The following is a 1,066,429-nucleotide window of genomic DNA, read 5'->3' as shown; positions in this document are numbered from 1 at the left end:
GCTTTGGCTACTCATGTGTATTTGTTGCTTCACCCATCCATCCATTTCATCTCCTGGTATGCCCCACAGAGAAATTTACGGTCTGCAGATAAAAACATCCTAAAGATCCCAGGCCACAGAGAAGTTAGGCTGGCCTCAACTAGAGCCAGGGCTTTCTCGGCCGCGGCTCCAATCTGGTGGAACGCTCTGTCACAAGAGACTAGGGCCCTGTGGGACCTGACATCTTTCCGCAGGGCCTGCAAGACAGAGCTGTTCCACCAGGCCTTTGGTCAGGGCGCAGCCTGACCCCCTCCTCTGGCAATCTGCACAGAATTTTGCTTGATGGTTGCCATTAATTTGATCTTAATTTGATTTTAATTAATTTTATAATGAATGTTTTTAGAATGTTGGACTATTTTGATGGTTGTTAGCCGCTCTGAGCCCAGCTTCGGCTGGGGAGGGTGGGATATAAATAAAATTTTGTATTATTATTATTATTATTATTATTATTATTATTATTATTATTATATGTATGCCCCTTTTTAACAACCATAGTTTCCCAGAAAGCTCCCTTACATAGCCACCTTGGTTTCTTTATGTGCTTCTCCTTTGTCTTGCTTTCTGGAATGGTTTGGGATTGAGCCTTTAACAACTCACTTTTAAGAAACCCCTACCCATCCTGAACTAATTTCTCCTTTATTTAAGAGCATTCATGACCTGCTTAATAATATCCAAGACAAATCTCTAAGCTACATATACAAGTCAATATGTACAAACCATATAAAACCATTAATCCCCATAAGATTACAACAACAGACACAAATCCAAAGTTGTCAGAGTCCAGCTTCAGTAACCAAATTCAGTGGTCTGGGAAAGCTTGTGTAAATAGGTCTTGAAAAGATATCTAAAACAGATAATAGAGGAAGCATTCCATATGGCACAAGGAAGAGCAGTCCAAACATGGAGCTGATGACAGGAAAAGGCCAGGTTCAGAGCTGTTGTCAAATTATAGTCAGTAGAATGCGGTGCTACCAATAAGGTTTTCCCAGGGTTCATGCAGAAGATCTATATATGGCCAGGCAGTATTTCAGGTTACTTGATCCAATGGTCTTCAGGGCTTTTTAAGTCAACATGACCTTGATAAGTAACTAGCCATTTTGTCAGCAGTACAGGTGTACTATGTGCACATGTGGCTGCACCATCCTATATCATTGTCAAGGAAATCTTTATACAGTCATGTTGCAGTAATCCGCTTGTAAGGTTACCAATGCATGAGTCTCTTTAGACCGGGGTAGGCAACCTAAAGCCCAGGGGCTGGATGCACCCAATTGTCTTTTCAACCCGGCCCACAGAATCAGCGTGTCTGGGAATCAGCGTGTTTTTACATGAGTAGAATGTGTGCTTTTATTTAGAATGCATCTCTGGGTTATTTGTGGGGCATAGGAATTTGTTCATTTCCCCCCGTCAAAATATAGTCCAGCCTCCACAAGGTCTGAGGGACGGTGGACCGGCCCACGGCTGAAAAAGGTTGCTGACCCCTGCTCTAGACAAGCTGTCCCTATTCAAGGGAGTGTGAAGTTGGCATTAGTAGTAGGGTGCCTTGCCACAGAGATTACCTGGGTCTCCAAGGACAAAGGTAGATCTAGAAGCACCCCTAAACTGTGTACCAGTTCCTTTCAGAGGGAGTGCCACACCATCCAGTGTCTCTATAGGAAGCCTCTCCCAAATTTTCTTGAAGTTTCTACCCTCATATTTAAAAAAAAAAAACCCTTTGGAAATTTGCTTTCCAGAAGTTACTAGCTTTCTCTTTCCTTGGTATTGGGAAGCCAAAGATGATGATGTCACTTCTACCTAAGGTTTCTATGACTTTCATCTCATCAAATAGCAGTGGTGTTGTTGCCACAGAACTTACCAGGCAAAGGTCTGGGGCTGTTGCATAAATGCCACTCGACAAATGACCAGGAGGCAGTGGCAGTGGGCAGATAGCAGCAAGCCAGGAAGATACCTGATGGCTGAGACTCCAACTGCACAGCACAGTTTTAAATAGAACATTAAAAACTCCCCCAAAAGTGAATGTAATAAGAGTGGCAGTCAACTTAGTCACTCAGGTGACACCTTTGGGGTTGTGGGGGGCAGTGAGCACATTATTGCAGAGAGGAGGTGGGCTTGGCCTGCCCCTCATTTATTGTGCCCTTCTTTTATTAACACAAGGCAGTCCAACAAATACCCAGGCCTCAACTCATATAGGGTTTTGCTTTACATACGGTAATCCCAGCAAAGCAATCCAGTGGAATGCTGTGTGTTGATAAAGTGATGCAAGGTTAATTATATTTTTACTACCCAAACATGTCATCACCTTTATCACAGTTTCCACTCTTGGAACACAGCTCCCTCCTATTCTTAGATAGAAGTATGTATGGCATTGAGACAAGTTTATCAAAAGCTCCGCCAAGCCAAGAATTCTTCCAAGTGCTGTTTCTACAAGGCTACATTAAGGTCCACTTTCAATGGTGGCACTGTGCCCACTGCTGGAGTACTGTTTGGCATCCAGCAGAAGCATTTGGTTCACAACCTATGCTAAACAGAATAATATAGAGAGTCTATAAAAGTAGGGACTGATGTATCAATCAGTATCATATGTACAAATAGGGATGGCGTATGCATAAATAGGGATTTGGTTACTTTCACATTTCCTATTTTTCAAGCCATGCATTCACTTTGTCCCATAAGGTTGCTTACAGTTGTGGACTTTGGGGTCTCAAATTTCAGGAGCACTCTCTGCATCGCCAAAATTCAGAATCCCTTACCTTCTGTGTTCCATTCTAAATAACAGTTGTGGTGCCCCCGAGTCTCTGCTCCCAGTGTGGCCAAATCAGCCGTGCTCCCCTAAATTCTCCTCTGTTGCCTAACATTGTAGTGGAGAGGAGCACATGGGCTGGTGCTGGTTTGCTCAAAATGGCTAAGCAGGCCTGAAACCTAGCCTACAGCAGCTGTCAGCAACTCTTGAGGGGTTCAGACCCCAGCAGTCTTTTGCAACTCCATTTGGAGATGTCAGGGGTTGGTTTGGGGATCTTTTGAACGCAAACCAAGTACTGCACTGTTTTGCTTATGCCCCTTTCATAGCTTACAGCCTTATGAAAACAGCTTCCAAGGCAAGTCATGGTAGATTTCTTCTCCCCACCCTGCTTTGTGTAAGACACACACATGGGTGGAGAAGCTTTTTCAGCCCAATGGCCTCACTACCTTCTGGGCAACCTTCCAGGGGCCACATGCCAATAGTGGGCAGAGTGATGAAGGTGACTTTTCCCTTTGTACACTAGACATGTGTCTGCACATGCTGCTCACACGCCCGTCTCTATGTTCAATCTGGGCAAAGCCAGAGCCATTATCAGAGCTCAAGGTCCCACATCTCAGCTAGGCAAATACACTCAAAGCGGCACAAGCAGGGTTGGTTTGGGATGTGGCAGTGCAGTAGCTATGGGGTGGGGGTAGCTGGGTTTTCTGCCCCAGGTGAAGCCTCCAGAGGGGCGTCAGTGAGGCTCTTGGCCTGTGTATGTATGCACATGCGTGTTAGGTGTGTGTACCAAACTGGGTTTGACCTGGGTGAAATAAACCTAATTTTGCCCCTGGATGTGGCCTAGGGATGGCTGGAGCCTGCAGAAAATTCTGTGAGCCAGACAGAGGCCTGGGGTCCACACCGGACCCTATGGGTCCCCAGCCCTCTGGTGCAATTTGCAGCCTGGTGAAGGTTGCTCACATTGCGTGTCATTTCGGTCAGTCCTGTTGCTTGACTGAACATTTCTGAAGTGCTATTTGTGGCGTTGCTTTACTGAGTCTTATGGACCAACACCTTTGCTTTTTAAAAAAAATTCTCGTTCTAGGAAGCCTCTCCCCCCAAATTAGACCAGAACCAGCCATGGCCGTTCTGCCAACGGTTCCCCCCTCCCGCTCTTCACTTAGTGATACACGAGGCGCTTTGGGACCTTTCTGTACGGAAGGAGCCAGTTATGATGGTGACGAGCTCTCCCCGCCCCTTTCCCCGCCCCTCTCGTCCCAGCCCTCCAATCGGCTTGCCCGAGCGGCGGGAGCGGCTGGAGCCCTGGAGTGCCGCCGCCGCGCACACGCCCCCTCCCTCCTTCCCTCCACGCCGAGGCGGGGGAAGCCTCTCCCGGGGCTTTGCGCCCTTAGCAAGATGCTCCTGCTCGGCGCTCAGGAGCCGCCTCAGAAGGACCCTCTCAGCTCCGGATAGCCAACGGCGTCGGCCGTGCCCAAGCAACCGGGAGGAGGAGAGGGGCTGCTGCCGGGCTTGTTTCCCTGCCTCCTTCCTCCCGCTTCGGAGCGGTGACTGACTGAGGCTGGGCTCCGCTACCCTAGCAGCCGGTGCAGCGCCGAAACCCGGCTGGGTGGCGGCTCGCCTGAGGCGCACGGATGTCGGTGTCCAGGTGCGGCGGCGGCGCTCGACCCGCGCGCTCTGTGCAAGGCCGGGACTGGAGAGGTAAGAGCGCAGCGCGCGCTCGTGTGACGCGTGTCTGCCTGCGAGTGCGGGGGGGGGGGACACCGCGCGTGGAAAGTACAAGCGCCCTGGGGAGCGGGGCAAGGCGGCGTTCACGTACGCAGCCGCCGCAGCTGAGGGCGCAGGAGCTGCTGGAATCCCGCCTCTTCCAGCCTGCCTGGGGAGCGTGGGGATTGTCCTCCTGGCCCGGGGCTATTTTTATGACTTGCTGCAAGCGAGGAGAGGGGCTTGTTTGCAGCCTGCCTTGCTTGGCCTCGCCCAAAGGAAGCTGGAAGGACCGGGGGGGGGGGTCGCGGGGGGCTCAACATGTCGCTCGTCTTCCCGCCGAGGCGAGCTGCGACTCTGCGAACTGGCTGCTTGAAGGACGGCTGCCTTGTGCTGGGGGAACTTGGGCTCCCACCCCCACCCCACAAGAGCGCTCCTTTGGGGAAGGTGGCGCGGCACCCCGCTTTCCAGAGCGGACTCCCTCGCCCTAGATATTCCTCGCGTGGCAATGACAACCCGGAGGCTTCCTAGTGCTCCATCCCGGGGCGCCAGTCCCATGTTATGAAGCGTGTGGAGCGTGGCGTCCTCCGCCCCTCCTCCCCCTGCTGCTCTTATTTCTGTTGGCCCCCCGCCCCTCCTTGTGTTTACCATGCGCTGCCCGGGGCGGGCTGGGCTGGGCTGGGCTAGGCTAGGCTGCTGTTGCTGTTTCTGTTGCCGACAGGAACTGCTCCTGACCTCCAAATCCACCGTCGTTTTCTCCTTCCCTCCAAACACACTACCATTAAGGAAGTGGTTAATTTATTGAAAACATTGGATGTGCAGAGAGGACTATAAGCTAGATCTTCTCAACTAGATCATGGTATCGTTATGGAGGCTTTAGTGGCAAGGGAGTGGCACTCCACACGCGCTCAGAGGCACCCGTCTTGGTTGTGCTTTGAACACTTTTAAAGTAGAAAAGCAGCTAATGAGCACCCTATGTGCATATTTCCTATTTTAAACTCTGCAGACAGGTTTCAGGGCTTGAGAGAGATGGCTGCAAAAATTGGAAGGAGGCCTCTGCTGCTTTAGGGATGCTGGGCTTTGCATCCTTTTGAGCTTCTGGTGGCTGTCTGAAAAAGCTAACTAAATGTCTCCCAACCATTAGTTATCTTTTTTGACTGCATTGTTTTGGGCTGTCAGTTTGGTGAGGTAGACATCTCTCTCTCTCACCTTACCATTTTCTGTTCAGTTCTCTGCTAGCAGTGCTAGTATTGGGTGTGAAGTATTGGATATTCGTCCACTTACGAATATTGCATATAACAGTGACTAGTTCGTGCCAGGTGCTTCAAGGGAGTAAATGGCCCTGAGGACTGTGAAACAATGATGTTGTGCTTGTCCAGCAAACTAAGGAAATACAGTTATAAGCAAGATTTGTTACTAGTTGCCATGATCACTTTTGGTGGAGATGAGTTTGCATCCATTTTTGTGTCATGGGTTGAATGTGCCTCCAGTACCAACTCTAAATGCAGGTCCCTCCGCCTGAGTTAGTTCCCTGCTTGGTAGCAGTATGGCTCATTGATGGACCAAGAATAGAGTCAGTGCATTTCCGGTGTAGAAATAAAAGGCTAAGAAAGGAAGTTGGGAGTTGGGAGATGCTTCCATGTAAATGTTTCCTAATACGCTGAACTCTGGTCACTCCTGTGTGGAAAGGGATGTAATTACAGCACTTAAGTTGTAATGTTTGCCAATGCTATATGCATGTGAATTGCTTTGCATTGTGCTAGAAAGCAATGATTGGTTGTAGCTTCTCAGCGTGCATGCACACAATGAATTATCAACATGTGCACAGAATGAGTATATTATTAAGTTATGCACACCGTTATCTGCACACGTGGCTTCCATGTAGGAAATCAACAATAATGTGAAATGGTCCTTCTGTGCAAATAGATTCATTCTGATCTATTCCCCTGTTATATTTTTTGATACATCTGTGAATTTCAGGAGCATTCTCATTAATAATAGAACTAAGATTTGGGACAAATGGCCTTTATAGTTGACACATCAGTGTGAAATAATTTTGTTCAATTGTATAAAGAAGAGTGATCTATGGCAATTGCCTCTGGTTCATTGTCAGTAATTTGTTTAGCATTTGCAATGGACAGCTTACACGGTGGGTCCCTGCATTCCATAGGTTGGTTTGCAGCACAATCCTATCCTATGCTGTGTGCTCAGAAAAAGAGATTAACAGTACAGTTCGGTGAATCCCTACTCAGAAGTTTCAAAGTCCAATTTTGGTCAATGGGTCTTCGTCTCGGGTTACTGTGTATAGGACTGCAGGTGTATACACACTTGGGTGTAGGTCCCACTTTGAATAGAAGTGCATAGAATTGTGCTGTCAATCTCCTTCCCTTCTCCTATACCTGTCAACATACAGAGAATTCTCCCAGTGTACAATTCAGAGTCAAAACAAAGTATACGTCACATATGATGTTATTTACTAGGTTCTTTCTTGGTCCTGTGGAGTACAGAACAAAATTATTATTGCTTGAAAGCGCAAATCAAGATTAAGTTAGGGCTGTAGATTGCAGTGAGAGACGGTAATTAGTTTAAAATACGTTTTTAGGTCTTTCAGTTCCTATGCAATTATTGAGAAACAGAGTGCAGCCTTTGATTGAGTTGGAAGACAGAGTGCATCAGAAGGTCATCCTCTGTAGGCTTAAGCTAGAAGAAAGAGTGGGCTGTGGCCGGAGCAGTGTTAGAAACTCAGATATATAAACGGATCGCCAAGTGGCACCTTAAACCTAGGCTATGGTTGCCACAACAAAATGTCTAGGCACCATTTACCCCCTCCCCCTGGAGATGAAGTTTGTTGTTGTTATTCATTTCATTTCTATGCTGCTTTATATTTTAAAGAAAAACTCTCAAAGTGGTTTACAACACATTAAAACATCAAATAAAAGAATCCAGAATAAAACAAATTCAAGTGTCAAGGAAAATATTTCAGCTCCTTCTCTAAGTGACAGTTTGTTTTCCCCATATTTATTTACCTGCTTTGTTTATGTAGCTGCCCCATAGCAGAAGTACTCTAGGAAGCTGGTGTGGTATAGTGGTTAGAGCAGGGGTCTGCAAGGTTTACCTCGCCTGGGCTGGTTCACTCCCACAGAGATTGCTCTGTGGGCTGGATTGTGTCTGCGAGGACACGATTTCTGGCGTCATGGAAGCTAGTCCCCATTCCACGTTGTTCCGGTTTAGCGGGGGTGGCTCGTGGGCCATTTAAATGACCCCCATGGGCCGCAGGTTGCTGACCCCTGGGTTAGAGTGTTTGACTAGGACCTGGGAGATCAGGGTTCAAAAATCCCCACTCAGTCATGAAGCTCACTGGGTGAACTTGGGCCAGTCATAGCCTCTTTACCTATCTCACAGGGTCATTGTAAGGATTAACTGAGGAGGAGGTGAACCACCTTGGAGAAAAAGGTGGGATATAAATGCAATAAAAAAGCTCTTCTGCTAACCTGCTTAAGGAAACTGAAGGGGCCATAGTGATAGCCACAGTTATGAGAGATTTATCGCCCCAGCCCACTGCTTCTTGCAATATTGGAAGGCAGTCTACACCTGCTTAATGATGAGGCTTGTTTCCTGTGGACAACTCTGTTTTGGCTGTTTAGTTTTTCAATCACTTCAGAAGCAAGAATTATTTATGGAGCTATTCGGTTTTGAATTATGTAGTGCCTTCAGTAATGGTGGCGCTTCCCCCTGGCCAGAATTCCTAACCAAGGCTTGTAGCTGGATAAGAATATTTCGTCTTAATCATCATATTTAGTCTTAAACATTGGTTCTAATGCATCCTTTAGGTTTGGTTGAGTGGGGGATCCATTGCAGAGAAAGATGGGGCTGTGTGTGTGATCCCATAATTTCATGGCCTGTTCCTGATCTCATAAGCACAATTAAGGCCTTTTTTTAAAAAAACAACTGCACTGGCTGCTAGTGCACCTGTTCAAAATGGTCTACAGCAGGGTGGTCCAACTTTTCATTCCAAGTGGGCTGCAATAGTACTTGTTGAGGATCATGTCAGAGCCCTCATGCCTCCTTCCCAAAGCCCAGCACCTCGCTTAATCAGCTTTGGGAAGGCAGGGTGAGGACTGGGGGTTGTCAAATGTTGCTGACAGCCACCAAAATGCCTAGGGCCTTGTGTTGGACCACCCTGGTCTTAAGGTATAGTCTGAGATATAAACTAATTTTTAAATCTTGCCTGGGGGCAGGAGCAGACTAGGGGCAACACCCTGAGTGAACACAGACTATAGCTTTACTGAATGGATGATTTCAACCAGTTTGGCACCAAGAGGACATGGACCCTCGTGTTGTAACGCCTGCCTGCTGATGAAACAATGGAAGGATAAATAGCACGAGACAAGATCGGCAGGTGACCAACAGAGACATGTGTGTTAACCACACTCTGCAGCTCTATTCAGATTTAATCAGAACTGGGATTAAATAACTCGGGTGGGCTCTGCCCTTATCTCCCAGCATCATATCCTGCCTGCCCCCTCCCATCCCTTCTCCAGCTGAATGCTCTTAGGAGCCTATCTGCAACCAGGAGGAATCCTGATTGCTAAGTGAGTAAAAGTCAGAGGTGGAGTTGGCAGAGGTGCGAATTTAAGCTAAGCTAGTGTTATGCCTATTATGTGTCATCTGGAAAGACTGTAAACAGCATTCATGCACATGATGTGTAAAATAATTCTCATTCCATCTAGTTAACCATCCTTTCCTCCTTCAACTTTATAACTGCATCAGGTGCCTCCTTCTTCATTTAAAATTGCCAGAAGAATGGAGAATGAAGTACTTATTCATCATGCTACGCAGTTTCATAAACTGAGAAAAAAAGTCTTTCAAAGTGAACATGTTTACAGTGCACTAAACTTTCTTTTTAAATAAGAATTCTAATTCTCTTTTTTAGAGTCTAATCCCAGAAGTTTCTCCCTCTGATTTGAACTAGCACTTTGCTGTACTCTTGTGAGAAAGTAAAGTATAAAAATTTGAGTTGGGGATACAGAGTGAGTTTATACCCTATAAACCTTGGCTTGTCTGCTTCTGTTTATTGAAAGATATAAGGGACAGCACCAATATAACGATGTTTTGTCATTAAACTTAACAAAGTTTTGCTGCACACAACATAACAAATGTTTATGGAGCTTGTTTAACAACCTTTGCTTTAACTACAGTTACTTTTCTGTTTCATGTGAAATACCATCAACTCCTATAATAGTGAATTGATTTTTATCTCCCTGTGTTAAAGGAGAACCACGAAAACCATAGATTATGTGGTGTTTGCAATAACGGGACATAATTCTATTTATTTATTTAAGTGATTTATGTACTGTCCTTCAATGAAGCTTCCAGCATGTTTTACAAAGTCAAAGTAAAATGCACAAACTACTAGAATCTCTGTACAGTGGTACCTCGGGTTACATATGCTTCAGGTTACAGACTCTGCTAACCCAGAAATAGTGCTTCATGTTAAGAACTTTGTTTCAGGATGAGAACAGAAATTGTGCTGCAGCAGCAGGAGGCCCCATTAGCTAAAGTGGTGCTTCAGGTTAAGAACAGTTTCAGGTTAAGTACGGACCTCCAGAACGAATTAAGTACTTAACCCGAGGTACCACTGTAGTTTGTCCTTCCTTTTGCCCTAGCAACCAGGATGCATCTTTCCTGTGGGGGGGTTCTTCTGAAATCAGGTACTCTCTAGAACAGTGTTTCCCAATTAGCTAAATACTGCAGACCCCCATTTTCCCCCGCAAGCCAAGCTATGGACCCCCTGGTTTTGAAAATGTTGATATCTCTATAGTAGTTTTTGTTATGTGAATGGTGCCACCATACCTTCCACCATATCCCAGTGCCTTACAGGCTACACTCTTGCATGAGTTACGTGAGTTATGCGAGAGGATGCCCCCCCTCAAAGGAATGTTCTGGACAGTTGACAGATATGTGCCATGGATCCCCTTCGTGGATTACACAGACTCCCTTGGGTCTGTGGACCACCAATTGGGAACCACTGCTCTAGAATATATTTTCTGCAAATGCTGTTACACAAAAGTGTGGTGGATGTTAAAGAATCCCCTTCCCAAATAGTAAATGAAAAATGTGAAAACTTTGCAAAGAGGCTTAGGTATGTCTCCTGCTGTGCAGAGGATGTAAGTGTTAAGACTTCACTGTATAGCTAACCTACAGTAGGATGGAATGCATCTCTATTCAGTAGTATCCCTCTTGGTATTAATGGCACTTATTCCCACGTAAGCAGATACAGGTTGGCAGCCTAAGCTTTGGTTTAGGGTTGGCATTGTGGAAAACAGGTTTGTTGTGTCTTTAACAGCTCTATATCCACCATCAGAACAATCAGGACATAGTTGACTTCCCATGATAAACATGGGGCTGTCTAAGACGTGAGTGGGTTGGTGGTTGGTAGCAATAGCTGTACTCGCTCTAATTTTGTTTTATGCCACGCCCCTTATGGCAGTCATTTTGTGTTTGGTGCCCACAGAACTCTCTCAAATTTTGAAATGTGCTCAGTAGTGCAGAATGTTTGGTGAACTCTGCATTAGTGTATAGAACCATTAATAAAACATTTCTCTAGTTATTTTAATATGGCTAACATGACTTCAACAGGAGTGAAAATAATTCTAAAAATCATTTTCTCTGGTATTAAGTTAAAAATAGTTTGGCAGTTGCTTCACTGTTAATGTGAAAACCCATGCTCTAAGGGGAAAAAGTGGTCATGACCTTTTTCAGTTCCATGGCTGGAGTTCCTTGGAAAGGAATATCGCATTAGCATGACAATGTGTCATAACAAAAAAAGGTCAGTCTTGTCTTCTGAATTAAATATTTCTCTTTTCTCTTGACAATTTTTTTTGGAATAATTTTATTGATTTTTTTAAAGAGTTTTTTTTTTACAAAGATTTAAACATCCAGTTCAAGAATACATTCAGTAAAAAAGAAGAAAAACACACATACGTATTTTGCAGTTGTTTTCACTATATATCCATGACCCATTATCCAACATCAACCTAGGCTGATGAATGTTTAGCATATTTTATAAGAAAGAAGTGTCATTGTGACACCTGCCTTGTGTGCTTGTTTTCACTAAAAACAAAAACTAAGAACTCTAATGTACCATTGCTTTTAATGGGACATATTTCCCCCCTGTGATCAGTGGGACGTACGTTGCAGGCGTGTACAAGCCTTGGACTAAGCTGCGTTGAAATTGGTGACACTTTTTCTTGAGTAGCTATGTATAGGATTCTACTGTTGGGCCTAATTCTCACCTAGGGGGTAAATTTGTGCCTAGACTCTACCACTTGAAAGAAAGCCCAAGAGAGGGAATGCTATTAACTCTGAGAAGGAACGGCAGAATTCACCCATGTATCAGGCACTTCTGATCTCTTAACTAGCTTTTATCTTGCTTATTTGACAGATTTATAGACTTCATGGCAAAAAGGCATCAATGAGGTATAGAGAGTAAAAACAGAATAAAACACAAAAATGCAAACTCTTAATAACAATAAAATCAATTCAGTAAACTCAAAAACCAGTGGAAACATTTCATGAAATATAAATCTGATTTTCCATAAATGATGGGGTTAGCACCGCAGAGAAAGCCTTCCTAAACAAAACTGTGTTCAGTAGAGGCATAGACATCATTGTGCTAGGTGTCAGTCTGATCTCAGCTGGTAATTGATTCCAGAGAGTTAGAGCTGCAACACTAAAAGCCTGGTTTCTAGTACAGGCAAAATACACCTCTTGTCTACCACTTGAAATGTGGTTCTGTTACATTTGCACTGGGCTTAACTTGGGGAAGGTCCAGCATTGTGGATCATCAGCAATGAGGTTCAATTGCTCATATTCTGCTTCCATTCTCTAATACCTAATTAAAAGTCATCAGATTTTACAAGATGAATGAGAATGCTCCAGGAGCTCCAATAATGCTCTGTTTCCTGCAAGACATAACTGTAGGGAAATAACACTTGAAACATTCTTTCCCAAAGAAACAACATTTTTTGTTTGTGGAAAATAACAAACACTTACATGTCTTTTTGATCTCTCAGCTACAAACTAGTTAGGTGAGGAAATGCCAGAATACAAAAGTGTCTTAACTTGGTAAAAGAACAGATGGTATGCTTTTGAAGAAGAATATGGCACTTCTGTTCACCTGCTTAAACTTCTCGTAAGCCAGTATAACCTTTCTCTAAAATACATTACTGTAGCCTTCAGCTGTGATACTAATAATAAGAATGCAGAGTTTGCTCTTTTAAGCTGTAATAAAAATGTTCTCCGGTATTACAGATAATTGAAATGGAAGAATATACTGTCTCCTTCCCAAATATTTTTTTATTGGATAAAACAAAGGAAATCTGAGGAATGCTGCTGTTTTGGGTTAATGTAATTTTTAAAGGTGAAAAGGAAACTGTGGCTTGAGCTGAACTCTTGACGTGCATGTTCACAAACTAGTCAAAGGTCTGCCAAAGTGTGAGAGGACATGTGGTTCCTTGTACAGAAGACTTCTTTTAAATGTTTGTCTTTTCAATCCAAATAGCCGTCCCTTGTCTCAAAGCAAGAGAAGCATCTCAACACTCTGCATTAACCTGAATATAGAAGCCCCTGGTTTTAGCATATGATTCTGGAATTGCCTTTGAAACAGATACAAGATTTGGGCTATAGTCTAATGCACACTTAGCTAAGTAAACATGAAAAGGATGGGTTTGTGAATGTGTTATTTGTCATTTTGTTTGTATCTTATTTTACATTTCATCAGCTAATACTGCTGTAAAAAGAAGGCACAATGTAGAAGTATAATAATAATGTAAATGGCAAGAAATGGGACATTTTTGTAGCATACCTTAAATCAGATTTGAAATGAATATGTACTTTTAAGGAGAGGGATGCCATGAAATTGCATTTTGGTTATTGCTGACCAGCAGAGTGGGGGGGGGGGGAACACATTAAAAAGTTATGTTATGTTAACTGTCTAAAAGTTATGATATGTTAACTGTCACTTAAAAATAACCTGGACTGAAAGAGATATCTGAATGTAATAAACAGAGGAAGGCTACCATTCTGAGCGGCTCAAAGTGCTGCATATGGTCTCTGTCTATGGGGTAGCAATGGATGTAGCTCTTAACTTTGTATGGTAGCCTACATTCGAGCCACACAAAAGTCACACCTCTCTCCATCCCTTCAAGCCAGAGAGGCATTATTGCAGGTCAAGGATGCATTCCAGCTAGACAAAAAACCCAGAGAAAGGTGCAGAGCAAGATGTTACGCTGAGGGCCTTCCAGCCTTTGCATCTAGCAAATATGTGGCACTTTTTCTTCTAGTGTATGATACTGCTTAGCATCACAAAACTCAAGTACTGTAGAAATAACTCTTTAGGACTAGTTAAGACATGATGGCTAAACTATGGTTAGGCCAATGTGAACATGCAGAGGGGCCATGTGTCTTTCTCTTCCGTAGGCACTTACTCACTTCAGGCTTTATGAGAGTACCAGAGTAATCTGTGATACGCGAGTTGGGCAAACTATAGTTGCTGCTAACCTTTGTTTGTTTTCAAAGCAAAATTCTCCATGGCTAAGGTTACTTTAATGTATGGTGTGGATGTCACCTTAGTAGACCTGATTGAGTGGCTCTGCTTCCCATCTATCCCTAAAGGAATTGGTTGTTAATTTAAGGAACACAGTGGTACCTTGGTTGGATTACAACCATTTTGGATTACAACCACGTTAAACCCGGAAGTGGGTGTCCCTTTTTTTGGATTACAACCAATTTTTTTTGGAGGCCCCATTGGCGAAAGTGCGCCTTGGTTTACAACCTGTTTTGGTTTACAACCGGACCTCTGGAATGGATTATAGTTTTAAACCAAGGTACCACTGTATATCTAATGCTATGAGTCCAGTCACAGAGGGTATTGTAAATGGAAGAGAGAGGTAGGTGATTTTTACAAATTCAGTTTTCTTGCTACAGTCCCCTGTGTGTGTGTGTACGCACATACACACACTCTCAGCATCACAGAGTTGGTGGAACATCTAGAACAGTGTGAGAGGTGGTGCAAAAACTGGGTCCAAGAGCCTTCCATTGATGTAAGAACAGCATCTGGTACAATCCATTTTTATTGACCCTCCCCCAGGTACTACTTAGCATGCATGTTTGTTCAGGAATGGATGAATGAGAAAATACAGTACTTGATACAGTACTGACAATCAGTTCTCTTTGCATGAAAAAACCACCTCAACACTGCATGTGGTTTCCTCTTTTAAAAAGACCTCTAGTGAATCCTAGAAGTTTCCTGCAAGGGTGAACCTGAAAAATGTGTGTAGATAGGTTTAGCATGGCTTTTGTGTATATATCATGTTGAGAATATTAATTATTGTGAAATTTTCTCAAAGGAATTCAAAAATTTGGAGATTGCAAATTGCCATTGCATAATACAATCCATATACATATTTGGGCTGAGGCTCTCATATTTTTGGGTATAGCAAAATTATGTTTGGACATTGTTACAAGTAACAGCGTAAGTAGAAACAAACATCACTAAAACCTTAAAACTGTTTAGAATTTACAGTACCGTAACTAATATAGGAAGTTGCCAATCTTCAAAGGAAAGTGCTTGTGTCTGTCAGTGATGTGTATCAGATCGTCTCAGAATTAAGGTTGAATCAGCTCAGTAATTAGGCACTCCCATGTTGCCAAGTTGTAGAACTTAAGCAGGACAGCCTGCAGTTATCTGTATGGGTGAGTGAGCGGCAACAAATTTATTTGTTTATGAAGGAGTGACTGAGCTATTCATTCACAAATATGGTGTGACTTTAGACTTGACAGCTCAAAGCAGACATTTATAGAACAGTCCGTAGAAATGCAAAAGATCATATGATCAGATCCAGACATGTAGGCAAGGTACATGTCTGCTGTGTATTTAATGGAGGTGAAATGATTTAATTAACCAGTAGGATTTATGTACCACTTAATCCTCACAACTTCTATGTGGTTTACATTAAAATGACCAAGAAAATCAGATGAGTAGTAGCCTAACTACAGTGGTACCTCGGGTTAAGTACTTAATTTGTTCTGGAGGTCCGTTCTTAACCTGAAACTGTTCTTAACCTGAAGCACCGCTTTAGCTAATGGGGCCTTCTGCTGCCACCGTACCGCTGGAGCACAATTTCTGTTCTCATCTTGAAACAAAGTTCTTAACCTGAAGCACTATTTCAGGGTTAGCGGAGTCTGTAACCTGAAGCGTATGTAACCTGAAGTACCACTGTACTTAAGAATGGCACTGTGGTCTAAACCACTGAGCCTCTTGGGCTTGCCAATCAGAAGGTCGGCGGTTCGAATCCCCGCAATGGGGTGAGCTCCCATTGCTCTGTCCCAGCTCTTGCCAACCTAGCAGTTCGAAAGCATGCCAAAAAGTGCAAGTAGATAAATAGGTACTGCTCCGGCGGGAAGGTAAATGGCATTTCTGTGTGCTGCTCTGGTTTTGGTGTTCCGTTGCGCCAGAAGCGGCTTAGTCATGCTGGCCACATGAACTGGAAAAACTGTCTGCCGACAAACGCCGGCTCCCTCGGCCTGTAAAGCGAGATGAGCGCTGCAACCCCAGAGTTGTCTGTTACTGGACTTAACTGTCAGAGGTCCTTTACCTTTTACCTTTGGTAGCCTGACATTTTTCAAAATAAAATCAGCTATTTTAAAAATACAGTATAACATTATAAAATAAAATCACACATTAAAATACATGCCAGATTTACATGTCTGGATCAGCTTGCTGAATTGTATATCTTATTGCTGTTTGTTGTAAAGCTAACAGCACAGAAGAAAGAAGTAAGTTGTGAAGTTCATGTGGTTCTATCCAATAGGTGTCCCACTGATGATGGGATGCTCTTTGATCCAGGAGGGGGAGCTGCCAAAGATTGATTCAATCCCTGTTCAGTTGAAAGAAGGCTCTGGTGGATTTAAAAGCCTTCCATTAGTGGAGGGGCAACAATTGGATACCATCCATAACATGTATTACAAAGCTGAGAAGCTTGGTGGAGATATATATATATATATATTTGCTTTCGTAGATTTTCACGGGTACAGGAATGCAGGTTTTGGTGTCCTCGGGTGTCTTCCCGTGTAAAAGTTGGGGTGTCTAGGCGACGTTTCGACGAGGTCTCACTCGTCATCTTCAGGCTGGTGCTTTCGGCTTCTTGTTACTGGAACAGAGCGGGATCTCAATGTTTGAGTTCCTATAAATACTGTAGAGGGGGTGTGGTGTCTAGCCTCCAATGTTCTGGGCAGAGAGGAAGTTCCCAGGCTAGTGTGCCTTTTCTTCTTTCTTCAGGCCTCTAGATACCTTTACTATTGGTATAGATTCAGTTTAGGCTGATCCCACTGTCTGGTTTAAAAAAAAAAAATCTGAATTGCAAGTAAAAAAATGACATTGGCTAGCCCATCGGGTTCCTGTTGGGTGGAGGTTAAAATCCTATTTATACTACCGTATTTTTCGCTCTATAACACGCACCCAACCATAACACGCACATAGTTTTTAGAGGAGGAAAACAAGAAAAAAAATATTCTAAACGAAACAGCGGATGTATGATTTTTGTGGTTCATGCTGTGGCCACAGACATGTGATCTAACGGTGAGTTTGGGGTAGCCCAATGCAAAAACCCTGAGGATCCATGTGGATCCAGGCTTTGTAACCACATTTTTGCACCACTGCGGCCCCAGGCAACAGTGGGTGCGTGATTTTTTGGTGCAAGCTGTAGCCATGGACATGCTATGTGATCTGATGGTGAATTTGGGGTGACCCAGTGCAAAAATCCTGAGGATCCATGTGGATCCGTGCTTTGTAACCATGTTTTAAGTGGGGAGGGAAGGAAAAGCACTCAAGGGACAAGGAACACACGTGGGGTGGGTGGAGAAGGATGCTGTTAATAATGCAGAAGAGGGGTATAAGAGGAGAAGGCTCCTCTCCTCTCCCGCTTTGCTCCTTTAAAGCAAGCAGGCTCTCTGTCCCTCTCTCCTCCCCACTCAGTGGCTCTTCTCCCGCTTTGCTGTTTCAGAGCGAGCCACGGAGGAGGGAAGGAAGGGGAACCATGGATCCTCTGCTCACGACTGCAGCAGATCCCCCCGCCATCCGTAGGCATTCGCTCCATAACACGCACAGACATTTCCCCTTACTTTCTAGGAGGAAAAAAGTGAGCGTTATGGTGCAAAAAATACGGTAATTTAAGTTTCATGAAGAAAACCTTCCTGTTGCATAAATGGGTTCAGAACAAGAGATGAGAATTGAAACATTTCTATTGTGTGTAATTGTGTGTGGGGTTTCCCTCCCCCTTTGGGGAGGGGTGTGTGTCATGCCTTTAAAGTGTAAGATGATGCATTCACAAAAGGGGTATATCCAACCGCCAGGGCAGATGAATTAAGGCTTGTAAAAATAAATAAATACATCATTTGTTTCAAAGGTTTCATTAGGATCACTTGAGACATGCATGCTTCTTGCACAGGACAGGAAGTATTTTGAGAAATCTTTCCTCCTTTCATGCCTTGCCCTGGGAGTAATCATTGATGTTGCCACAGAAACAGCACGTACTGCATTACGCAATTCCTTGCTTAGACTGGGGGTGTGTTGGGAAGTGTTTTAAAACCCGCCTTGAAATTTTGATAAAGCACACTGTGTTTTCATGTCAGCTACTTCCCTGACTTGAGATTTATTGTCCCGTTCCAGAATATCCAACGCTTACAGAAATTCCAAGTATTTTGAAGAGGAAGAAGGAAAAATGAACGTTCAGGCTCCATCCCCCCCCCAGTTAATTGTGGCTTGGACTCAGCAGTGTCTTGCACCAATGTAAAGGCACTTCTTGTGCAAAGCAGCTTCTCTGAATTCTAGCAGCCCAGCTTCAGCCTGTGTGCCCCTCTATCATTACTGTTCCAGAGGATTCCTTGACCCTCTCTGGTGGTGGCGGTTGTTTTTTTTTGGGGGGGAGGGGGTTTGCTGCACAGAGGGTGGGCTAAGGAAGTCTCATAGGATCCTGCCCCGACATGCAAATTTGCATATTAATATTTTATTACTTAGTCTGAGATAAGTCCATACCAAGTATATTAAGCATAGTTGTTTTGTGCCTGTGAACATCCCTTTAGCTAGTTGTCTCATGTATGAATGCAGGACAGATTGTGAACAAAACAAAAGGAGGTTGGCTACAAGAGGAAGGAGCTTTTTGGTGTTGGCACCATCAGAGAAGCCTGCCTGGTGCCTACTTGACCATTTTTGGTGCCAGGTGAAGATACGTTCCATCTTAAATATTTTTTTACTCCTTTTTTCTATTCTCTTTTTCTGGTTCTATTCCATGTTAGATTTTATTTTCATATTGTATTTCATGTTTTTAACTTTTATTTGTAAACCACCCAGAGGACTTTTGTATATAAATATTGGAAATAAATAAATCTATGTTGTGACCAATTATTTAGCACAGTTGGTGTGTATTGTGCTTCACGCAAATCAAGATGACAGATCCCTGTCCCAAATAGCTTAAAGTTTAAAAGTTGACACAGGGGAAGCGGAGGAAGGGGGAAGTAAAGGCAGGGCTAAACAGGGTAGAGTATGAAATTGCTTCAGTTTCCTGTGCATAGCCTTGGTTACAAAGTTGCAGCAGGGCATGAGTTTTCTCATACAAAAAACACAGCAGAGCAAACAACCACTGTTGGCCTTCCTGGTTTTGTGACCATTATCAGCCATTATCTGGAAGAGTGTGTACAATGAATGTAGGTTCATTGGGCTTAGGTCAGGACACAGATTGTGAATGGAACTATTCTCATTTCAGCTGAACTGTGTTATGATTTGTGTGGGCTGACACCTTGACACCTTGTAATTGAAATATTAAAGGTAAAGGGACCCCTGACCATTAGGTCCAGTCATGACCAACTCTGGGGTTGCGGTGCTCATCTCACTTTACTGGCCAAGGGAGCCGGTGTATAGCTTTTGGGTCATGTGGCCAGCATGACTAAGCCGCTTCTGGCGAACCAGAGCAGTGCACAGAAATGCCGTTTACCTTCCCGCCAGAACGGTACCTATTTATGTACTTGCACTTTGATGTGCTTTCAAATGGCTAAGTTGGCAGGAGCAGGGACCGAACACAGGAGCTCACCCCGTCGTGGGGATTCGAACCGCTGACCTTCTGATCAGCAAGCCCTAGACTCTGTGGTTTAACCCACAGCGCCACCTGTGTCCCAATTGAAATATTAAAACACAACAAAACCTCTTTTTTATATACAGTATAGACCATCTAAGCTAGGAGTAGCCAACAAGGTGCCCTACAGATGTTTTGGATTACAACTCTGAACCAATGGGAAGTGTAGTCCAAGACATCTAGAGGACACTATATTGGTTACCCTGATCAAATGCCATACCTGAGACAAGAAAGGGCACTTTACCAATGTGTATTGCCCGATGAATCTTCATATTGTCTTCATTAGAGCAAACTCAGATGTTGTAAACCTTTCCTCATAGGGGAGTTGCCTTGCTGTGTAGAAGTATGAGTTACCTATGATTTACTCTCTGTATTTTATTCACCTCGAAGATTATAGATAAACTTTTTTTTCTGAAAACTTTGCTTGAAAAACCAAACATTTCAAATTATAAAGGGTTAATTCAAAAATGATCGTTGTGTCTCACTATTCTTAACACCGTCAAATAACAAATTATTTTCTTCCTAAGAGAAGTTGTTAAGTGGAGAAATCTGTCCGTACGCCATTAATATGTGAAATGATTCCTGATTTTCTGCACATTTCTGCATAATATGATTCATGGCTATAAAACAAGATATGTGACATTTTGAGTCACTAGAACATCTTCCTTCTTTTGCAGATCTGGGATTTACCTTTGGTCTCTCAACTAGCGTTTTTTGGACGGGGAGCGGTTAACACCCTTATTTTTCAAACATCATTATAATATACTTCATTGCAAAATACTTCTTAAAATGGACTTGTTTATTACCAATTGTCCTGATAACATTAAGGTAGTTAGTATGTTAAAAAAGAAAAGAAAAAAGCAGCAGCTATGGAGTTTGGTAAGATAAATGTACCAAAAAGGCACTTTCAACATCCTAGAAGTAGGATTTTCAGGAATATATAAGTGTTGGAGGATATGAATGAGATTACACAAATTTGGTTAAATGTAGCCATTTAAGCTATGCACATTTTTCTTAACAAGCTTTTAATCTGGACAGATTATTCTGTGTTGTCTTCAGTGTCATCTGCTTTCCCTTTGGTTACATCCCCACTTCGATAGGCAAACTTATAAACAGTATACACTTAAGCTTTATGGAGCACACTGACTCTCTTTACAATAGAAGCATGTATTTTATTAACTTGTGGTTCTAACAAGTGGGGGGGGGAGTCTTTATCTGGAAGGGGGAAGCATGCCTATGTTAAAATGATTAAATATCTTTGCGGTGATTTGGATTTTGAAAAGAAAAAGAGTAACTTGCTTACCAGTTGTTTGGGAAATGAGACGTAGTGTTTTAGTTTCTAGTCTCATTACTCTGCACCATCATGTAAACAAGGATTGAGAATTGAAGACAGAAGGCATTCTGACCTCATTCTAAGCTTGGGCAGAGCCTAGTTGACACTGCAGGGATTTACCCCTTGACTGACCTTCAAACAAAGCTTGCAGTGAACAGGACAGAGCAACAGAATGGCTTAGCATGGTGACTAGACATCACAATATTAGTTTTTAATTGCTGGAGATAAGGTACTGCTCATTCTGTGTTGTGATGCATGTTAAAAGATCACTTTGAGTAAACATATGCAGTATGTGGCAAACCTTCTACACTGACTGGGATTTGGGTAGCGTTAAGTGAATCTAATGGGATTCGGAGATACGTAAAATTCAGAAATGGTTTTGTCCTACTCTCCTGTCTGCTCAGCTACAAAACATTAATTGCATAGTCTTGGCAATTAGGCTGAGTTCATGCCCTAGAGAGAGTGAGAGAGAGCATTTATATACTTGGAACTCATTTGATTTTAGCCTGACAAGAGTACTATTAGTTATGTAAGTCTGAATATAGTAGTGACTTCTCCAAGATCACTAAGCAAACTTTAAGGGTTCAGAAAGTTGAACGTGGGTTTGCTGCACTGATCCCAAACTCCCTGGCTTTTTGAACAGTACAACAGCAAAGCACTCTAGGCCACGCTTCCAATTATATCACTGTAGTTATGGTCCCTTAAAGTTTTCATTCCAGTTCTCTGTAGTTGCTTCTCCTTTCCTTCTTGCAAAATTGACTGGCACTACCTTTTTTTCTTTTTGTAATACTGTTGTAACTTCTAGTTGTAACTTCAATGGTGTCTAACATTTTTTGGCCTGACAGCTGCCTTGATTATTAGCCATGCCTCTGAGGGTTGCGTGTCAGTGGTGGATGTAGCCATCATATGTATGTGCGTTTACGCATGCCACACACAGAGACAGTGCACACTCACTAGGTACACAACATTCACCCAACACAAACACAATCAGCACTTCCAGCCCTCCCCACTGGGGTGCATCTGATTGGAAACACAATATTTAACATTACACAGAAAGGCAGTTTCCCTGCCCACCCCCATTCCAGCACTGGGGTGGAGGGAAATGCTGCTTTTTTTTTTTTTTTACTCTTGAAGAGCAGTCAGGCTTTGACCCCTGTCTCAGCACTGTGGTTCTTGGGACAAAGAATAGAGAGAGAAAAATCCTTTAGTTCTTTTGGGGTTATCTCTTAAGCAGCAGGCATATAACTTTTAGCAGATCTTGGTGGGCCAGATGTAGCCTGTGGTCCAAGAATTATCCACCCATGGGTATCGCCAGGATTATTGTTAGGGGGGAAGAACATCAGATTTGTACTGATTATAGGAGGCAGCTGCCTCCCTGCCCTCACCCCTGTATCCACCCCTGTTTTAGACAGTGGACTTACCCAGTGTTGTGGGAGGATGATACAGTCACTGATTGTTTACAAGAGGGAGGAGAGGCTGAAGAATGAGCACACATGGGATCATAGTTCAGCTACCCTTAAAGTACTGGCTGTGTGAGAGCTACAATTGTGCCCCTCAATTGGCCTGTTAAATACATTATTTACTTCTGGGAATTAAGGGGCCTAACAGTTGTAAGAATGATACTGTAATTTTGAGCATGCTTGTGTTTTTATTTACTATTTATTGCTATTGTGGAATATTTGTAATGATGTTTAAATTAAATGATGTTTAAATTATATTGTTTACCATCCTGGATTGCTGCTTGGTAGGACAGGCAATAAAGAAATAGAAAGAAGTTTAAAGCCCTGCTGGATCTGATTTTCATGAGGCCAAACGACAAGCTCTGGAGAACTCAAAAGCTTGCATGCTGTTTTGTGAAATTTTGGTTGGTGTAATACGCAATATAAAACAAAATATTTATTTGGATAGCCAGCTGCAGTTTTGTTACAGAATCATGTGTATTAGAAGAGGCATGTTGCACACAGATGTGGAAACAGTTGCATCGCTTATCACATGTGGAAATTATATTTCTGATTAAGGACTATTAAGCCTATCTAATTAAATGACACTAGCTATTATCTTGCTCTGGTGGAGCCAAATTGAGACAAAGGATTGTACCAGTGCAGTGGTGTTTAGGATAGAGAAACTTAACCGTTTTCTCCAGCATTTCTTGATAGAAAGCTATTGAGATTGTCTTTCTCAATATTGAACTTCAGTAATGAAATATCCATTACATGAACCAGATTGTTTGAGAGAGAAAGAGAATCTACAAGCGTAGGTTGGCTAGATTGGTCATGTTTTAAGTGTCTGATACTGGGAGTATGAAGGACATTAATTTTAAGGCTTTGAACAGGGAGCTAAAAATAGGTGGTTGGATCCACAATTGTGTGAATGGGAGGTCATTTATACCATGGGACTTTCCTGCTCTGTCTGTCCACGTAGCTGCTAGTGTACGCGAAAAGCATTTTTGGATGGTTGGGATTTGTTTTTCCATGGTTTGATAGCTTAATTTCTTCCTCATTTACAGTGCGCAAAGTAACCATCAGACGAAATTTTTTAAATGGCAGAATAATAGAATTGCAGAGTTGGAAGGGACCCTGAGGGTCATCTAGTCCCACTTCCACAATGCAGAAATCCTGTCCACAGCTGTCTCTGGGTGGGCTTGAACCACCCACCTTCTGGTTAACAGCCAGATGCACTGACTCATTACACCACCTGAAATATTTAACCCAGGATTATAATATGAACGCTAAACAGATTAAACTCATGAGAGTTATGGATTCTAACATCGCTCCCTCTTCCACATATTAGCTCACCTTTGTCCATTTTCTATTCTTATTGCTTTGGATAAATGAATGAGAGCCAGAGCACAAAATCTTCCAGTAAATGTCTAAATCCTTGTTTCCTGCTAAGTGATCTGGAAATGAGCTCCAGTTCTGATCTAGAGCAAAAAGTTGTTTCCCCAAAACTTTCTGCATAGTTTCATAACAGGTGAAGGTAAAAAGGTAAAGGACCCCTGGATGGCTAAGTCCAGTCAAAGGTGACTATGGGGATTATTGGTATGCTTTCAAACTGCTAGGTTGGTTACCTTTTTAGTTTGATTACAGCTGGCCTGTTGTCTCCTTAAATCTTCATATACATAGTGCTTGGCTATGTGACTATGAAGTGCCATCTACTGGTGATATTTGACTTTTTAAAAAATGTGTGATATTTCATGTCTTTAATTTTTAATTATATGAAATCAAGGAATGCACACATACACATACATATTTGCTTTACAGGATCAGTTTAATTGATTGGCTGTTTCAACTGTGATGGAAGACTAAAGGGTAAATTTTAGAAGTAAATTACTCCTGTTGACTGAATATAAACAGATATAATGCAGATATTGATGAATATAATTGCTGTCAGAACTCTGCTTATTACTGATTAACTGACCATGCTGGGAAAACCCAGCCAGATGGGTGGAGTATAAATAAATAAATATTATTATTATTATTATTATTATTATTATTATTATTATTATTATTATTATAAAATGTCTCTCTCCACTGCCAGAGACAATACGTCTCTGTATATCAATTTGGGAACCACAGATGGGAAGAGTCCTGTTGTGCTCAGGTCTTGCTTGTGGGCTTCCCATGGTCATCTGGCTGTGAAAACAGAATGCTAGACTTGATGGGCTTTTGGCCTGACTCAGCAGGCCACATCTTGTGTTCATTTTTTGGTCTTATTCACAATTTGTCCTTGCACTTCATTGTTCAAACATATATCATTGGGCACAAGTAGTATTGACATGCAGTTTTACCTACCTGATTCTCCTGATCTAATATAGCTGCTATGTTCAGGCACAGTAATGACTATTTCCTTTGTGCCAGGACTTTGACAGGCATTCTGACCAATAATTTTAATAAACCACAATATTATAAAGAGATTTGCAAGATCCATCACTCTAGCCACTATAGAAACTGTCCCGGCAAGCAAATCACTTTCTCATCTCAAGTAACTGAATGTAAATCTTGTATTTGCCACACAGCATGTTGCACTACCATGGAATTCTGAGAATGAAAAGCAGGTCAAGCAACATGCCAGCATTGCAAACTAATAAAGATTTCACGTGAGAGGTCCCAAACATCAATAAGTGCATGTAATGTTTAGACCTGGCCTTGCAGTATGGTATGTGAGAAGTAGGGGGAGCACAAGATCACAATGCTTAGACTCAACCGATATCATTACATCTGAGTCAAGCCTTAGAATCTCATAATATCACTAGGATCATAAACCCTTTAAATAGCCCTAAATGTTAAAAAAAACACACCAAAGAGCAAAATAATCCTTAAAGAATGTCATTACAACCTCACATTATCACAGGTATATTACTTGGGAGAAGAGTATGTTTTGGGTACAGATTGGCTATTTTCAGTAGACAAGATTTTAACCTAATTTTTACAGTAAAATATTTAAAGCATTTATTTGCACAAGTATTGTCTTGCGCCTATAATCTTAAGATACAGTAGTAAAGCACCTTTGAAGGTAAGCAGTTTAGCTAGACAGCAGTAGAACAATTAGTAAATCCTTACTGCAGTAATTATAGATAGCTTCCTGACCCTCTTACTGTTAGGTTATGGTCAAGGCCATCTTCCAGATGATAGAAAAGGACATGGCATTACACCAAAAGCTGTCTACCCCATCAGCTTTCATATTTGGTCACAAAGACTGCAGCAACATGCACTTACTTTGAAGTTAAATAGTACTGAAACTTCTACCATCTGGGAAATAATTAGAAAACAAGAAGTTCCCATTGCTTTACGAGAGGCTTTCAAGGCTCAGTGTGATATCAAGGACAGCCCCTAAATCCCAGTCTCCCCCAACTGGGCACTTTCCACATGTTTGGTGTGTGTCTCCTATCAGTCCAAACTAACCTGGCTATGCTGGGTGAAGGTTGATGGGAGTTGTAGTTCCAAACACCTTCAGGGCACCAGATTGGGGGAGGCTGCTTTAAAGTGTCATGGGACTTAGTTGTTTTTATACTTCTATACCACAATTTTCAACACGTGTGAAAATAGGCTGGGCTAAGTGGAAATTCCCCACCTGCACCCCAAGAAAGCAGGTGCTTAATTCCTGATTTGCATCAGAGGGACTGAATGAGCAGAGAACACATTGTAGTAACTACTGTCTTGCCCCATGATTCAGGACCAGAACAGAACATTTAGTTTAAAATTTCTGTTTTCCCTCTTTGTGTGGGAAAGACTAATATAAAACTTAGCTTTCAGCTGTTTATCTTGTGAACATTCTGCAAATGGATCTTCAGCGAAACTAAGAACAGGTTTTTCATGCCTTTTTAAGTACCACATCTAGCTTTTAAGCAGCTGGATAAAAGGAAACATAGAAGTTTTCTAGTGGGAAAGTATAACTCCTACTTGATAATTGCACAATTATGTTAAATACCTTTCCCCCCTCCTGCTTGTTTCCAGGAACTCATAAGCCTTGCCTAGACGGGAATCGAGAGCTACCAACTGATCTTATGGCTGGTTTCCAGTAAATGGGCATGGATTCTTCAGCCAATACTGCAGATCTGATTGGCTGGCCAAATAGTGCAGGATCTGTAGTACTGTTCAGAGATTAAAACCTTCGAGCATGTTTTTACTGCATGTCCTTGTTTATTGAGGTTAAGCTGTTGCTGTTGCTGTTCTGTATCTTTATTTCAGATTTTGTTGCGATTTATGTGGAAATTGTTCCGTTTGGTTTTGTATTTTAAAATGTTTAACTTACTGTTTATGAATACTTTCATTATGTTGTAGTTCTGTATTTTTTTAATGTTGTAAGCTGCTTTGAGCATGGTTTGCACTGTGGAAAGGAAGCATACAAATAAAATAGGGATGGTTGGATGCCATGTTGGTACAGGTGCACCTGAATGATAATTATTTGATCTTTTATCTAAAGGTTGGGCACCAAGGAGGCAGAATAAGCCATGAGACAGAATAATAAATTATTATTACAGAAACAAAAGGGTCAATTAATTGCAGGGTTGCTAACCTTTTTGGGCTTGTGCTCACATCTAGAATTTTGAGAGTGCCTCTAACACGACCCCTCTGGTTGTTTCTCTCTCCCCCACACATTGTGCTTTTCCGTGGCATCTGGGTGTTAGATCCAGCAGAATTAAATGTGCATTATTTTAGACAGTATCCCCCTCCCCCGCACCATCAAAATTAAAGCTTAACAGTAAGTAGACTGCTGAGTAAAAGATTTGGTACTTGCCAGCACCAAGCCAAAGCATGGATCCTCGTGGATTTTACACACAAGGACAACAAAGGCAACAACAAATCACTGATACTTCTGTGGACACAGAGGTGACCTATGATTTGATAGTGGCTTTGAAGGAGTCCCTTTTAAAAATGATAAGCCCTTGAATTCGTGTTTTGGAAAGCAGCTGACCTGTGGTGTCTATGACTCATGTCAATGGAGACAGATGTGATCTATGATTTGGTAGTGTTTGGTAGGAGCAAGAAGGATATGCCATTTCAAGAGGAGCTGTTTTATTGAGTCCAATGTGTTTGAGCTCATGCACCTTTGCTCTTTGGCCTAAAGCTAATAAACTACAGTATAAAAGCATCTAAAATAAAACCAATAATGCAGGGGATAAACAAGGAGGAGAGCATTTAAAACAGTAGAGGCCTACCATAGATGACAAGTGCAGAACTGTGTGGGGTGTAATAATGGGTTCTGTCTGAAGGGAGAACATCAACCTTGATGGATGATAATGGGCATTACCTGTTTCCTGGTACTTGCAGTGCCTCAGGCATGGAGCTTCCTCTAGGCTAGGGCTCAGAAACCAATTAAAAGGTGCCACGCAGGTGGCGCTGTGGGTTAAACCACAGAGCCTAGGACTTGCCGATCAGAAGGTTGGTGGTTCGAATCCCTGTGACTGGGTGAGCTCCTGTTGCTCGGTCCCTGCCCCTGCCAACCTAGCAGTTCGAAAGCACGTCAGAGTACAAGTAGATAAATAGGTACCGCTCCGGTGGGAAGGTAAACGGCGTTTCCATGCACTGCTCTGGTTCGCCAGAAGCGGTTTAGTCATGCTGGCCACATGACCCAGAAGCTGCCATGACGCCAGATCTGGTGGAACACTCTGTCACAAGAGACTAGGGCCCTGTGGGACTTGACATCTTTCCGCAGGGCCTGCAAGACAGAGCTGTTCCACCAGGCCTTTGGCCAGGGCACAGCCTGACTACCTCCCTCGGCAATCTTTGCGGAGCTCTGTCCCAATGGTTGCCAGTGACTTGAATTAATTAATTTTAGATTGAATGATTTTAGAGTGTTGTTTGTGCTGTACTTTTGTACTGTTTTATTGTTGTTAGCCGCCCTGAGCCCGGCTTCGGCTGGGGAGGGCGGGATATAAATAAAATTTATTATTATTATTATTAAAGTGAGATGAGCGCCGCAACCCCAGAGTTGTCCGCGACTGGACTGGGGTTCCTTTACCTTTAGGCAAGAAAGGAAGGTGTTTTCCTATTCTGGAGTTCTCAATCACTTCTGCTGTAGATGCTAATGACTGATCTTGTTATGGCTCCCTAAGCATCAGCTTAGTTCGCCTTCCCAGACAATGCTGATTTTTTTTTTAGTCAAAAGTGCTGAGATATAATTAAAAGAGTGGTGAGGTTGAGCTCCTTGGTAAGAATATAGGGGACTGTTCTGTGTGAGAGGGTGGCTGGCAGCAATGCAGTTCATTGTTAATACTGCTGGTCAGAGGTGAGGCTGAAGCTTGTTTGGATTCCTAGTTTTTAAAAAAGCAACTCTTCTAATTATCAGATTGCATCAGTCAGCAAATCCATGGCTCTGTTGCATGTATTAATGTTCCTAATGTTCTCTTGAGTTGCAGGCAGACTGGTTGCACTTTGAAATGTTCATTACCTACTTAAATAAAATGCTTGCACATACAGTATGATTCATGTTAGAGCAGGGGCTTCTGTTTTAACTCCCACCCACCCAAAGCACACTGCGCACAGCTAATGGCAGCAATATGTCATTTCCCCACAATTTTAAAATCAGGTGGTTGGAAGTTTCTGCTTGCAATCCCAGAAATTGGGCATTTGCAGCGCCTGGCTGATAGAATCTGCTGCCATCCCATGACTGCTGCAGCAAAGGGAATTTTTTTTCCTGCCCCCCCCCCTACATCCTGAGCGATGGAGTTGTATAAACCCCAACGCTGCCAGTCAGTGATTAGGATTGCACTCCAATTTGACTACCCCTCTTTAGATTTAGAGTGGTTTAGGCTGCAATCCGATATACACCTACGGTCGAATTTTAACTCAACGGGGATCACTTCTGAGTTGACATGCACAGGATTGCACGGTTAGTAATGTTGGATTTAAAAAAAAAAGTCGTTAAGGACTCTTAACGATCTTCCACACTGAGCCCTCTCCTAAAACTACAGCTCCCAAAATGCTAAGGCGTAACAAACCTGTGAATGATTGTATCCCCCCCATCCCCAAGGACAGTTGCGGATTAGCCTGAACTCAAGACTGCAGACATTAAGTGGCATTTAAAGCGGGTTGATGCTTGCTTTTACCCATATGCGCCTACCTGCGAGTAAGCACCATGGGCCCCAGTGCGGCTTTGCCTTGTGTTACGCCAGCCCGTTTCTAAAGCCTGCGCGGCCAAGGCATCCCTTTGTCTCCGCGAAGCGCGCAGGGGGCGGAGCCCAGCCTCGGCGCCTCGCGCGCATTGCTTCGCTCCGGAGTTGGGGGCGAGTCTTCCTGCTCCGCAACTTGTTCCCCGCGCTGGCCTGAGGGGGCGGTGCGTCCTGCAGGCCCCGCCCTCCGGTGGCCTTGCTAGCAGCCCCCCCCCCCCCCCCGCTGTAGCCGAGGATCCAGGACACGCGCTGGCTGTCGGCGGCGGCGCACCTTCCCGGATCTTCCTTGGAGCTTGTCGCAGCAGGCGGGACCGCAGGAGGGAGCGAGCCCCCAATGCGAGAATGGCGTCTCCGCCGGCTCGAGAGCTCACGCAGAATCCCCTGCAGAAGATCTGGGTGCCTTATAACAACGGGCTGCCTGCAAAGCACAGCGCGCAGCGAGGCGGTGAGTGAGTGAGCGAGCAAGCAAGCAAGTAGTGGCGGGCAGATCTCGGGGCGCCTTGGCTTGCGGGGACACCGGAGTTGCATCAGCCCGGAGCCCGCGAGGGTGTGTGCCGGGGATTGAGGAAGCAGGACGTGGTAGCGGAGGCCTCTTGAGGGGAACGAGAGGCGATGCGAAAATCTTAACACCTCAGCAGAAAGAATAGGAAAGCCGGCGTCTTCCGAGGAGAGGCGGGGTAGCTGGATGACCCTCCCTCCGCTGGTGCCGCTGGTGCCGGAGCGCCGTGCCCAACGCATGTCCATTAGGGTCCTGGGGAGGCACAGCTCAGAGGGGTCGAAGCGATGCCCTCTGAGTGCCCGTTATTCTTGGCGCAAGGGCTTCGCGACTCATACAGGCTCTGGAGATATTTGCTAGGTGCCATTCACCTTCTGGTGAGCTGCAGTAAAAAGTCCATAGAATGTGTTTCGCCTTAAAGATCCTGCCAATAAATACTTGATAACTTCCACCTTTTGGAAGGAAATCAGGTGGTTTCTCCATACTCTAGACATCGACCCCTTTGCCCCCCCTGTTCCTCAGCCTCCGTCTACCCCAGCTCTATTGCACACTCTTTGCTTTCTAGTAAAAGAAAGAAAGAAAATAAAATAAAAGCTATAGCAGGAGCAACATGAACAACAAAAAAGGCAAGGGGGAGATAAAGACTATATAGAGGTGCCTTGCCTTTCAGCAGCAGTGTTATTAGGAGGAATTCAGCTTTTCACAAAGTACCTCACCAAAGACTGCTGAGTAAGCCTAGCAGTCAGTGAATAGGAGGAAAGGTCCTCTCATGGATCATAAATAGGTTATGCTGCTGGAAGCAAAGAGTAGGAATAAATGAACAGTTCTCTAAATGAATGCAGTGAAGTAGAAAGTGGAGTCCCCCAAGGATCAATATTGGGACCTGTGGTTTTTAACTTACTCATAAAAGATCTAGAGTTTAGAGTGAACAGCAGTGGGCGTAGCCAGGATTTTTTTGGGGGCAGGCCTTTTGTTAGGGGTGCAGAACCTCAGTTAGCTATGTATTTTTATTGATTATGTGGGCATCTGCTCCTCCCTGCCCCCCTGTGGCTACGCCCATGGTGAGCAGTGAGGTGGCTAAGTTTGCTGATGATACTATTTTTTTCAGAGTCCTTAAAACAAATAGAGATTGCAAAGAGTGCCAAAGGGACCTCTCCAAACTGAGTGAATGGGTGGTAAAATGGCAACTGCAACTGAATGTACAGGTGTAAATTTACACATGGTGCTGCTGAAAATCTTAGTTTTACATACATACTTTTGGGGTCTGAACTGTGGTTGATGGACTAGGAACAAGACCTTGGGGTCTTAGTAGATAGTTCAATGAAGATGTTGACCCAGTGTGCTGCAGTGGTGATGAAAAAGAAAAATTCCTTGCTAGGGATCATTAGGGAAGGAATTGAAAACAAAACTGCCAGTATCAAAATGCTGTCGTACAAATCTCGGGTATGACCGTATTTGGAATACTGTATAGTTCTGGTTGCCTCACCTCAAAAAGAATATTGTAGATTGGGGAAAGGTTCAAAAAGAGGCAGCTAAAATGATTAAGGGGATGGAGGGAAGGTTGCAGCATCTGCGACTAATTTAGAGAAAAGGTAAGATTTGATATGATAGACATGTACATGGACAGGCATGGCATGGAGAGAGATAAGTTTTTTTTCTCCCTCTCTCATAACACCAAAACTCATGGCCATCCAGTGAAGCTGAATAATGGAAGAGTCAGGACAGATAAAAGAAAGTATTTCTTCATGCAGGGAGTGCATAATTAAACTATGGCACCCGCTCCCATAGGAGGCCTTGAAGGATACCAACTTAGATGGCTTTAAAAGATGATTTAGATATATTAATGGAGATGGCTATCGGAAGCTACTACTTCTATGCCCTGCCTCCAAAATTGTAAGCAGTAATACTTCTAAACACCAGTTGCTGGAAACCACAGGATGGAAAACTGCTCAGATCCTTGCTATGTGTTTCCCACAGGCATCTGGTTGGCCACTGTGAGAACAGGATGCTAGACTAGATGGGCCATTGGCCTAATCTAACAGGCTGTTATTCAGTGATCCTGCGTGTGGCCTTCTGGGACTCTGGGTTTCTCAGGCCTGTGGATTTCTTGCTTCTTCACTAAAGAACACATGCAGGCAATGGGTGTCAATATTTTTGGTTTGGTTCCGTTCCAGTAATAAATACCAAACAACTGGAAAATGAGGCAATTCCTGAGAAGAGGTTGGCTGCTTGTAAGCAGGATATCTGTTCACCTATAGCAGAATGCCTACTTTGTCCCACCCAAAAAATCAGATATATCGGCAGGTGCGAGCCAACATAGATTGAAAGAATGAGTGTGCCTGCCTGTCTATTGGAGTCATATATAATCATATTGGCTTCCCTCTTAGAGGATCATCTTGTCTCAAGATTACATAGATTTCTGTCCCCTTCGGCAATTTCTTTTCTCCAGAAATCTGCCTCTCGAAGCTTACAGATGCCTTCTGCTCCTTTGTTTCAATACCTTTGACCTTATCAGGTATATCAGCCCCCATGTTGGCTGCAGCCATTGGAAAAAAAATAACAGCATATGTCCAGCATGCCACTTGGCAGGTTGCAGGGTTAAGTCATGAGCAGTACAAGTCACTTCTATGCCTATGTCTAAAATGGTGGTGTGGATTGCTACTTGGCCTAGCTAAGTGATCAAGTGGATATTTGCATCTTTGATACAGGCAATTGCATGTTGTTATGATCTGAATGGCAGTGGTCCCCAAACAGTTTACAAACGAATATACTATTTTTTATCTAATTCCTGATATTGAAAGTAAAAGGCATCACTCTTGGGTCTTTTTTTTTTTTGGCCTCAACGCTAATCTCTGGTTTGCATGCTCCTCCTTCAGTATGGCTATGAAGAGGAGATTGGAAGCAGCTGCTTCTGATTGGGAGTTATTTGTGTTATTTATTACAGTGGTACCTCGGGTTAAGTACTTAATTCGTTCCGGCGGTCCGTTCTTAACCTGAAACTGTTCTTAACCTGAGGTACCACTTTAGGTAATGGGGCCTCCCGCTGCCACCGCACCGCCGGAGCACGATTTCTGTTCTCATCCTGAAGCAAAGTTCTTAACCCGAGGTACTATTTCTGGGTTAGCAGAGTCTGTAACCTGAAGGGTCTGTAACCTGAGGTACCACTGTACATTTATATATACCACCCTTTTCTTCCAAGGAGCTCAAGGTGCATGGTTCTGATCCCCCCCATTTCATCCTCTCAATTACCCTGTGAAGTAGGTTAGGCATGGTGAGTGGCCCAAAGTCAACCAGTGAGCTTCATGGCTGAGTGGGGAGCAACATCAAATTGCTTTATCATCCCAGATTGGGTATATGGTTTATGGAAGCAAGTCAACTTCAAACCATACTTCATGCATCTGGATTGTTTCAACTAATCATGGTTCAGATTAACTACAGTTTGGGGTTCAGAGGACTGCAGTTCCATCTAATATGGAAGCTTCTGATCTGCTTGCAGGAAGGTGAGGGGTGTGTGTACATGCAAGGCTCACTGACTTGTAGTGGTAAACCATGGTTTAGTGATATGTCCAAACATTATTGTGTGTTTCCCAGTAGTATAGGGGAAGGAAGAGGCTATGGAGCAGGGGTCAGCAACCTTTTTCAGTCATGGGCTGGTCCACTGTCCCTCAGACCATGTGGTGGGCCGGACTATATTTTGAAAAGAAAAAAAAAATGAACGAATTCCTATTCCCCACAAATAACCCAGAGATGCATTTTAAATAAAAGGACACATTCTAGTCATGTAAAAACACGCTGATTCCCGGACCATCTGTGGGCCGGATTGAGAAGGTGATTGGGCCACAGATTGGGCCTTAGGTTGCCTACCCCTGCTATGGAGATGCATGGTTGAGAAAGGAAGGGTAAAACAGAACTGCAGGAGAAGACTATAGTTCATAGTAACAACATCAATTTGCTCAATTCCTGGAGGGGTGTGTGCGTCCATGTGTATTAACTATAATTTGGCAAAAACAGTACTGTAGATGTTACTGTTTTCTGTGTTCCTACTTTCCTCTAACATGGATTTTTCATGCACTAACCCCCCCCCCCCAAAAAAAACACTTTAGTGGCGCTGGGACAATGGGAATATTAGTGTTTTGAACAGAGTGATTTATTACCACAGAGGCTGAAGGCTAAGAAAATAAAAATAAAAATTGAAGGAGCTTTTAAAAAGTGACATTGAACTGTCTAACAGGGAGGAAAAACTGCTCTTAGCTTAAGTTGAAGCATTAATGATGAAAGAGTGTGATATCCATCTGCTATCGTTTTCAGTAATCTAATCCTGAAGATGTTTTGTACTAAGCCGAAACTGAGTGCAACCTGGGCTTTCTATAATTGGCATAAACCAAAGTTATTTTTGAGTTAATCTTTCAGGTTGTTTTAAGATCTGCACAGTCCTCCCGGAACCTGTGCGTGAATGTGGAGTTGAATAAATTTATACAGCAGTTTGGCCCCATTTTGGCAGTATTTCCAGAAGGATTTGGCTGGTTAATGGTTTCAAATAGCTTCTTTTGGAATTATTTGAATTAGTGCTTCTTGGAACACAGTTTAACACTTTAACTAGTGTGCATTTGGAATAAGATATGGTCAAAATAATGGAATATTTCTGTTAAGACTACGGAAGAGGGGTTTAGGCCTGTTCTGAACCAGCAGACATACATGCAAAGATCTTAAAGGTAGTATTGAGTATAAAATAAATGCATAGATGTTGCAGTTTCTAAGGCTTGGATGGGGAGCCCTTGACTCTCCATCTGTTGGACTGCAACTCCCACCGGCTCCAGTCACCACAGTGCGTGATCAAGGATGATGTAGGCCTGCAATATCTGAGAAGAGCACAGGTTCTTCCTTTCTGTCCTTTCCCTTCCCAAACTAACATGTAAAACTGCTAAAGGGAAAGTTTTGTGGTTGTTGCGCTGCATTTCAGTAATTGCTGGCTATCTCCCTGGGGGGGAAAGAGTGTTGTGTGCACTGGGATAACAGGTTTATTTCTCTAGCTCTTTGGCAAGTTGTTTAATCTGATGTAAACAAGGACCTTGTCATTTAGTGACTGGCTAATTGAACAGGATGGGTTCAAAGGCAGATAAATGCAAGCTTACAGTGCCAGTTAATAAGAAGCTGATTAAGCGCTTTAGCTTTTGAAAGTATGAAAGTGTTTGTTGTTGTCATTGTTAAAGTCCGTGGACTATTAAACTTTGGAATGTTTTTCTAGAACACAGGTTCTCATTACTTTTACAACAACATATTAAAATTCAGTTTATTACTCCACTCAAGTAATGGTCATCTATCATAGTTCCAATGCAGGCTGTAGAAATACAAAGAGACGCATAAGGTTAAACCAAACCATGGCTTAGTGCAAACAAGCAAAGGTGCAGGTTTATGGACTGAATATTGCAGCTGCTTCACTCCTGCCTGGTACTGTTGCTGCACTGGAGGCTGAGCTGTGGGCTGACTTAGTATTACATCGAACCTATACTCATGGTTTGTCTTGCTCTAACAAACCAGAAATTGTAACCAATGTATGTTCTTGGTTTAGTGCTCATAGCTGGCCTGGGAGTGACAAACTATAAGTCTGGGTACATACACAACACTTAAGACAAGCCATGGCTTAGATGCCAGCTTCAGTGTTTACTCTGGGAGGCCTATCTGTTCATTTGTGCTAAGCCATGGTTTGATTTAGTCTTGCATGCAAACTGGGGACAGACATTCTGACAAGGAAATCTAACACATCCTTATCCGTTGTAGGAGCAATGGCAATTTAGTTTTATGATGAAATAGTGCAAGAATTTATTTCGCTTTATGAATAAATAATGCAAGAAACCAAGCATCACCTGTAACTCCTATGAAAGGAATAGCAGTGTCAATGCAGCAGTTAAAATATTGCTTTGACTGGCTTTGCTTTATTAACTGTGGATGTTGGAGTGGGGGAGTGAGAGATAGTTGGTGCAGATGTAATCTAATACCAGCCCTTTACTAGAGTCATTGACACTGTGCTGAATGTTGAAGGTAGCACACTGAAGCTATTACTTAGTTGAATAGGGGCAACACCTAGCTGATTATCCCGGTTCGTTAAATGTTACTTTTTTTCCAGAAGATCTGTTGAATACAACCATGAAATGCGCAATGGAGCTGTTTAACCTTTCAACGTAATGATCAGAATTTTTACCCGACATCTAGAACCACTATCAGCTTAACATTCACCACTGTGTTAATAGATATATATTTCAGAAGTGAAAGTTTGCCTAGGATTAAGTAGAAAAACAGAAAGGCAAGATAGGATAGCAGGCAGGAAACAGAAGTAGCTACATCAGCTACATCACCAATGTGCTTTGCAGCACAGCTGGAACTGATGGAAATTGTAATCCAAATCATTTGGAGCCCCCCAGGTTGGTGTAGACTACTCTACTGGGCAAAAATACCCACAAAGTATGGTCCTGAGGATCAGGTATCACTTCCATCCCCCAACATCCTGCATGTTGACTTACCATTTCCATTACAAAAGTCACTTACCAGAAATATTCAATATTCAGTTTATTGATACCTTTGAAGTCTAAAAACCTTCATAATTGTGCCTTGTGTTTCTCAGTCACCTGTTATGGCTTCTAGTTACTCTTTGTGGCTTCTCTACCGTTCTGCATGTGCTTCCATGTTTAGAAATGTCCAGACCTAAGCCAGTGGACTTCTTAGAGTGCAGGCTGTAAGATTTGTCTTATGAAAAATATTCTTTTGGACCTTAGAATCATAGTATTGTAGAGTTGGAAGGGACTGTTGGGATCATCTAGCCCAAACCCTTGCAATGCATGGAGAATAAAAACAAGAAGTCTCATGACACCTTAAACCACCCTTCCCCAACCTGGGTCCCTGAAGGTGTTTTGAACTACAACTGCCATCAACCCCAGCCACATAGCCATGACAGCTTGAACTGACAGGTAAAAGGTAAAGATTCCCCTGACCGTTATAGAATCATAGAGTTGGAAGAGACCACAAGGGCCATCGAGTCCAACCCCCTGCCAAGCAGGAAACACCATCAGAGCACTCCTGACATATGGTTGTCAAGCCTCTGCTTAAAGACCTCCAAAGAAGGAGACTCCACCACACTCCTTGGCAGCAAATTCCACTGTCGAACAGCTCTTACTGTCAGGAAGTTCTTCCTAATGTTTAGGTGGAATCTTCTTTCTTGTAGTTTGGATCCATTGCTCCGTGTCCGCTTCTCTGGAGCAGCAGAAAACAACCTTTCTCCCTCCTCTATGTGACATCCTTTTATATATTTGAACATGGCTATCATATCACCCCTTAACCTCCTCTTCTCCAGGCTAAACATTCCCAGCTCCCTTAGCCGTTCCTCATAAGGCATCGTTTCCAGGCCTTTGACCATTTTGGTTGCCCTCCTCTGGACACGTTCCAGTTTGTCAGTATCCTTCTTGAACTGTGGTGCCCAGAACTGGACACAGTACTCCAGGTGAGGTCTGACCAGAGCAGAATACAGTGACACTATTACTTCCCTTGATCTAGATGCTATACTCCTATTGATGCAGCCCAGAATTGCATTGGCTTTTTTAGCTGCCACGTCACACTGTTGGCTCATGTCAAGTTTGTGGTCAACCAAGACTCCTAGATCCTTTTCACATGTACTGCTCTCAAGCCAGGTATCACCCATCTTGTATTTGTGCCTCTCATTTTTTTTTGCCCAAGTGCAATACTTTACATTTCTCCCTGTTAAAATTCATCTTGTTTGTTTTAGCCCAGTTCTCTAATCTGTCAAAGAAGAGTTTGGATTTGATATCCTGCCTTTCACTCCCTTTAAGGAGTCTCAAAGCAGCTAACATTCTCCTTTCCCTTCCTCCCCCACAACAAACACTTCCTCCCCCACAACAAACACTCTGTGAGGTGAGTGGGGCTGAGAGACTTCAAAGAAGTGTGACTGGCCCAAGGTAACCCAGCAGCTGCATGTGGAGGAGCGGAGACGCGAACCCGGTTCCCCAGATAACGAGACTACCGCTCTTAACCACTACACCATACTGGCTCTCAGTATGCACATACATTTCAGTAATACAGTGGTACCTCGGGTTACATACGCTTCAGGTTACAGACTCCGCTAACCCAGAAATAGTGCCTCAGGTTAAGAACTTTGCTTCAGGATGAGAACAGAAATCGTGCTCCGGCGGCATGGCAGCAGCAGGAGGTCCCATTAGCTAAAGTGGTGCTTCAGGTTAAGAACAGTTTCAGGTTAATTCGTTCCGGAGGTCCATACTTAAGTACTTAACCCGAGGTACCACTGTACTTGAGCGTCAGCCAGGCGCAAAAAAAAAAAAAAAAAAGACTTTTTGAGGTGCTTGCAAATGGAGAATCTTTGGGTGCAAAATGTGCCCTGTTAATTTCAAACCCTGCTCTTAAGTGCAGAGTTCCTCCCCCCTTGGAATAAAAGACATGGTCCTAGTGAAAGTCCTGTGCCTGCTTTAGATACTCAGTGGTTACAGTCTGGCAGCTTTGAACATGCAGGCTTCTGTAACTATGGTTTCACACCTAGACGTCACCTAGTTAATCCAATTTTTTTATTCCCATTTCATTTTGTGATAAGCTCCTATTGCCTTTTCCCCAGTCATATGTGCCTTGTGTAATCCTTAGTTGATTTCTGGTTGCTCAAAGCATCCCCACCCGCCCGCACATTGCACTGAATGCATTCTGTTTCTCGGTTCATCATATTCTTGCTTCTATATCAGCCACTCAGCTAAAAGGGAGTTTGCAGGCATCACTGATCACCTGGTTGTCAGGTCTTGCTTAGCCTCTTGCAAAGCATTGTGGATAATAGTAGTATCTTGAAAGGGGCTTCTCAAGGCCAGACAGTCAGGTTATGTCGGAGGATTGGCTGGTGGGTGGCTCTGTCGTGAGAGGTGGGGGGAAGTGATAGCCAGACCCAGTTCACCCACCTCTGATCTGAAGAAGAGTTGCAGTACGTAGTGGCTTTTTTATTGAGAATAGTTTGTACAGCTGAGTACAACTTTCTAGCGTGGAGGTTTCTTCAGGCAGCTAAGTCCTAGTGTGTCTGATGTTTTCATTGATGGATCTTAAATCAGAATTAGGCCACATTCCTTATCTCTCAGAATGGATAACAAAGGTAGAAAATTATGTATTGTTTGCCACAAACATTGGCAACTTCATTTCCCCCCATTTTCTAGCTAATGAAAGAGAGAGCAAATGCTATATTTGCACTGTTCGAGCTTGAACCCGAAATAGTCTGATTTTGTATATTTCCCTCCCCCTTTCCCTTGTTGAGAATAAATCTTAGCTTTTTTCCTTACTCATCAACAAAATCGCATATACGTTTCATAAAATTTCTTACTGTGCTCAGCTAACTAGGGTTGCCATATTTCAAAAAGTGAAAAATTGGACACAAAAGTGGTCGGACCTTTTTTTTTTTGCAAACCTGCTATTTTTTAAGGAAAGCTGTTTTTAATGAAAACTGCCGACATGGGTTGCCGTATGTCTGGATTTTCCCAGCTAGTTTTCGCCTGGACATTGCTTCCGACTGCAGTACTCCAGGTATTTCCTGGAAATTCCAGATGTATGGCAACCCTAGCATTGACTGCAATGCTGAACTTGGTCTGAAGGACATTTTAAGCATAGGTAACTGCATATTGTCTTGCGGCCATCATTCTTTGTAAGTAAGTAGAGCTGTGGAGGTGATGACACTTGAGTAATATCAAAAGAGTCTTCGAAAACATGCTGCTCCTGCTTCTACTAGCTCACCTTTGTGGAGCCCGAGGGAGGCTGCCTAGCAATTTCTGACTACAGTTGAACAGCTCCTTCCAGGACCTCTTACAGTATAAAGTAGTGTGCTTTCTTCTGTGTTTTCCTTGCACTCAGTCAACAAAAGTACTTAGTGAGGGAGACTAAAATGGGACTGATAAACCAGTGCTTCTTAACCTGTTTAGGGACACGATGTGTCTTTCACATGTTTGCACTTTGTTCCTTCTTGTTTTTATTTCTCAACACATGCTTCTGTTGTCACATACTAAAATTATTTGAAAAGACTGTTGCACAACATTTCAGGCACTTTCCTAAGCGAGTGGTTGACACATGGATATAGCGTTGCACATTGTTTGTTTTGTAATTTTGAATTCCGTTCAGAAGTTCTAAAGTTAGATTGCTTGCACTGAATTTGCCCTTAGCAAAGGGCTTGTTAATGTAATCAGAGATGCTGAAGTTTGCTTTAGAATTTCAGCTGGTGGTTGTTTCTCAGTAACCCTCTTTTCAAGTTAGCCATAACAGTGTGTTTGACCTTTTTGCTGTATTTGGAACACTCTGTGATTATTTTGAATGCTGAAAATGCTGAAAAATACTGTTTATGTCAGGAAGAGAGATATATGTTCACTTAGGCCAATTAGCACAGGCTAGGGACTCCTGAAAGAATAATAACTGTATTGGTTGCAAACAAACGTTTTTAAGTGGATTAAATCCATTTATCAGTGCTGCTGCCTGTTTTCTACCCTGCTTTTATAGGATTGAGAAAAACTGAAAAGATGACTCAAGGGAAAACCTTTGGCTTTACAGAAATTTAAGAATAAACATGTAGAACTGATAGCAAGGATTAGGAATGTGTTAGATTTCTAAGCATCTCTTCTGATAAAAGTAAAATGTAGCTTTGTACAGTTCATCCAGTTAGGCAGGCTTTTTTTGCTGGGAAAACATCAAGAGTTGTGTCAACCAAAAAAACCAAAAACCAAAACAAAACCGCAGTGGGAACGACAGTATGTTCATATCCTGTCCAAAAAAACACAGCTGTTTCCTAAATGGACTTAATTGTAACCTGAACTTCTACTTGGCATGATTACCAAGTATATATCTTTATTTTCAGTATGTATGACCAACTGCCCTACGCTGATTGTTATGGTTGGGCTCCCAGCAAGAGGGAAGACCTACATCTCAAAGAAATTGACACGCTACTTAAACTGGATTGGAGTACCCACAAAAGGTGACTGCTTTTTTCTTCGTATGGTACAGATTTTGTTGGAAGTAGGTTGCTTTAAATTATTTTGTTAACTTTAATATTATGATTATTTTTTATAGTGCTATCTGAGTGGGACACACCTGGGCAAACCATGTTCATCTCTTGACTAATTCCCCTGTGGCCCCCAGCTGATTCTCTTCTCTCCCCCCCCTGCCACATTGAGCTGATTGACATTGGGAACAGCTGAGGAGTGCAGTGACAGGTGTGCTCTTCAGAAGTTTCCAGCACTAAAAAGCTGGGCAGTGGGAGGGATGTGATGAATCCCTGAAATCCCACCAAGTGCTTTCTTCCCACATCCCAGTTGTCCAGTTGATTGGTGCTGGGAAGATCTGAGGAGTCTCCTGATTGGACCACTTGCAGAGGGCATGGTGTGATAATCAACATGTTAGTTTGAGAAGGGAAGGGAATGAGTTATTTTCATATAACCCAAGGGCACCCATGCGAAAGCATAAAACCCAAATGAGTTTCATCAACAAACAGTTTCATCTTTTCTGTTTTTATTTTCCTTAATTTTTGAACTTGTCATGCAGCCCAGTCTTATGATGACCGCTGAGGGAAGGGGAAACTTCCCTCTCATTAGTACGGCTTGTCATATGGCTGTGTTGTATTACTGTCTAAAGTTGTATTACCGTCTAAAGTTGAGCTGTTACTGTTTTGTTCTTAGATGAACATTATGTTGACAAGAATCTAGAAAGTTACTGAAGTTGCTAGGGATTGTTAACGTTTGTTACAGGTCAGCAAGTGTTACGTATTTTATTACTTTGTGGATCCAAAGGTTGCCTTACCTGAAGGCTGATTCATACACTCCCAAGTCACAATGTTATCCAAACCAGGATACCAGTTGGTTTACAAAAACAGAACATTATTTACTGTTTTCATCTGCAAACTCATTCTGAGTAAAGGCAGCTAGGCTTCAACTAAACTACCAAGACCTTGTGTCAACCCATTGGTCTACACACGAAGCCTTTCATACTGTGGGAATTCTGAGGGTTGTGAATCATGCAGCCTACAGGTGTTAGCCTATGAGACTCACAATATATGGCTGTTTTCACAGGGCTTGCTCCTAGGTGTGCACACAGGGCTGCAATCTAATACAATGGGAAGCAAGAACCAACATGCATTATCTAGTTGCACTCCTTACAAAACCCTGTAAGGTCAATCAATATTATTGCCTTCCTATCTTGCACATGATTTGAAGCAGAGAGGTTGTAGCCACCTGTTGAGTACATGGCACAGGTGAGATTGAAACCGGGGTGGGGGTAGGGTTCCTGATTCGTAGGATCAGGATTGATGCTATTCTATGCTATGCTGGCTCATCTATACATCAGGAGAAAGCAGATGTTGTTAAAGCCAAGTTTCTTGGTTTTTTTCCCCCATGCAGAATTTAATGTTGGTCAGTATCGGCGAGACTTGGTAAAAACATACAAGTCTTTTGAGTTCTTCCTGCCAGACAATGAAGAAGGCCTGAAAATCCGAAAGTAAGTTTGTAATGTGTCTTTTTCCTTTTGCTTCACAGTGTTGCTTTGATCTGCAGGAATGTTTCGTGTTTTCAGCATTTGAGGCAGCTGTTACCAGCTCTTATCAATTCAAGGAAAGGGACACTACAATGGCTCAAATTATTGACCAGCCCTAAGGGTTGCATTCCTCATACAGATTATAATCTTAGTACTGCTATACTAGCTATATAGTCTGAAAGGAAACTTTTAACTTGTTTCTACATTTTTAAAGTGTGTGTCTTGGATGCCTGTGTAAAATAGGTTAATTGATTCCAAAATTTTGTATTTTGCTTTTAAACATGCTATAGACAAAGTAAGTGCCATGTATATTTAATGATGCAATGTTTTTCGGGAATATAATTGTTATATTGTCTCTTCTTTTTAAGACAGTGTGCCTTAGCAGCACTGAATGATGTTCGGCGATACCTTTGTGAAGAAAATGGGCATGTGGCAGTAAGTGTTTCTCTCACCCCTTTGCAAAAAACAACTACACCCCAAAGCATCAACTAGCTGCATTTTCTGACATTAGTTACTGACACCACCGTTCTAAATACAAAAATAATATTGCAATATTGTTCAGACCAGTGGGGGTTTAATTATTGATTCCATACTAGATGGAGATTAGGATGACATGTTTCTGAATTATAATGGAAAGGTGGGGGGGGGAGACCAAGTTAGGACCATGAACCTCTTCTCATAAATTCTGCTTTTGGAAGTATCTCTCCTGTTTGAAATATGATGTTAAGTTTCTGGTGCAGTAAATGTTCATCAGAATTTGCAGGGTTTCCATTTTTCTCCTCTTCTTGCTTTTTGAATTCCAGTGAGACATGTAGTGTACAGTTTGTGCTGCATAGAGTTTGTGATGTTGACATAGACCTTGCATGATTTTTCTAAGAACAGAAAGAAATGATAACCCAGTAGCCATCGTTGACCCTCATTCATGCAGCTGATTTCCCCCCCTCTTCCTGTTGATGAACTTGTGCCTTTTGCTACTTACTGGTTTCCTTATTTTAATCTTTAAAATTGCCCTCAGTTTTCAAGCCTGTAATGTTTGTTTGCATGGTTTTGTTGAAAAAGCTTATTGAAAGCATGCTGTGGTGTTACACAAGGACAAGGATGAAATGTGTGGGAAGGCATAGCATACCAGGAAAGAAGAAGAATTCCCCACATATTTCATACTTACCATTGTTCATTGTTCAGAAATGATTGGTTCCAGTCCACTCACATAATAGCAGTTTTCAAAAGTTTTAAATCCAGCTCTCAAATGCTATGAGTCAAACCCACTGGAAGTTCTTAATTGTCTAGTCCAGCATTTGTGATCTCCTGGCAAATGACCTGAACTGTGAGGACTAAATGATAAATGTGATTTGATGTCTCAGTATATACTTGTGGTTAGTGGTACAAAACTGTTGAGTTTATTGCACAAAACAACAAAAAGCGAGCATGAATTTTTTTGGGGAAGGGATACCAGATTTGGGGATTTGCATTGGGCTATTTGGACTGCCTCCTATCCTTGTTCTATGAAGTGAACCAAGAATAAACCTTGTACCTCTGTGTTTAAACATGTATGCTTCACAGAGCCAGTAACATGAATTTGCTAAGTGCCTGTATTTCATTTTTACAGGTACATGTAAAAGGTTTGGTGGGGAAAGAGTAGTTTGTGATAAATCTGTTCTCTTTGGTTGCTGTTACATGAGATCTACTCCTTCCGGGTTGTAGCTATTTATTTTCTAATACAGCATTTATTTTTCCTTTAGGTTTTTGATGCCACAAACACAACAAGGGAACGCAGAGAAACCATCTATAAGTTTGGGGAGGAAAATGGGTATAAGGTGAGTTAAGAGCCAAGATGTTTGAAATGGCTCATATGGGGGAGTACAGACTGATGCTTTGTTCTCAATACACGATAGTTAAGAGATGGCATTGACTGGAACTTCATGTGATATTTGCCAGTAGCAGTCTTGTGGAATAAGTATCGCCTCCATTAAATCATACTAATTGCAGCTCCTAATGTGTAGTTAATCATTAGTCCTGTTTGCTGATAATGGGTCCTACTGTGCTAATGGTTACTGCCACTGACTGGGAGACAGGATTCTGAGACCCTCTTCTAGGATTTCAGACAGTGGGCTGGAATAAACTGTCTTTCTCCTTAGCGTATAATAGTTGTCTTATTAGCATTTAACTCCCTTGTCAGTACAGCTTCTCTGTGGGTGGATTGCTTTATGGGGGAGCATGCAGTTGCAATGCAGGTGGCGGGATGAAACTGCAGGGCTGCCTTCCCAACACAGGCACCTCTTCTCCTTACCTTGACAGAGCTAGGTTGGGGTAGTAATGGGGTTGAGGCTGTGCAACACCCACCCCACCTGTGGTGCTTCCACTGGTGCTTCTGCTTTGTCTAGTGAAGCAACAATGATGCCAGTATTCCAAAGGGCATCTCTGTGACTCTGCCTCACCCCACACACCACTACTGGGGCCTGTATTCTTTGTTCATCCTCCCAAAGACACCTTGCATAGAGCTCATCTCAAAAGCATCTATGTTTGTTAACAGTTTGTAATACTGCAGATAAGTATTCTGTATTTATACTTTCATTTGCTGGTAGGAACGGCCTTTTTATACACCTCTTACTTTCTGTGTCTGTTTTGTCTTTGCTGCTGGCAAATCAACAGTGCTGCTTCTTCATGACAGCAGACTTCACTGACAGAGAAGTAGTATGGTGTATCAACACCCCAGGCTTCTACTTTGTGCTGCAATTTTGGAAAGAAGCTGTACTTTTTGATCAGAGGTTATGTCAGGCTACAGTAAGGCTTCGCTACTGTGCCATAGGCTCTAAGCCAGTGTGCCGCCCGACTCCCTTTCAATGACTTGCCCTCTTAATTTGCAACTGCTTCATTAACACTATGCTGTTTGGAGGTGCCCAAAAGTAGCAGGGGAAATGCATAAACTCTGATCTCTGATGGGATGTTCAGCAGCTTGCAGAAGGTGTATTTAAAGGCAAAACATAGTTTGTAAGACCAAATATGCTGCTGACTACACAAGCCTGCATTTGCAGTATTAGCCACTGGATCTGTAACCCTTTTCCTCTTTTGTCACTTCCATAATTGTTTGTTCCTGTTTGGCTCAAAGACTTTCTTCGTGGAGTCAGTATGTGTTGATCCAGAAGTCATTGCTGCAAATATTGTGGTGAGTATCAACTTCTGCTTTTAAAAGAAGGAAAAGGTTTTGTGTCTCAATATAATTTCCAAAATCAGTCACATGGTACAGCTGCTTCTTTTTACCCTTCTCCATTTTACCTACTTTTATACAATCGTTTGGATTTATGGATTGCACACAATCTGTTTCTGCAATTTTCTGTTGAAGATTGCAATTGAAGGCATTTGGCCCACAGTGCATCCTGCATTCCGCTTCCTGGGAAATCTTGCACATTGTTAGATGCAAGGCTTTGTCAGAATTGCTTTGAACAAAAGCTCTTGCAATGTCCACTCCAGTTTCTTCACAATCATTATCTTTTTTTTAAAGGAAGTTTCAAGATATGTTTTCTTTGAAAAAAAACCTAACTTACAAGCAGGCAACCATTTTTTCCTTGCAATACAGGTTACACATGATGTTTGCTGTTGTGCAAATTTGTTATCTTAGCTGCTATTAGACCGTATCGGAGCACTGGTCCATCCAGCTAAGTATTATCCACACTGACAGGCAGCCTGTACCCAAGGTTTCCAACAAAAGTCTTTCCCTGTCCTACCTGGTGATGCCAAGGATTGAACTTGGTCTGTTCTGCAGAAGAGCAGCCTGCACAGTGATACTCAGATTAAAAAAATCTGAATATAGGTTTAGTGTTTTTCCTTTGTTAGAATCCATAAATAAGGAACATTTTCAGCATTTGTTCCTTTGAAAGTGACAGTGTGATACATTTTTCCATTCAAGAATATCTTAAAATTCTCATACTGACAATTTTGGGTTGTATCCTATATTAGTCATACTCAGAGTCATTTAAATTAATGGCCATGACTGAATAAAAGTTGGCGGGATACATCCCTATACTTAACTGACTTATGTTATAAGTTACAGTGGAAGATTTTCAGTTTACACATCTGCATAGCTTTGTTTAAAGTTGACAGGTATCTTATGTAATTTTATAATTTTATTGTATATTGTTAACTGCTGATTTTATTTATGTTTTGTAAAAATAATTGGTTAACTTAACACTGACTCTTATTGATACTTTAATTTTATGCAAACAGTTTAGAACAGGTTTTTTTAAATAGATAAGCAGTATACAAATTTCATTAAATAAGCAAGAGTAATTTTTTTTAATAAAAAAGACCCCCATACTTTCTTTCTCAATCAGCAAGTGAAGCTGGGAAGTCCTGATTATGTTGATTGTGGTAGCGATGAAGCTGCAGAAGACTTCATGAAAAGAATTGAGTGTTACAAGAATTCATACGAGACGCTAGATGAAAATCTAGACAAGTGAGTCGCCACAAGTCTCTGTGTTGCTTTGTTTACCTTTAGAATCTTAATTCTGCCTATGTGTGGCTTAATTCTCTTAATTGAGATTTTCCGCTTCAGATTGCAGGTGGGGCTCACTCGATTTGAATTCTCATCCATGCATTAAAAAAATCATTAGTTGTACTTGGAATACTAGGAGGGGAAAATAATCTAGTCCAGCTTTCTTCTTGACATTTTAGTTTTCTACATGTAGGGATATATTTTTCCATGGGGAGGCACTCAGTTATAGGAGCCCAGTTCTGCAGCCTTAAAGTGCTGCCAAGAAAGAGGTTTATCCCCTCACTGGAATAAAAAATTAGAGAGACAGCCACCTCCTAACAACCTTATGCTTACCATGGAAAGTCAGCTATGTCCTGTTGGTCCAGATTGTGGAGATCACACAATAATAATGATTTTACACCCACACCCCTATTGCTGTCTAGCGGCAACAGGAAGCATTCCTCAGTACCAGGAATAATATACCAAGTGTCCATACCGCACTTACTATCATTTCACTGAAATTGCTTAGAAGTTGCTTGCACAGTTGCCCAATAACCTCCTTTCTAGGAGAGTTAGAAACTTTTAAAATGAATGAATGAATGAATGAATGAATGAATGAATGAATGAAAACTCGAGAGTTTTGGGTACCAGTGAATGCCTTCACATTTGCCATGGTGCCTGTGGCTTCTTGGTGGGCAACCTATGCCCTAATAGAAGTAAAATTTCTACACACACACACTTTCAATGAGGACTGGGGGTGCTAAATGGGCACAGAATGCTGACTCACTGTTGAAGGGTGGGGAAGTATTATTTATTACATTTATGTACCACCTATGCTCACTGGTATCTCCTGCAAAAGGGCGTGGCTGCCTGACTACCTCCACCACTATAACCAGGAACACCATATGTTGCTGCTGGTACTGCTTGCCTTAACTAATGGCAAGTTATCGGGATTGGATAGTTCTTCCCATGTGTAAAAGCCATCTACTTGGGCTTAGTCCCAAGAGAAATTATGTTAGGGTATAATTGCGCACTACCCAACTTCCCCTTGCTAGTTCTTCTGAGGAAGTTGTTTCCATCATATTCTAGCACATGGTAAAAACAACCCCTTATTTCTGGTGCCTTTGGAGGAGATAAATGAAGCACTGGTCTGAATATTGTAGTTTTTACACATAGTTTTGTCTCTTACCGTGAATAGGGATCTTTCTTATATTAAAATAATGGATGTTGGACGGAGTTACCTCGTGAACCGAGTAATGGACCACATTCAGAGTCGGATTGTTTACTACCTCATGAATATCCACGTAACTCCTCGCTCCATCTACCTCTGTCGGCATGGTGAAAGTGAACTCAATCTAAAGGGAAGAATAGGAGGAGACACCGGGCTGTCTCATAGAGGGAAAAAGGTAGGGATTCTAATGTCTAATGTAGGGATTCTTTTTCCTTTCTTACCTTCAACCAATTTATATCTAGACCAGCTTTTCTCTACAGGTGCCTCTTTTGGACTATTATTTCCATCAGCTCTAGCCAGGACAACCATAATGGCGGGGGCTGATGGGAATTGTAACCCAAAGCTCCTGGAGGAAGACACCAGGTTCGGGAGGGTATTTTAAAATTTAATTTTAACTGGTTAAACTTGTTTTGTGAGCAGGATTCCCCTGGCTGCCTCCTTGCTTCTGTAGCCCCCTGTATCCTGTGAAGAACCACTACTCAAAGTCAGAAGACCCTCAAGAATGGTGTCCAATGTGACATAGAAGTGCAGGGGACGGGGCACAGTGAGAAGGGAAGACTGGTATACATTAGGGAATGTCCCACCCCTTTTGCACAAGTGGGAAATGTATTGTAGTTGGAGAAGTGCTCAATTGGACCCAAGCTAAAGAATAGTAAAGAAAAGCTGAATATCTGCTGTGGCCCTCATTTCACAGACCAACATACTTTGTTTTGTTGAAGGCATACACAGAGCCTTTTTGAAAGACACCATTACCTCACGGTTTGAGAATTAGGTCCTATTGGCATCTAACTCAACTGGAGTGCTTCAGCTGCAATTTCTTCATGACATTATTATTTGACGTGCTTTTACAGTTTGCCAAGAGTTTGGCACAGTTCATTAACGAGCAAAACAGCAAAGATCTGAAAGTATGGACGAGCCAAATGAAAAGGACCATTCAGACTGCAGAGGCTTTGGGAGTGCCTTACGAACAGTGGAAAGTTCTGAATGAAATAGATGCGGTAAGATCATCTCATGGTCACATCTGAAACTGTTTTGAATTTGTATGATGGAAAGAGACATACTTTATGATGCATCAGTAGGAGTTCTCCAGTGTGTGTTCCGGTTAGATTGCAAGTCTGCAGGGACTTGTTTTCATAATTTATAGGTTGAGTGGCACCTAGCTATACATATGCATTATAAAACAGTATTGTATTTGTCATCATTATTAGGATTAGAAAGTAATAATGATTAGATTCATGTTAGTCCACTATCCTTCAGAAGTCTTTCAAGCCTTTACAGTGGTACCTCTGGTTGTGAACGCTTCTGGTTGTGCACGCTCCAGGTTATGAGCTCCTCTAACGAGGAAGTAGCTGCTCCTGGCTGCGACCTTTGCCCCAGGATGTGAGCGGAAATTGTGCGCCAGAGGCACGTGCGCAGCGGCAGACACCATTGCTGAAAGCCGCCTCAGGATAAGAACGGTTTCCAGTTTCCGGTTATGAATGGACTTCCGGAATGGATTCAGTTTGTAACCAGAGGTGCCACTGTATCTCACTTTGGTACTGAGCTTTATTAGTTCAATTAGATCTGCATTGTATTTCTCATTGAAGCATCACTCACAACTTACTTCAGGGTATTTTTAAGTGAAATCATTGATCATCTCACACCCTCAAAGTTTTAAATGAAGAACACCATGCTCCCCATCCTGCAATTCAAAATGCATTGGGAGTGTGTAGTGAGGGAAGTGTGCAGAATGTGTGATTATCTGTATTATCTCCGGCAAAAAAAGAAGGAAAGGGAGATGAAAATAGTGTGTCTTTTCTTCTTGCAGCTTTTGCCGCAAGGATAGCTGGCAGGACTGTGTAGATTGTACAAGTAACCCAAGCACTTGCTTCAGGTAGCAAGACGCTTAAGATGGCATGGCAGTTAAGTCGCAGTAAAACCCAGGATTTTTGCAACACCATAAAAGTGTGTTATACAATGCGCACGTTCAAGGTAATATACTTTAAATGTATATTACGTTGTAAACTCCAGTGCCCTTATGGAATTGGTAGTAGTTGTAATAGTAATAAAAATACTTCCATAGTTCTTTTTGAAAATCCAGACCACTTACCGTATTTTTCACCCTATAGGACGCACCGGCCCATAGGACACACCTAGTTTTTTGGGGGGTAAAATAAAGGGGGAAAAATTATTCCCCCCCCCAGCCGCGGGACTGGGGCGGGGGAAGCCCAAGCTTTTAAAAACGCACCTACCGTAGTTTTTAGAGGAGAAAAGGATATCTGCCTGAAGTGCAGGGCACTCTGCTTCAGCCCGCCCCACGCTCTGGGCAGCAGGCTGCTATCCGCAGCCTAGGGAGCCCTGCGGGAACTCCCGCGGGCTCCCAAGGCTTGCTGATAGCTTCCTGAAGCCTGGAGAGCAAGAGGGGTCGGTGCGTACCGACCTCTCTTGCTCTCCAAGCTTCAGCGAAAGCCTGCATTCGCCCCATAGGATGCACACAGATTTCCCCCTCATTTTTGGAGGGGAAAAAGTTCGCCCTATAGGGCGAAAAATACGGTACATATAGTGTTTTTGTAGCTCTTTCTACAACCTATGTAACATAAGTCAATACTCAAAACAAAAAAAATTCCTTCCAGTAGCACCTTAAAGACCAACTAAGTATGAGCTTGGTATGAGCTTTCGTGTGCATGCACGAAAGTCAATACTGTTACTCTCATATAGTACAGTAGGTGGGTGTCTGATATTGAGAGTGTCTTATGTCAGATGAGCAACCTCTATAAACAGCCCAGTCTTTTAGCCATAAACCTACACTAATTCTCATGTTTTCGTTGTTTCCCTAGGGAGTCTGTGAAGAAATGACATATGAAGAAATTCAGGAACATTATCCATTAGAATTTGCTTTGAGAGACCAGGACAAATACAGATATCGATATCCTAAGGGGGAGGTATGCTATTTTGTTATATTTTCTCTTCTTGGATATGAAGTGTGTAAGAATACCTAGCAGCAAATGGGATGCTGAGTGCAATGTTTAAAGGGGGGAGGGGAGCTTTTGAGGTAAAGGGGAAAAGCGATTTTTTAATACTAGCTCTACAAAAGTCTTTCGGCAGATTTCCCCCCATAATATCTATCTCAGTCTCAAGTTCTCACTTGTATACACATTTGTGAAGCATAGCAGTTTGTTTTATGTTCATTGCTGTATACCTTTTTGTTTCAAAGGGTGGTTTTTTTTGTAAAACTGAAATACCTTTTTAACCATTCAAAGTTGTAGGCAGTGGGGATGAAAATATTGAGCCGGGCCCACCGCCTTCCATGTATTCCTTGAATGTATAGAGAAATAATTTCTGAGGGGGGCTAAAATAAACTCATACGGTTGAAGCAGAGTTAATTCTGCATCAGGTGGTCCAGTCTTCTACATACTTGCATTAAAGGTCAAGCATTAAGCTGTGCTTGGAACAGCTGTTCCAATATTTGTAATATGTGCAACGTGCCTTATTGTTAGCTGAGTGTTTCACTTCCCATGAGTTAGCTGTGTGATCACCAGAACAGTGCTGGATCCCAGGTGGCCATTATTTGTAGCACATTTAAGCAGCCATGTCATAATAGAAAAAGCTTTCTAGAGTTGTTTGCTAACCTTTCAGGGAAAAAAATGGGTTTTTTGTTTGCGTTAGCGGCCGTGCACCCATGCTTAATGGCTAACCTTTGGTGTTCTTAGCTGTAATTTGTTCATGCATTCATAGAAGTAGCAAAGGTGTATTACTGACTAAGAGTTTCAGGGTGGTTAGTCCCCAAGAAGTGCTAGTTTGCATTAATATTTACAAAGTAAACATATCATTACAAAATGAATCATTAGATCAAATCTTGATATATATAACAACTTAACTAAACATGTTCTGAGTCCAATTTACAAACTGGCAGCAAATTTAGATACCTCGGGTAATTTGTATAAATCAGGTAATTTGTATTAATCAAAATGGGGAAAAAGTTTAATAAAGATAATCCTTTCAGCATGGGATTAGCTGTTTGCCTTGTACACAACAATAAAAGAGAATTTCTATAGACTGATGTTCAGATACTATTTGATACCACAAATATATGTGCAAATATAGGTAAATGTTGAAGGTTTAACTCTAATACGGTGAATACGTATCATATTTTTGGTCATACCCCCAGATCAATTGATTATTGGGTTTTCATCATAAGGGAAATAACAAAATTACAGTTTTTGATTTGCAGTGGACCTACTGGTTATCTTATTAGGTTTATAAAAGGAGATCTTTAACAGCAGCAGGGCTCTGTCAGTCACAAAATGGATAAAGATAAACCTTCCCTTATATAGAAGACTCTGGTGCTTGAGAGCATTCAATATGGCTTACTCAATTAAGCTTACAAACATGATGGAAATCAGAGAAGGGAGACAGCAAAGCTACAAATTTATTTAAAAGTGGAGCTTTTTAAATGAAATGAAATAAAATAGGAATGATTAAGTATGTGATACAGCTTAACCACACTCACGTTGGTACTGATTTCTGTGATGGTGCATTCTTTCAAGATAAATTGGTTTAAATTTAGTGTTTTGTCTTGTACGTGTGTGTGCACACTTATCTGCAGAACATCTTATTATGTTTTGCCTATAATGGACAGCTCTTTGTTTGCTCTGTGTATACAGTCAAGAGGTTGATTATATTGTTGATTTCTCCTCCAGTCATACGAAGATCTTGTTCAAAGGCTGGAGCCAGTGATTATGGAGTTGGAAAGGCAGGAAAATGTGCTTGTAATCTGTCACCAAGCTGTTATGCGCTGTCTTCTTGCTTACTTTCTGGACAAGCCTGCAGGTAATTATATTTGCCTTAACATGGAGAATGTTCACCTTGGTCAATCAGTAACAATTTTGTCCAACAATTATTTCATGCGCATCTTAAATGATCAGGGAAAGTGCTGCTCTTCATGACTCATGTCAGACTTACATTTTCGCCTGTGCATGGGTCAAATGCTTCTTTAATCAACACTTGCTTTTCTGGAGTATCAGGGTTGCTTTTGTGAACCACCTGTGCTCTAAGATCATCTAGGGAAGACACTCTCTGGGTTTTTCAGCCTTCTGTAGTCAGGGCAGGGGAGAACTTTTCCACCCCATCCCTGTCCCATAATGGTGCTCCACCTGTGGAATACCCTCCTTAAATCTGTGTTCCTGAAGCCTGTAGTTAGGAGCTTTTATTCAGGAACTTAAATTCTGGGTACTTTTTATTATTGCAACTTCTAGAATTTTGGATATCTGAGTTCTCAAAGGATTTGTTGCAAAGAGATAGGATAAAACTATATTGAATAAATAAATAAGGGATCCCCAACCTTTTGGGCTCAGGGGAACATTTGGAAATCTAAGAAGCTATCACAGGTACCACAAAATTCTTCAGTTTCACAGAAGGAGAAGAAAACAACCTGATGATCAAAAGGGCAAATAACGCAAATTGCCCCATGGACAAAACAAGCAAGAAATATCTTCCAAAAAACAAGCAATGCCTGCCCCCCCAACAAGCATGCAAGCAGCAACAAGATGTACACATTGAGAGACAATTAAACAAAATGCAAGCGGTGGCAGGAGCCCTTTATTTATTTTCTGTTTTGTTTTGGGGACGGGGCACAGGAAGGTCAAGCACCATCCTCTGAGAGCCCCCCCAACTCTTTTCTTTCTCTTCCAATGAAGAATGCATATGTGGGGCCCAGAGGCTTTCTGGGAAACAAAAAGGAAGCAGGCAGAGCAGCTGCATCTCTTCCTTTGCAGCACAACCACTGCTAAATGTGGTTTTTGAAAGAGAGAGAGAGAGAGAGAGAGAGAGAGACTTTCAAGAAAAGCTGTATCCTCCCCCCCCCCCCCAAAAAAATTGTGAGTGGCTTGGAGCCCCGGTAGGCACAAAGTAAAATGTCTAGGGGTACTATGGCAAGTGCAGGTGCCATGTTGGGGACCAGTTCCATTGCTGCACTAACATGGTTTGGAAGAGGGGCATTTCTGTTACTCTCTATTAAGTTTATTTTCTCTCCATCTGTTTTAGAACAACTGCCTTATCTCAAGTGCCCACTGCATACTGTCTTAAAGCTAACCCCAGTGGCTTATGGTAAGCTCTTCAAAATGTATTCTATCAATCTATTTGTATTTCAGCTATTAACTGTACAGTGGACGCTCGGGTTGCAAACGTGATCCGTGCAGGAGGCACGTTTGCAACCTGCAGTATTCACAACCCGCAGCGGTGCGTCTGCGCACATACGGGTTGCGATTCGGCACTTCTGTGCATGTGCAAAGCACGATTTAGCGCTTCTGCGCATGCACGACCGCCAAAACCCGGAAGTAACCCGTTCCGGTACTTCTGGGTTTCGGCGCGTCCATAACCTGAAAAAACGCAACCTGAAGTGTCTGTAACCCGAGGTATGACTGTAATTATTATGGAAAACATCGCATTTGTCGATGGCAGCTTTCCAATAGTGTAAAGTTATTTGATGATGTATTTGTGAATTGACGTCACTGTTGTGTGTGAAATGCTTGCCCTGTGAACTGATTTAATCTTAAGTATTATCTTCCATCTCCTTTTGCCCATTATAAAATTTCTGAAGCGGCATAAGCTTTGGCTTCCTTTTCCTTTTCTGATCTCAAGCCTGAGAGAGTTTGAATCCTGAATTTTGAAATTCTAGCTAGTTCAACTAAAGTACATTGGTACCTACCATTCACTGTGTTCTTGTTCTTTGCAGCCAGAGTGGAGCACTCTTTTAATATGTGGTTGTTCTTTTAAGCAAACAGAAGCCTGTAGTGACATCTAGTGTCCAAAATAAATTGTGAATTGCAAATTCATTTTGTATCTTAATGCTTTTGTATCTTAAGTCATACTCTTGAGTAGATCCATTAGTTTCAATGGGCTTAAGTTAGTCATTACTGACTTTTAAAGTATTATCATTCCCAATGTGGAGATGGAAACAAGAACTGATTTTACAGTGATGGCGGCTCCCAAAACAAGGAAGACAAACATCTAAAAGTTTACTTCTATTTACAGGTTGCAAGGTGGAATCTATATTTCTGAATGTTGAAGCTGTAAATACGCACAGAGACAAACCACAGGTAGGTGTCTTCTGTTGTCACAAATGTGAATTTGAAACTCTGCAGGAGGAATGGTGGTGGTGATAGAGACTGGTTTAAAGTTGAATAACTGGAAAAAAGAAAAAAAGAAAGAAAAGCAGGGAAAGAGTTAAGCACTCTCTCCTGCCCCAGTTTTCCATTCCTAAAGGATATTGTGGGAATATTGTAGGTACCTGTACTTTGGTATCTAGCTTCACCTTTGGAGTAGAGGTTTGTACACAACCAAGTGTGTAAGTGTGTGTGATTTATATTATATTATATTATATTATATTATATTATATTATATTAGTGACAAAGTATGCTCCTATTCTCTCATATTTAATGCCCTGCAGGCATGTTACCGCAGCCTTTGTTGCAGCCCCTTCTTCTTTTTCCTACCCTTTTTCTTGCATTATGCCTTATTTAGGCCACCACCCTATTTTCACACATTATTGAAGCAGCCTCGTTAATGCCAGATACCCAAATTGTGTGGGTGCTTTTCCGTGGCTAGCTGCCTGTGTGGTTGTGAAACAGAGCTCGGAGCAACTTTTGTTTTATTTGATTTTGACTTTACGCTTTGCTCTTCATTTTAGAAGGAAGCCTCCCACTGAATTCTCTGGCATGCTGAAAGTTGGGATGACTGTACTTAATAAGAGGCTACTAGCTGCGTGGGGAGGTGTCTACATGATTTGCCAATAAAGAGAGCCATGTATCCCCCCCCACCCCGTCTCTCATGTATGCACTAGGCCTGGGTGATGAGTCAATACATTGGCCAGGACTGTTTTGAGGGCCACAGCGTGACATTGCCTTCATCTTGGTGATATATCACTGGTAAAACCCTTGCTGCTCCTGAGTCAGGAGAACTATAATGTGCTGGTCATGCCTGTTGATGTTACTGGATTCAAGTATGACAAAATGGTGCATATTTATAGCCCAAGTTATGAGGTCAAACAAAAGTACAACCTGCACAGGATAAATGGCCTGCTCAAGTATGAAGTCGGGCCTCTTCTATCTTGTCGCTCTTACATGTGTGGGTTTGGTGAACATTAGAATAAAAATCAAGGCTATGTATAATGCATTGCAAGATATATTTATGTAGACTGAACCAGTGGTAATTATTCTGCAAGTATTTTAATAGGTCCCTTGAGAAAAAGTAACCTAAGTGAGCTAGTATAGTGTCATTGGTTTGAATGGCCTGGGGTGATGATAGGATTGGAAGCTCCTAAACATGTCATTATTTCTACTAGTGAATTAGCACACAAATGCCTAATTATATACCATTAAAAATAGAGGAAAATGTGCTATGTTTGCTCCTTTGTGATGCTAGAAAATGACCAGATCTTCATTATATACCTATTTTTTGTGATGTCATCACCTTCTGCACATGGTCTCTGACTTATTGGCATCACTTGAGGAGAAATGAAATAGAACAAGAGGTCATGTGCAGTGGCGCATAAAACAGTCATTTAATTTGAGCATTTTAAAAAATGAAGCGTGCAGTGGATTTTGGAACTTCAGATAAATGCTCTGCAAAACAAAGGGAATTGTTTTATTCTCTGACAACTCATCATCTTCATGCCTGCTTTACTTGCGTTTCATGGAATCTTCTCTCCTTCATGACAACATTATGACACTCTCTAACTGCACAATGCTTTCATAATACAGCGTATGTCATCTGAGTGAATTTGGCAGCTAATTATACGATTCCACTTCGGGGAAATAACAGTGCCTCAATTGTGACAGTCTGTAGCCTTGTATTCAGGTGATGCTATGGTGAGCAGTGATGCAGAGCAGACAGCAAGCTGTTCAATGAAAGCCCTAAAAACTGCCACGATTAGGAATTGTGCTGCAGTTGTGCTGCCACCCAGTTGTTTGCTTAACTCAAGACAGTATTTTCATTGCGTTAAGTCGCTCTGTTGGATCTGAATGCTGTGTGTTTTTAGCAGCTTTAACAGTGTTGCCTTACTCTTTTGATCAATGAGTGTTTCACAAATGACTCATCCATGGCCAATTGGTTGGTAGGCAGCTGTTAACGGCTTCTATTTAAACTGTGTGTGAATAAAAAGGTGAGAGAGAAGCTTTTCTGGACATACTGAAGCGTTTAAGAAACACTCGTTCTGTAAAATGTGCAAGTCCTTGAAAGGCTACCATGTGTGTGTTTGTTAGTTAGTTTGTTTGGGTTGGTTGATGCAGCGGCACAATACCAGCATTCAGTTCTGATATGGCTTCATGGTGCCTAGTTGTGTGAAACTGCAGGAAGAACAGAACCTGGATGAAAACATTAGAATATATTTTTGAGATTTAGGATTGGTTTCTGTCAGCTGCTCAGTGTCTTACAGGTTTGAGTAGCAGGGTCTCTCATCGTAAAGGAACATATTTTGGTTAGGTATCCTCTTGACAGTGATAAGATTGTCCTTTAGGATTGAGCAGTAACTCTATTTTTAGTGAAGTTTCATGGGAGATTTTTTACCATGTTCTTGCCATCATATTCTTGATTATGGTAAAATGATACTGGATATCAAATGAATCAAAACAGCCACTAAGACTTTTTTCCAAGGCTGCTCACAATTTTAGCCAGCCTTGGCTGCCAAATTCCTGTTTTACAATGTTTGGATACTGAAAGTAAGTAGGTATTGTAAGCTGCACAGTTTTGGGTAGCAGGTTTAACGATGTTTTGTCACAATAAGAATACAAGCTGGCCATATACATGTCTTCCAATATTACTAGCCAACCTGTGTACACACACAGGGGTGCAGTTCCCCACTCACATAGTTGGGAGTAAATCCCATAGAACACAGTTTCACCTTTTTCTTACTAAACAGGTATAGGATTGATTGCCCATAAAAGCAAGCCTGAGAGTAAGGAACTATGGTAATGCCAGCACGTTCCAGGAACCCTCTTTGTTGTGAGTTATTTTGGGGTTAGTCTGAAAGTTTGTTTGGGCCATTGATGAGAGCCAGGAGGCTGAGAGGTATTGTAGAAGGTGAATATGCTGTCTGTAAATATTTATTAGTAATTTCTGTTAACTGTTTCATATGAGGATCTCCCCTTTCTGTAGACTGCTTAAAGGTCTTTTTATATATTCAGGGGTAAGGAAGTGTTCTAAATAAAATGTGCTGCTTATTTTTTTTCTCTTAGCCTTTCTGGTTATCAGTGGAGAGAAAGGAGAGAGATGTGGAAAGTAGTGATGATATTCATCAGCTGCAGCAGTATTAGATACTCATTTGGGCTAGTGAGTGAATAAGAGAGAGTGTGCCCTCATCCAGGTGGTGGCCTAGTCCTCACTCATTTCTCTCGCCACTTTCTGCTTCTCAGCCATATTCGTTGTTTTTCTGTTTTGCATTAATCAGGACTGTTATGGCGAGCACAGGTAGTGTTATCCCAAAGGGAAACTTTTCCTCTTTCTTCTTTAACCGCAATTGAAGAGTTCCAAAGTACCCAGGGTGGGTTCAGGCACTGCTAAAGGTAAAGGGACCCCCGACCATTAGGTCCAGCCGTGGCCGACTCTGGGAGGGAGCCAGCGTACAGCTTCTGGGTCATGTGGCCAGCATGACTAAGCTGCTTCTGGCGAACCAGAGCAGCACACGGAAACGCCGTTTACCTTCCCGCTGGAGCGGTATCTACTTGCACTTTGACGTGCTTTCGAACTGCTAGGTTGGCAGGAACAGGGACCGAGCAACGGGAGCTCACCCCGTTGCGGGGATTCAAACCGCCAACCTTCTGATCAGCAAATCCTAGGCTCTGTGGTTTAACCCACTGCGCCACAAGGGAGGTTGACATGTTGTTGGGCTACAAGTTGCATCATCCCTGACCGTTGGCTGTCCTGGCTGGGGCTGATGGGATTTGGAGTCCAACAGCCTCTGGAGGGCAGTGCATTGGCAACCCCTGCCTTAAAGGTTCTGAGAAGACAACGGATAGTGTTCTGTTTTTCCGTCGTTTGTTCTGAACCCATTTGTCCAGAGGTTTCTAGTACCTAAGTTCACAGCATTTTGTGCTCCTGATACATAAATACTGCTGCAGCAGTTGCACTGGCACAACCATGATGCTGTGCTAGCACAGACCCATGATGCTTCAGCAGTGAATTGACTTTAGAGTTCTGTCTTCAGCTGTCTTTAGCTGTTCCTGCTGTTCTGATCAACTTCAGAACATGAAGGCACAACCTGTGACATTTCAGAAGTCTGAAAGGGGCCAATGAAAGGAAATGGTTTCCAGGGCTGAGGTGGCGGAAGGGGAGGCAAGGCCCATTAGAGCTTCTTATAAAAACATCAGAAGAGCTTTCTGGATCAGGACAATGGCTCATCTCATCTATTATCCTGTTCTCACAGTGGCTGACCAGATGCCTGCGGGAGACCAGCAATCAGGATTCGATTACTCTCCCCTCCCGTGCTTTCCAACAACTGTCATTCAGAAGCTTTGCTGCTTCCAGTTGTGGAGGCAGAGAATAGCCACCATGGCTAGCCACCATCAATAGTCCTCTCCTCTGTGAAGTTATCCAATCTTGTCCTTCCTCACAATGAGCAGAAGCATTATAATAATTTATAATAATTTATTATTATACATATTATTATTTATTATTTATACCCCGCCCTTCTGGCTGAGTTAAAAAAAAAAAAGCTCATGTACTTATTCTAAGTAACTTAAAGAAGAGAGCAGACTCTTAATGGTTGCAGGATTTGATCTAATTTTGTGCCAGATACTCAGTTATTGGCAAGTTCTCCATATAATTTGAGGGTTGTGGTTATAGCTTCATGACTGAAAGACATGGAAATGTATGCTATCCTAGACAGTAGGAACTCTGTATTTTCTGTCCATAAGATGCCCCCATGTATAAGACGCCCCCTATTTTTGGGGACTCAGATTTAAGAAAACGGCGGGAGATGTATCCGTGGATAAGACGTCCCCTAATTTTTGACATTATTTTTTAGGGGAAAACCCTAGTATTATACATGGAAAAATACAGTAATATACAGGGGCTAATGTCACAATAAATATGACTAAAATGATTCCAGTAGAACCTATGACCAGGGCACATAGGAATGTAGGAAGCTGTGTTATACTGACTCGGCCATTGGTCCATCTAGTTCAGTATTGTCTGTATTCAGTGAGTGACTCTCTCCATGTTTTCAGATAGGAGCTTTTTCTCCAGCTCTGCTTGCAGATGTCAAGAGATGCTCTACCACTGAGCTATGGCCCTTCTCCTGGCACCCAACCCCTTCCCAATTGTTCACTTTTATTTAATGGTATCTGGCTGATAAGACTTGCTTTTTGCAGTATGAATGTGCTATGCATAATGTAATGAATCACAAGCTTTTAAATATAGTTATATAGTTGAGATACTCTAAACATAAGCAGTTTCTGTGTGTGTCTTTTGAGGAGAGCTGCCAGCACTTAGCCTGTGGTCCACAGAATTATTAAATGCAGTCTATAAAGAAGGCAATTCCGCTGTCTGTTTTTAAAAAAGCTTTATTGCTCTAGATAAGTGACTATATTTGTTAATTTAACAAGCTCGGCTGTTTACTTGTGAAGAAAGCTGACCGGCCATGTTGCATGATAAACATTTTCCTCTGTATTTTTATTATTACACAGAATGTAGACATTTCAAGACCTCCCGAGGAAGCCCTTGTAACTGTCCCTGCTCACCAGTGAAGCCCGTGTCCTGATCAGCTATGAAACGTGTGGTGCTTCTTTTCATCATATTATATTAAAATTATTTCAATCGTTCCAATCACTTTGGAATCATCCACAGATAATATCCGTTTTTGTGTAGCTCGTGGCTTTTAGAAATCAGCAGACAATCAAATCTTACTCTCCCCTACCTCCTGGATTGGAACTAATTGGCTGAGCCATCTGATTACTGGCTTCTCTGATATAACACTTGATCAATTGGTGATTGCTAATTTTGAATCTGATGTTTTATGTCCATTACAGCTTGATCAAACACTCAAACCCTGTTGGGAGATAATATGGGGCAGTTGTCTATTAATGAGTATTTTTATTTTCTCTTGAGTGATTGGATTGTTTTACATAGAGGAGCAAAATTAATAGTCTTTCTACAGTTAGTTCCGCAGCTAGTGAATAGTATCGGCAATGTAGATAGTCTGCTAATTCATAGAACCATAGAATTCTATGGCTGTTTAATAGTAGCTTCTGGGAAATAGTGTTCTTGCCCCTGACTTTGTGGAAGATGTATTTCTGTGATTTCAAAAAAAGGTCTGCAAAATTTAATCTATTATGGGATTAATTGATTATTTAAAGTTTAATTTGTACTTATAATTACTTTGACAGCTAATTTTTAAAAGCTATTTTAAAAATATTGTTAGTTTTTTTAAAAAACAACAACTGCAAGTGGTGTTAAGACTGTTTTAAACACCCATTAAAAAGAGGCCTTTCTCTTTTCGTTCACATGAGAAGGAATGCCTCTTCTAAGAAGTTGCCTGCTATAACTAAACTAAACATTTTATAAGAAAAAAGGAAATATGCTTCTTGCTTCAGGACTCTTTTATTCTATTCAGATGCAATTTCTGGAAATGGCATGAATTTTAGTTAATAGATTCAATCAGTCAACTAAGGTGTTTTTAAGAGGGTGGCAGCCCTAATTTATAATTTATATGAAGAGGACTCATAGTCGTAATGTCTTAATTTGTTTTCTTTCTAAAGTAGAAACAGAAATATATTTCTTTTACGGTTTGGCAAACGGAGGCAAGCTGCTATTGCTTACTCCTGTGAAGTTACTAGACATTACTAATACCAGGGTAAACATGCATTTGGAACACTTCTGGATAGAACCACTGTCAATATGGAGTAAAGAAATGGCACTTGTGGAAAGGAATAATACACAACTACTCCTTTCCCTGCTTCTTCTCCATTCTAGGCTGTAGATGGTGCAAAGTTGGGCTGCTGAGGGGTGTGGCGTGGGGAGAGAGGGTATGTTGCTGAGGAGGAAGAGGAGGAGCCTGAGGAGAGTCCTGAGACCCAGATAGAGAGGCCCCCAGGCCTGAAGTTCCCAACCCCTGACATAAATTTACCTCCTCAGAGATTCGAAAGCAGCTTGGGGGCGAGGGGGGTTCTGAGAAGAAATCATTCTAGTGCACATAATGGCATTTGTGCCTCAAGATGATGCTCTAAAATTCCAAAAGGAAAAAGGTGGAGCTTTCCGATATGTCGAGGTGGGCCAGTAAACTGCAATGCTTAAAAAATAAATAAATCATTTCATACTTCCTGTCAGCCAAACAATTCCCAGGGTGATTCACAAAACCAAACCAAAGCAGTGTAGCTGCTGCTAACTTACATGCTCTAAATTCTAAGCGTCTTGTAAACAAGTTTGGTAGATTAGAAAAAGGTTGTCACTTGAATCCTGCATTGCCACATATAAACAAAACTCTTACAGGGGCCAGAGATGTTCCCAGGAACAGCCTCTCTCCCAGCAGAGGCACTTGCTTTGTTCAACTGATTTTCACTAGACTAACTTCTTGTTGGGGGTTGGGGCTGGAGAATCAGCTTCGGTGGTGCTGATGGTTACATTGCTTAGATCAGGAGTGGCTAACCCATCAGCTAAGAGGTTTGATGGCTTCTTATTTGAAACGTTTTTGGCAATTTCTCTCCTCTCCCCGCTTCAGCAGAACAAAGAAAACCAATGTCATCAGCATTACAGTGAATAAATAAAATGAATTTGTGGGAATTTTGAGTGGGGGAAGTGGGACTTTGAGGGAAAACAATCAGCTAAAAGTATATAAAAGAAAATACAAATGGAATGAACTGGGGAAGGAAAGAAATGGGTTGACTTTAGATGGAAAGATAATAAAAGGGATTAATTTACTTCTTTGGCCTTAGCCCACTTTACCATGCCACCCCTGGCTTAAATCTAGGAGTTTTAGTTTTGTAAGACTGATATCACAATTATGGTGATATCTCGTGGCAAAGTAAGGGAAAGGAGCACATATCCTTGTGAATCTCTAGGAGGTCTTCCATTTGAGAACTGAAAGAAAAGATCCTAGATAATGGATTTTTTGTTCTTCAGGACAAATCCTACAGTGCTTTGATTAGGGATCTCATATCTTTCCTGGATAATAGTCAAGGTCAGGCATAGGCAAACTCAACTCTCCATATGTTTTGGGACTACAATTCCCATCGTCCCTGACCACTGGTCCTGTTAGCTAGGGATGATGGGAGCTGTAGTCCCAAAACATCTGGAGGGCCGAGTTTGGGGGTGCCTGACCTAGAAGATGGGAGACACTGAACTTTGGCCTGCCTAAGTGGGTGGTATCACTCACTCCATTTTGTTTTCTTTAACTTAATGGCACCATCAGGTGGGTGGAAAGATGTTAGGATCATGGGAGTTGTAGTATTCTCACCTGGGCTGCATGCGCACAGCTCCTCCGTAGCAGAAAGAGGCTGCCGGCTGGGGCGGAGAGAAGCTGTGGTGTGCGAGGTGCCTGGCTGTGGCTGCTCCATCCAAGTCAAGCCGGGGTGGGGGTGCTGGGCAGATCTTTGCACCCCGGTGCCCCATATGCTTAAGACTGCCCTGCTAGGGATGATGGGAGTTGTAGTCCCAAAACAGCTGAAGGGCCAAGTTTAGGGATGGCTGACCTAGAAGATGGGAGACGCTGAACTTTGGCCTGCTTAAGTGGGTGGTATCACTCACTCCATTTTGTTTTCTTTAACTTAATGGCACCATCAGGTGGGTGGAAAGATGTTAGGATCATGGGAGTTGTAGTACCAAAACATCTGGAGGGCCGAGTTTGCCTATGCCTGGTCAAGGTAATACTGGGAGGAGAGGATCTGGAAGATCAGGCTACGTAGTATGAAACCCTAGCAGCTTAAATGAAGAGCCCTTTTGATAAGAATGTGTGTTCTCACCTCACATTTTGTGTTTGAAGAGTACAGATACTACCAATGTCTTCATTCTAAGAGATTAGTTCATTCTTGTTAACTGAAACCTATATATTTCACTTAAGGGTAGAATAACAGCTCATTTTTTTGTAGTCTCCAAGGAGGAGAATAACAACAACAACAACTGTTATACTGCTAGTGGCTAGCAGGCCTTGCTGAAAACACAGGTGTCATATGAATGTCATCTTCTTACTTCTTTGATCTCTGTTCTGCACCAGGTAGTCAGTTTGTAGAAGTTGATGTGTAGATAAATGGAAAGTGTATTAGCAGCAATTTTTTTACAAGTTGCCATGAACCATGCAAACCTACACTGGAGCAGGTACAATCATTAGGATGCCTTGGGTATGTGCCTTACACATTTGTGTTTCGTACTTCCATTGAAGAGTAGGAAGAGTCAATTCTCCTGCGAAGAGATGAGTTCACTCCTCCCAAATCTGTTACCTGGAAATCTCGCTTTTGGGGAGATGTACCACTTCTGATGGTGGAGAAAAGTTGGTTCAGGCTTTTAGAATAAAATGATGGTCTGCTTGATGGTAGGTAGAGATCATTGGGGCACTCATTAGAGCTCCTTGGGTACATGTCTGTCTGGCTCATTGACAGGACAAAATGTTCATATTGTGTGGAAGAGTTGAGTATCGGATGCAGTTGGACAGGACAAACTTTGAAAACTCCAATAGGAGTTTGAAAATATGTAAGGAATGTTGGAAGCTGCTGCATATTAGATCAGGCTCTTGGTCCATGTAAGCCCAGTATTGCAGTAGCTCTCTAAGGTCACAGTCAAAGGTATTTTGTATTGCCCATTAGCTGAGATCTCGGGGATTGAACTTGGGATCTTATGCATACAATGCATGGGATCTACCTTGTCCAATAGCCCTGATCTGAACACAACTAGAAAACGATGTGTGCATTTCATTACACTCTATAGTGGTAAAACAAAGCCTATGTATAAATGGCTTTTTTTGGCCTGAGCAAAAACTATGTAGGGCGGTTTAACTTGATCTCAAGGATCAGGTAGTAACTTGCATCCAATGGCTGCTGCTAGAATGACTGTGGTCAACGATAGACTGAGCTTCTAGGATAGAGATTTGCAATTGGCAGTCTTTGAGTCCCCGAGGGATACAGTGGTGCCCCGCAAGACAAATGCCTCGCAAGACGGAAAACCCGCAAGACGAAAGGGTTTTCTGTTTGCGAGTTGCTTCGCAAGACGAATTTCCCTATGGGCTTGCTTCGCAAGAAGAAAGCCCATAGGGAAATCTCCAGGGACCTCTTTTAAATGCTGGCGGTGGGGAGCAAAGCCTTCCCCCCCCCTCCGGCCTTCAGAAGAGGTCCAGGAAGGCCGGCGGGGGCCGAAAGGCTTTGCTCCCCACCGCCAGCATTTTAAAAGCGGTCCGGGATAGCAGGGAAGCGCTTCGCGCTATCCCGGACGGCTTTTGAAGGCAGACGGGGGGGGGGGGCAAAAACATTTGCCCCCCGCCGGCCTTCAGAAGAGGTCCTGGACCTTTTAAGATCGCCCCGGACAGCGGAGAAGTCCTGGACCTCTTCTGAAGGCCTGCGGGGGGCGAAAGTCTTTGCTCCCCCCCGCCTGCCTTCAAAAGCCGTCCGGGATAGCGGAGAAACGCGCTGCGTTTCTCTGCTCTCCCAGGAAGGCAGGCAGGGGGGAACAAATACTTTTGCCCCCCGCCGGCCTTCAGAAGAGGTCCAGGACTTCTCCGCTGTCCGGGGCGATCTTAAAATGCTGAAGACTAGTATGTTAAGTGTTCAGTGTGTCATGACATATCTGTGATGAGAGGTGGTAGTATCACATAGCTTGTTGCCTAATACAGTTATTGGTTTAAAGGGAAGGAAAAGTGTTGTGTATAGGCATTGTAGCTGGGTTCAAACTTGTGACTCTCAAGGATCTCTCCCTCCTGGACTTGTGCATGTGTCATTGCATTGAGTGTGATAATGAAAACACTTCATTTGGGTTGTCCAGTCAGCTAGCAGCATGTGCTTATGTTGGTAGTTCCCAGTGAACACTGGAAAAAACCAGACTTCTACCTAGGGCTACATAAGTGGCCCAGAGGCCTAAGACCAAGCATTCAAATTGCAACTAAACCCACATTGGGATCTCCTTGAGTTTCTGTTAAGCTGGTGTTCAGAACAATGGAACTGAAGACTGATGCATATTGAGAAATGTATTCCGGAATGATGGAACTTGTTACAACACATGAATATATAGAGGAACCAGATAAGACAAAATATTGTGACTTTATCCAACCCAACTCTATGCATATTTTCTGGGAAGCAAGGCTTCACTGATGTCTGTGGGTCTTCTGCTAAAGTAAATGTGCATAGGATTACAGCCTTAATTTCACCATATTTCCATCAACTAGCAAAGGAGAGCCCAATAGGTAGTGAGAAGTGTTCAGGAATTGGCCAAAGGGATTGTTTTCGAGTGAAGTATATAAAGCTTGCTGTCTTGTTCTCTTTTCAGAATGTATGCGTTAGCCGCTCTCGAGAAGAAGCTTTGAGGACTGTACCTAATCATTTGTAGCACCTTTGACCTCCCCTTGTCAGCACCGTCCCAAACTGCTGAAGCAGTGCTAAGGAAACCACTCAGGGACCTGAGAATGAAGGCAGCCTTCAAGGAAGCCCAGTAACACAGAAATGCATGCACTCCTCCTCTTCTCGAAGACGGCGTTTCAACTGCCTGGGTCTGGCACAAGGCAAAGTTGGCGTTAAAGGTTGAAATGGACCAAGTATTTGTGGAACAGAGAATGAAATTGCTTTTAAATTAATATATGTTATCTTTATCCTGTTGTTCTTCGACTGTGGATGTTAAAAGTATGAAATGCTGGTGTCTCTCTTAATGCTGTATCTTAACTTCAGCTTTCTTCTGCAATACTTTCCTAAGCCTTTCTTGCTGTGATTTCCTGTCTTATTCCTACATTATATATAAAATCTTTACCAAACATAGAACAGGTGTTTCTTCAACTGATGATTCTTCCAACTATTTATTTTAGTATACAGCAAAAGGTACCACCAGTCTCTTTGTGAGATATATTAATCCTGTTAATATATCAATTTTAGCAACAAGCAGTGTTGTCCACTTCAAGTCATTGCTTTGCAGTGAAACATTTGATTTTCTTTCCTTTTTTTTTGGTAGCTGCACTAATTTCTAGGTAATTTTACTAAAGGCTCCATTTAATGCATCACATCATTTAATGGAAAGCCAGAATAGGTAATATTTTCCCAAATGCATTCCATCTATCTTGTTGAAATGTTCCAGAACTCCTGGGTTATTATTATTATTTGAATAGTGTGTGAATAGTTTCCTTTCCACATCATGCATACGGCAAACCTATTTTGTCTGCTTATTGAAAACCACATATTTTACTTAACTGTTTTTACCTGGTCCCCCCCCCTCTTTTTAACCCCCTTAAACTCCAAACCCCAAGCAGAGAAGCCTGTGAAAAGGGAGGGTTTTTAATTGACACTAATGTAAACATTGCTCCAAGTAGAGCAGATAATAATAACAATAAAACAATTAGCATGGTGGTTACCAGAGGTGAATGGCAATAACAGTGCAGGGACGGTATAAGACAAATTACTAGAGAGACCAAATTATTATGAAGCGCTCCTGAGTTATTGGCATTAATGCAAGCTTGTTCTTACCCATCTTCTTGAACCAAAGTCACAGATGAAGTATTACGTGTTTGGGGTTTTTGTTTTTATTATGTATTGGTGATATTTAAGTTAAAATGCATTGGGTGGGTAAGATGAAAGCGATCCTTTATTACATATCTTCTACTTTATTGATGAGAACAGGATTAGCACATTCATAAATGAAAACAATCTTCCGTCCCCCCAAAAAAGAGGACTCAGGATTCTTTCTTCCCGTGAACCTTAAGTAGCCACATCTTTGCCTCGGTGCATTTCTTGAGTGGAGCTCAAGAGCATAGTGAAGAATAGGACCCTCTAGGATTTTCAAGTATTTATATGCAAAGAGAGATACTATGCTGTAAGTGAAATTGGATCAGTCCTGCTTTAGGGTCACAACCCAACAGGGATATGCTCCAGATATATCCTGTTGCAATGAATGGGAGGCGTGTGAAAGAAATTCCTGTTAGTGATAAAACTTCATGCATGTTAGGCCAGTTGTGTTTGTTGTACTAAGCCAACATATAGTGTAAATAATCTGTCCATGTGATACAAATCAGCAAGCGTTGCTGATTAGGTGCCTGTTTGTTCTTGAACTGAAGAAAGCTTTGTCCTGTGTGATTTGAATGCTTTTTTGCCTTGCTGTCTGTGCTGGTACCTCATCGAACCTTGCCATGCTGTTAATGTTAAGAGTTCTCTGCTATGTAAGCTTTGCCAAGTGGGGACTCGTTTATGTGGCTGGGTGCTATAATGTAACATACTGCCGTGTTCTTCATTTCTTTAATAAGGTAGCTTAGCAATATATTCAGCGCTCTGGAGATAAGCCATAAAGCCAACCTTATTTCAGAAACATAAAAAGGACTATGTTAAACCATCAAACACTTCAAAAGCGCTTTAGCTGTACTCCATCCTTTAAGATAATATGCCTTGACATCATAATGTATTTATTCAGGTAGATCACTACTTACTGGAGTAGATGAAAAGGGAGAGCTCTGCTGTTGGCCCACAGTACAGTGTCAGCTGGAGAAGGGGATTTTGGGTAATGGCTTAAATCACAGATGAATCGTGTCAACAGCCCAGCCCTAACTTCTCTAGATGTGAGCCACAAGTAATTATTATTATTATTATTATTATTATTATTATTATTATTATTATTATTATTATTAGCTACTTAGTGGGCTTGAGTTCACCCCTGAAAAGTTGAGGATCCATGAGCAGAAAATTGTGCAGGTATAACTTTGGATTTTAAGTGGTAAATGTGGTTCCTGTAAGAAAATATTCTCTGAGTTAGCTAAGCCTGCAAGTTAGTCTTCACTGGCGGGTGTAGCATTTTCTTCTAACCTTTTCTTAACCAGAAGTATTTGCTTTCTCTCCCCCCCCCCAACCTTCATATTGCTGTAAAACTGTGGCTAAATATTTTATGTATAGTAGATATTTTTATAGGCTACATCTAAATATACTGTGATAACAGTAGTTTCTATGTACAAGATTGTATAACTGAAAAAAATCATTGTGTGCAAGAATAAATTATAATTGTATGTTGATACTTGAAAATGAAAATACTTGGAAGCTCTGGATTCTAATTTAACTTAAGATGTGATCCTAATTCCACAATTTGGAAACAAGTCCCTTTGAAATGAGTTTGCTTGCTTCAAAGTAAATGAGTTTAAAACTGATATGTTAGATGGTTGGTGAGCCACCAGCTTCATCTGGGTTTCTAGCAATCAACTAATCCAGAAGACCTCCTGTATTTGTTGATCCACAGGACTGCTTCATCCTCTACTTTTGAAAGTGTGAAGAGTGTTTCTAAAAATATGGATCTGACAGGTATATTTATCAGAGAGTTGCTATAACTAGCCGTTTCCTTTTAAGTGTACACTTGAATGAAAGCTGGTGGCTTTGCTTATGTGAAATTCCTCTCAGTAGGTACTAGAAATGGAAAAGGTTATGAAAATTATTTCCTTTTGTCATAACATGTATCGTAGACCCAAATGATTTTGAATGAGACTAATTCAGATGTGACTGTTAACTCACCTAGTTCTAAGGATATATTTGGCCTTCAATTTAATCTTATATGAGATTTATCCCAAGCTAATAAACATTGTTTTAAATTGTGAGGGATGCTAATTGACTTCTCTCTCTCCTGGATCTTTTTTTTTTTTTTTTGACACTTCTGGTATGTGCAAACATGTCCAGCTCAAGTGCAACGATGTTCAAACTAAAATCTGTCAGATTGGGTCAAGCATATATTTCAAGTGCTATTGATGAATATCGAGTCATTTCCAGGTTTTTTATATTCTACAACAGGCCAGGAACTGTGAGGTTTGCTGGAGTTAGTGCTAGATGAACTGTCACTGGATGAACTGTCAATGTTTGGTTTTAAGCAGCACTGCTGTATGTACATATGTTTTTTAAAGTGTTGCTGGCACTTTGAGACTAGCAGAAACAGGTGACTGCTTCTTTTAAACACCTACTCCTCCTTCAACCATAATTTATTTACCCCCTGCCATTACTCTTAAAACAACTCTTCTTTTAGGCTGCCATTGCAAGTGTTTAAATAGCACTGTCGTTGTTCCTGGTTGTTTCCTGAAAATGCTGGATTAATTTGGATCAAAGAGAATCAGAACCTTATCTTTCTACAATTTTCAGCTATCTTTCTACATTTTTTTACATCAAAGAGTGCTATTTATTTAATGTAGTGATGCAAGTGTAGCACTGTATCCTGGCATGTCCATTTTATAGGGCATAGAACCCACATGGTTCGTAGCCGCTGGGACAAAAAGAAAGAATTAGGACAATCACAAACTCTGTTGTCTTCATGACTGCTGTATGATAATTCTATGAACACGCATCCCTCTCTTTTCTTAATTCATTGTACCAGTCTTTGGCCAGAATACGTTGTCTTAATGTATGCCTTTTAAAAATGTCTGTGACTAGGGTAGAGCCCACTAATAATTAGAGCCGACAACAGCAGTACAGTACAGTCCCCTCTATGTAGCAAATCTTCTATAACTCTCATCACTTTCCCAGCTGCCATCACTCTTTCCTCGGCCATCCTTCTTTTCCATCTTTTCCACCTTCCTCTGTGTTTGCATCATTCCTTTTAAACCGAATTGTTGAGAGATTTCACTCCACAGAGAATAACCACTTAACAGATTTTAACCAGCTGGTTCCACAAAGTCAGGGTTCACAATATGCTGAGATGATGGATTCCTTTCATTTTTGTTTAGGATGGAGGTAATTGCGGTTAGGGAGTAATCTGTTAATTGTGCCTCACAAGTTGGAGGCTTTAAATGCTTAAAGCAGACTGAACTCCACCCTGCTCAGTATTTAAGCCTCTCCTATTTTATCTTAGTCTGAGTCTTTGTTATTGACAAAATCTAAAAACATGGAAAATGGTGTGATGGATCCTTTTTTCACACTATTCCAAACTTATTTTTGAAGGGTTGTTTTGTTCTTAACAAAACAACAGATAGAAAATGACCCTTCCTGCTAGTCAGATGATCCTGGGATCAATTCTGCCCTGCTCACTCTATCTTGTGTAGTCTGCATTAACCACAGACTGGTGGCTAGGAAGGATCTGTCTAGAAGTGTTCTATTTTCCCTGAAAGTTACCAGGCATCTAACACTACAAATTCTTGAATGTTTGTGTGCCTGATGTTGATGATGTGTAATGGGTGAGGACACTGAGTTGGCAAGTACAAGCCATGCTTTGGTGATGTGGCACAAATTCATTTAAATAATTTTAACTAATATAATTTAATGTAATTAAGGTATGTCAGTAGCTGGATTACACTATGTGCCCAAGACCCAGTAAAGGGTTGGCTCTCATGTTCCCACTTCCCATTCTCCTGTGTGGCCAGCTTTCAGTTTCAAAGAATGTTGATGTGTCAAACAAACCAATTTCAAACCATGGGTTATGAAGTTGTCTTGTTTAACCAGGTAGTTTTGTAGACATCACCAGCTGCTGTCTTGTAATTCATAGTATTGTTGTATTTCTTTTTTTAGCTGATCAAGGAATTTTCACTTTCCTTTACCATGCTATGATGTTTGGAAATAAGCTGACAAAGTAGTGCAGGAATGGGGAACCTTAGGCCTGGGTGGGAGGCAAAACTATCCCTGGGCTTTCTAGTCCAGACCTCCTACTGGCCCTTCTTTGCACATGCTGTGTTTTTCTCTGATTAGACTGTGTTATTGTAGCCTAATGCCTCTTGATTGTCTGCATGAAGAATAGAAAGTGTGTGTGTGTCTATGTGTAGAAACTAGCCTGATTTACAAAAGTTAAATTGAGTTGCCTCTCTGCCCCTTAGAAACACTCGCATGCACCCCCAAGAAGGGTGTGTGGCCCTTGAGCTGAAAAAGATTTCTGATGGCAGTATAAATAAAGAAATAGTTTAAATGTTACAGAAGACAGTTGGCAATTTTCTGTAATGCTTCTGTACTGTTAGTCAGTGTTAATCAGATGGAGGGAAATCAATTATGGAATAAATAATGAATCTAACATTCCATAGGGAATACCTTAGTTTTACTTTTACTTGTAGCTCTAGGAAGTGGCCTAATATGTCCAGAGGTACATTCTGAATTTATGGAGGATTTAGAAATTGCTGTTACAAAGGAAGTTGCCTGAGGAGAATTCAGTTTATATCAGGCCAGTGTTGAGCCCAGAGTCATTTTTAAACTTCCTAATTTCATGAAATATCTGGATAATCACCCAGAGTCCTACTGGCAAATCTTGTGTAGACTACCATGACAGACCTATATTTAATTTAGTATTACCTCAGTGTTTAAAAAGTAGTTTACAAATGCATAGTGGTATGCGTAGCTGTGGAAACTTGTGCTTTTGCCTATAAAAACAAACTCCTAGGAAGTATTGTACTGCCTGACTCTTTAGCCAAAGTGTCTGCTGTTGATGCCTAGAGAATAAATATTTTTAGTAACCTATGAAACCTGGCACATGGGAAAGATACGTCTTGCAGCAAGCTGGACTTAACAAATCATGTGACTTTCAACAAGAGTAAGGCTAGATTTGTAGCTATCAAAACAAAGAGTTTCCACAGTAGGGATATTTCAAGTTGCAAGTGGTGCACTTCTGCCTTGAAGCATCACTCAACTTTCAAGAAGCAAAAATATTAAAGCTAAAGATTATGTGTATCTTAAAAAGAATCATGAATGTTTAAAAATCCTGTCATGTGTCCCTGAGAGAGCATCCCAGGGGACCATAGCCTTTCTAATGGATACCAAAGCTCTAATGTTGGTGCCTCCAAAGCCTAGGGCTGAACCAATGCCAGAACACTGTTGGCATTAGAGCTAAAAAGGGAGTGTTGCTCTGGCATCGACACCCTGAGGATTAATTCCAAGGGACATCCATTTTAGGCCTCAGGGGAAGCCATTGCAGGGAAGGCAATATTTATGGTAGTGGAGTGGGGGAAGTAGGAATACTTGGCAGCTAGGGCCCCTGCAGGCTAGCAAGAATATCCTCAAAGTCAGTGGTGGCTCGTGCTTAAAAGAGCCTGCTTTGTGGGTTAGTGTCCAGGTCATTCGCTTTCAGAGGGTAAAATAGGAAGGGCAGCGTTTCAGATAATAGATGTATTTTTATTTAGCCTTCCAAGTTTTTCAACAATCCATAATCAATACATCGGTTTGACAGCATTCCTTCCCTGTTACCCCACATCCTACCCACCCCACAGTTTCAACATGCTGTACATGTTGTAGGGTGTTTCTGCCTAGCCTAAAAATCTGTTATCTGGATCAAGATACAAGGTAGCAATGATTAGTTATCACATACTGTGTATTTAAATACTCCTACGGGAACTAACCTTCATCTTCTCAAGCGTGCTGAGGCTTGACTAGACCTATATTGGCTGGCAACGAGACCAAAGTTAGACCCAAACCACACAGGTCTTTAACGGCAGGTTCTTTGAAATGAGACCTGCCCACCATCCTTCATTAAAGGTGTGTTGCCTGGTCTCATGCATGTCCAACTGCATTCTACCTCACTGTGTGCCCAATACAGATTGATACCTGGAAAAATAAATGACAAGATGGCACCTCCTCCCCCACTTACACAACTAAGTTGAGCGTTCTATTTGTCTTCCAACACTGAGGACAGGACAGCATCCTCAAAGGGGGCGGGGGATTAAATGGCACACATACACGCAGCTTTGTTCTCTAGCACTTCACTTCCTCACTCACTGGGTTGCAGATAGGGGGCCTGTGGTAGCTGTAGTCTTAATAAGGAAAGGCCCACATGTTTTTAAATTAAAAAAAGACTACTTTCACTGTCTTTTAGATTGGGCTTCATCCATGAACAGCAAAGCAAGAACAACTTAAAAGGCTGTAAACTTGCTGGATTGAGGACCTGAGAAGCACCATAATCAATTGATGCCACTTTTTATTAATTAAAAATAGCAATATTTGAAGCTCAGAATCAACTCAAATTATTTAGTTTGATGGACATTAAAAACTGCCTAGCCATTTCACTTTATTTGAAGGGTAGTACCCTTCAATAACCTCTTTCACCTCTTGAGCAAAATATACAGCATATACATAATTTCCCCCCCAAACGGATAACTACATTCAAGTAACCACGTACACAATTTGCATTTTCCCTACTGCAGAGGAAGTCATTTACATATGATTCACAAGGATACTTAAACCCAGCCATGCACAATGAAGCTACTGCCAGAATGAGCACAATTAGTCGCTATTGAGTGTTGTTCGAAAGGAAAGAGACGACGGTATCCTTTGATCACATTTCACATGGAGTGTTCGAAAACTTCCATTACAGCAGTACCTGAAAGTTCCTCTGTGCTGATAAACTATTTCTCTAAAATGTGTTCAAATTTAGGGTTGGTAAAAGAGAACCCAGCAAATGCAGATTGATCCATAGAGTCTATTAAGTTTTTGTCACTATATGATAGCCGTGGCTTCTCACTCAAAAATTCTCTGTCAAAATTGCTGTAGTCACTTGCTGATTTCTGTACAGAAGAGAAGAAAAGGACCGAAAGAAAGAAAAAAATTAGTCAAAGTGACTTCAATCCATCTTGCCCTTGCTCAGTAGGAGTCCCATTTCATTTTAACAAGCTCAGACAAACAACTGCAGCATGAGTTTGGTTGGCTGCACTGCTCCAGCAAGTAATAAGTAGGAATTTATCATACATCAGGTGGAGATTGTTTTATCAAACAATCACCTGCAATGTCTAGTAATACTTGAATCCAGAAAGTCATGCATATCTGCCATCTAGCCATAATTTGCTACCAGTAAGAAATAGGATCAACCACATATTGAGGGCAGAGCACAAATCAGCATACACAAGGTTCCAGCTTCAGTTCCAGATACCTTCCAGACCCAAATCCTTCCCTTTACCTTAAAAAAAAACCCTGCACTGATTTACTTAAAACTGAAAAGAAATCACTTTTAAAATTATATCAGTGAGCAGCATTACCCATAGGGGAAGGGCCACTGCTTGGCGCAACAAGCAAATATTGTTTATTGTTATATTTTTAAATATTGTGTTATCTGTTTGGTTATGTGGTATAATTGTGGAAAACTTAATAATTTTTTTTTGGAAAAAGCATCAGAGTTTTATACTTGGCTAGATTCAAAAGGATACGTACCACTTTGGGTTTGAAGGGCGGTTCCACTTCCCTCTTCTCAAGTGCTGTCCAATTAATCGCTTTGAAGAAAGAATGATCTCTGATGTTTCCAGTTATTCCCAGTCGTCTTGTTGGATCCCTTTCAAACAACTACAAAATATAATGCGCATCCAGCTTCAGTTACTTGGCCTGCAGAACACATTTCTGATAGAAACTATGACTTTAGCTGCTGTTCAGAAAAATAAGACGCTGGACTCAATGGCATTGATCTAGGGCAGCCATTGTGGCCAGTTCTAGTCACTATTGCTGGCAGCTGCAAAAGCTGCTTTGGATGGGGAGAAGGGGTGGTATGTATGCCATATGACTGCCCAGTTGCTGTGTATACAACATAATCTGCAACAAGGGGGCATATTATCACTAGGCTGCATGTGACAATGCAGCAAGACCCTCCAGTCCTGTAGCTGGTTATATAATTACTGATTATTTCACAAAAATCTTTGCCTGGAATGCAGGGCACTTAAGATCTATTACTAGCTTAAGATATTCTCCAGGCCCCTTTCCATCTTCCCAAACAGAAAAATGATTCAGCCTTAACAAGTGTATACCTTCTCTAGTATATCCTTAGATTCCTTGGTAATCCAGCGAGGGTAGTGAGGTGTGTCCACACGGATTGACTCAAATAACTCATCCTCATCATCACCATGGAAAGGAGATTGTCCAATAAGCATCTCATACAGCAAGACTCCAAACGACCACCAGTCCACAGAAAACGTGTATTTTAGGCCTTGCAGAATCTGTTGTCGATACAAGAAAACAACAATGTAAAATGCAGTGGGAAGCTTTCCTAACTCCTCAAGAGTTGTACAAATCAGGATTTCGGCTTTCCACAATTTAAAGCAATTTTTCTCTCTCAGTCCTTTTATCACATTCTCAGTCCTTTTATCAGCATGAATCACCTTTGATTCATTGGCTGCATTGGGACTCAACGTTAAACTATTTACTTTTGAGTTTACCTCTGACAGGGAATGAGATGTGGGCTGTCATGTTTTTGCCCACCATGTTGTGGCAAATAGTAACATCCAATTGGGTTGAACAAGTTTACCTGTACTGAACATTCTGGCCTGAACCCATAATACGTACCACTATTTCAACTGTGGTACAAACTGTGAGCTTGAAGAACCTAGGAATAAATAAAGTCAGCATATAGATGGCTCAGGTGTAATTTTCTACCCAGGGTATGGTCATTCCCTCTCATACTGGGTTCCCTAAGCAATGTCTAACTAGGCTTTATTTAGAGCAGCGGTGGGAAATCTGTGAACTTCCAGATGTTGGATTCCATCTCCCATCAGCCCCAGCCAGTCTGGCCAATGGTCAGGGATAATAGGAATTCAGTAATATCAGGAGGATCAAAGATTAGCAACCCCTTCCTTAGGAGATAACATGAAACACTATTTATTAATTATAATATTCAGTAAGCCCACAACTTACATGTGGGTTATGTTCCATGCGCCTAAATCCAAATAATGTATAGTCAAAACATTCTGGGTGCAATGGCGAATGAGATAGCCAGTCTTTCCCCCCAGATGCCAACCCCCTTAAAAAAAATTAATAATAATATTTGCCAAGTGTGTGAAGTTGAATGCACACAAGTTAATTGTGGACTTAATGAATTCTAAATGGCTATTTCAAGAGCTGGTATGTTACACATGTATGTTCCTTACTTCAGGCGCTATGTAGTCTGGAGTACCGCAGAAAGTTGTCGCCTTGTTCTCACCAAACACATTCTCTTTGCACATCCCAAAATCAGCAATTTTGATGTGACCTTCTTTATCAAGCATCACATTGTCTAGTTTGAGGTCTCTGTGTGAAAAAAATAAAACTAATCAGCACAACCATTCAAATTGGACAAAAGCACCCTAATGACTTAGCAATTTCATCCACTTAAAGATATTTGCTTTCAACCTCATAGGATACTTTCAGCATTAATAAATAGTTAATGGCATGTCTGCCAGAGTGGAGAAGATACTGAAGTTGGCAGATAAGTAAACAAACAATTTTCCCAATTTTTTTTTTAATGAAAACTAAGGCAGAAGAAGGGCTCCAATGCTAACTCCATTTTTATTTTTTTTAAATAAATTTTTATTGGGTTTTCACATTTTATATAGACAACACAAACACAAAAAGACACAAACAAAACATGTATAGTTTCAAATATTTGCTTTCTTAACCTCTTCCCCTGACTTCCCCTCCCCCCCCACTTCATACATCCTACCTCCAATAGATAGCTCAGCAAGTCCTTACCTCTCATCCTTAAAATATTATTATTGTTATTATTTTTAACTTAACTCTTCTTATTTAACCAAATTTATCTTAAACAAATCTCTTATAAACATTTTGCTTTTTTCTAAGGTTGACCCAAGTTCCCTTCCACAGATTCCCCTTTCTTTCATTAAATATTAGTCATACCAACTAAACACAAAAATCATTAAAATTTTCAAAAATCTGCTCTCCCCCCCCTCCCCCGGTTTCAGTCCCCTTCCGCATAAATGTCCACAGAAACGGCTCTTAGCCTGGATTTCTCACATCCGAGGCCTTCAAGTCTCTGTCCGTCTCTCTCTGCCAATTTTGTTGGTAGTCCTTTATGTTGGTCCTCAGGTCTCAAAGGAGCTCTGGTACAATAAAGTCAAAATTGGAGCAAAACCTCCTGCCTTGGAGTACAGTAAGTTCAAAGCTGTTTCCAACCTGCTTTCCATATTCAGAAGGGTAGTCCCAGTCGTATTTCTTGTTTCTTTCAAAATCAAATATTCCAAAGGCTCCAAGGATTCCCTCTTCCATCTCAAGCAAGTTTATAATCCATGAATCTTCTTCTTTATACTCCACAAAAGTAGGCTTCTGGTTGGTACTTTCCACCTGAACTTTTTCCACTCCTTCCTTCACCTCTAATTCTTAAGATATCTCTTCCAGTTCGGCTGCAGAGTTTTTTACTGGCAAGTCCTTAACACAGTCAACAGCATTGCTTACTTTAACAATCAAGGTCGATAACCCTTTAGCCATAGCTGTGCTCTGGTCTTGTAACTTTCCCACGAGAAAAAACATTTTTTCCAGCTCTGCCTGTATTTTTTCATCTACAGCCATTGTAGTGTCTCAGAATTCCCCCTAGAGGGATTCTGGTTACTTGGTAATCCTTTTCCAACAGTCCGTTACTTTGTTATTTATTCCTTCTTTATTTCCACCAACTTAAATTCAAATATAACACAATTAGTCCGCAAAGAGAGAATTTAACAATTTTTTTCCTAATTTTGACAGCTCGTTTGACAGCTCCTTTGACAGCTGTCAAGCTCCTTATTTCTTTTCAACAGGCTCTCACTCGCAGGGCACTCCCGGGTCCGGGGGGGGGGGGTTTCCAAAAGCTTCTAAAAGTTCTTCTTCTTAACACAATACACCAAACTTCTTATGCCAATCGTGGAATTGGTATCTTTTATCTCACAAGGAGGAAAACAATCACCCCACCTTAGTTATCAAATTCTTGCTTTAGATCATCTGTAAAAAGGGGGGGTGCGGACTTCCTTTTAGCACCCCCCCCCCCGATCGTACCGAATTCAAAGAGAAAAATTTCTTAAGTCCAAATTCCGTTCTACTCACAGGTTGTTTCTTTACGTCCAAATTTTCAAGGAAGAAAGTCAGCGCTCTCCGGTCATGGCTCGCGGCTTCACTCCACTGAGGTAGCGATCAACTCACAGCGCCACGCCACCCTTCGTATCCTCTCCGAAGCCTTTAAAAAGGCTCTTCGTGTGTCGAAGGGGGCGCTTAAGGCGCCCACCGAGTCTCCAAGTCTGCAGGCTTTAGCGCCTGCGGTTTCTAGGGGTCCCCGCGTCGCCGTCGCGGCAGGACCCATCCCCAGTAGAGCCGATTCCCTCCGGAGCTCGGAGGGAATCCGCCATTAACCGATCGCGCTAACCCGGAAGTCCTCTAATGCTAACTCCATGTCAAAAGCATGAATTAAAATAAATCCATGAGAAAATGAAAATTGAGGCTTTTGAGGTGGAGGCGCTATGTAGAATCCTTAATGTGTCTACCCTGGGGCACAATGAAATTTTGCATTGGCAACAAAGGCCTTCACTTCTAAATGATTCAACAAGTTGTGTTATTTATCACGTTTGCATCCAACACAGAAATATTGAGTTTTAGTCACATATTTTTTATTTGCCTATGGTGCATAAACCATTTGTTTTAATTTACACAGATCCATTATCAAGCCACATTAAGAATAGTTCATTGCATTGTGCAATTAATTATAGCTTTAACCGATGGGGTAAATGCTGCAAAAGAGTCAACAAGCAAAGCTCCAGCTATAGTCTGGGTTCTATCCTACAGACATGTGTTCATCATTTGCACTCTGGTCTTAAGAACCAGTTGCCAATAAACTTAAAGCACACTTCCAATAAAGCCATAAGAACCAGTTGCCAATAAACTTAAAGCACACTTCCAAAAAACTTACTGCCAAGAAGCCAGTAGCAGAGAATTAAGGATGCATGCAATCAACAAAAACTTTCAAAAGTTTAAAATACTGCGTCTTAATGAAGCTTGATAATTCCGTACTGAAATATGTACAGGAGGGTGGAAGAAACGGTATTTCCCTACCCACTTTTGACAACTTTTCCTTTTTAGAATGGCTGCAACATCCAGTCAATTCACTGCTGAGATTAATTAAAAGCTTTCTGATTAGTTAAAAAGGTGCTCTCATTAATTGAGCAACGCCTTATTTTTATAAGAACTTATTTTTAATAAAAGTGCCAGGCATTATCCTTGAAAATACATTCTCAAATAGGATAGAGCAGCTTTTCTAAAATGTTGCCTGGTGCAACATACACACAAACACAGGCATGTACATATGCATAACACATCTAAAAACAATGTGCTTCCCCCCTTTAAACTGTTTTATTCATGTGCAAGTTTATATCCAGCAATTAACTCTGCAACAGCCCCAATCTCTAGCAGTTTGCATTTAGCATTGTATTAAAGTGAAAGGCTGCCAATAGCTGTTACTGGCCAGTAATGATATCATGAAAGTCTGTGTTTCATATGACATCAAGAAATTCTTTCCTTGTTGGCAGCTGAATTCCCAAGAGCAGCAACCATTGCCAAGGCACAGTCAACTGCCATTTCTCATCATGAAAAATTTAGACAAAGCTTCTGTAGAAGCACACAATACAGCTCTATTTAAGTTCAAGTTAGCAGCCCTCCCACTCACAGGACTGATACTTGTAGATAAAAAAAAACTTCCTTCATATTATTTGCATAACTACTTCATTCTGTAAAACAGGACATTAACAAATAGCTAACTTGCAGTTTCAGAAAATGTTGCTAAATATAAAATGCTGCAGAATAGCTTTCAAACAAACTCTTAGATGACAGCTAATAGGAGACTTGAGTGCGGCTTATGAAACTGTAGCCCGCTTAGTACAGTCTTCAGATCTGGTGAACATGGCAGAGATTTCAAAACGAGGCATCACTTGAAGATGTCAGCCAAGCCTGAGACTTGTTGGCAGCAGTCTGTCTACAAGTAACGTTATCATATGAATTGTGTCGTCAAAGAACATTTCTGCATTTTATAGATAGGGAAAAGACACTGGTATCATAGACAGATGTGAATTCTCTCTGCCTCTCATGAACAGCCACCCACTGAGGATGCTGTCTCCCCTTTCCAGGATTGTATCCTGGATTAATTACTATCAATCTCCTTTGGCACTAGAAGGAAGACAAAATATCTCAGTTTTGTGTCTAAGTGCTTGGCAATCAAGAATGTGAAACAAAGGGTCTTTTGTCTAATGTAAATAACATTTCTTTATTCATGTTGCCAAGGAGAAAAACATAAGAAAACAATTCTATATTGGCCTCAAGTGCTTGCTGAATTGCTTCTTTTCAACATATTTGGAATAAAATCAGATTTTTAATAGGGAACAGTTCCTTGTAAAACACTCTGCTTGTCAGTTAATGACAGAATCCACCAATTCAGGACGTAACTGTTGCAATGTTTTACAAGGCTTACCAAGGTCAATCAGCACTCACCTATAAATAATGCCTTTGCTATGAAGAAATTGTAGGCCACACAGTATTTCAGCTCCATAAAACCTGAAACACAGTAAAAACACTTTAAATGGAGGGATTAATTTAAATAAAGTAGGGGCCTACTGATGATGTAGTACTTCATTTTCTTTTGGTTACTTTTTCAGAAACCTCTCACTTTCCCCCTAGCCACTAAATGCTGGATAGTTTGTCTAACACCCTAGGATACAACTTAAGTTGGAAAAAGCTATTCCTAAGTCAGCTCCTTCCCCAAGTATACTTCTTGGAAATCTAACAGTTCCCTTTAATACCGTGGCAAAACTGAGCAAGGCAACGGTGCCGTAAAGCTAAGCACTTGTGGAGGTGCAACAATCTGTGATATGAGTAGAAAACTTGCTGTTATGTTGCATAGGTGCAGAAGCTAAAAGCACATCCTGTCTTAAACAGAAGGGCAGTTTTAGAATTGGGCACACAAACCTTGCCACAACATTATGTTATCAACACTTACGTAGCTCTGAAAAGATCAAAGCGGCCTTTGTCCTGTATATGGAACATTAGGTCTCCGCCATTAAGGAATTCCATAACGAAAAACAGATGGTCCTGTTTACAAACAGGAAAAACACAACATTAGCTGACTGATGTCACTATATACACAGTATGAACATGTTGTTCTTCAAGTGAGGCGAGTCATATATTGGTGGCTGCCTCTAGCTGGAAATCTTAACAAGCAGCGTCAGACGTTTATTGATGTAGAAAACTTGTATGACACCCTTCCAATGCGTGTGCATTGCTCATGAAGGCTGACAACAATTAAGCACAAGACCATTCCACAAAAACTGTAAAAACAGCAGCAGATGACAACACTTTAAAAATGAGGTTATGCTGTGTAAAGATCATCTGCCTGGCATGACAAATGCTAATTGGAACAAGGAAGATTTAATCAGTCAGTGAAAAACAGTTAAGAGAGGGGCCCAGAAAGCAATAATATGAGAGCATTGGTGGATTTCACCAATGACCCACCTATCCTCCCCTCACAGTGGCCAACCAGATGCCTATGGGAAGCCTGGAAGAGAGGATCTCACAGGGTAGGTTATTCCACAGTCTGGATGCAGGCAATGAGAAGGTCCTTTCTCTCATGTGGACTACTTGTGCCTCAGTCACAAAACAAGATAGAGAGAAGAGTCTCTCCAATAGATTTGGGAGTTTGGTATGGGAAGACATGGCCCTTGGGTATCCCAGACCCAAACCATTTAGACAGGAAGGGAAGACCGCTTCTCCTCTACCAGATTCCAGAGCCTTTCGTGAATCTATCTTCCATTTCTGTATTTAGTGAAAAAGTTGCACCAGGCTCACTTTTTCAGGAAAAGTTTTATTTTCATGTCGTGGCTATTTCAGGGTCCCTTCCAACTCAAACATGTATTTGGGAACCTTCTTTATAATTTCTAACCTTATATTTGTGTGGTGCAGGTACTACTATTGTGACCCACCTTAGGTTAGGCTGCAACCCAGGAATGGGACCCAACATATGAGCTGAAGTCCAATGGTGTCCATTGTTTGTTTAATGGACAAATAATGCAGAGCTTGCAAATGGATACTTAAGGAGTATGCAAGAAGATACACAGATGTAATAATATGCTCTTTAAGCAAACATACTCTCTTCAAATAAGTCACCCACATATTTTACATTGCCAGTCACAGCAACAGCAAATTAAGGATTGCAGTGTACCTTTGTCTGAAAAGTGCAGTATAAATGGGTAAGAAATGGATTTTCCCATGCCAGTGCTAAGACCCGCTTTTCTACCATGGTGCATTCCACATCATCATCAATTAGTACCACATCCTTTTTCAAAGCCTTTACTGCAAAAAATTCATTCTTCCCTTTCAGTTCAGCAAGTAGTACCTGTAAAACAAAAGATTACTTTGGGATGCAAATTATGCTTTAGAAAATCACCAGATGATCATGTCCTGGATTTGCCCCTCTGTGCAACAGTGGAATTAGACCTGATCAGAGTGCTATACCCTGTACTCAGGCAAATAAACGTGTCATTTTGCAGCCTACAGTCATATGTGTTCATAAAAATCGGAAACAGTCTCATGGCATCCTGAGCTAAGAACTCAGTGTGACTGAAGCCTTCATGGGTTAGAACAGATATCAGGTACAGCAGGTGCTGCCTAGAGTTGGCCAATAGGCCATACAAGTTTCCCCTTGTACCTGGGATCTCCTTCCCAGGGTCAAGCCAAGCAGCGAAAAGGCAGAGTACTAGGAAACGTTTCATTTCACAGCAAATATTAAAAGCCACAATAAAGCCACAACTGAAGGTGGGAATGTGGGGGGAGTGGAACAACACCTTCCTCACAGCCACCAAAGGTCCCAGGCACCTGTTGCCTTGAGTCTTAGCCCCCCGGTCCCACTTTGCTGGTGGCCTGAAGAATCACATGGATCACTTTCTCTCTCTCTCTCCCCACACCATATAAGGCATTCTAGCAACATACAACCAGCAGTTTGGTAGTTGTTTATACGTGCAAAGAAAATCATGCCCTACCAGTTACCTACCTTTCCAAAGCTTCCTTTCCCAAGAACTTTGTGGAATACAAAACTGTCTATGTTGAATTTCCTCCTACCAGATGGTCGTGACAGCGAACGTCCCTCCCAAAGCTTATCATACTCACTATTATCTGTAAGAAGCGAAATGCAATTTTTTCTGTTAGGACCAGGAAGCTTCTCTCTCTTCTCCCTAAATGGCATGCTATTCTATGGCTCTATGAAGTGTTGATGTATCACATGGACCATTCCATAAATCTGCTCCTGTCACTAGAGTGAAGGACGGAGGGAATGTATGCTGTCATGCATGTGCATGTATGCATGGAATTATAAGTTCAAATTCCATGCAGGCATGAATTCAAAACGAATTCAAAACATCAGAGCTGCCTCATACACACACAGCTCTTGACTGGGTTCTTAACTAGAGGCTTTAATAACTGAAGTTTAGGGAAGCTGTTACATTTCTGCCTACACTGCTTACAGGGGCATGGAAGGGGGCAGATTTTATTTAGATAATTGTTATGCCACCCTTAAGGCATAAAATAAAAGTATACAAACAATAAAAATATAAAGAAAGGATCTGGCAGAAAAGCTAAAGCCATTAATAATAGCAAACCATGTTACACTACATGCTGAAATGCATCTACAAATAAAATGAATACTTTTGCCTGGTGCCAAAAAATGACATCAGCTTGTGACAGTTCACCTTTCCTAGGAAAACAGTCCATAAACGAATACTAGCTGCCAAGGCTAGCCTGCTCATGAGGCTCGGGTGAGGCAGTTGTCTCAGGTGGCAATCTGGTCCTTTCGGTACCAAGCCAAAGGTGATTTCATAGGCAAGGAGATTCTGAAAAACTCTCCCTCACCAACAAAAGTTATAGTCAGATTGAATTAAGGCTCTCAGCTACAAGGTAGGATGCTGTAGTTACATGTGAAGAAGTGTTGTGCATATCATTACTTGTTGTCCATGTCTTTGCATAACTACTTTAAGAATAAACCATCAAACCAAGTGACAAAATATTGTTTGTACTATATGGGTATTGACAAGTTTTAAATTTACGTGTTAACTGTTAGAGTTATGCATACACAATAAAGAAAAAATGTTTTTCACCTGTTGTATCGCCACTCAAGGATTTAGGTTTTTTATCAAAATCTTGGTAAATTCCGACACTTTCTACTGACCCAGAATCAGATTTTCTGGAAGATTTCTGAAAAGAAACAATATTAATATTCATATTAGTATGTGTAGAAGAAGAAGAATGGAGGATTTTAATTTTCCACTGGGTTTGTTGTCTTATTTTACCAGAACAGATTGCACATGACCAGTTTCTGCAAAACATTTCTGCAAACTGTGGGGACACAAATACAGAGAATGGGCACCTGATGATGTGAAACATGCATGCGCCACAAGTGTGTACATGAATTCTTACACCGAGTCTTTTTGTGTATGCAAATTACATGCAAAGTGGCAAACTTATGTATTCTGCATATGATGCTTGTAGACACAGTTGTCACATTAGGGATTCATGGTTACCAAGGTGCTAAATCTGACAGTTTGTGAAACAGTGTCTCTTGTCATCAAAAGCTTCTCCCACATCCCGATCTTCAACTATGAAAACTGGAAATGGACTTTAGATTCTTACTTTAAACATTTGAACATTTGACTTGAATGTCAATAAATCTGCATTTCTAGAGACAGGGGCTGTGTTCAGTTGTCACGTTTCCCGTTTTCCAAATCAGTTTGTAGGTCTGTGAAACAGCTCTGTGCCTGCGTGATTTCCCTATGTTGCAACCCTAGTCTGGAAGATCTGCTTACACCATTTTGTTGGCTTGCATTAAATGGCAGATTGTGACTTGATTAAACCAGAAAATGTTCTACTAAGTTTGAGGGAAGAGGAACAGGAGATAATGTGTACACTGGTGGAGGAAGGAGGGGTGGGGGTAGCATACCACCCCTGGCAGCGCGATCCCGGTGTGGAGCCATTGCAGCTGCCCCCGCCTGCACTGGGTGCTACGCCCCCTGCAGGTGGCACGCCATGCCCCTGGGACGCACACCAGCCATGCCCCCACCTGCTCTCTGCCCCCCCCCGGTGCCGGATCATGAAGCTCCTCCACTGAATGTGTAACACAGGGTTTGTCCCTGATCCACCAGATGTCCGAACGCAGCCACAGAGTGACCACAGATGCACATTTACACAAGTGCCAATTTGCAATGGGGCATTTGTAAGGACTTTAGCTGTTCATCTGAACCTCTTGCTAAATATTGAGGAAAATCTTACCACAATTCTGCACTTCATCTGAAATCCAAGTAAGCAAGGGGGTGGTAATATCCCCATCACTTAACAGGGTAAACTGGATGTCAATGTTGCTAAGTGGTTATACATATGATAGGGAATTTATCACTTGAAAATTATCATTTGTATTGACGATTAGATCATAAAATATGATATGAGGAAAAGGACTAAGCAGCATACCTGACTAACTTGAGTTAAAGCTTCTGCCAATAATTTCTGATTGATTCCACAGAGATTTGCCACTTTCTTCTGACATTTGTGGTGCACATTCATTCCACATTCTGAAGAAATACAGTTATGAACAGCATCAGCATAATGCAATTTATAAGCACAATTGATGAATCTACCATTTTTACTGTGATCAGTTTGCTCACTGAGTCCTTTAACCGAACTGAGATCTGTGTCTGCCTTTCCCCCATTTTTACTCTCAGGATTAAAAAGAAGCAAACATTACTACATGCATTTAAAAAAACAAGAACAGCATTTAGTTTGGAGATCATCTATTTCTTTTCACTTGTGAACACAGTTGAAGGTTGTCAAGTTGTTGTTTTGTTAAAAAACCTTTAGAAAACACAAACCATGTGCATACTTTTCTGTTTAACTCTTACAGACAGTACAAGCATATACAGTGGTACCTTGTATTCGGTTGCGAATGGGATCCCTTCCAGAGGTCTGACCAGATCCTGAGGTTTTCGCAACCGGAGGAGAAGCGGTAAACCGCTTCTGCGCATGCGCGCGGGGCGAAACACTTCTGGGTTTGCTGCTTTCGCAACCCGAAGTTTACATTAGCCAAGGGTAACGTAAGCCGAGGTGCTACTGTAATTCCCTCTTCAAAATTTCCCCTAGCACAGCTATTTTGCCCAAGGCTTGTAATGGCCAAAAGAAACAGACTGTACCTTCACATTTTAATCCCTGCTTAACAAGTCCCCAGAGAAGACTACCACAATGATCACAGAAGGTAGGACTCATGTAGTTGTAAACTTTGAACCTGTGAGGCATATCGATGTGGAAGCGCTCCTTCTGAAACTGAAGACACGTTTATGTTGGGGGGGAGGGAAGTAAGACAAGTATTTAGAGATTTCTCTCACACAAGATTTTCAAGGAGAGAAATCCATTATTTATCCAATCATGTAGCCAGAAGGTTGACACAAGCAACAAGTTGAACAAAATAAATAAAAATTAATTCATAGAATTTAACATATTAGAGACACTGCCCACAAGAATCCTAAATTAAAACGTACAGTGGTGCCCCGCAAGACGAACGCCTTGCAAGACGGAAAACCCGCTAGACGAAAGGGTTTTCCTTTTTGGAGGCGCTTTGCAAAACGAATTTCCCTATGGGCTTGCTTTGCAAGACGAAATAGTCTTGCGAGTTCCTTCAGTCCCCCCCCCCTTTTCCTAAGCTGCTAAGCCGCTTATCAGCTGGTCCACTGATAAGCCGCTTAACAGCTGATCGCTAAAAGCCACTAAACCGCTAATAGCGCTAATCCGCTAAGCTGTCAATGGGCTTGCTTCGCAAGACGAAAAAACCGCTATACGAAGAGCCTCACGGAATGAATTAATTTCGTCTTGTGAGGCACCACTGTATTCTAAAATGTCCAAGAAAAAGTCTCTATGGACAGTGTTGTGTGTCTACTGTGCTTCTTTGTGCCTGAAATGGCAAATCTGAAGCACAGTATCCTGCCCACTCATTCACATACATTGTGTTTCTTTAGAGCAGATACGCTATATCTGCAGCCACAAAATCTAGGAAAACATCAATACATGGGGGAAATGAAAGGTGAGCCAATGGAATAGAGGAGTTTTTGAGCAAGTCAAGAAGAATGCCTTTATTCTGACAAACTATGCAAAACAAGGAAGCATATGTTTTTTGTCTCTTTAAACTCAGGAACTTCTTTGTGCTTGGTCAGACAGACTTAGGGTCGTGACTGCACAAATCCCTTTCTCCCAGGGTCAGGGAACAAGATTGCATAGATCCTTAAAGACTTTAAAAAAATTCTCTGGGGCCTTTTGGATAACATCTGCTGAACTGCAGGACCTGGACAAAAAGACAAAACTTAGCTGCTCAGACCCACATGTCTTTTCTTGCCTTCCCACTTGCAAAAAATAAATCACATTCAAGATCTCTGATAACTTGATTCTTAAGAAACAAAATAATAGGCAAAACTAAATAAGCATGCCAAATTTACATAATACCGGTATGTGAAAAGCACATATCTGGTTTTCCTTACCGCTGCATGTCTTTTTTTTGTACACACAATACATACTGCGGTTAATGAACATATAAAATGTTTTATTACTTACCATTGTATCTCTGCTGTTTGCTGCAGTACCAGTACATCTCCCAATGATTTTATCAATGCATTTTTTGTGAATAGCAGCATTACATTCTTCAGAAGAGCAACAGGAATAGAAAGATACAGGCAGTTAATTTTCATGGAGGGAGATATATATAAAGTATTCTACACGAAAATGTTATTTTCTCTGATTTTCATTTATCAGTTGTATGATAGTTACAACTTTATATACATCAGTAGAAATAATATGTTGGAAAGCTTTTACTACTAGGGTTGAATTTTAAATATATCTGTTAGCATTTTAAGGTATCACAAGATGCCTTCTTGTTTTTCTGTGACAAAAATAAAATAAAAGGCCCTTTTGTCATCTGGAAAATGGTAGCCCTAGACAAGTGTAATATTTATTTATTAAAATATATATATTCAAACCACTATATCATAAAAAATCAAAGTAGTTTACAACAATGATATCTTGATATAATTTAAAAAACTACATAAAATTTAAAACCAGCATCAACTAAGTACTACAGGAACATGTTTTCTTAATGGCCTGCATAAGCCTGTTAGCATAACACCTGTTTTCAGCAGGTGTTTAAATGTTAAAACAAAAATGAATAATTAGGAACTGCTGCTATTTAATCAGCTACTTCTATAGCACCCTTCACCCAAAATGGTCACAGGGTGGTTTACAAACATAAGGTAACAAGATAAACAGAAACATTGAAATAACTCTCATAAACCACATAAACAGCATTATAAAAAAGATCAGCCTCTAAAAGCCTGACAGAAAAAGTAGCGTTTTACCTGGCATCGTAAAGAACAGGTTACCTATAGTGATTATCAACAATTTGTACTACATCTACTAAAGTTTCTCACTGGCTATTACCACCCAAGAATAAAAGACAATGCAATTAACTTACGTCTACATTTATATCCCTGCTTGTTTAAGCCCCTGTAAAGGAAATGGGGGGAGGGTTTAGTCACAAGCAAAATTTATAAAAAAATATATTCAGACATACAAGTTGTTTTATCAGCCCAAGGTCTTATTAAGAATATGCAGCTGATCCCACTGAAATATTTGAATCTTTCTTTCCCTAGAGAAGTCACAATATACTTTTGAAGTAGGGAAACATCAACCTTCTGTTAATACCTAGCTATGCATTTCAAAGTGGTCCCAGATGGGAGAAGCTGTCTTAGAAAATGGAGGCTGTACCCAAGTGGATGAGAGAGAACAGTCAAGCTGAAGAAGTCAGCTGCCACAAACTTTCAGAACACCGTATGAAATATTAACTGCACATCAGCAGCAGAAGTGATTGGATTTGATTTCTAGATTTTGTAGAGATGCTTTTCTTGTTTGTGCATCTTGTATACCACTCTGATGACTTCATGATGAGAAGCAGTGTCTGAATTTGTCAAATAAATAAACTGTGGTTCTGATCAGGCATTCCCCAAACTGGTGCCCTCTGGATGTTTTGGGTGGAAGTTGCCATTCAAATCATTTGGAAGGTACAAGGTTGGGGAGGGTTGTTGATGAAATCCATCAGTGGTTGATGCAGGGGTTGTTGCTGTTTTGACGTGGTTTCAGTGGCGTAGCGTGGGGGGTGCAGGGGGGCCCGGCCGCACCGGGCACAACATCTGGGGGTTAGGGGGCGCAAATTACTTGCCTTGCCCCGGGTGCGGACAACCCACCCTACGCCACTGCGTGGTTTTGAAGGTTCTTGGTTAAAGAAGCTCACTTAGGCCATCCTTGTAAACTGTTTAAAAAGCTCATTTTCAGGTCAGAAAAAAAGAATCTTCAGGGTTTCCTAGAGGCAGTTACTCCATGGAAAACTAATGCTAGAGTAGTATTCAAGGCAACAGAAGAAAATGGTAAAACTGAATCTGTCAGTTCTTGCTCTAGGCCAGAGCTGTGTGCAACATATAGATAAAACACAGACAATAGCTCTCACCACACAAAATCTTTACAGACAGAGCAAAATGTAGGTTGCCCAAAGAAGGTGGCAATGAACTCATGGTTTTTGATGTAGTGGATCTTGGCCTGTTTGATTGCTCCTCTCCTGTTCATAGTCACAGTTCCTTCATCTTCTCTCATTGACTGCTTGCTGTCTGGAAGCAAAGAAATGAAACATTGAAACTTGTATTTATAAAAGGAATAATTGTTTCATTATTTATTTTAACAGGTACATTTTAACTTAGTTATAAAACACTATCACTAAAAAAAGAAGTAAACATGCTTGTTCCTCTCCTTCGACTGTCTTCTGTCAAGTGCTGCTGCAGTAATATAAAAATTAAAATGAACTGAAGATATGGAGCATGTTAGAAAAACTCAGCAATATGCAAATTCTATATCAGATAGCAGGCACTCTAGCCACAACTACAGTGCTGGGGGGAAAGGCACAAAACCCCAGCCTTTCCTCTATTTCCATGCTGACCACTAAAACTTAATGATCTGAACACATACACCCCTTTTTGCATTTTCCCCCCTGTTCCGCCAAGGCACCCAAGACAGTTTACAATTCCAAATATTACCATGAGCAAAAAGGTACACAATATTTGTTGGCCAACTTCCGGAACCAAACTACTGTGAAACTATACCTTTAGAAGGCTGAAATTAGATTAATGAATACATCATTTTTCTTTTATTCTGCTATACAAATGCCCTTTCAGTACACAAAGGGAAATCAAATGGTTTTATTTAGGGCAGGCTTAGGGAACCTGCACCCTGCCCGACCCACTATTCAGAAAGTCTTGTGCAGAAAGTCTTGATTCCTGCACACGGCTGGAATGTTGCTTACTGCATACAGATAAGAATCACAGCCATTGCTCTGCTGCCCACTTCTGCCTCTGGTCCCACCCAACACAGGCATACAAAAGATTCCCCACAAGTTTCTATGACCTTTGGGCTGAAAAAAGTTCTCCACCCCGATGCAGAAATATTGAAAGTCTGTGGAAGACAGAGGAGGAGAAAATAAAGGTGATGGAAATGTGAGCTAAAATCACTTGAAAATACAACCAAGAGATTGGGCACAATTTCTGTTTCCTTGTGCAAGGTGTTTGTCGTTAGGCAAGAATATGAAGATTGATGCTTGGATCCAAAACAACTTACTCTCAGTGTAAGGGAAGTAATGACACCACAGTGCCTGGCACTAGTATATTAAAAGAAGGAGTGTGTGTTTTAATAAGCATGATGGTGCTGCTTATAAGCATGGTGGTAGTATTAGTTCAAACTGATGGAAGTAGGAAATCATTTCTCTGTAAATACACAAGAGTAGTAGTTTTTTAAAAAGTGTTTTGTTCCCCTGCAGTTTTATTTTAAGCAAATATTGCAGGACTTTGCAAATGCACTGACTCAACATGCAAAATTTTCCCTGGCTTCCCTCTGCTTGGTCTGCTATCCTTTCTCTCCCACATCTCCCTACTCCTTATTATCCCCACATGCACAAAACATGTACAGCAAAGTGCCAAACTAATCTGGTTTTGCTGTGTGTAATGGGTTCCTTTAGCAATGGGGGGAAACAGTTAAATTGTGGATGTGTCTCAAAGACAAGGGGAAATCCCCTTTCTGACCTTTTCAATCTTCCGACACAAGTGTTGCTTCCTCTTGTGCAATGGAAAGCTAGAAACAACCTGAGTTTGATGAGTTTCCCGTTAAAAGAGTATCAGTACATAGACACCATTTTCTCTATGGCTTACTCAGCTTTAGAACTCTTGTCTTTCTCAAAGTGAATGGAACAACAGCTAGTTTCTGTGAACTTTGAGGCCTGGAAGACAGGAGCAAGATACTAACCAGTACATTTGCAAGTCTGGAAAATTATTCCAATGTTTCCTTAGTTTTTGTTAATCTCAAACTGATCTCAGTAAATAAATGCTCCACTTAAATCTAGCAAATGCATTTAGGACCAAGATAAAAGTCCAAGCTGTTTCATTTCTCCATTGCAGCCCAGGAATTACAAAATTATCTGCTCTGGTGACACATTTTTTGGAACAATCCTGGTCTTTGAAGGTGTACTTCCACTGTAACAAATTCACTGCAACACTCCTAGCAATTCCAGTGAGCCCCAAGTCCCCTTCTGCCTCCCTTATAGTCATCCAGTGCTTTCTTCAGGCTCTTCCCCAAGCTGTTACAATTCAGAGCATAAAGAGTGATGTGGGCTGGAGTCCCGTAGAAGAGAAGACCAGCAGTTGATTAAGGAGGAGCGGAAGGGCCCTGGATTAGGTGGAATGGCTGAATGCTTTGCAGCAAGCCTGCCTGAAGATCAGGGAATGAGAGCTGAATGCCAGTAGGGATCTCTTCTGTATGCTGAAAGGAAGGATACTGCTTCCCTAAGTTTTTCTTTTTACTCATTTACGAATGTATGCATCAAGTGTATAAAAGATACATCTGAAAAAGAACACAGAGCAGAAGTAGGAAAAGTAAGGGTGTCAGGGAAAGAAGAAGTGACAGAGAGTTCTGTTGCAAAGGAAGGAAGTAACAGGAGGAACTGCAGCTACTAGTCAAAATTAGATTTTGTATGTGGCTCGTAACATTTGAAACTTATAAAATGCTTCTGAAATACCAATGGTATTTAACAATATATATGCAAAAAGGATGCTCTATTTAAAAATAATTTACTAGAATTAGAAAGAGAACTGTTTTTGAAGCAACCAGTCAATTCATCTGGTTGGTAACCAGATGAATCATAGAATTGTAGACTTGGGTCATCGACTGCAACCCCCTGCAATGCAGGAAACTCAACACACTGTCCCCCATCCTATTTGAAACCATACTGGAGCCTGCTTAGCTTTGCAAACTGTACTAGCAGTTTTACTGCTGCACCACTGGCCAAGTCAAAGGAGTGGCAATAATTTTCTCTCTCCCAAAATCGAGATGTTTTATTTTCCACATTTTTAAAGATTTTTAATTTTTTTTACAATACATCCACATATACACATCAGGAAACTGGTGTAATACTAGATGCTGCTCGAAGTTGCATGTATTTGCTAACATCACAAAGTATCACTTCCCCTTCAGTAAAGTGAATGCTTTGTATGTAATACACTGACTGCACTCTACGCATAATACTAAGCCATATTATAGCGATATGTAAATGAGATGCAGAACGCAATGCACTGGGCTCATCATGCTCTTCCCGTTGACGGCTTGTCATGTTATATGGAAGAGGAACCCAGACTTACGACAAACTTGAGGAAGCTTCAAAACAAGCCCACAGGTTTGAAGGTGGCTTGTGTTGAAACTTCGCAGAGTTTAAGGCAGGATTTCTGGTTCACGCAGCATGACACTAATGTGAAAGGGACTCTAATGACTGCAGAAATCCTCCTGCTGGTCATGAGGGAGGAGGAGAGGGAAAGTGGCAGCTCATTTAGCATTAAACAATGGCGTAGTGTTAGGTATGTATGCAAGGCACCCAAAGGGTTTGCATAACGCAGTTCTAGGAAGAAGGTAGGAGCAGATTCCTGCATACTTGGGGAGGTGGATTCCTGAGGTATGCAGGAAAAAAAAGATAATACCGAGCAAGAGCAGGGACTGTACACCTCTTTCCCCTTATAATTGATAGATCAGCTTTCATCCAGTTAGAAATAGGAGATTGGCTGAAGTGAATAAAGTGGCTTGGTGCTTGCTTCCCTTCAGTCTGGGAGCTTGGCCTCAATAACTCCCCATTGGCATTTAAAGGATCACAAGGGAAGAAGTGGTATTGGAGGATATGCACAGAATCCCCCACCCTCAAAGGCATTCTGAAGCCCGGGTGGGCTATGGAATCTGTCACCAGCACTATGGACCAATCCAAGAAAGGAGATTTGTGCTCAGAATTATGCATCTCCATGCATAGACACTCACTGTGTCAGATGTTCATACAAATGCACCAAAACATGCACAGGTAATCTGTAAACACTACATTGTTTTCAATGGGATGCACATTCAGATCTGCATTTGGATGCAGTTCACAAACATAATTCCTGATCGCCTAAGTGACATTCCTAGCAGAAGTTGTCCTCTATATACAATCTGTTTAACCGAATCAAGGATAGGAAGCATCTGGAACACAGTGGAAGGGAAAAATATCCTTTTTGCTCTACCCCACATCCTCCCTGCATTTTATTTTTATGAAGCCATGAAGATGTGGACAACTTTTAGCAAAATCTTGCATTTTTTAAAAATGGAAAGCTAAACTTTTTACACACTATTTAGGAAATTCTGTCATGTACAGCAGTCCAAGTGATAGCAACTAGCATGAAAAAATTGTGGAAAGCTGTCAAAGCCTATAATAATTATGCCAGCAAGCTTTCACATCTTACCAAACAAAGGAAAAACCTTTACTCAGACCTCTTGCACAGTTTCCATTGAAATGAATGGGGTAGTGAATGAACAGTGCAAGAAAGCTACAATTCCCATTAAGAGTTTTATCAGATGGAAATATTGCCAGTTATTGCAGGTCCATTAAAAATAAATTTAGCTATGGAAAACATGCATACGTATTAATACAATCTATAAATCACACAGAAATAGGCAACACTTTTCAGATAACTCTTTCCTGCATTAACCTGCAGTTAATGAGCATTTGATTATCCATATAATCTTCTCCACCCACTGAAAATGCTAAAAAACTTTGTTCCCTACGGAAACTACCTATTTTTCAAAGAAAGCAATTGACAAACCCTTCCGTTTTATTGCTGAAGTCCGCGGCATAATTCCAGAAAGAGAAAGCTATTCTTGCTGCCTCCAAAGCTGCTTAACACAGAGAGTGAGACACTCAGTACGAAAGTAAACCAACCACTGAGGTGCTAAGTTCTGTGACTGGATAAGGTCAGTAACTTCATTAAAATAAACAAAGAAATTGGCAACCAGTTCTGCTTCTTATAAGCATCATTTTTATATGGGGGGGAGGGGAGAAGACTCATTTGTGGGACCCCAAGTCTAGCGTTCAACCACCTTCTACCCCTCAATTCCAGGAATGATGGAATATTTTTTCTGCTCTCATATGGAGAAGAGAATTTAATCTAGGGCACATCAATTTGGAAACATGCCATTTTAGTTCAGTGACAAGTGAATTGCTCTGTACATCATGAAACAATGGAAGGAAACTTCTCATATACCAATAGAGGCTTGGGGCACTGCTCTATCAGAATGCCTCACATACCATCAGCAAAGGCATCTCCAAAAAAAGATAGCTTTGATACGATCTGGTCTTTCTTTTTCTCTTTTATTGAAGAGGAACAGAATATTTTAATGCCACCATCATCACAGAGCTGTCTGTGGAGGGGATATATTGATTGAAAATGTATTGTATAGTAATTGTATTAAACTTTTGAATAAATGTCTTAATTTTTTTAATGAAATGTGTGCAGCAAGCTGCCTATACCACTGATTAGGTGACGATCCTTAGCATGTAAGAGCTCCATGTGTGCACTCCAGATATGTGCAGGGAGCTCCTAGACCAGATGTATTGTGAAATTTCTTGCTATAAACTTGCATAATAAATGAAAAATACTATATATGAGAATATTTTCTTATTTTTCTGCTTACACGTTCCCTTTCTTAATTTACCCCCACATTTGAAAACTAAGGCTACAACATTTAATGGATTAATTCATCAGTGAGGAACCTCTGGCTTATGGGCCCAGCAAAGGTCCTAATTAGGCACACAAGGTAGTTTCCCCCAAGACATGCCCACCTGCCCCACACATAGGGGCAAGTAGAGATGTGGCCTCTTGCAGTCCATATGCCAACCATATGACCACCATCGCCTGCAATCCCCCAAGGCTTTGCCTGCATAGTCAGAAATCAAACCATGTAGGCAATGGGAGCAGGCTTTACAGAATCATTATTCATGGTGCCTGCAACCACTTGAGAATTTCTTTACCCATGTCATTTGCAATCAAACCAAGTAGGCAAAAGAATACACTTCACGGGAGATCATGGTGACCTCAGGTGACTGACAAGATGTGCTTTTGGTAGTTTACCCAGTGAAAATTCACCAAACTAGTGAGCTTTCAGTGTTGATGCAATACCTTTTCCCTGGAAGCAAAACACTGGTTTATTTAAACTGGGCATAGTATGCAAATGTATCAACCAATGTTGTTCCAGTCCTGCCAGGCCCAAGGAATTACTGGATTTTGTAACTCCTTGAGCAACCATGATGGGCTAAAAAGGAAGAACAGCGGTAGAAATGTTCATAGCCTGTGCAACCTCTTGAGGGTGGCAGAGGATCAAAGTGATTTCTTTTACTGAAGCAAAGTGTCTGCCAGTGCACTTTCAGGTAACAAGAACACTTTGATAACAGGCTGAGGAACACCTGTGGTATAGAAAATGAATTTTAGCAACACTTATGAAGCAGATGCTTCTGAGTTTGTGTGCCAGATGACCTCAACACATAAAAGGGGTGCATAAGGTGGTTAAGAGTCCATATCAGCTGGCCTCTCACCACATCCCATGGCCAGTCACCCATCCATCAATGTCCATGCACACATCAGAAGAGCATCTACACTCATTTATGTGCAACTTTGAAAAGTACCATATATTGACCTTATAATCATTCCACCTAGCTCAGCTTTCTCTACAATGACTGGCAGCAGCGCAGCAGCTCTCCAGGTTTTCACACATTGTCAACTTGGAGAGGACTGAATTTGGGACCCTCTGCATGGAAAGCAAATGCTCTACGACTAAGCTATGGCCCCTTGTATGGAGGAATGCTCATGTGAGTATGTGCACAGAGCCTCTTCGCACACATGTCTGACTTGGGTGAGGCAAAGAAGCTCACACTCTTCCCCTGGCAGCCCTCTGAGATGCCCCCAAACTTTTTCTGAGGATTGGGGAACCTCCCATTTGATCTCCCCTTCCTCAGCTCCCATGCCACAACTCACTCCATTCCACAGGCTCTCCCAAGAGGCTCTTCAGGGGACTTAGGAGGCTGCTGGAGGGAAGGAGGAACAGGGAAGTCACCTTCCATTGTCACATCTCTGGATCCAAGCAAACATGTCATCAAATTTAAAGTTAATGTTTACTATATATTGGATAATAATAATAATATTGAAGAATAATATTAATATTCACCCATTTCCTTACCTCCATCTTCTAGAAAATATTGTACAGCCATCAATACTTTCCCTTGAGGTTGCAAGTCAAGCTAAGAAGAACAAAATCAACAAATTACCTTCCAGTTACACTAAAATTCCTGCAACCATCTTGTTCTACATTCTGAAAATATCACATGCAGAGGGGCAGGTCACAGTTGAAGACTACTTTCCTTCTCTCTCACATCTATTTCACAATGACAACAGTGTTGATACTGTTAGTTTCTTAATTATTATGAAGTCATCCCACATTTCATTTATCGTCAGCTGAATGGAAACAATAAAACCATACAAGGATTATCTGGCTGTATGGAAGTTCCACATCATTTGCATTAACCCAAATACCACCGATTCCCTCAGTTTCCCACTGACAGCCTCTCTAAATAAGCGGAACATCATTTGAGCTTTGCTCAGATTTATGGACTACCAGGTTACAACGCCACCCACTGCTGGCAAATTCACTTTGGGGTAAATTATCAGCCTCAGATCCACTAGCCCACCAGCACTTCATCTGACAGATTAAAATCCTGAGGGCACACGTCACAATTGCAAGGCCCATCAGTTTATCACATATTAGCTTAATCTTTTCTCTATCCCTGTCAGGGATACAGAGCAAGGTTGTGGAAATAAGACACAGTAATGACATCAAGGACATGAGGCACACATTATGTTCCTTTTCTAAGGAACTAGACAAGGAGCATTCCCATTTTTTGAGAACATGAAGTTCTGCTGAGAATAACCTTAACAAGTGAAAAATTCATATGCTATGAGCATGTGGTCCTCTAGAGATCTGGTTCTAAGCTGTATAGACCTAGGGTAACACAGTAGAAAATAATCACATGGTGTCATACTCACCCAGAATTCTGCTTTCCCATTGCCTTTCTTACATCTTTCCGCCAAAACAGATACACCCACAGTCACCTCAGATAATGGGTCTTCTGCTGCTTTCATGAGAACAATCTGAATGACGCGGCCCTCATAAATGTGGGCATCAAATGAAGATTTCCAGTCTGGGTACATAGTGGGTTTCTTTTGAATCAGGGTTTTGCCTCTCTCTGGAAATGCCACAGAAAAGGCATAAATGAAGAGTTGCCAGGAAAACACTAAATTTCACAATCACAACCAACAGACGATTTTATTAAAACTATAGCCAGGAAATAATCTCAACCATGTTAAGATAACAAAGAAGGATTTTTTCCAAACACATCAACTGCAACAACAGCCGATGAACATTGAATAAGTCTTATTCTAGTCATTGTTTAGACTGCCTTATCCCTAGGGTCTCCAGCCCATTGCCCCAATGGAGAACGCTGGCCCTTCTCGTTGTTGTTTAAAAAGTTTATTTTCCTTTATTGTGCTTTGGGTGGCACTGAGCTCCTGGGAAAACCAAGTACAGGCCTCCAACCACATCACCCCTCTTCCCTTTCCTTCCCCAGAATGCTACTGGGACCCATGTGGGATGTTTCTCTTATATGTGTTGATGGATTTTGCCTTCAAGATGTGTGTTGCTTTTTGGGGCACATGGGAGGGTCTCATCTGTTTGACTTCTTCAGTACAGTTTTCCTGTTTTTTGTGCCTTATGGTGGTGAGTGGATTTCCCCTGATTTTCCCAATACCCCCACAGCTTTTCCAGATTTGGGGAATTGCCAAAATTGTTTAGCTGCTTTAGGGGGTGGATGTGTGTTACTTCTGTGAAATGGGTAATGTGGTTGTGTATTGGGGCACGGGAAATGTCTGTTTTGAAAGTTGGGATTCAGAGCCAACTTCTCTCTTATAGGCATGCTCTCCCTCTCTCTTTTGCAAAGTTATTTGTCCTCCACGACAGCAAAGATCCCTTGGGCAGGTTTTCTGTGACTAGTTAGATGCCCAATGGCAGCCATTTTATAGTGGTGCCCACAAGAGTTTCTCAGATTTCCAAATGTGGCCTGATATCCAGGCCCAATTTTGGCAACTGTGTTAGTTGAGCCATGATAAATAGCTGAATCTCGGTAAACTGTATGGAGAGTGATCGGTTCCTTAATATTCTGACATAGGATTTAAGTTCAGAGTTAAGTTTATGTTTATCCAACAGCTGTTTTGTTTGATGCACGTCTCTCAGTATGATGGACTGTCTAAACAGTAGTAAAGAATAGCACCTCAGTTTGGCTTTATTAGGTAAGGACTGCCAAAACCAACATTATAAATTAGGTATTTGACAAGCAGGCTGATGTTAGCTTGCCACAAATAGCCACCTGAGGATATTCTGCATTCTGCAGACTTCTGCTTTATCTCCTCTGCTTCTGCCAAAAAGCTTTTACCTGGACTCAGAGATCCTTTCTAGTAACAGCTACTCAGAGCAGATGTTTTCAATTAATGAAAACTGAATCCCAGAGTGCCCCACCTCCACCCTTTCTGCAATTTTGTTGTGGCAACTTCTATCACAGTGTCCTCAAAGGCAGATCGGCAGCCCATGAATTTCCAGATAAAGATAAATGCTGCTCTAGTATCCCCTCCAGCATCTGTTACATTTTTTTCTTGAAGATTTTAAAGGAACCCTACCCATTTGTCAAGTGATTTAACACATGCTTGTCTGTGTTGGCCTAAAAAGAGGAGATCCAACTATGCAACAATCAGCCTGGACCTAAGAAAATATTTCTCCCATTTTACATTTGGCCAGAAAATGTTCACTTGAGTGATGTTTGGGTGCACCAATTTTACTGGTACATGGACCAGAAATAGAAATGTTAATTATGAGAGAGTGCAAATGATTTTTTTTGTTCAAGTTCAACATGCTCTCCCACACTGATTATACTAAGATAAAAGTGTATATGTATTACTTATGAACAGATATTTGTTCCATAATAAATGAAACAACAAAAAAAAAGGGTCCATTCATTTCTTTCTAAAAAGGGTCCATGGAACATATAGAATGGAAACCAACGAGCTTTTCTAGTTCTAATAGCAACAGCCATTAGCTTAAAGTTAGAGAGGAAGAAAGAACTTATTATGTAACTATTTTTAGTCCAAGCCCTGGGTGACAATTAGTTTTCATGCAGTGCAAAAGAAAAGGCCTCAAGAATATTTTTAAGGGTCTAAAGTTCAGCAAGGAAGGCCAGCAATACTCCTGAGCCTTCTAGGAAAGGAGTCACACAGGGCCAGGGTTTATCCATCGAAGCTCAAGGGAACCTCCTTATCCTGACAAAAGGCCATCAAAGATACTGTTTCCTAAGATGCAGGTATACCTTGTTTCCCTGACCTCTTTAGCCAAAGGTGTGATTTTTTTCTTTTTTTAGTTGCAAAGCCTTCCTCCCAGATGCCGAGAGTTTTCAGTGCAAAACACACATACACATAAACACACAACACAACACACACACGGAAGTACTGTATCAACATGTAAAACCTTCATGAAAACTGTTACAGATAGGTAGCCGTGTTGGTCTGCCATAGTCAAAACAAAAAAAATTCCTTCCAGTAGCACCTTAAAGACCAACTAAGTCAGTTCTTGGTATGAGCTTTCGTGTGCATGCACACTTCTTCAGATACACTGAAACAGAAGTTTCCAGACCCTTCTATATAGTGAGAAGGTGGGGAGGGGTATTACTCAGACTCTTAACGACTGCAATAGGTCTTACAGGAAGAAGCAAGGGGTGAAAAGGTGAAAAATGGCTTTGTCATGTAAGTCGTTAAGAGTCGTCAACAGGCTCATCACAGCTATCTGCCAATCACCCATTCCCTCGGTCCAGTATATCTGAAGGAGCGTCTCCACCCCTATCATTCTGCCCGGACACTGAGGTCTAGCGCCGAGGGCTTTCTGGCTGTTCCCTCACTGCGAGAAGCCAAGTTACAGGGAACCAGGCAGAGGGCCTTCTCGGTAGTGGCGCCCTCCCAGTGGAACGCCCTCCCACCAGATGTCAAAGAGAACAATAACTACCAGACTTTTAGAAGACATCTGAAGGCAGTCCTGTTTAGGGAAGCTTTTAATGTTTGATGTATTACGGTATTTTAATATTTTGTTGGAAGCCGCCCAGAGTGTCTAAATTATAATAAATAATAATAATAATAATAATAATAATAATAATTATTATTATTATTATTATTATTATTATTATTTCTTCCTGATACATTGCCTATTATCAGATGACTTAAATCCAAATAATGCTGTACACAAATAGCCCATATTCTTCACTCTTTCCCTGTCATTGGGATTAAACTGGCCTATGCCACATACATTAGACTAGAAACTGCATCCTTTGACACCTTGAGGTTGTAATCGTATACACATTTACTTTGGAGTACATCACTACCGACTCAGTGAGATTTCCTGTCTCATAAACACGCACACAATTAGACTCTGGTCCTGCCAGACCATATGTGAGGAATTCCAGACCACAAATGGAATCAATTCAACTGATCAATCTTCTTACCTGTAGTCAAGGCCTCTTTCATTTTTATTGCACAGAATGGCTGGGGTGGCTCCCCTTGACTCGGCATAGGTCCTAGCTCAAAGGAGTTGAATGATATTCGTAAGAAGGGAGCCATTTCTCATAGCACAATTGTAAACCTACACAAGGGAAAAAAACAGACAAACAAGTTAAGGCTAGAGTTAAAAATTGGGCTGTGTGGAGAAAATAAGATGAAGAAAGGACTCAGTAAGCCTTGCTTGAAATCAACTCCTGGTGTGTTCTGATTCCCATCTGCTGAGTTGACTAAATTTATAGGAAAAAGATTAGATGCTTCTTTCTTTCCAGTAAAATTATAATAAATCCAATTCAGAGTAAATCTGAATCCAGACATTCTAGTTCACATATAGCTTTTTAAAACCAAAAACCAAAATGCATCATGTTATTGTGTGCATATTGTCTCAGATCCTAAGAACTAAGTGTCTTGCTCTTCTCATGGAATAGAGGTTTTCACACTTTCTGTACCCCACAAACCAGATCTATAAGGTCTGATGACCCTGGGAAACTGTGTGAGATATGGCATAACAGAGGCTGCAGATGGCCGGAAGATTTGAAAACTGCAGGAACCCCTTCCTTGGATGAGCAGAAGTGCTTTTCTGCTCACAGTGCACACTTTTTGGAACCAAACCACATATCTTGGGCTAGTGGCCATAATTAACCTTTCTAGCTGACACATCATACAAAAATCTCTTCCTTTTTCTTATCCTGCTGTTGGAAACTTATTGCTCTAGAATAGATCACTGTCCATCTTGATGAGACACTTAAGCCTCACCAGTATTTAGCTAATGACAAATATATTAACAGAAAGCAAACATGTGTTTGGCTCCCTGCAGTTCTGTCATTGTGTTTAAGGCTGACACAAGCGCCAAAAACAAGTCATCAGTAGAATGTTTCATTCTTCTCTGGACTAAATGAGAGCACAAATGTTGTTCATTTGTTTGCTTCATCTTACTTTAAATAAATCACTACCCCTACTTTGTCTAGACGGCTTGGTATCAAGATTTTAATGTTATAAGTCTTCTCATTCAAAACACTAATATCTCACGCAACCCCCAAATTGAAATCAAGGTGGCTTACATAAAAGCATATCATAGAATAAATAAATACAGTATAAAATTATAAGCAAATCATGCATACTTAAATATAAACATTAAAGTTAAAATGCTTCCAATTTGATATATTAGCTATACATCTTTTAAAGCAGCACTAGATGACAAATATTTCAGACCTAAGAGAAAACTCTGCTTTAGAAAGCCTGTGGTCCAATATTACTATAAAAGAAAAAGAAAAGCTGTAATGAAAGATAAATTAGATGTTTACAAATAGACATGAGGTCATCCTTACATTTTCTAACATATCACAAGACATTCAGTCTGCACATTCTCGGTACAAGCTACAAGCATTACAGCCAGAAACTATGATCTAAACCTCAAAATATGTGAAGCTTGATTGAATCATCATTCATGTGCATGGGAAACCTTTCACACAGATAAACGTCTGTAATCTATTTGCCTGCATAATCAAGAAGTCCAGTATTTCACTTGTGAAATATGCATAAAGTACAAAAGCATCTGGTTTTAGTACTTTCCCCTGCCACCTAATAGTTTCAGTCTTTAAAAACAAAACAAAAACAAGAACTACTCCAACCCGCAAATCAGATCAGGTTCGATCCTGTCTTTCTTCTTTCCCCCATTTGCTTGCTTAAATCATTCAGAATTATTTGTACCTCATTCCCCACTGTCCGCTTGTTCTCTCAATTACATGCGTGTTATTATAAAAATATTTTCAAATCTGATGTGTATTTTGGCATGAGATTGTAGGGCAAACACACATCTTGGTTTCCTCAATTAAAAGACAAAAACGAATTCACAATCGTAATCCCCATTATATTTATACAGTATATCTATATATATATTTAATTTCTCCATTGCTTTTAGCAACACTCTTCAACTGTCCTGCATTAGCAACCACACAAATATAACCTTTCCTACTTCCTTACACTGAAGTCAATCTTAATCACAGAGCAATTCTGTTCCACAGGTAGATTTCCACATGAGATCTGCAAAAAACTCGCTTGTCAGTGGCTCATCCTGGCAAATCAGTAGGTGGCGCTCTTTCCACTGTATCAGTAATTGATCTCCAGAAACCATACTACAACACGAATTGTTGCAAAGTGTCCCTTCTGTCTTAAATTGGCTTAAAACCATTTTTTTAAATGCACCACACACTCTTGCAGACTATTTTGTCAGTGCAAAGAAGGGTTTCATTTGCTATTATTTAAAATGTTGTATTTTAATGTTGTATTTTAACATAACCATAAATAACTGGTGTATAATTTCAAATAAGCACCACTTACTATGTTATAACCTAAACTGAGGAATACACCCTGATTACTATAAGCAAAGCCAATCATAAGATACACAATGATGCCACAAATTCCTTGCCACCATTTGCCACCTCACACAATGGCTGGTGTGAATAAATGAAGAAGCTTCAGCCTTCAATTCTTCCAGTCTTTTTTATTTTTTAAAAAACGTTTTTAATAAAGATTTTTTTGGGTTATTCTTCCAGTCTTTATTATTCAGACCACCACCACCCCATTGGTCATTCCAGTCACTGGCACAGGTATGCCACCCTTCCAGATTCTTCCAGTTCCACTTTGCAGAAAGTTCCTCTTTCTTTTTGTTTCACTCCAGACTAAGTTATGAATGGAGAGGATTTCAAAGCAAAATGGAAGTGAGAAGAACATGCATTTTACAGTAATAACATAACCCTGGATAGCTCAGTTGGTTGGAGTGTGGTGCTGATAACGCCAAGGTTGCAGGTTTGATCCCTGTATAGGACAGCTGCATATTCCTGCATTGCAGGGGGTTTGGACTAGACGATCCTCAGGGTCCCTTCCAGCAATATGATTCTAACCTTTGCCAGAGGCCTATTATCCCTTGCTGCCATGAATTAAGACAGTATCAGTGACGGGCAGTGCTTGTTCTGGGGGCACTCAAGGGTAAAAGTATGGCACTTGTTTCATGGTGACTACTGACATCTTTTCTTTCTAGAAGAACAGCACTGGGGATGGGGAGGACCAGAAACAAAGCCAGGAAAAGGCCTTTCTCATTGGCAGCTCATCTTTCAGAGGCACTTCTTGGTATTGCCAGTACATCTCCTAGCTGTGTATTTGACTATGTGAGTTTAGATCCCCCGCCACCAATTATTTCTATTTATCCCAAACATATATATGAAAGACACAGTTTCTAGAGTATGAATCAGATCCTTTTAAACAGTTCAAACTGAAGGTCTTTTTCTGAATCACATTCTCTAAACAGTTACAAATCTTGAATTAATATAGTACATATTCCTGAACTGACATGCTCAGATAATATGCTTTGCTTGCTACTGAGTAGGCAACGAACTATTATAAACCCTTTCATTCCAAGGTACATATCCTTCTTTGAAAATGGAAGCTCTTACTGCAGGCTATAAAACTGAAGATAAAGGAAATATTATTTTAAAGAGGAAGAGATTGTAATGTGGATCAAATGCTTTTTATTTTTGCTGTGGTGAGCATTTTCCTAGTAAACTAATGTTCATCATTGCCAACATGATTATTCAACTACCATTTAGGGGAAGAAGTCAGCATTTCCCATCTAGTCCTTGAGCTGATATTTGCATAAGTGTTTGTGTACCGTATACAGATACACCCATTGCAAACAAGTGGTGCTTAGCAAGGATCCTAAAATACATTTAACAGCCAACATGCTTTCCACAAATTTTATTCAAGATGTCATTGACTGTTAAGAACAGGAAAAGAAGAATTCAGGTTTGATAGTTTCCAATTGCCATATTTTTCGCTCTATAAGACGCACCAGACCATAAGATGCACCTAGTTTTTGGAGGAGGAAAACAAGAAAAAAATATTCTGAATCTCAGCAGCCAGAACAGCAAGAGGGATCGCTGCGCAGCGAAAGCAGCGATCCCTCTTGCTGTTCTGGCTTCTGGGATAGCTGCGAAGCCTGCATTCGCTCCATAAGACGCACACACATCCCCCCTTACTTTTTAGGAGGGAAAAAGTGAGTCTTATAGAGCAAGAAATACGGTACTTGGTGACTCGCTGGCCTGGTTCACACATAAGCATGATTCAGTGTGCACAAATGGGCACCAAAAGTGAAGATCACACCTGCTGCATTATTTCCCCAGTCCTGTTGATGCTGGGCTCAGTACAGTGATACCTCTAGTCATGGACTCGATCCATTCTAGGGTGCTGTTTGCACCCCAAAAAGGCTGCAACTAGAGTGCCACTTCTGCACACACGCACAGCATGATAGAGTGCTTCTGCAAATGCACGAGACGCGCAGAGCACTTCTGTGCATGCACGCGTGGCGAAACCTGGAAATATACACTTCCGGGTTTGTCACATTCGTATCCTGAAAAACACAACTGGAGACTGACGTAACAAGAGGTACAGCTGTAATACATCTGAACCTAGGCTGTGGTTTTTCTTGTCCAGACAAATCTCAAGCTGTAAGCAATATTTGTTTTCTGCAGCTGCAGCAGCAGCAGATGAGGAGCACAGCAGATGCAAACTTCACCCTGGGAACCCACATTTACTCATTTATGCTGGTCCATGTTTGAGCATTGTGCATGAACTGGACCAATGTCTCTTTATTGGCTCCCATGTTTAAAACAAAGTACTGCTAGACTGACAAAAGCTGAGCGGAAACTGTTTGCTTTCCTATATTTCAGAGGTCTCTACAGCAGCTCTCATAGCACTCCAAGGAAAATAACAGCTGCTAACAAAACAATGTTTACTGGAATGAAACATAGTGCTTTATCTGTTAAAAAAACAAAACAAAAACAAAATGTTGAAAGGGTGAGAGGCTGCCAGCTCTGCAGGCAAGGGGTGACCTAACTGGGCTCCTGAGTCCCACAGAAATAATGTAGTTGGTCAAGGGAGCCATGGACCCAAAAAGGTTGAAAACCTCTCAGTCAAAAAAGAAATATGAATTTGTGCTATAAATAAAACTTAAGGAACTACAGTGGCACCTCGGGTTACAGATGCTTCAAGGTTACAGACTCTGTTAACCCAGAAATAGTACCTCAGGTTAAGAACTTTCCTTCAGGATGAGAACAGAAATTGCGCGGTGCAGCAGCAGGAGGCCCCATTAGCTAAGGTAGTACCTCAGGTTAAAAACAGTTTCAGGTTAATAACAGACCTCAGGAACAAATTAGGTTCTTAACCCGAGGTACCACTGTATACTGGAACCTTCTTATCTGGCCAAAAGACCCCCAGAAGCCACTCTATACACATGCATAAAGCTTGGAAGGTACAGACATCAGTTTTCAAAGTGAGAATCTCTTGCAACTCTCAAGGCAAAAATGGATTTGAAAGTGCTACCAAGGCCCAAGTTTGACCTCCCTGCTACCTTGTCAGGCAATCTCCCAGTTGCCCATCCCCAACCTTGTCTACAAAAATAAGAAAAAGAAAAAAGCAAGCTCTTACTGAGACTAGACGTTTTGTTTTATATATAAACAGTCATTTATATACTTGCTGGTTACATAAAATATGTATTTAAATAAAATATGTATTTCCATTTCACAAGCTAGCCACTTTTACCTCTGGATCAATATTTATATATCTTCTTTTCCTGTTTATTTGTTTTTCTCCTGTATCAGTGTAAGCTATGTTTCTACCAATATACAAGTAGTTAAAAGGTTGCTATTTGCTATAGATGCTTTTGTGTAAATGAGATAATAAACATACTAGAACCACAACTTATTATGCAAAGCTTTGGTGTTTGGAAAGGGTTGGGATTAAAAGATCAGTAGCAGGCTTTGATTAGCAAATTATACTGTAATCAGTGTTTGAAACTTCTAGGTGCATTTTGCGAGAGGGAATTTCATTAGTGTAAGCAGATTCTGAGCTCAGGGCACAGTACTGCGCCTAAGATTTCAAATTAAAACTGCAGAGTGGAAGGAAAGGAGGACCTTTTTTCTGCCTCCCCACTTGTAGCTACTCTCTGAAGACTGGAGAAAGAGTATTAGGGGGGGTGGACAGGGGAAGGACAAGAAGTGCGCCTAGACATTCCGTTGTGCCCATAACCTAGGTTTAAGGTGCCATTTAGCTCATTAGCTTTCATGTCTCAATTTGCAACACTGGTTGTGATATACAAATCTTGTTCCCCCAGCATTTGTTTTAAAAGGCGGAATAAAATGCACTTAAAAAAGCATATTTAGCTCCTTTTTAGAAGAGTATTCTGAATTGAGTGATACAAGTAAATAATTTGTTGTGTAAAAAAAAACACATAACTAGGGACATTGTTGCAAACTGGAATGTTAATAATCTCACAATTTGTTCTACCAGGGGGGCAACAACAGTGACATTTTGTTCTCTATTCTGAAGACAAGTGAAATTGTTTTTTCCTTGGCAAATTAATCACCCAGCTTTTGTCATATTAAAACTGCAACCTTACATTAAAAACAAAACCTTCCTTTAACAGTGTGAGAGAAATACAATTTTATTCCTATTCTTTATACCAAGGTTATATCCATTTTTCCCCCAGCATTGCCTGACAGGTTTCCCCTCTCAGTATGCTACACACTTGAAAACTGCATAGCCACACAATGTAAAATTTATTGGCTAGTTCAAAAAAGATGAAATGTAGCTGGGTGCGTGCTAGGAAATCAGGGCACACCCAATATTAAAACTACTGTAAATTCAGTACCTTCAAATCAACAGAACTAAGCAGAAGGACCAGTTCTTCATGTTGTTTTTATGGATTCCCACCCTTGGTGAATAATAGTGGGTTCAAAACATGCAGAAATAGCATGTGGGTAGGTTTTCCCCCTAGATTTGTCCTTAGCACGGGGCTGCTGAGGCAATACAACACATCTAGAGAGTTATGCAGTTAATTCAGTTGAATTGTATGGTTTGTTTTGGCATTTTTCTGTTTGCAGTGTGTAAATCCATAGTGACAAATGTAACATTTGTAAGCTTCTTTACATAATATTTGTGTTTTAGCTCATATTATGTGAACTCCAATTAACATTAAACCATTTATTCGTTAACCAGCTTGATCTTCCCTACAAATATAATCAATGTGATTCATGTAACAGTTTTACAACATCAAGAATTGATCTGTTACTTCATGACAACTGTTCTCACTAAAACATGAATCAAAACCTTAATTCCACTTGCAGCAATATACACAATGAGCTAATGTTTCATGGGCAAGTGTCAAACTTACAGTAATTTTGACTGGAAATATGAAAAAAAGGTTTTCTGGCATATGTCCTGTGACCAATGTAACAACAACAATTTTATTATTTATATGCCACCAAACTGACTGGTTTGCCCCAGACACTCTGGGTGGCTTCCAGCAAAATATAAAAACACAATAAATAACAAGAACAGAACAGCTTATTTGATGAGAAAAATTATTCTCCATTCCTACATGTCCCAAGTGGTCATTTAAAAGAATGTACTTCATCTATTTATGAATCCCTCTTTCCTCTCATTAAAGTACTTCAACTCCCAAGATGTGTAAAACAACTTAAAGATTCTTTATGTTAAGAATAATGAATGCTTGTAGAAAAGTGTTAGTGGTTTTGCTTTTTGCTTTTGCATAGGCAGCCTTTAGCCTTCTACCATTTACAGTTATGCTCCGCGGTACTTTCCGTCTGAATGCCAACTTCCTTCACAAGTCTAACTTCAATGCTTAACATAATTGAAATAATGGATTAACTACAGGGATTCTGCTGCACCAATAGTTCACAAATGTTAAGGAGTCCCAAACAGCTAATGGAGAATTTCCATTTATATTTTGCTTTCCAACATCCTCCTCCCCGCTCTCAAAGACCAAATGGAAATTTCACAGACCAAAGAGTTGGATGTAGCTCTTTTCAGATAAATTGTTTTGAACAATCCATAAACAGTCCATTTCCATTATAACATGACTTTTTAATAAAATACAAAATCTACAGTGGAAAAGTTACTAGTCTCCAGGGGATTATGCTCAACAGAAAGAAAATGTAAGTGTGAATAATGAGCATCTGGACCATATACACATATAATTTAGTGCATGGGTGGGGGAGGGGGTGAACGTAGAAATAAGCCATTTCTGTATCAATTTTTGGGATCAAGCCAGATCGTTTTTCTCCCAGCTATACACCAAAAAACTGTGAAAGCAAACCAATGAGTATAAAGTGCCTTAATTCAAGGATTAAATCTATTACTCTTAACCTGAATCTCTATTTTAGCTTCCTCTCATAGGCAAGATTTCTTTTGAACAAGCACGGACTGTACTAGATGTTGCCCAGAACAAAGAAATGATTACAGTTCCTGTTCAGAGGATTTATAATCAATCAGAAAAAAGAAAAATAAGGCAAGATACTTGGATGTAAGCAAACTATTTAAGATTTGTGAACTTGTCATAATGATTGCAGAGTAATCCATTGATATACTGTAAACCGATTTTTATTTCTTTTTAAAGCGGAAATTCAAGAATTAATTATTTGACAAAACAATTCTGGAACATGTATGAGAAACCAGAATGAGATAAGCTTTCATGGCTAAATTAGATATATTATTTGTCTGAATGCAATCAGGATGTGTGTTACATAAACAGAAGGCCAAGGGAAGTCTCAGCTGCCCTGGAACAGTGGGGCCTATAGAGGGGGAAGTTTAAGCATCACTCTGCCAGGTACGGGGGAAAAAAATCTAATCTCTGAAATTACCATTTTGATTTCAATGAAAGTGTCCAATGGGAGTTTCTCTTAGAAGTCACGTAGGAAGATAAAAGCACAAGTGATCCCTCCTGTATTAGAATAAAGACCCATCCAAGTCCAGCATCAAAATTCCCAACCAGATGTCATTGGGAAGGCCAATAGCAGGACATGAATGCAACAACATTTTTTTTCCCTTCGGAGACTGGTATTCTGAGGAATGTCACCACTAATCCTGGAGGTTACATATAATTCTCATGATTAGTAGTCATCAATAGCCTTATCTTCCATGAATTCGTCTAATTTTACTTTAATGCTAAGTTGGTGGCCATCATCCCATCTTGTGGCACTGGCTTCACCAGTGCAACTACATAGAGCATGAAGGAGTACCTTTCCCCTCACGTTTGTTGTGAATCTCCCATCTTCCCTGAATTACTCTGGGTTCTAGTAACCCTACCAACTCTGCCCACGTTGTGTGTAATTTTATGCATCTCTATCATCTCCCCACTTAAGTGTGTGTGTGTGTGTGTTTCTAATCTGAAAAACCACAAACATTGTAACCTTTCATTATAGGGAGTTGCGCCCGATCATTTTAAGTTCCCTTTTTCTGTGCCTTTTTCAGCTCCACGGTATCTGTTTTGACAAAAATGACAGAAGCTTTATACAGCATGCCAAGTGTGGCCACGTCGTAAGCATTATAATATTAGCAGCTTCATTTCTGATCTCTTCCTGAACAATACCTAACATGGAATTTACCTTCTTCACAGCATCTGCACACATGCTTCTGAGACAACTACCTCAAATTTTAATCTCCTATCTAAACCTTTGCTTCAGGAACTGCATGGTTACATTTCCCCCATGTTATTGGTGATGACATGCACAATGACAACAGACTCCTGCTCCCCAGCACTACCAGACATGTTGAGATAGTCAGAGTTGTGTCAGGGAGTGGAAGAGTTACATTTCTCTTCCCCATCCTCCACAGTGACAAGGCTGCTCAGGCTTTCCCTTGGCTTATATTTACATATAACACAAAAGACAAGCACATGTAGTTTGACTCTCAGTAATAAGATATTCCCACCTGCCCAAGCCCATATCTTCAGATATTTTCTAGCTCCTTCCCTACATGCCCTCCCCAAAAAGCGAAAAGATAAATATATCTATAAGTGCCTGCTACTAAAAGAACGGCATTGTATTTAGCAGCATGCCCGAGGATGTAGTTTTAATGCTAGCTTTCTAGTTTCTATTCTCTATGTTGAGTTTCTAATTGATGGTAATCAGCGATCTCCTCCCACTCACATAGCTGGTTGGTTTGAAGACTGTAGCTGCTTCCCAGCAAGACTGCAGCATTGACACGAGAGTTCAGATGGATGTAAACATTCATTCATATCACCCCCGTGATCAGAAATTCACACTGTCCCTTTATTGCACACTCTCACTTTAGAGTACAAACACTTTGTTTGCTAGCTGCCATAACCTTGTTTCCTGTGACATGCATTCCATGCAGATCAAATCACACTATTTCTCCTCCCTCAGAATTGCATGGGGGAGGGGAACATGGTTTGCACCTGGCCGACCATCCAGAGATGACCTTGGAACTAACTGCAAAATGACTGGTTTTGTTTTGATGGGAAGGACGCGGGTTGGGACTGGTTTTATCCAGTGCAGCCTCTGCGGTGGGGTCTTGACCAGTACCCACCCACCTACCCTTGACCCAGTGAGGGATTTTTTTTTCCTGGTTTCCAATTTTGGTTGCAGCCACAGAGGAATTTTGCCTCCCCTGGAGTTCCTGATTACTTCTGGATTTTACAGGTTTTCTGCCTAAGTCACACTGGGCTTGGGAAGTTTGGCAATTGTCCAGGCTCCCACCTTTTCCCCATTTTGGCAGATACAGTGCTGGGTTAGGTGAATTGGTGTGAAGGGAAAAAAATGGTGAACACCTTGAGGCACCTTGTAACACATCTCTTTTGCATGCAGAAGTTCCCAGGTGTGGGAGATTTGCAGTCAAACCTAACAATCCACATTTCCTAGTTAGTATATGAGTTAAGGACCACATAGTTCTAATTGCTACAGTCTGCTAATTTAGTTCACACTCTCTCTTCTCCTGAAAGGAAGTAAATAAGGCCTGTTTCCTGTCATCCACCCCACTCTTCACACTGCAAATAATGAAGTGCCGTCTTGCTGAACTTCAACTAAGATTATTTTTGCCTGCATTATTTTATTGCTGCTGCATAGTGAAAATGCATATCTGAGACCTATAAATTAAGTAAATCATTTTAAAGCTTGTCCAAAAAACCAAGGGTTATGTATTATGATTCTCTGACTTGGAGGAGCCCACACTGTTTTGAATCACTTCACACAGAAGCAATACCTATTTGCAGCTCCTTCAGAGTTTTTCTAATAAATTTGTTGCCAATTAAAATTCCCAGACCTGAGTTTTCTCTCTCATTTGAAGGGCTATGGATGCAACTCTCATGCTCTACTTGCATAGAATTGGCAGCATCTCTTAGGTGTCCTAGTCTAGAATGGATCTTCCTTGTCTGCAGAATTTCTAGAATTTAGTTTCCTTCCATCATTTCTTTTTTTTAATCTATGCATTAGCTGGCAACTCATCATACTTCCTTTACTAGAGAGGAATAGTATTCAGGCCATTTTCCCACACTGCTGATTGTGAGCAGCATTTCCATTTGAATCAGTGGCTTGCTATGAATCAACCCCCAGCCAGTCCAATTATCCCACAATCCAACCTCTCATCTCAAACCTCCTTTACCCTCAATGGATAAAATACACAGAAGTTAAAATCCATTTCCCCCATACATTCTGGGGCAGGGGGAAAGTATGATGCCGTTTAACACACACACATACACACACTTTTCTCAGGATTACATTCTTTCATAGTTCCAGAAGCTTCCTAAAGATGTATGTCTCTCACTGCTCCACATCTAATCCAGGGACTGATAACAACACTGTGAGAAAGCCAAGAAATCTTTTGGCAGTTTTACAAGGAAATTGTTGATGGGACAGAAATTCTGCCCACATTAAGTGTTTGTTTCTTAAAAACCTATATTGATTCCTAGTTCAAAGAAAAGAATCAGGGCATCATTTGGCTGGTACCATTGAGTGGCTACCTGTCTAGTCATGGATATCATTCTTAGGGTCCTGAACTAAGAACAGCCTGCTGGTGCATTTGACTGTAAACTCTGTTTCAAATTTGAGGAACAGATGGATACACAATTTCTTCTGTCTGAGGACAGCTTAGAAGTAATTGAGTATGAGGCCCTAGCATGTCAATCAATGGCTGGTAACACCTTTCAACTTTTCTTTTTCTCTGTTTATTGCACTCTGTCCTAGAACTAATAAGCTTGTACATACTTCTCCAGCACCAAATTCAGAGGTTGCCAGGAACAATATGGAATAAGCTTTAATGCCCATATAAACAGCCTATTAAATTCAGTTTATATTTGTAGAAAAGAATCATTCTACTGATCATCAGAGTGTTACTCAGATAGTCACTTTTATTTTGGCAGTTGCATTACAGCTCTGTACAATATCCAGCTGAGCCTTAAAATGAAGCTTTCCCTATAATTATCAAGTGCATTAGGCTTCATCTCCTCTAAACATGTAACCATGAAAAGAAGTGGCAGTCAGTTATTATTTCAGTGGCTTTCAATGAAATGACTGCCTTCAGCTTGCACAATGATTTTGAACAACACTGACTGGGCTGGGATTTGAGCATGCATCTCCCAGGCCAAAAGGAAAATGCTCTTATCTTCCATACATGAATAAAGCAGGCATTAGTTCTTGGCAACTTCTAATTATTTGTTGATCATGTGGTTTAGGCTCTGGTCCTCAACAAACTCTACTAGAAATAACTAGTAGGGTTTCATTTCTAAGCAATGAACTTATGACCAGGATGTTAGCAGCTATTATCGTGCTTAACCTCACAAATACGTACCAATTATTTGCGGTGAAATTTAACATAAAAGAACCATAGATACTCCTTCCAGCAGTACTCTACTGGTGTCAAGGATTAAAAGAAAGGGCACCAAAGTGAAAAGTACTTCCAATTTTTTAAAAGAAGCCTTAGTTTGTAATTGTGCTCTTGACACAGTATGCCTTGTATTATGTAGTGGCATTTTGTTTTAGGATTCAAGCTCCTCTACAGCATCAGGATCAATATAATATTGTTAAAGGTAAGAACACATGGGTTTCACAAGGCACTCTTGAAACTGAGAAGACATTTCATAGAGAACACTGAACACAACCCACAAACTCTCCTGTACAGTATGTTTCAGTCAGAGCTGTTCTGCATGCTCTGGCTCTGTTAAAGAAGTGAGAATGATAAACATCAGAACTGGTGTGTCCAAGGGATATGGATTTGTGCCACTTTGAGGCAACGTTGAATCACAAATACATTTGCATCTTCATGGGAAGAAATTAATGGAAGACAGGAAACTCAAACTAGGACCTGAAATAAGAAAAAACCCAAAGCTATGTGCCTAGCATGTGCCACCCAGACCTGTGCTTATTAATTTGTCCACACCTCAGTGGTGTTTGGAACAACCAGGAAGCATATTTGCAGCTTCCAGCTGTGATGGGTCCTGTCATGCAATATGTTCAGGCCTATCTTTTTGAGTCGCCAGCTTTATTAAGTCAGAAACAGGGATTCAGCCTACATACAATTATCACATTCTACCACAATGGCCACCTGGAGACCCCAGAAACTATCTTAAGCTTCTAGTAAGAGGGTCACATTTTATATGTATTTAAGCTTGATTGCGGACAACTAAACTGACCAGAAAAAAAAATTTCAGATGCTGAAGTACTGCCCAAATAATGTCTCATGGTAGAAGACAGAACTGTGTGCATAATGCTATCCACCCTGTGCAGCTGGTCTGCTGCTCTCAGGTCTGGTTTGCCTTTAGTAAATGGAATGGGAGAGAGGTGTAATTTTGTCCTTTGCCCCTGGCACCAAAATATCTTGGACCCAGCCCTGCACATAAAATAGAATTCACTTTCCAACAACTCTGGCAGACTCCATTGAGAAGATGCTGGGAGGTGGTGGAAGAAACCAATTTAATTCCATAATAGGCATCTCACAAGCAATGCCTTCCCGATCTCTCCACTGCCCATTTCTCAAGACGCACCCCCACTCCCAGCTCTCATTCCTTTCCCCCTTGCATTTCTTCTGGTAGAGAACTGCAGCCCTGAGTGGCACAGTTTCCTAATGTTTCTTATTAGCAGCAAGAAGCCATTGCTTAACAATGGCTCTGCTTGCCCAGAATTCCCTCTCATCTTTCTTCACATTCCAGGAAGGAGCATTTTGGAAAGCAGCTGTTGCATAAATGATAAGAGGGAGAAAACATGAAAACATACCCATCCTTTCTTACTCATTCATCTGCACTCCCGCCCTCTCACAAGCAGTGTGGAGAGAAAAGAGGAAGAGGGGAGTGCTGGGGGAGGGGGAGCATCTGCATCAGTTATCTCCTTCCCATTCTTAATTACCATTGCCTGAAACAGCAGTTTCAAAGCAAAAAAATAAGAAGAAAAGGGGGGATGTGGTTTGGCTGCTTAGGGGCCAGGCAGTTCCCTTGAAGGGACCAAAGCTTTCTCACAAAATGCCACTTAGCACCTCTAACTATCAAAAGGGTGGGGAAGTGGAACTGTCAATCATCTGATGTCAGATGACCAACTTTTACCTGTGTGGTAAACAGTGTGTGCTCAAACCCCAACAATTGGGCACTGGCAATCAGCTGGTTGTTGGGGCATCAAAGCACTGCACACAGCTCTATAAAAGCTCACTTGCAAAGAGTAGCACATAGAATTTTGGAGTTGTCAACAATAAGGAGATCAGTGGTGCCTGCAACCCCCTTATTGGTCCACCCACTAGTTTACCCAACACACACCTGACGTCACATGTGATACTATGTGATATCAGGTGTATGACAGGTGGGTGAGGCTTGGTCTAAATGGCTTAACAGGCCAAATGAAGAGGCTTGGAGGACCTAATTAGGCCCCCAGTCTGGAGGTTCCTCAGCACTGCACTACAGAATCTTGTTCCAGTATGCTGGGTATAATAAGCAATAACAGCTCTAAGGCCAATAGTGCATTTCCCAGTGTACTGTAATGCTTAAGAGTGCTAGACTAGGACTTGGGAGACTGGGGTTCAAAACCCCACTTGGTGATCCAGCACACCTGGTGACCTTGGGCCAGTCACTGTTTCTCAACCTAAACTACCTCACAGGGTTGTTGTGTGGATAAAAGGGGAAGAGGGGGAATTGAGCTCCTTAGAGGAAAGGTGGGATATAAATGTAATATTAATAAAGTCACATTAGTCACTGATAAGAGAGAATAGCAAATGCTCATGTGTGTTGATGGAAGTGTATCATACCTACAACAGCCGGCAACTGAATAAATAAAGTGCTGTTACAAAAACTAGTACTGTTGTACCTTGGTTGTCGAATAGCTTAGTTCGAAATGTTAGTTCAAACATTTTGGCTCCTGAACACTGCAAACCCAGAAGTGACTGTTCCGGTATGCAAACTATTTTTGGAAGCCAAAAGTCCGATGGAGCTTCCGCGGCTTCAAATTGGCTGCAGGAACTTCCTGCAGCCAATTGGAAGCTGCGCTTTGCTTTCTGAACATTTGGGAAGTCGAACGGACTTCCAGAACAAATTCCATTCAACTTCCAAGGTACGACTGTACAAATATGTACAATAAGGGGCTGCGTCATGGCTACATGCAAAAATTACCCCCAGATGTTTGCTGGAAGACTAAGAACTACTGTTTTAATTCATCACTGAAACTGCTTTTATTTAACCATTTGCACCCACCCTTACTGTGTGTCTCTGCCACCACCCTATTCTAGGGTGTATCAACATTTAAATGCTTTAAAACTTAAGATCTTAAAAGAAACCAGTAAACCAGAGAGATGTCTGCTTCATGGCTTAAGGAGTTTATATCAATACAGTCTGATCCTCAGCAGCATTAAGATGGGCTTAAAGGCATTTATTTTCATAGACCTAGACTGTGATCCTCTGCATGCTTATCTCGTGGTAAGACCCACTGAGCTCAATAGGACCTGCTTCCTCATAGACATTGTTTAGGATTGCACTGTGCACCCCACTTAAATCTGCATATGGCTGGGCTGAGATAACACTTAAAGAAAAAGATTAGAAATATGACCAGTGTCTTTGGATTTAAAAAAAAACACCTATTTTTATATGCTCTATATCATGCATGCTTAATATGGAGAGCTGCTAGTTATAATAGAAAGCACTCAAGTATTTTCATCCCAAATAACAGTAGCCAAGACTACTGTGTATGCTCTCCACGCTATAGACATGAGAGAATACTTGAATGTTAGAATCTTATTTATTTGACCAGTGTTAATAACTCAAAATTAATGAACTACATATCTACATTATATATTAACTATTTGGGCACAAGAATATCCCTGTTAGCATTCATTCACGAGCCATTTGAATACACACATTCATGAAGAAAACAAAATTGCTTCTCTCCCCCCTGCTCCATCCAAAATAAAGATGTCTCAGGTTAAGTAAGCCCCACTGAATACAGTGGAGCTTACATAGTTTATACTGTCACACTATAGCAACCAAAGCTAGGAGCCTTTAATATATTTTGTTAGAGAAAAATCTCATTCTCAAATTTCATTGGTTTTTTTTAGGCTTGACTCCTAAATTTGCCTACACTTAGGGCTTGATCCTGCCTCATACAGGCAGGATTCCCTCAGAACAATACAAAACTCCCTTTTTGCCTGCCTTGGCTGCACATACATAATATCACACAAGGTAATTAGAGAAAACAGGCACACTGCTCTAATGTGCATAGCCTGATGCTACGTGGATGTGAGAATAATTGTATTATGCCCTTACATTTATAGACCCTCCCCACTCCATGTTCTTCCAGTGAGCAACACTAGATTACTTCTCTATTCATTCGAAAGTGCTACTGTCTCAGAAGTACCGGTAATTCTTATATCAGTAGTCAAATACATGGGGGTGGGGGGTGAAATTGCACTAGTTCAATCCACAGTATTCTAATTACATCACCCATTAGCAGCAGACGTTAACTCAACAAAATTGTTTTACAAAACATTTAAAGGACATTCTGAATATTTTTTTTTAAAGGCTTGTAAATTTGATTTTTTTAAAAATGTGTCCAATGGTAAATGAATTTCCAGATTATTAAACAAGACTCTAGAAAGCATGAGTAATGAAACTGGAATGTTGCATTCCAAACAAACACAGAATAGCCCTGCATGTCCCCGAAACCTGTATTTTAAGGAAACTGTGGTTTTGCATATTTGCAGCAATAAGTTATTAAGGAATAAGTTCCACTTCAAGTAATAATTCCCACTGCAATAAGGCCCACTGAATACATGCACAGGACTTGTGCTTTTATGTACTAGCAGCAACTAAGGTGGTTGTTTTTCCTTAAAACTACTGTTTGCCATTAGTAATGCTTTGTTTATAGATAAAATGCTAAGATACAGAAAATAGGTTATTTGTTTATTTTTGAAAGTACTAGAAAATGACAACAAGGCTAGCTACAGCCTTCTACCACAATGGGCCCTCTTTCCATCTGGCCTGTTAGATATTCCAGGAACACCACTGTGTAGATGGCACACATTTTTATTTTTATTTTTAATCAAGAATGGTATTATTTGCTAGAAAGGATAGGAGCAGGTACAGCTTGCCTCTGCAGCAATAGGGCGATAACTACTAGCTATATGAACAGGAGGAACACAAGCAACCATCAGTGACAGAGGTCACTGCTTCATGGGTAAATTGATTAGAACGAGGGAAACTCAACCATGGCATTCAGTGGTGAAGTTGGACCAGCCACATGGTTAGCCTCCCTCCAGATTTTTTGGTGAGGAGAAAAAGACCTTGCACACAACCTTCAGTGGTAGGGTTGGAGAAGAGAGCAAGAATAAAAAAGTAATAAAACCAATAGTTCATGAACATTAACTTTAAAAGAAATCATATTGTTTCACAATAATAGTTATTTGATTCAGGTTTTGTTATTAACCTAAGTATGAAACTTGTTGATAATGATCTTCTTTTATTGTTCTTACAACATTAATATTTAAAAAGTACTTGATGAATTACCAGCCTCAGTTTTTAAGCTCGTCAAGTGTCCAAGCATAATTGCCCCCTCTTTGTTTAATTAAAAACCTGAGTGCTCTTCTCCCATGTACAAAAATGTACCCACAAAACATATTGCCCACACTAAGCAATTTCCAATCACTGCATTTAGACAGCTGCTCATGTATCTATAAAGGCTCTTAATCATGTCCCTCTTCTAAACTTTCAGAATTAAAGGGGATATCACAGAAGAAAGATAACTCTTGTTAATTAGCAAAATGCACAATTCTAGACTAGCACCACCTCACAGGAGTTTTACCTCTCCTGCTCATGAAGACACAACAATTGTCACATGCATCATGGCACCTAACCTTCAACTTTGTCAATAAAGTGGGATCACTACAAAGTCAGTCACCATATTAGTGCAGCCAAAATAATCACATTTTGGATAGGACTCAGAGGCAGCCTTATCATAAGTCAAGCAAGATGAAGCAAGCTGTTCAAGGCAGTCATTTAGAGATGGAAGGTTTTGAGCTTGCTTCAGTTCCACACCAAGAAGCTCCCAATGCAACACCACACATGGCAACAGCCGCACACAGAGGCAGAGAGATGCAGTGCTTCTTTTAAGATGACACTGCATGTTGTGTCACAGACAACAAATGCATTGTTATTATTTATTAATGTATAAATGCACAATTCACGAGGATATGGCCCTCAATGAATATTAGTATCAGAAGTAGCATGCCTCTGGGATTTACAGGTGGGAGTGTGCTAGTCCACTCATGTCCAGCTGCTGGTTGGCCAATGGCCACTAGAAGAATAGACTGCACTAGATAGGCCTTTGGGCTGATCTAGAACAGTTCTTTTTATGTTATGTCATGAGAGTATATTAAGTGTCCAAATGACAGGTGGTGGTGATTTGAGTTTTGTGGTTTCCCTCAACTGTGGAGCAAATGCTAGAGTCAAGGACCCAACCAGATCATATTTGTGCTTACTTAGGATTAAGTCCAGGGCTGAACTGGGCTTACAATGTCACCCTTGTAACATTGCTAAAAGAAAGAGGGAGTGAGACTTTCCTCCCTGCACAATCTACAGAGAGATAAATGAGCAGAGCAGGGCTTGGATTACAAGCTGGAGAAGAACTATTGGAGGAAAGAATGTGATTTGCCTAGCTTGCGATTTCTGCAACAGCATGGCTATTTCTGAGTGTCCTCCTTTATTCATTGCTAAGGAACATCCACTCATTTACAGTGGTACCTCGCAAGACGAATGCCTCGTAAGATGAAAAACTCACAAGACCAAAGAGTTTTTCGTTTTTTGAGTTGCTTCGCAAGACGAATTTCCCTATGGTCTTGCTTCGCAAGACGAAAACGTCTTGCGAGTTTGTTTCCTTTTTCTTAAAACCGTTAATACCAGGGTGCACCCATGCTTCGCAAGACAAAAAATTCGCAAGACGAAAAAACTCGCAGAACGAATTAATTTCGTCTTGCGAGGTACCACTGTAATACATTTTTGGAAACTGTGAGCTGCGTCATCAGTACCCTATAGTACCCTTCTTGCACCAAACTGACCCCCTTTCTTTTTTTTAATTACCCATGGTCATTTTTACCCATGATAATCATTTCTATGATTTACTCATTTAAAATAATTTTATGAATTAACCACGATAATCATTTTTATATCAAACCACAAATTGAAAACCTTGTCCTAATCATGGTTGAAAAACTGGATCAGCCATGTCCATGGTTAGCAAAAATGCTAGTGTAGATATAATGCTAAACATGGTTATGTACAAAAATGAAAGGTGACAAATCCTCTTGCAAGACATGAAGACAGAGAAGCACATGTCAATGGTGTTCTAAGAAGGATATTGACAAGCTGGAACATGCGCAGAGCAGGGTGGCCAAGATTACCAGGGGTCTGGAAACCAAGCCTTATGAAGAAAGGTTGAGGGAATTGGGTATGTTTAGCCTGGAAAAGAGGAGACTGAGAGGAGATATGAGCCATCTTCAAAAATCTGAAGGGCTGTCACATGGAAGAGGGAGCAAGAACTTGGATCTAGCAGGAAAATGTGGCAATCAAATTAGAAGACACATGCATTTTGTTACTACAGTGGTGCCCCGCAAGACGAATGCCTCGCAAGACGAAAAACTCACTAGACGAAAGGGTTTTTCGGTTTTTGCGGCGCTTCGCTAGACGAAAACGTCTTGCGACTTTGTTTCCTTTGTCTTAAAGCCGTTAAAACCAAAGGTGCTTTGCTTGAACAGCTGCAGTTGCGACTTGACTTCGAGGAGCAACTGTTAGCACGCGGTTTGGTAGCCTTTTCTCAGACTTTACTCATTTTTGAAGCTTTTCCAAAGCTTTTCCAGAACTTCTTTTGCATCCATTTGGTTAGTTAAACTTTTAAAACTTTTTGGGGGGTTTTTGGATTTTGGATTGGGGTGTATGGGATTCAAGGACTTGGTGTTGGGGGGGGGGGTTAAGAGAATCTGGGAGCTTGTGGGGGTTTTTTTGAATTTTTTTTATTTTCTGTGACCATTGGTCCATGTTGTTGTTTTTTTTAAAAAAATCTGAGTTTGAATTTCTGTGTGCTGGTTGGCTGGGGGAACAGTTGGGGAGGGGTTTGCAGGAATCTGGGAGCTTGTGGGGAATTTTTTTGATTTTTTTAATTTTCTGTGACCATTGGTCCATGTTGGTTTTTTTTTTAAATTTTCTGAGTTTGGATTTCTGTGTGCTGGTTGGCTGTGGGAACAGTTGGGGAGGGGTTTGCAGGAATCTGGGAGCTTGTGGGGAATTTTTTTGATTTTTTTAATTTTCTGTGACCATTGGTCCATGTTGGTTTTTTTTTTTAATTTTCTGAGTTTGGATTTCTGTGTGCTGGTTGGCTGGGGGAACAGTTGGGGAGGGGTTTGCAGGAATCTGGGAGCTTGTGGGGAATTTTTTTGATTTTTTTTGATTTTCTGTGACCATTGGGCCATGTTGGTTTTTTAAAAAAAAATTCTGAGTTTGAATTTCTGTGTGCTGGTTGGCTGGGGGAACAGTTGGGGAGGGGTTTGCAGCAGTTGGGGAGGGGCTGGGGGAGCAGTTGGGTAGGGGTTTGCAATTTCTGCGTGGTATGGGTGGCTGGGGGAACAGTTGAGGTTTTTGAAGACTTTGGTGATTTTTTAAGCTTTTCCAAAACTTCTTTTGCAGCCATTTGAGGTTTCTGAAGACTTCGGTGATTGATTGTTGAAGCTTTTCCAGAACTTCTTTTGCATCCATTTGGTTAGTTAAACTTTTAAAACTTTTTTGGGGGTTTTTGGATTTTGGGTTGGGGTGTTTGGGATTCAAGGACTTGGTTCTGGGTTTTAATTTCTGTGTGGTGGGTGGCTGTGTGCTTTTGAATTTTTTGGATTTGAAGCACATCACTGATTTCTTTTTCTTTTTCTGAGTTTACGAAGGAGCTGTGCTGCCATGGGACCCAAAAAGACTGCTGCTGCAGAGGGCGGTGAGAGGAAGAAGGAGAAGGTGACGCTGGAAATGAAGAAGGAGATCATCTGGAAGCACGACGGCGGAATGCGTGTGACGGACCTCGCCAGGGAGTACGGCAGGAATCCATCGACCATCGGGACCATCCTGAAGATGAGGGAGAAGATCATGGCGACTGATGCGGCCAAGGGAGTCACCAGGATCATGAAGAACCGGCCAGCTGTTCTGGAGGAGGTCGAGAGGTTGCTGCTCATCTGGTTAGAAGAGAAGCAGCATGCAGGGGACAGTGACTGAGGCCGTCATTTGCGAGAAGGCCAAGGCCTTGCACGCAGACCTCGTCCAGGATCAGCCAGGAACCTCAGGCGAGCCAGAAGTCTTCAAGGCAAGCAGAGGTTGGTTTGACCGGTTCAAGACAAGATCCAGAATCCACAGCGTGGTCAGGCACGGAGAGGCTGCCAGTTCTGATGTTCCTGCGGCTGAAGACTTTGCAGTGGAGTTCCTGGAGGTTGTGAAGACGGAGGGCTACGTTCCACAGCAGGTCTTCAACTGTGACGAGACCGGGCTGTTTTGGAAGAGGATGCCCAAAAGGACTTTCATCACTCAGGAGGAGGCCAAGTTGCCTGGCCACAAGCCCATGAAGGACCGTCTGACCCTGCTCTTCTGTGCCAACGCAAGCGGCGACCTGAAGATCAAGCCCCTGCTGGTGTACCACTCAGAGAACCCACGAGCCTTCAAGAGACACAAGATCGACAAGGAGCAGCTGAGTGTCATGTGGCGATCCAACAGCAAGGCTTGGGTCACACGTGTGCTGTTTGTGGACTGGGTCAATCTTGCTTTTGGCCCTGCTGTCAAACAGTACCTGCTGGACAACGACCAGCCGCTGAAGGCTTTGCTTCTGATGGACAATGCTCCTGCTCATCCTAAAGGCCTTGAGGTGGACTTGTTGGAGGAGTTCAGCTTCATCAGCATCATGTTCCTGCCGCCTAACACCACGCCACTGCTCCAGCCGATGGATCAGCAGGTCATCGCCAATTTCAAGAAACTGTACACCAAGGAGCTTTTCAGGCGATGCTTCGAGGTGACTGACTGCACCACCATCACCCTGCGGGAATTCTGGAAGGACCACTTCGACATCGTCACCTGCTTGAAGATGATCACCACGGCCTGGAACGGGATCAGCCAGAAAAATTTGAATTGTGCTTGGCGCAGCCTGTGGCTGGACTGTGTGGCACCAAGTGACTCTGATGCACCAGAGTCAACAGTGGTGCAGGACATTGTTGCCTTGGGGGGACCATGGGACTGGAGGTCACAGAGGAGGACATCAGCGAGCTGGTGGAGGAGCACGACCACGAGCTGACCACCCAGGAGCTGGTCGAACTGCAGGCAGAGGCTGCGCAGGAGTGGGCCTCGCTGGAAGAGGAGGAAGCAACTGAGGAATGGCTGTCCTCCGAAAAACTGAGGGACATTTGCCAGAAGTGGAAGGAGGTGCAGACTTTTGCAGACCAGCACCACCCTGACAAGCACAAGGCACGTGACCTTGGGAACAGTTATGATACGACGGTCATGTCGCCTTTCAGGGAGGTGCTGAAAAGGCGGATGAAGCAGCAGACTATGGACAGATTCTTGAGCAAGAAGCAAAGAGTGGAAGAGGAGCCTTCTTCGAGTGGTCCCCCAGAGTCTTAGAAAATGTACTGTACACTTTGTTGATTTTTAAATGTTTTTCTGTCATGTTTATAAACTTAATTTATTTTTCCTTCAATTTTTGAACTGCTCTTTACAGTATGTGTGACTTTAAAGAGCAGTTAATAAACTCTTGTTGTACCAAATTTGGCTTTGTTTGGACTTTTTTTGACCATAGGAACGCATTAATTGATTTTCAATGCATTCCTATGAGAAACCGTGCTTCGCAAGACGAAAAATTCGCTAGATGAAAAAACTCGCGGAACGAATTAATTTCGTCTTGCGAGGCACCACTGTATCTATTATTTTACTGTTCACGGGCAGTTCGCACAGGCTTGATTCCCTGCTGCTTCTTATCTGTTTAAAAGACATAATCATAAACCAGATTATGCAGAGCAGCACACTTCCAGAGTGAATTAAATGTTTTAGATACACTTAGAATACGTATAGTAAATGCAGCAATGCAAGATTCTTAAGGTTTTACATGGCCATCACAATTATTTATAACACTATCAATTGCAATATATTCACCACTAAATATGTCCAAGAATGTACCTTACATAAACAACACCAAAATACATGACTGGGCAGTGTGGTAAACAAATTGCATAGTAATTCAGAGAACTAAAATACCTAAAAGCCAAGTTTCTATTTATGCTAAACTGCCCTCAAATTCCGCTTGCAGAAACTGGTGTTACTTTTATAGCATCCTGCCAGTAACAACTGCATGAAAAGGACTATATGTTGACAAGTTCAGCTGCTATACTGATTTAGGGCTTTATTGTTCCACATGCGGATTGTGTTTTTCTCTGACTGGATGAAGCTCAGGGATGAGGGAACCTGTGCCCCCCCCCATGTGTTTCTGGACTCCATATCCCATCATCTCTGACCATTCAACTTGGTGGCTGAGGCTGAAGGTTGGGAACCCAACAACAGTTGAGAGCCAGAGGCTCCCCTTTCCTCATACAGCTACTTGTAAAAATCTGAAGGTTTTTGTTGTGTTTTTTTTTTAAGAGAATTGAATTCTCCATCTCAGCATCAAAGGTACAACAGCCTGAGATAGGACAAGCCAGTCTGCTCTCTGGCATGGTAAGAGAAGTAGGGTACGTGGCTGAAAATGAAATAGCAGCAGTGCATGCAAGAAGAAAGGAGAAATGCAGTAGCCCCTTAAATTATTTGAAAGCCATATATTAAGCAAAGTTGTGATTTTAAGGAAATGGATCGTGAATTTTCACATTAGATCTCAGCTATATACAGTGGTACCTCGGTTTACGGACTTATCCGTTTCTGAAGTCCGTTCTTAAACCAAATCCGTCCTTAAACCGAGGCTCCTGCCGCTGGTGCCCTTCCACTGTTTGGCTTCAGTTCGTAGACCAAGGTAAAGTTCGCAAACCGGGACACTACTTCCGGTTTTGCTGAGTTCGTAAACCGAATACCGTATTTTTCGTCCCATAGGACGCACCTAGTTTTTTGGGGGGGGGAAATAAAGGAGAGAAAAAATTCCTTTATTTCCCCCCCAAAACCAGGTCGGGGAAACCGAACCAGGTTGAAGAACAGCGGGATGGTGGCACTGCGCCTCCTTGCTGTCCCCCGAGCTTGTGGGGCTGGCCGATGTCTGTCCGGCGGGTGGGTGCTCTGCTTCAGGGTGCTCCTCGCGCCAGGCGGCAGGCTGCTACCTGCAGCGTGGGGAGCCCTGCGGGGAACTCCCGCAGGGCTCCAACACGTTGTGGATGTCTGTCCGGCGTGCGGGGCGCTCTGCTTCAGGGCACTGGTGGCGCCGGGCGGCAGGCTGCGATCCACAGCGTGGGGAGCCCTGCGGATGTGTTCCCGAAGTGCCGGGTGCTCTGGGAAGCAGGCTGCTATCCACAGCCTAGACAGCCCTGCGGGAACTCCCGCAGGGCTGCCTAGGCTGTGGATGTGTTCCTGAAGCCTGGAGAGCGAGAGGGGTCGGTACGCACCGAACCCTCTCACTCTCCAAGCTTCAGCGAAAGCCTGCATTCACCCCATGGGACGCACCCAGATTTCCCCTTCATTTTTGGAGGGGAAAAAGTGCGTCCTATAGGGTGAAAAATACGGTAGTTCATAAACAGGACTGTTTGTAATCTGAGGTACCACTGTAATGATTTACAGAATGAGATGGTGAAGAATAATTTGGCCTATCAAACATGTTCTGCTAGAATATTGATGCATACAGCATTGATAGTGTTCATTTATAATGAATTAATGAAGCTTCAGTTTTATATGCATGCTATTCTGCATAATACGGTTCACATCTTTCAAAACCTCATTTTCCTGTTCAGAGATTTTGAAGATGACACATTAATACCTGCAAGTGTTTGGAGTGGGATCTCCTCGTTTTCCAAAGGAATATTCAATGAAAGTTCAGCAAGCAGGCACAAACACAATTTAGGAAACTTGTAGGTGGATTTAAACAAGTATTCACACGCATACAACAAGACATGAAGGCTGGCAACATCAAACCCGTCATGTGCAAATCCCATGAAGACGATCACAGTGCCTGGACATATACAGACAGGTCATGAATCCATAGAAGTGACCAGAGGAGGAACACATAAAGAAGCAACACCATGGTACATCTACATCAGTATAACCAGATGCCTTCATTTGCCCCAGCTGCAACCGGACTTGTCTCTCCTATACTGGTCTCTACAGCCACAGGAGTAGTTGCAAGTAACTGTCAACAACACACATTTTGGTGAACTATGAAACATTTGTGGTGTCAAAATTTATAGAATAAAACTCAAACATTACTTTTTATTATCACTTTGCTGTCTTCAAATGCAGACATTTAACTTTGATAGATAAGTAACAAAATAATTATAAAAATAAGAATATATTTTTCTGAACTTTTTGTATGGCACCTTGATTTACAAAAGCTAAATATGCTATGGTTTTCAAAGCTGCCTTCTAATCTTATTTACTTTCCTCTCCACCCAAGTTTATCATTGTCATTTTGGCTGATGGCCACTACAGCAATCATACTTTTGAGAATCTTTTCTGGCATTCCGATTACAGACATCTCCAGGAAATGAACAGGAAATGCTACGCACACATATGTATATGCTAATTCCTAAACTGATAAGGGACATTTGAGAGCCCACAGCATTTATATTTATTTCTTTATAAATTTATTTATGAGCTGCTCTTCTGGCCTCAAAAGGTCCAACAGGTGAACTGCACTCTTAAGACAACACCATAGCACCTGCTGGGGTGGTGGTAGTGGGGTATAAAACAACAAGTGCAACTAATTGGATCTGAAAACATCTGGAAGCTATGAAGGGCGGGAAAGAGTTCCACTGAGAGGGTGCCACCACAGAAAAGGTCTTAGAAAAGGTTGCTGCAACTACAATATTACCACCAAGTGTCAATTCTTGTATGCAAACCAACAGCATAAAAAAAAAGTTTCTTTGGTAATTATTTTTAATAACAAAGAATACATTTGATTAACCGAAGGCACCTTTGATGAATTGCTTCAGTGTGAATAAGCCCAACTCTGGACATGTTTGTTTCCTTTGTTTATTCATCTGGTCTCGTGTTCGCTGCACAGCCCACTCTGCTTCCTCATGCCTCTGAATTTTCCCAGCTTTCCAGGGAAATAGTCTTGTTCCTGTCCACAGATGCAGTTGCTGCTACTAAAAATCTCTTGGGGTCACATTCTTTTACTTCTTTTCTTTATTTAAACCAATATTCACCAATCTGGTGCCCTCCAGTCTGAAATACAACTGCCATCAGATCCAGCCGGTGCACTTGCTGGCTAGGGTTGATGAAAGTTGTGGTCCAAAACATCTGGAAGGCACCAGGTTGGCAAAGGCTGGTTTTGAACACTTCAAGGTGGATTCATTTCCTGCTTTGTGCACTGACTCCAATGTAGAGCATCCAATCATCTACAAGCCCAAGAGTCAGGAATGCACTACTTTGCCTTCGCAATATGTAATTATATAAAGGGACTACTTGACAAGTACAACATGCCATTTCACCTGCCTTCCTGAAAGCTACAGTACTTCATAGGCTCAAGTTGCCAGATCAAGGTAACAGACAAAATTAAGGACATTTTCTTATTTAATGAATAACAGCAGGCTGCAACCCTTCACTGATTCACATCTCAAAATCTGAAAGCCATTTGACTACTCAGGAACAAAGAAAGTTTAGTATTCTATACACCAAGTGTACACAATCTGATTTCCTATTATATGCTGCATTCTTAAACATATAATTTTGACCTGATTACAATAAACAGTTGAGTTTTTAAAACTGTTTTTACTGATAATTTTATTGTTTTACTTTTTTTAAAAAAAGAACTGCTTTGAGGGTGGGTGGGTGTGGCTAATACATTCTAATAGATGTAAGCTTAAAGTACAACCGCCCAACACACACAAATACCAAGAATGTAGACCTTTATTTCCTACATTTTAAGATATGATCAAAACGTACCCCCATCCCATCCCAGCATTTTTACCCTCAGAGGCAGCAACAGGCCCAGGTAACCCATTCAGCTTCATGGCTGAGCAGGGATTTCAAGCTGGGCCTCCTCAATCCTACTCTTGACATTCCATCCATTATACCACATAGGTTCTCATGCATTCTCTTCACTCAGAACCCTATGTTCTTCGGCATGTGCTTTGATAATTTAAGTAACACTAAAGATGTGATTATCATGCTCAGTTTGTGCAGCGAATACAGGAAAATCCTACGCATGTTCAGTCAGATGTAAATCTCACTGGATTCAACGGATGAAACTCCCAGAAAAGTGTACATAGCACTGTAGCCAAAGAGTAAATGAATTACATTGTTTAACATGCTGCTTCACCCTCCCATTAACCTAATGGCACAGCATTTTCACAATCTGCATTAAATCAAACTTAAAGATAAGCAAGTTGCAGCAATCCATAGTACGTATTCCCGGATCTTTAGGACTAAAGTTATTAACTCATCCATGTATGCTCCCCAGAGACAGCTAGCTACACTTCCTGGAACTAATTATTTTATGGCTTAAGCCTAGACTAACCCATCTGTTCAGATCATTCAGCCATTTCATTTAGAAATTTAATGGCTAGCATGTCAGGAAGAAGCAACATATTGCTCAATTTGCTGATTTTTCTCTAGTGCAAAAATGTCAAATTCGGGTATAGAAAGTCTAAAGATCAAGGCAAATAAATAAATAAAAGCTGCTGGCATATTTTGCAGGCAGTCAACCTGCGGCATGGGTCTCACAACTGGAAATTTGTTACAGCAAGCATTTGTGCCTAGCTACATATTATTATTAAGGTAAAGGACATCTGGACGGTTAAGTCCAGTCAAAGGTGTCTATGGGGTGTGATGCTCATCTCACTTCAGGCCGAGAGAGCTGGCATGTGTCCACAGACAGCTTTCCGGGTCATGTAGCCAGCATGACTAAACCACTACTGGCGCACGGAGGACTGCCAGAGCACACAGAAATGCCGTTTACTTTCCCGCCACAGCAGTACCTATTTAACTACTTGCACTGGTTTGCTTTCGAACTGCTAGGTTGGCAGAAGCTGGGACAGAGCAATGGGAGCTCACCTCGTCACACAGATTCAAACTCCCGACCTTCTGATTGGCACGCCCAAGAGGCTCAGTGGTTTAGACCACAGCACCACCCGCGTCCCTCTATATTATTATTAATATGCCCTTAAGTGTCCATGTTACACAAATTGAGAGTTCATTTGCTGCACATATATCAAAACGTTTGGCCACTACTCCTGTACCTGTTTGAGACATCTGATAAATTTCTCAGCAATGCTGGTATAGCACCATAGAAACACTTAACATGGTTTGCATTCATAGGACCACGAAGTTGTTGGAAGATACCAAATGAACAGCGAGTCCATTTCTATCATCTCACCCACTGCTCAAGAGAACAGGTGCACAACAGAAACAAACTGTGATGGCAAACAACTTGAGATGACTAAATGCAAGCAAACCTAGCCGTACGCTGCATGGGAAGACAAACACATTCCAAACTAAGCAAACGCCTATAGATACTAACCAAGCTTGGGGGAAAACCCTTTCTAATCCTCAACCCCAAACCACTCAGCATGCTTTTTCTAGCTTTGGGGTAGAGAAAAATGGGGTGGAAACCAACAGGACTCCAGTAAAGCACAACTGAGGCAATCGAAATAGCAATCATAATACGCACTTCATAAATGCAATGAATATTGTTAATACAGATGACAGCCATTGTGTTCCACCCAGGCACCCACTGGTGTAGTAAGTCTAAAGATCAGGCAAACAGACAAATGCTGAATGCTTCTATCAGATAGTGTGGTCATGTGAGGCTGCCTTTCAGTTTTAACATCTGTCAATAACTGCCAGCTGAAGAACACTGTCGCTGTGTTTTTCCTGTCCTGACTCCTGCATCGCTTCTGCCAAGGTAACCAAATTCCTACAAACGCCAAGGTGCAGAGGCCAGATTTCAGACAGTGCCATTCTGGCACACTAAAAGACAGCAGCTTTTACAAGTGATTTTGATAAGTTGGGAGTGTCCGTGTGTGTGTGTGTGTTTTTCTAGTTAAACAAAGTTTGTCTTTAAGTTTGTTGGGTTTTAAAAAATACAACTCCCTAAAGGTGCTAGAGACCATTCAGAAAAGAAATTTGAGGAGGGGCTGGTAACTTGCACCATGCAAGTATATGCAGTGAGCTAGAGAGAAAAGTCCGAGCCCATCAGCCCCACCCCCTCCCCTGACTAAGTCAACCATTCGATTTGCAAGAATTTGGCGGAGCACTTAAAAGAAAACATGGAGGCTCTTAAAACGAGGAAGTCCCGGTGGAGACAAACCTCCGCGGGATGTTAAAACTCAGTCGCCCTGTGTTCTCGCCCCGGTTGTGCAACGCGCTCCCTCCGCCATGGGCAGGACCCGCTCGAGGGCGCGCGCGCCTTGCCCCGTGCCGGGCTGCCCTCGATTGCGAAGCGAAAAGCAGGAAAGAGGGCGAGAGAGAGAGAGAAAGTGCAACTCCGAGCGCCTGTCGCGAAAGTGTGCCATCCAGCACACCCAGACGAGAGGCAGGCAAGCGCCCAACTCACCCAGACTCGAGCGCCGGAGGGTCCCGCTCCTCTGACGAGAAGAAGGGCTTAGCCCATTCGCACAAGCCCTCAGCGCCGGAAAGTGGGGTGGGCGAGAGATAAAATCTCTCTCACACACAAACGCACTCGCTCACTTCGAAAAGGGATGGGGAGGCGCTGCCCGCGCCGCTTCCTCATTCACCGAGGAGGCAGGCGGAGCAGGAACTACCTCGCCCTCCTCCTTACTCCCCCCCCACCGGCCCCTGCGAAAGTGGCGGCCCCGCCGCAGCAGGTATGAGGCGGCCCGCGCGCGCCAACGAGTCACTCACCCGTTTCGCGCGAAGGACCCTCGTCAGGAAGCGCAGGACTTGCTCGGCGCTCCGAGGCCGAGAGCGCTGCCCCGAAAAGAGAGAGGCAGTCAAGCGGCGCTGCCTCCGCCTCGGGACCGCCCTCCCCTCGCTCGCTCGCTCGCCCCGCCCTCTGCCCGCGCGCGCTCCGCCTCAACTTTTGCCGGACGCGCTCACCTGCTGCTCTTGCAGCCGGGCAGGGGAAGAAAGCGGGGCGGGGGCGCGCGCTGAGGGGCGGGAATCCCCTGCTTCGCGCGGGCCGCATCGAACCGAACAGGCGCTTGGAGGCTTCTGCGTCTCCTTTCGCTTTTCTTTCCTCCTCCTGCTTCTTCTGCCGCTCGCCCGGTTTCTCCCGTCGCCGTCGAGGAACTTTCCCGGGACGAATGGAGCTCGCTCGCGGCTTCGGGCCTCTCGTGGTTGGCCTGTGCTTGGCCGGCCTTTCTTGCCCAGGGGTGTGTGGCGCTCACGGCTCCGCTCGCCTTTACCTGACCCGGCAGCAGCTCCCTCGTCTTCTCGCTTTGTTTTAAAGTCGGCCGGCCTCCACCTTCCCGCTCTCAGCTCCGGGAGGAAGCGGCGTCTCGCCTCGTGGGGCTGTCGCGGCCGGGCGGTTTCCCCGTGGAAACGCTGCGGGCGCGGGCTCTGGAAGCCACGCGGGACAGACCTCGCAGTCTCTCCGGTGCTCAAAGAGGTCATGGCCGAGTGGGGGAAAGTGTCTCGTTTGATTAAAGCTGGGTGGCAGAGGCTGGCCCGGGGAAGGAGGTGGTCTCCGCTTCCTTTACCATACCCTCTGCATCAGTATTTCTCAGGTTTGCTTTTAAAAAATAAATTAATTAATAACATCAGTATGTTTGCGGCTCTGGAACCGCTGCCTTTGGTGCAATAATGCTGTTTTAATATCGCGTTTCCTGGTTACCTACCGATATTTTAGACCGTATGGCATTGGAATTGATACTATTTTACGTATGTGTTGTCCTCTCTCTGTGGGGGGGGGAGGGGTGTTAGTTGCTATTTGTGCAATTGTTTGAACTGTTTCTATGCCCATGATTTTATTTCTAAAAGGTATATGACACCCTTTAGTAAAAATTCCAAGTGGTATTTTGTTGTTGTTTAGTTGTGTTGACTCTTTGTGACCCCCTGGACCAGAGCACGCCAGGCACTTCTGTCTTTCACTGCCTCCCGCAGTTTGGTCAAACTCATGCTGGTAGCTTCCAGAACACTGTCCAACCATCTCGTCCTCTGTCGTCCCCTTCTCCTTTCCCAACATCAGGGTCTTTTCCAGGGAGTCTTCTCTTCTCATGAGGTGGCCAAAGTACTGGAGGCTCAGCTTCACGATCTGTCCTTCCAGTGAGCACTCAGGGCTGATTTCCTTCAGAATGGAGAGGTTTGATCTTCTTGCAGTCCATAGGACTCTCAAGAGTCTCCTCCAGCACCATAATTCAAAAGTATCAATTATTCAGCGATCAGCCTTCTTTATGGTCCAGCTCTCACTTCCATACATCTCTACTGGGAAAACCATAGCTTTAACTATACAGACCTTTGTAAATCACTTTGATATGCCTTGTGGGAAGTCATTCATAAATATAATTAAACAAAGAGTAAAATGTATTTATTGACAATGCAGTACAGTATTTAGTAAAATTGTTTATTAAATTGTTGCTGTTGTTTATTTATTGTCTCTCTCCCTAAGGGCAGTGGGTTCTAAAAATATGCACCTCTGGTGTCAAAAGCCAGGGTGAAGAGGTGTGTCTTCAGCATTCACCAAAAGCTTTATAATGGAGGTGCCAGATTCCCCTTGATGGGGAGGGAGTTCAACAAGGTGGGGGCTGCCACATAGAATCCCCTCTCCTGTGTTGCCACCCCTAACATATTGTATTGTTAATGTTGTAATGTAAGCTGACTTATGTGGTGCATTTGCCCTGGAAAGGTGCTTGACTTTCTGTGAGGGGCAGTCAGGGCAGAGCCAACCGTGGATGGAGTCTGCAGCTGATTGTGAGAGTGTAGAGCTGAATTGAAAAATGAAGACCTAGGTCTGATAGAAGTTTGCATTTTTACTTCTTCTTTTTTTTTTTTTTTTGCTCTGCAACATTTGGCTTGGCTGGCTTGCATGACTCATCTAGTACCTATAAAGGCCTTTCTACACTGCTCTCTGCAGTTTATCGTTTTCTCTTCTCATGGAATCTAGGAGGCTGGCCCCAGGCTGCCTGCTGCCTGAGGCAAAGGACAAGATGGTGTCCTTCCCGTTCCATGTAGAAAAGCTGAATATTACTTCAACACTAGGGATGGGATAGTGTCCTCTGCTACGCCTGAGGACCTAAGGCTAGCTTAGTAGGGGAAAGGGCACACATAGTTCTGTTTTACATTAACATTGGAGAAATGTATGTTTTCTATTTTTGTATAAAATGCAGAGCAGTCCCACATTAAACTAGTCTCCTTTGAGAGGAAGGGCGGGATATACATTTAAAAAATAAATAACGATAAATGATAAACTTTCTTCCTGAACAAGTGACACTTCCTGTTGCCTAACTCACTTAGCCCTATTTCAAAATTGATAGTCACATACACTTACAAAATCTTACGCAGAAAGCAAAAAAGAAAGAAAGAAAGAAAAAAAGAAAGAAAGAAAGAAAAGAAAAGAAATGAAATGGGGTGGAGGAAGAGGAAGAAGGAAACAAGGAAAGTTAGCTGTGAGTCTATATAAAAACACCACAGTTCAAATAATTCCAAGAATGCAAGCCATATGTTGTTGAATTTATTACTGGCATTCCATCTGCTAATTATTGCTTGTTCCTTTACTGCCAGATCTAGCAGAAGCCCTATCCTACTGCCAGTTTGTAAAGGATTCTCTGCTTTTTGGACACTTGTAGCTCTTAGGAAAGCAGGTGGCGCTGTGGGTTAAAGCCTCAGCGCCTAGGACTTGCCGGTCGAAAGGTCGGCGGTTCGAATCCCTGCGGCGGGGTGCGCTCCCGCTGCTCGGTCCCAGCGCCTGCCAACCTAGCAGTTCGAAAGCACCTCCGGGTGCAAGTAGATAAATAGGGACCGCTTACCAGCGGGAAGGTAAACGGCGTTTCCGTGTGCGGCTCTGGCTCGCCAGAGCAGCGATGTCACGCTGGCCACGTGACCCGGAAGTGTCTCCGGACAGCGCTGGCCCCTGGCCTCTTAAGTGAGATGGGCGCACAACCCCAGAGTCTGTCAAGACTGGCCCCTACGGGCAGGGGTACCTTTACCTTTACCTTTAGCTCTTAGGAAAACACAAATGTTAATTCATTGTAATATTCCACCTGAATGTTTTATACCCAAGAGTCATATTGGAAGCAGCAAAGCAGCAATTATCTTTTTTTGATATAGTTACAAGCTCGATGGATCAAAGGAATGCTGTGGACGTAGTACATCTTGATTTCAGTAAGGCTTTTGACATAACCCCCCAGGATACTCTTGTGCAGAACCTGGAAAATGTGGGCTGGATGTAGTAACTGTTAGATGGATTTGTAGCAGGTTGACTGACCAAATGCAAACAGTGCTCACTAATAGTTCCTCATCATTCTGGAAAAAAGTGACAAGTGGAGTGCATTGATGCTGTTCAACCAGGAACACAATAAGCGTATTTTGCCTCTGGGACATCCTTGTACTCAACAGCAAGAATCAAACATTCAACTGTACAGCTCAAGTAGGTTGTATGCCAGTCTACCAGCATGTATCGGCCCAAGGTTAGCCCCATTGAAATAACTGGATTTACCGTACTTCAAAGTTAACATGCATAGGATTCTGCTAAAATACTGGCAGTTACCGCATGTCATTCAAAGTCTCACTTCCTCTTTCCTGACAGAGGGAGGGAGAGAGATGTGGGTGGGTGTCTGTCTGGTGGTAGATATTTTCAGAACCAAGTAAGCAACAAAATTGGAAAACGTTCTTTTGACCTAACCTGTCTTTTATATTTCATCCACTTTACATTTCTTAAAAATACCGCAAATTGCAATATTTAGTCTACATTAAGCTCTTTCAAACTATGCAGAACTGCTGTGTCTGTTATCTTTCATTTTTTTCAAAACTTTTTTCAATAGTAGTGTTGAGTGAAACAGGAAGTGTGCCTCTTTAATCGTTTCTATAGTAAAAATAACATTGATAATGTGCTTTGTGGAGCCTATTGAAATGTCAAAAGCATGGTGTCCAAGAGCCCTTGCTTCAGAAATCACATTGCGATGTATTCTGCTTATTTTCGCCTTTACCCTTTCAAAACAGCAGGTTCAAGCTGATGTTTGAACTTCAAACAGAGGATTATGTCATAAACCGGAGAAATGGAGTGGTGTAGTGCAGGGGTCGGCAAAGTTTTTGTGGCTTGGGCTGGTTCACAGTCCCTCAGACGGTGCAGTGGGCTGGAGTGCGCATGCATGTGCAAACTCTATTTCGCACGCTCCTTCTGGCACGGAGGAGGCGTGTGCGGCTTCCCATTGGCTGCAGGAGCTTCCTGCAGCCAATGGGGAGCTGGCCAGCGTCGCGGAAGGTGGTCCCTGCTCCCCTCCGCATCAGTTTAGTGCGGCGCACGGGAGCCGACCGAGTGGGCAGCGGGGGTCCATGGGCCAGTTAAACGACCCCCATGGGCCGCTTGTGGTCCATGGGCCTTAGGTTGCTGACCCCTGGTGTAGTGGTTAATGCTGGATTAGGATGACCCAGTTCAGATCCCCACTCAGCCATGAAGCTCACTGTGACCTTGAGCCAATCACTATCTCTCAGCTTAACTAGCTCCATGGGGTAGCTTGGAAGATAAAATGTATGCGTATGTGGTGGGGCAGAAAACAATATATGCCACTCTGAATTTGGAGGGAGGGTGGATTAAAAATGTAATAAATTATAACTAAACGATCTTATGTTATAAATAATATTGGTGATTCAAACAAAATGATTTAAGTTCACATGGCAGCCTAATGGTTATACTCGTTTTCAAAGGAGAATGAATATACTGTAGATAACTATCTTGAAGAGTGAGATATTGGAATACAAAAACAAGGTTGCACACACATCGTATATTTAAAGCACATTTCAAGTACACACCCACCCCAAATTATCCCTCACAGAGCTATAATGGCCTGTACACTTATCAGGCTACAGTTCCTATGATTCTTCTGAGGGGATGTGCTTTAAATGTAAGGTGTGTACACAGCCTAATTTTGTATTACAGGATCTTAGGAACTCTGACAAAATATAACGTTTATTAAACTGGAAACTATCCATGTGCTCCCCCTTGCCCCTTCCTTTCATCCTGATTTTAGTATGGTTTCTTTTAAACCACAGTTCTCTGTTACATCATATCTTCTTACTTGATTTCTTCACCAAAAATGCCCACTCAGAGCTAGGAAACAGAGAGGGAAGGTGTCCTTTTGCCTAAGTAATGTTTGTGACAAATAAATAAATATATTTTTAAAACAGACCTTTTTATTAAAGTGATGAAATAATATATTGATTTGCCTCTATGCCATCTTCTCCTGAAACATGCAGGCAATTTTTGTAAGGAACCACGGGCGTAGCCAAGGGGGGCAGAGGGGGCAGCTGCCCCCCCCGAAAAATCAAGTAAGTAAATAAAAATACCTAACTAACTAACCAATTGCATGGCAGATAGCTCTGTTCTGCCCCCTCCCCCAAACATAAATCCTGACTGTGCCTGTATAAGGAACCTCAAACACTACAGTGCAGCAAAGTATATAAAAATACGGTATTCTGAATGAGCAAACAAGCATAGTACAGAGGTTAATTGCAGCATAGTATCCACAAACCATTTCTTATCCTGATACAATCTATATTTTCTTTGTAAAATTTCAGAAGGCGAGTTTGTGGTTACAGTAAATCCAGCACCTGGGTAAATAATTAGGAGAATAATTATGTGTTAGTCTTAGGTATATTAATCTATACTGAAGAATTATATTTTTCCTACAGTTAAAAAAAGGTTAAAACCAAGTACTGGCTAATAAATGTGTGTTCACAATATATTACTGAACCTCATTTATTAGCATGGCTATAAATCTCAATTATTTAAGACCAGCAGAATCAAAATACCTATGTCTGGCAACTGAAGTTGTTCTGCATACATATACAACTGTGAATAGTTATTTATGCAGGAATTTTTGTACCTCTTCCTCAACCAAGGCCTCAGGTTAGCTGACCAGGAACTTTTTAACTTTTAGTAGCAAGTGCAATTTGACACTAATGAAAAGTGTACATTTTATGATTCCAAAGCTGAACCATTTTTTCCTGCAGCCCACAAGGTCAATCCCACCAGCTGAATTTAGCAGATTTGTCTTCACTCCTGAGGACAGCAATCAGCCACTGTGATTGTGATACCTGCAGGGATCCCAATTTCAGTGTGATCCCAGAACTTGGGATTGTGATCCCTGCAGTGCCTGTGGGAGAAGTTTAAACTTTAGAGGATGTAGGTTTCTGGCAGGAGTCAAAACTAATTTAGGCGGCTGGATAGTTTTTTCTGTAAACTACTTCAGCAAACTACAGAATAAACATACTGAACCGACCTGTTGCCAGAGAAGTCCAGGACCCAGCTATTCAGCTGCAAATAAAACATTTTAAATGTGTTGCAATTTAAATGTGGGCAATTTACAAATGTGACACTAGATGGCGATACTGAGCTATGCAAAATTCAATGTATTTCTCAAAACGTTTTTTTAAAAAAGCATTTTCACAGCATTTTTAAAATATGTGTGTAGATTCCACTTCTCTCTATGGCTAAATTGATCTATCCAGCAATTGTACCCACCCCTCTAATAGTTCCCTAAGCATTGGGAAGAAGAAGGAAACTGTATTGCTTTTGTTTAGTAGGTGCAGTATGCTTACTCTGCTTTTACAGTCTGGAAAGCACAGCTTCAGAATGTGACTGCAGCTGTAGTGAGTTAGGGAGAAGGATGGCAATATTCTTTTCATAACTGGAGGAGGAACTGGGAAGTTTTCCAGATGCAAATTAAGGTCTATAAGGGGAGCTTGGTCCTCCAGAGCATCAGAGGAAAGGGCACAGATCTGGGCTGTTGTCCATGCTGACTTGATTGTTAAGCTGGGTCACTCAGGCTGGGTCACTCAATTTGCAGACAAATTCTGATCCACTGTATAAATGGTTTGTTTATCCTAATAAAAAAACCTGCTTGCCAAAACACACCCATGTGAAGTTCCATTCCTACTACCATTTCTGAAAATGCTTTCTAAAGTCTGCTTCTTCAATCTGGGAGATGGGTTTAAAGACTTACACCATTGCCACCTTCTCATATCATGCTGATAAATATTAAAATAACATAACTTCCAGTATTTTGGTTTCTCAATTTATGGAGCTTCCTTCTCCCTTCAAGTATAAGATATCTCTCATGTATCTTACAGAGCAAGCCTATGCATGTCTACTCAGAAGTAAGTCCTATTGAACTCAGTAGAACTTACTGCCTGGTAATGGTTGTAAGGTTACAGTTACAGTCAATTTCAAAGTTAAGGAGTAGAATGAAACAAGGCTAGTTTTCTGCATATTGATGGAATTGTTTAAAAATGCACTTCTACTAGGAAGTTAAACGTGTTGAATACTAGCAGGGTGTGCCTGGCATTAGGAATTCTTAAAAACCAAAAAATACTGGATTTTTTTTAAAAGGATAGTGTAATTTGTTAGTTTTGATCCTTCACATCAAAAATAAAGTCATGTCTTGGTCCACTGTCTTGATTCAAAATGGTACTCAGCACCCAAGCCTCAGTAAAGACCACTGTCCTCGCTTTGGGAACCCAGATGCCGAGTTTGGCAGCGATATCTCAAGAGGCAGCCAAATCTACGTCAAAAAACAGGTGAAGTCATGCCAAAGTGACATTTTGGTCTGGCATCTTGATTCAAAATGGTGGTCAGCATCCAAATATCAATAAAGCATGTTGCCCCCACCTCAGGAACCAATGTGCTAAGTTTGGCAATGATAACTACAGAGGAGGCCAAATCCTATAGAGAGCAAATGAACAAACCATTTCCTAAAATATATAGTAGACGTAATGTAATGCATTTGGCTACATTATTCTGCGAGACTCCTGGAGTATGTATTTCTTGAAAATAGAAAAGAAAAAACTGAATTAACTAGCTGTAAATCCACTTGTAACGGCAAAACTTTTATCATTTCTTCCACAGAAATCAGATAAGGTTATTTCAATAACAGAGTGGAAAATTAACAAATGTCCTATTCAGTCAGAAGCTACCAAAGAAGCTGCATTATGTGAACTTCTATAAGCAATTGTCGGCTTTTATAAAAATCTTTTATTCAGAATTACCAAATCAGGAATAAGTATTAATGATGATTAATTAATAACAAATCCTTCTCATTAAAATGATTCAAACATAAAATGATTCAAAATTATATATGTTATATTTTAAAGCAGCTAAACTCTTGAAAAATGAAGACATAAATTCTGGAATTTTAAAGTCCTTTGTTCATTTCAGCTTCATTGCCCACTGTGCTATTTTTCTCAACTGAAGCTGCATCTCTAGAATTCCATCTGCTCTTCCTCGAACATAAGTGTGTATACTGTATATACATTTACTTCCAAATCACACTAGTGCTGGAGAAAAATCTGTTGCTTTTATATAGGTTAGTAGGTAGGTAGATGACAGATAGATAAAACAACTCTCCCTCAGTTCTGCAGATACATCTCCACACTTGACAGAATGGATATGTATCCTTCATGGGCACCTGTGTATACACATGTAGTAATTTTCATGCGTAAAATAGGATTATGTGGTTGTATGTCACACAAGAAAGTGAAACGGAAGAGGGACAAGTATCTAGATTTCTGATTATTTACTATATACATAAGCTTACCAAAAGTTTTAGGAATATTGAATTTTTTTAAAAAATCAGTCAAAGCACTTTCCTGGGCTTTCATTCGTCAGCTAAAATCAATGAAAAATTTAACCGGAACTGCCTATCTTCAACGTACTTGCTTCTTATTGTGGTTAGTATTGACACACCTGTTCAGCACATGGGATGGATGAACAATATGCAGGGCAAAATATTCCTGACAATTATTATTTAGCCTGATATTTAACTTCTTAGTAAAATATACATGGTTTCTAAATGTACCCAGACTAGTGTATTGCTCGATAAAGGTTGCTCCTGTACAATAAACTTCTTAATAAGAAGAATATTTATTATTAATTACCATCAAACCATTTTTACAATAGTTTTAGTTACAGTCAGCTACATGAATTCCCTGGATAGAGCAACTCTATACCTCCTTGCTACTTCAAGATGGAAACCTAGACGTAACCTACTCGGCAGCCAGATTTTGTGCTGCTATGATGGACATTCGCAGAAGAATGCTTTGGGTCATGCACCAGACTTAAACTGAAGGCTCATACGCAAGACCTGTGCCCTCTCTTGCACCCTCCCTTCTGTAGTTACTTTTGCAATTGCTTGCTCTTAACTCGCTAGCTGATGTTAAGTTTCCCTCATGCATCCCCCCTTCTCTGAGTCACTCCTTTTATCTGTTTTATTTCCTAAATTACTGTGCGTTTCTATTTTAACTTACGTTGGTCTGTGGCCGTAATAAAGATGATGTTGATGAATCTCCTTGTTCTTTTTTTAAAAAACCACTTAAATGCTACATGATGTTAGCAGGCAACAGATAGTAAAAGAGAGAGAGAGAAGTATATATTTTTATTAGGTATCATTCTGTTCTTTCCCCAAGTACTGATGAATTTCTTATTACAGCTGTCCTTATGGCAACCTCTTTTTCATAAAGGAAACATAATTTCTTGTGTTTTATCTTTTCCTGCTCTCTATTCCTCTTTTCTAATTTAATTGAGGTGATTTTATTTTTAAATATTGTAGTAGAACTTTATTTTCTTTCTATTTTCACACAAAGGTAGGTTAAGTTTGCCATAGCTTTGCCCATATGCAAAGTGGCTACATGTAAATCTAGAGTGTTCCCCCCCTTTTCCTTTCTTCTGTTGTTTTTAAATAGTTTCTATTCACTGTTGAGCCCTTAGGATAGGCCTGCCTGAGGTTTAAAAATAAATAAATAGAGGGGCCCTATAGAGTCTGAGTTCTGAAATTCAGTGAGTGCAGTCTTTGACAAGGCCCTTTCTTGTGTTTTTGTCAAAGCTGCCTCTGCTTTTGGTGGGACTGAGAGAAGCAACTGGGAAGTTTCATAACTTGGACAGGCTTGTATGGAAGAAGGCAGTCCATCAGGTAATATACGGTAATCCCAAATTCTTTGGGCTTTGTAAGTCCTAACCAGCATTTACTTATGTATTTAATACATTTATATAACACTTAAGTATTCACATTTCTAAGCAAACATTTTATTTTAAAAAAATCCACAGAAAATGGGACAATATAATGATTTTTAAAATTGTCATAAAGCCAAACATTACCTTTGAATGCCTGCAGGAACAAGAAAGTCTCAATCATGCACTAGAAGCTCAGCAAAGAGGACGTCTGTTCCACCTGTCCTCAACATTGGTTGTACATCTTCTAGTTACCACAATTGTGCCTGAAAATAAGATGGTAGCTAGTGATGCTGTAACACACACAACATGGTGCTGGAGAGATGTAGCCCTATGAAGCATGTCCCATCATCTGAGTTGTGTTCTTCTAAGGCAGGCATCCCCAAACTTGGCCCTCCAGCTGTTTGGGGACTACAACTCCCATCATCCCTAGCTAACAGGACCAGTGGTCAGGGATGATGGGAACTGTAGTCCCAAAACATCTGGAGGACTGAGTTTGAGGATGCCTGTTCAAGGGACTCAACCCTTGTCTGAAGACTCACAGCAGTGGGGTTGCTGGTGCTTGTGCACAGGAGATCATGGAAAGGGTGGTGCAACAGCATTATCATGTGTTCTGGTGGTTGGGTGGGTGTCCCTTTCATTGGGGATTCATTGTCTCCCTCTGTGTGTGGATGGCATGTGGGAGTCATAGCCATGCAGCTCCTAATTGGTGGCATTAGTAAGGGTTCTGAGGGCATGGCCGCCATTTTTGTGGCATTTAATTCTTTCCCAAGTGATGTCTTTCACTTTCCCCTCTTAGGCTGAGCACATATGGGACACAGTGCTCAGTGTGCTACCATGCAGAATTGCTTGAAAAGTCTAGGAAAGTAAGCACAGCCAGCTGAATGGCCCATTTTTCATACATCTCCTCTCTTCTTTCCACTGCCACTACAGAACTACATACTGTATATCTGAAATAATTATTGTACCAACCAACCATTTGTTGTTGTTGTGCTGTAATCTATTAGAGGAACATATATTTAGTCTTTCCAAATGTACAGGCTTGCTATTCCAAAAGCTAATAAAAAACATATTTTTTTCCTGGACCTAAATTATGTTTTTTGTTTCCTTTCATGTATTGGCATTTAATTTTTTAATTTGATCAACTCCATATTATTCATTTTAACCAGACTTAAGACCATAAGAGGAGCCCTGCTGGGTCAGACCAAAGACCTATCTAGTGCAGCATTCTGTTCTCACATGCGGGTGGCACTATAGTCTAAACCACTGAGCCTCTTGGGCTTGCCGATCAGAAGGTCAGCGGTTCAAATTCCCACAACGGAGTGAGCTCCCATTGCTCTGTCCCAACTTCTGCCAACCTAGCAGTTTGAAAGCATGCCAGTGCAAGTAGATAAATAGGTATCGCTGTGGCGGGAAGGTACAGCATTTCTGTACACTCTGGCTTCCATCATGGTGTTCCATTGTGCCAGAAGCGGTTTAGTCATGCTGGCCACGTGACCCAGAAAGCTGTCTGTGGACAAACACTGGCTCCCTCGGCCTGAAAGCGAGATGACCGCCACAACCCTATAGTCGCCTTTGACTGGACTTAACCGTCCAGGAGTCTTTTACTTTTTTCTGTTCTCACAGTAGATAACCAAATGCCCTATGGGAAGCCCATAAACAAGATTTGAGCATAAGAGCAATCTCCCCGCCTGCAGTGTCCAGCAAGTGGTAGTCAGAAACATACTGCCTTTGACTGTGTATAGCAATTGAAAGCTTTATCCTCCATGAATTTGTCTAACACTCTTTTAAAGCCATCCAAGTTGGGGCCATCACTGCCTCCTGTGGGAGAGAGTTCCATAGTTTAACAATGGTCTCTGTGAAGAAGTATTTTCTTTTGTCTGTCCTCAATCTTCTAGCCCTCAGCTTCACTGGATGTCCACATGTTCTAGTGATATGAGTGATAGAGAAAAACTTTCCTCTGTCCGCTTTCTTCATGCTATCCCTAGTTTTATACATTTATGTCATGCTACCTCTTACATTTTCTCTAAACTACAATATCCTTAGTCACCTCACCTTGAAAAGGATATTGTAGGTTCAGAAAAGGGGATGGCGATACCTCCCTATGAGGAAAGGCTTTTATTAAGGAGTGCCTGCATATTCAACCCACTTGTGAGAAGAAGAAGAAAAACAGCTCAAAAGATTCACAGCAGTTCAGGAAATATTGAATTAGCTAATGACTACCTACACTTTATTTTAAGATACACACAAAGATTAAGAGCAACACCATAGGCAGCTATTTCTAATTTTGTCATCATATGTTTTAGGGCAACAGCTGGATGAAATATTTTACTCCTCCAGCAGCAGCAGCAACAGCAGCAACAACAACAAAATGAATATGCCATCCTGCTATTAGCTGACATAACGAAACGTTTCTTCCCTTGGATTTTGAGTGACTGTGGCGATCACACAGAGTCCCCGGACGTTTCACCGTCTATTGATCCCTGTGCCACCACTTTCTTTCTTTCTTGCTGCCACCACCCAGGCCCTACCTGGGACAATACTGAGTCCAGTCAGGGTTAAATTGAAACATAAACTTTTGTTTATTTATTGCAGTTTAACAAGCATGTGGTTTCATAAACAGTATCAGTCAATTACATTCATGGGGTGCCTATCCAGTCCTATAACTTTTGCTACCTGCTCTCACTCACTAAACCACCTCTCCGATATTTACTTGTCTGCCTAGCCCCTAACTGTTCCTGACTCAGCCTATTTTGTTACACTAACTCAACCTACCCACAACTCTAGCCCAATTCACTCCCAGTCCCACCAACCACCCAACTCCCAACGAACTCCCCCTTCACCCCCCCAGCTGGTTTTATAGTCCCTCTGACTCCACCCCCCTGGGTCCTGACTGGGCAACCTGTTTAAGTATTTCACCTCCAGCACTCTCTCATATATTAACGGCACAGTGACCAGAGGAAGTTTGCAGTAGTTGGCAACCACCAAGAATGTGCAAATGCAGAGACGCCATTGTAAGAAACGGTCCCTTTATATAATTCCCTTTATAGAATCCCCTTTAGTAGTCACAATGGTGTAAAATTGCAGCATCTTGCTGTGAGTATAGTCCCACTGCTAAGGGGCCTGTTTGAACAATCAGCTCTAGATAGCATGGCCAATGATCAAGGATGATGGGAGTTGTATGGAGTATATGTAGCACACCAAGTTAGGTCAGGTGACCCTGTATTTTCCTCAGTTATTTACACAGGAACCAACATTCATTTCCTTACGATGCTTGGAGAATCCTGTCAGGTTGATCATGCAAAAAAGAGGGAAAATATTCTACTGATTCTGACTGTTTAAAGGCCATTGTTGAGGGATTATTCCAGGTCTCTAATTGTACAAGACATTAATTAATTAATTAGTCCAGTGAAATATGCACATATGCTTTAGTCCCTTTTCTGTGGCTTTCATTCTGTAGATAATATCAGTAAATAATATCAGTCTTTGCAAATATGTTTCTGTGAAAGCAAGGAATATCAAGTAAGGACATCAGCTCATCATAACTGACGTGAACTAATTTTGCTAATGCATCTGATTAGCAAAAATGATTATGGGTTAATTACGCAGAACTTCTGTTTTGCCATAGGCATAATGTACATATCCAGGAATGACTCTGGAGCCTAGAAAATATGCATTATCTACTTACTTACTTGCTTGCTTGCTCACTTACTTCATTTATATACTGCCTTGAGTGCTATGGCACTCAGAGTGGTTTGCAATTTAAAGCCAAAAATATTTAAAAGGCAGAAGGCAAAACAATGAAACAGCAGAATCATCTCAGGCCATTTTGAGTCTTTCTGATAGTTGATAGTACAAGCTCCCTGACCTTGGCAAATCCTCTGCTGCCCTTTTCTGTGAGCACATGATCTTTAAGTTATCCTGGGAAAGCTGTGGGAGAACTTAACATTCTCCTTGTACTGAAGACCCAAGTGTGCAGCTGGCAGTTAAATAAGCAGCAAAAATAAGCATTGATTGCTTGTATGCCCTTCCTCTCAAAGGAGCCCAGGGCAGCAAAGATCAAAATGTTAAACAAATACGACTTAAAATAAAATAAATCATATTTTGAACAATCAAATCCATCTAAAACATTTAAGACCACATAAAAACATTCAAATACTTTCACATCGTGGCACACAGCTTCCGTTGCAGTAAAGAGCCTTCTGTGAACAGAAAGACAGTACTGGACACAACCTATTGTTACTGCACGAAATCAGGATGTCATGCTACATTGTAGTACAATTTATGCCATAAATTTCCCACATTAAAGCACTGGATGATGAGGAAAAACCTCTGTTTTTTTTACCTTCAGGACAATTTACATTGTTTTTTTGCTTTTACAAAACTTACTATTTCAGTTACGTTTCAGATAAGATAAAAAAAAAATGGGTACTCTTTATTTGACTAGATCAATAATGTTCAATTGGAGCCAGAAAGCTCACTAAATAATTGCACAGTTTCACCATCTGAAAATGTGATGCGAATAGCTCAATTATTCATCTCAGAGGATGCTTTGGAGAAGAATGAGGCCATAATACCCTGCCATACCCACTGAAATCTGACAGTGATCCAAGCCCAGAACATTAATTCTGTGAATGGAATGTAAATAGCTAGAATAGATTACAACACTAGTCAAACCCCAGGCAGGAGAATTCAGAGATACCTAAGGTTTTGTCTCATAGAGAGAATAAAAGATATGGGTCTATAAAAGAACCCTTCTTTCATTTGCTCATGTTAAATATCTGATACGCATGTAGAAACATGCAACACAAAGCAGATCATGAAAATGCTGCTGATTCTCTGAGCTTGCTTTCCCTCACAGGAGAAACGACTTCAAGGGAGACAGTCCAACCAGTCTCTGCAGGATCTGCCTAGAGCTGGAAACGAGAGGCAGCTTGGATGGCCGCCTTGAACTTCAGGCAGGTGATGTTGATGAAAGCCTAGGAAGTCACCTTGAAGACATTAATCATGCCGCCTGCCTGGAGGCTTTGGAGCTGGCCCCATCGCGCTCAAGGAGAGTGTGTGTTCCCTGAACTCAGCAGACAGATGTTTCCTGGCCTTTTATTAATGAATAAAGTAATACATAAATCCAAGCCCAGCAAATGTCTGGCTGCCCACCTGAGTGCAAGGAAACAATTACAGTAGTCTCTGATCCATTTCAATATGTGTTTACACCCGAGGGCATTGATGGAGTAGTGGTGTTTTCACCCTCGGTGCAATGTTGTACTCTCTGTTCCACCTGTGCATGCTCAAAGGTTTGAAAGCAAGAGTGGTAATCTGGATGAGATGTAGCAGTCATCTGCACACCACTCTCTGCACACCCGTACTCTGAAGAATTTGAATTTGGTCCTGTTTACTCTCACTATCACATCACCAGTGTGGTGTAGGGGTTAAGAGCAGTGGACTCGTAATCTGGGGAACCAGGTTTGCGTCTCCACTCCTCCACATGCAGCTGCTAGGTGACCTTGGGCCAGTCACACTTCTTTGAAGTCTCTCAGCCCCACTCACCTCACAGAGTGTTTGTTGTGGGGGAGGAAGGGAAAGGAGAATGTTAGCCACTTTGAGACTCCTTAAAGGGAGTAAAAGGCGGGATATCAAATCCAAACTCCTCTTCTTCTTCTTCAGTGTAGGACCACCTACAGCAGAAGAAGTGGCTTTGGTAAATAGGTTCACACATTAGCTAAAGATGATATTGCATCAGTTTGTGGATTCCAACTGTTGTGAAGCGAGTTTGAGAATGAGCACTTCAATCATGTTTTTTCTTCAAAAATAAACAGGATGCACATGGATTGCTGAGAACATCTAATGAAAATACGGTACGGGAAACATGGTGAGTACACATTGATCATTAGTGCAAACATACCCATAGTTTCGCTGCTTCTGTTCCTTTGACTTAACAAACTTAACAGCAAAGAAAACGTTGACCACCATGCAAAATAATATCTCAGCATGTAGCTGTGTGGGTTTGCCTCCCATGAGAATGATTGTCCCAACTGTCAAGAGTAAACATGCATGATTTGTGTGGGTGGCAATGCCCACACTGAGCAGTCATCAGTAGGTTCAGAACTGACATGTGGAGTGACGTTTTCTATTTTGAGAACATCATAGGATCTTTTTTAAATGTACATTTTGTTTGTTTTGCAAATAAAGGGGCTCATGGCGAGAAATACAGCCACATATATTATGTCTTGACTAACGTGAGCATGACTCAATTTTGTCATCACTGGGATCAGATATCTCTTAAGAGTACAGTGAGACAGTACAGCCCTGCTCACAATGGCAAAAATGACCAACTGAGCACACTGAATGGGGGGGGGGCAAGGCAGGATTGCAGGAGGAGGCACTGCCCTTCAGCTCTTCACTAGTTATTCTGCACAGTCTCCATGCACAAGTCTATCTGCAAGTGGGGTATGCGGGTGTGATTCACATACCATTTCCTTGTCTATGCACAAAATCTTCAGCATGATCAGAGCTGATCTTTGGTCCTTAACCTTTCTAACTCATCTGCTGAATAGGGATAATAACACTGAAGTCTTTTATTGGCTAGTTGTAAAGCCACCAAGTTAGATGGCTTTAAAAAGGGCTAAGACATATTAAATAAATAAAGTTATTATAATTAATAATATAATTAATAAATAAATAAAGCTATTAATAACTGCTAGCCATGATAGCTTTATATTTCTTCCCTCTAGGTCCGGGAATAAACAAACCATAATCCTTGCTTTACCATTTCCCATGGACCTAGGATTCAAATTTGTTTCACTCCAAACAAGCCACAATCTGTAGCCAAGGTTTGTTTTTAGCTTACTCAACAAAGTTTTCTGGATATGCTACATTTTGTTTATATGCTGGTTTTTGTGCTGTCGTGTGTAATAATATTCATTAAAGTTCAAGTTACAGACCTTATACCTGCCCTTCTTAAATCTCAGCTCATCTGTAAGTTCCTTATGCAGCCACACTGGTTTCTTTAGATGCCTCCCACTTTCTTGCTGGAATTGTCTCCCTTTGTGCCTTCAATATTTCACCTTTAAGAAACTCCCACCCATCTTGGATTCAGGTATTTCTGACCATGGGCCCTCACCCTGTAGCTCCTTAAGCTTTTTGAAATGAGCCTTCTTAAAATTCAGAATGCATGTCTGACCACACTCAGCTTTCTCTTGCCTGTGTATCATGAAGCCAAGAGGGCAGGATCACTTCCTCCCAAGGTTCACATTACTTCCACTTTGTTGATCAGCTCCTCCTTGTTGGTGAGGACCAATTCCAAGGTAGATGATCCCCTTGTTGCTTCTTCCACCTTCCGGGAAATGAAATTGTCAGCGATTATTGCAATGAGCTTTCCTTGGGGCTACCCTTGAATACAGTCCAGAATCTACAGCTAGTGCAAAATGTGACTGTCAGTTATTAACTATGGCAGCAGGGTGAGATCATCATGCTAACACCAATTCTAAAAACACTGCATTGGCCCTGTGTGCTACTGGGTCCAGTTCAAGGTATTAGTAATGTTGCATGAGGCCCTAAATAGTTTGTTGCTCAAATATTTGCAGGAGTACCTCCATTATCAGCCAAAGTGTCTTTAAGACCAGGGTTGGGGGATTGGGGATGTATGCTCACTTTCTGTACCATGATCTAGTGAGCACTGAAGGGTCTTTTCCCTGGCTGGGCCCCCACTTTGGATGGTCTCGCCCCAAACGCTTTCGTTTAAACGACCTCATTCAAGATGTGAATCTAGCCAGCATTACACTTGTTGATTAATTTTCTGTATAGGTTCCAGGCTGGGGTGGTTGGTGACAGCTAGCGTTGTGATCAATGTGGGTGTCAGGACTAATTGTCCCATGTAAATACCAGGAGTTATTCATCTCCTGTTTGTCATTTTCTAGGGAACAGGGGTGTTTGTCTTTCGAAGAGCGCGGCAGTTCATTTCAAGAAGCTGCGTAATGAAATGATTAAGTGACATGAGAAATGCTCCCACAAAAAAAGGAGGGGGACACAGCAAATTCTACATGCACCCAGAAAAAATTAACTGGGAATTATTTATGCTAATAGGACATGGGTTGAAACTGTATGCTAACAAAAGCTGCCATTTTTATCACTTGTCCTAAGAATGGGTTATGTCCAATGCGGGTGTTGTGCAGGTTGAAACCACTTCCATGATGTCTGATTTTTGCTTCCTGCTACATACTGCAGTTCCTCCTCCAGCTGAGGACTCTCTGTAACATATTGAAGATGGCACAGAGGGTTGAGGCAAGGGGGAGGGGGCATGGAAAACTGGGTGTCTTGCCTTGTGCATAATTAAAAAGGTAAAGGGACCCCTGACCATTAGGTCCAGTCGTGGCCGACTCTGGGGTTGCGGCGCTCATCCCGCTTTATTGGCCAAGGGAGCCAGCGTACAGCTTCCAGGTCATGTGGCCAGCATGACTAAGCCGCTTCTGGCGAACCAGAGCAGCGCATGGAAACACCATTTACCTTCCCGCCGGAGCGGTACCTATTTATCTACTTGCACTTTGACATGCTTTTGAACTGCTAGGTTGGCAGGAGCAGGGACCAAGCAATGGGAGCTCACCCCATCGTGGGGATTCGAACCACCAACCTTCTGATTGGCAAGTCCTAGGCTCTGTGGTTTAACCCACAGCGCCACTGTCTCCTCCTTTTTTCATAAATGTGGTTGAAAGAATTCACTTGTCTGAAGACCAAGTATACTACAACATTTTGATGCTGTAGGTACAAACTGATACTTACACATGACCTTCCCTTTACAATGTCCCCAGTTAGAATTTCTTCCCCAATTAGAGTTACCAGAAAGGAAGCCATATTTGTCTGTTGCAGCAAAAAAAAAAAAAAAAAAGTAGTGATGAAGTCTAACAAATTTCTTATGTGGTCCCCAAAGGTTATATCATGATAAATTTCTTAGACTTTAAAGTTCCAGAAGACTCTGTCAATAAAATGACACTCCGTATTAAAGTTTCTGTGCAGTTACAAAATTCAGATTCCATATGACATAAAGATTCGAACAGTTTTAGAGAATTGCTAGAAAGTACTAGATGACGGGGTAATAATGCTGAACATAAGGGAAATCAAACTTTAAAAATATTTTAATAAGGAGAAACTCTTAAGTTAAATGAGGAGAGAACTAGTTGTCATTTTAAAGCACTGCCAGCACAATCCTATTAAAGGAAATGAAAATGCTTTGGGTTGTGGCTAGAGGCATTAATCTCTTAAACCTTTGAAACCACAGGAAACATACTTTCTCATTTTCCTCAAAACTGTGATCATTTGTAATTACACCAATATATAATGGTAACAATGTTCTCCTGCTGATACATGTAAATGCAACACATTTGGTGAAAAGTGGCTCTAGATACTAAAGTTGATATCTTCTGATACTGTTTCTCTCTCATTGTTCCTTATGTTTCAAACACAGGGATGGCGAACCAGTCAGACACCGTGGAAGCAGAACTCCCATAATTCCTGGCCATTGACCAGTATACTGGCTGGGAGCTGATGAGAGTTGGGAGTCCAAAACAGCTGGAGGTCACCACCTCTGCTTTGCTATATCTGTGCTTGAATTACAAGAGGACAGAGGGAGGGTACCCCCTTACCTTCTGTGACTTCCCCCTTGCTTCTGTTTTGCACACCTACAGTAAAGTGACATGATTTGGAAGGAGGCTGGGGCAGGGTTTGTGGATTTCACTAATGCCTGCCCAACCTTTCTACTATAATTTTAATATTGTAGCTGAAAAGCTGTTGTCCTTGAAACAGTTTCTGTTTTAATTGCCATGTATCTCCTTGATCCAAGCAGATCTCTTGAGCTTATGAGGGGGTATTTTGTAATTCTGAAATGCCTGCCTGTTAACATTAGGCAGACATCCTTGTTGCGCATATATATGAATGAGAGAGAGAGAGTGTGTGTGTGGTTATATTACATTACTATTGTTATTTTTTATGAGTGGAATGGTTAACTGTTCCATATAACAATCAAATTTATTTTATTTTACTTTTAGGCAAAACCATTGTAACTGCTTAGCAGACTAGGCCTGAAATATATTTATTATTTTTATTTATTTATTTATACTCCACCCATCTGGCTGGGTTTCCCCAGTCACTCTGGGCGGCTCCCAACAGAATATTAAAAACACGCTAAAACATCAAACATAAAATACTTCCCTCAACAGGGTTGTTTCTCTTATTGTGACAGTTCATGAGTAATTAAAATGTCCCACTGAAGAAGACCTTTCTAGAGTCAAAGTGCATTCGATTTCTGTCACATAGTGTTGGTTGCTGAATATCAGCACGTTCATTGCTTTCTTTCCATGTGATAAGTCATTTTAAATATATTTTAAGACATCAATGTTCATAAACATTGAGAAGCTGGCTTTTAAAATATATTTAGAATTTTTGCAAGTGCCCCCCTCCAAACTGTTTGCCGGGCGTCCTGTGGCATTAGACCAGTTAGGTGTGCAAATGCATTTCTGAGCAACATATTAAAAGGTTAATGAAGAAGGGGTAATAGCAGTTATGTGGTAGTTCAAAAGCTAACAAAAAGTAGTTTGTTGGTAGGCATAATAATATCACATTTAGCTGCAAAAAAAAAAATCTTCTAGGTGAAATACAGCAGAAATGCTTTAAGATGTATATTTTCTATGAATGGAGAAGTACAAATAAGAAACGATATTCAATATATATATATAAATTACTCTTAGAACTGAATTAAACCTAGAAATCAATGTTAACACATTGCTTAGAAAATAATATCGGAGAGGAGGAAAGCAGAGAAAAAAGTACTGTTTCCATGTTTTCTTCTTCAACTTGAAATCATATTGATATTCAAGAGTGGTGGCAGAATTGCTGTGGACTTCTTAAATATCTAAGGAGCAGTAGAAATATATTTGTGCAGCTGCATGGTCTCCTGCTGATTCCTAGCCAACTCGTTCTTGAATACTCAGTAGTTTACATTTTTACCAAATGACTGACCTCATAAGGTCAGTCACAGAAGTTCAGCTGAATGCAATAATCAATCATTTTTCCCAGAAGTCCTTAGATGGATACTAGGTGACTTTCTTCTACAGCAGCGATGGCCAAAGTTGGTCCTCCAGCTGTTTTGGGACTACAATTCCCATCATCCCTGACCACTGGTCCTGTTAGCTAGGGATGATGGTAGTTGTACTCCCAAAACAGCAGGAGGGCCAAGTTTGGCCACCACTGTTCTACAGGAATGGCTCTGTAATGCCTCAGAGAGAAGCCATCTCCTTCAGGCAACAGCTCCATAAATGGCAGAGGGTACACGAAGGCAGGAGTGGTGACAAAAGACTTTGTTAAAGTGTTGACTTTGGCATGGTAGGACTGGGGAGGGATGCCCCATTTGGGATCTGCTTCAGGCAGCAAAATGTCCTGAGCAGGTACTGTCCTTCTGCTCTCTCCCACCCAACTAGAAATGATATCCACAAGGACCTGATCTTATTGTGGGGAGGAGTTTCAAATGCAGGTGTTTTCCATCTTGCCTGTTTCAGACTTTCCAAGGATCATAAAAACCCAATTTAAAGTGTGAAAGGTCTGAGACAACACTGGGATGGGGAGGGTGTTTTGTAGATACCTCTACATTAGTGAGGAAACGGATTAGTGCAAATCCTCTATTCGCTCTGGTGTGGCTACACCCTAAGCGAAAGAGCAGGCAAAATGTTCCTTTTGGAGGAGACGAATGGATGGAGAAGGTTTGCAGAAGTGGCAGGGAAAACTTGCACTTGTTTTGAAATAAGAAATATGTGATTTCAATTTGACCAATGTGATCCCTATAATAAAATGATTAAGCAGGAAGGACAGCCAGAGTTATACCTGATGTTAGTCCAGTTGTTTGTCTTCATCAAGATGGTGATAATGTGGCAAGAAAAATTAGGAACACGTAGAGAGGAGCGTGCAGAAATGTATGCCAACAATTTCCAACGTGTTTTCTCTGAAGTTTGCAAAATCTCCAGACATACTTGGTGAATTTCCCCTTTTCTAATGACCTACTTTCTGCACTGGGCATGCCGTAGAGAAGAGAGAGCATGTGACTTGGGCATGCAATGGCAGCCAACAAAGTGAGATTTTCTGTTCCTTAAACTGCTGGTGAATAAAGTCACACTCTTAGATTTTAGGCAGCAGCCTGAAAGCCAAACTACAAAGCCCGCACAACTGGCTTAGCCAAGACACTAAACATAATTATCCCTTCGCAGAGATTTCTACAGTAGTAGAAATTCTGAATCTTATGTAAAATAATTTAATTTCCAAATGTTGTCTGCATTAGAAAGAGTTTTCATAACTTGCATGAGAAATCAAAAACAGATGCATTTGAACTGCATGGATAACTTAACCCCTTTTAAAAGAAGATGTACCATACAGGATTTTGCAACTAAGATGAAATTGAGGCTTGTATATCCATACAACAAAAGACCAAGCAGTGACAGAAAGTGTCAACTGTATCTTTGATATATTCTCATGAGAGGAATGAGGCCCCCTGTGTAACATTTCCAGCGGTGTGTACATGGGGAAATGGCAATAGGCTGTTCTTGTTCAAACATAGTGATGGCTTAGGCATATCTGATACTGGTTTGGTTTGTGCTTTGAATGTCAAAAGAATAGAAATTGTTTGGTACAAGTTGAGGTAATTTTAATCTGCTTTAGCATTTTAACTTTTGTATGTTTTGAAGTAAGGTTGTAAATCTTGCTTGATTTTACTGTTTTATCTTTTGTAAACCTCTTTGAGGTTTTTGGGGTTTCTTTTACAACCAAGCAGTGTATAAATTCAATGAAATAAATAAATAGTTTATTATTGTATACGCTGACTGGCAGAAAATCTCCTAGGATTCAGATGGGAAATTCCTTGCCCTCCCTGCCTAGATTGTCCCTGTGACATTCTGCATATAAAGCAGATGCTTGAGCACTGAGATACAGAATACATGCTTTTGTTCTGACAAAGGCAGAAGGCAGATACCTAGTACTTACACCTAATCTTCCCGGTCCAGAGGTCTCATGTTATCTGGCCAGTCACATGTGCACACCCTTATTCCATATATGTATAACTTCCCATGGCCTTTGATACGTGAGGATTTTTTTTTAAAGGACCCACCCTTTTCTCCTGATTCTAAATTGTTTTCACTGATTTTAATTTGGAATTATTACACTGTTGTAACCTTTTCTGAGACCTTATGTTGAAGAGCAGGTAACAAATGTTATAAGCAAGAAAAAAACCCGGGGGAAAATCTATAGGAACTTTTCAAATTAAGTGAGTCTGTTAGTCTGCCGTTTTCTTTGTTCATTATTTCCTCCATTAGTTAAGCCACTGCAACTTCCCTGTGTGTCTGGACAGTTCATATAATCTCAGCAGGCAAACCAGCCTTCAGTCAAGAGAGAGAAAAGGAAGGGTTTCCTGAACTATTCTAGTTGCTGTTGTCATGTCTGCTTGTTTGTGCAAGATCCTCAGATAAAAGTGACCAAACTAAGAAACCTTAGACCACAAGGTGTGTCTGCTCCAAGACTGTGGTTGGACAGATTTGCCATAAATGCTACTGACCACAGACAAGACCCGTCTAAAAGGCAAATGGTCACCATTCAGACCTGAATGAACAATATACGTTGTAGGCTTTATCACGTATTTGTGTTGTTATTTCCCCAGAGATTTGACAAAACACAAAAAGCCGTCATTTAACTGCAAGCCGGCCAGCGTGACGAAAAGGCCACGTTTATCTTTAAAAAGAGTTGCATTCTATTTGCGGCATGCATACAAATCTTCCTGGTGTCGCTCAAAATCTGGGTATGGTTCCAGCCTAGGAACACTTTGGCATTTCCCAGTTTTAGCACTTAAATTATAAGCTGTAAGTGGTTTATTTGACACAGTTCCAGAAAACAAGTGGCAGGCTGAATTTGTCTATGTAGAAGAATCCAAGGACAGAGCTGGTCTGTGGCCGTATAGGTAAGTGTATCAGACAGTATGAGGAACCACATGTGGAAGCATGCACACAGACATGCTTTACATTACAGGTATAAGGTCAGCCCAACCCAGCTCAGTGTTTCACTGTTCCTGTTTCTTTAATTGACTTCTGGAAGTTTTCCAGGAAGCAGCTTGTAATGTGTACTAGGAGAATTCCTGATATGTAGGTTTCTAGCTTTGTTCCATCTGGGCTCCTGCAGAGCCCCAATAATAAAGCAGTGGTCTGGATATATTTGGAAATCTTAAAAATGTCTCACAGACATCACAAAATGTCCATCTCATAGAATTAAAACTGGTGCAACTCAGAACCTCTGCCTCCACACACACACACACACACACACACACACACACACACACAAAAGGACAAAAGCCCAAACAGCATAAAAAGAAAAAGAAAGCTGGCAACACTTCCTACTAGATAAATAAATAGATTTCAAGTTTTTAAAATTAATAATTAGGAGGGGCCTTAAGTGACCCAAAGTGGGGTTTTTGAGTACCCCAAGGTGCCCACAGGCACCACATTGAGAACCCCATGTATAGACATAGCTTGTTGAGACTGTTCTAAATGAAGCTAGTTTCTGTTACTAAAAAACACTCTCAGTATTCCTGTGTTTACACAACTCCAAATGTGTCCTGAGTGGAGAGCACTTCACAGTATGATACTAGAAGTATGATCACAGTATGATAGTAGAGTCTTCCCTCCTCTTCCCCCTTTCAACTGAGAGGCCTGGGATGAATTACGTACCACACAGTGGCAGCACTAAGCTTTGTGGGAGAGTCTCAGAAGGCCAGATATGACTCATAGGCTTTACATTGCCAATATACTGATAAGCTGCCCCAATGCCAAATGTCAGCAGTCTCAACTGCAAATGCACAAGCTGCTTAGTTGCCAGTGACTTGTGCATTTATCTCATTAAAGGCCTCCTGAGAAAGAACACATGGAACAAACTCAGGAAGGAGAGAAGGCACTTGCTATGGCTATTCTGTTTTGCTTTTTTTATTTTTTTTACTTTCATATTTTCACCACCGTAAAGCTCCAGGGGTTCTTCTAATTTAATTTAATTTAAAAATTCTAATTTAAAAATTTAATGCCTACTAAGACTACTTGCTTGTGTGAAGCAGTTCTAAGTCCTGAGCTCCTCAGCTGAAGCAGAGCAAATTGCTCTTGGAGAGTTACTCATTGCTTCTGGAAGCAAGTTTGTTTTTCCTGTTATCCTGGGCTGCTGATAACCATACTGCTGACATCTACATGCTCTAATCAGTAAAGCTGATCAAACCCACGCAGAAAGTCAGAAAGCAAAACCATTATGCAAGAAGAAAATAAAAAGTGAGCAAACCATGTAAAGTTAAAAAGCTGACTACTGCAGGGCTACCTTCCTGAGTCATTGCCTGAGCAAACAAGGAAATCCTAGCCGAAACAGGCTAGCACCAGCACCCGAAAGCAAAACAAAAAAATCAGCTGGGAATTTCCTCATGTTTATGCTCATGGATCAGGTTAACTGCAGAGGAATAGCTGTGCTAATTTGCTGCAGTATTAACCTTCCCCTTCCCTCACAATCTACAAATAATAAATGCGGTGTTATTTTAAAACAAATTCATATAATTGTGGACTAGAGCAGGCTTTGGCTGTGTAAACATGATACCTTTAATGCGCGTTTGAAGCACATTCCTTCGCTCAAAGAATTCTCAGCACTGTAGTTTAATTCTCCCAGAATTACAATTCCCAGAAATCCTTAACAAACTACAGTACCCAACATTCTTTGGAGGGGGGAAATGTGTTTCAAATGTGCTTTAAAAGTTGTCACATGTATGTAGCAAATGGTCAGCTAATCATGACTCTGACATATTTCCTCTCATTTTTCATTTCCTTCCCCTTGTCATTGTTTGTCTTTCTCTCTTTTGGGCTAAAAGGGGGCTATTTGGACCAGTGCAGTGGCATGATCACTGTCTGACCTTGGGCCATTTGCTGTCTCTCTGCCACAAGGGCTCACAGGGCTATTGTGACAATAAGATGGAGATGGGGAGAGTACATCACCTTGAACTCCTTGAAGGAAAGGTGGAGTATAAATGAAATAATAAATAAATGAAGGGAGAAGGGGATGTTAACTTTCCCACACGCCACTTCCTCAATGTCAGTCACAGAGATGCACAAGTTGGTTCTGATGATGGAAAGCAAAATACTGTATACAAGTGTAAATTGTTTGCCTGTATGTTTTCCCCACCACAGCTAATAACAGGAGGTTGGTTATAGATTGTGTCAGAGAATTGGTATGGGGTGTGTAAAAGGGTTAGACCTTCTGTCATACTCTGTTATTTTCTTCTGGGCTTCTCTGGCACTCAGGAACTCCTTGTCAAACTCTGGGTGGTTTTATTCTGTTCTGATAATGTCTGGGGTAAATTCTTCAGGCTTGAATCTCTTTCAAAGGAACTGGGTCAAACGAAGTCGTACTGTCGGTTCTACTGTAGACAAAGAACTGCAGAGGGTGTTTTGTTTGGTAGCGATACATTCCCCATAAACTGCATCTATAGAAGAATGAATAAGAGTTGAATGTACTGTGTTAGTTTCATGGTGGGATTTAGATTAACAAAGCATCCTTTGTTAAACATTTGCTATCCTCCCTTCCCTCTACAGTATTTACTCTTGCCTAAGAATTTTTTTCCAAGACTTAAAGTAGTTATATAACACCAGTTAATCAAGAGTAGATCCATAAGAAGGGTTGTCATGAGGGCATGTACCTTAGTCATGAAACTTAATCAGTATGTAGTAAACAGCACATTTCCTGGAGAGAAATTTATCCAAAGTACAAACAAAACACGGCTTCATTTCAACTATGCCTCAGCTGGAAAATAGGCATTTTCTCCCACTCAATCCTTAAAATGGTAACATCAATTTTTTTAAGGCAATAAAGCAAATTAGAATTGCAAATAACAATCTCACAGGGAAGCATGCTGCTAATGCTGGAACCAAATTCTCTCCATAAATAAAAAGCCATAGAACAGAGGAACAAAGAAAATATACAAATTAATATTTATTAACCAAAAAAATCCTTGCATATTGAACTATGGCAGTTCTTCAGCATGATGTTTAAACAATGAGTAGCTCCACTGATTACAGCATTATTAATTATCTGACTGAGCTATAGGCAAATGCAGTTACTCCTGCCAGACACAGGTCCTGCCAAAGGAGGGGAAAACCTTATGGTCCAACTCTAGAGTAAGCCACTGCATTAGAACAATGGAATGAAAAGGAAAAGGAACCACTGGACCAACATCATGACTCAAACTGTCATGTTCTGTTGGCAGAGAAGAGCCTGAAGATTAAACGGTTGAAGAGAAGGGAGTTTGACTGAATGGTGCCTGGGTTGGAGACCAGCAGGAAAATTTATTTATTAAGGTATATACAACCCTCTCATAAAATAACCTAGTGGTGTACATAACAGCACATGTAAGCCACCCTGAGTTGATGTCAGGGAATGGACAGAGGAGGAGTGGTGGAGATCGCCCCCCTAGTCTTAACCTTCCAGAGAAGAGGAAGACAGTATAGATTTACAACATTGGTTTGCAGGAGGTCATAGCTCAGAAGCAGATGAAGGGCAAAGTTGGGAAATAATAGGAGAGGAGGAGGAAGAGCTGGAGTAGCTGGCTGACATGTTATCACTAGAAAGCATTCCAGACCCTCCTTCTCCCAGACCCTGGCAGGCATTGAAAGTAGGAGAGCAAAGGGCTCAGAGACAAATGACCCTAAGCGACCACCGTAAGGTGGGCGATGCTGTTGACAAATAAGGAAGTGGAAAGAAGGGAGGATGGAGATTTACTCAGAGCAATACCATTAATCCAAGAGGCTGCGTTTCTAAGCCTCTCTCTGTGAGTATTGAATAAAATATATTGGTAAGAACTTTCCCTGTCTTATCTACTCCCGGCAGCCTACTGTGTGCGGATCGGATTCCCTGACACCTGACAGCTCTTGAGAAGAAGAATAGGGTATGGGGGGAAGGCAGCATAGCGCTATGGCATTTATTCTGTCAGTGCAAGCTCTCCTCTCCTCTTTGCACACAATGTTTTGAGGGACTTCCTGACCATTGGGGGGGGGGATGTGTGTGTGCAGGTCAAGGTAGGAAGACAGAAAGCCCTGTTGCACTAGCAGGAGCCGTTGTGCTGGTTTCCACTGGCTGAAGTCGATAAGTTGAATCCTGCCCTGTACATTTAACAAATAGATAAAATTGTGAACTGACTAAGAACATCAGGCTTGCCACTGCTGCCATCACTATATTGTACAGAACACTGCTCTGCAATATGAGTAAAATGGGATCCCTAATGAGGATTGGCACAATATGACCCAACAAGTAGCAAATTTGGCTACCTGATAACCCGGCAGGTGTTTCTCCTTACAAACCCTTGTGCATTCTAAATGGCTTAAGGCAAATTTTTATCTCCTGCTCTTCATACGAAGCAAGATAGGTCCATTAGACAGGTTAAAAAACAAACTGTGGCATGAGCAGGAAGGGTTCCACCTTACCTTCTTTTAGTTTATTCAGTTGTCTTTGAGTACCTTTCCTAAAGTGTTTGTTCCCCAACATTTGGCCACTCTTAACTATGGCCTTTGTTGCCAATGCCTTGCCACCTACTTGCATATGTGTTTGGTCTGACTACCACAGAAACCACAGCAAGCTCAAGTAATTCTTCATGTCTTGACCAATGAATGCAGAAACCGTGAAAGATACATTTCAATGGAATTGTAAGAACTGATATTATACACCTTGGTCTTTTCAGTACTGGGCAGTTCAAAGGATTTGTAAGAACTGATGTGCAATTCAGCCTTTTCAGTCCTGGGTAGTCTTTCTGAATATAACAAAAGACACTGAAAGATAAACCTGGTCCAGAATCTTATCATGTGTTCCACCTCAGTACTTTTACATTGTGTCTTCAAGCTCTTCACAATGAAACATTTATACACTAATGAAACCTTAAAATCTATTACTTTGGAAGTGTGGTTTTCAGACTATACCCTATTGCTTTCAAGCTCAAGGGTCTGGAAGTGCTTTCATACATGAATCCCAGCTGTCTGTCCTACCCATACGGTTGTTTTGGAAAAAACAGTAGTCCACAGCAGTTTTAAATTACCAGGGTTATGAACAGAACCAGATTCAAATGCTGGAAGCAAATGCAGGGGATATCCTTTGCACAAAATGAGATAGATACAGGACAATGAATGCAGAACCTACCTTACTCTCACTTCCTAATTTACATTAAAGGTAAAGGACCCCTGACAGTTAAGTCCAGTCGCGAACGACTCTGGGGTTGCGGCGCTCATCTCGCCTTACAGGCTAAGGGAGCCGGCATCTGTCCACAGACAGTTTTTCTGGGTCATGTGGCCAGCATGACTAAGCCGCTTCTGATGAAACCAGAGCAGCACACGGAAATGCAATTTACCTTCCCACCAGAACGGTACCTATTTATCTACCTGCACTTTGACGGGCTTCCGAACTGCTAGGTGGGCAGCAGCTGGGACCGAGAAACGGGAGCTCACTCCATTGCAGGGATTTGAACTGCCGACCTTCCAATTCCCAAGCCCTAGGCTCAGTAGTTTAGACCACAGCGCTACCCGCATCCCTTTTACATTACATTACATTATATTAGACGTGCCTAAATTTATTGGAATAGATGTCATTGCCTTAACTAATAAATGAACTGCTTCTTTCCAAATCATGTTTCTATCACTTAACACCCAATTTGCAGGTGTCAGTATCATTTACCATAATGCCCTCAGACACACACAGAGAGCCAGGCCCTCTGCCCCTCCCAATTTTTATTTTTGTTTTACATTGATTTGGTTTTGCTTTTCACTCATTCTTTGGACTGGGTGGTGCAAGACTGGCTGAGGAGTGAAGCGCAAGCATCCAACCATGCCACTCCACCTCTCTTTCCTTTCCCCATAAGGCCCTTGGACCACATTTCTCACAGGAGGAATGTTTAGAGATCCCACAAGGGCCTCCAGCGGCAGCCCTTGCCTCTTCTTCTGTAAGCTGAGACTGCTGAAGAGGCCAGAGACCATCTAACTGTAAATCCTAGAAGACCGGCTCTCTGCCTTGCAGGCCTTCTCCCACCTGGCCAGGGAAGTTGGGGTCCTGCAAAAACTGAGGCTGCTGAACAGACTACTGGGTTGGGGTGTTGTTTGAGGTTTTTTGTTGGTGGGCGGTTGTTGCTGGTGCTGCTGTTGGTTTTTTGTAGAGTTCTGAATTTATGAGTGATAGACTTCTCTAAATTCCTGGATCAAGTTAAGCATTAGAATTAAGCTTGGAGTGTTAAGCTGGGTGCCAGACTTGCTTTTCACCAAAAATTCCAAATTCAGCAAAAGCTCATCATGTATCTTGGTGTTTATACTGCATAAGCAGTTTTTACCTAGATTTTATTGATTTTTGTATTTTACAGTCATATCTCAGCTCCCAAATGATCCCTTGGGAGTCGAACGTTCCGGCTCCCAAACAATCTAAAACCGGAAGTAAGTGTTCCAGTTTTTTCACGTTCTTTTGGAAGCTGAATGTCTGATGCGACTTCTGCAGCTTCCAATTGGCTGCAGGAGCTTCCTGCAGCCAATCAGAAGCTGCACTTTGGAAGTTCAATGCTTTGGAAGTCGAATGGACTTCCAGAATGGATTCTGTTCGACTTTCGAAATATGTCTGTACTGTAATCAGCAACGGGGAGCCTGCTTTCAAAGTGCAGTGGGTGAAACAGACTTCTGTGTGCTTTAAAGGGAAAATGTGAAGATACTGTTGTGAGTTGAGGGGGGTCAGTCTGCATGATACAGTGGTGCCTCGCAAGACGAAATTAATTCATTCCGCGAATTTTTTCGTCTAGCGAATTTTTCGTCTTGCGAAGCACGAAATCCCATAGGAATGCATTGAAAATCAATTAATGTGTTCCTATGGTCAAAAAAAGTCCAAACAAAGCGAAATTTGGTACAACAAGAGTTTATTAAGTGCTCTTTAAAGTCACACATACTGTAAAGAGCATTTCAAAATTCAAACCCAGAATGTTTTTTTAAAAAAACAGCAGAGTGGCTCAATGGTCACAGAAAATCATAAAAATGCAGGAAAAAAACACAAGCTTCCAGATTCTTGCAAACCCCTCCCCAACTGTTCCCCCAGCCACCCAGCACACAGAAATTCAAATCCAGAATTTTTTAAAAAAACAGCAGAGTGGCCCAATGGTCACAGAAAATCATAAAAATGCAGAAAAAACCCCACAAGCTTCCAGATTCTTGCAGACCCCTCCCCAACTGTTCCCCCAGCCACCCAGCACACAGAAATTCAAATCCAGAATTTTTTTTAAAAAACAGCAGAGTGGCCCAATGGTCACAGAAAATCATAAAAATGCAGAAAAAAACCCACAAGCTTCCAGATTCTTGCAAACCCCTCCCCAACACCAAGTGCTTGAATTCCAAACACCCCAACCCAAAATCCAAAACCCCCCAAAAAAGTTTTAAAAGCTTAACTTACCAAATGGCTGCAAAAGAAGTTTTGGAAAAGCTTCAAAAATCACCAAAGTCTTTAAAAACCTCAAAAAAGGCTACTATGTACACTGTGTTCTATGAGTTGCTCCTCAAAGTCAAGTCGCAACTGTATTAATGGTGTTAAGAAAAAGGAAACAAACTTGCAAGACGTTTTCGTCTTGCGAAGCAAGCCCATAGGGAAATTCGTCTTGCGAAGCAGCTCAAAAAATGGAAAACCCTTTCGTCTAGCGAGTTTTCCGCCTTGCGAGGCATTCGTCTTGCGGGGCACCACTGTACTCTGAGTTCCTTCTACTTCCAGAAGGATTAAAATCTAATGGGGGATTCCATTGTTGTACTAGCCAGGCATGTTTTTTTGTGAGGTAATGGCTGCACTTGTCACCTAAGAAGTGCCACCTAAGTTAGCATTGTTAATATAACAAAATACGTTGCTCTGTGCCAGAGGGCAAATGGGTGGGCCCCTTCCCTTGCCTGGCTGGTACAGTGGTACCTTGGGTTACAGACACTTCAGGTTACAGACTCCACTAACCCAAAAATACACTGTACTACCTCGGGTTAAGAACTTTGCTTCAGGATGTGAACAGAAATTGCACGGCGGCGGCAGCGGGAGGCCCCATTAATTAAAGTGGTGCTTCAGGTTAAGAACAGTTTGAGGTTCAGAACGGACCTCCAGAACGAATTAAGTTCTTAACGCGAGGTACCACTGTAGTTGGAAGACAAAAGCAGAGGGTGTGAGAACTGAGCTGGGAGACAAAGGCCAGCCTTGATTTCTGCTTGATTCCAAGGCTGTGACTATGGGAGAAGCAAGACCCTTCAGGCTGTTGATGCTGTGAGCCCCTCCATCTTAGGCTCAGGTTGTTTGTTGTTATTGTTGTTGTTTAGTCATTTAGTCGTGTCCGACTCTTCGTGACCCCATGGACCAGAGCACGCCAGGCACTAAACCCTACATCAAGAAGACAACACAGTCTCTGCAAACTGAACCCTGGGTAAGTGACTGGAACCCCTGCAATCACTTGACAATTGGAGATTGGGGTGGCGTCTAACAATACCCTCTGTTTGATTAATCACACTTGCATTGCCATAACTGCAGTGTTTCCTCTAAATGCTAGTGGAGGTTGAAACAGAAGTTAAGCCTAGGGTGGAGAAGGTATATATAGAAATCTATTTTTCTCCTTCTCTCATAATCCTCCAATTCAGCTGTAGCTACTGGGGGAGGGGGGTAGCTAGCTAGGGTTTTTGCCCCAGGTGAAGCCTCCATAGGGCCACCATTGAAGCTGCCGGCCTGTGTGTGTGTTCACAAATGTGTGGGGGGGGGCCAAACTGGGTCTTTGTCCCAGTTGAAATAAAGTCCAGTTTCATCCCTGCTCAGGGCCGTCCAGTGAAGCTGAATGTTGGAAGATTCAAGACATACGAGAAGAGGTACCAAGTTAAACTATGAAATTTGCATCCTCAAATCATGCTGGCTGGGGCTGATGGGAGGTTTGTAGGCTAAAATATCTGGACGGCATCAAGTTGGTATGAACATGCCCTTTTCTCCGCTATTTCATTCTGCGTCTTCTGTTTCAACATAAATTCAGTTTCCACCTGTAATCTTAAAGCCTATTAAGAGCAATCCTACTAAAACTATAAGGACTACTCTGAAGTAAGAGGCTTGAGGATTGTGGCAATAGTTTAGAATGCAGCGAGGACTTTCAGGCAATCACATTTTGTGAGACTCATTTCCTGAGCCAACGCAGAACTCTGCAAATCTCAGATTCCGAGAATGGCAATCCACTGGGACCAATTACTCCCAGCCACTTTACCATTCATATCCACATAGTCGTGTCACTGGCTTAATAGCTCCTTCCCTTGCCATACACATGCTGCTTTGTTTGATTTCGCATACAGGCTTTATCAAACAGATAATCTGTTTGTTTTAGCAAGGCTATTGTTCAGGAATATTGTTTGGCCAATAAAGCGAGATGAGCGCCGCAACCCCAGAGTCGATCATGACTGGACCTAATGGTCAGGGGTCCCTTTACCTTTATTGTTCAGGAAGCTGCAGAAATAAAGGAAGGCTTCGGGGGTGTCAACTTTATCAGAGAAAACTAGTCCAGCTTGAATTATGGGTTTTCTTGTTTAATCAAACCCACTTCAAGTGACATGCTTGAACCCCCCCCATCCCCCAAATCTTGGAACAAACCTCATTCTGTACATCAGAGCATTTCTGTATCCATTAACTGGGAAATCAGAACAGAACACCGCATAGACATCCAGCAGGATTTACTTACTACTGGCATTATATTACTGTGGTGTTAAGTCCTGTAACTGAAGAGAAGCAGATGTTGTTTGTTTAGCAATGCTGGACATGATGAGACATTGCCCTGAAAGCTTTAAACATGGTAGAAAAGTCTGCACAGCACGACACTGGAGCATTGTAAAACTACCCATGTGTAAAGTCTGCTATTGCTTTCCCAGGACACTTATTTCTGGACTCCTCCTCCCTCCTTTCAATTCGAAGAACAAATTGGACTTTTCTTTTTCCATTCAACCTCATAAATTTGTTTTCGTGAAACAGTTTAACCGAGTTTCAACAGCATTGTTTTAGAAGTATATAGTTTAATAAATGGCTGGCACATTTATTTCTGGTGTGCTGCTGTGGCCCAGCCGCTTCTTCTGAATCTGAATGGCTTCCAGGCAGCAGCTGGTTTCATTTTTAGCTGGGTCAGTGTGAGCCTAATTCACAAGGAACAGTATAAATGTTCTTTATAATTGTTTAGCTTTGGATTCTTTAGGAATACTGTGGGGTATGGTTGCTGTTTTTAGCGGCACGGTAATATTTAAAAGTGATGTGTATTTGTGTAATAGGATTATGTGACGGGAAAAGGGTTTTCCATGATTCTAACTTATGGGATTCATCACTGGGAGATTAGCACACATGCCCTCCTTTCCCCTTTGCCTGGATACCTTCAGAGGAAGAAGATCCAGCCAAGATACCCTCCCTGGTTGCGTATGCTGCTCCACCCTGCTCCTCTTGAATAATGACATATACCATATACATGTCCATTAAAATGCAGGTCTTCAAAATTTGCTCAGCACAGTTCAATGAATATTATTACTCTAATGACTAGAGAACACAAATGCAAGGTCAAAGAGAGAGAAAACAGAAAGAACTGATTTCTAATCCTATGTATTAAAATAAAATGACAAAACATCACAAAGTCTGTTCCTGAGCCCACGTTTGCCAACTTAACTTAGAGGTTCAGGGGAGGATTTGGGTGTGCGGGGCAGCTGTTTAACTTCTGGTCCTAAATCTATCTATGTCGCTGGGGGTTAAACCATAGAGCCTAGGACTTGCCCATCAGAAGGTCGGCGGTTTGAATCTCCGCAACGGGGTGAGCTCCCGTTGCTCGGTCCCTTCTCCTGCCAACCTAGCAGTTTGAAAGCACGTCAAAGTGCAAGTAGATAAATAGGTACCGCTCCAGCGGGAAGATAAACGGCGTTTCCGTGTGCTGCTCTGGTTCGCCAGAAGCGGCTTAGTCATGCTGGCCACATGACCCAGAAGCTGTACGCCGGCTCCCTCGGCCAATAAAGCGAGATGAGCGCCACAACCCCAGAGTCGGCCACGACTGGACCTAATGGTCAGGGGTCCCTTTACCTTTACCTTTACTATCTTTTACTGGTTTCAAGTTAAGTATGCTTAACACATAGTCACTACTAGGAGCTTTTGTACCCTCCACCAACTACAACTCCCATCAGCCCTAGACAGCACCACCGTAGGAGTCCAAAATTTTTGGAAGAAACCCAGTTGGAGAAAACAGATTTAGCAATTTTGAAAAGAATCTGTAGAGCTCACAGATTTCAACCCCTGTGTCTACCTGCCTGAAGTATTTATTTTCCTTGTTTTTAATTTGTGCTTTGATCAGCATTTTCCACAAGGTTTGCCTCATTCCAAATTGTATATGTTGTCTGGTTGGCAGCCTAAGAACACACATTTTTGTGCTTTTTTGTGTAATCCATAAATGTATGGTTGTACAGTGAAATGACACATGTTTGGCCAAGCACGACAGTAACAGTATATGTTGGGAGTACAGGTACAGTTCTGGTGTTACACATGGGACTGAATAGATGAGACAGTTTGTTTCATTTGGCCTCATGCTAAGCAGTTTCTGCCACGCCAGAACTCAAATAGAGCGAGAAACAACAAAGTATAACTCCCAGACAGGTAGCCATGTTGGCCTGTGGCAGCAAAAACAACAGTCCTGTAACATTTTAAAGTCTTTTAAAAGTATTTAAAAGACTTTTCTTTTCTGAGACAAAGAATCTCTTTTATCCATTTGGAATTCTTTTAAGCATGACTAAAGAGGTCGTATGAATGACTTACCAGCAGGAGTGGGGACTTCTTTGAGCCTGGGGGCTGCTGTACCTTCCGGGCATCATTCCAGGGGTCATGCCCTAGCAGTGTGTAGGGCCAGAGACAAAAGCTAGCAGGCAACAAGTGTACATTTTACCTTTGTGCAATAGCCTATTTTGATGAGCCTCTGTAGAGCTTGCTCAGAGTGCGCTGTCAAGGCATACAACATCTCTCGGATAAGGACCTGCCACACTTTTTTCTTGGTGTGTAGACGTGTCAGGTTGAGCAGACCCCCATTGCTCTCTGGAATGGAGATACACTTAGTCTTCTGGCTAAGACAGGGAGAAGAACATGCCAAAGAGAGTTGGGGTAAGAACACAGCCCTGTTTTACATCGTTGAGAGTTATGAGTGCCACGTAAACAAGGCTGGGAGGCTACCTGTGATCCCTGGGTCTAAGGTCCCCCTGCCCATTTAGAGATACACCAGTCAGGATGCTATACAAGAACTTTATCATCTCTCTCTTATACAAGATGGGAGCAGCACCATGCTGCATCTACAGGAGGCACTGCCGGTCTCTTCCTACCCTTGCCCCCAGTGGAGATCTTAGCTCACCCTTCTTCCCTGGTCTGTGTGCCATTTCGTGGTTCACCTCAGGTGCCAAAATGTATTGGGTCAGCTCTGTGCATAAACATATTTAATCATGTTCCTATATACAGGATTCCTATTGCATAGTTATAAAGGCTTTAGAGTCCTCTCATGCTACCAAAAGCAACCTGAAGAATGAAGTTGCTTTTCCCCTTCACTTCCTGTGTTTCATGTTATTCATTTAAAGAGGAGAGGTCTTTTCCCAGAACATGCTCTCCAGGGCGAGCGTCAGGCCTCACTGCTGTTAGAAATGTTGCAAAGCCTTTGAAAAAGGTCCTTCATTTTCAGCCTTTTGTTGGGGCAAAAGGCTCTTGTTGAATAAATCTGATCATCCCATTCAATTAGGCTGTTGCTGGCTATCTATTATTCATAAAGTGCTTGATTGCCTTTTCATTGTTGACTGTGTAAGGTTGGATAAGATATGATTTCTGACTGTATTCTTAGTCTAACATTGCCCGACATTAAGCTGTCATCACCTGCCTGCCCATTTAACGGTGATAATAGATACTGGATCATAGGAATGTTCACCATGTGCCATCAAACAAGTTCACCAAAAGCTTATCAGGTGCTGGCTTTCTCTCCTTGCTAATTTTGTGCTAAATCTGAATTAGGAAACAAGTTACTATGAGATATCAAGCAGAATAGGTTTTATGTGACCTAATAGCGTTTCTTTGGGGTTCAGTCACCTGTTCTGACACTGAGAGTTGCTGTCTACCACTGGCCCTTCAGACGTGGAGCACAGACCCAACAGTGCTGCAGGAGTTAAATGTACAGTGAATCACCATGTCTGACACTGAAAATCTTGAAAAGCGTGGCCCTCAAAATACACTGAAGACCACTTTAAATGTCACACTTGCCACACCCAAAGCACACATTTAATAGGTGCCATTTTGTCTGAACGCACCAGGCACTTGCACTCAGGGCTGGCCCTCCCATGACGCATGGAAAGGTACACACCCATCTATTTTATTTGCCACATATTTTGAACACACATTTTACATGCTAGCCTTCAGAATGATTTTTCAATGCATGACACTATGTATACACGTTGGCCAGCATATTCCCAAAATAAAGGTTTTCCCTGGAGATGAAAAGTTTACAAGACAGGCATTGAGATTGAGACAGAGAAAAATGCCTTATTGGGAAAGAAAATAGCTGCAGTCATCAGATACATTAAGATAATATGTTTTTCTTGTGCAGGGACCTTTTTTGGATTTTATGTCTGGAATTAAAGAGAAAATCCTTAAGCTGCAGCTTCACCACTAATATACACTAGTGTAATCATATTCAAGTCAATAGAACAGCTCTACAGTAAGATGACTCTATTTTCTTATCCTCCAACAGGCTTCAAATAGATATTAACTGGGTCAGAGTTCAGCAGAGAAGTAATGAGTATTAGCATTAAAAAATGAGATGCACAAGCTTCATGGGTTTGCTGAGTGGCATTGTAGCAAGCCGTCCAGTTTTTCCAAACATGCTGAAAGGTGATTCTTTGTTTGGAACAAACCACTGAGCTGTCTTTCTTGAACTACTAGCTGCAGTTCACTAAAGAGTCTAGATCCTTAACAAAATGCTTGCCTTAGTTTTCAAGTGAAGTACAGCTGAGCTTCCCAAGTAAAGTCATGTGCAAGGCTTCGTTCAAGCCAGCCTAGAACTGAGGATGTAAATCTGCTTGCAAATGGTTTGGATCCAGAACAGCCGCTCCTGCTCGTACATGGCCCTTCTAATTCACTCTGCTTCACAACAGGGGCGGTGGGTGTAATCAAGATATTTTGCTTCTTGGGGTGATGGACAAGATGGCAGCCCACCCCATACCACAAAGAGAAGCTGATTTGACTGGCAGCTGAATCTTATCTCCTTGGTAGTGATGGGCCAGCATTGTCCACTGCTCCTGAGGGTAGCAAGCGAGTTTTAGGGGTGCAGGGCAGTCTACATTACCCACACAGCACTGTCCTCACCTCAGTGCTAAGTCCCCACAACACTCAATGCCTGAGGTGGCTGCCAGACACTAGGTTCTTTCCCTGAAATTCCTTTTTTAGGGAGCCCCTTTTGACTATCACTGAATTTTTAGAAAGGTTGCTATGGCCTTTTTAAAAACAACAACAACAACAACAACAACAAACCAATACCATTTAGGACTCTGGGTTGTTTTATTGCATTGCTCGTTTTCCTTTCAGCAGCTGACTTTAAACAATAATCTTAGTGTTTAATTGCGTTTTTTATTGTACTGAAGTTATCTGATATATGCTGCTTTGAGAGATCCCATGGGCTAGTTAAGTGGGATGAACATGGTTTAATGAACAAATAAAGAGAACATTGCCCTGAAAATGAGAGAGAAAAGAATGTCTTTTTCTAGTCTTAGGGCTGGTTCACATATTCATATCAATTCCTTTGGTAACTTCAGAATCATGTGAAGAAATTTGACTCTGGAGTTCTTACACATAGGGTGGCTCTCAACCGGGATTGTACTTCTGTGTTCAAAGCAGGAAGACAATAGAGCAGGGATGGGAGAATATGTGGCTCCTCCCACTGTTGATGGACTACAACTTCCATCATTCCTGATCTTTGGTCATGTTGGAGTCTTACTAACATTTGAAGGCCACAGATTCCCCATACTTGCACTAGAGATACAAACGAAAGGAACAGTTCGCTGACTGGTGGTTCTGCTTATTATATTGCAGTCACTGTGTTCCTCTAACTACAATACTAAAACTCCCATCATCCTTGACTATGGACCATGTTGGCTAAGGCTGATGGGAGTTGTAGTCCAAGAATATCTGGAGGACACCTCAGCTAACCAAGCTGTACTTTTCTTAGAAATCCATGATACAATGAGGAGCTCGCTCCAATGAAATGGGAGTTTCCCAGTAGATTTTGAGGGAATCTTCATAATACACATGTTCTAAAGACAATAACTTGAAAAAAGCATATTTTTAAAAATTACAAATGAGAACCTTTATATGAAGGATATACAGATGAAATAGGCATCAAGTGGTGGAAGACATCAAGTAATTGAAGTTACAAAAATAACTACCAGAATGGAATTCAACTGAGCAGTTCACCAAGGGAACAGGAGAGCATCTGAGAAGGAGGGTAACTGGCAGGCATTCAAGCATTCCATTCCTTTCAAACAACCACCAGTCCCAGCATGCCTTTTTTGGAAAATGAAGTGTTTTTTGTTTCCTTATTTGCATGAATTGATCCATTCCCATCATTTTGTGTAAATGCTGTACCAATGGTGTTGACATTGCAAATGTGCCATGAATCAAAATAAATATTTTTCTCACAAAAATATAGATACTAGAAACAAATTATATTTTATTTTTCCCTTTACACAGATTGAAGTCTGATTCACACAATTGCTTCTTGCGCCAAATCTATGACCACACAGTATGTATGTATTTCTATATTTCGGTATGCACAGATGACTAATCTGTGTTCAGGTACCTAAACAAATCATACATCTACTGGAGCACAGTACTCCAGAATGGACTGTGGCTCTGTACACATTAAAGGCATAAAACACAGCGAGTTTGCTCCCACCCCCATTGCATTTTAACTTGGATTTGCAGTGTTGTGCACATCAGAGAGGGGTAGGGATGTCTTCACCCAATGCTCGTGGCCTGTTTTGTTTCCCTGCCCCACCAATGCTCCAGAACTCATGAAATTCTTGTCTGTGCATATGCACTCCTCTGCACATGTGTGCCAGCTGTCTCAAATGTACACGCTCAGCTTAAGTACAAACTGAATGTGACCTAAATTTTCTAGCCAGATTGAAGCTCCCTTGAAGGAAAAAAAACATCAAAGAGCAAGAAACTACAAGGATGAGTGTGGATTGGGGCTAATGTTGTGTGTATGTGGCTTCAAAAACTAGCAGTTGAAGTGCGCCGGAGTAAGCAATAATGTATACAAGGCCTGAAAATAAGCCCAAGAGCTGCTTGAGTGAATTTTCCCTAAGTTATGATTTCATTTGTGTGATGTGTAAAAATATTAAGCTTTAGAATAGGTATCAATCTTCTCCAGGACCTGAAAACTTGACTACAGCATAGTTTAGGGTCAAAACACAAAAGGCACCCCCCAATTTTCCTGTTCAGATTAATGATTTTCTTGGGGGTGGGAGGGATGACTAATAATTTCCAAACTTTGTGCTTGGAAACATTACTAGCTATCCATTGCAGAAATGAACTTGGCTCAGTTATTATCCATCTGCTACAGACTGGAGATTGAACAAAGGGGAAGGCTTTTGCATCTAGTATTTCAAGAACAGAATAGCTGGCCTAAAGTCAGCTCTCTTGGGGAGAATCTTTCTGCTCCCCTTTGAAACTAAAACCCCTCAAACAAAGAACTGTTCTCTCATGCAGTTTTTCCCTTCTTGATGGAGAAATGAAACTTCTTGGATCTTTTGCTTGCTTCTTTTTATGCTTCTTTATGCACCAGCAGTTTCTTACTAAATATTTTAGTGCAATTTCTGTACAAGTCACTTATTATTAATTGTATTATTAATTGCAGATTTAATTGCATATATGTATAGCCCACATTTTGAACTAAAAGTGATCCATATTCCAAGATTCTTCACAAATTTAAAGTCCAAATACACACACACACACACACACACACACACACACACACAACCACAAAAAAATGATAGCAAAACAGAAACAGACTTCTTCTTTGGCGATCCCTTGAGACTAAATTATTGCAATGCACTTACTATGGGGGTGCCCTTTGTTCTGGTTCAGAAGCTTCACCTGGTGCAGAATACGATGACTAGGTAGCTGACAGCATGTGACACCTCTGCTAAAATATCTGTGATAGAAAGGAAATTTACATACCTAGTTTATTCAGTGTCATTTCACTATAAATGATTACCTAAGCTCTTTTAAGTTTGACTCAACATAAAATTAGACACTGTAGAATGCAAATAAGTCAAATTAGGGAAGACATATTTATGGTGTCTTTGTTGATTATTTTTCATTCTAGTCATATAGTTCAGGGATGGCAGAACCACCATCTGAAAGCAGATCTTATTTTTAAATCTCTCTAGTTTGAATAAAGACACAGGTTTGAATAGATGATCTGCATTAAGAAAAAAAGGGTATGTCTTTTTTCCCCCTGAGCTGGCAAATTCACCTATCTGTCGAAGAGAATTTTTTCCTTTTATCATTTAGCAATCTGGACTACTTACCACATGAAACAGTTCCCTGTTATTTGAGCTGCGTGATCTAACCAAGGAAAGAGTCATCGCTGACTTATCATTTTTATTTGTTCATGTACTACCTAAGAAAGTATCGGAAACAAATTTATTGTGCCATGGCACCATGAGCATTTTCCAAAGGGGTATTATACATTTGCTGCTGATTAAACTCACTGAGCATGGCTACTTTAAAAAGAAAAGAAAAAGACCAGTGTTTTGATATCCAGTGCCCCAAGAGCTTCAAAAGATTACACCGTAGTTAAATGGAGGTACAGAACTCAAACAAAGGGAATGTTTGTTTGACTACATTCAAACTGGCTCAGTTTCAGCTCCTGTTCTGGTTCAGCACACTGCATGTTTTCAGTAACCAGATAGAAAATCTATGTAAAAATGAAGAAAGAATGGATGAAGGTTATAGTTAATCATCTTTTTACTCTGGCTTTAGGCACCTGAGATGTATATTTTTAGGTCCCACCTTATTTTTGTGACTGTAACTTGTTTTTAAACTGTTTATTATTATTTAATGTTGTAACCTGTCCTGAGACCTTAGGGTGAATGGTGGGTAATTAACAACAACAACAACAACAACAACAACAACAAATGTCCAAATGCCTGAACTATCCTGAAGTAGATTATGAAATTACTCTTAGTATATAATATGCAACTTCTTACTTCTTCCTCCACGAAAAATGGGAAACCATCTTTCTTTTGTACATATGGCCAAAATTGCCCACTGCTTCTGTACATTGTCTGTAGTAAAGTAGGAATATTTAGAAAATTATTCTTTGGCCAAGCAAAAGAGAGTGAGGCCTTGTGGGAGTCTCATCGGCCACGGGGGCCCTGGGAACGGAGTTGTGTATCTTTGAAATTCTAGACAGCTGACTCCTCAGCTGAAAGGTTTATTAGAACCCAGGATGTCTTGATTAATGAAGGATCTAACACCTGAGTTCAATGATGTAAACATCCCCCCTCCCAGTGTTGTTATCTGCCCTTGAATTGCCTGGGAATGTGTCTTTGGCGGAAGGGAGGAAACCCTTTGATTTAAAAGTTTGAATTCCAAATTGGCCCAGCTGTCAAGAGGTAAATTGATAGACTAGCAAGCCGATCATTGGTGCATTCAAAAAATAATTTGAGTTTATGATTGGCTTGAAAGTTACGACGCAGGTTGCGAATTGGAAATAAAAGATCAGAGAATCCTCTGCTCTTGGCCTCTCTGCCTTTGCCCTGCAAATCGCAAAGATGCCCGGCTCTATGGTTCCAGCTTAATAGGCCGCTATTCATCTTTTGAAATGGAGATCTTCGATCGTCTTCTACTTGCAGAGGCTTAAGGAACAACAACTATCCTATCTTTGTGTTAGAGTTGTAAGTATGTAATCTTAGTTAGTCTATGTAGCTTTGTTGTTTTCTTACCTGTAACGTTCTAAAAGATGTGCCTGCTATTTTAGCATGTTTCTTATGTTATTTTAAAATAAACATTTTAAAGATGAAACTGTTTTAGTTGTGTGCCTTTCCAAAAGGGAATAGCTAAGTCCTAGCCTTACGCTTGGTTACGCTATACCGTAGAACTTCTGCCTGCAAGTCTGTGGATACAGCTTGTAGAGAAGGGGACAGCCAGGCTAACGGGTCACAGCCTTCTCCCTGGGTTGTGATTCTGGGTCCCCTGGACAAGAGGGAGTGGTGGCAGCCCTACCGGGTTTTGTTTGTTCTGTTTTGCAAAAACGTATGTTCGTCCGCCAACCCTGTCCTGGGCGTCCTGGTCTGGCCGGAGAGCAGAGACAGGAGAAGGGAGGGGCAAGAGGTTGGGGACGAGCATTACTACATGTTGGCAGCGTGGTGGGATTGGACTTCCCGTGGAAAGGCACTTTGATTTTTTAAACTTGGCACGAATCTTTTGTGGGTTACAGGTGGTTTGTTTTTTTTGGATAGTGATAGTTAGGAGCATGGAGGACAGTTCCGCAACTTCGCAGCAGCAATCGTTGCAAACTTTAGATCAATGGGGAGGAGAGGGAGAAGACAGCTCTCTCCCGGTGGAAACCGAACCCCCTAAAACTGTGAGTCCTGGAGTGAAATCCGCTTCCTGGTTTTCAAATGACTCGGAAACAGGGTCAGAGGAAGAACTGGTGGATGCCAGCGTGATCCGGAAGGGTCAGAGAGAGTCCTGCATTGTGGACGGAGGGAGGGGCACTCCCGGTAAACAAAAGTTATCTCCTCGTGAGGAGGTGGAGGCGGTGAGGGCCTCCACCCGTCCTAGGAAGAACTATTCTGTTTATGCAGAACCCAGAGAAATGGATGTCTCGGAGAGTTATGATGTTGAGTGGGTTCGTGATCCGGTGAACGGTGGATTCCGCTGCCGGGAGAAGTTTCCCCAGATGGGCTACTTCATGAGACCAAGAGTTAGCCGGATGGCACCTGACTATCAAGAATTGCCACAGCAGTCCCAGGATGTGACTGTGGGAGACTGCCGTCGGGAACAGCTTGCGCCTGACGCCCGTCGGAAGGTGAGACAGCGCTCATTCAGCCCAGGCAGAGTCTACTCGCCGGTTGCGGCTCGAGAGGTGCGCGTGCCGGCGCGAAAGTACGTGGCAGAGGAGGAGGAGGAGGAGTACTTCCAGAGACCCCTGCGTGGATACGCAACAACGGCAGCGGAGCAGCTACGTGCCGAGGGGCAACCGCCTCCTGTGCCTGCGCCGAGGTATGGACTAGTCCCGAGGAGGGGGGGAGATCAAAATCAACAGTCCCCTCCAGGACTGACTTTAAGTAATCTCAACTGGAAGGTGTTCCAGAAATACCACCCCCCCACTGATGTCCTTAGTTACCTAAATTTGTTTGAGGTGACGTGCCGGGACATGGGCGTAGCCCCAGAACTTTACATGGCTGTGCTTCGGCCCCTAGTTTGTGGTGATTTGTCAGAACTTATGGGACATCTCCCTTTGGAAGAAATAAATGACTATGAAAGCTTCAAGAGGCTAGTCATGCAGCGGCATGGCTTGCACCCTGAACATTATCGTAAAGCTTTCAGGAAAGTGGAAAAGGGTGGGCTTACTGACAACATTGCGGTTTTTTCTGCAAAAATGGCCCAAAATTTCGAACTGTGGCTGGCGGCTGAAGGGGTGGAGGATGTGAAAGAAATCAAACAGCTGATGCTGATTGAACAACTAATGCGCTCCCTGCCCCCTGGAATTGTTAGCCTGGTGGCTGATAAAAAACCAAAGACACTAGCAGAAGCTACTGCTCTTGCCGAATCTTTTTGGCTGAACCGCACCCATCTTGTTAATAAAGGACAGAGTAATATGTATAAAGCTACAGCGTCATCGGGGAGGACCGCCCCCCCCATTAAAGAATCCAGCAAGGGATTGTCTACACCTGCTAAAGACTCTGTTGCAGTTGGGGGAGAGCGTGCTAAAGTGCCCCCGAGTTCTGGACTGTGTTTCTTTTGCAAAAAACCGGGGCACATGAAAGCAGCATGTCCCCAGTTGGCTGGGAAAAAGTCCACCGTCCTTACCTCCACGCCTGCTGTTCGCATGATACAGCAGCAGGAAGAAGATTGGGAGGAGGGGCCGGCCAAATCTGGAGCGGTGGAGAGCTTGGCTCCGGAGGAGGAGGGTGAGGTGACCCCTGTTGGGAACAAACCTGAAAAAACTAGTATCACCGTGGGTCCTGTTTGCACCCGGGGAACTCGAAAATCACCCCATGTGAATTGGGCGAACTTGGAGTTTTCTGCTCCTATTGAAATCAATAACACTGTTGTGAACTCGTACCGGGACACTGGGTCTGACATCACTAGCGTCTCAAAAGATTTGGTTTTGCCTAGTCAGATGCAGGAAAGACCCTTAAAAATCAGTCCTTATGGAGTAGAAGAAATTTTGCAGCCCACAGCAATAGTCCCCCTTAAATACAGAGGTTACAGCGGGGACCATCTGGTAATTGTTCATGATCCAGAAGTTTGCAAAAGCCCAGTTTTGGTTGGGAATGATCTTGGGTTCCAAGTTTATTTGCAACAACAGCTGAATGGGAATCCGGTAACTGTAGCAACTCCCCCCATCCCATCCCAGGCAGGGAGAAACTCAGTGGAGCCTGAGACAGGGTTGAATAGAAAACCCGGAGGGGAGGGAGAGTTACCTGTTTTGGATGTGGACTCTAGTAAGAACTTTAATGCTTCTGTTGAAATGGAGGACTGGGGAACAACACCTCAAGGTTTGAGGGCTGAGGAGAGCTTTGTCCCGGGTGGGAAAGGTGGAAGTTTGGTGCCTGATGCTATAACTCCCAAAGCTACTGAAACTGCAACACCTGAGAAATTGGTGGGAAGGAGGGTTGGCTTGATACGCATTGCCACTCCTTGTGTTAATCAGCCCTGCTCAGCGTCTGACGTAATCCCCAGGATCCATCGAATTGTTGTGCCTTCTTTTCGAAGTATAGACTCTGTTACTGAGACTCTACCAAAAGTTTTGTCCCAGTGGAACCAGCCCAATTTCCAAAAGAGTAAGCCTGGTGGTGGAAATTTAATTCCACAATCTACAACTGTTGATTTGGTTACCTCTAAGGACTTTGGGGAGGATCTTTGTGTTCCAGTTCCTGAACCCCAGGGTTGTGTGAACTTTATTTTGGAGAAAAGTGTGTTGAAATATACAGTTTCTCCCCAGCAGCCTGATGAAAACCCCCAAGCAACACCGACTGTGAACTATGTCAGCTTGTCTGGCCAGCCAAAAGCTGAGAGGCCAGCAGAAGCAGGGGGGTCTGTCCAGCCAAGTCAAGACGCTATAGAAAGTTTTGAGTTTTTTGATCATTCTCTCCTAGGTTGCCGAGAAGCTGTGGAAATTCTCCCTTGTGAGACTGAGTTTATCGCTGATGTGTTTAACAAAGAAATTCTTTGCCCACAGCTCAAGGACTTTAAAGACCCAGACGACGTGTTTTTTGTTTTTCAAAAGATGTTTTATGATGCAAATGTTTGTGTTAGGAAGAAATTGAATTTGGTGGGTCTTTTACAGAATTTCAGTCCTAGGAACCAGTACGATGATGGTATGAGCAAAAATGGTTTTGGTTTTGCTTGGAATTCTATTTTGCCCAATCCCTGTGTTCAAAATCTGTTGGGAGTGTTCAGAGGAAAATGGGAGGGATTGGAAAGGGTTGAGTTGATTTTTTCTGAATCGTGGCCAGAGCAGCTTAAGCATGTGCAGAGTGCCTTGGCGCGATTGCAAGATGCCAACCTGACCAGTAAGGTATATCAATGTCAGTTTGCTCAGGGAAGAGTGATTCCCTTAGAATTCAGATTGGGCTTGGGAAACATTAGATCCCGGAAGGCAGAAATCCATGGTGTGTTGGAATGGATTTTACATCGATGCCTGAGAACCTTTGAATGGCTAAAACAAGCCCTTGCAAGTTTTTGGGTGAACCTAGCCCATAGCCCTCAGCGTCCCTTTAAAATGCAAACCAACGCTAGTCAAATAGGATTAAGAGAAGGTTTGGACAATGAGAGAAGTTGGCAACCCGTGGTGTATTTGAACAAAGAATGGTTGCCCCAGGGAAAAGACCGTCTCATTGTTGAACCCAAAGGTCTTTCTGGTTTGGAGATAGTGATTCAAAGCGTGGAGAAAGGAGACTGTGCTGTAACTTCGACTTGTGCCAGTCTTCCCCTGAGGTTAGATGCTTACTGGCCTGACCCTAGTGCCTTTGATTCTGTGCCTTATCAGGAGAAATATCAAAAGGTGCTTGACTCTTTTAGAGACCATCATGCTGATACTGTGAAACTGTATGTGAAACTTGAGTTTGCTTTGCTAATCGCCTTGGGAGGTGGAGAACAAGGGATTTTTGTATCTTTAGGCTTCCCAAAAGATATTTTCGAGGGGTCATCTTCATTTACCCTACCCAGAACATCGGTTAGGAAGTTTTTTGTTATTTCACAGCTTTTTACTGTGCCTGTGGTATTGATCCAGAGCTGTTTGTGTAACCCCCTCACCTTGCAGGAAAGAACAACGTTGTTGCTGATACTTTGTCTAGGATGTACCAATCTGTGCCATGAAACTGTGTAAATATCGGATTAAGGGGGTGCTGCTAGTGATGTATGGTTTTAAAAGCTGCTAAAGCCCCTGGACCGGATGATCTACCTCAGTGTGTAAACAATTTTCTTTGATGAAATTAGGGGACTTTACCCTTAATTTCATTCTAGAGGGGAGGGTGTAGTAAAGTAGGAATATTTAGAAAATTATTCTTTGGCCAAGCAAAAGAGAGTGAGGCCTTGTGGGAGTCTCATCGGCCACGGGGGCCCTGGGAACGGAGTTGTGTATCTTTGAAATTCTAGACAGCTGACTCCTCAGCTGAAAGGTTTATTAGAACCCAGGATGTCTTGATTAATGAAGGATCTAACACCTGAGTTCAATGATGTAAACATCCCCCCTCCCAGTGTTGTTATCTGCCCTTGAATTGCCTGGGAATGTGTCTTTGGCGGAAGGGAGGAAACCCTTTGATTTAAAAGTTTGAATTCCAAATTGGCCCAGCTGTCAAGAGGTAAATTGATAGACTAGCAAGCCGATCATTGGTGCATTCAAAAAATAATTTGAGTTTATGATTGGCTTGAAAGTTACGACGCAGGTTGCGAATTGGAAATAAAAGATCAGAGAATCCTCTGCTCTTGGCCTCTCTGCCTTTGCCCTGCAAATCGCAAAGATGCCCGGCTCTATGGTTCCAGCTTAATAGGCCGCTATTCATCTTTTGAAATGGAGATCTTCGATCGTCTTCTACTTGCAGAGGCTTAAGGAACAACAACTATCCTATCTTTGTGTTAGAGTTGTAAGTATGTAATCTTAGTTAGTCTATGTAGCTTTGTTGTTTTCTTACCTGTAACGTTCTAAAAGATGTGCCTGCTATTTTAGCATGTTTCTTATGTTATTTTAAAATAAACATTTTAAAGATGAAACTGTTTTAGTTGTGTGCCTTTCCAAAAGGGAATAGCTAAGTCCTAGCCTTACGCTTGGTTACGCTATACCGTAGAACTTCTGCCTGCAAGTCTGTGGATACAGCTTGTAGAGAAGGGGACAGCCAGGCTAACGGGTCACAGCCTTCTCCCTGGGTTGTGATTCTGGGTCCCCTGGACAAGAGGGAGTGGTGGCAGCCCTACCGGGTTTTGTTTGTTCTGTTTTGCAAAAACGTATGTTCGTCCGCCAACCCTGTCCTGGGCGTCCTGGTCTGGCCGGAGAGCAGAGACAGGAGAAGGGAGGGGCAAGAGGTTGGGGACGAGCATTACTACATTGTCAATTCAAGTATCATAGCTAAACGAGGAAGAAAGGTGCTTCTGAGTGGCGAACAAGTCTGCATGAGGCTAGGAGGTGCATTAAAGAGCTAAAGCCTGTGAAATCTCCAGCACAAAAGCAAAGTCCATGCTTCAGAATTATCATGGGTTTTAAATCCAATCTCAGGGCAATGCCCTGATTAGAATGTTTTATAATTAAATATGTCCCCATTAATTGACTAGACTAATGCGCTATTGTGTTCATTACTTTGAGCTGTGAATGGATAAAAGGCCTTTCTGTCTTTGTAATCCAGTAATGCCCTTGGATTTATTGTGTACAAAAGCATAAAACGAAGGGATTAAAGCACTGCATAGCAGAATTATGTGCCACTTGCTACAATTTGTTCCACTGATAACCTTCTTTTAATAGGCACTTTACAAAAGAAATTTATTTTATTATCATCCATTTGCTGTGCCAAGCAGGGTTTTTAAAACACTCAGATGTCCTTGCTGAGTACCTTGATGTGTGTTAACCACGAAATAAGATGTGGGTTTTAAATAGGACATTAATTAGTGCATTTGGAGGAAATCTTCAGCGTTGATAGTTTAGCCGTCAATGATCATTGTCTGTCTCTTGATTCATGTCATCCATTTATATTTTCCAGAGGAAAGAAAAGTAGTTTACGGTAAGGATGCTTACAAATCTATAGTTTTATAAGTGAATCCTCTGCAGATACTGCAATTTGGGAAAATAAACTTTGCCCCCTGTATATAGGGAAATACAGTCTTTAGGTTTTAAGCACAAGACAGAATTTTACAGTGAGGCACATTCAATGAACTTGTCATTAAATGTGAACTGACTTCGTCAGAAGGCACTGTGTTGTGAAGAGCTGATGAGACCTTTGTACCTGGCATGTGAAGAAGTTGGTCTTTCTCCCTGTGCTCTGCTTCATCTATTTCCTGTAGAGTTGGACTAAGTCCTGATTCATTCATGACCACAGCAGGTGTACCACGCCTTCAACTCGTTCCCAAGTGACAAGATAGTAATGGCTGTGTGGAGAAACTGTATGGGTAGGATGCGTGATATGGTTCCTTCCCACACAAGCATTACCCATCTGCCCAGAAGAGTGACACTTGCAAGGCAAGGAACTATGTAATTTGCCTGGCTCATGCAGAGATGTTTCCTGGAGCAGTGTGGGAGTAGATCACAGGGAATCAGCTCCCACACTTCTCCAGTGTTGCAAGAATCACATCTAGCATAAAACACTAACACGAACCCTCTATACATTTACACAAGACGGTCACACTGAACTTAGCAGAATTTATTTTTCAAATAAACAGAGCATTGGGCTATATGACTTGCCCCTACAACTTACCATGTGTTGGAACTATTCACCTGACCTGCTGCCCTGTTTAACTGTAGGTCGTTATTCATTTTGAACAATTAAAAAGTAGGACTTGCAGTGATAAGAATGCATCCCTGTATTTAAGGTTGCAATCCTAAACACATTTACTTGGATTTACTCTCCACAGAAATACAGAGCAGATATATTTGTGTGGCTACCCATGTTCTGTGGAACAGCATTTCCACTGAGATACAACAAGGGCTCACTATCTGCAGTTTATAGAAACAGTTGAAGACATTTTTTTTGTTCTGGAAGGCTTTCCCAATGGGACAAACGAGTCTTTAACATGAGGGTCCATTTGTTAAGAGTTGTACATGTTGTTTTCTGCTTTTCAACTGTTTTAAATTATTTTATGTGTAAATTGCCGCCGCCACAGCAGCACCACCACCACCAACAGCTTTCTTCCTTGATACAAGCGTGAAATTAACATACAACAAGAAAGAAGGGCATGCCATGTATATGTCTGCCCTTTCCGTACCATGTTATATATGTGTATATCTATTTTTGTATTTACAGGCCAGTTGAAGACATTACTTCATCTATGTTAGTGCCCATGCAATCGGATGTAGTGGGTTTTAGTCCACAAAGTCTTATACCACAATGAATCGCTTAGCCTTTTAAGGTGATGCAAAACTCTTGAAACTATAAAAAGGAACTGCGAAAATGATTTGGTTACAAAGTTGACTATTTCTATACTGGGATTAATATAGCTCAGCAAATAAAGCAAATCCTGACTAGCCCAGTAATTAGACTTCCGGCATGTGATTGTTTGGAGAACATGGTGCCTTCCTTTGCCTTAGCAATGAGATCCTGGCCATGAGTACAGTCCTCCATAATCATCATCCTGACTGAGGAGGTTTGTGGAAGGCGGAATTGCACAGCTGAGGTTTGCCTGATGGGTGGATGTATTTTAGGTTATCTTCATCTTTTATTCTCGAAAAGGCAGCATCCACTTAGCTCTGCTTTAAAAATAAAACAAGGCATTCTGAACAAGTGTCTCCAAGTGCCGACTGCCACAGGGCCTTCTTGAAAGTTCTCAGTAGAGATACCCCAGGCCTAGAGGGAGCTATACAAAACCTTGTTAATAATCCTGTATTGGTGAAGTCACTTTTCTGCTGTTTGCAAATGTGTCCACAGGCCCCAAAAGTTTGTTGTCAGGGTAGGATGACATCCCCAGAGAACTGTAACACAAGCAGTGGTTTTCTATGGTTTTTGAAACTGGAAATATTGTAGAGAACTGGTCTATATAACAGAGGTGGCTATTGAGAAGTACAGTGTGCAGCTTCTGGGATTCCAGAGCAGGTGCCACCATTATTACTCCAATGGAAGACGAGAAATTTGAGACACCAAAGCCCACCACTGTAGATGAACTCAGCATGTGAAGAGGTTTCAGCTGGTTGCTCCAGTTTAGCTGCATGGCTCTCACAAACCATGCTTGCGTTCCTATACCAATACAGTGGTACCTCGGGTTACAGACGCTTCAGGTTACAGATTCCGCTAACCCAGAAATAGTACCTCGGGTTAAGAACTTTGCTTCAGGATGAGAACAGAAATCGTGCGGCGCTGGTGGTAGGCCCCATTAGCTAAAGTGGTACCTCAGGTTAAGAACAGACCTCCAGAATGAATTAAGTTCTTAACCCGAGGTACCACTGTACTTCCATGCTTTACTTTGCTACATATTACATGGTTTAAATCTCTGCTGGGGTTCTCTCACCAAAAGAGTAGTTGCAAAACTAGGATCTTGGCATCCAGGAATTTTCCTTTCTATATTTTCATTTGCGCCAACAGAAGCAAGCTGGGCCCTGAATCCAGCACTTGGCTGCTTGGTCATACACTACTGAGTAATTTGTGAGGTTGAGGCTCAAAAGATAGTGAGTGGACACTTTGGCTCCTGACTCTGCAAATTTCAGGGGCACCCAGAAACAATCTGAGAAACAATCCTGGCTCAGGATTGGAGGACTACAGGGCTGGTGGCTGTACCCCCAGGCAGAGTTGGTTTTCTTTGGGTTATTATTAATTATAAAAATATTTATTTATAGCCTGCCTTTTTCGCTTACAGACACTCAATGCGGCTTACAGACAAAACAGAAACAGCTAAAAACATGGGGTGTGTGAAACTATCACACACACACACAATATTATATTTAATATAATATAATATAATATAATATAATATAATATAATATAATAATTATATTATATTATATTATATTATTATATAAAACATAATCCAGGTCACTACAATAAAAACATCACAGTACCATCCCTTTCCTTAAATACGATCAGTTCCCAAAAGGCTGTTGGAAAAAGAAAGTCTTCTTCTGCTGAAGGAAGGATAACAAAGAAGGAGCCAGTTTATCTTCTCTAGGAAAGGTGTTCCAAAGTCTGGGAGTGGCCACCAAGAAGTGTTATCACGCATGGTTTGTAGCCCAAGCAGAATTCTTTATACATTGGCCATGATGAGATGGAAAAATAAATCACAAACCCTTTACAAGGTGTCAGCAGGCTGTTCATGCTGCTAGTTTTGGATATGAGGCACAAATTCATTACATGTTGTGGAATGTCCTCTCTGCAAAAGGACCCATGCCCCATACTACAACTTTCCCATTTACAGGTTGTTGCATTTAGTTAAAACACAATTTCAAAATAAAACACAATTACAATGATATGATAGAGGGTCACAAAAGAAAAGATGATGCTAGGATACAAGGTTGAAATAAGGCTGAGGCAGCAATTTTTCCTACTCATTGCCTTGAGGAAGGCTTGCCATCTAGTGGATCCAACAGATAAAAACATGTTGAGGAAAAGACCCCTTAATGCCAACTGAAAAAAGTGAATTTAAGTTCTTAACTGTTCCAGTTATTCATTTATTTTATTATACATTTTTTTCTGTACTTTTAGAAAGTGTATGATGTGATACAGGACTATAAATCAGTGATCATAAAAGTACATTTGCTCTTAGCACCAATAGCTTTAGATGTCACAGGTTTTTTCCATTAAACTATCTGTTGTGACCATTTCTACCTGTTATGCTAAGCCAGAAAGTAAGGTTTATTAAATCATGCTGTGCTAATTAATGCAGCCTGAGCACTTCTGCCTTGCTCCCTTCTTTAGTGAGTAGAAAAACAAAACACAGTCACCAGTTTAGCATAGTGTGACATCCAAACACACAAAAAGTCCTAACTGCTAAACTGATTCTTGCTTACCATTAGATTCTTCCATTCTGTGTATGTGACCAAGCTAGTGTAGGCGTCACTAAGAAAGAAGGGTGAACATACTGGGAATGTGGGCTTGGGAGAGCACCTTCGGGGTGCCCAAAATCGTCCTGACACATCACCTATGGAAGGCACTGATGCGTCGCTCCTCGTGGGTGTACGTTGCCCACAGCTTGCTTCCATAAAGCAGTGTGCTCAACAGACAAGCCTGGTAGACCTTTATCTTGGTATTGGGTGCTAGCATCACATTATTTAGATCCGTTCTTTTAACTACAAGTACCAGCATTCAGGGTAGAGCTTCACATGCAGTGGAGCTATTCCATAAATGCAATCAAGCAAAGTCACTGCTGCAGGGTGATGGCGTTCTCTACATTAAAAACGTGGTAGTAATAATTTCATTCCCATAGAAATCAATACTATAGCTGGAGAAAAATATTGATCATTAAAAACACACACACAAAAATGGTTACATTGTAGAGATAGCGAGTTAACATGAAGATATCAGTTAACATGGGACCAAGTCTGACTGAAGAATTGACTAAACATAGCGTATTTTTCGCTCTATAACACGCACCTGACCATAACACGCACATCGTTTTTAGAGGAGGAAAACAAGGGAAAAAACATTCTGAATGAAACAGTGGATGTATCATTTTTGTGCTTCATGCTGTGGCCACAGACATGTGATCTGGTGGTGAATTTGGGCTGACCCAATGCAAAAATCCTGAGAATCCCTGTGCATCCATGGTTTGTAACCACGTTTTTGCACCATTGCAGCCCCAGGCAACAGTGGGTGCGTAATTTTGGGGGGGCAGGCTGTAGCCATGGACATGCTATGTGCTCTGATGGTGAATTTGGGCTGACCCAATGCAAAGATCCTGAGGATCCATGTGGATCCATGGTTTGTAACCATGTTTTTGCACCATTGCAGCCCCAGGCAACAGTGGGTATGTGATTTTGGGGGGGCAGGCTGTAGCCATGGACATGCTATGTGATCTGATGGTGAATTTGGGGTGACCCAATGCCAAAATCCTGAGAATTCCTGTGGATCCATGCTTTTTAACCACATTTTTGCACCATTGCAGCCCCAGGCAACAGTGGGTGCGTGATTTTGAGGGGGCAGGCTGTAGCCATGGACATGCTATGTGATCTGATGGTGAATTTGGGGTGACCCAATGCCAAAATCCTGAGAATTCCTGTGGATCCATGCTTTTTAACCACATTTTTGCACCATTGCAGCCCCAGGCAACAGTGGGTGCGTGATTTTTGGGGGGCAGGCTGTAGCCATGGACATGCTATGTGATCTGATGGTGAATTTGGGGTGACCCAATGCAAGGATCCTGAGAATCCCTGTGGATCCATGCTTTTTAACCACATTTTTGCACCATTGCAGCCCCAGGCAACAGTGGGTGCGTGATTTTTTTGGTGCAGGCTGTAGCCATGGACATGCTAGGTGATCTGATGGTGAATTTGGGGTGACCCAATGCAAAGATCCTGAGGATCCATGCTTTGTAACCACATTTTAAGTGGGGAGCGAAGGAAAAACAAAGAAGGGACATTAGAGGGGTGTGCAGAGAAGCAGCTGGCTAAGAATGCAGGAGAGGGATTTAACGGGAGGGAGGAAAGAAAGGCAAAAGTTTTCCCCCACCCAAGCCAGCCATCTCTCTCTCTCTCTCTCTCTCTCTCTCCCCCCCTCCCTCCCTCCCCCCTCTCTCTCCCTCCCCCTCCCCCCCTCTCTCTCCCTTCCCCCCTCTCTCTTCCTCTCCCCCAGCAGCACCGGAGCTTGCCTGGAGGGGAGGGGCTTTCCCTGCTCTTTGTTCCGTTTCAGCAAACACAGCAACGAAACAGAGGAGGGTGGGCAGTAAGACCCTGAGGCAGAATGCAGGAAAGCAGCCGCTTCCTCTTTTCAGGTTTCGCTTATCCGTGCAGCGTGCAGCGCCGCGATTTGATTTTTGCATGATTTTTCGGCTCCAGGGACCACACATTCGCTCTATAACACGCACAGACATTTCCCCTTCCTTTTTAGAAGAAAAAATCTGCGTGTTATAGAAGGAAAAATACGGTACATTTAGTCTTAAGGAAATCAGCCATGAGTGCTCACTGGAAGGACAGATCCTGAAGCTGAGGCTCCAGTACTTTGGCCACCTCATGAGAAGAGAAGACTCCCTGGAAAAGACCCTGATGTTGGGAAAGATAGAGGGCACAAGGAGAAGGGGATGACAGAGGATGAGATGATTGGACAGTGTTCTCGAAGCGACCAGCATGAGTTTGACCAAACTGCGGGAGGCAGTGGAAGAAAGGAGTGCCTGGCGTGCTCTGGTCCATGGGGTCACAAAGAGTCGGACACGACTAAACAACAACATTTAAGGGTTGCATATGGAAAAAACAAGAGACTTTTGGGACGTTAAAGATGTGAACTCCTCCCTTGTAGGTTCAGGTTGCATATAGTGTAAATAAACCATGTATCATAAAGGCACCACAGTCGCTGCTGTGCCTCATTTCCAAAAGGAAACATGAACCCTGGGTCTTTCAGCCACATTATCAGGGCACCTTGCAATACTAAACTCCCGACCCTCTCCATAGGGATGACTGGCAGTCACTTGGGGGTGCAAGGCTGTTCAAATAAATCCCTGCTCCTTAACCCGGCTGCACCTGCACTTGTGTGTTCGATAAGGAAATATAGAACGAGCAGGGAACTGGCAAACAACTTGACCTCCGCCCCGAAACTGTGGTGAGGCAGAGAAAGGTTGCCCAGCCGACCTCCCGTGCCAGAAAGCACCGGCACAGCGTGGAGGGAGGGGGAGAGGCGCTACTGCAGGCGACACACGGGGATTTTGCGCGCCAAGAGCCTTCAGAAAGATGGGGCGGCGGGGGCGGCGGCTCATTTCCAGCTTTGCCAGCGTGGCTCCTCGCATTCCCCAGTTATGGAAGACGAGCAGCAGGCAGAGCATTCCTGCCTCACCCCATCCCGGCTAGTCGAAGCTGCAACTAAGCCGAGCGGCCGCCTCTTCCTCGTCCTCCCCTTTTGGGCTGACGCGCTCGGAGCGCGACGGGGAGGAGCCATGTTGGGCTTCGCCCTCTGACTAGGAAGCGGCGCTCGCCGGGTAGCAGGACAGGGAGAGAGGAAGAGGAAGGGAGGAAAGGAGGCTGGCGGGGCCGCGGGGAGCGCCTTCCCCTTATGCACGCGCCAGCTGAGGCAGCGGCGGAGGGCTTGTCTGTGGCAGGGAGGAGATGGAGGCGGCAAAGGCAAAGATGGGCTCTGAGGACGTGCTTCGGCAGACCAGCCGGCTGGCCTCTTCCAGCGCCCTCTTGCAGGTATCCGTCGTGGCAGAGGACGGAGGCGAGGCGGTGCTCGCTCAGCCCTAGCCTCGTCCCTTTCCCTGGCTTCTCTTCGGTGACTCGTTTGCAGAAACGCCCTCTCGACCCAGTCACGGATGCCTCTTCCCGCAGTTTGAATTGCTTGCCTCCTCCCTGCAAGAGGGTTGCGCAACGGACTCACTGGCCACCCCTGTGGCTTGGTTGCATTTGGTTTGCTTGCTTGCTTTTGCACCCTGTCACCTGTTTCCAGCTCCAAACTATTAGATGTGCGTGTGAGAGAGACATCCACATATCTTTATTCCCTCGCAGAAAAGACCCTTCGCCGGCGATGGCACATTACCTTTCTCAGTGGGTAGACTCAGCTGTTGTTGGACCTCAGCTCCCATCATCCCGGACCGCTGGCGCAGCCAGCTAGGGATGATGGGAGTTGTAGTGCAACAACAGCTGGGTCCTCGAGTTTGAGAAACACTCTGGTAGAGCATGAGACTCTTAATCTCATGGTCGTGGGTTTGAGCCCCACATTGGGAAGAGGATTCCTGGCAGGGGGTTGGACTAGAAGTCCCTTGTATGATCCTGCGTAGGATCCACACATTTGCTTTCTATTTGCATTTGTGGTCATGGAAGATATGAGGCATGCATTTTTTTGGAGCCAAACCCAATTGGGTCTCCTCAGATAGTACAGTGGTGCCTCGCTAGACGAAATTAATCCGTTCCGCGATTCTCTTCGTCTAGCGGTTTTTTCGTCTTGCGAAGCAAGCCCATTGACAGCTTAGCGGATTAGTGCTAGAGCTGTCAAGCGGCTTCCAGCGATCAGCTGTTAAGCGGCTTATCAGCGGAACAGCTGATAAGCGGCTTAGCGGCTTAGAAAAAGGGCAAAAAAAGCAAAAAAAACCCGCTGGGGGACGCAAGATTTTTTCGTCTTGTGAAGCAACCCCATAGGGAAATTCGTTTTGCGAAGCGCCTCCAAAACAGAAAAACCCTTTCGTCTAGCGGGTTTTTCGTCTTGCGAGGCGTTCGTCTTGCGGGGCACCACTGTATTGTCTCTGTACGTCATTGTCATACTGATCACACAAGAGTGTTCTTCACCAAATGTGAACAGGACTATTGGCTTCCCAATAGCCTATTGGACTGTTGGTGTCCCTGTACAAGTACACACATGTATAGTATGGACATGTTCTATACATGGGGTTTGTGCAGTCTCCTTCACATGTATTTCGGAGCATCTTTCACAAAAGTGCCTTCTCTAGGAATAAGTAGTATTTGCAAAATGTTCCTGAGCATCAATTCCCCAGCAATGCCCAGTATTTAGTTGTTTAAATAAATTCAGAAAGCTGTGAGTTCATGCGATTCAGTTAATTGCTTCAAATAATTTGTGACTTGTGGCAGAATATGTGCATAGGAGAGAGCTGTTTATCAACAACACAAACTCATGTGATTTTAGGACTGTTCCTTATATTCATGTTTGCGTTCTTTGCTTTCTGTATGTCTCAGCATAAATAGATTGTTTATTTAGTGTTTGGTTCCCTGTGTCTGAGTAAGACCTAGGTTCAAATTCCCACTAGGCCAATAACGCTCACTGGGTGACCTTGGCTTAAGTCACCTCTCAGCCAGACCTACCTTACATGGTTGTTATGATGTTAATAAGGAGAGCCACGCACATCACTTTGAACTCCTTGAATGAAAGTTGGGATATGAGTGCAATAATAAAGTGACTTCCATTTCAGGAATGTGGTTTTAGAAGCCTCAGGTCACAACCATATATATGCACACAGTGGAGACCATTCCCCCCAGGACTAATGGCATCCAGTGGATTTTCACTGGGATTGTTGCTGGACAGGGAAGGAACAAATTTCTCCCTATACTCTTCAGTCCTGAGGAAAATCTGTTCTTTCCTCACCTGCTCTAAATTAAAATCAAACAAACCCTGATGTGCTTTCAAGTGATGTTCTAAGTGTCCTGCCTAGCATGGTACTGAGAGGAACCTGCATATACCGTAATCTTTGTAGTTGTGTAGTCTACATGGCTGTCTTCCCATGCTCAAAATTATTATACAAGAGAAAAGGTGTCTATGTTTTCCTAAGTTTGAGTTATGCTGCTGGTTATACTCTAGGTTGGAGCATGGGAAGACAGGGCCAAGTTCACACAAAATGCTAAATCATGATTTAAAGTTGCGGATCATGTCTTGCTCCCATGTGGCTGGGAGGACGAATTTTGATTTTAGTTTGGTTTTGAAGAATCTTCACTTAGTGTTACCTATGAACCAGAGCTTGGTTTCAAACAAACCATGTTTGTTTAAGAAGCCAACTTCATAACCCTTGGTTTGAGAGTCTTTTAAAGGAAAGCTAAATTGGCAGATGGAGAGTGGAAGTGTGTAAGAGCGAAGTTTTGTCATGCTCCTGATGGCTTGTCTTCTTCCTGCTAAACCATGGTTTGGTCTCTTGTGTGAACTATGGTGAGGAATCCCGTGAATGTCATAGAAGAGAAAACTGAGGGCAGAAACAATCTGCATATATAAAAATGATAGGTAAAGCTACAAATACTGTAAGGGATTGGTCTACAAATTTGCAGATGGGAAGCAAACAATGGCATCGAAGAAGGGAATGGTTTGCCAGCTAGCTGAATAACCAGGATCCAGAAAAGTTGAGCAACTAGTATAAAAGCAACAATAATGAAAATATTTAAAGATTCCATATATATTGCAATTAAGTATTGCACACTACGGATGATAAATTAGAAGTTTATTATAAGTACTAGTCATTTAATACTAAAGAAAATAGAAGTTAGCTTCCTTCTGTTCAGTTGGGCTTGCTTTCACATAACTGCAGTTAGGAGTATAATACTACAATGCTATACAGGCCAAGAAGTAAGCTGTGTTAACTTCAATGGGCCTAGTGTACATCTATCATATTGCAGCCTTAGTGAGTATGGCTGAGGTGAAATTTGTATTCAAGACTTCCAGTTTACATAATTAGTAAGTTGCTCCTTGAATCTGATTTTGCTTACATGAGTTGAAAGCTGGTGTAAATTTATTTCCTGTTTCACTGTATTTTTATTATTATTTTTTCAGATACTGTTCCGCCTAATTACATTTGGGTTAAATGCTTTTACCCTACGATATGTTTCAAAGGAAATCATTGGCATTGTGAATGTAAGGTAATAAATAGTAATCTGTTTCTTTTAAGGTATGAGTGATTCATGATTCCAAACTACGGCAGTTTGTCTCATTATATTCTGTTCTGTTTGATTTCTTTTTAAACCTGGGCAGTGACAAAGTAAATTACTCCACTTAACTTTTTGCTTGGCAGGGATGCTGCAAAGAGACATTTTGAATGGTTTAGTTGAATTAATGTCTGCTGTGTTGTCTAAATGCAAATTTGAATTTGTGATTTGGTTTCTTGGACAAATGAATTTCCATCCTCTAGTATGCAAATCTATAGCACTATTGAGAGTGCTAGTTTATGACTTGGGTGGAGATTCAGTAATTTTTAGTCTTTCTTGAAATATGATGTGTGTTGTGTACCTCTCTGATTTTTATTATATTCTCATGGTGTTCTTCTGGGGCGGGCATTCCAATTCCACCAAATGTTAGTTTTGAAACATATATCTATGTTTATTGAAAATCTCATCTGTCTTCTGGACTGCAAAGTTCTCTGGTTTTTCTTTTCTTTTTGCTAGCAGTGAACTGAAATATTGAAGTTGCTTGCATGCTGTACTGTTCTTATGTTGCTGCTGCTGTTTTATCTTGTTGGTACTGTTATAACAATGCCAATAACAATGTTAACATATAAAAATAATTGATACAAAATATACTGCTGAAACATTTGTCTGTCTGAGGCAGCAGTATAGTTTTGCATTTGGTGATATGTTACTGTAACTGTTGGCATTCCCTGCCCCCAACCACTTATAAGGGGACAAACAAAATTTGGATTGGTTGGTTAACCCAACCTTCTGTGCTGTTTATTATTGGAAGTTTTTGTCACGTTGACAGTTCATCTTGTACTGAAATTACTCATTTTCCTTTTTTAAAACGTTTAGGCTGATGCTGCTTTATTCTACAGTTGTTTTCTTAGCCAGAGAGGCATTCCGAAGAGCTTGTCTGAGTGGAAGTACAAGGAGAAACTGGACCAAAACATTTAATCTTTTGTGGACAATGTATGTTTAAATAAGACATTGGAATCCTCAAATTAATTATTCATATTAGCTCACTCAGTTAACCCTTCCCCAATTTCACCTCTTATGTTTAGGTACATAGTAAAACCAAAAAACTACCATCCTAATTTATTTTCTCTGGCAAGGGTTTTAACCTGTCATCCTGGAGATCTTACTTGCATTTTCAAAGATTCAAAGCAGATGCTCCACTTGCTGTAGGAAGCTTTATTCTACAGCAGGCAGTGAAGTAATATAGGATACATTGGCTCATTTGGCTCCCTACATTTTAAGGGAACAGGTAGGATACCTGGAATGACAGGTGGCCATCCTAGTTTCAGTTTGTAGCACTTCTGATAATCTCAGAAAGGTTAAATCCTTTCGAAGTGCCCGTTTAATTTATATGAGTTTTACGTGTACTTTTGAAAAGGTAAGGCAGCCCCTTGCTTTCAAACCATGAATGAATAAAAGAGTGAGCAGTTTAGTTTTTTGGTTTAGTTAAGGTAGAAAATGGAATAAAGGTAAAGGTAAAGGGACCCCTGACCATTAGGTCCAGTCGTGGCCGACTCTGGGGTTGCGGCGCTCATCTCGCTTTACTGGCCGAGGTAGCCAGCGTACAGCTTCTAGGTCAGGTGGCCAGCATGACTGTGCCGCTTCAGGTGATCCAGAGCAGTGCACGGAAACACCGTTTACCTTCCCGCCGGAGCGGTACCTATTTATCTACTTGCACTTTGACATGCTTCCGAACTGCTAGGTTAGCAGGAGCAGGGACCGAACAACAGGAGCTCACCCCGTTGCGGGGATTCGAACTGCCGACCTTCTGATTGGCAAGTCCTAGGCTCTGTGGTTTAACCCACAGCGCTACCCAGTCCCCAGAAAATGGAATACTTACAGGTAAATAACTCAGTACCTATCTAAACTGCAAATGAAATATTTGAGCTTATCTGCAGTGCTGCGTTTCTGGGGATTTAACTCTTGTTTCATGAGAATCTAATGCATATATTAACTACCATGTCTACATGAAGCACGGCTGGGGATTGATGTAGCTTCTAAGTCAGTGTGCAGAAAGCTGCCCTAGATTGATGTAGGGGTTGGGGTTTTGTCAAATGGAAAAGTGTAGATTTCTTGAGGAATCAAGTATTTTTATCGGAAAGTTTTTAATGTTCTATGATGTTTTTATGTTTGTTGTAAGCCACCCAGAGTGGCTGGGGCAACCCAGCCAGATGGGCAGGGTATAAATAATAAGATGGCTGATAATTTCCCCCTGCATTCTAATAGGTAGTGTAAGTAACCTAGAAGTGGCCTAGTACAGAATGTACAGATGTACAGAAAACAGATGCACATATTTTTGATGTTGATTTTATTTGGACTCCTGGCTTGCAAAACATTGAACTTAACTCATTTATAAAAATTGCAGAGAAAAGGACAACATGTGATTCTGTCTAAAGGACTCATCTTTTCAACTTTCATAGAGTCCCCTTGGGCGTGTGTTGGTCTGTATTCCTGGGCTGGGTCTGGCTAGATATACTTGAAGTTCCTGATGAAAATGCTGTTCTTTACTACAACTTTGGAGTGGTTGCCTTTGGTCTTTCCGCTGTAATTGAACTTCTAGGTGAACCTTTTTGGGTTTTAGCCCAAGTACACTTATTTGTAAGGCTAAAGGTTAGTAAAATGTATGCAGCATTGTTCTTGTTTGGGTTTTTATTAATGTGACATTATATATATATATATATATATATATTTGCTTTCGTAGATTTTCACGGGTACAGGAATGCAGGTTTTGGTGTCCTCGGGTGTCTTCCCGTGTAAAAGTTGGGGTGTCTAGGCGACGTTTCGACGAGGTCTCACTCGTCATCTTCAGGCTGGTGCTTTCGGCTTCTTGTTACTGGAACAGAGCGGGATCTCAATGTTTGAGTTCCTATAAATACTGTAGAGGGGGTGTGGTGTCTAGCCTCCAATGTTCTGGGCAGAGAGGAAGTTCCCAGGCTAGTGTGCCTTTTCTTCTTTTGTTCCTTAATTACTTGAGAGATACCTTGAGTGATTTCTTGAGTGATATCCTGAGTACCACTTAGGTGGGTCATTAGGTGTGGATTAGTTGCTAAAGTCTTTGTGTCTTGACCTCTTGAACTTTGTGAAGAGTTTTCCTGAGAAGATGGCTGTATTGCACTTAGTTGTGCTTTGGCTTGGCTTCGTGTATAGGGGCGAGCTGTGGTTTTGTGGCTTGTGTCAGCCAGATCTGTGTAGGGATTGCAGGGGGGTGCAGCATCCGGAGGTGCCACCATGGACTGGCTACTGGATGGTGTCAGTAATTCATCTGTGGAGAGGGTCTGGGTTTGGGTCTGGTGTGGTTGATTGGTGTTGGCGTTCTGTGTGCCTCTGGATCTGGTGTCAGTTTTTGTGGGGAGGGCTAATTTCCAGATGTCTGGCAAGCGGGATGTGTCGTCACGCTTGTTCATGTTGTGAGGGTGTTTCTCTATCTCGATGGCTTCCATGATTATTCTGACACCAGATCCAGAGGCACACAGAACGCCAACACCAATCAACCACACCAGACCCAAACCCAGACCCTCTCCACAGATGAATTACTGACACCATCCAGTAGCCAGTCCATGGTGGCACCTCCGGATGCTGCACCCCCCTGCAATCCCTACACAGATCTGGCTGACACAAGCCACAAAACCACAGCTCGCCCCTATACACGAAGCCAAGCCAAAGCACAACTAAGTGCAATACAGCCATCTTCTCAGGAAAACTCTTCACAAAGTTCAAGAGGTCAAGACACAAAGACTTTAGCAACTAATCCACACCTAATGACCCACCTAAGTGGTACTCAGGATATCACTCAAGAAATCACTCAAGGTATCTCTCAAGTAATTAAGGAACAAAAGAAGAAAAGGCACACTAGCCTGGGAACTTCCTCTCTGCCCAGAACATTGGAGGCTAGACACCACACCCCCTCTACAGTATTTATAGGAACTCAAACATTGAGATCCCGCTCTGTTCCAGTAACAAGAAGCCGAAAGCACCAGCCTGAAGATGACGAGTGAGACCTCGTCGAAACGTCGCCTAGACACCCCAACTTTTACACGGGAAGACACCCGAGGACACCAAAACCTGCGCATATATATATATATATATATATATATATATATATATATATATATATATTTGCTTTCGTAGATTTTCACGGGTACAGGAATGCAGGTTTTGGTGTCCTCGGGTGTCTTCCCGTGTAAAAGTTGGGGTGTCTAGGCGACGTTTCGACGAGGTCTCACTCGTCATCTTCAGGCTGGTGCTTTCGGCTTCTTGTTACTGGAACAGAGCGGGATCTCAATGTTTGAGTTCCTATAAATACTGTAGATTCGATACGAATAAATGCACGTATCGCAGAACACAAGAATGCCGTCAAAAAAGAAGAAAAAACTTCCTCTCTTTTCCAACACATGAAAGAAACAGGACACGAAATTAATTTTGCAGATTCCAAATTGCTCTTTAACACGGAACATCACCACAAGAGAATAATCATGGAAGCCATCGAGATAGAGAAACACCCTCACAACATGAACAAGCGTGACGACACATCCCGCTTGCCAGACATCTGGAAATTAGCCCTCTCCACAAAAACTGACACCAGATCCAGAGGCACACAGAACGCCAACACCAATCAACCACACCAGACCCAAACCCAGACCCTCTCCACAGATGAATTACTGACACCATCCAGTAGCCAATCCATGGTGGCACCTCCGGATGCTGCACCCCCCTGCAATCCCTACACAGATCTGGCTGACACAAGCCACAAAACCACAGCTCGCCCCTATACACGAAGCCAAGCCAAAGCACAACTAAGTGCAATACAGCCATCTTCTCAGGAAAACTCTTCACAAAGTTCAAGAGGTCAAGACACAAAGACTTTAGCAACTAATCCACACCTAATGACCCACCTAAGTGGTACTCAGGATATCACTCAAGAAATCACTCAAGGTATCTCTCAAGTAATTAAGGAACAAAAGAAGAAAAGGCACACTAGCCTGGGAACTTCCTCTCTGCCCAGAACATTGGAGGCTAGACACCACACCCCCTCTACAGTATTTATAGGAACTCAAACATTGAGATCCCGCTCTGTTCCAGTAACAAGAAGCCGAAAGCACCAGCCTGAAGATGACGAGTGAGACCTCGTCGAAACGTCGCCTAGACACCCCAACTTTTACACGGGAAGACACCCGAGGACACCAAAACCTGCATATATATATATATATATATATATATATGGACTGATGAATGAATCAGTGAATCGTGTTTTTTTTTAAAGCTGTTTAGTGTTTGTTTTTTAAAAAGAGCCAGTTTCACTCTAAATTTGGAGAGCGTGATGTACAACAATAAAACATTTTTTTCATTGTCTTATATTAAGTATTGATTTAGGAGCTGATATAAATAATTTGTCTGACTTGCACACAATGCTAAACCATGGTTTATTTAACCATGGTTTAGTGTTGTATTCAAACCTTGCTCAGCAGCTTAAGTATGGCTTGTACATGCCATACTAAACTTTACCTCTTATGAAAATAGGCTTAATTGCAGAGACTATTTGCCACTATTACAATTAAACATTCTTAAAGATGCTTGAAATGCAAAATCTGATCACAGGATTTTTGAAGCCAACACATGTAAGAATTACCATTAGGAACTATGTCTAACATGCTTTTTGTATATTCTTTGTAGGTAATTGCTGAAAGTCTCTCAATCATTTGCAAATGCTTTTTGACAGTTATTTTAGTAGTTACGTATCCTCACTGGGGGCTTTACATCTTTTCTTTGGCCCAGGTATGATTTCTGCAATTTTTACTATTGTCTCTTTGATCTGATATAAAAATTTTAGTTGAAGAAATTAACATTATTTTTGCTATAGCTTCCATGCTTTGGACCCTTCAGTTTTTCATGGATAAAAGCAATGTTGCAGTCCACACTATTAGTACCTGTATCCCAATATTAGGCTAGCTTAAGATAACGTCAGATCAGGGGGATAGTTTACTTAAAATCGACACATTATACATGGTTCATAAGGCTGTTGGGTAGATCAGTTTAAAGTCAGTTGTTTTTCACTTAAGCATATAAAGAAAATATTATTTTGGACTGTTAGGCTTCAACGCTTTACTTGCATACTTTGGCGTAAGCCCCAGTGAACTGAGTAGACATATATAGAATTATGTTGTTAATTTAGGAGGAAAAAACTATAAGAAGTTGACCTTTTTCTGGTCCATTTAAGTCCCCCACAAAAACTGGTGTGGAAAGGATCAGGAATGAACTTGAAATAGAACTCATGAAAACCCTGGCTCTTAATTTTTGAGAATTTTCTTAATTGTATTAATTTAGATTAATGGTAAGGATAAAAGTGCAAGAAGTAACTACAGAGCCTGGATAGCTCAGCTCTTTAGAGCATGGTGCTGATTATGCCAAGGTCGCAGGTTCGATCTCCGTATGGGACAGCTACATATTCTTGCAATGCAGGGATTTGGACTAGCTGATACTCAGGGTACAATTCTATGATTCTCTGAATTGCAATACATAAACTGAGCATCATAATACCAGATTGTTCCTTGAGCATCTTTGTGATAGCAGTCAACAGCATGTTAAGCTCCTCTACAACTGCTTGTATCTCAGTGCTTTGATTTAGGACTGCATGTCCTTAAAGGCCTTGTGAGAACTGCACAGTCACCTGTGTTCTGTTGATGAGGTTTCTGCGGTTCCAGCAGTCTGAAAAAGGCCCACTGCAATTGCAGTTTAGGCAATCCCCACATGGAGGTGCTGGTTCATGCAAACAGTGCCAGTGCTGTGAGGCCTTAAGCCTGGGAGATGCCATCAGGTCTGAACTGGAGCTGAGTACTTGGCAATTGAATTTTACTGGTATTTATTTTGTTGCTGAAGTGGAAATGCTGCAATAAATGGTATGTTGTGTAGCTAATGAGGTTTTGTTCTTGCAGCTTCTATATACCAGCGTTCTGGTTTTGTGCTATATAATGTATTTCATGATGTTTCTGGGTTCTCCTGAAGCAACCAAAAAATCATTTCCAGTTACTCGTATGATATCTGTTTTACCTAATTTTGGACAAGATGGGGTAAGTAAAACAGCTTTATGTTAAAAACCAACTATCCATAATTTGGACACAAGAAAATATGATGATCATGTACAGCCATTGTCCCAAGTTAATTCTTATAGTGAATCTCATTATAGGCAGTGGCGTAGCGTGGGGGGTGCAGGGGGGCCTGGCCGCACCGGGCGCAACATCTGGGGGTTAGGGTTAGGGGGCGCAAATCCATGGGTTAGGGGGCACAAATTACTTGCCTTGCCCCGGGTGCTGACAACCCACGCTACGCCACTGATTATAGGTGGCTTGCTTAGTGGCAATCAAATCAGTGGCATGCTGCCATTTTCAAAGTCTCTTTTCCCCTGTTGCATTTCCCCTGTTGTTGCTTTCATTCATACAACAAATACATTTCTGAATGTAGCACCTGTTATAGAAAAGTGGAACCCCCCCCTCAAATTATAGAAAAGTGGGGGAAAAACCCCTCAAATGGTCTATAGAGAGACTTTCATTTAGAAGCTATTATTCCAGTATATTTCTATTTCCAATAGAGTAGCCTCTGTTCACCAGCTACTCACAATTTCCCATATATAATTTAACAAAAACGTGTGGATTTTAACAACATTTATAATTTAACAAAAACATGTGTGGAGCCCAGTATTTCTTGCATTACATTTATGTCTCTACATAATTTATATTAGTGTGTATTTTCACTTTGTATGGTCTTCTTTTTAGCATAGTATAGCTTTTAAATATATGCATTTATATTTCCAAATTTCTCTAGATATTAAATTTCCATGTAATTGTTGTTTTTAAAATGTTTTCTTAGAATGTTGGATATAGTGGCTATTTTGATTTCCCTACATCTTTTGCTATATCTTGCTGCCATTTTACCACAGGTAGTGTAATTTCTTCTGACAAATTCCATAATAATACATTATTTCTGTGAGTCAAAGCAAAAATGTTTAAAAGAAGCCAACATTCTGGATGAAATAAGGTTTTTCTATATACACGGTTTTACTCCATTACGTTAAGCCAAAATATTATCTCAAAAGGAGCTTTACAAACCTTTATGCTTAAATTAATATTTCAGCTATAAAAATACAGTATCATCCCCAGTATTTTGATTATATGTGCCAGATACATTTATAAAAGACGACTTGCATGAATTGAAGATGCTGACTCGTCTGGTGCACAATACATTCAATAAATTGTGGAGCAGAGATTAAATTTAATATAGTTAAGAAATCCATGCATGAAAAGAAATAAAGGTCCCGTTTTTCAGCCTCTGTATCATTGAATATATTAAGGTGAAAACAGACCTTCTAACTTTAATGGAACTTGACATTGCTCGGTTTGCATAAAGTTTGTAAAACTACTCTGAAATATTTCAGAGAGGAAAGGGCTGAGGTGGAATGAACTACTGTAAACCAGCCTTATTAAGTAAGAATACAGTTTCAGCTACTCTAATATTAGATTTAAATTTTTCCTCCATAGAATTCCTATTTACATAACCAAAGTATTACATTTAAATCTCCAGAGACTATTCTTGTCTCATAGCACAGTAGATATAGTTGACCCGCTTTTGTCTATAGCTGATCCTAGCTAAAGCTTCCTTAGTGGGGATGGTATTGCAGGGAAGTGAAAGAAAATATTAACACTGTATTGTGATAAAAAGCAGCACACTTGACTTGTATGAAAAAGCATAAATTAGCTTAAATGGCAGTGAAGTATAGCTGCTTTGGTTGTTCTGTTAGGAATTTTGAAAAACAGCTTACATACTTGTGAAGGAAACTAACAGTGCAGTAGCCATAACATAAGGAGGAATTTCCATATTCTGTACGGAAATATTTATAATGAGTATTTATAAGAATACATTTCTGAGACCAAGCTGCCTGGATTACTAGCAAAATATTAATTGCAGTTCAGAATAAGAGAATGAGAGTACAGGTTTACATAGCATATTAGATTGTATTCTTGAATTTAATATTTGATTAGTTATAAGATTAATTGTACCTAACCAGATCTATAATATCATGCAGCAGAAAGTTTACCAGTCAAAACTCTAAATAGCAACAATTTGCCTTTTTTCTTTCTGCAAATAATATTTCTAATAATTGCATGCTTCTCCCTTTCATGTACTTACTCAATTACAGTTGATATAATAAAATGCAAGCTTAATTGAAACTGTTTTTCAGAGTAAAGCTTAATAATGGTCACAAAAATATTGAGAGTGATCAAATACCAACAAGCAATTATCATTTCGAAAAGCATATTGGCTAGAAACCACTTCGAGCAGACTTTAATATCAGTAATTTTTTGCATCCTGCCATGGCATCAAGGTATAATTAGGCAACTGAAATAATTTAAATACCTTTCACTTCAAAAGGCCTTGTCTTACAAATGTCTGTCTGCTTTGCTTATCAGAAAGCTGAAGCTTGCTGTTCTGAGATATGTGCTTGAGGAGTATGTAACTGTTCCTATATACAAAGTCAAGTGAATTTTTTGTTTGTATTCTTGGTGCAAAAATGTATGCTGTGTCTGATTTGGATGATGGAGCGCTGGTGTTGGAGCTGAACCAACCATGTCTTTGTGGCGGTTAGCTATCGCCTGCCCTAATTGTGCAGGGAATTTTGTGGCAGGCTGGAGGGCCACAGTGTAACAACCCGTGGGCTACATGAAACTTGTCCAGCCCTGAGCAGAGTACCAAAAGGTTATTGGGTTTGTAATTCTGAGTAGCCAGTTACAGAGTTCTCATGGATGATAGTATTGTATGAACTGATGCTCCATGGATGCAGTTCTGCTGCAGTTGCCGTGATGTAGCATCTCCCAAAGTGCTGTGACTGTAGAAATCATGATAGGAATTTATATGTGAAGCCATTTCAACATAATCCTTGCACCTAGAATACGTCTCAGGGTGCCATGTCAAGGTTGTTCACCTGTGCGAACCAGCAATAGATAGTATTACGTGCATGTTGTACACAGTGTACTGGTCATATTGATGTCTTAGGAGGAATAATTCCTTCAATACTTCACAGTAATTTTATATCTATTTAACTTTCAGGAATTTGTTAACTGGGAAGAGGCTAAATTGACTTGGAGTTTCTTTAAGCAATCATTCTTGAAGCAAGTTTTAACAGAGGGTGAGTATGATAGCCTCTTCAATATCAATTTAGCCCCTCTCTGCAAACACCTACCCCCAATATTTTGCGGTTTCCAGAATTGTTTGTTTTTATAGCTTGGGCTTAGACAGCTAGGAGAAACGTGTTTGTTGTTGAAAGATACCAATTTGGTTTTGCATATTCATTGGAATGTGAAAGTTGTAGATAAAATATTTAGGAAGGCATATACTTACTTTGGGTTTTCTCCTTAGTCCTTCATGCTGTGGTTTCATTGTTAAATATTCCGATATGCACTGAATGCTTAGTGGAATTGTGTCACTATGGTGAAATGATGCCATGGTATATATATAATATCTCTTTATTCATATGGACCAAAAATTGTACAATTGGCACTTGTAACCTTCGGTAAAAGTTTATTAGCAGCTCATAATCATTATTGGACTTGGCTCTGAGCTGATGTTGAAATAATAATTGATCAGATGTCTCTAACAAAAGCTGTCTCTCCCTCCCTTTCCCCTCTCAAGTATCTATCACCTGAGATACCTCTCAGATCATTCCTAGGGTTCTAGTTCCACAGCTTCAGAAGTTTTGTCGTAGTAAAGTCGTTACATTATTCACTTTGCTTAGATCTTATTTTTCAACTTCTTTTATTTCCTTACGCGGTTAGCAATACGTTTACAAATATCTATTGCTCCAAAATGCAGGGCTGTAACAAATGCAGGGATGGAACTGCTGAGAAGCAGATTTTGGCAAAGCATTAGAAAAAGTCTGCTAATGGTAAGAGCTCTTTGACAGGGGAACCCACTGCCTTAGGAGGTGGTGAACTTTCCTATACTGGAGATAATTAAGCAGAAACTAGATAGTTATCTTTCAAGGATGCTGCAGTTGCATCCTCCTGAAAAATCCTCCTTTTAAAAACAATTCTCCACCAATTAATAAGAGAAGGAACCGCATTTGAAAATTATATTAAGAAGGTTTAGTAAAGTAGATTTGAAAAAAAATAAACAAAAGAAAAGAAAAGAAAAGGGAGATAAATCCTTACGGGTAGAACACAGGCTTTTTGTTGCAGGTATCTATCTTCTGAGATGGTCAAGGTGTGTTTTATTAGCATCCGTCCTTTCATTCTATATTTTGCAGCCTTCTCAAGTGCCTGTACTTCCTAAAAGTTCATTTGATTTCCACAGCTGGGCTTCCTTCTAAGAGCAAGCGGGTGGGGAGACTGCCTACTGTGTGCCTGAAAACTGTTTGTTTGTTTTTAAAGTGATGCCTTTTTTACTTCTAAAGAAGTAATCAGTACAGAGAGATTTTTTTTTTAAGATTAGAGGAAGCTCTTCCATTAAAGACAAAATCAGGAAGTGTACTGATCTCTGCAGCTAACTTCCCCAGCTTCACAAGTGTCACTTAAAAGCTATGGGGAAGATATCATGTGGTAACGTCTCCTATGAGATATTTTGGGGTCAGGAAATGGAGGCTTCAGAACCCTGGAGAAATCTACAAAAATCCTAAAGAAATTCTGAAGTACCTTGAGAACGATGCAGGGGAAAAAAATGGAAGCTTCTTTCGCAGGAGAAAGGAAATTTTCGAGAAATTGGAATACAAGATTCAGCATAGTGCTATCCTGTGCTGCGGATTCTGCATTGAGCAAGCTGGGAGTAAATGACCTCCAAGATGGCTACCAGCTCTTTGATTTTGTGATACTGAATAGCAGTCACTGGGTCCGACATCTCTTGTGCTCAGGATAAGTTTGAAATTTCTTGTTGTGCAACCGCTTGTAAGTATAATGGAAAGATAAATAAATACTAATATTAAGTATTACTTTTGTAGGTGAACGGTATGTCATGACGTTCCTGAACGTGTTAAATTTTGGAGACCAGGGTAAGCAAGACATTTTTTTATATTACCTTGGTTCTTGAAATTGGAAGAAGCGTTCTTGGCTTACTTACTGTGGTTTGTTTGCACCAACCAGCATGCTCTCCTTTAAACCACAGTTTATTCATGTGAATAAGGCCAGTAAATGGTAATCTGATTCCACATTCATTTAGAAATGTGGCAAGTCTGCAGATGAATGGCTATAAAATAAGTGCAAAGGCGGCAGCTTTCTTTTTAATTTGAATATGGAAATGCATTTAATTATGTTTGGAACTTTAAAAGTGATTTACCTCTTCTGCTAGTGCAGGGCTGTCCAACTTCCAAGAAACTGGCAGTGATCTATCCATTGTTGAGCTTTTTTTTTGAAAAGCTTCATCAAAGTTGTGGAGCTATTTGGGGGGAGGATGAGCCAAAGTTGTTGGATCGACCAAGGGCACCCCGCGATCGACCGGTAGATTGACCTCTTGGACACCCCTGTGCTAGTGGAAGCCAGCACAAGGACTCTTGCTAGTGCAATAGGACTTTCCACCATTCTACCCCCATGTACCCTTCACACCACCCTCAACTCCACTCTGGAGGGCCAGGAAAACCCTCAAAACATTGCATGGGGGAGGGGGAAGAGTGGGGAAATTGTTCCATTGAGTAAGCAGAAATGTTTGTACTGGAACGGTTGCCTTAAGTTCTGCATCAATTTAATTTTTTTCCTCCTTCTTTTAAACCAAGCAATAATTTTACTATTAAACACTTAATTAGATGTTTCTGTTTATTTGTAAAGGAGTATATGACATAGTGAACAACCTTGGTTCTCTGACGGCTCGATTTATATTTTTGCCAATAGAGGAGAGTTTTTATGTTTACTTTGCTAAGGTTCTGGAACGCGGAAAAGATACCAGGTTTCAAAAACAGGTAAATTAGTCTTATTGTTCAGTAGTCTGAAAATGTACATTTAAAGCGAAGGATAAATATCGTTTACTGATTTAAAATAAGTATATGCCAACTTTCACTGGCATTTTACACAAATAGAATAATTCCTGGGGTCGGAGCCAATGTTGTTGATGGGGAGAAGGCTATTTTCACATGCTTGCCCCTTTTCTTCACTTCCAAAACATCCCACACTGTCCCGATGGGTCCTCTCTACCAGATTTGGGGAAGTGATGGGGGCTGCAGAGGGGAAAGTTAATATATGGGGGAGGGTAAACCTTTTGTTTTCTGCTGACAGAAGCCTCCTCTAAACCAATAGGTTTCTGTTATCAGGGTACCATTGAATAAAATCCTTTCAAAATACTAGGCTTGACAGATAATTATGGGGGATGAAGTGAGAATAAAAGTTAATTGTGCAGGCATTATCAGAGATAAATAGATGATAAGATTATAGCTGTTGTCTTATTTGTTTCATTTTTTAAGAATGGTTTTTAATACTTTTTTTCTTCATAAGTAGCCTTGAGTAAGATTTATCATAGAACGAGTATGCATGTTGAAATAAATAAATAAAAATAATGGGTTGTATTCAGCGAATATCTACTCACAGTAGAACTGTTGAAATTAAATGTTGGTTGAGTACAAACCAGTAAATTTAAATAATGCTGTGGTCCTGGTGTGTATATTTTTTAATCTACTGAAATTATATGGTTGGGGGGGTCTATGGTTTAAAAGAAGGACTTGGGGCAACTGAAGAATGTGTATTTGAATGGGACTTACTGTGGTTGGGAGTGAGCTATTAGTGTCTAAAGAGACGCTGTGCCTATTTTTAGTAGAGAAGCTAAGGTATGCTCATATATCTCACAGGACGGTATTGTAAATAAAGTATTAGATGAGTTCAGGATTAAATGCTCTAGTTAAGCATAGTTTTAGTTCAGGAACTATATTCTATATCATACAGTACAATCTCTTATTTTTAATTTTTTTTATTTTCTGCAGAGGTAGAAGTTGCATACTGTTGTGTAATTTACCAGAAGTGTTAGTGTTCTTGGTTTTCTCTGATGCATTAGAAGCTAGTTTTTGTCAACCTGTTTCCTTTGTCACAGCAGATTCTCAGGCATTTCCTGATCTTCTATTTAATGAAGGGTTTTGTGCAGATTAATTAAGTTCTGTCTGGAACTTGCAGCACATTTGATATATAAATATGGCTGCTGTTGAATATGTTCATACTTCTAGACACAAATAGTCTACAATTATTATTGAAAATTATTATAATTTGCCATTAACTAGCCAAGTAAAAATAGTGAATTGTAAAATCTAATTATTCCATATATAAATTTAACACAGTAATCTGGCATATGTTGTTTTGTTTTGCCTATTAAATAAATGCAATTCTTTTTTTAGGATGATATCTCCATGGCAGCAGCTGTATTAGAATCACTGTTGAAACTTGTGCTTCTGATTGGCCTGACTATTACAGTTTTTGGTTATGCATATTCCCAGTTGGCACTGGATCTTTATGGAGGTTCAATGCTCAGTTTGGGATCAGGTAATGTCACATCGCAGCTGCCTTTCTGAAAAGTAGCTTCATTTTGTGAAAGCTTCCTCAGTTTGCTTTTCATATATGAAAGTACTATATCCACATGGAAGAACTAACACAGAGAATCTGATCCATTCGCATTGCATGCCCTACGATGTCTGTTTTAGAAATGGTGCTTTTCCTTGTGTTCGGAAATTTCATTATGTACCCTATTTTTCGCTCTATAAGACGCACCAGACCACAAAACGCACCTAGTTTTTGGAGGAGGAAAACAAGAAAAAAAATATTCTGAATCTCAGAAGCCAGAACAGCAAGAGGGATTGCTGCGCAGTGAAAGCTGCAATCCCTCTTGCTATTCTGGCTTCTAGGATAGCTGCGCAGCCTGCATTCGCTCCATAAGACGCACACACATTTCCCCTTACCTTTTAGGAGGGAAAAAGTGAGTCTTATAGAGCAAAAAATATGGTATACCTTATGGAAGAGCAATATGTTTGCAGTATAACATTTTGCATGTCGCTTTTAGTGCTGAGAGAAACAGGACATCTCTTTTCAGCAGTGTTAATCATTGTATTCTTGAGTACTTAGCCCTCTTGAAGATAGTAATCACTACAATATTGAGATATAAATGTTTAAAAGCTCTAAAAAGAAGATAAGATGGATTCCTCAAAAAATTGATCCAATACTGATTAATAGAGGAACGTTCATTTTCTATATTATATGCTGCTTCTCAGCAGAACCGGACTTAGATCAGGCTTCCTGGCATGCAGTTTGAACTTTGTGGTTTTAAAAATTATCAGTTAGAACAGTTAACTGGAAATAATCAGCAGCTACATTCATTTATTTATCTAGATAAACATGCATAAGATCAATCTGTATTAGCAAAGCTGCTATACTGTCTTCAAAAAGGCCTTTGAAACTGTGTGGCAGGGTTCCTAGTAAGAATTGTTGTCCTGTTCCAGTTAGGGGCGTGAACTCACTTCAGAGAAATTGTGAACCCAGACTGAATCAGGCTGCTTTGGAGAGATTTGGTAGCTGTTTGAAGCAAAGCAGAAGCCCTTCAGATTGGTTTTAAGCTAATCAGACTGTTCCTGAACATCCGGGCCTAATTCAGAGGCACATAGACACTGGGTCTTTTAAAATTCATACTTTCCCCCCAGCTCTCCATATAAGCAAAATGCCAGGGAGGGGAGGAGGAGGAGCTTTGAGATTGATAGCACTATCAAAAAATAGAGAAGTAAATAAAATTTCTATTTCACCCTTATTCCCAATGGAGCAGATCCCATCTTCACTCTTCCAGTATCAAATTTAAATGTGACTACTCATCCCCTGTGCATTTCACCAATTTCCCCATGACATATCTCTCCTCTCTCTCACACACACACACATGCGCGCGCGCGCACACACACACACACACACACACACACACTCACTCTCTCTTAAGTAAACTCAAAACTTAAAGTCTACTTGCACAAACATCCCTGCACCTATTTTTTCTGATATTTTGTAGGCTTCCTCCACTCACAAACTGCTACTGTTCCTGTCAAGTTCATCCAATTCTGTAAAAAAGCAAATAAGCTGTCACTGCTTATTGATTCTCCCGTTATAGTCAATGGGGTGGCATGAAGCTTCACATTTTCTAAAGTGAAGTTCTGATTCAGTCACAAAGTGAAAAGTGTCCTCCAAAGCAGTCTGAACTGAATTGACTCACTTCTTGAAGTGACATTGAAATTGAAGTTTGTATTTGGTGCATGCCCCTAGTTTCAGTCAGAATTGGGTACAGTGGTATCAGATGGAATATACTTTTTGTGCTTCTGTTACTTATTTCAATAAAGTCCCCATATAGAAGTGATAATTCATCATGGTTGAAGTGAAAAGGGAGGAGGCCATGTGTCCATTTGAATTGTGAGACCAGGTGACTGAGTGGAAGGTAACAAAGCAGAAGAAAGGAAGGTCTTCTTCCTCTCTTGAACATATATTGAATTTTGCAGATGCCAAGAGTGATATGGGGGTGGGGAAAGAAATCAAGGAGCTCTCCAAAGTATTGTGGTAATAAATTACTCCAGTCTCCCTCATATTGGTTGGATCAATGCAACAAAAAAGGGCAACATTTTCTAGACTGGGTCTTATAACTGCTTGTCATAGACCCACCAGAAGAGTTGCAACAACCCTGGACTAAATTCTAAATGTCCGTGACTTAGTACAAAATGTTTTACTGTAGGTGATTTCTGACTAAGTCATGCTCAGAGTATGAAAACAAATGGACCTTCTCAGAGTATTACTAACATATAGATATTGGCCATTGTGTCTTGCTGCTCAAGTAACAGTAGGGCTATATTTTGTTCTGAACATGATTTTTTTTATTGCAAGTTGACAGTCTGATGTTGTTATAATTCATTAATGACATGTTAAATTGCGTTAATGCACAGATCTCTGCAATGAGGGGTTTCATTTTACTAATCTTCTTGTCATAATATTTTCACAGGGCCAAGTCTCCTGCGTTGCTATAGTTTATATGTCTTGCTGCTTGCTGTTAATGGGGTAACAGAATGTTTTACATTTGCTTCAATGTGTAAAGAAGAAGTGGACAGGTGAGTTTAAAAAGGGCATAGTTCCATACTATGATTTAGCTTTTCTTTGATTGCATGTAACTTTGTATGAGGATATTTTATACAATACACACCTCAGAATAATGTGCCTGATAACTACTTGATGTGTCCCATTGCTAGAAAATGTAATGATATGAGGAATAAATGCTTACATTTGAATATCTTTTGTTGTTGGGAATCCTGGGAACCTTCTGAAGGGTGTGGGTTATAATGATTCTTGAATAGGTATTTCTCTGAAATCGAATGCATATATTCTGTTATTTCTGTTTCAGAGCTATTTATCTTTCTTCTGACTAGACTCTCTCATTCCTGCTTAGCTGATAGTTTAGACTTGTTCACTATCATAGGAAATGGGATTTAAAGTGGTGCATTCTATAAAAAGCATTGAAAGAATTCAGTAGGTACTAAAAAAAATTCCTATGTTCAAATAATAATATACTTTTAAGTATATGTACTTATGGATCTAGATGTCTGCTTATTATTACAAGAGAGAATGCTGTTGCACTCAGGTCCTGTTTGTAGGTTTGCCATAGTTGGCCACTGTGAGAACAGAGTCTTGGATTAAATGGGTCTCCGCTCTGATCCAGCGGAATCTCCTTACGTACTTAGATTATTATTATTATTTATTGAATTTGTATACTGCCCTATACCCGGAGGTCTCAGTGCGGTTCACAAAATAAAATCAAAATATAAAACCACAAAACACAAAATCAAAATAAAAACAACCAACCCAATTGTAATGATCTCTGGCAGGCAAGCAAGCCCGATAAGTAATGACTCTCTGGCAGTTTTATGTACGTTTATTAACAAAAAGACACATCCAGAACATGGTTTCTTGCCTGCTCGCACTGATGATAGTTGGTCAGTCTGAATCATTGCCCCTCCCACAGCAGGAAGGACGCCAAACTCCCACCTTTCCCCTCTTCCCCTTCCGTTGCCCTCTTATCCAGTCTCCTAGAAAAGGGACTGAGTGGCTGCCCTTTGCACTTTCACTTGACACAGTCTCAGACCTCTGCTTATCTGCTGATTGCCTAGCAATTCTCTGGCTGCCTTCCAACTCTTCCTCTTCTTGAGAGCTAACACTGTCTTCCTCTGGAAGGGGAGTCGAACTACTCTTTCTCAACTGTCAGCCAGTTCTCATCTGCAGTCTGTCCCTCCTTCCACTTAGCTCAAGTTCTGAGTCTGACTCTTCTTCTGTGCACTGGTGAGCCACGTTCCTGACACCAATAAAGCCCCCCCCCAACCCACCACATTTTAAAAGGGCATAGGATGTCAATCAAATCAACCAAAGGCCTGGTTAAAAAGGAACATTTTTGCCAGGCGTTTAAGGTGTATAATGAAGGCACCAGGCGAACTTCTCTGGGGAGAGCATTCCACAGATGGAGCCACTGCAGAGTAGGCCCATTCTTGTGTTGCCACCTTCTGAACCTCTTGAGGAGGCGGCACGCAAATAAGAGCTTCAGAAGATGATCTCAGGGTCTGGGTAGGTTCATATGGAAAGAGGTGGTCCTTGAGTTAGCTTCTATCTGACACAGCTGCATATTACTGGAGGGCACAGGTAGTTAAGAGCACCTATAAAGCTTGTGACAGAGTTTCCTGGAGAGCCAGTGTGGTGTAGTGGTTAAGAGTGGTGGACTCGTAATCTGGTGAACTGGGTTCGCTTCCCCGCTCCTCCACATGCAGCTGCTGGGTGACCTTGGGCCAGTCACACTTCTCTGAAGTCTCTCAGCCTCACTCACCTCACAGAGTGTTTGTTGTGGGGGAGGAAGGGAAAGGAGAATGTTAGCCACTTTGAGACTCCTTCGGGTAGTGATAAAGTGGGATATCAAATCCAAACTCTTCTTCTTCTTGTGGTTGGCCTCATGGTGAGCCATCTCTTCAGTGCAGCTCTTCAGTGTGTAGATTCTAATGCCATGTGCTCTACAGACGTCTGTGCTTGCTTGGGGTACCTTTTGTGCTGCAGTAGCTGAAGGAAGTCCCATCTATCTTTATAGAAATGTCACATTGCTGAAAACAAATGTTGAGCTCCATGCTGTTTTGAGATTTTGAGTTACATATTTAGGGTAATGCAATTGCTGGCCACTGTCACTGCGACTGAGAGAGTGTGAGAGAGGTTTTTTTGTTATTTCATTTTAAATTTGCTTTTTTCCAAGTACAATGCACTTTTAAGGCTGTGGATTTGTAAGATGTGATTAACTGGAAACTACAGCACCAGCAAATGTATCCTCTAGTGAAAGAGAGCATCCTTGAAGATGCTCATTACAGCATTCTAGACGAAGATCAGTACAATGTTGACTTATCCTCATTTATCATTTTCATGAATTAGTTATTAGCTCACATTTCCTTTACATGTGTGTCTTTGTGAACTAATGAAGCCGTCTGACATAGTACAACTGTGTGTCAAGTAGAGATATGAACTCATTTGGAATAAAGTTTGGGAGAATATGCAGGGATCTTGTGTCTTGGGAAAATATTTCTGCAAGTTAAATGTAAATGGAGAGGGGGAAGACGATGTTCTGAACTATCATAGAATTGTAGAGTTGGCAGGGACCCTGAGGGGCATCTAGTTCCATCCCCTTGCAACGCAGGAATCTGAACTAAAGCATCGCCGACAGATGATCATCCAACCTCTGCTTACTTTCGTTTTGGGACATCCCAAGATACCATTATAAGCCTGCAACCACAGAGCAGAAAAATAAATATTGAGAGACAATAATTTTAAGACCCTTGTCCTGCTCTTCAACATAACCAGTGTTATTTTGATACTAGTTCCTCTATCACATGTGTAATCTCACCAATAAACAATGTTCTCAAGAATTTGTGAGCACTTCCTTTTAGAAATAAAACTTTGTAGCTATTTAACTGAAGAAACCTTTAATGCTGAGATGAAAAGAGATACCAAATAACCATTTAAATATACACTTGAGGCGTACATTTTTAGGCTCCAACATATGTATTTATGTGATTAGGAGTTGTTCCCTGAAGGGCCACAGTCAGACTCCAGGCCTAGGGTTCCACAACCTTGGTTTAGAGTTACAAACCCCAGGTTTATGTGCCTACCCCCCCTTTCTTTCAGGTAGGTAGTCAAGTGATTCAGCTTGAAAGGAGTGCACAAGCATGTATTCCCAGTTCTTCCTTTCGAGCTATAATGCAGCACTTTTAAAGTTGGCAAGTCTTTCTGTGGCAGCAGGTGCCCAAATTTACCTCTGCTCTGAAAGAACAACTACCAAGTTGGGGAGTGCAGTATTAGATATATATATATATATATCTCAGTGTACTCATGTTTATAAAGCACATTTTGTAACAACATAATTACCGTATATTTAAAAACAGCTTATTGTGTCACTAAAATAAACAAACATGAAGTCCTTTGTAACAATATTAGATGTGTTTTGACCATTACGTTTTAATCTACATCTCCAGTGTCACAATAATCACAATTTCATGTATAAAAATATTGAAAGTAATATCCTGCCTCTTTGCCCAATATAGTATAATAACATCAATGGTATAATAGTGGTTATATTTGTAAAGTAGACAGAAACGGAATGTTCAAGGTATTATGATTATGAAGAGCAGGCGGAAGAGATTGAATCTCTCTCTTTCTCTCTTACTATGCCTGGAGCACTCCTGCTTTTGCTCAGATGGATAAGTTGTCTGGTTTAAGAGGCTAGGGGAGAAAGTGGACAACTTTTGAATGTCATATTAGTTCAGAAAATAAGCCAATCTATTTCTAATTTGGGTGTGGGTGTGGGTGGGAGGTAGCTCGGCTTACTTTCTGAGCCAATGGTTGGGAGTTGATCCATCTCTATAGCTATTCTCATATTACAGATAGGAAGCTGGTATATAGTAGCTCATCTATGGCTATCTATTGAGTTAATAGATACGGGAAGATTTTTATTGGTGACTTGCTGATGAGTCATAAACAAATCTCTTAACTACTAACAATTGAGACTTAACATATATGCTACCAGATATGGGTCTGCTGCACTTTACCATTGATAATGAATTTTCCTCCTCCATCCCATTCATCTTAGAAAGCAACTTGTCAAGCTCGTAAAAGACGAATACTGAAACCATACGAACTGTTCCTTTTTTGTTTTGTTTTTAGGTACAATTTTGTCATGCTCGCTTTGTCCTTGGTTTTTCTGTGCATGTCCTATTTCTTGACCTATTGGCAAGGCAGCATAGGATTCATCTTTGCAAACTGCTTCAACATGGGGATCCGAATCGCACACAGCATCCGCTACATCCACAACTATTTTGCACAGAGCCCATACAAGCCTTTAAAGGGCCTCCTTATATCACCGTTGCTGTTGGTTGTTTATGTCATCTGTGGAGTGGCCACGGGCTTTTCAGAGGTGGGTAGTGCTTTTTCTTTGTGCTTTTGTTCTGCCAGAACAAGTTAATAGTCCTTTTTTTTTTCTAGTAAGTAACCTGCAAGTTAGTTCCGGTTTATGATGTACACAGAGCATATCTACAGATATGCATAAGATATTGAAACATACCCACATGTAGAGAATTAATTTTTTAACGCTTTGAAATGTTATTTCTTTCTTTGTGTTATTTATTTCTTTAAAAAGTTTCTCCAGCGCTTCTCACTCAGTTTATCATAGCAGTGCACAACTTATTTTTATGCACACACAAAAATATAAAACTCATAAAGGTGCAGCAATCAGTAGACATGATTGAGTGAGCTGATGATTCAAATGCTTGGGTGAATAAAATTGCTGGTGGAAACACGAATGAAGGTGCTAATGAACAGTCTCTGAGGGAACACCATTCCGTAAAACAGAGTGACAGAAGTTTGCAGAACCTAAACTAGCTTTTATGTGATTGTTTGGCCTACCTAAACTATCTTATAAACACAGGGAGGCTTTATTGGGTTTTAGTTTTCACATTACTGTGAAGAGAATTACCGGGTCTGTCTTATCTCTGAATTGGAGCATGAACCGTAACTTAAAATAATATATTTCTTAAAACAGTAAGTTAATATTCTGTCTTTCTTTCTTCGTAGGTGTTCCTGTGCTGTGATAAAGGGTGGCTGGCCAGGTTAATTCACGTTGCTGTGGGAGCACTGTGTTTTACAGCAACTCTTGCCACTATATTCTTCACAGAGACCAAGCTGATCCATTTTGTTAGGAAACACATTTTGTCAAGATATACCAAAGAAGTGCTAAAATAATCGTGTACAAGCTAATTTCTGTACAGTGGTACCTCTAGATGTGAATGGGATCCGTTCCGGAGCCCCGTTCGCATCTAGAAGCAAACGTAACCCGTGTCCGCGGGTCATGTTTTGGCGCTTCTGTGCATGCGTGTGACATCATTTTGAGCATCTGCGCATGCGTAAGCGACGAAACCCGGAAGTAACACGATCCGTTACATCCGGGTTGCCGCGGAGCACAACTTGAACGCGCTCATCCCGAAGCACATTCAACCCAAGGTATGACTGTATATGAAATGTATATATTTGCTATGGAGGAGATATACGGAGAATTAAATGCGTAACTACTATAATATACAGGTGATACTGTCCATGAAATGTACACAACTGGTAACAAGGTAATTCACAGCAATTTAAGCTGATACATTTGTTCAGAACTCCAAAATTATACCCGTGGCAAGCAACTTGGTAAGTTTACAGTGGAAGGTTACTGCTGCCCGGTATATGAATGCAAATATTACGCATAATCCTCACTTGCGGAAGCTAGTAGCTGGAAAGTACTGGGCATTATTCTTGTGATGCTTCACTAATGTCACATTGAACTGTAATATACTTTAGAGACTGGAGGTGCACATCACCTGACTGCTTCTTAACTCTTGACAGTTAGTTTACTCCCAAATTTTTTTCTAATCCCAAGACACAAAAATAGTTAAGTACACTGGAGTCCAACTATTTGCACTGGCCAGGGCGGAAGGCTTTTTTTTTGGGGGGGGGAGGTGGATTTTGCTGTGGCAGCATGAGGCTGGTGCAGCAGAGAGATTGGATTAGGCCTATTTCTGGTAACAAACCAGAATGCCCCATTTGGGAGGTATCTGCTGCTGGTATCTTTTGCTTACCTGCAGTTTAGGTGGGCCCAGCCAGGAGTTTGACAGAGGTGGCGGCCCCCATGCTAGGACAACCATGCAGAACTTGGTGGATGGGACAGCTCTGCCTCATCAAAACATTCTTCAGCTTGGTGGATTGCTGTTTTAATAGGTAGTTTGTCTGAAATGTCATGTAGCCAAAATTGTTGTTGGACTATGGCGCATTTTAGGATTGAATTGCTTTACTTTATTGTGCCTGAGCCTGGAAGGCACTATAAAAGAATTTAAATTATTTTTTTTTGCTGCCCTTATAAGATTATTGTAATCTAGACAAGCATCTCTGGCCCCTGTAAAAAGTGCTATTTGTAGCACATAGCAGCAAACCCCTTAACTACATTGGGACCTCTGAAGAAAATGAGATATTTTTTCCCATGTATTCTATATATCATGATTTACCAGTAATTCTTAAAACAGTTGTTAGTAAAAATGGATAGAAGAGGCATAAAATAAGCATAGGAGAGTTTTCCTCGTTTAAAATCAGGATTTTCATATATTGATGCCTTAACTATTTTAAAAATAGTTTTGAGGGCTGCTGTAAGCTAATGTTTTGAAAGCCTTATAGAGGAACAGGAAGATTATCTGGAGAATTGGTAAAAACAAAGGCCAGGATACAGTATTACCAGAATATATATGGATAAATGAGGTTTGCTGACAGTAAAACTGAAACTTGAAAAGTATTAAGAACATAACTGTTTACTATAAACATCTCTTATTTTGTTTAACGCAAACAAATAAGCCTAAAAGCGACTGTTCCTATTTCCTTCAGCTTGAGGTATTGCAATGTATAGGATTGCACTATAAAGGCCTCATCACACCTAAATTTTGAACAAGACTATAACAAGTGTGTGTGTGTGATATGGTAAGAGTGTCAGCTGAATCATATTCTGCAGTATAATGAGACTATGGTTGAGGAAGTATGTTCTATGATTTACAATTAGAAAATGGTTCAGCTGTCTGTTTTGAAAACTGGACATGTAGGAGACATAATTTGAGGGTGGTCCATACAAAATTTGGGGGAAATTATTATTATGATGAATGAGTTAAACATTTGCTAAGAGAGTAGCATGTTGACAGATGCTGTGCATTTTTTATGGACTATGCTAGGGTATTTTTTTTAAATAGCCATTTTTACTGCATCTTGTACTGGGGAAATGGTTTGTTGTGTTAGTTTAAGGGGCACATCTAGTATGTGCTGTTTTGACAAATAGTACTTTTGGTATGTAGTTTTTTTTCTTATTGAAGAGACATTTTTCTGGCCAATGTTAGTCAATAGACTTGATTATTCTGCTGTTGCCAGGTAACAGTTTTTGGCCAATCTTAGCCTCAGGAAGTACAGAAGCTTGCTGTTGCTAGGCGAGATTCACACAGACCAGGCCTCAGTCTTGAAGAGTTGTCCAAAATGTTAACAGTTAAAGTAAACCAAAAGGTTGTTTAATTGAATGTATTTTTTATAATATACGTTTTCTAGCATGTTCATGAAATGTTCCGTGGAATCAGGATTGACTTCTGTTCTCTGCTCATAAGTATGCATACATTGCCAATTCACTGTTTCAAAAAATGTCAAAAACAAATTAAAAGGTTTCTATAGAGTCAATGCCTTTTTTTAGTTAAATGTATAATTTCTCTCCAGAGTTTGCAACTGTTTGTTATATACATTTAATAATGCAGTAAAGTTGTAGGGGGGCAAAACATACCTGTGATTGTAAGCTGTGATTAATGAAAGCGAATGGGTCTGTTCTTTTTTGTTGTTGGTTAAAATTGTCTGTCTATTGGCTTTCTGCATTTTAGAAAATCTGCATTCCTTTCACTGTAATGCTAAACACACTACTGAGCAGGCTTTGTTGAATGCCATGGGATATACCTCTGGAGAAACGTACTTAAGACTGTGATGCAGGACCCAAAATGAGTAAAAAAATTTTTTTTAAAAAAATTTAATGTTAAAATTAAATAAGTCCTTAAATTTGTACTTCTGAAAGAAAAACATCTTTGGTTGCTAATTTGGGTGTGTATGAATTTAAAAGTGCTAGTGGAAAGCACACTCGGTAGCAAATGTCAATCAACTTGTGAGGCAGTTGCTAAATGTATTGTGTTGAAACATGCTTTCTTCATTGTTATCTTTGACCCAATGACTCATTGCAGGCACACTCCTGATTCTGCCTTGTAGGGTCATGTGTAGGCACTGCACGAGTTGTAATTTTGATTAATTTTCACATGTAATCTTACCTACAAAAATTCATACCACAGCAAATACGTATCCTACAAGATAGACTAAACAACACAAACTGCCTCTCTGGAATTAGTTTTAACATTTCTCCAAAGTTTGATATAATCTGAATATGTATTATTGAAGCTCTGCCTTATAAAACAAAAAGTTGGAATATTTTATATTCCAAAAGTGAAGGCAAGTCTGGTTCTATTTTCTTTCCTGTCTTAATTTTATTATAATAAAAAAAGCAAATCTTACTCTGTTTTGATAACTCTTTGTAGTTCATATAGATCTCCTTCTCCAAAGATTGCAACTGTGGTCTATAAAGGAACTATGGTCTCTTAATTCCTTAAAATGGGAATCAGGCCAGATGTTGTTGAACTACAACTTACATCATCCCTGACTATAGTTACTGGGGCTAGTGGGATTGTAGTTCAGCAGCATCTGGAGGGTCACATTTGTGGCGTTCGTACGGGGCCCCCGGTCGTCTCACGGACTATTGACCCGTACACCACTAATCTGCTGCCACCAACCAGGTCCTCCCTAGTAAAATCACTTCAGTCTCAGTCAGCTTTTCAATTAATAAAGAATAGTGTATTTTATTTCAGACACAAACAAAACTTTTACAGCATTCCAAACGTTTGATAGACCCACTGACTCCACTCCCCTGGGTCCTGTCTGTGCAACCTATTTAACTATTTCCCCACCAGCACTCTTTCATATATGTTAACGTCACAACATTTCCCCCACTCTTGCTGTAAACTATGGGAGGCATTCACCTACCACATCCTATTAGCATTAAGGTTTCCAGTTGTAGGACTTCCCCCCCTCCTCCCCATGCATGTGACTTGCACCCTCTGAAAATCTGCCCCAGAGGGTTGGGGATCCCCAGAAAAGATTTAGGGAGAGGAGATGTGAGAAGAACATGCAATTGCACAAGGAGAAATCCTTGCACTGATGGAAGCAGAGACTGTATTGGATCCCCCCCTTTGGAGTGTTGAAAGAAGAAGAGTTTGGATTTGATATCCCGCTTTATCACTACCCGAAGGAGTCTCAAAGTGGCTAACATTCTCCTTTCCCTTCCTCCCCCACAACAAACACTCTGTGAGGTGAGGCTGAGAGACTTCAGAGAAGTGTGACTAGCCCAAGGTCACCCAGCAGCTGCATGTGGAGGAGCGGGGAAGCGAACCCGGTTCCCCAGATTCTGAGTCCACCGCTCTTAACCACTACACCATGCTGGCTCTCCAGTGTGAAACTGGCTCTTCAGTTTAAACTGAAAAACAGTTTAAACAGTTTGGTGGAGGGCTGTGAAGTATTTATCCTGTGGTCAGCTATGGAACTGAGGCTAAAGTTCTAAATGGAAAGAACATGAAATAACACAGAGCAGATACTGGGTTGAAAGGCAAAGAGCTTAGATAAACAAGAGTGAAAGGAAACTGAGGAAAGAGGAAAAGACTCCCTGCAGTCAGGACAATGGAAGTGAGTTGGTAAAGGAGTTGGAAGGCTGTAGACCAAGGAGGGGATGAGGGACGAGCATTGAATTTCATGTATTTTGTTTCCAGACCTGTAAAACATGATTATCAGACTTTTCTCTGTGCCATATGTCTGAAAAGAAATTTGGGCTTAATAATAATAATTAATATTATTATAAAAATTGAATGTTGGACAGAAGGAAATGTGTTTCATGAAACTGAGAGGTGAGAAGGTTCCTATTATTAATTTGCTTCATCTGTCACTGTTCAGATATTTCATGGCCATCAGTTCCATCATTTTATTTAATTTTTCAATCAAAAAGCCATGGAATACGAAGAGGAATGCAGCAATAATTGAGCAAATGGATTAATTAACAAAATGCTGTTCTGATAGCTACATTAAGAAGTTTGCATTAAAGCCCTTCAAAATGACGGAAATTGGCTCAAATACTGTCCATTGTTTATATGTCTCTGTTTTTACATGGTCAATTCATGAAGATGTTTACATTCTACTGACTTTGCCCTTGGCAAATGTTGTTCTTGGAGCAGTGAGCTGATTTGCAAATAGAAACCATCTGGCTATGCTTTGTGGATGAATGGGTGTTAAGGAACAACCCCTACCGTTAATTTTAAAAGGCCTTTTGATTTTAAAAGAACTTTCAAGGTAACAATGCCTTTTTGAAAGGCTGATTCTGGACCTGAACTAAAGTTGATGGAGCAAAAATTGCACCACCTGGATAGACTGGTGCTAAGAGATTAGAGATGGGGTTGGGAGAAAGTTATTGATCAGTGTTGGTTTTGTGATCAATCCTGTATTTTCAAGGTTGAATAGACCTACCAACTAACTGCACTTGTAAAGGCAGGAGGGTACTGGATAGACAGGATCCTACTTGCAAATGGTTTGTATGAGTCCAGGAGCCACTGTTACAGCTAACAACAATGAGATCTTAAATAATTTGAGCTTATGGCAACAAATGGATTAAAATATTAGAGGCCAGAGGCTCAGGTCAAGTCTAAAAGCAACAAGATTTGAAAGGGCCAGAGGTAGACACCAAGACAGGCCACTGGTTGGGCTCTAAGGTAGGGGGCCAGACTTTGGTATAAATTATCCTCATGATTATTCTTTCTTGGGCAGTTTTGATGACTAGAAAAGAAAGAGCAACCAGGCTTTTATTCTTGGTGTACAGCTCAGGCACTCAGTTTTCAAGACATCATGGGCCTTATATTATGGCCATACTTATTTTCCAGTCCTCTTTATGCCAGGCCTAAACGTCAAAACATTGGGATTAGACAACAAAATATGTAACAGCAATGGGGTTGCTATAAGTTATAAAAGCCCTTAGAAAGGACATCAAGCCCACTGGAGGTATTCTTCACAAATGTTCCCTGAATATTTTCATGTGCAAATTCTGGTGGATTGTGGAAAGTAGAAATAAAAAATGAATGCTTTTCAAAATTTTAATAAACTTTGCACGGATGGCTTACGTGCTTTCAGTTTTGATGCCAAGTTGAAACCTCTACATTCCAAATTCTGTTTAATTACTCTGTTGTATGTGACAGACTCACTAATCCTTCTGTGTTCTGAAACTGTTCACTAGGAGAAAATGCGTTACAAATGCAGCCCTTTGTTCTGTCGAACTGTCAGCTGAAGTGAGGCTGAGTACAGCTAGAAGCAGAACATGTGCTAGTTGAGAGCTAATTACTAATGAGAACGAGAAGTGGTTTTTTTAAATAAAGAAATAACAATGAACCTTGCTGCCTGGAAGTGTTAACAAGAGAAAACAAATAATTTCTTACAAGGTGAAAGGAATTGGCTTAATTTGTGGGAAGCAAGGGCCTGTTTTGCTACCCTTATGTAGCAGCATCAGGGTATGTGTGGTCAACATGCAATGTGTTCTTCCACCGGGAGGAAAGAAAAGCCCTGCTGAATCAGATGAAAGGCCCATCCCCTCCAGCATCCTATTCCCAGTTTTCCACACTGGCCAACCAGGTGCCTATGGGAAGGCCCGAAAAGGAAATGAGCACAACATCACTCTCTTTGTTCATGTTCCCCACAACTGGCATTTTGAAGCATACCACTTACATTACTAGCAGTAGTACATAGCTATCATGACTTAATAGCTACTAAAAGACAGATTCTTGGAGCATAAGGCTAACCGTTGAAAACGAACCATGTTGGTGGCTGTCACTCCACCTTGTGGTAGGGAATTCCATATAGTTCAGGCATAGGCAAACTTGGCCCTCCAGATGTTTTGGGACTACAACTCCCACCATCCCTGACCCAGTGGATGATGGGAGTTGTAGTCCCAAAACAATCTGGAGGGCCAAGTTTGCCTATGCCTGATATAGTTTATCCACTGTATGAAATACTAACTGCTTTTGTCAACTCTTGAGTCTTACAACATTTGGTGTCCTTGGCTGGCCCTGAGCTCTATCATCATGAGAGAGGGAGAAAAAACTTGCCCTCCACCTACTTTTTTGAAAATTTTATAGACTTCTATCACATCCCTCCTTGTTTTTTTTCTGAACTAAAATGTTCCAAATGTTGCTCGTTTTGGTTACCTTTTCTGAATCTTTTCCTCTTCTTTGGCATAGTAGGCCCTACACCTATTTCTGTTTCCTGTGTTCATAGAGAACACAGGAAACAGAAATAGGTGTAGGGCCTACTATGCCAAAGAAGAGAGTGTGTGAGTTAGGCCCTCACAAACATCATATATATATAAAATTCACTGCCCTTCCATCCTCATCTGATTCAAACACAGACTGCTGTCTCTACAAAATATCTTGTTTTCTAGCTTGCTCACAGAGGTGAATATTCATGTCTCTCACACAGTATGATGGAAATGGCACCTGAGCAGACTCACAACAGCAGCATTATGCAGCATACAGGTCCGCGATAATATTTATCTATCTGAGTCACGATTCAGGAGTAGGAGGGAAAGTTCAGAACTGGATGGAAATGGAAGATATCCCAACAGTTTCCTCATCCCCCCCACCTCCCGCTGCCCAGTGGCATGCTCGCTTATGAGACTCACCTCGTGGGAATGCTGAGATAGCGAGCGCCTGCTCTTGTCAGGACCAGTGAGTTTGCTTCCATCTGAGGAAGCAGTACCTGCTTTCAGGCACCTGGGTGACACCCTACAGTTCTGGCTCGGGTTCCGACATTGCTTTCTGTTCAGCTTCCCCCCTCACTTGTCAAAGGCCTTCCCAAAATCCACTGAGGCTCTGTGCTCTGCAGGAAGGTTTGAAGGGCAGCCAGCATCCCTGCTCTCCCCCAAAGCGACTGAAGTCAAGGTGGAAAGGAGAGATCCTTCTTCCTCCAACTTGGGTTTCCACACTTCCATCCCAGTCTGTTTCTTCCTCCTGTAAACCCAGTCCCAGTCCCTAGAGCGCTGCAGGCTCAATTCTGCTTCCAGCGGCCATTTCTAAGGTTTATTGATTTTCAGAATTAGGTCCTGTGTTGCTGCTGTTGTAAGCAGTCAACCAATTTGGCTCTTGCTTTTTTAATTTCTTGCAAGCTGGCATTGGTTTTTAGGTGCTATCTTTCAACATGAATGAGCCTGCTTGTTCAGAAAATAGAAGGGAAAATTGAACAAGGCACGTCAATGTCTCACAAGCATTTATCTAATGCTAGTGTGAATTCCAGTGTGTGATTTTTACTTGACATGGTAAAGTTTATATAACGATTGAAACACAGGACATGTAAATGATGTGCTGTGAAATCACAGGGCACTAAGCAAAAACACTGTTCCGGAAACAAATTGCTTCAGCAGAATTGGGGCTGGGATGCTTAAGAATGTTTGCCTAATCATTTTCATCAGTTTCGTAAATTGCTTCGGCGGGTTTGTTTAGGTTTTCCTGCAGCTGTGAATTAGGCTTTAGAGGGCTGGGGAGAGAAATGCAGCAACCAAATATAATGTTGCTTTGTCACTAAAGCACTCATAGTTGCCCATGAATGCGGCTTGGAAAAAGAAGAAAGAAGGCAATGACACCATATCTGGTTTGAGGAGAATATAGATTAGCGCCATGTAATTTGGGAAAACTGGAGTGCAACAATGACTCCCAGACTGATAATGGTACCTTTTAGAGCACTGATCATATTGCAGGGTTTTGTTAGCCAACTCAGGTCACAGGAGTGGAGGAAGACCACAGTGCTTCAGGCAATGGATGAAGGGCTGGCAGGACTATTAGGTAGAGTGAGGCAGCCACATCAAGAGTGGATGCTGAGGGGTTGGGAGCAATGGCAAGGTGTTGGGAAATGGAGCTGTGGGGCCAGGCAGTCACCAAGCCTGCTGCCCTCCAGCTATGGAGGATGTCCCCTCTCCAGGATCAAAGTTAGAGTCAGCTGCTGGTCCAGTTGGCCTTAAATGGGAGCAGGTTGCTGCCTTGACTTTTGTATCAGGCAGCGAAATGTCTTAGGCTGGCTCTGGTTCACACACACTAGTTCATTACTTGATGGGGTGGGGCTGAGCCAAGGGTGAGGGGGCCTGACTGATTCATTTGCAGGGTTGGTTCATGCAAGGTATGCCTGTGTGAAACAAAATGCAGAGTGTGCTGGGACCATTCCAGTAAAACAACCCAACTATCCAGGGTTAGATACTGAAGTAAAATATGTCAATGCTCTCAAATATTCAGGTAATATTTTCAGTTGAGGTCAGACAGGCCCGTCCTGACTGAACTTCTGGTGCCTACCAAAGGCAGCTGCTTCTATTTCAATTACAACAGTTTAATTTTATATTTTTATTTTAAGCATCTTTCTAGATGGCTTAGAGACTATTGCAGTTAAGTGATATATAAATGGTTTAAATTAAAAACAACAACAATATTCACACATTCAGAGAATGTTGTTGTTTAGTTGTTAAGTTGTGTCTGAGTCTTCATGACCCCATGGACCAGAGCACGCCAGGCACTCCTGTCTTCCACTGCCTCCCACAGTTTGGTCAAACTCATGCTGGTAGTTTCGAGAACACTGTCCAACCATCTCGTCCTCTGTCGTCCCCTTCTCCTTGTGCCCTCCATCTTTCCCAACATCAGGGTCTTTTCCAGGGAGTCTTCTCTTCTCATGAGGTGGCCAAAGTATTGGAGTCTCAGCTTCAGGATCTGTCCTTCCAGTGAGCACTCAGGGCTGATTTCCTTAAGAATGGATAGGTTTGATCTTTTTGCAGTCCATGGGACTCTCAAGAGTCTCCTCCAGCACCATAATTCAAAAGCATCAATTCTTTGGCGATCAGCCTTCTTTATGGTCCAGTTCTCACTTCCATACATCACTACTGGGAAAACCATAGCTTTAACTATACGGACCTTTGTCGGCAAGGTGATGTCTCTGCTTTTTAAGATGCTGTCATTGTCTTGTAAGGTTTGCCATTGCCTTTCTCCCAAGAAGCAGGCGTCTTTTAATTTCGTGACTGCTGTCACCATCTGCAGTGATCATGGAGCCCAAGAAAGTAAAATCTCTCGCTGCCTCCATTTTGTCCCCTTCTATTTGCCAGGAGGTGATGGAACCAGTGGCCATGATCTTTGTTTTTTTGATGTTGAGCTTCAGACCATATTTTGCGCTCTCCTCTTTCACCCTCATTAAAAGGTTCTTTAATTCCTCCTCACTTTCCGCCATCAAGGTTGTGTCATCTGCATATCTGAGGTTGTTGATATTTCTTCCGGCAGTCTTAATTCCGGCTAGGGATTCATCCAGCCCAGCCTTTTGCATGTTGAATTCTGCATATAAGTTAAATAAGCAGTGAGATAATATACAGCCTTGTTGTACTCCTTTCCCAATTTTGAACCAATCAGTTGTTTCATATCCAGTTCTAACTGTAGCTTCTTGTCCCACATAGAAATTTCTCAGGAGACAGATGAGGTGATCAGGCACTCCTTTTTCTTTAAGAACTTGCCATAGTTTGCTGTGGTCGACACAGTCAAAGGCTTTTGCATAGTCAATGAAGCAGAAGTAGATGTTTTTCTGGAACTTTCTGGCTTTCTTCATAATCCAGCACATGTTTGCAATTTGGTCTCTGGTTCCTCTGCTGCTTCGAGATCCAGCTTGCACTTCTGGGAGTTCTTGGTCCACATACTGCTTAAGCCTGCCTTGTAGAATTTTAAGCATTGCAAAAATAAAAATATCAGAAGTGACTTTTGAAAGAACCCTTTAGAACAAATTCATTTTAATCGATTATTCTTCAACCCACTTTGTGTGTTTTCTGGGCAATGAGAATTCATTCCCTTGGTTAGCCCAATCATGGCAGAAAAATGTTTGCTGTTTTAAGGGATTGGACTATTTCATTGTTTTAATGGTAAAGGTCCCTCCTTTAATTTAACCTGTCATCTATAGTTGCTTTGCATCTTCTTTCCAACTGTGTTTCACTGACATAAGATGAACAGTTCTTCTTCATCTCCAATTCTGTTTTTGGCAGCAGTGTAAATATGTATTGATTAAAGTCATGGCTTTCTCTTTAAAGTCAATAACCTTTGAATAACATTAGCTGGAAACTGTAACAAATGTGTCTGATGATGATGGATTGTATTTTGAGGTGAAGCGTTTTCTGTGCTGGAAGAGGAACCTTTTGCAGAAATCTTCATAAGTAAATTTGGGACAGTTGTGTATCAGGCAGCAGCAGCCTTCAGGTCTAACTAGCTCCAGGCAGCATGAAGGGATCCTGTGGAGGTGTGGGCAGCCTAGTGGCAGCGCAGCAGAACACAAAACAATACCCATATAACTGAATTTGCTGATGCAGCAGCCATTAAGTCCCTCACAACGCACGTCACACTATGCATACAGTGAAATGGCTGCCACACCCAGGAAGTCCAGTTGTACTGGATTGGCTTTCCTTTCAGTGTTGCTGTTAGGGAGACAGCCTAGTGGGCAATAGGGCAGCAGCAATGGTCTGGACAAAAGGCCTGGATTGCCATTTTAAATTCCCCACAGTGCAGTCTCTGTGACAGGAGACATTGCATTGTGGGGGAAATAAAATGCTGGTTGTGCCAGAAAATCTAACTATGCTATAATTCAAATGATGTTCTCAGGCTTTGTGTCAGCAGTAGACCCTTCATGGGCTGCAGCATTTGCCAGGGTATGTCCTGTATTGATGTTGACCCTACTAAACTCAATGCACTGGAGATCAAAAAGGGAATCAAATTCAATCTCCAGCTTGTGTAGCTTCCACTCATTTGGGTGGAAGGACCGTAGCTCAGTGGTAGAACATCTGCTTGGTATGCAGAAGTTGTCAGTTATGATAGGGTTGGGGGAGGCCCCAGTTTGAGCTCCGGGGGAGCTACTGCCAGTCAGTGTACACATACCATAGTGATGAAGAGATAGTTTCTTATGTTTCATTTCAGTCGTGCTCATCACGCAGGACAAAGTTTACCACTACATTTTGGCCAATTTCTTGAAAGTCCCCCCCGCCCTAAATTTTAGAATCTGAAATGATAGTGGCTGATACACAGGACTGTATGCAATAGACCAGGCACCCCCAACCTTCAGCCCTCCAGATGTTTTGGACTACAATTCCCATCACCCCTGACCACTGGTCCTGTTAGCTACTGATCATGGGAGTTGTAGGCCAAAACATCTGGAGGGCCAAAGGTTGGGGGTGCCTGCAATAGACTACTGAGCATTTCTGCAATTCTATGAGCCTCAGATTTCAAATCCCCCTGAAGCTCATGTGTGTGTGGGATTGTACAGATTTGTGAAGCCTCCTGAGAAATATGATTGTAATCATGTTGAAACCTCTTTCGCATCCCTCAGAACTGGCAAACCCATTCTAAATTTTGTTTTAGGAAGATATTGGCATCTTCCCTAGAGCAGCCAAGCAAAATGCATCCTGGCATTCAGAGAACCAGTAATGGCATGATGCTTAGAGTACTGGACCTGGACTTAGAAGATCTGGATTCAAATCCCTGCTCAGCCACAGACCTATCAGGGCCAGCCATGGGCGGAATCTGGAAAGAGTCGGGACTGAAGGGAAAAGGCAGGACTGGGAAACAAGTAGAGGTCACAACAAAGCACCACCAGTGTCAGACAGCAAATGCTAACACTCACATACACCTCCTTGCTCAACCTCAGCTGGAAAAGGAAGCCATGTAGATCCAGCCCAGCAGGAGCCAATGTTCAGCTTAGGTGCAGCCAGGAAGATATGGAAGGTTCTTCCCTGAAAGGTTGCAGCTATGCAGTTAACCACACAGGGCAGTGACCAGCAGTTCCTGACACTAACCTAACTCTAAAGCAGGGGTGGCCAACTCCTAAGAGACTGCGATCTACCCGCAGAGTTAAAAACTGGCAGTGATCTACCCTCTTTTTGGGGGGGTTCAGGTCAAAGTTGTTGAGCTTTATTTAGAAACAAGGAAAGCCCCATTTTTAAGGGGTGCAGGGTGATATTGTTGAGCCAAAGATGTTGAGCTTCTTTGGGGGGAGCCAGTGATGTACCACAATCATCCAGTGATCTACCTGTTGGATGTGCCTGCTCTAAAGCAGTTGTGAGGATGAAGGGAAACTGCAGCGAGGAGCTCTTTAGAGAAAGGTCAGGATAAAAAAGCATGTGAGAGAATTTTTTATATACATTTTTCCTTCCTTGGTTCACCTCTGGCTGAGTGACAGTGCATCCCTCCCCACTGGCCCTTGCTGCATATACTCTTCTAGTCAAAACTTCTCTCCTACTGTGAGTGGATGCACATGAATGATCTAGATGCTTTCTTGCTCCTCTTGACAAAGGATATAGAATTTGCATCTTGGAACCATTTTAAACATTCCCTTTACATTCATTTCTGTACTTTTATGTTTAATTGTTTTTCCAGTTCTGTTGGTTCACATATGCAGAGTTGAAAGTTAACTCTGAGAAAGAAATGGAGCATTGTGTCTGTTCCTTCCCTTCCCCATCCTTCAATTCGCCAAAGATCATTTGTTTCATTAGTTTACTCCATAAAGCAACTACATAGTTTACCACAATAGAAGTGGAATAAATTATATTTACTGAAAATAACTATGCAATTAATTTTCAAATGATTTGCCTGCAGTGTTCTCCCACATATAATAGAATTATTCAAACGCCTGCAAACATTTTACATGCAGTACTGGAGTGAATTAGATCAATCAAAAATTAATTGCTTCCAAGGCATCAGCATAGCCTTCTGGGATTTGCTGAACTCCAATAAGTCACAATAAAGTCATAATAATTGATGTAGCATGGAATGTTACAAGTGCCACTTCCTCATAATGGAGGTTTTATTAGCTAAGCACACTGGGTAGAAAAAATGAAATAAAAAGATAAACAAAAAATAAGTTAAATATCAGGAAGAGGCCATTAATATTAATTTTATTGTGTGGTAACATATTCAATCATATTGGTACTTTGCTTTAGCTAACCTGTCGCTTTTTGGCTGATTCACACGGGAGAGCAAGAATGAATCTTTACATGGTCAGAAATCTCTGGGTGACTGTAGCACATATTTGAACAACTGGCAGAGCCTTGGCTGGGTAGTCTGAAGGAAACCTCTTTCCCCTGAATGTGGCATCTGGCCAATGAAAGGACTAGTGACATTTCCTGCAGCTAGTTGCTTTTTCTAGGCAGTGGGGTCTGCTTTGGGAAGAATCTTCTCAGTGTTTACAGACCCTCTGAGAAGTCAGTGCTCCAGAAGACATCAGAGTCAACTAACAGATGTGTTCAGGGGATGTAGAAGATGTACATGGGAGGGATTGGGAATGGCTCCATCTCCTTAGGTCAGGGGTCAGCAAACTTTTTCAGCAAGGGGCCGGTCCACTGTTCCTCAGACCTTGTGGGGGGCCGGACTATATTTTGAAAAAAAATATGAATGAATTCCTATGCCCCACAAATAACCCAGAGATGCGTTTTAAATAAAAGCACACATTCCACTCATGTAAAAACACGCTGATTCCAGGACCATCGGCGGGCCGGATTTCTAAGGTGATTGGGCTGAATCCGGCCCCTGGACCCTAGTTTGCCTACTCATGCCTTAGGTCTTCTTTTGTCTGCCAAATACATGGAAGTGGTGCTTCACATCATTCCAAAGAAACATTACACTAAACATGGTAAGAATAGGCTGTCAGAAATGCTTCCTTTATGACATGGGCTGCCTTCTCACATGCCAGCTTATTCATCTGTTACACATTGTGCTATTTTCCAGTTCTTCTGTGAACTCAAAGTCTGAGGAGCCATAGCCATCCCCATCAGCATATGGTTAGGTCATAGGAGAAAACTCCTAGGTCCTTTTGCCCCCCCTAACATATTTGAGGGGGTGGGTCCCCCCAAAGTTGATGGTCATTGCTGATAAAATGGTGTTTGTGTGTGTGCATGTGCGCGCCCTGCGTCTTGGGATCGATTATACAGGGCGGGGCTTCCCTGCCCCCCTCCAATATTTTATTCAGGGTGGCACCCTGGGATGGGGTAGCCGGGTGGAGCTGCCACTGCATGGGGATGAGATAGTTATTCAGCCCAAAGGAGCTTTCTTTTCCAAACCAGGAAACCAAATGTCAGGTTCCTTTCCTAGATCTCAGGAACAGCTTATTCCTTCTCATCAATGTGTCACACCTTTTCTGGCCCTCGACATGCTCCACCTAATCGTAGCCCACAGCTAACAGAATCATTGAGCTAAAGTGACATTTTGAGCCAAATATAAAAGAGCAGGGAGCAGATAGCTGATCGCTTTGTCACCTGTAGGCTCCAATGGAGTTAGGTGGCTTGTCTGTCACCGCAGGCTAACTGCATATGCATATTTGTGTGTGAGTATCTATATCTATATCATCTATAGCTATAGCTATATGTGAACATACACACACATATTCAGTTCCTTCATCTTTTGAAATAGTTTCTTCCTGCTTTCTGCTAGGAGCTGCTCTTTGAAAAGATAGAATAGCTTTAGTTTTAAAGTTATCCAATGCTAATAATAATAATAATAACAACAACAACAACAACTCAGAAGCCATGACTTGTCATACACGTGTTAACACCACATGTTCAGTAATTAATTGGCTTATGACTTTGTATCCATTTGTAATTGTTCTGTTAATTAGTCTTGCAATGATTTTGGTTGCAGTAGTAAAAAATAAAATGAAATAAACATAAAACCCAGCTATCTTATTGCTGGAAATTGATCTAAAAATATCTTGCAGGGACATCTCTTGTTTTCCTTCTAAATTATTGCAGATCATGCTTCCCTTTTCCCTCCATTCATTTACCCATCCATTCTTTCAGACATGAATATCCTTTCTCATTCTGCACTGGAGACGGCTTTAAATCATATTTAAAATCACAACAGCTACAGTAATGAAACCAGTCGTGGCAAAATTATAAACAATTGCATATTGTTTCTGCCCATTAAAACTTGTGCTTCAACTCTGAGGGATAGTAAAGGGAATGTTAGCAGGAAAGCTCCCCACCAAACTTTCCAATACTACTCACTCACCCCCTGAGTTCAGCACTGGACAGCTGCTCATCAAGTCTTCTAGGAAGCAGATGGTCTTGGATCGGCTGGTGTGATGGTTGTTGTCCACACCAATAGGTGCTTGTAGACCTAAAACAAATTCCACATAGCAATGGTAACTCTAACAGCAGTAGCTGCACAATTTATTTATTTGCAGGAGGACGGGAGTGGAGAATTAATATGTCTTACATATAACATGTAGTGCTGGCAGTGCTTGAAAATACAAATGAAGGCCTTCTGTATCAAATACCCGGATCTCCTCTGTCAAAACCACACACCCAGAGCAACAACAACAACAACAACAACACAACAACAAAGTTACATGGAATTCCCCCCATCCGAAATCTACAATTGTATCTACAATGTGGGCATGGATTTTAAGAATAACAATGATATGAAAGAATTGCAAAAATTTCTCACTGAGCGTCAATAATTTTACATTAAAAGAACCTTCAAGCTTACTCTTATACATATTGTCAGTAGGTCAGCTGTGTTTATGAAGCCTGTTCAAAATTAAGAGTGGGAGGGATTCTTTGAAAGCAGAGACACTGTATGTACCCGTATTTTTCGCTCTATAACACGCACCCGACCATAACACGCACGTAGTTTTTAGAGGAGGAAAATCCGTAGGCATACCACCCGTAGGCATTCCCTCCATAACACGCACAGACATTTCCCCTTACTTTTTAGGAGGAAAAAAGTGAGTGTTATGGTGCAAAAAATATGGTACTTTTGTTACCAAAAAAATCGTCAATAAAAATAATTTGAAAGAAAGAAAGAAAGAAAGAAAGAAAGAAAGAAAGAAAGAAAGAAAGCTATAGAGATAGAAAAATAGATAGGGTTAGATATAGTTTTAATTTTATCAATATGAGCAAATTGTTTTCATCTGCATTTTAATACAGAACTACTTAAGTAATAAAAATAAAAAGATTTAATATTATATATATATTTTCTATTGAATGGGCTTCTATGTTGTTATTCAATAAGTATTTCCAGGGGGCTTACAAAAGAATAGAATACAATGGTGATATAATCATAAAAACATTGAAACAAACCAACCAGGAAAGCAAAATAGGAGCATTAAAAACTCAGAACGTGTTAAAAGCTCAACAAATGTTTAAATGCCTGGTAAACAAAAAGTTATCAACTTAGGTGAGTACCCCTGAAGAACAAATTCCATAGGGAAATCATCACTAAGAAGGCCACTTTTCTAATTCAGATAGCAGCAATGCCTGGAGGAGACCTCTAAAGGTCTCAGTCCGCAGACAGATGTGAACACAGTGTTGGAAGAAGACATTCCTTCCTCGGCTCCTTGGGCCCAAAGGCCTACAGGATCTTAAAGGTAAGCATGAACTGTTTTGAGTTGTGTTCAGAAACATCAGGAACCACTGAAGCTCTTGAAGCACCAGGATGATGTGTTCTCAAAGACTGGTCCCAGCTGGTAATCTGGCAGCTGTATTTATCCTAACCGAAGTTTCTAAAAGTCTTCAAAGGCAGCCCCACTTACGATGCATTGTGGAATGTGGAAGTTTGCTAGAGCAGGGATAACGTGGGCCAGGCTAGAGAACGGTAGCAACTGCTGAATGTTCCCAGTGCTGGACCAGAGAAGAAAAAGTGTCACAGAAATATCCCAAGTGGTCAGCCTGTTGTCAGTCCTTCATATTTGTTAAAGTGAATGCACCAGGGCCTCAAGATACATCACACGTCCATATACTTTGGCAAGGAACAGTATTATGTGGGGCTCAAAACTCACCTTGCAGGTGCTTAATTTTTTACTAGCCTGGTGCAGTCTCTGCCTGCTTTGGGTGGTTTCAAGGAGGGAACTCTCCTTTCTGAGCCTTCTCCATCTGATCATCGTCCCACATATCCCAGCAGAGAAAGATCATTGTGTATTTGCACAGCAGGAAGTCCCACACCATCCAGACCTAATTCCAGGGACTGAGGTTTGCCAACATGCATTGAGGCTTTTGTTCATTGATGTGATCATGGACCTGCTGGGTAGGAATGGCATTTCCTCTAGGAGTCAGTGTGCAGGCTGGCTAGCAGCTGGCTTCAATATGTATAATAGAATAGATCTCCTGTTAATAAGTTCAAAGAATGATCTGAAGTACATGAAACAGGTTAATTGTTGAGCCTAACCACCTGGCCCCATGAAACTGCTCAGATGGGAGATCACCCAGGAATCATTTGTCAATCTCCTCTTCCCCTTGAGGTATCTATATAATAAATAAATACAGTTAAAATCATCCTACATAATTGTACAAAAAAAAGCACTCATTATATTCTCACAATAAATAAAAAATCCGACATGTCTTTTGGTGTTTAAATATTTCATTACTTACCTAGAGGTACATTTACCAGGGAAAAGATAGCATAAAGGTGCTTGACTTATATTAAATTTTAATGGAAAGTAGTCCCTCTCTAGTTGTATTTGAAAACCCCTCCCCATAGTCATGTAGGTTTTCTTTTTTTATTATTTACATTTCCAAATGATCTGTATGTCCACAAATAGTACAGAATGTCTGCATAGCATAAGGAGTTTGTGTGTTTGGAATAATTTGCAGCCCAATTTTGAGACTTGCTGTGTTAGCAGATAAGTGCTTAGGCTGAGGCATACTAACTGCTGTGCCTTTGCAATGCAAGTAACAAGCTATGATGCTATGATGATATTGCAGAGACGTTGCACTGACATTGCAGGCAAATAATTATCATGCAAATGCTTAGGATTAGGATGGCAGTCTGTTTCTTTGAAGCATGAATAACAGTTTTTCTTTTTTTACCAGTGAAACCGGTTAAGAGTTTTGAGACTGAACTCTCTTATCATGGGGTTTGAAGTGTGAGATTTGCAAGATTTTATGGTAAGGCACACATTTTTTATTATTAATTTGCTCATTCTTGCCTCCATAGCAACAGTCAGCGCATTTTAGCTGGCAGTATCACTGATGCATCATTTTGTACCTAAAGGAAGTTCCTGGTTGTACAAACAGATCAAACTGCATTTCAGCCCCTATAGGAGACTGTTCATCAACATATATAACATGGCATAAAACAAGGCCCCCAGTGCAACTGAAGTAATATACTTTTTTTCACTGATTTTAGTGCGGTTTCCCATGAGAATTAAGTGTTTGTTTCTGTGGATTTGGGGCTTACAGATGAAACCTGCAAATAGAATAAAAATGAGCTACAAAAACACACTGTTTGATGCATTTCTCCATATGAAATGTTTTTCTAGTCCCTTATTGCTGCTTTTTAAAAATTTTATTCAATTTAACAGAGGCGTACTTTTTTGAATCTTGATGAACTCTTCTTTTTTTTAATTGTGTGAATGATTCTTCAAGCTGTCAGTGCAGATGCCTTTCTAATGGGCATGCAAGACCTTTGTACAAAAAATTATCTTCAGCCATTAAAATGCTAAAAATAGTTTGGCATCTTTGCCTTTACAAGGATTTTTTTTTTTTACAATATGGGCTTTAACATGTTTCACTGCTGTTCTTTTACAGCTAATGAATTAATTGCAAACACAAAACGAAAGCTTGTAAAAGGCTAATGGCAAATCATTTACAACATGGTTCCCTTTAGTTTCTTCTAGTACAGTTTGCTCTTCCTTAATGTGTGTCTGGCTCAGCTGTTTTCCATGAGTGGGGCAACCCCAAGCAAGAAGTAGCTAGAACAGGTAGACACTGCTGTTCTCAAGCATCTTCATTAATTATGAGCCTCAAAATTTGGGATACCCTCCAAACTGGTGCCAAAGTCTTGCAATAGTTTTGTAGTGAAAGCTTTATGCCAATAATAATAATAATAATAATAATAATAATAATAATAATAATAATAATAAATTTATACTCCACCCATCTGGCTGGATTTCCCCAGCCACACTGGGTGGCTCCCAGCAGAATATTAGTAATAATAAAAAAGCAATACAACATCAAACATTAAAAAACTGCCTTCAGATGCCTTCTAAAAGTCAGATAGTTGTTTATTTCCTTGACATCTGGTGGAAGGGCGTTCCACAGGGCGGGCGCCACTACCGAGAAGGCCCTCTGCCTGGTTATATAATAATGTAATAATAATAATTTATTATTTATACCCTGCCCATCTGGCTGGGTTTCCCCTGTAACCTCACTTCTCGCAGTGAGGGAACCACCAGAAGGCCCTCGGAGCTGGACCTCAGTGTCTGGGCTGAACGATGGGGGTGTTTTGCAGTGCCCCCTCCAAACTGTGTAATTGGCAATGGTTTGGAAGGAATCCCAAATTTGGGGGTTCGTAGTTAATGAAGCTATCCCAAGCCCTGCCCCAATGGGTACCATGCTCAAGTTTCTTTACTGGAAATGAATACTGTGGTACTTCGGGTTACAAACACTTCGGGTTACAGACTCCACTAACACAAAAGTCTTACCTCAGGTTAAGAACTTTACCTCAGGATGAGAACAGAAACCTTGCGGTGGTGGCAGCGGGAGGCCCAGTTAGCTAAAGTGGTACCTCAGGTTAAGAATGGTTTCGGGTTAAGAACGGACCTCCGTAACGAATTAAGTTCAGAACCAGAGGTACCACTGTATATGCTAATTTTTCCACAACATGACTCTTGCAGTGTTTGGACAAACACTTGAAAGGTTCTTCAACTTTAAAGGCAGGCTGCAGATTGGGATTCTTAGGGCATCAACCCTTCAGTAAACCTATTCTAGAGAAACTACGGCAATCATTTTTATATGGCATTTATATCCCACCTTTGTCTCCAAGGAGCTCAAGGTTCTCCTGCTCTTCATTTAATCCCCACAGCAAGCCTGTGAAGTAGATAAGGCTTGGAGGCCGTGACCAGCCCAAGGTTACCCAGTAAGCTTAATGGCAAAGTAATGCAGCACAAAGGGGGACGCAGGTGGCGCTGTGGGTTAAAGCCTCAGCGCCTAGGACTTGCCGATCGAAAGGTCGGCGGTTCGAATCCCTGCGGCGGGGTGCGCTCCCGCTGCTCGGTCCCAGCGCCTGCCAACCTAGCAGTTCGAAAGCACCTCCGGGTGCAAGTAGATAAATAGGGACCGCTTACCAGCGGGAAGGTAAACGGCGTTTCCGTGTGCGGCTCCGGCTCGCCAGAGCAGCGATGTCACGCTGGCCACGTGACCGGGAAGTGTCTCCGGACAGCGCTGGCCCCTGGCCTCTTAAGTGAGATAGGCGCACAACCCCAGAGTCTGTCAAGACTGGCCCGTACGGGCAGGGGTACCTTTACCTTTACCTTTACAATGCAGCACAAAAGCAACATTAGAAAACCAGGACAGAAGCACCAGCGTTATAGTTAGGAAAACACAATAAATACCATGTATGAATGCACACTTAGACTAGAACCAGACCTTCCCAATACACAGAATGGATATTGTTTGCCATGTCCTATGAAGAGCAGGCAAATCAAAATCTATATAAAGAACAATAGTTGGACTGTGGCATCATTTGAGATCCCCAAGTGAAGAGGTGGGGTGTCAACATAGAAACTCCAAAATAACCTCCACAAATAAATACAACTGGAAGAGGAAGAGGAGAAAACTGTTCCAGTTATTCTGAGGGGCTGGAGAAAGGAAAAGGGTTGCCAGGTTTGTATTATAATTCTTAACCCCATCAAATCTCTTAAACCTGGGCTTGTAATGGCTTGGGGGGGGGGGCTCCTTCCACTTCCATAGGATCTGTCGCACCACATTTTTACGGTCCATCAGAACATCTGCTTCTCTATGTGGGCTGACAATGTATGTGAGAAGAAATAAAATAAAGATACACAATTTGTAATCTAGTTTCATCTAGATTGCAACCCATATTATTGTTATGGTTCTGAAATGGCTGAGGGCTCAGTGGAACATGGATACAAGTCGGGTGGAGATTACCTCACAGAACTCTCGACATTCTTTGCAATATCTGAATTTATTTCAGTGAATTCTGTTTGTACTTTCTGATTTGGCTGAGATGAATATCTGTTGTATCTAAGACCCAAAATTATTCAGTCAGAATATTTTGCCATTTTCAAAACCAACAGTGGAAACATTGATCCTTACAGGTCATGTGGACAAGACCTTGAGTTTATGGAGTGCAAGTTGAGAGAAGAAGTAAGAAGTAACAATAAACATAATGGAATTGCACTTCTCTCATGACAGTAGGGGGAGCAAGTGATCTGCAAAAGATGCTATGTGGTTCACTGGTTCCATAAAGGAAGCCTTTTGTTGTGACACAGAAATTGTGTTTTTTCTGTTTCCTTATGCTGTACCTAATATAATGAGACAAGTCTTCTTAATGAAGTGGCCAAATTGATTGCTGACAAATGGGATCAGGAGAAGGAGCATGTAATCTATAGCTTCGTTTTAAATTATTTTGGATGCATTTGTGGAAAAAGCACCTTCAAGAATAGCTCTCTTTCAGGAGGGAAACACACTTGTTGCTGAAGAGAATAAAATGGCTTTTCTGTATGCCTGGGGATTTAGTTTGTTTTCTCTATTTCTAAAAAGCAGTTTGCCATGAGTGGGTCAAATCAGTTCACTGTAAGACAGTAGCATGTGGTTTTATTTTTGGATTATGGGATTTGTCTTTAATAGCAAACAGTTATAATCCCCCAGGCAAACAAACCCAAGGGGAAATAAAATATAATTTTACATGTTTTAAAACCACATTTTTTATATGTTTAAAAGCATTTTAGACAAGTTATGCTGAATGCTGTGTTTTCACTGACTTGAAAATTGGTTTGTGTGCAGCAGGTGTATTGGAAATTAGATAACATGTTTTCCACTGCAACCTACCTACTTTCCTTCCTTCTTTCCTTCTTTCCCTCCCTCCCTCCCTCCTTCCTTCCTTCCTTCCTTCCTTCCTTCCTTCCTTCCTTCCTCTCTCTCTTCCTCTCTCCATTTTGGATTTTTTCAGAGCTGCGCATAGGACTTCAGCAAGCAAGGGTTTGTGGGGCAGGATTGAATGAAAGTCATAAGCTGCCTCCTCCTCTCATCACCTGTTGACATCAGGTACATGACACTCCCTTTTGCTGATGAGGATGATCTAATTACTCCAGCCAGCTTGGTCAAAAGCTGCAACATAATTGTGGAATGGTAGACATGTGTAACACTGAGAACTCAAAGCACAAGGAAAACAAATGGACCTGTAACCTGTAGGATTTTATCACCAAAATAAAATAGTCGTATACAACAAAAGCAAGAGGAAAATCAGAACAAACAATCTTTTTCATAATGAAAAAGAAGCTTTCTCACTTCTATTTTAAATATGGGTATGTCAGTTGAAATGTCCATATACTAGCAGAGATTAGCTGGGGCTGTTCAGGAATTTGAAGAAACTGAAAAATGTTTGTGATTTTTAAATAGATTGGGCACTGTGTGTTCACACACATATACACACCAAACCCAGGGCTCTGATCCGATCCAGGGAACAACTGACTCAGTCCTGAATCAATTCTTTTTCTGTAGGGGAGGGAACTAAGGTTTAATTAATTTAATTTCGCCCACCATCTTGATTCAGAATGGCGCATAGCATCCAAATGTAGCGAAGGCCTCTACCTTGGGAACACTCAAGCGAGGTTTTGTGACAATATCTTGAGAGATATCCAAATCAGTGCAGGTTAGAACCATCCTGCCAAACTGAGCAGGATGCCCACAGCTGTCCAAATTGGTGTAGTTTAGACCTGTTGTGCCCCCAAAAGGGTGAAATCACACCAAAGTCACATTTTGTTCCACCATCTTGATTCAAAATGGAGCCTGTTGTTTAAATGTTGACAAGCACCTTGGGAACCCTCATGCTGAGTTTGGTGATGATATCTTGAGAGGCGACTGAACCTATACAGAACAAATTGACTTTCCAAAATATTTAGTAGGTATGCATTTGAAGGCACCTATTCAGGATCAGAACCCAAAGGAGAAACACTTCTGTTTGTGCTCAATACCAGAGGAATGTAGAGCTGTAAAAATATGAATTAATTCCATCCTACTTTTCAGTGCAAGTCTATACCAGCCTAATCATAAGGTTAGGTCTTCAGAATGGTGTTTGCACATGAAGCCATGAGCTTTCTGAACCTAAGTAGGTCTGGACCTGGATGAATGGCCACCTGGGAACCCAGGTTTCCATGACAGAAGAAAGGTGCGTCAATTAATTCAAAGACAGAACCACAACATTGTTTGAATTGCTGCTGCAGTTCAGTCGAGAAGGTCCATAGAACACTGGTCTTCACTGTAAATGTTAAGTTGTGGGTGAACATATCAGACGACACAGCGATTCTTCCAAAGTAGCTCTTTATTTGTAAGCTGAAACAGAACTGAACTGAAGAGCTCAGTCAGCCTGCTTATATAGAGCTCCAGAACAGTGTAACTGTAGCAACTTTCTAAAACTATCCAATCACTGAATGTCACTTTCGATCCTTCATTTGCATAACTATCTACAGTATCCCCCTGCTGGTCCAGGGTGAGAACTTCAGTACATAACAGTAAACATATGTTTTCAAGAATACTTAAATAATTTACTGTACTTTTCCGTCTATAAGACACCCCCATGGATAAGATGCCCCCTAATTTTCAGGACTCAATATTAAGAAAATTGGGGGAGATAGTCCAGAATGGGAGGAATGCAAAAGAACCTCAGCTACATTCCAAACGCTTGTGATTGAACGCAACGCAGAAGCCTCCTATCGGATTTCCGATCGACACCATTAGTCACCAATTACACACCCAATTGTCGCAGGAGAGCCCAATCACCAGCAGCCATATTTGTAGCAGCGACCAATCACCAGCGGACAATATCGCAGCAGCAACCAATCGCAAGCGGACATTGCCACAGCAACGCCCAATCACATTGTCGCAGCAGCCCAACACCCACAATAACACCAGTGACAATCTACTACTCAAGACAGAAATCATTTCCACCGTTCCCCCTCTGCACTGTTGTTGTTGTTTAGTCGTTTAGTCGTGTCCGACTCTTCGTCACCCCATGGACCAGAGAACGCCAGGCACCTCTGTCCTCCACTGCCTCCCGCAGTTTGGTCAAACTCATGCTGGTAACCTCGAAAACACTATCCAACCATCTCGTCCTCTGCCGTCCCCTTCTCCTTGTGCCCTCCATCTTTCCCAACATCAGGGTCTTCTCCAGGGAGTCTTCTCTTCTCATGAGGTGGCCAAAGTACTGGAGCCTCAGCTTCACAATCTGTCCTTCCAGTGAGCACTCAGGGTTGATTTCCTTCAGTATGGAGAGGTTTGATCTTCTTGCAGTCCATGGGACTCTCAAGAGTCTCCTCCAGCACCATAATTCAAAAGCATCAATTCTTCGGCGATCAGCCTTCTTTATGGTCCAGCTCTCACTTCCATACATCACTACTGGGAAAACCATAGCTTTAACTATACGAACCTTTGTTGGCAAGGTGATGTCTCTACTTCTCAAGATGCAGTCTAGGCCTGTCATTGCCCTTCTCCCAAGAAGCAGGCGTCTTTTAATTTCGTGGCTGCTGTCACCATCTGCAGTGATCATTGAGCCCAAGAAAGTAAAATCTCTCACTACCTCCATTTCTTCCCCTTCTATTTGCCAGGAGGTGATGGGACCAGTGGCCATGATCTTCGTTTTTTTGATGTTGAGCTTCAGACCATATTTTGCACTCTCCTCTTTCACCCTCATTAAAAGGTTCTTTAATTCCTCCTCACTTTCTGCCATCAAGGTTGTGTCATCTGCATATCTGAGGTTGTTGATATTTCTTCCGGCAATCTTAATTCCGGCTAGGGATTCATCCAGCCCAGCCTTTCACATGATGAATTCTGCATATAAGTTAAATAAGCAGGGAGACAAAATACAGCCTTGTCGTACTCCTTTCCCAATTTTGAACCAATCAGTTGTTCCATATCCAGTTCTAACTGTAGCTTCTTGTCCCACATAGAGATTTCTCAGGAGACAGATGAGGTGATCTGGCACTCCCATTTCTTTAAGAACTTGCCATAGTTTGCCGTGGTCGACACAGTCAAAGGCTTTTGCATCAATGAAGCAGAAGTAGATGTCTTTCTGGAACTCTCTAGCTTTCTCCATAATCCAGCGCATGTTTGCAATTTGGTCTCTGGTTCCTCTGCCTCTTCTAAATCCAGCTTGCACTTCTGGGAGTTCTCGGTCCACATACTGCTTGAGCCTTCCTTGCAGAATTTTAAGCATAACCTTGCTAGCGTGTGAAATGAGTGCAATTGTGCGGTAGTTGGAGCATTCTTTGGCACTGCCCTTCTTTGGGATTGGGATGTAGACTGATCTTCTCCAATCCTCTGGCCACTGCTGAGTTTTCCAAACTTGCTGGCATATTGAGTGTAGCACCTTAACAGCATCATCTTTTAAAATTTTAAATAGTTCAGCTGGAATACCATCACTTCCACTGGCCTTGTTATTTGCAGTGCTTTCTAAGGCCCATTTGACTTCACTTTCCAGGATGTCTGGCTCAAGGTCAGCAACCACACTGCCTGGGGTATACGAGACATCCATTTCTTTCTGGTATAATTCCTCTGTGTATTCTTGCCACCTCTTCTTGATGTCTTCTGCTTCTGTTAGGTCCTTTCCACTTTTGTCCTTTATTGTGGAAATCTTTGTACGAAATGTTCCTTTCATATCTCCAATTTTCTTGAACAGATCTCTGGTTCTTCCCATTCTATTGCTTTCCTCTATTTCTTTGCATTGCTCGTTTAAGAAGGTCTTCTTGTCTCTCCTTGCTATTCTTTGGAAATCTGCATTCAATTTCCTGTATCTTTCACCATCTCCCTCGCATTTTGCTTGCCTTCTCTCCCCCGCTATTTGTAAGGCCTCATTGGACAGCCACTTTGCTTTCTTGCATTTCCTTTTCATTGGGATGGTTTTCGTTGCTGCCTCCTGTATAATGTTACGAGCCTCCATCCATAGTTCTTCAGGCATTCTGTCCACCAAATCTAAATCCTTAAACCTGTTCCTCACTTCCACTGTGTATTCATAAGGGATTTGACTTAGATTGTATCTTACCGGCCCAGTGGTTTTTCCTACTTTCTTCAGTTTAAGCTTGAATTTTGCTATAAGAAGCTGATGATCTGAGCCACAGTCAGCTCCAGGTCTTGTTTTTGCTGACTGTATAGAGCTTCTCCATCTTTGGCTGCAGAGAATATAATCAATCTGATTTCGATGCTGCCCATCTGGTGATGTCCATGTGTAGAGTCGTCTCTTGTGTTGTTGGAAAAGCGTGTTTGTGATGACCAGCTTGTTCTCTTGACAGAACTCTATTAGCCTTTGCCCTGCTTCGTTTTGATCTCCAAGGCCAAACTTGCCCGTTGTTCCTTTTATCTCTTGACTCCCTACTTTAGCATTCCAATCCCCTATAATGAGAAGAACATCCTTCTTTGGTGTCACTTCTATAAGGTCTTGTAAGTCTTCATAGAATTGGTCAATTTCAGTTTCTTCAGCACAAGTAGTTGGTGCATAAACTTGGATTACTGTGATGTTAAAAGGTCTGCCTTGGATTCGTATCGAGATCATTCTATCATTTTTGAGATTGCATCCCAGTACAGGTTTCGCCACTCTTTTGTTGACTATGAGGGCCACTCCATTTCTTTTACGGGTTTCTGGCCCACAGTAGTAGATATGATGGTCATCCGAACTGAATTCACCCATTCCCGTCCATTTTAGTTCACTGATGCCCAGGATGTCAATATTTATTCTTGCCATCTCATTTTTGACCACCTCCAACTTACCCAGGTTCATGGTTCTTACATTCCAGGTTCCTATGCAATATTTTTCTTTACAGCATTGGACTTTCCTTTCGCTTCCAGGCATATCCACAACTGAGCGTCCTTTCGGCTTTGGCCCAGCCACTTCATCAGCTCTGGATCTACTTGTACTTGCCCTCCGCTCCTCCCCAGTAGCATGTTGGACGCCTTCCGACCTGAGGGGCTCATCTTCCAGCGTCATATCTTTTATATGCCTGTTGTCTTTGTCCATGGAGTTTTCTTGGCAGGGATACTGGAGTGGCTTGCCGGTTCCTCCTCCAGGTGGATCACGTTTGGTCAAAACTCTCCACTATGACCTGTTCATCTTGGGTGCCCTGCTCGGCATAGTTCATAGCTTCTCTGAGTTCTTCAAGCCCCTTCGCCACGGCAAGGCAGTGATCCATGAAGGGGCCCTTCTGCACTACCCATGTATAAAACTAACCCAATTTTTAAGCATTGTTTTAAGGTAAAAAACCCCGCCTTATAGACGGAAAAGTACGGTAATATCAAAATGTCAATCTACCAACAAACAATATGCAAATTCTTATCAAGATTTGCCTTCCTTTACTGGACGATTAAAATATTTGAATTGTAAATATATGGATTGAAACCAAATACCGATTTTTAATAATAAGGACATTTCAGACCAGAGAGTGTAACAGATATCCCAAGTAAATTGGTGGAAATAATGACTAAAGTTGGAACTAGTCAACTTATAGAAGATCAAGTCTTGTTAAGAATCAGCATGGCTTCTCAAAAGGAAAGATCCGCCTTATCAGCCTTTGGATTTTTTGGAGAGTGTGAACAAGCATCTGTATGATTTTGTATGATTTTTAATTGCATTTTTACAGACACTCTGAAGGAAGCTAGTGAAACACGTGTGGCATATGAACCAGTTTGGGAACCCCTGCAGTACACTTACAGCTTCTGACAAAGTCTGTGACAGAGGACTTCTTACATAGCTAAGTGGCCATGGAAGAAAAGGACAGGATCCCTTCTTGACTGCTAATTCATTAAAGAGAAGGTGAAAGTAAATACATATTCTCACAATGGAAGGAAGTATGCACTGGGATCCCTCAAGGATCTGTATTGGTGCACTTTATTCCTAAGCAACCTGAGGTCGGGAGTAAGCAGCGACACGGCCAAGTTTCTCAATGGCATAAAAATTATTCAGGATTGTGAAAACTGAAACAGACTGCAGACAATCATAAGGGGAAAGGGGAAAACTGGGAGAGCAGAAACAGGGATTTGATGTGAGTGTATGTATTTGTGTGTTTGTGGGGGGCGGGGCTGGCAAGCAGGAATTATTATTATTATTAATTAATTAAATTTTGATATCATCCTTCATCAAAAGATCATCGGATGTTTCACAATATAAAAATACAAAAATGTATATCATTATAACCCCGCCCACACCGAATCAGTTATTATTATTTAATAGTAATAGTAATGCAGGGCTGTCTTAAGCATATGCGGTGCCGGGGTGCAAAGATCCGCCCAGTGCCCCTTCCTGGTTGCCCAGGCCCAGGCACACAGGAGGGCGGAGCTGGCCGCTGCCTCAGCGTCTTGCAGGCTTGGTTGCTCTTGAACTCGCGGCACAGAGCCACCAGCAGCAGAAGAGCCCGTCGCGGCATTCTGACTGACGGACGGGCTCTTCCCCGGACTCAACTCTCGGGCCCCGGACTCTCAGCCCAGCACCCCTGAGAGCCTGGTGCCTGGGTGCCCTGCACCCCTAGCGCTTATGGGTAAGAAGGCCCTGTAGTAATCTAATAGTAATAGTAATAGTAATAGTAATAATAGTAATAGTAATAAGAGCTCTCGGGACCTAGTGATAGCCTCTCCACAGCAGTCCTTCTTCGTAGCCTTGTGTGTTGACTGTGTGGGAAGTAATCTCTGCTTGCTTCTTGTGTAGCCTACTAAATTTCTCAGTCTCCTGGAGCTGACACTGATGTTCTGCCCCCTACTGCAGGAAAAACATGTGTTCTGGACAATTTGGATGTCTAGATGGACCGGGAGCATAGACAAGGTAATGGTTCTCCAACTATAAGGCAGAGATTTCAGCTGAACCAGACCAGCCGTTAAATAGCCTCTTTCCTTAATTGTGGCATTTTTGTTTCTTTAAACTGGGAGAGTAGTTGTTACAACTAATAGTTGTTTAAATAGCACCTATTTAGTGCCGTAGGCAGTAATAAACAACAACAGACAAAGAAGCTCACATTCTTAAAATAGACCAGAGACAAAGGCATGAGCAAAGGGAAATGAAGTAACAGGAATAAATATAATTTTAATGTGTGGTTTCAACTGGTAGAGCATGAAGACATTAAAAATATTTATACTAGTATTTCAAATTAGCACTTATTTGTGGAAAGCATGGGACTGATCTCCCAAATCTGCCTTTTAAACTTAAAATATTGACAGTGGTGTAATCAAAGTCTTCACATTTTACAACCAGTTTCCTGAGGCTGTCCCTTAGAAACCTATTAAATGTGAACAAGAAACTAAATCCCAGTGTCCCTGGGTGGAATTAAAGGGCTGAGCACAACCCTGTTCTCTACCGAGAATCTTCTTCATCTTAGACATAAAGCTGTCATATTATCCTATTGGCACCTTCTGGGTCCTAACATTTGTGGCTATCATTTACTTTGGATAAAGCATCTCATTTTAGCACCGTGGGGGGAAATGCTGGCTAACATTATTAAATGTATATAGCGATGGCTTTAAAGTGTAACCATTATTTGAGTGTCATGTGTTTTTGACTATCAAGACAATCTGTCCAAATATGACTTATTTATTGCATAACTCTATGCCACCTTTCTGCCATGGCACCCAAGGCAGTTTACCATTTTAAAATACTAAAACAGAAAATGGTACAAAATATAGTCCTCTGAAGTAGACTGAATGCACAAAGTCTTCAGCTTCCTCACTTTTGCCATAGCACAGGAAACAGACACAGGTCTTAAGTACAGGCTTCCCCTCCACTTACCTGGGGGTTAGGCTTTGTGTGTATAAGTTACATAGTACAGAGTGGCGAGCACCCTCTAAAAAGCCTCTAAATGCCTATTTTCTCCGGCTCTCCAGCTTTCTCTCCACACAACTCTTCTTCAACTAGAGTTGAAGCTCTGGGGGTGGCTGGAGGCTGTGTGGAAAAGCAGCAGGAAGGCTGCTGAGCAGGGAGGTTGAGTGGTCTAAACAAAGCCCCGCTAGTGCATCAGGTCTCTCAGAGGCTTTGTCTGTCCACACCAACGTCCTCTTTGGGCTCTGGGGAGTGTCTCCTCGTGAGTCACAAGTACTCTCTAGCTGTCTCCCACCATTTCCTGGTATGATTCTATTAATTTAATTATTTCCCGGCACTGCATGTACACACAGTCAACACTCATAAGTGGGGGGAGGGACTCTTGTAGTCCCTGTGAAGGTGCAGGAGAGCCTCTACCAATAGTTCTCTCAGGTGGTGGATGGTTCTATCAGGAGCTGATGGTACCCACTCCCAGGCACAGACTTCCTCTCTTCTCATCAGAACTGGTATATGCCATATGCCATATGACACTGGCTATCAATTAGTTTCTGGGCCCAATTCAAAGTGCTGGTTTTGACCTATAAAGCCTTAAATGGACCACAACACCTCAATGCCCGCCTCTTTCCATATGAACGTACCTGGACCCTGAGATCATCTTCTGAGGCCCTCCTTCGTGTGCCTCCTCCTCGAGAGGTCCAGAGGGTGGCAACACGAGAACGGGCCTTCTCTGCAGTGGCTCCTCATCTGTGGCATGATCTCCTCAGGGAAGTTCGCTTGGCGTCTTCATTATACACCTTTACATGCCAGGCAAAAACATTCCTTTTTAACTAAGCCTTTGGTTGCTCTGATTGACACCCTTTTAAAATGTGTGTGTGGTTTTTTTGTTGGGGGAGTATTGGGTTGTTGTTTTAATTTTTATTATGTATTTTGTGGTTTTATATCTTGATTTTATTCTGTGAACCGCCCTGAGGCCCCCGGGTGTAGGGCAGTATATAAATTCAATGCAACAACAACAACAACAATTTTCATAAACATCTGTACTGGCTGCTCCTCTGCTGCTGTCCTAGGCTTAAGGTTCTTGTGTTGGCTTCTGCTTTTGATTAACTAGTCAGTTTAATGATTATGTATATTTTTATTTATTAAATGGTGCTTTGTGTTTTGACGTTGTATACCACCCTGCAGTGTAGAAATACTTTGTAGAAATACTTTTATAAATAAACAATGTATTGGAGGAGTTTCTCAAGGCAGTAGTTCATGGGTGAATTCTGTATTCCAAATCAGCGTGCTGTTGTTGTTACTTCATGCAAACTGTACATCATCTTGATATTGGGTACACGATTCATTAGGCTTTAAAATAATATAAAAAAATCTAAGCATACAGACATGCCCAGCAACTGTTGCCATAAAAGGGTATTTCCATTATTCGTATCTGTAAAATAACTTGATATAGAACTTAATGAATATTTAAACAATAACTAGCAAGAAAAATAAATATTGCAAAACCTTAATAACGGAAAGAAAATACAATATCAGATTACAGTAAATTGAAGAGAGGGGGTTAGGGTCTAGAATTTGTCATACAAAACAGAAATGTGAGCCATTTCTGTATAATGACAACGTCAATAATAAATGTAACAACAACGACAACATTATTGTTGGAAATATTGCATTATATAAAACCACTATGATAAAAGAACAAACTTTTCCTAGTAACAGGAAATAGCAACTGTTGCTATCGGTACCGGTAAACTGTTGGTACCGGTAAACAATTTTAAAAATGCATTCAGGTGATATGTTGGCCTTCTATATAACAAGTCTGAACCCTAAAGTCTTTAAAATTAATGACATTTTAAAAAGGGAAGTGATCTTCAAAATGCTGGCAGTGGCCATGAATTAAATTAGGAATTAATTTCACTTTGCATGGTGTGAGGTACATTTGGTCACGTATTTTGAAAATGTTTTATTTCAAGTTCATTAATTTTACAGGCATTTTCAGACCTTTCTGGTATGACTACCTCTTTTTGTTTTATTTAAAAGAAACAGCTGGTCTTTCAGTCCAGAGATTTGACACCGAATAAATTTTCCCTATTAGTCCTCCATTAGTGACAGTGTTTTTCTTATTTAAAGCAGGACTTACCTCATTTAAAAAAAAGAGAGAGTTTTGTTCCAACAAACTGACTCTTGAGAACAACTATAACTCTATTTTAAAAGCATTCGTCAAACCTAGTTGATTTCAAAAATCCCACCTTTGGGATTTGCTCCAAAATGAAGTCTTGCTCAAACTGTTAACAGCCCCAAGCTGGCGATGAGCTGCAGAATCAGAGGTCCACAAAGCAGCACTCTGAACAACTGGTTTTCACCTCCGTCTCAGAACATCAGAGAATCACGAGCCCAGGCTTCAGCCATTTCCAGAATGGCCATCAGGGCTCAATGCAGTGGGCGGGGGGAACAACTCTGAGAGACCAGAAGCTCCACTTGACACTTCTCCCTATTACCACTCATCATTGTTTCGCCACGCAGAATGTGGCTCTGAGACTTCTTCCCTTTGGGGGTGCCTCCCACCACTCTTCTCCATCCATCTAGGCACTCATTTTTTCAATAGTTCAAAATGTTGTATTGTTTTTCTTTGACAATAGAGAGTTGCCCTGTTGGTTGAGCTATGTTTTACTTTAAAGGAGTGAAGCCAAAAGGTTGGTTTGTTTACTTTAAAGGAGTGAAGCCAAAAGGTGTGGTTTGAAGAGGAAAGCCAGGGACCCACTGATATCCTGTGCCTAACATTTTCTGTCTTAGGACTCTGCATGGCACAACAGTGAATATATCCTGTTGCAGGAAAAAGAAATGGTTAAGGTGTGTGTGTGGGGGGGAGAAGTCAAGACGTGCAAATGCTCCAGTGATGTGGTTTCAGTAAATTCTGTTCAGTATTGTGGCTGCATTCAATTCCGCTAGCAGCATTTCATCATCAATCTGCACCTTTACTTTGGTACCAATAGGGAGATTGGATGCTGTAGGTGTATTGAGTAAAGAATTGATTCTGTGTGCTTTCCTGAGTCAAGGAGAAACTATTAGGCTCCACTGATGGTCCACTAAAGGCAGTGTATATTGAATCAGTCTATTGATCTATCCAAAATTGTCTACTTGTGTGAAGTGGAAGGCTGGTTAGTCCCACGCCATCCATTTCATACCGAGACTTATTAAGGAGTATGAGAATTTTGTTGGATGGCGTCGATAATGTAGGCCTATAAAGTCTATAATAACAAAGAAAGGTTACACAATGGTGCAATATTATTGTAAGTCAATGGTATCTTGCAGCTAGAATAGTATTTTACCATGGGCGTCTCTGGGAAGATTCAAAACAAATCACTAATGCTGTCATAGACTAAAGCAGCCTTCTTTAACCTGGTGCTCCTCAGATGTTTGGGACAATAGCTCCCATCAGCCCCAGTCTGCATGGCCAATTCACATTTACGCTGTTTTATCACAGAGTGTATGTAACCCAGTGTAATGGAGCGTAGGTCAGTAAGACTGAAGCCCTAACTTACCTGTGAGTAAGTCCCACTGAATTCAGTGGAACGTACTTCTTAGTAGACATGGCGAGGATTGAAGTCTTAATCATTCTATAACTGGAGAGTAGGAGATACGTAAGCTAAATTTTGGATTGTTTAAAATGACAGGCAAGAATGGGAGTACCTGTTGAGCAGAATGCATTTCCTTCATTAATGAATGTGGCCAGATGTTTTATGGTTCCCAGATAGTGAAAGGTAAACATTCATTTGTTAGTGTTATTTCATTTCTTGATGTAGATTCATAATTATGCTATTTATTAATTTGAAATATTTATTACCTGCTCCATTGCAGTAGCAATACCAGAGTGGGTGACATAAAAACTGAAACTTGCAACATAAATAATAAAGCAGCAGGAATAAATAGATCACTCTCAGCAACTGAAAAAGCTAAAATAACAACAAAAAACAGGCCCTGAGCATAATATTCAGCAGATGCCTGAGGAAAAAGATTCATCTTCTGCTGGTGCATAAAAATTCTAAGAGTCCTGTCTCAGAGGGCAGTAAATCTGAAATTGAGGTGCCACTACTGAGGAGGCCCTCTTATGGGTTGCTGTATAGTGTACCTCAAATGACTGACTTACCAACAAGTGGGTCTCCCACATAGATTTTATTTATTACAAGTATTTATAAACCACCCTTCACCTAGCGATAGATCTTAGTTAAGAGCATTCCTCAGACTACAGCCCTGCTCTTTCAGAGGGAGTGCGATCCCATCCAGAACAAGTCATCTACCTGATTCCTGGATCTAGAATCCACCCACTCACTAGGCCTCTGTCTTGCTGGGATTTAGCCTCCTGCCTGTTGTTGTTGTTGTTGTTTAGTCATTTAGTCGTGTCCGACTCTTCGTGACCCCATGGACCAGAGAACGCCAGGCACCTCTGTCCTCCACTGCCTCCCGCAGTTTGGTCAAACTCATGCTGGTAACCTCGAAAACACTATCCAACCATCTCGTCCTCTGCCGTCCCCTTCTCCTTGTGCCCTCCATCTTTCCCAACATCAGGGTCTTCTCCAGGGAGTCTTCTCTTCTCATGAGGTGGCCAAAGTACTGGAGCCTCAGCTTCACAATCTGTCCTTCCAGTGAGCACTCAGGGTTGATTTCCTTCAGTATGGAGAGGTTTGATCTTCTTGCAGTCCATGGGACTCTCAAGAGTCTCCTCCAGCACCATAATTCAAAAGCATCAATTCTTCGGCGATCAGCCTTCTTTATGGTCCAGCTCTCACTTCCATACATCACTACTGGGAAAACCATAGCTTTAACTATACGAACCTTTGTTGGCAAGGTGATGTCTCTACTTCTCAAGATGCTGTCTAGGCCTGTCATTGCCCTTCTCCCTAGAAGCAGGCGTCTTTTAATTTCGTGGCTGCTGTCACCATCTGCAGTGATCATTGAGCCCAAGAAAGTAAAATCTCTCACTACCTCCATTTCTTCCCCTTCTATTTGCCAGGAGGTGATGGGACCAGTGGCCATGATCTTCGTTTTTTTGATGTTGAGCTTCAGACCATATTTTGCGCTCTCGTCTTTCACCCTCATTAAAAGGTTCTTTAATTCCTCCTCACTTTCTGCCATCAAGGTTGTGTCATCTGCATATCTGAGGTTGTTGATATTTCTTCCGGCAATCTTAATTCCGGCTAGGGATTCATCCAGCCCAGCCTTTCGCATGATGAATTCTGCATATAAGTTAAATAAGCAGGGAGACAAAATACAGCCTTGTCGTACTCCTTTCCCAATTTTGAACCAATCAGTTGTTCCATATCCAGTTCTAACTGTAGCTTCTTGTCCCACATAGAGATTTCTCAGGAGACAGATGAGGTGATCTGGCACTCCCATCTCTTTAAGAACTTGCCATAGTTTGCCGTGGTCGACACAGTCAAAGGCTTTTGCATAGTCAATGAAGCAGAAGTAGATGTCTTTCTGGAACTCTCTAGCTTTCTCCATAATCCAGTGCATGTTTGCAATTTGGTCTCTGGTTCCTCTGCCTCTTCTAAATCCAGCTTGCACTTCTGGGAGTTCTCGGTCCACATACTGCTTGAGCCTTCCTTGTAGAATTTTAAGCATAACCTTGCTAGCGTGTGAAATGAGTGCAATTGTGCGGTAGTTGGAGCATTCTTTGGCACTGCCCTTCTTTGGGATTGGGATGTAGACTGATCTTCTCCAATCTTCTGGCCACTGCTGAGTTTTCCAAACTTGCTGGCATATTGAGTGTAGCACCTTAACAGCATCATCTTTTAAAATTTTAAATAGTTCAGCTGGAATACCATCACTTCCACTGGCCTTGTTATTAGCAGTGCTTTCTAAGGCCCATTTGACTTCACTTTCCAGGATGTCTGGCTCAAGGTCAGCAACCACACTACCTGGGGTATACGAGACATCCATTTCTTTCTGGTATAATTCCTCTGTGTATTCTTGCCACCTCTTCTTGATGTCTTCTGCTTCTGTTAGGTCCTTTCCACTTTTGTCCTTTATTATGGAAATCTTTGTACGAAATGTTCCTTTCATATCTCCAATTTTCTTGAACAGATCTCTGGTTCTTCCCATTCTATTGCTTTCCTCTATTTCTTTGCATTGCTCGTTTAAGAAGGTCTTCTTGTCTCTCCTTGCTATTCTTTGGAAATCTGCATTCAATTTCCTGTATCTTTCACCATCTCCCTCGCATTTTGCTTGCCTTCTCTCCCCCGCTATTTGTAAGGCCTCATTGGACAGCCACTTTGCTTTCTTGCATTTCCTTTTCATTGGGATGGTTTTCGTTGCTGCCTCCTGTATAATGTTACGAGCCTCCATCCATAGTTCTTCAGGCATTCTGTCCACCAAATCTAAATCCTTAAACCTGTTCCTCACTTCCACTGTGTATTCATAAGGGATTTGACTTAGATTGTATCTTACCGGCCCAGTGGTTTTTCCTACTTTCTTCATTTTAAGCTTGAATTTTGCTATAAGACGCTGATGATCTGAGCCACAGTCAGCTCCAGGTCTTGTTTTTGCTGACTGTATAGAGCTTCTCCATCTTTGGCTGCAGAGAATATAATCAATCTGATTTCGATGCTGCCCATCTGGTGATGTCCATGTGTAGAGTCGTCTCTTGTGTTGTTGGAAAAGCATGTTTGTGATGACCAGCTTGTTCTCTTGACAGAACTCTATTAGCCTTTGCCCTGCTTCGTTTTGATCTCCAAGGCCAAACTTGCCAGTTGTTCCTTTTATCTCTTGACTCCCTACTTTAGCATTCCAACCCCCTATAATGAGAAGAACATCCTTCTTTGGTGTCACTTCTATAAGGTCTTGTAAGTCTTCATAGAATTGGTCAATTTCAGTTTCTTCAGCACAAGTAGTTGGTGCATAAACTTGGATTACTGTGATGTTAAAAGGTCTGCCTTGGATTTGTATCGAGATCATTCTATCATTTTTGAGATTGCATCCCAGTACAGCTTTCACCACTCTTTTGTTGACTATGAGGGCCACTCCATTTCTTTTACGGGTTTCTTGCCCACAGTAGTAGATATGATGGTCATCCTAGCCTCCTGCCTAGTGACCCTCAATTATTTGAACAAGCTGTAGCTCAGTGGCAGAGCACAGTTCCCTGGCCTCTCCAGGAGGAGCTTTTTTCTAATCCCTAGAAAATCTGACTCGACAACTCTATATATGGGCTAAAGGCAAGTATTTGGTGTAGACAACACTGAGCTAGATGAACCATTTTCATACGGGAAATTCAAGTATATAATTTGTCCATATATAACTCAACAAATACTGGAAAAGTTTTTTTCACACACACACCCCCCATTTCCCAGCACATAACAATGCCAAGCTTATATATATATATATCAGGGGTGGGGAGTAAAAAAAGGAATGCTGAGTTTCTTGCAAAATTTAATCTGGAAAACACATCCCAATTTCTTGCTTTGCTTTGACCTCAATGAAATTTTCTTAAAAACTCCTGTCAAGACCAGCTGAGTGGCTGACTTTAAATGGTATTCTATTTCTGCAGTAGCTGAATAATAAACATAAAGCAAATGTAATCTTCACAGGGTAGCATGCTCAGTATAATACAAGGTGATGGCATGCATTTTCCTGGAGCTTCACAAATCCTCACTGAAGTAAGCTTAGAATGCTGGATGCGTATCTGATTAGAGCAAGAAGCATCATCTCTTTATAATAGTTGCTCCATAAGATGGAGATTCATTTTATGCTACATAATAGTTGGAGGAGACCAAATGGCTATACTGTACTGTACAATTCACTGATTAATCTAAGGTGTGGCTATCCAATCACAGGCTACCCACAACAGAAGAGATGGTTATTCTAATCGTTTTATTTATTAAATTTATTTACTACCCTTTATCCCAAGATCACAGGGCATAAAAATACAAATGAAAACACAAATTATCTATCATAACAACAACAACCAAAACCCCAATAACAACTCCTCCCACAAATACATGTAAAAGACCATGCATTTAAAAAACCACTGCCTACCCAGACCAATTCTGTTTTTTTTGTTTTTGTTTTAAAAGAAAGGCTAGAAAAACCATGGAATGTACATACAGATGAGCTTAAGCAACTGCTTTTCAAAGGAAGTGGTGGACTTCACTGTTTAATTCAGGGATAGCCAATGGGGCTGGACTTCAAGATGGCCAATGGGAGTCATTCTAGTCCAATTACACCTGGAGGGCCATGTTGGCTGCTCCAGGTCTAGTTTCTCTGTTCACTTGGATCGGTTCCAAGGAAGTGTTCACAGGGGTACCAATTTGTTCACTGAGTTTGCTTGCTCCCTTATGGTTGTTCATAGGCTACATCATAGCAAAGTTCTCAGGGTGGCTCGCAAAGAGAAATAAAGACAATTTAAAATTCAGTCACAATAAAAATGAAGTCCAAATACAGCGTAAAAACAGTCAGAGAGAGTAAAATGCAGCGTACAACTAAAAAAAGGCTTCCGAAGAGGCCTTTGCTTGCTGTCAGTACCTCACCTAAGGTAGATGTCTGGTGAACCCAGCTGGAGAGGGCAAGCATAGACAGACATTTAAAATGGGATATGCCTTCAGGGAAGAAATAGGTAAACGAGGTTGGATGTTTCCATTATATCAGCAGAATGAAACACCAGCTCATAAATACTTAAAGCTCCCGAGGTCCATATAAAAACATTCAAAAGTAATGAGATTCTATCTAAATAACGTGTAAATAACAGTGTGAAGCTAATCTTGATGTAAAACACTAGTTAGGGCTCTGCAAACATTGGTGATGGTAATTAATAACAAAGAGGTCTTTAATTAAATACATAAAGCATTAACTTTGGGCTTTATTAACAAATCATTATGAACCTAATGGAAAAGATAAAAGGTGAGCAAACGTTGCTATAAAGGTCTTTCTGCCAAGGTTGAGATATTAGCAAGGAAAATTTCACTTAATAATATTATGATTTTACTGAGCTGCATAGAACTTTAGTTATCAGATTATATCTATCACCACATCTTTAGCCCTTGAAAGTGACCTTGAAATGAAAGTTCAGGCTGTTATTGTCCTTCTAGTATTTATAGTGCAGATATTCTAGACCTCTATTCTTTGAGCTACTGAACTTAAATGTTCTTGCAGAGGAATGACTGTTGTTCCCTACACTGCAATTTAACTTCTACTGTATATTAGAAAAAGATAATGTAAAGACTCTATTTGCAATCAAATAGACAGTGAATTTCAAGCCATTTTAAAGCCGTAAAGTTTCTGAATCTCTAACATGTATTAATTTACTGCATATTTTATTTGATATTCAAAGTTATTAATACATTTTAAAAGCAAACTACGAATAAAAATCCTGATGCTATCTGTTTTAATGAAGCACAAGAGGAAAATAATATCTACTCTGTCACTTTTAATACCAATTCATCTTGAAGTTTTAGTTAATTATTTTTCACAGTAGTACACCCTTGGACAATTGAAGTGTTTTTCTCCATTACATTTTCCTATGGAGATGTCTTACTGGATTTGACAGAATAAATCAGTATGTGTCTCTAACAGTTAATTAGAGTATACTCTTTAGAGATGTATACAGCTGAATAGTGGCATCTCACCTGCTGATTTATTTTAAAGAATCCAAAATGTTGTTTGGGTGATCCTAGTCATACAGTTTGAGACGGTAATAAACAAAATTCAGCAGGGAGTACTGCATTTATCAGGAACAGCTCTTCAGAAGAGGCTGCATTTTAGAGATAGATTAAGCATTTTGGTGAGGCTGTGCCTATCTCTGCTCCCAACACGAGTCCTTTTGGGGGGCAAATTTAAGCAAGCTTTGATTCAAGGCCCTTCAGTGCCGGGTAGACCACAGTGGAGAGAAAAGTGATACAAGAAATAATTCATTCGAAATGGAAAACTAATTTCTATTTTCTTTGTAGCCCTGTCCTCCTCATCTTTTGGGGACACTTGAAATATTTCATTTCCAGAGCCATCCTAATGTCGCCTTACACTGGGGAAGAGAGGGGAATGCTGCTGCTATGCTAGCAGAATGGACACTGGGAAGGAGGGGTGAGGTGGGGGGAGAAAATACATAATTAGAAAAGGACAGGAATGGTGTATAAATTGAATACATACTCACAGCAACCCTGGCAGTGCCCATCAATCAGGGGCTGTGCTACCCCAGTCACCAACACACAAGAGGAAGCCAAGAAACCCACCACGATGAGGCATGCCCCCAGCACATACCACAAGCACAAAATGCAAGATGACACGCTGGTGTCCCAATTCTATCAGCCTCAGCGGCACAGCCCTCAGTGATCCCGTTATTCCTCAAGTATCCCGAAAAGCAGACATTCACATGCCCCTGTGCTCATCACATTGCTCCACTACACACCCACCCACCCACAAAGAGTAGGAAGAAGAAGACACACAACACGGCACCCAGAGAGTTTCCTGGGCCAAAGTATACCACACAGAGTTTTATGCCAGAATTGGATGAAACTTGCAGGATTGTTAGCCCCTTCTGAGACCTGCTTAACTTTCCCTTACCTTAAAAGGTAAAGGGACCCCTGACCATTAGGTCCAGTCGTGACCGACTCTGGGGTTGTGGCGCTCATCTCGCTTTATTGGCCGAGGGAGCCGGCGTACAGCTGCTGGGTCATGTGGCCAGCATGACTAAGCCGCTTCTGGTGAACCAGAGCAGCACACGGAAACGCTGTTTACCTTCCCGCCGGAGCAGTACCTATTTATCTACTTGCACTTTGACGTGCTTTCAAACTGCTAGTTTGGCAGGAGCTGGGACCGAGCAACGGGAGCTCACCCCATCACGGGGATTCGAACCGCCGACCTTCTGATCAGCAAGCCCTAGGCTCTGTGGTTTAACCCACAACGCTACCTTTCCTTCCCTTAGCCCTACCTTTATTTTCCAACACATATCTATGGAACTTAGAATACAGTACTTAGGTTTGACTGGACTGTGCCCCAATTCTTTCTTTTTTGCTGTTTGTCTGCTGTGGTTAATTGAAGTCTGAAGGCTTTAAAGGTGCGAGTTTTTCATCGCTGTTGTTGTGTGGGGTGGGGGAGAAAACCCTGACCCTGCGTTCACAAAGAATAATTTCAGATAAGAGAACCAATTAATTTGGTAGTTCATTTTTGTAGACTTATTTCCCATAAGCATACAATTGTGGCAACTACAGTTTCTCCTATAATTATTCATGAGTCTGGGCCAACACATTTCTCAGAACTGCATCTTGGGATTGTTTAATCTGACAAATGGGGAGCCTAAGATTGTAGCTGCACACAAGCTGCCAATTAAAAACAACTTTCTTCCTTTCTTTTTCTTTTTTAAAGTAGCTGCAATCCATTCCATTATAGTCATTAAAATGCTACAACCATAACTGCTCTGCTGTTTGGAAGTGAATATCTAGTCTAGAGAGATACTGGTTAATAAATGTACATATTGTGCATATGGTGGGTTTTGCTAGTGATTGTCTTTTACACATGGATGGGAATTAGGGTGCCATCTTGTCCCCTTCTTCAGGTAGAAAAATGTATTGGGCCTTCCCTAAAGGCTCAGTATTTCTGGAGCAAATTTCAGTTCATCAAAGCAACTCACATACAGTCTCTCAATGAAGAGGACTCTTAGGGTGTCTCATAACTGTTGAGTTACTTGGTTCCCATGGCCACTTTGAGCAGATTTTCTGTGAATTCAGTCTTTTAAAACTAACGTCTATTCATCCACAGAGAATGGCATAAATACGGATCCAGCTATATTGCATTGAGAATTCGAACTGGAGCATGTCGACAGTGAATTATAGGTGGCAATATATAAGTGAAAGGTTCCTTCCATATATCCTTTATTTTAGGCAGCAGAGGTGTTCAAATTACCAAGAGCTGAAGCAGAAACTGTTCTACAACAAATAAATAAATAAACAAATTTGTTATTCAGTCCCCAAGGTGAATTTTTCTTTTTTCCCCTGTCTTCTTTTGACAGTCTCCCTCAAGTCATTGAAAATTGGATGCCCAAGTAAGTTTGTCTGTTCTTGTTTGATAGTATTTTGATACATGGACCAAACAGCAGGAAAAAAACAGAAATCTGTGTGAGTCTTAGCATTCTAGTTTAAAATGCATGGTAGAAGCTGCATGCCCAGGAAGAAAGAAAAAACACAGTTATTTGCTAGGTATGGATGGAATTGATGAAGGCAGAGAAATGCCACTGAAATTGAGGGAGGTTTACCTCCAATGAAGCATGTTTAGGATGAGGCTGTACTCAGCTGGGTTAGACACTAATGATTTGGGCTACAGAGCATATGATTATCTTTGTCATTTATTATTCTGTAGAAGGAGTATAAAGGGAATGGCAGTATTGGGGAATATTTCCACATGCCATCAAAATCTATAGTCTGCTAAGGCTGTAGATGTATCTGACTTTGTAATATGAATAGGTAATTCACAGTGCTGGGTGGGATTAAGTAAATCCAGAGTTTGGTGTCTATACTTTAGCAAGGTGATAGTCCTTGTGAAATTTAACAGATGGACATGTGGAGGCAGCTCTCCCAAGCACTAGCAGCATATGTTCCAGATGAAAGGCTTAGCTCTTTACTTTGATCATCTCTTTCACCCTCCCTTCTATAATTTTCATATCTGAAATAAACAGGTGCCTGGTGCTGATGTTTAGAAAGGGAAAAAGGAACTTGCGAAATTTCCCTAGCTATACCAGAGACACAGTGCCCAAACCAGAATGTTGAATGTGATTGAGAATCTGAGCAAATCTGTTGGGAGGTAACTTTCGTCATGTATAGAATATATATAAAAAAGGTAAAGGTAAAGGACCGCTGACAGTTAAGCCCAGTCGCAGACGACTCTGGGGTTGCGGCGCTCATCTCGCTTTACAGGCCGAGGGAGCCGGCATTTGTCTGCAGACAGTTTTTCCGGGTCATGTGGCCAGCATGACTAAGCTGCTTCTGGCACAATGGAATACTAAAACCAGAGCAGCGCATGCAAACGCCGTTTACCTTCCCGCTGGAGCAGTACCTATTTATCTACTTGCACTTTTTGGCGTGCTTTTGAACTGCTAGGTTGGCAGGAGCTGGGTCTGAGCAACGGGAGTTCACCCCATCAAGGGGATTCAAACCGCTGACCTTCTGATTGGCAAGCCCAAGAGGCTCAGTGGTTTAGACCACAGTGCCACCCGCGTCACTGTATAGAATATATTCATGTACAAGTCAGTCATAGTCAAACTGGGCACCTCCACTCCAGTTCAAGGACAGAACTTGGCCTACATGATGAGTAACAAAGTCTTGGTCATCTGGATGGTCTCAGTTATGTGCCCTGACCAATAGGCAGAGCAATAGGTGCACCCATTTCTCCAAGCGGAAAAGCCAGATTCAGGAAATGTCAGCTTGCATGTCGAGACTCAGTCAAAGACCATGCATACAGCCAGTCATCTGAAGGGCAATGGAAGGACTGAAATCTCTGGTGTTACAATTATGAAAGAGGATGTCCTTCAGACTAAACAGTTGCATCAGATTGAAGGTTGAAAAGGAAACCTTGGGTGGATCTAGACACAGGAAAAACCCGCTACAAAGAAGTCAGAAATTAGATCGTTATAAGAAAAGGAAAAAATCTCTATGGAAAGCCCTGTTTTAAAATTTCCTACTCTCTGGCGCCATCTGGAGTTGCTTGTTTATAGCGCATTCAAATTGTCGTGTCTTTACTAATGTAGCTGAGTCGCTTTATGCTTACTATTGAACATCCCTTGTATTGCTTTGGCAGATAGTTGAACAATGCAAGATGCTATGTTGATGACAAAGATTGTATTGATCCATTCCAATCTGATTTCTAAGCTGGTTTTAAGATAGAAACAGCCTTGGTACAGCAAGGACTGTATGGGAAGGAAATGCAACCCTGTTGGTTTTCCAGGTCCTCTCTGTGGTCCTTGATACCATCAGCTACAAAATCCTTCTGGGTTGTCTCGCTGGCGTGGGGCTGAGAGAGCCCCACGCAGGCTGGCTTTCACAGTGCAATTCTTTCTGAGAAGTGAACCTTGAAGGTTATGCTGGAGATCACTGGAGTCCCATCAAGGTCCCATTCTGTCCCCTATGCTTTGCAGCACCTGCATGAAACTATTGGGAAAAGTCGCCTGAATGCTTGCACTACAGTGCAATCAGTATGCTGATGATACACAGCTCTATTTCTCATTTCCCCAGGTGTCTGGGAAGTAGGTTTCCAGCCCTGTCTGGAGAAAGCAGACCTTACCACAGCGATCCATGCCTTAGTTACACCCAAACTGGTTTCCTGCCATGTGTTCTACATAGGCCTTCCTCTGAAGATGCTTCAGGTGCTTTAGGAGGTGCAGAATGCAGTTTCTCATTTACTTGTGGGCACTAAGCAAAATGATGTTGATTCTGTACTAGCAGCATTGGCTTCCGCTGCACTTCTGGGCCCAATTCAAATTGCCGGTTTCTACTTTTGAAGCCAAAAAATGACTTGGGGTCCGGTTACACCCATATAATCCTTCCCATAGGTTCAACTATGGAGGGATGCCCTGCTTGCAATAAGGTCCATCTGGCTGGTGGATACAAAACACCGTCTTCCCAACCCATCCTTATGGCTTCCCTCCCATGGGAAGTGAGCATGGACCCAGCACTGACTGGAGAAAGGTTGTTTTCTGCTGCTCCCGAGAAGCGGACTCGGAGCAATGGATCCAAACTACAAGAAAGAAGATTCCACCTAAACATTAGGAAGAACTTCCTGACAGTAAGAGCTGTTCGACAGTGGAATTTGCTGCCAAGGAGTGTGGTGGAGTCTCCTTCTTTGGAAGTCTTTAAGCAGAGGCTTGACAACCATATGTCAGGAGTGCTCTGATGGTGTTTCCTGCTTGGCAGGGGGTTGGACTCGATGGCCCTTGTGGTCTCTTCCAACTCTATGATTCTATGGTTTTTTTAAAAAAATGGGTTCTAACAATCTGAACCCACTTCAAACTGATAGCTATTGGCCCAGGTTTTTAAGTTGTGACTTAACTGTTGTTGCTATTTTATCATTTTACTGATGACTTTTAAATTGAATTGCTTGATACTGTTGTTATGAATGGATTTCTATTTTATCTTCCTAATTTGTTTTATGATGTCAGCTGCCTGGAGAGGTCTGTATATCATCTTGAAAGGCAGCATATAAATACATAAATACTGTAAAAGAAAATCCAACTGCCAGTTGTTGTTCTGATTTGTTTTTTTGGTGGCAGTTCTGAACACATAATCAGCTGTCATTCCTTAGGCTCTGATTGCCACATGAAGGTGCTGGAAACATCTCCATGATGCTCGCAATAACATGTTAGAGGCATTGTATATAGCTGCTGCCATACAACATCATTCTTACTGGCTTCCATAGGGCCGTCCTCTTTTCTTTTCCATTCTGGTATTAATAGTTTATTGATTTTCTGGCAGTCATAATGGGAAAAGTCAGCCCTTAGAATTTAGAACAATTCCTTATATGTTATCTTTCAGAAGGATTGCTAGGTGGAACTGCAACAGAATGTTGAAGTATGAAGTGCTCATGTTAAATATTCCATCCAGAATACTCCATTCCATTCCCTCTCCACCCTTATTTCCCATTTCCCCCCTACCTCCAGCAGGTAGCCAGCATTATATGCCACTGAGCATGCTCAGTTGTCATTCACCTCCCCTGTTTATGGTCTCTTCCTGCAGAGACCATGGTCTGTTTATGGTCTCTTCCTGTCTTGCATGTCGATGGTGCTGTTTTGGCTACCTAAGTATGAGGACTTGGAGAATTGTGTGCATTATTAGTATGTACTAGGGATGGGCCACCTCAAAATATTGCAGTGTATCCCTGGTATGCATGGATACTTGAGTTTGTGGCTGAGAAGGGGAAAAACTCTTTTAGGTTGCGCTGCATTGTGGGTCTAATTTCACTTACATTAAAAAAAGCAAACATTAGAAGTGCAATCAGTCTGCAACTGTGGGCAGTTATTGTTTCTGACCTTGGGGACATTTTAAATTGCTTCTGTGTACCAGAAAATGACCTACCCAGACAATGAGGAGGTTCACTCTGAACTTTAACAAAATCTCTTGGTGTATCTTCTACCCTCCTCCCTTTCCAGCCATTCTATGCTCCCTACCATCTGGTTGTTGGCATTTTCTTTCCAAGTCTCTCAATAGCCCCCCTCTTTTCTTTTTCTTTTAGTTCTTATGGGGCTGTTTGGGGGTTTCCCCCTATGGTCTCCATAAATATATTTTGTAACCTTGGGGTTCCCTTAGCCTGCCTAATCCTCCCTCTTGTGGCACCCTCATGAACTTTGGAAGAACGCACAGGATTATTACCCGAGTCCCCTGCCCATTCTAGAAGCCTGATGAGAGAGGTCAGAAACCTAAAACTAGGAGCAAAATTTGAATAGTTCACCTTTGACTATTAAGAGGTCTGCACGGTCGCATAATACAATTTGATTGATTGATTGACTGTTAAGTCAACCTAAGAAATGGTCTTTTTCAAAATCATGCCTAGGAACAAGAGCTTGCATACTTTATTTGCACACGCTGAATATCAGCTGCTTTGATTTCTTAATTATGCGCCTTCTCTGCATTTCCTAATGTTGGTTTTATCATCAACGTTATGTACAGAGGTGTATAACTTACAGAAACATTGTAATGTCCACAAAAGCAAATGTTTCCTCCCCCCCGAGGCAGCAGAGAACTATTAACATAAAATTATAAAACTGTTATCAAATCATTTTTTGTTAAATTACTAAAGGGCAACGGTTGGTGGGGGGAGCAGTTTATCAGTCATCTCAACATTTACTTGCATAAGAGTTACTAATATTTAATTAATGAACTCTTCATTCTCCTTGTTCATTTTCTGCTTTCTAAGCATTAGAGCATGATGGGTATTTCTCAGCAACCGATGCTTAAGCAAAGGGCACCTCAGTTTCCACAGTATAAATGTCACATGAAAGTAGGTGCAAGTAAAGTGATTATTCCTCACCATTTCACTTGCTGGCGTATGTGGGCCTCATACAAAATAAACAGGCTTGTTCTCTGCCACAAAGGAAAGGCACCAGAATTGCCTGCAGGCATTCATTTTGCTGCGAATTTATGGCATGACTATAACATTTGCATTAATCCCAGTATCCATAAATGTATTCACAAAGCATCCATAAATTTATTCTGAAAGTATTTCACTTTGCTCATACAATTTACATTAAGATCCATGCTAGCTTTACACATCATAATATGCTATTCTTTTCTCCCATTTTTCTCTTGCCAATACGTTGCATATTTTAAAGCTTTGCTAGACTCCAAGCCAGCAAGGAACTGCGCGGCTCTATGGCAACTGCCACGTTTCCACTTTTTCATTTACAAATCAGTAACTAAATTCTCATTAAATATTCTTAAGCAGTCTGTTCAACATATGTTTCTCTGGGTATCAGCACTTTTAAGGGGGGAGCAAATTAGATCAGTAGTTAAATTTACTTCCTAATAGCTGAAGATATCTTTGAGACAGAATAATTTTGTAAATTAAAGAATATGAAGGGCTTCCCAGAGTTATCCATCTCCTTAAACGAAAATAAAATATAAATTAGTCTTGATCAAAGATGGATGCTCATTTTCTTGTTTAAATTGAAGCAGCACTGATAAATTGTACACAAAAGTCTGGTTGAGTAGAAAGAGTGATAGCTGAAACACCCCTCCCCCCCAGCTATGGGCTCTTTTTCAAATCTTAAGCATTCCCCCACTTATGAAAGTATTTATGCTTTTAAGCAGAAGGCTCTTTTTGTGTAAAATATGTTGCTCTTTTTGCGTAAAATAAATTGCAACCCTATAAATGTTTACTCAGAAGCCCAGCAGTGTTCAAGTTTCTTGTTTAGGATTGAGGTGTTGCGGCACAATTTTATAGACGTCTGCTCAGATGTGCTGTCAATTACTGAACCAAAGGTCTTAAATCATGCAAGTAATATGGAAAGTAGATATTTTAGTATAAGCTAAACACCCAGCATAGGTCAAATAACCTCAGCTGGATCTAGACTCATCAAAAAAATATTTCAGGAAACGTAAACTTCATAATGGGAAATCACGTTGCTGAAAGATGAAACTCCACAGCGTCATCAGGTGTCACAGTGTTATAACGCGTTTAAAACACTTAAAAAAACAACTAATGTAGCTGAGTCCCTTGTTGTATCACTCCATACTGCTTTCTATACTGTTTCTCTCTGCAAATGTTTTGTAGGACAGGAGGAAAATTACAATCTTGTTTGGTGTGGCTACCATTGTTCTGTATCACAAGAGCATCCCTCCAGATGGCCATAATGCTGTAACATTGCAGAACATCCAAAAAAGCAGAATGGTGTGTGGATTGCCCAATATAAAGCTGCCACTAATGCACTATTGGGGACGCGGGTGGCGCTGTGCTCTAAAACCACAGAGCCTAGGGCTTGCTGATTAGAAGGTCAGCAGTTCGAATCCCTGTGACGGGGTGAGCTCCCGTTGCTCGGTCCCTGCTCCTGCCCACCTAGCAGTTCGAAAGCACGTCAAAGTGCAAGTAGATAAATAGGTACCGCTCTGGCGGGAAGGTAAACGGCATTTCTGTGCGCTGCTCTGGTTTGCCAGAAGTGGCTTAGTCATGCTGGCCACATGACCCAGAAGCTGTCTGCAGACGAACTCCAGAGACCTCGGCCTATAGATGAGCACGCAACCCCAGAGTTGTTCGCGACTGGACCTAATGGTCAGGGGTACCTTTACCTTTACCTTTAATGCACTATTATTGCATCAATGGCAATTTGCAGAATACTCTCACACAACGGCCACCTTCATACCCTACATTTGAAACACTATAATACCACTTTAAACAGACATGGCTTCTCCTGAAGACTTCTGGGAGCTGTAGTTCATTAAGAGCGTTGACCCCTATTCCACCCCCCACTAAAGCTACAACTCTCAGAGGGCGGGTACTGAGTACTGAGAGGTCAATGAATTATCAAGATCACAAGTAAATTGGGTAATGACAGAGTGTTTCAAAATCAAAAAGTGATCTTGAAGAATGTATCCGGCGATTTCAGTTGTTATGTCGTCTTCTTTTATAGTTATTAGTTGTCTATTTGGAGTTATTAAAAGCAACAAGAAAGATGAACGATAATGGGTACAGTGTTCTCATACCATGGGATACAGTTGGCTACTACAGTGGTACCTCAGGTTAAGTACTTAATTCGTTCTGGAGGTCCATTCTTAACCTGAAACTATTCTTAACCTGAAGCACCACTTTAGCTAATGGGGCCTCCTGCTGCTGCCGCACTGCCGGAGCACGATTTCTGTTCTCATCCTAAAGCAAAGTTCTTAACCCGAGGTACTATTCTGGGTTAACAGAGTCTGTAACCTGAAGCGTATGTAACCCGAGGTACCACTGTATAGGATCTTGCTATGCCTCTTAACCCAGAGCAGTTATAGTAAATTATTAAATAATAAATACAGACCTTGAAGCTTTTGCTGTGTGCAGGAGATCAATTCTGTCAACATGTGCATTCACACCCACCCGGTGCTATTGTGAAGCATAACTTTAAGCACAGCATTTTCAAAGGGCCCTTATATATGGCTGAAGAAAGCAAAGCAAAAGCAGCCTTTTGCAGGTTGTCTTCAGAAGCAGGCTTCTCTGCGCTGATTTGACCTCGACTTGGCTTCTGTGTTCTGCATGTGCACTGCATACTGTATGAGGATGAAGAATACATTGGCAGCTGACCCACTGGTAAAGAAGAAAGTCACGGTAAAGGAAACTTTAGATCCCTGTTTGGAGACCCAGTGACTGCTGGAATGCTTTTGTTATTAACAGATTAGAAAAGGTGGAGGGTGAGAGGAAAAGCTACCAGCAGCCTCATAGTGGATAGATTCCCATTTGTGGCATCAGCAGTTTGCTTGAAGCAGGTTTCAACTGGTTTGTGCTAATCTGGTGCTTGGGGCGCCCCCCCCTCATTTCCGGATATATGAATATGTAATATAATTCAGGGAAGAACAAATTCAGATTTTCTCTTAAGGCAGCGTGAATAAAAGGAAGATGGTAGTTGTTAAATTAAAAGAGTTGCCTTGAGTATTTTGCTGATGTCCGGTGCTAAAAAGATTTTTGAAGGGGTGCATTAGTAAGACAATCAGGAAAAATGCTATTCATGCAGTGTTTTAATGATTTTAATAAACTATTCTTATGTAATAAACTTTTGGAGAAGTGGGTTTGCTTCACAAGGGCTCCAAATCAGCTTTAATCATGTAGACTGAATTTACTGGGATGCGATTGAATCCTACCCCAAAGTAGGATTTGGAAGTTTAGAAGGAGCAGATGTCTAATGCCCATCCGGCCAGCAAAGAATGCCCTGCCACTTGGGTATCTGACCGGCCTATGTGAAGCCAGTTTACTGGGTGAGAAGTCCCACCCCATGGTCAAGACCCCTGGGGGGAATTTCCCAATAGCCGGTGAACATGTGCATTCAGCTGCCAGGGGACGAGAGTGAGGGGTCGCGACCGTTGCCCACTAGGAAAGTGGTGAGCATCCAATGGGTAACCTCCCTGTGAACAAGTCTAGGTGAACGCTCAGTAAACAGCAACTGAAATAATGATGTAATGAGTCACAGAAGAGGAAGCTCGGCATGCGCTGCTTCTATGGTGCTGGCTAAGAACTGTCCCGTTTTAGCTGTTTGTAAACAGTGTGACCTGCTAACCCCTGCTAAAATATGTGCAGCAGTAACTTGATTTGGAACTATAGCTCTGATTTGTCATCCCAGCAAGGAATATATTGGTTTTGTTGCTGCCTCAGGAAGATATAATGGCCTCCTGTATATAAATGTTTCCTATATCGAGAAACAGGACTTCCGTTTATGTGAGGTCAGGATCCTTTGCCTTTGTTCTGCTGCACCTGCAGCGATGCTGCTCAGTGTCATGTATTTATTCAACTTCATGTCAGATGTCTGCTATAGTTTCTAGGTACAGCAACTCAGAAAACAGTTGCTTGACAATAACAGCAGCAGCAGCAGCAGCAACAACAACAACACTAAGCATTATTCTGTCAGAAATGCTTTCAGAAAATTGTCAATCCAGATAATGTCAGAGGTGCATACAGAAAGTCCACATACCCGTTGGATGAGGGGGGAATCCCTTATTGACTGATCGCCACAGTGGCTCCCGATGCCCAGCTTTTTCTTAGCTATTACCACTGCCTTCCCCTCAGGGAGTTTTAAATCATGATTGGACTCTGCTTTCAATATTAATACTGTATATATTAAATCACCATTGTACGCATTCAATATTAATTGAATAGTGCGCTGTTCTTTTATTACATGCTCCTTAAGGAATTCTTATGAAAAGGCTGTTTATAGACATTTTAAAAGAAATATAAATATTAAATTCAAATATTATGGTTTAGTGCTGGGAGCTGATGCAGCAAAAAGAAATAAAGGAGGAGGAAAAACCTATGCCAAGATTGGAGGGGCATAGCTACAGGTTTTTAAATCTGGAGCCAAATTCCTAGACTTTGTGGAGCAGAAGCATTTTTTAAACATGAGATTCCCTTCTCCTTTGTGAATTTGGGAGCATACTTCTCCCTACACCCCTCCCTCTTCTTAAACACAGCAGTTTTCTGAAATGGAAGTATAGCATCAAAGTTAATTAACCTTCACTTGCCCTTGTTAAATCCAAATTTGTCTTTAACCAGAATGCACTGCCTTGTAAGAAGATACAAGTGCTGTTTTGTATGAAAACCGTGAGTTTTAAAGGAGATACATAGTCTGGACAATGTCTCTTGCAATCGGTTTGCAACAGTTTGAAAACAGTTCCTTCACAAGGCTAAGAACAAAGTGCATGGAAGAATAGTTTCACAAATGGTAGCATTTGCACATGGGCTCCATATTTGTTTTACAGCTTTCAGCTTTTTGCACTCATTTTGTACACCCGGGCCCTGTAGCAGCAGAGAACTCTCATTCAAGACCAGACCCACTGACTGGGCAGTGACAGAGTCTAAGACCTAATTTTGAGTATTATGAAAGGCCAGGAAATTTCTAGTTATTTTATTTATTGTTGCTGTATTTTTACTTTGGGTCAGGGTGGAGTGACACTTGTGTGATTTATTTTGCCTCAGGTGCCAAAATGCACATTCCAAAGTGTGGGTGCCATGACTGAGCTTGCTTTGTGGAGGCCATGGTTTTGAGAAATTATTTCCTGATCTACCAAAAGCCTTTGCCCCCCCCTGCTCCCCCTAGTAAGTCACCTGCCTTTTCTCAATGAAGGTTTGAATAGCGTGGTCTTCTCAAAGCTTCAGAATCATAGGCACACTTACTTGGAAGAAAGCCTTATTTATTATTTAATTTTGAAATATGCAAATCCAAAACAACAAAAAAATCATTTTCCACGGGAACTGAAAGAGTGAGATTATGTAATATTGACCCTATTTGAATGCATTCTTATTTTCTGGTTATCATTCCCTGTGACAGTGTTTTGTGTGTAATTGTAGGTGAAGGTAATGAATGAAATAAAGCGAAATCAGTTTTCACTAAAATTGTCAAGTACGCCCTCTTGGAGCTAGCTGGATTTTTTACTTTATTATTATATTATTATGATAAACAGATAAATATATAATGGTGCCATAGATAAAATAATCATATATAGAGTTATAAAAACCAAATACAGTCTAAGGGTTCATCTTCATTTATATAGAATACTTTGTTTGATTTACTATTTGAGGACACAAAGAGATTGAAAAAATATATATATTTATCTTTCATTTCACTTCAGTGGGGGTTCTAAGTACATGTCCATGGGATTGTGCTTTTAAGAGGGCACTAAGTGAGATGCAGCATCTTAGTCACAAAAAAGCACCCCATAGTACTGTTAGATACAAAGCCGGCCCAAAACATTTTGGCATCTAAGGCAAACCACAAAATGGCATCCCCCTCCCCAACAAGGAAGAAAGTGCGGAGTGGAGATTGACAAGAGGAACAAAGGGGAATGAAGAACTTAATTGGGCTCCACTGTTCCTGTGCCTCCTGTTGCCTAAGGCAGTCACCTCACCTTACCTCATGGGTGGGCCGGCCCTGATTAGATATTTCAAAAACCTTATCAAAGAAAGATATAAACTCAGAAAATTGTACTGTTCATTGTCATGCCTGCTGTACCTATTCAAGTTGAAATCGCCAATACTCTGGCCATTTTCATTCAGCTTCCTTCTATCTGTAATTTGTATATGACTTCTGGGGAGAGGGAGAGAACATTCTAAGGACCATATTTTTGTGATAAAACGACCATATTTTATTACTGTTTTAGTGAGTTCATCTTATCTGAATTATCCTCGGCATAAGATGTAGCGAGGTAGTGATAGATTACCTTAATGAATGTCTGACAAGCAATGAAACAGAGGGGAATATATTTGCTGGGCCAAATCACCTTTTAAAAATCTTCTCATTTTCTTTAGTGTTGCTTATTTTAACTGGTTATTTCAGAACGTTCAGCAAAAAACATGCTTTATCACCAAGTGCTTGCTGGGATTAGATTCAATTAGATGCAGAGGGCTCATTAGTGTTCACATAGCACTAATAAACACACAGGTGGGTGAGCTCATACTATTATTATAATTGACCAACACACAATATCATTTATATATGAGTAGAACGTTTATATACATGTCCAGGGAAAAGATTAGGAAAAGCCTTTTTTATCATACCCCAATATTCAAGCAGTGAGAGAAGCCAGGAGTTCCAGTGTTTACCCAGGGTTCAGTTTCCTTGGAATAAAAGTCAATGGAGCTTGTGATGTCTTCAGGATCTATGGCTTTATTTACACATATATACAAGCTGAGCATAGGATGTGAAGGGCATGCAGCATTAATTTACCAATAGATCTTGTTTTCCCATTATGCTTCCTTCCAGCCACAAAAGGGCATAATTTTGGGATTCAGCCCACAGAGAAATGGGATGTGGGTGGTGCTGTGAGTTAAACCACAGAGCCTAGGACTTGCCGATCAGAAGGTCGGCGGTTCGAATCCCCACCATGGGGTGAGCTCCCGTTGCTCAGTCCCAGCTCCTGCCAACCTCGCAGTTTGAAAGCACGTCAAAGTGCAAGTAGATAAATAGGTACTGCTCCGGTGGGAAGGTAAACAGCGTTTCCGTGTGCTGCTCTGGTTCACCAGAAGGGGCTTAGTCATGCTGGCCACATGACCCAGCAGCTGTACGCCGGCTCCCTCGGCCAATAAAGTGAGATAAGCGCCGCAACCCCAGAGTCGGTCACGACTGGACCTAATGGTCAAGGGTCCCTTTACCTTTACCACAGAGAAAGTCAAGCTTCTCTGTATCTCCAGCTTCCAGCCCAGCAAAAACTTACACACATACAGACCTTGCCTTCCAGGCTCTCATGGCATCAGCCTGGTATTGCGGGGGAAAGCCTACACCCTCCTCCTGGAAGCTTCTTCAGTTGTCACTATGGCAACACATCTTACTCTTTCAGATGCTGATGATGGAAATTGGTTGAGCCAGCTAATGCCATTTGAAACTTGTTTGATTGGTTCAGCAGCTTTTTCTACTAGATTCTAAGCACCAGGGTTACAGAATCACAGGCCTGAAGTTACCCACAGATATCATCTGACCCCTTCAAACCTATAATCAGATTAAAGGAACCCATATCTAATAACCCTATCTTATAGTATTGACTGTTATAAACGTCGTAATTCATAGATGCTCTCTCTGCCCAAGGATTGGCATATAATATCATTAATCCACATAAATTAGTTAATGAAGCAAATACCTGAACCTCAGTTTAAAGCTAATTTGGAAAAACAAACAACTAACAACATAAGAACATAAACCCACTGCTGAATTAGGTATAAGGTCCACCTAGTTCAGTATCCTGATGGGACTGCACTAAGTACAACAAATACAAAAGCTAGAAATAGTCACTATATATAACCATAGGAATGTGGATTTCACTTAGCAAGATACTTGGTATTGCTGAGAGTTTCACAGAATAAAAAAGTGAACTAATTGCATCATTGTTTTCTCTTGATTAAAATAAACCAACCTACTCATAGTGATATTTCACTCCATATAGTGCAATTAGTGTATTCTGTGCCAAAACTCTCAGTTCTAACCATTGCTGTTCATTTATGGTATGTATACTATTTGGATGTGCCCAATAAACATTCATTGGCTGCTCCCAGATGAGTATTTATTGAGTGATCATGCATTCAAGTTTCCCACAGTGTCCATATGACATTCTGAGCATAAAAATGTCAACCTCTGTTTTTCCTCATTTCATTCTGATTGACTCTTCCTAAGGAAAGTCCTATGAATTAAAAAAACAAGACAAAAAACAACCCAAACAATTGCTTTCAATGATGCGTTTGCAAAATCTGTCTACCCCCTTTTCAGTATTAAGCTCTTGTCTAGAAGCAACCATTGTTGAGCAAAATCGCAAGTTCTCACAAAGACTCCAGTACAGTCATGGCAATGGCAATGCTTTCCTTTCACACCCGTTGTTATGATTTCTGAGGAATGGTTTTCCACACACACACACACACACACACACACACACACACACACACCGCAGCCAATGTCTGCTCCTCCAGGAGCTGCCTCACACCCCTTATCGTTTGCCTTTGTTCTTTCTGGCACAGATAAGAAAAGTGGGGAAGTGGAGCACACTCCTCTTATCCCAGGGCTTTTTCTGCCAGAGCCGAGTTGAAAGACTTAACAGAGGCACATAAGAGTCATCTGCGCAAGCGAGTGCCATTCTTCTTACAAAGCTCCAAGCCCATCATAATAAATGGCTTTCATGCAGTCGTCTGCTGGCTTTTCTATAGGTTCGAGATATAGCAAGCTGTTTTTACAAATAGGAAGAATGGGTCGTGTGAAAAGCTGTCCTGGTGAAATATCAGATTAGGCATTAAGCCCCAGCAGCGTTTTGACTCTCTTCAAAATACAAGGCATTTAATATATATGTTTTTCCATTATAAACGAAGGGGCCTGAACAAAGCAGAATAATGACTTGAAGCCTCTGGACCTTGGTTTCCTCACATTAGCACAAAAAAGGCACCGTACAAACACCTAGGTAGATAATAAGTAGAACAGTCATTCTTTATTCTTGCACCATTTCCCCAGTTGATTGAATTGATAAAGAGGAATTACTGGCTCCAGCATAATAAATATAAGGACAATAATTGAATGATAAGAGGCAAACATCTCAATTAACTATTGAGGGCAGTTTTCCAGGTCGCATGAGGTGAGTAGCTTCTCATCCAGCTAGCATTACAGTAAGATGTAATTATTACAAACTGATCAGCTTTGAGCTGGAAATTGCAGGAAGGCATGACCTTAAATTAGTTTATTTATATGCCACTTTCCCCACAGTGCGCTCATGATAAACATCAGCTAATTATAGTTCACAAAACCACCATGACATTTGAACAAACAGTTTGAAAGAAAGCACACTTTCAAATAAGTTTAATCAACCATTCAGATAGCACACAGTCAATATTACCATGACATAATCTGGACTCAGTTTAGATTTAGCTTTTTATTTATTATGTGTTAGCAGGCTAAACCAAAAGCCCACACTGCTAATACGAGTTTTAATGTAGCCTCCCAGAAGCCACAGCAGCCTTAGCTGCCAGGGACTTAGATGGCTCACAGCTGGCTCCCTGATCTCAGTGGCAGACTTTGGACTCCCAAATTGCAGTGGCACCCTGTGCTACGCTAAAATTCAGCATCCTCCACCTCTCATGCTCCAGTCTACAGCATTGTTTTGGCGTCTGCTGCAGCATGGCGCCCAAAGGAGGCTGGCAGAGGTGGCCTGCATAAATAGAAACAGTTTAACCAGATGTTGAAACTCTAATATTGTTGACACATGTCTTATTGGAGCAGGAAGGTTGTTCTACATAGCAGGTGCTGCTACAGTGAAAGTCCTACTCTGAGTCACCATGAGGTGACACTTGGAAACATGTGGTACCACTAAAAGTTCTTCCTCAGATGGTCGCACTGACTGGACATTTCTGTAATGGACAGGTTGGTTCCTCAAGTAACCTGGTCCCAAGTTTTTTTATATGCTACTAGCAGAATGAGAAACTTTGCTTGCTAGCATATTGGCAGCATAGGAGACAACTCCTACAATAAAATATCTGAGGGGATGGGGCTCCCAGAAAGTTGATGGGCATTTCCATTCAAATGGTGTGCGCACACTGCATCATGTGATTGATTATGTGGGGCGGGGCTTACCTGGGCCCCCACAATATTTGATTCAAGTTGTCACCCCTGATTGGCAGCCAGTGCAAAAATTCAGATAGCACACATTCAGTTCCTTCAGCAGGCAGTTGGTCACTCTCATCAGCAGTCTGGTCACAGCAGTCTGCAGCAGCTGCAGTTTCGACTCCACCCCCCACCCCCTGGGGCAGCCCTTTATAAAGCATGTTGCAGTAATCCAATTTTCAGATTACCATTGCCTGAACCACTGTGGCCAGGCTATCTTTGTGTAGGAACAGTCATAATTGGCATACCAGCCAAAGATGATATAAGGCCATTGAGGCCACTTGGGCCTCCAGTGACAAAAGTCATTCCTGGAGTGCTCCTGGACGATGTACTTGAGCTCTTCTGGGAGAATGACAAAAGAACAAAAACAAACCAGTGCAGCAAATATTGAAATAATGTGAGGGAATAGATTGTTCTTGTCTTTGAGAGCAGATATGATGGGATTGGGCAGACGAGCAGGCAGGGAACAGCAATGCCAGGCTCCTGCTCCAGTTCCATTTGGATTACCCTGTTCCCCACAACCCAAATCAGAGCCAAGTGTCACCAGCCACACTGTGGGAAGGTAAAGAGAAAGAAGGAAGAAAAGGCTACACTAGGTACATGTTGCACCTAGAAGTACTGGCTCTGCCACAGGCCATCTCCCACCAACTACTCTGTGGGAAGGATTAGATGACTTTGTATCATAGAATCATGGAACTGTAGAGTTGGAAGGGACCATGAGGGTCATCTAGTCCAACCCCCTGCAATGCCAGAAACTTTTTCCCAACATGGGGCTCGAACACACAACCCTGAGATTAAGAGTCTTGTGCTCTACCAACTGAGATAGTGTTTTGATATTGTTTGTTGTGGTTTTATAAATATATTTTGACATTGCTTGTGTGAGCTGCCTTGGAAGGATTTGTATTGTGAAATGTGAGATATAAATAATTATAATACATGAATAATTCAAATTGGGGCAGTTTTTTTGAAAAAAAATGGGGAAGAAAGAAGCAACTTTGTGGAATTCATCAGGAAATAATAGTACAGGCTCTGCTTATTATTACTAATAATTGATATTCAATGTATATAATCTCAAACTTATAATCAGCAGATATGTGGGAGGGTGGCTAGGATTTTTGCACATGGGGATATTAACTCGCTTCCCGAAAACTGTCTATTAGGCATCAAGGCTTAACTGGAATTTTAATCTAGGGCTCCCAATCTAATGCTTTATGTTTTGGAAAACAAGTGGATTTATTCTGTGGTTTCTCTGTGTGTTTTCAGCTAAAAGACTCCTAGTTTTCTACTGCAGTTAACCTCCGAACCATGCCTTTTCACACTTTCTGTCACTATTCCCCCTTCTCTCCCCCTTGTTATTCTTTCCCATTCTCTTTACTCCCATTTTTCAATCTTCAGTTCACATTTTCTTTTCCACCCCCCACTTCCCCCACCCCCCCACCTAAAGGACAACTGCAATAACTTTGGACAGCCCACAATGAGGCTGCTGTGGCTGTGCCATCCTTTATCCTTTAGGATATTCATGACTTTATCGTCAAAAGGCTGTTTGTCTCTGGCCGTGGGTAGCGAAAATAATCCAAGCCCTTTGCAAATGTGACTCTTCCCCTCAACCCACATACTTTGGTTTATAGACTATCACTTCTACTTAGCAAGAATCAATCCTGAGGGGTCTTTAACTGGAAGCACTGATACAGGCTGTAAACTTGAAATTTAAATCACGCCTGTCTACCTGTCATAACTAGTTGCGATGAGGCATTGCTTGTATCTAGTAATTTTATTGGCTTGCATTCCATTACATCACAGATCTACTGCAGCGGGGCCAGTGTCGGTTGTTGGTGTTGCCAGGCACCTACAAAGGCCCACGCCCCAGTAGGCGCCCACTGCCATTCACTGGTGCCCACTGGGCCTTTCCTCCTCCTATTTCCTGTTGCTCCTCTATTCACCTCTCCCCTCTGAGCAAGTGAGCAATGACAGGAGCTAAGGGAAGAATCAGCAATGTCCACTGCCCTTGATTCCTCCTTCTGGGCAGATGTGTAGATTAGGCCCAGAGGAAGAGGGCAAGTGAAGGAACAGCAGCGAGGAGAAGGTGTGCCCCGCTGAGGGCATGTTGCCCTAAGGCAAACCTGGAGCTGACACTGTGTTGCGGTCCATCATGACAGCGAACAAAATGGATGTGACATATTTCTGATGGATGGTTTTGTGCTATTGGCAAACGTAAATTCAGTGATTGGGCTATGACAGTTTACGACTCGGATGTCTCAGATGTTTTCCTTTTGGCATTTACTGTTCAAAAACAAAAGGAAGATGTGCCTTTAACTTGACTTTCTTTTCAGTATTGGTCATCTGTTCTGTGTTTTAATGATGTCATTGTAGACTACCATGATATTTTTTCCTAATTTGCTGGCTTATAAATATGCCTATAAAAATAAATGATAAATAAATATTATCTTACATTCTGTAGGTTTTTGAGGGAAGAAACCAGAAGATTTCGTGTTTATTTATTTTTACTTATTTGCTGCCTGAGTGTTAAAAACAACAACAGCATTTAACTGGTTTACAATAAAATTGACTATTAAAAACAGTTAAAACAGGAAAACAGTTAAAAACGTGTTTAGAAACTTCCATTTTCTCATCCTGGTTGCATAGAAGAGAGAGATTTCAAGCATTCTGCCCATTTGTTGTGTGTGGACAAGACCTGTGAAGTGATGCTTTTGGAAGAGATGATCAGGTTTACTCCGTAAACAGAGGCAGCACACAGCAGTGCTGACAGAAGATAATGGTTGTGCTCATCCCAGTATCGGTGTAATGACATTAAGGGGGGGGGGGAGATTAGAATGTTGATAACCAACCCTCTTCCAACTTTAATTTTATTATTCCAATTGGCTAAAGAAATAACTAGAGCCAAATCTCCCCCCCCCCCATATAGCACTGTGCTCTGTTCATTTTTATAAATTGACACCACTCCATCTGGGATCACACAGATTCTAAATTCCCTGACCTAGTAAAAAAAAATCCTCTGGTTTTTTTCCCCCCACACTTGCAGATGGTTTTTCCTCACCACTGCTATTTTTAAACTGTGGAAATCATCCCAAGATGGTACTGAGAAATACAAGTTCCCTGTGGAACACATTTCACGGTTCCGGAAAGCTTTCATTTCCAAGTTCTGCTGGTCTTCCTTCCCTTCCCTTCCCTTCCTTCCTTCCTTCCTTCCTTCCTTCCTTCCTTCCTTCCTTCCTTCCTGTTGTTGATGTGGAGGTGGGGTCCAATAAGGGAGAGACTAGAGGAAGGAGAAGGAGAAAAGAAGAGGAGGAGGAGGAGGAGGAGGAGGAAGAAATAAAAGCTTTATGGAAAATATTGATAAATTTTGGCCGTTTGATTAGAATTTGCCTCAGACAGTGCATTACTGTGAGATCAGGGAAGAGAGAATTTGAGGTGGCAGAATGGCCAAATTCAGAGCCATTTTTGAGCTCATTCTGGTAGGGCGGAAGGCGGGGCTGATGTTTTTCGTTCCTCCTCCTTTCCACAGCCTTAGAAAAGGTTTTGACTCACGTTTGTCCTATTAGTCTCAATGGCAGGGAAAATAAGTATCCCAGTGTCTGGGCTAGCATCCTTCTCCTCTGCCCCCTGTTCTGCTGGGCATGTCAGGCCTGACAGCCCTAATTTGGCCCACATACCAAAGGTTCCTCACCATTGAGCTTGAGGGCTTATATCATGCCAGACTCCAGCAAAACATATATCCTTGATATGGTGGAGCTAGCAGTCTGCATCTGTGCTACTTGAGATGGATGGTACGTTTTGTGGGAGGAGAGGGTGCTGACATTAGAATAAACTATTCTGAGACAAAAGATGTTCTTGTTCAGGGTCTATGCCACAGATACAACTTAAAATTCTTGTTTTATTATGGAATTGTCCAGTGGATTTAGTTGTGGGAATCTGTGCAGAATGTCATGCAATATCTAGGAATGTTTCAGACGGCTGGTATAATGAATGACCTTGCCAACCTAAAGAAGTAGCTGTTATCAACTGAGGTGACATCAAGAACAATTGCTAGGGAAACTAACTGGTCTTGAAAAAATGGAGAGAGGGAGGGAGAGAAGCAGGAGGGAAAATGCAGGAGTATGAAGTCTCAAGTGCACAGTAATACAGATATAAAGAAAAGGGCAGGCTCCACCCAGACAAATGAATTATGCTGCTTTTTTGTCACTTGTGAATTCCCATGCCTCCCTTGTCAAGAAATGCCCTGTTCATAAACTGATTTAATAAGATCTCTCAGCAATGGAGATTTAATGTCTGGATTGTATCTCATAATATTTTTGACAGCTCCATGGAGTTGTTTCCGAGAGCTCCTCTCTCTTGGGCCTATTCTTCTGTCGATAAACTCACTGAAAGGTTGCTGTCCCACTGCTCCAGTTTTGAGGAATATATATATATATATATATATATGCTTTCGTAGATTTTCACGCAAAAATAGGAAGTGGCTTTTCCTCTCTTCACAGTGGCAAAGTCGTGTTCCTATAGACTTCCTTGTCAATTATTTGCCTTGCTTTTTATTCTCAGATTGGAGACATGAATAACTTTACATTTTACAGGAATGTGCATTTATAAATGCTATGTTAGATTCATCTGAAAGGTACAATGCCAATAACTTTTGTTCTTTCTTCATTGCCATTTGGATTAGGTGAAGCATCATGAAAAGAGGCTATTTTCTCCAGCAGATGAGAAATGGCAGAATTGAGCTGTTTAGTCTTCTTACTTTACGTTACTCACCATTAGGGAGTAATCTGTCAGTTTCCGTTTCTCATTTGTCCAATCTTAAATTCAGGTTTCCACATGCCATGCAAACTCATCAGCATTTCTTGTAATATACACATTTTTGTAGGCAATCTTGCCTAATATATACATTTTTTGGGCAAGGCAATCTTCCCCAATACTATGCACTAATATATGCATTTATATGCACAGTATACCCTCACATATGTAATTTTGCACACATAACTTGTCTGGAAGGCTGCACTGCAAAATTAAGAGATGTATGGGTTTTGAAGGATGGTTAAGTCTGAGTATTGTTTCAGATGGTTAAGTCTGAATATTGTTTCAGAAAGTGTGAATTTGATGAGTTCACTCTTAGATGCAAGCTCAGTCCAATTTGTCCCCCATCCCTAATCATCACAGAGCTACGTTTGACCTCATGGTGCAGAGGATGTTACTCTATTTAGTTCAGTATTCTCTACACAGACAGGCAGTAATTATCCAGATTTAAATGTGTCTTTCCCTACTCGAAAATGACTGGATTGAACAGTCTGTGCTTGGGAAATCTTTGGGAAATGTCACAAAACACTTTTTCATGGGGTTGGCTTTTGGGGGCTAGGCTAAAACTTCCTGTATTTAAATCTTTTTCTGAGTCTTATCCTTGGGGAGAGCAATATTTTGCAGCAGGATGATAGACAAGAGAAGACACAGAAGATATTTAAGACTGATGGGATCTTTGAAGCTATTTTACTGTAGTTCATCAATGTACTGCAGACTCACAAGTTACAATCAGTAAAAATGTCCTTCTTAAGTACCAATAGTGGTCAAACTTTTTAATGTGGTTTAAGCTTTTTAAAATGATTAAAGTTGCAGTGCCATAAAACCTTGAATAGTGCACTTAATTATAAAAGCTCAGTTATTAAAAGCAAGAAATCGAAGCCCTAAAATAGGTAAGGAGGGGATTATCTCAGGAACAGAGGAATGAATTTGGTTAAAATCTGCCATGTTTGTGTTTGGTTTCATCCCAAGTTTGTTTCTGTCCTGAGGAATATGCATTTATAGGGATGTGATGCTGGTATGTTCTCCTTCCTCTTTATTCCACTTTACAACGGTGTCTAGACTACTGCATTAAACTTGCTTCCTTTTGTGACCTGTAAGTACTTGCGGTATGTAGTAATGCTACTTCTGATCTTATTCTTGTGACCTGCTTAAGGTTTAACTCATATGAATCATCAAGACGATGATAGCTTGGACCCTAGCCAGACATCAGTGGAGCAGATTTGGGTGGGGGCTTTGGGGCTTAATGGGGAAGGCGTTCTGCTGATGCAGTGCCACACAGGCAAGTCAACTTAACCTCTATTTAATTTGATCCCCAAATATTATTGTTCTCCTACTGCCTTTTTGTCCCTGTAATCCTACATAAGAATACAGTAAATGCCAATGCTTCAAGAAGTATAACAGAATTGTATTATTCTATATTTCACTTGAGGTTTGGCTAGAATCATAGAATTATCCAAGCCTTGCCTCTGCTTAAAAACCTCCAAGCTCTTACTGTTAGACAATTCTTCTTGATATTAGGTCAAAATCTTCTTTTTTGTAACTTGGCTCCTAGCCTCCAGAGCAGGAAAAAACAAATTTATCTTCCAGGTGACAGCCTTTTAGATGGCTATGCTAGCTCCTCTTGCTCTCCTCTTTCCCAGGTGGTATATAAGTTGAATAAAATAAAATAATGTGTCTATGGGAGGAGGGTTACTATCTATTTATTTGTGCTTTTACCTTGTGTTTCTATCCTGTGAACCACCCTGAGATCTTATCATAAATCTATGATAAGATATAAATATATAAATCTAATAAATATAAATATATAAATCTAATAAATAAAAATAACAAACAAACCCAACTCCCTCATAAGCCTTGCTTTCCAGGCACTTGGTGATCTTGGTTACTCTCCTCTGCACTCATTCCAGCATGTCAATATTCTTCTTCGGTTGTGAAGTTTGTGGTCTACTAAGACCCCTAGATCCATTTGACATGTACTACTGGCAAGCCAGGTTTCCCCCATCTTATATTGTAGCAGCTGGTTCTTCCTACCTAAGTTGTAGAACCTTACATTTGTCACTATTGAAATTCTATTTGTTAGTTTGGGCCCAGTTTTCCAATCATCTTGAATCCTGATTCTGTCTTCTGTGGCATTAGCTATCCCTCTCAGCTTGGCGTCATCTGCAAATTTCATGAGTATCCCCTCAATTCCTTCCTCCAAGTCATTGATAAAGACATTGAACAATGGGCCAAGGACAGAACCCCGTGACAACCCACTTGTCTCTTTTTTTCAGGATGATAAAGAACCATTAATGAGCACTCTTTGGCAGGGGCATCTTACCCATAGAGGTTAGTGGCATGGGGCGCCAGGGCACCAAGTTCTGGAGGGTGCCAGAGAAGAGGCAAAGGCTGGACGCAGTGCCTCCCGGCATGAGTTCGCCACCCTCGCCCGCCTCCGCCATGCTGCGCCAAAGCAGCGCTGTGCCTGGAGCCTCCGTCTGCTTAAGACAGCCCTGCTCTTTGGGTTCAATTAGACAACCAGCAGCAAATTCACCTAACAGTTGCCTGGTCCAGCCCACATTTTATTAGCTTCTCTGCAGGAATATCATGGGTGACTTTGTCAAAAGCCTTACTGAAGGTTGAAGTTTGGGATGCTTTGTTAACCAAAGCAATTTGGCTGGTCTTAAGAGCTGTATAATATATAGCTATTCATCAGCACTACCAACAATGGCATGCCAGAAGTATGCAGATTACTATAATCTAAACACATCTTATAGTCATATAATTTTGAGCGAGGACCCTGAAGTGTCTTGGAAAGACAATTCATTTTGTAAATGTTTTATTGTTTTGTCCATTGTCTATTGATCTGCAAAAAGTGGTTTGCAACGTAAAACACAAAGCTATGCTTTTCTTTCCTGATATTGCAATTGCTGTTGTACAGTTCGCTGCCTTAATAGTCATGAATAGTTACTTACTGAGTTGCAGGCTGCACTTTAGTTTTGGGAAAAACATGTACAGCTGAAGCAAAGTTGAAAAATCCCGTTCCTAAACAAAGTCCTAGCATAAATAACTTTTGTGTTTCTTTTTATACAAGCAAAGTTGTCTGCTTTTCCTTTTATTAGGATGGTCCTATTATATATTTGTGCTTCAACTTGCCTTAATTTCTCATGAAGTTCTCAAGAGGATTTTTCAAAATATATGCCACCTCCTAAAACAATTATTTTACCCACCAAGGAATTCATTTTCTTTGGGTAAAAGAGCAATTGGACCACACTGAGGATTGTGGAGAAAGTGGATGGATATTTCCCCCTCCCTTCTCTCATAAGCCTAGAACTTGTGGCGATCCAAAAAAGCTGAATGTTGGAAGATTCTGGACAGGTAAAAGAAAGTACTGCTCCCACAGAGTCAGTAATGGCCACCAACTTGGATGGCTTTAAAAGAGGATTAGACAAATTCGTGGAGGATAAGGCTATTGATGACCACAATGGTTATGTTCTGCCTCCACAGTGGGAGGCAGTAATGCTTCTGAATAGCTGGAAGTCACAGTCGCTGGAAGCCACAGGAAGCAAGAAGGCTCTTCTGCTTGAAACCTGCTTGCTGGTTTCCTACTGGCATCTGTTTGGCTGCTGTAAGAAAAGGTAGCTGGACTAGCAGGGGCATTAGCCCAATCCAGAAGGTTCTTCTTATGTTCTTATGTTCAACCTTTGTTCAGCATCTAAGGCCCTGAGGAAAAACAGTAGCTTGTTTGAACAACAACAAAAACCAGGAGAGAGAGATAGTGATGCTACATCACTAGCCTCATTCAGGTGTTCTGCAGAACACACAAGAACTCAGAAGGGGGACATGGGCAGAGGCCCTCATGCTAGCCAAATCCCCATCATCCCCAGGCCCGTGGGTTTTTCTTTAGACCGATGGATGCTTAGAATAGAGAAAATGCCAGCAGAGGGCTTCTAATTGTTGGTTGTTGCTTGAAAACCATCCTGTGATCATGAATCCCGATGCAATAGCTCAGTGGTAGAGCACATGCTCTGAACGCAAAAACTTCCATTCCAATCCCCAGCATCTTCAGGTAGGACTGGGAAAGATTCCTGCCTGAAACCCTTCCAGTCAGTGTAGAGTAGATAATACCAAGTTAGGTTGAGCAACAACCTGACTCTCAACGAGGCAGGTCCCTATGTTCCTATGATAAGACAGGGAGGTGCGCTTCTCTCCATTGATTTAGCCTCTCATGTTCAGGTGGAGTTTATCTGAGCTATGATGGGTGTGTGTGCAGGAAACAGGACCATGAAAGCATGAAAATATTCGGGGAATGCAAGGAGGAAGAGGGTAAACCTGAAATGAGGCTCCAATGAAAGGTATGCTGAAGAATGGGTGGAACAACTCTGGAGAATTTCTTGCAGTGAAGAGCCCCTGTACTCTTGTGTTTGTGTGTGATTTCTTAATGTTTCTAATGTTCTCTTGATGGATGCTGCAACGGTTTCTAGAAAAGCAATAAAATTAGAACACTAGATCCAGGAAGGGAGCGTGTCGTATGATGAAATTCCTAGCTCTTCCAGGCATTCACTTCTTGAGGACTTTTCACATTGAACCACTATATCAGTTTGATGGATGGCATTTACAATCGTAGGCCATTTAGATGACATCAGTCAGATACAGCCTACTGTGGAGTAGAATGAGTGCCTGGAGTAAAAACTGACAAATGCTTCCTTATCTTTATCTAATCCAGTAAAGTTTCCACTGCATGAAAAACAGCCTTGAAATTGCTGATGTCAAATATCAACATGTTTCCTGTTGAAAATGTTTGACCCGCATATCCATTTAGAACTCGCTTTCCTGATATCAGAGTACCTCTTGTCCTTTTGATGCTCAAATCGCTGCGGCTTGATGAGCAGGTGACGGGTGATATTGTGAACTGCAAGAGAAACCTTTCAAAATGCTGTAGTTAAGCCCATAACGATGTCAGGAATTAAAACAACTAAAGATGTAGTCCTTTGGTCCCTGGTAAGGTGTTCCAAGGGCCATCACCAGTGGCAACTGGTGCCTGTTAGATAGAACGGGAAAAGGGAGCCCAACAGCAGGCTGGTCCAAAGGCAGACAGGTAGAGCTACCCTAGTTCTTGTTTAGTCCCCACCCTCCTCCTTGCTGTGTTCTACAAGGGCAACATAGAAACTAAGGAGAAGAAGGAAACTGGCAGGAGGTTCTGCCCCCAACTGGTTGTAAGAAGGCAGGCAGGTGGAGTCTGACTGAAAGCAGACTGAGGTTGGTGGGCCAGTGCTCACCTGTCCTAATAGACCTGCCTCTATTTTGTTTTGAATATTCGAAGAAGCTGGAATCTAACACATATAAAAAACCTTGTGAAAATGCTTTAAAAACAAACAAACAGCGTTTTGAAAATATATATTGGATTTGCCATAGTTCACTATCGCCATCTACTGTCACATTTGTATATTGCACTTTACAACACACTTAAAACGTTCTCTTTGCCGCTGTATAGCTGAGTCCGAAGTCTGCGGTGAACACGGGATCCCTGCCCTGCAAATATGTGGCTCTATAATCAGTGAAGAAGATGCTGGGTGTGTGTGTGTTTGAAAGCAAGGGGAGATATCAAAGTGAAGAATTTAATTTCAGATATACACCAATCAAAACATATTTTCTATGCTGATTTTTCATCCTAATGTATGTAATCTAGGTCAGGTTCTGGAATGTGCATTTTCAATTAGTTTTATTTATTATAAGCATGAAATGGTGATGGGGAGAAACCTTTTCCAGCTATGTCAGAAGGCCACATGCACTGTAAACAGCATAGCTTTCAGCAATAAGATTTCAGTTGCTGCCGATCTTCCTGGCTTCATTGGGGACAGGAGCAAAGCTGTTTAGTCTCTCAATTACTTTAGCTCAAGACTGAGTGCGCAACATTCACAAATACAAGTCCAGTAATTGCTGTCTTATCAGATGTTCAGGACAAAGGAATTTTACTGATCCCTGCTTGACAGAAAGAAAAAGTCATATTTGATCACAAGGCCTCTCATTTAAGCACCATTTTAAGCCATGCGCTTGCCTGTAGCCAAATTGAGTCACTACTATGCATCAGAATCAGCCTTTATTGATAGAAACATGATAGCCTTGATTTCTGACACTACCTTTAAGTTAATAAGAAAAAATAGAAAACTCTTTTAAATACTGTACACCAACTTTTCAGCTGGGGGAAAGAGAGAGAGAAGTCTGTGTTGCTATACATCGGCTACATTTTAGATTAAATTTAGAGCAATGGCATAAAATAAACATGATTGTTTTGCTGTTCAGAGTTGGAATTCCAGGCATGAAGAAACACAAGGAGGAATGGGTATTGTTCTTTAAGAAGCAGGATATTTTTCTTTGTCTCTCAAGTTAGGTTGATATTTCTCTTTCTTGGTGAATTTCCTCCCAGAACAGGATGCCATCAAGATTCCTTCAAATCCTTTCCCAACATTCTCCATCTCCACCTTCAGCATTACAGAGAAGAAGTGTGATGAAATTCCCTCTGCCAGGTCACTGTAGGTCATGGAGAAATATTTGAGAACCCACCTCTTATGCTGGCTTTTTCTTATGCTTCTTGCAGTTGCTGGTCTTGATGGTGTTTCCATTAATAGTGGGTAGGTTGGATATTTGTTTTATTATTTGCTGGCTTTTTAATGTGTGTTGTGTTGTGTTGTGTTGTGTTGTGTTGTGTTGCATCTACAGTGTTGTCATGGAATCTACTGAGAGAGAGTCTTATTCTTATACCCTGAGCTGTACACTGGATTTGGATGAATCCCAAAGTGAAGTGGTGTGCCCCAGAGGCAGACCAAAAGCAGGGATCCCTGAAAGGCTTTGTGTTTCCCTCAGCAATCCAGATTTTTTTAAAAATAAAAATGCTGCAGACAAACATTTGTTAGAAGCAAAAGTGATGTCCCAAAGCCATTATGCCATAATGGTGTGATAGATTAAGATATAACAAATACTGGAGTGAGGAGAGAGCAAAGAGAGAGTCCATTATGACTCACGGGTCAAGCTTGTAATTGGAGTGAATTATTTTACCCAGAAAGTGAATTGCTTTTAGTTCTTACCATCCAAAAGAAAAACCTTTAAAGGTGTCTAGTACAAAAGGCCTGGACCTATTTGGCCTGAAATTTGCCAGCTTTCTTACTCAGGAGCAGCTCTCTCATCTTTGCAATTTTCTGAGTAATTGCCCATAAAATGCTAGGGGTGATTCTTTTTGTGTCACCCTAAAACTGAACCAGCTGCCCTTGCAAAAAAACAAAAACCTCCAAACCAAAACAAAAAACCACGGCAGCTATCCTGCTGAAATTTGGCAGGAGTTTATTCCCCAATAAGGGGCACTCTTGCCTTCAAATTTCATCCAATTCTATTCCCACTCCCTTAAAAAAAAAGTTATAGCCTTTTTCTTTTTTTAAGGAGAAGGTCCCCCCCTTTTTTTTCTTTTCTCTTTTTGTTTCACTCATTTTCTTTTTTCCTGACAGGCAAGCTTGTTTGATGTATAACGGTATTGGCTACAAAGTGTAACAATATAATATTAATAAAATTATTTTTAAAATAAGAAATTAAGTGAATCAACACAAAGGCCCCTGGACCTATTTGATTGTAATTTGGCAACTGTTATCCACTCTGGAAGTGCTAGTACGCTGCATATTTTATCCATTTCTATAAAAGGGGGGTATAGACATTTTTTTAAATCCCAATAGTGAATTGTGGGGACAGGATGATGTAGATTGGACAGAACGTGAGATAAATCTGGTAACCTATGAAACACCCTCAAACTTAGGTCGCTTGATTTCCAAAGTGCGAGATTTGGTCTGAACCGAATCAGTGCACAGTCCTAATAAATACTTTAATGAACAAGACTTAAGAGCTGTTGAGAACGCTCTTCTGGAGCAGACCTCTAGTAGAAATAGTAGACAGTACTTTCTCATTTAAAGTTGGGAAAGTGTGCAACTTTCCTGAATTTTAAGTATTTGAGATAGTCATTTCACTCCTCTTTCCTACCAGTTTAGCTTATTATCCAGACATCTGAGGAGTAGGTGTGTGGGCAAGAACAACCAACACCTTAGAAAAGTGATATGCAGACCTATGGTTTGAGGGTCCTCTGAGGGTCCTCTTTTGAAATCCACCTTCTATTGCACTGTCAATGAACTGCGCATGTTTTTAAATTAAAGATGGTGGTGCTTGTGTTGCATCAGGCTTAAGACTTATTGCAGCAGGGAGTCAGGTTGGATTATACCTGACGTTACTGTATCACAATTAGTTCCAATGAGGGGTTGTTGGTGTTTTGTTCTTTTGTCACATTACTGCTTTCCCCCAACCTCCACACAAGCCTATTGTAAACAATGTGGTCCAATTAATCCTGTATAGAGACCACATGTACATAATCACTTGCTTTGCATATAGCGATACACAAAACACCCATTTTAATCACACCGTTGGGAGTCTATTAAGTACAACAGAAGTGGAAACGTAAAGCAGAAAAATAAGCCTCCGTAATTTGTGTCAGGGCAGTCTGGCTATAATAAGGAGATCATTTAGAGGTATTATATTGTTGTATTTATATATGGGCAAACTGCTTCATTGTGGTAGAGGAAATTTCATTTTTAGAGTTCTTCACTTTTGTGCCAGTTCATTTCTATGTAGGACTTGGTTCTACTGAAGCAAGGGAAATATTTGCTGAATGAAACAAACCAAAAAAATGACCAGGGGGGTGGGGAGTGTGGGGTTGGAGAGCTTTTCCTGTGGTTTATTAATGGGCACTGTAAATGTCACATTCTTTTGCTGGAATACATTAGGTCAATATTAACCATATGAAACTGCATATACACATATCAGTACATGTACTGGTACATTCAAACACTCTTATTTCAGCTATTTTTCAATCCTACCAGTGGAAACTAAAGCAATGAATTCATGGGCAGAAATTACCACTGGTAGTAATTGGCTTCATTTTTCATGCAAATGCCTCTGCTATCATTACAGGGCACTGTGCCTAGCCCTCCATAGGTATTAAATAAATGTTTGATTGTAGGAGAAGTAGTAACAGCCACAGTCCTTCCATGTAAAACAATTTTCTCTGGAGCAATTCCAGCTGAGAAGGGACTTCTGTAGCAATCTTTTAAGGCTTTGTTGTTGGGAATTATTAACTCCCCAATGTCCTTCCAACCTGCCTAAATATAACTGGACCTCTGCAACTGTGGCTGCCTGGGACTTGGGGGTCATTACAAAGGTCACTGCATCATTGTAAGACAATCTCCCTGTTTCCCCCTCTCCCCAGAAAACTGCAGGGGAACGTGAGGTGAAAGGTGGGGGTCAGACCATTTGAGCATAGGTGAATATGGTGCATGGTACCATCATAAAAAAATGATAGAGTTTCATCATCTTTTCATTAAATGTAACTTCTGTTTTAATTATAGTTAGCCACATTTTCATCATCTTATTTTAATTAACTCCAGAGGCTTTTCATGAGTCCGGTAGTTCTGGTCCTTAATTTGATCTACATTTATTAGGTCATTCACATGATCAGGCAGAAGGTGACTTCTTTCAGAACACAAAATTATATTCAGTGAGGGTGGGGGGAGAACGTAGCTCTGTGTGTGCAAGCAGCAAAAGGAGATTTCTACTTCTTTGATTTCAGGAAACATAGCAGCAAGAATGAAGCTTATTTCAGGTTTTTGTGAAGTGTGGATACTGAGTGGGTGAAGGGCTAGTCTGGCCCCTTAGAGGCAAATACATTTGTCAACTTTGTTGTTTAGTCGTTTAGTCGTGTCCGACTCTTCGTGACCCCATGGACCAGAGCACGCCAGGCACTCCCGTCTCCCACTGCCTCCCGCAGTTTAGTCAAACTCATGTTTGTAGCTTCGAGAACACTGTCCAACCATCTCGTCCTCTTTCGTCCCCTTCTCCTTGCGCCCTCCATCTTTCCCAACATCAGGGTCTTTTCCAGGGAGTCTTCTCTTCTCATGAGGTGGCCAAAGTATTGGAGCCTCAGCTTCACGATCTGTCCTTCCAGTGAGCACTCAGGGCTGATTTCCTTATTTGTCAACTATGCCCCCAATAATGTGTGATGGGCATCAGTCAGAAGAGGGATGGACACTCAGAGAGACACACAGAGAAAGACAGGGCCTCTTCAGCAGGGATGAGAACCCTGATTTACCAGGCTTCCTGTCCCCTGGAGAGAGACCTATGTGCATTCATCCATACTCCCATAGGCCCCCCTTCAGACTGATGCTGCTGACCATGCATTGGATGGAGTGTATGACCAGCACATGTGTAAGCATCTAGGGGCAGAGCTAGGCCACAAGTTCCTTTGCAAGTTTGGTACCCACAGGTACCCACCACCAGCCTGAAAATAGCTTGAACTGATGATAAGAATGACATTGAAGCAAAATCTTCATCCATTCGCTGTATGACTTGAACACAGGAGCTGTATATCACAGCACTGCCATCTGTTGGGGACTGAGTTTCAGTTTATTGGCCCTCATGAAGCCCATTACTGATTTAGGCACCATTTCATCATTCCCAGAGCATCGTTTGATTCAGCCGACAAGGAGAAACAGAGCTGAGTGGCACCGGCACACTGACGGTGTTGCCTTTCTCCATATCCCCAAATGACCCTTACCCAACAATTTCATGCAGACACCAAAAAGCATGGTGGACAAGGCGAAACCTTCCAAGATGGTAGCAAAGAGGCAGAGCAGATGTCCCCCAGCACAATGGAGCTGATGCAGATCCACCTTGTTGCTGTACCTCCTCCTGCCACCACATAGAGGTCATCCAGAAGGATATTTCACGCTGTGTTCGAATTCTGTATTCTATTCTCGTTCTCTATTCTGTTTTTAGCACGAAAGCACCATTACTGGAAGTGCCAGGTTTGCCTGGTGAGGCAAAGCCGCAACTCTAGTTTCCTGGCAGGTTTCTCATTGCCACTTGTAGGGAGGGGCAAGCCAACGGGGAGATCACAAGGTGTTTCAGGTTAACTCCATTGCACCATGTCAACCTCCCGGCCCCTCTCCCTCCTGGTAAGCAGCAGGAACATGTTTTATACAGTGGCACCTTGGGTTACATACGCTTCAGGTTACATACGCTTCAGGTTACACACTCCACTAAGCCAGAAATAGTGCTTCAGGTTAAGAACTTTGCTTCAAGATAAGAAAAGAAATCAGGCTCCAGCGGCGCGGTGGCAGCAGGAGGCCCCATTAGCTAAAGTGGTGCTTCAGGTTAAGAACAGTTTCAGGGTAAGTACGGACCTCCTGAACGAATTAAGTACTTAACCCAAGGTACCGGTGTACTTTATTTTCTAATGTTTTATACTTTATTTTCATATGGAAACACAGCATCCTATCAACAAACAAACACATAAAATGAATTCAAGACAGCTTACAGCACAAATATCAGCAGAACAATTTAAAAATGAAGCAGTCTGAATCCCCCCTCCCCCCGAATCCTGGAAAATGTAGTTTCTTGTGCACAGAGCTCCAATTCCCAGCACACTTAATAAACTACAGTTCCTAGGATTCTTTGACGTAAGCCACGTGCTTTAAATGCATGGTGCAGATGCGACCCAATAAACTTAAAAGCAGATTATCTGGAAATGGCTCATTAGAACACGACCTTTTCAATGTCAATCCACAATAGCTAAATGCTATTTTTATCAACAGGGGAAATGTCAACACTGCATCTGACTTGTTGATCTCTTGGAGAACGTTCAGTGATTTCAATGGGTGTGTATAGGAAATTCCCTGGAGAGTCATCTTTCAATCCTGAGAAGGCTTGAAAGATGCTCCAGCAACAGAAAGATTAACAAGTAAATTAAGTCCCGAACAGTGAATATCTTGTCGTGGATCTTTAGAACTCAGTGTCTTCCTGTGGGAGAGTGATAGGCTTAGCAGATAGCTGTGAAGTATGTTCCTTCCAAAATCTGATGTAAAGCATGTTAACATGCCTAAGGTGCCACAGTAGGAGTGATTTATACTCAAGCATCACCATATAAAACCACTTCATTATAACGGAATAATGAAAAGAAGGGGGCATCAAATTTTGCCTCTCGAGGGAACATTCTCACAGCCATGCTTAAACAAATGACTGTTTGATACATTGTTTAGAAGTGTTAGGGAAGCTATTTTGCTTGGCATCTGTTGGACAAAATCAATATTTGTGTGCGGGTAGTATTTTTTTCACCACAGTGCCTAACTGCTGATTGCTATTGGCATATAAAATGATATGTCTAAAGTGAGCGGGTGTCAGAGGAGGAAATCAATAGTTTTGAACAGTTATATTTAACTCTTAATTCAATAGTTTAGAAGGGTTACTCTTAATGCAAAATTGTGTACTTTTAGGGACAATTAGTGCAGCAGCCAGAAGAAAAACCCAGATCATTATATGGGGCCAAAGTCGCCAAAAATTTATCGGTACTTGCCAACAGGTAAATATTTGTATATGTTTTAAATTTATGCTGTCTCTTGGGTCCTGCGATGGGAGAAAGGCAGGATATAAATAAAATTTTAAATAAATAAATAAATAAATAGGCAGCTTCCTGGGGGCTGCATGCCAGGGACAGATCAATATGTGTGACTTAAACAGTAGGCTACTTGTGAGCCACAAAAGTTAGAAGTCTCTTTCTTTCTCTCTCCCCCCCAGAGGTAAGTGTGAGGTATTATTACAGTTCAAGGAAACAATACAGTCAATCAAAAGCCTTCAAGGAAGCTGCACAGCAGGGCCTGAGATGGGTGTGGCCTGGGGAGACTCCCAAGGGCTGAACAGAAAAATATGGAGGGCCACATTTGTCCCTTCACCTGGGTTTTCCAACCCTGGTTTAGCCCCTTCTTTTCTATGAGTGCTTCAGAACAGATCAGAAAGCTTGCTTTGTCACTGATTTTATTTTAATATCCTGCCATCCATTAAACTAAGCTGGCAGCAGCTCTCCAAGGCCCCTGGCAAAGGTCTTTTTCAGCTTACTATGAGCAAGTCTTTTGAATAGAGATAACAGGAATTGAAACTGTACCAATGAATTACTCCCATTGCATTAGACCAGGGAATTCTGTGGACAGACTATTCAACAGGGCAAGGATACACAAGTCTTCTCTTAAGTAATTTTTAATTATTTCAGTGAGACTTACTCCCAGGTAGGGGAATATAGGGTTGCAGTCCAGCTGCCTGGTAGGTTATGAAGCTCACTTGCTGGCCTTTGGGAAGTTTCTGCCTTCCAGTGGAAATTATCTGACTGGGTTCTTTCAAGGTTAAAATGTGATAAGGATATTTTTAATCGGTCCTGAGACCTTGGGAAAAGAAATCTAAACAAGTCACAATTTGCTGCAATTATTTTTGTAATGTTTTATTCATATACCTCCTATTTTCATCTGAGCATTTTTGCTGCTAAGGCACCATCTATTACCAATTTATTATCCTTATTTAAAAGCAATAGGTTGTCAAGCAAAACCTGCAGTGCATTACAAATATATTGTTTTTCTTATGCAGAGGAAGCGTGGAAATTTGGCTTTTCATAATGCTGCAGTTCTAGCATAGCTTAAGAACAGATGTCCAGAATAATAATGTCATGTAGGTGGCATAGAATTAGGTCGGAAATGAATGTTCTCTCTGATTTTACCTCAGAAGTTGTCACGGAAAGAAGCAGTGGCGTAGCGTGGGTTGTCAGCACCCGGGGCAAGGCAAGTTATTTGCGCCCCCTAACCCGTGGATTTTAGCACTCAAGGGCGAGCGTGCCCCCCCCAGATGTTGCGCCCGGTGCGGCCGCCCCCCCCTGCACCCCCCACGCTACGCCACTGGAAAGAAGTGGTTGACATCAGTGACAATTTTCATATTTTGGCTTAGCCTTCTTTTCGCTCAGCCCTGCAAAGGTGGAATCAGCAGATGCACCAGGAAAAAAGCAGTAAGAGTGGACAAGATTAATAAGCTCAGTGTTACCTTGCTAAAAGTTCATGAAATCCATATTTGCATAATGTGCGCAACTAATTGTTTTGTCATTGAACGCACTATAGATGGTTTGTGGTCCATTTGAGAGCTTGCTAATTCTGACAACGCTTTCCTAAACCAATTGGTCATAGTAAAATATCGCCTTTTTTATCTATGTGTTAAGATGCAAAAGCTGAAGAGGTAAGGAATGAGAAAGCTGGAAGCTTTGAAACTGCAGGCAGTTCAGCTGAACACCAGACAACTTATTCCAGATATTTCAGACCTGCTCTAAAGAAGAAATGTCATAGCTAATGCTGGTTGGAGTTACAATGGTACCTCTGGTTCTGAACTTAATTCGTTCCGGAGGTCCGTTCTTAACCTAAAACTGTTCTTAACCTGAGGTACCACTTTAGCTAATGGAGTCTCCCGCTGCCGCTGCTGCTGTGCTGCTGCCGCACGATTTCTGTTCTCATCCTGGGGCAAAGTTCTTAACCCGAGGTACTACTTCTGGGTTAGCGGAGTCTGTAACCCAAAGTGTTTGTAACCCAAGGTGTTTGTAACCCAAGGTACCACTGTAATTGTAGTACCGGTAATTGTATTTGTATGCTACCTTCCCACAGTTAAAACCATGCTCAAAGCGGCTTACAATATGGCGGGGGGGGGAGGGGGTTTTCAAAACACAACAAAAGAAGTCATACTAAAGAAAGCATCAAAAATTACACAACCAAATCGAACAATTTCAACATAAATCATAATAAAGATACAAAATAAAGAATTAATATCAATAGCGGCAGCCCTCTAAGAGCCTTCTAAGCAGTACCCCAGTCCAAGTGTCCGTTCAGCAGCCACAGCTTTTGTAGCTGGAGTCAGTCAGGTCCCTACTCTCCCAGGCCAGATGGAAAAAGGCTTGCAAGACAGGGAGCAAGTTCCGCAGGATTCACAGCCAATTATAATAGGATACATTGAAATTTAGCACTTAGGTTTTTTAAAAAGAACAACAGGACAGAAATAACTGGGGTGGGGGTAATATTTAGTTGCGCTTCTCTTTGTATCCTTAATGAATCAGCACCTGTACACTACAGATGCTGGAATCAAAAGCATTCTGCATCCTTAATTAATCAGTCAGGATCAAAAGGGATTTATCTAGTAGGCAATGAACCATTTTTTTCTGTTTCAGAGTGTTTTTTGGGTCTTTATTTTTTAAACATGGCCACAGTGACACAACTATGCTGTGTTTTTATGTCATCTTGTTTGCTTCATGATTCCTGATTGATTGGGGTCACATAGCCAGCAGGAGGAATAGCATTGTTTTTTAAAATAATGGCACTGAACAGGCATGAAAACTGGAGAGGTCGGTTGAACGGTCGGATTGTTGATACCCAATGCCCCTTGTTTGTGCCGAAATTGACTGCTCCTCAGACATTCTGTGCAGCAGTTGGAAATACTGCTTTATCATCATTTATTGGCTTGAATCTGAAGTTTCTGTGAGACAAAATTTGCTTGCAGGATGCTCCCAGTGGAGGAACAAGCAAGGGCAATGATTTTCTCTGCTGCGCCTTAAAAATCTGTTCTGGACAGTTGGGGAGGAGTGTGGGGTATGGCATGGGAGCTGTAGGGGGAATAAGCAAAATATCACTCCAGTATCTAACAGAAGCCTCTTCTGCCTCTCGGCCCCTTCTGCAAATGGAAGGAGCCCTTCTATTTGCAGAAGAGACTTTCTGAACCCAAGCCTTTGTTTCTTCTTGATGTTATATGCACTTCAAACCTCTAACAGAAGCCTGGACCCTCCTCAAGGCTTCTTCTACCACACTCTCGAGTTTCAAATCAGTCAGATTTTCAACCTATAATCCAGGAATGGGAAATATCATACACGGAGGCCAAATGTGGCCCTCTAGCCTTCTGTGTTTGCTCACTGGAACTACCCCACGCCCATTCTCACAAGGCCACATCCCTCACTGGGCCTGCTTTGCAACCTCCTTGAGTCCTTTTGCCTCAGTGTATCCTTGAACTCTGATATTGCTTCTTGCTTGTCTGGATGGGGAATGGAGAGGGATGTTTGAGTAAATTAATGTAACCCACTCTTGCTTCTGGTCATGCCTACCACTGACACATGGTCCCCGGAAAGTTTCATAGAAGGGAATGTGGCCCCTGGGCTTAAAAATACTCCCCAGCCCTGCTAGAAGCCAAAAAACTGACTTCCTCTGATTTCACATTATAATGGCAGGTCCCAATTTAGCCAGCTCATCCTTAACATAGGGTCACCATGCTAACCTCTGAGTAAGAGAGCGTGTGGTAAGGACTGCCTTGCTATTGCTATTGCTAATTCCCCCCACCCTCTCTGGATTCTTTATGGAGCAGCAAAAATGACCTATCATTTTATATAGTATGAGAAATGCTTTGCTGCTGAGGTTTTATATAGTTTGAGAAACAAAAGATTTCTTAGATATGGTGCAGCTGCTCAAGAGAAAGATATAAAAGGGGCCATTTAACTCTCATAATCTTGGAAACAAGCAGAGCTATCTTGCTGCTGCATTTAGCTTAGGGTTTTGTGTTTGTGATAGGTGCTTTATATGTGGTTACTTACCAGTTTTGAAACTGCTGCTGTAGACATGATGAATTAAGTAATAAGCAATAAGTCCATGCACATGACACCATTTGTGAATTCTCCCCTTCCAACTTCCCTCATTTTAGCACCTTGTTCTACTTCTGCATCACCATTCCATAATGGCCTCCCCTGGATGTCTGGAAAGGGTGTGGATCCTTTCCATAGCTATTTTAGCAATTCTGCTCTAACAGCTTATGCTCGTGACATCTCATAAGCAAATTATATATAAACATTGTTTCAAGGTGAATTATGCATGTAACTCCATGGATTATCTATGAGCCGGCGTCTCAATTTTTGTTGGTTTGTGATTCTGGAAAAGATCTAGGGATACTCTGTGCGGGTGCAACTGTTCTACATTTAGGTACTGTGAAATTTATGCTTATGTGAAACTGCAGGCTCCTGTTTGCTAATTGAAAACTTTTATTGTTTATGGTTAAAGTGTTGTTAAAGACTGAAATGGTATATTAATTGTTGCCAGACCAAGCCATTTGGTGTAGGTCAGAAATGGTGTGTTACCAATTAATGGAAGACTTCAGAGAAGGCCCATATGTGTTACGACCAAATCCTTGTCTAAAGGATGGCAAAATCTTTTAGCCTCGTCTTCACACATTTACTAACATTTGTCTACTTTTAGAGGTTTTCTGTTTATCTAGCTTCAGGTGGCGCTGCCTATTTCCATTCAGCGTGCTATCCAACATTTTTATTTGTTTGCTTGCTGGATTTATAGCCTCTGTTTCTGTTTGAATACACAGGACAGCTAGCAAAAATCACAGTTGAAGAGCTGGGTTTTTCCATCCAGCTAAGATAAGTTGAAAGTCTTTCAATGGAGCATCCACTAAAAAGCTGGATCGGGCTCCTCCTGTATTGATAATAACTCTTAGTACTGTTCAATGATGATGAGATGAAAACACTATTGCAATGGGATTAGGGGTTGAGCTGGAGGAACTCATGGGACCCCTTTCCAGCTCATTTTTTTCTGATAGTATAAGACGGGGGTTTGGACAGGAGGAAGCTCAAAGAACCAAACTGTTGGAGATAAATTTGACAGCTTGGAAAGTGGTCAAGTACTTTTCCTTGTAATGAAGCTTGCTTTCTTGAGCTGGACTCTTCCAGAAGAAGAAAGGGGGGTTACTTTTCCGCCCTCCTGTCAGCTGTGGAATGTGCTGATTATATGAACAAAAGCAGATGGAATTGTTTCAGTCAGGAGAGGTTGAGGCTGCAGGTTAGCAAGCAAAATGGATCTCAGGGTGCAAGCAATACCCAAGAAATAGAATGGAGAGCAGTATCTGCTGGGTTGTCAATTCTGTTACATATTTTCCTGTGCTTGGCCTATATATGTGTGTAAATTAACCAGATATCACAAAATGTAGATGTCTCCTGATTCCACGAGGGGGGGAAGGGGGGAATTAGGCACCATGAAATGTCTCCCCTCTCAGAGAATCTGGGTGCCTTTTGTATTTCCAAAGTGGACTATTAGTTAATTATTGGTTCTAAACCCATCTTTCACCATATGGGCCCATATAGAAAGTGCTTCACATGTATTAACATGTAGTGATCTTTTCTAGGCATCAGATGAAACAGCCAGCCCCACTTGCAAGCCCACTTGAATGTGAAGAATTGAATGTCTGAAGACACTCCAGGTGCTTGAATGATTTTTTTTTTTTGGTTCAACATAGTTTTTTTTCCCCTGGGGACAGGGGAAGCTTTGAACACTAATTAACATTGTAGCCTATTGCTAAAACAATTTCTTGATCACGGATATCCTACAAAGGCTTTTAAATAGGCACTACTCATATCCCAAAATGTGGACAGAGCAGCTTTGCTTCAGCCCAGAGTACAAAAGAAAAGGAACCAATTAAATGATAAGTGTTATTACATTAAGGTTCAGTATTCAGATCAAGGCAGTCATTAAGACATTTTGGTACGTTTTGGAGAATATCCCCAGATGTGGGAAAAGCCCTCTGTGTGCTCTTCAAAAAAATGTGGAAGACACGTTTGCAAGATGAAGGGGAGAAAACCACCAGATTCTGTTAGAACCTTTGACAGAGACACAAGCAAAGGTCAGTTCCGATGTAGAAATTGTGCTGCATGCTCTAACTTCAGTAAAATCAAGATGTTAAGTCCAGTAACAATGCAGAATATTTGATCTGATTTTCCCCCCCACATGGAACATCAAAGTGATGGAAGGAGCTGCATTACACTGAGCCACACCCTTGGCACATCTATGCTGATTGGCAGTGGCTCTGTCAGGGCCCTCTCCAGCCCTACCTGAATTTCCAAGGGCTGAACGCAGGGCATTTTCCTTGTGAAGCCGACGCTTTATTCCTGAGCTATTCCTGTGATGAATATCACACAGTGCCCATGGCTACCTGGGAATGACCACACACACTGCTAAGACCCTTATCAGTGAGCATAAAATCTCTGCGCAAATTGCTAAAGTTTCTGTGGTTAAGCACTTCCAGAATGGCAAGTATGATGAGAGACATTTGGGATTTTGGTGCACAGAACAGATGCAAGCTCAAGCAAAATAATGATACAATAAATTACAAAAGGGATTCATAAATTAAGAACATTAATGCCCACTGAACTTAACAATGACATTGATGGGATGGCAGCTATACAATGAATATAAGGTTTCACTAACGTATACAGTTTATTTTTCCTTGCTTTTCTGGCTTCACGCTGTCTGTAAATTTTACTGTGAGGTATTAAGTTTCGATAGATAACTATCTAGCCCTATTAGGGTGTTTTATGCTGTTTTACATCAAGTGTATAAAATTAGCTAACCATAACACTAGTCAGTCTTACAGGTTTGTGTTTTTAAGGCATGTTGTAACTATGCATTCAACTTGCCGGAAATCTGCCTCTCCACATTGTAAGTCTGTCATCTCGCAGAGAAGGCACAATTAGTAATGTCTGTCAGGTAAGCCAGCTGCCTTGCTTCTACATACATTTGAGCTTCTCCATTGTGGATCCAGAAGGGCAATAAGGTAGGCAGGAGACAGAGCACCATGGCTGCTAATCATCGCTTGCTGCTCCAGTGAAGTGCAGTGTTGATGTGAGTATGCACAGTGGAGTTTGGAGGACATCATAATGATGATTGTAGCGATTTCTAACCAAGCCTTCACCATCAGGTCCCAGGACAGGTCACAGCAATTTAAAATACACTATTTAAAAACCCTTTAGAATGAATTCTCGTTCCTTACGGTATACATGTACTCCCCCCCCCTTTTTTTGCAGCCTCACTCTTTGCTTTACTTGTAAACCATTTTCTCTAGATTAATTGTGCTGTCATTGTCCAATAGAACTAAAAAGCAATGTTAACACCCAAGTGATCTTTGGCTCCCTCTATGTTAATTTTATAATGCAAACACAGTGCACAAGTTAATTACACCAGTGCCTTGACATAAGTGGGGAGTCATTATAAATTCCTTTGATATTCATAACATTAATCATTGTTGGATTTTGTATTAATAAGACAACATTTGATGGTATTTAGCAGTGAGACGTACAACACCGAGGCATTCATACATATAATGTTTGTGGGGCTGAGGAAAGCAATTGGCATATGACATACATCCACAATGGCAAACATAAAGAACCGCTCTAATGCCTTGTCACCCTCAACCTTTTCCGCCTTTTAAAATAGTGAGATTCAACTCTGGGAACGGAATTATATTGATTTCTCTAGCAGCATGTCAAAATATGCAGAACATGCCATTAATCATATGAATTCATTTGTCCATATAATTTACTTTTTTCTGGATACTATTGTATCATTGACTTCTCTTGTACCATTGCCTGACCTTGACTCTTATCTGTGTTTTACAAATGAACTATTTCCTGAGTGTGTAGTATAATCTGCTGCACTCCTGTCCCTCTTTGCTCAGCCCATACAGTGCTACCTCGGGTTAAGTACTTAATTCATTCTGGAGGTCCGTTCTTAACCTGAAACTGTTCTTAACCTGAAGCACCACTTTAGCTAATGGGGCCTCCAGCTGCTGCCGTGCCGCTGCTGCACGATTTCTGTTCTCATCCTGAAGCAAAGTTCTTAACCCGAGGTACTATTTCTGGGTTAGCAGAGTCTGTAACCTGAAGCATATCTGACCCGAGGTACCACTGTACTGTCTCCAACCATCTTCCCCAGAGAGATGTCTGGTGCTGTTGTTTCTAAATATGCAATGGGTACCTGTTTAAATCCTCAATTGTTCACACAGTGGTTTAAATTAGCAAAAACATCTGTTTTTGTCATGCGGGTATGAATACATTGTTAGCCTCCCCCCATTTATATATCATATTATATCCATTATATATAAACTAGATGGAGAGTTGTTTGGCACTCATGTTTGTTTTGAAAAATAGACTCAACATCCCATGAGCCCCATGAGAGCATCATGTGGCAATTTAGTATCCCACACATGCAAGCATCGATCTTAATTGCCTGTTTACATAAACAAGAATTCTCTTGGAGGTATCAAAGATGCCACTGCTGAAAGTGGGGTTTCCTGACAGTTGCTATGGTGGGACATATTTGTCCAGTTTCAAAAGAGCTAATAAAACATATTTTGTCCTATTTTGGATGCTTAGTGGATGAAGCTTGCTTTCAGGGAGATCACCTTTGCAGGTGGCAGTAAAAAGAATGCAGACTCTTGTGGTACATTCAGTTTAAGGTGAGGGGGAACTTTTAGGTCACCAGAGGACTGCACCATATGTGTGAATTTTGTGAAACAGGAGAGGCCTCATGAAACTACATAGTTATCTTTCTGGATCAGTGTGTGTTTGGATAGATTAAAAATATTTGGGGATGAGTTGATGGTGTTTCTGTTGCGGCCCATACAGTAGGTTAGCTTGTTTGAGTTTTTTTTTATTATTACAGCCTTTCAAGCTCCACTGGGCTAGTTATGATTGTGTCAAGCTTTGCTTAAAGTTGCTGTCCTCTCCCACCAAACTGTGCTTTCGGAGGTACCCTGCACTCGCCAGAACTTCTTCTCGCATGGCAGTGGGAGAGGCAGGCATAAATCAGAGGACAGATCTTGGCATCCCTGGTAATCAAACCAAGCTCATTCATAATAAAGCACAACAGAATAATGGCATCATGGTTTCTGAATTAGTTCAAGTGCTTTACTTTCTGAGGAAAAACAAAACCTTGCAATTGGCCTGTGACCTAGACCTATACTATTATTCCTGTACAGCAGATTACAGGCTAAGAGGGCATGTTTCACCTGAGAACACCCAGGGAGGTAATTTATTATTTTAAAACATTTGTTGCTAGTGTTTCATTGCAAATACAATTCCAGACCTGGTTGCACATTGAAAGAAACACAGATAATCATACAACTAGTAGTACAAGGACAGAAAACAATGCAGATACTTAAAGTAAACATCAACAGTGTCACTAAAGTCCACCCAAAGATTGTGGGCAAACTGAAGATTAACCAGTGGCTAGTTTGTGCTGCGAATCATGAGGCCACATTTTCTGTCTCTGTGTATACTATGCATATTCCTACTGCTGTTCACAATGTGCATCATTCAATTAATTACACTGAGCAGTGGGGGAATGCCAATTTTAAGTTTTATCTTACTCTAGACAAGGCTCCTACCAGATACCAAATGTTTATTTCAGGTCTGGATCTAATTTCTCCTCAATAGTGTATGAACCCACATAGGTTCGCTTGGCCAAGCTGATCAGTTGAGAACATCTGTTCTACTATGTAGTTGTGGTAGCTAGAGGAGAAAATGCACTGCTGGAAGTGGGCCAGTTTGGCTTCCAAGTGCTTGTGTGTCTGTTCAGCACTCATTTCTTTCGTGACTGCTCAAGTAGATACAAAAATCTGACAAATAATTGCAGTTTGAAGGGCATGCTTAATGGATGCCTATAAAAGTGATTCACATGCAGCTGTAAACTGCGCGATCACACTAAAGGATAAAAAGCTGCCTTAATGAGCCATACAAGACAGTTATTGATGCATTTATGAAAACATTCCTAAATACATACAAGCATGGGAATTCAAAGATAAATATTTAAAGATTGCGCCAATGTTTCTGCCAGGTTATGGAAATGTATTTCAAAGGTTGAACAAATGTATTTTAAATCTTGGCCTTTTTTTAATAAAAAGAGCTTTGTATGTATGTATGTATGTTTGTTTGTTTATTTAAAACATATTCATTAAATTGATTTCAGAGTAGAAACACAAAAAGCCACAAACACATGCCAGTGAAAAATGAAAAAGCAGAGAGAAAATGATGAACAATTAAGAAGTGTGATAGAAATAGAAATGATGTTGCCTGATCTCCAGAAGAACGAACCTTGGCGCCAGGCAAGCCTCCTTTGGGAAGGCATTCAGTAACAGGAGGGGTAAATAGTAAGAACTATCTCCTTAGTTGATACCAGTTAACCTGATAGGGAAGTTGGATGGGAAAGAGCATTTTTAGATAGGGGTGGGGGTGGGGAAATATGATTCAGTTCACATTTAAAGATGAACTTACCCATTTTGCACTTTCTAGGAAAAAAAGTGATCCTACAAAATTCCCATTGCTCTGAATTTTGTAATGCAATTCTCCAGCCAGGTATTATGTACAAAAATGCATATACTGGGGAAAAGCATGCATAAAAATGCACAGAGAAGTGAAAATAAAATACAAAAATGCATCATATTAGGAGAAAATGCTTTGCACACACGTGCAAATCTGCATACAAATGTATAGCAAACTGATTTGAAAATGTGGGGAACTGAGCGTCAGAAACTGAAACTGGCAGATTTGTCCATCCCTCTTGTTAGATGACCTTATGAGAAGGTTAATATGGGGCAAAATGAGTCCCCCAGCAGTGTTAACCAGAAAGCTGTTGGTTTAAAGATTTGGCTGGAGTAGGCTGCCTCCGATAGCCCAGAGTCAGACCAGGCCCACCCAGAGCCTCTCCTCCTCCCAAATGCATGCTTAATCAGGGTTCTAAACCCTAATTAAACACTGTGCAAAGCCCAGGATTCAGTTTGGGTCTAACTGGTGTCACACCAAATCAGATGATGGTGCTGTGCCCAGCTCTCAGAAGAAGAGCCCAAGCTGAAAGAAGGGATGGACAACCTAGTGGAAAACCCCCAGTCTTTCTCTTTGTGCCAGGTCCATTTTTAAAGCCAACCTGTTTCTTTTGACTTACCAGTGATCCAATCAGGGCTTTCCCCCCAGCCAGAAACTTGCCAGCCTCTCAGGTAGGCACCATTGCTATTCTAAGAGAATGAGGGAGGTGTTCATGGTGAGTTCCAGCACCTCTTTTTCTAGAGAGACAGCACTGGATCCAAATGAGCCATCTCTCCTTGCTGTGAGACCCAAGTCCCAAGTAATGGCCTCATTTCTATGGCGTTACCTGGGAAAGGCTACAGTGCTTGGTGTCGTGTGAAATCCATTTATTGGGTTGCCCATTCAGAGGTTGTGGTGATCTGCCATCTGAGTTTGGGCTCAAGTTGCAGCAGGGAGTGTTGAAAGCGAGGAGAGCCAATTCCAGACCCCTTGGTTCTGGACGGCCAGGTTTCTCCTGGTCCTCCTGGTTGTACCAACATGCAGCTGTTTAATGGGCAGATCCGCCAGAAGTATTTGCTTGCACTCGCATGAGATGATCTTCACTCCTTTTCTCACATTCCAACAGTGGACTCATTAGGTCTTTTAGCCTATATCATACGATTTACTTATTTATTTATTTATTTATTTATTTATTTATTTATTTATTTATTAAAATATTATTATTGTATAACTGATCACCAGAGACATCACCTTGCCAACAAAGGTCCGTATAGTAAAAGCTATGGTTTTCCCAGTAGTGATGTATGGAAGTGAGAGCTGGACCATAAAGAAGGCTGATTGCTGAAGAATTGATGCTTTTGAATTATGGTGCTGGAGGAGACTCTTGAGAGTCCCATGGACTGCAAGAAGAACAAACCTATCCATTCTGAAGGAAAACAGCCCTGGAAGAACAGATCCTGAAGCTGAGGCTCCAATACTTTGGCCACCTCATGAGAAGAGAAGACTCCCTAGAAAAGACCCTGATGTTGGGAAAGATGGAGGGCACAAGGAGAAGGGGATGACAGAGGGCAAGGTGGTTGGACAGCGTTCTCGAAGCTACAAACATGAGTCTGACCAAACTGCGGGAGGCAGTGGAAGACAGGAGTGCCTGGTGTGCTCTGGTCCATGGGGTCATGAAGAGTCAGACACGACTAAACAACAACAACAACATAACTGATCACATTTCATTGAAAGTTCTAGCTGCATGGATGGTATTTACTTGTCCAGGATAAGGAAGCTGCATCGACCTGGAAGCAACAGGACATTGGCTTATAGGGCCATCGTTAAAAATAAATAAGTAAACCGCTTCCCTTTCTCCTATCATTTTAGTCCACTAAATTTATTTAAGGGAGAAGAGCTGTGTAGTAATTATTGTGTTGAATTTGATTAATTTCCTTTCATCCTAACTTTTTTACACCTGATTACCCAGTTACTCAGCTGTGATCAACAAGGAATTTTAAGTCGTGTTGCAATTCATAACCTAGTAGGTTTTTTTATTATTATTGTAGGCTTGAGGGAGTACAAAACAGCCCATTGTTATAAATCTGATTAATATACAGATCAATGCACAGCCTTGTAATTGTTGTGTAATGTGCACACGCTCTGGTTTTCCTAATAGCCATATTGTTGCATTGTTGACTTGACTTCAGTTTTATTGACTATATGTAGTAACAGCATCTTGCTATGGACTGAAGCACTCCAGCATGTCTGCAGCTTTAGTTCAGTACCGTGAGTTTACTATTTCTCCTTATTTAAATAATCAGATAGCATTAATTAGTTTGCTTTTGAGCAAATGCAGTGTTCCCCCCACCCCAGTTTTCTTCTTTTCAGTACTATTTTTCAAAAATGATACTTTCCCATGCCTAAACATTTCCCCACGAACGACCTCAAAGACAATATATTTATAAACAAAGCAAATCTTTTAAAAATGTTACTACCCCCTCTCCAACACCAACAGTAATAAATTCATTTTTGCAGGGTGTGTGAATGAAACAACTCAGATTTGTACTTGGTGTGTGTTTGCTTAATATTAGTTTTCATTCAGTTTTGTTGTTTTGAGTTTTTTTGTTTGGTTCTTGTGTGTTATTGGCGTATATAAACATTTACTTGAATAAATAAATAAAAGGGGGGGGGAATCCCCAAAAGAGGATACAGAATTCAAAACCGCCATCCTTATGATGTGAAAAGTAGCAAAATATGGGGAAATGGGACAATCAATATTTCTACCATTGGTCTTTGTAAGATCAAAAAGTGGCACCACCTCAACACTCTTCACACCCGCTATTTTATCTTAAAATTTCATTGGTATATGCGTTCATATAGTAATAGTTTCATTGTGTAAGAAACTTATGAAAACCACTGGTGATGGCCTGCATGCTTTTCAGGAAAGAATATCTCGTCTGCTGCCTGCATCTTCTAAAAACAAATAAATAATGCTCTTTTCTTTAAAACCATTACTTTGACATGGAAGCAATTCCCCCAAATTCTGTTAAGTCATGCATTTAATTGGCTGACTGCAATTCCTATACATCTCTACTCCAAAGTAATGCCTGCTGAATTCTATGGGATTTACTCTCAGGTAAGTGTGTATAGTTATACTCAACTGGGAATATGCCTTATTGAGTAACATGGAACTTACTTATGAGTAAACATGCCTAGGGGTGCTCTTTACTGTTTATTTAATGGGTGGAAATCCTGGTTAAATTGTTTCTTGCAGCAGACATTGCACAAATAGCATCACAAATGCAAAAAACTTATGCGTGTTGTGATTCCCAGAAGGTTAGCTGTGTTAGTCTGCTGCAGCAAGACAGCAATAAGGCTTGCAGCCCCTTAAAGTCTGACAAACGTTATCATGGCATAAACTTTTGTGGGCTAAATTTCATCAGACACATCTAATGAAGGGAGCTTAAGCCATAATTAAAGTTGCTAGTCTTTTAAGGTGCCAGAAGCCTATCCAAGTTATGTGATACACAGCACATGTGGGATATTACCTACGAGTGATACAAATGTGCAGTTCTGTTTTCTGCCTTCCAGATCCCATTGCAGATCTATGAGCAAGCCAGTATCTAAACGGTTTTTTATTCAGCCGGCTGATTTAATGATACGAGTCTGACTGATACCGTTAATCAAGGATAGTGTTTATATAAAAGAGAAGAGTTTTAAAAACAAGCTTTTAATATATGCACATTCTCATACACTATGCTTGATTAATATTTAATATTTCTTTGATAACCCTTGGTATGCTAACTGATTTTAAGGTTTTTGCCTGGCTCTGTCTTTCCCCCCTCATTTGATTTCCTAATTACTGTCTCCTGGGTTATTACTGTGTGTTGTGCTGTTTCCATTTCCTTTTAACTTTATTTCTGCAGCTTGATAGTTATGGTACAGTAGTTCTGTGGAATAGTTTGGAGAGGGCTGTAGAATCAGTGTCACTTCATTAAGGAATTCATTTATGGGAATTTTCAAAGTAACTGCTGGCTACTTGGCTGGTTTGTTTGTTCTGTGAGAAACTTGAAGAGATGGAGACAGAGGGAGAGGCAAATGCTTAAAAATCCTGAGGGTGTCATTGTGCCTTCTTACAGTTTATGTCTATTTCCTCGTCCCCTGCTCTGCACTGGATCTAGGGTTGGGAGAATGTCAATTTTGGTCTCACCCGGTTTCTCATTTTCATAATCTTCAGTTCTCCACATTTCCACATTTATCCCAAAATACATATTTCTGTATGTAATTTTTGCCAAATGTGCACATTTTAAAAATAAAACATAACTATTTCCCTAAAAATAATGCAGTTTAACATTTTCATGAATACATGCATTTTTATGCACACTTTATCCAAATATACTCTGGCAACTGCATTACAAAATTCAGAAAAATGCTAGGCTTTGGTTAGCAAATTAAGTAGGCCGATCTTGTGGAAGTTAGGCAGGAAACCAAGAGATCACTGGTTGAGATAATGCTTTCAACTGTTTTTCTAATTCTATTTCTAAATGCCTTACCATTGCTGTGTCTGTCACCCTGGGCACCTTGAGGAGGAAGGGCCAGATATACAGTAAATTGAATCAATAATAAAATAAATGTAAATTGAATTGAATACCTCCGCCATCTTTAATTGGATCTTTGAAGAAGAATGTAATACCCAGTTGATTTTACTTGAACAGTATATTTACAGAGGTTGATTATGCTACCTTGGAATCTGAATAAACTGCAGCTATATGAATTTTTGCTTTCCTCAGTTTCTCAATGCTATTATTATTATTATTATTGTTATTATTTACAAGGAATAGAGCCTGCAGAGCCTGCAACATTGAGAGGGAAACAATGGAAGGGGTACAGAAGGGATTGCTAGCTATTCTGTCTGTTCAAAATCCCTAAGCTGGTTTTGTCACTCATGACAGGAAAGAAATAGATTTTATGGGTAGCTGTGGGTCAGTTTGTTGTACTGGAAATGGATTGGCTTGATTTCTGACTTTGAGGTCAGATTTAGCCTGGACATCCACACAATGATTAGAATCTCAGAGGTGCTAATGTCCTCATGAATTGGGTCAGAGTGAAGGCAGTGGCCTCACTTTAGGTCTCTTGGGAGAGAGGAAATAGTAGCACCAGCTTGGCTGCAGGGAACTGCATTGTGGCAACCACCAACACAGTGAAAGGTGGTGATGATGACAAAAATAGTGACAACCCCTCCCAACATACACAATGTGTGCTAAGGCTAACAATGGCTAACAATGAGGTCACCCTCTCTGTTGGCTTCTGGTCTGGTCCTGAGAAGAAGATGGTGGGGCTTGAATCATTATAGAATCATAGAGTTGGAAGGGATCCTGAGGATCATCTACTTCAACCCCCCCCCCCCCGCATTGCAAGAATATGCACCTGTCCCTTAGGGGGATTGAACCTGCAACCTTGGCATTGTCAGCACCATGCTCTAACCAACTGAGCTATCCACATGATAGTTGTGGTTTCCAGTTCACAGAAAGAAGTACATGACCTTGAGTGCCTATTACGACACTCATACAAGGACCCCTTCAGCAATTTTTAGCCCTTCACCCCTGGTGATGTGATCATTAGAACCACCTCTAATATTGAAGCATTCTATCAATTCCTATATTCTGTTTCTTCTCCCGGATATGTAACAGCAAGTCATCAGTGTCACGATCAAAGGAACTGTTTCAATGTTTTGTTCTATTTTACTATTTAAAGTTTCCTCAGACTAGAATATCTCAACCCCCCCTTTTTCCTTTCTTTTTGTACTGCTTGTATTATTTTATTGGCTACAAGTATGCCCAGGCAGGTAGAAAGAGCCACAGTTGCTCATCGGCTGCTTTAGCAAATAGATTAGATTAGATTTTTAATAACATCAGAGGAGCAATATAGTGAGCAGGAGAGTCTGAGGCTGCACCAGCCAACTACAGTTCTTTAATTATAGTGAGCTAGTAATTTGTTTTGTGAGACATGGCATGCTACTGGAACTACATTATAACTAGTTGATTAAATTCAATAGATTCTATGGAAAAGGCACTCGTGGGATGAAAGAACAGTGTGGCTGTCATATTATTTCTCACTGAAACTGATGGCAGGTACAGAGGTGGCATAGCTATTATTGGCTTACACATATGGAGGAACTTATGCCTGGAAAGCCTAACAATGCAACGTTGATAGCATTTTGTGAACAACATTTGCATGCCTCGTTTTCAAGTTGTTCCATTTCTTCCAGGTATAGAATAATGGAATAGAGTTGGAAGGGAACACAAGGGTCATCTACTCCAACCCCATGCAGTGCAAGAATCACGGCTAGAAATGCCTGATAGATGGCTACCCAACCTCTGTTTAAAGACCACCATTGAATGAAAGCCCACCACCTTTCAAGGTAGCCTGTTCCAATGCTGAAGGCTTGTGTCAGAAAATTATTTCTGATTTTTAGTTGGAATCTCCTTTCTCGTCATTTGAATCTGCTACCCCTCTGGTGTGGTAGAAAACAAGCTTGTTCCATCTTCCACATGACAGTCCTTTAGAGATTTGAAGGTGGCTGTCATATCACTTCTCAGTTTTCTCTTCATTTCTCCACATTAGGGTGGGCACCCAAATAATTTTGCCTTAGTGGAAGAGGGGGAAGGAGTGCTCCTGTCTGCCCCTTGAGCACCAAACACCAAATATATATGTCTCTTTATGGGTCTCAAGATCCCATTCTACATGGGCAAGGCCATGTCTTCTGAGCATGCAGACCCCAGTTTGCCCTTAACAGCAAACTAGCAAAAACAAAATCAGGAAGTTGTTAATTGAAGTTAGCGCTTTGTTGTTGTTTAGTCATTTAGTCATGTCCGACTCTTCGCGACCCCATGGACCAGCACACCAGGCAAAGTATTGGACTCTCAGCTTCACGATCTGTCCTTCCAGTGAGCACTCAGGGCTGATTTCCTTAAGAATGGATAGGTTTGATCTTCTTGCAGTCCATTCTTGCAGTCTCCTCCAGCACCATAATTCAAAAGCATCAATTCTTTGGCGATCAGCCTTCTTTATGGTCTAGCTCTCACTTTCATACATCACTACTGGGAAAACCATGGCTTTAACTATTCAGACCTTTGTTGACAAGGTGAGACTCCAATACTTTGGCCACCTCATGAGAAGAGCAGACTCCCTGGAAAAGACCCTGATGTTGGGAAAGATGGAGGGCACAAGGAGAAGGGGACAGCAGAGGACGAGATGGTTGGACAGTGTTCTCGAATCTACCAGCATGAGTTTGACCAAACTGCAGGAGGCAGTGGAAGACAGGAGTGCCTGGCGTGCTCTGGTCCATGGGGTCACGAAGAGTCAGACACGACTAAACGACTAAACAACAACAACAACAAAGCGCCAACTTCAATTAACAGCTTCCTAGTTTTGTTTTTACCACTCATGCAAAGGGAGGAGTGAAGCAGCAGCAAAGAAACTGCATGTGGTTCCACACCACTCATGCATGTCCTGGCTTATTAAACCTGGATTTGATCATAAAAATGTGGCTACTCAATGAACAGGCAGAAGCAGCTCCCATCATATGGAGAGGGCTCCCGATTCACATTGTTCCAAATTATTCCCTATTGTTGCCTTTCCTTTGTCAGCGTGTCCATAGCGAGGTCTGCCCCCCGAATATGGTGCTTGAATTTTCATGCTAGCTTAGGCAATACAGCATTCAAGTGTCATTCCTTTTATAAACAACTGTCATTTTCAGTGTTTAAAATTCCCAGTATTGCACTTCAAATATATTCAATTAAGTAGCAGCTACCTTCTGTTTGACTTTCCTTCTTCCATGTAACATCTTTATTGCCAACCTTTTGCACCGACTGATTGTCTAGGTAAGTAATTGACTATTCATAGATCGGTTAATATTTGTAAAGCCTTTGAAAATGTCCTTTACTAGCTTGCATTACTATTAGACCATCCCCTTGATACCTCTGCTGCTCAGATCAGCTTTAATATTCTAAATAATGCATAAAGCATACATGTATAGCTCTCTTGTTTGCCCCGCTCCATCAGCTCTTACATGCAGAACTGAACCACCGACATTTATAAAGCTGTAATTTGCCTGGACATAGCACTTTTGTAACAATCCTTTATTCCTTCAAGCAAAGCTGGCTTGGCTTTGTGTTGTATTTGCCACTCTATTATCTGGACATGGCCTGGAAGCGTAGTTCGCCTTACAGGTGATCACCTTGGTAATAAACTTGATACTACATGGCAGAAAAGGTGATACGCAGGTCCACTTCATGCACCAGCCTTTGCCAACCTGGTGCCCTCTAGATGTTTTGCTGGATGGGGCTGATGGGAGTTCTAGGCTAAAATATCTGGAGCGTGCCAATGTGCCAAAGACCGTCATAGACTTAATAGGCTGAGTACTCATCTCACAATATATGGCTGCTGGATCCCACATGGTGTAGGCCTGGTTTGCAGAGATCTTGTTGGAAAGAAGAAGCATGGATTGAATTTTTCTTCATAGCAATTCTCTCTAGAACCCAGAGATCCAATTGGTCTGCATATTGTGTTGCCTTCAGAGGCAAGGGTTGCTGGGGTGTAAGGTAAGGAGACTGCTGGTGCTTTCTCCATCAAGATCCTTATTTATGTGGCAGCTGTATAATTTCTTTCCCACTACTATAATACTTCTGTATGTATCCAAATTAACCATTCAAAACCATCCTAACCAACCTGCATTTTGCTTTGACTGGAGTGACAAGTTAAATGAATGGTTTAGTTGTTCAGGTAACTTGGGTATCTAAAAACTAATTTATTAGCACAATCCATTCAATTATATTCTTCCACAATTGTATATCTTAATTAGAACATGTAATTTTCCCTCCCCAATTTAATTTAACTGATGTACCCTGATTGCTTTCTTGTTTTAATTTGCTCCCCTGTCCTAGAAGGAAGAGTGAGAGTTAATGGGCCTATACTCAACTGTATAAGAATCAGAAGAAATACTGGATTTTAACCTAAATTGCTCTCATCATGATTTCCGTATGGAATAATGTATCAATCTACTCTAAGGAAATAAGACGCCATCAAGACTGACTGCAACCTGCCCTGGCTCAGATTTTGGTATAGTGTTAGCTGCTCATTCCCATCCATTCACAAATGGATGTGAATAGATGCTAGGAGAGGTTATATTTATTAGATATTATCCTTCCTTATGCTTGTGAGTTCAGCAGAGTGCCATCACTAGTGACTGCCCAACACAACACTATATGCAAGGGAAGACCCATGTGGTCCTGCTACAATAGTTCAGAATAAGGAGCAGAACTTTTTCTCAAAAGCAATCTTCCAGGAGACACGTGTCAGTGGTTAAGTAGGGTCAGAGTTAAAAGTGGGTGGGGACAGAGGCAAAAGTAGGTGGAGCAATTGATGTAACTCTTACCAAATGAGGTAAGTAAGGAGTGTTAATGTGGTCATGCTAGCCCCCAGTAACCATTGAATTCAATGTAGCCATGATGAACCAAAATAGATGACAGCATTGGATAAGTCCATGTAAGATGAAGTGACAGCTAGAGTGAAACATTGGTACCTTGATTCATGATCATAGAATTACAGAATTGTTAGAGTTAGAAGAGACCCTGAGGGTCATCTAGTCCAACCCGCCGCAATGCAGGAATCTCAACTCTAGCATCTATGACAGATGGCCATCCAACCTCTGCTTAAAAACCTCCAGTGATAAGGAAGAGAAAATCTTGCCTGTTTGAAGGAGATGAACCTCATCATGTGGCACAGATGGCTGTTTAATTTGTTTCAGTTAATATCTTGAGGGCTCATTCACACCTAGGAGTACACTGCACATTTTACTAGTGTGTATTGACAGCCACAAGTCTTATCTGCCTTATTAGTTCTGGTTCAAGGTTATCCACTGGGGTTTGTGTATGAACTCAGATTAACAACCGGGGTCTAAAGAAACAGTGAGATTTGTGAAAATTCCATTGTGTGTAAGTTGAAACCTCCTCAATGAAATCAGAAGTAACATGCAGTCAGGATACAAAATGTACACTGATGGCATTGTATTTCTTGTTTTTCCTTGCTTATCCTAGGAATACTACAAATCTCTTACAAATAATTCAGAAACATGGAGATGGATGTAAAAAAAGAAAGAAAAATAAATAGGAGTGAATTCTTCATCATTACTTCTTCAGTTATTAGCTGTTATTAACTGGCATAAAGATATGCAGATGACACAACCTTGATGGCAGAAAGTGAGGAGGAATTAAAGAACCTTTTAATGAGGGTGAAAGAGGAGAGCGCAAAATATGGTCTGAAGCTCAACATCAAAAAAACGAAGATCATGGCCACTGGTCCCATCACCTCCTGGCAAATAGAAGGGGAAGAAATGGAGGTAGTGAGAGATTTTACTTTCTTGGGCTCAATGATCACTGCAGATGGTGACAGCAGCCACGAAATTAAAAGACGCCTGCTTCTTGGGAGAAGGGCAATGACAGGCCTAGACAGCATCTTGAGAAGTAGAGACATCACCTTGCCAACAAAGGTTCGTATAGTTAAAGCTATGGTTTTCCCAGTAGTGATGTATGGAAGTGAGAGCTGGACCATAAAGAAGGCTGATCGCCGAAGAATTGATGCTTTTGAATTATGGTGCTGGAGGAGACTCTTGAGAGTCCCATGGACTGCAAGAAGATCAAACCTCTCCATACTGAAGGAAATCAACCCTGAGTGCTCACTGGAAGGACAGATTGTGAAGCTGAGGCTCCAATACTTTGGCCACCTCATGAGAAGAGAAGACTCCCTGGAGAAGACCCTGATGTTGGGAAAGATGGAGGGCACAAGGAGAAGGGGACGGCAGAGGACGAGATGGTTGGATAGTGTTTTCGAGGTTACCAGCATGAGTTTGACCAAACTGCGGAAGGCAGTGGAGGACAGAGGTGCCTGGCGTTCTCTGGTCCATGGGGTCACGAAGAGTCGGACACGACTAAATGACTAAACAACAACAACAAAACTGGCATAAATGTCAGATTCCGGCTCACAATGTCTTATCTGTTGTGGTAAATTCAGTAACTGAGAATCTGCATCAATCTAGCGATGACATTCTTAGAAAAAGAAGAGAACACCTAGTGCTGTAGACTAAAGTCAAAACAAATGTCATTGGAGTCCAGTTGATAAAATATTGGACTGAAGCGAAAGAAGCATCATTTTTTTTTTAATGTTCATAATATTAATTGCCTACTCTGAGCAATGAAGTAACATGGATCACAAAATATGAATATGTAAAGAAATTACATCTCATTACTTTTGTCCTTCAGGTAGAAACCTATGATTATTCCAAACAAGGCAGTAAGCTTGATCAAGGGATTTATATCTCTGACGAGTCATGTATTTTTCAATGGACTGTGTGACCATAGAAATGTAAACTGATATGTTTGAGTGACATTCATATAAATGTTTATTCCTCTTGGGAATAGTTGCTTATTTCCTTTTAACAGAGTGTTCCAGGATGGATTACAGGTGAGTGATATGGACAGAATAGCTGTGAGCTGCTGTAATGAGCAGAAAGGGAAAATATCAAAAGCAGCATCCAGCTGTGACTTTCTGCTTATGTTCATAGTGCTTGTCAATCTACCGTACCCACCCGATTTTCATGACTATGAAAGCAAAGCTCCCAAAAATGAAACTCAAGCAAAAATGAGTTCAATACACTCCCATGGTAATTCTCCAGATGATGCTCTCCAATAAGAAGTGATGCTTGGTATAAAAGAAATGCAAACGAGCAACTTAAACAAGTTCCACATGATGATAATTTCAAAGTTTTTAGAAGCCACAACAGCTATGCAGTTTGGTTCTGTATCTTAGGTCTAGATAGCAGGCAAAGGACCTTCTCAGTAGTGGTGCCTGCCCTGTGGAATGCCCTCCCACCAGATGTCAAGGAAATAAACAACTATCTGACTTTTAGAAGACATCTGAAGGCAGCCCTGTTTAGGGAAGTTTTTAATGCTTGATGTTTTATTGTGTTTTTAATATCCTATTGGAAGCCACCCAGAGTGGCTGGGGAGGCCCGGCCAGATGGGCATGGTATAAGTAAGGTAAAGGTAAAGGTACCCCTGCCCGTACGGGCCAGTCTTGCCAGACTCTGGGGTTGTGCGCCCATCTCACTTAAGAGGCCAGGGGCCAGCGCTGTCCGGAGACACTTCCGGGTCACGTGGCCAGTGTGACAAAGCTGCATCTGGCGAGCCAGAGCTGCACACGGAAACGCCGTTTACCTTCCCGCTGGTAAGCGGTCCCTATTTATCTACTTGCACCCGGAGGTGCTTTCGAACTGCTAGGTTGGCAGGCGCTGGGACCGAGCAGCGGGAGCGCACCCCGCCGCAGGGATTTGAACCGCCGACCTTTCGATCGGCAAGTCCTAGGCGCTGAGGCTTTAACCCACAGCGCCACCTGTGTCCCAGGGTATAAGTACTAAATAATAATTATTATTAGTAGTAGTAGTAGTAGAAGTAGTAGTAGTAGTAGTAGTAGTAGTATTCTCATATTCATGTGCACCACTGGATTTTCACCACTGGTGATGCAACACTTGCCATCTAAATATGCGAACTGTTCCATTGAAAAGTATTGCATTTGAGCTGACGTAAGGTTATTTTACATTCCCGCCAGTGCCATTAGAACTATAATGTCTCATTCACTGATTTAAGTCCTCACTTAATGGCGAAGTGATTATCCAATGATCATTATGCAGGTGTGAACCATTCCTGAGTCAGCAGCAATCTCCTTCCATGGTTGTTGGTATCCATATGTCTCTAAAGCCACTGGGCAACCAGTTGCTCAGAACTATCCCTGGAAGGGAAAATTGGAGACAGAAGGATGCATGCCCCATGTCTTCACACCCCAATTTGGTTTTAAATGGAATGCAACAAAAGATCTAACTCATTTATGTTTAGAAATGCCCCATACATAAGGCACTAAAAGAAAAATGGCTTTCTCCATTAGTAAAATAATTAAAGATGCAGTTGGAGTGGGGGAATTGTTTTGGCTGCTAATGAATCACCATCTGTGTCATATTTAGTTGATTTGCTCAATAGATGAGAGAGAATTAAATAGCTATACTTGGCTTTTATTTTTAGATTTCAACACCCCTAGGTGCAATTAATTTGCTCTGGATCTACTGAGGTTTATTACTATAACCTAATGTGGTACCTTCTACAACTGGATATATTATACTGAGGAAAAACCTTTGTTTTAGCTAAATCATCCCCGCTGAAGCTGCTGATTAAAAAAGAGAGGAAGAAAATGCACCATTGTTGCCAAGATTACATTTGCTTGGTGTAAAGATTGGGGATGACTCAAAGGCAGCACATGTTTCTCATTACTGCCCAGAGGCAACAAACTGTTTGCCTCGTAGATGTCAATTAACACCGACAACATTTCTATAATGAATAATGTAACACTGACAAAGATGTAGTCATTCTTTGGCCATTTAATTTCTCAGTGTTCTGTAAATGCCAGAACCTGAGATGTTCTGATCGTGAAGTATAGAGGCCATGTTAATATGATATGGAAGCTGAATTCCGTTCCCTGGAAGAGGGAGGCCCTCCTCTTTGGGCAGAGCACATGAAGAATTTCCTGGCGAACAGATGGCCAATGCTGTCAGCTTTGCCAGTGCTAACCATTAGTTGATTGCGAGGGAGGTGCTAGCTTTCCTACGCACATCCTGAACAGGTGATGGTACAGAGCATGTTTGGCAGGTAACCTGTGCTGTCCCAAGCCAGCAACCACCATTGTGCACATAGCATGCAATATTTACAACATGAAAGCTGGTTTTACCATGAGGTCCTTTCTTTAATCCATCCCTGTTGGAAGCCAGGTAGCTAAGGGTCAATAGTTCTCTCTTTTTTAAATTGTGATTTTATATTGTGAACCGCCCTGAGATCTATGGGTACAGTAGTACCTCAGGTTAAGTACTTAATTCGTTCCAGAGGTCCGTTCTTAACCTGAAATTGTTCTTAACCTGAAGCACCATTTTAGCTAACGGGGCCTCCTGCTGCCACCGCGCCGCCGGAGCACGATTTCTGTTCTCATCCTGAAGCAAAGTTCTTAACCCGAAGTACTATTTCTAGGTTAGTGGAGTCTGTAACCTGAAGCATATCTAACTTGAAGCGTATGTAACCCGAGGTACCACTGTATAGGGCAGTATACAAATGTAATCAATCCTCCTCCTCCTCCTCCTCCTCCTCCTCCTCCTCCTCTTGGGCCAGGAGGCAGGGTCAAAGGTCAAATACTCCATAGAGGAGAAAGGTGGGGAAGTGCTACTCTTTTATTTATTTATATCCTGCCTTCCCCCCCGACTTGGGACTCAAGGTGGCTCACAAAAATTAAAAACAAATAGAGATAGATAAAACACCCCAAAGGTTATTGTTAAAAAGCAACTAAGCGATCTATGGAATTAAGGCAATGTGGGGAGAAAATCTACTAAAATGCAAATAGAAAGGGGGAAAAAACCAGTACAGCGTACTGCTAAGAGCCCTTTCCTTAAAAAAAACATCCTTCTTGGTAGCTGCCAAATAATCTATACCACATAAATGGAAGAACCTGCAAGACTTATCTATCGAATTATGGTATTAACAGGTTTGTAACATAGCAATCACAATAAATAAATAAATAATGACTCACAACCTCCGAGTCATGAAAGGTAAAGAACCAGTGGAACATTTTTATGCAATCTGGATGGACTTCATACTTTATGTTTCAGCCAGTGACTTACAGGACTCCCTACCCGCCCTCCAAAAAGATATATGGACTTCCTGAGTTATACTACATCTCAATTACCTAAATATGAATATGCTCAGCTTCACAATATGGATTTCCCCAAAACGGACTTTCTGTGTTTGAGTGTTGGCTTTGTATTTAAAATTTAATGATGTTATTCAATCTCGAGGAACTCAAATAAATAAATACTACTTCCAAAACTTCCCGTCCTACCCCACCCCAAGCCACTTTCCCCAAGGAAAAATAACATGTGTGGTTCTATCCTTACAGTTAATTTAGATACTTAAAAAACAAAACAAAACTAGAACTTTTTCCAGTGGCACATAAAAGCTCTTGTTTTGGCCAAACATGACCTTCATTTCAATGGAACACTTGCAGGAACACAAAGAGACAGAGAGAATAAATGCATGCAGTAATTTACAGGCAAAATGAGCCAGAATCATTTGTATTGTAGGTGCAATTCTAATTTAACCAAAAGCACTGTCAATCAGCCATTGATTGATTATGCCATTCCTTGTTGAAAGTAACATGGTATGGTTCTGTTTTCTCTCTCTCTGAATAATTAGGACTGAAATATGTAGTTATTATATGCATTGAAGAGCAGGTTGATTCACCTCTGCAGCTGTTTATGAAAGGAGGCAAAATTGGTAAGCGAAGCAATCAAAGCTCTTGTTTGAAATGGAAGATCCCAAATTGTCCTTACGGTTGCTGTGAAATAAATTGGCAGTGGCCTTCTCTAAAAACACCTTGCATGTGAGCTAATCAGAAGAGAAATACAACGTTTCTGCTGCAAAAGCATAGCCAGATACATTCACTTGAATGGAACCTGCAAGGCTATAGCAAGTAGGTGTTTTGGAACCGGGCCACGCAAGCAAACTGCCCCACATGTTCACTGCATATATGGAGGGGAACAGGGACCATGCTGGCTATCCACATCTTCGATGCTATGTTTACTTTGTCCATACATGGAAGATCAACTGAGCAACAATACATTTCTTCTCCAGGATATATTAGATTGGGTTGTTGTTATGAGCGCTCACTCCCTTTTCATTATTCGAGTCCTTCACAATGCTTGTTCTTTATCCAACCCCTATTTTCCTTCTATTTCACTGATCTCCTCTTTTAAGTTCACCACTAGGGATTGACACTGCTCAAAGTGTGAGGTCTCCCCTTCCAAACCCCTTTTCTTCTGTGACCTTCCTTGAGACGCTGCTTTAGAGGGCACAACCTGATTATCTCTGTGCTCCTAAACTGCTCGCCCTACAAGTGTCAGGATGCTGCCAGCGGCTCTTGGCTGGTTGCCCAGGAAAGTATAAAGACAGGGGAAAGTTCCTTCAGTCCTATTTTATTTCAGACTTTACAGAGAGAGGCTATAGAACCCAGCCGCTTGGATAATGGCGTTGTCTCGAGTGAATCTCTCCCACTTTCTCATTCGTCATCATCATCACCACCTCTGTCTTCGAGCTCTTTGCTCTCCTACTTTTAAGGCTCATCAGGTTCTGGGAGATGGTGGGTCTGGAATGCTTTCTAATCACAACATGTAGGCCAGCAGTTGCTCTGGTTCTTCCATTATTTCCCAACTTCCCACCTCATCTGCCTCTGAGCTGTGACCTCCCACAAACCCCTGGTGTAAATCTATGCTGTCTTCCTCTTCCCCCTCCCTAGAAGGGTCAGGATGGGGAGGTGGCCTTCACCATTCCTCCTCCTCCTCTGCCCAGTCCCTGACAGCAAGTGGGATGGAATGCTTCCCAACAATTTCCATCCTTCTAGTTCAGTGGTAGAGCATCTGCCTTGTAAGCAGAAGGTACCAGGTTCAAATCCTGGCATCTCCAGATAAGTCTGAGAGAGACTAATGCCTGAAATGGCTGGAGAGCTGCTGCCAATCAGTGTAGACAATACTGAGCTAGATGGATGACTAGATATAGGGCAGCTTCCAATGTTTCTGTGTTCTCCTTCCCTCTCCTCTCCTGCATCTCCCAGCTGTCCTCTTTCTGATTCCTCATGAAGCCCATGCCATCCCCTCACCATTTCTCTTTTTATATATAATAATTTTTATTTGGTTTTACAAATAGTAGTTTATAACAATCCAAATTACATATCCATATTTAGAGATTTCTCCAGATCGCTGGACTTCCCACCTTCCCCTCCATGGGTCCTATTGGACACCCTCTTAGCTGCATATTTTTTCCACAATTCATATTTTGTATCTTTCCATCTTGTCCATGATTTTCACTACAAGTGTTATTAAAATCCTGCTAGTGTTTTCATCTGTTTACAGTGGTCTCCTAGATAAATTATAACACCTCCCCCCCCCCAATTCTTTATTGAAGTTTTGGTCTTCTTGGTTCCTGAGCCTTCCGGTCAGTTTTGCCATTTTGGCATAGTCCAACAGCTCCGATTTGCCATTCCTCTCTGGTAGGGACTTCATCTTCTTCCCATCTCTGGGCTAGTAACATCCACACCTCTGTTGTAGTGTACATAGAAAGTAGTTTGTGTCCTTTGGAATGTCGGTACCTAAGAAGAAAGCTTCTGGGGTTTTGTTTTTGACAAAAGTTATTTTAATCATTTCTTCCAATTCATTATATATCATTTCCCAAAGTGCTTTTATAACTTACATGTCCACCACATATGGTAAAAGGTACCTTCTTTTTCTTTACATTTCCAGCAGATATTTGCATTTTTGCTAACTTACTTGGAGTCAAATACCACCAGTACATCGTTTTCATAATGGCCTCGCCATTTCTGCTTTATCTCTGCACATTGAGAGAGGCAGTGTGCCCTCCAGCCTGACCTGATTTATTGCTGGTGAGGCCTTCTGCTGACTGTTTCCTCCTCACAGCCAGTGTCAGTACATCCCCTCCACCCCAGCAGTGCTCATGGCACTCTCACATTGAATGAGTTAAAGGGGATGTACACATAGTGGTATCAGGAATCATGCCAGATTTCACTTCTCATTTTCAGGGGACCAAAAGGGGACAGGGAAATGCTCATGGGTGGGGTCAGGTGGAAATAAATATTGCAAAGTGGGATGTGTGTGTGTTAAGGGGGGAATGCTTTAAAAAGCAACACCTGAGCTACTTTTCAACTGGTACAAAACGTTTCAGGGACACTTACTTTGTCAACAGTGGCAGACAAAATAAGTATCCCTGAAACTTTTTTGTATCTCCTGAAAAATAACTCAAATCTCCCTTCTGGTTTCGTGGCCTTCAAAGGACCACAAATGTATGGTGGTTTTATGTTCTGGCTGCCCTCTGCAAAATTAATTTATAGAAGCAGAGCATTGTACACCATCTGCATGAAACACTAAAGGCAGCAAAGTCGCATGACTTCTGCTGCTTAGGAAGCAATTAATTGGAGTCTGTTTCTTACCAGCATGGCATGATTCACTGAAGTGATAAGAAGAAGAGTATCAGAGCAAGAAGTGGACAGCAGAAATATAAATCAATTGCTGAATTTTTTCTCTTCCTCCAGGTTCCATTTGAAATTTGAAATCTCAGAGGGATGATCTTTCAAAGCTGCTGTTTAATATTTCATTTAACGTAATTTAAACTAAGGGGGAGAGAGTAAGTAACATTTGCAGCTGAACACCATCTTCCCAGCACCACACCGTTTTGACCCTTGTGGCTAACTTCGGATGCTACTCATCAAATATTGAACAGATGTTAGCGTAATTGCATTCATGGCAAAGCCCTGGAAGAGATAATCAAGACTGAGTTTGCCGGGCAGCTATAAAAAAAGGAAACGGGGGGGGGGGGGGGTGTCTTTTAATAAAACAAACCTTTGGAGGACTTCTAAAACTAATGACACATCTTACAGTTCAGAATCCCAGCAGTTCATGAGACTGGATTGGGGACCACCACAATGTAGTTAAAGCATAGCTCTAGATTTGGGAAGCTTGGGAGCTTCTGCCTGTGAAACTCAAAATAGGTCAAGCTTTGATAAGTGATACATTGAGTCTGAGGGGTTTTTCGGTAGCCAAATTTTTGAAATGTCTATCCTGCCCTTCCTACCAAAGGAGCTCAGTACAGCAAACAACAAAGTAATAAACTACTATTACTTATACACAGCTCCAAGGTTTTTCTACAATCAAGCAGTGTATAAAAGAATAAAATGCTAACAACCCATAATAACACAATATAGAAACAACATAAAATACAATTGTGCACCTTCACAGAGATCAATTACATATATGATCAATATTACTACTTTGGAAATGCTTGGGGGAAACAAACCGTTTCTGGCATACACTGAAAACATAAAGTGGTCAGTGCATGCCTCATTTCTAAGGGGAGAGTGTTCCACATGGCAGATACCACAACATTAAAGATCTTACTCTGTGTGAGCTGCAAGACTGATTTTAGCAGCACATGGTACCACTAGGAGGGCCTCTTCAGATGATCAACATGAATTTGAACTTAGTTTATTGTCTCTTTTCTGGGTTCTGTTGAAAAAGCAAATACCTCTTTTAAAAATCAAAGCCTGGGAAATGGATTATGAGCATACAAAATGAGGTATATTTGTGTGTGTGTGTGTGTGTGTGTGTGTGTGTGTGTTTGAAAGCTTTGGAATTCTTGTACTTAGTTTCACAAGTTTCCTGTAAAAAGTTTCTGTGGAAAAACAGCCACAGATACTTTAATAAACCAAGCAAATCCCTATCGTTTCTGATTTTTTTTTTTTTCATTCCTGGAACTATTGAGGAAATGATTTGATAATATATTGCACAAGTATTGAACTTTTCCAGCTAACAAGATGAAAGCTCATGCAAGAGCTCAATTAGAAATTGCACTTGTCATAAGAATGTTGATGCTTACGCTGGGAGTTGAAAGGGACGTTAAGATGAAGGGGAAAGAATATGAACTTGTTACCACCAAATACATCTCTAAAACTCATTTTAAAACACAGTTGTATTGGCAGTATTCTGTAAGTAAAAATTGATTTTTGTTAGAGGCAATCTCCTGCATCAAAAGTAGATTAGACAAAGCCAGCAGTAGAATGTGGATCAGATCACGAGACTCTGTTAGAAGTTACATGAGCAAATTAGTTGTGAACTTAACTCTGCTAGTTTTGTAGTTTGGAATTTGAATAAAGCAGCTGAACAGCTTCAGTTGAACTGAACCAGCACAACCCAGGAGCTTAATTTGGGCTAAGAGAGCAAACATACATATTCAAGCACTTTTGTGAAATTTCCCTTGTATTCTACAAAAATAGCATGACGTTAGGGAAAATCACAAATACCTTCATATCATGCATTGTTTGTTCCTGTAAAAAAACTGAGTTGTATTTATATGAAACTAAGAGTCATGCTGGATATTGTACCAAATATGTGAAGCCCATGAGAACTAATTAAATCCTAGGATGGAGATGTAGAACTTCTGGCCCTTTAGATACTGATTGTTACTGCTATTATTTTATTATTTGTACCCCACCGATCTGACTTGGTTGTCCCAGCCACTCTGGACGGCTTCTAGCACATACGTAAACACAATAAAACATCGAACATTAAAAACTTTTCTATACAGGGTTGCCTTTTAGATGTCTCCTAAAAGTCACATAGTTTATTTCCTTGACATCTGATAGGAGGGCCTTCAACTACCTAGTTCCACTAGTGGAAACCCATACAGTAAAAGGATTATCATGCACGTGTGTTGGTGGGGCTGATATCTGTGGTCAACTTTAAACACCCCTCTTGTTTGCAATCAAATTCATATAGTTTTTTGAAAACAGTTAGAAAACAGTATTTGCTTTGCTATTGTGAGATTCTCAAACACATGCAATTTCTTCAAGCAAGACTGTAGTGTAAACAATAGTCTTCTTATGGCCTGCAGTTTGAAATACTAATAGTTCTCCTCTGCTGGAGAGCAAAACAGATGAATGTTGCCCCTTCTGTTCTTTCCCCTATTTGTTCCTGCCACATGTTACTCTCTGTTATGTAGATGTGAACACAAACAAATGGATTTTTTCCCCTCCTGGAAAAGTGGTTGTTAAAATAGCAGCATCCTGATTATTGATGCAAAGCTTTAGTAACTAACCTGAATCAGATAGAACACTCTGATACTTAAACTGAGATCAAACCAATTATGTAGTCCTTTGAACAGAGGGAGAGGGCTAACAGACTGTTCTGATTCTATTTAGAGCAGGGGTAGGCAACCTGCAGCCCAGTCGCCTTCTCAATCCAGCCTGCGTGTTTTTACATCAGTAGAATGTGTGCTTTCATTTAAAATGCATCTCTGGGTTATTTGTGGGGCATATGAATTTGTTCATCCCCCCCCCAAAAAAATATAGTCCGGCCCACCACATGGTCTGAGGGACAGTGGACTGGCCCACGGCTGAAAAAGGTTGCTGACCCCTGATTTAGAGGATCACTGATCAGGCTGCTCCCTTCATTAGAATCTGAATGGAGTCAGTTTTGCCCCTCCTCCATATAACAGCTCTGCGAAACTGATGTACCAAGAGAGTGTTCAGAATGTTATGCTTTAAGTATATTGAAGCATCAAGTGTTTCCTCCTAGAATGCTGAACTCCTAGCCAAGTTAAGACACAGAAATATAGAGAGCAAAACAAAGGAAAGAGGACTTGCAAAGAACTGCAAGGAGGTTGTGGGACACTGTGCATCTCCACTTATTTCCAGCCAATGGTTTCAGGTGGTTCCTCAGTTCACTCATCCCACCTGCATTCTGCCACCTGTCCCAGAATGTTGGGGAGATAAGAAGGTGTTGGTTAGACCTGAGCTGTAAAACCGACTTGTGCTTTTCTCCATGGAAAAGTAAGGGGGGAAGTAAACAAATGCTTGTGTTTGAACCTACCATGCCCTTATCCATTGGTTCTATGGAAGATGGGATTTTGAAATACCGTGTCCCAGCAAATGTGCCACAATTACCAATATGGAAAGACACAATCCAATGAGACTAGTTATTCAAGAGAAGAGTAAACACAAGTTCTCCATCTGCATCTACAACATGGCAGACATCTAGAGAAAATCTCGGCGGGAATTGGATGTGACTTTTCCTAATATTTAACTAAGCCACTGTGCTGCTCTACATTTTCCTATATTGGAAAAGATCTTGAGGGAGACAGTAGCAAAGCTAAACTAATAAACCAGAAAATCAAAATATTTGCTTGTCTTTTCTAATATTTGCTTTGTGCCCCTTTTTAGGTTCACTCACCACAGATATTGCAGAGAGCAAATAAATTGACATATGTTCACAATATAGCACATTTTAAGCAAGCATTGTGAAACTATTCCCGTGAAATTGATTTCAGATTTGTATTCATGAGTATTTGTACTGGGAGGCAGGCTGCAGAAATTACTCTTTTCCGGTTAAGGGTCAGAGACAATACAACATTGTCTTTTTGTTCAGTCACAACAGGTTGGTATCTGAATGCCAAATGCTGACAAAGAATAGCATATCGAGACACTAAACTCCAGGGGTCATTTGCTGAACAAGGAAGCAATCTGGTATCATTGGTAATCAGGAGCTCAAACCAATGCTGCATGTAAAGAAATCTGAGAAGTCTTGCTTATCAATAGAGTTGTTCATATAAGCACTGAATGCACCATAAAATGACTATCTTTCTCTTTGTGTGTTCACCAATATACAGAGAACAACCCATGCAAAGTGCATCATAACAGGTTTCCAAACTAACCTGTACCTTATACTGAGCAGTCTATTAGTCCATGTAGATAAAGGGTAGCCTCCTAGTGTCCTCCAGGGATGGATCTACACTGACCTGTTTAACGTTATTAGAATGCTATTAGATTTGTTGTTGTTTAGTCGTTTAGTCAGGACCGACTTGTAGTGACCCCATGGACCAGAGCACGCCAGGCACTCCTGTCTTCCACTGCCTCCCACAGTTTGGTCAAACTCATGCTGGTAGCTTCAAGAACACTGTCCAACCATCTCGTCCTCTGTTGTCCCCCTCTCCTTGTGCCCTCCATCTTTCCCAACATCAGGGTCTTTTCCAGGGAGTCTTCTCTTCTCATGAGGTGGCCAAAGTATTGGAGCCTCAGCTTCACGATCTGTCCTTCCAGTGAGCACTCAGGGCTGATTTCCTTAAGAATGGATAGGTTTGATCTTCTTGCAGTCCATGGGACTCTCAAGAGTCTCCTCCAGCACCATAAATATCGTTCTAAAATGTCACAGGGCATACTTGTAAAAAAAGTGTTTCTTCCCTCTGTCAAAACTAGTTGCTGGTTGCTCTGCAGCACACTCTGGTATCACATTTTAATAACGCATTATGAACGTTAAAAGTAGAATGTCATGCGGCCATATTGTTATCAAAACCATTCCTTAACCCTTCCTTAACGTTTATGAGTGTAGATCCACTCCAGGTCTCATTGGACCCCAGTTCCCATCAGTCCCAGCCAGCAAGGCCAATGGTCAGGGATTATGAGAGTTGTAGTCCAACAATAACTGGTGGTTACCACTTTGGCTGCACCTGATCTGGAATCTACCCAGTGACTGTGTCAACAGATCTTGAGGTTTTCAGACAGGGATGTTTCACAGCTGTAAGTTCTTTCCTTGTATGATGAGGCAGCAACACATAGAAAGAAAAAAAATAAAGGTGATGCTTACAACAAAACCACATTTATTTTGCGTGATCTCTGTGTGACATTTACAAGTTTCATTAGCTAAATTGTCAAGATAGCTTTCAATATTTCTCTAATACTGTGAGTTCTTTGAAATCCTTTTCATAAATAGTTTGACTTCTGTTCTTGCCTCTAGAGTAGGGATAGGGACCCTGTGGGACTCCAGATGTTGCTGAATTCTAGCTCCTGTTAGTGCCAGCTGACGTAGCCAATAGTCAGAAGGCTGAAGTCCAACAAGATCTGGGGATCCAAAAATTTTCAACTCTGCTCTAAAGTATTTGCAGTTCTCCACATACAACTGCACACATTTTTTCAGGGTGTTCCAGAAGAAAGGAGAAATTGGCAGAAATCACCTCCCCCTCCCCCGGAGGAGCCTCCTATGACTGGAACTCAACCCACCAGAACTCTGGATATAAGACCATAGATTGGAAAGGTAATGAGAAAAGTGGAGACATGATATAGGCACAGATAGCTTAGAGAAAGGGGATGCAACAAAGATACAACCAATTCAGGCTGCATGCTTAGGGCCAGCAGTACTTGCAGTGTAAAAAGGTGTGAAAAGGAACCATTTATAGAACAGCTAGGCAGAATAGCAGATCTGGAATACAGCTATTTAAATGCAAGTTTCCTCCATCTGTTGTGCAGACAGCCTTGCTTCTACAAGAAGATAAGAAAGTGTCAGTAAGTCAAACAGGACTTGATGTGTATCCATCTCCTGCATTGTCATTTTCCAACTTTCTGAATGTGCACCGCTTAACATGCAGCTCATATTTTCAATGTGTGAAATCACACAGTGCTTCCTACTTTATTATTATTCCCCTCCTTCCATTTCTTTCTAGAGTAGCCCCTTTGCAGTAGACGGAAGCCTACCAAGAGCATTCTCAGAGATGGCCTGTTTTCATACCACATTTTTCTACACTGTCAGCCTGCCTTTCTAGCTGAGAGAAGAATGTGTTATAATGATCATTTTTATTTAACTTTGCTTTTGGGGTAGAATGTAATTAACTGGCTCTCTAATTGTGATACGTGGAGTATTTTAGCACTTTTCTTTGATCATGTGGCAGTGGGAAAGAACAACCAGGAATATGACAAATCCATCCCCTTCCCCTGTCTAATCTTGTTGCAGTCTGTTTCTTTGTGTATTTTTCTTCCAAACTGGCTCACTTTTGGTATATGAGCTGTGGACTTGTGGGTGAAAGTAGTGGTCAGATTTTGAAGACTGACTGATCTGTTTTTTCTGAATATGATCTTAAGAACAAAGAGAGAAGAACTCCAAATCTTTTAGCAGCTGGTCTAGTGACACTTTCTCTGGCAGGTAGCAAATTCTCCATTCCTGAGCTAGGGCATGGAACATCTCCCTCCATGTCCCATAGTTTAAGTCCCTGATGTCATCACCATTGGAAATGGAAGTGTGGTGGTGACTTAACTTAATTGGTGATACCATTTGTCAGATTCTATACTCCATTGAGCCAACTGACACATTAACAACATTAAAGCATAGGCACTCTGGGACTTGAGAACGATTCAGTTTGGAAATAGATCGGAGTTGGCGAGAGCGCTGAAGGTGGAATGATAGCATCCTTGGTGTACAGACACATTTTCTCTTGTCCCATTGTTATCTTTGGTCAAACAGCTAAAGCTTTACAGAAAACACATTGTTTGCCCAGAGAAGATAATGGGTCAGAAACGAGGAGTGTACTCAACACAAGTAATGATGTCTGTGTCACACTACTTTCTGTTCTCTCAGAACTGCCGTCTCTCTCTCTCTAGTGTCTAAAGCATATTAAACTTTAAGGAGGAAAAAAAGCTGTCACGCTCAGCTAAGGAAAAGCTATTTTCTTCATTAAGAAATATCTTCTTTTCCTTCAGCCTCAGCCTGACTCCAGCTTAGAAAATACTACTGTATTACATTGTCACCTAAAGGGAATGAGATTTGTCATGGAGCTTTGGCATGGTGGCATTTTGGAGACCTCTCCTTCACTAAAGGATAATTACAATTTAATGATGGTTTGAACAGATTGCTAACTGCTGTAGAGGGGCAGAAAGGAGTAGGAAAGAAGCATCAGAAATACAATAAAAAGGGTGTTTAAAGCCTTACAAGCTCAGCAAGTAGTGGCAAGGATGCTTGCTTGGTTTATACACCAAATGTCACAACATTCACTCCTCCACGCCTTGCTTCATTTTGAGATGCTCACAACAGCAGCATGTTGCAAAATACCATTGCATCACATGTACCCTGTGCTATGCATGTACATGACGATGGTACATTTTAGAGGATTTTAAAGAGAGAGTACAAAGGAAAACTGTGTTGTGGATGCAGTTGCATAAACTTCTCTGACCTATAGAATTTGTAATTGCTGCCCTGTGTTATTTTGGGGGAAAGCATGGAATGAGCAGGGGTTTCTGCTCAGGGCAAACAGGCATGCTGATTCCTCCTTCAGATTGAGGCTATGTTCAGAAGTACATATATAGGATCAGAAGTGTCCTATATGCTTTCTGCTACAAGGTGAACTACTTTCTCCCACCTTCAGACCTCAAAAAATACGTATACAGTGGTACCTCGGGTTACATATGCTTCAGGTTACATACGCTTCAGGTTACAGACGCCGCTAACCCAGAAATAGTGCTTCAGGTTCAGAACTTTGCTTCAGGATGAGAACAGAAATCGTGCTCCGGCGGTGCGGCAGCAGCAAGAGGCCCCATTAGCTAAAAGGGTGCTTCAGGTTAAGAACAGTTTCAGGTTAAGAACGGACCTCCGCAATGAATTAAGTACTTAACCCCTAGGTACCACTGTTCAAACACAGGCCAAAGTCCGGAGAGTAGGGTGAGAGAAATAGCTTTCCCCAGAGCTTCATCTTGGAGAAGTTCAATCCAAACCAAAGAACTTCATTTTACTAGCCATTGGCCATGACTAATCTGGGAGAAGTCAATTGTCTCTGACTCCATCTGTCTGTCTGTCGGCCTTCAAGGCATGTAATTACATATGCACAGGTGAAACTACCTTATATGAAGTCAGACTAATGAAAGAGTAAGGATAAACATGGGATTCACCTTGTAGGTATTAGCTGCATTGGGCTCTTCTCCTGCAATAGCTTTTTGCAGCCACTCACCACAGGGAAATATGTAAGTAGCCTTGAATGATTTCTAGTAAACCAAACACATTTTTCATTTCCTTTAAACAAAAACACACAGCATAGTTATGAACACAGTTAACGCTGCACAAAGTAACAGAAAGAACCATTTTAACTTGAATTACAACCCATTAGGGTATCATATAGATAGTACTTTAGAGCTAAAGTATAGCAAATAAGAAGAGAGTACCAGGTTTAAGAATAAGACATTGCATATTTTATTGTTGCTTTTTGGCTCCAGTCTTATGCTTTCAACATTTGTCCTGCACTATATAATCCAAACAATTGGGAGGGGAGGAGGAAGAGGCGTATAAGGAAAGTCTATCCAACCTCTCTCACCCCCACCAAACCCATGTTGTAGTCTGAATTTCTTTCACACAGTATTTATTTGCAACGTGCTTTTGAATGTGGTAACAAAACATTGAATTTCAGACAAGCAGTTGTAGATTATTCTCCTCCACTAGGTGCTTCCTTGTGGATTTTCCATAGCTGCCAGGTTCCCCTCCCCCTCCATGAGGTTTATTAACTCCCTGAAAATATGGCTATTTGTAACCACAAAATTATGACTGTACTATTGTTGCTGTCTAGATTTGCTCTCATATTAAACAGGGCCTCAGGTTTAACAAAGGACAGTGTGTACTAAATGAAACAGTTGTGTTCATAAATTTATAATCACACCAATTCACATTGCAGTTAATGAATATTGGATCCACTGAATGCCATCAGCTCCCTTTCCTGGGAAATAATCTCTTGCATGCCCACAGCCACATGGATAGAATGCAAGTTAAACAGGGCCGACCCGAAATGAGCCAACTGCTTTCACTTTTGCACAGGATAATGTACTTGGGTTTTTGTTTAGTTTGGGTTGTTGTTGTTTTTGCGAGTTTTGGCATGCACACACCCTGGGCAGGCAACCCATTTGAATGTGCCCACACTTCATCTCATTCCTTTCACCAGAAAAAGTACCTGGCGGAGAAAACGTTGCCAAGCAAATGTGGCCAATTCGCAGATGAGGTTATCAAGGTTCTAGCCATGCAAAGCTGGAAAGCAAAGCACAAAGCCCAGTAAGGAAACTAGAGCATGTCCATCTCCGTGGAACAACCATAGTCCTTCTTTCCAATTTCTATTTTATAAAATCATTGCAGGTTATTGAACCATCGCCAGGATTTTATGGTCACGAAGAGGATCCGTCGCACCATGGAGAAGCACTGCCTGCTACTGGTCCTCAGCTTATTTGGGGGACCGGAGTGTAAATGATCCAGTGAATGAAGAAAACCAGGAAGTAGATCCAGGCCACAGTTGGGTTGAGGTCCAGGAGGAAGTAGATAGCCCCAAGTTACTGGAATTGGTGGATGTTCTCCATTTCATTGCATGAGCACTGCAACATCGTTCTACCTCAATGGACTTATCCATGGTACTGCAGACCTCCACGTCTCACAGCACCCCTGGAATTGGTAGTTGCTTTTTTTAGAGTCTCATGTACGCTATAGTGATGGCTGCAACACAGATTTTTATGCCCAACATTGTGCCAAAGAAGATGCCCAGGTTTCATGCACTGTCGTTTTCTGCATAGGAAGAGAAAGGATTAATTGTTTCCTTAAAGAAAATGTAGTGTAGCAAAAAAAAAATTATTGAAAAGCAATATTGAATATGTGGATATATTAGCCAATTTTTGGCTGCACATACAGAAGCACACATATTTCCTGGAATCCTAACAAACATGAATTTTTGCCAAGACTGGAGAATTCCGCAGGTTTCTAGTTTGGGACAAAAGGAAACTCCAAGCTTCAGAAAGAGGACTCCATGCAGCCTCTAAGCTTACCCCAAAGCGTCAAGCTCAGCAATGTCCCTCCAGTCTGACAGAGCCAGATATCTGCCTATAGAAAGGCAATATACAAATTAAAAGTTAAATGAAAATAAAATGAAATATATAACATGACTGTCTCAAAAGCAAGGTGTGCATCTGTCCAAGCTGGGGCCTGTGTTTGTCCAACTTGTCCTCACCCCTACTAAGGAAGAATTAGTGAGGAGGGACATCTTGATCTGTGTAATGCAATGTGTTGCAGGTGCAATTCCCCATGGAAAATGGGAAACAGTTATTGCTGTAACTTGTACCATGCATGCCTAGAAAATTGCCAGGGTTTAGTGCTGGCTGTCGATTGCATGTTCCACCCAGAGCCTCAAGGGCCAGAAGCCTCTATACATCGGCAAACACCAATTATATATTACTATGAGTAATACTCTAGAGAAAGTGCAATTTTGGAGGGGGAAAACCTTCTACAAGTAGTCAGTTCCCCACTCCTCCCTGTTACTGAGGATGCATATTCACCATACATTTGAAGTACATTCTCTCTCCTCCCCTAAGAATTCTGGGAACTGTAGTGTGTTAAGGATTCTGGGAATTGTAGCCCAGTGAGGGGTGAACTACAATTTCCCAGATTCTTTGGGTGCGTCTAAATGTATCATATGTACAGAGCCCTAGTAGGAGGGCAGCAACTCTGAATTGAGGGCTCCAAAATTTTCTGTGGAATTCCTCAACCTGAGGGTTCTAAGGAAATAATATAGGGAAAGCACAAGAGAATACAACAAAGACATAAAATAGATGATAAAATATTAACTGTAATATTAAACATCAGATTAACCAGCTCTTAGATTGTCACAGAAAAGACCATTAAAAGATTGGAAAGAGAGAACAAACGTTTACATATTAAGTAGAATGGAAAGTACTAGAATGAAGCTATTTTTCCCTGCTAAAAATATTTCTAAATGTATAACTAACCTTGGATTTATTTTTGTTGGGGAAAATGTTACAGCATATAAATTTTCTCTGCATAAGAAAGCATCATGCTTTACATGTTTACTTTTAAACAATGCTTTAGTAATGTCCTTGAGGTATTTAATTTATATTGCTGTAATAGGTGTACTGTCATATAAATACACAGACCTAGATATAAAACAGAAATTAAATCTAGGTAGAGGCATTTAAAATAAATGAAATACCGTTAGACATCAATTCCCAGGCCTCCTAATTAAGTGCCATCCCTGCTTTGTAATTTTTATTGTACTAAACAAGGAATGTGCATATGAATTAAGATGACTAATAGTTGTTGTGTTCGTTTTAATTACAGCGATGCCAGCGGGCACTATTACAGTTAAGGGTCTATCAATGTTTTCACTACAAAATCTTATTTTCTGTGGTTTACAGCATTAGCCATAAACATTCATTCCTGCCTGATGTTGGAGTGGAAGATCTGAGGCTCAGAGCATAATATCTGCTGGGTTTGTTTTATTTTTATGGGTTACTTGAAATAATTCTGTTTGTTCTGTTCTGGCAGAGCAATTGAAGGAAGAAGGATAACTTGAGCAGTTTGGAAACAGACCTGAGCTCCTTTCTCATTTGCAGAATGTGTGGAATATAGTACTGCATCTGGGGACAACTTCTGTTTTTTTTTTTATCTCGAATGACAGAATATGCAAAATTAGAATGAAAGCATAGCATAGGAGAAGCTTCTTTGAGATTCCCACTACAATACCTTTTCAAAACATGAAGGTGATACTTTAAGCTTAGCTCTCCTTCTGAGATTTTAGATGTGGAAGTTCTTGCCCTAACCTCAGACAAAGGAGAGATTTGCAGAAAAGAGTATTTGTAAAACAAAACACACAAACGAAAAACAACCCCACAACACATTCATAAAATTGTAGTGTTGGAAGGAACCCTGAGGGTCATCTCGTCCAACCCCCTGCAATGCAGGAAGAAATGTATTATTAGCAGTGGCGTAGCGTGGGTTGTCAGCACCCGGGGCAAGGCAAGTAATTTGCACCCCCTAACCCATGGATTTGCGCCCCCTAACCCGTGGATTTGCGCCCCCTAACCCTAACCCCCAGATGTTGCGGCCGGTGCGGCCGGCCCCCCCTGCACCCCCCACGCTACGCCACTGATTATTAGAATTGTGATTACAGCCATAATTTATGCATTCTGGAAAAATAACATGGATCATAGTCAAGGATGAAGTTGGGCACACTTATTTCATCCTTTGAAATAAAAGAGATTTACTCCAATCCTAAGCAAGCATGTTTACACTGAAGAAAACCCCAGTGATCTCAGTAGGATATATTTCCCAGCTAGTATGAATAGCACTGTTGTCTTTTTCCATGGAGTTTTCTTGGCAGGGATACTGGAGTGGCTTGCCGGTTCCTCCTCCAGGTGGATCACGTTTGGTCAAAACTCTCCACTATGACCTGTTCATCTTGGGTGCCCTGCTCGGCATAGTTCATAGCTTCTCTGAGTTCTTCAAGCCCCTTTGCCACGGCAAGGCAGTGATCCAAGAAGGGGCGAAATTAAAAGACGCCTGCTTCTTGGGAGAAGGGCAATGACAGGCCTAGACAGCATCTTGAGAAGTAGAGACATCACCTTGCCAACAAAGGTTCGTATAGTTAAAGCTATGGTTTTCCCACTAGTGATGTATGGAAGTGAGAGCTGGACCATAAAGAAGGCTGATCGCCGAAGAATTGATGCTTTTGAATTATGGTGCTGGAGGAGACTCTTGAGAGTCCCATGGACTGCAAGAAGATCAAACCTCTCCATACTGAAGGAAATCAACCCTGAGTGCTCACTGGAAGGACAGATTGTGAAGCTGAGGCTCCAGTACTTTGGCCACCTCATGAGAAGAGAAGACTCCCTGGAGAAGACCCTGATGTTGGGAAAGATGGAGGGCACAAGGAGAAGGGGACGGCAGAGGACGAGATGGTTGGATAGTGTTTTTGAGGTTACCAGCATGAGTTTGACCAAACTGCGGGAGGCAGTGGAGGACAGAGGTGCCTGGCGTTCTCTGGTCCATGGGGTCACGAAGAGTCGGACACGACTAAACGACTAAACAACAACATGAATAGCACTGCAGCCTCAACTGCTTTGTCCAGTTGACTTCAGTGGAACAAATGTTTTGATCTATGCTTACCACTTCTCTGGGTGGTGAGAAGTTCCAAGGTTTGTCTTTCTTTTGGAGGGGAGAACAATCACTGGAGACTTATGGCACTGTGTAATATGTGATTTATTTACAGATATAGAGGTAGAGGTTGAAGAGACAGACAGCTTAAATATTCACACAAGCAGTGAATCTGCTGCCCCTTATTAGCACTCCAGGGAGGCATCCCATAAGTTTTCAGCACCCAGCAACAGTTCAGTTTTCTTTCAGCCTCTCTCTTTCTGTCAAGACTTGGCTTCTTTTTTCCTCATTACAAAATGCTTTTCTTAGCCTGTTGCTAAAGCATGTTCTCATTAAAGGAGAGCACGTGTTGCGGATGGGGCCGAGCAAAGCACCCCATGGTTGCCAGGCAGGATAGATTGAAGGGGCTTGGATCGGATTGGTGGTTGGTGTTACTGGGGTAAATTTGATGCTGCCAATTTAGGGGTGGGAACAGAGGTTATTTAAACAAGGTGCACAGCAAGTTCCTTTGTCTTTCGCTGTGGGCACCGGATCACCCGCTCGCCCTCCTTTGCTTGGGCTTGTGCTTTGACCTTGCTATGCCTGTCATGGAGTCATCCGCCTTGGTGCGGGGGCCTGGTAGGAATTTTTCCATTTGGCTGATTAGTGTGAGCCATTTGGTTTTTGCCTACTGCGTAGCAAATCGTCACGACTTGTAAGGTTGGTGGTTAGGCATTGGTTAAATTGGTTGGTGGAGGGGTATGGATTGGCTGTGCCTACCCCTCCAATGCTACTGCTGCACGGGAATTCCATTAAAGGAATTCAGGGGCTTACCATCCTCTCGTCCAAACCCCTGGAATCGGGTGCGGGCCGCGTAAGCTCCTGGGAGCATGCGGGGAGAAGCTGAGGGTCTGTGTCGCAGCTCCAGTTATCCCTGATCTTGTTCCTCCACACTGGCTCTTGCTGGAATCCAGGAGTCAGTGCTGTCCCCCAAGGCGGGGGGGGGGGGGGGACAGATAGTCATAACCAATGCCTAAGCAACCACTCACAATTTGTATGTTTAATAAAGTTGTGGCCAAAATTATGCCAAAAACCTTAAACAAAAATTATGTGTGATGTGTGAGTTATTGGGGTAGGGGTGTTTTGGGGACCTCAGCACGCAAACACGCACACACACACACACACACACACGATCTCAGTTTGGAGGGGAAGAAATGAAAAACATGTCACCTTCTGTAAATTTCCATTCAGAACATTTAAGGAAAATCTCCAACTATCTGTGAAGAAGCCACCAGCCAACCATTAACATTCTTTGGACCAACAAAGTATATGTCCAGGCCAGCATTCATGACAGCATTTAATTTAATCCAATGTCTTTTCCAAGAAAATGTTTCTCAGATCATGTGTGCTATTACAGAATGAGGCTCCCTCGGCCTGAAAGCAAGATGAGCGCTGCAACCCCATAATTGCCTTTGACTGGACTTAACCATCCAGGGGTCCTTTACTTTTTCACCTTTACATTGTCATGTATTTAATTTTTTCTACTTTTGTCTTTCACATTCACTCCAACATGGAAGTGCCTTATGTGTGGAATATTCAGAGGCAGAGGCCTTCTCAGTAGTAGTGCTGCCCGGTGGAACGCCCTCCCATCAGATGTCAAAGAGATAAACAACTACTTGACATTTAGAAAGCAGAAGAGGAGGAATTTGGATTTGAGATCCCGCTTTATCACTACCCGAAGGAGTCTCAAAGCGGCTAACATTCTCCTTTCCCTTCCTCCCCCATAACAAACACTCTGTGAGGTGAGTGGGGCTGAGAGACTTAAAGAAGTGTGACTGGCCCAAGGTCACCCAGCAGCTGCATGTGGAGGAGCAGGGACGCGAACCCAGTTCACCAGATTACGGGTCTACCGCTCTTAACCACTACACCACACTGGCATCTGAAGGTAGCCCTCTTTAGGGAAGTTTTTAATGTGTGACATTTTAATGTATTTTTAATCTTTGTTGGAAGCCGCCCAGAGTGGCTGGGGACACCCAGCTAGATGGGCGGGGTACAAATAAATTATCATCATCATCATCATCATCATCATCATCATCATCATACTGTTTGTGTAACAGTTTTGAGTTTGACTTTATTGATTTTGGACCCAGTGAGTTTCTCATGGATACAAACCTCTAGCCAAGCAGAGGCTCTGAACTTAACTTCTTCTTTTGGAACAACAATATGGTTCCTGCTTGCAAAAATATTTCTGAAGCGTAAACAGCCCTGAAAGTGTTCCCTTCATCCCTCAAGAATTGAGACTATTGAGAATGATACCAGAGAACAAAATGAAGCAAGACACAGAAGTTGCTAACATGGCAAAAAACTAAACAAAAGCAAAACCCTTCTCTGATCTGTGCTTGCACATTTAGTGCTGAGCTTCAAAAACTATAGCGTAAAAAATGTAACATTCTTGGTTTGGTGAATTGCAAAAACAAAGTTTCTTCTATTATGACCACACAAAATTGTGTTCACAATATTATTTTCATTCTTTCTATCCATCTGATTGTCTTAATTCTAATGTGTGTATCACCATGATAATGTAATCAGGAACAGTTCATATTTTGCAGGAAGGGGAAAGTGAGCCTCAAGATTAGTACACCCTTTCCTCATCACATGTATTTCCCCACACAAAATCTTTGTTATTTCTCAGAATTTCACAATATAATTGCTTTGAATACAGAAGAAAGGGAAAATAAGTAAAAAGGACAACGCACCTCTGTGATAAAAACTAATTATTATAATGCAAATGGGAAAAAAATATTCTATGTGTGTGTGTGTTTGTAAGACTTTAATAAAGCTATTGTCAATCTCTCTAATTTAAAGCTGAATTATCTTTAATAACATGTACGTTTCCAGTTCATAAAATTCTCCATCATGTGTCTTAACCTTTACAGTGCATCTCCAGGGTCTTCAAAAAGGTGTGTGTCTGTTTTTATCAGGGCATATTTTCTAGACACAAGTGCATAGACCACAGATGGGGAACCAGTGGCCCCAGTCAGAATAACCAATTGTCAGGGACGACAGGTGTTGTACTCCACAAACATGTGGAGAGCCATTGGTTTCTCCACCCTTGTTGAGTCAGGGGTGTTTGCTGGTTCAGAGGCCCTGCTCTGTATTCCACCATCAAAAATGGAGCAATTAGTGGAGAAGTGAGACTGGGGCTGTTCATTGGTGGCACCCTACTTTAGAACTTCCAAGGGAGCTTAGATTGGCCTCATGTTGTCTTTTAGCTAAGACAATTCTGTTCTGCCAGTGTAAGATTTTAAATTATCCCTTTTTTAATCTAAAAAAACACACATCCAACTTGGGCTTCACTTGGGTTTTTATATAGGATCCAACAGTGGTAACCCCTCACCCCGAATTTTGGATTCACACAGGGTGCTGCTGAAATTTGAAAGACCAAATTTGATGCAACACTTGCCAGAAGTGTATGAGAGAAATTCCTGACACCCAGCAATGAGTAAGCAACGATTAAGAAAAAAATCTTTGGCAGGTGTTAGAATAATCCACCAGAAACAACATATCTGAAGGAGGGGCTTTAAGTACAGATTACCGGTACATGTCCCTCAGTAGTTTTAACAGTTTTTGGTTTCTTAGCTTGGTTGGTGCCTTGAAGAAAATGCCTTGAATGATCTAAATAATCCCTTTTAAAGACAGAGGAAAACCTTTTAATCTTTTGTAAATCTTCCTGTGTTGATCCTTTGAAGACTGAAATTACACTGGTGGCTTGTAATTAAAAGCTGAATGCATGGGAATACGGTGCACTGGGACGCTTGCACATAGGACGATGAAGAGGCCAGTGGTGGCAGCGTGCATCACAAAATGCAAATCAATTAAAGCACAGATTACACTTGGCCAGAGGATGATACACCTTCCTTTCTAACTTGAAATGAAGCACACTATTACACAATTAGGCCCATTCTAGCCCTACTGAATTCAGTTGCAATCGTACTATCAGCATTGTGGTGAACCTGAGGAAGATGCCCTCCATGTGGTTACTGACACTAAGCTGGCCATTCCACCACATGCTTCTTTCCCAGAGTGCCTCTGGCATATCCTGCAAGTATCCCAGAAAAACCAAGACATCCTGTTTTTCATGCAAGAGCACAGCAGCCATTTTGCTTGCCGTGATCTCATGTGATTTTGCTCCCCCCAAGAAAGCACTTTGGGGGGGGGATAATATCACATGGCACACCAAAACACATGTTTTCAGGTGCCATGAGAGCATGGCAAAAAAGGGCGTCTTTTAGGCTCAGCAATCTCACGTGGGTCACATGGAAGCACAGGCAGGAAGACGTGCATCCAAGTTTTGGGACACAACATGTTGGAAGGTATGCTCTGGACCCACATGGGGTCCATGGACACTCTGGCAAAACAAAAGTGGTGGGTGTGGTAGTCTGGAGCCTCATTCCGCAATAGCACACATGATCTGAGAAACATTTTCTTGGAAAAGACATTGTTTGTCCCTTCTATGGCTCAGTCATTTGGGCACCCTGGATTGGAGGGCTCCAGACCGAATGATGCTGTTCAGTAACGTGATAAAAATCTCCCCCCACTGAAAACAAGGGATGTAAGCATACTTAACTTTAGCTAGACTGGGCTGTTATTTGGGGGTTAAGACAGTTGATGGAGACAAAATACCACCAGCAGATAACTCTGGTGCTTAAATTTTACACTTGCTGTTGATACGCTACTGGGCCTGGCTCAACATTTCCTATTAATTTACAAGGTCCTTAAGCAACAGGGGTGAAGGATACCTGAAAGACCATTTAATGCTTTCTATCCCTGTCTGATCACTGAATTCTTGACTTGGTGGGAGCAACTGCATAGTATGGGGGCCATAGGGCTGTTGCCCCAGGCTATAGAATTGTTATGGGGCCCAAAGTTTCAACACCTGGTGCTGCCTTAATACAGCTGCACACATCTGTTGCTGGGCTCTGTTGAAAATGGCTTTTGCATGGTAACCAGGAAATGACATCTCCAGACAATGGAATGACTCTTCTTTTCTTATCTTTGTAGCTGTGATCACCTGGGTGATGTGGATGCCATTAGGCAGTTGAATGTGCATGTGTACTCCATTTCCCTCCCTCCCACCTTGTCCCCGCATGGCCCTGGGCACTGGCAACCCAGACTACGCCACTGGGGAGGGGAGTTCATGTTAGTGGTCACCCATGGCTTAGACAGACAGCCCACATCCTCCAGCATTGTGGGCTCAATTCTGTGGAATTCTCTGCTGCGGTTGGACAGCCCCTCCCCTGGCTGAACATCATGTGTTTGATTAAAGCTTTTATTTATTTCAGCAGGCATTTAAAATAAACTTTTCTGATTGTATGGCCAATTTAAACTGGTTTTATCTTTTGATCTCTTTTAGCCTCATTGTACACCACTTAGAAACTATGGGCATATAATCATTGAAATAGGAGGGCAAGATCTTAGAAGCTATCTTATATTTTGAAGTCTCTGCATTAGGTTGTGTTCTGTTTCACTGGGGTGTAGATACACACACTTTTGTAATGTAGAGAATATGAAGAGACAATTGATCCTCTCTCACCATGATGAAATTGATAGAATAGGACAAGTTTAAATTCTTACCTGACTCCTGCATAAAGCAGGCAAGTTCTGCTGATTCAGGAAGTGAGCTTGACAAGCCACAACTGGGCAGGATTTATTGCTGTGCTTGGATCTATATGTTCCCTGTGACAAAAAGGTTATCAATGTCAGAGAGGCAAGGGGAAAATGTGATAAAGGACAGGAGGTGCCTCCCAAGGTGTAAAACGGAGACCTACCTGTTTGTGAAGTAAACGGAAGGCCTGTTCAGATGTTTCCATCCTGGACACAGTGATACTGGCAATGACTGGGTATTGTGTGCCTGTGGAATCTACAGACCCATTAGTATAAAAACTAGATTCAGAAAGCAGAAAATAAAATCTGATTATGGTCTTATTTTCCCTTATAGCAGCTAAATGGGAAAACATGAAGCGATCCTTGATTAGAAAATGTGGAATCTGCTCATTTGGGACAAAATGTTGCACCAAAGTAAAGGTTTATGAGCTCAAACTGATTTCTAACTCATAAAATTGACTTTGTAGGAATGGTTGGGTCTGAACCAAGTCATATTTTTCCCCACTCCACTGTAATGTTATTATCCATTAATCTATGATTTTTTTTGTTTAGCAAACTATCAGAACAAATTTTGTATCTAAGGAAAGATGTCTTGTAAAACTGTATCTTGCACCTGAAGTTAAAATATTACTGCATTTCCAAATAAATAAGGCATGATAGATATTTAGCACACAAAGAAACATATTATATGTAGCCTGTTGTTCACAACTAGTATAACATGGTTATGTGAATTGTCAGGATTTGAGATTTTAAAAATACATCATTCATCCAATCACATAATATTTTATGCAGCATTTGATGCACTCCAATCTAGTCACAACTTTCAGAATACACAGAAACACTGTTTTGAAAAAGATTGTTTCACAAAGATTTGTGAAGCTTCATTACATGGTTGCTTGATATACTCTTTTCTCACTTGGTGAATATTCAGCTTGTGTTGCTCTGAGTGATTGCACTGTAAATTTTGTTGCTAGTTTAGGCTATAAGGCTGAGATAATTTGTATCATCAGAGGTACAGGTGGATTGCTTTGGTGTCAGACTTGAGTTTAAGAGGGTAGCCAAATGGTGGCAGCGAGGCAATGGGGAATAAAGTGGGAATATCACTTCAATATCACTTCAAGCCATTGATGGACAATTACTTTGCTCTACAGATGGATCCCACCCACCTGTCCACGAAATAGAGCCTTACTGCAAAGACTGTGCATTGGTCACCATGCACTGATCTCCACGCATAAAACACACAGGCATCTTCCAAAAACCCATCCCAAACCCAATCCACACATGCCCCCCAATAAAAGTCCTGTGGTGATCGGCAAACAGTAATGGGGGCAGAACCGTGAAATTTGGAAGCCCCTAGTCATGAACTGGCACATGGATGGTGGATACAGATTCATTTTTGTAAAATATGCAGGGATTTATGATATGTAAAATGAACCATGGAAGAAGAAGGGAAGCCATTGATATCTTAAGGATGTAAAATGAGTATTTTAAATTGTAAAACAGAAAATTTAGAGATGATAGATAGATAGATAGATAGATAGATAGATAGATAGATAGATAGATGATAGATAGATGATAGATAGATAGATAGATAGATAGATAGATAGATAGATGATAGAGAGAGAGAGAGAGAGAGAGAGAGAGAGATGATAGATAGATGATAGATAGATAGATAGATAGATAGATAGATAGATAGATAGATGATAGATAGATGATAGATAGATGATAGATAGATAGATAGATAGATAGATAGATAGATAGATAGATAGATTCATTCATTCTGATTTAAGGAATGAGGCAGTTGAGTAGCTCAGCAGCTGTATCCACGACTGAGCAGCCCTATTTAGTATCCACTGTGCTCACCCCAAAAAGGGGGAGGGGCATGAAAAGGTGCCTTAAACATAGTCTGGCTCTTTTTCCTCTGAGTAGATTATCACACCCAGTGGGATCACCACCCAGCGGTCATAAAAGACAATTGAACTTTAGTAAATGTAATATACGGACTTTGTTGGATGTAACACAGATAATGAGCATCCTGAATGCAGAACTGCCATCAGTGCAAGAGAGTTGTGATGTTTTAATATTGATATTGCAGTGCTTCAAGAAACTCGAAGAGCAGGAGAGGGACAACTGAAGGGAGAAAAAGGAGGCTACACATTCTTCTGGAAAGGTCTACCTGAACAAGAACGTTGAATACATGGAGTAGGCTTTGCTATCAAAAACAATCTTTTGAAGCTGTTGTCAGAAGTCCCTACCAGCATTAATGAGTGACTTTCAACCCTTCGAATAAAACTTGCCAAAAACCAGCAGGCAACTAGTTTAAGCGCTTATGTACTAACACTGGATGCCAATGAAGACACTGAAAAAAAAATTATTCACAGCTGGATGCCATCCTATCAAAGACACCTAAGGAGGTGATTTTAATGCAAGAGTTGGGTGAGGTTTCGATCTGTGGCCTGGGACTATTGGGAAAGAATGAACTGGCAACAGCAAGAAGAACAGGCAAGCAGAACAGAATTTTACTTTTGACTATATGTGCAGCGCACAACCTTGTTATTACTAACACACTCGACAATTTTTTTTTAAAAAAAATAACATCATGGAAGCACCCTCAGTTGAACCACTGGCACCTCCTAGACTATGAAATTGTCTGAGCTGAAGATCACCATGATGTGCTCCTTACCAGAGCTATGACGAGTGCCGACCACTGCTGGACAGTTCACTGATTAATATGTTCCACAATTACGTTCCACAAATATGTTCCTCGAACTCAGGACAAAAGGTAGAAACGAGCTAAGAGGAAGGCACATTCGACAAACCCACTATGATCAACTCCTGCCCAGAAACCTATGTCCCCATGTGCTAACATGGCAAAAAACTAAATTGGCCTCCATCTATGGATACAACGTTAAGACTGTGTCCATGGAAGACAATCTTACTCAGCTATGAGTGATTGCCAAAGAAGAAGAAGAAGACCCACCTGCCATCTGAACATTAGCAGTTTAGGATGGCAAAGGTACACTTTCACCACCAATGTTGCTCACTGCAATATTGTGAGAGCGCTTCATTTTTACATCTTGGGAAGTATTGAAAAATTGCAAAGTGCATTGTGGCAAGGCCATTACTTTTGATTTTGGACTGATGAGTTAATGAAGTGGAACCCAGATGTTTCTCTCAGCTGCTGCAACCCTCTCTTCTTGCTCTCTCCCAAATTAATCTATAGCATCAAGCAAAGATGACTGCGAAAGGGAAGGATAAGCCTTAAAAAAAAAACTCCTAGTCTTAGCTGTCATATGAAGCACTTCTGCTTAAATTGATGCTGCATTTAAGTGACTCTTCTCCCCCACCTTTTTTTATATTAAAAAAAGGTCAAACTGAACTACTTATGTTAAATCACTTCTTGAACTCACTTTCCACTTTCCAGGTTCAAGTTCCTGGTTTGGGGGGCATTAACAAAAGAATGAGAAGCAGAGCTCAAATGTAAATACAAAATGCTTTTATATTACTCCCAAGGCACTTACTGCTGCTGTGAATTTTCCCTTTGCAGCCTCGGACAGCAGAGGGAGACTGATTGATGAGAGCAGTGTACAAGCAATGTCCCTTTGAGTATTGGTGTGACAGGCTTGATGGTGCCTTTGACTTTTATCCTTCCTTGCGGATTAAAAAGAAAAGAAGAGAAGGATACAGTGAGGGGTAAAAAAGAGCTGCAATTTCTCTGCTGCTGCAGCCCAAACCTGACTCTCTCTCAAAACAGATGCCTTTCAAGATGGGCTGGCAGATTTGCTCTTCGATTCCACATGTGAAAACATGTCAGCAATCTGGGCTTGCCCTTCTGCAACATCACTTCCAATTAGTCTGTTAGTGCCAATGGTGTGTCATTTGCTGTCAGGTGAAAATATGACACTGGAATTGGCCTTGGACTTTTAAGGCTCCCGTGAATTTTCTCTACATAACGGAGCTGTGGTGGTGAGGATACTAACCATTCACATCTGACTTGCTTTGAGATGACAAAGAGGCTACTCCTCTCTGTATTGGAGCTAAATTAGGTCATATAAATATTGCTAGTATCTGCTTTGTGTATGTTTGAGCTGGTCTGCCATGCCTCCTCTTCCTTCTTCATATGGTTGTTAGCCTTGGTGTTGCTCATCTGTAAAATGGGCAAATATTCTTAAAAATGTTTACCCATTTTACAGGTTAGGAATACCAAGACTGATTGTAACTGCTTAATTCCTTAATAACATGCCACATACATGCTGCTTAAATTATCCATGCACTTTTAGGTCTTGCTTTGAGCTTATTGTTTTTGCTAGTAGTAATAATAAAATAAAAAGAATACTTATTTGTTTGATTGATTCCTTATCTACCCTTAACCATAATGTCCTAGGATAGGTTACAAAAACAAAATATCATTTAAAACAAAATGAAGCCAACCACCAACACTCCAAAAAAACTCATTACATTAATTTTCATGCAGATCACAAAAATGTCATTCGACTGTGAAAGAATAAAGAGGTGTGTATTCTTCATATGATGTAAGCTGAATAATGATGACACTAGACACTCCTCTGCTAGGAGGTTATTCCTCAATTTTGAGGCAGATAAAATTCTCTCCCAGATCACTACTCTTCAAGCTTCTGAGGGTGAAGGAACTACCAAGAGGACTTCCTCTGCCAGTCTGGGGAAACCTGCCCCCACCTGACACTCAAGTTGGCTGCTTTCTCCTCAGCCATGACCTTATCCCCCAGGCATTTTTGCTTCACAAAAAACCATTATTTCAATCACATCATTGCCCATCAGTTGTGTTGAGAACATCAGCTGCAAGCAGGTGTCAGAGCTGTGATTTGACACATGGCATTTCAGTGCCCGTCTTCCAAATCTGATGTCAACCGACCTTGTCACTAGGCCGCAGCGTCAGGGCTGAGGGAACCAGAGCAGGACCAGGGAGGGCTGCTGTCCTCTTTCCCTGCAATTGTCTCTGGCCAGGATTGGCGGAGGGGAGAGGACAGAGGGAACAGAGTATTGTCAGCCCTGCAGCCGTAAGGTGGTTCTCTAGGTGCACTTGGCGAGAGCTGTTGACTGTGGTCAAGGTCATGCGTGGAGTGGATTTATGCAGTTGCTATGGACACTCTGGAAATGGCTGTCACAGTTGCTGCATTAGTTATTGTTGTCACATTGTTAATGTGTGGATGAGTTGCTGCTAAGTGAGCATTGTGTAATTAACTAGTTTGTGCCAAAGCAAAGAGGTGTTAGCAACTGGGGAGGTTTGTGGCTCAGTGGTGGAGCACATACAGCACTTTGCATCCAAAAAGGACCCAGGTTCAATCCCTGCCTGATATCCCAGAGGGCCAACCCCAGTCACTGTTGCCAGTCCTAAGCTGCATAGGCCAATGGTCGGACTTGGTATTATTGATTGCTTTCATATGATATATTTATACAGTGGTACCTCAGTTCTCGAACGAAATCCGTTCCTGAAGCCCATTCAGCTTCCGAAACATTCGAAAACTGAGGTGTGGTTTCCCATTGGTTGCAAGAGCTTCTTGCACTCAGTGGAAGCTACGTTGCACGTTTGGGTTCCGAAAAATGTTCAAAAGTGGAAGCATTTACTTCCGGGTTTTCAGCGTTTGAGAACCGAAACGTACAACAACAGAGGTGTTCGGGAACCAAGGTTCCACTGTACTGCTTGATAGAAAGAAAGGCGCCTCCAAAGCAGTTTACAAAAAGAATAAAACAATGAAATTATCAGTGAAACAAAAAGTTTAAAACAAATATTTTGCACATTCAAAAATCCTTAAAACCAATAAGAGGCTAAACCCAGAACACACACAATATTATTCATGCCTGGATAAGCTTGCTTAAACAAAAATGCTGTTAGCATACAGTGACCTAGAAGCATACAGTGACAGTGTTTGCCTGATGTCCACAGGCAGGGAGTTCCAAAGGGTGAGTGTTGCTACACTGAAATATCCATTTTGCATAAATGTAGAACAAGTATTATGTGGCAGCTGTAACAATGACAGTTCTGCAGGTTGAGTGGGCCTACATGAGGTAAGGTGATCTTGCAGGTAAACTGGCCCCAATGTGTTATGGGCTTTATATACCAATAGTAACACCATGAACTTGTCTCAGTAGCAAACGAGCAACCTGTGCAGACCTCTGAATAGAGGTGTTATACGCTGACAGGGTCTCACTCCCACCAGCAACTGTGCTGCAGTATTCTGCACTAGCTACAGCTGCTGGATCGAGCACAAGGGAAGCCCCACACTGAGGGCATTGCAGCATTCCAGTCTTGAAGTAAGTAATGCATGAATTATTGTGACCAAACCTTCCCAGTCAAGGAACTGTCATAGCTGTCAGGATCCTTTCCCTTCACCTTTACCTATCAGTTGTAGCCCATCCAGACTGGTGCTTTATTGTGGATGTATTCTTAACACCCTTATAGTGCATTAGTGAGGGACTTATTTTACAGTTGTATCTTGGTTATTGAACGGCTTAATTGCCGAACAAATCGATTCCTGAATGCAGAAGTAAGTGTTCCTGTTTGCGAATGTTTTCCACAAGCCGAACTTCCGAGGCGGCTTCCGCTTGAGTACAGGAAGCTCCTGCAGCCAATCGGAAGCCACGCCTTGGTTTTTGAACAGTTTCGGGAATCGAACAGACTCCCAGAATGGATTAAGTTTGATAAGCAAGGTACAACTGTACCTTAGTTTGTGCAGCAATTCTTCCTCAATGCTATCACATTAGTGCTGCCGTCTATAGTGAGACAAAAGCAGGACAAAAATAAACCAATTGCACTCTCAAAAGTTACACGATTTCAGCAGAAAGTTACAGGATATGCACTGGTTGAAAATAATACAATGTGCCTTTCTGCAGACAATGTTGAAAGTGGTATTGCATGTTAATTCCCCAATAGCTGGAAGAGCAGGGGCATCATGTCCTGTTTTACTGCCTAATGAGAAGGTGCTGAGCGACCCTGCTGTCGCCACCACGCCCCACCAAAGTCTCCCTTACCTGGGTTGTGCGGCAGCACCTGTGAAGCAGTGGCGACAACAGTGGCTTCCAGTGAAATCTCATGAGATTTTGGCAAGATTTCACAAGAACTTGCAGGAAGCCTTCACCACCACTGGTAGTGGAGGCATCTGGGCAGGCATGGGGACTCCATCTCTTGGTTTCCACTGCCCAAGGCAGCTGCCTCAGGCCAGCCCTGAACAAGCGCTCCAATCATCACGCATGTACATTGAAAAGGATCTCTGGAGAGGCCCTAAGGCAGCATCCTATGTTGATCTTAGTGGAGTCATAGTACTAGCTTATCCATCTGTTTCCAATTGCCATATGGAGTTTGTTTTAAAATATGACACAAGATCTATCAGCATCTCATTTACGAGTCCTTTGCAGAATTAAGGTATATACTATTTAAATATGAGAATTCAAAAATGAAGTCTAATCTGAATTCTTCTCATGTAAACTTGGTAGACTAAACAAGACAATTTTTTTGTCCATTATGGCCTTCCATTTCCTGCTCCACCCACAGCTGCTTGATTTAGCAGGATTTTCTTTACCATTAAAACACACAAGGTGGATGTGGGGTGACCATATAGCCTCAAATCAGTCATTGCTGTTTTGGGGTTTGTTTGCTTTTTGTTGATGGCTTCAAAAGAAAGAAAGAAAGACTCCCTTAGAACAAATTAATCATTACATCATGCACAAATGCTACAGATGATGGAAGGCTGTCATGTCGCTCCACTTGATGGCGGAAATGTAGAAGTGAATTATTCAGCAGCAAGTCTAAGCTGAGAAAAGTCTTCTCAAACAGTGTTTCAGCCTTGGTAGCAATCACCTGTATCTCACTTGGCAATAAGGCATTCTGGCCATCATCTCTAGGGTGGGGATTGTCTGCTTTCTCATCCCACACAGCAAAATAAGCAAGAAAGCTTTGTGCCAGTCAAGCACATATTGGGTTTAGCACAGGCATAGGCAAACTCGGGCCTCCTGGTGTTTTGGGACTACAACTCCCATGATCCCTAGCTAACAGGACCAGTGGTCAGGGATAGTGGGAATTGTAGTCTCAAAACATCTGGAGGGCTGAGTTTGCCTATGCCTGGTTTAGCATATTCCAAATTACCAAGTGTTAATGCTTCAAAAGATAAGTGAAGAGTGTAAAAGTGAAGCTTTTAGCTTCAAAACTCTCTAAAAAAAGACTCATTGAATCATAGAATTGTCAAGTTAGAAGGGACCCCAAGGGTCATCTAGTCCAAACACAGGCAATGCAGGAATAACAGCTAAAGCATGCAAGACAAGTGGCCATCCAACCTCTGCCTAAGAATCTCCAAGGAATATTCATTGCAGCCTAGCTCTGTCTCCCTAATTTCTGGAATGGTAAGTGCCCTTAATAAAGGGATGGGGAACCTGTGACTCCAACTCCCATCATCCCTGACCAATGACCATGCTGGCTAAGGCTGATGGGAGATGGAGTCCGTTATCTTCTGGAGGGCCAAATGTTCCCCATCCCTGCCCCAAGTACAAAGAGACTGTTTTCCAGCAGATATGCAACTGATATAAGAGACCTAGGCGGTTGAGGGTGGTCTGCCAGACAGACAGAGAGGCCTTTATTACTGCAGCCACTGTGGGGCTTTCATGGCTTTTAATTGGGGATAAACCCATCTTTCCTGTTACATTTCTTCATCTTTCACAAACAGGATATGCCCAGCAAAAGCCCTTTTGAAAATGAAATCCTTACAGTCAAGGTATAAAGGAGGGTGATCAAAATACCTGGTTTTTCTTACATGTATCACTCCATATCAGAAGTGGGGAATCTGTGGCCCTCCACATTGTGCCGAAGTACAACTCCCATCATCCCTAACCATTGGCCATGCTGACCAGGAATGATGGGAGTTGGAATCCAACAACATCTGGAGGGCCACACAGGATTCCCACCCATGCTCTACATGATTCACACCAGCTTCAGATGCCACTTTAGCGAAAGGAACACAATATTCAAGTTCCATTCCTAAAACTAGCACTGTTGAATTGGGACTGTTAATGATCCATTGCAAAAAAATAACAATAATATGGATGTCTGTGTTGGCACTGCAATGATTGGGGTGTTTAATATGAATCAATGCATTTAGTTGTATTCCTCTTATCCTTTTACTTCCAGCCTTCCACATTCACACCTCCAAAATTCAGGCAAACATTGCACATCATTGCTTCTCAGCTGATACATTGATCTTGGACATAGTTTCCTGGAAATAGTTCTCGTAGCTTCACAAAACATTCCTCCAAGTCAGCATGGTTAAGACTGTATCCCAAGGTGAGGAAATTATGGCAGTCTGGCTGCTTATACCATCTGTGTGAATGGGAATATTCTGTGGGCTGAAGACAGTAATTGGTTAAACAGGTTAAGCAGCCACATTTTAAATGAATTTTAGTCATGTTTCCATCTTGTTGAAAGGATTTCAGTTTGTATCTATTGATAAAAACATTATGTAGTGATATATTGATTCTGAGAATGCTGTTATGATAACTGAGCAATGATTTGTCTATTACTTAACCACATTCACCATGTTCTCAAAATAGTATCTATATTGTGGTGATAAATTATCAAACTGTCATTTATTTTTCAACATGTTGATTTATCACCTAATTAACTATAAACTTTGGTTGACTGATGACTAATGCCTTTCTATTTTATAGGTTTCTACACTGAGCAGCTCTGATGGCTTATGAAACTGTCAGTCATTTTGTTTTCAGCTGACAGAATAACTCTGCAATGATGAAATGTAGTGGTTAACTTCAGGAAACCAAGAACCTATTTTAGAATCTGATTGGGAAACTGAAATAGTTATCAAACTGTTAAAAAAAGTAAAATAACAATAGTTAGAAAGAGTAGGAGAATTTATTTCTATCCAATTCCATTCTGTCTTAAGCAAAATCTTGAAATTAATCCTACTATGTTTTTTTTGCACCAATAACTCAAAATTAACCATATATAAATAAACCATATATATTACAGACACCACCGTCTCCCCTGTGCCTCATTTCCAACAGGAAATATGGACCCTGGGTGAGAGTTTGGTACCTCTGAAATCTTTCACCACTCAGAGATTGGGATGTTGTGCAGCAATATATTGTCAGATAGTACCTCTTACTACGACAATATATTTACTTTCAAATACTTACGCTGTGTATTCTACAGACCACTGTGCCATGGATATATTTGCACTATTACTTCTGTGAGCATGGTCGCCCCAAATGCATTCAGAGACTGCCATAATCGAACTCTTTGGTCAACATTCACCTCTCCCCTCCCCCCTTTTCTTTTGCTTTCAGGCATTGCTTCATGGCACTTGGCTACTCAAGCTTTCCTTAAAACATGATGATGGTGCAGTAAATATGCACAGCTGATTGCATCAGCATTACAGCTGTTATTCAGTGATCCATGTAGCAGACGAGGCAGTGTTGCGCTGAGAGACTCCCACACTCTCCGCATCCGACGCTGTTGCTGCGCCGTATCTGCTAAATGTACTGCGCTAATTAGTGTCATGACCTTTTTTTAATTAACTTAGTGTTCCCAGTGTCCTCCATGCAGTGGCTGTAACATTTGAATTGCCTCTTCGTTTCGGCCGCCCGCCATCTCAGCGGAAGCCAAGTCACAAGCCACAGCTCGCTACGTCCCTCCATGTCACATAACTCTAATTGTTCTAGACATCATGGTCTCCGCCATGTTACCATTGAAAGAATGCCAGTGGGTGCCTTGAATAAGAAGCGTTCGAGGCTGGTTACCAACCTAATCCCTGGAAACAACTCTCCCTAATTTCCTCCGCTGTCTCTTCCTGTGCTGTAAAGATAAACCCACAGGCCGCAGCTCCCCATCATTCCATGTCCATGGGCAATTAACTTTGTGGTGCTTACCACCCCACTGCCACGCCTGCACATAGCTGATTACTGATTTGTGTGTGACCATTGCCTTTCTGTTCAGCACTCTTGCCTGCCACCCCTTTCTTCCTTGAGCTAAGATTGAAAATACATTCTATATACAGCCGCCTTGGTCCTATCTCTGAGATTTATAAAAAGGGGTGGGGTGGGGAGGAATGCTGATGAAGCCTGTGACACCTTTTGGATTTGCAGAGAGACATGGGGAGAGAAAGAATATTGTTCCATCTTCAGCACTTCCATAATTGTTGATTAAAGCCATCATACAGCTGCAAGGCAGCAGATTTGCAGGCTCCCTGGGCAGTGGATTTGCAGCCTAGCCGTAAAGCCATGTCCAATATGGCTATCAGCCAAGCGGGAGATGAGAGCAGTCGAAGTATAGCTTATTTGCAGCAGTTCCCAATTTTTTTTAATCAAGCCATATGGTAGCTGCTAGGTTTGTGCTTTCTTTGGTGTGGATGTTAACTCTATAGCTGCCACTTATTATAGCTCCAGGTTTGGAGGAAGGGACTTAAGAGGGAGAAAGTTCTGCTATGTATCAACAGGGTGGCCCAAGACTTCTTCTTCCTGAAGCAAAGCAGCAAATTGTGCCCATCCACCTCACAAAGGTGTTTTGTACTCAAGACCAGCCAAATTATTTTGACAGCTGAGGCAGAAAATCCACAAGTGTCTCTTCCCTCTTGGCAATAAAAATACAACAGAATTCTATGATACCCCAAATTTGCTGCTTGAAGCAACTGCCTCAGCTCTGCCTGGTGACAGAGTTGGATCCTTCTCAAAAATTATTTCATTCTGGAGAATTATTTCATTTTCTTTATGCCCAGTGATCTATTCTTCAGCTTGGGGTATATCATGGCAAACAGAATAGACAGTGCTTGTTTCCCCATCTCAAACAGTATATCACGGAACTCGGAAAGGTGTAGAAAAGAGGAGCGAGCCCAAATGACCAGAATGTTGAACTCCTAGAAGGAAAGGCTAAATAATTTGGGGGGGGGGTTCATTTAGAGGGGAGAAATACTGAAGGTGGACATAACAGATGCTTATAAAAATAAAAGTAAAAACCACTCTGAGGGTTGGTTTTTATTTTTTGTTTTTTTGCTACAATCAAGCGATATATACATTTTATGGCATAAATAAAAAAAGTATGCACAGTTGAGAAGGAAAAGTGTTTCTCTCTCTTGTACAATACCACAGTTTGGGGGCAGCAAATGAAATGCACTGCCTGTTCCCAATGCAGTGAATCAAATCACGTTGGTGCCCTTGAACTTTCAGGAAGGCTTTTTATCCAGTAGACACACTTGTTAATGGAAGAGGAGCAGAGGCCATTTTTGCCAATCTTTCTCTCCTCTGCAGTTTCCCAAATCAGCTCCAGAGGGTTGGGAGACATCCAGAATGAGGTGGGAGGTGGCATGGAGGGCTGCTTGGGAAATAATCACTTCCATCTTCCATTAACAGCTGCTACCATTCAACCAAAAGTGGGGAACTGATCATTCTTTGTACATTCTTACCTCAACAGACAAGAATTGCAACACACTTCATGTACTATAAAGTGCAGTGCGCATGCCCACCAATGATGGCTTTAATTCAATGTGCACCTGCTTGAAGTCAACAGGATGTCCTTGTATTTAAACATGATTGAGGTGAACAATTATTTCACATAACTACCCAAAGTTACACAAATTAAAATCTGCAGCTATACTTCTGCTTCATTGACTATGCAAAAGCCTTTGACTGTGTCGACCACAGCAAACTATGGCAAGTTCTTAAAGAAATGGTAGTGCCTGATCACCTCATCTGTCTCCTGAGAAATCTCTATGTGGGACAAGAAGCTACAGTTAGAACTGGATATGGAACAACTGATTGGTTCAAAATTGGGAAAGGAGTATGACAAGGCTGTATATTGCCTCCCTCCTTATTTAACATATGCAGAATTCATCATGTGAAAGGCTGGGCTGGATGAATCCCTAGCTGGAATTAAGATTGCCAGAAGAAATATCAACAACCTCAGATATGCAGATGACACAACCTTGATGGCAGAAAGTGAGGAGGAGTTAAAAAACCTTTTAATGAGGGTGAAAGAGGAGAGCGCAAAATATGGTCTGAAGCTCAACATCAAAAAAATTAAGATCATGGCCATCACCTCCTGGTAAATAGAAGGGGAAGAAATGGAGGCAGTGAGATTTTACTTTCTTGGGCTCCATGATCACTGCAGATGGTGACAGTAGTCACAAAATTAAAAGACGCCTGCTTCTTGGGAGAAAAGCAATGACAAACCTAGACAGCATCTTAAAAAGCAGAGACACACCTTGCCAAAAAAGGTCCGTATAGTTAAAGCTATGGTTTCCCCAGTAGTGATGTATGGAAGTGAAAGCTGGACTATAAAGAAGGCTGATCACCAAAGAATGGATGCTTTTGAATTATGGTGCTGGAGGAGACTCTTGAGAGTCCCATGGACTGCAAGAAGATCAAACCTATCCATACTTAAGGAAATCAGCCCTGAGTGCTCACTGGAAGGACAGATCCTGAAGCTGAGGCTCCAATACTTTGGCCACCTCATGAGAAGACAAGACTCCCTGGAAAAGACCCTGATGTTGGGAAAGATGGAGGGCACAAGGAGAAGGGGACGACAGAGGATGAGATGGTTGGACAGTGTTCTTAAAGGAACTAACATGAGTTTGACCAAACTGCGGGAGGCAGTGGAAGACAGGGGTGCCTGGCGTGCTCTGGTCCATGGGGTCACGAAGAGTCGGAAATGACTAAACAACAACATGTGAGCTACAGAGTCTTCCCTGACCTTTTCTTTTATGTTAGGCTGTGTTTGCTTTTCCTGTATGCAGAATGTAATGACATCTGGACTGATATCTTTTCTAGGAGTGAGCCCACTTGATCTCAGTAGTCTACTTCCCAAGTACAAGTAATTTTATTAATTTTCTTCCATTTATATCCCATTCCACTTTCCATCCTTCATAGAACCCAAGGGTGTGAGCCAACTTGAATAAAACATGGGGGGGGGGGGTGAGCAGGTAAGCCCTGCCTCACATCTCCGATCACAAGGCATGGTGCACGTGCACTATTTGAATGCCAGTGCCCATCATCTTTGAGGAGTCAGCCCCCTCAAATATTTTATTGGGGGAGCTGAAGGGACCTTGGTCCCTAGGAGTTGACTCCTTGGGTGCATGCATGTTACCCAGGTGACTGGAGCATTTTGAGCGTTACGGACCAGCAACTGTTCTAGTTGTGTTTGTTTAACTAGAAACAGCATTTGCTTCCATTATTCCTCGTTCGTGGCAAACCCTTGCATGTCATTGTTGCAGATATTCATCTATATAGCTTGTTGGGTTTTGTTTGTATTTGCTTTTGTTTATCATTTCAAATCCTCACGAGGTGGTGTTGTATTATTGCTGAGAGAGAATGGCACAAGCAAGTTCATAACAGAGCCAGGAATTTAACCTGGATCTCGCAGGCCTAAAGCAATTAACATTAGGTTATGGCTCTGAATTGAGAAACAAATGGCTTGGAATGGTTTATCCTTGTCACTTTGCCACATGCTGCTGTTTCCTTATCTGCTTCCCCCTATTGTTCCAAACAGAATTGGAATCACTGGTCATTTTTCTTTGCTTACTGCACAATTTTCTCTTTTTACTTATTTCCTTTGACTAAACTTAAGGCCTCTGCAAGATAAGCTCCCTGAATTCATTTCACCCTTGGCTTCTTAGCTGACATGCACTGCAGCTCTTGGTTTCTATTCTCCTCTCAGCATTTTGGTTTTCTTTAAATATTCAATTACATTCTTTATTTTGTAGGTGGGGAGTGGGTCCCTTCCACTTCTCCCCAGTTATTTCAGTCTCTCTTTTTTAAATAATCCAATTGCTACAACTACAGTGATTTTGAAAACAAATCCTGTCTGTTGTGACAAAAGAAGTGGGTGGGAATATAAAAAAAAAAAAATCAGAAAGAAAAATTTAGTTAAGTTGCCTTGGAAAAAAATCTTCCCATTGAGTTCAAGTAAGCTTATATAGGTTCCACTTATTTCAGCTAGGCTTGCATGAAGTGGGGGCAAGATTGTCACCATCATGATATTTACCCAGAAATAGTCTCTTCACTGTAGATTGGAGCATTCCAAGGAAGTACCGTATTTTTCGTCCCATAGGACGCTCCGTCCCATAGGACGCACCTACTTTTTTGGGGGGGAAATAAAGGAAAAAAATTTTTCCTTTATTTTCTCCCCCAAAACCAGGTCGGGGAACAGTGGGATGGCGGTGCTGCACCTCCCCGCTGTCCCCCGAGCTTGTGGGGTTGGCCCATGTCTGCCTGGCGCGAGGGGCGCTCTGCTTCAGGGCGCCCCGCGCGTCGGGCGGCAGGCTACAGTCCGCAGCATGGGGAACCCTCTGTTTCAGGGCGCCCCACGCGCCCCCCGGGTGCGCAAGGCTTGCCAACACCAGCGCGGAGCACGGGGCGTCCTCCGAAGGGCACCCCGTGCTCCGCGCTGCCAGCTGCCGCCCGCAAGCCTTGCGCTCTCGGGGGGAGATCCCCCGGGTGCGCAAGGCTGGCCAACACCAGTGCGGAGCACGGGGCCGCCTCCGAAGGGCGCCCCGTGCTCCGTGCTGCCGGCTTCCACCCGCAAGCCTTGCGCTCCCGGGGAGAGATCCCCCGGGTGTGCAAGACTTGCCAACACCAGCGCGGAGCACGGGGTGGCCTCCGAAGGGCACCCCGTGATCCGTGCTGCCGGCTGCCACCCGCAAGCCTTGCGCTCCCGGGGGGAGATCCCCCGGGTGCGCAAGGCTTGCCGACACCAGCGCGGAGCACGGGGCGTCCTCCGGAGGGCGCCCCGTGCTCCGCGCTGCCAGCTGCCGCCCACAAGCCTTGCGCTCTCGGGGGGAGATCCCCCGGGTGCGCAAGGCTGGCCAACACCAGCGCGGAGCACAGGGCCGCCTCCGAAGGGCGCCCCGTGCTCCGTGCTGCCGGCTTCCGCCCGCAAGCCTTGCGCTCCCGGGGGGGGGGAGATCCCCCGGGTGCGCAAGGCTGGCCAACACCAGCGCGGAGCACGGGGTGTCCTCCAAAGGGCGCCCCGTGCTCCGTGCTGCCGCCCGCAAGCCTTGCGCTCCCGGGGGAGATCCCCCGGGTGCGCAAGGCTAGCGGACACCTGCGCGAAGCACTGGGCGTCCTCCGGAGGGCGCCCCGTGCTCCGCGCTGCAGGCTGCCGCCCGCAAGCCTTGCGCGCCCGGGGGAACTCCCTCCGGGCGTGCAAGGCTTGCGGATAGCTTCCTGGAGCCTGGAGAGCGAGAGACGTCGGTGCGCACCGACGCCTCTCACTCTCCGGGCTTCAGCAAAAGCCTGCATTCGCCCCATAGGACGCACACACATTTCCCCTTCATTTTTGGAGGGGGAAAAGTGCGTCTTATAGGGCGAAAAATACGGTATATGAGTCTAAACAATGACTTTGATTGCAGGATGCTCTGTCAGCCCATAACTGACTATGCTTACAATGATCTTGGCATAACAAATGGCTAGCTGCTAGCCATTTTGTAGGTGGGGAGTGGGTCCCTTCCACTTCTCCCCAGCTAGAGAATTTGTTGCAATGCTGGTGCCTCTAACCTTGCGCCAATGCAAACATTTTAATTGACCCGATGGAAGAGGAGTCTTGCTTGGCACAGGTATTCTTGAGCAATGTTAGTAGAAAGCCCAACAATCCCAGGGTCTGCACTGATCCTAGAGCTTAGTGTATCCATCAAAAATGCAAGCACTTACCTACTGTAACAGCAAAGTCAGATTCTACCTCCTTCCTTTTCTGGTTCACATGTACCAAATAATTTAATAGAGATCACCCAATAGGTTCACATCTGCAATTTTCTTCTTTACTATAATAGAAAGTTAATTCTTTTCTGCAGTTCTGTCTTCTTCACTTAAACACTGTTTGCTGAAGATAAATTAATATAGTTACCACTGTACTTATGCCAATTCCTGAAGCAAGCCGAACATTATATGATACGTCCTTTTGCTAGTTTCAGTTTATCTGGTGAAAAGTTACTGAACATTTTAAGAGCAACTTATGTGTTAAAATGTGCTTTGTCTTGAAGAGGAAAGAAATGCTTCAATATATAAATATGAGAGATCAGCTGGCACTCAGACTTTCATAAATAGTTATTGATATGATAGACATATGATATTGTCCCTTTTGGTGTCTTTGAATAATACTATCATTGTATATTGGAGTATTTGGTAATTATTTATAGGTAATCCTAGTTATATCAGTACAGTGGTACCTCAGGTTACAGACGCTTCAGGTTACAGACACTTCAGGTTACAGACTCCGCTAACCCAGAAATAGTGCTTTAGGTTAAGAACTTTGCTTCAGGATGAGAACAGAAATCGTGCTCCGGCGGCGCGGCAGCAGCAGGAGGCCCCATTAGCTAAAGTTGTGCTTCAGGTTAAGAACAGTTTCAGGTTAAGTACGGACCCCCGGAACGAATTAAGTACTTAATCCGAGGTACCACTGTATTAGATATATCAGTATTAGATACATGACAGAATGGGAAAGGCTCCCCAGTTGAAAGCCTCTACCAAAATACTCGATTAGATAGACAAATAATCTGATTCATATCCCACATTTCCTCAAGGTGGTGTTTGTGGTTCTTCTCCAGTGAGCTTCATGTCCAAGTGAGGATTTGAACCCTTGAATCTCAGGTCTTAGTCCAACATTCCACTACATCCCACTGGGTTCCTATGTAGACTATCTCATCATCATTAGTCTTGGCATTCAATTTATACCTTGCGTTTTGGATACAATAATACCACCAACACCGACACCACAATAATGCTTGGACCAATTTATGAGTATAATTCTCTTTGCCTGTGGCTCCCGAGGTGGCGTACACGTTGAGCCTTGTACGTTCCAATAGGTTCTGCTCTCAGCAGAGATGAAGTAGGATTATAAAAACCCTCCTTTTTATTAGAACACATGAGGATATAGTTTTCTTGTACAGTGGTACCTCAGGTTACAGACGCTTCAGGTTACAGACTCCGCTAACCCAGAAATAGTACCCCGGGTTAAGAACTTTACCTCAGGATGAGAACAGAAATCGCACGCTGGTGGAGAGGCGGCCCCAATAGCTAAAGTGGTGTCTCAGGTTAAGAACAATTTCATGGTAAGAACGGACCTCCAGAACGAATTAAATTCTTAACCTGAGATACCACTGTAGTTAAGCGGAGCAGTTCGTGTAGACTTCTGCTTTCTCCAACCCACACACACACAGCAAACAAAAACCATATCTAGCAAGTATCAATATTGCCCATAAATCATTGGTAGAGCATCTGTTTTGCATGTAGGAGGTTCAATCCACAGTATCTGCAGGTAGGTTTGGGTACATTCCCCATCTGAAACCTTGGGAGCCACTGCCAACCATCTGAAACCTTGGGAGCCACTGCCAATCAGTGAAGACAAGCCTGAGTTAGATGGACCAACACACTGACTCGCAGAAGGGAGCTTCCAGGATTCCAGAGGGGAAATCAGTCTTAAGATGCACACAATAAGCCAAAAGTAGAAAAATCTACTTATTTGTGCAAGCTTCATTAAAACAAATGGCATTTGTGAAGACCCCTCCGATGCACTTGCACAACTCCCATTCATTTCAATATGATTTTTGTGTAGGCGAAGTTTCCGCTGGGTTCTGGCCTGTGGCATCTACAATTCTGAAATAAAGAACTTAATAATTTCTGGTCTCCCCTTGCCAAGGCAGTGACAGACTGAAACTCCGTGGGAGACACGGCAGTGCTGTGAGCTATTAATTTCTGTGATTTTTCATTGGGCTGAGTGAATACAGGCAGCAGGTGGGGGGAAGACTTGGGTATGTAAGGCTGAGAAAAAGCTGGTTGGCTAAAAATAACAATACTTTACCCAAACTGGCTTTAAGCATAGCTCATATTCCTGATATATCTTGATAACTCATTGGGGTCTTATACTAAACTGTACTTTTGAGCAATATTTTACACAGCTTTCTGTAAAAGCTTAACATATTCATAAGATAAGGGCTTATCTTTGAACTCATAAGGAAATGTGCCTGGCACTTTCACTGCAGTTTCCATCATATGTCTTTTCCTTGGCCTTTGACAATTGAGAGATATATTTTCAGGACCTTGTGGCTGTAATTTATTTTAAACTGACTTTAATATTGTGTTTTTAAACTGCTGTAACTTGCATTGGAACCTTGTGGTGAAGGGTGGGTAAGAAATCAAAGAAACTGAAATCAATAGTAACTGAAAAAATAAAAAAATGCCCAGTAGTACCTCAGAGACCACCTAAATTTGTTCTTGGTATGAGCTTTGATGTGCATGCACACTTCTTTAGATACCTGAAGAAGTGTGTGTGCACACGAAAGCTCATACCAAGAATAAGCATAGTTGGTCTCTAAAGTGCTACTGGACATTTTTTTTATTTTTTATATATATTTCTACTGCGTCAGACCAACACGGCTACCTACCTGAATAACAGTAAGTAGTATTAAGCAGTTGTCAGCACTGCATCTCAAATTTCAGAGCTTAACTAGGGTTGCAATATTTCAAAAAGTGAAAACCTGGACACAAAGGTTGAGGGTTGAGGTGTTGAGTTTTTTCTTTGGGTTTTTTTTTTAAGTTCTTGAGCTTTTTCTTAGTTCTGCCCAAAGTTGTTGAACTTTTTTTTTCAAAATCTCAAAAAGAGAGAACTATTTTTAATGATATTCACCAAAATCTACACTTCAGACATCAGCTGCCATATGTCTGGATTTCCCTGGACATTTCAGCGCTTTCTGTTTATGAGGGCCGAATCCTGGCTATGCCTGGGAAATTCTGTAAATATGGCAACATAAACTATCTGCTGTGTGAAGTTTTTCCTTTCATTTGTCCTAAATCTGCCCCTGTGTTTGGGGTGAGGTGCAGAGACAGGCCTGCTACAACCACTTCCCAGATTGGAAAATGCAAACTAACACCCCCATATATTCATATGCCAAGGCAAAGTATTACACGATATGATATCTTTCTGCCAAAAATAATATTGTCTTGTAATTATATTATAATACATAATAGAATATTTTATAATCTAATAATCTTTCTTGCTGTATCAATAGAGATTTTGCATAATGCATAATTCACAGTAAACTCTGCCCTCTGTAATCTTTCCTTGGATCACCGCAATGCTGCAAGAAGAGCTCTATAGTTAAGGTGAGAGCCTTTGCCAATGTTCTGTCATTATATATTAAATTAAAAGAAAAATGTTTTAATTTCATACAAATGACTTACATATTCTTTTAACTGTAGCTGTTCTTTGAAAGGCAACATTGATCAAGATGTGCTTTCAGGCGGCTTGCATTAATCCAATTTTAATGCACATAATACAATTTAGATTGACTAAGTAGCATATGATGCAAAGGGGCAGGCTGTCACAGTGATTCCATGAAGTTAAGTGCTATTGGTGACATGGTGGGGCAGAACATTAGAGCGATTCTTTCATTTATTTTAATAGTTTTGTGTCATACCACACCAATAGACTCCGGAGCAGTTAAACAATAAAATAAAAATCATATATAATAAAACAATCCTGTAACTTCAACACACGTAAAAGGGGGGGGGGGGAGGCAGCATTGAATTATTCATCAATTCCACAAAAATCCAGCTGAAAAAAGCGAATCATTCTCCACCCCCACCACTCCTCCAAAAACCTACTGAAAGGGGTATGTCCTACCTGTTTGCTAAAAGAGCTTAACATAGGAGCCACATGCCCTTCAGTGGGCAGGAAACTCCAAATATGGAGTCACCACCAAAAAGGCTCTTCCCCCAAGTCTTCATGCTACATATTTCATTCTGGGCAGACCCAGCATCCCTGATGCAATTGCCACTGACACATATAAAGGTAAAGGGACCCCTGACCATAAGGTCCAATCGTGACTGACTCTGGGGTTGCGGCGCTCATCTCGCTTTATTGGCCGAGGGAGCCGGCGTACAGCTTCCGGGTCATGTGGCCAGCATGACTAAGCCGCTTCTGGCAAACCAGAGCAGCACACAGAAACACTGTTTACCTTCCCGCCGGCGCGGTACATATTTATCTACTTGCACTTTGACGTGTGTGATGGCAGTTCCCTGACAACGTGCTTTCGAACTGCTAGGTTGGCAGGAGCAGGGACCGAGCAACGGGAAGGATTCGAACCGCCGACCTTCTGATCAGCAAATCCTCGGCTCTGTGGTTTAACCCACAGCGCCACATGTAGTAAGACTCTAAGATGGGTGGGGAGCTTGTAGCCCTCCAGATACCATTGAACTCCTAACTCCTATGGACCCCAGCCAAGCATGAATGATCGTCAGGGATGATGCGGTGTTTGAAGGACCCACCCCCAACCCACTAAGGTATCACTCTGTATTTAAATCTGTATTTAGAAAGCCACACATCCCTCCCTCCCTCCCTTCCTTCCTAGCTTCCTTCCTTCCTTCCCTCTTCTCAGCTCTATTACCCACCATATAAATTTATCCCAGCAACTGATATTGTCAGTGGTGGCACTCATCAAACTATCAATTTTTGCTGTTTAAGGATAAAAAAATTAAAATGTTGTAAGTAACAAGTCTTCAGCTTCCCTTGTAGCACAACCCATCCATTAAATTACAAAGCACCTCCAGAAGAATATTAAAAGTAATTATCACTTTACAATAGGCGAGGAATTGTCATGGGAGGCATCATTAGCTCTGCAGCTTTATAGCTGCCGAGTCTAAGATCTGCTGCATGAGCACACGCACAGCTACCCGGAGCACAGTGTGGAGAATGCTTAGCCTCTCTAACCAGAGCAAGCTTATTGCCATCCACTTGGGCTCAAAGCATGCAACCACTGAAAATGCTGCAGGCTGCGTTGGTATTTGACCCCGGTAAAGATTGCAGGACTAGGCATCGGACTTCCCATACCCCAACCCATATAATGAGAGACCAAAGAGACTTCTTTTGGGTCAAAACAGGCCACTACTGGCTGGCTGGAATCCTGAACAGGAGCACTGCAACATTTTATTGCTGGTTATACTCGTATCATGTAATCCCTTGAAAACAGTTACGTTCAAAATGCTTGTCCCTTTACAAATCAAGTTTTTAAAGCAGCTATTGCCTCTGTTGGTTTTTAACAGCCTTTTTTATTTTTATTTCATGAATGCACAGTCAGTGAGTTTGATAGCTAATGACCACTCATACATTAGATGCAAGTCACAGAAACCCAGCATAGGCTAAAACAGGCATAGGCAAACTCGGCCCTCCAGATGTTTTGGGACTACAACTCCCATCATCCCTGACCACTGGTCCTGTTAGCTAGGGATGATGGGAGTTGTAGTCCGAAAACATCTGGAGGGCCGAGTTTGCCTATGCCTGGGCTAAAATGTTGGGACAAATGCCTCATAGACTGAGAGTCATGTTTGTGAGCACCGTGCTCCTCCCTCCCTGGCCACCTTATAAAATATATCTTGTTTTTATTCTTCTAGGACCCTTCCAGATGATGGCTTTATGGTGCAATAAATATACATCGTTATGCTGTTGTTGTGCAGCTTCCCAAATACTTATCCTCCGGCTAACACAGCTGTTGAGATTATACCATCTTTCTAGCATTTGCTGCAAAATTTCAGCAAATTGGCATTTCCCGCTATTGCCCCGTTATATGGAATGCCCTTCCCTCTGCCATACATGAAGTATACTAGCTTGCTCCAGAACATCTTGTCAAGACATTACTTTTTGCCCAGGCTTTCCGTGACCCATAACATTGGACCCTGTTTTTATTTCTTTGAATTCTTGTTTTTATTTATTTTATATGCTTTTATACAATTGTGATTGTAAGTGCTGTGCTGAATGTGTACCTCTGTATAGTGCCCATGGATATAACTGTTGAGAAGTGACACAGTTCCTTCCCAGCATCTCTGCATTTGTGAGTTCTAAAAGCATTACATTTTTAAAATGTTGAATTGCTTGCTTCACTAGTAGCTCAATCCCATGCAGCTGGGAACCCTACAAAGACTACCAAATACCTACAAGCGTATCCACCCCATTCCTCTTGCAACAATCTCCATCTTCCTTTATTAAAGTGCATATTTTGGCAGTTAAACAGGCCCTCTTTCAAGCGTACTGTGAACCAAGAATGCATGCCTCCCCATTTGACAACAGCAGTGAAAAGCTATATGAAGATTGGCCTTCCACTGCCCACCAACAGCACGGTTACAACCCGGGATGGAGAAGGGGGAGTCCATTTCAAATGGATTTAAATATGGAATTTGGTGAGTCTAACCCAATCAAGTTTTGCCTGCATCAGATAGTCTCTTACATTTAATGACCACATAAGCATTTCTAGATGATTATATGCTCTGTCGAGTGTTATAGGAGCAAATTGGGGGGCAAACTGGGAGTTGGAGTAAACTTTGGTTCATTGGTGGCTAAGGCTTCTGGGTAACTCCAGAGCACCTGAGAATACAACTTCTTCTTTAGCAGCTGCTAACTGCCTGGGATTTACAGCTCTAATCTTGTGTCTTCAAGGTCAGCATACGTTCCTAGGCTGATATAACAACATCTTGCAACTGGGCTTGTCATGGGACTGTGTCTCCTGACTAGCTTCTGGAAAGTTCTAGCAACCCTGCCCTGGGATTGCTTGGGAAGGTTATGCTGTCTCTGGGCAAAAAGGTATGAAATATCTCTACCTTGTACATTGTTTGCCCCCCGCTAGCAGCTAGCCCCTTGTTAACATGAAGGTGCCACCACAGTGGTTTACTGATGGCTCTTTTGTCTTTATCCAATTTTCCTCAGCTATGTTCAAGGACCAGTCTTGTCAAACCAGTGTCTCTCTGGGGGGCCAGAGAGCATTTCATCCTAAACTAGCCTTTTCTTATTTTCTTGGCGTGTGAGCTGCGATTCAAATATTTCTGAAATTATAATTTGGTTTATCTTTTTTATATCTGCATTGGATTACAGGATGTTTGTATTGCTGCTTGTTTACTAGTTTAACAAATCTAGCTGCTTATCGATGGAAGCTATACTGGAAACTGCCTTGATCTTCTTTTCAGTGTTTTGGACCACCTTGGTTCATGGAAGCTACCCTTTCAGGATTTCCCCTTCTCTTCTCAAGCGAGGGACTTCAGGAGCGAGAACTGCTGTGGTGCCTCTCATCTCCTGGGGCTTTCCTGAGGCTAATTTCCCAAATTGGACTCGTCTTGGTCTGTTAGCCTCAGCAGGTGGTGGCAGTCTACATTTAGAGGGGGGTTTTAAATAAAAAAATTGACTCGGGGACCCCCCACTATCCTGACATATAATAATGACAAAAACAATGTGTTTGATGTGTAAGAAAAGTTTTATATTGTTAGTGGAACCAGTAAAAATAACACACCATTGTTCAGATCAAGGAGCAAGACAGGAATTAGGAAAAAAATAAACTGTGTAGATAAACTTGACATCAAGCCTTTTACAAAATTCCATCCCTTTTTACAACTTAAGTGGGAATCAGCTATCATACTACTGTTGTTGCTCAGACCATATGCTAGATAACGTAACACTAATTATTTTTTGGTCATTTGGAAAGGCCCTTGGTAGTTTGCATTTTCTGTCTCTCAGCAGCTTTTAGCAGCAACATGAGAGAGTTCAACTGTTGTCAAAGTGAATTTTCAGATTCCTCCTTAAATCCAAGTTCAAATGTCTGCGACTCTCTGAAATGGCCACAGTGGAATTCTCTCAGTTTGCCTCCACCTTTGAAACGTTGTCAGAGTGAGGAAGTTCACAAAGCATATTAGTCAATGGCTTCTATAAAGAGGTACTCTGTATGGCGGAGGTAGCTTAAGGATCAAGTGTTGTACCAGTTACTATGGCAACCATTTTTTTTGGCATGCCAAAGTAAATAGTCACATAAAACTGTAGTGAGTAGGTGAACTTGCCTATGGCAGACCTCACATTGCGACCCCACCTTACAGTCCGGAGTTTTTACTCATTTCTTCAGATGCTTTTCTCCCCATCTGGAAATGGGAATACTGATTTGGCACCCAGCTGACATGAACTCTATACCATTGTACAGAGCAGAATGAAGCAACTGAGAGCAGAATGAAGTCAAAACAGTTTTGGAGAATGCAGAAAGTGCATGCAGATGGTGGCCAGTATCTTGCTAGAGCAGCTTACTTGCATCAACAGAGTCATCCAACTACCTGCAGCTGTGTCATTGGCCTACTAACAATGGTGTTAACATCAAGGTAGGATCTTTCCTGAAGAAAAGTTAGGAAGGAAACCCCAGAAATGCAAAACAGAGAATGTAGCCACTCTGCCAGTCTATGTTAACCATGCTGGAGTAGCATGCCAATAAAACCCACATGTCAGACAGGGACTGAGCTAATTTAAGTGGCCCCACAACAAGACCTTATTATATCCTGCCACATGTGTGTGTGCGTGCGTGCGCGTGCACGCATGCGCGTGCACACCCACCCACCACAGCAGATTCAGCAGCTGCTAAAAAAAATTATCATCCCCCCCTTCCCTACGGTTATCTCTCTTACTGGACAGGCAGCTTGCTTGGAAGGAGGCATGCCTACCATGCCATAAATGTTCAAATCCTGCTTCTGGTGTGATAGACATCTGTGAGGGAACCTTTTGCTAGCAATAAAGGGCTCCGTGATGGCAGTGTTACAGACACACATGCTGCTATCTCACTACATCAGGGTTGGAGAACTTGAGGTCCTTCAGCTATAAAGATGCATCAGCCCCAACCAGCATGGCCAGTAGTTAAGGATGATGGGAGGATTAAGTCCAATGCCTTCAGTACAGCGACAGTTGGCCCATATCTGGACTAAGGGGCATAGGTTCCCCATTCCCACATGAGGCTAAGTAGAATGATGGGAAACCCACAATGCAGGTTCAGATCCCATCCTGGGTTATAGCAGAATTAAGGCCAAATTTGTTTTATTCATTGTTGTTTTTTAAAAAATAAAAATTAACAGAATTTATATATCACTTACTCACCCCTTAGCTCCAAGTGGTTTATTTTTTGCATGCAACACTAGAGAGAAAGGAGGCAGGAACAGGACTCTCACTACACACCCCACGTCACAATACCTCTCTCACCACACAGACACAACATGTTTCTGTTGTTGTTAGAGAGTCACACAGGAAGATCTGGTAACAATGGGCTGCATCCAGCACTGCAGCTTGGCTGGTGCAGTTTACCTCAGTGCACACATGGATCTTCCTCTTCCTGTCCTGTCTCCTCCAGCCCTCCACATGCCCTCAAAAGCAGGTCCAGAGGAATAGGAAGACCACCCAGGACAGAGGCTGGGGCGGAGAGGAAATGGAAGTCCTGTTCGACCGCTGGAATTATGCATGTGGAGCATTCAAGGCCGTCTTTACCCGGGGGTGCAAGGGGTGTGGGGCACTTGGGTCCCAAATTCTGAGGGCCACCAAATGTATACCTACTGTATATCGGTCCCTCTTGATCGGTGGCAGTGAAAAGCAATGGAGCAAAGGTCCCCCCCCCCTCCGTCGCTCTGTTACTCCGTAGCGTCAAATATTCCAGATGAGTAGTCAGGAAACAAAAAGCAGTTTTTTTCCACTGCACTGTTGTTACAGGTGAGTGATTCTCCTCCCCCCCTTAAAAAAGGTCAACAACTTTGGCTTCCCCCTCCCCCAAAAAGCCGTAAAAGTTAATTTGGGGGCACTGGGTGGATCTTTGCACCCCAGCAGCGCATATGCTAAAAGACAGCCCTGGGAACATGGCATATAACCTAGTATCACCTGAATTTCTGAGGTTGTGATCAAGAGCCTTCTGATTTCTTCTGTCCATCTACATCTATGGCTGTAAAGGCCAGGAAGCATATGCTGAGATTGAGATGGGAGTTGCAGGGGAAGTTGGGATCAGCAAAAATTAAATTTATTCAGGGCAGTTGAAAAAGAAAAGTGGACTGATCCTCTATTCTTATATCAATTCATGCTGAGTTAAAAGTTGGCATTATTCAAAATAATCAGACGCATAAATCTTGCCTCATGTACTAGTTTGGGGCAGCTACCCAACTCCTTCCAGAGATTTGCAATTCACACTACTAACCTTCACTATCAATTGAGATATTCTCCCTTTTGAGGGGAGGGTTACCATGAAATAAAAGCCAGAGAAGCTCCTTTCTCCTCCTCCTCGCTTTCTTTCATTGTGCGGCACCAGCTTGCCTTGTTGAGTCAGAAGACATTAGCTGCGTGGAATTTAAGTGGCATACAAGCCTACAGCAAGAAATACTGGGGAAAGAATATTTTTATGTCTGACAGCTTGCCTCTGGATGTTAATGAGTAGCAGTTGAGAAATGTACTGTTTGCAAAGCAAGGTGTCATAGCTGATGATGCAGAGACAAAGCAGTGACCTTGGAAGACATTTAAAGTGGCTGGAAGCACCAGCAAAAGTCAAAGAAAGTAGAGTTGAGGCACTGCAAGATCACGAAGGAGGGAAAGAAACGCTCTGAAGTGTCTGATCGTGAAATGCTTAGATAGCTCTGCTGCCATAGATGAAGTATTTTGTTCCAGCTTTGCTCCAGATGGCCAAAGATACCCTCAAGGGGCTTAGCTTTGATGCGTTTCGAGAATGTGTCCTTACCTGTTATGGTGGCAATAGCTAAACCAGTTAAGACCTAGGCATCAAACATGGAAAACATGGAAAATGCTGAAGCATTGACTAGTTCAGTATTTATCTACAGTCCAGAAGTAGCAAACAGATATGAAACAGAATGTTTGATACTATACAATTCAGCACATTTTCAGAATTCACTATTCCGATTCCGATTCCACCTCAAAACTAACATTTGCATTTTTGTAATAAAAAATTTGGTATCCAAGTTTCCAAATGTAGCTTTTGACTGGATGAACATTTAAAAGCAAGCTCTTCTTTAACTCACCTCAGATATTTAGTTCTGTGATAATTTTGCTTGGTGGGTAATGGCAATGTGTTCGCTGTGTTACAGTGACTCTTCTGGGTACTTAGCTGTGCTCATTTCATTTTCCTAGAGGTAGATGCAGAAATACAATATATGCTGTTCTGATTTCTGAACACAGCATAGTTGGGTGCTGCTGGCATGAAAAAAAGCTAATGCCAATCTTTATAACCAAGGAAACTCAAAACAGATTGAGGGCTATTTCTGGCTAGGAGTCATGCATTTTTTGGGGGGGGGAAATGTTTTTGTTTTATCTGTATACTACATGACAGTTTGTCTGACAATGCTCAGGCCCATCTGTTAAGTCCTTTACAGATGATGAAATAAAATAAATTATAATTTTAACAACTTACTAGCACTAGCCCTTGTCTGTCATCAGTGGTAATATATACCATGCAGAAAGAACAATACAGTTTTGTAGTCCCTTAAATAATCCAAACTCTGAAAGGTGTTGTTCTGTTTCCATGTAGTGGGCAGGGCTGCAAAGGTAAAACATCATCACATTTTTGGGGTTGGGTTTTTTTTTAAGGGAGATGTCCACTCTAGCACTGGAGAAGGGAATACAGTCTTGAAAAGTACTATTTTATTTGAAAGGGTAGAAAAAGTGAAAGATTCATTAAACAACAGGGCATGGCTGCCACAGAAGTGGCAGTGAAATGGCTCTGGAGTTGCTCTCCCCTTTAAATCAGTCCTTTGTTTTAAAGGACTGATACTTGCAGCATAAATCGGGTCTTTGGGTTGGATTGATTTCAATCTCTTTCTGTTTTATGAAATGCCTTGTTTCACAGACTAAAGGGGAGCAGAGAGTAGCCTTCTTTAAAAAAAGAGAGGATCTTTTCTCTAAACAGTTGCATCTTGTCTGTGAGCGAAGCCACCTGACACATCTCAGAATTCATTTTAAAGCAAGGTCTTTGGGGAGGTGATGTGTGGGAACAGATGTTGCTTGCACCTTATTGCCATCTTGTGCAACCTGACAAAAGGATTGATCAAAAGTCTCCTTCCCAACCAGAAACCCCGGCTGCCGCTGCAAGCAAGGGTAATTTTGACTGATCGGTATGCCTGTCAAAAACTCTCTTTCCTCGCCCTTCTCCCTTCCTTTTGTCACAGAATTTATTCAGGGAAATATGAAACAAGCCACAGGCACTTGTCACAACGTATGATGGTCCTTCTGGAAAATCTGCCCTCTTGAGCTAAATAAATTCATGTCGCCTGGGTGCCCTCCGACACGGCAAATTTCAGTGTTGGATCCTGTGACCTCTGCCCTCGGCGTTGACATTCCTCTTTGTTGTCATATAAAAGCGACTCCAACATCTCATTCTTGTGAAGAAAGATACTAGTATTGATATAATACTCTATCACCTTTCCCATCCTCAAAAAGGCAAGAAAAGCTTTTACAATATGCTTCAGACTGATATATGAGTAACGCTAACATTTCACCGCTTCTGAAACACCCCTCCATTGACAAGAGACAACAGCTGCTTATAGCAACAAAAGAGCACCCAAAAAAAACCTAACAAACTGTATTGTGTCGTAAGGGTTCATGAACCACAGGCCCCTTTGTCAGATGCATGAACTTGTTAGTTTTGAAAAGTGGCACAAGACTGCAGCAGACTGACAAGGCTACCTCTCTGGACATACCTGCTAAATTGCTTCTGGCTCTGTTGCCCACCTCTCCCTTCCTCGTTTGGCATGCTGGTAATACATTATATTATTGTTACATCTGACATCAGCCATGCTTAGAGTACCATGAGTAGGCCATTGGAACCAGTGAAATGAAGCTAAGAGGAAGACCCAGCAGACCTGCTTTGTATGGAGTTTAACATTTTCAATCCCTGACATCTCCAGGTAAGACTGGGGAAACCTCGTGTCATAATCCCCAAGAGCTGCTGCCAGTTTGTATAGTCCAGGAGCAAGGAACCTTAAGGGGTGTCCCTTCAGATGTATTTGGACTCCAAACCCCATCTGCCCCAGCCCTTGTGTACAGCACTGAGCTAAACACACCAATATTCTGACTTGATATAAAGCAGCTCCCTATGTTTCTAATTCTCCACCTGTACTTCGGCATGCTTGCCAGAGAGATTAAAAATAAATAAATGCAAAAACCAGTTAGATACTTGAGACCTTGTCCTGATCCTCTTAGTCCAAGCATGGCCAAACATGGCCACCACATGTTTTGGGACTACAGTTCCCATCATCCCTGACCACTGGTCCTGTTAGATGTGGCTGATGGGAGTTGTAGTCCCAAAACATCTGGAGGGCAAAGTTTGGCTATGCCTCTCTTAGTCCATTGAGTGATACACTGACGACCTTCTCAGTGGTGCTGGCCCATTTGTGTATAGGCTCTCAGGAGGACATCATCCAAACACATGCTCCTTCTGTGCACATATGGGCTTGCATTCTTCCAGACCATGGTTTCACAAACTTGAGTTTCCAGCTGTTTTGGACTACAATTCCCTTCATCCCTGACAACTGGTCCTGCTAGCTAGGGATGATGAGAGTTGTAGTCCAGAAACAGCTGGAGACCCAAGTTTGGGGAACTCTGTTGCCTAGTGCAGAGCATCTGCCTCACGCATTCTGTGCGTATGAGAGGGGAAGGAAACCAAAAAATGTCTTTCCCTCCACCACATAAAAGGATTGTTAGTCTGGTAAGCATAGAAGACTGAAGCTAAGGCTAGTCTTTACATAATTTACATTACATTGGTAGCTGCTAAGCCTGATGGCCTTGTTCTTCCTCCACTGTCAAAGACAGCATACCTCTGAATACCAGTTGTTGGGCAACATGAGTGGAAGGACTGCCTGCATTCAATGGATGTAAAAGTAAAGTATAACTCCTGTTCTTTATTCCATTTTCAAATTCAGAACCATCTCTGCTTCAGTGTATGCTCAGTTCTTTTCTACTTCTGGGCACAATCATGGTCGGCGCCAGCCAAATGAAGGGATAAGGGTGCCAGGCTGCAAACACCTGGGAAAGAAGAGCCTGAGCTCTAGCAAAGCTCATTTGTTTTATTAATTGCCAGCTGCTGGCTGTGCTTCCTTTCTCTCCTATATAGATTAAACAAAGGGTTTGTTTAAATAAAATGGAAGCTTTTTGAAAAAGTCTTCCTTTGCTCACATCATTCATTTTGGGTGTGTTTTTTTTACAAAAATGCAAAGTTAATTGAAATCCATTGCTGAAAAATACTATGCCTGGAGGCTAACCGTTTGAACACTAGAATGAAGTCTGATGTGATTTGATTTCAGTAAGAAGGAAACTCCTGACAGTGACAATTTATAATGAAGAGATAAAAATAGAATTTGTTGCACAAATCCTGAAAAGGAAACAGGTGAAAGACACATACTCAGATTTAAAGTGCACCGTTTCCTTGGTGCGTGTATATTACATGTATTTTTTTTTAAAAAAAAATCATATATATGCCCTTCCTCCAAGAAGCTCAAGCAGTGTACAAGGTTCCCTAACCTCCATTTTATCCTCACAACCACAACTCTGTGAGGTAGCTTAGGCACCATTTTATCTTCACAACAACCCTCTGGAGTTGGTTAGGCTGAGAGAGCAAGAGACTGGGCCAAGTTTAACTAGTGAACTTCATGACTGAGTGGGGATTTGAACCCTGGTCACCCAGGTCCTCGTCAGATACTCTAATCAGTACATCACACTGGCTCACAATTTATTGCCAAGCCTGTGAGCCAGGCTTCCTCAACCTCAGCCCTCCAGATGTTTTTGGCCTACAACTCACATGATCCCTAGCTAGCAGGACCTGTGGTCAGGGATTATGGGAATTGTAGTTTCAAAACATTTGGAGGGCCAAGGTTGAGGAAGCCTGCTGTAAGCCTTTAGAAGCCAGAACTCTCTCAAGGCGTCCTTGAGACCCATAATTGTTTTCTTTCCAGACCTCAGAATCACCTTAGGTTTTTTCCAGCTTACACACACACACTTCCCGCAGATGTTGCATCCTGAGTTGCCTGAGGTCAAATCCAGTCCCATACCCAACCACTAGATGCACAACTGGTCGCCCTATGCATACTGAAATTTATTTATTTGATAGATTTATGTGCCACCCTTCCTCCAAAATGGAGGCGGCTTACAGCAAAAATAACAAAATCCCATAACTGTCATAAAACAATCCTTAAAACCAACAAATCAAATCAAATACAGTGAGCACAATTGTCTGTAGAATTGTACCACGTGACACTTCAGGATTCGAAAGCCCGGCAGATAAAAATGTCTTTAGGCATCTGGTCTTTTGCAGTCATCATCTCACCTGCCGGCCCTTCTGGTGAATCCTCGGTCTTCCCATTGAGTAGTTGCTCAGTGCAATTGTTGCTTGTCTAAGGGGACTCCACATAAGAGTTGGAACAGGTTCCTTGATGGAAATCCAGCTGAACCTAGTGGTACTTTGGATTGCAGCTAATAAATAGCATGAGAAGTTAGGGCTCTGGAGCCAAGAAAATGTCTCTCTTTCCTGTTGTGTTTTTTCTACTCTGTTTATCTGACAGTTGATGGATCCAGTTATTTTGGGGAAATGGCAGACCCTGAAAACCACTCTCACTAGTATATGCATGTAAAAATGTGTGATTTACTTTGCGTGCTAAATAACCTCAATGTAATAAGAGTTTAAAGCAGAATCTTTCCTGCCCAATTGTTGCCAGGGAAGGTGCTATGTGGAACCTGGAAAACACAATGAAGCCACATCTTTGGTTGACAGTATAATGGGACTGACTGAATTCTGTGACTATATTCAGCTTTTCAATAATTTACATGGCTAGTTTTGAAAATGGGATTTTAGGTGCTTTTGAAAATGTAACTTTTTGTCTACTCGGTAAGCAAAAGGCAGTGTGAAGTTCAATTAAACAGAACCATTCTGTTTAAATATTTACATAGGTAATAATACCTTGCATTTCATTCCAGGTTTATATTTTAAAATGCAACTCTGGTTTTGAAAACAAAGATGAGAACTTGATCCTCCTACATACTAAGTGTTTATATAGTAGCATTTTAGTGGTTTGTACAAACAGGTAGGCAAATAATTGAACAAAGAAGCATTGAGCGCCTGGCAAATAGATTTTGTATATATTATGGCACAAATAAAATAGCACTGCTGTTACAGAAACGTTGTCAGACGTTACCAGGAGATGCCAGCATTTTTAAAGGCCTGATCTGTATAGGAATCCAAGTCCTGGCGCTCTTTGCTTTATCATCTAGCCTGCCAAGAGAGCTCCTTGTAGCTGCGAAAAAAGTTTGCAATTTGCTTCATACGATCATAGCTGAGATTTGTGGAGCCAGCTGCCTCTGGAGGATATGATAAGTCGATAACAAGTAATCACTCTGCAAGGGCTGTCAAGCACTTAGCATCTTGTAAAATACTTAGCATCTTGTAAAGTGCTTAATGTATTTTAGGGGTGTGTGTGATAGAATAAGGGAAGGTGAAGAATGAGTTGATCCCTTCTCTAGGTGGGTGCAGGTTGTTTACTTCGGTAAGCATCTTTTTTTAGAAGAAGAAGGAGAAGGAGGAGGAAGGAGGAAGGAGGAAGGAGGAAGGAGGAAGGAGGAAGGAGGAAGAAGGAAGAAGGAAGAAGGAAGAAGGTAGAAGGTAGAAGGTAGAAGGTAGAAGGTAGATCAAAGCTTCCTTGGCTCATAAGAATTAGGTGTAATTATATTTATTATAACCAGTCTGTCATGAGATACATACCCACTTTCTTCAATTAACAGTACAGGACACGTGAGCATTCTAGAGCTGCCATAATATAACATGCACTAAAGTATTCTTTCTGCCATTGAAATCAAGTTTGAAAGCTTTAAATTAAGTACTTCCCTTGAGACCCGTGCAAAGAGACATACCCGGTTTTACTGCTACAGACAGAACTACCAGAGCAGTTCTCTGGTACAGGAGTCCCAGGGAAGGGGAACCTGTTGCAGTCCATCTGTTGTGTTGAACTGCAACTCCCATCAGCCCCTGCCAGCATGGACAATGGTCAGGGGTGATGGGAACTGTAGTCCAATAATTTCCAGCGGTCCACTTGTTCCCCGACACCGCAGTAAACAGAAGTTAGTGTTATTATTTTCCCCCTCTCATGTTTCAGCACTAAAGAATTGTGCTCCCCAAGCATGAGGGGGGTCTTCCTTTAAACAGTTTCCAAGTTCCCTGTTGTACAATTGCCAGGTTCCTGTCCCCTTTCTCCTTTCAGGGATGTGTGCTTGTTAATTTTAAGGGTGCCCCAAGGGCTTTGGTTGGGTGTTGTCAAATTCATGCCCTAAGTTGGCCTTTCCTATTTTACCTGCAAAAAGGAATGCCAGTAGGGCCAGAACAGCTTGCCACCCTCTGCATGAGATTAGGTTTGCATCCACACTATGCCTTTAAAGCAAATTCAAAGCACACACACGTTCACAGAATTCGGGGGGGGGGGCTGTAGGAAGTCTGTGAGGGGTAAACTACAGTGCCCATAATTCTTTGAGGGAAATAATGTGCTTTGTGTGCGAGTGTGATTTAAAAACACAGTGTATACACATTGCCAAAATGCAATCTGAGGAAGGGGTTGTCCTTTGCAGCATAAAAAAATGCTTTGCTGGATGAGATGGAAACATTCAGCTAACTTTAGCATTCTGTCTCAGGTGACAGGGCAGTCAGATTTCCCTAGGATGCCTGCAAGTAGCGGGGAGGCAAGTATTGTGACAGTTGTCCTATTTGTTTTTCCACATCCCAGCTGGAGATTTGAACTACATTGCCCAATGTTGCATGCAGAGATGCCATATTTTCTGTGTATGTATTGCATGCGCCTACACATTCCTACCTGTAGGTGGCAGGCACCTCCTATCCTATAGACCAGGCATAAGCAACCTCGGCCCTCCAGATGTTTTGGGACTACAACTCCCATGATCCCTAGCTAACAGGACCAATGGTCAGGGATGATGGAAATTGCAGTCCCAAAACATCCGGAGGGCTGAGGTTGCCTATGCCTGGTATAGTCTCATTCTTGCCTCTAGGTGGCTAGGCTTAGCTCCAAGTGATAGTAGCAGCACTCTTAAGTAGTAATACTCTTTACAGTGGTACCTCGGGTTAAGTACTTAATTCGTTCCGGAGGTCCGTTCTTAACCTGAAACTGTTCTTAACCTGAAGCACCACTTTAGCTAATGGGACCTCCCGCTGCCGTTGCTGCATGATTTCTGTTCTCATCCTGAAGCAAAGTTCTTAACCTGAGGTACTATTTCTGGGTTAGCGGAGTCTGTAACCTGAAGCGTATGTAACCTGAAATGTATGTAACCACTGTATTATTAAATTCTGCCTGTTCTCCTCATCACTTTTACCTTCTGTGTTCCTCTGGCTTTGGCTGGGGGTGTATCTTCCCTACTCCTTTGTTGGATTAAAGCAGTGAAGTTTCCCTAAAGAGCAAGGGTTTGACAGGGCATGTGGCCCCATCACCACACAACATAGCACACCTTTAAAACATGTCAATGCTGCCACCTCACGGCTCTTTCCTGCAGCACAGGATTCTGCCCACCCATCCCAATAGGGGGGTTAGGTAACTGCCCTCTCAGGGGCTGAGCTAAGAACTTTGGGGGCATTTCCACAACTGGCCCGTGGACACCCCTTCCCCCACCCATTCCATATAATTGTTGATATAATAGTGGGGCAGGTAAATTGATCTGGAAGATCGGCTTACTTAATGTCCTCTCATTTGCAAATGACAGATATTGTGGGCAGGATAGGATAGACTGCTATGGTGAGCACCCAGATGCATCTTTGAGATGATAGAAAGAGCTCCAGTCAACCTCATGTTGCTGGCTAGCTCTTAGGGCATGGCAAACACCAGGAAACCGGGGACTATATATATAGTAGGTATCCCTTCAGCTGACCTTAAAGGTGAATAGCTGGGGAAAGGCTTGGCTGAGGAAAATACTGAGCCTCATGTAGGAAAGTGGGGACTTCATTACTTAATGCAATTGCTAACTTTTCTGTAAGCCACGTTTCTGCCTTGTGTCTTCATTCTGAGGAGTGAGGACAACGATCCACCTCACGGTGTCTTTCGGGTCACTTTTGAGTTTCCTTGAATAAATTGTTACTTCTGACAGATTCATTTATAGGACTAGCAAGTCTCATGAATGGAGAGCTTAATGATCATTAGCATGATACACTCTTCTAAAACCTGTTATGAGTCTCATCAAGTGAAAGCAGGGTCCTTTATTTCCCGACCCTGTCAATGGAATGTGGTAGCTCTACTTTATTTTAGACTCTCTGAAATTGATCTGTTCCTTTATGAACTCGTGTGAAATTAGCCCTGGATTGTAAATTTTCTGAATGAGCCAATGTGACTAATAAATGCTAATTGCAAGATGCCTAAAGGATTTTCTCAGTGTAGAGCATGAAGAGTGAGATATAAAACCAATACTGAATAAGGACATGCAAAAGGGTGGAGGCAGACAGCCCCTCAGAAGGAAGGTTTCTTGCCAACAGGTTTCGAATGCTAATGTTTCTTCAAATAGAATTAATTTCTAATGATGCAACACTTATCTGAATGGAGGCAGACATCAAGTTAATGCGCCTTAAAGGTTTTTTAAAAAAAATATTTGTTGGTGTTGCATCCACAATTTGTTTCTGAGATAAGGAAGTCTGCATGAGGTAAATTTTACTTAGTTCCATGTAGCAGGAATTTGTATGAGGGAACTTGAATGCTAGCATTTTTGTGTATGTATCATGGTGACTTCTGAGCTTATTTACCCAAATGCCTTCCCACTTGAAAAAGATGTGGCAAGCTGAGTAGATGCCGACTTCACCTCTCCAGTGTACAATGACAGATGTGTCTGAGGAAGTAGATATAAATATTTATGCAAGTTCAATACAAAATCAATGTCTTTCAAGTTTTTAAAAAGTAAGATTTAGAGGAAAGAATCTGGAATTGTTTGGACTCTGTGGAATTTGGCAGCTACTCAGAGCACACGGATATGTATTCAACAGTCTCTACCTATTTACTTCTTCCAGCTAGGCTTTGTCTAAGACATCCCTTTCCTCAGTATTTCTTGTTCTGTTTCCTTCCTGTCAGTGTGTAGTCAGACATGAACTCTGGACAATAAGAAAGCTGTTTTCAAAAAGCTTAAGGAACTACTGGGTGAGATCCCATGGTCAGAAATACTCAAGGAGAAGGGAGTCCAAGATGGATGGGACTTTCTTAAAGATAAAATTCTGAAGGCACAAAGGCAGACAATTCCAACAAGAAAGAAAAGTTGGAAGGCATCTAAAGAAATCAGTGTGGCTGCATAAAGAGTGACAGATGAGCTGAGATTCAAAAAAGGCATGTTAACGAAATGGAAGAAAGGTAAAATCACGAAGGAAGAGTATACACAAGTAGCCAGTAGTCGCAGGGAGAAGATTCAGTGGGCCAAAGCTCAGAATGGACTCAGACTTGCAAGAGAGGTTAATAATAATAAATAGGTTTCTTCAACTGTGGTTAGTTAGTTAGTTAGTTAGTTAGTTAGTTAGTTAAAAAAAACCAAAAAACACCTCTGCTGCTCTGTTTCAACAACAAAATCATCCAGAACTTTTCAATGCTCCTCAGGCATCATTTAAACAGCCCAACTTCTTTCAAATATCTAGAGCAGAGAAACAGAAAAATAGAAGTTACATACAACCCATACATTTTGCTGGACTTTTGTGCAGGGGCCATGCTAATCTTCTCCGTATCATTCCAATTTTAGTATATGCACTGCGAAAGCGAGCACATTTTGCTGGACTTTTGAATGTATTTGTGGATAAGGCATGCTATCCTCTGGGCTGCCTTTATTCTTCTTAGCAGAAGCTTTGGTTTACCTTTATTACCTGGAAGATGCTGTCATGGGAAAATTTAGGAATGCCTATGTGCTTTCAGCTCTCCATTAAAGCATTTTAACAAATAAAAATACATTGAAAACGGCGTTTGCTGTTGATACCAGACATCTGTGAAAACAAGTGCTGAGTTACTGTGAATTCATAGAATCAATAAGGTGCATTATGGAACTGTGCAGCAGGAGTGTTTGCAATCCCTCCTGGCTTTAATAACTTTGGGGAAAAGATCAATGCATTTATATCAATGTGCAACACTGCAAACCACATCCATCTCTAATAATTGGGCAATTCATAGACATTCAACACAGCTCTGGGCATTAATAGCTATTTCAATAAGAGCTGTATTTTTGTAACATTATTGAGGGAGATTTCTTGGAGTGAGACTGGGCAGCCCTCCATCATGATCCTCAGGTAATGACACACTTCATGTAAATCACAATTACATTTCAAGGGGAAATTGGTTTCAAATCCATCTCAACTGAATGGCATTTAGACAGTCAGACTGAAGGTTTCACAGTGGGGCTGAAACTGGGTCGGATACCAGATTATTATAATTACCACTATTACTAATGAATAGCATAAGCAAAAGAGGCACGTCACTGCCCTAAAGAACTTACCATCCAAATTTCAGCAGCAGGAGAGGGAAGGGGAGAAAGAGACAATGTAATGGAAGGAAGCACACAATTAAACCGTGGGACTGTCTCCTACAGTAGGCAGCGATGGTGACCAAATTGGGTGGCTTTAAAAGAGACCAGACAAACTCATGGAGGACAATGGCTGCTGACCATGGTGGCTCTGTTCTATCGCCACTGTCGGAGGCATTATGCCTCTGATTACCAGAGGCTAGGAATCACAAGTGGGGAGAGCGCTGTTGCTCTCATGTCCAGCCTGCAGGCTTCCCAGCTGGCCACCATGAGAACAGGATACTCTACTGGGTGGACCATTGGTCTGATCCAACAGGTCATGTTTTATGTCGTGTTCTAATAAATCAAAATATATCAGTAATAAAACATAGGATGATCCTTTGTACATCTTGGGCTGAAGCAGAGATAACGACCTGTGGCCCTCCAAATGTTTCTGGATTGCAACTCCATCCATCCCTGGCCTTTAGCCATGCTGGCTGGGGATGAACTCACAACATCCAGATCATTACACATTCCCTATCCTTTTTTTAAACAAAAAGAAACAAACAAAATATTAACAAAATGTTTCATTCCTCAGGATTATGTGGGCAGAAAATGAGTTTTCAACTGAAATAATTTTTGCGAAAAGTGACAAGCACTAAGGTGTCTGTAAACTGTCTTGTTGGATTTATGTTGAAATTGATCTCATAATTTACCCAGTGAATTGTCAACATAGTTACATTTTTCCAATCCATAATTGGCTGCAACATTGTACTGTTTCTTTGGAACTTAACAGGTCCCCACCCCCCCGTAAGATGCCTCTGTTCACTGAATCAAAACAATCCCCATGTAATAAACAAGATGATACAGTTCTCACGTGCGGACTGTATCAGTTCAGTGAAACTTGTTTGAATCAGTTCATGGCCTCAGGTTAATGCTTGACTGACAGCATAGTCTTACATATGTTTACTCAAAAGTAAGCCCTGTTGAGTTCTGTGAGGCGTAGCTCTACTTGGGTCCTGTTGTTGATTATAAAAGTATAGGATTGTACTGTAATAATTACCGTATTTTTTGCTCTATAAGACGACCATAAGACGCATTTTTAGAGGAGGAAAACAAGAAAAAAAATATTCTGAATCAAATATTGTTGAAGAGGAAGGAGGAGGGAGGATCAGGCTAAGGAGCCGCCGGTCCATCCGCCCCTTTGGGGAAGCTGGATCTGCTTGTTAGTTTCTGTATGCCACTGAGCAGTGCTTTGGAGTCACAAGACTCTGTTTACATTCCAGAGACAGTCCAGGCTGTTGGAAGTCTCACGGGAGACGGGATGTGACGTTAGTGGTTTCCTGTTCCTTTGTTTCAGTTGCTCTCTGCTTTCATGGAGAGAGGATGTATTTTTCTTTGCTGTCTGCGTAGTGAGAAATAAAACTCTTTAGCCATGTAGCCATAAATCTCATCACTTTCCTGTGCTGGAAACTCTGCTGAATGGGAATGTGCCTGAGGCCTCATCAAAGGCTCAGGTCGTTAATTATCATCGGAGGAAAATGTGCTTTATCAGCTTGGCCGAGCGGAGATTCCGACACTGCTGGCCACCTAGCAGCGTTGTCCCTGCTGGGGGGATCGGAGGAGGCAGGCAAGACGAAGCAACATTCTTCAGCGATGCGGAAGGAGGAAACGAAGGGAGTCTTACGGAACCCCTTGCTTTCCTCCTCCCGCTTCGCTGAAGAGGCGCTGCGCTGCTCTGCTGAACCCAGCAGAGCAACAGGGAGAGCTGTGCAGTGCCTCTTGATCTGCTGGCTTCCCAGAGAAGCAGGATGAGGGACGGAAGGGGCTCCGTAAGGGCTCCCTTCCATCCCTTATCGTGCATCGCTGTGAAGGCATCTCAACAAGAGGTGCTGCACAGCTCTTCCTCTTGCTGTGCTGGCTTCAGTGATAGCTGCACAGCCTGCATTTGCTCTATAAGATGCACACACATTTCCCCTTACTTTTTAGGAGGAAAAAGTGTGTCTTATAGAGTGAAAAATATGGTATTTTCTTTACGATCTGTGATAAATATATATACACACACACACACACACACACACACACACACACATATATAGTTATTTTGCCAACTGTAGATGCAGTTTTCACAATCAGAAAGTCATCAAGAGAGCTGCCGCTGTCTGCAAAGAAATACAAAATTTCCTCCAAAAATCCGTTCTGGAACCCAGCAATGCATCTATTCCAAACAGCTCTCTTGATAATATATTTTAATTGAAATAGAGATCTCCTTGTTGAGTTGCCAGTTACTCCAATCTGTTTCTGGACACCTGCAGACTAAGAATCTGTGATTCATTAGCTGCGATGCTGTTGTAATTCCATTCTCCATGCATGCGTGAGCCACCAGTTTTAAAACAAAGCTTTATCATACTATAGTTTGCATAATCAGTGTAGGAAATTGCCTTGAAATGAGTCAGATCACTGGTCCATCTGCCTACAATGGCTGGAAGCAGGTCTCCTGGATTTCAGACAGGAGTCATTCTCACCTCTACCTAGAGATACTTGTGGCTGAACCTGAGGCTGTTCTGCCAGTAAGCAATGACCCTTGCCCATTAAACAGGACACAGGTGATGGATTAGGGCAGACTAGGGGCATCCAGAGCCCCGCTCAGCTGTTTCCTGCATATATCCATGTCAAGGTGATGGAGGTGGTGGACTTGTTCTTTTCAGTCCTTCCATAAATGTGTATCTTCCTATTTTAAGGGGAGCACGAGAGGAGTCCTGGCTGACAAATCATCTCAGCCCCACTGTCAAGATAAACAGTTAAGCACCTTATGTGAGCATGAGGTAAGTACTACCTATTTGTTTTATTTAAAATATTAACCATCAGCTGAAGCCAGTCAAGGACACAGGAGGGCAAACCTTTTGAAACTTATTAAGTCTTGTCACTCTGTTCTAGTGGTTGCAGTGCACCTCAAGCAGAAACCTGAGCAAAATCCAGTGCTGGAAAAGGGAGAAAATTATGTCAGGAAAATGTTGCACTGTCCCTCTGGTAACATGAAATGGGCCCCAGAAGCAGCTTCCCATAAGGTGCAGGAGAGGTGCTGCTCAAACAAGCCCATGCTCACACCCTGAATCAGGATCAAACTAGTTCATTATCTTCCACAAATTCATCAGCTGAACTCCTATGGTTACAGATGAAGGTCAGAAAGGTGAAGCAAGGTAAAAAGCTAAAGGACCCCTGGGCAGTTAAGTCCAGTCAAAGGCAACTATGGGGTTGCGGCGCTCATCTCGCTTTCAGGCTGAGGGAGCTGGCGTTTGTCCACAGGTCATGTGGCCAGCATGACTAAACAGCTTCTGGCATGGCAGAATACCCTGACGGAAACCAGAAAACGCTGTTTACTTTCGCACTGCAGTGGTACCTATTTATCTGCTTGCACTGGTTTGTTTTCAAACTGCTAGGTTGGCAGAAGCTGGGACAGAGCAACGGGAGCTCACTCTGACACAGAGGTTAGAACCGCCGACCTTCCGATTGGCAAGCCCAAGAGGCTCAGTGGTTTAGACCACAGCGCCACCTGCGTGAAGTACATTCTTACAGCTCAGTCAGCCTGTGTATCTTATTCAGCTGGTTGGAAGGAACCAAGTTTTACAAATAAGGCTGTCTTGTTTCATTTTATTTTTAAAATCACACTTCCTAATGTGCACAACACAGCATTTGCCTAATCTTTACTCTATTGATTCACTCTAAAAATACATCTGGCTAGGCATGGAAGGTAATTGATGTAAAAAGACCTATTTCCGAAAGCTAAGAAAAACTGTTTATTTGAGTTAACTTCAAAAAAACAAAAAAGTTAAATCCAGTTGTTGAAGGCCTGTGCATTGGAAAGCTATGCACTTCACCTGACAAAAAACTACCTGATGCTTTTATTTCACACTTTAGCAGCTTTCTCTACTTATATCCATCTATTTGATTGCCTGGGGTTTGCCTTGCTGACTGTACTATTCCCAAGAAATAACAATATACTTCCAGCAAACTGTAGCTGCAACTAGTATTTAGAATATCATGTAGGAACAAAATGCCTGGTGTGTTTCCCAGAAGTAATTTGAAAATGAAGCTGTCTAGGAAAGAGCTCTTGTTTATTTATCTTTAACACCTTTAGGTTTAAAGTACTAAAAGTCATGAGGCAGTTAGGGATGGGGGGACAAATTGGTTCAGGTTGCATTTTAATGCAAACCTACCAAATACACAAACCAAAGTCATCCTTCAACCTTCTCACATCTACAAATGTCGTGATGCAGTTCTGAAACCAAAAATGCACACACAAAATACGTAGGTTGTGCAGGAATGGGTATAGTGGTGAAAATGTACAAAAAATGTATAATCTATGGGGAATTGCATCCATATAAGGCAAAATCGTTCACAGAAAATGCATATATTAGAAGAAAATGCTAAGGGGAGGAAGCAGCCCAGCCCAGCCCAACAAGGACTAAGCATCCTCGGGGCTCACAGGATGCTGACTTTGCTTTGCAACAGTAGATAAATAGGTACCAATCCGGCGGAAAGGTAAACAGCGTTTCCGTGTGCTGCTCTGGTTTGCCAGAAGTGGCTTAGTCATGCTGGCCACATGACCTGGAAGCTGTATGCCGGCTCCCTCGGCCAGTAAAGCAAGATGAGTGCTGCAACCCCAGAGTCGTCCGTGACTGGACCTAATGGTCAGGGGTACCTTTACCTTTATGCACACAGCATGAACAGTTGCTAAATCATTGCCCATGGAGGACATGTCCTCTGTAACTAGCTTGCATTCGTTTCTTTGTTCCCTACCCTTTCAACTCCCACTGCACTCATTTTTAAATTATTCTCCTCCTCCTCATTTATTGATATAGCAGAATTCCGGTAGCACAGATAAGAGTTACTTAATTGTACTCAGTTATATGCCCAGACTGAGGCTTCGTTCTCTTGTACCAGGCAGACAACTTGATGCCCACATTTCTCCGGGGGGGGGGGGTGGAGCAACAAAGCTCTCTAGGATGGGTTGTATCCAACTAATGTCTACCCACTGAAAATAATTATCCTGAGTTAGCCATGTATTTAAAAACATGAGATTGTATTTAATGTTTGTCCTAATCAAAGTTGACCCACTGAAGGTAATGGGCATAACTAACTCAGGTTCATTAATTTCATAGTAGAACTAGGATTTGATTCAACCTATGGTTATAATTGCACTGTAAATCACATATCCTAGTCAAATACATACATTTCTACAAACCTGCACTGAGATTATGCCTTCCTCTGATGATGTGTTAAAATATTTTACTCCTTATTGCTACTTCTTTTTCGTTAATAGCCTGGTGTTTCAGTATTAAGTATTCTGTTTTCTAAGATGTTATTTATCAAGCATGCAATTTTTCCAAGTTAACTCATGTAACACAAGTGACGGGCAAGTTCCAGAATAATCCCGTGAGTAGTTCATTTAATGAGAATAGCTAGCTTTGCACATTCCATTCGCTTTAAAAATTAGAGAACTTACTGGTGCACCATTTCAGTATGCAGTATGTATGTACAGCACTTGCAATTGTCCTTCGTTGGAGAATGATCGAAGAGCTAACTCAGGGCAACTAGAGCAAGGAACATGCACATAATTGGCAACACTGAAGTTGGAAAGAATTAATCTGAATAGCATTTGGAATAGCAGCAATATCAAGGATCAGTGAGCTCCTGCAGATTTTTAGCTTTCTGTCGTCTATCTGCTTTGACATTTGAAAGAAAAGTGTGAGAGGCAGGGCTCTCTCTTCCCTCCTCCCCTTCAGCTTCTTATTCTATATCCGCAATATTGCCTTAAGATTTAAGGGGGGAGAGAGAATATGAGCAATGTTTCACATGCATAATGATTGTGTTCCCTGGGGATAAAAGCTTAATAAGCTCAGTATGTACAGATAGGCATTCAGTTTCCAGATAGAAATTGTTCCTAAAAGGCTCCCAGTCATTGCTAAGGAATTAATGATGGTAACAAACAAACATGTTCCATTGCTTTTTGGGTTCAGCATTACACACAGTGGCTGTGTACACACCATTTAAAGCAGATTTAAAGACATTTGGACATTTCCCCTCAAGGAATCCTGGAAACTGTAGCTTGCCCCCCTCATCACCCTTAACAAACTACAGCTCCCAGAATTCCTGAGGGGTGTGTGTGCCTTAAATGAATAGTGTGTATGCAGCCATAATGAAGTTTGTGGATGAAATCAGCAGTGGTAAAGCAGATACTATCTAGTACTGAATACTGGTCTGAACTTTGAGCAACAGGACAGTCGCATCAGTGTGAGCTGCCTGTACCATTGAGCAAGGGTAGATTGCTGATTTTCAGTGATGCAGGAAATGCATCCTGAATATGCTCAGAGACCGTATCTTACAAATATTCCAGACCTTTTCCTGGAATTGACTACTGATTCCTCGGCAGTATTTTGCCAAAAATGAAGCCCTGGGCCAGATGCCAGATTCTTTGCTGTTTGAGTGCCCTCTGCTAGCTCATCTGAGGCTCAGTGGAGAAGGAATGGCGTTAGGTTGCTAGGGCACAGAGTTTGGGCTCCCTGCTTTTATCATCAACATCACAACCCTTGAATGCAGCACCAGGCCTCGAGCTACATTAGTAAAGAAAAAACGTTTTAAATGCATTATAACACTGTGACACCAGATGGCGCTGTGGAGTTCCGTCTTTCGCCAACGTGACTTCCCACTTTGATGTTTACAATGCGTGTTTCCTGAAACACGTTTTTGATGTGTCTTGAGCCGGCCTAGGAAAGCCAGCTGATAGCCTCTGCTCAGAATCTGATGTAGCTGGGCTCAGGGAACTGGTCAAAACTGGGACAGCACCCTCTTGCTCCTCAGAAGATGCAAGTTGCTTTCTGAGGCCTGTGCTGTGTGACTGACAGATATCAATTTTGTGTGACTCTTCAGAAGGACAGGAAGAGACTTAATTAAGAGCCTTTAAAGATGATAAAATCACACACCTGAAATTGCCAGTAGTTCTTCCCAGTCACTTTCTAGCTCTTAACTGAATTAACATTATATTCCTGGCCCTTGATTCCATCTTGGTTATCTCTCCCTTCTGTTATGTTATCTACCTGTCTGGTGATAGCTTGCTCTTGTTTTGCTGGCTTGTTTATTCATCCATCCCTGCTTTCCAGCCCTGTAGCCAAAGCAACTGAGACTCTAATCTCATCTGGGAGGAGAGAGCCTGATCCTGTCACCACTGCCTTCCTTCCCAGGCCTAAAAAAAAGAATGACCCCCGAGATCTCATTCACCAACCCAACCCTGAACAGTTTGCCCATTCACTCATTTTCAATTATAAAGCGAATATATAAAAATGTGGCGGCATTATTGAAGTTAGTGTGTCTACATGCAAGGCAGCAGAATAAAACCCTGTTGCTCTTTCTTGCACAGATACACTTAACATGAAAAGCTAAACAAAAAAGCCAAAAATCAAGCGCATCGGAGAGTTACTAGAAGACAGAAATCAGTGGCTGACAGCAAGTGAGCTGAGAAGATTGGCCTGTCACATCAAGAAAAGAATCGATACATGGGAGAAAATCATGAGCTGAAGCAGTACCACTCGGTTCATATGCCCTAATGATGTTCAGTTTCTGGTCACTCACCATGCCTTAGGCGCCTCTGCTGATGTGCTGAGAGCCCCAGGCTGGATCTGCCAAGACATGCATATTATCAACACTGCAATCACACAGTGTTCGTAGTCAGAGAGAAAGGGAAACACTGTATTAAACTACCCTTCTCCTGCAGCTGGCATGGGATGCCTATTACAGCGAGATGGCTGCCACATGAAACATTCATATAGCTGCTTGACAGAGCGGCCCAAAACTCATACACTCATACACACAGCCACATAGAAGGAAAGAAAGCCCATCTCTTGGTCTTGAATAATGGAACACGTTATGATGATGTGTGCGACACTGGAGAACGGAATCTGAAGTTCAGAGATTTCAAAACCTCAAACTTGGCTAAGTTGGTTAAGGGAGTATGTATATATGTGTGATTTTGGTCAATGAACACTTCTGGCCAATATAACTCTTGTTTCTTTCTGTACTCTGTGGGTATTGTGCCAGCCTATTTGCAGAATAGGCAAATGGCAAAAATGTGTCCCTGTGTTTCCGTGGCATGTAATATTAGCACAAAGACTTCAGGCATAGGGCAGCTGGGTATGGCAAGGCTTGGCCAAAATGGACTCACAAACCAAATGGGGAGACCCGGAAGGCCAGGAGTCCTCCACTGCTGGCATAGGTCTTTGTGGATTTGTGAAGGCCACTTCTAAGTTTGCTAGCCTTTAAGATGCCATAAGCCTCTTTGATGTTTTTCACTGCAACAGGCAGCTGGCCCTCTGACTGATATAAACTTGCCAAAACAGCAACCCCAATAGATTAAAACAAAACAATAAACCATAGAAAATAAAGGGTTATGAAAAAGCTGTAAGTGCTATGAAGTATTAACTTAAAGTCCCCCGTCCCCCAATGTACTGAACGAACTAGATTTTGGCAGGGAGGGAAATCCTATTTACAAACCATCTTGTTCTCTCTCAGAGAATGGTCTTTCCTTCTGTTGCCTCCATTTTCTTAGAGAACAAACTTTCCTCTTTCCTGTACAGCAACATCCCATGAGTGAAATAGCTATCACGACTAACTGCAACATCGAGTATTCATTATGATAACAATGACTGAATATTGAACTGTTGTTGCCATTATGCTCATAAAAAGATCACCATAGCAATTCCATAGCAACATGACATTGGTATGTGGCACTTAGGAAATAATGATGTGTCATTACTCTGACAAATGTGCAGGGTAAGGAAATAACAACTTGTTGGCATGTGCTTCTGCTCTTTCATTCTTCCCTCTCCCGCTTTCTGTCTTTAGACATGAGTCATGACCTGTGTAGCCCACATAAGCAGCTTGACCTGAAACAGGTAAGCCCTGCATAAGAAATGGTACCAAACACAGAAAAGCAGCCCAGCTTGTTTGGACCAGGTCAGCGGTTCCTACCTGTGGAGCTTCAGTACGACAGAAATTAATGGCCTGGATACATGGTGGAGTGTCTTGTTTGTTGCTGCTTATGTAGGACTTGGGTGAAAATGTAAATATGATGCTGGCTGTGAATAACAAGTTTTGTCCATACAAACCTGTATCATGGCAGACGTCCAGGGCTACAAGGTAATGAGAAGGAACCAATCTCCCCCAAAATATGCAGCAGGACTACATTTTTAAGTTCTTCAGGTTAAGTAAAATGTGCATGTCAACTCTGTTCTCTAACTCAATTTAGCTTTCCGTGTATCTGTTTGGGGGCCATTACCATCCTATCTCCTTATTCACCTCCTCAACTTTCCTATGTTGTCCACATGCTACTCTGTCTTACCCAGTCCTGTCCAGTCCTGTTCCTGCATTAAAAATTTAATCAGGTAATGACTGATTAAGGACGGGGAGGAATATCGATTCAGTTGACATTCAAAGGCAAGTCTACCAAATTCACTTTCCAAAACAATATGTGAACCAAAACAAAGCCATCCTTTCAAATTCACATTTTTCCAAATTTTGTAATGCAGTTCTACAGCCAATAATTGTATGCAAAAATCCATATGCTGGGGTAAATTGTGCATGAAGATGCAACATTTTTGAAAGTAACATATAAAAATGCATTATACTGTGGAATTTGCTTTGCAAAAATGTGTCTGTTAGGAGTAATTGCACTAGAATTAGGACAAATTCACACTTAAATGCTGATAGGGACTTTTTTCTATTAAAAAACAAACGAACTCAAACTGACCTAGAAATGTGGAGTACTTACATGACTGAAAAAAGAGAAACTGAGAGAAACCAAAACTGATAGATTGCCTCATCCTTATTACTGATCCAATCTGAATGCCTATTCTTTCTGTTTTGTAATAAACTACATTTTCAGTTACTCTAACTTCTGGGTCATTGCCTCATTGCTAATTTACCCTCTTAGGAAACCCAGTTTTTCCTGTGGTGCACCGCGATTCTTGGTTAAATGTTCTAACACTTGTTCTCTGGGTGTACATGCATTCAGTCATCTACACATGTAGGCCAAATCCATGTGGTAACATGCCTTGCAAATTACCCTGGAAGAGCTGCCTTGCACATGTGTTGAACGTGCTATTTTCCTCACCTCACAGAGCAGCTCAAGTTAAAACTGTGTTACCGTGGTGATAGAGTGGTGCCATGTCTTACCAGTGGCCAAGAGAAAAGCTCATTTTCTCTTGCCTGGTTTGCAAAAACAAGCTACCAGAAAACATCTTTTGTACTCCCTGAACATTAAGTCCGCTTACCACATGAGGTCGAGTAGCATTGCAGGACTCCCCGCTCACTTTGCTCCAGCGGGGGACATGGGTGAAGGGTTTTCCCCAAACTGGTACAGCCCTGTTTGGTCCTCACACCTATGGGGAGGCTATGGGGAATAGATTGCAGCCTGCCTGCAAACTGGCCAATTATGGGCAGGCTGCAGTACTGACTCCAACCTGAGTGGACCGGACCAAGCTTGCAGGCTTCAGTCCACCTTCTGGGCTACAAGAAATACATTTTTACACTTCCTGAATGGTAAGGAACACCTTGAAGCAAACTATGTAGCACCAATATAATTATAAATAGATTTTGTTCCTTTTTACAAGGCCAGTCTGTTTTGTAATATATTTTCTATGGTTTCCCTTACTCTGTTCAATATATCCATAGCTAATGCTTTGCTATGAATGGCTATGTGTTTGATCGGCATTTTAGTTGTTAGACTAATTAAAACCATCGCTTCTAAGAGACTGTAGCTGTCATGCCATTGTGTGTGTGTGTGTGTGTGTGTGTGTGTGTGTTTAACTTGTCCTTCTCTTCTTCTTCGACTTGTCTGTAGTTTTACTAGATGCCCATTTCCAACCTTCAGTACATCTCAAGGCACCATCTGGGCTTTGCTCTGTTGAATTCCTTTGATGTACGTGGCAATCTCAACAGCTGCAGTTATTCCCTCAGCCACAGCTTTCACTTGAACTTATGTACAGATTTGAGCTCTGCGAAATGTAATACACCGATGTTCCTTTCGTTGCCTAGTTTGTTACCAATCCCTTTTTAATCCTCACCAAGAAGTGTTTCAAAACAGTGCCTTCTTTAGCGATCTGTGTCTTCCAGCAAAGTCATTCGTTTTTCTCTTGTAGCTGTTTTGACTATCACCCTACAGTGCCAATTCTATTGACCTTTCAGCATCCCCTGGAATCTATGCTGTCTGGTTTACTTTTTGCATCTCTCTCTTTTTATCATTTACTCTCTATGGTTCATGATACATTCCTGTCGTTATTTTCAGGTAAATCAGCTTCACTATACGCCGAATGTTTCAATCTGATTCCCATCTCTTTGAGCATCATATCTCAGTTCCATGAAACTAAGGGATGGCTTGGTTAATAAACACCAAGCTTATACTGTCTTGAATCCCACCTGAGTGGTTAAACCAATCCTTTGAAACCAAGCTTACTATGAAGTACTATGTGGTATGAAAGCAAAATTGATCTCTTCAAGTGGCCAACTGTGGGCCAAGTCTAAGAGGAAATGGTTGCAAACCTCTTTTAACTTCCAAGAATCCAACGTGGCTCGTAAATGAAATTTATGTCTAAGTGATTGTATTTGCCACATGTTACACTGGTTTTCAGAGTTCCCTCTCTGTCCTCCATGCACCATTAGAGTCCTGTCCAGATAGTAAGTTTGGAAAGGTTAGTACTAAGGAAAGTGTGTGTGTGTGTGTGTGTGTGTGTGTGTGTACACACTCACAGTGGGCATCACTGAGCTCTTTGGAGGAAAGTTGGTATAAATAATAGTTAATGCAATGAAATAACAGATTCAGGGGACAGTGACTACAGAAGAGGAGAAGGATAATCTGGTTCACATTTCAGTTCCAAGCAAACTACTTGGATCTGAGAATGTAATACTAAACACATTTACTTGGATGCAAATCCCATTCACGTCTATGGAATTTATTACCTAGTAAAGGTGTTTAAGATCAGGTTGTTAAATAATTTAGCCTCATTTAGATAAGACCAAACCAGTTTAATTCCAGATACATCTGCTTAAATGAGCTGCAGAATGGGCCAAAAGTGAGTGAGCATAATTAATCCCACAAGGATTTGAATTGCAAGTGTCTGCATAGTAGCATTTTGATGCCACATGTCTGCTGCTGGGGAATAAAATCCTGAAGTATGAAGTAACATGATAAAAAGAAACTCTTTTTGTGTTACCTGCTGGAAAAATGGAATTTTTGCACAGCCTACATGTTTCTCCCTGGAGCAGTGTTCTGAAAAGGCCTTTATATTATGAAGAGGTATTTTTGCATGCAAGGTTAATGGTTAGGCCAAGGCAGTCTATGAAAGCAAAATGTAATGAGAGAAGGGGATATGAAAACCCTGTTCATGTTACATGGGGATTAGTTGGGGTTCTGCCCAGTGAACAGGGCGCAGCTGGGACTGTGCCCACTGTTGCTGGAGCGTGCAAATTATTGGACCTTGTGAACAGACCATGTGGATATCCAGACTGAACAAAGCCAATCCAAATCCAGAGATGCCTCCTATACTTTTCTGTCAGACTGTACTTTTCTGGAGACTGCCTTCTCACAGCTGCCTAAATCTCCTCCTCCCCCAGGCCCTTCCTAAGCAATCTGAGACTCCACTGACACGCCTGCTTCTGCTCCTCCCTCTTCATACCTCTTTTGGTCCCAGGAGACTCGGGGCAAAGGGAGCTTGTCACAGCAGGAGGGGAAGGCAACGTGACTCCTTTACCAGCCTGACTCATCTGTAACTCTTGGCCTCCCTCCTCTCTTGCGTTCTCTTCTGATTTTGGATTTCCCTCTGCCACAGACTCTCCCTGCTCACTAAACTCTGTTACCTTTTCAGCTCCTCCCAATCATCTGCCTCTTCTCCATCTGACAACTCATTGCTGTCCCACCACCAATCCCTTGTGGGTTCCCCTCTGTGTCCAGCCAGTCCATGACATTTAAATTGTTGAGGCCTTTCACGTCACATTTCTGCACTGGTGAGAAACTACAGACAAGATTTGCTTATGATCACATGATCATAAAAACGTAAGAAGAACCCTACTGGCTTAGGCCAAAGGTCAATTTACTCCAGCATCTTGTTCTCAGAGTGGCCAGTCAGAGGCAGATTCAGGGAATTGTAACCAGTTTGGTCACACTAGGCATGGAGCAAGAGGCTGGGGCGCTGAATTTTGGCATTGCACAGGGCACCACTGAAATTTAACACCCCAAGGCCTGTCACTGGCTCAACCCAATACTTACATTTTAGTCCAGCTGGCATTCAGAATCACACTGCCTCCAATAGTAGATGCAGAACACAGGCATAATAATGACCATCAATAGCTTTATCCTCCATTAATTTGTATAATTCTCTTTTTGAGTGCTTTATTCTCCAGTGATAGTACCAAGGAAAAATCTTGCTCATTAAGGTTGCATTTAACCTTTAAAGAAACGCAAACCATTAAATAATACCAGCAGTTACACAGTTGCGTGCAGACAACGCAAAAAATGTGGACAATCAAAGCATGGAAGAGGAAATATGATCTCATACTTGTTTACCTGCCCCCTCAACTCCACACATTGATCAGGCATTCTGCACACAGGTGCCCTCCCATTCTCCAATCCACACATTGATTATCCACATATTTCATGTCATCTGCACACAGTTACAGCTCTAGAAAAAATTGGAATGAAGACCATAACCGAAACCTTGTTGATGTTCTAGGGCATTCCATCAGGTTGCATGTAATTATGCTTTTCTAGACATAGGTGATTAATATCATGCCAGACAGCTACATCTGCATTTTTCTCCAGGATGGAGAATTTACGAACTCAATAAAGAAGCTTTCAAATTCACTTTATATCCATTTTCCTATATTCAAGATGTAGGTGATCAATATTATGCAAGATATCTACATCTGTATTTATTTTCCATGGTGGAAAATTTATGAACCGAACAAATAATCTTTCAAATTAATTTTATATCCATTTTCCTGCTCAAAACAATGTTCCAGTACTGTTATCTTGCAGGCAAGGAAAAGTCAATTGCTTTTGATAAAGCTTAAGCACAGACAGATACTGAACCACAACTCAGCAGGCATCACAAAGGCAATTATGGTTTTCATGAAAACCATAGTTGAAAAGGGAAACATTTTGTATTTGACATTCTTGGACCTGGCCGAACATATCATTCATTAGATAACCACTGTGTAAGTTGTAAAGGTTGCTTTTTTCTTTCATCTCAGTTTAGTGTTGAAAGTGTCTCCACGTCAAGAAATTGCTTGAATATTTTAGCCCTGCATTCAGGAAATCTGCACTTTTATAATTTGCAGAGCCCCCAGGGGTGGTTTTAAAGGTGAAGCATGGTAGTAGTTCATTTTACATTTTTTTAAATGGTTCACAACTGCACTGAAATGGCACCATTTGTTAATAGTATAGAATTATTATTACTACTATTTAAAAAAAAAATCCCTCACAGCTCACCGTTCAAGAATAATCCACTTCATTCTCAACCTCAACTTTATTGCCCTCACCATGCATTAGTAACCAGCTCAACTTCTCCTCACACAGCAAAGCTCTTCTCCGAAGGCACAGCAAGCAAAATGCTGAACTTGGTTACCGCTTCCTAGAAAATGGGTGGCATTTTTGTTATGTACTGAAGTTCCCACCCTGGGTCAGCAGGGGGATACTGTAGATAGTTTTCACTCAAGTCCACATATGCAAATAAGGGATTGAAAGTGACGTTCAGTGATTGGATAGTTACAGAAAATGGTTACTGTTGCGTTCTAGTGGAACTCTGTATAAGCAAGCTGGCTGAACCCTTCAGTTCTGTTCTGTTCTGGCCTGTGAATAAACAAGAGCTGTTTGAAGAATCGCTGTGTCGTCTGATATGTTCACCCACAACTTAACAATTTTTCTTTCTTTATTATGTAGTCTTGGCTATAACCAGAACTGATAATGGGTAGGTCAGCTTATCATCACTCTGCCACATAGCCAATTCCAGCAGATGCTTCTATCCCTTCTTCTGGGATCTGCCTTTTGAGGAAAATAGAAAAAAAACAAACTGATTATTGTTAACAGAACTTGAGACCTCTTGTTTTTATTTCTTCTCATATTCCCAACACTTACATTGTTTCCAGTGTGATAGTCATTTGGAGTTGGTTCCCATTTCATGAACATCTGATATTTTGCATTTTGCATCTGCTTCCCAATTACCTATGCACTTTGATATTTCGCCCTACACTATTGTCAACTTTTCCTTTCCGTACAAGTTGAATAAGGCTTGATGAGTCCTGTCACGATGCAGCTGCAAGACCAGCTGTTTGCTGCTTTGTCAACCTGGGGAGATGAGCTTGGGCAAGGGCCGGTAAGTGATGTATTGCTGCGGTGTGTTATTAAATGTGCTTTCCGTATTTCACACTCCTTTGTGTTCATGAATCAAAATCAAGTGCAAATGAGAGGGAGTGGGGAGGAAGAGATGCTTGAGGGTACCAAAATAGCTTAAGGTAAGTTCAGACCTGCTAAGTTACAAAAGCAAAGATATCAAGCTATCCAAGATTATAAGAGCGACTTAATATAATGTGGTAGTATTATTCATAATCAATCAATAAACTTCAGAAAAGTCTTAAAGATGTATCAGTTTATTTGTGAGTAGTAAAAAGAACCTGGAAGTAGCATATATGAGAGATTTATATTCTTATCATAAAAATGTACATTAGATCACCAAAACAATGCTGTAGCTGTAATGGGAAAAGTGACCCGCTCTGGATTTATGAGTTTACAAAAGAGTAGTGTCAGTTTTCTTATGAGATTCAGCAGCAAATCACTCTCATACATGCCTGCACATGTCATGAGCTGTGAGAGCATGTTGTACAAAGCTCCTTTCTCTCTCCCCCCCTCCAATATATATGCCACGGAGCTTATAGTAATAAAAGTGACAGCGCATGGCTCATTTCTAAGTTGTTTATTCATGAAAACAGGTATCTCATAAAGATTCAACTTGCCTGCAGAATATTCACTACTGGGACAACAGAGAGAAACTATACCAATTTTCTGTTTAGTTGTGGTGTTCCATTTCATGCCTACAAAGTGATCCACATGGCAATGCGTCTCATGCAACAATATGGCACATGGCAGCTTAGGGCATCAAATTGCTCCTGTAGATCAGGACAAATCCCCTGCCGGGAAAGCATGAGTCTGATGCTTTCATGAGTCTGATGCAATCGATGTTTGACCTAATTCAGCTGTAAATATTGTGTTCTCCTGGAGGAAACTGGCAAGGGAAGCTCAAGTCTGGCTGAGACCTTAGTTGAAGTCAGTCGGGCCTTTGTAACAAAGGGAACAACTAACAGAGTGGTTCTGGGTGCTCTCAGTGATCAAGCTGGGCTATAAAGACTTAGTTGGCCTTTAAGATATCCTGGATCCAAATGGTACTGTATTAATACAGTGATGAAGCTATGCCCCCAACACACATCCCTGCATCGCAAAAAAAGAAAGTGGTGTAGCCAAGCAGATGGAAACCAAATTAAGAGGTGCCTAAATGCCTATATTGCCCTATACTCTGCTGGTTTATTCATTGTACTTGTTTTTCCAAGTAATTAATACATGGTGTCAAGTAATTAAGAAATGTGAAGTTTTGCCATCTCTATTAAAAGTCTTAATTAATATGTACTCTGCACCATCAATCTATGTTCTACATTTGCCTCGCCTATAATTGATTGGGCTGTAGACCTCTATCCACTAATAGCAACTGCACTGTGTTGCTTGTGAACAGTGCTTGAAGGCTCAAGAACCGGCAACCCTATCTCATTAACTTACCTTACAGCATTTTCTCTTGGCCTCCATTCGTTCTTTCCTCTGTAAAATGGGAATAATAAGGACTGTGCCTCGTGAAGTACACCGGACCCTCCAATGCTTATATGACTCAGTGAGCAGAGAAGGAGTCAAAACATTGGATCTGACACATTAGCTACTAAAGTGGGCATGTGATTAATTACTAAACCAGATTATCTGTAATTTTCTCAATTTGGAAGTGCAGTTTTTAAAATAGACCTATCATCTGAAATTGCATTGTATCCGGAAAAGCTATTAATCAGCCTTTGACACTGGGGCAATGCATCAAGCAGGGCTTCTATCCCTGCAACATCAGTTACTCAATCCAATATATCAACTGCTGGATTTTATAAAGTGCTGTTCAACCAAACATATATCTTAATAAAACCAGATAATGATCAAGGCCTGCTGCATTCACTATGTCCCCTTCTAAATCAAAAATTCCCAACTGCTAATTGAAAATGTATCTCCTACTAGAGCGTATCAGCATAAATCAAAGGGATTCCCCCCCCCCCATAGTACTCATACACCCCTCAAAAGATGAATCCTCGGGCAACTGTAAATGTTTTTCTATCACATTCATTTGGCTAAGCAGGAAAATGGTAATAGCCTTGAGGTTAAACACACACCAGAGGATTCTTTAGTTCTTAAAGCCGTTATTTGTATCTCTCTCAGAAATGCAGAACATATTGCAGTAGCTACTGAATCATCACAAGGGCTGGTAATACATACTCATATATTTCACATCATGGATTTTTACAAGCAGAGCCAAGTTTTAGACTGCAATAGGGATTCTGCATGCACAGAAAACACCCTTTGCCATCTTTCATAATATTGTTTGTGCTTGGGGAAATCCCAGAGATGCGAGAGCAGGTATATCTAAAAGGAATATATCTGCGAATGCCTAGAAGGAAAGAGTTGCCCGCGAACATACCACTAGTCCTTTATTATAATGCCCTCACTTCATAAACACACATTTAAATGCTCCATAAAATACCCAACAGAAATATTACTTCAACTTCGGAGGAGATTGTTCTCTGAATCCCCAGAAAAGATTCAATAGCCATGCGTGTAATCATATTGAAAGTTGTATTGATGCTATGTCTTTCCTAATTTTAAGAACATTGTATCTTTAACTGGGTTCACTTGTTAAAGATTTGATGGATTGTTTTATTCTTTGTTATACAGGAAACAGAAATGTTTGTATAACTGATTATTTTTTTTAAAAAAATGATGAATTCTTTCTATTCTGCCCTCCTAGTGTCGGTGCCAAGGATGGCTAACTTGTAAATATTGCCAGCATGGCCAGATATTGCCGGCATAGCCAACAGGCAGGGGTAATGGGATCAAGTCCAACACATAACAGATTGGCAAGCCATTGTCTATACACTACTCAGGGTGGCTTACAACAATTTAAAATCACAATATAATATGAAACAATGCATTAAATAAGGCATAGAGGCAGAGACCTCAGATGAAACAAACCTTTAAATAAAACACACTTTGGACCTAGCAAGGCACAAAAAACCCCACTTGTTTCCCTTCTGTTACCTGTCTGACATGGTCCATTCTGTAAAATGCTGGACCTAAAACGATGCAACAAAGCAACTTTAGTCAGGATGCAGAGAATGGCTTGTTAAAATGTATTTAAAATGCGCATACCTCACCTTTCTTTATAAAAGTTCAAGGTGGGTCACAAAATAACCACAGAGAAGAGCAGAGAGGTAAGACAATAGCAAAAGTGTCATAAAAAGTGTGTTGTAGGCCAGGTTGTGGCAAGGTCAGGTCTTTAAATACCAAACAGAAAGCTTTTAACACCAAAGCAGGTACAGAAAAAGAAGTAAACAGTTTAGGACCTGAAATGAGAGGATCAATGAATGCGTAGAGAGAGGAAGTTGGCAGTACATGTGTATATGTGCACATTGTACATATGGAGACCACACTCTCACAAATTGTACATGCATAGGCTTTGTACAGAAAATCAGACAGATGCGAAGAAGTCAGGATTGAGGACAGCAGTCATGATCCTGAGCCCCACTACACATGCACACACAAATTCATTGATTGTCTGAATATGGATAATGGGATTGGATACAGGAACATTTGTCCGCAAACCACATGGTGCTTACTCTGCCAAAACTCCCTTTGTCATTGACTTAGCTCCTCAGACTGCAACCAGGCACGTGTCGTGGGGGCTCACAAACATTTCTGTCCGGATTTTCACTGTTTGAAATATGGCAGCCCTAGCACTGAGTTGCTGAAAATATTGTTGAATGAAACTAGTGCAAGATATTGTTGAGGAAAACTTTATCAGATAGATTTGTGAGAAGAGCTAAGCCGAGCTGGATAAAAATTAAATGAATATTTTGATGACATGAAAGCTTTTGGTAAGGGATTACCTTCTGCAAATTCTAGAAGGGAACTGACAGGCTACAGATTGTTTGGTTTTGTTAAGGGATGCCATGGTGAGGGCTGGTCCTAGCATTAGGCAGAGTGGGGCAACTGACTTGGCCAGTGGAGAAAGGACAGGAAATATTGATTACTGAATTTATTATTATTAAATTTTTACCACGAGGAAGGAAAAAATGTGATTGTGAAATCTGAGAACCACCATAGCTAAGACCATGTCCCTCTCCTGTTTGCAGTTGGAGAGTAATGATGCCCCCGCTTCACTTGTCATGCCACCCTGTTATAGCTTCCTTGCATGCTTGCTGCAAGCCGATCAGATTTGCTTCTCTGACATGCCCCAGCCTCACCTGCTTGGGTTGAGCCTTTCCCACAAGACTAAACTGCTTGGAGTCAAAGTTAATGAGCTCATCGTAGAGCTGCCAGGCAAATAATAATCTCTGTGCGGCCTTTCTGACACAGCTAATGCTTCGAAGACGTGTACAGTGGTACCTCAGGTTACAGACGCTTCAGGTTACAGACTCTGCTAACCCAGAAATAATACCTCGGGTTAAGAACTTTGCTTCAGGGTGAGAACAGAAATTGTGCAGCGACGGTGCAGCAACGGCGGGAGGCCCCATTAGCTAAAGTGGTACATCAGGTTACAAACAGTTTCAGGTTAAAAACAGACCTCCAGAACGAATTAAGTTCTTAACCCAAGGTACCACTGTACACGTTTTGTACGCATTTTCACTAATGAGAAAATGACTAAAACTGCAGGTGTGGCAAACAACGTTATGCTGTGCTGTTCTTGAAAGAACCAGCACTGTCTCTCCACAATAAAACAAGAATATTTTGCATCCTTAGAGGAATGAATGCTAGTTGATTTTAAATGCAAACTTCAGCTACTTGGAATTGCATATTAGGATTAACTTCAGTACAAAGAATCTTTCATTTAATACATTTCCCTTCATTAGTTTAAGGAGTTGGAGGGGGATGCATTCCCAAATGACTTCATCTGCATTGTCACAGTTCTCTGTCTTAAGTAAAATGTCACTGCTGTGCAGGAGGACTAAAAATGCAACATGCAGATACTGGTGACACTTTTAAACTTCAGCTTGAATCGATTATTCTTATTTGACTTGAAAAGATTATTATTATCTGAGATTATTATTTTCTGAAGTTCACCAGGTAACGTTGGGCCAGTAACTATCTCTCAGTCTAACCTACCACACTGAGAATCATGGACATCACTTTGAACTCCCTGGAGGAAAGGTGGAAAGATTAAATGCAGTAAATAAATAAATGTTCAGAAACTGAAATGTGCTGAACAATAGAATCCAGTTGTCTTAGAAACTTTTAGCCGCTTTGTAGCAATGACTATAATCCTATGCATGCTTAGCATAAAGTAAATCTCATTAAATTCAATGATGTACTTATTTCTGAATGTAATTATGGGTAAATACGAGTTTTTGCCATCTGAGTGAATCATAGCCAGCTTTACTAGTAAACCAGTGCTGGGCCAGAAGGGTGTTTTGGGTCTTAAAAATACAAACACGCTTCCTAGTACTGTAGTGCTTGTGCAAACACAGCCCTGTAGCCAGCCTTCCTTGTTAGATGGGGAAGGTACCATACATTTCTAGGTGGGACATTTCAATGCAGCCACAGTCAAGCATTTCGGGTGAGTTGTGCTGAGAACAATATGGGTAACTTTCCTGTTGAAGTGAATGAGACTTGAGTCTTTAACCTTGTAAAATGTTTACTGCATAATAGACTTCCTTTTGTAAACTTATAAAAAGGCTTGATGAAGCTTTCTGAATGGTAAGTAGTTCACAGTATACCTTTGCATAGAGGGGGGAAAGGCCATAGCACCTAAAAATAAATATTTACAATGGCTGCAGCCTTCAGTTACCACTATGATTGTGAGTATAGTGAGTGCTTTAAGGGTAGGTGGTAACCTAGGGTAGATATTTTTCATATCACTTTAAGTTATCTCTTTATTTCTCCCTCTAGCAATAATCAACCTGTCCTGTAAATAAACTGTAGAATAAACTCTTACTTCAGGCAAACAAACATGTTTCTTTATTGCTGGCTGGGTAGGGAACACAACTGAAACAGAAACTCAAAGGCTTATTAAGACACAACAGCCAGCCTGCCATATCTATTCCCCAGCAGATTTCACTGAGTGCTCCGTTGATGATTCCCCTACACTTTTTGTTGAAATGGCTTAGAAATAAGACATGCTTCTTCTCCAAAACAACCCTTGCCGGGAAGAGAAGAGGATTTCAGTTATTGGTGAGGAGTTGGGTAGATGGCCGGGGGAAGCTGGGTAGACACCGTACATTCAGCTATCTCAGTTGGTAGAGTAAGAGATTCTTAGTCCCATGGTTTGAGCCTGCATTGCAGGGTGTTGGACGATGACCCCATGGTCCCTTCCAACTCTACAGTTCTAAGGTTCCATGGTTAAAGCACATTTAAAGTACGTTGTTTATCCCCAAAGAATCATGGGAACTGTTTAATTGTCCCCCAAAAACCCTACAATTCCCAGCATCCTTAACAAGTTCCCATGATTCCTTGGGGGCGGCTTTAAATGTATGGCGTGTATGCAGCCTGTGTGGGAGGGCTGGGGATACGAGGTGGAAGGGGATACGACGAGGACTTGTACATAGAAATACTTTTTAGATATTGGGATGTGTTCCCTGTAGGAGGTATGTCTGGGTCATTGTGGACAGACCCTAAACTTCAAAGCAGTGAGTGGGTTGTTTTTTTTAAGGCCAAGAGCCGCATTCCTCTATGAACAGCCTTCTGGGGACCACATACCAGAACCAATGGCAAAAGTGGGTGAAGAAATGGACATCTCTTAACCTTTGTACACTATGCCACATTCTGGTCATGTGAGAGTCAGAGAGAGAGAGAGGGAGGGAGGGAGGGAGACATTTCCATTCAGCAAACATGAAGTATTCTCACAATCTCAGGACATATTCCAGCCAGGCTAAAGCACGCAAGAAAGGCAAGATGGAGCACCAGTGAGGCAATGTGGCTTGGACTGGACAGAAAAGCCTAGAGGGTTTCATTTATCCCCTGGGTTTGATGTCCTCCTCACTTGTGTTTTAAACCACCTTTGCCATTTCCCCAAATGTCACATTTTGGTCAAAGTCTTTTCAACACCTGTAGTCAGTTCTTCTCTGTTATGTGTGGACCAGGGAAGTCCCTCAATTCTTCTCTTTTTTAAAAAAAAAAAATCTCATTCTTAGTTTTCCCTCTGCAGAAAGAACCCCTGTTAAGGAATAATTGAGTCAGTTCAATGAAATGTTCAAATGTTCCTAAGGACGTTCAAAGAGCAATCAAGATGGATTTTCTTTGAGCTGAGTTTCTTGTGAAAAGGGTGTCACTTTTCTTTTGATATTTCTGATCAAAGGAAGCCTATCAGCTGAATAGACCAGGCCCAGTAACTCACAGGCCAGAAGTAGATAACAATAGTATACAGCAGGCAATAGACAGTAGGCTACAATACAGAAGGAAAACGTGTCTTTTGCATGTGAAAGCTCCAAGACAATGACTGGGGAATGAAAAGGCAGGCTAGAGTAGTCTGGAGAAGCTGATTAGAGAGGGCAACAATGGTGAAATTTCTTTCAGAAGAAAAATAAATGGAGAAGAGTTGGGGGAAAGCACATACTTTCAGCAGAGATTTTATCTGAGAACCTATTGGCCAAAAAGAACACCACAAAAACATTCATTAGTAAATATGTCACACACAATAAAGGTGTGTAAATTACAAGAGTTGACTATTTCAACCACTCTGCCTGAAATGAAACCACAGAGAAACCCTTGGCTTTATCAGCATATAACTTCTTTTTTTGCAGCAATAATAAGACATTCCAAGAATGGAAGTCAGAGGCCTGATAGCTAATTCACCCCGTGAGAAGGTCTCCTGAGAGCCAGCTGTACTCAGACTCGTGTAGCAATATGAATGCTCCTAGTGTAAACCCCTGCTGTTTCTAATAAGTAAGAAAGCAATAGCAAAGAGACAGGGGACACCTCTGCCCACAGCTTTAAGCTAGTGGTTTCTGCATGTGACAGATTTACATGACATATGGAGTAGAGATTTGAGAACAGGAGTCTCAGAACTTCCTTGAATCAGGGCCAGCATGTCTCAACCTGACAATGTTGCATCTTTCAAAGTTAAGAGCCTGGATCAATCTGGTGCAGATGTGGCTTCTTCTGTCTCCTTCCTCCATTAGCCCTCTTACTTACCCTCTTCCCCTGCCATCCGGGTCAAGCAGGGCTGCAACTCTGGCCCAAAACAAAGAGAAGGAGATCAAGGGAATTGAAGTGGATGTGGTCCAGAGAAGCCTTGGCAGCATTTGTCCCCTGCAGTCTCTTAACTATGAAAGGGGAGGCCACCCAGGCCTTTTGCAAACACTCACACTTTGGTTTTACCCTGCGGTGTATGGAAACCTTCCTGCTTTAAGGTAAGTTCCAAATCTAGAGAGTAAGCTTCTCCTGCCTACAGGGAAGTCTTGTTGGTGCTGCTGCTGCTAGGTGCTGCCTGACTGGTGCTGACCTGAGACAGGGCCTTCTCAGTAGTGGTTCCCCATTTGAGGAATGCCCTCCCTAGCAAGGTGCATCAGCCTCCCTCGTTATTAAAATTCAGGAGGAATTTGAATACATTCCTGCTCAGCCTGGCCTTTGAAAGCCACTGTTCTCAGCAAACTTGAAAACAGTCGCTGTGGGAACATGTGATTAGATGTTCTTAATGTTTTTAAATGTTTTTGCTTTAAAATTATGTGATTTACTGCAGGGGTCAGCAACCTTTTTCAGCCATGGGCAGGTCCACCGTCCCTCAGACCATGCGGTGGGCCGGACTATATTTTTTTTTTGGGGGGGGGGGATGAACAAATTCCTATGTCCCACAAATAACCCAGAGATTCTAAATAAAAGCACACATTCTACTCATGTAAAAACACCATGCAGGCCCCCAAAATAACCCAGAGATGCATTTAAATAAAAGGACACATTCTACTCATGTAAAAACATGCTAATTCCTGGACTGTCCGCGGGCTGGATTGAGAAGGCGATTGGGCCGCATTCGGCCCCTGGGGCTTAGATTGCCTACCTCTGATTTACTACATTGGTTTTTTGCCTTGAGCTCCTTTGAGAAGAAGAGTAGGACAGAAATTTAACATAAAATGTAATAATAAATGTGGGAAGCACCTAATGAGTCCCATCAGCAGAAGTCTGGGCAAAGAATTCCACTTGTGCAATGGGGTGTCCTCCCATCTCCCCTCCCCACCATCACCCCAAAATTATGTTTCAGTGCTGTATACTGCCTTGATAGTTCATGATATCGTGGCACAGAAAACTTTTTATAAATGAAATGAGTAAATCACATGCAGCATTATGCTGCAGAAAATGGGCCCACCAGCATTAAATAAAACTACTGGTGAGTGAGCGGTTTCGGGACTCAGTTGAAGCTTCTGGGTTTTTAAACCATAGGAAAACAACTCTATGAATAATGCATATCTTATGAATGCACTGCTTAGGGACCTATTCCCAAACATATGATATTACATGAATTTCTTAACTTAAAGAATAAACAAAGGCAAACGCTATCCACAAGGGGTAGGAAAGGATAGACAGCCTAGGAAACCTCATAGCAACTGAAGCAATCTGAGACTAGGAGGCAGCCCCTCAAGGCAGCGAGTCCCTCAGCCATGGGGCAATTTCCATAGACTGGCCTCTGAGCATTCTGTATACACAGATAATGAATACTGTATTGCAGTGAAACCTGTCTTGCCATTTTGCTAGTGTTTTATTGTTAGACGAGTGCAACTGACAGAAGCCTGTTACTAAATTCCATTGACTTGGGTCATGTTAAGGTTGCAACCAACCCCACGATTCTGGCAAATGGATGGGACTCCAAGTTCATTCAATACCGCTGACAAAAACGGTTGCTGAATTAGAAAAATGAACCCAATAGGCACTGGACTGAAGGAAACTGTGCATGTCTGTCCTCAACAATCCAGGTCTGAGCTTAGTCAGGCGTGTTAGGAAGGTAGCAGTCATACTTACTGGCGGCTGAATGGGAGAGAAAACCCAGTTGAGCCCTCTCTTACGCAGCTCAGTTGGTGCTATTACCTCACACAGAAGGTCTGGGCAGCTGGATTGGAAGAAGGAACCACATGCACAATATCTGTTTGGAGATACACTTTCTCACCCAACTAGAGATACATGTGCTGAAGGCTGATTGCCCATAGCTGCTTCAGAATAACTGTTTCTTTTACTGAATATTTCCCACCAAACACAACACACCCAGTGCTTTTTTTCTTTTTTAAAAAATGTTTAGGGGTACTCTCATTTTGCCTCAAGAAAACCACCATTTTATAGTTCAAACCGGGAAAAATAAATACAGTAAATGGGCAAAAGTACAAAGATTCACAAAATGTTTAGAGGTATGCACATCCCAAGAAGAAAAGCACTGCACACACCTTATAACTGTACCAGTGAAGGTACAGCTCAATTACCCACAACAATCCTCTTGTCTCCCACAACAGATGACTGATGGGGGCGAATGTAGATTACGAACGGATGGTTTTGATTGGAAAACAGTTGCAGTTTCCTGTTCAGTTCCTGGATTTAAGTGAAAACTTAATTGAAAGCTTTAACAAGGATGGCTAACCTGTATTCTTCCAGATGCTGGTAGACCACAACTTCCACTGGCCTCAGCCAATGGTCAGGGATGCTGGGAATTGTAGTCCACCAACATCTGGACAGTCACAGTTTCCCCATCTCTGAGTTAGAGTATAATTCCCCTTTTTTCCGTTCTTGGCTTTCCTCAGTGTTGCTGGCTGAAGTTGCCTAAAGCAAACTGCTTGGCAGGGGGTTGGACTCGATGGCCCTTGTGGTCTCTTCCAACTCTATGATTCTATGATTCTATGAAACACCTCACAAGTCACATTTCTTTGTCAGTGCTCATGCCTAGATGCTCATTCATGTAGCAGGTAAGGGGAAGAGGAAGATGAGAAGGGGGACTGATGGATATAGGGACATGTGTGCGAGCGAGTTAGTGAACCATCTTTATTTCTTTTGATAGCTTTTCCTCCTGCCTTTTTGGATGTGCTCCCAGAGTTTCCATGCCAAAACTAATAACAGTCTTAAAAGTGAAAGGCCCTGTGTTAAATACACACACAAATGTAAATAGTTTAATTAAGCTGCCATCCTATACAGACACTGAGCGCATGTCCAGTTGCTTCTGAACAGATCTGTGTACTGTTTCACAGTTATTTTCCTTTTTAACACGTTCATAATAAGCAAGTGAGTGTATCTCCTGTCTGAGATGTCTGACTAGGGGTCGGTTTACCAAGAGAAACTGAGATGGGGTGGTAATTGAATAGACTACGATAGCTTTCCTTGATCAGGGACTTGACTTGCTTTGCGACCTAGAGCCATCTAACCTTTGTGTGTAGATTTTGAATCTTGTCCGTGTAGTCATTAATGGTCTGTGGCTGGGCTCAACGGCTTGCATTATGTACTTATTCTTGCTTTGTGCTTCTCAGAGTCTAGAGTACATTGCAATTACATAGCTGGAATTGGGTGGACTTTCTTTGACCTTGTATTAGCAGCCCTTATCCAAGCTCTGTGTAGCAAGAGGAATATGTTGAGTGCTGTTTTATACATGTCTGCATTTACTGAAAGCTTTATCCAGGAGCTCTGTAAATCAATGCACTGAGAACAGTTCCTGCTAGCCTACATTCACTGTGGTAGGCATTATCCAGGCTTTGGGTCTCGGGGATTTTTAAAAGGTGCAAGCAGACAAAAAATGTGTAGTTCCAGGAAGAAAAAAGCAGAGGGGGGGGGGGAGTTCTAAAAGTACAGTGATGTTCTGGGTTTCCCCGCAAACATGCAGAGCAGATTTGTGCAGGGAGGCACAATCTCATTCTGCAGGTAGAAATCCTTCTGCTAAAAGGACAATTTTGCTTGATGTGACTTTCTAAGTTTTCCTCTGTTTGTAATTATCTGCTTGTTGATAGGTTTTATGTGATGTTTGTCATTATATATATACACACCATCTAGCTTTCAGCACACTAAGCATTCACCCAGACAAATATCCTCCCCTACAGTTTGATAGAGAATTTGATTAGGTTACTGTTTTAAATACTGTTTCTTCCCTCAAGTTCTTAGAATGGAACTGGCTAGAAACTTAATATGTGCCTGTATGAGTTTACACACAGAGAGAAAAATACAGAAAAATAAACAAAGATATTAAGCTCCCTATATTCTAGGCCACCATTATGGATGGGGAACAAATTCAGTTCAGTTCACATTTCATGGCAAATGTACTGAATTTCTCTGAATTTTGTAATGCAGTTCTACTGCCTAGTACTGTATTAAAAATGCACATACTAGGGCAAAAATGTATGTATTAATGAAAATAACATTCAAAAATACATTACATTAATGGAAATTGCTGTGCAAGAATGTGCATAATAGGAAAAAATAAGTACAAAAATGTGTATATATTGTGAGAAAAATCACACTAAAATGCTGGCGGATTTTCATGAGGACAAACAAAAAAACCCCACCATAAACAGATATGGCAATGTGGAAAACTAAACTTAAGATTGGGGGGAAAAATGAGAAACTGAAATTGACAGTTACAGATAGGTAGCCGTGTTGGTCTGCCATAGTCAAAACAAAAAAATTTCCTTCCAGTAGCACCTTAAAGACCAACTAAGTCAGTTCTTGGTATGAGCTTTCGTGTGCATCTGAAGAAGTGTGCATGCACACGAAAGCTCATACCAAGAACTGACTTAGTTGGTCTTTAAGGTGCTACTGGAAGGATTTTTTTTTGAAATTGACAGGTTCTCCCATCCCTAGCCACCACTTTCCAATTGTTTCTCTCTATTAACACCTTGATGGTACCACAAAAATAAACCAATCCACATGGGGAAAGCCATGAAAGAGGAGATAAACAAAGAAGCATATTATCCAGCAGTATGTGTCTCAAGATGATACATCTCTGGGATTGTGCATCTCTTTATAGCCAACTTGCTGTTGTTGGCTGGGCTTCACTGTTGCTTGTAGCAATCCCAGTTACTGTTCAGTCTCTGGGGAATGCTTGGATTGTTCTTCAGGTTTCAAGAGATTCCAGAACCCATCATTATTTCTCTCCAGAGTGTGGTTTTCTACCTCAATCAGCTACATCTTCCTCAAAGTACCATCTGGAGATAATTATTTTCTTTTCTTTTCTATTGCTTAGCCTAGATAAACAATGGACCGTCCTTCCACAAGAACACATCAAACTGGGCCGCAAAGGCTAATGCTTTCTTTCATAGCCTCTCTTAATAAATAATGGAGGGAACTGAAACTTTCCTGGGAAGTAAATCATATATGAGGTAGTTTAGCTGGTAGTGTCTCCCTAAGCCAAAATCGAACAGGTAAGTAAAGAGATAAGTCAAGATTCCTGAAGGAGGGACCTGAAATGTGAAATGCACCATAGATTATGTAGAATCCATTAATGTGCCCACAAGTGTAGAATATGCTGAGGATAATCAATCATTTATTCTCAGGCAAATTGCAAAGTTAGGTCACAATAGGAATGGTTAGTCACCTTGGGTAAGATAGTGTATCTTTCAGCAAGTCCATGAAAACCCTACTCTTAAATATGAGCCACATGTAATTGTGTGGCTACATCTGACACAGTCGTGGCTAAAACAGGATGGCACATAGGTTAACCTTGATGCCAGGCATGGTCCCACCACATTTGAGCCATACCACACATTTGCACTGTGCTGCATCTGGGGACAGAGGCTACTGCTGATTTAGTCACATTATTGATATCCTAAATTGCAATGCCAGCAAAGTGCCATCAGAGATAATAGTTTACTGGCACAGCCGTTGTTGCTCCAGCACAGCAGCAAATAGAATCAGGCTCCTATATGTCATTAAAGTTCTAATTTAATTCAGTAGTAATACCAGGCTATCCCTATTTTGGTATTCTGATCACAAGGTGGAGATAAAACATAATACAATGGCCTTTACTATTACTTTTAGCATTTCAGTTTCATAATGAAGGTAGGAAAGATTGATTTAGAACAAGTTTCAAAGTGCTATTTAAATGTATAGCCCACAGAAATATTTTCTCACTGGTAAAGTAGCACCTGGTTACAACTGCCTTGTCATGTTAAGGGAGTGTCCATAACTTTTTGGATGCAAGTGGTTCCAGGGTCCATCCAGTTTAAAAGGTATATCCAAATATCTAAAGGGCCATCACATGGATGATGGAGCAAGCTTGTTTTCTCCTGCTCTGGAGGCTAAGACCCAAACCAATGGATTCAAGTTACAAGAAAGGAGATTCCAACTAAACATCAGGAAATCTTTTCTGACAGTAAGAGCTGTTCAACAGTGGAATGGTCTCCCTTGGGAGATTGTGGACTCTCTTTCCTTGGAGGGTTTTAGGCAGAGGTTGGGTGGCTATCTGTCATGGATGCTTTCGCTGAGATTCCGGCATTGCAGGTGGTTGGCTAGATGGCCCTTGGGGTCCATTCCAACTCTACAATTCTATGATTCCAAGTAGTAGGTGATGTGAAAGCACCTCTTGAGACACTGGAAAGCTTCGCCCAGTCTGTGTAGGGCAATTCTGGGTTAGAGGGACATTTTAGCTGACTTGATATAAAGCCACTTCTTGTGTATGTATGTTGGCAGTTGAATTAAAGATTAATAACAAGAATGTCTTGTTTAAAGATTAAAGGCACTTTCTCAAATGTTGAGGCAAACTATGGTTTAATGTGAATGGCCAGTGTGCTGGTGCATGCTGCTCAAAATTTTCCATGGTACTGCCCCCTGATCTTTCTGTGCCACAAGGAAAACAAGCCGGAGTCTGGCCCGTTGTGTCATCTGAACCCAGACTCATGGTTTGTTTCTCTCCAAAGTTTGTTCTTGGTCTGTGGAAACAAATCATAGCCTGTGCTTGGATGACACAACAAGCCAGATTCTGGCTTGCTTCACCTGTGCAGCTGCAGGAGTGTGGTAGGAACGCCATGCTGCTCATTCCCATTAAGCCATAGTTTGTTTTGAACTATGGTTTAATGTGACATGTGAACCAGGTTAATACATACTAATTCTAGTCGCTTAAGTAGGCAAAACAGCACCTCTTATGTCAATGAGGCGGTCAGCAGATTTGCAGAAGTATGAAAATATTTAAGAAAAAAAGTAAGGGAAGGGAGCCTATACGCACAAACAGAGAGAGAGAGAGAGAGAGAGAGAGCTCACTGAGGGCATAGTATGACAGGAAACTGGGGAACTGTGGGGATTGAAATCAAATCACTTGAATCCACTCCATACCATTCACTTTACTTCACAATTTGTGGCAGGACCCCCTTAATGTAAAAAGAATTTAAGAATCAAATAAGTGCTGAACCCTGAAAAAAGACTGATTAAACAGAGGAGCCACACTTTGCAAATGTGAAGCTTGGTTTGATAATATGTTTAATAGGAACAGGTTTTTCCTCACCTGAATATTTAAAGAATGACTGGACGTATGGTTGTGTATGATTGTGTATGGATTGGCAGTGATGGGGAATTCATTGCTTACTTGTTTTTGAAAAGAATGAAGAAACCAGAATGACATCAAATAGATTACCGTAAATGACAAGTCATATACTATGAAAACAAAGCAGTTTGAGCCACATTGATCAGACCCAGTGTATAACTGTAAAATTGCTTGTCCCAACTGTTGTAGACCTTTTAAATATTTAACAGAAATTGAAATTGTTCCACAGTCAGTAAAAAAGAGCATTTCATGATTCATAGGTGCAATAAATAATACGGTCATTTTTTGTGCTTGGATTATCCAAATGCAGTGCTACATGAAATTTTATAATACGGGGGAGTTTTTTTAAAAAGAAAATCAACCAAATTGAATTTCCTTCATTTTGTCTCATGGCACAGAAGATGCTGTAATGATGCAGAACACCTGCTTCCTCAAGAATTTGGCCAAGTGCACAGTATATATTTCATTACATTATAAAGAGAAGTTAAATGGATTTCTAAAAAGATTACAGCCTTCTATCTAGATGAATTAAAGAACAAAGCACTGCCTCACTATTTTGTTAATTAAAATATGTATACACCACCATTTACCCTACTTGGGTTTCAGGCCGTATACAACATTTAAGCTGCAACATGTTTTCAGCTACCACAACAAGAATGTGGCTGAAAACTGGAAGGTAAATGTTACACTCTGGTTTGTTTTAGGGACCACTATCTGAAATATTCCTATATGGAACCTAGATTCTAATCACTTTGTGAAGTAAATATCTAACTAAATTATTTTTACCTGAATAGTGAGATCATAGCTCAGTGCTAGAGCACACACTCATATTCAGGGTTCAATCCCTGTTTTTATGTCTCAGTTCTAGACTCCTCAGAGATTGACTGTGCGGTAGATGTAGCTCACAGGAATCTCACCAGCAGACACTGTATTACCCTGCTTGCCTAAAGTAGGGCTGTCACATGTCCCAAATTTCCCCAACATAGTCAGAATACGGCAGTCAGAAACAGTGTCTGGGCAGAAATCGCTGAAAGGTGCAGGAAAATCCAGATGTATAGCAGCCCATGTCAGAAGTCTAGATTTTGACAAATTTCCCTAAACATAGCTCAAAAACTTATTTGTTTAGATTTTGCCCCCCCCCCCAAAAAAATAACAACAATGCCAAGCTCAACAAAACACCTCAGATTTTTCACTTTTTGAAATGTGACAACCCTAATAAAGTGAGAAAGCAAAATGGAGAGGGGGAAAACTCCTTCTTTTATTCTTGCTCCCACAGTGTTTGTCTATCTATGCCTGTAATTAATTATATGCTGTTTGCTCATTATGCAACATTTACACAACCATACATGGTTTCAGATTTGTGACTTTAAGTTGAAGAAATTTGGCCAATTTGGCAGAATTTTGCCAAAGATTTACAACTTCCAGGGTTGCTGGGGCTCATGCTTTGCTTTATTTCATTATACTCATCTCCTATGGGCAGAACCATTATTTTACTTCATTGTTATATCGTCATCAATGTACCGCTTTTCAGCCTGAAAAAGGGCCCTTAAGCGCCTTATAAGGAAAAATAATTAAAGCTCTGTGAAGCCATTTCAATACAATAAAACCCAAAGCAGATTAAAACCACCATGTTTCTCTCATGTTGCCGATAGGGAGCTTGCAGACATTTTAAGGAATTGAATCAGAGGGAGGGAAGGAGGGTTAATGAGCCCCAGATATTGATTCTTGATTGCACAAGAAGGAAGGCTGTTTTTAACACACACACACACACACACACACAAACAAACACACACACACCCCTCAGCTGAGCCCCAAAAGCAAGCATAGGAAGGGTTAAGCACCCCTTCCCAACATGCTCAGCAAACACTGTCTGGGGAGCATGTCTCGTTCTGCCTACAAAAGGTTATGACCCGATTCAAAACTTTCCCAGGGCTAGGTGACATCTGAATTCCTCAGGGTAACTCTTAAACAAAACCCAAAAAAAGTTCAGCTTGATGTTTTCAAATATTAAATGTGTTCCGTAAATTGGAATACTCTGTCCCCCGAGGTTTTCCTGTCGCTAGGATTCTGCTGCATGATTACAAGTTCTGCTGAAGTAATGTTTGGAATAAGATACAGCAAGAGCACATTACGCTGAGTCCCACATAAAAAATGTAACACTAGCCAAAGGCTTTCTGCAGACTGGCAGCATCTTTAATTTGTACATTTGCTTTGGCCTTGGTTGCAGCCTTCAGCCAAGGCTCTCCAAGAGAACAGCAGATGGGAGCAAAGATCTCACAAAAACATTAATCACTGAAGTCCTTGATAAGCTCTGGCGCTAAGCTTTCCCCCACTTTGTTTATCATAAAACCATAGAATTGTAGAGTTGGCTCATCTAGGCTAAAACCTATGACCTTGCAATTAAGAGTCCCGTGCTCTACCGACTGAGCTGGTAATACACAGTAACAAAATCTAAGGACTACATTTAATCAATATTTGCCATAAAACTAAAACTTTCCATCTATTTCCATAACTATTGGCTTCAATTTGTTATTTATTGACTACATTTGAGTACCACATGCCAAAGTATTAGGGTCACAACCACACTGTACATTTAAAGCACAGCACCTCCCCCCAAAGTTTGTTAAGAGTTCTGGGAATTGTAGCTCTCTGAGGGGTACAATTTGGGGGAATTACCATTCCACCCCTTCCTGAGATTTCACCAGGCTATGCTAGAGAAAGAAGACCCACAAGATCCCAGGGGGGATGGGTCCCTCCCCTGGCTATGGTGGCAGCCATGCTGCCCTGCAATCTGGCTCCAGCTTCAAATCCCACGCCAGGCCAATGTTTATTAGGAAGTGATTCCAGGCTTTTGTGTATATCAGATTTTGTAAGTGGCACCAATTAGAACTGCTCAGTTAAGTTAGAAATCCAGAATGTGGCCTCTTTCCAGGATATGGGTATTAAATACCTTGAATGAATGTGCTTGTGTTTGATTTCATTTTCATTTATATAAGTGAAATGACACAAATCCATAGATAGGAAATTTTGATTTATCAGCGCACGAGATACCTGCTCCAGCAAGGTGCCGTATCTGGCATCAGTAATTGATCTGCTCCTTTGAGTTTATAAAGTGTACTACGAAAATTAAGAGATCTGTCTGGCAACCAGCCGTGCTGTCTTGAAAGCATAACAGCACCACTCAGTATATAAAAGCATGAGTCAGAACTCATTAGCACTGTCACATCATATATCACTGGAGCCAGCTTTACTAACAGTAAAACGGGCAGGAGATGTATATAAATTTGCTGGTTGTTTCACTTAGGGCTGGTTCAAGGGTGTGTATATTTCACTTATTCAGCAAGGTGCAGGGCAGCATATTACCTATGATTGTAGCCATTTAAATAGGGTTATTAAGGCTGCAATCCTATAACACTTACTTAGCCATGAGTCCAATTCAGTGACAATTACTTCCAGGTAAACATTCATAGGCCCAAACTGCATACCTCCTCAAGAGTACCTTCCAGTTTGTTCATTTGTTTACGCTATGGCTGTATGGTTAGTAGTTAATGCTGTACTTCAGGGTTGGGGAACCTGTGGCCCTCTAGATGTTTCTGGACTACAGTTCCCATCATCCCTGGCCACTGGCCATGGCAACCTGGACTAATGGAAGTTGGACCAGCAGCATCCAGAAGCTTCAAGTTCCCCATCCTTTCTACAGAAAAAGCAACAGCCTCTCAGCATCAGTCTATGCAACTACCATATTACATATCCAGCGATTTTAAGCCATGACATGTTACTACCACCATGTTCCTGTTTAAAAGGATGGCCTCCCCACTCCCCACACCATCAACTTGCTGTTTTTCTTGATTATGTTAAGGATGTCTAAGCATTTTTGCTAGGCTTTAAAAAATAAATTGCACAAAGTGCATACACATACAGAATGACACGGGAAGCTGCAAAACAGACCATTCTTCTTCTAAATCCCTTTGTCTGGTTTATTGTCTCGCAACAGTTCCTTGAAACAAATCAGAATGATGTGACTCATGTTAAACTACAAAATCATTTCCATTCAGCAGCTCTTTATACACGTGCAAGATCGCACGTCTCATACAAAAGTAACATGAGTTGGCATGATAATAATAAAAAACCCCAATTTTTGTTCTCTCCCGTAAACACTTTCCATCTGCATGTCTGCAAGAAAACATTGATTAAACATTAGATTTCAAAGTACTCCCTCTAAACAAATATGGTGTGGAGAACAGAGTAAGTTAAGTGTTGTAGTACTGAGCTAGATGGTCGGATTCTGTATAGGAAGATATCAAAGCAAAGCTTTGTTTTCCAGCCATGCACATTCTGGTGAGAGTGACAAACATGGCTTTCCTGGAAAAGAGCCTTCATCTGATGAAGCTGAATGTTGGAAGCTTCAGGGCAGACAAAAGGAAGCATGTCTTTTCATAGCACACAGTTAAATTATGGAATTTGCCTCCGCTAGATGTAGTGGTGGCCTCCAACTTGAATATGCCATACTTCTGCTATCAGAGGCAGGATGCCTGTGAATCCCAGTTACTGCATATCACAAGTGGCATATCATCTGGTTGATCACTGTGAGAACAGGATGCTGAACATCTTGGGAGTCACTTGGGAGTTGGCCACCCCTGGTCTAATCCAACAGAGCTCTTCTTGTGCCCTTAAAAGTATCACCGGTTTTGGTGATCTGCTCATGCTCCTGAAAATTGCTTTGGAAAGGAAACGAGATATAGGTGTATTTGCGCACAGCTTTTGTGCTGGCCCCTGGACAGAAATAATGATGGGGACATGCAGATACAATTGCAAGCCAGCCTACAGTTTAGCTGATTGGATTAGCCTTTCCCCCTTTTCATTTGCAAAGCTTCAAAGCGCAATCTGCAGAGTCCGCTTGGAGAGAGGGAGAAACCCTCCAAACTAAACATAAAGCAAAACCAGGGTGGGGGCATATTAGACATCAAAGGAGATGAAGATCTTTTGACTCAAAGTCTCTTGCCTCCATACAAAAAGCTTCAAAGTGTAGCACGGAGGAGCCTCTAATGCCCCCATAATCAACTTGTTTTTTAAAACCTCCAGACTAAGCATAAAACCAAAACTGAGGTGGGAGAGGGAGGGTCAAAAGGAAAAACACAGCAAAAGGATCCCGCCCCCCTCATATTTACTATTAATGATTTTATTAGAAGTTTAGAGCACTGGCTATGTCAGAATGAGAGGTGAAGCTAACTCTAAAAGATCATAGTAAGGAGAGTGCCCAGTAACACTACATTCCAAGCAAAGTCATATTTAACTCTGAACGGTTAATAAATCAGTTAGGATCAGATTTTGGTGGAATGAAATTCAGTTCAAAACATGCTTCTTTCTGCTCATGCCATTGCCGTTTTTCATACCTTCCTGCGCATTATGGCAGAGGATGATTATTAGATTTACTTGTGCTAAAAAGAAGGCTAGGCTTCATATTGTTATGAGTTTTTAATTCAGCAAGTGGTAGCATTTAAGCAAAGATTCAAATTCCTGGAACAGCTAGGCCTAGCTTCTCCGCTGAGGTGACTGCCTAGGTAATGGGCCATTAAGGAAGTGGATCTGTGCCAGACAGCAAACCCCTCCCTCAACTCACTGGTAGTGAGAAAGACAAAGGTCAGAGTGGCTACAGTAGTGTTAAGGCTGTGAGCCCCTCCATCAGGTTGTATATATGTGTAAATAAACCATATATCATAAAGACACCACAGACTCCACTGTGCCGCATTCCAAAGAAAACACGAACCTTGGAATCTTGCACTGCTCAGAGACTAGGGTGGCATGTATAACAATATTAATGGCTTGGAACTGAAGTTAAGTGAAGCAAGTATACAACAGGAAAGTTTCTCTTCTCCCCTCTGAAGCCATCTGTGCCCCCTGCCCTCAATGCTTTTCTGTGGAGGGTCAGGAGCCCTTCCTGAGCAATGTAAGATGGGCTGTTGGGGGAGGGGAAATTGCCAGGCGGTCAGCTGCCTCTGCAGCCCTCTGTGCTCTCATCTCACATTCTTCAGAAGGATCTCTAAACCTCTGCAGAGGCTTTTCGGGGAGCACAGGTGACTGCAGATGGGAGGAAGAGATGGGGAACTTTCCCTCTATGTATTTTCTTCTGTTCACTTACTGTAGAATATGTTGCTTAAGAAACCTCAGAAAGGGGTTAGATGGAGTTGAAACAGGGCCAGAATGTCTACGGAGAAAGATGCAGCAGAGACTTCCTTGGCTGCTGAAAAAGGAGCAATAAAACATGTTTAAATATTGCACAGATACACAAGCAAATGCTATTCTTTTGGAATAAATTCAATAAATAATAATAAAATTCTTTTCCCACTTGTTTTAATGTATCTTATGTGTGTGTCTGTTGGTTTGGTTGATTGTAAATCACTTTGGAATGCCCAGGGCAGTGCTATTTTTCTAGAAAAAGAGGTACCAGAGCTCACCGTGAACTTCTCTTATAATGGCAGTTGTACCCACCTGAGAGATGCCAGAACTGAGCTCTAGTGATTTCCAGCTGGAAAAAAAAAGTTCTGGCCCTTGGCAGGATAAAGCAACTAATCAATTCAAATCATAATAATAGCAGCAGTAGTAATAGTAGTAGTTGTAGTAAATACAGGGGTGGAATCACAGCCAGCCCGATATATTTTGCTGCCTGAGGCAAAAAAAGAAAGTGGTGCCTTCTCAATGTACAAAAGCTGACCAGACCAGCAACCGAAACCTACTTCAAGACTGACAACAGGACAACTTTATTTACTGCACCTGAGGACAGCACATTAGCTTTGGAGGTACAAGGAAGGTCATGCGCCACTCACAGCTCTGCCCCTCAGCATTTGTTGCCTGATGTAGTCACTTCACTCTGCCTAATGGTGGAGCCGGCCCTGGCTGGGATCCAAATTGTGACATTAGGTGCACTAAGAGCTCGACTACGCTCAGTGGTGTTTCCCCCATCTTTAATATCAGTTCACCTTTGCTTTCTCACAAACTCCTTTTGAAAGCCTTGTGGGTTTCAAAAGCAGCTTACGATGCAGCGCAAGGAATTACTATTCAAGAAATACAAGCACAATGATCCCTTGGGTAGCTTGTATGGTTCTGTGGAACACAGTCAGCGGTGAACATTCTCCAGATGTTGTCGTTCTGCCTTAGGTTTCTCCCTTTTTAATCTCAATAAGAGATTGGGAAGTTTTAGGTGTTGGGGGGAATTTATTGAATAGAAGTTCAAACAATAGACAAAATAAGGTTATACGACTGGGAGATGTAGTAAGAAAAATACTGTGTCCGCACCTGCCTTCTTTTGAGAATTTTCAGATCCACTTCTTTCCATTGCAAAAATGTATAGGTCATGTTTTGTTGCACTACATTAACAGTGGTTGAAAAAATAATTGGAGAAGCTAATGAATCTAAAGGATGACTATATATAGTACAATTGTGGAGTTGCTATCTAAGCTGGATGCCTAAAGGCTAAATGGGGACAGGATTTAGGATTCACTATTATTTCAGCAAATAAGAAAATCATTTGTTGATGTTGTATTCAATATAGATGTTCTCTCTCAAAGCTTTAGGAAAGCTCAGTGTATATTATACAGATGGTAACTGTCTCCTGAGAGACAGAACAAGATATATAAATATGGTACCTCTGGATCAGAGGTTGGCAAATTAAGGCCTGGGGGCCAGGTGCAGCACCCCAGGCTCGTAAATCCAGCACATGGACCCTGCCGCCTGCTCGGCCAGTCCCCTTACGCTGTGGACGCCTTGCTGCACAGGGAATGATTTCCGTGGCGCTGGCACAGCTTTTGGGCGGGCAGCAGCACTGGCACGGCTTTGGATTGGCTGCAGAAAGCTCCTGCAGCCAATCCGAAGCACAGAGGCCTCTGGGCGGGCGGTGATGCTGGCGCAGCTTCGGATTGGCTACAGCCAATCCAAAGTCTCGCCACCCACACACTGGGGTAAATCTGTTGGTTTCTGCTTCCTTCACTGTGCAGCGAAGTGCTTGTCACGAGACAGGTGTTTACATTCCACAGTCAGCGTACTGTTGGGCTTCCCACGGGAAAGGGAGACTGGATGTGACGTACACTGGTTTCCTGTTTTTTCTCAGTTCTCTCTGTGTTTCCGAAGAGAGAGGATGCTTCTCTGCTCGCAGCAGAAGCAAGATGCATGTATGTAATCTCTCAGCTTTGAAGTGTAAATAAAGTAATGTAGAGTATGTGGCACGTACTGCTCATTATTCCACTGCGTAAAAGACTCTGCAAAAACAACATTTTTGGTTATGGGCCCAGAAAAACGCAGTCATTTTTGGTTATGGACTCCAGAAGTCGAATCGGAACAGCGGCAGAGGGACGGATCGTGTTACCTGCTCTGCGCGTCAAGTTGATTGATGAGAGGTATGTGCTAATGCTCCGGGCAGCCTGCCAGCTCCTAATTAATGGCTTTATGGCTGGACTTTGAACTTTTAAAGCCGTTTGCCACGGCACAGGCGTAGAGGCTTGGGGGAAACCGAAAGTACCTTTTAAAAGTGCCTTTGGAATGAGGTTTGAAGCAGCAGAGACGCAGCTTGTATAAAGCAGCTTGATTTAAAGCAGCAGAGATGACGCAGAAGGCTAATGCCAGAGTCATGATGGCTAGCTGCAGAAGGCTGGCTGATGCAAGTGGGGAATCTGATGCCAATCAGCCACATGCTCAGCTCAGAGTAGCCTGTGATACTGCCGTGATTCAGAATGAAGCAGACCACCAGGGTGCTAGCTGCATGGGCAAGGGGGAGTCTTCACAGACGTCATCCCATAGTGCAGTGGAACCACCAGATGGCGCCAAAGCTTTGAAGGCAGTGAAATGCTACTCGTGTGGACGTCTAGGCCATATGAAGAGGGAATGCAAATATCCCAGGGCCAAGACAGAGCAGAGCAGCGAAAGCTCATCGCGTGGAAAAGGCCAAAGCAAAGGCAAAGGTCCGGTGTCCAGGACAACGCAGCACAAGGCAATGGTCTCACGCTTCAGTCCGAAGGTTGCAAAGGTCCAGAAGACGTCTAGATCTTTCTTCGTTGTTGATTCAGCAGAGACCCACCACATGTGCAACGATAAGCGACTGTTCGTGTCTTTTACACCGCAGGAAGGTGCGATTCACCAGGCGGATGACCACACAATCCCCAGTAAAGGCTACGGAACTGTTGTTCTTCACAGTTTGGACTTATCGATAAAAGATGTTCTTTATGTGCCAGATGCCAAACATAATCTACTCAGCGTTGCGCAGCTGAATGAACGGAACATTGACGTTTCCTTCAAGAACAAGAAGTGCACCATCACAAAGAAAAATGATTATGTATTGAATGCTGAATATGTTGATCGTTTGTTTGTTTTGTATTATGATGATGTTGTGCAGGATGAAACTTGTTGCATTGCAGGTTCTAACAAAAGTTTGCATGCAAGATGTATTCACGATTTTCACCGGAAATTTGGTCATTTGCATTTTGAGGCAGTATCTAAAATGCCTGCCTTGGTTGAAGATATGACTATTAAACCCTGCAGGTACCACATGAAGTACAAGGCATGCGCAGCAAACAAGGTGAAAATGGCTGCGAAAGGTAAGGTGTCTAGTAGGCAAGCTACAGAACCATACCAGGTTGTTCATGCTGATTTGGTTGGACCACTAGCGCCCTCTTTGGGTGGAAACAGGTACTTCATGGTTCTCATTGATGCATTTTCCAGGTATATTTATGTGTACAATCTCAAGCAGAAATCAGAGGCTTTTCCAAGGTTCAAGGAATTCTGTGCTTGGTTGGGAAATGTGCATGGTAAGAAGATAAAGACTCTTTTCCCTGATCGCGGGGGGGAATTCACTTCTCAGCAGTTTGAAGCTTTTCTGACTGAGAAAGGAATTCAACACGATTTGTCTAGTCCTCGCTCGCCATGGCAGAATGGACTTTGTGAGAGGGCAAATCAGACATTGCTTCAAGGGTTAAAAAACCTTGCTGCATGATGCCAATCTTCCAGAGAGTTATTGGGCCGAATCTCTCTCGTGTTTTGTTTACAGTTATAATCGGAGGTTATCTTCAGCAATTGGTTGTACCCCCTATGAGAAGATGTTGGCAAGAAGCCATACATCAAACACATGAAAATTTTTGGTTCTGACATGTGGGTTCACTCACCACAAAGCTCCAAGTTAGACAAGCGTGGATTGCATGGTATCTTTCTAGGTTATCAGAAAGGGTCTTACAGAATAATGATGACTGACTCTAAGACAATTAAGCTCACAAGAAGTGTTGAGTACAATGCCAAGTGGGGGGAGAATGTGGGAATTTTCCAATGTTATCCTGATGACAGTGATGAGACTGAGGATAGTCAAAAGCAGCCACAACAACCCACACCCACTGATGAAGGTTCTGATTCTGAGTCTGAAACTGAATCGGGTGATTCAGAGGATTTCAAGAGTGCAAAAGCCTCTATGCGACCCTCTGAAAGCTCTGATCAAGAGTTGGAAGAACCATTGTTCACAATAGGTCACTTTTCTCCCAAGAAGGAAGAGGAGAGTGTTGAAGACTTAAGGCTAATTCGTAGGTCACAAAGAGCCACAAAAGGCAGACCTCCAAAGAGATTTGCTGATGAATTTGCTAAGATAGCAATAACAGCTGTTAAAAGCTCCAAGAAGGTATTTGAACCTTCAAGTTTCCAAGAAATCCAGGATTTGGATTCAAAGGAAGCTGAGCCATGGTTAAATGCCATGAAGGCTGAGCTTGATTCCTTAGAAAGGAACAAAACATGGGAGCTTGTTCCAGTAGTTCCAGGAATGAAACTGCTTGGAAGCAAATGGGTCTTCAAAGCGAAGACTGATCAAAATGGCAAGATAGTCAGACACAAAGCCAGATTGGTAGCCAGAGGTTTTGCACAGGTACCAGGTGAAGACTATCACGAGACCTACTCACCCACAGTGAGGTATGAGAGCATTAGGCTTATGCTCAAGCTAGCTGCAGAGGAGAATCTACACGTTAGTCACCACAATGTGAATACAGCGTTTTTGTACGGATCTCTAGGTGAATCACTTTATATGCTTCCACCTGATGGCGTACAGGTAAAACAGGGAAATGTTTGTGCTCTGAAAAAGTCCCTTTATGGTCTCAAACAAAGTGCACGGTGTTGGCACACAAAACTCACTGAAGTATTGTTTTCTCTAGGTTTTCAGCAAGGGAAAGCTGATCCATGTGTATTTGTCAAAGAGGAGGGGCAAAAGAAACTGTATTGTTTGTTTTATGTTGATGATCTTTTATTCTTTTGGGAAGATGTCACAATGTACAATAACGCCCTAGCTCAACTGAAAGAGCACTTTGACATGAAAGATCTTGGTGAGGTAAACAACTACCTATCTCTGGAAATAGAGAGAGATTAAGATGGTAACATTCTAGTACACCAGTCACGGAAAATTGCTGATGTGTTAAGCAAACTAAACCTGATGGATGCTAACCCTGTAGACACACCGATGACAACAGGTTATCAGGTAGATGACACTGAAGAAGCATTTTCTGACACCACACTATACAGAAGTGTGCTAGGCAAGCTAAACTTCATTGCCAGATGTTCAAGACCAGACATTGCTGTTAGCTGTAATTTGCTAAGCAGACAAGTCAACAATCCTACTGTTAAGGATTGGAAAGCTCTGAAACGCATAGCGCGGTATTTGAAAGGCACTATGCATTACAGACTGAGATTTAACAATCAGAAATCTGGTGGTCTTGAGATATTTGCAGATGCAAGTTTTGGAAGTGACACTACAGACAGGAAAAGTACGTCTGGAGTTTGCTATATGTACAATCAGGGTCTATTTGATTGATCATGCAAGAAGCAAACAACAGTTAGCTTAAGTACTTGTGAAGCTGAACTGAATGCACTGTCTTATTCACTTAAGGACTGTGAATGGTTGTTACAATTGTGCAAAGACATGAAAATTCCTGTCAAATGTCCAATCCAGGTTTACCAGGACAACAAAGCATGTTTGGCTTTGCTGAATTCTGAAGGTTGTAAGCAAAGAACGAAGCACTTGCAATTAAAGTTGCAACATGCTAGGGAACGTATTCAGAAGGGACTCGTAACGGTGTCCTACATGCCAGGTAATGAAATTCCTGCTGATGTATTGTCCAAGATTGTGTCAAGGGATCAACACTGTACCTATGTGCAGAAGTTGGGTTTGTACTGATATTGTACAAACACGCTGCCCAGTGATGTTCACAGAAAGGGGGAGGATGTTGGTTTCTGCTTCCTTCACTGTGCAGCGAAGTGCTTGTCACAAGACAGGTGTTTACATTCCACAGTCAGTGTACTGTTGGGCTTCCCACGGGAAAGGGAGACTGGATGTGACGTACACTGGTTTCCTGTTTTTTCTCAGTTCTCTCTGTGTTTCCGAAGAGAGAGGATGCTTCTCTGCTCACAGCAGAAGCAAGATGCATGTATGTAATCTCTCAGCTTTGAAGTGTAAATAAAGTAATGTAGAGTATGTGGCACGTACTGCTCATTATTCCACTGCGTAAAAGACTCTGCAGGGTATTTTTCAAAATATAGTCCGGCCCCCCACAAGGTCTGAGGGACAGTGGACCGGCCCCCTGATGAAAAGGTTTGCTGATCCCTGCTCTAGATGTTAGAAATGTAATGTATCAAATGAAAAATCGATGCCTATTTGGTGGAAATGTAAACAGATAGGCTTCACAGAATAAAAATCATTGGTGTAATTTATAGGATGACTAAACTTTGGCAGAATTTGGATTCCTCTGTAATTTTGTTCAACACACTTAATAATGGGGTTGTAGTCAAGGATTGATCCCTCTTAGAGAAGATCCTGGCAGCTGTCAAAGTTGCCTTAGCAAGTTGACACTGTAAATCAGGAAACCTACCAACAGCTACTGAATTGCTGAGGAAGGCTCAGGATGTAGCAAAAATAAATCTCTATGAAGATACACAAATGGTTTCAGTTATCAATGCTCTTCATTTGTTAAACTTTGGTCTTATTTATTATTAGTATTAATGTCCAAAGTCAACTCTGTCAGATTCAAAAATGCCCTGACATGTACCAAGCCTTGCTCTATATTTAACCAACTGAAATATTCTCATTGATTATGAGGTAATATTACACATTGTGCATAAATAAGCAGTAGTTGCCACCATCTTTGCACATCCTATTTTTAATGCACATGGAATGCTACTCTAACCCTTTTGTAACTCACAGAAGAACTAGGTAAATAGAAGAAGAAGAAGAGTTTGGATTTGATATCCCACCTTTCACCTTTAAGGAGTCTCAAAGCGGCTAACATTCTCCTTTCCCTTCCTCCCCCACAACAAACACTCTGTGAGGTGAGTGGGGCTGAGAGACTTCAAAGAAGTGTGACTGGCCCAAGGTAACCCAGCAGCTGCATGTGGAGCAGCGGGGACGCAAACCCGGTTCCCCAGATTACGAGACTACCGCTCTTAACCACTACACCACACTGATAAATGTTCACCCACAAAATGATAAATGTTCAACACTTGCATGCAGTTGTATGCATACCTACTCAGAATAGATAAACATATGCCTGTCTACTCAGATGTAAGTTTTGCTGTGTTCATTGGGGGGTTACTGCCTAGTGAGCAGGTTTAGGATTTAATTCCTAGCATACAGTCCATTCAAATCAATGGGCAATTTACCACCGATGCCAATAGGGTGCTAATTGTGCCCCCCAGCATCAAATACTGAGTGCAACAAACGATTCTAGAAAATGCATGTCTACCTTGTACACTTTGCTGTATTTCTGCAAGGAGTTTGCAGACCAGCAAATGGCATGATGAATAAAATGACTTGCCCACTCTCCTTGAACTTTTGCTTTTCTGCAGAAAACTAGAAGCAGCATATTGGGGTGATGTGATGTGCTAAAACCACCGTGGAGAAGCACGAGTATTTCTTTAGTAGATCTTAAGGCTTCTGTTAAAAAATACATTCCAGGTGAGTATGTGCACAAAGCTTTATAACCTGAGATACACAGGGCCATGTGACCAGCCTAGCCTGCAGCTGTACAAGTGTTAATTAACTAAAAAATAAGTGGTAGGAGTGTATTTCTGATCTTTCATGTAATGGAGTTGGCACAACCCCTCTGGCATATTGCCAGATCTCCTCAGAAGTGTAATGATAGTATTTTACTACTAAAATAGCAGGTGGAGGGAAGGAGGAACAGCAAAGGTTTGTTAATAATGATTTTATGCCTTACACAAGTTCACAATTTTCCTATATCTCTCTAAATGTATTTGTGTCTCCCAGAGAGCTTTGATCCGAGGTGAAGGCTTTTAAGTATTTTAATTGGCCTAATAATGTATCTCGACAGGAGCCCAGCTTCTGGTACGGTGGTAAACCAAGAAAAGTCAACATTCGTAATTGGCATGGCATGTTTGAAATGGAGGACTTAGAGGAAATATTCCTCCCCACATTGGCTGTTGTGAGTATTTGTCATTAGAAACTGTGTAGCCAGGATAAAGTAAAGGTAAAGGGACCCCTGAACATTAGTTCCAGTCACGGACGACTCTGGGGTTGGGGCGCTCATCTCACTTTACTGGCCGAGGGAGCCGGCGTACACCTTCTGGGTCATGACTAAGCCACTTCTGGCGAACCAGAGCAGCACACGGAAGCATCGTTTACCTTCCTGCCGGAGCAGTACCTTTTTATCTACTTGCACTTTGACGTGCTTTCGAACTGCTAGGTTGGCAGGAGCAGGGACCGAGCAATGGGAGCTCACCCTGTCATGGGGATTTGAACCGCCGACCTTCTGTTGGGACTGATCATTATAAAACCAATGAGAATCCCTGGTACTCTAGATTTGTGAGTTATGAGGAGGTGACAAAGCCTAGAGCTTACAGAAGGTCTATGGTAAGGATGAGGGAGGAATTCAGTTCAGTTCTCATTTAAATTGTGTTTTCTGAAATAATACTAATAATTCTAAAGCACAGCCATCCTCTGAAATTTGCACTTCTCTGAATTTTACAATGCAGCTCACTAGCGAAGTGATGTGTACAAAAATGCATATACCAGAGTAAAGGGGGAACAAAAATGCATGTATTGGTGAAAATTTCATCTAAGAGTGTACTATATCAGGGAAATTGCTTTGCAAATATGTGTATTCTAGGCAAAATTGTGTGTGAGCAATTCAGCCCAACCCCCTGCAATGCAGGAATATGCAGTTGTCCCAAATGGGGATTGAACCTGCAACCTCAACATTCTCAGCACCGCACTCTAACCAACTGATTTACATTTTTTAAAAAACAGCAAAAACTGAGGAAGATGTTACATGCTTGAACAAAATGGAACAAGAAATATATATATATATATGCATGCAATTTGGAGAAAGCTAGGTGTAAGTCACAGGGAAAGCCAAGTCCCATTAAAAGAAATGAAATTTAAGTGTTTGACTCTGTACCTTGGTTCCAGAAAAATTGAATCTATTTTTGCTTTTCTGTATGTTTAGATTCATAGAGAATGGGAAAGTCCTGCATGCTGTGTCAGCATTATTCCTGCTGTAATCAAGTGTGAAGTGCATGAATGGCAGAATTTTGCAGAAGGAATACACACACACACACACACACACACACCCCTGTAGGTATGTGTGTACTACGTATATACAACCACATAGGAAACAATGCATGCTGAAATCTCAAAGGGTCTCAGGTGTACCTTTTATTATAAAGCAATAACCTTCAAAGGGAGAAGAACCCAGGTATCTGGCATATTTGATCAAAACAAACACCAAGGTGGAAAGAAGTGATTCACACCCAGTCAAAAGCCTGTGAAAACCTCAACAATCAGCAAGAAAACAGAAATGCTGTCAAAATCAGGCTCTCCTTAGCAGGCTACAGGGAGCATCCTCACCTGTACAGTATACATAATGGTCTAGACATTACTTTGTGTCACGGACTGAAGGATGTTCAGTGCTAGAGGTTTTGACAGGCTAAAGGATTTGGAGCTCAAACTGAGGAGTCAAGAAAATGTATCAAGTGCCTACTAAGACGCTAATCTAAGGGGCGGGTCATCATTTCCATGCTGGCTGCTTCTCTCAGCGGCCTATACAAGGAGGGAGTGACAGTTCTTACAGACAAAGAAAATGATCATATTAGTTCATTATAGAGGGACTGGTCTTAACAGATTTTATTTTGAAAGGCACTGTGCTGGTTGTCCAGAGAAACTTAAAGCATTTGCATTATATGATACGCAAAGACTCCAAGTGGCTATACTGTATTTATGATCCAGGAAAGTCTGCCACCATACCTCATCAAGTTCCTATAATATTCATTCATTCATTCCTGAAGCTCAATGTGTGGCATGGTTAGCCTGTCTCACAGGAGTGTTATGGGAAATTCCTTGGAAGTGACCGCGTTGACACACAGGAGATATTTGTGCTGAAGCACAGGAGAAGGCTTTGTGCATGCATAGCCCTCAAATAAATTATAAGAAATGAAATATCTGCCAAAATGGTGGTGGTGTTACTCTAAGTGAAGATGTAACCGATTGGTAACTTCCCATGTTACTGCATCAGCAACCTGCTTCCCCGACTCATTCATCCTCAGATCCTTTGCCCAATAATGTAGGGCAGGGGTCGGCAAAGTTTTTGTGGCTTGGGCCGGTTGACGGTCCCGCAGATGCAGCAGTGGGCCAGAGTGTGCACACGCACACACGCATGCGCAAACATTATTTCCGGCTCTCCTTCCGGCGTGGAGGAAACGTGAGCAGCTTCCTTCAGCCAATGGGAAGCCGGCCAGCGTCGCAGAAGGCGCTCCCTGCTCTGCTCTGCACACGGGAGCCAACCGAGTGGATGGCGGGGTCCATGGGCCGGTTAAAGGACCCCCATGGGCTGCTTGTGGCCCATGGGCCTTAGGTTGCCGACCCCTGATGTAGGGGTCCATGTCACACCCTGGCAGAAGAGGAGCAAACGAGCTCCATTTTCTGGAACCTTTACTCCTTGAAAAAATTCAATTGGCTGTCATCTTAGTGGCAATCTTTCCCATGACTCTAATATACATGAATGCTGACTAATATCCTAATAGTGCATACACAACCTCAGTAAAAATAAATGTGCATTGCCTTATACACTGATTTTTAATTCACAAGGTAGTGGTCAAAATTATTGTTTTTTTACTGGGGGGTGGAGTGGAGCGTTAAGCATAGTTCAGTGCCCAAAGCTACTCTCCACCCACTTTGCATCCCCCCCCCCACAGAATCACTGAATAAAGCAAAAGTTTTTAATATATATTTTTATTGCAAGTATAGCAGAAAGAATGGAGAAATAGTTGATGATTGTGGCTGTTTTTCCTTCCGAATTTAAAGTACAAATTGTTTTGTAACCATAACAGCTCACAGGATCCACTTGTGTTGTTGGTCTGCCAACCCCCCCCCCCCATCACAGCAATATAATTGAAAAGCTCTTCGAATCAAACCAAATTGGCAAAACAAGGGCCTAGCACTTCTCTTGTGTGATGAAGAAATCTTCCTGAACATTAATTTGCAATAAAATGCATATTGTTTATTCATTTTCTGCCAATGTGTATCAGTTTCTAAGGAACTTTGTACTAAAAGCTTTTTAAAAGAGACAAAATAATGTCGAGTAAGATAGAATTTCTTTCCCAGATTTCCATATAACATCAAATAGCATCCTACAAAAGGCAACGAATGGCACCTGAAGTAAGCCATGAATTCTGAATGTGACATGAGATTAGCTGAGTTTCCTAGAGGCTCATTGCTTATTCTGTTTTGAAATAAGTTTTGAAAGATTTCTTTAAAAGGACAAGGGCTAGTGGTTCAGATGGGAGAAGAATAGTTGGTCAAAACCTTTGACCGAATAGATAGAGAAGCAAAGCTACTGTTCCTGCTAATTAATCCCATGGTTCAAGAGGCCCTACTGCAGAGTAACAGAGTTGAATCTTTTACTGTTACTTTCTGTGTTTTAATTTTCAACTGATTTTCTGTCACATTTTGGGGGCAAGTTGAACAGCTTTTGCATTGTTATAAGAATTGTGATTTCTGTCTTCACTGCCCCCCTTTGTGATAAATCTGAATAAGGTTGCCTCCAGGCCGTCAGTGTTTCGTGTGAGTGATTGAAGTACATACCTCTGTTGCCCTGGTACAACAAATCCACTTTTGAAAACCGCAGTGGATTTTTTTTTTGTGGCTAAGAAAGTGACAGGAACTGCACTGAAAAGGTGCCGGATGATCTTATGAGTAACAGGAAGACATATAAACACCCTACAAGCAAAGCCTCTTTTTTGCCTCCTTTTCAACCTACCTTCCCAGCTGTAGAGTGCAGTTGCACAACTAGTTTAGCATGCTTGCTAACTTGCCACATGTGGAAGCTCTTGTTTGAGCACTTTGTCTGTGAAATATTACCTCAGCAAGTGCCATACCATGGAGTCTAGGGCAGGGCAGGGGGGCACCTATATATGCTTTTCAATGGCATGCTTCTTTTGAATTAGCTGTCTTGTTAGGAGTCAAGTGCACTGAGGCATGCGTGACACTGTTGTCCTCCAGGCACTTTGAGATTACAGACTAGAAGGTCTATTTTGCTCTTAATATTTTGGTCGGTAATTGCACTTTGTGGTTAGGGCACTGTTCTAGAAATCAATGGGAGATCTCCGCTACTGGAGAGATCATTAGGGGAAGTACACAGGGACTGCCAGACTCTCAAGTCTTTAATGAAACTGAGGGAGCTAACAAAAGAAATCTCCTTTTCCTTCATCTGAGTCTCGCAGAAACAGGAACTTGAAGTCCCATGGCCATGGCAGTTAGCCTGTCTGGCTCAGAAGGATGAGGATGTGCTCCCTGAAAGGAGCAGGCTCACAGTCTCAGGATCCCATACAGCATTATAATTGGAGGTCCAGGTGGGATCCATAGCATGCAGTGCTTTTTCATCACCTTAGTGATGGTGCCTCAGCTGTGACACTTCCTATGACACCTCTCCAGGAGCACACGGACACATTCACACATGGTTTGGCTTTGTGTGCGATATATGCGCCAGGCCAGTAAGGTCAGGAAAGAAAGATAAAAAGAAAGTAATTCTACTCACACAAAATGAATGGCATTAACTGCCACAGTTGGAAACAGGGAGCCAGAACAGATGGACCCCGGTCTGATCCAGTAGGACAATAAGTAGATAGCCCAACTACTGCAACTTGCTACATATGGAGCTGCCTTTGAAGAATTCCCAGAAAATTCAGTAAGTGCAAAATCCAGCTGCTTAGTTAGTAACTGGGACTAATAATAGAATCATAGAGATGGAAGATGAAGTTGTCCCTGCGAACAACCACCATAATAAGAGGACACTCCTGTGATTCTGCACAATGGTGCACTGTACTATCTTGGGTTAAATTTGGTTTGTTTTCCCCCAGCAAAAAAAAAGCAAAACAAAACAACCCAGAGCCCTACTGGACAACAGCAGGGATAAGCAAGACTCTTAGGTGGTGTACAATAAGATTAATAAAGCGAATGTAATGCAACACCATATAAAATCAATAGAAATTGCAGGTGCAGCAGCCAATCAGCAGTGGGTAAATCAATAAATTTATAAAATCCAGCAAGGTTGTTTTTTTTCTAAAACCCACACTGCTAATGCATTGGATATTTTAAAGGTATTTACTTGGCCCAGAAAGCATGCTACGGATGATTATGATAAGGCACTGAGGTTGACACCAGGAGTGCTTTTTTTCTGGGGAGAACATACCATATAAAGGGCACCACCACTGCGGAAGCCCACTCCCCCATTACCACCAACCAAATTGCAGATGGTGAAGATGAAGAGTTGAGGTCCTTAAGGGTGGGGCAACAGCTCAGTTGTAGAGCATATGCTTTGCATGTAGAAGGTCCCTTCAGGTAGAGCTGGGAGAGACCTCTGTCTGAGCTCCTGAAGGGTAGAAAACACTGAGCTAGATGGACCAAGTGGTTTGCTTCCTGTGTACCTGTGATTCAACTGAACACAATTATGTATGTAAGTCCCAGGCTGTTGAGGGCTTTCCTTTAGTTTTAATTGGTCTAGAAATGGATGGAAAATTAGTTGTTTGCAATTTGTTACTCATAACAACACGCAACTATCCGAGATGCTAACACAGAGTCTTCAATTTCATTTGAGCTTAAACCCTGGTGTCCCTTGCAACATCCTAGACCTATCTGCTGGCAATGTGTATTGATTTGACTGACAGTCTTTTCCGCAAGAAATACTTGGACTTTATACTTGTAACGATCATAGCCCAAATCCTTGACAACTGCTAATAAATCTTCTGTGGGGACTGTACATAGCTTGGAATTATCAATACCATTATATTTACAGTCTTGAAGATTGTTCTTTTTCAGAGAGCCTCACATTCTCTATAAGGTTCCATTCTGTATGTGTTGACATATTTTGGTCTTGTGAAACTAGTCCTGAATGCCAAGAGCATTCTTGCAAAACCTGTGCTAGACTCGTCATCTCCTGGAATATCATTGCTTGAAACTCCTCGTCTCCAGGAATATCATTGCTTGAAACTCTGTGTCTACCATTCTGTGAAGGAGTGCAGGTGAAATGCAGGGCATGTTCATTATAAAGAGCAAAGGAGAGCCCAGCAAGGCTATTCTTTTGCCCTTTTTGATGTAAGTAGAACAACAGCCAGTGTGGTGTTGTGGTTAAGAGCGGTAGTCTCGTAATCTGGAGAACCGGGTTCACGTCTCCGCTCCTCCACATGCAGCTGCTGGGTGACCTTGGGCCAGTCACACTTCTCTGAAGTCTCTCAGCCCCACTCACCTCACAGAGTGTTTGTTGTGGGGGAGGAAGGGAAAGGAGAATGTTAGCTGCTTTGAGACTCCTGAAGGGGAGTGAAAGGCGCGATATCAAATCCAAACTCCTCTTCTTCTTCTTCTTCTTCTTCTTCTTCTTCTTCTTCTTCTTCTTTGAATCATTACAGCAGGGGTGTGGAACCTTGGGCTCTCCAGAAGTTGTTGAACTCCAGTTCCCATCAGCCCCAGTCAACATAGCCAATGGTCAAGAAGAAGTGTGCATGCACACGAAAGAAGTGTGCATGCACACGAAAGCTCATACCAAGAACTAACTTAGTTGGTCTTTAAGGTGCTACTGGAAAGAATTTTTTTTTTGTTTTGACAATGGTCAAGATGAGGAGAGCTGTAGTTCAGCAACATCTGGAGGGACCTCACCTCTGGATTACAATTAACACATTATTCACAAAAATAGGTAGGCAGGCTAACTTTCAAATGTGGAATATAGACTGAAGTTCTGAATGTATGTACCAAGTTTTATTACTCTGTTGGTCTTTTTCAACAGAGGTATAAAATTATAAACATGATATCTATGTGTGTTAAACCAACACCACACTTCCTTTGGCCAGCAAGAACTTTTAAAAGGTATGTGTGTGCTCTTGAATTTATATCTGGACCACAGAACCAACTAATTAAGCCATAAAATATATCAAAGGGCAAATTTCCCCTCAGACCTTTGCCTCCGTCTTGGGAGAGTTTGATTCTCAGTGTAGAAATTAATGTACATGCCATACTTATTTGACTAATCATGGCTGCGTGTTAGGTAATTAATGAGAGGAGGAGCACTCACGTTGGGCATAGCACATATCTGGCCCATCTTATGATTTATATTTAACTGGCAGAACCTGAATTCCTTTAATTATTCACTAAAATGATAAATACAGCCTTGTTGCTTTCTGTCATTGAAAAATTGCTCCTGGCTTCACACATGCAACCACAGAGCTCTTTGGTAGAGGGTTGTAGTTCTGTCTCAAGTCACTTCCTATGATTGTGACTTATTTACAAGCACACCTTTTAGCTTTTGTAAGTTATTTCTACCTGTACTTTTTTTTGTTATCTTAGTCCAATGACTATGTTGTATGAATTGCCCTGGCAAAGTTTCTGACGGATATAAAAGTCTAGAAATCAGTCAATCAATAAATCCCACCTGACCTCAAGGGTAGGGACCAGAAGTTTAATTGCACAGGTGGGGCTGAGTCCCTTCAAAGGCTCACACAGTGAAAATAGATGACTTTAATCGTCCCAAGCAGTATAGAAACAGCAGAAGAAATAGGGGGGGGGGAGCAAATAAAACAACATTTAAAAAATACTGAATGCAGTTTTTAAAACCTTTGTATTTACTCAGTGGCTTAGCGTGGGTTGTCAGCACCCGGGGCAAGGTAAGTAATTTGCGCCCCCTAACCCATGGATTTGCACCCCCTAACCCGTGGATTTGCGCCCCCTAACCCTAACCCCCAGATGTTGCGCCCGGTGCGGCTGGCCCCCCCTGCACCCCCCACGCTACGCCACTGTATTTACTAGATCCTGTTCGGAACAGGCCTGGCTGCATAAATAGCACTCCTTGCACATTGTGAAGGTTCATCTGGATGAACACCTGAGCTCTAAGAACCAGCTGGATGCATCTTTTGATACAAGCAAGAATGCACATCTATAGCCAGGCTCATTGGTTGCTACATGTGACCTGTTGTTGGTGACTATTGCAGCTAGGTCACATCTACTGAGGACAATTTGTTCCCTCTGTCTCTCTCTGGTCCAGCATCCTGTTTCACAAAGCAGCTAAGCAAATGCTTCTGGGAAGCCAAGAATCAGGTCATGAGGGTAATAGTCCTCTCTTGTGCTTCTTAGCAATTGGTAGTCAGAGGAATACCACCTCCAAGGAACACAGCACAGCAAGCAAGGCCAGGCAGCTTTGACAAAGCATGGGATCAAACCCAGGGATCTTTGGGTATTTGGTCCAGGGGTTCATTTAAACATGGGGATTATAATTGTTACAAAAGCCTGGTGCCTGCCCCCTCTTTCTGCCGAACAGTGGCCAGAGCACATGGGGTCTGTGTCCCTTTGGAGACAAAAGACAAGCATGTGAAATCATCAATGATAAATTGGGCAATAGATATTGGTCACAATATAGAAATGGAGACATGGGAACAATTGTGGAATATAGATATAAAATTTATGTTATGATTTAAGAAAAAAGCATGTTATGATTTAAGAAAAAATTACATGAAAATGCTGTATAGATGGTATCTAACACCTACCAGATTGGCAAAAATGTATAAATTGAAATCGAATAAGTGTTGGAATTGCAAATAGAAAGAAGGTATCTTTTTCATATGTGATGGCCTTATAATAAAGCTAAAGCCTTAAATATAATGAATTGAAAAAAGATGCTTAAGATAACATTTGTAAAAAACAACAACCCAGAAGCCTTTCTTCTGGGAATTATGGGATCAGAGAGACCTAAACAATATAGAAATTTATTTATGTATACAATCACAGCTGCAAGAAAGTTATTTGCCCGAAGATGGAAAGAATGAAAAGTCCTGACTAGACAAAAATGGCTATGGAGAAATGGCAAAACTTACCAGAAGAATAAGAAAATAAGAAATCAAGACAACAAACTCTTTAATAGGGAATGGAAATCATTTATTGAATAATTACGAACAAATTGTTAACAAATTAAGACATTAACAGAATTATTGTAAAAATGTGCAGTTGCTAAAACCTATATGAAATAGATGAGAAAAAGTATACATAGATTTAATTTGGAAATGCAGGAAAAGGAGAAAGTAAATTTAAGGAACCGCAGAAAGAGGAGGAGGGGAGTTGAGGTTTTACTGTTTGATTTTTATTGTTATAAATGAAAATTACAAATATTTTTTTAAAAATAAAATGGATACACAAATAACCTAATAAAACCCATTCTGTAATCTCTGACTCATAAAATGAATAATATACATTAAATATTAGTATTTGTGTATTAAATATTAGCATTATGAAAATACAATCACTGTCCTCATAAATTCACAAAATAATTCCTGTGACTTCTGTTGACATGGAACATAAACGTGTCCCTTATGACATTTAGCCAATTCTAAATATGTGCTTAGCAAGCAACATTAACATTTGGAAGACTGTTGCAGCCCAGTTGCAACATGCATTGAATTCAGTGGACTTACTTGTAAGCATGTTTAAAGAGGCATTGTTCCTCAGCTGCAGCTTTCAGCTGCTAAGCAAAAAGACAGCTTTGGGCTAAAGATTTAAACTAGAACTTTAAAAATATCTGAAGGTGATTGTGCACAATTATTTTCTGGTAGGCAAACAGAACAAGGAGTTCTTCCTCTTTCATTCTCCCGTGACATTTCCCCTGTTGGAGGTGCCCCCATGTGGCCACATTTATATTTCACTCACATTTTAAAGTAACTTTCTGGTGAAATTCCTTTTTGATCATGTGCGGACAAGAGATCACCCAGGGTTGCTGCCTTTTTTTCTGGCAGAGCTCCTTTGCCTTGAGCATCTGTACATACAGCAGGTATAGCTTTCCCCCCAGTATGGTGAGGCAGTGATTGGGAAAAGCTGTATCTGTGAAATAGTTCCTGCGGTCTGCATACCTACCATACATTTAAAGCACATTTAAAGAACAAGACTTCCCCCAGAGAAACCTGGGAACTGTAGTTTATTAAGAGCTTGGAACTGTCGCTCTGTAAGGGGTCACTATGGTTCCCAGGAGTTTTTGGTGGGAAGGAATGTGCTTCCAGTGCTTGGTGTCTACACAGCTAAAAGTCCCTTTGAGACACATGAGTAATTTACAGGCCAATCCTCCATGTCAACATTAGAAAAACTTGTTTGGGGTTTACTCCTGAGCCATTTCTTCTCCTGATTTCCCTTTATGCAGCTGTTAAAAGTTAAACCTTTAAGGAAGGGCCATAGCTCAATCGCAGAACATCTGCTTTGCTTGCAGGTTCAATCACTGGTATCTCCAGTTAGGCCTGGGAAAGATTCCTATCTGAAATCTCAGAGGACTCCTGCCAGCTCAGTACTGAACTAGCTGTGCCAGTGCTGTAACTTGGTCTAAAGCAGCTCCCTATGTTCCTACAACGGCCCAGCCACAAAAAGTGCCAACCAAGCTGCCATTTGCATCCCCTAACTTTCCTCTTGGCTTCATGTTCTTTACAGCTATGTGCATATCACTAAAAGGGCCAAGTAAAAGATGAGTTGTAAGATGACAAAGCACAAATTTAACAAAAGTGTGGTTTCTTTAAAAAAAACACTTTACAATAGATTTACAACTGCTGGAAGAAAGTTTCTGCCTGGTTTGATCTAGTGCGCATATGACCAAAGGAAATCAAATATTATCAGTTGCTTGTTGCTTACCTTGCTTGTTGAGCAAGCCATGTTTAATTAACAAGGCTTGATCATCATTGCCAAATCTTGATAACCAGAAGTATTGCCATTAAGTTGCTCAAACAGGAGTTAGGAAAGGCAGTTATGCATGCTAAATAGCCTGGAAGCACAAAAATAAGGAACCCGCTGTATAAAAACATACAAATAGAAAAAAAAAACAGGTGTTCAGGCCAGCCTACAAAGACACAATATATGGCAAGAAAAGTACAGCAAATGTATTTGTCACAATGTAGTCGCTGTTGCAAGACAATGTAGTACTAAAAAGAGAGGGCAATCGAAATAAAAAGAGTGGAAGTGTTCACCTTTCACTCATCATTGCTGTGCATCAGTTCTATTTGCCCTCACTTCTTCAGTAGTTAGGATTCCCTATAAATAATTGCTGGAAGCATTACCCTCACTCTAAATTGGCTTTTTCTTTAAACCTCCCCCCCCCCCAAGTACAGCCAAATCTGGCTATGCAGTGTTATCATATTATATTATCTACATGATAGATTCCTGATTGGTTGGAATCTATTAGTGAAAAAGGCAGAAACCCTAAGCAAGGACAAATAATGGTACCAAAGCAATGGTTATTCCGGATAATGGTTGCAAACCATTTTTGTTCCTAGGGCAAGAATTTTGGGGCCCCTAAAACTCAACTTTCATTCTAAAAACCAAGAGGTGGTATTCAGTGCACCCCTACCTACAACGTGTTGGAGATATAAGTTTAATGTGCTTAAAATGTACTGTTTATATGCATTGAACTTTTTTTAAAAAAAACTCATATAAATGGTTGCATTCACAAAGTAGAGAATTTTGCACTAGACAGGACGTTTCACTCTGGCGAATGCAGTGGAAAAGGTTAGATGTTTCCATTTCATCCTTTAGGTTAATCGAGGAGTCATCCTGAAGATCTCTCAAAGCTGGAGATGTAACCTGAAAAGTAGCATCTCGGTCAGCAATGGAAACAGTAACAGTAGCAGTAGAAGCTAAGCACCCCTTCTCTGGTACCAAAGTAAAGAAAGTTTATTGAACTGTATTAGGGACTAGAAAAGGTTGGGACCACACTGCTTGCTTGTTTAAGAGCAATGTGCCACTTTGTATCTTGTAACATATATTTGTAACTATTTTACAATAGGCTCAGGAGTAAAACCTGCACAAATCCAGAGTGCAGTCCCTAAGACAGTTGAGCCTTGTAAGCCTCCTTCTGGCAACTCTGGCAGCCAAGCTGGTTGCTCTGCTTTCTTTTGTATTGCCCTGCCAAGAGGCAGGTATTGAACACCTGGGCAGCCCAGTACCTCCATACACATTGCCCAGGCTTGCAAAAGAGTTTTCTTTTGATGTTGCTAATGCAGCAAAAACAGCACAGGAGGCAGCACTTACGAGTTACTGGTCTCTGCAGCCACAACGGGCGCTGTGATTCTTTGATGGTTTGACTTCACCCCCAGAAGGGACACTCCATTGTCTCTCGAGACAAACGGATGCCAACAAATGGGAAATCTTTCCATTATTAAAGTTTTCCCCTCCCCAGTCATCACTACATTTCCACGCTCGGAACATCTTGCCCCTTCAGTATATCTGCCTTTAGACATACTGAAACTGTGTAGTAGAATTTAAATAATTGGCAACAACCACATTGAACTTGAGACAATTTGTGCAAAGGCATTTTAAGGAAACACTTTACTGGGGATATTCTAATGTTTTAAATTCTCCGATAGTGGCTGTTCAAGGAAAGAAATAAGAATTCCACACACCAGTAATTACTGAACAAATAGGCTTGTTCTGTTACAGCCTTTGATACTGAAAGTAATGTTGTCACAATGAGGGCAGATACATTGCCCGAAAATCACCATGTTCGTTGCAACTGTGTGCATTATACCTGATGCACTCAGCCAACCAAACAGCGTGTTTATATAGTGATAATCAAATCACTGGAGTGCATTATTACAGCTGAGTGTGTTATTGCAGTTATTAAATAGCTTCTCTTGCGTTTATAAAAAAAAGAAGCTATTTTTCAATATCATTTTTCATTATCCCTCCATGAAAAAGAGTTCATGAGGATTTTTAAAAGGTCTGTTAGCACTGTGCCAATTTAGTTAAGCATTATAATTTTGTAAAAGAATTCAGAAAGTCATGAATAAAACATGAAATAGATTCAACAAGATGAATGGGATGTTAAGAAGGAGAAGACTCAAAAATCTGTTTTGGCTAATAGGCAGTGCATTTGTTCTTTTCAAATAGCCAGTGTGCACTGTGCTCGTTTTTAAGGCTTCCACATAATTTCCTTTTAAATTTTCAACATTGTCCTGGACCATATGCTAGAATCTTCATGATGAATTTGCTCTTAGCTCTGATACATCATCTCTTTTCCAGCTTATCATTAAATACCAGAAAAGTACAGACCTCCCTGCTTAAGTACCATGCTTTCTAGGACTGTGTTTATTCAAAACTAGTGAAAGGCCTATCACTTTGACAGGCCATATTGAAAGCTGGGATGATTAAAGGGTATTAAGGGCCAATTACTCTGCATGATCTGAAGTGTACATTGTAAGTCAATTCCACTTTCACCCTATTATTACCACCATATCCCCAGTAATCTCGGTGCAGTGGTCTCTTTTCTCATTCCCGGTGTACAGATAGGCAAGTTCAACAAAGTGTGTGATGCTTTTGAAGGAAATTCAAAACTGTTGTAAAGTTTAGGGGTTGTTGCTGTTGCTGCTGGGTTTTTTTTTTGTGGTTTTTTTGCTGTTGTTGCTTTTGTTTTTTTGCTGTTGTTTCACATGCAGTCCCCTAAACCTGCATTGAGGATTGAGCTATCTAACACGGGATTGTTTACTTTTGACCCTCCAATGCCATTAGCTTTCAAAACCCCACATTATTTCAGTCCACGCATTGTCAGCCAGGATGCAATGTCAAAAGAGCAGTTTTAAAAGGACTGAGCGAATACACAGAAACTGGACAATGCTCAGGTGCAGTCTTAACCAATCTGATAGCTGCCAGAACTGGGACTGGTGGGAGTTGCAGCCCATCTCAAGAGCATTCACATGGTTTTGTGCTAAAGAAGAAGAAATAATTGCCCCGAAGAAATCAATAGGTCAGATTTCTTAAAATAAATAAATACTTAGGACACTTCTGCTGCAAGAATCTCTGTGGGGAGCAACATTTCAAGATGCTGAAACCTTGGTCACAAGTCACACTTGTTGTGGAACTCCTTCCTCATGGAGGTGTGTTTGGTGCCTTCATTATACAGCTTGTGGTGAATGCTGGAGATGCACTTCTTTACCTGGTCTTGAGGTATATTTTTTAGGGCCAACATTATTTCTGTAATTGCAACATTTTTAATATTGTGTTTTAATGTTGTAACCTGCCCTGGGACTTTATAGTGTGGAGGGTGGGTAATGATAATGATGGTGGTGGTGATGATGAAATTGTTGTTGTTGATGATGATGATTATTATCTGTAGAGAATTAAAGCAGAGACTAGCTACCCAATCTGATTTGTTTTAATTAGCCTTGCCTTTTAGAAATTTCCAAAGTCTCACCCTTGGTTTAAACAAGGGTTCTTATTTTTTTGATCTTTCTTATTTCAGTTTCTACACAATGTAAGTACATTTTTATTTTTATTTTATCTTATTTTTTTAAGAAATGTTCTGATGGACAGTTATAATGATGGAATAAAAAATTTCCCCTCTGAAGCTGTGAGGATTCTGAAGGACAATAACCTTCCACTTCTGTACATGTCAAAAAGACCAGATCATTAGTAACTATCTAACAAGCTCTTTCTAGTATGTTACTGTACAAGGAAATCTAGGTCTACTTTGCAGTGTGTATTTGATTTGCCTATTTATTTCTGTACCAGCAGTACCTCATATCTCTTTTCAGGAGCCCAGATGTTAGCCAATTATGTCCTGCTTAATTGCTTCATATAGTATTCTTTCTTTCCCACCAGCTTTCTTGAGAATTAAAGTGGGGGACCCGATACATAGCAAGATGCCAGCTGCTGTTTTCCATGGGCAATACAGGCACCTGGTCTTAGCTTTATCTAGGACTCCCCTCTCTTTCCTTTGTCACCCAAATTCTCTCTGAGTTGTCTTACTTCTCCCTTTTCAGTAACACAAAAATCTGGCCCTTCCTCTCTGTCCCCTTGGCAAAAATTCTGCTCCATGCCTTGGCCTTTCTCAGCTGGACTGCTTCAGTCTTCTCTACTCTCCTTGCCTTGGTCCCCTCATGTCAATCCAGCACTCTGATGCCAGAATAATTCATCTGCCTTGTTATGCCAATCATGTCCTCCTTAAATCTACACTAGCTTATTGTCCTTTGTAAGGTACAGCCCCTTGAAAGTCCGCCATGGCCTTGCTCTTTCCCATTTTATCACTCATATATCTCAAGACGTCTCTGCTTGTGACCTTCACCTCCCATGCTCTCCCATCTGAAGGTCTCTTGCTCCTTCAAAATACTCTCCCCCCCCCCCCTCTCTTGCTGCTCTGCATGCTTGGAATTGCTTCCCGGACCACCTTATTTCTTATTTCCTTCAAATGGCTGCACTTCCCCACAAAGCCATCACCTGGTTGCTGTGCTCAGCCTGTACTTCAGCTTAGGTATGTGCCACTGAAACAACTACTTGTTGTTTTCATGTTCACCTCCACCTGTTGTTTCCTGTATCATTTTTTAGTTCCTCGGGACGGAGGCCTGTCCCCTTTTCTCTGTACGATGCCACATTCACTAATGGCACTATAGAACCCATTGTTTTATTTTGATGCTGTTGATCATCCTAATAAAAATCCAAGCTTCTATGACATAGTTTAAAATGATGCTCGTATCCTAAAGTGACTCAGTGCATGTTTGTATCATGCTGATAAGTTATTTCAGAGATGTGGAACTGTGGCTAACATTCTAAAATTCAGGTATGAAAGGGGAAAACTCCCATAATGGGTTTAATCACCCAGACCCATTGGTCACATTTTGACAGAACACATTCCTGCCTCTTTCTCATAGGGAATAAATGAAAACAGAGTTTCTGAGAGACTGAGCAGCATCCTATTCCAAAGGGTCCAGGTGAGGTCAGGGGGATGTCTCCCAGGTAAATGCGCAAGGGATTGTTGTTGCCTTTAAACACAAGGGCAATTTGAGGCCAGCTGCAGCATTTGCCGTGCAACTGATACTTCTGAAACATGGAACTTAGAGCATTGATTGTGGAGCTCATACCAATTCTGAAGGCCAAAATCCGATTCCCAATCAGTATATGAATTATGCAAGTGTATAATGAAATATTAATCTTCAAACATCACAATTTAGAATCTTTCTCAGATAGAATGTTAATGGTATGCTTGCATCCATTTTACTTTGATACAACTGAAACAGGACAGGGTTGGGTCTTTTAAATTATGGGTACAAGGTTGTTCCTAAAAATCATATGGGTCATCAGGGCTGAAACTGTGGTCCTTTGTTTCCAGGAAGTTAATAATAATCCTTAGTGTTGCATCCAAAGCAGCACCAGAGATGTTCCCCTGGTGTGGCAGGAGTTCTGTTTCATCCCCTCCCCCTGTGACCCCCCCAATCTATTTTTGTTATGTATTGAAGTTCTCACCCTGGCCACCAGGAGTATCGTGTATATAGTTTTCACTCACGTCAGTTACTTCAGGCGGGAAACCCTGGGTTGTTGTTGCTACAATGTTGACAGCCGGCTGCCTATAAAAGCAGGCTGGCTGAGCTGTTTGCTGTTCAGTTCTGTTCCAGCTTACAAATAAAGAGCTGCTTTGGAGAAATTGCTGCGTCGTCTGCTATGCCTACCCACTATTTAAGAATTTTGGATGGTCCACCAACACTCCAAAGCTGACATGGGGGGCTTGTCAGGGTCTGCTGGGGAGAGGAGAGCTCAAAACAAAAGCTGTGTTCAGCTAGCAGAGCAGGAGCAGTGGAGAGCCTCCTTAGCCTTCATAGACTATCTCAACAATCCTTCCCACAATCATATAATGAAAGTTAGCATTATTATCCAAGTTTTGCAGATGAGGGCTGAGGCAGAAAAATACAGTGGTACCTCGGATTAAGTACTTAATTTGTTCCGGAGGTCTGTTCTTAACCTGAAACTGTTCTTAACCTGAAGCACCACTTTAGCTAATGGGGCCTCCTGCTGCTGCCGCACCGCCGGAGCACGATTTCTGTTCTCACCCTGAAGCAAAGTTCTTAACCCGAGGTAATATTTCTGGGTTAGCCGAGTCTGTAACCTGAAGCGTATGTAACCTGAAGCGTATGTAACCCGAGGTACCACTGTAGTTGGTGGCCTAAGGCGACCTGTTGGGTTCAAACCAGAGGTGACAGTTGAACTAGGGACTGATTGGTTCATAGCCACTAAGCAGAAAGAGTCACTGCCATAGCCAAAAATACTTTGTGTCGTTCATGTTCCATGACAAGTATTTTGGATTTTCATGTTGCCATAGCACTAAAAGGTGCATCACGTCTGCCTGAATAGCTCAGTTGGTTACAGCGTGGTGTTGATAACGCCAAGGTTGTAAGTTCAATCCCCATATGGGACTGCTGCATATCCCTGCATTGCAGGGGGTCGGACTAGATGATCCTTAGGGTGCATCCAGCTCTATGATTCTACAAGAACATACTGCAGTGGCTGAAGAACAAACACTCTGTTAAAAGGTATGCATGGTGACAGCAGAACTGGGATTACTTCTTAACCACAAGTGGGACTGTTTAGTGAGACATCAAGCAGGACGCCCAGCTTCAGACATATTATACAGAGGTGGATTGACTGCTGCAAGATAGCTACTGAGCCAAGTTGAAGGTGGTGATGTTGATAACCTAGGGACAGTCCAGCCAGAATACTTTTCAGACTGCCTCCCCTGGTACTGACCAAGCTGATCTTTAAAATCTTCTAAGGAGATTGTCAGTGGATTATCACTTGTCAATAATGTTGAAGACGACCTCCTAGGCGATAGCACTCACCCTCTGAAACACCTTCTCTTGGATAATTTGTCGGGCAGACACAAAAATGACCTTTAAATGGTTCTTTAAAATGTGTATGTTTACCCAAGCTTTCCTGGACTCTGACAATTACATTTTCAGTTTTGGTTTGTATTCTGCTGAGTTTTATTTGCGACACACAGTTGTGTTTGTTTTTTAATCCAGTTTTTAAGGTGATTTTATTGAAAGGTTGTTTTACATTTGTCTTTTTATTGTACACTCTGATAACTTTGTAAACATAGCAACTTCTGCACAACAACTGGCCCAGAATGGGTGCAGCAATAAGGGGCAAAGTACAAGCTATGTATGTGCCCCATAATATCTTGCCCAAACTGACATTCCTGAAGCATGTTCTTCCCCTCTCACATTTAGGAATGCTGGCATTCCATTAGAGGCTATCAGCCCAATGTATACACCAGTTTGGTCAAAGTACCTGAGCTCAATGCATTTTAATCAATGCAACTGAACTGGCATAAATCCAGGTAGTTTGGTTGAAGCAGGTTGTGGATCAAATCTGCCCATGTGATGTCAAGCAGAGAAGAATTGCACCATGTAGAAGTCATGTTTCCTATTCTATTTTCTTTTTCAGCTAGCAGTTTTTCCCCCCAGCAGACCCAAACCACGACTGTACTCCCACCACCAATTATTTGCTGAATACCTGTAATCTGGAAGCACTGTTGATAGAGAGACTTCATTTGACCTTTCTTGGCTCCCTGTTGCTTTTCACTCCCTCCTTGCAGTCAACCTTTCAGAGCTGATGACTAAATCCAATTACTTAACTTTTGTCCATTTTTCTTAAATACATTTTAAATGGCACGAACAAAACCTTCATTTTCCTCTTTTAATTAAAAAGGGCACTGGTATGGCTAAATAGTCAGATGCCACTTAAAATAACACCCTACAAAAATAAATGAAGCATGCAGCCAGTATGCGCAAAATTATTACACAATGCATGTTCAATTTCTCTTTGGTTCACATCAGCGTGGGACTCAAGAGATTATTTAGGACTTTTGTACAATGGATTTAAATAGCCACATTTGCCACTGTATTTCAAAATATAACAATTGGTGGTGGTGGTGGTGGGGATTTTGCCTACTTTTTGCTTCCTCCAAGCAGATGCATGAATTATTTTCTTGTTTCCTTCACTCATTGGGCAGAAATCCTAGACACTCAACAAATGAATAGTTGTGCCAGAAGAAGCAGCATCCTATGGAGACTTGGAGCTTTACACAGCAATTCTACTATAGGGCCAAGGCAACTGGTCTAAAGTGGAACTGCATTTCGAACTCACACAATCCAGATTAAAGCAGCTACACTGGTTGCCGGTTTGTTTCCAGGCCCAATTCAGGGTGCTCACATTAGTGTTTAAATTCCTAAACAACTTAGGCCCAAAATACATGAAAGACAGCCTCCTTCTCTACATACCCACTTAGGTATTAAGAATAGCAGAGGGGGCTCTCTTGATCTTTCCACCTCCCTCAGAGGTTTCATGGTGCAATTTCCCCTCAAAAAAAAGACTTCTTAGGGGCTGCAATCTTCTGCAGTGCACCAAAACATATATTTTTGCGCGCTGTGCCACCCAAAACATTTGGGAGGGGAAACCACAGTGCGAAATCGCACAAAATCACGGCATCCAAAATGGCCCCCGTGCAAACAACAGGAAGATGACATTCCAGATTTTGGCTTCAAAGTGTCAGAGGCTATGCATTCCCATTTGAGCGACCCTCTGTAGAGCACATGTCAGTGACAGATGAGGCCAGAGGCAAAAAGTGGGCAACAAATGCAGATTTTACCTTTTTAGTTTCCACACTCTCTCTCTCACACACCCTTCTATTCTTTATCCAGGCAACCAAGAGGTTCTGTCAGAATTCAAGGACATATTGCCGTTAGGAATAGCATATGAGGATGATTGATGGTTTTTTTAATAAAAAAAAACCATTAAGATGGAAATCCTATACATACTAACCTGAGAATCTCATTGAATAAGTCTTGATTGGGTTCAGTTTATTATTTCTCCATCACTAAGTCCATTTCAGGGTGACTCTTGGCATCAGGATCAAAGCACCTGTGACAGTAAAACTGCTGTGGCTGTTTTTATGCAGTTGAAAGAAGTTTATTCTCCACCTTCCTTGTATCTGTTCTCTGCATAAAGCCTCTTACTCGGGTTTTGTAATGTTAGGATATTTCTCCTTTTGTTCGAAGACATGTTATTGTCCTGATTCCTTGACAACCTATCTCACATAAGTGTGTGTGTTTTTGTGTTTAATATGTAGCAGAAACATCTTATATATATACTGAAGAGAAGAGCCCGCAAGAAATTTAAGGAGATACAAACCTGAAAAGGAATAGGGGGGAAAATCCAAGGATGGTGGCCCTGTAAAGGGAAACCCCTTATTTATTTAGGTCTGTCTGTTATTCTCTTTCTTTTTCATTTCAAAATAAAGAACAAACGATGGGTAAAAGAATTGCTTGGCTGGGTGATACAACTAAAGAAAGAGACTTTGAAGTGCCATTAAAATTCTAGCCTTGCAATCATTATGGAACCAATCAACTGAGCTCTGGAGCTCAAAATCTGACTGCAAGAACAAATAATCAGAACCTTGCTGCTTCCCCACAAACGGCGAGCGAGCATCTTCATTGCTGCATGTCAAGCTGCTGCTCTAGGAAGTACTATAGAGCCAGGAATAATGCTTAGGTGGCTGCAGGAAGGTCAGAATAATATCTGCTGCTGAAGACAATGATTATGCTGTGCCAGTTGCTCCTCCCTTGGAAGTGCTTATTCTGCAGCACAGGCACTGCCTGTACTCTGCTGCTCACACACTGTACGTGCAGCGACGACTTAACAGCATTCCTGCTCCTCCAGTGCACACAGTAACCATTTTGAGCCACTCCACACGCTCATTAGACAAGTGGCAGTGCAGCCACTGGGCCTGCACACATGACCCCGAGCTACAGCAAGCATTTGGGGCATATATATATATTACAGACATCCGCACACACTTCTTTCCTCTGGGGGCATTTCCAGAAACAAAGTCCAAATTCAAAAGGGGCAGTGGCGGCGGCAAATTTCTCTCCTCTTTCAACCACAGCCAAACCTCTTGTTGCTTTTTGGGATGCCGGTCTAGGCAGGCTATTAAAGAAAGATCCTTGGAGCTCGATGCTATCTATGCCACATTACACTGTGCATGGCTTTGTTATATAATGCTGCTGCTCATAGCAATAAACCAGCAAGCCAGCAGAATGCTTAAACAACTACAGCAACAGAGAGGCAAGAAACAGGCACCAGTGGGGAAGACTCACACATTTCCCAGAGCTGAGCATTCAGACTGAAGTTCCACCAAGCTGTTCATTATGATCTGGCCCATCTTGCACAGGGAGGGAATTGACCACTGAAGTGGTATCTAGCAAAGACAAGTTGAGGATGTGGAGGACGGACTAAGATGGGCTACCCAGATCCGGACCTGGGGTTTGTTCTTCTGGACCTTGTTTACTGGAGCAGGGGGACAAGGGTCTGGAGTTCAAGAAGGTGCTTTTTTTCTGTTGACCAGGCAAAGGCAGAAGACCAGGAAGCATTTATATTATGCCTGGCAAATCCAGATGCTTCATATTGCCAGCCAGCCACAGAATATAGTATCCCTATTCTTTTCTCTGTCTGGAAAGCATTCGAAAAGCTGAGTACTCACAGTTCATGGCAGCTCAGACTATTAAGTTCCTAGGGCAAATATCAGAGCCCCTGAGAGTGGACTAAGTGCAATGGAGATTTAATTTGGCAAAGCAAACCCCTTTTTCCAAGAGATCAGTCTTGAGTGATGTTTCCTTGTGGGTGAGTAGAGAGATGGGGATGCAATTCCCTTTAGCAGATTTGTGATCTCATTGTAGATGTCCAGAAGAGGCCTTTCTTAATTCCCATATTCCAAGAACTCTGCATCTGGCAGAAGACACCTGCTAGCTTCACAGCTGAAGAGAGACCAGCCTTTCCTTGATATGCTTTGAATAAAACATTTACTCGTAACACCAAACTTTTCTCAAAGGGCAGTGTTTCCCAGGGTGAAGTCGCTTGCACATATCTGTCAAAAAGCCAAAACTGCTTTCCAAAAGTAGTGCATGCATTAACTTTGCTCAGGTGACATCATGTGCAGCCAGGAAGACCGTGGTGTGCTGGGTTATGGAGAGACAGCACTGCAGGGCAGAAACATCCTGTTTTCTGACCACTAAAGAACCCCACCCTTCCCTTTTCTGTTTTCTGAGGCTTTTCACACACATCACTCACTGGTTTCATTTTACTCCTTTCAACAATGGATAGCAAAAAAAAAAAAAAGCAAGCTCGTTCCTTTACACAGAGATGGATGGATTTCTTTACAAAGCCTGAATCAAGACGAGAAACTTGGGCTCAGCCTAACCTACCTCACAGGGTTGCTGTGGGGATTAAATGAGAGGGAGAGCCACATGTGCCACTTGGACCTCCATGGAGAAAAAGATGGGATATGAACACAATAAATAAATTGTAGAAAATAAAAGGCTGAGATCCAAGGCAGGTGCAGATTCCAGCTTAGTCTCCTTATCCGCTTAACTTTTCTATGCTGAAGTCCTACTATTTTAATTCAATTTTTTTCCATATGACCTTGTAAAGGAGTAAAAATCCTTATAGTGCTTGGTGCACACAAAAACTTATTTAATTTTGTCGTTTCTGTTGTTTCCAAAACAATTTTATTGGGTTATGTCTGACTAAGTGGGAAGGGGGTTATCTTGTTGGTTTTGTTTTAACTACTTATTTGTGCTTTTATCTAATAATAATAATAATAATAATAATAATAATAATAATAATAATAATTTATTATTTGTACCCCGCCCATCTGGCTGGGTTTCCCCAGCCACTCTGGGCGGCTTCCAACAGAGATGAGAAATACACTAAAATGTCACATATTAAAAACTTCCCTAAACAGGGCTGCCTTCAGATGTCTTCTGAATGTCAGGTAGTTGTTTATCGCTTTGACATCTGATGGGAGGGCATTCCACAGGGCGGGCGCCACTACCGAGAAGGTCCTCTGCCTGGTTCCCTGTAACTTGGCTTCTCGCAGTGAGGGAACCGCCAGAAGGCCCTCGGAGCTGGACCTCAGTGTCCGGGCAGAACAATGGGGGAGGAGACGCTCCTTCAGATATACTGGACCAAGGCCATTTAGGGCTTTAGGCCATTTAGGGCTTTAAGGCCATTTAGGGCCATTTAATCTTGTATTTTTATCTTGCAAACCATCTTGAGATCTTTTTATGTACAATAGTATATAAATCTATTTAATAATAAGAATAAGTTATACTCAAAATACACTCACAGAAATCAACTACTAACTTTAGTTCATTGATTTCAGCAGGTTATCTCCAAGCATGACTGACTTGCATACAACCCATTGCTATTTACATATAGACCTGATAATGTTTTCCAGCCTCCTGTACCTGAACAGTAGGAAGTTCATCTCACTACCTTTGGAATAACAAGTTTTGGACACTTAAGGGAACATTGGAACAATCACTATAGCAACTTCCTTAGCTTAAAAAGAAAATGGGGGGGGGGGGGACAATTTCCAGATATGGGGAACAAAGAAACAGGATGAAAAACTGATTTGGTAGCTTTGAAGATTTCTTATGTATTGAGTTAAACTAGTTGGCAAGACACACTTATCGGGTAACATCAAATAAGCTGATGATTTAAGCAATGTCTAACAATAGTCCTTCAAGGAATGAAGAGAGATCTAGACTTTCAATCAAATGCTGTGAAGTTACAGAGAGAAACTGCATATTAAAAATCCTTAGCAAGAGGTTTTGGGACAGGATGTATTGAATAAATACATTTAAATGATGCATTAGACTTTCCAGAGTAACATACTGAACACAAGCTTATGATATATTCCATGCAATAGTATGTGCATGCCTAGCTTTATGCTATTTTATACAATCTAACTTTCATAAAATACAATAATTTCACTTGTTGATTTTCCGATTGGATGTTATTAGCATTAAAGAAGGATTCTGGAGCAGATGGATGTTATCCACCTATGCTTTTTAACATCCAGAAGGAAGAGTCCAAACCTCAAAGCATCTGCATCAGCAAGAATCCCAATGATTTCATTTTAGTTGTGGTCATCACTATACGGGCTTTGAGAATCCAACACAAACTCATCTCTAGAAATCAACATTTGTTGTGGTGGCAAAAAACGGTGGCTAAAGGAGTGACCGGAGCCATCAACCTGTTCTAGCACTACCCAAGGAAATCCTCATCCCCTGAAGAAAAACTGAATCTTTTCTCCACATCAGACCCCACCTTCTCCTCTTCCTAAGTGACAACTCTGTCCGTGTGGCATTCCAGCATTTAAGGCATTGCTCTTAATTGGGTACCCAGTCCTAGGCACTCTGGTAGTTTTTGCGGCAATCTAGATTGTCAGGTGTAATGCCCCCTGTGGCTTCGGGGGCTTAAGACTGCAGTCTAAATAAGTTGTTGTTTGTTACATTCTTGAGACAGAACTTTCCTGGCGTCTGTCAGTTCCATTGGTTTCTGCAAGCAAACCTAAGAAGCCAGCTCACCACAGTGATTCCCTGCTCGGTTTGCTGCTGTTGCACCTCCAGTCCTTGAAACGGAGGTTGTTCTGCATGTGACAGAGGTGCACATTTGTGTGTGTGTGTGTGTGTGTGTTTGTGTACCACCTTTATCTTCCAAGGAGTTCAATATGGTGTACATGGTTCCCTCCCCATTTCACCCTCACAACACCCCTGTGAGATGCTGGGTGACCCAAAGTCGCTCAGTGAACTACATGGCTGGGTGGGGATTCAAACCCTGATCTCCCAAGTCATAGTCCAATGCTATAACCTTTACGCCACCCTGGAAGCAGTAGGAAAAAGAGGGGCTACATGGTATTCTTGTATGAGGCTGCTTCATTAACCCAGCGTGAAGGACTGCAGCTTTCAGCCCATGTTACACCAGCACTGGTCCTTTCTTCACTGCCAGGTAACTCAAGAGGTACAAGACCATGTGGGCTGATCCATAACCAGCCATCCAGTTTCTCAAAGGTTGACAGCGTTGTGTCATAGCGTGATCTTCTCCCATGTGGTGTGGGGTTTCATAAGTTGCCCCATTGGTGTTGCACCAGAAGCTCCCACACCACCATCTTCTATGGGTCCACACCGGACCAAGGGGGCCAAACAATGCACATCTGGCATTCTGGAAGGATGGATTTATTTCATGGATGTTGCTTCCCATTATTTCCCAGGTTACTGTCTAGCGCTACTGTCAGGAGCACAGCCCTTCTGTACGCCCCCTTCTCTTGGGCTACCTGTGCTCTTAGCCATGACAGGCTTAAGTCCAGGAGTTCTGCAGCTTCCTGTGGAGGAAGGGGGCTAGGTACATCTGGAATATAGCTATTCTCTCCTTGGCCCCACCCAATGAGGCCTAGGGAAAGAGCCTGAAGATGGCCTCTGGCAGGGGAGTAAGGGCCAGGGTTATATGAATGTTGGGTCTCAACAGCTTTCTTATCATAAGACTGACTTTAATGAGCACTGTTATCTTAAGACCAATTTGAAAGTACAACTGCAGTAAGTTGGTTGAAGAATACTGTACTTAAGATTTCCTGTCCCTCCTCAGGCAGAAATACTGACCATGAGCAAAAAAAGAGCATGTTATCTTATAAAGGAAAGGCCTCATTAATACAAGCAAAAGACCAAAGCTTGTGTGGGTGTTCTGTTATCTAATGTACTTAAGGCCTGCAGAGTTAAGAGAAATGAGATACTTTCTAGTCACTTAAAATAATTAGCTCAGCTAATCAGCTTCTGCTAAATATGTTCTTCACAGCCTTGAAAAAAGAACATTTGGTGTATTTCCAGAGAAGTCTTTGTGTTCAGTTTTATTGAAGAGATCACAACTTGTTAGCATTAATGAAGAGAAAAGGGAATGAAAATTGCCAAGTGAGCATCTGCAGTATTTTCAAAAAAGTGGGGGTGGGTGGGGGAGTTTGCACAGAAAGGGCATGCCTTATTTTGATAATTCGGGTGAATTTAAATTGTATCCATGGAGGAGGTACATGCGCTGGCCCCACTCCTCCACACTCTTGACCTTCCCATGATGACTGGGAAAATCTGAAGGTAGCTTCTAATTGTGTTTTGATTGAATACACTTGGGCAGGATTTCCTGATTGTGGGAGGATTGTAATCACATTCAGTTGAATAAGCTTACAATCATTTTTCAGACCTCAACCCTCAAATGAAGATTTGGAATGCAGGGAAGTTGAACCAGCACACACTGCTCCATCAGAGATATCTGAAGGCAGCCCTGTATAGGGAAGTTTTTAATGTTTGATGTTTTGCTGTGCTTAATTTACTGTGTTTAATTTGTTGGAAGCCACCCAAAGTGACTGAGGCAACCCAGTCAGATGGACGGCATATAAATAAATTATTATTATTATTATTATTATTATTATTATTATTATTGACACAATTTAAGAGCTACTCAATGGGGCTTTTGTTCAAAGGGCTACACTACAACACACTTCTGTGCATGTCTACTCAGAAGTTTGTCCTGAGTTCAATGGGCTTTACTTTGAGGTTTGTTGTAGGATTGTAGCCTTAATTGGAAGGGGAGGAGGTTGGGAGAAATTAAAAGTCAAGAATAATATGAGAGTGAGAATTACGTAAGAAATTTCATTTTGAAGTAGTGAAGCTTGTTCACAGTGTACTGCTTATGGTGATTTGAAGTGCTGTTCTCCAGCTGACTGCCAATTCATAGATTTGCATTAAAAGCTTGACTGCAGTGATTATGTAAAACACAATTGTTCCTTAATAATTTTAAATTGGAACCAGTGACCACGGGAGTGTTACATCTACAAGAGTACAATGGTACTTTTCCAGTTAGGAGAGCCTCCTTTTGTGGATTTGTGATTTATTTATTTTTTGGTGGGGGTTGTGTTGTTCAGAATGCCTTAAAAGAAAACAACCCAGGAGAGACTGGAAGTTCAGTTTAAGATATTCTTGCAGCCTCAGCCTATACATGTTTCCTAGAAAGATCCGCTGAGTTCAAAGGGGCTTTCTCTCAAGGAAGCGAGCATGGGATTGCAGCCTTCAATACTATACTCCGGGATGCTCCGTTCATTCGTTTACCTTGCAACGCATATGAAGGGACCACCCTCTAGCGGTCCGACAAGGCATTTCCCTTCCTAAAGTTGCTCGCCTCTTCTTTTTTCTTTAGGCAGAGAATTTCATGCAGACTGTAGCGCACTTTTGGCTTAGGAGGAGGCAGACTCGGAAGATGATCTAGCTCGTTCGCTGTCAGTCCTTGTAAGGAGCGCAGTCTTCGTTCCTCAGGTCGACTTCGTCTTAAGTTCGGTCAGTGCAAAAATACGAGAAGCCCCCAGCGGAAGAAGAAACCACCATATATACGTTTCTCTCTTGAATGGGATTTTACATAGGTTTTGCACGATTGAAAATTACCAATAAATCCGATACGATCGTTTCTTCAAAACACGGTAGATGCCGCATCTTCACGACCCAAGTCGCGATATCTTTTAATCCTTTTAATTATTTGCAGAGCCCCCCCCCCCCGCTTGCCCGCAGTTGCATCGCCCAGCATTTTCGTTGGAAGCGGGGGAAATTATTCCAAGGGAAGGTGCAGGCAGCTGGTCAGATCTGAGCTGTAGCGCGAGGATTTCCCTGCGCTGGGTTTTATTATTCGCCTCCGCGTTCAACATGCCTTCTTCCTGTCTGGAAATCTCGCAGTGTTTGGTGTTTCTGTATCTTTCTCGGCGCATCCCTTTCGTTTCCACCCTAGCCCGGCGACGCCGATCGCTCCTCGAGTTCCAGATGACTTTTCCGCACGCTGATCGCTTATCCCCGTATGCTGTCAACTGGTGTCTGCGACGCACCGAGCAGGCGGCGTGTACAGCATGAGCCATTAAATCCCGGCACGCCAAGGGACGCGTGCGTGTGGATGGAACGGGTTAAAGGAGGGGGAAGTGGAGTAGATACAAGCCAGAGATCTACAGGAAAAAAGCGTTTTGAGCCTATGCGAAAATCGGAGGGGGGGCGGGCGGCGGCAGCGGCGATGGTTTGCTGGCTGAGGAAGGCGCGAACGCGGAGGATCCTGGAAACTAGATCCCTGTCCCCACCCCCTCCTCCAAAGCGAGGTTCTTGCAAGGATCCAGTTGGCTCAATCGGTATCGCTCTTTCGCCTCCTGTCGCCTTTAAGCTGCGTGAAACTCGCTCGCTTTTATTACTCTTCTCTGATTGCACCGACGCGTGGTCATGAGGTTCTCGGTGTTGCACAATCCTGCTCCTTTCTTTCCCCATTTATTCCCCCCCCCCCGCCACAACTCCACCTCCCTCCCCGTCTTCAGATTTTAATTTCGCTTGTGTTTTAATTTATCCCGCCTTTAAATGTCTCAACAGCTGCAGCCACCCAGCCGCCTCCTTTGCCGCCATCCTCTCCTCCAGCGTGCACGCACTTGGGCCGCGCTTCCGTCCTACATCTTCGGCAGGGGGAGGGGAGCGGCGGAGCGGGGGGGGGGAATGGCGTGGAGGGAGGGAGGCCAAAGGGGCGCAGGATCCCCAGAAAACGGCAGCGGTGCCAGGATCGAGAGATCTTCGCGAAAAAGCAAGGCAGGGGTTACGATAGTGTCAGGAAGCCCACGGCGCCGGCCTTTCTGGGCCAAACGCACACAAAAAACGGGGAGGGGGGCGGGTGGAAGAAAGGAAGTCGCGAGTTCTCGAGGAAAAAAATATATTTTAAAAATGAACTTGGCTCTCCAAGGAGAAGGCATGACTCCGCCGGTGTATTTATGGCACTTGAAAGCAGCCGGGCGCTGCAGCTTGAGTGCGAGGGAGCAGGCTCAAGTAGTTGCTAGCTCGCCAGGCCAGCGCGCTGGATGGAGAGCTAAGCTGACAGCGCCTGCCTGTCTCGCGCAAAGCCCCTCCAGCTGCCTCTCCCGCTTCATTCCAGCACACGGGAGGCTGGGGCTCTTTTTCGCTCGCTCGCTCGCCCCCGCCCCCCACTCGAGCTCGAGCCGCCGCGCAGCCTCCCCAATTGCGCGCCCAACAACTTGAGGCAGGTGCGCGCCCCGCGGGAAATCCTCGGGGACGGGGCGGCGCTGCGACGGGCGGAGGCGGGGGCTCGCGCCGCCTCTCCCGGCGCCCCGAAGTGCTGGAGGAGCAAGTTTGGTTCTGGGGCGGCGGCGGCAGCGGCTCGGGCAGGGGGGGTCCAGACTGAGCCCTTGCGCGGACGCCCGTCCGTCCCCAGCCGCCGGCCGGCGCCAGAGCTCGGCGCGCCCGAGCGCGAGGGGCGCGGGAGTGCGTTGCGAGCGCCCAAAAAGCCTCCGGAGCGAGGGGAGGGGAGCGGGGAGGGAGACGGCGGGCGCATGCGCCTGGGCCGATCGAGCCATATTGGATATGAGGCGGTGAGCGGAGCGCCGGCGAGCCTTGCCCGAGCCCCGGCAGCGGCGCGGGGCTGGAAAAACTCCCCGCAGGTAAGGCGGGCGCGGGATGCGGGGCCTCGCGGGTCGGGGGGCGCCCGCCGCAGCTGCTGGGCGCGTTTTGCTGCCTGCGCGGCCGCCGGAAAGGCTTTTTTCCGGCTCCTGAAGTTTGATGCGGGAGACGGCGAGGGAGGGCGGTAGCAGCAGCAGCAGCAGCCAGGCGAGCGGGAGGGGGAGCGAGCGAGTGGCGAGCGCTTCGCTCGGATGTGCAGCCGGGAGACGCCGCCGCCGCAGCAGCAGCAGCAGTACGAGCGCCAACTCCGCGCGCGCTTCTCGCGCTCCGCGCAAGTTCCCGCGACGCGGGAGAACGGCGCTCTGCGCCCGCGCACCTCCGGGCCCGAAAGGGGGCGCCTGCCCGCCTGCCGTTTCCCTTCGCATTTGTTTTTCTGCTGTGCTTGTAAAAAGTTCCTAGGCGCAGAGCACTGGAAGGTGCTCCTTCTCCCTCTTTTTTGGGGGTGGGGGGTGTTTGGCCGTTATTGTGTGCCCAAGGAAAGCCAAGCCTCTCCTTCCCTCGCCTTGGTTTCTGGAATCTCTGGCGGGGCGACTGAACGTTGTGGATGCACTTTCTTTTTCTAACTTGGGTAGGTTAGAGGAAAAGTCATTTCAGGGGAACTTCTGAACTTTGGAGGCCGTGTGTTTTGTCTTTGCCGAAGTGGCGTTTGACATGGTGATGATGATAAAAGCATCATTATGATTATTAATCTTCTTTAAAATGGCTTCATTTGGAAAAGATCAGGCCTTCTGAAACAATTGGGCTGTAGTCCTCCCCCTCCCCTTAGCGGCGAGGTGATCTTTCAACCCAAGCGTCGGGGAACTCCGTCGGGAGCGCACACTTTCACTGAAGACCGCTACGCGGTTTGCTACCCATCTGCGATGTTGAGGGCAGTTGCGAGCTCCTCGCATCAACCTGGCCCCATAAATCGCGACTTTTTTTGTGGGTGGGGGAGGAAGGTGGGTCGGATCGGCAGCTGGTGTCCGCCGTTGTTTTGATTGCGCGTGATTACAGTGCCACCAAATTACACTCCGCGGAGCCCCTTTGCCAGTGCTACTGATGCCTCCTCCTGTGGGACTCTACTTTCAGTTGAAAAACAACCCTACTCCTGTTCCCTTCGCTTTCTTAGTTTCCATTCTCTGCTCTTCTGCCCTCCCTCTTAAGACTCAAGAAGGCAGGGGCTTCATTGCCCTGTAGCTGAGGATGCACCTGAACCCATAAATCCTAAATGAGGGATGCACACTACAGTTGGCTGCAGTGGAAAGGAGAAGAAGGCCTTAACAAATTTGAGTCAAGTTGGGGAAATGCTCTTACAGTCAAAGAGGTGCTTGTGCAGGAAAGACAGTTTGGGAATTGACTCCATTTAGATGCATTTCTGTGCATGAAACTGCGGAATCATCTTACTTAATGAAAAAGAAAGAGGAGTCCAGAACTTAGACTTTTACAGTTTCTCTCTTGCAGGGACAGGCAGTTAATCCGCTCTTAAAAAGCAGCTCTATTACTAGGCCTCTCCTAGGCCAGAGTGATGTCTTTTTAATGGTCTCACGTGGGTTTTGTGGAATGATTATATCTGCTTTGGAGAGAAATTTGCTGTCATAAAAAGTGTGTAAGAGTCTGTAACATTTAGGATTCATAGCTTTGCCTCTACCTTTATCCACTTGGAAGTAAAACTCTGATATAAAACTCTTTACTGATAAGACTGTGGCGCTAGGTTGGTCCTGTTACTTCTGCCTCTTTCTCTGGACTTACTACTGCTGGGAGGGAGGCAGAGGTTACCGTGGCAAACATTTCAGTAAAATAGAATGTAAGGTGCACAACTCTAACATTCATGTAAGAACTGATACGTTCTGTCCACAGACTTATAGTAACAGCTGTTACTGTTATGCATCAGGCTAAGCTATTTGTACCGCACATGCTGGTCAGAACAACGCTAAGCCTTTTTAGAAATACAGTATATCTTAGTTCAACACAGTACCTCTCATAGATGGAAGCTTTTAAAAATCCCATTTTCCTGTAACAAAAATACACATTTACCGGTACTATTTGAGCAACATGCAGTTACAGAATATGGACATCACCCAAGTTGGTTTAGGCTTGACATCTTAGAGTAATGTCACATGTTACTGACAGCACACCAAATGTGTAGTGTGGTGTAGTGGTTAGTGTCTGACTGGATGTGGCAAACCAGGGTTCTAATCCCCATTCAGCAGTGAAGCTCACTGGGGTGACTTTGGGCCAGTCACTGTCTCTCAGTCTAAACTACCTGACAGGGCTGTTGTGAGGATAAAATGAGAAGGGGAGGTCATGTACAGCACATCGAGCTCCTTGGAGGGATAGGTGGTATAGAAATGTAACCAGTAAATAAACTTTGTTTCACTAAACACAGGTGTACACTGGCCACAAAAAGCAGGGCACTCAGTTTCCTGTTATATTCACACACAGTGCAGTAGACACCTGTAGCTTTGTGTTAACATTAATTTGTGATACACACGAAGAGACTGTAAAACTTCAAACCACATTACAGTACATGGAAATTGTCCAAATGTCTTTAAAGGGAATTTGTCTCTGGATACTGTGTTTAGTCTGGGGCTTAACAAGAAAAGTTTAGATTGGTTCTTGAACTCTTTGGGCAGCAATGAGTCATCCGTGAGTAGTTTATATTTTCAGGATTGACTATAGTAGAGGCAGTAACCAGACTAGGATTCCTGCAGAACTGTTGTCTTATACCATGATAGTTCAATCAAGTCAGGCGTAGCGCTCTGTGTAGGCCTCATTCCTAAATGCATCTATATACATCATGTGATCATACATGAAAGTCATTTCACATGTCTGGTACAGCTCTTCCTGGATTGTGTCATTTCAGACTGGAAGTGTAGGAATTGCATGTTTCCTCTTGTGTTTTCCCCCCAAAGCCAAAACAAAACATTTTAATGTTGAGAATGACTTTAAACTTTGCCTTTCCACAGCAAGTACAGGAATGTGTTTTATTTTGGTTGTGGGTATGCTGTGCTCTTTCCTCTCCTATTTGGTGCAAAGGCTTGTAGCACAGGAAGGGCTGGATTAAATATTATCCCTGCAGAATAGTGTTATTAGGACCCATGGAAAGCAGAGGCATATGAGGCAGTTAAGAAGTGAGGTGACAGCATTGTTGAAATCTTAACTTGAATGCTAGAAAGCTGTCAACTCCTTCACCTACAGGAAGGGCTGCACTATCTGTAATCTGTGCACATTTGGGTTGTCACTTAAAAGGTAAAGGTACCCCTGACCGTTTGGTCCAGTCATGGATGACTCTGGGGTTGCGGTGCTCATCTCACTCTATAGGTCGAGGGAGCTGGCGTTTGTTCTCAGACAGCTTCTGGATCATGTGGCCAGCATGACTAAGCCACTTCTGGCGAACCAGAGCAGCGCACGGAAATGCCATTTGCCTTCCCGCTGGAGTGGTACCTATTTATCTGCTTGCACTTTGATGTGCTTTTGAACTGCTAGGTGGACAGGAGCTGGGACCAAGCAACGGGAGCTCACCCCATCGCAGGGATTCGAACCGCCGACCTTCCGATCGGCAAGCCCAAGGCTCTGTGGTTTAGGCCACAGCACCACCCACATCCTGGGTTGTATCTAACTAGGGTGTAAATATGCCTTCAGATAGGGAACAGATTTAACTATTGCACCTATGCCAAGTATGTGTGAATTTTATAAGAGAGTTTAGAATAAAAATAAGAGTTCAGACTCAGTTTCTCCTATTTATGGAATTAATCCACTTTCAGGGTAGTGTTCATGCTTTACCTTGGGACTTCTTGCAATTCAGATTGTACAATAGGCATATAATCTTATTTCTCAGTACTTCTGTGACCTGGTTCACAGACATCACATTAAGCCACAGTTAAAATAAACTATGGTTTATGGTGAATGAGCAGTAGTTTGTTTGGGGGAAAACAAACTATGTGTCTGGGTTTTAAAGCAAGCCAAACCATGGCTTGTGTCCTGGCACGGATGGGAGAGGAATGAAGAGCCTGTGATTTCAGCAATGCTGTTTCACATTATGTGTGAGCCAGCCTTAGACAACAACAGAGGGATGCTGTTCAGTGGATAGAAAGCAGCTCCTGCTTCAGCCTGAAGTGAACCGGAAAGGGCAGTTCATTTCAGTTTCAGGCTTTCCTGATGGATTAATTAGTGTACTAAAAGGTGAAAAAGAATTGAATTTATTCTCATTGATTCTGTGTATTTGTGTGTTGGGTGACACTATGTTTATGTGACAGAACAACTTCAGGAGTGGGAATGACTCTGAAGCTTACACTGGGTTTCTCTACAGGGCAAACCTTGCTTAAAAATGAGATGAGCTGGGTAAACAAGGGCACCTAACTTAGCAATCGATCCATAATACTTCCTTTCAAATTGCAGTGTGTAATTATCTTCTTTTATTATTACTATTAATCCTTAGCAAAAAAATGGTTTGAATAGTTCTACTACATGTGGAGGACATGCTGAAGAGAGGATGTAGAACGTATTTTTACAAGAAAATGAAAATTAATCTATTTTCCATAGGAAGGTACCAGTTTTATTCAATATTAGGGGGGAAACAAGTTTTTTTAATCAAAAGGTAGAACCTTACCAAGTTTTGAATGTGAAAGCTTTATGGCAGATACAGGCCCAGTTCACATAGCTTAGTGTGAATGAGCAAACACGCAGGTCCTCATAGATTGCAGCCACTTTGTAGTGCTGTACTTCACTAAGCAATGGTTAAACTTCGTGTGTTGTCTGCTGCGCTCCAGGCAAACCATAGTCCAGGTTTGCAGCTTGTGGTTTGTCTGGGAGGGCCAAATTCCAATTCTGGGTTTGGATGACACACTAGGCCAAAACTGTGGCTCAGTGCAGCTGTGAAACAATCAGGGAGAGGAAGAAAGCAGCCATAATCTCTCCTGGAGACCGTGCATTTGCTTATTTGTACTACGTCATGTTTTGGCTTCAGGAATGATGACACGGAAAGAGTTTAGTTTTATTCTGAAATTGATTTCTCCATTGGTTTAAAAATAAACATGTGCTAAACTGTTGCTATTGTTAATTCCTTGCATTTTCATAGCTTGTTCAGTTTGAAATTGCAGCTCTTTAGACTATCATAATACTTGTCTGCCTTAGAAAAGTAGTGCTGTTGCTGGCTATTATTCAGCAGCTTCATGGCAGATCTGGGAATAAAAACAAAACTCTTTATTTTAATCCTCAAATAAGACTTTTAAAATGAATTGAGCTAAACAGATCTATTTCTTCCAGGTGGCTTGAGAGGCGCACAGTGATGATTATTTATTACAAATATCTACTATGATAATCCACTGTAATGAATAATTTGCATTGCCTCAGAGTAGAACTCCAGCTCATGAAGGACAAAGAAAAATAAAATTCAGGAAACTGTACTTTCATTGTATGTACTTGAATGCTAGGAAGCTCCCGTATGCTATGGCCTTGCTACAGAATGGACATAAAAGATAGAAATCTTCATGATTATTCAGTCTTCTAGTCAATATAAAAATGCCGTTATTCCAATCCTTGGGTATTGACAGTGCATTTACCAGTACTTCCATAGGAGAAAGTTGAAGCTGCTTCATGTGTTTTTTCCCCTGTCAGAGGAGAAAGGGGATGTATTGTGATAGCATAAAAGTCTGCAGGGTCCTTGAATAATGTTTACTACAGCATGTACCGACTCCCTGGGGTCTTTCAGGCAATTACACTAGCGCAAAGTCCCTTGTCTGAATGTAACTGTTTCTTTGCCCAAGCTCTCTTCGTTTTTTTTCAATTTGCCTCCAGGGAGTTTTCCTCCCTTTACAATGGGAACCTCACCTGTGCAAGAACAGGTCAAAAGGCATTCAGTGAAGATAGCCGTACATAATCTTATGTATACTGACTTGTTGAATAGTGTGCAGCTTCATCATTAAAGCAGTTATCATTGGCTTAAGGGTGTCTTTTTCTAACTTGAGAGAGAACTGGAGGTTTTTAGCGGCTCTGCCATTTCTTTCAGAAATATGTTTCTACTTCAGTATTCTGTACCTAAAGTTTTGACAAAGATCAATGGCTAGAAGAACACACGGTAGCTTCTGTAATATGTGCATTCCACACTTCTGACTTGCAGTGTAGGAGCAAGCTGATCTTTCTTTATGGATGATAAATTGTAGGGGGAAGTTTAGTGTTGTCTTCCATGAAATTAAATTATGTGAACAATTAAAGAGAATATTTTGTGCCAGCCCCAAAAGCATAGGAGGTGTTCAGGTATTGTGCAGATGAGAAATGATGGCTCAGGTTGCCCAATAAATGAAAGCAAGTGTCTGATAAGAACCAGCATTGTCCATTAGATGGCTTTTTAAACTTGGACCTGGCTGTACGCATTTAGATCTCTGCAAGATGTGCTTATGTAGTGAAGAAGAAGAAGAGGAGTTTGGATTTGATATCCCGCCTTTCACTCCCTTTAAGGAGTCTCAAAGTGGCTAACATTCTCCTTTCCCTTCCTCCCCCACAACAAACACTCTGTGAGGTGAGTGGGGCTGAGAGACTTCAAAGAAGTGTGACTGGCCCAAGGTCACCCACCAGCTGCATGTGGAGGAGCAGGGAATCGAACCCAGTTCCCCAGATTACGAGACTACCGCTCTTAACCACTACACCACACTGGCTCTCATGAATGGGAAGAATAATAAAATCATAGAATTGTTGACTTGGAAGGGGTCCCAAAAGTCATCTTGTTCAACCCCCTGCAATGCAGGAATATATTGCCCCAAATGGGGCTCAAACGCACAACGACCCTGAGATTAAGTGTTTTATGCTCTACCCGCGGAGCTATGGGCATCTTAGGTGAGTTTGAACAAGTCACCCATCTTTCAGCCTTAATTTGTTAAGCATAAAAAAGCTCATATATTTTTGTTGCAAGAATGAAAAATATTAGCTGCAACCCTGTACTTCTAGGAGAAAATTAGTGCTGTAGGACCTTAATTAGATAGGTCCAGGAATGGGATGCAGGGCTTAGTCGGAATTAAACTTGGCTCAAATTAAGAGTGGATTTGTACTTTATAAGTACATAACTTGTTATTTTTCAAAGTCAGAAGTGACATATAAACCATGCACACACAGAGAATGTTAGAGAGAATATGATTTTAATACAGTACTAGGGTTCCTTTTCCTCTGTTAACTAAACTGTTCAATATAATTGGCAATAGTCAATGCAAGCAATCCCTGCTGGGCGATTGGCACTTCATTCTGATTAGACTGTTAAACTATAGTTCTGCACCCACTTATTTTTGTAGAAATCTCTCATTTCAGTGGATTTGTAGGCCTACTACTGGGTACCGTATTAAATCTACTACACACTGCTACTTAACTTCTGTTAGTTTCAATGGAGCTTACAACCCCCCCCCCCCCAATTGAACTGAATGGAGGCTGAACGGCTGCAGTATCTGGTGGATTGATTCCTTGATTGTTAATGGTTGGCACTAGAGTCCTGAATTAATCTTGGCAGTTTATTGTGGTGAAATGGATCATTGCTATTCCTTTGCATTCTGGGCCACCCTTGATAAGATCTTGCTGGTTTAGAAGATTAATAGTTTGTCCTTGTTCACTTAATCTGTTTTCATTTATTTGCTGTTTATTCTTTAGGACACTCCTTTTCCTTTATGGAGCTGAATAAACCATTTTTCATTAGCGAAATCGGTTATAAGGAATTCCCATTATAGCAAATAGCTGAAACTGATAGTATCTCAAAATGATGTGGCTATTAAAAATGCTTTGATATTTTCTTTGTGTTTTGGTGATGAAAGATAGAGGAGATGAATTCTTGATGATCTAATGAAACACTATATGCAGTGCTGGGCAAGCCTTAACGAGTATTTTGGTAAATTTGAAGTGATGCTGCTCAGATCCTTCCAGGATGGATCTTTCAGGATCCAGGAAATTTATAGCAAATAAATACAGCTGTTCCTGAATAGTTGAACTTAGTTTTTTTTTTTTATAATCCTTTGCTTCGTCTCCCTGCGTGTATCCCCAAGGCAGATAATGGGGTTGTCTGATCTGGGTACGTGCAGTGAATTGAGCACTCAGGGCCCAAACTACATGTTAATGTTAGCCTAGTTCCCCCCAGATGCTTTGAGCTCAAGTTCCTCTCAGTTCCCTTTTGTGTGCTTCATACTGGGAGTGTTTTTTTCTGACAGAAGTCAGCAATTGCAGGTACAGTGGTACCTCAGGTTAAGTATTTAATTCGTTCCAGAGGTCCGTACTTAACCTGAAACTGTTCTTAATCTGAAGCTCCACTTTAGCTAATGGGGCCTCCTGCTGCTGCTGCACTGCCGAAGCACGATTTATGTTCTTATCCTGAAGCAAAGTTCTTAACCTGAAACACTATTTCTGGGTTAGCGGAATCTGTAACCTGAAGCGTATGTAACCTGAAGCGTATGTAACCTGAAGCATATGTAACCCGAGGCACCACTGTAGTGGTATGGCTTGTATTGGGACCTGTAGCATTGGGATCTATAGCCAGTGTTAGAAACTCAGGTATATAAGCTAGGTGCCAAGTGGCACCTTAAACCTAGATTACGGTCGCCACAGCAGAATGTCTGTTTGCCAGGGGGTTGGACTAGATGGCCCTCGGGGTCCCTTCCAACACTACGATTCTGTGATCTCAACTACATTGCCTGACTGTAGTTTCCTCTTACAACAATTCCCTTGCCCCAGTATGCAAGAAGGAGAAACACACACAGAGGAAATGGAAATGCTATTAACTGTGGACTAAGGCAGTGATTTTTAAACTCTGGTCGCCAATCTGGGCCCCAGAAATCTCTACGTAGTCACAGTTGGACCCGTGATAGTAGCAAAATGCACCCAGCACCCGGCTAGTTTTGAACACTGGCTATAGCAGCTTTGTGGGGGAAGTGATCTTCAGTGGAGAAAAGGGCATGGGAAGGGCCATAGTTTAGTGGTTCATTGCCCATGTGGACAATTCAAATTTGTATTGACCAATGACCTGATTCGGTATAAGGAAACTTCCTGTGTTTGTTCCTAAAATTTTAGCTTTGTTTCCTGTGCTGATGCATAATGCTTCCCTGCCCCCTGTAGCTATTGTTTTTATCAAGGAAGAACATGCCCAGTGCTATTTATTTTCTTATATTTATATCTTGGCTTTCTTCCATCATAGAACCCAAGGCAGTGAACATGTGGTTTTCCACTGGTCACTCATCCACACACTGACCAGACTCACTTACCTTCAGCAAGGCTGTGGTCTCCTGTGCCTCCCTCAGACCATACCTTGAGAGCACTAACACAGCATGCAATTTAACCCTTACAATGCCTTTCATAAGTGGCGATGCACACACTTTCTTTAGTATCTCCATTTCATGTTAAGCTGTTGGGACATGTTGTTGTCGGATTTTATTAAAAAAAAATACATCCTATCAGGCCTACTTTGTGTTCAAACTTATAAGATGACCGAGTACTTTCAGTGCACTGATCATCTCCACGAGCTCATTCATTGTTGTACAACTAACAGTATTTTAAATACGGACATCAAAGAGGATATGTTCTTGTTGCCTGATGGGAAATTATGGTTACTGCAAAAAGCAGCAACAAAACTGAATGTTTATGTGTAGCATATCACATCGTACAAACAACTCCTGAGGAGGTCAGTAGCACAACTTGATACACAGACCAGCTGCCACATTTGGATTTCTACCGCAGTAGCAAAATAACGAAGATTTAGAGTATTGTATTCAAAGTACAGTACTCCAATTTAGCTTGTTTGAGGAGTACAGCCTCGGTAGGCATTTAGAAGAATAGAAATGAACTACACAAACTGTCTACAGATCACTCGGCGTTTAACTGAAGAAGTGGTTCTGCAGTTAATAGTACTTTTAAACTGAAATATTTATTACATATTGTATTTCAATAAATTTGCACGAAAACTCTGCGTCATAGTGTAGTATAAAGACATAAAAGCTTAATATAACCCTTAAGTATATATAAATGAGTGGCCATCTAAGTGTTTACTAGGGTTTACTTTGCTGAGCTTCAGCTGTTACTGCATGGCAACATCACATAAATCTCAGTAGAAAAAAAAAATCATCATCGCAGAAGCATTCCCTTTAGAGTTTGGTATATAATAATACATTACCAAGAAGGTTAAATATAATTGCCTAGCAAATAATGGAGCAAGTGATAGTGAATAAATAACTTCTTGCTTGGCATTCACTGTCCAATTGGACAAGGGGAGTGGGGTGTCACTAAATGCTGTTACTATACGTTGTCCTGATCTCATAATGAGTAATTTGTACTAAAGTGGGGAGAGGGAGCTGGGTTGGGACATAGTAAACCTACACAGGCTTCCTGATCCCCTGGAACAGTGAGGTGTTCTGCATGTCTGTCAACACCCAGAAGGAGAAGTGGGCTTTGTTAATCCCTACTGCGAGCCTTTTGTGTGAGGGCCACGTGACCCGGAAGTGTCTCCGGACAGCGCTGGCCCCTGGCCTCTTGAGTGAGATGGGCGCACAACCCCAGAGTCTGTCAAGACTGGCCCGTACGGGCAGGGGTACCTTTACCTTTACCTTTTATCTGGTCCATACACAGATGGAACATGCCCTTGTTTGCAACTAAACAGGGCCTTCTGCAGTTTTGCTACCTTGGAGACAATCTAAAACCTTGGACCGTGTAGCCCACATGCCTGTTGCATTGCAGAGTTTTTATCTGTATAGATATGAAGGGCAATCGCAAAACAGATTAGACATTTTTGAGGGTCTTTTGTGTGCCGATGCCATGACACCAAACAAGCTCTCTAAAGATGTAAAACTAGGATTCAGAGAATTATGAAACTAGTTCTGGGAATTGAAGGGTACTGGGTTAGGGTGTTGCTGTTTTTATTAGTAGCTCTCATACCACATCAAAAAATTATCTCTTAAAACTCTGAGGGGAATTCTCAGAGCAGGTTGTGCTATGACATAGCATCTGCTGAGAGGAGAAGAAAAATCCACTGGGCTAATGGAAGACAATTATGTTAGCGTAGGACTGCAATTTCAATTGCCTGACAGTAAACACCATGGAACTCAAGTGTATACATGTCAAAAGATGGTGCTGTAAATACAGCCCTTGGATCCAGGCCTACTTGTTGTTCGGAACTTGCAGGTATAGGGGCTAGGAATTGCAGGGCATTGCAATGTTTCTCTGAGATGGAAAGTTAATGTACAATCTTTTTGGTTAGTCATAAGTATCCATACTTCTCAACAACAATAAATACATTGGGTCATACCTTTAATGTTTGACTTCAATAGTTGGTTATATTATCCTGTTGTCTTATATAGAAAGCAGGCTAAAACTTAATGTAATTCATAGTTTCATTCTGAGACACGTTAAATTCAAATTTAATTTTAAAGCATTTTTAAAGATTAACATAATGACTTTTAAATTTATATAAATGGCTTAGGATTTGGGTTATCTTGGGAGAAAAAAATAATTGTCTGGGATCTAAAGCAGTGTGTGCACATAATGAATTTCCAGGTGCTCCCTTTATCCTGTCCCCCTTTCCGTGTGTGTGTGTGTGTGTGTGTGTGTGTGTGTGTAGGGGCTAGGAAAAAAACCAGCAGTTTCCTAATATGCATACATGCTTATCTGGATCCTAGTGAATGTATCTATATCAGCACAAGCAGGGTACACTCTGTGCCTAGACCTTTCAGAAAAGGGAATGTGCCATAAGCTGATGTGTTGCCTGTTTTTCTTTCTCCTCCCCATTTGTGTACAGATTCCTTCCTCCACATCCTGGTTCACACTAACCACAGCCTGCTCCATCTGGCATCTGAATTGGGCAAACCAGAATCGGAAGTTCACTTTAAATAATTGTATTGAATGGTAACCACAGTAGGTATCCACAAGGAGAGAAGGGAGTTTTTAAGCACATTCCCAACTTTGCGTTGACTTCATTGATACTTGGACTGGGCCAAAGTGTACTGCCTTTTAAGTGAATACTCATAGGTTTTAGAGTGCGAGCCACGCAGGACTTGATGCCACTCAGTTGTGACTGCGGAGCTTGGATGTGTCAACCATGCAGTCTAATCCCATTGTGTTTATGTAATTCCCTGAGTAGCATAGCTGCTGGTAAAAAAAAAAAAAAAAGGTTGTCACTATCGATATTCTGCTGCCCAAAGGGCACTTCGGTGGTAGTCCATGTCTCATGTACCTCGACTTAATAATGCACTGGGCGGCTGTTTGGGGTAGTGACTAAGGTCTTAAACTGAGACTTCTCAGAATTCAACAAAGTTAACCAGTTACTGACACCCACTGTTGAATAATCTGTTTAAAATTAAACAGTGAAAATGGGCAACACTGCCTGCTGCAGGAAGGCAGTGGGGTTTGCAAAGCTGTGTTGTTACTCACAGGTGCTTTTTATTGCCACTCAAGCAGAGACGTGGTGTTGTCTGAATTACATATTTGAATACACTTATCTAAGCAATTCAGATTAGGTATTGCACTGATTGCTTTTTAAACCCTTATATAAACTATATATATTTGATACCCGGATGCTTCTACCAATTGGCTTGCATTGGAGTAAATTTTGTGACAATTAGGATTTGTTTTGCTTCCTTCTTTGCTTTTGTTTTGCCGCCTATTTTGCTCTTGTTTCCAGTCTTTGTAAACATTTTATCATTTTAGCTCCATAGCTGCCTGAAAGATTCAAATAGAGGAGGAAAAGAACATATTTGTGGAATGCAAACTACCTTTTTTTTCATATTTACGATAGCTTTGGACTAAATAGACATATACATTCTAGTCAGTATAACAGTGATGGAGAGTACTAATTTGTGTCTCGTGGTTATTTTTGGCAGCAGGTTTAATGTACTTTGAGTGAGGTGAGCCATGGTGATGGTCTAATTGTATAGAAAAGTATGCATGTAGGATGGAATAGGGAACCTTCTTCTCACAGGGCCCAGGCATGTATGCTGTAAATATGCAGTATGTACCCTGGACAAGTGAAAAAGTTCATGCATTGAGCTTGTTGCAGCTGGATTTAGGATCACCTCTAGGCTGTATGACTGATCCTTATGGGGTAGATTAGCCCTATCCAGAATAGAGGTGACAGGTTTTAAGGCATTTTTTTCTGGTTGCTTATTTTTATGTGGTTGATTTGTCGGTATTGTAAACTCTGAGTGCTCTAAAAAAATTGTTATTTTAAATAATTATTCTAATGGAAGAAATTCATTCACTTATACCATACAATTAATCACTTTTACAGAGGAAACTTTTGATTCTGTCCATATTTTAGGTATTGTAGCATTGTGCTATTTTCATAAGGTAAAAAAGGGACCTACAAATCCACATAATATCCTATTACCATAAAATTTATGTTTAGACCGGCAGATGCATTTATGGGTGCTTTTGCACTAGCAATGAAATGGGAAGTATTTTTAAGCTACGGTGTTTAAAATGCTCCAGTGAGTAATTTTTACTGCAGGACTCATGTGAACAGACCCAAAGTAGGGGTGTGTCCTCTAGTAAATGCCACAGGAAGTCCAGCAGTTGCTAACATAAATATAGCTTTAGGCTGCTGTTGTACCTTAAATTGGGTACATATGAATGCATCCTGGGGTGTATTACATCTTGTTACACATACACAGTGATTGCATTGGAAGAAAATACAGTGCTTAAACTCTGCTTAAATTAAGGGCTTTAATGGGTTTGCCATGCAGCATTGGTTATTAAAGGTAAATGTCGCTGATTAGATTTTAGAGAGCACCTTTTAGGTTCAGAAAGCTGGGACACTCAAAAAATGTAGTCACACGCACCCTGGTTTATTAGCTTAATCATCATAAAAAGCAGTGATTTAATCACTAGACATAATTAATCAGCCAAATTAAAAAGACAGGTAGAACTAAATAGATGATTGCAAATTACTGCTTTTCCCACACAGTTCATCTTGCTGTTCTCCAAAATCTTTTTGGACTTTTGACCATGCTCAAAATAGCTGTAAATACAAACTCTCCATGAGGAGAGAGAAGTCATCTGGTAGTTGCCATGTAAAAAATAATAACGAGCATTTATTTATTTATTTATTGAGGTGATCTAAAGTGTCAACACCAACATATGCTATATTTTATAGATAATACTGCAGGAAAGTCAATCACTTGTTTTTCAGGCTAATTGACAACCTGGGAGCAAGGAATCATTTTTGCCCACACCCCAAACATTTGGGGTAAAGATGCAACACAAATGTATTGGCTTCTGTGCAACAGTGAAGGTGTAGAATATTTTGTGAGGTGTATAAATCATTAACAGGCTACAGATTAAATTAATTACAGTATGCTTATTATGAAACCTGCCCTCTTATACTTGTTTGAATAGTAGTACAGTCATACCCCGTGTTGCGTTCTGCTCTTGTTACAGACTTTCAGCTTATGAAAGTGGCAAACCTGGGAGTGTTTACTTTTGGGTTCGGTGCATGCGCAGAAGCGCTCGATCGCACCGCGCATATGCGCAGAAGAGGCACTCTAGTTGCAGACTTTTCAGGGTGCGAATGGCACCCCTAAATGGATTAAGTCCACAACTAGAGGTACCTCCGTAACCACTTACGGTAATTTTGAGAAGATGGTTTAAATAAGTAGTTTGGTAATACGAGAAAGGAGATTCCCACTAAATACCTGGAATAACTTTCTGACAGTAAGAGCTGTTTAACAGTGGAACAGATTCCCATGAGAGGTGGTGGACTCTCCTTCCTTGGAGGTTTTTAAGCAGAGGTTGGATGACTATCTGTCATGCATTATCTAGTTGAGATTCCTGCCTTGCAGGGGGTTGGACTAGATGGTCCTCAGGGTCCCATCCAACTCTGATTCTATAGTGGGAATGGGATAAACAAGGTGTGCCAAAGGCAAATATGTTTGAGAACAAAATTTCTCAGATCGTGCTTAGGGGTTGAGACCCATGATGCTTCCAAATGAAAAAAATATCACTTTTACTGCTTGGATTGCTACATACCATTATTCCACTTGCCACATGGCTGGACTCTTTTACCACTGAAGGTGGAGATGGGATTCTGTAGCATGCAGTAGTAGTCATTAATGTTCCTGCTCCTTTTTGTTCTAACAAAGGCACCGTTTTCATTGGCCTGAAAGTTTGTCAATTTTTGAGGAATGGTAGGGGTATTGTGGACTTTATTTGGGAATCCTAAAGGACCCAGTGAGGCCTCAGGGCCTTACGTTTGACATCCGTATTCAGAAGAGATAGAACATTGTGTTTTGTGGAGTTGCGAGGATTCTAACTTCTATTCAGTCCTAAAAAGACTTAACTTGAGAAACTGTGGCAAGAAAGATCCCCCACACTGCTAATCACCAAAATACTCAAAGCTACCAAACGTTCCCTTTCAGCTTCCAATGAAAAACATACCACAGGAAATTACCAAGGAAACAACTTCACCTGTACACAATTCGAATAATCAGTAAGCATCTTCAGAAAGCCCAACCAGATAGTCGCATCGCCCCTCCTCTTCCCAGCTAAACTGTACTCGCTGCCTCCGAAATCGCATGCTTTGATTTAATGATCAAATTTTATTGATTTACAAAATGAGAAGAATTTTAGGAGAAAGCAAGCAGCAATCCATGTGATTGAATTACAAAAGGGAGGAATGTTGTGGGATTTCAGTAGAGTCAGAGTCAATGAATCTTGTGGTGCCTCCCGATGGTATGAGCAAAGACATGTCAGTAGCTAGAAAAGTGGAAAGTGGAGGTGATGGTCCCAAATGAACTGGGATCTCATGTTCCTAATTACCTTGGCCTGAAGATGGCTCTGCTGTTCACACTTGCTGGCAACTGAATGACTGAGGAGGAGGATTACACTGCTTTCCGGTCTATGGACCCTGCATCCCTCCCCTCATCAAGGTAGGTCTGGATACTGCTCCAGTTGGATGTCATCTAGCAGATGTTGTGGAGGGTACACCAAACCAAAGATGGCATCAGCAACAAGGACATCAGCAACTTGCTCTATGACTAGCAAGTTGTAAATGGATCTCCACTCCTCCAGAATAGCCCTGCTCTACTCTATGGTGGTTTTTGAAGTTCCCTTCAATGCCAGTTCTTGGAGACTTTTAGGGAGGCAGCAGCCACGATTACAAAGCAAATGCCTGGTCTACATGGATAAGAGAACACACAGGAACTTTATTGTGTAATCCCACCAACCTAGAGAAGATGATGCCTATCTCAAGCTTTTCTGCAAGGGTGGAGAATGTCCAAGAAATGTCAGTGTTTGTGGTTTCTCCCAGAAACACTAAAGTATGTATCCATGAATTATCATTTGCTGTCCAGCATTGCCTGCACGACCATTCTATAGAAGTACTTGCATTTGTAGTATTCCACACACACTTCCCAGGCCAAAATGCTAAAGTGGGATGAATCCAAGGCTGCCTCCACGCCACTGATGCCCTTCCCGTGAAGCCAAGCTCATGGAAGGATAGGGTGATTTTTGTTGCTGTTCTTCATTCCCCGCATTTGTGGGGGACAGTTTCTTCAGGATACAGAGAGTTCTTCTGAAGATCTCACAAATCATGGATAAATCCAGAAGGTAAAGCTGAGAAGCACGTAACCCACATTAAAGACCAGTTTGTAGAATATCAGCACCCGTCTCTTCCCAAGCACTGCTTGGTGTACAGCCTTTCCAAGACTGGAGTGGTATCTTTATTCATTCCACAAAGTCATCTTTAATTTCTCCAGCTTCACCAATTCTCCCTCATTGATTTCTGTGTCCTCTCCATGCAGGCCATTACGACAGGTACCACCGCTCACTCTTGGGGAATGTTCCCTTGCCTAACCATAGGTTGCCTTCTCCCTGGTGTTTTGCATAACTCTTTATCTCCATTATTCGTACCCCCTTCAGTTAAGTAACTATATTCCCATCTAGAGTTGAGGTGTGCAGCTTCTAGTGTGCACATCCTAGAAACACCAGGTCACTAAGATCAAGGAATGTTTCCAGGTTTATAACAGTCAAACTGAGACTTCAGGGCACATGTGGATTGTACATTAGGTGTTTGTGCCGGGGGTTTCGAGTTAAATGGAAGCTGCAACTTGGAAATTGCAGGCAAAGGTTTTATAGGCAGTGTTGAGTGCTGATTGAAAACTCATTTGAGTTTTTCACCCCCTTAAAAGTATTTTCGAACTGTTAGTACCAAGTTATTAAACCTTGCCTTGCTACTTTTACCTATGAATGCTTTCAGGGTTTTTTACAACAATTATGAATCTTGTGAATTAAATTGTATGTGAATTAAATTGTATGTGAATTTGTATAAGTTAAATTAGAGTACCATGGTACCCAATTCCTTTAACTCCTCTGCTTCCTTCTTCATCCCATTCTAGATGTTACTAGGGACTCACTAGGCTGTGGTCACTTTAAATTTTCCTTTATTTGTAGCAGCTGCAAAGCTGTCTGCCTTTGAGGGGAGGAGTTGTAGTAGTGGAAGAGTAGGGTGAGAAAAGAAGCCTGTTACCAGGCAGAGTTAGGACCTAATTCTTTGGGCAATAAGCCAGCAAGAGCCACTTATCCTTGGGAGAAGATTCCTTTTTGTTCCACTCTTGATGCATGACTCTGCAATCTGCCCAATGTCTGGAACAGGCATACAAACCATACTTAGCAAACAGTGCTGGGTTCCAATGTAACAGGATGCCATAGTTTAAGAAAGCCAAGTTTCATAAATTAACAACAATAAAAGGCTTAAGATTGTGGTTTATTGGGAATAAGCAAAGCATGGTTAAGCTACTGGGCTCAGTTTGCGTGGTGAAACAAACCATGGTTATGCTAAACAAACCATGGCTTAGTGTTCCATTTAAAAGCCTGTGTCTGTTTACAAGGAACAGTCCTTGGCATTGACCTTTCATTTCACATGCCACAGTCTCAGGCATTGTCCAACACTGAGGCATTGTCCAATTACTTTCTCTTTCTACACACAGGCCTATAATATAACCCTTGTGTATCATGTAATACCGCCACAAGGCCAGGTTCTAATTGATTTTACACATATCTATTGAGAAATATTTCTCACTAAGTTCTTGGCTCTAGTTGTATAGGATTGCCAAAGAATAGCAGGACACTGGATGCTCTTAAGGTGAGATGAGATGTTCTGTTCTCCATAAATTGCCTGGCATATTATGATGCGCTAGAACAGTGGATACACATACATAAAAACCCAGCACTGAAGAGGAGAGGTCTTAAGAGAAAAAATGTCTTATATTCTTGTCTAGGGATGTGTCCTAAATTTACTTGAGGCAAGTATCTTATAAACCAGTGATTAAATGTCTTCCATAACAGTTACTGATACAATAAATGCTTACCTACACAAATAGAGTTGATGGGCATGAAAGATATAATAAATTGTTTCTGTTCAGGAAAGTCACCTACAATATTTTCTAGTCTCTTGAGAGGTTTCAAACTTGTTTTCTTTTCTCATTTTTTAAAAAAAAGGTATTTAGGTAATTGGGGAAAATAAGAGGAGCAGCATGTTCTAATGGCAAACTCAGGTGCTGAATTACAAGTGTCTATGTAGCCAAAATGGGGCTGAGAAGCAAGAGAAGAGGTATCTGTGTGCCTGGGGAAACCACAAAGTTTGCAGAAAGTGACAGATACCGCAGAGGTCAAACTTATTTAGATATGCTTCTCCCTACCACCACTGCACAGGTGGCTGCCACAGGTCTTGTTACTTTACAGCTGATAAGCCAGGAGTAGTTAACATGGCATCCTCCATATGTTCTGGGGCTCCAGCTCTCTTTGGCCACAGTCAGCAGGGCCAGTGGTTGAGGGTGATGGGAATTATAATACAACAACATCTGGAAGGGTAACATGATGTCCTGAAGGCACAAGAACTGCCCAATCCCATATTGAAACTGGCAGCCTTATGTGAGGATGAACATGAGAGCCAGACTAGTTTTATTCTGAGTAACTTCGTAGGACTGGAAATGGCCAAGATAGAACTCGGGATCCTAGTTCGTGCCCTTCTTTCAGAACAGGAAGCATGTACAATGGTACCTCTGGTTACAAACGCTTCTGGTTACACACGCTTCTGGTTACGAGCTCCGCTAACCCAGAAGTAGTTGCTCTTGGTTGCAAACTTTGCCCCAGGATGCGAGCGGAAGTCGTGTGCCGGAGGCCCCATTAGCGAAAGCATGCCTCAGGAGAAAAACAGTTTCAGCTTAAGAACGGACCTCCGGAACGAATTAAGTTCGTAACCAGAGGTACCACTGTAGGCCTAGAAACACATTTTTTCCAGCCATCTAAAAATGTCCTCTTTCTGTTTCAATTTCCTTTAATTGTGTTTACTGAGAAATGATGAACATGCTGCTAAAATTAGAGCTCCAAAGAATAATTATTTGGAGATGATTCTTTTGGCACCAGCACATGTAAGAGAGAAAGACAAAGAGAGGCTGATGGTGGGGAAGGGCAGGAGAAGCGGAGGGCAGTCACGAGGACCACCTCTTCCAAAGGGGCAGAGTATACTTAATGGCTTTTATCTTAGTGAAGGGGGTGTCTCCTCTTTTTCTTCACAGAGTCTCTAAATCCTCAAGAGAAGGGTGAGGGTGGCAATAACTTTTTTCTATCCTCCCTAATTTCATTGAAAGCGTATGCAAGCATATTTTTTCAATTACAAATCTTCACTCTTCCATTTTTGCTTTTTTTAAAGAGAGAGCTTGTTGTCTTGTGTTCTTGATTCTACAGTTTCAGTCAATTAACAAAGTGATAATTTAGCACCATGAGTATGTAAATAGTAGGTAAGTTGGTTTACCTGTAAGGAGAATTTTATCACACCTTCGTACCTGGTCATCTTGGCATTTGTAGCAGGATGTTAACAGTGACTGCCTTCAGTATACTGTATTTGCTGTGATGGTGAGCTACCAATACTGGATAGCTCAGTCTGTAAAGCATGAGATTTTTAATCTCAAGGTTGTGGGTTCGAGCCCCACATTGGGCAAAAAGATTCCTGCATTGCAGGTTTTTGGACTAGATAGTCCTTACCAGTTCTAGAAATCTATGTGTGTTCATACTCCAAAGAAAACAGAATTAGGATAATTGTGGAAAAACATGTGCTGCGATTACTGCAGAAGTAGCTTTGTGTTTCCTGTAATTCTTTTAAATGACTTACCTCTATCAGAATTGAGTTGGAAGGGACGCAATGGGTCACCTAGTTCAACCCCTGCAGCGTAGGAATATGAACAAGGCTAGGTAACAATTTTGATGGCTAAAGGTAGCATAGAGCCCTGCGGTCTCACCTGAAATTGCTAATTCATTAATATACCAGGGATTCCTATTTCAACGTGCTTAAAAGTATATGGGTATTTTAAATAGCTGGTGGTGGTTTGGACTTCCACAGTAAAAAAGAAAAGAAAAGCACATTGCTTGTGAGAACAGATGTCAGCAGTAAGTGTAGCTGCAAATGATCGAAGTTCAAATGTAAGCTGTGTTACTTTTTAATCACTGGCTTTGTATGTGATGTTAAATTCTGGCGGATGAGGAAGCCTCGCCTGTCATTGTGCCATTGTTGGTAGAGGAGCTTCTAACACTGCTATTTCCATTTGATCTCTCTTCATCTGTAAAAATTGCATTTTTTGATGCACTGTTTTCACTCTGTAGTTGGGTCTGGATATGAGCCTCTCTCCCTGTCACATGGGTGAGCATGAAAGAAGATGTGTCAAATTTGCTGAGTTGAAATATTGGGATTTTTAAATTGTAGCTGTCGGTCTTATATTTTCTTGCAGTTTGGGTTTCCTTTTTTATCATGTAATTTTAGGTGTTAAATTGTAAGTCTTCTCAAGTTGTGAAGACACACACACACACATGTGCGTATTGATAAGTAGTGATTATTTTAACATAGCACTGTCGGCATTACTACCAGAAATCTGTCTGCACTCATGGAAAGAGTGCACAAAGAACTTGTGAGGAAGAACATGAAAGGACATACTGTGGTATTGGCTTCCTGTACAAATTCGGACGATTGTGACACCACTAACATCTTTATACACATCTGCCAATAGTCATAACACTTAAGAAAGGTGAAAATACTGGTCTGTTGTCACTTGCAGTAGAGACTGGCTACCTTTTTAATGGTTATCTAATGATTAATTAGATTGTCATTTCTAAGTAACAAATATGGAGGTACACATATGTTGCCTACCCTTGGTGGCTAGCCAAAAAAAAAATATGCCTACCCATATGTGGGTCTTGTCTCTGACTTTGTCCTGCATCTCCAAAACACAGCATGAGACCAGAGACTAACCCCTGCTCCCTGCTCTAGTCTGATAAGATGAGAAGTGGTAGATTTGATGCAATCTGGAAAAAAAGTCCCAATTCCCCTCCATCTTAAAGCTGGAAGGAGTGTAGAGACTTGCTTTGGTTCTGGGTTTGGCAGAACCCATAAGCAAATCCTAGGCTTCCTTACCACAACTTTGGGGCCAGAGACAAATTGAACCCCCCACCCCCACCCCCTGGCTAGAGTTGGGAAGAAGCCGAAGACTTAAGTACTTGCCACGGCAAGTAAATTGTAGACCAAAAATATACTTTAGGTACAGGTGTTCTTCATGCATGACTTGGCTTAGTATGATGTGTAAATCAGGCCATTGAATAAGATGGAGGTGTTTATACAGCAAAAGTGCTTGAGAATAGCTCTTTGCTAGTCTAATTTAGTTTCATTTATAATATAACTCTAGTTCCTTCTCTCATTTTATAGCTATATTTTCCCAAACCAGAGGAATATACTTCCAATATATTAATGCTAAACATCTGAAACTCCTTTTATAGTCAAAACAAAAAAAATTCCTTCCAGTAGCACCTTAAAGACCAACTAAGTCAGTTCTTGGTATGAGCTTTCGTGTGCATGCACACTTCTTCAGATAAGAAGAAGCTACCTATCTGTAACTCCTTTTATAGTATGATGGTTAGGGACTTTTGTTCTTTCACACCAATAGCTGACAATTGCAGGAGGGCTCCTCTCCTCTTCATTGTAGGGTTTGCATGTAAGGATCTGTTTAAGCAATTGTTAATTAAACTAGTACAGTGGTACCTTGGCTCCCAAACGGCTTAGTTGTTGAACATATCAGCTCCCGAACGTGCAAACCTGGAAGTAAGTGTTCCGGTTTGCGAACAATTTTCAGAAGCCAAACGTCCAATGTTCCTGCAGCCAATCAGAAGCTGCGCCTTGATTTTTGAACTGTTTCAGGAGTTGAATGGACTCCTGGAATGGATTAAGTTTGAGAACCAGGGTACCACTGTAGTTCAGAATTGCCTTGTGAACAAACAGCCCATGTTTTTACAATGGTGGAGAATCCTAGGGTGTTGGTTGCATAGGCATGGTTGCTCTCATGAGGCATTCACAGTTCACTGTGCCCTTATGCTGGATCTCATCATTGTACATGGCTGTGGCTGGTGGGATGAAATGAATTAATTAAGGGATTGTACAATAACCTGTTTTACTGGTGAGGCTGCTAGAAGCACTAGGCTGTGCTCATCAGGCTAATGGTTTCTGTTGTTGTTGGGACAATGCTAAAACCTTGCTTATCTCAAGAGGAGGAAGAGTTGACTTGAGGCCCTCACTAACTTGCAGCTTCCCTCCTTTAATTAAACAAACCAGCAGCTAAAGTGCTGTAAAGGGATTGTTACTCTAGGACAGGGGTGGCCAACTCCCAAGAGACTGCGATCTACTCATAGAGTTAAAAACTGGCAGTGATCTACTCCCTTTTTTGGGGTTCGGGTCAAAGTTCTTGAGTTTTTTCAGGGAGGAGGTAAAATGTTGAGCTTTCTTTAGGGGAGCCACAGTTGTTCAGCTTCTTTGGGGGGAACCAGTGATCTACCAGTGATCTACCACAGATGTCCAGTATCTACCGGTAGATCACGATCTATCTGTTGGACATGCCTGCTCTAGGACAATGGTCATTATAGATAATCCATAACTCCTTGGTTGGAAACTACTAAAGCTGGAAGCTCGTTTTGAGGAATCAATGCAAAGTTGTGTGCAGAGTTCCATGCCTGCGCCACCAAAATCAACTGCACTCTTTCCATGCCCTGCACGTACGGAAACCAGACATTAGCCAGCTTTTATTAGACTTGCTGCATCTCCCATCCTATATCCACATCTCTTTTTTTACCTCCTCATTCCTTGATGGAACAGTAAACGGAGGGCAGTTCCAATGTATTTCTAGTTTTGATAAAGCAAGTCCCCACGGAGGACCCCATACAGCTGAAAGAAAATTGCAGAGCTGCTGGTGGATGGCTTGTTGGCTGCTGAAAGGCAGGAGGCAAAGGATACAAATTCTGCTGCCTTCTATCTGAAGTACTCTACTTTATTAATTGGTGCGATTGGGAGCAACTCCAGCTTTGTCATATTGAGCCGAGACTTTATTTCTTGGCTCTTGCACATCTTAAAGATTCCAATTTTAAAGCAGCTCTATGGCTGTTGCAGTTTACAGATCAGAAGACTTATTTTAGTCACACAACTTTAAACAAACTACAGCGTGTCATTCAAAGCCATTTAATGCTTAGGCAGTACTTCATTTCTCAATTATGCTTCCTAGACTTAATGCACAGGCTGTACAGAGAGCCATACATAAAGCCTTCTCTCTCTCTCTCTCTCTCTCTCTCTGTGTGTGTTTGTGTGTGTGTGAAAAAACACAAGCAACCTCATTTTTTAAAGTTTTGTGAGGAATTGATCATGTTAACCAGTGCCATTTTTGTACAAGCATATAGCAGGAACGATGGGGAAATATCCATTGTGCTGCTGCTGCTTTTTTCTTCTTTTTCAAAAAATAGTAATAGCTTCATTTAACAGGAGCTGCTATTTCTGGCATTTATTATTGTCAGAACAACTGCACAATATATCACTAACAACTTGCTGAAGAATTTTTAAAATGTTCTTTTTCTTTTTTCCCTGTAATTTGGTAAATTTATAAATAAAACATTTTTAAAAAATCACTAACAACATGCAAATAATTATTCTAGTCTCTGGATGGGTAGTAGAGTTTGTAAGCTATAGATCCTGTAATACCGTGGTGGCTCTTCACTGCAGTGCCCAAAAAAGTGTAGTCTTCAGGCTTGTTTTCTTTTAAAAAAACCTAGGGGCTTGGTTTTTTAACTGACTGGTTCCATGGATACTCCACTGTGAAACCAAAATACAGTGGTACCTCGGGTTAAGTACTTAATTCGTTCCGGAGGTCTGTTCTTAACCTGAAACTGTTCTTAACCTGAAGCACCACTTTAGCTAATGGGACCTCCTGCTGCTGCTGCTGCTGCTGCTGCTGCGCCGCCAGAGCACGATTTCTGTTCTCATCCTGAAGCAAAGTTCTTAACCTGAAGCACTATTTCTGGGTTAGCAGAGTCTGTAACCTGAAGCGTATGTAACCTGAAGTGTTTGTAACCCGAGGTACCACTGTATTGTGTGTGTCTCCCAGCCCCGCCCCCATTTGTCTTTTTTTTTTTTACTTTAAAAATTGGCCAGGCCTATTTTGACATTCAGCACCTTGACATTCCCTCCATGTGGCCCTTGGCGTGAGAAAGGTTAAGCTTGCCTGCCATAATGCTTAATCACTCATGCGGTGCTTGATCAGGCAAATGGGCAACTGATAGGCAGCACATGCACATGTTGTGTAAGGGATCAGAGCTGTTTATAGACTGTATGGAACCCTTCCCTCAGTATCTTCCTTTCCCCACTCCATTGAAAATGATGAAAAGAGATCTCTGGATGTATTGCATTTTCTGTTCATTGTAGATTTCTACTAACCAGAGAGGAGATGAAGCTTTTCTTGAGCTTTGAGGACTGACCCATCTCAACATAACATTGATAAAGGACATTTAAAATGCTTTGTTATTCTGAGCATTGCAGTTAACAAACTGTAATAAAAAGAAGTGAGTGCTGCTGATCTGGATCTAGTGGGGCACAGTGCAAAACGTTGAAAATCAGCCTATACTTTTGCACCAGCATAAATGTGTGTCTGCCCAGCTAGCTCCGCTAGTAAATGTCTGCATGGCATTTTCAGGTTTGCTGTACCTGACAGAGGAATGCACTCTATATCAACCCTAACACTGAGTATAGAACATTCACTCTTAAAACACCTCTTTGATAGAACAAGGTGACCTGTGGCCAAGGAAGCACAACCGCCTGCCATTCAAGTGTCTCCCCCAGCACCTTGCTTCCAAATGTCTCCAGTTTGTCTGGAAAGGAAAGCTAGTACTGGACTATGTAGTCAGAAAGGTCTGGAAAGCAGCAAGCTTCCACTGGCTGTTAAACATAGACCACGAGAGTGTTTCCTATTTAGCAGGTTTGGGGTTTCTGGAATATGTACACCCTCTACTATCTGCCCGGTTGCAATCTAATTAAGCCTTTCTTGTGAATTGCCTAGAGACTGTGGTAATTAAACAATATATAAACTGTTGAAGTAAATACAAATAAATGAAAGCACACCTATCGATTGGCTTTCTAGGAGCCTAAAGAGGGACAGCATCATAGAAGAAGTAATGTACTGGTAAAATAATATATTAAATACAAACCACTAAGGTTTGGGACCCGCACTCAAAAAGATGCCACAACATTGTGCACCCCACTTGCCCCCCACCTATGCTAGGGAAAGGAAAATCTTACCAACTCTGTTGCTACTAGTCTTGTCTGCATCAAGCCAGTACTCGTGCTCCTGTTTCATAGCCTTCACCCAGGAAAGTTCCATATCATATGGGGCTTAAGCCTGCCCTCATCCCATCTTTTCCAAAGTTATCTCTTACTTTGCCACCTTTTGGAGGAACTGTGTTTAACCTCAGAAGTTTATATTGGCAAGTCTAGTAATCATGACTTCGCAATGAATTATTTTCAGGCTTTAGGTAGGCTTTCACTTCTCTTCCAGTATTTGGTGTTCCACTCTTTGCCATTGTATATTTGCGGGGTGAGGGTGGGGGGAATTGCAAGTGTAGGCATTAAGATGTTGACATCAATGGCAGTTGAAAGCCTGCAGCCTGGGTTGAGGTGGTCATGTGAACATTGCACTCTTCCTAACACTTGCCTGACAATTTAATGACAACAGCTCTTAAGAGTGTTCATAAAAGTGTCAGAAGCATGTCATAGAAAGGAATAATGCTCATCTGATGTCGATGTGAGTGTTTCGGATTGAAACACTCCCAACAGCATGAGTGTGAAAGTGCCTCAAAAGTTGCAGTATCTGCCAGGCTGGAGTATACGTGACGTAGATCTTGCTGCAGAGCCAACTGAGTACATCTTCAGGCTCATAATTAAGCCTACTAAGTGGCTGTGGGAGGCTGTGTCTCCATAGCATTCTCAAGGAACTGCTTGGTGGAGTTGCATTGTGTGGCTGGGACATTGCTTACCTTGACCCAGGGGGCAAAACCCCTGGAGCACATGGTGACTAACTGTAACCAAATGGCTAAACTCTTTCAGGATACAGTCACTCGACTCTGCAGTGATTTAGATGCTGGTGTTGTGGCAGTGCCAGCCAAGGTCCAATGCAATGTCGAGGCCATTATTGTGGGATCAGTTCCAGTTAATGTGCCCTGATGATGTGAATGGGATACTCGATCACCTGCTAGTGATGTACTTGACCACCTGCTAGTTAGACCCTTGTCCATCTTGCCTTATGAAAGCTAGCCAGAGTGGGGTGATGGAATGGGTGCTAAACACAGCCTTGCATGATGGGAGTGTTGCCTTTGTCCTTAAAGAGGCTGTGTGGTGTTCACTTCTTTAAAAGCTCACTCTAGATCAGGCTTCCTCAGCCTTGGCCCTCCAGATGTTTTTGGCCTACAACCCATGATCCCTAGCTAGCAGGACCAGTGGTCAGGGATGCTGGGAATTGTAGTCTCAAAACATCTGGAAGGCCGAGTTTGAGGAAGCCTGCTCTAGACCCAGTGGAGTGTAATTACTGTAGGCTGGTCACCAACACCCTTTCCTTGGTGAACGGGTGGAAAGGATGGTTATGAAGCAACAGCAAGTATTCTTGGATGAGACTGATTACCTAGGTCCTCTACAATATGGGAACAGACCCGGCATTGGTCCACCAGATGGATGAGCTTTATTGAGAAAGAGAGAGCCAGGGAGTGCAACCATATTATTTCTGCTTGACCCCTCAAGTGGCTTTTAACATCATTGACCATGGTATCCTCCTGGACCAACTCTGTGGGATGGGACTCTTACTCTTATCTTTAGTGTCATGACCCAGAATGCACCTCTTCCCGTTACTATAGTACTGACCAGTAGCTATATGTCATGTTGTCGCACCTTTAATTTTTCTTCCTTCAATATTGCGGAATAGTTGATGGCCAAACTACTCTTTGAAAAGCTCTCTGAAAACATTTGTTTCAGCTGTCCTATCCAGACACATGCTTTGGGTTACACTTGTTTTTAAATTTGTTTTAAGTGCTTAATTGTTTTTAGATGTATCCTTAACAGCTTTTAAATGTTTTAAATACATTTTTATACTTTTTAATTGTTTGCTTGGTTGCTTTTTAATCAAAGAATTGTTTGTTGCCCTAGGCTCCCTTGGAAGAAAGGGCAGGATATAATTTTTTTTATTATTTAAAAAAACGGTAAGGATAACACTGATCATTTTGACCTTTCTTAGTTTGTTGACATGTTGTATGGTTGATAAAAAATGAATGTGCCCAGAAGTAGTTTGCATTCACTTTCTCTAGTACTGACACAATGCATAAAATTGCAAGTGCTGCAGAATTAAAATTCAGGTGAAGAATGGGGGTGGGGGAGGGTGTGCAGATTGCCTTATTTGAATATTATTTAAATCCAGCTTTTGATACTGCTGCCTCATTGTGCATCTCTCACACGTGCTCACAGTGATGCTCATTTGCAGCCTTTACTAATCAGTTATTATGGAGCAAATACCACATCTATAAATAAAGGGCAGAGCTTTGTAAATCAAATGACAGAAATGATCGCGCTGGGGGTGGGGTGGAATTCCTGTGACTTACTTGGAGCTTTTCAGAACCACTAAGGCAGCTAACAAAAATAGTTTTCTGTCTTTTCAACTTTCTTTCAGTAAATTTAGAACATTTGAGTACACGTTTCACATGTTTGCTTTCAACATGGTCATGTCACTATCAGATGACTGTAATGTATCTGTTTTTGTGCGGCGAATGGGTATTTTTGAATGACCCTTATATGGTGCCAGCTGTTTTCCAGCAGCTTGGAATAAGTTTATTGATTTCAGTGTGTCTACTCTGAGTATGACTAACATCAGTTACCATTCAACTTGTTAATTTGGGGGAGGGGATCTTTTTTTAACGGAAGTGCTTGCAATCTTGTGATAAGTGGTGATGTAAATAGACCCTGAAGCTAAACAGAACTAGGGAATGGAAGTAGGCAAGCCAAATATAATGACGAGGGGGATTCCCATGTTAGGTCAGTTTGAAAGTAAATCAAGGTGTCCTGAACAAGTTGGAAAATGAATTCTGTATTGTCTGCCTTACTTCTAACTCGTGATGATAAAAATGCTTGTCCACTGCTTTCAACTGAGATGCGACATAATCTTTTGAGTAGAAGGTTCTGTGCATGCCTTGCCAACTTTCTGAATGACTAGGTGGGCCCACAAGAAGGTCACACTCTGTTGTCTCCAGCCCAGCTCATGGTTAAACTTAACAGTCACCATGCAGTCAGTTAAAAACGCCCTGGCCTTTTTAAAGGGGATTTCCAGTAGTACAGATCTCAACTGTTTCTTCTCTCCTCGCCTATTTTCCTATGACACTGTATCAGTTAAAATCTACTCAGCCCCCTATTTCCAAGTTTACCCAGTAATTATTTACACGAGTAACAGAGCTTGTCTTCAGGGGGACTAACTTGATAGGCTAAAGTCTAGCTTCAGTTGTAAGAAGCAATGAAAAATTTAAATCATATCTAAAGTTAAAAATGCAGGGTAGAGGGAGTGATCGAATACTGCAGTCAGAATGGATTGCCCACAGAATTTCATCAGCTGCAGGGAAAATGTGAAGCCATTTAATCTTTGGTTCCAGATACTCTGCACAGTTACAGAACCAAATGACATCAAATTGAGTTCAAGTTCCCTGGAACTGTAACTCCCCCCCCCCCCCATACAACAGACCTGAATCCCTTTCAAGTATTTGGTCCTTTTCCTCATTTCTGCTGCTGCTTATGTTTTCCATTCAAATCAGCTTAACCTTTCACATTTTTAGAAGGCCTGTCTGTTACGGTGTTTCCACGCTGTCTCTACCTCCTCCCACTTGTATATCTGTTTATAATTTGCTGTGATAAAACTGACTGCAATCTTTGCCATTTTGATTTCTAAAGTGCTTACTGTTGTGTTTGCTGGAACCTATCTTTTATACAAAATATGTGTCTGGTAGTAAATGCAGCAACTACAGAGTTGCCAGCCCCATTAAAAACCTTCAAAGAGCACCTTGTTTTGCAAGGGTTTTATCTAACATTTGTTCTTCCCGATTCCATTTTAGCTATGAGCAATGGAATTGCTTGCCTAACAAGTTCTTTGGTGATTTCCTTCCCTAAATTATTTTTGCAGTGTTGCAGCATTTTCATAGCAGCAGGGTTACACCTGAGTGGTGCCTTAGTGCTGTAGGAATAAATAGCAGAATGAGATGAGGATATAATTTGAAGAACATTTCCTGTTCAGGAACATCAATTTGAAATAAACACTAAAACTGCAGAAATGGACCATAAATGTACTCAGTATTTTTTCCCCTTCATTGTTGAGGAACATGTGTTCAAAAACAGGGAGCCTGGCATTTAAGGCCAGCATTTAGCTGGCTAAATGAATGTTCAGATATTTGACTGTAAAGCACTCAGAAGAAGCTGCTTAAATTATTTGAAAGTCTTGAAAATCTAGTCATTCATTTTAAGTCTTTTTTAAAAAGTGCTTCAATTTATCCATTGCTCTTATGTTTAGAATGGATTTAAATCAAGGGATGGGGAAGTTGAATCTTGCAAACAGTAAACCAAGAATGCATTGCAGTCCATGGACAGTACAATGGTTTTCTTCCATGGGATAAGCTTCCTCCAACTTGCAGTGTAAATAAAAGCTATACATACTAAGAAATAAAATACTGCCTCCGTTTTTAATCTCGATTGTCCTCCTTTGCCTCCTTTTATTTTATATTTATTGCATTAAAAAGACTCCTAAGTAAGGAATTCTATTTTTGTGCTGCATTCCTGCTCAGAGTAACTGCAAATCAGGACATGTGAGTCTAAGAGCTGAAAATTGCATAGAAACCTTAGGCATAGTATTAAAATCACAACAGCATACCAGGACATCTTTGAGTAAGTTAGCAACACTGAAGCATTTTATTCCTCAGAGTTGTACAGAAAAAGCAATGTCAAATTGCTTAAAGTAAGCATAATTTAATCAGGGATGGTGAGAGGGGTGGATACAGATCTACTGGTAGATGTATGGGTGATATGCAGGAGATAAACAAGGATTTCTAGCTATAGAACTTGATTATTTAACAATAGCAGCAGCAGAATAACTCCCCTACCCCACCCTGAATTATGCTGCTGAAATTAAAGATTTTTCTCTGGAAGAACTTTGAGCTCTATTTAGTAGTCATGGTCAACACAAATTGCTGGGCTTAATGCTAAGGGGTGTCTTCTGCACAAGAATCTTCTTCCTTTTAATACTTATTTCATTTTTTAATTACTTCCCATAAGCCAGCCCTAAGCAATTTACAATAAAAACATACACAGACCAATCACACATAGAAAAGCAGCTAAAACATTTCTCTATATAAAAATGATTTGGATAAGCACATATATAACAATTTTTAAAACAGCAACACACATATATAAAATCAATTCAGATCCAAAGCAGATCCAACTAAACGGTTCTCCCCATCTCTACCTTATGAAATGTGGACAACTGAAACGGCATCTGAGCTGGTTAGTAAACATGAGGTGCCCATGTTTTAGACTATACTGACTGTGTTTTTAAAAACTTAAATTGATCAAGGCTTAAATTACAACCAAAGGGGTTTGATTTGTTCAGGCAAGGCTGGGTTTATTTGTACCAGGGCCTGATTACTAGGGCACTGAAAATAAGCTGAATTTTAGCCACATCCGCCAGGCTCCTAGCCAGATGCCCCTCCCCCATTCCTGGCCTCTGTCAACTGTCACAGAACATTCTAGCTCTTCCTTTCTGGGGAATTCCAGCATCCCAAGTAAATGCACTACTCTTAAGCCTTTGACTTGCCTTTGCCCTGATCTGTTGAATCATTTGCAAGGGGAGAGACTGGATTTGCATTGTATGAAGAGTCCTTTGACTTTGGCAAACATCTGGAGGACTTCAGAGATAGAAAGATGCTTCTCCTGGTATCTTTCCACATTATCCCTACCGCTGTCCTTTTGTCTCCACCTCTTAAGAGTCCACATTTCAGATTCCACCCTTATATCCCTACTGATTAACTGGACTTCTCTCTACCCCCTGCTAATATATTTTTAAAAATAAATATTAATATACAAAGCCCTTTACAACTTGGGGCCAATTTATGTGTAAGCTCTGTTTACCCAATTAATATATGCCCAATATATCAACTGCTTTGATCTGCGGAACTGGAACTGTTACAGGTGCCACATAATACTTGTTTCCCTGCCCAGTGATATCAGGCAGGTGGCGTCACTATATTCTCTTTGTGTTTAGACAGTATTATGCAGGTATCTAGAATGCAGGTGTGTTTTTAGTTTATTGCTGGTTTTAATTGTTTGAATGCTTTGTTTCTACTAATTTTTATTTTTATGATTTTTGTGAGCATGCGCTTTTTTGACAAGTGGGATATAGATTTTATGAAATAGGTAAGAGTAGCTAATATAAAGTATTCTGTGTGCTTTTTGAGATACCTCTCTGCTTTTAGGATTATGTTTGCTTCCTTATTGTGGCAAAGAAACGTAACAACCACCCACTATTTCTTCTGTGTAACATTTCTGACGACCAAACATGATGATGTGGTTTCATGTCATTTGGCCTTGTCAGCTAGTATATTGTGTGTGTTTTTAATCATTCGTGTGGGGAGAGGCACATTGGGATCATAGGTGAGGAGGGGCTTTAACTATATGCCCCTTCTGTGCCCCTAATCTGAATCAGGGATTTGGCTTGGGACCTTGGCATGAGCCAAGGGTTAAAGCCCCCTTGCCCCCATGCTACTCTCTCAGTCTCATTGCTCTCCTTCCTCTGTTCTTTTCAGGACTCAACTTCTGTTGAGAGAGAGAGAGAGAGAGAGAGAGAGAGAGAGAGAGCTCTCAAATGATAACCTAATTCTAGACTAGCACTTTTTAAAAAAGTTCTTTTTATTAATGCATTTTACATGGCTTTACAAATCTCATTTTAAAAATGTATTTCAAATACAAATGATAAATTAGAACTCTTTCAAACTGTATGGGAACAGAGGACTCAACACAAACTATTGCCATTATAAAATGCAGGAATCTTTCCAGATTCGTTGAGGCCCAACTGTTTAAATGGCCAATTTTAATTTTAATAGTAGAAAACCCAGAACCCTTCTATTAATGTTTTGTTCACAAATATACCATATAACCAGTCTCGTATTTTTCTATCTTTCTTTCGAAAGATTATGAAGCTAATGTAAACTCTAGTTGAGACTCCCTGTGGAACACTCAAAATGTGTTTTAACTTTCCCATCAAGCGATCATCCAGCAACTTGTATATGGAGACACCTGGTGTAAAATTATATGGGTTGGAGTATGCAGAACAGTGTAATGGGAAGTTGTTGTTGCTGTATTAATGTCCTACATTTAGGTGCAAACACTATAAAATAATCATATTATCTGCTGGGGTACGTAGGAGATGAATCTACAAGATATGTATTGTAACAGGAAAACAGATCAATTTTCCTTTTTGCCTTGGTGGAAAAAAAAACCCATTCCTAGAATCTTTGGCTATGTCTTTTGGAACATAGATCTGTTTCCATGTAATACCTCTAGGTTGAGTTTTTTAGCCTTGTTGTCATTCATGGTAATTAATGATTATGTTGCTACACAACAATGTGCACAATAATATGTGCACAATAATATACATTCCAAATAAAGATTTTTCTTTTCTTTTTTACCTAGACTAGCATGTGTAGTCAGTTTTATTGGGGTTAACTTTTCAATGCACTCTAGTCAGAGGCTCACAGCAGAACACTTTGCTATGAAAAACCTATAATTTCATTCATACTTCCAGTGGCATGTAAATATCAAAGTGACATTATTGTCGGTGTTAAAATTTAGAACTTAAAAACACATTTGGTCAAGTCTTGCTTTTAAGTACTTTTAAATCCGTTCTGCTTTCTTGAAGTTCACTCTTGAAAAGAGAGAGGTTACTTTTTATTATTGCCACCGTAATTACATCCCATGTTTGCTCTATGATCAGCCTAACACAGAACTGTCTCGGGAAACTTGAATTCATTTATTCAGTTGGGCTGACAATTAGGTAGTTAAGTTCAAGCAGAAGAGGAAAAAAATCAAAGCAACCTGGTTTTTCAGGTATATAGATAGTTGCAAAGATGAAAGAGTACCTTGTGTGGTTGGAAACATCTTTCGAATTCTAAGCACTGACATTGTATTTTTAGTTGTAAGTGATGCTTCTGGGGATAGATATGCTTTCCATACCTTTTCTTTTGCTGTATTAGGTGTTGTGTGCAGGGCTGCAAAATACCTGCACCCGTGTATGTTCAGTGATAATCAAAGCTGTTGTGCTCAGGGCAATGAAAGCATCATTGTGAATGTTGCATTGCTACAGTAGGTCCTACATCCAGTCCTGCATGTTGCTTTGCTTATAAGATTTAGCATTTAGCCACATACTCAGTTGCCCTTTTGCTGTACCAAAGTTGTGAATCAGAAAATAAGAAAACGCTAGACTAGAGGCAGTATTCAACTTTTTCAAAAGTGTGAGCGGAACAACTTCTGCTTGTGCAATGTGACTTTCGCCCTCCTTCTCCCCCTTGCATGGCCTGCCCTATCCCCAAATCTGCCTCTCAGAAGGCTGTGGGGAGCCCAGAACAGATATAGGGGGCACATGGGGAAGGGAGGGAAAGTTCCATTGTGCAGCAGAAGCCATAGCACTATTTAACTCTAAGGTGAATATCACCCTAGATATTTCCATCTTCGGCTGAGTTGAGACCAAATTAGGCACAATTAGGGAGTAAATTTTGGGAAGTCTATATCAAGCATAGGCAAACTCCAGCCCTCCAGCTGTTTTGGGACTACAACTCCCATCATCCCTAGCTAACAGGACCAGTGGTCAGGGATGATGAAAACTGTAGTCTCAAAACATCTGGAGGACCGGAGTTTGCTTATGCCTGCTCTATACTGTATAAAGAATTTTTAATGTTGGCTCTATTGATATGAAAACAGAAACCACTTCTTGTGCCATGCCTTTTCTTTAGCCAGTGCTTCCAGGCCTTACTTGCTTCAGGGTTCTGAATACCATATCCAAATTTGTATTCTGCTCTTCTGGAATCTGTAGGCAGCTAACAACAGTCATAAAATGAATTGCAATAAAGCAATATAAAACCAAATTAACAAACAATACAAAGAGGAGTAGAAAGAATCCAGCAGCAGAAAAACTACTTAATGGAAACCAAAACTGAAAGCAGTAGCTTTTATGAAAGTGGATTATAAATCAGAGGAATTTAGAGTTGGAAGGGACCCAAGGGTCATCTAGTCCAACCCCTGCAATGCAGGAATCTCAGCTAGAGCATCCATGACAGATGGCCATCCAATCTCTGCTTAAAAACCTTCAGTGAAGGAGAGTCCACAACCTCCCAAAAGAATCTGTTTCAACAAATAAATAAAATAAAATAAAATCCCTTATATAATGCATTTTAGAACCTGGGTGCAAGGGACTTGTGACTCTCCATAGATTGTAGGACTCACACACCTATCTGCCACATCTGGAGATCCCCTGCTTTAAAATAACATGCTTGTTGGTGCAGTGTTTTAGTCTTTTGGATGCTGAGCCTTCCAGAAGCTTCTGCGAAGATATTTAGGATGGTTTGGAGTTCATCCTCTGAGTGTGCACACACTACGTTGTCATCAGCATATTGAAGCTCTGTGACGAAAGTTGTGGTACCCTTACTCTTTGCTTTCAACCTACTCAAGTTAAAGAGCTTTCCATCTGTTTGATATATGATTTCCTTTGACAATGTGTCATGGCGACGAAAATAATAAATAGAGTTGGGGTGATAACACATCCCTGTTTAACACCTGATTCTACTGTGAATGGTTCACTTTGAGAGCCATTGTTATCCGCGATTGTTGCTATCATATTATCGTGGAGGAGCCGAAGGATGTTCACTAATTTATCTGGGCAGCCAATTTTCAGAAGGACAGTCCACAGAGCAGTACGATTTACAGTGTTGAAGGCCTTAGGTCAATAAACGCCATATACAGGTGTTAGTTTTGCTCTCTGCATTTTTCCTGAAGCTGTTGAGAAGTGAAAATCATGTCCACTGTCCCCTAGAAGTTCAAAAATCATTTTGGGATTCAGGAAGGGTAGCCTCAGATATAGTTAGGAGATGGTTTGCTAAGATCCTTGCAAGAATTTTGCCGGCTGCAGCTAATAAAGAGATGCCTCAATAATTTCTGCAATCCGTTCTATCACGTTTTTAAAAAGAGATTGATAATCTTGGCATCCCTAAAGTCTGCTGGGATCTCCTGTCTCTCCCAGATTTTTTTAATGAGATTGTATGGTTGTTGTGTAAGTTCAATTCCGCGCCCTTTGAAGACTTCAGCAGGTATCCCATCAGGTCTACTGGCTTTGTTGTTTTTCATTTGGTTAATATCTTTTACACAACTCTCCCAGATTTGAAGATACTGCAAGCTCATCTCTAATTTGTTTTTGCGGGATTTGTGAGAAGGCCTCGGAAGCTATGGGGGAGTTGCAGTTAAGGAGATGCTGGTAATGTTCTTTCCAATGTAGTGCAATAGCTTCTTTATTTTTCTGAAGTGTGGTACCGTCTGTTGAGCATAGGGGACATATGCTATGATTTATTGGCCCATGGATGGTCTTTGTGGCTTTAAAGAAACTCTGTGCATCATGAGTGTTGGCTAAGTGCTGGATCTCTCAAACTTTTTTATCCACTGGGAGTTCTTTAGTCCTCTGGTTCTTCTTTGAAGCCTCAGCCTTAGTGTAGGCATGGTTTGTTTTTTTCTTAGTGGCACAGTTTCTATCTCTTTGCCAGATCTGAAAGGCCTTCCTTTTCTTGTCAATAAGGTGTTCAATCTCACTGTAATTCTCATCAAACCAGTCCTGGTGTTTCTTGGTTTGGTATCTAATTGTTTGTTCACAGGCTGCAGTAATGGATGTTTTAGCTTGTTCCAGTGCTCCTTGATGTTACCAGGGAACTCCAAAAGCAAGTGGTGCTTAAGAGTCGTTTGGAGGCAATCCCTCTTAATAGGATCTTGAAGGATAATTTGAGAGTAGCAGAGATTAATATGATGTTGTACACCTGCCATAGCATTCCAGATTTCTATATCTTCTATTTTTGTTATGATGGGGGTTGAATGCATAATTAAAAGAGCAGAATAAAAGCAAGTTGAATGTTTCTGTTCCAGGTGTTGAAACTATAAATTCATTGGGTTAAGATATTTTGGCTCTTTAAATATGTATTAATTTTATGGGTTTGCCATATGCTTTTCAAGCTCAGCTTGAAATTTCATGAAGAATTCAGCAACAAAAAAACAATTTGCAGGATTCTACAACTCAGAAGACCTGTCTAAAAAGAGAAGGCTTAACACCCTCTCTCTGAAAAGGGCTAACTGAGCAGTTCTGGCATATCTCTGCCAAGAGAAATGCACACAGTTTTGCGAAAGGCCTTATTGCCAGGAAAGTATCATTGGCAAAGTATTCTTTATTGCTAATAACCACACTACTTGTATATTGCTGAAAATATACATGCTGTTTTACTGAGCAAATTAAAGCCATTTCTCTATACCAAAGGCAGAATTATTTTCAGATTTCTTCATACAAAAATTTGACAGATATTAAAGATGCAGTGGATGTTGCTCACGTAAAAAGCACTTTATTTGTACCACCACTTGAGTTCTGTCTATAATAAAACTGCTTTATACAATCTAGTCAGAACTCTAGTGGCACATGAAAATTCAGAATAGATGTGAGATGTTATTTATGTACAGTAGGCAAGAGGAAGATGTATGTAAGGGAAATGATTCCTGTACACAGCAATAATCAACTTGTTTTAACCCTGCCTTTTTGCCATTTTCAGGCATGGGCAATATATCACAGCATGTCTATAAAGATAATTCGACATTGTATTTAAAATTGGAGGCGTTTTGGAAGTGGAATAGATGTGGCCTCTGTTTTTCCCCTAAAATGTGTTCTTATTCCACAAATGTACGGAGGAGACGTTTAGTTGTTCCAGAGTTATAAACAAACAAAAACACGTTTAAATTTTTTCCTCTGCAGTGTTTGTTTGATCATCCTGGAAGCCTGTAGAAGCGAAGACACTGAGAGCAGATGAGATCAAGGCAGTGACTGTTTGGCTTTCTCTACTTCCTGCTCCCAAGGATTATTGCCAGATTGCTGTGGAGATGAATGGAGAACAGCAGCATGAGACAGGTACTGCAATTATGGCACCTGGGGTTCCAACAGGTATCTTCTCAGTTGTAAATCTATTCTGGACAAGTTAACCTTGTTTTGCATACTTGCGACACAGATGATTAAAAAAATAACCATGGGTAAAGTTGCTTTAAAGTTCAAAGGCAGGGGCTACGAAGACCATTGCTGAAGTTCCTCTTCAGTTATGTGTGTTCTGCACTTGTGTTAACATTGCAGTGTGCCTGTAGCTCTCAAAGGCATCTTTCAGCAGCAGCTGATCTAAACAGCTTCTCATCTCATGCAGAGTTTCCTTGTGCCTCACCTCTGGCTTGCTGTGACTATATGGCCACATTTCGGTACAGCATAATAAAGGCTTATTATTAAAAGAATGAGCCCAGCCTGCCTCTGGGCTCACATACTTCTTCTTTCACCTCTTTTCCTCCATGATGACTTGGAGGGTGAGTTTGGAAGTTTTGATTCTGATGTAGACTAGCCAGTTTATCATTGAGTCAGAAGCCAAACAATTATGGTTCATCCTGATTATAGGTATTTGAAGCAAGGCATCTTCTAACCATGGGTTGCAAACCTAGCTTGTCTCAACTAACCATAGTTGTGATAAACCAGAGTTTAGGGTTTAGAGATAATTTGTGTTTCTGCAAGTGGAAGCAAAAGCTTATCTCCTCACACTAGAGCGGAACAGGGAGGGGATGGGCACACAAGCCCAAGGCTTGTGCATAAACCACAACTCATTGTTCTGTCATGTCTAAACCCAGCCAGTGTGTTTTCATTTCTGTGCTCCTGCTGCTGTATTTTATTTTATTTTTTTTATAATTTTTTATTGGATTTTCACATTTTATAAAGACACAGACAAAAAACACACATAAATGCTTTCATATCCTTACTTTCATAACCCTCTTTCCCTGACTTCCCCCCACCCCCACCCCATACATCCCAATTTCCATATTTAATTCAGCAAGTTCTTATTCCTCTCCTTAACCTATTCTTGTTATGTTTAAACTTAATTCTTTTTGTTAGGCCCAATTTTATTGTCCCGTTCTCTTATATACGTTGGATCCTTTTTCTAAGATCGATCAAGGTTCTTATAGCATAAATTTCCCCTTTTTTATATTAAAATATAAATCAAAATTACAAAACCCAAAAGTCATTAAAAAAAATTTTTTTTGATTCTGTTTTCCCCCTCCCTCCCTGCCCAGGTATCTGTCCCTTCCCAAATAACTGTCCTCCCATGAAACTCCTAGCCGGGATTCCTCACATCAGAGGCCTTTAAGTCTCTTTCAGTCTCTCTCTGTCTATTCTGTTGGTAGTCCTTTTTGTTGGTCTTCAGATCTCGAGGGATGTCTATCGCAGTCAGTTCATCTTCTCTCAGTTCAAACCTAATTGAAGAAACTTGCTGCCAAGGTTCTGCCCCAAATTCAAAATCATAAAGGCCAGAAAAGAGGAGGAAGTCCCAGTTATGTTTCTTTGCTCTTTTAACTTCCAATGTTCCATAGTATCCGGCGACTTCCTCCTTTGCTTCCTGCTGCTGTATTTTAAACAAGTGTAGAGTTTACAGCTATCGCTTCTTTGAATTTGCAGAAATTATTCTTAAAGTTTATGCCCACTTCACAGAACTTGTTTAGGTGGAGCATAGGTGATGAGTTCTCTCACATAAGAGCTTGAATTGTGTGATTCTGCTTGATATAATCACAAACCACACGTAAGTACAGAATGTGGAACTTTGCTAATGCTTATTGTGGTTTCATATTCTGTGGCCTCAAATGCTGTGAGCTGTACATTTTGAGAGTGTGTGGCCTTTTCTCTTTCAAGGAATAAATATGCTGACAAAGCGAGTAACATTGCATGCAGTATATTGAATGTGGGTGATGCAATCTGCCATAAATAGAGACTTGGAAGTGTTAGAATTTTTCATTAATGTTGAAATTTGGCTTTTTTCCTACCCACTTCACTTCCTGTGAGAGGAAGAGTTAGTCCTTAAAGAATTGAGTACGGCATTGACAGTACTATTGCTGTTCTGCATTTCATAACCAGCCCAACCCAGTGTTTACTGCCCAGGTATTATAAATAATAACATGCAGCTTAATTTCTTACTACAACATGTCTTTGAATTTGCAAACTTGACAGAGAGTTTCCTGAAATTCATCTCTGACAAGTATGCATATTTTTCAGTTACATAAGATGCAATTAAGGAGACTTCAGGCTACACAAAGGAATTATATGTGAAGCTGGTTATGTACTAACAGAGCAATCCTATACTCTCATTATGTCAGGACAGGGGATACGCTACTGCTACATCAGCTGTGCAGTTTCCAACGTATGCTCAGCCCAGGAGGAGAGGGGGAGACACACAATGAGAAAGTACAAAAAAGCATAAAAGCGAGAAACATTCATTGTCTCTGGAAATGCCGCCATAGCCCACCCATCAATGCCTATGCTGGCAATGATGCCCACTTCATACCAACCCAGAAGCAAAGCATGAACTCTCAACGATGGGGTACGCGCTATGCATGCTCATACGCGGCATACAAGATGACTCTAAGGCCCCACCTTTCATCTACCCCAGTGGCACAGCTACAACAGCACCTCTCCTGCCAATCTTCAGACACACCTCCAGGCAGGACCCACTTATACATAAAACAGTCACTATTTTATGAGCACAAGTTGCTCAAAGGGGCAGGAGAAGTCACACAGTGCAGGGTAATGTTAGAGAATGCTCATAGGCCCACCTGGTCCCTGTAGGTGTCTGTGGGGGAGCAGTTGCCACCCACATGAGCCACGACTCTCAGATTCCATTAAACAAAATGTTTCTAGCATTTATGGAGGTGAAGCAAAACATACAGTCTCATTTGTTTGTGAAAAGCTGGCCTACTCCTGTCTTCTCAGCGTTGATAACCAATGAATGACATCATAGCAGTGACTGACATTTAGGAAAGCAGCTCTAGCCAGTTATACAAAGAGAAGTCTGGAGTGAAACTCCCTCTGTTTAGAGAAGGAGCTTCTTGGCTTGTTTTTAAGCCTTTTATGTTGGTCTTCCCTAATGGGGAAGTGATTGGCGCCCCATAGAAATCAATTCAGGTATCCAGAATGTTAGTGTAATACTGATTGGGAACTAGTGTGTTGGCTCAAAAACAAAAGGAATAAGCAAAAGCAGGAATTTATGATCTCTCAAATTCAGATCTGATTTCATATAACTAAATGTATTTTTTTTTTTTTAATTGAGTTCTGTTACTGGGCGCAGGTGGGGCTGTAAGATTGTGCTGTAAAATACTGGTACCACCCATCTTTCCCATATAGACACCTCAGCACACACCTCACCTGCTGTATATAAGGTGTCTATGTGCATTTAAAATCATGACAGAAGTTATTCTTTGGTGGGAGCAAACTAGCTACACAAATTGAAATGGTAACTGCAAAATCTGACACCAACTGTATAGTCAGTCTGAGCTTAGCTAATGAAGCCCATCTACTCATCCGTGAGGCATTACTTTTGGAGTGGAGAGCGTTACATATAGCTGTTAAGGAAAGAGAGCCCAGCCAGGCCTTGTGAGCTATATATCTGTTTAAGGATTGATCCTGTCACATATTAAATCAAGGGTGTACTACTTACAGACATGTCACAAATCAAATGTGTTTGTGAAGGAGCTGCTGCCCTCTCCTCATGTATTTGCAAGTTGCTTAGTGACCACCACCTAAGCTTTTACTGTAATGTTCTCTTTTTTCCTCCTGCCATTTTCTTGATTGCTGTTCCGTGTTTTTGGCTGAGCTTTCAGCCAATTTAACATGCAGATAGTTCCTATTTTTCACAGAATTCCAATTACTTTTGATACGTGTTGTACCTCTTCAAGTGGTTTTTCTTACCGAAGTACCTTCAGTACATCTTGGGTGTCAAGGACACCAAATCAACATGGGGACTTCAGTAATTCACACTGGCTGCTAACATAAGTGGCTTGGATCAGGACAGGTGGCATCTGTAGCGTCAAATTTCTCACTGTACTCTGTACAATCTTAAGTAGTCTCCCACTCCCAGTATTCTGGAATTTGTTGACATCCTTATCTCTGGTTGCATTATACATCCGAATATTTGCATAGTTTTATTAGGTTCCCTAAACCTGTATTAACAAACAAGGTGTCCATCTGGCTTTTTAATATACTCATTTAGTGTATTTCCAAAGCAACCCCTTCACAAGTAAGGAATTTAAAGTAGCAAACTGGTGTTTCTCCTAAAAGCTATTGTGTGTTTTTTCTGGCTTAATACAGATGCAGGATCAGGTGTGGAAGAAGCAGAATTCAATTGGGAGGAGTATTTGGAAGATACAGGAGCAACAGCAGCACCTCATGGCTCGTTTAAACACGTAAGTGAGCATCTGGTCAGCCTCTCCTCTCTTTTTTTATGCATTATTTGAGCTCTAATCCCCAGAGAGCCATAATGTGAAGAAGCTCTTTTGGTTTCGTATGTTTGAGAAATCAAAATGCAGCTGTTTAGTTTTTTTGCTCCTATATTTGGCCTTCTGAAATGTCTTCACAAGTCCCATTAGGGGGATGTGGCATTAGTGGGGAGCTTCTGTCCTTTGCCTTACATGGCAGCCCTTGTGTTTCAGTTGGTGCTAGAGATCAATCCAAATAATGGCTAATGTTCATACTTTCAAAGAGAGTGGCCACTGATTCTTTGTCCTTCTGTGATTTGGTGCGGAATAAGATCTCTTGCAGTTGGTACAAATGCCCTATACGGGCAACAGGTTGTATCCAGCGCTAGTCATTCTGTGCCACTTTCTCTGCTGGAATAAGAAACTAGTAGCTCCTTATATATGCAAATAACAGTGGTTGAGGTCGTACAGTCAAACCTGAGTTGTGGAACGTAATCCGTTCCAGAAGCTTGTTCGGCTTCTGAAGCATTTGACAACCGAGGCACAGCTTCTGATTGGTTTCAGGAGTTTCCTGCACTCAAGCGGAAGCTGCATTGGACATTTGGCTTCTGAAAAACGTTCGAAAACTGGAGCATTTACTTCCGGGTTTTTGGCGTTCAGGAGCTGAAATGTTCCAAAACGGAGGTGTTCGGGATCCGAGGTTTGACTGTAGAAGCTATATTAGGCAGCTTAACAAGTCGCCAGGTACAGGGTTATTTTACAAAAAGTTTAAAGATATTTTAGTTCCCCATCTGCATCACTTTTTCACTGACACCCTGAACAGTGACTTGTTACCGGAGAAATAATAATAATAATAATAATAATAATAATAATAATAATAATAATTTATTATTTGTACCCCGTCCATCTGGTTGGGTTTCCCCAGCCACTCTGGGCGGCTTCCAACAAAGATAAAAGATACACATGGTTCTATTCTAAATCCTTAATGCTGGCTTCAAACCAGTGGGCGATCTGCTGCTCTCTTGTCAAAAGAAGGCACAGCCATGTTATAGCTTGGCTCTTTGATGTGGTTCCACCTTGCTTCGACACTGGGGCAGTTCAGTAGAGCGTGTTCAACGGAATCAGAGAACTATTCACAAAGTTTAGGTATGGCTGCTCTGGCAGTGTTTATTTGAGGCCACCCTTTCTGCTTTGTGGGCCCTCTTTGGCTGGAGAAGGATTTTGCTCGCCACCAGGAAGTGATCTGTGGCAATAAAAGTATAAGGTCATCCAAACATTTAAATACAGTGCAGGGTAAGGGACATTAATATATATATTTTACTATACACCGATTGCATTGATATAACCACAGCGATACCGCTAGAAGCCGTGTAACCATTGCTTGCTGAATTAGAAGCATTTAAAATGGTGGCAGGACTTGAGTAAATGCTAAGAAATCAGAGTTTGAGTTTTCATTGAGCCCTGAAGCACCAAAACATTTGTTTTTAAATAATTAAATATCCCCACATGCCATCATAATTTTAGATATTTTGGCATCCAAAAACCTTAACAAACCTCTTTTTTCAAAATTTTGGCCCTATTTGGTATAAAATTACAAAATACAGTGTTAGCCAGAAGAAACTTTCATTGATGGATAGACTCATAGCTAAAAGCTATGAAATGATGGTGACATATCTGATTCAGTAATTGCCCATTTGGATCCTTCTGGAACAGCTCTGCCTATGGCAGAGAAAATTAAAATGCTATATATTTCAATATAAGAAACCCTCGCTTAAAAGACCATTGTTATATAAGCAGTCCTTGCATGGTGAATGTATAATCCCAAATATTACCCTGTATTATGAGACACATCAGTTTAAACATCTGGTCCTATACATCAGTGATGATGACACTAAACAGTGGGTGTACTGAGAACAGTATGAGATAGACAGAATTCCCTTAAAAGTTCATCCATTTTCAAAAACTAAACTTAGGAACATACAGTGTATTAAAAGCAGATTTATATCAACAGTTTTTAAAATCTAGTAAAGGTGACAGTATTAATGCCAGCATATTCCCCTATGATCCCCATGATTTACCACTTCCTTTTAATAATAAAGATATATTTATGGTATATTAATGATTGGGAAGTGGAAAAGTTTTGCGGAATGTGCAGTTTTTATAAAAAATAATATTTCATTGACCAAAGAAATTGGTAGTGACCATTCTGCGAGAAATCACAAATGGTTATTTTGAATGACATTTCATCATTCATAGCGAAAGCAGCTGTAAAAACATCTGCAGCCAGACAGGTAACTGCTTGGGAACAGTTATTAAGGAAGGTGCCAGATATCTTCTAATAAATATTGATACATGTATAACACAGGGTTTAAAGGATGCCTGAGAACAGGATTTTAAAATACAAACAGATAATTAGGCTTGGAGAGACATCTGGATAAAATCACCCTTCCAATCAGTATCAGCACAGAATAAATGGAAGATAAAATGCTGGAGGAACTGCACCTGAATTGGAACTTATTTCCATATGTGGTGGGACAGTAAGAAAAGTAAGGATTTCTGGAACATAGTTTTCTGGGGGGTGGGGATACTAATCTTCAAGTAACACCTCAGTTCGCCTTCCTAAACTTCTGTATGGAACATAACTTGGGTTTAATTAATAAGGACCTAATAAGCAATTTGCTCACTTCAGCTGGGTGATTATAACCAGGACTTAGAAAGAGTTATTGGGAGCCACGTTAGACACTTGGGAGCCACATTAGACACATGGTATTATCAAGTGTGGCATACTGTATAGCAATATTGGAAAAGCTAGCTCATAAACTAAGGCTTATAAATGAAGTAGGCACAATGCATTTATGGTCAAACAGCATGGTTTTATTTTTCTCTACAAATATACAAAACCCAGGCAGGCTCCACCAGCAGCCTATATCTGTGACATGTGAATCGGGTAGCTCTTGATTCAATGAAATTTGTTAGCATCCACTTGATTCAGGTGCACTGAGGAAAGTAGATAATGAAATAATAGTCAACACTTTCTCTTTAGAAATAATACTGAAGAAACTGATCAGATACTCTTAAAGGGACCCCCTTCCAAGAATAATTGTAAAAACTATAATTATTTTTTCTTTCATTTAAAATATTCCTTTATATATAGATTCCTTCGTTTCTCCTCTGTTTTCTGTATTCCCTAGTAAAATATTCTTGCTGCTATTTTGATTTTATAACATAAAAATGTATTTTTTTTAATTAAACATTTTCTAAGGAGGTATTTGGGACGTGGGTGGCACTATGGGTTAAACCGCAGAGCCTAGGAGTTGCCGATCAGAAGGTCGGCAGTTCGAATTCCTGTGACGGGGTGAGGTCCTGTTGCTCGGTCCCTGTTCCTGCCAACCTAGCAGTTCGAAAGCACGTCAAAGTGCAAGTAGATAAATAGGTACGACTCCGGCGGGAAGGTAAATGGCATTTCCGTGCGCTGCTCTGGTTCACCAGAAGCTGCTTGGTCATGTTGGCCACATGACCTGTACTCCGGCTCCCTCGGCCAATAAAGCAAGATGAGGGCTGCAACCCCAGAGTCGGCCATGACTGGACATAATGGTCAGGGGTCCCTTTACCTTTAAGGAGGTATTTGGAGGAGAAACCTGATTGCTACTGTTATTAACTGTTGCTTAGTAATTTTATTGTTGTTTTAATGGATTGTATTCTGAAATAAACTTTTTAAAAGCTAGTTCACGCCTTTGTGACTTTAGTCCATCCTCATCTAGTATGCCACTGTTTTCCTTTAGTGAACTTGCAAAGCTTCATTGTCAGTGCAGCCTCCACAGTCGTTTCAACCCACCTAAGTTGGTTTGGCTGCTATAAAATTTATCATATTTTTTAATTGTAGCTTTTGGAAATTATAGGCGGCAAAAGTGTTTGAGCAAAGTGCTGGGTTTTAGGACAGTGCTTGGTTTGTTCCTACTTCTCTAGGTGCTCTTGATTGGACAGTTTCAAAATGGGTAGTGGAAGAAGGAAGCAGCTTGTTGGGACAAAAGAGCCCCCATATTGGTCGGCACATACAATGGTACCTTGGTTGTCAAACAGCTTGGCTCCCAAACAAATCAGCTCCCGAGCACTGCAAACCGATAAGTTTTTCAGAAGCCGAGCATCTGGCGCAGCTTCCAATTGAGTGCAGGAAGCTCCTGCAGCCAATTGGAAGCTGCACCTTGGTTTTCATTCTGGGAGTCGAATAGACTCCCGGAACGGATTATGTCCAACAACCAAGGTACCACTGTACGTTTATCATATACCTTATGAATTCCTCATCATAGTCTGCAATAAGCCCTGTAGAGTTGCTGAGACATCCATGTGTGGCTCAGCAGAAGTAGCATGTATCAGGGACAGGGCTTTTTTAAAGAAGCTGTTGAAACTCAAAGAAGTTTTGGAAATGGGTGTGGCCCCATGTCATCCCTGAAAGAAGGGTCTGCAGAAGAGACTAATAAATAAAGGGCTTTAGTCCTGTGGAAGATGGGAGTTGAAGAATGGGCAGAAAGCTAGAGGTAAGTATTCTGTGGTTGCCCAGCAATATAGAGCTTTGTTCTTGGCATGGCCTTTTAAATTTTATTTTTATTTTTTTTATTTTTTACTTTTCGTAGTAAATATTTGAATATATTTCACTTGGGAAGTATGCTGAAGTAGCTTCTGACTTCAGTTTCTGGCTGGGTTGCTCTTTCGTTTTGTTGTTTAAAAGTCCATCACAACTGCAGACTATCCAAGGGAGTCTTAAAAAAAAATTAAAGTTGGCAAAGTTCAAGCTGGGATATCACTCGCAATTTTACTCAGCTAAACTGTTGCTTTACAGATTTAAAGCCTTTGCTGCTTCAAGGATTTAAGCCAAATTGGAACACTGTTTCTCCATGTTCACAAATTATTCAGTATCTATACTGGCACCTTTTTGCTTCATCCTTACAGAACTAAGGTTGCCCTCTTGTGGCTAAATCAATGCCTTTTGTGAACCTGTGCAAACTATACTTGCCCTGTAATTAACCTGTGGCAGGCTTAACGTAATACCTTTGCAGTCTTCTATGCAACTGGGGTTGCAATTCTCTTAGGGCTGTATTCTGAAGATATTTTTTTCCCTTAATCAATTTGCTTTTCCACTTGCTTAACAGTAAGCCAATAAGTTTAGTTTAATAAGCCACAGTACTGTGCATGTGCTGTGTGCTGATGCATGTAGCTTGATTGCTTCTGCTTTGCTCCCCCCCCCCCCCGGCATGAACATACATACAAACTGAGAGGGTGTGTGCTTAGTGTAATATCTGAACCTGGGATTGTAGTTTGTAGTTAGCAAGCCTTGATGTGCAAGGCAACAACAAGTCGGATTAACAGTCATGGCTTGTTGAGAAAGACACCACGATCCTAAGCTCAGGTGTGAAATTAAGCTTCCTGGTACAGAATTAAGCCTCTTCCCTCTAGGGGAGGAGTGAAATGGGAGTAACTATGCACAATATGGTTTATTAAGCACATTTCTTCATTTACAATTACATGTGAACATGGTCACTATAAAGTAATATGCAGATAGATAGATAAATAGCTACACACACAGTTGTCTAAATCACCACACTTTAAATCAGGAAGTTATTTTTAGTCTTATTCACATATGTCTTCTGGTCTGAAGTTTGCAACCATTAGAAGCCAGGGGAAAGAGGTGTGCTTAATTAACTATATTTAAATAGTTATAAATAGTTAAATAGTTATAAATCTACCAAGTAATTAATCTATCAGTATTATAATTGCTGCAGTCACATCTACAGATTATATTTTGGATGCCTGCATTCCTAGACAGCTGGTCACCTGCAACTATTTTTTTCATAGTGAATGCCCTCACAAATAAAAAAGAACGAAATTAGTTCCCTTCACTCTTCATCCCACTGCAATCCTACCAGACTGCCATAAGAGGGTGCTGTTTGAGCATGAGTGACAAGTTTATAATAAGTACTGTATCTTGTTTCTAATCCACAAATATTCCAGCCGTAAATATTTGTACCAAATAAGATGTGAATCCTGTTTTGAGTGTGCTTGTAATTGCTTGTATTTCTTTCTCTTGCTGTTGGTTGTTCCTACCATGTTTGCCACATAGATGTCCTCAGAAGAAAGGGATTCATTCTCTCTTTCCTTTCTTGCATTGTTGTGGGTGACATATTAGGAAACAGATTCTGCCTCAACTGCTTGATGCATCTCATGCCATGCTTGCAGGAAAGAAGGGGAGGGCAATATATGTTAGCAGGCACACTTCTCCTTTAACGCAGTGTAAAATACAACAGTAGAATGGGTTTGAAGCTAACCTGATACATATGACATGCTGCAAAGTAATTTCATTTGCTTATCTAATGGAAAGGGACACCAGCTTCGGTTCTGTTTTGGGGAGAGGATTACATGCTGTTTTTACTCCTGATGCAAATAGTTATTTTATTGAACTTGCTATCCTGTTAAGGATCAGTGCATAGCAATTTTTCTTTACTATACAGAAGTAGGATTTACAAGTGTAAAATTTTAATTCAAGTTGGGGGTGATCATGTGGTGGTATGTTGTACTGTGGCACACAGATAAATAAAAATAGGATTTCGAAAAGGGGTTGTCTGGTAAGGAAAGGGGGGTTATATTTTGTGCTGAGAAAACATTGAAGTTTTTATGCCAAACTCAAAAGTGTCAGAATTTTATATTCTATTACTGTTCTGTTATTTAACCCAGTAATGGAATCAAATTTAGTTAATAATGGCTTCCTTATTACACATGTTGTATGCAAAGAGAGAGGTGTGAATGCTTGACACTGAAATGCATGGGAAAGCTTCTCTTTTCTTCCTACTCTTCCCCCCCCCCCAAGAAATGAGATTAAAGTGCTGGGACTGGTTATGTACATATGATTGGCCTTGTTAACGTCAGCTGAAGAGGAAAGTAACTCGTGTGATATGATCATTTAAAATTAATTCACTTTGGCTTTAAGCAACATATTATCTGCTGCATGCTTATAAATCAAATTGTGTAATATGGTCTGCTATGCTATGTATTTATTGGCTGTAGGTTTAAGGTGGGGTGTTGTTGTTTTTAACATTGTCCTGCTTTATTATAGGATGTAAATTACTCTTCTCAGTCTCCTTTACTTTTTATGCAATGTCTAAACTCAAGGACTGATAGGTTTTCATCATAAACTGCAGGCTTGAATTTTTCTGACAATTTTCCACAGTTGCCTTCTAAGTCACCAGTTATGTTTGTCATCTAACCTTAATCACCTTTCTCTTGGGATAGGTTTGAAACTCCTTATTTCTGATGTTCCTTCCTAATCCACATTTGTTTGGTTTTGTCTTGAGAAGCAGATTCCTTTGTTACCAATCCTTAGTAACACCTTTCTATCCATTTTATACAATTTTCACTTGGTCACCAGATCACTAAAAAGCTTTTTCTGCATCCTTATTGGTCTGTTAAATTTAATCTGTTCTCCTGAGTTTGGATAGCACACGATGGATATTTTAGAATTATTATTTTTAATTGCCCACTCATGTCATTGGTGTTTTCTAGCTGCATTAGCTTACCTTTGGGTGTTGAGATAAAATCTTCTGAAATAAGTTAATGTTACTTCTGCTTTGCCATTTATCATTGTGTCCAGATTTTGTGGCCAATTTTTCCCAAGGTACCCCATTGTCAGTTGGTTCTTCATTGACCAAAAGCAAATCCAAAAAAAGTTTGTTCCTTGGTTTCTACATCATTGTGTTTTTTTAAAAAAGTTGTTCCAGATCCATGCAAAATGTTTTTAAAATTAAGTGATCAAATTGCAACCATGGAGCCATGCATTGATGTGTTGCTTGCTCTCTCTTTTTAGGTGGACACAAGCCTGCAAAATGGCTTTGCACCAGGCATGAAACTAGAGGTTGCTGTCAAACCTGGCCCTGATACATACTGGATTGCTACAATCATTACCACTTGTGGGCCATTACTGCTATTGCGATATGATGGGTATGGAGAGGACAGGAAGGCAGACTTTTGGTTTGACATCATGACAGCTGACTTGCATCCAATTGGGTGGTGTGAGCAGAACAAGAAGACTCTCAAAGTGCCTGAAGGTAACAGTCCACCATGGGGAGAAGAATGTTTCAATAAAGTAAACCTCCTACAGGTGATATGTATTGCAGGAGACAAAGCCCTGTTTTAAGATTTTTGCATAATCTTCTGTTCTCAGCTGTCCATAGACTTCTACTAAGAATCGCTTTGTGTCGATTACAGCTGCCCTATCATCACTTGGCTGAAACAGCTGTAGATGAATTTGTTTTCACTTGGCTATTTGTTAATGTACCTGTTGGACCCATTCATATCTGTCTCTGTGCTTGAGATAGTTCAATTCCTCTGCTTGACCTCTAGGAAAATGATGGTTGAGATCACACACAAAAAATGTTACTAACTTCAAGTTCTGCTGCTGAGCAATACAAAAGTTGCAAATATTCTTAGGATTGGACATGGGGCCTGCTGTTGACTTTCCTCAACATAAATGTGCTACGTTATTACAAGATAGGAAGAGTAAATACTGAACAACATTTTTTCCCCCTTTTAGGCATCAAAGATAAAATTTCTAACCAGGAGGAATTCCTTCAGCAGACTCTGAAAGGAGCATGCAGTGCTCCTGCCACTCTTCTAGAAGGTGTAAGTGTTCACATGGATTGGCAGCAATAAAAATATTTCACCCTTATTACGTCTTAAACCAATACCTATATTAAAGCCTTTTGTGTTAGACTTTGCGGCTACAATAGTCTTCTGGTACAACTTCATTTTTCCCTATACAAAGTGAATGTTCTGACAGCTGAGGATTCACGTTTAAAAGGGCACAATAAAATGTAAACATATAATTTAAGCAGCATTCCTAACCATGTCTGCTCAGAACTAAATTATGTTAAATTCAATGGGACATGGCCCTTCTTAGAATATACTATAATGATTATTTATTTATTTATTTTTTAAAAAACTACACACTTTCGAAATGGTATTTTTCCTCCAGTGAAGGTCTTTTGATGTAGCCGACCTATTTTGCTTTCCTGCTTTTATGTAAAAGAAAAACATTTTGTTCTGGTAGAAACTGGACAAGTTTTCCCGCATGCTTCCAAAGATAGCCAGAGATCAGATGTCAAGGAAACAACTATCTGACTTTTTGAAGACATCTGAAGGCAGCCCTGTTTAGGGAGGTTTTTAATGTTTGATGTTTTATCGTGTTTTTAATATTCTGTTGGGAGCCACCCAGAGGGGCTGGGGAAACCCAACCAGATGGGCGGGGTATAAATAATAATAATAATAATAATAATAATAATAATAATAATAAATTTTATTTATATCCCGCCCTCCCCAGCCGAAGCCGGGCTCAGGGCGGCTAACAACAATCAAACAATCAGATATTCACACATTCTAAAAATATTTCATTATAAAAATCAATTAAAATCAAATTAATGGCAACTAATTAAGCAAGATTCTAAGCAGGTTGCCAGAGGAGGGAGTCAGGCTGCACCCTGACCAAAGGCCTGGTGGAACAACTCCCGCAGGGCCCTAGTCTCTTGTGACAGAGTGTTCCACCAGATTGGAGCCGCAGCCGAGAAGGCCCTGGCTCTAGTTGAGGCCAGCCTAACCTAATATTATTACTATTATTATTATTATTATTATTATTAATTCATTTATTTATTTGTGATTATGTGGGCTAATTAGTGAATTCAGATTCCATTGCTAGGTTTTCTTATACTTTTTTTGCTGTTTTGGAAAGCTAATCTTTCAGCAAAACAGCCTAGCAGTGGTATCTAGTGAAATAATACAAGTATTAAAACATAATAATTAGTTTAAAACACAAGACACTCAGCTACCCCCTGGAAGAGAGGAAACTGGTGAAACACCAATGAGTTCCAGTTCAAAAGGGTACATGCTTAAAGAGAAGGTTGATAACCAACCATTCTACCAATAACCACCGACATGATTTCAAGGTCTTAATGGGAAGGATGGTAGGAAATGGCAGATTCCTTGTCCTTCCACAGTAATCACAAACCTGGCAGAGAGTACACCTGTGTCATAGGCACTAGCATCACAAAGACAGAAGGCTGAGAAAGTAGATCTGACTGTATGGATAGAGTGCATAACAATATATTTATAGAGTCAATATGGCAGAGGTGTCCTTCCTAAAACAAGTGCAACCAATAGTATTTGCTAATCTTTCCCTTATAAAGATGCGTAAGCATTTTTAAAGAAAACAGTAGGTCATTTTTTCCAGCCCCAAATTGTTTTTGAAATTGCTTGTTAAGAAAGCATGAAGACAAATGCTGGTTCCTGCTCCCTATATGAATTACAAATTACCATGATCTTAACTGTGTGCCTATCAAGCTTTTAAGTGGAAGCTGCAGTGCCGTGAATAGGAAATAGGACTACATTTCCACATCTTGCCAGAATTCCTGAAAACTCGTTAGCTGACCCAACAGTATTCATAGTTGATGTCTGTGTATAACTCAGCATAAGCAATGAAGATGGATATTTTGTCTTGATAGCTTTTCAAGGCAGGTGATTGGACAGCTTACCATTTATCTTCCTTTTTCCACTTTCCTCCACAGCTCCATCGAGGGAATAATCCCTTGGATCTCATTGCTCCCGGTTCAAGACTAGAATGTCAGCACTTGAATGATTCTCTAGGAGCTTGGATAGTCAATGTTTTGGAAAATGTTGGTGGAAGGCTCAAACTACGTTATGAAGGACTCGGAGATTTAGATCAGTATGACTTATGGATGTTCTATTTGGATCCCTTTCTCCATCCAGTGGGCTGGGCAACTCAACAAGGATACACCCTTGAACCTCCACTAGGTATAAAACTGCATTTTCAATTTGGAGTGCAAGGTCTGAAGAAGAAAAGCTTTTGGTGTTTTCACACACACACACACACACACACACACACAGTGGTTCCTCGGTTTTCGAATGGAATCCATTCTGGAAGACCGTTTGAAAACTGGAAACTCAATACAGAAGCTTCAAAAGTATGGAAAACTCAAACAGGAAGCCGCCTCAGAAGTTCAACTTCTGAGGTGCATTCAGAAACGGAAGCATTTACTTCCAGATTTTCGGTGTTCGAAAACCAAAACATTCGGCCTCCAAGACGCTCAAAAACTGAGGCGTGCACACACACACACACACACTTGTACTTGCTTTTGGAATTGCCGACAAGAGTCATCTGCTCAGAGCAGCTATTTTAAAAGAATAGAAAAACACGTAAATTTCCCTATATTGTACCCCTGTCTCTTGTTTGGGGTATATTGACAAGACCAAACAGAGAATCTCTGGGATTTGACATTTGCTAGTATGCTATGCTACACAGAGCTATACAATAAGGAAAAATAGCAGGGACAGGAAAAAGAGAATGCATGCATACATGAATTTGTCTTTGTCTTCCCTTGGGCTTGTTTTCATTAGCCTCGAACAGTATTCTGTGGTCTCAATTTAAGGAACTTTCAGTCTAGTCAGAAATCATACTGTGTCTTTGCCGACATCACATGAATAGCATGGGACTGTTCCAAACCTGGAGGCTTTGCATTTTCTTCTTAAAGTTTATCTGAGCTGCAGACACAATTGCCATGAAAACAGGCAAATTGCTCTAGATACATAGAGTCTGGTAGTTCTTTTGTTGTCTGTGAGTAAACTTGGAGCAGTACACATGCTGTGCTCTGCTCTGTTCTGCTCACACTCTGGGTATGGAGATGCACTTTTAGGCCCGTAATCCAAGGGCACACATAAATAGTGCACTGGAGATAAGTTTAAGGATTCCTTATCAGCAATTTACCCTCCCCTCCAACTCCATCTCCAAACTGCTTATGTAAAAAAGCAATTAAAAGATTTTGCATAAGAACTATTAAAAGGAAGTCTCAGTGGAAAATGCAAGCATGCATTGCGGGCAATTTAAAAACCATTCAATGTAGGGCTCATAGTAGGGTTCAATGGGGGAGGGGAAACTTTTGAGTTGATTTTCAGATCGTTAACTTAGTCGTGTAGTGTAATGGACTCATTTTTTAAAAGTGTGGCACTTTAACTCAGACTACCATTCTTTTATTGAAGCTGTTAGGCATTTGAAGACTGAAGCAGAATGGCAGGATATCCTAGAAAAAATAAAAGAGGAGGAAGAAGAATCTTTGGTTCCCACTGATCTATTTAAGGTACAAGCGCTGGAATTTGCTATCGGATCACTACACCCGGCCTGAGTGCTTTTAACAAATGGTATGGTTAAATATAAAGACCTAGATGCAGAGTTCACATCAGTTGAACTCCACCCACAAAACACTCCTGCTGGAGGAAAGCAGGGAAGGATAGTGATTTTCAGAGTCATTTGTTGTGCGCCCGCTGAGAAGCTGTTCTGGGTGGTTGGGGCATAGCTGTCAACTTTTCCCTTTTCTTGCGAGGAATCCTATTCGGAAAAAAGGGAATTTTGCTTTAAAAAAGGGAAATGTTGACAGCTATGGGTTGGGGCCCCTTTTGGAATAGTATGGGAGGAGGCAAGGGAAGTGGGAATCAGTGAAAATCACCACCTTTCCTCCATCAGGAGGCTCCATTGGGTTTTGGTTCCTTCTGTTGCGCAAGCTGCATGAAGTTCATTGCACATTGGGTCTTATAGGCTGAGGTAAACGAGCACCTGAAATATACATGACATATTAAAATCAAATAAAATGGGTACAGTGTTGACTCCTTCAGCTACAGACACAAAACTCCAAACCAAATAAGAGTTTTGCAACACTTTCTTAAAGGTGTTTTGACTTTGCCATGTTTTTCAGAGGCACCACACTCCATAACTGTGGAGAGAGGTAGTACCACTGCATGCTCTTTATGTCTTAACTTGGTTTCTAGGTGGCACAGTACAGATGACACTCTAGGTTGGTCTTAGTTTGCTAGGTCAAAGGGGAAAAGGAAGTCTATGATTTGGTCCTTTGACTAGAAGGCAGTATATAGAGCTAATGCTGATTCTGTGGTATATTTTCCCATTAACCTACGTTTGCCTTAAGTGACCTCCCACATTTTCGAAAACATCATAAATTGCAGGCCTCTCAGAAATAAGATTATCCCAACCAAGCAAAGTTACGGTTGATTGCCTGTGACATTATACTTATTTTATTCTGTGCTAGAGATTAGTTCATTTTGTTCAATTTCAAGTGACAAGAGTTTCCTGGACTGGGTTTTTGTTTTTACATTAAATGGCCTCTCTGCAAACCAGGAGAGTTTTCTAAATGCCTTCATTATGCTGCAGATTAGAAATTCCTGGGTGAAAAGTATTATGTCAAATCCCAGTCTCGCTGAACTGAAAAAATGTAATGTCCATTTTAGTAAGAGAGCAATTGCTGCCAACTTTCATTTGCTGGCTTCCTGTAAGTGAAATAACTTTTGAAATGCCAGGATGAACTAGTGTGATTCTTGTTGAAATATTAAAGGATAAGGTTATGTCGTCTCTTGTGCTAGTGGAAGATACCAGGCATCTCTTCTACTTTGAAGAATTTTCTGTTTCAATGATACAAAGGACCTCAATGATAATTTAAAATTTTTGTGTTGTCATTTTTAGGACAAACCTGTTGTTGGAATTCATTCGTTCTCTGTCAACATGAAGTTAGAAGCTGTTGATCCCAAAGCTCCTTTCGTCATCTCGCCAGCCACAGTTACAAAGGTACCCAATTATATTCTGAAGTTCTCTGGCTCCAAGATGTAACATTTTAAACACACTTTATTTTTTCATCTTCCCATTTGGCATCAGCAAGGTAACTTTCTGGTCCTGTTCGCTTTAATATAATTTTGTGTACACTCAGTGCTCTTAGGAAATAAAGACATGTTTCCTTGAGTTCCTTAATGAGGTCCCCACTTTTGGGTCTTCTATTCTTTCATGATTTATTGCAATGAATGACCCATATGCAGTACTCGCCATAAATTAAATATGTCCATAGGCAATCCCCCTTGGTTTTTTTGTTGTAAAAGTAACTTTCTTTTCAGTTCAGAACTCTTACAAGTCTAGGTGTCATGACAATGTCTGGAATAGATGCACAATTCTTGTCATTTTCTCAGCAGTAAACTGTCAGAGCAGCTATAAGTTCTGTCAACAGTATCAACCTTTCTTTTTCTGCCTACCCAGCATTCCCTTTACCTTACATGCTTTACGTTTCTATATCTTACTCCTTCTAAGATGGCTCATCAGAATTTTCACATAAAATAGCTTATCTGTTTGAGAAATTCAGATGGCATTCTCACAGTCCCATTCCTGTCTAGGTGCATTTTTCTAATCAACTACACATTTAACACAGTCCCTCTGCTGCCCACAATCTAATCAACTTCAGCAGCTCATTATTGTGTTCATCTTGTTTAATTACAGTTCATATGAGTCATCCTTGTCATGGGAGGAGTCCTTGGAATTATGGGATCAAGTGTACTTTTCCACCTTCTTAATTTTACTTTATATGGCTAGAGCAGGGGGAATTCCTTGTTTTAATCAGCCCATTTTTATTTATGTATTTATTCTATTTCTATAAAAGGGTGTTAATTTCTGTTTATTAAACTTTATTGGTGTTTTAGTGATCCTGTTGCCCTCTTTGTCTTGCTTCTTCCTATATAAATGTGGAATGTTTGTCCTGAGCATGTTCCCACTTCGCTATATCCTCCTTTTTAAACGCTTCAAGGTTCTGATCATGTTTGAGGTACTTTACAAGCATGAGGTTCCGCATGCTCAAAGAGCTTTTCAGGGTTGTATTTCTCTCATTCCTCATGACAGATTACTTTTGTAACTGCCGTGTGTAGTATTTCATGTGGGCGGGCGGGCTGTTCAAAGAAAACTAGTTAATTCCCCATTGAGCATGCTCAGTCCTTGGGCACATTGAACACGGCTCTGTATCCTAGCCAATAAATAACAAAGAATTGTATCCAACTAGGTCCTCCTCAGAGTTGACCCGCTGAAATTAATTAATGAACATTAGTCATGGTCATTCATTTCAGTGTGTCTGCTCTTAATAAGACTAACATTTGATTCAACCCACTATTAGCAGTAGGACAGTGACTCAGAAAGTTTTATATGTTAGTAAAGTGAACTTCGTTTCAAAGTCATTCCTTTGTCTTTTTGCAGGTGTTTAATGATAAATACTTTTTGGTAGAAATAGATGATTTGCGACCAGAATATACCACAAGCCGGTCTTACGTCTGTCATGTCAACAGTCCTGGTATTTTCCCTGTGCAATGGAGTCTAAAAAATGGCTTGCATCTCAGCCCTCCACCAGGTGTGTAGCCTATGCAGTCTATTTGCCTGCTCTCATACGAGCAGTTGAACTGGAAGCATTATACTTTTATCTCTGAAAACACTTCTATTCCGCATATTGCAGAGATTGGGACAATTTAACAGCAAGATTTCTTAAAATGACTATAAAAGTGGTGTGGGAAAGACACTGGGCCTAGGCTTTTCAAGTAGTGTGAAAAGCCTAGCTTGAGAATGTGAAGGCATTTGTGTGTCCTCAGGAACTACTCATATCATTCTCAAACTTACTTAAGCCAGTATGGGATAGACAAATGTTGAACAAGGAGTAGAGAGATCCTGGCATAAATCCCACACAACTATGATGCTCTTTTGGCAGGCCGTCTCTCAGTTTAACTTACCTAAGAGGGTGGCTGTGAGGATAAAATGGAGGAGAGGATCATGGCTACTACGCTGACCTCTTTGTAGCAAGGATAAGATAAAAATGCATTAATAAATAAGAGTCATTTGTTTGCTCATTCATAGGTTATCCTGGGCAAGACTTTGACTGGGCAGATTATCTCAAGCAATGTGGAGCAGAGGCTGCTCCCCAAAGCTGTTTTCCCTCGGTAAGCGTTCACAATATAATGTGTTTATTCAACGGTGAATATTTTACTTAGTTTGTAAAGCTTGTTAACCACACCACATAGTGGAAAAAAGAATTAAAGTACTGGTGTTTTGAGGGCAAAGTGTCCCAAAATAGTCTAAAGAGATGTTTAATATTCAACTTATTCTGCAAGAATTGATGGTATCTCAAGGCTTGGAAGTCGAACAATGGCATTATGCATCTTAGGCCACAAACAGGATATGAAGTGTTTGAAGTGTAGGTGAGGGTTCACCTGATGAAATGTTTCTAGGAGTTGGGCTGAATTCACCCCCTAGAATATCGGGGAGATGGCTCAACTAGTATCCTTCTCCCCGAAATCTAGTCTTTGAGGTTCCAGGATTCTTACTGCTTTTTTTACTGCACACATGGGAAGCACTTTGGCGGGGAGGGTAAGTGAATTTTGCTTTCTGACAGCAAGCTCTTCAAGCCATGTGGTATTTTGTTCTAGAGAGTCATCAGCCTGTCGGAGCAATTTTTTGGTAAGGGACGCTGATGGGAGGGGGAAGCCTGGTGCATGCATGGAACATTTCATGCAGCCTTTTGGATCCTCCCTCAAGGCATGGAAGAGTAAACCATGTAGGTTCCCACTTTAATTTGAAGTGGCACAGCCCAGACACAAGTTTACCACCTTGTTGGCTCTTTGTGAGAATTAATTTATCCTTTGTATAGGAAGTAGGCTTCTTATTTTGTGTATGCTTATCTCCACTATTACAGTTTAATTTTGATCTTGAGTATAACAAGATGTGGGCTTGAAGCAGAGTCTCTTGCATGTTCTACTGTAAATTCAATTATTTTTTCTTATTTTAATACTTTTTTTGAGTGCCAGGTTGAAATTCCCTTGGTAATCTACAAGAAACTGCTTGCTGATTATTGTTTTGAACTTACCATTTAAATCCCTGGTGATTCCCTTCAATGGTCTGTGTTTAATTTGTTCTGAATGTTTTTCCTGTTTGGTGTATGAATTGGGTGCCCTTAAAATTGCATGTTCCACCTAAGTGTTTTTTCCTTCTTTTTCCTTCTTTTTTAGCTGACTTCTGACCATGGCTTTAAGGAGAACATGAAACTTGAGGCAGTAAACTCACAAGATCCTGAAGAAATTTGTGTAGCTACTGTTACAAAGGTGAAGGATTCCTATCTCTGGCTACAGCTGGAAAGTAAGTTATATTTTGAAAGGTAGATGTTTTGAATTTTGTTCGCCTTCCCCATGTAGCATGTTAATGCCACTGCCTTATCTGAACATTATAAATCTTTACCAGCACACAGTCTTACTCCTAAAAATGGCTCTGAAAACAGCTGTTCCAGCCCATGGTTTTGTTTTATTTTTTTGCAACTCATGATAAAACCCTTATAGGCAACAATCAAAGGCTTGTTTCCTGACAGATTCCTTTTTGAGGGCCTGTCATGCTACTTATGTCTGATACAAATGTGCAGGTACACAGATATGTATTATAGCAAGTGTTGTGTTCTGTTACGAGTCCAGTTGCAACAACCATTGATTTGGGCTATGTGTTCCATTTGTCTCTTAACAGGTTCTAAAATGCCAGTCCCTGAATGCATAGTGAGTGTGGAATCTATGAATATATTTCCAGTAGGCTGGTGCGAAACAAATGGATATCAGCTTAGACCTCCTCGCAGGGCAGTAGGTATGACTAATACAATTACTATACTACAAGATGGAGTGGAATGTATTGCAGAATTGATTGTTGTACTTCAGAGTACTATGGTATATATGCATTTCTTACATAACAATGGTAAAACAATCGCTCTGTAGCTCTATCAAACAGCACAAGAACAAGTCCCTAGAGAGGAAGGACTGTGGAAGGTTTTAAGACATTTTTAATTAATACTTTGAGAATCTAGAACTCACTAGAACTTAGTAGCAAGGCAACCTTTTGGGGATACTTGGAGCAGCAGTAGATGGGCAATGTGCAAGCCCTTGCATGTAGATTTAGAGTACCCTTCAAGTTGGAGAAATGCATGTTTGTAAGCTTAGGAAACTGAAAAGCCTGTGTGTTTGCACTTGAAAGTTCAGGGATTTTCCCGTGATTGGTTCTTTGCTCATCTCTTCATGTTTCACAAGAAAGTTGGGTCTCAATTCCCCAGGCGGTGATGAAACATGACTATTATCTGTAGCCTGACTATGTAAATGTTGAAATTCTGCTTACAGAAGATTATAAAATAAAAAGTGTGTGTTATCATTGGAAAACTTTTTAATGGATACACTGGTTATTCATTGACTTTCACCTTGGCTTACAGTGAACAAGGAAAAGAAAATTGCAGTGGTCCAACCAGAGAAACCGTAAGCATTGAACTTATTTCACATTGCTAGCAATGGACTGTTTTTTGAGAAGCTTGAATGCAGTTAACTAGAGCTCACTTACTTAGTAGTTGGAAATATTACGCATGTTTGTGGCTGTCATGCTATGATACTCTCTGAATATACCATAACTACTTTTCTTCCAAATCAACTGCATCTTTCTGAACTGTTCTCAGGTCATATTGGAGGTGTGCACTTTTCCGTTAGTTAGGACAGCTTTGGGTATTACTTTTTTTAATTCACCCTCACGTCCCTTTCATAAGTGCTGCTTGAAAGGTTGTTACTTAATTCTTTTTCACTTTAGGTCCCCAAATGTTCCACAAGTCATGTAGGTGGTTAGCCTCACAAATCTGCATTTGGATTGCAATAGCTGAAAATGAACTCTGTTAGAAAGGTAGATGGAAGTCCAGCTAATTCAGAAGAAATAATTCCATACTTTGCTTGATACACTGCAGTTCTGTGGAAGTGACCTGCCATCAGTGGATCTTCCTGTCATATAATAGTTGGATTGAGATGTTAATATCTATACCAGGGGTAGTCAGCCTTTTTATACCTACCGCCCACTAATGCATCTTTCTTGATGGTAAAATGCTCGATGGAAGGAGGATTCAGCTTGTGCCATAGAACCCCCTACCACCCACCTCGAAACCTGAAACACCCACTAGTGGGCGGTAGGGACCAGGTTGACAACACCTGATCTATACTATAGACACAGCAGATGCTATAGATGTTATGCTATAGAGTCTATAGCACAAACACACTTTGGGGTAGTCCCTTAAGCAAGTTCTCTGTCCTCCAGTTCTTGGAAGCCATTGCCAGCTTTGCTTTCCATCTTATGGTGCATTTTTCTTACATGCATGCAATGTGTCGGACAGGGTGGGAGGGATATTGCTCCCTTTTCACTTGGCATTATTTCACCTGACATGTTGCTGCTGTTCTTTAGCAGTGCTTATATCTCTGGCCACCCTGTTGGTTTTATAGAGTTGGGGGACCTTTTTCAGCAGCCTGGGGGCCACATTCCCTAGTGGGCAACCTTAAGGCCATGAATGTGACTCTTATTTTTATACAGCCACACAAAAATCAGAGGTCTCTGCACATTTATCTCTCTATCTGGGCAAGAAAGGGACACTATGCCAGTTCAAGGATACATTCCAACCAGCAGAGCGTGTGCATCAGGGTCTGTGATGAGGGTGCCTAGGAGGAGTCATGGGTTATAGAAAATCCTGAGGATCAAAGGCCTGAGAATCCCCACCCATTTTACACACAGTTAATACATTAGTTTAAAAACTCCTGTTCTTTAACTCACTTGGCGGGTCCCATGTTGTAGTAGTTGTCATTTGTTATGCCACCTATGTGTATACTGCTTTATAAAGAACAGCTATGACCTGCCCTGGGAGGTTTACAGTCTAAAATAGAAAGAGGGAAACTGGATGCAGGGCTGGGCAGGGGAAGAATATGTTATTTTTTCCAATTGTGTGTGCTTTGATTTAATTATAATAGGGCTTGGGCACTAAGGAGGGAATGTGGGAATGGCAATTCCAGAGGGGGCAAGAGGAGAGAAGCGGGTGAAGGGAGACAATGAATATGAAACTTTTGCTTGAGGCACAAGTCCCTTCTACTGTAGAAACAAAAACAAAAGCCCAAACTGGATGAGGAGCTCAAGAGCCCAAATACTGAATAATGCCATCTCTCTCTCTCTCTCTCTCTCTCTCTCTCTCTCTCTCTCTCTCCCTTGGTCAGAATATTATCCTCAAGAACTGTCCATGAGGGACTAAAGAGCCAGGAACTGAACTCCGCTGATACCGGTAAGAAAGAAGTGTCTTTGTGTCTGTAGTAGTTGGAGAATGAGACTAAAAGCCGTGTTGTGTACATGTCATGTTTCCCGCACGGGCTTAGCTTTCTAGAACTATCCTGCTGGGGTGAGGCTCTTCCTCACAAACACTTCCTACTTTTCCTTTGAACTTTTATCCGTTCTACAGTGAGTTTCCATGTTCTGCTTTGCAGGGAACTCAGGCAACTCTATAGACAAAAGGCCATTTGACAGTAGAATTCCATATGTGCCAGATGGTGAAATCTAATCATTTGTTAAACTGTTGAATGGATGAATGTTGAATAAGTGCATCTGCTGCTGAACAAATCAGTTAATACTCTCTAAAATCTTACGGCATGACTTGCAATGCAGCAAAATGTGTGTTTGAGGTACTACCTAATGTCAGCTTTGCAGAAGTGGCTGCTGCTCATTCTGGGATTTAATTGGTTTTTAAATGGAGAGATGTTATGTCAATACAATACAATCTCTATATGTGCCAATTATAAACCCCTGGAATTAAGGCTTTAAGAGAAAGCGGCTCTTAGTCCAAGCATAGCTGGAATGAAATGACTATTGGTATATTGATATCTTTAACTATCTTGCATCATGGAGGATGCTGACTTATTTTGCATGCTAAAGCAAATAACCATAAACTTTGCTTCAGTGTTAACACATAATAAATTGTATCCAAAAAAAGTCTGCATAACAGGATGGCAGAAGTTGACTTTCCCTCTCTCTGCTCCCCCAGCAGCTTCTCAAAGGGGTCCTCTGAGGGCACCCCAATCACACTGCAGAATGGGATAAACTAGAACAGAGTTGGGGCAGGGAGGAGTCCAGAAAATCAGGCAGTGGCAGTGGCCACAAGCCATTGCTTTCTGTTTGATTGGGCTTTGTGACACTGTGACATAGCTGATTCTGGCCCAGTTTTTAGTGATTTAGATCCAAACCTGTGTTTGCTACTCAAAGGGGTTTTGTGCTAGCGAAAAGGCCCTTGTGCAGATGAGCTCCCTGAATTTTGGGCAAGTTCCCTCATCCCTCAGGTCAAGCTTTGGGTGAGTTGCAGGAGGCTATCAAAAATAAATGTGCATATATGTGAAACTCTGGATTGTATCCAGAGTTTTATGTGTGTAGTTCCACTGGTGCATTGGGACTTCTCTTTCCCTCTCCTCTGCCCAGGCTCTTCCAGAAAACATCTACACCAAAAGGTCCCTCAAGTCCCCTCCCCCGAGTTGATTTTACAGGCACACAGAGATCAGAGGGGACAGGAGAGGGAGAGCAGTTGCATGCATGGAAGTGTGTTGCACCAGAGGAGCTGCAGTGTTGGATGGGGCCCTGTATTTATTGGTTTAATTTCTATAGTTTAAATATTTCTAAATGCTAGCTCAGTGGTACCTTGGTTCTCGAACTTAATCCGTTCCGGGAGTCCGTTCGACTCCCGAAACCGTTTGAAAACCAAGGCGCAGCTTCTGATTGGCTGCAGGAGCTTCCTGCACTCCAACAGAAGCCACATCAAACGTTCAGCTTCTGAAAAAGGTTTGTAAAGCAGAACACTTCTGGGTTTGCGGAGTTCCGGAGCCGATTTGTTCGGCAACTAAGCAGTCCGGGAACCAAGGTTCCACTGTATTTAGAGCACATGTTTGCACAGAGTATTCTGATTATTATTCTTATTTTTTCTAGTTGTAACCAATGGTAAATACTGCTGTCCAAAGATCTACTTTAATCATCGCTGCTTCTCAGGGCCATATCTTAACAAAGGTAGAATTGCAGAACTGCCACAGTCTGTGGGACCAGGAAACTGTGTCCTTGTTCTTAAAGAGGTAAGGGCATCTGGAAAACATGGCTATATACTTGTGGCACAATTTCTCTGTCAAAGCACACCCTTTGTATCATTGTAGGCTAGGAATACATTAATGCAGCATTCAACGTAAGTAAGGAAACGTGTAGACCTATAAAATAATGTATTAGGTTGGAAAGTTGAAATCATAATCAGGATATTGGTGGGTGAGGCAGCATTAAGTTGCACAGCATAATTCTCAATCACTAAAACATGAAATAATGACCCGTGCTGTGGGGAAGACTTGTCTGAACCAGATTTCTCAATCTGCATTTCATGAAACAAATTCAGCTACAGAGTAGCAAGATGGTTTCTTCTGTGTCATAGGGATGGTGGTGTGATCAGCTTGTGTTGTTGCATGGTATGCCAGAGGCTTCCTGGTAAGTTTGGAAAGCACAGTTTTGTCTAGGGTAATCTGGAACCCATGGGACATGGCGGTATATTCTGGTGAATCAAGAGTCCAGTTCTGCAAGGAGAAGTCCATACTCACCATAAAAAACTGGCTGCAAACAAGTTTCTGCCCCTTCCAGCTAGCTGGAGGGCGTTACTCTGATTTTTCAGCTATCAAAGAACGCTATAGTTCTTTTATAAGGGGCCCATTCACATTAGCAAGACAGGTGAAACTCATAATGGTATAAACCTCTGCAAAAGGACATATACATACTAACTTCTTCCGATTGTAAGGCAGTACCAGATAGAACAACAGAAATATAAGCCATTCTTGTAGGGTGTAGAGTTTGTTTTTTACTCATGGTTCTTCACAGTCTAATTCAGGGGTTGTCAGCCTGGTCCCTACCACTTACTAGTGGGCGTTTTAGGATTCTAGGTGGGTGGTAGGGGGTTCTACGGCACAAGCTGAATCCTCCTTCCATCGAGCACTGGTGGACGGTAAGGAAATTTGACCATCAAGAAAGATGCATTAGTGGGCGGTAGGTATAAAAAGGTTGACTACCCCGGTCTAATTCATTGTGTTTTACTTTTTTTTAGCTATTTGTTTTTAATGTATTATGTTCCCTGCCTTGAGTGCATTTTTGAAGTGGAAAGGCAAGAATGGACATCCAGTGACAAATGAAAAGGCTTTAGGGCAAATTAGATATCTGTAGAGCTCTGTATTTTTTGTTGTATTACAGAAATGCCTAAGTGGCATTATGGAGAAGAGAATATACACCTGTCACTAAGCAGCAGTAGAAACTGTCCACGACAGAATATTAAAGTTGATGAGTCAGTCATTTGATCTGTTGTGACAAATCTATAGTACTTTGAGAACATTCTAGATTATAGGAGTTGCCTCTGGGGGTCTCTGCTGCATGTTAAACGCCATGGGTTATTCTTCATAGCAGCAGCTTTGTCAGATACGAACAGTGCATGGTCTAACAGTGCAAAATACTTTTTGTATGAGTTTTTTTTTAATAAGGGTGGTTCACTATTCTGGGTTATTTGCTCATTAAATTGATGCATGTTTCTTACATGGCTGTCTTACTTCCCGGAAAAAATTGAATGGAGCAATTATCACTCAATAATTTTTCCAGATATTTGAATGCAAGGATAAATATTTACTTTGAAAGCAAGTTGGCTCAAAACGCGTTATCAAACTTCTTGTATTTGATCAAAATCTGGCTCATTTTTAATGTATCCTTGGGTATTTATTTCAAATGAGACCACCCCGTAAACATGTTAAACCTGATACTGGCATTTTTGTTTCCTCCAGTGCCTGCTTTTTAGCTCATTGTTCCACTTTGTTTAGCCATTGTGATAAACCTTCCTAGCACTCCTCTTTACCTCCTTCCAGTAGTAAATATTCCCTCCTGAATGGAATGCTGTGAAACCTTATTCCAAGCTCCCTTTGATTGGTATGTTAGTGGTGTCTCTTCTGTCATTCTCCATCTATCCTTCCTTAAGAATCCACTCTCTTGACTGGGAGCTGGAGGGAGAAAATGAATAATCTCAGAAATGAAATCGGGGGGGGGGGGGGAGTATTCTCCAAATTTTTGGCATACCTTTATAAAATAAGGTAGCAACATTTGCTAGATAACAGTACTTTACCCTGAACGACATTGAGGGAAATGTGGAAAGACAGTTAGGCTATACTGAACATTGAATTGGGAATCCTAGGCAGTTAGATAAATCCTTACTTGTTGTCTGTTTTTGGTTCACAGGTACTGTCCTTTCTAAACATATTATGCTGATACATTTTAGTTTAATGCTCAGTCTCTCAAGTTGCTAACTCAGATGAATAGAACTAATCTACTAAGTCATATTAACATGTTAAAAGAAATTTACTTGCCTACTGCTTTCATAACACTCTCTCCTCATTTCCATTTTCAGGTTCTTTCTTTGCTGATCAATGCTGCCTATAAACCTAGCCGTGTCCTTAGAGAAATACAGCTGGATGAAGAAGCTGCATGGCATGGATATGGAGAGACCCTGAAAGCAAAGTAAATGGACTCTGTTCTGTAGTGTGTGTTGGTCCTTTGCTCTTAGGCCAAATTAGACATTGCCAAGGAAGGATTTCTCGGCCTTTGTAATGCTAACCCCCTGAGCTTGCCTGCAAATGCTGCCCTGCGTTCCCAAACACCCTTACCTGGCTCTCATGACTCCAATGAATGTGACCACTGCTCTGTAAAGGAGGAAGTTCGTCTTTTCTCCCTGGTGGAATGCCTGCAGCCATGTTCTAGGACCCTTTGGTGTTTGAGATGCTCCTATAGCAGCATTTGGTCCAGGCACCATAACCAGTACAGTAGGAGTGTGTCTTGGTTTGAGAATGGTGATGCACAACATTTCCTAACCCTAAAATGTTTTCTGTAAACATAAGAAATTCCATGGCATCCAGAATATTGTCTTTGTAAAAATGATGATCAAATCACATGTTGTTGTTGTTTTCCTCCTTGCTTCAGGTATAAAGGAAAGAGCTACCGTGCCACAGTGGAAGTTGTAAGAACAGCTGATCGAGTCGCAGAGTTCTGCAGGCAGACCTGTATCAAACTTGAATGTTGTCCAAATCTCTTTGGCCCCCAAATGGTGCTAGACAAGTGTTCAGAGAACTGCTCTGTTCTGACAAAAACCAAATACAGTGAGTAATTGCGGTGGTTGGCCCTACAAGGGAATTTTCTGATTCACTACTGCGCTATTCTACAGTGTAGGTCAGTGGCTGCAAAGCACAACTTCAAGTAAATGCAGTTTCCTTAAAGCTGCTGATCATTCTTATCTTAGTTTATATATGCTCAAAGCACCACTGTACTGTGACCATATCATCAACATTTAATCTTGCCCTTGGTCGAAAAGTGTCCATTGAGTCCTTCTACAGTTAGTTTAGCAGTGCAGAAAACTCGTGCTGTATTAGTAAACCCAACCTGTGATTGTACTGGGGTTCCTATTGATCTCAGGACAAACCTACCTATTATGTGAGTGATACATCACCTTTCCTGACCTTTCTATCTTCATTTGGAGGAGCCATATGGGATTTGAAATTAAATCTAAACTACCCTCTGGGAAGCTGTTGATTGCCCCATGGGAAGCAATGCTGATATATTTTTGTGTGTGTGTCAGGCGGGATTCATTTGCAGGTTGGTCACCACTTAACATGATGGTTGTAGAGCAGTTTGATGTGCAAAATTGTTGCCACTCCAACCCTTTGAATCACTGTGCTGTTTGTTGGGTTACTAGATTCCAGTAGCCAGTACATGTTTAATTTATGTACCGCAGAATATGTCATCTTTCTTCTAAGGCACATACACATAGGTATCAAACAGCAACAATAGGTCATATAGATGGACATCATTTATCCCCTGTTGGTGGTGCATAAATATCATAATAAAACATGGTGATAAAAGGAGATTTTAGAGGCACTCTTGATACATGTAGGGCTAGCAAAAGATGAATCATCCTGACATTTCACAGTCAGAATCCCTTTTCTATTAATTTCTCATAGCCCATTATTATGGGAAGCGAAGAAACAAAAGGATTGGCCGTCCACCAGGTATCCACAGCAACACAGAGACAAGCATGAAGAAGGCAAGCAGGAAAAGAAAGAAACGGAAAAACTTCTTTGTTCATAAGAAGAAACGCTCTTCTACCTCTGTAGATAACACACCTGCTGGCTCACCCCAGGTATGATAACGCATACAATTTATTTAATGCACTCTGTGTTCCATAGATATTAGATAAATGGGTGTTTTGGTATTTTGCTACACACAGTCTTCACTGTCTACCTCTGAGTCTCCCCGTCTCCTTTCCATACCATTTCAGGGCAGTGGGGGTGAAGAGGATGATGATCAGGATGACATAGATGAAGAGTCCCTTACGGAAGACAGCACCTCTGAGCACCAGGAGGAACTGCTTGAAGAGTCTGAAGTGTCAGAAAAGAAATCACGGTCATCCTCCCCCACACAGAGCGAGCGATCCCATTTTGGAGCTCAGGACCGGGACAAACGGAAAAGGAAACTACGCGCCTTTTCTTTCTCAGATGATGAAAATAAGCCTCCTTCACCAAAGGTAGGTCTTGGAATTTTTTTAAAAAAAGAATACCTTAGCAGCGAGCATCTAGCGTTCAGAAAGAGAGATTTTGTTCATCGGGGTTGTCTCTAACTAAATCTCTGGGAATCCCCAGAGCAGATATGGGGTGTGCACAGGGGGAGGAGAGGAAGGGAAGGTTGGGCTCACAGTAGTCTTTCCATGTGCACAATGGTTTAGCTGGATGCAACCCAAGGTCATTAAGCCATCTAATGATGAGCCTTGAAGGCTGAGGCCTCCCCCCCCCCCCCCGTTTGTTATTAAATGGAAATAAATGCTCATATTTGTCAGGTCTACCTAGTACTAAAATCAAAAGGGGCAAAATAATTGCTCCAATAAGCAGGTGAGGAAATATTTGTACTGACTTGTGACCTAGCAAAGAAGAAACAGACCCTGTTAAGGAAAGATTATTAAGAGTAGTTTTGAGGTTTTCTTTAGAAGCAAAATAATCCATTTCCCTGCATTCTAATTATATACATTTCTGATACTTGTTATTTAAATAACAGTTCCAGAATATAGATTGGGAGAGTGCAGGGATGGCAGGTTTACCCCCTCTCAGTAGAAATTTCCCTCCCAGGACACTAGGGAAGACTCAAAACCTCCTTCCTGGTATATCATGCATCCAGAGCATGAACTCTCTACTGAAATAGCAACAATCAGTTGTGTTAAATGCATATACACAATTTAACCTATTGTATAATTCAACATATAAACTTGCATATAATTTGCACTTATTGCAACATGTTGCATACCTAACTCACCACAACAGCAACACTGCAGTGATTAGGGTGAGGAAATCCAGCCAGATGGGTGGGGTAATAAATTATTATTATCATCATCATCACCATTATATAAAAATATACAGTCGTACCTTGGAAGTTGAATGGAATCTCTTCTGGAACTCCATTTGACTTCCAAAATGTTTGGAAACCAAGGCACTCCTGCAGCAAATCGGAAGCCGCATCAGATGTTCGGGTTCCAAAGATCATTTGCAAACCGGAACATATACTTCCAGGTTTGCGGCATTCGGGAGCCAAAACATTCGAGTCACAAGGCGTTCGACTTCTGAGGTATGACTGTATACACATTCCACCTGTTCTTGTTAGAAGCGCCATTAGATCCACTAGATCTCATCTAGTTGCTGGGATTTGGGGGTTTCCCCTCCAAGTGCTGCCCTGTCGACATTTTTTTGCTACAGTCTCAAGAATATACAACTTGGGGGTGGGGCAGAGAGAGGGGATGGTTTGTGGATTCTGTTCATGAGTACATGGTTCACACCTTATGGATTAAATTTGATCAGCACACACACAAAATCCCTAACACCGAGAATCCAAAATGTCATGATCTGTGGCTCTTTTCAGGAGATAACTCGGGTGGAATTGGTGGGAATATACAAAAAGAGTAAATATGCTTGAGCAGGGCAAATGTAATATTTTTGCTTTGTTTTGGGACTTGTGGGATAGGAAATAAAGATAGACGTTGGAGAGAAGCTGCAGCTGGACAGCAACCCTCTGGAGTGGAGTGTAGCTGATGTTGTGCGGTTCCTCAAATCTACAGACTGTGCCCCATTAGCTAGAATATTTCTGGATCAGGTATTCTATTGTTTTACTGTTGGCAATTGTTAACTGAGCACATGAAATCTCTAGTCTTTGTCTCAATAACTTTCTAGCATTGCAAATAGTTGTCGAGGGATGTATTCCCATTTGATTTGTTAGCTTTCAATCAGACCATTGAATGCATCTTAATGGCATTTTTTTCATCAGTTCTGAACCCTGTTCTCTCTCTGTCTCTCAACAGGAAATAGATGGACAAGCGCTTCTCCTGCTAACTCTTCCCACTGTTCAGGAGTGTATGGACTTGAAACTTGGCCCAGCCATTAAACTTTGCCATCACATTGAAAGGGTTAAATTTGCCTTCTACCAACAGTTTGCTAACTAAAGGGAGGGGGTGATAAGTTGGAAAATGAATTTTTAAAGCACAACTGCAGCATCCTACTCTTCCTTCAACAGGGTGAGGCAAGGAAGGTCAGACGGAAACTGTTTATAAACTGGCGTTTGCAGTCTTGCACTTTGAGGGGAGGGGAAAAAATACTTGGAGCAAAACATTAATGCAATCCCAGCTATTTTCACAGCTGTCTATTGGCTTAAGAATGTAGTAGTCGCTTCTTCTGTACATCAGGACTTTTTTGATGAATAAAGGTGGTTGTAATCTCTCCTCTAAGGGGAGAAAAATTTCCTGTAGTTCTGGTCTGAAATGGACAGACTTGGCAGCACATTGAAGGGAATGCCGATTGATGGAAATCTCCTTGCCATTTGCAGAACTACTTTATTTCCTTTGTCTTAAACATAATTTTTTAAACATTAATATCACTGATTGCCAAGATAAGTGGTGTGGCCAAAAGCTTGAAAACTGAAGTGCAGCCAGATGTTTTTTGTTTGTGATTTTTATTTTGGAACTTGCTTTCTACCTCTACAACCTGGGGGAAAAAAGCTATGAGGGAATTACATTTTTCGGGGAAGGTCATATATGGCTATGCAACATGTGCTTTTCTGCAGTCAAAATAGGAATGCCAGCATTTTTTCACCTGACAGAGGTCCTAGGCCTCCAAAAGTTATCTGAAAGTCACAGATTTAAAAAGTTAGAGCTGTTTGTCATGGAGAGGGAGTGAAGTTTGTGCCTAACAGAATTTCTGCCTGCCATGCTGCTGGTCAAGGCACAGAGAGGACAAGTTTTGGGAATTGTAGAACGGGAGGTTTGAATGTTAACATATGGCTCTGCTTTACAGATAAGCTGCAACCTAATTTTTATTTTTTATTTTTTACTGAAAGCTGCACAGAAATATTGACACTTTAGTATCATTTCTCTTTTTGAAAATATTTACTAGAATATTGCATGGTATGAGATTGGGATTAAGTCTTCTCGTATTCTCATTTGTTTTTGGAAATTGACCTTGCATCTGTAGAGGAAGAACGGACAGAAATGTTGAGCTCCTATCAATTCTCCAATGTTTAAAGGGTTTCTCCAGAAAATTGTAGTTGTTTTGTAAATGCATGGGTGAAATGTCGTCTTCCCTCTTCTATCTTAAGTATATAACAGAAATGATTTGTGATGTCCTTTTTGTTGGACAGTTCATGCAGCCTGTACTGTGTGTACACCTTAAGAGATGGGGTCCATAGTTCTCTACATAACTTTGTGGGTTTATGTAGAGGCAATTCAACTATGGTCAACTTAATAATGTGCTAGCTAATGCTTGTCTATACAGCAACTTCCCACAACTGCAACAACTAACTGTTGGTGCACATTGCTGAACAATTACAGGTTTTGATTTCTGCAGAGTGAATCCAGCTTTGTTGGGATCCAGCCATGCACCAAATGGGCTTCTGCACCCATTATATGTGTCTGTTAAATTTGAAGTATATCCTCATCACTGGATCTTTTTGATCTTCACAGTTTGAAACATTGTCTTCCTGCAGAGTCACGTTCCAGGATATATATGAGTGCTGTTTAGGAAGAGGGTTGTATGGTGTCTTAAAAGAAATGAATAACCTTCCTAGCTTTATGAGACCCTAGATAAGAGTATGGATGCAGTGAATGATTACTCAGAGCTTTCATACTTCAGGTTTCAACCAAAGTAGGTTTAGTACATTAAATGCTGTGTAAATGAGCATATGGACCAAGTTTGCAATTACATTTATATATTGAATTGAGTGCTATTCAACTGGTCCATTTATTTATGAGAAATGCACTTGTATGTGTTGGTTTGAATGCCTCTCTGGCATTGGGCGGGTGGGGTGGATCCAGGTTTTTTCATTATCCAGCTTCAGTGCATCTTTTGCTTTATTAAAAAGGTAACTATTGGGTACCTTCTGGGAGGGGAATCAAAAATCATAAGAATGGCATATGTACAAAACTTGTATGTCTTGAGACTTTCAGAGTTTTTAAAGTAAAACTTTCATACTCCATGCATTGCTGTAAATAAGCCAACTTACGTTTCTGAAGCCAATGGAGTAGGTGCTGGCTATCTGTGATATATTTATAAGCTAATATTTCTGCCCTACTTTAGGAGTTTGATCCCAGTGGGATCCATTTAGGGGCTGTCAGAAAGAGAGATGCTTTCCATTGTTTGTTACTTTTAAGTCATTTCTATGCAACAGATGAGTAGTTGTACACTTCATTTCTTGAGGCAATTCCAGCGTATCTTGTGGGCTGAATTTGAAGCCGTCTGCAAAGCATTCATCCCCTAAGTAGCCCTGGAATATTTTCCAACTTCAGGGAAATTTAACCTCATCTACAAACCCTTCATTTCTTTCCATTTACTGCCCAAATCAGTTCAATTGGAAGCTTATCTGACTTAATGCTGTTAAAACTTCAAAAGGTTCTTGTGCTACTGTAGTAGAGTGGGAGAGAGTCTGAAAAGTTAGATAACATTGTGCATTTTAACTATGCTAATGACATTCTTACTAGGATAAAGTACATGTGTCCAAAGCAGAGAGTGAGAAAAGATAAACATAATTGTTAGATCTCTGGGGACTAGTTGCTATACAATGACCACATGAAAATAAATTTATAGGTACTTTTATTACACAACATATGTTTTCCACTTGATTGGCTTTTGGGGGTGGGAAACAGCAGCTTATAAAGCTATTGTCAAAAGAAATTCAGTACATAATTTTGGTTTACACTCAAAGGTTCTATGTTGCATCCTGTTAACTGGCACAGCTATCTAATAAAACATGAGATAGTTGAGATAGTTCTGGTCTAATTTTACTTGGCATAGCTACCACTTCTATAATGCTAGAAACTTGAAAGGAGGTGGGAAGCCTGTGCCATGAAGGGCTTATTCCAGACTCTGAAAGAGACAGGGGTTGGGGTGGGGATTGACAGTGCTTTAAAATTTATGTACCTGCCATGCAACTGCCAATCCTGTTAAGATAATGGAAACCTTGTTAGTCCTTTCACAAACCCACCTCTGAAAGGACTAACCAGAGGTGGGTTTTTAGCTACCCTTGATCTAGCTAGCATGCCCATGCTGGGTGTGGCCACTCCATGCTGTCTTGCACAAATCTGCATGCAAGCACAAAGGGCAAACTCACAAACCTCTACAGCCATTCCATCAATGTGTCTAATTTATAAATGTTTCCCTTTTTTCTGCCATAAAATTGCTTTGATGGAGCTAGTGAGACACCTGGACCCAGAGGTTAGCCACGAATGCTTTACAGTAAGGTAGAATAAGTTGAATACTAAATCTCTAGCAGTGTGTCAATTAGGGTACAATACCAGGAGCAAAGGATTTTGCAGTCCTCCCTATCTACAGGCTAAGAAGGAAGTCAGCATTTGTAACCTCTCTACCAGCTGCCACAGGTAGGACTGTCATCTTTGCCCCTCTACCATTGGTGCTTCAGCATCAGGGGGAAACAGGATGGATCAGGATCCAAGGTTCTCCTGTTCTCCCAACACACCCCTTGGATGCAGTATGATCCTGGAGTATCTGATTCTAGTGAGACCAGCAGGGCTTGGCATCTGGCAGTGCTGCTGCCAGAGACCCTTCTCTCCCCCCTCCTCCATTCTCATTGGATGACTCTACCCTTTAGTGAAATGAGCACACACTTTTTGTCTGATTTGCAGATACTTTTTACGTATTACTAGCCAAAGCCTAATCAGCTCAAAAGTTTGTCTTGTTGGAGAATTTTGCATGCCAGATTACCTAGGCAGTGCACATCTTTACATCAGCCGCTTTCTTTCTGCACACATTGTGAAGCTTTATGAATTCATACCAGAGTGTTGCCCAAAGTAAAACAATGTTTTAAATAAGGCTTTTGTTGCGATTTTCAGTTTTGTCTAAGATTTTGTCTACTGTGAAAGTAGTATCTGAAATACCGAGATTTGCTTAAGCACAAAGGGACTTGCCTGAAAACCTCATGAGTGTAAATTTGACTGTGTGCTGAGAACTCACGCTGGTATTAACTTTCCCTAAATCATTCATATATGGACTTTGTTGTCAAAGGTAGCCTTTTAACCATGAGGCTAGAATGGGGTTTGAGCATGCAATTTTAAAAGCTCATTATATAATCCATTATATAAACCATAAATCCAAACCCAAAAACGGGTAGGTGGGAGTAACTTTTCCCCACCCCATTTCTCTCCAGAGGAGCCCCATTGAAAATGTACTAGGAATGCTGCAGAATTGGGGTATGATGTGCGGAAAGGGGAAGTAATAGAATAATAGAAAAAAAGATGCTCCAAGCAGATGCTACCATTATAGGTGTGTCTGCCCATTTTTTTCTGCAGAAAGAAAGGAAATCTCCTTCTGCCCCGCGCTACCCACTGCAGGCTGGATTAGTAGCTGATGAGATCTGTAGTGAACCTTGCTAGTGTGAATTCCTTTTTGAAAAGGATCAAAATTGGAGACACTAGAAGTACAGCAGTTATTTATATTAGTTACTTGCTTGTTAGAAGTTAGACCTAATTATTGCACTGCTGCTGACCAGATTAAATTACTTAAAAGAATAAAATCAAGATTGAACCATGGAATGCAGCACATTACTTCCTCCAGACTCTAGAATGAAATGCAATGTTCCACTGACTTGTTGTCTTAAACTTCAGGAGTGTGGAAACTGGATTTACCAGAACTTTGGAACTTCACATAATGAATTGAAGTGATTTAAAAAAAATAAATCTGTGAAGTACTTACTCCTTTAACTGCAACTCCTAAGAAACCTTAAGTACTATCTGTATATCACAGAGGCTTCATGTTTGTCAGCTTCTGCTGTTGTTACCTAATCACCCAGTCCACTCTCATACAGGACTGCACACAGATTTTTCCATTGACCTCTGAACCAGTTCTGTTAGTGTTTATAGACAATCAGAAATCTCTTGAAAGAGCCTTCTAGGGCAGGTACTGCCAGCATATATGTAGATCTGTTTTGTTGTAATAAATCATTGAACATGCACTTTCCCTGCTTTGTTCTTTCTTTTTTTAAAAAAAAAAATAATTAAAGATGTATATTGTGTTGTTCCTCCTGCTTGCTGTATTTTTCTTTGATTTAATATATATAAATTATATGTGTGAACTGAGGGTGAAATTCAAAAATGGAGAAATATGCACATAAAATATGCCTATTGAAGATCCTCCTTTACTGGATAGATGTATCAGTTAAAGGGTTAAAATATTTTAAATGGATTATTTTGCTTGTTTTTTTCTGTAAATGAATGTACATAATTTTGTGGTACTTCATGACCGTTTAAAGTGATTGTAAGTAAATTTTAAAAAATACTTAAATTGCTGCTGGTCTACTTTTGTGTCAATAAGCTGAGTATTGCTTGAGTGCTCAGAATTCCATGTTACATGTGTCATTGAGGGGAAACTGGATTACATTACTATTACATAAACAAGCACTTGAGGGTTCATAGGCACAAAGGTGAATTTCCAAGTGTCTTACAATTATGGTTCAAGAAACATTATCATATGCTCTTAGTGCTGGGCTTATTTGCCTGTGACCCTCTGAGGAAAGAACTTTTGCAAACAGTTTTCCCTAGAAAAATCTGCTGGTAAAAATGCTGCTGGGTAGACCAAAAGCTTTTCTTGTCTAATATTCTGTTGTCCACATGGCCAATCCAGTGCCTCAGTTAAGAAATGAACAGGAACTGAGTCCAGTAGTAACTCTCATGTGTTCAACAGCATATAGGCTCTGTCAGTGGAGGCAATATACCAATAGTGGTTTTTTTTACTGTTTTATTGGTTTATCAATACAAATACAGAGACATATATGTTTTCAGCTTAAACAAAGTGAATCATCGTTGGAAATCTTTATATTTGGACCCCCTTCTTGCAAAAAAACATTTCCCATGTCCACTTCGGTTTGTAAAGGGATATTGAAGTAGATTTCAGAACCTTCTTACTTGATTTTACTTTTCCTGGTGGTTCCTAGAGAAGAGTTGATTAAAGTAACACCAGAACCAAATTAGGTAGTGTTGCTGGCATATAATGATTCAATTTGTATTCTGGCCTGCAAAACTAAGATTTTTCTCTTAGACACTTTTATCTGTTGAACACAATAGATGAATCTTATTTCTGAACAGGCATGCATAGATAGAATTAACCTACAAGCAATTTTTTCTCCGGCCAAACTCCATACTTTGTAATGATCTTAGAAATAAGAAAATGTTTATTGCATTAATGTTTAAATGTGTAAAAATAATTACCAGCAATCACCTTATCGCAAAGCGCAAAATGAAACCTGATATTTTAATTAGGTTTGATAAATCTGGTTCTGATAAATCTCATAAGTGAGCTGCTAGGAAAAGAGATGGGGCTTGTCTGACTAGGTGCTCTCAGAAGCACACCATACTGAAGAGATCTTATTCTTCCTGAAGCTTTATGATTGTGTTGGAGACACACAGTGTGCCTTGGAAAATCTATACATTTCTCCCCTAGCCACTTCATATAAGAAAGTCAGGCAGCAGTCTAGTTTTTCTGACTGACAGCTCACTTTGCTGTCAAACTGACAGAAAACAGTTTTTCATTAAATTTATTTCCCTAACCTACGCACCTATTCATCTTATACAGATTACTTAAATTAAGGGCATCTCTACAATGTAAGCTATTTCCATAAATACCCCCCACTCCAGAATGTGGTAAGCAAATTCTTTCCACCCAAATTTGAACGGATTCCCTTGCATACACAAAGAAGCATATATATTTAAAATGTGACAGACATCCTCTATGGGGGGGAGGAGGAGAAGTCAATGGGAAGACATATGAAACATGGAATATACATGGAAGACAACTTCAAGATTTGGAATTTAAAATGTTTGTTTTTTCTAGATTGCCTCCTGCTAGAGTTAAACTCTTGTCCTGCATTTGAGCTACAAGAAACAAAAAATATGTAATAATATAAAACTGTTCTTTGCTCAAGAGTGTTACTACTGTATCCCTGAAGACAAGTCTACTTCTCAATGTCAATTACATGTACAGTAAAGCCTTTTAAGAAGAGTTGTAGAACCTTGCATGTTTTAAGCATAGATTGTAGTTTTAAGGTTCTGCCATTTACATTACAGTCCTATACAAATCTATTCAGATGTAAACCTAGTTTGAGTTCAGAAGGACTTCACTTGGGGGTAAATAAATATAGGATTGCAGCCTAAAGCAGAAAACTAGCTCAGTACAAACTCACAAGTAAATATTGTGCTGCATACAATTACACATTCTTTAGTTGAAAACAGTGAAAAGAAAAGAAAAAAACACTTCAATCCACATTCTCCAGCCTGAAAGCACATGAAACTGAATGTATTGATTGTGCACTCAAACCATTCTCATTATACATTTAAAACATTTTATTTCCTTCTTGGGTAGATAAAAATAATCAGTCATGGCTCAGACATGTCACATGGGCTGATAGCCAATGGCCTGGTAGAGGTTTATCTTCTAGTATGCAACAAGATACCGTAAATATTTGCTCTCAGGTATTGATAAGCCTTCATTGTACAAATCAATACAGCAGATATTTTATTACATACAGTACTGAGATCAGTGTGATGTTAATAAATATCCCTGTTCACAATTACAGCTATAAATCATCATGAGAAAACAGTTTGTTACAGACACAAGACACAAACTAGTTTTGTGACATATCCTCTATCAAAAGAAAATTCGACCCATTCTAAGTATACTTGACTCCTGGCATAAATATATTTTTGCTGGCATCCATTTATTACTAAATGTGTTATATAAAATTGGAGTACACAAGTCACCAAAAATTGGAATGTCTTTCTGCAATCTTAACCATTTCTACTCAAGAAAATCACTGAGTTCTATAGGGGTTTGCCCCCAGGTTGGTAGGTAGGATTAGGATTGCATCCTAAATGCGAGATTTAAAAAATCCATGACTTTGTAGCAAGTACAAAACGGTAACAGTAAGGATCCTGTGCTGTGAGGGTACTTTCCACCATTAGGGGGCGTCAAACTAGTCATCAGAGTCTAATACCGTACAGTAATTAGCAGGCACCCGTGTTTCTCAGTGCTATTTGCACAGTACAGTATCTAGCTTTGAGCCTTAAGACCAGCTCAGAATTGAGACACAAGTCTTGAGCTCAAGTCCCTGTGCTTTAGCTATCTCCAAAGCATCCTGAAAGCTGCCACTTCTAAACCCCAACCTAGACATTGTTTCTCAAACCAGTGGCATGTGTTGTAAAAAGGTGATCTCAGGTTTGGTACAAGGCTGGATTTATTGCTTCTTGATTTTATTGTTTTGCCTCCCCCCCCCCCTAAACCACTTCGAGGTCGTTTTTACAATCTAGCGGTATATAAATCTTACGAAACAGATAAAATAATAAATGAGCCTGTGGATTAAATGGTTTTTAAACAGCATTAGAGCTTTTTTATATATAACACACAATAACAGCAATAGCTAGCTTCCTACAGGCGCTTACTTTTCATAGCACCAGATCCATTAGACTGGGAGACGGGAAGTGGCAGCCGTTTCCCGCTCGAGGTTCTGCCATTCCCCACAGCGGCAGGCGTCGGGTTGCCGAATGGCCACGGGCGACCCGGGCAGGCGTGTCTCCTCAGAAGTAAAGCTGCCTCCTCGGTGACTTTGGCTGTGGCGGCAGGAGCTGGGAGGGCGAAGGCTTCCTTCTTCACCCGCGGGCAGAAGCGAAGCTCCTCCTCGGAAGAAAGCCCAACCTCCGTCCTCGGCGCAGAAACAGACCGGGCCGAGTCCTTCGCCCCGGGGCGCGGAGAGGAGGACGAGGGCTCGCCCAGCCTCCTGTTCCCTCCTCAGACGACGACGAAGAGAACAGCCTCGCAGACCCGCATCCCGCCTCACCTGACGGACGGAGAGCAGCGGCAGCGACACTGCTGCCCCTTGGCCCCGCCCTCCCCCGAGGCTCCCGGCGCAGCCAATCCACGGCGCCTGACGTCACGCGCTGCCGGTGACGCGGCGCGTGGGGTTCCTCCCCCGTCCCCAGGAAGCGCCGCGGAGCCTGCGAGCGACCCTCCTTCTCCTTCCCTCTGGCCGGCGCACCTGCTCCGCGGCGCGCTCAGTCCGCCATGGGGGGCTCCCTGGCCCCCAACAGCTCCTTCCTCGCCACGCCCAGGCCGGGCTCTCCGCAGGGCGGCGCTGGCGCTGGCGGGCCCGGCGCTGCTTCCTCCCCGTCCGGGGATGGGCCGGGCTACCGTGGCTGCGAGAACGGGGCCCTGATGGACAGCTTCGGCATCTTCCTGCAGGGGCTGCTCGGGGTCGTGGCCTTCAGCCTCCTCATGCGTGAGTCCCTGGCCGGCGCTCCTCCCCGCCCGCCTGCGCCCTTCTCCCCGGGGAGCCCCGGGGCCAGAGAGAGAGAGAGAGACCCCCACCCCCGCCGCCTTCCCTGCCTCGCCAGGCGGCAACCCGGCCCCAGGCAGCCTCTCCATCCTGCTTCCCTGGGGCGCCCCAGCCCCAACGCCGCGCCCCTCCCTCCTTCCCTTTCCTTGCTCTCCTTCCCTGCAACTTCCTGCGAGTTTCGCTTGTCGTAGTCCGTCGTCTTCGAGATGTAGCATGACTGCCTCTCTCTCTCTGGGACCGGCTCTCCTTTCTGTGCTAGGGGCCGAGCGGGTCTCTCTCGTGCTCAGCTGTGCGCTTCCCTCCCGCCCCCTACAACCCCCATCGCTCCTGGTCTCCCTCCTCCTCCTCCTCCTTGGCTTCCCTCGAACAATGTGCTCAGGAAAACCCACCGCCGCCCCTGTGGCTTTGTTCTGCCTCCAGCTGCATCCCCGACTTGATAGCGGAGTCCCCTTCTGCCTCTCACTCCTTGCATCCTCAGATGTGCTTTCAACACTGATTCAACTCCGTATTAGAATATGAAGTACTGTAATAAATATTGCCTCGGAGTATGGGCGTTTTTCTTACTGGTGTCCAGGTTGATAGATGGGTGTGGGTTTCTTTAAATGCACTTCACCAAGTTGCCAAAATCGCTCTGCCCAAGGGCCCTTTTAACTTCCCCTATATCAGCTGTATGACTCCTCCTGACAAGTTTGCTTAATCCCCGGCTCACTGACCCTCCAAAATGGAGTAATGGATTGCCAAAATTTGACCCCCTGCCCACTGTATTGACATGATGGTCGTCATTCTTTAAGTTTGTCACATTTGTAGATGAATCCTGTTCAAGCTGTCTTTACTAAGGGCCTTTCTCATCTTTTGGAGTAAATTACTTCTGATACTATGTTTTATTTGAGGCTGCATGTTCACTTTGTTAGTGGGAATGGAGACAAGTGGACCTTCTGTTTCTTTTCATTTTCAGCTTCCTGTCTATCAAGCATGAGTTTGTGGAGCACATCGCTCTAAACTTTAGCTGCTTAAAATCCTTGGGGAAGTATGTTTAAAAAATGAAAGCTCTAGTGTGTTCTAGCACTTATTCTGCAAGAATAAATATAGCAACTTGTCTTATGAATTGGCTTTCTGAGAAGTGTGGTTGCAATAGCTGTCTGCCTTCTGCAGCTGCTGTGTGCAGGAAACATGTTAATTTGTTTTGAGATTCCAAATGCTGTGAATCTCACAGAGTGGCTCATGTTTACCAACTAGATCATGGTGTTTTTTTAATGGCTTATGCACTATTGCCTGTGTTTAGCTCTTCAGAGAAGAGTTGCACCCTCCAACGTCAACCAGGTTCTCTTCCTCCTGTGTTTAGCCTGGTGAGAAAAGCTTCAGAACTTGCATGCTATTTTTTCATATTTTGGTTGGCTTAATAAAGGTGGTGTTCTGTTGCAGATTTTGGAACCCTCCCATATTTGATTCTCAATATGTGTATTCTTTATACCATCGACAGTCATCTTCTCTATTCAAGTGCTACTCTTATTATCACTCCGATCTGTCTTGCAAAGTGTTGTGTTAATCCTTTGCACAGTATTGCTTAGAGACCCATGAGCTGGCTGTTCACCATTGGAAGACGCATTATGTAAACTTCTGCTCTCTTTAGGAAAGTAGGTTTACAAATTTTATGGCACTCATCTTTAGCCCAAACGTATATTTGGTGACCTCTTGGTGTGTGTACTTTTGCCATACATTTGGATATTGGATGCCTCTATTATGATCCACCTTATGTCAGACTAATGCTCGACTGCAGGTCCCAACTCTCCAGTTGAAGACCAGAGTGTCTACTCTGACCACTTAAATACTTCAAACCTTTCCCAGGTCTGCTGTTTGGGATCCTCAAGTGTGGCTGCATAAGGACCTTACAGATGAGCTGAGATTTAACATGTTTAAGAAATGGAAGAAAGGGAAAATCATGAAAGAATATATATGAGTAGTAAACAGTTGCAGGGAGAAGGTCATTCTGAATTCAGACATGCAAGAGAGGTTAAAAATAAATTTAAAGGTTTCTTCTGCTATGTTTGAAGCAAGAGGAAGAACAAGCCATTAGTAGGTCCCTTCTTGGAGAAGATGGAGAAATGCTATTGAGTGACAGAGATGTGGGAACTGCTCAACACTTACTTTGCCTTTGTCTTCACCCAAAAGGAAAGCAGTGCCCAACCTGATGATAACAGAGTAAAACTATGCAAGGATCGAGCTGCAGGCCAAGATAGGAAAAGAGGTGGTAATAGAACACCTAGCTACTTTCAATGAATTCACATATCCAGGGCCTGATGAGCTACACCCAAGGGTAGTAAAGGAGTTTGCAGGTGTAATCTCAGAGCCTCTGTCTATAATCTTTGAGAATTATTGGAGAATAGATAAGGTCCCTGCAGATTGGGCAAATGTCCCCATCTTCAAAAAGGGGGGGGGGGGGAGAAGACCCAGGTAAATGCCGACCGGTGAGCTTGATATTAATACTAGGAAAGGTCCTAGAATGGATGAACAGTCAGTCTGCAGCACTTAGGAAAGGATGCTGTGATTACTAACACCCAGCATGGGTTTCTCAAAACCAAGTCATACCAGACAAATCTCATTTCTTTTTTTGATAGTTACAGGCTTGGTGGGTCAGTAAGACTTTTGACGAAGTCCCCCATGATATTTTTGTGGAGAAGCTGGAAAAATGGACTGGGTGAGGTAACGGTTCGGTGGATTTATAGCTGGTTGACTGACCAAACCGAAAGAGTACTCATCAATGGTTCATCGTTATCCTGTAAAAATGTGACAAGTTGGGTGCTGTAGGGTTCTGTCCTGGGCTGGTTGTTCAACATATTTATAAACGCCTTGGATGAAAGAACTGAGGGGATGCTCATCAAATTTGGAGATGCCACCAGACTGGGAGGATGCCGCTGAAGACAGAATCAGAATTCAAGATGACCTTAACAAATTGGAGAACTGGGCCCAAACTAACAGGATGAAATTCAGTAGGGGCACATTTAAGGTTCTACACTTTGGCAGGAATAACCAGCTGCACAAATATAAGATTGCCAGCAGTACATGTGAAAAGGATCTAGGGGTCTTAGTAGACCACAAGCTTAACATGAATCAACAAGTGTGATGCAGTGGCTTCACATTAAAAAAAAGGAGATTCCAACTGAACATCAGGAAGATTTTTCTGTCAGCAAGAGCTGTTCGACAGTGGAGCACACTCCCTCAGAAGGTGGTGAGCTCTCCTCCATTTGAAGTTTTTAAGTAGAGGTTGGGTGGCCATCTGTCTTGGATGCTTTAATAGATATTCCTTCATAGCAGGAAGTGGGACTGGATAACCCTCGGGGTCCCTTCCAAATCAACAATTCTATGATTCTGTGTGTGTTTGTACAGTCATACCTATGTTGTGCACCTGAAATAGCTTGGAAGGAAGAATGAATAGGCTCACTCACGTTCTTAAGTGTTATCTTTTATGAGTGTGCAGTAAGCATAGTCTGGAAAATAGTAGACATTTTTTCTCTTCCCATTTAAAAATAAATGAGTACAGCTCATTTTCCATTGTTTGAAAACAGCCAAACTTGCTGTAGCTTTCAGAACTCTTATCCTTTCTGTTGTGATACAGTTAGAATGCATTAAGGCAAAGGCAGTGAATGTGTGTCCTCCATATATTGTTGGACTACAAATCACTTCCTGAACAAGGTGGCAGGGAATCACTAAAAAAACCATGTGGTTCCACAATCAATTTTCCATCATAACAGGACTCTTTCCACCATAACAGTTCCTGTGTTTCCTGTGTTTAGATGTGTATTATATGTAACATTTTTTCTCCTTCACTTTCCCTTCACCTCCACCAGCCCATAGATTTAAATGGACACTCATGCATTCAGGTGTAGCAGATACCTTTAAGTGAGCCCACCCTTGAGTGTGACTGTCAGATTCTGGGACAACTTGCAGTGAGACTGGATAGTACAGGCTTTTATTTGATGCTGAGATTGGGGGCTGCTCTTTGACTCCAGGTGTGCCGTTACCTTCCCATTGGGAACTGAGTCATTCATTATAACAAAGCAATCCTGGGATGGAAGCTGATATACCCTTATTAAAGCAACCATCCTTTTCTATGTCAGCGCTGCTTCTTTCAAGACTGATTGGGGCAATTGTGAGCCTTTGCTCATCTTGCTTCCCTTATTTGTTCCAGTGGGAAGCAAAGGATTCTTTTCAGCTCTAGCTTGTTTGTTATTTTCCTCCAGCTGTTCCTCTCCATGGAGGGAAGGAAAATAGACTGGTTCAGGGGCTGGTTCAGCTATTAAATTGGGAAGACACCATACCAGTATACCTGAAGCCAAGTTTGTGTTTTCTTTCTTTTTAGAGTTGGTTAGATGTAATTGGAGAAACTATTAGTCTGCAAATTTAAATCTAACATTCTTTCATTTGAGATTATATCATATCTTACTTACATCAGATGCCATAGGAAGGCATATTTGTAGGATCTCAGACATCCTTATTACTATATAGATCTTTTAGAACCTATTATGTGATCAAGTTATGCAACAGATTTCAGGCACATCCTTGCCTTTTGTTTTTAAATGGAGGTGAGGGGAATTACAGTGGTACCTTGGTTCCCGAACGGCATAGTTGTCACACAAATCGACTCCTGAACTCCGCAAACCCCGAAGCAAGTGTTCTGGTTTGCGAACATTTTTCGGAAGCCAAATGTCTTCCACGGCTTCTGATTGAGTGCAGGAAGCTCCTGCAGCCAATCGGAAGCTGCGCCTTGGTTGTTGAACAGACTCCCAGAACGGATTAAGTTTGAGAACCAAGGTACCAATGAACTCTATCTTTCTGACATAGTGATACTTGAGCTTCTTCTCCCCCCTCCTTTCTTCATTTCAGATCATACATAGTTTTCATTTTTGCTTGTTAACACCTCTTCTTCACTTGTAAATATATTTTTTTTTCCTATATTCTGGACAGGGTTGCCGAATCATAAATATATAAAAGAAGCTTAGAATAAACAAACCATGGGCTACTCTCCCCAACCAACTCTTACACCGAAGAAAATCTTATCTCAATTCAAACCTTTGATCCATGTAGCTAGTATATTCCGCAGTATGTTGTTGCATCCCTTTTCTATCACACACAGGTACTTTAAAGCCAATTAAAGATCCAATTAATGGCAGTGTAGGAGGGATTTGGCGGGCAAAGCGCTTTTGCACTCAGTGCCACCCTGCCTCCCACATTCTATGCCGAAGCGAGAGCCAGGTACAGAGACAAACTGAGAGTGAAGCCCCTTCCCTCCCCCCGCCCGTCCCTGGGGGGAATTTGCAAGGATGATTTACCCTCTGTCATCCTTGTTTTTCATTTGATGATCCCCCACTGTTGTGGGGGCTGCCTCCATTAAGGCAGGCGGGACCGGAAGCAAAGAAATGTTAAAACAGTTTTAATATAAACACCTTGTGAAACATTTTTCTGTGCAGTTGTTTCCAAAGGGATCAGTAATGTGGAATCATATGCAAAATGTGGGCCTCTGATCTTGGATGGGACCCCTGAAAGTTTGTTATTATTATTTATTTCATTTCATTTCTATGCCACTTTATTTTTTAAGAAAAACATCTCACTGTGGTTTACAACCTATATTAAAACATCAAATAAAACAATCGAGAATAAAAGGTTACTGAAGAAAGTCAAATATAAAGTTTACATTCGTAGCAACATAATTAACAGGAAACTAAAATGTTCTCAAAAAGTTCTAAATAAAACATTACAAAGGAGGCCAACTACATAGTGCACACTTAATGGAGCAAAGTGAACAAAAAATTTCAAAAGAAAACATTACTAAAGGAAGTCAAATGCAAAACACAGTTTAAAACCACGTACTGTAATTAACAAGAGAGTAAAGTATTATCATAAGCATAGAATGTATCTGCAGCTGTTGCTGCCAGTCCTGCCAATGGTGTCTCATGGTGGGCAGAGGCTGTGGAAGCTCAGGCTCAACGATCTGGGTCTGCACTAGGAGACAACCCCCTTAAACAAAAACTATAGTGATATGTCACGGAAAGGCTCTACTTTTTCTCAAAAACCTGTAGTTGCCTGAAAACAGTTACTGTTAAGATAAATATTCTTCTATTGGGCCAATAAAAATGACTGGTGTGTGTAACTGCCATTATTTTTAATTTTAGAATGAGTGACAGGTGAAGTAGATGCGGAACCTTGTTCATGTGCGTAGTTCTGTTACCCAAAGCTTAGAGCAGGCCCCAAAACTGTGACAGGTTTGAAAAGATTGAATACTTAAATGTGTGGTATGTGGTAAAATTTGTTGGAGTTTTGCCATCTTATTAAAAAAATGCTATAGATTTCTTTTCAAGTAGTTTTTTTAAGGGATATTGATTAATTTTATAGATTCAGATTGATATGCTAGGAAATAAGGTATTTAGTCTATTGGGCTGTGGATTTTTCAAGCTTATTCCTTTTCTTTTTTCATGCCTGTGGAGCAGCAGAACACTGAAATCAAAGGAGGATAGAATACTCTTCATACTGGAGGATCTTAGTAATTATAGGAGGTTTTAAAGGTCATTTACGTGTGAAATTCTCCAAACTGCACCTCCAAAGTGGTCCCCTTTCCCCAATATCTCCATCCTTTATAGGCAGTGTGATCTTACCTCAGAGGTAGCTTTGGATATGACCAACAATTGTAGTCCACCCAACATGGAAGTGACCACGAAATATACTAACTGTACTTGTTTATCATTTCTGTAGCTATTTTTTGTTGCTTAGGAAAGCTTGAGTAGTTGGTTTTACTGTTGGGAAAGGGCCATCAACCAACAATTTGGGGCTCCTTTCAGTTTCAAAGTGACAAAATGAGCAAACATGTTGGATAATTTAATTGAAGTAAGCTTGGTGGTTTTTGTCCCTAGCAAAAACTTAACAGGAAATTAGTTTTGTCTTTGAATCTCAAATTCAGCACTTGGAGCACTAGTCTAAAAACCTCTTATTGGAGTAACTGCTAGACTCTTAAGTTTTTCTTGGGGCCCTATATGATAATACGGTTTAGTGTGTCAAAAGCCAATTAATCACAGTATCATTTAACAGTCTTGCTTAAAAGTACCTGCACAATACAGTTGTGAAGTCCCCTGCTGTGGAACCATGCTTGATCCTATTAGATGGAGAGGCACCTCCAGGAGTCTTTTTTGGTGTAGAAAGGGCAAGAATTAAATTTATCTTGTGTCTCCCAACTACAAAATACTATTGTATTTAAATAGCAAAGGGGGGGAATACAATAATAGAAGTGCTCTAGCTGCCTTTCAGTTGCAAGGTAGCTGCTGATAAATTCTGAAACAAATCTAGCAGATTGCTGGAAATACGGTACCTTTCAGCTTTTTCTGAAATGGGATCAGCAGGGTTGATGCTTCTTGCCACAATTACATAAATTAGACAGAATCTCTTTAGGCTTAGAACTTAATGCTTAAAGGGCTGTTTAGTCTATCATGAGCAGACTTTTAGAAACCATCTAAGGACTTCCGGAGGTGGCGCAAAACGGCAATGGCGGTCCTCTTTACTCTGTGAAGAGGGGCTCCGCGAAAAAGGGTCGTCCGCTGCGGCAAAGCGGAGACCCATTAAGAAAAACCACAGGCAGAGCGAGCCTGTGGCCGTGGGACTCGGCGGGCGCCAAAAGCCCCCCCAGAAACGAAGAAGGAACCCCGTAAGGGGCTCCGGAACGTGAAAGGGGGAGCGGCGCTGTGAGTTCATCGCTCTTTTCGTGGATGCAAAGCCGCGCTGCTGCTGCTGCTGAGCGCCGACCTTTCTTCTTGAAAACATCGAAATTGGCTGCAACATACCCGTGAGTAAGGGGAACTAAATATCGGACTAAAATTTTGGAATTTGGCTGAAAACGGGAGGCGAGTAACAGGAAGTCCGTCTCCCGATCTTGCTAACTAGATCAAAGCAACGGTTCAGAAGAGCGCTGAAGCGTTTAAAAGGGATCGTAAAAGCAAAACGAGGGCGCATTTGATAGACTTTGTAGCGAAAAGACAAGCGAAAATTTGTGGACTTTATTCTTGGAACTTTCTTCCTAATTTTGAGCTACGCGGAGTTAAAAGGGACAACCCAGCTGTCGGACTGTCAGTGTGCAAAAGAGAACTGTCAAACTGCTGATACTGTTATTGGAGTTTAAACTGTTACATAGACTGAGATATTAACGTTTAAACATTGTTGCTGGGACCTTTCTTGACACCTTGTGGCCTTTTTTCAAGAAATAGAAAGCCGGGGGAACCTTCCTTTTGTGCTCTGGAACTACTAAGATTTAATATAGGGAATATAAGAACTTCAATGGCGGAAAAGAGTTCTCTCCTTCCTTGAAACTTTGAAACACCCCCCCCCCTAGAGGATTGTGGAGACATAGAGGCCTGGGAACTGTACTTTATTGTGATTTTCTATGGTTAAATTGTTTACACTCTGGACTTGTCTGACTCATGGAACAAAAGAAAATTTGACCTTGAACAGAGGCAGGTGTGGAATGAGTGGCTCAGGGAGAACAAGAGCAGCCAAAGCTAAAGAAAAAGAAAAGAAACCAGTGCAACTTGTTCAAACAACCCTATCTCATCAACGAAGATCATCTGTCCCAACTGTGCTGACAGCACAGGAGGTGGAAGCTGAAGAGCCTGCTGCAGAAGATATGGCAACTGGAGGATCTGAAACAGTCCTGAAACAAATTTTGGAACAACTGGCAATTTTAAATCAAAAAGTGGACAATCAATCATCAAAAATTGACCAAGCTACATCCTCTATTAGTAAATTATCTGATCAGGTTTCCCAGCACACTCAGGCAATTGAGAAATTGCAAGGAGCCACGGCTGAAAACTATAAATTAGCTGTGGAAGCCAGTCAAAAAGCAGAACAGGCGAACAAAAAGGTTGATGAGATCAAGGGGGAAGTAAGGCCTCTGAAAAGACAGGTAGGGGAACAACAAGCCTACCTGTCATTGGTTGAACTGAAAAGTAAGGAAAATAATCTCAGGTTAAGGGCCATCCCAGAACTGGAGGAAGGAAATTTACAGGGATTCTTAACACTTTTGTTCTCCAAATTCTGGGGGATTGAGGAAGACAAGGATTTCAAAATTGTGACGGCTTTTAGACTGGGAAAATCGATAAAGAAGGATAAGTCCAGAGACTGTTTGGTTATTTTGAGATCAAGAGAGGAAAGAGACAAGATACTAGGCCTACATTTTAAAAAAATTTTGGAGATAGAAGGTAAAAAGGCTGAAATTTACAGAGACATACCCAAACATCTTTTGGATCTTAGGACCACTTACACAGATTTGACCAAACTGCTGAGATATAACGCAATCCCTTATAGGTGGGAGTTTCCGCAAGGACTATCATTTACTTACAAAGGAAGGAAAGTAAGAATTAAAACACCTGAGGACCAATAGAAGTTCTTACACGACCACGAGGAGGACCTCCAGAAAGGAGCCGCAGCTTCTTGGCCACCACCACCACCGGGACCATCTCCAAAACCTACACCGTCTGGATCTGGACCAGCACTACCACCTCCGGGATCGGAGGGAAACCTAGACACCCCACTGTAGGACCCACCAATTAGACCAGGATGTCTTTGCAGCTTCTCAGTTGGAATATAAATGGCGGAAATTCTCCGGAAAAAAGAAGAAAAGTATTTCATATTTTGAAAAAAGAACAATTGGACATTATTTGCCTGCAAGAAACGCATGTGACAAGGCTCCACAGAAAAGTGCTAATTAACAAAAGATTAGGCCAAGAATTTATTTCTTCAGATAAAGTCAAGAAAAGAGGAGTGGTGATATATGCAAAGGAGAGCCTGTCACCGAAATTTTTATTTAAAGACGAACACGGCAGAATTTTGGCGATTGAAATTCAGACACAAGGAGAAAAATTTTTGATATTAGGAATATATGCTGCAAATGAAGGAAAATCGGAATTTTTCAGGAAGCTGCATGAGATTATGCTGGACTACTTAGACTACAACAACATTATTATGTTGGGTGACATGAATGGGGTTGTGTCTGTAAATATGGATAAGTCGCAAAGCGCTAACATAACGAAAGATGGTAGACTACCTAAAACTTTTTTTGAAATGACTGACAATGTGGACTTAATTGACATATGGAGGGTTAAGAACCCCCTAGGAAAAGAAGGAACTTTCTTTTCTGAAGCTCATCTGACATGGACACGAATCGACCAAATATGGATAACTAGAGGACTGGCACCCAAGACTAGAAAGGTGGAAATCTGCCCAAAAACCTGCTCCGACCATAACGCTTTGAAAATGGAACTGAGACTAAATACAACCGGATCCTTTAGATGGAAAATGAACGACACCTTACTAAGGGACGAGAATATTGTTAAGAAGGCCCAAAAAACTTTAAAGGACTATTTTGAGATAAATTTAAATACCACTGTGGAAAAAAGAACAATCTGGGACGCAAATAAAGCAGTCATGAGAGGGTTTCTAATACAACAAAATACGACCAAGAAAAAGCTCTGGAATGAAAAGAAGGAGAAGATATTGGAAAAAATAAGAGATGGAGAGAAAAAACTAAGATCCAGGCCCAAGTCAAAGGAAGTGCTGAGAGAAGTGAAATTTTTCCAAGCACAATATTTGAAATTGATAAATCAAGAGGTGGAATGGAAAATTAAACAAATGAAACAAAGATCTTTTGAATCAGCAAATAAGTGTGGGAAACTTCTAGCATGGCAGTTGAAAAAGAGACAAAAACTTAATACAGTTACAAATCTAGAGATTGAAGGGAGAATGGTTCAGAAACCCGAGGAAATTAGAAAGTGCTTCCAGAGATATTTCAAAGAACTTTATTCACAAGGGCCACAGAAAGATTCGGAGGTGGACCAATTTCTCAAAACCAACGGATTACAGAAAATACCTCAGGAAATGAGAACAATCCTGAATAGTAATATCACACAGCAAGAAATTGAAAGCGCCATTCAGAACCTCCAATTAGGCAAATCTCCAGGCCCTGATGGACTTACCTCCAAATATTATAAGGTTCTGAAGGACTATTTGATACAACCTTTGTTGGAGGTCTGTAACCAGATTATGGAGGGGAGGAAGGCACCGGAAACGTGGAAAGAAGCCTTCATCACATTGATACCCAAACTAGAAACTGAAAAGACCCAGCTTAAGAACTACCGCCCCATCTCACTCCTAAATGTGGATTACAAAATTTTTGCAGACATTTTGGCAAGTAGGTTTAAAAAAGTGCTTAATGAAGTGATCCATAAGGACCAGGCAGGCTTTCTCCCTGGTAGGCATTTGTTTGACAACACAAGAAACATCATCGACATTTTGGAACTTTTACAAACAAATCTCAACACTAGAGCGGTGTTAATCTTTATTGATGCGGAGAAAGCCTTTGACAACATTTCTTGGATGTTCATGAAGAAAAATTTGGAAGGGATGGGAGTGGGGCGGGGGTTTGAAAATGGAATAGAAGCAATATATTCAGAACAAAAAGCCAAATTGATAGTAAACAATGTGGTGACAGAGGAGTTTAAAATTGAAAAAGGGACACGGCAGGGGTGCCCTCTATCCCCCCTATTGTTTATTTCAGTTCTGGAGGTGCTATTGAACATGATTAGAAAGGACCGGTTGGTACAGGGAATTGAGGTCGGAGTGAAACAATATAAATTGAAAGCATTTGCAGATGACCTGGTATTAACATTACAGGAGCCAGTCTCTAGTACTAAAAGAGTGTTAGAATTAATTTCTGACTTTGGTCGGGTGGCGGGATTTAAGCTGAACAAGCAAAAAACTAAGGTTTTAGTAAAAAAATTGACAACTACAGAAACAGATGAGTTCCTGAAAGAAACAGAACTAAATGTGGTTAAAAAAGTAAAATACCTAGGGGTGTATCTGACCTCCAAAAATTTGAATTTGTTTAAAGACAACTACGAGAAATGTTGGTCAGAAATCAAAAGAGATTTGGAAACATGGTCAAGATTGAAACTTTCCTTGTTGGGCCGAATAGCAGCTATAAAGATGAATGTATTGCCAAAAATGTTATTTTTGTTTCAGGCCCTACAGATCGTGGACAAGGTGGAATGTTTTGGAAAGTGGCAGAAGGATATTTCTAAGTTTGTTTGGCAGGGCAAAAAGCCCCGAATAAAGTTTAAAATATTAACTGATGCGAAAGAAAGAGGGGGATTTGCCCTGCCAGACTTGAGGTTATATTATGAATCTGCAGCCTTCTGCTGGTTGAAAGATTGGATCTTACTGGAAAACACTGATGTCCTAGATCTGGAAGGGTTTGACAATGCTTTTGGGTGGCATGCATATTTGTGGTATGACAAGGTGCACAAATTGTTTAAAAACCACATTGTTAGGAGAGCAATTTTAATGGTCTGGACAAAATATAAAGACTTATTGGAGAGTAAGACTCCGAGGTGGCTCTCACCGGTGGAGGCCAAGGCACGTAAGAGACTTAACATGGAGGCCAATTGGCCTAAATATGGGGAAATAATTGAAAAAATTGGAGACAATTGGAGGTTGCAGAGCTTGGAAAAATTAAAAAACAAGGTGCGAGATTGGTTGCACTATGCACAAATTCAAGAGGTTTTTAAAGTAGATAAGAAGGTTGGATTCCAGGTGGAAAAATCGAAAGTAGAGACAGAACTGTTAGAGCCAAAAAGTAAACTACTTTCGAGAATGTATAACCTGCTGCTTAAATGGAATACTCAGGATGAGACAGTTAAATCCGCCATGATAAAATGGGCGCAGGATTTGGGGCATAACATTATGTTTGAAGACTGGGAAAGGTTATGGAACACCGGAATGAAATTTACGGCATGTAATGCCTTGAAGGAAAACATTATGAAAATGGTATACCGGTGGTACATGACCCCAGTCAAGCTTGCTAAGATATATCACCTGTCTGACAATAAATGTTGGAAATGTAATGAGGCGGAAGGGACATTCTTTCACCTCTGGTGGACCTGCCCGAAAGTGAAGGCCTTTTGGGATATGATTCATAATGAGCTAAAAAAGGTACTTAGATTTACCCTACCTAAGAAACCGGAGGCCTTTCTCCTGGGCATGGTGGACCAGAGAGTGCTTAAGAAAGATAGAACTTTTTTTATGTACGCCACTACAGCAGCAAGGATCCTGATTGCAAAGCATTGGAAGACACAAGATCTACCCACACTGGAGGAATGGCACACGCAGTTGATGGACTATATGGAACTGGCCGAAATGACTGGCAGAATCCGAGACTTGGGAGAAGAAACAATTGAGGAGGACTGGAAAAAATTTAAGGACTATTTGAAAAAACATTATAAGCTGTATGAATGTTAAAAAATGCACCTTTTAGGAAATTCTAGTTTCAGCAATGTTAAACTAAAGAAATGGAAATTAAGGTACAAGAAGACAGAGATAGAATAATGAAACAACTTTATTGTGTTTAAATGAAAATGTACATGATTTGGGGTATTACACATTTGAAATTGGGTAACATGATAAAATGAAGGATACAATAAGTATTGAAACAAGTTAACAAGTTGCTGATGTTCTGTATTACAGAGAATGCAGGGTTGGGAGGATGCGGGGAAGTCCAGTAGATTTGGAAAAAAGAACATGAAAATTTGTAATCTTTCTATTTTATTTTTATAATCTGTTCTCTATTCTTTTTTCTGCACTTTATAAACTTAATAAAAAATATTATAAAAAAAAAAATAGAAACCATCTAAGAATATTGAACTCGTACTCTTAATCAGCTGGTTGCCTTGGTTGCCCAAGGGGTCTGGTAGGACTTTTTAATCCATTTGGCAAATTGGCACCAGCCTCTTGGCTTTTTTGCCTACTTCGTAGCAATTTGTCACAACTTTCTGGTATTGGCGGTTAGGCATTGGAATATGTGTGCTATGTTGGAGGATTGGGTATGGGCCATCATCTACCCCTCCTCTTTTGGGTATTCCGTTAAAGGAATCCGGTGGTCGTGGATCCTGTCCGATGCCCTGCTGGTGGCTATGTGTTGTGAGGAATAATTCCCTTAGGGTTTTTTTTTCCTGAATTTAGGCACCAGTCACTTCATTGGGGGACCCAGGGTTCTAAAAGAAAGAGAAAAATCCCTTCTGCATATCCTTCTTTATATTATAAGACATGTCTCTCTTCATTCTGAAGTAATTTTTCTAAACTACAAAGGTGATGGTGTACTCATTTCAGGAAGCTGCAACCCATTTGTGCCTCATTTTTCAAAAAGTTTTATTAAGGTTTTTTGTGTTACATAGCAAACAGATAAACAAGGAGCAGTACATCTGTTGTCTCCACTTTCAATTGTGCTTCATTTTTTAAAGACTCAGTACTTAGGGTGTGCCAGAGGAGTGTGGTTAAATAAATCATAACAGTTTAAGAAATAAAATGCAGCGTAAGAGGACCATAAAGCAACAGTGACATTTAAAAATGCATCAAAGGCACAGTGGGATACGTTTCCTGCCTTCCTAAATTTCAAGAGGGGGGGGCAACCTCTTTTGAGAAGGCGTTTCTCACCCTCCGGCTGCTCTGCTGAGAAGTCTTGCTCTCTTGACCCTGCCAAGCACACCTCCCAAGGTGCTGAAACACAGAGCAAGACCTTAGATGTTGACAGTAGAGCATGAGCAGGTTCATGCAAGGAGGGAGAGCAGTCATTTAGATCATCTGCTCCCAAGCCATTTAGGGCTTAATGAGTAATAAAAAGCTTTGCCTTGTTCAAATTATAGAAAACATATGCCAATTAAAGAAATGGCTTAAGTGCATGATAGTGAAAAGTGTAATCTCCTGGCTGATCCTTGTTACTGTTCTGGAGACTCCCCCACCCCCACCCCACGCACTTCCAGGACTTTATGCTATCAGTTTCCTGCTAGATGTATTGCAAGCTGGTGTCTCTTTAAACAGCTTTCTGCAATTTTCTTGGATTCTTTTCTCGAAATGAAGCAGCATTAGAGAACTGGAATAGACTCAATGTTTGTTCTCTCCAGGGGGGAAAAGGAGAATCTTTTCCAACTTGCAGATTATATTTTCTAATTCCTTTTCAGTTGACAGCCTACAGTTTGCCAGTTGGCAAATCTCAACTTCAATTTCCTCTTACTACTTTGAAGAATTCTGGTGCTCTGTATGCAAACAACATTTTTTAGTGTCTGCCAGTGAATTGATACCGTGCTTCAAAATTAGCCATTTTAAAAACCCATTATGAAAATAATGTCTGGTCACTACCAGTATTTTGCAGGAAGAATCCAAATGCATACTGTATGTTTCGGTTTGCGCAATTAAAGTGGATTAAAGCACTCTGGCACAACAAATCGACGTTGTTGTTGTTGTTGTTGTTGTTGTTGTTGTTGTTGTTTGTCTAAAACAGAGACTTTTGCAGTTAGGAAAGGAACAGGGATATGTGCTGAAAAGAGTTGGATAACAATCATATGCCCTCTCTGCTAACAAACCTGAAAGAATCCTCATTGTCTGCCTTCCTGCAGACAAATCTGAATATACTCTCAATAAAGTCTGGGCTCACATAACCTCTCTGTGCAAGTTGTGTGCAAACAAATCAGGACGACTAAACAGATAAATTAGAGGGGGGCTAAGTGTTACACATGATGTAGCATTTTAAATTTAATCGCTTCCTAGGCAGTGATATATCGCAGTCAGAATCCAAAAGGCCGTTTGCACTGCCTCTGTGTGGTTTTTTTCAGCCTCCCCCTTCCAGTGCATCCTTTGGCAACCTGTCCCCAAAGTCAGAAGACCTTCCAGATCCTTCTGTGAGATGTAAGCAGCTGCTGTCAGCAGAGCTGCACTCATCCAGCAGGGCTTCCCCTTCCTCTTCTCCACGTGGGGCCTTCACACTCCCCCCCCCCCCGCGGCTCTGGAGGGTCCTCCAACCATCCAGAGCAGATGCTGGGGTCAAGTGATGGGGTGGGCTTCAGAGGGAGGCAAGAAAAGTCCCATGCCATCTTAAAGGCTAACAGATTTGTTGTGGCACAGACTTCTTGAACATTAGATCCAACTTCATCAGATCATGAAGTTCCTTACGTTTTCTTTTTTCAATAATTGAACCCCCGAGAGCTCTGAAAGGTAGCACTACCTTAAATTGTCTCTAAAAGAGTCATATAAAGCCAACGAACCAGATAAAACATTACAGCTATGACTTCAGCACCTCAGTTAATATTCTACCACCATAGAAATTTGACCCATCTTTTATTATGGAATCTTAATAAATGCTGCCACAAAAATGGTTGTTTCATAAGGGCGTGTAATTTGTTGTTTTCCTTTATGGCCTGCTGCCCTCCATGTGAAGTTGGACACTAATTCCCACCAGCTCCAGGCAAGCTAGCCAATAATCAAGGATGCTAGGAGTTGTAGTCCAAACAATTTCTGGAAGTCACCACTTTGGTTGCCCCTGGTATACAGCTTCCATACCCACCTTTGGCCTATTACAAGAGGCAAAGTATAATTATGCAGTGAGATGTGTTGCCTTTGTTTCTGTGTAACCTTGCATTCTGTCAAGCTGTTGTGCAATTCCTTGCATGTTGGCTTTTCATCATTGTTTACTGGCGCTTTCCGCTTTTAATTGCAGTATTTATCTCCATATATAGCTCAAGGAAACCATTCACCCCTGCAATTCTCTTTTTTTGTTTTAAAGAGCTGGCTGCACAAATTCCTCATCCTTTCCTTAATTCCCTTCTGTTGCAAGGAGCATGAGGGCTCTGAATTACCTAGATTACCTTTTTTAACTGTAAAAGTTAATACTGTAGCATGAGTTATAGTTGCCTAATTGTAGCTTGTATTTTGGTAAGCTTACATAAACTGACAGTATTTTTAAGCTGGTGGAAAATAGCATTAAGGCAAAGCTTCCTTCTCCCCAGCAAAACCAAGTTGAGTTCATTGCTCCCATTTTCATGCTACTATTTCAAGCTATAACCATAATGGTCGCATGTCCCCAATAAAATGAACACAGCACTTCAAGCAATAAGTACACTGCCTTTGTTTTAGCTTTTATTGTGACCTTTCCATTTCTCTCTCTGCAAATGGCCTTAAATTGTTCTGTCGTTTTAAATTACTTAAGTATTTCCTTGTTTGTTTTTTTAACAGGAATGACTTAGTTCAGCAATTTTGCACTGCCCTAAATGAACTATGCAACTCTGGATTTGAAGGCTATCATATTTACTGGGTTGCTTGAGTCAAGTCTTTAATGTAAAGGGGAGGGCAGAAGAAAGGGGTGCATGTTACCAGACGGTAAAATATATAGTGGATAAGTACCAACGAAACCTTGGAACTGAACGTAGATGCCAATCTACAAAGAGTGTTCAAAGTGGTCGATTGCAGTTTGCTCTTGAATATAGTGGTCTAGATTTAATAAGATGTGAGTATGAAATCTACCCTACTATTCATGAGCAACTTTGCATTCAGATTCAGCTGAACAGGGTGGAGGGTTTTGGTTGGTACAGCTTTGCCAGTCCACTGATAATCTTCAATTCTCTTTTCAGTGAAACGCTTCAGAGAACCAAAGCATGAAAGGCGTCCTTGGAGAATTTGGTAAGTGCATTGTATTGTTCCTAGAGTGCCTTACCTTTCCTATATGTTCAGCTCATGGACCTTGGGCGATGCATTACAAAGGGCAAGCAGTTGCAACCTGACTACTGTGCGTCAGATTACGCTTTGTTTTTTTTTCCAGTCTATAGGAACACCAAGGCAGGGATGTCTGAGAATGTTGCACTCGATTCTGTGTCCTTTTAAAAGAAGATTGTAGTTGCATTACAGGGTCTTCCTGTGCCAGGCAAAGCTGGGGCAAATAATATCAAACTGCAGGAGCAGCAGGTCATTTTGAAATTTAAATCAATTTAAATTTAAAACCTGTTCGCTAGAACAAAGTACATCAATCTGCATTTCCCTCGACTTCCCCTCCCCTCCTTTCTGTGGTTACGTAGTGTATATCTTTTTGTTACTGTATATCCAGCTCAAGCCTATTCACTGATTTCCCCTTTGTATTCCCTTTCCCTTATTTCTTAGCGCACGTGTTTATTCTGCTGATGTTTTAAGTTGTTTACATCTTCCTGATAGTCAATAAATTTTCCCCATTCTGTTTTTAAAAAGTCTCTCTTCTTGGTTTCTTATTCTTCCGGTAAATTCCACCATTTCTGCATACTCCCATCAATTTTAATTGCCCGTGACATCTTTCTCATGCTGCAGACAAATCTTCTGAGTTTGAAAGTCAGTGCCCTTAGTAGGATTTATTTAGCACTGGCTGTTTCTTCCTGCCTCTCCCAGATTAGGAACTCGCTGCCTATTGACATCAGATTGCTGAGTGTACACTTTTCAGTGCCTGCTAGAAACATTTTTGCTCGGGCCGTCCTATCCAGGCAGGCAAGAGTTGGCAGGTGTTTTGATCTGTTTTTAGCTTACAGTTTATTTTAAACAAAAAAAATTCCTTCCAGTAGCACCTTAAAGACCAACTAAGTTAGTTCTTGGTATGAGCTTTCGTGTGCATGCACACTTCTTCAGATACACAGTGTGCATGCACACGAAAGCTCATACCAAGAACTAACTTAGTTGGTCTTTAAGGTGCTACTGGAAGGAATTTTTTTGTTTTGACAATGGCAGACCAACATGGCTACCTATCTGTAACCAGTTTATTTTAATTATATTTTTATTTGTCTTAAATAATGTGTTTTAAACTTGACCCTTTATTGACAGTTTTTCATTTTTGCAAATCACTTAGAGAGGTTCAATTTACCGTCAAGTGGTATATAAATTTTGTCACATAAATTAGCAGTGCAGGGGTCAAGGTGTGTGGAAACAGAAGTGCAGAGTGCAGTTATCCAGTATCAGTAGCCAATCCAGAGAGGTGTGGAATGGGTGTTGGCCTGCAGAGACTTAAGTGACAAGGGAAGTTCAGCTGGCAGGAATGGGGGGAAAGGTGCAGTATATGGGAACAAGGCTTACTGGCAGAGAAGAGCAGAGCTGGTGGCTTGAGGCAGTGGTGGTGCTCATGAGGAGTTTGGAGAAAACAAGATGTGGAAAGGAGGCAAATTGGGGCTGGATAAGCCCATCAGCTCCATAATTTTGAGTGAACCCGGGCATCTGTTAGATAGGAAATTTCGCTCTCCAGCTCATTTAAGTTTGACACATGGGTCTAGAAAACAGGAATATATTGGAATGTCTAATAAAAAGTGAAACTTGCCTGCTAATGACCCTTATGAATGAAGAGCACTTGCACTTCATTCCCTCTCACCCAGTCAAGTTATACTTGTGAATTTGGTAGACTGGACTTTGCCAGGCATGCAGGTAATTAAAAAAGTGATGGGGGTTCTCATGGCTGAGGCAAAATGCCTCCCCCCAGGACTCTTTCCGGTCCTCACTGGCTCTGCTCTATACTCTCCAGAGCTTTCCCCTGTTGGAATATGTAACTATTTCACTTTGATGGAGGATGGAAGGGGGGATTTCTAGAGAAACCTGTGACTTTTTGTGTTGCTGGGATGTAGTTCTCAAACTTGCCAGTCTCCACTTTTGCCGCCACCCCATCATATTAGCATGCCGCCCCCTGGAAGGTTCCCCATGACGAAATGCAGTATTTGCGTTGAAAAGGGTCTCTCGCCTCCAGGATAAAATGTTCAAAACCTATTGTGCACCCTTGGTATCTTTCCTTTCTTGCAGTTTTAGATGAGGAGATCTGTATGGTCTGTGTTTCATGTGATGACCACTTTTTTAACTTCCTGTAGGTTTTTGGATACTTCCAAACAAGCCATAGGGATGTTGTTCATCCACTTTGCCAATGTGTATTTATCAGACCTTACTGAAGAGGACCCTTGTTCACTGTAAGTAGTGTGTGTGTGTGTGTGTGTGTGTGTGTGTGTGTGTGTACAACACTTTATAGAGCCATCCTGCGTGCTGTTTTAGAATAATAGCCAACAGGGTTTAGAAATATTGCTCCAACAAAGTTTAAATTTAGATCCCTGCTGTAATGGTTGTGAGGGGTTACTTGTGCGTAAATTGCCTTCAGTTTAGTTAGTTTGCTTGGCCGACCATGCTTAGGGTCAGAGCTCGCCCTCCGTGACCTGTTAGTCACTTGCAGAATCCGAGAGTGGGCGTCTCTTGAACCTCTTCCAGCATAAAAGCTGTTTGACCCCGAGTCTCCTCCTCTGTTCCCTGCGCGGAACGCGTCTGCGCAAGTAAGGGGAAGGCAGGGGCTCCCAGCACACTCTCCACTAGTTTCGGGTGAAGGGTCTTGGAGCCCTGTCACCAATTCCTCCATCTCCCTCTCTTCTCTATGGGTGTTACGCTGAAATCCTTCCCCCCTGCTAGTCCCCTCTCCGGCATCGCTCGGGAGCCCTGCCTCCGTTTCTTGCTCTGATTGCAGTTCCCTGACACCTGCCCAACAAACTAAGTTAGAAATCAATGAAGTAGGGTCCTGCTTGGTCAGGCCAGCAAGTCAGAACCTTCATAAACATCCTTATAGTGCAGAACAGCATCAAACTACTTCTTCCCTGCAGTGCACAAGTCCCTTCAAATGATAAACCATAACTCTGAAACGCTAATATTCCTCCAGATGGAGCAATTCTGTCCAAAAAGCTGGGAAATAGAGATAATCAGTCACAGCTTGATTGTTTTCCAGAACAATAGTGACCTCTGGTGGGCTCTGATATAATAATAGCTCAAATTTATGCATCCAGGTTGATCGATCCAAATGTCTTAATCCATCTAGCCCAGTGTTTCCCAACCTTGTGCCTCCAGCTGTTTTTGAACTACAACTCCCATCATCCCTGACTAGCAAGACCAGTGGCAAGGGATGATGGGAATTGTAGTCCAAAAAACAGCTGGAGGCACAAGGTTGGGAAACACTGATCTAGCCTCTCATTCTACAGTAATGTATTCATATAGTGTAGTTTTTTTTAAAGACACCAAAAAAATCCACTTCAAACAGAATTTCTATTGACTTTTTGCTTGCGCTTTTGCATTTGAGCATCTACATGCACATATATTTTTATCATAGCAACTGCTCTATGAGGAAGACTAAAGCTCAAAATGAGTGACTGGACCAAGCATATCTAGCATGCCTAATGACTAAGCAGAGATTTGAATCTGGATTGCCCTGGTCCTAGTCCAACATGTTAACCACTGTACTGCACTAGCCCTTGAGTGTGTCCCTGCGTACCTATGCTTGCTAGGTAAAGGTAAAGATACCCCTGCCCGTACGGGCCAGTCGTGTCCGACTCTAGGGTTGTGCGCCCATCTCACTTAAGAGGCCGGGGGCCAGCGCTGTCCGGAGACACTTCCGGGTCACGTGGCCAGCGTGACAAAGCTGCTCTGGCGAGCCAGCACCAGCACAGCACAGCACACGGAAACGCTGTTTACCTCCCCGCTATAAAGCGATACCTATTTATCTACTTGCACTTTAAGGGTGCTTTCGAACTGCTAGGTGGGCAGGAGCTGGGACCGAAAGACGGGAGCTCACCCCGCCACGGGGATTCGAACCGCCGACCATGCGATTGGCAAGTCCTAGGCACTGAGGTTTTACCTACAGCGCCACCTGCGTCCCTCTATGCTTGCTACTTGACCACTAAAAATGAAGAATGAAGAGTAGCATATCGTAAAATTACTGTGTGATTAAGTTGCTAGGCATCTTGAATAGGCGACATCGCTGTCAAAGGCAAAGATCTAGGTGGTGGTGATGGCTGAGAGTCATATGGATTGGAATTTTGATTATGGCAGCTGCATAGGCCTCAGATACGTCCTATTTCTTTTGTGTATTTTTCTTATCCCTTTAGGTACCTTATCAACTTTCTGCTGGATGCCACCTTGGGAATGCTGCTAATTTACGCTGGTGTGCGGGCAGTAAACAGCATTGTTGAATGGCAACAGTGGGAGTCCCTTCGCTTTGGTGAATATGGTAAAGATTTTGATGCCTTAGAAAGGAATTCTTTGGGGGCTGAGCTGCTTTAATAACTTACTAGATGGGCAGTTTTAATGTATTTGACCTATCAGCACCGGCAACTGTATAGCATGTTTCTTTTCCTAAGGTGCAGATATTTGATCGCTATACATTGCCAAGATGCAAGTTGGAGTGAATCTCCTAACAAAGCAGTAATGTTTTGCAATCAGAAAGCAGCACATCAGCTGGCTGAGAATGATGGCTGTGGTCTGCAACAGATCTGGGGTTTTTTCCCAGCATAAGGACTTTAGTCTTCTGCTCTCTCAGATGACTCCACTTTTTGTCCCTTACGATTGGAACTACCTCCCAGAATCAGATAAACATTAATGCCCCCTTCTCTTACTTCCTTCAGATACCAGCTCACAACCCACCTGCTGTGTGAAGCCTTCACCCCCTAGTCCCCAGCCCCTAGTGTCATTAAGACAATGTAATTGAAATAGTAAATATTTTTCCTCTGTTTTCCCCTGCATCCATTTCCCTTCCTTTGTCTCCTACGTCAAATTTTAGATTGAAAGACCTATCCTCTTGTGTTTCTGTAAAACACCACTCACGTTACGAGCATGAAATATATAATAATTTGGACCTGGAATAATACATAGTAAATCCCTATTCACGGGTTCTCCCCCTCTGTCTCGTCTCCATTCCCCTCTGCAGTAGGAGACTTGCTGTATCTGTTAAAGCATCCTGTACAATTTAGAACTCTAAATGCGCAAGATTCTAAATTCTACAGGCAGCGTCCACAAACACAACAGGCTCCCTGCTGCAGGCGGGGAAGAACTACCCAGCACATCCCCATTCTTCCCCGTATTGGATAAAGAAAAAGAGAACACTATCACAGGCTCATGTGAAGCCTCTCCCTGCCTTGGCGGAAATATTTCAATGCTGAATCATGTCTAAATTGAATTCCTTGCTAGCCACCCTCAAAGCATCCTGCATCCAGGAGGATCCTGGCAAGTCCTTCTATTCTTAACCCAATAGGGAGTCTTGAGCTCATGGATGTGCTTGTCTCCCCAGGTGAAATGGCTTTGTACAGTTATTGGGTTTATCTTTGTCTCAGATTTTCCTGAGCCCAGTATTCATTTCTTCCCCCACTACATTCAGTTGGATAGTGGATTCAGGGAGACTCCAGATGCAAAATAAAATTCCACTATTATGCCAAATTGGATGACTCTTCCTCCTTGCAAAGAGATTTGCTCCCCGCTCATATTAGATTGAGAAATAAACGTCTTTGCACTTAAGTCCTGAAAGTGTTTAGGATGCCTTGGAGATCATAAGTCAGAATTACTGAGGTTCAGCAGTGCAGTTTTGGCCAAGTTCCAGAGATGAACTTTAGGCATGCCCAGTGGGATTTCTGACTCTGCGCAGAAATCTCTTGCAATATCACAAACTGCTCTGCAAAGCAGCTTCCTCTGTTTCAAAAGTGCCAGGTGGGAAGTAGACTAAAGGAAGAGAGTAGTTTAATTCATGCTTAGGATTAGGAAAATGAGCATTCTTTCCCCCCCCCCCTGAATTAACTAATGAAACACTCCCTGACCTTTCTTGCATTTTCAGATTGCCTCCTATGAGCTCATTCACTTTCCTAGATGTATCACTTGATCCCTAGCGATAGCTTTGATATTACTTCAGTAGGACAACAACTCTGTTCTCATATTAAAAGCCTGTCTTTTTATGGATTTAATTTGATAGTGTCTTGGGAGGAGAATTGATACCTCAACATATGCAGGAGGAGCTGCTGGTGATATGGCAGATTGAGTTGCACAGGGAGAGTGAGGCAAGTCTGAGTCTAAATGCTGGCACTTGGATTTCTATCACAGCCTCATTTGATTGATAGTTATATTACATATGGGCGCTACTATTTCAACAGAGAACAAAAGTAACATAATAGGTGAGAACCAAGAAACTGCTAAAATGCATGTGTGCATTTTCTGACCTGTGGTCAGGAATGATGGCAAGTGTAGTTTGCATCACATTGTCCAGCCTTGGGCTGTAGCCTTGCAAGCTTCCTACTCTCTTCCATGTAAATTCAGCTCTCCTTTATTTTGTCAGCCTTAGCTACGGTGCAGCATTGCTTCTATACTGATCAGCCAGCTTTTAAACAGAGCTTAACACTTGAAGTTGATCCTCTAGGGGTTGGTGCAGATGTAATGCTTATACAATGGTTAACACCATCACACGAGATTTATATCTACATGTAATAAGCATAAGAGGTGGAAGTGTGCAATCCTCTTCCAATCGCTTAACCTTATTTAAAAGAGTGGCAGCATTATGTCTGCATTCATCATCATCATTTTATTTGTATGCCGCCTTTCCATAGTTAAACCAATGCTCAAGGCGGCTTACAACAGGACAAGACATAATTACCAACATAACAGAAGTCATAAGCAGTAAATAAAACACAACCAAAAGTACACAACCAAATGGAAAACAATTTCCACATAAATCATAAAATCTAAAACTAAGAATACAGCATTAATATAAATCACAATATAAAATGACATAGATAAAAAATAAAAGCAATTTTTAAAAACAGAAACAGAGCCCTCTCTGCCCAGCAGCAGCAGCAGTCCTTTATGGAGCCTGTCAGGCCCCACCCCAAGCCAGGTGGAGAGAAGCAGGGCAGGGCCCTTCAGGCTCCCAGCAGGTCAGTCCTTGCAATGCTTGCAGTTGAGCAATGCTTTGAATGGAAAGGCAGCATCTGCCAGATTATCAGTTGTTGTCTTTTCTTCTTGGCCTCCTGTCATTCAATTAAGGTACACTTGGGCTGTGCAAAATGGATTTTGTACAGCAACTCCTAAGCTATTCTAAAACGGAGGCTACTAAATTTCTGTTCCAGTCTTGAAACGTTTTTTGGGGGAGGGAAATACTTTTATTTGTTTGAAAGTCTTACTACTATTCCTACTTTAACCTGAGACTAAGCAGTGCAACAATGACTTTTGCATTTATCTTTTGTACACAGGTCCATTCATACTTGTATGTATCTGTAATGAGGAAGTTGGGCATATAAGTGAGGGTTTTCTATACTGACGCCAGCATCGAGAAACTAATTCCTGCTTTGGCTTCCCTACCTGTTTATCAGGACACTTCTCTGGTGGGGGAATTCCTGCGGTAAGGGAGACATGCAGTGTAGAATGTAGTGTAGAAAGAGAAACAGCCCTCGAGTTTTGGTTCCCTTCCCATGATATTTAAGTAAAGCTGTTTATTTCCTCTGAAAATGGTGGAATAGCTTTCGACCAGTATTTGATATACAGATAATGAGTTTCTCGTGACTGATTAATAAAAATTTTATTTGACAAGCACCTGGATAAATCCTAAGATCTCTATACAATATAAAACAGATAAAACACAACCCGCTTCCCACCAGGCTTGTAGTGTGAGTGAGCAGAAGGGAAGGGGCCACGAAACACAATTTTGAAAGCCTGAGCTCTGCCAAAGCAAAATACATAAACTTGCTTCTTCTTTTTTAATGGCAGCTGGAATCCCTTGCAACTTGCAAGTTGCCAAAATGTGTCTTGAGTACATGTGAAGAAAAGAAGAGAAAAGAGAAAGGCAGCTTAGTGTGTTCTTTAAGTGTGCCCTTTCTTCTTGCTTCACACTTGGCTTAGTTCTATACAGTGGACCCTCGGGTAATGTAACTTTCGGGTTGTGAACACGGCAAACCTGGAAGTGTATACTTCCGGGTTTCACTGCATGCGCAGAAGCGCTCTATCGTGCCGTGCGCAGAAGCGGCACCTCACGTTGTGGACATTTTGGGGTACATAAGGACCCCTGGAACAAATAAAGTTTGTATCCGGAGGGTCCACTGTATAGGAATTGTGAGATGTGTGCATCTGAAGGTACTGTGGAATAATGAGATTTGCTACATTGGTGACAGGAGGCACCCATAAATTTATACATGACAGTACATGCATGTAATTTAACATGGGTCTTGTTGACTCCGGGAAAATATACGAAGGATTGCTGTCTTTGTGTGGGAGAATTTCAAGGTTTGCAGGAATACACAGAATTCCTCACTGCCCCATGAGAAAAGAGCATGCTCAGTTGCATCCAGTAGCCACTAAGAATATTGATTTGGAAAAGAAAATTGAGTTTGGGAGTGAGTTGGTCTGCGTCTTGTATATCATTCTGACTGACGTCTTTTCTGGCAAGATGCTCCAAAAACGGACCTGAAGGATCTTGAGCAGGAGGGTATTTGGAGCCACATAGAAATGTTTGTCTCTTCCGGTGTCTCTGTGGGGAACAGCAATAGCAAAAAGGAACTATGCTGCATTGGTGGGGGGGGGTGAGAGAAATCCTATACAAAGATTTTATATTTTAAATGTTACTATTAAAGCATTAAGATATATTAAAATTGCATGTGTTAACCTGCAAATAGAGAGCTCGGTATATTTCAAATTCCACTGAACAAAGAGAGATGGTTCCCAATATACCAATTCAAAATCTGGACTGGAGAAAGAGGCTTGAATTTTTATTGCTGAAATGTTTATTAATAATCTGTAATTGACTCTAGACAGAGTTATATATTTAATTGGCGGTGCATGGGATATACTTCAGTAACACTCTTTATTAGAAATTTCCAGACTTTGAAGCGTTAAGTGCTCAAATGTTATATAGCACTTGACATAAAAAAAGATTATAAACATCAAGACCAGCAAGTAAAATATCTGGTGCATGTCTTTCAAAGCCATGCCAGAAAAGGAAATGACCAGGGCCCATTCCACATTACAGCTGTTTGAAGGTATTCGAGTTTCCATTGCAGCGTTCTCAGGCTCAGCTGTTAGTCTGTATTTGAAGATACCATGAAACTGACTTGAAAGCAGAGAGGGAAATATCATAAGAAATAGCTGCATTCTAGTTGTGCTGACACTGCTTATTGAGAACCATTACAGCAAATCAGATCATGTGCAGAAGCTTTTTAAAACTCGTATTTTAGCTAATGCTTCGTCCTCTTATCCAATTCTCATATGTGAGTAAACAGGAAGACACAACTCCACCGGGTTTGTTTGCTTTTTTAAAAAACTCACATTTGTACTAGCCTGTTTTATGTAGTCCATTTCCCTCCAGAGCAGTAAGATAATTAAAAACTCCAAAGAATCCTATTGCGGCTTCAGCTAAATTATTGTAAATAGTATTGAGAATGTGATGGGTTGTACAGCAGCTATATTTGAGAAATTAATATGATCCTAGTAGACTAGAGAGGAGTGACTAGTGTCAATCTTAACAAGGTTGTCTTCTGTACATGGGAAAACAACCACGCAAATAAGGAAGCTGCTTGGGCATACCCAGAGCAAAATCTGTCGCAGTTAATATGGGTTAATTAAAACTGAATATGCCATAGTCTAGTTCACTTATTTTGCCCAAACTCCTAGTTGGTATAGAAAGGACTTAGACAAGGCATTTGATTCAGGGGGCAGTCCGATGGAGCGTAATGGAGCCGCAGGATCACTGTTACAATCACAGTCCTGCCAAGCATGTCGGCCGGAGCAGTAAGGGGGAACAGTCAGATCACCGTGGCAACCTGGAGTTGGTGCAACAACTGGGCCCACTGTAGACATGTGGCAGCAAGGGGGCCTGTTTGCGATCCAGTGGCTCAGGCTGCTTAGCCCCACCCCTGAACCTCCTTGGCGCTGGGCTGGGGGAGTTGGATTGGGCAGAGGTTTTTCTCGGCTGAGCCCCTCTGGCCTCTATCTGCAGAGTGGCATCAGCCACTGGATCAGCATGGAGTTCCTTAGCCCCACCCACATGCTTGTCAACACTTTCAAAGAACTCTATATGTTTAGTGAGACAGGACCTAACCTTTGCAAAACCATATTGATTCCTCTTCAGCAATATTTTGTTCAATTTGCTGTATGTCCTATAAATACCAATATCTCCCCTCCCCTGCGCCACCTTCAAGTCTTCAGGTATAGAAGTCGCTTGTGGAGAAAAGTTAAAATATTTTTTGTTAGAAGATTAGCCATTTCACTTAAAAAAGAAGAAGAATTATTGGGTGGATACCATCTCAGTTCAGTCCTGATTTGTTAATTTAAATTAATATATGAAGCTTAGAACTTCATATACCCTTCTCAGCTGTGGTTCCACTAGGCTTCTGAACTAAAGTCAGAAGAGGACAGTATTGCCTTCTCATGCCAGAGAAGTACTGGGGGAAGCAGGGGCTGGCCCTGAGGTAAATGTCCTCTGCCATTTGGAATCCTTGGCCTCGTCCCCAGAAGTTTGAACATCAGGGCCATGACACCTTTAGCATACCTTCATTGTTTGGTGGTTTAGCTGCCATCCAACTGATTTCCTGCTTCTGGTATTTATTTAGATAAAGTATTATTGCTCTTAATGCTTTTTAGTAATATGCTTCTAAAAAACACAGGTATTTTTTTCTTTTTTTGAAAAAAACAAACACTTTTATTTATGCAATTTTAACAGCTTTTATATACACATCGTGCAGCATCCATCGCTTATCTCTTTTCCTAAGACTTCCCAACCCATCTCTCTGTGGCATTCTAGGGAAATCTTGATCTTGATGTTTCATCCATTACCATTTCAGGTCTTCCTTTTTGATGTTACCTGGTGCTCATATGTTAACTCCTACTTGTAGGTTAAATTGTATATTGTACCCTCTAAGATAATCTCCAAAACACCTCCACTCTTCTCTTACTTTTGTTGTTGACTTAGTCATTTCATCGAGTCTGACTCTTCGTGACCCCATAAAGCAGAGGACACCAGCACTCCTGTCTTCCACTGCCTCCCGCAGTTTGGTCAGACTCATGTTTGTAGCTTCAAGAACACTGTCCAACCATCTCGTTCTCTGTCGTCCCCTTCTGCTTGTGCCCTCAATCTTTCCCAACATCAGGGTCTTTTCCAGGGAGTCTTCTCTTCTCATGAGGTGGCCAAAGTATTGGAGCCTCAGCTTCAGGATCTGTCCTTCCAGTGAGCACTCAGGGCTGATTTCCTTAAGAATGGATGCGTTTGATCTTCTTGCAGTCCATGGGACTCTCAAGAGTCTCCTCCAGCACCATAATTCAAAAGCATCCATTCTTTGGCAATCAGCCTTCTTTATGGTCCAGCTCTCACTTCCATACATCACTACTGGGAAAACCATAGCTTTAACTATACTGACCTTAAACTCATCCTTATTCCTTAGTTTATCTGTCATAGTTACTATTTCTATGTATTATATCAATTTGTTCTGCCAAATTTCCTTGGTGAGTATCTCTTCTTCTTTCCATTTTTTCCTTCTTTCCCATTTTTTGTTTGATAGCATTTCTTCTTGCGTTCCTTTTTCTTCTCATTGCGTCAAGGCTTCCATTTTTCTGGGGGAATGCCCTCTGGTATATTTGACACTGCTCATTCACTATGCTGGTGTCTTCCTGAGCTTGATGGCACTTTCCACATCTAGGGCATACATTGCAGCTGAGCTTCAATTATTATGCATAGCTGTCAACTTTTCCCTTTTCTTGCGAGGAATCCTATTGGAATAATGGAATTTCCCTTAAAAAGGGGGAAAGTTGACAGCTATGTTATTATGGATTTGAATAACCTTCAAGTATTCTAGAGAGCTTTGACTCTTTTGAACTTTCTTTTTACTAGTCTCCTCATTTCTTATAAGCCTTCTTTTTTGAAGTCATGGCTGCGAATCCCGGATTTGACCTCCATAGAGGAAGAATAGTGGCTCATTTGTATGGGCACTAAACTGTGAAAAGCTACCCAGTGACATTTTGCAGAAGTTTAGTGAAGGGTCCATTACCTTTCAGTATTTTTGCTAACAACTTTGAAGGAATGGGCAGCACCCTTGATGATTTGGTGAAAGGTTTCAGCATTAGGCTGAACATGCATGTGTCATAAGAAGGCACAGACAACGTGAAGAGTCTTTTTTCCAAAAAAATTTATAAGTGCTATTGCAGTTAGCTGTTTGGTGTTTTGTAACAGTCACTGGTTATTCACTATTACAGGAGGTTAGTTTTCGTTTTTCGTTTGCTCAGTCCAGAGACAGTGTATATATAACATTTTAAGTTTTGATTAGAAGATGCAGCCATTTGCCACACAGGACACAAAATGAAAGGTGGTGGGTTTTTTTGTTTAGGGGTAGGTTCATTATGTAAACACAGAATATTAGAGGAGCCCTCAGGGCACATGAGAAATGAATGCTTCCACCTTTGTGTGTGTTCAGTTTCAACTTTCGAAATCGTGTAAATCTGTCTTAGAATGAGATTAAACAGTTTTGTTTCCAAATAAGGGACAACCAAGAATCAAGATTTCTTAGTGTCTTCCTAGCTACTCAGATGCGATTTAAGCTTGCTTGCTTGCTTGCTAACCGTTTGTGTTTTGTTTTGTAGGTGACCCCCTTCAGTGCAGTGCTTGGGTGGGCCAGTGTGCATTGTACATAGTCATCATGATGTTTGAGAAAACCATCATCATCATAGTTCTCCTAATACCTCAGTGGAAAGAGGTTTGAGTCTTGATATACATATGTTTAATAGATAGAGAGATAGTTAGACAGACCATATAGTAACCAGTGCTTTAATTTAATTCAGTGAGACTAGTCCAGTGATAACAACTGACCTAATGAAAATATTTGTGGTGGCTAAGCCTTAATAGTAAGATACCATATTGCATTTGTAGGGTATGAATAACCATTTATTCAAAAACCTTCCTTCTGTCCTGCTGAGTAGATGCTTCAGTTACACTTTATTATCTTGGGTTCTTTCAACTAAGTCGTATTCTGAGTAGACTGCTTGAAATCAATGGCAGGCTTAAGTCAGTTGACTTCAGTGGGACTTCTCTGGGTATGACATTGTCGGCTAAAATCAGTATATGTGATGGTAGACTCCCAAATAGAGAGTAGGATCTTATCATAGACTCTAAGGCAGTGCCAAGCATATAAATATTAAAGTGCTGAAAAATTAATAGATCACTTGGTAATCTAGAAGCAGGTGACATGCTGCAACTACATACAGTTTCCACCATCCCTCTTTTTCCAGTTTTATCCTTTTTCTGAATTCTGCTTTCATGAGGCTGACTAGAAAATTGCAAGGTCTGCAACTATCAGTCTGCCTCGTATAAAGAAGTTCCAGATGCAGAGGTCTCTGGTTCTTGGAGCTAACAGTATTCAGGGCTTTGAATAGTATTTCCTAGGCCATTTATTTCAAAATACACTTGTTGCTGACCAACAGTGCTTTTTAATCATTGTGGATTAAAGCAATAAAGTGTCTGGATATGTTTAATGTTCAATTTTTTATTTCAGGCCCTAGTGAAATAGGTACACATCTTAACATCGTTTAAGAACAAACCTAGTATCGTCATTATACTATAGGATGCATCTGATGGTATCTGTACATGAGTGGAACAGACTTCCACTCCTGCAAGAGGACCTCACCATCTTTTCCTTCCTTGCAGCCCCCTCATGCTCTGAAAAGAGTTCAGTCACGTAATGTTGGATTTCACTTAGTAAAAACCTATTTCATTTCTGTCCCCTCAGCTCTTCCCAACCCCACGTCCCTTTAACTTGATACCACATACAGTGAAAAAAGATAACCTGAAAACTCAGTTGTACATGTATGTAATTCCATAATATTAATGTGCTTCTTTCTCTCTTTGCAGGTAGCTGTATTGAATCCTATAAAGAATCCTCAGTTGGAGCTGGCTATTGTCATGCTAATAGTCCCCTTCTTTGTAAATGTTGGTATAAACAAACATTTTCTGGATATTTAGTGTGTTTAAAAATATTTATACTTGGGAGTGCAAATACATTGCAGTGGCACTTGACGGAACATAAATGTAAAAGGTTAATTGGCTTTGAACATAGCATTTAGTTGTAGGACAGGTATCAATTTTTTTATCATTTCTAAATCCTCTTCAAAGAAATAGTGATTTCTCTTCCATTATGGTGATTGTAAGAACATTAATGGATAAGTGGGAAGCCAACCCCCCCCCCACACACACAACATATACACACTCTTTGCTTTCAAAAGTAGGGAATAATCAGAAATCATTTTAAAAATTAGTTTTAATCCTATTCATACTGAGGCACATAAATTGATTTGAGCTGCTTGTCTGTTCTTTGACTGTGTTCAACTACTCCGTGAAGCTAAGCGTGCTGATTTTATAGGGGCATTTTTCTTACACAAGTAAAGGCTCCTGAAGATCTGCACATGTTCCGTTGGAAGTACATGCAGATGCACACTAAACAATAACCACATTGCTAAGTGTAGGACTATTTGCTTTTTGTGCCAAACAGTATCTTTAATAATAATAATAATAATAATAATAATAATAATAATAATGATAAATCTGTCATACAGGCAGACCAAATCGATGCTTCTTTTTCTTTACAGTTTCCCCAGCCACTCCGGGCGACTCCCAATCGAGTGTTAAAAACAATACAGCATTAAATATTATTGCCATACTGCTAATATGCACTTATATTTACACAACATTGGGAGCTATGAATAATTACGATACTTTGTTATTTAATGCCATTATTTCATAAGTTAACTAGCTGTATTTTGTATTTCATGTGCTTCTCCGTTACAATTACAGTTTTAAAATACTTGACCACCATTTGACTTTTCAAGTGGCCCAAGGGAACAACTGTGTACAGTGTAGGTGGACATGGGGCTTTTCGCTCTTGAAATATTTTAAAAGAGGAAGCAGTTTTGCACCAGGCACAAATTGAATAAGGTTTTGTATGTCAAAAGTAAGATCTTGCCTCAAGTCAGGAGAACAACAGGGTGCTTTTATACACCGCTGTGCTCCGATTGCTGCACTCAGATAAATATCTTTCATAAATGAAATATGTGCAGCCTTGTGCAGCTGATCTTTTCAGAAGCAGCATTTATAATAGATGGGTCACCATCTCATGTATCTCACGTCTGATAACATGTGTGACTAAAACATTTAAAGGATAATCTAATCAATATTCAGCAAAACACTTCAAAGTGCAGCAAAGTCCTAACTCAGAGTCTTCAGTGAATACCAAATCTGAAGCTGGCACATATTTCCAGTCAATCTGTCTGCCACTCTTTATTTTTTCAATCATGAGCCACATCAGAGGGCACACAATTTAAATAAATGTTTGCTAAATGTAAAAGTGGATAGTTTTTTAGTCCTTCTGTTGTCTTGGTAGCACTCTGGGTTTTTTCTTTGCATTATCTTACCTGCTGAGTAATTATACAGGAGAAATGTGAACATTCACTGCGAGTATAAGAATTCTTACATAGAAATGAGTTTTTGTTGTATATGCTAATCCACTAAAACCAATTTTTTATTTTCTAAGCAAGTAGGGAAATGTGCTACACCTGGGTTGCCAATGAGGTACCTTCCCGATGTTGCTGGACTATAGCTCCCATCATCCCTAGCCATCAACCAGGAAAGCTGAGGTTGATGGGATTTGGAATCCAACGACATCTGAGAGGGCACCAAGTTGACTACTCCTGTTTGAAACATCTCCTTCATGTTTTCTTTATAATTGAAGCTGCTGAACACAAGTGTAAGGTGCTCAGCATTCTTGGTGGCCCATTTAACTTTGTGTGTGTGTGTGTGTGTGTGTAGATAGATTATAGATAGATGATAGATAGATGATAGATAGATGATAGAGAGATAGAGAGATAGATAGATAGATAGATAGATAGATAGATAGATGATAGATGATAGAGAGTCCTTACTGTAAGTCCCTTAAATATGACTGCTGTCTTATAGATTGAATGACAGATGGCACTTAACATTGACTTCTCCATCGTAACAGGCATTCATGTTCTGGGTAGTTGATAACTTCCTTATGAAGAAAGGGAAAACAAAAGCTAAACTTGAAGAAAAAGAAGCTGGGCAGGATTCAAGGAATGGAAGCAAAGTTCGATACAGGAGAGCAGCCTCACACGAAGAGTCTGAGTCAGAGGCAAGTTCTGCATTTGCTATTCCTATAGTTTACAGTAAGCATATGGGAAGGGAGTGATAGTGCAACCTTATGTAACTTTAGTTTTTGCTTTTATTCCAATAACGGTACTGTATCTACTCCTTTTTGCGGTGTTGATAAAGGGCAAGGTTAACAGTTACTTAAAGACCCAAGTGAGTCATACATACTACTTGTTTAGCTTACAACACTTCCCTCTCCCCCTTATAAAAGTGTGTTTGCATTTGAAGATACTTTTGGGTGAGTGAGGGAAAATAAATACGAGTTCTGTCTAATTGCATGTCAAAATTTTGCCTATAGATCCTAATTTCAGCAGACGATGAAATGGAAGAATCAGATGTTGAGGAGGATCTTCGGAGATTGACTAACTTAAAGCCTGTAAAGAAAAAGAAGCATCGATTTGGTCTGCCTGTATGACAGATTCTGTGGCCTGCACATTTGCAGGTTTTGTGACAGATGCTTCTACGGACAGTGGATTTTTCACTTGGCAACACTATGCTTATTGCCTGGAAACTGACTCAGAAGAAACAGAACATGGATAGTGGGGAAAGCTACCTGTTCAGTTGCACTATGGAAACACTGACCAAATATGCAAGAGTACCTTTTCATCATGGGTGGAAAAATTCTTGTTACCAAGGCGATTTGTACGCAACCCTTTTGAAAAAGGCGCCATAGAGCACCATTGTTTCTGCTATGGTTCCTGAACGATATTATGAGAGAGACGTTGGATTAACAACATTTGAATCAGTATGTTTTATTACTAAAAAAAAAAAAAAAAAAAAAAGGCTTTTGCAACATATTCCTAGGACAGAATAGTTTTGCAGTTACAAATCGTAACTTAATATTCTTATGTAACTTTACTTCTTAAGGGTACTTTTGGCTGTCAAAGTTGCCCCACCCCCCTACCCCAAAGCTCCTCTAACCTATTTGAACTTTTATATTTAAGTTATATTTTCATACTGGGGTATTTAAGGATTGTGTTTGTCAAAGAAAATTATGTTGTTACTTTCTGTGTGTGGTGAAAAGGTCAAAAACTTGCAGCAAAAATAATTTTTTTTTCATTGTGTCTGTCATATAAAGGAGAGTCGTGTGACAAAGGGAAATGGTGGCCAAGTGGCTACTAGTTACACATGGCCTTGAATGGGAGATCTGCGCAAGCCTGGCTAAACCAAAACACAGTGAAAGGCAGCAAGTAGTTGGCAGATTAAATCCCTGGTCACTTCTGTGACCTGAAGACCATTTGGTGTATACATGGTCCTGTGCACATTAGCATAAAAGCAACAATAATTGGCAATTCTATTTGTCGCTGAATATTTTAGAGACTTCAGTAATGTTGGTTTCTTAAGTGCTTGCAAGTCTTCTGAGCCCATATCTCAACTATTCCAAATCTGAAGCAACATTCCTTTTCTATATATATGATATTACAATCTTTCCTTTGAAACGATAACAGTTGGGCCTTCATGTGATCGACAGCTATGAATAGTGATGTAACAGGATTTGTAATTCTGTTCTTCCTTAGAGTGTTTCTTACTGCTACAAAGTGTGCTGATCACTTTTAGCAGTAACTCATTCCTCAATTTCCTAAGAACAAAATAAGGCCAGAGGTAACAGCACCTAATGCATATACTCAACCATTAAATACAACATCATGGTAGTTGCTGCTTTTGTTGTTCTGCTATCCTATGGTAACTGAGAATATCTCTCTTGTCAATGGAATACTTGCCTACCTGATTTGGTGCCCACGACTTATTTTGATGCTAGTCACTGTTTGGTAGTTTTCCATGCTCATTTAAATCTTTGTTACAACAAAACAGCAAAAGTGTTTTCAGAATAAGAAGGGGGGGGTGCAAATCTGTAATTTATGGTATCTGAATATCAAACTGTATTTCAAGCCTTACAACACTTTCAACGACAGGAGCTCGGACTTTTCATATATATTTTTTTACAGTTTTTATATGTGTAGTCTGTCTTAAATGTGGTCGGCTACACAGGCAGCTGGTGTTGGGGGATATCACTGGACTTTGGGGGGTAGAATGCAAGGCTCCATTGTTGCTTTTTGCTAGCTTAATGGCGGTAGTTCTGAGGGGAGTGACATTTGCCTCACTTGCCCAGCTGCCCATAAGAAGCATCTTAATGGGCGATGCATTTCGGAACTACATAATGAATGGTGGGGGTTGTTTATTTTGCACAACATCATATCTGCAATACATTGTTACATGTTGGTGTTCAGGCTGAAAACAAAGGGAAATGATGCTTATCTCAATATAAAGTTAAGCAAAGCCTCTGTTAGGAGGCGGGGAAATGTCTGTTCTGTCAAGAATCACACCTGAAGGCAGGTTCCATCACGCCTTTGTGAGATTCTTGGGGACAAATTAGATGTTTATGACATCCTTATTATGACATTTAAGACATCCTTATCCTCAGTAAGATTTATATGCAAATAACATGCATGGACTGCCCTCTGGACTGGGGCCACAGCAGAGGGAAAAGGATTAAAGCACCTCTCCTCTCCCTCATGCTTGGGTCCCCGTGCCGATGGGGTGGTCCATACTTGTAATCTATTTTTAAAAGTTCATTCAGGGACTCAAAATTGTGTGGATGGCATCTCATTTCTGCAGAATGGCAGATACGGATATGATTTGTCAATTTAACTTACTTTACCTGAGCTAGTGAAACAAACCGAGATGAAACCGTAGACCATTTATTTATTTTTCAGTTTAATAATACCTAGCTGACTAAATCCAAAAGCTTAACTTTCTTCATTTCTTCCTGTGGCTTCAGTTACATGAAATGTCTGTTTTAAACAGTGTTGGGATGGGGAATTGTAAAAAATGAACCCAAAGCCTTAATTGTGTTAAATATTCCAACTTGGAGGAGACCTCAGATTTACCATTTTATTGAATAGCATGAGGCATTGGAGAGCAGCTTAATTCAAAAACCTAAAGAATAAAGGGTACTCTGTTCAGCTTTTTTGCTGCATTGTTGTATTTCATGGTGCTTTTTGTGTCTTGCAGCTTGACATGATGAAGCAGTACTGGCCAAAGATGGGTTTAAAATGCTCAGATGTCAATAAGTGTGCATGGACCACGTTTAAGAACAATAAAAATTGCCTTTGTGGGTCGCATCTAGATCTATGTTTCCCACAGCAGTCAGATTCCTCTAGGCCAGCCTTTCTCAACCTTGGCTTCCCATTTGTTGTTGGGCTACAACTCCCATAATCCCTGACCACAGGCCCTGCTGGCTAGGGATGCTGGGAGTTGTAGTCCAACAAATGTCTGAGGACCCAATGTTGAGAAAGGCTGCTCTAGCTGTTACGCGGGACATCAAATTAATGGCCTTCTGCTGTCAAGTCCCCAGTAGCTGGTATTTAGAGGTACACACTGCTTCTATACAGAGGTCCCGCATGGTTGTCACAGCTGTTAGATCAGTTGTCTGTAAACATCCATAAAGCTGTCAAAGCTAGTGGTCATTGCTACATCACGTCAAAGTTAACATGTGAAGAAGTTGGAGAATGGCTTGAATTTGGTCTAAGCTCTTCTGTAAAACAAACTAATTACTTTTGGAAAGGTGCAATAGAATAAAGGAACAATAATTTTGAATGGGGGCAGGGGCAGGATACAGCCTAGCTGAAATTGGCTGTGTTTTGTTCTTTACAGTGCTGCATTTTTGCTTGCACTTAAATTGATTTTGGGTGTATTGGCTTGCTCTTCATTGAGTTGTGGCAGTTTGAAGAGGGCAGAGGAAGTAGGCAAAACCTAAGTGGAACTCTGAAGGTCAATTTGTAAAGATCTTGTCACCAAAAAGTGTACTTCAGTCTGTGCTTGAGAAACCTGATTCTAATGTGACTAATGTGGTCCAGTTCTTTCTACGCTTAAAACAAAAATAGTACCGTGTGCTGAATTCAATGGAGAGACTATCAGTTTCCCCTTGCCAAATGGATGAGGTCCAAAAATGAAACAGACCATGATTTGCCTCATTGACTGTGCATGATATCATGTGCCCGACATAATTATTTGGGACATCCTGTGGTGGTTATGTTGTCATCATTTTCATTAAACATATTAGTGTCTCCCATACTATCTTTAAATGAAATGCTGTGTGTTAATGTTACTGAAAAAAAAATGTGTAACAAGCTTCTCTTCAGGGAAAAGACCTCATACTCGTTGATGTGTCAACCAAACTACAGCAATGCAAAGTGTTCCAAAGGCATTCCCCTCACAAGCATGTGCTTGGTTTCCAGCTATGCCTTGCTGGAAGGAAAGCGGTGGGAGGAGGGCTGTTCAGCCTTAACATTTCCTATTTTGAAATCTGGGCATCTTCGCCCCTGTGCATGGCTAATTGCAGATCGCAGCATCCATACAAAAGCAGTGTGGTGGTGAAGGCAACAAAACCAGCCACATCGGCCGATAGGAAACTTGCAATACATCAAAACTTTTGTAAAAGTTTCCGGTTAAATGACAGGAAATTACTATGGTTTTACAAAGCAAATGTGTTTTTGGTTTTTTAAGGGATACTCTTTGCGATTAGGATTTTTGGGTGCATCTGGGATTCGAATTAAAAGTAGGTCCCTTAAAGTTAAAAATGCAAGTCAAGATGTCCTCCGGATCATGTTTAACTTATGGTGTTTCATTAAAATGGAAAGAATGTTATGTACCTAAATCATGGTTTACAATAAAGTTTTGACTTAATAAAAAAAATTTCCCTAGGTCTCTTCACTTCATTACCTGCATATTGGATTTATTTAAGATACAGTTAACTGGCGGTAGCAGATACTACAAAGGGGTTGAATCTGGTAACCCAATGGTCATTTCTTAACTATTTTATTGAAGATGGCCCCACATGAAGAGCACTGAGGGGGTCCAATGTAAATGGACTCAGTGCATGAGTTACACCTGAGACCTGGTTCCCTTTCTCCAGGTAGGGTTGCTGCAGTTAGCAAAGCAGTTGAAGCTGGCAAAGGTATTCCCAACCACTGAGACCATGTGTGTACACAGAGATAGTGCCAGTTTGTAGGATAACCCCCAAAGCTGTACAGTGGTACCTCAGGTTACATACGCTTCAGGTTACATATGCTTCAGGTTACAGACTCCGCTAACCCAGAAATATTACCTCAGGTTAAGAACTTTGCTTCAGGATAAGAACAGAAATTGGGCCGTGGCGGCAGCAGGAGGCCCCATTAGCTAAAGTGGTGCTTCAGTTTAAGAACAGTTTCAGGTTAAGAACAGACCTCCGGAACGAAGTAAGTACTTGACCCAAGGCACCATATACTTGGTACTTCAGGAAAGGTATGACATCATCTAAGACAGGTTAAATATCTCCATCCAGAATTAGAGTTCCTAATCAACAGCTTGTCTAGCTGAAGTTTTGGCTTGTTTGCCTTCATCCATATCCCCTTCCCCTCAGCTGTACTTATCTCAGCAAGGCCTACTTCTTGCTTTTGGAATTCAGCTGGAGAGAGTAGTGGAAATTGATATTAAAATGGCCCAGAAGATTGACTTTTTGCTGAAGAGAATTAGCAACTGGGAAGTTCAAGCACCTCATTTTCCCCACTTAAATTTTCTCCACAGTGAGTGTCCCTACTCCAACATTATGGGGAAGTGGAGGAAAGACTCCTTTTTACCCTCATTACAGCTAGTTCTGCCCTTCTGGCTTTCCATGAGATTTATGTATGTATGCCTAATACTGCAGCCTAAATTGAGCATCTGCAACACAAAGCACTGCCCTTTAAGGCTATAAATAGAGGCTCAGAGGGTTCCCTTGGAACAAGTACTTGTTCAAGCAGAAAGGACAAGACTTCCACATAGTTCTGCTGGCCCAGCTGTCTTTTCTTGTCACTTGTGTGGTTCTTCTCGCTTCAGCCACACAGCTCAGTAAATGCTGTGAACCTCAGTCACCGCTAAGAATAAACCTCTCAACATCAAGGCTGTGTCAACCTCAAACACTCCAGGAACTAGATTGGGAAGATGACCCACTAGACTGACCTCACACAAGAGTCTATAAAAGTTACGAGAAAGCCGACTACTTCAGCCTTTGGATTTTAAACAAGGAGACTACTGGTACTCTTAGTGCAAGTGCTGCAGCGATGTCACAGGTATAACTAGCTTTTATTTTTTCCTTTGCTTTTCTAGCATTAATACTGGTCAGCATTGTGCTTATCTGCAGCTCTGTTAATGCTATAGCTGCAAACTGAATCAGCAAAGTTGGTGCTGCACAGCTTTGGGAACTTGGGTTCAGCAATTAACTATTCTAGCAAGTTTTGGGGACTAAGAAAAATGTGTTTTTAGCTTTCTCCTGCTATCCTGCTTTCCCCCTTCCAGTATCAATGAATACATTTAAGGATATAGGGCTAGTGTTTTAATACATGCTAATATTTTTATAGAATTCTTGAATCTTGGGGTTATGTACGTGTTCAGCTTTGCTTGAGCAATGATAGCTCAGTCTTAATGACATAACACTCTGCTAACTTCTGACAACAGAATAAAGTTTGCTGTTGAGGCAAATGTTTTACAATACTTGAGTTAACAGTTGGACAATCTGTAAAGCTGAACTTTTCTTCCTATCCACCTTTCAAGATGAGGTGGGCGGTTTTTTTGTAGGGGAACATTATGCTAACAAGGGCTCAGAGTGTAGAGCTGCCTTGTATGTCGAATTGCCACGTGTTCTCTTTTTCCAGGACGCATCCCCTTTTTCAAGAGCAGAATTTGAGACAAATTGCACTTACTTGCTTTGATTGGCCGTCATAGCATCCTCTTTTTGCTCTTCAAAATATGGCAAGATGGGGATTTTCATCATATGGAGGCAAACCATGCTTTCCTAATGGAACCAATTATGTCAGGGCTAGGACGAAAGGGAGTTTTGGAGCAGATTAGGCACACAGGCAACAACTATTCAGAAGCTGCTTTAGGAGGCTGTGCATAGGAATTTTGTTCTGCTTAGTGTCTGTTCAAAGTAAATATTCACTGAAGGAATACTAAAGATCTTCTAAACAAGCACTCATTTCCCTGCCACAGTTTCAGATAAATGGTAGGATAGATTGTTGGTACGGCAAGCACAGGAATGGTTGCAGGCTGAAAGCTTTGCCCATGACTAAATTTGTCACTTCATTAACACTGGAAATAATGTGTTCACTGGCAGGAATCGTATTATGGCCTTGATGCCAGCAGAGCTGCTGATCTCTCTGGGCTATAGTGCTTGTTGACTGCTTTTCTATCATGGGGGAGAGGAGGTCGGGCTAGGTCTGAAAGTTCCCTAACCTCATGGGGCCTGCTTTTAACTCATTTGGTTGTTTATAACATGGTGAGTTGCTCCTGTGGAATGGCCGTGCCAGCACGACAAACAGCCAGGTGTTGGCTGATCTGCAGAAAAGTACTTCAGTTATAGGCATTATCAATCTGTGGGGACGCTGGTGGCACTGTGGTCTAAATAACTGAGCCTCTTGGGCTTGCCAATCAGAAGGTTGGCGGTTCGAATCCCTGCAACAGGGTGAGCTCCCGTTGCTCTGTCCCAGCTCCTGCCAACCTAGCAGTTTGAAAGTAGATAAACAGGTACCGCTGCAGCGGGAAGGTAAACTGCATTTCTGTGTGCTCTGGTTTCCATCACAGTGTTCTGTTGTGCCAGAAGCGCTTTAGTCACGCTGGCCACATGACCCGGAAAGCTGTCTGTGGACAAACGCCGGCTCCCTCTGCCTGAAAGCGAGATGAATGCCGCAACGCCATGGGTCATTTACTTTTACCTTTACCTTTTATAAATCTGTGGTAGCGAAAACAGCAAAGAGTCTCATGGCATCTTTAAAAGACACACTTTTTATTATGCATGCAATGGCATGCAGTGAATTTTTTTGTAGGGAGACAGTTAGGGCCAGAGGCCCCAGCTTCTAAGGGCAATGGGGCGTGGGAATATGTCCTGTCATCCTGCATGTGGGCATCGCGCCTCCCTCCCTAATCTGGGCAGAAGCTTCCTGGGCTTTGGAAAGGAGGAGCCAGACTTTAATATTCTGATTTACCAGGAACATTTAGGAGACTAGCCAATCCCCCTAGTCCATTGATTGCACACTATTGGATGCATGCATTTGTTAACTAGCAACTGAGGATCCCACTTCATGGACTCTAGGGCAACTCCAGGCTGTCACTATTTTGGGGGTTCAGCCACATACTGGCAAATTCACTTTCCACAATTATTAGTAGGTCTTCTGCCACAATCTCACTTCCCTGAAAGAGCAAGCTTTTGCAATAAGAAAGGTGGCTGGAAAATGCCCGGAGAACTGTGAGAAAACACTTGTTTTGATACAGCATTGTCTAACCTCCCCACAACCACATCAGAATAAATGCTCATTAAACAGCCAACATTGTCTAACCTTTCTGCAAACAGATCAGGATGAATACTCAGTAAACTGACCATCTGAAAGCACAGAAGCTTGTACAATGATTTGCCGTATTTTTCGCCCCATAGGGCGCACTGGCCCATAGGGTGCACCTAGTTTGGGGGGGAGGGAATAAAGAAAAAAAATTATTTCCCCCCCCCAGGCACGGGGCTGGGGCGGGGGAAACCCGAGCTTCCCCTGACCCCAGCCCCCAGAACAGGCTGCTATCCGCAAGCCTGGGGAGACCGGCGCGACTTCCTGCCGGTCTCCCCAGGCTTGCGGATATTTGCCTGAAGCCCGGAGTGCGCTGCTCAGCACGCCCCAGGCTTCGGGATGCAGGCTGCTATCCACAAGCCTGGGGATACCAGCGGGAACTCCCACGGGCTCCCAAGGCTTGTGGATAGCTTCCTGAAGCCTGGAGAGCAAGAGGGGTCAGTGCGCACTGACCCCTCTCGCTCTCCAGGCTTCAGCGAACGCCTGCATTCGCCCCATAGGAAACACACACATTTCCCTTTCATTTTTGGAGGGGAAAAAGTGCGTCCTATAGGGCAAAAAATACTGTATTCATCTTTAAGGTGCCACAAGACTCTACAGTAATGGTCGGTCACATGATAATTGTCACACCGAGTGCTTTGAAAATAGACACCATTTGGCAACTTTAAAGGGCAGACTAGACCTGAGTCAGAGCACTGGCTCATCGAGCTCAGTACACTTTCTACACTGGCCAGCAGTGGTTGTCCAGGGTTTCTGGCAGTGAAAATTCCCAGCCCCACCTGCAGATGCTGGGACTTGAACCTGGGACCTTCTGCATGCAAAGCAAATGCTCTACCACTGAGCTACAGCCATAGTGTGAAATAGGCTGTTCCCCATTCTGGGCCAGATTCAACTAAATAGACACACTAGCAGAAGCCATGAACTGGGTCTTGCTAGTGCAACAAGGCTTCCTCGTCTCCTCCCCCTATGTGCCCCCACAAATTGGCTTGCATGTGGGTCAGGAGAACCCCTAGAACAGCATGTGGGAGAGGAAAGGGGAAATGATTCTCTTGGCCTAAGCATTTCTGCTTGCCAGATGGAATTATCCTACTAGCGTGACAACGTATTCCTCCCCAAGTGTTCAGGCCTTCAATAGGTCCTCCTGGTTCAGAGGAACACAAAATATTTGAATGCCGTCCCTGTCTGCCCATTGCTGCTGGACAGTTTTTGAAAAGCAAGCTTTTAAAAGTCAGCCTTTAATTTGTTCTTTGCCTGGCGCTGCTCTTTGCTTCCCTAGGGGTCTGATTTCTTTTTTTTATTATTTGGTTCCCACAGTAAACTGGAAGCAAGCTATTCCCACACATTCTTTAAATATGTAGACATCTCCATTGCTACAAATCTTTTGCTTTGCTATATTTAAAGGGCTTTATTGTGTAAGCCAATTAATTTGAGGGTTTTTGTGCCCATATCAATTTATGTCTACTCTATACCAAGATGAACATGCCAGCCTGATTGTTGATTTAGCAAAAAGAGTACCTCCCACTTATTATGGGCGAAGAGAAATGATTTTGCATTCGAGAAAATCTCAGAGTGGATATGTTCAAGACCACCAAGTTAAACAAAACCAAAAATAGAATTTACTTCCAAAAAATGTGCACACAAAGTGGTAGCATCTCTCTTCTGTTTTTCAAAGCAATTACACTAGAAAGCTGAACTGGGGCAAGTTAAAATGCATCAAGTTTATTTTTATATTAGGTGCTTCCCAGTGTGTAGAACACAGTGTCCAATCTGTACACACATCCTTAAGGACAGGACATGGGCAACAGCTACTCTTGTGCATTGACATCACCTTCTCCTCATTACACAGCACCATCAATTGACATAGTCCCCCAAATTTACATAAAGTTCCTTGCCCAATGAGCTTAAATCTATTAGTAGTAGTAGTAGTAGTAGTAGTAGTAGTAGTAGTAGTAGTGCTAGTATTCATTTCATTTCTATACCACTTTATAAGGGGGAAGGAATCTCAAAGTGGTTTACAACCTACATTAAAACATCAAATAAATCAAGAATAAAACGTTACTGAATAATGTATACAGTATACATCCAAAGCAACATAACTAACAGGAAACTAAAATGTTATCTTAAAGATTTCTAAATAAAACATTACAAAGGTGGTCAACTACAGAATGCACATTTAATGCACATTAAATGCAAAAAAATAAAAATCTTAAGCATTTCATGTGGTTACCTGAAGGAATGTGGCCAGGTGATAGGATGGAGTAGCTTAAAATGGATAAGGCAGCAAGTTACCTCTGTTGCAGTTATGCTGCTCCATCTTTTTATACAAATGTGTTCCTTTTTAGCCAGCTCCTGTGAAGAAGAAGCGCCCTCCAGTAAAAGAAGAAGATCTCAAAGGGGCTAGAGGGAAGCTCTCTGGCAACCAGGAAATCAAATCCAAAACCTACCAAGTCATGAAGCAATGTGGTAAGTGTCTACTGCGATCCTTTCTGTGATATAATGTAACCTGAGAGCTGGAAGAATAGATGCTTGAATAGTCCTTTAAACAGCAGATTACTCAACATCCAACGCTAAGTAGATACTAGGGGCACATGTTTCCAACTGCATGTGAATCAAAGTTCTGCTTACAACTGGCCTTTCATGTTGGTGAAGCACCTTTTAGACATGCATCATTTCGCGATAGAGTAATTCAGTTTTACTACAAACAGGAGGTTAAGCTAACCCCTTTCCAGCCCCGGGAGGAGCGCAGGGAGCGTTCGCACGATACACCTACACACTACAGCTGACACACTCACGGGTCACAACACACAGTTTGGAAAGCTAAGCTGTATCCCATCAGAAATGAAACATAAACCATGAATAGGTGCCCCTTTTATGCAACAATGTCTTGTGGTTACAAAAACATTTTTCTTTCTCTCTCTCCGTTTTCTCCAGAACATGTGCCAACTGAGTATAGGCCTTCTCTTTCCCCATTAAAAGAAACATCCCCTACCCCACACAAGGTCTTTCTTTCCTAGCAGATATAGCCACGACAGCAAGATTCTCTCCTCCCTGATAGGTTTTATACTATGATCATAATGATGTTTGCAGGATTATGTTACTTTTGCCATAACACTATGCTCCCAGGGCACACACAACCCCAAAAAACTACAACTGTTCATCTACATTAAACACTAAATGGTAAATATTCCTGCCTTATCTTCTCAGGGGAAGCTTTTCAAGATGGAGAGGATAGGTCACTTCTCTAGATAAATGTATTGTATTTTTTTAAAAAACCACATCTGCCAAAGAGATCCAAGTATCCAGCATTTCTGTGCACACTGACCCCCTGGGTGCATGACATTATGTATATTTCAGGGAACCTTTTCACATCTGCTGTTGAGTGTGAAGCATTCTTGCTGCGGTATTAATTGTCTCCGGTTCTTTTTCCAGAGCAAGCTGGCTCTGCTGCACCATCCATATTCAGCCGAGACCGCACAGGGGGGGAAACGGTATTTGATAAACCCAAAGAAGAGCCTCCGAAGAGTGTCTTTGGCTGACTGCCAGTTTCAAGATCTGCAGCAAATATACATGGAATACTAAACCCCTTATTTTGCTTTCACATGCACCAGTCTTATTTCTTGCGCTGTTAATTCCTTTAATTCCTAATTAACAAGAGAACTTGTCTTGAAAGAAAGGCACTTATTTTTATATGGGGGGGACTAGTTTGCTTTTTGACCTTTCTTAGCTGCGTAGTGGATGATTCGAGTAGAGCAGTAGTTATTGGGCGCAGGCTGGTATTATTATGACCAATTTTGTTACAAACATACATGGATCTCTTCTATTTTATGTTCCAGAACAGTGTCTCAGTTCCAAATGTGGTTATAATTCTGAGCTGTAAAACCAATAAAGCATGGCGGTTCTGGTTATGGCTAAGTACCTTTTTTCCCTTACAGAAAAACAACTTCCTCCCACAAATAACTGGAGGAATTTGTGTTTTCACCCATTGATGCCCAGCGTGAAAATTACCTTAATTCTAGGTAGAAGCTCTATAGTCTATCTGCCCCAGGCTTTGCTTTTGGACAGAGACTTCCACTTAGACCCCTCTAACACAGTACCCTGATATCGCACCTGCTTTAGGTTGGGATGATGCACCAGTTCACCCCAAACCCTTCAATGGGTTACCATCCCACCCAATGCCTTATCCAACTGCACCAAGTGGCAAGAGCACAGCCTTTTTCCCAGGCAGTGGACTGGAATGAAGACTTCCTGACTCTGGTCCATCATCTAGACTCCAGCTCCTTGCCTGCTCCTGGTTGGGCAGTTCAATTTGTGTGTGTGTTGGAAATCTATCCTGCCATCCAAAGCTGGCAGCTGGGAGAGGACCCAAAGCTCAGCTGTGAAGAGGCGACTCTTACCCCTCTCCTCAGGGGTGGAGGAAAAGGCTGTGATGGGCCGAAACCACTGTCCACCCCCAGCAGGGTAAGCAGCCATTCCAAGTCAACACTAACAGGCAGACTAGTCCTGGCTATTGTTCTCCTCCTTACAAGATGGTGTCACCTCCAGTCAGGTGAGGAGGTGGGAAAAATGCCTCCTCTTTCCTGAAGGACCTAATCCCTCAGTTGTCTCCATGGAACATGGTCACCTCTCCATGGAGCCTGGTAATGCAAATGGGGATACTTAGCTGGGCCAGCTAGGGCCATCATATTACAAGGAAGCTGGTTTCCTCTTGTATAGGCCCCAGTTTTGTAGACGGTTGAGACTCCCAGGCACAATGAACCCCCCAGTTCTATAACAATAGAAGAATATTTGATGAACTACATAGTGGCACATACAGTTCAGAATGTTGTATGCTGCAAAGCAATTCAGTTGAACAATTATCCTAACATTATTGTTTGTTGAGCACTTAACCTCCCTGTGGCTTTTTTATTATTTCCATTGCCTCCTTGCAACCCAACACCACCTCCCAAGCTATTTTGAAGGATCTCCTGACCCTCCATTGCAGACCAGGATGGGGTGGGGGCTGCAGGAGAAATTGTGTATTGGAGGGTCTTCCATCAATAGAGGAACTGCATATAACTGCATATAATCCACTGCTTTCAAATGCAAGGGGTGAAAAAAGAGCATGGGGCCACAAAGGGTGATGCTGTCATGTTATTGACTTGTCATGTTACTGAACTCAGCAATATTACTAAACTTGTCATGTTACTGAACTCCGGAGTTAGGTAATGCTGGGGCTTACATAATCAGAAATTGAGTAAGTTACACAGGCACTCCAGTTGCCACCTAAGCCTCCCTCCAAAAATTAATATTTCCCAATCAAGAGATTGTGGCTTCCAATAGATATTGGCCCTTAAATCAACATTTAAGAAAGTATTGCATGCTGCTACAACCTCCCACGCTTGTCAAAGGTCGCTACAGTTTGAAATATGATGAAACAAAGGACAAACATCCCTTTACAATTTTAATAGTTATCACTGAAATGAAATGTAATAGTTACACTTAATACAAAAGATGGACATTTTTACTGCTTTAAATGCTGTTCTTCAAGGAGTTATATCCAGTGACCAGCAGGTAAAATTGACATTGGCTCCCTGTTCAATCCTGTAATCTTTCTTGTTTTGCCTTTAAAATGAAAGAAAAAAGATCAATGAGTTCCCATTGAAAGTAAAAGCCCCCTTGAAAGTCATATGGTCTTCTCAGTTACTCCCCTGCAAATGATTTTTGTTTTAATGTAACTGCATTTACAGCCTTTCCCCCAATTTTTGCTAGCAAAAACCTTTCCTTTGCAAATGGGAAGAGCTAGGAATGAAAGGATCTGCCAGTTTCACTTATCTCCATTTCTCATTTTTTTCCATCTTAAATTCAGCCCTCCACATTTGTGCAGCAATTCACAGTATAAAAATGAAAAATCCTCATGAAGATTCATCAACATTCAATGCAAATTTCTCCTAATAAACACATTTTGGGATGTGTTTCTTACACATTTTTGAAAGCAATTTCCTCTAATATAATGCATTCCATATGTCATTTTCACTAACATTTGTATGCACATTTCCCCCTAATATATGTATTTTTGTAAACATTGGTTGGTTGGAGAACTGAATAGCAAAATTCATTTGCCCAGGCAGGCGCATTATGTGACCCATGAGAGCAGCAAAACAAGAAGACTGCACAATGGTGATGGGATAAAATCAGGCCAAATCTTTCTTGACAGCAGCAGGCAGGGTAAGGGTTGGCATGACATTGGGTCCAAGGACCCAATAAGCCCTCCCCATTGATGTTAACCCCCTGCTCCTTCACAAAGTGTAACTTTTTTTGTTGGCAAAGACTGGGGGAACTGGCCGAGGAAAGCTAGTAACAAGGGAGAGGTTAATGAATGTGCTGAAGACCTGAAAGGCATGGGGATGACTCAAAATTTTTGAGTGGGGGGAAAGTTGCATTTCAAGCATAAAATATTTTTTTAATGTTCATAGAAAAGATGTAGGTTATTCCTTGAGGGTCCTAAAGGGCCACAAATACTTTGCTGATATGAAAATTCATAGCAACACTGTTCTGAGCTGCGTTTGCAGAAAAACACTTCCAATTTACTATATTTTATTACCACTTTAATAAAATACTGGGCCCTCCCAAACTGAAGAACAGTGTAGGTTATGTGGTGAGAAATGCCCGGTCTATGGGCGTCAGGCCTCCTTATTTGACTTGCCAGGCCATTTTAGGCAAGCCATACCTACCTTCCCGACCCATGATGTTATATAAAATCTGGCTCAGCTGAAAGTGTGATTGCAGATATATCTCCAAAATAACTTTCAAAGCACTGCACAAAACAAGGTCTACAACAAGTGTTTTTCTGTGCCTTTTACCTTGTGAAACTATATGATTGTTCTCCTACAGTCAGTGTCTTCGTTCTATTGCTGTGTCTTTGAAGACGTTTATTAGAGTAAAACTGACCTGGGAAACACAAAGAAAAACACAGGAAAATAACTGCAGTTCTCAAAGCTATGCTGGAGCAGCTGCAATACGCGTCTCACCCCCCTTCCAATAAAGGCTAATTCCTGCTTGATTTTAGGATACATTTGACTACTGTCTAGTCTAGTATTTATCTTGATGGAAGTATTTTTTTTTGGGGGGGGCAGCTCACTATGGCCTTTGACAGGCCTATAGCAAACAAAATGGATAGACTGCAGTACACTTGCGCCTACTATGAATAATAATCAATAATTAAACATGAGAAGGTAGTTTTACTCATAAAACAACAAGCTCAGTGTTTCTCCGAGTTTTCTCTAGACATTTATTCAACACTTGTCCACTTTTCTGAGGTGGAGCTGCCTTGTACGTGAGGAACGGTGAGCCCCAGGGAGGAGGCAGCCATGGCCAAGAGGCTGACATGGGTTCCCTCTCCAAAGATAGACGTAAGAACATCAGGTTGGGCCTGGAAACTGAGGAAGATCTTTGGTGGCTCTCCTGACAATCATGTCAGCACCACCACCCCAATTCTCACAAGTATTGGTGTAGTGATGGAGAGATTGAGCTGTGAACTAAACAGTTGCCAGTTAAACATAACTTAAGGTGTCATGAACTGACTAGGTGACTTAGGAAAGCCACTAAACCAGGGCTCCCCTTCTCATCCCCACTTCATCTGAAACGTAGAGACAATCATGCTCATTTCCTTTCAGAGTTGTTCCAAGGATATACAATATTATTGTAAGTTATAGTGCTACATCAAAACCAAGCTTACTGGTAAATAGCATGATGATTGCTATTTCATTGCAAAATCTGAATACATACCAAAAAGTCCAGCAATGTTGTTAGAAAAAAGTTCACTATTCTTGAAGTGCAAGCCAAGGAAATTAAGAGGGTTGTTCATATAGTAAACTTGTATTGTGATACCGTCTGGTCCTGATAGTGAAAGACTCCTTTCCTTTTCAATAAGAAAGCTCAACCTAGGAAGGAAGTGATGCTGTTATTTCTAAATATATACATGTTGAAATAAATCAATAAATATTAATATATAGAAATATATACATTATTACTATAGAATGTCAAATGCTTGTAGAGTTGTATCACTACAGTGGTAACACAAGCTTGGCTGGGCTTGTGGTGGCCGCACTCCGAGGTGAGGGAGACTGGGGCGGGCCTAGCCTAGCCTGCGCTGGGAGGGACGGCTTTTACTTTTACCTCAGCCAAGGCGCCGCTCTCATTTATCTCTCTCCCCCCCTCAGTGCAGCAGTTTATTAGTATTTTGTGAAGTAGCAAACAAGAAAACTGAACATCACAATAAATCAAACAAGGTTATACTCAACATAGACAATTTTCTCCACGTTGTGAAGTATTTCCCCCTTCTTCATGAAGCTGGGTAAGACCAGGGGAAGACTCTTTGGTAATCTTGCATCACTTGCTACAACGAGCAGTGACCAATATGGAGCCGGATATTGACCATCTCATTAGCCAAAAGCAGGCCCGTACTTCCCACTGAAATACTTATAAGTTTATGTTGATTAAAATCATTTTTCATTTTAAATATTGTATTGTTTTTTTCCTTTTTTTGTGCACCACAAATAAAATATGTGCAGTGTGCATAGGAATTTGTTCATATTTTTTTTCAAACTATAGTCTGGCCCCCAACAGTGTCTGAGGTACAGTGAACTGGCCTCCTGTTTAAAAAGTTTGAGGACCCCTGTCCCAGGCAGCAGTGGTGGCGGCGGCAGCAACAGTCCTTATGATGCCCTAGGGCAGATGGTGAGTGGCAGGAACGGGGCCCTTAGGTGCTCCTCAGGGGAGTTCTCCTGGACCTACTGAGTTAATTTCATTATTTTCTGGCCAATTAACTGCTTCTCGTCAGTCTAAGCTAACATATATTATGAAGCTTCTACCTCAATTCATAGGAAATTAAAATGCTTTGTTCAAAGAGAAAACCAATATTTTTTAAAGTCCCAAGGTAAGGGAATCCACTGAATTTCACATTAATGCTGTTATTTGGATGCATGAACAGTTCGGCTTGCGCTTTGAAAAATTATGTAAGCTTAGGAGTTCAAGAATGTAAAAGTTGCATTAGGTATAGCCTCAAAGTCAAACCAACCAACACTGAAAAGAAACTGAAAATATCAAATTTTACCCTCTAGTTGTTAAAGATGCAGCCTTTGTCCATGGGAAAGAGCTCACATTGCCCTGATCATTCAGTATAATTTCTCCCATTGACACGTTGATTTGCACATTGGGTGTCTGATAGATTACGTTGAACTCCACAAACTTTCTGTTTTCTCCAAGCTTACCAGTCACTTGGATCCCTGAAAATATATTAGTCAAAATAAATATGAGGATCATATACAAGAAACATATTGTTGTTTACTAAGCAACATTTTAATATAAATAAAACTGTGATATAAGCTCAAGAGCAACAAAATCCATGTGTTACCACCATTTCTAGTCCCCTTTTTCAAAAGCCTACTGAAATCACACAACTGACCAGAATTGCAAGGGCTACAGCAAGAACCAGATGACGCGACTAGCCTGTATTTATAGCTATCTATTCATCTCTCCAAGGGACGCGGGGGCGCTGTGGGTTAAACCACAGAGCCTAGAACTTGCTGATCAGAAGGTCGGCGGTTCAAATCCCCACGACGGGGTGAGCTCCCGTTGCTTGGTCCCTCTCCTGCCAACCTAGCAGTTCAAAAGCACGTCAAAGTGCAAGTAGATAAATAGGTACCGCTCTGGCAGGAAGGTAAATGGTGTTTCCGTGCGCTGCTCTGGTTCGCCAGAAGCAGCTTAGTCATGCTGGCCACATGACCCGGAAGCTGTACGCCGGCTCCCTCGGCCAATAAAGCGAGATGAGCGCCACAACTCCAGAGTTGCAAATTGTGTGGCAAATTGGCATGGCCATATGGTTTTCGCCAACCTAGTAGCTATTGTCACAACTTTTTTGAGGTTAGGCACTGGCTAAGCCTTTGTTTGGTTGGAGGGGAGGTTGTTGCTTCACCTGCCCCTCCTCAGTAACGGTAGCCTGTTAAAGGGATCCGGGGTGTGAATACTGTCTGAAGGCATGGACTAGGGCCATGTCACAGCCTACGGGGACCCCTCGGGTGCCGCTATCTGACATAAGTTATAGGGCACCTCCTGTCGGTGGTTTATCCTTCCGTGGACTCCCTGCAGATGGGCAGGAGTCAAGATGTAGCCTGGCTTCACCTCAATGCCTAAGCCAAACCACTCACATCTGTAACCAATAATGTTGTGGCCTATTTGAACCCATAAACGAAATATTCTGTGTCAGAGTGATTTATTGATCTCCTGGGAACTTTGTGGTTTGGGTACCTTGGCATGCAAGTAAATCATGAAGTTGGACCTTCAACTTTTAAAACAAATAGTGCTATTTTGACCTATGGACCACGAAATCATAATAAATAGGAATAAATAAAAATATTAAAAAGTGAGACATTTGAGTCAATGTGCAGGAAGGATTCCTACAATGAAATATGTGAAACACTTTGAACAATTGGAATGAGACATGTAAAACCATGTATTCTGACTAATGCATGATATTAGCAACAGAAAACCATGTCACAACATTTTTCAGTATAAGCTCTAGCTCTACAAGACCAATAGTGTTGAGAATTCCCTGGTCAGTAGTTTTGATGTATTTCATTGTCAAATAAAATGCACTCACACAGATTTCTGGAAGCAACCAAAATGCTTGACATGAAAGTTGGGGAGTTGACAGCAGCTTACATTAGAAGCCTTACCTTTGTCTGAATCAGTTAGCAGGGTTATGGGTGTTTGCAGCTGTCCATTGATATTTAAACAAATGGGATTTTTTTCATGAGTCAGTTGAAGAATGAAACTTGGATACTCATTAACAGCGTCTGGGAGAGACTGAACGTTGCCTAGGAATCAGTAGAAACCAAAAAATATTGTCATTTTTAATAGTGCAATTTGTGAGTTTGGACCTGCCTTGCCAAACCTTCAGTGAAGTCATGCCAAAACTGCATTTGGGTCTTCCATATTCATTCCAAATGGTGGCTGGTAGCCCGTGGCCCAAAGTCATCCTGCTCATATATGACAAAGCCCTCGTAGAGTGGACTTAAAATTAAGTGATAGAGACAGGACAAACACTAAGGAAGGTGACACCTTGAGTTTTCTCAATTTCCAAATCACACATGCTACATATTACACACACACACTTAACAAATCTGAAAAGGTTGTCTGTGGGGGTTTTTTTATATAAAAAAGAACAGCAACCTCAGAAGGCTGCGAATTTAGGAAGAGAGGAGCTGCTTTATACTGAGTCAGACCATTGATCTATCTGTCTCAGGACTGTCTACACTGACTGCAGATGTTCTCCAGGGTTCCAGGCAGAAGTCCTTCCATGTCCCACCTGGGATGTTGGGGGATTGAATTTGTTCTGAGGAGTGGCCTGGGGTCTGCTTAACCTGTTCCTCACCAAACATTTCCCCACCTGCTCCCCTCCACCTTACCAATGGGATTCCAAATACATGTATCCATATCAGAAACACCTCATGGAGGGGAAAATATATTAATAGAGAATAAAGTGTGAATTACTCACCAGGGTGACTCCCCAGCAATGTGTATGAATAATCCGCATAATCTAAATAACCCAAAAAAATATAAATTGTTAATTTTCTGCTGTTATACTGCATAGGTACTAGATCAACCTTCCATAACCTGGTGTCCTCCAGAGATTTTGGACTATGATTGCCATCATGTCTCATCGCTGGTCATATGGACTGGGGTTCTGTTTTTTTTCTTCTTATTTTTCATTTAGCAGGATTCTTATTTTTTATTTAACATGTCCCATTTAATGTATAGGGACACATTGCTACCCCTAAATTTTTTCCCTAATATACTTTTTAAATCACAATCACTATGCAGCAAACAACACTGCCAAGTGGCTTTTAAATGCTATATATCTATTGCCAACTACATTTGGCTGAAAGATTCATCTAGGAGAAATGCCACTTGATGTCCCTGAAACAGGGCAAAATCTGCTAGGCAAAAACACTCAGAAATTGAACATTGGCAGCTTCATGCATATTTATTCTCAAGGGGGAAAAAATAAGCATTCCTCCTTTCCCAAGAACACTGAACCTAACATTTTGTGGGTGTCATGCAATTTCACACTGACAAATTCAGGTTGCACAACTAAAGCATATTTGATGCTCTTGTACACCGAGAGAGACTTTTTGCAGTAAAGAATGTGGCAGGAAAAAGCACTGGAAATTGTGAGATAATAAATGTTTGATGCAGCACTGCGCAACCTCCCTGCAAACAAATCAGAATAAATCTTCAATAAACCAGAGCCATTATATAACCTCTCTGAAAACATTCTGCAAACAAATGAGGATGAATGCTCAATAACCTGTCACGAGAAAGCAACGCTAAGCCAATTATGAAGCAGCTATTCACATGAAGGGAAAACAAAAACCTGGAAGCTGTAGTTGGGAGCAAGGACCTCAGGACCTCGTATAAAGACCCTCCCCACTTGCAATCCTTCCCAAGGCTATGTCTGCCTCAAGTTGCGACTAAGAAAATTACACCAAAACCAGAGTCTCACAAAACTGATTAATCATAGAATCAAAAAGCTGGAAGGAACCCCAAGGGTCATCTAGTCCAACTCTCTGCAAAGCAGGAATCTTTTGCCCAACACAGGGCTCAAACCCATGACCATGAGATTAAGAAAGAGAAAAGGGATTATTGAATTAGTGGTAGTTTTCCTCTGCCTCGCATACCCACCTGTGGGGAGCAGGGAGAGGAAAATGGTGAGTGTAGCACTCCTCCAAGAAAACAAAAAAACAAATAATCTTTAATTCTTAAATATTGTGCATTGAGTGTGCTAAGAGTGTATACTCCATTGATTTGAGAGGAAAGGGCCAATTCTTTGCAATCACCAAATTACAAGAACACTAATGTTGTCCTGTCTGCATACTTGTGGCTAGACCCACAGCACAGGCACAGAGAGGCTCATACATGCAAGTGCTGTACTTAAAAGTAGGAGGCGGGCCCAACCATCTGTGGAAACAGAAAGCTGTGATTTTTATGTCCATTATAATATGCCACCATTGGCTCCCAGGGACCAACTGTTTTACAACAGCTGCAGAAGAAGGAACACAGAGTGCAAGATAAGCCTAAACCATACAAGAATGTGATGGAGCATTACCGGTATCTTGAAAATCGGTTAGAAGAAATTGTGGATGGAAATCGAAACCGGTATCTATTTGTGCTGACCAAGATGTTCTTACTGAAAAAGAAGGAAGTGTTTCAATATGCATAAGTATGGAAGCAAAGCATATTGTACACTAATACAATTTGTGTCCATACTATCCCTGACATAAATATAATCCTTCTAGTTCCCTCCCCTCCTTTTTCCAACGGCACACATTGTGTTTCCTGCGTCACATGGCTGTGTCCAATGGCTCACGAAGAGAAACCCTGCTTCTGGCTCCGCCTCTCCAGAGAGAAACAGAGCCACTCTAAGCCCATATGACTTCAACATTGCTGTTGGCGGATTTTTAGTGACTCTGCAACTTCTGTACAGGAGAGAGATAAGTGCCTCAATTCTCAACACTCCAGAAAACAGACTGTGGAGCTGTAGCTGTAAATTTCTGAAGATTTCATACCATAACTCCCAGAGTTGTCAAGAGGATCGCTACCTCCTACGATTCTAGAAGATTTCTTCATGCCTATGAGAGTCTCAAGGTTAGATCATTTTTGTCACAGTATATAAATTCTTAGGAATAAGTTACTGGTATTTAATTGTTGAATTAGATTACATACCAAACGTTCGATCTGCAACAGTGTTTACATTCTCATTATCTGGTCAAAGAAACAAAGACAGCTTCAATGGACTGTAAGCTCCATCTCAATTTTTATTTCTCCTGTGTTTGCCCCTACTGAATTATGCCATAGCCTTTGGGTGCTATTGGGAAGTAATGTGTGCTAATCTGTTACCTTTTTCGACTGACCTTTTTGAGAAAACTATTCCACAACAATAGTACGATTTCACAGTTTTGGCGTACCTAAATTGCTCAGTGGAAACCAGAAAAGATATGTCACCAACGTTCCTCATACTCATTCTAGATTCATAGAAATCAATAGACTTAAGTTACTTATTACTGAAGTTATTGGATTTTAATGGGTCTCTGTATGACTTAACAGACAATCACTCACCAAATTCTATTGTTGAAAACCACAAACCAGATCAGGAATAATGCCAAAGAGTCTGCCTATTATATCGTTCTAAGCATTTCACACTATTTTCTATTGTCGGACCAAGGGAAGTAATAAAGGTAAAGATAAAGGTCCAGTCTGCCAGGGATTCTTTAGTTGTGTTTTCTGGCATCCCTTCAAACTCTACAGTTCTATGATTCTATGAAAGGTATATTCAGCACCAGTAACATACCAGTGCGATCACATCAGTGACGTCACCTTTCTTCACATAATTATAAGCTACATTTATCATTATCCTTGTCTCAATAGTTATCCTTCTATCTGACTGTTTTACCACTCTCCCAACACGCCTGCATAGCCAGAGCTCTCAACTCATTCTTCTAGCACTGAACTTGGATGAGAGTCAAAAGATAAATGCATGTATCACTTCAGTTTGAGATGGGAGCAATTTGTTCTGATTTACCTGCCTCTGTAGGCTTGTTTGCCACCTCTTGAGCATCAGGTTTAGTGACTACCATGGAAGTCAGGGGTGTAACAAATCCAAACTTCAAGGAGATGTTCAAAACTTGAGCTTCCAGGTTTTCCCGCTGTTCTCCATCAGCTGAAGCACTAGGATAGAGAGGCAAAATCTGCACTGTCTGCTTTCTACACATGATCCAGTGAAACAAACTACAGAGGCTTATATACACTTCTGGTTTTATGTTAGGAATGTTGGCTTGTATCCAACTAGATAACTGCACACACAGAACAACACTCACAAGTGTAACAGGACTTCCCCTCCTTCTCCTACCCCCATGGGCCCCCTACACCAGCCTCTAACCTGCTCAGAAGGGTTTGGGGGGAACCCAGAATAGATTTGGGGGGACAAGCAAGGGGAGAAGATGGGGGGGGGGAGTTGTGCTGTGCTTGCAGACATTGTTTCATGTGCACAGTAATTGAGTTTGATACAACCTGCTATGATTTACACCCTCTCACTGAAACAGACATAGCCACACAATATATTTAAAGCACATTTATACAGTCATGGCTTCTCCCAAAGAATTCTGTAAATGTAATTTTCCTCACAATTCCCAGAACCTATAACAAACTATATTCCTGGGATTCTGTGGAGGAACTTATGTCATTTAAATATATATTTACATTAGTATTAGGATAACAATATCAAATATATAAAAGAATATATGGGCTAGGGTATTTTTGTATGTATTCATATAATGTTTTTTCTCTCCTTCACACAGTTGTGTGTTCTTTGTTCTTTTCCCCTTTTTTGCATCACTTTATTGCTTTGTAATTGAAAAAAATTCAATAAAATATCAATTTTAAATATATGGTATGGATGTGACTGCAATAATGAAAGCCAAGGGATTATCAGCATGAGCCAAGATCTTGCAGAAAGAAGTGTTTCTCAAGTCACTAAGCAACTATTACTCACTTTGTGTTATGAGTTGCGAGGGAGTAGACCCTTCTAATCCCTGGATCCAGCAAGTGTTAAAAACGAATCAAGGATTCAAATTCCTGGAATAGCCAGGCTAGCTTCCTGGTGAGGTCATGGACTGTTAAGGTAACAAAAGAAGTGGATATGTGCCAGACAGCAAATGGGTGCCCCCCCCCCACTTGCTGGTAGTTAGAAAGATAAAGGCCAGGGTTGGGAGTTAAGTTATGGGAGCTAGAATCTGGAAGCAAAGCTGTGGGCCGGGAAGCCAGAGAGAGAGAGAGCCATGCCTGATTTCTGTTGGGATCCAAGGTTGTGGCTATAGGAGAAGAATAATCCTCTTGAGGAGTTCATGCTGTGAACCCCTCCATCTGTATGTGTCTGTATGTACGTGTAAAATATACAGTCATACCTTGGATCCCGAATGCTTCTGTAGCCGAATGTTTTGGCTCCCAAACGCTACAAACCCAGAACTGGAAGCTGTACTTTGGTTGTTGAACATTTTCAGAAATCGAACAGATTCCATTTGACAACCAAGGTATGACTGTATCATAAAGACACCATAGCCTCATTCCAAGGGGAACATGAACCCTAGATAAGCACATAGAACCCCTGGAATCTCACATGCTTCAGAGCTTGCAACACTATTATTAGCTTACGATTTTTCTAGCAGCTGCTGAATTGTCAAATAGGCCCATAATCTCTCAATGAAATTTCCAAAGATGTATTTCTGATGCTGAAATACGTGCTCCTTTTCTCTTATATTTGCCTCTTCTTTAAGAGTAAATTCACTGGCATGCTGGAAAGCGAACGGGGAGTGCGAGTTATTCAAAGTAACACTCAATCTGAATATAAGCAACACATACTGTTTTCTGCACAAACTGATGTTAGAGGGGAAAACCTATTTATGCAGACTTTTAAGATTGGAGGGAAGAGAGAAGAGCAGGCATCTACTGCATTCATGAAAACAACAAATTATGAATATAACAATAAAAATAAGACAATTGTGAGCTCATGTTTTTGCTGGAGATGCTGAGATCAAAGCATGCATGGCTGCCATGTCCCCCTCATGCTGCCCTCCCCGAGGGGTCTTGCAAAGCAGTTCAGGGCTGGCTCAGGGAGGGTGGCTGGAGCAGCCCGCCCCCCAATGTGCCTGGAGCGCCCCGTCAGCCCCCTCCCTGCTACGCCCCGGTTGCATATCTTTAGGCTCCAGGCAAAACTGTTTCTTTTCAACATACATTTGGCAGATTAACCTTCTATGGCTTCTTAAATGTGTTTGTGGGAGGGAGCGACATTGGTTTGTTTTGGTAGCAATGCGCTCTACGTGGGGCTACCTTTGAAGGTGACCCAGAAACTACAATTAATCCAGAATTTGGCAACTAGACTGGTGACTGGGAGCGGCCGCCGAGACCATATAACACCGGTCTTGAAAGACCTACATTGGCTCCCAATACGTTTCCAAGCACAATTCAAAGCGTTGGTGCTGACCTTTAAAGCCCTAAATGGCCTCGGTCCAGTATATCTGAAGGAGCGTCTCCACCCCCATCGTTCTGCCAGGACACTGAGGTCCAGCGCCGAGGGCCTTCTGGCGGTTCCCTCACTGCGAGAAGCCAAGTTACAGGGAACCAGGAAGAGGGCCTTCTCGGTAGTGGCGCCCTCCCTGTGGAATGCCCTCCCACCAGATGCCAAAGAGAACAACAACTACCAGACTTTTAGAAGACATCTGAAGGCGACCCTGTTTAGGGAGGCTTTTAATGTTTGATGTAGTATAGTACTTTAATATTTTTTTTGGAAGCCACCCAGAGTGGTTGGGGAAGCCCAGCCAGATGGGCGGGGTACAAATAAATAAATAAATAAATAAATAAATAAATAAATAAATAAAAATAATAATAGTTTTTATATCTGTTTTATTATGTATTATGTATTTTGTATTCTCATTTCGTATTTTTCTATTGTAAACCTCCCTGTGATATTTGGATGAAGGATTTCCCCCCCTTAAATTTCAAATACTTTAAAAAATCATAAAAGGAAAAGCAGAGTTTTAGTTTCAAAGCAGAATGTACCACAGAATGTTGGGGAAAGAAAAATGACTACGCAGCCCAAAGTCGTTCATACAAAAGAAGCAATTTACTTACTCCTTTAGCCTTAATTTCCACAGGAAGATCATCAACGTCATTGCCGAGCTTTCCAGCTACAACAATTTCAGAGCCATCAAAGAGCAACTTGAAATTATTCTGAGTTACTTCCAGTACGGCATTGTCTGGGTACTTCATTTCAATCTCTTTCAGGATAGGCGTAGCTACCTCTTGATAAAAGCCCTTGAATGAGACAGACAGAAAAGGTAACCATAGGAACAAATCCCATTGGCAGAAGCCTGCACAAATGCTTCTGTTAATGCAATGAGACTCTCCACCACTCTCCTTCCTCCATGTGCCCCCACACCCTCCAAAATTGGCTCTGGGGTGGTCAGGAGAACCCCCAGAACAGCATGCATAGGAAGCAGAGAGGGGAAGGCTCCGTGTTGACGGAACGTTTTCCATAGCACAACAAGGGACGCAGGTGGTGCCATGGTCTAAACCACTAAGCCTCTTGGGCTTGCCAATCAGAAGGTTGGCGGTTCGAATCCCTGCAACAGGGTGAGCTCCTGTTGCTCTGTTCGAGCTCCTGCCAACATAGCAGTTCGAAAGCACGCCAGTGCAATTAGATAAATAGGTTCCGCTGCAGTGGGAAGGTAAACACTGTTTTCGTGCGCTCTGGTTTCCGTCACGGTGCTCTGTTGTACCAGAAGCGGTTTAGTCATGCTGGCCACATGACCTGGAAAACTGTTTGTGGACAAACGCTGGCTCCCTCAGCCTGAAAGTGAGATGAGCGCTGTTCCCCATAGTCGCCTCTGACTGGACTTAACCATCCAGGGGTCCTTTACCTACCTTTTAACTTATAGCACAACACTGAATTCCCTTCCATAGAGAAATATTTTGGCCTACCTGAAGACAGTTTTGAGATTCTTCATTTAAAATATATGTATATGTTTTGATTGTTGTTTCTCCCCTACCTGGAGCTGCAAGGCTGCATCTGAGTCCTCGTATATTCGGCGAGCCACTCCCCCATTTTCTAAAGCCATCTTCTCCAAAAATGTGTAGCTGACGTCAAATCCAAAGCCAAGGCAGTAGAGGAAGTACTTCCCCTCATTAGCTTCCCGTATGTTTCTTTGAATTCTATCAATGTTTGTTTCACCTGTCATATATGGGTATAACATGTGAACACACCCCGGCCGCTGATAAAATAATTAAATATGCTGCATTTGGAAGGAAACAAGCAGATGTTGGGAGTATGAAAAATATTAATGAGTTTACAAACACCCACTGACTTTTCAATTAAAGAAAAAACTTAGAAGCAAATATTGGATATTTGTGTTCAACTATAATACATATTTCTTCTGTACCAAGAAAAATGTTTTGTATTTAGGATTTCCTGTTTCTTACTGAGAAACTGCAGGAGTATTATATTGTAGCCAGATAAAGGCTATATTGTTTTTTCCCCATCTGGCACTCATACAATCTAGTGAGTCCGAAGTAAATGAAGGTGTGAAAGAGAGTTATAAAACATGAGGAAATTTTGTAGACTTATACGGCAAGCTGATGTCTGGAGGATATTCTGTGTTCCCACTTAGGCTGTAACTGCTTGAAAAAAGTTCTGCTGAGGATCAGTCTGTGTGTGATTTTTCACTCCTCTCTGTTTAGCACCCTCCTCCCTCTGTTTAGACTTTTTTGCTTATTTGATTATCTCTGTCAATTGTATGGATATGTTGAATGTTTAAGGGGCTTGTAAAAACCAAATCCAAAGATATTGAGAGAATCTTTACTGGAAGGTGTGAAACGGCCAATTGTTGAAGAGAAAGAGAAGCTTGAAAAGGGAGTCACACACAGAGAGAGAAAATGACTAATTAAAGTAATTGTTGATAAGTATGCATTAAAAATAAAAAATATAAATGAAAATAATAGCAGAATGTGTGGCTTTACTGTTTCTAACTTACCAGTAGTAGGTTGACCGTCTGTCAGCAAAATTATCATGGAAATGCTTTGGTCTGGCAATAGCTCAGCTGTGGTGTCTTTGTCCAGTGAGTCTATTGCCTTCTGAAGAGCACCATTAATATCTGTTGCTGTAATGGGAAAGAAAACAGGTCAGTGGATTTGACCAGAGATTTATATTGTTCGTCAGAGATCTAGTGAGGATGCTTCAAAGGTATGGAGGGAGAGAGACAGCCAGGGCCATCCCAACAGTTAGACAGTCTTGAAAAGGCAGCCAATTAATGGTTATTTCATTTCTTATTTGCAATATTGTGAAATCCAGTCCATGAGTTTTGAACATACAAAGAACACAAACACAAAAGAAATAAATGCAAAGTTACTGAAATCACTGGGTACAGTCAATAGTTTCACAACTGAATTAAGAGAAACAGGCAAATTAATTTCATTCAATCTTAATGTTGCTGTTATGTAAACAAACAAACAAACAAACAAACAAACAAAGAAAGGCTTTATTTTCACCCAGCCCATGTTTTATGTGTGTTCCAGTTTGGTCTTGCGGAGTTTTAACCCAGGCCTTAGAAAAATGCTCTAGAAACTAGGCGCTAGGGTGGGTAATGCTATAGATTGCTGATGGGCCTTTTCTCATGCCTAAGGGTTGTTTGAGTTCTTAATAAAGTGCTTTGGCATGTCTTGCATTATTACTGCAATGTTTAATTGCTGGGGTGGGAGGAGAGGCCCTTGTGGGATATTCTATTTCTTGTGCCAAAATATCTTGACTTGGCACCTTGGTGGGCATTTGCTCCTGCATCGAAGGCAAGATGTTGCCCTGGGGATATGGGGAAAGAAAGCAAAAAGACCTAGACTAGTAGAAATCTATGGCTTAAAGAAAATAAAATAGCACTAAGTCCACAAAGAAAAATCAAGAGACGAGCAAATTTAGACATACAGTATGCAAATGGGAGTTAATACGCTGTACAATTATAGAGGAGGAATATGGCCATATTTCTGAGCATAAAAAATAAGAAGCTGTTGAATGAAAAACCAAACACCTGAGAATTAGGTAAAACTCTGCTGAAAAACTTGACAAGTCTGTTCAGTTGACAAACTTACTTCCTCCAGCAGAAATGGTCTCAACATGTCGTTTAGCCCGTTCCACGTTCTCCTCTGTAGCTTGCAACAAAGATGAAGTCCATAACCTCACAGTTCCACTAAAGAGAACTAAGCTAAAGTAATCTTCAGGATTAAGGTCTTCCAAAATCTTTTTCATTGCCTCTTTTGTCTATAAAAAGTAATAAAGCAATGTAATTTCCAGTCACAGAATCAGAAACTTAACATTAGACATATTTAAATAAATATTTCTGCAGAGTATGGGTCTAGCAGCCTAATCCTTGGCATGTCTGCTCATATAGAAGTCCCCCTGTATTTAATGGAATTTATTCCCCAGTAAGTGGACACAGAACTGCAGCCAAACAACTATGTATCCCCCCCCACCCAATATGGAAGTGGTTTTGTGCAGAAAAAAATTTAGCCCATGAAGCTGGTTGAAGGACCCTGCATGTAGAAGTTGCTGTGGGCAAGGTGTGTCCCAGAACAACTGCTTTGGTCTGTGTTGTAACTGATTTGGTTCCCATTTTAAATTTCATTCTAGGCCATTAACATCCCTCTTGAATATCATTTGCTAAGGTCTAGAAAAAAAAAAGACAAGACAAGGGACTATGTCCTCTTTAAACAGCATGCTTGTAGCCTTCTCTTAAGTAAATTGACATGACAGAAAGCAATTTATCTGGGAAATTTACTTGATGAGGTGGTACTGTGTGGCTGGTTTCAGACTGATTTCAGACTGTAGTAGAATTTACATGCTCTGCTGCTGGTCTTCTAAAGTAAATTCAGTCAAGAGAAGGTGTGGCAATGTGTCGTTACACATCATGCACTGCTGTACCTCTCTTTCCCCTTGAGATTCCTCCCAGAAAGGCAATTCTAGGGTTGTAGCAATAGGGGTGATGCATCTCCAGTGCTTTCTGCATACACAGACCCCACTGATTTCCAGAATGTGGCCTAGCTTTTCCTGGGAGATGCTTGAGGTGCTACAAAAGCCAGCAAACCCTATTGTAACAGAGAGAGAACAAGGGAATGTGTGGACCCTGGGAATTGGCAGTCCTACAATACTGCTTTCCTTACTTTAAAGGCTATCTTGCATAAACAGCCAAGGAGGCAGTGGGCTTGAAAAATAGGACAGGGACTAAGTCCAAACTACTGTAAATGAGCAAGGCTCTAAGGAGCTAAAGCACTTGTTCTTATGTGCCTCAGCTCTCAAATCTCAAAGAGAGGAGCAGTTTGGTCCTGCTGTGGGATAGCAGACTCCATAAAGATACATTGTGACTGTCAAAGAGATATTGCTATTGTCACTGGTAATTAACATACCGTTGGCGTAGCATGGCACAAACACTAGAACATTTTCTATTTGGAAAAACATTACCTGCCGTATTTTCTTCCCACTCATAGATCCACTCGTGTCTATGACAAAGACCACGTTTTTGGGAAATGCTGGCATTTGACTGGGTGCAAAATAATGCACAAAATATCCATTAACAATCTGAAAACAAAACAAGTGGTATTCATATATTGCTGTTGTTTAGTCATTTAGTCGTGTCCGACTCTTTGTGACCTCATGGACCAGAGCACGCCAGGCACTCCTGTCTTCCACTGCCTCCCGCAGTTTGGTCAAACTCATGCTGGTAGCTTTGAGAACACTGTCCAACCATCTCGTCCTCTGTCGTCCCCTTCTCCTTGTGCCCTCAATCTTTCCCAACACCAGGGTCTTTTCCAGGGAGTCTTTTCTTCTCATGAGGTAGCCAAAGTATTAGAGCCTCAGCTTCAGATATACACATTCATATCTCAACACAGCAGTGTATAAAATAAGTCCAACTATGGAACTTCTCCCACAGGTAGCTGTGATGGCCACCAGTTTGGATGCTTTTAAAAGAGGGTTAGACAAATCCATAGAGGATAAGGCTATTGATGGCCACAATGGCTTTCTTACTGAAGAACCTAGAAAACTGACTGGAATGTCTAAATCTCAGGAAGAAGATTATGCTACAATTCAGTTCTGGTTCTTTTCCAAACAAAAGATTAGGGGTTGCTGCCTGAAACGAAGATTATACAATTTGTAAATAGGCCTTTTCCTATGCCCCCCCTTCAATTCAGCTAAGTGATGCCTATTACTCTGAATTCTCAGTAATTTTTTACCTGTATATCACCTGCAGTCTCACTCCTTTTAACATCATAACATATGAGAAAATCTCCATCGAGCAGTGTGTCATCCACTCCTGCGGTTTTTCTTTGTTGATCTATGGTTGGTTTAAATGAAATGTGGGCCTAAATAAGAGCCACAAAAGGAAACAATCAGTCAAGCTAGAATAGGAGGGCCAGTGATTTTTCTTTTTTCAAAAAAGCATACTAAGTCTTGTAGTCCATATAATGCATACCTTTGTCTCATTCTGCACCTTTGTTAGAGCATTGTTCAGTTCATTGGTGATGAAAGTGCTCTCAGTTTCCAATGAACTTATACCTTGTGGTTCAAATATGTGGGTGTCAATCTGAAGAAAATAAAAAGATGCTTCAGAGTCATAACCTTCAGCTACAACATGGGGCCAGCAATTGGTGTCATTTATAGTAAGAGCCTCTTCCAAGAATTTACCTGAAAGTGTTTAACAAGTTGTTTGGGCTTGACCTTGATCAGCAGTTCGTACTTTCCCAGCTTTCGCTTTAGAAGTTCCTCGTATGTGAGTTCAAAGTTAACTTTGGCAGCAGCTGCAACATTGACTGAAACACGAAACTGTTCTAGTTTTCTTCCCGTTGATCTGAAGGGAAATGAGGAATTTAGGCTTTATGCAAGTATTTGGCAGCTCATGCTCAAGTTTGTCAGGGAAATGAACTCTTGAGTGATATTAAATTGTGGACATCCACTAGCAGAATGGACTTCCATGTGCCACGAGATGTTTCCTTTATCTCCTTCCCCTGTAGATGCTGTTTGTATCCCACAAATCTTTTCCAGAGGATATGGGGACATTCAAGAACAGATTTGGAAGGCAAAGGGGCCTGCGGGGGAGAAGAAGAATGAGAAGTCCCACTACATGAGTAGAAGTCAACTCATGTGGTACTGGATTTTGAAGTAATGTAGTATAATTGCACTGATACTGGAGTGGAGATGTTGAAGGCAGGCCTCTTATACTTTTAATAGTTGTGTATAAGAGGGAATTCTGACAGGTGTAGTTTATCTTGTAGAGGAAAATGGCACAAGTGGTGTCTTTCAATCCTCCACGGAGTGCTGAAATAGCAACATCCAAAGCACCAGGGATCCATGGAAACTGACTTTTCTAGAGCACCTGAATGGGGATGTTAAGAGCTCTGCAAGCTACCTTTCCCTGGTCTCCCTGTAGATAGGACACTGCTGAACTTCCAAAAACTTGGGACAGGACATTTCTAGAACATCTGGTGTCTTTTTTGAATACTAAGAGCCTCTCAGAAATGACAGTCTCCAAGTATCCTTGCTGAGGGAAAACCTCTCAGGGAAACAACAGTCAATTCATAATGCAGCTGAACATTATTGTTTGTGAAGTTTGTATTTGAAGCCAAGAAAATGTTTGAACTTCAGTGACATCACTATGCAATACCTGTGAGGGTTTGATATGGTGTCTGTAACCCTTAGTGGGTCTACTTCATGAAAGCCACCAATAGCTCTTTTAGATCGATTATAATCTAGTCAAATCTACACTCTTTAGAATGTTATAATTTGGGCATACTGCTAGGACTGTAAAATGGAGCTAGAGTGAATTGAGTCCTAGGTTCTAAGAATATTGGGTTGGATCTGCAACTGTGTGAGCATAATGCCACTTGCATGATGGGATCTTTTACCTCCTTTGCTCTGCAGCCCCTGAAAGCCCTTTCTGGGATGTGAGGAGACCGTTGTAAACAGTACAGCTGCTACACAGTAAACTGCAGTGGGAAATGGAGCCCTGTTCTCGCAAGGTCCTTTCACTTTATTTTCACAATCCACCCTTCCATTGCTGCTGTCCCAAGTCACAGCTTACACTGAGGGCACCTGACATTTAGGAGAGGCTTCTGAGCAGGTGCAAGCCAAGAAAGGCAGAGGCAGAAGAGACCTAGTATATCAGCAGAACTTTGGCTCCAACCCATCTTGTCCTTAATGTTTTTCTTTTCGCCTTTCCCTTTGGTATTGTTTTTCTTTTCGCCTTTCCCTTTGGTATTGTTGTTTGATTATTTGATCAACCAGTTTGGTCTAGTGTGCATTTACTTGACCCGCTTCAGCTTTGGGGAATGATGTCAGTGGTGCTAAGAAGTAGTGGCAATGTCTAGTAAAGTACTTGGTGTAAGCCACTTTCCAAATATTCCTATACACTTCTATCCTCTCTATGGCTTTACCCATGACTGCAATGGCGGCAGCGAGGGGAGTTGCTTACTTGACCAGTCCAGCACTCTGTCCTTGTGAAACCGCAGCGTCATACTGATCTTGTGCAGATTTCTTCTCCTTGATTATTCCAGGATATGTTTCTCCATCTATTGTCCTTAAAAAACAGTGTTTTGAACAGTTAAAGTCATTAGAAAGACGTAATGTCCTCTTATGCCCCTGTCCTCTTCTGCAGCCCACCTATTCCTCCCAAAAAACTGCTCTGGAGTTGCGGGGACCCTTCAGAACCATGTGGGAGGTGATGTTGGGGGAAGGTGAATTCAGTTTCATTAAGATTCTGCTTTTATAAATTAAAAGGTGAAAATTGCCCCCACCCTTCCACTCATTGGGACGTTCGGTTGATGGCACTGGAACAGCTTACTGGTTGCAACTCACTTCCTCAGCTGGAAGACGCCCTTCCATTCACAGAATAGCTGGGCTGGAGCAATCTTTCTAACTTTTAAGAGGCCCCAGACATGAGCTTACAAAGCCTTACATGCTAAAGTTTGTGATGAAAGCTGACTTGGGTAACTCCACCTCAAAAAGAGCCTCCTTGGATTCATTCGCTCTGTTGACAACTCTGCTGGTGATTACTGTGTGGGCATATCGTGAGGTAACTTTGCAGTCCACATGCAGGCTGTAGATTTCGATGGCATTCTGGAGAAGAAGAGGAAAAGATTCTCTGAATTCTGACAAACTTCTTCCACACCAAATGTATTATTGTATGGCAAGATTTCATCAGCTCATTTAGTTGTCAGAGCAAGGAGAGAGTGCATTCATTAGGCTTCCACTCTGGCAGATGATGTTCATGCTCCTGCCCTAAAAAACTGCCCCCTCCACTATGCCACTGGTCAGGTCGTAAGTCCACCTAGCTCACTGTTGTCCTACACTGACTGGCAGGCTCTCTAGAAAACCTGGAACCCTTGGCATGCAAAACAGATACTCTTAACACGGAGTTATTATAAATTAAATTAGTAGTTTATATACTCCCATCAGTATTTAAGACAACCAGTTCAATTGCAGTATTAACTAAATTAAGGTTAAAATCATATAATTACCTCAGGTGCCGCAGGTTCCACAAATACTTGCAGTGAAGAAAAAAACAGCCAAGCGACAAAAAAATGCCTGTCCATTTTGGATGTGACAAATCCACAGAAGTGAAGTCTTTTATACAAAAGAGTTAATGAACAACTAACATCTTAGGGACTTTGTGGACTGATGAAGCCTAATATTTACCCACTGAATCAGAACAATATTCTTGAAACAGAACATCCCCCATCCTGCCAATGTCACCAATCTTGTCAAGCAAGTGAATGGAAAATCTGTGTTCTACCCAATATTTACCCACTGAATCAGAACAATATTCTTGAAACAGAACATCCCCCATCTTGCCGATGTCACCAACCTTGTCAAGCAAGTGAATGGAAAATCTGTGTTCTACCCAATATGTCTGCAATACCAAAAATATATGAGTGGCTTCCCCCTTTCCTGTGGTTTTAAGAAAGTCCGGTTCTATAAAAATTTGCAGAATATAAATCACAGAATATAATAATGTTTTTTAAAATAATAATTCCAGAAAGAAAATTTGATAACATATGTACAGTATACAGTCAAACCTTGGTTCTCAAATGGCTCCATTTTCGAATGTTTCAGCTCCTGAACGTCAAAAACCCAGAAGTAAATGCTCCGGTTTTTAAATGTTTTATGGAACACAAATATCCAACGTGGCTTCCGCTTGAATGTAAGAAGCTCTTGCAACCAATCGGAAGCTGTGCCTTGTTTGTTGAATGTTTTGGAAGTTGAACGGTCTTCCGGAACGGATTACGTTCAACAACCGAGGTTTGACTATACAGGAAATTTAATCCTTAGATCTTGGCATGATGTCTTTCACTGTGCTGCTGTGTGAGCTAAGTCAGTCTCCTATCCCAGACAACAATAGCACTGGCAACCAGGAAATCAAATCCAAAACCTATCAAGTCATGAAGCAATTTGGTGAGTGTCTACTGCTATCCTTTCAGTGATATAATGTAACCTTGAGCTGAGAGCTGAGAGAATGGGTGCTTGACCTTTAAAGAGCAGATTGCCTGGGCCAGCTAGGGCCATCATATTACAAGGGGACTGGTTTCCTCTTGTATAGGCCCCAGTTTTGTAGACGGTTGAGACTCCCAGGGACAATGAACCCCTCAGTTCTATAACAATAGAAGGGATTTGATTAACTACATAGTGGAACATATAGTTCAGAATATTGTACTCTGTAAAGAAATTCAGAACAATTATCCTAGCATTAATTGTTTGTTGAGCGCTTGACATTCCTGTGGCTTTTTTATGATTTCCCTTGCCTCCTTGCAACCCAATCCCACCTCCCAAGCTATTTTGAAGGATCTCCTGACCCTCCATCGCAGACCAGGATGGGGTGGGGGCTGCAGGAGAAACTGTGTATTGGAGGGTGTATTGGAGAGTCTTCCATCAGTAGAGGGCACTAACTGTATATAATTCGCTGCTTTCAAATGCAAGGGGTGAAAAAAGAGCATGGGGCCACAAAGGGATGATGCTGTCATGTTATTGACTTGTCATGTTACTGAACTCAGCAATGTTACTGAACTTGTCATGTTACTGAACTCCGGAGTTAGGTAATTCTGGGGCTTACATAATCGGAAATTGAGTAAGTTACACAGATACATTTAAGAAAGTCCTGCATGCTGCTACAACCTCCCACGCTTGTCAAGGGTCACTACATTTTGAAATATGATGAAACAGAGGACAAACATCCCTTGTAGTCAGTAAATGTCAACCCTTCCCCCAAAATCATGTTTTTATCAATGAAGGCGGAAGTTCTATCAGTGACCATGTTCAGTGTCTTGGGCAAAGGATGTTAGACTTGCCCAAGACTAGAGGATGTTAGACTTGCCAGCCACTATGTGTACCCTGACAACTCCTGCAACATTATTTAGCAGATATATTTCTATCCTACCTGTCAATGGAACATTTTTTGGAGTTGCTTAGAAAACAAGCAAAGCGTTAGCAGAAATGAAACAGTGAAGTTAGGGTTCCTTAAAAGGATGGGATGCACACACCCCAAATAAGAATGGTTTTGACATGGCACCTAAATCTCATAGGAAGGATGCACCTGGTAAACTGCCCTGGAGTGGGCATTCCAAAAGCAAGCCACTAGTAACAAGCAAGTCCAGCATTTAGTCACTGCCAGCAGGACAACAGAATAAGAGACTTTCCCTATGACTTCAATTACCTGGTGGGTCTTTATGTAAGCAAGTGGTCCTTGTGATGCAATGTCTTTCAAGGATGAAACTAGCACTTTCAAGTGTGTCCAGAAATATGCTAGGGATTCTATTTTAAAGCTGGTGATGTTCTGAGAACAACATATACCCTTTCATTTTTCTATTACAGAATAAATTTGTACATGGTGTGCATGTCAGTTGTTCACTGTCCTGAAATGTTGGTTGTGAGTCGAGGCCCCGCTCCCTGCTTTGTGATGAAATAAGACACATGGGATTTGATTCAGATTGTATCTTACCAACCCAGTGGTTTTTCCTACTTTCTTCAGTTTAAGCTTGAATTTTGCTATAAGAAGCTGATGATCTGAGCCACAGTCAGCTCCAGGTCTTGTTTTTGCTGACTGTATAGAGCTTCTCCATCTTTGGCTTCTGCCCATCTGGTGAGGTCCATGTGTAGAGTCGTCTCTTGTGTTGTTGGAAAAGAGTGTTTGTGATGACCAGCTTGTTCTCTTGGCAGAACTCTATTAGCCTTTGCCCTGCTTTGTTTTGAACTCCATGGCCAAACTTGCCAGTTGTTCCTTTTATCTCTTGACTCCCTACTTTAGCATTCCAATCCCCCATTATGAGAAGAACATCCTTCTTTGATGTCATTTCTATAAGGTGTTGTAAGTCTTCATAGAATTGGCCAATTTCAGTTTCTTCAGCACCAGCGGTTGGTGCATAAACTTGGATTACTGTGATGTTAAAAGGTCTGCCTTGGATTCGTATCGAGATCATTCTATCATTTTTGAGATTGCATCACAGTACAGCTTTCACCACTCTTTTGTTGACTATGAGGGCCACTCCATTTCTTTTACGGGTTTCTTGCCCACAGAAGAAGATATGATGGTCATATGAACCAAATTCGCCCATTCCTGTCCATTTTAGTTCACTGATGCCCAGGATGTCAATATTTATTCTTGCCATCTCATTTTTGACCACCTCCAACTTACCAAGGTTCATGGTTCTTACATTCCAGGTTCCTAAGCAATATTTTTCTTTACAGCATTGCACTTTCCTTTCATTTCCAGGCATATAAACTTATGAATACACAGTGGAAGTGAGGAACAGGTTTAAGGATTTAGATTTGGTGGACAAAGTGCCTGAAGAACTATGGATGGAGGCTCATAACATTATACAGGAGGCAGCAACAAAAAGCATCCCAATGAAAAGGAAATGCCAGAAAGCAAAGTGGCTGTCCAACGAGGCCTTACAAATAGCGGGAGAGAGAAGGCAAGCAAAATGCGAGGGAGATACTGAAAGATACAGGAAATTGAATGCAGATTTCCAAAAAAGAGCAAGGAGAGACAAGAAGGCCTTCTTAAACGAGCAATGCAAAGAAATAGAGGAAAACAACAGAATGGGAAGAACCAGAGATCTGTTCAAGAAAATTGGAGATATGAAAGGAACATTTCGTTCAAAGATTGCCATAATAAAGGACAAAAGTGGTAAGGACCTAACAGAAGCAGAAGACATCAAGAAGAGGTGGCAAGAATACACAGAGGAATTATACCAGAAAGATATGGATGTCTTGTACACCCCAGGTAGTGTGGTTGCTGTCCTTGAGCCAGAAATCCTGGAGAGTGAAGTCAAATGGACCTTAGAAAGCATTGCTAATAACAAGGCCAGTGGAAGTGATGATATTCCAGCTGAACTATTTAAAATTTTAAAAGATGATGTTGTTAAGGTGCTACACTCAAAATGCCAGCAAATTTGGAAAACTCAGCAGTGGCCAGAGGATTGGAGAAGATCAGTCTACATCCCAATCCCAAAGAAGGGCAGTGCCAAAGAATCCTCCAACTACCCCACAATTGCACTCATTTCACACACTAGCAAGGTTATGCTTAAAATTCTACAATGAAGCTTAAGCAGTAAGTGGACTGAGAACTCCCAAAAGTGCAAGCTGGATTTCAAAGGGGCAGAGGAACCAGAGACCAAATTGCAAACATGCGCTGGATTATGGAGAAAGCTAGAGAGTTCCAGAAACACATCTTCTTCTCTTTCATTGACTACGGAAATGCATTTCACTCCATTGACCACAGCAAACTATGGCAAGTTCTTAAAGAAATGGGAGTGCCTGATCACCTCATCTGTCTCCTGAGAAATCTCTATGTGGGAAAGGAAGCTATGGATATGGAACAACTGATTGGTTAAAAATTGGGAAAGGAGTACGACAAGGCTGTATATTGTCTCCCTGCTTATTTAATTTATATACAGAATTCATCATGCGAAAGGCTGGACTGGATGAATCCCAAGCCGGAATTAAGATTGCCGGAAGAAATATCAACAACCTCAGATATGCAGATGACACAACCTTGATGGCAGAAAGTGAGGAGGAATTAAAGAACCTTTTAATGAGGGTGAAAGAGGAGAGCGCAAAATATGGTCTGAAGCTCAACATAAAAAAAAACAAAGATCACGTCCACTGGTCCCATCACCTCCTGGCAAATAGAAGGGGAAGAAATGGAGGCAGTGAGAGATTTTACTTTCTTGGGCTCCATGATCACTGCAGATGGTGACAGCAGTCATGAAATTAAAAGACGCCTGGTTCTTGGGAGAAAAGCAATGACAAACCTAGACAGCATCTTAAAAAGCAGAGACATCACCTTGCCAACAAAGGTCCGTATAGTTAAAGCCATGGTTTTCCCAGTAGTGATGTATGGAAGTGAGAGCTGGACCATAAAGAAGGCTGATCGCCGAAGAAATGATGCTTTTGAATTCTGGTGCTGGAGGAGACTCTTGAGAGTCCCATGGACTGCAAGAAGATCAAACCTATCCATTCTTAAGGAAATCAGCCCTGAGTGCTCACTGGAAGGACAGATCCTGAAGCTGAAGCTCCAATACTTTGGCCACCTCATGAGAAGAGAAGACTCCCTGGAAAAGACCCTGATGTTGGGAAAGATTGAAGGCACAAGGAGAAGGGGACAACAGAGGATGAGATGGTTGGACAGTGTTCTCAAAGCGATTAACATGAGTCTGACCAAACTGCGGGAGGCAGTGGAAGACAGGAGTGCCTAGCGTGCTCTGGTCCATGGGGTCACGAAGAGTCGGACACGACTAATCGACTAAACAACAACAACAACAAGACACATGGGATAAGTATTTTAGGTTAATGGGCTAAAAAAGGCCACAACTTTATTGGTTACAGAATGTGACTGGTACTGGCTTAGGCACTGGGTCCGAACAGACTATACTTGACTCCTGTCCACCCTGCAGGGAGTCACACAAGGGTTAACAACCTGTAGGGGGAGCTTGTTGATACAAATCAACTGGAAGCTTTCCCCTAGAGTCACCAGAGGGTTGTTCCATGGCCCTAGCCACTATCTGGGCATCGGACAGGAACCACGACCACCAGATTCCTTTAACGGAATACCCTTCAAAGGATGGGTAGGTGATGGCCACAATCTCCCCTCCTGCTGTTCTTCAGTATTTTTGCTAGGAGATGTCCTTGACCTGTGTACCATGCCTCTTGCTTGCCTAGATGGAAAGATGTGGTTGGAACGTTGCCTTCGAGGGAATGTGGCCCATGGCCTGCAAAAGGTTCTCCACCCCTGCTATACACATTTACCTGGGAGTATGTCACATGAGCTCAACAGGGCTTACTTCTGAGTAGACATGTATACAATTGCACTGTGACTGATGCAATCATGATGCGGTTGGTCACATGCTGCCTAGTGCTTCGTTTACTTCCTTGTTAGTCTGCTGGGTGAATGTTCTACAGATGGTGGGCAGATGGTGGGCAGATCTTCATTTAATGTGGACATTTGGACACACTTGTTAATTTGAGTGCTATTGTTGTCTGGGATAGAGACTGACTTAGTCCACGCAGGATCCAGGATCCAAGGATCAAATTTCCTGTGCAGTCAAACCTTGGTTGTCGAACGTAATCCGTTCCGGAAGACCATTCGACTTCCAAAATGTTTGACAACCAAGGCGCAGCTTCCGATTGATTGCAAGAGATTCTTGCACTCAAGCGGACGTTCGCATTGCCAAAAAAAATGGAAAACTGGAGCATTTACTTCCAGGTTTTTGGTGTTTGGGAGCTGAAACGGTAAAAAATCGAGCCGTTTGAGAACTGTGGTTTGACTGTATACTGCACAAATTTTCTTAATGGAATTATTATTATTTTAAAAAACATTATTATATTCTGTGATTTATATTCTGCAATTTTTTATAGAACTGGACTTTCTTAAAACCATAGGAAAGGGGGAAGCCACTCATATATTTTTGGTATTGCAGACATATTGGGTAGAACACAGATTTTCCATTCACTTGCTTGACAAGATTGGTGACATTGGCATGATGGGGGATGTTCTGTTTCAAGAATATTGTTCTGATTCAGTGGGTAAATATTGGGTAGAACACAGATTTTCCATTCACTTGCTTGACAAGATTGGTGACATTGGCAGGATGGGGGATGTTCTGTTTCAAGAATATTGTTCTGATTCAGTGGGTAAATATTAGGCTTCAATAGTCCACAAAGTCCCTCAGACGTTAGTCGTTCATTAACTCTTTTGTATAAAAGACTTCACTTCTGTGGATTTGTCACATCCAAAATGGACAGGCATTTTTTTGTCGCTTGGCTGTTTTTTTCTTCACTACAAGTATTTGTGGAACCTGCGGCACCTGAGGTAATTGTCCCTTTTTCTGAATTAGAGATGTCTCATTTGTCTTTAGAATATTGGGGAAATGTACATATGGTAAATTTGCAATATCCAATTTTTTTAAATAACTTAGTTTCATGTGGGGTTTGGGGTGATGGCACGTAATGGGAAGTCCTTATTCTTGGCCAGCAGATTTCCATGACTACTTTCCCTGACCTTAAAATATTCACATCAGTAGACTACTCATGAATTAGATTCCCCTCCCCCTCTTTTTATCATGTTACCGAATGCAGTTCAGAAACATGAAAAAAGAGGGGGTTGGGAATCTAATTCATGTATGATTTTAACCTTAATTTAGTTCATACTGCTATTAAACTGGTTGTGTTAAATACTGATGGGAGTATATAAACTACTAATTTAATTTATAATCTGGGAGGATGCATAACTCCGTGTTAAGTGTATCTGTTTTGCATGCCAAGGGTTCCAGGTTTTCTAGAGAGCCTGCCAGTCAGTGTAGGACAACAGTGAGCTAGGTGGACTTACGACCTGACCAGTGGCATAGTGGAGGGGGCAGTTTTTTAGGGCAGGAGCATGAACATCATCTGCCAGAGTGGAAGCCTAATGAATGCACTCTCTCCTTGCTCTGACAACTAAATGAGCTGATGAAATCTTGCCATACAATAATACATTTGGTGTGGAAGAAGTTTGTCAGAATTCAGAGAATCTTTTCCTCTTCTTCTCCAGAATGCCATCGAAATCTACAGCCTGCATGTGGACTGCAAAGTTACCTCACGATATGCCCACACAGTAATCACCAGCAGAGTTGTCAACAGAGCGAATGAATCCAAGGAGGCTCTTTTTGAGGTGGAGTTACCCAAGTCAGCTTTCATCACAAACTTTAGCATGTAAGGCTTTGTAAGCTCATGTCTGGGGCCTCTTAAAAGTTAGAAAGATTGCTCCAGCCCAGCTATTCTGTGAATGGAAGGGCATCTTCCAGCTGAGGAAGTGAGTTGCAACCAGTAAGCTGTTCCAGTGCCATCAACCGAACGTCCCAATGAGTGGAAGGGTGGGGGCAATTTTCACCTTTTAATTTATAAAAGCAGAATCTTAATGAAACTGAATTCACCTTCCTCCAACATCACCTCCCACATGGTTCTGAAGGGTCCCCGCAACTCCAGAGCAGTTTTTTGGGAGGAATAGGTGGGCTGCAGAAGAGGACAGGGGCATAAGAGGACATTACGTCTTTCTAATGACTTTAACTGTTCAAAACACTGTTTTTTAAGGACAATAGATGGAGAAACATATCCTGGAATAATCAAGGAGAAGAAATCTGCACAAGATCAGTATGACGCTGCGGTTTCACAAGGACAGAGTGCTGGACTGGTCAAGTAAGCAACTCCCCTCGCTGCCGCCATTGCAGTCATGGGTAAAGCCATAGAGAGGATAGAAGTGTATAGGAATATTTGGAAAGTGGCTTACACCAAGTACTTTACTAGACATTGCCACTACTTCTTAGCACCACTGACATCATTCCCCAAAGCTGAAGCGGGTCAAGTAAATGCACACTAGACCAAACTGGTTGATCAAATAATCAAACAACAATACCAAAGGGAAAGGCGAAAAGAAAAAGGCACCAAACCAGATGTTGTGAGCAAAAATTGTCCATAAATGCAGGCCAACTGTGATCATTCAGCAAAACATTAAGGCGAAATGGGTTTGAGCCATAGTTCTGCTGATTTACTACGTCTTTTCTGCCTTTGTCTCTCTTGCCTTGCACTTGCTCAGAAGCCTCTCCTAAATGTCAGGTGCCCTCAGTGTAAGCTGTGGCTTGGGACAGCAGCAATGGAAATGAAGTGAAGGAGCAGCTGTACCGTTTAAGATGACCTCCTCACCTTCTAGAAAGGGCTTTCAGGGGCTGCAGAGCAAAGGAGGTGAAAGATCCCATCATGCAAGTGGCATTTTGCTCACACAGTTGCAGATCCAACCCAATATTCTTAGAACCTAAGTCTCAATTCACTCTATCTCCATTTTACAGTCCTAGCAGCATGCCCAAATTATAACATTCTAAAGAGTGTAGATTTGACTAGATTATAATCGATCTAAAAGAGCTATTGGTGGCTTTCATGAAGTAGACCCACTAAGGGTTACAGACACCATATCAAACACTCACTGGTATTGCATAGTGATGTCACTGATTTTCAAATATTTCAAATATGAACTTTACAAATGATAATGTTCAGCTGCATCGTGAATTGATTGTTGTTTCCCTGAGAAGTTTTCCCCCAGCAAGGATCCTTGGAGACTGTCATTTCTGAGACGCTCTTATTATTCCAAAAAGACACAAGGTGTTCTAGAAATGTCATGTCCCAAGTTTTTGGAAGTTCAGCAGTGTCTTATCCACAGGGTGACCAGGGACAGGTAGCATGCAGAGCTCTTAACATCCCCATTCAGGTGCTCTAGAAAAGTCAATTTCCATGTATCCCTGGTGCTTTGGATCCTGCTATTTCAGCACTCCGTGGAGGAATGAAAGATACCACTGGTGCCATTTTCCTCTACAAGATAAACTACACCTGTCAGAATTCCCTCTTATACACAACTATTAAAAATATAAGAGGCCTGCCTTCAGCATCTCCACTCCCATATCAGTACAAGTATACTACACTACTTCGAAATCCAGTACCACGTGAGTTGACTTCTACTCATGTAGTGGGACATCTCATTCTTCTTCTCCCGCTTGCAGGCCCCTTTGCATTCCAAATCTGTTCTTGAATGTCCCCATATCCACTGGAAAAGATTTGTGGGACACAAACAACATCTGCAGGGGAAGGAGATGAAGGAAACATCTCGTGGCACACGGAAGTCCATTCTGCTAGTGGATGTCCACAACTTAATATCACTCAAGGGTTCATTTCCCAGACAAACTTGAGCATGAGCTGCCAAATTCTTACATAAAGCCTAAATTCCTCATTTCCCTTCAGATCAACTGGAAGAAAACTAGAACAGTTTCGTGTTTCAGTCAATGTTGCAGCAGCTGCCAAAGTTAACTTTGAACTCACATACGAGGAACTTCTAAAGCGAAAGCTGGGAAAGTACGAACTGCTGATCAAGGTCAAGCCCAAAAAACTTGTTAAACACTTTCAGGTAAATTCTTGGAAGAGGCTCTTTCTATAAATGACACCAATTGCTGGCCCCATGTTGTAGCTGAAGGTTATGACCCTGAAGCATCTTTTTATTTTCTTCAGATTGACACCCACATATTTGAACCACAAGGTATAAGTTCATTGGAAACTGAGAGCACTTTCATCACCAATGAACTGAACAATGCTCTAACAAAGGTGCAGAATGAGACAAAGGTATGCATTATAGGGACTACAAGACTTAGCATGCTTTTTTAAAAAAAGAAAAATCACTGGCCCTCCTATTCTAGCTTGACTGATTGTTTGCTTTTGTGGCTCTTATTTAGGCCCACATTTCATTTAAACCAACCATAGATCAACAAAGAAAAACCGCAGGAGTGGATGACACACTGCTCGATGGAGATTTTCTCATACGTTATGATGTTAAAAGGAGTGAGACTGCAGGTGATATACAGGTAAAAAATTACTGAGAATTCAGAGTAATAGGCATCACTTAGCTGAATTGAAGGGGGGGCATAGGAAAAGGCCTATTTACAAATTGTATAATCTTCGTTTCAGGCAGCAACCCCTAATCTTTTGTTTCAAAAAGAACCAGATCTGAATTGTAGCATAATCTTCTCCCTGAGATTTAGACATTCCAGTCAGTTTTCCAGGTTCTTCAGTAAGAAAGAGAACAAGAACTTCCTTTAGACAAACGGTTGTTGGCTTCTCATTTTCCTAGTCTTCATGTAGTCTAAGGACATCCCTGCAGTAATTTCACCACAGAAAACTAACTGGAAAGGCAAAGAGTCTCTAATCTCAGTTTAAAAGAAAAATATTGTATCTCTAGGAACACAAACCCTGTTGACATACCAGTAAAGTGGATGTGTTTATCTAAAAGTCTGGTTTAAGCTGCAATCCTATGCTCACTTACCTGGGAGAAAGCCCTGTTGAACTCAATGGGACTTACTTTTCAGTAGACCTATGTAGGTTTCCCCTGCTAGTTGCTTTGTCTTCAATTCATCTGCGCAAAAATTTCTAGAAGTCAAGATCCAAGTGTGGAACAAGAGAGAACTCCAGCAGAGATTTAACATGGCAAAACATGCAGTAAAGCAAAGTGTAAAAATATTGGATGTAAATCCTTAAAATGTGCCCTTTTCAGCGAATTCCAAAATGTCTCCCTTTAAAATGTCTTCCCAAAGTTTTCCACTTCCCCTGGCATAGATAGAGACCACATCTGGTAAATTATAAAAATGGTTTACAGTGGTACCTCGGGTTACAGACGCTTCAGGTTACAGATGCTTCAAGTTACAGACTCCGCGAACCCAGAAATAGTACCTCGGGTTAAGAAATTTGCTTCAGGATGAGAACAGATATCGTGTGGCAGCGGCGGAGTGGCAGTGGGAGGCCCCATTAGCTAAAGTGGTACCTCAGGTTGAGAACAGTTTCAGGTTAAGAATGAACCTCCAGAACGAAATAAGTTCTTAATCCAAGGTACCACTGTACTTACAAACTCTCCTTGGGTCAGATAAATGTGCCTTACTATAAAGCATTCAGAAAAGATGCAGAGGCAGCAAAATATAGCTTGGTTACAAAATGGTAAAAGTTCCTAAACCAGGCATAGGCAAACTTGGCCCTCCAAATGCTTTAGGACTACATTTCCCATTATCCCTGACCACTGGTCCTATTAGCTGGGGATCATGGGAGTTGTAGGCCAAAAACATCTGGAGGGCTGAGTTTGCCTATGCCTGTCCTAAACTATTGGTATAGGAAAACATTTGTTTCAGACTCCATACTTGTCTCAAACAAAAGAGGCTGCAGCTCAAACCTCCTCACACACCCATGTTCACATGTAGACAGACAGAACAAAAGTTTGGTTACCTATTTCCTTCCAATGTGAGGGGGTTACATAGGCTAAACCTGCTAGAACAGGTTACTCTATGACCTTAACCCCTTCTAGTTTGATTAGATTCAAGCATGCTGGTTATATGAGGCTGGATTAGCCTACATTTAAAGGGTTGGTTGTACTGCTCACACAATGGGTTTTTGTGCGCATGATATACTTGAATTGACATGTGGTCATAAGAAAGCAAGAGCATAAGAAAAACCTGGTGGAGCAAGCCAATGGCCCATGTAGCCTAGCTTTCTGTTTATCACAGTGGTTGAACAGTTGCCTATGGGAAACCAGGAAGCAGGATTCGAGCACAAGAACACTCTTTCCTCCTGTGGTTTCTGGCATTCAGAAGCTGTGGAGGCAGAAAATAGCCATTGTGGCCATCAATAGCCTTATCCTCTATGGATTTGTCTAATCCTCTTTTAAAAGCATCCAAGGTGGTGGCCATCACGGCTACCGGTGTGAGCAAGTTCCATAGTTTGACTTACTTTATACACTGCTGTGTTGTGATATGAATGTGTAATACCTTAATACCACTTATTTTGTTTTCAGATTGTTAATGGATATTTTGTGCATTATTTTGCACCCAGTCAAATGCCAGCATTTCCCAAAAACGTGGTCTTTGTCATAGACACAAGTGGATCTATGGGGGGGAAGAAAATACAGCAGGTAATGTTTTTCCAAATAGAAAATGTTCTAGTGTTTGTGCCATGCTACGCCAATGGTATGTTAATTACCAGTGACAATAGCAGTATCTCTTTGACAGTCACAATGAATGTTTATGGAGTCTGCTATCCCACAGCAGGACCAAACTGCTCCTCTCTTTGAGATTTGAGAGCTGAGGCACATAAGAACAAGTGCTTTAGCTCCTTAGAGCCTTGCTCATTTACAGTAGTTTGGACTTAGTCCCTGTCCTATTTTTCAAGCCCACTGCCTCCTTGGCTGTTTATGCAAGATAGCCTTTAAAGTAAGGAAAGCAGTATTGTAGGACTGCCAATTCCCAGGGTCCACACATTCCCTTGTTCTCTCTGTGTTACAATAGGTTTTGCTGGCTTTTGTAGCACCTCAAGCATCTCCCAGGAAAAGCTAGGCCACATTCTGGAAATCAGTTGGGTCTGTGTGTGCAGAAAGCACTGGAGATGCATCACCCCTATTGCTACAACCCTAGAATTGCTTCTCTGGGAGGAATCTCAAGGGGCAAGAGAGGTACAGCAGTGCATGATGTGTAACGACACATTGCCACACCTTCTCTTGACTGAATTTACTTTAGAAGACCAGCAGCAGAGCATGTAAATTCTACTACAGTCTGAAACCAGCCACACATTGCTTTATTACTTTTTATAGACAAAAGAGGCAATGAAAAAGATTTTGGAAGACCTTAATCCTGAAGATTACTTTAGCTTAGTTCTCTTTAGTGGAACTGTGAGGTTATGGACTTCATCTTTGTTGCAAGCTACAGAGGAGAATGTGGAACGGGCTAAACGACATGTTGAGACCATTTCTGCTGGAGGAAGTAAGTTTGTCAACTGAACAGACTTGTCAAGTTTTTCAGCAGAGTTTTACCTAATTCTCAGGTGTTTGGTTTTTCATTCAACAGCTTCTTATTTTTTATGCTCAGAAATATGGCCATATTCCTCCTCTATAATTGTTCAGTGTATTAACTCCCATTTGCATACTGTATGTCTAAATTTGCTCGTCTCTTGATTTTTCTTTGTGGACTTAGTGCTATTTTATTTTCTTTAAGCCATAGATTTCTACTAGTCTAGGTCTTTTTGCTTTCTTTCCCCATATCCCCAGGGCAACATCTTGCCTTCGATGCAGGAGCAAATGCCCACCAAGGTGCCAAGTCAAGATATTTTGGCACAAGAAATAGAATATCCCACAAGGGCCTCTCCTCCCACCCCAGCAATTAAACATTGCAGTAATAATGCAAGACATGCCAAAGCACTTTATTAAGAACTCAAACAACCCTTAGGCATGAGAAAAGGCCCATCAGCAATCTATAGCATTACCCACCCTAGCGCCTAGTTTCTAGAGCATTTTTCTAAGGCCTGGGTTAAAACTCCGAAGACCAAACTGGAACACACATAAAACATGGGCTGGGTGAAAATAAAGCCTTTCTTTGTTTGTTTGTTTGTTTGTTTGTTTGTTTGTTTGTTTACATAACAGCAACATTAAGATTGAATGAAGTTAATTTGCCTGTTTCTCTTAATTCAGTTGTGAAACTATTGACTGTACCCAGTGATTTCAGTAACTTTGCATTTATTTCTTTTGTGTTTGTGTTTTTTGTATGTTCAAAACTCATGGACTGGATTTCACAATATTGCAAATAAGAAATGAAATAACCATTAATTGGCTGCCTTTTCAAGACTGTCTAACTGTTGGGATGGCCCTGGCTGTCTCTCTCCCTCCATACCTTTGAAGCATCGTCACTAGATCTCTGACGAACAATATAAATCTCTGGTCAAATCCACTGACCTGTTTTCTTTCCCATTACAGCAACAGATATTAATGGTGCTCTTCAGAAGGCAATAGACTCACTGGACAAAGACACCACAGCTGAGCTATTGCCAGACCAAAGCATTTCCATGATAATTTTGCTGACAGACGGTCAACCTACTACTGGTAAGTTAGAAACAGTAAAGCCACACATTCTGCTATTATTTTCATTTATATATTTTTTATTTTTAATGCATACTTATCAACAATTACTTTAATCAGACATTTTCTCTCTGTGTGTGTGACTCCCTTTTCAAGCTTCTCTTTCTCTTCAACAATTGGCCGTTTCACACCTTCCAGTAAAGATTCTCTCAATATCTTTGGATTTGGTTTTTACAAGCCCCTTAAACATTCAACATATCCATACAATTGACAAAGAGATAATCAAATAAGCAAAAAAGTCTAAACAGAGGGAGGAGGGTGCTAAACAGAGAGGAGTGAAAAATCACACACAGACTGATCCTCAGCAGAACTTTTTTCAAGCAGTTACAGCCTAAGTGGGAACACAGAATATCCTCCAGACATCAGCTTGCCGTATAAGTCTACAAAATTTCCTCATGCTTTATAACTCTCTTTCACACCTTCATTTACTTCGGACTCACTAGATTGTATGAGTGCCAGATGGGGAAAAAACAATATAGCCTTTATCTGGCTACAATATAATACTCCTGCAGTTTCTCAGTAAGAAACAGGAAATCCTAAATACAAAACATTTTTCTTGGTACAGAAGAAATATGTATTATAGTTGAACACAAATATCCAATATTTGCTTCTACGTTTTTTCTTTAATTGAAAAGTCAGTGGGTTATTTTGTCGGTGGCCGGGGTGTGTTCACATTTTATACCCATATATGACAGGTGAAACAAACATTGATAGGATTCAAAGAAACATACGGGAAGCTAATGAGGGGAACTACTTCCTCTACTGCCTTGGCTTTGGATTTGATGTCAGCTACACATTTTTGGAGAAGATGGCTTTAGAAAATGGGGGAGTGGCTCGCCGTATATACGAGGACTCAGATGCAGCCTTGCAGCTCCAGGTAGGGGAGAAACAACAATCAAAACATATACATATATTTTAAATGAAGAATCTCAAAACTGTCTTCAGGTAGGCCAAAATATTTCTCTATGGAAGGGAATTCGGTGTTGTGCTATAAGTTAAAAGGTAGGTAAAGGACCCCTGGATGGTTAAGTCCAGTCAGAGGCGACTACGGGGAACAGCGCTCATCTCACTTTCAGGCTGAGGGAGCCAGCGTTTGTCCACAAACAGTTTTCTAGGTCATGTGGCCAGCATGAGTAAACCGCTTCTGGTACAACAGAGCACCGTGACGGAAACCAGAGTGCACGAAGACACTGTTTACCTTCCCACTGCAGCGGAACCTATTTATCTACTTGCACTGGCGTGCAGGAGCTCGAACAGAGCAACAGGAGCTCACCCTGTTGCAGGGATTCGAACCACCAACCTTCTAATTGGCAAGCCCAAGAGGCTCAGTGGTTTAGACCATGGCACCACCTGCATCCCTTGTTGTGCTATGGAAAATGTTCCGTCAACACAGAGCCTTCCCCTTTCTGCTTCCTATGCATGCTGTTCTGGGGGTTCTCCTGACCACCCCAGAGCCAATTTTGGAGGGTGTGGGGGCATATGGAGGAAGGAGAGCGGGGGAGAGTCTCATTGCATTAACAGAAATATTTGTGCAGGCTTCTGACAATGGGATTTGTTCCTATGGTTACCTTTTCTGTCTGTCTCATTCAAGGGCTTTTATCAAGAGGTAGCTATGCCTATCCTGAAAGAGATTGAAATGAAGTACCCAGAAAATGCCGTACTGGAAGTAACTCAGAATAATTTCAAGTTGCTCTTTGATGGCTCTGAAATTGTTGTAGCTGGAAAGCTCGGCAATGACGTTGATGATCTTCCTGTGGAAATTAAGGCTAAAGGAGTAAGTAAATTGCTTCTTTTGTATGAACAACTTTGGGCTGCGTAGTCATTTTTCTTTCCCCAACATTCTGTGGTACATTCTGCTTTGAAACTAAAACTCTGCTTTTCCTTTTATGATTTTTTAAAGTATTTGAAATTTAAGGGGGGGAAATCCTTCATCCAAATATCCCAGGGAGGTTTACAATAGAAAAATACGAAATGAAAATACAAAATACATAATACATAATAAAACAGATATAAAAACAATTATTACTATTATTTATTTATTTATTTATACCCCGCCCATCTGGCTGGGCTTCCCCAACCACTCTGGGCGGCTTCCAAAAAAAATATTAAAGTACTATACTACATCAAACATTAAAAGTCTCCCTAAACAGGGTCGCCTTCAGATGTCTTCTAAAAGTCTGGTAGTTGTTGTTCTCTTTGGCATCTGGTGGGAGGGCATTCCACCAGGGAGGGCGCCACTACCGAGAAGGCCCTCTTCCTGGTTCCCTGTAACTTGGCTTCTCGCAGTGAGGGAACCGCCAGAAGGCCCTGGGAGCTGGACCTCAGTGTCCGGGCAGAACGATGGGGGAGGAGACACTCCTTCAGATATACGGCACTGGAACAAGGCCGTTTAGGGCTTTAAAGGTCAGCACCAACGCTTTGAATTGTGCTTGGAAACGTATTGGGAGCCAATGTAGGTCTTTCAAGACCGGTGTTATATGGTCTCGGCGGCCGCTCCCAGTCACCAGTCTAGCTGCCAAATTCTGGATTAATTGTAGTTTCTGGGTCACCTTCAAAGGTAGCCCCACGTAGAGTGCATTGCTACCAAAACAAACCAATGACGCTCCCTCCCACAAACACATTTAAGAAGCCATAGAAGGTTAATCTGCCAAATGTATGTTGAAAAGAAACATTTTTGCCTGGAGCCTAAAGATATGCAACCAGGGGCGTAGCAGGGAGGGGGCTGATGGGGCGCTCCAGACACATTGGGGGGGCTGCTCCAGCCACCCTCCCTAAGCCAGCCCTGAACTGCTTTGCAAGACCCCTCGGGGAGGGCAGCATGAGGGGGACATGGCAGCCATCACGCTTTGATCTTAGCATCTCCAGCAAAAACATGAGCTCACAATTGTCTTGTTTTTATTGTTATATTCATAATTGGTTGTTTTCATGAATGCAGTAGATGCCTGCTCTTCTCTCTTACCTCAAATCTTAAAAGTTTGCTTAAATGGGTTTTCCCCTCTAACATCAGTTTGTGCAGAAAACAGTATGTGTTGCTTATATTCAGATTGAGTGTTACTTTGAATAACTCGCACTCCTCGCTCGTTTTTCAGCATGCCAGTGAATTTACTCTTAAAGAAGAGGCAAATATAAGAGAAAAGGAGCAAGTATTTCAGCATCAGAAATACATCTTTGGAAATTTCATTGAGAGATTATGGGCCTATTTGACAATTCAGCAGCTGCTAGAAAAATCGTAAGCTAATAATAGTGTTGCAAGCTCTGAAGCATGTGAGATTCCAGGGGTTCTATGTGCTTATCTAGGGTTCATGTTCCCCTTGGAATGAGGCTGTGGTGTCTTTATGATACAGTCATACCTTGGTTGTCAAATGGAATCTGTTCCAGAAATCTGTTCGACTTCTGAAAATGTTCAACAACCAAAGTACAGCTTCCAGTTCTGGGTTTGTAGCGTTTGGGAGCCAAAACATTCGGCTACAGAAGCATTCGGGATCCAAGGTATGACTGTATATGGTTTATTTACACGTACATACAGACACATACAGATGGAGGGGTTCACAGCATGAACTCCTCAAGAGGATTATTCTTCTCCTATAGCCACAACCTTGGATCCCAACAGAAATCAGGCATGGTTCTCTCTCTCTCTGGCTTCCCGGCCCACAGCTTTGCTTCCAGATTCTAGCTCCCATAACTTAACTCCCAACCCTGGCCCTTATCTTTCTAACTACCAGCAAGTGGGGGGGGCACCCATTTGCTGTCTGGCACATATCCACTTCTTTTGTTACCTTAACAGTCCATGACCTCACCAGGAAGCTAGCCTGGCTATTCCAGGAATTTGAATCCTTGATTCATTTTTAACACTTGCTGGATCCAGGGATTAGAAGGGTCTCGGCATACAGCCTGCTCCATCACAACTCATAACACAAAGTGAGTAATAGTTGCTTAGTGACTTGAGAAACACTTCCTTCTGCAAGATCTAGGCTCATGCTGATAATCCCTTGGCTTTCATTATTGTAGTCACATCCACTACCATATATTTAAAATTGATATTTTATTGAATTTTTTTCAACTACAAAGCAATAAAGTGGTGCAAAAAGGGAGGAAAGAACAAAGAACACACAACTGTGTAAAGGAGGGGGAAAACTATATGAATATATACAAAAATACTCTAACCCATACATTCTTTTATATATTTGATATTGTTATCCTAATACTAATGTAAATATATATTTAAAGCACATACGTTCCTCAACAGAATCCCAGGAATATAGTTTGTTATAGCTTCTGGGAATTGTGAGGAAAATTACATTCACAGAATTCTTTGGGAGAAGCCATGACTGTATAAATGTGGGTGTTGTTCTGTGTGTGCAGTTATCTAGTTGGATACAAGCCTGCATTCCTAACATAAAACCCAACGCATATACGTAAGTCTCTGTATTTGTTTCACTGGATCATGTGTAGAAAGCAGACTTGAGCTTTCTTTGGGAGAAGCCATGACTGTATAAATGTGCTTTAAATATATTGTGTAGCTATGTCTGTTTCAGTGAGAGGGTGTAAATCATAGCAGGTTATATCAAACTCAATTACTGTGCACATGAAACACAGCACAACTCCTTTCCATCTTCTCCCCTTGCTTGTCCCCCAAATCTATTCTGGGTTCCCCCCCAAACGCTTCAGAGCAGGTTAGAGGCTGGTGTAGGGGGCCCATGGGGTAGAAGAAGGAGGGGAAGTCCTGTTACACTTGTGAGTGTTGTTCTGTGTGTGCAGTTATCTAGTTGGAAACAAGCCAACATTCCTAACATAAAACCAGAAGTGTATATAAGCCTCTGTAGTTTGTTTCACTGGATCATGTGTAGCAAGCAGACAGTGCAGATTTTGCCTCTGTATCCTAGTGCTTCAGCTGATGGAAAACAGCGGGAAAACCTGGAAGCTCAAGTTTTGAACATCTCCTTGAAGTTTGGATTTGTTACACCTCTCACTTCCATGGTGGTCACCAAACCTGATGCTCAAGAGGTGGCAAACAAGCCAACAGAGGCAGGTAAATCAGAACAAATTGCTCCCATCTCAAACTGAAGTGATACATGCATTTATCTTTTTTTTTCCAAATTCTTTTTATTGAATTCTTGAAAAATTACAAAATTACATCAAAAAGCAAAAAACTCACAAACAGTTACGAAATAGAAAAACAAGAAAGAAAAGAAAAGAAAGAAAAAAGAAGGGAAACAAAAAAAGAAAATCGGAATAACACATATCAACATAAAACAGACAAACTTACAAACATTTGACCTCCTTCCATCTCGGTTTAGGTTAGGTAATCTTGTAATCTTTCTGCAGTTGTGTTGTATTAACTCTATACATCGCAGGTATTAAATTCCGTCCACTGTGATTTTAGTAATTCCCAAATTAACTTCGATATAACTAAAAAAATTATTTCAATCGTTCTTTAGCCTTACATTTTTTTGATGCCTAATCCTTTGTGTCATTCTCGCTAGCTCTATATACTCAAATAGTCTCATTTGCCATTCTCTGACGGTGGGGGTGTTAGAAGATTTCCAGTTTTGCGCTAATAAAATCCTGGCCGCCACCGTTGCGTATTGAAAGAATGTTTGGTCCTCATTTCTGATCTCCTCTCCAATCATACCTAAGAGGAAAGCTTCCGGTTTTTTGGGGAAAGTGTATTTCATTTATCTTTTGGATCTCCTTCAAGTTCAGTGCTAGAAGAATGAGTTGAGAGCTCTGACTATGCGAGCCTGTTGGGAGAGTGATAAAACAGTCAGATAGAAGGATAACTATTGAGACAAGGATAGTGATAAATGTAGCTTATAATTATGTGAAGAAAGGTGACGTCACTGATGTGATAGCACTGGTATCTTACTGGTGCTGAATATACCTTTCATAGAATCATAGAACTGTAGAGTTTGAAGGGATGCCAGAAAACACAACTAAAGAATCCCTGGCAGATGGCCATCTAACCTATGTTTAAAAACTTCCAGTGAAGGAAAGTCAACCACTTTCCAAGGGAGTCCATTCCACTTCTGTCAGAAGTTCTTGCTGGTGTTTATTTGGAAGCTCCTTTATTGTCATTTGAATCCATTGGTTCATTGGTTTCTGGAGCTGCAGAAAACAAGCTTGCTCCATCTTCCACGTGACAGCCCTTCAGATAGTTGAAAATGGCTGTCAAATCATCTCTTAGTCTTCTCTTATCCCATTTTAACACCCAATACCCTAAATCATTTCTCATAAGGTTTGGTGGCCAGACCCTTGATCATCTTGGTTACCCTCCTCTGCACATGTTCCAGCTTGCCAATAGCCTTCTTAAACTGTGATGCCCAGAATTGGACACAGGACTCCAGGTGTGGTCTGACCAAGGCAGAATAGAGTAGGACTATTACTTCCCCTTGAGGACACGAGTGGTGCTGTAGGTTAAACCACAAAGCCTAGGACTTGCCAGTCAGAAGGTCGGCGGTTCGAATCCCTACAACGGGGTGAGCTCCTGTTGCTCAGTCCCTGCTCCTGCCAACCTAGCAGATCAAAAAGCACGTCAAAGTGCAAGTAGATAAATAGGTACCGCTCCGGTGGGAAGGTAAAGGGCTTTTCTGTGTGCTGCTCTGGTTCGCCAGAAGCGGCTTAGTCATGCTGGCCATATGACCTGGAAGCTGTACACCGGCTCCCTCGGCCAGTAAAACAAGATGAGTGCCGCAACCCCAGAGTTGGTCACAACTGGACCTAATCGTCAGGGGTCCCTTTACCTTTATTACTTCCCTTGTTCCGACAATAGAAAATAGTGTGAAATGCTTAGAATGATATAATAGGCAAACTCTTTGGCATTATTCCTGATCTGGTTTGTGGTTTTCAGCAATAGAATTTGGTGAGTGATTGTTAAGTCATACTGAGACCCATTAAAATCCAATAACTTCAGTAATAAGTAACTTAAGTCTATTGATTTCTATGAATCTAGAATGAGTATGAGGAACGTTGGTGACATATCTTTTCTGGTTTCCACTGAGCAATTTAGGTACGCCAAAACTGTGAAATCGTACTATTGTTGTGAAATAGTTTTCTCAAAAAGGTCAATCGAGAAAGGTGACAGATTAGCACACATTACTTCCCAATAGCACCAAAAGGCTATGGCATAATTCGAGGGGGCAAACACAGTAATAAAATTTGAGATGGAGCTTACAGTCCATTGAAGCTGTCTTTGTTTCTTTGACCAGATAATGAGAATGTAAACACTGCTGCAGATCGAATATTTGGTATGTAATCTGATTCAACAATTAAATACCAGTAACTTATTCCTAAGAATTTATATACTGTGAGAAAAATGATCTAACCTTGAGACTCTCTCATAGGCATGACAAAATCTTCTAGAATCGTAGGAGGTAGCGATCCTCTTGACAACTCTGGGAGTTACGGTATGAAATCTTCATGAATTTACTGCTACAGCTCCACAGTCTGTTTTCTGGAGTGTTAAGAATTGAGGCACTTATCTCTCTCCTGTACAGAAGTTGCAGAGTCACTAAAAATCCTCCAACAGCAGTGCTGAAGTCATATGGGGTTAGAGTGGCTCTGTTTCTCTCTGGAGAGGCAGAGCCATAAGCAGGGTTTCTCTTCGTGAGCCATTTGGACACAGCCATGTGAAGCAGGAAACAGAATGTGTGCAGGTGGAAAAAGGAGGGGGGGACTAGAAGGATTATATTTATGTCAGGGATAGTATGGACAGAAATTGTATTAGGGTACAATATGCTTTGCTTCTGTACTTATACATACTGAAACACTTCCTTCTTTTTCAGCAATACCATCTAGGCGTTACTATGACCGTCCCCAAACCGATTTTTTTATTACTGCTGCGCAAGGTAATGCTCCATCACATTCTTGTATGGTTTAGGCCAGGCATGTCCAAAGTCCGATTCAGGGGCCTAATCCATCCCACCAGTCGATTTAATCTTGCTCCCATGGCAGTACATCCTAAAGCCTAAAAAAAAGCTCAAGAATCCTTTAAAAATCTCAACAATTGTGGTCGGCCCTCACTCATGTTCACTTCATCAAATCTGGCCCTCTTTGAAAAAAGTTTGGACCCCCCTGCTTTAGGCTTATCTTGCACTCTGTGTTCCTTCTTCTGCAGCCGTTGTAAAACAGTTGGTCCCTGGGAGCCAATGGTGGCATATTATAATGGACATAAAAATCACAGCTTTCTGTTTCCACAGATGGTTGGGCCCGCCTCCTACTTTTAAGTACAGCACTTGCATGTATGAGCCTCTCTGTGCCTGTGCTGTGGGTCTAGCCACAAGTATGCAGACAGGACAACATTAGTGTTCTTGTAATTTGGTGATTGCAAAGAATTGGCCCTTTCCTCTCAAATCAATGGAGTATACACTCTTAGCACACTCAATGCACAATATTTAAGAATTAAAGATTATTTGTTTTTTTGTTTTCTTGGAGGAGTGCTACACTCACCATTTCCCTCTCCCTGCTCCCCACAGGTGGGTATGCGAGGCAGAGGAAAACTACCACTAATTTGATAACCCCTTTTCTCTTTCTTAATCTCATGGTGGTGAGTTTGATTCCTGCATTGCAGAGAGTTGGACTAGATGACCCTTGGGGTTCCTTCCAGCTCTATGATTCTATGATTAATCAGTTTTGTGAGACTCTGGTTTTTCTGTAATTTTCTTAGTCGCAACTTGAGGCAGACATAGCCTTGGGAAGGATTGCAAGTGGGGAGGGTCTTTATATGAGGTCCTGAGGTCCTTGCTCCCAACTAGAGCTTCCAGGTTTTTGTTTTCCCTTCATGGGTAAGGGACTGTGAATAGCTGCTTTATAACTGGCTTAGCATTGCTTCCAGGTGATAAGTTATTGAGCATTCATCCTCATTTGTTTGCAGAATGTTTTCAGGGAGGTTATATAATGGCTCTGGTTTATTGAAGATTTATTCTGATTTGTTTGCAGGGAGGTTGTACTGTGCTGCATCAAACATTTGTTATCTCACAATTTCCAGTGCTTTTTCCTGCCACATTCTTTACTGCAAAAAGTCTCTCTCTGTGTACAAGAGCATCAAATATGCTTTAGTTGTGCAACCGGAGTTTGTCAGTGTGAAATTGCATGACACCCACAAAATGTTAAGTTCAGGGTTCTTGGGAAAGAAGGAATGCTCATTTTTTTACATTGAGAATAAATATGCATGAAGCTGTCAGTGTTCACTTTCTGAGTATTTTTGCCTAGCAGATTTTGCCCTGTTTCAGGGACATCAAGTGGCATTTCTCCTAGATGAATCTTTCAGCCAAATGTAGTTGGCAATTGATATACAGTATTTAAAAGCCACTTGGCAGTGTTGTTTGCTGCATAGTGATTGTGATTTAAAAAGTATATTAGGGGGGAAAAAATAGGGGTAGCAATACCCCTATACCTTAAATGGGACATGTTAAATAAAAAATAAGAATCCTGCTAAATAAAAAATACGAATCCTGTTAAATAAAAAATAAGGGGGAGGGGAACAGAACCCCAGTCCATATGACCAGCGATGAGACATGATGGCAATCATAGTCCAAAATCTCTGGAGGGCACCAGGTTATGGAAGGTTGATCTAGTACCTATGCAGTATAACAGCAGAAAATTAACAATTTATATTTTCTTGGGTTATTTAGATTATGCGGATTATTCATACAGATTGCTGGGGAGTCACCCTGGTGAGTAATTCACACTTTATTCTCTATTAATATATTTTCCCCTCCATGAGGTGTTTCTGATATGGATACATGTATTTGGAATCCCATTGGTAAGGTGGAGGGGAGCAACATTCAAGACTAAGTGGGGAAATGTTTGGTGAGGAACAGGTTAAGCAGCACCCAGGCCACTCCTCAGAACAAATTCAATCCCCCAACATCCCAAGTGGGACATGAAAGGACTTCTGCCTGGAACCCTGGAGAACATCTGCAGTCAGTGTAGACAGTCCTGAGACAGATAGATCAATGGTCTGACTCAGTATAAAGCAGCTCCTCTCTTCCTAAATTCGCAGCCTTCTGAGGTTGCTGTTCTTTTTTATATAAAAAAAAAAACCCACAGACAACCTTTTCAGGTTTGTTAAGTGTGTGTGTGTAATATGTAGCATGTGTGATTTGGGAGTTGAGAAAACTCAAGGTGTCACCTTCCTTAGTGCTTGTCCTGCCTCTATCGCTTAATTTTAAGTCCACTCTATGAGGGCTTTGTCATATATGAGCAGGATGACTTTGGGCCACCAGCCACCATTTGGAATCAATATGGAAGACCCAAATATAGCTTTGACATGACTTCACTGAAGGTTTGGCAAGGCAGGTCCAAACTCACAAATTGCACTATTAAAAATGACAATATTTTTTGGTTTCTACTAGGCAACGTTCAGTCTCTCCCAGACACTGTTAATGAGTATCCAAGTTTCATTCTTCAACTGGCTCATGAAAAAAATCCCATTTGTTTAAATATCAATGGACAGTTGCAAACACCCATAACCCTGCTAACTGATACAGACAAAGGTAAGGCTTCTAATGTAAGCTGCTGTCAACTTCCCAACTTTCATGTCAAGCATTTTGGTTGTTTCCAGAAATCTGTGTGAGTGCATTTTATTTGACAATGAAATATATTAAAACCGCTGACCTGGAAAATCTCAACACTATTGGTCTTGTGGAGCTAGACCTTACACTGAAAAATATTGTGACATGGTTTTCTGTTGCTAATATCATGCATTGGTCAGAATACGTGGTTTTATATGTCTCATTCCAGTTGTTCAAAGTGTTCCACATATTTATTGTAGAAATCCTTCCTGCAACATTGAATCACATGTCTCACTTTTTAATATTGTTATTTATTGTTATTATTTCATGGTCCAAAGGCTAATATAGTACTTAATCAGTACTATTTGTTTTAAAGGTTGAGGGTCCAATTTCAGAGTTTACTTCTTTTATACCTGCCTGTATCTTCTCTCTATCTGTCATCACATGTCTTACTTTGGTAAGTTATGTACATTTGTCAATACTAACCAACAAATACAAGCTAGTTGCGTCATCTGGTTCTAGCTGTAGCTCTTGCAGTTCTGGCCAATTGTGTGATTTCAGGAGGCATTCAAAAAAGGTGAAAACAAGTGGTGGCAACACATGGAATTTGTTGCTCTTGAGCTTATATCACAGTTTTATTTATATTAAATTGTTGCTTAGTAAACAGCAATATGTTTCTTGTATATGATCCTCATATTTATTTTGACTATTATATTTCCAGGGATCCAAGTGACTGGTAAGCTTGGAGAAAACAGAAAATTTGTGGAGTTCAATGTAATCTATCAGACACCCAATGTGCAAATCAACATGTCAATGGGAGAAATTATACTGAATGATCAGGGCAATGTGAGCTCTTTCCCATGGACAAAGGCTGCATCTTTAACAACTAGAGGGTAAAATTTAATATTTTCAGTTTCTTTTCAGTGTTGGTTGGTCTGACTTTAAGGCTATACTTAATGCTACTTTTATATTCTTGAACTCCTAAACTTACATAATTTTTCAAAGCACAAGCCTTTGTTGTTCATGCATCCAAATAACAGCTTTCATGTGAAATTCAGTGGAATCCCTCATTTGGGGACTTTAAAAAATATTGGTTTTCTCTTTGAACAAAGCATTTTAATTTCCTACGAATTGAGGTAGATGCTTCATAATATAAGTTAGCTTAGACTGGCGATTAGCAGTTAATTGGCCAGAAAATAATGAAATTGACTCAGTAGCTCAAGCTGAAATGTTTCAGTGAATTGTGCCCACTGAGCTTTGTTCTGATTTATTTTGTGGCTTGGATGTCACAGCAGCTTTTGATACAATTGGCAGTGGTGCTGTTTTGGACAGCCTTACTGGAGGGGGTGTTGGGGGCATAGAGTCACAGTGACACCGATCATGAGATTATATCTTGCCCCCATACTTTTTAACACCAATGCGAAACAACTGAAGCTAATCTTAGGAAGACAGTGGAACCCTGAATTGGTGTCTGGAGAGTGTCCTAATCAAAATCAAATGATTTCAATTTCAGGAGCTGATTTTACCTTTAAATGTAAAGCCCTAAATAGTTTAGAGTCAAGTTATTTGCAGGAACCCTACAAACCTGCTAAAGCATGATGGTAGCCACCTGAGACAGAATCTTTTCAGTAGTGGCCCCACATCAATGGAATTTCCTCCTCAAAGATCTTTGTAAGACACCTTTTTTGGTGTCTTGTAAGACATATTTTTTTTTAGTTTTCTAAGCTTTCCCTAATGATGACTTTGTCTTTCAATGTTTAAGCCTCTCACTCTAATACAGGCTTATATTGCTTTTTCCTTGGTGTTCATTTTCTATTCTGATTGTAATATTTTTTACCTGTTGCTGGTAACTATTGTGTCATAAGAGGAGTGTAAATATTTAAAAAAAATAAGGAGTGCAACAAGAACCAAATGCAGAAATACCTATTAAATTATGCCACCTTGAAATTGGGATTGAAGATCAAGAGGTAATTCAGGGAATATTGAATTGTTACAATACATATAGTGCCACAACTCTACAAACATTTGGTATTCTATAGTAATAATGTATATATTTCTATATATTAATATTTATTCATTTATTTCAACATCTATATATTTAGAAATAACAGCATCACTTCCTTCCTAGGTTGAGCTTTCTTATTGAAAAGGAAAGGAGTCTTTCACTATCAGGACCAGACGGTATCACAATACAAGTTTACTATATGAAGAACCCTCTTAATTTCCTTGGCTTGCACTTCAAGAATAGTGAACTTTTTTCTAACAACATTGCTGGACTTTTTGGTATGTATTCAGATTTTGCAATGAAGTAGCAATCCTCATGCTATTTACCAGTAAGCTTGGTTTTGATGTAGCACTATAACTTAATATTGTATATCCTTGGAACAACTCTGAAAGGAAATGAGCATGAATGTCTCTACGTTTCAGATGAAGTGGGGATGAGAAGGGGAGCCCTAGTTTAGTGGCTTTCCTAAGTCACCTAGTCAGTTCATGACACCTTAAGTTATGTTTAACTGGCAACTGTTTAGTTCACAGCTCAATCTCTCCATCACTACACCAATACTTGTGAGAATTGGGGTGGTGGTGCTGACATGATTGTCAGGAGAGCCACCAAAGATCTTCCTCAGTTTCCAGGCCCAACCTGATGTTCTTACGTCTATCTTTGGAGAGGGAACCCATGTCAGCCTCTTGGCCATGGCTGCCTCTACCCTCAGAAAAGTGGACAAGTGTTGAATAAATGTCTAGAGAAAACTCGGAGAAACACTGAGCTTGTTGTTTTATGAGTAAAACTACCTTCTCATGTTTAATTATTGATTATTATTCATAGTAGGCGCAAGTGTACTGCAGTCTATCCATTTTGTTTGCTATAGGCCTGTCAAAGGCCATAGTGAGCTGCCCCCCCCCAAAAAAAATACTTCCATCAAGATAAATACTAGACTAGACAGTAGTCAAATGTATCCTAAAATCAAGCAGGAATTAGCCTTTATTGGAAGGGGGGTGAGACGTGTATTGCAGCTGCTCCAGCATAGCTTTGAGAACTGCAGTTATTTTCCTGTGTTTTTCTTTGTGTTCCCCAGGTCAGTTTTACTCTAATAAACGTCTTCAAAGACACAGCAATAGAAAGAAGATGTTGACTGTACGAGGACAATCGTATAGTTTCACAAGGTAAAAGCCACAGAAAAACACTTGTTGTAGACTATATAAATGTATATGTGTGTGTGTATGAGAAACTTGTTAAGATATCCGTACTTTTCTTCTTTTCTCTAGCTAAAAATGCCCAGGTACCCTGAGCTTCTCTTTCACCACATACCTTACACTGCTCTGCGATTTGGGAGGGGGTGGTATTTTACATGAAGAATGTTGAAAGTGATAATAAAATATAGAAAATTGGAAGTGTTGTTCTGCAAATGCAGCTCAAAACAGTGTTATGAATTTTCATATCAGCAAAGTATTTGTGGCCCTTTAGGAACCTCAAGGAACAACCCACACTTTTTCTATGCACATAAAAATATATATTTTATGCTTGAAATGCAACTTTCCCCCAACTCAAAAATTTTGAGTCATCCCCATGCCTTTCAGGTCTTCAGCACATTCATTAACCTCTCCCTTGTTACTAGCTTTCCTCGGCCAGTTCCCCCAGTCTTTGCCAACAAAAAAAAGTTACCCTTTGTGAAGGAGCGGGGGGTTAACATCAATGGGGAGGGCTTCTTGAGTCCTTGGACCCAATGTCATGTCAACCCTTACCCTTCCTGCTACTGTCAAGAAAGATTTGGCCTGGTTTTATCCCATCACCATTGTGCAGTCTTGTTGTTTTGCTGCTCTCATGGGTCACACAATGCGCCTGCCTTGGCAAATGAATTTTGCTATACAGTTCTCCAACCAACCAATGTTTACAAAAATACATATATTAGGGGGAAATGTGCATACAAATGTTAGTGAAAATGACATACGGAATGCATTATATTAGAGGAAATTGCTTTCAAAAATGCGTTCATTAGTAAAAAAAACACATCCCAAAATGTGTTTATTAGGAGAAATTTGCATTGAATGTTGATGAATCTTCATGAGGATTTTTCTTTTTTGTGAATTGCTGCATAAATGTGGAAAGCTGAATTTAAGATGGGAAAAATTTAAGATCCTTTCATCCCATTTGCAAAGGAAAGGGGTTTGCTAGCAAAAATCAGGGGAATGGCTATAAATGCAGTCATGTTAAAACAAAAATCTTTTGCAGGGGGATAACTGAGAAGCCCATGTGACTTTCAAGGGGGCTTTTACTTTCAATGGGCACTTATTGTTCTTTTCTCTTTCATTTTAAAGGCAAAACAAGAAAGATTACAGGACTGAACAGGGAGCCAATGTCAATTTTACCTGCTGGTCACTGGATATAACTCCTTGAAGAACAGCATTTAAAGCAGTAAAAATGTCCATCTTTTGTATTAAGTGTAACTATTACATTTCATTTCAGTGATAACTATTAAAATTGTAAATGTTTAATGCAGAATTTTAAATGTGGAGTCATTAAATCTAATCATCTAATTGGACAAATTTCAGGGCAGGCTTTTGTTTTGTTTTTTGCTAATTTGGCAACACAGACAAGGTTCAAAAAATTATCATTTATGGTTACTAAAAGGGAGGGAACCAGTTTGACAAAGACACTGTGTGGGGTGGGGTTGTACACGATCTATAATACAGTTACTAAAAATATTCTGAAATCTACTGCTGTTGAGGCTCTTGTTTTCACCTTTATTTCACACAAAAAACACCATCTCCTAAGGAAGAAAGTGCTGTAGAAAGTCCCCTTCACTTAATGTGCTATTATATCATGTATTAAATACAGTTATGGTGGTACAGAGATTCTAGATGGATTTTGGAACAAACAAATCACAGTGTAAACACCTGTCATGTATATATGATTAATGCTATTTTTAAACAACATTTCAAGAATCCTTAGGTTTCCAGCAGGAGGGTCACCTGCTACCACTGGGGGAAATGGGCTTTTTCACTAGCATGGGCCATGCTATCCTGATGATGCCATGTCCTATCAACTCCCATACCACCAGTGTAACATGAGAAGGGGACTAGAGACAGTCCCAGGAAATCCTGTATTCCTATTCCATTATGAGGGGTTAAACATTGCTCCATTAACTCAAATACACTCACTGTCCAATTTGTGATTAGGGTGCCTAGCTCACTTCAATAACAGTATTGCAACATTCCTCTCAGAAATGCCCCAACAGTCTTTCTAAGTTCCAGTTTCATGTACCCTGTATTTAAAGAGGATAAAAAACAGTTGACTTAAACTTCATTTTTACCATACCATTTCACCCCAAAGGGCCTTCAAATTCACATTACCAGTATTGTCCACTCATTTCCAAAAGTATAGACTTAGAAATATGGAAATCTGTTTTTTAGATTAGGTCATAATAATATTCATCCATCTAGTTCTGTAATGGCTACTCCAGCTAGCAATGTCTTTCCAGGGTCTCTGGAAGAAGGTCTGATCCATTTAGTTGCAGGTATCAGAGATTGGACTTGGGACATTCTACAAAGCAGGCACTCTGCCACCAAGCTACAGTCATTCATGAGTGCCAAAGGAGCCATTAAATCAACATTTAAGAAAGACTTTGCCCTAACCCATTGGAACAGCTTCAAAGCATTAGGCTTGCAAAACTACATATACAAAAGAGCCGTCCTCATCCAAGACTGTACTCACATAGAGTTCCAAACAATCCCCACACAGCTCCTCTTCCGAAGCACACTTCTGATCAATGGTATTTCTGAAAAGCTATTGTAGCACCCTGCTTGTGGTTAACGCTTAGCTGGAATGAAATATTCAACGCAGCAATAGAGAAATTAAAATAATAATTTATTTGTCAGACAAATAAATGATAGGCACAGTGGTATATGGTTACCAAGGCTCTGCCCCCTCCAGCCCTGATGGCCAGCACTTATATTTCCTCAACCCAGCCCCCTTGCTCCTCCTTTGGCTGCCTCTGTCCAATCAGCCTGGTTGAAATTCCTATGGGCTGTTTGCTAGAACCAATCATAAAAGATACACCCATTTCCTATTACCTTTTATGGGAGATAAAGAGCTATATTTCCTTCTATCCATAAATGGCAGACAAGTAGCCATATATCTTACATTTGCCTTGACAAGGCACCTTAATTACCAGATCACCTTTTGCCCCTGTTGCCCCTGCATTCCAAAACAAATGGCTAAAACAAATGGCTCGTGGTATTAAATTCTATCTAAACAGAGATCTTGGGTTCACATTCTCGCACACTATCAATGAAATAAGAATCTAACATTTCTTACTTTGTAAATCCTTCACCTAATTACATTAAGCCAACAAATTTCATACATAACATAGATAGCTTTTTAGAAGAAAAGGCCTTTGCAAAGTAAAAAGGAACTCAGTAAAAAAACAGCTTTAAAAGAAGCCTCTTCAGGTTACACCCCCCTTTCCCAGCCAGCTGCTTTTCCCATTAGCTCTTCCCCAAAATTTATTGCCTTAAACCTTAGGAAAATATGGCTAGAGTCTGATGGGAGGCACATGGTATTATTTTCTGTTAAACAATAAATCTTACTATTTACCAACTCTTAATTAGTGTTTTTGCAGCTTGATTGTATTCTGTAATATGTAGGGTCAGTGTAACATTTGCTTCCAGCCTGTAATTTCCTTTTACGACTTTGAGAAACTTGTCTCCTGCTACTGCTATAAATCGGGGGGGGGGGGGGCTTGTTCAGAAGATAAACAACTGCCAAAGTACTTAGCCAGCTGGTTTCTGCCTGGCATGAAACATTTGCAAATATATCTTTGAGCTCATTTTAAAATACAGGCCTTGATCAGATGCCTCACTATACATGAAGACCTTTGTGCTTCTCTTAAAGGAACATTGAGGAGGTCAAATGTCTGTTTAGCTAAAGCCAATAGATAATCCAAATGTAGTACATTTGCAAGATGTTTGCCTGCCAAATGTGTATGCTGTTCTGGTCATTTCACCTCAAAGCAGTTGGAAAAGGTTCAGAAAAGGGCAACCAAAAAGATTGTGGGGATGGAGTGAGTCCCCTATGGAGAAAGTTTGCAACATTTGGGACTTACTTGATTATAGAAAGGGTAAGAGGTGACATGGCAGACCTTTATATAATTATGCATGGCCTGGAGAAAGTGGCTAGAGAAGTTTTTCTCCCTCATAACACTAAACCTTGTGGGTATCCAATGAAGCAGAACGTTTAAAGCTTCAGGACAGATACTTTTAAAAGTACTTCTTCATGCAGCTCAAAATCATGTGGAACTCACTCCCACAAGAGGCAGTGATGGCCATAAACTTGGATGGACACAGGCAGCTTTCCGGGTCATGTGGCCAGCATGACTAAACTGCTTCTGGTGCAACGGAACACCGAGACAGAAGCCAGAACGCACAGAAATGCAGTTTACTTTTCCGCCACAGCAGTAACTGTTTATCTACTTGCACTGGCGTGCTTTCAAACTGCTAGGTTGGCAGCAGCAGAGACATCGCAAGGTGGGCGCAGTGTGCCCCGGGTGCCACCTCTGAGGGGGATGACAAAATGCTGTGCGGCAGTCAACAGTTGTGAGAGTCCGCCCAGCGGCTCTCCCTCAGGTGTATGGCGGCCAGCAGGCTCCTCGCCACAAGGCACACAATGTCCCCCCTCCCCAAAAAAAGGTTGGTTCTGTAAAAGCTCAACAACTTTACCCCCCCCCCCCAATGAAATAAAGTCAACCCATTGTTGCAGGCAAATAATAATAATAATTCAATGTGTGGGGGTGTGTGACAATAAATTTTCCACACTGGGTACCACCTGACCTTGCTCTGCTACTCGGCAGGATCTGGGACCGAGCAACGGGAGCTCACCCTGTCGCAGGGATTTGAACCACCAACCTTCTGATCAGCAAGCCCAAGAGGCTCAGTGGTTTAGACCACAGCGCCACTCAAGCCTCCCAGGAAGGATAAAGCAATAAATGGCTACTAGCCAAAATGGTTATGTTTCCCCTCCTGGCTTTTCTTTTTCTTCTCTCTAGCAATCTTGTGTTCTTTATCACACAAACATAAACTTCTTCCCCATTGTCCATAGACCTTTTAAAAGCTGTCCATAGAAATCAAGGGACAAATCTAAAATTTCTCTTCATTTGTGACTTGGCAACAAATTCCCCCCACCCCCCAAAAAACACCCCACAATGGCAGCAAAGAGAGGGACCTCTGCTCTTCCTAGGTTCCACTGGTTTATTTAAAGAACAAAACTGGGGGGCAATGTGGGGGGAGTTTCTGAAAAGCAGAACCTATTTGAATGCAAGTCAGTGGAGTATGAGACCTTCTGATACTAGTGAGGGTGGGAAATCTAAGCTAGTCTCAGCCGCCCCTCTGACCTGTCATATTCAGAGTGGTTGCAGAGCTGCTGTAAGTCTCTCTCTCTCTCTCTCTCTCTCTCTCTCTCTCTCTCTCTCTCCTCCTTCCCAAGTTGTAATAAACGTAAACCAGTGAACCACATTACCGTATTCATGAATGTCACAATCCAATGCCGACATGTAACATGGAGGTAACAGCACTAGAATACAGGGTTGTTATAAACTACTCTCTCAGCCTGACCCCTCAACCTACAGTATTCAGCAAGAACTACACTGCAAGGCTGTCATAAGCCACTCCAACCTGCAATGAGACCAGAGCTCCTTTCCAACCTGAAGTCTGCAGTATGCAGATGATATGCCCAGAAAATATAGCAACCTTGCTGTGAAGGTATGTGACAGTTAGCTGTGAAGATATGTGACAGTTTTTAAATGTTTTTGATGTTCTTATTTAGGCATTTACTGAATTCCATTTATGAATTGCTTCCTATGAAACACCGCAAAGTGATTAAGAATAATAACATCCAAAATTAAAACAATTTCATATATTAAACCATCCAAATTCCATGCAGTTACTGGGATAAAAATCCCCAGTTGAAAAAGTTATTGGGAAAATTGTTGGGGGGGGGGGGAGGTCTTCAATAGGCACTGAAAAGACGATGGAGATGTTTAGATGTCCTTAATGTTTAACAATATTTTATTTTAACTGCATCAGAACAGACATGAGTCTGAGCGATCTGGGCAGAGTATGGCAGTATTCCTGCATTTGAGGAATTTCTCGCTCTTTTTTCGTGAAGAAACTAGAATGCCAGGATCGGATTGTTTTTCTCTCTCCACTCCAAGACCTGAAGGCAGGGGCATATCGTGGGGGGCTGTCAGGGCAATCGCCCCAAGCACATGTTTTGGGGGCGCTGCTCACACCGCCCTCACTGAGTCTCTCCTGCGCCACCTTGCAAGGATCACAAAGTGGCTCAGGGAGGCCGGAGTGACGACGCCATGCGCACTTCAATCCCAGCTCCTCAAGGGTAAGGCTAGGTTCAAAGGGCATCTAGAAATGCCTTCAGCAATTGCCACCAGCTGCATAGAGAGCAGACCGCTAACCATACTTTTATCCAAACATCCTGCAGGGACCCCAGATGATACCTAACACAAGAGAGGGAAACACATGGGACACCCAATGAAAACACTGGTGAACTCACAGTGAGCTGGCTAATGTGACAGACAGGGGCACCCAGGACACAGCCACGTGGCCCTCAGCTCCCTGTGGTAAGATGGCTGCCTACAGAAGGGAACTTCTAGGTGAGATCTCAGGGTAGCTGTTGAAAATGTGTCAAACAGCCTTGTCCAGTGGGCCTGTGGCAAAGAGGGCATCATGTATGCAGCCCAAGTCATCAACCAGTGAGCCCCACTGTCCTCTCCACAGCCCACTCTGCAGCTAGGTTCAACTACCTCCCTCAGTCTGGGAGCAAACAAGAATACCAAAGGTACAGGCACTTGCCTCCCCTTTGGCTTTTCTTCATTTTCCCTGCTTCATTTTTGAAGATGAGGAGGCTGTGGGGTTGAGCTGGAAAGACAGCCCAATTTTGAGACGTGTGGGCACAGCCCAAAAATCTGCACTGAAAAGACACCTCAAGATCCTACACTTAAGAAGAAGAAGAAGAGTTTGGATTTGATATCCCACCTTTCACTCCCTTTAAGGAGTCTCAAAGCGGCTAACATTCTCCTCTCCCTTCCTCCCCCCCAACAAACACTCTGTGAGGTGAGTGGGGCTGAGAGACTTCAAAGAAGTGTGACTAGCCCAAGGTCACCCAGCAGCTGCATGTGGAGGAGCTCTTAACCACTACACCACACTGGCACACTTAAATTTTGTCTCAACACCAGCTCAAATTTTTGGCTTTGTCAGCTTCAGGACATGAACCTCTGACCTTGCGATGCTGGAGACCCAGCAATCCTTGACAAAGCCGTATATAAATATTTGCGGCTTTGGTTACCTATTAACTTGTTGCAAAATGGATTATAAGGCTGCTCATCCTTCCTGCTTTCTTATTCATTCTTTGACCATGGGGAACCAGCTCCTGTTTTGTACTCTGTTGGCACTGATTCCTGCACTTGGAACATCCGATTTTTTAATCTCTAATATCAGAAACATCAAGGTAAGAATACAAAGAAGCAGCGATTGAAATCATAGGATTGATACAAACAATCCCGTGTTGGCATTGAAATGCCATCGAAAGGCTTCGGGGCAGGGCTCTGCAAGTGTAAATGTATTTCTTCCAGTGCATGAATATCCGTAGGACAAAAACAGAGTGATGTATGGATTATTTCTCGTATCAAAGTAGACTCCTAGATATCCTAGATATTATCTCTTGTACTCAAAGGATCCCTAGATGCCAGGTGTGTCCATTGGCATTATAAGCATCTAGGACTGAAATGCTATACAGTGTTGGGTTAAGTACTTAATTCGTTCCGGAGGTCCGTTCTTAACCTGAAACTGTTCTTAACCTGAAGCACCACTTGAGCTAATGGGGCCTCCTGCTGCTGCCGTGCTGCTGGAGCACGATTTCTGTTCTCATCCTGAAGCAAAGTTCTTAACCCGAGGTAATATTTCTGGGTTAGCGGAGTCTGTAACCTGAAGCGTATGTAACCTGATGCGTATGTAACCCGAGGTACCACTGTACACACTTCTGTGCGAGTAAGGCCCATTGAATTCCATGGGACTTACCTCTGAGAAGATAGGGTTGCACTGTAGGTTACAATTCAGATAATGGGTAAGTCAGATCAGTAGAGGCCCCGCTGCTAGTCTTGTAATGCCCATGTTCCATCTTGAGTGGTGAAAGGTTGGGAGACACTGCAGACCTGTTCCCAGTAAGGTTAGACGATACTGAGCTAAATGGACCAATGGTCTGCCTTAGTATAAGACAGCTTCCTATTTTCCCCATCTCTTCTGCACCTAGTCTCCAGAATGATCAGAACGAACCCTCAGAATAAAGTGGACAAATGCTTGGAGTCAGTGATGGGCTTGATGAGGGCTAATAAACTGAAATGCGCCTATTAGTGTGAGCATTTCCAAATGAATATGGTAATAATGAAACCTATTATTTCGGTTTTTTCTTTGCAGAAAAGAAATGTTGCAAATTCTGTAAGTACTCGTCTTATTTATAAACTTAGGTTGTTCTTGGCGTATAGGGGAGGATAGCCTGAGGGGAGATAACGTGCTCTGCCTGGTTTTTAGTGTTTAATTTCCCAATCTCAGCACTGAAATCAGGACACAAAATATCTCTGCCTTTCCACAGACCATTTGGTTGTGACCCCACCACCACCACCACCTTCAGTATCTGGTGTGAAGATAATATGTTTAATATGATGTCCCCTTTTCTTGTATTTTGTACTGCTTGTCAATAATGATATGTCCTAGGATGCAAGTCTGAAAATCAATAAAAGGTTTTTTTAAAATAAAAATATCCATCTGCACACTCCCTAGAAATCCTCTGTAAAGAGCAAGCAAAGGGTTTCCACAGCGCTTAGATCAGAGAGAAGCCCTCTGCTTGATCTTTACCACCACCCCATTGAGAGTGGGGGAGATGCTGCCTTTTACTCTTCAAGATCAAGCAGTGGGATTTTGTCTCCTGATCTCAGTGCTAAGCAGCACAGCACTCTTTTTGGAGACAAACCCTCTGCTTGCCCTTTGCAGCATTTTTCAGCCATCTCCACCCCAGTAGGGAGGGCAGAAAATGCTGGTTGTTTGTATGTGCATGTATGTTTGTGTGCAAAGTATATGTATAAGTGTGTGTTGTGAGAGAGTGGAGTGCTCTATGCCTGCATGCCTCTTAAGTTTGTGTGTTGTATGTGTGCTGAGTGTCTGTGGTCTGCATGTATGTGGCATGTGTCGTGCATGTATGTGGAGATACTCCCACTGCTGGCATTGCGGCCCTTGAACAAAGAAAGTTAGTTAACCCCTTAGTTATAGGTACATCCCATTAATGACAAAACCTTTTATTATTACATTGGTTCTGTTTTAAATATTAATGCTCTTAGCCCTGCTAATTATTTCAAGATATGGAATTTGCAGTGCAAGATAGGAAAGTTTCATGGTCAGTGGTCAAGGATGATGACAGCTGTAGTCCAACAGTATCTAGAGATTGGGAATCAATGCCTTCAGTCAATTTGGGTTTCCCTGAATTATAGAAAGAATGCATGTTTTTGAAATGTAATGCTGCAATCAAACTTTGTTCAGCATATTTGCCTAAGTTGCTTAATAAATCAAGGACAGGGGAAAGGGTATGTAGAAATAAGGGGTTAAATAAACAAGCAGGAATAACAAACAAAAAATCAGCACTAAGTTCCTTTTTCTTTTGGGGATAGGTTGGGGGTTTGCTGCATGTTCAGGACCCAAAGTACACATGTGTATTATGCCTATTGAGCAACTGGGAAGTGATGAAAGGTTAATAACAACCCCCTTTCTTATCAAAATCTGAGCCACTACAATGGTTTTGAAGTAACAAAAATAAAAATAAAATGGAGTGGAGTGGAGTGGAGTGGGGGGAATCAAATGAAGGATCTGCTATACTAGGAGAGTTTTTCTCCTTAGATAGAATAAGCACTCAAGAGCAAGGTTAAGTTTGTCACTTGACTCCTGGTAGTCTCTACAATTCCTCTCTGAAGTAATAGTTAGCAATATTGACAATCAAGAAATACCTCTCCTCCTCAGAGATACTTCACACTGTAATGTTTCTGGGTGGGTCCAATAACAGGCACCAATAATGACTCACTCACTGGATCATCAACTTGTTGTGGTGAGTGGGATTGCCCATTCCTACGACCCTTGTGAGTGAAGCTGTCAAGAGTCTTGTACTCCCAGCAGGGTCACCCAAGGCAGTAAGGTCAAAGGGAAAGAGCTAGACAAAGAATGATCCAAGAAGTCCTCAATGGCAGAACAGGCGAAAGATAGCAAGTGGTATGTTACAATGGCTGTGAAGGTGGATAAAGGCTGCAGCAGATAAGAATCTACCAGTCATTGTGACACTGCGATGACTGTGTGTTGGTCAACTGATCTACACACTTAAAACAAATTCACGCACAGGTGTCTTCCAGAAACCCATCCTAAACCCCAATCCAAATGTCCCATGGTGATCAGCAAATGCTAATGAGCGCAGGACCATGAAATCTGGAAGCCCCTAGTCATGAACCAGCACATGGTCAGTGGATACAGATTCAGTTGTTCTGATTCAAGGAATGAGGCAATTGAATACCTCAGCAGGATCCACTCTGTTCACCCTGAGAAGGGGGAGGGGCTAGACTGGCTTGAGAAGACAGGTGAACTAATGCCAGTGTACTGGAAGAAGCAAAGATCACCAGTGTTGAAGCAAGGATTCTTCAGCATCAACTTTGTTGGACTGGTCATGTTGTTTGGTTGCCTGATTATCAACTTCCAAAGCAACTACTCTATTCCAAACATAAAAATGGAAAGCGTAATGCTAGTGGTCAACAAAGGAGGTTTAAAGACTCCCTGAGATCTAGGGGTATAGGGTGGTATACAAATTTAATAAATAAAAATAAAAATATAACAGTAGCACTTTGCCAATATAGTAGTGAGGATAATGGTATTCCATTTTTGTATCAAAAATATCAAGAAAATGAGTGGTAATTCTATCTACTGCTTCATTTCTGTTCCACGTTGAGGGATTAAAATGGTGTACTGAAATAAATATTTGATTTATACATATCTTGCTCATTCAAATTCTGATTGGTTATTGTTTCACTATTGCATCAAACAAATGGTGGTGATTTTTAGTTTCTCTGTCTCTCCAGATCACTGATGGAATAGATATTTACAGCCTGAAAATTGAGTGCTTCGTTACCTCCCGATTTTCCCACAATGCCATCACTAGTCGAGCTGTCAATCGTGCCAATGTGTCCAAGGAAGCCTTATTTGATGTGGAGCTTCCAAAGACGGCTTTCATCACCAACTTCACCATGTGAGTACAACTTACTTTCTAAACAACTGTCTTGAGGAATTGAGCACAATACAACTCAATCTTCGGAGACTTAAAATACTTGGTGTTTCATTATTTTCTTTGCTTTCCATCTGATTTCTTTAGTTAAAGGGTAATGGTTAGTTTACAAATAGGCTCCGTGGCCCTGAAAATATATCTGTGATGTTTCTCCCCTCACAATGACTGGTCAAGGCACGTTGCAACTTGGATTTCACATGTGATAGGAAAATTGGTGCAGTAAATGTGTTGAGTGAATGTCTGCAGTTGCTCAGCTGGTGGGTTAAATTTTCCTCCTCTGCACTTTTCTTTCAACTTGTCCAATACTTGACCCAACACTGTTTTAACAACGAGCCCTCTATGTGGAATGAGTTTTCCTCATGACTGCATATTTGGTAAAAACTACAGTTTCCTCATACAATACTTAGCCTAACGTTTACCAACCTGGTGACAATGATCCAATATGATGGAAGTTGTAGTCAAAAAAACCTCTGAAGGGCACCAGCTTAGGGAAGGCAGCTCTACCTCAAGCTTCCTGTGAACAAAGCCACTTATGCGCAATAACAGAACAATGCATTTTATTGTTTCAGCTGCAAAGCTCTGCCACTGTGCTGTCTTGTACTGTTCAGGAGAGCTGTGCCAGTGCCAGTGTTAGGAGGGTGGATCTGTGGGTTTGTCCCATCACACCAGCTGCTACTGCTCAGCTACATTGGCACATGAGTTCATCAAAAGTCTTCTTTGGGGTAATAGCCGTCCCTTTCTTCTCAGAGGAACCCAGGAAGCTTCTTTCCATCTAGCCCAGTGTTGTCTACTAACTGGTAGGAGCTTTCTAGGGTTTCAGACAGGACTTTTTCTCAGTGCCAGGGATTGAGCCTAGGGTTTAAGCATGGAAAGCAAGTACTCTGAGCTCAGACCCTTCCTCTTTGACTGCAAAACAATTGATATTCCAGTACATGGTATTTAATACACCTAACCCAGGGGTGTTGGGTGTATTAACAGCATTGTTGTTGGTCTCAGCCTCCAATCAGACTTCAACAACATGGCCAAAGGTCAGGGATGATGACACCTGGCATCCAACAACATTGAAAAGTCACCACACTGGATGCCCCTGGCTTAAGACAGTTGAAAACATTCATCGTTTAAACAAATGTGCAATGTACCCAGAAAAAGACGAAGTCCTGTAAACTGTAATGTGGAGGGAAGCAATGTGATTTAGATGATAAGTCACGAAGAAGGCCAATGAAATTATTTTCAGATATCTGCAAAGAAGTTCAGATATTTACCTGCTGTTTCTTCTCTAGGACTATTGATGGTGTCACCTACCCTGGAACAATAAAGGAAAAAGAGGCTGCCCAGCAACAGTATCAAAAGGCAGTTTCAAGAGGACAGACTGCAGGTCTTGTAAAGTGAGAGTGAGACCCTTCCATATCCTGATAGTTTATTTACGCTCATAGAATCATAGTATTAGAGAGTGGGGAGGGACCCTGAGGGTCATCTATGTGGTTTTTGTGTTTATATTTTTCATTCTTATTTTGTGAACCTCCTTGAGATCTATGTCCACAGCATTCTCCTAATCCACCAAGCTTGTAACTCGACTCAAAAAAAGGAATTGGATTTGTCTGGCACAAGTTGTTTTTGAGAAACCCATGCTGGGCTTTAGCGATCACTGCATCCTTTTCTAAGTGATCACAGACTCACTGTTTAATTATCTGTTCTTCGACCTTTCCTGATATTAATGTCAAACTGACTGATTTATAGTTACCTGGGTCTTCTCCCCTCCCCCCGCAACTTTCTGAAGATAGGTACAACATTTGTCCATCTCCAGTCTGCAGGGACCTCACCTGTGCTCCAAGAATTATCCAAGAAGATTATAGACAGAGCCTCTGTGTTAACACCCACAAGCTCCTTCAGTGAAGCTCATCAGGCCCTGGAGATTTGGATTTTTTAAAAAAAGTTTACAGATCTAAGGGTTTCAATGGGATTGTTACTTTTGTAACATTAATGCTGTTAATCTTGTAACAAACTTCTTTTTAACCTGTGAAGGGCTTCTGGAAGAAAGACTGAAAAATTCAGTGTTTCAGTCAACGTTGCAGCAGCCAGCAAAGTCACTTTTCAGCTGCAATATGAGGAGCTATTGAAGAGAACCTTTGGAAAATATGAGTTGTTTCTAAAAGTAAACCCGAAGCAGCTTGTCAATAAATTTGAGGTAATGTACCTATTATATCAAATGGAACTGTTGTAAAGGTTTGCCAAAATTGTATTAAATGAGTGACGAAAGCTCAAAGAACTGGATGCATCTTGTTAAAGAAGATAGGTGATTGGTTCTGAGTTACTTCTCTTTGCTGCAAGGGTGTTTGGAGTTAAGATGCTTAACTCCATCCGAACTGTAGTATCTGTGACTTTGTCAATTACAGCATTATTCAAATTAACATTTCAGATTGAGGCAAACATATTTGAGCCCCAGGGCATCAGCTTTCTGGACGCAGAAGGATCTTTCATCACCAATGACTTGTTACCAGTCATACATAAGTCTTTCTCAGGGAAAAAGGTATGTTTTACAATGATACATAAGGACAGTTCCACAGCACTAAAAATGTTCACTAAACTTGAGACAGCAATAATTAATTGGGAGGTCTGGGCTAGATGTTTATTTATGGCTTTGCCTTGTACTTTCAGAGTATTTAATCTTCAAGGTACTTACTCTCTTGCAATGTTATTGTTCATGTTTTCAATAGTAACGCCAGGTGAAGAACAAAAAACCTTTCATAACTGTTTGTTAAAATTTCACATGGATGGATCCTTGTGCTTTCAGGGTCATGTTTCTTTCAAGCCTACCATGGATCAACAGCGAACTTGTGTAGATTGTCAAACAACACTGCTGAGTGGAGATTTTGTCATAAAATACGATGTGAACAGAGAAACCCCAGGCAATTTACAGGTAAAGAGAACTGATGTGAACTGATGTGCCAGTGGATGTGATTGCAATGTCATCCAACACTTGTTTTTGTTTTTGTTTTGCAGATGGTCAACGGGTACTTTGTACATTTCTTTGCACCACAAAATGTTTCACATTTGCCCAAGAATGTTGTTTTCATTATAGATATCAGTGGCTCAATGTCCGGACGAAAACTAGATCAGGTAACCAAGTACTCTAAAATCAACTTGAAATGTAACCAACACTTAAGTTAATGGAGAGAGGGTGTCTCATAATCATTTATTCCAAGCAGTTTAGACAGAATGCCTGCAGAGTTTAGTGGATGCTTTTGTTGAGTATATGCTTAAGTCATTTAGAGCCTGCTGCAGGATTATTTACGGTTTTGTGATTAGGGCAATTAGAGAAATTGCAAGTAGACAACTCACCTTATTTGAGAAACCATTGTTTTCTGGAGAAACCGTAGAAAAGGTATTCTATTACTAATTTATAAACTATTACTGTCCCCTTTTAACTGTCCCCTATAGACACTGTGAAATAGCAGTGGGATAACATTATGAAAGATGAACAGTCTTTGGACAAAACCTCCTTTCCATTCAACTTTGGCAAGGAATTGGGAGATATTCTTTAAAAATTACATAGATTTTATTTAATGCCCAGAAGACTGCTGTTGATGCACCCTAATTGTCAGGAGGTCCTACACATGAGTAGGAGCCCGGCAGAGACACATGCTCGACTGGCATGTTCTTTCCTTCCTGGTTGGTCTTTCGGGAGATTCAAAAGTTTTATCCAGCCTGAACATCACAGCGACTAATACCAAGAGGCATCCGCACACTTCAGGATCAGCAGAGTATAGGCAGTCAGTGTTCAGACTCAGTAGCGCAGCAATTTGGCTAATCTACGTTTATTTACATATATACACTCAGAGCATCGTAACTCAGCTCCTTCCTCTTCAGCATCAGACAGCAAAGAGAAAGAACAGAGGACAAAAATCCTACATCATGGAAACACAGTAATAAAAACATCCTGTCGCTGTCACTTCCCACAATGTGGAATGAAAACCTACACCGTCATGTGATATAAACAATCCCATGACTACAACACAGTGAATGAATCCTAACATCCCTCACTAATAAGTTGGAGAGGGTGTCAATTAACTGGTACCTATTATCATTTGGGGAGGGAGACTACCCCTTAATACAGCAATTTTGGTTCTTCATCTTTGTGGAAATTGGCAAAATTACTTTAACACTTTGTCCACATTAATAATGACCTGATATGATTGCTTATGCAAGCAGCGAGTACTATTATAGTAAGACACTGGAAGAACCTAGAAGGAGTAAATGTTATAAATTGGTATAGAAAGGTATGGCAGACTGCACTATTAGAAAAAATTGACAAATAGATTGAGACTTCCACGGGGACAAATTTAAAAAGACAATTTTACTGCAACTTGAGTTGACTTTATAGATTTTATGAGCACAGCCACAATTGGTAATTTTATGGCAGCAGTTTTTCATATTGTATAACCTCCCCTTCCTTTGGTGAACTGGAGGAAAGGGAAAGATTTCTTTTATAAAACCTCTTTATCATAACATCACTTATACTACTGGTGCTCTAGCTGTATTACTATTTTGAATTAAGGTTTAATCATTTCTATTACTTCCATTAATCTCAAAGTATTATTTATTTTAAGATTTTGCACTATATTTTGGGTTGATTTTTTTCATTTTATGTGAATCATGATTACTATATATTAGTTGTAGTTTGATTAGTTTGTTGCATTCTTCTTCTTCTTCTTTGTATGTTTGTTATACTGGTGTAACACCAAATCAGTTATTGAGCATGCTACTCTTATGGAAATTCCAATCTTGGTGTTTTATAACTCTTATTGTGGAAAAATATTTGTTGTTCTTATTGTTAAAGATGTGATAAGCATTTTTTTATTTTTAAAAAAATCACTGATTGTCCAGTAGAGGTGGAAAGAAGGGAGTTCCCCACTGCAACTCTCCCTTGCCCATGAAACAGTTGATTGATGATATCCTCCTATTCTACAAGAGCTCAATGCTCACAGAAGATGCCCAGCAGTTTCCCATCAAGGACTCTATATAAGAGTCCAGGGTATCCAGAGCTCCTACAGAACCCTTGAGAGATCCGAGGGTCATGCCTTGCAAGCTGTTGTCTCTGCAAGCACTGAGCTCCAAATGAAGTCTTATATGTTTTCTGGACCTGGAGTTCCATAAACGCCACCTCTCCAAAAGGGTTAACTGATCTTAGCTTGTTATGCAGCCTTTGGGGGCTGGGGAAACATGAGAGACTCCTCTTCTGATTTAGAGGAGGGAGGCAAGCCTGAGTCCTCCAGTTGAGGGAGTCCCATTCTATATCTGTATACAGGTTCAAAAGTGCCAGGTGGGAAGAGGGAATAATAGTTTGTTTAGTTACCAAAGAGATCTCAGCAATCAGCTTACTCCAAAATTCAGCCACCTTTGAACAATCCCTTCATATGTGCTTATATGTACCAACTACATGACAGTCCCTCCAACACAGTGAAGATGTATCAGGATAGAGAAAACAGAGCAGTCACAGAGTAGGGTACCTGTCATGTACTAACTTTTGAGAGAGCTCTCACGTTTGAGCTGAATATTATTATTATTATTATTATTATTATTATTATTATTATTATTATTATAAATATTATTTATTTATTTATTTATTTATTTATTTATACCCCCGCCCATCTGGCTGGGCCTCCCCAGCCACTCTGGGCGGCTTCCATAAAAACCAAAAATACATTAAAATATCACACGTTAAAAACTTCCCTGAACAGGGCTGCCTTAAGATGTCTTCTAAATGTCAGGTAGTTGTTTATCGCTTTGACATCTGCTGGAAGGGCGTTCCACAGGGCGGGCGCCACTACCGAGAAGGCCCTCTGCCTGGTTCCCTGTAGCTTTGCTTCTCGCAATGAGGGAACCGCCAGAAGGCCCTCGGCGCTGGACCTCAGCGTCCGGGCAGAATGATGGGGGTGGAGACGCTCCTTCAGGTATACTGGACTGAGACCGTTTAGGGCTTTAAAGGTCAGCACCAACACTTTGAATTGTGCTCGGAAACATACTGGGAGCCAATGTAGGTCTTTCAAGACCGGTGTTTTATGGTCTCGGCGCCGCTCCCAGTCACCAGTCTAGCTGCCGCATTCTGGATTAGTTGTAGTTTCCGAGTCACCTTCAAAGGTAGCCCCACGTAGAGTGCATTGCAGTAGTCCAAGCGGGAGATAACCAGAGCATGCACCACTCTGGCGAGACAGTCCGCAGGCAGATAGGGTCTCAGCCTACGTACCAGATGGAGCTGGTGCACAGCTGCCCTGGACACAGATTTGACCTGTGCCTCCATGGACAGCTGTGAGTCCAAAATGACTCCCAGGCTGCACACCTGGTCCTTCAGGGGCACAGTTACCCCATTCAGGACCAGGGAATCCACACCTGCCCGCCTCCTGTCCCCCAGAAACAGTACTTCTGTCTTGTCAGGATTCAACCTCAATCTGTTAGCCGCCATCCATCCTCCAACTGCCTCCAGACACTCACACAGGACCTTCACTGCCCTCACTGGTTCTGATTTAAAAGAGAGGTAGAGCTGGGTATCATCCGCATACTGATGAACACCCAGCCCAAACCTCCTGATGATCTCTCCCAGCGGCTGCATGTAAATGTTGAAAAGCATGGGGGAGAGGACAGAACCCTGAGGCACCCCACAAGTGAGAGCCCAGGGGTCTGAACACTCATCCCCCCCACCACTTTCTGAACACGGCCCAGGAGGAAGGAGCGGAACCACTGTATGACAGTCCCCCAAGCTCCCAGCCCCTCAAGACGGTCCAGAAGGATGTTATAGTCGATGGTATCAAACGCCACTGAGAGATCCAGCAGAACTAGGAAACAGCTCTCACCTTTGTCCCTAGCCCGCTGGAGATCATCAACCAGTGCGACCAAGGCAGTTTCAGTCCCATGATGAGGCCTGAATCCCGACTGGAAGGGATCCAAATGGTCCGCTTCTTCCAGGCGTGCCTGGAGTTGTTTGGCAACAGCTCGCTCAATCACCTTGCCCAAGAATGGAAGATTTGAGACTGGGCGATAGTTGGCCATTGTGGCCGCATCTAAAGATGGTTTTTTAAGAAGCGGTTTAATAACTGCCTCTTTCAGCGGGTCTGGGAAGGCTCCCTCATGGAGGGAAGCATTCACCACCCCACGAAGCCCATCGCCCAGTCCTTCCCGGCTAGCTTTTATAAGCCAGGATGGGCAAGGATCCAGGAGACAGGTGGCTGGTTTCACTCGTCCAAGCAGCCTGTCCACATCCTCGGAGGTAACAGATTGGAATTGATCCCACTCAACTTGACTAGACAGAACTCTAGCACTCTCCCGCCCCGGCCCTGCTCCCACAGTGGAGTCTACTTCTTCCCGAATCTGAGCGATTTTATCTGCAAAAAGCTTTGCAAAATCATTGCAGGAGAACATGAATGGAGACTTGGCCCACAGACCTTTCTTCTGCTCGTCATCCATCTGTATGTCCCACTTACATTCCTACAAGGGCTTTTGACTCTGAGCCCCTTTAGGTTCTGTTTCTTCATCAGTGCTCTGGCTTTAATTGTTTGCCCTTCATTATTTGTACTTTAGACAAAGGAGGCATTGTTAAAAATATTAGAAGACATAAAGGAAGAAGACCACTTCAATATTGTGTTGTTTGGGAGTGATGTAGAGAAATGGAAAGATACCTTAATACAAGCTACTCCTGAAAACCTGGCTGAAGCAAGACGCTATGTTCAGAGTATTGATACTCGTGGAAGTAAGTTGCAGGAGGAATGGGGTTTTATTTATTTAACAAATGTAATATTCCGCCCTTCCCTTTGAAGAACTTCAGAGCAGCTTGTAGTTAATAAAAAAATAAAACAATATTCGGAAATAAAACACTAAAATAATTATTCTACAGCAGGACAATATTTCTATCAGCAGTTCTATTAGCTGTATTATAATAAAAATATAATATTTTTAAAAAGCCAAAGTAAATGAAAATATCATTACATGGTTTAAAAGGTTGCAATATTTGGTGTAAGATCAACCTCCATGCTGACAATATTCCAGAGATAGGTTGCCACAGCAAAAAGTCTATAGTTGCCTAATCTATGCCAGCACAGAGAAGGGTTATGGAGGCTCTGAACTGCTTAAAAAAAACACACCCTCTGCTGAAAAGCAGGTCACTGACACAATAGTGATGGATAGGCTTTTCTTAAGTTTTTATTCCCATTTGTTTCAGTGAATGGCCCTGCTGCTCTTCCCCTGCCTGTAATGTATGCATTTTCCTTGCAATTTACACAATGTTTTCAGGTATTCTGCTTACCTTACACTTACGTTTTCAGGTATTCTGTATTACCTTAAACAGTCAGGCAGCTTTGTGGCCTGGCCTTAGCCCCACATCAGAGATTTGGCAGCCAGCTGGGGAGGACTGTAAGCCTGCCTGCAGATTTGCCAACAGCAGGCAGGCCTAGGTCTGGGGGTTCCCCACAGGGTGGGCCCAACCGGCCAATGGGCATCACTTGGGTCCTTCCCTGGGGAAAATAAATTGAGGCTGCCCAACACTCCTCTGTTTCTCCATTGGGTCTCCCACCCTTTTTTCAAATGCTGCTTCTTTTATGCTGAGACCTTGCTAGGAACATTGTTGGCCTCCATATTTGGGGGTCAGGCAGGAATTTTTCCACTTGGCAAATTGGCACTGGCCACTTGATTTTCACCTACCTCATAACAATCACCACAACTTTCTGAGGTTGGGCACTGAGCAAGCCTTAGTCTTGGTTGGAGGGAAGGTTGTAGCTTCTGCCTGCCCCTCCTTGGTTAATGGTATCTGTTATGTTGTGGGTTGACATAGCCGACGACCAGCGATTTCTCCAAATAGCTCTTTATTTCGTAAGCTGGAATAGAACTGACTGCAAACAGCTCAGCCGGCCTGCTTTTATAGGCAGCCGGCTGTCAACATTGTAACAACAACAGCCCAGAGTTCCCGCCTAAAATAACTGACGCGGACCTGAGGGAAAACTATCTACAGACCTGAGTGAAAACTATATACAGTATCCCCCTGCTGGCCCAGGGTGAAACTTCACTACATAACAGTATCCATGTTGCTTCTGCCCAACCCCCAGACAGGAGCTAGAGCCATAGAACTCTTCCAGCAGGGACCCCTTGGGGTATACCCCTATTTGATGTAGATCATAGGGCCCACGCATGATGTGGTTTACCCCTACATACCCTCCAAGCAAACTGTCTGGAGTTAAATAAATGGCATCACCGAGTGCCTATGCCAAACCTTTCACAACTGTAACCAATAAAGTTGTGGCCTATTTGAACCCCAAAACTCTATAGCATCTGGTTATATCATTACATAGGGAGCGACTGGGTAACGGGGTCTTGGCACGTGACACACATGCCACATTTCAGGCAGTTATTGGAGTACTGAGTTTGATTTTCATTGTAGAAAGGCAAGGAACAAATGGCTAAATAAAATACTGGCCCCATAAGCATCTTCCAAGACAACAATGCCCACTTACCCCACAAAGAACTCCCAGTAGGTTTCCGAGCACAATTCAAAGTGTTGGTGCTGACCTTTAAAGCCCTAACCAGTATACCTGAAGGAGTGTCTCCACCTCCATCATTCTGCCCGGACACTGAGGTCCAGCACCTAGGGCCTTCTGGCGGTTTCCTCGATGCAAGAAGCCAAGTTACAGGGAACCAGGCAGAGGGCCTTCTCAGTAGTAGCAGCCGCCCTGCGGAACGCCCTCCCACCAGATGTGAAAGAGAAAAATAACTACCAAGCTTTTAGAAGACATCTGAAGGCAGCCCTGTTTAGGGAAGCTTTTAATGTTTAATAGGTTATTGTATTTTAGTGTCTTGTTGGAAGCCGCCCAGAGTGGCTGGGGAAACCCAGCCAGATGGGCGGGGTATAAATAAATTATTATTATTATTATTATTATTATTATTACCTACCTACTCTCAGCAGCCAGAAACATCATAACCAGACACTGGAGAGACCTGTCAGGAGTAAGCATGGACCAGCGGTATCAAATAGTATGGGAAACAGCCTCACTAGAAAAATTAACCAATAAACTGAAATTGACACAGGGACAAATAGAAGAAGATGCCTTCACCCCGCTATGGCTCCCCTTTATCACATACACAGCTCAACAAGACAACGACAAGAACCCACCAACAGCATACAAATCAATATGGCTAACCTGATTCAAAAACACTCACCCACCCCACTCAAACATGAAAACAAAGTTCACCACAGCCAATCACAAACAAGCACAAGGAACACAAGCGAATAGCAAAGAGAACCTGCACAAGCGACGCTGACACAAAACCCCACACATACATTAAGTAAAATGGAAACATCGCCCCCGACCCCACCACACTCCCATGGCCCTCTCCACCTCTTCCCCCCTTTTCTTCCTAATGTAACACTAATGTCTCAACAAATGAAACTGACCTGTAGAAAATGTAACAAGAAAAAAGAGATGTTGCACAAGAAATCTTTAATAAGAAAAATACATTAAAAAGAACCATTCTGCAGTTTGAAATCCATTTAATAAAACAGTTGCCTGCAACCCAAACGTCCTCTTGAAAAGTAAGGTTTTGCATAATGTCTGGAAGGCAAGAAGAAGTGAGCTGTGCCTCATTGGGGTGGCGTTTCACAGCCTGCCACAGAAAAAGTCCTCTCCATATTCCCAAAGAAGTGTATTTCAGATGTTACACTATTCAGATTATCTGAAGAGGTAGACACGTACAGGAAATGCGATCCTTCAGCTAATGTAATATTCATTCTAAAAGTCTATTTCGCTCTGGCATATTACTGTGGCTTCTCTTTCATCCCACAGAAGAAAATCCACAGTTAGTGATCAAAAGAGCTTTCTAGTCACACTCTGTTTTTACAATTTACTCCTCTATGTTCCAGTGACAAATCTTTTTGGTGGATTAATAACCGGAATTAAAATGCTGAAGGAAGCTCAGGAAGCTGGAACTTTGCCCGAAAGGAGTGCTTCTTTAATTATGATATTATCCGATGGCCGACCCAATGAAGGTATGTTTCCTGACAAGCAAATAACTTTGACATGTGATAAGATTGCTATGGAAAATGATAAATCTTCACAGAAATTTATAGCAGAGGTGTTATTTCAAATTTCAATTGCTGCAGATCGGAGGAGTAAGGAATTTTCAGTAGAAAGGTCAAGATTCACAACATTCAAAGGCCTGCTCTTTGATACATTCAATACTGCATTGTGAAAACATGTGTATTTCTAAATGATTTTTAATGGTTATTTTCTGTCTGATACTTTGTTGAAACTATGTCAATATTATTAGTGTGAGCCCAAAAGTAAGCCTTTCTTCATTTGTCAGGGAGAGGCAAACGGGAAAAGATGAAAGGACAGAAACCAGCAGTTATAGAGAGCCTAAAGAGATTATCAGCAGCTTGTCGTCTGACAGTCTGACGTAGAGGGGGAGGAGGATGAGCCTGGGACAAGTCATGCTGTACACAGAGGAAGTAAGGGGAGGAGTTTTCGCAGACTTGCATGCTGGGTGTGGAAAAGGAGGAAGTAACATTAGAGGGAGCAACTGCGCACAAGGGGAAGGAGGTTAATGGAAACACTGGAGATGTACTTTTGAACTTTGTCAAATAAATCAATTGTTTGGAACTGGCTGGGGGCCCGGAGTCTTATCTATGGCCAGCTGGACAGCACTAAGCCTTTGACATCATTGAAGGGATTTTCTCTAGGGCAGTGGTTCCCAATTAGCTAATTACTGAGGACCCCCTATTTTTCAAAAGCAAAGCCATGGGACTTGCGGATCAGTCGCAATCACGTTCAGGTCATGAGTTCATCCAGCGAGCTTGTTGGGAGGACTCAATCATAGAAAAGGGTAAAAGGGGAGCGAAGGCAACACAATACCCATAAAAAGGGTCAGAAAAGGGTTCTGAGCTCTGACCCAGCCAAGCTGCACAAAAAGGGGTTTCCCAACAGCTCCTGCACTTAGTAAAGTGGCAGGGAGAGAGGGAGAACTCCAGTACAGTGCCTTCCCTTTCTATGTGATGCATCGAAAGCCTGAGTGATTCAGCGACAGATCTCTCCATAATCTGAGACTAAAATAATAAGACTGCTGGCTGGCAAACAAAGAAGAAAGACCTACAAAGGTATGTACAATGATCGGCAGACAATTTGATAGCAAAAAAGGAGTCTAATGTTACGAGGGGGAGGATGAAGGTGACCCTCAAACACAGTTTAAATAGACACTGTGCTCTAAAATATTGCAAAAAGAAGAACTTAAGGACTTAATTGCTAATTTGCAAATCAAGGATATTGAACTACAGAAAATTGGAACCTGTTGGAGAGATCTCTGAGACGGGCAGGAAGAAGTGACTGACATGCAAAAAACTGGAAAAGTGAAACAGTACCAACAAAAAAAAAGAGTGGCAAGAGAGATTATTTGATTACCTTGAATTGGCAAAAATGACAGATAAAAACAACAACAGTGCCCTCAAATTAAAACCTGGACATGCTTCAAATAATTTTTGCAAAAACAAAGTATGGTTTACGAATACAACATATGGAGAAGGGTAGAAAAGACGAAATGAGAAAGAAACAGTTTATCAAGTTTAAAATCAGACCTGTGTTAAGCAGGAAGGAAGTCTATTAGAACAGAATAAGAACTAAAGCTTGGATAACATAAGTCCGTGTGCAGAAACTTGCGGATTTATGGCTCATTTATTTTGATCCAGTTTATCATTTATTTTATGTTTTCTTTTGTAGTTTGTTTTTTAAGTGTTGTGTGTGTATGTGCTGTAATAATAAGTTAATAAAAAGCATTTATATAAAAAAGGCAATGCCATGGACCCCCTACTTTTGAACATTTTGACAACTCTGCGCTAGTTACCTCTGGAAAGCAATTTTTTGAACTAAATGTGGGATAGCCCATAATAAGCAAAAGATTTTAAGTATACTAAAAAAACAGACTAGGGCTGAGCGATATCTGGTTTTCAACATTGCGATATATCAGCAGCTAAACATTGCGATATTCTGATATATCACAATGTCTTAAATTGGAGATCAGGCGTGGGGGTGAGGGAAAGAGCAGTCACAGAGATTGGGGGGGGGAGAGGAGGTGGAGTCACCTCCTCTGCATGGTTTGAGTGGGAGGGGATGGGGATGGGGGGTGCATCAGCAGAGCAACCAGTGAAGATCCACGTCCACTGTGGCTGGTGCTGCTTTCTTGCTGACTGGGAAAAGCTGCTCTGCCTCAGTGCCCAGGCAAGGTAACGCCACGGTGCCCTGAAGTGAGGGCGATTGACTGCCCTGTTCTGCGTCAGCATGAGAGGAAGGCAGCTCAGATCAGCGCTGTTATCGGCTGAGGTCACCATGCGATATCAGCAGTACCTTGAAATTGGTTGTCCTGCTCTCCCTTATGTGAGGAGCGATATTGCTGCGTATTGTGTGATTTCAAAACTGATCTTGGCCAATATATCGAAAAACCTCACAGTGCTGAAACAGTCCATATATCTGTGATATTACCATGCAAAAATGACAAAAAATTAGGCAAGGGATGGGGCTGCGGACCCCCAGGGGTCTTCAGACCCCTAATTGGGAACCACTGCTTCAGGGTATCCCTGGTGTATGGGCACATTTAGTTGCTCGTTGTTATCTATACAAGTTCTGTGATGTATTATAAAAATAGTAATTCAGTGTATAGATCATGTGAGTTGGCAAGAAGTACGTTTATTAAACATAGTCACATGGTTTCTATAAGTGGCCACCTTGAATTCCTATCTACAAGATGAATGATCCTGCTGAATGTGTTCTAAACTTTTTTCCTATTTGGGAAGAGAAAAACATTAATACTGGTATCTCAGAAACAAGTATAACAGGATTTTTGTTGCTTTTTTCTATAAATGTGTGTAACCATGAGAAACCTATTCAACATTAATTATTGTCTGTGTTTTCATACAGGAGTGAGTAGCATCCAAGAAATTTTACTCAGAACCAAAAATGCAACTCAAGGGAAATTCCCCATATATAATCTTGGGTTTGGTTATGACCTTGACTATGGCTTTTTAGAAAAGTTGGCCACGGAGAACAATGGAGTGGCTCGTCGTATCTATGAAGATTCTGATTCAGCCCTACAGTTACAGGTAAAATATGATAACATTAGGTGACAATTGATTATTTTTTTTAAAGGTTAAAACAGATAAGCTACTGTTATTTTCAGAATGAAGACTCATCCACTTTAGTACCGCAGCATGGTATTGTTACACACCACCCCAATCTCCACAAATGGTACAAGATTCCAGGGGTTGCAGGAATATTTAACCAGGGTTTGTGTTTCCTTTTGGGACAATGAGGCACAGCAGATACTGATTTAGACATGTGTACAACCTGTGTCACGACTGAGCCAGCCCAGCCAGCTTTCAGTGGAGGAAGTAGGCAGGAAGAAACAGGATTAACTAACAGAAGAGAGGAGCCTAGCTGAGGGCCGACTTCCCCACCCTCAGGAATGCAGGTCTGTCTTCTCAGGAAGAAGTTGGAGGGGATCCAATGAGCCCACAGAGTCGCCGCTAGGGGAGGGTGTGTGATAGGAGGCGGAAGCAGAAACGTAAGGGGCAGAAATCCCATTTAAATTGGAGGAAGGGGAGGGACTCAGCAGAAGAGTCATCGTAATTCATGAGGGTGGCAGCTGGGTTAATGCTGTCCGGCATTATCTGTGTACTTGATCAATAAATCATTCTCTCTACTTAACTATGCTTCCTGTGTTGTCGAGCTGGAGGCTGGATTCCTGCATTTAGAATGAAAGATGGCAGAGCATTCAGAGCATCTTATGAGGGTCTGGCTTCCCCTAGATTTAAAGGACAGCAAAAAAAACCACCCACTGTGTCCCTTAGTTCTATCCTGCCATCCCCATCTCACATGGAGTTCTGCCCTTCCTTCTCCCTCTCACAGCTAACTGACTCCCAGGACCACCCCACAGCCTACGTCATTCAAAGTTGAAACCCTAAACCTGGTCTTTGCCTCTGCCCACTAGCACCCCAGCAAATAAGGGCTCCCACTTCTCTTTACCTGGCAGTCTTGCCCTCTGATGGTTTCCTTGATGGGTGATCCCTGGCCTTTGTCGACTGCTACTGACCCATCCAGCTAGACTGGTGATTGGGAGTGGCCGCCGAGACCACATAACACTGGTCCTGAAAGATCTACATGGCTCCCAGTACGTTTCCGGGCACAATTCAAAGTGTTGGTGCTGACCTTTAAAGCCCTAAATGGCTTCGGCCCAGTTTTCCTGAAGGAGCATCTCTATTCCCACCGTTCAGCCCGGACACTGAGGTCCAGCTCTGAGGGCCTTCTGGCTGTTCCCTCACTGCAAGAAGTGAGGTTGCAGGGAACCAGGCAGAGGGCCTTCTTGGTGATGGTGCCCACCCTGTGGAGCGCCCTCCCACCAGATGTCAAGGAAATAAACAACTATCTGACTTTTAGAATACATCTGAAGGCAGCCCTGTTTAGGGAAGTTTTTAATGTTTGAAGTTTTATTCTGTTTAATATTCTGTTGGAAGCAGCCCAGGTGGTTGGGGAAACCCAGCCAGATGGGTGGGGTATAAATAAGATATTATTATTATTATTATTATTATTATTATTATTATTATTATTATTTATTCCCAGCTGGCTTGGCTCATTACTCATTACCAGGGGGGTTCCGTGTTTGGCAAAATTTAATCAAACCTTGATTAATTCAAACTTTTACTAAATCCAGAAATTATGAGGAGTCTGCACCGCCCCCCGCCCCCGGGCAAATTCATAACAGTATTGCTAAAACAACAACAACCCTGCTCTGCTTTGCTCAGCCCTATAGAAAGGGGCCAAACAGGAGAATAACTGTCCCTAATCTGCCCTAGCAAGGCCACCTCTCCTCAACTCTTTCTGTTCATAAGGATAAAAGCAAAATTCAACTAGAATGTTAGGAACAACATGTGCTTTGGAATACCAAGAATATAATGTTGTGTATTTCCTTCGATTCAGTAGAGATTTTTAAGCAGAGAGAGGGTGGTTGCCTAAGAGGGATGCTGTAGTGCCTGTATGAAGAACCTTTGGCCCTCCAGATGTTGCTGAACTACAGTTTTCTTCATCCCTGGTCTTTGGCTATGCTGGTTGACGCTGATGGGAATTGTAGGCCAGCAACATCTGGAGGGCCAAAGGCTACCCAGACCTGCTATAGTGGATTGAGCTAGATGACCATTGAGATTCCAGCTGACTCCACATTTTATGGTTTTATGGCCTTTGTTCAGCATGCAGAGGTGAAATTCTCCTACTTCTAATGTGCAGAGATTGATCAGTAGCAATCTTGTACTGGAGAGCTTGCCTTGTTCTGTGTTTGGATTTCTTTATCATTTTGCTTTTCCTCCAAGGAAATTAAAGCAGCATTTTGGCCTTATAGCAAAACCCTCACAAGTCTATGAGTCAGATTAAGTCTACAGTAAATTTGTTTATTTTTATATAAGAGCATTTTAAACATTTCCTTCATCAATAAGTAATCCCAAAGTGGGGCACAATAAACAAAGCAGATACTATTCTGAAGCAGGCACAAAACATTTGATGGACCAAGATCACCAGGAGATAATTTTATTATCTACATGTTTGTATATGTATATATGCATTCTTTTTCTCTTTACAAAAATATGCACTGAAACTAGGCTGTGTTTAAGTGTTGGTTTATTTATTTTTATTTTCTAGGACTTTTATAATGAGGTGGCCAATCCCTTACTTACAGAAGTAGAGTTTAAGTACCCTGAAAATGCCATCTCTGACTTGACTCAAAATAATTTTAAGCACTATTATGCTGGTTCTGAAATTGTTGTGGCTGGACGTATTATAGACAATGACCTAAACAGTATTACTGCAGAGGTGAAAGCTCATGGGGTAAGTGTCTTGTTAGGTCTGGCAATTATAACGTACGTGTGTGTGTGTGTGTGTGTGTGTGTGGTTAAACTTTCTTTCCTGGCAGCGCTTGCCATTTTAAAAGGTAGGACTATAGCTCTGTAGATAAAGTTAGGAGCTTCTTGCTGTGTGTGAGTTCATGTTTGCTTGTGTGTGAGAGAAAGATGATTGTTTCTGATCCTGTAGTTGCCTATGATTCCCATTATGCCTACCCCTAACCCATTCCTGACCAACATGGAAATGAACTTGTCCAGAATTTTCACTCCGTGAGGCACTGCCGTTTAGATCCATATTTTTCAGCTTTCTGTCTGAAAACTTACCAAAACGAGAGCCAAAGGCCACTTGGCTAGCCAACTCCCATAGCTGCCTTCATGAACAGCCATTCCCCATAGATATTATGCAGAGGTATGAAATCTTTAGAACCCAACCTTGCTTATTTTTCGCTTCCCTTCTTGCTGCTTTTTGTCTTTTGCCTTTTATTTGCAAGCTATTATTTTAAACTGTAACTTAACTTGGTTGCTTTGGAAAAAGGTAGTATACAGATGTTGCAAGCAAGCTAATGAATAAAATTAAGTATTTCTTTAAAATGCCTAACAGGCAGAACAAGATGTGACTTACGCTGAACAAGCAGATGTTGAAGAAACAGCTAAAGCTACTGAAGAACAGAAATACATATTTGGGGATTTTATTGAGAGACTTTGGGCTTATCTCACCATTCAACAGCTTCTGGAAAAACGGTATTGGGTGGTGCTTTCTGATGTCACGAATAAGATCAAAAATTTGGAGAAATATCCCACATCTAATTGAATAAAGCTGAAATCCAATGCAGGATTTCCTAGAGTGTGGACAATTGAACATGGTAGGACTGTACATCATAGGATTGTTCTGGAATTGCCCTCATTTTTTTTAGGAGGGCATTTGTCTTAAGTGGAATAAAAGCACCCTTCTAATGGATCAGTCTTATGCACGGCTTTTTTTCAGCCGGAACTCAGTTCTGGCACCTCTCAGGTGGGCACCATTGCCATTATAAGCGAACAAGGGTGAGTTCCGACACCTATTTTTTCTATAAAAATAGCACTGGTCTTCTGCTTTGTGAAGGCATTTCAAGTACAGTGAACCTTAAACCCTAAATCTAGCTCTTCAGTTTCAGCCATTCCCCGTAGCCGAAAACTTAAATGCTTGTGACACAGAGAGGTCTCCTCACTTGATTAAAAGTCTTCCTTTTCCGAGGTGGGAGGAAAGAGTGTCTTAACCAACAAGCTACCAAAGAGGCATCCGATTAAAGATTGTAATCTACCCTATATATCCAATGTTCTCTTGAAGCCGTTGGAATTGTGTTCTCTTTCAACCGTACTACTGTGCATGTTTCAGAATGGTTTGCCCTCATTAATGCCATGTAATCATCTTACGTGGCAGTTCCCTAAAACAAAGAACTCTGCCTTCTCTGTTCTCCAACCTCAGCTGATGTTTTCAAATATATTCCCTTTTTTTGGCCCACCAAATTTTTCAAAATTGTTGCCAGAGTTGGGTTCAGGATTTGCACTTTCAGCTGCTGCACATAACAAAGGCCCTCTGTCTCTAGCAGAGATTTATTGCAGAAGCAGTGTGAATGCAGACACCCTTGATCATTTCTAGAACTATATCTTATTTCCCATCAAGGAACAAATACTTCTATGCAGTTATGCTGCATTTAAAACACAGAGGTTCTGCTTTTAGCTGTTATGATGGTTAATAGCCATAGACAGACTTATCCTAAATGAAGTACTCTAATCCTTTTTAAACCATCTGTGCATTGACTGCAACACTGAGGTGGCTCATGTGTGGCCCTCCTAATGTTTTGGACCACAACTCCCAAAATCCCTGGCTGTGCTAGATGGGGCTGATGGGAGTTGGGGTCCTAGCGACATCTGGAGGGCCCCAGACTAGCCACTTTTGATGTAATACAACATATGGGGGTAACCAGGGGCGCCGACTTATAAAAAATATTGGGGGGCGGGGGCCCATACCGACTTATAAAAAATATTGGGGGGGCCCAAGACCTCCAAACCGCTGCTGCTGGGGGAACGAAAGGGGCGAGCCCCGGGCTGCCCCGACCTTAAGTGAACCTGTGAGGGCCCACCCTTTGCGGCAGCCGATTGGCTGCCGCCATGAGCAGTGAATATTAATGAGCTAGGGGGAATCCCCGCTTCTCGTGGGGCTGACACCAGCCCCGCGAGATTGTTGATGGGTCGAGAGCCCGCAACCCCACCCCCTCTCTAGATCGGGAGTGGCTTTGTTTTAACTCATTACTGAATGTATTTTAAAAGGTAACTATCGTCAAACAAGGAAAATAAAAAATACCAACATAATTTTGTGATTTTACAAAGCATAATATAACTAATAATTTTCTTAAATTATTGGGGGGGCAGAGCCCCCCAAACAAATTTTTGAGGGGGCTCGGGCCCCCTCAGGCCCCATGGAGTTGGCGCCTATGGGGGCAACCAATTTACTTGATGCTGTCCTTTCATCCAGCAATGTAGCAACGGGAGACGAAAAGACTAATCTGACTGCTGAAATCTTGGACATGTCTCTGAAATACAAGTTTGTGACTCCTTTAACATCGATGGTAGTTACAAAGCCAGAAGACACCGTGAATGAGACTGCAATTGCTGACAAGCCTCTGGAAGGTAGAGATATATTATACCGTATTTATTTTATTTTACCTGGGGGGTTGTGATCCTGACTCCCAATTTCATTGTTGAAGGTGAAGATAAAGTTTGAAAAGTACATGGCACTGCAGTGTAGATTTTATTCACTACAAAAATAGCAAATTGACTTGTTTTTTTCCAAGGGAAAGAGATTTGTAAGTCCACACACACACAAATTAAAGTTTCCTGGCCAATAACTGGCATTGGAAAGAATATCAGCAGTATTTCTGCTGATACCCAGAAAAGGACTGGTGTTGGTATTTGACTAGGTTCTGATGTGGAAGATCTGTCTTCACACCTTGTTTGAAAGCAGAGTAGAAGAAGTGACAAAGAACCTGTGGCAACAATCTGAGATTACATCTGGTTTCATTAAGTAGCTGGTGATTGGGTGACATGACTCCTCACATTCATTACAGCTGTATGTATAGAACATATCTATCCTAGGTGAATAACTATAAAATATTGGGTTGCATCCAGCTGGTTCACTCCTGCTGGCAGAAGGCTCTTGAGATTTCCATAAGTGCAGATGGGGAGGTGCTTTTACACTGCCTAATCCCTGCCACAGGTTCTGTGTGTGTGCAGAAGAGATGCAGATGGGGGTGGGATCAGCAAAAATTGTACCTCCACTTTCTACTTACAGAATCTTCTGCTGGATCAAAGTAGCTTCCATCTGCAGAAGAACACAATTGGGTATAAGCCTTAAGTGGAATGAAGAACTAAATCTACCTCAGAGCAAAGGCCATTAGATTAGGATTATGATTTATTGTTGTTATTGTCATTTAGTTGTGTCCGACTCTTTGTAACCCCATGGACCAGAGCACGCCAGGCACTTCTGTCTTCCACCGCCTCCTGCAGTTTGGTCAAACTCATGTTGGTAGCTTCAAAAACACTGTCCAACCATCTCATCTTCTGTCGTCCCCTTCTCCTTGTCCCTCAATCTTTCCCAACATCAGGGTCTTTTCCAGGGAGTCTTCTCTTCTCATGAGGTGGCCAAAGTCTTGGAGCCTCAGCTTCAGGATCTGTCCTTCCAGTGAGCACTCAGGGCTGATTTCCTTAAGAATGGATAGGTTTGATCTTCTTGCAGTCCATGGGACTCTCAAGAGTCTCCTCCAGCACCATAATTCAAAAACATTCATTCTTTGGCGATCAGCCTTCTTTATGGCCCAGCTCTCACTTCCATACATCACTACTGGGAAAACCATAGCTTTTACTATATGGACCTTTGTTGGCAAGGTGAGGTCTCTGCTTTTTAAGATGCTGTCTAGGTTTGTCATCGCTTTTCTCCCAAGAAACAGGAGTCTTTTAATTTCGTGACTGCTGTCACCATCTGCAGTGATCATGAAGCCCAAGAAAGTAAAATCTCTCACTGCCTCCATTTCTTCCCCTTCTATTTGCTAGGAGGTGATGGGCCCAGTGGCCATGATATTATTATTTTTTTTTTTATGTTGAGCTTCAGACCATATTTTGCGCTCTCCTCTTGATTTATTAGATTTCTTACCCACCCTTCAGCATAAAGCTCCAGGGTGAGTTACATGACACTAGCAAAATGCAATATTAAAATCAGTGAAAACAACACAGTGTCAAAAGAATATGGATGGCGGCTGATACATATATACACCTCAGGTGTCATTACCATGCTTGATTCAGTCTGTAGCAGTAGAGGTCTGCTCACCCTTGTGGTGCGGCAGAGTTGGTGGATGGCAGAGACTCTTTCCAGGCCCCAGCAAGGAATCCCAGGATCGGCCTCCTGTTCTGATGGGTGGCGTGAGTCTAAGCCCACACCACCTATCGGGAGACGGATCCTAGCCTGCACCCAGGATTGGCGAATGGGGGTGCAAGCTCAAATGTGGGCTGGGACGGGGGGCAGAGCTCTCTTCCAACCCACCCCCTCCACCCATTCAATTCCCCCACATATCATACAAAGACCCTCTATTTAAAACCTTTTCTTATGAGGCAATAATCAATATTTTTATTTATGAACATATTTATGGAAACATTTTTAGCTGATTTCCCCTCCCCCTCACCTGTGCCCCTGGCGCTGGCCTTCTTCACCACCCCCTAGCTATGGCCCTGTTAGGAACCCCCACTTGGATTGACCATAGCATGACTTCCGGCAGGCGGGCTGGAAGTATTTAATTGCCCCATGCCCAAGCCAATCCTGTTTCATCTGTATTCAATATATTGTGGCCTGTTTTGATCCAATATCAGTCTTTGATTTCTTGGGGTTGGGGGCTAGGGAGCACAACGCCTGGGACTGCAAGTGGTTATTCCACAATCCTTTATATATCTGATATCTTGGATGTATCCAGATTCTGTTGAGAATGTTCTACTGTTGGTTTGCTTTCAAAGTACTTCAGGGTGAGCCCACCCATGAGGTGGAGTGAGGCAGTTGCCTCAGGTAGCAGATCTGGCCTCTTTGTGCACTACTTGGTGCCTCATACGCTTAGCAGCCTCTGCCGCCACCTTCTTCTCTGCTGCCTGCTCAGCTCCTGCTCCTCTATGGCCTCCTTTTACTCCCTTGCTGTGCCGGGGCTTCCTCAGGCTGCCTCTAATCACCTCAGACAGCGGCTGCAGAAGAGGTGGTGGTGGCAGCAGTGGTAGGGGGCACTGAGCAAAAGAAGGAGGAGGAGGCAGGTGAGGAGGGTGTATGTGGTATTTTCCGTTTTGCCTCAAGTGGCAAAACGTCCTAGGCTGAAGTAATCTATGTCAGAATGAATGTTTCTAAATGTTTAACTCTCCCTTTTCTTCTTCTTTTTTTCTTTTCATGTTGAAAACAGCTGATGGTAAGTTTTATTGCATTGATCGTTTTACTGTTAATTATTATTTTACTTTCATTATTGAGCAAGTGTATACTAAATAGCTATCATGTGGGGACCCTTGTCCCTGGCAGGGACAGATTTCACACAGTGTACCAAGTCATTTGTGTATCATGCTGTTCGTTGCTTTGGATGCTTTGGTGATGGAAAGAAAACTGCCCCGATTTCTCTGTAAGGATTTTAAGGAAAGTTTTTGGAATTAGTAATCTAAACTGAGCACACATATGGTTAATATTGCTACTGCAATTTTAAATGTTAGTTATGTTTGTGATGTCAGATCTAGAACTCAGAAATAATAATAATAATAATAATAATAATAATAATAATAATAATAATAATGTGCAAATACAATAGCCAAATGATAACTGGGCTACTATATAGGAGCTGAACAGACGAATATAAGGTGTACTTGCTTAAATCACTCTGCTACAAAACTGTTAAAGGTACAGGAGCTATGCACTCCTTTGTATCTGTCCACCCTTAGAACAAAATGAATCTAATAACATTTTTTATAGGTATAACTTTAACTGGACAGCAGTACATATCTATTATGGTCCATGCCACTCTGACACAATTTCCCCCATATTTATGTTTCATTTCCATGAGAATTTTTGAAAGAATTCTTCTTAAATACATATTTAAATGCTTGATGAAATACATTTTTAAATGTGCATTTCTCTAAAAACACATATAAAATACTTATTTTGCTCAAAATATGTATCTAAATGCATGTTTTCTCTCACAACACACATTTAAACATTTACTTTCATTCAGGATACATATTATATTGCACAGTTGACAAGTTTAAACTGCAAAAACTGTGTCACAACATTTAAAGAACTGCAAAACAAGGGTAGCTATCTTTTTATCTGCACATTGATCCAAAATGTCATTTCAGTATAGGAAGTCATGTAAACATCCCTATGTTCTGATAACCATTTAGAAGACAATTAGAGAAGATACCATAGGGAAAATAGGGTGCAATGTTTCAGAGCCCCAGAACATCAGCCCAGCAAGAGAACAGTGTGCAGGGTGGGGACCAAAGGTTGGCAAGCTACCCCAGAAGGAGTAGGAAGTGTCTCCCACAAGAGGTACTAAAGGTAAAGGTACCCCTGCCCATAGGGGCCAGTCTTGACAGACTCTAGGGTTGTGCACTCATCTCACTCTATAGGCCGGGAGCCAGCGCTGTCCGCAGACACTTCCGGGTCACGTGGCCAGCGTGACAAGCTGCATCTGGCGAGCCAGCGCAGCACACGGAATGCCATTTACCTTCCCGCTGGTAAGCGGTCCCTATTTATCTACTTGCACCTGGGGGTGCTTTCGAACTGCTAGGTTGGCAGGCGCTGGGACCAAACGATGGGAGCTCACCCCGTCGTGGGGATTCGAACCGCCGACCATGCAATCGGCAAGTCCTAGGCATGAGGTTTTACCCACAGCGCCACCCGTGTCCCTATACCCGCGTCCCTTCCCCTAATACCCCATAGACCCCAAGAACTCCAGCTACCATTCAGAAATCTAGTAAGACCTGTATCTAACCAACTGCACATTACAAAGACTGACATATGTGGTAGATAGGAACATAGACTTGGCTTTATACAACATCAGGCCTTCTAATTCAGTCTTGTCAACAACACTTGCTGGCACCAGCTCTCCTGGGTGGTATGCCACTAAGTTTTACTGAGAGTAAACCTGCTGAAATTAATGAACACTATTAAGCTAGGTTCATTGATTTCAATAGGTCTACTCTGAGTAAAGCTTAGTAGAGTACCACCCAGATTTGCTCTGGAGGATTGGGGAAACTCCCACAACACATGGGTGCTGAGAGGGGGATGACCCCTCAATGCATGAAATGGAATATTTACCATTGTGCTAGAATATAATCTATAATAATCTGTGTTTATTTTATTGCCTGTATCATGGTTATTTCACCTCTTTTGTTTATTCCGTAATAACAACAACATTTTTTCAATGAAACTGTGAAGTAGCATAAGATTCACTGAACCTTTACTTTTGTCTGTTCTGATCAGCAACAGTATATAATCAAGTTACATTTATTTAAAATTGATATGAAAATTCATCTCTCTCTTTCTGACTCTCTCTCTCTCTCTCTCTCTCTCATTTTCTTATTTCTACATAGCATCACGTCCTGTTATTCCAGCATATAGTGCACCACAACACTATCACAGATATACCAGCGGTGAGTTTTGTTTTGAATTGTTACAGATAATGGATAGTGAGATCTGTGATCTAAAACACTTAAGTTTTACAGTCTCCGAGACAGCATTCCATATTGTGACCAATTTCCATCATAACACAGAGACATATCGGTAGTTCCCAGTTCAGATTTCATGATGAGCCAGGGTTTGAAGAGTTAGGAATGTGCTGGAAGGCTCCTGCTCTCCCTCTTCTCCTCTCGTATTCAAGTTTCCTTCTTTACTTTCTGGTTTTCTCTAACCTTGGTATGCCATGACATTCAAATTGGACAGCATTGCCATAAAGCCATAGTTTGGATAAAGGGCAGGATAGAAATTTAATAAATAAATAAAGTATCAGCCCTGTTAGACCCCCATAGGCATTAACGCTTGGGTTGTTATAGGCATCCGATATCATCCCTGCATACCCTGTACACTCAGTTGTCATACACATAATTCATGTAATAATTAAATCAATAACTCTTAAATCATTATATCACATTAAAATCATTGTCAAACGCAACTCTCTTTCTTAATCAATGACTATGTTGGGGTGTGTGTGAATGTGTTTGATCCCAATTAGTAAAGCTATTTTTGTGAGCATAGGTGGTTCTAGCATGCTTAAGGCAGAATTACATAGAATCATAGAATCATAGAGTTGGAAGAGACCACAAGGGCCATCGAGTCCAACCCCCTGCCAAGCAGGAAACACCATCAGAGCACTCCTGACATATGGTTGTCAAGCCTCTGCTTAAAGACCTCCAAAGAAGGAGACTCCACCACACTCCTTGGCAGCAAATTCCACTGTCGAACAGCTCTTACTGTCAGGAAGTTCTTCCTAATGTTTAGGTGGAATCTTCTTTCTTATAGTTTGGACCCATTGCTCCATGTCCGCTTCTCTGGAGCAGCAGAAAACAACCTTTCTCCCTCCTCTATGTGACATCCTTTTATATATTTATATATACTGTACTATGAAACAAGCAAGTGGTTCCTAACTCTCTGTTTGCCTCCTAACTCTAACTGGGGAGGAGCATTTGTCAGGGAGAATTGGCAGGCAGGAGAGGGTGGCGCCTAACCCTTCCAGAATTTTGTCCCTGCAAATCCCAACAATCCACTCCATACTCCTACTATTTCCCTTCTGCAAGGCTCTGAGGTTGGAAGTAAGACTAGTTGAGAGGAAAACAGCCTAGGAGGAGAATTTATTCAGGTTAGGCAGCTGAATATCAGTTCATTTCTGCCCTACAAAGATTCTACCCCAGCCCCACCAATGTTCATGTTGAGGACCCACATTTGCTGCAGTAACATGTAGTTCCAACCAAACTTTGTAATTGTGAACTTTTTCTGGAGCACAGTAAGGGCATTACAGGCAGAGATAATTTCTTTCCGCATTTCTGGAGTTTTTCTGTATTCTTTAAATGTGAAATGAACTTGTGCTTTCAGAGAATGATCAGTGATCTAATTGTAAATATCCATTTGCAGTCGATGCAGATCCACACTTCATTATTGATGTGCCCCAAAAAGAAGATGCTCTTTGCTTTAACATTAATGAAGAGCCAGGCGTTGTGTTAAACCTAATCAGAGACCCAACTACAGGTAAGCTTTTATCACACATGCTGAGCGCCACTTGCCACTCTCTGAGTGCCCAGCCTGCAGCCTTGAGCCCCATGTAGCTATGAAAGTACTCAGTAACACCCTTGCATAAGGACATGGGCTGCTCCTCCTCACCTCTTGGTTGCTGTGCAGTCCCATCCAGCTGGTACCTACAGCTACCCACCCACCCTCACATACACACACACATGCACCAGCATTGTTTTCAGCCAGTATGGTGTAGTGGTTAAGAGCGGTGGACTCGTAATCTGGAGAACTGAATTCGCTTCCCCGCTCCTCCACATGCAGCTGCTGGGTGACCTTGGGCCAGTCACACTTCTTGAAGTCTCTCAGCCTCACTCACCTCACAGAGTGTTTGTTGTGGGAGAGGAAGGGAAAAGAGATTGTTAGCCACTTTGAGACTCCTTAGGGTAGTGATAAAGCGGGATATCAAATCCAAACTCCTCTTCTTCTACTTTCCAATAGCTAGATGCACTTGGAGCCTGTTATCTCTGTTCTCACTACAAGAGGGAACCTGCAGGGTCTGACAGGTGCCTAAAGGTGGCTTGGGTGGGAAGTCAGTAAGGCCAGGCTAGAATAAAAGGATCCTGGACAGGTTCAAACTGAGACTTTTCTCCAACAGCAATCTGGGGTTCAGCTAAGGCCTTTTATCCTGCCCACTTCCAGAAAAGTGGAGTTCCTTAGAAAGGTAGTTGTCCATAGAAAACTGCCCTTTTAGCTACCAAGGTTTATTTTTCTGAAAATTTTTTATTTACTTATGCCCCTCCTTCTCTTTTTAGGTATTACTGTCAATGGGCAACTTATTGGCGAAAAGAAGAGCAGTAATGATGTAGGGTCAATACACAATACCTATATTGGAAGACTTGGGATTCGAAATACACAGTTGAATGTAAAGCTTGAAATAACTCCTGAGAGTATCACTCTTCACAATGGCACAAAGCAAATGATGTTCACATGGCTTGATGAAGTCACCTTACTACATCCTAGGTAAAATTCACACACCAAGCATGTTTTAAAATATATTTTTTCTTAAGCAAAGAAACACAGATAACAGAAGACATAAAAGATAAGGAAGGACTGTATCTCAGTGGCAAAGCATCTGCTTGGCATGCAGACTCAGGTTCAAGCCCCAGTATGTATGGGTAGGGCAGAGAATATCCTTGCTTAAAATCATGGAGAAATGCTGCCAGTCAGTGTTGACCAGCCTTTTTCAACCTCAGGTCCCTAGAAGTTATTAGACTACAACTCCCATCATTCCTTGCTAGCAAGACCAGTGGTCAGGGATGATGGGAGCTGTAGTCCATCAACATCTGAGGACCCAATGTTAAGAAAGGCTGATGTAGACAATACTGAGCTATATGGACCACAGGCCTGACTCAACACAAGGCAGCTTCCTATTCTTAAACACACTTCCCCAAAGTCTTTTATTCGAGTTGCTGTAGCTATTTGTGGTGTTACCCATTGAATGCACCTGTTCATACTGTATTTCTTTATCCAAACTAGTTTGACTTTGAAAATCATTCGGAAAAAGAGCCTGGAATTTTCAATGGGAGAAGGAGCAACATTTATAGTGGTTTTGCATCAGTCATGGAGCAAACATGCAGTACATCCGAATTTTCTAGGATTTTACACGTTGGATAGTCACAGGTTGTCTGGGCGTACCCATGGTTTATTAGGTATGAATTTGTGAAATGACTGATATGCTGAACATGAAAAGCAATATTCGTTTTCCAGAAGTATGGAAACCTTATTTGAGTTGAAAACCTTTGGGGCAATGAGTAAACCACAATGTGCAAATATTTAAACAAAGGAGGAAAGTAACAAGTTTGATAGATGGGAGGGGGAGAAGGATGGGGGAAATAAGATATTTGCTTCTTAGTAAGTTCTGCTGAGCAAAATAAAGCACCCTTTTCAGTAAACTTAATAAGATTAGGCTGTACATTTGTTTGTTTTGAAGTTTGGGGCCTCTTATGTGGATGTAATGCAGCTTCTGAACGTTAAAAATGTAAACAGTGCAGTGTTTTTCCTTAATTTCCCCCCTCTCAAGTGTCTTATAAGGATTGGAAATTTTTGCCTTGCCATCATTTTGCAAGCTAGGAAACAAGAGCTTAAATGTGCATAATGACCAGGTTTTCCTATCATTATGCCATTCATAATGATAGTTACACAATTTTAGACCCTGGACATAATGGTCTGGAAGTGACTCTTTAAGATGTAATGTGTATTCTTTCACTTGCTAGTAATTCAGTTCCGCCATGGCTAGGGGCCTCCTACTCATTCAGCAGAGCGGGACCCTGGCCTTCTGCTTCCCAGTCCTGCCCTAATAGCACCACTGGACATCCATATATTTGGCCTCATTCCATGAAAAACATCCCAGTGGATACCTATATCTCTTATCAGTCCATAATGTTACAGCTACCACAAGAGCAATTGTATTTGACGAGTCTACAAACTAAATAAAACTAAGAAAGAGACCGTGTTCCTAACTGGGGATGTTTGAGAAATTTGTTATTTGTAGATTCTGATATAAACTGACCTGATCTGTAGCTCCAGCTCTAATGGAGACTGGAATTTAGTTATGCATCAGCTTTCCTGCTTTCTGAATGTCCCTGACATGGTTCCCACTTTTGCATTTTTATTTTAACAAAATGAGTTTAAAAGTCCATGTTTTAAGAGAAAATGTATTTAGGCAGCAATGCAATTCACAAATACTTTGGATGAATCAAGCTGCACTGTACTCAGTGGGACTTCTGAATAGATTTATAGGACTGCACTATAGATAGATCTGTCTATGCACTAGACATACAATGCATATTTTGAGGAAAAATGCATTTAAAAACACAAATTTAAATACATTTTTGGTGCAGAATCTAGTATTACATTAAGTGGCATGAGGAACTACTATTTTAATTCCAGTTCTAGATGATTGTGAAAGAACAATTGCCTCAGCACCGCTGAAAGATCTTAGTGTGGAAGTAACTCAAACCCATAGTGATAATTGCTATTGCTTTTTTTACCCTTTAGGGCAGTTTTTCCACCCAATTGACTTTAATATACTTGAAGTCCACCCTGGGTCTGATCCTCAGAAACCAGATGCTACAATGATTGTGAAAAATAACCAGCTGACAGTAACCAGGTAAATAGCAATTCGGGTATCTGAGAAATAGTATTTTGCCTGCATGAAGCTCTGGCTTTTAATTTTAATACTATGTATTTTTTCTTTTATTTTTAGGGGTTGGCAGAAAGATTACACAGAAGATGTAAAGCATGGTACAAATGTCCCTTGTTGGTTTATTCACAACAATGGAGAAGGTCTACTTGATGGCATATACACAGACTACATTGTTCCTAGCTTGTTTTAGAACAAGATATATTCATCTTTGGCTGCAGCACTTTGAAGTGACAGAATATTTCAATATTATACCACTAATTACCACCCCTACCCCCACCCCAAAAATGTCACCACAGATCAAGGTTTTTTGTGATTCCTGCTTGCATACAACACAGGCACCCTACATTTCTACAAAATATTATCAGAAGTAGGATGTGTACTCTACAAAGCTAGGGGCTGCTGTTTTCTCTTATTAGTAGAGACTGCTTTGGTGGGTAGTACAATCATTTCTTTTATGAGCACTCATTCTGATTTCTTCTCTTCATATTAAATGCAGCCATGATTTGCATCATTTTAAATGTAGTGTTGATAGGAAGAAGTTCAAAGCAAAGGTATCAAAGCACTTCATTTTGTATAATCATTCCAACTGTGATTAAAATTTCAGTTTCAAGGCCATGATTCTTTTTGTGGAAAAGCGGCATACCATTAAAGCTATGAATGAATGAATGAATGAATGAATGAATGTGTGTTTTCTCTAGCCTCTAGCTAGTATAACAGCTAGTATAACAGCTAGTATAAATGCTTGCAATCCCCTCTGCCAAAAATTGCTCCAGAAGGTTCCCCAACCCTCTGGAACAGACTCTGAAGGCGCACAGGGTGTTGAAGAGAAGGGGGAAAGATCCGTTGTACAAACGGAAATCTGTTGCACAAGTGGAATGGCAGTGTTGGATACAACCCATAAACTTTTGTTTTCTTTGGTACAAATGAAAGGTTGCACTGCTGCATGTTCTATCTGCTAAACATGTTGTATGTTTATTGGTCAAGCGATTGGTGCATCATGTAAAAATATATATGTACCAAATAGCTGAAGCAGATTCCACATTTATCCCTTTCAGCAGATACCAGGTCAAAAGATACTGGATTTTCAGCTTGTAGTGTCCTAACCAACCCTCAGTGCTGTTTTTTTGCATGCCCAATGGTGCCTTTGGCATCATATACTACTCTCACAGCTATGTGGGTAGCTGTAGTTGACATTCTGACATTGCAAAAGCATGTTAAGAAGCTCTCATTTTCAGGCATACTTAATGCACATGAGACATACTGTTTTTTGTATAATATACCCCATTTGGATATTCACATTATAGGGAAACTATTGGAGGCATTGATGGGTTAAGGAAGTACCTGAGAATACAGACAGGGATAAGTGCCACTGTACACAAAATTAAACTAAAGTAATTATTTAATATTCTAGTACAGTTCTAGCTCTGACTGTTTTGGACCTCTGTATCTCCTCTCAGAGAATTATGATTCCTTTTTCAAAGTATTTATGAACCTAAGGTTTATGCTGAGGTATACTAGGTGATTCCCCAAGGACACATGGGCAGCAAAGTTCCTGGGTATACTTTGAAAAATCATTTAAAAGAAATCCATATTAAAGTAGTGACTCAATGTCTGCATCACATTTCCCATTACTCATGGAGCAGTAAGTTAAAACTGAACGTGCCTGTACAGTGGAGTATTCTAGATTTACACTATTGCTTACAAGTCCCACCTAGTAAAGACATAGAATTTTGATGTAATTGTGGGTTAATCCCAAATAAATTTATGAAGTATTTGGATGCACGTCCTACTGAACGCAGCAAAATTTACTTCGAAGTAAACATTATGCAGGATTGGAGTGTAATCCATTGCACACAAGAATCTAAAGGCACGCAGCATGACGTCAAAGCACAAGAGAGCAACCCTTTCAAAGCAGGAGACATCTGCCCTGAACTTTAAAAAAAAAAAAAAATCAGGCTCCAAATTAATCCCATCCCCCTCACCAAGGTTCAGGTTAAGGCAACGGTTCCCAAACTGGTCCGCACTAATATTCAAATTTCAATGTGGTGGTCTGTGACACGTCCACATTATATATCCATGTTGATTTTTAAAGCTACACTTTTATTGCTTCTTATATTGTATTTTTGCTACATTACAATTTGAATTCTACCGAATTAAAGTTGTAATGCAATAAAATAGCAAAAGCAGCAATGAAAACAATTGAGAATCGTCGCAATCGAAGAAGTCGTTACACTCCATCGCTACCAAAAGCAACGTCAAACAAATTAGTTCAGTAGAACTGAAGCCAAGACTCTCGGCTACTTTCAAGTGGTCCGTGAGAAACAAAAGCTTGGGAACCCCTGATCTGCCGGAATCAGAGACAGCAGCGGCACGTCAGACTTTCGGCGAGACGAAAGCGGGTTCAACCCACCCGCGCGAGACAGGCGCCAACGAATTGAAAAGAGGAGCATGCGCAAGTCAATGAATCTTGGCCCGGGACCAAGATGGCCGCTGCAGCGACCAGGATCACTACCATAGACAGCAAGGCGCTCTTTTTGGTCTTTTCCTTTCCCTTCCCCACCGAAGGAGGGTGCTCTCTATGGTCTCTGGAGGTTTTGTAGCTCTATCTCTATGGCATCGGCTGCCGCGTCCTTGCGGTTGGCGGGCGGGGGGCGGCTTCCGTAGGCGCCCCCCCTCCCGTGCCGGCCGCGGGACCCTGCGAGGATGCCTGTCGGCGAGTACGCTTTCGTGAGGGCCGTGGGGAAGGGCAGCTACGGGGAAGTGAGCCTGGTGAGGCACCGGCAGGACAACAAACAGGTACGGAGGGCAGCGGCGCGAGAGGAGGGTCTGCCTGCCTGCTTGGAGAGGAGGGGGTCTGAAATGGGGTCGGCGGCCTTTGCTATGACTTTGCGAAAGCAGCGCAGGTGAACACCCAGGAGGTGTCGGTCTGCCTCTCTCTTGCCCTCCGTGCCCGTTCGCCATGCTGGCTGGACTGACGGGAGTTGGGAGCCCAACACACCTGAAGGGCCGCAGGTTTCCCACCCGTCAGGCACAGGTGGAAAAAGAATCTTTATTTGCATCAGCCACAGCAATAAAATAAAATAAAACGTACAGTGAAGATAGTGTTAAAAGCTTAACTATAGAAAATGCATTAGATCTTATTCTAATTGCCCCCTCTAAAAAACAACACCTTGCAGATTTTGCTGTCATTTTGATCTGCTAAAAGAAAGGACACGGTAGCAATGGTTGAGCGACCTGGTAGAGAGGTAATAACCTCACTCCTCAATCAGGCAAAAGATAGTTGCTGAGCAAGAGGGGCAGTAAGGGGGGGGAAACCCCAGTGAAGAGGGTTGTTGTGTTAGGGTGATATTGAGCGTTTGCGGTTCATTATTTCGTAGGAGTTAAGCAGCTGAAAATCTGGCAGTTGTTGCATTTCGAGGATGCTGTGTTGACATTCTTTTATACAGTGGTACCTCGGGTTACATACGCTTCAGGTTACATACGCTTCAGGTTACAGACTCCACTAACCCAGAAATAGTGCTTCAGGTTAAGAACTTTGCTTCAGGATGAGAACAGAAATCGTGCTCCGGCGGCGCGGCAGCAGCAGGAGGCCCCATTAGCTAAAGTGGTTTTCAGGTTAAGAACAGACCTCCGGAACGAATTAAGTACTTAACCTGTACTTTCATTTCCATCTTGCACCTTTCGGTTAAGTTGCAAAAACCTCTCCTCAGCATAAGCTGCATTTGGGGACCTTTTTGGATCTGATGATACCACAGAGAGTTGGTCCCTTACCTTTCCCACCCCAACCTGGCCACAGTGATCCATGCGACGGTCACCTCCAGGCTTGACTACTGTAATTCGCTCTACGCGGGGCTGCCCTTGAAGCTGTCCCAGAAACTCCAGCGGGTGCAGAATGCTGCAGCGAGGCTCCTCACGGGGTCTCTGCCATGGGAGCATATTCACCCAGTGCTTTTCCAGCCGCACTGGCTCCCGGTGGAGTACAGGGTCAGATTTAAGGTGCTGGTTTTGACCTTTAAAGCCTTTCACAGCCTAGGACCCTCGTACCTATGGGACCGCCTCTCCCGGTGTGCCCCACAGAGGACCTTAAGGTCCATAAATAGCAACACCCTAGAGGTCCTGGGCCCTAAGGATGTTAGATTAGCCTCAACCAGAGCCAGGACTTTTTCAACACTGGCCTGGTGGAAATCTCTGCCTCATGAGACCAGGGCCCTGCAGGATCTGATTTCTTTCCGCAGGGCCTGTAAGACAGAGTTGTTCCGCTTGGCCTTTGGCTTGGAGTCAATTTGATTCCCTCCCCCTCTTTCTTCTTCTTTTTTCCCTTTCTCCTCCTGTGATGAGGCTGCATTTTAATGTTTTAATGTTTCAATGTTTTAATGTTGTATTTTAATCTTGTTTTTAAGTTGTATTCATTCAACTAATTTTTATTATTGCTTGTTAGCCTCCCTGAGCCCGGCCTTGGCTGGGGAGGGCGGCGTATAAATAAAATTAATTATTATTATTATTATTTATTATATGAATGCAGCATTCATTTATAATATATTCTAAGTCAGTTACAAAAAGATATTTCCCCCCCTGAAATGCCCAGCCTATGGAACAATTGCATGGATTCTAACAGTGCGATCCTATGCATGTCTATTCAGAGGCAAGTCTGACTGTATTCAGTGGGGCTTCATCACAAGGGCATGAGAATTCAGCCTATGTTAGAGTTGGTACAACTGGATTGGGGCCAATGCCTTCAGCCTTGGGATCAGAGGGTACAAACATATTTATAAACATTCTGATCCTAGACACTTTGGCCTCAATCCAGAAAAAGTTAGCAGTGCTTCAAGTTTTGTTGACAGTTGGAGAACTTAGTTGCAGTTAGCTTAAACTGTTGATTATAACAGTACAAGTAATTGGATTCTCTGGATTGAGGCCAGTATGATGATAAAAGTTCAATTAAAATTAGTTGGACTTTTACAGAATAGGCTTATATGCTGGATTTTTAAGCCTACTAAATATACTTGTGACTGTTTATAACTTCATTTTTTTTTCATTTCTGCAGTATGTTATCAAAAGGCTGAACCTTAAACATGCCTCGAGTCGTGAGAGAAAATCAGCAGAACAAGAAGCCCAGCTGCTGTCTCAGCTAAAGCATCCTAATATAGTTACCTATAGGGAGTCCTGGGAAGGGGAAGATGGCCTCCTATACATTGTCATGGGCTTCTGTGAAGGAGGGGACCTATATCATAAGCTGAAAGAACAGAAGGGAAAGCTTTTGCCTGAAAGTCAGGTGGTGGAATGGTTTGTTCAGATTGCTATGGCTTTGCAGGTAATAATAATAATTTTATCATATATACCTCGCCCTTCCGGCTGGGTTTCCCCAGTCACTGTGGGTGGCTTACAGCATATCTAAAAACTTAATAAAAACATCAAGCGTTAAAAGCCTCTCGATACAGGACTGCCTTCAGATCATAGCTGTCAACCTTCCCTTCTTTTGCGGGAAATTCTCTTATTCCAGCGCCATTTCCCACTGCTTCCCACTGCTATCCTGGATTGTTAGATATCCCGTAGACTGTCCCCGGGACAGGTGAGGCTGCGGATCCCTTATTTTCGAGGTTGTTGATCCCTTATTTTCAAATCTGAAAGTTGACAGCTATGCTTCAGATGTCTTCAAAAAGTTCTGTAATTCTTCATCTCCTTGGCATCTGAAGAAAGGGCGTTCCATAGGGAGGGTGCTACTACCGAGAAGGCCCTCTGCCTGGTTCCCTGTAACTTTGCTTCTCACAGTGAGGGAACCAGCAGAAGCCCCTCAGAGGTAACGTAACTTTGCATCTGAAACAGTTGATTCTTACTTAGTCTCTTAAATTTAAATAAACCTTTCCTAGAATTTTGGCATGACTTGAATCTCTTTTAGACTGTAATCCTTTAATAAGATATAGCAACGTAGTAGGTAAATGTATTATTGCCACCTATGCATGCTTCTAATCAATCTAGAATCTATCTTTTCTAACATCCTAGCTGTTCTGTGTAGAACAGAAAAGTGTGGAGTCTTTCAAATATTCTTGGATAGTCTTGATCCAGTTAGACCAGGTGTAGCTAACTTTTTTTTTAACTTGAGGTCCACATCCAGCCTTTGTCAACCTTCTGAGGGCCACAAGCCATCATTAGGTCGAGCACCTCCAGTCACATGCACATATTCTCTTCTCAGTTGATCCATGCAGATTAGCTGAGGACGGAGCCTATTGTTCCCTCCCCACTCATCAAATGATGGGCCTGATGACCAGTGGGGAAGCATTCTGCCTCTACACTAGGGAGCTGAGTTGTGCAAAGGTGTTGAAACCTCGCCACCCACTTCAGTGCTGCATCTACTTTAAATTATTTTCCAAATGTTGGACTCCCATTAACCTCAGCCAGCATGGTCAGTCATCTAGACCATGCAATTTTTTTTGGCCGTGCATCACTTTTTCTCTTTTTTTAAGTAGACACAACACTGAAGGGGGTGAGAGCCACACTCACTGGTGGGGATGAGAAAGGATGGGGCAATAACTCCTTCCTCATCAGACCTGCAGAGGTCAGCTGAAGAGAGAGTTGTGGTTTAAAGCATCTGGAGACACCCAGTTGTGGAAGGCTGATTTAATATACCCTGCTTTCCCCCCCTGAAGAACTCAAGAGTGGTCTGCACAAGAGAATTTCTTTTTTTGCATGCAGTACTGTAACTCTGTGAGGTAACCTAGGTTGTGAGTTAGAGATTTGTAAATACTGTTATGTTATTTTTCAGTATTTGCACGAAAGGCACATTCTGCACAGAGATCTCAAAACTCAGAATGTATTCCTGACACGTTCAAATATCATCAAAGTGGGAGATCTGGGAATAGCTAGAGTGTTGGAAAATCAGTATGACATGGCTAGTACTCTCATTGGCACACCTTACTACATGAGCCCTGAGTTGTTCTCTAACAAGCCTTACAATTATAAGGTAAAGTATATTATGTGTTGTGAACTCCTTTTCCAAGCTGCAACATGGTTTTAGGTTTGCTCAGAAGTAGACCAATGAATTCAATGATGCTTGCTTCTACTTTTGGATTTGACAGCAAGCTAAGAGATGTAATTGAAAACCAACTTAGTTCTTCTATTGAGTGGCTATTAAAACCACAGGAATTCTAAGACTTTACATCTAAATTGATGAACGTGAGCTTGAATTAAGATTCAAGGTAGTACACTGCCATTTATAGTTATATGAGAAATACTGTACAGTTCAGGCAAAGCGTTTAGCTGTCTAAAATTTTTACATGCCATTTAAAAAATTGCTGATGTATTCGTCATGTGTTCACAAGAATCCAGTGTCCTTTCCCAGCTAAGCAAAAGCAATTCCTTCCTCCACTATCTATTTTCTTTGATAAAACAAAGATCCCATTTGTCCATAAGCTGTATGCCTCTGTTAGAAGAAACCTTAGTGAAACAAATTGACCACAATCCAGAAGCCTATGTGTGCTTGTGGCTCCCTTTCCAAGTTGTGAAATGGCCTGCTAATGTGTTGTCTGATTCTGTTTTAAAGAACCTTTAGAACACATGTTTTCTCTGCTTTTGCTTTCAGTCTGATGTTTGGGCTTTGGGCTGTTGTGCCTATGAAATGGCCACACTGAAGCACGCCTTCAATGCTAAAGATATGAACTCCTTAGTATATCGAATTATTGAAGGAAAGGTAACATTCCTTTATCATTTTTGTTACGCTAATTGTGGGCCATTATTCATACTTGCTGAAGTATCCATATGTGCAAGAATTTCCCTGTCGCCTTGTATGTTGCAAAAAACTGTGTGTAGACTAGGTAATAGGCTATTATCTAAGGACATAAAGGATATAAACTGTACTGCTGAAGAAAGGAAAATGCTTTCCTTTTCAGTGTAGAATCCCTGGGATATCCTCAAGCACCACATGTGCAGTAAGTTCTCAGCATGTTTAACAAAAAAACCCTTTTGGTTTAAAAACACAGTCTTAAGGATAGAGTGTGTGTGCTTTCTTGTTGTTTGGTGTGTGATATGAATGCATGCTGATATTAAGGAAACCTGAAAATTAATGTCTTTTTAAATACACCAGTAGTGTTATGTTAACTTATTCTAAGACGTGCTGCGGGTGAAAGCTGTGGTTCTCTAGATACTGTTAGCCTGCAGCTCCCATCATGGTTGACTGTTGGCCATGCTGGCTGGGATTGATGATAGTTTTCAAGAGCATCTAGAGGGCCACAGGTTCCCCATCCCTGCTTTAAAACATTAATTTAGTGGTAGTCATTCTATCAGGCTGCAGTGCAGAGAAAGAGGAGCAAAGGCACTATTGCTTCTGTTGCAATACCAGCTGCCTTTGACTGTAATTGAGGAGTCCAGCCAGCACAGTAATGATTCTGCTCACCCTCACTGCCTGTGGTACCATGAGAATGTCTGCTAAGAGCAGGAATGTTCTCAGGGAAGCTGTACAAGGAGTCTAGCTCTTGTTATTAAGCCACATTCAGTAATAATTCTTTTTCAGTGACTCGCCTAACTATTCATGTGTGACACAGATCATGTGAATAAGCAGGAAAGATTGAACCTTTTAGAACACAGATGGTTTTCTTAAGTGATGCCAGTCACCTGAGGCAACCCACATATACCAAAGTTACCTTGCTAGCATGAAAGCGATAAGCATAAGAACATACTTTTAAAGATTTTAATGATAAATAGTAATAGAAGCAATAGTCTGTGCATTAAAATGTGTGTCATGTCAAATTGTGGCTTAGTGAGAAGAAGCAAGTGCATAGGTCCCCAGAACAAAAATTGTAGCTGCTTCACTTGTCTCCTGGTCCTGGTGCTGCTGTGCTACTCTGAGCTAAGCCATGGTTTGGCTTATCATTAGGTGCATACCCAGGTTCCTGGTTTGTCTCCCTCAAACAAACTACAAGCATCAAATGTGACAAGCCAAGAGCACGGGTTTGCACATGATGCAAACCATGGCTTAGCCTGGGTAGCATAGCAGCACCAAGAGAGGAGTGTAGCAACTCTGGTTTTCATGGTGAATATTCACTGGAACCATTGTAAAAACTCCCATTTACACTCTAGACCTCTCCTTCATGCTCTGCATACTCCACTAGGCACAACCATCCAGAAGCTTGCTTACCTGCAGTTTTGTGGTAGGAGACCAACAACACAGTTTTCTCCTAGACTGGCTGTTTTCTCTCTCATACATACTCTGGCCATCAAATATCATTGAGGAATAATGGAGAAGCCAGCCAGATCTGCTTTGGAAGGCTGAACGGCTGCCTTGGGCTACTCTGGTCTTTTGCCATGCAGCTCCCCAGATCTTGCATCTTGGCAGTGCATATTTCAAATGCATGTGCTCCTCCCTGCTCCAGTATTTTTGTAATGTGACACAATAAAAGGTGTGGCCCACACCATGCAAAGGATAAGTGCCACATGAGCACAATAATACAGTACACTTTGTGCCCCAGTAGAGAGAGAAGTATGAAAGAGCAGCCTACAGGCAGTGACAGAAGCAGCAGTAATCCATGTGCATGTGAGAGTGAACTTTGACGTTTCCTACCCTAAGAAGGGAGGCGGGAGGCAGTGGAGGACAGAGGTGCCTGGCGTTCTCTGGTTCATGGGGTCACGAAGAGTCGGACACAACTAAACAACAACAACCCTAAGAAGCAAGTTGAATGGTTGCTACAGCCAGCTAGAGCGTTCCAGCCCTGCTTTGCAGGTTGCCTGATGCATGTCATGTGCATTTTCTGAAGAAACGCTGCCTTTTAGAAAAGCATATCCAAGGCTTGAGTTATATCTGAATGACTGATGTAATGCCATGAATGGACGTTCATCATGGGGGTTTTCCCATCATGACTTTATAGCCAGCCAAAGAAGTCCCATAAAGTTAGTTTTGCTTCTCTTAACAGCTGCCACCCATGCCAAAAGATTACAGCATGCACTTGAAAGAGCTAATAAGAACGATGCTTAGTAAAAAGCCAGAGGAGAGGCCCAGTGTGAGAAGCATCCTAAGGCAACCCTACATCAAGCACCAAATCTCTCTGTTTTTGGAAGCTACAAAGGCGTAAGAAATGTTTAAATGACAAATTACGTTGTGCAAGGAGTTCAGTGCAGTTGTTGGAATAGCTGTTTTTTTGTTGATTATTGGGTTTCTGTAATGTGTAGCACAGAGTAATGTGTAATCTGTAATGTGTAGCAATGTGGCTGAAATGAACAGAAATATTCATAGATGATAGATGTGTCAAAGGATATTAGAAATGACAAGCCAAATGTATTTGTGACTGGTTCTGATTGCTTCTGATAGCTGGATGTCAGGAACAAACAAGCCATGTCCTTTGATGCATGGCATCTATTTGGCCACTGTTGGGGTGTTAGGCTGGTTGCAGTCTTGATCCAGCAAGGCAATTCTTTCATTCTTATAGGTGGGCTACCTAAAGCTTATCTACACCCATATATTGATATGGATATACAGCAAGAAGTATAGGCGTTTGTTGCATGTGTCGTTCTTTCAGAAAGTACTCTAAAAGCATACATAGGGACCGGAGGCAACCTTGATTTGTTGCAAGACAATACTTCCTCAAATCTTTTAATTCTGTAGTTTCCTTAATGTTTGCATTTCCTACCTTTGCCTTGAAGGAAAACAGCCAAAAATCATAAGAAAATGTCTGAAGTCAAACCCCAGAGCTCCTCAGGAGATGCTGAATTGAAAAATGGAAATGTAACACCCCAGAAGCTTCCTAATGAACATTCCAGGAAATCTAAAAGGGTGAGTTAGATTTTAGTTCTTAACTCGACTTAGAAGGCTGGATCCAGAGTTAAATGGAGACACTGCTGGATGGGACGAGTTATGGTGCAGGGGGCTGAATATGGGGGGGGGGGCTGCAGCTTGAAAATTGGACAAAGGCATCTTTCAGCAGCTGGAGCAGGCTCTCCTGTCGTCTTCAGGCATTTCTGAATCCAGCCATTTTGCATGGGATAAAAAAAAAATTGGGCTCTTGAAATTCCATTTGAGTAAAATGTTTAATGGGATTGGTATATTAATTCTATCCCCCCCCCCCCTTCATTTTAATTACAGAATGAAGAGAAATGTTTAATCCATAATAAAACCTTTCAGGTTTCTTCCTCGAACAAACTGGCCCCTGAGCCTGAAAAAAGCGCAAACACAAATGGGTTGAACAGCGCGGACATGTCAGTGGCAACAATGAGCAAAGTGGACATAGTTATTGTTCCGTTGGAAAAGAGGAACTCTGAAAGCAAACAGACACTTGCAGGAACGTTCACAGGGGATAAAAAGCCCCGTAGCTCAAGTATTCCCAGTGAAGCAGAGTCTGAAATAGGAATAAACGCACCACAGTGTAAGGAAGAAAGGTTGCAGAGCATTACAAATCCATGTCTGGAAACTGTAGCTATTAAAAAGGGTGTTATTGATACCACAGCTGATGGTGATGATACCATGAAACTTCTGCAACCTGTTTCAGAGATTCCAGACACGAGTGATAAAGTAATTATTTTATCTTATAATACAGAGGAATGTAATAGAAGCTGCAAAGTTTTTGGAAATAGGACCAACAACTAATGGCACTGGGTTTTTGTCGGTAATTGATCTAGGACGTAGCTACACTAGCTCTTTGTTTCAGATAAAGCAGCTGCAGAGCATAAGGGTGGTTGGAGGAAGGGTGGAACTGAGGACAAAATGTTTTAGTGACCATGAATGACTTTACATTTCTGCTACAATTTATTATCATCATTTTATATACCCTTTCTCACTAATCTGATGCCCACCCCCTTTTGAAAAGGCGATTGCTTTTTTCAAGACAGCCCCCCCCCCCACAATACAGTGCACTGTTCTGTTTATTGACATTTCATTGTCATTGTTACACACATACTTAGGCATTATTTTGAAGATGATTGAAGCCGTCAGATATACAAACCAGCTGTGTCATCAGACTTGAGGGTTCAGATCCAAGGGCCGAATGACCTTTATATTGGGCCTCAGTCCAAAGCCTTACATACAGAACTAGCAGAAAAGAGGTTGCTATGTTTAGTCTGTTATTCTTTTAGTCATGTAGGGATGTATCCAGTGCCACTATTCCAAAATTTGCTTCAGAGCGTTGGGGAACTCTCCAGGGCAGATTTTGAAGGTGCATGGGGAGAGGACGAAGTCCCACGTTGTGATGAAACAGCATCAGATACAACTAATCAACATGACCCAAGCTATAAACAGCTGTTTTAGGTGACCATAAGGACTTGGACATACCTCATACGGTCTTTTTTTTTTTTTTTACTCTTTGTCCTCCTCCCTTGAACATCAGCTCATCCCCACTTTCTGGGGTTCAAGCATGTATAGAGGGAGGAGGGAGGAGACACTTCCCCTGGAACTGGAGATCCCAGAGTGCCTTGGCTTGGGCCATTGGAAAACAATGAAGTGAAATGGTTTATGTTGTCTGAGGATGTTTTTGCACACCTATTTCCCTGTCTCTATGCAGGGTGTCCCTGAGACTCACTGGTGCTAATTGGAAGCAGTGTTAGAACAGAACAAGCCAGGTCCCTATCTAGCCAAGGTGGGGAAGAAGACAGAGGAGTGATATCAGTGTTTTTCCTGGGCTCAGAGAAGTGACACTTGGATACTATGTAGCCAGCCACTCCTCCTACCCTTTCTATTTTACAGTAATGGGACATTTCAAATAATTTGCTCGTTTGTTTTGCTAATGTTTACGCCACACTTTTAGCTAGTATCATGATTGGTAAAAGTTAATGAAAATGCAGTAAATTCTCTTTCCAGAGTCTGGATTCTACTGACAAACTTCTAGCACCATTTGTGCCTGTAGAAATTCTGGTAAGTAGTCAAATTTTTTGGTTTTGCAAGGCATGTGAAATTAAACTGGTGGCTTCTTTTGGGGAATTGTTCTACAAATGAATGTAAAATGCTGTTGACTACATAAATGAATTGTGTAGGTTTGGTGATGAGGATGTGAAAAAGGTGATAGTTATGGGTCCCTGATAGCACTTTTCAAACATGTGTATACTTTGGATTGTAAGAAGAACCCTTCTGGGTCAGGTCAGTTGCCCATCTGCTCGAGCATCCTCATGCAGGACCTGAGTGCAACAGCGCTCTCTCTTCTTGCAGTTCCTAGCAACTGGTATTCAGAGATACATGCTGTATTTGGCAGTGGAGCCGGAGTATACTTGTCATAGTTAGTAGTCCTTGATAGCTGTGTCCTCACTTTGAATCTGGAAAGCATATACAAAGAGTTTTGGGTTTATTCTTAGGCTGAAGCCTCCTTCAGAAGTTTGGGAGAAGCTAACAGTGCAGTTCAAAACGAAAGCACCCCCCGTTTTCAGCCCCAGGGATCTGTTCACGAGCCTTCCCTGTCACGACAGCAACGGCAGAAGGAAAGAGAGCAATTTGAGGTATGCTGAGAGAGGGTGAAAAAGAGAAAACACTCCTTAATTAAAATGCAGCATCTTTCTATTTTCTATTGGCACCTCTAGATTCATTATGTTTTAAAAGAGTATGCTTTTTCAAAGGGCAAAGAAGTGTCTCAACTTTTTTAGAAGTGTTGCTATGGACAACTGGGTAACAGAATACCCATGCTGATAATATACAGTAAATAATATTATGCTTTCTGCAATGTACAGAATTAGATTGTTGGTGTACAAAAAGTGGAGCTGAAGTACCTGCCTGATTATTTGTACTGACTTGGTGTTGGTAGTATAGAAGGATTGTATTGAGGTAGTATTGATGGATGAGTGCTTTTATAGCTAACCTCTTAGCAGAAAAAATGTTTTTACATAGCTGCTTTTTCTCCCTTTAAGGATACAGGTCCTCGACCATTGCCTGCTGCTCCTGACATGAATGCAAAGACAAGAGGAGACAACACAGACAAGCAGGATGCTGCAGTTACAAGGGCTATAAACAGATCTGGAAGTACCGAAGTGGCAGTTTCTAAGGTTTGCTGCAGGCACATTTTTAGCATATTAATATTATCCGTTTTTCTTTGAAGCCTCAGATTCAGCATTGTTTCAATGCATAGACTAAAGTGTACTTACTTTGCCATCATAGATCTGTAAACCTACTTAGTACAGGGTTGGCAAACTTCTTTTATAGTAAAGAAGGTGGGGGATTCTTTTCCTGAAGGCCTATATCAACCTTGTAGAATAAGTCAGTGGAGAAAAGGTAGTGAAGTATTGACTGTCTTGGAAACTTCAGTTTTCAGTTATGTTTTACATATCGACGGGTCAATTATGACAGACTACAAAGCCACATGTCTTGGTTCTGATATCACTGTTACTTATTTTAAAGGATCGACCACTGTCGGCACGAGAGAGGAGGAGACTAAAGCAATCTCAGGAAGACATGCTTCCTTTTGGTAACTAACTTCTTTGCCCCTTTTAAGCATATGGTGCAATTTCTTAGCTATAACACATTTTCATTGCAATCACTGCCCAAAGTGTATCTTCACAAATAACAAATGGCTGTAACTGAGACAGAACACTCATCCACCAAATTTTAATGGCTGCTCAAAGTTATAAGTACGGTATGTTTTTAAAGGTAGAGAGGTCAGGTCATAATTGGCAGGGATGGGGATCAAACATCCAAATTTGCATTTGGTCAAAGGATAAATGACAGAGGTGCAGCCATGTCAGTCTGTTTGCAGCAGAAAAGGAAGGAAGAAAAAAGTCAGGTGGCATTTTTAAAAGACTAGCAAATTTGTTGTGGCATGGTGGACTAGAACCACTTTGTCAGATGCAGGAAGTGTATCCAAGAGTCTAGCTTCTTAAATCAGTAAATGGTGGCGATTTTGAAAGACTAAACTCGGCTCTGTTGCATATCATCAATATGAAATCCAGGCAAATGTCTGTGAAGACCTGGGACTGTAATAATTAAGCAGGTTCAAGCTCAGAATTTAACATAACTGGCCATAACTACTCAGGTATGGAATTCCCTACCTTTTGAAGTCCAGTGGTCTACCTTGCTTGCCTCTTTTTAAAGAAATGGGCTGATTTGCTTTAAAGCCTCCCAGGTTTTCATAAGTTAACATCTTTGTGCTGTGTATTTTGCTTTCCAAGTATGCTGCTGTCTTATTTTAACTTTTTATTTTCCATTTTTGTTATAAACCACTTTGAGTGTGTTGGCAGAGATAGCATGTGAATGAATGTGAACAATCAAAAATAGGGGTAGATTCTGAATGCTTTTAATTTACCCCTTTTCAGGGCCAGCTGCAAGAAGAGCTTCTCACAGTGCAGCCACAGAAACAAAAGTTCCAGAAGATGATCATGTTCAAATTGCTCACTTTTCATCAGATCTTGCAATCTGTGAGGTAAGCAGAAATCATGCATTTGCAACATTCAAAGTTGCTGGCTTTCAAAGCTGTCACTCACGTGCTTTACAGCACTACAATGTCCTTCACATGGAGGTATTTCCAAACAGACTGGATTGTATTAGAAAGCATTTCCTGCTAGGAATGTTGAATTCTATTGCCATTGACTGCTGTCAAACTCACTTTTAAAAACCTGTGCAAAACAACCTTATCCTGAAAAATACACTAGATGATTTGGTACATGCGACTTGTGACACAGTTTGGCCCAATCGGTGTTGGAAAAGTCAATGCAACTCAAAGAAGAAAGCTTGCTCTTGTAGCAGTAGCATCTACAAAAATGAGAAGCCTTTTCCATTATCACAATGATTTTGTGCACCTGGTTTGAACAGCTTTCTACAAATGTATATTCTGTTATTAGCCTCTAAATAGGTTCCAAGCCAGTGCTACTTTACGGAATATGGCAAGAATTGTACACACACACCCTGAAATCAATGCCCTTTTGCAAGAAGAGATATTGGGGGACTGTGCTACTGTTTTGTCTATAGTTTCTTGTGCTTGAAATACATGTTTTGTCTTCAACAGACAAAGAGCTTAATTGGTTGCTCTACTGAAGATGAACTAAGCTCTTCCACCAGCTCCACAGAGAGATCAGATGGAGACAGTAAAGAAGGGTAAGGCTTCTCCCTTAACCATAGGCATTCAGTGTATTTGTGCCAGTTTGTATTTCTCAGTGCAGAAAATATTGATCTGATGTGTAGAGATCTTTCCTATTCTAATTAATTCAAGAGAGTTCTGAAAACTTCTCTGTGTGAAAGAAACAAGCAGAAAGTTCATGTTTGGATTATACCTTCAGAGCAGCTGAGTACAGCTGGCTTAAACTGGTTGTTATCTCTTATTGTCAGGGTCATGCTGACTATAAAAATAGGCCAGAAGGAGCCCGGGTTTTCACTTTTTCTATCTCTTTTCCTTCTGTTGTGGCGTTCTGCTTAGTGTTAAGGTTTAGACCAAGCTTCCTCAAACTCAGCCCTCCAGATGTTTTTGGCCTACAACTCCCATGATCCCTACTAGCAGGACCAGTGGTCAGGGATGATGGGAACTGTAGTCTCAAAACATCTGGAGGGCCGAGGTTGAGGAAGCCTGGTTTAGACCTATTACAGTGGTACCTCGGGTTACAGACACTTCAGGTTACAGACTCCGCTAACCCAGAAATAGTACCTTGGATTAAGAACTTTGCTTCAGGATGAGAACAGAAATCACACAGTGGCGGCGGGGCAGCAGTGGGAGGCACCATTAGCTAAAGTGGTGCTTCAGGTTAAGAACAGTTTCAGGTTAAGAACGGACCTCCAGAATGAATTAAGTTCTCAACCCGAGGTACCACTGCATAAGTTATTGTAAGTTTAAGTTACGTCTGCTGCAACTAGCTTTCTTATGGACAGTGCGAATCATGAATGTATTGGATTATGCACATTTGCCTTCAGTAGCAGTAAAGCTCTGCAGGATGGAATACAATTGCCTCTGGTCTATTTTTTGGGAATCCTGCAATGTGTTTAAGTTGTTACTCTGCTAACTATACATTGGAAGCTACTCTGGATCAATATTGAGTAGAATTTCATGGCAGTTTGTGCAACTGCGTACCACAGCCACACAGATGGCAGATCATCCTGCCCTTCAAGACTCAGGGAAATGTTTCTCTGAATTAGCTTCAGGAAGCATTAAAGATTCTTCAATATAAAATGGTTTTTTAAAAAGATTTTTAGATAATTCTTTTTGCTGTTCTTTAAATAAGAATTCCAATGCTTATCACATAGCTCCTGATCATGTGCGTCAGTGTTTTACAAGGACCGACCCACTTCTTGCAGCCATTCACCTACTTCTCAAAAAAAGCTTTTGAACACATTTCAAGTGTTGTTTTTTTAAACAAAAAAAGTTGTACAATGAAAGTGGGATACATACATTAAAGAAAATACATGCCCTGATTTAATAGCATAATTTTGCGTATTGCTAGTCGAATTAAGATCCTTCTTGCCAATGTACTTTCTTCTGCTGATTTATTTAATAAAATTGGTACTAAAATGTTTTTGAGATTTTTTTTTATTAACTCAATCTGCCTTGGTAATCTTTGCCTTAAACACAACCCTCTTAATCCTGGGAAAACCCTTTCCCCAGTATGACACTCCATCAAACGCATCGCTGGGATCTAAGGATTAGACAGCTCAAACTGGTGTTATTAAAGCAGTTGTGAATTTCCTGGTTTAAATATCATCTTCCCTATAAAGTCATTAGGCAGCCTTAAGCAAGTCATTCTTTCCTCTTTCCTGCCCACACTCCCTATCCCCTTATCTGCTTTTCCCTACATCTGCTATATTGTTTGACCTTTATATAAGGTTGCAAGCATTACTAGCAGTGTATGTGAAGTGCTTTGAACTTTAAAAAAGCATTAGAGAAATGTTAAGTAGTACTTCCTCAGTCAGAAAAAAACAGCCTTTCACAAAGGCTGTCAGTTCATGCAAGCCAAATCTATTTTCACAGAAATAATGTTCTGGTACATTCCATTTATTCAGTATCCTTTTTCTGTCCATGCCCTACTTAACTGTTACACTCTCTCTGCATCTAGGCTTACTGAGCAAATAATTTCCCATGGGTTTGACACACTCTGCATTTCCGCAGCTATCCTCTCTTTAAGATACTGGCCCCATTTACATGCCACAGTAAAACCAGGGGTGGGAGCACTTTGCAGCTTCAGGGCCATATGCCATTGGTGGCTGGGACCTGAGGTAAAAGTGCACAGAGCAACAAGTGTGCAGCAAGCCAGAGTGAAGATAGCTCCCATTTCGCTCCTCCTTGCTAGTGAGTATGAGCAACAAACCACAACTTAGCGTTATGTCTAAACTGGAGCCAAGGCTTGCACTTGACTTCCCAACTGTTGTTTGGTTGAGTTAAATAACCCATGATTCTGCCTTTGCATTTCTTAGTGCAGAAAGTTTTGATCTGATGTGTAGAGATCTTTCCTGTTCTAATTGAAAGCTGCCCTGTGTGAAAGAAACTTCATGATGTTTGGATTATTCCTTCAGAGCAGCTGTGTACAGCTGGCTTAAACTGGTTCTGTTATCTCTTCTACAAGGTCATGCTGACTATAATGAGAGGCCAGAAGGAGCCTCTCTCTTTCTCACTTTCTCTCTCTCTCTCTCTCTCTCTCTCTCTCTCTCTCTTTCTTCTGGTGTGGTGCTCTGTACATAGTATGCTTAGTGTTAAGGTTTAAACTTGTAAGTTATTGTAAGTTTAAGTTAAGTCTGCTGCAACTGGATTTCTTATGGACAGTGCCAATCCTGAATGTATTGGATTAGTGGTCATTATGCTCATTTGCTTTCAGTAGCAGTAAAGCTCTGCTAGATGAAATGTAATTGCCTCTGGTCTATTTTCTGGGAATTCTGCAACGTGTTTAAGTTTTTACTCTGCTAACTATACGTTGGAGTTCTGCTCTGGATCAATACTGAGTAGAATTTCAATGACAGATTCCACTTCAGATGTAATGCTAAGCCAATGATCAGGGGGTGTTGTTCCTGCTCACTGGGGGTGGGATGAGGGACTGGTATCCTCAAAGTTTGATATAGGCATCTTAAAGGAGGGGCTTTCTAAGGTGGGGAGAAGGAGAAGAAATAAGGACAAATTAAGGAAAAAGGAGGACGACCAGAATAGAAACAGATCAAGGAAACAAGCAACCTATAAGAATTGTCCATTACAATAACCTAATACCCCATCAGTATTAAAGAGTTCTTTGTGTAGCCTTAAACCCACTGTAAGTTCCCATAAATTGTGCATTAAAAACTTAAGATTTTTATACCTTTTGCAGAAAAACAAATGAGATGCATGACTTGGTGCAGCTAATGACCCAAACGCTAAAAATGGATAATAAAGAAAATTGTTCACAATCTGCAATACTAGCTCCCGAATCGCAGTTCCGGCTTAATAGGAAATACAAAGACACCCTTAAATTACATGGAAAAGCATCAGAAGAACCAGATGAATTCCAGTTGCAGGAGTTTCCTTCAGGTCTGTATCATGTTTGAAAGGAATCATTCCCATATTAGGTATTCTGCTGTACCATTGAACTGCAGGAACATTATTTCAATTAAAAACGTTTGCTTATAAAGAGGGGAAATAGGGCTGTTTGCCCCACCTCTTCTGTCGAGAAGTGCACAACTAAGCCCTCTAATCCATCCTCTTATTTTAAATGGCAAAAAGCTATGCCCTCTTTAGCAAGACTATAAACTCCAAGGCTCATGTGAGAATAGGGTACTGATGCTGGAGGGAAAAGTTGTTTGTATAGTGAAGCAGGAAATCTGATATTTGAAGTCTGGGAAGTCCTTCACATGGCTATTTGTTTGCACCAGAATAAAAGGAAAAGTGTTCCACCAGGACTCCTACAATTACAATTTAGATTTCTGGCAACTAAAACAAAATAATAAACAGAGAATTAAGGATATCTAATATGTTTCTACTTATTATTTTAGATGTTCTCTCTGGTCATGAAAAGGTTAGGAGATTGGTGGAGATCTTAAGAGCAGATGTGGTTCAAGGACTTGGAGTGAAGCTTCTAGAGAAGGTGTATGATGTCATGGATGAGGAAGATGAACAGAAAAGAGAAGTATGTCTTTCGTATTGCACACTTGGCAACTCTCTTCAACACTGTTTTTTTCTCGTCTAGCATTTAAAACAGCTAGTCCAGGTATTTCCCAATAACCACCATATATTTCCTTGCACAACTCCAAATAATGTACTATTTTGAAAACAAGCCCGTTTGTCCTACAATTCTTATGCAGATCAACTCCTAATCCAGATAACATTAGTCATTATTAAATTCCAGTGATTGAAATTAATGGACACAGTGTAATCTTATTTCCTCTTACCATTTATGGTAACTCAATGGAGCTTCCTTCTGAATAAACTGCAAATTAATAGCGACAGAGTCCTATTTATTGCAAAGGGGCTTTTGCAGATAACCTCTGGAACAGGCTTCACTCTCTGCCACCATTTTAAAGTTTGAATACTTTCCGTCTATGTGCACTTCAGAGAAGTGCCACTACTTGAAATTAGATGCTATACATAAACCAATGTAATTAAACATGTTTAACTTCACTGTAACTGATGGACTAAAGTACCCATAGCTAACTGAATGTCAAACATGAATTGACTGTTACTCTAAATTTGTGCAATTTCCAAAAGTTCACTTTGGGATGTTCTGCCTAACTATCTGATCCTGTTTCAGTGTTAGGAATTCCTGAACCTATGGATATCAATGTTTAGGAAGTTATTTAACTTTACATAAGACTGTAGCCTGAATATTTCACACTAGAATCATTTGTGTTTTGAATTACAACACAGAAAAGCCGTTGTTGTTTTTTCCTACCCTGAACAGCTGCATTTGCGGAAGCTCATGGGAGAAAAGTATACTTCTTACAGCATAAAGGCCCGCCATTTAAAATTCTTGGAAGAAAATGTGAAGCTTTGACAGAAACCTCAATTCAGCTATTTCTTTATGAAGAAAAGAGCAAGACTTTATTCAACAATTATTACCCCAGTGGATTTTTATTTTCCTGTACACAACTGATTTGTGGGGTACAATTTTTACTTTACTGATTTGTTACCTGCTGTAGAGCTTGTTTAGCTTTACAAATAGCAACATGTTTCTTCCAGGTAAGTGAGTAACAGTGTTTAGGGTTTTTTTTATACCGGTAGTACATCTTAATATTTTCAGTTTTTTACATATTAAATTATTACTATAAATATCAAACATCATCAATGATGTTTTTTTAAGGTTGCAATCCTGCCGAATCACAAATAGCCATCCCCACTGATTTGACCAGGTCTTGCATGTCGTTAATCCTGGCTTTCGATGCAAGTGTAGTAAGAGTAGGAAAATGCCAAAAATGTTTAATCAACACCAGAGTAAGCCTGTTGTATCCCATACTTTGAATCAGCCATCTAAGGAACAGGTTCTTTATATGTAGATACTGAAAGCATTTACTATTGTTGCAACCGTAATTATTAAAATTCAGATTAAAAACAAACACCCAGCTTTTGTAGCTACAATATTTTCTATGCACTCTAAGCAAAATGTCCTTAAACATGGCCTCTTTGCTCGTTTTTAGTGCTCAACAGTTAGGATTTTCATTTGAAATAATAGGGCCAAGAAAGAGAAGACTCTTGCTGCTTTTCACAGTTTTATCTATGAGAGGAACATAGGAAGCTGCTTTATACTGAGTCAGACCATTGGTCCATCTAGCTCAGTATTGGCTACACTGGCTGGCAGTGGCTCTCCAGCATTTCAGGGAGGAGTCTCACCCAGCCCTGTCTGGAGATGCTAGGGAATGAACCTGGGATCTTCTGCTTGAAAGACAGGTACTACCAGTCAGCTCCAGGCCTTCCTCAAGGATGTTGTATGATGGGCTATACTCAAGAGATTTGCCCACCAAGGGGGATAGGCATAAGAAGACTTCTCCACCACCTCCTTTCCCCATTAGGTCACAAAAACATTTCCTGACAAAAGATTACTCTGCCCAATTTTCTATGATCTACCCCTTCCCCACCCCATTCAAACTTTCTTTAGGGACCAGCCCTGCCCTTCATTTTATGTGGACAGATTTCTGGATACAACCCAATTTAGATTGGTATAAGCAAGCTTCTAAGTTCCAGAGAACTCAAGTAGAATGAATTGCCATAGAATGTCCTACAACTGTTGAAACCTAGGAATTCTGATGAAGTCTAGGAAGCTACCTCTGGTTGATCCATTGCCCCGGTTGCTTTTTGCTGCAACAGCATAAATTGGGTCTTACAAAATGATAATCTCCCTTGGGACCAACAAGACAGAATATAACCCTTTACTGCTACTGTATTGTTGCTTTATGTGTGAATGTTTAACTTTAAAAAAGTGAGGCTAACTTTTGGTAAAATAAAGTACTTTTATCAAAATATTTTCCTTGCTTAGGAAAAACCCAGCTGGTTTTCATCCTGCTATCAATTAAAGAAAAGAAAATTTCATATGGTACTTTCCTTCAGCCATAATTACACAGCATGTGTCTTGAAGGACTCCTGGCTAGATAAAGCCATTGGCTAATAATTTGGCTACAAGTTTAGTACCTTAGTGTGACATGGAAGATAGATGTACCTTGAGTACATTACATAGCTGTTTTGTACACAGTCGAATCAGTTGCTTGCTTTTCTTTTGGCTCCATTTTTGTCCTTTTCAATAGAGTTAAGTATACACACACTATTCACAGTACATGCTTGTGCTATAGTCTACTTTTTATTTTCATTTCTAAAGTTTTTCATAACCTTTCACATGACTGACTTGTATACTCAATATAGAGTTTGCAAAACCTGGAATAAATTGGGGTTAGGAAAAGACAATAAAAAGTCTCCATGTGGAAAAAGGATGGAAGAGTTTTCTCAACCATTCAAAGAGTCATTCAAAGAAAAAAAAACCTTTGCTTTTGGATATTTTAAACAATAAGGTACCTCAGACCTATTTGGAAACTATGGTACTTTTAACGCTCGGGAGCTGTAGGTATGTACAATGGCTAAAGGGTTAAATAGAAAAAAAATAAATACATGTTTCAATGTTTAACATTTCCAATACCACCACCACTTCAGGCTCAGAATTACACTACAGGATGTTACATTGTCTCTCACAGGCTGCTAAATCTACTTATCTTGGGCCACAGTGAAAATAGATAAAAACCTGAAGTTTTCCATATTTAAAAGCAGTGTCTGTAAATTACTAGGTCCAGAAGCAAAACCAATTACGCCACACCCTGCTGTGATCTTCCTAAAGCATCAGGCTGGCAATGGATAAAATAAAATGCTGGATTAGAATCTTATGGTTCTATCTCTATCAAAGATAGGCCACTCTAGCATTTTAATAGTAACAACTCTGTTTTAAACATCTGTTTTCCAGGCTGCTGTTAAGTCAAAAGCACTATCACATTGTTAAAACTCAAACTGTGCAAGGCCAATTTTAGAATACTGTCAAGGTATTCTCAAATAGCAAACCAAGTAAAGGAAGAGGAATAAGAGATTTTAAATCAAATTTAATGACAGAAAATGATACAAGATATGTATTTTTTCAGTTTTTAGTGTGCCTTTTTACTTTTCTGTCTGCTGGCTTCTTATCATCTACTGCAGATTCCTGGACAGGTAGCCACTTCAGAGGATTGCGACGGTAAATGGGCCACGGAGGAAGTGTGAGCTGAAACGAAAAATACAAACTTCCTTGACAATGTTTTTGTAAAAGTTTGAGCTTTGCCTATATTAACTTTTAGAGTATATACAAAGCAAAAGAGCAGTGTTTCTGTTTCTAGTAGGGGCGCCATATTTCAAAAAGTAAAAACCAGGATGTTTTTTTAGGAAGACCCCAAAAACTACAGTAAGTTTTGGGTTTTTAAGGCATTTTTGGTATGATTTAACCCCAGTTGCCAGTTTTCCAGGACATCTGCACAATTTCCAAAAAATTATCCAGGGCGCCATTTTCAAAGGCAAATTCCAGGACATGTCCTAGAAACTCAGGACGTATAGCAGCCCTATTCTAGTGCAGTTATTTCAAACATAAGGAGGGGGGGGGAAGACCGGCATAAAGAGCACAAAATAAAACAAGAGTATCAAGCCAAAGGTACTGTTGAAGATTAGAATCATGTTAACACATTGTCCTAAAGAAACACATATTTTACTTATTTTGCATGGTATGAGCTTTCATTACAGCTCCATTCTATCACAAGCTTCGCAGAATTCACTGTTTTGCTACACACACAAAAATAAGTAATATTCTTACCAAGCACGATAAAGCAAATCCAGCCATTACAATGTAAACTGTCCAGCCAAACTGTTCAGTGATGTACCCATAAATAAAGCCAATTACCTGCAAGAAACAATAGGTCAATGAGAATTCCAGGTCACTCTCCAAACCCAGAATGGAGAGAATTTTAAATGAGCATTTTAGCAAACATTTTAACTCATTTAGGGGGTTAATATAGGGAATTGATAGCAGCAGAACATTGGGCACTTAGCTGTCATTCATTTGGACTTGGCCCACTGCAATATTATTATTAATTCAACTTACATAATATAAACATATACAAGATAAATCAATAACTTAACAAGATTAATGTTACTGTGACATACTGACCTAGTTACTCAAGAGCTATTTTTTACAGTACTTAAGACAAAAGGCTGCAGCCCTAAACATACTAAGGCCACTAACCGCAGTAGAACTTAGTTCTGTAGAAACAATCATTAGCTTCGCCTCAGTATGCTACATACAGGCTGCAATCCAAATGAACACAATTGTTGCACTATTGCTATATGTATGCTTTAATTTCAGATACCATGTATTTATCGCCTTCTAACTGTTAAAAGCACAAAAAACAAATACTTTTTAAAAAATAAGATTAAAATATATGGCATTTTTGTTTACTTATACTTACAGCAGAGAAAAGAATGATTCCCTGAAAAATCTGCTCTGCTAGTTTTTGCCCTTTATAGTCCTGTGGGAATGGAAAAAAGATTTGTGAGCACCAATATTCCCCCCAATGCTGCTTACAGTTTCTGTAATGATGGCATATAGATATAAGAAGGTCCTGATTTAGTTTCCTGTGCCATCACTGCCATAGCAGCTTTGTAGGAATATTCATTGTCTTGTTTGCTGTCATATTTCCATGGCTTCACTTATGTGAATATTCTGAAAAAAATGTCCTAACAACGTGGAAGCATCAGAAAATGTTTCCACACAGTTGGGTGAACGTGTTGTGCTGGCACTGAGATTCTGCATTAAATAGGTGCAGAACAGTCGTGCGGGAAGCAATTATCCACGTCACAGCAATCAAGGCAAAATCATTCATGGGGCAGCTTCCACATGGCTGCTGTTAGCACTTTACTGTACTTATGTCAGATATGAACCCCTACTGATCCCTAAACTCAGGTCTATGCTTTGACTAAAAATGCCTAATACGCGGACCTCCGGAACGAATTAAGTACTTAACCCGAGGTTCCACTGTATTAAGCTCCGACTTCAGCCTCAAGACTACAATTCTCAGCACGCTTTAGCTTACTTAGAAGTCAAGGCGCACGGAAATCTAAGGGGCTAGGCTTTTAAGTAAACACGAGATCGGGGGTTTACAATTGGTCGGTTCAATAGCCCCAAGTGTTTTCAGGCGTTCTGGCTCTTCTCTTTTTCTCCAAGCCCCCAGGGACGAAGAAGAAAAGAGTCGCCCCCCCCCCCAACATCCTATCGCTGGGCATCAAAGCCACCCGCGCTCCGCTTAGGACACGTCTGCTTTATTGTGGCAGGCGGCCAAGCAGCTCCCCCATCCCCACTTCCTGCCCGGCTTGGAAGCGGAGTAGAAAGCTCTCACTAATGGTGCGGGGGGGGGGGGTCCGCAGGAGAGTCTCCCCCAAAGCCCCCGCCTGACCCACCATCTGTGTCGGGATGGATCGGAATACGCCGAACATGATGTCCGCCTGCAAGGCCACGTCTTGCGCTCCGCAGCCGTCGTAGACTTTCTCCCGGGGCAAAGGAGGCTCGCTGGTTTCGGGCTGCACCACAGGCGAGGAGGCCGAGTCCGCGCCGGGCAGGCGGGGTTCCTTAGCCCAGCCGGGGGTCCCCTTGCTCTCGGGCAGCAGAAGAGGGTCGCCCTGCGAAGCGGAAGAGCCCAGGGAGCAGGAGGCGGCGGCGGCAGCAGCAGCAAAAGGCGCTTCCGGATCCTCAGAGGAGGCAGCTCTGCGCCGTAAGGCGGAGGCCACAGAGCTCACGGGAATTGCCGCTTTCTTGCCCCGCCTCATCCTGCTCGCACTTCCGGGGCGGGAACCGCGTCGCGCAGTTGACCGGTCCCTCAAACGCCTTAAAAAAAAACCAACAACCACAACATAAACGCGCCCGCGACCCGAACCACCCGCCTCTTGGTCCGGCGACAACCTCTTTATGACAGCCGCAGGCTTCTCCGCGGCCTACGGAGCGCTCCGCCGACGCCGCGTCTCCATGGCAACAGACCCGCGAGGACCCCAACATTCCCCACCCGCGCGCGGAGGAGGGGACCTCGAGCGCTCCGAAGGGTCTTAACCGACTGCCTGCCCGCGCTTTTTCTTCCCCTACCGAGGGCAGAACTTGTCGTTTCAGCGCATCGGGTGAACAAGGCTGCCCTGCGCGGCGCTGTGCGGCGGCGCCTGTTTTGCGCATTTGTTTTCCGATCAGGCACCGCGTGGGGCAGCTACTTGAGCTGCTGACAACTTTGCGCTGTTGAGTTGGCATTTCTCTCGCGGGTGCCAGACTGCGCGGAGGGAAGCAGGAGCGGGAGGGTCGCTCGCTTTCTGGAGAAGAAGCAGGGAAAGAGGTACGGTAACAACAGTCTCGGTCGCGTCGATCAACCCGTCCGCGCAATCCCCCACGCGCCATCCTTTCTGGCCGTCCACTTTCCTGGAGGAGCAGATCCCCTCGGATGCGCCGCTTTTCCGCTGGTGTCTGAGGATTCGGGCTGCTCCCGTTTGGGAGGGTGCAAAATAACTGGTGTGTGAGCGGGGGTGGGACCCATCACTGGACTTCAACTGCACCGTGAGAAAGCGAATGGGCAGTATATTATTATTATTATTATTATTATTATTATTATTATTGCCAGTGGGCAGAACCAAGCAGATCGAAAGTTAGAAATAACGCGAGAGACAAAACGAATTAAATGTCAGTTTCTTTAAAAGGTCTGGGAAGGCTGCAGGCCACGCACGTAGGTGACAGAACAGCGAACAGCCAACGGAGCGCTGCAAAAGCAGTTGCCTGCCTTTAATTCTTCAGAATTAAATCTCTTTTCAAGCCAAGAGCTACATTCTCTCCTCATGGCTGATCTTCCAGGGTCCATAGAATAATAGAATTGTAGAGTTGGAAGGGACCACGGTGGTCCTCTAGTCCAACCCCCTGCAATGCAGAGGTCTTTTGCCCAGCGTGGGGCTCAAATCCACAACCCTGAGATTCAGTCTCCTGCACTGTTGACCGAGCCACACATTGCATGGAGCATATGTTGAGGGCATATGTTAGAGGTGGATGTGGCTACTGCTAACCCATGCACACTCATTCTCATTTGCACACCCTACGCATTCGTACTTGTCTGTTTTGCTGCCTAATGCACACCCATTCGCTTGACGTATGGAGGAGGGGGTGATCTTTCGTGAACTTGCAGTTGTGTAGGGAAGGGGCTAACAAAGATTGGCACCAATAGAAGGTGGTTTCAAGGCTAATTGCTGCAGGGTGGTGGTGGTTGCAGTACACAGGGAGGGGAGAGTTAACCCTTCCTTCGCCAGCTGTGATCCCCGCTCCATATGTATATTATGATGTTCTGGCTACAAACTGGGCAGAGTGGAGGTAGGTAGAGAAGGGTATACCCTGAATACAGGCACTCAGGCTGTGCTCTGTGAAAGCAAAGTCTACACTGCTGTCTACTAATTGTGAGCTGTACTGGAAGGTGCTGTTTTTCTTATAAGGACCCAGCATTCTCCATTACAGTCATACCTCATGTTACAGACACTTCAGGTTACGTGTTTTTGGGTTGCGGACCACCGGAAACCCGGAAGTACTGGAATGGGTTACTTCCAGGTTTTGCCGCATGCACAGAAGCGCTAAATCGCACAAGCGCAAAAGTGCCAAATTGGGCCAGCGGCTGCGCAGATGGGCGCTTCAGGATGCGAGCGCTGCAGGTTGCGGACATGCCTCCATCATGGATTACATCCGCAACCTGAGTACAGGGTTTTCCTTACAGCGACCCAGCTCCTCTTCCATCTTCCTGTGATGGAAAGCTCTGGCCGTGCTGAGCCTTCCATGGAGTCCAAATATGGTAGCTCCACTTCATAGCCCTTGAAGGCTTATTGGGTGGCAAGGCTTGTGGGGCAAGCCCTGTGTGCCTTCCCCTTGTTGTTTCAGAGTCCTCTGCTTCATCACCTGGGGAAAATGTGGACGCCTGGACCCTGGCAACCCATCTCCCCGGCAGTTAGGCTTGCAAACAACCCTGCATGGGGTTTCAAGAATGATTGCACTCTCTGTGTGGATTTTTTATGCTTGAAAACATCCTCCTGTTGACTCCATTGTGAAGTTTTTTCAAGCCTAGTTACTGTGAGTTGAAGGGATGAGGAACAAGGGAGAGGAAGCCTCATGGACTGGCAGTTCACTAGCCCTGGTCTTGATATCCTTGGATGATAAATCCAAAAAGGGGACCAATTATTTGAGGGATGGTTAAGTTGTATAAAAATGTTCAAGTCTGGTGGACACATATCAATAATTGATGAAGTATGAAATGAATTTATTTATTTGAACCCCACCTTTTTCCCTGACAGGGACTTAAGATGGATTACAGATAGAATTTTGTTGTTTAGTCATTTCCGACTCTTCGTGACCCCCTGGACCAGAGCATGCCAGGCACTCCTGTCTTCCACTGCCTCCCGCACTTTGGTCAAACTCATGCTGGTAGCTTCTATCTGTCCATGGACTCCATGGACAAACTCCATGGACAAAGACAACAGATAGAATAGGAATAGCTAAAAACTTTTTATTATTATTACTAGTTTTTAAATTACTAGTTTTACTGTGGAACAACAGATTGACTCTGATTATCAAGAAGTCTGTTCACGGGAATCTTCTTTGACACCTTAAGCAGCTTGCATCTCTTTGCTTTTTGCAAGAGTAGGAGAAGCAGGAGTATAGATGACTAGAAGGCAGGTGGAGCTCAGCTCACATGAAAACTGACAGATTGTTGCTTATGTTTTAAAGAAGACAGTGTAGCGACAAGCAATGAAAATTTCTGACTGTGGAACAAACCACACAGTGAAAATATTCTAGGAGGTGAATGGGTTTAGTAAACCTGGACTGTCTGAATGCCAAGTCATCTGTCCTTAACTGGATTGCAGCCTGCTTTGTAGACAAAAATGCTTTGTATTTGTCTCACTTTGCAAATGGGTGGTTTAGTGAGGGTCTAAGACCTGGGAGAGATGTGGCTTTCAGCACTGCCATTGGTTTTGCCCCTGTGAGCAAACCTATCCCTGTCACTTCAGTTTTTGAATTGCTAAAATTCTAATAATAATAATAATAATAATAATAATAATAATAATAATAATTTATTTCTACCCTGCCCATCTGGCTGGGTTTCCCCAGCCACTCTGGGTGGCTTCCAACAAAAGATTAAAAATACATTAAAATATCGGTCATTAAAAACTTCCCTAAAGAGGGCTGCCTTCAGATGTCTTCTAAAAGTCAGATAGTTGTTTATTTCCTTGACATCTGACAGGAGGGCATTTAACAGGGCGGACGCCACCACCGAGAAGGCCCTCTGCCTGGTTCCCGGTAACTTCACTTCTCGCAGTGAGGGAAACGCCAGAAGGCCCTCGGTGTTGGACCTTAGTTTCCAGGTAGAACGATGGGGATGGACGCTCCTTCAGATATTCTGGACCGAGGCCGTTTAGGGCTTTAAAGGTCAACACCAACACTTTGAATTGTGCTCGGAAACGTACTGGGAGCCAATGTAGGTCTTGTTGGAATTCTGCCTGGGTCAGAGGAATGTGCCACAACGTAGGCACCGACAGATATTCCTTGTTGACCTCTCCACTGCTACTCCCGGCAGATAAGCAGGTGAGGTCTCGGCGATTCTTCCCAGAAGTGTGAGAAGAACACACCGTTCATTCACTCTCCCCTTTGGTATCCCCAGGGAGGGGAAAGAAGCAGACAGAAATCTATTTACATTCTTTATTTCTGTCTCTTACATCAGTACAGAGAAACATGCCTGCACTCCACAGCAGTAGGAATAAACTCCACCCATGTACTTCCAGTACGGGTCACATGACACACACACTGAGCTAACATCCGGTGCTCAGTACAGAATGGACTGCCCCTATGTTCCCATGGCAACAGTCACAAACATCCTGTCTGGCTTTCCAGCCACAAGCAGCTGACTGAGCTGCTACAGCCTTTGCTTGCTGCTGCATTGGTGCTTTATGGTAACAGGTCTTTCAGGACTGGTGTTATATGGTCTCAACGGCCACTTCCAGTCACCAGTCTAGCTGCCGCATTCTCTTAGCTTATGTATAGATGTTAGCTTATTGTGTGGTACTCTTCTAAGGAAAACACATGCAAGTCTACTCTTTACTCTCCCCATAAATAGCTTTCAGCATATTGGGTAAAAGGTATGAGGTGGCAAAATGCCATGACAAAGATGTATGGGAAATTATATCTGAAGATGCTCCTTGTTGTGTGCATGGTGGAATCCTAGGTGGATATTTACTTGAAATCTTTATTCACGACTCAGAACAATACTTTTTATATTTGAATGTGGCACTCTCAGTTATGCCTTTTTGTAAATTTGCAGAATGGTTCTCTGTTGTGTGTTTTTCTTGTAGACATTTGAAGAGGCTCAACACTTCATCCAGAGTGAAAGGAAGAAATGACGTTCAGAAAAGGTATTATTTCCCCAAATGGCACATTTTAAAAATCAGTATACTTGAGTCATACTTGGCCATTATTATTATTCTAATCATGTTTTTCTTTGTTCCCTTTCAGTAAACATTTTCATTTTGGTGCTTGCTGTTGTTATATTTTTGCTAGTGTTGCATCACAACATATTGGGTCTCAGCGATCTCTTGAAAAGGGAATTATCAGGTATGGTGTCTCTCTCTTATTACTGTGAGTCTGGGCTTCAGTAATAATGTTTATTTGGGAGGTAACAAATCATTGTGTTGGTGAAATTATGTCCTTCACATAGGTTGTTTTTGTAATATATACTTGCAGCTCAGTTATTTCACAGAAATATCAAACCATTTGAAGTGCGGCTATCATGTCAAGAGTAATTTTATTTCTTTATAAAGATATACTGCTTATTATAGGGGACGCGGGTGGCGCTGTGGGTAAAACCTCAGCGCCTTGGACTTGCCGATCGCATGGTTGGCAGTTCGAATCCCCGCGGCGGGGTGAGCTCCCGTCATTCGGTCCCAGCTCCTGCCCACCTAGCAGTTCGAAAGCACCCTTAAGTGCAAGTAGATAAATAGGGACCGCTTACTAGCGGGAAGGTAAACGGCGTTTCCGTGTGCTGCGCTGGTGCCGGTTCGCCAGAGCAGCTTCGTCACGCTGGCCACATGACCCGGAAGTGTCTGCTGACAGCGCTTGCTCCCGGCCTCTAGAGTGAGATAAGCGCCCAACCCTAGAGTCTGTCAAGACTGGCCCGTATGGGCAGGGGTACCTTTACCTTTACCTTTACTGCTTAATATAATAAAAAAACCTCTAAGTGATTTACATAAAAACAATAAATAGAACAACATTTGATAACTCAAAATATACCTGTAGTTAGATTAAAATCAAAACATAGCTGCATATCCCAAATAAACTAATCAAGCCATAGAATTTAAGGGTCATCTTACTTGAAAGTAACTTTAATCTCATTGCAATATCATGTCAATCATTAGGAAGAGATAAAAAGTTTGATTTGAAGGGATGGCTTGCCAGTGATCACCTAGAGATATTAGACTACAGCTCACATTATCCCTGACCTTTAGCAATGGTAACTAGGGCTAATGACAGTTGACATTCAGCTGCATCTGGAGTGCCACAGATTAGCCACCCAATTTAAAGTCTGATAAAATACCCTGCTAATGGAAGTAACTGGAGGAATTAAAGAAATGTGTAAAAATTATATAAGGCGTATCTAGCCAAAATTAAATTCTTCAAAGAGTGCAATTGACTTTGTCCTTGATATTTAACAGGACTTAAGAGTGAGTGACATTACATTGAGCATGCCCAGAATGATGTTTATATAATAAACCTGTGCACACCATACCCTTATTCTGCAGATTCAAGTCCATTAGGCCTCCAACCGATAGATTTTATACCTGAGGCACCTCAAAGGTTAACAGAGGACTGGAATGACAAGGAGATTCCTGTGGTCATTACAGCATCTGATGATAGGCTTGGTGGGGTAATTGCAGCTGTGAACAGTATTCAGCAGAACACCAAGTCCAATGTGGCCTTCCATATTGTCACCTTGAATGACACAGTGGACCATCTGAGGTAAAGTATGTTTGAGAAATTTTCTTCCTTGGTTTTCGTTTGCGAAAGGTTTCCAGGCTTAGTAATGATTACTTTGAAGAAGCAAACATACTCCGTCCTCTGTTTTGTAATCCTGTATTCTCTGCAAGAAGCTATAGATAATAAAGTACTGCTTATGTATAGCCAAGCAGAACGTTCATACAGTGGTGCCCCGCAAGACGAACGCCTCGCAAGACGAAAAACCCGCTAGACGAAAGGGTTTTCCGTTTTGGAGGCGCTTCGCAAAACGAATTTCCCTATGGGCTTGCTTCGCAAGAAGAAAGCCCATAGGGAAATCTCCGGGGACCTCTTTTAAATGCTGGCGGTGGGGAGCAAAGACTTCCCCCCCCCTCCGGCCTTCAGAAGAGGTCCAGGAAGGCCGGCGGGGGCCGAAAGGCTTTCCTCCCCACCGCCAGCATTTTAAAAGCAGTCCGGGATAGCAGGGAAACGCTTCCCGCTATCCCGGACGGCTTTTGAAGGCAGACAGGGGAGAGCAAAAAGTTTTGCCCCCCGCCCGCCTTCAGAAGAGGTCCTGGACCTCTTCTGAAGGCGGGCGGGGGGCAAAAGTCTTTGCTCCCCCCCGCCTGCCTTCAAAAGCCGTCCGGAGGCTTTTAAATCGCCCCGGGACAGTCCCGGGGCGATTTAAAAGCCCCCGGGAAGGCAGGCAGGGGGGACAAAGACTTCTGCCCCCCGCCCGCCTTCGGAAGAGGTCCTGGACCTCTTCTGAAGGCGGGCGGGGGGCAAAAGTCTTTGCTCCCCCCTGCCTGCCTTCCCCGGAGAGCGGAGAAACGCAGCGCTGCGTTTCTCCGCTGTCCCGGGAAGGCAGGCGGGGGGGGGAACAAAGACTTTCGCCCCCCACCGGCCTTCAGAAGAGGTCGGGGGACAGACTGTCCCCGGACCTGGTCTGAAGGCGGTTTCCATAGGAACGCATTAATTGATTTTTAATGCATTCCTATGGGAAACCGTGCTTCACAAGACGAAAAACTCGCAAGACGAAAAGAGTTGCGGAACGAATTAATTTCGTCTTGCGAGGCACCACTGTATAGCCAAACTGAAATAGGATTGACCAAGAAGAGACATCTCGGAGAATTACTCTTGCAGATGCTGCTCACTATTACCAGTTTCAGAACTGATTTGCAGGGTATTGAAAACTAAATATTCCTCTTTCACAATCCTCATCTAGCTCCTCTGAAAAATAGAAGTGGTCGTTCAAACAGTGCTTTTTTCTTAAATGTTTAGGGGTATGTATACCCCTGCGTACCCCCAGAAAAAAGCACTGCCTTCAAGTATTTGGGCCCCAAATCATTTTTGGAATTGTAATTTAACATCAATGGTTTGAACTGAGCTGGAAGCTTACAGGCAGCCTGCGGAGATAATGGACCATAGGTGTAATGTGACTCCAACTTGATATGCCACACAGTACAGTGGTACCTCAGGTTAAGCACTTAATTCACTCCGGAGGTCCGTTCTTAACCTGAAACTGTTCTTAACCTGAAGCACCACTTTAGCTAATGGGGCCTCCTGCTGCTGCCACGCCGCCGGAGCACGATTTCTGTTCTTATCCTAAAGCAAAGTTCTTAACCTGAAGCACTATTTCTGGGTTAGCGGAGTGTGTAACCTGAAGCGTATGTAACCCGAGGTACCACTGTAATCTGGCAGTAGCATTTTGTACCAGTTAAAGCTTCTGTACTGTCTTCAACAGTGGCCTCGCATAAAACAAATTACAGCAGTCTAGATGTGAGATTACAATCACTGGAAAGGCTATCCCAGTCTGTAGCTGGCAAACCAGCCTGAGCTGGAAATAGGCACTGTAGCCACCTGTGACATTTTTACTGCTCTCTTCCCTGGACAGATCATGGCTTAGTAAAACTAGTTTGAAAAATGTGAAATACCAAATACTGGATTTTGACCCTCGTATGCTGGATGGAAAAGTGCAGGTTAAGTCTGAAATGCCAGACTCGATTAAACCTGTGAGTACTTGCACTGATTTATATTATTTTAACTTCCTTTCAGGTTGCTGATAATTTATGAAAAATATATACTTAGCTATGGCAGTCTTGAAAAATCTGACCTGTAACTACTGATGCTATTAAGAGTTCTTGATTGTATTCATCAAATTAAGTCGGGACGGTTGAAAATTCTACCAGCAACTTAAGTTTCAATAAATTGTTTATTTACTATAAGCTTTGTTAGCAGACCAAAATATATCGTTAAAAGAGATTATGGTTATTTGAATCCAGTGTGTGGCATGTCAGATTTTCTTTCTTTCATTCATCATCATCATCATCTTCTTCCCTTTTGTTTTACCTAGCTAACCTTTGCAAGATTCTATCTGCCTAATTGGGTCCCTAATGCAGAAAAGGCCATTTACCTGGATGATGATGTGGTTGTTCAAGGTACTTTTCTTCCTGCAAATACTTTCAGAGATGGAAGTGTCTTTCTGTAGACCTATCCTGTCTCAGGGCGAGGGACAGATTTTAGCCCACCTAAAGAAATGGGATGAAGTCATAGAATCACAGAATCATAGAGTTGGAAGGCTCCTCCAAGGATCATCTAGTCCAACCTCCTGTAATGCAGGAAACACATTACGTTAGAATTCCAAGGGAGTTATACTGGTTGGGGGGGGGGGGAATACAGTAACACAAAATTATTTAGTGCAGTATCTTCTTAGTGCAATTAAAACTGCTGTTTTAACTTGAAATATGAAATTGACTTATGAACTCTACACCTTGATTTGAGTTTTCCATGATATCTGTATTCCCAGCTTTAGAGACTGAAGTAAGGCTTCTCATGTTGAAATGAAATTGTCATTTTAAGTAATAACATATTTGTAGATTAAATGGTTTGTATTTGCAAAAGATGTACAGTATTTAAGCTCCACGCTGCTCTTCATTTCTGTGCATACATGAGAATAAAACCCTGTTTTCAATGAAATGAAGTTATCAGAGGCAAGATCGTTTCTGGGATCTAAAGAGCTGCTTTAGGCACGTTTCGAGGTTTTCTTATCAAATGAGATTTTTTTGCAGCGTATGTCCATATAACCATCATAAACAGAAAGATAACACTTGTTTCCAGTATTTGCAGCTATTGAAAATGATTGTGGGGGGCAGGGGCGGAATGGCAGGCGGGGTTTTAAAATTTGTTTTGAACTGCTATTTCTTCTTTGCTTGGATTGCTTTTTCAGATGATATCTTTGAACTTTACAACACTCCACTGCAACAGGGTCATGCAGCTGCATTCTCAGATGACTGCGACTCTACATCAAATAAGTTTGCAGTTCGTGGAGCAGGAAACCAGGTGCAAATAATTCTAAAAGAAGAAAGCGAATGTTACAGGCCCCAGTTCTTAGAGGTGGCCTCTACCCTTGTGGTTGCGTTTGTTTTGCAGGAGTGCTTTATGCCTTTGGGTTTTCCAGAGCATTGAATGAAGCCAAGTGCCCCCCTTTTACCTGTATTATAGGACTGGGAACCTTAGCTTCTTCCTGGGCATGCTATATATTCCTGGCCCAAATGAAATTTACGGCATGTAATGCCCTAAGAGAGAATATTATGAAAATGATTTATAGGTGGTACATGACCCCAGTCAAGCTTGCAAAAATTTACCACTTGCCTGATAATAAATGTTGGAAGTGTAAAGAAAATGAAGGTACTTTCTTTCACCTTTGGTGGACGTGTCCAAAGATTAAGGCGTTCTGGGAAATGATATATAATGAACTGAAAAAGGTATTTAAATATACCTTTCTGAAGAAACCAGAGGCCTTTCTCTTGGGTATTGTCAGCCAAACGGTGCCAAAGAAGGATAGAACATTCTTTATGTATGCTACAACAGCAGCAAGAATACTCATCGCAAAGTATTGGAAGACACAAGATCTACCCACCTTGGAAGAATGGCAGATGAAGGTGATAGATTATATGGGACTGGCAGAAATGACTGGCAGAATCCGAGACCAGGGAAGAGAGACAGCGGAAGAAGATGGGAAGAAATTTAAGGACTATCTTAAGAAACACTGCAAAATTAATGAATGTTAGAATGACGTTGGTTTAGAAATTACGTGGTTTCCAGCGGTAATGGATAAGTAAAATGAAAAGAAAGGTTAAAAATTAAATGAAAAACAAGGGAAAGGATTTGCAGGAGTGCTTTATGCCTTTGGGTTTTCCAAAGCATTGAATGAAGCATTGCCCCCCTTTTACCTGTATTATAGGACTGGGAACCTTAGCTTCTTCCTGGGCATGCTATATATTCCTGGCCCATATCAGTCAGTAGCCTGTATAATTTTCAGGGAATGGTAAATGCCTGTACCTGTCTGCATGGGAAGGCTACAGAATGTGGTGGAGTGGTCTTAGGATACCAAGGACTGTTGTCTTCTTCCTTGTGTCTTGAGGAGACCTGCTTCTCCCTTATGGTAATCCAAAGTAACGCTTTCAACTTCCTGTTCTAAGCACTGAGGAGGAGCAGGTTGTCCTCTATGGTATGCTGAACAGCCAGGAATAGGAGGCTATCTTTGAGTAAATGTAGATGTAGGTGGTTCCTTACTTCTCAGAATCTGTATGCTGCGTAGGAAGGGAGCCTACATTTTTGGAACATAATGGCCATAAGCAAAATGTGGCTGATTCAGAAAGGCGTAGGTGGCTTTTTGTATTTAACTCACCTTGTCTCAGTATAGTTATTTTAAGGTATTTGAAATGTAATAGCTAATAAACAAAAACAAATAAAACTGCTAAATATCATCACATTTTGGTGAAGCTAGCATCTCCATATGGGGTATCTTTTCCTCTGCAAATAGAGGGGTTGGGCAGTGAAACTTTCTGCAGAGAGAGATGTGTGTAACCAGTAAAGACTTCTGGGGATTGTTGTAACTGAAAAAAGACCCAGTTTCTATTAATTTTCAGTACAATTACATTGGATTTCTCGATTATAAAAAAGAAGCAATTCGGAAGCTGTCCATGAAAGCAAGTACCTGCTCTTTCAATCCGGGCGTCTTTGTTGCAAATCTAACCGAATGGAAACGACAGAACATCACTCAGCAACTGGAGAAATGGATGGCACTTAATGTTGTGTGAGTGTGCCCATATTTCTGCTTAACACTGCCACTTGGGGGACTGGGCCTAACACAGCATTGTGTGTGCCAGTGGGGGTGGAGAGTGATGAAATGCCAGAAGTATTTCTCAGGTGTTTCTACCATGTTGATGATAATAATCTTTCTCTATGCATGGATCATCTTTGCACTGACACCAGGCTACTTTCTGCATCTACTTCAGCCTACTAGCCCTGAATATAAATTGTTTTCAGGTCTGTCATCTTTCAATTAAAATCCCTTCAGCTATCTTGTTCTTTAAACACACCACTGCCCCAATCTCAGATCATGAAACAACCTTTCTTTCTTTCTTTCTTTCTTTCTTTCTTTCTTTCTTTCTTTCTACCAACACTGTTACAAAGGTTGTCCTGAATGATCACCTTAACCACCTGCTATTAGGTGGTCCACCCACATTTCTTTCTCAGGCTCTTCCTTCTGCTCCTATTCTGCCTGTTACTTTTTGAGCCTTTTGCGTAGGAAATACTATTCAGTACTCTCGATACTGAGCTTTTTGAATAGCCAAAGCATGTCACACGCTTTCTGAAATCCTTGTTACTATTGCCTTGCAAATGTTTTTCTCGTATTGCAAGTGGTGGACAATGACTGAGAGAAGGTACATACTCATTTGCAGCTGAGTTTCTTAGCTGGGCTACACCAACACTCCGATGATTCCTCCATTTATTTCTCTGGCTCATTGCAAAGTATGTCAGTTGCTGTACAGTGCCTAACAGAATGTTGTAAACAAAATGCTTTATATGACATTGCACAAAAACAGAAGCGTTCTGTTCATTAATAGGATGATTAACAATTTGAAAAGAGAAACACTCAGTTGGATTAATGAATATTTACCCTATTTAAGAATTGCGCTTCTGTCTTTAGCTGGTTAAATTTTCTTTCTTATCCCTGACTAGAGAGGAAATATACAGTCGGACTCTTGCAGGCAGTATCACTACACCCCCTCTGCTCATTGCATTTTACAAGAGACATTCAAACCTTGATCCTATGTGGAATGTACGTCATCTTGGTAAGTACAATGGAAGAGGATGTGATACCTTTGCCAGACTTAAGCTGGTTGAAGTGGTTGCTTCCATAGGCCTCATTTTCTTCTTCACAGGACCTTTGAAGTATGGTAATGAAGCCGTGGATTTGTCTGCCCAAAAATCTTTACTTTCTTCCTCTTCCTGTCTCTGAACTCTTTACTACATTTTGAAAAGTTTGACATTGATGTGAAATGGCTCTGGAAACATGGTGTTTGAATATGATTCAGTGGTCAGTTAAATGTGGAAACAGTAAGATTTCTAGATACAGTGGTACCTCTAATTGCGGACATGACCTGTTCCGGGGGTGCTGTTTGCACCTCGAAAAGTCCGCAACTAGAGCAGTGCTTCTGCGCAAGCACGGAGCGCGTCGAACACTTCTGCACACGGGGCGAAACCTGGAAGTATACATACACTTCCAGGTTTCCCGCGTTTGCAAACCGAAGACGCAACATGAACCTAAAGCAACACAAGGTATGACTGTATACTATGGTGATGGCTATTCAGGCATCCTTGCTGCATTCTCCCAGACATCCCAGTTGCAATGGGGGTAAGAAAGGATATTTGAAAGATAAATCAGTGTTTTGACAATGGTTGAAAATTAAGAGTCAGCTGTGAACTTTGATTATGTGACTTGCTAGCCTTTAACAGAACCCAGCTAGAGTCTTTTGAGAGAAGACAGGATAGGAATCTAAATCCACTTGTTTCTTACTCAATTCAAAGGTTCGAGTGCTGGCAAAAGATACTCTCCACAGTTTGTGAAAGCTGCCAAACTACTCCATTGGAACGGACACTTCAAACCCTGGGGAAGGACCGCATCCTACGCAGATGTTTGGGAAAAATGGTACATTCCTGACCCTAGTGGCAAATTCAACTTGATTCGGAGGCACACTGACACTTACGAGGCAAAATAAGACAGAAGTGACACACCCCATATTCTTCTCAGGAACCAGACAAGACCATAGAGTGAAGCTGGTAATGCTACGTCCATTCAGATTGTTTTAAAATGGAGACACACCTAAGTACTTGAAATGCATGCTTGGAGAGGAAGCCTCTTTAAGCAGAGGAACCTCCATGAAACTAGCATTTTCAACCAGATGGGATATTAAAGAATGACCTTCTAGGGATAAAATGTTTCAGTAGACGCTGCACCCAAGACTTTATCACAGCTGGTGCTGGGGGAGTGTCTCATGTGTTGCACAGCAACTTGATGTACTAAAAAGCTGCTACGACTTTTTACTGTTACTTAACCTGTGAATATAAGCTTTTTGGTGGATCCCTCCTATTGCTTGAAGATCCATTCAGATTCTTACAGCTAATTTTAAGTTTGATTGTGGATTGGGGGAAAAAATCTGCATTCCAAAAACTATTTTTATAGTAGTTTCTTTTAATAAAACTACCCATCAACAGTAAAGCAGCCATTATTTCTTTAAAAATGAGGAAATTTATGAATTCATTTATATTCAGATTTATGGATTGTGTGCAGGCAACTGAAATGTGAATGGTAACTTGTGCTTCACAGTATATCACTCCCTCTAATAAATTAACTGTGCTTGAGTTCCTATCAATTTGGAAGCAAAATCCCATCCCGCAAAAGTTTATGGTTTTTATGTGTTCAGTGAGCTCCTCACATACGCTGATCTATAAACACCTGTAGCAGCAAGCAAAGGCTCTAGCAGCTCAATCTGCTGCCTGTGGCTGGAAAGCCAAACAGGAAGTATGTGACTGTTGCCGTGGAAACAAAGGGGCAGTCCATTCTGTACTGAGCACCGGATGTTAGCTCAGTGTGTGTCATATGACCTGTACTGGAAGTACATGGGTGGAGTTTAGAGTTTCTCTCTGTTTGTTGAAGAGAGCAGACATCTTTTACTGTATGACTGCTAAAGACAGGAATAAAAGCATGTAGTTACATCTCTGTCTGTGTCTGATTCCCCTCCCTGGGGATATGCAGGGAGCAGGGAGGAGGAGAAGCAGTTGGTGTGTTTTTCTCACAGCCTGAGGAAAATTGCCGGAACGGACCTCGTATGTTTTTCCTGCCGGGAGTCGCCGGAGGGAGGTCAAAGGAATTCAGCCGGTGCCTGAACAGATAGGCACATACCTCTGAACGGGCCAGAATTCCAACAGGGAATGCCCACTGCCACCAAGCTAAGGATCTGTGAGTTTCCAGGACTTGAGGTTGATAGTGAGCCAACAGATACAAAAAAACTTAACACATTCATATTAAATACTAAACAATAGGAACTTGTGTCATTTTGCTGCTAACTTTAGCAGGTGAGAACAGTTTTTGTGTGATTGCAGTTATGATAAAAATGGGAAATTCATTATTATATGTGGGTAATTCCCACATCTACTCCCAGAACAAATTTAGGGGACATGCAGGGAGAGAACATTCTATGGTGCGATGAGAAATCCTTGCACCTGATGGAATATTTACATCAACACTACGAGTACAACCTAATGTGTTTTTAAAATTAGTAAATCCTAGGACCACCACATTTTGGAAAGTAGTGGTACCTCCAGGTGTGGACAGGATCCGTTCCGGAGCTTCGGTTGGATCCCGAGATTTCCGCAACCAGAGGGACTGCTTCTGCACACTCACGCTTGGCAGTAGAGCGCTGCTGCGCATGCGTGCATGACAAAAACCTTGAAATATACTTCTGGTTTGCCGCTGACGTATCCCGAAGTTTACATAAGCGGAGGTACAACTGTACAGATTAACTTCACCATCAAACTTGTGTTTTAAGTAATTTTCAGGTGCTTCATTCCAGCATGTGTAAGCTATATAGCTTAAAACACAATAAACTGCCACACCAAACACAGTGTTTCATCTTCTTGAAAACTGAGGAAGGGCCCAATGGTGTAAAAGGCTGCAAGTATTACGGGACCTGCATCCCTTCTTTGTCCTTGGACCTTTTAAATTTTCTTATTTTTCGCACCTATGCTGTCTGTACGTGCACATTCTAAGCTTGGAAGCCCATGAGCTTGGTGGTCATGAGCCTGAGACTAAATGATCATCGTTCCTCTATCATTGGTTCAACTGTATGTGCAATTACAAGTTATGGCAAGATAGCTGCTTGCTTCGCTGAATGAAAAAGAACATGGAGGTTTATGAACAGCATTACTAATTGTATAATGCCTTCCTGGCGGACAAGTTGAATAAAAAACCCTTGCTGCTTTTGTATATAATTGAACCACACATTTCAGTTAAAAGCATATTAAAAAGTGAAGTTTTCTGTGTGTCTGTAGTTTTCTTGATACTAATCCTTTCTCTGTATGCCCTTCCACCTTCTTTTGGACTATTTTGCTGGCCAGGGAAGGTATTCTCCGGAAACTCAGATGAAGGGGAGATTTAATAAGCTGTGTTTTGAGCCTGTCTGTGCTCTTTTATCCAGTTGTCCAAATACCAGTAAAAAGTATATGATGTGTATGCTTTCCCCCCTAACATCAGGGTTGGAGAAATGGTGGTATTCATAATCTTAAGCAGGCGACATATTCTTCATGTATCGCATGTTTCCTTAAAGGGGTGCTTTGTGTGAGCCTAATGGTCACTGCACTGAAGTGAGAGCAGCACATCTTTGTCAATACCACCCTTCCTAAATAGCCCACTGCTGCTCCATCAAAAAAAGGAACATTTGATTCTATTATTGTAAATCAGCAAATAACCCTTTATCCTCAGCATGCCACTTACAGTGCTCTGTATTGGTTCATTTATATATAACAGAGGCAAGGAAGGGCCTTTTCAGCTGACAAGTGGGACCCAAGTAAGTAAGAAAAATGGACAGGGTGTAAGTAATAAATTATCATTATTATTCAATACGATTTACGAAGTTGAAAACAAAATCTTTTCTTTACTATTTTTACTGAATTATTTAATAGTCCTGTACAATATTCACATGGCCTGAACTTGAGGGGCTCCAAAAAGTCCTGGTATTGGTCCCAGAAATCAAGGCAGCACTCAAGTCCTTTTGATTTTCTCTTCACATATAATCTGTATTGAAGTCATATGCATCATCCAGGTCACCAGTCTTCTCTATGTTGAGTTGCTTACCTTTAGAAGGGGGAAAAAAATGTAAGTCTGAAATCATCTGCTTGCTCAAGGTGACATTAGTCTTTTGAAATTCATTAATCTTAATAAATGTACCTGTAGGTAACTTCCCCAAGTCTGCATTATTCGCTTTTAGCTCTTCAGAGGTTGTTTTGCCACTTGGTGTTCTGTTGCTTTCCTGAAACAAGGTGACAGGAATGCAAAATGTCAACATGATAGCACTGCTGGTAATTAAACATTTTTCTAAAAGCCAAAGGCACTGCATATTACAGTGGTACCTCGGGTTACGAACGCTTCTGGTTACGAGCTCTGCTAACCCGGAAGTAGCTGCTCCTGGTTGCAAACTTTGCCCCAGGATGCGAGCGGAAAACGCGTGCTTGAGGCATGCGAGCAGCGGGAGGCCCCATTAGCGAAAGTGCGCCTCAGGATAAGAACAGTTCCAGCTTAAGAACGGACCTCCGGAACAAATTAAGTTTGTAAGCAGAGGTACCACTGAATTTCCAACAGGAAGCTATTTGCCTGTTTAGAAAACACATGCAAATTCAAAAATAACCTACAAGTGTAGGTTGTACTGTCTCAACAGTGTACCCTTTTCTTCATGGATAAGGACTGAGGCCAAGAAATCCACCCTCTCCACTCTCTGCTGACGACTCTCAAGATATTATTACTCTTGGTGCTCACAGATGTACCTCTTCAATATCACTTTCTATTTCATCCTCCTCTTCATCTTCTCCTTCGGTTAATTCCTCCTCATCTTCACTCGCTTCTATCTTCTCCAAGTCCACTACTTCCTCTGGCAGTTCACTCTCTTCTATTATGCCCTCCGTGAAGCCAAGAGATTGAAAGGCAATGCTGCTTGCCTCATTAGGATATTTGCTACCTGTAAAAGAAATGTCCATTCATGCTATATGGGCAGAACTCTTGAAAGTGCTTTCCCAAAGGACAAATACTCTGGTCCGATTTCTACCAAAACGGTTTCACATTTTAAGTGAACTGTGCAGCAGAAAACATCAAAGGTGCAAGATGCTCAGTTCATTTTCCAGATTTAGCTATATGTATTTGTTAGCACAGCACACTCAGGAGCATTAAGTTTACATCTCTCGCTATAATCAAGATTCCATGGCCCCTAAGACAGTGATGCCACTGTTTGTTTGGATCCACAGAACTCAGTGGCAGCCCCTAAAAACTGAGCCACCTCCCAACTGCATAGCTCTGTCTGCCCACTCATTTTAGAAGCTTGATAAGCTTCAAGAGATGGCTCTTAGGTGTATAAAATAATGCTGCCCACTAACGAACTAAGTGGCATAACATAGCAAAACAACAATTAACCAACTGCTCTGAAACCCACATCTTAAAGACACAAGATAAGTTGGTACACCAGCATCACCTTTTATAGTATTTTTGTTATCTTCTTCCAGATCCTGAAGATTAAAAGCCTGTTGCGCTGCTGCTACAATTTCACGGGAAAGGTGTGGCGACAGAGTCCATGCTGGAGGAGGCCGTGAATGGTAACTCACTTTGGCCCTAAGAGAGGGGTGGGGAAGAAAATTGTTTACAAAGGATCTAAAAACCAGGAATTTGCCCTATTTATTCAGGAGAAGCAGAGGGCTGGAGAGCTGGCTTTACACTGTGTAAATTGCAAGGGGCTGGCCAGCAGCGGCAAGCACTCTGGTCCTGCCTCTCAGGAGTTAACATTTAATTGTACACCCCCAATTTCCCACCTTGTTTCTGGGGCTGTAGCTGACCCCCCAAAAATGGAGGGGAGGTGGCAACTAGCAGAGAGAAAGACACAAGTAGCAGCATTGCAGGGATGTGCAGAAGTTGGGCAAGGAGGGGTGAGAGAGAGGATCTCCTTCACCACACCATGTTCTTTTAAGCACAGCACCTACTTCTCAGCAGCAAATCTTTCATGCAGACAAATGAGAACATATTTACCCTGTGAAATCGTACAGAAATAGTTTGGCTGCACTTTCTGTATCAGGAAGACCTCCTTTCTTCAGCATTCCTCTCTTCCGAGCAAGCAGAGTTAAGAATTCCAGAGAGTTTCTGTAGTCTGGGATGTTGTAGTGCAGCATAATCTGAAATAATAATAAAAAGAGAGCCTCATATGTGTACACCAGATTCTCCAACATCACTCGTAAGCCCAAACCTTTTAACGGCAAGAACAGCATTTTCTTGCTCCAGTTTACATATCTAGACCACGGCAGAAAGCAGAAGTGGGCCAGAACTCCTTAGGAAGCACCATTAAGCACAAAGCAAGATCAGAGTTGGATCTGATGTCTTCACTGTAACAGTAAGACATAACAAATATCCTCATTTCTCACTTGGCTAATACAGTAATAAGCATGAATCTGTTCAATGATGGGGCATATAAAACTTGAAATTCATATTTTATAACCCAACCAAATTCTCAGTTGTAATTGGTTTAAACTTTGTAAAGATTGCACTTTTAAATAATTACAGTATGTGTCGGGACCTCATAGTGAAGAGCAGGTAAGGAATAAAGTAAGCGAGCATTAACTTGCTGAATCTTATCTGATTTAATCTAAAGAGTCTGACATGATTGGCAAACATAGACGGTTCTATCTGTGTGAACTTGATGCTACACAACTGCTACTGACCCTTGCCAGAAAGCAAACCAACAGCTATTTTATCAACACAATTAATAAAATAGATGGAGAACCTGTGGAACTTTGGGTGCTAGTGGATGTCAACTCCCATTAGTTCCAGCTAGCATGGCGAATGAACAGGGATGGTGGCAGTTTTAGTCCAACTACACCAGGAGGGCCACTGTCTGCAAGCTAAACACACCCAAGGCCAATAAATTACTGGGAAACTATACAATAGCTTTACCTGCTGCTTGCTGCAATGCTTCAGAATAGCATCTACTGAACCAACTAAGTTTTCAGCATCAATGTCTGCAGTACTTCTCAGTGCCAAAGCAAGAGCAGAGCTGGAAGGCGCTGCAATGATACATGGACTATCTAACATCCTGATCTGTTTGTCGATGTGAACTATTTGTAGACACCTTTAAAAGAACACACACACAATGAGCATTGGGGGGGGGGTATAGAAAAAATAAACTCCAGGAAATATTTGACAAATACGCAAATCGTAAAGCAGGAGTGGAAAAGGTGTGACACTCCCAAACTCCCATCATTATCAGCCAGCAATGCTGAGGGATGATGGGAGTTGTAGTTCAGCAATGTCTGGAAAACCAAAGGTTCCCCATCCTTGCCATACAGAATCAAAGCATTAGACCTGGGCTAAATGGGAGTCTTTCCAGAAAGCAAAATGTTAAACACTGAAGATAGCAAAATCTGAACATGTCAGGTTGCAATTACTGGGATATGCATGGTTATTCTCCACTATGTACCTGTTTACTCTTGATTCAATTCCCATATCTCTTCTGACAGGCCTGGTCCAATGAAGTCAAAACAACAGGTCTAGTTTCACAACTAGCAAAGCTGACACAATTTAATTAAACATTTTATAGCACTCTGCTTAACATTAGTAAAGGCAAAGTGACCCCTGACCATTAGGTCCAGCCATGGCCGACTCTGGGGTTGCGGCGCTCATCTCGCTTTATTGGCCAAGGGAGCTGGTGTACAGCTTCCAGGTCATGAGGCCAGCATGACTAAGCCGCTTCTGGCGAACCAGAGCAGCGCACGGAAACGCTGTTTATCTTCCCGCCGGAGCGGTACCTATTTATCTACTTGCACTTTGACGTGCTTTCAAACTGCTAGGTTGGCTGGAGCAGGGACCGAGCAACAGGAGCTCACCCCGTCACGGGGATTCGAACCGCCAACCTTTTGATCAGCAAGTCCTAGGTTCTGTGGTTTAACCCAGAGCGCCACCCGCGTCCCTCCTGCTTAACAATAAGGAAGATTATATCCATTTGATTGCCAATTTGAAAATCGCTATGAAATATGTCATTGTTAGAATGGTTCCCCACCCCGTCCTAACAATACATCTCCCTAATGGGATCTCTTTTGTGTAAATGGAGAGAAGAAGTCGAACCACAGGAGGGAGCTTAGTGAAGTTGAATGGCAATGCTTGAAAAACGTTGTACCATGAAAGGAAACTAACTTAGTGAGGCCTCTGACTGGTCCCACGTCGCAGGCATGCACCTCTTTCAGACTATTGATTACGCTGCTTTTCCCTGTGTTAGGAAAACCTGAAGGCCAAGATACAAAATAAAAACAAAGGTGCATTAGTAACCAAATGTGGCATGCTAGGTATTATCTGAAGAGGAAAGTTTGCATTTTCTTGGGAAAGAAATCTGCTTATGCTACCAGACCAGCATTTGCCCAGTGGAGGTAGAACCCCAATCACATAACTTGCACTGCATCATAGCTCTTTTCTTCCCCATCTGTACGATTCACAATTTCCATGAAGACATTGCTTAAGCTCTTTGTTCCCAGTGAAGTCTAAGTGTGTTCAGCTGCAGCTCCTCGCATGAATCCCTTGCCCTCTCCTCTACCAGTTCTCTCTGCACCCAACTTTGGATTGTAAGTATCTTGGGAAGAGATGACTGTTCATGCTGTTAGTACAAATAATTCTAAGAGCAACCTTCCTTTCCATTCATCGATCCCAGGAGAAATGGCCAGAGCAAGTGTGAGCCAGAACATTTCACACATACTCCCCCCCCCCCCCAAAGTGCAGTTGGGAAGATTAAATGTAAATATGGCTCCTTCCCCTTCTTGGTGGAGCGAGTGTCAATAGAACTCTCCCACCCCCACATGAGATGTTTGTTTAGGTGGGATTCTATCCCAAGTTCAAAACACACCCGGGAGTAAAAACGTCATCCTCAAGTTAAATTATCCTCCAGGAAGACTGCTTACTTGGGAGGAATATCGTGGTATATATTCAATCTCCACTTCGTTTTCTTTGCCCACCCTTGCAATATTGCTGAGGGAGCCATGAGGGCCGTGGCATGCAGACCGCAAGAGAAATGTTTGTAGGTGGCACTGCCACCTTCTGATTTTTGGCGCCGATTTGTTCTCTAAAAATATTTCACCTATAGGCGTGTGAGATACACCCATTTCAAAGCTGCCTGCGGAGCGAGATCAGAGTTGGATCTGAAGTCTTCACAATAAGGTAAGACAAAAGCATATATCCTCATTTCTCACTCCAGTGACAACAACAGTATAATCTCTAGGATCCTGGGCATGCACATGGTGTTTGGAGCTCATACTGGGGCTTTTCAAGTACATCATTCCCACAGCACGTCCCTGAAAAGCTACAGCTAAAGGTAGGGGGCCTTTTTTGAATTGCCACCATGTGATACCACATAGCCACTAAAACTGCTGCAGTGCTCAGACAGATTATTATTGCAACCCAAGGAACTCCATGTGGACCAAAAAATGGGGCACTTACCCACCACACCAACCTGAATAACTCTCTCTTTAGTTACACTGTGCTCTCGAAGGAGTTTTAGCAGGCACTCACTCCCAAAACATAAGCTGGATCTCGATAAATCAAGATATGCACTACGTCTTTTTGTGTGCTTCTTCTCTTGCTGTAGATTTAAATTAAGATGGGGTACGTCAGCATCAGAGGAAATGATTTCATAAGGCAATGTGTTTAAAACAGGAACACATTTAAAAAACGCAGATCCTGTGCACCAAATGGGGGGAGACACCTTTTTCATACCACCCTTCATCTGAGGATCACTTTACAATATAAAAACACAGAAGCCCATACCACAGTAACAAACAAGAGCAATACCCCTCTAAGTTTAAAAGGCCACAGAATTTTGTAAAGGCCTGGAAGAAGAGGAATGTTTTTGCCTGATGTGTAATGAAGGCGCCAGACGAGCCTCTCCTGAAGAGAACATTCCACAATCAGGGAGCCATGCAGAGAAGGCCCCTTCTCGAGTTGCTGCCCACCAGACTTCTCATGGAGGGGAAACACGAATTTTTAAAATAACAACAACAATAATAATAAAACAAAAGACAAAAGACCCACCAAAAACAATGGAGTTAATCTATCCACAACTAATCAAAATCCAGGGCAGTGGGAGCACCGTTCCCACACTGATGTATTAATGGGAGCATGTTTGTTGCGGGAAAAGAACAGCGCCAGTGCATGTAAATCTGCATCCACACAAAATCCCCCCCCCCCCGTCAAGAACACCAATTGGCTAAAGGGTCTTGACCAGGCATACACATAGAAGGTAAATATACTGTTACAACCTGTTACAACCTGTTAGAATGGAGGGAATGCAGTTTTGGATTAGGATTTTCTTTCTCTCTCCCTCTCGCCCCCATAACATTCCATGCCAGCAACACATAGTCCAGGACTGTCGAAAACAGGGCGGGCTGCTCTTACCACAGTTTTGTCTTTTTGCTGCATCGCAGATTTAAAAGCAACGGTTGGCAGTTCCTGGTTTAAATAATCCAGCCATTTCTCCAAGTTCTCTTTCGGTATTAGGTCTGAAAGATAACATCACCACAAACCACAATGTGCAAAAAGTAGGCAGTGATCACATTGTTGGTGATAAAATGGTTTCAAGGAACGGCAGCTGCGTTAAGTCTGTTCAGTGGATTTGTTAGGTACTGATGCAATGGATGAAGCATATTCCAACCCATGAAAACATGCCACAAGATACTTTGCAAATTCAAAGATGACTGTATCCCATCCCCTTTAGATGTGAGGAACTGCTTTATTTCCCTTGGTTTAGAGGAAAATCCAAATGCTAAAAAAAAAACCAATACAGTCACCCCCCATTTGCGCACGTTTAATTCACATGTAACTGTGCATACAAACGCCCAGGAAACCTAGAAGTTGGGAGACAGTCCTGAAGAGCCCCAGCAAAGCCCCTCTTTGGGCTGCAGGGAAGGTCTCTTTGAGAACCACAGCGGAGCTTTGCTGAGGCTCCGGGCGAACAGCTGACATGTGGGGAAATGGCTGCTGTAGCTGTTACTAAAACTACCCTATTGCAACCGGAACAGTGAGCTCAGAGTTGGATCTGACAGTCTTCAGAGCTACATCAGTATCACTTTGTATCTTCCTCATAGCTCACATCCCACTGGAATGTTATTTAACTGGTTGCCTGTACAAGTCCGCTAGGTAGTGAAACTTGGATGCTTGGATTTAAGTTAATCCCACCCTACTGATGCCAGATGAAAAGTATCTTGATACCAAACAAAAGCCATTACTTGTGATATAGCTTATTATTAAACACAGAAGGGCATACACCTAAGTAAACACATTTACTTCCATTCCTAGGCATCACACATTATAATGAAACCACTAATCATTTGGGCTTAACTAAACTAATAGGTATTTGTAGGATTAAAAAAAAAGGTTATTTGCACTTACCAATTTTATTTAAAACTAGCAGTATTTTTTTCTCTCCTTCCATCTGACTAACAAGTTGCTCCACCTGTGGGCACCTGCTGCCTAGAGGGTCTCTAGCATCTAAGACTTCCAGCACTACGTCAGAAGCTTCAATCACCTAAACAGCAACAGGGGAAGGGTGCACATTCCAGAGTCAAAATCTGCTCAGAAATGTTGTCACCATGTGCATTTGTAAGGAGTAGTTAAGATAAGGGCACTTTCTCTAATATAACTGAATCTTAACATCTGTTTGAAAGCAGCCATCTCATTATTTTTAGAACCGTACAAAACCAATGACATCTTTCTTTGCGATGGTCAAAATACAAAGAGAGAAACACAACCATTTTCAAAACCAGTTGGGACCACTTGGAAAACAGGGCAATGATGGAGTCCCCAGTAAAAGAGAATGTCACACAGCTGAAATGAAGGCATTAGGTTCCCTGGATGGTAAATAGCCACAGTGAAAGAGTTTTTCACATGACTGTAAAAAAATTACCTTTTTAAGCTCCTTGCAAAAGAATTTCTGTGACTTTTTCTCTAACTGCCGGCTTGCCTTTGCTTTCTGTTTAGCGGCTGATTTCTAAGATAAAGTAGATACAGATATGAAAGTTTAGTATACAGGAATCTAACATCACTTAGAACCGAAAAACTGATCATCAGGACTTCAATTTTTTAAAGCAACAAGAACACAAAATTACATGACACGTTACTGCACTGGCCCATATATAAGCCGCACCTGCAAATAAGCCACACCTTTAAAATTGAAAAGGGGGGGGGGAGAGAGAGAATACCTGGGCTGCTCTCGGGGGCGCGGAGCCACACCACTTTGCTGGCAGCGGGTGGGCAGCACGCCATTGCCCTGCACTCCCAGGCTGTTTCCTGGCAGTGTAAGGTCACGAATATAAGCCGCACTTTACTTTTCACAGTCAGATTTTTTTTGGGGGGGGGGGGGGAGGTGCAGCTTTTATTCAGGCCAATATGGTAAGTGCTCTGTGCAAGTATTTGGAAGAGACTCCTTTCAGCCCTACAAAATGTCATAATTGGAATGGGGGGAAAAATTAAAATTTATATATAAATAAATAAATAAATAAATTCCCAAGTATTAGCCTACATTTTGGGGAAACGTTCAGTTGGATCTGTCCGAATAAAACAAGCTTCTGCTCATGCAGTGGGACTTCTCTTTCCTTCCCTCCTCCTGAGGCCTCCCCCATCTACTCTGTATCAAAGCATACCATGTAGGGTGTGCTTGTGGTGGGGGGTGGCCCACAAGTGGAAGACTCTGGATGGATTTGGCGTCTGGCCATTTTAGGCAAATGGAGGGGAATGTTGCCAAACTGGAAAGCAAGGGAACTGCAAAAGCCTCAAATGGCACAGATGTTTGGCACAGTATTGGGATGCCATTGTTCCAAATGTCACAAATGATTTTTTTCATGTTTTGTGGAGTATTTCTGATTTAAGTGAAATGCATACCTTTTCAGAAAGCTTTACTTTAGCAGCATCCTTTTTATTAGCTTCTTGTTTGCGTTTCTTTTCTAGCCCCTTTTGCCGATCAAGCTTCTGTTGTTTCTTTAGTTCTTCACGCTGCTCACATGCACAAACACACAAAGGCACCAAGTTATATGCAGGATCTCCTACTGTATTCAGAAAAGCACCACAGCTACCCAGAATTTGACTGTGTTTTGTGTTGCAAACACCACCTTACAATCTTGAAAATGAAGCATATTAATAAAGGACAGTGGGAGAACGCCATGTCAGTGCTGAACCAGTTGTCAAGTTCCACTTTCCCTGTTTGAGAGCTTGTGAAGTCACACAGAAGCAAATGCCGAAGCGTTTCAACACTTTGTGCTGAAAGTGCAGCAGAAATGCCAGTGCTGCAGCCCAGGTTAATTACTCAAATTAGAATATTAACCACAAATGTTGCTGGACCAATTAAACACACTAAGAAATCAAAGCTAGCAAGTACTAGGTAGGTCAGAAGTGGGGAATCTGTTTTAGCCCAACCTCTGCACGGTGTCTTTGTACAGTAGGATAGTTCATACAGATACCTCTCTTTATCCTCTGCCCAGAAAAGAGAGGCATTCTCAGAGTTCAAGGACACATCTCAGCCAGGCAAAAACACTAGGGGTATGAAACAGGGCTTGTCAGGGAAGTGGCCTGGGAAGTTTTCAAAGAACTGGACAGAGAGGCCTGGAGGCCAGTATTTGTCCCCTGGACCCAAGGCTCTTCATCCTGTTACAGGTGAACCACTGACTGCTGAAAGTAGACAGTGATTCACCACAGAGTTCCATGACAATACAGTGGTACCTCGGGTTAAGTACTTAATTCGTTCTGGAGGTCCGTACTTAACCTGAAACTGTTCTTAACCTGAAGCACCACTTTAGCTAATGGGGCCTCCCGCTGCTGCCACGCCGCCGCCACATGATTTCTGTTCTCATCCTGAAGCAAAGTTCTTAACCTGAAGCACTATTTCTGGGTTAGCAGAGTCTGTAACCTGAAGCGTCTGTAACCTGAAGCGTCTGTAACCTGAAGCGTATGTAACCCGAGGTACCACTGTATTCCATGAATATGCAAGTTGTTTTACCCTTTGTTTTCTTTGTTCTGCTTCCCGAAGAACCTGCTCCTTGAAAGGTGCTGCATTGGGAACTCCGAGATCTTTCTTTGGCTTTTTGTGCCCACGTTTCTTGGCTTCCTTCCGGACTTTTCTGTTGTGTTCTCGCACCTGTAACCAACAATGGGCAGATTTTTCTATTAAAAGATGCTAACGTTTGTTCACTATAGCTGTTCACCCATATAGATTCTTCATTACACTGTGATCTGTGTTTTGTATACAGGTAACTCACAACTTACATGCATTTAGCTTTATACGCTTGGTTAATAATAATAATAATAATAATAATAATAATACGGGCAGGCGTTCAGGAAAAAAGACTCCTGCAGCCAACCAGAAGCTGCGTTGGACATTCAGGTTCCAAAGAACGTTCGCAAACCGGAACACTCACTTCCAGGGCTGTGGCGTTCAGGAGCCAAAACTTTCGACTCACAAGGCGTTCGAGATTCAAGGTACGACTGTAGTAGATTGCACACTGCTGAGTAACTTACCTTTTTCTGTATTTTAAACCGTTTGTGGCAGGTCATACGCTTACTAGCTTTCTTCAACTCTGAAATATAAAAAGTCCAAAGGTAAAAAATCTCTGCAGATCCAAGCCAACAATAACGGGTTAAATGCATGCCGCAACCTTCTCCTCCACAAATATGATCCAAAACACTATAAAATATACACAATACAGTATAAAATCATAACACTTATAGACAGCAGGTGAGGGATTACATTTCTAACACCACCCTCCCAAAAAATCATTCCGAATATGAAACCAGCATACCAGGCAAAGGGCTGTTCCTTCCCAGTATGCAATTCTATTCACAAGTTTTATTTTTAAGGTGGAAGTGCATTCAGAAGTGGCATCTCCACCTGCAGCCTTAAGTATATACTCAGTGTTCTGTGCTGCATGTGTAGCACAGCCTTAGACTGCACTACAGGAGCAGAAATTAAAGACTTCAACCTCCATTGTCATATCCAGCGCATCCTCAGAAACTGCTTTGTCATGACCCAACACTACCAGTATTGATTCAACCCTATGCCAATCTCTATAGTGTTCAATGAGACATGCTTTCTAAGGCAGGCACAGGCAATCTTGGGCCCTCCAGATGTTTGGGACTACACTTCCCACCATCCCTACCTAACAGGACCAGTGGTCAGGGATGATGGGAATTGTAGTCCCAAACATCTGGAGGGCCCAAGATTGCCTGTTCTAAGGGCATGGGAAGCTTACCAAGAAATAGTGTAAAATCAGGTGTGCCAGGCCGGGGGTGGGGGCTGAGAGGTCTTCTACTAATGGAAAAAGAATTAATATAATATAATCATACAATGAAATGAGTCAATACGTATGCAGAAGAGCAGAGACATCTGCCTAATAGCGTCAGCCTTCCTCAACCTTGGGTCCCTAGATATTGTTGAACTACAAATGCCAACATCCCTGACCGACTGCCATGCTGGCTGGAGATGATGGAAGTTATAATCTAACAACATCTACAGACCCCAGCCTGAGAAAGGCTGATATACCTAGGTAGAGTTAAACAACCTGCAGGCCAATGAAAGGGTCCTCCATCTCTAGAACTTACCTCCTGGAAGCTGTGTTTATGGCTAAGGCCTTTGCTGTGCATGTTTACTCAGATGCTAAGTTTGGTTGATTTCATTGGGAGTTAAAGTGTGCAAAGGACTGCAGGCTAAACATACACTGAAGTCAAAGCAGGAAAGGTGTTTGGATGGTACATGCCCAAGATCTTGAAATCCTTGCATGGGAAGGTTTTGTCCTTCACTATTCAGCTTCTTGCTGTTGAGAACCTTTCCGGGTTTACAAGCATACATTTTAAACAGCCGGAAGTCTTCGCCAAAAGTGGAAAGACAGCTAACCCCTCCCTCTCTTATAGATTAAGAGCAAAGGCAGACAGACAAGTTCATCTTCAGTAGCAGCCATAACTTGCCATGCCTTTAGGATTGTTTAGGATTGTTATAAGGCAGGGGTCTGCAACCTTTAAGACAAAAAGAGCCACTTGGACCCATTTCCGAAGAAGAAAAAAAACTGGGAGCCGCAAAACCATTGCGACATTTAAAACAAATATATCTCCAGAGCCGCGATCTGACAGCGGGTGGGAAGGTGACGTCGGGACAGTGCGTGACTAACGCACGCACCGCCCCCATGCGATGTCACAGCCAGTACAGCGCCCGTCACAGTGGGGAGTGTCAGGGCGCACAATGCGCCTCCTCCCCTCGCTAGTATCCGCCCCGGAGCCGCGGCAAAGGTGTAAAAGAGCCACATGCGGCTCCGGAGCCGCGGGTTGCAGACCCCTGTTATAAGGGAACCCTATAGTCTCCAAATGTTGCAGCCTTCAACTCTCATTAGCTCCAGCCAGTGTAAGTAGGCCAAAAATTCTCTGAAGAACCCCCTTTCTGCTGAATAGTAATCCAAAGAGCACAAGTGAGGGCTCGCCCACAGATGCTGAATGAGATATCAGTTGCCCCCTTCTGCCCAGTCTTGCCCAAACACCTGGCGGGGGCGGTTTCGGTGCTCTATATAGGGGAGCATCAACAGTCCCGTTTTGAGAGGGCAAAACTTAGCAGTGAGGCTTCAAATGGCAAAAAAGACACAGAAAGATTGGGAGAAGGGGTAAAAAACACCGGGAGACCAAAACATTACAAGAAAAGCGGCCCATGGACTGGAGAAAGGTGGAAAAACGGCCCGAGGAGCGAGGTGGGAAGCACACTAAGGAGAAGCAAGGGAACTCTTCAGGTTGCTTGACCTTTTAATGTTAGGCCAAAAGCGGGTTAGGGGTTTGCAGAGGCCCGAGCAAGAGGATGGGCGCATCGGTGCTTTAAAAATAAATGTTTGGGGGAACTCTTATTCTCCTACTCATATTGAAATATAGTGGTACCTCGGGTTACAGACGCTTCAGGTTACAGAATCCGCTAACCCAGAAATAGTGCTTCAGGTTTAGAACTTTGCTTCAGGATGAGAACAGAAATCGTGCTCCGGCGGCACGGCAGCATCAGGAGGCCCCATTAGCTAAAGTGGTGCTTCAGGTTAAGAACAGTTTCAGGTTAAGAACAGACCTCCGGAACGAATTAAGTTCTTAGCCCAAGGTACCACTATACTGCCCCTCAATGAGGCCAAACTTAGATTCACAAAATGTTCAGGGGTCTACGCGCCCCACCCCGAAAAAACCACTGGGCGCAGTTCTCAAATCCCGATAACGCGGGCACGTGGCCTGTCACTGTAGGCGGAGATCGCGGGGGGCTGGATGGACCTTTGGCCTGATCCAGGCAGGCCTTTTCTGAGTTAGGAAACCTAAGTTCCTGAGTTAGACCCAGAAGCGCCTCTCCAATACAGGAAGCACCTCGCGTCCTGAGACCCCCGAAGCCCCGGCCGAAGAGCCCAGGCCACTTTCCCGCCTGCATGGAGGCCGCGATTCGCAAGAGGGGCTGCAAAGAACTGGCCCGCCAAGGCGCACGTTGGCCTGGCTGCCCACGAAAGAGGCTGCGAGGCGACCTTTCCACCTCCAGCCCGAAGCCCTTGAGCTGCGGCAGAAGCAGCAGCCGACCCTCTCCCCCCGCCCTCTCCCCAGCAGCGCTTACTGGGTCGCCTCATGGCTGCCTCGCAGGAGCTGCTCCTCGCTCGTCTCCTTCCTCCGCCTCGTCTGCCCGGCGCTCCACGTGGAAAGGAGGAAAACCCGAGGCTCGGCCGTAAAGCGCCGCCCGCTCGCTCCCCCCTCCTCCCTGTCGCGCTCCCTGCCTGCGCTTGGCGGCCGAGGCTGGCTGCTTTTGCGACAGCGGCGGGCTCCCCTGCGAGCGAGTGAGGGAGCGAGGCTGAGCGGCAACAGTGGCGGCGACGCCGACAGCGCGGGGGGCCGTGGCGGCGACGGGGGCTGAGCGCGGCCGCGGCTGCAGAAGGCGGGGGAGCGGCGGCGGCGGCGGCGGCTGGGTAAGGCGAGGCGGCGGGCGAGCGAGGCGGCGCTGAGCAGGGCGCTCGCGGGGAGGGCAGGGCAGGCAGGAGGCCGCGGCGGGTTTCCCTTTGTGTGGCTGCGGAGCTGCTGGCGGGTCGCTTTCGCCCCCGACCCCCTGCCCGCCCTGCCTCACCGCCTCCTCATTTCCCCCTTCGCCCACCCACGCACCCGCTCGCTCCCCACACGCATCCCCAGTCGCCCCCCAGATGGAACAAGAGCTTGGCCCTCGGGAGACCCTGAATGAACTCCTAACCCTCTTTTCCCCCCACTCTGAATTCACACGCCTCTCTCACACGCGACATCACTTTGCTTGTTTCTTGTTCGCAGCTGGTTTTCCTTCTCTTAAACCTTACCCCCTCCCCACCCACCCCCATTTATATATTGGCTTGATTTGATTTGTTTTGTTTTCCTTCAACTGCGATTTTGGAAAACTTTTAATTTTTCCCTCTCGAAATTGCAAGCATGAACTTCCGCGTGTGAGAAAATGATCTGAAGTTTTCACAGTGGTACGGGAGCAGGACGCACTGCACTTGTCAAAAGCGACACTGGTCTCTTAGAGAGATCTACCCCGCCTTGAATTTTAAGCATATGGAGGTGGCTGCCCCCCCATTTCCCATATTAATACCGTCTAGAAAAATAAAGTTAGTACTTCGGGTGGTCACTGCATGTCCTTTAAGACCACGACTTAAAGCGTAAAGTGGAGTTCTCCTTTCCAAAGAGTTACACTGTTGAGAAAGTGACAAACAGGATGAATGAAAAATGCAGGAATTGTGCACATGGTACTTCAGCAAATATAAATAGTGCTGCTATCTAATGTAAGGGCTATTGCATTTCTAAGGGCTGGTTTTCTGTGTTTAAATTTCAGGAAGGCTTACATTTAGGTGGAACATATATTTTAGAAAGATATCAAAAACAGTGTTTCCTACATAAGAAGTGCTATGTTTCTCATTGCTAGGGAAGCATTCCTTACAATTTGAAACAAATTGTAAAAGCCTTAAAAGGCTACTATCAGGTGGTATTTCCATATATTATCTAACTTATTGACAGAATCTGAAATGGGCTGGATCTCTTGTGGGCAGGGTGGGCTGGCAGGCTGCTGAAAACATTCTTGCTTAGACAAGCCTACCCAGATGATTAGAAAGCTGATATAAATTTTAATCTGTTTTAGTATTTTAACTTTTTATATGGTTTAAACTATTGTTGTATAATTTTATTATTTTAGCTTTTTGTAAATTGCTATGAGGGTTTTTTGTTTTTGATTTGTTTCCCTAACCCTTTTTTCTGCTGAAAATTTTCATCCCTTAGCTATCTGCAGGTAGGTGTGAAAGTTAACCAAGAAAATAACACAAAGGAAAGAATTTCTCCCAGCCTGATCTGGGTCGGGTCATTCCGATTTGGGTTAGGGAAGTGGGCACATCTGCTTTGGGTTAAATTTTTTTTGGGGAATTCTAAAAAAAGGGGTTCATTGATGTAAAGGTAACATCTAGTTAACCTGAAGGGATACAGAGCAAGCTGCACATAGACTGTCTTATAATAACCCTATATTCAGTTTACCAATTCATGACTGACAGTAGGAAGATATATATTACCAGGAAAACATTGTAGATGATTCACAGAATTAAAGGTTGTATTCAAAGCAACACTAAGGAAAACGTTTCATCAGTGCTTGGATTTCTCCTTGTGTGCCAGAACATTGTCTTGCTCTTCTCCCCAGAGGCCCTGTTCTGGAGGTTTCACCAACACTCTAGAACATAATTTGGGGTGGGGTAGATAGAGAAGTGGGGGGAACCCCATTTAATACTGCCCTAAGTTTCTAATCTTGAACTCTACTTAGAGAATCAGGTTTCAGTTCTCTCTACTCATTGATTGCTACTTCTGAATAAGCAGGTATAGGATTAAACTGAAAGTCCCATTTAAGTTTGTGTGATGAACTTCTGAAAAAGCATAGATAAAATTATGCTGTGTGATGGTAAATAGCATTCCTGACTACTGCTGCCCTCCAGAAAACCAGGAACAAAATAGGTCCTGGAGTACCTCTATACTGCATACCTGCTCTCTCAGGAGGTATGATACAACAGGTAATCCCAGATCATTTGAATCTTCAAGCATCAGTTCCTCTGGGTTCATTTCATTTGTCAGTATCAGTCTATAACTTCATCTGAGCATTGGCTCATGGAATCCACACCTGGCTTGGATGTACAATAAAAACAAAGTTGGGTGTTGCCAATATAGTAATGATTCAAAACTATGAGTGATATGTCTCAGTACTCCATATAGATGCTAAGTGGTTGATATGTAGGCGTGTTTGTATAGTTTTTGCATTTTCAAAATAAATACAATTATTGACCTTGTAATAAAACATAGATGCATGTTTCTGATGATGAGGACAGTACTAGACTTTCCTATTTTTGATCACACTGTGCTGTGGATACCAATCAACATATTCTTCATAATGAAGTATTTAAAAATATTTAAACTATTGTGATTTGTGAACTGCTTATGCTATATGGGCAGTGAATTCCATACAATTATTGCCTCATTCTTGGAATTATGTGAATTGATTATTGCAGATCTGCCCTATGAAAAACAATAGGAGTTTTAAGATCGTAATCTAATACTGTACTGCGCATGGGGAGTTTCACTTGCTCAACAGGAGTTCTCCTTTCTCTTCTCTCATTTGAGTGCCTTCAAAATTTTCTCTGGAGGACCCCCCCCCCCAACCCTCTTGCTCAAATTTTGAAGGGTGGGCTGCAGGGGAGAGGAGGGGGAAGTTCCATGGTGTTAGTGGAAGTCTGTTGCGATATTGGAATTGTGGCACTGAATATGACCCTTCCAGTTTTCGTCAGAATGGGACTGCACCCTTTGTTTACTTGTTAAAAGAATGCACTTTTAGTCCTGAGCTTAAAATAGGGCTCAGGAACCCATGTTGAACTTGAATTTGTAGGTATGATAGGATTTGTAGTGCAACAATATCTAGAGGGTCACAGTTCCCCCAGCCCTGGAATGTTATGTGAATGGGGTCTTTGTGAAATGGCAATGGCCTAATATATCTACTGCATTTTCTCTGTTTTGCGTATATCTTTCCTTAACCATTCTTCTTGATTCCTTAATTTACCTATTCTTCCCTTTGTTTTCCTTTTGTTTTTCTTTCCTTTTGTTGTCTTCTCTTTCAGTTTTGCCTGTACTAATACAACTGCTGAATTGGTGCTTTAAGGATTTGCCTTTTCTCAGTTTCTTTACTTGCCTATCAGACATAATGAGGAGACTGGCTTTTCGTGGTGCTGGTTGTACTCTGGTAAATCTGGTAATTTACTGCTAATGTGTGTGCCATTTTGTCCTCTTTCACACATCTCAGGCATTTTTGTTTCATATTTGGCATGACAGATCATACTTGTTCATTTACCTCGTTCATGAGTTTTTAATTAATCTTGCTCTCAGGGGGGGAAATGCAAATTTTTAACAAAATTACTCTAGAGTAGTGATCATGAGTGGTATCCAACTAAGTTCTAATTAGAGTAGACTCACTGGGAGAAATTCAGCATTGTGCTGCAGCAATAGCTCTCTCAATGCAAGTCTTTCTACTTGTCAGATAGAACAGTCGCCCCTTCCCAGCACACTTTTCTGCAGTGTTCTCCCAACTACCACAAAACAAATTTCTGGCGGAAGAGACAGAGGTCTAGTGTGCTAATGGAAGTCCTGGTGTGGGCTTTTGCTAGTGGCACTTGTTAGTTGAATCCTGGCCATTGAAACTAGTGGACACAAGTTAGTCATGCCTATCAATTTCAATGGATCTACTCTAAGTAGGTCTAACCGTGACTAGAGCCCAATATTTATTTATTTATTATTTTTTTAAAGGAGTGGATAGTGTAGTTAGGTGGGTGTTGTAGGTCTGAATGTGCAGTTTATTTTGTGTTAGTTACCACTTTGGAAACCAGTTAGATTTTATTTTATTTTATTTTTCATTTCCAAAATTAGTGATTAGAGTTAGAATAGCACTGTGCATTAAGAGTGCTGCTATTTGTTTTTTAATGAATGAATATGGAATAATGCTTCTGGATCTTTTGTTGATTGCTTGTTTAAGGCTGGATTTGGTATTTTATGGAGCATCAAAATAGCATTTATACGTTGCAGAAGTAAAAACATTGGGTTAAGTTCATTGTAGTCTGAATGATTTTCATGCTATCTGTTGTTCAGACTCTTTGACAAGTTCAGCAGTGTATCTGAAGAAGTGTGCATGCACACAAAAGCTCATACCAAGAACTAACTTAGTTGGTCTTTAAGGTGCTACTGGAAGAAAAAAAAAATATCAGGTCAGGGAAATTAGTTCTATATGTATTGTGTCCGCAGTTTGATCAAAAGACTACAAAAGAATAGTTGAATAGATTTTGCTTTCTTTAAACGTGGAGGTTGTTCCTTCTGTTTCAACTGCGCATTCTTCATGTTAAACATTAATACTCTTTGAAAAAGTAGTTGTTTTAGCATTTGGAGGAAGTTAAGAAGGAAATGTGTATGGATAGACCCTTCCAACATTGTTTTGAACATCAGGCCACAATGCTTCTATTTTTAAAAACCTTGTATGTTAGGCAAATTTGTGGGCTACCCATGCCCATAAGTCCTGAAGGCATATTATTTTCAGTATTGGAGGCAGTAAATAGGCCTTTGAATTTCTGTTGTTGGTGATCAGAAGTGGGATAGTGTTACTGTGCTCATGTCCTACTTTGGCCACTGTGAGAACAAAATTCTGCACTAAATAGGCAGGGTTCTCCTGACTGGTGCACTCTCCAGGAAATTTCCATTTGACGTGGCTTTCTGTGGCATGTCTGACATAATTATTCCAATCCAGAGAAAGTTAGTAATACTTGTCAGCACAATCCTAACCATGTCTTCTCAGAAGTGCTGTATGTTCTGTTGAATTCAGTGGGCCTTAATCAGTGTTAGAAAAGCGTGTTCTCCTTCATGGAGAGCACGTGTTGCGGTGGGGGCCACCAGGACACTCCAAAGTTGGGGGCGGGCTAACTGATCGTTGGCCACTGATGCGATTGGGGCTTCCCTTGTTGTTGGGAAGAAATTAATGTTGCCATTTATTGATTGACAGCCAGAAATGCTAAAACTCCTTGCACGAGGCTAGGGCTTCCTCTTTTCGCCCGTGCAGCGGATTGCCCGTCCCTCCCTCCCTAGAATAGGGTTGTTCGCTTTGACCTTGCTATGCCTGTCATGGGGTCGTCTGCTTTGGAGCGGGGGCCTGGTAGGAATTTTGTCCATCTGGCTGATTGGCTGGGGCCATTTGGTTTTTGCCTACTGCGTAGCAAATCGTCACAACTTGTAAGGTTGCGGTTAGGCATTGGTTTATGGTTTGGTTGGTTGAGGGGCATGGATTGGCTGTGTCTGCCCCTCTAATGCTGCTGCTGCAAGGGATTCCGTTAAAGGAATTGGGGGCTAACTATTGCTGCTTGTCCACTCTGTCAAGGGGGCTTAGGCCATAGCAATGAGCTCCTGGTTGCATTTGGGGTGAGGGCAGGTTCCCTGCTCCGCGTAACCCCCAAGTGTATTCCCCCATTCTGACTTTCGCATCGTGCGGAATGTCAGTCTGTCCCCCATGGTGGGGGCAGATAGTCGCAACCAATGCCTAAGCAACCACTCACAAATTTGTATTTTAATAAAGTTGTGGCCAAAATTATGCCAAAAACCTTAAACAAAAATTCTATGTGATGTGTGAGTTATTGAGGTGGACCTGGGGACCTCGACACGCAAATCCCCCAGGCCTGGATCCAGTTCCAACCACATGGAGATCTCTGGATACCAGGTTGGTGACTGACATCGCCATCTGGCTAGCTTCTCCAGCTTTCTTAAGCAGGTACACATAAGAGATTATTTATGGCATTTATATCCCACCCTTTTCTCCAAGGAGCACATGGTTCACCTCGCTCCTCAGGTTCACCTCACCTCACACCTCACCCTACAATGACCCTGTGAGGTAGGTTAAGATGCTGTGACTGGCCCAAGGTTATCCAGTGAGCTTCATGACTGAGTGGGGATTTGAACCCTGATCTCCCAGGTCCAACACACTAACCACTACACCACACTGGCTTCTACTTTTGCTAAGGGACAGCTATATAAATTAAGTAGGTAAATAAGTATAGGGAAAGCAAAATGTCACTTAGAGAAGGATCTGAAATATGTTCCTTGAAGCTTGAATTTGTTTTATTCTGGATTGTTTTTTCCCCTGGATTGTTTTATTGGATGTTTTGATGTGTTGTAAAACACTTTGAGATTCTTTCTTTAAAATATAAAGTAGTATAGAAATGAAATTAATAACAACAACAGCAGCAGCAGCAACAACAAATCCCACCGCAAAAAAAGGTGCCTAGCTATTCTGTTGTAGCGACTGTAACCCAGGTTTAAGGTTACTGCCATTTAGCAGTCAGCTGATATATCTGAGTTTCTAACACTGGTCTTAATCCCAGGTAAACAGAATTAGAATTGCAACCTAAATCTTGTTGAAATCAATAGTGTGAGATAATTATGACTCACTTGTCCTCTGTTGATTTTATAGGATCTTAAGTGCTTTTTCTAGATCAGGAATTATGTGAGAAATAGTCCTGAGGGACGGGTTACATGTTGTTTGGGCTTACCTTGGTAAGACCTCCTTCCTCCTGCAGTAACATTTAGAAGTTCTTACTATGTGACACATTCTCACGTTTCTCTATCCCAAGTCCATATAACTGACTATATCTGGTGGGTGAGGGAAACATGCCGTTTGATGTGGTTTCGTGTGGTAAGCGCTTTAGACATTACTGAAAGGATGGGAAAGGCCATGGGGATGCAGTTTTGGTGTAGTATGTCATCTTATTCTCCGTTATTCCACTACCACTAACGAAAGTAACAATACTGGTGATTTTGAATAATATTTTCTTTTCAAGATCTTGAGAGAGCTTTTTGTAAGTACTACATTAGTTTAGATCAGGCACATCCAACTCCAAAGAGACTGCAATCTACTCCCACTATTAAAAAACTGGCAGTGATCTACCCATTGTCATTGCCAAGAGTTGTTGAATTTTTTTGCGGAGGGAGGTCAGAGTTGTTGAGATTTTTGGGGGAATCAGGAGAACCACAGAAACCGCATCAATTGATCCCGCGATTGACCTGGAACACCCACCCCCAATTGAACAGTAGATCGTGATTGACCTGTTGCACATTCCAGGTTTAGATAATGGATTATGTCCAACCCTCCAGAACAGATTTAGGTGGGGGGGGTGCAGGAGGGTGGAGAGGAGGGCGACATTGTTGGATGTCACTCAGTATTTTTTAAACTCATTATAAATTGTCTGATTGTTTAAACACTTTTAGCTGTAAAGGTTGTGGTCCTTGAAGTCACCATCATGTACTGTGGTCAGAGACACCCGCCTGGACCTGCAAAAATATATTAATTGCTCCTGCCAGATTGAGATGATGTCTAGTGACCCACAAACTGTGTATATTCACTTTACAGTCAGATTATTATTATTATTATTATTATTATTATTATTATTATTATTAAAAATGTCTAAACAGAATTGGGCCATAATGTAGTTGTTTAGAAAAAAATTGTTTGCACTAATAATTGTGGGTCATAATATAGTTGTTTAGAAAAAAATGTTTGCGCTAATAATTGTGGTAGTATATTTGTACCTTGGTTCTTGAACGTAATCCGTTCCGGAAGTCTGTTTGATTCCGGAAACATTCAAAAACCAAGGAGCGGCTTCCAATTGACTGCAGGAGCTTCCTGCACTCAATTGGAAGCCGTGTTGGACGTTCAGGTTCCAAAGAACGTTCAAAAACCAGAACATTTCTGGGTTTTTGGCGTTCAGGAGCCAAAACGTACGAGTATCAAGGTGTTCAGGAACCAAGGTATGACTGTATAGGTTTTACACCTTTTTCTTACATTCTTTTTAAGTTGGGGAGGGGCATCTTTCATTCAGAATTGATGCTGTCATTGGATCACTAACCAAGAAGAGAGAGGTTTTGTTGTGGCTACCCTATGAGCTATTTGGTCTTGGGACCCGTAGCAGGTGGCATGGTGCAAAGTGCATCAATCATTTTGCTGCCTTGCCCCTCTCCCTCCAGATAAGCAGTAGTGACTCACTTGCCAGGAGGTTAGGTAAGTGCCTCTGCTTTTGCCCCAGCACACTGCATGTTACTGCTTGGAACCATTCTCTAGTATAGAGATATGAAAGTCCAGCGGTTGGAGCAGGGGGAAATAGGGGAGCTGGATTTCCCTCCGTGTTCTGTACTTTTTCTGGGCCTTCACATATTCTCTAGTCTAGCATTCTCAAAGGCTGCAGGCCACAGTAAAATTTGTAATTGACTTTGCAGCCTTGTCTGAACCGTGGGCAGATGTTAAGTAAAAAAGCAAACAAAAATAGATTTTCATGGTTATCTCTGCTTCTGCTTAGAGTATCAGCGATATATGCAATAAAATCTGTAGTACAATTAGGAAGGCTGCATCAGAATTGGTACTCTCACATATGTCTTGACTTTAATGCTCATTACTTCATCATGTTTTTGTCATCCATACGCCTTGATATTACAGTGATGACTTGGCTTAAGTAAAACCACACTAAATAGATTGCTTTGTTGGGCAAGCTTGCAGAATGTTGGTCAAGAGTTTAGCTGTGTAGCATCAAAAAGTGTCACTATCACATTTATGCAGAATTTAGAGGAACTTTAGGTTCCACTTCTTGTCACCCTGTGAGTTACAGGATAGAAAGCCTCATGTTTAAGAGCGCTTTTTTTAATTATAGAAGAAGTTGGATTCCATGGGTTCCAAGAGGCGAAGGGCTACCTCTCCTTCCAGCAGTGCCAGTGGAGATTTTGATGATGGCCACCACTCCACAACTACACCAGGCCCAAGCAGGAAGAGGAGAAGACTCTCCAACCTCCCTACAGTCGATCCTGTAAGTATTTTTAAAATGTCATGCTACCATGGAAATAGACTGAATACACGACTGCTATTCTTTTACAAAGAAGTTGAAATATCACTTAACTCCTAGATTTTTCTCAACGCTTCTATAGCCCAAAGCAAGTGGAGTGGCTAAGAACATGTGCTGTAAGACTAGCGTTACCACTTTAAATCTTAGCTCAGTTTTGAATTCACCAGGTAGTTTAATCCAAGTTGTTGCCCTTCATCCTCAGCCTCTCGTCTATAATATGGAGAATCTAATGCAGTCCATATAGGGTTCTTGTAAGGAGACCAAGAATGCATATTAAGCATTTTTACCACTTCGGAAAAAGCATTGTATCAATACTTAGTTTTACTGCAATTTGGGTCTTGTTGAGAGCTGCCCAGAGTGGCTGTGGAAACCCAGTCAATTGGGCAGCATATAAAGAAATAAATTATTATTATTATTATTCCTTGGCTTTGTGTTTTAGATCGCTGTATGCCATGAATTATACAACACAATCAGAGATTACAAAGATGAACAAGGGAGGCTTCTATGTGAGCTTTTCATTAGGGCCCCCAAACGAAGGTAAGCGTGTAAGATTTGTTGATAAGAAAGCTAAGGTACGGCTGCCATTGCAAGAGCTATTGAGTTGCAATCTGTGCAAGTACAATAATATGCTTAGAAGTGTGGAAATGCCTACCCCATCCTCCCCAGTGCGCCCCCCTGCTCCCCAGAAGACCTTTTACACTAGCTGCCTCCACTCCACACCCCAGGTCATTTCTGTCATCGTTTAGCATACCGTATAGTAATACGTTTAACTCTTTGTTGTGTGCTTCAAAGCTTCTGACGTACAGCTGAATTTAGATTTTGTTTCTTTTGTGGTTTCAGCTTTTTTGAGATTGCAATATTTTTTTAGGGTGTTGAGCAAAACATTAACGACATAGCTGAGCAATGTTACCCTCAATAATTCATTGGATTACGGGCAGCTAACCTCTGGCTCTCCAGATGCTGTTGGACTCCCCAGTCTGCATAGTCAGTGGTTGGAGATGATAGAAGTTGTGGTCCAACAACGTGCGGAGGGCTTCAGATTAGCCACACTAGCATTAGAGGAAAAAGTTGGCTTTTGTGACTGTGTTAACTTTGAATTTTTGCATAAAACCTTAAGGTGTATTATGACAGAGTTGCATTGCTGTGAAAAATATAGGGTAATGGCCAGATATGCTTAGGATAAAGCTCTTATCAGCCCCAGGATGCATGGCCAGTGGTCAGGGTTTATAGACCAACAACATCTGGAGAGCCACAAGTTGGCCACCCTGGAGTGAAGTATTGTTTGTTTAACTGTATTTTAATGTTTTTCAAATTGTGTTCATAGTGTATTTAACTATCCATTTGCAGTAGTGTGTATGAAAGTTTGGGTATTGCTAGATGCTGCACATTTGCTTACATTAACTGCATTTTCAATAACTTTGTTCTTACAATAGAAACCAGCCAGATTACTATGAAGTGGTTTCTCAGCCTATTGATTTAATGAAAATCCAACAGAAGCTAAAAATGGAGGAATATGATGATGTGAACGTGCTAACTGCTGACTTCCAGCTGTTATTTAATAATGCAAAATCATATTATAAGGTGACAAAGTCTTTTGTTTTGAAAGTCATCATTTGCACATTGTGTCGCTCAGTTGTGTTTTAATGGAGTCCAAAACTCATTTACCTTCTCTACTGTACTGCTGATTCTGTAAAGTTTCCTCATAGCGTATACCATATATACTTTACAGAAATTATTTTTAAGTTCTGCCTTTGTTCTCATTTGTAGCATAGTTTTAACTGATGGAATTGTTCTTTCATTTGATAAATGTTAAAAGTGACATAAAAATTATTGATTAACAAACAGGTTCTTTTGTGTTTTTTTAACACAGCCAGACTCCCCTGAATATAAGGCTGCCTGTAAATTGTGGGATTTATATATACGCACAAAAAACGAGTTTGTTCAGAAGGGAGATCCTGACGATGACGACGACGACGACGAGGGCCATGACAATCAAGGGACAATTTCTGAAATAGTAAGTGTGAGCTTTACCAGCTACAGATAAGCATTTCAAATCCAAAAGGGTACAAAGTGCACCTGCCCTATTGCAATTAAACCTGTAACAGTACCTAAATGTAGCATAACTGAAATGATAACAAATTGCTTCCCTTATTTCCCTGTTTGCCCCTGCCATTCCCCTGGTATTTCATCCATGCAAGTATTTTAGTTTGTAAACTCCCTGACTTGGGTATTCAGTAATCTGTTATGAACACTGGTAACACTGCATCAGTAATAAGAGAACTATGCTATAAGTAGCATATTGTTTTTTCCTCAGTTACTAAATTGTCCACCAAAAGGATTATGTTATACAGTATATGTTTATATATTTATTTTTATTTATCTCTTCCATTTATATCTTGCTCTTCAGTGACCAGCTGTAAATGCAATCATACATTAAAGCATGCTGCCAGATAGTTTCCTTTCGCACGCGCAGTATAAGTTAAAACATTAAAGTACTTTTTTGGTAAACATTTAAGTATTAACACGTTATTAAACCTGCCTGGTTGAAAACACATTGCGATCCTATTTTATATATTCTAAAATTTATGCCCCCGCCAGACTAGCTAACAGCAGATTAGTAGCTGTTTATGTCTTTACTGTTTTTCCTTAATTTGTAAAAGGAAAAACCTTGTATTTCTTCAACCAGTACTAGTAGAAGCCAGCAGCAAACACCCGGTCCTCATCTTTTCTCAAATCATTTTACAATATCGTTTTTGTGCCAGTCTTCTCCAGGTTATTTAAAAGAAATTCTGGAACAGCTTCTTGGAGCCGTAGTTGTAGCCACAAACCCATCAGGCCATCTCATCAGTGAGCTTTTTCAGAAGCTTCCCTCTAAAGTGGTGAGTGATAATGCTGAACTTTGAATGTAAACCGAAGGCTTTTCCCATTCAAATTAAAGTTGGACAGTAGTTCTGTTGGGGCTGCACCATCAAGCTCATGAGTCTTATATACTTAATGATATAGACTAGTCGTAAAGCAGTCTATGCCAGCAAAACCAGAGTAACACACTGTCAACCCATAATACCAGTTCAAGAAATAATTACTGTACAGAGGCTGTGTATCCCAGGTACAGGATCTTGCAAGGAAGTTTCACTGGGACTGCCAAGTAAAAGTGTTGGAATCAGCGATGAGAAACTGTGTATATGTGTATACACACACATATAATCATAGATTCATGGAATCTTAGAGTTGCAAGGGACCCAAAGGTAATCTTGTCCAACCCCCTGCAATGGAGAAATCCAGGAGAGTTCACCACCTCTCGTAGAAGACTATTCCACTGCCAAACAGCTCTTACAGTCATAAAGTTTTTTCGAATGTTTAGTCGAAATCTCCTTTCTTGTAACTTGAAGCCATTGATTCGAGTCCTACCCTCAAGGGCAGGAGAAAACAAGCTTGCTCCCTCTTCCATGGGACAGCCCTTAGAATATGTGAAGATGGCTAACAAACTGTTTTAATGATACTCTATGCTGTACAGGAATTATAACCTACGCATATAGTAGTTCAGATTGTGTGCCTACACTGTTTTTAGGAAGCCCCTTTCTTACAATATAATGCTAAGTATTTTGCTTTAAAAACATCTCTTTAAGTGTGATTTACTTTCTAGTAAATGTCTTTAGGATTGTAGCTGTCAGGTGGTCTAGTGGTTGCTCACGAGTAACCAGGCAGTACTCTGACCTGTCTCTGGTAGGTTTTTATTGGTACAAACTATTTACAGTGCAGGACCAGAAAGTTCATGTCTATCTCAATCACTTGGAGATTCCGGGAGTGGCCCCTTCCAGTTTCCCCTCCAGCATAAGAATTTAGACACCCCAAATCTCCGCCTCCCCTCCTTGTGTTTCACCCCTCGGCGTAAACTGAGCGACGGTGGCCGGCTGAGCTAGGTGAGGCGCTTGGGCTCTCAGTAGCATCTTTGAGCCCTCCCCTCGCTCGGCTTTCCCATTCTGCCTCTGCTCCACTGGAGGTGTGGCTTTCCCCATGCTTCTCAGAAGCGCGGGCGGCTCTCTGTATTCCCATGCCTCACTCCCCTGTTCTGATGGCAACTCCCTGACAGTAGCCCTAGTTGGGAAGGTTCTGTTGAAACTGGTGATAGGATGGTTGATAGATCACTGTTTATGCTTATTTCAGATGGAATTAATTTTGTTTTTCAGCAATATCCTGACTATTATGCAATAATTAAAGAGCCCATAGATCTGAAGACTATTGCCCAGCGAATACAGGTGCCGTACAACTTTTGGGGGTCACTTTTATAAAAGCGATTTAGCAAATTTAAAAGTAAATATATATGGAAATGAATGTTAAAGCAATATTTTGGTTTTCTGGGGGCAAAAGTATGTTTAGGTTAATGATATTACTTGTGCATTTTGGGACTTAACTGAAATTGTTCATTTATGTCACTACAGTAGTGACAATCACTGATCAAGTAGGCTGGTTTAGACTAAGCAGTATAGGTTTAATAGACCATTGTTTATTTAAGCTGAGAAGGAATGTTTTGTCCACGTGATCATTGTCCTTTACTCATCTTATGCAGTTGGTGCTTCTATCATAGCTTCTTTTTTTTTTACACCACTGTTTCGCATTCCTTTTTAACTCATTTAATCTTTATTCACTAACCAGGAGAGCTGGTGTTAAACCACAGTTTCCCAGTATTTGGCATCGCACAGAGTAGGAAACTATGGTTTAAACAAGCTGCAGTAGACACCCTGGAAATTGTACACAAACTGGTTTTGGTACAACATACTTTCAACATATACTTTCATTTATGGCTGCTTCAGACAGTAGTCATTTCATGTGATTTATTGGACCTAATCTATGCGCTGCTTTCTGTACCATGATTTCCCACACAGTAGTTGCTCCCACGTGAAAATGATGACAAACTTGACAGAACTACGAAGAGGTTGAACTGCAACCTTTTACTATAATAAATAAAATTAATGCATACATAATATGTTCCATTTTTTGTTCTTAGAATGGAAGTTATAAAAGCATTCATGCAATGGCCAAGGACATAGACCTGTTAGTTAAAAATGCCAAAACTTACAACGAACCTGGGTCTCAAGTATTCAAGGTAAAGTAACTTAGCATTTTAATATGAAGTGTCTTATTCAAATGCATTTGTCAGGTTTTGGAACAGTAAGATCTGTAATGATCAGTGCAGTTCTGAGTTAGGGACAGGGGAGGATATGAAATGGTGGATTAGCTGCCATTTCCAAAATCATGGTGCCATGTACCAGCCAGGCAAGAATGCAGGGGGTGGATTTTTACCTCTGTTTTGTCCCCATGCAGCACTTAATTTTTTATCTCATTCCACTCTCCAAAACTTAGTTCCAAAGGGGAAAATTTTTGAATGCCAATTTCAAGTCTGTAGGGATGTGGGAGACATTGCTGGGCTTCTCTGGAGATTGAAGGGGTTGCATGCGGCAGATCCAAGGCTTCCTCTGCACCACACATGGCTTGCCCCATTTTTTGGGGGGGGGGTTAATGTCACCTATAGCTGTCAAGGATACTGCTAGTGGAAGATTCATGCCATGGAAGAATCATGCTGTGGAATTTTCTGTCGACCTAACAGGAGCCGGTACTGTAGATGTGCCCTTTCCCACAACAGAGAAGCTCCTCCATGAACCTGGGGCTTAGATTGCTTTGTATACAGTCGTACCTTGGAAGTCAAACAGCTTAGTTCCCGAACGATTTGGCTCCCGAACGTCACAGACTGTTCCGGTTTGCAAACTGTTTTTGGAAGCCGAACGTCCGACAGGGCTTCCACGGCTTCTGATTGGCTGCAGGAGCTTCCTGCAGCCAATCAGAAGCTGTGCTTTGGTTTTTGAACATTTTGGAAGTCGAACACTTCCAAGGTACAACTGCATTATGTCCTGTACTCTGTTTAATACAACATAAATATTGATATTTTTCCTTTCCTTTCTTTATGAAAAGTTTTTATCTAAATGAAGTTATCTTACATATTGTTTAAATACACTTTCAAGGAACATTTGTCCGTAAATACTGATGATGTCATCTTTAGCCTTTAAAAATAAATAAAATACATTTTCAATTCATTAACAGGATGCAAATGCAATAAAGAAAATATTTAATATGAAGAAAGCAGAAATTGAGCATTCTGAACTGACCAAATCAAGTCTCCGAATCAGGTACCGTGGGCAGAATGAAAGTATATAAAGTTATTCAAGTGTTCTCTTTACTTTAGAAAAAAAAATCTACAGAGAAATATTAGCTCACATTAACTCACGTTATATATTATAGTATTTGGTTTCAAATATCTCTGACCCTAACTTGTGGAGAAACAGCTGGATCTGGAAATCATGCAGCCATTTTCTTCCTTTGTTAATGAACATAGATTTTCACAACTGTCTGAGCCATTGGATAGGTTAGCATTGGGACTCTGCTGAACAGACCAGACACCAAATGCCCCATAATCAACTTATCTTGACTTTATAAATAAAAAAATTGTCCAGTAGCACCTTATAGACCAGCTAAGTTTGTTCTGGGTACAAGCTTTCGTGTGCATGCACACTTCTTCAGATTCACTGAAACAGAAGTCACCAGACCCTTCTATATAGTGGGAGGGTGGGGTGGGGTGTTGGTCATCTGCATACTATCCCATCCTTTTTCCTTTGGGACTCATTGCAGTCATTAACAGTCCTCAACAGGTTTACCATACCCTCTGAGTCAATCACCCATCTCCTACTACCCTTCTGAGAAAGAGCTTATACTGCACACAAAAGCTTATACCCAGAACAAACTTAGTTGGTCTTTAAGGTGCTACTAGACAATTTTTTTATTTATTTCAACTGCGTCAGACCAACACCCACCTGAATCTTATCTTCACCTTGTTTGCAGTTGATGCTACTGGGGAACATCTGTGCCTCCTTTTTCCAAAGGATTATATTTTCGCCTAGGCCTAGTCTTTCCACAACCATAGAAATTCAGCCTGTGCTATCTAGAGCTAGTTTAGCCTGACCTCCATCTTTGTGGCGATAAGTCAGTTCAGTTAATCCCAATCAGAAGTTTGGTGACCACCATGACAAAATCTTCATGGTGCATTACAGTAGAGGACTTATTCCCATGTTTCCACAAATACAGTGTGATGTCCTGTGAACACTTGGTAGAAAATCCAATTGATACTGGTAAGACTTCCAAGAAAACATACAGAATATTGGGCTACAAAGCTGCTGGTGCTTCAAAACGGTCCATTTGAAATTTTTAATATGAATTTCTTTTTGTTGCAAAATTTTGAAGTGAGAGCATGAAGGCCCCAAAGCTCATGTACCTCAAGAACTTGTCATTCAAATTCTTTAACATCCCTCTTTATTAATGCTATGCAGTTGCTTGGTTTTTGATTATATGGTAATGACAGGAATTTTCTTCAGTTTTTCTTGTATATTTTTCTTCTTTGTGTCTCCTGCATATATCTCAGAGCTTAAAATACTGTACTTTTTAACTACTTATTGTGTTTATGAACCTAGAGACCTTCTCTTATTGCTTTTCTGCAATGCAGGTTGCTTGTGAATTGACCTTGACATGGCTTTTTGCCTCTAACACAGGTGCTTTTATTTGGTAATACATTGCACTTGGATGTGTAATTCCTTCCAGTTTGAAAATAGCACAGTTTTAGAGGACTTTGCTTCTACTGTATGTTGGACTAAAAATGGAGGCTGCAGTTTTCACTGTATCTGCTTTGTGCGAAATTAATGGGAATAACCTCATAGTACAGATAAAGAAAAACTTTTAGCATTAGATAGTGGCTCCTAAAATGCATTACTCTCACCTTGATATGAAGTTCAGTAACATTTAGCATAACCCTTTTCACTAAAATGTAATGGCACAACCCTTTTAAACTTATATTTCAATACTTATTCTGTAAAAAACTTCATCCTAACTGTATATCATCTTGGCTGTCTGGTGGATTTCTTTTTTTCACTTTCTCTGGCTTGTTCATGCTTCATAAAGGACTGCAAATTTGGCTGCTTCCAAGCTGACAGGTCCTTCCTCACAGGGTAAAGGCAGTGTTGTCGATGACAGAAATGCTGCTAATAAATATTATCGGTGAGTACTTATCTCTGGATGTTATTCAGTTCATCCACTTTTTATAATAGATAATGTTGGTTCTTTTCCTCCCATCTCTAAATCAGAAATGTCCATTTCACTTACATGTGGAAGAAAATTAAAAAAATAAAATAAAATAAGTAATGAGCTTGTTTGATTCCTGGAAATATTACAGTAACCTCTTTGTTTTCCTGAAATTGAATTACATAGAATAGTTCTGTAGATGAAAATACTCAGTTGCCAAAATATACTTCCACAAGTCAAAACAAGAGAGAGTTTTGTGAAGCAAAATATACCGTGCCATAAACTTTCGTGGACTAGCACCCAATTCATCAAATACATAAAGTGTAATCCTCAGGTGTGTGTGTGTGTACATGTGTGTGTACACGTGCGCGCACACACACACTGGTGGTAGTGGTTGTAAGCAGCTAAGGAGAGAGCAGTGAAATGCAAAAAGAACGGTCAGTGACAAATTCAGTAAAAGCAAGGATGGGGAACCTGTTTATCTCCAGATGTTTCTGAACTACAACTCCCATCATGCCTGACCATAGACCATGCTGACTGAAGCTGATGGGAGTTAGAGGCCAACAACACCCAGAGAGCCAAAGGTTCCCCATCCCTGAATTAGAAGCAAAATGTTTGTAAAATAAGTACAATGACCCTTCTCAACCCAAGTGCATAAGAGCTTTGTTTTATCAGACCAGAGACCTTTCTATTCCAGCATTCTGTCTCCCACAGTGACTAACCCATAAGCAGGACTTGGGGCAAAGAGCCCTTACCTGATTTATTCTTATGGAATTATTGTTTTATTTGTATGCAAGGTTAAGCAAATTTCTTTCTTCAATTAAACAAGATTTCATTATTTGGGTAAAACTCCTAGTAGAGAACCTTGGCAACTCAGCAGAGCCTAATAGTTTCAATTTCTCTCTCTCTCTCTCTCTCTCTCTCTCTCTCTCTCTCTGTATGTGTGTGTATGTTTTAGAATGATTTTGAGCGGGGAGAGGTGTTTCCTTTACATAATTTCATTTTATTTATTTTATTAGATTTATATACCACCCTTTGTCAAAAGATCTGGGGATGGTTCACAAGATAAAGACACAAATAAATAGTCAAAACAGAAGCAACAAAACAATAACACCCCCAAACGCATTTCAAAGCCTGTAGAACATTAATTGGCCAAAGGCCTGGTTGAAGACGAATGTTTTCGCTTGGTGCCTAAAAATATATAAGGAAGGTGCCAGGTGAGCCTCCCCAGGAAGAGCATTCCTCAAATGGGGAGCAACTGCAGAGAAGGCCTGTTCTCCTGTTGCCACCCTCCAGACCCCTCAGGGAGGAGACATATGAAGAAGGGCCTCAGATGATGAACTCAGAGTCCAGGTTGGCTTATATGGGGAGAGACACTCCTTGAGGTATTGCAGTCCTGGGCATTTAATGCCAATAGTATTGTTGTAAGACAGCAGCACTGCGCATCTCAAACATTTGAGTTTCAGAATATTTTCTTACTTTAAATAATTCATAAGTCGCAGCGTATGGAATGTATAATAAGCTTAAAATATCACTGCTTTGAGAAAACAGTGTATCAGCTGAAAGCAAGACAGTTCTTCCCATATAAAGTGTTTCATTAAGTTGACATGCTTACAAAGCTGGAGTCTTGTAATCTGCCTACTGCTGAGCCTAGTTCCTCAGCACGAATGCATGATAATTAAAACTGCCTTACTAGTTTAATTATCAACTGCACTTTTATTCACAATTAAAATTAGCTTGAGTTTATTTTCAGAAGAACTCATAGGCTATAAATCAAAACATTAGCTGGAAGAAAGCCGGTTCATAAATTTAAATTCTATCACCAAATTAATATAATTCACACACACACACACACACACACCCCTTCTTCTATATGCTTATTTTTATTGTATCACTTAGATAAATGCTCCTGTTTTAAATGTAGATTTATTCTTCCTCTCCCTAGGGAATTTTTCATTCAATAGCTGTTTTGTTTTAAATTCACAGTAACAAAAGAGCTGTCCAAGGAGATCGTTTATCAGCAATAACCATGGCACTGCAATATGGATCTGAAAGCGATGAAGATGCTGTTTTGGCTGGTAGGTCAATATCTTTAGGAAAAGGTCATTTGTGGAGTTCCTAGCCCTCCTGTCCTTTCAGATTAAAATGGGTGACAACCTTTTAGATTAGTATCTAATAAAAGTGCATGTTGGACAGCCCTCCACATGTTGTTGGACTAGAACTCCCATAATCCCTGACCATTAGTCATGCTGACTGGGGCTGATGGAAGATGTAGTTCAGAAGCAAGTGGAGGGCACCACATTGGCTGTCCCTAAACTACATTAATCCCGGGTCTATTTTGAACAATCTAGTGCATATTAAATTTAAATCTTACATTGTTTTGCAGGAAATACCTACGTTTAGACTTTCTCATCTCAGGAATGATAGAGCACTTATTTAACCATGCCTCTTGTTCTCTTTAGAGTAAATATGCTAGTCTATCCCCCCCTCACCCTTCTAGTGTTCTGCCAGTGTCTCTGTGCCAGGGCCGGATTTAGGTTTGATGAGGCCCTAAGCTACTGAAGGTAATGGGGCCCTTTATAGGTCTAGCTGTCCTTTGTCAGCAACAAATTGTCACTGTCTTTTGTGTTGAATATATGCTATATAGTAATTTATGGACCTAATAGGTATCTAAAGCCATTTGCACATAATGAAGTATGTATTTTATGAAACTAATTGTTGAAAAGTCCATGCAGAATGTAGGCACCCTATATATAGAAATGAGCAAACCAGTGATATTTTAGGGAGCAGGCTAGCAGGCAGGGCCCATTACTTACATCATAGGAGCTTACACAACACAAAACACTGTTGCTGTATGTGGATTTTATTTTATTTGTTTTTTATCTTATATTTTGGAAATGTACATCCAGGTTTTTTTTCTTTAAATTTTTTGGGGCCCCCCAAGAGAGTGGGGCCCTAAGCTATAGCTTGTTTAGCTTATATGTAAATCCAGCACTGCTCTGTACTGACTCTTTTCATTCTTCTTTGTCAGTTTCAAAATTTTTGTTCCTGTATTTCAGCTTTATGGAGCTGAGAGGTATATAATTTTCACAGAACGCAGCACAAAAATAACTCTTCTCTAATTTGCTTATATTATTGATATTCCCATATCAATGGTCAGTGGTTGTTTATATTTTGCTTCTCCTATGGCCATAGCCTTTTCTTCCGCATGAGTTTACGTATTTTAATTTTGATTAGGGCCAGCAAAGACAAATGTGGGTAATGTGGCAGGTGCTTTTTGCATTTCTTTCATCATGGTTTCCTGCCTGGTTTCTTGAAGCTGCCACATTAGTAGATTTATGGTTGTTTCCACATTTCCTGGATTTGCCTGTATTGGTCCTTTAATGTCCAATCCTACCTGTAGATAGTGAATGAATAAGTAACTACCTGATCTTTCCAGCCAACTGCAGATAAAACTGTTTTGAAGCTGGAGAATCAGCAGCATATAGCATAGAAAACATGTAAGGTCTCAGTCTCTTATTAGAACTATGAAACCAGCCAGGTAGCAGAAAGTAGTTGCATTCTTCTTTGAACAATCCAATATTAACTCATTTACTATTTAAAACAGATAAAGGTAAAGGGACCCCTGACCATTAGGTCCAGTCATGGCCGACTCTGGGGTTGTGGCGCTCATCTCGCTTTACTGGCCGAGGGAGCCGGCATACAACTTCCGGGTCATGTGGCCAGCATGACTAAGCCGCTTCCGGTGAACCAGAGCAGTGCACGGAAACGCCATTTACCTTCCCGCCGGAGCGGTACCTATTTATCTACTTGCACTTTGACGTGCTTTTGAACTGCTAGGTTGACAGGAATAGGGACCAAGCAACGGGAGCTCACCCCGTCATGGGGATTCAAACCGCTGACCTTCTGATTAGCAAGTCCTAGGCTCTGTGGTTTAACCCACAGCGCCACCCGCGTCCCATTTAAAACAGATGAATAAGCTGAAATTGTGTAATTGTTTTTCCTCGTTTCTAGCTGCTGCCCGTTATGAAGAAGGGGAGTCTGAAGCCGAGAGCATCACTTCATTTATGGATACTTCCAACCCTCTCTATCAGCTTTATGATATCGTTAGGAACTGCAGGAACAACCAGGGTCAGCTCATATCAGAACCCTTTTTTCATTTGCCTTCAAAGAAAAAGTATCCTGACTATTACCAACAAATCAAAATGCCTATTTCATTGCAGCAAATCAGGTAAAACTGGTGCAGCATAATGTTTGATGGTTTCAAGAACAGTTTCTTTACCAATCTTAAACCACGAGTCAGCTCTTCTAATGACTGTATTTGATAGATTGTATGATTTTTCCTAAATCCTGTATGTGTGTATGTACAAGATTTTAAGCTCCTTGTTTTAGCAGTTGAGAGTGAAGAGTCTCTTTAAATATTAAACCCTTGGAATGCCAGCATAATATATATAAGCTTTAAGGTGATCCAAATAAAGGTAGATGATTAATTCATAAGTAATCACATGACCCTTCTTTCACTTTAGCCTTAATTATGCTTTAATCTACATATGAACGATTGAGATTTGATAAACCGAAATATCTCTAGAAGTACAATTCACCTGATTCTTTTTCTAATACGTTTGTTTTATGTTTGATCGCAGTAAGGATCTGACCGTTTATTTTCGAGTAAAGCACTAGTGTTCATATACGGTTAACATGCCCATTCTTCTTTAGTTTTCATGAGACGTTCAAAGCAAGCATGTGAAGAGGGCAGTGGGGTTGTGAATAGGGCTGGACGATACCAGCTTTTCAGCATCACAGTATAAGCATTGCAATCTTGAAAAGTGGAGGGAGGAACAAGCTGCATCAGGCCCTGTCCCACGAGGTGCCAGGGTGAAACCAGTGCCGCTCACTCAGGAGCAGCTGTGGTTTCACCCATGATATACCACTGCTTACCATCATGCTTTGGACCTCAAACCAGTCCTGGGTAATATATTGATAGATCGCCCAGGCCTAGTTGTGAACCATGGTCAAGCGATCTCAGCTAGAAGTCTCAGTGTGATCTGAAACCCTGCACTGTCCGGTTCCTGATCACCCAAAGTTTTCTAAGCATACTCCTCCAAAATAGACTTGGGAAGACTGGGGCTAAACATCCAGGATGGGGGCATGAGAGGCAGAGGCAGTGTGTGCATCCTCATGACAGGTTGTTCCCTCACCCCCATGCAGGGCATTTAAAATCACATTTCAAGCCTTCTAGTGTCATATGAGAGATGTTCCTGTATCTTGATTTTGTCATGTGCTTGGGAACCATTAGAATTATTTCTTTTTCTTTTCTAACTCCTCCGGCACTAGCTGAGGAGGGAGGGGGGGGGAATGGGGAGGATATTAATTCAGCACTTTTAAGTTAGTAGATTATGTTTTATTAAAAAAGTAACAGGAATTGTTGCACCAATGAAATGGGACTGATTATCTCTTCTACAGAACAAAACTAAAGAACCATGAATATGAAACTCTGGACCATTTGGAATGCGACTTAAACTTGATGTTTGAAAATGCCAAACGTTATAATGTCCCAAATTCTGCCATTTACAAGAGAGTACTGAAAATGCAGCAGGTTATGCAGGTAAAACTTCACACTCAAATAGCTACGTCTCTGGGGTTATTTTTGTAGGAGCTAGCATTTGGTGCATTTATATCTGCATTGGCACACTGCTGTGATAGTAATTCTTCTCGGTGCTATTTCTGTGTTTAAACTCTAAGCATTATTCTATATGTTTCCGAATGAGAGTTTTTAACTGATAGCCATATGGCTGGAAATACAAATGAATATTCTGGATGAGGAATGAATGCTAAACTAATTTTCTGAACTGGTAATCTGAAATGAGGTTTTTGAAGAAGACATTGTATACAGCTTTCAAGATATATCTATTAAGAGTAACTGATAGCTAATAAGACATTTTGCAATAGAAGCTTAGGTGGAAGGCTTGCTGTTCTGGAATAAGCTTGATTATTTAGATATTCTGTGTACAGTATTTAATATTTTGCTTTATACATGTAATTTGAACGGCTGAAAAAAAATCTATTGCTTTCTATTGATGCTACTACTATATTTCTGCATTTCAGAATGAACATTATCTCTGGAGCTGTTAAATATTCATGCATTCAGGGGACATGACAGTGGATTGAATTTAACTCTAGGGATTTGATTTCTTCCAGGCAAAGAAGAAGGAGCTAGCCAGAAGAGATGATATTGAGGATGGAGACAGTATGATCTCTTCTGCAACATCTGATGCTGGAAGTTCAAAAAGAAAAAGGTATGCACTCGCTGTTAATAATAATTTGTGATTATTTGATTTAATTTTCAGTTATTTAAAGCCAGTTATGAGCTGTGTCTTTATTGACAAGGTGATCTATCAAATATGTAAATATACAGTTCACCAAAAAATAATAATATTATACCCTGGTCCATATGCTGAGGTGATAAGAAATTTTAAATGTGATATTTGACATAGGTATTTTATCTGAATATTCTTATTTTCTGTTAAAAGGTACAATACCATATAGATGGATAAGACTGCAATCAGTCCTATGCACTTAGCTGGGAATATGCCCCATTGAACACAGTTCTTACTTTCAAATAAACTGTTGAATCAGAAAGAAAGGTGTATCTATTAAGGGGTTAAGTGTGGTTGGAAAAATGCTTTACGTGATTGTTCAAGAAACCTCTAAATTTTGGGATCCTTTGAAGACCCTAGAAGGTGGGACAGAAGGCTTCATAGTTCCATTTTACTCTCTTTTCAGATAATACTGGGAAAGGTTCTCTGAATAATATGACTGTGAATTTAACATCACAGTTCACTTTTGAGATTAGTTTCACCACCATTGCTTTGACCTCGTTAGCTTAGCAGTTCCTTATACCCAGTGCTTCTTTTCAAGGGGGACACATAACCCTAAACATTTTGTGAATCTAAGTTTGGCCTCATTGAGGGGCAGTATTTCAATATGAGTAGGAAAATGAGAGTACCCCTGAACATTTTCTTTAGAAAAAAGCACTGCTTATACCAGGTCATTGTGCTTGAGGGAGGGAGAGGAAATTCATTATATTAAATCAGGCTTCCTCAACCTCAGCCCTCCAGATGTTTTTGGCCTACAACTCCCATGATCCCTAGCTACCAGGACCAGTGGTCAGGGATGATGGGAATTGTAGTCTCAAAACACCTGTTTTATACAGTTTTAAATGTTTTCTAATGGATTGATGTTGTTGGTATTATTGGATTTATTATTATTGGTAAACTTCATTCGATTTTGAATTTAAGAGGCTGTGAACCCCTAGAGAACATAGGTGGTAAAATTAATAAATAAGTATTCCCCTCCCCCCTTTCAAATCTAACAGCAAAAAGAACATAAAGAAGCAGCGAATGAAAATTTTGTACAATGTTGTTCTTGAGGCACGAGAGCCTGGCACTGGCCGAAGACTTTGTGAGCTGTTCATGGTGAAACCTTCCAAAAAAGACTATCCAGATTATTACAAAATCATCTTGGAGCCAATGGATTTAAAAACAATAGAGCACAATATCCGCAGTGACAAGTATGTTGGGGAAGAGTCTATGATAGAAGATATGAGGTTAATGTTTCGAAACGCAAGGCATTATAATGAAGAAGGCTCACAGGTACGTTCTCAGGAAAGTTCAAACCAGATTTGTGTAGCTGTCACTCATGCGTCCCTCTGCTTATGCTGATATTTCATTAAATGAATTTCACAGTATGTTTTGGTTTCCTAAAAGTATGAGCTGTGAAATTTCTTTATAGCAGTTTATATGCATGCTCCTTGCTTACCTTGTAGAATATGTCCATCTCCACATACAAAAGAGCAAAAATGAATATCTGTCCTTAGCCTTTGGGTAAAGCAGCCTCCAAATATTATTCAGACTCACCTTTGGGTGGCAAAGGAAACCATAAAAAACATACAGTGATCAATATGAGATCTTGAGATGGAGTGGATTATGAGACCAGAGAAATGCCTTTGCATAATTTGCGAATTATCAATTAGTTGTTTCCATATTGTGGGTTGGATATATTTTGTGTGTAGTTTTGCCAGGATGCTAAACAATATTGAGAAAGTGGAGCACCAGGAGCTAATAAACTAACTTCTTATACTGATGAATTAGCAATACTGGGATCTGGCATGCCAGAGATAAACTCTTCCCTGCCTTGGATATATAACCTTATGGTTAATCCATGGAGCTTCCCGTGCCTTTAAGAGAGGCGTGTGGAAGAGAGGGTTGTGCCCCACTTAGGTGGCTCATTACATATTCCGGAATCCAGTGCATTTATGGATGACCTTCTGCCTAATGGCAAAGATGGCCCTAATCCTACATCTTCTTTGTGCAGGGTTAGAGCTTTCCCTGCCGCTATGTGAATGTTGTAGCTCATTCTAGGTAGGCGCTTTGGGTCATGTTAACAAGATTACCAAATGCACTTTCTCATTCTTAATTGGAACAAAAAGTAAAATCCTAATAGCCATTTGCTGTTTGTTATTTATAAATATTTTCATGATGAATAGGTTTACAATGATGCTCATATCTTGGAGAAGATTCTTAAAGAAAAGAGGAAAGAGCTGGGACCTCTGCTTGAAGATGATGAGGTTGCTTCCCCTAAATTGAAATTAAGTAAGGAACTGTTGTAAATTCCCAAGCCTGATAAATGAAATATAAAATGTTAACAAATTGCAGTCTTATTAAGCTGAATAGTTTGCAACATTTCATCTGCTTCTGAAATACAGACTGAATTTGACAAAATATTTATTAGATTTTAAAATATAATTGAGTCCTGAGCAAAGGTGTCCTAAACTGAACTGTGTCAGAGCATTTATGCCAAGAAAGAGACAGTCTGGCCCTGAATAGGGTAGAAGTGTTAAAGCACTGTTCTAAGCTTTTGTAACATGAGAAACAGTAAAAGCTGAAATGTTGTTAGATTTGGGGAACAGCATGAGAAGTTATATATTTCCCACATATGCCTCTTGCAACATATCGTTCTTCTTTTTCTCGCCAGTTTCTAGATTGCTACTGAAACATGTGATATTAATAGATGTAAAATACTTTGTGATCCTCATCAAAAGTTGCTGCAGAAATATCATGTTGTTTTCTAAAAACAACAACACAGAACTAGTAATAGAGCAATGGCCCTTACCATTTCCGCTAGAGTAGCACTGATTTTGTACAGGAAGGTTTTCATTTTGTATTTTTGCACAGTGCAAGGCCCAAATCATTATGCTTTATTACTCCACTGCTTGAGATCATATGGGGTGGGGTTATTTTTTGCAGATTTTTTGTGCTGCTTTGTTTTAAAAGACAAACTGTATTTCAAAGAAAAAAAGAACCGAGAATGCTTGACATACTATGTATTGTTGACTATGGGTTGCAAGAATAGTAAAAAGTATAGAAGCATCCAAGACCAGCACATATACAGTGTTAGAAACTGAGATATGAAAGCTAGGAGCTGAATAGCACCTTAAACCTAGGTTATGGGTGCAAAAACAGAATGTCTAGGCACGCTTTTTTAATAACAAGAATGCAAAGCTGAAAGTGGGGAGGCAAAAAAAGGTCTTCCTTTCCTTCCACTCTGCAGTCTTAATCTGAGATCTTAAGCACAGTACTGCGCCCAGAGCTCAGAAACTGCTTGCTCTAATGAAATTCCCTGTCACAAAATGCACCTAAAACAATGGGAGTTTCGAACACTGCACATGTCCTGTAAACCATTATTACCATAACCTCTTGCAATTGGTAGCCCTGTTAGCTTCTGGGGCTGTTTTGCTAAAAACTGAAATGGTTTTGCTGTGCAAGATGTTTATTCTGGGATTTGAAAACTACTTTAAATAAATGAATAATGTTTTATATGCAGAAAAGTTTTTTGTGCTGGGACTAGCAGTGACTGGCCATGATCCAGGGTTTCCAGTGTATCTATGGGGCAGCGAGGAAAAGAGGCTTCGGCATTCTTTTCTGTGTAGTGCTCTGTGTAAGGTTATTATAAGGAATCTTCTGGTGCACACACAATTCTCTTCGTTAAAGCCCTGTTCCAACAAAGCTTTGAGAGTGTGCCTTTTGATTTTGACATAAGCAATATGAATATGTTACGTTCTGCTTGGGAGGACCTGTAAAAGGTAAAGGTACCCCTGCCCGTACGGGCCAGTCGTGTCCGACTCTGGGGTTGCGTGCTCATCTCGCTCTAGAGGCCGTGAGCCGGCGCCGTCTGAAGACACTTCCGGGTCACGTGGCCAGCGTGACGAAGCTGCAGCTGGCGAGCCAGCACCAGCGCAGCACACGGAAACGCCGTTACCTTCCCGCTATAAAGCGGTACCTATTTATCTACTTGCATTTAAGAGTGCTTTCGAACTGCTAGGTGGGCAGGAGCTGGGACCGAGCAACGGGAGCTCACCCCGCCGCGGGGATTCAAACCGCCGACCATATGATCGGCAAGTCCTAGGCACTGAGGTTTTACTCACAGCGCCACCCACGTCCCTGTAGGGAGGACCTGTAGCCTAGCCTTATTTCACATGACTCTCCAGATGCTTCGAGTCCACTGTTGCCCTCCAGATTCCTTCTTCAAAACACTTCCTTTTCCATGGTGTGTGAGTGAGTGTGTGTGTGAGAGAGAGAGAGAGGTGCAGACAGAGAAATTCTGATGTTTTCATATTGTTACGAGAGAAAATAAAAAGCACAAAAGTCTTGAGAAGGAGCTATGATGTGAAAGACACCAAATTGCATGTGTCTAATGTTACATGATATACCCAGATTAGTATTTGAGTAACTGAAGCCACAAGAATGTTGGCTTTTTTTGTCTAGCTTTAAATTTTGTTCCTCTAGGTAGAAAGACTGGCATCTCCCCTAAAAAATCAAAATATATGACTCCAATGCAACAGAAACTTAATGAAGTATATGAAGCGGTGAAGAACTATACAGATAAGCGAGGGAGAAGGCTTAGTGCTATTTTCCTGCGGCTTCCATCTCGATCGGAGCTTCCCGACTACTACCTGACAATTAAAAAGCCGGTTGATATGGAGAAGATCAGAAGTCACATGATGGCCAACAAGTATCAGGACATTGATGCCATGGTTGAAGATTTTGTAATGATGTTCAATAATGCCTGCACTTATAATGAGCCAGAATCCTTGATTTACAAAGATGCTTTGGTGCTGCACAAAGTTTTGCTAGAAACTAGAAGAGACATAGAAGGAGATGAAGATTCTCATGTCCCAAATGTAACACTCCTGATCCAGGAACTTATACATAACCTTTTTGTCTCTGTAATGAGTCATCAGGATGATGAAGGCAGGTGCTACAGTGACTCCTTAGCTGAAATTCCTGGTGTTGATCCTAATTTCCCAAACAAGCCACCCCTGACTTTTGATATCATACGAAAGAATGTGGAAAATAACCGCTACCGGAGATTGGATTTGTTCCAAGAGCAGATGTTTGAAGTGCTGGAGCGGGCAAGGAGAATGAACCGGTGAGTAAAACTTTACCTTTATCAACCTCTCTAGTAACTTAAGTTACTAGTGCTTGATTCAGGTAGGTAGCCGTGCTGGTCTGACACAGTTGAAATAAAAATAAAAAAATAAAAATTTGTCCAGTAGCACCTTAGAGACCAACTGAGAAGTGTGCATGCACACGAAAGCTTGTACCAGAACAAACTTAGTTGGTCTCTAAGGTGCTACTGGACAATTTTTTATTTTTATTACTAGTGCTTGTGACACACCCCTATTATAGTGATCACTGTTGCCAGTGATACTAATACAAGAGTCTGTAAGTTACTAGTGCGGGATTGGACTCCTATTCTAGAGGCATGAAATCACTTTCCATTAACAGCCTCATAAATAGCTTTTGCTTGTTACCTTTAATGTTTAGTACCTTTAATGTCTCAGAAAGGTATTTCTTCAGAAAGGTACCTTCATTGATTTTGTAATATGTAAGTATGTTTTAGTTAGTTAAAAGCCAGATGATTATCTAACATATATATACACTAAATAGTACTACAAGTTTTAGAGAAGTGTAAAAAAGCAACTTATACTACTGCATGATATGAGAACTGCAGATTTTGAGATGATATACCAGGCATAGGTAAACTCGGCGGATGTTTTGGGACTACAGCTCCCATCATCCCTGACCACTTGTCCTGTTAGCTAGGGATGGTGGGAGTTGTAGTCCCAAAACATCTGGAGGGCCGAGTTTGCCTGCGCCTGTGATATAGCAAGACTTTGGCCCAGTGGAATTGTCACAATCTCTAGCCAATTAAACCATTGTTTATTGTCCTGAGAATGAGCCGTGTGCCCCTGCACTTTCAGCTTGTCTTTCCCTCCTCCCCTTCTGCACTTCTACCCTGGCTTACTAAATCACACTTTTCCATGACATCCAAACCAGGGTCGGGGGGAAAAATCAGTTGCAAACAATGAAATTTCTTTTTTTTTTTCATGACACATTCATGCTTCTTCTACAGTTACCTTGTGTATGTTGTCATTTCATGCAGTTTCTCTTTTCTTTAAAGGACGGATTCGGAGATTTATGAGGATGCAGTGGAACTTCAACAGTTCTTTATCAAAATCCGTGACGAACTCTGCAAGAATGGCGAGATCCTGTTGTCACCAGCCCTCAGCTACACTACGAAGCATCTTCATAACGATGTCGAAAAAGAGAAGAAGGAAAAGCTTCCTAAGGAAATGGAAGAAGACAAACTCAAAAGAGAAGAAGAGAAGAGAGGTAATTGTACTTAATTTAAATGGCTGCACATTGTCACTCTTCATTTAGCAGATACTCACTGAAAGGCGACATAGGTAAATCTTCTCCAACATTATCAGCATTGCTTGAGAGAGGATGGGCAGTATAAAATGAATTCATAAATGAGCTGATTTGTACATTTGTGTCATTCAGCTCTCTTGTTCGCCTTGACACACTCTGATGGAAGACAAGGAAAATGCCAAATTTACAATCTACCCTTCTGGGTCATCTTCCCCACTAAGATACCGTCAGATGTAGAAAAGTAATTGGTCAGATGGTTGCCAACATGTGTATTTCCTACACCGCCTCCACTGAACTATTCAGATGTGCTTGCCCCTACGTGTAATTCAGTCATGAGGGAAGTACTGTTCAGCAGAGCTCAAAGCTGCCAACTCAGCTGGTAAATTGCAAGTTTTGCACATGGTAAATATATTGTGAGTGTAGTGATTATATTAGTATCACTGGCAACAGTGACCACTGTAATAGGGGAGTGTCACAAGCACTAGTAACTTATATACTCTTGATACTATATGCATGTGAGCTGGGAGCTTTTTAAACAATTATATGCATTACTTCATTTCAAAATGTGGTAAGCCAGACCTGCTGCACTTGGGGACCCTTACGCTCGTGTTGCTATGTGGGGCCCTAGACGTCTGCCCAAAGTCCTGATGGTACAACTGGCCGCAGGCCCCCTTCCCACCTTGCCACACCATTTTGAATACACTGCCAAGTCTGAAATGCCTTCTTCCTGCTCATTCTTCCTTCCTCACCCCTCTTTGGGGGCCCATTTCAGTGATCAGGGTGTGCTTCTTGCAAAAACATTCCTCTTTAACCAGGCCTTTGGCTAATTAACATCCAATACCCTTTTAAATGCATTGTGCGAGGGTTGTTTATTGGTTTGTTTTTGGTTTGTTTTGTTTTATTATGTTTCCATCTTGTATTTTTGTGTTGTGAACTTCCCTGAGAGCTATAGATGAAGGACAGTATACAAATTTAATAAAATAATAATAATAACTTGGGGATAGAATCTGTCTTACTCTTTGTGTGGCAAGAATAGCGCCTCTCCCTTGCATTGCATGGTGATGGGGGATACTGCTTCATATGGCTGGTGCCAGGAATGCTTTCTAAGAGGAAATGGTCACTCTTTACAGGAAAGATTCTTGGTGTGTAAAGTGTTACAAGGCGAGCAGTCCTGTGTTTTTAAACTGACTGTAAGTCATTCCCACTGTTTTCTTTTATGTTGAATAAGAAGCTGAAAAGAGTGAAGATTCTTCTGGAGGATCAGGACTGTCTAGTTTACACAGGACATACAGCCAGGATTGCAGCTTTAAGAACAGCATGTATCACGTTGGGGATTATGTGTATGTTGAACCCGCAGAAGCCAATTTGCAACCTCACATAGTCTGCATTGAACGACTGTGGGAGGATTCGGCTGGTAAGTAAGACTGTCTTCTTAATGCTGGTGGTTGCAGCTGTCCTATGCCCTGTCTTATATCCAGATACCAGCTCCTGTAAACACAATACATATTTCATTAAGTGGAAATAGAACCACTACCATGAGATTTCCCTAACAAACTGATAGATTATTGAAATAATTCAATGCAGGACAGCACTGGCTGATTGTAGGGTGATCCCTAAGAATTCATTTTGTGGGGCACTGTAGCCAATAACACAGGTCACGTGTCATCAGCTGACACAGGTAAGAGTAAAACTTGTAGGAGCAGGTCCATTTCCCTGAGTTTTTCCTCCTGCCTGACACAGCGGTACGAGTGGATCTGAGAAGAGACAGCTCTGCTTCATTCTGATTAGCTTCGTCCCCAGGACAACTAGTGGAAACCTGAGGGAAGAACACAAGTGGCGATTGTGGCTGAGCTACAAGCGCAGAGCCATGCTATGCCCATATGCCTCAAGGCCACATCTGTACCCCAAGCATAGTGCAACACCTCTCATTAAGAACAAAGAGTCATGTTTCTCTCCCCCCACAGCACTGCTGTTGTGATTACCATGTTAACTGGTGGTACAGCCACCATTCTGTTCTGTGCAGCAAGCACGAATGACAACCAGCATGTCATCCTTTCTCAAATGTCTTATTTTGTGAACTTCAGTTTTCAAAAAAATGAGGGTTTACGGTCTGTCTTTGATTTGCGCAATCACAATATGCAAGGAGAAACTGTCCCACAGTTTTGCAGGTCTAGACTTTAAAATGCACTTTCCCTGAACAAAGATTCAGACACAAACTAGCACTATCTCAGCCATTTTATCGCCACAGAAGATCCGCGGATCAGTTTATAACTTGTTATAGTTGTTTTGTATCACAAAGCTTTCTTGTTTTTAGGAGAAAAATGGTTGTACGGCTGCTGGTTTTATCGACCAAATGAAACATTCCATCTTGCAACCCGAAAGTTTTTGGAGAAAGAAGTATTTAAAAGTGATTATTACAACAAAGTCCCCGTGAACAAAATTCTTGGCAAATGTGTGGTCATGTTTGTTAAGGTGAGAATAGACTAAATGTTCTGTTATGTATCTGGATGAACACTATGCTGATCAAATATTTGTGTTTTGTTGTGGTAGAGATAATTTTTCTGTTTTGTTAAATTTCTCCCCATCATGCCCTCTTCAAGTAGTCAAATGCTTATCAGTTGGGAAATGAAATGAGGCCACTGAAAGATAAGGGAATGATTTCTGTACCCTTGGGAGACTACCTAGGTCTGCAGGTCTATAGAGCATGTAAAGTAGAGAGGAAAAGCATTTGTTTAAGAACCTCAGAGCAACCTGGTAGGAACTTGTGGGCTTCCAGATTTACAGGACATTGGTGGCCATTTGAGCCTGCTCCAGAAAACACCACAAACAATGGCTTTTGAACTTAGGTGTCTTCAAGATGAGCTAATTTTTTCTGAATTATCCTTTTCTCCCATTGACTAGGAGTATTTTAAGCTATGCCCAGAAAACTTTAGAGATGAAGACGTTTACGTCTGCGAATCACGTTATTCTGCGAAGACCAAGTCCTTTAAGAAGATTAAATTATGGACGATGCCAATTAGCTCTGTACGATTTGTTCCTCGAGACGTGCCCTTGCCTGTGGTTCGTGTTGCCTCGGTATTTGCGAATACAGACAAAATTGATGAGGAAAAGCACACTGAAATGTCTGAGGATATCAAAGTGGGAGACCACACCCTTAGCCTTGAAAAGGTATGCGTGTTTGAAGAGCTGGCCATTAAATGCTTTGACTTTTCTGCTTGTCTGTAGGTATTTTAAATGGTTTATCAGTTTAGGAATGAATAGCTGATGCTTTTACCTGCTTCAGTTCTGATTTGTACATGGGTCTTCCATATACACATCAAGCAGCCACATGAAATTACATTGGGAAGTCATTTGGAGGTTTGGACTAAAGCGTCACCAGTATGTGGATGACACTGAGCTCTACCTCTCATATTCAGGAGAATCCCCAGAACTGTGAGGGAGGGAAAGGAGTCAGGATTGTTCTGTCTGGCAAGCTGAAAAATTTGCACTCCACTGATCAAACAGTGGCCATATTGCTATGCTGAATGGCATATTAAAGGAGATATTGGGGTCTGGATGTCACAGTCCCTGCTTATGCAAGTAGCTTCTGGGTGAGGCTGAGTACCTAACGTACCATTTTATTTAAGAAGAGTCGCACAACTTTCCCCATTTCTTAAGCCTGCCTTTATTTTACAGGACAAAGAAGATGTTCCAGTAGAAATGGCAAATGGAGAACCTGGGTGTCACTACTATGAACAGCTTTGTTACAATGACATGTGGCTGAAGGTTGGGGATTGCGTCTTCATAAAATCACACGGTCTAGTCCGACCGCGAGTTGGCAGGTAACCTTTTTCTCTATAAATATAGTTGCATCATTGAAAACTGTTTCAAGTTTTTCATGTACAAAAGAAAAGATTAATAAAACCGTAAAATAATTGGGGGGAATGGCTCAATTTTGGACTTGGCGATTATCTTGGGATACTCTGAAGCAAATCTTTTTCTGTTTTTCAGAATAGAAAAAATGTGGGTAAGAGATGGAGCGGCCTATTTCTTTGGTCCAATCTTTATACACCCAGAGGAAACTGAACATGAGCCAACTAAAATGTTCTACAAGAAGGAAGTGTTTTTGAGTAACTTAGAAGAGACCTGCCCCATGACATGCATTCTAGGTAACCAAATCGTATTGATGTTTTTTGCTATAACTTTTGTGTTTTGAATGAACAGTACAGTTGGGGGCTGGGGGAATCACTCCAATTCTATCATTTCCATTTCTTTTTCATGTTTTTGCTATGTTTCATGTTAGGATATGGTATACATAACTCATTAAACCTGAGTATCTAGTACATAATAAATTCTGTATGATAAATTTAATGGGGGGGGGTTAAAGCCCTTTTTATTCTTCTAGAACTAGTAACAGAGGAAAATAAATGTGCTTTGAAATCCAGTAGGTTGTTTACTAGATAAGGACATTCTCATTGTGTTGTGTATGGCCCTTGGCAATACTATGGTCATCCTAAACAGCTGCTGCTGACTCAATCTACCTGTATCACATTATTGCCTACTTTACTAGAAGTATAAAGGCTTTTGAACAAAATAATTAACTAGTCTTGAGTGGTGCATACAGTTATTTTAAATTTTCTTAAGTGAATGGTTTTCTTGTTCGTGTGAAATTAAATTGGCTCTGTTAAATGGAGGAGAATCCGTTCGACTTCCAATCGGAAGCCGTGGAACCCCCATGGGACATTCGGCTTCCAAAAGAACGTTAAAAAACTGGAACAGTCACTTCTGGGTTTCGATCATTCGGGAGAACTAGGCTGTTCGAAAACCAAGGTACGATTGTATTTGTCATGAAGAGATCCAGCAAGGAAGCACTGTCCCAATCCAGCAAAGGAGATCCATGTATGAATGCTGTCATCACATCCATTTAACTTCATGGATGTATCAATGTGCATAGGAGATGCATTCCCTGCAGGAGTCCCTAGTCACATGCAACATGTGAACTGGAATGAGGCTTAGGTGTTCCATTGTAGGCTATGTGTGATGAGCCAGAATATTGTCATGAACTTTTTGGTGGTTTAAAATATGCTGGCCTGTTAACAATAATTCGCTTTCAAACTGTCAGTGTGGAAAACGCTACTACTTTATTTTTCTCTCTTTCAGGAAAGTGTGCTGTGTTGTCTTTCAAAGACTTCCTCTCCTGTAGGCCAACTGAGATTTCTGAAAATGATGTTCTCCTCTGTGAAAGCCGCTATAATGAAAGTGACAAACAGATGAAGAAATTTAAGGGATTGAAAAGGTTTTCTCTTTCAGCAAAAGTAGTAGATGATGAAATTTACTACTTTAGGTACGATGTTTTTGCTTTTAAAGCATTATCAGAGATAATGGGGTAGAGATCTTTAAATTGATTTGACTGTAGGAAAAAATGTCCTTTATAAAAAGTAGTGGTATAAACCACTACTCAGATCCATTGAACATAGAGGGCCATTACCTTACCAGGAAGCTAGCTTGGCTATTCCAGAAATCCAATTTGTATTGGGTCCAGGAATTAGAAGGGTCTCAGGCGTACATCCTGCCATCCCCCTCCCTCTGGCCAAAGCAACAGCTCACAACAGTATTTTAAATAGGCAATGGTGAACTTGAATATAGTCATTTATTTTCTGCCAAGATGTATTTCTTACTTAAAATATCACTGCACAAAAATAGGCATATTATCATTTTAGATAAGGGCTGTAGAGAACGACATCCTTTTCATTGAAGGATTTGCAATTAGAAAAATTGATTTCATTGCTAGAAAAGTTTAACATTAACATTTTAGAGTTGGCTACCAAAGCCATTCTGTTCTTTGTGGTGTGCACCTACTGCATGGAAGATTTCTAAATAATTATTCTGTGCAGTTTCAAAATTGGGTTCAAACAACAGTTGCTTACCTTTTTCAAACATGCCACTTATTTTTTTTAATATGTTCCTACTTCTTCCTGATGCAACACTTACTGTAAAGCAGAATTTAGGAATTATGGGCCAGATTCAACTAAGCTGTCACCCTAACGGAAACCAGCATGAGTCCCACTAGTGCAGCAGGATATTCTTTCCTCTCCTCTCCACCACTCTCCCCAAAACTCAGCAGGATCAGGAGGACACCCCCCCCAGAACAGGGTACAGTGGGGGGAGAGGAGAGCATGTTCCAACAGCACAGGTGTTTTTGCTTGGCATACAAATGGATCCCCCTTAGTGTGGCATTGAATTCTATCCTATGTTGTGCAAAGAAGGCTTTTATTCATATGGAATACTTTCTTAGGAAACCCATAATTCCTCAGAAGGAGCCATCTCCCCTTCTGGAAAAGAAGATTCAGCAGCTAGAAGCCAAATTTGCTGAGCTGGAAGGAGGTGATGAAGAGATTGAAGAGATTGCAGAAGAGGAAGGTGAAGTTACAGAAGCGCCAACGATGCCTCAACTTCAGAGTCCGCTTTCTAATGAATTGGATATAATGCCATACACTCCTCCACAGGTAACGTCTTTTACAAAATCACATAGTTGAGACCTTTCCTTCCTCCTCTTCCTCCTCTGCTGAAAAGATGTGTGCTTTGACTGTAGTGAGCTATTTACCAGAAATGCAATTTTCAATGTTACTTTGTCAATATACATTTTTTTCCTTTTTAAAAGAAACTGCTTGCAGATCTTCTATCGAATACATATTATATATACTTTTGTAAAATCAATTAAAATATACTGAGAACAAATAATTTTGTAACTCATGTGACTTCAAGTTATGTCTTTCATTTAATGCCATTTAATGCTGGGGAAATTGTGATTTGTGGTGCAGCAAGTCATGTAAATGAAAATTTTTGTGTAACCAAATAAGAAATAAGTCGCTTTTGGATTGTTTGCAGTTTCTAGAAAGTTCTAAAAGTAATTTGGAAGAATATTAATTAATGGCAGATATACTGCAGTGCTGCCCAGGTTTTGTAAACCCTAGAGGCAACCACCAATTCCTAGGTATGGCCCTCATCTTCCCAGATTTGCCCACCCAAATACTCTTGCCTCATTGAAAATTATCCAATACAGTCATACCTTGGTTTCCGAACAGCTTAGTTCACGAACAACTTAGAACTTGAACGTCGCAAAGCCAGAAGTAGGTGTTCCAGTTTGTGAACTTTGCCTCAGAAGCCGAACGTCCGACACAGCTTCTGCGGCTTCCAATTGGCTGCAGGATGCTCCTGCAGCCAATAGGAAGCTGCGCCTTGGTTTCTGAACGTTTCGGAAGTCGAATGGACTTGCGGAACGCATTCTGTTCGAAAACCAAGGTATGACTGTACCATTATCAGCTTAAAACTATGATCATGAAGACAAAAAGGTCAGAAATTGAGGGTTAGATTCTCTAGCCTTCACTTTCTAACTGTTAAGCATTTATGACCATAGGTGTATGTTTTTCTCCATAGTCCACTCCCAAGTCTGCCAAGGGCAGTGTAAAGAAGGAAGGATCGAAGAGGAAGATCAACATGAGTGGTTACATTCTATTTAGTAGTGAGATGAGAGCGGTTATTAAAGCTCAGCACCCAGATTATTCATTTGGAGAGCTCAGTAGACTTGTTGGAACAGAGTGGAGAAACTTGGAAGCAACCAAGAAAGCAGAGTATGAAGGTAAATTAAAGGTGTAATGATGTGAAACCTTTTTGCCCTTTCAGAAAAGACTCAGTGTCCTTTTGAGGGCAGGCAACTTATATTTCTGTCTTTGGAGCTTTAAATATATAAGTGCTCACCCCATAGAAACCTATAATGCACTAAGACGGGTTCCCAAACTGTGGGCCGCAAGCTTCATTCAGGTGGCCCATGGCACGTTGATGCTAAATATTCCTACTGATGTTTAATGGTATTTTATTGCTTCTTTTCTTTATATTTTATTTTATTTCATTTCATTGAAGTTCTATGGAATGCAAATTATAAGGCAGTAAAATACAGCATAGGGACGCAGGTGGCGCTGTGGGTAAAAGCCTCAGCGCCTAGGGCTTGCCGATCAAAAGGTCGGCGGTTCGAATCCCTGCGGCGTGGTGCGCTCCCGTCGTTCGGTCCCAGCGCCTGCCAACCTAGCAGTTCGAAAGCACCCCTGGGTGCAAGTAGATAAATAGGGACCGCTTACCAGCGGGAAGGTAAATGGCGTTTCCGTGTGCGGCTCTGGCCAGAGCAGCGATGTCACGCTGGCCACATGACCCGTGTCTCCGGACAGCGCTGGCCCCCGGCCTCTTGAGTGAGATGGGCGCACAACCCCAGAGTCTGTCAAGACTGGCCCGTACGGGCAGGGGTACCTTTACCTTTTAAAATACAGCATAAAGATACGCTACAATTAAAAATTATTATGGCATTTAGTACACCACATTGAAATTACCATAAGAGGCAGTAAAATTGTTAAGTGGCCCATTAGCAATTTTCAAGTGGTCATGGGGGGGGGGAGTTTGAGAACCACTGTACTTGAGGGTAGTGGTGATGATGCCTCTGGAACAGACCGACTGAGCTGCCTGCTAGGGAGAAGCCAGGGGCCCAAGAAGAAAGTCATCTAAGGTAGGTATCTTCAACCTGTTCAGACCCAGGACTCACATCTAACCCCAACATGTATTTGGAAACCCATTTCTTGATGTTTTACCATATGTTGCAATGATAGTAGTTTTCCTGTTTGCATCCTCCCTTGGACCAGACTGCGACCCACTAGTGGGTCCCAACCCACCAGTTTAAGACCAGTGATCTAAAGGAAGCAAGCGGGCTTAAAGTAGATTGAGAGAGGAATAGGGAGAAGGAGAAAAACTGGAAAGGAGAAGTAGCATAGTGAAAAGTTGAGCAATGGATGGGAATTGTAGAGAAGCAGGCTTTGACTAATATTACCAGTGCAAGCTGCTCAACAGTGGAATAGATTGCTGGAGGGGTGACCAGCTTTCGCCTTTTCTGGAGGTATTTAAGCAGAGGCTGGACAGGCATCTGCCAGGAAAGTTGTAGTTTCATCCTGGATTGAGCCAAGAAGTTGCACTAGGTGACCGCCAAGGGCCCTTCCAATTCTATGATTCCTATAGCCAGGAGCTGCAAGAGTGAAGTTCAAATACTGGTTTCAGATAACTAGCCCAGCATTTAACATCAGGGCACTAGTACATGCTGCATAGTGAAGATACATAGAAACAAAATGAAAGGACTACAGGTAATTGCAGAGCAGAGAAGCATGTAGTTTGTCCTTAATAAATCAACTAAAATACATTTATTAGAATGTCTTCGGCTATTTAACCCAAACAGATGTGCTTTTGTTTACCTACCTCAAATTGTTATTCTCCTCCCTGAGCAGCATAATAATATAGTCAGCTTATAATAATCAAGCTCTTTCATGTACTCACAGGTAGGTTTTCATTAAAGCCTGCATGTCTTTTGTAGGATGCATGTTTCCAAATGTTTATCGTCCTAAACTCGTAGGCTAGAATGTTTTTCAGGTATTTATTGCAGCATTAGAAAAGAAAAATTTAGGAAGAATTATTAAGCTCTGAAGATGATACGAAGTCATTTTTAAGCAAGTTTGATATTCAGACTAAATGCTGTTGGTCATTGGATCTCACTTTCCTTTACTGTGGACTTGCTGTATCATTTCTTTGCAGAGCTAGAATGATAGATGGTTCCATTTCATTTCCTTTTTTTCAAACTCTCTTTCTTTCCTACATGTACTGACACATAGAAATGTGGACACGTTCAGGCAATCATATCTTAGTTTAATAAGCCAAGACATGAACAAGTTGTTTGGCTGTTCCTGCAGTCCCTATCCACTAATGTGCAAGCCAGAAAGTCTCCTTGACTTAAGTTTCACAGCATGCTTGTATTGGAAAACTATGTTTAATGGGTTCAGAACAAGCTAGAAGATAATGCCATGATTCATTTTGAAGCTATTAACCATTGTTTCCCATTTAACCTACAGTGGATGGAATAATTCTTTGTTTGTTCATTCAAACTGCAAAGGAGCTGATTATGCACCCATGAGCTTGTTCATACCTCGGTTTATTAAGCTGAGATACAATTTTTTGAGCCAGTGCAATGTCTCTGACATTTTTCAAAGCAATAATGTTGAGTTTCCCTTTAAACCATGCCGTTTTGAAGTTCACTCCTATCCATTATGATTATATCCCTTTTTATTTTGCTTGGGACTACACTATGGTATTGACATCCGTGCTAAAGTTTTCTTAAGTATTTCTACTTTGGTCCTTTATAATTTGATTACAAATTTCTCTTCTCAGACTGACATTTTATCAGCCATTTTTGTCAAAAGGCAGATTTTTCTTTCTTTGTAGATGAGGGCATTTTGCTTTGTATGTTTTGTTTAAATAGATTTATGGGCAAAAGGGAAAGTATCTGGGTATGAATCTGCATTAAAAATTAGAAGGAATTTTCTTTCCTTAAGTGCTTTTAATGAGCATCTTAGAATAGACTCATACAGGGCTTATGTACTGAATAAGCGCCATTCAGTAAGCAGTGAAAATGGATTTTAATGGAACTTTGAGCTTTAAACCACCACAAATTCAAAACAGAATGTTTAAGCACTAAACAGTCAAAAGCTGTACAGGACAAACTTCCCTGATAAGCAAAGTAATTAATAAATATGCACAATCAAGAATTTTTTGACATGAGAAATTAAGGTCCATGTCTTAACATTTCACTGTACCCAGTGATTGCAAGGTGAGGTTTGAAGGTTTGGGGGCTGGGTTTGCTAGATTTGACAGTGAAATTCCAAAGCTCAGCTCCTGTGTCTGCTTGGTACTGTTGAATTGCTCTGTCAATATCACAAGTTTTTGTTCTCTTGTCTGCTAGCATCTGACACAAACCATTTAGAATAAAACCATTGCTGAAAGATTGGCTGCTGTTTTGCTGAACATAGTCCTAATTCAAGTCTCTAGAATTTACATGATAAAAGAAATATTAATCCAATGAGTATATATTAAGAACCAATTCAGTGCAATGTTTTCTTTTTGAATTTACTATGAATAATCAAAATTCAATACTTCTAAATGTCTTTTTCATGGTTAAAACAGAAGACAATATAGTAACTCTTTGCCTTTTGATCTCTTTTAAGGAGTTTGTGTTATGAAATAAATCATATATTGTATGCTTAAACTTTATACATATGCACACACAGAGGAATCTGTCACATATCCTTCATTTGTAATCTAGATTGTTCCTTACTAGTAGACATACTACAGTAGACATAATTTGTGTCTACTCCAGTTGCATATCTGTGTGTATTTTCTCTTGTGCTCCTTGATCATGCCTGTAATTTCATGTCCCCCAAATATAAGTTTGGATGCATTATTTCTGTTCCTAAATCAAAGAAGGTGCAAAAAGAATCATGCTTTTCTTGTATTAATAGTCGGTTGGGCAACTGGGATATATGAAATGCTGTGCTAGGAAACTAGTCTTTTGGTGGGACAAATTGTGCAATTGTCTCATTCTTGTTGTTTTCTAACAAAATTTACATTTTTGATCTGGGAAATAACTTGGAAAGGGATGCTGTATTTGTTCGATAGTTTCCCCCAGGAGTTCAGGATAAACCATTATGCTTGCCAAGCCTCTTGAGTGTACATTTAGAACAATTCATTTATAGATGGAAAAAATGCCTTCCAAACAGATTTTCTTACGTTTAGCAAATGTATTGTTCTCATGGTAGCTGAAGAAGCTTATTTGGAAGAACCAGAATGGATGGAAAATAGAATTTCCCTCCTCCTAATCACTGGGCTTTATGTTAAAGATGGAGGTAAAAATTGGGAGAATACTGGCCCTATTAAAGTCTAACTGGATACTTGTTTTGGATCAGAGCAAATCCGTTGACATGTACTGTACTCTGTAGCTCACCTACTCTGGAACAGGCCCACTGGCATGTACAGAATGAATCTAGACCTAAAAGGCTGTGAATTGCAAATGTGGTACGTAGTATCTTATGCCAAGCTGTCATGGCATGCTTATTTGTTAGTGCAGAGCTGCTACTATCTGATGGTACCATTGATGGTGGGACTTTTAAAAAAGGTCATCAGATCTAAAACCGCATAGCTTGGATTCTGAGAACCACCAATGGAAAGTAGTTTGCAGAAGGAGACTTTCCCATTCCACCCTCCCCTCCTTTGCGTCCTCCTCGAAAACCTTCACCTGTTTGGGGGCAACTTCCTCCTGTAGCCCCCTGCATCACATTCTGTTCTGATCAGAGGGTCTCCCGACCCTCAACAGAAGCTTTTAGGGGGCACAGAGGACTGCAGGCTGGAGGAAGCCTTGGTTCTCGGGATCCAGACCCACATTTCGTTGACTCTTTTGAGGCCCTTTCATCGTCGATTCTTTAATCGTCTTTTTGTTGGCAGCCAAACCAAGACAAAATTATGTATTGCATTTTCAAAAATAGCCTGTATATTTCCCCCCCACCCACCCACAACTGAAGCCTAAACTTGTTGCCAATGTTGACTGGTCCTTTTTCAGTGATTAGAGAATATTTTTTTTTGAAATTCTGGGTTACGAAACAGAACTGAAAGTCTAAAATCTAAAACTTTTGCAGAGCGGGCAGCTAAGGTTGCTGAGCAGCAGGAGAGAGAACGAGCAGCACAGCAACAGCAGCAGAATTCCTCCCCCCGGGCAGGCACTCCTGTCGGGGCTCTAATGGGGGTGGTGCCGCCACCAACACCAATGGGGATGCTCAATCCGCAGTTGACACCTGTTGCAGGTAAAAAACAAATAGGGGCTCTGACCATTTTTTTCCCTTCATCCACTTTACCAAACTCCTTCATAACTCTGAACGCTATTCTTGGGTCACTTTATTTGTAGTGAAAAAGAAAAAGAAAACTATTAAACTTTACCTCATAAAACCTTAAGTTCAAAGCAAACACAGATGTTTCCCTCACTGGTAGAAGTAGCACCCCTTAATCCTAAGCATGCCGTTTTATCCCGATGAAGTCTCTGCCAGCTCATTCCCTGGTCAGCAAACTTGCTCCTGGTTTGTACTGTTAATTCTATTTTGTTTCCTCTGAACGCTGCAGAATCTGGACACTTGGGAAAGAGTGGATGGTTTTCTCAGGTGGCACGTCATCAGTAACATTAGACACGTTCCGAGTGTGAGAAAATGTAATATGATGCCTTAACGTGAGGGTTAACTTGAGAACTGATTTCATCCATCAGTTGAACTGGCTAGGGTTCTTGGCAGCAGTGTTTAGTGAGAATCGGAAAACATTTATTTATTTCATAAAATGCATATACCGCTTGATTGTAGGAAACCTCAAAGCGGTTTTCTTTTCTTTTGCAGGATTTTGGGTTTGTGTGAATTGAGCAGCAAGCCCTACCATGCCACACTGCAATCCACTTTCATAACTGTGATATTTCAAAAGCAATTATATTGTTCAGGCATAATGCTGAACCACACAGTTTAGTATTTTGTGCATGAGTGTCAAGTTTATACTGTTTCCCCTCCTCCTCCTCCTCTTCCTAAGGCATAGCCTTGAGGAGGAGCTGGGAAGCTTTCATTTCCATCTTAAACTCTAGCTGTTTTTATTAGATAATTTTAAATATAGGACTTGATTATCAAACCATGTAACCTAGTTTTGTGTATTCAGATTTGTCAAGGCTCTACCTGTCTTAAGCATCCAAGCTTATCTAGTTCTGCAACTGAGCAAAACAGATACAAGAACAGGAATAAATATTTTGCATTAGGGTGTATGTAGATTTGGTTTAGTTTAGGTCTCCATATGTTCTGAATCTGTACTTGAAAATAAATACATTAACTTCACCAGGATCTAAATACGTGTTTTCTGAGGCACCCTGCATTTCATTACATGCAAACAAATTGCAAGGCATTTTATTCTGATAATATTTAATGCTGCAGAATTGTCTGTTAATAGGACCTAGCATATAATCTATTAAATTTATTTTTCTTTTAGTATCACCATCTCATTAAAAAACCCAATATGCCGTTTTATATCCAGTTTTTCTCACCACGTGATCTTAATTTACACCTCACTTTGATCCAGATCTGTTTATAAACAGCTTTTATTGAAACATTTTGTCTGAAGAATATCTTCAAAAATCAGCAACTAATGTAATTCTCTGGGAATAATTGCAACATTTCTGCAGGGTAATGTCATGTAAGTGCAGCAAAAAGGGGGAGCAGCTTTGGGATGCACTCAGAGGTTTGAGAGTGGCGTTCTGCTCATGAAACGGGGATCTGTAAGATTTTGGTTTCACTTTCCCTTGCACTCTGCAAAAACCTGTTCCAGGGGATTGAAGGACCCCCCTGAAACAGGCCGGGAAGTGGTAAGGAGACTGCAAAGGAAAGGAGAATAAGTGGCAGGGAACTATTCGTCTTTAATAGAAAGTTGTCCCACTGATTTACATGATATGGTGAATAGTTTGCTAAACATGTTTCACTGCACCTCTTGTTTTCTTGAGTGAAGTTTATCAGTTGAAGAAAGAGCTGGAGCAGCATTTTGTCTAGTGAGCTTTTGGCTGTGAGCCAAAGTCCCTGGTTCAAATCTCCCACTCCCTCTCATCCTCTGCTCACAGCCCCATTCTGCATATACTATCTTACTTACTTGGCTGCTATAAACATTACTGGCACAATGTTTGCAACATGCTTTGAACAGTTGAAGTGTGTGATATAAATGCTAAATATAGTCACTAGTATCATTGTGATCGAATGGCAGCCAGTGTTGTTTTCACCTGATCGTTCGACACGGAATCTCAATTTACAGTAGAATGTTTCCAAATAAATAAATCTTACACAGCTTGGTTCTTAGTTTTTAATTTGTTGCTGTGAATTTGATTCGTCACGGCTGCTGAGAATCTAGTCCAAAAATGTTGCATTTTATCTCAGCTCCATTTGTAAAAAAATAAATAAATTCCTTTTCAGTTCAGTTTTTGTTGCATACGTTGTGTAGAGATTGAATATTAAGCCATTTCAAAGTTTTTAGAAAGCAATATGTATTTTTTAATGGTTCACTGAGAAGCCAGACCTCCGCTTTGCTGTCGGGTGGATTGCCAGCACCATTGTAGAAGAAAATCTGTCTCTCTGGTGTTGATTTAAGGAGATGCCCATTCTTTCCTATAACAGGGCAGCAGCATTCCTAGATCTGTAGCTTTTACAGCATAAACCTGTATTTGTGACATATCTCCACTTGGGTTGATATTATTCTTGTTCGTTTTACTAGTTTTATGTTAAATTTTCTTAAGTGAGGTTACACAGGCATAAAATTAGAGCTATTACTTCCAAACTTAACTTTCCTTCAGTAGGTAGGCCTGAATATGTATAAATCATTACCTGAAATTATCCACAATATTGGTTCCAGCCTTGCAAATAATCAAGTGATGCTTGAAAAAGTATTTCTTCACCACCTTTGACCTCATATAGAGCCCCCAAAGCAACTCACAGACATAACTGCCATATTTTTCTCAGAATACCTTCAGTGATTTTCCATTATTCTCCCCCAAAACCCACCAACCCACCCACACAGGGCACTGACCTATATCTCTTGGAACTCTTCTCCATCAATCCTTATTTTCTTCTCTCTCCATAATATCTCAGAATACTTCTTTCAGTCACCTTCATTGTCCCCCTCGCCCAACAATCCCCATTTTTTCCAGTCAAAGACAACCGCCACATTTCTCTCATTAACCACCCACCAAAATTTATCTCTCATATTACCTCTTATTCTACCTCCTATCTCTTCCCTTTCCCAATTTTCTATGTTGAAGACCCTACATATATCCCCCCCCCCCCCCCGATTAACTCTCCTTGATTATTCTAAAGGCACCCGAACACAGCAATCCTTACTTTCTTTTCCGGTGCCCTTGATTTTCTTCTGTCAAGAGACTTGTCCATTTTGCCTTCTGTTCAGTACAATACATGATTCCTTGTTTACATTGCTATAGTATGCTAAAATTAACATGCCTTGAAGGTGAAGAATTGTACTGTGCAATACATTGCTTTTTATAGTTTCCAGTAGTGTAACTTGCAGCAATATATAAGCTATGTGAGCACTTAAGATGATTGTGCAGTGAATATTCCCTGATGAAAACGTCCATGAAGTTTTTTCTGTCATGGCACATGAAAGATAAGGTCTCTCTCTCTCTAATATACCTTCTGTTTTAGTAGTCTTTTGGCCTTAATGAAGGTGAGAGATGGGAAGCAGCTCAATCTATGCAGTATTATTAAATTAATTTCCCATATGTGTAAGTGGTTAACATCCTGTGTAAGTGAAAAAGCCATAAACAACCAGAATGCCTGGTATACATACATCTTCTGTTAAGCTACATTGCTGTCCCATGAATTTTTGAATGTGCATGTCGCAATGTGATATATACTTTCGTATGACTGGCAAAACATTTTGCATTTGCTTGTAATAATAACCACTTAATGATTCTAAATGCTCAGTTGGTTTCCTCCTGAAGAAAATGCCAAAAGGCTAAATACTAATCTGTTCCGAATACGGTATCTGGCACTGTAACAATGTTCATTTTTGCAAGGTACTAATTGTAGTGTTGTATGGCAGTACCGAAGGTGCATATATGTGGGTAGTGCATGTAATTATTATTTTGATCATTTTGCATGTCATTGATGCATGATTGAAATTTGTTGTGTCCTTCAAGGCATGCTAGGTGGCTATCCACCAGGGCTGCCAACTTTACAGGGCCCAGTTGATGGCATTATTAGCATGGGCAGCATGCCGCCACTTCACCCTGGGGTGCCTCCACCCCACCAACTTCCACCAGGCATGCCAGGCATCCCACCACCGGGTAAGAATGACCTCATTCACTCATTATCTCGCCTCTCTGTTCTCACCCCATTTAACCAGTTGCCGTGGGAAATGTTTGCAGCTTGTGCATTTGTAGCTTAACTGCTTGACTCCTGTCGAATGCTCCAGGTATGTCTAGCTCTCTAGATGTGCAAGGTGCATTGAGAAATATACAAAGTATATTTGCCAAACATCTTGGCATGTATGATACATGTTGGCAGAGCAACAAATGTGACTGATCCAGCAGCAAAGGAGTTGACCATGGAAATACCCTTGTATTTTTAGCATGAGTTTTAAAAAAAAGTGTCAAATAGATCTGGCTTGAACGGTTACATAGAGTATTGAAGACACATAATTCCTAGTCCTTCTGAAACTGTTGAAGGTGATGTTGTTTGTTGAACCGGACAATTTCACTACCATACATGGATCTTAAACCAATATACTGTTAGTTTTTTATTTCTTTGTGCACCATTATTCAAATATACACATCCTGATTTCAAACAACTTCATTTAACAGCAAATCATTTTTTAAAAAATGAAACCCTGTAGCCTGATTTTTAAACAAAGCAAACTGAAGCTTCAGCCAAGGGGAATATTAGTGTCTGGAGAGGTTGAAATGTGGGTACAGGCTTGTTCTTTAACATACAGTTCATCCGTGTTTGATAAATACTTAAAAGTAAATGTTCTCTTGTGATGTGGATCAAAATTTATCCAAAACCATGAATGAAACATTAACTAAGAGAAACAGGTATTTTGTTTCCAATTATTAAACTTCTATTTATAGGGAGACAGGGGCTGTTATGGAACCCTTGTTCATTGCCCCCTTCTCCTTTTTGCTGCTGCAAATTTTTCTTTCACTTTTACATGGTATATCATACTCCTTTTCTGCATGCAGTGGATAAGCTCAGCTGTTAATCTGTGGGCAAAAACTAATGTGGTTTGCCTGCTTTATTTCTAAGTATGTATTTCACAGTAGTGTTTCCCTAAAATCTGTGAACATGAATAATTGCCTTTAAGATCCCTTTTTTTCTTCAAGCCTGCTAGGGTATACAGTTAACATCCAGCAATCAAGAATTTGAGGATTTGCAGTGAGAAATGAACTATAGCTTTGGAATATAGATGTGTGCCATAGTTTCTTTATGGCTTGTCGTGCTGTTGAACTTTGAACAGCCATAAAGTGCTCGTGGATGTTCACTATCATTGCCAGGTTTCTCTATTTTAAAAAGACCTTGTCTCCTTAGCTGCAGAAACAGTGTTACTATGATTATCATGTATGTATTAATCGCTTTCTGAGCAACCATCTCAAGGCTATTTGCACGTAAAAGATTTTAAAAAATAGTTAAAAGCACAAAACGAGATACATTTAAAAGCAATACTAAAACCCCAACAAAGTAGACCCATTTATTCAACAAGGAAAGCCTGTCATTGTCGGATAGAAATGACTGCATATCTGATCAAAATTCCAAACTGTATCCTTATAATCCCCAGGAAGGCTAGTTCTGAATAAATTGTAAACATGAAGAAACAGCCACCAACACAATAAGCTAGCATGCCTGCACAACTTCACTAGTTCATTTGTGATGTAGCAGCAGTCTTTGTGAGGTTATTCTCAGAGCCTACAGACGAGATTATTACTAGATGAAATAATTTTGGATGGGAGCCCCCCAAACACCACAAACTGTCAGTCAACACAAGTTACTACTTCTAATAAGAATACTTAGGGGATCATATTTTAATACCTGTAATACTCCTTTTTCTTTTTCTTTTACATTTTGAAATACAGGTGTTATAGGTCAAAGCGTTTCCTCCATGGTAGGAGCCCCCTCAGCAGGAAGTCCTTTTGGACAGCAGGTAAGTGATTTAGATAGGCATAGGAAAATCCTATAAATCATACTCTCAAAGGGTTTGTTTTTTAATAAATTGACCTCCCACAACCTAGTGAGTTTATTGCTCCTCTTATTTTCTGATACTGCTTCCTTACTACATCTGGCATGTGATTTAATGATGTAGGAGTTAGAGGATATAAACTATCCCCTCAGATAGTAAAAGCTAAGTAAGGCAACAGGTGCTGGTGAGGGAGAATAGGTGGGAGGACAGCATCCTTCTCCAGCCCTCCAAATACTTTGCACTACAACCAATGTTAAGGTTTTGGTTCAAAGCATATGGAAGACACCACATTGGGGAAAGCTGCTCCAAACAATTTCTTGTTCTTTTTTTCATGACTATTGATTTCTTGCCCTCCTTTCTTCCTTTTGCTCTCAATACCATTCCCTGTAATCTTCGCCAAAAATCAATAAGTAAGATTCCAGATAGCCAAACAGTTAAAACTATGATACGTATGAATGTGTTGTGCATGGAAGTGAAATTTGTTTTGTGGAGATTTCAGACTGTCTTGATATAACAACGTGAAACAGGTTTTGTTTAGATTTATTTTTTTGGCACAGGCACATTTCTCACCACACCTGAGGGTAATCGTTATTCCCTTAAGGATGTTTCAGATGCTTTCGCTGTTATACCCTTTCCTTTCACGGAACCATCTATAGAAACTTATCTTTGGTTCAATGAGATACTACAGTCGTCAGGCTATGTTTGACCTTTTAAGATATTGTTCTTTACTATTCCAGATGGGTATCCTTGGTCCACCAGGTCAGCAGGCCCCACCTCCCTATCCTGGACAAAATCCAGCAGCCCAGCAAGTTATGCAGCAGCCAACAACTCCTATGTTTGTCTCCCCTCCACCAAAGACGCAAAGACTTCTTCATTCTGAGGCTTATCTGAAATACATTGAGGGTCTAAGTGCTGATTCGAGTAGTATTAGCAAGTGGGACCAGACCCTTTCAGGTAAGTCTACTTGCAGTAAACACAGAGACCCTAGGAAAATTTTTTTTTTGAGGCTGGCCTTTTAATTCTACCATTACTGTACAGTACTATACTGTATGAGTGGCTTGCCCAGTGTGGCGGAGCTGTAGCTGCCATTTACTGGGAGGAGGGACAAAGTGGATATAAGATTGGGTTACACAAGTGGGGGCGCTGGATTGTCTTTGCTGGTGTGCTGTGCAGCTCCGACCTGTGCTTGTGCCTCCATCCCTTAAAGTGGAAGTAGCTTATCTGTGTATAAAGCCCTTCATCCATCATTCCCAACCATTGGTCATGTTGACTGATACCGCCACCTCTCCTTTCTCCGGCTTTTAAAACAGCTGAAATGAGAATGTTTCATGCATTCAGGAATCTGCACTCCTCCATGAGAAGGGAGTTCTATAACTGTGGAGCGTCCATTGAAAGCCTGTTTCAGCAAATGCTGTATAGTAAGTCCACAGGGAGGGGGAAGACAGCTCCTTCACCCCTGTTGGTAATCACTAATGCAGATAAGTTATTCACAATGCCTTTTAACAATCTGTTGAAATCACTAAGGAAGTTCACTATTACCCTGCACAAGGGCTTCTGCTTATAAAATGGAGCTTCTCCCCACTCTCTTCTTACCACATGCTCCCCAAAATTAACTTGCAGTGGGGCAGGAGAATCTCAGAATATTGCTGGAGGGGGCAGTGTTGAATTCAATGCAATGTTGAATTACACCCATGGCTTTTAACCCTTTGTATGAATATTTGAATACAGTGGACCCTCCAGATACGAATTAAATTCGTTCCAGGGGTCCGTCCGCAACCCGAAAAGTCTGTAGGCGCTGCTTCTGCACATGCATGCAGTGTGATTGAGCGCTTCTGTGCACGCCTGTGTGGCGAAACCCAGAAGTATACACTTCCGGGTCTGCCATGTTCGTAACCCGAAAGATACATATCGAGTGGTACATAACTAGAGGATCCACTGTATTAGTTTTTATTTCAGTTTATGGATTTATCTGAAATTTCATGTAGTTGGGCTTTTAAGTGATTATTTTAAAAACTGATCAGAAGTGCGCATGTTTTTTTCAGCAGAAAGTTTTTAAAAGTTTCTATCAGCTAGCTCTGTCAAATCCTTTTGATTTCTGTGATTTCGTGTTCATAATTGAGAGTGCATTCTCCCGCTGAAGTCCATGGTGTGGATTTTACTTATGAACTTTATTCCATTCATATTGACAAGCTGTACAGAAATGTAACCAAATGCCCTTTTCCTACTTCAGCACGAAGACGTGATGTCCATCTCTCAAAAGAACAAGAGAGCCGTCTTCCTACACACTGGTTGAAAAGCAAAGGCGCTCACACCACAATGGCAGATGCCTTATGGCGCCTTCGAGACTTGATGCTGAGAGATACTCTTAATATCCGTCAAGCATACAACATAGAAAATGTTTAATCCTCTTTCGATACCAACATATAAAATTTTTGTGGAACAATAGCTGTTTTAGTTATTGCTGGGGGAGGGCAAACTGGTTTTATTGCATCTTACTGTACATTGCAAGATTGTTTTTTATATAAGGACACTTTTAATAAGCATATTTCACTTTTTGTTATATTATGTTGACTTTTTTTAAAAATATACAGACTTGTGCATATGGTTCTTTAACTTGGAAGATGATCTCACACTTTTGTTATAAATGCAAAATAAGGTTACATCATTTGGCCTTACACAGAGGTTCTCATGCCTTCTTTTTTTTTTTTAAAGCAGCAAGAGTGTGTAGCAGAGAGAAATGTGAAGTTAATCCCAGTTTGCATCTTAGCAGCATGAGCATCCATGTGCTTGTGTGGTAGTGACTTTTGGCAGATACATCACAAGAACTTAAAGCCTTCCTTTAAATAAAGCTACTAGGGTAGGGAGAAGATGGAATCAACTTGGTAAATGTAAGGCCTTTTTTATTTGTTCCCAGAACTTGATAAAAGGAAATAAGCAAGACTGTATCTTTTGATTAGACCATCTTTTGTTGGCACATATAAGTTCAAAGTGGGGCTTGTATTGATGAGTCTGCTTTAAGAGATCTGCAGACATGAAGGCTTCCATGTGATGCAAGTTGACATTGGCCTGATGAGTGTGTGCTACCTAATTTATTTCTCCAGGATGAGACCTGTGCTCATCACCACCAGCACCACCTCCTTGGGGAAATACTTGAGTAAGCTTAAGTATAAAGGGGGAAGGATTTCTACTTTGCTGTCCTAAAATGAAGGATGCATAATATCTTTGAATTCTCAGATCAGAACATTTATACATGTGTATTTTTAAAGGTGCAAAGCTTTAGTTTCCAAGACCTTCACTTCGAAATCAGAATTGGATGTTTTGTTTCTTGTAGTTTAAGGTTCCCACTGCAAATTTAATGCAGTTTATAACTGATATTGGAAGGTAAGTAACAGAGCATGCAAAATGAGCATATGTATTTTAACAGCTTAAAATAACTGCTCTATTCAGGACTTGGTATTTTGACACTTTTTATTTAAAGGTTGCTCTGATGAAAGCACTGCAGTCCTACTGTTGATAATTTTTATACACATAGTCCTAGCTGTACAGCACTGCTTATAAGCCCAACACAGCAGATCATCATATGTAGGAATTTGTGTCCTGAACCTGCATAAATTTATTTAGAAAGTTAATCTAATTTTTGTTCCCCCAGTTATAGGACAATACAGCATTTGTCTTTACTAGTAACAGCAGTTACAAAGCAGAGAGCTCCTTAAGGCATGTAAAAAGTCCTAGGTGAAACCAGTTGGGAGTTGTTAGTTGTGTAGTTCTGTTTTGTTGTCTGAGGGCCAGACTACCAATGGCATTAATTGCATAGCCTGCTTTTCACTGCACAATTTTTCTTCCATAAAACACGGTGCGGGGGCAGGGGTAGTGAATTCAAGAGCTTTTTCTCCAGTGCAAATTGTAGGCATGGGCCCCTCAAATCAAGGGTAGAACCCTGTCCCGCTACTAGTCATTTTTCAGAGAAGTTGGCACATAAACTCTGATAAACATCATGTGTAATAGTATAGCCCCGATACTAGGATTTTCTAGTTCAACAGCCTTCCTTGTTTGGGTGACATCCATCATAGAACAAGGGAGCATCCACTTGTACAAAGAGGACAACCTCCTTCATGTGCATCCCCAAAATATGCTCCATAGGGTTGGGGGACTGGAGGGGAAGGATGGAGCCCTGTTGCAAAGATGGGCTGGCACAATTAGATCTCCCTCTTCACCTTTAAAGTTAGATTTATAAGTTTAGAAAAAACAGCTTTGAATGTTGACAAGTAATGGAATGCTTATCAAGAATGGATTCAAAGAAATAATTCAGGAGGCAACCACCTGACAAAGCTTGCACAAGTATCAGTTAGGAGGCACGTTAGAAGTCATGTTTAATTACGAGGTTGATTTTAACAAATAATTGTTGCCATGTTGGCTTCAGAGAATGAGTGGTTCACCAGGATAAGTAACTGTCTTATTGGACCAACTTTAGTTCACTCAATGAAAATTACATTCCATTACCTATTTTAACACACATCCAGAAAAATGTATATTTAGTTGATGTTTCTGGATCTGTTTCAGTGATACAATGCATTATGAAGATGACAGCAAGTAGCCTGTGAAAAATATACTATTAAAGTTTTGGTTCTTCAGATGAGATACTAATGCAAAATACAATATTAATATTACAGAGATTTTTGTATCCTTATCATTCTAGCATATGTGGCACACATCTTAGTATATGGCCTTTGCAATTTTTCAAAACCTCACAAATCTCTGCATGCACCCAGGAGTTTTCCTTAGGTGACTTAGCAGAAGCTGCCAATGCCAAATCAGCTCAGCACTGGGAGCTACTGAGGCGAGTGCATGGGTGCTCTTCTGGATCGTGGCCAGTGTGTTTGAAATTACCTCTCACATTTCAGTTTTAATGTCAAAAGGAGGCAGCAAGTCCTAGATCTTTAGTACTTGGAAACACCATAGACTTTTACTAATACAATCACTTTTGTTTTAGTTATTGCAAAAACTACACCAAAGAACCTGGAATTTATTTATTTTTATTTATTTAAAAAATAAACAGGATGAGACACCCTTTGAATGCTGTATAATTCAGGAGGATCAGTGTTGAATAATATGCAGCATTGTCTTTCCCAGACATTTAAGAGGGCAGCTTCACTATTTCTAATAACCCAGGAGTAAACAATTAGAACTGTAAATGAGGCCTTTGCCTTTTCTATGGCAGTGCAGAGCACTCCTCCTAGACCATTAGGCTGGCCCTAATTATTTTAAATTTAATTTATTCCAAAATCATGTCTCTCTTTACTGGGGGCATTTCAGTAACATGTAGGATTAAAGTTTGATGGCTACAATCCAGTATTGCACAACCAGCTAACTAAACTTTTCTAACTATAAATTGTTGAGAAGGAGAGCAAACCATGTCTTTTTTTTACCATTTGAACCCATTATTTGTTTTTTTTCTACAGCCATGCACTGTATTAGAATAAAAGGACATTGAATATTCAAATAAGAGTATGGGAAATGGTTGGCTTGAGTGGAAAAAACATGTTTCAGTGAACCAGTTTGGAAGTGATCAGCAGTTCATCTCCTATTCCATATTCCCCACTCTTCCCTTAGAGCAAATGTGTTTATGTAATAATTCAAGTTGATGTTTTATAATATACTTTTCGGCATATATGCTTTTTGGACCTGGTTAATCCATGCCTCATTTTTTACTCCTGGTTGTATACTCCATTGAGTAAAGTGATAACTAGTCAATGTGCATGTACTATCAGTTCGTCTGAGGCTTTTTAATTTGAATAAAAATAGCTTGCAGTTTGGATTAGCCAGGTTTGATGTCTTATTCTTAGTTTTCCTGGAAATCTAGACGTGTCCTATAAAGAAACCACAGGGATAAGCAAGCTATACATGTCACAGTTTCCCCAAAAAGCAATCTTAGGATAATATGAAACAATCTGAACTGTCCTAATATAGAACTGTATCAAATCAATATACAGATCCACTGGATCTCAGGTGTATGATGGTGGTCACACACTTTGCCTGTCTGGAAAATCACTGTTGAATTCACTTAACGCTTAATTCCTACGTACATGTACGGCTTATATAGTATGTGACCTATAGAAGGAATGTTAAATGTCCTTAATTTCATCAGATCTACTTGTACCATAATCAATACCAGCAAAGTGCACTCTACATCTCAAAACATTATTTTTACAAATTATAGGATAGAGCACACCTGGTATCATAGAGCTATATAAGCAACAGGAACGTTTTTCAGTGTTCTCCCCATTTTGAGGAGTGTAACTCCTCTGAAGCTGAATTATATGCACCTGTGTATTCATGCATTAGGACTTTGATGTGAGTAACGCGTAAGTTTATACAGGCTTGAGGTCTATTTCTTGGGGCATATTGTGGTTAACTTAGGTTAAATTACCCCCCAAAAGTAATTTGCCTAAATACCAAAGACTATACAATACAATTTCAAACCCTTAAAGCAGGTGTGGCTAATGTGCAGGCTGCGTCCAGTTCTAGGAGACTGGGGATGGGGGGTGCATGACACTGACACACACACACACACACACACACACACACACATTTTATTATTTAAATAATAAAGCCACTTCTATACTTGGCCATGACATGCAGCCCTCTGAAGACTGACCCTGGATCAATGTGGTCGTTGGCTCAAGAAACATTAGCCAACCCTGCAAAGGCTAATAATAGATGAACCACTCACTGCTTCCCTTGATTCAGCAGCTGTTTAGAGTGACTGAAACAAGCTGAAAAGGGGGAAATGTACTAAAGTTTTCCAGAGCAAAGCTTCCAGAATTCTCTGCGGCCATGCATGGACAAGGGTCATGATTGCTTGCTACATCTGAACCAGCCCAGTGTCATGCCAAACAGGTTCCCTAAGATGAAAAGAGAAGCAGTACTACAAGTTGTATTTGTGGAAGGGTTTATAAAAACACGTGATAAATCAATAAACCAATGATGAAATGTTTTAGATGTACAATTAATTACCGGTCCTTACTGTTCAGTTCCTGGGTAGCTGTGACTACAATAAGACAACTACAGCATCTTCTTCCAGCAACCAGGGTAGCAAAAACTTCATGGGACTCGAAACAGTCATCGTTCAGTCTGAACACTTGTAATTTTCTTAATTTAGATGTGAAAGGCAAGTAGGATTTAGAAGTTCAGATTTCACTTCATCTAAATTATTCAGCGTCAAAGTCATCTTCCTTCCAAATTTTGCTCATGCTGTCTCTCAGACCTTTTTCTACGGTAAACATCATCTGTAAAATATTTATTTCTCAAAATACTGTGGTGGAAACATCCTTTAAATGCATCTTACATTTATTACATCACTTCATTAGACAGCTATCCCACCACCCTGCCCCCCGCAATGTAAATAATCAACTGAATGGGCTGATTCATGCCAAACCAGATCACAGCACCAAATATCGTATTTTGAAGAATATACCATGGCAATGAGTGATTTATAGAAGCAAAGCTCGTTAGAACAAGGATGGGAATGTGATCTCACCAAAGCACTGGATCTAGAACTGACCCACCAGTAGACCCTATTTAATAGGCGAGTGGGACCATCCACTTACCAATCACCTGATATATATATGGTGAATCAAAGTTTAAGCTGTGGCAGAAGTGTTAGGCTTATCTCTGATCTTAATATTTTTTGTCCCACAGCACTAAGATTGGAGATAAGCCTCTCCCACTGCCTTTCACTACCAAGCAGCAAGTAGAGGCACATCTCCTAGTGCAGTAGGACAAGAGAACCAAGAGAAGAGACAAGCCTCTGCTTGTTCTTTGATGGTAAAAGACAGTAGAGTCTTATTTATCTCTGATCTTGTGCTGTAATTCCACAGCACTGTGATCAGAACGGCTGCCTGCTCTGGCAGTTTACTGTCAAAGAGCAGGCAGAGGCTTATCTGATCTTAGCACTAAGCTTAAAAGACTAGAGAGAAGAGATCCCTCATCTCCAAGGTTAGATCAAAGATAACAGATCCAGCCATGTTCCAATTCAGAATACCAGAAATTATATAACCAGGCATCATAAAACAGGTGAATATGGTTTAACCAAAATAGCCTCATGGGAGAAACTAGCCAGGCTACTGCTGACTTAAGTCTGCTACCTATTTCATGAGATGATACTGCTGGTACTTACCCGTGAAGGGTTGCTTTTCATGCATGTAAGATGACAGCCAATGGTTGACAGAAGAAATTGATGTTCAAATCAAAGTCTTCTGGCACTCTAAGGCATCCATTGCCAGTTTAATTATTACAAGCCTAGCAAAGTGGAATAAGCCAAAGGCAGAACAGTGACAGAAAAGTATAAGACATAACACTCCCTGCCAAAAGAACTGAGAAGTGTGAAGATACGGAACAGAAATTAAATAACAAGTAGTTTGAGAGAGGCGGACCCCATAGCCAACAAGTGTGAGGCCCTGATGTCGTCTTACATGCACAAAAAAGGATGTATCACAGGTTAAGTATCAATGGACTGCTTAAAGAGCCTGTAGACCAAATCGTATTCAGGGCAGGGAAATAGGTGTGGAATAAACAAGAGGGTTCTCTCTTAATTGATTTTTAACTTTTTCATCAGACTGTAGAGGAAGGTAGATTGAGAGAAAGGCAGGCAAAGATGGCTGAGGGGAGGGGAGGGCAGGTGGCTTTGGGGGTGGGAAAGAAGGAAGGAGATGGAGAACTTCAGGGTGGCAAAGCACGGAAAAAGAAAGAAAAAAACAATTGCCAGCAGCACAGAAGGGACAACAAGGGTCCCACAAATAGCCACACACCAAGAACAGAGAAAAAAATGAAAGAAAGACTGCCCTGAACAAACAATATGAGGCAGGGAGTGAAGTGACAACTGAGGCAGAAAAATAAAACTGATTATGGATGCCTCAGAGCACAGTTCTTCAACTGGTCCAAGCCTGATCCAAGGTGGGTCACAACAGGAGCACTATCACCATGGAAGTATGGGGACCCATTTCTTAATCTTTTACCACAAATACATGTTTGAGTTAAAAATGGGTCCTGGATCTGAAAAGGTTGAAGATAGCTGCCTTAGCATGCCAAAATTATCTTTGATATGAACTGTCAACCATCTGGGGAGCTCTTCCCCCCAACCTAACTTCACCTACATGCACAAGAAAATTATTAGATTATTTGACCAGGGTCGTGTTGCTTAAGGCTATTTGAATTAGCTTCAGTTTGTCTCACCGTTTGATAGGGAGAATGATGCATGAGAAAGAACCACCTGGGTGTAGTACCAACACTCAACAAAGCTGGTAAAACCATTTTGAGAAAAACAACTTCCTTGGTGGCTGTGGCTAAAGATCATTCATTCACAGAGAACAATATACTACCACTGCCTTAAATTTCTAGACGCTCATACCTCCTCAAAAACCTATTTAAATGTGGATTTTCCAGGTAGCTATCAGTTCATCTCTAACTTTTTCAAGGAAGGGGGAAGATCACTGAGCATATACAGTAGCTGACTAAACCATCAACTTCTTAAATGACCAGTCTAGGTATTGAATTGGGCATAGCAATGAAATTGTACTTTGTGAAATATGTCACTTGTCTCTTAGAAGAGCAGCAAGGGCAACTGCATCCCATTAAAGAGTTCTGAGACCTTTGATACCATTAGCCATAAAGTCTTAAGTTACCCATATTGTGGTTACATGTTTGAGATCATATTGGGCTATTTCTCCATTTAATAAAAACTGAACATAAAGCAAAGCAAATCTTCAGGTATGATTATTTAAGCAATTATGAACTTATTTTAGAGGTAGTAATGGGTTACACAAACTAGGAAATATCTGTTAAGTCTAGGCTTTTAACAATGACTGTAGATATATCTGCTAAGAGAAAAATATTAGATAACTTTATGAAAATACTTACAAAAAGTCTCTTTCCCAATTCGGACTCTGATCATAAACCATTCCATAGCACCTCCAAGGATAAAAAAGAAAGGGAGAAATCTATATACTCCAAAGCGTTGCTTTCCAGGCACCATGTTCAAGAGTAGTCTTATTTTATGTTTGACAAGCATTTTACATAGGAATTTATAATCCTTGCAAGGGAGCGGTTGATCCTAGAAAATGTAAAAAATTGATAAGACCGATTAATAAACCTATATGGAGAGTAGCTAATGAAACCAACTGGGTTTCATATCTTTATTGTACAGTACACAACCTGACCCTGTGCAATAAACATTCAAAACTCAAATGATAAAGAGCTATGCAGACTGATCTATGCATGCTTTCTCATTAGCAAATTCTACTTAATTAGCAATTATTCCTAGGACAGTGTGCATATGAATGTATTCTTGAATTTATATGTATTCTATAATTTTCACATTCATTTATAGAATAACTCATATATAGCACTATGACAGTATTTTAATCCACACAAGCTTCCAGATGAAATGATCCCCCCTCTCCTCTCCCATGCACTAATATGAGGGTTCTCCTGAATTACTCACCAAAAAACCCTGGAAACCACTTTTCTGACAGTAGAACGTAATTATGCTTCTATTAAACATTTATTTAGCACTAGCTGTCAGGTATACTTTACAGTTTGAAATGCAAGGACCCCTAACAATAATTAACAGAATAAATTTAGCACACTGACCTTGCAACTTTCTGTTTGTGTTTCTATGTCTGGGATGCAACCTAGTCAGGTTCATGTCAACAAGTGAGAAATAAAGACTCCACTGCAATATCAGATAATTTCTGCAGCATTCAGTGTATAAACAGAATCTCCAACATCTAACACACACAAGGAAAAGAGAAATACTGAGAAGTAAAAACAAAAGCCAAGCTTCGACATGAAACTTGCAAAAGTTCATTAAAGTTAACAGATATTCTGTGTGAATATTTAGCTCCATTTGTTTTACTGAATAATGAAAAAAATCATCCAATACTCTGACTGGTAAATAAATGCCAGTTTTCTTCTTTATTGCTTTGCTAACATGTAAGAGGGACGCGGGTGGCGCTGTGGGTAAAACCTCAGTGCCTAGGACTTGCCGATCGCATGGTCGGCGGTTCAAATCCCTGCGGCGGGGTGAGCTCCCGTCATTCGGTCCCAGCTCCTGCCCACCTAGCAGTTCGAAAGCACCCCCAAGTGCAAGTAGATAAATAGGTATCACTTTATAGCGGGAAGGTAACGGCGTTTCCGTGCGCTGCGCTGGTGCTGGCTCACCAGAAGCAGCTTTGTCACGCTGGCCACGTGACCCGGAAGTGTTTTCGTACAGCGCTGGCTCCCGGCCTCTTAAGCAAGATGAGCACGCAACCCCAGAGTTGGACACGACTGGCCCGTACGGGCAGGGGTACCTTCACCTTTACATGTAAGAAGTTTTGCAAGTTTCCTGATCTTATGTAAAGTTAGCTGATTATAGTAGTATACATATTTAACGTACTTAAGAATAAGTGCAGTATTCATTCTTACTCACAGGGAGCTCAGTGGAAAAAATTTGGAAAGCCACTGCAAGTTTTACTTTCAATGGGACTTATTTCAGAGCAAATATGCATAGGATCAGGAGGGCTATTACTTAAATCTGATTAAAACTTTCAGTCCTATATTTTACACTTGCCATTTTCTCCAGGTGTCCCTAAGTATATTTGGAATGTTACCCATTTTCTTGTATCTGCCCCTTGTAAATCACTGCCCCTATTGGCCGTTGGAACAGGCTAGCCATCCCTGTTTTATAATACAGATCGTATATTTGAGGTACCTGCAGAATTTTATAGTGTGTATCAGTCAATAGGCCCAGTAGACCCTTCACAAAACTTGATCACTACTTCAGCCTACTATTTACAGCTGCTTTCTCTTTGCATTTAAGACAAATAGCTACCCATTCTCAACAAACATGCAACTAGATGCTTGTTTATCAGGTGGCCCAGTTCCTGGAGGAAAAAAGGGCTAAATTAATACCTTAGTCATGACTCGTTTTAGTCTTGTTTTCAGTTAGCCTGTTAGCCCATCTAGTCCTTTATCCAGGACAGGATGGAAGCTGGGCATAAGCACAGCAGCATTTCCTCCTTTTGTAATTCCCAGTAACTAGTATTCAGAGGCTATCAATTTCCAATAACCATTGTGACTAGCAGCCTTACCCTCCATGAATTTCGTCTAAACGAGGACCAGCCCATGCATAAGACAAGGCGAGGCGACTGCCTCAGGTGGAAAGATCCATAGGGGCAGCAGACTCCCTTGTTATCTTTATGCCCGCACCGTTCCTAATGTAGCTCTTCACCCACTCCTTCTTCCCTGGCGGGGAGGAAGAGGGTCGCCAATTAGTGGTTTGCCTCAGGCGGCAAAATGTCTTGGGCGGACCCTGTCCAAGACCCTTTTCAAGCCGCCCACTTGCAGTACAAAACTCCACAGCTTAACTATTAAGCTTCCTTAGGTGACCCTTAGTTTCCGCACTATGAGAACAGGCGGGTGACTTTCTCCGCAAGGTGCATCATTTTATTCACCTCTTAGCCCTATGATGTACCACCACCACCACCCGCGTCTCTTATTCGCCACTCCATTGACACCTTCCAGCCTCTTGTGGGCCCCAGTTTGAAGCGCTTATTGCAGCAGCTCCTCCACCCCCACCACCCCACCCCTCGCAGGTTCAACGGTCATAACGGCAAATACCCCCACTCTGCGTTTTCGAATTCACCCAATCATTGAGCCGCCCTGAAGGCTCTCTGCCGCGCGCGCACAGCCCCTCACCTTGGAGCCTAAAGAGGAGACCTGCGCGAGGCGGCGGACTTACCCCTTGTGGGCAAGAGACGACGGAAGAGGAAAATTCGCCCCGCCTCCTCCTGACGCGTTAAGGGAAATAGCCGGATCCCATTGGCTCGCTGCGATAGAGGGCGTGGCTTGCGGAACAGATGAGGAATAGGCGGGAGGAGATGGGTTTTTTGCTCTCGCTGAAGAACTGGAGCGCTAATGGCCGGCCCGAGAGAGCAAGGGAGCAAGGTGGCAGCCAGCTCCTAGTGATATTAAAGGCACGCTGGGTTCAGTGGGAGTACTCCCGAGTAAGGGGCACAGTATTTCAGGTCTCCGCCATAAGCTTCCAGATGTCCCCTTGTTGCTTTTCTCTAAACTACAAAACAGGAAGGTCTAGTGTTGCAGGGAATGCTCGTAGGGGCGGGGACAAGACTCGTGCTGAAGATACAGGATCCAGAAAAAAGCCGTGTTGTAGATGTTGGCTATATTAGCGCTGCGTTGTGCAACTTGGATGCATATTCGACTGGTTGTTACTTCCCTTCAAAATAATTCCAATGCGTCATTTCCTGACAGTGGAACTATTAGTCTGCGTGGCGGGGAAAAGAACTGCCATGTGGCATCTTAAAGGCCAACATTTATTATGGCATGTTTATTAATAATAATTTATTAACCGCCGAAGATCACAGGGCGGCTCACAGCATAAGCTTTCCTGGACCAGATTCCATTTTATTGGATGCATGCACAAATACGTATGGGGTGATATTGTAAAACAGCATCCCAAGGTGTTTAGGGGCTTTAACGATGAGCACCCAGCACCTCGAAGGTAAATAGGCAGGCAGAAACAACTAAGCGAGGAAAAGCAGACAAATAAAAACCGTAGCCCAAACCTCCCTCTTCCTCATGGCAAGAACCACAGCGCAACACAATCGTCAAGCGCGCAGTCTTTTGGAAAACATCTCCGCACTCAATGATTTAAATGCCTTCTAGCTGGGCGGGCGAAAAGGCTCACGGGTGTGGTAGTCCTTGGCTCCTCGGATACTCGGAGAGAGGCCGTGAGGAAAAGATTCGCTCAGCCTACAAATCCCAAGTCACCACGCAGCGCCTGGGTCCGGAGACCCCCTCGCAAGGGGGTCTCTCCTGACGGGCGCCAGGGATTGGCCAGCTTGGCTGCGCTTCCATTGGCTGGCTGGCTCTTGCGCGGCGGCGGCGGCGGCTGGAGAAGTCGCGTCGCGCGGCCAGTGGCCGGAGCAGAGAGCAGGGGACTGCGAGGGGCTGAGGTGGCTCTTTCGTGCTTCTCTGAGGTTATGCCCTTTTAACCCCCCCACGGAAGAGGCGTCCTGCCGCCCCGGAGAGGCTCCATGGCTGCCGCGGGACTCAAGGCTGCAGGCGGCAGCGTGTGGAAGAGCGGCGGAGTCGGTCTGCAGCTGGTGGCCGCTGCCGCTTCCACTCACAGCTGCGCCTCCAAAGGCAGCGGAGACGGGCGCGCTGGCTGCAGCCAGCCGAGGGCCCACCAGCACCAGTCGGCGGGACACTCGCCGCCACCGCCGCCTCCGCCCTCCTTGAACGGCAAAGTCAAGAGAGCCGGGGACTCCAGCCATGCAGCCACTGCCCCTTTGGGCAGCCCCGTCGAAGGGGTCGACACCAAGTCCTATCTCTGGGCCAGGTACCACGAGATGAAAAAACTGGTTTACGGTAACCAAAATAATATTATTATTATTATTATTATTATTATTATTATTATTATTATTAGCCTTCCCACGCGGGGTGGGAAATTTGACTGTGTGCCTGATGCATTTGTGGAAGTGGAACCTGATGATGAATTGCAATGCTGCCTCCCCCAGCTGCCCCACGGCAAATCGTTAGCCCCTTTGGGAGCCATCGGATTAAGCTGTTCGCAGCCTGGTTTTATATGAAAAGGAGCGCAGTACCGTAGCTGTGTTCTAATTTCGCCACGGAGCTGTGTGGCCAGAATCCCATCTGATTGCTTTTGTTGGTTTGTCCAACATGTTTCATCAGATACTCATTTGTCACTGTAGAGAGCAAGCAGGACTTTCTAGATCCGCAGCCTTCCAAAGTTAGAATGGCTTCAAATACTCTTTTGAGAATACAGTAGATGTCTGCTCAGATGAGAAGGGCATAAATCAAGTTGGATCATATGGCACACATGTTAGTATACAGCTGAGTTCCTTCAATCACTTAGATATCAGCATCTAGTCTACTGTATTCTTGTAATAGATAAATAGATTAGATTATTATTAAGTTCTCATCTGCCCGCTTTAGGGCCTTTCATATCCTATATGATGTATTGTCAACGTCTAAATCTGAATCCATTTTGTATTTCTGGATTTCTGGTATGCCCTCAGTGAGTAAATGTCCCCTTGGCAAAGTCATAATCAGTAGTTTACCATTGCCAAGTATGTTAAATGCTAGTGGAAGAAACTAGCTGGGACAATAATGTCAAGATAACAGATGTAAAAAAAAACGGATTCATTTACTCTAAAACCCAGTGATATGGGGTGGAAATTTTTACAGTGCTATATTTTTCCATAGAAAATCTGCAGTCTAAAAATACATGTTCATAAAAATAAATAACAACATAATGAGCTGATACAATATCAGTCATGTTGGGCAGTTTCAAATTTGTAATTAATAAGACTATCACCATCTATAATGGGCATGCAGCTCTTCAGATTGCTAAAAGCGGATGTTAATATTTTTTCATTACCTCCATTTCCCCCCATAAAATTTAAACAATGGAAATCTATGTTATTGAGTTGTCATGAATTAAAATATTTACAAACGTTCTAATCTTAAAAATCCAAGTAAGCACTGGAGTTTATTTGTATATTTGATACTTGTTGCACCCTGCAGCATAATTGTATCTCTGTCACCTGGCAATAACCTAGTACTGTTCTCAGGAACCTGCCCCACAGGTTGGAAGAGAATGAATACAGTACAGTGCCTTCAACTACCACTCCATGATCATCAGCTGAAAGTTGTTGAGGGATCAAGCAAAAGTAACAGAGCTGCAATTCCCCCTTTCCCTCTCCCAATAAAGGTCGCCTATCAGGAGGGCCGGCCCACCCATAAAGCAAGGTGAGCCAACTGGCTCAGGTGGCAGGATCCACAGGAGCAGCAAATCCCAATGTATATATTTATTTCCTCCCTTCTTCCTGGTGGAAATCTTCACCCCTTTTTCCCTGGTGGGGAGAGGGCACCTTTTTGTGAGTCACCAAAGGTGTCAAAATTATGTAGTGGGTTACAGGGAACCAGGCAGAGGGCCTTCTCGGTAGTGGCGCCCGCCCTGTGGAATGCCCTCCCATCAGATGTCAAAGCGATAAACAACTACCTGACATTCAGAAGACATCTGAAGGCAGCCCTGTTCAGGGAAGTTTTTAATATGTGACATTTTAGTGTATTTTTCATCTCTGTTGGAAGCCGCCCAGAGTGGCTGGGGAAACCCAGCCAGATGGGCGGGGTACAAATAATAAATTATTATTATTATTATTATTATTATTATTATTATTGGCCCTGCCTGTCAGGGTGACCAAAGCCAATTCTGTCCTGAAACCAGACCAGAACCTGGAATGAACAGGTTCAAGATAATAGTTTCATTCAGTTTGGTGGTGAGCTGGATAAGCGCAAAACAAGCTGAAACTCGGGTTAGATGTTCTGATCCCTTTGGGAGAGACTTTGTAAATGGGGTTACATACCTCCTTAAGACAGAGTTGGACAGCTCTCTGGGTGATCTGAAGTAGGTTATCAAGGATTTCTCGCTCATAGTTGTTTAACTAAGAATGACCCTACATTATAAGTAAGAATGACCCTAAATTATACTCCTCAAATGAATAGTTTGGGGATGTGGGTAGACCATTCCCAAACTGTAGAACTGAGTTCCATTCAGTTCTGGTATCCAAAGCAAACTGCTGAACTGAGAATTCTTTACACCTGGCTCCAGTTAGTAGAGCTAGTAAAAACAAGCTAGTTCCCTAAGCCTGAAGTCTGCCTGAAGGTGCTGGTATGGTGGAGTGGGAGCAGTGGTCTGGAGACTTTTTTTTTAACCAGCTTTAGCTGATTTCCAAACTTTGGGAACTCATGGGGAATAGTTCCCTGACCATTGTTATGCATGCTTGTAACTTCTAGATTGGGTTTCTGCTTCAGGCTGCTCCTGAAGTGCTTTTGCAAACTTCAGCTGAGGGAATTCAGAATGTGACAGCCAGATTATTGACAAGTATCAGTTTCAGGGAGCAGATAGCATCTATTTTGAAACAGCTCCCTTGGTTCCTGGGTGGTTTCTGAGTGCAATTCAAAACATTTACCTTTCTTGCTCTAAGCAGACTAGGCAGCATTTTAAAGTAGTGGCCAGAGGTCACCAGTGGCCCTCAGCACTTCAGCTTGCCCTGCCCCCCCAAACAGCATTTTAGTTGAATGGACGCTAACAGCAGTTCTCCACATGCATAGTTCAGAGGCGCCTGTGGGAGTTGGTTAGAGAGGGAGGGAGGTAGGAAGGAGCCTGTAAGGTTCAAACTGGAGGGAGGAAAAGAGAAAGAAAGGGAGGAAATGGATGTGGAACCAAGCATGAGCTATGGGAAGGAGGGTAGTGAAAGGCATAAATGTGACTAAGGGGAGAAGAAAATGAAAAGCTCCCAGTGCTCCTGCTGAGCCTTCCATGTCTGATTTGCTGGAGCCTTTGTTTTCCCCACAATGGACCTGGCTTCTTATATTAAAAATGTAAGACAATATGCTAAAACATCAGTTAACAAAACAAGATTGGTCTTAATCCTTTTTAACTTGGGTGCTGTGTGACTTAAGGATCAACTGCAAATCTGTAGTAATGAGTTTGGGAAGTTAGTTGTTCTGTGGTGTTTCTGTTTGCATATTAATGGTAGCAACATCTTCGGAAGCTAACTTGTTCCCACTTGGGGGGTGTTTTCTCATTAGATAGCAGTAGTCCTGAGGAATCAAGCAGGGCCACTTAGAATAAATTGCTGGAGAGCAAATATTTTTTTAGGGCACTAGGAATGTGAAGCTGATGTGTTGTGTTAAATTTTGTGTGATGAAGTGTTTGCTTCCTTCAGTCCTCAGTGTTGCTTAAGCTTAGCTGCTTTCACAGCATTTTGTTTTCCCTTCTTTGGGAAGCTAAATGCTGCATTTAGCATGGTGTTTTGAGGAAATAGCTTATTTGTATCATGCAACCTATATTTATTTGGACATTGTCATACTTTTAGCTTCAGTAGTAATTGAAGTGTTTAATTAGTATTCAAAATCTTGCATAATTCTATCCAAATCAATAGAGCATTGTTATCATTTCATGAGAGAGGTATATAGAATAGGAAAGCAGGGCTGTAGCTAGAGGGTGGCGAGGTGGGCCCCCGCAGGGGCGCAGGTGATGCCCCCCCCCCGCAAAATCGGCTAAAAATATGTCTATAAATATAAATTATTGCCTCATAAGAAATTGTTTTAAACAGAGGATGAATTGAATGGGTGGAAAGGGGTGTGTGGAGGAGAGGTGGAAAGAAGAGCTAATTTGTCCATGGCTAGGGGGTGCAATCTGAATGGTTCTGCCAGGGGCGCAAGATCACCTAGCTACGGCTCAGTAAGAAAGAACATATTAAGTGGCTTTGGGCTGGTGGTCAAAATTTTCAGACTAATATGTGATTGAGAGAAGAGAATTTTTACTGTTTCTAAAGATTTGTTATTCCAAACAATATTTAATTTTTCACACTGAAATTAGTGATCCTTTGGGTGATTCCATAAGTACTACACACATCTTTAGGGCTCTTGGAAATCCAGATTTTCCCTTCAAATTCAGAGAGATATTCCACATTTCACCATGGAAACATTAAACATAAAAAATGTGAATGTGATTTCTTCCACCAGTGTAAAACAAGTTGGAAATTCATCAAGCAGTCTACTACAGTTTTGTTTTGTTTTTAAAAAAGTTTTATGAAGCCTACTACAGTTGTTACATTAATTCTATTCATCCTGTCTTAGAGCATTGTAATATGTATTCAAATATGCGGTGAAATAAGCAATTTCTCAAGATAATTCAGCAAGCAAACTCACTGTTCTTCAACAAAAACTAGCAAAGCCATGAATTTCTAGGCTTGTACTGCTTCATCTTCATATGCACATAGTCTTTAAGAGTTCAAAATCAATGTTAATTCCTCTCATCTAAGATGAATTCCTGTCATCAACCATTTGTTTCTATCAAAAGGCATCTCTACCAAATGTGTTAAACATCTTTCAACTATGCATTACATTTCCAACTCCCAAGTGTTGTGAGTTTTTCTAACTTGGGGCTGGTTCAAACATTTGTCTATGGAGCCTCCTATTGTCCCTGGGAACAATGAACAGGAGGCAGTGGAAGACAGGAGTGCCTGGTGTGCTCTGGTCCATGGGGTCATGAAGAGTTGGACATGACTAAACGACAACATCAGTAATTCTTAATTTCCCAGGTTAAGCTCTACTGTGATGCCAAATAGGTGCTAGCACTATCTCAGAAAAGAGAAGAACACAATTCTGAATATAAACATACAGGAGCATCTCTGAAAACTGTAGTGACAGGTACTTCATAGTTCAGGGCAGCATCCTCACTCCACATGGTATTCAGATCAAAAGCTTAAAGGCTATTTTGTCTTGCTTTTTCCCTTCTTTATTTTATTCCAGATCTCCTCCCACCAGGGGTCTGCAGTCTTCTTAACCCAGCGGCTATTTATGCAAATAATGAGATCAGTCTGGGAGATGTGGAGATCTATGGCTTTGATTATGATTACACATTAGCGCAATATTCAAATTTGTTACATTCTATGATATTCAACACTGCCAGAGACATCTTAATTGAACAGTTTAAGGTAATGTACCTTAATCTTGCTGTTTATTGCCTAGTTACCAAATGTTGATTTTATCCGCTTGATTTGTAGCAGGGCATGACGGGACAGTATGGAAACGATCCTTAGACCAGCGTGTACATAATTCTCTACTGATTGCTTGGGGCTTATAAAATAAATAGCAAGAACAGATCCTTCCACACCTTTTGTATGATAATAGCCTAGTTCACAAATAATAATAAACAAGTGTGTAGTATTATATTCACAAGTCTTGAGTCCTTGAACTCCCCCCATGTCCTCTGACACAGCCACAAGGAGACTGGAAACATTTGCTGTTTTTTTAAACTAACTGGTATTTGTTTTGACCACACCTGGACAAACTGTAGCTAGTGTTGACTATGATTAAGGATCATTAACCATGGTTTGAAGATTGTTTGTTAACCCTAACCACAGTTTATCCAGATTAATTCAGAAGAGCAAATGTAGTTAGCTGAACAGGTAAATAAATGCTTCCACTCTTCCCTTGTAGCCATTCCCAAAAATGGATTATGATTTTAATTTATTGCCCACACTTTGGCCCAAATCCTGTTACAATAATTAAAAAGTATTACATTAAAAACAGTTTTTAAAGCTTAACAATTACAGAACATACAGTCAAAAAAAGCAGAGTTGATCCTGATAATATAGATCTCAGGTGTCAAAGGTCTATACATACTCAAGGTTTATTCACATAAGGCTAAGATCCCACACCCTACAGTCACAACTAGGTGTTTAAAAGCTTTCACTTCCATTATAAATTAATTGCCACTTGCCATGGGGTCTGAATCCAGACACACTGTGGTTACTACTGTTAGTTAAAGCCAACTCCAAACCATAGTTTGTGGAGTGCTCTCCCCAGGGATGCATGCCTGTCACCTGCATTATGTTAATTAATCTTTGGCTAATCGAACAATCTGTGGACTTTTAAACTGTAAGGGGTTTTGTTTTTGTTATGTATTTTTGTGTTTTCATATAGTAAACCTCCCTCTGATCCTTGGGTGAAGGACAGTATAATAAATAATAATCTCTCTTATTTCAGCTAACTGTAGTTAGGTTAAACCACAGTATAGTGTTTGGTTGGCACATTAAACTGTGGGTAATCTAAAGCAGAAACTTCCAAAGTCATCCACACAGTCACACTAGAGGGCAGAGTGCACAAGTCCAGGCTCATTGAGAATAATTTTTGTAATGCTAATTTAACCATGTGTTAGTATTTTATTCAAACAGAGCCATTGTCTCCTGTTTTATTTTAATTTTATATTATGTTATTTGCATCCTACCTTTCTGCAAAGTGCTAAAAATGATGTACATAGTTCCCCCAATTTTCATGTTATCATCACAACAATGCTCTGAGTGATGCAGAATGAGAGGCAATAACTGTTTCAAGATCATCCTTTGAGTTTTGTAACTGAGCTTGAATTTGAACCTTAGTTTCCCAGGTTGTAGTCCAACATTCTGGGTCTTCTGGGTTTCTACTGGTCTTTGGATAAACAAAAAAAACCTGAATATAATGTAATACACACCCCTGTGAGACAAAACATACTGAAGCTTTCTAGTGGAATGTTTTGTAGTACCCAGAAGGACTCAGAAAATATGAATACATTCCTGGATTTGCCATAAGAGGGCTTCACTATGATGTCCACAAGGTAAGATATAGAACTTCAGTCTTTGTTCATGTGTTAGCTTGCTATATTCATAGAGATGAACAAGGGAGCTTGTGAGTTGTATGCCCACTGGAAATATCTGTGTGCATGGTGAGCTAATGACTGCTGAATAATCATGGCTACCCTTAGAAGAAGTAGTGTAATTATCAATGACTTTGAGTGTTTGGGCAGGCAGCCCTTTGGGTGACTTGACCAATAACACATTGACTTGGGAGCATTGCCAGAGTGCACTGCATTGTCAAGGAGGTGAAGCTGGGTGTTGGTACAGGCTCTTTCACATCTTTGTCAGCAAAATACCTGGGGAAGATTAAGGGATTTGTTTTGTTTGCTGTGCAACACTGTTAATAGTATGTAAGACACTATTATGCGGTAGTGATGCTAGAAATCATAAAATTGTAAAGATGGGAGGGATCCTGAGGATCATCTAGTCCAAACCCCCTGACATGCAGGGATATGCAGCTGTCCCATAAGGGGATCAATCCTGCAACCTTGGTGTGTTAGCACCACACTCTAACCAACTGAGCTATCCATGCTCCTCAGACTTTGTCTTGTAGCTACAGGTAATTTGCAACTTGCACGCATTTAACTTGCGCACATTTTTGCTTCATGCACTTGACATATATAAATGTGTGTGTGTGTGTGTGTGTGTGTTTGAAAGGGGGAGGATGTCTTTCCACACATACCGGTACATAACAGAAGAGAAACTTGGGCAATTTTATGAGGTTGGGAGTTTTAGTCTTTAATCCAGTGGAATGTGAAGCATGAGTGTCTGCATAGATGAAAACAAGATAGACAGGACAGCCCTATTATACAGCATGCAAATTTACAATTGCTCCTACAATTCTACAGTTCTGTTGTGGTTTCCCATGGAAGTTCCTCATATGCACCCTAAAAAAGTGATATATGTGTGTCGTGCTCAGCTGTGTTCTTAATGGAACAGCAAGATTAAAAAAATAAACATATCATAAAAGCCTGGTTAATATAACAATATGGTGTTCCTATGGGGTCAGGATTATTCGGGTGTAATTTCCTTCCCTCATCCTTTTGGCTTCTGCATACAAGGCATTAGTTTCAACTTAACAAGCATTGGACTGGGGCCAAACAGCTAGCTTGGCAAATACATAGAACACAATAATATATGAAACCCATATGATATTTGCACAGAACTATCAATCACCCTCAGCTGAGGAGTCTTGGGGCTAGAGAAGATGACTTTAAAAAACGGATTTGGAAAGTATTTTATAGTTTCCAAACTACCAAGGTGAGAGATTTAACACTGAACATACTTCTTTATAAATAGCATGAAGTTCAGTATTGTAAGGAGTTGCAATAGAACACTTTTCTGCTTATATCACATTCTCTCCTCCTCCTACCCCTCCATCCAGCAATGAAGAATAAGTCATGTGTGTCTGATCCTCAGAGAGAAAAGAAAGAATAAAGTGCCCAGAGTTCACCAACAGAGATCCCTGTGCTCCCAGTGTCCTTTGCTGATAATTGCATAGTATATGTTTGAGTACTGAGGGAGTTGTTGCCAACAGGAACCCTCTTGGCTAACATGCAGTTATGTGCCAACCTGCACGTTTTGAATGTTCTGCATGCCATTTATTTTCATGTTGTGTTCACTGGGGAGGAATGGATGGTGCCTTTAGAGTAATGCTTTGAGACATGGTTTCCTCCTCGGTTTCCCCTTCCCTTGCTTACATGTGTGGAGTGCCTTGCCCTTTCACTCGTAATTGCAGAAGTGGAATTAAAGTTCCCGGTGGCTGTGTGTAATTCTGAGGCAAAGTTCCTCCTTAAGGGGTATGAGAAGATGAGTGAGCCTCACCTACCTGTCTCCTCCCTGCCCTTAAGCTGCTGGGTATGCCAAGTTCTCTATAACCAAATTCCCATATGTGTGCTCTTTGCTCTCTAGCCATGAGTCCAGTGTGGCTTCATGCTGCGTGTCTGCGTGTCTTATGTGAGCTGTCTCTTTGTTCCCTGGCTGGGGCTCAGATTGGTCCTTGAATTAGTTGGAATCCTGTTGGCTGTTGTGACTTTGGAGGTGGAGCACAACTAGGCTGCCATTGAAGACAATCTGTTGAAAGTGTGTTTACTTGCACTTTCTCTTTTGCAAATGTTACATTATACCATCTGGACCAGGGTTGTCACCAAACAACCATAGGATTCTTCTGAATAACTTCTACAATACCTCCAAATTCACCCTCTTTCCCCTTCCCTCCATGCCCAATGGTAACCAGTAGAAGGCTCTTGCTATATATCTTGCTATATGTGCTTGGTGTGGTGGTGGTTTTGTTCTGCAGGGACAGAGGGGTTTAGTAGCACTCCCTCTCCAGTGCACCTTAATGCATAACTAGCAATCTGTGAGTGGAATTTAAGAATGCGTTACAATAGAATACAATTATTATTATTATTATTATTATTATTATTATTATTATTATTATTAGTTTAGGTAGGACTTCTTTTAATGTTAGGTTCTGCAGAATGAGTAAAACATACAGAGGATCTTCTCAGTAAAGGTCTGCTTATATTTCAGAGCCTTCTGATGAAGATTGATGCTTTCCACTATGTTCAGTTGGGTACTGCATATCAGTGAGTTGAATATCATCTCTTTTAAAATATATGTGAATATAAGGCAAATTAAAATGCAAACTCTGTACATGTACATTCTCTTTCTGGATCTGTTGCCTTTTGCTTGCTCTTATTAAAGCTTGTTGCTTTGATGCAGCATTTTAATGGCCACATGTAGTAGGAGTGAAAACCTAATTATATTTTATTGGCAGAGATTAAACTCTTGTTTACACAATTGAATTCCAGGTCTGTGACTTAAGTCAGTGCAGGCGGAACACGCTGGCAAGACTAACTGAAGTCGGATGTTCTCTTTATCTCACTGTCCCTCACTAAGAAATTGAAACGTGCACAAGTTGCATCAACGGTTTAAAAAAGGAAGCTGGCATCCTGCCCTGATAAATATGCTTAACTGCCACATTCATTAGTGAAGTTGTGTGGAAAGATCCTTTCTGAGCATAAAAAAAACAAAACCCAGTAGCAGTCAATTAAGAGCTGAGTCAAAAGTTCAGAACATGATGTTCGAAGTGAAAGTTTAATCATTTATTTATTTATCAAAAGTAACTGATTGTAGTTATTGCTTTGCAAAATGCACAAAAATGATGTCCTGTTGTGCATGCATATCTGCCAGTTAGATTGAATAGGTTTTAATTTTGTGAGTAATGCAGAGATAGGGGGCAGGCAGCAGGTACCAGCTATGCCATCTTTGAACCAGTGTCTAGTGGAAATTCTCCCCTGGAGAAGCAATTATTGTCATTGTGCCCGGGCTCCACTGACACCTATTCTCCTTTCTCTTGCAACTGTCGTGGTATCCCATTACTTTGCCCAGCTGTCTCAACCACATAACTGTCCAATCCAACTGAATAACTTCTTAGATACAATACCAAGAACACTGGCTTAGCCGAGGAGAGTTTAAATTCCTTTTGCATCCTATAGACTCACATGGGTTTGAACTCAGTTCTTCGTTTAGTCAACTTTTGTTTTGTTAATAACTTTGGTGTGTGTAGATTCTCTGGTTCCTTTTATTAGCTTCATATACCTTGTCCTTTTCAATGTCACTTTTGATACAATTGTAATAAAAGCATTCCAGCTGAAAAACAATGAAACATGAAGCTGTCTTGCATGATTCAGAAGCTCCTTTTTTGTTTTTTGTTTTAAAAAAATTATAAATCTTTATTAAACATTCAACACATATTTACACAACAATTTGCCATATTACAGTTTATGCATATTACAGTTTAACACTACACAAGAAAAAGAAAAATACAACAAAAAATAAATAAAAAGGAAATAAAAAATGACAGTAAGAAGGATAAAATAAACTTCTGATTGTTCTCAAAAAACTAAGTCTCATTTGTTATTTTTTACACAGTATCATATTATATTTTGTTTCCTTAATTTCCTTCAGAGAAATATTCTTTAGTTTGTTGTCTATACATTACATGAAGCTGTCCTGCATGATTCAGCAGCTACTTCAAAAGATGCTTCAAAAGATATTCAGACACTACTGTTTTATGCAGTGAGTTGAATCATTGAAGGATCTTGAAGTTTAATACTCCCCATAAAAGAATACAGTGAACCTTTATTAACATGGTGATAAAACCAAGAGGAGCTATGTTGGTTGAATTGCACTTCCAAAGTACATACCCATTATATAACTTTTTTAAAAACGTTGCACAGAATAACCAATCAGAAATGATTTTCAGTGAAGTGAACACAGCTGGCTACCAATTTACAAATGACCTGTGAAAAGTTTAATCTCTGCTTTCTTTGATTCTGGGGCAGCTGAAAGGCCCATGCTGTGATAGAAATAGACTTTCATTCCAGTCTGTCCTTTTTCTCCTTTCTGGCATTTATCTCACTTGAGGTTGACATTCACTCTTTGAACTTGCTTATAGAGGGCTGAAACCAGTGCCTGATGAAGAGGTTATTGAGATGTATGGCGGGACCCAGCATATTCCATTATACCAGATGAGTGACTTTTACGGCAAGGTACCGTAAGCTTCGTTCTTGACCATTTAATAAATGGGGCGTTGGCTCTGAGAAATCCAATATCTAAGGAATTAAGTGTAAATGCCAGTCATTTCTTCCAAGTGTGAAAAGGCAGTGCTTGCCAGTTTAAACATACTGTTTCTTCAGGAGCTTTATGAACAATTTGTCAGGGAGACGGTGAGTCTGGTTGACTTTTGTAAAATAATAATACATTTGTTGGCTGACTGGATGACTCCAGATATGACCACTAGGGGAGCACTTTAATTATTATTACTAGCAATGCTGAATAATTATTCATATTTTTGCATAGTACTTGTGCATCTGTTCATCTTTCTTGGGAGTGGTCGTCTCTGGGGCTCTGCTGTTCCAATGGGTATCCCAGAAGTCTGGATGTCTGTCAGCATATTTATACAAATCCCAACAGCCATGGTGTTAATATGGAGATTAGATCTCTTGCATCTTTTTACAACCATTTCAACCCTTCAAATCTAAGTTTGTTGTTGTTTTTCAACACTATTGCAATTTAGTAGCACTGCAGAGGACTAGATGAAGTTGTTCAATGGCCAGATAGGATCTGTAAGCTACCAGATAGCCACCCCAACTCACTGTATAGTGTTCCTTTTCAAAGGACTTAACAGCAACTTATTAAAAGAAAATATTTTTCTCTAGACTTATAATTTGACGCTCTGCATTTATTCAGAAATAGTGTTACTCTCGGAGACAGTTCAGACACTACGTCACTCTCTGAATCTCTGTGCACAGCTAAATCATGAGCAAATCTCAGGCTTGTGTACTCATTCCTCAAGGTCAATGAGATAGTGCATTCAGATAAACATAGGCTTTTCTGGTGCAAGTGTTGCCTTACTCTCCTTCTCGTCATTTTTTATGCATTAAGGTTCACAGATAAAGTAGCATTTGAACAATTCCCTAGTTCCAATTTTTGAAATACATTGTCCTTCTCCCATTGGACAGGGAGACGTGCAATACACGCCTTTAGAACAGAAGTAATACTTGTATGTAACACATTGGGTTGTACTCAGCAAATTCATCCAAGAAGGACCCCTCCTGTCTTCCCATGTCCCCCTCTCCACAGTTGATCCAGAAGGTTGGAAGGACCCCAGAACAAGATTTTGGGTAAAGGGGCTCAAGGGGTGTAGAGGAAGTTCCTTTGCGTAGGCAGAAGTTTTTCCATTAATGGGGTGACTTGGTTGGATACAATATGTTACATTTCAGTGGAGTCTAGAAGTAGTTTTGTGACAGTAAAACGCTCCTCAGCTGGATTCCTTCTCATTTGTAGAAGATTGTGAAATGCCAGAAACCTGTCTTTAAGCAGCTGACTTAAATCCCTTTTCCTGCCCTGAGCTGGACTAGTACCCTGTTCCTCACTTCATGAGAGTATGTAATCTCTCGTGAATTTTGGGAGAGGGGATGTGTGCCTACCTGTCTGTAGAGATTCATAGCCTACTTGTCTGTAGAGATGTGTAAGCTGTTGTTTGCTGCCAATTGAGCTGCAGAACAGCCGCCTTTTCTAGAGAAGTTTTTCTGTTTCTGTGAGGTTCCTTCAACAGTGCAGTCAATGTCTTCATGTTTCCTTGCCCTCATTGGGTACAGGTCTGTGGGAAAGGCCGGTAAATGGTGTGTGTATTCATCCATTAACAATCTCCTAAAGGTTGGTACAAATTATTCCTGCATACTAGCTTCCATTCAGTTTTATTTCTATCTTCATGGGAGCAGGGCCTAATATGTGTTTTACATGATCATACTGTACAATCAAGAGATGTACGGTATTCACCATCCTGTAAATTGTAATGTTATAAAAAATAGCTGTGGAGATATGCTTTAATGGGAGCGATGTTCAGTGAAATCTTAAAAGATAGAGAGCATAGTTGCAGTAGACAGATTTTTGGTGCTTTATATAGCTTTTTGCAAAACCAAAAAAAACCAAAACCCATTACACACCATGGTTAAACATGACTTATTTGTCCTTCATGACAGCTCTGTGAGTTAGGAAAGTTTTGAGAGAGAATTGTTTGCTCAATGGTAGATTAACCATATCTAAAGCAAACACTGTTGTCTCATACACCATGGATATATGATGTGATGACAAAAAAGGGAAATTCTGACCCATGAGGTTTTTTTATAATTGCTTGAAGAAAGAACTAAATTACATTGATTTTTAAAAAGACCTTTTAACTATACGGTACATTTTTTCTTTGCATTTGGATTGAGTAAGAAACATCTATGCAGTATTTGTCTGTTTTTAATCTAAAACCTTGTAGGTGGTGGTCTGCTGGCGGGGAGAATCCCTTCTGTTTTAACAAAGATCATTCTAGCTTCTTTGGCTTCTCCCAACACTTTTTTATTTCCCTGACCTCTTCCTCCATTAAGATAATATGCAGTTACCTTATAGCAGATATTCCATGTTCTGCTCTACTTTAAAGTAACCTCTAGGTCTGCAGTTCTGGCTCCCACCAGTGCAACTATTCATTGGCCCTTGTTATTTAAAATAATTCTCTCCCCTCCTGGGGTCTTTTGAACACATTTAAGGTTGCTTATTACATTGTTTTAAAACAAATGTCAAGGTTTCATCAAGAAATTAAAAGTATTTGATTAAAATATGGGAAGCATTGGAGATGATACATGCATTAAAAAAACACAATATATTGGTAGAATAATGTTAGCTTAGCAAGTCAGAAGCCTAAAAAGAAGGAGGTAGGTCTTGAATGGTCTGATAACATGGTATTGATTAGTTTATTGCTCTAGTGTGTGCATTGACAGTGTACATAAGTCCCTTCCAACTGACAGACCAGAAATAATTTGTTGATGTCATTATACTTGGAAGGTGAGTTCTGTTGAATTAGGTCTTGACTAGTTAAGGTCATTATGGTGTAGCTGTTTTGCTCAATCAGCAACGATACCAGCCCCCTGGCCATATGGCAGTTAGTATCTGATTTCTGTTTAATAAAAGTGTTTCTTAGCATAATCTGTATTATAAAGCAGATTATTCCTTTAGTCAGATGAAAGGAAAGGTCATTCTTCAATAATTTTCAGTTGTTAACAGACTGCCACATACGGCTTTAATTTGTAGTTCAGTCTTGGCTTTTTGTTTTTGTTTTTTGTTTCGTACTGTTCAGCTGCTAAAAGAGAACAGATTTTTGTCTGTGTCATTTTTGCCATTTCTAGAGACTCTCCTTTCTTTAAAGACCTGAGAAATTGGGAAGTACTTCTTGAAATAAACAAATCACCAAGTACAGTAGTATCCTACTATTTACTATACCCTTTTAGTGACCAGAAAATTTAGTGACCAGAATAAGCACTGGAGGTTCATAATAGCACAGAGTTTGAGATCACTGATCTTTTCACATATTCTGCGTGTCAGTGCAGTTCAATCTAGGGTACTTGTATTTATTTTATTTTTATTTCATTTAGCTTATTTTAATACAGCTAAATCCAAATGCTTCAAATAGACTTGGGCTGTATTGCCTCAAAAGATTGGGGGGGGGAATACTTTTTTGTTGTTGTTCTATACAATAACACATATACATTCCTGACCATTACCAATCTGTCCCCACAATGGTCCCATGCAAATCAAAAGCTAACCAATGATTTATCCCTCTATCTACTATGTTTTTTTCCATGTCTGATAGCATGTGAATACCATGCAATAGGTTTATCCCCTTGCATCATGACAAAGATTTGCTGTACCTATGTGTGTGCAATCTCTCTGTTCAGTTGCTATAGTGAAATGGTGAACACGTGAGTGCAGTCTGTCCAGTCACCTTTCTGTACGGAAGTGACTATATAAACTGATTATACAGTTAAAAATATATAGCAACCCAAACCCAATCCAATTTTGAATATAATTTGTAGATCATAGGTTAATGGGTCAATGAAGTTCCTTTAAAGAGGTATATTAATATTAAGGAATGAATCTGTATACATAATTATTTACAATGTTGCAGTTTTTAATAACTTGAATGATCTTGTTTCCTGCATGGAATTTTTAATTCATTTACTTTGGTAAATTTGGTAATGTTATTTGTTTTTGTATTCATATGGCCAAGGAATACAAAAACAGATAACATTACCAAATTTACCAAAGTAAATGAATTAAAAATTCCACGCAGGAAACAAGATCATTCAAGTTGCTGCTGAAGCAGTTTTTTCATGTGTGTGTATGTTAATATCCCATCTTTTGATACCATTAGGTGAGCGAAAGGCATCTCAAGTAAAACCCAAGACAGCAGTAGAACAGCCTCAACAACGTAATAGTAGCTTAAAAAAGCAGACATCAGTAGATGGGTGTTTCTTTACGTCAGTCCCAAAGCTGATGGAAAAAGAGGGGGCTTGCTAATCTTTCACAAATCCTGATAGAATTAGATGCATACCAGTTAAGTATCCATGTTCCCAGTGTTGTTTACCAGAATCTCTAAAATCATCTCATACTTGCCTAGTTACAGTAAGTCTCTGACTCCTGTACATGCATGCCACGTTTGATTCGTTGCTTTGGAGAGGAAAACCACAGCTGCTGATTCAAAAACTTCAGTAACTCTCTATTATTGCATTCGTAGAGGGTACGCTGTGTTCAGCTGAAATGTGAGACACTGTGTCCAACCTCCCACTTCCTATAGAAGTACATTATGTTAAACAGCAGTTTTTATATTGTGTTTCCTCTTTTGGACAGGGTCCATCTATTAAGCAGTTTATGGACATCTTCTCCCTTCCTGAAATGACTCTGCTTTCATCCGTGACTGACTATTTCATGACTCACAATATTGAGTATGACCAAGTTCATCTTTACAAGGATATAAGTGTGAGTACAGCTGTTTTAGGGTATAGGTGAAAACTCTGCCTTTGGCAGTCCTGTCTTATATGAGAGTTGCGTTGTGCAAGCATAATGTATCATTATCAAATAGTAATAAATAAATAAAGGAGACCCCAAAAAATCAAGCAATCATTAATTATTATTTTAATTAGCATTAAGTATAGTGAATCTCTATATTGCATTTTCCAGAGGGGCAGCCATGTTATTCTGTTGCAGCATTAACCAGTCTTGTGGTACCTTAAAGACTTAACATGTTTTATTGTGGCATATGCTTTGGTGGTCTGGATTCCACTTCATCTTTAAGGTGTCATGACTCTGCTTTGCACATTGCTTTTGTCATTTGTCATCTTCAGTAATACTCCTAAGCTGCTTTTTTTCAACACCCATAGGAACCTGACCACACAAGCAGAACTCTGCTTATACATCTTTAGCATCGCAGTTGCTTTGGACTGTAAATTTAACTATACCCATGTATCAGTGACTTTAGTGGATTCATGGAAATTACTTATCATTTGGTTTCTCTGTGTTACACACACACACACACACAGAGAGAGAGAGAGAGAGAGAGAGAGAGAGAGAGAGAGAGTGCCCTCAAAGTCCACTGATACACAGACTGTGTTAGTGCTTTGGGTGCAGATTTCCTACATCATATGTCAAGTTCCTGACAGTTTTCTCTTTTGATGATTACTTTATAAAGCTGTGTATACATTAATGGTGCTGTATAATACAATACAAGGTTTAAGACTTATGCATAACTACTCGTTGCTGTTTTAGGATGCCATTAAAGATGTTCATGTGAAAGGAATGATGTACAAATGGATTGAAAAGGACATGGGTCAGTTAAGTTCTAAACTTTGATTAAGGCTTTTTTGAATAGTAATGAATGCTGTCTGGCATCTAATGGCTTTAGATTAATGGTTTTGAACCACCAGACTGAAATTTGCCTAAATGTTTTCTTCTTTTTTGTCATAGTGTTGTGTACTTCTACATTACGCTTAGCTTAATCTGTTTCTTGCAGAAAAATATATTCTTCATGGAGATGAAACTTATGCTGTCCTAAATCGACTGGTTAACCATAACAAAAAACTATTTCTTATCACAAACAGTCCTTTTAGCTTTGTGTGAGTATCATCTCTTATGCATCTTGATGAAATGGTTGCTTATGTGCAAATGTTAAATGACAGTAGTAATTGTTCAGTGTAGACCATCTGGATAGCAGCTTTCTTATGTAAACATTTTTAATTGTTGGAAGATAAGATTTTATTATTGTTATAATAACATGAGGATCTATTTGTGTATTTGATTTGTTACCCTGCTTTCACCATCAGGTGATGGTGGCATTCAGTTAACAACGTAATCATACCATTACAAACAAGTACAGCAAGTTTTAGCAAAGAATTGTACATGACTGTGAAACTGGAGAAACTGCATTGCTAGTTCTGTGGTTGCAAAGTTAAATTTGAAAAGTGATTGTAATCATTCCTAGGGGCACAGTTCTGTCCTGGTACATGCATAAGGTCTGTTTCGTTGTCCCACCTTGGTATGCATAGGTGCATGTGGACTAAACTCTATGGTCTGTGTGCCTCTGATATTTCCAACTCACCCTCCCTTTTTGCCTGCTGTGAGTGACTCATGCTATGGATCTGAATTACTGGAACAAAGGAAAGGGCTGGCTGGGGATAGAGAAGGTAAATACAGGCATCCTGTTGTCTATAATGTTCTGGTGGTGTGTGGTGCTTCCACACGTGCCAAAGTGAGAAGCAACTGGGCTCTGATGGGATCTCTGGATGCACCCCATCTTCATGTAGGGAAGGGTTGTGCAATAAAATAGAACATTGTTTGCATTATAGGTAACCTAATGAATAGATGGTAATGGGCCAAAGCCTTCAGATTCTATAGTAAACTCCTTTTTAAGAAAATCAACTCTCCCATAATAGGTGTTTTTTTGTAGACTTTGGTAATGGAACATGTTCTCCATCCGTGCCTTTGCAGAACTGAAGGTGCTATTCTGTTGTTGATCTAGGTTGGAAATGACTTGGAGCCATTTATCTCATGAATTAACTACCAAGTGCCTCTCTAAGAAACCTCCGCAGGAGCCCTCAAAATGCTGAAGCCTTCTTCACATGTAATATGGTGGCAAATGCATGTTTGCCGCTGCATGTGTTATGCAGCAAGTGACACCCGTCCTGGCTTCCTAGCCTAGTTCACGAATGGACTAGCCAGTATGAACCTTTGAGCCTAAAGGCATGGTTGAGGTCTTGTCAAGCTGAACTCAGAAGCCATGGGGAACTTCAGGCAGGGAAGGATTGGAGAATAATTTAATTCACAGGGCCTTAACAACTTGGGGACCACCTGATTCCTTAACTATCCTTTCTGATCACCCAGGTCTTCAGGGGAGTTGCTGTTAGTTGGCCCTTGTGGCTCTGATACATGGAGTGGAATTCAACATAGGGACAACAAGACTTTTCTCCTATGGGGCCCTCACACACTCCCTAAGTCTGTTCTGGGTTTTCCTCCAGGACATATTTGGGGGATGCAGGGCAGGGAAGAGGGAGAAGACGGCCCATTGCGCTAGCAGACCTTGTTCTGTGCACACGACAACTTAGTTGAATTCTGCTCTTGGCTTGCATGCGCCAGAAGTTGTCTGCTCAGAACTGTGGGCCCAGTTCTCTGGAATGCCTCTGAGATCTGACAGGGTTCTACCCTGTCAGACTTGAGGTGCTTGGTGAACAGTTTTAAAAGCATTAAAAGAAAACTTTACTGATTTTCATAGTTAATATTTTTCTCTTTTGTAACCTCCTTATACACTGCTACGTAAATTGCTTAAATAAATAAATAAAGTTGCAGAACATTAAGAACAGTGTATGTATTGAAGACAGCCTAATGAACACATGTAAATGGACTGAAGCTTTCTTACTTTTTGACTGCTTCTGAAGCCTAGCACAGTACTGAGGACAAAACCCCAACCCTTTCCTGAGCATGGAGAAAGGCTCCCTTCTGGGATTGGTCTGCATTTTGGAGGTACCCAGAGAAGAAGTAAGAAGGCTTGGGGCAGTATCTAGTACATTTGTTCAATTAATTCAAGGATTTACACTTGCACAATGGAATTATGGCCTCCCCAAAACTTTCTAGACCGTTGGGAAGATCCACCAGAACAATTTTAGAGGGCACAGAGGAGGAAAGCAGAGAAGAGTTTCATTGCACACACAAAAATCCTTGCGCTAATGACATTAATTTTATATTATTGCCTTGACTGCTTCTGGAATTCAGAGTAAAGGGAGGAAAAATCATTTTGTGGACCCCATCTTTGTGTAGACGAACAGTAAGCCCTAAGAAAACTCAGCTCCTGCTGTGCTGTTAGGAAGGCAGGTTAGAATTATTTTTTTTAAAGAAAAAATCTTGGCAGATAATCCATGTCTTTCATCAGATCAAAATGAAATCTTTCTCTAGAGTACCATGCACTGGATTAAACAAAATAACCTTTCCCTGTTTTTGTCTGCAGTGATAAAGGAATGAAGCACATGGTTGGCAAGAACTGGCGAGACCTTTTTGACATGGTCATTGTTCAAGCAGATAAGCCGAATTTCTTCACTGATAGACGCAAGTATGTTTTGTGATTGTAGTATACCAGACCTACATATTACATTTAACTTTTCAGCTGTTACACAAAATGGCAACTGCAGATTCGGTGCTTCTCTGCCCCACATCCTTAGTTGATGATAAAGGGGGGCAGAGCCAGGAATGTGGAACATCCTGAAGTCAGGCTATGGGCAGGAATCCTGACTGGGTGGGTGAGGGACGAGAGGAATTAAGTATTCAGTTGCCAGGTTTTGACAGCAGCTGTTCATTAGCAGTACTGGGTTTCCTTTCAAGATGCCAAATTAGTTTTTTGCATTTTCAAATTCTGGCCAGATCAACCCAAGCTCCTTCTTCTAAAACTGCTTGTTTGTCAAATTGTACAGAAATGTATTATGTTAATTCCCTGCCTTTTGCAGAGTATTTGAAGTCTTTAATACTGTGTGTAATGCAAGCCATTGACGTCAAGCATCCATGTACAATAAGTCAAATAACTATTTTTAGGACACCTTTTCCTCTATCCCAGCTGCCATGTGTGTTGAAGTGGTTATATATATTGAGTCCCTAACATCCTAGAAAAAGAAAGCATGCAGTGGCTATTTTTTCTCTTAAAACAGACCATACACTTTCATTATGCAAACTGTTGTGAATAAATGGGCCAATTTCTTTCCTCCTGCTGCTTTCATTAACAAACTTTTGAACAGTTCACATAATAAAACTAATGATGATTTAACACAAAGTGACTTAAGAAATCACTTCCCATTTGTCATCTTACTTCAAGTTTCCATAGCAAGACTCACTCGTTTACAGGCCTGTAACAGCAGTTGTTTGACTTTTGTAGACCCTTCAGGAAAATGGATGAAAAAGGTTCACTGCACTGGGATAAAATAAGCAAACTGGAAAAGGGGAAAATTTACAAACAGGTAAGACTACTTAACAGTATCTTATCACTTCATGGCTTAGCTTAAGGATACTAGAATTTTTTGAGTCACTTTGAAGTATGTGAGCATGCATGAAAAAGGTATTTGCTACTCTTCTTCAAAAGCTGTTATTTTATACTTTTTTCATAGCTTCTTTATTTCCATTTTCTTAGAATCTCCCATTCTTAGAACTGTGATGCAAATATGTCATAAGATAAAAGCTGAGGTGGATAATTACCCTTCCGAAGTCATAAACATATTTGTCCTGTTCTTTTGAAATGATTTCATCCCATTGTTTCTGAAGGAAAACAGTTGAGCAAGGTTTTGTTTTCCTATTTTAATATGTAGGCGAGGTAGTCTTGTTCCGCAGGTAGACTAGGAGTTAGCAGGGTCTTGAAAAATCTTTTGAGGAAGGCTAGAAGATTATTGATCAGTAGAAGATACCACGAAAAATTGTTAGTAACCCACTTTATGTGCTTCACAGTTGAGCTCTCTAAAATTCAGAAATGGTTCTGAGGCAGTGCTGTGATCAAATCAGGCCTTCAGAATTATAATGTCAAAGTATTTCATTGCTGAGTCAATGATTTCGGACATAACAATATGGTGCCAATTGGACAATGGCTGTAGCATCATCCAAACAAACATATTATGGCTAAATATCTTCAGGATTTGTTAATAGAATGCTGTGTGGATGAGACTAGGAAGATGAGGAAGGCTCTGTATATTCATACCATATGTGACCTAATACATGGGTTAAAGTGTCCCAGTAGGGAAATCATTTTGACCCGCAGTTTCCTAGTTATGTTTTTCCCAGATGTCTTTATTACCAGACTCTTGTCTTAGAATCCGATGTTAAAACCTTCCCAGCACAAACATTTGAATGGTTGTCATAGTTAGGGAGATGATTATTGGTGTGTGCGTATGTGGTTGACAACAAATTCCTACTGAAATTAACACATTTCTCCATTCTTACTAGGCATGCCAATGTTGGGAAAGTTTCCTAAAGTTGGAATTGGGATGATCTTTTAAACAGCAAAAAATGTCATTCATTCATCCTGCGTGAATTTGAATGTGATGGGTTGGGATTGACGTCAGTGATGATGGAAGTCTAGTTCTGGTCATGCCAGGATTTATTAGGAAGCATGAGTAATAGTGGAGGGAACCCAGCAGCCTGGGTTTTGCTGCTAGGATATCTGAGGACAGATCTGCCTTGCAGCCCAGTCAAAACATACAGAAGTTGGGCCAGTGGGAGAAGCTTAGGAACAGATAATGGTCACTGCAAAAAAGTAAGTGTACCTTTATAAGGTAGCCTGTGTCCCACTTTGAGGGCCCTGGGAATAGCATATTGAAATTGGGCCTAGACTACCTTGAAATTAATGTTCAGCACATAGCAAATCACTAACATGAATCATGACTTAGCTATGCTTTAAAGCAGACCCATTCAAGGTAATGGGACCGAAATTAATCATTACTAACATCAGTCCCATTGCTTTCGGGATACAACCCCTTTTTGTTTGTAGTTTTTCAACTGTAGTATTGGAGTAGCAGTGGATTGTCGTACAAAGCTACAGTGAGGCTAAATCAGATAAGAACTTAACTCACCACACACTTAGGGATCAGTTAGTCTATAAATTTAGGAATGGTTCCTTGAATACAAACAACGTGCAAGATATGAGTTTGTAGGAATGATGGGATTATAAATCTAGCGTTCCAAAGTCGCCATTTCCCTTAATTTGACAAAGTTCCCGTGAGAACTCCTTAAGCTTTTACCCATGGATGTTTTTTTTAATAAGCAGCTTATTCTGAACAAATATTTTCTCTTTGTTTCCTTGGCTCTGTAGAAAAATCAAAGTAGTGAGAGACTTATTTTTTTGACCTTTTCAAGACCGGCAAACACTGTTTTTCTTTGCAAGAAGAAACCAGATATTTAAGTTTATTCTCACATTATTTTGTTCATCTTATGTTTCAAGGGCAATCTGTTTGATTTTCTGCGGCTAACAGGCTGGCGTGGGTCCAAGGTCCTTTATTTTGGTGACCATTTGTACAGCGACCTTGCAGTAAGTACTCCAGTCCCACTTGGAATTTTATCTCAGTGCTACTTAGTGGCCTCTGCTTGCTACCAAAATCCAAGGACAGCTTCAGTATTGTTGCTCTGGGATATATTTGTGGAAGACACCCACACTATGGCTTTGATTCTTCAATATTCAGCATGATCAACTCCCATTGCATAGGTGGTTCCTTTTTAGCCAGTCCTGATTTGAAACCCATACCAGCATCAGGTTTATTGCAAAAGGTCCAATATTTTCTTCTTCTAGTCTGCCATTTTAAGGCACATAACCATTTTTAAGAATAACAGTTTAAAAAGTAACTGTTGGATTCCCCCCCCCCTGTCAACTTTGTCTACTATTTTTAACTTTATTTTTCTAAAGGCAACTTGCAGAATGAGAGATTTTTCCTCCCACCACTTCTTGCCTTTCTGCTTGGCCAGGATCTGCCTTATACCTTATGAGCAGAGAGGCACTATTTCCTTCTGGCAGCAACCCCTTGCACCTTGCAAGAACCATTCCAGAAAATTGGATGGGGCGGGGGGATGCAGGGTGTTTCTGCTGGACAGGCACCCATTGCTATGCATGCTTAGTAAAAAATACTAGGGCCCACTGATGTCAGTAGAATTTGTTCTGTAATAACGATGCATAGGATTCTATTCTGCTATATCTCTTTACATGTACATCTGAAGAGCTCCAGCCTGCCAGCTGACATTGTGCGCTGGCTCAGTTATACTCAAGCTGATTTCCTTGCCGAGGCTGCTGTTAGGAAAAACTCTGCAGAGCTTTTATTGAATAGTTTTATTGGGTACTTTTATTGTATCTAACATTTTTTTTTTTGAGTATATTGTATCTTTTGTATGCTATCTTCATGTTTTGGTGGGCAGGGTATATATATTTTTCATTAAGGGGAATAAAACCAAGTCTGCATGAGTGGTTGACTGCTTTTGGGAATGATCTGGCCTTGAGTAGACTCCCTAGCCTGTGGTTGCAGATGCTGTCATCTACAAACATATTTCAACTGCTGCATTTTGTTTACTAAGAATTTTTCCCTTTTTTTTGTAAATAAAACATCACCATACATTTCTGTAGCACATTCTGTTCAACCCAGAGATCGCCACCCCCTCCTCTCCACTCCTAAGGACTGCCACTCCTCAAGGACTAATAAAGCTAAAAGAAGATTAATATTTATTTAAAAATTAAATGGTGTGAGAAAGAAAAGAGTAGACTATAGGATAAAACGAAAAGCTAACAATGAATAGTGGCTTTCCTGCTTGTTGTTGGCGAGTAAGAACTGGATGAAATTTTTTTTCCTTCAGGCTATGAACTGATTTATCAGCATGCCAGGGCTATTAAAATATGTATTGTGGGCTTATTTTCAAGGCTGCATCACAGTATTTTATGCTATGCCTTTCCCTCCCTCTTTCTTAGGATCTCATGCTGCGGCATGGTTGGAGGACAGGTGCCATTGTTCCAGAACTTGAGACGGAAATCCGAATCATTAATACAGAACAATATATGCACTCTTTGACTTGGCAGCAGGCTCTTACAGGACTTTTGGAGAGAATGCAGGTAAAATAGACCAAATGGTGATTTTATTAGGTAGCTGCCTAGCATGATTATTGTTAGCCTTGCCATCACCCTAACCTTAGCTAAGCCAACTTCCTGGTTATATTTCCTTGTTTGTATTTCTTTTCTCTTGATGAAAGGAGATGTAAAACTGCAACCTTAATAAGTATTAGAACATGTATTTAGCCTGATATTCAGATATGTTCAATATTCAAACATATTGGATTTATTTATTTATTTTACTTTTAGATGTATCAAGATGCAGAATCTAGGCAGGTGCTACTGGAATGGATGAAAGAACGACAGGAAATTAGGTGAGTCTTGATATTTTTTTATTGTCATCTGTTCCTCCCCGCCTCAAAAAAAAAAAAAAAAGGAAAGGAAAGGAGAGAAAACTGTCATTGCATTATTACATAAATTCCAAACACAAATCTCACACTTAATTAGGAACTGGTTGTGACTAAAAAGGCATTTTCATAGTATGCTAATCCCCAATATTGCTTTGCTTCTATACTAAACACAGTTTTCTTTCTTCCTTTGGGAGGGGTGCATGTGGCCTACTTAGGGGCAGATGAAGTAGCAAGACAAACATGTCAGGCACCCCTCATCTGTCTCCCAGAGCTTAAGAGGTGCTGGAAAAGCTTTTAGCAAGCTCTGAAGAGGATTCTGGGTGCTCCCTTAAACAGACTAATCTACCGGCCAAACACAGCAGAGGAATTCTGAGTAGCTAACCCAATGACCGCTCCCCACATCAAATGGGGGTGCCTTTTGCGTGGACGTGTGCAGCCCCCCCCCCCCCGATCTCATGCAGCTTCTGGCAGTACAGCCTGGATTACACACACACACACACACACACACACACACACACACACACCCCGGCTGGAGACCTGGAGGTAGCCACCTACCTCTGCCAGTTACCCAATCCCAGCTGGGGAGGCGTTGCCAGGAGAGAGTTGGCCAAGTAAGGGAAGGGACCGCCCTGCCCACACAATAGAGGGCAGAACTTACCTGGGAGTTCTCAGTCGGCCTCAGAGCTTCTCCCACCGTGCCCTCCCTCAGTTAAGCCTTCTTTTGCAGATTAGTCTCTTCTTTACGCTGGCGCTGCTACGTTATGGTCGCTGTTGAAGGCCCAGAAAGGAATTTTCTTGCATTGGCAGGTTTTGCCTCCAAAACGTAACAGCTTTGGCGGTTTCAGGCCTTGGGTGGAATCCTTTAGTCTATCTTCCCTAAATTGGGGGGGGGGGGCGTGAAGCGGTGACCCACGCCCCTCCTGCGGCGATGATCCCAGGGTTCCCCATTAAAGGGGTTGTTTTGAGAGGAGGCATTGGTTGTCATTGCTCTCCCCTGCAACGGTGGCGAATGGGGGGGGGGCCTCTCTGCTTGAACATATGTTCTCCAGAGCCAGCCCAATCCCCACACATTCTGGATAAGCCTGATGTTCCCCAGATCCCCGGCTGGGGACTGGGAGGGATAAAAGCCCAATGCCTAAGCCAAGGTCTCCCTACATCTGAAGCTTTAATAAAGTTGAGGCCAAAATTTTACTCCCATAACACGTTGTCTTGAGTCATTATGCCACTCGGCTGTCGCCCGGGGCTGGGAGGGTTCTCCGCCTGTCCGCACAAAACCCCAGACGTTTCCAAGGGTTTCTGTTCTCATGGCTTAATAGCAAATTATTTCCTTCCAGGTCACTTTCGAAGAATCTTTTTAACCCCCAATTTGGAAGCATCTTTCGCACCTTCCACAACCCGACCTACTTTTCTCGAAGACTGATCCGTTTCTCTGACATCTACATGGCCTCCATCAGTTGCCTGCTGAACTATGATGTCAACTTCACCTTCTACCCCCGGCGCACTCCGCTGCAGCATGAAGCTCCCCTCTGGATGGACCAGCTCTGCACTGGTTGCATGAAGACTCCATTTCTGGAGGAAATGGTGCACATCCGGTGAAAGGATGTATATATCCCACTGCTGCGATACAGCTGTTGTATAGGAAAGGCCCAGCAGCTTAGCCTTAGATTGCAACCTGGTTACAGTGTGTGCCTATTGCTGTCCTTTGCCTCCCAGCACTTCCTAATAGATACTCAAGATAAACGAGTGAAAAGGCTGTGCAAATTATGTCTTAGAAATGCTTCACTGATAAGAAGTCCAAAGGTGAATTAGGTTCCTGTGCATTGTCTCCATAAAGTAGTTCCTTCTACTTAAAGATTCTACCCAAAACGTTTGTGTAGATCCAGAGTTTGTGCGCTGTGTAGCCGTGATCTGATGATAATCTCAGAACTTGTTGATACTATACAGCCCTATTTGTCCATGTCTCTACCCCGACTTTAGATGTGACTTAGCTGTGATTATATTGGCAAATAGCTCTGGATGTATTCCTACTAAAATGTGGACACATTTATATTCTTAAGACCTAAGCCAGAATTACTTTTGATTCACTAGCACTGAGATGCACTCTAAATACTTGGCAAAAGAATTTTAAACTTTAATAACTGCCAGCAGCTCAGAATGTGCTAGATTAACACTTGATGAGGTTATAAATTCAAAGGTGCTAGCTTGTGTATCTTTGCACAACTGAGCACAGTATAATAAACAACATATAGCCAATTCAGTTTTATGTACAAATGTAGTGCTCAACAGAGCTTATTGTGAGCATGGCCCAGAAGGGCTAAACAAGCAAAGTTTCTCACCCGCTAGATCAATGACTGCTGCTGGGAGCATAGTGAGATTTCACAATAAGTGGTGTGCATTTCTGCTAGAGCGTGGACTGGTCCACATGTACCACTTGATTACACTTTGACTTGTAGCACAATGTGTGACCTGACCATTGGAAAGCACTATGTTTGTGGTAGCTTTGTAATGGCTCAACAATAAATGTTGTTGCTGCACTCTTCACATGATGTGCATGCATATTTCAATCAGCCCTATTAAATATACCATCCCATACATTTCTAAAAACTACTTTTCACCATTGTATAAGTGTAGCTTGAATTTCAAACCTATTTCTTAACTTGAGATAGAATATGGAAACAAATGGTGTTTTATTTAAGCATCTACTACTTTTTAGCCTGACATAAATGAAGGACGCAATCTATCACCAGCGTGCTGCAAAAGGTGAGCCTAGGGTCCAATGGCTGAAGCCACAGGTGCTTTCTCCTTTGTGTGAGATGTAAACCTGGGTCTCTTTCACTGTGCAATAGGTGGAGCGGCCATTGAAAGACTACTCAGAAGAAGCATCAGCTAATACAAGTGGTGAGTTATCAAGACCATGTTAACTGAAGTGTTCCAGTGTTTGCACATGCTCTGCATATAAAAAGCCTCATGTTCAAGCTCTCTGTATGTTTAGGAATGTTCCATCTAAAATCCTGCAACTGGTCTGACTTAATAGAAGGCCGTTTCCTATATATTGGTAAAGGCAAACATTTTGGGCCGAAGCTAGTTTGGCGACACATCTTTTCTATATTTCATCATAATGGAGCCCCCTGACCCTCAACTTAATACCTGTTTTTGTACCCAGCTACGGCAGATCAAAAACATACCATTTAATAGAATATCCTTCCCTGGAAGACTCACCAAAGTCATTTGGGCTGGCTCTGATAAGCGTTGCAGGTGCATAAATTAAAAGCTGGGCAGGGGACCTGTGTTTATTTTTTAAATATTGCAATCTGATTGAATTCTATAATGGGTTTTATGCTGGCTAATTTAGGTATGGCTATAAATAAATAAATATGCCCCAAATGATTCCAGCACAGTTTTTAAAAAGTCTAATCAAGAACTATTTTGTCTTACAAATGGCAGTTCAAAACTGGAATTAAGCTGAACTGTGCATTGACATGGTAAATCGCATTCTAATGATGCCAAAGCAACCTTACTGTCAAGCTATAGAAACTGTTGTCACTGTAGTTGATGCTTTAGGAGATGTTTTGTTGCTCTTTCTCATGTATATGGTACCAAAGTGATGTCGTTTAAAACTAGGATACTGGCCTTTGTGTACTGTATCTTATATTTTACTCTTTTAGGGATTTATATTAGGATTCTATGTATTAGTCAAACACACTGAGCTGGTTTATAAAATGTGGTTTGATAAATTATTCTGTGGCTATAATAGGCTTAAGTTTAGTTGTGCAAAAAAAAAAGAATCACTTTATCATTCACATCTTAAGGAGGGAAACAAACATACCTTAAAATGGCCTCTCTGAAGTTTTCTACTACAGTGGTACCTCGGGTTACATACGCTTCAGGTTACAGACTCCGCTAACCCAGAAATAGTACTTCGGGTTAAGAACTTTGCTTCAGGATGAGAACAGAAATCACCCAGCGGCAGCGCAATGGCAGCAGGAGGCCCCATTAGCTAAAGTGGTGCTTCAGGTTAAGAACAGTTTCAGGTTAAGAACAGACCTCTGGAACGAATTAAGTACTTAACCCGAGGTACCACTGTATTTAATGACAACTATAGTTATATAGTCTGCATATGTCCTGCAAGCTAATATATTATGTAGGGCTGTTATTTCTTTATTGTTATTTCTTCTCTTTTGACACGTTCTCAACAATGTCAAGTCTGTCTTCAAACATGATGACTTTTAAAAACAGATAAGCACTGTGTAGGCAAGCACATAACACTGTGGAATGCCTACAGGGGTGTCAACCAGAATAAAATTGGGGGGGGGGGGATAAGCCCTGCCCAACATAGAATTTCTGGAAAGGCTGGGCATTCCCATTCAAAGTGAAGGTATAAAACTTGATGTCACCTCAATTCCTTAGTAATGTTGCCTGCTTTAAATGTGCCAATTAACTTTATACTGCACAGAAGAGATAACACGAATAACTAACATAACCATTCCTGCATCATAAAGCCATCTGTGACCTAGCTTTTGAACATGAAATATACTAAACAGCTAGTTTTCCTAAGTGATATAATATCAGTTTGGCTTGACGTTTAGGTGAAGGAAATGAGCATTTGAATAAAAAGCTGTAAGATTGAAATGGCAGAGAAACCAATTAACTTGCTATACTGTTTCCATTGTATTTACTGTATTCCGCAGAAAAAGTGATACTGGATTACTTGTCAGACATTGTTCTATCTAAATTATTCTAAGAATTTTCTTGTAGCATTTTTGAAACCCAACCTAAGGTTCTGTGTCATAAGGTGCTCAAGTTAGCATTATCCTCATTCTGTTACAAGTAGGCAACTCTGTATAATGTCAAATGGCTCAGAACTTGAAAAACTGAAATAATGATTTGGTCAAATTTTGTCCGAGCTAGGTAAAATAGTTTTGGCTCACAGGTCTGCTCACCAAACATCCTGTTGTCAGCTGCGTGCCTACTTCATAACAATCTGCACAAACATTCATTCTTCTTTCCCACACTACACAGAATTTGTGGTTTGTTCTAAGTGACCTTGCAAGTGTAGAATGTTTCTTTTGTTGGTTATTTACTATTTTTACAAAAATAAAGTATTGCATCATGGGATAATGACTTTCTCTTGACATTGTCTTCTCTTAGGCAGTGTAGGGATTACTAAATAATGGCTCTCAATCCAAAGGCAGAACATACCTTTTCACCATTATGTATCCTTACTAAGTGTTGAATAACTACCTTCAGGTTCAAAATAACCAAACACTTAATGAAGGTTGACAACATTTGCTTGTTCCCATTCATTTACAAACATCTGTCATTCTCGGAACAGTACATAAATTCAGTAGGATTATAAACGAAGATGGGCCTACAGTTTTCAGGCAGTATTATTTCAAACTGCCTTTTAAGTAACGTTTAAAAAAAGGGATCGGCAGAAGGCTCCATAGTGCAGTTTCAGAGTAAAGTTATCTAACTGAACTCAGATTTTATTGGCCCACTGAAGATTCTCCACAGCATCCACTGATCCAAACACATTCAAGAGTCATCATATTCCCTAAGTTTCAGCCTGAAGATTTAGGAGCAGAATCCAAAGAATACAACATGACTTTCCATCCCTCACCTTCCCAATGCCACTCCTTATGACATCCAAAAACTCATTCCTGACACCCAAAACAGCACAAGGGGGCTACATTCAAACAGAAAATTGCCAAAGTCCCTGTGTGCATGCAAGGGCAAGGAGCTCTATGGGCCCCGATTTCCTGCCCATGTATTTGAGAAGAGGAATGGAACTGAGGTATGTTAAACAATTTACAATTAAAGCCGCTTGTTAATTTGTCACCATTGAAAGGGCAGGCAAGGCTTCTTAGCAGTCCATAACAGCCATATTCTGTTCATTCTGAATTACATAGCTTCTGGAAAGTGTTGTTTCCAGCTTACTGGTCGCCTTGAATTCCAAAGGCATCTGAAAAATTTTCTCCGGTGAGAGAATCCTGAAACAAACATTCAAATACATATTAGGCCAGGTAATCTGACAAGAGTTCTATAGAGAATAAGCTTGACTTTTGCAAACTTACTGTAGTAGAAGAAAACTGGTCACTACAGTATCAATTGTCCACTACAAATATGCCATGTGGACCATCTGTGGTTTGGTGCACATTACAAGAGCAAAGGAAGCAATCATTTTGGGCAGCCTTAAATTCACCATTTTAGATCTTTTATTGAAGATTATTCAACGGCACTATGCCAAGATACTATCGGCACTATGCCAAGTATCACTATGCCAAGATACTAAGTACTGCCAATCCCAGTTTGGTGATCGCCTTCTGAAAGATGAATGGAAAAGCAAAACTTTGCTTGTATTCAGATGCCATGATAGGCTATGGTTTGTGATCACAGGAATCAACCTAGCTTTCCCACAAACTAGCACGCTCCCCTCTCTTTCTGCTGAGACTGCAAGGAGAGCAGAAGTGTTTGTTTCCGGTTTGAATTAATCATATTTTAACATTAGCTACAGTTTAGGGTTCAGACTAATCTTGAAGAAGCTGGCTTAGTTCTACAAACCATAATTGTTGGTTTCCTTCAAATAGAGCGTTGTTAAGGTTTGCCACAGTTTGGGGGGGGGGGCTCTTGCATAAAGTTTAACTGCAGTTTATTGAAAAGGGAATGGAAAGCTTCCAAAGTTGCAGTTGTGCTGCAAGGGAGTGGTCAAGTCCAGAAGGAGGGTAGAATTTTCCTGTCATTATAAATGCTGGTTTATTGTGATACTCAGTTACAGCCATTAGACTGGGGGAGCAATGCCTCTTCAGATTGCTTGAAAATCAAGGCGGCTTCTAAATGATTCAATTAAGAGACTAATGAGAAATGCTTTCTTAATTTTGATTATATATGGACAGTAAGTGTAGAAAAGGTTGAAATTAGAAAAACCTCACTACACTTTGTATAAATATATCAACAAAATATAAAGATCAGATGTCTTACCTCAAATGGCTCATAGATTAAGATGTCTGCTCCATAAATGGGATTTGGAATGGACACCAAGTGTGGGCTCCTTTCCTCCCAGGGAGAAGGCTCGTCATCTTCCAGCTCAGCCTACAGGCAAAGTAGAAATAGGCTAAGCATGTCTGTGCCCTTCTAAATGCAAAGCTGATTAATTAATTTAAAAAGGCACAAACCACTGGCATCAATTTGGTCTATAATAATTAGTATTGATATAGTGCTCTTTCATTAGTGCTCAAAGGGATTCCCTCATCCCGTATACACCTGCAGCATGGCCGGCCAAATGAGCCGAAAGCTAGAGTTGTCTTGCCTATTGTGATGCATAACTGAAGCTACAATGTGAGTGGGACGTGAGGAATTATGAAACTTTTAAGCAAACTCATTATTTTCCTCAGAAAATTGAGTAGTTGCTATAAAAAATAAATAAATTCTTTACTTGTTTTTATCCTGTATTTTATTCTGTGAACTGCCCTGAGATCTTATGATGAAGGGTGGGATATAAATCTCGTAAAAATAAAAAAACAAAAGCTGGTTGTGCAACTGATTGAGCAACAGGAAGTATCAGGGCTAGATAAAATCTGTTGCACATCCAACTGTACTGGCTTCCTGTGCAAGCCATTCCACTAGCACAATTAGTACACTCTTAAGGGACTTTAAGTGCTATGTTGAATTCCTCCCAATACTTGGCATGGATGCAATGTTACAGGTGCCTGTGACCAGAAATGAGAATGCAACAAATTGGAAGATATTTCCCCACTTAATCCATATAATTGATGGTGGAAAGTCTGTGGGAGTAATGAATGAAGAGCTGACACTTTGCAGGACTTGTAAACCGTTTAGAGACTATGATAGGTGGTATATTAATAGTTTAAATAAACAAAATGCATGACGAAGATACCTTGAAATAGCGAAACTGGAATCCTTGGTTCTTCCTTTTGAGGTAGATGTAGGACACGCCAGCCACCACTGCACACAGTACTAGGGAGACTACAATGGATACACCGATGGTCACAGCAGCAGGTGATTTCACAGCACCAACAACCTGTGAAAAGCAATTTTGTTCGTATTTCAAAATGTTGGATTAAAGTCCTGCCTTAGTTAAAGGCAGCTAGTGTTTTTTTAAGTGCCATGCTGTTCTACAGAAAATCCGAAAACTCTTATCATTATGATAACAGCCACCAGAGCAAGAGGTGAGTTGGCATGCTTCCTGCTGTGAAGCTGTAGAAAACTGCCGGAGAAGTTGGACAGGAAGCAGCAACCAATAAAGGAGAGGTGGCGCTGTGGGTTAAACCACAGAGCCTAGGACTTGCCGATCAGAAGGTCGGTGGTTCATATCCCTGCAACGGGGTGAGCTCCCGTTGCTCGGTCCCTGCTCCTGCCAACCTAGCGGTTCAAAAGCACGTCAAAGTGCAAGTAGAGAAATAGGTACCGCTCCGGCGGGAAGGTAAACGGTGTTTCCGTGCCCTGCTCTGGTTCGCCAGAAGCGGCTTAGTCATGCTGGCCACATGCCCTGGAAGCTGTACGCCGGCTCCCTCGGCCAATAAAGCGAAATGAGCGCTGCAACCCCAGAGTCGGTCACGACTGGACCTAATGGTCAGGGGTCACTTTACCTTTACTTCTGACCAACTCCCAAGTAGCCCTGCAGCTTTCCTTCTCTTCAATCAATATAATGTTGCATCTTGATCATAATTTTGGTTAACCTGTTACTGCTGGGTAGCTAATCGGATAGTTATAGTATCATTTATAGTATCATTTTGGTCTTGAACATAAGAAACGGGGTAATTTTTATGGCTTAGTTTTGGGGTGAATTTTCATTTAAAGGTCCTGTGAAATTGGATATGGTTTATTTTGTTGTTCAGGATTTTCCTCTGTAAAATGAGTAACTGCACAATCTTAAAAAGCTGAAATTTTATGGAAAAAATGAATTATAATCAGATTCATGTTAGTTAAACATCATGGCCTCCATATATAGACTTGGGAACACACAGAGTCAAATCCACTGATCATTATTTGCAAAGCACATAATTTCTTAAAAGACTGAATTTAAATCCTACTTATGTAGTAAAGCAGAGATGAATGGGATGCCAACTGGATTATTCTGCAGCAGGATAATTCTGAAAGATTAATACAAACCAACTAATAACCAACCTGGTCAAGTTGCCCGAGTTGAGGTGCCATCAGAGGTGCTTCAATAGCATGAATGATCCCATTGGAGGCCAGAATATCCCATTCAACTATCACTGAGTTATTAATCATCTTACAACCCTGGTGCAATAAAAGTGAAGAAAACCAAATTACTAAACCACTGAATTACAATTTAAAGACTTTAAGGATTGCAAATAAAATTTGCTGCATGTGGTGCAAAGCATTTTACACAGTCAAATCCATAAAGGTAAAGCTGATTCTGTTGTTATCCTTATGAGATACTTACAGGAAAGCGGGTGTTATTCGTGGAATCTGCAATGGAAAGGTTGAATCCGGCTTGCGAAGGTATAACGGCACCAGACGTGAGATTGAAGCTCATCAGGGCCATGTCTCTCGCAGATGAATGAAGCTTCAGATCATTCAGTGTTAGAGACTGGTAAGACAAAGAAGAGTTTCAGTTCCATTCAAAGTTATGATATTGGTGAGAAAAAGAGGAGAGACAAAACCATAGCCAACTTCATTGCAACCTTCAGTTCAACCTCTCTGCAGGACAACACAATATATACACACAACACAAGCACAGCTGGGGCAGAGCCACTGGAAGGAATTGAACACAGACATTGAATTGTATCTCTCCACTTGTAGAAGGTTTGTCAATCATCTGGAGGCCTCTGTGAGCAGAATGGAGGGGGGAAGCAATTTTCACTAATTCCCCCTTTTGCTGCCCCTGAGCCCCCCCCCCCCCAGTTTGTTCCCTAGGATTGAGAAGGATTTTTTAAAATGGTGTCCTTCTATTCATGGAACCCTTCACTGGAGCAAAGAGCCATCTGTTATATAACTCCTGGTGCTTGGCCATGTAGTTAACGCAAATTCTGCATTCCTTCACAAGTTGAATATGTTACTTTCTGTTCAAGTGAGGTCAGTTTAGTGATATAAAACTAGCTATGTTATCTTCATTGTTTGGACCCCAGTTAGGGTCTCTTTGTCCTACCACACTTCACGGACTGGGTTGCCAGTCTCCTCTGCTGAGAGGATGTTTCACATTCTGAAACTTAAAACATGAAAAGAAACTCATTCTTTTTTCAACACCTCCTTGAAAATACCTTCCGCCATCAGATCAAAGAGTTTATTTTTAAACCTCAGTAAATAAATTTGGAGCTCAGCTCTGAGGACATTCTTCAAAGCTATTCTGCTGCAAAGCTTTCATTTACATTTAAATGACACAAGAACAGGGACTCTGTGGCTAGTTGATGTCACTGGCTTTATTTGGGTATGGAATGCAGGTCTCCTCCTCTAAAATAGAAACCTTGTTTCAGAACTACTTTGAGGACATTATCAATGCAACAAATTAGATTTATGGTTTAGCTGCCATGGCTTTCCCAAAATAATTCTAACATAATTTGGCCAAGGTGCTACAAACTTCTATTCTCTGAGACCGCAGAAATTCTCAGGACTCCATGGGAAAAGGGAATAAACATTTAATCTATAATAATAATAATAATAATAATAATAATAATAATAATAATAATAATAATAATTTATTATTTATACCCCGCCCATCTGGCTGAGTTTCCCCAGCCACTCTGGGCGGCTCCCAATCAGTGTTAAAAACAGTACAGCATTACATATTAAAAACTTCCCTGAACAGGGCTGCCTTAAGATGTCTTCTGAACGTCAGGTAATTCTTTATCTCTTTGACATCTGATGGGAGGGCGTTCCACAGGGCGGGCGCCACTACCGAGAAGGCCCTCTGTCTGGTTCCCTGTAGCCTCACTTCTCGCAATGAGGGAACCGCCAGAAGGCCCTCGGCGCTGGATCTCAGTGTCCGGGCTGAACGATGGGGGTGGAGACGCTCCTTCAGGTATACAGGACCGAGGCCGTTTAGGGCTTTAAAGGTCAGCACCAACACTTTGAATCGTGCTCGGAAACGTACTGGGAGCCAATGCAGATCTCTCAGAACCGGTGTTATGTGGTCCCGGCGGCCACTCCCAGTCACCAGTCTAGCTGCCGCATTCTGGATTAATTGCAGTTTCCGGGTCACCTTCAAAGGTAGCCCCACGTAGAGCGCGTTGCAGTAGTCCAAGCGTGAGATAACTAGAGCATGCACCACTCTGGCGAGACAGTCCGCGGGGAGGTAGGGTCTTAGCCTGCGTACCAGGTGGAGCTGGTAGACAGCTGCCCTGGACACAGAGTTAACCTGCGCCTCCATGGACAGCTGTGAGTCCAAAATGACTCCCAGGCTGCGCACCTGGTCCTTCAGGGGCACAGTTACCCCATTCAGGACCAGGGAATCCTCCACACCTGCCCGCCTCCTGTCCCCCAAAAACAGTACTTCTGTCTTGTCAGGATTCAACTTCAATCTGTTAGCCGCCATCCAACCTCCAACCGCCTCCAGGCACTCACACAGGACCTTCACCGCCTTCACTGGTTCTGATTTAAAGGAGAGGTAGTCTTTTGGAGGTCATTTGCTTTAAGGGAATCTGATTTGAATGTGTTTTGATACAACGGTTTACTTCAGTGATCTTATATTTGACCAGTTCTTGTAGACAGTGATGACCATTGGTTAAATAAGCCATACAATTATTCATGCGTTCATTCAACCAAAACTAAACCACTTTAAGGCTGCAGTGCAAGTACAAAATAATAATATCGCAAAGTCCTGTTTTGCATTTCTTACTGCATTTTTTCGAAAGCCGGAGTTCAGGGGTACAAATAGAGTTTTGTAAGTCATGTCTGTGGAGAGGAAATTAAAAAATTCCCATCCTTCTTGGGTGGCATTGGCATAATCCAGTACCATCTGAAACAGAGAAAGGAAGGTGGTGGTCAGCCTAAAATAATAGCTCTGTTCTTGGAAGCAGCAGCCACCCCCCTTCTCCTTTAAACATCGAGCGAGCAGAAGGGTAGAATACCTTCTTCATGAACCTCCTGGGACAAGTCCATGGCTCCCTAAGCAGGGAGCCCCTGCTCTCAGATACACATAGCAGCAAGAATACATAGAGAAAGTCACCTCCCGAGACCTCCCTGCTCCATACTAGCCAAAAGAAGCATTAATGTACTTACAGAATAGTAGACTGAGAAATTTGCCTTCTGGGCCAGCACTGCCACAAGACTCCCTGTGCATGTGTAGCCATCTCCCACAAACCCATCCCTACAGACACACTGCACATCTGAAAGAGGGGGAAAAGGAGGAAGAGGTGGTGTAAACTTTCGTATGCCATGATTTGGCATGCAAATCAGTTTCAGGCAACAAAGCTTCCATCCCATTTAGCTTCACTTCTCTATTCCATCTCCAATTCAGCTTGGGGCACTCGCTAGCTTCAATATCCCCATCTAGCCAAACTTGAGGTATCCCTAGTTTGAACTCATACTGATCAAGCCGTACTTTCTCACCTTGAGCTCTGTAACAGTAAGCATCCCACTTCTCACTGGCGTTACTTCGAAAGCCGTAGTCCACAATTCCAACATGGTGACCGCCACACTTCAAACTCGGGTACACAGTTGGGTAGCCTGCAGACCTATTATAAAGCCAACCTACTATGCACTGGTGGAAACCCATCTGGAGAAAGAAAAGAAACACAGGCTTCTCTTAACGTCCTGTATTTCAGTCAGACCATGACCTTGAAGAGGTACTCTCCCTGAGAACCAACTTGCTCTTATACACCATGTACTTGTCTCACTCAGACTGCCATGCCTGGGCTGGAGGGGGCAGTATTTCATTTCATTCACATGTTATAGGCAAGATGCTCATTTACCAAATGTTGCTATTGGGTGGAGTGCGGGAGTGTGGGGGGGAGGGGAAGAACCCACCTAGGAGCATTTACCTTCCATGCTTGTACATTCACGGCCTATTTCATCACAGAAAGAGCAGGTCAACACCTATAGTAGGCCCACCTTCTGAAATAGTTTGAGCGTGTTAGGCAACTGCTGGGAAACAACACTCAATAGGAATGTCAAGGGCTTCTTGAGGCACATGCGTGCACAAACATGCATGTGCATGCACGTTCTTAGCAACTTGGTGGGAGAAGAGCTGAACTCCTCAGACCAACTGTGAAGGGAAATGAGCGAGGCAATGGCTGCACTGTTACCTGTTGTGCCGCAGACAGCTGCTTAAGAGTGGCCACTGTAGCTCCCTCAGCAGCACAAGCCGCTTCAGCCTCTTGATAGGTAAATCTGTACTTTCCCTGGGGAGACTGCAGGTGGAAGACCCCGACTGTTTTTTCTGGAAAACAAGCATACAATATCGTGCCCCTTTAGACATTGCTGTGGGTCAGATCTGGAAAAGTGCCCTTTGGTGTGGGCCCATCTCTGAGGGAAACGGTTTGCAACTCAGGGCTAACGCTTCCCATCCCCCATTTTCTTCTGCAGACTCACAGCCTGCAACCCAAACGCAATAGGTGACCTGCAAAAGATTGAGCTGCAATTCTATTTTCTGATTGCGAGGCCTTTTTCATTTTCAAGGAAAGTGTTGTCTCAGAGACGGGGGAGGTCATGGAAAAGAAAGCTGAGTGATGGCTTTTGGGTAGGTTTTCCATGGTAGTGCCAAGGAAAAAAGTGTACCCCTGGGGGCTGATATCCTCTGATCTAATAGATAATATATCAAAATAGTCAAGGAAAGAGGTGGTAGATGTCTGCAGGCAAAAGAGGCCACCAATAAATTTCAAGAGGGGCAGTAGAGGAAAGCTCATCAAACTAGATGAGTATTAATGGGAAAGAGGAAGATGGACCTGAATGGGTATGTATCTAGCTTTGCCAAGATGGGGTCTGGGGTTCCCCTCTGCTGCACACACACATTACAAGGAAGAGAATGAGGTGGAGGAGGGTTTATTTCCCGCCCTTCACTCTAAGGTCCTGGGGCAGGTTACAACTGTGTATAAAGGTAAAGGTACCCCTGCCCGTACGGGCCAGTCGTGTCCGACTCTAGGGTTGTGCACCCATCTCACTTAAGAGGCCGGGGGCCAGCACTGTCCAGAGACACTTCCGGGTCCCGTGGCCAGCGTGACAAGCTGCTCTGGCGAACCGGCACCAGAGCAGCACACGGAAACGGCGTTTACCTTCCCGCTATAAAGCGGTACCTATTTATCTACTTGCACTTAGGGGTGCATTCGAACAGCTAGGTGGGCAGGAGCTGGGACCGAACGACGGGAGCTCACTCCGCCACGGGGATTCGAACCGCCGACCATATGATCGGCAAGCCCTAGGCACTGAGGTTTTACCCACAGTGCCACCCGCGTCCCACAACTGTGTATAATACAACACTAAAAACTATTTAAAATCTTACAGGTACAAAGCATACATCTTATAAAACAAGGATTGTTCCATGGAAATTATAGGATGGTAACAGGGACCTATACCTTCGAAATGCAGGTCACTACAGAGAGCCTCAGAGTGGCACTGCCCATTATTTTCCAAGCAACGGTCTATGGGTGGGATAGCTTCCTCCAAGCACTGGATTCCATTTCCAACGTAACCGGCATGGCACTCACACCGCCGGGAATTCTGCAGGGCAAAGGAACCCACATTATCACGGCAATCTTATGGCGAAACACAGGACGATGCAGAAGGCAAGGACCACTGGGGGGAAAAGACAATTGAACACCAAGCCAAAGGGGAAATGTCATGCTAAGTCTGCTGATAACTTTACATGTTGGAAGGGTCAAAGGGGGGTTAATTCTTAGGTGACACTTTTCACTGAATTGCATTTCCAAATCCAAACAGAAATCTTTCACCTGCATCACTGTGCTTTGTATTTTGCATGCATTCTCATGAGCTGAAAATGGTGGTGACCTGCTCATGATTTTTTTCAGGAGGCTGAAGAAATGTGTGAGTTTCCCTGCTCTCACAAATGTGGTTTCAAGTCATCCAGCTAGACAGTGCTTTGCCTTGATTTTGCTAAAAGTGAAATGCAAGGGCGGGGGGGGGGGGTATTTCTTCCCCAGCTCCTAGCTAAAGTTGTATAGCACAGAAAATTCCACATTCCTTTACTGAAGTTTGGGTTTGCAAGCGGACAACAAGAATGCAAGTGGTAATGTGAAGAACCTCAGAGTTTCTATAGCCACTGTCCATTTTCACTCCAAAATTTTCCTAAGACTGCTGCGCTCTGTATTATACCAAGGGTCATACTTACAGGGCCTGTGTTGATGCAAGTGGCATGCTCGCTGCAATCTCCATTCATGCCATCTGCACACCTGTCAATAGGGCTGCAGATGTAGCCATCACCTTCGTAGTCTGGGAAACAGCTGCAGGAAACATCAATCCCAATCTGTGTGCAGTTGGCATAGTCACTGCAGTCACCGTTGTCTTTCGCACACCGGTCAATCACTGTATGAAAAAGAGAATTTTCAGTAAAGACTCACTTCTGGCTCTCTAATCCTCCTGCTACCAATTGGGGAACAAGACTCACCTGGTACTTCTTTTGCCATTTAATAAGAATAAGACTATTAATTTATTACTTGTACACTGCCCATCTGATTGGGTTGCCCCGATCACTATAGGTGGCTTCCAGCAAAATATAAAAACACAGGGAAGTAGGGATGAGCAGAGTCCTTCAGTTCCACAACTGTTCTGAGAGATGCCACCATCCCACTGACATTGAATTCTAGCAGGATTGCCTGGTTTTGGAATGTGGAAACAAGTTTTGTACATGTACTCAGAATTGGTGGGGGAAATTAAAAGCAACATCAACTCACCATTCATTCTTTTTAGTTTAAAAAAAAACAGACTTTTGTGCTTTTACACTACTATGCAACTGCCCATATTATGATGGAAAGAGAACTTTTTTTTTACCTTTGATGAGTTTCTAATAGAAAGAGTGCAAAAAAAGGAGGCAGCTTGGAAAATTCAAAAAATGTGCCGGTACCTCCTCAACAATGCATTCTGGTATAGAGGAAACCAATCATCCAGCTTGGAATCTGACAGAAGTGATTCTATAAACATCTCTATTCAGAAAGTACTTTAGAAGACCAGGTCCAGATCACCCTAATGTCCAAGGACCTTCTGAATTGACCCAGCAGGTAAATTACATTTTATTTTATGTATACTGCAAGTATACTGCATTGTCAGGGTTCTGCAATGTTTGAAAACAAATAATAAAAAATAACTTGAGAACCCAAGCATTTGATTGTTATAAACTTTTTAGAATCATGAACAGTGCTCTGTCTCTAAGTTTCAATAACTAGTTTGGGATGGATTTCAATTCAGGGAAGCATGCTTTAAAGTAACCCTCTCAGAAACAATTCTCCTTAGCAGTTCTCCATCTGTAAATCTAGAGTAACAATTATCTTCAGAGGCTAAGAATCCTCCCAAATATTCCTTTGGGAAGGGTTTGTTTGTAATGAGATATGGCCTTTGAGCTTTCCAAAATCCACACCTCATTACAAACCTTCCCCAAAGGAATATCTGAGAGGATTCTTAAGAGTTCTATGGTGGTGATCCTCCGTTCCCTCCCAGCATCTCTGGGAGGGAAGCAGTGACAAATAAACCAGCCTCTAAATTTATCCACACTAACCTTTCTCTTCTCTTTCCAAGCCCGGTCTGCACTTTATAACTCCATGTCCAAACACCCCTTCTTCTTCTTTTTTGGTCCAAATCCTTCCTTTCCAAAACCTGCTTTTTAAAGCTCAATCAGAGCAAATGACAATCTGTGGGAAACCCAAATTGATGTTTGTTCCGATCAAGCACTAAAGAGCAGGGTTTTCAGGAGGAAATCGCTGGGGCAAAAAAAACAAACAAACACTTGGACATGGAGCTTTTAAGTGCCGACCTGTGCCTGGAAAGAGCAGGGCAAAAGGTAAGCATGGATAAGGCCTCTGTAAGACCATGGTCACAGTATCTTGCAACATTACTGGGGAAAAACCAAAACCCATGCAGACTCGATATAGTCATTTGGAGAATGCAACCTTACATTCAAGGATGCAGCATAAGTGGTGTTAGGATGGTTCACAAACTAAATTTGTTGCTATTTGCAATACCACTGTATTATTGAAAGCTTTTCTGATACTACCCCAACATGACAAGAGTCTTAGTGACTGCTTAAACATGGTTCTTAAATGCTAGATTCATTCAATACCTTTGCATGTCCATCCGTCTCCCTCATAATGTAGGCTACATTCGCATGTATTATTGGACCGGCACACAGCATTACGATGGCAGGCTGGGGAACACACAGGCACCGCAGCTAGATATAAAAGAAGTCAGGCTCATTAGTCAATTCCATTCCATTTTCAGACACATTTCAGGGCTTATTTCACAGCGCACTGCTCTTCCAGCTAGAGATGATGTGGGAAGTCCACAAACAATGGCAAATTTCCTCATGTCCAGGGGGAAAGTTTTGTTTGAAAAACCATTTCATCTGCCAAAATTTCTCATAGGAACAAAAATGCAAGTGACCAAAACACATATAAAGCATCTCAAATCAGTTTATTTCAAGAGATTGCACCTCTCTTCTCCCACAACGCCCCCCCCCCCCAAACCATGCCATTATTGTGTACAGTGAGGCTGGTCAAACCTAATCTTCTTTTGCTCAGTTTATAGACATCAAAGGCACTCTGAGCTAGTGTACAGTGGACTGTGTCTGTTGAGCTTGCACAGGGGTAGCTGCAATTTCTCATTCAGTGTCAAAGCTTCCTTGGGCAGGTCATTTGCTTCCCAGGGAGAAAGTAAATATTACATGAAATGTAAATGACTAGGGTGCTCTTCAATATCAGCATCATGGAATGCAGAAAGGCACTGATAGCTTCCCACATCAAATGGGGGGACCTTTTGTGTGATCGCGCGCAGCCCCCCCAGATCTCAATGCAGCTCCTGGTAGTATGGGCTGGCTTCACCCTCCCCAGGCTGGATACCTGGAGGTCTCCACCTACCTCAGCCAATCGCCCAATCCCACCTGGGGAGGCGGTGCCAGGGGATCAGCCAGGTAGGGGGAGGGACTGCCCTGCCCACACAACAGAAGGTGAATCTTACCTGTCAAGCATCAGTTGGCTCCAGAGCTTTTCCCACCCTGCCCTCCCTCAGTTAAGCCTTCTTTTGCAGGTTAACTTCTTCTCCACAGGTATGCAGGCGCTGCTACATCATAGTCGCTGTTAAAGGGTCGGGAAGAAATTTTCCTGCATTGGCAGGTTTTGCCTCCCCCGTAACAAAACATCACAACTTTGGCGGTTTCAGGCCTTGGGCAGAATCCTTTAGTCTTGCTTCCTAAATGGGGGGGTGTGTGAAGCGGTGACCCACGCCCCCCCCGTGGCGGTGATCCCAGGGTTCCCCATTAAAGGGATCTTGAAGGGAGGCATTGGCCATATGCCAAGAGGTTGTCATTGCTCTCTCGCGGGAGGGGGGCCTCTCTGCTTGAACATATGTTCTCCAGAGCCAGCCTAATCTCCAAACATTCTGGATAACCCTGATGTCTCCCAGATCCCTGGCTGGGGACTGGGAAGGATAAACGCCCAATGCCTGAGCCAAGGTCTCCCTACATCTGAAACTTAATAAAGTTGTTTCCAATTTTAATCCCATAGCATGTTGTCTTGAGTCATTATTCCACTCGGGGGTCGCCTGGGGTTGGGGGGCTCTGCCTGTCCATGCAAATGTAACCTCCACCTCTAAATCCTAACTAAATCTCACCAAGAGCAACGTCCTTCCCAGGACAAATAGCGGTGAGGGAGGTTGTGGTCAGGGCTGCAGCATGGAAAGAACTCTACATGTTGTTGTTTATCCCCGTCCCCCACAGTGTATATGATAATTATTCTTATGAATGTGCAAAAAGATGTAATCACAACATAACAGGTCATTTGGCTTCCAGGGTCACTTTCTTTAGCAATTTTCCATTATGATGAGAAAACTGGTTCAGAGAGCAATATAAATCCCCTGTGCTTGTGAAAAAAGAAGCAGGAGAGCAGAATTGCCTGTGACATAAGCTGAGCAGACAGAGGGAAGGAAGAGGTTACTTGATGACACTGCCATTGTCTCCAGTTCTCTGGATTTGTTTATTACAAGTCATACCAGTATTTAGCATTTCATTATCTTGTCATTCAAGTCTCACATTCCTGAACTGATCCGATTATTTGAGAATCTCTGTATTTGTTTATCCCTCTAACCCTCCCCATACTTGCCAAAAACACTTTGCTAACTAGATTTCCTGGGCTGGGCTGGGGGCACATGATCCACATAGTGGGGGAAGGGCAAGCTATGGATTTGGAAGGCCTGCCATCCCTATACATACCTATGGCGTCTGCACTTGGTGCTTTTTCATCCCCACCTTATTGCTACAGACTTTTAAAGCTTTTGAAGCACTCCAAAAACTTCCAAAAATATTTTTTTTGCACAAGACAAAAGAACAAGACAAAACAAGACAAAAATCAGGGAAGCACCCAGGAACTGTGTAACATGATCCTTTCCCTAGAATGTCTATCAAGACAGTGGGAGGAATGCTGCTTAGGGATTTAGCTGGGGTCTACTTTACCGAGTTCAGTCTCGCAGCGCTCTCCTGTCCACCCCGCACTGCAAAAGCAGAAGCCATCTCCGTGCAGCCCCTCATCACAGATCCCATTACTGGTACAATTGCACTCTGCAAAGGGAAAAAAGTAATGGTCACTGTCTTGGGCTAGTGTCAAAACAATGATTCTTCCACATCAACTTTATGTGGTGCAAATGCCTGATGATCGTCTTCCAAAGCAACTACTCTATTCCGAACTTAAAAATGGAAAGCGTAATGCTGGTGGTCAACAAAAGAGGTTTAAAGGCTCTCTCAAGGCAGATCTAAAAAAAACTGCAATATAAACACCAACAACTGGGAAGCACTGGCCTGCAAGTGCTCCAATTGGAGAACAGCCTTTACCAAAGGTGTCATGGGCTTTGAAGACACTTGAACTCAGGACAAAAGGGAGAAATGTGCCAAGAGGAAGGCACGCTTGGCAAACCCTCACCATGATCAACTCCTGCCCAGAAACCTATGTCCCCACTATGGAAGGACGTGTGGATCCAGAATTGGCCTCCACAGTCACGGACTCGCTGCTAAAACCCTGTTTTGGAAGACAATCTAACTCGGCTACGAGTGATTGCCAAAGAAGAAGAAGAAGAAGCTAGATACGAAGAAGCTGACTAATATTAAAGGGCTTTTTTTTGTACATAGTGGTATGTGCACAGGCTTAGGTTATGTGGCAGCTGATTTAGAGTAGGTATCTCACTTCCTTGCTTTTAAAGTACTTATTACTCAAGTACTAACACACATCACAGACAGTACTGTAAGGAAAGAAAAACCCCTTTCCAGCTAAAAGTAAGGCTGCACCCAGGCAGCACTTTCCCAACATGTGCACAAGATGGAGCAGGGTGGGGGTGGAGACAGCCACCTATCTTCAAATGTGGTACTGAAGAAAGCTGGCCATGCATTGTTTTAGCGCTCTCCATGCCCGCCTGGTGTAGGAAAACATCTATAAAGCAATCCTCAGGTACCAGATATGGCAACCCGACTCATAGCATATTACCAGTGAACTTGCTGAGATCAAACTGGAGCAGGAAGACTCAAGCTACTGGGTTCTTGCTGTCTTTGAAAACAAAGATGTACCTTTGCACTCTGGTCCATAGTGGCCTGGGGCACAGTTCTCGCAAGCTGTCCCAATGAAGGCCTTGTTGCAGGAGCACCATCCTGAGCCTTGCTGCCCATCGTTACAGGTACCATGATTGCTGCATGGTTCCTTAAGCCCTCCAGGACACACTGAAAGGCAGGACGCACTGAATGTTATCCAACAGAAGGAGTTCTTATTAAACAGCCATAACCATTTTGGCAATCACTCTTGAACAGAAACCTTATTGCTTAAGTTAGCAGCCTCCTTAAAAAGACACCAGCCTAATTAGCAAACCATTAACTTTTCTCTAATGTCTTAGAACAGTAGAAGCACATCCATATGCAATCAAACTGCAAGGTGAAAGTACTGGGACTCACGTGCCTTGCATTTTATTCCCCTTTCCTTTCCTCCTTAGTGTCTCTTGGTCTTTATCTTTGGAATTGTAAGTCTAAAGGCATGATCTGTTTGGTTTTAACATTCTGTGCCGTGCTGAACAATTATTTTGGGCAATTAAATAATAATGATCAAGATCTAATAAGCCTATCATTTGCCAGTGAACGTACTGTATAATGTGATCACTACGGATTACTATGGATGCATACACATCATTGGCTTAAAATGCAGCTAGGTCGTTCTTTTTCTCAATTCTGCTCAAAGTTGGAATGGGGGAGGAGACACATCAAAATGCAGTATTTCATAAGAAATGACAGGATAGATACAAATTGTAACTAATGACATCCGTACACTGCTTCCCAAACCAGCGGTGGAATAAACAGGAGTGTGTACACAGCTTTATGTTCCTCAAAATAATTTGTATCATACTGTTACATGATGAAGCTAGAAAAAAATCAAAGAAATCTAACTATGCCTTTTTTTCTACATATAGTGGAACAAGCAGCGATCTTAGGTTTTCAAGTCTTCTCCAGCTGGGTCAACTTTCTGTCATCAGAAAAAAATGTTTAATAAGCTAAAGGTATGTTCGGGGCTATCATACCTGAAGCACACTAATTAGGGAATAAGTCCCATTTAACTCATTGGGACTTGCTTCTGAATATACAGGCTTAAGATTTTGCTGCAAGTAAGAGTCATTTGCCTTCACTCATTTAAATCAAACATGGCCCATGGCGCTCCAGCATTTATTCATTGCCAGGTGGCCGATTAGAAAAAATTCCTGAATAACTTCCGGGTCGGCGCCATCGCCGAATGGCGGGCTCCCTCCGAGCTCCGGAGGGAGCCGGCTTGGCAGGGGCTGGGTCCTACCGCACCGGCGATGCGGGGACCCTTAAAAACCACGGCCAGATTGAGGCCGTGGACATGGAGACTCGGCTGGCACCGTTAGCGCCCTCCCGACTCGTGAAGGAGCCTTTTTAAAGGCTACGGATCGGGTGCCGGGGAGAAGCGTGGTGCTTTGAGTTCTCTGCTATCCCTGCCGAGCGCAGCCGCATGCCATCCGGCGGAGAGCACTGACTTCTTCTATTGAAAATTCGGCTCTAAAGAAGAACCCGTGAGTAATTGGAATATGGACTAAAAAAAAAGGGGGATAAATTTTTAAAATTCGGAGCGAACGGGGGAGGTGGAAAAAAGGAAGTCAGCCTACCCCTAAATTGTAGAAGAGCCAAAACAAAGGACTGGACAACTAAGATCGAGTGTAACCTTATCTTGCCGAATCAGCAACTTCGCGAGGGAAAATTATAAGATTGAGCTGGAGGAGAAAAGTGGAATTGTTTTAAAAAAAAGCAACCCCCCCGGAATCCCTGGAGCGATTCGTGAAACTGCCTGGAGAAAAGTGATGGAGGTTTTGACAGCTGTCAAAGAGCTGTCAAAAAGGAAGATTAAAATAGAGACTTTGTTATGAGGACTTTGCCGGTTATATTTGTTACAAATTGAATACAAACTGTTTTAAATATCGGTCAACAAGCTACTTGGTCTGGTGGATGTGATTCTGGAAGGGAACTTTGTTACTGCAATCCACCTAGAGGAGCCGAGGGACATTGCATGTGTTTTTCACAGGAAATGTGAACAGTTGAATGGAACTTTCAATCTCCTGGGAAACTGCAGGAATGGAACACTATTTTGTCTACAGAGGTCTACACACTACAGGAAACAATGGAACTATTTGTTGGAAAATGAAAGGAACATGATGTAATGCTTTGCTTCAAGAATAACAAACCTCTGCAGAGACACTAGAAACTTTTGGAAAAAGAACATTTCTGTGGGAGAACAGAGAAATAAAAAGGAGGAGAATGATTGATAAGAACAAGGAAACAACAAGAACTGGACAGAACTGGGGGAGCATTTGGGATATTCAGGTTTGACAAGCTTATGGATACAAAATTGGAGTTTTCACTCCTGGATATAAAAACCTGGATAGAAGAAATGGGCCCTTATTTGATAGACTCCTTCTACGATTGGACATCCGTAATTAAAGACTGGCAAAGAACCGGAGGGATATAGTGTAATGTGGGAACTCCAGGAAGATATTAGAAGTGGAGGGATAGGTGAAACGCAAAGGGGAAAGAGGGGAGGGAAAATTGGAATCCAAAGGCTGTAAAATTATTATTTACATTTATCTTATTTTCATCTGTACTATGTTCGAAAGGGGGAAACCCGTGGAAGGGTATAGATCGATCTTAGGGGACGAGAATTTGGATAAATTGGGTTATTGACGAAGAGTGTAATTTGGGGATAAGAATTTGTTGAATTTAATTGCTTATTTGGAAGATTTGGAACACAAGAGGGGGTAGGGAGGGGAAGTCCTAGTTATTGGCAATAGATTGGATTTAATTTGCTTTGATTTGTTCTAATTTGGAAAACCTTAATAAAAATTATTATAAAAAAAAAGAAAAAATTCCTGAATAATGATGTTGATGATGATGATTATGATAATAATAATAATAATAATAATAATAATAATAATAATAATAATAATAATAATAATAATAATTTATTTCTACCCTGCCCATCTGGCTGGGTTTCCCCAGTCACTCTGGGCGGCTTCCAACAAACGGTTAAAAATACATTAAAACATCAGTCATTAAAAACTTCCTTAAACAGGGCTGCCTTCAGATGTCTTCTAAATGTCACATAGTTGTTTATTTCTTTGACATCTGATGGGAGGGTGTTCCACAGGGCAGAAGCCACTACCAAGAAGGCCCTCTGCCTGGTTCCCTGTAACCTCACTTTTCGCAGGGAGGGAACCGTCAGAAGGACCTCAGTGCTGGATCTCAGTGTCCGGGCTGAACAATGGGTGTGGAGACGCTCCATCAGGTATATGTGTTATGGCCAGGTGGAATGTACACTAAGTCACTTAAAAAGGAAGTCTATCATTTTGAAAGGGATGGTGGGGGACACAGACCATTCAAGGCAAAGAAGTATGTTGGAAGGCTTGTTGGAATAAAGGGAAATTTTCAACCTTTGTAAGTGGGACAAAGCGAGTGAATCCACCATACTACACAAACAGGTTGCAAAGGAGTATCTGAAGTGGCTCCTGCTTGAAGTTATGAGGGCTACTTCCTAAGACATGTAAATCTAAAAAGAGCTCAACAGGAAACTATGGGGAATCTTCCCCATATAAAAATGAAAACTATGATGAACAGGCTGGTGTTGTTTTTATTGGCTGAAATAATCACTATGATCACCAGGAAAGAGAAAAACACACACAAGTATACAGTTCCCTTGTGGAAGATCTCTTACCCTGACAATCTTTCCCATAGTGGTTTGGACAGCACTGAGGCACCCACTCAACGGCAAAGCATGTTCTCCTGCACCCCTTCATCAAGGACCTTGAAAGTGGACGCCATCTGTTCACCCCATATGAACGATATCGCCAGGGAGACCTTCTTTCAGAAAGGGAGTACCATGGACGAGTGGACAATCCATCTTCATAATAGTAACAAGACTGGGTCTCCCCCTGTAAGGAAAAACAACAAACTTTTATTTGCCCTTGATTGACATCTATTCCTTAGGGTAGAAATGCATGCCAAATATCTACTGTAATATATATATCACAGGCTTAGTACATTTTTATTTAGATGGAACCTTCATGTTCAACTTACCCCGTCTTTTGCGACACCGGAACAACGAGGCGGATTACCACAGGAACCGCAAGCAGCAGCCTGAGAGGAAGAGAAGCAGGAAGAGGAGAAAAGGTCCACAAAAATTATAATTAAAAGTCGCCAGTCTGATTCTATTAAGCAGAGCTCGTCTCACCAGCAATGACCGCAGGCATAACAGCCAGTATGGCCCTTTTTCAAGTTCACCAGTGGTTTATTTTTCATGGAAAATCTTTCCATTTCATCAGCTCATTATGGGACCTCATGGTGAAGGGCAGGTAAGAAATATAATGATAATAAAAATATATATTAAGAAATGAAGGCCAATTGCAAACACAATATTAGACAACACTGGAAGCTTTGGGTTGTGTTTACTTAACACAAGTAAAACAAACATGCCAAATTATATCACTCTAGGGAAGGCGTATACAATAGGTCGATCGCCTTGGTGTCTATGGTCGATTGCAGTATAAAATAAAGTGATCACCTGGGTGGTCATTATCAATCCCCCAAAAAACTCAATAACTCCGGTGAACCCTCCCCTAAAACTCATGGCAATGACAATGGGTAGATCACAGCCTCTTTGGAGTTGGACGTGCCTGCTCTAGGGCATCTGGAAATTTTGTGGTGCAATTTACCCTAATTGGGATTAAAAATATCCAATTCAAAATTGGGGTAAAAGTGCAGCTATACATTCCTTTGTTGCATAAATCTATGCCAGGTTCTTCCCGTGGAGGGATGCCCAAAATCCTCAAAGGAAGGGAACCAGAAAGCTCAAAATGGCTTGTTTTCAATTGAATAGGTCTGTTGAAGTAATCAGTGGGCAGAACGGAGGTGGAATTCAACATTATGCCCTTTAGTCATTCCATCTGCGCAAACATTGCAGCTTCCCAGGTGGAACCTCCTCTCCTCCCCCTGTGAACTGTTCTGGGGATTCTCCAGACTCCTCTGGAGCCATTGGGGGGGGGGGGGTTGTTGTGCAAGCAGAAGTCTGTGTGCAGTACTTCCACTGACAGCTGGTTAGGTGAATTTCACCTGATGTGTTTAATCCACCACACATCTGGCAATTCTCTCCTCAAAGACCTTTCCCCCCAGTCTGCTGGGCTTCTGGCTTCCAAGCTCAGCTGAGGGGGTGGGGACCAAGCTTAAAATGGCTGGCAGGGCGGCCTTTGCAAACAGGGGGTGAGTTAAGCACTTTCTAATAAATTCTCAGCTGCAAATTTCTCTTCCTCCTGCCACACACACACACACACACACACACACACAATTGTTGGGCTGAGAACACTTGGCATATGAATGAACACTGCCAGTTTCTGGCAGTTTATTCCATTTTCATGACTCCCCCCTGTTTTGTTCTGCATTATAACTGAGCTGTCATATAACATAAAATGACATTTCTAGAATTGCTGTGGAATATAGGGCAGATTTCCATGTTATTTGCTTCCAGAAAAAATCCATTTCCAAACAATATGGAAAAGACTGCTAAACATGCACTGTATGCCACGATAGTTCTGGAAGTGGCTTTTACATTGTGTGAAACTTGCTATATATCCTCTTGCGTTCCTTTTAAAAATGAGAGTCATCATGGCGATCCATAGTTAAAAGTAGGCAAATGTGTCCTTTTTTTGCTCTTCAAAATATGGCAACTCTAAATATAATGTGGAAATTAACAGTTATCATAAAGATGGAAGAAACTGCCATGTGAACACAGTCCTTCTTTGCCTTGTAGCTCCTCCCTGAGGACTGGGTGTGTAATGTTAGGGAATCCAATCTGTGTTTTTTGTGTTCCAGTCCATCAGGGTCTGGAGCTGTTCCATTCCAGGTTTTACCCAAAGCTCAGGAGCACTAGGGACCAGGCCATAGGCAGCTGATTTCTGGTGGGCTTTTATCATGTGTTTGAGTCTGTTCTAAAGTATTTTGGTCACAAACCTTTGTGCAAAGAGCATACTTTACAGGGAGATGTTATAGTTAGTATTTACGCAATATTGTTTTCCTTTTATTTTCATTTGTGCTAAAACAGTGGGGTGAGGGAGGGAGAATATAGGACCCTACTTGTATTGTTCTGTTCTATTCTGTTCTGCTCATTGGGGTCTCCACAGATTAATTATCTCTTTTGCTATCTCGTAGTACATTTAGCTGATCATAAGAGAATAATAATAATAATAATAATAATAATAATAATAATAATAATAATTTATTATTTGTACCCCACCCATCTGGCTGGGTTTCCCCAGCCACTCTGGGCGGCTTCCATAAAAACCAGAAATACACTAAAATATCACAGATTAAAAACTTCCCTGAACAGGGCTGCCTTAAGATGTCTTCTGAATGTCAGGTAGTTATTTATCGCTTTGACATCTGATGGGAGGGCATTCCACAGGGCGGGTGCCACTACCGAGAAGGCCCTCTGCCTGGTTCCCTGTAGCTTTGCTTCTCGTAATGAGGGAACCGCCAGAAGGCCCTCGGCGCTGGACCTCAGCGTCCGGGCAGAACGATGGATTATAATTACTGAGTGTTAAAATGTAATTTTGAATCTTAAAACCAAATAAAATATTAAAAAACAGTGGAACCTCAGTTGGTCGAATGCTTCGAAAGCTGAACAATTCGGAACCTGAACGCCAACAACCCGGAAGTGAGTGCTTTTGTTTTTGAAAGGCTTCTGAGACACATTTCTTCAATTTTTCAATGGATTTTGCCGACCAGCAATTGTGCCTCAGTTATCAAATGTTTCGGGAGTTGAACGATCTTCCAGAATGGATTACATTCGACAACTGAGGTTCCACTGTAAATTTTTTTTAAGAGTTGGTACTTTCCCAGGAGAGACTCTTAACTTCTTTGGGGATTTGTAAAGGAGGAAGGTTACAGAAATCAACAAGCATGTGCATATTAAGACACTCACCGATAGCCGCTCAACATCGCGAAACTCATCACAGCGGGATCCCAAGTCTGGAGGTTCCAGCACCTGGTCAATACCATAAGCAATCCCACCATTAAATTTCATTAACTGCTGTACAATCCTTGCATTGCCATTGTTCACCAGAATTTCCCCCTGCAAGGTAGGAAAACAAGAAGCATATCAGGAGGTGCTCGGTTCAAACCACTATGTGAAATTCATCCCTGCCTCCATCCACTTCTTGAAACTTACTGGCACCTTAGGCTTGCTTGCCTGATCACATGCCAAGGCAAAAAAAATAACTGAAAAATTCCCCTTCTATGCAAAAAAAAAAAAAAAAAAAAAAGCTGGGAATATTGCCTTTATCAGTTAGAGCATGGCTGAGGACCTTGAAATATTGGATCTTCCTCCATTATAGAGCCCTATCCCCTAACTCTCTACTTTACGATCTTTTAAGTGATAGTGCAATCTACAATCTATCACTGATATGTAGGAGAAAACTGGATTCTATAGGGCTCATTCTAACTGACTTTGAAATCTCTGATCCCAAAGATATATGGGAAATTATTAGGAAGACTCTCACAGAAAAAAGTGCTCTCGTCATGCTTGAGGTTGCAAAGCACAGCACCTGCTCTCCCATTCACTTAAATCTCCCTTTGTGTAGAGATTTCCAGAAGGGATACATGACAAATCTGAAGAATCATGAATCGTGTAGGCTGTTTATGTTGGCCAGATTCAACATGTTTCCCTCTGTGGTAGTGAGAGGAAGATATTTAGCTATCCCAGAGTCTGAGCGTCTCTGCAGGTGCGGGAAAAGGGAACTCGATACTCTGGAGCATATATTTTTCTCCTGTGATTTTGGTAGTTATGCCAGAATACAATTATATGAGGCTCTAAAATTCAGATCTAAAAACAGATTTGTACTCAACCAACGGTCCAGGACATGCTGACAGACGGCGATGATCAAGTTACTTTAATAGTGGCCGAATTTTTGAGAGCTGTCCATGATGAAAGAATGGGCCATGATAAAGAGACTTAGTGGTTTCTAATGGTAGGTGACGTTGCTGTGTTGTATTTTTATTTCATATTAAATGGTATTATATTATTCATGTACATTGATTAATTTCTGGGAGTTAAGAATAGGACTAGGATAAATTGTGTTTGCTGTACCTGTATTTTATACAGTTTGTATATGTTGTTTGTCAATGTGTGGTGTGCTATGCCTACTAAAGGATTTTGAATTGAATTGAATTGAATAATAATAAAAAAGGTACAGCAGCCATATCAAGATCTAGACCAGGGGCAGCTAACCTTTGGCCCTCCAGATGTTTGAGGACTGCAATTCCCATCACCCCGACTATCGGCTATGCTGGTCTGGCATTGATGACAGTTGGAGTCTAACAACATCTTGAAAGCTGCCAATGGGAGTAGAAGAGGGGAAACAGGAGAAGAGGACCTCTCCAACTCATTCTCTTCCTGATGTTTTACCTACTCAGAATTGCCATACACACATACACACACACACACACTGCTTGTTGACAGGAAAGCACTTAGTGGGGAGACCTGAAAGACTAAATCTCTTGCGGGGGCTCAATTAGTGCCAGCGTCTTCTGTCAAGAGCTTGGGTGTAACCTTTGATGCCTCCCTTCCCATGGAGGTGCAGGTTGCAGCCACAGCAAAGGTGGCATTTTTCCATCTCCACTGTGTTAAGCAGTTGGTCCCTTACCTTTCTCGCCCTGATCTGGCCACAGTTATCCATGCGACCGTCACCTCCAGACTTGATTATTGTAACTCGCTCTACGCGGGACTGCTCTTGAAGCTGACCCAGAAACTCCAGCGGCTGCAAATGCCATAGCGAGGCTCCTTACGGGGTCCTTGCCGCAGGATCACATTCATCCAGTGCTTTACCAACTGCACTGGCTCTCAATGGAGTACAGGGTTAGGTTTAAGGTGCTGGTTTTGACCTTTAAAACCCTATGCGGCCTAGGACCGCCTTTCCTGGTATGCCCCGCGGAGGACCTTAAAGTCCACAAATGACAACATTTTGGAGGTCCCAAGTCACAATGTGGTTAGATTGGTCTCAACTAGGGCCAGGGCCTTTTCAGTACTGGCCCCAACTTGGTGGAACGCTTTGTCACAAGAGACTAGGGCCCTGCGGGACTTGATATCTTTCCGCAGGGCCTGCAAGACAGAGCTGTACCGCCTAGCCTTTGGTTTGGACTCAGTCTGACCCTTATGTTTCCCTCCCCTTATGGTTTTGATCTATGGGCTACTATTAAAATGAGGCTGCATTTTAAATTGTATTTTTAACATGTATTTTAAATTGGTCCCCCCATTATGTTTTTATTGTAACTTTACTGGTGTTAGCTGCCCTGAGCCCAGCTCTGGCCGGAGAGGGAGGGGTATAAATACAAAATTATTATTATTGTTATTAAGTCACCAATTCAATCCCTAGCTGACCCACTCAAACAGTACAATAACCACTCCACCCCTACATACACAACATTTAGTTCAGATAAACATTGACTTACGGCACTTGTCTTGCTGCAGCCAAATGAGATGAGTGATCCATGCATCGTTCTTAAACCATGAGTATTCATCAGACTGGAACCCGATAACTGGACACACACAAAAGTAATGATTCTGAGACAACTTCAAAAATAAATTCAGAAGGGTGGTTTTTTTTTAAAAAACAACAACACCACTATCAACTTACCAGCGTGTCCCTGATCATGTGTCCTTTGAGATAAGCAGCCAACTTGCTCTGGTGTTCTCTATGATACAACCATTTTTGCATATCCTCAGGGAGAGAATTAAATGCTGCATCTGTAGGCCACAACATTGTGAAGGGCTGGTGCAAGGTACTGTTAACCAGATTAAGAAGTCCCGCCTCCTACACAGAGACAATACAGCAAAGTGTATACACATCAAAATACCGTACACGCAGTATCAATCATAAATTACTTGTGTGCAACTAGCCATCAGAAACAAAAGAATGTTTTGAAGTGTAGGTGGGTTCCCACAAGGCAAGACACAGTGATAACAGCAAGAACCTTTACTGAACTACGTAACTGGGAAACAGGGGGAAACAACTGCTTATATGCATTTCTGAAAGCCTGGGCCATGCCCACTTCCAACGTGATTGGCAGTCTAAACATCCAAACTGCGAATCACGACTCAGATTTTAAGGGCCAATGGCAGAGGCCCAATTCCTGAAATGTTCTGTGATTGGATATCATGTATCAAATCAGAACACAGGGGTTCAGAATCCTTAGTCCAGACTCAAATTCAGGCAAACACAGACAATAACATGTTCCATATTTAAAAGTAAGAAATATACTGTGCAATCCTTTGAATGTAACATGTAGCCTAGATTGGAGGGAGTATACTCTGAAATGAATTCTGAACTGAATCTGAAAGTTTTTTTGGGTTTTTTGTATTTTTATTAGAGATTAATGTTTCATTTTAAAGACTACAAATTACCACTAGAAGCTTGCTGTAGATTTTGTATCCATAAGCATCTGCAACTTCTGTGATGGTTTTCTGGAAAGCAACAAAAAGATGCAGTTATTAGAAACCAAGTCTCTATATCATGGAAGAGGAAACCGAAATGCATTGCCACTCCCATTGCCGCTTTGTGTCTATTATAACGAAGATTGAAGAGAAATTGCCCAATACACAGACACTCATACTCCTTAAAACAGCAGCAAGTCATGATTTCTGCCAATCATCAATGCAGTTAATCAATATACTACTATTCTGGTCAGACATACTAATTGTGAAATGCCTCATTCCAATATTTATAAAACGTTCTTCCACCATGTAAGAGATTTCATATGCAAAGCTAGAAATGCTTCTGTACAACATAGGAATGCAAACCAAACAACTGTGTAACAGCAAGGGGCAAGATGGGCTCACATACATTGCCAATGCATACAAATTACCTTGGGTGTGCCTTTGACAGATTTACGTCACTGCTGGTATTTATTTTATTTTTTTATATTAAAGCAAGTGCAAGGTTTTATGTTTAACCATAAAAACTATAGTGTTGTGTTTGTTTGTTATTTTTTTAAAAAATACAGAGTTGAGTATAAAAATTAATGCGTCATTTCAGCCCTTCATAATTTTAGACATACCTGTGCTAGGTTGGATGAAATGTTTATATTCTGCAGGTCATATGGGATTAAGATCTTGTCAATGAAATGTAGGACACCATTGCTTCCCATAACGTCACTCTCAATTATCTTTGCTTCATCATTTAAATACACGTTGTTCTGAGAAAAAGGGACATAATACACATTCCCAGTAAGACACATCTTCTCATGTACAAAGCCTTTTTGTTCTTGAGTGATGATCACCAGTGAGGGATGGGCTAAAGTAGCAAGATGGAGTAAGTTATTGTAGGTTTGTCTTGATAGATGTTTTAGGCTTGACGCCTTATCATGACTATTGGTCCATTTAACCCAGCACTGTCTACACTGACTGGCAGCAGCTCTTCAGGGTTTCCGACGGAGTCTTTCCCAACCCTACCTGGACACACCAGGGACCTTCAGCATGCAAAGCATATGCTCTAACCACTGGGTTATGGACCTTCCATTGAATATATACAGCCGTGTTCTCACAGTCCCCGCCTTCTACTACTCAAGCTGGGTACAGTGGAATCTCGCATTAAGAACTTAATTCTTAGAGAAAGGAGGGATTTCCACACTCACTGAGTTTGTGGTTCCTGTCTCCCAAATCAACTACAGTGGTACCTTGGGTTAAGTACTTAATTCGTTCTGGAGGTCCGTTCTTAACCTGAAACTGTTCTTAACCTGAAGCACCACTTTAGCTAATGGGGCCTCCTGCTGCTGCCGTACTGCTGGAGCACGATTTCTGTTCTCATCCTGAAGCAAAGTTCTTAACCCGAGGTACTATTTCTGGGTTAGCGGAGTCTGTAACCTGAAGCGTCTGTAACCTGAAGCGTCTGTAACCCGAGGTACCACTGTATAGCTAAAAACTTTTCAGAAATTTATGGGCAACATTGTGAAGCAGTAGTGGGGAACCTTTCTCCCATGGGATGGAGGGATGGATTTAAAAGAGGATCGAATTCATGGAGGAGAAGGCTATCAGGTTTCCCCCAGGCATCTGCTTAGCCACAATAGAATGCTGGACTAGATGGGCCATTGGCCTGATCTAGCAGGTTCTTCTTATGTTCTTACAATTGCAGGCCTAGGGGCCAAATATGATCCTCCAGGCCTCTCTTATCAGGCCCCCAGGACTCTTCCCAGGCCATACTGGTCCCACTTTGCACCCTCAAGTATTTTTGCCTGGTTGGAAAGTGTCCATAACCCCCTAGTCCCTGGCCTCCATCCTTCTAAAATGTTACATGTTACTTCCCTAGGGACCCTTCTTCAATGCATGCCATTTTCATACTAACATAACTGTAAACAAAACAAAACACACAAGGATCAACTTCAACAGTGCCCCAAAACAAAAAACCCTGCACCCATCTTTCTGAAGTTTGTTAGGTTTCTTACTAAGAGGCACCTTTATTAAAAGAATAGGGACCAGGGGCATCAAATGAGACCCTTCAGACCTTTCTATCCAACCCTTGGGATTCTACTTAAACCCTACTCCACACTCACGTTGTGTCTTGCCTGCCTGGGATGTGTCCTTGATTTACATGAATGCCTCTTGCCTGGATGGATGTGAGAACGTGTATAGGAAGCACTTACATGGCGGGAAGGTAGCTCGTTGTACAAAGGGTAAGAGGCACACCCATTGCTCTGCCCATGACATACCTCTTTCATGGAAACCTTTATTTTGAGTCCAGATAGAGATGTGATGGAATTTTTCAACTGCAAGTCTTCTGACTGTAACTGGTGGCAGATGACTATGTGATAGTTAAGCAAATCCTTGATGAAACCCTCCTCTTCCCATTCTGAAAACTGAAGAAACTGGGGTTATACAAGTCAGGCACGGGCTCAGCACCTTTCCAAAGAACTGAAACTAGCTGAGGAGAATGGGATGCCCCAGAGTCAAATATCAATTTGACACTTCACCTACTGAGAAAACTTGTTCTCATTCAAGAAAGAGAAGAATGAAGAATTATGGAACAATTCCCCATTATCTATTATACTTAATTGAAAAATTAGGGAAGACAGCCAATCACAATATAATCACTAATACATTGAAGAGAACTGAAACAAACCTACACATGCAGCAGAAATTCAGATTCATACAAATGAGTTGAAAGTTGCTTAGATTAGATACACTCAGGTTTAACTGAAGCTTTCTTAGGATTTAACCTTTTCTAGTTAGAAGGGGTGATTTTAATGCTGGGGAGGGAGGGAGGGAGGGAGGGAGGGAGGGAGGGAGGGAGGGAGAAAGAAAGAAAGAAAGAAAGAAAGAAAGAAAGAAAGAAAGAAAGAAAGAAAGAAAGAAAGAAAGAAGGGTTGGGCTTTGGGCACTGTTGGCATGCAATGCCTGAGGGCCACATTGCCTATCCGTGTATTAAACTAGCTCTAAAGAAACCCAGAGAAGACTTGCACAGACTGATAAACAGAACTATAGGCTTTCAAATGCAACCAGAAAAGTGTTTCTTACCGTGGTGCTGTTCTTTATGTAATCAGCATGTGGGACAAAAACAGTGAACGGTCCAGATCCCGTCAATTCAACAGTGCTAAAGCGCTATGGCACAAAAACATGTCCAGAGATTAACACACACACAGCAGCACAACATGATTTATGCAAGAAAACACTGCTCAGAAAAGATGAAGAAGGACTCTGCTCATGTCACTGGACATTTCCAATGTTCTTCATCCTGATGCAGCTCCTTTTACCACTACCCACCCCAAAGTCCACTCCTGAAGTGAAGGAGACTCTCTAGAATGGAGTAGGGTGGGAGAATTGGCAGAAATCTAAGGTAACTTCGAATAGCCCCCTGTATATGGATTGCTCTCCGCAGGGAGTCCTGCCCATCTGCAATCTTGTCATCCTTTTGGTGCCAGCAAATACATTTTGGCCTACCTGAGCATTTGGATGCCACCAATGACATGTTATTACACTGATGAATCTGTTTTTAATCACATTTATGTCATTATGTGATTATGTTCATCATTATATTTTGTTAATTTTGGCTGTAAGTTGCTTTGAGACTTTTTTTTTAGTGGGAAGCAACACACACACACACACACACACACACACACACTAAACCTAAACCTGCATGAGTGGAAGTGACACAAGGGACTTTCTAAATTCAAGGCTAACTCTCTTTTAGAGGATGTTGATGCTTACTTTGAAATGATTAACGAATTTAGATGCAGCTTGTCTTGTGCTGAGCTCCTAAAAAAATGAAAGAAATTAAAAACCATCTAATATTAACGACAAGGCTCTGCTTTTTCATTTTTTTAAAAAAAACAATCTTATCCTTCCTATCCAAATGAAGAAAGAACATTTATACCCTACTTCACACAATAACAGCAGTACAATAATGAATAATGAAATGGGAATGGTTTGTGAAAATAATCCCATTATAAGACTTGTGACATACATTCTGGGCTTGAATTTTCCAGTTGCCTTGAATTGTTTGGCCAGAGAATTGATTAAGGAACCGGTCCCACTGACATCTGATAAGCAAAAATGAACTGCAGTGTCCTCTGCCTTCAGAGTGAACTTACTCTCAACTCCAAGTCCTCCAAAGGCTCTACTAGTCCAAAGAGGTATTTGGAAGACAATTCTATCCCTTTTGCAGAAGAGAAAAGCCTTTTGGGTATGTTATGTACTAAGCTTGGATCCTAGAACAATAGGTAAGTAGGATCCTAGAATGCAACAACTGATTGGCTTGCAGGAGAAGACCAATCAGGCTCCAGGAGGGAATCAGAATCCGCCAATCAGATGGGACACATTGTGTAAATAATGTATATGAAAGCCTGAAGTTTGGGGGACAATTTAATCACTGTTTTACAAGCTGCAATAAAGAGCATGAAATCACTACAGGACTCCGAGTATATTTCAGGATAGTATTTCTAATGGTAGCATTTGAACAATTCTAGGTAATATCTGTATTTTAACTGCAAGCTCCTCAACCAGCAATCTTTTTCTTCACTTTCTTTTAAATTAATCCCCAACTAATCTATGGCCAGAACTGTTACTGTACTGCTATATTTAATTTATGGGACCTTTTGTAACTTTCTCACCTCCTCTGAAATATCCGCTTGGCATTTTTAAAAAAAATCTTAGTTTGCTTCTTCTTCAGAAAGAGGAGTGATGGTATAAGGAGCCTGATGTCAATAATATATTATTGCTGGTATAATGCTGCCCGGTGGGAACTTAAGAGTAGGTTGAGATAAAAGAAATCGTGGCAGCCCCTTTCCAACAGAATGTCTTGTACCTGCCACACAGTGCCTGTGCATGTAAATCCATCGCCGGTACCAAATAAACAAATGCAGATTCGATCCCCACTTTTAGAGAGACAGAGAGCATGTGGACTGCAGCCTCCATTATCCTGGGAATAAAAGTTGAAACATATTAGTCAGTAAGAAAGCTGAAATACTGCCTACTTGGAAATGTGTAAAACACACAGTGCTTGGAACTCACATAACTTCTTCTTCTTTTTAAAAAGGTTTTTATTAAGCAATTTCAACACAACAAATTGTCAAACCGTATAATCACAGACATAATTCCCCTCTTTCCTCCCTTCCTTCCCCCCTAGGACTTCCCTCAGCTCCTCTCTCTGATTTCTCTGCACATGCTATTTTCTGCATGTTATAAAACTCACATAACTTCTTGAACAAACCTCTATAATCAAGGTGGGCTCTAGATTTTTAATGCTTCTTATCTGAATGGTCCATTTTATGCCAAATTAAACACTACACAGGATATTCACGATTGGTTTCCCCAAACACATACTTTTTTTTTTTAACATTTCAAGATTCTACCCATAATTTGTCTGATAATGGACAGAAAGGAGATCAGTGTAAATCATTTGTTAATCTTTTGATGAGAGAATCAGATGAGTGCCAACAAACCTCCTTGCAAGGATCAGTGCGCTCACACTTGTTAACACCATCGCCAGTGAACCCAGGAAGACAGTTACAGGCAACCTATGTAAAATAAAATAAAAGCAACAATGTATAGTCAACATTATATAATTCGGACCTACAAACAAAACTGCAGACAACAGTAGCAATAGATTGATTTTCTACAATGAAAATGAAAATCACAGGACCTTCCTCAGTCTAGAAACCTGCAGCTGTCTTTATCATCTTATTTCTGCTGTTGTGTGTAAGCATGCAACAAATCACTTCTACCTGAGCAATGGAACTTCTCCTCTGTCTTCTCCTTCTATGTGCACCCTGTATCTGCTCTGGGCTTCTCCCCCAACCCTGCTAATTATAGGGGGGCTGGAGGATAAAAAGGGGGAAGTCCCGTTGAACAAGTGGAAAGTGTTCCCTACGCACCATGACCTTGCAGGATTCAAATGATTGTCTAACAGAGGAGAGCATAACAGAAAGAGAGGACACATGCACAGCCACCAGAGTGTGCCACTGTGTTTTCCCAGTGAGAAACAGTGCAATCAGCTGCAAGAATTTTAAATAGTCTTCTGAGCTAGTGAGACCCAATCCCTTACGGTCACCAAACTCAGCAGCTGGAGATGCATTGCAGCGCATTAGCACTGTTCCCTCATTGTGATGAGATTTCAGTCTTAGATAATATAGATATGTGCTCATGGAGTGACTTGTGCAATGAAGCTCCCACAAAATCTGCTCCAGAAGGTGGGTTTTGTGGAACCCTCAGGGTAGATCTGGGAGGGGGTCATGGGGAGGAGAAATCTGTTGCATGCGTGGATGTTGCTACACAAGCTCAATGATTTCATTGGATACTACCCTTAGGGTGGTACTCTTCCCCCCCCCCCCAGGAGAAATGTACTGTTAGAGAGCCCCAAAAATAAAGAGAAAAGGAGTTGCTTACGAGGCCTGGTCCTGTTTTAACACACTCAGCAAACTGGTGACACCCTCCGTTCTTGTCTAAGCATAGATCAATTTCTGTATGTAGGAGAGATGTAGGAGAAAGGATTGTATGCACCAAAATTTTGCTTCCACTGTAAAACTGCACCTGCCTAACAAAACAAGTTCCTAGCATGCTAGGAGGCATGAACAGAGCGGTTATATATAAAGCTGTCTGCCAAGAGGAGAAGTGAGCAAGAGTGAACCAGTAGAAAAAAAGGTTACATTTTTGGTCTTAAGGACAACATTCCTGACCCACTCACTCTCAACCCCCAAATAAAGCCCTTTCCATGCTAAAAATTAAACACAGTTCTGTGGAGGAAAGACAGAACCCCATAGGAAAGATCACGGCCACAGCATGTCTTGGGCAAAAATTGGGATTTGTTTAAACTGCAAGAAGTCCTATTGTCCTAGTAGCAGGTAGATGAGCACAGTTCCCATTTCCTAACAACCACAACTTTATTACTCTGCCTAGGCATGGAACAGAAGGATATCTGCTGTAGAGAAGGGGTGGTTGAACCATGCATGAGATAATTAAGGTGGTGTGAGACGCCAGGTCTGCAAGGGAGACAGGGTGACTGTAAGTTCTCAAACTCATTTTAATGATACCATAAATATTTACTTGAGTTAAATGTCACCAGTATGCTCACTCATGCATCTACATATACACTGGCCTTTGCAGTTAGCATCTATTTTCAAAAACAGAATTGCTCAGCAGTTCATGTGCTTCAAGCAGCATGGGTGCTCACCCCGGCATAGAGTCCCGTCTCCAGCATAGCCTTCTTTACAAGAGCAAGTTCTTTGACCAGGCCCAACTTTTGTACAGCTGGCATGTGGGGAGCAGCCACCATTGCCCACCACACAGGGATCAATTTCTGTGTTACAAAAGAAAAGAAAGTAAGAACAGGGTTGTCCTTTTTCTCGCTTCCCTCTGCAGCTTCCTGAAAACCTGCAAGGGTGACCCTTGTGATCAGTATGGAATATATTGGGGGGGGAGGTCAGATGGGGAGGGGAGTTAACAGAAATTTTCCCCTTATGTGAACAGATGATCAAGGCAGGATTGCAAGTCTGTTTTGCTCATGCTTCTTAACCAAATTGCCGAGGGAACATCAGAATCACTCAGAGAGGTGTACTATTTGCGTGGTCAGGCACATCAAGCCTGTTGCCTCCCCCCACAGACAGATTCATTGCGCAGTGTTCTTGGATCGAAGCAGGCCACAACTTTATTGATTACAGATGTATGCAATTTGGCTCAGGCATTGGGTGATTTCTCGCTCAGTCAGCCCACCTGCTGACTGCTTCCCAAAGGGTTGAATCTGAGAAAGGATTGCCCTGTGACTTACAACAAATAGAATTGCTGCCTTGGGGAGTGCTATGGTCCTTAGCTCCATCTGGGCTTATGGACAAAGCACTACCCCAGGATCCCTTTAACGGGGTACCCCAATTCTGGCTCCGGTGGCAGTTAAGACATTGGGGATCATTTATAGAGTTTAACTGCAGGGGGTGTATGGCTTTGCCTCCTCCTTCAAAGAAGGGAGAACATGCCTGCTTCTTTTCTGCCTCTCTGATTTTGTGGCAGGTCCACTGTGCTCGCGTGCGTGCGCGCGCACACACACACACACACACACACACACAGCCAGTCAGGGATGGAATAACTATCAGGATACAGGCACAGGTGATAACAAGCCACAACTGGCTTGCTGAGGTAAGTGGGGTTGGGATGGCATGGGGTCAAGATCCATTATTTCACAAGACTGCCAGTCTGAAGCCCAATACACCATCCAAGCACAGGGAACACTTTGGGACTTGACCAGCATGTAAGAACCTAGTGTGCTGCATGCCATGGAGCTGGAATCTTGCTGGTAACATGAGGTGAGTGGGGCCAGAGCCAGTCTGCTCTAAACTGAGGCTATAAAATAGATATCATCATGGTTTCATCTGGTTCTGGCTACATGGTTTGATTAATATGACCAATAAAGATTGTTCAATTGCATTGCCAATTTTGATTAAATCACTATATATGTGTGTGGGGGGGGGGTGTCGGCTGATGCTTAACAAAATCCTTGTTGAGGTAAAATGCAGGATTCATAGCCTGCATCTGATCAGTTTCTGGCTGATTGCTTTGAAATACCTGTCTTGTAAGAAGTTCCGTGTTAATCCATAAAAATAAGGATGCTTGATTAAATGAAAGTGGTTTTGTTCCTGATTGCAGATTTCAAAATGATTACTGTAGAGATTACTGTAGAGGAGCTATTTAAGCTGTTATACACCAAGGTGGCATAATAATTTGATTAGCCTGGTACTAAGCACTTGAAGTGCTAGCTGTTTTCATAATTGTGGCAGAAAGGGGGACAAAGCAGGGAGGGGTTAGGAGAGCAAAGCTATTTTGCTGTAGCTTTACTTTTAATTTTTGTACTTTAGTTCTTATAGATTTGCCTTATCCTCTGCAATAACTTGAACATTTCTGTTTCTAGTTAAATTGCAACCAAATGCACCTAAATGAAGAGTCAATATTAAATGATCTGCCAAAAGGTATCTTAAAGGGCCATAGGAAATGACCCTTTGAAAACCTGTCCCATAGGATTCTCAAGAAACAGAAAGCAGAATCACAGAGATGGAGGGAATCTCAAAGGTCATGTACTCCAATGCAGTCAATTGCCCCTCAACTGATGGCCATCCAGCCTCTGCATACACCAGCTTCTGCAGCAGTCCTTTCCATTGTCAGACAACTTCTACCATAGGAATGACTGGTTTAAACCCTTTTTCGTTTAATGTGGGCACTCCAGAGGAATAAAAACAGACCTGCTCCATTATCTATGTGACAGCATTTCAAGTATTTGAAGATGGCTACTCCCTAAAGAAGCCATAAAAAAGGCTGGTCACTGAAGAATTGATGCTTTTGAATTATGGTGCTGGAGGAGACTCTTGAGAGTCCCATGGACTGTAAGAAAATCAAACCTATCCATTCTGAAGGAAATCAGCCTTGAGTGCTCACTAGAAGGACAGATCCTGAAGCTGAGGCTCCAATACTTTGGCCACCTCATGAGAAGAGAAGACTCCCTGGAAAAGACCCTGATGTTGGGAAAGATGGAGGGCACAAGGAGAAGGGGATGACAGAGGATGAGATGGTTGGATAGCGTTCTCAAAGCTACCAGCATGAGTTTGACCAAACTGCGGGAGGCAGTGGAAGACAGGAGTGCCTGGCGTGCTCTGGTCCATGGGGTCACAAAGAGTCGGACATGACTAAATGACGAAACAACAACAACAACACTCCATCACAACTCACTCATATTTTTTTCCAGGCAAAACACACCCAACGCATTCAACTTTTCCTTACAGGACTTTGTATGCAGGCTTCTCACCAACTTTGCCACCCTCTTCTGGACACATTCCAGTTTGTCAATATCCTTCTGAAGCTGCAGTTCACAGAGCTGGACAGCAATGGTCAGAAAAGGTCATATGTTCTCTTTTACCCACAGAATTTTCATTTTTGATAAGGTTGGGGCTGGCTCATATATGCATGTACATCACTTGATAAATGAAAGCTATTGTTTAAATCAAATATCCACATTCTGTTGCTTACTCAGTTCATTATCCAGACTTTTCTGTGCAGGATGGGTTATGATTTTACCATGTATGTCACATGATTGCAGACATTTGCCAGAAGTACCTGTGCAAGAGGTTCCGTTCCCATTGTATCCAGCAGAACACAAGCAAGTGGGCTGGGAAGTGGTAGAGTCATTGATGCAACTGAAATGGAAGAAGGAAGCACTGAGAAGGTATGTATGTACCCAAATTCACCAACATGTTCAAGGATGCTATTCTGTGGTCATGACCAGTCTAAACCTCCAGCATTATTGGATCTCTATAAACAGATAAACCGGTTGATCCTTGTTTCCTTTGCCCAAGTAAATGCAATTAAGAACTATGAGAGTGACATTACATCATGCAGGGTTGAAAGAAGCTCAAGCAATGCATTTTTGCTTTGCCTTGTGCAAAATAAATGGAAGTTTCGCATCTCAGTGACATGTGCATCACAGGATCCCAGTTGATCATAAGTGAAAGCCACTGCCAAAAGGCTATTGCTAGCAAAAGATTTAGGTGGTTTCATAGTTATTGGCAGACCAATTTCCATCTATATCAAAATTACTTCTCCTTGATAGGTACATCTTTAGCTCTGCAGCTGTTGATAATACCCAATACAAAGCAACAGAATGGGTAAATGCCTTACCTATTCACACTTCATTTTCAGAAAAGGAATATGCATTTTGAATTTGCATTTTAAATTAAACAATATATTGTTTAAATTAAACAATATATTGATGAGCAGAAGCCATCCTTTTATAATCTTTGCTTAGGAAGGTCTTTCTCTCATGCACAAACTGCGCAGGGTGACATTAAAGGATGGAGCAATTGAAAATGCAAAATGTTGAATTAAAACATCAGCTTCCATTATTATTAATAATAATTATATTCATTAGTCACTTTAAAAAAATGAACTCACAGTGACTTATAAACATTGAAAGCAGATATAAAGAGAAAAAACAACAACCTAAAATACAATAATATGCATAAAAGAGCAAATCCAGCTCAACCCCATCCTACTATGAAAGTCCTGTCATGGTTCCATATTTCAAATACTCATTTGATACATGCACAGCATCACATGTTTTAAACTGTGCCCTCCAATTGTACTCACTTTGCATGTTCATCACAAGTGCCATTACAGAAATCCTTTTTAACTTCTGAGAGAGAGAAAAAAAAAAGTTTTTACAACATTATTCCTGCATTGCAGGTAGATGACTCTTGGGACCCCTTCCACTCTACAATTCTATGATTCTATGACTCATCAAGTAATTGAGATCTGTCTAAGAACAATGACAGCAGGACCTTGAACCAGATCAGTCTTTGCAGCGATACTTTTTATGTTGTGATCTCTTTTTTTATATATATAAATATTTATTAAGATTTTTTGTGAAAGAAAAACATAAGTAATAAACAACATTGCTTATATCATAACAAAATTTCATAACTTGTTTAGACTTCCTTTACATTGTTGAAAAGTTTTTTCAAGCAAATTATCATCTTGTTTGCAATCTTATATCCACTCATTTAAATATAATCTAATAGTTCTCCCAAAGGGTTTGTCTTTATGTTGTGATCTCGTCAGCAGCTTCTCTGTACTGCATCAGAAGCTGCTTCTGCAATGTGACTATTTGGGTGACAGAAAAAGCAGAGTTGCTACTGTGGAAACAAAGGTAAAAAGCCTTCTGGCAGAATCCGCGACCAGGGAGAAGAGTTGGTGGAAGAAAATTGGAAGAAATTTAAAGACTATCTGCAGAAACACTGTAAAATTAATGAATGTTAAAATGATGCAGGATTGAAATGAGATGGTTTTAGTAACAAAGTTAAAAGAGTATGCAAAAAAGGATTGATAATTAGATGAAAATATGATGTTCAATATGTTAAGATTTATAATTAAGATAAAAACAAAGAGGGAAAGGATTGGCTGAATTAACTATGTGAACTGGAATACAAAAAAGGGAGGTGTGAGGAGGTCAGGAAACGAGTAATTGAAATATAAGACACAAAAAGATTGATTTGTTTTTAATTGTTTTTTATTTTTCACATATTTTGTACTTTTTTCTGTATTTTTGTATTTTTTCTTTTTCTTTTTCTTTTCTTATATTGTAATTTTCTTTGTTTGTAAAAGCTCAATAAATAGCTTAAAAAAAAAAAAACAAAGTTAAAAAGCCTTACTGTGCACACACACACACACACGGCTGCCTGCACACAGATATTAATAATGGCCTCACTAAATCGGAGTTCTGACTTTTCCCCAAATCCTCCTGTGGTGGAATGCTGAGATACAAGCAGATCCCATTGCAGGGGTAAAAGAAAAGGAAAATAATCTAAGTTATCACAGCAGTAATACCAAGGTTCCTGTTAGGTCTAAACTTGGCTATCCCAAATCTTGGACAATCCATAGTTTTGGGGACCCAAGATTAATTATTGACCCAAGAAGAAGTGCTTGACTGTGTTTCAACAACTGTGCAGCGTTCATATTTGATGCACCAGCAAATACTTAATTTTTGTATTGTATTCATGTTCGGCACCTGTGGCACTCCAGATATACTTTTATGTTTATCCTGTTTATTAAGTTTAACCCCCAGAGTATCTCTATGTGTGCATAATCCTATGACTGTCTATCATTCCATTTCTATCACTACCAGTACAACATTAATTTTTGCTGTTACTCAACCTTACGTAACTGTTTTTTCTTAAATCGGTCTCACCTTTAAGATTTCGTTTTTTAATTCACTGAGTTCAGCAACATCATGACTGCATATCCACAAAGACAGTTGCTTTCATTCACTTACCTATGTCACAGCTAACCCCTTTAAAGCCTGCCGCACAGGTGCAGCTTCCATCCCCCAGCAGTCCATCGTTGCATATCCCATGTGCGCAGTTGCATTCTGAGGATAAATATTAAGCTTCTATCAAGGATACATACAGAAGCCCACATTAAGGCATGCTGAGTTTTCCACAAATTCATAATCAGCTGTATGTGACTGTAGCATTTTAAAATAAATGATGAATCACCATGAAATATGAGTACAAAGCAAGCTATATAGAATATAAATACAAATCCTTCATATACAATCTATTTTAAAAAAATATACAAAGTACATACATTTTCAAATGGTTGATTATGAAGTTGTAAAACTGAGTGTGTATTCAAGTTCAACACCAATTTTTTTATGCCAATAGCCAATCAAGGGACTCCAGCCCACAGCAAATTTGGGAGTCTGCTGTCTACAATCTATTGATCTTACTAATTCATCTATTAATCTTACTTTTATTTTTAAATAATTGTATTAATTAGCAAAACTTTTTCATCCACTCCCTCCATTTTATTATTTTTGCATTTCCCCTGCACTTTGCTATGATCCACTTTGAAGATCATTGGTTGAGGTTTTTTAATATACACACATGGAAAAGTTCTAACACCACAATTTTAGTAGCAAAGGTTTAATCTTTTGATATACCCACTGGATGCTCTCTCAGACAATAGACAAAAGTTAAATGGGACCGCACCTATGAATTTGTTATAGCTAATGCCCGCACTGGACCCTAGGAACCAAATGTGGAACAAAACATATGAGTAATTCACAAAGGGTATGTCGAATAACGTTGTAGAATAATATTCCCTCCCTGTCAATATCACAGAAGTTCCACACATCACTCTAGCCGTGAATCACCTGATTTACAGTTGGCTCCATATCTTCCTGGCTGACACATTTCACAGGCAGTTCCGTGGTAACCTTCATGGCATTGGCACTCGCCATTGCCATCAATGCCATCTTGGCACACTCCGTTTCCAGAACACCAACGGTCTGGTTTTCCCGGGCACATCTCACACATATGGCCATAGTAACCTGAACAGCAGACAGAGACCTCAGGGAAAAAAACAAAAAACAGTCAGACACATTATACTGGAGGAAATGTGAAGCATCATGTAGTCCAAATATTATTTTTAAAACTGCTTTTCGGTTGTTAGTTGTTGTTATATTTATTTAGTGCTTGAGATGGTGCCATAATAGCATTACTCCGTGGTCATCAAGCAAGGCTTTGCTAGTGCTGCCTCTTGCTCCCGACGTCCACACCACCTTAATTCCAAACAGGAACCTGGCTGAATGATTGATCCCAGCCAATCATACTATTAATTTATGTGTGAACTGTATAACTTTAAAAAATATTGTTTTATTGTATACTGATGTTTTAAATTCTTGTACATTGCTTTTAAAATTTTCTAAATACCGTATTTTTCGCACCATAGAGTGCACTGGACCATAGGGCGCACCCAGTTTTTAGGGGGGGGGGGAAATCAAGAAAAAAAATCTCCCCCCCAGCCCCAAAGAGCAGTGTATAGGCTGCGCACAACCTCTCCCTGCCAGAGGGGTTGCACGCAGCTATGGAGCAAGCCAAGGCAGGGGGCGGGATGTATCCCGCTCACTGTTTTGGCTTCCCCTTTAGCCCCGTGCAGCCTCCCCCTCCCGGGAGACGCTACGCAGGGCTTTCCTGGCTTTCCTGGGAGGTGGGGGGGGGATTCCTTCACCTCTCGCAAAAGCCCGCAGAAGCCGTGCAACCCCTTTAAAGAGATCGCGGCTTCTCCTGGCTTTTCTGGGAGGTGGGAGAAGGGACTGATGCGGCCAGTCAGTCCCTTCTCCCTCCTGTGGAAAAGCCCGCAAGAGCGCACGGAGCTTGTGTGCAGCTCTTGGGGCCTTTTCCCGCTTGCCTCCCCCCTGCATTCGCTCCATAGGACGCACACACATTTTCCCTTGCTTTTTAGGAGGGAAAATGTGCATCCTATGGTGCGAAAAATACGGTAATAATGTGACTAATAAATTCTTGTAAATACAATACGCAGCACCATCTCTAAAGTGGTGGTGCTGACATTGTGACATGTTTTTATGTAGATAAGAGGATAGAGTAGACAGCAGCATTACAGTCATATCATGGGGCAGAGACCTCCCCTTCAAATATTTTGGATGGTATTGGGGGTTGACAGGTCAGGAAATAAAAATTTGATACTGTGCTTACAGAGAAATAAGTCAGCTGGGGATCTGTGGGGAGGGTGCTATAGAACCCAAAGCCAGCTTGTGGGTTTTCCCAAGGCATATGATCAACTAGTAAAAGAACAGAATTCTGGGCTAGATGAGCTCTTACATCCTTCTGGGCAACACAACTTTCTGAGTGATGGCACAAAGGTCTCTGAAGCATCTTTCCATTTTATGATGGAAGTGGTGTTATTTCATCCAAGGGCTCCAAATCATCACTAGCCAACTGCATGCATTGAATGGGAAGTAGATCTATAGAAGCTGGCTTTCACAGCTCTCATGCAAACACTTTTGTGCCAGCCATAATGAAATGAGTATGAATTCCATGTGTGGGGCAGGAACAAACAATTCTCTATGTGGTCATCATGTATTTGCATACAATAAAGCTTGCTTACTAAGGAAACTTTGATGCAGGTGAAATGACAGCCAACTGATCTGCGGCCTTGAGACCTTAATACACAGTGAGGAAAACTCCCATTCACTGGTGCTCCCTGTCAATTATAAAAAAGTCATTACCAATCACATCATAAACAGATATTTATTCCAAGCAGACAACACTCAGCTTTAACCAGCAAATGTATTTAACTCTCATTCAGCTGACTCAATATAAAAGTATTATTGGTCAAAGGGCTTTGCTCATGCAGAGAATCAAGGGTTAAGTTCATGTAAAAAGCTTAAAGCAGGGGTTGGCAAGGTTTACCTTGCCTGGGCCGGTTCACTCTAGCGGAGATGTCTCCGTGGACTGGATCGCACGCACGCTCGTGATTTCCAGCATCTGCGTCTGCGCAGACGCGATTTCCAGAGCCGCAGAAGCGAGTCCCCGCACCGTGCTGCACCGGTTTAGTGCAGTGTGTGGGGACTTGCTGAGCAGGCAGCTTAGTTTGGGGATGGCATGTGGGCCAGTTAAACGATCCCCGTGGGCCACTTTGGCCCATGGGCCTTAGGTTGCCGACCCCTGGCTTATAGAAATCCATTAGGGAGATGACTGGTGCCCATTTCAAATATTGGGGGTAAAGAGGAGGGATTATTTTGACTCTTAAGGCATTTTAAAAAGACAAAAACAAATACTGGATGAACAAAGCAACTTGTTCCAATTATCTCTCTCTCTCTCTCTCTCTCTCTCTCTCTCTCTCTCTCTGTGTGTGTGTGTGTGTGTGTGTGTCCAATTAAGTGCTAGTCAGAGTACACCCATTAAAATTAATGGGCCAAGTTAGTCATATTCATTTCAATGGGTCTACTCTGAGTAGGACTGAATTGGATACAACCCTATCAATGAAGGTTAGGTGGAAAATGCTGCAAATAGGAACTGGGAGAATTTCAATTCAGTTTGCATTTAAAAACAAACCTTTCAAACTTGAACTTTCTGAAACAATTCAAGAACTGCCACACAGCTATCCTTCATAGTTGACACGCGAAGTTTGTTACACAGTTCTCCAACCAACTAATGTTTACAAAACTACACATATCAGGGGAATGTGTGTATAAAACAGGTACATTTATGAAAGCTGTATACAAAAATACACTGTATAAAGTGAAACTGCTTGTAAAAATGAATATAAAAATATGCTTATTGGGAGAAATTTGCACTAAATTGTTGAATAATTTTCACAAGGATTGTTTTACAAAAAATTGCTACAGAAATGTGGAAAAATGAATTTACATTTGGCTAAATTAGAAACTGAGAGAACTGATACTAACATATCTTTCCATCCCTAGCAGCAGGGTAAAGGAGTAAGTAAGAAAATACATAAATTCTGTGAGGAAAAATATTCAAAATAAAAATCACGACTTACAGCAAGCACTGATCCGTTTGGGCACCTGATTTTTTTGTCACACTTCGCACATCTTGTCTAGGGTACAGAGGATTTTTTTTTAAAAAAAGGAGAGAAGTCAGTTTTATGTTCACACATGTTCACACAATTATCAGTCTCAGCTACAGGGATGCAGAGCATACAAGGTAGAAGATGAAGTATACAGCCAATTAACTGCCATTTCCCAAAAGCTAAGATGGTAGAGTACATTCTTAATGGCTTTGCTGAAATTTTAAAAAATTATGTGAAGCCCCATTATTTCTCCTAATATCCAGTGTTGTGGTCTCAGGACTCTTCCATTGTGAAATGTCAATCCCTTCAAATGGCAACTTTTTTGTGTGACTTTCTAATTTGTTTTAACAACCTATGGATCCCTAGACTATGAGACCTTTGGTAACTGAAATCTAACTCTTCAATTTATATTATAACTACATGATTCTCTGGAACCTAACCCATAGACTTTTGGCAATGTGGCAAAACAATACCTCTAAAATAAATAAAAGCAATGGTTTTGGCACTCTTGGGTCTGCTCATTGAGCAGCAATGCCAAGATATAACACCTCATTTCATGAAGACTATTGACGAGCAGCCATGAGATATTTAGTTCCCAGACATTAGGGTCTGTGTTATATGAATTCATATGGCAGAAAGAATTGGCTTTAGAAAGATATACCCTCATTCATTCATTTTCTTTGGCAAATTAAGTTGCTTCTCAGTGTGGGTATGTAGCAGCATGCGTTAAGATTCTTGGGGAAGGGACTTTACAGTTAGTGGTGTCCCCCCATCTCAAATGGGTTAGAAGGTCAAATACCCCCCTCAGATCCACAATTGGAGGCAGTGTGCTTCGACAACCTGCTCCAACTGAATTCAGTCCCACCAGCACTTCAGTGCACCATGCTGCACTTTACTCTCTTCAATATTTGACACACAACTTCTAATTTAAAGGTAACAGGAAGTGAGCTGTAGGGCCGCTGGCTTCTGGTCCCAGTCCACTAAGCAGTGATTTTATGGAAAGTGAAAGTGGCACTAGGGACCATACAGGAGATGCCGAGCATGTCTGATAATGTCCATGGGCTCTTTTGAGTGTCTTGGGGTAACAAGAGGTTTTTTAAAAAAAATAATTGTGAGCACTTCCAGGGACTGCAAACATTGCTCATCAGTACAGAAAGTTGAGAACACCAATTCAAAGGAATGTGAGCCACTCAGTAAATAGATGTCCAATAAGAGGCGTCAGAAAAGAATTTGCGTCTCCTGATGTAAAAAGCTTGGGTCATATATGTCTATTCAGAAGGGTAAGTGAGTATAGCATTGCTGCCTGAATTCCAAGACGCTGGAGCTTATGTAAAATATTGTCAGGCAATAATTATTACAAGTGAAGAAGTGGATGCAGCTGGGGATTTAGAGGCAGAAATTTTTCTGAATACCAGCTGCTAGAAACCACAGGACGAGAGTGCTCTTGTGCTCAGGTCCTGCTTATTGGTTTCCCAGAGGCATTTGGTTGGCCACTGTGAGACCCGCATGCTAGACTAGGTGGGCCATTGGACTGGCCCAGCAGACTGCTCTTATAGGTATAAAACCAAATCGATCATTTTAGCCTTGTCACTGGTATCAAATTTAGCTTTCCATAAATATGCTGAACACAAGGAGTGACTTTAGGCATATTCATGGTGGCATGGCTATGAGAATTCCCTGGAGGATACCTTATCAGGCAAGCATTAAACACGTTCAGTCTTGAAAGGTGCAATAGACCGTATCAGAGCTCAAAAGGAACAGCCGATTCTCAGTAAAAGAGGACAGTCTGTACAGGCAGTGCGCAGCTGTGCAGCAAATGCCCACCCCCCTCCCAGAGCCCCAAGTGAGCAGATATTCTCAATGAATGACCCAAACCAATTGGCAAAGAAACCTATCATGCCCAATTAATTAGTTCTAAAGTAACCATCAACAAACATGTAAATATAGTACAAAACAAGAAATTACAGGTCTCTAACACTTTACCTTTTGCACTGTTGTGCTGTTGATACTACAACGGTTCTTTTGAACTTGCAGGACTTCAGAAACCCCAATCAACATCCCATTTGTTGTTTCAACAAACTGGCCATTCAGGAGGACTTTGTTTACATATGCCTGCAGTAAGAAAGGATGGCAAGTAATGAAATCTAGGTATGCTCCGGAAAAGCACAATGGCTCCAACATTAATTTCTAATAGGGCATAGAATGAATAGTTTATCATGTTGTCCTGCCAGCATTATTAAGTCTTAGAAGAAAAAAATCATTCCAGAGGCAAAAGTACAATTCAGTAGCCCATGTGATCACACTGCAGGTACACAGCTAACAAAGAAGTCAGTCAGCTGCACTGATGAGCAAAGACCAATGTATTAATCACTGGTCTACAATTCTTTCACAAAGGTCACTGAGAAAACTTTAGCAGGTAAACTGTGCTGCTTGTGACCAAGTGGTTTTAAGGATGCAGCCACAGTCCAAGAGCAACCCCATCATTTGAAACATGTGACCAAATTAGTGGCTTCCTATAAAACCATACATTGTAGAATGGAAGCATAATTCACCTCTCATTCTCACCTGAGTAGTGTTTTTGTAAAACATCAGCCAGTATGAGAATCCAAGCATTGATGTTTTGTGAACTCCGCTTTTCAGGTCAGTGGCCAACAGTTTAACTCCAAGAACAACATGGTATTGTACAGTGTCCATGTCCTAGAAACCAAGGTGTACAGGAAACAAAATATTTGGTTATTTTAAATAAATGAACAAAAGCAGCGAGATAACAGCTGGAGATAGGTAAAGATAAGAAGCACATGCCATTGTGGTAATCAGTGATTCTGTTTGATAACCAGGCCTGTATCTAGTAATGAATCTTTCACTGTTGCTTTGCTCCATCAAATATTTTACCTGGGCACCTTTATTACCATTATTTAATTAAAATGTTAATGTAGAGGAATCTATATTCCTCAGCTGAGTCACCCTCTTCACAACCTGAGAAGTAAGTAGTTATTATTCTTATTACATAGGTTGTGGAACACTGGCAGAAACACAGCCCTTTGCCAAATCCATTCTGTGAATTTGGCGGGATTTAAAGCCAGATTCCTTACCAACAATGGAGCATACTGAGGTTCATAGAATACTTGTATACTGAAGGAGAATGCTAAAGCTATTCTCAACCAATAAATAAATGGGCAATGTTTTACAAGTGACTGGTTATTAGTGAGATATTAATTTCGATGATTATTAAAATAACTCTGAAGAATTTCCAGCTTCTCTTTGATGAATTGCATCATTACCTCCATCTTGCTATATAATAATAATAATAATAATAATAATAATAATAATAATAATAATATATATATATCTTGCCTTAGATGTTTGAATGATTGAATGAGTTAGAGGTGCCTTGCAGGGTACAGAATTTCTAAATGGAAGACAAGTGTTATGCTAACCTGTGTATGAATGGCTTTACATGTGAATTTTTCACCTGCTCTGGAAAGTTCATGTGTAAAGAACATGAGATACAATATGCCTTCCATTTAGAAATTTTGCAATGCATGAATCAGCCTTTACTCATTCATTCAAAGCATGACTTCACAAGGTAGTATACAAGATCTGATTCAGTGATGATGTGGCATTACCCCCAAAGAATAAGTACAGAGGTTTGTAAAAATAAGTAAATGCATGCATGCATACATACATGCATGCATACATAGTTCTTACCAGCTGTGTAATATTAGCATCTTGGCAATACTTCTCAATTGAACTATTTCCTGGGACAAAAATAGTGTATTTTTCAGATGACTCAATCTTTGCAATCAGATGGTATTGCTGAAAGTTTCAGAAGAATACAATTAACAAGCAAATGTGGTCAGCAAAGATTATAGAGAAAGCAAAAGAAAACGTGGGGGGAAACCAAACAACTCTGCCAATTATATGTTCAGATACATTTAGGAGAGTTTCAAGGTAAGATGATTTAGAGAAAGAAAGGCATGCTCTCTGTTTTTAATAGGGCCAAACAACAAACTGTGCTTATTGTGCAACGTACAAGTAAATCCTAGATTTTCTTTAATTAACTCCAGGCATGGGGTGTCAGTCTTAGTACTGTGGCAAACAATGAGAGGAGGTTTATCCCTTTCCCCATCAGTCTCTGGACAAATTTTGGGGCTGCTGCATGGCTATGGGTTAGAAAAAAATCCCATAAGCACAATGAGTTCTGCATTTCACAACAGTTTTCCACTGTTCCCTTACATAGATAAAGTAGTTAAACTGATGCCCTCCTAAAGTTGTGGACTACAACTCCCATCATCCCTGACCATTGGCCATGCTGATTGGGGCTGCTGGGAGTTGTAGACCATAACATCTGTAGGTCTCCATGTCAGCTCCCCCATTATAAACATTTGTGTTTTGAAGATGAGCAGGGGGAAAAGGAAACATTTTTCTAGTGTTTCATCGGATGCCCTTGGCAGTGACAGGATTACAACACTATTAGCCATCACTTTCTGGGTTTATCAAAATGTACTCCCTTCGTTTCCTTTCACTTCCCCCCACCAAGACAATGCAGATTGTTTTAGAACTGGTCTTCCTCCATACACCAACAGAAGACACTTCCTGTATCTAGGCAGACTAGTACAACAATTAATGGGTTCAAATTATGTGTTTAAATGCAACACAGCTGACATACTCACCTCTAGCAGCTCCTTGAACCTACTGAAGGAGGGTGTCGCATTAAGTTGCTGCTGCAGACCTGGGGCTCTTGGAGGGATGTCATCCAAGGTGGGCAACAAAACCTGAGCAGAGGAAGACGTGAAAACAAAATGAGACTCAGTGGTGTAGTGCAGCACAAATATAGGGAGAGTACAGCTCTGGAAGTTTTTCCACAGCAAAAACTGTAGTATACTTCTCTTTTTTGTGTGCATGTGGGGCAGGGGACAGGTTACCCTGGGACACAATCCCATTGTTAGGTAGGCTAGGCTCAGAGATTCCTAGCTCCAGATCACCCATTTAACTTCATGGCTGATCCGCAATGTGAGATCAGCTGTCCCCAGTCAAAATCAAATGTGTTAATTGCCGCACCAGTCTTCTGCCACATCTTTAATAGGTATTATATGCTGGCTGGAAATGTTTGCTAAGTGTGTGGATCAATCTAAGGAGAAATACCAACCTTTAGAAGTCAATAAATAAACTCTGCAGCTTGGTTGCTATCCACCCAGTGAAACAGCTCTAGATAATCTCAGTATCGCTATGGCTTTGGGGCTGATGCATTTCTGTTCAGACCTTATAAATCCTCTTAACCAGAAATAGAAAGAAACATGTTCAATGCAATCTGTCAATGTACCTTGTTGATGATATAAATAGTGCTGTTAATAGCAGGGATGTCACCCAAAACAATACTTGCATTCTGAATCGTTATGGCCTGGAAAGCAAACAGAATCAAACTTCATAAATTTGCATTAGGCTGCCAAGAATTAATGGATAATGCATATTTATCCATATTTGTACCATTTGTCTTGGAACACTCTAGTTCTGTTCCACAAAATCTACTCACTACCAGTACTGACGATCTCTAACCATGGGATTTGATCCTTAGTTTCTGTGGGACTTCCTATCGCCTTTTAAAAAATACACAGAGAACTCACCTCCACACACACCACAGTCAATCTCCCAGTAGCAGAGGCTCACTTATTCTGCTTATCAATTACACAGCTGCATACACAATGTACATTTAAAGTACACTGAAAGCACATTATAATCCGTGTAATCCCGGGATTACTACAATTCCAAGAAAGTAATGTGCTTTCAGTGCATGGTGTGACTACAGCCAGAGTCATGAAATATCTCCATATGTAGAACTTTACCAGCAGTTTCAGGCCCATGGTTGGCTACAGTTTAGCCACTCCTCCTCTAGACCAGAGAACTCGGTGTGTGGATTAGCCATACCTTGATGACTTTATCCAAGCCTGTCATCAGATATTCTATCTGCTCAAAAGCATGAACAAAGGATGGCCTCACAACCACTACAGTGTGGGATTCAATGGAGCTGTGCCATTGGAAGTGGGTCTCAACTTAAAATGAACTTCATGTGGGGTAGAAAATAGATATAGATATTTCACCCATGTGGGGTAATTAATAATAGACTTGGATGGATCCCTAGATCCAGGGCTTTATTTCAGCTAGAACTCGCCAGAACTCAGTTCCGGCACCTCTCAGGTGGGCACCATTATAAGCTAACAAGGGAGGTGTTCATCGTGAGTTCTGACACCTTTTTCTAGAAAAATAGCACTACCTAGATCCAAATACACTATCCAGTTAGGGAGTCCCATCAGAGTTTAAAAGTCACAAAATGTGTAGCCTCAGCAAAGTGTTAGGAATATAGGCTGTCAGACCTTTTTTAATAACCAGTTTAGTCCACTTACAGTACTTCCCCATTTCTACCCCCTCACAATGAACAAGCCACAGCGCTTAGTGAGCTTAAATGCTTTACTCACAGATGCCAAAGGTCTGATTCATGCGTTACTCCATGCAGCAGCAAGAAGAACACAGGTAGAAAATTCTTGGGTTACAAAATACAGAAAAGTACTTTTGAGCATGCAGTCTGGGCTTGAAACAGTCAAGCCCAAACATGTTGCCTGGTCAGTTTCACATGGTGGAAGAGAGTGAACAAAGGAAGCTTCATTTCCTTTTTCACTGGAGGTGATGGGGGTGACCTAACTGAATCTAGGAATACAGTTCTGTGGTCTTAACCCCTTCATGCATTAACTATCCCTATGCTTGCTAATTATATTTGACTGCAATTTCCCACACTTCATAGAACTAAACCTACAGTTTTAACTCTTGATGGTCACCCTCATGACTAACCATGATTTAGACTGCAGGTCTAAATTCAGTACACCCATTCCAGACTTAATTCCAACTGGGCTTTGGCAATGAAGTGGCCACGGTGTCTCTGACTGATGGCCTTTACAGAGAAAGAGAGAGATAATAGGAGGAGTGTGGCACTTTTACTCCTTACTCTTGCTCAGTCTCTTCCTCATCTAACCCTCATGTAAAATTATCTGAGGGCCAATCCGTAGGGTGTGTTATATAAATACATTAAAAATGTTAATATTATTTTTAGAAATCTCTTACCCCACTGCTGTTGTTAATTTTCCACCTGATCCGTGGGCTAAGGGTGGGCAGCTCCTGGCCCACGTATTTCTTGAGTTGCTCAGTTGTGAAAGAACCCAGAAGGAAGTGGCCCCTGCAATTGAGTAAGGAAAGAGCATTCAGAATATTATTTCCTAGGGAGTTAATGGCCAGAAGAAACCTTTCAGTTCAACTAGGTTGCATTTCCCTATATTTCCCAGTTATTTTCTACCAGCAAACAAGCTTCGCCTCCTCTAAATATTTCAAGAGTTATGTTTGAGGTCTTTTCTTTCCATCTTAATCCAGGACATGAAAGACCAAACTGTCTCCAGTGACTCATATCTCTTTTGCTGATTCTATAATCTATTGTCCAATTTGGAACAGTTTTACTTGCTTTATAATGGTAATGGTTTTATCTGTTTTTATAACTGTATACTGTAGTGTTGTAACCCATCCTTATGGGACGATGCCAAGGGTGCATTAAGAAAGCTTATAAACAAACAAGCAAACAAACAGCTTCTCAGTTGAGAACTGAGAGCGTCCTTAATGGTAAGTGAGGCTCTGGCTATTCTTGTATGAAGAGCACTGTACACTATACAGTAATTGTTGGCTATATGCAGGGGTCAAGATCCTTTGAACAATGGCCAAACCTGATCCATCAGGGATCCCAATTTGTTCCACAAGGCTATTTCCCCTAAATCACACTTGCCCGTCAAATTTGTCCCACCAAGGTTGGATATGCTATTCTTTGCAAATATGGGGTGTGCTTTGTTTTGTTTAAAGCTGCATGTACAGTTTTATTATCACCACCACAGAAATTGTTCAACGTGTCTGCCTACCAAGGCAGCTGTGCTGCCTGTCTTTGCTTCTTTGATTTTCTGGACCTCGTGCTGGATGTGCACAGAGAGAGAACAGTGGGTGGGCAGGCGCACATACTGCTGATGAATGCCATAAACTCACTCAACTCACTTATGAAATGTGCACACGCACACACCATTATATGTAGTGCCTGGGCAGCAATGAGACAGAAAGCAGGAAAAGGCAGCTACAGTGGTACCTCGGGTTAAGTACTTAATTTGTTCCGGAGGCGTGTTCTTAACCTGAAACTGTTCTTAACCTGAAGCACCACTTTAGCTAATGGGGCCTCCTGCTGCCACTACTGGAGCCCGATTTCTGTTCTTAACCTGAAGCACTATTTCTGGGTTAGCGGAGAGTGTAACCTGAAGTGCATGTAACCTGAAGCGTATGTAACCCGAGCTACCACTGTATATACATTTTTTAGCTCTGCCTGGTGATGTCCAAAAAGATCACTTGTGAATCACAGCTCTGATTTTCTCCATTAGCTAAAACCCTGCAAGCTGGGGACTACCAACCAGGCTAGCTCATTTCACCAAAATTGTTGGTGAGGTGCAGAGTTCACATTTTGACTTATATCTTTTCATGTAGAGCACACAGAAACTCACTTTAAAAAAAAAGAAACTAAAAGTCCTGAGCCCCTGCTAACCTTGATCCCCCACCCCAAATCGAAACCTTTCTACCAGCCTGTTGGAGGCTCCGGTTCTGTAACTCTTGGAGCAATCGTAACTATATTGCAACTCTGTGCCCTTGCCTGCGGTATTTTCTGACCATCTTAGATCAAAAGAATAGTCATATATAGTCACACCAAACCAATTTAGGTAAGTAAGTAACCCAAAGGGTCAATGCTACCTGACAAGTAATAATAGCATATCTGGCTGTAGCCAGAAATCTTTTTCATCTTTGCTCAGGTTTTGGATGGCTTCTTTCACTGGTACCAAAACAGTCAAGTTGGTTCCTTCAGGGATGCTGAAGAGGGATTTCTTTGGTCCAAAGCAAAAAACAAAACAGAAACATGTATTATTGTTTTGTTAGCCTCCTTTGCCAATTTGAATGAAAAGATAGGGAAGAGATTATTTATTATCCATATTGCCATCTCCCAACAAATGGATTCAACTTAACCAAGGGTGGACACTTCCCAGAGCCACTGAAGCTATCTTTAATGCAACATCTTTAGCAATTGTAATGAAACTGTGCATATTCCAATAAAATGTAAAGGCCATTAGGTCCAGTCGTGGATGACTCTGGGGTTGTGGCGCTCATCTCGCTTTATTGGCCGAGGGAGCCGGTGTACAGCTTCCGGGTCATGTGGCCAGCATGACTAAGCAGCTTCTGGCGAACCAGAGCAACACACAGAAATGCCGTTTACCTTCCCGCCGGAGCGCTACCTATTTATCTACTTGCACTTTGACGTGCTTTCGAACTGCTAGGTTGACAGGAGCAGAGACCAAGCAACGGGAGCTGACCCCGTCACGGGGATTCGAACCGCCGACCTTCTGACAGGCAAGCCCTAGGCTCTGTGGTTTAGACCACAGCGCCACCCACGTCCCGCATATTCCAATAAGCAGGTCTCAGAGCGGTAGTAGTATCTTGTCTGACTGACAACATGATCTTCATATTCATCAGCAGAGGAGGGCAAAACTATGAAGCTCTATCCTCTTCTTTACGGAAATCAGTTTTGTAATAGTATGGACAGAAAACAATGAACACAGGAGTCCCGGGCAGTGCCTATCCATAAGGCTGCCCCATCTTCATTAATGTATGTTGGCTGATTGACTACTCATCAGAAAAGTATGTTAAATGAAACACAGATGATGCCCAGATCGTTTTCAAGTATCAAAATGTTTGGATGCCCCAAGCATCTTTCCTAATTATATGGCCCATGCACTGACTGAGTCTTAGCTAGAAATAAACACCCAGTTTCTTTGTTTTGCACCTTGTTGTAAAATGCAAATAGAATACTTCTACCAGTTGGACAGTATGCTTAACCCCTCAGTAGTTTTAGGTTGTTATACAATTTCTCTCCCACCAGTAAACAAACTTAATTACTTTGAACAGTAAACGTCTTACCTTAATCCACCCATAGAAGTCAGAAAAGTGGTAATTCCTTACTAATTCCTTCAAAAAGAGAAGACAACAGATCTTTAAAAATAAAACAAATAAACAAACAAGTGCAGCACCGAGTAGGCACAGATAAAAGGTGGATGTCAAATTCAGGCGTGAACCTTGATTAAGTGACAGGTCAAAAATGAATACAGATGAATTTTGCCTATTGAATTTAGAATCCTGGTCCCTCAAGTCAAGGTTCCAATATCCTGCTATAAATAGGAACCAGCCAGGTGCCTCTGAAAAGCTTACAAGCTAGATGTCAGGAGGACACAGGAGCCGCAGTTCAAGTTTCCTCCTACCACTTTCTTCTCCGATCTCCCTTGAATGAAAGCACAGGTGAGCTGGGAGAGGAACAGAAGCAGGAGTAGAGCATTAATAATCAGATGCCCAGAGTGGTTACATAAAGGGCAAGGTGTGGGAGCATTGGAGGAAGGGTGCCCAGAAATTTATGAATGGAAGGGAACAGACTCTGGAAGAAGCTAGAAAACAAGGCAAGGAATGTAGGAAGAAAACTAAACTGGCTGTAAGTAGAAGCAAAGAGGAAAGATATTAATTCTGGCTTTAAGTCCAACAAGAATTAAAGCCATCCAGAATTTAAAAGCTGCAGAAATAAAAATGATGAGTTTGGGAATTGCCCTCCTCCTCTTCTCCCCTCCTCTCAATGTCCTCCTTCTCCCCTGTTTCAACTCTATCATGCCCACAAGAAGGCCATTTTAAGCTCCCTCACAAAAACATATTTTGCTACGGTTCCTGGGTTACAATGGGAAATGTGGCGAGAGCAGTTAGTAGATTGTCTTTGATGGGAAAGCTATTGGTAGAATGCTATTTTTCCACTTGATAAATTATCTGTCTACTTTTCATCTTTTACTTGTGGGTATTACAACAAAACCAGAACAGAAGATTTAAGAACAGAAGTACTCAGCTGTTCATGTCTCTATGAAGCAGTACTCCAGGATTTCAGAGAGGGTTATTCCCAACCCAACCTGGAGAGGATAGGCATTGAATCTGGGACCTTCTGTTTGCAAAGCACGTGCACTGTCACTGAGCTAGATGGCCCTTACCATGTATGAATTCACTTTGCTTTCTCACCTCTTAGGATAGAATAGAATGTGTATTTTTACCTTCAATATATTTCCATAACATAGAACTCCATCTCCCATGTATCCATCAGAGCAACGGCAAGCCTTCTCTCCAGTACTAAGAGACTGGCATGTAGCCTGTTGGGTTTTTAAAAAGCAACAAAGCAAAACAACTCTCAGCAGGATAATTCTCTAATAAAAGAAACATGGTTCAGTGTTGTCCACACAGGAAGTTTGTGGTTAAGCAATGACATAAACCCTGGTCTCCTGTGACACAGGCTAGGGCTTTTGCTACAATAAACATTTTCCATCTTCAGTGATCATGTGTTGCAGAAGCTTATTTTCTCTGTACACAAGCTAAATTGCCTGACAATAAAAATATATACGCTGTGCAAAGCACCTATTCCCAGCAGACACTGCATACTTAGCACAATCCATGAACCCCCACATATTCGCGTGATAATGATACACCTGAAACAGTTTTATGAGCAGCCCTCGTGGTTCCATCAATTAGCAGTTTTCACAAAGAAAAAGCAGTTTTCACAAAGAAGCATTTCTTGGACTTTTCCAGTTTCTTACCAGTTCATGGCAGCCACCATTGTCCACAGAGCAAGGAGCAACAGGGTCACAGCTGTAACCATCGCCATTGTAATTTCTCTTGCATATACAACTGCTCTGAAAGTAGAAGCAACAAGAACTATGGTCAACAATTGTTACTAAAATTTCTTCTCCAGAACACTGCTATTATTTTTTTAAAAAATGTTGCTTTTTAAAAGTCTCCTCAACAGCTCCTTGAAAGATAGAAACAAAAATTGAATGCTGCTATGGGAATATTTGGCTAGCACTACACTGAACAAAACAATGTTGAACATAACAAAGGTACACTGAGGTTGTTAAGTTCAGTGCACTTGCGTACAATTGTTCTTCGTTGGGTGATTGTAGTACAGATACTGCTAGATACACAGAACCAGAAACATCCTGGAATTTCAGGATGAATGAATCCCGCCAGTGAAAGCCCTGCACAAGGACTGGATTGCACTAATATCAAACTACCATCTTTTGGAGAAAGAGAGCAACAAAGATAATGGGAAAGACATAGAGGAAAGAAAATATTTAAACAGACTACAAGATACAAAGTGAGAGATGGGACCCAAATATTGCAGGCCTTGGTTATTATTGTTATTACTGTTATCATTCACTAGCAGGTGCCAGGGCAGATTACAATAATATAAATTTCAGAAATTAAAAACAGTTAGAGCAGATTACTGTCAGAGGCTGGGTCCACACCTGCAAAGTTTGTAGACTAGTTTACATACAATCAAACCTATGTTATCTAGAATCACACAAAATGCCCAGCTTCCAGGTTGACTAGACATCATATTATGGTTGTCTTAGAGCAAAAGTGATAGCTGCCCATAGAAAAAGGATTTTAGCATAGCTGTGAGTAGGCTGCAGCATATTAGCTACCAAAAGGGAAATAAAGGATAATGATAGCAGCGAAATCAATTTGTTCTAAGTCAGGTCTTGCTTCGTGTTTATTTTTCTTTTAGAGATTTTAAAGGGTTAAAGGTGCAATGTGGCTACACATAAATCAATGGAACACAAGTCCGCTCACCTCTCTTGATGCAGTGGCATTGCTGGACGGAAGAGGCTTCACTGGGGCCCCGAAGGTGGAATTCATATGGCAGTGCCCTTCCTGATAGGTGGAGGAGGCATAAGCCCCCGCCGCCTATCAGGAGTCAGATCTTAGCCAGCACTTTGCATTGACGAATGGGGATGCAGGCTGGGATGTGGGCTATGCCTGGGGGGTGGAGCCGATGGAGCCAATGGTGGGCCTCGCTCGGATCTGCCCCTGGCAGTTGGGCATTGGGGCAATCCCTTGTTTTGGACAGAGGGGAGGTTGTAGTCCCCGCCTGCCCCTCCAAACACTGGGGTATCCCGTTAAAGGGATCTGGGGGAAGTGGCCATATCTGCGTACCCAGGGGAGCCAAGCCCGAAGGCACTCCCCCAGACGGCGGTCCCAGCGGGGGTGACCCTATTTGATGTAAGTCTTAGGAACCCCCGCCTGGATTGACCACGCATCAGTTCCAGTGGGCGGGCTGGAAGTATTTCTATTGCCCCATGCCCAAGCCAAACCTCTTTCATCTGTATTCAATAAAGTTGTGGCCTGTTTTTACCCCAAACCCAGTGTTATTGGTCTCTTATTTATATGGGTTGGGGTATGGGAAGTCCGATGCCTTGTCCTGCAAGTCTTCTGAATGCAATGCAGTGCTGTATTCAGCACTGGGCAGGAGTCTCAGCTGGGGAGGTCTATACACATAGGTCTTTGTGGCTTGTAACTAAAGTGTGGATTTCAGAGGCTAGGCCAGAAGCACAGTCCCAAGAGCCTCTTAAATGTGTGATTATACCCCATCACATGTTAAAGTATGAAGGGCACTTATGTCATCTTCACAGTAAAATGTACCAGGTATCCACCAATATTTTTCAGCAAGACAGCAAAGGATGCCAACTACACCTGTCCAGGCCCAATGTAGATGCAGTCAGCATTGACGTGGCAGCCGCCTCTGGTTTCCATTGCACAGTTGTCTATAGCAATACAGTCCTTTCCATCCCCAGTCCAGCCCTTGTTACACTGGCAGGTTGCTGTTCCAGGGGCTGTACTGGTACACATGGCCTGATCAGAAATAGGAAAAGAATAAAGAAGGGATTACAACCATGTCTAGCAAAACAGAACAAGAGAAGGACATTTTCCCATCCAAGTAATTTTTTTAATTTTCCAAATTGCTTAGAAAGTCTTGATAGAAATAGAATTGCTTTGTTGCAAATCAGTTTACAGAGAGAAATGGCTTTGAAGTGTTGAGAGCATGCCATCATGTTAGCAATTAGCTGCCCAACTTAGGTCCAAACTACATGAGGTATTGGACGTTTCTTCAACCCCCTTTTGCTGCTAACAGAGCAGCAAGGAAGGCTGGGGGTTTGATTTGGATTGAACTGTGCTGTGGTGCTGGGGGAAGAGGTTCTGACATTCCCCCCTGTGTGACAAACCTTAGTCTAAATTGACTTCCTAAAGCTGCTATTAGCTGTGGAGCAGAAAATATACAGGCAAAATATGAGAGTGCCCTATTCCATCAAAAAGGAGCTCTGGTTCCTGACCTGTCTCCATTCTTGGCCATTGTCAAGAAACTCATCAACTTTAAGATGTGGAAAAAGAAAACTCTGCATCATGAGATATGCATTCCCTGTTTATGCTTTCAAAGAAATTTCAAATAAGACAGCACAGAACTTTCTTGAAAAGATTGGCTTCAGTTTGTCCAAGGTTCATGGTAACTGCTTTTGTCTCACTTCAAAGCTGTCACACTAAATTCACATCTAGTCTCTTCTTGCAGACCTCACCCACACTAGAGATTATTAAAAACAACACAGCGTCCTTCTGTATGCATCCTTTGGCAGTACAGTGGTACTTTGGGTTAAGAACTTAATTAGTTCTGGAGGTCGGTTCTTAACCTGAAACTGTTCTTAACCTGAAGCTACACTTTAGCTGATGGGGCCTCCCACTGCCGCCGCGCTGCTGCTGCACGATTTCTGTTCTCATCCTGAAGCAAAGTTCTTAACCCAAAGTAATATTTCTGGGTTAGCGGAGTCTGTAACCTGAAGCGTATGTAACCCGAGGTACCACTGTAGTATGCAAAAATGCTCTAGAAGTAACAGAAATAGGACCAAACTACCCATAAAGATCAGTTATATTTAACCTTTTCCTTCCATTTTTATTTCTACAAAAAGCAGCCACAGGAGGCTGCTAGAACAGGCTGCTGCTTAACCCTTCCTTGAGCTGTTTTTTCTTCCCAAAATTGCTCCCTGCAAAAGAGCAAAAGATACAGGGCCTTGGATATTTTCAATTGCAGGGCAAAAAGTATCCTGGGGGGGGGGTGCAATTTCAAACAGGAAAATAACCAAATGAGAAATGGTTAGGCTTCTCTCCCCACCTTCCCAACCAATCACTACCAGTATTTTGTTCAGGTTTTCTGTTAAAATAATAAGTCAAGGCAAATGGGTATGAAATATTGTTTGCCCCTTTGGTCCACACTAAAAAACATTGAAACATATGTTTTTTACTCAGTTTCCTATCACTTGTACATTTAAAAATAAGACAAAGATATTCAAGACACGTAAGGTTTTCAAAACATTATGACCAAATCATTAACGTTCATGCCAACACTCTAAGGATAGCATCATTTCAATCCTATGACTTCATTGATAGCCAGTTTGAATGAAAGCCAGGAAAAACCCTGATCCTTGGCTCTAGGCGCTAGTGATTTATTCTAAAGCATCTTTCTCAGGGTACACTCTTCAGAAGAAGCAGACTAAAGATGAACAAAAATTAGTCAATCAGTACAAAAAGCTTTACCAACATACGTTTTTTGAACATCCTCCCCGTTCTGGCTTACTGCAGACATCAATAGGCTCACAAGAAAACCCATCCCCTTCATATCCATCAAGACAGACACACCTTGGAAATAAGCAAAGGCAACTGTTAAATCACAAAGCAGGAACGTCTATTGACATATTGTCATTCAGTTTAAGCAAATACTGTTCAAAGGAATGGTTGCAAACATCTACTTTCCTGTGTACTGTACTTAGGAAACAAACTCTAAATCCTGATCGTTTAAAAATACTTCTTTTATCCTCTTTCCCTAGCCTTAAAGTCATTAAAAAACTTGGGTGCTTTTCTCAGGCATGGGGAGGGCGAAGGCAAATAATATATCGGTTTGCATCACTTTGAATCTCTCTTCTCCAACTCTTTGGGAAATTGTTTTTCAAAGGGCAGAAGAAAATATAACTGATGATATTTTCTCTAGACTTGCTCAATAAGTGTTTAGGAGAGAAGACATGACTGGCAAGGCAGGGGGAGGTGGTGGAAGGAAAAGTGATACACATCTCCCACAATTCAAATTGGGGAAATGATGGGATGCTACGATTCTACACATGACTGTGGCCTGATGGGAAGTCTTGCTCCTAAGCTTCGCTTCTGTACATAATGCTGCACAAACCATTCTAATACTAAGACATTCACTCACCACCTTAGAATGTTCAGTTCACATTGAGTTCAGGAAAACATTGTACCTGACCCGTTCTTAATGCATAGTTGACCACATCTACGGATGAATACTATATCAATCACTAGTAAAAGTTTAATAAGGAGGTTTTCACGCCTGTCCAATTCTGTGTTCCCTTTCCCAGCCTTTAATCTATTGGTGATTAATGCCTATATGCAACCTTTGCTTTGTACTTGTGTTAACCAATCAGCAATAAGCACATACGTGGCAATGCTGTAATATTCAATAAAAGAGACTCTTTGAGACTTGCTCGAGAGGTGCCTCGCAGATGACGCTCGCTACCTGTCTGTCGTTATTTCAACCCAACAGGGAAGGGTTCTAATCCCTAGTCTAGCTGCCCATCCCTATAGAAGGAAGAAGCTACTGCCAAAGAAGATGAAGGAGAGTGGCAAAACAAACTAATGAACTGTGCTGGAGATACTAGACAATTTGAAACCCTAGAAAGAAAAAGGACATTGTTTTTCTTTCTTTTCCTTTTTTAAAAAGGGAAAATGTTCAAGGCATAATTAGCAAGCTTTGTGTATTGGCTTTTACATTGGTTGAACTTTTAAAGGTCACTTGTAATAACATGCATAAGGTTTTAAAATTGGATAGTTAAGAGTATAAGATTTTGTGGACGTGTGTAAGTACGTAAGTATAAAATAATGGAACCAGGAGGGGGAGTTGGAGGAAAGTCAATTAAGATGTATGATTTTGATTGTGATGTGTGTGTTTTTGGTTTTTTGTTATTATAAAATAAATGGTATCAATAATAATAATAATAATAATGCCCGAAGAAACAGGCTACATCAGTGAAGAGGCATACCTTACAGTATCGTTCCGGATGCAGACTGCATTCAAATGGCAATTCAGAGGGGCATCGTTGGAAGAAGCACACTTCTGAGAGCTCCTGTCACAAAACTCCCCGCTGTAGCCAGCTTTACATGACCCAGGCTGACACACGCCCTTGCTTCCAGGTCTGTTATCACAAACTCCATGGACACAGCCACAATCTGCCAGACAGAGAGAGAATAAGTTCAGCTGCTAAACCACCATGACAACTTTTACTTTTGTATTTCCACCACATACTTTCTTAAATAACTGTAAATTCTGTCAAGCCACTTTGGTCACCACAAGGAGATGTCTAGATACTGCAGTATCAAGGCTGAGCCACTGGAGTCAAGGAACATATGGGAACACACCAAGGAAGAGTTGGCTGCTCAGGTGCAAATCTATCCCAAACAGGAAGTCTTTTATAGCTTTTCCTATCCAGAATGGCTTACTGGCACAGTCCAAGTGGGCACCACTCTATGATTCTATGGCCAGTTGGGAGTCTGAAAATACTTGACTGACAGGAAGGTGTTCCAAGTGAAGTTCTGGCAGCTTACCACACGGTGTTGCTACACACAGAACAGAAGCTACAGGAGTTCTATATTAGTAGCTCCCAAATTGTAGAATGTCTACAATGGCCACTTACCACCCTTCACAGTGAGTGGCGCTTGCTGCCTGACACAGTACCTCCTCTTCTTCCAAGTGTGCCACACCATCTTTGGTTGCCTCCCCTCCCCCAGCCACCGCAGAGGCTCAGGGATTCCTACCAAAACCCGTTTATTCACATGGGCCAATCCATGGCAGCCCCAGGGGGTATGGTGTGGCGAGCAGACCTGAGGGAGGCAGGATTCCCTCAGGTCCGCCCACCATCTACTTAGCCCAGCTGACAAATCGTCCGGGGGCATCACCCACTCTTTCCCTCCCTGCATTAATAGTCTATTACTGCTCTAACCATTTTCTTTTCAGCTAGGAGGGCTTTGCTGTGGTCTTTTGACAGTTGCTGTATTCGAGGCCGAATACAGGTTTTGCCTTCCCCATAGCAGTAGTCACAACTTTGGCGGTTTAGGCCTTGGGCGGAATCCTATAGTCTTTCATCCCGTCAGGGTGTGGTGAAGTGGTGACTCACACACCCCATTTGCTGCAGCATCAATAACAGGGTACCCCGTTAGAGGGGTCTGGAGGAAAGTCTGTGTCCAAAGAGCCAGTTGCGTATGGCTAGCAGGGTCACAGAGCTTCCCTCAAAACAAAAAAAATTCCTTCCAGTAGCACCTTAAAGACCAACTAAGTTAGTTCTTGGTATGAAGAAGTGTGCATGCACACGAAAGCTCATACCAAGAACTAACTTAGTTGGTCTTTAAGGTGCTACTGGAAGGAATTTTTTTTGTTTTGACTATGGCAGACCAACACGGCTACCTATCTGTAACTAGAGCTTCCCTCAGTATTTGGGAGCCATTCACGTAAACCCGTGTTTTGCGACGGATCCACCCCCAAATAAACCCTGTGATGCCTCAGTCCCCAGCAGGGAAGCTGATACACACCCAATACCCATGACAAGGCTTCCTACATATGAAATCAATAAAATTGCGGCAATTTTTAAATCCTGGACAGTTGTATCCATTCATTTACTACTCAGTAGTCAGGCGCACTAGGTGGGGGGACTCTGCAGCTGGGCACCCAAGTACGGAATACTGGAAACTGCCTTACACAGACTCAGACCATTGGTCCACACTCTCTGCTATCTGCTCTCAAGTTTCATGAGGTCACTCATTGCAAGAAAGTTAAAGACTCCCCAAGTTAAAGGTTACGGCTTCTAGGTAGGCGAGAGAGGCCTCAGAACTCTCAGTTTAGCACTGGCTGTATCAGAACATGCCAGCAAGAAACTGGATTCCTCCTCTCACTGGCACCTTCGGATCTCCATGTCCAAGAGAGCCCTGAGGATATCTGGCTGCTTTCAGAATGTTCCAAACGCCCCCCCCCCCCAAAAAAAACAACAACAACACCCCACCCTTTGCATCCCTATGTAGAAATATATTACAGAACTCTAACATCAGTGTATCTAAAAACTGTCCTTTTGACACTATTCTAGTGCTGTTCTCAAGGGGAAAAGTCCTGATCACGATCCCCAGCCTTGATTTACCCTGCCTGAGGTTTCCCGTCACCCATCAGGGTTGCTTTCCTGCAGATTCAGAGTCACAGACCTTCATCACAGTTCTCTCCATGCTTGTTTGGGTTTGAACAAATGTGGCAGGCAATTCCTTTGAAATTCTCATGGCAGTGGCACTGGCCATTCCCACGAATCCCATCGCTGCACTGGAGAGAAAAAAATGGATTTCAGTGTGCTAAATGGGATATGATGTTGCAAGACAAAACACTGAACATTGTAACTGTAGGGTACTATGCAACGGTTTAGGAGCTGGGAAATCCTCTTGGAAACTATAGGCACGTCAGCCTCATCTGCACAATACATTTGCAGCTGTGTCGTAACACTTTAAGCAGTTGCAGCTTTCCCCAAAGAATCCTAGGAACTGTGATCTGCTAAGGGTACTGTGAGTTGTTGGGAGATCCCTAATTCCCTAATAGGGGGGGCAGAGTCATTTAATAATCAATACCTCTCCCCAGGGAGCTCTGAGAATCATAGCTCTATGAGGGGAATAGGGGTCGCCTAACACAGTGTTTCCCAACCTTGTGCCTCCAGATGTTTTTGGCCTACAACTCCCATCATCCCTAGCTAGCAAGACCAGTGGTCAGGGATGATGGGAGTTGTAGGCCAAAAACATCTGGAGGCACAAGGTTGGGAAACACTGGCCTAACAGCACACTTAACAAACTACAACTCCCAGGACTCTTTGCAGGAAGCTCTGATTGTTTAGTTGAAGTCTTTTCAATGTTGGTGGAATACCCTCCTGAGTGAGATGGGCGTGTTTCTGCCACTAACTTTCAGGAGGCATTTGAAAACATTCTTGTTCACACTTTATTTATAGCTTTGGTTTCTTTTGGAATTTCCTGATGTTACTAGGTTAACACCTGGATCAAAATGGATTACAAAGGGGCATAGCTCAAACACATGTCCCGTCAGATAAGTTAGCTGAAGACTGAGAGCCAGCGTGGTATAGTGGTTCAGAGTGGTAGACTCACGTCTCCGCTCCTCCACATGCAGCTGCTGGGTGACCTTGGGCCAGTCACACTTCTCTGAAGTCTCTCAGCCCCACTCACCTCACAGAGTGTTTGTTGTGGGGGAGGAAGGGAAAGGAGAATGTTAGCCGCTTTGAGACTCCTTCGGGTAGTGATAAAGCGGGATATCAAATCCAAACTCTCTTCTTCTACTCTACAGTAGTAAGGGATCTGATGACAACTTAATAACCAATCTTCCCAATAACCCAGGAGATTCTTTGCTACTTACAGTTCCTTTGCCATAGCACGGATTGGTAAATCCACTAGGACATGGGGTGCAGGAAGAACCAAAGAACCCTTTGCAGCATCCAGGTACCTAGCAAGACATTAATTACATCACTTGAACAATGTTCAAGTTCACTTACACTCATCAGCCCTGATGATTAAACAGACTGCACACATTTGATAGCAGTTTCAACTTCTAACCCAGGGGTAGGCAACCTAAGGCCCATGGGCCGGATGTGGCCCAATCGCCTTCTCAATCCAGCCTGCGGACAGTGTGTTTTTACAGCATGTTTTTTTTTTTTTTACATGAGTAGAATGTGTGTTTTTATTTAAAATGCATCTCTGGGTTATTTGTGGGGCATAGGAATTCATTCATATTTTTTTTCAAAATATAGTCCGGCCCACCACAGCTGAAAAAGGTTGCAGACCCCTGTTCTAACATCTTGCTTCATTTTAATTCCAGGGAACTACAGGACACTGCTTTGCTGGCTGCTTCCAAACAATTGGTTCAGCAAGTACTTATCTTGATTTATTTGCAGGGAGGTTGGATGGCGTTGGCTATTTAATGAACATTCATTCCGATTTGTTTGTGGGAAAGTTAGTTGATGTTGATCATCACCACCACCATCATTTTATTTGTATGCCACCTTCCCATAGTTAAAACCATGCTCAAGGCACCTTACAGCATGAAAAGAATTACACCAGGCTTCCTCAGCCTCGGCCCTCCAGATGTTTTTGGCCTACAACTCCCATGATCCCTAGCTAGCAGGACCAGTGGTCAGGGATGGTGGGAATTGTAGTCTCAAAACATCTGGAAGGCCGAGTTTGAGGACGCCTGATTTACATAATTACAAATGTAACAAAAGTAATCCTAAACAATAAATAAAACATATCAAAAACACAACCAAATTTGAACAATTTGCACATCTAAAAATAAAGATTTTTTAAAATTGCATTAAAGCAAGTGGGATGTGGAATGCTGTCCCCAGGGAGGTTCACTTGGCACCTTTGTTATGTATCTTTAGGTGCTGGGCAAAAAACATTCCTCTTCTCCCAGGCCTTTGGCTAAATGAACAATCTGTGTGGCCTTTTACACTGTTGTGTGGGGGTTATTGTTTCTTATTATGGTATGTATTTTTGTGTTTTTATTTTGTAAACTGCCCTGTGATCTTCGGACAAAGGGTGGTATAGAAATTTCATAAATCATAATACTTAATAATACCCCACACTTTCCAGTCAACTTCCCCATTACAGTGGTGCCTCGCAAGACAAAATTAATCCATTCTGCGAGTCTCTTCGTCTTGCGTTTTTTTCATCTTGCGAAGCACGGCTATTAGCGGCTTAGTGGCTTTTAACGGCTTAGCGGCTTTAAGAAAAAGGAAACAAACTCGCAAGAACTCACAAGACGTTTCGTCTTGCGAAGCAAGCCCATAGGGAAATTCGTCTTGCGGAACGACTCAAAAAACGGAAAACTCTTTCGTCTTGCGCGTTTTTCGTTTTGCGAGGCATTCGTCTTGCAAGGTACCACTGTACTGTCCTTATTGCAAGCTTTTGGTGAAGAGGGCTTCCTGTGTAACACTTCCCAACCAACTGTAACTGCACAACATCAATTTGCCAGTGAATCCCACTCAAAAATAGCAACCATTTGGAAATTGTGAAAAGGGACGTGCACAAGCTTGGACTGTCCAGTGCCCTTTCCCCTATTCTTCACCCCTTCCTAAGGAAGATCTTCGCCATATATTCCATAAAAGAACTGACTCTCCTCATGAGAGAGACAGAGAGAGATTGGTCTTTGTTCATTTGTTTGTTTATTGTCTTAATAAAGAGGCCTGTGTTCCCTGCCAAATGGCCGTATAAATGATGAAGGGGATTCTTTGTCCAGGCCTCACCAGGGAACTGATGCCGTTTGCCACTGGGAGCACAAGCAAGCAAGAAAACTTTGCCTCCAGTGCCCACAAAACCAGCCTCTGGAACTCTGTGGGTCGACAGGCATAACAACATCTCTGGCAACTTTTTGAAAATATTTCATAGAAAAGAGGAGGCCTTCCTCAGACATGGCAACTCTCTTTTCCTATGGCTTTTCTGCTATGAACTCATCACTGTCCAGTGGGCCTGCTAGAAATGTGTTGCACAACAGCACCTTACCTTCTAATAACAAACCCATTCTCCACAATGGAACCAGCCATGCACAAGGAGGTGCCTTGGGGTGCGCCCAGGTTTCACAGAACCACAAAAGAAGTATTTAGCAGGGGAAACAACCCCAGACGCAGGAAAACCCGAAACAACCCAGTGAGGACTGAGCATACCCAGCAAGCACAGAATGCTGGTTGACTGCTGCGGTGTGAAAAGGAAAACCAGGAATATCCTAGATGAGAGCATGGCTGGCTCACAAAATCATGAACAGGAGCAAATCACACTGCAACAATTAGTTCTGTGCCTTATACTTACCACCACAGTTTGGTTGCAGTTTCTTTTGCAACCCTTCTTCATAATGTTCAAGCCTAATGGGTCATGAATGTACACACACTCCCCTGGAAAGATCCCCTCGGCCTTTGGAAATGAAACAGATTGTGAGTACAAAGAGCACTTTTCACACATGTTTGATGTATATCCATCATGTCGTGCTAGCCAGAGGAAGTTCACTGGGGGGAAGTCAAGGTGAACTGGACCGTCAGCATGTCTGTCAGGAAAAGGCAGGAAAACCACTTCCTCTCTTGACAGTCAATATAGATCATGCCCTCTGAGATAGCTCTCTGGTTCACCTCATGATAAGGAAGAACAATGAAGATACAGCAGAAACCGTGTCACAAACAAGTTTCTTTGGTTAAAAGCCAGAACGTCACATGGTATTTTCCTACTTTAGAAAGAGAAAGGAAGTAAAACACAATTCTGTAAGCAGCTTTTAATAAGCTTTGTTTCGTGAGGACCAAAACCCACTATAACCATAAACAAAACTAAGAATTGTTTACCATAACTGTGCTTTCAGGTGGGCAGACACTGGTATTAAGGGCAGCACAGTCCACACAAGATCCCTGAAACAGAAATCAAGAGTAGGAATCCTTACTGCATGAAAAAAGTTTACTGTGCTGTCAAACACACACCTGAGTTCATAAACGGCTCAGGACCACAGTACTTCAAGGACAGCCTCTCCCCATATGGACCTACCCGGACCCTGCAATCATAACTGGAGGCCCTTCTTCATGTGCCTCCTTCATGAGAGGTCCAGAGGGTGGCAACACGAGGATGGGCCTTTTCTGAAGTGGTCTCTGTTTGTGGAACACTCTCCCCAGGGTGGTTCTCCAACACCTTCCTTATACACCTTTAAGTGCCAGGCCAAAACATTCCTCTTCAACCAGGCTTTGGGCTGATTAACATACCATATCTTTTTAAATGTTTGTGGGATCAGGGGTGGTGGTGGTGATGGTTATTGCTTTGTGGGATGGGGGTGGTATTGTTCTTGTTTTTATTATGTACTTTGCGTTTTTATCTTGAATAAACCTGTGTGAACCGCCCTGGGATTTTTGGATGAAGGGCGGTATACAAATTTGATACAAATAAATGTCACCACAGATAGTGGAAGGAGGAGATATAATACTATTATTACTGTTGTTTATTAAATTTAGATATCACCCTGGAGGTTTACAATTTGAAAATACAAACATGTGTGACATGGTAACAAACAAAAATGATAAAAAAGAAAGCCGCATACACAGTTTAAAAGGGCATACATTGTTTAATTAGCCAAAGGTTTGGGAGGAGAAGAATGTTTTTGCCTGGTGTGTGTGCACACCGCTAATACCAAAATGTTTTAAGCAAAAGATGTATTTACTAACAAATTGTACCCAGTATATTGACTGAGCAGTAACAATAGCAGCAATGAAGGCAGACCAGTCACCTACTAAGAATATACCCCATGTGTGATACACATTTTCTCTGTGCTGCTTGGTAGCAAACATCTCAAAAAGTCTCCTCTCCCTGTGGAAGTCATTTACAAAGCCAGGAGAGAGCTCTTCCAATGGACTTAATTTTAAAACAAACAAATAAAATGCAGCTTGAAGCCCCTCTTAAAGTATCTGCTTCTGCAGCTGTCGCAACTACCGTAAGGAGCAATGTAAAGTCCGTGCCTAGAAGCCCTGTCTGCTTCTCCATCTAGGCAACAGGAAGCAGATGTTCCGAGCGCATGATGAAACATCATCATCAGACCCGTTGGCAGAGGCTGTGTCAACAGGAAGGGCCAGCTCTCAAAGGAATCGCAAGGGGATGGCCTCTGAAAAGCCAAACTGCTTTCTGAGTCAGAAATATTGTGGGTTATAATGTGGAAGATTAAAACCACAGACACAACCAAAAATTTGACTCTCGAGTTAAAATGAGGAACACGCTAAGGAAAACCGCTGAACTTTGCAGGAAAGCTGTACTGAGATGATTGTAGGGGTTGTACTGGCCACAAGCAAGCATCTTGCACTGGGGGGGCCATGATGGAAAATGAAATTCACATGGCAAAAATACGCAGTCTTTTCCCATCAGCCCAGAATAAAGACAAAGTCTAGATAGACTTGACTACTTACCGCTACAACTTTATAATCCTTTTCGTTGCATCTATGCGGCAGAATGGGGATGATTGATGGAGGAATGAAGATGCCATCTAAGGTATGAATGATACCATTTGATGCCAAAATATTCCTTGTGTTTAAGGCAACCTCAGAGTCACCTAACAGAATTCTCCCCTGTGTAAAAAGAAACAATTTGGAAGTTAATGGCCAAAACAGAGCTGTGCAAAGCAGATAGGTCAGTAAACTGGTCTCTGCTTACACTCCACACATTTAACCTTCAAAGGATCCTGGGAAGTGCAATACACCCCTTAAAGGTAAAGGGACCCCTGACCATTAGGTCCAGTCGTGACTGACTCTGGGATTGCGGCGCTCATTTCGCTTTATTGGCCGAGGGAGCCGGCGTACAGCTTCCGGGTCATGTGGCCAGCATGGCGAACCAGAGTAGCGCATGGAAACGCCGTTTACCTTCCTGCTGGAGCGGTACCTATTTATCTACTTGCACTTTGACATGCTTTCGAACTGCTAGGTTGGCAGGAGCAGGGACCGAGCAACAGGAGCTCACCCTGTCACAGGGATTCGAACCGCCAACCTTCTGATCAGCAAGTCCTAGGCTCTGTGGTTTAACCCACAGTGCCACCCTCGTCCCCTAGTACACGCGTTACAGAGCACTCTTAATAAACTACAGTTTGATAGAGGAAGGATTTAGAAAATTAACCGTTTTACACAAACCTGTTTTAATGTCTCTGGAATGAAGCTAAAACCAAGTCAAAATCCTATGCATTTATCTAAGCAGTTCCCCGCAGTTCCTAAGCAGTTAATTCCAACTGTTATGAAACACTTACCTCCTCACTGAAATGGATTGTCAGAACCTGATTTGCCATGGTCAAAATCTGTGGCAAGGTAATCAGCGTTTCCACGTCTACCTGGAAAATATTGTTTATATTTTATTTACACATTTTATTTTATTTGGCTTTCCGAACCAACACTTTCTGCTCATTAACTACTTCCATGTGGCAACCAAAACACAGGGGCACAAAAACCAAACAGGTAATGCAGTGCATGTTGGCTGAAGACACCCCCACTCCCATTTTGGCATGTACAACAGCATGCAAATGCAACTTGAAATGCAGGGGAGCGGGAATAACCTTGATGCATTTTAAGCTGCAATGTGTACATAGTCTAAGAAGGGGGAAGGGAGAGGATTTTTTGTTCTTGCGATTGCTAAGTAATTAGGAGTCAGAATCCTTGCAGAACTACAGAAAACCACCCAGCTCTACTGGTACTCCCTCGTTCTAGATTGCACTCCATTTTAGCTCAAGATTGTTTTTCTCTCTCATGTATCTATTTGCTTGGACAGATCCGTTGGCTTGTAATTTCAGAGATCTTGACCCTGCATCACCACAAATCTAAAATCTGATATGCAGACCATTCAAGACATCCTGCCTACTGCTACCAGCATCGGATCATCAGTAATTCTCTCCATCGAAAAGGCGGGGAGAGGGAGGGACAAAAATAGCTAAAGTACTTCCTCTTCGCAGAACATGCAGCCTCCCAAAACCTCCTAAACTATCCTGAGAGCAAGACATTTGTATCTCCTTGCACAAAATGATGTAGGGGACAGAAAATGGTTGAGGTACGTTTAAGTTAGACAGAATGCTGGAGTTTAATACTGTTCAGTTTTAGACATCATGATTAATAGAAATTATATATGCTCTCCAGTCTGGCATATCATTATTTATGAGTAAACATCCAGCTTTGTAGTTGGTGTACCTCTCAAGATCATATTTCCTCATAGCAAGTGTCCCATATCTTCCCTAATCCAAACTATGTAGAGTTATTCTCTTCTTGTCAGTTTTCAAATGCTCAGTTGAATTTGTTTCTGGTAACTGTCCCCTTTTCCTGGCAATTTATAGCCCCAAGACCATCCCCTATTGTTGGCTTCTCTCTCAGTGTTCTTATGGCAACATTTCCAGTGTTACACTTCTTGGCATACTTATTAGTGCCTCAAATAAAATACCAACAAGTCTGATTTTGGGGAGTGGGGTGGAAAAGTATACAAGTCTTTATTTTTGTTCCCCTGTGTGGGCATTTTCTTCCCCATTTTCATTTTTTATTTAGCAAGAATCTTGTGATGAAGTTTCATACCAAGCCCTGGATCAACCACCTAGAGAGGAAGAATTTTGCTCAGTGACCAAGCCAGTCATTGGCAGATTTGCAGAAAGGTCTATGATACACACATAGCAGCTGCTGGGTGTTTTTGGAAGGGAAAGGGCTGCAGGAGACAGAGTGAGGGAGCATATTTTGAATATTTCAAAATCAATATACAGGGCTTCCGGTTATTAAAATGACACCAGTACTTAAAAGAGCTTCATGTAACACCTGCAGGATATACATATGGCCGAAAGGGCTCCAACTTTTCAAAATAAATTTAATGTGCAGTGAATAAAACACAAAGATTTAAAGATTCCTATGCATTTACAGTCCATACCAGCATAAAGCCAAGTTAATGTTCAGCTATGGTAATCTAATGCCTAGTTCACACCTTCAGCACTTGTGATGGTAAAACTGTTCCTGGACTGTACCACTTAAGATAGCAAGAATGCAATTGCATGGCTGAATGTTCCCACTCATATCTCATTGAACAGGCTCATGCAGGGGTGTGGGGGCAGCCGGGTACCCTTGTCCTAGGCCTGGGAGGGCTACACTGGATGGGATCCATGCCAGGGACCTGCAAGACTTAATGCTCTCAGGCTAAGAACACCCTGTGCCACCTAGCTGACAGGGGACTCCCTCCCCAGGCCTCAAATAAGCTCTGCACGGGCCTGTCCATGACATTAAATTTTCAACATGCAAGAAAATTCAAGAGAAGTAAATTCACCTTTGCAGCCTTCCTTGCCTCCTCCAGTAGGACATGGTACAGTCCAGATATAGCTTAAGATACGATTTACCAGCTTAATCCTCTCACATGTCGTTTGTGTGAGAACTAGGCCTACAGGCAGTGGCGTAGCATGGGGGGTACAGGGGGGGCCGGCCGCACCAGGCGCAACATCTGGGGGTTAGGGGGCGCAAATCCACGGGTTAGGGGGCGCAAATTACTTGCCTTGCCCCGGGTGCTGACAACCCACGCTACGCCACTGCCTACAGGAACTAGGCCTTTACAACAGGGATGGGGAACCTGTGGTCATCCAGATGTTGCTGGAACTATCACCAGCCCCAGCGTATTTAATAAAAAATAGTTTGTGTCATTGAAGGAAAAAGTCAAGCAATGGCAAAAGCATCCATGTTGGGAAATAGCAAAAGTTTTAACAGAATTTAGTTTCACTTCTCCCTAGTCTGGACAATGCAGAAATGAAAGCCAAATAACTAAGCATTTTGTTTTAAGAACTAGTAATATAGAAGGCTGCCTTAATATCATTCTACCTCACAGATGTAGTGAGGAAAACACACACACAAGCTGGAAACAGATTTGCCTTACCGCTGCTTTTGTGTAGATATGATGCTTCACAAGTTCCTGGAGCTTGTTTATTCCCTAAAGCAGGAAGAAAGCAATTACACACTTTCCCTAGACATTTTGCAGAACTACAATAATGGGCACCTGATTGCTAATGTAAATGCCAAATGCTTGTGCCTGCAGATTATACTTAATGCTGTGCGTCTTTGAAAAAAATCAGTTTCTTACTACATTACAAAAGGATGGACAACAGAGTTTTCACTACAAATATGTCAAGGGGAACTTTGTACCCTAAAAAGTTAAAATTTCACATAACAGGAGGCTGACATTTTGCACAGTAGACAGCTTTCTACGGATGCTTCAAGCAGACTTCCTTTTAATAGCATGCTTGCATTTTTTGCAAATTCAGAACATTCAAGCAAGACTAAGGGGCCAAATAGCAAGGACGGAAGATGCTGACTAACAAGAACTAAAGGATGATAGGAAGGAAGTCTGTTGGACACAAAAAGTTTACTCCTTGATCTCTGGTCTGTGTACTATCAAGCATTTCTCTGCAACAATGCAAAACAGAATCTGGCTTTCCCCACCTTCCACATTTTTTAAAGCTAGGAGGTTATATTTTGAAACAGACTTCAGATTCTGGGTTGAACGACCTAAGAATAGCTGTACTTGAGATTTAGGGCAGAACCACACCATACATTTTAAAGCATACCCAACACATAACTTTCCCACAAAATCATGGAAACTGTAGTTTGTTATGGGTACTGGGAATTGTAGGTCTGAGTGGGAAACTACAGTTCCCAGGGTCCTTTGGGGGACCTTATGGACCAGATTCAACTAACCGGCTCTGCTAGTGGAAGCAACGCAAGGACTTCCCTTAGAGCAAAGAGGCTTTTCCCAGCCCCTCTTCCTGTACCCCTTGCCCCAAGTTGGCCCAGGGGGTTGAGAGAACCCTTAAAACAGCACACGGGGGAAGAGGGGAGGGGAATTTTTCCACTAGGCAAGCAGAGATGCTTACGCTGACCAAGCAATCTCTTTTAGTTCTATGCTGAATTCCTCCCCATGTGCTTTAAATGTACATTGAATGCTATTTAAAGGGATGGTGTGGGTCTGCCCTATAGCAGCAAGGCAGGATGCAGATGAAGCAATGAGTTACCACAGTGCTAAGCAACACTCTGCATGAGTGGAACGACTTTTGTATTCTGAGCAGGACCTTGTCTCCCCTGCTCCTACCGTGTGCTCCCTAAATCTATTCTGGGGGATTCCCCCAACTCTCCAGAGCAGATATGGAGATGGTGTGGTGCATACTCTGGGAAATGGGGGTGGGGGTGTTGAAATCTTGTTGCACTAGCAGGAATTTTGGCACTGGCTCCCACTGGCAAAACATATTGGTTGAATCTTCCCCTTTCTGCAAAACCATGATTCACTGGAACATCTTGTTTGTGGAATTTGCCTGCTGATTCCTATAAGGAAGGCCCTTCTCTTGAGATGAAACCAGTCTCTCTCTCACGAAAACCAGTCACAAGATACCTGATGTGATGACACTCCCATTTCCTCTGAAGCATCTAATACTGGTTAAAGCAGAACCACATGGATCTCCATGAGGTGATGGAAATATCCTTAGGATACATAGGCGCCGACTCCATGGGGCCTGAGGGGGCCCGAGCCCCCTCAAAAATTCGTTTGGGGGGGCTCCGCCCCCCCAATAATTTAAGAAAACTATTAGTTATATTATGCTTTGTAAAATCACAAAATTATGTTGGTATTTTTTATTTTCCTTGTTTGACAATAGTTACCTTTTAAAATACATTCAGTAATGAGTTAAAACAAAGCCACTCCCGATCTAGAGAGGGGGTGGGGTTGCGGGCTCTCGACCCATCAACAATCTCGCACGCCAGCCCCGTGAGAAGCGGGGATTCCCCCTAGCTCATTAATATTCACCGCCCACGGCGGCAGCCAATCGGCTGCCGCAAAGGGCGGGCCCTCACAAGTTCACTTAAGGTCGGGGCAGCCCGGGGCTCGCCCCTTTCGTTCCCCCAGCAGCAGCGGTTTGGAGGTCTTGGGCCCCCCCAATATTTTTTATAAGTCGGTATGGGCCCCCCCAATATTTTTTATAAGTCGGCGCCCCTGTTAGGATAGTTCTAAAGCTGCAGCACCTCCCCCCCCCTGCACAATTAGTGAAGATGGCCTCACCTCCGTGAAGAGATAAATTAGCCTTCCATCTCTTAATTTGTCCACTGCTTCATTGCTTGGTACAAACACAGTGAAAGGTCCTGGGCCATCCAGAAATGAAGGCAGACCACAGTTCTGCAGAAATATTAAGCACCGCCACAATATATCAGTCTAGTCTAAAACAATAATGGCTTAGAAATATAGACTATATTGAGTGTACACCACCAGGAACCACTGAATCATAGAGGCTAAGAACTGGTGAAGATGGTTTTCCCTCTGCATTTGGTGCTAAAATACACACACAGCTCACTTTTCACATATTGGTCCTAATCCAAGTAAAGTTCAAGTATCACTTAAGTCCCACTGAATTGTTTGTAACTAACTTAAAGACTTATTTATTTTGATATGACTTGGTGTGGTTAACTATAGCAGGATCAGGCCCAATGTATGGGGGGCGTCAAGAAAAACAGTTAATAAGTTTTATAAACAACTGGCCCTCTAAAGAGAAGAAACTCTTCTGGAACTATTTCAAGAGCGATCATAAGGAGGAATAGGATAGCATTAAGATATCTCTCTCCTGGTTGCAATGAAAATCACTGAACGGGGATGAGTAATTCAAGAGGTGTTATTATCATCTGATACCTGTTTATTTTTTTATATGCGCCTGTATCATAACCAGGCGTAAACCAGGTGCAAACCAACAACAATATTATTTATTTATGTTGGCTACACATTGACATATTATCTAGATGGCTCACAAAGCTAAAATGCAATATATATATATATTTAAAAGTCATAAAAACAACTGTGTGTGGGAAAACTCCAGTTGAGAGAAAGCAAGATCTAAAATCAACCTCATGGTATAATTAAAAATACATAACATATAATCTGTGGGATAAAAAATATATATTTTAAATTCACAGATTTGTCATTTTGGAGAATTTCCCTACATTAACCGCCGTAAAGGATTAAAAAAAAATCATTTTGGAAATGAAAGCATTTTCCTTTTCATGAATGCAATCTAAATGTTGGTTGGATTTTCAAGTTTTGCATTCAATGTCTTGTAAGAAGCCAGAGAAGAGATATCACATTGCTCCTGTATTTTATTTATTTTTCAGTAGGCAACCTTTTCCTAGAAAGAAAAGCTCTTAGGATCAGGGATAGCTGCTGTATGTGGTGCCCTCCAGAATCTGTTGTGCTACAACTCCCAGCCGCCCCGGCCAGCATGGCCAATGGCCAGCAATGCTAGCAGTTGAATTCCAACATCTGGAAAGCACTGAGATGGCTACCCCTGATTTAAGAGAGTGGGATTATTCTAGGGCTCTCATTTTCCACAACAAATATTTAATCAAAATGCTTGTTTTGTTTATCTTTTGCATTAATAATTCTAATTGCAACTAGCCCCTTTTCTTCTTGTGACTTCCGTTTCCCCCTAAAGCTCCCTCTGCATTTTTGTTTTCTTAATGGAAAAGAAACTCCAGCCTTGAGCCTCTCAGTTGACTTCTCTGGCTTACTTACTTACTTCCCCAAACCTTTATTAGGCATCAGAAATATAGGCCATCATAAAACATCCATATTTAAAATTCTAAAATATAAACAAAAAGTCATGTAAAATATGTAATAATGAGGATTTTCATTGGAGTTTCTTATCACTAAATAGTACCATTCACCACTCTACGAGATACTACTGACAAAAACTCAGCCACCCTTGCAGTTACTTCTGGGTTAATGTCAAACAGATAGAATCTGATATTTTCATTGTGCCATGATGTTAAAGGTAAAGGTAAAGGGACCCCTGACCGTTAGGTCCAGTCGCAGACGACTCTGGGGTTACGGTGCTCATCTCGCTTTACTCGTCGAGGGAGCCAGTGTACGGCTTCTGGGTCATGTGGCCAGCATGACTAAGCCGCTTCTGGCGAACCAGAGCAGCACACGGAAATGCTGTTTACCTTCCCACCAGAGCGGTACCTATTTATCTACGTGCACTTTGACGTGCTTTCAAACTGCTAGGTTGGCAGGAGCAGGGACTGAGCAACGGGAGCTCACCCCGTCGCAGGGATTCGAACCGCCAACATTCTGATCGGCAAGCCCTAGGCTCTGTGGTTTAACCCAAAGCACCACCCACGTCCCTGACTTAATGCTAGACTACCCAAAAATGGGGATAGCACACATTTGCGTAACTGGTTGTACAATGGATAGTAGAAAATAATATGTTCTACAGTGTCCGGCACATTCACACTTCACTAGCACCCTAATGCCACTCATATATAAAATATATGAAAAACAAAAGCTGCACTGTCGAAACAAACATGTGCCCAGGTCAACTTCAAGTCCTGGGTGGGAAGTGTCTTACTTCCAATATGGTTTCAAATCGGCTGGCAATCTCCATTGAAACAAGAATTTCTCCAATTGTTTTCTGCAAAGAGAGAGAGAGAGAGAGAGAGAGAGAGAGAGAGAGAGAGAGATGGCAGAATGAGACAGAGAAACAGGCAACATGCTATGAAAATATGCACAAGCTAACAGATAATAGCATTTACCTCCCCATTTCACTCATAGCTAGGACAAATGTTATTTTGTACAGTAGTACTTCAAACTTCACCCACTGCCAGTGGCAGAGCTTCATGCTCCAGCACCGGGGGGCGGAGTGCAGGTGGGGCGGGCCTGGCACATGTTCTGGGGGCGTGGCATGCCACCCGCAGGGGTGTTACACGCGTCCAGGGGGTGTCGCATGATGCCTGTGGGGGCGTGGCACCCAGTGTGGGTGGGGGAACAGCCGCAATGGCACCCCACCAGGATCACGCTGCCGGGTGTGGTGCGCTCCCACCTCGCTCCTCTTCCTCCACCAGTGCCCACTGCTATCAACACAATCCCAAGAATATTTACTCAGAGTTCTCATATCTTACCCTCCTGCCCTTTCTATTAGGAAAAGAAGCATTTAACATGCCTGAGAATTGCTAAGGTTGTCCAAGAGGGGGGTTTTCCTTAACATGCTGACGATATGTATGATCCCATTAGCAGCTGGCACGTTTTGTTCTCTAATAAAATATCGTTGTGCTGGTTCATCTGAGTACCTGTAGTTCTTTGTGGGTGACCCCTGGGAAAGTAATACAGGATCATTCTATGGTGAATATTTCAATACAGTATGAATTCGGCTAATAAATTCAGATATCTGTACTTTATTGACAGGCAGGACTGATTTGTTCCTTACATTCCAGGACAGTGCAAGATTGAATGCAAGCTCAGGGGGAAAAAAATGTTTATTGCTATATAGACACACACACACACACACACACACACACGGCTGCAACCTTGCTCATTCCACTCGCCACTCCCCCAACACTGGAGCTTCACCTTCCCAACCCCATTTCTGAAACCACTTCTCTCTTTGTTTCTGCTGCACAACTTTCCACCCATTTTCACCGTTACCCACATGTCCAAGCAGTTCCCTTTTGTGCAACTCCCCTTGTATAGCGACCAGCCCTTGGAAACCTCCTGCACCTTCCTCTCCCCACACATTGCAACTACTATGCACCTTTTCCACCTTCTGCCCAATTATGAAGCCACCATCCACTTCTATTCTGCAGCCCCTTTTGCATTCTCTGCTTTACCCTCATTCTCATGCATCCTACTCCCTCCTTTTTTTGAAATGTTTCATTTCCAGCCCCCAGTTTCTCCCTTTCCCCTCCCTCTTCCTCCTTCCTTTTCCGCAACTCTCCCTTTGCACACAAACCATCCCTATTCCCATGAGTCTTTTTGCAGCCCAAGAAGAAGTAGGGGGGAAGAAGGCCTGCCTGCCTCAGGCATCTCAATGCCTTGTGCCAGCCACAGATGGAAAGACTGAAGAAAAGCAAAAAGAACATCCAGGAATTGTTGATTTACACAGGGGGAAATACTGCATCTGAAAACAATCCAAAAGCCAAGGTAATAACATACTTTGCACTAAACCCATGAGAAGTGGCAAATATACTGATCAAAATAGGAAGCTACACTTGGACAATTCCAGAGGAATGCATCTGAAGGCATTTAAAACAGAGTGTAAGACTTAAAGCATGACAGAAATAACTGGGTGAAGGGGGGTGGAATGAAGCAATGTCAGGATAGACCTACAGTCCAGTTTTTAGAATTTCAAACCAGGATTAGAAATAACCTTCCCATTATCTTATTTTACCTGACTGGAGAATGTCACTTTCGGACCAGCTAATGTCCACAGGTCCTTTTCGGTATTATCCATTAAATGCTGCCCAGGGATTATGTGCAGTTTGCATAAATTATTTGCAAGGGTTTCCTTTGAGGAGACAAAATAGGATATAAAAAACCAGAACTGTTTATGTTTACTCATGCTGTTTTTTATAATAGCATTTCCAATTCCACACTACAAAAAGTGTTTTGTTTGGACCAAAACAGCGTTGACTGCCAAGCGTTGACTTCTTTTCTTCAATCAAAATGATTTGGGGAATGTTGCAGTTTTAAGTTCTGATAATTTGGAGTTCTGAAAATTGACATGACAGGTTTTAACTTACTCTGAGATTGTCCTGTTTTCTTGAGATTTATATTGTAATATTTATTGGCTACAAATAATAAACATTTGACTGACTAATTCACAGTGCAATCCTAATGTCTACTCAGAGGTCCCACTGAGTACAATGGAATTTACTCCCAGATAAGTGGGATTAGGGTTGCAGCCCAAAAATTACTTTTAGTTTTCACTGCAAGAGACCAAGAGGAGAGACCAGGTTGCTGGACTAGAGTCTGATCTAGCAGACTCTTCATATGTTCCTAATTGCAGCATCACTACTAATGTGGGCAGAGTTCTACTGAGGTGCTGAGGATTTTAAGGGCTCTATCTTCCTCTTTGCAGATTCAGCACATTTTATTGCTGTCTGATGAGGGAGGGGGTATTTTTATCACCTCTTGAACAGCCTCTCTTATTTGCCCTAATATCCATTTACATTTCTGGGCTTGGAGGGTTAAAAAAACAAATAAGAAGGAATGATTAATTTTTATGTTTTAAGTAGCTAAAATAGGCTATATTCACCATAATTTTATTCCTCTTCAGGATGGCAAAAAGCAAACAAACAAGCCAAATGTAGAAGGAGGAACTTTTAATACCACTGGGTATGTTTGTTGAGGGACGCAGGTGGCGCTGTGGGTTAAAGCCTCAGCGCCTAGGACTTGCCGATCGAAAGGTCGGCGGTTCGAATCCCTGCGGCAGGGTGCGCTCCCGCTGCTCGGTCCCAGCGCCTGCCAACCTAGCAGTTCGAAAGCACCTCCGGGTGCAAGTAGATAAATAGGGACCGCTTACCAGTGGGAAGGTAAACGGCGTTTCCGTGTGCGGCTCTGGCTCGCCAGAGCAGCGATGTCACGCTGGCCACGTGACCCGGAAGTGTCTTCGGACAGCGCTGGCCCCTGGCCTCTTGAGTGAGATGGGCACACAACCCCAGAGTCTGTCAAGACTGGCCCGTACGGGCAGGGGTACCTTTACCTTTACCTATGTTTGTTGAATGGGTTGTATTTAGAATTTGAAAAAGCTTTAGGTAAAGTCCCTCACCAAAGTCTTTTGAGTAAGCTTAGCAGTCGTGGAATACAGGTAAAGACCAATAAACGTGCGTTCAAAAGACAAACAATTGTGCACACACCGAACCCAGAAGTGAGCAAAAATGTCACTCAACAACACATCATGAACAGGGCATAATGGTGGCAGGTATAACAGGGCAAAACTTACACGCGCTCCACCAGTGGTTTAGAAACAGGAAGCAGAGTTGGAATAAATAGGTAGTGCTCCTGATGAAGGGTGGTAAAAAGCAGAGTCCTCAAAGGACTAGTACTGAGGGCTGTGCTTTTCAACTTGATGATATAAAGTAGCCAAGTTTGCTGATGATACCAAATTGTTCAGGGTGGTTGAAGCAAAAAGAGATTGTGAGGAGCTCCAAAAGAATCTCTACAAACAAAGCAAATGAGAAGTGAAATGGCAAATTCAATTAACTGTCTGAACTGGCAGTGTCCAACTAGGAACACAAACTTGGGGTTAGTAGGTTGATGAAGATGTCACTGAGGGCTGGAGGACCTTAAGCAAAAGATTGAAAATAAAATTGCCAATACCATAACGCGCTTAAACAAGTTTATGGTGTGACCGCACTTGGAATACTGCGTAGAGTTCTAGTCTTCACAAGGCAAAAAGGATTTGTAAGGTTGGAAAAGGTTCAGAAAAAGGCATCTAAAATGATCGAGGGAGTTGAGCAAGTCCCCTATGAGGAAAGGGCCTTTTTAAGTTTATAAGAAAGGTGAGTAACAGGAGACCTGATAAAAGTGTTGAAGATTATGCATGGTTTGGAGAAACCTCTCCCATAGTATTGGAACTTGGGGGCATGCAAAGAAGCTGAATGTTGGACAATCCAGGACAGAAAAAATAAAGTACTTCTTCACATGGCCCAACAACTTGCATGGCTTTAAAACAGGATTAGATGAGTTCATGGAGGATAAGGCTCTCAGTGGCTACTCGCCATGATGGCTATGTTTTGCCTCCACTGTCAGTGGCAGAACACCTCTGGACACCAGTTACTGGCATCCCAAGCGGGGAGAGTGCTTTGCCCATGGGTGCAGCTTTCAGCTTTCTGGCTGGCCACTCTGAGAACAGACTGCTGAGTTAGGCATGATATTGGCCTGAACCAAAACAAGGAAAAAGTGTGGATGACCGTTCCCCTTTTCCGTAAAGACCAATTTCAGAAGTAGCAATATTTACCAACAGACACCAGCGCTTACATTAAACTCCATTCTGTCATAGTAAAGATTGGCTGGCACAAGCACAGTTAAAGGCCCATGGTTTTCCAGGAGAAACGAACAACCCATCTCTGTAAAAGACAACCCCCCCCCCAAGAAAAACAATTAGTATAATAGATTGTGACAGACCTGATTAGATTTGGCAGAATATTTATGCTAAATTGTATCTTCAGGCAGAGGTGAACAACTTTCACTTTTTTTAGTACTAAAGAGAGATCCCATTATAGATTGCCTCACATTCCTTTTTGTTTTGTTAAAAGCAGCCGCCCCCATCACTACCCTGAAGAACAATGGAGAATGTTTTCACCTGTGCCATTTTTCCAGTTTAAATTTTCTTTATTTGAGCTTATTTTATACATTTCTACCCCACTTCTCTGTCTAAAGCACCTACAGCTGCATACATAATAAAAAAATAAATCTGTAAAGCGGTAACATAATCAACAAATATTATAATACTATAATGCTTATTATAAATAATTAAAATATAATATTGTAAATAAGATAAATAATAACTCTGATAATAGCAGTTGATCATAATTTGGCCCATCTACCCAAGAGTCACCCACATAACTGTCTTGGTTCGCCATCATTGCTGCTGACAGGACTTGTTTGGTGAAATGAACCTGAAATGGCCACCAAAAATATTTTAATTATGTTCTGAAATACATAATTAAAATACTTCCAGATGCATAATCAAACCAACACTGAAGAAACTTACCAAACATTTTGATTGCATTGCTCATTGCCCTGGCGTGTCTCCCTACCACATTCAGAGAAGAGATCTCCCCCAGGAAGGTTTTGTAACACTTCCTGCCATCTCCAATTTCTCCATCTTTGCAGGTACATCTGATCAATATAAGAGAAGAATGAGAATGGTCCCTCCCACCCCTGTAAGCTGCTCAGTTACTAAGCCTGGTTGTAACTAAGTCACACAGATTTATAGCAATGCCGGAGTCACATGAACCATGGGACGGACAATGGACATTTTAATAGTGTTGTGAGTTGGGGGGGGGGGTTAAGCTGTATGCCTGAGTCCCTTCCAATTCCTGGATCCAGCAAGGTTTAAATTGCTGGACTACCCAGGCCTAAGTTTGGGTCGCTAAGGTAACAAAGGAAGTGGTTCTGTGCCAGATTACAAATGGGTGCCCCCCCTCACCTGGTTGTGGGTGAGAAGGACAAAGGCCAGAGTTCAGAGTAGAGTTTTATGTTAACGTAGAAGCTGGAAACAAGGCAGCAGGCTAGGAAGGCAGAAGGTCAGAGCCATGTTTGATTTCTACTTGAATCCAAGACCATGGCCATGGGAGAGGCAAGACCCCTTTGAGTGTGAATGCTGAAGAACTCCTCCATCTCAGGCTCAGATTGCATAAATGTTTAAATAAACCAAATATCCTAAAGACACTACCGTCTCCACTGTCCCTCATTCTGAGAAAGCTGAACGCTGGGTAAGCAGCAGGAACCCCTGGAATTTCACATGGCTCAGAGATAGGGGTAGCATTCAACACTTAACAGAAATAATTAAATTAAACATTGCTTATCAATCTTTAAATGTTCACAGTAGCTTGTGACATCATTTAACTTACTACGCAACAATAATATGATAACAGATGCATTAAATATAGCCAGTGTCAGTTAAAAGCTGCAGTAAAATCAAGATAATCCTAGGGTTCAATTCACATTAATGTTCTTTTGTTGCTTCTTGCTTGCTTATAAATCACACAGCACATTAGCAAAACTGTAGTTACTTTGTTCCATTTGCATTTATTTTATTCTGGAATTTTTCAAGACTCTTTAGATAATGGTTGCTTTTCTTTGTTCTTATTGCATTGTCCTTGTATTGTTGATTTCTGTGAGTTATTGTTATTGGTGGGAGTGGTTTTGAACCTGCAGAACCTTTTGGGAAAACTTTCCCCCACCTTCCTCACCTCCTGATCATTAGCCTTTAACCTCTATTCTTCCTTTTATCCTTTATGCATGCCTTTTCTCCAGCAGTTAAAATTGAGCAAAGGAACACTATAGCTACAGAACAGTTTTCCCCACCTCAGCCTTCATAATGTGTTCCTGAAAAGCTTACCTTATTGAAGCATCCGGGTCAATCTCACACTTCGCAGATCTGTCACAGTTATGCGGCTGACATGAAAGGGTGCTGAAGCAATCTTTATCACCCTGCCTGATGAATCCTGGCTTACACAGACAACGTGCCTAAGGAAAGAGACACCAGAGGAGCAATTTTGTTGGGCTGGATGAATCCCTAGCCGGAATTAAGATTGCCGGAAGAAATATCAACAACTTCAGATATGCAGATGACACAACCTTGATGGCAGAAAGTGAGGAGGAATTAAAGAACCTTTTAATGAGGGTGAAAGAGGAGAGCGTAAAATATGGTCTGAAGCTCAACATCAAAAAAAGAAGATCATGGCCACTGGTCCCATCACCTCCTGGCAAATAGAAGGGGAAGAAATGGAGGCAGTGAGAGATTTTACTTTCTTGGGCTCCATGATCACTGCAGATGGTGACAGCAACCATGAAATTAAAAGACGCCTGCTTCTTGGGAGAAAAGCAATGACAAACCTAGACAGCATCTTAAAAAGTAGAGACATCACCTTGCCAACAAAGGTCCATATAGTAAAAGCTATGGTTTTCCCAGTAGTGATGTATGGAAGTGAAAGCTGGACCATAAAGGCTGATCGCCGAAGAATTGATGCTTTTGAATTATGGTGCTGGAGGAGACTCTTGAGAGTCCCATGGACTGCAAGAAGATCAAACCTATCCATTCTTAAGGAAATCAGCCCAGGGTGCTCACTGGAAGGACAGATCCTGAAACTGAGGCACCAATACTTTGGCCACCTCATGAGAAGAGAAGACTCCCTGGAAAAGACCCTGATGTTGGGAAAGATGGAGGGCACAAGGAGAAGGGGACGACAGAGGATGAGATGGCTGCACAGTGTTCTCGAAGCTACCAGCATGAGTTTGACCAAACTGCGGGAGGCAGTGGAAGACAGAAGTGCCTGGCATGCTCTGGTCCATGGGGTCACGAAGAGTCGGACATGACTAAACGACTAAACAACAACATATGATATATTTGAGGGAGCATTTGCACAAGGCTCCTTCAGCATCTCTTCCTTGCAGTTCAGAAGGAACTAGCCCTACGCAATTGGCTCTTTGGGCAGAGACTTCCCTTCGGACCCTTCTAACGCAGTAGCCTGTTATCACCATCACAGGGAACAAGGGTTGGGTGATTCACCACTTCACCACACCCCGATTGGATGGAAGACTCTAGGATTCTGCCCAAGGCCTAAACCATCAAAGTTGTGACTAGTGCTATGGGAAAGGTGAAACCTGCAGAGCAGGGGAAATTCCTTTCTGGCTCCGAATACGGAGCAAAGCGCTCCTAGCTGAAAAGAAATGGTGAGAGCAGTAATCAACTATTAATGAAGGGAGGGGAAGGGTGAGTGACGCTCCCAGCCGCTGAGCTAAGTAAATGGCCGTGCCCCACCCCACTGCAGATTGGCTCGTTTGAAGGATGACTTTGGGGGGAACCCGTGAGCCTTCGTGGCAGCTGGAGAGGATGGAAAGAACATTATAAAATGGCGTTGCACGTCTGAGCCGCAACCACCACTCACCAGCAAGATGGTAAGTGGCCAATATCTATAAAAGCATCCATAAAATATCACTGATATTCCGTGAACGTATTTCAACTTTAGGATACTATTATTAAAAGTACAAGCTAATAGTCCATTGTGTAATGGGGACATGGCAGTAGCTGGTGGTCCTGATTAACGATTTTGAACCTCAAAAGACCATTCTGACTGCCATCTGAAAACATACTTACTAGGGATGAAGCCCCAATAAACACAGTGGGACTAACTTCCAAACCAACATGCACTTCAGTATGAAATAAACATGTATGTCAATGCAAGTGTTTCAAACAAGTGCTTATGATGCTTCCCCCCTTTTTTTCTTTTTTGCAAACAAACCTATGCTTGAGAACATACCATAAGAAATTACACCAAAGACACGTAGAGTGGGCTACCTGCCGCTTTCCCAACAATGGCGCCAAGAGATGGTCTTGGCTGGGTCTAGTTTCACTCCCACCTTTCTCTGGAAACTTTCTGTACTTTGGAACATGCAAATTTAAAAGATCCTTATTGCAAGCTGACTACTCTTTGTTGCACAGAGTGTGACTCTCTAGCAATCTGTACTATAGAGTGTGACCACTGAAGTAATCCACAATGACTTATTCTCCGCTGATAAATTATTCAGCTTTCAAGTGTTTTATAAGTTTTATCCCTTCCATTTCTAGGAAGTATCATCTACAGGCATTTTGAAAACTATCTAGAAAACTGCACACAGTGTCATTTGCTTTTAGGGCAGAACAGTAACAGCTGAACCTGTGTGGTCTTGTGGTAGCCAATATATCTGACTGTATGGGGTCTCTGCCATGGGAGCATATTCACCCAGTGCTTTTCCAGCTGCACTGGCTCCCGGTGGAATACAGGGTCAGATTTAAGGTGCTGGTTTTCACCTTTAAAGCCCTTCACGGCCTAGGACCCGCGTACCTACGGAACTGCCTCTCCCGGTATGCCTCAAGGTCCATAAATAGCAACACCCTAGTGGTCCCGGGCCCTAAGGAAGTTAGATTGGCTTCAACCAGTGCCAGGGCCTTTTCAACTCTGGCTCCGGCCTGGTGGAACGCTCTGCCTCATGAGACCAGGGCCCTGCAGGATCTGATTTCTTTCCGCAGGGCCTGTAAGACAGAGTTGTTCCGCCTGGCCTTTGGCTTGGAGCCAATTTGATTCCCTCCCCCTCTTTCTTTTTTCTTTTTCCTTTCTCCTCCTGTGATGAGGCTGCATTTTAATATTTTAATGTTTCAATATTTTAATGTTGTATTTTAATTTTGTTTTTAAGTTGTATTCATTCAACTTGTTTCTATTATTGCTTGTTAGCCGCCCTGAGCCCAGCCTTGGCTGGGGAGGGCGGGGTATAAATAAAAATTGTTGTTGTTGTTGTTATTATTATTATTATTATTATTATCATCATCATCATCATCAAACCTAACTGCAATTAATCATCTTACCTCTCCTGGTCTTATATAGCTACACAAGGAAGAATTTCTAGGGCAGCCTCCATTATCAGTGAGACAAGGATTTATGGGTTGGCAAATCTTCCCATTTCCGAGGTACCCAGCTTTGCAAGTACACTCATACTTGTTTGGCCCAAGAGTCTTGCAAGTTGCAAACGAGGAGCATGGGTAGGAGCTGCAAGGATCCTGGTCTGGAAAAAAAGGTAAATGAAGGATATTATGGGTAAATGATAGACTGGATAAAGATGCCTAACCCCCAGACCTTAAAGGCTGTGCAGTATAGTTACACAGTCAACCAATGGAAGGGGTAGCATGTACTTGGATAATTTTTTTGCTGAAATTCAGTAGACGTGATCTAATTTGAAAGCGTCTCCTTCATCTGTGCAACATGTACCTCACCAAAGCTAATATCAACCAGGTCAAGATCTTGGCACTGCAGTCACTGATTTGGCCAATGACATCACTTTCTGGTGGTTCTATCAGGCCTCAGTGGCAGTGCTAGGAAACTGATGCCTTGGTCCCAAGGGATTTATACAATGATCTTCAGAAAGCTTTGAACTTGACCCCATGCCTTTCAACATCTATATGAATGGAGGGAGCAGCTGTCTAGCTGTTTTGGGATGACACTCAGTTCTACTTCCTTTTAACAGGGCTGGGTGAGTGTGTGGAAGTTCTGAATAAGTGACTGGAGTCAATGCGGGAGTGAGTGAGGGTGAATAAGCTAAAGCTCAATCCAAAAGGGGAGGTTACCTAACAGAAGCCTAATAAAGATTGGGTGCATTGCTTTGGAGTGCTGTTCCAGGCCTTGCTCCTGGATCCACAGGTAGTATTTGAGGCAACTGTTTACCCTGGTCATTCTTTGATACATGCCAGACTGGACTACAATGATATCCTCTAAATGAGAAAATTGTTCAACTTCAGTTAGTTCAAGATGTGGAGACTGGGTTAATTTTCATGGATGAGCCAAAGGAAACACATCAGCACTTGTGTTTTAACAACTGCATTGGTTTCAAAGGTATTTTTCCAAGCACAATTCGTAGTGATTTTGTTGAGTTTACAGCCCTAAATGGTCTGGGCCCTGATTCCTTATGGCAACATTTCTCTCTTACTAGCTCCCCTTCTTTTGGCATCTTTTGAATAAGTTTCTGCCCTGAGGTCCTTCCTTGCCTCACGTTAGATTGGTGGGAACGAGGAGGAGGAACTTTTTCAGCAATAGCATTCACACTTTAGAACTTTACTTAGGGAAATTTGGGGAGGTAATTCGATACTCAGCTTCCTGAAAGCTGTTTAGACATTGTTATTTCAGTAGGCCTACAGAACAGGTGGTTGGCTTGGTTTTTTTTAATTATTATTATTCAACTGCATTATCATTTTACTGCTTATATACTGTTGAAGCTTTCATACGTTTAATTAGTATACATTTGCTACAGATGCATGTGAAGGGCTTTGAACACTATAAAGTGCTACTCAAATACCACACATTGCCTCTCACCTTGACAGTAAATTCCATTTTTCTTGTACCCTGGCAGACATTCACACCTCGACTGCCCACCCTTCACCACACAAATGGAATTGGCTTCGCAGATTACACCTCCGCAGTTGAGAAGTTCTGAAATGTTTAAAACAGAGATATTTTAAACTGGGCATCCAAGGAAAATATGTGGCTTTCAGCCTCTTGGGTACACTTGTGTAAGTAAGCCTCATTGTGTTCACTCACAACTAAGGGCTCACAGGATTCTGGTCTGCACGAGTATCTAGCATATCTAAGGACACATCTAGGCCCAAGATCCACAGCTGCATGTTGTGTTTGTGGTGTTGTGTTGTGTTGTGCTGTGTTGTGTTGTATATTATGTTATGCTATGCTATGCTATGCTATGCTATGCTATGCTATGCTATGCTATGCTATGCTATGATTGCACCTCAGTATCTTTTTCCAGCTTGTTCATTCTTAATTTCCCATGCTTGAGCTGTGTTTTTTTTTAAAAAAAAAAGAACACTAGCTATTTACACAATCAGTAGAACAGACACATTTTTTATTGGGTCTGAAAAGGGAGGGATGAGCCCTGAGACAGTTTAGTTCTATTAGGTAGAGTACTCAATGAAAGTCAAATGAAACAACAACAAACAAAAATACACAGCTCTTGCCTGGGATGTGAAGGACCTGAGCTTGGGCCCCATGGCCAAAGGGAAATTATAAAGTGTTGGGGGGGATAGGGATTAAGTGTACAACATTAGCAGTACAGTATTTTTAATAAAAAATTGTAAATATAACATAATTATTTTTTTGCTGAACAGTGGTATATACATATTCTTCTAAATAAATAAATAAAATGATGGCATAGGCAGGACATGACGTTGTAAGATGTTTGTCTAGGCATAAATTCATATGGCAGTTAGTACTTGATTACTGTACTAAGGAAATGCCCGCAACAGTCAAGCCAGGTCATGCAATAAATGTGGACGCACCAGCCACATTTGTGACATTTCCAAGCATAAATAAGTTCCTGCCCTGAATACATGCTACGACTATGTCAGGACCTGCTTAGTTGCCCTTTCTTACCCAGTTATTGGTGTGTGTGTGTGTGTGTTTCTGCAGTTCTCACAAGCCAAGGAGCGTGCCAATGGAATAGAAAAAAACACCAGACAGTTCTAGGTAGTGTGAGTTCTTTTACTGGCAGCATAATGCAGTTCTCCAAAGCTTAGAAGCTACATACAGTCTACGGCAGGAATAGGCAAACTCCGGCCCTCCAGATGTTTGGGACTACAATTCCCATCATCCCTGACCACGTCCTGCTAGCTAGGGATGATGGGAATTGTAGTCCCAAACGTCTGGAGGGCCAGAGTTTGCCTATGCCTGGTCTACGGTCTTTCTGGCAACATACAGTCTTCTTGCAGTGTTCCGACCCAGGCTCAGGCCAAGGGCAGAGGCCAAGAGCAAGCTTGCTTCAAACTGAAGTGTATTTAGATTGTCCTGAATCCCTCTCACATGCTTAACTAGTTGCAGAACAAACACACCCCAAAATTAACCCAACGTAACCCTTTCTTGTCCCTTTCCACTGCATCCACAAACTCCTCACACCTTAACAAGAAACCTATGAAGAAAAGTTAACCTGCAAAGAAGACATTAACTGAGGGTGGGTAGGGTGGGAGAAGCTCTGGAGCCAAGTGAGGATTCCCAGGTAAGATCCTCCCTCTATTGTGTGGGCAGGTAATCCCTCCCCTACCTGGTCTGGTCTCCTTGGCAACGCTTCCACCAGGTGGGATTGGACAACTGACTGAGGTAGGCGGAGACCTCCAGGTATCCCACCTGAGGGAAGGCAAAGCCAAGCCTATGCTGATGGGGCCGCTCCAGATCCACGTCCACGCAAAGGTCGTCCCTGTTTTAAGCAGGGAGCGGTCATTCCCTACATTTGTTCTGTATTGAGTTTTTCTTTAAGGAATCTTGTGAGAAAGGACATGCGGAAAGTACACACCTTGGTCACACTTTGGGCCAGTATAGCCAGCGTAGCAGGTACAGCTTCCATCTCCAGAAGGTCCATGGTTGCAGATCCCGTGTTGACACTCACATACTATGCGAGAGAAAATGATGATGAAGGAACATTGTCTGGAGAATATGGGGTAGGGGGTCCCAAAGCTATTACATATATATAGTAGCTTTTGCACATAGGAAAATAGCTAAAAGTATATTTGTGTCCCATCCAGGGCATTACTAAGCAACCTGACACAGAGAAGAGAAAGGAGGGATTTCCGCACTCACTGAGTTTGTGGTTCCTGTCTCCCAAATCAACTAAGATGATCTTACCCCAAAATACTGCAGTCATTTCCTGTCCACATGGAACTCCTCTGCCTACCCCAGCAGTTATCCTACAGCTGAAAATGGGTCACGCATTACAGTTAAATAATTTCACTTTTAAGTCAAGAAGCTTACCAGATTGACAGTCAGGGCCAAAACGTGTTTCATCCAGGCAGTCATGGCATGCATAGCCACTATACTTCTCCTAAATGAATTAAAAAGAACAACTTTTTACATTGGCACTTCCATGATCCTTACATTGCAACAGCCTTGCTTGACATCGAGATGTAAAAGTCACCTTGGACTTGTCACATACACAAAGGGAATGAGAGATTCTATCTATACATGTTGTCAATCACCTGTTTGCACACTTAGTGATTCCAAAATTGTGCCAATTAGTTTGTTTTTCTTGAGAAGAAGGCACTGTTATTAGTATAATTTTTCTTGTGTCTGACAAACATTTTATGAATGGGAAGTTAGCCCCAAGGGGCTGACATGCCACTTGAAGCCAGTGACCTACACATTGGTTTGGCTTGGTTCTCTTAGTTTTTATCCTTTGTGTTGTTTTTATGACATGGATGCCTGACTCGAGCAATTATGGAAAGGCAGGATGAAAATGTTTTTGTTAAAGAAAATAAATAGAATAAATACAGGATGCACATGAGACAAAAAGGGAGGGGGGGCAAATCTATGAAAGTAACATTTCTCCTGAAGTAAGCAGAAACAGATAAAAGGAAGTGCATTTTTTTGTTTCCATACAAATAAGGAACGATTCAAATGACCCGTTTTAGGCTTGTATTCAGATTGAAGCTCATTCTTTGGAAATGCACAAATCTATCAAGGCCAACCTGGAAATTTTTGTTCACAGTAAGAACATAATACTTTGGCCACCTCATGAGAAGAGAAGACTCCCTGGAAAAGACCCTGATGTTGGGAAAGATGGAGGGCACAAGGAGAAGGGGACAACAGAGGACGAGATGATTGGACAGTGTTCTCAAAGCTACAAACATGAGTCTGACCAAACTGCGGGAGGCAGTGGAAGACAGGAGTGCCTGGAGTGCTCTGGTCCAGGGGGTCACGAAGAGTCGGACACGACTAAATGACTAAACAACAACAAGAACATAATAAGTCCTTGTTGAATCAGGCCAATGGCCCAGCTAGTCTAGCATCCTCTTCTCACAGTGGCCACCCAGATGCCTGTGGGAAACATGCAAGCAGCAACTGGGTTTCCAGCAACTGGGATTCAGAAGCATTGCTGCCTCCAGCTGCGGAATTTGGCAGCCATTGACAGTGTGCCTGATCAGAGAATAAGTTTGCCATACAGAAATGAAAACCATGATTTGAAGGGAATTCCAAATATACAGGGTGTGTATGTTGATTCGTAGCCATTTCTCTTTGGGCTGCAAACATTAAAATTAATACACGTGTGTGCCAGTGTGTGAAGATTAGGGTAGAGGGGAAATTCAATTAAGTTCACCTTTAAAGGCAAATCTATCATTTCTGAACCAATATGAGAATTGTTCAAAATCTGCACTTACCTAATTTCCGTAATGCAAAAATGCAGATATTAGGAGAAAGCATTCACATAAATGAATTTATTAATGACAATAACAAAAAAGGCATTGTGTTAGATAAAATTTCTTGTACAAATGTGTACATAAGTCAAAGGTGCATACAAAAATATATTCACACTAAAAAGCTGAGGGATTGCCATAAGCATTTTTTTTTAAATCACAGAAATGTGCAGAAATGTGGAGAACAGAATTCAAGACTGGGAAAATGATAAATTGAGGGAAATTGCTATCCTTAAATTAAGAGCCAGTATTTTTCAAATATTGTTAAAATGCTATGTCACATATAAGAGGCAAACCCTCCCCCTTTGCCGATGAGGAAGCAGCAAATGACAATTCATTTCATTAGCAGTATCTGTGCTAGGGTGACATTTTCTTACTTAAAGAATGCACATACAATGCAATAAGGAAACCTGAGAAGTTGTAGAATGGAATCACTGTTTTTAAAGGAAATTTTAAGAGAGACTATGCATATTTCAGGGGTTATTTCATTGTAATGAACGTTGCCATGCTTCAGTGGTGAGAAACAAGACTACGCTGATCATCTGCTCCAATTCTAATGACTTATCATGAACTGAACTGAACACAGTCATGATCTGAGCTTTCTGCATCACCAATATAGCCTAGACCATATGAAAGGAAGCAGATCCTTCCCTAATTCAATGCTCATAATATATGCAAGAAAATGTGGTATGTGGTCTGAAGCTCAGGGATGGGGGAACCTATAACCCTCCATATGTTGTTGAACTCTATGTCAAATCAGCCTCCAGCCAGCAGGCCAAACAGTAAGGGGTGACTGGAATAGAAGTCCACCAACATCTGGAGGGCCACATGTTCTTCATTCCTACTGTAGGTGTATTTAATCCAAATGGAGAAATAAATAACTGTGCTACTGTTACATAAATGTGGTCTTTTTAAAGGGGGAAGTATAAATACCTAGAGACACAGATTGTGAATGTGTGATAGTCCATTCTTTGAAACCTCATCTTAAAAAATAAAACCCTTCTGCCCAACAAAAATTATTTCCTCTGCGTAAGAAACTTCCAATATATTTGAAATTTTCTCTCAATAGCATACAACAACCTATTAGATCTGGTTAGGTGCATTTTGAGCTCTTTTGTAGTACCCTTTTCAAAGCCTGCTTAAAATGTGAAGAATGCCTTACCAGTGAAAAAAGCCACCGTTAATATACAGGCATTGCCTCAGCCAAAAGCAATGGGGTTTTTTTTAGCTGAATAACAGGAAGGAAATCTCGGCGGGCTGGGGCAAGATTTTCAGTAAGAGACATTGTGGAGCGACTGAGCTCTAAAGGGATTCTGAGGATCTGACTGAGACATTATTTTCAAGAGAACCAGCTATATTGAAGTGGAATAAACACAAAACTTAAAAACCCCAGAAAGCCTGGCAAATTTAAGGAGGCCATTGGTTCCCTAACCATATGACTGTGCTTGTGCTACTGCTACTTCTTTGTTAAAATGTCTCTTACCTGCCCCATCTGAAGCCCTTGCTTATTAGCCTTTGTAGATGAAGATGCTTTCTTTGTAGTTGCCCTAGCTTTGTTCCTTTGCAATGTTTTTCACCTTGCAAACATCTTTTCCCAGAAGACCATCGTTCTCTGGTTTATCCTGACTGGATGTACAACCGTAGCCCCAGGAAATACGCAACAACCATTGCTAATTGCAAACAGCCCCGCTTTTACCTCACAGATGCAAGTTCCGTTCTGTGCTGAACCTTCCAAACAAGTCCCCCGACCACTGCATACATTTCCAGATCCAACAGGGCATTCTGGAAAACAAAAAGACAGTTGCAGACCAGTTTCAGTTACTAAAATCAGTGTTGGTTTCTCCTCACACCCACCCCTTTATTATCTAGAGTTGTCATATTTCAAAAAGTGAAAATCAAGTCACCCCCCCCAAAAAAAGACCCCAAAGTTGTTGAGCTTTTATAAAAATGCCAAAAACATGTTTTTTCGATTGACCATTGGGGGGGGGGGTGTTTCAGAAATTCCCCCTGGGTGTCAATTCTGCCTTTGAAATCCCGGTAACATCCGGATGTATGGCAGCCCTATTATTTACATTATTATGGAGCCTATTACCGGTACTTATGATATACTATGGCCCGCACCCCACTTCTATTAAAGCAACTGAGTTCTTAAGCTTATTCAAACAATGTAGGTCAAGCTCTTCATAGTGAACTGGAATGGAGGGGAAGTCTCCACTCCTGCATGTAGAAGGGTATACCCAGGACCATTCTGGGCAACTGTTCTTAAAGCTGTGTCTGGATAGGAACAGAAAAGTAGGCCGCAGTGGAGCCTGAAGTGCAGCCCGCCCTGCTCTGTTCTGCCAACCTGGCAGGGCAGAAGGTCTGTCTGTCTGGCTTCCAGTTTTTGTAGTAGGTTGGACCAATCCAGAGTTTTCAGTCTACCCACAGGGGCCAGTATTTTACACTCCTGTTCCCTTCTGTGTTTCAAGAGGGCTGCAAAGCTTGAACATACAGAGTCAGGTGCCTGCCCTAACCATGTTTCAAGCTCCAGGATCCCTGACTGGAATCTAATGCACTTAATTCAAAGCCTTACCATAGCAAGCAGGACCCCAAAAACCAGGACAGCAGCGTTTCTCCTCAAATTCCTGCTTACATATTTGAGCACAACCAGGGAGTAAAAGAGTAGTCTCGCCTAGCTTGAGTGTATACCTGAAAGAGCAACGACAGCGGTCTGGCAGAGGAGAAAACAAGGAGTGCACTCAAAAACACCACTGGAGCAGCATCTAAATTTGTCCCCTGCCCCTGATGAACCCAGACAGTCAGCATCAAATCTCCCCCTCCTATTTGCATATAGCCCAACCCTGCATTATGCTTCTTTGTCATACTAGAGCTTGAGAAAAATGTTGTGGATTGGCTCTTTCAGTGTCAGTGAGCAGAAAGCTTCAGGGGAACAGCAAGCAATGGTTCGACATCATGTTACCCTGAAAATAAAATAAAAAAGAAAGAAAGAAAGAAGCAGCAAAGGCCTCACCTGCAGTTCTTCTGCCCATCCTTTCCAAGTATTTTTGACCACCTTTTTGGGCATGGCAGCCTGGAAACCACGGTACAAGAGGTACAAGGTGTATCGCGTGTATATGTAAACTTCTGGTCACATCGCTTAGACTTTAACTGGAAAGTGGGAAGAGCATTCACCATTATTCTTAAGCGCGTAACAGCACTGCAATATGGTAGCCATTAAATGAAACCGATTTTCAAGCACTGTCTTTCAGATTTCTCATCCCCAGTCTAGAAAAAGAGCCAACTGATAGACTTGTGGGATCAACGCTGATTGAGCCATACAAAATCTATGCAAATGAACCATTTATGAGGCACAATTCCCTCCCTTTTTTTGCACACGTGAACAGAAGCAGTTAGACAGATGCAGGCACACTTACCTATCTCTGCAACATTTCACAGAAAATAAAATGTGGTGGAACACACAGACTGCTTGTCCCTGCACTGTGACACCTCATATGGTGCTTGCTTGTCAATGTGATCAGGCAGTGGCTACTATATCTCTGTCCTGAGATCATTAAAAGTCCACTGACAATAGCAGGGGCCCCCGATTAGCCACATGCAGGTGCTTTCATTCAGCCTGCAATCCTATACAGTTATCACTTTTGTGTCAGTATTTCCAATGAGCTCAGTGGGGCCTACTTTGGAGTAGGCATGTACAGGTTTGCACCGACAGATAGCTACACTGCAGCTGGGAATGCTAACTATAAGCTGTCCAAGAGCAGGCAGCAGAGCTCCAGCGCAATTAAAACACTTTGGGGTGGGGGTATTTGGAGTAGAGAAATCTGCTGAAGATGGAACGATGGTATTTATCCTTTTCCCTGCCTGATGTTTCTCCAATTTCAATTACCCCCCCCACCCAAAGTGGCATTTAAAATTCAGGTTACCTCTTGCATAAAACTTTCAGACACCCACCCACCTGTGCCAGCAGTTTTTCCTGTCCAGATTACCCACTCCCATGGCTGTACTTCTTTTAAGAAAAACATGCCAGGGGTCTCTCATACATGTTTGCCCATATAGCTTATTCCCAAGGGCTCTCCTTCGTGACAAAATGTTAACTGTGCTAAGGAACGTAATCCTTTAGCACATGCAAACCATCTTACTTGTTATGACCAAGCAGTTCAGTTTTCTATCTAGCTCAGCCATCTGTTTCCTACAGTGACCAGCCAGGATATTATACCTCACTTTTCAATAAGTGCAAAGTCCAGGCAAAACTTCATATTCTTTTTTTTTTTGGTACAATACACTGTAGATATGTGCAAGTGTACAATTCAAATGAAATCAAAGGAAATATGTACGCCTAAGCAAAAGACACATACCAGCCAGGGAGACCAAACTGCTCACCTTATTAAGTTTTCTGATTCTGGCAGTAGCCTATTTCAGAAATACACGATGTGTCATTGATTCATAACTTCGGGTAATACCTCAGCATTGGCTGATATAAACGGACTGCAATACCTCTTCACAATATTCACCAAAATTCAATGACGTGCCTATCTACCCCTCAGGAACTTAAAACCCAATATTCAGATTGCGAGAGAAGTCTCAGGACTGAATATTGTTATTTACAAAATCCCACAGATTGAAATGTTAGTGTACACAGGGAAGCCGCTTCTTTTGATTCACTAGAAATGGCTGGCCTTCTCTTTCTCTCATTGTTTGCTGATCCGTAGCACGGCAGCTTCAGTTCTTGAGGAGATTATTGTTCAGGGATATAGAGAGGATGGAGCTATTGATTCGTTATAATTATCAGCCACCTCATGTGGTGATTCTTTTTTATTTTTTGAATGAGCTTTGATTTATTTTGAGTTGCATGTATAAAATCAATTTCCAGAAGTGTGTAATATGAAAAAAATAAATGGAAGTTTATGAGGTTTCATTTCACAATGGACAAGCTAAAGTCTATTCTGCGTACAGATAAGCATGCAAAGGTCCTTGATTAGTTTTTCCTACTTACAGAAAAGGCCAAATCGTTATCAATTCTGATTCTTCTTGTTCTATGTACTCAATTTATTTTTCTCTCCACTATCGGTGCTGAGGCAAATGCCTTCCTGAATATGTCTCTCACTCATATCTATGTGCCCCTCAATTGCATCCAGAATGTCCTTTCCATGAATCAATGGGCTCCTTGTGTTTGTGGAAGGGACTCCAACCTAACAGGGTCCTGCTAGAAGACGAGGTGCATTTGTGTAGACAGTTTCCATCAATTCCCCTTGCAAATCCCCATTCATGCCATCTCCCATATGGTTCCAGAGAGCTCCTCAACCATCTAGAGCAGCTTTTAGGAGGCCACATGTAGGCATGGGGAGTAATCTGCAAAAATTGCCTTCTCCTCCCTTCCATCCCTGGGAGCATCCCATGAACTTAACCGTGCTCATGGCTAGTCTGGATCTAACCCTACTTATCAAACTATTTTTTCATACACAAGAATGCAGACACACACAAACACTCAAGTAGTTGACACCAAGTTAAATAAATCTTAATCTACCATCTATCACACTGTAATAAATTACATAGTCAGAAGTGCACATGCAAATTTAATATAGTTTTTAAGGAAAGCATTTACCGTCTTAGAAGAGGCATTCTCACCTGTGTGAGAAAGCAAGCACTGTCGCAGAGAAGACTGTTTCTATCTGTGGCTGTGATTAATACAAATTAAAAATAGCTAACTTAACCTGGGCCAGGCACTTTTTAAACTGAGTAATTGGCCACAGCCACAAAGCCTTATTACAGAGGTGATTTAATGGTTTCAAATATAAAACTTCACAGCAATATACTAGGCATGCTGTTGTCTATTTCACTGCAGGCTGATCCCAGGGAGTTCAACGGCGCTTGCTTCCAAGTACGTAAGTGCCTATATAATAACACTTTCTAATACCCAAGGCTGCTGCAGCAGCAAACTTACCTGCTGGCTTTTCTCTTCAGCTGTAGAAATCAAGCATGCTGCATAGAATAAAAAGAAGCCAGAAGTTTTCATGGCCATGCCTTGATTGAAAAGACCCCAGTGCTTAAAGGGAGATGTGGAAGATGCTGTTTCTTCAAGATAACACCGCCTACTAAGAATCAGATCCAAGAAAACCAGAAGTTAAACGTAAACAGAGAAAAAGCTTTTGCATGCTGCGAGTCTCTTATTCCAAAGTATACAAAAGCAGCATTGCTTTGACTGAGCATGAATTGTCAGTCAGCAGATATTTTAAAGTGGGGAGAAAGCAGAGGTACAAAAATGATCCTGAGGGGGAAAAAGTTTGCTCAAAACAGAAACGTCTATGGATTTCCTCTCACATATCAGTTCAAAACAGAAGGAAGGAAATCCTTCGTTTTCAGCGGTATGGAAAGGAGTATGCTAATCATATTATTGTGAAGTAAAGCTGAAGGCTGAACTAGATTGGATCTTGATTCAGATGGGAAATCAATATATGATCAAATTGTTTCAGGGTTTTTGTGTTTTTACTGCCATTTAATAGGCTTCCACTGTTCAAAAAATAAAGAAACATGCCATATTTGAGAAATATTGGGGGGGGGGTATTTAAAAAATGTGTGGGATCATCTTCACAAAAATCTTATTAAGATAGTTTCCCTCTAAAATGCCTCAACTATTTCTTAGACATGTTAGTGACAGCAATATTAATCCCTATAGTGTTTTCCCCAAATATATGGAGTGATAAAATATATGTTATCTTGGGCCAGTTTTGAAATGGACCTTGCTGCCAAAGACACCACACATACAAGCTCCCCCCACATTCAACTTCCCTAATATATCTGAACCTCTTTTTAGTTGATTTCTACATAGAATATTCCTATCCCATCACAATTATAACATTGGAGAGAACAATTAAAAAGCAAAATGGCTAGATTATATTCTTAAACTATGCAGTTAGAATGTACACCTCATGAACACAACTAGTTCTGAACACCCAAGGGGGCTATAGATGTGTTCATTGAACTGTAGCTCCTCTGTGAATGACTTTTAGAAGCAGTTTATTGTATACTGTGGGAGTCTACAAAAGAAAAGCAAATAGGTTTTTGAAATGTATTTAATTTGTTCCCTACCTTTTGTCCAGCATGGATCTCTAGGTATGGTACATGCCTAGAGTTCTCAAAAGATCTACTATTTGGACACTGACCAGACTTGGGACTAGTTTCCAAGTGTCATCAAGTACATTTCAACCATGCTCTGGGACCATTAGTGTTAGATCATTAGTGGTATACCTGTGGCCCTCCAGATAATGGAGTCCAACTCCCATTAACCCCAACCAGCATGGTCAATGGTCAGAGATGACCAGAGTTGGAAAACCAACATCTGAGAGGTCATAAGTTCCTTGCCACTGCTTTAGATTTCAGCCTTCATTTTATATGTTAGTATATTCATTTCAACAGCCTATTTAATACTTAATGCAATTCAACAGCATGGATGGAAACCTATGGCCCTCCACAACTTTCATCTTCCCTGACCATGCTGAATGGGGCTGATGGAAGGAAGGAGATAACATTTGGATCACACATTCCCACCCCAGTTTCACATATACACAAACTTGCATAGGGCAGTACGTCAACCGATAAAGCCATATTTGTTGTAGTGAATCTTCTAGTGTGATCCCTGAATTTAAATAATTAACAGACCTAAACTGCCTACTGTATATCCACAAAAGTGTATAGTGCAGGCACTTATCTCATCTTGCAATGGTGGAAACAGTACAGGAGTCGCATTATATATTTTACAGTAACAACAAAGTGTACTATCTACGGGCTGTATAAATTCTATGAACCCAGGTCTCATTGTTGCCACCTTGGTCAAAGATGTCCTTTAATATTTATGACAAATGGCAGTATCTTGTCATTCTTTGCACAACAGAGCAGGGGGTTGACAGGAATGGATTGAGATATACAGGAAATGCAACAGAGGAGAGAGTCAACTTTGCACACATAGCTGGAAGGTTGTTTGATACTGCCACCACCACAGTATTTCCACAGCCCAAGACAAGCCACTGGTTCAATGTTAGTGGCTTGTCTCTTCAGCAGTGGTGGTGTAGAAACAGAAAGCAAAGCTCTGGCCCCCATCGTTCTGCCCGGACACTGAGGTCCAGCTCCGAGGGCCTTCTGGCGGTTCCCTCACTGCGAGAGGCCAAGTTACAGGGAACCAGGCAGAGGGCCTTCTCGGTAGTGGCGCCCGCCCTGTGGAATGCCCTCCCATCAGATGTCAAAGCGATAAACATCTACCTGACATTCAGAAGACATCTGAAGGCAGCCCTGTTCAGGGAAGTTTTTAATATGTGACATTTCAGTGTATCTTTTATCTTTGTTGGAAGCCGCCCAGAGTGGCTGGGGAAACCCAACCAAATGGGCGGGGTACAAATAATAAATTATTATTATTATTATTTATCCCCCCCCCCCTCTCTGTGTGTAGTTGTTGGATCTTGGTCCTCTCCCTCCTTCATACACAAAAGCACTTTCATTTTTCAAGTACTTGGAGAAAGCGCTGGGCTAGAAAACCATTATTTTGTGAAGCATTTGCAATCTCCAATAAGCTTTGGCAGTTTCCTGCAATTGAAACCTTGTGTTTATGTAGTCTTGACAAAAATTAAAGACTGCCAAGACTTAAGGTATACCATAAAACGTACATTATCCTGTGTGGGTTTTCTGAGGTCTACAAATTCCTAAGGTCAGCTGAGAAAGATTGTTAAAATCTCGTATTTGAGGAAACATTTCTATTCAGTTCATAATAGTCTGATTGCATAAGTTATCTGAGACAGGGAGAGAGAAAAGGATATAATTAAGAATAAACCAACTAAATTATAGATCAGCTTCATTAGCGAAAAAGAGAACCTTGTGAGGAAGGTTACTGTATGAACGACTGCATGTGACTTTGAGCTCTTGAGCCAGTAGAGTCAGAACTCATCTAGGACAGCAAACCTCTAAAAGGGTACGATTTGTGCTTGAGAGAGAAGTCCAGCTCTCCATTCTTTTAACCTATTACCAAGTGTTGTAGGGAGAAGTGATCCTTTCAAGTAGTTGAAAAGCACTGAAAGTACTAACACTATACAGTACTGGCAAGTGGCTTGGCATAACATGGACAGTATTCACTGATACCCTGTACTCCATTGTTCCCGAGTTCCAGTAAACTCATTCAGGGCCACCCAAAGGCTGCACTTGTGGAACTAAAGATGTTGAATTCTGTCGTGGATATCATTCTATTCTCTGTGGGCCAATGAGCTGCTAACCTCATCTGGAGATTTGTGATTACGCTATATAAAAGAAGGAATTCTATGATAACTTGCATCTGAGCTAGAAATACTTCATCCCCTAGAATTCAAGTGTGCTAGAAACAATTGGCCAGTTTCCTGCTATCTAGAGTGGAAGAGTTCCCCCCACTCCCAAATTCTATTTAATTATATCATGGGAGATCCGAAATAATGTTAGCACAAGAACTTTTAGAGAACTGTCATTGCACAAGTGGTAGTGTGCAAGTTTAATTATCAGAGTATAATCATAACAGCAGTTGTGCCATGTGTTGCACTACCTTTCAGAATTGCAAGACACTTGTATTTAGCTGTTGCACTATCCTAAGAATGATGGCAGTGGAATGGCCGTTGTGCAAGGTCGCTACAACTGGGTATCAACTATTCTTTTTGTAAGCATTATTTCAAGATTTACTTTTGGAAAAGTTCTACATTCCTCTCCACACAAAATAAACGAGAGTTTAATGAACACTTAAGCAGGTAGCTGTCCCTAATGTTGCCCATTTCAACTATACAGAACTATCATTTCACTTGAGGAAACATTTCCCTTCTTTTATTTCCCATTATGAAATATGCTCCTATTAATGTTTGGCATAATTAGTATATCTGCCAGATTATGCAAGAGAAAAGTGGATACCAAAGGAATCATTCTGATCTTGAAAGAATGCAAATTGGCGAAGTCCAAGCATTTTGCAATGGGTTTTTATTGTGTATGCCAGATAGACAAAATAATCATATAGGCTCAGTCCCTTTTATGAAAGCTTCCCCTGGAAGGAACTGCCCATGACTTGGATTATTTGCTATGATGGTCTCTTCAGAAATTTTCCTTTTCGGCTTCATACACAGGGCTAAAGGCTTATTAGAAAGATAAATGCACAACTGACCTGCACTGTGAGCAAAATCAGGGAAAGTCAGAAACACAAATTTTGGTTTATTTGTATTGAGAAACTTGGCAACAGAAAAACACAGTGCTCTGAATGACAAGTATCCTTTGATTTGTTGGCAACAGGGCAATTATTGTCAATCCTGGCCAACCTTTGTCTGCATTAGTGAACTGAAATTGATAACTTTTCTCAACTGTTCAAAAGTGTCCATCGGATGTAACAATAACTTTCAGTTATAGGTGAATTCTTCCATCATGTTCATGATTAGCAAACAAAATTAAATTTGACACATCATAAAAGAAAGAAATGTAAAAATTATAAGGATTATTAAATAATTGTTAGCAGCATAGGCAATAAAATAAATCTTGAACAAAGAACATTGCACTTTGACATAGCTCAAGCATTTTTAGTTACCATTATTTACATATCTTGTATAGAATAGCAAGACTGATATATATGTACAAAAACCACAGTGGAAATATAACAGTCCTAATGAAAGTATGCCAAGTATTGACTCCTTTTGTTCCATACAGTTGCCTGGGATGCTTAATAAGGAATCTGAATGTGTACTGTTACATAAAAATATAGTTTAGAAAATTCCAGTTTGAATGTTTTAGCAGATTGGTTGTACTATTAAAACCATTTCACTGCACAAGGAACTATAACAGCAACACACAGGAAGCTTCAATGTAATATGTTGCTGTGAAGAGAGTGCCAATCCCTGCTTAATTCAATCAATGCTGTGCTTTAAGTCATAGTCTTCGGCCTGATCTCTATCAGCTCTGCAGTAACTAAAATATTTGGGGAAAATAAAACTACCCAGTGAGCTCCAAAGGTAGCTCTCGACCACATAAGATCTCCCACTGCCTAGCAAGGAGAGATATTAGTTTCTCGCGGCTTTCTGGACTTGGGATGAAGACACACCACAGGACCTCTCGACTGCTGCTGCCTTCCTGGGTGACCTGCCCTTTAGGAAAACTGAGAACATTGTCAAAGTGATCAAGGGTCAGGTTCTGCATGAGATCTTGATTCTGAATGTCATCAAAAACAAACGTGAGCGCCTGCGGATAGGTCTGATATCCCATGAGCACTCTGTCTAAATCACGGATCCTTCTTCCATCTGCAAGTTGATACTTGTCCTTCTTTGGTGGTTCTTTAGCAAATTCAGGAAGTGGATAACTGATGTAATCCTCATTGAAAAGAAACATATCCGAGCTGGTTAAGATCAGCGTTTTAGGTTGAAGTGAGCTGTTGGATTGAGCAGTCCCTTCTGTAGCATTCACTTGAAATACTAGCACATAAAGAAGTATATTCAGAGACTGGAAGTTAATCACACAGTTCATCTTCTCTGCTACTAGAAAGGCAAGGTCCCCAATTTCTTCTTCATTGGGATATATGAACTTCACTCTACTAGAATGAATCAGTTCATAATTCTCCATTTTCCCTGTAAGCAGAAATACACAATTTATAGTCTGCACTTATTAAAATAATTCTATCAAGGAAGCAACTAAAAAGTTAGGCTAAAACTCACACAGCATGTTTTTATCTGTAATATTAACAACAGGCTTTCAAACTAAAACTTGGAGTGATAAGTGGATACTCTGGCAAATATTAAAATAGGCAGCAGTGAACCAGAAGTCACTGATTCAAATCTCACCTCTGCCATGCACTCATTAGATGTCTTAGGCAAGTCATTCCGTCTCACCCTCAGTCCCCCACATGTAATATGATGGTAATCACATCAAGCAGACCAGTACTATTTTAAGGATCATTGAAATAATGTCTTGGAAGCACTTTGGACATACTAAATTACATCACTTTTAAGATTGCAGTTTAGTCCCTGCCGCTTTCTCAAAGATGCTTAGGGTAGTATACATGTGAGGTCAGACTGAAAGGTAGCAACTGGTTCAAGGCCACCCAGTGTGAGCTTCATGGCTGAGTGGGGATCTGAATTACAATTTTCCCAGGCCTAGTCAGACAAACTAAGCACCACACTGGCTCATGCTAAGTATCAATAAATTGTATATAACACTTTCTGAAAGAAGTTAACTGCTGATGGTAAACATTTTTGTTGGCCTAACTTTTCAACTTCCTCTTTCATTCTTGGAATTTACTCAGGAGGGGGTAGGAGAGAGTGCTAAAAATGCAGTTGTCAGCATAATCCCATATGCTCCCCTCTACCCCAGTATTTTTTGTGCTTTTCAGTTAAGTTCTATACTTGTTTAGCATTGCCAGAAACACTATTCATACCCTCTCTACACATGCAAAGAAATCACATGGTGCAGGAGTCACAGGATTGTACTACTTCAGCCAGCAGGTGGGGGAAAGCTTCTTGCACATAGAAAAGTACTGCGTCAGAAGGCTGGAATCTATCTATCCTGTTAATTTTGTATATGTAATAAGTTGGGCTTTTTGCATGGCAGGGACGGAGAAAGAGGAAAATCTAAATGGGTACACAGTGTTTAGATCAGCAAAAAGAAAAAGAAAAAGAAGAAGAAGAAGAAGAAGAAGAAGAAGAGGAGGAGGAGGAGTAGTAGTTTGGATTTGATATTCCGCCTTTCACTCCCTTTAAGGAGTCTCAAAGCGGCTAACATTCTCCTTTCCCTTCCTCCCCCACAACAAACACTCTGTGAGGTGAGTGGGGATGAGAGACTTCAGAGAAGTGTGACTAGCCCAAGGTCACCCAGCAGCTGCATGTGGAGGAGTGGAGACGCGAACCCGGGTCCCCAGATTACGAGACTACCGCTCTTAACCACTACACCACACTGGCTCTCTAAAAAAGAAAGCTCAGACAATTAAGGCTATTCATTTCCATCTGCTTTTGCATCTTCCCTTCTCTAACCCTCCAGACTCTACCCAATCACAATTTATTTCCCTAAATCCTTAGAACAGGATTGCTAGAAATGTTCTTCACCATGAGCTTAAATTTTGCTACCCCCCCATTCTCTCAGTGACTCACATTAGAGGTAATTTTATGTACATGATGTACTGATGGGTGGAATACCCTTTTGTAGTTTAACATTAACACACCCGTATCTGTTCTTTTTAACTCTATTTTCATTCAGGTAAAGGAAAAGATCGACAATCAGTGCTTAATGAATACACCTGTTTAGGCTGAACTTCCATACTGATTTCAGGGTCACTGACTGCATTGCCCAAAGGATTCCCAGCTGAATTCTGATTTACTATAAGACAGGGATGATGTAACCAACAGGAAAATGGCTTAAGATGTGGCAAGGAGGTTGAGTTCTGAACCGGATTTTACAGTGAAGAGCTAAATAGTTTGAATACTATTCACACTGGATTTTCAAAATTCAGATTTTCATGCTGCAATTGTCTGGATTCCCAAGTCAAATTAGGGACCAATTAAAACTGTATTGCAAAAAGAAGGATAGCTTGTCAAAGCTACTGCTATGTAGGCATGGCAAGAGTTCAATCCCCTGGCTAAACAATTTGTGTCCATCTGAAGTCACCCCAGACTTACTGAGGAGCATCCAGCAGCTCTTTCTTCTCCAAGTCCTCTGCACTCAGGCTACTCTCAGGAAAAGGAAGGGTACAACTGCATGCAAAAACTTGGGAAAGTACAAGATGCCAGACCTCCCTAGGTAAGGAAAAGCGGGCCTGAAGTGAACCTGCCTAGACATGTCAGAATACACTAGCTACCAAATGTAATGGCTTCACAGAAGACTGAAAGCTTAGAATGGGTCTGTCTGTGGGAATTGTTTCACATTTGCCACACTTCATATTCAGGTCTACAGCCTATATGTGTATACTTGGAAACCAGCACCACTGAGTTCAACTTACTCCCTAGTAACTGTGAATGGATTGAAGCCTGAGCCTACAATTCTAACAAAAGCTGCAGGTGTTTGCCTCAATTTACATATATTTTTAATAAAGATCTATGGAATTTACTGATAAAGAGTTGTTTCCTCCTTAGTCTCAAATTACAAGTTCCATTATTGGCCAAATAATGTGCTAAACACACTGCATTTTCCTTAAAAGGAAGGATCTTAACACATCTAATGTATATTGCATACTCTAGAACAGTATGGCGAAATATATTTATAGGTCCTATTAAGTAAAACGTTTCCAGAAAAAATTACCTGTATTTTTCTTTCCAAATTCAGAGTAGAAGTCTTTGTCCACTGGCTCTGGGGATGGTGTCCTTGCCAGTAGTGAGAGCACTGCCATAAGGTGTTGAATAAAAGCATGAGTGCTGTAACTGTCTCTGGTTAGACAAGTTAATATATGTTCAGCTGAACGCCCTGAAAACAAGACAGAATCAAATGTGCTTCAAGTCCTATTACAACTTTGCAATATTTTGTGTAGGTTTCTTTCTGTTTAACAGAGGCTATATGTCCACTGGGCCAAATCTTAGGTTTTTATTAGCAGGGTTTGTCTGTTTCCTTCCTAAACATTCAATACCAAACCTCTGATGAGCACTGCCCCACTGTACAGGCAATACAGCAACAATTCTTTGAAAATCACACTTTTACCGCCAAGATGTCTCTACTAAAACTAGACATTTTCAGTAAAATGCACCAGTGTTTGAAAATGTGCAGAACTTTAGCTGTGCCAATGCTAAACTAATGCCAGGCATGCTGTAGATAAATCTCATTAACTGAGTATATAAGACCAAATGGTTATGATAAACTGGAACTACAGTATGCAATACTAAATGGTTATGATAAACTGGACTTACAGGCACTATCAGTGCACTGATACTTTTCAGGAACTCCCCCCTAGTGGGAGGGGAACAGAAGGAGGAAAGAGAACGGGAAATGGAAAATAAATTTACTTACCAGCAAGTCGAAAATACTGATCAAAAAGTCCAATGTTCACTGAGTGGAGATCATTTAATTTTAGGACCAAGCAGTAAGAGAGATGGAAAGAACTGAATTCATAGTCCAATTGTCCATTGCTCCAAAAATCTGTTAAATTGATTATTGGATAGTATTTAAGAAATTTGGTAATTTTATGAGAAGAAATGTGAAGATCATTTTAAGATCTCAGAAGGGAAGGTTTACTAGTCAGTGCAACTTTTTTTTTTTTTTTTTACAAAAAATAGAAATAACCCCCTACTAAAGGTGGAACTTTGTATTGCCCTAGCAAAAATGGGTTCCCTACCCATGTTTGCTGAGGTAATAGGAGTACAGTGGTACCTCGGGTTATAGACACTTCAGGTTACATACGCTTCAGGTTACAGACTCTGCTAACCCAGAAATAGTACCTCGGGTTAAGAACTTTGCTTCAGGATGAGAATAGAAATCACGCAGCAGCGGCGCAGCAGCGGCAGGAGGCCCCATTAGCTAAAGTGGTGCTTCAGATTAAGAACAGTTTCAGCTTAAGAACGGACCTCCAGAACGTATTAAGTACTTAACCGAGGTACCACTGTAATAGCATTTGTAAAGGAAAATAAACAAGCAGCAACCATTGATGCACTCCCTGCTCTCCCCTGCAGACCACTCCCCAATTATATTTTGCCCTTGCCGCTAGCTGCTGCTGCTGATGCTGGTGAGGGAGATAGCTGAATACAGTCTTGTGGGAAGGGTTATGGGGAGAATTCACAGCTCAGCAAACTTAAGAAATGTATTTCCACCTGCCAGTTCTCTTTTGCAAATGCCTCTTTATCCCCCCTGCATTACCGTTACAAGAAAAACACAGCGTTCCCAAACCTCCTTGCCTCATGGCATGCAGTTCTGTTCCAAGAGTGGCCTTAAATAATTATTCAACATTGAAAAAAGGTAATGAATCTCCTTTTTGTATCTTCTAACCCCAATGCCATTTTTCTGCACTCGTGGAAAATCATGGCACACAAAGAGCTTTTTCTGGGGGAGCGGGGATCCTTCCAAAGGATACCACCCATTCTAATTCATTAGTCAAAATGGTTCATCATACAATGAACGTCAAGAATATGGAAGTTGCTCCAATCTAAAACCACTTGTCCTTGAGAACATTATTAGAAGCCAGGGATTATATATTCTGCCTTACCAAAGTGGCGTTCGTTAGAATGACTCACGGAATCGTCTAACAAGAAGTAAATAGCTTTAGTTGAGAGCAGAACACAAGCTGTCGCTTCCATATCAGGAGCTTTATAAAACAGAACAGATGACCACATGAGATGCCTCAGCTCTTCGTTTTCCACCTAAAATATTGACAACGCAATTAATCAACTATTTTAAATGTCTGAATGCAGTTTCTTCGTCAATAGTTATAAAATGCGAGTCCTTTCTAACCCACTTCATATTCAATTGCTGGAGAGTATAGCTTCAGTTCGGGAAGAAATTCATACAATCGTTGAGTTGGAATGCCTGTTTGCCACTGGAAATCTTCCCTAGTGATATAACAAACTGAGGACTGATTAAACATGTGGAGCAAGAATTCCTGTGGATCCACATTTTCCTATTGTTTGTTGCTTTGGTTTGCATCCATCAGTATTATGAAATACTCTTTAACATCCAGAGTTTTTACCACTGGACCCAAGAGTTTTCCCATTTTCAGACTTTTAAAGTAACTGAGGTGCCCATTAGTTAATACATATACTGTACCAAAGTTTAGCTCTCACTATTGGTGGAAGCGGAATAACAATTTTGATGCTGCTGTGATGAGTGAACCCAAATGGTCAAATCATCATCATCATCATCATCAACAACAACAACAATAACAGAATATTCACAACCGTTGAGAGTTGTGGGAGTTAGTTCTTTAAAATGCAACTTGTGAATATGATATTTATTGTCCTTGCTGTTGCCTGGTCTATTTGATTTTAGAGCAATAAAAAATCCAATCTATTGCCATATGACCTTATAATATTAATGATAGTAAAATCAGAAGTCTATTATCATTTTCTCCCTCCACAGAAAAAACTATTATGTAAGACAAAATGTATTCTGAACATATATTGCGCATGAAAATTCATGCCACCATAAACCAGTTAGTTTTCAAGGTGCTAGAGGACAATTTAGCTTTTTTGCAGCAGAATAACATGGCTAGACTTCTGGAACCTCTACCATCAGGAATGTCCCTTCCCTGTGTATTGTACAATACCTCAGCAATGCTGCTGTGGAAAAATTCCATAATGGATTTTCCCTTTAGCCCAGCCACATACTGAAGAGATGAAGAGACTGGAAGGTGCACAGGTATTTGGTTCTCTTCAGTAATTTTCTGCACCAGAAATTCAGATGGATACAGAGATGAGAATGGCAAATGTGGCTTGCATAAGCTGGGAACAAAGAGAGATGAATATACACTGTCAGAGGCAAACCCAAATGAATGAAACGCAATTTCATTCAAACTTACAGACTCAGATTTGAAAGGAACTTGGTGGTCAACTAGTCCAATTTCCTGCTTAGTGCAGGATGCAACTACAGACTCACTGAAAGATGATTGTCCCGCCTCTGCTTAAAATACTTCCTATCGAGATCTCAGGATCATGACCCTTAATCCAAGCTGAAAAGTTTATGTTAAAGGGTCCTAGGTGTCTTAGCTGATCACAGCTGAACAGGAGCCAACAGTGTGATGCAGTTGCTTAAAGGCTAAACAAATCACAAGCTTACCCTTAAACCCATCCCTTTGCCTCCTGCACTTTTATACGACTGACTATACATTAATTGTGCAGTTTTAACACCCTTGCACATCTTAACTGTTTTACTTATTGGAACTCTTCCCCAGATGTACACCTCCTCTGTAATATTGTGCAGCATTTTATAAACCACAAGAGACAGAGGTCATCAAACTGGCAATTTATAGAATACTCGTTGAAGTTCTCACTAGAAGTTCTCACTAGCTCTTTTTCAGCACGTGATTACAATGACACAACAGGGAGGAAGGTGACCAACTTGTTGGCCCGGTCCCCTCCATCACATTTCTGTCAATTAGCTCTGCAGCCCGCTATGCATTTGAGGGCTAAGTTCTGAACTGGGGAGCCTGCCACACCAGAGTAGGCTCCCTGTGTGATTTAGAAGCTTCATCTTCCAGGAGTCTAAATCATACAGAGAACCTGCACGAGTAGAAGAGCAGCAGAAGTCCAGACCCTGGCATGCAGAAGGGGATGCAGCTGAAAAACAAAAATATGCCAGAAAGCTGGGGCCTACAGGTTTATTCCCATCCTCCCATACTGCAATTTTAAACACAGATATATGGCTAAATTTTTGGAGATGGCTAGTATTATAGCCACGCTGTGATGAGTGACATTCAAAACAGTTATCCTTACCTTGCAGTTTGGCCATGTCTCTTGGAGTCCCAGAGAGGGTTTCTTACAGATTCTGCTTTGAAAATAATTATAGTTTTGATGTCTTGTAAAAGTGTCCTCAGAAGACCGTAGATTCTTAGAAAACGGAATTTTTCATGAGGTAGGACAAATACAGCTGTGACAAATCTGTAGCCAACGAGCAATTCAAGCACATGGCCATCTGAAAACGAACCTTCTTGCTGAATAGAATGGCTGGCAGGGTGCAAGAGAACAGAAGCTAGTGGAATCCTGCTCAGCTTGAATATGCTCCTTGCGTTCTCAGAGTCTATGTATTTACCTGGCAGTACATTAAAGTCAACTTGAACGATGTGTAGGTGTTGGGGTGTTAGAAATATCCAACAGGGATGGAACATGCAGTGGCCCTCTTCGGCAGATTTATGAAATGTTGAATAAAGTGCAGAACAACTGACGTGTTTATAGGAAGTTTTGCCATCACTGGCAGATTCTAGCTGACACAAGACTTTCTGAGCATCAGCTTTATTACGGCAGAAAAGGTAGGCAGGGAAACATCCCTTTATCTCTGTGTTTTCAGATGAAATGTGATAAAATCCCATAAGCTGGTAGACAAATTCTTGCAAACTTGCTTTGCCACAGTACAGTACAGAACTTGTTAAAGCAGGCATACAGCTCTGAGAGCGAGACATATATAAACAGGAATAGAAATCTTGCAGATTCTGAGAGTCCGAAACAACAAACAAGCAGGTATCACCATTATTTACCTTGAGTGTCAAACATATTTCTGGTATTAAAAAGCCAAATTCTGTAAGGTCAGAATATGGAAAGCACAGTGCTAATTTCAAGGCAGAAAGAATATTCTGGCAGTTTCCTTTGGGATCTTGAGGGATTTCAAATACAGCTACCACACTATTGGTCAAAACCAAACAGGAAGCAAACTGCTTGAGTCCTTTATGAACCTGAATACAAAAGCTCCAGAGAACTTTGACTATGTCATCTGGCTTTGTTTTTGTGCTGTCAGAAGCTATTTGCACAATATCTGATGTAGGGATGAACTCAAATACATTGTCCCCTTCATGAAGCCCCATTTCAAAATAGCCATCTTCAGTATCTGCAACTCTGGAATCACTCAAAAGGTTCCCTGCATTTTGAGTTTCCACTGAGAAAGAGGGTGCACTTTCCACAGCATCTGCTATCAAAGCAGAGAGATGTTGCACAAAATCCTGATTTGTGGCAGTGTACGACATACAGGTGAAAGGCAGGATGACAGTATTAAGAGAGTCGGGCAAGGCATCAGGTTCTTCTTTTGAATGTCCCAAGCTTTATTAAAAAATAGAAAACTATATTAATCCAAGTTCAAAAATAATCATCCTATTTCCAAGTGTCCCTCTGGTGTCTCTTCATTACTAAAATATTTAAAATACAAGTATATGTATTATTGTTATTATTATATGTAATGAGGCAATGGCATTTGAGATAAAAGTAGACGGTTGCCGAACATAAGCACAGGTATGCATTCATTCAGCTGGTCCTTACAAACCATTTCGAGTGTGTACAGAGTCCATCCTGACCTCAACTTGCCCCATCTGCATTTTTTGGAGCTGCTTCCTGTACTTCCTTTTTCACACTTCTGCTTTAAACAGGAAGTACAGGGAGCTCCCAGGCAGATGAACCCCCTTAAGTCTTCACAACTTTATTTCTCCTCTCTTTACAGTGATCTCCAGCAGCTACAAGTTTTGAATGCATGCAAATGTTCAACAGGTAGAAGTGGAAATCAAAATGAAACATCACTCTCACCACATGTGATGGGCATTTTCATATTTGTTGGAAGAGTCCAACTGAGAAGCAGGTACCTTGAAAGAGAAGGGAATCAGAATAAATAAGTCACACTCTGATGCATCTGTAAAATTTGCCCCTGGTACTGCACAACTGAAGGGCAGTACATTCTTGCGTTTGCCATCGGCCAGGGGACTAAGGGCTGCTGGGAGGCTGCTCCTACTGACTCCCAAGTAGAGAGTAATGGACAAGAGGGAGATCAGACAGTCCCCATGCATTGCATGCAACTGCAGGGAGCTTGCTTTGCCAGTGCTTGCTGGAAAGAACACTTACAAGAACTTTTTAACTAAGAAGTGAGGTCTCTTTGCTCCTCCCTTCCAATCACTTTTCTTTTTGTGTTTTTAAGATTGTAAGCCTGAATCATTGATTGCTTTAAGAGCAGGAAAAAGTATTAAAGTGAAGAAACAAACACACAAAAGGAGACACGATAATCTAGTAAAATGTGGGCCTAGTCACTTAACAACCTTAACATAGTTCAAAAGGTTAAAATGGCTCAATAACTAGCTGAACTGGGGCTATAATATGGTTGCCATAAATTCTGATTATCCCAGACATTACTGGGATTTCAATGGTTTTTTGTGTCGTCGTCCCCGCCCCCCCCCGCCCCGAAAAGAGAATGTGTCAAGTTCTTTGGCATTTTAAAAAAAAGTTAATTTGTGTCCGGATTTTCACTTCTTGAAATATGGCAATCCTAGATAAGCCGTTTAACTTTAAAATGACTTTAATAAGCATCACTTGAAGCATCTGGAGTAGCTAGTGATTGCTCTGAATAGTGCTTTCCCCCTTTAAAGCAGAATGGCATGTATAGGCTTTGTTGTTCTTCAGTGCAACATGGCAAGTCAACAGGTAGCTCTTTGCAAGTCCTGATAATTAGCTGATCATCCACATAGGAACCTGCAGTCATTGTGATGCCAGGATACTGACAACTGGGTGCATCGGCTACCTACTTAACTGCACCTATGAGGGAAGTTGAGAGAAGATAGGTTCTGGCCCACCAAGCAGATATAGTTCCCCACCCTTGCTATAGGTAGAAGACATGCCTGCTGAATTGCTTATCATTCAGTGAATACAGCCGATTTCCTTGTATCAGGAGTTTACAAGCAAACCTCAGGAAAAGAAAAATTGTTTGCTTTTTTAAAATAGCCATGGTATTGTTTCCTCATGTCATTTTTTGCATCTGTCTGTCTGTCTGTCTGTCTGTCTGTCTCTCTCTCTCTCTCTCTCTCTCTCTCACACACACACACACACACACACACACAAAATTACAAATTCACTAAAGCAGAAAGATTATCTAGCATATGAACAGCTATTTGAAATACGTTTCCAGTCAGCCATCTTGCTGAAATCTTATTCCAGTTTTCTCAGACATGGCATTCAGGTTTGAGTGGGCTACAGACTTAGCTGATTTATGACAAAAACAATCTCAGAAAATGAGCCATTACCTGATTTCTGCTTCCCAGGCCGGGTGTTTCAGAGCATCTTTGAGTAACTGTATGGCTTGTAGGAGTCGAACTACTTGATGAGAAACTGCTGGCTAGGACTGTCTTTCTAAAAGTTATTTCTAGAACAGATAAAAAAAAAAACAGTTCTTGAACACCACTGATGTAAAAACAAGCAAATGTGATTTGAAATATACTAAATAGTATTAACTTTCAAATGCTTTAGAAAGAAAATGCATTGTATTTCAAGCATACATTTATACAATGTCATCCTGTGCTTGAGATTACTTAGAGAAATACACATCCATCAACTAACAGGCCTATCTGGCATACTGATAATTATAATTAAATTATAATTTAACAATAATTACTGAATATGCAGGTTCATCAGAAGCTTGGAATCTTATTACTTCCCACCCAGGCTGCTGCATTTATGCTTGACGGAAGCAAATGATCTCAATGGAGCTGCAGTCTTCCACTGAAATAACTGGGCTGCTGAAATGTGCGAAAGGCTTGGACTGCAGTTCAGATTGTGTCAGATTTGAAGTCATTTAAATAATTTTATGTCATTCAGATCAAAATTAGGGAGGCATCCATTTGTCCACTGCATGTATCCTTTTCCCTATTGCATATGTGAGCCCATGTTTTCCATCACTGCACCCCCCAACTGTCCCATGACTGGACTCCCAGGAGGGCTGTGAGTGGAGAGTGCGCTCGGGGAAGGAATTCATGTACTGAACAAGGCTAACTGAACTGGGTATTATATATATTTCTTTGCAGCTCTCTTCTATATATAACCTCAAGAACTCAAGAGAACAATAATTGTTAAAATCAGAAGACAAATGGAAATATTTTTAGCTGTCAATGTTTTTATAGTTCTCGTAGCCATACATTCATGTGAAATGATGCTTGGTTATGGTATGAAGTAAGGCTAACAGCCCGATCTAACTGTGTTTGCTCAGAAGTGAAAACAAATTATTACAGTGGGATGCGATAGCAGAATAATCCTAAGCATGTTTACTCAGAAGCAAGTCCCGCTGAAGACTGCTTCTCTAGTAAATGTGCTTAGGATGGCAGTCTAGAAGTGTTATGTAATTTAGTTTCAGAATTTCTTTTCTATTTCCTATTAATTTGCAACCAAAAAATTTGGTTTTCAAACCCTTTAAAAATTTGAATGTGTAACATCACACATTGATAATTTCTTCAAAAGAAGACCCCTACAGTCTACCTGTTCATTATGAAAAAAAAACAATCTACTGAATTCTGATAGTAGTTAAGGAAGCTGAAGAAATATTTGTGCTTTTCTGTTTCCTGTAAAAAATATTTAAATCTTGGATTTCCTGCAAAAAGGCTGTTTTCCTGTAACACTTGATATGATTAATACTTTATGGAAACAGATGGTGTCACAAAAACATCAGCAGTTGTTTCAGAAAATAAAATGGCAGAACACATGTCCATCCTTGGAAGTTTCAACCCGAAAGACTGTTACAAACAGGGCCTCCGGTTTTCACAAAGAGATCTCTCCCAGCTCCACCTAGAGATGCCAGGGACCTCCTGGATGCAGAGCGGAGGCAGGTCACTGAGATATGACCTATTCCATATATATATGTCCATGACTTTGAATTTTGGCTACATTTATATTTGAAAAAGAACCTGTGAAAACTAGCAACATTAAAAAAAGCACATAATTTTGTAGGAAATACCTTGTACTGATAGAGGATGGAAAACAAGGAAAGATATTGCAACGACTTGCACATACAACATTTGGATATTTCCAAATTCCTACCAGAATCTTCTTAGTGTTTGAAGAAATGTGGTAAAATCTTTTCTACTTTATATTTTATTTGCTTGCAATAACCTATATAAATAAATTGAAGTATATTTACTGCTTATTTACTGCTTATGTAGTACTCTCAGCACGAGTAAGGTAAAGGTAAGGTAAATGTAAAGGATGCCTGGACATTTAAGTCCAGTCAAAGGCGACTATGGGGTTGTGGTGCTCATCTCGCTTTCAGGCCGAGGGAGCCAGCATTTGTCCGCAAACAGCTTTCCGGGTCATGTGGCCAGCATGACTAAACCACTTCTGGCACAACAGCACACTGTGACGAAAACAAGAGCGCCATGGAAACACTGTTTACCTTCCTGCTGCAGTGGTACCTATTTATTTACTTGCACCGGCATGCTTTCAAACTTCTAGGTTGGCAGGAGCTGGGACAGAGCAACGGGAGCTCAGCCCATCACAGGGATTTGAACTGCCGACCTTCTCATCAGCAAGCCCAAGAGACTCAGTGGTTTAGACCACAGCGGCACCTGCTTCCCTTTCACCACCAGTAGAGAGTTATGGGCTGATGAGAACACACAAAAGAGCCTGGTGGATCAGGCCAATGGGCTATCTAGTCCAGTATTCTGTTCTCACACTGAGCACCCAGATGTCTGTGAGAAATCAGCAAGCATGACCTGAGCACAAGAGCACTCTTCTCCCTGTGGCTTCCAGTGACTGGTATTCAGAAGCAATACTGCCTCCAACTGATGTTGCCAAACCCCATTTCCCTGTAAAGAAATTCATGTATATCAATGCAGCCTAGAAAGGCAGAACCAAAAGGCCTGGCCATGCAGCATGATACATACATGATTACCTTGACTGGAGCTGACAGGACGAGGCAGAGAAGGAGAGGGAGGATGTACAGAAAGAGAAGAACAGTTTGATTTTGAACTGGCAGCAGAAAGCTTGGGATCTTCAGGGATCTGAGAAAGAAAAAATGAAGGGCTGGGAACAAAGGCTACAAAGCATCCCTATCTTGAATGACAACAAAGACAGATTTGTTAGCAAGCAGTAGGGCTGTGATAAATTAGATAATTTTAATTACAGATAGGTAGCCGTGTTGGTCTGCCATAGTCAAAACAAAAAAAATTCCTTCCAGTAGCACCTTAAAGACCAACTAAGTCAGTTCTTGGTATGAGCTTTCGTGTGCATGCACACTTCTTCAGATACACTGAAACAGAAGTTTCCAGACCCTTCTATATAGTGAGAAGGTGGGGAGGGGTATTACTCAGAAGGGTGGTGGGAATGGGTGGTTGGCAGATAGCTGTGATGAGCCTGTTGACGACTCTTAACGACTGCAATAGGTCTTACAGGAAAAAGTAAGGGGTGAGAAGGTGAAAAATGGCTTTGTCATGTATAATGAGATAAGAATCCAAGGTCTTTGTTCAGACCAGGTCTCTCCATGGTTTTAAGTTTGGTGATAAGTTGCAATTCAGCAGCTTCTCTTTCCAGTCTATTTCTGAAATTCCTTTGTAGTAAAACAGCTACTTTGAGATCTTGTATAGAATGTCCTGGGAGATTGAAGTGTTCTCCTACTGGTTTCTCTGTCTTGTGATTCCTGATGTCCGATTTATGTCCGTTTATTCTTTGGCGTAAGGTCTGGCCTGTTTGTCCAATATAGAGAGCTGAAGGACACTGTTGGCATTTAATGGCATACACAATGTTAGACGATGAGCAATTAAATAGTCCCGAGATGGTATGTGTGATGTTGTTGGGGCCAGTAATGGTGTTGTCCGGGTGTATGTGGCAGCAAAGTTGGCATCTGGGTTTATTGCAGGCTCTGGTGCCAGTGTCCGTGTTAGGTCTGGTTGCAGTATTATTGTGGGTTAGGAGTTGTTTAAGATTGGGTGGCTGTCTGTAGGCAATGAAAGGTCTTCCTCCCAGAGCTTGAGAAAGAGAACTGTCATTATCCAGGAGAGGTTGTAGATCTCTGATGATGCGTTGTACTGTTTTAACTTGGGAGCTGTATGTGATGACTAGAGGTGTTCTGTTATTTTCTTTTTTGGGTCTGTCTTGCAGCAAGTTCTCTCTGGGTATCAGTCTGGCTCTGTTGATCTGTTGTCTAACTTCATCTGCTGGGTATTTTAGTTCTAAAAAGGTTTGCGGTAGATCTCTTAGGTGAGAGTCTCTGTCTGTAGAATTGGAACAGATGCGGCTGTAACGTAGTGCCTGGCTATATACAATGGACTGTTTGGTATGCTTGGGATGGTAGCTAGAGGCATGTAGATATGTTTGTCGGTCAGTTGGTTTACGGTATAAGGTGGTGTCTATGCGCCCATCCTGTATTTTATAGCAGTGTCCAAAAAATGTATTTCTTGCATAGATTGATTCATTGTTAGGTTGATTGTGGGGTGAAAATCATTGAATTTCTGGTGAAAGGTGTCCAGGGTCTGTTGACCATGTGTCCAGATGATAAAAATATCGTCAATGTATCGCAGGTACAAGAGAGGTTTGAGTGGGTAGGAGTTTAGGAAACGTTCTAAATCTGCCATGAAGATGTTGGCATACTGTGGGGCCATGCGGGTGCCCATTGCTGTGCCGCTGATCTGAAGGAACAGGTCATCACCGAATTTGAAGTTGTTGTGGGTAAGGACAAATTGGCAGAGTTTGGTGGCAAAGTCCGCTGTGGTTTTATCTGAAATGGTGTTCCTTATAGCTTGTAAACCATCGTTGTGTGGGATGTTGGTATACAGAGATTCCACATCCATAGTAGCTAGTATAGTATTGTTGGGAAGATTATTTAAAGATTGTATTTTCCTCAGAAAATCTGTGGTGTCACGTACATAGCTGGGAGTAGAGAGTAGTTTGATGTGTGTTTTATAATATAATATAACCAAGACCACAGCCTGCTGCACATGGAGGATCAATACTTAGGGTTTAAAATAATATTTACCACTAAGCAGATAATTAAAAAACCTGTGTACTTTACATGTAGATCCCTAGAGATTTACGTCCCATTGAAACATGTTTAATACCCATTGTTCAATATTTTTATTATTCTTTATTTGTATTTCATTTCCTAACCACCTTCATCTGTGTAGATCACAGGGGGACTCCTTCATGTGTGTCGCTCCCAAGTCAGTCAAAGCTTTATACACCAATGTAAGCAACATGGTAGCATACAGGCAGCAAGTGAAGCTCCCAGAGAACTGGTGTTCTATGATTCATCCTTCTAGGAATAGCATGCAGCAGACCTGCTATGGCATTCTGCACCAGTGGCATAGTCTGGATCAGATTCTGGGCAGCCCCACTATAATCTAGTTGTGCTAGAAGTTGCAATATTGCATGCTGATCACATTCTACGAAAGTTTCCCATCTCCTCATAGCTGTGCCAGTGGGGCAGGAAACATGCAAACCCTCAGGGAGTCATTCTCATAACTCTAAACCATGATTTTGCATTATGTCCAAACACTATCAAGGAATGTCAGCGAAGTGAGGGAGAAGATATTGTCTAAATGGAAATTTCAGTATAGTGCACAAAGAAATGTCTTCACACAGGCCACCACTTCCACATAATTTGATACATCATCTTGCCTCCTTCCTAAAAAAAGTTTAAAAGCATCCTATTGAACAGGTTTCATTATCCATCCATCTCTCACCTTTTTATCAGAGTTGTTCATTCTGCATTTTGCATCTTTTGCTTTTTGAATAGCCTTCAACACTTCCACAGTGTCAAGCTCTTTTTCAGTGGTCACAGTATAATCCAAACAGACCTGAAAAACCAAGGGACCAACCATAATAAATCTTCTACAATAAAGCAATTTGAATCCCATTAGCTTACCCAGACAATATTAAATCAATGCAAAAGTTAAAACAAAGCCTTTAGAACCCAGGTACATATAGACAGATATCTCAACTTAAGATTGCTGCTTATCATATGAACTTGTTAAAATTGGCAAAGCAGATTTTAAACACTAGCCCAGTATAGCTAGCCCAGTACTGTCAATCCTGAGTGGTAGCACCTTTTTAAAGTCTCTCACACAGGTCTCTCCTACGACTGCTACTTGATAGTATAGTTAATTGGAGATACTGGGGATTAAATTTAGGACCTTTTTCATGAAAAACTTGGGCTCTATCACTAAATTTTCATATATTGTGGTTCCTACTCGTTTTATCAAGAAGTTTTATCATATGTCACACTGCTTCTCAAAAAAACATGCTGCTTTCACACTGTATATTATACAAAAGCAAAATGCCATCAAATGTTAAGTATGAGAACATTTACCTCTGAGGCTCTGTCCCCAAACTGAGCTAGCACTTTGGTCCTGTAATCGGGAATAATACTCAAAGGATTGTTGGATAAGACAACTTTTTCCAAGCACGGAAGACCACCTATATTCTTTATTTCATCAATCTGAAAAGAACAGGAATATAAAATAAATTCTTCCATATATTATTTTCTGATGGCTCTCTTTATAGTGATAGGCTGCAGATTGTAACTCTAAAACAGTTTATTAAATATCCTATTCTGTGACAACAATAAATTAGAAGATATTTGCTGGTTCTGCACCAAAAGAGTGCAGATTTATGACTATGAGGGGCTAGGGAGACTGGAGGAATGGGTGGAAACAGGACTGAAGATTCCATCCAAACAAAATGAGCTTTTTACAAAAGGAAGGGAGGAAGGGCATACATTTAAATAATATACAATAATAAAGAAATAAATAAAGTGAGACAATACAACTGAAGTAAAATTAAAATGAAACATACTGTGCACACAAAAGCTAATTTGGGTAGTTTCATTCAAAATCCCAGAAAATAGTTGCTTATTGGGGATAGTAACATCCCTCCCATAAATTTTCCTTATTTTATTTTATTACATAATACAAATGTTTGAAAGATACAGAAAACAAACAATGGCTTGTCTGTTTGACATCATGTGGACCACAAATGAGTGGAGAAATTGCCATTGCAGAGAGATATAAGCTGAGCTGTTTAGTAGACGGAAGCTACACAATAAGGTTATAAATTTGCTCTCTTATTTAAAAAGGGGAAAAAAAGATGCTCAGGATTCCATGGAGATGGACAGGAATCAGATTGCATGATTTGCAGTATGAGACCATGCTGATTTCTAGACCCCCAAAATAGTTACACATATTGTTTAACACTACTTTTTTCACACAGTAAGATTTCTGAGCAAACATGTATATGATTGTGTAGCATAATACCTGGTCCACTTTGTTGTTGCTAAGATCCAGGTTGACTAAAGAATAGAGTTTGTTGAGGCCATTAAGTCTTTCCAGATGATTCCCTGCTAAATTCAGTGTTTTGATATTCCCAATTTTGGTATGAATACCTTCTAATGTTGCAAGTTTATTGTAGGATAGATCCAGATGAACGAGGTTGTACAGATGCTACAACAGAAAACAAGCAGATTACATGTTAATTTAATAGCATTTGTGCCATAAATTGACACCCTGAGGCTTTATAAAGTTGCTATTTATACACAGCAATTAAAGCGGTAATTCTATACAATTAACTTAATGGGCCTTATTTCTGAGCGGACATCCATACAATTGCAATGCTCCCTTCCAAAATTGCACTGAAAACAGACTTACCAAGAGAAAGGTAATCAAGCAGGTTCAATATCAAATCATAAGCAAACATTTAAGGAACTAAACAAAAATACACACTATAATATTACCAAAGATGTCAAAGCTAACCTGCAAGTTTTCCACTAGTAGTACATCGTTGTGGCTTAAATCAAGAAATTCTATCTTCGGCATAAGTTTCTAAAACAAAGGAAGAGTAACCTTTCAGTGTGAATACTGAACACTGTTTGGAATCAGAACAACATGATTAGTGCTATGTTCCCAAAGGAATTTAGGAGTTCAATTTCTCAAGCAGAGCTCGAAGGCCACAAGGCAAACCTCTTTTGAAAGTAAGGGAAATTTCAAAAGCAGTTTGCAACATAGCATAGCTCTCTGCACTTCAACGGGGAAAATACAATTAGGCATGATCTTTGGCAAAGGTGTTCAGAAGCCTTGATCATTTTATAGCATACTATGAAATGACCTTAGGGACGCAGGTGGCGCTGTGGGTTAAAGCCTCAGCGCCTAGGACTTGCCGATCGAAAGGTCGGCGGTTCGAATCCCTGCGGCGGGGTGCGCTCCCGCTGCTGGTCCCAGCGCCTGCCAACCTAGCAGTTCGAAAGCATCTCCGGGTGCAGGTAGATAAATAGGGACCGCTTACCAGCGGGAAGGTAAACGGCGTTTCCGTGTGCGGCTCTGGCTCGCCAGATGCAGCTTTGTCACGCTGGCCACATGACCCGGAAGTGTCTCCGGACAGCGCTGGCCCCTGGCCTCTTGAGTGAGATGGGCGCACAACCCCAGAGTCTGTCAAGACTGGCCCGTACGGGCAGGGGTACCTTTACCTTTACCTTTATGAAATGACCAAGGCTTTTGGGCATCCCTGACAATGTTCAAAAGCCTTGATCATTTCACAATATGCTAGCATCAGTAAGTAAAACACATATATCACTCACTTCCTTTTAAAATTTGTCTGAATACATTTTTAAAAATATGGTCTTACCACAGATTCATCAATTCGAGCTATGCTGTTGTGACTCATATCTAAGGTTGTTAAAGTTCTCCATGTTGGAATAACTGCGGTCACGGGGCAACTGGAAGGTGCACCCTCTGGCTCCCACTGGTCAAATTCATAGGCCTCAGGAACTAGGACCTCCTGTTCAAAACACAGAGGAGAACGCTGAATGAAATTCTTTTTATTTCTACTATTTTTCCTCCCCCAAAGAAGTTTTAGCATTGTAAACCATTTCCTCTCAAGAATTATTATGTCCAGAGATAAATTAAGCCTACATTTTAAAAGCTTGAGTTGTGAGATATTTCACCCAGAGAAAATGAGTGTAAATGTATGCACTCACACTTTTGGTGGGGTTACAAGTATAAATGCTTAGGGCTGAGCTGTAAAACCATCTCAATAAGATATCTCACAAAAACATGTTAACATTCATACATTCAAATTCTGAATATAACTTTGTTACTTTGTGAACAGTCAAAAGCTGTAAACAACCGCCACAATATAATTGCAAATGGTTTATGTTTCAGTCTTACCATCATGGATGTTGCTGAGAATTGAACACTCAGTGTAGCCAAAGTGTGCTTTGAGGAGGTCAGCCCTTTAATAACCTTTGCGCCACAGTGATTTATCTGTTTATTTTTTTTACCCAAAAGGGAATATAAAGCAAAATGAAGATCATCAGAGAAAAGAAAAATTCCATTTTTTATTACTGTACTACTACAACTACTCCTTTAGTTCTAGCACACCCAGTATCAATATATCATGTTGGAGTAAAATCAGCACCACCGCATATAAACAATAAAAATCGCATTACTCCATAAAAATTATAACCCAATACTACAAAATCCAATATTCAACAGCAAACATCAACCTAGGCAGATAAAGCACTGAAATGAAGTTAATATAGTCCAGGTGTTTGTGTAAATAGCTGGGTCTGTGATGAAAACATCTCAGCCAACAAGGACTGAAACTGATCCCAATTAACCTAAACAGACCGCGCACTGGACACCGTGCCACACACTGCTTCAAATGCAGCATCATAGTCCAAGCAGATATAGGCAACTTTTTTCTCTAAGTGCAGGTGGTCAAAAGTTCCACTTCACTTCTAAGCCTGATCTCAATAAGCTCTTTATCACTTGGAACAACTTTGCTAGATGACATCTCAAATGCTGCAATGGAGAAAGCAAAATAAGATTTTATTTGCCTCTCAACAACATGTTTGGTTGGATATTCACTATGTGACTTGTGCTCCCTGCACTCCAGCTGCTGTCTGGCCTTCTGAAAATTAAAGAGGCTTATGGGCTCCATAGCAATGAGAGTGAGTAGGCCAATAAACCCCTCCATCTCGGACTTCCGGGTTGGCGCCATCGCCAAATGGCGGACTCCCTCCGAGCTCCGGAGGGAGCCTGCTCGGCAGGGGCTGGGTCCTACCGCGCCGGCGACGCGGGGACCCTCAAAAACCATGGGCGCTGAAACCCATGGACATGGTGACTCGGCTGGACCTTTTGCGCTCCCCCCCGGCCCGCGAAGGAGCCTTTTTAAAGGCTACGGAACGGGTGACGGGGGGGGGGGGTGCTCTGAGTCCTCCGCTTCCCCTGCCGAGCGAAGCCGCATGCCATTCGACGGAGAGCGCTGACTTCTTCTATTGAAAATCTGGACCTAAAAGAATAACCCGTGAGTAATTGGAACCTGGACTAAAAAGGGGGATAAATTTTTTAAAAATTCGGAGCGAGCGGGGGAGGTGCAAAAAGGAAGTCAGCCCCCCCCCTGTTGTAGAGGAGTTAAAGCAAAGGATTTGACATCTAAGATCGAGTGCAACCCTATTTTTACAAAGATATTAATTTCGCGACGGAAAACTATAAGACTGAGCTGGAGGAGAAAAGTGGAATTGATTTAAAAGTAACCCCCCCCCCCCGGAACCCTGGGAGCGTTTTGCGAGAGCGCCGGGAGAAGACAAAGAGAGGTTTTGACAGCTGTCAAAGAGCTGTCAAAGCAGAAGAACAAAATGAGAACTTTGTTACAAGGACTTTGCCGGTTACATTTGTTATAAATTGGATACAAATTGTTTAAAAACAAGGAATAACAAGTTATTTGGACTGATTGGGGTGATCTGGAAGGGAACTGAGTTATTGCAACCCACCTAGAGGAGCCGAGGGATATTACAAGTTGTTGACATGGAATTTGAATAGAACTTTCTATCTCCTGGGAAACTGCAGAAATGGAACACTATTTTGACTACAGAGGCTGACATACTAAAGAAGACAATAGACTTATCTATTGAAAAATGGAAGGGACTTGGCATTATGTTTCGTTCCTGAATAACAGAGCCTCTGCAGCTGAATTTGAAGCTTTTGGAATTAGAACATTTGTGCAGGAAAACAGGAAAGGAAAGAAAAAAAAAGAGAGAAAAGGAGAGAGATCAACAAGAATAACAATAACAAGAATTGGATAAAGTTGGAAGAGGGAACATTTGGGACATCCAGATTTGAAAGGTTTAAAGAAATAAAATTGGAGTTTTTACTCCTAATGTATAAAAATCTGGACAGAAAAAATGGGCCTTTTTGAGACAGACTCCTTCCAAGATTGGACATTCGAAATTAAAGATGACTGGTAAAGGACTATGGCTTAAATAATTGTGGGAGCTCCAGGAAGACATCAGATGTTGATAAATTTTGGGAACGCAACCGGGAAAAGGGGGAGGGAAATTTGGAATCCAAAGGGTGTTAAACTACATTTTATTTCATTATATTTTAATTTGTAATGTATGTTAAAAGGGGGAACGCGTGGAAGGGAACAGGTCGATTTTAGGAGATGGGAAAATATTTTTAAATTGGGTCAATGACAATAAGTTCAAAATTTGGGATAAGAAATTGCTGAATTTATAAGTAAGAATTGGAATACAAGAGGGGGAGGGGAGGGGAAGTCCTGGAAAGATGTTATGGAAAACAAGATTTTAAATTTGGATGTTTTGTTTTTTTTATTTTGTTGTAACTGGAAACTCTTAATAAATATTATTTTTTTAAAAAATAAACCCCTCCATCTCCAGGTTAATATTCAATTAAGCACCTCTATCAGTGTTCAGGACAATTAATGAAGGTTTTGCAATATTTCAAAGCTGGGACCAAAAACCTCAGACATATATTGCATGCACAAAGGCCCAGTTTTGGTCCTTGGCTTCACCAAACTCTTTTTCAACTATACCTGTATCTGATGAAGAGATTTAAATATTGATAGGTCAAAAGGCAAAAGATGTTCCTGAATGTTACTGGTTCCCAAAGGTCCACTTGTGCCTGTTATCTAAAGACAAAAATTAAGATATTGCTAAATTAAGTACAAATTATGATGAATAATCCACAAGTGTTTACTGGCAAAAATAAAAAGGCGAATTTTACTGCTCCCAGGACCTATATTCAATGTAATATCATGTGACAACCATCTAAAGATGCAGCACACATATGCAGCTAAAACAACACCGCCACCTTGTGCTTATATTTTGTACCATATGGTGTTTTGAGTTAAAAGACTCTTCTTCATGGGCAAAGAGACTCAGTATTTTTAAGGAGTAGCTAAAACAATACCCTGTGCTGGCCAATACAATCACTCAAAATATATTGGATCTTCATATATTTTTCTTTGAGGACTCTTCTCCATTCCTGGTGTTAAAATGTTTATATTAGAACATATTTACCTGCAGATAGCAAGAGAAAAACTGGGCAAATATATCAAAGTGACAGTTATTTGGTTTGCACACAATTAATCATTTAATGAATGGGCAAAATATAATATCATCTGAAGTAGTTGCAGAAGTCATGGGAAGACCACCAATATTTCAATATGCTCCTGTCCCTGCATAGGAAATATAGTGAATCAAGGGAAGGTGAGGCACTGATCAACGGCCAGACAGGAATACTATGCATTTTGATACCAGAGTTTAAGAGATCTATCATGTACTTTTACAAGGAAATAATGGGCAAGATATGCAGAGCAAGAATTGGACATTAAGAAATAGCAATGGATTTGTATTAAGGAACTGTCAAGTTTGATGTTTTTAATATACTACTTTGTAAACTACTTTGTGGTTTGTTTTTACAATCAAGCAGTATATAAATTTTATGAAAGAAATAATAAATGTACTATCAACACACTTAAAAGATAAGTATTTTAAAACTCAGAACCAATGGAATTTGACACCATATAGATTGAGCCAGATTTGTCTGTCAGCATGAATAAATTGTTGGAACGTATAAAGCAGCATGGGCAGACTTTCTAAATATATTTTGGTACTGTCCTATAATCCAGATTGTTTGGATTACAATCTGGAGCCTAGACAGGGAAATGATATATATTACCATTAGAACCAAAGCTGTTACTATTGGGTTATTTAAAGGAATTCATTATTGATGTTGACTTGGAAATGGCAATTCTTCTCCTTACAATACTTGTAAAGAAGCAAACGAGGGGAGAAATATCACTCCACCATTTTCAGAATGGCTTAACATAATATGGAACATGGCAATACTATCCAAATTAAAATACTGTATTACAGAAGAATGAGTACAAAGATGATTTGTGATGTTTTGGGCATTATTGAATGTTTCAGGACATTATTCAATATTTGCTTATTGCAATCATCAACATGTAGAATTTATTTCAAAATAAAAAAAAATGGAAAAGAACACATTTACCTTTAAATATTTGAGTCTACACGTGAAATCCAGAATGTGACCAAGATCAGTTTTGGCATCTCCATTTGCGCATGTTGGCTTTCCCCGACGAAGTTGTTGAGTAATAGCATATAACTGCAAGGGTCTGATATTAAAGACCTCACCAGCCATAAGTAACTGCTCTCCTGAGAAACAAAAATAAGAGATTTGGCAAGCATTCACCAATATTACTGGGAGAACAATAAAAAAGAAATGCTACAATTTGCCTTATAGATGATTGCAATCTTCTAAGTCAGTGTTTCCCAACCGGTGTTCCGCGGCACACTAGTGTGCCGCGAGACGCTGCCTGGTGTGCCGTGGGAGGGAGGCGGGCGAGTCGGGCGGCGAGAGGCCGGGCGGCGGCGAGCACACGCGGGGCGGCGAGCTCCCTCCCCCCCACATCCCATCGCCGCTCGCTTCGGCAGGCTGCCCCGTGCTCCGCGCTTGTGTCGGCTGCCCCGTGCTCCCCCCGAGAGCGCAAGGCTTGCGGGCGGCAGCTGGCAGCGCGGAGCACGGGGCGCCCTTCGGAGGACGCCACGTGTTCCGCGCTGGTGTCGGCCAGCCTTGCGCACCCGGGGGATCTCCCCCCAGGAGCGCAAGGCTTGCGGGCGGCAGCTGGCAGCGCGGAGCACGGGGCGCCCTTCGGAGGACACCCCGTGCTCCGCGCTGGTGTTGGCCAGCCTTGCGCACCCGGGGGATCTCCCCCCAGGAGCGCAAGGCTTGCGGGCGGCAGCTGGCAGCACGGAGCACGGGGCGCCCTTCGGAGGACGCCCCGTGCTCCGCGCTTGTGTCGGCCAGCCTTGCGCACCCGGGGGATCTCCCCCCAGGAGCGCAAGGCTTGCGGGCGGCAGCTGGCAGCACGGAGCACAGGGCGCCCTTCGGAGGCCGCCCCGTGCTCCTCGCTGGTGTTGGCCAGCCTTGCACACCGGGGGATCTCCCCCCTGGAGCGCAAGGCTTGCGGGCGGCAGCTGGCAGCACGGAGCACGGGGCGCCCTTCGGAGGACGCCCCGTGCTCCGCGCTTGTGTCGGCAAGCCTTGCGCACCCGGGGGATCTCCCCCCGGGAGCGCAAAGCTTGCGGGCGGCAGCTGGCAGCGCGGAGCACGGGGCGCCCTTCGGAGGACACCCCGTGCTCCGCGCTGGTGTTGGCCAGCCTTGCGCACCCGGGGGATCTCCCCCCAGGAGCGCAAGGCTTGCGGGCGGCAGTCGGCAGCACGGAGCACGGGGCGCCCTTCGGAGGCCGCCCCGTGCTCCTCGCTGGTGTTGGCCAGCCTTGCGCACCCGGGGGATCTCCCCCCAGGAGCGCAAGGCTTGCGGGCGGCAGCTGGCAGCACGGAGCACGGGGCGCCCTTCGGAGGACGCCACGTGTTCCGCGCTGGTGTCGGCCAGCCTTGCGCACCCGGGGGATCTCCCCCCTGGAGCGCAAGGCTTGCGGGCGGCAGCTGGCAGCACGGAGCACGGGGCGCCCTTCGGAGGACGCCCCGTGCTCCGCGCTTGTGTCGGCAAGCCTTGCGCACCCGGGGGATCTCCCCCCGGGAGCGCAAAGCTTGCGGGCGGCAGCTGGCAGCGCGGAGCACGGGGCGCCCTTCGGAGGACGCCCCGTGCTCCGCGCTGGTGTTGGCCAGCCTTGCGCACCCGGGGGATCTCCCCCCAGGAGCGCAAGGCTTGCGGGCGGCAGTCGGCAGCACGGAGCACGGGGCGCCCTTCGGAGGCCGCCCCGTGCTCCTCGCTGGTGTTGGCCAGCCTTGCGCACCCGGGGGATCTCCCCCCAGGAGCGCAAGGCTTGCGGGCGGCAGCTGGCAGCACGGAGCACGGGGCGCCCTTCGGAGGCCGCCCCGTGCTCCTCGCTGGTGTTGGCCAGCCTTGCACACCCGGGGGATCTCCCCCCAGGAGCGCAAGGCTTGCGGGCGGCAGCTGGCAGCACGGAGCACGGGGCGCCCTTCGGAGGACACCCCGTGCTCCGCGCTGGTGTTGGCCAGCCTTGCGCACCTGGGGGGCGCGTGGGGCGCCCTGAAACAGAGGGTTCCCCATGCTGCGGACTGTAGCCTGCCGCCCGACGCGCGGGGCGCCCTGAAGCAGAGCGCCCCTCGCGCCAGGCAGACACGGGCCAGCCCCACAAGCTCGGGGGACAGCGGGGAGGCGCAGCACCGCCATCCCACTGTTCCCCGACCTGGTTTTTTTTGGGGGGGAAATAAAGGAAAAATACGGTACTTACTATTTCATAATAAAGTAATTATAAAATACTTTCTTTGTGTTTATTTGATGCCTATTAACGAGAGTTACTTTATATATAGTCAATATAGGCACAGAGTTAATTTTTTAAACATTTTCTAATGGTGGTGTGCCTCGAGATTTTTTTCATGAAACAAGTGTGCCTTTGCCCAAAAAAGGTTGGGAAACACTGTTCTAAGTCTTTTTCCATTTCTGACCAGAATTTGCCAAGTTTAACTGGGATTTCTATATATCATAATAGTACCAAGCTGAGCACCCACTGCATATGTAAGCACTTAGACAAAGTTGAAAAAGCTTTTTAAAAAATCTAATTTATTTTATTTTAGCTGTGTTTAAAGCTGTCCAGGGTCTCCCAGGAGCAGATTCTGAGGGTAATCATGGGGCTGCAGGGAAGAGGAGAGGAAGGCGAAGTCTCATTGAGCAAGTGCAAGTCTGCTGAAGCAACACTGGATTTTGCTGTACATCCCTTACTTTTGGCAAGAGCCTCACCTCCACCAACCAATATAAGATGTGATGTGACAGACCACTGTAGAAAAAGAATCACCTAACACACATAAAGTTACTGAGGAAGACAGTTATTATATGTGCTTGATGACATGTTACATACAAACATGCACATCTGCTTTTGCTAGCTTCAAATCTTAAAAGCACAGTTCTCTATGTGTCAGTTCCAATGACACCCACAATGATTTGAATAGATTCACTCCCAGGTACGTCCCTAAATTAGCTGTAGAGAAACAGCACACATGCCAAGAATGATGTCGTGTTTAGAGGAATTACAGTCTTTTCAGCACCAGTGAAAGATTCCTTATTCACTCAAGCCTTTTAAATAACATGTGTTTTTATAACCTGGGCTTTTCAATTTTATGATTAGTTTTTTATTGTATGCATGCAAAAAATGAACATTTATTTATGCTGCTCTTGCTGCTTTGCATTTTTAATACCATATTATATTTTGTGAGTGATCCAGTGAATATGTGTTACTGGGTGGTCATAAAAAATAATAAATAAATAAACAATACCTTTGTGAAAGAGTTCTTCAGCCAATGCAGCTGTGATCCCAATGATTTCCTATAAAGAACAAGCAAATGGAAGAAAAATCACAAACTTTTCTGCTTGAACATTTAAAAAAAAAACCATAAAACAAGATTCAATATATCTTAAAAAATAATACAGAATTAAAATAATCCAAACATTGAGTGATGTTCAGTGCTGGCTATACTCAGGAAATTAAGTCAATTAACTGAGAGGCTATCTTATCCCTTATATACCCAGTAGATCACAGCACTTTGCAGAAGACATTAGTTCAACTCATTAGCTGCTCGGCCAATAAGGGAGAAAAAAGTGTCTGAAATTATTCCCCAGTGGAGATGAAGGCTGTGTGTTCATTTTTCTTTTCTTTTTAAAAAAATTCTTTTTAATGAACTAAGCTACTGCTGGAAAAAAGATCCACAAGACAGGGAAGAATCTATTTCCTTTTACTGCAGTTCTAATTGCACAAGTTACAACCAGCTCATTTCCTCAATGGTACAATAATTAAAACTGCTGTATCAGATGCAGATGGTGTGTATCAATGAAGAACTTGAGAGAGGAAGCTTTTTCAAAATAGGAAGATTGCTTTTGGTAATCTTCCTATTAAGGAAGAAATCCATGAAGAAGAAAAGAAAGGGAAATACGTAAGGAATGACATTTGTTTCCCTGTGACATTATCCTGATAATCAGTCAATATTTGGAGCTAAATGCAATTAAGAAAATTCAGCAAGAGTGAACTATAAATGCATAATCAGAAAATGCTGTATGAAATCATTAAACATCAAAATATGCATCTAATATATAAATGGAAATGAAACGTAATCATTTAGCACCTGTGCCTTAGTCTTCGATGGGCCATACTCTGGTCACAGTTCAAATAATATGTAAAAGGGTTTGAAAAAAGACCAACAAATTCTTGTGCTGCAAGATTTTTTAAAAAGGGTGACTACAAATACAGAAGAGAAAGTGTGCTGAAAGGTTTTCTGAAACTCAAGCTATGAAAAGCAATAGATGAAAGGCACAAACACCCTAAATTCACACCGGTCATTTCAAGGCATATTTCTGAGAAGACAAGTTGTCAACATAGTGGACTACAATTCTCATCAGCCCCATGCCATTTAAGATAAGAAATTTAAAATAAGAACTGAACTCAGAATATTTGACAATAAACCATAGTGAAGAATGGCAGAATGCAACTTACGTATAAGTGAAAATGTAAGAACTGGGACAATACTTTGGGTGCAGCCAAGGGAAATGTAAGAAGGAGAGTTTGTAGATAGACTTCCAATTCTTTTTGTCTTTTTTCTACCAAACTTTTGGAATTCTTGCCAATAATCTTCTTAGGAGGTAACAGATTCTTATCTATTCTCTTTTCTGAAACAAGCTGTAAGACAAAGAGTTAAGATTGTTCCTAAATGAATCAGAGTTTTCAGAAATTAGCATTTACTGCTTACACTAAAAATTAGGGGACAAACTGAAATAAAATATTTATTTTGTCAGTAATTACCAATATAGTTTTTGAAAACTCAGGGTAATATAAAGTGAGATCTTTTTTAAAAGCTTTTACATACTGCTTTGCATGCCTTCCAAACCAGTTTTTAAAAATGGGGGGACAGGGACGGCACACGGGACTAAGGTGTCAAAAAAGATTTGTACAATTCTAACAGCAACAACGCAAATCAAACAGACAAACAAACAAACAAACAGACAAACTTCCGTAAAGGTCTTGCAGAATAACCGAGATAGTGCCAGGAGAGCAGGTTCTTAATATTGATGAAATGAATAACATTGGCTTGGATCCAGAGATACCTTGCAGTTGTGAAATAGCACTTCATTTGGGTAAGAATTTGCTTTGCTGAATTCACCTAACTTCCTGTCCTGCTGCATCCGATCCTATGCTATACCAGAAGATCTGCTGATCTTCAGGAATGGTCTTTGGGGAGAGGAGGGCAAGTCAGAAAAGCTTCACTGCATGAGCAGAGTTCCACTCCAACCTAATTTTTAACATAATGAAGTGAATGCCTTTCTCTTTGGGGGGCGGGGGAGAGGTTATAGTCTATATTATGGTTCAACAATTCTGAACTTTAAAGTCAGCAAATGTTCTTCATTAATGAGCTCAGGAACCAAATGATGACATATTACCACTCACAAGGCTCGAACACCACTAAGGATAGGAAACTAGCAGGTACCAGAAATTAAGTAACAACCAGGTTCATACTATGACCATGTAAATAAATGAACTTGGATATTCATAAACAGATCAGTTATTTTCCATAGGCAATGGTTAAAAAGAACCAAGCAGATTTTACCTAATATAATTTGCTCTCAGTGCAATTCCATACATTTCTACTCATAAGTAAGCCCTACTGTGTTCGATTGAATTTGTTCATGTGTGTGTAGATAACAGCTTACTGGCCCATTAAATGTTAACAATGCCTTGAATCCTATGATGGGTACTCTCTCTTCTCTTTTCAGCAACAGCTGTCACTCAATTGTGTGTGTGTCTGGATTCTGACTGCCGCATAGCAAGGAGGGAGGTTATAGCTCTTTCTGTGCGAAATTTTCATCAACGAAAATTGGGTGTAAGATTCTTGCATTGCTGGGAGTTCAAGTAGATGACCTTCATGGTCCCTTCCAACTCTAGCATTCTGTCACAAAGCCATATGTTGGGGGAGAGGGGAACTCCCTCCCTCTCATGGTGCGGTCTCCCATATGGCTTTCCTTTTTTTTTTAAAGAGAATCTCAACGTGGGGTATCTTTTGTTTCTGTGTTTTCACTGCTTTTAATTATTTTATATATAGAATGTATTGAAACACCGGGTTAGAAGAAGAGTAATAAATCAATGTTAATAAAACAGTAACAGAGTCATTACAACAAACATTTTAAATATGAGGATATTTACCTTTTCATGAAGTTCATGGAAGTCACTGTATCGATGTTTGACCACCCACTGATGGTTGCCAATGCTCACTTGAATGATGTACACCTAAATAAAATACAATTCTTAGCTGATAAAGAAACCTAAGATGGCCAATGTTTACACATTCAGAGACACAAAATCCCTCCAGTGTTTGTGTAACATTAAATAAAGGCTGCCAGTTAAGTTCTGAGCTTCTGCACATGCCGAGAATACCTAAACCTGTGCAAGTAAAGCATACTGACACACAAAGCAGAGGCCCGTTACCAGCAATATTCAGGTACCAGTTATTGGTTTAATTGAAGAACACACACACATCTTCCTTCAGCAAAAATGATATCCTATATCAAGCAAGCCATTGTGATTTGCCAACAAGAAACCAGCACAGTTATGAATCGCAATGCTTCCATCACATTTATGCTGTGCTCCCTGATAAGCTGGGCATAATACTGAAAGGACAAGTAAGGCAAGAGGAGCAGACAGAAATAACTGAACAGAGGTAACTGCAACAAGCAGACCTCCCTCTCCTCAAAGCCCTTCTTGCACCAAAAGCATTTGCCCAGTCACAGCCTATTGACATTCTTCAGCCACTAGGAAGTGTCATGAGATACTCTGGGATCTGTACTGCTTTCTATCGAAAACAAGGCCAAGACTGTATCTGGTGTTAGTGACTGAGCTTAGATTTGAGAGATAATGATAAAAACGTTTATCCAAAAAGAATATAAAACTTCACATAGTATTACAGCATTGCCAGCATAGTGGAGAGATATTTGCATTGATTTTGGAAAGGCACACTAGAATCCAATACCATCTAAGTATTGTTTTTAGAGTGGATTCTTGAATCCTAGAAGTTATAGTTTTTAATGGAGCATTTACCCATATTTGATCCCATTTATGTTCATGAATAGCATCTTAAAAAGCAGGGACATCACTTTGCCAACAAAGGTCTGTATAGTTAAAACCATAGTTTTCCCAGTAGTGATGTATGGAAATGAGAGCTGGACCATAAAGAAGGCTGATCGCCAAAGAATTGATGCTTTTGAATTATGGTGCTGGAGGAGACTCTTGAGAGTCCCATGGACTGCAAGAAGATCAAACCTTTTCCTTGTTAAGGAAATCAGGCCTGAATGCTCACTGGAAGGACAGATCGTGAAGCTGAGGCTCCAATACTTTGGCCACCTCATGAGAAGAGAAGACTCCCTAGAAAAGACCCTGAAGTTGGGAAAGATGGAGGGCACAAGGAGAAGGGGACGACAGAGGACGAGATGGTTGGACAGTGTTCTCGAAGCTACGAATGTGAGTCTGACCAAACTGTGGGAGGCAGTGGAAGACAGGAGTGCCTGGTGTGCTCTGGTCCATGGGGTCACGAAGAGTCGGACTCGACTAAACAACAACATGTTCATGAATCTGACATTTAAGGTCATCCTCCCAAGATATGCTAAGATTCTAGGGAGGAGCCCATAGCCGGCCTTGTTAATAACTGTAAATATTGGATACCTTTAGAATTCAGATGTACATGTTTGTCTGTAAGGCAGACAGCTGGGTTGTCCAATATTGGAATTAAAGGGGATGCAGATGGAGCTAAGTGTGAGACCATTTCTTCCATATCCTAAAAGTCAATTGAAAAAGGGATTGTGTATTTCCCCAATACACAATAAGGATTTTTTAAAAGGCAGAGCATTAACTGAAGGCGTGGTGCAGAATAATTCCAATTGAACCCACAAGATCTCCAGCAAATCAGTAATAATATGCATTATTTGTGCAAGTTGAAAGCCATCATAATATAATTTAAGATAAGGCACTCCCAATCCTCTTTTGTCTCTAGGATACAAAATTTGGAGGGTTGTTCTACTACTAAGTACTGTATTGATAACAGAGGTTACTGATAATTACTTATCAGTATTTTAATGAAGTAGGATTTTAGGCTTTGTATTCTGTGACCTAACATACAGAGTTTTTGAGCAATACTTTCTCTCTCATCACATCTCTCTTTCCCAAAATTTATATGGATGCTACTCTATTAGAATACCGGGTGTTTTTCTAGGAGCATGATATTTAAAGCACCCATTTTGGTCATAGCTTAACATTCTGGCTTGTTGGGAAGTCATTAATTATCATTTCTCAAGTTGTATGTTATGGGAAGGTATAGTTAAGTGGACACTTCCTGCTTTGTTCACAGGAAGGCAAGGCAAAGCAGCTGCATTTAAGTTCATCAGGTTTGGTCATAGTATGGCTTAAGCAGTCAAGATACGATTGTTTGAATGCAGCCTGTATGCTTCATTTCAATTATAGTATAATCATATAATCATGCATTAGTCCTTGCATTAGCAAGTAAGGAAGAAGGTTGTGAATCACTAATTCTGAAATGATAACCGGATCTATGATTAGCATTTCCTCTACATGAGTATTTTTAATACTGCATGTTACAAACAAGGCACTACAAGAGTGCTTTAAAATTGCTTCATTTTCAAATTTCATGCAGAACTGAGCATATATTCAGGGTTGTCTCTATCTCATTCACAGCTTGTCCTATTTTAATATAGGAAATTGATTGGGGGGCAGATTAACATACCATTATGTTGTACTATGTTGATAACATAATTCTATTACTAAAAGAGGCTACCTGATTTTCAGCAATTTTCAGCTCTCACAGGCACACAAGGCTGCAGCGTAAAACCCTGTTGCATGAGTAGACGTCCACTCGTGCAAAGTCTGTAATTCAAATTATCTCCCTCTGATCACACTAACTAAAATGCTTAGTAAAAGTCATTAAGATGTATATCAGAAAATAATAATAATAATAATAATAATAATAATAATAATGCTGCTCAGGACTCACATTTTATCATAAACAAGGGAGTTTTAAAAGCAACGTTTAGAAAAGTAACAGGATACTGTTTGATATATCTACAGTTAAAAAACTCAGTCCAAAGTACAAATATTTTTTTGCTGCCAACGCATGCAAATAATTTAACTGACATGAGACATCATTAATGGCATTTTAACCACATCCCTGTCAGAAATCTGTTGGTCTTGGCATTAGTTAGGTGGCTACCTTTATACTCTTAGGCTGGAATCCAATACAACTTTATCTAGAAGCATGCCTCACTCAACACAGACTTATGTCTAAGGAAACATGTAGGGGACTTAACGTTAAATTAGATTAGATTAATAAATACTGTTTAAAATACTTCACTGATATAGAGAATAGAAAAGAGTGTGTACTCTTGTATTCTGAATGTTGATGAATACATGCCTATTTCTAGAATGAGTCTCCACTACCTGAAATAAATTATTTTCACTGCTTATTTCTATGGAACAATACAAATGAAATAATATGGAGCAACCTAGGATAGTGGCTGCAAGCTACAGAGGCTCCATGTGCATTTGGAGGAGGGGGAACCATGCACACAGCAGGAGGTTTCTTTGAAGTTCTCACTGCAGCAGCTCTGGCTGTTGTGGCAGCAAGCTGTTTTGCAAATTGAACCATGGCAGTAGGAGCTGCTGCAGCAAATACTTCAAAGGAAGCTCAGGCTGTGCACTCAGTTCTTCTCTGTGCACACACTTTTCTGGATTGTGTCTCTAGAATCACAATAATCAGCATGTATTTACACACAAGAGAAGACAGGGTTGTTTTTACATTTCTCACAGCACAATCCTTTTGTAAATGAAGCTTCAAAGCCTGTACACTTCATCATCAATGTCACTTATCTTGCTATTGCTTTGTATTATCTAGTAGTAATCGAAAGATCTGCAGTTACAAAGGGCAATGTTATTACCCAAGTTGATAAGGTAAGCTATGTGTTTTGAGCTTGCAGATTTCATTAGGGGCACTAAATACAAAGTAGAGTATATACAAAATCTCTCATAAAAAACAATTTTGCACTTTTTCATTTCAGATTGGCTCTTAAAAAGGCAGCTTGGAAAAGGGAATCTTTGCACTGTCTCGTCTGCAGCCCATCAAAAGCCGCTCCTGAGGATGAAGGAACTCTCCAGAATGGGATGGGGCAGACACAGGGGCTGCAGGGGGAATTACTTTGACCCCTTACTAAGGCACTGTATCTCCCTTTGATTTCAGGCAGCCTCCCACACCTTCAGGAGCAGCTTTTCAAGGGGTGCAGGAAGCTGTCATGGGGAGATAAGGGTGGGAAAGTCTTCTAAGGGCTTCTTGCTGTTCATAATTCTGAGAAACAAAGAAAAAATACAGGCAGTGGCGTAGTAGGGGGGAGAGGCACCAGGGCAATTGCCCTGGGTTCAAAAATTTATAGGGATGTGCTTCTGAGCACATGCAAAATACTCCTTCCCTCTGAGGCTGCAGCTGCAGCTTCTGCCCTGACCAAAGGCACTCCCTGTCCCAGCTGGCCGCTTCACCTGAGCAGGACACCAAGCAGGAGCTAGGATAGGAGAGGCCCTTGTATTCCTCAGCTGTGTGGCGTCTCCTGATGGTGGGAGAGGTGGATGGACGGCGAGACTTGAGGCAGTGGCAATGCTCCAACCTGCGGAGGTGTGAACATATATCCTGCACTGCTCCATCTGGCAGCAGCAGCACTGCATGGAGGCACTGCGATGGCCAACAACTCTGTCCTGCCCACCGCTGGCTTCCTCTGCCCATTGCCCTGAGCCTCGGCAGAGATGCTCCCACTCATTTCAGCCTGCCCTGCATCAGGGAGGGTCATGTGCCCACTCAACGACAGCCCCGACAGCAGGGCACTCTGTTGCCGTGAGTTGTTCTTCAAAACCAAATCCACGCCACCTTTTTCTCCAAGCGTGGAGAAAGGTGTGCAAAAGGGAAGGAGCCACAGAGGTTGTGCAGAGTGCATGCCAATGATGGCAAGGTTTGCACCATCGGAGTACTCCCATCCCATCAGAAGGGTTACTCTGTGCTCACCATAAACTGAGATGTCAGCAGTTGGTTCCAGATGGTCCCAGTCCCTGAAGAGCAGACTCTTGCATGGTGGGCTCCTCAAATTTTTCTTTGACTGTGATATATGATTGCTTCTTCCTACAGGTTAGGGGGCTCAATACTTGCCTTGCCCTGGGCACTGGCAAACCACGCTAAGCCACTGCAGTTGGAGGAGCTGACCTCTTGGATATCAAAGAAGTAGATCTGACAAGGGGCAATGGGGCTGTACCCTTACTGAACTGTGTTACTAGGCATGAAAGTAGATCTGGGAGAGGGTAGGGATTGATGTAATGGCTACCAGACACTGCTGACTCTTAAGCAGGGGAAAGTATCGCTTACTTTGCTTACTTATATAGTTGTTAAAGATATTCATTGGTGGCTCTCACAAATAAAAATGCTGCAAGTTTCCCCAAGCCAAGTCTATTACCTTTCCCATCATCACAAGTTACCTGGGACACTGCAAGTCCATTACAGACATATCTTGTGTTGTGTTTGCTTCAGGTTGAGCTTTTTCAGGTTGCGTCCGGCGGCGACCCAGAAGTACCAGAAACGGTTACTTCAGGGTTTCGCCGCTCGCGCAGACACTAACCAATTTATTATGGCATATGCTCTTTTGGACTACAGTCTACTTCATCAGTAAACATATTTCTTGTCTATGGTTTTCTTATTATTATCATGAGGTTGCTGTGGTAGGCGACCTACCAGTCTGTCTTCGTTTTACATTGGGTAGAACCAACAAATAAAAGTATTCACTAACAAAACAAGGCGCAAGCCAAAATTAGCACTGTGAGGGGGACTGTTTGCCTAATTTTGGCTGGATTAGTCACCATAATATCATTATCTGCTCTGCACACAGATCAAAGAATTACATTTTGAAAGTACTTTATCTAGTCTGCTTTCTCCCCCTTCTCTCTTATTTTAGCTAGCCCGTGTACTCAAGGGGGAAAATATTTTCAAATCTCTCACACTGCAGTTATATCTCTGCCAAGTATCTCACATTATGTAAATCATTTCCATTATACCCTGATTTTTTTTACACTTTACATATTAAAAATGCAATCAACGATGCATGCATCTATGCAGCATTAGAAATGGGACATATATATCACTTTTAAACCAATGTGGTGCCAAGTATTCTCACCCTTAATACTATTAAAATAGGCATAAACGGGTTTAGAAATCTGTTTTCGCACTACAAAATTCATTGATGAGAATGGCTCAGAGTTCATCTAAGAGAATGGCTTAGCTAAAACAAAACTAGGAGACACACCCATTTTCATTTATGTAACCAAGTAGTTTGAGATGTTTCAATGGTAAGATTCTGGGTTGGCTTCTAAAGCTGTCAGGTAACTGTAATGTACTTGTCCACAAGGACAACTCTATACAAAGTTATTGGTATTGGTAAGAGCATTACTACAACTAGTGTAATGCAAATCAAAGCATATTCTTTTCCTCTAACCCCACCACTCAAAAAGAGAAGCATTTCATAGTTTTAACAGTTGCGTAAGATTATCATGCACTGAATTTGAGCCAGACTGGAAAAATGTCCCTTGCCCATTGCCACATCCCTTCTGCATATTATTTTAAAAAACAACATACCAAATGTATTATATGTTAGGTCATGTGTTTGGGCCAGTTTCTAAAGGATGCTTTGTATCTGTTTACCATGAAGTGAGATGGTAGAATAAAATGAAGCTCATACCAGAACTTGATCTTTGATTTGTATTTTAAACCTCAACCTTAAGAGAGACAACAACATCTATGGCCTCCCTCACATGGGTGTTGAAGGATTGGGGGGGCGGGGGATGTAAAACACTAAAAAGCGGAAGAGGGGGCTAATTTCTCACAAAAAAGCACATTTTGCCTCCTTTCTCTGGTTCTACAAATGCTAGAAAGATGAGACTCTGGGGACGATGTTTCATGGCTGGAGTGCCTCCCCTGCCCCAACACCACCTTTGCTCTCTCACATGCATCTTATTTCTTTGCTTTCGGAGTTAAGTGTTCCCGCCCAAGGAAATCCAGCCCAAGGAAGAGTTCTGTGTAACTCGGAAGAGCACAAGCATAACACGGACCCGGTGAAACCTGTAATCGTTTCCCAACAGGGCAATATCGGATCTGGATGCATCAGGAAGGCGTCTCTTTAGCAGGTTTTCTCCGACCCGCTCCCCATTTATCCCCGCATCGTCATCCCCCCTTCCCACGATATAGATACACAGTGCGTGTGTACGTGTACCATGATCAGGAGATTCCCGTCCTTTCCCCGAGAGAGGGATGAGGGACCCAGGGGAAAGACTTGAACCCTTCCCTTTGAGAAAAAGAAACCCACCACCGCCCTGACCTCGCCTCCCCTTCCTCGCCCCTCCTGCCGCCGCCGCCGCCGCCGCCTCACCGTGTAGGTCTCCACCAGCTCCGAGCCAAGGATCCGGACCCCTTTCGGGGGCTCCTCGCCCTCCTCCCCGGCCCCGACCACCTCCATCTCGGCCGCTCCTCAGGCAAGAAGAGGGCAGGGCAGGGCGCGAGGGACGCGGGAGGGGAAGGCGCCGCTGGGGCGGAGGAGCTGCGCTCACGCGGCCGCTCTCCTCAGGCGAGCTCCGCCGGCCGCTGCTGCTGCTGTTGTTGTTGTGGCGGCCGCTGCTGCTGCTGCGCTGCCCCCTCCCCACGGGCCGCTGCCAGCGCAGCACCCGCCGCCGTCACAGCCGCCATGTTCGGCTTCACTCCGCCCGCCTGCCCGCCTCCCTAACTCGGCTGGCTCCGGCGGGGGCGGGGCGAGGAGGAGGAGGAGGAGGCCTCGAGAGACGCCGCCGCGCGACAACTGTCATTCGCAGCCTGCGGAAGGGTCGAGGAAGCCCCGGGCGTAGGGGGCGGGGCTAAAGCGCGGGAGATCGAGAGGGGGGGAAGGAAGGAAGAAACATGGACTTTCGAAAGATGTAGAGTCGCAGTTCCTTCAGCCGGAGGACGGAGCTTCCGGGTTACTTTCGACCCCGTTTTCCTCCTAAAAAAAAAGCTTCACCCCTGAGTTTCTTTTGGAAAGAAGGTGTTGCAGTTCGGATACGGTTGCTCCGCCAGCCACAGAATCCACCACTCTTGACTAGTGAGTCCTTGGCTTGTGCTGCTGAGCCGCCAGCATCTATTACTACAAGTTATCCCAGACAACACCACTGTTTCGTTATATTGCAAATCACCCCTATAATCTTGCTTTTGCTGTTATAATGGTAGCCTGCACCTGTGAAGGAGGCTCCATTTTTGCCTGGAGAGGCACGGAAAGAACCTCCATTATGCAACGTAGATATGTCCAGGCAAATAATGTTTATGCAACAAATTGCTTCACCTCATGAATACACCCATGAACGTAAATCTTTATCATCCTGTTATCCTTTGCTGTCACTTACAAAATTCAAAGGTAAACAAAAGAGATTTAGATGGAAGAATCCTCATGGGATGTTAAGCTAATAAATAATCAGCTGAAACGCTAATAGAAAACTTGCCCTTCCTTCTCCCTCACCGGAGCAACTATCCAGCAAGGCCCAAAGGATGTGGCAATCTTTCTGTCCTTGCTAGCTGTCAGCTGGCTCATTAACGGTTAACCAACTATTTTTCTCTGCCTCTTAACCACTGTCTGTCTTGCTCTTCAAAATGCCTATTTTTAAAAAACTCCTGTGGCTCCAGGGAGACATTACCAAAAACAGAAAAAGAGCTTTTAAGTTCTGCACTCAATTTTTTTCTTTCCTAGCTACTGTATGAGTCCCAAGCAAGTTTTGTCTTTCTTTTCTGAACATGACTTTAAAATTTTTTAAATGTAATTTATGACAACTGTCTGGGGCATGCATTTTAAGGATTATTTTTGGACTTGTCTACGTTAACCTTTATGGTAGGATTTAGATCTCTAATAATTTATGTAACCTCTTTAAGAATTACTGTATTAATAGTGTCTGTTGTTTTGCTTATAGCTCCTGAAAAATGCTTTATTATTTTACTTCTGAATGCACTGAGCTACAAGAACAAGCTTTGCAGCAGTGTGAACCAGAGCCTGTTCACCTTTTTGGCTCATTCATCAAGTAGAGCCAGCCAGTACCAGCCTAAGACAGTTTGCTATAAGTGGCGAAGGATAAAATGGTCCCTTCCCTACCCACATTCCATGTTCGGAAACCCACCAGACTGGCAAGCAAACACCAGGGCTGGAGCAGCATTCTCCACTGTGCCTGAAGGCAGCAAGCTAGTTTAGAGGGCACAGGGCAGCTCAGTTCTCCACCACCTCACAGCTATTTTCCTGGTCACCTCCTGGCCACATCACACTGCTTAATGATAGGGTGCCCCAGAGCCATCCATTACCTGAGAATACAAGTGCAGAGGATGAAGAATTTAGAATGCCAACTCTTAGCATTGGAAGAATGGAGAAAAACCTCTCCCTTTGACCAGGAGGATATTTAACATTTGTTATAATTATATACAGTGGTACCTCTGGTTACGAACTTAATTTGTTCTGGAAGTCTGTTCTTAACCTGAAACTGCTCTTAACCTGAGGTACCACTTTAGCTAATGGGGCCTCCTGCTGCCGCCGCATGATTTCTGTTCTCATCCTGGGGCACCTCACAGCTATTTTCCTGGCCACCTCCTGGCCACATCACACTGCTTAATGATAGGGTGCCCCAGAGCCATCCATTACCTGAGAATACAAGTGCAGAGGATGAAGAATTTAGAATGCCAACTCTTAGCATTGGAAGAATGGAGAAAAACCTCTCCCTTTGACCAGGAGGATATTTAACATTTGTTATAATTATATACAGTGGTACCTCTGGTTACGAACTTAATTTGTTCTGGAAGTCCGTTCTTAACCTGAAACTGCTCTTAACCTGAGGTACCACTTTAGCTAATGGGGTCTCCTGCTGGCGCCGCACGATTTCTGTTCTCATCCTGGGGCAAAGTTCTTAACCCGAGGTACTACTTCCGGGTTAGCGGAGTCTGTAACCCAAAGTGTTTGTAACCCAAGGTACCACTGTATTATTCTTATTGATCTTATGTTAGCTGCTTCATAAGCATTGTTGGCTGATGTGAGGGTAAAACACAATATGACTGAACAAACAAATAAATAAATAAATAAATATAGGAAATAAATCCATGTTAAGTGATCCTGACTATTGTAGTGCCATTCTTACGTACCTCTACTCATTCAAAGTAAAGCCCACTTGCAAATTCTTCACATAAGTTTCCATTTACAGATGAATTAGTTTCTTGCCAGCTCTACCTACCTGTGTGCAAACACAGTTGGACAGAGGGGGGAGCTCTGAATCAGTGGAGAGAGAGATTGTTCACTCTAGCATATGTATAACCTCAATACCAATGCATGTCCCTGAACAAGCTAAGTGAATGATGGAACAAATTGTTTTGCCAAGGGTCAACATGAATTAAGAATTTAACCAGCTTATCCCACAGATGCTTGCAGAGAATTTGGTAACAGTCAGTTCAAACATTTGGACTATTGTGTGGTACAGTTATTCAGATGGAAGACTCTCCTTCACTACTTAAAAAGGAAACAGAAGTGGTTCCATTGGGTTGAGTGAAGGACTGTGCCATAAACCTGCATGTGGAAAGTTTATATATGAATTGTTTCTCAATTGTCACAGAGTGTACACCATAGGCCCATGTTCTCGCCCCTGACATTGTGATACACATGTGGAATCTGGAAAAGGGTTCCTTTGGAAAGGACAGGTCTTCCAATAGGATACTCATGTTCTGTTGGTAGAAAATCAGCTCTGCATAGTATACAAAGCACTGGTTTTGCGGTCAGCTGTGTTGTAAGTCATATGGATGAATTTGAGCGCGGAAAACTAAAGGGCCCCCAAAATGTGGAACCATCATTCTATACGTGTGCCATCTGATCCCTGAAAGAAGCATAAGTGTAGCAAAGATCAGGTTGCACTTTAGTTCTGAAGTATAAAACAAACAAAGTAAGCGTCAGTGGAATTAGGATCATGTTTTAGAAATGTCAGCTGTAACAAACTTTGCATGCTTTCCATTGAGACAAGGTGAAGAGTCTTGCTTAGAATGGATAGGATGGCTTTATATGCCGGGCTGTGTAGCGATCAGCAGTCCCTGGCTGACACATTTAGGGCTGCCAGCCTACTATATAAGCAGAGCTTCAAGGGACAGAGAGCTGGCAGAGACCTTAATTTTGTCTCTGTACAGTTTGTCATCTCCATCCAGCACCGGGCCAACAGTAACGAACCATGGATGATATTTACAAGGCAGCAGTAAGTAATATTTCCATACATGATGATATAAAGCTGAGGCTGGGACTTGCTTCTGCGTAAGCAAGCACAGGATTATGCTCCACATGTCTTAACAAGGTGCAAATATTAATGTTCTGGTTAATGCTGGTGATGATGTTAGATTCATTTTTATCATTAATGTTAAATGTAATAATGGAGATCCTTCAACTTGTTGATATGATAAAGAGATTTGCCATACAGCTTAAGTTCCCTAAAAAAACTTAAAAAAAACTTGGACAAATGCATTGTTGCTTAATTTAATGAAACTTACTGTGTTTTATGTGAAAGTCTGTTTTCATTGTAACCCAGCTCTAAATAGAGTATATATTTTAGGTTTTTGTTTAATGGATTAGGGATGCCTAACTGCATAAGGCTGTTGTTGAGCATAATTTCAAAACTACTTTATCTTTGTACTATTATAGCCAATATGTTTTACAGAAAATGCAGTTAGCAGTGAAACAATTTATTATTTATATATGCAAATATAGTTTTTTCCCAGAAGTTCACAAGCTGAAGGGTTTTTGTTGGTTTGTTTAATTCGGAATTCATCTACAATTTCCCCTTCTGCTCGTAATTGTGAACTACAAGGGGGCCTGAGAAGTAATGTGGTTATAATTTTTTGCGCCTATGGTTTTGCTCTGCAAGACGAATTTTGAAGGAAAATGCTCACTCTGTTCAATGAAGAAGAGGACACCAGATCACAATTGCCTAAATTTCAGGAAAGTTAGATTAGTTATTATTTTTAGCTTGGAAAGTAAGTCAAAGGGGTAAGGAGAGAAACTAATGACAATAACAGAAATACTCTCACTAATTCCATTTTAATCGGGGGAAGAACAGTTCCGGCTATATCTGTAGTCTAACTGGGCTTATGTTCTGCTGTGGTTAAGATTGTTAATAAGAAACCCTAATAAGACAGATGGACGAAGGGATGATTCCTGCCTGAGCATATCCTGGTGATGGCTAAGCTCCTACAAGTAGGTTTAAACAGCTGCTATGTGCTGTAAATAAATAATCCACTGAGGCAAAAGAATGTATCTGGGCTGTGGACACATTTCTGTCTAAAATACAGAAGATTCTTTTTCCAATATGGGACAACACTGGGCTATCTGAATTCTGCATGTTTTGCATTTTCTTACTAATAAAAGGGTCTGCAGTCTGCAAGTTGGTAGTCAACCCCAGACAGCACTGTCTGCTTTCTGAGCAACACTGTTGAGACTAGGCTCATCAAAGCATTGAGGGAAATTTATTTATAGCAAAATTTACTTTACATTTAGTACAGTGGTTCTACACCCCTTGTCATAGCCTTTAACTTATTTGCCTTTACAACAATTATAGAGGAAGTCACTGGTTTTCCCATGTTGTAGGAATAGAATTACAGCCACTTAAGAGAGTTCTTCATCCTTGTCCATTTGGGGCTCCTGGTCAACAAGATGATCCTTTACGTGTTGCCTTAGCTTAGCCTTGTACATGTTTATCTTACGACATTTGTATCCTACTCCTTGCCCAATGAGCTCAATGCAGGTTTCTTTCCCCATTTTATGCTCACAACAAACCTATAAGGGAGGTTTGGTTGATAGATGTGATTTGCCAGAGGCCGAATGGCTGAGGCTGTATTTGACCCCAGGTCTCTCTCTTGTCCAATCCTCTAACAAGTTAACATAAAAAGGCAGCAACTGGGGTGCTGAGCTGGAAACGAAAGAATGTTACATTAGTCCGTCATTTACTGCAAAGTACAATCATCTTTACATGCATACAACTGCTCCTGTAACACATGTAATTTTGCAACCACTTGTTCAAAGGAATCCAGCGGATTTATCGTGTTGCCCACTCACATCTCTTCTGCAGAGCTAAGTTTGGAATGCTTTCCAGATGCCAGTGTATACAAAGAACATTTTCAGGGCCATGGGTTGAGATAAAAGCCTCCAGTGATAAATACCAATGTCAGTCAGCTTCTGTGAACAATCAGAAGGGCTATCTTTCTTAACAGCATCTCAGTCACTAGGGCATAAAAATAGCCAGCGTGCCAAAATAGTCAAGTTATGTGGAGCACACAAAAGTGACAGGAGGCGTTTGTTTGCTGTCTCCAACTATCTTGGGTTGTCGGGGTTTTTTTTCTTTTTCTTTTTGGTCATCACAATGAAAGAGCATCTCACAGCTGCTCTACTTCCATCACAGAGGCTTATATAAGCGGGTTCAGGTTTCACTATGAAATTTTGCACTGGCATCTTGCTGCTATTGTTATCTGTTTCCATAGATTATCCCCCTCCCCCATCTTGTCATTCGTTTTCTGCAGCCTTCCAACGCAATACAAGCAAGGCTGATGGATGGGAGACCAGTATTTCTATGGGGTGGTTCTGACCTCATAGGTAATTGGAAAAGATTTTACAGGTTGATCCATGTGTGTCAGTTTACTCTGAAAAGATTCTGCAGAAGCAAACAGGACTGGTCAGGAATAAGGGAATGTTTCTCAACAGCCATCTTTACACAAAGGTGTGTAAGGGGGACAGGGCAGAAGGTGTATGTGTATCTTGGAGATGCTGACATGAAGGAGGTGGTATCTGTTTGTATGTAGGAGGAGTACAGCAGAGTTGGAGTCCAAGACTGCAGTCCAATGGCCCAGTCGGAAGAATAATGAGCTGGGGGGGCGTGTCCCTGGGTCTGAACCTGAATTTAGAGCCAACACTCTGTCACCCCACCACCAGCTTTCAGAAGAACCTGGAAGTCTATTCTGCAAACCATAAGCACTTAGGCCAGCTCACCAAAGACAACAGAGAGGATAAATCAGAAGCACAAGGCCCAGATCATAAGCATGAATATTTTGAGGGGACGCTCCTACAGTGGTATCTCAGGTTACATACGCTTCAGGTTACATATGCTTCACGTTACAGACTCCGCTAACCCAGAAATAGTACCTCAGAGTAAGAACTTTGCTTCAGGATGAGAACAGAAATTGTGCTCCGGCGGCGTGGCGGCAGCAGGAGGCCCCATTAGCTAAAGTGGTACCTCAGGTTAAGAACAGTTTCAGGTTAGGTACGGACCTCCGGAACGAATTAAGTACTTAACCCGAGGTACCACTGTATTATGTATTAACTTGAGCACATAGCAACTAAATGGTACAAATTAGCATTTAGTATCATTAAAGGAGATGCTGGCTAAATCCCACGAGGAAACAACCAGGCAAATTAGATGTGCATATTTGAGATAGGTGAAGATGTTATGATGCCTATTAAATACAATGTTAATGAGAAGGGATGCATCAAGAGGAGAATTCACAATCAAGTCAACACTAATTTTTTTTTTGGGGGGGGGGAGAGAGAGAGAGAGAGAGAGAGAGAGAGAGAGAGAGAGAGACTTTAATTCATGTCAGAGCAGGTGAAGTTGGAGGCTACTGAAACATTTTACTTTAAGAAATTAATATATCTGTTTTGTTAGCCTGTAATGTCTTGCTACTGGAAGACTATATTTGACTGAAGTACAAGGATGATATATATACAAATAGTTATACTGTATGATTGAACTGAGTCTTTATTTTAATAACAGGTTGAGCAGTTGACAGAAGAACAGAAAAATGGTAAGCTTGTGCCATTTATCTTCCCATTTATTTCACAAGAAGGCTGTTTGCCGCATTGTCAACTTGTAATTGGGGTGGTTGACTAACCAATTAGCCACCAGCGCTGACAAGTAATCAATATGTAAAATAAAGAGCTTGGATACAGAGCTGGTGGAAGATGACCATTTGTGAAGTTCAGCCTGCTACCACTTCACTCTAATCTTAAGAGGCGGTTTCCTGCTTATGCTTCCCAACCCTTTATTGGCAGATGCAGGATATAAAGAAATTCCAGAGATGTTTTTAAAAGGGGTCATATAGACCTATGAAGCTGCCTGATGATGTTAGATCAACTGGGCCATGATATGCCTGGTACCAAGACAAGGTACTGGTTCCAAATATTCCAGTACTGTTGACTCTGTCTATCAGGGGCTTCCCACAGTAAGGACTTCTTGCTACCCAAGAGATTGACCCCGGTCTGTATGTGCATGGACCATGTGGTCTATTACTGAGCTATGGGCCCTCCACAGATTGCATTTGGCATATTTTTGAATTAAAATATAAACTAACAGAGTACATCTGTGAAATGCTGGGAGGCTGAATGTCCTTGAAACTCTTTTAAGCCTTTTAACGTTTTGAGCTTAGCTGGTCCCATTCATGAAAGGGAAGGGATGAGAGACAATCAATCTGGCATAATTTTGAAGGCAGGAGTAGAAAGCTGCCAGCTATTTTCTGTCAGTCACAGCTGGAAAGTGCTGTAGGCTTTGAAGCCTCCTTGTTGAATTCAATGTGGCAAACCCTGACTTCATTTCTTCCTCCAGAATTCAAGGCTGCTTTTGATATATTTGTCCTGGGTGCAGAGGATGGGTGTATCAGCACAAAGGAGCTGGGGAAGGTGATGAGAATGCTGGGGCAGAATCCTACCCCCGAGGAGCTGCAGGAGATGATTGATGAAGTAGACGAAGATGGTAAGCTATTTTTTTCTGGGTGGTTATAAGGATCTGGAAAGGAAAGTTTAAAAATAGTAAAACATTTTTTTTTCTTGAGAGCTGTGTGGAGGAGGAATGAAGAGGAGTTGAACCAGATGTCCTTTGGCATATTCTGCATTTTTATCTTGTGAACTGCCCGGAGATCTTCGGATGAAGGGTCGTATATAAATTTAATGAATTAATAGCAACAACATTATTTTTATTTATAGCCCATGCATCTGGCTGGGTTTCTAGATGGAATTCTAGATGGAAATCATCATATTGAAATAATTCATCACACCTCCTTGAATGTTTATGGGTTCAAAGAATGGATGAAACAAGAAGAACAACTAACAACACAAGCAACAAAAATTTGGGAAAAAACAACCACCACCACTTAAATTTGAAGGAAAAACAAGCTTCTGTCAACTGCTACAGCATTTACAATATTAACTGGCTTTTTTTATTACCATGTTCGGAATATTTAAGTGGAAATGCTCAAGGTGAGAGATAAGTTACCTTTGTTGTTTTCTTTTTCATTGACAGGCAGTGGCACTGTAGATTTTGATGAGTTCTTAGTTATGATGGTCAGGTGTATGAAAGATGACAGCAAAGGAAAATCAGAAGAAGAACTTTCTGATCTCTTCAGAATGTTTGACAAGTAAGTACCTTGTGGACCTAGACAGTGATCAAGTGGAGACAGAACGTTTCTAACACTCATACCTAGTCCCGGGTGACTAGTAATATGCAAGAAGAGGATAACTAGCTTTCATAGACTTCCTTCACTGTGATAGCTGCCACTACGAGGATGGGGGAGAAATCATTTCAGCTCACATTTCAAGGCAATATGCCAACCGAGACACAACCAGCCTGCAAAATTCACATTTCTCTGAATATTGCAATTCTTTTTATTACTTAATATATTGACATCCTGCCATTCTCCCAGGTTGGGATTCATTGTAGTCCTCCAGCCAAGTAATGCACAGAAAAATGCATATACTAGGGTGGAGTGTTTATAAAATGCATAATTTAGTAAAAAAAACAACCATACAAAAATGTATTGTATTAGGGTAAAAAGGTAAAGGTAAAGGTACCCCTGCCCGTACGGGCCAGTCTTGACAGACTCTGGGGTTGTGCGCCCATCTCACTCAAGAGGCCAGGGGCCAGCGCTGTCCGGAGACACTTCCGGGTCACGTGGCCAGCGTGACATCGCTGCTCTGGCGAGCCAGAGCCGCACACGGAAACGCCGTTTACCTTCCCGCTGGTAAGCGGTCCCTATTTATCTACTTGCACCCGGGGGTGCTTTTGAACTGCTAGGTTGGCAGGCGCTGGGACCGAGCAGCGGGAGCGCACCCCGCAGCAGGGATTCAAACCGCCAACCTTTCGATCGGCAAGTCCTAGGCGCTGAGGCTTTAACCCACAGCGCCACCTGCGTCCCGTATTAGGGTAAAGTGCATTGCAAAGGTGGATATATTAGGCAAAATTAGGCGTAGAAACATTAGAAGAATGTCACGACATAATGATACCATGCGATTATTGTCCTACCCACCTGACAAAGTTGGCCTGCAGGGGGAAGGCTAGATAAAAATCTGACCCCCAGGGGCAAGAAGGTTCCAGAACTTTCTCTTCATCATCATTAACTTGACAGGTTGGATGGGCATCTGTCATGGATGCTTTAGTGGAGTTCCCTGCATTGCAGGGGGTTGGACTAGATGACCCTTGGTTCCCTTCCAACTCTACAATTCTATGATTCAACACGTTTGGATTTTTCCCCTCTTTCACATTGGCCAACCATTAAGAAAGACCCAAAACTTCAGGGCCAATATTTAGATGGGTATGAATGTTGCATTTGCACATGTGCATTTAGCAGCTCCACTAGATTATCACTCAGCTGTTTGCAAGTCCTTTCTTTGTAAAATTCAGATCTCTGAGAAACTGCACATGATCATATTGAAATACAAATATTAATGCCAAACAATGCCTTTTGGGTTGTTTGGTTGATCTTGTGGTGTATCGCATAGAATACAGTGTTCAAATAAACGCAATGCAATGCTTGGTGAGAATGAAGAAATATACAGGAATGGAATTCTTCCATTTTTGAGCTCTCCCATCTCTTCACAGAAATACAGATGGATACATAGACCTAGACGAACTAAAACTTATGTTGCAAGCTACAGGAGAAACGATCACTGAAGATGACATTGAGGAACTTATGAAAGATGGAGACAAAAATAACGATGGCAAGATTGACTATGATGGTAATTGACTGTGTGTAACTTTGCATATAAATCACAGCAAGAATTGCAGTGCTCTTAGATGGTAACCACTATAAAGAAAAAGAGGGTGGACACACACACACACACGACCTAATCTTAAAAACTCAGAATCATCATTACTTAAAGACCAAAGGTACTCCTTTCAGTTAAATCCTTCCAGCTTGGGACCAGCTGACTTGAAGCATCACCTTACCCCATAAATGCCCACTTGACTGCTTTGATCTGTGGATCTGGGAGTGCCACATAGTGTTCATTCCACACTTGCAAGGAATCCTTCAGTATAGCCACACCTGCACTTTTGAATTCCCTGCTGATTCCCTGTAGCACGGCAAAACTAGGCTTTCTTTCACCTGGGTAGAAGACTCACATCGACCAGCCCTATGCGCATTTCCATACACATGCACACACGTACACACGCACACTCCTCTGCTCTTTTCTGATATCTAGCTCCTGAGGGTTTCTTTGACATTGTGCCCATTATAGCAGGGGCAGCTTCCAGAGGCTTCACTTGAACGGACTACGGCTTCCTCTTGAACTCGGTGATTGTTACTTCTGAGTAGAGCATGCTTAGACATTGCACTAGTCACCAGGGCTTACTTCTGAACTCAGTGGTCCTTACTTATGAGTAAATATGCATAAACGTTAACACTGCAAGTCATTTCCCAGTAATATAAAGAATTATCTCACTTCATTTCCCAAAGCACAGGGTCATTTACTTCTCTGTCTGGTTTTAGTTCTTTGTGTCTTAAATTCCCTCTTCTCCCCCAACCCCACCCCACGAAAAACAGCAAGGGGACCGAGATCTGAATTGTGAAAAAGCAAACCCCCATATTTACAACCTTATCACACGATTGTGGGAAAGAAGGTTCTCATGTCTCTTTAAAGACTTACAGATCAGAGCAGTTACATTTGGGGTGTGTGGGGGGTGGTGGTGGAGAAAAACAGCTGTCCAAGCTGGGGAGCCTTGGTGGGACAAGGGAGCCACCTGGCACCAAGGAGTGTAGAGACACACGAGGGAGAGAGGGGCTGGTGCTGCAGCCCAATGCAGCTGTCCTGGGCACCCCACATGCGCGGAGGGGGCTCTTCCCTCTGGAACAGGCAAAGTGAGTGGGGAGAGAAGGAAGGGGCTTCTGACTCAGAGGGTAGGATGGGATGAGGCAACAAAGGCAATAGCAAAACCACTTTGGACCTATGGGGTGGAGTGGGTGGTGGTCAGGCAGCCCCAGCTCATCGTAGATTGGCTAACAGGCTGAGAGCATCAATGACGCCCTCTGGAGGCTTCACCTTGGGCAGAATTCCTGGCTAAAAGCCCTTAGTTTTTGGCACTGTAGGCAAGCACTTTCACTGTAATGTTTTCAGACCTGCTAAAAACTTTTTTATAAGCAAGCGTGCCCAAACATATAAATTTGACATGTGTTTTATAATAGATTTTTAAAATAGCTGATTTTATTTTGAACAAAAATTACCCTAACTTGTTTTTAAATTTTGATGTGATCAGAAATTTTAATGTACAATTTATGTAAACTGCTTAGAGGTTTTGATGATTAAGTGGTATATAAATCCTGTTACCTAAATAAAGGAGGAAAAGCCTTGGCTGTATTGCAGTATGCAATAGTCTCTGGGTCAGAATGCATTAACTTGCATTCACGGGCCCGCCACTTCATTGTCAATTCTTAATAGCTCATATTTAAGCTGTTGGTATCATTTTCCGTACACAAAACCGTTTTTTGATTATCCTTTCAAAAAAAGTACAAGACAAATTGAGATGTCTCATAGCCATGGTCACAGTCTAATGAAGAGTTAAGCTTGCTTTGGGCCATTGAAATAAATAGTCCTAAGTGTGCTTAACTGTCTTGGACTATAGCCATTGTTTGCTTGAAAAATGTTTGAGGAATGATAATAGGGTGGTTTTGCCTCGGGGAAAGTAATGGGTACGACAAACTCAAATGGCAAAATGCATGCCTTATGTGCAACAATTGATACATACAGTCAGTGCTCCCCCCCCCCTAAAAAAGTGTTTAGGGGTACTCTCATTTTCCTACTCATATTTAAATACTGCCCCTCAATGAGGCCAAACTTAGATTCACAAAACTTTTAGGGGTATGCATACCCCTGTATACAGTCCTTGCATGAGTACAGCTCATCATCTGGGGCAGGAGGTTTCTATGGGAAAGGAGAATCACACTTGTGGAGCTGGGGAGGGAGAAGTGTCAAGAAACATCCCCTGCTTCTCCAACCATCATCTTATTAAACAAACATCTTGGATTTCCTTTCTTTGGCAGAATTTCTGGAGTTTATGAAAGGCGTTGAATAAGCATAAGATCTCTGGAAAAGCAGCCTCGGACACCTCCAGTTCTCTTTTCCTTACTACTTGCATGATGTCATGTACTGAAGATGGTGAACATCAGGAAAGTGTGACCCATATCTTAAGTGCCTCAGATAGTCATCCTATGGACTATTTATTGAGTCAGGTTGTGGTCCTGTTTACTTGTTATTGCTTTCCATGATTATAATGTGCCCTTTAATGTATGAATGGGTTGTGCAGGTGACAATGAAAAATGAGGCTTAAATGACTATTGAGACATTTAGTAATTCACTACAAACTCTGACTTAACAGTGGAGCTACAGCTCATCCTCCACCAGTGTCAAGTGGAATGTAAAAGTACAGTGTGTACAGAAATAAAAATTTCTTTTTGAAATGCTAATAAAATTATTTTAAAACTAAAGTTGTTGGTGGTTTTGCAGAAGACTTTCACTGCCAAAAGGTGCTAGGGATGCTTATCAACATTTCAGGTTTGGGTTTATACTGGAGTGTCCTCATCAAACATGTCATGTGCTGTATTCTCTGAACATATTTTTGTCAAGGTCTGTTTCTTTATTTCAAGAATTTGTACCCAGTTCTTCAGCCAAACACATTAGGTAGCCATCCTCAATATACTCCTTTAAATGCTTGCGAAAAACTTTGATTTCAGCAAGCACAAGATTTAGTCATATGCATACAGTATTTGTTTTTCATATTTGCTGATTTTATCTATTGATAATTGATGTATGTACACTGCTTAAAGGTGTATCATCATCATCGCCACTATCACCCTGTAAAAAAAATATGCTCCCAATGCAGCTTAAAAAGGTAAAAGGACCCCTGACCATTAGGTCCAGTCGTGGCCGACTCTGGGGTTGTGGTGCTCAGCTCACTTTATTGGCTGAGGTAGCCGGTGTACAGCTACATGGAAACGCCGTTTACCTTCCCGCCGGAGCGGTACCTATTTATCTACTTGCATTTTGACGTGCTTTCAAACTGCTAGGTTGGCAGCAGCAGGGACCGAGCAACAGGAGCTCACCCCGTCATGGGGATTCGAACCGCCGACCTTCTGAGCAGCAAGTCCTAGGCTCTGTGGTTTAACCCACAATGCGATCCACATCCCCCCAATGCAGCTTACTGATCAATTAAAAAACACACACACCAGACAATTCCTGCTCTCAAGAGTACAATCTAAAAGGCATGTAACAACAGGAATAAGGGATGAGGGAGGAAGTTGGGGGACGGGGGGAAGCAATCTCAAGCACCAAAGTTATAGCTCTAAAAAGAGCAGCTGGGATGGAAGTGTTCAGTCAGAGTGATTGACTATCCGTCAAAGGCAGCTGGTTTCTCAGCGGAACTGGCTGGATAGGCCACCTTCCCTGCTGTGCCTTCTGTTCTGCAGCCTGGTGAAATGGACTGCATGATCTGAGATACTTAGGATGCCCAATTTCTCACCTGCTCTTAGCTTCTGCACCCAAGCTGGCTATTAACATACTTTCAGAAATGTAACACCAGAAGACCTTTATTTATTAGAGCAGAGAGTATTTCTTCAGATGTTTAAAAGATACTGATCTGTGGATTGTTTCGACTCTTAGGTTTTGAGGAGCCCCTGAGCCAAGGGGTCCTTGGTGGGCTTGTCCTCCTCTGCCACGTGCTCCTCCTGCCCACTTGCTTGCACTCTTCTTCCGGTTACAATCTGCAAAATTGCCCAGAGGGAGTTGCATGCTCAGAGGGCAGGTGAGCAGGCAGCAATTGCAAGGGGTTGGAGCAGCAGGGGGCTGCAGAGAATGGCAATGGGCCCGCTTCAGGGGCAAGTGCCCAATGACACCCCCCCCCCCAGTGCCATTCCTGTGAATGGGACTCTGGTGGCAGAGTGGAGATGAAAGACTCAGTTCACACTTCCCAGCACTGCTACTCTCCAGAGTGTCATATATTTGTGTTTAGTTACATATGATCTTAACATCTATATTTCAGGGTTGTTTGTCTGTCACTATCACTTCCAAAGCATAGCATATTAACAAGAGCAAGAGCTGGTATTCTGGAGAAAAAGATGACCGACATAAAAGACTGATAGGTTCTCCTACCCATTTCCCAGAGCTAGAGCAGCCTGCATAACTACCATTCTCATGGGCTTCAAAGCAACTCACAATTATTTATCATTTCTCTAGATCTGAAATGACAACAAGCACTAAAGACGAGTGCTACACTGCAGAGAGGCACAACAGACACATAATTAAGTGGTTTCCAAGAGATGTGTTTTTCTAATAGTTTGGGCCCAGGGCCTTCAAACATGCTATATATCCATTCCCCAGGCGTAAAAACAAGAATGGATTCAAACCCAAAAGGGATAATGTATGATTGCATCTTTCAGAGAGTGTCTTTTGTGAGAGACATAATAGGAGAATTACGAGAGCTCATTATCCTTTGCACAGGGATCACTTCTTGCAAACAAAATGGAAAGATGAATCATTCTCTGTTTTCCTCCAATGCTTCAACATCCCTTGGACCGAATGTGACGTGTAACGCCATCAACTGCTTGGATCAGGTCAGGGAAAGGAAATACAAGTTTGGTCTTGGGGTGCTTATGATCCTTGGCACCCTTCTGGGTATTTGGTTCAACGGAACCATCATTCTACTAACCATCAAGCACAAATTCCTCAGGGTTCCTATTAATTACGCTGTGGTGAACTTGTCGGTTGCAGACATGGGCAGTATAGTCATTGGACTTTGCCCCACGACGGATGCTAATCTGCATGGATATTACTTTGAGAACAAGTCTTTCTGCATCTTCCAGGGCTTCTCCGTTGCTCTGTTTGGTAAGTGATTCCCACCTACCCACCTATCTAGATTTATGTGTGTCATTGCTAAGGGAAGTTCTGCTGCATACATAGTAGTCTATACATGCATTTATACAACCCATGTTGCATGCGCAGATAGAAATCTGTGGGGAATCACTGTCAGACATAGGATAATGTGAGCACAACTATAGTGAAGAAACAAATATTAAGTCAGAATGGAGATAATAATTGCTTGGGGTTTTCTCCTTGAATAAATTGATGGTGGCAATCAGTTTGGGGCTTGCTCCAATTTGACGTTTCAGATGGTTAAAAAAAATATTAATGTTGACCTTTCCAATTTGAGGAATCCTCAGTATGTAAGTGGAATTTAAGGAATTCACAGTATGTAAGTAAACATTTTGTTAAGCTGTAGTCACTACAGTCTAGTGAAAATGTAACTCAGTACCTGAACTGCATATCATATATTAAGGGAAGGTATCTGAACTGGAAACCCACATCTGAAGCATATTTGTGAATCTTCAGGGAATTCAATATATAAGCTTCATCTACCACTGGAGTGAAAATTTGGACGGTTGCCTGGAGAGTTTTAAGTTAGTTATCACATAGATGGAAAGGTGGGAAGCTCACAGCACCCATCTCCTTCCTTTCTGCAGCCACCTCCTGGACATGCCTGCTAGTATGTGGATGAATGCGAGCTCAGAAGTAAAATGTCCTCCTGCTGTGGTGTGAGATGGAAAACAGGAGGGAGTCCCACCAACTGGGTGGGAAACCCCAGGCCCAGTGATCATTCAACAGCAACCAAGCAAGCAAACCACCCACCCAGCCACATATTCTTCAAACTCCTGTGGTTTCTCTTGTGGGGAGGCCTAGAATTTTACACCTTCTTCTCATTCTGGACAAGCTGCTAGCAGAGGTAGATTTAGGGCAGCATGACAGGTTTCCCTGCACTGGATGCTGAGCTGTGTGTGTGTGTGTGTGCCGCAGGGTGTCACAGCTATGATGTAGTGCACATGCAGAATAGAAGGCAAGGGGGTGAGAGGGGTGAATTTTGGCCTTGCACAGGGCGCTGCTGAAATTTGAAAGACCAAGGGACCTCCCTGTTGCTAGCTTTACAACCATTACAGACACTCCAGAAAAGACCACCTAATGTGGTTTTCTCATTCAGGTTTATGAAGCATGATACTTTGTATGGTTAGGGTTGCTTCTCAAGCATCACCAAGAAACAGCAAATGTTTCAACAAGGGAACAGATTGCACAGATTTGCATAAAGGTTGCATATATGCTAATTTAGAAATAATTACAATACTTTATAGAATTACATCTTACTGTATTGGGGTCGACTTTGATCAGGTGACCTGTGTGATTGCTCATTTGGCTGTCCGGGGACTAACTGTTGATGGTCAACTTCAAGGCGTCTTTAAACTGGACTTGTCCTGGACAGCCCTTTGAACAGAGGATGCCTTTGCATAAAGGACTGTCCACTGTAAAATAGGGTACATGCGGACTGCTGGGTCCACATTTCATCTCCATGGTGAGCTTATTAGGTGGTTTTGAGCAAGCAACTTGTTTCTTGGCCTCAGTCTGGGCCCTTTATCTGCATCATCACCACCACCAGTAGTAGTTCTATTGTTGTTTTTTATTACCTGCTCTTAACCAGCAGAGGATGGGTTGCAACAATTTAAAATTCAGTATTAAAAACAAAGCAAATTGCAATCGCAGGAACAGGATGGATCCTGAAAACATGTATTTCAGGTGTCAAAGGCCGGAGTAAAGAAATGCATCTTCAGCATTTGCTGAAAGCTGTATTGTATAGGTGCCAGATGTACCTCTGTGGGAAGCGAATCCCACAATTTAGGGGCTGCCACAAAGAATGCCTTCCCCCAGGACACCTCCCCCAATTTCTGAGGGTGGTGGAAGGGAAGGCCCTTTCTTGGTATTTCCCCTCAGCCTGCCTAATAAGGAAGTGAAATATTAGTGAAATGGTACTTGTGAAGTGATTTGAACCCTGAAAGTTCTATACGAATGACAACCATAATAATAGTAAAGGATCCCTGTGGACCAGTCAGGAGGGCCTTGGAAAAACTCATTACCTCTTACACTTAATTTTCCCGAGTCCAGTGAGGCAAGAATCTGACCTAAATAAACATTAATTTCCTATACCGGGGTCACACCCAAACCATACACACAACGTCCATTGAAAGCATGTGGCTTCCCCCAAAGAAACATGAGAACTGTAGTTTGTCATGGGTGCTGGAAACTGTAGCTCTCTGAGGGGTAGACTACTGTTCCCAGGATTCTTTGGGGAATCCTGTGCTTTAAATGTATGGCGTGGATGCAGGCCCGTGCAGAGCTTGTCTGAGGCATGGGCTGAGAGTCTGGAAGGCCCCTGGCAAGGTCCCCCTAGCCTGCTTAGCTCTCTGAGACTGGGGGCAAGTGTACCTGGCTGCCCCCTCCCTCTGCAGCAGCCTGTGTGGATGTGACCTGAGAGGATGCTTACACGGCCAGTGAGGGAACATGCTGGGAAAAGGGTTGACAAGGCATCCTGCAGCCACTTTCATCTTTTGCCACCATTATGGCAGCATCCTAGCCAGGTTTCTGGAGAAGCTTTCCCCCCTGAGAACAGCATGCATTAATCCTTCCTCTTCCTGCTGTAGGGTTGGTGGCCCTTTGGTCTGTTGTGGTGTGTGCTGTGGAGAGGTACCTGGTGGTTTGCAGGCCATTCAAAGGCATCCAGTTTGGGAAGAAGCATGCCCTCCTGGCGCTCCTGTTTACCTGGCTCTGGTGTATCATGTGGACTCTGCCACCGCTTTTTGGTTGGAGTAGCTACGATGTGGAAGGCATTGCCTCAAACTGCGCTCTGGCCTGGCACAGAGAAGACTGGAACAGCCGCAGTTACCACTTGTCTCTCTTTGTGTGCTGCTTCCTGCTTCCTTTGGCCCTTATCCTCTGGTCTTACGGCAAGCTCATTTATGTCCTCAGACAGGTGAGTCACCCACCCTGCTTCCACATAGCAGAGGTAATCATTCACTAGTTCTGCTAACAGTCTGGAATGCATGTTCCAAAAGGGTTTTTGCAACTGATTTCCACAACTGGGTAGTCTGAGGCCTAGAAGAAAACGAAAATGTCTGCTTTGTACCATACTCAGGACGCTTGCAGGCCCTTGCTACTTTCAGGTGAGGTTCGGTCACATACTGGCAAATTCAAGTTGTGCAAATAAAGTTGATTTGGAGCTCTGGCCCAACAAACCCACTCTCTCCCAAAACTGGTTGCAATAAGGCAAGCAATGGGAAAATGCACTGCAAAGAGTGGGATAACTTTTGTTTGATGTAATACCATCTAACCTGCAAGTAAATGGGGATGAAGGCTCAGTAAGTAGCTGGTGCTGTCTAACACCCCGCACACTTTGTGCTAACAAATTGGGATGAAGGCTCTATAGACAGGTTGTCTTCTGATTGTTCCATTCGTATAAGCATTTCTGCTTCCCAGATGGAACAATCTAGCCTTCCCTTCCTTTACGTTTGTTCTCCCTGTCCAGACTGGATTTGAGGGAGGAGGTGGGGGAAGTTCCATTATGGTATTGGGAGACCTTGCTCCGGCTTCCAGTTACAGGACAGCTCAGTTTAATCCAGCCCTGAGTTTTTAAATGGAGGGTGAGGAACATTTTTTCAATCTGAGGGCTGCATTCCTTCTCAGGCAACCTTCTTCCTTTCAAAGTACACACACAGAGAGAAAACTTTGCAAAGCCTTTCCATGCATTTAAATGGAGAGATATTTCAATGAGTGCAAAATGAGTGAGCAGGGCCGGATTTACCGTAGGTTTGATGAGGCCCTAAGCTACTGAAGGTAATGGGGCCCTTATCTGGCTGTCCTTTGCCAACAACAAATTGTTACTGTTTTTTGTGTTGAATATATGCTATATGGTAATTTATGGACCTAATAGGTATCTAAAGCCATTTGCACATAACAAAATATGTATTTTATCAAAGTAATTGTTGAATTGAAATACAACAAAGAAGAAGTATATGAATAGAGAAATACAATTAAGAAGAAGTATATTAATAGTATATTATATAGTATATTAATAGGAACGCGGGTGGCGCTGTGGTCTAAACCACAAAGCCTAGGGCTTGCTGATCAGAAGGTCAGCGGTTCAAATCCCCATGATGAGGTGAGCTCCCGTTTCTCGGTCCCTGCTCCTGCCAACTTAGAGGTTCAAAAGCACGTCAAAGTGCAAGTAGGTAAATAGGTACCGCTCTGGTGGGAAGGTAAATGGTGTTTCCATGCGCTGCTCTGGTTTGCCAGAAGCGGCTTAGTCATGCTGGCCACATGACCTAGAAGCTGTACGCCGGCTCCCTCAGCCAGTAAAGTGAGATGAGCGCCGCAGCCCCAGAGTCGGTCACAACTGGACCTAATGGTCAGAGGTCCCTGTACCCTAACCCATATCAATAGTGAAATAATTATTAAGCTCTAACTTAAAATGATTTTTATTCATAACAAACTTAATAATGCAAAAACATTTTTTCCTTTAATTTTTTGGGGGCCCCCCAAGAGAGTGGAGCCCTAAGCTATAGCTTGTTTAGCTTATACATAAATCTGGCACAAATTGCAAGCCTGGAGCTGAGTCTTCCACCGATATGAATGGAAACAGAACCTCCTTGCACAGCATCCCTTCATGTATCTGAGCTCTGGATCAGATTAGGAACAGAGGAAGCTGCTTTACTCTGAGTCAGGTCATTGGTATCATCTAGCTCAGTATTGTCTACAGTGATGGCAGCAACTCATTGATTTCAAGTGGGGTCTTTCTTAGCCCTACCTGGAGCTGCTGGGGATTGAATCAGGGGCCTTCTCTATGCAAGGCAGGAGCTCTGTCACTGAGCCACAGATTTTAGGATCGGGCCAACACTGAAGAAATCTAGGCAAAATTCCATGATGTTTCAACTTATGTTTAACTTGAAAAGGTGCGTGTGGGTGGGTGTGAAATGGCAAAAGAAAAAGAAAGAAAGAGCAACAACCGATCGTGCAGTCTTGGGGAGACAATACATACTTAGGCTCCAGTAACAACTGTCTGACCTTAAGGCATTTGAAGGAGGCATGTCCTTTGCACTAATATGACTTGCAGCTATTTATAGGCACATTATTTCAGGGCATGCTGGGGATACTTAGCACAGGCATTGTTTAGCAGCTGCCACCGCTTTCCATCCTTTATTGTTGTCTCTGGAGTCCCTCCTCTTTTACTCATTTGCATCCATGGATGGCTGCCGTTGTTTTAGTTGAAGCATTTAAACTGCTGCAAAAAGCAGAGAAAGCAGTGTATTCATTTCTGTGAGCCACTGGGAGAGTCCACAAAGTCTTAAGACGCAGAAGATGAAAAGGAGAAATCGCCCTGTAGCCTAATCTGTAGCCCTAAATCTTTATCTGACCATTTCAGCAGTTCGTTCTGCTACCAGCCCCCAATCTTATATCAATACATTGCATTTCATTCTCTCTCTTTTTAGGTGGCAAAAACTGGCATAGCCCAGAGCAATTCGACTCAGCGGGCTGAGACTCAGGTGACCAAGACGGTTGTCATTATGATCCTGGCCTTTCTTCTCAGCTGGGTGCCTTATGCTGCCTTTGCCCTGACCAGAGTGGTGAATCCAGATGTGATCATGGGTCCCCAAATCCAGAGCATCCCTATGTATATGGCTAAAACAGGCACCGTATACAATCCAGTCATTTACATATGTCTGAATAAGCAGGTAAATCTCTAGTCTACCTTGCAGTGTTGCAAATTAAGCATGGGTGCTTTGTCGCTTATGTAGGAAGAATAATATGACCTCATTGTGATTGGCTTAAAGGCAAAATGTTCTGGATTATGGCACTGATTATATTCACCAAGTCAGTTAATAGCTCACGCCCTGCTTTTCCTAGTTGTTGCTGCTGGTATCCGTGTGTCTCAAGAGACATTGGAGTGTGCCTCCAGGATGAAGTCAAACTGTTGCGCTAGCAACACCGGTGACCTCCCCAGGGTGCAAGTCTGAGCAGTGTGTATGGAGGTCCTGGGCTGCCCAGATGACAAGAACTCCCTCCGGGCCTCACTGACATGGTCGAAAGAAAAACAGAGCAGTACGTTTGGCACCAGCTGGGCCGCAGGAGTTGCTGGAAGGAGGGCATACAAGGCACCATCCAATCATCTTAGGGACTCCACTCTGGATTTGTGTGGGGTGTACTTCTTAGCCTTTTCTTCTCCTGAAGATATCCCGAAAGGGATAGCAGCACCGAAGTGACCTCCCTGGAGTGCAAACTACCCCAGAAGGAGCACAATATGTCCCCCACCAGAGGTACCACCCCTTTCAAGCTGTAGAACAGAGATAATATCTGACGGCATGACTTGCAAATTTGAAATGTGAATATATTTCTAGTAGGCCTCAGATGGTCCATCCTGTTAAAACAGAATCATAATCAAGTTTATTTACATGCCCCTTTTATGAATAATGCTAAAAATGGCTCACAAGAACCCTAAACTAATTGAGATTGCTTTAACGCTGCTTATCTGACCTCCTGGCTGGATTAGTAGCATTCTAGCCAAATTGCCATCGAGAAGCAGGATAACTTCAAGGAAGTTTATTGTATTTCTTTCCTTAGCAAAGTGGACCGATGCCAAGATGAAGCATTCAATTTAAAAGATGTGCTTGTGAGAACATTAAGAAAGAGTAGAGAAGGTATAAGATTGCCATTGAACCAGATTTAAAGCTGCCCCACTGATAATATCTGTCAAAAGCTGCTTTTCTTTTATTAAAGTAGCCTCAGTTGTAGCCAGTTGTTCAGCTGCATACAGTTCCATGCTATAAAATACAATTTAGAGGATATAAAAATAATAACAATGCTGGTATTTCTTCTCTACTTCTGTGAGAGGGGGCAGTCCTGGAGAACTCTTCATGATCACATTAGTATCTAGGTTGGGTGAACTGATATAGTAGCTTTATGGCTCTGAATCAAGATTGTGTTTTAAAACTGCTGCAGTGGAAGTATCTAAGGCTCTGCTTGTGTCTTCTCCCTCCCTCCCTTTCAGTATCGAGAGAAAGTTGTGACCTCCTTAGCATGCCTACAGAAGTGTTCGATCAGTAAGTACAGTAGGTCAAGATCTCTGGCTATAGCTCTGAAGAGACTGCAAGGGAACCAGGTCAGCTGCAACACGAACAGGGTAGCCCCTGAGGGTGGACTGAACATCAGCAAGAACCTCCTCTTGCCAAACATAAACTACTGTAGTGACGAATCCTTCTCTGAATAGCCTCATATGCCACTGTTTGTTCTGCTGCTAGCATCTGGCACAAGAAGTGGCTCTCTATCTTCACTGGCCCACACTAGGATGGGTACCGCATGGGGATAACAGTTAACACTTGGGTGGAAGGTGGAGTTGGGCTATAGCAAAAATGGAAGCCACTGCCAAGACAGATCATTCTACAGGACGCGGCTGCAATTGAAAGCTTGATCGCACCAGGTTTTTCTGTTGATTGACTGGATGCACTGTCTGCAGTGTAATAGTGGAGAAGCATGCATACGTTTCCGTTCAGTATTGCTGCAGTTAGATTGTACACCAGAGTAGCAAGGTGTAGTTTCCCTACTCCTGGCCGCCACATATCTGGAAGTCGCTGAAAGCTGGTAGCGAAGTGTATGGAATATTGCTCTTTCAGAACATCTAGCTTATCATCCCAGAATAATAGAAGGCATGGCAAAGCACAACGAATTTGATAACATTCGGCTTCCCTTTGTAAGTTTTATTCATAGGTCAAGTGCAACTCAAACCTTTCAGTGTTTCTCTGTAAAAATGACTGATATCTTGCTGCATTGTGACTGCAGGTCATGTTTTTGCTGTCAATGTTGCATCTTCAATCACTGATCCTGTGTTACCTGTTTTATTGTTTCTGTTAAAACCAATAAAATATTAAAAAACAAACAAACCGCAGCATGACATCTTTTAGCTCAAAGGGATTTAGATGATGTTCTCATGCCAAGGTTATTCTACGAGTCAGAAGTGTCCAGAATGACAAGTGGGCAGAGGGCAACCTGATCCCTTTGGATTGCCAAAGCTAGCAAGCCGCCTCCTCTTTTCACACAATGAAGCTCTGGCTTAGAGTGCATTATTCCATCTTGCATTGTGTCACACGAGGCTATTTTGAGCTGGAAGCTGTTGAGACCATATTTAGGAAAGTCTTGCACGGCAGGACAGAGCTGAAGGTCAGTGATGACAAAAGCCTTCCAATAAAGGCAGTTTCCCAATTGCAAATGGAAGCAGGGACACAAGCCCATTTGAGTCCTCTACTGGCACTCACTTCAAAAAATGCTATTCAGTGTCACTGTTTAATTTTCAAGAACTTAGAAAATATTCAGCTGATTGGAGGGGGAAAGGAGGATTAAGCCTTTATGTGTAGTTAGCTTGTTAACAGCTGGGTTCTCCGTCTCCAGCTTGAATGGAATTCTAGCAAACTCCATCACCATTTTATTACTCATGCCACCTATTTTTTAAATCACAGAATTTAAAAATGGCCCAGCACATGTACAAATGAAGAACATAAAGTAAGAGAAAGGAGAGCAGAAAACACAGGATTTGAAATGTACAGCTTAATATGTTACTAGTTAGTGTAATAAAAGAGTATTAGCTGAGCAATTTATGGCACAAAGACAGCTACCACATAATGCATATAGTTTGCAAATAGTAAAAAATAATTAGTAATTAAATGATAGAAAAATATCAGCCTAAGTGCTATTCATCATGATTAGGGGTTATGTTATGGATGGAGAAACTGCCCCTGCAGATGCTGTTACTCCAACTCCCATCATCCCTAACCATTGGCCATGCTGGCTGGCACCAAAAGGAGCTGACCCACTAACATCTGGAGGGCTGTAGGTTCCAGTCTCTGGTCCTTTTGTGACACAAGGAGAAAGTTCGTAAGCTTGAGGCACATTCTTGTAATGCAGGCCAATGATCACAGATGATGGTGTTGCAACTCGCCTTCATCTGGAGGGCCGTAAGTTAACAATCTTCAATATACGGTAATTCCAGATCACAGCATTACATCTGAATTAAGCCAGCTATCTCAAAGCTCAGTTGAGAACAATGAAGTGGTCACATGTACGTAAGTTTATTTTTGTCACAGGAGTGGGACATCCCTTAAAAGTATAGAATTCTAGAACCCTACTTAGTGTCATTCAGCTAAAGCATGGGTATGCAACCTAAGGCCGGGGGCCAGATCTGGCCCAATTGCCTTCTAAATCCAGCCTGTGGACAGTCTGGGAATCAACGTGTTTTTACATGAGTAGAATGTGTGCTTTTATTTAAAATGCATCTCTGGGTTATTTGTGGGGCATAGGAATTTGTTCATTTTTTTCCTTTCCAAAATATAGTCTGGCCCCGCACAAGGTCTGAGGGACAGTGGACCTGCCTCCTGCTGAAAAAGTTTGCTGACCCCTGAGCTAAAGGGTGGAACTTAGGCTTTGTCCTAAGATTATTAGGAGTCAACATGGTATCTGAAGATCCCATAAAGCAGTGATTACTATGTATAGTCACTTCAAGGGCAGATAGGATCTACAGGGCTGAGATATTGTTTAGGGGCATTTGTTGCTGTCACTGATATTTATTTTTTAGACCTTTATTTTTCAGCTCTTATCATGGCATATGGAAATATGGATTTTGTAGTGTACTTTTTGATGTGCTTTATTATGACTATTTCTGTAATTGTGTACCGTAAATCTTTTCATCTTGTTAGCTGCCTTGAGCATTGGTTTAGCTATGGAAATGTGGCGTACAAACGACAGAAAGAAATGAAAAGCACTATTATATAGCTTTGTCCCTAGATAGCTCCTCTGTTTATGTTAGGGAGTGGGCTGCTTTCTGCTAAACTCCCCTTCAATATATTCCTTTGTTCCCACCTAGACCTTCAAACTGCAGATTTTCAGGAGTGGACTGAGGAAAGCCCCATTTATTCCTGAATCAAGCCTGGGAACCAAGCCTGCCTTAGATTACATGCTACAAGTAATCAAACCTTCTTTATTGTATTTCAGACATAAAAGGGAGTTCATACTTAGTTGTCAGTACTTTCCATCAGAAATTCTCATATTCCCATTTTAAATTGGATGGCATTGCTCATATGCTGAAGGCACCACCTTCTGGACAAACGGCATTATAGCAACACTTGTTGTTGTTTAGTTGTTTAGTCGTGTCCGACTCTTCGTGACCCCATGGACCAGAGAACGCCAGGCACCTCTGTCCTCCACTGCCTCCCGCAGTTTGCTCAAACTCATGCTGGTAACCTCGAAAACACTATCCAACCATCTCGTCCTCTGTCGTCCCCTTCTCCTTGTGCCCTCCATCTTTCCCAACATCAGGGTCTTTTCCAGGGAGTCTTCTCTTCTCATGAGGTGGCCAAAGTACTGGAGCCTCAGCTTCACAATCTGTCCTTCCAGTGAGCACTCAGGGTTGATTTCCTTCAGTATGGAGAGGTTTGATCTTCTTGCAGTCCATGGGACTCTCAAGAGTCTCCTCCAGCACCATAATTCAAAAGCATCAATTCTTCGGCGATCAGCCTTCTTTATGGTCCAGCTCTCACTTCCATACATCACTACTGGGAAAACCATAGCTTTAACTATACGAACCTTTGTTGGCAAGGTGATGCCTCTACTTCTCAACACACACCCTGCTTATAGCTCATGCATGTCTCTAGGGAATAGAGGCTATTCTATTCAAATGTTTACTCAACTTATTGTTGGTATATTCTTCAATATTGAGCAGTAGCAAGGGGATCTCATACTGGAAATTAATTCTGTAGGCTCAATAGTTGCTTTAGTAACTTGTGGGCACTAGACACTGTGCACACAGGGTGTAAAACCAAATTGTTACCTGCAGGCCAAAAGGGTATAAAATGCTAGAAGTACAAACTGACAATTCCACATGAAGCTTAAATGAATGATGACATTCACAACATCATGTATGGTCACTGCACTTACCTTGTGTACTTCTAAATTTCATATATAATTGTCACACTATAGCCGTTTTGGTCCACCTGTTTACATTTTCAATAAAAATAGAAAAGGGAGAAATGTGTTCTCAAAAAGCAGCAACAATTTTTGTCAGTATATTCCATGACAAAGGTTCCTTTTTCAGGCGCCACCTTAAAATTCCAAGTACCAAAAATATACAAAATACATGAGGAAAAGAATAGTTAATTATGCAAAAGAAAAAAGAGGATAAATTTTTGGAACTGCTCAAGTTTGATATGATAATTGTTTAATGTTTTGTTGTTGAAATGTTTGTAATAAATGAAAATTATAAACATATATGAAAAAATAAAACCCCAAGTGCCATATAGTAGCTGAAGCAGTTTGGACACACAAGCAGCCTGGTGTTGCCTTCGTAGCATCATGAAATGTCCTGAAATGCACTGAGCTATAATAAAGCTTAGCTGGCACTCGTTGAGAGTACGTTTGTCCTTTTTGCATTCTCTCATTTCTTGGCCTCCCTCTCTGTATGCTTTTATATGTGATACATGTACATAACTGTCAACGGAGTTGTAACAGTTCATGAATCAGATGAAGTCAATTATACAAGAGCTTCAGCTTTTAAGGTGCTACATTGTTTTTGCTGTAGCACACTGGTACAGCTACTCTTTAGGACGTTGTTACCATGTGAAATTCAGCACTCCTATCGCTTCCCACCAACTGCACAAGGTCCCAAGAAACTATGTAAATCCTTTCATTACCATCTGTGTAACTGGGCTCCCCTATCCCAATGGTTCTGTAGGGCTCAGGATTTCCACTTCCCCAGTCTCCTGGCAGCATGCAACCCTTTGTGCTAAGGCTAAGTCCTGCACTACCTGAAGTTTTCTCCTCCCCTCTGTTTTGCCCCACCAACCCCACCCTCTCCAATTTCCCATGGCATACCCCACAATATGAAGCAACCCCTGAGCAATTTTAATAAGGGAAAATAAAGTGGGACACTTCCCCCCCCCAAAAAAAGGAATAAAATCACCTTCAGAAGGTATAATATCTTGCAGGGTCAAAACAGAAAGCACGACATCCACAAATTACACTCAATTTTATTTATACAAAACTCCTTGAGTGAAAAGATGAAAACAACTGCTAGTCAGTTGCCAAGCAAGTCAGTCCCTTTTGCCATCTGGAGGCAAGCTGGTTACTTGGCATTCTTAGCATTGTTGGCCCGCATTTTCTTCAGCCCTTTCTTGTTGTGTTTCTTTGCAAAACGCATGTTCCGCAGGAACTTGGGATCAACCTAGAAAATGGGGGGTGGGGAGAGATATAATTTGCTTAGCAACTCATCTAGCTGGGTACAAGTCCTAGTATTTACGGTGGGACAACTGACTGAGGTATAATACTACTGTACAGTCCTGTTCTTCAATAAAGCAGCCCTTTGGCCACGTCAGGCTCACCAACCTGCTCTGTCTGGCTCAAACCTGCCGGCTTTTCCAGTAGTCTTATGCATCTCTGTCTCTGACATCATGTTGTGGTACTGTGATCAACTGCATAAAGAACCATGGTGATGGCCATAATTTAAGTGGCTATTGGTAATAGCTGGCAAACTAAAAGATAAGTTTCCAAACAAAATGTAGGTGAGCAGCCCATCTAGCAAGAAGGGCAAATAAGAACATATCTCCTATATAGGCATATGTTCACAAACTCTAGATAGCAGACAATACTTGCTTCAAGAGAGACATTAGAAAAGCGCTGTTCCAGGTTCTAAAAGCTGCCAAGCAGGTTAGTTTCCAACATTGGTGAGCAATGAAGAAACAGACGTTTAGGAGTGTTATCAGACTGGTTCTTTCACTGTGAGAAGACACCTTTTCCATTGCACCAAGAGACTATTCTGTATCACTGATTTCTGTCCAAATAAGAATTTCAAAGCCAACTTGTAGTAAGAGGTTCCTCAACAATGGCCAAATAAGAAAAAGGATATAACAAAAAACCAGTAATATTCAAATTCAGGCCCCCTCTGCACTATACATTTAAAGCAATCACCATACCACTTTATGTAGTCATGGTTTTCCCCAAAGATTCCTGGGAAGAGGTATTGATTGTTAAACCACTCTGAGATCTGTAGCTCTGTGAGGTGAACAGGCGTCTCCCAGCAACTCTTGGCACTTAGGAAACTACACTTCCCAGGAGTCTTTGGGGGAAAACATGACTATTCAAAGTGGTATGATACTGCTTTAAAAGTATAGTGCGGATGGAGCCTCAAGTGTACAGAGTGCAGGTTGTATTTTGCAAGATTCACTGAATATGACACAGACTTTATTTATCTATTTACAGAATTTACAGTGTTCTGAATCCTACAGTGAGGAACATCGTAATGAAAATAAATAGAGAAAAACAATATACCACAATTGCAAAATCATACAAAAGGACCAATAAATAACTAAATAAGTCTATCATAAATTAATCAAGCAAAATTATGACATAAAATTTCCAAATAAAGTGACACTTAATGTCATTCTCTGTTATCCTACAATCTTAGCATGCAAGGCCTCTACAAACCCACTAGTAATGGGTTAAAAGGAAAAGGGTGCTGATGAGGAAAAATGCACTTACCCCCTTCAGAGATTCATATCTATTTGATCTGGGTTTCTTAATGCCATTTCTGTGCCACTTGCGAGCTGTTAAGAGATACCATTTTCACATTAAGGATAAAGGCTGTTGATATTGTCTATCACCCTTTGCCAGCTTGCTGCCCTTCAGATATTTTGGCCTACAACTCCCATCAGCTCCAGTGAGCATGACCATTCCAGGCTAGCTTTATCTGCCTCTGTCACACATGTGGGCTTTCAAAGTCCTGTGAGCTAGTGTAGAAGTTCCTAGTTAAAATCCTGAATCTGGCCAGTCCCTAGTAAGCACCAGTTTTGGCTATCTATCAAGGATGGCCAAAATTGGTGGGCTCTTGATATGTGAAGCACTCAATGTCCATACAAACAAATGCTTTTGGATCTTGTTTTCGAAGCATGTGCTTTCTCTGTATAACTTTCCCTTTGAGGCATGAGATTGCATTGGGAGGCAGGAAATGTCAACATACTGTCAAATGTTCTCTGTTGCCACCCTTACAAATACCATCCTGCAGCACTCTTAAAAGGTGCATTCCTGCCTACTTTTTACTTGAAATCTGTTTTAAAGGAATGAGTGTCACTCCAATGTGTATGCAGTTAGGACTAAACTGTAAATCTTCTATTCTTTCCCCAACTTCTGACAACACCTACATTGAATTAAACCCACAAGCACAGTGGCCAATGAAGCCCATGCTCTTTTATTACTCCAAATGGATACTACTCATGTAATATTATTAGTGGGAGAAAAACATGCTTGCCTACCACTGTTGGAGACCATTACATTCAAAGATGGTTTCCAAATGAGGATCATCTGGAAGCCCTGAAAGAGCTAAACTGGGGATTATTCTGGTTATGCTATGATAAACACCAGAAATGTGGGCAATTTTGGGGCCAGGCATTGACATTTATAATTGCCATGGCAAGGATGAAGCTGTTGCATGATCAGCTTTCCTCCATCAGCTGAAGATGGCAGACTCCCTGACCGACTTTCCTGAATGAAAGTGGTTTTCTGAAGCCTCCTTGGGATGTGTTTACCTCCATCAAGGCAACAGGGGAGGGCAAAGGACCAGAACAATTGCTTGGCTAGCAGGACAAGCCAAAACTTAAGAGTGCCCTATATGAGACTGTTTACCCACTACAATTTCAGTTAGATTACAAACTAAATATAGGATACAGATATTCAGTCTTATTAAACTTGAATCTAGATTTCATGTATATTAATGTTTGCTTATAGTTATTTTGGATCAGACCAGTTATTCCTGGCACACTATGCAAGTCAAATGAAAAACATGATAGCGAAAACAATGAATTATATTTCAGCGCCCAGTTATTTGGAATTGTTAGTAAAGGGATGTGGATCCCCTCACTTATAAATACTGAAAGTTTAATCAAGATATATGTTGTTTCAAGAGGTCAACTACAGTTACCATACTCAGAGTTGCTTACTACATGCGTCCAACTATACCTTGATAAACAATTACTGACCACTATTCACTCCCTGACTTCTATGCGAACTTACACTGGTTGTGTGTGGTGTGGTTCTTGGACTTGGCCATGGCTTAAACCTGTGAAAAAGAATAAGAATCAGAAGTGTTCCTTTCAAACACAGAATAGCAGAAAGCCCCAAAATCCTCAGGAACAAGTTTATGTAGAAAAACTTTAAAACCAATATCCATCTAACATCCTAAACACCTTTCTAAGATCTGCTTTGCTGAATCAGACCAAAAGGCCACCTAGTTCAGTATTATGCATCCATGCAGTTAAATGTCCCTGGGAAGTCATGAAGACAACCAGACTCCACAGATACCTGGCAATTAATTGAGACTACAGCTGCCATCCAAAACACACCAATAGGTTTGGCTGACCTCAGTGTAGACATGCACACTGTCACAGGTCTGTAGCCGCAGAAGATGAAGCTCGCACGGCACAAAATGCTGGTATTTCTCCACGCATTAGTATAATCTCTAGTGGCCGCAATATCACATGTGATAGGGATTGTTACACAGGAGCGAACTTCATATAAACTTGGATGCTGGATCTAATATCCTGCCAAGATACAAGGTCCAGACACCCCACAGGACGACCAAGCGGGACCCCGACCGTGCCAAGGGCGATACCGGGCGCGCTTCAGCCACCCTTTCTTCCCATCTTTTCATCCATCCACCCACTCCACCTTTCAGACGCTCCAAGCTGATCTCATTCCCATCCCTCGGGCACAGAGCACGAAACGGCCTCTTAGGAAGGCGTCCCACCCCTCCTGCGCCGGCCATTCGCCGCTCTGGGGCATCCCTCGGGAAGGATGGAACCGGATCGAGAGATGGAAAGCTCACCTGAAGCTCCGCCACAGTTCAGACCAAAACCGGAAGAGAAGCGACACTCGTAAGGCACTCTGGGAAGCCACAAAGCCCGGTCATAGACGCAGAACGGGCTGCGTTATTGTGTTTCCGACTGGAAACACGAGCCTCCGTTAAAATGGTTCCGCAGGAGAACATCCTCGCCTTCCGTTCCTTCCGCTGTTTATTTCCTTTTCTGAAATAAAGAGTGGACGAGCTTTGGCAGGATTTTCGCGGAGTTGAGTGTGTTCCGATTTGAGATAACAGGGCGTTCCGATAAAAAGCTTCGTTGCTTCTCTGGGCAGGTTTCTTTCCTTATGGTTTATCAATGCATTGTTGCCTATCATAAGATCCACCGCAGCCCATTATAGCGTCAGATCAAGGGCGGAAAAAAGCATTTTTCTTTCTTTCTGTGGACAGAAACTGGTTTACCAGAAGCAAACCCACGACTGCAATCTCCCATGTTTTCAGAATCAGAGAAGGTTTCGCTCTGAACTCACACCTTTAAATTTTTTGCCTCCCCCGTCTAATAATGGTGTTTTATTTTAATTTTCAATTTGAACGTTTTAAAATACATTTCGGGAACTTTTTTCTTGTGATCAGGAAGGCATGCAGGCATTTGGCTCCTCGAGTTGGCGTTTTAGGAAAGCTATCCGATACTGTAAATGTTGGCACGTTTCGAAAAACATTCCCTGACGTTGTATTTTGTATTGCAAATTTATGTCTGAAAGGAAGTCATTCTCATTAACTCAGAGTATACAAATGTGGTGGTATTGTGGTGTTTATTCTCACAGTAACCCTAAGCAGTAATGCTAGTGAGTTGTTCAATTCATTAAAGACTCGACTTTCCTACAGTGTTCCTTGTAATACCATTCAACACCATAGTCCTGCAAGATTGTCAGTTTAAACAGCATACTCGGTTATTACTAGAACCGGTATGGTATAATGCAGGGTCTGTAATGGTAAGCTTGAATGTGTGAAATGCAGCTTTATTTCCTGCCTCAGCTGTGATATTCATTGTGCCAACCCGAGGTCCATGTATTCTCTCACCTGGGGGCACTATTTGATCACAATAGTCAAGGGAGGCTGCTAAATTTTATAACTGGTTGGACATATTGATAGATTATTGTTTCTGATGTTCTGTTTTAGTGTGTGTGTGGGAGGGGCAGAACATCAGATTTGTATTGGCTTTTATTGATTTAAGGGGGCAACTGCCCCCCCTCACTTTAAGCTGTCACAGGTTCTAAGCTGTGTGCCTCAATCTGTGCTCCACCTGTATATTTTTTGTAACAACCTCCTTCCAAAGGGATGCAAACCTGGGTACGTGCTGCACCCCTGAAACTACTCACCATCTGTAGAAACCAAGGAAGATAATCACCATAATGCCTTTTTGAACCTCCCAGGGCATCTTGCTAGCCACAATTGATAGGAGAATGCTGAACTAAATGCAGTGGTACCTCGGGTTAAGTACTTAATTCATTCTTGAGGTCCGTACTTAACCTGAAACTGTTCTTAACCTGAAGCACCACTTTAGCTAATGGGGCCTCCTGCTGCTGCCGCGCCGCTGCAGCACGATTTCTGTTCTCATCCTGAAGCAAAGTTATTAACCCGAGGTACTATTTCTGGGTTAGTGGAGTTTGTAACCTGAAGTGTCTGTAACCTGAAGCATATGTAACACGAGGTACCACTGTAGACCTTAGGTCTGATATAGTAAGACAGTTCATGTACTGTACTGTATCTGTATTATTATCTCCCCTCAAAATGTAACAATATGTCCTGCTTCATGCCCAACACATACAGAAAGAGACTCATACTTTTAAATAAGAAAGCAATTTTTCTTCAAGCAAGTAATGGCATAGGCTTGGCAGCAGACAGAGTTCAGGAATCAGGCAAGACGGTCACAACTGGATGGAAGCATCAAAGGTATCTCAGCAGTTTCCATTTCCCCCATGTTTGTCTTTCAAAGAGGGGGCTCACATACAATATTCACTCAGTTTGCTAGAATATCAGGTTTGCAAATGTGTGTTGCTCTGGGATGCATTGGTCTGCTTGCATCTCTAGAGATGGCACCTGGTCCTAAGTAACAATACTGCATCCTCCTGTTCAGGCTCCTGATCACTGCCTCCCCCACCCCCCAGCTGCCTACAGCCCTCGCCAGTCTCCACTGAGACTCTCTGCTGTGCTGGGAGATTAGTTGTCTGCATGTCTGCTCCCCCTTCAGAAGCATCAGAAATTAACGCACACTGGGGAGAGCTTACCTCCTCTGACTCTGATCCCATCTTTCCCCTCCTTCCCCCGTTTCCTCCTCCTCTTGTGTTGGGGCCTGCCAACCCAGGCCCGATCCTGACAGTGCCATGGGACTCAAGACATAATGGAATGACAGCATAAAGCTGTAAATATGTCTGCTTTGCCTGCCATCTCGTAAGTGGTCCTACTGAAACCAAGCAGGGTTCTGAACATTTAACATAAATTGTGAGTGCAAATATTTGCAGGTTTGAGAGGCGTTTAAGGGAAGTGTTTGCTAATATCATTTACACAGCACTTTGCAGATGAGCATGGATTGAACACACCGTTTTAGGAGTATGACTGGAAAGTTAAGAAATGTCCTAATATGCATATATGTTAGGGACAGTTTGTTAAGATGTTTCTTGTCCTCCCAGACAGCGCTGTTGTCTGAGTTATTTGTCACAAGCACACACTGCAATTTTTCATGCTGCCACAATCTTCCTCAATGTGGATTGAGTGATAGTGAGCAAAATTTGCTTTTGTACTTGAAAGATTCAGACAACATGATTGCCATGAGCACAAAGCACTCGAGTTGTTGTTGTTTTTGCTCCTCCCGCTGCTGTTTTTTTAAATTGTTGATGCTTTATTGTTTGATTATATTGATACTGATACTGGTCATGTTTTGTTCTTTAATCAATCTAAGATATTGGTCTAGTTTACAAGCTATGGTTTGCCCACAGCAGACTGTGGTTTGTTTCCTAGCAACAACCTATGATATAAAGCCATGGCTTGCTTAACTATTGTTTATTTTGTCACCCTACACCAGACACTTCCCAAGCTACAAAGGCAAGAAACAAGCCATGACTAGAGGATTGAGGTTGAATCTCAACAAGAGAAAGTACTGTTTCTGGGAGGCAGGGGGCTGGCAAATGTGGGGGATGCCCTGGTCCTGAATGGGGTAACTGTGCCACTAAAGAACCAGGTGTGCAGCCTTGGGGACATTTTGGATTCATAGCTGTCCAGGGAGGCACAGGTCAATTCTGTGTCCAGGACAGCTGTCTACCAGCTCCACCTGGTGCAACGGCTGAGACCCTACTTGCCTGTGTGCTGTCTCGCCAGAGTTGTACATCATCTGGTTATCTCCCACTTGGACTTCTGCAATGTATTCTATGTAGGCCTACTTTGAAGGTGACTAGGAAACTACAACTAATCCAGAATGCAGCAGCTAGACTGATGACTGGGAGCAGCCACCGCAGACCATATAACACTGGTCCTAAAAGATCTACATTGCCTCCCAGTATGTTTCCGAGCACAATTCAAAGTGTCGGTGCTGACCTTTAAAGCCCTAAATGGCCTAAGCCCAGTATACCTGAAGGAGCATCTCCACCCCCATTGCTCAGCCTGGACACTGATGTCCATCTCCGAGGACCTTTTGGGGTTCCCTCACTGTGAAAAGTGAAATTACAGGGAACCTGGCAGAGGGCCTTTTCAGTAGCGGCACTTGACTTATAGAAAGCCCTCCTATCAGATGTCAGGGAAATAAACAACTATTTGACTTTTAGATAACATCTGAAGGCAGCCCTGTATAGGGAAGTTTTTGCTTGATGTTTTATTGTGTTTTTAATATTTTGCTGGGAGCTGTCCAAAATGGCTGAGGCAACCCAGTCAGATGGGCAGCATTATTATTATTATTATTATTATTATTATTATTATTATTATTGAGATGACTCATGATTTGTTGAACACAGCATGGTTAAAACAAACCATGGCATATGTATGAATGCAGCCTTTGTGAATGCCATTTTGCCTACAAATATGGGACGACAATTTTCTGTTAATAAAGAGATCTAAAATGTGGGTAGAAGGAAAGGGTAGCTGCCTGTGCAAAGCTATTCGCCAGCCTTCAAAAGAGTAGTGCAACCATTTTATTAGTTTAGGGGACAATACCGAGAAAATGAGGACACCTTTTCAAGGAAAACGAATCTGAAAAAAGGCACCTTGTTCGCAGAAAGTACAATCTCAGGGACTTTCCAGACAAATGCCATTACTCAGCTGTTGTGGGAAGTCCAGATGTCCTTCTCTCAGCTTGCTCATTCAATGTGTGTTGTGGGTATATATCTCAGCTAGCCTGTGAACTGAGAGCTAATCAGATTTGTGGCATTGGAGAAATGTGATTCTATGGGCTGCCATTCTTCTAGCATAAGAGTGTGATAGAAAAAGTTTCACCTGCTATATTTATGTGAATCAGGCTGCTCTTAAAACCACAGGGTCAGTAGGGCTACTCTCTCCACAAAGCTGCAATCCTAGTGATCGCTCTCCTATATTCACCATAATTCATATCCCCCAGCAGTACTTTAATTGCGGTCAGCACCTATTGGTTTGTTCTCATTTCATACAACTTCTGTTTTTTCATGAGTGCTGGATGCTCCCCATACCGCTCCAGCAGTGTGTTTGCTTGTGTGGTGTGTGATGAGGAACTGAGCAAATACAAGCAAGATAATTCTTCTAATGTGTGCTGTCATTTGGTGAACTTTCTGGGTTTCTTTTTCTTTTCAAAGGCTACTTCATTCCCAGTTCCACTTCTTCATTCCCAGTTCCACTTACCCACTTCTTCTGAGAGCAAGCGAAATTGACAAATTCCCTATGCAAATCAGACTGTGGGAACTGACTATAATGCTGTGGGTGTTTCTGAGAGAACTGTAGACAGAAAAACACATGGGCGCCTTGCCCTTTGTACGATTCTGTGAACAACCTCCCTTCCCCTGAACAATATTATCCCCAGCCTACTACCCTACAGTGTCAATTAAGAACTCAAAAGGTCCAAACCAGGGCTGGTCTTTAATGAACTCAGATCATGGGCCATATCAGCCTCAGTCAATAGAGCATGAGGTTTTCAATCTCAAGGTAGTCCAGTAGCACCTTAGAGACCAACTAAGTTTGTTCTGGGTATAAGCTTTCACTTCTTTAGACACACATGCACACGAAGCTTATACCCAGAACAAACTTAGTTGGTCTCTAAGGTGCTACTGGGCAATTTTTAATTTGTATATATATATTTCAACTACGTAAGACCAACACAGCTACCTACCTGAATCTCAGGGTTGTGGGTTTGAGCCCCACATTGCGCAAAATATTCCTGCATTGTAGAGGATTGCGGTCCCTTCCAATTCTACAATTCTATGATTCTTTGATTCACAGTTCTGTGATTCCATCTCTCCTTCCAGCAGGGTTATTCCAGACTTCTTCACCAGAGTAAGATGAGAGGGTGAAGGCACATAAACAGGGCAGCTAAGTAATTTTGGACCTGGAGCCCCTTCTGGGAGCCCCTTTAAGTGGTCATATGTATTACTTAAATTGTAAGACACACAATTAACACCCCCCCATTGCTCTCATTCCCAATTTTACAACTGCTTCTACATTTATAATACATTAAAGCCAACAAACAAACAAAAGATTGCCAACCCTATAAAGGAAGAAGAAATACCCTGAAAACTTGCATTTTAAACTCACTTAAATCTCAGCACCATTCCTGAATACAGGAATAAACGGGGGGTTGCTTCTGTTGCCCTGATGCTAAGCACGTTTACTTGGAAATAAGCACCATTTGTTGTAGAAAAGGATAATGCATTTGCTTACGATGGAGAACTCAATCAGTAGAGCACAAGACTCTTAATCTCAGTGTTATGGGTTTGAGATTCCTGCGTTGCAGGGGCGTCGGGCTAGATAATCCTCGTGGTCCTTTCTATGATTTTAAGTCAAAAAAATAAAAAAATAAGAATCCTTAATAGTGTACATGGCTGCTCGGCTGCCCCTTGACTATGATTTTATTTTTTAAAAAAATATGGAGGAGGAAAGAATGATGCTGGATGTGTTTGCTCCTCATCTCAAATTACCACTTTCTGAGTGGTCATTTGAGTGGGGTGGGGTGGGGAAGGTAGCAGCAGGGGTCCCCTGGACTGTGTGACTCTGATATTTGGCCCAGAGGTCCATTCCTATCTGTTCCATTGGCCCTAAAGTGGCAGCAGTGACAGTGAACTTTCTGCTTGGCTCTTTCTGGGTCCTCAAATTCAACACAGAATGGAATGCAGTAGCCTTTATCAGGTGTGCTCAAAGGCAATATATCTGGCACAGCTCCAGGTTGCGTGGCACTGGGTCACTCTTCCTCCACCCCAGTCCTAAGCACATTGGCTTGGAAATTAAGTCTCGCTTGCTTCTAGAGACTCTTATTCAAGTGTAGTAATAGCTGCTGAAGCAAGTCGTTGGAGGCTCACCACCTACATTAATAATAGCCTGCTTGCTCTTTTGTAGCACATTTCACTCAAGTACTCCCACCATGCTTTACTAGTGTAATTATAGAGGCACCAACAATTTTAGACACAGAATTTCCAAAGAAAATATAAAGGTGGGCTTTAGAACAATGGGCTGAAGCCAGACTAAGCTAGCTGAAGTCTGTTTTCATTAAAATCAACTGGAATTGAGTCACGGATAACTTGAATTCAGGGAGTAGACATAGTTAGGCTCGCAGCCTCAGTTTTGCTCTAACCCTACGCCTGCCCTTTCCACTTTTTGCTTTTTCGAAACCACACATTCCTAAATGCTTTTCTCTCCTCTGTTGTTTGGTCAGCTATGCACGAAAAAGAACCAGGTGCTGCACTGACTAACTGCCTATATAGAGGAGCAATGAATGTGTTCGCTGGCATAGAGCTGCTAAGCGCAGAGATGCAACACTTTGAACTGCAGAGCCACATTCCCCCCCCCCTTTTAATCTCTCTCAATTATAGTAATTTTAGGTGTTATTTGTAACTGCAGGAGGCATGAGCTTTCTGCAGGGCAATTTTTCTGTTGATGCTTTCTCTTTGAAGGCCTGTCCTCAGGTATCCACTCCAGAAAGGGTCTAATGGTGTTTTTCCAAGTGATGTGTAAATTGGTTCCTGTGTTTCTCACATCTGTAATTTGAAGGCAATCAGATGTACGCTTGATTTAAAATGATCTGTTTTCTGCCTCGCATTAACAATGTTTACCAGTGACACATTCGGATCTAAGGCTGCAGTCCTGCACGCTTACGCGGCAGAAGGTTCTATTGAACCCATCAAGATTTACTTCGGAGCAGACATGCAGAGGATGACACTTCAAAAAGTATTACTAGCATCAAAAATTTCCTATTTATTTCAGTAGGACTTTGGGCCTAGGAAAAAGGGATAGATTCTCCACCAACCAAAACCTTTGTGTATTCACATATATCACTGATGATCATTTATACTTCCAAACCACCCATCAGTCCTTAAAATCACAGAGTGGTGTACAAATAAAGTACAGTTCACAACAATCTAGCAATAAACTAAAAACAATAAAAAGCAACAATTATTAAGTGATTCAGGCACCACCTTCCTGCCCCAAATGCCTGTGTAATGAGATGCACTTTTAGCACCTGCTAAAGTCAGCAGTGAGGGGACAACTATTTTTCCACAATAGTTCCACAGCCACAGAGAAGGCTGTGTCCCACTCTGCAACAGAAGATACACTACCCATCAACCATGCGACATGACCACTTTGTCTAAATGGGGGATATTGGCCATTGGGAGGTATCAGTCAAATACTGCAGGGTCAAAGGGGTGCATTTTGAGGAGGAACCATGCCATCACTTCTGTCAAGGTGGGTGGCACCACAACCATCCTGTTTCCCAAAGACTACCCCCTGGAATCATCCTCGGCCATACTAGCTGGTCCCATTATTGTTCACAGTTGCACCAATCTGGACCAAACCAAGCAGTTTTCTCCAACCGGTGCTCTCCAAATGTATGTTGGACCACAACTCCCATGATCCTTGGCCAATGGTCATGCTGCCTAGGGCTGGTGGAAGCTGTAAAAGCACTAGGTTGGAGATGAGTGGAAGTCTATCCTATCACCTATCTATCTATCATCTATATCTATCAATCATCTATATCATCTATCTATCTATCTATCTATCTATCATCTATCTATCTATCTATCTATCTATCTATCTATCTATCTATATCTATCTATCTATCTATCTATCTATCTATCTATCTATCTATCTATCTATCATCTATCTATCTATCTATATCTATCTATCTATCATCTATCTAATCTATCATCTATATCTATCTATCATCTATCTATCTAATCTATATCTATCTATCATCTAATCTATCATCTAATCTAACCTAACCTAATCTAATCTATATATCATCTAGAGCAGGTTGGGACATGTTGGTAGAGGTGTGGCATATATATGGTAGTATGTGGGTCAATCTGCTTGTATCGTTGCTACAAAGCCATGGCTTGCAATGCTAACGGAGCAATACAAAGACCTAGCTGTAAATCAATTAACATTCATGGAATATGTATTGATATTTTTTGACAAGCACTTACCGAATATTCCCAAGAAAGTATGGAAATCATTTTTAGCTTGTTAGAGCTCATCTGCAAGGATGTATGAGCTGTGTATGGCATAAGGCAAAGACAAGCCAAGATCTCAGATTGTTTTAAGACTAAATGAGAGTAAGAAGTTAATCTTGATGGGCACTTGATTGCATAAGTGCACCTTGTACCTCCAGCTTAACTCTTGCACAAACAATGGCTTTTGTTTCTAAATATCTGGAAGTGATAAGCAGGCAATATTACATAAAGGCAAGGTTTTATGTTGCATAAGATATTAAGAGGGCTAACAAACCGCTGATTTTTAAAAAACAAATCATGTGCCCAGCTAAATATTTTCTTTTAAGGCATTGGATTTCTCTCTCTTTAGAATGGCCCACATTTGATTTCTTTAGCTTGAACTTCTAATCTTAGGAGTTTGCCTTTTTTTTTTTTGAAACACAGAGGCAACCATTTCTGCCATTCGCCTCTTTTTTGACAAACAGAATAATGAGGATGGACAGGAAAACCTTGTAGTTTGCCTACTGCTTTGTAGTCACAGAAAAGATTTCACTATCTTCCTATGTCTTCCATTTATTATAGTTCTACCACTCTTTTTTCAAATATTTATTTAGCCATTCAGAATTTTCCACTGGAAGAAATTTCAAACTCTTCTTGACAGTTTACTCTGCTACTTTTCAGGTAATAAACAGGTATGAAATCATCTAACTGAATATTTCTGAGTTAAACCCATTGCCCTTTCCTTAGTAGCAAGGTAAAAAATTTTTTTTGGGTAACCTTCTTTTAGACATCTAAAAGGTTATGGTTATGTCTCACCATAATCTTGTTTCCTTTGGGCTGAGGTTACACTGTAACCTGCAGATCCTCTTTACAAGTTTAAGCAAGATGGCAAAAAAGTTGGCTAGCTTTAAAAGAGGATTAGACAAGTTCAAGACTAACAATGGCTACTAACCATAATGTCTGTGTTCTGCTTCCACTTGTTGGAGGCCTCATGCTTCTGAATAAGAGTTTATGGAAACCATGGAGGTGGGTGGGGGTTCTGATTATGAGCTTCCCATAAAAGATAAAGGTAAAGGGACCCCTGACTGCATAGGCAGCTGGTTAACCACGGTGATAACAATGCTGGTTTAGATGGGCCACTGGTCTGGTGTAGCAGACCTTATGTTCATCTTCATTTGCAGGCCACCTTTCCAAGGTTGAACCATGCTTAAGGCAGCTTGCAACTTCAAAACATTTACATAATTACAAAAATCTAGCAAAATTCAAGTAGTCATAAACCATAAATGAAAACAATTCAGTAGGTATACAATAAAATCCAACAACCCCCAAAGAATTCATAATAAGGTCTAACAAGAAAGATACAAAAACCAATCACAGCAAACGTTAAGCACCTTCCAATAAAACCTTGTCCCCAATAAAAACTCTTGAACAATACTTCACCCCAATAAACTTTAGAAAAGCAGTTCTCGCAGGTCAGATGCTCTGCGGCCCATTCAGCAGCTTTTGTAAATGGAGTTCTTATGCAAGAGAACCAGAATGTGGAAGAAACTGTAAGTGCAAGTAAACTGTTACTATTGTATTTCAGACAAGTGTTAACAATTCAGTCATAGCCTTCATTTCCATCCACTGTACAAAGACAGGGTACAAACTAAAGCCCTCTTCAGCTGTCCCCTACATGTGATTATCATCAGAGGAGGAGGAAGAGTGGGACTGTGCTCCCTGGCCCACCCTCTCCCCTCATCACCATAGGCACCTGCAGATCTCCACATGTTGGGGGCTGAACTGCACAACAGAGCCTGCTCTACTCATGCCATCTCCCTGTAAGAGCCCTGGAAGAACAGGGTTCTGTGACTCCGACACATTGAAGGCAGTTGTGATGGCAATGGGGGGCTGAAGCAAGTGCACTTGTCCCCTCCTTCCCTCATTTGCATGAGAGATTAAACCACCTGAATGGGACTTAGATGAACTGGTGTACAGGATGTAAGGTAAAAGGTAAAGGTAAAGGACCCCTGGACTGTTAAGTCCAGTCAAAGGCAACTATGGGGTTGCGGCGCTCATCTTGCTTTCAGGCCGAGGGAGCAGGCATTTGTCCACAGACAGTTTCTGGGTCATGTGGCCAGCAGGACTAAACTGCTTCTGGCGCAATGGGACACCGTGATGGAAACCAGAGCGCATGGAAATGCCATTCACCTTCCTGCCACAGTGCTACCTATTTATCTACTGTGGTTTTAAACTAGTAGGTTGGCAGGAGCTGGGACAGAGCAATGGGAGCTTGCTCCATTGCAGGGATTCGAACTGCTGACCTTCTGTTCAGCAAGCCCAAGAGGCTCAGTGGTTTAGACCACAGCACCACCCGCATCCCTGTACAGGATGTAACACAACAGTTACACTGCTGAAACCTTTAATTTATCTCTTAATACTAAAATGGGCTTCTAAGCAGTTTTACGAAGCATAAAAACAGTTTTACACAGACCTTGGAATGTAAATATCCATAATGCAAATGCACAATAAAGCAATCCCATTTAAATAAGAAGAAGATATAAACATAGACAATGAAAATATGCAATAAGATAAGACAATCTTATTAAAACAACACCGCCATTAAAGCAGGAGGCTCATTGGGCCAGAGCAGCCGCAACACAGATGTAGGACAGCTAGTTTAAGGGCCAGAAAAGTGGGTTCTGCCAAGGATGCCGTGAGGGAGGAGCAGGACCAGGTCAGCGTCCAGTGCTCAGTCAGAAATTGGCCAGATCCCCTGTGACCTTTTGGGGTCCGTGTATCTGTGGGCTCCTCCCAGCCCTTTCTGCTGGGTGGCCACATCTAACACTTAAACCAGAAAAAACAACACCTGTGGCTTGCCAACTAATCCTGAGGAGCTGCTTTGGATTTGCCAACATAAGAATAAATCAGCAACTCAAGCAGTGTCCTGCATATGCCAAATGAGATGGGGCCATGCAGATGTCCCACCGCCCCGTCCGACCTTTGGGGTGTGGCTCAATCTGCTTGCTGGAGACATCTGGGTTTTTGTTATTAAGGATGATCACAGCCTATTATGCATACCTGATTTCACCACCATCTATCTGCATTCCTGTTTGTTTGTCACGCTCGAGCCTCTCCTCAGACCTTTACTCTTGCAGTTTGTAATAATGTGCGCTATACCTTAATTATGGCAATTGGCAGGATTCATGATTATATATAAAGTCTGCCTCTGCACTACAATACCTTTTAATCTCTCTTAAAATTGGAGAGTTTTTTTATGAAACAATATGCTGGGAGAGTTTGCACACCCAATGAAAATGATAAAAGGCCAAGAGGCTGACTGAAGATGTCCTAGGTAGGTTGCATTTTATGAAGGAGACCTCTGAGAAGAGGATTTTCTCCAATTTCTTCCCACTATACACCCCCTAAATCTGTTCGGGGTTCCCCCCGACACTCCAGAGCAGATTTTTTTGGGTGTGTGTGTGTGTGTGTGTGTGTGTGTGTAGAGTGTGTGTGCATTAGCAGTAATCCTTGCACTAACAAGTAAGTTAGTTGATTGCTGCCCTGTGCGTTCTTTTGTGAATATACATCTACATACAAGTCTTTTCAGTTGAACTGTATTGCAATACAATGGTACCTCGGGTTAAGAACTTAATTCGTTCCAGAGGTCCGTTCTTAACCTGAAACCGTTCTTAACCTGAGGTACCACTTTAGCTAATGGGGCCTCCCGCTGCCGCCACACGATTTCTGTTCTCATCCTGAGGTAAAGTTCTTAACCCGAGGTACTACTTCCGGGTTAGCGGAGTCTGTAACCCGAAGTGTTTGTAACCCAAGGTGTTTGTTGTTAAGTTGTGCGTGAACATATCAGACGACACAGCGATTCTTCAAACAGCTCTTTATTTGTAAGCTGGAACAGAACTGAACAGCAGACAGCTCAGCCGGCCTGCTTTTATAGGCAGCCGGCTGTCAACACTGTAGCAACAACAACCCAGGGTTTCCCGCCTAAAGTAATTGATGTGGACCTGAGTGAAAACTATATACATGATACTCCTGGTGGCCAGGGTGAGAACTTCAATACATAACATTTGTAACCCGAGGTACCACTGTCTTTCCCAGCCACAGTAGCAGACGTTCCTTGATGGGATGTATCCACACTGTGTTATTGTTCCCTGCCCTCAAACAGTCCTTCCTCACATTCCCAGGAAAACTGAGGGCTATTATGGACATGTACACAGGATGGCTGGATATTATTATTTTTAATAGAGACACCAGTGTTCCTATATATTAGACTTCCACAAAACAGCGAGTTAAAAAAGAATCTTGAGAAACAGCCATGTGTGCCATAGCTGGCTGCACCAGCAGCTGACCGAAGAGCATCTTGTGAGTGCAAGTAGCTGGTGTGTGGTGACAGATGGCAGCAGCAAAATGACACTACACATTAAAACAAAACATGAACCCACACACAGAATGGGCTTTAGTACATCCACAGTCGGTGGACATGCACGTTAATGTTGATTCCCGCCCCGCCCCGCCCCGCCCCGCCCCGCTTTGCTGTATTATTTGCATATTGGGAAAATCTTAATTAAATGCGGGGGAGGGGGAGGGGAGGTGTTGTGTTATCACTTGGGTGTGGGCAGCGTCATGGGGACAATGTCAAAAATATGCACATGTGGAACGCATGAAATCCACTTTTAAGTGCCATGGGTACACATCCCTGATTGCAGATGTAAGATAGAACGTGGGCAGAAGTATATTTGAAGCTCAAATGAGGCCAGTGTAGTGTAGTGGTTAAGAGTGGTAGTCTCGTAATCTGGTGAACTGGGTTCGAGTCTCCGCTCCTCCACCTGCAGCTGCTGGGTGACCTTGGGCCAGTCACACTTCTTTGAAGTCTCTCAGCCCCACTCACCTCACAGAGTGTTTGTTGTGGGGGAGGAAGGGAAAGGAGAATGGCAGCCACTTTAAGACTCCTTCAGGTAGTGATAAAGTGGGATCTCAAATCCAAACTCTTCTTCTTCTTCTTATCATCTCTTAGGTGTTGTGTAGGTGTGAGGATGCCTCTACGGCTGTTGGGAAGAAAGAACACACAGTGGTCAATAACCACATATTTTTTAAAAAATAAAAATAAATCTCTTAACTAGGCCTGTCTTTATCCTTAGGTGAAACTGCAAGTAAGTAAGTAACTGCAGATCCCTGTCCAAAAAGTGAGAGCTAATAGTAGGTGGTCATGTATAGAAATAATACTGCCAGTAGAAGGAGCTCTTGTGTAGTGGATAAAAAAATGTGGAGCTGTGGAATTAATAGTTTTAAAACATGTTGGAGAAGCCCAGTGCTCGCTCGCGCGCTCTCTCTCTCTCTCTCTCTCTCTCTCTCTCTCTCACACACACACACACACACACACACGATCTTCATGTTTTTATTGCACATTGCCTCTGGCATGTTTTCGTAGTGAAGATGCAATTCATAAACACTATAAATAGTTTCAAGAAGTTGCATACACACACACAAACACACACACACACACACACACACACAAATTCTATGAAAAAACAGAGTCTGGTTTAACAGAGTTACGGATGCAACAGAACTTTTGAAAAATGGTTTATTGTAATAAAATGGTATAATTTATTAATTTATATCCCATTCCACACTAAAATTTATATAAACGTATTCTTTTACATGTCTCATGGCTTAATTTGAAAGTTTCCTCCTTCTTTTTGAATACCTCACAGTTTCAAAGAACACAATGGATGGTAAAAAGGTAAAGGTACCCCTGCCCGTATGGGCCAGTCGTGACCGACTCTAGGGCTGCGCGCTCATCTCGCTCAAGAGGCCGGGAGCCGGCGCCGTCCGAAGACACTTCCAGGTCATGTGGCCAGCGTGATGAAGCTGCAACTGGCGAGCCAGCACCAGTGCCGCACACAGAAACACTGTGGATGGTACACATTTCAAATTATGAAACAGATTCAGATGTCTAGTACAGTGCTAATCATTTTCAAGAATAAAATGTCACATCCTGTAGCCATTGTGGTTTAAATGTACTATCACTTCTGTACATAATGGTACTGAGTATTCATTGCAGTGTCTCCAATAGTTCTTAACGGTGCAGCACCATCCCCAAACGTCTGAGAGTAAATCTCATTGAACTCAACAAGGCTTACTTCTGAGTAAACATGCATAGTATGGTGCTCTAAGTCATGCTGCAGTGAAGAAAGTTGGAAGCAGTGTTGGAAAGGGCCATCACTCAGTGGCAAATCATAGCTTTGCATGTTGAGCATCCCTGGTTCAGTTACAGATAGGTAGCCTTGTTGGTCTGCCATAGTTGGTCTTTAAGGTGCTACTGGAAGGAATTTTTTTGTTTTGATCCCTGGTTCAGTCCTTGATGTCTCCTGCTAAAGGATCTGAGATAGCAGTGTTGAAAAAGGCCTGTGTTTGATACTCTGGCAAGGCAGTGCCAATCAGAATAGGTGATAGTTGTTTAGATGGACCAAGTGGTTTAGATGGATTCAATGGGACAGCTTATTTTACCCTAATCCTGAAAGTCAGAGCTGCTTTACACATTCTGGCATTCATGTGGAGGCTACTTCAAATAGCTCCAAATGGAAGCTGTCACATTTACTTTTGAGCAGTTTGTTTGTGAATCAGATGATTTTATCTGTCCCACTGACCTTTCCGTGGCACCATAGAGAAAGCTGTCTGATCCACATGGAGAACTGCCGCGCGCAAAGAGCTAACTATGTGATAACAGCCCCAACGCAATGCATTTTATGATAGCCTCCATATGGAAACTGAAATATATAAACGAACCTTCCTATATCACGAGAAAGTAAACATGTAAGATGAGCTGCTGGATCATGCCAATGGCCCATCTAGTCCATCATCCTGTGAGAAGCCTGCAAGCTGGACATGAGCACAACAGCACCCTGTCCACCTGTGACCCCAAATCCAATAGGCTCAGAAGAAATCTAGAACCACTTACTAAATCTGGTTCTTCAGGCTCAGGGAAGTGCTAATGTTTTTTATTCACAATCTCACTCATTAGTATTTGTGTGGCCTGTGGGTTGCATGTAGCCCTTACAGGCCTTCTGGATCCACCAAATTTTCTTAAATACCTTGACTGAAACTTACCAGCAGCCAAATAAATTTGTTTTAGAGCTGAGGGGCCATTTAACACATCACCCTCTCCACCCCAAAATAGAGGACAGAAGGCACAGATTTAAATAAAAAGGTGCACATATCAATTCTATATGAATGAATGCAAATTTAGTAATTAATTACTAAAGCTTAAATCAAATCAAATCAAATCAAATCTCACTATAGTGTGTGTTTGCTCAGTCTGTAATATAGGTGCTAGCAGTTTCATTTTTATAGTTCTTAAGTCTTTAAAGCAAACTTGGACTAGACAACGTTTCAAACAGTGAATGTCTTCAAACAAAGAACCTCTGACTGCTATCCAAATAGAGGACTATCCTCTGTGAAGTAGGACACACTGCTGCTCTTAATATAGGGATGGATGGCTCCAATCCACAAGTTTCCAGTTTGCAACCATTCCCAGCACTGGGAGCTGAAAATCACAGAAGGTATCCCTATGGTGTGGCCTGCCAGAAAAAAGCACATTTGCCAGTAGGAAGATATCACAGATGAAGCAGCTTCGGCTTCAGAGATGAGAAGTGCAATGCTGCCTGTAGCTATTGAAAGTCACTAACAGAGAGCTGTTAAAAGGACTAGGTGTTCACAGCACAGTGGAGAGCACCTACAAAAGAGAAAAACAGAAAGGAACTCCAGCTGCTGCTGCTCTTTTGGAGGCAGCTCCTGCAGAGACAAAGAAACCAGGAAGTGGAGAGTGTGGCGCCAACTCTTCAGCTGATATAAATCGAAGAGCTTCATGGAGATAACTGGAGCTCTGTTGATTTAACCCATCTGAGTAGTTCTCCTGGAATTACCATTGAAGGCCCAAAGGGGTGATGAAGAATCTGAACAGGAAATGTTTATTTCCAGTCTGAGCCTTTCCTTGTCTATATGTTCTGCAAATTCTTATATTACTAAGAGCACATTGCCACCAGCCCCCTTTCATGGCTTTGAATCAAACCATGAGCATCTTGAGACGTTTCTATGGAGCTTCCAGACTTCCAATAGAATTCTGAGATGATTCTCTTCCAACTTTAGAATGGCAACAAAATGGGGGATGTGTATATCCCTTGTTGCTTGCAAAGCTCTTTGGAGCGTCAACGCCTCCTCTCTCACTGATGGGAGGAAAAAGCTCTGCTTGCTTCTAGAAAGGACAGCTTCTATCCTGCTGACAGATCCAATGCAGGCACAACCAGAAATAGTGAAGGAGCTGTATGGTAAAGTGATGGGTCCAAAAGTAAATTATGATAAATCGGAGCTACTTTCTTTATATAAATCTGGAGCTGGTTGTTTAAGCCCAGATAAAGCAAATGTTTGAAATCTCACCTACATTTAAGCCAAGCGGATACTTGAACCAACTCTGTTTGTTGAACTAGCCCTGTGTAATAAAAATAGAATTGTTATGGCTTTTCAGGGGGCAAGGGTCCCCTGAAATTCCTGGGTGCCAGGTTCTCCACATCATTCCCGAAATTAGTAAATGTGGGGTTTGAAGTCAAGCCAGCTTCCTTAGGAGTTGAGTTTAGAGAGGAGCCATCCAACAACAGAAACAAGCAATAGAAACAAATCATTACCATGAGAAAAGGTGAGACATTCAGCATCAGACAAGAGAGGGGGAGGTTGCCAGGTAACAAGGGGGCATGATGTCACTGCAAGAAAAGAGGGTGTCCTTTGCACCCAAGCTTGCTGAAGTCCAATTCTCGTGTCAGCGTGTATATTATATATACACATCAATCTCTGACTTTTGTCTTCTGGGTTTCTGGGGTTTTTCCTGTTGTTATTCTGTCTCTCACAGCAACAATAAACCTACCATTAAAATTATGGACTAGTCATTTCTTCGTCAGAGGGCAAATTTGCAAATTTAGCAGGGCATCAAATACTTTCCCCCCTCACTGTGTGTGTGTGTGTGTGTGTATCTATATCTATATATCTATATATTTTATACCCTTATACCCCGCCCACCTGGCTGGGCCTCCCCAGCGACTCTGGGTGGCTTCCAACAAGATATTAAAAACACAATAAAAGATCAAACATTAAAAACTTCCCTAAACAGTGTTTGCACATATTTTATGCATTTTTGTTCACATTACTTGGCTGGAGCATTGCCTACTTCAGAGAAATGCAAATTTTGAAGGGCAATGTTTAGGTTCATGTATTGTTTTAGGTAAAGGTAAAGGTACCCCTGGTCATTAGGTCCAGTTGCGGACGACTCTGCGGTTGCATGCTCATCTCACTCTATAGGCTGAGGGAGCCGCTGTTTGTCTGCAGACACCTTCCAGGTGATGTGGCCAGCATGAATAAGCCACTTCTGGTGAACCAGAGCAGCGCACGGAAACACCGTTTACCTTCCTGCCAGAGCGGTACCTATTTATCTACTTGCACTTGATGTGCTTTTGAATTGCTAGGTAGGCAGGAGCCAGTACCGAATGGGAGCTCACCCCGTCACGAGGATTCAAACTGCCAACCTTCCAATCAGCAAGCCCTAGGCTCTGTGGTTTAGACCACAGCACCACCCACGTCCCTTATGTATTGTTTTAGAAAGGACAAATTAGGTGGGTTCACCTTTAAATGAAAACTGAAGCAAATTTGTCCCCCACCCTTGCAATGCTCTCTTGTCTTTCTGCATCTTTACTTTCCTTCACAAGGAATCCAGTGCTGAGGGCATCTATATGAGTGACTCATGACCTGAGGTTTGTAGATGGCAGCTTAGTTGCCAAACCTAGCAATCTAGGATTTTTCTATTGCATCTTTTGTGGACGTTTCCTGATGTGGTCTATGGTTCTTCTCTGGAATCCCTTCCACAGCTGCTTGCGGGGTCAGCAAAGGGCTGGAAAGGGACTAATTAAATAATTGTTCTTAGAAGTCTTGGCAAACAAAGATCCAGTCTGAGAAAGAGTCTCCTTTGATGCTGCTAAATTCTTTCGCAATGAATTTCTTCCAGATTTCACTGAGATCAACAAACCACAATTTGTCTGGGGCCTCAAAGAGGGGGCCTTCAGTCAGGGAGCACCCGGTGGTAAAATGTGCGGGAAGGATGGCTTTATAGATTTAGGCAAAGTCTCGGGATGCAATAAATGGTGCCTCTGGATCCTTGTCACACGCTTCTTATGTGTCCCCGGAAAAGCAACTGGTGTGTTGGTCTTGCAGACTCACATTTCTGAGTAAATCTCAGAGAGGTTCACAACCATGGGGATGAAGTTAGATTTGCAGCTATAGGTCGCTCTTACATGAATCAAGCAACAAACAACCCAACACTACATCCTTCTGTAAGGAATATTCAGGAGGCGGTGTTTTACCATTATCAAATTCGTACATGCTTTATGTACAAAATTCTTTCTCCTGCTACTTCCACTCATGGAGGGTCATTGGCAGGAAGACACCATCCTTTCGTTTGTTCTTTCATGCTCTGTTTTCTAGAGAGGAGGCTCTCTCTTGCAAACAGAATGACAACAGACAGTAGTGGAAGAAGGTTGGTCCCACACTCTTCACTGGAATTTCCATCTGTTGCTCACTCTTCTAGAGCTGCGGTTCTCAACCTGTGGGTCCCAAGATGTTGTTGAACTACAACTCCCAGCATCCCTGAGCTTGCTAGCTAGGGGTGATGGGAGTTGTAGTTCAACAACATCTGGGGACCCACAGGTTGAGAAAGGCTGTTCTAGAGGATCCAGATGATGTTCCTGTCAGAAAATTGTGTTTCGGTGTTTTCTATTATTTTCTTTCAGTATTTTCTCAAAATCTAATACATGGCAATATATAATTGCAATGAAATGCCATTGCAGCACTGGTCTGTCCTATATGGACTGGCAAAGTGTTATTAGAGTTGAGCATAAAATGGAGAATGGAGAACCACCTACTGTATGTTTCTTTGTGCTCCTGGGAGGAAAGACAGGCTATGAATGTAGCAAAAAAGTAAGAACAGTAACAAAGCAATGTGTTGTTCAAACAGAAAACGATAGAAGTGGCAGAATCTGCAAGGAGAAAAATGCTAATTAGTATTACAAGGGATCTTGGCTGAATAGGATATACTTGTGAGTAAACAATATAGAATCTTGGCCGTATGGGGTTGGCATCACAGACTGATATTAGACTATATGAAGTGCTGTGTGGAACAACCATTCTGCTTTCATCTGATGGTGAAAAAGTAATGCCTGAGCAACATTAAGCGGGTGTTATTGTTTCTGTTTCTTACAATGTTATGTTGTTGTTGTTTAGTCGTTTAGTCATGTCTGACTCTTCATGACCCCATGGACCAGGCACACCAGGCACTCCTGTCTTCCACTGCCTCCCGCAATTTGGTTACGTAGCTTTGTGTTTTTATATTGTAAACTGACAGTGATCTTCGGATGCAGTACAGCTGTACCTTGGTTGTTGAATGCCTTGGTACTCAGACGTTTTGGCTCCTGAACACTGCAAACCTGGAAGTAAATCAAAACAAAATAAAAAAATTCCTTCCAGTAGCACCTTAGAGACCAACTAAGTTTGTTATTGGTATGAGCTTTCATGTGCATGCACAATTCTTCAGATACACACCTGTAACTGGAAGTAAGTGTTCTGGTTTTTGGGAAGCCGAACATCCGTTTCAGCTGTTGCCATTGTTTTGGGGGCCAATCCAGGCAATCAGAAGCTGTGCCTTGGTTTGAAAATGTTTTGGAAGTCGAACAGACTCCTGGAATGGATTCTGTTTGACGACCAAAGTACAACTGTATAGAAATTAAATAATTCAATACGGGCTCCTAGAGTGGAAGGAATTCTGGTTAGTGGTATCACATGCAATAGATTTCCTTCCTGAGATTTCCTTCCTGGAATGTCCTTTCCAATGTTTGTTTTTTTAAACAAAAAGTATGCTGTCCCCTTTCCTTCAGTTGTGTGCCATGTGGAAACACCACTTTAATTCCACTTCTAACAATGTCTTTAGATTTCTGAAGATTCCTCATGTGGAGGCAACCACAGAAAGAGCCTCTGCTGGAAAGCTTCACCTGAACCATCATTTCAAAGTGTAGGAATGCATGTTCCCCTTTAAGGGGAATTCCATACTCTTACATCTCACATTAATCCCTTTTCAGAGCTCAAACACCGATTTACTCAATTTGCCCTCACTTCACACATGAACGCATTAATAGCCACCATTACTATGTATTATGTTTGAGGTGACATCCAATGATATTAAAAACTCCACGCATGATGTTTTACCTTTGTAAGATAATTAAGAACGAGTGTGTGTTTGTGTGACACACTGATATAAAATAGTTTTTAATTTGGCTTAATTATAATGTATATTTAATTGCTTTGATTATCTATCTGTCTCATTTGTGTGTTCTATTTTGGTTTGTACATTCTTGTAAGTTAATAGAATGTGATTATTGCAAATGAAGAGACATGGCCAGATCAGTCTTTTTTTCTATTCTGTCTGCAGTTTCTTTTGAAATTGTCTCAATACAAGGGTTCTGAACAAGTCTAACGCTAAGGAGGTACTGCTGGCATCCGTCTGTCTCGGGAGACAATGGTGGAGTGCTCCTTTGGGGGTGAGGTCAAGCTGTTGGAAGGTCACAGCGCCTGCTGTGGCTGTAGAGACCAATGTGGGAGAGAAGCTCTCCCAGGACATGATCACAATTTCATGCATCTGGCGAGGAAAGCTTGTTTACTTCAGCATTTTGGCAGCCCCAAGATAGAGACAAAAACTGTTTCCCCAGCATTTGCACTTGGATCACACTTCTCTGGGGTGTCTAAATCTGGCATCTACAGCCTGTTCTGCTAAGCAGCAGGACCGATTGCTGGCAGCTTGACTTTACAGCAAGGAGCTGTGCAAAGGGCAGCTTTCAGTTTTATATTTTATGGACTGACGGCACCTTGCTTTTGGGCTGTCTTGTGTGCTTGTATGCCAGGATACTCCAGCTAGTTCTGGCAATGGGATTTGAGGACCTTTTGCTGCAGTGCTGCACGTGGCAGCCTTTAGTTCCTCTCGTCATTATCTCCTTTTGGGCAGGTGCCAACTGCAGATTGAAGCTCTGCGGTACTACAGGTTTTTCGAGGAGAAACCTCTTGTGTGTGCCTCAGCTTACAGACAGGCTCCTTTGGTTCATGCAATTCGCTGGCTGGAATAAAAGCAAGCTTCATGTGTGCTTTAAAATTAGGTTAGCCTATTTGTATTGTTTAAATACAATGTTGCATGGCTCTTTCTTTTTTTGTATGTACTCATAATTATGAATATTTATAATTGTTTCTAATAGGTTTTGAATGGTTATACTTGATACCTTGTGAGCTACTTTGGTCACAATTTTGTGGCATACAAATAAACAGATGTTGATGATACTTCATATCTGCAATTTCCTGGGGCTTTGCTCCATTTCCTGTGTTTTGAGAATGATACCATTTTGTGTACCTTCAGCCAAGTTCTGATCACAGTAGTGTTTGGCACATATCTTTAGCTTCTGTGGGCTCCTTCATATTATCTCTTTACTGAACATCCATCCTGTTTTGCTTGCTGGTCTTCTTCATATCACCTTGGGAGGGAGGGCAGAGCAGCCTTTGTGGGGCAAAGCTCTTTAATTTTCTGTAATTTTCTGTCAAAGGCCTAGGTCAACCCCAGTCTTGGAAGGAAGACAAGTAACTTTAACACCCAATTGCATGTTTACATCACTACCCCTCTGACCTAAGTAGGAAAGTGATCCGTCCATTCATTCAAAACACTGGTGTTCAACTGTTTTTGTCAGGACCCACAAATAGATCCTGCCCAACCTATTTCATTTGCACCAGTGCAATGGTGTTACTGCCATTTTTTAATTTCTTGTTCCTTTTTATAAAGTTGTCAAAGAGAAGGGAAAGAAATAGGCGAGGAAGAGAGATAGAAAGACACAGAAGAAATTTAAAAATAGGGAGAATAGGGGGAAAGCCGATATACAATTAAAAATGGGTCCATTATTGCATATTGGGAAGACTGCCCTGGGTTTAAAGAAGATTAAGAATACTGATTTGGGACAGTATGTGATGGCTTCCTATTCATGGCAGATTGTCATGCAACACAGTGATCATCAGCGTAAGCTGCCTGGTTTGTGATCCACTTCAAGTCACCTCAGTATGGAAATCCACTTCATATGCTTAGCAATCAAGGGTTAGTGGGACTGCACTTCTGGCCCCGCCCCTGAGGTTGTATGACTTAATCCTTCCCAGCATGTACTGTATGCTTTGCATGGATAAAGCCTATGTGAATTGACATCTGCACATTTGGCTGCAGTTGTTCATGCCTAATGTGTGAATGTCAGAGGTGGGAGAAGCCAAAGAACATCCAGGGACTTCTCTTCATATGTGGAATACATGAATGGGGCTGAATTGGTGGTAGTAGGTAAAAAGGAGAAATACAATGCAAAAAACTCCTGATATTTTGTTGGCATGCAGAAAAGTACTACTTGTAGAATGGTTTAAGTTTTATGTAGATTGCAGGAATTATTGCCAATTGCTTATGTAGCTCTCAATTTTATTTTATTTTTTAGTTCTAAACAGTTTGTGTGATGATGAATATTTCTCTGAATCATCCTATTGCACAAAGCCTCCCTTCAAGCTTCAGAATGGGATGGTCATTGATAAGGGAACAATTAATGAATGGGGCATTTGGAAGCATTTTTTGACTGTATCTAATGGTACATCTTGTCATGCAGCTTGAGCAGAAGGGAGTGAAAACTGGTATTGCCTGTTTGACCATGGGCGGTGTGTCCAAGGAGAGCTAAAAACTGAGTAGCTTTGGAGTTAGATTTGGAGGGACACTGATTTGAAACAAGCGCTGTCTGCCCAGGTCTGTGCCTCTTGGATTGTTGCAATGCGCTCTGCATGGGACTGACCTTGGGAGCAGTCGTGGAGCTGCAGCTTGGCTGGAGATGCCAGAGGAGGGCACATCACTCCAGTTTTGAGAGCACAGCGTTGTCTGCCAGTGAACTACCACACCCAATTCAAAGTGCTGATACTAATGTATAAAGCCCTAAATGACTTGGTCCTCAGTCTCCATAAAGACCACCAAAGCAGATACCCGGACCCTCCAAGTGTCCCTATTTTCCAGGGACAGTCCTGGATTTACAAAAGCCGTCCCAGTTTCTGATTTGATCCCATAATGCTCCCGCTTTTTCTTAGGATGTCCCTATTTTCATTGGAGAAATGTTGGAGAGTATGGAGTTATAGGACCGCCAACATCTGAAGGCAGCCCTGTATAGGGAAGTTTTTAAATGTTTAATGTTTTATTATGTTTTTGTATATGTTGGAAGTTGCCCAGACAACCCAGTCAGATGGGTGGGGTAAAAATAATAATAATGTTGTTGTTGTTGTTTTTGTATAGGATGTCCTCATTTTCACTGGAAAATGCTGGAGGGTATGGATACCACTGCTATGGATGGCAAGGACAATGGGAATGTGCGGGAGGGGTTCTCTTCATGGTGGCACCTGGTTTCTGGAGCTTCCTCCTGGGTCAGGTATATTTGTTTGGGCCTTCGGAAGGCCATAGGCAGTATTAGACTCTTTTTACGACTCTCATTTTCGTTGTTGTATAGAAGAGAAGAAGAAGAAGAGTTTGGATTTGATATCCCGCCTTTCACTCCCCTTCAGGAGTCTCAAAGCGGCTAACATTCTCCTTTCCCTTCCTCCCCCACAACAAACACTCTGTGAGGTGAGTGGGGCTGAGAGACTTCAAGGAAGTGTGACTGGCCCAAGGTCACCCAGCAGCTGCATGTGGAGGAGTGGAGACTCGAACCCGGTTCTCCAGATTACGAGACTACCGCTCTTAACCACTACACCACACCCAATACTGGGTATTGCTTTATTTGAATTTATGTTGCTAATTGCCATGGGCACTCTGTCCATTTGTACATAGTGTTTGCTACAAGAGGGACCTGACACAGTCTAAGGTGCTTTAGGATCTGTACCTCATTTCCAAAGACAACTATAGAGCCTGGTATTTCACTCCTATGTACATATCACCATCAGTGACGGGGCCAGCCGGGGCAGGACCCGCCATGGGGCCTCCGAGGAGTCAGCCTGCCTCCTCCCACTCAGCTGCCCTAGAGCTGGGGGGGGAGGTGGCGGGCAGACCGTTTGGAGCAGCACAGAGCCTGCGGGCACCCAAGCCACCGCATCACTCCCAGGAGAGACGTGTGGCTATGGTGCGCTGCAGGCCCTGTGGTGAGTGCCACCCACCTCAGTGATGACACCTGGGGCACACCGCCCCTACCACACCCCCTTCCTCCGCCCCTCATCACCGTATCTCCCTTCATCCTCAGCCCTCCACATAATAGCTCATGCTGAACATATAAGGCACACATTATTTATTTCAGAAAATATACTGGTAACCCTGCCTTGGGGTAAATTTATTGTTAATTAGTATTTTATTTTTAAAAACCTAACATTGTGGGCACATTTATCTATGTTTTCCTTGGAAATGCAGTTCCAAGGCTATACCTTTGTCTCTTCTGTCTTGTCTTTTGAACCTTGACTGTTAAATTCAACTTCACATTCATGTTGGTAACGTAGCAGCTTTATTAATAGAGTTACGTACAGCTCCCTAGCAGGGATCCTAACACACACACACACACACTTGCAGCGAAGTTTCTCCTGGTCTGGAGGAATAAAATATTGTGGGTGGGGGAGAAGGTGATTTTAGGGATGTTCTTAAGGGGACAATTCATGGATGTTTATTGTGCCTGAATACAAAGCCTTATATCCTTCTCACAGTGGAACTAACAACAGCAGCACATTTGGTCATCGGCACACATGATTATCTGCTAGTCCCCATCTTCCCAATCTAAAATATAGCGCTGGCAGCAATGAAAGAAGCTGAATTCATTTTTCCGATGCTAGTTTGATTTTTGGCAGGTCTGACATTTAGGGAACAAAAAACATTATTTGTCTTGTAAGAAGATTGGAGGACTTTGAGGGTATATACATGAAAAACACAGAATTGTGAGCCTCAAGGAAGTGGTACTCATCATTTCCCCAGCTGTAACAGCAATATAATCACATCTGCAATCTCTCCCTGTTTTAACAATTGTTTCTGTTTAGGGTCTGCATGGCTCCTCTCTCCAACCCTGGTGGCTATATATTCAGCTGAAACCTACAAGGGATTCCTTCTGAAAGTCCTCAGTCTGCCCCTCTGTTCTCTCTTCTGCATATCCTTCCTTGCATCATCTATATGTTCAGAAAATATATTTTAAAAATATGTGTGTGTGTGCAGAGGAAATGAAAACAAGTAAATACTTTGTTTTGGATCTGTGTGATTCTGAGATTTGTGTGCAAAAAAATTAATTTGCATTATTACAATTTTAATTTGTATAATTAAATTGTATAACTAGTGTTGATTACCACTGAATTTGTTGCTCTATCGTTTTTGTAAAATGTATCAATTAAAAGATACTTTTCTTGTACCAAATCTCACAGCAAAACTCCACTCCCAAAATTAGACTTGCTGAAGCTTTTCTTTCTTTCTTTCTTTCTTTCTTTCTTTCTTTCTTTCTTTCTTTCTTTCTTTCACCCCCCACTCATAGGATATCAGTACTTGTTGTCTCGACATCATAATTGTGGAGCTTTTATCTAACACATTTTATAAGAAGGTTCACATCTCTTTCCAAAGGTACAAAACCCACTCCACTTCCTCCTGGCAGTAATGAAATCAGCAGAAAAAGTATTCGGATTTGAATTTGGCCAGAGGCAGGTATACCTAGCATATGGTTTTCTTTCATACAGTTAAAATGGAGCATGTGGCCCAGATTCAACTAAACCAGCACAGTATAAAGGGCCAGCACAAGGACTTCCACTAGCGCCCCGGGGTCCCTCCTGCCCCCCTGAAATTGTTTTTTTTTGGGGGGGGGAGAACCCCCAGAACAGCATGTGGGAGGAGGAGAGGGGGGATCATTCTGCCTGGCAAGTAGACCTGCTTGCGCTGATGGAATGATCAGAAAAGTGTGATGTTCATCACCACACTTTTGTGTATGCTAAAATATACCCCTGGTCTGATCCAGCATGGTTTTTAAAACATAGCAGTTCCTGATAGATGTACCAAAGCAATGACTCTTCAGGAGGCAAATAAAAATTCCACAAAATATACTTCCAATCCGCTCTCACCCATGTATTTTTAATTTTGCTGTAGCTATTTTGGCCAAAGGCTTCTTTCCTTTTCTCTGGGGAGAACTGAGCTCTGTAGATGTACAATATATAACTTGAAGTGCATTTTCTACAGATTGCCTGCCTGGTCATTAACTAATCAACTTCCTATTCACTTCCTAGTCCTCTCTTATCCGTTTGCCTTACTGTGTTGTCACTGACTTCAACCTCAATGGAAATATTTATGAAGTAACGGGATTGAGATAACTACTGTTCTACAGAGCAGACCATTAGTTGAGCGTATTCACATTTCTATTCCATTCTTTACACTACTTGAAACTACTCACAGTTCAGGAAATGAGGCTCATGACTGCACCTTCTAAACTAAATCTGGGACGCTGGACTTTCTTATGATAGGGGATCATGCCCAGTGTCTGAATATTTTGTAGGAATCAGAACAGTCATCTTGTATCTTTTGCATTTGAAAGCAGCTGGATCTACTTCAGATGCACTCAGTTGTCACTCCACTTCAAATCATTCTTTGGCTCCGAATCTGATCTGCTAAATCTGAAGCTGTTTTACTTGCATGGACTATAATGGAGAATCTAAGAATGGTGTCAGGGGACTGCCATTGGAACAGGGAAGGGAAACAGAGGGGCAGTTGGGTTATAGGGAACCTCTGAAAATCTTGCAAACAGTTCCTCTTCCTGTGGTGGGGAAAGCCACACCTCCAGGGGGGAAGAGGGGAAGGGACCAGAGGATGCTGCTGGGAGTCTCAGCACCGCTCCTGGTCAATCCGGCCAAGAGGGAAGCCCACCATGTGCAGAGGTGTAAAACGCAAAGAAGGAAGGAAAAGGCTCGGAGCGACTAAGCTATTATGTTGGGGGAGGACCGGAAACAACCACTCCCGGATTCTGCTAGCGATTGAGGCAGACATGAACTTGTGGTTCTGCACTGTAAATAGTTTTGCACCAAAATAAAAACCTGTAAAAGACAGGTCAGAGTCCTGACTGGTTACTCACGAGCAACCACCATTGCTATCTGACAAATGGCTATAAATTTTTCTCCCTTTTCACGTAAGTGGGTGGCATCTGCAGGTAAAGAAGCCCCTCCAAGTCTCAAGCAGATCCATGCAGGAAGTTTTGTGCAGGATCTTTAGTGTGTGTTTTTTTTAAGAAGAAAAGGCCTCCCCCCCTTGCTTGAAATAGATACAAATTGGAGGCATGGTTGCCCCTTCTGAGGGGATAAGGCTTGCCAGATTTCATAAAGATACATGCAGGGATTTTTTCACAATGGCAGACCTTAACATTTTGGAGTGAAAATTTTAATCACGTTTCTTCTCCTAGTTTTTCTTGGCTGGAGGTGGGAGAAAGGAATCAGTTTGAAACCTGGGGGCATCAGGGAAATGCCCCTGGGTTAGAAGCCGACCAAGGAGCAGACAGATAGGTCCAGGGGCTAGCGTACTATGTGATTTTACCTTCATTGCCCAAAGCAGGAAAAGCTAGGGTTTTCCCTCACTGTTCTCCCACTGTAGTACACTCCCTGAAGAAAAAAGAGCAGGCAGGCTATGATTTTTAATTGTTAGGAAAAAGGATGGGAAAAAACTTCAGTTGCCCAACCTGAACTTGCGACTGAATCCCACCTGAAAAATTATGACAGTCTGGAATTGCACTGAGTTCTGGTACAGTCAGGAAGAGGTAACTTCAAGTACTTGCTTGTCTGTACCAGTGTGGGCTGACTGTGTGAGGAAAAAAAATATTAATGGCGGCAGTGAAATGTTTAAAAATCTATGTCCTTAATATAGGACTATTTGTGGAATTTCCTATAGCCTGGAGCCAGCATATTAAACCAGGCTCCCAAGACAAACAGTCTTAATTTACCGTCAGTCTTACAGTATTTATGATGTATACAGACATTTAGTTGCATTAGTGGTTGTGACAAGGGTACGATCTCTTAATTAGCATGACCTTTTGGAAAGTTTCTGGTGGAAGAAAAATCAAGCACTCAACACTGTACTGTAAACTCGGGGAAATAATAGGATGTGATTCAGCCTCCTTTATCAAATTGTCTAGCCCAGGAATGCATGCAGACTGAGGGATTAGCCAATATGAGAGATTAGTGGGTGGTTCCCTCCCCCCAACCTGCTATCCAATAACTTCCTAGTTTGTCAGAGGCTAAGCAGGACAAGAGGATGAGTGCCAGGAGAGGAAACATCACCATTCATTATTACTGGTGAGGTACAATGGTACGAGAAAGAAAGGAAGCCATACAAAACTTACAGTCTCCGCGTTCTGCACAAAGGCAAAGCCTTTCAACACAGGCCAAGGGTCGCTCTGGTGCACAGGAAGGGGAAACATCACGGCCAAAAGATGAAGGAAATTAGTAATTTGGTCTCTTTTCATGTGCGTAGAACAGAACAGAGAAGACTGTTCCTCACAGTTCATTGTAGCAGTGGACCCAGCTTTCGAGTTCTTACCGGGTCACCATTTTCATTTCACATCTTTTCATTAGCGCCTCACTGTCAATCTGCTTCCCCTCACCCTGAAGAAAAGAGCAGGAAAAGAGCAGATGAGAAAAGAAAACCAGGCTAATTCCGGGTCATGCTCAACTTCCCTTTTAAACTGGTTGTGAGGTGAGCATTATTTCTGTGAAATGGTTCCTTGAATTCATGGTGGAGATACGCAGTTCTGATACTGAACCATCAAAGGAGCATCTCACAGAAACAGTCCTGACTCCACCCTCAAGACACAACACATAATAACTGCTATTTTTGTTAGCACCTGGGGGTCCCCAACCCCCTTTTTTGCTAGTTCTGAGGTACACCCAACCATATGAACTTGTCTTAAGAGCATCCTCAGAAGTTGGTGTTGTCAAGATAAATGACAGGCTCCAGAGATGGCCGTTTTTGAGTTGAAGAAACCAGAAAAGTAAAAAAAAAGTACTCCAAATGTGGTTACATAATAGATTATTTTAGTTGCACTTTATGTTTTTAATTATGTAGGTGAATTGCTTTGAGTTGTGGAGGGGGCGGGGAAGCTTTGCCCTGAAATGCGGCATATAGGTGTTGCGCACAAATAAATACACACATATTCCCTGTGTAGGAAGCTATCAGAAACCGGCCCCTTGATTGTGTTATGTAACCTTGGAGATGAGCAGAAGAACACCAGTGTCATGGCAACAAGGCACCACTTACCTACCTGTCTCAGAAATGTTTACAGAGGGGATATTAAGCAAAGTCCCCCCGCACCCGAGATATAAAGTCCAGCCAGCCATATTATCAAGGAAGGTCATTCGCGCCAAACTGAACAGATTAGGCTGCCATCTTAATCTCACAGTCCATACTACAGAGATGTTTAGGGATACCTTGTGCTTATTAGTAAGGTGGAGTATCACTGAGGTTCTCTGCTGAAAGCCCATTATCAGGAGGTGGCAAGTATTTCAAAGCCTTGCTATCTCCTCCTGCCTTTTCTCCCTCCTGCTTCACCCACTAGTGATCTAGTGTGACTTGGATCTTCTGACAGCTCACACACTAGACCTGGTGGCTGAACAAGCCTGGAGAATCCAGCACAGGAAACCACAATACCTGTGGGGAATTCTGTGACAGGCGAAGAAGGAGGCGGAATAGCTTTTTGCTCTTTGAGGCCTGCCTTGATTCAAGGATGTAGTGAATGAGATCATATTGACCTGGAAACTGAAGGCTTGTCAGTATGTGTCAGAGTCACTCTCTACCGTAGCTTGTGTGGGGAACGGCTCATCCTTGAGCTTGCTGGAGCGTAAGCTACAGGCAGGAGGGAAACACAAAGCTAGTGAGAGCGAAGGAGACAAAAAAGAAATGAGAGAGGGATCATGTGGAAAGGCTGCCTTGAAGCTCACGATCGGTATATATATATATATATGGCCTTTTCGGAGTCGCCTCTGAAAGGTTGTCATAGCAACAGCTGTGTGTGCTCATGAGCCTCACGTTTTCCTGGCTATAGGCAGCGTGAGCTTGTTAGGCACAACAATTGTTCGGGGATTTTCATGGAGGAGGATCTCCAGAACAAGGAAAATGTGGCCACAAAGCCAAATGGATAGAAAGCCAAGAGCATCTCTACCCTTGTTGACGACAGTGTACTAGTGCCAATCAATTCCACTCCTTTATCCTGAGTCCTGAGTGGCGGCAGTTCAAGTTAGACGAAAGGCGATGGTTTTTCACACAATGCATCAGCTTATATAATTTGTTCTCATAAGATTGTTAAATAACTTTTAAACGCTTGTTAAATAACTTTTAAAAGGGCTAGGCCAGTGGTGGGAAATAACTGGGCCTAACTGGATCTACCATGTCGTTTTGGGCAAACCAAGCCCACCTATCCCTGGCTTGATGTCATCTAGGACACCAGGCATGGGGAAGGTCAAGTTGCGTCTAAAAGGAAAAAGATAGGGAGACGTCTCTAAGTGCATGCCCAATTATTTATCTGCATTAAAAAAAGTCATAGAATCATAGAATTGTAAGGGACCTCAAGGATCATCTAGTTCACTTCCCTGGGAAAAGCAGCCATCCGGTTTGTCTTACACGTCTGCATAGAACTGGCGTGCCCTGTAAGGTTGCTGCACCATTCATTTTACATTCAAGAAAGTGGAGGTTTGGGGTATGTGAAAAATAGTTTCCAAAGGTTTCCCTGCAAAATTTTCAACAACACCCATTACACATGATTTGAGCCTTAACTACAACCTTTGACATATGGTGTATGTGTGGTTCAAAAGACAAGAGTACTGGTGTTTTCAGTTACAATAATGAATGTTCATGGCATTGCCCGCATTTTTAAAAGTGCATTTTCGGCTCCTCTGCTTCTCTCTCACTCATCTTTTTGGCAATGTGCATAAACTTTATTTAAAATATTTTGGTGTCATTTCTTCATATTAAAGAAGATGTAGGCAGACTGGGTTTCATTGTGCTTGTTGGTTCTTTTTAATTTTTTTTAAAATTATACATTAAATGCAGGTATTCTGTCTACATAAAAGGATGGGCAAACATGGGGCAGGATTCAGCTAAGTAGTTGTGTGCACGAAGCAAGCTCCCCTTGTGCAATAGGACATCTTCCTCTCCTCCCCCCACCCCCCCTAAATCTGCCCTGGAGAACTGGGTTAGAACAAGTTTAAGGGCACACAGGGGAAGGAGAGGAGGGGACAGACAAGTTGTGTGAGCGGACCTCATTTTGAGTATGCACACCTTACTTAGTGCTACACTGAATTCCACCCACTATTTCTTTTTTTTATTGTCCTTTCCATTAGCAATCCCCACCTCCTCTGCCCAGCTGCATTGTAGAAAAGCAATCAAAGATCAATTGAATCCATTGCAACTGATTATAAATGGAGCACATCGAAGGACTTGTCTAGATGTAATCTAGTCATTTATCATTTCATGTAGAATATTCATTTCCTTTAGTCCAGCTTTCCCCAACCAGATGCCCTCTGGTTTTTTGGGGGGACTACAATTCCCATCTTTCCTGACAATTGGCCATACTGGTTGGGCACCTGGAGGACACCACATTGTAGAAGGCTGCCTAAGCCAAATAATTTTTAAAATACAGTATTTGAAAAAGCAAGAACAATGTATAGGGTCAGCGGTGGTGGCTTCTCCCACTTCTGTCACCTGCCTGCTCTTTCCTCCACCTTGAGCAAACAGGCCCCTGGGCTGAGCCCACACCAGGTAGGAAAGGAGGATTGGTGATGGGAAAGAGTGAAATGTCACAAAAAGGCCCAACTCCATCCTTTTTACATCTGAAGGTTGTCAAAGGAGAAGCACAATTCTGGTTGTATTGTTCTATGCAACTTGAAAATATCTCTACTCTTCCAGTCAAAGTTATTTCACTAAAAGATATCTTCGCCAAAAATTTCTACAGCTAGGGTGAAAAGTAAAGATGTGCCACACGCTGTCATGCAATCAGTCTTGTTTAAACAGTTCATAAGTCGCTTCACACATCCTGCATGGATGTGAAAATTGTTAATATGCACACTGAAAGGGCCTGAAGCTTCATTCTTGTATGAATAAGCAAACTTTTCTCAGGACATATAGATCTACCTCGGTAACACGCCAAGCAATTCAATACTATGACCAGACCAGAGAGCATTCCACAGTCGCACAGTCTCTATACGCTGCACAGTAACCTGAGGCAGGTTTTTCGGTGTCAGAAATGTGCTGTAGTCAAGTAAGAGCTGATGTGGAGTTCTAAAACATCAAAACAAGTTTTGTTCCAGTGTGAATTCCTCTTCAGACTTCACAAAGTAGCACCTAGCCGTGAGCACTATCTCACATCTATGTTCCTTTTTGCACAGGCTCCTTTGATTAAAACATTTCCTCCCTATAAATATCAAAACAGGCTAGGGAAGGATCTTTACTGCTCGCAGATTGGTAGCAGGGTTGGAAACCTTGTCAAGGGGAAATTTCCATATCAAGGCAATAGCAAATCATAGAGAGCGATAGAAGTTTTCTTCACTTAAGAGTGTGCTCCGGTGAGGTAGCACCAGAGTTTTGATCAGGTAAGAGCACAGGAAGCAGGATCAAAGAAGGAACTATGGCACTGCACAAAAAGTAATGGGAATTTACAGGTCACAGGGTCTAGCTTAAGCTGTTTGGTGACTCAACTGTCAATGTCTCTCACATCAGGCATGTGTAACAACAAAAGCATTTATGTTGCTACTCCATTCGTTTTCCTTCTTTTTTCTTTCTGGGCTTTTTTCTTTTCTTCCACGGCAAATTTTGCCCACCTCCATTGCTCCCGTCCATTTTCATTTAGCAGCAGAGTTTGCAAGGGTACTAGCTTCCCTTGGATTTACCTGTGAGTCATGTCCCCTAAATCTTCAGGGTCCCAGTGTCAGCCTGAGGATGTCATGGAGTTCTGAAGGAGTGAGCACAGGCAGGTAAGGCTGCAAATTGCCAAGAGGTGATTGTACAGTGGTATCTCAGGGTTAAGGGACGCAGGTGGCGCTGTGGGTTAAACCACAGAGCCTAGGGCTTGCCGATCAGAAGGTCGGTGGTTCGAATCCCCGCGATGGGGTGAGCTCCCATTGTTCGGTCCCTGTTCCTGCCAACCTAGCAGTTCGAAAGCATGTCAAAGTGCAAGTAGATAAATAGGTACCGCTCCGGCGGGAAGGTAAACGCCGTTTCTGTGCACTGCTCTGATTCGCCAGAAGGCTTAGTCATGCTGGCCACATGACCCGTAAGTTGTACGCCAGCTCTCTCGGCCAATAAAGCGAGATGAGCGTCGCAACCCCAGAGTCAGCCATGACTGGGCCTAATGGTCAGGGGTCCTTAGACCTTAGGGACCTCGGGTTAAGAACTTAATTCGTTCTGAGGTCCATTCTTAACCTGAAACTGTTCTTAACCTGAAGCACCACTTTAGCTAATGGGGTTTACTGCTGCCGCTGTGCCGCTGCTACACAATTTCTGTTCTTATCCTTAACCCAAGGTACTGTTTCTGTGTTAGCGGAGTTTTTAACCTGAAGCGTCTGTAACCCGAGGTACCACTGTATAATGGAAGAGGTCACTCATTCACCCACCTCGTAAGTCACTGCCGACTCTGCTACAATGAATATATAAAACAATTTCTTAAACATCCCGAGAAATAACCAGGAAAATCCAGACTCTTTTGCATGGGGCAAAGATTATCTAGAACTCTGAGGGTGAGATTCAGCACAGCAGCAGTTTGTACTTGTGATACAGGGTCTTTTCAAGTAACCAACTACATGAGCAGAAGGCAGGGCAGAGGCTACTGTCACAATCCTACCAAATGTTCTGCTGTGCATTGCTTACTGGTTCCTGCCTCTGCTGTTTTGCTGGATCAATGTAATGATTTTATTGAAATGTATTCTTCTGTTGATCTCATGATATGCCTTTGGCACTTATTCCTATAAGGCATTTAGAGCCTTTTTTTGTATTGAGCAATTAACAAGTCAGATAAATAACACCCACACTGGTGGTTGCATGAACAGGGCTATTGTCATGGCTCCCTGCCACTTTGGTTCTCTGGGAACTGCTGTTCCCTGTGGAACCTAGTAATAATTCTCAGCACCGTCACAATACTACAAACCCCAGTAAGCAATGCGCCAGGCCAATAGTTGAGCTGGTATAAAACTCTCATATTTTACTTAACCGCTGGTTACTTCTGGCAGGTCAAAGTGAAAGGAGAATGACCTGTTTGGCTCCGATGACTTGCTTTTCTTCCAACCCCACTGAAATAGGTCTTATGCATCACTTGGATAAAGTTCCCCCTAAGCTTAGGGTACATTATGCTCCTGATCCGCCCGTGCTGTTTACAGGAAGTTCCATCTGAAAGCATGGAATTAGAAAGACCACAAGGAAGTGAGAGATTATTTACTGGCGATTAAAGGCCTGAGAAAAACCACAAGATAAATCAGTCAGGTTGAGGGAACAGTAGCTGTTATTTTTGACTTGCAGCTGCTGGCACTTGCGCCAGTTGTGTTGCAAGAGGAAAAGAATTTGACAGGAATTCTGCTCTCCCCAGTGCTTTGCTACCAGATGCAGGGCTGCTGTGAGGAGCACAGCATTCCTCCAACATGGGTCTCACGTCAAGACACAGTGAAAGTCAGCCTTTGGGTAGAAGAACAACATTTGTAAAGCAGTGTAGCTACATTTGTGGAGAAATCCGCCCTGCTTCTTGCCTTAATTCACTCTGGATTTCTAGCCTGCCTCTCCAAACGTATTGAGGCAAACCAGGCTGGAAGGTGGGTGGGTGGAATCAATAACAACATTAAACAAGGACCATTAGTCATGCCTTGCAATATTGGCTGGCAATGCTCTCTCTTTCTTAGGGACATTGGAAGTGGCCATATAATAAGATGGTCCACCTAACTCAATATTGTCTACAGTGACTGGTAGTAGCTCCCCATGTTTTCAGACCTGGGTCTCTCCCAGCCTGACCTGTAGATGGCATGGGCTGAACCTTCTTCTTCTTTTTAATAATAATTTTTATTAAATGTTTTCTTGGTTTACAAAAGTACGTGCATTGTCTCTTTTTCCAGGTTGTAAAATCTTTTCTACAGATCAGTTACATTTGTTATGAGACATTAGTGTTGAGTACAGTATAAGGTCAGGGAAGAAGAGTGGGGGAGAGGAGAGTTGGGGCTGTGAAACATATTCTTTTTTATAGTGTACGTGTGCCGTTTTGTGTCAGTGTCAATTGGATAGGTTCTCTCTCTATTCGCTTGTTATATTTGAACCTGGAACCTTCTGCCTGCAAAGTGGATGTTCTCCCATTGAGTTGTGGCTCTTCCCCAACACTGGGCACACCTGTAGTCTTTAAGAAATTTCTCCCCTATTTCCCAGTGGTGTTTACACACACAAACTCCAGCTCCCAGCCAAAGCACATATTGGAGTCAGTGGTTGTTCTGCTGCAATATCAAATCTTCTGTCCCAGAATAACGTAAGGACAGGACTGCTTAGTTTACAGCAGGGGGTCAGCAAACTTTGTCAGCACTGTCCCTCAAACCTTGGGGGGGGGGGGGAGGCTGGACTGTATTTTGGAAAAAAATATGAACGAATTCCTATGCCCCACAAATAATCCAGAGATGCATTTTAAATAAAAGCACACATTCTACTCATGTAAAAACACCAGGCAGGCCCCACAAATAACCCAGAGGTGCATTTTAAATAAAAGGGCACATTCCAGTCATGTAAAAACACGCTGATTCCTGGACCGTCCGTGGCCGGATTTAGAAGGTGATTGGGCCAAATCCAGCCCCCGGGCCTTAGTTTGCCTACCCATGGTTTACAGTATAGCATAGCTTACAGTACGTTTGGATTTTGCCTAGTGTGCATGTTGCTGGGTTTTTTTTTAAAAAAAGCCACATAGGATACGGTTTTCTTTCTTTAACAACTTGAAAACTATCTGTCGGAACAGGGCATATTTACTGAAAAAGCCGCAACAGCTAAGGAGAAATAAAGATGGAACTCTCCTTTGTTCTGGGAGATCTTTTTTCTCTATTCACTGGCCAAATCTTTTCAGCCATACTTTAGAACATGGTAATAAGGTATTTCCATATCTTAATATCCGACAGGGTGGGGTTGGCAGTGTGTGTGTGTCTAGTACCACTGGCTTCTCCGTTCAGTTGTTTTGAAAAGGAGAGGGAGAGATTGTACAGGGGATGGGTGGCCTGACCTGAATTGCATTCATTATTTCATTGATTCCTGCATAATGAATGGGAGAGGTCACATGACTCCCTGAAGCAAGGAAGCTCTTGGAGCTATTCCTAACCTCATTATAGTAGCAAGCAAGCTACTAGCTTTGTGACAGGGAGGTTGTTCGGCTGCAGATAAAATGGCTTAACGGAAACTGGATCAAACCAGTCCAGCCTTGTGGGGCTTTTTATTTAAATTGCAGTTTTGAGGTGTGATTAAAAGCAAGGAGATTCTGCTTATTGAGTTCATATATGAATTGCATAATACCCTGTTTCTGCTTCCCGTAACCTTTAAAATGGAATAGTGGAAAATCTTTTTCAGTCAGCCTATTTATTATATGGGGACCTGACTTGACAGGGTTAATTCCTTGCTGTATGTTTCTTCATATGAGTGATCCGCCCCTCCCCCACAAGCAATATACAACATTCCCTGAATTAAGGAAATCTATCTACGCATGGACTGTATTTGTGCAAAGGATTTCTGGATGTGAAAGAGTGGCTAACTTCTTGTACATTGCATTCTTTTTCAGGAATGGCTGCATACACATATTTCTTACCTCAAAGAATCATGGGAACTGTAGTTTGTTATGGGTGCTGGGAATCGTGGGGCAGGTCATGTGCTTTCAATGGTCTTAGCCTTATTTTGTATTTCTTTTCGTCATCTTGGGTTCACTGAAATAAAAAGTTATATGTCTTCCTTACAACTTGGTTCTTGGAATTACTGGAAAGCAATTCAAATGCAGACACCTATCAGATTTCTTCATCTAGGAATCTGTGTCCACCAGCTAGCTCAAGTGCCAGGGGCTCACAGTCCTGTGGTGGAGCACATGAGCTCCTTGTAGAACTGAGCATAATCTCTCTTGAATGCCAAAAATTTTCCTATTAAGTACTTTGTTTAAAACTTGGTTACGGGCCAACTGTACTGCGTAGGGAATAGAAATCTCTTAGGTGAAGGGAAGGCATTGACATACGAACGATACGGCGTCATTTGGACAGGATATTAGTAAACGATGTCTGACCAGGCGTGCGATGGCATCAGAACGGTGATTTAATTAGGGTCTTATGCAACTTACATTTCCCGTGTTTTGTGGAATTAAAAATAAATATCAAATATTTTGAATCCACACTTTAATAAATGGTGGGGGAAATGTGTGTCTTGATGATTTAGCAGAAGCTTCATAATGCCATACATTGGTATTTATATTCAACAATATGTTGTGTGTTTTATTCCTAGACATTTCTGCCTGACTGTCCCAAAGGAGACCAGGGTGGCTAAAGTGTTTCTACAACAATCCAGTGCAGACTGAAAGGCACTTAAATCTTTCCATACCAGTGGATTTGAGGCTGCAATCCTATTTCCTATTGCCCTGGGAGTAAACCTCATTGAACAGAATGAGCAGGTATGTGTAGTATTGCACTGTAAAGTGCCCTTAGGTCTGCCTTGACTTGTGGCCTTTATTTATACACTTGGTACCTTTTGGGACACAAATGATTTGGCCACAGTGCTCCATGCTCTGGTAACTTCCACAATGGATTACTACAATGCACTCCACTGGCACTCTACGTCGCCAGTTTGTTTCCGATTCAAGGTGCTCATGTTAGTGTTTAAATCCCGAAATGACTTGGGGCCCAAATACCTGAAAGGCCCCTTCCTTCCCTACAGGCCCTCCCCTTGGGTGCTAAGGTTGCCAGAAGGAATGCTCTTGTTAACTCCTAAACTGTGGAAGTCCCTCCCCACAAAGGTGCATTTGGCACCTTCGTTATACAGCTTCTGGAGAATGCTAAGGATGCACCTCTTTACCTAGGCTTTTGACATTGTCTGTTTTTAGGACCCAATTCATTTCTATGATTGTAAGTTGTTTTAAACTGTTTTTAATATTGTGTTTTAATACTGTAACCCAACCTGGAACCTTAGAGTGAAGGGTGGGTTACAGATTCACTGTTAAGACCGTGTTCATGGAAGACATTCTTACTTGATTAAGAGTGATCACTGAAGAAGAAGAAGAGGAAGAAGAAGAAGAACCATAAAACTACAGACCCCTTCTAAAAAAGATTGCAGACTTCTTTTAATATATATATATATATATATCCTGAAATGTTGATATGCTGCCCTTTTCTCTTTCTATACCGACAGTTGCATCCCACCAACCCATTTCTGCAACAATTCTACTACCAACAAAGGAACAATGTATAAGAACATCAGATCACCAAAACAGCCCTGGTGGATCAGACCAACGGCCCACCCCATTCTCACAGTGGCAAAATCCAATGCGCTGGAGGATGCTTCCCAAACTGTGAGGTAAAAACCATCTTGCTCCAATCTGAAAAGGAAACTTCAGATCCAGCCATCTTTCTATTGCTCCCCCCCCCCACCCTTTTGCATCTAAAAAGACTATGGATTCCATCTTCCCTGCTTTTCTTCCTGTCTCACTCAGATCAGGGGCATCAGACACCCACTCCTAATTAACTTGACAGGTAAGTCAGCAAGCATGGCTCACCTCAGTTTACCTTGGCCACAGACCACACAACATACTTCCACAATACAGCATCTCGGCAAGAATGACTAAACCTGTAATTGCTGAGAGGAGGGAATACATCAGCAGCGGCTGGTGAAAGCAGCCATTCAGAAATAATAACTGAGAGAGCAGAAACAATGGGAGAGGGTATTGTATGAAAGGGCTTGGAACGTATTTGTGACAGTCCCCATTAGGAAAGGAGGGCTGGCTTGTCTCCCTGTTTGATGAATCCTGAATGTAATTAAAGGTTTCAATTGATTAATCATCTGGCTTTTAAACAAATACACTGGAATATATTTGCATATACGTAAAACTTTACTGTGGGTGCTGTTTTGAGGAAAGGCATAGGTCCTCTTAAGGGAATTATAATGTACTATTTAGCAAATGCCACTCCGGGCAAAAGCCATTCATTGTTAGAGTGGAAAGTTCATATTTAGTATGTTCTTTTTCCATCACTGTGGAAATTTGGGACAGACAACATTCCCTTAGTGCCATACCAGAGCCTCTGTTTTTTAAAGTAAACAAGTTGTATAGCACTTCCAAATGTTCAAAGCATGCATTATTTCAACAAACCTTGCAACAACATTGTAATATAGGTGAACATTATATATTCATTACTTTGATGTTGCAGATAGTGGTACTGATAGGAGTGGAAGTTGACGTTATGAGACAGCGGTTTGCCTAAAGACACAAAGTAGAATTTATTGGGTGCTACTGCTGATTTTGCTGGCCAAAAGAGGAGCACAAACATTCTGCAACTCAACATGAGCACATGGCCCTTTAAGGCAGCTGTCACATCTCAGAAGAGAGCTGGCCTATAGAGGGAGAGAGCTCAGTAGGAGCCTTGATAAAGCAGGGAACTAAGCGCGGCTCATTAAACCAGAGGGAAAATATGAATGGAAAGGACAGTTGAATGAATGGAGGAAGAAAGCAATGAATGAAAAAATAAATCAATGAAAATTACAATGATTCAGGGCTTTTCAATTCAGGCTGTTGTATCAGAAGGGAGAATCCCAGATAGTCCAATATGCTCTGATGATATGTTTCTATGTTGTACTATCTGCAAGGCTGTCTTCTTTTGTTCCATCTTTGTAGGATTTGTAGGGTCTTGTTTTATTTTTTGTAACAGGCTTTCGGTTTAAAAGCAAAACACCAATATCCCATTAATCAAATTTCCATTACACTGGGGCTTATTGCAGTGCCAGCTCCCTTGTAATTTCCATGGCAACTACATCTCTCATCCATCACCAGACTTTGCTTAACCTCTGCCACTTAACCTGTCACATCCATTCATCATTCATGAGCCATACAGTGGGATCCCTAGAGGAGGTGCCTCCTGGGGTTAAATGCTTACCAACTACAAGTGCTTTTTATAGACTGAGGGCTCGAGTGAGAGAGGCCGTCTCTGTTCAGTGGGAGCCTTTCCAGATGTTGGGCATGGAATACAACAGTGGTGAACAGGAATAAATGCTCCTTTCATAGCCACCTGTGGCAGGAGCCTGGGCTGCAAGCACATATTTCCTTTAGAGATGCATCCACCCACAACTACCAGCTGCGGGATCTGGATTGCTTATGTGCATTGGATCCCTGCAGACAGCTTCAGTCCAGGCTCAGTCCTTGCCTGCACAATCTGGGATGTGCCCAACTGAATACAACCATCCCCTCCTAATTTCTGTAGCTTGAGGCAAGCAAAAGAACTGGTTCGCCGAGCCCTTAGTGGGCCACTGTGTGCAGGTGCTAGGCAACACTGGGCTTGGTGGGTCTGGATGCGACATTTTTAAAAGCACTTTGACAAACTGGAGCATGTCTGGGGAGGTAAAACAGAATGGTGAAGGGTTTTGCAAACCAAGTCCTGTGAAGATCAGTTGGGTCCGCTCAAGCTGGAGAAGAGAAGATTAAGAGGAGACACAATGGCGGTCTTCAAATATCAGAAGAGCTATTATGCAGGTGTAACAGGAAGGGCCGTAGCTTAGTGGCAGAGAATCTGCTTTGTATACAGAAGGCTTCAGGTTCAATTCCCAGGTGGGAAGGGAGAGACCCTTGCCTGAAACCCATGAGAGCCAATGCCAGCTACCGTAGAAAATATTAAATTAGAGGCACCAAAGTACCGGGCAGCTTCCTATGTTCCTAAACTTGTTCCCTATTGATCCAGATGGCACAACTAGAACCAATGGATGAAATTTATTGGAGAGCAGATGCTGGCCAAATGTTAAGAGAAACTTCCTAGCTATCAGCTTGATTGCGGAACGGACTGTCTAAGGAAGTGGTGGGGTCTCGGCTGGAGGAATTTAAGCAGAGGCTGGACACTGATGTGTCAGGGATACTGCGGCTTCAAGTTGGCTCCTCACACCCCTCCATTAACCAGGCACAGATATTTCCAGTCTCACTGTGATGGATGAGCTCTACCCACTGAGTGCTTTTTAAATATTACAGCCTGAGTGGTTGAGCATTCCCAACAGAGAGTCCATTTTCAGCAGTATTACCATGGCAACTATAAGGTATGCTCTGGCCTTAAAAGGAGTCCCAGGCCCTAAAGTGCAGAGGGTATTCAGGAAGCAAGATAAATCTTATTTTATGCGGCTGTCTCCTCTCGAACCGGACAATCCAGGATTGTCTGATCTGACTGCTTCCCAGGCAGAGATCTTTTATAGCACTGCTACTTGTGTTGCAGCTCCTTAACCTGGTACCCACTTTAGGGCTTATGGTGCAGAACATCTAGAAGGTGCCAACTGGGAAAAGCTGCTTTAACTTGAAGTGCCAGGGAATGAACGTGAGAGCCCTCTACCATTAGTAGGGATTGACACCTCTTGACAATTTCCATTTCTCATTTGTCCAGTCTTCAGTTCCAACAGTACTCAGAACTCCCTGTTTCACATCTGACCATTCTAAAAGAAACAGTGGCAGCTTTGTGGATCTTACATTGCAGATTTGGGTCAAAGGTGAATCCTACTCTTCGAAAGGTTGACCACAATTGCTACATAGAACAGGGAAGTATTGTGGTTCCACCATGGAGAAGTGATCGTTGGACAAAGCCTCATGAAAGCATTCCTCCAAGTTACGTGGGCTCATCTCTCGTATTTTACTCTAGAGCAGAGTTGGGGAACTTGTGTCTCTCCAGAGATTGTTGGTTGTGCTGCTAGGGGTTCATGGGAACTGGAATATCATCTGGAGGGCTCCCCAGAAGCACGTGGTGGGGTGAGAAGGGAGAGAGAAATCTGAAGCGCCTCCACACTCTCTGTCTTGCAGGAAGCCACCAGCCCATAATCCCTTATCCATGAAGGAGGCGTAAGTGCCGGTCCCCTTAGCTTTTCTGGCTTTGTGAAGGAATGAGAACACAGAGCATGAGGCTCAGGTAGGCGGCTTCCTATGTCCTGACCCACAGAGGTTGTGTCATCTGAACTCCCCATTCCCAGTGACTCATGCCGTGCCAGCCCTCGTACTTCGCTGTGGCTTTGCCTTTTTGGAACTTGGGCCTCGGCTTCATCAGCCCACACAGATGCTATTTGAAAAAGCAAAACACCATTCAGCTTCCGCAGCAATTTATTCTGTCCTGACCCCCAACGCAGTTCCTCTCCTTTGTTTCCATTGTGTCCCCCCTTCTAGTCTTGCCGAGCGAGATTGGGAAGGTAGGAGGCAGCGGCTCCCAGTCACGACACAGCAGCAAAGCATTTAATGACTGTCATTTGGGGATGACTGCGGCAGGCTTGCCTCCGGGGCTTGCCTTTTCATGGGGTTTGCCAGGCAGAAAACACCCCCGCCTTGTCATCTGTCAGCCTCCCGCCCCGATTTCACTTGCCTCCTGACTATTAATAGGCAACGTTGCTTCAAACTGCAGCTGCTTATAAGAGTAAATCTCTGGGAATGGCTGTCCCCTCACTAACAACACTTGCCAATGTTTCTACAGCTCTGCTCGATGCATCCTTGGCGATCGCCCCAGACCAACACTTTGATGCCCGGGGTTTAAAGGAAATTGGTTTGGGTTGGAGACAATAGAGGCCAGTCTGGTGGGGCAGAGCTACCTTCCCAACCCTAGTGATGTTCACAACATTGGGACGATGAGAGCAGAGTGGGGTGAGGTGGATGCTGTGTGGATTCATTGGTGGAAGTTCTGGGTTGGTTCCGCTTGTGCGTCTGCACTGTTCCAACCCTATCCAGGTGAGCTGCGGAGATGACAGTGTTGGGAAGGTGACCCCGTGGCTTCTGCCCCACCACACTGACTGCTACTGGCTGGAGAATGAAAGGCACAATGAGTGACATGTCGTGCACTCACATGTCGTTTTCTCCACCATTTTTGTTTGTTTAAACAATCAAAAGCAGTTTTGGGAGGCTACTTGTCTGAGTGCAGAGGGAAGGGGCCACATTCTCTCCTCCTCCTGATAGCTTTTCTGCTTAAATGACCCACCAGCTGAGAAAAGAGACAATCTCTGGTGCCCATAGAAATTGGCTCTAGTTATGTGGTCATGTGCTGGTACATTAAAGGAACATTGGGTTGTATCCAATAAAGTTTCACATGGAGTAAACCCATTGAAACGAATAAATTTAAATTACTTATTCCCATGAATTTCCAGAGGGTCTACACTGTCTATGACTAACACTGGATACAAGTCACAAGGCTGATATTTAGTATAGAAGAGAGGAATCAGATGCCACATAATGGTGAGAAAAAAGGCACTGATACAGGAATAATCTACAGGAACATTTAAGTGATTTTAGATGAAAGGTGGAGAGGAGAAGAAATAGCCATATAATGAACCTATGACCAGGTTAGTCTTATTGTACAATAGCCTCCAAGGGACCAAAGTGATGACTGATTAGTGAGGGAGTGAACCCTAAAGTCGGTCTCACAGGCCCCAGTGATTAGTAATGAGATTAACATAAGCTTTTAATAAGCTCCTTGCTTCCTCTTTCTCACCTAGGATGCCAACACTTTCCTCAAACCAAAACCATAGAACAATAACGGAATGAAAATGAACCCAGTGCACTCATCAGCTTGCCTGCAAGTTTCACCCTTTGAACTCCAAGGCAACAGAAACCAATTTATGTGCCAGCTTGGTTCTGACACTTCCCCTTCCAGCATGGTCTGGGTGGTCAAAGAAAGATGCAAGTGTGTTTTGTGGCATAAGTTCTGTTTTGCCTGCAAAAAATGAAATTATAATTAAAAAGCTGGTCTACAAGCAAAAGGATGAGTGACACAGTAAGGGAATAAACACATTTGCCTCCCTATGGTAATGATGTGTCAAATGCTTACAAATGCTTGCTGACCTTCAAGATCGACAAATCAAAGATCAGTGTTCTACAGGGAGCCAGTCTGCAGCTTGGGGGTACTCCTGGGACTTTTGCTGCTGCTTGAGGCTCAGGTGGTCAGCATTGGCTGGTGGCCGAGCTGTGCCCCTATCTGGACAGGGATAAAGCCTTCAAGAAGCTCAGGACTGCAGTACCTCAAGGACTGCTTCTCCCCATGTGAACCGACTTGGACCTGAGGCTCTTCTTCGTGTGCCTCTTCCTTGAGAGGTTTGGTGGGTAGCAACATGAGAACAGGCCTTTTTTTGCTGTGGCTCTCTGCTTGGGGAATGCTCTCCCCAGGAGGGTCACCTGGTGCCTTCGTTACATATCTTTAAAAGTAAAGGTACCCCTGACAGTTAAGTCCAGTTGCGGACAATTCTGGGGTTGTGGTGCTCATCTCGCTTTACTGGCTGAGGTAGCCGATGTTTGTCCGCGTTTGATAGCCGAGTTTTTCCGGGTCATGTGGCCAGCATGACTAAGCCGCTTCTGGTGAACCAGAGCAGTGCATGGAAACGCTGTTTACCTTCCCACCAGAGCGGTACCTATTTATCTACTTGCACTTTGACATGCTTTTGAACTGCTAGGTCGGCAGGAGCAGGGACCGAGCAACGGGAGCTTACCCCGTCGCAGGGATTTAAACCGCCAACCTTCCGAATGGCAAACCCTAGGCTCAGTGGTTTAGACCACAGCGCCACCCACGTCCCCTCTACATATCTTTAGGTGCCAGTCAAAAACATTCCTCTTCTCCTAGGCCTTTGTGCTAACTGAACAATCTATGGCCTTTAAATTGTGTGTATGAGGGGGAATTGTTTTCGTTTGTTACTATGGTATGTATTTTTGTGTTTTTATATTGTAAACTGCCCTGTGATCCTCAGATGAATGGCGGTAAAAAAGATAGATAGATTAGATAGATAGATAGATAGATAGATAGATAGATAGGAAGTTAATCTTACTGGATTTTCGCATGAAGATATTGTCTTATATTGAGACATTTGCTAGGAATGAGATTCTCCATTGATCTGTAGCTCATCTTATTCATGCAAGGAGAGTGCAGCATTTTGCCCTGTGTGCAGTTCAGTCTACATTGAACATAACATCGCACAAGATAAGAGACAACCTAATGCTTGCGCATTGGTCTATCCACTATCAGCTTTAAAAAGGGGGAAATGAAACCTATTAAAATCTCTTAGGCCTCTTTGAACAAACAGACTGGAGCTGGATGGAAACCATAAGATTTATGTTCTTGCCTGTGGCCATGGTTCTGTTGAAGGGATGAAAAGGAGCAGAGATAAGGGCCAGCAAATTCCCATTTCATTTAAGAAATCAAAGGTTTGTTCACATTCCCATTCAAACTATGAGAAGGATAACCTGTAGGCAGGAAGAAGGATTGTATAAATTGGGCAGGCATTTGCAGCAGTGTAGTTCTGCCAAAGTTAATTGTTGTAGTTTTGAAATTAATCTGGTGTTGTGAACATACCAGCCAGCTGAGTACCCTATATTTTATTGTCCATTACCATTCCCATTCCCATGTTTATTCCAGTTATCACTTACATAGCAGTCAAATTGTATGCTGGTTAAGGCTGAGATGTACTTTCCATGTTACTTCTGCAGAATATATAGATTTAAAGGTAGATTCTGTAAATTTATACCCTCGTTAAAAAAATAACACTGGGCTATTGCTTATTTAGGTGCTAATAATTTCATGTCAGGAATGGATGGGCAATCCTTGTAGATCGTTTAGATGCTGATAGGCAAAAATAGTACATTTCACTGCATAGAAGGGAAATCCCACAGAACGGTACTTTAGAAGCCGATGCCCGCTTCTTTCATAAATAGATTATTTCAGGGAGTATGGTGGGTTTTTATGGTGCTAAAAAGTAAAAAAAGAAAACAGGCAGCCCAATGCTTCTTGGCTGCTGCTTCTGCTGCTACATGGAATTAGCCAATACATGTAGACTAGGGTAATGCCACCTGGCAGCCATTTGGAATATGCTTCAGCCTGGAGATCTAACCTGGCAACAGTTGTCTTTCTTGTTATTAGATCATTCGCAGTCTTTAAGACTCACAGAGAAACATTTTGTTAAACAGCAAAAACAACAAAAGAGTCTTGTGGCACCTAGAAGTCTAACAAATTTACTGTGGCATAAGCTTTTGTAAACTACATTCAACACTCCAAAAGATGTACCCCTTCACTTCAGTTGTTTACAGGTGGACCAACATTGTCCCAACCTTGCTAGCCCAGAGCTGATATGCTGTTTTTGGAGGTTTTTTTGTGCTGTATGATTAATACAGAGATCATCTAATAAAGTTTCTGCTGCATATTTATGCCTTCATATGTCATACAAATTTAGATGACCTCTATGGGCTATCAGGCATTCATCAGTTTTTTCCCCACTATCAAAACTGCTCTTTGAAGAAGTTAAAGAGTCCACCATTCATGTTTGGAATAGAGATGGGGAACCTGTTGCCCTCCATATCTTGCTGGGTGACAACTTCCTTCAGTCTCAGTCAATGCAGCCAATAGTCAGGGATGAGTGAACTTCTAATCCGAAACCTCTGAAGAGCCACAGGTTTCCATCCCTGGTCTGGTGGGGCAAACATTCATAGTTTGTCAGGTATGTTTTAGTACTTGAAATATGAGATAGCAAGACTAGCACTAAGGCAGAATAGTCAGAGCTTCATGTTGCCTCTATTATGCATGTAGTCATTTTAACACAAACACAGATGAATGTTGTATGTTCCAGGGGGCTGACTTTATGAAATTTTATTTCTTCCTTTCTCTGGAAGCGTAGTCTGTTTCCTTCCAAAATATTTAAATTTGGTTGGTTGCAGGAAGAGGGGAGGAGAGACATCAATACAGACTTGCTAAAAGAAACATTTCATACATGTTGGCCAGTGTCCTTGCTTGGGTTGCCAAGCATTAGGCAACTGGTAGGTTTAATGTGCCCCTCCACCCTCCAGATATTAAAAGCAGAAGGGAAACTCAGTTCCCAGTTTATTTTGTGGTTTGGTCCTCATTTCCCTCTGATTTTAATTCATTTAACACAGAAATGGGGAACCTGTGGCCCTTCTCCTAGATGATCTCAAACTTTCTTGGTCCCTGGGTAGCATAGCCAATGGTCAGGGATGATAGGAGTTGCTGTCCAAGAACACATAGGGTGCTACAGGTACCCCATCCCAGATTTAACAGATCTGGCTTATTTAGCATATTCCTCCCATCTCACATGTTCAGAGCTTGGAATCCAGAGGTAGGTGCTACATGAATATCTTTTTCAACTCTAGATCCCAAGATCTGAACTCACAAGCGTCCATAATCCAAACCAATTACAGTGCAATCTTCTATATGTTTACTCAAAACTAAGTACCACTTTGCTCACTAGGACATACTCCCAAGTAAATGGTCATAATACTGAACTCAATTGACTGCCTTCTGAGTAAATACACATCCACCAGCAGTTCACAGATGAAAAGAGGGACCACAGCTTGACACCCTCCACCTCACTCATATGTATGGGGGGGGGGGGAGATTTTCCTCCAAATGTGGCATCTTTAATCACGTTGTTTAATTGCTCAATGGATCAAACTGTGCTTATTATAAAACAGTTGTCATTTACACACTGTCTGGAACTTTTTATATGTGAGTTTGGAAGCTAAGCAGAACTTGCATTTTTTATTTTTTTTGGTCCATGTACATGTAAGATGTATCTACATCCTTCCCTTCATACATTTAATTAATAGAGACCTGGGACTGGGGACTGAAAAACTCAAGTGCCTATATGTGTGCACATTTATACACTTTTAAAAAGTGTATTCAATGTCTCCCAAGAGGATAAGAGGAGGATTTACCAGGAAAAACTGTCCCTGGAAAATAAAGAAAATTGTAGCGTACATACAGATACATTGGACTGGACTGCGCCACTCTCAGCAGAAAACAGATGTTTTATTTGATATTTATCGAAGATGGGCGTTGATTCATTGTTTTATAGTTTGGTGGTATCTAACCCACTCAGAATCAATAGCCGACTCCCATGCAGCTGAACAATGAATCTTCACCATGATGCAACAGTACCTAGCATTTTCTGAGTGTGTTTTGGTGTGCAGATAATATTTTTAAATAGAAGATCGCTGTAGACAATCTTTCTAGAGCATGCACACATAGCCTCAGGCCTTAATGAGTTCCTCTTCTGAGACAGCATCTTAAAAAGCAGAGATATCACCTTGCCGACAAAGCTATGGTTTTCCCCGTAGTGATGTATGGAAGTGAGAGCTGGACCATAAAGAAGGCTGATCGCCGAAGAATTGATGCTTTTGAATTAGGGTGCTGGAGGAGACTCTTGAGAGTCCCATGGACTGCAAGAAGATCAAACCTAACCATTCTTAAGGAAATCAGCCCTGAGTGCTCACTGGAAGGACAAATCGTGAAGCTGAGGCTCCAATACTTTGGCCAACTCATGAGAAGAGAAGACTCCCTGGAAAAGACCCTGATGTTGGGAAAGATGGAGGGCACAAGGAGAAGGGGATGACAGAGGACGAGATGGTTGGACAGTGTTCTCGAAGCTACGAACCTGAGTTTGACCAAACTGCGGGAGGCAGTGGAAGACAGGAGTGCCTGGCGTGCTCTGGTCCATGGGGTCACGAAGAGTCGGACACGACTAAACGACTAAGCAACAACAACAACGCTCTCAGAAAGCCAGCAATGGCAATTGGCTTTGGACAACAGAGTCTAGATTCAGTTCTTAATCCAGCTCTGGTCACACAACAGAAGTTTCCTTTTCCACCACCCATCAATGCCATTTACTCTCTCTCATTCAGGAAATCCTAATTACACCTTTTCCAGCAGTCCAGGAAACGCAGGAGAACTGAGTAGGATGCCAAGTAAACAAGGATTAGTAGGTAGCAACCTCCCACCGCCCCCGAAAGCACACCATGTCCCAGGCCTCTACTTAAACTGGATAATATACAAATCCCCGTGGCTCTCATTTGCAGCCCTGCACTAGGGACAAAGAAGCCATTGGGATCCTAATGGGATGTTTATTGAAAATAACTGTGGGAAAGGGATAACCTAATTAATTGCTGACCCAGCAACAGGCACACATCCCCAATCCCACCCTGCCAATAAAAATCGGTTACCTTAGCAGTTTTGGGTGACTGCAAAGATTTCCCATTAGAGCTAACAAGATAAGCAGTCTGAGGCTGTGTCCTTGTGGAAGCGGAAAGCTTTTAAGAGCCATTAACACTTTAACTCTCTCTCACACACATAAGCTTTGACTAATGACCCAATCCCCTTTTATCCTCCTGGGAAAAGGCCCTTCAGCAGGGTGAAGCCTAGCATAACCTTCAGGCCTCTCCTCGGGTAATTTGCATACCCTCCAACATTTCTCTGGTGAAAATAGGGATGTCCCATTCCATAATGATAATTTTACTATTTATACCCCACACATCTTAATGGGTTCCCCAGCCACTCTGGGCAGCTTCCAAAATATATAATAACATAATAAAACATTAAACTTTAAAAAAGGGTTGTGAGAATGAAAGGGAGACAGGGGAGAGCAAAGCACATCACATTCATTCCTTGGAAGAAAAGTGGAGTATAAATATCAACATCATCAGATATTATTTATTCTTGCTTTCCCCCACAGAGAGAATTCGAAGGGGATTATAAAGGGAATCACAGAAACACACATTTAAAGGTGTAAAAACAACCTAAAATGCTCATCTGTAAAATGTAAAATGTATAAAAACAACAACTCTAACTCAACCCCACTAAATTAAGTTACAGTTTATTGGCTCTCTCACCTAGTCCATTATCAAGGTCATCAATCTAGCCAGACTGTATAGCAGATGTAGAGGAGAAATAGAGTTGTGTATCATCTGCATGTTGCTGACAATGCACCCCAAACACAAACCCACTCATTAGTTTCATGCATTTGTTCAACAGCATGGGACTCCTGTGGAACCCCACAAGCAGGGGCGTAGGAAGGGGGATGCAGGGGGTGCGGGCCACCCTGGGTGTCATCCTGAAGGGGGTGTGTGACATTCAGCCCCCCCACGACTCCCCCATTCCAGTGAGCGGCAAAGCGGCTGCTGCGGCTCTTTCCCTTCCCTCACTCGCTGTAGGCTTGGGAGTCGCGGGGGGCGCGGCGCAGAATGCCGCCCCCTTCAGGCTGAAGGGGGGTGACATTCGGCACCCCCAGCGAGAAGCAAAGTGGCAAGTGGCAAAGCTGCGAAGCAGCTGCAGCGGCTCTCCCCCTCCCCCTAGCTCGTTGTAGGCTTGGGAGTTGCCTTGGGGGGGGGGGGGAGGCGCACACTGAATGTCACCCCCTTCAGCCTGAAGGGGGTGACATTTGGCCCCCCCAGCCTTGGGAAGGATCACGGCACCACGCTAAGATCGGCTTCCGGGGAGGATCACAGCACAGCACCAAGATCAGCTTCTGGGGCGGATCGCACAGCTGCCCCGATCAGCCCCATGGGCAGATTGCCCCGCCCCTGGGTGCATGGCATGTGTGCTGCTGCGGGTGCCAGAGCACCCAGCTCTGCCACTGCCCACAAGGAATGCTTCATGGGACACTACCATATGGCCATCCAAGTAGGATCAAAACCACCACAAAGCATTGCTGCCCATTCCCAACTCAGAGAGCTGCTCCACAAGAATACCATGGTTGATGATATCAAAAGCTACTGAGAAACCTAGGAATATTAACAGGGACATACCCTGCCTCTCTCCTGACAAAGGGCATCATACAGGGTGACCAGGGCAATTCCAGGCCTAAACTCCAGTTGAAATGGAACTAGAAAATCCAGTTTCATCCAAGGGAACCTGGATCCTGCCTACAACCATGTCTGGTTGTTTGTTTGTAATAAACAAGTAAGCGTATCAAAGTAATAGTAGTGGAGAGGAAATGTAAGCAGTTAAAACTTTTCATATTTCCCAGATGACAAGCTACACCTGCCAGAATTCCTTCTACACAGGGTGGTTGAACCTGCGGCCCACAGGCCACATGCAGCCCACAAGGCCTTTTCAGCAGCCCTCAGCAACATTCAAGAAAAACAACAACTTTAAGCTTTAAAAGCAATTTCTTGTGTCGTACGTGGTTAATGAAAGCGCATCTGCATGTGTATTAAATTTGTTTAATAATTAAATATGTTAGTTATTAAATGTGTACTTAATTATATAGACGCAATTTACTATATTAATTGTGTATATTAAATAATATTAAATATATTGCAAACACTTTAATTTACGGATGTGGAAATTTAATTCCGTGTGTGGCCCTGGGTCCTGTGCTTACGCATTCTTGAGGCCTACTTGGAATGAAAAGTTGGGTCACCCTGGTCTATAGAGTTAACGACTTCCATTTATTTTAAAAGAAGTTAAAAGAGAGCTAGAGACAGAGGCTGCCCAGAATCCTGAGCTGGTACCCTCTTGCTTGTGGCTGTGTGTTACTATAGCAACTAGCGGGATCCCTCTGTCTGAAAAATTAGAGCTAAAAATAATGTATGCCAGTTTTCACCTTGATTGCTACGTCTCCCTCTCTTTGCTTTTCCAAGGCTTATTTTCACTGCATGTTCTTTGCCTGGCAACATTAACCTTTAAGCTACATATGTGTTAACAGTAGGGCAATGGTGGCTAGTGCATGACCCTCTAGATCTTGCTAGACTGCCACTCCCATCATCTCTGATGTTGATTATGCTGGTTGGGACTCATAGGAATTGGAGTCCAGCAACACCTGATGTTAGCCACTCATGGGAGTAGGGAACCCAGCCACTGGCTCTGGGAACTTCACTAAGCGATGCTTGGACTATGAAGAAACTTTGCCTTGGTTCACACATAACACTATACTATGGCTTATTAAACCATGGTTTACTGTTGTGCACGAACTCTGCGCAGCAGTGTAACTATAGTGTGCTTACTGTCAGCAAACCACAGTCAGAACCCATGGTTTGACTTAGGAAGCTTGATTTACTTTAATTATAGCTTGGTATTATATATGAACTCAGCACCCTTCTTTAATCATGATTGGCTTGATCACCCCACCCTAAACACACACTAGCTACAAAGGCACAAGGCAAGAACTGTTGGAAAACAAGCCAAATTTTGGAGAAACAAGCCATGGTTTGTTTGACTGCCTGTGGGACAACTTGTGGTTAATTGGTAGTATCTTAAACCATGGCTTAAACGAACCACGGTTTAGGGTTACGCGCAAACCAAGTTACAGTCATACCTTGTGTTGCATTAGGTTCATGTTATGTCTTTTTGGCTTGTGAACGTGGCAAACCCGGAAGTGTATACTTCCAGGTTTTGCTGCACGTGCACACACAGAAGCGTTCTGCGCACTTCATCCATGTGCAGAAGTGTTTTGCATGCTTCATGCATGCGCAGAAGCACCACTCTAGTTGCAGACTTTTTGGGGTGCGAACGGCCCCCCAGAATGGATGGTGTCCACAACTAGAGGTACAACTGTATTGCCAGCTTTTATTATATAAAATCAGCACTTCATAAAATCATAGAATTGTAGAGTTGGAAGTATAGTCCATGGCATATCATTTAAATGTAATGATTAAATTCCATAGTATTTAAGCAAAAGTAGTGGAACAATTTCTGTCTCACAATTTTGTTTTGGCTAGTGATTTCTGAACATTTCTGTAAGCGTTTGTGTATGATCAAATAGACAGCCAGCATCAGCTACCATTGCACAGTTTTAATACAGTGGTTTAGCCTAAAATGGTCACTTCATATCTGGAAGAAACAGCTTTGGTCTTTCTCTCTTGATAGCTCCCCTCCCCGACACACCTGTTTTGTATGAGTCTGTAGCACAAGGTCCCTTGTGTTAATTGAATTGGATTGTGTTCTCTGTTCTGCATGCGATAAATTTAACTGATCAGAGCACTGACTACCACACTCTGCTTAGCAGTTCAAAGCAGGTGTTTTAGATCTGAAATGTTGCACATGGCCTATGTCTTTTGATCGCCGGCAGTTCCTTTCTCAAGAAATGTGTGCTCAGCATTCCAACACCAACCATTTTGGAAAAGGACATAGAAAAACCCAACAACTAATAACCATCAACAACACACCCTTTGCACAGCTGGCACTATATTAGCATTCTGTTTGGATTTTTTAGGGTCTGGCTGGAATTCCTGGTGTTTGCTTCCTTAGCCTGCCCTCAGACTAGCATTGAGCACTGCATGCTTACCAGCACAGGAGCTTCATGGAGGCAGGGCAGTGGGCAGGGTTAGGTGGCAGCAGATTGAACAGTAGATACCCATTTTAAGTTACATGCCTTCGTTATAGCACCCGAAGTGGGAGGAAAGAGAAGAGGCATGAGGAATAGGTTGTCAGCATGCAGGAAAGCTGAAGGGGAGAGCGCTTCCTAGCAACTTATTCTGAACCCGTTGAAATTAATGGGGATTGGCTGCATGGACTACAGAAGACAAGGACTGGGGATGAAGGGAAAAAAACGTTTTTTCTTCTTCTTGGGGGCAGCATGCAGGGAGGAGAGAGAGAGAGAGAGAGAGAGAGAGAAAGAGGAATGAACGTTTGAGGTAAATAAAAATGGTAAGTGGTTCATTGGAGGGCTGGGTGATGTTACAGAATCAAGAAGACACAGTAGAGTAATGTTTTTACAAAGTCTAGGGATGGATGCACCTGTCAATTTTTATTTTTCTCAATTTTTCATTTTTCCATTCTTTAAATTCAGTTTGCCACACCTCCATATCAGTTTGCATTTTTCCTTACAAACCAATCCTCACAAAAATTCACCAGCATTTTGACGCATGTTTCTCCCAATACATACGTTTCTACAAAGCGGTTTTCCCCAAAACAATGCATTTTTGTACTTTATTTACACTAATATATTCAGTTTTGTATGCACACTTTGTATGCACATGTTTGTTTCTTTTGTTAGTGAACTGAATTGCAAAATTCAGAGAAGGGGAAATTTTGAAAGATAGTTGCCTTAAATTTAGGTAGCTGCAAATTTCTTCGGGATGACCAGCTTTGACTCTTCATCAGGCTGAATGTTAAGCAAAACAATGGGGGGGGGAAAGGCTTTCATTAATTAATTGAATTCATTCATTCATGTAGGAAAACGAATTGGGAGGTGTTGGAATCACACTGCTTATTCCCTATATATAATGAACTTCCTACATGTGACATCATGTCACATTTGGGAGAAGGATCTTTCCATAATGTTTGTGAGCAGGCAACAAAAAAATGATGATTATGATTACATTTATACCCCACCTTTCTTCCATGGACCTTAAAGTAGCATATGGTTCCGTTCCATTATCCTCACAACAACCCTGTGAGGTAGGTTAGGCTGAGAGGCAGCGACTGGCTTGAGTTCACCCAGTGAGCTTCATGGCTGAGCTGGGATTTGAACCCTGGTCCCCCAAGCCAGGTGCCAGTTTAAAATTATTCAAAACAAGATGTTGGGTCCTTTGCCAAAGGAAAGGCCAAGAATGGAGTTGTATAGAGAAGGCATAGGCAAACTCGGCCCTCCAGATGTTTTGGGACTACAACTCCCATCATCCCTAGCTAACAGGACCAGTGGTCAGGGATGATGGGAATTGTAGTCCCAAAACATCTGGAGGGCCGAGTTTGCCTATTCCTGGTATAGAGCCACCACTGCCAATCAATTATGCACTTTTCGTTCTTGGCTTCAGTACTTTGATGGTTGTCGTGCCCAACCTGTTAATTAATCAGAACGTTGATGAAACCTGATGGTAATGAGGCTCTTCAGACTTCAAAGAGATTTAAGTTCATTAGTTCACAGCTGCTTTTAAAAGTTATCTTATCTAAAGCAATCTGATTCCCCATATTCTGCTCTCCTTTTACCTGTATCAGGCTGCTTGTTGTGGCAGTCTGCTGTGGCGTTCCTGGTTTTCCTTCAAACAACAAAACACAAAAAACCAGAAGGTTAGGCAGAAAAGTTGCTGAGATTATTCCAACTTTTGGACACTTACCTTTGAAATTTTCCTCTTAGCTACATTTCTGATTCTACTCATGATAACTAAATCCCTATGGCTGTATGATCTTATACAATCATGAGTTTGTCCGTGGCATCTTTGCTTCAAGACAGTAAAAGAGAGTATTGCTGTGACTGACAGCAATAACTTAATCTTCATGTGGCCAGGCTATTTGCCCATCTGGCCTAGCATTGTCTTCTCTGACTGGCAGAGGCTCTCCAGGGTTTCAGACAGAGGCGTTTCTCAAAACTTGATACCCTATTTTCTCTTTCTTTCTTTCTTTCTTTCTTTCTTTCTTTCTTTCTTTCTTTCTTTCCTGGTCTGTAGGATTTCCATTTTATTATTATTATTGATTTTTATTGAACAAGAAAAACCTTAAAATACATACAGTACCCACATACAGACATTCAGTGAATTGTAAAGAGTATAAGTAGAAAAAAGAACAGAAGAAGAAAAAAGAAAGAGAAGAAAAAGAGATGAACGTGTGAATAGATAAAGAACATAATTATATCTGATGTGCAAATCAGCGAAGGAAAGAAACTTCCGACTAAGCCCATTGTACTGAATTACAATTAAACTGTTATTTACACAGTTACATAAAGTTGTTTTTCTTTGACTTAATTTGACATTTCCCAGCAAATATTTTATATTGCATGCCTCATTCTTTTGACTGGAGATCCTAACAATTGAACCAAGGACTTTCCCGTCCTGAAACCGTCTTCATGTCGAGCATGTTCTCTACTACTAAGAAATACAGCCTCTCACAAGCCATAAGGTTTTGTCTCCACCACTGCTTCCTTACTTAAATGAAAACTTTGCACTAAGATAACATGGGAGATAGGGCTCTGTTTTACTCCCTGTGACCATTACACCCACCACCCAACAAACATTTACATGCACTTATTTCCCACTAAAATCAGTGTGACTCTGGCCCCTGTGTTGTGTTGTGGCTGACTATGTCTTACGGTCTCCTCCCTGGTAGTTTACAACGTGTCTAAATCTGAAAATTAAATAGATGGATATTGTTCTCTGTTTGCAGTGCTTCACATTTTCTCCTTCCCTTTTAAAGGGTGACATGATGATGAGACATTTGCCTTTGCGGGTCACAGAAAGTGCTGATGACAACCATTTCAATAGCCTTAGGGGATTGCGGGGGGACGGGAGAGTTAAGTGGATGAGGGTAGATTGCATTTCCCATTCTACTGATTCTCAAAACAATCCATTAAGCAATGATTCAAAGGCCCACTGATATTAATGCTCTTGTGACCTTAAAAAAAAAGAAACGTGGAAGAAGCAGTCAAGGAAGGAGTGCAGTGCCCCATGGCAGCCTCGGGACTGTGCTGGCGTCAAACAAGGGGATGTCAGTTACAGATAGGTAGCCGTGTTGGTCTGCCATAGTCAAAACAAAAAAAATTCCTTCCAGTAGCACCTTAAAGACCAACGAAGTTAGTTCTTGGTATGAGCTTTTGTGTGCATGCACACTTCACTGAGTGTATCTGAAGAAGTGTGCATGCACACGAAAGCTCATACCAAGAACTAACTTGGTTGGTCTTTAAGGTGCTACTGGAAGGGGATGTCAGCGCACTAGTCTGAAGTGGGCTTAGCATGTCCAATAATATTAGTCCCTGGGTGGGCTGGAGATGCCCAAGGCTTCCCCATGACAGCTTCTAAGATGCAGTCAAGGTTTCCCCCATCAACGCTGCTATAGCATGCCCGAGACAGTGTGGAATCAAAATCTTAAACGTATTGCTTTTTCAAAAAGCAGGGAGAGGAAGAAACACTGAGAAATTGAGGGCGAAGTGCAGTGTTTTTCATCAGCTAAGAGAAATTGTTAAATGCTCACCCTCTGGAGCATGGGTAGGCAAACTAAGGCCCGAGGGCTGGTTCCGGCCCAGTTGCCTTCTGCATCCGGCTTGCAGATGGCTCAGGAATCACCACGTGGATCAGCGTGGATCTGATTGTTTGGGCTGTGCCAGCACATTCAGTGGCACTTCCTCCCTCCCTCCTCCTGGCTTCTCCCCATCCTGCCTAGAGCAGAGAGGAAGGGGGCTGGGCTTTGTTGGTGCCAGCAGCAGTGGCGTTAGAGCTCGAGCGGCCGCCATTGTAAGCAGGCTCAATTTGGGCTTTGTTGCTGCCAGCCCCTCTCCGGAGCCCTTTCGTGCGCCACTCATCATCTTGCCACTGCCAGCCACTGGCTGTCGCAAGACACAGGTAAGCAGCCACCGGGGCTCGTCTGGTGCTGTGGAGAAGGCAGGGGAGAGTCGGTGGGTGGGTGTGTGGCTGACTGTTAGACTTCCTGCTCCATGATTGCAGTCATGGGATTTTTGTCTATCACATGATGGTATATGTTTTGACTCCACAGAGTGGAAAGTGATGGAGACAGGATGTTTATGTTACTGTGTTCTCTGAAGTGGGACTATTGCCCTTTGTTCTTTTTCTCTTTGCTGTCTGATGCTAGAGAGAGAGGGAACCATGTTGCAGTGCTCTGTATGTGTTTATATGTAAATAAAGTAGATTAGCCAAAATGCTGAGTTGCTGAGGTATGTTACGCAAGCTGCGAAGACTCTGCGGATCCCTAAGTGTGCCAGTGTCAGTTGGCATTGGTCGCTGTGATGTTCGGGCTGAAGAAAGCTTTTGAAGCTCCTGAACGATTGACTAGGAGGGAGGGGACATGCCAGTCGGGCATGTGTCTCTGCCAGGATCCTACTCGAGTGTAGGCTGAACTCCTGACACTTACCTGAGTAGAATGTGTCCTTTTATTTAAAATGCATCTCTGGATTATTTGTGGGAATTCGTTCACCCCCCCAAATATATAGTATGGCCCCCCACAAGGTCTGAGGGACAGTGGACTGGCCCCCTGCGGAAAAAGTTTGCTGACCCATGCTCTGGAGGAAGTTCATCTTAACAAGTGACAAAGTAGCTTGTGAGTATACGCCAGGGTGGCACATCCTGTTTTGCTGCTTCTGGCAAAACGGGAAGTGCCGCCCCACTCTGCCGTGCTGCCTGCCCTGATATCTCCGCTGCTGCGCCACCCACCTTCACCCGCACTGCCACTGCAGCACCCACTGCACTGCACCACTGGTGGAAAACTGGCACTGATTTGTAGCAAGATCACATCAAAACCTCACGAGTTCTCTCTTGCTCTGTGAGACCTTGCAAGATTTCAGCGAGATATCGCAGGAAATCAGTCCGGGAAATTCCAGACATGTGGCAACCCTAATTTAGCTGAGCGTTCCCTTTCCTAAAATACGAGCTCAATTTCAAAACTGCGTCAAGCAAGTTGGTTACCCAACATTTCCCCAACATTCAGCCAACCTTATGTGAGCAAAACTGCAAAGTCCTTCTTCACAGAAAATCAGGAAAGATTTGTTTGAGAATGCCTGCAACAAACCCAACTGAAAAAGGTAATATGAAAGAAGTAATTTCTGGCTCCACTTCAGAATCATACGTACACCACTGTTTTAATTAATAAACCTGTCACCTTTTTAGTGTTCAAACAAAGGCGCAGAAGGAAGACATATTCCAGTCACACTGGCACCTGGGGAAATGAAGCAATCTCTTTAATGTTTAGAGGCCTAATTATGAGGCTTTTGGAAACTGTTCTCTGCTAGGAATTAGATGAACTGTTACCACAGGAGGTCACTTTGAAGCTGAGCTGGAATAATATTTAAAACAAAGAATCACACTTCGCCTCTTCTTCTGGTGCTGCAGATTTAACACTTTCCATGTCTCTCAGGCCAATTTGCTGGAATTGCCTATTGATCTTAAGGATGTTACAAAACCGGTTCAAGTAGCCTGCCCTTGTGAAAGATGCAACACAAATATTCTTTTGAAAAGCACTGAGTGACACTTAGGAGGCAGTTCTAACCCACCCACCAGAACAGGACTTTGTAGATACATCACCCTGTGACAGCAGCCACAGCAGAAGCAAGGCAGGATGAGTGGACCCAATCCCTGCATCAGCTCCAGGCTGGGGGAACAATCTGGTCTGGATCAGGCCCAATGCTCGCCAGTGATGGTTGTGAGACCAGCTGGAGATCCAGTGGATTACGTCATTTTCACTAGGTACAGTGCCATGTTGTTACACAGCACCCAATTTCTGCCAAGATCCCAGGAGTTGACTCAGGGTCACGTTTCCGTGTTGTGAATTCAGAGCATGACAGAGGCTGTAGATATATGGTTTATTTTACATCTGGATATACACGGAGAAGAAGTGAGTTCACAACAGGACATCTCCAGAGTGTCTCTTCTCGCTTCTCCCACAGCTTCAGCCAGCTTGAGTTTGGAGCAGCCAGCTGTGCTCCCCACTCTGTGGGTTTCAGCAGCTCCAATCTGCAGCCAAGAGGGTTCTGGCCTTTGTTTTCCTTCTCCTTTGCAGGACACCCCTCACCAAAACCCAAACTTCCTTCCTGTCACCTCTGTTTCAAAAGCCTCCCTTCGAAAGGCATTTCTCTAACCCCGCCCCTGTCACCTTGGCAACCTGCCCATTCTCCTGTCTCTGTCCACTCCTCAGAGCAGATCAGTGGCGTAGTGTGGGTTGTCAGCACCCGGGGCAAGGCAAGTAATTTGCGCCCCGTAACCCGTGGATTTGCGCCCCTTAACCCTAACCCCCAGATGTTGCACCCAGTGCGGCCGCCCCCCCCCTGCACCCCTGACGCTACGCCACTGGAGCAGATTGTCCTTTAATGGTCCAGTATTGTTTCTTAATGGCTCTGCACTGGCGAGGCTGGTTTGCATGAGTTGGCCCTTGTCTGGCATAGTTCTGCAGCTTGCATCTCCCCTTCCTGTCCCAAATATTAGCTAGATTCTGATGTTCATTAATTTATTGGGTTTGGGGTGCGTGTGTCCCAACAACTTACATTATTTTTGTGCTGTCGGCATTTGTTGAAAGGCTGAATATTGTTAATGTATCAATCTGAATGCAGATCACGCTTGCTTTATTCTGTTTTTATTACTGACTGTTAACTATCCTGAGTCTCATTGGAGAAATAGGCAGGATAGATTTATTTTTTTAAGTAAGTAAATAAAGGGAAAGAAAAAAGGAACCTCTCTTCTGAGGTAACTATTTGAAGCCTCTTCAAGCTTTGATGCTAATGAAAGCTTCCCTCCACAAGCTAAAGGGGGTAGGTGGGTTTTCCATTAGGATTGTGGTAGAGAGAAAAATGTAACCCCCTACTCCACACAACACAGTCTGGATGAAAATCACCCCTCCCTCCACATGCAATTAATAGTAAAAACCATAAAGCGATGCATTTAGTGGCACATCTGGTTTGGGGCAGGGGCAATATTGGGGGCAGAGAGAAGATAGAGTGGAACTAGGGAACAACAAGCTATCAAAGGAGAGTTGTATCAGAGAAACAAGTTGTTTTTTTAAAGCATTGGTGTAGAGACTTCAATTGCAGCTGAAATCACAGACAAGGAAATAAACACCCCAAGTTGCTGTACTGTTCACACACCTGTAAGGCTGATTCTGAAACAAGATACAAACCTAATCATAAAAAGCACCCTGCCAACATAAGCGCCTATTCTCAGGCTGTCAGTGCTAATGTACTACTGAATGCTGAGATATCAAGAATGGGAGATGCTATAACATCTCCTGCCTTCAACTTGCATCAGGGGAAATCATTACTGCATCAGCAGTATGTCAAAACTGCTACTTGGCTTCTGCTGCTACAGTTCTGTCGGAGAGCCAGCGTGAAGTGGTGCTTTTCCATACTTGCAGGTCACCCATGTTACTTGAATATTTGTTGATAGCAGGCAGTGATGCCCAGGAGAGGCTTGCAGAAAAACCCACCAATGTAAGAAACAACATTTTTCAAACTCCAAGCTTTTCTCATCGCACCACAAATGAAATACCAGACTGCTAAAAGAGAGAGAGAGAGAGGTGAAATAGCAGTTTAGCTCTCTTTCTTTTTTGTTTCACTTAAAAAAACAACCTCCTACTAGAGTTATGGACTGCCTGCTCATGGCATTTTGTTGCCTGAAATGGGGCCCAAATGCCCGCTTCTTCTGGGGTCAACGTTTTAAAAGGGACATTCTGATTTCAAATCCTGTCTTCATTTATCCCCCTCTCACACAGCTGCCTGAAGCACATTGCTTCCCCTGGTACTATGGAGGCAAAGAGGTTTTGAACATCTGGCTTCACAAAAAGGACAATCCTGTGTTGTAAGGATTAAGGTTGCCATGTGCCCTATTTTACAGAGGGGAGTCCTCTGTTTGAAGGAGTCTCTAGTTGAAGAGCTGTGTGGTTTGGTTTAAAGATTAATAACCAACACCATTAAGAAAAAATGCATCACTAAAAAAAAAGAGAAGAAAAGGAGACACAATTTGCATAAAGGTTGCACATGCTAATTTATATCTATGGATGCAGAAAGGCAGCATGTTGGAGTGGGAGGGCGCCCCACTCTTTGGCTGCCTGGGTCCCCCACCCCACCAGCCTTCTTGCAGGCTTCGGAACAGCCTGAGTCCTCAGTGGGGTCTCTCTTTGGGATGGTCCCACACAAGTGGGCTCTCCTTCACTGGAGAGGTTGGATGGCCATCTGTCAGGGATGATTTCACTGTGGTTCCTGTATTGCAGGGGGTTGGACAAGATGTCCCTTGGGGTCCCTTCCAACTCTACAATTCTATGATTCTGTGGAAGGGAAACAATTACTAGAATTGAACTAGAAATACAATGCATCTCACCATAGGCTATGACCAGGTGACCTATGTGGTTGTTCAACCTGCAGTCCAGGGGCTAACGCTTGACGGGAAGCTTCAAAGCCCTCACTCTGCTTTCTTCCAGTTCTTTACCTTTAAAGTGGATATGGAACATGCAACCCTTCAGGTGGAGGACTGTCCACTGGCAGACTTTCAATGAGAAGGCTGTCTATTGAGAAGTAGAGCACATGCCCCCCCAGACTCAGTGTGGGAAACTAAAGGACCTAGAAGATGCTGTATTCACTGCCTTAATATACTTGTGCAGCTTGGGTAAATATTCTTTTTTTTCAACAGGGCTTTCTTCCTTAGTAGAATTTGTGGTTTTGATTGTTCACACTTCCGGTCTGATTCACATGAGCAAGTGTTGGCTTGAAGCGCATTTTCAAGTCTCAACGGAGAACTGTTTCAATTTACACCATGGAATACCACGATCCCTCCTGAATGTAGTAGCTCTGCCGCAACACTGTGTGGAGCATTCTCCCCGGGGTGGGATATCACTTGAGTCTCTGACTTCAATAAAGGAAGATCACTATTTTTTAATGTAACTTCTAAGGCATTTCTCAGGTTGAGAAAGCTAAATGGCAGACAAGTGCTTTATGTTCCTGAGACCCAAAGCACTCCTTGTCTCCTTATAATTGGTCAGTTAAATATTATTATCCTCTTTCCACCATTTATCAAAGCTTCACACTGGTCATTAACTGGCAGGAGAGGTACAGTCACATCAAAAGATATTGTTATTTTCTGGGACTCACCATACTCCTTGATAAGGAGGCCATTAACCTGGGCTTGAAGTGGGCCAAACCTTTGCCCCAGTTCCAGATGTGGTGCATGGTCTCTGCCACATTTGGTGTGGTGCCTGAGAAGGCAGTGAGTGAGTTCATCTTCACCATCTTGGTGAAGCACTACTTGTCTCCTTAAACTGTCACACTTGCATTTTCCCTCTCTGCATAGTGATAGAAGAACCATATTGCTTCTTGTAATTACATCAGAAACAAAGCAGCAGTTCAAGATGCGCAAGCATATAATATAGAATTCATAAGGTGGGAGAGAGGGGGAAGGAACAGGAAGAGCTTAAAATCAAGACATTTGCTGCTCAGAAAAAAACTATCTTAAATGGTTCACAAACAAAAATGATAGAGAAGGGAAGAGAGCCAATTATTCTTACACCGTCCTGGTGCGAGTCGCTAAAATTTTAATGTGGCTTAACATGGCTGGTGCCAAATGAGGTCTGATGGGCCTGTTCAAATGACAGGAGCTTATGCAGCCAGATTCTGTATGGCGCCTCAGGGAGAAGATGATGGCAAAACAAAAACAAAAATCTAGGCTGACATTTCTGTAATAGTGCTAAAGATAGTGGCTGTACTTAACATTTCAGGTAAAACTGCTCCATGGAGCACTATATTTTAGCTTATGAGTACCCCATGAAGAAAAGTAAACTGCTAGATGCAAATGTGCTAACATATTGTAAAGAGAGTAACTTGTGATTGAGATTGGCCCTACATGGTCATCTTTGGCGCAGGACCACCTGTGGCCTTGGCACCTAGTAGGGATACCAATAAATCTGGCTTCCACAATAAGCGTGATCATTGCAGCTCTACCATAGGTGGCATATGATACCTGTCATTTCCTCCACAGGGTTAATAGCAGTTGAGGTGGGGTTGCAGTGATTTAGACTGGGAAATAGGAGAAGGGTTAACTTCCTCTTCCCCACTACTGCTTCCTTGATCTTCATTGCTGTGCTATGAGGATGCTTATTAGTCAAACAAAACAAAACAAAAGCCTGTAGGAGATCTGTGTCTAGACTGGCCCTCAGTCTGTGAAGGGACCATGATAGAAAGTAAAAGTCATAGTAAAAGGCGATTATGGGGTTGTGGCGCTCATCTCGTTTTCATGCCAAGGGAGCCAGCGTTTGTCCACAGACAGCTTTCTGGATCATGTGGCCAGCATGACTAAACTGTTTCTGGTGCAACGGGACACCGTGACGCAAGCCGGAGAGCACAGAAACGCTGTTAACCTTCCTGCCACAGCGGTACTTATTTATCTACTTGCACTGGTATGCTTTCAAACTGAAAGGTTGACAGAAGCTGGGACGGAGCAATGGGAGCTCACCCCATTGTAGGGATTTGAACTGCTGACCTTCTGATCAGCAAGTCCAAGAGGCTCAGTGGTTTAGACCACAGCGCCACCTTTTTTTTTTAACCTTTTACCTTTTTTTTTTAACCTTTCTTTCAGTGATACCTAACAACTATAGAGATGGAATCCACGCAAGTAAGCTAAAAAAATAGCTGTTTAAATTGGGAGTGTCTCACATGACGAAAACCTATTCTGGCGACTCGTAGGAGAGCCTGTATCATCCTTATCCACTGCTGGAATGGCATTTTCTGAAGCATCTTGCACATCTGGGTAGGTAGATAGAGATCTGTGTATCAGCTTCCCCAAGTTAAAGTCACCTGGATTTAATCCATGGCCCTCCACACAGAAGAACATTTCTGTGTTTTTTATCTTTATATATTTTTGAGAGTATGCCACTGGTAGCAGTAAAAGTAGTAGCAGATCCATTGTGAGAAATGCAGAAGGCTATTTGTGAACTTACGGTGCAACTTACAAAGTTAAGGGATGCGCATTGGGAAGCTGGTTGTCTCTACGTCATCTGTTCAAACAGTCAGGAGACTAATTCTATCACTTCCTTGGATTTCTGAACTTTTGTGGTCTTTGATAAATTCTCACCACTGCATGGGAAGATACTGCTATTGATAAGCTCCCAAGCATGGTATGTTCCTGTTGTATCACTGGTAATCTATATTACCTGTTTAGCTGTTTTGTAACACAGGCATTTTGTTTTTCTTGCATGTTTATAAATGATGCTGCTTTGCTTAAATCTTTGGAATGCACATTTGAATAAAGCACCTAAAAACAACAACCCTAACTCATTTGTATTCCTCAACTAAGTTTTAAGTGCTTTTGCTCATATTGCCATTGTCTACAAAACAATGCTTAAGTGTATTAAATGTCCTGTCTTGTCAGTCCATGATAATGAAGAAATATGAACAAGCTGTTCCCAAAATCTGATCATTATCTGAAAAAATTAAATGGAAAGCTCAAAACAGCCATCCGACAATAATCAGAGAGCGCTTCTTAAGCTGCAATTCTCAGTGTACTTCGTTGAAAGTAAATGTCACTGAAATCAGTGTGATTCAGATCAGCTTCTCAATCTATTTAACTCTTTTCTAAGTTGGGAACAGTAAATGCAAAGACACAACACACTGGAATCTGGAATCCCTTCCTGGATTTCTACACAGCTATGTGCCAGCTTCTATAGTCGCTTGCCTCTGTGATATCTATAAAATCAGATTTATTTTTTTAAAGAAAGAAATATAGTATATTACCACAGAGCGCAAAGGCCGAAGCAAAATCCAGGGTGGAAGGAATTCCAAAATGATAGTAGGATGGTCTGTATAGGATGATGTAGCAAAATGTCAGTTCAACTCTTTCCTACTGCTGATGGGTTTTAGTGGCAAGGCGTTTCTGTTTTCTAAGGTAAAAAGCATGAGAGTAGAATACAAATGGTGTCAGAACTTGAGAACAATTCAGTAATGGATATAGACAGCCAAAGGGCATGTGGTATATAAAAAGGACATAAACGCAACAGGTATGTGAAAAGGAAGCGACTGGTGTAAACAGTAGGTTCAATAGTTGTGTGGAAGGCTACCCAGCTGGGATGTTATTTAAAAATGTGAAAGGATACAACTAAGGAGTTCATAGAACGGCTATGATATGATTCTCTTGAGCTACTTCACTACAATTTCTGCTTGGCTTACAAGTACATTCCTTCATTTCCTTTGCATCCATAGAGTTGCCTTCAGTATAATTACCTCTGCTGGCATAATTAAGACGTTAAAAGAGCAGTTTAGCTACTTGGGAGTATAACCACCTCTTTCCCTTCTGTCTTCTGGTGAAAGTTAAATTTAATTTGGGGTCAGCTGATTGTAGTGATTGTGTGGATACTTCAATGAGCGCTTCATTACCCTCCAGCATTTCTTCTGTCACACTGCATTGATGGGGTTCTGTTTATCACTGGAGCAGAGTGACAAGGATAAGTTTAATAGCCGTTATGAGGCACTGAAGCTAACAAATAGCTCATTAAACTGGGAGTCGAGATACCAGGGCTTCAAAAGATTAGCCTGATTTATTTAAGAGACGTGTCTATAAAAGCAACCATGCCATACCTGCAATTATCTACTTGAATGTGTAGCTCACATGGTTTTGGTCACTCACCTATTGCTCTGAGATAGAGTGCAGTCACTGAAGTGCGTACTCTCTAGCACAAGGGTGGGCAACTCTATAGCCCTACAGTCCACACTTCCGCTTTAACCCTAGGAAACTCACAGTAGAATGCCTTTTGTTCCAATTTAGTGCTAAAGAGTGGATTTTCAAGGGGAAAGCAAGAGAGTGGAGCGAAGGCAAAACCACTTGGATCCAAGCCTGGAAAACATGGACAAAAGGAAAACCACTTGTGCTTTCTAGGCACAGGGCAAGGGTGTGAACTCCAATAGTGCATTGCTGATTTGCGTACTGATATAAAGTCAGGTGCCAAAATCTCTGAGGAAACTCTAGATCCCTCTTTCCCCTTGTCCTTTGACCAGGTCACATGGTGCCAGAAACACTCATTGAAGGACAGTGCCAGATTTACGTGTAAGCCAGGCATAGGCAAACTCCAGCCCTCCAGATTTTTTGAGACTACAATTCCCATCATCCCTGACCACTGGTCCTGTTAGCTAGGGATGATGGGAACTGTAGTTCCAAAACATCTGGAGGGCCGGAGTTTTCCTATGCCTGGTATAAGCTGAACAAGCTATAGCTTAGGGCCCCATTCTCTTGGGGGGGGGGGCCAAAAAAGAAACAAAAAGAAACTGGATGTACATTTCCAAAATATAAAATAAAAAACAAATAAAATAAAACCTACATACAGCAACAGTGTTTTGTGTTGTGTAGGCTCCTATTTGTTATGTGCAAATGGATTTAGATACCTATCAGGTCCATAAATTACCATATAGCATATATTCAACACAAAAAACAGTGACAATTTGTTGTTGGCAAGGGACAGCTGGACATATAAAAGGCTGCATTACCTTCAGTAGCTTAGGGCCTCATCAAACCTAAATCCGGCCCAGTTGAAGGAAGAGGAACAAGCACCTCACATTCCTGGTTATAGAAGATGCCACAACCAGGTCTGTGCATGCAAGACCCAAGTGTGTGACTGCACAGAGAGCCACTTGAAGAACAGCAATGACAGGTAAGTGATTCTTGTGGGGAAATGCCCCCATCTATTTTCAGCCCTCATTAGTGTTCTGCTCTGCCATGGGTGTCACTTCTCTAGTAAGTTGTTGCTGGTATTATTCACATGTATTTAGCACCAGAACGGTGTTAGGTGCAATACAGGGTACAGAAATAAATATTTGCTTTGCCCGATTGTCTAGTTTAGTGAATGAAGGACAAGGACAGAGGGAGGGAAGTATTAGCATGTAGCAACATCACAAAACTGATTAGTCGATGGTGGTGGTTAAAGAAAAGCGTTGTGGCCTTTTAAAGGTATGAAAGAAAGGCACAAAGGCTTTTGGCAACAGAAGAGAACATGAACTTGGCAGTGAGGTTTTAAACTGGCATGTAATGTGAACGAAGGGTGTATTTGTCACTTAACACTGCCAACGCATGCCACAGATCTACTGGCATATTCTGGGATCCAATCAGAATCCAGGATGGCTTCTGTAATTCCAGGATGCCCCGCTTAAATCGGAATGGTGGAGCGGCAAGTTTAGAGCATCTGCATTTGACATGTACTGATTCTGCAGCGGCAGCCAGCATGTGTTGGTATCTGCAATATTTGACAGTTGGCATACGGAAGCAGTCAGCATTTGATGGCAGTAGCAGTGAGTAGCTGCAGAGGGGGCTCCGTCGCTTTCCCTGCTTCCCAGCAGTGTGGGTTGCTGTGACTTGCAGAGAGCAGGCAGAGAGAGGCATGTGGAGCTCAGTGTGGTGTGGTGCGCAGTGGCAGAAGCATCAGTTTGGCTCCTTCGCCATGCTCCACACCATGCTGAGTTTCTTCAGTGGCGGGGATGGAAAGCAGGCGGGGGCGGGGCTGGAGCACATCCTGGGGGTGGGGCCCGCTGCCCACAGGGGCGTGGTGAACGTCCTGAGGGTGGGGCTGTTGAATGGTCACTGTAAAATGTGAAGGTTCCTTATTGTTTCACAAGTTGTGTATGTCTTTAAGGGCCAGGGCAAATAATGAGACCCAGTCTTGCAGCTGGGAAACATAGCAGGTGCTGCTAGGTTGTGTTAATTAAGCTGTGTCAGCATTTGGGCATAGTATATAAGGAGCAGCACCTAGCTCTCTCATTACCCTGGGGGATGGGTTGGTGGTTGGGCCATGTTTGTTGTTGTTATCTTTAGTGTAAAAGGGGTTTTTGTTATTAAAACCTTGTTAAAATTATTTTGAGTTCCTTGTTATGCAAGCTCTCTGCAGTGCTACTAAACTGCAAATAGCCAACAGGGGCATGCTGCCTGCAGGGGCGTGGCGTGATGGCACCCCACTGGGATCATGCTGCCGGGGGCAGTATGCTCCCCCCCCCGCACTCCTCTTCCTCCGCCAGTGAGCTCCTTCCCCCTTTCTCCTCCTGCTCTCGATAGGGACAGCCACCCACACTTTGAGGAAGCTAGGAGAGCCCCGTCTGCGTTTGATAGTATGAAATATACAGCAGTCTATACTTGACAGTACAGTATCTGAAAGCCTAACGAACAAATAAAACAAAAACACAAGATGGAGTCTAAGTAATAGATTATTACATGGAAATGTATTGTTACATGCCCAGCACCATTTCATTTACATTACAACCTTCTTTGGGAGCATTGTAAATGAATAATTTATATGGAAAAAAGACATTAAAATGAATGTAAAATGCTAAAGGAAATCAATAAATGTCCACCTAGAATTAGAAGATATATATGGTATCCTACCACATGAACAAGTAGAATATATAATAATTTGGCTGAAAATACTTAATCAACCATTTGCTTAGAGCTCAGTTGGTTAGAGTGTGGTGCTGATCACGCCAAGGTTGCAGGTTCAATCCCCGTAAGGGCCAGATGCGAATTTCTGCATTGCGGGGGGTTGGACTAGATGATCCTCGGGGTCCCTTCCAACTCTCTGATTCTGTGATTCTAATTGAATTGAGAAACTTTTGTTCAAATGAAAAGATTATTCTTTTTAAAAGGGCAACATATTTTAATGCAAGCACTTACTGACACTTGTGTGAGTGAAATCCATCCTGCTTTTTAAACTTGTGCTAAAAATAAAAAAAGGATCTATGTAAAGGTAAGTATTTTGAAAGAACTTTAATGCCTTTTGCTTGCTTCAAATAAAAGATAATTGTTACTGACACTACCATAAAGGAAGGGATCTTTATGGGTTGTATGAACGCACGTGACAAGGAGACATCCCCTTTGTGATTCTCGAATGAGGCCTGCAAGGAGCTTGTCAACGATGTATAAAAATAGCTACCAGAATCTTCAAAGGGAGAGAGACTTAATGGTCCCGTTGGCTGTTTGATGAATAATGCAGCACTAAACAGCGAAGTTCTAACCAAGGCCTTTCTTTTGGTACAGGAAAAACTTCTCTCCAGCTTTGGGTCTTCAAATCAAGGAAATACATGCTGATCTGTATAAACCAACATCATTAGAAAAATCTAGAGGGAAATGTACTTGGATAAATTGGTGCAGGCTGCATGACAAGCAGGGAAATTGTACATGGCTTTCAAAGATTGTGTACTTTGTTAAAAATGCAACTTTGGTTAAGGAGACTGTTAAAAATGGCGGGTTTAGTGAAGACCACATGAGGCATGAAAGGACCCCCACCATAAAGTATGAGAGTATGCCATCACCACTCTGCTTTCCTCTGCCATGTATAGGCGTGATCGCTCAGCACACCAGGATGTTGCAGGGAATGAGACAAGGCTTTTTGCATGCTCTTATATCTCCATGCCCTGTTGGGTCAAGGAAGATGAACTCAGTGGGCAGGTTCTTTGACTAAGCAGAGGAAGGAGGGCTGGAGGGGAATACTGGATACATGGACAGATCTCCCATTCCCCGTAATGGCCTGGCACACTGCCTTCGCGTACAGCCTTGTGGATGTGCTGCTGCAGGAGATGTGAGGAAACAATGTTCTATTTGGCCTCCTGGTTTCATTGCTTGCAGCCTTTCCTTTGCTGTTCATCAATGAGAAAAAGTCCAAATCTCTTAGATCCATCTTTTTCAGTAGAATTGCCAAAATATATGAACTACAATTCACATTCCTTACCCCCTTGTGCCATCTTTCTTACATCTGGAGATTGGACAACCGTTTGGGGGTGGAGGAGGCTTTCAAGGCATTTGTATGGATCCATAAATGACTGCGGCCCACATATGGCCACATATAATTTGTCATGTCAACTCCCCTGTTCTTAGTACACTATAATTGGTCAGTTAAATATTATTATCCCCTTTCCACCATTTACTAAAGCTTCACACTGGCCATTAACTGGCGGGAGAAGTACAGTCTCTCTTGTGCCCTCTCCCCCTCCTGTTTTCCATACCAAAATATATTGTTATTTTCTGGGACTCACCATACTCCTTGATGAGGAGGCCATTAACCTGGGCCTGAAGTGGGCAAAACCTCTGCCCCAGTTCCAGATGTGGTGCATGGTCTCTGCCACATCTGGTGTGGTGCCTGAGAAGGCAGTGAGTGAGTTCATCTTCACCTTCTTGCTGGTGCTCTTAAGTTTCTCATGCTGCTCTGGCGTTTGTTATTTCCCACGCTTCCTTCATTTTCAAGCATATGCCTCTTTATGTGGTTCCACAGGATCTTGTGAAAACTTCTGCTACCTGTGTGTTTTCAGTGGGAATATGAGTAACAATGTTGACTATTCCTGTTAGCTTTATTCTTTTGTTGAATATAGTCTGAAGCCAGTTCTGCCTTTGACCATCACCTCCCTTTCAACAATATTATTTTCTTACAAATTACAGTTTCCTTTAAACTTTCCATCCCTTCAACTGTGTGTGTGCTAATTTCCCCATTTTTCTACACTCTCTTTGTCACTGTTTCTCAGAAATAGTCGGTGTGGCTTTTATTTCAGTAGCCCCATGAGGTTAAACTATTCTAATTTATACTTGTTCGTGCCATCTTATCATTTTCCCAATTCCAGAAACTGAGAATAAATTCACGGATGTTGCTTAAGAATCACTTTCTGTCAAATCCATAATCTCCCCCCCGCCACCACCAAAAGTAGGAGGGGGAACCAGCAGAGATGAGCAGAGGCAACCTGAATTCACAGGGCAGATTTCACAGAAAAGACCCTCCCCCAGTTCACATATTTGCCAAACACACATTAGTGACAACACTTACTGTGTTCTCATATAACATGTAGCTTGTCTTAGGTAAGTGTGTTCTTTACAGCTGAATGATGTCTGGTTTTAGACATCATGATGTATCACCAGCTAAACATTGCAATACCCCACTATATCACAATGTCTGAAATAAGGATGGAACTATGTAGAGGCAGACAGGGTAACGTCCAGGCAACTGCTACTACTTAGGGGTCTAAAACTGGTACATTTTAATGTACCTTTAACATATTGTTACAACTGTTAAATTATAGTACAGAGCAGGCATAGGCAAACGCAGCCCTCCAGATGTTTTGGGACTACAACTCCCATCATCCCTGACCACTGGTCCTGTTAGCTAGGGATGATGGGAGTTGTAGTCCCAAAACATCTGGAGGGCCGAGTTTGCCTATGCCTGGTACAGAGCAACTGGGGTGGCAAGAATCATGAGAGAAGTGGTTGGCTTCATGGTTTTTACCACATCACAATTTTTTACATAGCACATGCACACATTGTGATTTGTGATATATCACCATGTTGAATGTTATGAAACCGTTACCACAATGTGGACTTCAAACCGATTTTGGATAATGTATCAATACATCGCCCAGCCCTAGTGTTCTTTAATGTAAACAGAGCCCGGGCTATTAATGTGAAATGCAGATGGTGGAGGGGCTTGAAGGGAGTGGGGAAGGAAGTGTGAATTGGCAATTAAATGACTCTGAGGTTGGTAGGCCATCCTCAACTTTTACGAGCTCATTTCCTCATCTCCATACAAATGTTTGGCCCAAAGCCCAGCTGCCGCAACTGTGCTTTGTTCGCCACCAGTTTTAATTAACAGGAATAGTCCTGTGTAGTTCTCCCAATAAATTAATGACAAAATATTGGCCTATGGCAGATTCTCCATTCTACCAGAGGGCCTTTTTCTTCATCCTCTTGATCTCTGTTTCCAGGAAATCTTTATGAAATGCACACCATATTCCCGAGTGAGAGAAACAAATGTTTCCATCAATGGCAGTTCTTTATTCACCCTTTATTAATTTTGGTAAGTTTAAGGGAAAGGAGAATGAAATCTGAACAGCTGATGTTTTTCAATATCTTTTATAAGGGTTATGGTTGCAGTTCTGTCAGGATCTACAGGGGCAGCAAATCCCAATGTAGATTTTTATTCAAGGCCAGCCCACCCATGAGGCAAGGTGAGGCAACTGCCTCAGGCAGCAGGATCCACCAGGACAGCAGATCCTGATCTTGATCTTTCTTATTTTCTGGTTACCAATGTAGATCTTCTCTCCTGGCACCATTTTGGGGTCCACCTCAGGTGCTAAAATGTCTTGGGCCAGCCTGCCCAGAGTCTTTAAATGAGCGTTCCCTTTTTCCTCCCTGCAACTCTTTAAAATAAAGAGGACTGTGACTTTGCTTGGATTGCCTTTTAGCACAGAAGCTTTTAAATTATACAAAACTATTTGCCACGTACTGTAAAGGTATCAAAGGATCTGTTCAAAGGTTGCAAAAAATGCTAGCATTGGCTTTCATGCATTTAACAAGCATGGTGGGGAGAGATCAGGGCCACATCCGCTGGCCTCATTTCTGGAGAATCCTACTCCCGCTATCCACATGTTGGGGGACATATCTGCAGAGGGGAATATGTCCTACATGTACAAACTGTATGCACAATCAGGGTTTTAAAAGATGCAGGGGCTATGCACACAGAGAGCTGGGTTCTCTCTGCAGATGTGCTGCCCAATACATGGGCAGTAGGGAATGGAGTCAGTGGTGAAACAACAGAGGGGGCAGGTCCAAAGGGAGCAGCTCTAGTCTCCCCCTTACATGATTGTTAACAGTGCCTTTTTTTTTTAGGGGAATGCCCTGTAGGGCTAGTAAGTTGTCATATGTACCCCTAGTGTGCCCCATAATGAACCTTTTTGTTGTTGTCGTTTAGTCGTTCACTCGTGTCCGACTCTCCGTGCCCCCATGGACCAGAGCATGCCAGGCACTCCTGTCTTCCACTGCCTCCCGCAATTTGGTCAAACTTGTGTTAGTAGCTTTGAGAACACTGTTCAACCATCTCATCCTCTGTTGTCCCCTTCTCCTTGTGCCCTCCATCTTTCCCAACATCAAGGTATTTTCCAGGAAGTCTTCTCATGAGGTGGCCAAAGTATTGGAGCTTTAGCTTCAGGATCTGTCCTTCCAGTGAGCACTCAGGGCTGATTTCCTTGAGACTGGATAGGTTTGATCTTCTTGCAGTCCATGGGACTCTCAAGAGTCTCCTCCGGCACCATAATTCAAAAGCATCAATTCTTCAGTGATCAGCCTTCTTTATGGTTCAGCTCTCACTTCCATACATCACTACTGGGAAAACCATAGCTTTAACTATACGGACCTCTGTTGGCAAGGTGATGTCTCTGCTTTTTAAGATGCTGTCTAGGTTTGTCATTGCTTTTCTCCCAAGAAGCAGGCGTCTTTTAATTTTATGACTGTTGTCACCATCTGCAGTGATCATGGAACCCAAGAAAGTGAAATCTCTCACTGCCTCCATTTCTTCCCCTTCTATTTGCTAGGAGGTGATGGGACCAGTGGCCATGATTTTCGTTTTTTTGATGTTGAGTTTCAGACCATATTTTGCACTCTCCTCTTTCACCCTCATTAAAAGGTTCTTTAATTCCTCCACACTTTCTGCCATCAAGGTTGTGTCATCTGCATATCTGAGGTTGTTGATATTTCTTCCGGCTTAATTCCGGCTTGGGATTTATCCAGTCCAGCCTTTCGCATAATGAACCTTTTATTTACCATGTACTTGTTCAACTGGAGGTTGTCGCTGTTCATAGCTTTTTGGGATGTGTAAATCTCTCTCTCTCTCTGTATGTGCACACAAACACACACACTTACTTCCATTCATATAGTTTCAGGAATTCAAACAGAAAACACATTTAATCAGGAGGGGCTTATAGGCTGTTCTAATAACTCTAATAATAATAATAATAATAATAATAACAATTATAATAATAATAAAGAGGGTTTTTCATGCATATTCTCACTAATTAGGAGAATTAATGAATGTCACACGACTATAATATATGCAGACGAACTCTCTTACTCTGAATCTTGGCTATGCACATTTCCACACTCCCTCTTGAGACTGTCTGCTCCCTGTGCAGCTGTATTTGCAAGCGCTGTAGTATTGATTCCCAGTTTATACCTGCTGGGTGAGGGCAGGATTGCTTTAAATCATCCTGTGCTGCCAGAAAACACTGGCATAGTGAATCTCTGCTGGGGTAGTGATGCTGCAGCACTTGCAGTCAGCTATTTATGGCAGAATACCACCAGAACGAAGGGAAATGTTGTGTAAAGCTGGGGCCATAATGCAGGAGGAGCAGGCTGAATCCAGACTCTCTGATCACTCTGAGGCCAGGCCAGTCCCATGTGCTGGCTTCATGGTACACCTGCAAAAGAGGTGGCATAAAACACTCTCAAACAATGGTGTCCCCCCACTTTCTCACCAATGAAGGAGAAGAGAGTAACCACCACATCCCACCAGAATGATACAAGTCCTTCCAAGGAAACACAGCTCATATATCAAGACACGCAGCATGGAGTGATGTAATTTTGTCTGGAGAACTCTCAGTGAGAGTTCAAATGCACAAGAGGGAGTTGTGTTGGTAAGGAATCTTGGTGAAAGGAAGCACTGTGGACAAACAACAAAACATTTCCCCATCTCAGTCCCCCAAAGTTCCAGAAACTCCAACATCCATATAAACATTCTCCCTCAATGAGGACACGCAGCTGACCACTACTCGCAGACAGGCCCTCATGGAGCACAGCCACCAGCATTGTTTTCCAGTGTAGCGTAGTGGTTAGAGTGTTGGACTAGAACCTAGGAAACCAGGGTTCAAATCCCCACTCAGCCACAAAGCTCACTGGGGAACCTTGGGGCATTGGGGGAACAGAGTGGAAGCGGCGTCCTGATATTTTACGTTTGAACAACCAAGGAACAACTCAAATTAGCCACAGCCTGGGTCTTGCCACATGGCATGAAAGCAAAAAGATGCTTATTCCCAATGACTCTCACTAGCTGCTCCATGTAAATGTGCACTTAGCAAGGACTGGAAGCCCAGCCAAAAATCAAGATCCCAAATATCTTACTGAGGATCATAAAGTTTTGGGGCCTCATGAAGCCAGTGTGGTGGATCAAGTGTGGGGTACCAGTTAGAATCTTGGACTAGCACCTGGGAGACCAGGGTTCAAATCCCCACTCAGCTATAAGGCTCACCCACTCACCTTGGGCCAGTCATTCTGCCTCTTAGACTAACCTACCACACTGGGTTATTGTGGGGATTAAATGAGATGGGGAAGACCTATGTAGGCCACCTTGAACCCTTGGAGAAAAGGGTTGAATAGAAATGCAATAAACAAATTTGTAAGTCAGGATAATAGTACTGCCACACCTTTTCAGGAATGTTGGGAGGACTGCTGCTGAGAAGATATATGAAGTGATTTGAACACCTAGGAAAGGTGCTACAAACTACTTCTGCTGCTGCCACCAATGAAGATACTGATCAGCATAATCTAGATGGATGAAGGAAGCAAATGTTTTAGCACTTCAGAGAAGGACTCTTCAGAATAATGATAATGGGAAACAGGTGAGATACACAGTAAAGGTGGGTACTGCTTGAAGTTGGGGGGGGTAATGCATTTAGTTCACATTTCCACTTCCCAAACCAAAAAGCAAGCCAAAACACAAATAACCTTAGGGGTTTACATTTCTCCGAATTTTGTGACGCAGCCCTCCAGCCAAAAAGTGTGTGAAAAACTGTACATATTAGTGAAAATAATGTACAAAACTACGGTATGTTATGTTAGGGATGGGAGGAATGGCTTGCAAAAAATGTGTGTGTATGCAAAACTGTGTCAAAACTGTGTATGTCACAGAACTGTGCATGAAAATGCTTATTAATGGCTGTGTTAATAGAAAAAATGCAAATTGATTCAGAAATGGGGCAAACTGAACCGAAGGCTGGAAACACAAGAAGCTGAGAGAAACTGAAATCAGAAGATCCATCCGTCCTTAGTGCCGCTGTAAGACTTGTGTTGTTTTGTACTCCAATAGTAACCATAAAACCCTTAGAGGGAAGAGGGAATATCAGCTTCTCTGTTGTGGCCCCAGCAATACAGAATCCAGTTCTGAGAGAGATCCTGCCTGGATGTGTTTAGAAAATGCCAAGCCATGAAAGCAGGGCTGAAGTCAGAAAGGATTAACATTTTAAGTTAACATTTAAGCATCGTATCGAGAGATGACAATACACACCCCATGCTCTTGTATGCAGTTGCCAAGGTGATCCCAGTGGATTCAAACAGTAAATGTGATGCACAGTTCCATAACAGATACCAATATAAGGATGGCTGGCATGAATGCAGTCCTAATACAAAATCAGAAACCAGCCAGGTTTCCGCACTTACCATTGATAGTGGACTAGCATTGCATTGCTTGATCCAATATTTTAAAGCATGAATTTGCAGCTGATTGTCTGCACCTTTGGTCACATGTCACTGTCAATAGACAGTGAGTGCAGGGTTTTCTGTTCTACACTATTGGCAGGTTGTGCCTGAATTCAGAAAAGTTTTGTGCTTGTAGTCACACACCTAACATAACCTAGTGTTCTGTATGGATAAATATGATAACATTTGGAATGAGTTTATACAAAATATAGTAGGCTATTAGCATTTACATAAGCACCAGGACAATAACACTATACTGATTTATACAAGAATGTATGGGAATATTGTATATTGCTCTCTCTCTCTGTTTTGCATATTTTTGCTTTTATATGAATCTTTGCTGTCATTGTTTTTCTCCCTCTCACTTTTCCTTCTTTTTTCTGTATCACTTTCTTTCTTTTAACTGGAATCATCTTAATAAAATATAAATATTAACCTAACCTAGTGTTCCAGAAGTAAATGTTGGACTTTTGAGCATGTGCATGGGGATAGCCATTTTGCAGCTTTTTTCTGCACTAGATGCCTAGTAGTCTGGAATTCTAATCTTGTGGGAGTAAAGGAGATAAGAGAAGGAACTACGCGTCCACTTGAGCCATGGCAAACCAAGTTACTGTGATGCAATTTTGTCTGCAGCTAATGACTGATGTCACAGGCAATACCCTAATGTTTAACTTTTCTGAACATAAGATTTCTCTTTTCTGTATCTAGGAATTCACTATAACTCATTTTGGTAGTACTGTATAAAGTTATACTTTTGAATTGGATGTGGTTGAATTTTTCAGACTGGATATATGGAAATCATTTTTTTTAAAAAAGTTGCTGGTTGATTCTGTACTAGTTTTGGCTTCTCTACCGATTCACTTACTTTATTGTTGCTGCATGTTTACTAAACTGTTGTAGATTTTAACATTGCTAGCTGCCCTGGGGTGTCAACTGAACCACGTGACTATCCATTTGAAGAATCTAAATGAATGAATGCATATATTCAAAACACAGTGAACTTTAATGACAAACCATCCTGTAAGATGTATTTGTGCTAATTGTTTTCTTTCTAGAAGAGTGTCTGGAAGCCTGAATTCACTAATTCTTTTCAACTATCAACACACTAATTTCCTAGGCTTTGCTGCTCCCAATTAAACCTATCCGTCTAAACATCAATTTAGCCTTAATGGAACAAATGGGTGACTAGCTCTAGGCATTAACTGCTGACTAGCTCTTGGCATCTCTTCTGCAGATTCTCCTTAAGAGTGGTCTCCTATGTTATCCCAGTTGCATGGGAACTGCTGTAGCCCCACTCCGTACTATATCTAGGAATTGGTCTTATACTGTGTTAGCCAGTGTAGCTCAGACTGAGTTAGATCATTGCTCCACCTATTTTGGTCTGAGTCAGCAAGATCATCTTTATATCCATTACAATATGTTCAGCATGACCATGTGGCTTGGAATCTAGATGCTGATCTGTGGGTGCTTGTGAAGAATCCACAAGCTAGTCCCCTTCAGGTAGCGGGTTTTGGAAACTCAAGAGAGTTTCTAAGAAACTCCAACCTGAGTTGGAGTTCAGGCCAAAACAGATGAGATGGCTGTGACAAAGGAAGCAGGAGACACCCCACTTCAGTGGAAGGTGTGAAAGGCAGAGCCATGCTGTGGAACAAAGAATATGCAAGGATGGAGGGAAGCTTGTGCATTTCTCCTCCATTGAAAATGGCCAATCAATTATGAATAGCTGTAAGGGTCATCAAGAGGCTTCAA

The 1,066,429-nt window shown here is 41.8% G+C and overlaps 20 protein-coding genes and 5 long non-coding RNA genes across 81 annotated transcripts; 13 read left to right on the top strand and 12 right to left on the bottom strand.

Moving 5' to 3' along the window:
• Positions 1 to 4,068: 4,068 nt before the first annotated feature.
• On the top strand, positions 4,069 to 70,077 carry PFKFB4 (6-phosphofructo-2-kinase/fructose-2,6-biphosphatase 4). 4 transcript variants are annotated; one of them, XM_083726843.1, is made up of 15 exons: positions 4,069 to 4,474; positions 40,994 to 41,110; positions 42,528 to 42,624; positions 43,029 to 43,095; positions 44,400 to 44,474; positions 45,767 to 45,823; positions 46,989 to 47,110; positions 48,327 to 48,534; positions 49,211 to 49,357; positions 51,176 to 51,280; positions 53,039 to 53,168; positions 54,381 to 54,443; positions 55,371 to 55,435; positions 61,019 to 61,105; positions 66,795 to 70,077. In XM_083726843.1, the coding sequence occupies exons 1-14, from the start codon at positions 4,408 to 4,410 to the stop codon at positions 61,076 to 61,078; spliced, it is 1,380 nt and encodes a 459-aa protein (XP_083582969.1). In that variant the 5' UTR covers positions 4,069 to 4,407; the 3' UTR covers positions 61,079 to 61,105; positions 66,795 to 70,077. The 4 variants fall into 4 exon arrangements, with proteins under 4 accessions (XP_083582969.1, XP_083582970.1, XP_083582967.1 ...); XM_083726841.1 differs by lacking the exon at positions 4,069 to 4,474 and adding an exon at positions 29,700 to 30,054; XM_083726844.1 differs by lacking the exon at positions 61,019 to 61,105 and having other exon boundaries at positions 4,108 to 4,474.
• Positions 24,499 to 27,938, bottom strand: LOC310838937. Its single transcript, XR_014561233.1, has 3 exons — positions 27,749 to 27,938; positions 26,426 to 26,824; positions 24,499 to 24,630 (listed from the first exon to the last, which is right to left on the bottom strand). It is a non-coding gene; the product is annotated as an uncharacterized lncRNA (long non-coding RNA).
• A 3,454-nt stretch (positions 70,078 to 73,531) lies between the features above and the next one.
• On the bottom strand, positions 73,532 to 132,750 carry PRKCD (protein kinase C delta). 3 transcript variants are annotated; one of them, XM_083726762.1, is made up of 18 exons: positions 132,614 to 132,750; positions 102,228 to 102,364; positions 98,680 to 98,879; positions 97,805 to 97,877; positions 90,705 to 90,861; positions 89,676 to 89,707; positions 88,763 to 88,848; positions 87,355 to 87,484; positions 86,639 to 86,739; positions 85,276 to 85,372; positions 84,177 to 84,298; positions 83,349 to 83,522; positions 82,131 to 82,222; positions 81,626 to 81,688; positions 77,278 to 77,416; positions 76,162 to 76,350; positions 75,578 to 75,706; positions 73,532 to 74,937 (listed from the first exon to the last, which is right to left on the bottom strand). In XM_083726762.1, exons 2-18 carry the CDS (start codon positions 102,340 to 102,342, stop codon positions 74,779 to 74,781), a joined length of 2,058 nt encoding a protein of 685 aa, XP_083582888.1. In that variant the 5' UTR covers positions 102,343 to 102,364; positions 132,614 to 132,750; the 3' UTR covers positions 73,532 to 74,778. The 3 variants fall into 3 exon arrangements, with proteins under 3 accessions (XP_083582888.1, XP_083582890.1, XP_083582889.1); XM_083726764.1 differs by having other exon boundaries at positions 97,817 to 97,877; XM_083726763.1 differs by lacking the exon at positions 132,614 to 132,750 and adding an exon at positions 132,306 to 132,465.
• LOC310838931 lies at positions 123,194 to 125,388 on the top strand. The gene is made up of 2 exons (XR_014561223.1): positions 123,194 to 123,804; positions 125,090 to 125,388. It is a non-coding gene; the product is annotated as an uncharacterized lncRNA (long non-coding RNA).
• Positions 132,751 to 189,435: 56,685 nt separating the features above from the next.
• On the top strand, positions 189,436 to 218,542 carry RFT1 (RFT1 glycolipid translocator homolog). Of its 4 annotated transcripts, none has more exons than XM_083726816.1 (13): positions 189,438 to 189,705; positions 192,776 to 192,861; positions 193,744 to 193,860; positions 195,327 to 195,516; positions 198,577 to 198,678; positions 199,836 to 199,970; positions 203,002 to 203,080; positions 204,884 to 204,934; positions 205,704 to 205,834; positions 207,251 to 207,395; positions 209,869 to 209,974; positions 214,104 to 214,353; positions 215,010 to 218,542. In XM_083726816.1, the coding sequence occupies exons 1-13, from the start codon at positions 189,622 to 189,624 to the stop codon at positions 215,175 to 215,177; spliced, it is 1,644 nt and encodes a 547-aa protein (XP_083582942.1). In that variant the 5' UTR covers positions 189,438 to 189,621; the 3' UTR covers positions 215,178 to 218,542. The 4 variants fall into 4 exon arrangements, with proteins under 4 accessions (XP_083582943.1, XP_083582942.1, XP_083582945.1 ...); XM_083726818.1 differs by having other exon boundaries at positions 189,454 to 189,705; positions 192,776 to 192,856; XM_083726819.1 differs by lacking the exon at positions 192,776 to 192,861 and having other exon boundaries at positions 189,453 to 189,705.
• Positions 218,543 to 450,433: 231,891 nt separating this feature from the next.
• On the top strand, positions 450,434 to 525,760 carry SFMBT1 (Scm like with four mbt domains 1). 4 transcript variants are annotated; one of them, XM_083726747.1, is made up of 21 exons: positions 450,434 to 450,804; positions 488,212 to 488,364; positions 492,619 to 492,713; positions 500,578 to 500,818; positions 501,304 to 501,392; positions 503,327 to 503,573; positions 504,816 to 504,913; positions 506,305 to 506,406; positions 507,847 to 507,997; positions 508,495 to 508,577; positions 509,643 to 509,769; positions 510,145 to 510,258; positions 510,872 to 510,914; positions 512,673 to 512,737; positions 514,420 to 514,559; positions 516,902 to 517,011; positions 517,471 to 517,646; positions 518,505 to 518,683; positions 518,822 to 519,067; positions 520,549 to 520,677; positions 520,883 to 525,760. In XM_083726747.1, exons 2-21 carry the CDS (start codon positions 488,337 to 488,339, stop codon positions 521,021 to 521,023), a joined length of 2,604 nt encoding a protein of 867 aa, XP_083582873.1. In that variant the 5' UTR covers positions 450,434 to 450,804; positions 488,212 to 488,336; the 3' UTR covers positions 521,024 to 525,760. The 4 variants fall into 4 exon arrangements, with proteins under 4 accessions (XP_083582873.1, XP_083582876.1, XP_083582875.1 ...); XM_083726750.1 differs by lacking the exon at positions 450,434 to 450,804 and adding an exon at positions 481,908 to 481,948; XM_083726749.1 differs by lacking the exon at positions 450,434 to 450,804 and adding an exon at positions 481,929 to 482,456.
• On the bottom strand, positions 495,578 to 529,955 carry LOC310838932. Of its 4 annotated transcripts, none has more exons than XR_014561224.1 (4): positions 529,514 to 529,955; positions 516,356 to 516,497; positions 505,283 to 505,386; positions 495,578 to 495,722 (listed from the first exon to the last, which is right to left on the bottom strand). It is a non-coding gene; the product is annotated as an uncharacterized lncRNA (long non-coding RNA). The 4 variants fall into 4 exon arrangements; XR_014561225.1 differs by lacking the exon at positions 495,578 to 495,722 and adding an exon at positions 504,129 to 504,856; XR_014561227.1 differs by lacking the exons at positions 495,578 to 495,722; positions 529,514 to 529,955 and adding exons at positions 504,129 to 504,856; positions 517,363 to 517,471.
• A 67-nt stretch (positions 529,956 to 530,022) lies between these two features.
• LOC310838915 (store-operated calcium entry regulator STIMATE-like) lies at positions 530,023 to 568,921 on the top strand. Of its 3 annotated transcripts, XR_014561217.1 has the most exons (9): positions 530,023 to 530,346; positions 547,887 to 547,935; positions 550,119 to 550,214; positions 552,165 to 552,286; positions 560,653 to 560,765; positions 561,917 to 561,994; positions 564,060 to 564,209; positions 564,525 to 567,421; positions 567,488 to 568,921. XR_014561217.1 is itself a non-coding variant. In XM_083726865.1 (8 exons), exons 1-8 carry the CDS (start codon positions 530,133 to 530,135, stop codon positions 564,639 to 564,641), a joined length of 939 nt encoding a protein of 312 aa, XP_083582991.1. In that variant the 5' UTR covers positions 530,023 to 530,132; the 3' UTR covers positions 564,642 to 568,921. The 3 variants fall into 3 exon arrangements, 2 of the variants coding, with proteins under 2 accessions (XP_083582991.1, XP_083582992.1); XM_083726865.1 differs by having other exon boundaries at positions 564,525 to 568,921; XM_083726866.1 differs by lacking the exon at positions 561,917 to 561,994 and having other exon boundaries at positions 530,038 to 530,346; positions 564,525 to 568,921.
• Positions 559,633 to 560,644, bottom strand: LOC310838943. Its single transcript, XR_014561239.1, has 2 exons — positions 559,857 to 560,644; positions 559,633 to 559,760 (listed from the first exon to the last, which is right to left on the bottom strand). It is a non-coding gene; the product is annotated as an uncharacterized lncRNA (long non-coding RNA).
• Positions 568,922 to 570,031: 1,110 nt separating the features above from the next.
• On the top strand, positions 570,032 to 576,482 carry MUSTN1 (musculoskeletal, embryonic nuclear protein 1). Its single transcript, XM_083726896.1, has 3 exons — positions 570,032 to 570,315; positions 574,920 to 575,040; positions 576,007 to 576,482. Exons 1-3 carry the CDS (start codon positions 570,307 to 570,309, stop codon positions 576,111 to 576,113), a joined length of 237 nt encoding a protein of 78 aa, XP_083583022.1. The 5' UTR covers positions 570,032 to 570,306; the 3' UTR covers positions 576,114 to 576,482.
• A 1,522-nt stretch (positions 576,483 to 578,004) lies between these two features.
• On the bottom strand, positions 578,005 to 598,811 carry LOC310838890 (inter-alpha-trypsin inhibitor heavy chain H4-like). Of its 2 annotated transcripts, none has more exons than XM_083726745.1 (22): positions 598,717 to 598,811; positions 598,155 to 598,315; positions 597,672 to 597,776; positions 595,889 to 596,051; positions 595,677 to 595,787; positions 595,438 to 595,566; positions 594,668 to 594,784; positions 593,302 to 593,470; positions 592,197 to 592,322; positions 591,216 to 591,397; positions 590,299 to 590,481; positions 588,823 to 588,962; positions 587,195 to 587,340; positions 586,339 to 586,377; positions 586,182 to 586,244; positions 585,722 to 585,802; positions 584,111 to 584,152; positions 583,290 to 583,430; positions 581,669 to 581,840; positions 580,342 to 580,496; positions 579,417 to 579,504; positions 578,005 to 578,178 (listed from the first exon to the last, which is right to left on the bottom strand). In XM_083726745.1, the coding sequence occupies exons 1-22, from the start codon at positions 598,789 to 598,791 to the stop codon at positions 578,100 to 578,102; spliced, it is 2,667 nt and encodes an 888-aa protein (XP_083582871.1). In that variant the 5' UTR covers positions 598,792 to 598,811; the 3' UTR covers positions 578,005 to 578,099. The 2 variants fall into 2 exon arrangements, with proteins under 2 accessions (XP_083582871.1, XP_083582872.1); XM_083726746.1 differs by having other exon boundaries at positions 584,111 to 584,155; positions 585,779 to 585,802.
• Positions 598,812 to 605,471: 6,660 nt separating this feature from the next.
• Positions 605,472 to 668,141, top strand: LOC310839575 (inter-alpha-trypsin inhibitor heavy chain H3-like). Its single transcript, XM_083728206.1, has 35 exons — positions 605,472 to 605,552; positions 606,279 to 606,439; positions 606,818 to 606,922; positions 608,513 to 608,675; positions 608,777 to 608,887; positions 608,998 to 609,126; positions 611,097 to 611,213; positions 611,889 to 612,057; positions 613,044 to 613,169; positions 613,901 to 614,082; positions 614,797 to 614,979; positions 616,295 to 616,434; positions 618,089 to 618,234; positions 620,411 to 620,449; positions 620,546 to 620,613; positions 634,020 to 634,232; positions 635,198 to 635,218; positions 637,888 to 638,054; positions 639,371 to 639,475; positions 640,113 to 640,275; positions 640,507 to 640,617; positions 640,882 to 641,007; positions 641,091 to 641,207; positions 645,663 to 645,831; positions 648,988 to 649,113; positions 652,031 to 652,212; positions 654,797 to 654,982; positions 655,598 to 655,737; positions 657,512 to 657,666; positions 662,641 to 662,700; positions 664,175 to 664,288; positions 665,083 to 665,290; positions 665,807 to 665,979; positions 667,328 to 667,439; positions 667,536 to 668,141. The coding sequence occupies exons 1-35, from the start codon at positions 605,487 to 605,489 to the stop codon at positions 667,663 to 667,665; spliced, it is 4,683 nt and encodes a 1,560-aa protein (XP_083584332.1). The 5' UTR covers positions 605,472 to 605,486; the 3' UTR covers positions 667,666 to 668,141.
• On the top strand, positions 620,890 to 628,432 carry LOC310838920 (inter-alpha-trypsin inhibitor heavy chain H4-like). 2 transcript variants are annotated; one of them, XM_083726877.1, is made up of 7 exons: positions 620,890 to 621,081; positions 621,285 to 622,876; positions 623,558 to 623,698; positions 624,438 to 624,609; positions 625,845 to 625,999; positions 626,794 to 626,881; positions 628,034 to 628,432. In XM_083726877.1, the coding sequence occupies exons 2-7, from the start codon at positions 622,711 to 622,713 to the stop codon at positions 628,110 to 628,112; spliced, it is 801 nt and encodes a 266-aa protein (XP_083583003.1). In that variant the 5' UTR covers positions 620,890 to 621,081; positions 621,285 to 622,710; the 3' UTR covers positions 628,113 to 628,432. The 2 variants fall into 2 exon arrangements, with proteins under 2 accessions (XP_083583003.1, XP_083583002.1); XM_083726876.1 differs by lacking the exon at positions 620,890 to 621,081 and having other exon boundaries at positions 621,099 to 622,876.
• Positions 668,142 to 669,945: 1,804 nt separating the features above from the next.
• NEK4 (NIMA related kinase 4) lies at positions 669,946 to 689,755 on the top strand. 4 transcript variants are annotated; one of them, XM_083726535.1, is made up of 17 exons: positions 669,956 to 670,271; positions 672,520 to 672,786; positions 674,236 to 674,433; positions 675,052 to 675,159; positions 675,359 to 675,397; positions 677,375 to 677,529; positions 678,102 to 678,231; positions 678,541 to 678,966; positions 680,248 to 680,301; positions 680,736 to 680,876; positions 681,282 to 681,416; positions 681,769 to 681,835; positions 682,680 to 682,786; positions 683,369 to 683,457; positions 686,637 to 686,836; positions 687,298 to 687,431; positions 688,203 to 689,755. In XM_083726535.1, exons 1-17 carry the CDS (start codon positions 670,179 to 670,181, stop codon positions 688,293 to 688,295), a joined length of 2,436 nt encoding a protein of 811 aa, XP_083582661.1. In that variant the 5' UTR covers positions 669,956 to 670,178; the 3' UTR covers positions 688,296 to 689,755. The 4 variants fall into 4 exon arrangements, with proteins under 4 accessions (XP_083582662.1, XP_083582664.1, XP_083582661.1 ...); XM_083726536.1 differs by lacking the exon at positions 675,359 to 675,397 and having other exon boundaries at positions 669,946 to 670,271; XM_083726537.1 differs by lacking the exon at positions 680,248 to 680,301.
• Positions 689,756 to 690,853: 1,098 nt separating this feature from the next.
• Positions 690,854 to 693,616, bottom strand: SPCS1 (signal peptidase complex subunit 1; the record flags this gene model as incomplete). Its single annotated transcript, XM_083726703.1, has 4 exons — positions 690,854 to 691,031; positions 691,611 to 691,697; positions 692,263 to 692,322; positions 693,251 to 693,616. 4 exons carry the CDS (start codon positions 693,614 to 693,616, stop codon positions 690,909 to 690,911), a joined length of 636 nt encoding a protein of 211 aa, XP_083582829.1. The 3' UTR covers positions 690,854 to 690,908.
• Positions 693,617 to 693,967: 351 nt separating this feature from the next.
• GLT8D1 (glycosyltransferase 8 domain containing 1) lies at positions 693,968 to 709,223 on the top strand. 2 transcript variants are annotated; one of them, XM_083726640.1, is made up of 11 exons: positions 693,968 to 694,164; positions 698,198 to 698,257; positions 698,358 to 698,456; positions 699,641 to 699,857; positions 701,728 to 701,845; positions 702,187 to 702,271; positions 703,060 to 703,172; positions 704,765 to 704,931; positions 705,861 to 705,973; positions 706,710 to 707,642; positions 708,100 to 709,223. In XM_083726640.1, exons 2-10 carry the CDS (start codon positions 698,242 to 698,244, stop codon positions 706,898 to 706,900), a joined length of 1,119 nt encoding a protein of 372 aa, XP_083582766.1. In that variant the 5' UTR covers positions 693,968 to 694,164; positions 698,198 to 698,241; the 3' UTR covers positions 706,901 to 707,642; positions 708,100 to 709,223. The 2 variants fall into 2 exon arrangements, with proteins under 2 accessions (XP_083582766.1, XP_083582767.1); XM_083726641.1 differs by lacking the exon at positions 693,968 to 694,164 and adding an exon at positions 694,180 to 694,398.
• A 605-nt stretch (positions 709,224 to 709,828) lies between these two features.
• GNL3 (G protein nucleolar 3) lies at positions 709,829 to 723,683 on the bottom strand. The gene is made up of 15 exons (XM_083726589.1): positions 723,566 to 723,683; positions 720,475 to 720,533; positions 719,957 to 720,094; positions 718,846 to 718,956; positions 717,872 to 717,955; positions 717,358 to 717,493; positions 716,365 to 716,468; positions 715,411 to 715,552; positions 714,121 to 714,208; positions 712,885 to 713,059; positions 711,967 to 712,109; positions 711,419 to 711,555; positions 710,721 to 710,911; positions 710,128 to 710,209; positions 709,829 to 710,034 (listed from the first exon to the last, which is right to left on the bottom strand). Exons 1-15 carry the CDS (start codon positions 723,576 to 723,578, stop codon positions 709,964 to 709,966), a joined length of 1,674 nt encoding a protein of 557 aa, XP_083582715.1. The 5' UTR covers positions 723,579 to 723,683; the 3' UTR covers positions 709,829 to 709,963.
• A 45-nt stretch (positions 723,684 to 723,728) lies between these two features.
• Positions 723,729 to 778,253, top strand: PBRM1 (polybromo 1). 30 transcript variants are annotated; one of them, XM_083726462.1, is made up of 32 exons: positions 723,729 to 723,911; positions 727,107 to 727,228; positions 732,714 to 732,866; positions 733,342 to 733,439; positions 734,336 to 734,483; positions 734,773 to 734,916; positions 735,665 to 735,781; positions 737,090 to 737,158; positions 737,908 to 738,006; positions 738,999 to 739,084; positions 740,904 to 740,999; positions 743,010 to 743,101; positions 745,038 to 745,254; positions 746,487 to 746,628; positions 747,222 to 747,319; positions 748,399 to 748,675; positions 749,569 to 749,674; positions 751,847 to 752,510; positions 753,546 to 753,757; positions 755,025 to 755,210; positions 756,111 to 756,268; positions 756,698 to 756,964; positions 757,472 to 757,617; positions 757,787 to 757,944; positions 758,936 to 759,119; positions 760,071 to 760,281; positions 761,213 to 761,414; positions 766,327 to 766,491; positions 770,403 to 770,549; positions 772,332 to 772,399; positions 773,173 to 773,389; positions 774,666 to 778,253. In XM_083726462.1, exons 2-32 carry the CDS (start codon positions 727,190 to 727,192, stop codon positions 774,836 to 774,838), a joined length of 5,139 nt encoding a protein of 1,712 aa, XP_083582588.1. In that variant the 5' UTR covers positions 723,729 to 723,911; positions 727,107 to 727,189; the 3' UTR covers positions 774,839 to 778,253. The 30 variants fall into 30 exon arrangements, 29 of the variants coding, with proteins under 29 accessions (XP_083582588.1, XP_083582599.1, XP_083582595.1 ...); XM_083726463.1 differs by having other exon boundaries at positions 723,756 to 723,911; positions 751,868 to 752,510; XM_083726469.1 differs by lacking the exon at positions 727,107 to 727,228 and having other exon boundaries at positions 723,748 to 723,911; positions 751,868 to 752,510; positions 755,028 to 755,210.
• Positions 778,254 to 779,367: 1,114 nt separating this feature from the next.
• Positions 779,368 to 785,737, bottom strand: UQCC5 (ubiquinol-cytochrome c reductase complex assembly factor 5). 3 transcript variants are annotated; one of them, XM_083726713.1, is made up of 4 exons: positions 785,214 to 785,737; positions 783,083 to 783,219; positions 782,351 to 782,543; positions 779,368 to 779,721 (listed from the first exon to the last, which is right to left on the bottom strand). In XM_083726713.1, exons 3-4 carry the CDS (start codon positions 782,499 to 782,501, stop codon positions 779,660 to 779,662), a joined length of 213 nt encoding a protein of 70 aa, XP_083582839.1. In that variant the 5' UTR covers positions 782,502 to 782,543; positions 783,083 to 783,219; positions 785,214 to 785,737; the 3' UTR covers positions 779,368 to 779,659. The 3 variants fall into 3 exon arrangements, with proteins under 3 accessions (XP_083582839.1, XP_083582838.1, XP_083582840.1); XM_083726712.1 differs by having other exon boundaries at positions 785,171 to 785,249; XM_083726714.1 differs by lacking the exon at positions 783,083 to 783,219 and having other exon boundaries at positions 785,171 to 785,229.
• A 264-nt stretch (positions 785,738 to 786,001) lies between these two features.
• NT5DC2 (5'-nucleotidase domain containing 2) lies at positions 786,002 to 816,663 on the top strand. The gene is made up of 14 exons (XM_083726588.1): positions 786,002 to 786,862; positions 791,840 to 792,024; positions 793,611 to 793,685; positions 796,237 to 796,292; positions 798,167 to 798,260; positions 802,945 to 803,073; positions 803,860 to 803,920; positions 804,104 to 804,206; positions 806,588 to 806,689; positions 807,503 to 807,584; positions 809,552 to 809,638; positions 811,058 to 811,198; positions 811,445 to 811,509; positions 812,880 to 816,663. The coding sequence occupies exons 1-14, from the start codon at positions 786,529 to 786,531 to the stop codon at positions 813,139 to 813,141; spliced, it is 1,776 nt and encodes a 591-aa protein (XP_083582714.1). The 5' UTR covers positions 786,002 to 786,528; the 3' UTR covers positions 813,142 to 816,663.
• A 152-nt stretch (positions 816,664 to 816,815) lies between these two features.
• STAB1 (stabilin 1) lies at positions 816,816 to 913,553 on the bottom strand. 4 transcript variants are annotated; one of them, XM_083726436.1, is made up of 69 exons: positions 913,421 to 913,553; positions 910,493 to 910,629; positions 910,055 to 910,170; positions 909,179 to 909,264; positions 906,044 to 906,113; positions 905,589 to 905,684; positions 903,608 to 903,724; positions 902,110 to 902,306; positions 899,107 to 899,234; positions 897,754 to 897,881; positions 897,018 to 897,106; positions 894,427 to 894,543; positions 893,203 to 893,352; positions 892,612 to 892,674; positions 890,280 to 890,393; positions 888,111 to 888,164; positions 885,478 to 885,558; positions 884,651 to 884,809; positions 883,055 to 883,117; positions 882,534 to 882,635; positions 880,090 to 880,176; positions 878,889 to 879,000; positions 876,686 to 876,872; positions 875,180 to 875,273; positions 873,282 to 873,440; positions 871,346 to 871,441; positions 870,809 to 870,904; positions 869,649 to 869,696; positions 868,431 to 868,561; positions 866,727 to 866,838; positions 864,937 to 865,014; positions 864,287 to 864,388; positions 863,322 to 863,429; positions 862,179 to 862,310; positions 861,597 to 861,725; positions 859,584 to 859,640; positions 858,186 to 858,281; positions 856,432 to 856,627; positions 855,550 to 855,645; positions 853,869 to 853,914; positions 852,840 to 852,919; positions 849,919 to 850,044; positions 849,135 to 849,208; positions 848,192 to 848,266; positions 847,555 to 847,668; positions 846,459 to 846,506; positions 845,769 to 845,852; positions 844,964 to 845,110; positions 843,317 to 843,454; positions 842,664 to 842,723; positions 841,897 to 842,073; positions 841,712 to 841,798; positions 839,187 to 839,336; positions 836,291 to 836,350; positions 835,929 to 836,145; positions 832,235 to 832,384; positions 831,134 to 831,238; positions 828,752 to 828,859; positions 826,811 to 827,004; positions 826,038 to 826,182; positions 824,772 to 824,905; positions 824,077 to 824,242; positions 823,747 to 823,853; positions 823,364 to 823,483; positions 820,973 to 821,119; positions 820,690 to 820,809; positions 819,440 to 819,583; positions 818,524 to 818,634; positions 816,816 to 817,535 (listed from the first exon to the last, which is right to left on the bottom strand). In XM_083726436.1, exons 1-69 carry the CDS (start codon positions 913,496 to 913,498, stop codon positions 817,479 to 817,481), a joined length of 7,752 nt encoding a protein of 2,583 aa, XP_083582562.1. In that variant the 5' UTR covers positions 913,499 to 913,553; the 3' UTR covers positions 816,816 to 817,478. The 4 variants fall into 4 exon arrangements, with proteins under 4 accessions (XP_083582562.1, XP_083582563.1, XP_083582564.1 ...); XM_083726437.1 differs by having other exon boundaries at positions 820,690 to 820,806; XM_083726438.1 differs by lacking the exons at positions 910,055 to 910,170; positions 910,493 to 910,629; positions 913,421 to 913,553 and adding an exon at positions 909,604 to 909,835.
• Positions 913,554 to 917,437: 3,884 nt separating this feature from the next.
• Positions 917,438 to 956,114, bottom strand: NISCH (nischarin). Its single transcript, XM_083726500.1, has 21 exons — positions 955,653 to 956,114; positions 948,346 to 948,429; positions 946,645 to 946,827; positions 945,434 to 945,482; positions 942,164 to 942,327; positions 940,680 to 940,775; positions 938,012 to 938,107; positions 937,470 to 937,622; positions 936,602 to 936,670; positions 936,107 to 936,292; positions 935,164 to 935,292; positions 934,538 to 934,651; positions 931,753 to 931,861; positions 929,120 to 929,238; positions 927,639 to 927,694; positions 925,848 to 927,161; positions 924,683 to 924,857; positions 923,627 to 923,780; positions 922,438 to 922,566; positions 921,739 to 921,900; positions 917,438 to 919,079 (listed from the first exon to the last, which is right to left on the bottom strand). Exons 1-21 carry the CDS (start codon positions 955,737 to 955,739, stop codon positions 918,451 to 918,453), a joined length of 4,257 nt encoding a protein of 1,418 aa, XP_083582626.1. The 5' UTR covers positions 955,740 to 956,114; the 3' UTR covers positions 917,438 to 918,450.
• Positions 956,115 to 959,366: 3,252 nt separating this feature from the next.
• TNNC1 (troponin C1, slow skeletal and cardiac type) lies at positions 959,367 to 969,046 on the top strand. The gene is made up of 6 exons (XM_083726709.1): positions 959,367 to 959,511; positions 963,070 to 963,100; positions 963,898 to 964,044; positions 964,591 to 964,705; positions 966,166 to 966,302; positions 968,603 to 969,046. Exons 1-6 carry the CDS (start codon positions 959,488 to 959,490, stop codon positions 968,632 to 968,634), a joined length of 486 nt encoding a protein of 161 aa, XP_083582835.1. The 5' UTR covers positions 959,367 to 959,487; the 3' UTR covers positions 968,635 to 969,046.
• Positions 969,047 to 983,475: 14,429 nt separating this feature from the next.
• RPL29 (ribosomal protein L29) lies at positions 983,476 to 987,430 on the bottom strand. Its single transcript, XM_083726715.1, has 4 exons — positions 987,337 to 987,430; positions 986,526 to 986,571; positions 984,999 to 985,063; positions 983,476 to 983,685 (listed from the first exon to the last, which is right to left on the bottom strand). Exons 2-4 carry the CDS (start codon positions 986,560 to 986,562, stop codon positions 983,587 to 983,589), a joined length of 201 nt encoding a protein of 66 aa, XP_083582841.1. The 5' UTR covers positions 986,563 to 986,571; positions 987,337 to 987,430; the 3' UTR covers positions 983,476 to 983,586.
• A 15,831-nt stretch (positions 987,431 to 1,003,261) lies between these two features.
• LOC310838885 lies at positions 1,003,262 to 1,004,624 on the bottom strand. The gene is made up of 2 exons (XR_014561207.1): positions 1,004,398 to 1,004,624; positions 1,003,262 to 1,003,692 (listed from the first exon to the last, which is right to left on the bottom strand). It is a non-coding gene; the product is annotated as an uncharacterized lncRNA (long non-coding RNA).
• Positions 1,004,625 to 1,066,429: the final 61,805 nt, after the last annotated feature.

This window comes from Podarcis gaigeae (assembly GCF_964106915.1).
Source record: "Podarcis gaigeae genome assembly, chromosome: 2".
NCBI classification, from domain to species: Eukaryota; Metazoa; Chordata; class Lepidosauria; order Squamata; family Lacertidae; genus Podarcis; species Podarcis gaigeae.
Note: the sequence above shows the minus strand (reverse complement) of the source record. Positions and strands in the feature narration are given on the sequence as shown.

What these genes read in the sequence shown, in the direction of transcription:
- PFKFB4 (XM_083726841.1), top strand. Translation starts at nt 29,952, where the DNA reads ATGGCGTCTCCGCCGGCTCGAGAGCTCACGCAGAATCCCCTGCAGAAG. An exon ending in GATTGGAGTACCCACAAAAG is followed by an intron (nt 41,111 to 42,527) that starts GTGACTGCTTTT and finishes TCCCCCATGCAG; the next exon opens with AATTTAATGTTGGTCAGTAT. An exon ending in GAAGGCCTGAAAATCCGAAA is followed by an intron (nt 42,625 to 43,028) that starts GTAAGTTTGTAA and finishes CTTCTTTTTAAG; the next exon opens with ACAGTGTGCCTTAGCAGCAC.
- PRKCD (XM_083726762.1), bottom strand. Translation starts at nt 102,342, where the DNA reads ATGGCTCCCTTCTTACGAATATCATTCAACTCCTTTGAGCTAGGACCT. An exon ending in AGATGGAGGTAAGGAAATGG is followed by an intron (nt 90,862 to 97,804) that starts GTGAATATTAAT and finishes CTTTGCTTCCAG; the next exon opens with ACAGCAAGCAGTCAATGAGA. An exon ending in TTTGATCTTTTCAGAGCTAC is followed by an intron (nt 81,689 to 82,130) that starts GTAAGTGTTGAT and finishes ACTGTGTTTCAG; the next exon opens with GTTTTATGGAGCTGAAATAC.
- RFT1 (XM_083726816.1), top strand. Translation starts at nt 189,622, where the DNA reads ATGGAGGCGGCAAAGGCAAAGATGGGCTCTGAGGACGTGCTTCGGCAG. An exon ending in ATACCAGGTTTCAAAAACAG is followed by an intron (nt 205,835 to 207,250) that starts GTAAATTAGTCT and finishes TTCTTTTTTTAG; the next exon opens with GATGATATCTCCATGGCAGC. An exon ending in TGTAAAGAAGAAGTGGACAG is followed by an intron (nt 209,975 to 214,103) that starts GTGAGTTTAAAA and finishes TTTTGTTTTTAG; the next exon opens with GTACAATTTTGTCATGCTCG.
- SFMBT1 (XM_083726747.1), top strand. Translation starts at nt 488,337, where the DNA reads ATGAATGGAGAACAGCAGCATGAGACAG. An exon ending in CACCCTTGAACCTCCACTAG is followed by an intron (nt 503,574 to 504,815) that starts GTATAAAACTGC and finishes CTTTTATTGAAG; the next exon opens with CTGTTAGGCATTTGAAGACT. An exon ending in TTCCCACTGATCTATTTAAG is followed by an intron (nt 504,914 to 506,304) that starts GTACAAGCGCTG and finishes TGTCATTTTTAG; the next exon opens with GACAAACCTGTTGTTGGAAT.
- LOC310838915 (XM_083726865.1), top strand. Translation starts at nt 530,133, where the DNA reads ATGGGGGGCTCCCTGGCCCCCAACAGCTCCTTCCTCGCCACGCCCAGG. An exon ending in GGCCTTCAGCCTCCTCATGC is followed by an intron (nt 530,347 to 547,886) that starts GTGAGTCCCTGG and finishes TTCTCTTTTCAG; the next exon opens with TGAAACGCTTCAGAGAACCA. An exon ending in TAATACCTCAGTGGAAAGAG is followed by an intron (nt 560,766 to 561,916) that starts GTTTGAGTCTTG and finishes CTCTCTTTGCAG; the next exon opens with GTAGCTGTATTGAATCCTAT.
- MUSTN1 (XM_083726896.1), top strand. An exon ending in CCAAGTCATGAAGCAATGTG is followed by an intron (nt 575,041 to 576,006) that starts GTAAGTGTCTAC and finishes TTCTTTTTCCAG; the next exon opens with AGCAAGCTGGCTCTGCTGCA.
- LOC310838890 (XM_083726745.1), bottom strand. Translation starts at nt 598,791, where the DNA reads ATGGACAGGCATTTTTTTGTCGCTTGGCTGTTTTTTTCTTCACTGCAA. An exon ending in TGGAACCTGCGGCACCTGAG is followed by an intron (nt 598,316 to 598,716) that starts GTAATTATATGA and finishes CTTCTTCTCCAG; the next exon opens with AATGCCATCGAAATCTACAG. An exon ending in AGACGGTCAACCTACTACTG is followed by an intron (nt 591,398 to 592,196) that starts GTAAGTTAGAAA and finishes CATATATGACAG; the next exon opens with GTGAAACAAACATTGATAGA.
- LOC310839575 (XM_083728206.1), top strand. Translation starts at nt 605,487, where the DNA reads ATGGACAGGCATTTTTTTGTCGCTTGGCTGTTTTTTTCTTCACTACAA. An exon ending in TTCATCACAAACTTTAGCAT is followed by an intron (nt 606,440 to 606,817) that starts GTAAGGCTTTGT and finishes CTGTTTTTTAAG; the next exon opens with GACAATAGATGGAGAAACAT. An exon ending in GCGTACCCATGGTTTATTAG is followed by an intron (nt 665,980 to 667,327) that starts GTATGAATTTGT and finishes TTTACCCTTTAG; the next exon opens with GGCAGTTTTTCCACCCAATT.
- LOC310838920 (XM_083726877.1), top strand. Translation starts at nt 622,711, where the DNA reads ATGAGACATGATGGCAATCATAGTCCAAAATCTCTGGAGGGCACCAGG. An exon ending in GCTAACTGATACAGACAAAG is followed by an intron (nt 623,699 to 624,437) that starts GTAAGGCTTCTA and finishes TTATATTTCCAG; the next exon opens with GGATCCAAGTGACTGGTAAG. An exon ending in CAACATTGCTGGACTTTTTG is followed by an intron (nt 626,000 to 626,793) that starts GTATGTATTCAG and finishes TGTGTTCCCCAG; the next exon opens with GTCAGTTTTACTCTAATAAA.
- NEK4 (XM_083726535.1), top strand. Translation starts at nt 670,179, where the DNA reads ATGCCTGTCGGCGAGTACGCTTTCGTGAGGGCCGTGGGGAAGGGCAGC. An exon ending in AGATTGCTATGGCTTTGCAG is followed by an intron (nt 672,787 to 674,235) that starts GTAATAATAATA and finishes GTTATTTTTCAG; the next exon opens with TATTTGCACGAAAGGCACAT. An exon ending in GGAAGACATGCTTCCTTTTG is followed by an intron (nt 681,836 to 682,679) that starts GTAACTAACTTC and finishes ACCCCTTTTCAG; the next exon opens with GGCCAGCTGCAAGAAGAGCT.
- GLT8D1 (XM_083726640.1), top strand. An exon ending in TTCGTGGAGCAGGAAACCAG is followed by an intron (nt 703,173 to 704,764) that starts GTGCAAATAATT and finishes ATTAATTTTCAG; the next exon opens with TACAATTACATTGGATTTCT. An exon ending in TGGATGGCACTTAATGTTGT is followed by an intron (nt 704,932 to 705,860) that starts GTGAGTGTGCCC and finishes ATCCCTGACTAG; the next exon opens with AGAGGAAATATACAGTCGGA.
- GNL3 (XM_083726589.1), bottom strand. An exon ending in GCTAGTTTTAAATAAAATTG is followed by an intron (nt 716,469 to 717,357) that starts GTAAGTGCAAAT and finishes GTTATCTTTCAG; the next exon opens with ACCTAATACCGAAAGAGAAC. An exon ending in TAGAAAGTGATATTGAAGAG is followed by an intron (nt 710,210 to 710,720) that starts GTACATCTGTGA and finishes ACCTTGTTTCAG; the next exon opens with GAAAGCAACAGAACACCAAG.
- PBRM1 (XM_083726454.1), top strand. Translation starts at nt 727,190, where the DNA reads ATGAGGAGACTGGCTTTTCGTGGTGCTGGTTGTACTCTGGTAAATCTG. An exon ending in ATTTCATTGCAGCAAATCAG is followed by an intron (nt 745,255 to 746,486) that starts GTAAAACTGGTG and finishes TCTCTTCTACAG; the next exon opens with AACAAAACTAAAGAACCATG. An exon ending in TGCCATACACTCCTCCACAG is followed by an intron (nt 760,282 to 761,212) that starts GTAACGTCTTTT and finishes TTTTCTCCATAG; the next exon opens with TCCACTCCCAAGTCTGCCAA.
- UQCC5 (XM_083726713.1), bottom strand. Translation starts at nt 782,501, where the DNA reads ATGCTTGTCAAACATAAAATAAGACTACTCTTGAACATGGTGCCTGGA. An exon ending in AATTGGGAAAGAGACTTTTT is followed by an intron (nt 779,722 to 782,350) that starts GTAAGTATTTTC and finishes AATATTTTACAG; the next exon opens with ATGATGTTTACCGTAGAAAA.
- NT5DC2 (XM_083726588.1), top strand. Translation starts at nt 786,529, where the DNA reads ATGGCTGCCGCGGGACTCAAGGCTGCAGGCGGCAGCGTGTGGAAGAGC. An exon ending in CAGTTGGGTACTGCATATCA is followed by an intron (nt 796,293 to 798,166) that starts GTGAGTTGAATA and finishes ACTTGCTTATAG; the next exon opens with AGGGCTGAAACCAGTGCCTG. An exon ending in AGGGGAAAATTTACAAACAG is followed by an intron (nt 807,585 to 809,551) that starts GTAAGACTACTT and finishes TTATGTTTCAAG; the next exon opens with GGCAATCTGTTTGATTTTCT.
- STAB1 (XM_083726436.1), bottom strand. Translation starts at nt 913,498, where the DNA reads ATGGCCATGAAAACTTCTGGCTTCTTTTTATTCTATGCAGCATGCTTG. An exon ending in TTGGGGTCCTGCTTGCTATG is followed by an intron (nt 909,265 to 910,054) that starts GTAAGGCTTTGA and finishes TTTGTTTTCCAG; the next exon opens with AATGCCCTGTTGGATCTGGA. An exon ending in ATTTCTCAGTCTACTATTCT is followed by an intron (nt 823,484 to 823,746) that starts GTAAGTACATTA and finishes TCTCTGTTTCAG; the next exon opens with ATGGTACTGGATTATGCCAA.
- NISCH (XM_083726500.1), bottom strand. Translation starts at nt 955,739, where the DNA reads ATGGAGGTGGTCGGGGCCGGGGAGGAGGGCGAGGAGCCCCCGAAAGGG. An exon ending in TTGGGGACAGAGCCTCAGAG is followed by an intron (nt 934,652 to 935,163) that starts GTAAATGTTCTC and finishes TTGGTTTTTCAG; the next exon opens with GTCTGTTTGGATTATACTGT. An exon ending in GCCTGGGAAGCAGAAATCAG is followed by an intron (nt 927,695 to 929,119) that starts GTAATGGCTCAT and finishes TTCTCTTTCAAG; the next exon opens with GTACCTGCTTCTCAGTTGGA.
- TNNC1 (XM_083726709.1), top strand. Translation starts at nt 959,488, where the DNA reads ATGGATGATATTTACAAGGCAGCA. An exon ending in CTCTTCAGAATGTTTGACAA is followed by an intron (nt 964,706 to 966,165) that starts GTAAGTACCTTG and finishes ATCTCTTCACAG; the next exon opens with AAATACAGATGGATACATAG. An exon ending in TGGCAAGATTGACTATGATG is followed by an intron (nt 966,303 to 968,602) that starts GTAATTGACTGT and finishes TTTCTTTGGCAG; the next exon opens with AATTTCTGGAGTTTATGAAA.
- RPL29 (XM_083726715.1), bottom strand. Translation starts at nt 986,562, where the DNA reads ATGGCCAAGTCCAAGAACCACACCACACACAACCAGT. An exon ending in CCACACCACACACAACCAGT is followed by an intron (nt 985,064 to 986,525) that starts GTAAGTTCGCAT and finishes ATCTCTTAACAG; the next exon opens with CTCGCAAGTGGCACAGAAAT. An exon ending in GATATGAATCTCTGAAGGGG is followed by an intron (nt 983,686 to 984,998) that starts GTAAGTGCATTT and finishes CCCATTTTCTAG; the next exon opens with GTTGATCCCAAGTTCCTGCG.